Source organism: Pseudopodoces humilis, chromosome 6, assembly GCF_049639895.1.
Source record: "Pseudopodoces humilis isolate 2021_Gansu_Grassland_sample_001 chromosome 6, ASM4963989v1, whole genome shotgun sequence".
In the NCBI taxonomy this organism is placed as follows: Eukaryota; Metazoa; Chordata; class Aves; order Passeriformes; family Paridae; genus Pseudopodoces; species Pseudopodoces humilis.
The window spans coordinates 10,817,784-11,971,216 of NC_142205.1; the positions used below are offsets into that span (position 1 = coordinate 10,817,784).

The 1,153,433-nt window shown below is 38.5% G+C and overlaps 9 protein-coding genes and 1 pseudogene across 23 annotated transcripts; 3 read left to right on the forward strand and 7 right to left on the reverse strand.

Moving 5' to 3' along the window:
- Positions 1 to 272: 272 nt before the first annotated feature.
- AFAP1 (actin filament associated protein 1) lies at positions 273 to 115,343 on the forward strand. 3 transcript variants are annotated; one of them, XM_088056493.1, is made up of 18 exons: positions 273 to 384; positions 50,700 to 50,828; positions 55,893 to 55,990; positions 68,908 to 69,016; positions 74,250 to 74,461; positions 77,455 to 77,634; positions 87,018 to 87,110; positions 88,616 to 88,700; positions 91,818 to 91,967; positions 95,217 to 95,428; positions 96,860 to 97,005; positions 100,523 to 100,640; positions 102,092 to 102,349; positions 104,145 to 104,259; positions 105,496 to 105,660; positions 106,224 to 106,414; positions 107,128 to 107,289; positions 111,753 to 115,343. In XM_088056493.1, the coding sequence occupies exons 2-18, from the start codon at positions 50,702 to 50,704 to the stop codon at positions 111,777 to 111,779; spliced, it is 2,448 nt and encodes an 815-aa protein (XP_087912619.1). In that variant the 5' UTR covers positions 273 to 384; positions 50,700 to 50,701; the 3' UTR covers positions 111,780 to 115,343. The 3 variants fall into 3 exon arrangements, with proteins under 3 accessions (XP_087912619.1, XP_014118704.1, XP_087912620.1); XM_088056494.1 differs by lacking the exon at positions 273 to 384 and adding an exon at positions 23,007 to 23,131; XM_014263229.2 differs by lacking the exon at positions 102,092 to 102,349.
- A 4,397-nt stretch (positions 115,344 to 119,740) lies between these two features.
- Positions 119,741 to 645,552, reverse strand: SORCS2 (sortilin related VPS10 domain containing receptor 2). 3 transcript variants are annotated; one of them, XM_088056207.1, is made up of 29 exons: positions 645,187 to 645,537; positions 471,557 to 471,624; positions 351,819 to 351,918; positions 231,991 to 232,155; positions 227,166 to 227,239; positions 218,222 to 218,286; positions 215,735 to 215,853; positions 212,519 to 212,608; positions 202,414 to 202,593; positions 197,033 to 197,179; positions 195,578 to 195,680; positions 186,449 to 186,525; positions 180,206 to 180,297; positions 178,633 to 178,740; positions 165,404 to 165,524; positions 163,988 to 164,121; positions 163,261 to 163,389; positions 161,347 to 161,518; positions 157,512 to 157,698; positions 153,443 to 153,576; positions 152,226 to 152,349; positions 150,251 to 150,363; positions 148,542 to 148,667; positions 143,848 to 143,947; positions 142,194 to 142,296; positions 132,753 to 132,910; positions 130,556 to 130,635; positions 130,162 to 130,217; positions 119,741 to 122,048 (listed from the first exon to the last, which is right to left on the reverse strand). In XM_088056207.1, the coding sequence occupies exons 1-28, from the start codon at positions 645,535 to 645,537 to the stop codon at positions 130,194 to 130,196; spliced, it is 3,444 nt and encodes a 1,147-aa protein (XP_087912333.1). In that variant the 3' UTR covers positions 119,741 to 122,048; positions 130,162 to 130,193. The 3 variants fall into 3 exon arrangements, with proteins under 3 accessions (XP_087912333.1, XP_087912335.1, XP_087912334.1); XM_088056209.1 differs by having other exon boundaries at positions 119,741 to 130,217; positions 645,187 to 645,552; XM_088056208.1 differs by lacking the exon at positions 645,187 to 645,537 and adding an exon at positions 510,377 to 510,512 and having other exon boundaries at positions 119,741 to 130,217.
- Positions 645,553 to 692,280: 46,728 nt separating this feature from the next.
- GRPEL1 (GrpE like 1, mitochondrial) lies at positions 692,281 to 698,495 on the forward strand. Its single transcript, XM_005517859.3, has 4 exons — positions 692,281 to 692,418; positions 693,264 to 693,432; positions 694,719 to 694,800; positions 697,264 to 698,495. The coding sequence occupies exons 1-4, from the start codon at positions 692,348 to 692,350 to the stop codon at positions 697,608 to 697,610; spliced, it is 669 nt and encodes a 222-aa protein (XP_005517916.1). The 5' UTR covers positions 692,281 to 692,347; the 3' UTR covers positions 697,611 to 698,495.
- A 1,466-nt stretch (positions 698,496 to 699,961) lies between these two features.
- TADA2B (transcriptional adaptor 2B) lies at positions 699,962 to 706,179 on the reverse strand. The gene is made up of 2 exons (XM_005517858.3): positions 705,907 to 706,179; positions 699,962 to 704,624 (listed from the first exon to the last, which is right to left on the reverse strand). The coding sequence occupies exons 1-2, from the start codon at positions 706,174 to 706,176 to the stop codon at positions 703,632 to 703,634; spliced, it is 1,263 nt and encodes a 420-aa protein (XP_005517915.1). The 5' UTR covers positions 706,177 to 706,179; the 3' UTR covers positions 699,962 to 703,631.
- An 828-nt stretch (positions 706,180 to 707,007) lies between these two features.
- On the reverse strand, positions 707,008 to 772,528 carry TBC1D14 (TBC1 domain family member 14). Its single transcript, XM_005517856.3, has 14 exons — positions 772,222 to 772,528; positions 766,225 to 766,960; positions 751,007 to 751,127; positions 735,925 to 736,043; positions 733,253 to 733,335; positions 731,138 to 731,255; positions 729,502 to 729,608; positions 728,556 to 728,636; positions 727,090 to 727,184; positions 726,006 to 726,077; positions 724,585 to 724,713; positions 721,523 to 721,632; positions 711,588 to 711,846; positions 707,008 to 710,347 (listed from the first exon to the last, which is right to left on the reverse strand). Exons 1-14 carry the CDS (start codon positions 772,262 to 772,264, stop codon positions 710,282 to 710,284), a joined length of 2,139 nt encoding a protein of 712 aa, XP_005517913.2. The 5' UTR covers positions 772,265 to 772,528; the 3' UTR covers positions 707,008 to 710,281.
- A 6,700-nt stretch (positions 772,529 to 779,228) lies between these two features.
- On the reverse strand, positions 779,229 to 842,967 carry KIAA0232 (KIAA0232 ortholog). Of its 6 annotated transcripts, none has more exons than XM_014260775.2 (10): positions 842,818 to 842,967; positions 832,183 to 832,280; positions 824,957 to 825,460; positions 811,468 to 811,605; positions 798,493 to 798,559; positions 797,053 to 797,134; positions 792,462 to 795,768; positions 784,740 to 784,821; positions 782,835 to 782,932; positions 779,229 to 781,862 (listed from the first exon to the last, which is right to left on the reverse strand). In XM_014260775.2, the coding sequence occupies exons 3-10, from the start codon at positions 825,185 to 825,187 to the stop codon at positions 781,683 to 781,685; spliced, it is 4,185 nt and encodes a 1,394-aa protein (XP_014116250.2). In that variant the 5' UTR covers positions 825,188 to 825,460; positions 832,183 to 832,280; positions 842,818 to 842,967; the 3' UTR covers positions 779,229 to 781,682. The 6 variants fall into 6 exon arrangements, with proteins under 6 accessions (XP_014116250.2, XP_087912190.1, XP_014116242.2 ...); XM_088056064.1 differs by having other exon boundaries at positions 825,419 to 825,460; positions 842,818 to 842,966; XM_014260767.2 differs by lacking the exon at positions 832,183 to 832,280 and having other exon boundaries at positions 842,818 to 842,965.
- Positions 842,968 to 884,527: 41,560 nt separating this feature from the next.
- S100P (S100 calcium binding protein P) lies at positions 884,528 to 889,360 on the reverse strand. Its single transcript, XM_005517854.2, has 2 exons — positions 889,141 to 889,360; positions 884,528 to 884,825 (listed from the first exon to the last, which is right to left on the reverse strand). Exons 1-2 carry the CDS (start codon positions 889,276 to 889,278, stop codon positions 884,676 to 884,678), a joined length of 288 nt encoding a protein of 95 aa, XP_005517911.1. The 5' UTR covers positions 889,279 to 889,360; the 3' UTR covers positions 884,528 to 884,675.
- A 9,001-nt stretch (positions 889,361 to 898,361) lies between these two features.
- On the reverse strand, positions 898,362 to 906,141 carry LOC148184108 (uncharacterized; annotated as a pseudogene).
- A 4,974-nt stretch (positions 906,142 to 911,115) lies between these two features.
- MAN2B2 (mannosidase alpha class 2B member 2) lies at positions 911,116 to 940,075 on the reverse strand. Its single transcript, XM_005517853.3, has 19 exons — positions 939,888 to 940,075; positions 937,309 to 937,455; positions 933,048 to 933,153; positions 930,144 to 930,316; positions 928,750 to 928,865; positions 927,595 to 927,772; positions 926,180 to 926,378; positions 923,502 to 923,692; positions 922,454 to 922,640; positions 921,482 to 921,615; positions 919,169 to 919,425; positions 917,021 to 917,212; positions 915,045 to 915,297; positions 914,831 to 914,941; positions 914,526 to 914,718; positions 913,714 to 913,866; positions 913,236 to 913,348; positions 912,273 to 912,390; positions 911,116 to 911,349 (listed from the first exon to the last, which is right to left on the reverse strand). Exons 1-19 carry the CDS (start codon positions 940,014 to 940,016, stop codon positions 911,255 to 911,257), a joined length of 3,045 nt encoding a protein of 1,014 aa, XP_005517910.2. The 5' UTR covers positions 940,017 to 940,075; the 3' UTR covers positions 911,116 to 911,254.
- Positions 940,076 to 943,113: 3,038 nt separating this feature from the next.
- On the forward strand, positions 943,114 to 1,143,693 carry PPP2R2C (protein phosphatase 2 regulatory subunit Bgamma). Of its 6 annotated transcripts, none has more exons than XM_088056263.1 (10): positions 943,114 to 943,298; positions 943,481 to 943,561; positions 1,087,617 to 1,087,714; positions 1,088,309 to 1,088,474; positions 1,092,724 to 1,092,836; positions 1,096,418 to 1,096,595; positions 1,114,283 to 1,114,447; positions 1,126,660 to 1,126,829; positions 1,131,208 to 1,131,299; positions 1,141,559 to 1,143,693. In XM_088056263.1, exons 1-10 carry the CDS (start codon positions 943,283 to 943,285, stop codon positions 1,141,848 to 1,141,850), a joined length of 1,371 nt encoding a protein of 456 aa, XP_087912389.1. In that variant the 5' UTR covers positions 943,114 to 943,282; the 3' UTR covers positions 1,141,851 to 1,143,693. The 6 variants fall into 6 exon arrangements, with proteins under 6 accessions (XP_087912389.1, XP_087912390.1, XP_087912393.1 ...); XM_088056264.1 differs by lacking the exons at positions 943,114 to 943,298; positions 943,481 to 943,561 and adding exons at positions 1,008,656 to 1,008,681; positions 1,009,188 to 1,009,343; XM_088056267.1 differs by lacking the exons at positions 943,114 to 943,298; positions 943,481 to 943,561 and adding exons at positions 1,008,920 to 1,009,343; positions 1,056,025 to 1,056,180.
- Positions 1,143,694 to 1,153,433: the final 9,740 nt, after the last annotated feature.

Below are 1,153,433 nucleotides of genomic sequence, written 5' to 3' on the forward strand. Positions count from 1 at the left end.
CACACCTGCCCCATCCTGCTCCATCCTGCCCAGGGAATGGTGCGCACACCTGCCCCATCCTGCTCCATCCTGCCCAGGGAATGGTGCGCACACCTGCCCCATCCTGCTCCATCCTGCCCCTGCCCAGGGGCTGCTGCCACCCCCCCCCCCGCCTTTGTTCCGCTGGCTCCGCCTCAGCGCTGTCCCCTCCCCGCGGGGCGGGCCCGGGCCCGGGGGCGGTGGGAGCGGGCTGCTGTCCCCTCCCTGCCGTCCCCTCCCCGCTGTCCCCTCCCGGCGCGGCGCTGGCTGCGCTCCGCGGCAGAGCGGGGCTGCGGGAGGAGCCGCGGGAGGAGCCGCCGAGCTCGGCCGCTTTGTGCCGGCAGCCGCCGCAGGACGGCCGCGAAGGTAGGAGGGCTCCGGCCCCGCTCGCTCCCCGCCCGCCCCGGGCAGCATCCCTGCCGAGCTCCGCGGGCGGAGAGGGGGCACGGGAGGGAAGAGGGAGGGGAAGGGCTGGATTCAGAAATGGGCTTTTTCAGCCGCTGCTCCGCTGCTGCTCCAGGCAGCTCCGTGCTAGGAGAGCTGTGGGCTTACTGGGAAAAAAAAAAAAAGAAAGCTTAAAAAAAAAACCAGTCTCGCTGGTTTTCTTGGCCGGGAGCAGCACATGGAAAGAGCTGGGAGGGAACCCGGTTATCGGGCGGTGCGGCCCCTGCCAGGGCTTTGGAAGGGCAGGAACCCGGCCGAGATCCTCCGGAACGCAGCCCTCTGTCCGCCATCCCGAAACTCGCATCCCTTCCCGGGAAAGGCACCGGCCAGGCGGCCGCGCTGCTGCTTTGTAGCGCTGCGAGCTTCCTTATTTTCTGCCTTTTGGGATGGGCATGAGGTGGTCTCCCTGCAGGCTTGGCCATTTGATCTCGTTTCATCACAGCCGAGAGATTGCATCATGTTACAGTGCTGGAGTCACAGGGCAAAGGCGAACAGAACCATCTTTCCAGATCCATCCCGTTGGCTTCCCGGGCCGACCCCCTCCTTAATTTCCTGTTGAACGGAGGTTCGAGCTGAGGAGCAGCCTGCCATTGGAGGCTGCGGGGAACAGGTCACAGCGACGTGGTTTGATTTCTTCCACTGAGAGGTTTTTTGGAAACTCAAGTTTGTCGGTGCTACGCGCGGTATGTGTCCTATGCGGAGGGGTTAGAGGAAACTTGCCAAAGATTTAGGCGGTAGGAAAATAATGGGCGGCAAAAGAGGCAGATAAACGGCCCAAAGCAGGAGTCGCTCCAAAACCTGGAAGCTCTGGAGTGGCAGGAGGTGAATGGATTCAGGCAGGCGTCCCTCGGCAACGCAGGCATTCACCTGCCCTGAAGGACAGTGCAGCTGAGTAAATGCACACTCTGAAAGGCAAGACGAGGTATTTAGCTCATCTTTCCTCTGGATCCTTTAAGATCAGTTTGATGCAAACGCTTGCTGTGCCTGTTCTGTTTATTGTATTACTGAAGTTTGCGGCTGAGATCCAACTACAAAATGATAAATCTCAAAGCCAGAGAGATCCAATTAAATAATGTACTTCAGTCCAGGGCTTCTTAAGGCGACAGATTCTGCTGTTCTTTGTGCAGCTCTTTGTTTTGTTCCATGGGGAGAAAAATGTCACGGCATGGCTTGGTTCAATTCTCAGCGGTATCCATAACAATTAATGATTATTCCATAACTAGTGTCTCAGCCTTGCAGGTGATCTGCTACTGTTTGCTCCAAGTGTTACGGGGCCACTCTTCTTTCATGAAAATAATAGTATTATGAACCCTTTTTGTGTGCCTTTCTGAGAATGGTCAGTGCAGGGGCACAGGGGAACAGCTTGGCAGCCAGATGGATCTCTCCATCAGTGCTCTTCTATATGGGCACTTGGTGCCCTTCCATCATCCCTTATGCCTCCTGGTGGCTTCCATGGGAAGAGCTGCACAATTACTTTCTTGTTTTGAACAAACCATTTTTCCTTTTAGTACTGATGTAAAAGAAGACCAAATTCTACACTAGAGCCACAGGGAGAGCATTCTGTGTTTCTGGGGCTATAGAACACCACATGGGTTTAAGAAGAATTTGAAACGGATTTGAAAAAGAAGGATCTACAGTTTTCTTTGTGTGTCAGCCAGTGATTGCAGTGACAAGCCAGCAACCAGAACAATGAGCAGATACTCACTGCCTTGGGTGATATGTGGCACTGTTTGGTGTTTCCTAGGAAATTTGTCATCAAAAGTCAAAGTGTTATCTTCTGTTCCCGTGTCTTGGGTAGATTTTTAGATTAAGGGATTTAGAAGGTCTGTGGTGTTGAAATTGCAGTATTGAAGCAGTGCCAACAAGGAGGGGGTTAAATGCAAGTCTTCAATAGATCAACCACTCACACTATTTTAAAATTTTACAATTTTAGTGAAGGTTGATTTTCCTTTTCCTCTCAGAGCTGGAGAGATACTGTCTGAGACATAAAACCCAAAATCAAATATTGAAGTCTTAATGGGACAGGCTGTCTTTGGTACATGTATGACTGATTGTGCTGTTCCTTTCAGTGGTGCAAAGACAACTTGCTGTAAGCCCAGGAATTGTCTTGCCCTGCTGCTTGCTGCCCTCTCCCTTGTGACATTGCCTCAGGACAAAGAGCCAGCAGTTCAGGTTGATGATATCTGGAGTCGACCGATTTAATTTCCATCCATTTTCAAAAGTTTTGTGTCTGATAGGTCAGTCAGTGGGAGTGTGGTATCCGGGAGTCTGCCTGGTTAACCGCTTTGTTCAAATCTGTGCTCTTTGTTTCCTGAGGAGGGGTCGAGGAGGAGGAGGAGGAGGAAGGGATGTACTTTGTGTTCATTTGCAGATCTCCTGCTGAGGTGGGAGGGTGGGATGCAAGGACTTGCACTTCCAAACTCCTGTAGTTTCCACTCTATATTGTTATGGGTTAGTCGCAGTAAAGAGTACTGTGGCAATTTTTCAAAAAAATTATGCATCCCTTCCAGCTATGTAGTTCAACTGGTTTTAGATGTGAATGACACCTAGATGCTGGTATGGTTCTGACTTCCCTGACTCATCACTTCATTGACAAATAGTGTTTCATCTGGTATAGAAACTGTCTGGGCTGGGTGGGTGACTGCGTTACACACTCAGTAGGTATTACTCCAGATTAATACACTTCTAATGTAAAGTGTTCTTAGGCTCCCAGTTGAACTCTTAACAGTCAAACCCAACAAGAGTAATAGAAATGTGGAAGTCAGCAAGAGGACTGCAGGTACTGTGAACTCTGAGCTTATAGTAAAGGACTGAAAAAGCCAGATCTTGAATGTACTAATCCATCTATAAGGGTTGTCTAGGAGGATTTAGTTTTAGGAATTAGTTTTCGTACTGTGAAGCACCCTAAGCTGACCTCAGAGCAATTTCAGTTTTCAAGACTGAAAAATGCCCCAGATGTCTTTCTGGGGAGTGTCTGCATGGAGTGATACCGAGAACAGTCTGTCAACACAGTATGGGCAGGTAGGAAGACACGTAGCTGCAATGGCACGGGGGTGACCCTGAGCTCAGAGTGCAGGGGTTACACCAGCACGAATGAAGGTCTGCCATTTGTAGTGCCTCAGTGCTCTGAAACATTATTAAATTACTCTACAACAACTAAAACAACTCTAAAACAGTTGGCTCTTACTCTACTAGATGATTGCTAAGGTCCCTCTGAACCCAAACCCTTCCGTGATACTCTGTGATCAGAGGTTAACTTGACTCTCCATGTCATGTAAGACATGTGGCTGTGATTAATGGTGATGAAAAATATTGCAGGAACATAACTTGGGATATCTCATAGCAGGTAACAGTCTTTTCAGACATAATCCCTATTTGCCAGAGATATGGCAAGAAATTAAAACCTGAATGGCAGAACTGCCATCAGTTTCCCCTTTGCCATCCTAGCAAAATGTCAGTCATAACTTAGTGTGACTAGTAAGGTTTGACTGCCAAAGGTGCTGAGCACCCTTAAGACAGCAATGTCCAAATGAAGTGCTGGTGGTTACCTCTCTTAGAGTGTCTTGGAGAATACAGGAGGCTGTGAAAAGGATAAGTCAATACTTATTGTATATTTTGCCAGTGTTCATCAAGAAATCTAGGAAAGAAACTCTTAAGAGGACTTTTTTATCAGCTGGATCTTGATAGATACTGCTTTTTACATGTATTAGTATTTTAAAAATTGATGGTGTATGTTTGGCAGTAAAAGGAGCAAACTGATAGACCTGTCTTTTCTAAATCTCTTTCCTAACCTGAAAAAGGAAAAAACAAAAATCAATGTATTATTCCTTTTATGGTGACATAGTGGTGGGATTTTTTGACTGTCTGGGGGATTTTAGCTGCCAACATCTCTCTGCCATTATGTAGTTTTGAGCTGAGTGATAAAGACTATCTTTCTCTAAGACAGATGTTGGTAATGGCCTTATTGTGCCAAAATCTTTGTGAGTACAAAATGCTGAATAAAAATATTTCCATCCATTAATAGTGAGTGCCAGAAAAGAGTACACAAATGGTTTCAAATTTAATCTGTAATGTAGCTGATGTCTCAAAGATAACAACATCTTACCCCCAGGAAATACAACACTGTATGTGAGGTAATTGCTATGAGTTATGCTGAATATATATTATTCATTAGGGGACTGTCATTATATCATGCTTGTGAATTCCCCGAAGTCTCTTATCAGTGTCCTCATCACATCTCAACATTTATGGAAAAGAGGATTTTGGTGTCCCACTTGACAGACTGGTGCTCTGGCTTGCTGGTAGCCACTTCTAGTGAGCATGCTGGCCTTGGTCATTTAAAATTAATAGACTTTGGGAAAGGAGCTTAGTCCATATACTCTCATTATCAGAGATAGCACTCCTTCACAGGGAATATGTAGTGGTATGTTATCTCAGTTTTGCAGAAGAGCAAATAGTAAAAGCTCTTTAATATGCAGCTTTCATGCTAAACTACTCTGCACTGTCTTCAAAGTATAAAGGCTAAATATTTGGCCAGTTGCTGTAGATAGATTATAGATTTTTTTTTTTTTTTTTTTTTTTGTCCATTAAAGGATGCTTAAGTATCTCTTTGAAACTTATCTGGTCTCTCATTGGTTACACATGCTTATGGCATTCCTGTTAGAAATTGGAAGAGAGGAGAAGGTAAGGACAGAATTTCCCTGTTATTAGCAGTTAGCAGATCCAGATTTTATTTTCCTGTACCATTTTTTACCAGGAGCAGCTGCAAAGAGAGAATTACACTGTGACCTTCACAGCACTTCCTAGTGCCATCATCAATCAGATCTGGCAGGAGCTTTATCACGTCTATCAGTGTGGCTCATAAGCCACATGCTGTCTAGTCTGGGGGGAAAAACAAACAAACAATGGGAGCTACTGTAGGGTTTGTTTAACATAAAACAACCAGGAGTGAGCTTTTCCCATATGTACCAACTTTGTAGGCAGATTCCTATTTTTGCCATGTTCTGTTGGGCTGATTAATAAAAGATGATGATTTTAAAGCGGTGGAAGAGACTTTCACTACATTTCAATGACAGTGGCAACTCATTCTCAAGCAATTGCAGCTTCAGCCTTTCTCAGGTGACGCTCTTCAGTCCCATTCTAATCCTCAATATTAATTTTACAAAGGAATTTATGCAGTTAGATTAATCCAGGTGTTTTCTACACAGGGAAATGTTATAAAATAAATAAGTGGTTTTAGACTTCTCTGATTCTTATATGAAATAACAGTTTTCTCAGATGAAGTTGTTTGCTTTTTTTTTTTTTTTTTTTTTTGTGGGATCATGTGTGCCTTTGCAGGCTACTCTAGGTCTCTTCCAGAGGCAAGTTCATAATGTAGCAGCCAAGGTCAGCTGAAACCTCTCCCTTTTCAGCATCCACAACATTAACACCCTGTAAGTCGCTGGTTTGTTTTCTGCCTGGTTAGTTGGTTGGTTGTTGGTTTTCCCTATTGACCTTGGTCTGGTTATGGAGTTTTACTAAAATTTAAAACATTTTGTGTTCTTGCATTTTTTCATTGTTACACCAAGGTCACTGCCTTTTGCAAATTTCTTTGCTCTCCTTTTTTTGCCATCTGCAATAGATAAAACTTGCTTACTTTCCTTTCTTGGGCTCAGACAGTTTGACAGGTTGTCACTTTGCGCCTGCCTTGCCTGCTGACAGGTAGATGGGAGAGCAAGAAGCAATGGGGACAGGCAGAATTGTTACTGTATGTGTAATTCTTGCTGCCTTCATGGTGAAGTGTTTGTGTGTATATGTGGTATATACAAATGAATATGCAGATGTAGATAGATAAAGTGTGTATAGGTGTAGGTGATACGTTAGAGCTGCCTTTGTCACACAGGTTTTCTGAGAAAAATGTCTAATTGCTAATAAATAAATAAATGTACTGTTATACTGTTGAGTAAAAGATTAAGGCCTTGAGCTTCAAACTGTTGATGTTGATGGCCAACAGCAGGGTGTGATCTGTAATTTCTGTGTTTTTTAACCAGCCAGTTCTTGGCAGAAGCCATCTTGGTACCAGGTCTGAGCAAGGAAGTTTGAAACGCCATATGAAACGAGCAATAGCAGGTGCAAGGAAAATGTCATAAAATGTGAAATACATTTAGCAAAAGGTTATCTACTCTATCAGGAAATAAAGAAATCACGTGAACTGGCTAGCTGGTTATGGAATATTTACTTTTGTGCTTTTCCTCAGTGTGTACTGTGTCAGTTTGACAGGCTTGGTAGCCCCAGCTGCTGCACTGGCACTGGGCTGGGCGCTCGGCCCCTGCCCCACAGAGCAGCAAACCAGAGGGGCAGGGAGCCTGCCCAAAACTCTACTGCCTGTCCATCTTCTGCTTCCAGCAGCCAGGCACCACGGCTGCACAAACACTTGGTAGAGAGGTTTTAAGGGTCCAAAGCCATAAGCAGTACCATTTCAGCAGCAGCAGGAGGAGGAGGAGAGGGAAAGCTGCCAGCAGGAACTGGTCTGAGATGCAGAGTCCTGTGTCATTGTTTGGGGGCTCCTGCTTCATGAGGATGCAGCAAACCAGCTGGCTGCCTGCTGTGGGTCAGACCAAACAAAAAGACATGGTTTCAGCCCTGAAAATGTAATTTTCATTTTCAGATTTTCAGGCTGTAATGAGGAAGTACTGAAATGTCAGGAGTTGAAAACAGGAGAGAGAATGCAAAAGGCAGAGGGATGAGTTAAGGAGCAGGGCTGCTGAGTGTCACTGGGGCAGTGGTGGTTGGGAGCTGAGCTGCAGAGGGGCCACTCTGATGCTGTTCTGCTGATCAGCAGCAGCAATGTTCTCTAGATCAGAGAGAAATTGCACCTTGGAGAGTGGGATTTATTCGTGTAATGCAGTCCATGCTAGGGAATAGAGTGAAATACTGTATTTGTCACTGGCTGTGAAAGATCAGGCTGAAGAAAGTGAATATGAGAAAATGTTAGGAAGCTCAGTGATTCTCAGCTCTGTTAATACATAGCATTATCAAAAGATTACCCTTTGGAAAATTAAAAGATCTGGTTCTTGGCAAGGGGAAAAAGTGTTCAGACTGAAGAGCTTCTGAGAACATACAGGACTCATCTCCTTGCCTGAGCCCTCTGTCTGCACCATGTGTTTGTCATTAGGACCATGAAAAGCTGCGAGTCTCCTTAGAGGAGAACGATGGGTGCATGGTGGTCCTTCAGGAAGAACCAGGAGAGCTGAGTGGAGACGAGGGGCTAGGTCAGGCCACAGCATTTTGTTTTGAGCTTAACAGGAATGAAATCCACCCTGAAGAGTCTTGGGGAAAATTCTGGGTGAGGGCCAGTATGAATAATGCTGAGTGCAGATGGGTGGGACCCCACCTGGTTACAAAAACAATCCTATTTCCAAGGTTAGCTATTTCTGCTGAAAAAGGGGATATTTAGCAAGTAAGGTTTCATTTAAAAGGAAAAAAAACAAAACAAAACAAATGGTTGGAGACCTTAAAAAAACAAACCCAAAACAAAAAATCTTCAAGTCTCTCACTTCAGAAATTAATGAAAACAAGTCCCCAAACATGCAGACAGCTGAAAGCACACGCCAAAAACCTCAGATAAACAAAACAAGTGTCCTCTGGGGAAAGGAAGAGTTGTTCCCTCTCTGGGAAAATTTGTCTGTTCCTGTGGCTTGTGAACTTTTCATCTTCTCTGGGACTTTCTGCTGTCCTTGGTTTGCTTTTTTCAGCTTCTTGGTCTTCTTTCCCTGGAGCCTAGAAAAGTGTTTATGCGAGCACTAGGCTTTAAGTAAATGAAGGATGAGTGCTGTTCCTCAGGGGTTGGTTTTGGGACCAGTCTTGTTTAACTTTTTGTCAGTGACACGGGCAGAGGGATTGAATGCAGCCCAGCATGCACCAGCCTCTAGTCCTGCAGCTTGTGGCCATCAAGACACCTTTCCCCTTGCGACAGCTGTATCCTGAGCATTATTCCAGAGCTAGTCTGCAGCAAACTGTATTCAACAAGACCCAAAAATACAACAGTTGATTCTAGTCTGACTCAGGTTTCCATTAGTCTCCAGTTGACTATTGTTCCTGTCTGTCTGCAATCACTGAGCCTCACAGCCTCTCAACACTGCAATTTCATTCACTTCCCTTTGGATCTTCCTCTTTATTGTTGTTTGCAAAACATAAGTGAATTTTGCATATGTGGAAAATCTTGCTGAGAGCTGTCCCCCCTTCGACCTAATTTTTTCAGATCTCTCATTTTCCTGTCCTCTTGCTTATAGTCCAACCATGTAACTTTTAAAAGTGGTCTGAGTGTAAAAAAATAAGTAGTAGTGAAGGCTTGTCTGTAAACAGTAGCTCTCTCTACAACCCAAGGGCAAGTAGATATATGTGTAGAAGGCCCAAATGACTGACAGTCCTGAAGAAACAACTAAAATACTGATTAGATTCAAAGGAAAGCAGAAGTTGTCTTGAAGAGGTATGATGTTTGAGGATTTCTAGACTTCCTCAACCCTTTTTGAATCCTTCAAAAGTATTTTTTTCCACCACAATGACATCTTTTAAAGTGTTATGGAGCTAGCTCTGCTGTTCCTGCACTTGGGATTCCTGTCTGGTTTACGGTCAGCAAACCTACAGGCTCCAGGATATAAGTGCAAGTTCAGATTGCCCTGAAGTTTATTGTACTTTATGGGAGCAAAGGGTGAAATCCATCTTCAAGACTTAGGGTCATTTGGGCTAGGTTTCCTGACATACCAGCTCTTACAAAAAAACCCAGCTGCTCTGGTGTTTTCTGCCAGCTTTAAAGAAAAACAACCAAATAAAGAGAAAGTACTCTGCCAAACAAGGATCAAACCTTAGCTTGGTTTGAGTGTGCTTTAAGTAGTCTCAGTCTTTGCATTGACACTAGTTAAATTCTTCTTTTGCTTCAGGGAGGTAACTTGGAGGCGGTATTTGTGAGGGAGTCCAGCCCTTTCCCTGCACATTGCTGTAGGGAAGGGCTGTTTCCTACGGAGCTCCAAGTGTTTCCCTCTGTGAGAAAGGACCTGAACATCCCAGAGCAAGACTACATGTAAATAATGTGAAAGTAAAGATACATGGTGCTGCTCTCCAAGGTGTGATTGCAGAGTAGCACTTGGCCAGGAGCATGGCCCATCCTCTGCCAGGACCAAAGGTGCAGGAATATGCCCTTGCTCAAGCTATGGTTTGAGCTATGTATAGAGAGCAGAAGCTCAGCCCTTCTAGCAAGTTGTCATCAGTGACTTTTAAAGCACTTGGTACCTTAGAGCAGCTCTTTGTATGTTAATAATTAATTTGAATCTAATGACTTCATGAAATTGGACAAGCAGTAGGAACTATAAATGACAGATGTTCAGGGTGCAAAGGGAAGGAAAGAACCAACAGGCTGCCTGAATGCTTGAAAGAAATGCATAATAAAGTTGTAAGGATTTTGGTACACTGGTCACCTCTCCCATCAGCCCTGCTGGTGCCTCAGGACTCCTGAGATTTCAGTACAAACCCACAATCTTCTCTAATGAAGTACAAGGAAGGGAGAGAAGCATGTAGGAATCCTTTAGCATCTTTTCCATTTATTTATGTTACAACCGCTCTCTTTTTAACACTTACAATGCTAGTGAGTTTAGGAATACTCCTAAATTCTGGGATACACAAGCTTTTATCTACTTTACCTGTAAACCTTTCTGACATAATGCCAGGTGTTACATCCCTAGGACCTTTTGCCCCAACACCTTTGAACTTTGGTTTGCAGGGGTTGCCTCAGCTGGCCCTTGTGCCAAGCAGTCTGCAGCAAACATCTCACCTGCTGTTCCACACTCCTCACACGAGTGGTGCCATTTAGTGCTCTGCTGTTTGCTATTGAAATTACAGACTGTGCCCTTCTCTTAGTGAGCTGGCAGAGAAAAGCTGGGCAGGTTTTCTCACTGATGTGGGATGTGCTGGGACCCTCCACACATATGTGCTCTTCTTTTTGATTGCCTTCACCAGGGCCAGCTGTAAGAGCTGACAATCCTGGATCAGCTCAGTTCATGCCAAATTATCCTTTCCCAATTTGTTTCAGCTGCACACAGTGCAATGAAGTAACAAAAAGTATGTGTATAATTCCAGAGGGCTCTTACCAGCTCTAGGAGGGGTGGAATGAGGCATGGCTCTGTGTGTACCATAGCACTTCATGGGGTTGTTTTGTTACAATCTGTAATAAAGAGCATTTTTGTATAGTTCAGTAATATAAAAGTAATATTGAGCAACTGCACCTTGTGATGAGAATTAACCAGGGTATAACTACATAAAAGCAGACTAAGGGCACGACAAGAAGGTTTTTGCTTGGATTGGAGAAATTGTTATTAGAGGCATAATTCTCCAAAATTGTAGTTGTTGGACCATCTGAAGTAAGCCTACCTAGGAAAATATTTAATTCATTTTGCCACTGTTTCTTCATTAAAGTGAGAATTTCTTCCTGGCGAGATTTTTGTAAGGAGGAAACTTCACATACACCAGTGGAAGTTGTCCAAAGCAGAAGGGGAAAATGCCATTTCAAACTGTTAAGTACAGAATTAATAAAAGCCACCTGGAAAAAGAAATGTTCATTGGTTGCCAATTTCACATATAAAGTGCATTTTCATATGGAATTATTTATACTAATAGTGTAGTATTTTATTTATTTATAGTATTTACTAGTAGTAAACCCAGCACACGATTAAAACATTTTATTCAGTTTTTAATTTGGCATTATAACCAGGTGATGCCTCTTCCTTCCTATGCTTAAGAATTAACATTCTTGTCTACAATAACTCTTTGTCTGCCTGTAGGCAAGTGAATTTTTGTCATTGACTAATACGAGAAAAATCAGGGACGTTGGACCCTAATAGTAGGACTGCTGGGAAACACTGAACACCAGCAGAGAGCCCTTTGAGTGGAGAGAATTGAGAATTTTCATTGTCTGCTGTCATTATCTTGTTTTACATTCTGCTTGTCTGCCAGCTTGTTACTAGTAACAAAGATTACTAGAATCTGGGCTTTTGAAAATCCCATTATTTTCCTTTCTGTATCTGATCACACCATGGAATTATGTCACTGAATTCAAATTCTGACAGTGGTAGACTTTGTGTCCTGGGTGATTAAACATTTTGTCAGCATAAAATTGCATGGCTTCTAATTTGAGGATCAAAGGGCTGCATCCCATCTGCTCAGTGTGAGGGCTAAGAAATAGCATTATTAAGCTAGCAAAACAACTGTAAAATGTGTATTAAGACTAGCAAGTGGATTAATTTGGGTAACTTCCTATTGCCCTAGCTTCTTTATCTTCTGAGAGGGTTTTTTCTACCTTCTTCATACATGCATGCCTTTTCAGAATCTCTCAAATCAAGAACTGTGTATTCTGGATAAATAATGTGCCACTGCTCTTTTTCTATATAGCTATTATAGGATTTTTACTTGTTAGGTCAGATTGGTGTCATTTTCCAGATTAAAAACAGTAACTTCTGAAGGGAAGATTTAGAATGATGTATTGATTGTGTCTGATACAGCTGCTTTTCCAAATGTTCATCTATCAGCACCTACTCATAGTTAGGAACATAGAATGACCTTAATCTAGCCACAAGTCCAAAGATGACAATATATCTGCTTGAGCTGAAAAACATTGAAGTGGTTTGTCTGCACACTTCACTTGAAAATATCTTACCCAAAACAACCATATTAGTTATTGTTTATGCTTATTCTTGTTCTTAAGTCTGCCCCACACTGGAGATATTTTAGACCATGTCTGAATGGTACCTATCCTCTTTATATGACTTTCACCATCCTTTTTTAAAGCCTTGCCTTACTCTTTGATTGAGTCCTGTGTCTGTTGTTAATTTTTATGTGTGATGAGTTTCGGATAGGGTCAGAATCCTGACAAATTGCTTTGGAAGACAGATGGTAAGTGTTCCCGTTGTAAGAAATGAGACCAAGATACTCCATCATGGAGATTTTCAGTCCTTCAGTACAGAATCTTGCTGTTGGGAACCTGCTTGGGTCTGCTTTCTTATCAGGCAGCCATGGGTAGAAATTATGTTGAGGATTTAATTTCAGATTACTTTCAATCACTGTCCTTCAAAGACAGAATGCAACTTGACATGTGCAACTAAAGGCAAAGTGAAACAGAAGGCAGCCAACTTGGACATGGATTGAAGATATGAATGATTGAAAATACATAAGCTGCTTATCTAAATCAGGTGTAGAAAAGCAGTAGTAGTGGGATCCAGAGGGGTAGTAAAGAGATATTTAACTGCATTATTCAGTCTAATCTGGGGCTGGAACTAAATTTCTGTGGCTGAACTGGTGTTGGTATTGGTAGGTTAGGAAAAGTGAAGGTACTGAGTGCAATGCAAGCCCTGCTTATCTGTGGCACTTAGGTGTGGTGTTTGTTAAAGCTATTTTCAGTATGTTTGTGGTGGCCTGTCACATTCACTGTTCTTGATAGATGGGTGTCAGCTATGAGCCAAAACTGCTTTCTTTCTGTCCTCTCTTTTGTTAGGACAGTGGGATGAAATCTTTGAGTTATACATCACATCTGTTACGTTTTTCACAGCAGTTTTGAGGCGTGGACAAAAAGACTGTGATGAGTCTATGACAGGAGGAGGCCAAAGTTAAAGTGAAATGAGAATGTATTTTTATGAAGTTATGTTACATTTACCAATTTTGAAGATTAGCATTTGGAAATGTGCTTCTTAACTGAGGATAAACAGTTTGTTTTAATCTCTTCACTTCTAAATTAGGACTCAACAATTGGTACTTGGAAGGCACTAAGAAAAGCACTCAGACCATCTGTTGAGAAAATGGGAATATGAAATTAAGTATCATCATATGTTCACAAGTCCTGCCTGTCCCTGGTGCTCGTAACAGCAGCCTCATGTGAGTGCTGAGTCTGAAACTGAGGAGGCTCTATGGGATCTCCACTGTGGCTCTCTGTGGTGCCAGTTAATAGGTTCTTCAGAAAATGCAAGTCTTGATATTTCTCTCACTTCTGTTCTCAGCAAAACTGGTTGAACACAGTTAAAAATGACATGAACATGATGGTAAATAAAAATAGCAGAAGTAAATATATGTGAGTATAGCATATCACTAATCAACTTTCTAACTATATTTGAATATGTTGCTGTAATGAGAAAGCTCTTTTTCACTTTCATTTTAGTAAACATGGGATCAGATTTCCAAATGAAAGGCATGTGAAAGCTGATAGGCACTTAGAGTGGGATGCATTCTGCCTGACTTGAGCCACACATGGCAGAGCAGGTCTGCAGCTGAGCTCCTTCCCTGCAGACCTTCTGTACAATCAGGGGATACAAATTGGCTTCTCTAGGATGTAATTAATCTGATCTATTCTAGACATCTATTTTAGAAAGCCTGAATTTCTCCATTGACTGCACATTGAGCCTAGGGCAGCTAGCTGAGATACAGATGACTGCTTTGTAAGCAATAGCATTTAGTCAGAGCAATGTCACTGCTAAAGCCTAAATGGCCTGCTTCAGCTTTCAACCCTGTAAAAGGAGTAATTCTTATGAATTAAAGGAATTTATTCAGGAGGCTTAAAACAAGATAATCATTCTTTGCATTTGCATATATTAAGTGTACTCCTACTTTTTGTTTAGTGCTTACAAAAAGGTCTGTCACAACATCTTTGCAAGGCTATTTCAGGGCTTTGGCTTATTCTATTCAGGGAACGCATCTTTGGGAAGAGACTGGAAATGCAGGAAGGATGACAGATTCTCAGTAAATGAGGTTTATGATAAAATTCTTAGTGGTGTTCTTCTGGGCATTGCTGTATAATTTTAGTTTTTTGATTTATGAGGAGTTTACCATATTGGTCACATATAAAATTATTTGCATACCAAATGTGAGTTCATTCAGCTGTGAGATTTTTACTTAGGCTGCTGCTCTCCGTGCCTAACTAATTAGGATGTCCTGCATTTGCACAACTGAGGTTCTTAATCTTCAATAAACAAAAAAAATAGTTTTATTGCCACTCCTTAAAATTTTAGAGCAACAAATAAATGTGCCATCAAAATAAAACATATTCTCAAGACAGGAGAAGAAACTGATGGTGTAGTGGCTTGGAAGCCATCAAATGAGAAACTACAAATAGAATTTGGGAAAATTTTTTTTTGCTTGTGTCTTTGAAAAAGGTGCACACTTGAGATCGTAATTTCTGGGAAGTTGAAGTACCTGGGTTTAACCAATAATTTACTAATCTGTTTAAAGATGAATCTTACATTTAAACAATATCAAGGATTTGAGATTTTGATAGGAAACCCAGGGAGGACCATTGTCTTGGATTTATTTCCCAAACCTGATTCTTTTATAAGTATGTTTCAGGTTTGGCCAGGAAGTATAGATATAGATAATTGAAAAATATTCCTTTCTTCAGCAGAAATCTCTATATGAAATATTATATTGTAAGGTGATCTCCTTAAGGGCTGCTTTTTAATCAAACTCAGTTGTTTTGATTTTTTTTTATATACTATATCATATTACATATTGAAAACATTTTATATATTTATCATTTTGAGGTAGTGTAATAGAGCAGTTATTTCAATAGAATGTAGAAGAGATTTAAATAGAGATGGATGGAAACTGTAAACTTGTAACAGCACTCAGATGACTCAAGTGGGAAATGAACACCTATAAGAATGGGTTTGCCCATGAGATGCAATCAGGCAGAGTTTGTTACACATGTGTGTTAGCATTGAATCCAATGGAAAAGTTCAGAGACATAAATATGTGTGTTACTGTGCTAGGAGTCTCAGTGGAACTGCAGATCTCTGAAGATGCAGAGCCCCTTGTGAGCTCCTTCATTTACCCCTGAGGCAGACAGCGCACACAACCCATGTTCTCTATTCCTTTGTTGATATTTGTTTACTCGTATCAGCCTTTGTCTGACTTCTTGTTGCTGTTTAAATCTTAAAAATAGTTCAAAGCTTAATAAGGTTAAGCTATTTTTGTAAGGAATGTAGTTCTTCATCACTTCTGCAGGCTGAATAATTGCTGTGTGGATACATGTTGTTTGTATGGTGGGTGACCGCCTAGAAAGATTCATTAGTGTTTGGAACGTGATGATTTTTCCTGTATTGTTTTACCTAAATAGCTTTTGTTGAAAGAAAGAGATAAGTTAAATATTATTAAAAGTTGGAGAGGTAGAGTGTATTTTAGAAAGTGCTGTTCATAAACACATCACATTCACTCAGTGCAGACCACCACGCGGTTGCTGTTTAATTTGGGCAAGTGTCCATTTATGTGTTCTTTACAAGGGCTGGTGATACACTGAGCAGCTGGAGTTGATGTTAGCTTTTTGTGTTAACCAGAAAGGCAAGTCAGAACTAGATGAGCACATCAAGCCTTGGTAAATACTGTAATTTCTTCAAAACTGTATCCAAGATCCCCAGCAAAATACCACAAGGTGCTGCAGGTGCTGGTAGGAAGAGATTAGTTGTAAATATATTTACACAGCTCTCCTTACCTTTCTGTCCAGAGAATTGCTGATTTCTTTGACAGTTGAAGACCTTAAATGCATCACAATGTAAAGGACTGGGCAGGGATTAAGGATTTTAAGTGCAAGGAACAACCCTCTGGAGATGTTTGCCTTTCACTATTGACCTTGATTTAGAATAGATTGGTTTTACTAGCAACCATATAGCACATAGGTGCTTATACCTCTTCACAAGAATATTAATAAATACAACATTGGATAGGATTTCTTGACTTTAAACTAATTTGTAACTAGTCTTCTCCCCTGCAAAGTAGTGAGGTCTCACCTAATTTAGCAAAATGTATTGCAAGTGTAGTTCTGGACTACAGTTCAACAAGCTTACACTGACAGAGACTCTCAGTTGCAAAATAGTGGAAGCTTCTATATTTTTTAATTCAAACAACCTCATTTGCTGATCTGGGGAGAATTGACCCCAGCTTCTTTAAAGATGACTAGCTGGTGCTTATCACTCCTTTGTTGCTATCCTGATATTCTACAGAATATGCTTGTATCTATCTATCTATCTATTTGTCTGTCTGTCTGTCTATCTGGATGGATAGACAGATAGACAGAAGTATACACCAATTGTTCTTGGGTCAGTGGAGGATGTCTGAGAGAAGCCATGGTGTGCAAGAACACTCAAATCCATGTCTACCTGTATGTCTCATCCCTGGCACTGAGATTCCTGTGTGACACACACTCCTGCATCTTTGCAGGGGACCTGATGCTTCTCTGCTTAAATTTATGAAAGTCTGCCCACTTCTCCTGAGTCCTGGTGAGGATTTTCAGCTTTTCCTGAGCTGTTGGATTTTCATCTAGAAACAGAAGCCCTAAGTAAACTAGGTAGTGCTTCCAGTTGCTGAATTGGTTTAGCTGAGTGCAAGTGGGGTAGAAAAGACACAAGTACTTAACTGTATTATGTACACAGTTATGGACAGCAGGTCATATGTATATGAATACAGATAAATACAACACGTGTATTTATACATGTATTATATATACAATATATAGAAATACAATACATGGAACCTACAGCAGGGGAATTCTAAAAGCTTCCAGGAGAGATTTCTTCCTATTGCTTCAGATCATTTGCATTTCTCTCATGAACTGAAAACACCAAAACCTTCTACCTTTCCATACTCGATTCTTCTCATTCATACTCATTCAAAGTATGGGTTCTTTCTTGTTGTTTGAATATTGGGGTTTATTGCTTTGGGGGTTTTTTTGTGGTGATGGTGGGGTTATGGTTTTGTTTCGGTTTTTGTTCAGTGCTTTAATTTTCCGTGCTGCTCATGGATTTCAAAACCTTGCCAGAAGGTATTTTTAAAATTGGTCATTCCTCTTGGTTGTCACACGTTAGCACAAATCAAAATACTTGTCAACTGTTTTTTCCAATAAACAGCTTTATTAAATACATCTTACAGTATAAGGGTATGTATGTAGTCTGCTTCTGTAAGGGTTGAATAATATGCTTGAATCTTATTTCTAGGAAAAGAGACTGTAGTAAGAGCTGTAATGTATTCAATTTCACCTGGAGAACAATGTCCTGAGGGTTAAAATACATAAAAAAATTAAATAATTCCCTTTGAAATGTAAGATGTGGATAATTGTGTACATTCCTCTGTTACAGCTTTTGTTTATGCAGTTGGCATTCTCTTCTATTTAATTAAGAGGTAGGAGCACAAATCAAAAATATAAAAAGGAAAGGGTGGCTATGATAGCCCATTGGTTCATTATTTATGTAAGAAAATACAGTCTCTACTGATGTTGTATTTATTTACCTTAAATGAAATATCAGAAGGCAAAATAAATGATGTCCCTAATGTAAAACATGAAAGACTACAGGATTGTTTAATTCTCACAGAATTATTCAGAATGAACTTGCCCACTCTTTGCATGGTTGCCTTGTAGTCCTTAAAAGCACAGTGCTGCACTGTTATCAGAGAAGGTCATGCTTTCCACAGAGGTGCAGGATAACACCCCTGCTAGGAATGCACTGCCCCAGGGAGGAGAAAGCTAAAGGTGAGCCTACTTGCAGCTTTTGCTTTCATTTGAAAATAATTATAGCATTTAGGCTGTTGGTGACATTGCCTCTGGTAATTCCAGCAGGTTAGAGCATCTGAGTCTGTTCCACTTGTAATACACGGAAGTATTTTGCATAAGTTTTTAATAATTACAGTTTTTTCCTTCAGGAAATATTTTATATTTAGGTGATATTTTATTACAAATATCTCTGTCTGAATCAGGCACGCTCCAAGAAGCTGAGCATACTGCATAATAAAAACAGCCTTGTTTTTGCTCCCACATAGCTACCGAGTCCTTCAGATAAACAAGGAAAACCCCACAGGAATAGGGGCTGTTCTCTGAGGAGCTGGGAGTGAGCTGCAGCCTTCCTGCCATACCCTGAGTGCCTGACCCAGGAGACAGAGATGTTTTCTCCCACCACTTGTCCTCTGGTAGCTGTCGTGTTCCCACCCACAGCAGCACGAGGATAGTCACGTATGTACATGTACAGCTGTCTGGAGATACATAGATATAGATATATGTACAGTTTCATACACACACATTTATGTGACATCTACACCAGAGACTGCTGTTTCACAGTGACTTTAAATCTAAATGTGGGCTGCTACTGCAAAATATGATCCAGCTCATTCTTCCTTCCTTGCTCTTGCACTTGCAGAGTCTCTTGCAGAGATACCAGCACCAGCAGAAACTCTCACTGGCACATGGTGAGCAGGCTCCATGCCATCCTCTGGCTGACCCATGGCTCAGAAATGCTAATTTTGACCCAAAGGAAGTCATGGAAATGAGGGGTCAGGGATGACATCAGTCCCTCTCAGCAGTAGCCCAGGTTAACTTTAACTTTTTGTAAAACCACAGCTTTCAGGAAAGGCAGGGATGAAAAAAAAGCCAAAAATAACCATCTGATTTGAAATACCTACACTTCTGTGTGCTTCTTTCACTTGTACAGACTGCGCCGAAAGTCATCTCAGTATCTCAGAAAGTGGCTCTCCAGTTATTCTCAGTGTTGGTGACTCATTTCAAGGAGAACATCCAGCCTGGCCTAAGGGATCACAAGTTCTCTAATCAGGAAATAGTTAAGATGAAAGCACCCTGCAAGTATCTTGGAGAAGGGAAGGGGGGAAGTAGAGAGAGCATCAACAGGAGTTTTTTATTTATATTCAATTGTACATCTTGTTGTCCCACAAAATATATGATTTATCTCATGCCACATTATAAAAAGAAGTAGAGAAATACAATGGGAATTTAAACTCTTAACAATGTCAGAATCACTTTTTGTCCTGAGTTTTCCAGATTTTTTTATTATTTGGATGGCATGTTACAGCTACTCTCTAAATTAAACTGCCACTCTTTGACATGCATTAAAGAGATAAGAACTTGATTTCTTTTCCCACTTAAATAGCTCAACAACTCAACATGATTAGATCAAATTTGTAATGAGGATCACTTATTTCCTGTGAAAATGTATGGTGATAAGCTAAGAAAGAAAAGGAGGATCTTAGGACAAGCTCTGCACAGACTTCTTTACTGCTAAGCCTGTCAAACCCTTGGTTAAGAGCTGATGTACCCTTCTTGTCCAGCTGAAGTTAATTCTACCCATGCATGGCTGAACTGCTTAAGATTCAGCTGCTGAACTGCTTGGCATTTAAATACTAACAAGAAACAGGGATCTTCTGCATTAACATGACTCTCCCAGCCACAATGGCTCAACAGATGAAATAAGACTGATTCAGCTTCCGTGCTTGGGGGGGAGGGAGAGGGATATCCTTGGCAACTGTGCCAAGCCCTAAGAGATCCTTGTTCGTTCTGTTGAGGTGAGCTGACTGTGAAGGGCCTGTGTAGTGTCACTTCTTTCTTTTTTTCTCCTGCCTTAACATATGTAGCAATTCAGGACTGACAGGAGCCAATAACCCATTATTGCTGTTCCATAATTAGGCTTTGTCATGTGCCCACTTCTTTACAACTTCCTTATTTGTCAAATTAGCAGAGCTGTGTTTCCTCATCACAACTTCTTTTGTCATAAAAGGATAAGGTCAGCTGGACCATATATATATATATATATATAGTCACTGCTAATACTTCGGGCAAACCCAGAGCTATTTCTTTGATTAAGGTGATGTGCAGTAATATCAGGAGGTGTTGGATTATGTCATGTTTTTTCCCCGTGTGCTGACACTGTTATTCAAACTGTGCTTGAGCAGAGGCGTAGCAAGGCCAGGCTGAAGGTTGTTCCTGGGCTCCTAAGCACATTATTTGTATGACCCACTTGCAAATCCTTCCCTTGCAAATCCTTCCTGTTCCATTATTCTGCTTTTCATAAAACTGACTTTTAGAACATGGGGGAGGAGCTGGCAGCCCTTCTGCAGGATCTTGCATGTGGGAAGGGGTCTCTCAGTCTGGAGCAAAGCAGTTTCTTCAGACAGCCACCAGCTGGGATGTTTGCAGCTATTTTGTCAACTCGTCTCATGCCTGGATGACAAAAAGGTTTATTATTCTAGGCACTTTAGGTGAATGTTCCCCACTTGTTTTTCATCTCTGGTATGATAAATTTGGTGATGAAACCCTGGAGAGCTTTTTAATGGTGTTTTTTTGCTTATGCAGAAGCTGAAGGCCAGTAACATTATAAAATGTCATCCCTGCCCTCCCTTACCCGTGTTGAAGTAATAGAAATAATTTAAGGTAAACGTGTTACCTTCCATGTAGTTGCATTACCTACAGAAAAAAATCAAATAACTGTGTACACTTTAAGGTGTGAGATGTTGTGGCCACATCCTGGCCAAGGCTGAAGGACTGATGGCAAGCCTTTGCCACGGTAACAGCAAACACTTTACTGGGAGCATTGTCTAGAAGAGATGTAACATAATCCTCAGTGCCCAAAAAACCTTGAGCAGGTCTCTAGAGCAGTGTCTCATGTGGGGCACAGTGCTTGAGGGATAATTTGAGTCATAAAAGAGATTTCAGTACAATAGCAAAAGGAATATTCAAAAGTTCTGAGGATGCAGCCTGTGAGAGTTTGGGGAAGGGGTTTCAGTTGTTTAGCAGAGAGAAGAATGAGGAGAGGCATCATAATAGTTTTCAGGTATGTTAAGGCTGCAATAAAGAGAAAAGCAGCATGTTCCTAATATATTTTGTGGGTAGAACCAGAAAAAATGGGCTTAAGACTCAAGAAAGAAGATTGATAATGCATGTTAGAAGCACTCTTTGTTAGGTGATCGGTTTGGAGGTTGGGTTTGATTGCCAGGTGAAAGGTTGGACTGATTTCCATGAGGAATGAGATAGCTGGTCTAACATAGGACGAGAATGATAAATATCATCACTTCCTCAATGTTACTTTCAGCCATATTCATTGACTGAACACAAACTATTTATGTTGTGTGCATTTTCATATTTTTTAACCCTTTCCCACACAAAAGATTGATCTTTCCTCATGCTAATGCTTAATGATGTCTAAACAAAGTAAACTTAAACAATAGTAAAGGAAATTTATTCATGAGGGTAGCTTGGATTTCCTGGCTGCTCTCTTCGGTGACCTGAAAGCTTCTGTTTCCCCATCTCAAATACAGTATGGTGGTCATACAGTGAGTAATGAAAAATAGTTTTGATCTCTTGGAAGCTTTAAATGCTAAAATAACATTGCTTCACTTATCATATTCATAGTTTTTCTCAAATCACAGTTTCATGTTCACCCAAAGCTGCCCTTCCATAGAACTTTATATTTGGATCCCTCTCCTCTCCTCTCCTCTCCTCTCCTCTCCTCTCCTCTCCTCTCCTCTCCTCTCCTCTCCTCTCCTCTCCTCTCCTCTCCTCTCCTCTCCTCTCCTCTCCTCTCCTCTCCTCTCCTCTCCTCTCCTCTCCTCTCCTCTCCTCTCCTCTCCTCTCCTCTCCTCTCCTCTCCTCTCCTCTCCTCTCCTCTCCTCTCCTCTCCTCTCCTCCTCTCCTCTCCTCTCCTCTCCTCTCCTCTCCTCTCCTCTCCTCTCCTCTCCTCTCCTCTCCTCTCCTCTCCTCTCCTCTCCTCTCCTCTCCTCTCCTCTCCTCTCCTCTCCTCTCCTCTCCTCTCCTCTCCTCTCCTCTCCTCTCCTCTCCTCTCCTCTCCTCTCCTCTCCTCCTCTCCTCTCCTCTCCTCTCCTCTCCTCTCCTCTCCTCTCCTCTCCTCTCCTCTCCTCTCCTCTCCTCTCCTCTCCTCTCCTCTCCTCTCCTCTCCTCTCCTCTCCTCTCCTCTCCTCTCCTCTCCTCTCCTCTCCTCTCCTCTCCTCTCCTCTCCTCTCCTCTCCTCTCCTCTCCTCTCCTCTCCTCTCCTCTCCTCTCCTCTCCTCTCCTCTCCTCTCCTCTCCTCTCCTCTCCTCTCCTCTCCTCTCCTCTCCTCTCCTCTCCTCTCCTCTCCTCTCCTCTCCTCTCCTCTCCTCTCCTCTCCTCTCCTCTCCTCTCCTCTCCTCTCCTCTCCTCTCCTCTCCTCTCCTCTCCTCTCCTCTCCTCCTCTCCTCTCCTCTCCTCTCCTCTCCTCTCCTCTCCTCTCCTCTCCTCTCCTCTCCTCTCCTCTCCTCTCCTCTCCTCTCCTCTCCTCTCCTCTCCTCTCCTCTCCCTCCTTCCCTCCCTCCTTCCCTCTCCTCTCCTCCCTCCCCTCTCCTCTCCTCTCCCCTCCTCTCCTCTCCTCTCCCTCCCTCTCCTCTCCCTCCCTCCTCTCCTCTCCCTCCCCCTCCCTCCCTCTCCCTCCCTCCCTCCCTCCCCCTCCCCTCCCCTCCCCTCCCCTCCCCCTCCCCTCCCCTCCCCTCCCCTCCCCTCCCCTCCCTCCCTCCCCTCCCCTCCCTCCCCTCCCCTCCCCTCCCCTCCCCTCCCCTCCCCTCTCCCCCTTCACCTATTCACCCTTGAAAGCAGCTGCAGGATTGCTTGCTTTGCCACCTCCACTCAACAGCAATACCTTCCCTTTCTCTCCCTCCCCTTTGCCACTCAAGTGGCCAGAATTTGAAAACCATCTGCTGTCAGTCTGGGACGTGCTTACTGTTTTCTTTCACTTTTTAGTTGCTGTCACTTTTTGCTTCCTGGAGGGAGCACATCGTTGTCCTGAGTCAGCTCCACACTCAGCCTCCTGAGCCTTGGCCGATGAGGGACACGACTTGCAGGAGTCAGTCTGCTCAGAGTGAGGTAGAAATCTCTGCTTATTAAAGCCTGAGTCTTCAGGAGGAAAATATCCAACTGAGTGTTCAAAGGAGGGAATGTTGGAGAGGCTCTGACTGAGCAGACATCTCCTTCTGCCATTGCGGTCTGTCCTTCCTCCCCCTACTTCTGTTGTCTCATCCTGCTTCCTCTGATGGCTGCTGCTTCAGAAGTGGCTTTAGTACAAAAAGGGTTTGCTTTGAAGTATTGTGGAAATAGCATTTCTAAGAAAATATGACCAGCAAAATCCCAGCTTTCTTTTTCAGCTATCTGGTTAGAGCACAGCACCAGTATCTGTGTTTCTCCTCTTCTGGTGGAATATGAAAACTTCCAGTGACTTTTATGGTTCAATTGCTTTTGGCAAACTTTGGTTCTCCATCTTAAACCCACGCACTTGTATAAACATAACTGGCTTCAAGCTGTGTCAAATAAAATCACTTAGCTACAAAAACAAAAACACCCAGATATAATTGCTAAGATTCCACTTTTTATAAACATTTGAGACTAAAAATGAGAATTTGGAGTGACAATCACACCCTGCTTGCTTTTCCCTTTTTGGTTCTTCCATTCACTTTTCCCTCTTGTCATCCTCTTTCTATTTACTAAAAGCACATTTTTTCTGCTCTGAGTCCCAGAAATGTATTCAGAAATGTATTCTGCCTAAATTGTGTCTTAAAAACACACAGAGATGCATGACAATAGGAAATATAAAGCAAAAGCTGAAATATGACACCACCATTCCTTAGGGAGAGGGATACTGAGTATTAAGTGAAATCCTGAAGTTTCTTGTGCTGCTGCCTAAAAGCAGCTTGATATGGGTGGTGAGCATTAAAAACCAAACTATGTTGTGGAAGGAACAGAGTCAGCAAAACAATTCAAAGAATGCATTGGCTTTATGTTTCTGTTTGAGAGTAAATATTTGTTCTACATTACAGTCAAATAGGAAAAAAAAACCAACAAAAAATCATTTAAAAAAATCAGTGTGCTGGCAAAAACAAACCCACAAGTGGTAGGGCAGAAGAGATTGCAGGGTTTATTTTGAAGAGGATCTTGAGATATTTTTTAGCAACACCTCCCTCCCATGCAGTGCTCCAAAGCAATGGATCACGTTTGCCTTTGTTTGAAAGTTAAAAATACTAACAAAAAAAAAAAAAAAAAAAAGAAAAAAAGAAGCACTGTGCTGTTTTTGAAAACTGGCACTAAAGGCATGGAAATGCTGTTTTGTAGAAATGAGGTTTAAACAGCCCTTAATCCTCTAGCACTACCCAAACTTGAGCCCTCTGAAAGAATCTTCCTGAAATTCAGAAAACGCAGTTGCACTTCGCATGAACATCACAAGCTGTAATAAGAATTCAACTTGTTTTATACCTGTGTGTAATTCCAGCCTTTAGTTTAAACAAAAACAAGAACAAATAAAAAAAAACAAAAACAAACAAAAGAACCCAACAACTGTGCCAAACAGAAATATTAAGCCTTGTGTTACCTTCCATCAAGCTGCCGCTTCGAGACTTTTGAGACTCCAGGAAGGGCAGATGAACATGAAATATCTGCTGATCCCTTCACTCCTGCACTTGCCCAGGTATTGTTTAGGTCACTTCCCAAACACACTTCCCAAAACCCTCAGAATGGAGCTTGGAGCTGCTTTCAGGGTGGGCAAGGAGCTCAACAGAGGCAGATAAGGGAAGAGCTGAGTGGGGTCATTCATGTGGGCTGCTGTTCTTGCTGCTTCCCAGCGAGGAAGGGGCTGAGCTACAGAGGAGTTGTTTCTCTACCTGTGCATTCCCAGAATTGCCTGCATGTGCCTGAAGGAGTGAACCTATGGAGATACGCTCCCAGAAGCTCTTGCAAAGCCCATGTGGAAAGGCAGGAGTTATCTTATGTGTGCATTATAGAAGTCCCACACCTGAACTGGGTTAGTCCCCCGAGCAGTGCTGCAGATGTTCCGTCAGCAAAAGACTTGTTCACTCCAATATTTGAGTATCATGATGGCTGCTTGGTTGATTATATGCAAGGTTAATTAACTACTGAACAGCCTGTAAATATTTGCTAAGCTGTAAACTGAACAGAAAACTGAAATATTCTGAATAAGATTAAAAAAAAACCCTTGAGAATCTCTGTAGCTCTTCATACAAGCTGGGCATAAATCCAATTTAAAATTACATTACTGTCTTCTCAAATGATAAAAATACTCCAAATTTCATAGTAATATAGCTGAATTGTTGAGAATTCCAAAGGTTTGTTTTCTCTGTGGTCCAATTTGCTCTGTTGACAAAGAGAAAAGTGTGTGGTTAATATTACTAGAGAAAGTGCACACTTTTATTGATAGAACTGCTTTCATTTACTTGGTTTTGGAATACATGGGTTTACTTAGGGAAAATCCAGATGCAGATGATTAGATGAAAGGGAACACCACCAAAAACAATAGGATGAGACTAAATTTGTGGAGCCACCATAATATATCTGGGTATCTGGATCGCTATTTTCTCATAATGAGTAACAGGACCCGGAAACCCTTTAACATATGTTACATTCACAATGAATCAACTCACGGTTTTACTCATATCCTTTTTATACTTTTATAAAACTTGGATCTGCTTCCAGCAATTTAGAAATGTTTTATGGCAACTGAGTCAAAGAATTTGGCAGGTTTTGCAGTTTGGAAGGCCACTGGAATGTTTTGAAAAAGCCGTACTAATGTCTTAGTAATAATGAGGTAAGAGTAATAAATTTTTCTTTGTTGAAAAAGTAGGATTCTAATTTTTATTTGAATAGGTAGAGGATATTCTCTCTCTAGGAGATTCCTATAGTTTTTGCCTTTCAAATGATAGATTCTCTGGAAGAGAATCTATCAAATGATAGAATTTCAAATGATAGATTCTCTGGAAGGAAGGAGTTGTCCATGGGGAACCTTCTGACTTTTTCTGTATTTGCATGGACATGGATGGTTTGATTTGATATGAAGAAATGGACTGCCCTGTTTTGTTAATAGCTTTATTGAGATAAACTTGTTTAGAAATAGTTGCAAAAATTTGTGGTCTCTTTCCTCATAAAATCACAAAAACCGGTTATAAATACATACTGATTTTCTACTATCAAGCTTAGTTTTTCAGGCAAGTAACAGACAATGTAGGATAGAGTTTTTATGTTTAACATAAGGGCCAAAAAGGTACCTAGTGCTCCTTGGAAATGATGAGAGTGTAATAAAATCAGAAAATCTCACCCCTCTTTCTTATATATTTAAATGTCAATGTGAACCACCATGTCAGAATGTTTAATGTGGCCTACATGATTCTGGCATAAACAACATGATGTTTTTTTCTGTTAAGTTTTCTGCCTAGCAAAATATGTGTATGTTTTTTGGAAGTAAGCATTAACAATTCCCAACAAACAGAATCTTGTCAATGATGTGCAGTTTTCCTGAGGGATCGAGATGAGGAATGAAAGAACACATAAGGGTTAAGGAACTGGTTTCTTGCTGCCACAGTACTGTGTTAAGTATTTTAGGAATATAGCTGGATCTTCTTGTAAAACAAAGTAAGGAGTAAATGCATGGAAGTTAACAGAATACTATGTGGTTAAAATCAGTGTCTTCAAAGTGTTAGTGTATTTACTCCATTATGTCAGCTAACATGGCACATGAGGGCCCATTTGTACAGGAATTGTTGGTTCATTTTGTTTCTGCAGAAGTGACATGGTCAGGGGTTTGGCTCTGGTGTCCTTCCCGAGAAGCAGGCTGTGTAAAGTGCTTGATGTGGTGGCTGGGAGAGGCAGGTTGGCAGTCTGACCACTTCCATCAGTAATCAGAGGACTTCAGTGTATTGCAACACTCGTGAAAAAAGGTTGTGCTGGAAGAACCTGAAGAGCTTGAGACTAAAATGTTGCAATCTAAACTTCCAGCCTCCCCTATCTGATTATTGGAGCCACTGGTTCCTGATTTACAGAGGAATGAAGCTTGAAAGCCATCAGGAACTCAGCAGGGTTATCCCATTTCTGGATCAGTTTACAGAGCTGGAGTTACACCGAGTTCTTGTCACTGAGGGTCACTCCTTGGCTACCAGCAGAGAAACAATCCTTCTTTGGCTCTCTTAGACCTGGACACTGAACAAAAACCTTGAGATTTTGATTTTCTTATTAAGTGGTATCTGTCTGATATGCATGCCACTGGGACACATATAGGATGCCTTTGGGGTTCGATACACCTTCCCATGTGCTACTGTGATTAAAATACTCTTGTAACACTGGTCTGCAGAGCAGGTGTCCCATCTGCCAGGGACAGCAGAGGCAGCAGGAGCCTGGGTTTCATGAGCAGCAAATGCGTAGGGGCACAATTATGCAATACAGAGAAGTGGTTTCTCATTGGGGTTTTTCTAAATTAACGGAACTCTTGGGAAAAACAGTGTTTGCTCAGCATATTTGTATTTTGCCATAAATTATTAATGCCCTTAGTCCAGTTATGATGATAAATTATTAATTATTCACCATTTTGTACTCTTCTGTATCTTCACATTGGATAGGTAGCTTGTTTGTCACTGGAGTATTAAGAAGGGAATACATCTGGTAATAGCAAGACTTTCATAAATTTGAAACAAATCAAGTTAGGGAAAACATAAAAGCAAACAATCCTAGACTATCTATTAGTGTTTAAAGAAAGCTGGATTTACTTCAAAATCTGTCATTTAAAATATATATTAGTGATCATAATCTCTTTATTTTTTGTTGTATTTTTAGTTTTGATTTCTCCACTTTTGGTGGCATAAAATTTGCAGTTATTTTAAGTAGCAGTCACATCATTAAACAATCTTTGCACGTTTTCCATTGTTGTAATTCATATTTACCAAATACTTTTTCTCTTAAAAGCCATTTACTCATAAGTTATTTACTCGTTTCAAGACAGAATGTGAAATAGTCTGTGTACTTTTTCAGTAGATGCTGAAGAAAAAGAAAGGAAAGTTGGACCACACAGTCACCACTGGCATCTGTTAGGATTATTATCCTGTATAACAGCTTGCTTTTACCAATTATCTTTTTGATTGGCCACCAAGCCTTCCCTGGGCTTTTAAAATTTGACAGTTGAGTCAAGCATGTAATTTCAAAGATTATAGTAGAAATTTAGAATTGGATTATAATTTTATGTATGTTTAACTTCATGGCAATTCCAATTTTTAGACTGTTTAAACTAATAAATCTACTATTTAGTTCAGACAGATGCCAAATAAATGGCTTCTGCCAACCTGGCTAATTTTTTTTCCCTTTTCCTCTCTGAATACAAAGAGAAGTATTCTGTTGGTGTTTATTTGCAGGGACACAGTAATTGGATACATAGATCTATTCATCTTTAGGTTATTAGTTGAAATTCAGCCAACTTCAAAGTCATTAACATGACTGAGGCTAGTGTGAAATGAGCTAGAAGTCTTATCTAGTTATTGATAGGCATCTATAGTAAAATGCTTTTGCTGCAACTGATGCAGAAAATATGTCTGTAGTGGGCATAGTTAAGTATATAAATAACATACAATGTAACTTCCTAGGATGTAAAAAAGCTTTTTTATCTAGAAAAAAATTTGTCTGTATCATGTTTGAGGTCTTCTGGTGGAGAGAATGTCTTTTGGAGTTTTCCCTTACATTGTCGTGCTATGCCTGCTGGGCTTCTAGAAATAAGATTTTTCATGACAGAGATGTACTTCAGATGCAGTACAATAACCTTCAGTATAATTACAATGTCTGAGTGTGGGTGAAACCTTGAGATGAATTAGCTTTGATCCAGAATGGAAGGGATGTAAGAGCTGAGTCTCTCCTAACATTAAGATAAATACTAGAGGTAGATGAGATTATATATGGAAAAAACAATCTGAGCATCTAGTCCTGCAAGGAGTGATACTGTCTTTGTAGCTATAGTAAAACCTCAGTTTGTGTCACACTGTTTTGCAATCTTCTGGGTATTAGTATAATGAAAATAGTAAAAGTGTTGTCAATATGTTGTAACTGTCATCAAAAGACTTGTTCTGCAGACATGGCGTTCTGCAGAAAGTTCTCTGTTTATAATTCAGTTAAATGAACTTATATGTATTAAACTTAAAAACACCCCAGACATTTGCTGCTGTAGATGCAAAAAACCGTAGAATTAAATGTCTTTAGAAATTTAAGTCACGTCACAGGGTGGGATCTTTTACAGCCATAGAACATCTCCCTGGAGTGTGGAGTATTTTCCTTTTGAGGAAAGGCTGAGGGAGCTGGGCCTGTTCACCTTTGAGGATACTGAAGGGAATATTAAAGGTACATACAAATATCTTAAGGGCAGGTGTCATGTTGATGGGGTCAGGCTCTTTTCAGTGATGCCCAGAGACAGGGTAGGGGCAACAGGAACAGACTGAAACACAGGAAGTTCCATCTAAATATGCGGAAAATCTTTTCGTTGAGCTTGAAAGAGGACTGGAACAGGTTGTGGTCTTGTCTGGAGATATGTACAACCTGCCTGGATGCAAACCTGTGTAACCTACTCTAGGTGAAGCTGCTTGAGCAAGGGAGTTGGACTAGATCTCCAGAGGTCTCTTCCAACCCCATCCATTCTGTGACAGATGTTTGTGAGAGTCTCACATCACTTTTCAGCCACTGAGACTAAAGGAGATGGGGAAAAAGCTTCATGCAGAACATCAAGCTCTGTCTCCTTGAGTGAGGAGGAGCAGACAGGGTGATTGCAGAAAAGAAGGGGAATGAATCTGTCAGTATGTGTCCAGCTGCATTTGGATGAAAAAATGCCTTCCTGCCAGAATATGTACCAGCCTTCTGAGGACCCAAAAGAATGTCTGAATCTCTGAGTAGCTGAGTCCAGAAGGAGCATGTTCTGAAAAGAGTGACTAGTCACATGAATTCAGATTATTATGGCTCAGACTGATGTATTTTGCTTTATAGAGCAAACCTTAACAACTGGTAAGGATGAAGGTTCTCCAGGTGTTATCTACCCAGCAGCAAGTCTCTCCCAAAATCTCTCAGATCTAGTTCTATTACTACTTTGAAATTATTCTTAAATTATGCTTTTCACTCTGAGAAATCTTTTTTTTTTTCTTTGTTTTCCTTAGCAGCTTCATCACTGACAAAAAAAAAACAAACAAAAGCAAGCACTGGCCCTGCAGCACAGAGTGGTTCCAAGGCATGGCTGTGTCTTTGTGCACGAAGTGCTCAGAGGACCTGTAGGAGAGAAGCTCAGCTTCCAGCAGAGTTGTTTTGTTCCTCAGGAATTGCAGCCTGTACCAACGTCAGGTCTGTAGTTCCAGGAGACAGTAGCCTAATAGAAAAAAACACTAGCAGGAAGTATTTAATTAAAATCTAGAGGTCAGTTCCATGGAGACAGCTCTGAATTTTCTATATCTTAATGTTAGCAAAGCATTCTCTTGAAATAAGAGTGACTTGTTGAATGTATAAATGGATTTGTATGTGATTAAACCCGACTATTGAAAGGTTGCATTTTCAACAGAGTAAGACATTAGCAAGAACACAAAAAAAGCAGTTGGAAATTGAGTTGCTTCAGAGTCATTTTAAAATTAAAGTCAGCAGCCCTGAAGATTACAGCACCTGACTGGATTGTTTTACCAGGGACTTGGTTGGCTTCATGATGGATGCACCAGATCTAACAGTTGTGCAGCTACAGGGTAAGATGGCTCTTACTCAAGGAAAAGGAATCCTTCCTTTTGCAGTCAGTCCAGGTGCACTGCACTGCTGAGTTTAGTCCTTGAGGGAGGGAAAAGCACACCTTGATGGTGGGAAAAGAAACCCACAGCAGAAAGTGGGGACAGAGCACCTCCATCCTTTCCCAACAACCCACAGTCGCACTGGGGTAGGAGCAAGGAATTGCATTTTCTAGCCAGCTGTGCCAGACAAAAAAGGACCCAAGGTAGCTTTTGTGTTTGCTATTGGTTCTGCAGGTCTGTTCAGAGTGACATTTCCCACATGTCAGAAAGCAAGAAGGTGTTTTAGGACTGTTTCTTCTATTACAATTGTCTCTGATGTAACAGGGATATTTTTTTTGTATGAAACCATGTAAAAGTAGTACATTATGGCATTGACACTGTGTCCAAATTTGTGTTTTTGTATTATTTAGAAAATGTTCCAAGCCAAAGGCAAAATGCCCCAAATTAGCTTAGAAAAAATATAACTCTAAGAAACAATCGTCCCCTGGATAAAATCCAGCTCTGGAAACAGAGAGAATTAGATTGTCATCCGAACTGGCATGAGCTCCTGCGCAGCATTTGGCAGATTACTTAGGTCAGATTTTAGCTGTGGTGTTTATGATTAAGTGAAGAGGCTCTGGTTTCCAAGCAGGTTAATATACAGTGATATTTTAACTGATATTAGGGGGCAATTCTCAAAAGTGCTGAAAACTTTGAACTTGTGGGGATTTTAAAAATGAATCAACAAAATTCATGTTCAGAAAAGTATGTAAAATAATGGCTGTAAAGACACAGACTTAAGTGTCTTTCTATTTACAAAATTACTTTAAGGAATTTGAATGCCAAAAATTAATAAGCATTTTGAAAGGGATGAAATACTTGGCTGTTAAAAAGGCACAGAATAGACTAAAATAATAGTGTTCATTTTTTACCCTCCAAAAATAAATACCTTGTGTTCATCATAAATACTACAATTGAGAAGATAGTGCAAGTTACAAAAGCTTTTATTTACTTTATTTTGAATACAATTGAATTTATTTCTGCTTCAGAATAAGAGTTGATAGGAGAAAAAAAGAAATTTCCTATGACAGATGATTTTAATTTACTTCTAATAAATCTGACTTGTATTATACTCATTCTTCTGAGTTCTAATTGGAAACTCCCTGAGCAGAAAGTTCATTTTTCCTGAAAAGTCACACTTCCTCCTGGATGTGAATAATAACATGTATGTTTATTTAGTAATTTATTTTTTTTTAAACTAAATAAAATACCTCCTTAAATACACAAGGCTGCCAAGAATTGGCTATTTGCCAGTAATTTTCATGGTAAGTTTCCAGAGCATCTTTTTCTGACATATAACACAGTGTTAATCTGAGGTGTAATAAAATGTTCTTGTACTTTTAAAGCATTAAAAAATGGTTCTGAATCACTGGCTATAAATGAGAGGACCTTCTGACTCTTATCTCAGTACCTCAGGCTGGTGGGACACTTAGATTTTTTTCTTGATAGAAGTTTCTGAACAGGTCTTTGGTTCTCTGAGGGGATCTCTCACTACCCCACATGGTATTTGTGCTTGGCATTTTGCGCATCTCACCTCTTGGTGTGGCAGTTTCTCATGGTCTTGAGGAGAAGAGAGAAAAATGGTTGAGGAGGTGCATAGGAGCACTGGATCTTCATCATAGCATTTGATTCTTGCTGAGGAAATGGCCATTTAACCCTTCACAGCCATCAGAGCTGACCCTTGGCAGTGACCTGTGTGTTCCTACAAACTGCCTTTCTCTGGAGGCTCTCACAACTGCTCAGTTAACAGGAAAGTGATTTAAAACACGGAAACTTCATAGTTCTGGGATGGGAGCTTCTTTGCTTCCACCTCACTTGCTGCTATGGTGAAGCTGGTGGCTCTGGCACACAGTTCAGCATCTTTTCATGAAAAGCACAGCTGGACAGCTGTACTCCCACCAGACTATTCCATTAATGTTCATCAAAATTATACTTTACCTGCTTTAATGTACCTAAATCCTACTATAAAGGAGACCTCTGTTTCAGGAATACAGCATATTCTTGAACAATGCCAAAATAAATAGGGGGTAGGAGATGGGGGTGAAACAGAGCTAATGAGGATTTTCTGCTGAGTGAATGTTTGGACTGTAAACTTTACAGGGTTTTGGACTGTGTATACACACTTGTGTTCTAAGGATGCTGATCTCAACACCAGTGCCCAGCAATAAATGAGATTTTGCAAAGAGAATAAATAAAATTTTGAGAAGACAGATGAGGTGGCAGCCTGTCCAAAGGCAAAAGGAAGCAGAGAGGCTCATTATGAGGTGCTGAACCTATAAGGAAACATGAAGATTCAATGCTCTTAGAAAACATTTAAATTGGAAAAGAATTTCATAGAATTAAGTGAAATGCAAAATAATAAGCAAATAAATTATGACCCAGGCTATTCCTTGAACCCCACTTCACCCTTGACTTTTCTGATGATTCACTGGCACCAAGACATGCTCCACTGTAGGGGCAGAAACAGGGACAATTCATGATGATGGAATCAAATATTGTTAAGATCCTGCCAAAGCAGCTGCAAGCCTTTTCTCCTGTCTGTCCATGTCTGAGTGCTCTGTTGCCAGAGATCCGGCTTTCTCACAAATGCACAAAAAAGCATGCCTCATCCCATTGTTTTGGTCACCTTGGCACAACCAGACTTCTGGGAAATTCCTTAATAACCCCTGAGAAACAGGTAACCCTGTCTGGTCTGTGTCCTACCCTGTGGACAGAACTATTAGCAAAGATATATTCTTTGCATCCTTGCTGATATTTTATATTTATACTTTTCATTTGCATTTTTCAAGTTTCTACCATTCATATTGTATCAGTTGTTTTCTTTGGATGTTGTTTATTCTCTTTAAAGTTCTTATGTTATTTAGCTTCGTATTTTTTAAGTGGGAAAGAGTAGAAGATACATATTTATATGTTCATTTGGAAAAACTTCACCATTACTTAGACCACCTAGAAGATTAAACCCTGCCAAGGTACCAATGACCTGTCCTGTGTCCTTTACTCGAAGGAATATACTATAATATATTTATAGGGTAAATAACAATTCTGTATTGTCTTATGGAGGGAAAGTGAGAAGTAACTGAACAAATTAGGCAGAAAGGTTGGATTGCTTGCTGGCAGACCTTTGGGATCATACTCTGCTTAGCTACATTACTTCTTGTCAAGGTTTCAGATTTCTGTAGATGAAAAACCACTTAACAGTTGGATGCCATACACAAGAATTCTTACGTTGCTTTCATATATGTTTTAAAAGACATAATATTATTTTTATTTCTAATGACAAGGTGATAAAAAGCCCCAGAGGAGGTATCATTCACTTCAGTGCATCTCATGGGTCCATGAAGAACCAGAAGCAGGTCTGCTTAGTCCTCTGGGATCTTTCTTCTAGTTCTCTAATTTTGGAGGAGCGGAGGTGTTGGGGGCACAGTGTATTACCTCTCTGCTTCCTAGGCTTTCCATACAGGCTTTGTAGGCAGGGTTGTTGATTCTCCAAATAGGTTTCTGAGATGGTATTGATGCTCCTTGAGGCACAACTATTGCCCTGGTGTGTGGCTAGCTTACACTTGCATAGGTGCCCATCTCTAACTCTGCTCCAGTGTTCGCTGCAGTGCTCCTCAGCTGCAAATTCTGCAGCTCACAGCATATGGGTCTTGCAAGACACTCCCTGACAAAATGTTGTTTTCCAAAGTTGATATATATTCTGAAAAATGCCATCTGACTGTGATGATTGCCAAAGAGCAGCGTTTTTAAGGCACCGTTGTTGAACCTAAAATTCATGTCAAGAGCTCGATGAACCCTTTTCTTTTGGCTTTTAATTTGAAGCTCTGCTGACAGCAGTGCTCCATTGATCTGCTGCATGGATCACTGAGCTGTGGCCTCACAGAGCAAGCTTGAGGAAACTGTTACCAGAACTCGAAAGAGTGATATTATTAGCTCACGATTTGCTACACTTAAATAGTGCTCCCAAAGGAGCTGGGTACTGGACTGTTTTCAGAATTCTGAATTCACCTCTGTTTTTGCCATTTACTTTTGTAGTGATCTTGGGCAATTGCTTTTCTCCAGCGTCGCTTAGTTGTTACTCTTTTTACCTTAAAGATAGATAATTGGTGTAAGGCTTGATGAGACTATGGAGCAAGAGCAATCCTCAAGTTCCACTTAGATGTTTGAAGCTGGGCTTGCATGCCTTGTTTTTTTTGTCTATAGAGGGAAGATACCAACACTCAAACCTGAAGCCTCCTAATCTGGGAGGTTTAATGAATATTCATGCAGTGCTCTGAAGACTAAGTGCCTAAGAATTTTCCAAATAATAATTACACCTGCTGACTTTTATTCCAAGCCCCCTTCCACCCTTGCTCTTTCATTATTTCATATAGTCTCTCAGGGCTGTGGAACTGAGACCATTGGAATTTTATAATGAACATTTCAGAGCTGTGCATGTGGTTTGCTTGAATATGATGATAATTTTCACCTATCATTTTTTTTCTCTGTGTTCTTCTTGTTTCAGGCTTTTAGGATGAACTGTTAGAGTGTTATAGTTTCACTGTAGCCCGTGATATAATTTTTTGCTAGTGTCATCGTGTCAAAGGGTGACACCAGCCTCATATGGCCAGGCTGTGCCCTGGAGTCTGCAGCCACCAGTGGGGGTGATGTTTTGGCATGCTTGAATATTTTTATTCTTTCTCAGTATGAGAGGTTAAAAAATGAAATCCAAGTCGTTTTAATTAATCCATGCTGCAAATAATCTCTGGTTTGGCTTGCAATCCAGTCCTCTTCCTCCCTACTCCTGGAGCTAGGTAATCCATTTGCCTGCAGGCTAATGCAAGCCAGGAATGTAGGTCTGGGGCCCAAGGTGACCTGTGATTGTCCTTCCAGGCCAGACTCCTTGGGTTGGGGAGATTGGGTGTCCCTCTGAGCCCACACCTCCTGCTTGGCAGTGGCTCAGCATCCTTCTGCTCCATGTCAGGATAATTAGGTGAGGGGCCCCGGGGGCCGAGAGCGCTGCCAGGATGGCTGTCAGCCCCTGACTTCTCGCCAGCCATCTCAGCGAGTTTGGCACTGTAGATCGAGGAGAGGCTGGAAAGTAGAAAGTCATGAATGCTTACATGGTTCTGCCATCATCTTCATCATCATCACCGTTATTATTATTTATTAACATCTGCACATCTGGCCAGGCCATGCTGTGGCTTGTGCAGAGGCAGCTCCTGCCAGTGGGATCTGCCTCCATTCACAGGGCTGGGACAGTCCTGCAGAGTCAGGGAAACCTGCAAAGTTGTGTGGAAACTTCTTAATAATTTAATTTAATGTTATGAAAGTTATTAATAGCATAATAGTAAATTCTATATGGTTTTAATAGAAATATTTAATAATTTTCTAATGCAAATATCTACTGATTTACTATATGGGAGTTTGGGCTTTTTTAAGATTAACAAAACGTTTCTCTTCTTCAACAGGTCAGTAGGAACTTTCCACTGTATCCGGGTCACACAATTTAGATCCACATTTTCATTACAAAGCCAAAGACAAAAATAGACAACACTGTCAAAAAAGGATAAAATTAGTCACATTATCTTGAGAGGGCCACAGCTTGATTTGGATTTTCATATGTGCTAAGAGTTAGATTATCTCAGCAGCCATTGACATTGGGAGAACTTTACCATTAATGGGAATCATTAGACAAAGGCTTTTTGGATCCGAGATTCCGTCTCACACATTCAGTGTTACACATTCAACATGTATATATTTGGTCTGCAGGGCTAATTTGGTGCTATAGCACAGCAGTTAGATTGACACCAAATTTGTGGATTTAGAGAACTGCAGAGCATGACACTTTTTCCCATTTCTCACTGGTGTCCCCATGAGGGTGTGCACAGGGTGTGCACAGAATTGCCCCAGCATGCAGTGTGATTTGGGACATCAGCCCTGTCCGGTCACTGCCTGTGGTATGTCAGGAAACAGGACACAGAGGATGACATGATTCTCTCATTACCCCAGTATTGCCTAGGATAAAAGGAATTTCAAAACAGCCCGAGTTTGTGACTACAGCCCTATGAGCTTTATGGAGCATTAATCTAGGTACAAGTAGGTCTATGGTCGTGTTCCACCATCAAGTTATTCCAGCATGACTGGGTATTGCTCTTAAAAACTGCATCAGACCTCTGCTGTAGTCCATCCTGTGGCTGTGCAAGCACACATGCCAGCCCAGAGAAGAGGCAGAAATGACAGCCTGGGTTTGGGGAAAGCTGTGGTTTGGGAAGGGCGCCCATGGCTGCTTCTTTTGGTGGCAGTGCCAAGTTGTGCTCTGTGACAGTCTTTGTGGTACTAAGCCTGTCTCAGTTTCCCATCTGTAAAACCACACAGAGTGCTGCTTTGTAACCCAAAAGGATGGCAGGAAAATGGAGTAGTCTCTAGTGCCTCGAGAATGAACATTGCTTTCTAAAAGTTAGGAGATATTTGCTCTCCTGTTTCTCTGACTTGAAAAATTGCAAAGGCTTTTTTTAGAATCTGTGTCTTCATCATAATAATTTCTTGATTTAGCTCTTTGTCAGTTTTCGTCACTTTGCCATCTGGAATGAAAAGAAAGTGTAAGCTGATTCTGCCTTTCTTCATATTTATCTTAAGGAAGATTGTGGTAAAAAAAAAAGTGTAATCATGAGAAAAGAGTTTAAAGAAGCAAGGAAGACAAAAAGCCTTATCCCAAGCACACATTTACATCTTTCCTATAGACAAGCTATTTAAATGAGATAATTCTTTCTGTTTTTCTTCAAGGAATGCTGTAAAGGTTCATGGATTGTGAATGACCCGTCTTTCTCTTGTTTTTCTTCTCACGTTTCTTCTGTTTCATCAGGACCACCTGGCCTTTTTGAAGCACCTTTCTGCCATTCTTAAATGCTTCAAAACAAGGGTTTATTTGAATAGTTTCTATTTTTCTCCTGGTCTTTTCTGCCTTTTGCCAGTTGTCTGTCAATTTCTTGCTCCTAGGAGGTGAGCAAGGTCACCTGGCATTACTTTATTGCTGATGTATATATCTGTCCTGAGTCCCTACAAATAAGGGAACAAATATGGGTTTCAAGAAAGGACTAGGACATGATGGAACATTTTATCCTTTCTAATATTGTTTGGGTTTGGGTTTTCGGTTTTTTTTTTTTTTTTTTTGTTTTTAGTTTTAGAAGTTTATTAGCTATAGCCATGGTTCTCAAACTGTAGCTTAGGAAAAAATGGTTGAAAACATTCATCTTAGCAGTTTCTTCACTTTATTTTCAAAGTGCTTTGAACAGGAGGGAAATGGTTTGGGCATTGTTTTTTGGTAGATACATATATTTTGCTAAAACTCACCTAAAACCTGCTCAAGTGAATTTGACTGCTCACGTTCTTATTGTAAATAATTTCTAAACTGTATGATAAAAAATACCTTTAGGGTAAAATACATTTTACTAGGATTTTTTATTTTAAAATGCTTAATTTGATGATGTTTCTGTAAGAAGTTTCTAGTGTGTCTTCCATGGAAAAGAACAGATTTCTGTCTCAGATTATTGCCCCTGAAGCCTGTGAAATTAATACTTCTCTAAAATCAGTATGTTGCAATTTATGTATAGGGAACATCTCTCTGAGCCTTTCTCTGGATTAAAAGGCACAGAACTAAGATTTGTATGAGAATTGTAACCTTCATATATATGCTTGATTCTTCTCACATTTTGCTTTTCTTCATGCAGTGCAAATTAGATGCAAATGGGGAACTATTAGGAATAAATGATCAAGATGATAGAATGCAATTTCACTTGTTTCCTTAACAGCCATGAACAGCCCCTAGAGATTGGACTGGGGGATGTAATTTATACAAGCAAGACCAGTCCTGAGTTTTCTGTACTTTTGCTTGGGAAAGACCTTCTTATGTTCTTTGCAAGAGATGTATGCTTTATTAATTTACTTTTTAACTCTGATGAAAGTGTATGGGGGAAGAAGAAGGGGAAAGTAAAGGAGCACAGACTAGGGGGAAGATTCAGTCCATTTGTTTCAGGGTCTACAATTTGGTCTCTTGATGGAGGGCAGATGCTGTCAGATTAGAGGCCGCTGTCACCCCATTTGGGTTGCAAAGAAGGGTGGATGTAAAGTCTAATAATGATCTAAGGAGGACAGATGTAGCATTAGCTTCTGGTCCAAGCAGCCACTGTATTAATTTTCAAGTGAGCAGCAGCAGCAGCAGATGGTGAGATGAGGCAAGGATGCAAACGCTTGCCATGGATAGGTTTTATCTTTGTGCAGCGGCTGTGGCGGGTGCTGGGCCACCCCAGCTGGTCAGTCCCAGCCTTGGGAGGAATCCTCACAGGACTCAGCTGCCAGACACGGGCCTGACACCGGTTGTTTGTGCTATGATGCAATGGGATAACTTTATAGAGAGTCAGCACATTTTTGGTAATAACTGAGACCAACAGATGCATCGGTCTGTGGTTTCCCTGTTAGGTTATGAGTCTGAAAAACAAAGCACATAAACTCAGGAAAATGTGCAAACTTGCTATAAACTCTAATAGTTTTGTTTTTTTCTCTTGAGGGAGGGTTCTGGGTTTTTGCCTTTGAGATCTCAGTGGGAGGACATTTGGCAGTGCATCTTCTTTGTTACTCAGGAATACAGGAAAAAATGGGGAACACCTTTTGGCAAATGTGGTTAAACAAACCATCCGGGATCTCATCCAGACAAACAAGGCTTTGGATTGATGGCACAGCCAACCCTTGATGAAGCACATGTTGATCAGGGCATTCCCCCAGCTGTGACAGAATTTTGGTGAGGACAAATGGACATGCAGTGAACCTCTTAGTCATAAACCGTGGCTTCCCTGCCCAAGTGATAGTGCTGAAGTGTGCTCAGAGGTAATTTGTGCTTGCTGTGTAGTTTGAATACAAGGTTTTGTTCTGAACCCAGTGGTCCATTTTTATCTTTATGGTATCCATCAGCTGACACAAGTGGGCAGTCATGGAGAGAATATGCTGAGGATGTAGGTAAAGTGTTTTTCTTCTCTCCTGTGGCCTGATACGAAGTTTTTAGATGCTGGAACAATGAGGAGCTGGTGTTGCTTGTGCTGTTTGGTCCCATGGCAGCACTTTTTACAAACAATAAATGATCTCCTTGACCAGAATAAATGCAGCCAGACTTAGAGTGAGTGAGATCTGCCGGTAATGGTAACATTTTGGACATAAGTCCTCAGAACTTAGAAGTATTCTTGCAATATGGAATAATAATTTTATTTTTTGTAAATACCTCCTCTCTGTTGGGAAGGGCCAGGTGTGAGGGGGAGGATGGAGCTGGCACAGCTGGTCAGGCAGTGCCCATGCTGGTGCCAGGGTATGTTCTGGCAGCTGCTCAGGTCTCCCATCCTCAGAGCTGCATTCTCCCACTGCTGGCAGGAGGAACAGACGTCTGTTTGTCTGCTTTGCTTCTTTTGCATAGGAATGAAGTTAATGCCTTTTAGATGTTAATAACTAAAACACATTTTTTTTTCTCTCTCTGAACTCATCCTGCTGCTTTAGTTAGTGAAACTGATCAGAAGGATTGGGAGTTTTTTTTTACCATGGGAAAAAGTTTTCAGGGTCTGACCCAAAGGTAGATAAAAAAAGCAGCTGCATGACAAGACATGGTGCAATTGCTGCTCAAGGGGGAATGTGAGGATTATTGCTGAAGGGAATGCTGAAAGAAAGAGGGATTTCATGGGAGAGAGGGAGGCTGCTTGGCAGGGAAAGGGGAGGCTGTTCCAAACATATGGGGCAGCGTGACCAGATGTAAAAGAACTAGATAATGTCCAGAAAACGATGCAGGGGGAATGCAAGCCATGGAGGTAAATTTTCCCTGGGATCTTACAGGTAAGTCTGTCTAGCACAGTCTGTATTCCAAAGAGGTGCAAGGCTGACTGGATAGAGGAGTAAAGGTGTCTGGAGCAGCCTGAGAGAAAGGTGTTGACAGCAGTTTATTACTGTTACTTAAACATACGTTTTCTGGGTTTATGGTAAATTCAGAGAACAGCCATAATTAAAATGAAATCTCTGTAAAATACAAGTATTTGTTGCATGTCCAAGGCTGCAGTGAATTAGTTGGGCTGTGGTGAAACTGCACAAAGGACACCAGATAAAGACCCAAAGTTTTGAATAAGGGTTGTTTGGGTTTTTTTTCCCTTTTTCTTCTTTTTTTTTTTCTTTTCTCTTTTTGTTGTGAGGAGAAACATTTATTTATTTATTTATTTGTTTGTTTATTTGTCTTCTGAATTTGTCTTATTTTCTGGCTGATCAGTACTGCAGATGAAAATCACCATCTGCCAATACTATGGATATTGAAAATAATTCAGCTTTCCAGTTAGTGTATTTGAAATGGTGCGTTGGTGACATGGTGACAACTGCTTACATGAGATCTCTGGGGTCTAAATCCATTCATGAAAATTGTGCCAGAGCGTCTGTGCTCCTCTCTTCAGCGTGCTCAGTTCCAGGTCCCATCACAGTAGTATTACCCATGTCCTGCCAGGACAATCAGCCTCTCATGGGTACTGCTGCCATTATTTAAAACTCTCACCAGCACTTCCAGCATTCCGTGATAGAATATGTAAATGATGAAGTTTCTGTATATTTTTAAAGGTGGGAAAATGAGATTTTGTGACAAAAGAGCATTTTGAGTTCCAGTACAGTCCGTAGCTCAAGTGGCAAAATTTCAGTTGACTTATTGGACCAACTATTATTAGTATATTCTTTAGTACCTCTTCTTTTCTAACAAATATATAAAAGTGCACTTGATTGAATTCTGATTCTCCTATTGTAAGAAAATATAACTTAGTTTCGGGACCTAGGTTTTCACAGTTTTCCGAAATGTACTTTCTGACTTTATCTTCTTTTAGAGAGACAGTGTAACCTTTCATCACTTATTAACAAATGGAGACAAAGAAGGCGCCTTGAAGGTGGCTGTGTGGAGCTCCATTAGCAGGTGTGGATCCCACTGGTGGCTGATCCCTTCCCTGTGGCCAGGCTGTTTGCTGTTGCCCTCCTTTGTAGCAGCCCCTGTCCAAGCCCAGAGGCACCAGGATCAAATCCAGACTTCCAGCACTCTCTGTGCTTGGCACGGGAGGGAACCTTGATCTGTCTTGTCTGGCATAGTGCAGAGGTGTGCTGAGTGAAGGAACTGGAAGGAATAATTTGCCTCAGGCTGGCTGAGCTCAATTCTTGTTTTTTTTTTTCTTTTAGTTTATTTTTAATTTATTTGCAGAAACTGTAAAATTAAAAGTTTATTTAATTTTCCTGTCTTCATAGTAATCATGAGGGAGAACCAGAAGGAGGAAAAATCAGAGAGACCTTGAGGTATTTCAGAGAATTAACCTGAGGGGTAGAGGGAATTGAAATTCCCCATTTTAGAATTACAGCTTTCCTACTTCATCACAGCTAGCTGAAACCACTGTTGAAAGGCATGTATTGCTGTTTTCAACAGAGAATATATTTCTTGCATTTATGGATCATGTGTGTCATCTATGCCAATGGACATCTATTAATAGAAATTTTCAAAAGCCTGACAAAAAAGCAGAACATGCTTCTCTCCTTGGGGAAAGCATCAGACAATAATCAATGTATAGCAGAAGTTACTCATTGCATAATGAGCCCAGCAGTGAGAACTGTCATATAAAAAAGTCTAGTAGGACAGAAAAAGAAGGGGTTCTTTTCCATCTTCACATACGAATGTGAGGACTTATGAATCTATTCTTATAAAATGCAATATTGTCTCATTTCTGGCTCTAATTTAGCTGCACACTGGAAGTTTGGGGCTCCAGATTCACAAAGTGAAAACTGTGCTTCAGTTGTACTGCTCATATGGATGACATGATCAGACTACAGACTTGAACAATTTTTAAGTTTGCTCTTTGACATAGATAATAAAATTGTATTGCTCAATACAAAAATACCAAATTATAATGTGGAGTTCCTACCGTTGCCATATTTGTATTTCTTTGTCATTGTTTTGCTATTCTGTTCCTCCATTCCATTAACTTCCTTAATTTACTGTCTCACATTTCTTCTGGACATGCAATTATTCATAACTTTGAAAGAAATTCTACCCTAAAAAGGGACCTGTGTTCAGCTGAGGACCCGAGTGAAGAGCGCCCAAGGGGTGCTGCAGTTCTTGGCTTTGTTTTTCTGCCACAGGTCACTTGTGTCTGTGTGTCTCAGCCTTATCCGAGCCCCATTTCCCCTGGGGTTTGGAGACAGGCGCAGACTTTCACCTCCTGCCGCAGATTTTCTGTCTTCATCATCGGGGGAACCACTTTTATTTTGTGGAATCGGAGCCTGCTCATTAATTCTGTGGTGTCTGCTTATCTTTGGTGGTTTGGAGAGAAGGAGGAGGTGAGATAATGCAGGAGCCAGCAGACAGGACCTGGAATGTCTTGTCCTGATGGGACAATGTCAGCTGATACTTTTGGATATGGTTAAATGCAAGAAATTTCAATTTCCTGCTGCAGAAGGGCAATGGGAGTCCAAAAGGAAATCTCAGCCTGGGTACCCACAGAGAGCACAGAGGCAGGAGGGTGAGACTTTCTCAGCTTGCTGAGGGTGAAATTCATGTTCATGTGCTTTAAAAAGTATGTTACATTTATTTTGGGAACAAAAGAAATCCCGTATGGAAAACATACTTTTAGATAAAGTCTTGAACAACTTTCTAAAGTCCACTGCCAGTTTGTTTAGTTAGCTGTCATCATTTTTTTTCTTTTTGGCTAGCATATTATGAGTTCCATGAACATAATTGGTACTTAAATATAAATGCCTTTAACACTAACTATTTTTTCTCCTTTTTTTTTGGTTCTTCTTTTGTTATTTCTTTTTCCTCTTTATTTTTTCTCTCATTTTTTCATTTTTTCTTCTGTTTTTACTTTTTTTTTTTCTTTGAGTCTGTGAACTTGCTTAAAAGCAGATGTTCCTCTCCAAAGTCTGTGGTATTGCTTAAACACTGGTCTGCACTTTAAAAAATAAATGCTTTCTGCATCTACCCTATGCTAATGGATTACACCCCAGCGTTGCTGTCACTCAGTGCATGGCAGTGGGATTTTTGGCATGGCTGTAGGATTCACTGATGGAGCAGGATTTTTAGCAGCTTGTTTCTTGTCCAAACATTCCTTAATGCCTTCCTGCCTGTTGTCTTATCACCCAGGTATTGTAACAGTGACATTTGGAGCTCTGATCTTGCAAAGGTTTTTTTTGCTTTTTTGCAAAGCTGGTCTTGTAAAAGCCAATTCCATGAGAAATGAAGCAGAGAGAAGAAAGAGGAATAAATGTGGGGTGTGGCTGAAGCTATCCCTTCACATTCATTGAGGCTGATCATAAATATGCATGAGACAGGAGGAGTTTTCAGTAGATGCATTTTATCTCTATTGCCCCAAGCTATCTGAAAGGATAGCCAAATTTTAAGCATGTTTTATTATTACATTTTAAATACGTTTTTTGCCAGTTTTTAGAGAGGTGTAATTATTTTTTTGCTGAAGCGCTCTAATGGAAATCCGTATATATGTTTTACTTGCTTCATACTATTTCTTCATCTCTAGGTCTTCATTTGCTATTTAGGTTTCACCTATTTTAGGGTGAACTCTTTAATACCATGTATCCCCAAGCTGATCATCTGCCCTTTCTGCATATTTACCAGGTAGAATCCATGGCACTTTGCACATTATGGTTCTCAGGGCAGCAGAGAAGGATGAGTGTGACCAAGAGAAAACTCATCAAGTCTTGTCACAGGGTGTTCCTCAAGCAGCAAGACTTTTCATTTCTCGGGGGAGGGGATTTCAATACAATTTTCAAATATGTCAACTAGTTTCTGGTAGCATATTGAAAGAATTAGAAACTTTTCCTACAGCTAAATATGCTCTCACTGCTTGCTTTCAGATTTTGTGTGCTTCTGTGTGAAAATCTTCTCTTGGATAATGATAAAATAATCATTAAAGGAGCTTTTTTATTAATTGCTGGATACAGGATATTTGTAACTGTGTTATAGGATTGAGTGGAAGTGAATCAAAGTGATTTTGTATTTTTCTTCATAAAGATTTTTGTCTCCTTGTGGCTCTGCATTCATTGTTGTGTCCCTGATACTCATAACTTTATAAAAAACAGCATGGTTTCCTCAGCAGTAGATTGCTATGACCTTTTTAATAAAAAATTCAAATTACAGCATCCAAAGCTAAGGATAGTGACACTATTTCAGGAGAAATGGATATAAACATGAAGTTCACATTCTGCTTTTTGTTTTAAATGAGAACATATGTCTGGTTTCTACAGTGTTGCATGTGTACCCACATATCAATGAGATTTTTTTGAAAGATTGGGACAGTCTCTATGTTTCAAGAAGCTTTTATATATAGGTTGAAAATTGGCCTCAATATTGCCCCTTAATCCAATCAAATTTGTTTGGGGAAGTCAAGTGGGATCACCCCCTGTGAAGCTGGGGCTCAAAATGCTGACATAGATTTTTTGCTTTCCTGGAAGATGTAGTTCACATAAATACACATCTCTCCACAAACAGAGGGGTAGCAAGGTGAAAGTCTCTGGCCTGTATTGTATACAAGATCAAATTAGGTGATTTCTCATAGTGAGTTTCTGTTATAGCCTTCAACTTCTGAAAATGACAAACTAAAGAGAGAACAGTAAATGTAGGCACGGAGAAATTTTATTCAGCAACGTTCAAGGAACTGATCAATAGGATCTTCTGACAAATTGAATCTAAATTACAATTCATATTTCTATGATAGATTTGTATACTTATGTATTTTCATAAATGCATTTATAACAGACATGCAAGCATGGAAGTAAAGTTGCTCTGTGTGGGAGGTTTGTGCTGTATGGACAACACAATAATTAATAAACATACTTCCTGTCCTCCTCTCTGGACTTGCATTTCTTTTTCTTTAAAAGTTCACTAATGTATATTAGTCAACTGAAAAAAACCTTTCAGGTCATTTGTGCTATGGCAAGGTTAAGAAATACTGTAATTGCTAGGACTGAGCAAAAACAATCTGACCATTTTTCTAATGAGCTCATTCTGGTTATTTCTTCTGGTTTAAGCAAACTTGAAATCATACATGTGATACAGAACCACCCCTATGATTTTTTTCTAATCAACTGGAAGTGAAAACTATATTATTTTAAAAAATGGTTATAGGCTAGTACCCGTAAACATAGATTTGGAATAATTGCATCATCATGCATTTTTAGTCCCATTTGGTTTTAGTTCTGGTTTGGAACAAAATCTGCAGTGTGATGTAATTGCCTTTCTCTGATTATTTTTACCTTTGGTGTATTCTGTTGCTGGCTTGTGTATATAGTTTTTATGTGCTGCCATTTGAAAAACTTCAAAATTCCTGAGAGCTGGTCTTGGAAACCCTTCTGGATTTATCATTGTTTTTTTATTTGTGCATGGCAATTACAGCGACCCATTAGGGGCCTATAACTCCTTTTGAGCATAGAATGGACTTCTCATCATTTAATATGGAATGTGATTTTGCTCCTCAGTCAAGCTAGAATCAGCTTACTGTTGTGATTGCTATCCCTGGGCTCCACCCTGCCTTTCACCACCTGCCACTTACCAGTAATTCCTTTGGCAATGAGAATACAGCCAAAACTGTCAAATAAATTGGCCCCTTTTTGAGAGCCTTCTTCTGATTATTATTCTTTCTTTGTGGTGATGTCAGATTTCCAAGGGTAGTCTCTCACTGGAGGAGTATGTTTTTCTTTGGGACTTGCATCACCCGCTCCTTTTGAGTCTCCATTTAAGAAGTGATTGCTTACTGAAAATATGTAGATTTTCTGTTATTCAGTTCCATTATTTTTTTATTTATTTTTGTGAGCACATCATCACGTTTCTAGGAAGGAGAAAATAAGATTTTTTAATCCAGAAAATCAGCCAAGGATTGACAACAGGGAAAATTGTTTCTTCCCCTGAACATACAAGTTTATTTGTTGCCATCTTGGAAAAAAGAGTTTTCAATACTTTATTTCAATACACTCCATGGCAGTGTTTTTGCTCTTTCCTTAAGCAGCAAAAGTACTAACAGAGGAAAGTATGCTTTTGGGATAAGTGGAAAGAGTGTTTCTTGCTAGCTGGGAGCACTGTTTCCCTTCTTTCCTTTTGGATGTTCAGTATCAATGCGTATATGAAGAGAAATTCAGAACTTTTTTCCTTCACACTTTATCATATTTATGATGCTATTAACTCCCACAAAAGAAAATACATCCCTAATTTAATCCTGGTAGAAACAATGTCTAAGTGTTGATGTCTAGCATTTTTTAACAGCTGCTAACAATTTCATTCTGTTGTCACACTAAAACAGAGAATTAGCATTTATGGCTTGAAGTCAGTGTCATAGACCTGTGAGCTTCCCAAGGCAGGAGGAACAAGTCTTGCCATGCTGTGTATTCCTTGGGGATGCACTGCTGGACCTGTGGGCTGCAGGGCTGGACACCAGGGCAGGGAATGTGCAGTGCATGTGGACGTGTTGCTAAGGCTGTGTTTTGGCATGTTTTCAAGTATTGCCTCACCGGTATCAGGTTCATCTTCCCATCCTCTTACCCGTCCTAACCAAAGCTTTGGTTTTTAAATCCTCGCTGGGGCAATTAAATTGCTTCCAGTACCTTTGGTGGGCTGGTCATTAGGTCAATGGGAAGGGGTCTCCAGGGACTGCAATGCAGATTTCCTCCTAAGACATAGAGAAAAGCCACACATTTATGGTACAATCAGGAGAGATTTGGGCTGGTGCCGGCTCCCACAAGTCTCTCCAGTAGAGGTTTCCTATCTGTTGTCCTCTTGCTTCCCTGTCTCCTTCTCTGGCCACTCCCTCTTGCTCTGTTTTCATTTCTCATTGTGCAATCCATCTGTTTATATTAGAATATAAGATCCTGAGAACAAGGATCTGATAATTTCTGAGAACTTGACACAGTTGTGTACACTTTGCATATCAAAGGTATCTGATGCTTTCATCCTTTTTTCCCTTACTAGAAGTGAAGGTTCTCAGCAAAAAATGAGGTGACTGTGGCATATGGTATTCTTTGGCAAAGAGGTGAAGGGAGAGCTCCCTTTCAGCCTATTTAGAGTCCCTCGCCTTAAAGAAACCAGGAAACCTGGCATTGCAAAGAAATATTAGTGCAGTAATATATGCAATTACTAACAGTAATTGCAATTACTAACAATAAATATAGCTGTAGAACTGCTTGAAAAATATATATTTCTGGTACTGCATACTGATTAGGGTTCACAATGATTGCCTAGATTGTATGGTAATGATAGCTTTTGAAAGCATATATCATACCAAGTAACTATTAAAATATTCATATATTCTGTAACTAAAATGAACAATATTAATGCATTTTATATTCAAAGCATACTTTAAAGTTGGAGACCACTATACACAGAATGGAATATATATCTTATCTCTAGACGGTATAATTTGAGAAAAAAATAAGAGCTCATTATTTGGGTATTATTTTTTTTTTGCTCTTATGGTCTTTTTATTTCTCCTAGAGTCTCATGATCACTTACCACTTTGCAAATCTGAACCCATGCCTTTGTGCTTCAGAAAGCTGTATGCTGTATATATGTTGTTGTTTCATAATTTGAACAACTCTGGAAGTAATAGGGTTATTGTGAAATACTTTGGATTTCTGACAGACTTCTAGGGAGCCTAGACAGTTACAAATGTGATAGCAAAAAAAAATTATCATTGTAGCCATGGAATGTTTTTAATGAGCTACATTGTGAAGTGACACAGACAGTTTTCCTGTCGTTTTAAATACCTTCTTCCTGCCAATATCTTGTCAAAGCCTTTGGGAAATATAGTTTCTGAAAATGTGGACAGTTTATGTAACAGCAGTGCTACTGCTCAGTTGAATAAAAGAATATCATCACCAAGAAAAACTTGGGCAGGATGGATTTGTATGTACAAATGAATAGTGTCTTTGAGAAAATTAAGGGTTAAGGTTCTGGAGCACAAGTCTTAAGGAGCAGTATCTAAGGGAGCTGAGATTGTTTAGACTGGAGAAAATGGGATTCATTGTGGACATCGCCTACAACTACCTGAAAGAAGGTTGTAGGCAGGTGGGTGTCGGTGTTTTCCCCCAAGCAGCAAGCGACAGGATGAGAGGAAATGCCCTCAGTTTGCACCAGGGGATGTTTAGATTGGATATTATAAAAAATTCCTTCCATGAAGCAATGGTCAAACATTGGAATAGTTGCCCAGGAAAGTGGTAAACTTGTCAATGATAAACACATCAATGTGGTGCTTAGGGACGTGGTTTAGTGGTTGGACTTGATGATCTTAAAAGTCTTTTACAGCCTAAATGATTCTATGAAAATACTTGCCCAAGCGTACTGCTTCAGGGATTTCTTTGTTAAGATGTGTTCATGCCCTGGTATTACTGACTGGCACATCTTCTGTTCTTGCTAGCAGTTTGTTGGCTTTGCCAAAGCAGTCAGAGTGTAGGTACAGTCTCCAAATGAATGTGAAAACCTACATTTCTTGGAGACAAGAACAGGCCAAGAGTCCCTTGCTGGAGTGTAGCTGACATCTGCAGGCTTCCCTGCACTGAGCTGTTCTCAAATGCAGGGTAAAGCAAATGCATCTCAAGCAAAGGCTGTTTAAGCATCCAGACACATTCTCAGAAATGGAAGAAAGGATTCCAGGTTCACTTGGGTAAACAATTGTATCAGAAAGGTTGTAGGTGTAGGGAAGGGCTGGTAAGGGAGTAAGCAGCAAAGAAAGTACCTTTTAGAGGTCTGAAGGGGCTTAGCAGCAGTTGCCCAGTCAGACCTTGAAAAGGCTATAAAAACAAATGTGATTAAGTAGCGAAAAATTTAAGTGGAGGCATTTTGGAATGATGTCACAAAACTATAAGTAGTACATCCCCTTAAGTGAAGGGATCAGAGAATCTCAGAATTATGAGAGAACTGAAGCATGAAAATGTGGTTCTATACCCTGGGTTTCTTCATAAACCTGATGAAGAGATATCATATGATCAGGCTGTAACAAAGGTGTTTATATGTACGGCCTGAGCTACTGCAGTTCTTAGGAAGATGGAAAACTTAAGGGATAGCTTGAAAGGCAAAAAGTAGAACTGTGCTTATGAAGTTCATTGATTAAAAAATTGACAAGCACTGGGAAAGAGAGAAGGAATGTAATTTTTTCTAGAGTGAGTTGGAAAGCTTTGAGATCTGGAATAATAGAATAAGATGAAATGTGAAATGCATTGAGTGGAATCTGGGGAGTGATAAAAAAATATGTGACATATTGGGAGCTTGTCTTTGGAGAACATAAAAAAGAAAAATCACTGCAAAAAAAAAAGAATACTTCTTCTTTCTTCCCACAGCAAACGGAAGAAAAGAGATGAAGGAAAGATCCATTAAAATACCTATGAATACTAGATATAAACAAATTCTAGAAGCTTTACCAAGCTTTAAATTTATTTTGCAGTTTGTTAATGGGTGGGAGAAAGCAGAGTGGCAGAGGAAAGCCAGGGGCCACCATTCCTTGTGGAACTAGGAATAGTTCTATTATTGTCTAACTTGTCTGGCGCTGGCTTCATCATGTGTCATGTGAAAAGACGTGTCTTTCAGTTTGGAAACAAATGTTATAAATGCCAGCAGTGCTCACTAATGGATTATTCTGTTGGTTCTATTAATGTTTAATAATGTTTAAGTCTCTTTTCATCAGGGAGGACCATACATTTTAAAGAAATGCTAGAAAATAACTATGAGTGTAGAGAAATGAGAATTAACTCTTATCCTTTTTTTCCAGTGGAACTTTTCAGAAAAATATTTTCAGAAAAAAAATTCTTTTGTCTTTCAGCCATGGAAGAGTTAATAGTTGAGCTGCGCCTGTTTCTTGAACTTCTGGACCATGAATATCTAACTTCCACTGTCAGGGAGAAGAAGGCAGTAATAACTAACATTCTCCTGAGGATACAGTCATCAAAAGGTCAGTGCCGGGGTGTGTTTTCTCACTTGCAGAATGCACAGAATAGGTCTGTGCTCAGTGAAATGACTTTAAGAGCTGAAGACAAGCCCTAAATTGAAGCAAGACAGAAAGACTGGGTGAAGCCAAAGTGTAACTTTCCTGAATGCTTTCCTTTGTGTCCCGCAGTAAAATACAGTAAAAGGCACACTGAGAAGTATGTTGGGTGCACATGGGTGAACCCAGCCACAGAATTATTTCCTAGGTAGAATGTTTTCACTTCTGCTGGTAGAGTGGCTACTTCATGTAATTTGTGCCAGTAATGCTGTTTGTGAGTTTTGATGTCAGGGAGTGCTGCCCACAGCACTGTTTCATCTGTGTCAAATGACCCAAATCCATCAAAAAACTTGATACTGAGGTGGAGTCTGGTGCATAACTCATACAGGAGTGCCAAGCCAGGGATAGGAAATGGTTGTCAGAATGTTTGGATTGCATTTTGCAATTAGACTCACTTTCTTGTTTTCTTCCTATCTAAAACCATTTCTATTGCACAATTCCTTGTCTCCATCAAGATTATGGAACTGAGTGCAACATAAGTGATTCACTGTGTACAGGAACCTTTCCACAGAACTTTAGTGAAGAACATTCCTCATGATTTTTTCTATTTTTCCCCTAGTATGTTTGACCACACTTTGCTGTGTGCAGTGACATCTGGGCTCTTAGACCTCTGTCTCCACTACATTTGACAGTACTGCCAGTGTAAACCCCCAGTTTAGAGTTTTGAAAAATACCAGACTTTGTTGAAGAAAAATGTCACATTGTGAGCAGCTGTATTTCTCATGATTTGTTTCTTCTCTGCTGCTAAAAAAATATGGTCTTGTTTGATGCAGTTTTGCCCCCATTTATTAAAGAAATAGTTTTTGCCGTGGGATTCAAGTCTAAGGAGATCTTTAAAATAATGATTGTCCTCTTTTCCATTCTGACATTCTTAAAGACCCACCACTATTTCTACTTCATATGGAGAGAACAAGGCAGATACCAATTTCTCGTATTGTTGAAGGGGTCTTCGTGCTACAAAAGCTCATCAAAATACACTAAACTCCCCAAAAATCTGTAGCTGTGGACCTGCAGTTATATGTTTTTGAAACAGCTGTATTTTACTGGGGTTCAGAAGAACCTCAGCAATGCTGAGCTGACACTGCATGTTGATCTTGCAATCTTTGTAACTAGGTTTATTAAGAAAAACATTTGACTTTTCTAGAAGTCAGCTGTCACTCTGTTGCCAACTTTGAAAACATGGGGAAAGGTTGTCAGATTCTTTCTTTTGGGATTGTGGATGGTGTTCCAGGGCAAAAAGCCCTTCATTTCACAGTGCTGAATGTGTTTCTGGCTTCTAGAGATCAATTATTTATGCTATTAAATTGTGGAGTGATCCTTGCATTGGTTTTGCCTGAGCTGACTTGTCACCTCCATCAGTTCCTAGGCATGATGTGGGAGTTAGCTTGGGCAAAGAGCTGCTCCTTATAGACAGTTCAAAATCATTTTGAGGGTGAGTGGTCTTAACTGTGAGAATATCAATTTCTGTGTGCCAGGGCACCTTCCTAGGTGTGTTCAGTCTGTGTCTCTACATGTGGTGACAGATAAGAGGACCCCAAACCGTAGCTTTCCCCTATTCAGCACCTACCATTTAGGTTTTAAAGCCTATTGCAGGCTCTGTAACAAGATCCATTTCATCCAATTACAGGATCCATCCATCACCAAGATCCCTGTGAGATCCATGTGTTAATTGGTAGGGCTTGGCTCAGTGCAGTTGTTACTGGAATGTTTTACTCACCTCTAGTGCCTTCATTCAAGGAGATCAAATGTAGACATTTCAAAGAAAAGCTGTAAAAGTGATTAAAGGATCCAGAAATATGCCTTCAAATTATCCAAAATGAGGTGTCATAATTAATCTTTATATAGAAAAGGAATGACTGAGAACAAGCTCCTAGACTTACACAACAGTAAGTGCAATGGTTAAATGTTTGTTTCAAAATGGAAATAAAGCACATGTTTTGAGCATTGAAGCTATGAACTAATGGAAGAACTTAGCAAGTTCTGCATACCATTGCTGGCATCTTATCAAGATGGAATATTTTGCTAAAAGATATGCTCTAGTTCAAACTAGAATTAAGGAAACCCCAGAGTTCAGTTAAATAAGAGATCATAGGACTATGATTTATATGTCTATAAACTCTAGTTTATGTAATTGAATAGAATTAAAGCCAGCATGGCCTCTAAAAAAGCATCCAGTTTCTCTTCCCAGGCTACTCATGTATTGCCTCTTCCTTTCTGCTAGCACAAACAATTACTTGCTTTTTTGCTGGTTTAGTCCTAACCAGTGTCGCTTCCCTGGTCTGGTTCAACCTAAGGGCACACACATGCTTATGCTGGCTCAAAGGAGAGGTTGGTGCAGGGACAGGAACAAGGCAGGGAAGGAGAGGAGCTGCCTCCTTGGGAGCTCTGCCATCAGCCTGGCCTTGAGCGTGTTGAAACTACCCAGGGAGTCATGTACTTTACTGGAGCCGACCCTGCTGCTTTTTTTATCAGTTGTAACATCCAGTACTCCCATCCCTTTGAAACTATTCATCTCTTCATTAAAATTAAAAGCAATAAAAGATACATAAACCCACAGTACTCTAACTAAGATGAACTATCATTTGGAGTCTGTTTTTTGAATTGTTGTTTTACTCCACCCACACAGCTCCACAAGAGCTCTTGGGTTGCTGGCACAGTTTAAGAGGCTTGAGGACTATGCTGAGTTCAAGCTCTTTAGCTGCATTTGCAAAAATCAACAGGGTGAATCCAACAAGATTTTTTGATTACAGGAGAAAACCATGTAAGATCAATGGGAAATGGTAATGATGGATCTGGAGAGCTGGCTTTGTTAGAATGCCTGGAAATGAACAATTAAGTTTTCTTTGTAAAGGTGTAGAAATTATGGTAGTGGGCTGGTTGGGTTTCAGTAAAACGCTTCAAACTGAGTGAGTTCTTACTTGGGGAATTCTTCAGAAATCTTTTTGCCTTGTTTTGTTCCATCTCCCCCAAATGCCCACTGTTTTCTCCATCTAATGTCTATCAAGCAGAGAGAACTGGGCTGGGCAGATGTGTTCTTCAGGTTGTAGCTGCTTGGACTCAACCTGCTCTGCGTCCAAACCAGTGGTTACTTGGAATAGCTGGCAGGACTCTAAACCTTATTTTTCTTCCTGAGCCTTGGCATGCCCAGTGTATTGTAGGTCTGAAGAAAACACTTGGCATTTCATTCTAAAACTCAGACTTTCTTCTAAAAAACAAAGACACAAAGAGTTTATTTTGGATTAAGGACTGTGGCTGGATTTAGTAATTTCATATGACTGTCAACATTGCCTGTTTTCCTAAACGGGACCTGATGCCCATAACCTGTAGTACTCCTTTTGCAGTGCAAATTGGTAGAAAAAATTAAATGTTAAAGCAGGTTCTTGTTTAAACACACATAGATGAAAACTGGGGAAAAACAGTTTTACAGAGGAAATAATATTCACTTGGAATAGTTTGGATTTTTTTCAGTAAAAATCCCGTCATATATGACTTCTGGATGTTATGGAAAGCACGGGAGACTTGGATATGGGTGGCACTCATAATACAGATTCATCATTCATCCTACGTAAAGAGCAACAAGTGAAAGTTATACTGGAAAAAAAAAATAAAGGAATGTTTCCCAAGACTAATTACTCTCTTGATTTGTAGGAAGAAAGAAGAATCTGTAGTCTTTAGAGACAGTTTAATATATCAGTGTTGTTTTTCAACCCATGACTTCACATCCAGTGGGACTGGGATATTATGACAAGAAATGTTTCATCATTGATTACATTTTTGAGAATTATATGATCTTGACCAAAAGGCATCCATTTGACTGTGTAAATATATATTTTAAAAATGCAGCTAAACACTAGGAACTTAATTCAGTCTAGGGTTAAACAGGGTACAATCCGTGGACTGAATTTTTGCCAGAACGTTGAGGAGATGCACCCTAATTTTCTTTTGATATTTAGAAGAATAAACAATATCATGTTTCTATGAAGGGAGTTCAACTGTGATTTAAATTATTGTGCCAAAAACACAGAGTGAGTTGTCCTCTTGTCCCTGTGAGGGAGATGAAACAGTGATGCAAAAGGACCCTCAAAGCAGCTTTTACATTCATTCTTTTCCCTTTTCAAATTCACCTGGAAAACGACAATGTTATTAAAATAAAATATTAGTAAGAAGGAAATGGTGGGAAAATATGCTCAGTGTGCATTTCTGTTAATGGTGAATTGGTCAGGGCAGTGTCCCTCAGCAGTGCTCCAGGCTGGGGTGTCACAGCATCCCGCATGCCCTGGGACTTGGGCTCACACCTTAGCTCCACCATCAGAGGTGCTGGTGGTGGCAGGGAGCCCAGGGAACATGGGCACTGGGGACTTGGCCAAAGAGCTGTCACCATCACTTCCAGGAAAAGCAGGCAGGCAGGGGCTCTTCTGCTCTCTTCTCCATTCTTGTGGCATGAAAGATATTTTGGGGCTCTTTCTGCATGATGGCTTTTCCCATCCAAAATGGGAACAACTGTTGTTCCTCTCCACTGAAAAAAGGCAGCCAGTCACATACTGCCCTGTTGTATTCACTGTATGGTGCCACTGGGATGTTTTCAAACGTGGTATGTTCCCCCAATAAATGTTTTTATCTGGCAGGCACCTGGCAGCATGTTTGAATTTTAAGTCTTTGAGTTTGAGATGGATGGGCAGTTCAGAATGATTTCCTGTAATTTTTTTCAATGTCTGGTATTTGTTGATCCAAACAGCATATATGTCATTATCATATAGACCAAGTATGTGTTTGTTCTGCTTGATTAAATTCCTGAATTCCCAGCATTCTTCCAGTCCTGCCTCAGTAACTGCACTTGGGAGGTGGGCTGTGATCAGAACTGCATTCCAGATTTCAGTGTGTGACAGGCAGACATGCGATCCGCATGTGGAGAAAACATCCCCTTTGCATCCACCAAGGTATTATTAAGTGATGTTTGTTGCTCTTCCACAGGTTTAGAAATAAAAGAACATGTCCAGAAGCAAGAAGTTGCCAACAGTTTGCCGGCGCCTCCTCAAATGCCTCTGCCAGAAATACCTCAGCAGTGGCTGGTGAGTGTTATATTTAATTATATAAATATATACAAGAGAGAGTGTATTTATGGTAAATCCTAACAGGAATGGTTACAAGGGAAAGGAGCCTGCAAGTCCAAAGAAATAATTATTCTTCTCACCTCTGCTTTGGTTGAGGGAATTCGGTTCAGCCTGCAGAAGAGATGTCAAAAAATTCCCTGTGGTGAAATAAACCTGGGGATAGGTCACTTGCAAGGGCTCTGGAATGGGAATCCTTGTAGATTTTCAAAATTCAGACAAAAGTCTGAGCAACATAGCCTTAATTTGAAAGGTTGACCTGTCCTATGTTGGAGGTTGGCCTGGCCAAGCCCCCTGGTCCCAGACAGTTTCTTGCCCTTTTATTGGTAACATTTCCTGGAGCAAGCCTCAGGAGATGACTCTTTTAAGTAGCTGAAAAATGAAGGTACGATGTTTTAAAATGAAGAAAGAGTACTTCCTTATTTTGGAATAAAGTCTTTAGTGCCTTTCCTGCCTGGTCTCTGGATAGGAAATTCCCTTCAGATCAAGCAGATGCACTTACTCTTAGAGCTGTTTATAGCAAAGATACTGATTGAGATCTGTAATTCAATCTTCCAGTTGGGTGCAGCTGTCTTGTTATAGAAGAAAAACTGTAAACAAGTTTCAATGCTTCCCTCAAACTGACTTTACAGTAGATATGATGAAGAAAGAAACATTTTCAACATTTTTTTAGAGGAGCGTAAGCATATTGTGGTTTAGCCTGTTGAAGGTTGAACTGATACTGATGAAGTATTCATCTCTTTACTCTTGTGTGGAAAGTGTTGTGCAAAAGGATAAGGACCATCCGTGGAGACACACATGCATTGACTCAGGAAGCACAGATGCAGCTTACAGGGCCAGAGTAACTGGATGGCTGATGTTCTGCCTCATTTTAGTGTGTTATTTTGTTATCACATTTATCCCTGGTCCTGAGGGATCTATAAGCCAGTAGCATTTAATGAACATAAGAACTAATTTATCAAACTGAACTCCTGGCCAGCCTTTTGTAAAATGCTATGGACTGCAGAAAAAAGTAGAAAACACAGCAAACATGTCTTGTATGGAATACCTTAATCTTACTTTCTCTCTAAGCAATGCCAGCTTTAGGTTTGTGACTGTAAATTAATTATGCATATATTTAATGGATGCAAAAGAAGTCTTATTAATATGCAGTGAAACTTAGAGAATCCATTTCACGGTTAACAGTGCCAGAAACTGATTATTTTTATTTAATTCAAAATACACACAGCATAAATTACAAAGGAAAGGGTTCAGAAGAGGCAGGAAAATTATGCAAAATGCACATACCTTTGAAATGTAGACTTCAGGTACCACCTTCATAAACTGAAACCATCTGAGATCCTCATTATTTTACATTTGTGTGGGTTCAGTTTGGCTCTGAAGATTTAAGCTGTTTTTCTTAAGACAACCCATCTCCTTTTCCTTTCTCATACACTAATGTGTAAATTCCCCTAAAGTTGGTACACCTACAGCAAGTGAAACAGTGTTAAGTATGAATTAGGTCCAGGAGGTCAGCACTGGCTTTTGCAGTAGTTCATTTTAGATTTTTTCATAACAAAAATATTCCTCTGAGATACTGTCTGAGATACTGGCAATCACCATGGAAGCCAACAGTGTTGGAGCTGGCTGGTCTGCAGTGTGGTCTTCCCATGTTGAGCCTGGCAAAGCGTAGTCTGAGCATTGCTCAAGTGATCCCTCCCTTGTGCCCTGCCTGTAGCACTGTGGATGTTTGCACCTCAGTGAATTCATCAAGTTTTTCCATGGTATTAGAAGCCAGGGTTTCTGCAATTCTGCTGCTGGTCAGCAGCAATGGTTGATTTCACCTCCCTTTCTGGTGTCAGTGTCACTATGAGACGAGCCAGGAGATGTCCCAAGCCTCTCATTGACTTGCAGTATCCAAATACAGGTTACAGATGGTGCTATTTTAATACGGTAGCACATTGTAATTTGTGAAAAAGATGACAGACTGCTGCTAACCTGCTAAAGACCAGAGGAATCAGAAGGGAAAGACAAAACCATCAGCTTTTTATCCTTTGAACACTATGGTAAGCTCAGACCCCAGTCTGACTTTGAATTCTTCTCCTGAAGTCACATTGATATAATGAATTTGATCACTAGTTGTTTCCTGGAAACCCTTCACTATTAGATGTCTCTCTGTTAAATCCTTATTTTTATTGATATGTTCAGAGATCATCTTTCTTTTCAAACACAGGACGTTAGTGACAGTGGCCAAGATCTAATACTCCCATCCATTACTGCTCTTGTATGGTGATTTTCCATCCACCCTGAATCAATGGAGTCCTAAAAATTTGTAGCTGATGCCAATCTCTTAATTATACATAATTGCAGTGATAAAAATACTGAGCTACCTTTCCTAGCCACTTTTCATAGACCATGTTTTCAAAGCTGAGTGGAAAAAATTCCCTGGGCCCACCAGAGGCTGGAATATCCTGCTGCTGGTTGCCCTTCTTCACATTCAGAATTCATTCAGAAGTCATTCTGTATGGCACCTCTTTCTGACAGCTATTCAGGACAGAAAGTTTTTTCCACTTGCTAAGTAATATCTAGTGATGGTCTCAGCCTCCAATGAAAGCACATTGTGCTGATGAAGCAGGAATTTGCTGGAAGTGGGAATCAATAACTTCAAATAAACTGTACACTGTTTTAAAATCTCTGGTTTAGCCCATCAGTTATTGGATGTGATGAAAATTAAAGGTTCATTTACACCACTGTTTCTCTTTATTTCACTCAAGGATTTCTGCATTCAAAAATGTTTAGTCTGAATTGGTGTTTAAGTTTCTACTTGTGTAAAGATGTGTGGGTGGGAAGGAATTCAATACTCCTTAAAGTAGTGCCAGGAGCCAGAATTATGTGTGGGCAGGTGCTGTGCAAGGTTTCCTTTGTAAATCTGTAAATTTACTTGCATATTTACTCAGGCCAAATCTTCTATCAGTTTTATTATTCATCAGCCCATGAACAAAGAGGATAAAATTCATTTTATTAAGAGACATACTGTTAACAGTTTAAACAAAGTCTCCAGTTATTAAAACTCATTAGAGCCTGGAGAGTTTTTCTGGACTCAGTGGTATTTGAAGGGACAAAGTTGAGGGACAAAGTTGGGCCTTAGGTATACTTGAATTAAGAAAATCACTGAGCACACAGTCTCTTAGTAATTCTCTTTTGTATACATTTCCTTGGCTACATTTGGTCTAGCAGACTTTCTGTCAGGTGTAGAAAGCCCAAACCCCCTCTTGCTTTAGTCTGTGTGTGCAGCTCTTTTAGGTGGCTGGCAAAGTGAAGTGCAGATGAAGGATGTGAAGCTCAAGGGCAGGGCTGAGTCCCTCCACAGAGCTGACAGCCCACGTGGCTGGGTGCATGACTTTGGGCTTGCCAGCAGGGATGTGGTGCTCTGAAGCTTTGTGTGGGTCAGCTGCAGAGCAGGAGGTCACTGTGTTTGAGATGGATCTGTTCTCCTTTCCTGAACCTGCTCACTGCCAGGGCTTGTCTTCAGCCTGCCCCATCCACCTCTACATCAGCAGCTGCCTTTAGGGCTTTCCCCTGCTCTGGAAAGGCACGAAGCAGTGCTCGGTGATGGCTTTGGGGGAATAACACAGCCAAGGCTCTGTGCGTGCTTCAGAGTGCTGCTGGTGGTTTAACACCTGGGATCCCATCATTGCACTATCACCAAGCTGCTTGAAGCACATTTTCCACTCAGGCAGTAGGATAATATCTGGCGTGTCCTGCTGCTCAGATGTGCCTGAGGATTACTGGCATAAATGATGCACAGCATGACAGTGACAGAATACTTCCAGCCTCCAAGCATTTGGTTGTCATTTTACATCTGATTGTAAAATCACAGTTGGTGATTTCATTGCACTGTGCTGTCCAACAAAATCAAACACAAACAGCACACTTAGCTATTTTGCCTGATTTTCACGGTGAAATCAAGTGTATGTTTTGTTTTTCTTGGAATACTGACAATTTAATAATTATTTAACTGCAACAAATGTTTAGCAAAATTCCAGAACCCTGCAGATTTGAATCAAAAGAATGGGTCATCTTCCTCCAACCCATTCCTGCACAATGCACAGTCACTCTGTAGGAGTGCTTCATATAAATGGGTTTCCTATTGTGGAGAAATGATTTGACAGCCTCCCTTTATCTGGCTGCCTGTCAGGTAAACTCTTAGATATTTATTAGAAAATGCTGAAAGGAGACAGTGTCCTTGGAGAAGAAGAAAAATCACCTGGAAATTTAAAGGATTATTGAGGCGATATATCACCAATTATATTAATCATTCTTTGCACAGAAACCAAAAAAGTGCCAGTTTTTGAGCTTTTTCTAAAGTGTACTGTGAGAAAAGTGCCATGGCAGAAGCAAGGGGTCCGTGTGTCAGGAGGGTACTTGGGAATCCCAGTTTCATCTGCCTTTTTCTTCTTACACTGAGAAACAGTTGTTATTCACAGTTCCTTTTTAAAAATGATCTTAAGATAGTGTTAATTTTCAGGTTCTTTCCTTAAAGAAGAGTCAAAAGCCAAAAAAATAAATTTAACAAATATTAATTTGTTTCATTCAGAGCTGTCTATACCTTCAACTTGAACGGATCTGAGCTAATTCTTCCATAATTAAGGAACAAGTAAAGAAGCATTTTTAAATTATCAGTGCAGTTACTCTTACTGCAGGCAATGATAAAATATTAACCTTTTCAGAAACCTATCAAAATCTGTTTACCAGCATTTAGGTTTCTTTAACCCACTATTTCAAAGTTGTTCCACCATCCCGGTGTTCATTGCCAGTCTTCGTGTTTAAGTAGGAACTTTTCCTTCGCCATGATATGTGTGCCTCAGATATCCTTTGTAATCCCATTCATATTCCTCTCAGATTTCATTTCATTCCACTGTATAAGAAAGAATCTATCAGTTTTGTTCTGAGTTATGGTTTAATGCTGGTGACCAATATCAGTATTTCTCCCGAGTGCCTGCTATCAGGATCGTGTACTTTGATCATATGCGACCAGAACAGCAGTCTTCTGGACATAGAATCATTTAGGTTGGAAAAGACCCTTAAGATCATTGAGTCCAACTGTTTTCCTAAAGCTACCACTAAACATGTCCCCACGTGCCACATCTGCATGACTTTAAATTGCTCCAGTGGTGGTGACTTCACCGCCTTCCCTGGGCAGCCTGTTTCAGTGCCTGACCACCCTCTGCTGAATACATTTCTCCTAATATCTGAGCCTCCCCTGGCATGACTTGGGACTGTTATATTTGTCCTGTTGCTTGTTACCTGGGAGATGAGACTGACCCCACCTGGCTACATCCTCCTTTCAGGTGAGGGATCGAGTCTCTCCTGAGCCTCCTTTTCTCCAGGTTAAACACCCCCAGCTCCCACAGCCTCTAAAACTTGTGTTCCAGACCCTTTTCCAGCTCTGTTGCCCTGGGCTCACTCCAGCACCTCAGTGTCTTTCTTGTGAGGGGCCCAAAGGGATTTGAGGTGTGGCCTCACCAGTGCCAAGTGTAGAGGGACAATCACTGCCCTGGTCCTGCTGGCCACACCATTGCTGATCCAGGCCAGGTGCCATTGACCTTCTTGACCACCTGGGCACACTGGGATAGTGGAATATAATATGTGATTGCATAAGGAATAAGGATGAAGAAATGTACACCACCTCTCTTTTGTGTTAGCAATGTCTTGCAGGACTCCAGTTGCCATTCCCATTTTCCATGGTTGAGGTTGGTGAATTATTGTTGATGATTTATTTCACATTTGCAAATGGTATCACAGAAAGGTTTTAGTTAAAGCAATTACCTCCTCAGTTAATTTATAGTCTACCTGTGTAGAAATACACATCGCCATATTTCAAAACTTTCCTCGTCTAAGCTGCCAGAATGAGCTGTTCTCAGCTGCCTTTAATTGGAATTTACATCTAAAGTGGATGAGTTAGAGCAGAATTGAACTTCTTTCCCAAATTCTTTTTATGATCATTGTGGAGCTATTTGCCCTTTTGTCTTTTTTTAACTAGATACTGATGATCTTTGACCTTATAAGAAAATTATTAAATTACTAATGCCACAGATTTCATAGGATATTGTCCCACCATTTATTGCAGCATGCTTAGACTTCTGACCTCAGGTTTTTCATTTATTTTTTCATGCTATACCTGTCCATAAATCCTCCCCCCCACCCTGTGTCGTTCATTAGGGATCAGATTTTTTGTTTTCCTGGTCATGCTCATTAATGTTCTGTTCACAAATACAGGGGGAAGGAATTAGGCTAGTAAGTATCAAGTCTCCTCTTGTTTTAATTTGATGCAGTGCTCAGGCCCTTAGACAATTGTGTTCCAGTGGAAATGGCATTGCCTACACTTTTATCACTGTACTGCCTTGTCCTCACTGCCATGTCACATACTTGGATGAGCTTATTAACTCCTGGAAGAGAAAAGGTGATTTTGTTTTTCTGGGGAATACAGACACTTCTTTGAGCACAGTCACAATAAACAACTGAGACTGAGAGCCCAATAAACAACTGAGACTGAAAGCCCCATGATGCTTAAAATTCAGATTAATCTTTCTCATGTAATATGTATGGAAGTGTTCCCTAGCATTAATTAAAGCCCATTTCATTTCTTGGTAGACACAGACTCTTTGCTTGACATGAGTCAGGTCCATTGTTTTGTCTGAGTGATGCTTCCAGCTGGCTGTGTAATAATCATTTATTATAAATTATGAATGATACAGAAATACCTTGTTTTTGTTTCTGGCTCATTTGCTTTCACTTTTAATTATTTTGTTAGATCTTCTGTCCCTCTCATTGAGTCTGGAGTTTATTTTCACTCCAGTCTTCCACAGAGTTTGGGTGTAACTCTTTCCAGCCACCTGTCCTTTCAGTGGTGCATTCCATGCTCCAGTCTTTTTGGTTTTATTTACTATCACAAATGTAATTTCATACAGCAGCAAGAACTGAGACAATTTGTGTCTGGACAAATGAGTGCAGTGCCAGTCAGACAGTGCCATCAGAGACGCAAGAAGCAGCTGGGTTTTCTACTCAGTCAATGTACTGTGTTATTCTGTTACTGTTTCCACTTGTTCCTCTTCCCTGCCATCTTTGCCTTCCCGTTTCTTAGGTGAGAGGGTAATTCAGGTGTCCGAGCAGATGTGCTGTATCTTGTGAAATAGTAACTCAGCTTCTCCTGAGGTGCGTGTGTAAATGCTCTCCAGACAATCTTCAGATCAAACTGTGGAGCCATAGGACACCCTGATTCATTCTTTATTGCGAGCAAGTCTGTTCAGATCTGTTTCCCATCATCAGGCTGTGCTTTCTGAGGCTGTGATCTTTTTGTAGTCACTGTACATACTAATCACTTGTCCAGTGATTCCTTTAATTAGGCTTTCACCCCCGAGTCAGCAGACACGCTCTCAGGCTGTGTCAGATGTTCCTCCACTCCCTGAAGGAGTGTGCCAAGTGTGTGCCTTCTGTTCTTGACCTTAAACCTGCTCAAGTCCCTGTTCAGGATCACCCCCTAAGGAGAAGTTCCACTTGAGCTTATACTCATCCTCTGCCTTCCACTGTTTTCCCCCTTGCCATCGTCTGTTCAGCACTGCAGGAGCTGGTGGGTGACCAGTTCTGCTCTTCGTGGGATTCATTTTACTGAGCCTCCCATCATGTCAAACTCTGGTTGTTGATTTTTCAGGGAATTCCTTCTGGTTTTTTTTGGTTTTTTTCTGGTAGCACTGGCATTGTTGAGATGTGTGCTACAATTACATATGTGTAGTCAGAGATGGTCAGGTGGGGCTACACCAACAGCTCATCATGTGGCCCTGTTTCCCCCTCTGGTGGGACTGACAGTTACTCCTTTCCAAAATGTTGAGTTTTGTAGCTCAAAAATGGCTGGTTTTGTGGTCTTTTATGCTCAGAAGTTGGGGAGATAAGTTGCTAGACTTCCTTCACGTTATTTGGCTTCCAGTTTTGTGGGCTCCAGCTGACAAGCTCAGAAATAATAACCATAGAATACAAAGCAGAGGTCAAATGAAGAATATTTATCAGCTTTTCCTTGTGTACACTTAGGCTAATGTTGCACAGCTCAATATGATCTTTATGTCCCACAAAGTCAGCACTTTTGTCCTGAATAAATCCAAGGTCCATCCAGGTCCTCAGCTGCTAGCAACGGATAGTGATGTCTCTTTAGCCTAATTTTGAATTTATTTAAGGGCTGTCATACCAAGTGCATGGCAAGTACTAATGCCCAGTTTCCAACCCCTACAGTGTTACAAAAAAAGCCCGATTGAAACATATGCTCAGTAATTTTGTGAATTGCATTTTACTCAGCTTGTTGGTTCATCTTGCTCTCTGGACATTTTTTCACATGTGGAATTAGGGATCATAGATGCTTGCATACTCTTCCCACACCTCCAAGCTGAAGATTCAGTGGGGTTGTGCAGAGGTCCAGTCTAAGCTCCAGAGCAAATGACATGTGCCCATGTCAGGGTTTCTTCTTAACAGCCCAAATTGTCCTGCTGGCTCCTGAAGAGCTTTCTTAGACATCCCCAGCATGTGATCTCTTTTCTGTTCTCATATTGCTGCCTTCAGCATTGAGGGGTGATGTGTCAGCTGGCTCCACTGGATCCGAGCTGGTGGTTGATGGAATAACACACATCTAAAGTGTGGCACTTGAGCTGCTGGCAGTGTTTGCCTGCAGCACAGGTTACTGACACTGCTTTGCCCTGGAAATCTCCACATCTTAAATCATTGCATAAAGAAAGGTATTTCTTTCTATTTTCTACCCAGTGTAAGTCATCACTGGGGTATAAAGTGGTTTTATATCCTCAGGCTTCTATACTCTATACATTGTCATTTATTTTCCTTTGTCTTTCAGACTGCTTTCCATATTGTCACAATATTATCAGATAGATCATCCATAAAATAAAAGTTATTGTTGATCTGGCTCAGTACCCTTGGACAGAAAGGGGGAAGTAAAGTAGCGTACTCTTAGGATAAAGGAAGAGTTTATTTGTGGTCTGTGGAACACAGGTGGGTACGTGGAGGGGAAGATCATAATATGCTATTAAATTAAATTAAAATGTCCATATAAGTCTGTTTCAGAGTCCAGTAGAATAACAAATTTTACCATTTTGTTACTCTCAACAATCAATCCTGTAAGCTGGGATTGGCCACAGAATGTCTTTAATTTCATCACCAGTCTTTAGTTTCATCAGAGATCTCAACTCTGTAGTGTAATGATCACCTCATCTGCTTGGTTTCAATTAAAGCATCTCTCAGTTGATCTCAAACCCAGGACCTGACAAATGTCTTTATCAGTACTGTTTAATTATTGCTGTTATTATTCTGGACAACAGCATATTACATCTTTGTCCCTTTTCCTCCAGAGAGATAAAAGTAATGTCAATTTCTTTTCTCAATTCTTATTCCTGTGGCTGAGAGAGGTGGTTTATCTTGAGAGGCAGTATTCTCTAGGTTTCTTCTCTGATGCCTGTCATTAAACAAAACAAAGACAAAAAACAAAGACAAAACAAACAGAAACAACCAAAAAATAAAACAGTCGGAGAAATTCATGCTAATACCTTCCTTGTAGGTTGCCAGGTCTTTTTTTCCTGATACCACTCAAGCTACACATATTCTAGTGTTTTTTTAGATTTAATCTTTTTACAGAATTTATAAATAATTTTGTGGGGTTTATAGCCTTTTTATTTTTTAGGTAAACTATTGAAAAGTTATTGAATAAAAAATTCATAATTCATAACTTCATCAAAATTCTTCCACTGAAAGTTGCTGAGTGGAAAGAATGAAACAATACAACTAGCAATAGTAAAAACATTAAAGAACTATAAATGTTAGTAACCAATACCAGAATGCACACATATACGTTTTTACATATCTTGGTGGTCAGACTCATATACTCCATAGCTGCCAAAAGATGTAATGGTTTATGGTACAGATTTGAGTGAGATATTTTTATTTTGTATTTAATCAATTTCAGGGTTTTTTTTTTTTTTAATATTAAAACAGCCCTTCTTTTATCAGAAAGTATTTGATGTTGGATGTTTCCGTTTCTTCCTTTAAAAAAAAAAATAAAAATTTATAATTGTTTTCAACTTTGTTATGGCAAGCACTGCAAAATGCATTTCAGAGAGGAGGGCCCAGTTAATTCAGCAATGGATTCCATCTGTGTTGACATTGGCTGCACAGCCCAGCCCGCCCCAGCTGTATGAAGTAACTGGTGCTCCAGCAGGGTCAAAATCAGACAAGCACCATTTGTGTTTCATTTCCTTTTTTCTTTCTTTCTGAATAACATTTTGTCTAAAAACAAGGATTTTTTTTTTTCCTCCTGATCTTTATTGGAACCTCTCATTTGTCCCCGGATAAAATACAGCTTTGAAACCTCGGTGCTGTGTCAAGTCAGAATTGGAATGACTCAGGACATGTATTTCCTGGGTGAATGAGGTTCAATAATGATAGGAATTTCATATATTGTGTACACCTGAAGGAAAAAATGGTTTAAGGCTAGCCCAAGAAATTAATTTGTCTAATGAAAAAGGTGGTATGAATCTATACTGCCCCAGGAACAACTGGGACCCCAACTAATGAGAACAAGGTTCTAGCCATTTGTGTGAAGGGGAAAAATCAACTCTTTGCAGGCAGTTCTGCCTCTTGTGTCTATCACTTCAGGCTACACAGAGGTGATACATGTAGAGAAATTCATAATTGCTGTCAATTTTCCAACAGTAATGAACATGTAATAATTTTTAATGTTCCTAATACCTGTTGTGCAGCAGCAGCTAACCTTGAAAGACTCATTTATTTTGTCATGATGTGCAGGTTGTCAATTTGATTTTTCAGCAAAATTACAGGGTCACTACACTAAAAATCCTATTTTTTCTTTATTTTGCTTCTTCAGCACATGATTTCTCTAGCAGAGCTGGTCTGTGAAGAAATTGCATTTGGTTCACATTGTAGGTAACAGTAATTGCCAACTATAATTTGTAATTGATTGTGATGTAAGAAGTTGGCTGTATCGTTTGATAATGGAAGCAATATTAGTGTAAATTTCAATCTGACCAGGAGTTTCTGTGTTCAGTCATGAATCAGTTCAATGTTCATGAAAAAGTTTCTGATTTTACTTGGTGTGCAAAGGTAAGTCCATGCTGGATGAGCTGAAGGGCAGGGTTAGTCACGAGCTCCTTGCCTTCCTGCACACTGGGAATGCACAAGCACTTACCTGCAAGGTGGAATAACCCACTTGATATGAGTTTTAACTACAGAGCACCCTAAGGCTCATCTTAGTGATGGTGTTAAGAATTAGGTGACTGGTGTAGGTGTGCCATCAGCAATGAGATTGGGAGATGTCTAGCTTTGAAATATTCAAAGATGAATCCAGCCCTGAAAGTAATTACCCACACAAGTAATTTCATTACAGTTAATGGTGGTTGTTATTAAAGCTCAGGCTCCTCCCAGGTGACTTCAGGTCAGAAGAGGAGCACAGTCCCTGTGGCGTCATCTGTGTGATGTGGAGGAGGGCTCTGCTAGACTGGTCAGCCCACCTGAGGTACAGACCAAAAGCGTCAGTATCTGACCAGTTTCTCACTTCAGTATCTCCATTCATGTCCTTAGTTTACACTGGCTCAGTCCAGTGCAGACAAACACCGTTGCATCTCTGGCATTGCATGGAAGGGAAAAAAAAGAAACAAAACCCGATGTATTGAAAAAGTGTCACTGCAGAAATGAGACTCTGCTTGCAAGTTAAATTTTGGTAATCATGCAGTAAACCATTGGTGCTTAGAAAAGGCTTCAGTATTTTCTCTAACACATAAATATGAAACTAAAAACCTGCAACAAATAGGAATGGGTTCCATAAAATACAGTTGTACTCATTAAGGAAATAGAACAGTAAAATAATATGGAAGAAGTCACAAAGTACTAAATTTACTTGGTTATTATATCAACATATCAACAGTTGGTCAGTTTTAAATTTAAGACAGGTTTATATTTAAGAAAAGCATTTTATAATTTGACCTAGTATTTGATATATTTATTTTATGATGTAATAGTTTCTTGATGCTTCAAACATTTCCTTGTTTGTAGCTCTCTGTAGAAATAGCATTATAAACATTAATACGTATATTAAGAATTGATTTGCCATTGGAAAACACCTATTGTGAAAATATGGTTAAATTTTCTGTCCTTAGTCTCTGGCAGCCCAGAGACTGTTTGCTGCTGTAATGTTAATAATCTTAGGTGTAAAACACTAATAAATAAGCCTTAACACTATAAAGTGGTCTATGCATAGAAATCTCTTGCCTACATAGACCCATTATATTTCCAGTTCTTAAGTGGAGAACTATATCTTTTCAGAATTTTTACCACTTAATGCTGTTGTAGAGAAACGTTCTTTTAATGTAGCTGTTATATTGATTTTGCCATCCTTAACAATGACAAGTAGGATTCTACAGTGTTTATCATCTCCAAAGGACTCGGAGGAAATGCAAGAAGGTTTTGTTTCCTTATCATGAGCAGTTGTAAAGGTCTGGACAATAATGACACAGTTAAAAATGTATCAACATGTTATGAAGCATAATTAAGTTGCTTAACTGCTTCAAGTCTCAACCTTTACTTATTATTGTTTAATTATAACAATTTATGGGGAACCTGAGATTTGGGCTTGCTTCTCATCTAAAAGATGCTACTTGCAGAACATCTAATTGAGCCCTCCAGAGCCTTGCCTTTGGAGATAGTTAATATAAGAAACAGTCACAAGGTTTTATGAAGCTGCTTGCATTGGCACTGATCATGAGCAGATGGTCTGTCCACGTTTAATTTAACACCTTGTTGGTCTGTAATCACTTTTTCTTTCTTTGTTCATTTAGCCACCAGATAATGGGCCTCCACCACTGCCAACATCTTCCCTTCCTGAAGGCTATTATGAAGAGGCAGTGCCACTTAGTCCTGGGAAGGCTCCTGAGTACATCACTTCCAGTGAGTAAGATATTTCCAGGCAGTTTCTGAGCAATTGGCAATTCCAGTGTCCTTCAGCTTTTTTAGTATTTGAGAACCCCTTTTCTGTTGGTGCTGTGGTGATGTGTTGTAAGCTTTACTTTGACAATTTGGGCCAGTTCTGTTTGTCTGCTTGAACCACAAGCAGACAACTTCTAGACTGCTTTGAACCTCAGATGATGGGGGCATTGGACCAGGAGTCCAGAGTTAAATATTGCCCAGAGTAAACCCCTCTAAACTGATGACGCTGTGGATGTAGAGATCTCAGAAACTGGTACTGACCTGCACATCTCCCTGCTGTTTCTCTATTGCACTGAATTGCTTACTAAAATAGACAAATAGAAAGAAAAAAAAGGAATTATTGGAAAGATGTGATTTGCAGCATTTCTGATGATGCATTGTGGAAAGGGATGAATTGGTGACAGCAGCTCCCACAAGCCATGTGTGAAGCCCGTGACAGTGCTTTTGTGACCACTTGTTCAGGGCAGTAGAGAGAGGGCTGCCTCTGGCTGTCTGCCAGAACGTCCTTCTGCAACACCCAAATGTTCTTTTTCATACACAAATACTTCCCCAAAGACCTGTGCACTTCAGTGGAGCTGTGCTGAGGGCACCCTGATGAAACACTGAAATGACTGCTGTGACCTTTACACAGGGTCAGTCAACAGCAAATTATGGACCATCTTTTTGCTGCTTTTTTATTGGCTGGGGTAATTTATTACTTGTGTGGGGCTGATTTATCACTAATCATTATTTTCTATGCTCCAAAGATTAAAGGCATATCTTCCCCTATTTTATAGCCATTTTAATGATTTTAAATTATCTCTCTGTTCTTAAAATATGCATAGGAGTCACTTTAAAACTCAAATACTATTCATCTGTACACTGCACAAACTGATGTTATCGAGCAGCTTTTAATTAACCTAAGAAATTCAATGTAAGAAAGAGTTTCATGTACTGGAAAGCAAATGAAAGAACATACAGACTTAGAAGAGCAGCAGAATCACTCTTCTCTTCATTTCCTCCCTTGAAATGCTGCAGGGTGCTCCTGCTACACCCTGTAACCCAGTGAGATCCTGACTTGGGTTTTTTTGTTAAACAAGAGCCATGCTCAGGCAGAAAAATAGTAATAGTGCAAACATTAATACTACGGCTAAAAATCACCAAGGGAAAAACAAGACTAAGTATGAAGCTGATTCCTTATGGTACCTAACCATTTAAATGCAGAAAAATGCTTAGGCTATCAGCCTTAAAAGTTCATTAATAATTCCATAATTTATGTATCTCCAGACATTTAAAGCTCTGTTAGTGTGACTTAGCATCTTGCTTGCTGAGATTTTGTTTTATTTTCTTACGTTCTGAACTTTATCATACCTTAAAAATGGTGTTAAAAGAATTCCTCTCTTCACTGGTAATCAAGTTGCTTTTAAATTCAATGTGCAATTAGTAATACATCTTCACTCATTCAAAACATCCATTAAATCCAGTTGTGTGGTAATTAAAAACAGCTACCAAAGAGTATTAAAATATATGTTTGGAGTATTTGAGATAGAGAAGACAGTAGAAAAAAGTGCTTGAAGTAGAAGCAGTGCAAGAATACATCTATTGGGATAGATATAATTATTTTAAGTAAGTCTTCCTATGGAATATTTTTGTAATGACATTAATAGCAAGGAGACTTATGTACCACATGTCTTACCTGTAAAAGTAAACAAGCACTGAAGAAAATTGCAGAACATGGCCATGAAAATGAAATATCCATAACTTTCCCCAGTTCCTCTAATTGGTTTGTAAATAAGTGCTTCCATGTAGATGAAAGCTAGAGTGTGTATGACTTGTCCAATAATTCTCTCTGTATTAAAAGCTACTGATCTGTGCAATATGCCTAAATTAATACAGATTAGTCTTAGGAATACACTATTCAAATTACATGAAAGTCCACTGTGATTTTCACCTCATAACAGTGGGAAATTTTTCTGAACATGAAGGTGAAAACCCAATGTCAGAAGTCAGATTAATCAGAAAGTGCCAAATATGCAAAAACTGGTAGATTAACAGCACTGGAACATGTTGTATCAGTGCCTCCATACTCTCTGAGACTTAACAGACTTCATAAATGCTTTTTGTTCTGGGGAGAGACACAGATTTTTCTCCACATGCTAGTTTGTGTCTTGGAGCCTGGAAACCTTGTTTTGGATGTGATAGAGCAGTTTGGAGAACAAGCAGTAGAAGCAGGATGTGGTAAAGAGGAGCCAGTATCATCAGGGATGATATGAGCACTTCAGGGTGGGCATCCTTCTGGTGTGAGTCACACAAGTTCTTCATCAGCCAGGAGTCCCACAAACCAAGAAGGGAGACATGAGGACTATTTAATGGGCAGGATATGACAACAGGTCCCCAGAGATCCCATTAGCCTGGGTCAGGATGGGAGTCTCAGAAGCTCCTGTTGGCTTTCATCTCCTAGAAACAGGGATTTGGATAAAGCTGTGACTGCAGTTCCAGCAGAGTCCTTGTGCTGAGCATACAGCTTATGGCTAACAGGAAATCTGCACTTGGAATGCTTGTGAGCCACACAGGAAATACCTGTAGGGTATTAAACATGCAGAATTTCAGTTTCTACTGTGAAGTCACAATCAGCACTTTTTACAATTATTTTTTTCTGGAAAGTGGTATAACTTGCTGTAAAAAAATAAATAATAGGTTTCAATGTTGTGAGAAAGAAGCAATTATTTAACCAAGTAAATTTGCTAGTAATAAGGCAAGATTGTTGCATGGGGTTTATAGTCAGAAGAAAATCAACTTTTCTCTGTAGGGCACAGGGATGACCTGTAATTTTTACCCAAGGTGAAACATTCTTTACTGCAATATGAAAAAGTTAAATCATGGTCTAAACAGAGAAGAAAAACAGTGTGTTGAAGCAGATTCAAATTTTTAATTCTTTTGATTGATGCACTTAAAAATGTAGTCCTCTGATAGAAAAGTCTCTGTCATGCAAACTTCCTATCTTCAGAGTGCAGAGAAATGACCCAGCTCCACTCTCTTGGGAAGAATATACTTGGACATTGTCCCCCCTGTAGAGTTAAGCTTCAAGTTCATCTGATAAAATTTATCCCCTTGACACTCTTGCATTCAAAAGGTAGTTTCTTACTGGAAAAATCTCATTAGTAATGACACAGAAAAATTCTACCAGAATAGTGCATCCATATCTCAACATATGAACAGTGAGTTCTTACTTCTGCTTCTTATCTAAAAAAAAAAACAAAACGTGTTTTAGAATAATGTTTTTGCCAAAACCCAGGCAAAATCACAAATGAGGGAAAAGAATGTTGTAGAAAGGGACCAAACATTGACGTGAACATTGTGACATTGGCATAGCTGCAACAAAGATCACAATTGAATATAAGAAAGGATGAGGAGGTTATGGGCACTAATTACTGTCTTGAAAAGGGAAAGCCATGAGCTGAAGAAGAAGTTCCCAGAGAGATGGCAGCTTTAGTTTATGGCAGCTTGTCACACAGCCTGTGCCTCTGGCAGATCTTGAAGAAGCTGATTTAGTGATCAGGCCTTCCAGTTTGTATTTGGTGGCTCCCTGTGAATTGTTTGGTCTCAGTGCCCAGCAGGCTGGGACTCTGCTGCGTGTTTGTGACTGGTCAGTGATGGCTCAGGCATTTCCTGATGTTTCTGGGTTAAAGTTTGTGGAAAGCTGCTCTGAAAGAAATTGGAGCAGGGACAATGTTTTGGTTTGGTTCTGGGTTTGGTGGGGGGGTTGTTTAGGCTTTTTTCCTTCTTCAGGGGTAGGAAGGATGAAGCAGATCTACTAGATCTTATATATTCTTTTAAATACATATTCAAAAATAAATACTTTGGAATAAATGTTTCCAAATCTGTCAGTTTAAATATTTGCCCTAAGTTTTTCCATCCTCCTCTTGATTTTTGTAACGCAAGTGAAAAATTGGAATGTTTTCCCACTGATAATCATCTGAGGCTTTTACCACTTGCCCATATGGAGCTGCCCCAAACCAAACACCCTGTAGCATAATTGACCAGAAAATGGCAATTCAGTTTTACAAATAAGCTTCCAGGACTTTTAAGTTTTACTTTCATTTCATTTTGGGCTGAAAGTATACTGTTTCATCCACTTTTATGAAAACACAAATTGGATCAGAGTATCTAATTTTGATTCAGAGATGTGAGGTATGTTCCATTCTGACTGTGCTCATAGGGAGGAACTGATGCAGAATCAGCTTTCCAGCAATCCGCTCTCTTGTCCTCTTCCCAGTCATTCCAGTTCTCCTTCCTACATCTCAGTTGTTTCCTAATTACCTAGCTTCTGGCCTAAAAATACATCAAAGTCTACATGAAATGTTTAGATGAAATTTTAAAAACATTCCAGTCAGTTTTCCTGCATGTGAATATGTGCCAGTGGATAACAGGCTTTCTGGTGTTACTATCTGAAGGGCTTTACATACATACACCCACAGAAACAAGTGTGGATGGTGGAAGAGAGGGTTCTGTGATAATGGGATAACAGTTTGCTACTTCAGGGTACTGCTAGATCTTTCTGCATTGTTGAAAATGAAAGGCCTGAAGAAAAATCGTTTAATTAAAACAGAGGCTTGCCATTCCATCACCAAACTTGGAGCAGAATTAAGCAGCACAGAACAAAAGATTTTTCACAATGCTTTTACCTTCATCAAATCTATAGTTCAAGGGACAGCATTGTCTATTAAACACTAATTGTAGCAGTATAGGGGCTGTATTTGGGAGTTATATGAAATGTTATGGTGAGTAGATATTGCTCCATAATGTGTTCTTATGACCTTTGTCATATGGGGTGTCTGTTTCTCCATGTGATGTACTAAAGCAAGATGAAGGTATTTCTCTGTGAAAGAATTACAAAAAAATGAAGCTAACTGTCCAATAATATTTTGAAGATAATGAAAGACTATCTGAAATTCTAGCTATGTATTCCCCAGCTTACAGTTTCATTAAAATTCACAAGATGTCTGTTTGGGTCTTCTATAAAGTTTCTTATTGGCAAAGTATCTCTTTTTAATTAACTTAATGCATTGATATTACTTAGCACTGAAACAGTAACTTGTTCATAGCTGACTTTCAAAAGCTTTCACTTAAAATGAACCATCTTGAGGTTTTCAGTTATTTCAATGTGCTTCATGGCTAAGTGTTTTAACCTAACTCTTTTACACTTTTATTAAAGATTATGACTCAGATGCTATGAGCAGCTCTTACGAATCCTACGATGAAGAAGAGGAGGATGGAAAGGGGAAGAAAATGAGACATCAGTGGCCTTCTGAGGAAGCCTCTATGGATCTGGTGAAGGATGCCAAAATCTGTGCCTTCCTTCTTAGAAAAAAACGATTTGGGCAATGGACCAAACTACTGTGTGTTATCAAAGAAAACAAACTACTGGTAATTCTTATTTTTAGCTAGCTATATTTTCTTTGTGCCTTTTAGATGATGTATTTATTTTTACAGGAATCTGATTTTTGGAATATGTTCTGCAAACGGTGGCCAAGTCTGCAGTAACCTTACCAAAGAGTTCAGTCATGATTTACCCAAGAAGCACGGAATTATAAGTGTATCATTTAGCCACTTAGACCTTTGATTTTTATTTCACTTAAGCTTGAACCCAGCAGCTCTCTGATATTGGAAAGAACGTCTGGCCCATTATCTTCTAAAATATTTAATTTGGAAAAAAAAGTCGCTGGAACTGTAAATCCAATCTTTCATTCCCTGCAGACAAAAAATCTCATAGGGAGCTCTGTGTGTGAACTGTTGGATCAGACTGCTGAAAAGAAAAGTCCCTTGTTGGACTGAGAATTCACTTGGCAGCATATGCTGTGGTAATGTATACACTTAAACGAAACCTTTGCCATCTGTTCTGCAGTAATTACGATGCAGCATTCACATAATGCACAGCTGCATTATAAAAGGGATGGAAACAAGTGGATGTATTTATTCCTTAAGCAAATCTGTTATGCTTCTTTCTGATTGGAGGCAGCAGTGAAAGATTCCATGAATTACCCGCTCGTAGATGTGTTTTTGTTTTCTGAAAAGAGACCATAATTGAGGGAAACACTTACTGTGTGTCATTATGAGCTAAAAAATGCCTATATTAATCAATAAATTGGGGTCGTTGCTACTCTTGCTTCCTGATATGGTGCTTCCAGCCATTGTACCTAATTACATAACTAACAATTACTGCAGTATCCCAAATGTTAAAAGCTGAATAACAGGTCATGGAGCATTTTCTGTAGAACCTCTCTGTTCTACAGTGGTACAATGCAGTTTGGGTGTGTTCACTTTACAAGTACATACGTGCAGTATGCAGTATAGATATATATTTTATATGCAGTATAGAAAATAGCAGGATATGAAATGCAGGTAGGAGGTTTCTGAAAATACAGTTGGAATGAATTTGCTAGTTTGCAGTAGCTTTAATTTTTGTATCCATCTGTATTTAAATGTTGAAAAAAAAGTACATTCTGATTCAGCTTTTATTATATTCTCATAATGCCATTATCCTTAATGCACATTTTTATCACCATATATCAGGATCATATCAGATTTCAGGACCATCTGATAACAGCTTGAAGAAAGGAAAGACAGTGACAGAGAAACAGATTTTTCCCTGCAGTCATACAGCATTTGTTATACAATTACAATTATTGTTCCATATAAAAATATGTTATTTTTTATATTTTCATTTCCTTTACCCACATGTGTGGTCCGAAAAGCTTTTTTTTCCTTATAGGGATCGTCTTTCAGTAATTCTATAATGGGGATTAAGAAAATAAAAATCACAATAGGAGTCTAACGACCAAGTTACACAAGATTGGTTTATTGTTGGAAGGAGGACTTGGACAGTTAACTTATGATATATGCAAGTAAAACAAATATGTGTTCTTAGGGGTTAGTAATTGCTTGTGTCAGAAATGCAGCTGTTATCATAAAACAAAAATATTTTAATTAGAATTAGACATTAGAAATAGCTTTTAATAGGGAATTGCTTTTCTCTTAAAGTCCTTTAGGGACTCATTTTTCACTTAATATTTACATACTTCAGTTTTAGCAATGTATAATTATAAATAAAATATTTAGATTAATATAAAAGGAATTACAAGCTGTTTATTGGTTCTTAAAGTGAATAATGTTGTACATCTTCAATATTTCATAGCTTGAAAACTTAGTATTTTTTAAATGTTGCAAATGTAAAATCTGTGAAATTGGAGAAACTTTGTTATAATGGACTTTGGAGAGAGAAGGCTTATCAATCATCTGCAGAGGCTGGTTTAGAGTTGGCTGAATTTGCTTGTAGTGTTTATAACATACTTTTATCAGCCACTGTCTTGCTGACAATTGCATCCTGGCATGAATACTGCTGCACACATACAGAAATTCATGTGCTTTTCTCTATTCACATAAATGCTCAGCTATTTTTTGTATGTAGATACTAGTCAGTCCTGTTGATTGTCAGAGACCCCTTTATTATCAAATGACTTTTGAGCCTTATTTGTGTGAGTGAAAGTCCAATTTACACAAGTGTATAAAATAGCTGGATATTTGTATAGAGAGCTAAACATTGTTCTGCAGTCTGGCACTGCAACAGCTTTGGGAGCCTCAGCTGTACTGATGTGCTGGAAGGTGGGAATGGAGACTGGGTCAGGACAAGTGATGTAAAGAGGAACCTTCTGTCTTCAGATCACTAATTCCAGCAGAGAACAGGTCATCAGTGACCCAGCATGAAACAGCTGCTCATTGACAGCACTTACTAGTGAGGGAAAAAGTGTAAGTACATCACTGTAGCCAGGAGCTTACAAAATAACGTAGCATGGAAATTTGTGCAGAGACTGTTAGACTTTATTAACTGAAAAAGTGTGACTTTACCCACTTTCCATGATTTTTTTTAAACTATCTCAAGAAAATGAACAGATGAGTAAGGCATGTGCCAGCATCTTTGCAATTGCAGTGTGTAGGCACTGATGTAGATTTGCCTTCATATGCTGGCCTGTCACTGGAGGGCAAGGTAAACATCTGGCTTTAAAGTTGTTAAGTTACAAGTTTATTCTGCTGCTACACATGAACAGATATCCTAAATCACCCTCTCCCTACCTGACCAAGGTCAAGGTTGAGTCTTAAGGATAACACAGAGACACTTAATGCTCTCCATATGTTGTACCTGCCCTGCAATAAAACATCTATTATTGTCAGTCTGAAAGTAATTTTGCTTTACAGAGTGGATGAGTTCATTTTGGCTAAACTCTGCAGTATGTGGAAAAGGGATGTGCAAAATACATTCAAAAATTTATGAATTAAAAATATAGCATTTGTACATAACAAGAGCTTTCCCCCAAGGTTCAGAAAGGTAATATCTAACTCTGGAACTTTCCTTGTTTATTTAGTGTTACAAAAGCTCCAAGGACCAGCAGCCCCAGATGGAGCTGCTCCTGAATGACTGCAGTATCACCTACATTCCCAAAGACAGCAAAAAGAAGAAGCATGAGCTGAAAATCTCTCACCAAGGAGCAGATGCCCTGGTTCTGGCAGTGCAGAGCAAAGAGCAAGCAGAACAGTGGCTAAAGGTAAGGGGGGGTTTCTGTCCAGGAGTTTTTCTACCCACAAAGGGATCACGTTGCTCAGTTGCTGTTACAAACAGACACAGACAGCACCTTCCACACAAATCCAGACCACTTAAATCCCATCTAATTTGGGACTGCAGAAACACAGACTTTAAGTTCAGGCCTCGAAGCAATTCCCCAGGGTTTACCCAGTAGTGCTGCTGTGATGGTTTTCACTACTAATAGCACAATAGTCTGGCACAGAGAGGAGAGGTGGAAAATTCCCTTCCATCTTCTTCTCCAGAAAGATATGATGGTTAGGGCACACTGCTGGTGAGACAAAGGTTCAAATTCCCTCAGGTAGAGGCAGCTGGCACCCATATTATTCTGGGCATGGTGTCACCATTTTAAAAAGAAGACTCTCTGAGGAGATACCTGTTTTAATTGCTCTGGATGAAGAAAAATCCTTTAGCTTCCCAAAGGCCATTCAAGTTTCCTAGTTCTGGTTTTGCAACATATCATCTGTTATGGTTTGTCCTGGGAATGCAGACTTCTGAGAAAACGGGATTTTGTCATCTTCTATTCCTCTCTGTTCAGTGTCTGCAAATATGGAAAATCCCAAGGCAAGGGCTGCAATTACAGATCCTAACCAGATTACTAGTATTTATGTAGAGCTTTGCCAGTCTCAAAGGTGGAGGTCAGTGAAGTAGTGTGGGAAACTATCACTGCAGTTGGAGTAGCAACTGTTTATAGACCTTGAAATCCAGCCTTTTAAATACATGTATAACTCTGAATGCATCAGTCTCATTCTCCATGCTGTGCTCTGATCTAACCTTATATGGCTCTCCTTTTTCTAAGAATAAATTGTATTTTTCCAAATACAATTGTATTAAACACATAGGAATTTCCTGATGGCAGATAGTTTTTCTGCAGAAGAGGGAGACATAAAATTCAGCTTAAGCGGTATAAATTCTGCTGTGGGCTAATGTACTAAATGGAAAATTAATCTGTAATTTCCTATTTTGCAATATTTGAATATACCTTTTGGGGGTTTGTGTGTGTTTGGTTTTGCCTGTGACTTTGTATCCCAGCTCAGAAAATGCTCTCTCTATTGTCATTTTAATAGCAACTAATCCCAGCCATGTATTTGTTAGGTTTCTACTAACATCAGTATCTTGTTCTAAGTTTTAAAGTCATGGAAGTGTCCCACTAGTTCAGCTAGCATTTCAAAACCACTGATTGGAATGAAAAGAAGTTCATAAGTCATATTCCCTTCCAAGGGAATTCCGCTGTAATTAGATCATAGTAACTGCACCCTTATTTCCTGTGTTGTTCTAAATTCGGGTTTAGTAATGCTGAATTCATTGGCATCTATCAGATGTTCTTTCATAAAAATTGCTTTATTTTTTTTAAATTGTATATAAAGCATCCCCACACAGGCAGACAGAGCAGTACTAGATTTTTCCATTTCCCAGATACATTCCAGCTCCTTCAAAATGAGAAAAAAAAAGGGATTTAGTTCAGTTGCATGTTCACACAGTTGTGTATTCTGTGTGTCTGCAAAGCATTTGGAGACAGTCTGACAGCACTTTATTCAGCTCCTTCATGCTGCAAAGCTCCCTATTAATGAAATCTTTCAAGTACATGGCAGTGTTACTATACTCAACTTCCAAGTCCTCAGGGCTGCTTCCGCCCTTTGCTTCTCCAGTACAAATTGCCTGTCCCACAGCTAACCAGAAATGATCTGTGCAGCTCTTGCAACAGCTCCAGTGTTTTCCAAAAGAAGTATGGCCTTTGGAGAAATAAAATAAGCGTTGCTTTCTGTATTTTTTAAAATACACCAAAATGTAAGGATTTTTTTTTTTATTATTATGTAAGCAATTACACTTGATCATTCAAGCTTTACTCAAAATTAGCTTCTGAAAATCATGTGTGGCTTTGTGTAGGACATTCTTACAGTGTGAAAGAGGTCACTGCTTCATCTTGGGACATTTTAGCTTTCCCAGCCTGTCAGCCAGAGGGCCAAGGTGCTTCCCAGTGCTCTGCCCCTTACATGTGATTTCTATAGTTAATAAAATGGGCAGATCCAGAGACTGCCAATGAGAAGGAACTCTGCAGCCACAATTTTAGAGCATAAGATGCCTGCTTGGTCAAAGATACTGTGCCACTTGAGGCAGATTATCACCCAGAGGCAATGGGTTCTCATGAATTCCAATGCTGAGGGTCACATTAAAGCTTTACATTTAATCCTAAAGAGATCAAAATGTTTTTGGAGGCCAAATTGTCCTTTGAAAGCTAAACCAAATTATTTTTCTTTCCACTTCACGCATGTCATCAGTACACAATATGTTTATTAAGTAAATAAGTTTAAAATATCTATTGGAAGACAAATTCTAAATCTATGTAGAATACTTTAGACCCTTTTTTTTTAGACCCCCAGCTGATAAACATAGTGCAAATTGAAGTCTAGACTGGAAACCACAAAGGGAGTTTCAGGTTTACCAGCTAACAAATGCTTGATGAAAACAGATAGCTGATGTCACCAAAGACCCTGTCAAGATTTCAGAGGCAGGAGCAAAGCTAGTATAAATTCAGGCTAGAGCTGAGGTCATCTTGGTAATATGGTGGGCAACAAAAAGTGGTGGAATTTTCCAGACTTGAGTCCTAAAATGTTCCCACAAAAATGTACATGAAAAAAATGTATGCAGTTACACACTCTGACCCAAAAATGATCTTTTTCCATGCGCGCTTGACTGTGTGTGCATCTGTGTGCCCTTTGGTGGTCAAGTAAGGTCTGAAATTTTCCTGTTTGTCTCAGCACATCCAACTGACTGGTAAAACTACACTTATTGTCAGCATCCCTGGGAAATGCTGCATTAAAAATAAAAGGACTAGTAAGACCATGACTGTACAAGAATATGCTTGTTCTGTGGCTTCGTTTATACAGATGAATGTGCTCTGTGTGCAGAACCCTCAGACTAGGCCACAGAAAACTGTACTCAATATTAAAAATACATGGATGCCAAATAAATTAACTTGTAGAAGACTGGTAGAAGAAGGAAATGGTGACTGGTCCCACAGGCTTTTCTTTCTCCTAACATTCCTCTTGAAAAAATATTTCTGATTTATCATGCATGAAATGTAATATATCATTCTGGAGTACTGGCCTTGATTTTCATTTTTCCCTAACATTAGGCACCCTTAACTTCTCTTTATTTTACAGTGCTGTGCCACTGTGCAGCAATCTCTTCTGCTGAGGGTCTGTAATTGAGCTGTGAATCTTCTACAGCGATAAGGAGACATTTCTTCATCTATCATTTTGACAATGCTCAGTCAGTTCTGAACTTGTCACAATAAGGGGGGTGTTTTGCCCTGAAGAGAGAATAAAATCATGGTTGGGACTGTATCCAGTCATCCAGAGGCCCTGCAACATTCCTTGTAGGGCTGTTTAGCTGGTTCACCTACCCAGTTTCTCTCTCTGATTAACTGCATGTTGTCTCTCATGAAAGTCTTTGAAAACATCTCTTTTTTTTCACTGCCCTGAGTTTAGTGAAGGGAGTCAAGTAACTTCTGGCCTCCAGTCTTTATGTGGACAGTTTTACTGAAGAGTAAACTACTGACAGAGCTGTTCTTTAGCCAGTTTATATCAGCATAAAATTGAGCTTATAACTGTAAACAATGTGTGGCTCTTCTGCTTTCTGTGGGAATTTCTAGCTAGAGATCTTCAAACTTCAAGCATTGCTTTCTTGGCTTATGTAATGCTCCCCAAAGAAGTTATTATCTCCATTTTGTAGCTGAGTAGAGTCAAGTGCTGAATGGTAAAGCCTTTAAACTGGCTGAAAAACAAGTGGTTTTGGGGATGCATACTTAGTACTAGTGATTTCCATGCAGTGTTAATTTGTAACAAACTTAAGGAGTGTACTATAACCCAAGACAGGCCAGGTTCTTTCTCCATTGCCTATCACCACCAGCAGCGAAGGCTGTGCAAACTAAATTAAACAATAAATAATAAATAATAAACAATAAATAAAAATATAAATAATAATAAATAATAAATAATAAAATCCTGGGAATTACACCCCTGTTGTCTCAAACAGACGGTTTAAAATACCTCAGTTCAAGTCACAGCAAGGTCAGTGAATTTGCATAAGAGCTGTTTAGGGCCTCACCTGCAGAAGTGATGGACCAAGCTGCACGTGGGAGTTCTGACCAGTCTGGGCAGAGCCAGAGGATCCCAGCTTGGCCGTGAGCCAGAGTTTGTGTCTGTGTGACCAGCACCATGGGAAACAATACATTATTTAAAAGAACCAGATGTGTATGTAAATTAAGAAAACCCAACCAAACCACCCATGAATACAGAACCACAAACATCCCACTTACTTGTTTTCTCAGTGATAATCTTCCTTTGGGTTTCCTGGCTAAAATCACAAATGCAAGCTGTCGCCATCAGAGCAGAACCCAGGAGGGCTGGGACTTTCACCTTCACTATTCCTCCTCTCTCCTGCTCACAGCTTTGGATGGAAAATTGTTTAAATCACACCTAGCTCAGACTCACAGCCTGAAGTGAGATGTGCATCTCTGCACCATCCAGGCTGGGGATGCAGCTCCCCTGGCACAGGACACCTCTGCCCTTGGAGCAGCAGCACCTCCTGCTACCCTCCCCAGCCTCTGACGAGTGCCACCTCCCTAGGCTCTGCCTGATCCAGCAGCCATGTAAGTCAATGGACTTCATGGCAATAATGCAGGAGAAATGATACAGGCCTTGTCTTGGTTGAGTAAGTCAGAAAAGTATTTCTAAGAGGATGCACAGGCACTAAGGACGGGCTGACTGACTGCTGGTCTGCCAGAATCTCATCCTCACTTTGCTCAGGCAAATGGCAGTAAGGCAGAAAGATTAATCTTTCTAAGCTAAGGGATACCTGAGAATAATGTTTTCCAGTACAGAAGGTAAAGGGGGTTTCTTTCTGAGACTTAAAGTGTAGTCTATGATGGGAATAATTTCTGCCTTTCCTGCCTAGGATTTTCCTTTAGGTAAACTCCTTGGGGCATTTCTTCTCTGCACAACACTAAGAAGAGTTTTGCTGCTCTCTGAAGAAGGAGGGTATTGACACTAACATATATCATATGAAACAGTCCACAAGAGAGAGAAAATGAGGATATAGTCATGCCAAAATGACAGAGTCCCAGAAAGTCAGTACTCTTCCAGCAGTGAAAAAGGAGTGTTTCAGGAATGGGAAATACTGACTTACATCTGGAGCCAAACCCTTTTCCCTCTGCTGTGTTGTACTTAAGCAGACTCAAGCTTTGCCATATTCCTATTTCCAGAGTTAAGTGGCAGAGCCAAGGGATACAGCCCATCCCATTTCTATCAATTCCAGTATTTGCGAAACATGTGGGCAGAGGGGGACAAGTGGGTGGGTGGCTGGGTGGATTTCTGGCCTGATTATATAAAGTAAAATAAATGTGCAGTCAGGCTGTGAGCTCTGTCTTCAACTCAGTCATATTAAAAGTGTGAGCTTCTCATATGAGTTCCATGAGAACAAGATGATACAAAATGCTGTAATCACATCCCTGTGGTAGGGAGGCTGTAGCTTGAGCTCATCCATGGTATCCACTGGCAGAGAGGACTGCAAGCTCCTGGAGCACAGACCAACTTTTAGTCTTATTCCTTATCAGGTCCCAAAGAGATCAGCCATAAAGAACTATCTACAAATGTACTTTTACTGAGAATTTGTTTGGTTTCTGTGTGGCAGGGACTGGCTGGCAAGCAGCTGGCTTTCTGGTTTTGCTACAGAGCCAGTGTTTTTATCTGGAGCTTGGAACTTTAAAGCATCCAGAGGAATCTAATCTACTTTTTCTGACTTTGCATGTAGAAAGAATAAATGTTGGGCAAGTATTTTGCCTCCAGTACTGGCGTGTCTTTTACAATAAGATACAAGAATTATAGAAATTTGTATGTAGGTATGAAGTTTTTTACAGTAAATGTTAGTGCTTCTGTAGTAAGATAGTTTAAAAGAGAGAACTATTCCAGACACACCATGTGGCAGAAATTTCACTGACTTCACCCGTGGCTCAGGGCAGGGAATCTTTCCAGCTTCCTACCTACAAATATTTCCCCTCTGTGCTTTATGTCACTGCACTCAGTGCTGTACTCTGATGTCTGTCCTGATCCACCTGGGGATTCCAGGTCTAAAGCCCAAGTCTGATTCGGAGCACCTGAGGGAGCTGGGGCTGGTTAACCTGGAGAAAAGGAGGTTTAGGGGGAACCTTTGTGTTCTCTACAGCTCACTGAAAGGAGGCTGTGGCTGGGTGAGTATCAGTCTCTTCTCCCAGGTAACATGTGACAGGAAAAGAGAAGAAGATCTCAAGTTTCACCAGGGGAGGTTTAGATTGGATTTTAGGAAAAAACTCTTCACTGAAAGGAATGGGCTGCCAAGGAAAGTGGTGGAGTCAGTCCCTGGAGATACTTAAAATACTGTGTAGATGTGGCACTTAGGGACATGGTTTAGTGGTGGATTTGGCAGTGCTGGGTTAACAGTTGGACTCAGTCTTAGGGGTGTTTTCTAACTAAACGATTCTATAATTCTATAAATAAGGAATAATAATACAGTTCAGGTTGCAGAAGCTTTTTCCAGGTCTGCATTTGAAAGTGGCGCTTCTGAAGTCTGCTGATCATAACATTGTAATGCTAATTGTGGTACTTAAGGTTCTTGCAGTGGAATAACAAAAGATTATTTTAAACTGATTTAGTTTTGAAGCTGTCCAAAGAAATAATGGGTCTTCAGTTTTCTGATTACATTTGCTCAATAATTTTAAATATTTGAAGATAGTCTGTTTATGATCTCAGTTTGATTTTCCTGCCAGATCACACCATGTGTGTGTACATGTGTACAAAGGCATTTGTGGTGAGAAAAAGAGAATTATTTCCTCTTTTTAATGTGTGAGAAAACTTAAGCTGTTAATGGAATATTTGCCATTACAAGGTATTCTCAGTGCAGCCTTCCACATGATGCCATTTTATTAAAAATAACACTTTTGAGGATTCAATTTTTTTTTCCTTTCTGGTTTTGAATCTATATAAACATATAAAAATATGTTTATTTATATTTTTATACATTTCACTGCAATGGATAAAAGTTTGTTGAACTCCATTCCTCACCCTCACAATTACTTTTTAATGAAAATAGTGATCTTTTGTTTTCATATACCTCCAGAAGATGGAACATAGAAAAAACTGACAAGAACTTTTGAGTCTTGTGATTGAAATTATGCAAGTTGGCAATACTGGTGGAATGTTTTATCCTTAAAATTTTGAGCTAAAGTTATATGCATGTGAAAACCAGATTTTTAATGGCAGCTGTCTGCAAATCTAATTATAGAGAGTGCATCCAGGCAACCCTTATATATTAAAGACATTTCATCCTGGTGAGGTGGAGAAGAATGAGTTTTGTGCTGTGCATTGAACACAATTATATTGCACACAGAAGGTGATGAACAAGTCTTTGCCAATGAACCTTTTGAACCCAAATGAAGTGTTGGACCCTTGAATATCCATTTACTTTAGATCCTGCCACCAACTCCCTTTTGACAATGTATCATTTTAAAAATCAAAATTTAATTACAACCCAATTAAACACTTCAGTTTCTCCTTAAATATGTGGGGTATGATAAGAACCGGATTTACTTGAGTGCATGACTTAGCACATACTACTCAGTTAGTGCTGCCAAATCATTTCCCTCTGTTCTGTCTGTAACTCCCATTACAATCTGCCTTTGCCAGAATTAACTAACTGTGTGGTGTGAGCAGATGCTGAAAACATAAGCCATTGAATCAGGGTCATGCAGGAGACAGAAATGAATGTTCCCAGAAACTGTACAGTCAAATTTCTCTAGGAAGAAGACAGCAGTGTATTTGCACCATAGTGAGGACCAGCAATTGAAAAAAACCAAAACAAAACCAAAAACCAGACACATTAAAAAAATCTTATGATTTTTGGGAATTCGGGGATTTGTTTAACTCTGCCACAGATACATCTACATATTGTGTTACAAAGGACAGCAAGAGCCATGAAAGGCTGATCTTATTTCTGGAACAAAATATAGGACAGGTCAGACAGGAAAGGATGCTGAAGTGTTTTGAGACTCTAGGTCACAGATTAAAGTGCAGGTTCATCTCCCAGCTTTGCTTAGGTTTTTTTATGTGTCATTGAGTGAGTGATTTCATCATTCTTTAGATCCTGCATTCTCCCTCTGTAAAATGGGGCTGGTGCTCCTCCTTTCTTTATGGCGTATAATGCCTGTAATTCATGATGTGCTCCTGAGTAGCATAAGGGTCTTTATAAGCTCATAAACACTATATTTGTTTTAGCTTCAGCCTTAAAGGGAGCATAAATGCTGGGAAAGGACTGTTTGGTGCCATCCTGGGCTTTTCAGTTTCCATTTGAAACTCAGCATGAGTTTGGATCGAGAGCCTGTTCCCATCAGCACAAAGCAGTTTCAGGCTGATAATGGGCTGGTGGTAACCTCTCAAGAGATAAAAACCATGGGGAATCATCAAACATCCTTACTCATTGTGTATTTTTACATTTATGTAATTTCAGGTTTTTAAGTTCTTCAAATTCCATCAAAATACCAGCAAATTCCTGGTTCAAGATTTTTCTTTAACTTTTAGGAGTAGAAAGTGCCATTTCCATTTGCTACAAACATATTTACAATTACTTTGACCTTTAACTCTTAAGTTAATGTGCAATTATAATAAAAACATGCCATGAAATACCACTGTGCAGTGTTAATTCTAAGCTGATCAGCACTTCATTAGTTCTCTGATAGCAAAAAAAGAGCATCTGTGTAATGTATTATACAAAACTCTTGTCCATTGGCTTGAGGTACCTTGGATCCCATTTTCTCATCATTGTAGTGAACTTGGTTTGGTGGTGTCAGCTGAGTTCATACTGCAAAAATAGCTCATGGAAGTCAGCAGTCCTATTGGTTTCTTCACTTAGGAGAGCCTTGGAGCTTAGTCTGTTTAGAAACTGAAACCTTCCACCTCTAGACTTTGTGTCTCCTTCAGGTCATATATGAAATGACTTAGGGAGGGAGCATGGAGAAGTTCTTGTAGTGTCAGCCTGCCTGACAACTGCCAGCCTAGTAATGTCTGTGTCATTCTCCTTTCCATTCTCCTTTCCATTCTCCTTTCCATTCTCTTTCACATATTATATAAACATACACATACATATATATACATACACATATATATACATGTATATAATCTATAAAATAATTATTATTTAATAATAATTGTTTATAATAAATAATAATTTTAATTAATATATATATATATATAAATTTTCTAATATCTCTGATTTGTATTTTATGAATCATTAATAAGTTTTGCCTTGTCTCCTAAGGTTATAAAAGATGTGTGCAGCAACTGTACAGGAGCTGTAGACTCTGATGGGCCGTTGTCTAGTTCTCCAGTACACAAAGTGGAGCTGGAAAAGGTAAAGTTATCAAAATGGTGAATGCAAAATTCCTTTTGATTACTCAAAGAGACACTGGTAGGCACTGGGTGTAAATCCCTTGCTGCCTTGTGTTGCTGTTTCAGGCACACAGTCCCTGTGTTGTGTTGGTTTGGTTGGATATGTGCACACATCCTGCAGAACTGAGGTTTCTGCCGTCTCACTTTGTTTGGCTGTGAACAAGCAGCAGGCTGGCTTGGGTCCAGCTTCTCTTCAGCCACAGAAGGGTGCAGATTAATGGGTCTGATACATGTGCTGAGATGCAGAGATGGTCTCCAACAAATGCAAAGAACAAGCAGGGGTGTCACTCTTGAAGAAGAGTAAATGAGGGTTATACCAGGGTTTTAAGGGAAAGTCTCTTATTTTGGGGGATTTAGTCCATGAAGAGCTCCCTGGGCATGCTGAGATCACTGTTTTGGCAGACCCTTCCAAGCATTTGTGTCTCAATAAAGAAACTTGGCTACTCACACGTGGTACTTGGCTACTCCACTGCCTTGACTCAGCAGGATGTGAGAGCACGAATTAGAGAAGTGAGCAGCTTTGCAGTGAATGATTGCTGCATGACCAGCACTACTTTAAACCCCTGCTTCGTTAAGGCATCTGTGTGAGCAAATCTCTCTCCAGCCCTTGCTTAAAAATCCCTCTGACAGAGGTTTCATCACCCAGTTCCTATTGGGAAGTGCCACCCCCCTGGTGGAAGTGCACCACTGCCTGTGGCGTTATGTTGCTTTGATCCTGGGAACTGTTCCAAGACAGCCCAGACTTCCTGGTTTCACAAGCAAAAGCTGTTGTGTTTGCATGTTTGCACACACCTGCACAGTATTGACAAAGTAACTTAAAGTGTTGAAAAGTAGGGGGTTTTCTCTAAAATGCTTGCCATGAAAATGTGTGATTTATTTTGTCATTCATTCCTTTTTGCGATCGCCTTATCTTGATAATCTTCTTCATGGCTTCACCACTTCTGAGTAATGTGGTCATCAAAACTATGCTGTCATAAGCTCTGTCTGCTCCAACCCAGATCTCATGCATAACCATTACAGAATAATCAGTGCTAAAAATTTATTTCAAAAGCCTTTCTTGCAAATATTGAAAGTACTGAAGCACCTTATAGGAATACACTATTTTCTGATAAGTTGTAATTGCAAGTGCATGTATGAAGCATTCTTTAAAGATACAGCGTTTATTCTACTCATATCTGATCCATGTAATTCTTTATTGCAACATTTAGAGTCTAGAAATACATTAAAATATATGGTGAATAATGAATATTTCACTGTTTTTAGTACACTTTCAAATACATACTATTTTATTGTTTCTGTGATTTTTTTAAACTGAAGTTTTTATTATCTCCTAATTCTCTTCTAAGTAGATGACAGCTTGAAAGTGTATTTTATTTCACAGTAAGTATTTTTTTAAAGGGTACTCATGACACTTGATTTTATGGAGGTGCAAACATTGTGTGTCAGCTAATCTCTTTGCCCCTGCAGAAGTTGTCATTTGAGAGGCCCAGCTCAGATGGGGAAGGTGCTGTGGAAAATGGCATCACTACTGTGTGCAATGGTAAAGAACAAGGTATGTCTGGTGTAAGTGATGTGTGCTTAGAGAAAGGGAAATATTTCACTTTCATCTGTCCAAAAAAGTAAAGTTATTGGATGGTTTTATTTGGATTCAATTTAACTTGAAAGCTCAACTGTGTCAAGAAGGATTCCTTAAATTTTGGCAGTAACATAAGGCATTTGATGTTATTGTGCAGGTAAAATCAATATAATTGATATAAGAAAACAGAATATAGAAATTTTGATTTGGCCTTTTCTCTGTTCAAAGGTACAGTTTTTCAGAGCTTGGATGACTATAGGCAAGTAACAGTTTTAGTGACTGTATAGTGGCAATATAAATAGTGGTGTAAAACTTCAAAGCAAAAAAGCTATAATTAAATACTAGAAGGAAAGACATATTTATATACATGTATATATCTATATCTGTGTGTGTGTACATAGATACCTTCATATATAAACTATGATAATACATATGATTTTTATATTAAAAAAACATGTACTCATGCAGTATCAAGGTATTTTTGAGTACATATGTATATAGTTTTGCATATGCTACTTTGGAGTCATGCATGTTCTGTAGTCCTTATAATCTAACAAAGGTAAATCCTAAATCCAGAGAGAGTTCTGGCCAAGTTATATTTAATACACTCAACCTTTATGCTCTCTTCTCCATCCTCTTCCCTGCTCCACAAAGCAGAAGAAATTCTGTGGGTTCCTTGATGTGCCACATAGCATGGTGTAGCTCAGATAAGGGATTTTTCTGCTGTTAAGTGCAGGGTAATGTGAGCTGCAGTGAGCACAATGTCAATACTGCCCTTGGTGCCAGCACTGTCTCGCCTTTTGACTCATTTCCCTTATCTCCTCCCTGGGTCATTTTCCAGCATTTCCTGGCTGTACAGATCTCTGAACAGTATGGGACAATGTCATGGTTTGTGGTTTTTTGAAAGTTGTGGTATTGTGGTACATTTATACTTTTTTTTTTTTTTTTTCACATTTTAAAATCTTCTATTAAGCTTTCATAAAACTCCAAAACCTGTGGAGAATCATTTGTGACCCAAAGCCTGTGCTGTCCATGATGTCCAGAGGTACCTGGTGGTTCAGGTACCCTGCAGAAGGTGTGATGATGCAGCTGGAAAAACAGCCCAGCTGAGGTGCCTCAAGGAGGGTCATTTAAAATACCATTGGCTTTTGAAAATTGACTTTCAATACATAGTAGGAAAAACAATGGGCATTAATGACTGCAAGAAGGCTGAAGCGTCCTTGATGAAGTTAGCTGTGCATTTTTGAAATGGATAGGAAGTGTGTAAGGGAGTAGGTGGGAAGGAAGGCTTCAGAGAATGATCATCTCCAGCTGGCACCAGCCACCAGCCTCTGCTCTGCTCATAACCAGCTGCTTACTTTGCTGGGGGGAAGGAAATGAGAATAAAAGGCTTCTGTGAAAAAACATCACTGGCAGTTGGGCAATTAGTATATTCTTTAGACTCAAAAAGATTAAGTCATGAAGGCCTTATTTCTGCTGCCTCTCTGCTCTGCAGGAAAAAAAACCCAGCAACATAAAGGGAAGACAGGACAGAAACACAAACACTAGAATGGCCTAATTCCACTGTTGGCCTTTGGCTGCTGCTGTGTGGGATGGAAACCTGCCTGAGGACAGGTGCTGTGCCCCCAGGCAGGGGTTCATGAGCTGGGTGGATGGGTGGCCTTCCTCCCTCCAACAAGGGAGCCTGTTTATGTTTAGAGAGCACAGTGTTAGTTGTGAACACCCTTCCCTTGAAAAGATAATTAGGCCTGAATGTGTTGGAACTGGCCGGGGGACATCTATTGGCACTTGCAGAGCTGTCTTACACCCTCAGCACTGGCAGATTTGTACAGTCATGGCTACAGATATAATTTCTAAATAATGTTCTATGATTGCTAACAATTAAACTAAATATGATAAATTATCCCATGGTGAGTCCCGAACTGCTTCTCTATTTTCCATGCATTCTTCTTCCCAGCTCATTAGTTCATACAGTCATTTCTCATGTGAATATTTTCTCTATTTTTCCCCTCAGTTTGTGTAAGTCCATAACCACTAAGTGTTCCCTGTTGCAAAAGGAGTTTATATGTTGGGGATAAAGATAGAGCAAATCAATTAGTAACTATTTTAAGTTAACTGTTCATCAAAATCACATATCAGGGCAAGTTGATGGAATTTTTGCTGCCTTTTCAGTTAGCAGAGACTTTTGCTGTTACCAGAATCCCATTTAGTCCTTTGAATGCAGTTTCTGAAGTTTATTTTGTTTGTTCTGTTTTGCAAATAAAAGGCCTCTTTTTTTCTGAATCTGTTTAGTCTTAGAAACTCTTCTTTAAAAAAAAAGTATTAGGATTTTAATCTGGTAGATACTTTTAAAAACCTTATCCATAGTCCTTGCCATATTGCATTCAGTGGCTGAACATGCTTCAGGTCTCAGAGTGGTAATATTTCTAGTATCAAATGAAGTTAGTGGAAGCATAGACTGGATGTTAGCAAAATACCTCTTTTCAGCAGAGTTTTTTCTTTAGAGTGGTCACAAAAATGGCCAGCTTATAGCTATTGAATATTCATACTGATCCCACTAATTTCTTAGTAGTTAATTCATAGTCTTGTCTTGTCTTTTCTTTCTCAAATGTCCGTTGTGATAAGATTTCTTAACCTAATTCTACATAGAAGTAATTTTGCTAAACAAGCATCTTGCTATCTTTTTTGTGTACCTAATTATTGAAGTATTTTGAGAAAAGTGTTTAGGAGCATTGAAGAAAACAATGAAGAAATGTCTGAATGGATTTTTATTGCTGTGTATATAAGGTAAATTTATATACATGTACTTCAGTTGTACTCCTAAATTAGATGATGACTTCTGTGGAAAAAGACTTGAAGCTTGATTAGATTAAATGAAGTTGCAAAATCGATTTTTGTTTTATTATCCTTCAGAATGCCACTGTTTTTATAACACAGAGGTAATGAGAGGTAATTTGTCTCATTGAAATCTGCAACTCTTGTACAAAGGTGTGTCTTGCATAGGATATTTTTGTCTGAACTTCTGTTTTTATTCAGCTTCTCTCTCTTGGTTGGTGTACACACACTACTAAATAGACACTTCTTTCTTAACAGTAAAGAGGAAAAAAAGTTCGAAAACAGAAGCCAAGGGCACGGTGACTAAAGTAACAGGGAAAAAAATAACGAAGATCATTGGTTTAGGAAAGAAAAAGCCATCAACAGATGAACAGACCTCATCAGCTGAAGAAGATGTTCCAACATGTGGTAAATGATTTTTCCCCTTGAGTCTTAAATGCTCACTGCTATTAAAACTTTATAGCATTCTAGCCTATGAATTTCTCTAAAACTGCTTTTACTGCAACAATTCTTCCCCCAGCATTGGAAAAATGCACCCAGACTGCAAGAGGAGTAATCAAGAGTTTGTCATTTGCAAAGAGATTAAAATAATTTGACTTTTTAAATAAAATGGTAACACAGTCTCAGGTATCACTGCTCTTTGCAAAATTGAGGAGGAAGAGAAATGTGAACAAGAAGCATAAAGAGACAAGCACTGTTCTCAAACAAATGGTTATAAAATGAATATAGGCTGAACTATGAAATAAATTGAGGCTACAAAGTAGAAGACGGCTCTTGGAAAGTGATCAGGTCTTTTATAGTAGATTGTGGTTAAGGTTTTATGGAATAGCAGACAGCAGTCAATTGGCCTCAAGCAAAGTGATTTGAGTTTAATTATGGGTTCCTAAAGTGGTACATATTCGACAAAATTAAGTAACAAATTTCTAGTAAGCTATTTTAACTCTTTATTTTGACCATTTCATATGACAGCTGTAGTGCTCAAGGAAGCATATAAAAAGGCATGCAGAAATGCTTGTGTTTTGTATCATAGCTGTTAAGATTTGCTCACAATTTAAGACTTTGTGCAATGGACTTAGCTGATGTCCTCACAGCTCTGCTATTTTAAAACAATGCAATGGACTTACATTCTCCAGTTTATCTTTGGGTGCTTCAGTATTAGGTAGCACTTGCATACCTCAATGAGATTAAACTTACTCTTCACCCAATCCCTTCAGAACAAGAATTTCCTTAGAAAGCTTTGAAGCAGTTGCACCAGATTCTGAGTTTGGATTTCACCCATTAATTGACCAGAAAAACTTAGGGAAACTCAGAAGTCTGTGATTAGGGAGCAGTTGGCAGAACTCATTGGAGCATGAAGTGTGATAGATGCCTGCCCAAGGTGATGGATGGTGGTGGTCCATGGACCACCAGAGAGAACTTTGTAGATTACAGGTGGCTTTCAAGCCACACTTTGGGAATCATTCACATAAGCAAACTTTGATTAAGTGTATGTATATGTGTCTATACATCAGCTAAGAACAGATGTGATTTATTGACCAAAAGAACAGCTGGGAAAAGCTGTGTCCAGCCAGATGCATTGTCCAAAGCATCTGGCCTCCATAAGGGCCCAGACTTCAGTGCTCTCATACTCCGTTGATTATTCTGCATTATGTGAGAAGCTAACCACAGGTGTACAATCTAATCCCTCATATTTCCACCATTAGTTTGGATATGGACATAAATACAGATTCAGCCATTACTATTTGCCTGCATTTGGCTCTACTCAGCACCACTTGCAGTTTTTAAAGGAAAATATATGAATGTCTAGGCTTTGGTCATTGCAGGAAGTCTTTACTAGAAGGAGTTTCTCACCACCAGCAGTTTGGCTCAGTTCAGTGGCCTCTGGGAGGCTGCTCCATAAGTTGAAGGTTTTTACACTTTACTTCCCATGAACAAAGGGAAAAATCCCAGCAGGGCTGCAGATGTCACCCAGCTACTGTGGAAACTAAAACCCACCTGCACTTGTTGTCATGGCAAAGCTCTTGCCTACATCACTGCTCCTAGACTGCCTGCACTAAGCTGAAGCACTAATGCCCCAAAGGGGAGCACTTGAGGCATTTTGGTCATGTCAGCTTGTGAAGGTTTAAGCAGAGATAAGTTGGGGGGAAAGTAGGATCCTGCATAGTTCAACTCTGAAGCAGGAAGTTTTGTGAGAGCTTTTCTGAGAGGCGCACTGGCAGCAAAAGGGAAAAAAATGTCAGAAAGAAAGGACTCTCACTCCAAAACAAGCTGTATCTGGCTTGCACAGGCAGGTTTTTTTCATTTCTAGGGATTGTAATGCAATGCACAGTGATACAGGGTTTTGTTACAGGAGGAGGGAGGAGAGCTGAAGAGTGTGATTATCACAAGGAGCCAAAACCAGAGGATTAAGCACATCCTCATTTTTTATAGTGCCTTCCAAGATGTGCACAATTCTGATCTGCTATATCCTGTTGGATCACACTTTGACATTGGAACCATAATATTGGAAAGAAAACCCAGAGAAATTAATAATAAGTCATAGTTTTAATGAAAACCAAAGATAGAATTCTATAACAGGATTAAATGAAAATCGTGTCTGAGATAGATGACAACTTTTTAACTTCACTTCTGGCTTTTGCAAGATATCATTTATTTCCCTCCCCATAGCCTGTTTGGAAGCAGCAACATGCTGAATTCATGTACTATTTGTAATGTGGAAGCAAAATTCAAAGGTTTTGGTTTGTTGTTTTTTTCTACTTCCAAACTATACTAAGGCAGGAAAAATGGGCATTGCTTTGATTGTAACGTTTGAGTTCCTTCACAGAGAAGGAAAACCACAAAACTCTACCCATTTAATATTATATGCCTAGACACTATATTAATATAGAGCATGGTAAGAAAAGTGGGTGGTTTCAAAAGAAAAATTTTAATGACATTTTAATATGTAAGGGTACTGTACCTTAATCACTTCCTGAATTTTAAGCCAATATGAATTTTATTTCTATTTGCATAGGTAACAGTCTTTTAAGTTCTGGTTTGCAAGTGCTGCAAACCAGATGTGCATTCTTCTTTCGAAATGTAATTAGAACATAGAGCATCAACACTTAGTAGGCTTTTTTAAACACTGCTTTTGGAGTTACACAAGGTAGCTCAATACGTAATTATATAATATGAGCTTTATATTTAATATGAATTTAATATATTTAATATGAGCTATTATAATTATATAATATGATTTTCCCAGAAAAATTAGGTCAGCCACAGTTATCAATCGTTACCCACAGAGGCAGAGTCAGCACATTGGCTGTGTATGGAACTTTTTTTCTCAATGTCTCTCTCCCATTCTTACTCAAATCCTGGGGACCTGTCTGCTCCTACGCATCCATCTGCTGCAGGGACTGACACAGAGCAGCCATTTGCACATGAGATGGATCACATATTTATATGCTTTTTCTAGGTTATTGGCACAGTGAAAGTTTTCATTAAAAGCAGTGGGGCAGGGTCATTTACTTGTCTTCCTAAAATCCATCTGGACTTTCTATTAGAAGAGGAACAAGTTATTTAAAGGCTAGCATTACAATGAGAAGTAAGTTTCTTTTTTCCTTCCTTTTCAGAAAAAGTGAGGAGTGAAATATCTCACATTTCATTTTATTGCAGGATATCTCAACGTGCTCTCTAATAACCGTTGGCGTGAGCGCTGGTGCAGAGTGAAAGACAATAAACTCATTTTCCACAAGGACAGGACTGATCTGAAGACACACATTGTTTCTATCCCTCTCCGTGGCTGTGAAGTCATCCTGGGGCTGGATTCGAAGCATCCCCTGACCTTCCGCCTGCTCCGCAACGGGCAGGAGGTCGCTGTGCTTGAGGTACAATAGCTGTGGCTTCTAGGAACTCCCACAAGGTGAATTAGAGAAGAATTCATACAACCTGTGTCTGTCCATTCAGAAAAAAATCTTTGGAATAATATTATTGCAGAGCTGAACAATAAATATTGAAAGGAGAGAAGAAATAGTAAGCGTTGTACTCAAAGAGAGAACTGAGATTAAATGTAGTTCAGAAATCTTCTCAGTAAAATACTTTTGTCTTCACTGACCTCCCCTTCACCTGGTACTAAAATATCCCTTCTCCTTCTCTAGGCACAGTTTTGTATCAGGGATATAATTACTTTGGATAAATAAATTAGCAATAACTAAATAAATGGATCACTGTTGATGGGAGTTTTAACTTTCATTTTTCTGCTATTTATGGGAACTCCTTTTGCTCATTCTGTGTCTGTATTATGCATTTAAGAAAATGCAGTGTGCCAGCAGCCTGGTGTGTCTCGACTCTCCTCATGTGCAAACACCTTTATCTGTGTTAGGTGGGTCAGGCTTTTCATAGGGGCTTTATTCATCATCTTTTAAAACCTGAAATGAGCAGACACTTAAAGCCAAGTATAATGAGCAGGAGGCAGCCTTTGCTTTCAGTGGCAGGACATGCACTTTGGCTGCTTTGGGTTTCTGACTACAAGTCATGTCTCCTATCCTTGCAGCCAGGCCTGTTATCTGAGAGCAGTTCAGAGAACTCGAAAATCTAGAAAACAGCTCAAGGAACTGTGAAAAGAAATTAAATACATAAAAATAAGAAATTTAGAAACCACTAAATTTGTTAATGACAAGTTGTCTTTCCCCCACTACTTCTATCCAATATTTGTTTTGCTGCTGTTTAACTTTTGAATTGGTGACTTGAAGCAAAATATGAAAAAACACTAATTATTTTAATAGTATTACTGCTTTTACTTGTGTTATCAGGAAGATGAATGCTATCATCTAGAGAAATGTAGCAGATTTTTTCAAAAAGCAGTGTTAAAATCTCTTCACTATTTTGTTCCCTATTTCCTCTTGTTTCTGTTTAACAGCAGCACTTTCTTCTCAGGAGTCATGCTATCTAAAAATATGCCAGCCTAACAAAGGAAAATAATTATGTTAAAGCTTTCAATATTCTGAAGTCTAAAATAAGCATTATTTGAATCAAAATCCAGTGGCCTTAAACGATTATTTTTTCTTCTTTTTAGTGGATTGCCCTCTCTGTATTACATCATAACTGATGAACACATAGTTTACTTAAAGTACCATCCTTCTAGCAAAGCAGATTTAATATGAAATCCTGGGCTTTTTAGGAGTTCAGCAGAATGAAACCAGAGCCTCTCATACAATGTGGTAGCAATTTTTCAACCGAGAAGAATGCGCATTTTGCAATAATGCTCAGCCCAGTGGCAAAGCAAAGACCTGACCTACATTTTTGGCCTCTCCTCACAGGCCTCCTCCTCCGAAGACATGGGCAGATGGATAGGAATTTTGCTGGCAGAAACAGGATCTTCAACAGACCCTGGAGCTCTGCACTACGACTATATCGACGTGGAAATGACGGCAAGCGTCATCCAGGCTGCAAAACAGACCTTCTGGTGAGAGCTGTTCGCTACCTGCCTGCTTCCAGGGCTCTGAGGGTTCATGTCCATGTATTAACTCCACTGCCAACACAGCTTATCAAAATCCAGCTCCCCCTTTGCCAGATACAGAACTCCTGAAGTATTTCAGCATTGCAGTATGTTAGTAGATGTGTTTATGATTATAGTGTTGGAATCCTGCTAAGTTCTGTAAAAGATGCAAGGCACTATGCAACTTTACCCAAATCTTTACTAATTTTTCTCAGTAAGTCCCCTTATCAAATGCTATAGTTTAATCTTCTATTTTGCCTACAGTCTTAGAGCTATCCCTGAAGAGCACAAATATTCTGAAATATGCAGCTACGTAATTCACATTTATTGGCTGTACATATAGGGCATAATACAGCATATTGTTGATCAATATATGCTGCACACTCACAGTGTAAAGCAAATTTAAGTCTTGGGGAGTCACATAATCAGTGTTTCCTTCTCAAATTCTTTCTGAGTAATTAAAAACTTTGTCAAACTCACCCCAGTTCAATTAATTTCTGGGGCTTAAAATATGAGGTGGAAATTGGGAAAGTGTCTAGAGGGTGCAGCATGGAAACTGTTTAAATTGCTAATCAGTGCAACGAATTCCCCATTACTGATCTTTTGCTACAAGCATATGCATACTTAGCATATACAGTGATTTGCATATTCAAATCATTTGAGGCATTAAAGCAGTCTTTGGTGGGAAAAGACCATCCTTTTTCCTTGGCTAGATGAGGTTTTTAGAAATGGGAGTGAGGAAACAGTGAGGACAGGGGAATGCCCTGCTGCAGTTGTTCCCCATGGTCAGAAAGTGGGTGGCCTGAGAAGACAGCTGGCAAAGGCATCAACCCTTATCCCACTGCAAGATGACACTCCCTAGACTAATTTGGAATTTGTGTGACTTAATTCATTAGAGAATCACAGTCCATCTGCCCATCATGGCTTTAAACAGATAGAAAATGAAGGGGGTAAAAAAAAAAGGAAAAAAGTTTTGGAGTTTTCCAAAAGAAGATCCTATTGCCATTAGCAAGGTGCCAAGAGAAGTTAACAAGGGAAAACGCCCAGCTTCAGAGTCCAGTTTGAATGACTTCTGATAGAAATCAAAGTGACTCAGTGTTAACACAAGCCCTGTTTTGTGAAAACCAAATAGTTTTGATAGAATTGAAATGCACTTAGAATGCAGACTTATGTTGATATTTGTTTAGAAGTTAATAGGGCTCAAAAAGTTTGTCCTGTGTTGACGTGTATTTTTGCTTCAGTCAGCATCTAGCAGTAACCACATTTAAGAGAAATAGAATGGTAACCTTTTCCCCCTGAATTCTGTATGGCTTTCCTTTTCTGCACATATGTGGTACTAATTGGAGCCAAGTGAAAAAACATATGCAACTAGACCACATGTTACAAAGGAATGTCAAACAACTTGCAAAATAGAAGAATTTCCCTGTTAAGAATTAATTAAAATTCATTGGGTGTCCTTAAGAGCCTGTCAGGGCTTGCTGATAATCAATAGAGTAGCTGTCTGCTGATTTTCAGCTACTAGTGGAAAATGAGGAGAAATTACAGTGATACTTAAATGTTAATGAACTACTACATATGCCCTTCATAGAATGAATATCAGTATTCCAAATCAAGTGCAGTTATCATTAAAACTTAGTTTATCGCTCAGTCACTTTACATTATTGGTTATTCACTTACTAAGACTGATGCTTTGCAAAGCTGTCGGCTCCTCATTAATAGTCCCATCAATTTCCTTCGTGTAAATCATTAGGTATGGGGGAAAAGCTGAAGAAAAAGTGCTTCCAGGCAAGTTTCTCCATTTTCCTTCTAGCAGTTTCCAAATGCAATTAACTTGCATGGATGCACCTGAAAACATGATTAATGAGGATTATTGAAATAATTATTATGAATTGTTTGCAACTACTGAGATAAATCCTGCCTTCCTTTGGTGGTGGAAAGTTACTACAGGTGCATCATATGCCACTAATGAATATCTCAGTTTTCAGACATGGTTATTATATATTGCTGTAATTGGAACCCCTTAACTAGAAAGAAATTGAGCAATAACTCCAAGCTCAGTTCTTCAGACCAACCAGAAACACTTGTGTAACGCTCTACTTTAAGAACAGTAAACAAACACAGCCCTCTAATAATGCCTAACAAGGTATGAGTTAGGATAAAGTTAAAAAACATTTTTATAATGGAATTTTCCTTGGGCTTTTTGCTGTTAGTTTGTTAGAAATAAGGAAAGCTTCTGTCTGATGGTTTTTCCATCCCCACACTGCCCTGAAAGGTTCACACCAAGCTGGGCAGGTTTGTCTCTCCTGTGAGCCCAGGTTTCCCGTGGCTCAGGTGAGCCCCAGTTCTCCCTCTGAATGAGAAATTCAATGGACTCATGTTATTCCAAAGCCAAAAGAAAGCAACTGTTGAAACCACAGCATTCCTGAGTTCCTGCCAATGCTACAGAAGACCCTCTCTGCTTTAGCAGTGCTTTATCATATTTTATGAATGTCAGCATAGACTCTGAATAGTTCCATTGTTTGGGATGGAAAACATTGTTTTCCCATTCACGTACACCTGAAACTGTAGGAATGGAATTATTTTGGATCTCACTCTGTACCTTATTCAATTCCAGCAGTTGCTACAAAGGAAGACTCACCTTTGGGGTCATTATTGCTGTCAGGCATGACTCTGCCATTGTCTGCATTGTTAGATCTTCTCAAACCTGATGTAGTTTCTGATACCTCAAGTGTGTTCTGCAGAATTCCAGTAAAACAAGCGACAGTGTTGACTGGGACAGGATAAGGGGGAAGAAATTAAAATATATTTTATATATATATATATATCCCCTTTAAAGTTTCCAGAGGACTCAGGTCCACCACGTGTAACAGAATGAGAATGAGCATATAGACTATTTGTGTCTACAATTACCCAGAGAGGGTTGGGAAGCATAGTGCCATAGCTAGCCAGAAGTTCTGATACAGAAGAGAAGAATTCACAGGTTTTGAGGAAGTAATTATTCAGGAAATTTTGATTGATATGTGAACTTGGATCTCATTGAAATTATGTGGGTTCTTTTCAAATTTTTGCTGGATTTTATTTTTGGTTCTCTCATTTCCTAAGTTTGCATCCCTCTGAGCATGCATGCACACAGAAGCACCTGCTTCACCCCAGTGCAGACAACAAGGGAAAGCTTCTGGGACCCTGTCAGGCTGGTGTATAACAGAGATCAGCAGGTTCCTTTGTAAACAGACCACTGAGCAATCACAGCTGTTGCCCTCCTGTCCTTCACACAGTCTTATCCCCACAATGGAGAGCAGGAACATATGCTGTGTTATTGGCTGTAGCAGCTATGTGTGGGTAGCAAAGAAAAACTGCCCTGCAGAAAGTGAGCAGCGCTGTGCTTCCAGGCTACATGATCAGGCACGGGGAATGTACCACTGAATCATCATTTAGGCTTAGGTTTAAGTGCTGGTTTTTATTATTTTTACTTTGCATTATTCAGTTTCATGAACAGGCGGGTTATATCTACCAATCCGTACCGGGGAAGCGCTGCCAATGGCTACGCCTGTCCGAGTGGAATGGCACTTCATTACGATGATGTTCCCTGCATAAATGGATCGGTAAGAGTTGAATTTGCACAGAACAAATGGTTTGCATGTGTTGAATGCGAGGACATCTGAAAATTATATTATCTAAAGATCCTCAATGGGCAGTTTCCAGATGAAATCATATTTTTTTGATTGGGGGTTGCAAACTCCTCTCACGCCTATAGAATATAAGGGCATGGGACATATTGTTTACATTAACCTGCATGTGAGCCAGTGTGCATTTAGAAAGCAGTTGCCTGTTGATAATTTGTTGCCAAGTCCTTGGATGTAATATTCACTTGAGGAGGTTTTTTTTTAGATCACACGGAAAAGGGCAAAATTAAGGACTTAATTACACCTGGAACTTTTTGGTGTCTGTTGAAAAACACCAAACCCCAAACACTTCTCAGTCCCTGAGGCTGCATTCCTGAGGACTGCAGGTGCTGCTCATCCCAAAGGAGAACCACAGTGGTCACTTCCATCTTCACAAATCACAGAGCTCATCGAAGGCAGATGTGTAATAGGATTTAACATCTAGTGCTGCTAAACAATAGCAATATGGGGTCCTCAGGAAGATTTACAGGGGAGCTACAGCTCATGTCAGCTCTTAATTTGGGCTGTTGTCTAAAGGCCCCACTGAGGGGAAACTCAAGAGAAATTAAGAGTTTCAAAGTGTGAAATAGTCCAATATGTCAGTAATGTCTGAAAGATGTTAGAAATCCCCTCTTGGAAGCAGTGCATGATCATTTGTGTTGAGAGCAGTCTCTGCATAGTTCTTGGGTGTGTTCATACCTTTATTTGAGTAGTGTATTGCCATGGCCAGGATGGGTTAAGGAAGGATATTTAGCAATCAGATTGGTTTTTTTTAAGGTTAATCATATGAATCACTGGAGTACTGTTGTTGAGCTTTCCATTTTTCTAAAAATTAAAAAAAAAAAAAAAAAAGAGCTATTTTAGTCCTTGCAGCTCAGAATAATAAATCTCCATCAAATAAAATGTGCTAGCATACCAGCAGCTGATATTCATGGGAAAAACGTGCAGCCTGAAGAAATTTTAAAAAAAAACAAACTAGAAAAATCTTGGCTTCTGATAACTGCTAGGCTGTATTACTTCTAACAACGCATGTACCAGATGTAATCCCGTGGATTCATCTGTGTAAACTGTGAGTATCCCCCCGTTAACACAGTCTGCCTGTGCTGCCTTGGTGCTCAAGCCACCAGCTGAAGGTGCAGTCCCTGAAACAGCGAGGGTGATAGGCTTGCTTATACCAAGGAACACGCTCAGGGCTGAGGCTGTGAGCCATGGAACGCAATGCTTGCTTTCCACACAGTGTTCTCCCCCCACTTTCTAAATAGTTTAAGTGTAAGTAGTAAGTGTATGCTCGCTAAGCACTGAGGGCTTGCTGGAGCCCAAAGCATCACTAATGTTTTAATTTCACTTGCATGGTGCTCTGTTCACTAACTGCCAAGGTGTGTGTGTTGCAGTGGGAACCAGAAGATGGCTTTCCTTCTTCTCGTAGCAGGAACATTGGAGAAGAAATGCTTTATGATAACGCAGGCCTGTACGATAACTTGCCGTCTCCAAAAATCTTTGCGCGCTATCCGCCAGCTGACAGGAAACCCAATAGGTTATCTACTGACAAACTCTCCTCTAACCATTACAAATATCCTGTCTCATCCAATCTGTCTTCTGCTCAGTCTGTCACTAATACCTCTGCTGTGGGGAGGGGATCTGGCTCGCAGGTACTGTACTATTTAATGCTTAACAAACCTTTTTATTTGTTGGCTGTTCTGTTTATCTGGTTGTTATCTGAAAGGACTCGTAGAGTCCCTTAGTGTTAGCACTGAAGTGCCTGGAGTTTAGCTGTGAGCCCACTGCAAATGAATCAGGATTGCAAAGTTAAGAATTCCAATGTGGAAATAGTGGTACTTGGGAAAGGCTTTGTCCACCTGTTCTTGATGATTTACAGATTGTGAATAATAAGAACAAAAATAAACGTGACCTTCCACACTTAACCTGAATGCATGTCTAGCTACCTTCTGGTTCCTCAGGCAGAGCTATCTTCAAAAAAACCCAAAAAAATATAGGTGACATATGACCTGACTGTGACAGCAAATTTGGCTCTTTAGAATTGTACTAATCTATATATCAAGCATAGTGTGGTTATACATTTTGTGAATATGCATAAATATAAAAACTTGATGTTATATATTTAGTAAATTATGTTGTATATATTCATATATACCATCTTCATATTACTGCCTGTTATTTTCTCCCCCATAAAAAAAATAAAAGTCTATGTCTCTGCTGCTTTCTGAGGGTGGCTACAGGCTTTTGTACCTCAAACATGAACCTACAGAGCAGATGAAATCCTGTGAGCACAGCATTGCAGCAGATGGGCACAACCCAGCAGGGGAGCAGAGCAAGCCTTGCTCACAGCCATGCCAGGAACCTTCTCAGAGCCCTTAGCTGGGCTCTGAAAGGTGGTCATTGGCTTAAACCAATGTATCACAGTGTGAATATATCACAGTGATGGGTGGTTTTCAATCTAATCTGACATGGAACAGTTAAGATAAATGTTTCCCTTGTATGAAGTTCCTGTCGTACTGTGTGTTAATTCACTTAACCCTTACAAAAACCTTATATTGGAATATTAGAATTCAGTGCAGTTGCAGAATTGGAGGTGGACATGAGCAATACATTACTGCAGCAGCAGGCTTCTCAGTGCACTCCCAATTCAGTCCTTGCAAACTTTTGGAAGCAGGAGAACAGAGCATGGCACTCATATTCCCTCTGCTTGGCTGGAACATCCTCCATGGAAACACTATGAGTAGTCAGGACAGGGTTATCTTCCCAGGGTTCAGTTCATTGCCGTGAGTCCTGAATGGAAACCCCTTGAACATGAGATATTCTGTTCCTGGTAATCTTCTAAGCCTGTCTGGCCATTATGACAGGGTTTTTTAAGTAAGAAAAGCTTTTAAGTAGTAGCTAGAAGGTGTATAAAGGGAAAACGATATGTTAACTCCTAGCACTTAAAAACATGTAATAATGTAATATTGTTTAAAAAAAATATCTACCACAAGGATGGAAAGGTCATAAGTAAATAAGAAACAATGTTGAATTTTTGTGTGGCAAACCCTGGTGGGTTTTACTGTGTGAAATTAACTGAAAAACTTGTTTTTCCAGAGTCTTTACAGTAAAAAATTTTCAAAGGTACATTTTTTTTCTGCCTTGCAATGGCTTTCCTAATACTGTAAACGGCAGACTTCTGAATGCATTGGAAAACATGATGCCACCAGAAACAGGGAGTTCATCCCCTTGTTATCCTGTGATTGCTGGCACAGCTCCCGCTGAGCCGGCAGCTCCCAGAGGCATCTCTGGAGGAAGCGCCGTCTCCAGCTCAATCAATGTGCTCTGTTAAGGATGTCTGATGTAGCAAGCAGCTTTCTGTCAAGCTCTGCCCTTGATGAAAGGGTGAAAGTAATGCCAGTGGCACGGGAATAGCTGGAGTCCATTTGTACTTTTGTTTTCAAACAGTTTAAAGGTAAGAAGCCTCCTGTGACTACTAATGGGATCACCGGAAAAGCAAGAACCTTAAATAGCCAGCCGAAGAAATCTGAAACAGTTTCCAGTGTGAAGCGCACTGCATCCAGTAAGTATCTGTCCTTACTGCTGCCTCACTTGGGAGTGGAGTCAGGAGGGTGCCCAGAAGAGCTCTTGTCTTTGCAGACAATGTAAAGAACCAGTGTGGTTTTTGTGTGGCTGAGAGGCCAAGGAGGAGATGCCAAGACTTTGAATAGAAGATACATTTGTGACTTAACTCCAGCCACACCACACAAGAAAAGGGTGTCATATGGGAGAATATGAAATGTGGACCTGTGGCTTCTGCAAAGTCATGAGGGCAGCAGGGGAAAAAAGAAGGCTAATGCTTCCTCATTTGGAACAGAGAGGAATTCTGTCTTCCTGTTGGAAAAGGGGGATGAGAAGCTGATGTAGATATAAGAGCACTGTGTTGCTCAAAAGTGGACTTACTAATGAAGTCTTAAGAAGCTGTGGGTTTAATGGCAACAAGAGAAATCTGTGTTAGACTTTAGGACAAAATTAAGTAGCTTGTAACTGACTAAAACTGGGTTAACAACTCTTTGTCAGGAATGATTTCATATCACAGAGTGTGCCTTGAGATATGTGACAGATGAAGTGATCTCTTAGCTGACCTACCTTCTTTGAGTCTGCAACTGGAGCAGAGGCATAGAGGGGGCTGTGATATCAATCAGGCCACAAATATATGTGGGCCATGAAATGAAAGCATTTGTATGGGAGATTAAAAAATAAAAAGAAAGCTGTCAAGAATCAAAGGAGTGTGAACATCTTTGTATTCTCTTATGTAAGGTGAGAAAAGGTGTGCACTTGAAGTAGGAATGAAAGCCAGGCAAAAGGCCAAGCAGGTGGTTTTTCCTCTGACCCTTCCAATTAGAAACAAATGGTTCTTAGCTAGAGAGGAGCCTCCTTTCGATCTTCTCAACTACAGAGAAAGGCAAGGCCATTTTTCAAAACCTGTGTGCTGTAAGATAACTGGCTTTTCTCATTTTCCTCATGTAAATATAAAGAACAAACTCCCTCCTGAATCACTGTTGTAGCTGCGCTGCAGAACTTGGCAGAAGTCATGGACCTTGAGAAAGAGCCAGTGGAAGAGGAATGCCAAACCTTTCTTTCAAACCATAGAATTATGGAATGGTTTGGGTTGGAAAGGAGCCTTGAAGATCATCTAGTTGCAACAGCCCTGCCGTGGGGAGCCATGACATGCTTCATGTCGTGTTTAGTCTCAGGGAGTAGTTCAGAGTTGTACTGTTAGTTTAAATCTTAATTAACTACAATCTGATACACGCAGATGCAGAGCAGTACAAATACGGCAAGAATCGTGTGGAGGCAGATGCAAAGAGATTACAAAGCAAAGAGGAGGAGCTGCTAAAGAAAAAAGAAGCCCTCCGGAATAGGCTGGCCCAGCTGCGGAAAGAAAGAAAAGATCTGCGTGCTGCCATTGAAGTCAATGCTGGTAGGAGGTGCTTTTTTGTGCTGAATTCTCACCTGAGAATTGGACTTGATTATCCAATCAGCTTTGTACTCTGTGCTGAAGACAGTAGCCTAAACAAGTTTTGGTTTCAATGCTGAGCAATACTCTGTAATATCTGTATTTCCTTTCCATACAGATACAAAATGTATAAGATAAAAAAACATACGTGTAAGTGTATATACTTATTTTATATATGCATGTGTATGTATACTCATGCCTAAGGAATTACACTGGTGAAAACTTGAGATAAGCAGAACATGGGGATAATATTTTTGTCACTAGCTAATTATATTTTCATGAAACAGAAAAACAGAAAAAATACTGATTTGAAACCAGACTAGATATCAAGGAATGTCACTTGATAGAAAGCATTTGATTTATGCTACCAAACTTTTTACTTTTTTATGAAAAAAGTGTTTTATGGAGAGTACCTATTTTTTTTTATGTCACTGGTTTGTAGTGACATAAAAATTTTTAGAAATAAAAAAAATTCTCTAAGTGTCAATTGAATATCATTAAAATTATAAAATTGCTGTGAATGACAGGCAGGAAGACCCAAGTGATTCTTGAAGACAAGTTAAAGAAGCTGGAAGAGGAGTGCAAGCAGAAGGAGGCTGAGCGTGTAAACCTGGAGCTAGAACTGACTGAGGTGAAGGAGAGCCTTAAGAAAGCCTTGGCTGGTGGCATCACACTGGGCTTGGCTATTGAGCCCAAATCAGGAACATCAAGTCCACAGGTATGCAAAGCCATTGAACATGCCAATCCCAGTACCATGGGCTGGCAGTGCTCAGCCTTCCCAGCTCCAGCAAAAACGAGTAGGAATTGACAGTTTATAATGGTTTATTAAGCCTGAGAAGTAAAGCAGAATTAAATGCCTTTCTGTGTTACTTACATTTCCTACAGCAGCACGGAGCAGGTAGACATGGAATCACGTGCAAGTGTTAGGATATTGTGCAAAAGTCAACACCTTGTCCTCAGTGGTTGTAGAGGTACAGGAACTGAGACATTGCTCCAGCCCAGGGAGCACCAAGTCATCTTGCAGTGGTGGAGACCTGCTTGTGCTGGTCCCCTGTCAGCTGTGTCACACTTTGAAAGGACTGTATCCCACACCTTCAGGGGGGAGCTTGGCAGTCCCAGCTTGTGCTATAGATCTTTGTCTGAAGCAGCCATCACAGAAAGCCCAGAGAGGGATACATCAATTCCTCTGGATTATCCATAATTGTTTAATCAGATCTGTAGTTGTTTAACAGAAAAGAAACTTCAGTTTTCATCACAGAACACACATGCACGTTTTATTTCTTTTGTTCTAATCTCTTTTTCATTTATTCGTCATTATTATGAATAGAGTGTTTTCAAAAAGGATTTCTGCAGTTCTGAATTTAAAGTAGAAAATATTGCATATGTGACTACTTGGAAGAAACTCAATATAGGCTTTTCACTCTTTACTAGTCTCCAATTTTCAAGCACCGAACTTTGGAGAACTCTCCAATCTCCAGCTGTGACACCAGTGATACTGAATGCTCCATCCCTGTGAACAGCGCAGCAGCTCTGAAGCGACCTCCCTCATCAAACAGTTCTCCATGTCGAGGCCATGTCCTTCGAAAAGCAAAGGTGAGAGAACCGATGTCTTCATTTTCTTTTTCTGTGCTTTTTCATGCTTTCTTACAAAGTCTTATTTAGCCTTAAAAAGAGAATATCTAAATTATTCATATTACTACATAAATACTGCTGGTTTGGGGAACCTTTTGCAGAATAATTGGTAAGTAGTTCAGGAGACAGATTTGACTTTTCTCTGATTCCATGTTTTTCTCTGTTGCTTTATGGATTTATTTTGCAAAGTAAGTGGTCTGTGGTGTAGGCAGTCCATGTGTCCACTACTCTGTGTATCAGAGAAGTGGTTAAAAGAGCACTGTTACAGTAAGTGATTAAAAATGGCTCAAGATTGGGTCTGATCTTTTCCAGCCACTGCAATAACAGAACAGATGTACATTATAATTATTGACAATGTGTTGTGCAAGTATCTACTTAATGTACATTTAAAGTAAAACTTGAATTACTTGAATTTTGTCTTGCAAATATCAGGCTGAAATTTGCTTTCCTCTTGTTACAGTTTGCTAATTTTTGTGGTTTAGTTTAAATGGGATTTGTATGACCATTCTTCTGGGCTAAATTTGCTGGCAACATGAGTATGTGGGCAGCACATAACCAAGTGTGACAGTAATAGTGTTGGGCCCAAGCTTTTGTTTATTTAGTAGTTCACTTCAAGTTGTAATTGTAAACAGCAATAATCATAAACACTTGTCATTCATGAAGGGTATTTCCTTTTTTCATTAGTGTCTTCTGTACCGGGATTTCTTGAAAACTTTAAAAGTTTTCAAGTAACTTTTGTTACATGTATTCATTGATTATATGTATTTCCAGTGCCTGGAACGTAAATGTAGTAGATACTGAAAATTCAGCGTCTCAAAAACCTATTTTATTATTAAATTATCGCAGTATAATTATTTCTCCTGCTATACCATTTTTGAGAACTTTCTCACCCTTCTACCCCCTTTCCATGGACATCAACTGCTTTCTCCTGCCAGTTTGCCTGATACATTTAAATACATCTAATTACACTCAACATAATTACACTCAGGTTTCAGTTCTAATGAGCTTTGAAGTTTGCAACTTGTGTTTCAAACCTGAAAACGGATTTATGTGCTCTAAAGCTTATCTGCGTATTCCAATTATACCCTAATTTGTCCCATAATATCATCTCTAACTGTGTACTTTGTCTTAGATGTGGATTTTAGCTCAGCAATACTCAGGAAATGTGCTCCAGCAGAACACAGTCCTTGCAGATGGGAGCATGGATTTGTGCTGGACAGGAACATTAAATCCAGCCATCTAATTGTTACAGCTGGAGAAACCAGGGCATTATAAAACCCTAAACATTTTTGGTGTAAAGAATACCTTCTTGTAGTACATTTTTATGGTCAGCATATACCATACAGGGAAAACCCTGCTGCGTTGTTTGGTGCCAGTGTGCTTTGGGATGGCACAATAAGTTAGTCAAGCTTTTTGACAGAGAAATCTTGGATATAGGATTAGGCGAATCAAAAAGGATATGAAGCAACTAAGCATATTTTTCCCATGCTGAGAAAAACATCTCAAAGTATCAAATTCAGCTTTAACAGCTCTTTCCCTAAAACCTCACACACTAAATATTAAGAGTGAAATTTTGCTGAATTAGATAGTGCAACCCAATCTATTCCCAGCCCATTGGCAGCCACAGCTGCCATCAGGTGCACATCTGCAGCACGCCCCACGCTTGGGGGTGGCTGTGCATGTGCGGGGGTGGAATTTGGCTCTCAATTCTTTTGGCCTTTTGCAGTTGAGAGTGAGCCCAGGCCTTGTAGATGTGGCTCAGGAGAGGGTGTCACAAGTGAGTATCCCAGAGCAGAACTTGGATGTCAGTGGTGTTTGTGGGAGTGAAACAGATCTCCCATCTGTGCTTGCACTTGCAACTTGCAGCTGACACATCTCCCGGTGCTGAGAGGGAGTTGTATAAACATTCAAAATGTCAGAATGTGTTTTGTGTATTTGAGTGCATTGAGTGCCTCCCTTTCTGCCCTTTTCCTTGCACGGAGGGTGCTGAGCCCATCACCTGCCAGCCTTGTGTCACAGCCAGCCTCGTGTCACAGCCCTGCTCACCAGGCAGCAGCGCTGTGCATGTGCTGCTGCTGCTGCTGCTGTGCTGCTGCTGCTGTGCTGCTGCTGCTGCAGTGCTGCTGCTGCTGTACCCTGCACAGCTGGGCCCATGAGGGCACCTCAGGCACCTGGGACAGCAGCTTTGGAAACTCTGCCACCAAAAACTTTCTCCTCTCAGATGCACTGACATTAGAAGGAAATACAGAATGAGCAGTAAGGCAGATCTAGTGTTAAGTATAAGAAGGAATAATAATTTGGGGATTGGCTGTTCAGGACATACACTATACATACACACAAACATGCATACATAAATTTGAATTTTTTGACTTTTCTCTTTGCAAGTATCTTTAAATTTTTTTTAGAAAGTTATTATGCATATTTTTAAGAAGCCAGAAGGCATTTTAATTGCAATTTTGTCTAATCTGTACTTGGCTAGAAATGGAGACTCTAATTAAAATATGGAAAACAATATTCTGTGTCAGTAGTCCTAGAGAAGTAAAACAATTCAAATATCCTTGCTGTAGAGCAATTATTTAAACATTTGACGTGTTCATTCAAATATAAAATTAGTTTCTAAACCAAATTTTTATGTGCAGCAAGAAAACTGAAGTTGGTATTTCTGATTTGTTTCTGAATCTAGTGGGCTGGTGAATATCAGCATCTTACATCTTGCTTGTGTTCTAGGACTGGAGAAGAAAAGGAGCTGTCCCAGTTTCCCAGCTCCCAGTCAGGCTGTCGTTGATTTAGACATTCTTTCCTTGGTGTGAACCTGCAGGAGCAGTGGAAAGAAAGACAAACTTCTTTTTGCACCTGCAAAAGAAGCTTCTACTTTCAAGGCTTATTTAACACTTGAAAAAATCCTCCTCGCAGTTGCTTAGCCAAGGACTTCCTTTATACCTTTGGTAGCATATCCACAGAGAATATACATTTAATAGAGTTTTTAAAGTAATCTAATTTTTGCCAGTACTGTGCTTTACCTTTTGAATTACCATAATTTTAATTAAAACTGAATATTTAAAATACACTGAATTTTAGTCAAAGCACCATTTAAACAAAGAACACAAGTTTAGAAACAAAGTAAATTATTGTCTATCTTTAAACCCAAGGGGTTGTTTTTCTTACATTGATAAAGCAGCCATCAGCTGTAACCTTTACTGTTATTTTACAACAGCTGAGAGGTGTCATGGTCATACAGCTGTTCAGCCAAACTAATGCTATTACTCCTTTCAGCAGCAGAAACAGCTATTTACATGGATAAGTAATGGATTTCAGTCAGAGCTCTTAAATGTTGTGGAATGAGTGTTAAATTCAGGAATTCAGGTTTGGAAGCCAAGTCAGCAGGCTGCCTGCAGAGTGTCTCTGCAGAGTAGATGGGTAAGAGAGGAATCTGCAGCCCCCAGTGCCTGGTGAGGAGCAGCTGAGCAGTTTCTCCAAGGGCATTGCTGGAGCCACAGGCCACCCTCTGTGGATCTTCTGTAGCTCCTGATGGCTGTAAGGGTGTGATTCCGGGAGTGGTTCAGTGTTCATGTCCTGAGCCCATGTCCTGCCTTAGCCCTTCTGTTCCTGTGTACTGTCAGGAAATGCTGTAGGTGTCTTTCGATAGCTGCAGGTTTTACTGAACCAGGTGTTCAGCTGTAGCAGTCTCATGATTTTCACTTACGTGGCAGGAGAAATGGAAGTACCTTGCTCTGAGACATAGGAACGAAAGCATTATAGATTACATGTTTTGCTGTACATGTTTTCCTTGTCCTCAGCTAACAGGTAGGGAAACTGAGGCACAGTCAAAGCAATTTCTTTTAACTTGCCAGGCAATAGCTCAATTTGGATTATTTATAAGGGAAACAAATACAATGCAAACTGGCTTGTTTTTCTTAACTCTGCCTCTTAGTCTCTCTACTAAGTTGCTCTTTTTAGCCGTAGAATTATTGTGTTTGCCATGAGTCTTATAATAAAAAAATTGAAGAGCAGCAAAGCAATCACTTGGTGTCAGCTCTGAGAGATATTGAGGGCTTCCTGCTGTCTCTCACAAGTCATTTAGAGAGCCCTGTGTGCTTAAATCAGCCTCTCCCTTATTCAGGGACAGCTGAGTGCTTCACACCAGCTGTGGGGTGTGAATTGCTCCAGAATACAAATAGGGTTTATTTGCACAGCACTAGAAAATCGGTTGCTGTATATATGTATAGATGTGGAAGGGGGAATGCTGTGCACAGACTATTGGAACATACTTGTTAGCATTCCCTAACTAATTTGTGGCTGAATCCAGCAAAGATAATGGAAAAACTGTTATTGACTCCAGCTGTGGCTTAACAGATATGATGGCATCAGTGAAATATCCTGATTTCTTTTAATATTTTCTGTATCTTTTTTCCTCCCCTTTCCAGGAATGGGAGATGAAAAATGGAACATAAACATAGTAAAGCCACTCACTTTCCATAAAGGCCTTACCTACTACAGACCAAGACATAGGCTGCAAAGGACTCACCTGAAAGGTCACATCAAGTGATAAAACATAAGAAGTTTTATAACTCTGTTAAGTTAATGGTAGCTTGGCGCTAACTTGCCTGTATTCCCTCTACTGTATTGCTGTGTAACTATGTGTGCCCCTTTTTATTAGCTGTAACTCCTTGTTTCCAACTTCACTGGTAAAGAAAATGAAAACCAAAAAAACGCAACCACAGGAATTAAAAAGGAGCATAAAGTCACAGTTGAAAGTTTGCTTTGCTGAGCCAGCAGAGAACCAGCAGTGTTAATTACAGTGCATCAGACGGCCAGAACACTGCTGAAGACTGGTGTGAAATCTTGACTCTCACAGGTTAAAACTGCCTTCTGAACTCTGCCACAGAGCAGGTGTAACTCCTCAGCAGAGGCTTTGCTGGTGGCTGCTCACATGGCAAAACAAAACAGAAGAGATGTGCTCGCAGTGCCTGCTCGGCCCAGGAACTCTGCACGCCACCGCCCTCCGGGCCATGACAACAACCACTGGTGAAGCGTTTTTGGGATACTTTTTAGACAGATGCTTTTGTCATGGAGAGATGAAAAGCTGCCAAACTTCGAGACAGATGCGTTTTTCTGCGTTCTCTTTATTGCTGTTCTAAAGCACCGGTCATTTTCAAAGGTCATGTTCTTGAACTATGACTTGTTCCTGATTTTTTTAAAAGGCACACAGGTATTTTTAGATACTGCTTCTTTTCTATACATTTTGAAGAAGTAAAATGATACAATTAAAATTAGTCCTCAACAGATAATGGCAACTCAGAATAACTTATGCAGTCAATCTTGTTTTGTTTTTTATAATATAGTATTGTTAAACTTGAGGTATAGAACACTGCTGTACTTAGTTTCCTTTGTCTTTTCAGACCTCAGCTATTATTTTTGAGGAAGATGGACTGAAAAGGTGATAATTTTCAGACTCTTTGATAAACAGTTTAACAAATAATTGGGGATTTTCTCAAACAGGACTCCATTTCTGTTTACTAGGAAACAGCATCTTGCATTTTAGCCCGTAAAATTATAAAAATCTGTTTTCTTTGTCTCTCTCCATCCATGTAATTCCCGAGAAATTACATGCAGTAATTTGCCACTGAAGCCCTTAAAAATCTCAAGATTGGTTTTAAAAAATGAGAAGGGGGTTAGAGGAAGAATGTATAATAAGATGGCTTCTTTTAAGTTCTTTCTCTTCTGCTTTTTTTTAGGCCTTTGGAGAGCTTTCAATCATACTCTCAAGATTTTTTTTTCTCCTCAACTGTGAGGAGTAGAAAATTAATTTAAAAAATTACCTCAAAATATGAGTAGTATTTTAATCACAGATGTTAGGGCTGGAGTCTTAATAATTAGTTAAGACTGCAGTTAAAATCACAGAAGTTGGAAAGATAGCAGTCATTAAGGATCCCTTTAGGGCAGATTATCTCTTACCTTTAGGAATGGGTGTGTGCAACTCCTGGGGGATCCACTGGGATTCTCAGCTGAGCTGGATGCCAGAGGACTTCCTGCAGGAGCTTGTGGGATTTGAAGGCACAGAGCTATCAAAAGCTCCTGGCAGGAGACGGGGCTGTGTCCTGTTCCCAAATGCATTTAGGGCCAGGGATCCCCCTGACCTTTGCAGTGTAGAAATGGGGCCCAGCATGAGAAAAGGCTCTTTGCTTCTTGTGACTGTACTTAGTGCAAAGTGCCATAGGAATGCAGATACAGTAGAAAAGCAAGTGTCAGTGTGGTTTTCATTGAAAACACAATTTTTTAATTTTAGTTTAGGTCACTTATTATTAACTCTCTAACTAGAGGGCACGTTCTGTACTGTATGACTATGGACTAAACAGCATCAAATGCCCATAAATAATAGCGGAAACAAATTTGAAGCAAAAGTAAGTTCATTTAGGCTTTTTATTTCAAATTAAGTTATTTATTTGTATATTTCAATAAATATTTAATTTATATCTGTACATATTTATAATGCAAATTAGGCTTCTAGTCAACATTAGCAATGATGTAACAGTTGCCATTAAGAAGTGGTCCCACATCAAATGATGCAGAGTAGTCAAAAGCCAGATCAGTTCTCTTGTTTACCCAATATTGGCATTGTCTCTTTCCACCCCCTTGTCCCATGGTAAAAAAAAAAATAAAAAAAAAAGTAAAAAAGAAGAAAAATTCCTTGGCAAGGACAGATTTTAATCTCTGCCTGAGGTAGAAGAGTGTAAATCTCTGCCCAGGCAAACAGAGTGTGTGGTGCAGCCTTCCTTCAGCTCTGCTGTAGGTGCAGGTCTCCCTCTGTACCTCCAGCACCCAGGACCCCCATAGTGTACCCTGGGCCCCCATAGTGTACACTGGGCCCCCCATAGTGCACACAGGACCCCCATAGTGCACACTGGCCCCCATAGTGCACACAGGACCCCCCATAGTGCACACAGGACCCCCATAGTGCACACTGGCCCCCATAGTGCACACAGGACCCCCCATAGTGCACACAGGACCCCCCATAGTGCACACAGGACCCCCATAGTGCACACTGGCCCCCATAGTGCACACAGGCCCCCCCATAGTGCACACTGGCCCCCATAGTGCACACAGGGCCCCCCATAGTGCACACTGGCCCCCATAGTGCACACAGGACCCCCACAGTGCACACTGGCCCCCATAGTGCACACAGGACCCCCATAGTGCACACAGGACCCCCAGAGTGCCTGCTGCACAGGGGCTGCCACCTGTACTGAACATCTCCCACTCCTCCAGCAAAAGCTGCATGAAGCCACCACTGCTTTAGTCTATTCCATATAACAGCCAAGGTTTTGAAAGGAGGAAACCAAAAAGCTTGGGAAATAACCTCTCTATAGACCACTCTCAGTGCTGTGAAATGTACTCTGTAGCCTTGAATAGCACTATTGCTGCACAATTTTTTATAAAGAGCGACAGAGCTTGTATTTTCACTGTTTTTAGATTTCAGGTTCACCAGGCAAACTCAGCCCATAGAGCAGCATGACTTCTGTTTCAAAGGAAAACTTTTGTATTTTTAACCATTTCTATGTCTTCTATGAAAATGTTACACTTATGCTTCCTCACCAAATGCCTGTTACTGTACCAGGTGCTTTTTAAAATTTTGTTTGGTTGTTTTTTAATGGGTGATGCTTTTGTTTTTAAAAAACCCCAGCTCACAACTTTGGGGGATGAAGGTGTTTTTTTAATGAGATGATTGTGGCAATTTGATTTTTTAAATGGAGAATATTAATTTAGTATCAAATTTTGTTAGACACTTTCAAATTAATTGGCCCAGGGTGTATGGTGTATGATACTGTTCTCATATTAAGAATGTAATTATTTCCTTATTGTATTTTTTAAAAAACAAAATCATATTTAAAAAAAAAAAATCTCTGTGAAAAGAAGCATGATAGAAACATGAAAAAAAAGGTTTTGTTTTATTTTTGTTATTGGATATGTTGGCAGTGCCCATTGTAATTGATTGTAAATATAGCCTTTCTACTGTATTTCTCAGTGTATTTAAGTTTTTTTGACACACATTCATGGACATTTCTGTTTAAAAAAAAAAAACAAAACAAAAGTCCAAAACAGACCCACCTTCAAATGTGTGTCTTAGTAGCTTCAATTAACTTTATGCCTTTCTAGTTTATTCTTCAGAAAGTCTTGCAAAGTGTGAAAAAAGACTGGCACCTGGTAGGTGCGACAGATCCGAGACCATTATTAATAAATTTACCTGTCAAAAAATGGATTTGCTTTGTTTTTTCTTGATGTTTGTCAGTTCAAGAAGCACCTTAAGGTGCTGAGATGGCACCTTAGCAGGTCTCCCACAATAGTTGGCCTCAACTGAGAACCGTTCTCCTGTGCCAGTCAGTTGAAAAGCATTTGGACATTATCATGAGTATTTTTTGGTATTAGTTGCATCCCCATTTAACTGAGTGTTGATCTCCTGCAACTTGAATGCAGCCTAAGGACTCTCTTGGCAAAGGAAATGTGGAATTTGATGTATTGAGAGCTCATAGCAGCACTTCCCATTTGCCTGTTGCAACTGCACCAATTTGCTTAGATGTCAATTCCACTAATAAATTATGCAATATGTAAAACATTAAAAATTACCCCTAAGAAATGAAAGTGGATTTAAATTAAACAGAGCTGATTATCAGGCTACTTAAAGATGAATGTAGCAATTTCTTACAGATGACTGACAGATGAGATTGAGAAGTGTTAAGCTGTAATTACTCCTTGCTGCTTTTCGTAGATTTTGCTCTTGCTCCTGTTACACCACAATTATTACCAAATTTATAAAGTAGAAAGCTTAAGTAGAATATACATTTCATTTTCCCAAACTGAGGGAAGCAACATTCTGAAGCAGTTAATTAGTTTTTTTTCTATAGTTATGGCCTCCAAGATCATAATGGAGTTATAATACGTAGGTACATGTACTGCACAATAACAACAATTAAAGACAGAAAATTAAATGAAAAACAAAAATTAACCTAAAAATGCAACCAAAAAAAATTAAAAAAAAATAAACCTGCCTTAATCCTGTGGTGTAAAATGCAATAGGTATCTCTAGGTTCTGTCTGATTCATGAAACTTGCAGAAGCAAATGGCAAGAAAAAGCAACCCACCTGCATTGCTGGTGTCTCATCTGCCTTTGGACCTATACAACATTATCCAAAGTCTGAGCACTGACTGCCATAAATAGATAAACTCTGTGAGTGATGATAGAAAGGGCACAGCAATCCCTCCAGATGAGGAAAAATCCTATTCATATTGCAATGAAGTTCAAGGGAAAAACAAAGGTCATTCCAGTGTGAAAAAAAAAATCTTGAGGCGGGGACTGTGTTAACAGGTTATAAAAATAGGGAAACAAAATACTGTCTGCCACTAACAGAACAAACACTGAGGTTATCAAAATTAATGATCAGGTTCAAAACAACTGTCTAATTCAGCTACAGAACTTGTCACAGAATTTTATTGATGCTAAAAGCTTGTATGGGTTCATAAACAATTAACAAAATTCGTGGCAGAAAGTAATTACTTAAAGCTATCAAACACAAAGCTCCTTGCTTCAAAGCAGTAAAGTCCAGCTCCAGGGAGGCTGGAAGTGTGCTCTGTTTAAGTGTCCTTCCCCCTGCTCCCCCAGCATATTGCTACTGAGAAATAAAGCTGTTTTCTTTCACAGAAAAATAAATTTTTTTTCACACATAAATTTTTTTTGTGGTTACAAAAACATTCCCTTCTATAAAGCACTGTATCATATTTTTTTCAATTTGACTTCTAAAGCAAGCATCTCTCTTTTAAGATCAAGGCAATGAAAAATTACTCCTTCACAATTTATTAGATAACAAAAAAATTAAATTTTATCAAGGGTATTCCTCATCAGTAGTCTGATTACAAGGGCATAATTTTCCTATTAGATTTTGTAGAACCAGTAGAATTATAGCTACATGGTCCTAAGCTGAACATAAGCTTAATTCCTGGTCTAATTACTAAGTTTTAAATAGACTGTTAAATTACTCACTGAATTATTCCTTAGATTTATTACTTTTTTAGCCTGTTTTTTGGCATGTACTGCTGATTTTGAATTTATTTTTTGAGATCAGCTTTTGGTATGATGCTGTAATGGCAAGAATGGATCCTTTTATCACTTTCAAAATACCCTGTGCAGCATTTGTACTATTTTGCTTCAGCTTTGAAAACCATGAGGGTCAGAGTACAGTAGCATTTTCTCCACAGCAGCTGGATCCATGAGAAAGCAAAACATCTTTCAAGGCATAAATCACAAAAAGAAAAAAAACTGAAAATAAATCAGTGTCTTAATGGAAAACAGGAAAAAATACTGGCTGTTGTTTATGCCTCAGAAGTTTTATTATAGAGACATGACTTATGATGATGTTGAAACCATTAAGCTTCAAAATAGTATAGTAATTAATATGACTTTGATAATGACAGCAAAGGAAACAGAAGTGATTATTCTTTCCACGGAAATCAGTTTCTGAAGTAAAGTAGCCCTTCAGGTTAAATATTAGCAAATTTTATTTGTTACCTCATTTATGGGAACAGCTTGGCTGTGTCTGTTCTCGCTCCTGACCTTCCAGATCAGGAGCTTTCCTTGGAAAGAACTATTGGAACATCATTAAAAATAAGAGACTTTAGAATTTCTTTGCGTTTTTCTTTTATTTATATCACAGTACTAAATTTGGAAAATGAGATGTCATTTGAGATTCATCAGTCTGCTGTTGTTTATTTCTAATAAACTTCAGTTTAAAGTTTCAGCTAACCACAATATAGGATTAGAGAACTTAAAATGACAAATTGCAATGTTTTCTAGCTGAGCTACACAAGTAGGGGAAGCCTTAAGCTTCATTCCTGCACCCAGCCTCACACTGAGCATGGTGTGCCACAGGGTAGGGTCAGACTGGCCACACCACAACGTTCCTCCAGCTGCCAGCTCCTTCAGCAGGCACCATGAGAAAGTGCTGAACTAGGGCAGACTGAGAAAATGCAGTTTAATCTTGTCTGAATTATTTTTCCTCTTAGTTACCCATCTTTAGATCTTCAAAATACAGCCACTCTGTGAACAAATAATCCATTTGTGGTCCTATTAAAACTTCATTGCAGTCTATAAAATTTGTATAGCTAATTTAAAAATGGGAAGATAATAATTCATGTTGCTGCTTTATTCCAGTATGAGGTTTAATAAGACTTCACATTGCTCATCCAGAACTTCAATAACCAGCAACACCTCTGTTCTTCCCTGTTGTGGGCACCAGGCAGTGAAAAGAGCCATCAAGCTTTTATTCTACCAGTGTCAGACTTTCCATGGCAAGGCACCAAGCTACACAGCAGCAACCACCTCTCAGCAAACCATAAACTCTTCCAGCCTGAAATATGAACTACACCAAAAGCAGCTCATCTCTAAACTTTAAGCAGGAGGGAATGCCCAGTCTAGGGATTCAAGACATATTCTGACTTTAGCAATTCAGTGACTTTTGCAAAGACAGAGAGCACTTGCTAGGTAGGAACAGTAGGAGAAAATCTTTGGGACATTAAGTCCAAGACTTAATAGAAACACACTATATAATTTTGCATTCAATTTCCAAAGACTGTAGGCAGAGTGAAAGAAATATCATATGCAGTAGCCAGGCATGTCCAATGGGCATAATTCTGAGGATTTTGGTTTTCCCACCTTTGTATATGATTGAATACAGTTTATAGCTCAGTTTTATTTTTAGTCAGGGCCTGGTCCTTGCACACAGCTACATCCAGCTTAAGGGCTAATTTTGACTTGCAGTCCCCTCAGTTTTGCAAGGAGAATTCAGCTTCTACAGCACAGGCAACTCCTCAGGAAAACAGTGGTATAAAGGAAGGGCAATTAATAAAATAAAAAAGAGATTGGAAAAAAGGCAGAGGAAGGGCAGAGCACACATACTTTTGCTCTATTCATGGTGCTCAATCATAGGGAGATCAAAGCTGAGACCCACGGAATTCTTTAGCTAGACAGACATACTCAGCCTCTGATTCAGTGACTTCTAGAACAGCAGCTGCACAGCTTCTGTCTCACCACAGGATGTCAGCCTCCACCAGCTACACTGCAGCAACAGCTCCCAGGGAAAAGGAAAAAGGATTTTTCCCTTTTTCCCTAGGAATGGAGTCGAGCTGCAGTGGAGGATGAAGTGGAGTGGCTAAAGAGGAGGAGAATGAAGGTTTGCTGCAGCCTTTGAGCTCAGTGTTGCTGAGTTGAGTAGTTTGCTGCCGAATACAGACACACAAACTCTTGGGACTGGTTAAACCGTTTCCCCTTCACAAACCCCATGAAAAGCTTCAAAAGGAAAAAAAAAGCAATTAATATTTAGAACCAAATTTTATTAAAGAAAAACCTGGAGTGCAGGTTCTCAGGACAAATGCATACCTTTGGATGCAGTGGAGTACACAGGTACGTATACAGTAGTTTGCCTGCTACATGTTTGGAAGCTGAAAGAGACCGTGATAATCTGTACTGCACAGTTCATCACCACTGTTAAAAGTTGCCAAAAACTTGCTTGTGGATTGCTAACAGATACTTGGTTATGTGTGTGCACTACATATTGCACAAGACTTCTTGATTAAGCTATTACTTGTGCAATTGAATCACAGTTAAGTGTTACGTCAAGCATATTCAAACATATATTTGTTTCTTTATCTCAAAAACAGCACGTCACTACAAAACTGCCATTAAATGTTACATATTTACAAAAATATACAAATAACACTTTTCCCCATTTATGACAATGCACCAATTATGGATTTATTTCATTCTTCACTTGAGCCCTGTTACTGTATACAAAGAAACCTGCTTAAAGTCAAGGTCACCTGAAACAAAAATAGGAGAAGGCATGTTCAGTTTTCACAAATACTAGAATGTGCAAAGGCAGAAGGAGAGGACTGTGTAGTTGTGTATGTTAAATGTTGGGGTTATAGCATTCTGGTGACTGCTAAGAACCTTCACATTTAGTGGAATAACCCCTTGGTCAAAAACCTGGTTGGAGACAGTTTAAGCATTTGCTGACCAAGCAGTCATAAGCAGTTAAAAAATTCAGTTCTACCTTGGTTTTAATTAATTTCATCTACCCAAAGAACTCTCATGCTAGCAATGGAAATAAAAATTATGGTGAAAATCAGTTAGTAACCTGTGTAAGTACAGGTGCATTGAGAAGAAAACTGATTTTAACTTGCAGTTGCTTTTCAAATTCACCAGGGATAAAATTCTTCTGTATCACAAAGCTGAACTGATAATGTCTGTGGAACTGCATGGCCATACATTAGGGTAGAATTTGGCCCTGTAATGGAAAATAAACAGTGTTCCACATTAACATCAGGGTAGCGAGACACGCTTTGTCTTCACAAGATATATGTCTAGTTTTTATTTTATAGGTTGTCATATACTTACCAAGAGCTGCAGCTCTAATTAGCCAAAAAATACTATTTAGGCTTGATTTAATTACCATTTTTTTTCTCCTTTTGTTTTCACGGGTAATGCCAGCAAAATCTGTATTTATCTGTCTGTATATAGATTAAGAGATTTTGCACCCACCTGTGCTGGAACAGCCACAGATGCACTGTAAATAAGCCAGCTTCCATCCTTTACTCTTAAAAAGGAAAATTCTCCCAGTACAACTGTCATCTTTCCAAATATTCCTCCAATCTAGGATGAAGCAATATTCCTAGTGCTGCTTCATAAATACAGAGCAATTATACCAATTTCATTTCAGTGATGAAGGGCAATACCTGATGCCTCCTAAACCCACTTTTGCAATGCACTAGGGTGGTATTGTTTAAAACCACCTTCTGCAAAGAAATCTATCAAAGTTTAACGGAGAGGTAAATCACAGGTGCTGTACATATTTGTAGAAATAAGTGGTAAGCGAAACATAAAAAGTGGAAGCTTCCCAAAGCACTCTGCCAGATGATTAACTTCCCCACCCTCTTCCTCTGCAAACTTCTCGTATTTATTTTTCCTCAGCCACGCGGAAGAGGATGAAAATTAGATAATCACCTTTTAACATCAATGCAGTTTATTGGCAGAATGACAATGACAGAAAAGCAACTCAGAAGACTGTGATCAAGACAGGAGAATTCAAATATACTTCTCCATTTGATTGTGTTTTCCCTCCAGAGCCTTCTGCACTGCAGCAAGCACAACCCATGACTTTACACCCATGAGGAAATAAATCACAGCCTGTCAGTGACAAATGAAAAAAAGGATCTGTACTCAAAGGCCTGGTGTGTATATGAAATGGAGGAACTCTCTGTTCCTAAAATTAAAATTTCTAGTCACATGTTCAGTAAACTCCAGTCACTGGTGTGTACCCTGAGGAATACTATACCAGCTCCATTCATCTTCTTTAAACATTATAAAATTACAGCTCATAGAGGCATTCTAGCAAATTACATTTAAACAGTATAAATGCAAGACACAGACTCTATAAAATAATTTTTTCCCTTGTCTCCTAGCTCAGTGCTGTGCTAGGGAGGAACACCATTAGCAAATGACCCACAGTCATCTGGAGCACACATACAGGCATCTTGGCTCCTAAAGCAACATCTTTTCCATGCACCTCAGGTGGGATGCTGCTGCAAGTCAGATCTGTCTTAAATTAAAGGCAGAGATGGTGATAATTTTGCATGTTCCTCATGCTGCATCAATTTAGATTCATGGTTTAAAGTCTCTGCATGCAACAAACAAAATAAAATAGTTGCCATTACAAATTAAAATAAGCTTCAAGACTTAAGCAAAGCAAAATCAACAACATGTGGTAAAATCATACACACTGGTAACGCTGACTTTCCCCCTGCTTTTCCTTGTCCTGTTTAGTCCAGTGCTCCCCTCCCTCCCACATCTCTCTCACACTCCCTAAGACAGGCTGTACCCTTCCAAGATACCGCTGAGCTTCTCAATGATTTTACTCCCATTAAGTTCTCCAAGCTCTTCCAGCATGATGTTTCTGCCAAATCTATCCGGTGACTTTGCTTAAATTTATATTTTATGGAACTTGAATCCAAGCCATTTTCCCCGGCCTCTAGGAAAGGTTCCTTACAGACCCATTCCATAAACCTGTCAAGTGAAATTGCTCCCGACCCTGTATTAACAAAGAATTCTCTTTACTTCACCTAGTCTTCAGCTTTGGGCTGTAACAATATCTCTAAAAGGCTGTGTCTGAGCCTGGGTTTCAGCATTTCCCATACTGAAATACAAATGCAGCCCAGTGGTCTGGCAAGGTGTCTCTGCTCAACCTCGCTGCAATTCTGTTCCTGACAGAATGCAAGGCTGGCAAAGCAAGCCAGCCCTTGCTGTACTCCAGGAAAGACATGGGAACACCACGTCTCGGCCTGTAACCCAAAAGGAGACAGAGGAAGATATTTGGGTGCTAACAGATGACCATCTCTGCCAATTAAATATATAATTTCACTACAGACCAATGGCAAAATCAATATATACACTGGTGAGAGAGGAAATGCTGGTTTTTATTCTTTCAGGGAGTATAATACTCATCCACATCTCAAACTAGAAGCATGTGGTCTCTGGGATGAACATCTGAGAAAAGTTCTTGAAAAGCAACAGATAAAGAGTTCCGGAAAGATTTAGAGAAAATGAGAGCCAAAATTAAAGCTGAAAGGATTAAAAGATACTAAAGTGGGAGAGAAACAGGAAGGATGGACTGCAGTGACACAAAGCACAGGGAACCTCAGGCAATACAGCAGAGCTTAGAGGAGAGGCAGGAATGGGGAAGAGATTGTGATTCTTCTCGCTAGAGATTGTGATTCTTCTCACTATCAATTGGGTCACAGTAGGGTGCATATCCAAATAAAAACACAGACAGTAACATAAAGCAGAACAAAAAGCAGGGAAGAAAAAGTGGACTGTAGAGAACTGTAGTCATCTGGAGAAGCCAGGCAAATGAAAGAGAACAAAAGGACTACAAAAGAAGGGGTGGGAGGAAAAGGAGAAACAGAAAAGAGTGGAAAATTTGGATTTTTTTTTTTTTCTATGGTTTCACAAGTTACTTGGCAAATATTTGGAAACATGAAACAATGCAGGTGACTTCATGAACAGTTACTTTGCTACTTCAGCATCTCCAAAGATTAACCCCAAAGAGAGGAGTGTATTCATGAGTAAATGGAGCCAGTGAATTTGGCAATTCCCTCAGCATCTTGTTTATGAAGATATTTTGTAATTTTAGCCATTTAAAGGCCCTAATGTGAACCTGAAACATACAGGTGGTGTATTACAATACTCTCCTTTGGACTAGTTTTACCATTTGTAAAATGCCTACGCGTATGTCACTGATGTTTGGGGTTATGCTTCTGCACAGTCCTTTCTATTCAAAATCCGTAACAAGAATATCTCAAAAGCCACATGGATTCAAAAGCCTGTTGTTTTCTTGTATTAGTTGTTCTCATTAAAAAGTATCTTTTTCACCATCTCAGAAAGATTTCCTTTTAAAACTCTTTTAATCAATAAGCAGTGTGAATTAATACTTTTTCTAAAAAGCGGATAAGCCAATTCATTTGCTTTGATCTGCCAGAGATCACTGTCAGTAAGAACTAAATATAAGTATCAAAAGCTGGCTAAAATTAGCAACAAATAACATAGAAATATAAGACATGCTAAGAAAGTTATTCAGAATGCCTGGCCTTCCTGGTGATTAATATACTCTTTATACCATTAAAAATACGTGCAAAAAAGGCATTATTTAAGCAGTGCCAGGTACTGCTGTTTGTATTATTGCTGCTCAACAGGGCTTTATGTCCACTGTATTGCAAGTAAGCAGAGTAGAGATGCAAATTTTACAGAAAGTCAGAAATCAAGGCTGATTAAGACAGATGAAGCTTGTGTGAAATGCAAGTGTTGCAAGGAAAAAAAAAATATTAAGCAAAATTACTTGTGTAAGAATGCACTTCCTTTAAGGGCTAGTAAATGTTGCTTCTGAAAGCAAATCAATCTGGAAGGAGAGAGAGGCAAAGAGTTTGCAATTAAGAGTATGTATTTTTAGAGATACTATTAAAAAGTATTTAATGTAAACCATAACAGCTCTTTGATAAGGATTTTTTTCACACAGCTCTGTCGTTGTATTTCAGAGTACATATTTCTAAGCCTTCCAGAATTTCTTATGTCAGATACTGTCTTACAGAAGATCATCTCAGCTACCAGCATATAAACTAGCTGGAAACAGTATTGCTGACAAGCTTCACATAAGGACAAAAAGGGATGAAAAGAATGGAAGTCAAACATGGCTCCACAATTCATAGTTTAAGTAATTTGATACTTCATTTTACAGGAGGAAAAAATCTGGGGGTGAAGACTTGCAGAAATGAGATCTCATATTAAAAATCATGAAACCAACTTCCTGTATGTATCAATTTCAATGGAAAAACATTCCAAGACGATGCATTCTTTAGCCTCCAGAGCAGCCTGAAGAACTGTCACAAGTTCTTCTTTCCCCAGTAATATGCATCCTCTCTGCTTATGCAACACACTCGAAAAGAAGGAACAAATAAGAACTTTGTCTGCACGACATTCCCATCCAGATTTGGGAAATGAGCTGTTCTAGGCTGTTCTAGGTGTCTTCTGCACCCCCTCCAGTCTGAATGTGCACAGACAAGTGGAGGCAATGATGCTGAGGTGATCAGTTGGGTAGAAGGGCTGGCTTGGGACAGAAGGTTAAAAATTTCAGAGGACACAGCTTCACATTTCCCAAAGACTGCAGGGCTAGGCTATTAATTGCAAAAACTAACCGGGGGTCTGAGTTATTTGTCACTTTGATGATTATAGTCTAAAAACAAGTAAAAAAACATTACAGGAATAAAAATGCATTTAAATGGCACAGAGAGGGAAAATGCTAAGATACTGAAATACAGAACATGAAAATACAAACTTAACATTAAGAAAATTATCTGAGCAGACCTTACTTATAGTCAATTAAATGCCATTCTAATGAAAGTTTTAGGTTTTCTCAGACTAGTACTGGCTGTGTGCCAGTCTCCTGAAGAAAGCTGTAGAAGCAATGCGCAACTGGGACCAAAACAGAGAAAATGAGCCAGGAAGCAGCTTTTTGGATGGACTTAAAGGACAAAATAAAATTTTGCATCCCAAAAATCAAGATTTATAAAGGTAAATGCTTATAAATTTTGTCCTGGTAGAAATCCAATATTTTGAGAGAAATGGGCGCTTACTTTTATCTAAAATGCTGAAATAAAAATGAATATGGAAACAGTACAGTGGTATCAATCAATATACAATAACACAACTATAATAACTCCAACTAGCAGGGACTGTGCAATGAAATAAAGTGTTTACTCTCTCTTTTCCCCCAAAGTCTCATTAATGAAAAATTACAAAACTTTTTTAATAGGAAACAGGAAAAATCTATGACTGAAATTGTCATTGATTCTATCTACTTAGAAACATCGACTTGAAATAACACTAGAAATTCAAAACTTATCAGAACCTCTGGTTCATCATCAAAAAGTTACTGCAACCAAATGCATGTATTTAATTTCTTATAAAGATTTTCTTTTCCCCACGCATTTCTTTGAGCATGTACTTGTGTAAGGATGGAAATTACTGCAGTTCCATTGACCTCCACTAAAGATACAGGATACAGTAAGAGTCTCCCCACTAGAAGAAGGTCTCATTGCACTGAAAACACAGCTAACCATGATAAGCATGTCACATGAAACCTGCTTGGCACAGAAACTATAATGGTAAAGCACTGATTTGTCTTTGTCTACAGGACAGTTAGTTAAGAAATCATCTACTTTATATGAATAAACAACTTACTCCTCATTACTCATCATTGAAAGAAGAAAACTCATCAAGAAGGATGGAATTCAATGAGAATATCATAAAAGAGTTCCAAGAAATTGGATGCGAATTGTGGGTAACAACAACATCTCGCCTCAGGCTGGTACTTTCTATTTCTTCACAGCCATTTCCACCACCCTCTTCAACAGAGTATAAAAATATACACTGGTTTATATTGCTTATATTATTGAAAAATTAATTAAAATTGTGTGCATTTTCCTTAAATGTCCTCTGAGCATTTCTGAGTACTTTATATGGACAGGCTGTTCCAAAGCCATATAAAACATTCAATGTCAAAAGAGAAAGCAAAGATAACAGCTGTAAATCTTGATGGCTCTGTTAGAATGCTTCAGATCATACTGCTTGGAGCACTCTGAAAGTGCAGAGTACAGAGTGTTTTTGAAACTGCAAATACATCCGATTTTAAGAAGACCAAAAGAGGCCAATGAGGCCAGTACACTGCCAGGTTTTTTTGGATTCAGTATAGTTCAATATCAGTACTGATAAATATCACTGTACCCATTTTTATAAGGTTTTCGATCAAACAACAATGCAGAGGAGTTGACAATACTAGTGTGTAACAGCAAAATCACAGCCAATGTTGCAGTGCTACTACATAACAGTATGTTCCAATAGCAATGTTTAAATAAAATTACCTTTTTTTTTTTTTTAGTTTTTTGCCAGTTATGCACCTTTTTTGGATTATACATTTTTACATTTATACATAACTGCAGCTGGTTTTAGTAGAGAACTTTTAAGAACAGTGATAATTACAAGTAAAACAAAGGAAGTTAAACCATTAATAACTTATGCCCACAAAATTCTTTTGCTCTCATGATCCTGAACAAACAGTAATTAATTTAGCCTCACAATACCCCTGTGAGGTAGGTAATTATTATCAGCCCCATTTTATAGGTGGGGAAACTGTAGCACATACAAGGGAAGTAACTTGCTCAAAGTCTAGAATCCAGGTATCTGTCATCTTCTGTTTCTTAGCCACCACATACCACTTCCCCACTAAAAAAACCTTAACCAAAATATGTACAAATACTGCATGTGTGCATGCACACATGTGTGACTAGCACTTGTGCATAGAAGCAACTCTGTGTTTCTGAATACTCAGAATATGTATCAGGATTTTAGATACATATAAAGGATAAAAAGCTAAGATATCATGGATGTAGTTCAAGAGATTTGAGAACTAGTACTACTGAGTCTTTTCATTTACAGATAAACCAAGACACCATGAATGAGAAAATGGTAATAGTATTTTCTCAGTTTTAAAATAATTAATTTTAAAGTTATTATGAGGAAATCAAAGGCTTCCTTTATTATCTGCTGGGTATTATTAATACAGTTACGGAAATACCAACATGTCTTTAGAAAATAGTGTTTTTAAGACATGACAAACCAACCTCACAGGAGTTCTGCATGAATCAAATTAATAAGCATCAGAAAAAATTATTACAGGCACTACATTGTGCTAAGTGTTAATTAGAGTACCAAGCAGTTAAATATTCTACCGTGTTCCAAAAGACTCCTGTGATCAGAGACACAAATCACCCTGAATTAAATGTATAAAAGTAGCTGTTAAAGCATAAATTAGGTGTGTGACCTAGTTCCAACACAGCCCTTTACCAATCAGACTAACCATGTGAGAACAACCCCAAGCTGGAGCTTCCATCCCATTCCTTATCCATGAAGCTGGTTTGCCACTCTCCTGCCTTATACAAAAAACCTATTTTAGATTTATTTCACAGGAACAAGTAAGATGTTTGCAATATTATTTTATTCTCTGCTCCAGCTCCTTTCCACTAGAAAAAGCAAGAGCTGGTGAGGAGGGAAAGCCCCTGGTGCAATGATCCCAAGAGTTTCCAATTCACAGCATGTTTTGTATATGCACTTCTCTTCAAGAAATCCAGACTCAGATACATTTAAGACCTTGGATTTCCACAGTCTGGCACACAACAGTCAGCCAGGGCATTGCTTCTCTGTTAACATGTTTACATGGCACTATACAACTAAATAGGCAGAAATTTTAGAAGAGTTTTTGTAATTATTTTCCTGAGCGGTTTGCAAGTGCTTTTCAGAATCTTCATTCTAACTTTCCACCTATTTCCTTACAGTAAATTTATAATCTAGATTTTCTTGTGCTTTACACATACATCCTATGGGGTTTGTGAGAGCCTACAGTACTACACTGAATTACTACATCCCAGTCCGCTGCATTTGATGATAATATGCTCTATATTAACAGCTACATGGAAGAATGATTCCAATGCATACACTGATTTTAAGACAGTTCTTTTCTATTTGACTAGCATTCATTATTTTCTGTTTGCATATTCTGGACGATGCACTACCTGTATCCTTCTTAAACAGGGTGGTGTGTGAGCTTGTCACTAGCATCAGTATGACATTCAGTGAGTACAGAGTTATTTATCCTCTATCAAAGGCAAAAAGTGAAGAGATTATATAGGTTTCTGAGAGAAGCATCCTAATCCCAGGCAGCTGTGACACACAGGATGCCAGACATTTAAACTCACCACACTGCACTTGTTTTCCTGCATGGCTAAAATAAACCACAGAGAAAAGACAAGAGGAGTGTGGATTCACTGCATTGCCGTTCCCTAGGGAGGCAGAGGTTGAGATGAGGAAACTCTGACCCGACTGACAAAACTGGGATTAGGACACAAGGACCCGACTCACAAGCCCTTCTGCAGGCAGCTCCTCCAGAAGCCCTTCCCCTGCCCTCCCTGCAGACAAAGGGGCCAGTGGTGGTAGGGACTGAGAGACACCCTGTGGTGATGGGAAGGAAACAGGAAGCCAAAATCCCTTCCCATCATCCCCATGACCCTTTGGATTGTCAAACCAACCCAAGCAGAAGAGGTCAGGTTGGGGTTTGCCCACTCTGGCCAGCAAGGGCAAATGCCAGAGGAAATCCCAAACAGGGATGTCGTGAGAAGGAGATGGCAGTGCTACCCAGCCCTTCCCAGAGCAGAATTCTGACCCACCCGGCACAGCTGCCCTTATAGGAAGTTTTAAAAAAAAATAACCATACAAAGAAAGCTGCATAAAAGAGGTATTTACACTGTCTGGAAATTTAAAAAGAGACAGGCCACCAGCCTAGGGTTTAACAGTATAACTCATCTGGCAGCTGCCATCATCCTAGAGGGGCTCGCTCAGGAGAAAAGAAAAGAGCAACTAAAATGAATGTCCGCAAGTGAAGGCACCTGGTCTGGAAATAGCATCAAGCTGGTGTTTTTCTTTCACACGTGGTGGGACTGGGGGAGATACTGGTGCTGATAGTTTGTCAGGACTTGCTACACTTACAAGAGAATTACTGTATATTACGAGATACCCTAATTAACATTTTACTTCCTTCAATCCTCAGAAGGGCCTAAGCCTAAATTTGTTAGATTGTCTCACACATGTTTAAGTTAAGAGCTTGTCTCAACTAGGAGTGCATTTGTCTCTTTCTCAGTCCTTTCCCAGTACAGAAACACGGCCTCCTAAAAAAATTGTCACTGTGATCAACCAACCATCTGTTCTGGTCTAGTCACTTGTGTAAAAATCACCTTTTTGGGCTGAAGCCTCCCAGCCTTCCACCGAATACTTCAATTAAAAATACAATTAAAAAGTTACAGTCAGTCATTCTAAAAATAAACATAAAGAAATAGAGCATATACAGAAAAGAAATAAGGTGGCATTGAAGGTGCCTAGGGCTACAAATTTGCTACCATAGTTTGAGTTTCAATCGCAATGAGTTCCCAGGCCATAGAGTGAGCACAAGACATGTTATCCTTCGCCCTTGGTAACTGATGATGGATGCTTTTTTCCCACAGGACTGATAAGAAACCTCCTCTCCATCAGCATTTACAGCCATATTTTCAATTTTGGGACATCACCAGGGAAAAATAAAACGGTACAGAGAAGAGTCTTTTGGTTTTTGCGTTCAGCTGCAAATATCAGCTAACCAGGTAACTGTGCATCTCTCTGGAGTTGATGCTCAAAACCACGCCTGAGTGATTGCCTGGAAAAATACAGAAACAAAAGGCCAACATTAGTGTATTTCAGGTACTCCACAATAAATCCCCCTTTTATTGCAGAGACAAGTAAATTGCATAAGAGAGTGTCTTTATCAAACAACAGGTCAGGTGAAGGTTGGTGCAACAGCTCCATATACCTACAGCACACTTTTGCACAAAGCTTTTGCTCATGGTGGTGGATTTGTGGTGAATTCCTAGGGTTTCTATCCCAGTGACAGCATAAGTTGGTTCTCTTTGTGGCTTATAAAGGTGTAGTTGTCTCGAGGGGTGCAGGTGAGGGAGGAGAATGGAACCTGAGGCGTCCATTCGACATGCCACTGACCTGGGACTGGACACTGACCGGCATCAGCAATAAGGGAACTCTGTAGCTGTTCAAGTTGCCACTTCTCCCAGAAGGAGTCACTGCAAGGTAATGGTGTTGAGGAGTCCCAAGGTGGGGGTTGCGATAAAGTAGGCAACATAAAATATATAGAAAACAAAAAAAGTGGATGGGTGAGTCTGGAAATACTGTACTGAGGAAATTCAAAAGTTATGAGAAGAGAGAGAACAAACAGAAACCCAGGCCTGTAACTCCCTGCTGCACATGGAGCGGAGGCGGCTACTGACATCTCCCAAGAGGGAGGGAGAAAGCTCACCAGAACTAGAAGGGATCTCCATAGCATAGGAACCTTCTGCAAATAATGTCGTAAACCAGAATTTAATATAAAGCAGGGATTATAACATGTTTCATACTCTAAGCCAGATAAAATAGAGTATCATTAACAGGAATATTTCCTTGGCAGTACTGAGCAATACCGGAGCTAGTGGAAAGTACTGCAAATAACAAAACAGTAGAGCAAGCAGGAGTGTAGTTTTATGTATTAAATAACATCTTGTGTCTAAAGGCTGTACAGTACCTGACAAATATGGACGATTATGATCCACAAAAATGAGCTTTTTACACTCTCCTGGAGAGTCTGCTGCTGCAGACACCTGGTTGAAGCACAAATCACCTCGAGATCACATTTACATTCTTATGCCATCAAAACATCATGATCTTGTAGTCTTTAACCCAAAAATAATGCTCTGCTCAGATGGAAGATTTTTGTTTTCTGTGATTAACAAGTGCAGGGCAAACAGAGATTAATTCTAAACGTGTTACAAATCAGGGTAGCATTTCTTTATTAGAGCATCCCAAGCTGCATTCTTTTAAATATACCATGTGAGATTTTCTACCATTGAAAGAAGTTACGCTTTTGTACTAGAGGTGTTTGAATGCTCCACTTTAATAGGCATATCTGAAAGGACTGCTAGCATTCAGCTTCTCCTCTAAAGACTCTGGAGACAAAATGTCCAAACAGATTTAACATAGACCTTGTTTTTCAGGTTTGTTTTTGGAACTAACTCTGGTAAATTCAGGAGAGCAACCAAGATCGTCTTGCAAAATCAGAATGAAAGCAGTGATATTCATACACAAGGTTGTCAAAGAAGAGATAGAAATACACAAAGCAAAGCAAGAGGCTGGATTCTTCCCTTGTGTTCAAAGCTAACACCTCCAAGAACCTAGAGCAGCACACAGTTCAGCAAATGAAAATAAAGACATCGACAACAAACAAAAAAGGTGAAACCCAAGATAAAGAAATGTCTCCTCAGACCAGGTTCTGTCTTTCCCAGGCTACCTCAGGTGCAGCTAAAACACATCTTCTTCCTCAGGGTTCATGAAGACATTACAATTGCCTTTCACACCATCAAGCTACTGGTACAAATTCCAAAAGCTTTGGATCATCTGATTTATTTTCAAAAATTTTCAGAAATGGAGTTGAGTGTTTTTTACATTGTCCAACAATTTTCAGACTGTGATCTGGAAGCAGTCTGAAGACAATGTATTATAGATCAGAACTCCATGATGCATTAAAACTAACCACAGGGTGCCATGATATGCACTTTCACCTGAAATCATCTGCACTGAGAGATACAGAAAGTTTCCCTTATGGGTTCTTTATAACCACCTCATGAATACTAGAAAATCAACAGCTAAATTAAGGAAGACTTTTGATACTTCCTATACATGAATAAATGTAATGTTTCTAATCACAAAAAATTTAAATGCCATTGGAATATGAAGGCAAATAAAGCAATGGATCTCCATACAATCCATCTGAAATCACAGAAGCATTGACTCTAAAAATCCTTCCAGTCTGAACTCAATTTTCCACTAATTCAGGGGATTATTGAGTGAATTCAACTGTTGCAGATTATATCCCATCCTTCTGAATATAATTTATCTCTAAAATTGTCCAAGTCAGTCTCCTGACATTAAACTACTGTCTCTGTACCATGCTCTATATAGCACATCATCCATACATTAGCCTGTATCTCAAGCAAGCCAAAAGAAGGCATTTGAGATAATCCCTTGTTAGTGGTGTCACCATTTGCATCTTTTTGAGACTGAACAGAACATGAAAAAGAACTAAAATTAAAACAAACATCAATTTAAAATCAACTACTTATGAAAATTTATAAGCTAAAAACGAAGTTACCTCTTGCGTTACCTAGTGTTTGAGAGTCCAGATCATCATCAATAAACTCCTCACCCTGGATGATGTTCTGGGTGTCCTCACTGTGATTAACAGGGCTTGTCATCTCCTGCTCTTTTTCATTGTGCATCTGGGCGTAGACATTTCTGCCTGGCAGTTTCCTAAATGGGACAAGAAGAAAAAATTTTGGAATTTTTTGTGTCACAAACATACTGGCATCAGAGCAGAGCTCCAGCAGGGCAAAGTTCTTCTGGAACAAAAAATCATCACCAATCCCATCCTTCCTTAATTTTGTGATCACAACCTAATTTACCAACTCTTTGTTCTCTGTCACAGTTTTATGTAACCACCTTATCAGGAGCTTCATACTAACATAGTAATTAATAATCCATTTCTAAGATTGACAGACAATGAGCAATGTTGAAAAATAATTACTAAACCACAGAAAACCTATTTTAGGAATACAAGCAATAAAAGGGCCCGGTGGGTGTTCATTCTTGTTCTCAGCTGTCTTCACATACATTAAGCTGGGCTGCAATCATCACATCTCCCTGAGCATGTGGGCTGACATGGAAGTGTGATAGCATCAGATGGCACACATTGTCAATCAGGGTCAGAGAGAAAAAGTCGGGAGAAGTCCAGGAGACAGGGAATGGAAAGGAGCAGAGAGTGAAGAGCCAGGGGGCCAGGACTAAGGGCTAAGGAGTAAGAAGGTAAACAGGCATCGATAAGAGCACAAGACAGAGGAGGTTGTTTAAGCAGGAAGCACTGAAGGAGACAGAGTATAAAGTTCGGACTGGGAACTGATGAATTAGACAAACTCTACAAGAGACAATAATTCACTCACTCTGACTAGAATCTAGGGAAACAAAAAGCATCTTATTAAATGCCTCTAATGGACAATTAGCACCATGGCTGAGACTGGGAGGATTATGACTTAATATTGATAAAGGCTTCTTAACTAGATTAATTAAAATTAGCCTTTGTAAACTCAAAGGGAAAAATCAGGGACTGCTAGCTTTGCAACAGATTTTATGGTTTAAACTTTCCTCAAGAGCCATACCCTTTGTTTTGTAGCTGTGTTCACCTGCAGTCTGCCTAGGCACATGAGGAGATCCTTTCCCAAGCACCAAGCAGACACTTCAGATTGGGGAGCTGCAGGCGCTAAGCTCCATTTCCTACAGCGCCAGAAGCTGCTTGACAGCTTGAGCAGCATGACAGCAGATCATGGCTGTCAAAGTCTGTGCTTAAAGCCAGATTATTACAATGGGCAGACAACGAGAAGAAAAGAAAAAACAGGGTTGAACAGCTGTGGTTTCTGTTGAGCTCCTTTAGACAGTGAGTATAGAAAAAGTGACACTAATTTTTAGGCATCTCTCTAAAAGCAACCATCCCCTGCTCCAGATTATGGCAGCAGTTTAAAAGCTGGATAAATACACAGATTCCTCTAGGCTTTTGAAGGAGATCTGTTCTAAATGCCATTTCACAAGGTGTTTTTAGCCAGGGGCACCATTTTAGTTTGAGATAAAAAAAGTTACTGCAACAAGTTATTCTGAAAAACAACTTCCATTGCATCGAAGTAATGAAAATAAACGAAAATTACTAAGAAAGTAAAGATGACTGAAGATAATCTCCTCCCTTTAATCTGAACAATCCAAAAGATAAATTGAGTCCTATATATCTACACAAACACACATATCTGTATAGGTATGTGTATACACATACACACACACACACAATTATATCTCTAAGTAAAAATTAGGTATTTTATCCCATTATTTATAAGCAGTACAAAACCAAAAGGAAAAGGACGAGGATGGAAAGAAGGTCTAATGACACAATGCTGTGCTATTACGATCACTTCAACAGGTCTGAGGGCTCCTCCAACAAAAACATACACATAAAGCCAAGCCCTGCATCATTCTCCTTTCATTATATGGATAGAAAAAAGCCATTTTGCAAGAGGGAAGGACAGTCCTCATTACCAAAACAAATACATTAGGTAATTAATTTTGATTTTTTTTCTCTAGGGCCCGTAACTCCAGACTGTTTTTAATGTGTCTGGTAATGAAACTGGTCATGTGGAAAACTATTCTCTCAATCAGACCTGCATCAAACCTGTCAAACTGCTCCCTTTCAGTCCACCATCAAATGCCTAAGGGAGACAAAACTCAGAAAAATGTCTCTGTAACACATCTGCAGAATTAGCACATATGTTTCTACAATAATTATAATAACCTTCTCAGAACTATTTCTGGCAGATTGGAGAAGCATCAATGGCATTATCGAAACAATTCTGACATAATAAAAATGTTAAACATCTCAAACCCATATGGCACATCAGACCTTTGCAGTTAAGTAACAGGAGAAGAGCTTCCAGTGTGACTACTGCCTGGGACCTGTATGAAACCAGGTCAACAAAATGTGTCCTTTGGTGTAAATCCTGAGGCTTCAACTCACAGCTCCTGCATGACCTACTAGTCAGAGATAACCACGAGCAGAACACATACTAGTAATCATATTCAGGAAGAATGAAGAAACCTCCCAAATTCACAAATAACTCTTAAATGTATTGTTGCTAAGAGCATTTCCTTATGGTTTAAGACTAAAAGGAAGAAAAATAATGTGTGAGCTATTATTTCTCACTCGCCTTATCCTGCCCAATTCTGCTAAGTACAGATCCTTTGGGAAGGTATAAAGCTGAGGTACTCAGTACTTCCACACTCTCCTTTGCTCCTCACACTTACATGGGAAAGACTGAAACATTGAATGGATTGGAGGAAGGAGAATATCACAGGCCTTGAGAAGAAGTACTGTAGGCATTAAACCTTTCATACACTAAAGATCTCTCTGTGTTTCGTATCAGTTCAGTTTTACCAGGAACACACTCAACCATCCTGAAGGAAATGATAGTCCAAGCCTTTTCAAGAGGCATTTTTAACACATGTGCCAGATGTTCTGTTTACAAGAGACAACCACACTGTGGGATGAAAGAGGATGTGGATTCTGGAGCTTTGCTAAAGAAGGGTCTGATTCTGACAGTTTTGCTTCTTACTGCTCTAACATGCAGGAAGGAGGCTGCTACCCCTACTTACACAGAGTAAAACTGCAGTGTACCCTGATGTGCTTTGCTCTTCAAGAAGCAATGTTGAGTCCAATGTAATGGACTCAACTGTTTGAAGCAGGCAGAGCTGAAATTTTTGGGTCTACATAAAAGACTACTGTGAAAACATGACAAGACATGAAATTGGACCCAAGAGATTTGTATCAGCAGTATGAAAATTGAAAGCACATTTAGAAGAACAGACAAGAAGATTATGCAATAGCTTCTTTGGGGACTTTACTCTTCATCTGCAAAATGCATGTGCTTCACATCCATCACTGGAGACAATTACCTCTGCTGAGCAGCACTCCATGGTTTACATTTTTAGTTCTTTTTGTTTTTCCTGTAGGATTTTATTTCAATAATGAAAAAGAAGAAATATTATGTCTGCTTTGAGGACCATAAAAATATGAGCTAGAGATGTAATTCTGCACAGCACTGCTAAAGAAGATTGCAGCACATGATTTTCACCAAGCTCTCCAGGTCCCCCACCTTTTAGAAGATATTGCAGGAGGTCCTTTGTTTTCCTTCCTTTATCCACAAATTCTAATCAATTCATACCCCAAACTGTTAGCACTTAAAAATGTTCAGCAGGAAGGAACAGCAGGAGGGGGATGCGATATTGATTCCTACTCATTTAAGCTCTAGTTTATTTGGCTTTCAATTCCTTCTTTGTAGAAAAAAACATTAATTTGCCTTTATGAAACTTCATTCATTTTCCAGAGGCTTGATTAAAATTCCGTTTAGTATAAAAAATACGAACATATTCACATGGCAAAGAATATGGAATAATGTAGCATTCTCTTGGAACTTAAATAAAAATAACAACAATAATAATAAGCCATTAAATATAATACTTTATTGTGGTGTTGACTTTATTATGTTTGAATTAATGTTCAGACAACTGACTTCTTTGTGCTTTAAAGCACTCCTGATATACTCTCCTCCTTCATTTCCAAAATATTTTCTGTATGCTATTGCTTTGATTTCTGAGGATATTTTTACAAAATATTATGGAACATTAAATTAGTGCCTGTTTTTTTATCACTAAAAGGCATGGATTGGGACCACGCTTGCTCTCATGGAACATAAAAGTAGTATAAGCAAGGTGGGGAAAAAAGATAGCTTTTCTTCAGAGACTGAAAATGAGATAGTAAGTCAATGAGGCAGAAAGATAACACAGTTCTGCTCCAGATTGTGGAAATGACCCAGGAGGGGGTTCGCTTACCAAAACTGGTACTTGATAGTAGCAGGCAAAAAAGGAATACACACAAAGTGGTATAAATCTGGGTGAAAAGGATTCATGGTGATTTGTGAAAACAATGTATGCAGCTTTAAGTACATCAGCAATAGTTTGCATACAAATTAAAAGATGAAAATTTTCATACTCTTTCAGAGAATTGAATTTGCTGCAATTAACCAGGTAAAATATGCACAAAAAATAAGCATAAAAGCCTCTATTTTCTCTGGTTTGGCTACTCTAATATTCTGCTATTATACAGAAATTAAAAATAAGAAAATTATGATTTCAGACCTTCCGCTAGTAGCATGATGATTACATGGCAGCTTTGATGTGGCTAAAATGTAATTCTCCTTTTCTCCACCTCGCCTGGTACAGACAGTGCTATTTTCCTTCTCTATACTGTTGCCCAGGATCCCACACCATAAAGCTTCCTCTGAAAGGATGAAGAAATCTCTTCTGGATGGCAGCTTGAAAACCACAAAAAAATACATTGTTTCAAAGGGAACGGAAGAAGTGTGTTTTTACTGAACCAAATCAAGTAAAGATGGTATGGTATAGAAAAAATATACACAGATCCCAGATCCGCATTAAGAAATAGCCCTGAGTTTTTCAAAAATATTTTCCAGCTGCTTCATATTGTTGTGGGCAAAAGAAGCAGCTGCAGTCCATTTTACCTGAATGCTTAAACAACTAGAGCATACTACTGAGCATTGCAACATGTTGTTTGCTCCAGGCACCCGCTCGGTGATTTCCAGGGAGCAGAGCAGAGCAGAGGCCCTTTACTCATGGCTTTACTCGTGGCTTTACTCGTGGCTTGCCCACCACCCACATCTGCCGACAGCGCTGCTCCTCCTGCACAGCCACAGTTGGTTCACCTGACAGCAATGACCCCTTGCTCCTTGCTGCCATGCTCAAAATTCCTCCCCTAAACTGCCTGAACAAATAGCTCAGATAAACCAAGCAGCTCATTTGCTGAACACCATTGCAATTAGCTTTTAAAAACCCATCACATTTATAATTTAAAATTTACTTGCCATACACAGAGTGAAAATAGCCCTAATCTGAAGTCATTATCTATTTTGATCACAAAGGATCAAACCCTTGTGTTTCTCAAAACATTCTGGCTTCTCTTTTTTTTTTTTTTTCCCCTTTATTTAAAGCAACAAACCATGCTTGGGATTGCCAGGAGTCATCTCATGAGCTCTGGGGACTCCAGCCCAAATTTTTTTTTTTTTTTTTTCCCAGGGACCAATCTTTCAAGAAGTGTCTGGATGCACAAAAAAGCCATCAGATAAAGTTGGGAGTGCATGAGGTTGAGGAATGGGGACATGAAATGATAAATGCTTGCAAATTTACAGCATGTAAAAACAGAGGGCAGCAGTCTTCCTAGTCAATGCTTAAGTATTTGGGATTAGGGCATATAAGAACAGACGTGACCTACAGTCACCTAACCATTAGCTAGACAGCCATGACAGATCTGGTTATCCAGCAGATCATAAAATTTTAGTCTTGATTAGAGCACTGAGTAATTATACCATTTACATTTTTTCTATGTAATGGGCATCCCTTGAGGAGAGATGAGATGGCATTGGTTTGTACTATGCTTGTAACTAATCAGCCAAAATCCCATTACCTCTATATGAATCCGCCACTGTTTTTCCCCTACCCCCCTGTCTAATTAGATGAAATACTCTTTTCTTTTTCTGCATATGAGGCATTGGACAAAGACTCTTATGAACAATTGTTATTTTTAGATTACTGCCCTCTCCTAAACTAATTTTATTAGATTTACTTCTTGTCAGGGACACCAAATTTTAGTATTGAATATTGCAATTTTCAAAAAAGAAGAGAAATTAAATAGCAAGTTTCATTACTTATGAAAGATTCATTAAAAAAAGAAGTATTGGATTAGTCTCTGATGTCTTGTCAACACCATCTTTCATTTCCCAACTCAGTCTGACAAAAATTAGTGTAAATTTCTACCCAAGTTCTTATGTACTTCAGGAATAATTTGGGCAGGTGACCATGCTTGGGGGACAAGAAGCCTCAGCACTCAGAAACCCTGGGGCAGTTTGGTCATGTTTCACTATTTTCAGTCAAAGCTGTAGGTCTACACAGAAGCCTGCTGTTTTCTCTCCTTTTTTCATCACAACTCCTGAACTCTGTCATTGCAAATAGATGACATGCTCTCATGTATGAAGCTGTAACCTCCTGCCAATCCAGTTACCATCTTATTTTGCAAGCCACTTTTTCCATCTTGCATCTTTTCAGATATCAAACAACTTTGAGCCAGCAAAGAGAGAGGAAGAGAGAGAGCAGCCCATGACCCGTTACAGAATCACAGAAACAGAATCACTGGGTTGGAAGAGATCTCCAAGATCATCGAGTCCAACCCCTGCCCTAACACCTCAGCTAAACCATGGCACTGAGTGTCACATCCAGTCTGTTTTAAACACACCCAGGGATGGTGACTCCACCACCTCCCTAGGCAGACCACTCCAGTATTTTATCACTCTTTCTGTAAAAATCTTTTTCCTAATACCCAACCTTTATTTCCCTTGGTGCAGCTTAAGACTGTGTCCTCTCATTCTGTCAGCTGCTGCCTGGAGAAAGCAACTGTTCATATGTCCATACAACCTCTTGCAAACCACCTGCTTTGCACGTGCTCCAGCACCAGCTGCCGGTCCTGTCCACCCAATCAGTGTAGTGATAAAACCAGGATTTAAAAAAAATTCACTGATGTAGGGAAAAAGGAGTTTTAACCCTTCTATTAATCCACATAAATGAAGGGAAAGCACCACCAAATGTCTTCCAGCTCCTCCTTAGGTTTGTAAATCATACTTCATAATTATGGACAGTATTATCATTTCAACACTTTACACATCTGTAATTTCTCTGTGAAATTAAATCATATTTTCATTTCCCCAAGTTATCTGAGTTACCATAGGCCACAGTAATTCTGAAATTATCACCTACAATTGAGCATTTTTTATTGCCTATGGCATTCTTTCAGCAAATTAATTTTTAATACCCAGGCATATAATATTGAAAAGTTGCCTTTATGCATTATAACTTGCAACTTTTATATCTATAAAGGACACTCATTTCATAGCCTCAATCCCTGTGGACCAGCTTGTAAACTTATGTACTCACTGTACTGACTTTAAAGGGACTGTACTCCCAAGTACTCCACGGGGAACCAGCAATGCAACAACCATTTCCATAAACACAGGAAAGACTTTTTAAAAGGGATTAAAGATTTTGGTGGGACAGGAGTTCACAATGAGCCCATGAGGAAAAAGCAATTTTTGAAACATAGCACTGATTAGGTGCTCAATATTCTTTGAAGAAGAAATTGTAGATGAAGGATGCAACTAAAATATTGTCAATTTTGAAAAGCTTAGCAGGAATATTTAAAAAGGATTCTTTCAAATATCTCAGAAACAGATAAGATACAGACTGAAACTGAACACTACTGCATGGTCATTCATCAATGCCAACAGCAGTTTTTAAGCTACTTACAAACTTTTGAATAAATCTCACAATGGTCCTCACTTGCATCCAAATTACCCCCCAGACCCAAATACAAACGCAAAGGATTTTCACAAATTATATACAGAAGTGTGAGAGACATTAAAGCTCACAATTTGGAAATTGTATTATATTTTCCTCCTTAATAAAAGCCCTACTTATAAAGCGATGGCTCATTGGGCATTTTAGAAAGAACTCAAGGAAGAATACGTTTTTATCCATTTCTTGAATATTTTATACTTCTTCTATCATGCAGTAATTGTGTCTGCTATTTAATTGCTCTCATTTAAGAGCTAATAAAAGATATAAATCAGATATCTTTTACAAGATAGTATAAGGAAGTTTTATGACCGAAACCACAAACAGAAAATCCTCCATTGTATTGCTATTGAAATAATATAATTACATTACATCAACCATTTTTATGTTTTTCCTCGCTTCAGGCACCTAAAAGAGTAAAATGGATTTTTATTTCATTGTAGACAGTCTGATACAGTATTCTGTGCTTTGTCCATTAAAGAAATCAGTCACTATGAACTCTAAAAAACTTAGGTTCTTGAAGGAAAAGGGGTTTTCCTCAATTGACATATAAATACTTTAGCTAAACAAACTCTTACTTGACGCTAGCTACATTTACTGCTGTCACAAACTCAATGCTGCTCCTAGTTCTATAAACTTATATTTATTTTAAATAAAAATCACCCTTTAAAAAATGAGGTAAATCAGTATGACTCCTCACTGAGGAAGGATACAGGAGTTGATGATGATGATGATGATGATGATGATGATGATGATGATGATGATGATGGCGGCTTGTTTCCATTATGCTCAAACTCAACAGCTTCTGAATGCCTCAGAGATACAGAAATGCCAGTTGGACAGACAATGATAACACTGTCCCATGAACAAGAACAAATTATTTAAATTGCACAGAAGCTTGGATTAAAATAATTTCCAGACTAAAGATATATTGGGCTGTCCAAGGCCGGCATTGCTCAGTTTTGAGAATATGCTCCACATAACGGCTGCTTGCAGAAATATTTCTTCCCTCCACACACACTAGTGCCAAATTAATGCTAATCTCTTTCTGTCAGTCATTCTCCATGGCATTGCCTCAGCAATTAAAATGTAATGTGTGCAGAGAGAAGCCCCAGAGCATTACATGCTTTGATAAAACTACTTTTTTAAGCAAATCAGCATTGCAGATGCACTCCCTGTCCCAGTAGTTTTAGCCTATTCATAACTGTTAGGAGTAATGAGAAGGAAATTAAACAGGAATAATATTTTAGTTCAGATCTGATTCTTGATGATATTATTTAGATAAACTGAACAAACTCTCCATAGTTCCCATATTGCTGATATTTATCTTGGATTGAAACAAGCATCAGTGCAGTACCTTGATGTCTGAAAACAAGAGACATACACTTTTCAGAAAAATATGACTTTCAAAGTGGCGTACTTCTTGCAATTCTTCAAGAAATCTTCTTTACAAATAACAAAGTCTGTCTTGCTAATCTATGGATAAATCTAATTATTAAAATGCATATATTGATTAAGGTTTACTTGCCTTTTGAACTTGTAGAGGATGAAAGCCCCAACTGCAACTAGACAAATAACAAAGAGAACCACAATAGCCCAGTAGCCACTGCCTCCTCCAATCCTCTGAGAGTCTGAAACACAAAATAAAATAACAGTTTTGCATGTCCTCTTCCACATCATTCACATTCTTGAGTGTTCTTTTCTATTTAATTGTCAAATAAAGACATTGGTTGTTATTTTTGCAACCTCTTCTTTTCACTCTGTCTGTGGCTTCTTCAGAAAGGCAAAACCACAGAATTAATTGGTGACTTGTTACTGAAGGACAGAGGACTCATTTAAAAAAAAAGAAAGCAACAAAAAGCAAAACCCAGGATCCTGAAGATTTCATTATTTGCATACTCGGTGGTTGTTTGGGTTTTTTTCAGGGAATCTAAAGTTATCATAGTAAATAATCACACACCCTAAGTAGGGCTGTATTAATTTCACAGATTGAGAAATTAAGGCTCTGAACAACAAATGAACTCATCAAGGTCATGCATTAGTAAAGGCTGGAATGAACACAGGCTTCTTTCAATCCCTTTAGTGCTGGCAAACGAATGTCAGCCCTTTACACCAGACAAGGTACCACAGTGAGACTGTAGCACAATTCTACATTAGCAACTAGATAAAAGAGTTTTGTCTTCTACAGAACGCTGACAGATAAAATATTAGACCAGCATTTACATAAATTGATAGTGGGTGGCTAAAGCTGTTCTCCCACAGCACGCTGAAGTTAATAAAGAAGGATATATTAAGGGAGATAAAACACAAAAAAAAATTACAGGACATTTTCATAAAAGATTTAAGTCAAAGCTGGACTTTCTGGTTAAAACATAATTTTAACATCTCTCTGTTCAAAATACACGTGTGTATGCACACATATTCTCTTCAACCAGTTTTCATTACCAGTGAATCCAGAGAGGCAGAAAATGCACACAACTACCCCTGCCCCCACCCCATTTCCACTTGTTTTAAATAGAGAAAAAACATAATTTATCTCAGGACAGGATTAGCAATGTGGATTCCCTACAGGAACCTTCCCATGATTTGATCAGATCAGAGATACATGGCATAGATACAGCAAGCCTTGTGTTAGACCCAGGTAGTTACAGCAGCAGAGTTAATGGCTGATATAAGGGCAAAGAAGTTCTGTTTTCTTAGTAGCCAGTGCAGTCTAAAATGCCTTTGGATTACCAGATGAGTTTTTTGAAGCCTGATTGGCTCTTCCTTCAGGGCACTATTTTGTACGATGAAGGTATTTATTTTATGTTGTAGTTAGACAGAAAAAGCAAGCAGCTTGTGATACAAATCGTGAGGTATGACAAAATGGAAACATAGAAAAAAAATATTTATTTGGTTGTGATTGTTAATAATGACCAAATGAAAATGTATACATATATATGTGTGTGTATGTATGTATGTGTGTGTGCATATATATATGTTAACATATATATATAATCATATATACATGTGTTTATTTATATGTAACAAGTACCAAGTAAGTATATACAGATGTGTTATTAATTGATAAAAAGATTATGTATATGTGATACCCATTGATAAAAGGATTTTCTCCTTAAATTATTAGAACTTGAACAGGCATCTGAAAGTTGGTCTGTTGATAGCTTTTTTTATATATTTACCTGAACCGGAGTCGGCTAAAGTCACTAAGACCCAGTATCCTCCCCTCAGAAAGAAACTGATGTTGTGTGCATTCAGGGCCTGCTTTATAGCTGCTATTCTCTGAAAATACAACAGAGAGAATGTCAGATGTCTTGTGCTCTGTTCCACTTTGAGATGCTCTGTTTTAAAAGGGAAAACCTCTGGTTCTTTAATGGTGAAAGCACTTGTCAATGATGAGCTGAAATCTAAAAGAAATTCAATATTTAAAAATCAAGCAAAACTCCAAAAGACATAAAAGCTGAAAATGTCACAATTTTATAGCCAAATCTTTCTTTTTGATTACCCAAGTCTTTACGTTTACCCAGTATGACAGACAGCAAGTAATTTGCACGCGCTATTGGATTTACCTGGGTCATAACTCACACAACGCATAATCCATATTAAAAACCCCCATTCTTCTAACCTATCAGAATAAAACCTATGATGTCACTTTGGATTTCTTGCTATGAAAAGTAACTACTATTTAATAATGAACTGCATGTCATAATTTACCTTACCTCCTTACCTATAATGGAATGAATTCCATTTATAGCTAATTGTTAACAATACTCCATAGAAATATATACATTCATCCATGTGGAAAAAGATCAGTATTCTTCCCATTTTCCTCCAGTGGCCAGAGCATTGTGAAATATGGACTTTCATATTTTTATGGAGCAGAACCATTAAATATACCCTCACATCCTAACCCCAGATGAAAAATTGTCTGAATTATATTTTCTACTTGCTTGTGTCTTCAACATGGTCAATTTTCTAAAAGATCAAAGCTAGTTTTATACTCTCTGTCTTATAATTTGGGACACGACTTCCCAGAGGATGCCAAATTAGAAATTTGCTTTATATCCATGAAACCTTCACAAGTTACTCCTTTTATGATATTATCAATTATGGTGCCCATCTTTGACAAGCTTTTGAAGTATAATGGATAAAAATCCCTGTAGTCCCTCTCATATTATGGACAGAGACTATACAGAAGTTCACATATCATCATTCTTTTTGAGGAATATCTAACTTCTGAAGCCATTCCACTGACTTTATTAAATTTTTTCATGTGGGAATGACTCAACATAAGGGTGGAGTGAGCATGGCTTCAGTTATTTCACAAGACAATTATAGGAGATAGCTCTTAAGTATTTATCTTGTTGCCCAAAGCCTGAAAAGAAAATTGATATGACAACTCCACTGATTAGGAGGCTTTAAAGTGATTCTGCTATCAATGAAATAAATTTTCTTTGTATCAATCCAGGCTCATTCATGTGTTCATGGTGTACAGTGCAAAAGAGACAAAGATACTTTAGGTTAATCTGACTTACAGACAGTAAATGAAATTTCTGAGCTCCATAACTTTTGATTCCTCATATTTTCCTGGCAGGTTCCTAACATTTGGTGGGGTTTTTGCTTAAGTGATTAAGACTTGTTTGTTATTTAACTCCCCACTGCTGGATTCGTACCCAAATCTATATGAACAACAGGCCTCAGGTCAAAAATTTGAATCTCACGTGAATCCAGCCAAAGGTTCTGGCTTATTTATTTCACTGATAGACTGATGGTTTTTTCAGTGCTCATGGGCTGTCTTTTTTCTGCCCCAAGGTATTTATTGAGCATGGTGCTGCCACCTCTCCAGCTTTTTAAAAACCAAATGCAGTCTTTGGAGCTCCTCTCTAGACTTCTTAAGTTAGGGTTCATATACCAGAATTTGAATTTTCCATCTTTTTCTACCTCCTTCACAATGACAATATTTGAACATGTGAACACAATGGCTTCTGCATTATAAGAACATAAAAGAATGAAAAATAACGACACTATTCAAACCCTTACCCACTTATATGTCTTGGGTTCTGACCTTCCCTTTTTGCCAAAGCAATTTTCATGAAGTAGTTTGTCTGGATAGAAATCTTCCTCAGAGCCCCTGCCTTCCAGATTATAGTTTAATTGCACTTTAATTGACTCTTTCAACTGGACTCATCCCACCTGACATTAGACATGCAATAGATGTGCATAAATTAAGCAACTAAGTCTTCTCTGGAGTCAATAATTAGAATGGAGTACTTTTGAAATTTCTCTGTTCTTGAAAGCAGGTTAAATCACAGTCAGCTTTTATTTCTCTGCATATATTTGAAACAAAAAGGGCTCTTGTCAGAGTGGAATAAAATTTCAGAATTTTCCAAAGGGCTCCTCTTACTGCACTGACAGCTTGCTTACCATCTTTGTTATTGATGGCTACTTTTATCAGTAATGATTCATATTCTACATAAGTAACCTTATAAACAGTATGACATCCCAACACTCCATGTAAAGTACCAATAAAAACTCCAGCAAGAAGGTGTCCTCTGCCTGAGCAAGAAATTACTGCTTTTAATCTTCCTGAAATAATGTAATATTTCCAAATATAAAAGGTTTTCAGCAGAGAACAAAGAGGTTCTCTTTATGGAAAGACATTTATTAACTATGTCTAAGTTAAGGGTATCAGGGACACCTCCTCCAAATATGCAGAAAACATTCTAGATTGCTGAGTCCTCACAAAAGTGTCACCACACTGACTTTGAGAACTGGCACAAGCATCGTGACAAAGCTTCCTTCCACTGATTCATGATAAAAACCTTCAAGATTCTCTTCTAGTAACAGAAGTGAATGTAAGGAATCTTTAAATATATGACAACATGAGTATTTTCTTGTTGACTTGCCAGAAGCTACTGCTTCTAAGTTTATTTATATAGGGTATATTTTCAGGATATTTCTCAAGTTACAGCTGATTCTGATATAACACATTGTATCAACATTTTTGCCATTCAAGTCTATAGCAACAAATTTATATGCACATATCAATAACCAAAACAATGTCCATTAGCAATAATATAAAAACAGAAATGTAGGCAGCTGTCAGAAGAAGACTGGCTGTACATCTCTACAGCATTGTGCTCTATAAATCAATCAGTGTTGAGATGTGAGACTGGTGTACCTGACTTACTATCACTGCACAGCATAGGCTGCTCTAATTGCTCCGGTCTCCCTTGTTCCTGCTCCAGCCCCAGACACCAGGGGTCTGACTTGGTTCATCCTAACAGTGTTAGAAAGGTACCTATTCTCCAGATTATACAATTACTTTCCCCTTCCTGTGTTCCTCTAGTTCCAGAAAACCTTTGCAAGGTCTTACTGTAGAACTAATTTCCAAACCATGTCCTGCTACAGTACTGTGACATCCCTATAGCCCCACTGAATGGAAGCTTTTCCAAATCATTTGCAGCATGTGATTGCTCCTCATTGTGCTTTAAAGTAACACACGTGATGTTTTATACACAAACATGAGAAAAACCTTGACACAGCACTGATTTGAACTGATACTCTTAAAGCTACCTTGAAGCACAGCACTAATATAGAAATTGAGATTTAAAGGGAACTAATATGCATAACACCTCACACTGAAGTAAAATGTTTGTACAACCAAAAGAATCTATCACCATTAGTTTCCTTAAATTATTGAACACATCCATTCCCCACAGGCTCAGAATAAGGAATTTCCTGTTGAAGCTTCACCTTGCTTCTTCAAGAAATGGAAATTTTCAAATAATTTTGAAGCGGTAATATTCCCCTGGCTGAAAACCTTAGTTCATGAATGTGTCTCTATAAAAGAAACAACCTGCTAAAATTAACTATTTCCTGCAACATAATCAGGAATTCAGACTCCCAGGAATTCTCACTGTGACTACATGGGAGAACAGTAAAGGTTTCTGCCAAAAAAGTAGAAAACTTTGTGCACTCAGACTATAGTCTGTGCATTTTGATAATAGACACCTGTTCAAGTATTTGGACAACTTCAACATACTCCTTTGGACTTTCCAAAATACATCTCATGAACACAATCTATTTGGTTTATGTTAATATGAAAAGCTTTGTCTTACCTACTTCTCCTGCTCTTCGGAGACAGTGACCAAATGTCAAAAAGCTGAAAAATCCCCTTCAAAACTAAAGATACCTTACACTGATTCTTTGTAACTGGCAGGACATGAACTGCAAGGTAGAATAACAGAACTGGGATCTGCTTCTTCTCTATCCCAGCAAAAGGACAAATATAATAAATTGTAAGTGCCACACAGTCTTTTGGTTTTCAACTGGAATGAAGTCTTTTACTTCATTTACTTCAGGAAACATGGTTTGAAAACAACTAGGGAGAAATTAAAGTCCAATTTTCAATCCCGTGTTCACTAACTTTGTTTCTTACCAATTGAAAAGGACATTTTCTTACAAGGTCAGAAAATACTTGCTTGATGCTCTTTACATTATGGGTAAACAACTAAGGTTCTGGGTTTGCTTGGACCTGAAATCCAATTTCCTTCTGAAGACAGTGCAGAGACTGTTTGCTCTACTGGATCTTCACAGAATGACATGCATCCCTGCTATTTCTGTTTAATAGACAGACCAATATTAAATATTCTTGAGAAATACACTAATACCAGAAAGAAGTAGATTATGCTGGTCTGTACATGGTCAAACACAGCAGACATAGCTGCTGTAGTATTCACATGTATCTTGTCAGATGGGAGTGAGATCTTTACATAAGCAGGGATGACCTCTTAAATTCACATAAAGACAATGAGAGTACAGCCACTTGTTGCAAAACAGACTGTCCTAGGCAGATGTGCATTGCTCTGGTTACCTTATCACTAGTTATGCTTCTCTTCTTTTTTGGTTGATTTGCTGGTAGTAGCACATGCAAGTCAGCAGCTGTAGGCAGACCAGGTTTCACAACTGTCCTGAGTGTTTCTTCAGGTATACTGGTCTCCTGTGAAGACAACAAAGGCACGCTTTGTGTTTTATATAAAACACATAAGTAACTCCACACATGGTTTTTAGACTTTGGTGTTCAGATCCTTAATATTTAAAGGGAATTCCACTAGAAGCTGAAACATGAACAAAGCCAAACATAAATGTAATGAAATGTGAGTTGCTCTTTGAGTATTGGAAGGCCTAAGTGTTGTTAACACATTAAAGTCATTCAGTGGCATTGCAAAAATAATTAAAATGAAGCGGCTTTCAGGTTTTATCAAAACTCTGCAATGGCTGAGCACTTCTAAGGTAACATTAAAAATAAATCCCAAGTGATTTAGGATCCTTTGTGGGCCATTCAGACACAGTGTAGACTTAGGAGTGCGTATTCATTGCAGCTAACTTTAGCTTTTGAAGGTTATTTAGGAGGGTGCTTAATGGACAGAGAGAAGTCCTCCAATGTGAGACTAAGAACACTCAGGTTCAGCTCCTGAAAATTGTAATGAATACCTTAATTACCCTGCTAAAAGTCAAATTCATCTCTTCGTAAAATAGATTGTGCAAATTTGGCTTTTAGACCCAAATTTCTCCATGTTTTGTACAATGCAGCCACACAATTCTAATGACCATAACCTGGGCACATAGCCTTCCTCAAAAAGATTCTGAAACTTTGTCACATATTTTGGCAAATGTTTTAGTAATTATAAAATGCAAGAGCTATTTTATAGGGGAGTAAAATATTTTTTGACTGACATCAGTGGAACTCCTTATGGAATGAGTTTAAGTTAATAAAAGCAAGAAATTAATTTGACATTTGATAAGAATCTCAAAAAAAACCCAACAGGAAACTCTATAAAGTCAAAAAGTTCAGAACCTGATTTGCACAATTGCAAATCTGGAAAAAGTAAAGTGATTTAAATATTTTATAAAATATCAAGCTGTACCTCAGTGCTGCTGCCCTCCTGAAAGCCAGTGAGTGCACCCTCAGTTAGTGGAAGGGTGTGTGCCTCAAGAGCTCTCGAGCTCCAAGTTTCCATGAGGTGATCTAATGCCACAGCACTACTGCACAGTTTGTATTTGATTTACCCTACAGGATTCAGATGTTCCCAATCCACATTTCTTTTGTGAACATGCTTCAAAAACACAGCTGTACAAATTGTGTGCCTACATATTATACATAGTTTTCAAAGTTACAGAACAAGCACAGTAAATTCTTTCTTTCTGCTTTGTTTTTACACAAAGATGATATCTTTTATATTACACATTGCTTAGCTTCTAAATCTACTTAACTCTTCCTGCTTTGGAGTCAGCAGTGTTTGCTAATATGTCTATCCTTAATCCCAGAGAGCAATTATTTAGCATTAATTGCCAATTAGGCTGTGTTAGACCTAAACTGTCTGTGTTAAAATATCATTGTTGACAGCTTGCATTTAAAAGTGACACTAGGCTCAAACTTGCTTGAAATGTAGCTCATGAGGTTCACTTTATTATTTTGCTCTGCCTCCATTTCAAAATACCTTCTAAATGAGAAGGTATTAACTTAACCTTCAAGCTTTACGAGTGGTGAGGGAACATTTTACAACCAATCTGAAAGAGCACCTTTGCAAGAAGTCGCGTCACGACCCGCCCAATGTCTTCCCTCCACTCTGGGATGTCGGGGTTGTACATGTCCAGGTGCTTAGTAAACTTCAGAGGAAGAACATGAAAATTATCTAGAAAAAAAAAACAACAAACCAGCAAGAAATAAACTAGATTGCAAAAGGAGTTGGATAGAACTAAAAGGTAAAAGTCCCTATTTAGCACGTTTTGCTGTGCAGTACTGCAGTATCTGGGACCCCTGCTGCTCTCTGTTGTCAGGTGTTGAATTTCTTTCTGTATTTTCATGAACATCATCAAAATTGTGCCCAAAGACTAAAAAAGGAGGAAGAAAAGGGAATGAAGCAGATTTACATACAGGCTCTGGGGTCATAATGTTCCAAACAATTTTCCCCTAGGTCAATAAAGGAGTATTAAAAAGAACTCATTGGTTTCTTTTATTTGAAATGATAATGCACCAATGGATTTTATTCTCACTGAATCATAAACATATGGGGGTTTTTCTACTACACATTCCTGTTTTTCCATATAAAATGAATATGTTACTCCATAAATTAGATACAAAAATAAGAACAGATATGATGTGACAAAGGCTAACTACTTCTCTCTTTGAAGAAAAAATAAAGCTACACCCACAATATTTCTCTGGATATTGTCAAAAATACCTGAAATACCAGAAATGGGTTGATCCTCAGAAAGCAGTCTCTAATATCTTCCCTTTCTCCCTACAGGATCCTTGAATGAAAACCTAGGGAACTTAATGCAAAGCAGGGATAGAAAACCTCTGGAATGCACAAGTCAAACCTGCTTCCCCCCAGTATTTCCAACAGAATTTTATTTTAACATGGCCTTTTTCAAAAGTTTCTTTATCTTCCTGATGGCCAGTACTTTAATGCTGTTGATATCAGGATTGGCAAAAATTGGATTGATAAAGCCATTGATGTAGTCACACTAAGGGGTTTATACTTCTAAAGATTTCTAAAATGCTGATGCATTAATAAGTGGTAGCACAAATGTTATATCCATTTATCTTAGAAAAGGCGAAGGTTCATGAAAGCTCCATTTAGCATAAGTGGGGATTTTGCCATTATTTCAAATTAGTAAGTACACTAAAAGCAAAAATAACAGAATCTTCATCAGACAATAGAGATGTATCACGTCTTGAATTGCATGATATCTGAAGGCTTTTAGCTCTGCATTAAAATAAAAGCTTTTATACTTATCACAATTCCCACATGTGACAGCACAAATACAAATGTAAATAATTTCCCAGCACTACATTTTCCACACTATATTATGCCTTGTCACCACATTATAAAACACAAAAAAGCCGCACCAGGGCACAGTGTGGAACAAGAGCTGAAGGGTTATTTAATAATTACAGCAGAGCTATATTTGATCCAAATTCTCAGATAAACATCAAGGTAACAGTGACACATTGTGATAAAAGGCAATTAATTCACATGGTTTTCAATGCTGAGAGCATATACACAACTAAATTTTCTTTTTTTTTTTCAGAGGTATTTAGACTACTTTATTTAAATAATTCTGGCAAACTTTCTAGCCACAGGCCAAAATACTGCTGAAACACATATAGGATCTGAGAACCACAGCAACATCTAAAATAAGCAGAGGAAACAAAATGTTTGAGATTAAACCTCCCATACAATCCCACTGTTCAGCTTAGTGGAGTTATTTAGTGACCGTTCATGCCTCTAATTTCAACAATTAAATCTGGCATTAGATTAGATATAATCTAGACATTAGATACAGATATATATCATATATATATAATTATATCTAACACATATATCTAACATATATATATTATATATATATGTGTGTATATATATATATATATACACGGTAGGCTCACTTGCGGTAGGGCTGGTTTTAGAGATCCAATAAAAATACATATGAAACAAAGAAACAAACAAAAAATTTAAAAAAATTAAAAATAAAAGGTCTAACATCTCACCAAAAACGTGAACAACTTTTGAGTCCTGAAGCATAGAGCTCCCACAGGAAACTTGCACTGTAACTCTGACATCACCTGTCTCAGCAAACTTTGTCACCAGAAAACTCTCCAATGTAAGCAGTGGCTTTAAAAAACCAAAGAACAGTTGAAAACAGAATTTCAGCAACAACCATGAGAACAGTGATGAAAGAAACTGTTGTTAAAAATAGCACAAAAAAAATTCACATCCTATTTAATTTTTTCAATGTTTTATCAAATTGATCAATTACAATTTTCAATGTAGATTATTTTCTTTCCCTAAAAGGATCCTATATAATCAGAATTCCAGCCAGATGAGGAAAATATTTCTTTTAGAGTAATCAGTTGAATATTAGGTTTTCAGTTAGATCCCACTAAAATTAATGGAGTCTGAGGGAGACTCAGCAATCTCTACAAGATTATATGAAGCAAGTCATTTGCCTCAAAAATGTAGGGTATGTCTGGGTCAAAAGGATTAATGCTGTCAACTTAGAGCCCACGGTAACCTCTAAGGTGGAGCTGAGATATTCTGTTGCTTTACCACATCCTTTAGAATGACAAGACCCTTCACAAGACCCACAGTGCCTGTTCTTGCAATGGCAAAGTCAATAATGATGAACAGATACAGGCTGGGGTTACAGTCAACAGCACATTCACAAGAAGAAAGTTCACTGCACTTATTTGAACCATTCCTCTGTCACACTTTGCCTCATAAAGAAAATATTTTACTTATCTGTTTTTGAAAAAATTGCCTTAAAAGAAATTAACCCAGCTATACAACAAATACTGCCAATAGAAATACTTGGATATTTAATGCTCTAGGACATGTTTATATAGACTTTGATCCCCAAATGATTTACACTAGATTGTTTTGATATCCTTTAGGATAACACATTTATTTTTGATATGACAGTTATTTAAGACTCCCAGGTAATATTTGTCTATACAATGAAAAAAAAAAACCCCAAATTAATCTATATGTATATGTATATTTGTTCAGCACTTTAATTTACATCACTCACATTATTAGCTTGGAATTGCATAATTCACCAGTTATGATCCCAAATCCATCCCCATCTAGAAGCTGCTTTTTTCCACAGGTAATGATTTCTCCCCCACAAAGAAAACAGTTTAGAAATGAAGAAACAACCTTTATTGGAAAGAGATTGAAATAATCTCAGTCAAAACCATTTGTGTACCTGAAGACTGTTTCCTATCCACCAGTAGAAAACTGTCAAATTAGGGTTCCTAGGCAGTATGATGGCTGTCAGGTTCACCTCCTGGTTTCTCCCAATGACTGGAATCACTTCTAAATTTAAAGCCTGGAGAGGAGCTGAACAAAGTTCCAAAAATATCACTGAACAAGAATCCATCAATTTATTAACACTTCCTTCCCCAAAAGCCTCTCATTTGTTGACCATAATGTCCTGAATTTATTTTTCCCTCCCTCCTTTCCTCCCTCTTTTACATCCATGTTGAAAGATATGGACAGAATTGGAAAGACCTCATTTCAACCAAAAAACATCCCCCAGATCACTCCAAGACCCCTCAAACAAAATCTTAGAGCAATAAGACAGATCAACAAAACACACTTCTCTCAAGCCCATTCTTTTAATTCATGTCCAATTCTAGAACACATAAGCAAATACTCCAGTTAAAAAGTGGAAAAGGCAATCTCAGCTTTTTTTTTTTTTTTTTTTTTTACTTAGTAACAAAAGATTAAAATGAATAGAAATCTAACAAATCTCAAATTGCTAAGGGAAAAGCAGAAAACTGAAAAAGAATGCTGCTGACTACTCATTTTCATTATAAAATATCAGCTGTTAGGCTCACACCACACAAAAAATCTCATTAATGCATGCTTTAAAATAGATGTGTAGATCAGGGGAGCATTTATTTTCCAATCAAAATAGATAACCTCTGGACTACAAAATGTGCCTTAGAGTAAGTTTATTCCTTTCTGAACTACCAAAACCATAAACATTATTATTTGTTTAAAAGAAATGCATCATTACAACAGTTTTATCTGCTTGTAAGTGTTGTGTTTATTGGTGTTGTGCTGTTTCACAGTGTAATAATTGTGTTGAAAGAAAATCTTTCCCTCAGAGGTTTCCCTGTATATTTTCATCAGAGTGTCTGAAGGTAAAAGCTTTTTAACACTACAGGATGATAACTAGAATTTCTTAACTTCTTCACCTGCACCAACTCCCTGAGATATGAAACCACTGTATAGCTCAACATTCATTCATTACACAGAATAAATACTAACCCATCCATTTCTGTTCCATTCTAAATATCTTTTAACTCATTCAAAGGTTTTTCATCTTAGTGCAGACTTAAAGGTAATTAACACTGGTCTAAACTGTTTATCTTATTTTGTATCTTGAAGTATCTTGAACTGAGTCAAGTTCTTGCTTGTTCACTTCTAATTCACTTTGACTAAACTGACTGAAATTCTGAGAGCAACTTGTCCAAACTCCTTTTCTACCTCACTTCACCGGGTCTGTGTGATGCTTCATCCAAATGTAAGGCTCTACCTTCACTCTGCATTTTCTCCAGTAACTCTTTAACCACCTACATGAATTAAAGTAATGTCAGGTGCTTTAACAAATAATTTCTCCAGCAGCTTCTAGAGGAGTAAAAATGCTTCTTTGGTGATGGTGTCCTGAAGAAAATTCAGAAATATTAGGAATTTCATTAAAATTGTTCCTCCTAGAAATATATTTACTTTCTGTAAGGATATGAGAAACTTTTTTGCTTTCACCATAAGTTTGTGTTTGCACAGAGGAAACAGATCACTTTGAGATATGGTTTTGTTCCTGAAGAAGATTACTTTCTTTTCCAAAATTTTTAGATGACAAGTTTTTTGGTACTTGAATGATGATTAATTTCAACTTTTCTGTTTCTATATATGTTTCTATATATTAAATAAATATATTTATATATTAAATAACTATTTAATATATATTAAATAAATAAAGCTGAAAATAATTACTTCAAATCCTTCTGCTTGTCTGCCACACAATTCTATAATGCATTTGAACAAGCTTCATAGCACCCTTAAGTGTGCTATGAATAATTAAGACTGAAGTTATATGGTTTTTATTTAAGTTAAAATTTCAGTAGTGTCCAAAGTTCCACAGTATAAAGGTCATAGTTCCTAGTTCATATAAAAAATAGTTCATAGTTCCCATAGTTCATATAAAAAATAAAATGTATGCAGCATATGTATTAATGTATGTATTCAGTTCTTCTTCAGTTCATTTTAATCTGAGTTCTTCGGCCTTTACAGTTGCCGACTCACATTTATTCTAATTCTAATTTCTAATTTCTCTTGTGGTTCATTAGAAAGTTGTAGATTGTTTAATCTGGATCAGAAAGCATGATTTGGATGACAGGCCAAAATTCTTATAATTGTCCTGCATTACAGAGTATCCCGTAACAACTTGGCAGAAGTGAAAAAATATTTCCTCCACCATTTGCCTCTGAAAAAATTCCCTGAGAATATATCAGTTGGAGACTGCTGACTCCTGAAAGAGATTCCTGCTTTCATGGTATTCCACAGTGAAAAATATCCCTTAATGGCTTTTAGTGTTTCACTAGAATGTAGAAATTGCAGTTTAATTAGTGCCAACTAATTTCCTCAAATCTTGTAATTTACCTAAAAAAATTAAACAGAGCAAATCACATGGAAAGCATTTTCTCAAGCAGGCTGTGTAACACACTCCCATGAGTCTGCTAGTCTGTGCAAGGCAGGCTCAGGAAGGGATCACATCTGCCTCAGTGCCCTGCTGCCTCTGCACTCCAGCACCAAAGTCCCCCTAGTGCACCATCTACTTGTCTAAAATAATTCTGTTTTTTCCAATTTTAAAACCTGCTGCATAAAAGAAAATCAACATCTTTTAGTTTCACTGTTTATCCCAACAAAGGCCATATTAAAAGCACACTTTGAGAAAGTCTTCTGCTTTCCATCAGGGCTTGCTACTGCCTGTCAGTCTCTGAAGGGTTAGAAGTTCTTCTTGGAGAGAAGGATGTCACACAGAGTTTTTTCCTGTTCATTGCTTGTACAGATCGACTATTTCTTTGCCTACTCCACTTCTCACCACCTAGAGGTTTCTTAAAAGTAACAGTGAAGCCCAAAGTAATTTATCTGAGCTCTCTGGAGTTGTCAAATGATTTAAAAAACAAACACAACAGATAATGAAACTGAGGTGTAAAATTTGATTCTGATTCTCTCTGATTGATATTAACAGGAGACTGGTCTTTGGCATGAATGTGTTTGGATTCATCTGTTAATCAAAGAACTGGAAACTCTGACTAGCAAAATACATAAATATCAGCAGTCACTAGACAAGCTGACATAAAGCAGATAGCTCTGTGCACAAGCTGGCATATGGCTCCAGAGATTTCCTTTGCTTTGGGATTAGGATGGAAGACACACCACTCACAAGAGAGGGAAACAGACACCTGAAGAATGCAAGATGAATATCTTTTCCTTTGATGTTACTAGTTTCTGAATTTTTGAAGCTTCTGAGAACAGGCAATAGTTGTCTTGTGTCTCAAAGGAAGAGGAAAAATCAGTTCCACTTTTGAGTTTTCTTCTTCATTTCAGTTATGAGATGACTGAGGTACATTAAGTTTGCAATGGTGCATGATATTCCCTGGGCCATGCTATTCTTTATTTTATATCTGTTTGATTGGGTTTCCTCAGTCTTAATTAAGGAGAGGAAGAGAAGCATAAGTCAAGTAATACTGCCTACAAACATGAAGTTATAGCCAAGCACCATTTCAAACTCTGTGAGAATTAACTACCTAAAATCTAGATTTAGAACCACTGAGATTTTGACGATTTTTTAAAACCATACAAGAGCTCATATGTTTCCCAACATGTCTGTTAATTTGCTTTACACTGCGCCTGGAAGCTTTACAAAGACATAGTTTGAAGTATTAAATTTTAGCTGCTAAGGCTGACAAGGGATGTTGAATCAGGAAGATGGATCAAACCTGAAATTTATACTGAAGCATGCTTGTTATTTAAAAGATTAATAAACCATCCTTCTGCCAAATCCAAACAAAACTGATTCTGACCTCCTACTGGATTAGGTTCACAAGCCTCTGCATTACCAACACAACACTGAAAGGCTGCATGAGGACATTGAAAAAATATGTTTTCTCCTAATTGTGACCAGTAATTTTCTTTCCTACTTCGTAGCTGACATGAGGTTTTTATGCAGTGATGAAAGTAAGAAAACCAGAGAGCTGATTTACAGTTGACTTGCACGAACACCACAGCCTCGTCGTGCCCAGCCACATTCTCAGCCTTGACGGACACACGGTAAATCCCAGGATTCTCGTAGCGGTGACGGATGGGCTCTCCAGTCATTGTCAGGTTCACATATATCGCCTTAAAGCCATCTCCAAGATCTACCTGGTATTTGGTACTCAATACATCACCCTAAAAGGAAAATACATCAAAAATATCTTAAATGGCCACAACCAAAATAGACAGGACACGTGTTCATAACCTTTTATGGAATCACAGTAGCATTTTCAGCCCCAGCCAGACATCTTGACCCAATTGCAACAGCTGCAGTAAAACCACTACTGCCATGGCCATTACCTTAGTGCAACAGATGTTCTGTGCACTAATAGAGATAATACCATGTTTACAGAGCAAGGTGCTACCTTAAAATTATGTACCCCAAACCACTAACCAAGCTGTATGGCACAGAAACCATCACTCTTCTCTTAATGCAGCTGGACATTATGTAACATAATGGTGCAGGGCAGCCTCAGGTTCAAAAGTGATGCTCATGTGATTGTAAGCAACAGAAGATTGCTATTTTAGCAATTTACTACTCCTCCCATGATCTTCTAGCCTTTGCAATTATAAAGTAAAATTAAATGTCTGACACGTTCTTCACAACACCTTCCAGCCACACCTTCTTAGTGTCAGCCATGTGGCCTTTAAGACCCAAGCTGGGATCTTCACATAGAGTTGTATTGTAGAGTGTTACACTGATCTACCAGCATGCCAAGAACTAACATGCTCTAGTGCAAAATTATAGATGCATGCTTAATGAAGCAGATCACTCAGCTGAGTTTGGGAAATGGTTTAAAAGCCCAGTCAAATAATTCTGTCATGTCAAACGTCTTATGGAATTTATAATTCATCATATTTCTGCTAAGTGCTCCTTTAAGTGACACTGTTCCTGAATTCAGGCCTAAAGTACCACAAGACTGATACCACTGTCAGAGGACAAACATGCTCATCACTCATGTTGTCATGGCATGGCTGCTCAAGAGAGAAATCAGGCCTGTGCCACATGGACTGGTGATCTGGATGCAGCCAAAGGATAATTCGTTTTAGCTGCGAGCAGCAACATTTTCTCAACACTACTGGCAGCACTGTCTGAGCGAGAGGCCCTGCTTCCTTGATCTCCAGCAGAGTGGATGTTCCTGCTTGCTTGCCAGAGATCATGGCCATCACAGCCGTGCAAATCAGACAGGCTGCAGTCCTGCTGCAGCCAGGCTTTGTAGAAAAGCCTCTTTGTTGTGAAAACACAAGTATTGATTTCAAAAACTTCCTTGCCTCTAGGAAAGGAGTGTATACACACGTATGCTGGTCAATTAACATGGAAGGCCATCAAAGCAGAAAAGGGTTGACATTAAAGGATTCAAAAATCACTTCATTTCTCCAAAAGGCACTGTCTGAAATTGCTTTATTTCAAAATTTAATCCTAAAAGGCAGCACTAATGTAATTCTTTTTATTTTGACAACAATCAATGATTGCAATAATCTCCCCAGGAAAGTGGTTAATTACCCAAAGTTGGATGCTTCCAAGATTTAGCAGGACAGGTGCCAGGCATCTTATCCAGCCCTGTTTTTTCCAAAAGAGGTTGGATCAGATGAACCTTGAGGTCCCTTCCAGCCTGTCAGTCTATATTTCTATGATTCTTTGAAAATCAAAGGAGGTACCATGCCTACAACCTACGTACCCTGCCATTACAAAAGGAAGGAAAACATACTATTATTTCCTCCTTCTATTATTTTTCAGTGTGGATGATTTTCTTCCATGTTTTATCTCATGAAACGATATTGCTCATAATGTAAAAAATACCCATAATAAGGAACCTGTAGGATTATCAAATATATAAGCACCAATTTCAAGACACATAAAGAATTGTGAAAGCCTCTTCACTGTGAATAGTTTTTTTTCCCAAATAACATCTTTCTTTTGACAACAAAAGAGTAGAATTTTGCAGAGGAGATAATATGTTATTAAAGTTTAAAGCAAAAGAGATATCTCCTTGCCAGCAATGTGTTAGTAAGTGGAATCTCTAGATGACATCAGCTTGCCTGCAGTTTTTGTTCACTCTTTCTTATGCTAACAAGTATACACATGTATTTTTTCCAGGTGAGACTGAAACCAGCACTGAAAGACAGTAGAGGAAGATTCTCTTAACATTTTATTCTAATGGCTTCCCTAGTGTAAAGACGAGAGTGCTGCCTTCAAAACACTATTTTCTATGTCCTGACCAGTGAAAACAGAGAGAATGGAGAGATAGCAAAACAATGACAAAGGGAAAAGGTATCTAAATCTATAGGAAATTGGAGCTTCCACTTGCATAAAAATTAGGAGAGAGATTGTCATAACTTTATTTATTCATATATTCAGCCAACAAAATTTAAGAAAAATTATGATAATGATGATGTATTTATTTCTTATTATTATTTCTAAAGACAGTTGCAAACTGCCCAAATGTACCAGAAGCCTGCTTCCTTTAACCTCTGATTTCTGGTATTCCTGCACCTAACAACATGCATTCACAGAAACTAGCAAATTAATTTTGTTCACCAGAGAAAGTAGTATGTTTTAGTTTGTTGTAGTAGAGATGTTTCTTGAACTCAGTAATCGTTACGAATTCTCATTAGACTTTGTCATACAGATTAAATCCTAAGCAATGCTAAGGACATTTGAGTTTAAATATTATTTTTAGCCATAGAGGGCACCAAACTGCTACATTTCTTCTAAATCTGTCTTCCTCTTTGATGTATGGAGCAAAGACTTCACCAAAAAACACAGCAAGGAATTCTCTTCAAGATTCCTTACTTCTGAAGATTTGTGAACAATTTTACATGTTTTTCACATTGCCACAGAGATTTATGAAAACTTCAGTAGGAAAAAAGTCAAACTGCCAATCAAAATCATAAGAGTCCAAATTGTAACCAAATGCTCTAGGCTTACAATAAACATTTCCAAACAAACTCTAAAAAGAGAAGGCAGCAGAACTTGCCACACAAACTGTTGGGGCACTGCACGCACTGGGACACAAAGCCTGCGAAGTATTAAGCAGCCCAGCGTTCTGCACGTAACCTTCTTGATTCTATTACAGAAATAAATCCCAAGTGCTCAATTTATATAGCACAGGTTTGCCAAAATGTGTGAACTTTCTTCAAGTTCTTGCAAACCAGTGGGGTTAGCCAGGATTACAATACTCTGGTAACCTGAGCAGAGCAGTTATAGCCTAATGCTAAAACACAAGCATGAGAAAACAAACCCATGGCAAACAATTCATCCAAAAGTTATTCGCTGCTGTTGGTCACGGCCTTAGGGCATTGTTTCTCACTAAACAGAAAAAAACCCCACATCTTCGGCAACAAAACCAATATATAATAAATACTTTTATTCTGAGCTACTTGCTGATTTCTGTAAAGCTTTGCCTCATTCCTTTCTGAAAAGCCGATTCTCAAAAACACCTAAACCTGAGTATTAAATGTTCTCTGCATTTCTGTTCTTCTCTGATACAGCAGTTGAAATTTTCAGTCCAAGAACACTTTGGTAATGCAGTTACTCTGACTTTCCAAGAAACCAGTGCCTTTTCTGCTGAGGAGATAAATCCTGTTCTGTGGGTAGAATTTAGAGGTTCACTGAGTTTACTGGCTTGTCTTATTCACTTGAAATCAAGTTTCAGTACTTAGAAAGCTGTTAATGTTTGTCTGAAGCACAAATTAATCTTCATTCAGCAGCAAAACAGGTAGGAATGAAACTAACCCTAAAATCATGGATTCAACTTCCATACAGCCAATGTTCATTACTACCTGCTCTTGTTGGACAATGAAGGTGATGTCTTCCCCAGGTCTAACAGCCAGACTTTCTTCTCTGATTTTGATCTGAAGTCCCTTGGGAGCGATCAATGGGCACATATGGTGTGCTAAGTTCTGCTGCAGGTCTACTCCACCTTCACACACATTAGAAACAACTTTCCTGTACCTGCAAAAACAGTAAACAGTGGACACAGTGAATTGGAGATAAGCAAAAGAATGCCAGCAAAGGCACCAAATGCATGTGTTATTGTAGCTACTGCACTTTCCTTGGCATCACAAACAGACAGGACTGCAAATGATCCAAGCCAACTCACAATGCAAGTACTTTCACTGGGGACACTGACTTTACTATGGGAAACCTGCTGAAGAAAGGGGGTGTGAAGCATGATGAGAATTTCACTTGCATGCATTTGAAGTCTGTGTTTTCCAACTTAGAAACATGCCTGACTAGCCCTTGGGGACCTAGACAGTCTGCTGTCCTCTCTGCCGTCTCCTTTTCTAGCGTCCAAGTCTTCAATGCTCCCAGAGGTCTTGGTTCAAATCCCAGAGATCAGGGAGAAATTACACCAAACAGCTTCTGCATTAACCCAGAACTAATTGCTTAACTGCTGCTTTCAAATCCATTCATTTCTTAAAACACTTAAAGCATTTGTTTAATATAACCATATAAAAGAGTGAAAAGACTCACACTTTTAAAGTGCTAATAATGAAATAGTCGGATGTGTACAGCAATTATTTACAGATCACTTTCACACAGGTATGTTATTTTTAAACATCCTTTAAAACCAGAGTCATATTTCATTCTTTTGAATTCCCATTCTGTATATCACAGCTGTCAGCCACAACCCAAAAGGCAGCATTTTCCTCAGTAAGGTAAATATACAGAGGGACTGTGACTCCATTGTCAGATTGGACATTTTAGCATTTGGTTCTCATCTCCACAACCGACTGTGATGGTGTTATGATAAGCCAGAATAGATGCCAGCTGCAAGTTATTCTCAGCACAGACGTCAGACTGCATTGTAGTACATATTCTATGCAGTATTGTTTATAGTTACTAAAGCTTTCCTTTGATTCTGAGTGTCCCATATGGTCAGGAAAAGAATCTATTCTCCACAGAACTCCTTACCCTTATGGAAGTGAGAAACTTGGAAATTCTGTGAGATGTTGCCAGTTCCTCAGAGTAATTCATTGGATCCAAAATGAAAATTACTCTGAACCCAATAAATGAGCTAAAAGAAAAGGTTCTGAATGAACATTCCTATCAGAAGTGCAATAATTGATACAAAAAATTAAAAAAAAAAAAAAAATTCTGAAATGATAGCTCCCCATCTTCTCAAATGGATTAATTTTTTAACTACTGTGAACATGCAAAGCAATATTTTTCCTTCATTAGTCTGTAGGAAGCTTCTGCTTATGCCCTAAGTCAGAATCAGAATTTTTCCATTTCCCAGTTTTTACAGTTTGCCTTATTTACATTTCATAGAATCACAGACTGCTTTGAGTTGGAAGAGACCTTAAAGATCAACTCATTCCAACTCCCCTTGCCTAGGGACACTTTCCACTAGATCAGGTTTCTCAAAGCCCCATCCAACCTGGACTTCAACACTTCCAGAGATGAGGAATACACAGCTTCTCTGGGCAACCTGTGCCAGTGTCTCATCACCCTCATAGCAAAGAATTTTTTCCTAATATCTAATCTAAACCTTTCCTCCTTCAGTGTAAGGCCATCTCCCCCTTGTCGTATCACTACATGTCCTTGTGTAAAGTCCCTCTCCAGCCCTCTTGTAGACTCCATTTAAGTATTTAAATGTGAATTTCTTTCAAACCACATTTAAGGCTCTGGTTGAAATATTCTCCCCCTCTCTGGAAGCCTCATCAAGCCTGTGAAATGCAAAATCAGCTCACCCAGTGCTGCTGGTGTATGCCTGCCCCAACACACAGTCTTCAGGAGGCGCTTCTGGGTTAAACCAAAAGTCAGCAAAGCATTTGCTCGACTCTGACTTCAGAGGTGCAGAGCGTTCAAACCCATAATCACTGAAAAACATCAACACCAAAATTGTTACTATCCCCAGTTCACTCTGCAATCCAGTTTGGGGTGAATGACATTACATTTTTCAAAGTCAATATATTTTTTCAGTGTTATTCTACTAGATGAACATGTAAGTTGATGAAGCCAATTCTGTTCTAATTTCAATGGGAACTGTGTACACTTGGGGAAAAACTGATTGCAATTACTTTGTCAGTTCTGCAAAATTACGTCCCTTGGTAAAAAAAGATTTTTTAAATGTTTCCTTTGACACTCAGACTAAGCATTTTATTTATTTATTTATTTATTTATTTAAAGTAGAAAGGCCTTGCTTGCCTTTAAAATTAACTCAATGGTCATTTTTCAAGTTTTAATCAATAGAGAAGAATGTCAGAATTTGTTCAGTCAGGTGAAACAAATACTGAAACATGGCAATGTTTTTAAACAAATGCAAATGTAAAAGAAACCTGTTATTCAATTACAGCTTACCTATTTGCTTATACATGGCTATGTAGGAACTGGGGAAAAAGGAGGAAAATAAACCTATCTCAAACTCTAAGTAAATATTTATTAGCAATAAGTCAAAAGGCCCACAGTCAGACTCACCATAAGAAATCAGTGTTCACACATTCACAAACTTTGGATGTGAGAGCTGATGTGAAACTTTTCCCTTTAATGCACCATGATGAAATCTTCCTCTTCCGAAAGCTTCTCTGCTGGCCCATGATGCAACGATCACCCTGAATATCAAAGCACTGGACTTATTGCAACAGAACCTCCACCACACAGACCTTGAATTGTCCTGAGAAAGGCTGGCCTTGCTGCCAAGACTGTAAACTTTATCAACCCTCTGATCCTCAGATGTACAGATATAGAAAGACCTCACATCCACTGCTGTCCACTGCAACAGGTCATTGCAGAGTCGCAACACAGGCTATATTTCCAGGACTTAAATCTGAAGATGCACATGAAAATGCAAGTGCAATTTATGTTTCATGAGTGCCCAGCCTGTGGTACAAAGCTCTGAATGGTAATTTTAAAATCTCTTCTAGCTGCAGATAGCTGAATTTCTCTAAATCATCATATCTTGTGTTGGCTGTCCACCTGAAGCACCAACCACGTGGACACGGAATGAACTCCCTCCATACACACTCCACTGGTAACTGGACAGCTGCAAGCACTCTGTCAAAGTCATTTTAGTAGTTTCTAGTTTCTGAAAGACATTTCAGAAATTAGCCAATATCCCAAGATACTGTTACTCCTTAGGCTCAGAGCTGCATAACATTCTTTGTTCACACACAGCAGTCCCAAACAAGAGGTGTAAAATTAGGCATGAGAACTAGAAAATGAAAGCTGGAGTAACACTGAGTAGTATGCAAAAAATAAACCAACCCTGGTGGAAGAAGCAGACATAACAATCAGAATTATTATGAATAAATGTGATGTATTCCATTTAACAAAAAACCCTGACTCATATTGGTCCCTTTAATCAATACGTTGCACAGAGAATTTAGCTTCTGAAAAGTGGATTTGGCCAGAGCATCAGGATAAGCACAGCCCTAGTACATTACTGCAAAAAGGGTATTGCCCAAAACAACTGGACTCCATTATGTGATTGGTCCACTGAGATCCTAAATTACTTCTGGAATGGACTTTACTTATGGCAATTTATATCTGAATACAGTATGTGGTCAGGAAGTTGGCAGAACATGACTGCATGTTGAAATAGTTTCAATCAATATTACACACTTCAGTTTATGGAACATGCTTCCCAATCCAGCAGGACCACCTATTATTATGGCAGCCCCCCAGATATACTTCCTCCTTTTTTGGGACACAGATCACACAACCAAAGGGAACACAAAATCCTCTCCCACTTTAAACTCCTGTGAAATCAGCATAAGAAGACTAAGCTGGGCATGTAGCATCCAAATTCAGTTTGGAAACATTTTCTCAGCACATAACTCTATGAATCTGAACGCTATGGAAACATTTTATCATTTAACACAAAACCATGAATACCTGTAGATTTGTGAGATCCCAAGACTCATAGTCTTCATCAGTGCACTCCCTGGGGAAGGATGGTCTGAAGTCCACCTTCACCAGTTCCCAGTCTGAACGGTAGCTGATATGTCCAAAGACTCTGAACAAAAGACCAAAGGTAAACTCTTACTGCAAAGAAATACCATACAAGCGAGATTCAAAATTTCAGTCCTAGCTTATCCTGTTCACAGTCGTAGTTCTCTGCTAAAAGGTCCCAGCATCGTTCTTCTTCCACTTTTATGTACAACGAGTCTAGTTAGGAAACACTTGTCAATTTTATGAAATTTTACAATGAAGAGATATAACTCATATATTAAAGGGTTTTTTTTCCCTAGCAAACTATTCAGAAATTTAATAATATTTTCTAATTTGGAATCAGATTTTTTTTTTCCTATTATCTTGCTATGTGAAACAGACAGAAGTCTCAGATTTTGACAGGAAGCTCAGATCAGGGAGCAGAATCCCAGATCACAAGTCAGTTTCCAGCTCTGTCACTCATTCCTTATGATTTGCAATCTCTTCAGTTGTTTTTGTTGTGGGATTTTGTGTTAATTTCTACAGTCTTCAGATAGAAATGTGCTATTATTAAAATCACAGCAGTATCATGATACTATTAATTTCTAAGGAATACATTACATCTTCACATTGTGCTGGAGAACTCAGAGTCTCTTCATTTCAGATAGTTCAATGTATATCAAAAACCAGCCACAAACTGCACAGTTTTTTGTGGGGGGGAAAATGAAAAAAAAAAGGAAATCTCATTGCTTTAAAAACCAAGCTGCACGTTCAAAGCTGCCAACATTTTCTAAGTCAGAATCTTTATTTCCAAAACAAAATGGGTAAGTATGACATCCAGCAACAAATTAGAAAGGATAAAGATTCTGTTTGGGCAAAAGTAAAATGTATTTGTGGTTTGTATCAGGCTTATGTGACTTACTGGCCAAAGAATTTAAGGTTAATTCTGAAGCCAACAATTTTTGTGCAGTTCATACCACACAGAGTTCATATTCCAAGCTGTAGCATCATTCTCCAAAGTAATTAATTCCTTTTGTTTTGCTCTCAGTTTTGTCCAAATCCAGACACAGCAGGAATGGTACAGTTTTACTAAAAGCATTCTGCAGTGCCCAGTCATTTCTCTTGTCCTGAATACCAGGTTCAGATTGGAACTGGGGTAGACCAGACGTGGTTTATTCTCCACATCACACAGGCAATACATGAAGCATGTTCCCTGGTAAATGGCTTACAGCTCTGAAATCTACCAAAAAGGCTGAAAAACAGTTGGAGACTAAAGATGTACAGTGATTTCCCCTTTTCCTTCCTGGTGTCTTCTCCTCCACAGCAGAGAGATGTAGATATCAATAGGTTATTGCCCACACTGCTCACATTATGATGACTGGACAACCCATGTTCACAGGAAACCACACCACCAGCAGTGCAGCTAATTAAACACAAACATATGCATTTAGTTTGTACGTCTTTTTTTTTTTTTTTTAAAGGACTTGGATTATCTAATTATTTTCCTTCTAAATGTACCCATGGCTCAGAAGTAGAAGCAAACACAGAAACTAAAAAACGTGTGTCAGTCCACTGGCTGTATGTGCACACAGGTGTGTGGTCCCATTTCTCTCATTGTGCCTAAGGGTTTGGCTCCTTTTTCTGCTTCAGCTGGATCCTGAGAACTGCTGTCACCATATAATCTTCACTGGTAGTTACATACTCAATAAAGTATCTACTTAGGTGGTCTCCTGCCTTTTCCACAACGCCTGTTTCAATATGACTGGCTTTGCTGACAGACATGAAGTGTCTTTTGCATGCAAAATACCTGTACCTCTTTTCTAAAATCCTTGCTTCTCCATACAACGTGCTAACATAAGGCAGACTTCACCATGTGTTTATGCAACTACCTACCTCAGTGATTGCTGCTCCAGACATCACAAAACTTCACAAATTTACTACATTACTTTTATTAACTCATCATAAAAAAATAAATTCAAGTGTAAGTAGCCAAGTCCTGTTAAAGCTTCACTCCTGACTCAAGAAAAGTATTTTCTACAGAACAAATGAAATTTTCTCCATTCGTGTTAGCTATCTCAGGAATGATTAGTCAGAAGGAGGAAGAAAGGAGATGGTGTTTTGAGTTCAAGGCAGAAGAGAATAATGACATTCTCCTGAAAACATAATCTCTGAGCTATTATTAATGATCTTTGAAACCTCATGAGGGTGATTACAAATAACTATGGCAAGGGAAACATGTTGCTTATATATATAAATATGCACACACAACCACACATACACATTTATGTGTGTATATATATATATAACCAGTGATATAAAACAGCAAAACAGAGCTCAGAGAGTTAGAGAATTAATTTTGATATCCACAGAGATACCATACAAATTATTGAGCTATCCACTTCTAAGCACCTTGGAGATAATTAAAATGATAACAAACAGCTACGACAGATTTATCAAAACCAAATCATGTCAAACTAATGTAATTTTCTCCTTTTACAGGGTAACTGATTTAGTGGATAAAGGAAAGTAAAAATGTAGCATATTTTGACCTTTTTTAAAACTGTTACACATTTCTAGCTGACATTGTCTCAATGTAAAAAAGAAAACATTAGTGCAGATAAAATCACTGTGAAGAGGAATGGAAATACATATTGAATTAGAAGAATCCATTTTCAAAAGGTAGTTGTCAAATAAAGAATATTTTGACACATGTATCACAAAGGTATGATGGGTTCACAATCAATATTTTCATTAACACTTGTGGTCAAATAAGAAAGACAAGAAATTTCACTGGGAACATAGGGAAGGGAGTGGACACTGAATGATGGAAGCAATGTTCAGAAATCAATATGATGAAATACTCCAAAACCAAGCGCAGAAAGTACTCCTTGGGAAAAAAGAAACCCAAACCCACATCAAAGGTGGAAACCAAAATGGAAAATAACTTTCAAATATCAAATAAAAGACTTGGGGAATTCTGTGGAATTAAAACAGAAATGCAGTGTTGCTGCAAAATAATAAAGACTAATCCTAGGTTGTACCCAGGACTTCAAAACAGAAGACATGGAGGTAATTATTTTGATATAGTTGGCACTGGTGAAGCCTCTGGAAGAATATTGTGTCTAATTTTGGATGTTATATGCATATTTACAGACCCACTAAAAATGAATTTGAAGAGGGGCAAAATGACTCATAAGCTGCTTAGAAAATGTAACCAATGAAAAATGATTGAAAGAATTGGGTTTTTCACTGGAATAGATAAAGCTGAGAAGTACAAAATAATGTTTGCAGAGTCTTGTTATAGAGTAAAAAGCTGTCTTCAAAGAGACCTGGAGGAAGGGCAAGAAAGACGAAGGACAAGGATAAACTTAAAAGATACAGCCACATTAGTCTCTAATTCCTTCTCCTCACTACTGGTGAGTTTATATGGGAAGTACTGGGTCCAGTCCTGGGCTCCCCAGTACAAGAGAGAGATGGAACAAGTGGAGGGAGTCCAACAAAAGGCTGTGAAGGTGACGAAGGGGCTGCAGCAGTTCTTGTAAGAGGAGAAGCTGAGAGATGTGGGACTGTTCGGCACAAAGAAGAGAAGGCTCAGGGGAAACTGTCAAAGCCTATAAATTCCTGGAGGGAAGGTACAAAGAAGATTCTTTGCTAGGATTGGAGCCAGGTCTTCAGTGGTGCCCAGTGACAGGACCAGAGGCAACAGGCTCCAAATGAAACACAGGAAGTTTTCTCTGAACATCAGGAATCAACATTTCTGCTGTGAGGATGCACTGTTACAGGTGCCCAGAGACGTTGTGAGACTCCACCCTTGGAGATATTCAAAAGCCATCTGGGAATAGCTGTTTGTGGTTGGCTCTGGGTAGGTCTGTGTGAGCAAAGAGGTTTGACCAGATCATCTCCAGAGGTCACTTCTGACCTCAGTGATTTTATGATTCTAGAATTCTGTAGGAGTAATGATTCAAGATGCTGAATTTGTTTATTCTGCCCCACTAGAGTGAGAAATCAGAAAATATCAGCATTATAGATAGAGACTAGATAAATATGTCCCAGTTCCACACCCTATAATGATAGAAAAACTTTAGAAATTACTCTGGAAATTATGCAAAATCTAGTAGGATAATATGTCAGCTATGGAAAAACCATATGTGCAAACGGCAAAGTCACTGCTTCAGGGCTGAACTGTAACATTTCCTTCTGTGGATTTTTAGCAGAAGACTGAAATAACTTTTCTGCATATTGGTCCAGCCACTTGGGCATAAACAAACAGACAAACAAACAAAAAACCCCAACAAAAACCCCAAAAAACTCATTTCCATTATGGCTGTTCTGATTCTACAGACTGAAAACCACGTTCTCACAGAGCACAGTAACAACACAAGTGTTCCCAACATCCTCTGGCTTAAATAAAATCCCCAAGATTTAAGAAAGTGTCCCAGTACAGTCACACACTCTATTAAAAATGCAGATGTACATCTTTGTAATTCCTAGAATAAATTTTCCAAGGACTGCAATATTCTACATGCATCCACTTTAGCAAACTGTTTGCAAGAAGAGTTTTAATGATTATTAATGCTTTTTCTGCAATAGCACATTTTGCAGACACCGCGCATGAGCACATTTAAATGTGATGCTAAAGAATAAAACAGAAGTATTTTTTCAAAGTAATAACGGCATGTATTAAGTAGGATTCAATGGATTAGACAAAAATATGAGCTACAATAAAGCAATACATAACAGCAATCACAATATAATTGCTCAGGTGCAAAATATATAATATATATGATTAATAAAATCATATGAATGAAAAAAACTGGAATGGTGCACCAAGTGTAACTGATGACTAGAAGTTATATATCAAGATGATAGCAATTCATAAGCTACTAAAACCTTCCTCTTGATTAACTATATTTCATTAGAAAGGCATCAAATCAATTCTGTTCAAACTATAAAAGATGATGCTGTGATAAATAATTTTTCGAAGAAATTCCAATTACCTTGGAAATTAATTTACTTTTATTTGCAAGAATTTAGGATCCATAATTTTAACTTCAGTGTTTCAGTTGCCATAACAACTTTGTACATTTGTTCCTAGTTCATTTATGAGCACATAATTTTTTAATTTGATTGCATCATTTGATAGATAAGACAGTTTAATGCAGTTCTTAAGCTAACTCATTTAAACTATTTGCTGGAGGATTGCTGGTTATTTCTGTTCCTGATAAAGCTCATAATCAGGCAGAGTTAATTTAACAGAAATTATATGCTATGATAATCTTTTCCAGTAAATTCTGTTCAATAGACAAGACCTATTCAGTAGAGACTCCTTGTTCAGCTGAGAAGTAGTAGCTGTGTCATCTTCTGTCTGTGTTTTGCTTTACTCATGAATGCCTGAGAGTACTCAAAGACCTCAGAGTGGTGAGAGTGATCTCTGTTTTCCCACCAAGGTCAAAAAGGTCACATGGGGAATTTATTCAGATGTTTAATGTAGCAACTAAAACTGGGCAAGTTTTGCAGTTGTACTGAGGAGTAGTGATGACATTTGTGTGATGCACAGTTACTTTTGTTTGAAATCAGAAGCCTCTTTCATTCTGGACTCACTGCCTTAACCTTCCAAGTGCTGCACTGGCTTTTGCTCTCCTCTATATGAGTTTGCCATCAACTGTGATGTTCAAAACAGAACGCTGTAGCAGAGTGTCTGCACAGTGATGGCACTGTTGGCACACTCTGATAACTTCATATGACACTTAGGGGCGGAGCAGGGCCTCTAGGTTTTTTGAGAGACTTCAAAAGTATGGAGTTACTGACAGTAAAACCTAGGATTAGAATCAGGGTCAGTTGAGGGTCCCACATACAGGTGATACGGGCAATCTCAAGGGCTCTCTCTCGGGTAGTATGTCTAAATTCCTCTGGACAACACCTAAGCAAAGCTGTCCAAGCATGTACCTGAAATTCTTCATAGATCTAAATCTCAGTAGCAAACAGTGAGTATATGATCAAGCTGGGAAAGGAAACCACACTACCAGAGATGACAGTTAATTACTTTAACAATTCTTTCTGTCTCCTTACAAATGGAAGCAGTCGCAGAGCTTTGTAAAAAAATTATACTTTTACCTTGTTCCAAATATGAGGTCTGCTTTCCAGTAGTAAATCATATTAGAAGGAAATAGAATGATCAGTGAACTTATTGTATTGTCAAAATATTTTTTAACTCTCAGACCTCTCTGCTAATTTTTATAACACAATTGCGATTTCAGATTAAATATCCAATCTACCTTACTGTTCACTAGATATCAGAGGTTATTTACATTAAAAACCAGCATGTTACTCAGCTGTCTTCCACATAAAAGGATTATATTAGAAGTCTCTTGTCAATTTATGATGAGTTCAAAGAGCTGAGTCCTTTGCTTCACATATACTTTTACTACAAATGATGACAATATCCCTGAAAAAGCAAATAAATGTGACAATATTATTTTTGTTCTGCCTGTTGTAGTTCATATTATTAGTGTCTTTGAACACAGAGCAAGACATGCCAAAATCTGTGCAGAAATTACCTAGCTGAGGAATGAAGAGATGAGATGGTGGCATGGAAGGATATATTTTAGTGTAGCCACTGCCAACAGGTAGTGCACTCCTTAACTCACAGGAATAACATTATTAATGATAGATTTTCCAAGGGGATACAGGTTGGCAGAGACAGTTAGCCATGACTGTGTACTACAGTGACATTTAAAGCCTACTATTTTCAAAAGAGAAAATAGTGAATCTTTATTAGATGAGCTTTCCTTCCAACAGTTGTCTTTACCATAGTAAAATCAACAAAAACCTTGTTAAGTCAGAGGGCTCCTTCTGGTAAAATTGATGAAAGTAATGTGAGATTTAAGCTCCAGTCTGTTACACATCAAGATTATAATTCAGCATATTTTTCTAATTCTCCATAAGAACATAACAGAGGTCACATTTCAGTGGTCTTCCTAAATTGCAGCTACAGAAATGATGAATGCTTCCATGTGCAAAAGTAGACACCTGCCTACATAAAGCAACTGCACATAAAAAGTGCTTGTGTATACAGGAGATCATGTGCAAATATGCTGAGACATTTATGATTTAAATGCCTTAAACTACAAACACATGCATATACTTAATGCATTAAAGAGAAGACTAGGGTTTCTTGATCGGGCTGTTTTTTTGGGTTTTGGTTGTTTTGGTTTTTGTTGGCTGCCAAAATGAAAAATGAAGGGAGGAAACAATTCAGTTGAAATTGAACCAAAATAGGTTTTTTCATTGTTTCCTGCTCCCATAAGCTAATAATTGGTGTTCATTCTTTAATGCCCAAACATCTTGGTTTTAGCTCCTTTGGGGAAAAAGAATGGAAATGAATGCTTAGGTTCTGAGAAGTGCTATGGGGGAGTAGAATGAGGGTGTTTCCACTTCATCCAGGAGTTGAGTGGCTCCATGATAGTTCTGAATTTCATCCAATATTTTTTCCCATCTATTTGATAAATTCTCGTCCAAGAATAACCTTTTAACACATATGCCTCTTGGAAAACATTGCAGATTTAGTGCCTAGCCTAATGTCTTATACAGAAGTAAATACAAGGTGGACAGTGAACAAAATTGTTTAAAGAGAAATACATGACACTGTAGAAGATAGCTTTTATGTCATTCAACTCTGTTTTCGTCTTACTTAAAGATCAAATTAATCTGGGATACTTGGAAAATTTTATAATTTATTAGCTAATACTCTCTTTTCTACTCATATATTTAAAAAACAAGTCACATCACAATTAGAAAATTTTCATTCATTAATAGTCTACATTCATCCAAATTGTGGTTCCTTTATTTTGAGAACAAAATATAATTCAAGGCTGCAACCAAAAGTAAATATAGTGTTTAAAAGATTCAGTTGTTGACTAAGCTTGTAATGGTTATTTATTTGAAATAGAAACTAAAATGGAAGCATAGTTAGAGGACCAAAGCTTCAGCCACTCACTGTGTGACAAGGGCTCAAAATTGCACAGTCTCTTCTTAATGAAAAAGTCACATCACCCTTTTTCTGTCCTCTCCTCCTGTAAATAGGGACAGGGCGATAACAGATTCTTACAGAACCTTTCAGTTCCTCTTATTCAAACATATTAACAGATCTGTCCTAAAAATGTATTAATTGTGGGCTTTAAACTGGCACTGTGATCATCTTTTTCCTGTGCTTCTGACTACAGTACAAAACTATAAGGAAAATATAAAGTTTGTTTTTTTAAAACAAACTTTACCCACTAAACTTCTTTTGAGCAGAGGGAGAAACTGGGGCAGTACCATGTCTTGACTCCAAAGTCACAAGTTGGCAGTGACACTGCAATGCTTTGACTTGCTCTGCTAACATCTGTGTCCACAGAGATGACAGCAAAAGCATTAGACTTGCTACTAAACAGATATCTGTACATCTGCATTAGCTGATACCTAAATTAGATTGGAATAGAAGGAACAGTTTGCTTTTCCAATGCTTTTTTTCACCAAGTTTCCTCTACCTACTCAAATACATTCCTAGTCATTCAGAGAGCAGAATAACCATTTCACAACTGAGCAATGATTCTCATACAAGACATTAACTAGCTGAAAAGAAAACCTAGAATTTGCCTTCAGGAATCAGCTATTCTCCTATATAATGAGGCTTTATCTACCTTTTATAAGTGTTGCAATACGAAAAAGTCAGTAGAGAAGAATTCAAAACAGAGAGAAATACTTCCACCTAAAAAGATATTCAAAGAGAACAGGAGAGGGAGTGTGCTGCCATGTGTGACAATAAGCTCTAAAAGTACATGTAATGTTGACTGTTACTGATGTTGTTAAAGGTGAGGATGACATTCCTAGCAGAATCAACAGTTACAAAAATCCAGACGGCTCTACCTAATATCTAACACCTGTTAATATTCACCTGGTTTTAAGTTTAAATTAGAACATCTTCTTATTTCCATGATTGCCCAGGAACCAAAAAGGAATACAACAATGGGCATTCAAGACAGCAAAACATATATACAGGAGTTCTGCAGTTCAGAGATGTCATAAAGTTCCCAGCAGCTTCCAAAGTTGTTATTCTATGAGACATTACAAAAAAATAACCCTCTGGAAAAAATACAATTACCCACAAGGAAGATTTTGGTTCTACCTGACATAAAGAAAATCAGTTTTCCTAGGTAACCTCTTATTGGCCTTTTAGAAGGGGCTGTGGTCTGTGGTACCATGATTATTGTGCCTACTGGGATTACACTGCAATATAAATAATCTGGTTTAGGAAACACTCCCAGAAGCTGAGATGTGATTTAGAAGCAATTTCAACAGGTTTGAAGCTTTCATTATATTAACTATTTCCTCTGAAGAGGAACATCAATATTTCAGACACACAAAAATTCTCCCTTTTGCACTGAGTTAGGCCATTACTCAATCCAGTATTAGCAAGCAATTTTTCCCAACTATAAAATATTGTTCAGTATAACACTGGGTTGCAGTAACTTTAGTTGTTACAATTTTAGAACAGAATAAAACCTACTAGTCCACTCACTATTTTGATGAAAATATATTGTTTGAGAAAAGTTCTCAGCAAACCTTACTTATTCATTTAGCAATAAATACTGGATTTGAGCTCCTCATTTAGAAGTTGATTTTTACACAGATCAGATTTCCTAAAATTTATGAATACTTTATTGCTTATCTTTCCTAAACTCCTAACTAGGTCTCTTTAGAAATGGAAATACAGACAGACTGAAAACAGAATGAGTTTCCTAAAGTTTTTGAATACTTTACCACTAAAACTCCTAAACATCTTAACTAGTTTTTTTTTTGCAGAGGACAATGGAATAAAATATATTTTCCTTGGCATTTGTATGTACACATCTTGAATACTGCAGGGGATTTCAATGAGTGATTTAGATTAATGTTGACTGACAGATGACAACTGAGTTTTATGAAAACTTTTGACAAGTGAACATTTGGCTTTCCTCTCTGCTTTGGAGAAAACACAAAACTTTCTGAAGTGACAACTTGAGGCAACCAGGTTCACCTTTTCATGCTTCTTCAGTAAAGCTTACTAAACCACTTCATTTTGGAATGCAAAACAGACATGAGTGACATTCCTTAGGGGACAGTATTGGGACTAGTGCTGTTTAACACCTTTACCAAAACATGGAAAGTGGGATCAAGTGCTCCCTCAGAAAATCTTCCAATGACACCAAACTGTGGTGCAGTCTACTGAAGGAAAGGGATGCCATCCAGAGGAACCCTGAAAGCTTGAGAGGTGGACCCGTGTGAACCTCATGAAGTTCAACAAGGCCAAGGTCCTGCACCTGGCTTAGGTCAAGCACAAATCCCAGCACAAATACAGGCTGTGTGGAAGAATGAGTTAAAAACAGCCCTGATGAGAAGGAGTAGGGGGTGTTGGTTGACAAGAAGTTCAACATGAGCCAGCAACATGTGCTCACAGCCCAGAAAGCCAAATTTGTCCTGGGCTGCATCCAAAGCACCGTGGGCAGCAGGGCAAAGGAGGGGATTGTGCCACTCTGTCCACTCTCATGAGACCCCACCCACAGTGCTGCCTCCAGCTCTGGGGTCCCCAGCATAAGAAGGATGTGGAGGCATTGGACCATGTCCAGAGAAGCTGTGGATACTCCATCCTTGGAAGTGTTCAAGGCCAGGCTGGATGGGGTTTTGAGCAACTTGTTCTAGTAGGTGTCCTTGGCCGTGAGGGGAGGGGTGGAACTAAAAAGTCTTGACCGTCCCTTCCAACACAAACCATTCTGTGATTTTATGATTCTTTGACTGCGGATAAATTAGGACAGAACTAGAATTCAAATGCAAGCCACTTACAAGTCCGGTCAATATCCCAGACACCATGCTGGAGAATGAGAAGTCTCTTACACACAGACTGACTTCAGTGGAGTCAGGATAACAGACACTTTCAGTACATGTAAAATATTCTTTGACTCTTGTGTGAGTTTATTCTAGAAGCTTTAAATGAAATACTGTCTGTTCCTTAATTTTGCTGCACATTTTTTCAGTTATTGCCTTCCCACTTCAGAATTATGCTATCTCTCCTAATTTATGCTCTCTTTATTCAAAGTCTTTATTCAAGCACATTCCATACCAAAGGAAGAAAATCAAATTCCTGTACTAGTAAAAAATGTCAGACTAGGTCCTTGGCAATAGATCTGGGGATTCCTCAAGGTGAAAGACACTAGTAATTTATTTCCATTACCATTTGCAAGTTCATCCTACCATGTTCTACTTTGAAAAAAATTCTATCTAACAAAATGAAAAGATGGCATAGTTGATTTTGATCTTTTTTTTCCAGGGAATATGTATTTCTCAAAAGCAACAAATCACTGTAGATTAAGTCAAGCACAATAACTTAGTACAAGAATAAGTTTTCAGGAGAAATGAACTAAGCCAGACAGAACGACAAAGGGTCTTGACATAAAGTCAGACAGAGCACCACTAGGCTGACAACATCACCCTGAAGGTAAAACACAGTCAAAAGCAGCTGGAGAGACAAGGAAGTTGATGCAATGGCAACAATGAAACACACACTGCAGGCTTATTGTTCTCATTGTCTTTAGAATCTGATAGGAAGTTTGCATGTGTCTTCAGGGGCAGTCTGTGCTATTAAATGATTGATGCCATTCATGCTCAGTAAAACCAACTAAAAAGTAAGAATCTACAAGCCTGTCATTACACTCTAGAGTCATACTCTGGCTGTGCCTTTAGAAATCTACAAGCCACATGATGTTTTTCTTGTCAATTTTGGCTCATGTACCAAACATAGCTGCAACTCTATGCATTTTAGATAGATGATTTTAGAAAGGCATAATTTTTTAGAAGAGCTCTTTAGACCATTCAGCCAGATATTTATGCACATCTTCACTGTTTTTAATGATATTTAATAAGAAAATAAAACCAAGCCTGGAGCACAGAGTCACCACACTCTATCTGCCAGTACATACAGTTTGGAATAAGCTTTTGATCCATCAACTTTTACTGAAATCAATGGAAATCCCTCATTCAGAGGTATAAGTGTCTCCATGTGGCATATACTACATCATAAATAAACCTGTGTTTGAGAGAAGGGGAAGATGATGGGATAATACTGTTCTTCTCAGGTCATATCCAATGGAGGGTAAATGGGGCAGTGGAGAAAGAGAGAAATAACCAACAGACCAAATCCCCTCTAAGCAGTGCAGTGCTATGAACTCAGCACAACACTTTGAAGTACTTTAGGTGGGATTTCCGTTTTGCTGAAGGTCCTTTTTATACACTGGCCTATTAATCTATTTTTCCCTAGGGAAAATGCTACCGGTACATGTCAAAGCAGCTCTCTTTGTAACTCCTGGGAGAAAAAGCTTGTCACTGGCACACTGAGCTCCAGTATAAAGAATCACACAAACTGTTGCAATAGGAGACAACCTGTGTGCATTGCCCTGAATACATTCCCCTTTTTGGCTGCAGGCAGCATGTGCTGCCTGACTCTGTTTCTCCATAACTGGAGAGGTGTTTTTTCCTCTCAGACACTTATAAAACACTGGCATTTATCCTAGAGATAGAGCAAAATGTGCAGCTCAGATCCAGATGTCCCTGATCCTTTAGAAAAAGACAGATAAACAGGATCAACAATTCTGAGTTGCAGAATTTGGTTATTTTAAACTCTATTCACAGTAGCTGCCTCTGTCACTGCACAGAATAAAAACAAATATTTGACAGCCCAGTGCTTGGTCACACCAAGTACTGCAGTGCTATTTACTAAGACAACACTATAGTTATTTACACTGTGAAGACAATTGATGTTTAACATTTTTGATGTCTGACTAAAAATCTGTAGAAAACAAAAAAAACAACAAGAGGAAATAGTTATTTTTCTCCCTGCATCTTTCAGATTTGTAAACAAGTCCTATTATTCCACTCTCCCCAGTGGTAACTTTGCAAGATTTCATTTGAGCACTTATACTTCTTTAAAATCTGAAGTACTGCAGTCACATGATTCCAAAGACCAGTTACATACCGGGGAGGTTCACACATCAGTGTGTCTGTGTGACTGCAAGAAGAAAAACCCACTGACTCAGGGACCATCTCAAACATGCACAGTTGAAAATCTATGCAAATGCATAACAGAGGGAGCCCTGAAAACAGAGGTGAAACCAAAACCTTACGTCATGACCAGTGTCTCATCTCCAGGTTCACTAAGTAATCCATCCACGAAGACAGAAGTGCTGGTAAAATTATGGGTGCTCCAGGTCTGGCCTTCATCTATGCTGAACCTGTAAAAAAGCAGAAAAGGCTTTCATTTACAACTACTGGGATACAAAGCAGAATGCACTTTAAAAAAGTCTCCTCTCTACTAAAGCTTAGGATTTTCAATCACAAAATACATTATGCCTAGACAGCACATGATATTAATGTGATCTTCATCTCAGCAACTTATCCAGGGATTCACATCTTTATAAGGAGGTGTAATAAATATTCCACAGCAATCAAACTCCGAGATTAAAAACTAAGCTCTGTCAACAAACAATCTTGCTACCTTGAAGATTCAAAAGCAAGTTAATTCACATTTCATTCTTTCTACTAGTCTCTGAGCTACGGACCTGTTAAGCAGAGGCCAGTGGAACATGAGAAGCCAGCTGCTAAAATGTGGGAGGTCTAACTCCAGGCACCAGTATGAGGACGGCCCTTCATGGCTGCTACCATCTACTTAATTTTATCTTATTTGCAAAAGATATTGATGAATCAGCAGAATATATTTCAAAACATATTTCAAATGTGCATCCAAAACTTTTAAGTCCAAGTCTCTTTTTTTCAGTACATTTCCTCCAGGTCTTTTAGACAGTAGGTTAAGGATGGCTTTCAGTCCAGATAACCAGGTACAGAGCCTAGTTCCTATTCAGGTACATAACACAATTCTGCAAAAATGAGCCAATTCACAAGTGATAAAGATGTCTTACAGTATTTTTTATGCTGAAGATTATAGCTCTGTGTGCCATTACACAAGGCTGCCATGTTTTGCTGCACTATCATGCAGTCTACAACTTGGTATTTTATAACAAAATGCTTTGCAACAAACCTTTCCTGCCAAACCGTCTGAAAAGGCCATTTGCTGCATTGTCACCATATGAGAGGATCTGTGCACATTGCAGTTAATTGTGCATATTTGTAAATATCTCAGATGAGCTGTGATTCTGGTACACCAAATTACATCGCACGTAAGCGCAAATAAGTCCTTTGCCTGTTGGCTCCTAAACTCTACATTAAATTGCTCTTGTCAGAGAAACTCAGGGCTGTTCTCCTGTTCCCTATGGCCCTTGGAGATGTCAGAGACTTTACAGTATGAATGAACTCTCCTAACTGCACACCTAAGCCTCATATGCAGCACAGGCTAAGCATCATTGACACGCACTGCTGGTGCCAGCCAGCAGCAGGATAAATAATACTGCTGAACATGGCTTCTACTGTAGAGTTCCAGAACAGTCTTTTAAGGAAAAAATACCTACACTGATGCAAGAAAATTTTATTATGATTAATGCATGATGCCATGGTACCTTCAGCACCATGAAGTAATCTTAAAGTAAATATCCAACTACATTTTGTAGACTCGATGAATGCTAAATTAAGCTGACTCCACCTGCATTTCATACATGATCACATTGAAATGCTTATCTTAAACTCTGAACTTTGCCTGAGGTCTTGAATACACAACAGCTCTACTCTAATTGACTGCAGAATTACTTGAGTATTTTCAGAGGAATAGAGGTGTCTTTGATAGCCACAATAACTCCACCATGGTCCAAGTACAAGATGTGGTGCTCTTCTTCAAAGACCTATAAGTCAGACAAAGAAAAGCCAGCTAAGCAAATGTACAAAACAGCTGAAATCAAATGAACAAGCAAACAAGAATTAAGAGACTTATGTTTTATAATGTTCACACTTCAAACTGAAAAGGACATAAAAGTCAGGTTAACTCTTATATTTCTCTCAGCTGTAAAAGAAAAGAAAGTTAAGCAGGTGAATCAGAAAATGTTCAGGTTCAAATCACAGATTAAACTGCCTAAAGTGATTTTAGCCCAAGCTTATATTTCTCATAGTTGCAGTCTGCATTCCTTCCTGTTATATATCACCAAGTGACCCATCACCTTACTTCGGTGTTTGACATATTCTGTGTATCCTGTAGAATAAAATGCTTTGTTGTCTAATCCTAAGAAAAAAAGGAAAAGTACTGTTGTCTGTGACTTTCTCACATACTCCCCAGAACATACAGAACGTGAAATAATTGATGTAAGCATGTTTTTTGCATTTCTAGTGTCAGTGAGTTTAAGTTCAAATATTACATGATGCCCCATGGAGGCTACTGTGAGTTTGGAACCAAGTACATGTAATATTGATTTAATGATACAAAGGATTAAAAACTTCATAAATTATTTAAATTCCTTTTTTCTAGAGTTTATCAGCAGTGCTAAAATAAAAACACAGGCAGGATATTCTTCCTTTTTTACATCTAAAATCTGTTTTAAGACAAGATTTACTTATATTATTAACCTGTGAAAGCTCATTTAAGACAAGACAAAGTGATATGTGAGAATTATACAACTTAGCATTTATAAACAAACATGCAGTCTCCTTTATGTTTTGACAAAGCAAATGTGAAAACTATAAAGGTTAGCTTTACTTTGCCTTGTAAATGAAAAATTACTGACAATTCCAAATTAATTTTTTTTTTTTTTTTTTTCAAAATTAAATGCTACATTTAGAGGATTTCTCAGCAAGACTGAACTAGAGCTGGGGTGAAAGTATCTTACAGCACACTCACAATTACTTCAAAAATAGGAAACATTTAATTTGGGTTGAGAATTCAGTCTCCTTCTCATCTAGTAAGAACATATTTTATAGGAATCCTAGGGCTTCAAGTGTCTGATCAGTTTTTCAGTGCTGCCAGTTTACAGGCAAAACCCTGATATGAGGCATTTATAGTCCGATCTACTCATTCACCCAGCTGTGTATTTTAGAAGAGAATTCAGTAAAGGACAGACAATAATTTTAGATGCACTTCAAAAGGATTAGATCAGCTGGAGTCAGATAAGCAAGCAGAGTTTTGATCCTCCACTAAACTTTGTTTGAACTTTCCCTCAAACCAAAATGCAACAGTATGTGCTGGGACACCAAGTCTCCCATAGCTCCACCACCACAGATAAAGGAAGCTGATATCTGCAGCACTTCATGCAAATCAGCATTTCCCAGAAAAGCACCATGGTAGGTCTTCACAAACCCTTTTAATAACCCTGCTTTAGCACGTTATAAAGCACAGAGGGCACACTTCAAGCATATTAATGCTGTTGCTATATCATGCTGTTCTTGCACACACTTTAAACTTTTTGAAAACAAATGTATAAATGCCTATGAAAACAATTCTTAATCTTCAATACACTGAAAAAAAAATAACAGTTTCATGCCTGTTTACCACAAAAGTAAATATTTATGTCTACTTTCTGGAAATAAAACCAAGACAAACAGTTTGCAAAGGATCGAGGCAAAGGTGGTCCCAGTGTGAGAGATGAAGTTCAGACCTTAGAAGATGAGATATGTGAGTTCACAGCAGGCCACAAATTCTGATATACATCTCTCCACTAACTAAAGGAGACAATAAATCTATTCTGATCTTTACTAGTAGCCAGCCACTACAGAAGAAGATTTTTATAACCTATTTCTGTATTTTTTTTGTGCACGTTTTGTGCTTTATAATCACAGTGTCAGCTTCTATTCTATCCTCTTCCTCCTGCTCTAAATGCTTTTCTTCCTATGTCTGTCCAAACAACTTCAGCAGCTATTTCAGGTCAGAATATCTGTTGGAAGAAATTGGGACAGCTCCATGAAATCAGTGAGAGATATTTAAGTGGTCCTAGAAAAATATTTGCCATAAAATTTTACTTTGCAATACAAAAGTTGCAAAAATAAACAAAAAAATCCTGAGATTACTTTTTTCTTTCATCAAGTGATATCCATTACTAAATTCAAATCTGGGAAACAGAAGCTTTTCTACACAGAATGAGCCAGTTGGACCTTCTCAGGGTTGAAAGGCTGGAATGACATCCTTTTTTTGTTGTTCTTAGAAGTGTTACTATCTATTTCTTAAGATGCCTGCAGGAAAACATGTATTCTCACTTAACCGAAGGTTTTCCAAGTTACTTTGATACACAAGGATTTGACGCAGATAAATAATATTCCAACAAAAAAAACCACCAGACTAAAGCTCCAGAGATCTAGATTTAGATCCTAGACATCCAAAAGGCTTTCTGTGTAACCTCATTAGCTTAACTGAACATTTTGTTGCTGCAAGAGCTACTCTGGTAGCAGATCAAATGTGAAAGCTTTATTGTTGCTGACTTTTTTCTTTTATTTATGCCATTTTGTTTGAAAGCTAGACCTTTCTCTTACTCTTTGCTGTATAAATACTTTGCTGTATTTCAAGTACAGTGTTGTAAGAGGTGCTGTTGAAATAACAATGGCAACCAGAATTGTGAACAGAAATCAGTATTAAAACAAAATAAAAACACTCATATGTATACCTAAGGTAATCCTTAGCACTTAAAAGAGTATCCTAATATTTCATGTTCATTAACACATTTTATTATATTACCTTCCTGTTATAATAGACAGAGAAATCTTTCAAATAAACATGAGTTCACCTTAGGCTACATCTTCATGGTCCACTTGGCATTTAAATTAGTGGTTGGACTTAGTGATCTCAAGAGTCTTTTCTAACTTTAATGATTCTATGCCCACATATATCATTATAATGTCAAGCTGAGTTTCCTTTCTTCTACAGTCCAGTTCACAGCATGGATATTTAAGCTACTTGCCAATCAGCTCCTAAAGCACTGCTATTTACAGTGCAATGTTGTACAGCACATAGCCATTTTCAGTTTTCCTCAAAGAGTGATGGTTCAAGATACAAAAACAAGCAGCTCAGCCATGCAACAGAAAGGTAGAAAGGATCTTTGACCTTCCCCACAGTCCTATGAACCAATACCGCTGTTATTTCAAGAAAGGTTTAATTTATTCCTTGCACTACATTTTTCCCTTATGTTTGCTTCTCTTCATTCTCTGTCTTGATACACAAGCATAGACTGCTCCTCTTCTCTGTAAACAGCTCAGCATCATGTGAGCCTGTAAGAAAGGTGCCAGGCCCTCATTAACGACAACCACAAAGTCTCCAAGGCAGAGACTTAGACAAAATGTTGTGCCAAAGCACAGGATTTCACCAGCTCACAAGACCTGAAATTTACTGAATTATCTAAATTCCTGTATCACCTGACTGAAGCCTTCTCTTTTGTTGTAAGAACTCCAGCAGAGAAAGGAAATGTGCTGCTGTCCTCTGGAAGAATTATTTAATTGTGAACCACCAGTGAGGCCATAAAATACATAAAATAATGCACAGTTTCATTCTGATCACAAATATTAGAATTGAGTATGCTCTTTCAAGGGCTTCATAGGAGTTTTAATTAAAATAAAGCTAGCAATGTTGTTTGCCACTTTGACTGTAACAATGAGGGATCAGTTTGTGGTTGATTTTACAGCACAATTAGGCTGAGTCAAGTTGCAACACATGTCATTTACCTGTGTGTCTCTACAAATAAAGAGCAGTGAAAAAATGAATTTGATATCATTCCTTTTTCCTCTTATTTTCCACACACAGAAAAACAAGAAAACTTTGGAAAATGCTGACAATCAATAATGAGAGTCCTCTAAAAAGCATTAAACAAGACAACATCCACTGTAGATCCTGGAAGGCTTTTGCATTTAAATACCTATTTGTTGTATGCTAGATTTCAAGGAGTTTGTTATAAAATTTTATCTTTTAAACATCAAAGGACATTATAATTACAAACATAACCCATTTCTTTTTAAAGTACTCTGTGGAGTACTACTGGCACCCTACCATAGCAATATAAGAAACTGTCTGTATTTTTCTCTTTTAACCTCAAATTCCCCAAGCTCAGTAATACTACTGAGAACATTTCCACACTTAGTGGTTCTAAGAAAATAAAAAAATTTGATATCAGCTGAACACTACAACACTATTTTAGCTGAAATTAAATTTTTTTTTTGAAAGCACTTTGGTCCTTTGAGGGTGCTTTTCTTTATCCTGGATATATGTAGAATATATATGGTATATATAATATAAAATATATATAATATAGTAGAAGTAGAATCTATGTGATACTGTGTATTGTCGCTATATACATATATAAAGAAAATATCCCTGTGCTGAGTGTGTTGGGTTTGCACAGCAAGGTTTAGGTAGCAGGTTAGTCTGCTGGGGTGGCTTCTTTGAGACACTTCTAGAGAAGCTTTCTCACATCCTACAGCCAACACCAGCCGGCTTCAAGATGGACACGCCACTGGTCAAGGCCAAGTCAATCAGCGACAGCTGATTGGGCATTATGAATTTAAAAAGTGCACAACAGCAACTACAGCAGGAGTGAGGAGCTGGGAATAGGAGAGGAACAGCCCTGCAGACACCAAGGTCAGCGCAGAAGGAGGTGCAGGAGGGGCTCCAAGTGCCGGAGCAGAGATTTCCCTGCAGCTCCCAGTGCAGCCCATGGTGAGGCAGCTGTGCCCCTGCAGCCCATGGAGGTCCAGGATGGAGCAGAGATCCACCTGCAGCCCATGGAGAACCCCAAACTGGAGGAGGTGGATGTCTGAAGGAGGCTGTGACTCCATAGGAAGCCAGTGTAGGAGCAGGTTTGCTGGTAGGACTTATGATCCCACAGGGGACCCACACTGGAGCAGCCTGTTCCTGACGGGCTGCAGCCCATGGGGAGCACCCACTCTGGAGAGCTCATGGGGAACTACAGCCCATGGAAAGGACTCATGTTGGAGAAGTTCATTGAAAACTGTCTCCTGTAGGAGGGACCCCACACTGGAGCAGGGAAAGAGTGTGAGGAGGACAAAGAAGCAGAGTTATGTCTGTTGAACTCACCACAGCCCCCATTCCACATCCCCCTGTGTGGCTCAGGGTGAGGAGGTAGAAAATCAGTGAGTAAAATTGAGCCCATGATGAAATGAGTGGTAGAGGGAAGGTGTTGTAAGATTTGGGTTTATTTCTCACTATCCTACTCTGGTTATTAATTGGCAATCAAATAAATAACCCCCAAGTCGGGTCGGTTTGGCCCATGATGGTAGTCAGTGACCAATTTCTCCCTGTCCTTATCTCAACCCATGAGCTTTTTGTTATACTCTCCCTCTGCCATCCAGCTGAGGAGAGCAGTGACAAAGAGCGATTGATGGGAATCTGGCATCAACCCAGGGCAAACCCACCAGAGAGACAGAGCAGTTTAGGAAACAATACATGAGAAAGGTAAAAAGCTTTAACTGAGACTATTCAATGGAAGAAAAAGCCATCCAGAATTCAAATAGCATTACAATATCACTGTTCTCTTTTTAACACTTTGGTATTTGTAGTCCTGAATTTATTAAATCATGCCAAACACTTAAATTTTTTATTTTTTTTTATTAAATCTCTTTTCACTGTCTGTTTCAATGAAGAAGTTTATGCTTCAGTGACAGCTTTCAGACTATGAAGCAGAAGAATTTTTGCCTTTGTACCTAAGCCATGTCTTTTAGCTTGGAACATTTGTACAGCAAGATCTAGTCCAAGTCCACTTCATCATTAGCATAGGAAGATTACTTAAATTATTAAAAACCTAAACAGACACTATGTTTCTTTGCATAAGATACTTATAAGATCTTTAAAGAGAACAAAATATTTGAACTTCAGCAGAACCTGACAGCCCGATCAATTTGAGTCTTAGAAAATCACCTCCTTAATCTCTTAGTTCCCAAGTGAACTGGAGATAATAATACCACCTCCTTCAAAAAAGGGAGTATCTAAAGATTGGTTAAGCATTACATAATTCATCGCATTTGGTACATTACAATTATTTCCAGGTTCCTTTGATGATTTATGCTTCCTACCTGACGCCACGTGTTCCCACAGTCAGATGTTATGTACATCTCCTCTTTATACTCAACCAGCTGGGACCCCAGGTTACCTGTCACAAAAGAGGAGAAAACAAGGGTTGCATCCACATGAGCAAGAGCGATTGGATCTAGTCCTGGTGCCAGTCTGAGTAAGTTTCCAGGTCAGAGCAAGAACTAAACACAGTTGAACAACCTTACTTAATTTCTGGTAGAACCAGCAAAATCATTTAAAAACACATATGTACAATTTCAAAGTCTTCCTTTCCATTGCTAGGTTGTCCATAGGTGGAAGCAGCGAGGCTTGATTCTAATCCAAAACACAGAAATCAGACCAACATTTTTATTTTGTTGCTGTATGCTGAAAAATTATTATGAAACAACGTATATTGAAGATGTAAGTATGAAACATCCATAAACTCAGAAGCTTTAACCTTAACCTTAATCATATTCTGTAAAGTTACTCACATTGAACTCAAACTGTTAAAATTAAATATTTTATCTTTTTAAGACTTGATGAAATGGTAGCTAGACTAGAATTTGATGGATTATGCAACATGAAAAGAGGGGATAGGGCTTTTGAAAAAGAGCAAATATAAAAGAATTGAAAGCAGAATTATTTCATTTACCTAAATATTTACCAGAAAGTTACTGAATATTTTGAAAAATAGCACTGAGGAGAATTCAGGTTCCTGCAAAGTTAACAGAAGTGTTAAACTTGGGGAAGATGATAGCAGATGCAGTCCCAAATACAGAGATCTCTATATTTTAACATGCAGTATTTCAAATAGCAAATTATTAAACCACCAGGCAGTCTAGTGTTGTAGAGGTGACTCAGTAATGGCACAATATTCCTTCTAAATTATATCCTCCTGGGGATTTTGACTTAAATATATGGTTTGCATGTTTTCACAGTAGAAATAAGATGAAAATTATCAGATACTCTTAAGCAGAAGAGATGATGAAAGAAAACACTTGAAATTCAAATAGCATTAAGAAATTTCACTTGTGCATTATATAAATACCTGTTTTTAACCACTAAAGCAGATCTGTTTAAGCAGAGTGTCCTTACTGGTTCTGAAAGGTTCCCAAGAGGAACAACAATTTTGGCCCACTGCCCAAAATACATGCTCTTATTTAAAACATCAAGTTTGCATGTGCTCCACCCTTTAATATGATAACTCTGCATCATTTAACCCTAAATATATCCAGGACAGGATTGGAATATTTATATTGAATCAGGGAATTTATAGGAGTCATTTAATTCCTCCAAATTGCATCTAACAGTTCAGAAGATTCCACTTCCCATTCTTGGGCTTTTCTTAGGTTTTCATCTTTCCAACACACTGCATTCTCTCATTTCTCAAATAATTCAGCACAGATTTAGTTGGTCATAGAATCATAGAATACGTTGAGTTGGAAGGGACCCTTCAAGATCATTGAATCCAGTTCCTGGCCCTGCACAAGACTCTCCAAAAGTCACACCATGTGCCTGAGAGCATGTCCAAACGCTTCTTGAACTCAGACCCTTTCCCTGGGGAGCCTGTTCCGAAGCTCAATCACCCTCTGGGTGAAAAACATTTTCCCTGATATCTAACTTATACCTCCCATGAATATAATCAAATGAAACAGTTCTAAAAGGAAAGCTTCACATATTAATTCAGTTATATTTTCTTCCCAAATACAGCTTTAAGATTAATCTGATCACTTGAAGGAGATATGAATGAGAAATCACTTTCTCAAGGCTAAAGGAAGGGAAGGAAGATTTGACTAACTGCATATACAAAATACACTTCTTTTTCTATTCTTACTTTCCTCTGTTATTCTTTTCACTGCTATATCACCTGCAAATGGGTATATTCTTGTGCTTCTGCAGTTAATCACAGAATGTTTTCTATAGGACTGAAATATAGCTGAAAACAAAAATATTTATTCTCTTGCTAGAATCTAACATACTGATGTCAATCTACGCTCTTCTTTACACAGGTAACTTTAATGAATGCAATGATAGTTTTTCTCCTGAAGAAATGCTGTTTACCTCTTTTCACCATTTCCTGAATCCTACTTGCATGAGAAGGTCTTTATTTTGAGCACTGCTAGGGAACTTCACCTTAAAGAATTTAGTGGTAAATTGCCTTGCTAATGGAAAATTAGTCTGTAAACTAAATGGCATCTACTTGTGCTTCATTAAAAAGTCTTTCCTATCCAGCTGATTTAGTAATGATATTAGCAACAGCGCTGTAATTGCAGCCCTGTTAAAAGACAGACATTACTTCTCCTAGCTCTGATTTTACCTTTACTGTCTTGGTAGAAGAGCAAAAAGAATGGGTGGGCTCAGTTATAATTCCAGAGACTTTTTATTCTTCCTAAACAACAACTGATGCCAACAGGAACAGAATCTGGAACACTGCTTTGGGAAAAAGGACTTCAGTGATATTTGACCTTTGAATGGGCCAAGGGGGGAAGCCCAGAAGCGGTGCATGCAGGACCTGCTGGTTGCTGACACAATGTTCAATAGCGTCATTAATGAAGGCTGTAATTTTCATTACTTCCAGATTTTTCGGGACACACAATTATATGACATAATTTTGTAAACTTTGTAAAATGAAGTCTTGAAGCTGATGAAAAAAAACCCCAAAAAACAACAAAAACACCTTTCTTTGAGGAAAGACAAAACTTCTCAGTGCGCCTGGAGTTTGCTCTGTGGGTACTGCAGACCATGGCTTGCTGAAAAAGAGAGTCAGTGGATTCAGAAAGAAAAAGCAGGCAAAAGAAGGAAAGCTGCAGCACCAGGGGAGACAGGCAGGCTCCTGCAAAGTGCAGTGGGAAGCACCCATGCATCCAGATCTGAGATGTGACAGAAGGAAATTTCTACAGGAACACATAGTGACGCGTAAGTTTTATAAGCCACAGAAAAGCCACTCTGAAAGCTGTTAGCCTGAAAAAGTAGAACTGGAATAAAACCAAGTCCTTCAAAGATCTAAGTGAACTTTCCCCCACTTTTATTAGCAAACCTTTCTATTTAACATATGTGACAAAAGAGCTATGAGCATTCTCTAGTTAAAAAGTTACACTGTTTTAACTTTATTTTTCAATATGCTAATAAAAAATAACTTCAAAGATTTGGAGCATTTTGTTCTTTTTGAGATTTAAAATAAAGTGCATAATTTTATGCTCCAGCTACCTTGCAAAGTGTTGTGTTACTGGATAAGCCAGCTAACTTAATACAGTGCATGTAATGGCACCCCATAAACCCCTTCACAACAGCTCCAATTGGCATCAAATGAAATGTAAAAAATCATGACATTAATAACACTGCAAACAAACAACTGCAAAGCCACAGCAGCACTCAAAGTAGAACTGAGAAATTCTGAACCTTTCCATGACATATCTGAATTATAAAACATATTTGTGGTAAGTGTGGCAGCCAAAAACACATGAGCACCACTGACACAGTGATCAAGTGACACAAGAAGGTGAGAAAGAAACAATTATGCTCAACCTAAGACTGGAAGCCAACAGTGTTTAAGTACCATTCCCACCATGTCCTGAAGTGTTTGGAGTCTACCACATCCCCCAAATATCAGTGTGTTACTTTGCCTGGTGGGCCACAACAAAAACTGTGCTCCTTATTACAGCTGTAAATATCGGCAGTAACTCCTCAGGTGTGCCACTACAGCACAGAAACTTTTCTGTCATTTTAGTGGGTCTGTGTTAGATCTCAGAATCTGTCTGGGGGGAGAAGTAAATGTAATCTAATACACTGAAGGGAACTCAGGTTCATACTGAAAAAGTTACTGCCACTGGAATGGGTAAGCAGCTGCAGGCATGCGCTGTTTTGGGCTGTGGCAGAGTTAATTTTCTTCACAGCACCTGGTACCGGGCTGTGTTTCGGACGTGTACTGAAAAGGGTGTTGATGACAATGCAAAGATGTTTTCAGTATTGTTGGGCAATGCTTACACAGAGTCAAGGCCTTTTCTGCTCCTCACCCCACTTCACCAGGGAGGAGATGGAGGGATTAGAAATTCCAACACACACACAAGGAATTGGAAATGGGCACAGCTGGGGATATTAAAGGCCATATGTCATCATGTTCAGCAATAAACTGAGGAAGAGGTTGGTTCAGGGACATTGCTCAGGGACAGACTGGCCACCAGGCAGTTGGAGGTGAGCAACTATTTTCATTTACATCACTTCTCTGTCTTGGGTTTCATTTCTCTCTGTCCTCTTTCTTTTTGTTACAGTTTATTATTATTATTTTATTAAGCTGCTCTTAATCTGTGAGTTTCCTCACTTTTATCCTCCCAATTCACTTCCCTCATCCTCCTGGAGGGGAAGTGAGCAAGGAGCTGTGTGATGCTTAGTTGCTGGCTGGACTTAAACCATGCCAAGGCTATATTAGCCACAGCTACAAATTGTACTATTCTAACATGACTTCTGATCTGAGTGCCCTGAAAACTCCTCTGACACATGACACAGAGTGTTTGCCATCCAGTTTCATGAAGTTTTGTTTGTAATACAGAAATTTCTCAAGTTTGTCTTACAATATTTTGTATTCTCTTTGTAACTAAATGATTCTCATGTGTGTGTTTCCTCCAATGCCTGGGGCATGATATAAACCTGAATTGTCCTAAACACTTTCCCAAAGGCTCTTGCCACCATCACAGCCAGGATACTGAGCTAGATGGACTCAGCCTGAGTCAGTTTTGCTCTGCTGTTTTGTTCTGACACCGATTCTATTCAGGAAGCAAAACAAAACACTTTGGCCTGTATTTTTCAGTTTTTGACTAAGAACAGCCATTTTTCATTTCCGTTATTTGAATTCTTAGAAACCTTTTCAATCTGTGCTTGGGACACATTAAATCTTCTTTTGCTTTTTCACTTGTCCCGAGTAAAGGCTGATTTTAAATAACTGCATAAATTCATGTGTTCCATCCTTGCAAGGCTGCCAGTACCAAAATCTAGAATACAGAGGCACTAAGTACTGTACAACATAGTTCTCCAAGCTTTCTGTAACTCTGCACATGACAGTTTAGCAGCTGGGAGCACAGGGATGTGAAAGAAAACAATGTTTTATGTCTGGTGGCCAGCAAAGTTCTCTGGAAAGGTGGTATAGCTGTGAGAAACACAATAGAGATCTCAAGAGAGTCAGGCATTTTGTCAGGTTCTTACTGGGTCACAAAAAATATGGAAGATTACTTCATTTAAAATTTACCATCAATTTACATGTTTTAAGTGTTCATTATCACCGTGTTTACCCATATTTTTATATGTGACTTTGGACACGTTTACAGTAAGAAGAAATAATCCCCATATGCAACGCTTAGATAATCCTTCTAATATGGAAATTCTTTTCCAGTCACTTAAATTTAGCATACAGGCAGACACCTACTCCAAAAAGAAAGATGTGCCTTGCCTGGATTACTGGTAATTAATACAGTTGTAAGATGCCTTCAGGCCATGCACAATAAGTTAAAATTTCATGGTTTGCAATCTTGAAGTCACAGTATAGAACAAACATACAACCAATTTGTATTTAAATCTCCCAGACACATAGTTTTGCCTGGCAAGCTGAAGATGTGCTCAGATGAGGGGGTAGGAATTGAGGAATGTAACAAAAATTTAAAGGAATTTCAGGACGTTCACTCCAAAATGTACTGGGAAATGGTCAATCATCTCCCTGTTCCCTTATCCTTTTTTTATAGAGGCATCCTAGTATGCTATGTCTGTGAAAAACGACAGAAATTCATCACAATGTATGCAATTATATTTGGCCCTGATATGACAAAAAGTAAACAGAGCTTTTCCAGCACTTCCTCAATTTGTGTGAATGTGCAGAATTTACTGCTTGCTTGATTTGCCATCTGGATTGGAAGCTAAGCAGGCAATTATTGTAAACTAGCACCTGAAAAAGCTACACTTCTCTAAACATTTTTCATAGAAAAGTCCTTAGCAAGTTTATAGTAAAAATTTACACATCAATTGACACACATTTCATAGCTGATGCTGTGAGAAATAGAAGTTGTTGCCAAGATTAAAATGCACAAAAATCAAATGTAAATGCAAAATCCTATTGCATTTCTTAAAGAGAGCAAAGCAGTTATTTAAAATACCACTTTCATATGCAGCTACAAAATTTAATATCCTGCCTGAACAATTTATATATATAGACATAAGCTAAAAATATGCATTCCTGAGAACTATTTATGCAAGTTTAACAGAGTGGGAATTTTATTTGTAAACATGAGTTTTAAAAAAATGCAATTTTAACATCTTATTAAAGATGCTAAATTTTCCCAATTTTCTAGGTGTTAATTCAGTTCACCATTTAATTATTCCCTTTTTAAAATTAAAAGAATATTCAGTTGTCTCTGATATCTGATTTTTCCAACACTTTCCATATCAAAACTGTACTTAAGTCACAGAATAGCTTTTCCATTACCACAACCAGCTGTGTTGCATAAGCTTCCTAGAAAGAATCCAAAATCCACTTTTTATTAGGGCTATTTATTTTTTTTTAATTTTTGATCAATAGGGCTCTTATGCTTAGAAACCATATTTCCAGTTCTTATCCACTTGTTCACATCACTTGTTTCTGCACTATGGTTACACTTCCAGGGGAAAAAAGTAAATCATATGCTTTATTGTTCTTTAGTTTTTCAGTTAATGGGGGTTTTCTTGTAAATATTTTCTATTTCCATCAACTGCCAAAGAGGCCTTCTTAGCACCTGCTCACTGGTCCTGAAAATTGATTATCAGAATTGTACACAGTTGTATTAGTAATGTCACTTTACAGTATTTTGCCAGTGTATTAATCTTTCCTTCCCTCTGTTGGCAATTATTTACCTAATTCATCCTGAGAATAATTTTGCTTTTTCACAGCACAAGGCACTGATGATTCCTAGACATGCTGATCAACTGACATTCACGGATCTTTATCATCTTCAGTCATTTCCAGAAGATGTACTCTCCCTAAATCTAAGTAAAATTCCAATAGTGTGTGATGCAGCCCAAATAATCTCATTCCTGAATGTACTAAGAACATAATATTTATGTTGATTTCTGTAGGATTATCAGTTTCAAGGATCAGGCCAAAGGAAATTCAAGCTCACTCTATGTAAAGTATTTCTGATAAAGTGTAAGTTTACAAGGCTATCAGGTTTGCCAGATAGGACTGAACACATGCACAGAATCCAGATGACCTGGGCATCCAAATAATGTAAATGCCAGCCAAAATCAGAGTTGATTCAGGTCATCTTTTGGTAAGGGGATGCAGTTGCTCTGTAGTATTTTTAAGGCTCCAAAATAGATCCCTTTGCTCTGTTTCCAGCTACAAAAGTTTTTCTTCTACCAGAAAAAGGACACACTGCATTCTCTTGAGCAAATTTTTCCCACTTTCACACCACCCCTCCCAGCTTTTTAGGTAGCTAAAAGTGGGATGTCTTGCAACTGAGCAAGGGTGCCTTCTACCATTACTATTACATTACTGCTTGCCCCACAAGCAAATCAAATTTAATACATTAGTTCAGTTCTTTCAGTTCTTTCAGTTCTTTCAGTTCTATCAGGATGTAATCAAAACCACTCCCTCCTGATAACATTGAGGAAAGCTGTTGACAAGTTCTTTACCTAGCAGAGTAAGACAATGTCACAGTGATAAAATGTCACCCCTTTCTAGAAAGGAATTAAGGGAAATATACTCTTCTACAACCGGCCCTCCCTAATGTAGTCTCAGAGAACAGTGCACATAAAATACATCTATAAGCCCCAAACAAACAAAAACAACCTAATATCTCAATAAATATCTGTTCAACACATCAGATTATACTGCAAAGAGAAAGAAAAATGAAATAGGTATAATTGACTAATTAAATCTCACTGCTTAATTTGCTACTGGAAGGCATTTAAACATGATATGATGAGGCTAAAATTAAGAACCTACATTTTGAGTACTTTCATGAAAAAAGAAAACATTTGAAATGGAAGATATTTTTTGAAACATATGAGTTCACAAAGTTTGACCTGAACACATATTAGGAGTCTATCTACAAGGGCACTGTGTAAAATCTTAGTCTCATTTGTACCAATAAAAACATAGCAGCATTTCAGCAGGTAGGTCTGTCTCCAGTAAAATACTTTAAACTCCCTTTACATAACAGAAAAACTTGAAGTCTTCAGTTATATTGAAGATTACCAGTACCGGCAATTGACACTCTTTAAACCCCAGATATTCTCACCTTGACATTCTCAGGGAACTTTCAACTTAGTAAGCTGTTTGTCAGAGACTAGTGTAATATAAAGTAGAAGCCATTATTAATTAAAAACAGATACACTTTTATGAAAAAAGAAGCCTACATGTGTGCATTTCACCTAAACATTATCCATAACACAAGAATAAAATAATACAATTTTAGAAAGCTCTTAGAATCATTAACATTTAGACAATTTTGAAACAAAGAAACAGGAGATAAATAAAATTAATAGATGGATTACAAAGATAAAAAGCAAAACTGACTTATGTTAATATTTTTCTTGATGACTGCTCAACACTGCAATGGAATTTCCTTTATTAAATTCCACTTCATTCTGACATGACTCCATATGTAAGCTATAATGGAGAAACCACAACCAACATTATTCCAAACACAGCAACACATTTGTCTCTTTCAATTAATCTCTCTTTAGGCAGAAATGAATTAATAAAAATTACAACACAAATTATCTATATGAAGACTTAAAGAACAAAGGCTTGAGCACTATTTCCATCTGTTCTTCTGGGTTATTCATGATGCTGGAGGGCTTACACATCACTTCCAGAGAAAAAGAGTGCAGGACGTGTTCTTCAGCCACCACCCCACCTCCAGAGCACACTAATGGGGAAGGAGGTACTGCACAGCACAGCAGAGCATGATGTGCCCAGGTGACTGATACAGGTATGTCTGAGACACAACTCCAGGCCTTCCATTAACTTGTATTGAATTGTTTTATAAAAAGATTCCATAAAGTATCATTCTGCAGAAAAGCCTTATTTTGGCAATAGTTGTGGCGTGGTATTCTTACAAATCCAAAGACTAGACCCGCAAAGAACCCCTGCCACATTTCATTGAAAAGTCAAGTCATGCACTTACCTGCCCCCATTATGAGCCCTGGTGCAGTGTCCTTGGTGTGCACTGTGCCTGACACATAGGGATTGTCTGCCCACCGGAGATGGAGGTGAAGGTAACAATCAGGCTTGTGGGGGAAGAAGCAGAGAACAGGTTTTAAAAATCACTATCAGTTATGCTCCTACAATAAATGAAAGCCCAGACAGGGAGCAGCTTCAGCAATGTATGTCTTCATAAAGAAAAAGAATGGCTGCTTCCCATGGAGCCAAATTCCAGCCTGAAGTATCAGTCTTCACTTTATGACAAGAATCTCTGGTGATGTCTGCATAGTGTGCCACTGTCTCAACAGAAAGATTTCCAAACCCAAAGAAGTCAGCATTAACACCCTTCTGACAGAATAATTGCTTTAAAATTTTAACTAACAGCAACAAGTACTGCATGTTTCCTGGACCCAGGCAAATGGTAAAATTATGACTAAAAACAATTGTTTGGGCTGAAATGCCACATAAAAAGTGGTATGAAGAATAGCATAATGACTTTAGGATACATCATGTCTCCTTTCTAAGAAGCTCACTGTTTCTTGCCCTTTGTGCAGTGCACTCAAAGGTCATGTTGTTCACAGCAATGTGACCAGGAGCTTTAGCAGGAGCCAGCTGCCAGCACTGCCTGGGAGCTGCTGCCACTGCAATTGTCCCACTCATCTCAGATTGCACCCAACCCTGCAGGCTGGAACCTCGCAGCACAGCCTTGAGCTCTTCAAAAGGGAACCAGCAGCTCCAGCCCTCCACTTCTGCCATGTGGAGAGGGAGTAAAGCTCTGGCAGTGGCAGGACTACAAGCATTTATTTTGCCAACCAATGCAGAGCTTTGAGTCCCCAGAAGCAGAGTCAGTGAGGAAAAGACAAGGTTTTCAGCACAGCCTTGCAAATAACAAAATACTGTGGGCACTTGGGACATCTAAACAAACAGAAATAATATCATCTTACAAAAAGAAAGGAATATTTTATGCAAGTTACCATGGTATTTATTTTCAAGCAACTGTCAGGAGTTCCTTTTAACAGGGAACCAAGTGTTACCTTGGTTTATTATGAAAAAAAGTATGAAAAGACAGAAAGAAAAAAAATATTGGCAATCTCTGTTTGACTCATGATGTGCTCAATATATCCAGACACAAATGACTGACATGATTATTCTGAACTGGGTTGTGTGGTTGACACACAAGAAATGTGTCCTCTTTGTGTCAAAGTAATCTCAAACGTGAAATGCAGTGCAACAGAAAGCCTTGACTACTCACTGTACACGATGACTGGACTAAGAACAGCTGTGGAACACAGCTCATGCAATGCAAGTGCATTTGCCTGCTAGTTTGGCTGGTAAACTCAGCACAAAACTCTCAGGCTGTTGGAACTACTGCACATCCTACCATGCAGACAATTCTTACACACTTTAGAGGGAGGATACACCAAAAAGAGCCACTTACAGGTTTGCAGTTCGTCGGTTTGCCATTCATATCGATGTCTGGAGGGTTTAGAAAATCCCAGTCACGGCCTTTGTTGTAGGTTATCAGAGTTGTAACCTTCCCATCAATTTTCTGGTTGGCCAAAAAGACTCCTTTTACACCTCTGACCTGAAGCATAGAGAAGAAAAGTTAATATCCAGCACATACACATTTTTTTCAACAAGGATTATCCCTGATTAGCTGCTCTTTTGTGGCTCTGAACTGTGTATCTCAGGTAGTTTCTCCTGGAAACTGAAAGGGAAGTGGATGATACAAAAAAAATATGAGGAAAGCAAAAAGACAAGAGGAAAGGGAGAAAAGGGGAAGGCAAGGGCAATTACAAACCAATTTTTATTTCTAAACGTATTTAAAAAGGATACGCAGTTCTCTCCATGTCAGAAGGCTAACCAAATTACATGTTTAATATAGCAAAACACAATAGTTTATATAGTTTATCATAATAAAAATTATGATAACATGGCCTCACCATTAAAATTTCACTTCTGCATTTTCTTTAAATATGGGCATTTTTAAAATGCTATTCTACAAAAGATGTAAGCAATTTTTAACAACCATCTAACTTTTACACTGAATTTCTGTGCACATATTATAGAAATATCACACAAATAGGTTACAATAACACAATACAGTGTCATGTCCTTTAAAATAACACTGAATTGGGAAGCACTCTTGTCCTCTGCAGGAAATAAATACAGGCAGATGATATGAGGAAGAAACATCGAGGGCTGAATCACCCTCTCAAGCATCTGAAATGCTCCCCCACTTGTTTAGCCACCCTTCACCTGTTTAACCTCTGGATAAAAAGATAACAAAAAAATTACCCTCTTCTCTTGGCCTGTTATTTCAAAACAACCTGTATTAGAAAATTATTACAACTCAAAGTGTAAAAGTTAATGGGTATAATTTTAGAAGAAACCTGACAGTAATTATACCTCAATATGTTTAGTTCTAGACCTAGCTTTATTATTAACATAGTAATGTATATTCCACCCAAGGGCATGAGATAAGATCTTCTATTAAAAGTGAAGGCTTTCTTAAAAGTGCTCTTGTTTCCCTTGCCATTATTTAGGAGACTTCCTGAATTTTTGGATGGACAACACATATAAACTGATATACATTGCCAGCACAGTAGAACTTTCTCATTTCCTTGGGTGCTGATTCTTGACAAAACTGAACCTTTCACTACAAATAAATGCACGAGACAGCCAGCTTTTTGAATGATCAGAAATACTTGCCTCCTGATAACATGATTAACTTCTGAACTTTTATTTTTCATTTGAAATATTTACTGTTCCCTTCTTTTTCCAACTGGCAGTTATTAGCTCAATTTAACATTCATTTAGCAGAAGCCTGCATTGAAGGTGAAAAGAAGGCATCCCTACCAGCAGGCTACAGATTTGATACTCACTGTTTATAAATATGGGAAGGAACTGATCCAAATCTACAGAGAATAAGAATGTTCTGCTGGTTATGGTAACAGCCTAGAACTTGGAAATATATACATATATAAGTTTATATTTTAAAAATCTATATAAACATTTAATACTCTACTCTCTCATGAGCTCCTTCTTTCTTAAATCCCATGTGTATGAGGTTGGGTTACTTATCCAGGATGCTGAAAGCTCAGAACCACCTCCAAGTCAAACATACCATAAAAGTCAACTATGTTGCAGTGCAGGTGAGAAAAGGAAAGGAAAGGAAGAAATTATGAACCTGCTTTCTTTACTTTCAAAGTTTTTTAATCTTGGGGATTTTTTACATTGTCTATCTTAGAAAGACAGCTCAGCCATGAGAAGACTGGCAGTTCAAATATTTACGCGGGAAGGCAGACTTAGGGTAAAATTTCGGCGCATGTCTTTCTTCCAGTGAACACAATATTAAATATTTAAACAATAATTAGATCAGGGACTGCAACTGAGGTTTCCCTCTTCATTTGTGGATGGTAAAACAAGCGCTGGATCATGATTATTTTTGTTTCTCCTCTCTTTCCCCTCCCCACCCCCTCATTTAATGAATATTTAATAATTCCATATAATCATCAAATGTGAGTCAGGCTAAAATTTTTCTCCATTCCCACTCCCATCTCTAATCTAACTAAGCTCTAGGGTAACTTTTCCTCTCTAGAATATGGGACACAAGTGTTTGAATCTATCAAACATTGAAAGCTTATGAAAACACTTTTTCCAGTGTCTCAGTTAACTTCTCTCACTGCTGCTTTAAAAGATAAAAGCTGACCAGCACTTCACAGCAGTTGTATTTTGAATGAAAGGCATAAACCCTGCTTGAAATAATAAATAGGTTTCAGGCATCTATCTTCAGAGCAAGTTCAGAATTATCATGTTCAGAGTGCTGCATTTGCCTAAAACCCAGTAACTAACACAAAATTACGGTGTGTAAAAACTGCCATTTTTAAAACATCCCACCCCTGCTGTAGCATTTTCCATTTAATTTGTCTTGTGCAAATACAAATACACACCTGACTCTGTAGATACTGGAAATGAAGTGTGTCAAGTCTACCTCCTGGACTGGACCATGATGCCAAGACAAGGCACAAAAATTCTTCTGTACATACTACTCCTTGACTTAGTTCCCTAATCTCAAATTGCAAGTTAAGTACCTTTATATCAAGAAAGGAAAATATTCACATTGATAATAAGTTGCTATGGAAAAGAAGACATTTTAACACTGTGCAGTGCTCAGATACGCTGATGAACAGTCCAGGAACCATTCAAGAATGCTGAACATGAGGAAATTCTAGTTTCTAGAACTAGGAAATTAGTTCTCAGAGTACCTATTTTCTTAAACAGTTCAGGGGATAAATGTTCCCCAGTACTCTTAGGGAAGCACTTTGTACCTTATAAAATTATTTTCTGAGATTTTCTGCTATGACTTATTAATAGGTCCTTGTCACATTTCTGATATTCCATCCCAACAATATTCTGTTTAGTTGGTAGCAAGAAACACAGTTCAGATGGTCCCACAGTGTTTATTAGCAGCAATTACCAAAATGTAGAAATTACTGGTACATAACATATGTTTGTGACTAAAATTTAAATGTATACAATTTGTTGTTTGGGGGGGAAAAAGGCATGAAGGAATTGTACTGCAATTTGTGTAGCTCTAATCTACATAAGTCAGAGCAGGAACCAATGTAGAGGTATTACATTAATGTGCCCATTTGCAAAAATGCCTGTGTCAAATTTGTGACTCCTTCACACTGGCAGGACTTGATACAAATTCAAGGACTTGCTCCTTGTATACAGCCACATAATTCAAGGGCATGCTCCTTTTGGGCAGTCATTTAATACTTAATCTTTTTTCTTTTTTTTCATCTTTAAACAAATATTTGAAAATTATTCCCTTTTACCCATGCAACATAAGAAGAAATATAGTGCAAAAAAGAATTAACTTTATAAAAGAAAATGAATACAGACAGGCAGACACCTACTAAAAAATTTATAGCAGACATACAAGTAAAAGATGAAGTGGAGTCAGCAGAAGATAACGAAGATGAACAGTACAAATTTTAAGGAGAATTACACACTGGCAGAAAGAGAAATTTTCTACCACTGAAGACTGTCTCTGCACTAAAGGTTTCTCTTCCCAGGATGGGATACTTGCATTAAAATGCCCAAAAAAGAAAACCCAGATTAGACCAAAAAAACATCCCATCCTCAAAGGCTGCCATATGTGTTTTATTTATTAGCAATTTTATACTGAGTAAACAACCCACACATTATAAGCACTCGATCCCATTCTAGTAAACAAGATGAGTACTAATGAGTACTATTTATCACGCAAGCTATCTAGAAGCCATCAGTACTCTCCTATAAAGCAACTCAATTTCAAAAATAGCTTAAAAAAATTGAATTGCATGGCTCCATGTATATTATCCTTATCATGTGTACATTTCCTTTCTAATGAAACCCTACAAGTTGATCTAGCATACAATAAACTATGATTGCATTATCTAATATGCCCTTGGTAACACTGAGAAATTATGAAACAATCAGTGTAACTGAATTAAGTTAATAATTCTTGTAGACAAAAGGATAGCCAGGGGTAGAATCTCTGAACTTATCTGAAATTATATGTTACAGGTGATTCAAGGAGTAGAGATTGCACCTGACTGCATTTTAGCTTTGCTTGGTCACAAGGGTGACCAAGAGCAAAATGCTGTAAACTAATGCAGTCAATAAATCACCCTGTGGGAACGTGGCTACACAAAATGTGTAGCTTCACTCATTAGGAAGCCTCATTTCTAAAAAGATAGAGTCTAGAAAATAATCACTTGTAATTAGAGACCTTTTTGTTTTACTAGAGCCATTTAGATAGAAAAGCTAAAGAAAGATAGAGGAGATAAGGAAGAAGAAAACACGATCACTTTCCCCCACCAAGAAGAGTCTAATTACAGCCATTTACAGCTCGGTCAGTGTGTGTGCCTTGTATCCAGAATTACCACAAACCTTTGCCAAAGAAGTCTGGTGCACCTTTAAAGTTTTGGGTTTTTTTTCAAATTAACACCAGGCAAATTACAGTGTAATGGGACAAACTGAGTCAGACCAAAGCTCTGCCAGTTTAATGTTCTGATAATGGCCAGAAAGAACAGAACCAGAGTAAATGTACACCTTATTACATTGAAATTCATTACATTGAAATTCCATTCCCTAAACAGAAATGGAATTGATAACAGTCTGTGATACTTTTCCAAAACACTATAGTCTTTTATTTTGCCAAGTGCACTGATGTTAAAATACAAGATAGATTTGTTTACAGCCGAGTTTGTCTCACTGAAAATGCTGTTGGCACAAGACACGTACTGAAAGCAAGTGGATTTGCTGCCCAATATCTAATTTTGTTGGCTCTTAGCCTTCCAGAGCTGACACAACCTAGCACAAGACTTGCAGGATTACTACTTAAAACCCTACTGGCTAAAAGATGTCCTGCTCTTAAGTCAGGAAATGCACCACTGAGTCACCTAGAAGAAACAAGATGTGCATAGACAGCTGCATAACTTCTTACTTCAATAATAAATTGTGCTGCCAGATTCACTCTTCAATATTTTAGAATTAAATTAGCAAGTTTTGGATTTGCACATCCATAGAACCCCACCCCAAGAATCTAGTTAGAGTACACAACACATTAGTAGGGCAACAGGGAAACATGTAAGTAGTAACAATGTGCTACAAATAAGCTAGAAAAATCCTAGACGTTTTAATTTATTTGAATATAACTGTGAAATTACATTAATTTAAAATTATACTAATAAAAAAAAAAACCAAAAAAACCCCAAAAAAAACCCTTCACATCAACTACACATAATGGAAAATACAAAGATCTACCTCCAGAATATCTATCAGGACATTCTCTTCTGGCTGCTTCGTGCTCCGGACATTCTCCAGCAAGATGGAGTAGTAAACACCTTGTGGGTCAGACTGGTACAGGTTGTATGTGTCTGTCTGGTACCACTCCTGTACAGCCACAAACACCTGGTTTTCATCTGTACTGATTATCTGTAAATCCTGTAGGAAAATAAGATACATAATGACTAATTTTTTACATAATTTCTATTTTACAAGCAGTAAGTTGATCAGGAGAGTTTAATACTGGGGAGGAGGGAAAACATTGTTTAAAAACAATGATCTCCCAACATAATACTAATCAGCATGCTGTATCCCACTGCTCCAAGGTGGTTCCTCACTGCCTTCTGACTGCAGTGCAAACCACCTTAGTGAAGAAAAAAATCATGAACGTGCAATAGCAGGAATGTGCTTTGATTTTAGCAGGAAATGACTTCTTGAAAGGAAAAATAGGGAAAGAAAAAAAACCTGACTTTCCAAGATCTGGATAAGAGTCAATGGAAGACTGAAACAACATTAACAAAGCTAATCTAAAAAATAATCTTCGAGTAATAGAGAAATTAAAATTAGGTAAAAAAATAGCGTAGCAGAAAGAGGATCAGATACAATACACAGTAGTTCATATAAGAATTAGTACTTATCATGCACACAGCTCATGTGAATTATAGTAGATTAGATTAATTTGTCTATCTGTGTCTACAGAACCAATTAAATATTCAACAGTTATAACAGAAGAGCTGACATTCTGCATTCACTACCCAGGAATTTCAGGCACGGATATTGCTACAGCTTGCTTTCAGTTTTCCCAGCGTCTTCATTCCAAATGTCTCAGACAAAAAAAAATGCACAGCTGGGGAAAATAATTTAACACTAATATTAAACACAAGAAATAAATCAGGAAGTAGCAACGCTGAACTAAGCTTAGGAAAGAGAATAAAGGGACATGAGTTTGCAACATGATATGGCGGCACAAAGGCAGATGTTGGGGCAATGTAAGAAATTACATCAAGTCACAGAGACCAAAACCTTGTAAACTCTTCATGACCTTGGTACTTAACTGGGATACTGTATCCAGTTCTGATCACCTTATTACTGGAAAAGTACTAAGGCAATGGAGTGAATATTAGATAAAGCTAACAGAATGTCAAGAGAATAGAAATTTACGGTGAACTGGCTTAAAAAAAAAAAAAAGAAAGAAAGAAATCAAGAAAACAGCTTTATAGAACTCAGGGAGACAAATAAACCAAATTCGTAAGAATCCAGTGAAGACTGAAGTCTAACAGAGCAACACTGAGTACTCAGCAAAGCATGGCAGTCACACTGTAGGCAATATGCACAGTGACTGAGGCTCTTAGATGAAAAAAATACATGTATAGAAGTAAAATAATGCAATCAAAAGATTTTTAATAAGAACAGAGGAGGTTTATGATTATTAAATACTAATAGTTTAGTTAAATTCAAAGTACTTTTGAATATGTGACACATCTCAACACAAAAGAATCTTAAGTGAAGTTTCCTATCAATGACAGCTCAATGCTGTTTCCAACGATTTCCATTTGAACTTTGCAGTAAAGAAGATTTTTGTTTAGCATTCCAGGAATAGTTTTTTATTATTTTTTATTATTTTTTTTTTTTTTACTGAAAAATTACTCCAAAGCAGAGTCTGGCAGAAATGCCAGCAAAACACAGCAACTGGTCACAACAGGTTCTTTTAAAAGTCTCTTTAACGTACAGAATGTTTCATCTCCTGCCTTAAACCAGGGCAACATGAGGCTTGGTAGCCCACATTATACCACATGGAAAGTTCCCATGCCTATCTGATAATAAGGATGGAAGTGAAGCAAAGTCAAAAGGAATAAAAAAAAAATAATAATGTGAAAACTTCTAGAAAACCTTTACTCTTCCACGAAGCCAACAGCTTTCTGCTAAACTGTAATCTCCATTTTTACAATAAAACAATTATACAGTGTCACAGACAGATGTAAAGCTCCAGGGATTGTAGGCAAGGCACTTTCCATGCCCCAATGCTTTCCCACTCCAAGCTTTCTGTGGTGAGGTGGCAGTGGTGGCACGGGTGGCCCTTGGTGGCAGAGGGAAGAGCTGGGGGACAGGCTCAGCTCCGGGACTTCCATCCCAGGGTGGGGTAGGAGCAGCTGAGCCATCAGAAGCAACATGAAGAGCCAAAACGTGCAGTGCAGAAGGACAGGGAGATTAATTTTGGGCAGACTGTAGGGGTCAGGTGAGGGAAAGAGGGGTTGGATGCAAAAGTTTACTCAGCAAATGAGAGTTCACTTTTTTCTTGGCAGTGGCTGTTATTAATAAAGATGTTTGTCCACTCAGTCTGCTGGTTGGCATCTTTGCTGAGGCAAGATCTTAACAATCCTGGTCTTAGTAAGTGAAATTACCCTTACACTGCCTTGAACTTTGTTCCTTCCTTTCAGAATTTACGCTTTCAGCTTTCCTGTTCAGCCTTCCAGCTATTTTCCTTTCACAGTGATTTCTTTTCCCTTAAGAAACAAAGCAGTCCTTCAGTTATACTACCTTGCAACAGTCCAGTGCAGCATTTCCTGCCCAGTGCTTTCTGATACAATCCTTTGAGAAAAGTAATTGACAACGTGTGGAAAACTGCAAATTTCATGCCCAATTCTTCAGCTTATCTTTCAAAATCCTGGATGACATAAACTGCTGAAAATCTACTTAAAACAAAGGTAAATTGTCATGTCACTCTTGTACTATTCCTATACTGAAAGGTGAATTTAAAAAGAAGAAATTGATTGACAAATACAGAGGATGGGTTGTCAGTGTGCCAAGTCCATTCCTTCATCCCAGCTACCCACTGCTCAAGAGGTGAAAAGCACATGGAGGGGGACATCAGCAAATATTGCTAGACAGAACCTACTGTCACCTAAGAGTTAACTAGAAAGGATGTCTGAGGAAAAAAAAAAACAGCCTGATGGAGGGAATGCATGTTTTACTGCTTTATCTAATTCACGGACACAGATACAACCTTAGGCTGTAACCTCAGCAGATCCTATAAGGAAAGCATTTATTCTTTTATGATTTCACGCTTGGACTACAGCAATTGCCTTCTTGCTGGACCTCCTGCTTTCTCTCTCTCTACATTCTGCAAGCTACTCAAAGTGCCACTGATCATCTTATTTTTCTGAAATTATGCTATTCACATACATTTTATTCAAATTAATTTATAAATACCTTCTTTGCTGCTGCTAGAGATCTTCAGCACTTGGAACATTCTTTATTGTCTGTATTCAGATTTTTGGTATCTCCAGGCTGCATTTTCATATACATTCAGTATTTAAATCTTGTGGTTTTCTTTCACTTCCATGCTGAAATGAGAGTCCATGCCCTTCTAGATGTCCCAAGGCAGAACCTTTCCCCAGTTTGCCAAACCACGCTGTTTCCTCTGTGGTATGCTCATATGATAGGCATCTTATTTCTCCAGTATTTTACTGTTGCCCTTTCAAGTCTGCCTTGCCTGCTCTGCTCTCTCTTGCTGACACAAGAATCCATGCTCCTGCCATTTTCATTTCCCTCTTTCTTTATTTTTGCAAAGCTCAGCAATATCAGTTGGTATCAGCCTAGACTGTAATTCCCAAATACCAGTATTCTCCCTTTATCTCCTTTTCTTAGGTTGTAAGCTTTTGGACAGCTCTGAGGTTCTGAAAGCTGCATTGTCCAAAACTTTGTTGGGTTTTTTTTAACCCTCTAAGCTCCCATGAGATTCCAATGTTTTGCTTACTAAGGTGCTTCTTGTGCACCTTTGTATTTTGCAAATTCTTGTCACAATATTTCCTTCATCCTTCCCTCTTCACTGGAACATGTTACACCACACTAAGCACAGAAATCTGTATATTTATCACTAAAAATCTGTGCAACTACTCATAGGTCCAAGGCAGTGAACCAGCCCATGGAATTAGTATTAAGGACAGCTGAACATCTGTTGAATCAAAATTGCTTTCCTACAAAAAAAATGCTAAATGAATCCTGATCAAAGACTTCATATTAAAATTTGGCATGATTAAGTTAGGCATCCAGTGACAGGTCATGTTGCTCCTGCTCTCTCAGGGACTTGTAATCTGCTATGTTTGGACTACATCAATAGCAGAAAACATAATTAACAAACAAATAACACAAAGACAGTTTCAAAGTGATACCCAGAATAATTAGGCATTTACAGAAGGCCAAGAAATGAGCACAACTTCAAAGAAACTCCGTATCACATGGACAGACATGGACTGTTAAATAAATGAGTCTGAGGGTATACACAAGGCATTGAAAGAACTGTGCATGTTCAGCCACAACCTGGAGCACAGGACCCCATGAACTCTTCCAGCAAGTACACAGACACAATCAAATGTTTCTTCTTGTAAACATTGCTTAAGAATTATTTCTTTAACACAGAGATACCAACATGAACAGTCTTTCCATAATTGCTTGCTTTTAATGTAGTCAAGTCTGTTATCACATAAAGCTGAATGAACACCTAATCAAAAGTTGGTTCAAAAAGCTCAAAGCTATTAAACACAGTTGGGATATGGGGGAGTTGTGGAGAGCAGAAAAGAAGGAAAGTTTAAAGGAGGAAGGGAAGACAAATGAGTTGTTTTGATTGTATACACTCATATACCATCTACATTCAGTAACCGACCAGCCTGTAAGTCTGCAAATACTTTACAGAATTTTATATTCAAATACTCAGTATGCTTTACCATATTTCTAACTGTGATGAGAAACTCTATGACATAAACAAGTACAATTACAGCCTGAAGACAGAAGGCTAGAAAAGATGACAAAGATTGTAAAGCCTACCAGTGCTCCTTTGTCTACAATGTGCTGCTGATGTAGAAATATCAGACAGTGAAAAAACTGTAGGTCAGTGTAATGATACACAGGTAGGGCTGTGGTGCTTCAGTCAATAAGGCAAATAAAGGAGAACCTCAAAATTCTTGGGTTTTAAATCTTGCAATTTTTGGTTATATGTCAGAATTCTGCACCTTTGCAATCTTTTAATGCTGTGGTTGAGCAAAATGTTAACATGAAATAAGCAACGTATTAAACAGAGAATGGTGAGGAGTAAATGTACCAATAGTGGAACAGATGTAAGCACTCAAGGCTCTGTAGCCTCAGTCTTGACCTCCAGATGTACCACATTTATACCCCTGTAATCTCTCAAGCACAATCAAGGTGACTGCATGGCACATATCCCAAAGATAATCCTCATAATCTTCCTTGCCTGGCCAAGTAAAAAAAGTTCACGGAGAGAAATCAATAAGTTGCACAGTGAAGAAAAGAACAGTTACTTGAATCCTCCTCAGATGGATTTGTACAACCAGCAAGTCAGACAGCTGCTATTGCTCAGGTTCACTGGCTGCTTGGTGACACTGCCTGGGAAAGGAATATTTCCCCTGCATCAAATGCCACTGCCACCTGCTTTTCTACTTTGTTCCCTTTTTCTTTCTTTGCTCAATAGCCATTCCAGTGGACTCTCAGAAGAATGGAGCTGCAGATGAAAACTGCTCTTTTGCCTGGTACAGGAGAACAACCTCAGCCAAAGCCTCCCAGGGTGGCAAGTGGCAGAGGTGGTGAAGGGGCTTCCCAAGTGGAACAAAAATTATTGGGAGACTAAGAGCCTTGCTAAAAATGAGCTGTCATAGACTTAGTAGTTTGCCAACCATCAGGCAGCCAAATCCTTAGAGAATATCACACAAACGGGCTGCAGGAATCTTCTACCATTTCTGCTGTTAATGGATAGGGCCATTTAAGGATCATCTTATATCTATTATTGAATGATACAGATAATTTCAGAAGTCTATGGTTAAAACAGTGGTGTGTTTGCAGAGTCAGGCAAGGAAGAGGTGGGCATGCTTTGAGGTGACTAAGTAATAAAAAAAAAAAAAGAATACATGGATCTGATAAAAGGCTTCTATAGGATAATCATATTACCATTAATAAAGTACAGACTTTATTAGTACAACCTACTGGCAACCTATTTCTAAGGCAATAGGGTTTTTTTCTTTTGTTTTTGTTCACTCTTCCCCTATACTTCCATTTATCTCGGTTACCTGAAAAAATTTACATTATTGCCTATTTCACAAGATTGAAAAATACATAGAGATTGAAAAAGATGAAAGACGCTTTTTCCACACCATGTCATTTCAGAACTAAACTTCCTGAATTGCAGCAGGATGCAATAGACAATAGAGCTCTTGCATCATTAAGATTTTGTAGGAGGCATGAATGAATGCAGAATTAATCAATGCCTTGTATAAGTTTTTAAAAGGAGATCATTATCAATGGAATTTATCTAAGAGATGGGAAGAGGACTCCAAATAAATAAATAAATAAATAATTCCAAATTGCAATAGTAAAATTGCCATAATTTTTAGCATCTTCCTTGGCTTGATCAAAAATTTTGTTAACAATTTTTTGCTTAAATTCTCAGAATGAGCTAGCTCCCAGTTTTATTGTTACCCACATCAGAGTATGACTCAAATACCTGAACAAGGACCAGACCCAATGTACTCCTCCGTCTCTTCCTCTCCAAACTGCACTTCTCAAGGCAAAGGCAGAACATTTGTGCAATACAAGAGTGCTGACAGTCTGGATGGGGCTTCAGCTTGTGCCCCTGGGCAGACCTGCCATCCCAGCAGTGGCAGCTGAACCTCTGCTCCAGGCTGGAAACAGCCCAAGGGGGATTGCTGGATCCCCGGACACTCCTGGATGCTTAACCAGCCAAGCTGACACACAAATGCACCCCTGCTGCTCTTGGCTTGATTTTGGTATTCACTTCCTATGAGTTCCTAACTTCTGATCTAGTTTTAGCAGCACAGAACAATCTTGGTAAAATGGAATATTGTATCTAAACCAGTTGGATTTTAAAAAATCAGTTTGAAAACAGCAGATTGAAAATTCTTCTTTTTTGGGGAGTATACAAGCAACCTTTGATATGGTCTCAACAGCCTTTGCTATCACCCTTGCTGGCAGCAGGCAGCACTTGTCAAATGCAGGAAACAGCTGTGGGATTCCATGCAATGTCAGTATCAAACACAGTGTTACAAAAAGGAAAGGAAAACATCTCTCAACAGCACAAAAAAAAAGTTAAAAAAATTATCTGAATCCTGATGGCCCCCAGTGGCTCTGCTGTCTGTACACACACAGAGCTATGATGTGTTACAAAAAGGTGATCTCAGTGCCACTGTGGAGCTGGAGCCCAGAAACTTAACAGAGGTAAAGCTTGGCTGGAAGCTGCTTTTTAGCAGCCTTTCATTCATGAGTAAGGAAGACTGTAGATATGTCCACACACACATTATTCTTTTCTAGGTTTCTCTTTGGGGATGCATTTGGACAAATACAAATGCAAACAATAAAAAAAAAATAAATAAAAAAAAGATAATAATTTCTTTGAAGATTTCCAAGCTTTTCATATTGAAAGGAAAATGAGACATCAAAAACATTTTGCAACTGTTCAGTCTGAAACTGCTCATTCTATCTCTAGATGCAAAATCACCATGAAAGGAATCTATGCAGCAAAAGAACATCTGAAGAACCCAGCCCTGTTCCCTAAGGGTAGAGGTTGCATTTTGGCACAGCTCTCCTGTCATTAGACACATCCTTGACCAGTCTACAGCATCTTCTGACTTGGCTACAGTTTTCCTTCCCTGTATGTAATCACTGCTCAAATATTCTGTCCAGAGACCACTTGGAAAGAGATTTTTCTGACACCTCATTTCACACTTTTGAGAAAAATGAAATATAGCCTGTTATAGTCATGTTTCATCACCTGGCTAGGCAAAATCAAATATTTAATACTCTCTGAAATTCAGATCTTTCAAAACCTATTGGTTTTAATCAATATTTTAAAAAAATCCTTCGTAAATTCATCCTTTCTGTTTATCTCCTACTACCATAAAAGAATCAACTCCACAGTCACATGTTCTAGATATACTTGTAATGTGCCAGTGTCTTTGCTGATATCCTGTCTTTGCAAAGTTCCATTAACCAATTCTACTGCACTTGGATGATTCTCACTGAAATAAAACACTGCAAAAAATTTCAGAGCTGTGTTCTTATTTACTTCAGTATGTAAAATTTCTGTTGTAATGTGAAGGTACCAAAGGTATAATTTTTTTTTAAAAATTATCTTTCTCAAAAAAGGTTAAAATCTTTCATATTCTCCACTATTCTAATGTTCTAAAGCCATGTCTGGCTTCCAGGCCCTCTAACTGAAATTTTCAACTCTATTTTGTGCAGATACCAAAGAAAAGTCTCCTGGAAGCATTGTCAAAATGCTGGAGAGATAATATTTACTTCATTCCTCTTGTTGGGTATTGCCTGAACTAGAAAGAGCACAAAAACATCCCTTTCAAATTACATAATCAGCTGTTCCTAGGTAGCTATAGACTCTATCCAAAATGAAACCATTAACTTTTAATTTATTTATTTAGTCAGGCCTGGGGTAATCCACTTAGCAAGAAAAAAAAGAAAAATAAACAAAAGCTGCATTTTCCAAGGCAAAGAACTGAGCATGCAGCACTATTTCAAACAATCCAGACTCCATATGCCAGAAATGCCAGGGAATTGTGACTGGCACTTTATGAATGCGTCAGAAACTCCTTGTTCACACTTTGCTTCCCTGCCTTGCTCCTTAATAGCTTATTTGTGTCCCAGCGCAGGGTTCAGTGGGCTGCAGTCCCTTGAGGTGTCCATGTTTGGCATATTTTAACATTCAAAAGCTGGATATTCTCCTGCTGTTATCCTGACTATGATTTCCCCCAAGAGAGCATAAAGGCTGCCATGAAGGCCTGAAAAACATAGAAATAATTTTGTGGAAGGGCTGGTCTATATACCTATCGTTGACTATAGATTTCTTGACAAGATAGAGAGATAGAGAGATAGAGAGATAGAGAGAGAGAGATAAATAAATAGAGAGTGAGAGAGAGAGAGAGAGAGATGATAGATATTTCTGTAGTTCTACATGGAGCATATCCAACTTTCAGATTCTTGTTCAACTAATATCTGAGGATTTGATCTGAGATTCTGGTAATATGTTGTACATTTAAAATGAGAAGCCTTCAGACCACCATTTATACTAACATAAAAAAAAAAAAAAAACAAAACCAAACAAACACACAAAAAAAAAATAAGATAAAAAACCCTGATATTAGCATATTTGCTTCATAACAATAACAGCAAAAGGAAATAGATTGTACTCTAATGTCCTCCATTAGATGAGCAATGAATTAAACCAGAGCAATTCAAGGCACACAAAAACCCCAAGTTTCCTGCTAGGTGATAGAATCACAGAGAATCACATAAAAAAGCAGGAACTTCATGAGACCTCCAGATCAGCCTCCTGCTGGGAGCAGTGTGAACTGTAAAGCCAGAGCTGGTTACTCAGGGTTTTATCCAGCTGGGTCTTTCAAACTTCCATTTTTCATCAGGACTGTAGAAGCCTTCTAACTAAGCTACACTGTGTGCAGCACAAAAGATTCAATTGCATCAGTGAGACCATACTTAAATTTCTGTGCTTAATTGCTGATTTACTATGCAATCATAATATAGGAACCCTATCACTAAGGAGATATGGAACACTGACAGAACCTCTCTCCAAGTCTTGCAATTTCACTGAGCAATCCAAGTCTATACTGGGATTCTTTAATGAAATGAGCACCATCAAGTAGAAAAATTCTCTTATATTACTACTCATGCTTATACCAGAAAACACCATGTGGAATTGTGTAATTGATTCTTGAAAGAACACTTGCTCTATATCATTCCATTGCCATTGGGTGTATAGCACTGCCTCATGGAAGTAAAGCTCAAAAACTGTTTCAGTAACTGACGACAAATAAGCTGTTGTACATTATTCCCCTCTACAGTTTATGAGAACTACATTAATGGAATAAAAATAAAAGCAGTATTCAAGAGAAAAATAAGGATTCAAAAATCCTTACAAGAAGAAATTGTGAACTCAGAATAATGAGGTTTGAAAAAGAGCAGAACAAAACTAGTTTAGGTAGAAAGAGAAGATGACAAATGCAAAAAGAGAAAGAAAAGCATGCACACTTACTTTGGGCAAGGCGTATTTTGGCAACTTCATCTGTACAAAGCCATTTCGACGGTAAGACACGTAGTACTTGGTCCGATTTGCTGATGTTGTCTATACAAAGGAGAAACAAAACTCTGTGACAGCTTATGTTAAATCTAAAGGACCTGAGATTGAAGAATGCTTTGCTTTTAACCTGTAAGTGAAATATGTAGTCATTACTTTTAGTGCAATGTTCCAAAGTACCAAAAGGAATATTCCAAATAAACACCAGTGAAAATAGTCAACTCGCAACCTCTCCTGGATTTTCTAATCAGAAATGTAACACCAATGTGTTGGTATATAAATTGGCATAATTCCAATTAAACCTTTGAGCACCACCAGATGATATCATTAAATAAAAGTTAGCCTTTGGTAATATTTCACTTTTTTTTCACATTGATACTCATCTTCTTTCTTTGACTTGGGAAACACATTTAAAATCCTACCCCAATCCCACTATTTTTCTCCTAAATTTTTGTGTTTAAAAAGGGAACCTGATTTGAAAGACAACCTATCCTGAAACACGAAAACTTGGTTTGGCTTGATAAAAAAAAAAAAAGTTGATGTATGACAGCAGGTCCACCTGCCTGAATATTTTAAAGGTAACAAAGTATTTAATATTATACACATTTTTTGTGGTATAAAGAATGTGATGCCTTTAGGAATATAATTTGTTAAATGATGACGGATCAAACCAAAAACCTCATCATTTAACTAGTGATAAATGGCAGTCTTACCCGTCTATTCACAGGCTTTTTTTTAAATGCATGTTTTAACATCATTCATTTTAAATGACTGCAGATGATGCAAGGCAGAGGAAAATTGGAGTTGAAGCACCTAGTCATGTCAAGCCTTACTGGTATTACAGGCTGGTCAGTGCTTAAGAACAGCACTGAAACTTTAATCCTCCTACTAAAATCACCTCCGAAAAGTGTCTGACTGTCAGTGCAAACTGGGAAAAAAATTAGTATTAGACAGTTTCTGATCTTTGTGGATATAGATAGAAAGAAATGTGGCTGAGATCTTCCTCTAAGATGGTAAAATCTCTGAAATATATTCGGGCCAGGATTAGCAGTGCAGGCTTGCAACACTCTGATTCATATCTGAGCTCAGGGAATATGAACAATGCCAAGGCCAGGGAGACAGTCTCAAACTCTCCTCTTTTTGCACAGAGGGTTCTGTCCCATCCTCTTTCTGACCAGCATTGCTGTGATATCACGAGGAGTCCCTGATCTGATTATAACTCCTATAACTAAGCCTTAGTGTAGTGATAAAATAATTTCCACATAGTTTCAGAAGTGTGCTGTTTCTGAGATATGCAGCGGCTGTGTGGTTTCACTGGAAAGGTTTCACTGGAACTGGTAAATGCTGTCCTGCCTCACACCTCTGGGGTGGCTGTGCTTCAGATGTGACTATAGGATCCCAGAGTCACCTTCTATCTTCCAGTAATACAGATATGGCTAACTGCAAACCAATTTGGCAATAAGATATACATTGCATACTGTGGTTTATTGCAGGAATGTCTAAAAGAAAAAGACTAGAAATGTTTCTCCATTATGTGGAACACATGAACATTTCATCTACTGGCACTGACATGTCTCAGATCTACAGAGACCAAATTACCAAAGGCATCACTGAGTAGCAACTGTCTAGTATTTATGTGTACATTTCCACCTTGCACTTCCATTTTATGTCTGTCATGAAAGGGAATAACAGCTCAAGATGCAGTTGTACATGACATCCAGCAAAGCAAAATGCTTGATGATGAAGCAGCCAGTGTTTTGCTGAGCACAGCAGTTTGGAAGTTTACATGGTGAGAAGCAGCTCTCAGCATCTACACACTATGAAATGGATTTTAGACTGTGCCTGGGGGGAGCCCCAGATTATAACTGAGCTTTGAGCAAGGTGAGTGCGATGAGTGCTAGATCTGATCTGAAAAATGTCTACTTTAGTCATAAAGTTCTTTCCCAATGCCATTGTTTGGGTTTTAGTTTTGCATTTATTTGAGGTTTTTAAATTTGTTTTGGTTTTTTTTATGTGGGTTTTTGGGGTTTTTTTTCTCCTGGTTGGGTTTTTTGCTTGGTTTTTTTTTTAGGGTTGATTCTTCTAAGCCATATGGGTTCTTGAAATCACTATGCCAAACAAGAGGTGTAGATCCTTTGTGACCCTACTGATTTACAGGTCCTCAAGGGGAGAAAGTTGGAAAGGAGACAATCTGATGTACATTGAGGCACTGGTGGGGAGGAATATCCATTGCTCTGAAATAGCTTTCCTGCAAAATTCAATAAATAGATAAGCCTTGCAGCAAACAAATCTCATCAAACTAAGGGAAAAATGATAGCTGGGCACTAAGGAAAGCACAATCAACTTTCCTAGTAAAATCTAATAAAACAAAGACGACATAACTGCTCCTTGAGAAGTTTGCAGCTCTTGTAGATTCAAACCACAACCAGTGCCAAACACATAAAACAATACAAGTGTGCCTGAGATGTACTGGTGCCATATGGCTGACAAAGTTCCAGCCCATATTTCTGCAGGCAGGTCTTGTAGTTTGGGAATGAAATAACCCCAATGTAATTTGGACCACCATGAGTTGTAGATGTGGCGCTTGGGGACATGGTTTAGTGATGGACTCGGCAGTGTTAGGTTTATGGCTGGACTCAATTTTAAGTGTCTTTTCCAAACTAAATCATTCTATGATTCTACGCTAATTTGCTCCAAGCTCCCCAGCTATGGCCATTTGACCCTTTTGCTTCCTAAGCACACCATTTTAGTAGTTCTTTCCTGGCAAAGCCTCTTCAGAGGAGAATCCATATGAAGAAGCTGTGCAGCTTGGATGCTAGCTTTTCTCAGGGAATGTTTTTGTATTTTGTCCTGGAAAGGACCCAGAAGAGTTTGCAATCACAGGAACACAAGGTTTGCATTTCACCTAACACACAAGACTATCCCTAAAAAGTAACACAATCCACTTGAAAATTCTCATATAGTTAAAGGGCAACTATAACTATAGACACAAATCAAAGATGCCTTTTTTTTTAATTTCCTTTTTGTTTGGAATGATAAAGGAATGCTTTTTTCCATGTAAAAAATCATAAATCATCAGTCATGAATTCCTCCCTTTTCCTTACAGTGTTGCTGCACTGTTTAGAACTTTATTTTTGAATTTGAAAATGAGCTGTCTCCCAAAAATGGCAGTACCTGAAGAAATATGTAGTCATCCTGCACAGTCAGGGAATCCCGATCAGTGTTGCCAGCAAATGGGACTGTCATTGTCTTATCAGAACAGTTTTGAATCTGGCAAGTGATGTAGCGATAATCTGAGGGAAGAGAGACAGAAACATATGACAGGGCTATCAAGGGAAAAAGAAGCAAGCAGTATTAAATGCTGTTCATGTAGGCAAAAGGCTGCCTTTGCCAGGTGAGTTAGTTGTAGAATTATTATATTAAACTCTCATATAAGACTTTTTCAATCTCCAGCATACTGAGAATATATTAACTGCTTACAGTTCAGCTCATTCCCTGGAGGCAGCCTGTTATTATCCAAATTTTACTGGTCCAGAGAGATTACGGGTTAGATGAATGAGCCATTCATGGGTGGGGATAATAGAAGGAGCCTCTTTTCTCACTTAACCTATGCACAGAGCCGAATTATTCACTTGGAGAAATAGCAGCCTGACACAACATAACTGAAATCAATAGATCAACCCCAGTATAAAATCGTGATGGATGAGAAAAGAATCAGGCTCCATTTAATAGACAGCGTGCAGAATTTTAAAGCCTATTTTCAAAGCTCTGTAAGAATGTTCAGACACACTATTAGCACACTATTGGAACTGGTCTGTTGGGGCAGGATTTCTATATTCAGAGTTAATACCTTGCTGAAAAAGCTTAGACTGATTTATAATCAGAGGAGGCTATGGCCTTTCTTTTTCTCTCCAGTTAGCAAGGACTATCTTCTCTCCCTGGGTTCTTAGAACAGCACTACTGCATCTTTGATACAATCTGCCCTTATCAGAGAGAGCAGAGCCAACAATCACTATCTTACACCAGCTGTGACTTAAAGATCTTCTCTGGGACTCTTAAAGACCTTCCCTAAGCTCTTGCACAGTTCACCCTTTGTCACAAGCTTCTGAGCACAAAATAGTCAAGTGACTTGCCCAAGCACAGTGAGGAAAATGTTATTTACACAATCATGTGCCCAGATCACTAATTCTACCCACACTCCAGGTGGTGTGAGAGAGCAAATAATGTACTCCCATGTCCTTCACTACTTTTTCAGTGGGAGGGAAAATGCATCCCACATTTAATGACTTTTTATTAGAGAAGGGCAAACCAGTATATTGGATGCAATTATTTGTTTTAAAATCTGGATCTGTTTCAGAGGCAGTTACAGTCAATCCAAGTTCTCCTGCTTATGTCCAAATCCTCATCTCAAGGACACTGGGTGCAGCAATGGGCCACCTAAAATCTTGCAGGTGTTCACACTTCACAACATAAAAATTACAGTTCTTTGTCATATGGGTAGTGTAAAGATTCTGTTTCCACTAATATCAATGGCTATTCTTGTATTGACCATAACTGCATAAAGTCAGTTTGCTGAGAATCTAGCCTGAAAATATTTTATGAGAGTTTATCTTTCTCTGCTGTTTCTGTTAAATAACGAAAATAATTTTAAAAAACCCCCACACCACACAAAAACAAAACAAAACAAAAAAACCCCACCAAAACTGAAACAAACAAACAAGCAAACAAAAAAACCAAACCAAAAAAAAACAAGAACCAACCAACCAACCACACTGCCCTCCAAAAAAGCCACCCTAAACCAAAGCCAACCAAATGAAAAAAAACAACAACCACCCAAAATCTACCACCACCAAAACCCCCCTTTGCATTCAGGTCCTGAATAATCATCTTACATTGTCTCTAAAGAAAGCAGCTGATGGAGCTGTCACCATGTTTCATAAATCTCACTGCTCAAAGTTTTATACTTTTTATCATCCAGCTTTTAACATGGTAACTTTGATTTTTTAACAGGGTCGAAATGAAGAAAAGCTATGGGAACAGGGCAAGCCAAACTGTGCATTCTTTATGACTCACTTTTAACATTGCACAGGAACTTAGATGATCTGATCCAAGGAATTAAATTACCTTTCAAGAGTATGCCTGGTAACAAGAAACTATACAAGCTTTTGGAATCATGGTGACTCTTTAAGCACATTCTGACCACTAATCTTCTTTTCCATTTCTTTTCCTTTTGAAGTTTCAAAACTGGATATTATAACATGAGGAAATTCTGAGAGTCTAGTGCTGGTTGGTGCACCAGACCTGACACGTGCCAGGATTCACATTAACAGACACCCAGCACTAACACTGCATTGCCAGTTTTATTTGCAAATCAGGAGAAACTGTTCAATGTTTAAATGCCAGGATAAATTGCACAACTAATGGATATTATCAACAGAGCATAGCATCTTGACATCAATTCCTCTTAAAGTGAAAAACAAGTAGATTGTAAATTATACTATATTTTTATATAACTGAACGGTTTTGCTGACTTCAAATAAAGAAAGAATCTGACTTGCACACTTTCTGACTAGTTCTAAAAACAATCCAAAAAGCACCTCTAAACTAAAGAGAAATAACTAGATACTAATGTATCAATTGATAACATTTTAATTTGCATACCTCCACTGGGGTCCTGGATTTCCATATGAACTAAATCAAGGTCCCCGTCAACTCCAGCAACAGCCCTGAGAACATAATATAATCAAGTTATGTAGAGCCAGCTACAGAATAGTAATTATGTGGATGGAAGAAAAGAGGGGATTTCATACTAACCAGCTTTAGAATTCTAGCTGGGAATAAAATAAACCCCATTTATAATATCCTATTACTAATATCTATAAGGAAATTATTTTTTCTCTACTTTACATTATGTTTTTCTTAAATTTCTTTAGACTCTCTTCTACTAAAAAATGCATACAAATAGAATAAATTGATAAAAAGGGACAGAAATATGCATGAAATTAGAAAAAACCTTGACAATCATAAGTTGATATATACACACACAGAGATATGCAGACACATGCACTGGCAAACGCTATAGCATCTTTTTACAATTAACATTTGAGACAACAAGGCAGATTTAACGCTAAAAAAGAGTTAGATTCCTTTCTTATTAGAAATATCTTAAACCTGACACATGGTTTCCATAGCAAATTGATGTATCTTTGATTAGCATATTCAAGGGAAGAGCACAGTCTGCTTTGACAAAGAAAGTGAAGAAAAATTTTGAGAAAAATATCCTGAGAAGGAAATTCAGTCAGAGTTGATCAAGGTACAGTTTAACTTTGTAAAGGTGTAATGGGAACACAGGATGATTTTCTCCCAATATCTCTCACGTCAAATATGCTCAGCCAAAAGATGAGTTTTCTACCCTCAGGGCTTCCATCCCAGCCTGGGAATGGCAGCCCCAGCTGTGCTTTTTTCTGGCCCTTCTATTGTCATTATTCAGGCAGGTTCTGCAGAGAAAGCTTTGAGCTAGCAGTTGTGCAGTCACAACGTGAAGCAGAATCTGGCCTCAGCCCCAGACACATCACATTTCTCCAGGCCCTTCCCCAGCAGGGCAGGAGTCCATCCAGTCAGAAACTGCTGAAGACACGCAAAGGAGATACTCTGAGTGATAAAGTGCAGCTGGATGCAGATATTAAAAAGGTCCATTTAGATACTTAAGAGAAAATGATCATTTTGATACAATTATTAACAATCAAGTGCAATAAAGTTTTATTTTGACTGACATTACATCATTTTTTAATGTTTTTAGTAGCAGTGATTTATGAGGAGTGGTTAAAAGTCAGACTCAGTGGCTCAGTGGCTTAGGAACATAGGCCAGAGGGAAGAAACTGGATGATTTCCACTGCTGCATAACAACCAGAAACAATCACATATGCTGTTTTTCCCCAATAAGATAAATGATTAGTCCAAAGGAGGAAAGGGATGGGGAGGGATGAGTCCCCTCCAAGCCATAAGATGTTGGAAAAATATATATGAGATTTCTTTTTAGCAAATGCATGGAAAAATCTTCTATCTATTATGAATCTGATCTCTCAAACACAAACCATTTCAGCATTTTGGAGGCAATATATTAGGTTAGAGAAGATTTTATTTCCACGGAGGTATGATGAGAATATATATATGAGCAGAAGGAAGGAATCTGTGAACTTTTGGTGCTGAGTATGCTGTTATCTATGTTTCTAGATAGCCCTAATACAAAATCAAACCTGTTGTAACTCTGTAGTCAGCAATTTGAGGGAAGAAAATATTTGCTGAATATTTTACTCTTAGTGTTGGACCTCAGACAGCTGAGCCAAAGAAACTTTTGGGTTGAATTTTCAGAACCTGAGTCTGACATGCTAATAAGCATCTATAATTCAAAGAAAGTTTTTGGGTACTTCTGAAATTACTTCTTGTATCTATAATTTATCGCACATGATTTCATAAGCATAATTTGAAGTATTTGTCAATATCTCTACCTTCTCATCTTTATTTCAACAGCTCAGAATTACAATGATCTCACTTCTATCATGCTCCTCCTAATAGTAGCATATGTGGACTCTAATCTTGTTTCTAGTTTAATTTTTCAGTGAAAAAAGATGTAACTGATCTGTTTTAATAAACACTCCAGAATGAAATTTTCCCACCCAGACTACTCTTCTCCTTTAGATTTTTCTTAATTATAATTATTTAATTAATTCTAAATTAAGAAGAATATTCTAAAAATACTGTGTTTTTTCATTATTGTGAATGTACTGATGAACTCTAGCAGCAGACACTGTTTACTCAATGAAGATGTTACACCCTCAAAGTCTACTTTTGAATGTCAGCTACAAAGCAGAGTTTCTGAACTGCAAAGTCCCTTTACCCAGCTTTACAAACACTTAGGAATAGTCCTTCTTTTATTGAAAAAAAGACCAAATCTCTTACAGCTGCTAAGAAAATCTCCAGAAGAGAGTATAAATAATATAGAGAATTTGAAGCTATATCCCTGAAGAATAAACTAATCTCATTTCAGCGGACTCTTCTGCCAACAGTACTTAAAAGATAATACTGTTATTTCACTTGTGCTTAAATCATGAGCCAGAGGAAAAGTCGTGTGATACTCTGCAGGCAAAACACAGCCCAGGGCTCCCTGCCCAGCTTCTGAGAAAAACAGGCAAACAAGGTGCATAGAGGAACACAAACCCTGTGTGGTCCACTGAAAAGGAAAGCTCAGTTGCATATTTTTCATATTGAAGGAGAAATGTAAGACAAAGTTGGGTTTTTTTTGCGTTTTCATTTACAAACTTACTACCACCACAACATAAGTGCATTGTACCAGGGTGAGCATTGTGTCCACACATCCATTCACAAGGACAGTTTGCTGTTCCCCAGCTGGCTTTAGGATAGGACCTCATCTGTTTTATAGAGCACAGATGCAATGGACCCTGAGAATCTGACAGCTCCTTCCTTTTTGATTGACATTTCAGAATAAGTATTAATATTTTTTTCCCTCCAAATAGAATTAAGCATCTTCTTAGGAACTATCTATACTTTTCAATTTCAGTAGAGGTTGTTTTTTGGTTTGATTAAAATTCACAATAAAATGAGTGGTTTTACTTAGGTAAATTCAGGGCTTTCTGGTTGGCTTTTTAATGTTTTACATTCAACTACTGAGTTTTCCAATGAAATTCAGACTAACTTTCAGATCAGACATGTCTTCCTCTAGGAGAAGAAATATTTCTTGACCAAATGTACCATGAGGGATAAAGCAAGTGCAAAACACCAACACTTCAGATCACATAACAGGGTGGTTACAACACTTCAGAATTAAAATAGCCCAACTTGACTGCAGGGTGGTGTAAATAGAAGCAGCCTCAATATGCTTCTTCCCTTTCCTGTGAACACAAGCTCCCATTATCTCCCTTGTGCTTGTCTGACACCATGTTGAGCCTCTTGGGAAAAATAGCTCTGCAGAATGCAATTTTAGATTTTTTTTCAGGGATTAGTTTTCTTATGCATATGAGTTTTTACACTTTACAGAAGTTCTCCCAAAAGATTTTCTGTACTATGACCTAATTCTTCATAATTTTTGCATTAGTGCTTCACCAGGTAATTTCACTGACCTTAACTCCATTATATCAGCATGAAAATGGTGCAATGGAGGCAATTGAAAAGCCCTTTGGGTTTGTCTTAGTAGGTGTATAAATGTGTATTTCATGATACAACCATTAGATATTTTGTAGTTCTAAATAACCATACTGAAATGCTAAGAATTTAGAATTTCCTGTTTAAAGTTTTATGGGAGACCTTTGGTATTATTTTAATAAAAGTTTTTCTTTTCTACAGCTACCTCTGTTTTTCCCTAAATGTCCCAATATTTTCTTCCTCTAGTTCAGTGCAGCATTAGGAAAGAACTAATACTTGAAATTTCACAGTTATGCAATATCCATTCTTATTATCATTAATACCATGATTCAATTAATTATCACTGACATGTAACAGTACATATCTCAAAATGTGAACCATAAGAATCAGTCTCTTCTATGATAATTATGATTCAATTTTACTTCAAGCAGGAAACTCTTTGTTTCCAGTAGTCCAGGCTCATTTTGTAGGGTAGCAATTGTCTGCCAACACTGATCAAGTGCTCTGGACATATGTCTTCCCTACCTCCAGTGGACCCTTCACTGTTAAACATTTGATGCATTTCATTTGGGTGAATATTAATGAAAAGACAACTTCAAGCAGGACATCTGAAAACAAAAACAAATCAAGACAAACATGCTTGCTGGTGTGCAGGAGCCTCCATTCAAAGACCATTTGAAAACTTGCCGTGTTCCTCTGTCTGCCTCTCTCATTATCTGCACCAGCAGCATCACTCACAGGCTCAGTTTGGCCAGGAGAGGGTTGTCCTCGGAGCTGGCTGGAACTGGCTCTGTCTGACACGAGAGCAGCTCCTGGTCTCATCCCCGAGAAGCCCTGAATGCTCCTGCTACTGAACCTTGCCACATAAAGCAGTCACACACACCACCACACAGAAACTAAACCTGCTTCAAGTGATTAAGTCAAACATAAGAATAACTGCCCATAGATTCTTGGCTTTACACACAAGCAAAAAAAATCCAATGACAAAGTCTCAAGGAAATCCTCTTTGCATTTCTCTGCTTCAGGACATGGCTGAAATCCTCTCTTTCTCCTGACACTTGAATAGCCAGGCACCCACTACATCTGATATAAATGGGTACAGCTGTGACTGAACATCTCTATGGAATTTCATGATGAGAACAGAACTTTGTCCCCTGAGAACAACTGCTTCATCAAATTAAACACATCATTTTTTATTTTTATGTTCTTACCTCTCAAGAAAATGGAAAACCTGTAGCTAAAAGTAAGAGTAACAGATATTATAAAAATAAGAGTAACAGTAATAGCATAGGATCCAAATACCGGAGTGATTCAAGGATAAAGAATTCCTGAGGCTCTAGACAGTCACAAAAGAAATGTGTTGGGCCTAATTCTCTGGTAATTACCAATTCATCTCTTACTGTCCCTGGGTATATTTGTGATGGTGTAGACAGCTGATTCACAATCTATTCTTTGCTAATGTATTACTAAGACCTATTTTGAGAAATCAAAAAGATTTCTCAATGCTGCATAAGCCTTGGGGACTGAGAAGAATAACAGCAGACACAGAGGAATCCCAAACTCCACTACTCTTTCTTCTTCTCAAGGATTACCACATAATACAGCACTTTTTAAAATGGGCTTCATACACAAAAGCAGTTATATACCATGCAATGGGTGGGTGTTTGATGTTTGGCTGGGATAGCTCATATCTTTGCATTCCATGCTGCAAATGCACCAAGAACTGGAAAAAGCACTTATAAAGAATGGGTGCTGTAACATCTCTTAAACAGAAATCATCACACTGGGCAAATGCAGTTTGTAGGCAGAAGTAAAACAGCAAGTGAAGTTTCTTAATTTTACAGAATAAGAAGTTGCTCAAAATTAAAAAAAGGCCAATTATTATTTATACAGAAATATAATATTTATTTTCTATATGATGATACTTTTTTATTTTTAATTACAGTGTGACTTAGTATTTTATTTTATTGTTAGTTTCAAATTTGCCTTTCATGATTTTCTTTATAGCTCTTTTGGTTTCAGAATAGAATAGAATAAACTACTTCATTTAGAAGGCACCAACAACTCTCCAGTCCCACTGCTTGACCAAATTTAAAGCAAGTGCTTGATGACATTGCCCAAATACCTTTTAAGAACTGGCCGGCCTGGGGCATCAACTAGCACTCTGGGAAGCCTCCTTTGCCTCCTAAAATTCTAGGAGAAGACAAACCCTTATGAAGGCTTAGTCAGCTTTCTCTTTCAAAAGAATAAATGAAACAAATAGGAAAATTAGCTAGGATGGTGTAAGAAAAGATCACACTGTATCACAGAAGAAATAAAATACTCTATGCTCCTAAATTACAGATGATTGTACACATTTTCCACTGATGCCAATAATATTTTCATTAGTTCCATTATCATGAAAGATCAAATTCCACACATTAAATCTAAAAAGATATTTAAGGAAGGATCAAGAACACTTGGAAAGCAAATAAACCCTAGAAGATGATATTAATACCATTATATTTATATTGCTTATAAATCTATAATATCTATCTGAATATAAATATTTAAAATACTCAGTCTCTACTGACCTTCCCTTAATATAAATACATAACTCATTCCATTAAATTAATTGCATTTAGATTTTCATTGAGCAAAACAAAAAAAAAATGCTTCTTCAGGAAATGCATGAAGATCTGGCTGCTTCTGAAAGCACAGAAAAAATGCTTTTTTACAAAGCACTGGAAAATATCATGACTGGTAATATTTATACTTATCAGACTAAAATAAAAATCTTAGGCTATATTATTAACCTCAGTGGCAAAGCTCAAATTGAAATCAAAGAGGAAACATCTGCTAAAGATATGCCCAGTGAAATGTTCTTGGCACAACCAGCCACAATCAGCAAGAGCCATGCCCTCATTTATCATGAGAGGTACAATTAGTTTGACACAATATTTTTAACACATCAGATGTCTGCTGACAGGAAAACAACACCAGACCTGGTGACCTTACAGTCAAACTATTACAAAGCCCAATTCTTACATCTGTTGAAAACACTTGTTTCTATCTAGCACTCAGATAATTTGGGTGACAAAGGCCATAAAATACTGGAAAGTCTCACATGACAAACTCCCACTGGAAAGCCATCATGTCCATCTCTCCACTCACATCTCACTCTTTATATATTGCAAATTTCCATATGGGATAGAAGTAATATATATATCTTTATTCTATGTCGTTTTATGAAAAGGATAATTTGGTAGTGATGTACTAAACATCTGCTTCCAAATCCTTGCTGTTGCTGGCTGATACAGTTTTTGAGAGAAATCACTCTGGTCTATATATAGAAAAGAGGAAAACAACCCCATAGAAAATATTTCTACTGGTTATAGATGTACAGACTCTTCAAATTTATAATTTTTATTTGCAAGGAATGTGATATTTATGAACAACCATGACTTTGAAGTACTACATTGGAGTTATTCCTATCAAATAATATAAGGAAACATAAGGCTTCTGAAACACAGCAAAATACAGACTTAATATTAAACATGCTCTTGTTGGCTCTAATCCTTACATACAGAAAACAGTGACAGATTATTTGGGTTGGAGCAAAACCGACACCCATTTCAGTTGTTTTCTGTATTTTTCATAATTTAAGTGTGTTAAGTGTCAGATGTGAAAAAACTCCAGTAACAAAGTCTGTCAGAGAGAGGCTTCCACTCTTATTTCTTACCTGTTAGTGACTTGGATGGTTTTCGACCTTCATGCATTTTAAAATATTTTTATTAAAGACAGATAACCACATGCCCTCATGATTTACATCCTATATAATAATCTTGCTAGGGAAGAATTGGTTATGAGGCAGACATGACATTTCTGACACACAGTGCTACTTGAAAACAATTATACCTTTCCACAGGGTACTAAAAGACCTGCAAAGTGTATGGCCTATGAAACTTTTCTGCTATGCAGAAATAAGCTGTTCAATAGCTGTTCAAAACTATACTTTGCAGGAGCAAGGAAGCAGAAAGCGTCTACTCAACTGTTTTGGCAGATAAGGTTGAGGCAAACTGGAATAAATCAGATTAATGTTCTACAACCCAACCATAGGCTACTTTTCTAAAATCATGGGCAGTATGTAGGTTGCAGATTGGAAATGAGGCACTTGGAAGTGTGACAAGGCTTGTGTGTTGTGCCCAGGGCTAATGAGACCAAAAAGGCAGCAGGGTAGGTTAGGTCTTGTGCCCCCAGCTCTTTCAGACAGGATTTGAACTGTCTGTGTGTCTCTGTCCTGATCACAGCCTTGCCCCTGCCTGGCTGCAGCAGCAGCAGCACACGTGCCAGCACAACCTTGGGCTCACCAAATTATGCTTTGGGCAGTGGGGCAATGCAGCCATAGATACCATAACACCTCTGTGTGCTTTGTAACCACAAGTTTAGGCAGGTTTTGTTTTGTTTTGTTGTTTTGTTTTACCCTGAGTATGGCCAGGATGATTATTTATTTTGACACAAGAGTAAAACAACTACATGAAAAACTGGGAGGGTCACAGATGAAACCAAGATCAGGCATCTATTGCAATACTGGCACCAACCCCAGCAAGCCACAAAATACCACTGAACGCCAGGTATGTTTCCATAGAGATATGGAAAATTATACTTTGCACAACTAACAAGGATCAGAGTCCATTTAGAAGTTAAAAGCCATTTAGGGAACACAAGCATCTAGTGTAGTATGACTTAAACCTGTAATAAAAAAATGCATACTTACACCTTGTGAAAGGTGGAAATGAGTGTGAAACTGACCCATTTAAAAAATAAGATTAATCAAAACACTGTCAAAAGTTTTATTTTGGTTTTAAAGAAGGAATACCATTTTCAAATTAATTATTTTTTTAAAAATAAGGACAGTAACTTTTCAAACATTTTGTCAATCTGTTTAAGTCACTCCTTAAATACTTTGTGAGATACATGCAAAATGTGAGATTTCTGCATAATACTTGAGCTGAAAATGAAATAATTAGATATATATGTCGTCAATAAAGTCATATTTTTCACCAATTTCATTAGCAGTGCAAGTGTAAATATTACCCTTGTTAGTAGGTATGATCCAGCCTCTCTTAAAAAAACTTAGTAGATTTTTCTCTACAAAAAGACCCTTCTCTTTTCTAAAGATCAATTTCACCAGTAAAATGGAGAGCAATTTCATTCAACATTGTAGCTTGCTTTAAATCTTGGGCTCCATAGATCCAGACCTATAACCCTTCCATGTGCTGATACTCAGTATGATCCCTGGCATGACCATGACTTTGCAATAGTGGGTACAGAAACATTGCCACCATCTGCAAAGGATGCCAAGGCTCACATAGTCCCCATCTGTACCTCTGGAAACATCTTCTTGGATTAGAATGAAATACTTTCACTGCTCATTTTATTATTTAAAAAATAAAAGACTTCTTACCAAAAAAAATGATCTTTAGAAACTCGTTCCTGCAGAAGGTTCCATTTTTTTCCCAAGTCAATAGATACATAAATCTAGAAAAGGAGAAAAAAAAGTGAAAAATCAGATTATAGGAAATTGATAACACTGTAAGGCTTCAAAGACAGACCCTATATCACCATTAGAAAGACAGATTGTACACAAATTAAAATAGAAAAAACAAACAAGCAAACCCAGAAACACATTACCAGGAGCTCAGTACCTTGTTTTTCAGAGTAACAGCCTTGCATAGAGAAATTATTTTAGAATATCGTCTATAATAAAGAAAATTCTGTAACAATGACTTTTTCTTGTGCAAACACAATTCATTTGGGGTCAGATTCTTTTTTACCTCAGCATGGTTACACAAGAGGGATGGTAAAAAGGCACTTCTCCTTCTCATTCATTGGGATGCAATGTTTACTTTATGCTTCAATCCTTAATGCCATCAAAAATACTTAAGCCAGGAAGTCAATGGATTTAAAACTCTGCTAAAATAGGACCAAAATATATTACAGACATGCTTAAGAGATTTGATGAGAGATGCACTTATGGGCTTGCTCCATAGATACTAATTTGTAACCCACAAGAAGTGGTCCTTCAGCACAGAGGCAGAAGATGGCCTGGAGGAGAAGGATTCCAGCTCCATCTTCTCTATGAACAGTTCCCCCCTGGTAAAAAAACAAATGCTAATGATATGGATGGATATCAAGAGTGCAGATGAAAGATGTTTTCCCTCAGAATAATGTGGGATCTAAAATAGATCTTAACAAATCCCCTTCCTTTAGCATTTGCCTTCAAAATGTGTTTCCTCTAGTTAAAATAGGAAGTCTCTATCAGACTTCTAAAAAGACCGATTTAAAGCCCCCCGCTGTCTGCATGCATTTCTTATTTGATCCAATTTACATAAGATGGGTTTTCTCTTGATGTCTCTAATAAGGGGGATAAAAAAGCAAGTAAAACTGTTCTTCTCTGATGTAGAAGACACAAATTCAGTAACTGAGTGTTCAGGGGGAAAGTGTCTTAGAAGGAGTAGTAAGGAATATTTATGTTTTAAAATGACAGGTTCAATGACAAACCATAAAAGCCCCCCACAGATATCTATTATGTGCTACTATAGAAAAAACAGCAATATTAATATGTAAATATAAAGGTCGAGGTAACATAGCATAAACTCTGTGGGTAAATTTGCTGAAGTTTGAATTAGAGATAGAAGAGAATTTCCCAGTTACTCTGTACTTCACAATGACTGGGTTTTCTTCCACTGCACACTTGATTTAAGTAGATAGACCACAGGAAAGGAAACTACAATGAGGACTCAGACTGCTTACTGTAGTATTGACCCAGTTGATGCACACACAGAAATGATCTGGGATTGAAAATTCTTCATCCTCATGAATGGGCTAAATGATTGGGCTGCAGAGCCAGGATCCTGATTTGCCTGCTAAATATCTGGTATTAATTTTATGTGGCTTAGGATTTGCTGCAACCAGGGTATTTTATAACATCCTGCTCTGAGCAACCTCCTCAGGAGGACGGATGTGGCTGTGAATGGACTGGACTGTGCAGGGTGAAGAACCTAAGCTGCTTACTTCCTCAAACCCTTGTCACCACAGGCATTGCAGAAAAGATAACCACTGCATTTACCATTTTTCTAAAAAGTCCCTGCTCACTGGGTAACCTCCCTCAGTAGACTGTTTAAATCTGGGACAGATGATCATTTAGTGCACTATCTTAACCCTGTTATCTAAGCTGCAAAGAAAGCCAAGAATTCAGAAGTTCCTGGCAAGAGGGAAGAGAAATATTTAGGATAAGGGATAACACTGGCACATGAACAAAGGGATATATCTTTGTCATCAATGAATTTCAGAAGAAAAGGGAAGATTCTCACCCTTTGAACAATGACACCAGTACAAGAGAAGCCAAAGGCCAAACCAAACCCAGCCCCTCTCCCCCAAACCCAAACTGCCTGCTCACACACATGTTTAAGACTGAAGTCTGGGAGCTTAGGAGTGAACAGTTTGGCTTTCTGCAGGGGGAAGAAGCTCCTGCAATCTTACTGCATGAAGAGTGAAGTAGGACTAATAAGGCATATTCAAACTGAAATGAAATTTTAACTGACGCAGTATTTGAAATAGATAAAAAATAGCATGTAACTGACTTGCATACACATTGAACTTTCTGTAATAAAAAAACCCAAGTGACCTATATGTATTCTGTTTTTCCACAGGTACATATGATAAAACTATTAAATGAGATTAGATAGGATGTTAAAACAGTTATTTTAGCAGACAGCTAAAATCTGTGGCTGAAGCAAACAGATCTAATAAGTCTTATAATTCTGCTTATTCTCAATTATAAATGTGCAATAAGTGAGTGGAAAAGCTTTTAAAAAATATTGAAAATATTTTTCTGTTTTGCCATTATTTCACTCTTTCTGCTTCCAAATGGATGATTAAATCTATTGCATCCCTGACAATTTTTTAAAAAAAATCTAAAAGCATTTATGTAGGCTCAGCAAATAGATGATTGTTATTCATTATAACTGAGGGGTAGCCAGAAAAAGAGTGTATAGATTTGAGGCAGTAAATGGATTAATCCAACCACATTGACTGGATTTGCATTCATTTATAGTGTCAGCTAGAGGCTAGGGATTTATTTAAACAGAATCTAGGGTTCTGAATGAAAGAACAATGCATATTTTGCAATATGAAATAAGCCCTAAATCGAATCAAAAGTTGTGAAAAGGCCATGATGCTACAGTAGAGAAAGAAGCCTTGCTGACTGCTATTTATGAAGGACCTGATTCCTTGCATTCCTTGCAGTCTCCAAAGTGCCTTTGTAACAAATCATTTGAGTAACAGGAGCTAATGTTTTCTCCTGAGTTTTAGATTGTGTTACATTCTGATACTACTTTCTTTTAGAGAAGGTAAAGTTACTTAATTCAAAAACCTAGAGTATACTGACTCCTCAGGGCAATTTTAGATCAACCTTCTCTCTCAAGATCATTGATTTTAGTACAGTGACCTTTTCTTGTGTCAAGTTGCAATTTTGATTTTCAACTCCTTCTCTGCCAATATCACTTTATCTTCCTCTTCCTTCTAGACCAAATATATCAGATTTCATACAAAACATAAGCAGGTTACTGACCCAGTTATAGTCAAAGGCATTCTTCATTCCTACACATCTAAGGTAAAGATGTAGGACTTGTCAAGGAAGTTGACTCTTTGGTTGACTCTTTTTAGTGTCATTGAAAGCCTGAGAAAAGTACATCAGATTACCTAACCCTTCCAGCTGCTCCTGCAGAACTACTTATTGAATTTTTTTTATAGATTTTTGTTTTTTGGGGTTTTTTTGTTTGTTTTTTTGTTTTTTGGGTTTTTTTTGTCCAGTCACATTTTAAGCATGCTAAACAGCAGCATTACTCCTTTTGTGAGATTCCTAACATAATTAATTAATCAAAACACAAACCAACTGCTTCATTTCGTGCTTCTACCTCCTGCTCTCTTCTGACAAATACTTCTACCCACTTGCTGTGGGCTGGACTACTTGTTCAATGCACTTTGGACTCTTACACTTCACAATTCTGCCACTCTGTAACTATAAAAAATTCAGTAATTATATCTATTCTCAGGAACAAAAGTCAAACCAAAAAAGATATTTTCATAACAAAGGCTTTTCATTACTTCCATGAAGTATTTTATTTACATAACATGCATTCAAATTATTTTTAATTGTGTTAGGATTTCAAATCAAAGCTAAGTAAAATATTTAGCATAATTTGTGACTTTGGTTTGCTATGTTTTTTATTCTAGTTCTATCCTTATTTGTAAACACATGTAGATACCTGAATTGGTTTGGGATCAGCTTATATATTAATATAATAATATAATATTATATATTGTTTACTTATATATTCAAAAACACGTCTAAAAGGGTGACTTGATATAGTATCACTGGAATCAGTGCAATATTTGGCTGCAGAATGTGCAACTTCTCTGATTTATCTCACCACCTAAATATACAATTTCTATGAGGTATGATGAGGGTAAAATGGACTGGAGTTTACCAATTTAAGTTCAAAACAGGAGTAAGGAGTAAAGGTGAGTCAAGGCTGATATCAGGACCAGAACAACAGCGAGTTTGCAACTGCAGTTTTGGCACTGTGAAAAAGAGATGAGCTACACACTTACAGCTGGTGGCACACCCGTCAGTGCTTAGCCCAACCCACCGAGAACACTGACTTCACAGTCTAACTAGAAGGAATCTGAAAGAGGGTAAAAATTTACAAACATGACCAGCTCCTGAATCTGAAAGTGGTATAAAGCCATCATAATATAATTATGAGATAATTATTCTACATTCCTACAGAGTCACTGATTCCACAAATCCTATCCTGCTATATGAGTTTGCAGTTTGCTTTGTATGAGTCTATTTTATATCCTGTGAACATCTTTTGGAGGCAATATTTCAACTTCATTAACTTTCTACTCTAGTATAAATTGTTTATGGTCACTTTCTAGGGAGAAGCATGTTTCATTATTATTTAACTGTATAATGCAGAAGGAGAAATACTCCCAATATCCATATCAACTGAAAATGACAGGTTTGAAACTACCATAACCACAAAGATTTGGACATGAATAAAATAAATATTTAAATAAATCTCAAAACCACTTTATGAATCCCTTCTGGGCAATTGATATTTCATAAAACCCAACACTAGTCAGCATGTCAGTATTGCTTTATATAATCTTAACAGAGTAATTCCTAAATTTCAAAGAAATGTGGTATCTTCAAGCCTTACCTTGCCTTCCTTGGTATAAGCAAGTACTTTATCTTCCTCTTTTGGGTGAAAAAGGAGAGTTTCCACAAAGAAAGTGATAGGTTGTTTCTGGAAAGTGGCTCCTTCATCTGTGCTTATGAAAAGGCTTTGGTCACGGTCATTATGGGAAGAACTTACGAGAATTATCTGTAAGACAAAAACAACAACATTCCTTTAGAAGCCTGATTTCTCTATAACAGACAACACAGCCATATTTTTTTTGTATAAATGTCAGATTTTGTACACACCTTACCTTATGTATCAAAATTCTGCAGACAAAAAACTCAAATCACCTAAGAGATAAGGACTGCAAAATTTTATTAATGTTCCCTGACCAAATATGTTACATTCTATAACTTCTCTTGCAACCCATACCAAACTGGTTATGCTCATCATCTCTGCTCAGAATGACTGCCTTGGTTGACCAAGGAGAAAGAACTTCTTTCTAATATCTCTCCATTGTTTCACCATTCTCCTCTTCCTGAAATATTCTGAATAAAAAAGCAATTCACTTTGATGCAGAAGACTATGCCAATAAATTATTTGCATTTCCTTCTCAGGTCCAAACAATGCCTTGACTCAAGATAATATCTTGAGCTGTGTCCTTGTGTGACCTTTATGTCAAGCTTTAAACAACAAAGAAATTCCCCCCATATAATTTAGTCAGAATTTCACTCATTTCAACTTCTTCACCTTTTGCTGTAACATCATGGTTCTAAAACTGTCAATGTGAGGATCCATTTTTGATTGTTTTTCCAGATCAGAAGGGTCTAGTTGGCATTCAAAAATATGCCTTTATCAACTGATAGCTTGCAAACAAACTGGATTTTCAAAGTCCAGCTGGGCTCTCTCTTGCTCACACTTCAAAAACAATTAAAAAAAAATCCTTAATTCAAAATGTATTTAGAATTTTCAGCAAATGGTGCAGAAAACACTACAGAATACTGATCACTGTGATAAAGTGACTGTAAATTGCTTACAGAGATAAATGGCAACGAGTTATGCAAACAGAATTACAATAATGTGAACACAGAGAAGGAAAGAGATTAACAAAAACAGTATAATTTTTATGTAGTCTCTTTTTTAGAGCAGAGCTGAAGTTAAAATTTTGAAACTTCTAATGAATTATACAGATATGGCAGCTGGGCTGAGCTTTTACTGCAATTGGTCTTGGGGGGGAAAACTATAAATTCAACATTTATAGATGCTCCAATTTGACAAGTAACTTAAGCATGTGCACTTGTCCTTGAAGCACATACACAGTGGCACTGATTTCAAGGGCTTTCATGTACCTCAAATGGGGCACTTATTGAAATACACTGTTGAACAAGAGAGACAACTGCAGATAGTTCAGGGTTCATGGCCCAGAGCTGAAATCCCACGCTAAAGCATATATTAAGGCAAATCTACTCCATTAGCTGCATGACTAGGTCAGTAAGAAGAACAAAATAATAACCCATTACGTTGTTATAATCTTGTATTTTTTAATAATATAATTTACCCAAGAGTAGAAAACTGACATTTTTATTGCAAAGCCCCTGTAAATGACACCTCCACAAATGCCTTTTCTTATTTCTACTCTATCCAATGGCTTTCTGTCTCTTGGGAAGTGCTTCAAACAGTGTCAGTTTAATTCATTACTATCTACACTCCACCAGTAACTGCTGGTGGCCTAGATAGAGCACCCAAAGATTCTTGTAACACATTCATTTATTCGGGTTTCTGCAGTGGGCATGGCATGAACCTAAAACTGAATGTGCCTGCCATTGCTGCCCTGTCCCTGTGCCTGCATCTCAAGGGGGAGTGAAGAAGTGTTTATACCCAGCACAGAGATTTGTACTTTCTTGCCAGACTCCCATCTGTGACTTAGGCTTAAAATATCTATTTTCTCTTGGAAATAAATAAATTCAAACTATTTTCCTGCTGAGAGAGGTATATAGTGCTCATTCCTGTTTCTTCATGACCAGAACAGAGAGAAGGACCTGGTCACCAGAAAAGGCACAAATTGTACTTGTACAGAACAGTAATCTCTGAACCACAGCAATATTGTCTTGCTTTTTTTTTGTTTTTTTTTCCTGACCCTATAAATCTTACACTTCCAAAAAATATCAAAATTATGGCTTCAAAAATAAATAAAGAAATGTTATATATAAAATAGGGGGTGGTTTTCACTGTTAATGAGGCTTAAATGTAGGCATATCTAGTGGATTCAACAGCACTGAAATGTAAGAAAAATACTTGTTATAATGTAATGCAAACACACTCTGATATTTGCTAATGCTGTCCTTCAAAAATACTATGTATCTTTTGGAGTTAAATCTATCTTTTTAAATAGCCTAAAGATTGTAGACTTATAAGCATATATGGCAGGGTCTCTAACTATTCTTTTATTCACACACACATCATAATTCATTTAAATAAATATTTCTGAATTTCACTCAGTGTTGTGATTTATATTTCAACAGTTTAAACTGATCATTATGTGCCAGTCATACAGATTTCCTTCCCACAGCCAACACACCGGGTGCTCAGACTTGCCTGCTGGCTAACACTGGTTATTTAGGAAAATGCTCCAGAGTAAATATTGTATCCACATTAGATGCTTTCCATAACAAGTTTTATTTACTTTGTAAGAGGAACAAGTAGCAAAGCAACTGCAAGCAACTGATGAAGGGATGCAACTGGGACATACTGTCTGGAGAGCCAACTAGCAGTGGTGGCTGAGGGTTTTAACTCAAAATAAACCACTTCCTTGAATAATTGTGTTTAAAAAACAGAACAGATTTTAAGCACAGATAAACATGAGCTCCTTTTAAAAATGTTACATATAATTTCTCACTCCTGTGAAATTCTTCTACCTTTTTTTAGTAAATTGTAACTTTATATTATGCTGTTTATCTCAGACCTCAGTACTTAATCTCCATCAAGCTAAATAAACCATAATAACACATGTATACATTCAGGTCAGATGTAAGTCTACAACTTCCAGTAGCTAGACAGAAGTAAAAACAAAATATTTCAAGGAGACAAACAGTGCTATGGATTGTAAAGAGAAAGAGTAAAAATAATATCTACTATAGATGAACAATGAGAAAAGGGAAAAAAATCTAATAAAAATGAAAAAAACTACATAATGCCAATATAGCAATTAAACCATTCCAAAACTAAAAAGCCATTCCTCAGAAAATCTTTTCCTCATTTCAGGAAAGTCAGTGAGGCAGGGGTTAATAGAAAAACCAAATAAATCTGAAAATAACATAATTAAATCCATTTGTTTAATCTCTCTTTCAAGATTGATTGGCCAATATGCATGTCTAACCATTCCTGCTATGAGTGGAATCAGAATCTGAGCCCCAAAGGATGAAAAGATTCTGATGGCTTAGGCTACAGTTCTTTGCGTAACAGACTTTTTCTTTCACTGTTACCATGAAGATTTGGAATAATCATAGTGATTACTTGGGAGTCTTAACTGTAGATTTGGCAGCAATTCAAAGCTATGCTGCAATTTCAAGTGGCAATAAACAGAGGATATTAACATGCATCATTTGCACTGTGTCTGAAATATAACCCCCCCTCCCCTCAGTTTAGGTCCAATCAAAATTTAAACTCAAGACAAATTTGATCTTAATCAGCACTTTCTCTAAAACAAGGCAATTTTCTAACATATTACAATTGTGCTGTCTCTTTCAGCTTCAGCAACTGATCCTAATTTTAATTGTAGCTTTTATTGTCCTTTCTATTTCCCTAGTATTACAAAAGAAAAAATAAAAAGTAAAAATGTCCATGATGAATAAATTTTTACACTCACAGCATCTGACTTGCTGTAGGAGATTTCTGCAGCCAGTGGTGAGAGAGACAAGACACGCTATTTTTAAATTCTATAATCCTCCATAAGGCCAGAAATCAAGGCACTCCTCAGCATTCTATACTGACCCTGAAGGAAGAAACTTCATTTGGGCAGAGTAAGAAATGAAAAAAATACAGTGGCTCTTCATTTAAGCACACAGCAGACACACACTGAGAAGCCAAGCATGGTCAGGAAGAACTTCCTCAGCCACCCCCAGTAGGCTGAACTCCCACTGGGCATAGAGGGTTCATCTCTGGGGATACAATCCCAAAGAATGCTGGACCAACTCCAGGAAAAAACCCTTAATGATGTGAACTTATGAGCCATCCCCACTGAGGTCAAATAATTTCACAGAATACTTCCAGGAAGTGGGGTCACCAACAACTACTCTGAACAGCAAATCCTTCCAGCATCTCATCACCCTCACAGTAAAGAACTTCTTCCTAATATCCAATCCAAATCTATCACCCCTCATCTTAAGGCCATTAAGAACACGCAGTACTAATGCCTAGACGAAGGTGCTTAGCTAAGCTGGAGACAAGGCTGCTGAGCTCAGGGCATCGCCTGATGACACCAGCACAGAAACCTCTGTGCCTACACAGTTCTGAAGGGAAATGGTCTTTGTGCCAGTACTGCCAATCTCAGGGCAGGATTCACACAGCTCCACAGCACTGCAGTCACACCCTCAACATTCTTAAGAATAAGTAGCTCATCGATTTTTCTTGGGTTTACAATTTATCTTATTCACGTGTTACTAGATACGCTTGGCTGAGAGAGATATTACTAAAGCTCCTGGTCCCACTTGTAAATGAGATGTTGCTTCTCAGGCAGCATTCATGAAACACATGAAGTGGACTGAAAAGGGTTATGATTTTTATTTTGGATGGTGTGAGAGACCTGATAACTCAAGAGTGGATAAGTGAGAGTGAAATATAGTCCCTTTACTCTCAGAGTGGTGAAAAACAATACCTAAAAAATCAACCCAAGGTAATTCCAACCAGAGAGTAAAATAAAATGTCTCCCAGATAGCAGCTTAATCTTGTAAATTTTTCCTGGAAGTTGCATTATAGAATCACTCCTCACAAATGTGAAGTTATAAGTGGATCTAATAAGTCTGCTTCTGTGTCCAACTGAATTGGGGGGAATACAGATAGAAAGGAACTTACACACACCCCAGAACAGTATTTTACTTCTTATGTTAAGCATTCACAGCTTCCTCTAGAATTCTTACTTTCTCTTGAAGAGTCCCTTTTAAGCTATCACACAGAAGCATTTCAAAACAGCAACTAGTCTCTAGGAGGACCACCATAAGGGAAGGGAAAATGGGAATATTAAGGATGATTCCTGAGAATTATTTGCTACACTGATCACACAGTCTCAGGACACAATCAAAGACTATCTGAAGCAATCCTGGTGGAGCTAATGGAAAGCATGTATCACAGTTTCTTCTCCCCTGGGTTGTGGTCAGCTCATTAATCATTTGGAATATCACAACGGAAGGTGCAATATCTTTTATCTAGTATCAGCAATATATTAGACACTTTAGGATGTGGAATGAATATTTAGAGGTCAGGATCTCAAAATAAGCTGGGCAGTTGGTAATATATAAGATGTACTGAAGAGGGAGTGAACATCAGAGTTAGCCAGAGTTAGCACCTTAACAGAAAAATGTGTTCAGAGTAACTGGAAAGAGTACAGTTGTTTTATACTGCACCAAGGCAAGCCTGAAATAATGTAATCAGACCATAGAAGAAAATAATTTTGAAATGGTTGTCTTTCCTTTAGGGCATTCACCATAGTGAAATCTAGTTTAAGGGCACTTACATATCATAATAATGAATGCCCACAGAGAAACAGCTACAGGTGTTCTGACTGGTGTTGATGAACCAACTGAAAATTCTGCCCTGTTGGCAACCTATATCTACCTAAATCAGCCAGATCTTTTGAACAGAACACCTCAAAGGGGCTGAGGATGACAAGTCTCTAGGGGATACCAATTACAGCTCAATTCATCAGTCTCCTCACTTAGAGAAGGGTAGGATACACAACCTGATAATTTACCAATTCCTCCACAGGAACAAAACCCGTGCATCTATAACCTGCTAGAACCAGAAAATCATTGCCACTTGACCACCATGACAGTGCAAATTTTCATGAGAAATGCTCTCTTCAAAAACATTTCAGAGCAGCAGTATCTCATGCTGCCATCCTGAGAATTCAATAAAACTGGCACACCTTAAGCAAATTAGGAATTCCTGCAATATACAGAGAAAGGCATGAATATGCCAAAGGTCACAGTAAAAACAGAAGAGTTCTCTGATCTTCCTGCAAAGTCCAATGTGTAGACAGGCTATTGTTACTTCTTGTACAATCCTACATCCAAAGTGAGCAAAACTTAATGTGGAGATGGTTTGAGGGGTGGTCCTCATATGTTTGTTCACATATTCAAAAGTTTGGTTTTAAATCAGTGCACTCCAGTATACCAAGCACTAAATGAGATGGTCTTCTCCAGTATGCTCTGAATCAGCGGTTTGAGTGGGGAATAGCACTGGGGAAGGCATATTGCCAGTTCTTGTCACAGCAGGGGAATGTTCCCTAACCTGGTTTTATATTGCCCATGAAAAAAGAACATTTTCTGTGTCTCAGAGGAAAAGAAAAAGGGAGTTGCACTAAAAGCAGAAATGGGCAAGTTTCACTCTTTCCTGCTGGTATTTCCACAAACATTAGTATTTACCAGACAAAACAGGCACACACTGATCTTTTTAGCTTAGGCATTCATAGATTAATCTAATTCAAAAAGTTATTTTGTAGACCTCCAATTAAACTGCAAATATTTTCTGCCTGAACACATCTCAGAGCAAAGTATAAAACAATGCTTTCCAAACAGGATAATGGATGCACAACAAATGACTGCATATGTGATTTGATCTAAATTAATGAAGAAAGAGCTCAAACAGGTCCTAGCCACCAGCCATTAATTTGTCAACAGCAAAATCTGCACTAAGCTCAAAGAGAAATTACATGGATGCTAATTAGTGATAGGGAGAAAACATGATGGAAAGGAAGTTGTGGTGGCTAAAATTATCACTCATATAGGATTGATCAGGATCTCATCATCTTCTGTAATAGGTAAGCACTTCTGTCTCTTAAAAATACTAAAGGTATGCCTTTTGATCTTTTAATACGAATCTCCTCTCTGTTAGAAGGCTGTATAAGAATTTTCTGGGAAGCCTAAAAAATGAGCTCTCAAAACATTACTCTGGGGAATCTCACTTTGCACAGTTTTCCCCTCCAATACCAAATACTCATCAGGTGTTTTCATAGGCAAAGATCTTCCCAACAGGCACCCAAGACATCCCTATTACCACTTGAAGCATCAACTTCAAGCACATTTATTCCTCTCTCTCCCAGTTTTATAGAGTACTTCTTGTGGAGATCAAGGTGTTTAATGACTGTCACAAGTTAAAAAGGATAAGTAGCATTTTCCAAACTTGTAGGTGAGAAATGTGTGTGTATATGTGAATATACACCTTTGCAAATACAAACAAGGTCAAATAACCAGATGGGCCACCTCCAAAGCTGCTGAAGCTGCCGACTCTAATCACTGATCTTTGAAAGGCTCAGTGACTGGGAGAAGTTCCTGAGGACTGGAAAACAATAAACATCATGCCTGTCTTAGCATAATCTACAAAGTGCTTCAGATGTGTCTCACACATCTCACATATATTTTGTTTTTGCCCATTTCCATATCTAAAGGCGTAGCTGGCACTAGGAAATGAGCTGTTAAAGTCCTTATCCTTCAGGAATCACCTGATTCCTTTTGAAAAGTGTAGGCACTCGCCTGAAAGGAGGTCTGGGTATAGTTAAAGATTGAACAGGTCTTCTCCCCTAGACCACGAGGGAAAATACAAATCTGGGGGAAAGAGCTGCTCTGAGCAATTCTTTCATACTTAAGTCACAACAGATTATGTGGGTTTGAAGGAGAAAATGGGAGAGAGAGAAAAAAGGGAGAGCAGCAGAGGCAAGTGCTGGAAAAACAGTAATTATTTTTCACTTGAATTTGGCCATATCTCCATTATGTAGGCTACAAAGCTTAATTATAAAAGCTCTTGCTATTGAAATATTTTCCCTTATCTTTGATATCCAGTCCAAATGGACTAGAAAAAAAAAAAAACCTTGAAAAGCAGAAAGAAAATGTCTTTTAAAGTAATTTTTGGTCCCATTAGGGTGAATCTCATTAATAGAGAAAGGACTTCACTGAAGAATAGAGCTTTTATATTCAGAAGCATACAGTACTGCTGTGCCTGATTTTAGCAGCACTGCAGATAATAAACCTTTCTCCACTGGGGCTTACATTTTTGCAGCTGTAAAATACGCATTTGATATTGAGGTAGGGTTTTAGTAAATACACATACCTGGTAGCCCTTGTCCTAGTTTTCTCTGGGTGTACTTGGGAGTGGTGTTGATTGGTGCTTTTGGAAGAGGATGTTTAAAATATTTTTTCTATTGAAAAGCTTTTTTTTTTTTTTTCCCCATAACTGCTGAAAACTTACATCAGATTTATGAACATGATTCCTAGGGCCCACGAGGGATTTAGGGGGAAAGAATAGCTCCCTCTGGGGATGCTTCACCTTATGCACATAGTTAGAAAATATTTTTTGGGGCAGAGATACTGTCTTTGTTCATTAGTTGTTAGAGCACTCATACGTGTCATTGCAGGAACAAGTCCTGGCCTCATCCCAGTTGAATGCTGTTATTACTAAACCTTAGGCAATTCTGTACATATTCTCACACATATGAGAGAGAAAAGGCTGCACATCACCCAAATCATCTCAGAAATAGAAATAACATGCTCTTGCTCATTTGTTACATTGGAAAAATTTAGAGGCAAATGTTATTGTTTCTATCTTTGTTCCTGAGAATGTTATTTTCACTCTTTTCCAGAAACTTTTAATGAGTAGTCTAAAAGTGAATACAAACATTAATAAATTAATGCACAAACATTTCTCCTAATACCCTTTTCTCCCTTTTACTAACATTTAAATCTTGTAATTAAACCAGACTTTTGTTTGTTTGTTATTTTGTTTGGATTTAACATAATATTTTACTGGAAATGGGAAGTTGAGGAGCTTGGCTCCTAGCAGTGTGTTTAGAGACATAAAGCAGCTAGGAAGATTTCAGGAGCTTTCTCTCTTGCCAAGAACATTGCTAGAGATTCAGCTACAAAGTATAGTCGATATGGAAAAATAAAACCCAGGCAATATTGTTATTTTCTTTTCTAAGACAAGCAGCTACACAGAGCTCTAAAAACATGAGACCAAGATTAGTCTTGGAGTTCCAATTCTGATCCCAGTCAGATGGAACTCTGAAAACTGACCATTTTGCAGACCCTGGGACTGATGCCATCTAAAGCAGAATCCAAACAAAATATCAGGCTTATCACTGCTTTGGCACTTAAAAGATCTTGCAGTGATTCTTGAGGCTGTAACATAAATCTCTTATGAGACTTTACATTTATCACAATTTCTCTAAATTTCCCATCAATACCAACAAGATGGGAATAAAAATACATGTCCTTTGGGTGGTGTTAAAAGATGTGTGTGTGGAAGACAACTTCCCAACACAGCTGATGAGGGAGACAACTAGGGAACATGCCCTGCTGGAACTCCTGTTTAGGAACAGAGAGACTGCTGTGATCACAAAATGATACGTCTGCTGTTCTTGGAGAAGCATTTATGACATTTGGAAGAAGAGGCATGCAACTCAGGAGGCCAACAAGGACATCATGAGGTTATGCAGGGAGAAAAATACAAGGGCCAAAACCTAGCTAGAACTTAATCTGCCTAATGCCATAAAAGACAAAAAAAAAAATTTAAAAAATTGATTTTTGGTGGCTTTTCTTGTCTGTTTTGGGTTGGGGGTTTTTGATATTTTGTTTAGGGCTTTTTTTTTTTTTTTTGTGGTTGGGTTTCTTTCCTGTTGGCATTAGCCCTGTAAATGACACTGTTCATTCTTATGTCTATAAAATCCTTTCCAGTATAACTGTCCAGCACATCTTGTTCTTCACCTCTTATACTTTAAGCCACTACAGCCCAGGACCACAGCTAGACACTGATAAAAATGTAAGAATACTTACAAACTTTTTATTGATTGTATTTGAGATAATGGTCAAAAAACTTGTAAGCACCATCAAATCACCATAATACAAAACAGCTAACTGGGTGGAGGCCAATGTGAGCAAGCCATAAAGGATGAGACATAAAAAATGAAACACTGGGATATATAAAGAGCCTCTTTCACATAATTAAAAGTTAATTAAAAACTCCCAGTATAATCTATATCCAGAAAAAATGGCCTTTTGTCATTTCTTCAAGTGAGTTTCCTGAAAGAAGCACTCATCTGAGACTGTAGCCCATTCCAGAAAAGTAAATAGAAATCACAAAATAATCAACAGCCTGTCCCAGGTGGCATACTAATTTGCTAACAGTTCTTGATAATTTATTGCAAGTTAAAGAGTTCAGTGACAAGCAGAGACAAAAAAGGGGGAAAAAAACCTAATTTATTCTCTTGCCTGACAGTGTCTCACACTCAAATCTACCTCGCTCCATCAGCTTGTTCCTAGGCATTTCTTGAGAGAATTAATAAGTGGACATGAAAAAGTTTGTAGAGAAATAGACTATAACTTATTTATTATTACTGAAAACTAAAGAGCTTATAGAACTCAAAAGGTATCAAAGATGACATATTTACAAAAAAGCTCACACACAAGGAACCCCCAGCTCCCCCTCCAAAAAATGAAACAAAAAATCCCACCCAACCAATCTTCCCCAAAAAACAAGAGACAAGATAAGCCTCATTCAAGAAGAAAGATTGCCCAGGTGGATGGCTAATTGTCCCAAATTGCCTCCAAACAGACCTTTGTGGTCTGTGAAATAACTTGCCTTCGATTACTGAACAATATATTGTATGTTTATACAAGGGATCCTAATAAAAATGTTTCAGGAATAATAACCAAAATTTCTCTGAGTTTTAACTGTATAAATCCAGGTGTTGATTTGGGATGCAGAAATAATACCAATATTAGAATTCATAAACAAAGCAGCAAGAAGACCCCACCATCTAAAATGTGTTCAGCATGCCTGTAGTCCTAGCTAGGTTTTCAGAGGGCTTCAGCACATCCATTTCTCTGTCACTCTGATTACAAGTTGCCCAGGGCAAGGCTCTCTCCCTGCTTCCCATCTGGACAGTGCCGAGCTCAATCATACCTTTGCCTATAGGTGCAATAATGATAAAGGTAAATAAATACAGCTGCAAAAACCAGGCTGGTCACACCCAGTGCTAAGAGCAGCTGAGTGTTTTTTGCCTTTTTTTTTTTTTTTAACCCCAAATGAGAGCTTGGTGATCTTTAAAGAAACAATTATTTATGGCAAATTAATTCAAATGAGCTACACACTGTCCTCATTTCTGCTGTCATATTCAGAAAGCAGCTCCACTAATTTCATTCACTGTACTACTGCTGATAGTGGTGTGATTTGCAAACTGCTCAGCATCAGAATTTGCCAACTGCAGCATCTTTTATGCTTCCCACAATTTTTAGAGAATTTAAATCTCTGCCTACAGAGAAGCCTGGGTCTGCTTAGCCTCCAATTCTGAGCATCTTTTCCAAGGTTTACCAGTAGGAAGAGTTTTCAGTATCCCAGAGCTACGAATGTGACTTTACAAACAACCATGGCCGTGGGTATTAATGAAAGGCTCACTGTGATTTGGGCTGTTAGATGAGCTGAAGACAAGGAGAAAGACAGCAAAAGAGAACAACACAGGTTCTTGCCCCAAGAACCTGAAGTGGCACCATGCTAACAGACAATAATCACTGCAAGCAATTGAGAAGCTGAACTGTTCCCCTGGAAAACATGCTGTGACTGAGAAATGTCAGATTACCAACAGCTAGTTGAAACAGAATGAAAAAAGAAGTTGAAGTTATGTTTTTGGCGTGGCTTATATAATTCCTGAGGAACGTTAAATTCTTGCAAACTCTCAACAACAACATACCCAACCTGTCAAACCACAGATAAGATGTGTTCATCTGGTTCCCATCTCTCTCTCAGTGACATTGAGGGACTGTGAAGTCTCTCTGCTGAACAGGATTCTACAGAAATCCAACCAAATGGGCAGGTACGGCATGATGCCAATATTTTTCTAGTACAAAACAATTGTTTGCTTCTTTCTTATCAACATCCAAATTTACAAAACTCTAAATTACAATGAGTGAATATACTTAGTATTTCAGTTCTGAGAATTCAATTTGTGAATTCAGATTTAGGCAATAGATTCTTACAGAGCATGGAACCTTCACCTACTGCAGACAGGTACTTTGCAGGAAACTGAGTGGGATCATTCAATGTAGTTCAGATCTGGTTTCCAACTAAAACTTGTTCTAGAATAAAGCAATTTCCCACTGAAAAAACGTCTGTCTTGTATTGAGACACTTTTCAGAAGCAAGCAAAAGCTAAATTCTGCAGCCTACCCTCATGTCCACACTATAACTTATTAACCAGAGGTTGGTTATCTCTGGTTTCTGCCAGTAAAAAGAACATGAATAGTCTTTATATGTCTGCAGAGCTTTGGAAACATTCATGAGATACAGAACATGTTACAATATGCATTTCAGGTTTTTATTGTCACTAGTTTCCAAGATTTACCATGCTCAGGCTGGGAATTTATATCTTTTGTTCCTCCAGCCCTCAGGTGCATCTTTTGATTTCTCTCCATTATTCGTGTCCAAGCATAACTGCAAGTTGACAAACTATTACTGAAGGAAAAGGAGAAGGAGAAGAAGCAGTATAGGTTATAGGTAATGTAAATACTCATCTCCATCAAAAGTTGCAATTTAAAGTGATTTCTTGCTGCCCTCTATCTTTAGCATACCTGGGCCTCCCAGGGAAGCATTTGATTGTCTGCAGTTCCCACTATGTAGTATGATAGCAAATACCTGTGATACCATGAAAAACCATGAAAAGTGGTTTGGCTTTCTGTCAATATCCTGTCTACACTTGTCTTCAGAATTTAGGAATTACTTAAGATTTTTTTAATCTATTCCCAAATCCTCTGCTATTTTTAATCAAAACAGTCAACTGTGACCGTTGTTAATCCATACTCACTATGCTAAATGTAAGGGGGAAACAAACACCTTCAAAAGTTTCAGGGTACTTTTTGCAATGTAGTTATGGTAAAAAAAACAGTTTTGTTGTGGATGGTGTAACATAACGGAAGCTGAAAAGGTACAATAATTGTTTCCCAAAGCACACTGCACTCTGCAAGCACAGATCACAGCAGCAAAAACCATGCAGGTTTTCCTTAGCAGAAGATTTGTAATAAAATTACATGCTCACAAAGCCTTCCCTCTCAACACAAGACCCTAAAGCTGTGCCAACTCTGCTGTATGTTGAGATGAGTCTCTGCAACCTCTCTGATGAAGGCTACACTACAGAAAAGGTGCAGTGAAAAGGCCTGCCCTGGTCACAGAGGAGAATATTATGTTAAACTGCTTTATTGGTAGTTTAAACAAGATTCACAAGGATATGACTCTTGGAGCCCAACACAGATGTGCTGTGATGGACAGGCAGCAAAACAAGGCATTAGAGATCCCAGGCTGTATTTGATATTCTCTCAGCAATTCAGTGTAAGACTTAGGGGAGTGTTTACCTCACCTCTCTGTGCTTTATAATACCCATCAACATAATGTAGGTAAATGCTTATGTGGATTGCAGGATTAATGTGATGGAATAAAAATATGCCTTAATATTAAACTGTCCTTTGCTGTAAATACTCCAGAATATCCCTACTTACACTTCTCAACAAAATAACTACACAGGTTTCATCCTTGTGGGCTGCTTCTCATTTTCTTTGCTGGCATTTTTACCATTTAGTGTAAAACTTTCATTGGAATGGGCATAGTCTGGGTCAAAATAGTAACCACAGAACAAGAAAACAAAAACTATTATGAAGAAAAATAAACATCTGAACTGTTCGAAGGAGCCTCAAAAGCAGATTTTCCATAAAGTAAGTGAATCTTCTACTCATTCAACTTCATAGCTCCCTGTAGAAATGACAGAGCCAAATATGAAAACTGTTAAATTTGCTGAAGCTCAATCTAACAGATGCAAATCTTTACTCTGAGAAATAAAATCTCTTGCTATGATATCTTTTTTAATCACATTTGCCATTGTAAAAGTTGTGGCTAAAACAATGAAGTCCAGACGCATTTTGACCTTCAAAAAAACAGAGGTGGACTTCTGTACAGTCCTTCTTCACTTTAATATAGGAGGTGTTTTGGGGAAATAACAAACCACTCTTTATGTAAGGCGAGGCAGAATCAGGTCTGCTGTAACCATCTGTTGAACTAACACAATTTGTGATGAGTGGTTTTTTTTTTAGGAGGTGTAAGAATTCAAGCTTTAGAGCTGGTTCTTCCTCCATAGCACACCAGCACTCTGTGACTTTCATGTTATGAAGAAGTACTCAATTCAGTGTGAGAAGTTAACACTTGTACTATCACTCCATTTCCCCCACCCTACCTGTTCTGACCTGAAAGTTGGCCAATATACCTATTTTTAGTTCTAGTAATTACCATTCTTCAGATTCTCACCACTCTGAAGAAAGACCTGAATCACAACACTCACCATTATATTAAAAAACATGAATGGACTTAAAGTAATCAATAACAAGGAATCCAATGTTATGTCAAAGCATGCTGACTATAAGGTGGTATAAACCTTTCTTTGACTCAGGGAAAAGGTCACTCCATCAGCACTGAGAGCTACTGGTGCTTCTGGATGCTGAGTTCTGTGTCAGTTTATTGGAATTAATGGAATACAGACTGGATACAGTCTGATCACAGAAAGATTCTTAAAAGCAGTTTTCAAGGAAATCTTTGTACACAGTCTTGATCTGATGTTTTATTAAAATACACGCACTTGAGTCATCTGCAGAATACATGACTGTGAGTGCCCCTTGCAGATGGAAAACCTGGAGGTTGCTGTCGGTTGTTAGCAATCCCTTAGACCAAACCCCAAGAAGGATTTGTATTCTGCAAGGACAGCTTTCCTCATTGAATTAGGGAGTAAAAGGAAAGCAGAACTACAATAGTCATGGAGCCCCACTGGAAATAAAATAAATAAATAAATACAGAATTTACAACTATTGCTGAATTACCAGAAATCTTTTTCCCCCAATATCCTTTACAGTAAGTATGGAAACAGTAAGTATTGGAAAACAGTAAATATGTCGCATAGATTTCCACCTGACATTTTAACATTGTAAAAAAACAAAGGGATAAAATGAATGAAAATCATGTATGAGCCTCATATCAGAGCAGTTCTAGTGTGCTCCAATACAAGAGTGAATATATTGCTGAGAAATACTTCAAATAATCCTAAAATTTAAATTATTTTCTTTCTATTTACAGAGCAAATGCATTTACTAGAGTAATTTTAAGAGCCTTTGAACAACAGTATTTGGCTTCTTGAAAAGTATTTTAAAAAACATCAAAATGTGGCATTTGTACAGTTAATGTAGACAAAAACTGCAGGAAATAAAAAGTAATACTGCCTTCTGAACAATCACTGGGTATACCAGCATTACTCACACCACATCATTAGCTCTATTCCTCAGTCACAAACAGCTGTAATTAAGGAATGATTGGAAAATGTGAAAATGTTCCTTTGTATTGGACTACTAAAATTAGTTTTATCACTTCAAGAGATGCATAAAAAAGACCATGACAGTAACAGACAAAATTTTTAATTCCCAATTCATACCCTATACATAAACAACTCCATTTTCACCAAACTGGACCTCCATTTGCCTTGCTTTCAGTAATAATTATAGATACAGTCAGTCTTACATGAGAACAATACAGGTATATTCTTCCTGGTTCATCATCTCTTTACTCTCAGTCTTGCTTATTTAATTACATCTACAGCAGAACTTGCTATATTTCACAAGGACAAACCCTTTTACATTTCCATAGTGGCTCTTAGTAATTCAACCCAGCTCCCTGCTATCCAGACACATATATTTCTTTATTCTCATTACAGTGCTGAATTAACACATACCCCAAGATTCAACAAGGAGCAGCACTTTAGGTGCCTTGGTACAACACGACTGAATTATTGACGTGACATTCCTTCCTGAGTCAAAAAGTCTTCCTTGTCAAAAGCAATCTCCCGCTCCTACAACTCTCTGCTGCTGCTCTTCCTTTCTCTCCCTGCTCTTCTACCAGTCTTGATTTCCCCTGGAGGGATACTTGTCTTTTTTCAATCCACTTGGCTTGGTCCTTCCCTGTTAGGTACAAACCTAACACTCCTGCTCCTTCAGACTTTAATTGTCAAATGTATTGGCTGTCTGCTCAGAAATACCCACAATTAAAAGCAGTGGGATCTTATATATAAGTATTTGAAGGGAAGGTGTCCAGAGGATGGAGCAAGGCTCTGCTCAGTGGTGCCAGCCACTGGGTCAAGAGGCAGTGGGGAGAAACTGATGCACAAGAAATATTGCACCTGAGTAACAGGAAGTTTCTGTACTGTGTGGGTGACCAAACACTGGAACAGGTTGTCCAGAGAGCATGTGGAGTCTCCCTCACTGGAGGTATTTAAGAACTGCCTGGACACAAACCTGAGCTGTGTGCTCTGACATGACCCTGCTTGAGCAGGGAGGTTGGACCAGACGCCCATTGTGGTCCCTTCCAACCTCACCTGTACTGTGATTCTGTGATTCTGTGATCCTGTCCCAGAAGGCTAAAATACAACAGATGTATCTGAAGGACTTCTGAATACTTCCATAACTCTTTACAAACCACAGCAGCTCAGAAATGTGAACAGTGAAATGAGAAGGAAAGAGATTCTATAATTTCTAATGTAAAAAAGCAAATACACTGAAGGACAAAGGAAAAATATTACCATTGCTCTCCATTTTGTGAACTGATGGAAAAAAACAAAGATCAGTTTTAAAAAAAAACCTCTTACCTTCCACTACAGCATGTAAGCAGACATGGCTTTGAAAAACACTGAGAATAAAGAAATTCCTTTTGTGACACCACAAGTTTTCCAATTATGCCAAAGCTTGTTACTCTAAGCCCTTGAAAATCTGGTCTTAATCTTAGGCACTAAGCAGTTTTGATCCTTTCTGTCCTTGCCTACCAACCCCCAAATCTGTTCCCAAAAGGATTCTATAACTGTGAAGTCTGTTGCAGGCATGGGTATTAATGCAGTGCATTTTCTTTTTCACTCAAGAGCTCAATACCACACATTTCTTAGTTTCGTGTATGTATATATTTGATGGCAGCTAAATACCTGTTCTCAACATGTGTCATTAATACCAAGCCCCCACAGTATAGAGACATTACTTCAGAACATCACACTATTCTTGTGAGCAACAACTCATCCTTTCTATCTGATAAAAAGGAAGTAACAGTTTCTGATCTCAGATCACAGCTGTGATGTCTCAGATGGAAAAATATTCTGTTTAATAGAACGACCTGTGTTACCTTTTGTTAGGGAAGTGTCAACTGTGAAAGGCTTCATTAAAAAGAGAGAACAAATGAGCAAGACAGAAAAGCCCTTTAAGAAAGTTGGGCTGTCAGGTTTTCTTCAAGGAAAGTAACAGTTCTTTTCATACTGCTGTGTGAACTGAATTATATTTGACATTTACTCCAGCTCAAACCTACCTAAAAGTTACACATTCAATCAACATTCATTAGAGTCAAGCAGATTTATTAAAGTGTTTTTCTCTTCCCTTCTTCACACCCCCACCTATACAGATCCTCCATCAGAAACTTTCCAACACAGCATCATGCAAGACAGTCAACTTTTTACTGAGCTCTGTGCATGACATAGTCTAGCTTAGTGAGCTTTATGAAGGTGGTGTGTACCTGTGGAAATCCAGAGATAAGTTTAATTGAGAGGCAGGTATCACTACTGATACACAGCTGAGACAGATGTGCACTGCTGCCCTTTATGGGACCCGTCCAAGTCTTTGCCATAGCAACTCTCTGCTATCAGATATTTGCCACCAGGGGTTTCAAGAGAGTTCAAAAGCTGTAACATTTGAGATTCCTATCCTATTCCCCAGCTTCTACCTCTTAATCAAGTTTTGATAAACCAACTTTTGTACACCAGGTTGTGAACCTACAGATTAGACAAGAGAACACACTCAGCTGTGCTTAAAGCATGACACTGTTGGTCTCAGTGCAGTGAACTGAGGTTGCAATGTGATACCTTTAAGCTGTGCTCCTGTTCAAATGCAGGGCATGCTTCACAAGGCCAGGTAACTGGAAAACCTTTTATCTCTCTGTGACATGAATAAACCAAATAAAACCATATTAAAATTATGAAAAGTTTTGCTGCATGTCTTAATATTAACTCTGAGCACATAATAGTGCCCAAATACATCTATTATGAGGCTTTCATTTGTTGGAGGAATTGATCTAAAAGGCAGCCTGCAGCACATACGTAACAGCTGAGTCAGTTATGCATTGAGCTATTGACACCAAGCAATTTTAAGCATTCATTTTCCATAAAAAGGCAGAGCAATTGCTGTATTTTTCCTATCTAAAAGCCTCATAGTTTCATACCTTTTAAGTCCAGAAAAGGCCGCTACAAGTCTCTCATGGGAGCAACACTGCTGAAACTGCATGTGATAGTAACTGTAAATTTCTAGCATCATTTTCACACTGGCATAATTTTCTAGGTTGCTGGATTTTCCCCATTTCTCTGCTAATTACTTCTTTAATATTATGCTGCCTATACTTGTTTTATAAAAAACACTATGATCTAAACCTTCGAAATAGGGCAACTTTATTTCCTAGACAGGGTTCATTGCACATGTCCCCTTTTGCTGTAAAATGTAGTTCATTGCAAAAAGCAGAACAATCCAAAGATCAAGAGGGGCTGGTGAGAGTCATGCTAACAACATCTTACTCAATATCATAGCAAACAAATCCACCATGGGGGGGTGTAAAAATACTTCAGGTTTTATCAGAAGATACTGGGACACCATTAGTATCCAAGTAGCCTCCATTTATCTCTACATTAATGGAATCATATTTCAGCTGAAGAAAGGTCATCAGCTATCAAGAAGGAGAATTAACAGCATTAGGAATTGCAGAGGCAGCAGTGGCAAGTAAATTTGGCTCATGAAGTACGCTGTATTTTTTGCCCGAAGCCTATTTTCAAGCAAATTTTCAGTGCCATCCATTACATCAACAAAGTGAAATATTTTGTTTATATCAGACTTGAAATACCCACTCTTAAAAATAAACAAACAAAAACTCCACTTTACATAGCTCTTTCTTTAGTCTGTGTCTCAGAAAATGAACTCTGCGCAACCACAACATTCTCTCTGCCTTTAGGACAACAGCTGGGGGAAAAAAATACAGTAAGATCACAAATATGTATGGCTGTCAGTTTTCCATCTGAGCTGCTCACTAGAGAACTTATGTTGGTTGAAATCCAAAAACATTCCATTAATTTTAATGGAATGACTTTGGAATTAAACTAGCATGGAGCACAATTTGCTCCTTAATGACAGTTATTTGCAGAAGGGAAGCTGTTTCATGTAATCAGTCTGAACACCTGCTTTTGTAATCAGCCTGTGGAATCAGACAGATTACATGATTACTACCAAACATTGTGTAGACACATTCTGCGAGAATTCATTGCTATTTCACAATTTTAATCAAGGTGGCAGGAAAAAAACCCTCTGAAGAAATAAAATTAAAGTTCTATCTCAGCAGGTACACAGAGGATGGAAGAGAAGCATGGATTTTGCCTGAAGCCTGTTTCTAAAATAGATTTAAAACTTTTAAACTGATTTTTTTCCACCAAAATTCCTGAGAAAAATTCTTAATTTGATAAGCTCCACATAGGGCTTGAGATCAACCTGCAATCCACTGAGACCATCCTTAACTTTAACACCATTTTATAGTAGAAAGGGAAAAAGGAATTGGCAGTGGGTAAGATTTCCCCTCAGACTCATGGTACATTATAAAGGATTTGTGTGGATGATTAAATTTAAGGCACCATCCTCTTCCCAGTGAGATCTGCTAGGAGGTTCCACATTGAATAGAAAACCTTACTAGAAAAAGTCATGAGAAGTTTAACTTTGGCACACCCTCCACCAAGTCACTGGGCAGTTGTACACTTTTTGTTTCTCTTTTTAATTTCTAATTATGTTGTAAAATAGTTTTTTGTAAAGACCACACTCAATAAAGTATCTGGCACCAAACAAGCTGAGAAACAGCACAAATTCGAAAATCTTGCAGATACTGAACTTCACATTGGATTTGTATAATAATTAGAAAGCAATTGGACTGCGTAGTATGCAAAATGCTTCAGTGTATTCATAAACAGACTAAAAATCACTGAAAAAATAAAACTGCAGTCCATTATCCTGATACACAGTGGCAATACAGAGAAGCAACTAAGATACCTGATTGTAAGGACTCAATCATAACAATATTATTAATATTTCAATATTTTCAATATGAGGAACTTCAACATTGAATTCAGTACCCTATATATTTTAAAAAAATAAGAAAATGTGCATCTTGAATATATAATATGATTCAAACCCCCAAAATTACAAGTTTTTCTTAGCAGTGTGGAAATATCTCTGTGATGTTTGAGCCAAATTACTTTGCTTAAAAAATTAAGCAAATACAAGTCTTGGAGACTGATGATTTATAGCATAGGAAAGTTCTTCAGTAAAAAAAGACTCTTCAAAAATGTTGGTTATCTTAAGCCTTTTAATAAAATTCCTCTAGCTATAAAGAAAACCCAAGAGTATTCTAGCCTTTTTTTCAGTTTGATTATGGACTATGGCATGAAAATGTTATTTTTCTGCACTTTTATTCATGTAAAAAACCCTCCAAACCTCCAAACTAAGCAAATAAGAGTTCTCCAAAGGACAAATAGGCTTCCAGCAGTTTAATTCACCCCAGAAAGACTCAGGTGCTCATGTTTCCAGTGTTGCCTGCACTATCTATGATTTATCTTCTCTCCCAGCTACCTGGGGATTGAAGAGTTTTTGCAATTATAAACTTGCTAACTCTGTTACACCAATGGGCATAGTGTCAAGCAATCTCTTCAAATGCTAAGAGGAATGACCATTTTGTCATATGACAGTGTAACCATAATGAAGGACCTAATTTTTAAAAAGTTGCATGCATAATTACACATGCAAGTAGATGCAGATATGGGACTGCATCTCATGGACATGTTTACTGAAGTAACAAGTGAATTTTGATCATCGCTATGGACATAGGTTAGACTTTTGTGCTTACACAGATCTGTACACTTTTATACATACATATTCCAAACATATGAATAAAGGCACTCAAAATGGTTACTGAAAACCAAGTATAGTCTTCTGGTTTTGTGTGTGGAAGAAAAGCTAAGAAATCAAGTTCCATAGAATAGAAAAGACTAAGATAAAGATAAAATTTCAATGCACATTTGATTGGCTACTGATTTGATTTTTATAAAACATAATAAACTTCATCTGACAGAAAAACAGATGCATAAATATCATGAAGAAATACACATACAATATATTTTCCTTCATATTTACAACAGAACCTCTTGATTTCCTCTATCAAAAGCACTTCTGTGGTGACTACCAGCCCATGTAATGTGGTATGATGAAACCACACATCATGTCCCGCTGGAAAGAAACACATCATGTGTCATCATTTAATCAGGTTGACCAAGCACAATTATATTTGTTAGGTCAGCCATGCACATACCTGGTTTGTGTGTGTACACTGTATTTGCAGTGTGCTCTTAATATCACAATACATCTTTTTCACATTACCAAAAGAAACCAAATCTTGATGTGCTACCTCAGTATTTACTCCCTCCACATTTCTGTGGTTTTCTACTATCTTTAGCAGAACTTGATGGAACTCAAAATCAGAAAGAAATCATGAAAACATTAATTTTTGTTGTTGCCAGATCTTCTGTTTGGTGCAGTGCTAGAGAATCCCTTCTCTACCTTCACTCACAGCAAGAGACCTCTTGCTGTATGAGCAGATCCAATGAATCCCGTAGATTTATTCCTGCAGCTAGATGCTAATGTACATGGCAAGTAAAGTCACTGAAACTGGGCTCCAACATGTTATTTGTTTACAAAAAAATCCCACTTGTTTTCACAGCTCCTAATATTCCAATGCTCCTGTCCCAGAGATACGGACCAGAAATGCTGGAGCTGTAATTGCCAAAACTTACACTGAAGCTGCTTGCACAGTCTTGGCTCAGCATCACAGGCGTTCACCACAAATTAGTCCTTGAACATGTGTTCCCTTCCTTCTTGCATATAGTCCCACATACCTTCTTCATTCCCTGGCAAAAGATTGATACTAAGCTTTCAAAGACTGTTTACTACCTATTATTAAAACAATCAAGTAGTAGATATGGAAAATAAAAATTCAGTCTCAATTTTACGTAAAGCCAGCCAGAGCTATAAGCAACCGAAAAGTCCCACATTAGGAAATAGAAGGGAACTTAAATGAAAATCACAAAAACTTGGTTCATCCCTTTGACAACGCATGCAGCACAATCCCATAGTTTTGCTATCTGTGCATTTTATTTTCTATTGCCATGGTATCTACTGGGAATAATGTTTTGCTACTAATGTTTTACGAAAGATGTCTGGTATGATTTGCTTCAAAACTCTAGTATCTTGTCTGTGCCTCATATTAGCAGGAGATTTCGGATCTGTTGCTCAGTGTTTTGTACTACACAATTCTTAGCTCCATCAGCGTTCAAGAAGCCTAGGGAGAGGATTCTTACACTGTACCAGCAAAATCCTTTACCAACTTCCTCACTTCCACTTAACAGAAAAGTCAATTTTTGGCTGCTCTTCCCAGTTGTAAAGACTATGATATATTTCTATTTTCATATCGACTGGCTTTATTTTCAGCTTTATTCATGTCTTCTCTATTGGCCCTTTTTACAAACATGTAAGGGTCAGATTACATTTTCAATAAAAAGAACTTAAGTTTAATTTATTATCATGTTAAAAAAGTTCTTTATCTATCATTGCTATCAATATGATGTCATCTCTGGGGCTTTTTTGGTTGCCTACTATATGACCTGTTGGACACTCAGTACATAACAAATTTCACATTTGGTGAAGCTGAAGTTCAAGAAGACCTATTTCTTCTTTTGCCCCAAGATGTGTCCAAAGGGAGGAGGAGTTTTCTGCCCTTTGGTTATATTTGTTCTTTATCATTCTTGATGCAGAGCTGGAGGCTTAGGCAGGGAACACTGTGCTGCTTCGTGGGCATTTTTTATTTTAATGGATTTCAGCTACTCTTGTGTTCTAAGTCACCAGAAGCCTTTAAGTTACAAGCCTCCAGTAATCCAGTTAAATATTGGAAAAGTGCTACATAAGCATTAAATGCAACCATTAATATCTTCTGGGGGCTCCAAACAGCTCAGATCATTTTTAACTAGCCCCCTTGGCTGCCACACAGGGCTGTATTATTCATCTCTGGAGGGGGATGTGTCCAGCTGACTTTATCCACTGCCAAATATGTTTATTTATTACAGCACTTCAGTACATTCCCTGAGCTCTTGTGTTCAATAGCTGGTGGAAGAGGCAGGATTAAAAGAATGCATCTCAGCATCTTTGGCTGTCTTTAAATTTTTCTTCAAAGACATGTATAGGACAGAAGCTACCCCATGGCTTTTAGAAGCAGAGACGATGAGTGATCCTCTTTGGCTGTAAAGCATACCTTGCAGCTGTCCCCGATTTTCACTTCTAAAGTTCACTACCCTCCTTGATCCCAATTGTAACTGCACTGAAAAACCGAGGCAAGGAAATGTCAGGTAATAAAGAAAAGGCAACAACTATTTGGAAACAACATTCTCTTTTTTGTGAAAATCTACAATAAAAAGGAAGGATTTCATGGCTTAGTGCAAAATTTAGCAGTTTGTCTGCTTCCAGGCAAAAGCATATTAATAATTTGTTTAAGCAACTAAGTTTTCTGATGCTACATATTCTTAAGGTACCCTCTGCGTGGAAGGGTCAGAGAAAGCAAGAAGCCAAACATCTTTAAAGGTACTAAGTGAAAACTAATGCAATGCTTTTTTCCTCTTTTAAAATACCCATAGGGACTGTTCTATCAGCCAAGAACACTAACAGGTTTCACTATTCTAAACACAAAATCACCATGTGAAAGCACAAGTTTCCTCTGAATATTCCCTAAGCCCAGCCCTCTGCCATCTTCAGCATCCTTCCTTCTTGGCTTCCTCCCCTAAAGGAAATCCTTCAGATTCAAAGGTGGCATATTACGACTCAGATCCCAAATACAACAGGGTGGCATTTAATTGGTTTAGGAAATAAACTGTCTTTTCAAAGAACTTAACCAAAAGTATCTCATTCCCTATGTGACCTTACTCATACAGCTGGTCTTTTGACAAAAAATCAAATTTTTGCAAGTCTAGAATAGCTTAGGTAAGACAAAATCCACAAGCTAGCATCATTAGCCCAGATGCAGGTAAAATAACCCCAAAATGGAAGCATTCACCTTGCATCCCTAATATTTAGCACAATCCAACAATAGCTTACCTACATATTTTTTCAAAGATAGTTACTTCTTTTCCAAAGATGCAGTTCATTCTTATTAAGGAAGACTATACTCATGTGGTACAAGGAGTGTGAAACAATTGTCTACATAAAGGCTACCACTCATTAAATTTTTTGGAAGGCTTATTTCAGACAAGATAGATTTATTGGATAGGGAAGATTAAAGAGGCAATTGCTTCTCAATTACCACTAGACACAGCAGTACATACTTGTGCTTCATATGACACAGTCATCATTGTGTAGATATGTAACTTGCCTCAACCCTTCACCCTCCCTCCTGTCCATCTATACTTGGACTACAGCTGCGTCTAAATTCAGCATATTCACCGGGTAGAGATTGCCTCACATTTTCTATGCACTGCACAAACATTAACTTGTCAAACTTCGTAACAGTCATGGGAGATTCATCTGAAACCTATTCAAATCCCAGTGGAGGATATGGGAAGATTCAGCTTGAATCAGGCTCGTATATAAGTAAAGCAAACCATGAGATTCTGTTTAACTTAAGACTACATAACAGCCCAAATTTCAAGGTCAGTTTTGTCTTCTCGATTATTTATGGATGTTCCAAACTCCTCTGGCTGTTTAAAACATTCCTGTTACTTCTGATTCTGCTTACAACAGTCAGAGTGTTACAGCAAATCTCACAGATAGGAAAAAATGTTCAAGGCTCCTTATTTTTAATTTAAAAAAAAAAATTAATATTTTTAAAGCAATGCTTATGCTCTGAGAAATGAAGATTTTACATAAATCATTACTGAATGGACCAGGGTGCTTGGTTTGATTGTAGCATGTTTTAGCCTATGCATTAATAAAGTTTATTATTGCCACAGAGTACAGTAAGCACAGGATATAATATTTTTCTAAGGTATCTAAGCATACCTTTTCCATTCATACATATTCTTGTAAGTCATTTAGTCATCTTAAAAATTATCCTAGTTATGGTTAACTAAGATGAGCAATAGAAAAATCAATGAGTGTGACTCAGTGCTATTTCTAGTGTGATTACTTAATGAAGTTTTTAAAACTGAAAATGAACCTAATATTTAAATTAATTAAGTCCTAATATAAAGGCTTTTTTTCTTTAAAGCTATGAAAATTAATTATAAAATTAATAACATAACTGGAAGTGTTCAAGGCAAATTTGAATGGGTCTTTGAGCCATCTGGTCTACTAGAAGGTATCCCTGGCTATGGTAGAGAGGTTGAAATTAGGTGATCTGAAAGGTCCCTTCTAACCCCAACCTTTCTATAATTCTATGATCAAACCTTCAGAAAAGTTCTTATATTGCTGAGATATTTGGTGTTGAGATTTTGGATTTGCATTTGGGGTTTTTTGCAAATAAACAATGGCAGAAATCCTTAACATAAAAATAAAACCCATAAATTAAAAACACAGTTAAACCACAGCCTTTTCTTAAAGGGCACAAATACATAACATTGATTCTGCTTTCTAAGGCATACCACTTCATGCCAAACATAGTTAAATTCTTCAGGTTCAGTTTGAAAATTTAGCATTTATTTCCCAAATGAACAAACACAAATCATGAAGGACCCAACCCATCCTGAAATGGATCACTGTGACTCTTTCCTTTAAATATTAGTAGACAGAAAAAGGAAAATTTCAATTAGTATGTGCATTAAAGTAGTATTGTCCTTGTGTACTTCCCCAAAGCTTTTTTCAGAATTCATGAACCATAACAATAGCACTGAGAGAACCTAAGTCCAGGTTCAAAAAATAGAAAAGGTTCTCTTGAAAACTCTTCCAGCCACCTGGTAGCTGAAATGCTTTAAAATGTTCTAGCAGAACTTGCTATCAAACAGAGCCCTCCAGTAAACATAAGCCATGTTATCTAGGGCTTCCCTGCCAAAAAAAAATCAATTATGTGAAACAAACTTTCAACTGGAGGCCAGGTTTGAAAAAGAAACATATTAAGAGGAACATAAAACACCTATGCAAGAGTAGCAAAAGAAAAGGTTGTCTGTTTCTGCACATTCTTCCTACTACTCTTTTTTATTTCAACTATTTTTCGTTCCCTTCTTGTTTAGTTATGACTATTTTGGGAAATTTTGAAATTTCTTCAGTAGACAGTTGTACAACAGGTAAGGGGCTTAGGCAGGAGGCACTGCTGTAAAAATCCTTCCATTGGAAGACCTGTATTTCTGACTCATTGGAAGGAATGTGCCTAATAGAAGGAGCACAAAAAGTTGACTATAAAGTATGATAAGACTTACTGAAAAACTTACATACATCATCTGCAAGCCAAATGCTCTGTCATAAATAAAGGCAACTTCCAACCCTGAGCAGCTGGTAAAAACAAATATGATCAGTACTTGAATAAACAGATTGGTGTCTGCCTGCAAATCCTGGTTTAAGATTTTATTCTTGCAAACTGTCATGAAGAAAATTATTAATCAGACTATGTCAGAACTTTGGCAGATTAGATGCCCTTGACTCACGGTGTGCGATGCTGTCCTGGCACAAGCACAGGATTCCAATTTTAGGCAACAGATTCAACTTTAAGCTACAGAATTATAGAACCTCCGAGAGTAGGAGGTTCCACTTGATTTCATTTACTTTATTTTGACTTTTCTCATGCATGTAAGCTTGTCAAGGAGTGAATTAGGTGGTTGCTTTATTAATCTGACAACTACAGCCACATGGTATATGGGCATTGAAAAGAATTTCAGCTGGATAATTTTTTTGATGATAAAATTTCACTATACAAAGTCCTTAGGACTTTTCATCTACTAGAATCCAAAACACCATGCACAGCTTTATATTCTCCTTCAGATCTTCTCCATTAATATGGTATACACTTGAGAGGCTTATCTTTTACAGAAAAACACATTATGCAGCTTCAAGAAATTTGCTAATACTTTAATATCACATTGGTCAAACTATGATGAGACACAAAAGTGTCAGACTAATGACACAGAATCTCAAAGTAAAAGACTAAATGGAAAGCATTTATGCTAAGCTATCATTTGCATAATATATTTTTTCTTTATAACCAGTGTAGTTGATACAAAATATATTAATGGCAAAACCTCCAAACCTTTAGGATTGGTAATTTTATCTTGGACTGGGCTTGATTTGTGCTTAAGCTAAAAAGACATCAGTTCTGGATTCCATTTTTACTTCCCTGTTCAATGACACACACAACACTGAGGTTTTTTTCCTCATCTGGTTTTAGCTGGAAAAAAAAATCACAGAGAAATACAAATTACACCAGATGAGCCCAAGGCACGCTACATGTGCTTCACATTTCAAATGTTAAATCATTTAGATCATACAACTAATGAGAAAAAACTTTTGCAAACTGGTTAGGTGGGCTTAAGTGGGCTTAAGTCTGAAAACAGTCAAGACAACAGACAAGAGAGCAAATGAGCTACTAAGGCTACAGTCCTCAGAAGAGTTAAGGAGAAGATGGAATAGTGCTGCTTTCAAAGATGAGCAATTCTTTTATATTTGTGAGACTATAAAAGTTACTCATTAAAAAGCAAAATGCACTATATCCAAAATGAAGGTTACAGGAAGAGATACAAACAAATGTTTAATTTTTAAACCAACTTCTAGTGCCTGACTTTGATATATCACTAGTGTTCATCTCTGTATTTCTTCAAATATCAGTGACAATACTTTAGTGAATATTGGAAGACATGCTGAAGTGGGATTTCACTGTGGTCACAAATATGCTTAATGTGCAAACAGATTCCTTACTAAAAAAGTGGGTCTCACTATAGCTGAAACAAAACAACTTCCAAAAAATTTGTCTGGAAATTGGTCACCTATTATTAGCTGGATTCAAAGCAGTAAAGTAGCCTAGTGTAATGAGGAATTACAGAAACATGATGGAGAAGGAAGAAGGCTTGCAACTAAAAATGGCCATTCTGTTCACAGTGATTTAGCCTCAAATAGATTGCATAGTCCCCTTAACTGCATACAAATAAATAGAAATCTGGCTGATGTTTATGCTTTCACTTCCTTTGCATGAAAATACAACAGCTATATGCACTTTGCAATAAATACTGTCCCATTTCCTAAAGCAGCTGCCTCTGGCCACCGAGCAACGCTTATTAAACCCTTTCTTCCCTCTCTTCCCAGCAAGGCAGCAGGTTTCAGCAGCACAAACTGTACCCCAGTGACCACCCACCCTGCTCCAGGAGCTGTCATTATCTGGGGGTGACTCTCTGCCAGCCACAATGAAGAAGCCTCTTTACTTTCCTGACTATTACACTTCTCTGTAAAGATGATGGTGATAATCCCTTTCTAATCACAAAAATAAAGGGGAGTGATAATGATTTATACAACACGCTGACATACTCGGGAGCAACATTTAAGTGTAAAGTGTACTTCACTTATGTCAGCTACAAAAAATAGATCACAAAAGCATATTGGAGCTTGCAGTAACATTTTTTACTAATTATTGGTGGAGAGAGAATGAGGAAACTGGCCTTCCAATACCCATCACTAATGAGACTCAATTTAGGCCTTTTACATAATCTACTTATGAGAGCAAAGAAAATCCCCACCCTATCTGATAGATATATACTGGGATAAATTTCCCAGAGGGATTTGCCTCAATCATGAAAGCAAGCAGAATGTTAAGACTTTGATGTGAAGGTGGAGGTTTAAGATGAAAATCACTCTACAAACTAAAATCTATGCCTTCTAAAATAACAGCTGGAAAAAATTCTAAAATCAATACAGAATAAATAATTGATAAGGGTGTCTCAGACCAGAACCTAGCCAATGCTTTTCCTGAGCACAACTGTTAAGCTTTTGAAAGTGCTTATATGCTCTGAATAAACTTAATTTTCAGTTAATGTGCTACTTTGCCATTTTTTTTCCCCAAAAAATTTACATACGTAAGAATGTACCTGTGGACAACAGTGGTTGACTGAACCAGTCCTTCATGTGCAAATGTGAGAAGAAATTTAAGAGTGTGCTTATAATATTTTCTTGCAGCATCAATATCTTTGCTAGTCAGATACTGCTTCACCACTTTTTACAGAACCAAACCCACCAGTTCCATCAAGCTCATAATGAAGCTTCTGCTCTTGGCTATTTCAAAAAATAGGTTTACTTACTTAAAAAAATAGGTTTCTTTTTAGCCTCAGAACAAAAATACCACAATACATAAATCCACAAATTAGCTACCATGTAATGTGAAAACCCACAGAAAAGGCAGGTGAAGACCATGTCCTATATACTTGCAGGATGCTTATTCAAAGACTTGTGCATGCTGGACAAAAACTAGTCACAGTTTACCAAAATACATCCCACAAAGACAGTTGATGACACATTTGTTGAAAGATTGCACAAAAGATAGACAAGGAATTGCCAGTGACAGATTTTCTCCAAAGGGTTTTTTTCAATCAGAAATCAAAAAAAAGTATATACAATAATAATAGCTACTACAAAAAACATTTTTTACACTGGAACCACTGCTCAGACTGATCTTTTTGCCAAGGTATGTTCCCTTCAAACCCAAATGGTGATGTTCTGTGATATGGGAGTCACAGCTGCCAGGGAGGAAAGCAGCAGGATTTCTACTATTATTTGTGTCTATAACATTTACATGCATCCACTACTGATTTAAAAACATCCAAATGGTTGTTGGGGTCTAACATGGCAACCAAATTTGAAATCATATGCAATTTACCTAGTTTGCCAACACAAAATTTATCTACGTTTTTCAGCAAATCAAATGAACCTGAAACACATTATTTAATTAAATCTACACATTGTAAGGTCCAAACAGAGGATGATACATGATGATACAGAAACGTACTATGATTTAGAAAACCTTTGCTCATGAAGCAACCTGAATGAAGTCACCCTCAGTGATTTTTCTTTAAAATCCCTTGAAATATGCATTTTGTGCAAACTCGGGTAAATTGAGCAGTTTTGAGTTTCACTATACAGATCTATAGGGTTTCTTTTCCTACTGGAAGACTACATGGAAGTTAATTGTTACACTTCAGAACCAAAAACTAGGAGTAATTCATGAAAGCAAAGCAGAAGAACTAAAATCAGTGAGCTAGCTCAGCTCAGCTATAGTTGCTAAGCAATTGTTACATTATCCTAATTGTAAAGTGTTATCTGTATAGATACACATCTTTTCTCCATGCCATCCCTGCACGTCCCTGCACATCACACTGTACCCTTTGTTACTGACCAACACCTCCACAGGAAAGCAAAGAGACCACAGTAAATGTTAATTCATTTCTGTTGAAGTTTTAGCTGATTAAGGTAAAGGATGACATGACATGATTTGACCTCCCATTAAAAAATGCGAGCAAGTGTTGCTTTTCCAGACAAATTATCAATAACATTTTAATTAAGGTTTGATTGAGCCAAAGCAATTATCACATGGCAGCAGGTAGTGAGCAGTGAAGAGCTCAGGGTATCATTCTTTCCCTGCAAGGGCTGGAAGAAGACAGGGTAATTACTATTGACGAGGCTAATCTTCCAGTCTTCTAACCTCAGGCATGCTCAGAGAGACAAATCCCACTCGGCATTCCTTGTCGACAAATTGGTCATTTACATAAACATGTTTTCTCGCCAACATACGCTATTGTAGTAGATTTCCCAAAGATGGCAGCAGGCCAGACACTTACTTAGCAGCCAATGTTCATGTCTTTTGCATAAACATATGTGCTTTTCTAGCCTTTACATATAAATCTGGAGACTAAACCTTATTAAGGGCAAGTGAAGCTTTGGGTCAAAATCTACTGATGAGGGTCCCTGCCTTTGAAGTCACTCCCTATTATTATAACAGCATACAGCTCTAGTGCTTTTTTCCCCACCGGACATTTCCTGTCCCCCCAAGGAAACTTTCAAGGCTTTTGGAAATAAAATTACTGTTAGACAGACCATGCACAATTTTTTTATATACTGGTTTAGCTGTCCAAAAGCATTTCTTCAACACTGCATCTACATTATCCACGCTAAGCAGTAACCCATGGCGTGCCCTGCCCAGGTTGTTTCAGCACAGGGTTTACATTTGTTCTCCAGAACAAATGTATACAGGGTGTACATTTGTTACATTTGCTCTTCAGATCCCAAACTGAAGCTGGGGAATGGTATTATTTCATGCACACCTTTTATTCACATGCAAATGTATACGTATTTATTACTGTTCACCTCCTTGTCCCGTCCGAGATCACACTGACTCCCTTCACAAGGGAGCACTCTGCCAAGATGTTTATCTGCAATGAGACTAATGTAGATTATTGCAGTAACAATCACTGATAACAGTGACTGCCCACCCACCTCCTGAATATTTCTGTGGTCTTCTACTTGGATCTTTTCTGTCTGAACTTGTTGTGTGCTGTGCAAGGGAACATGGTATTGGGAAAATAAAATAAGGAAAAAAATCCCTCTATCTACCTCTTATTAATTATACAAGGTGGGTTTATTCCCTTTTTTTTTTTAAGTTTTTAGACTAAGCAAACTCAAATGCTGCAGTATAAACTAAGTGGATACACAAAAATATTGACAGAATGTAGACAGATTTTTTAGAAAGTGACCTCTGTCATGTCCTTCAACATTTTGCAGGCTATCCCTGCTGATGAACAGCTATCACATCTCACAAGGCTCCATCACACAAGAAATAGGGTATCTAATTATTCTGCATCCATCACTGGAATGATCTAAGCTTGGGCTAAGAAATAACCACCATGACATCTCATTTAATAGTAGATATATTTAAAAGATGATCTTTATAAAACAAATTTTCTTGTTAAAAAAAAATAACCAAAATGAATGCATAAACCCAAAAAGAAAATCAAACATTTATGTGCATCCAATTTAACAATCTGCATCTTCTCAATTATGTCACAAGGAAATTTGCAAATGTATTTGCAAATTGTGATTGCAGTCTTCCAAAGGCTAAAATTCCAATAATCATATGAGGCCTTTTCTGCTTCACTAAGTACATTTCTCTAAATGTTCTGGACTCTCACTGCAGGTCAGGGGAAATATTGTTAGTATTTATCACTTGCACAGTGTCAGAAATACACAGTAATGCACTTCCTACAGACAGATGTATGCTATTCTGAAAGGCATAAAATCAAAGTAGGTAAAGAAATAAAAGAGAATGGATAAAAGCATTCCTAAGCTCGGTACACATTTTGTTGTCTCAACTATATTTGCTTTTCCTTCCACATTTCTTTGTATATAAAGTCACAGCCCGATAAAAGTTGGGCAGCAATGCGTACAAACCCTGCAATATACACTCCTCTCTGGGATCACACGTGCTGAGAGTAAGTGGTGGAACAGTATCCCAGTGCCTTATCTGAATATATTCCCAGGCTGCCTCCTGCCTCAAAAACCCTTCTGTTATTTCTTACATGGCTAAGGATTTTACCTACACTTTACACTATAAAACCAAAAAATCACTGAATTAGTTTGGGCTTCCAAAAACAGAATTGTAGAAACTCACTATGGTGAGCAGTGTAACAAAGACTTAGGATACAGGTAGTCCTGCAAGGAGTTGGACTTGACAAATCCTTATGGGTCCACTTTAACTTGAGACATTCTCTGAGACTCAACAAGTGAAAATGGAATAAGTAACTGACTGAAAGATGCATTTATTAAACATCACCTGACAGTTCAATCCCTTTTGTCCTTGCAAAGTTTAGTTACAGCTTGAAGATGACAGTTGTAGATTTGCCTTCAGGGGGTTTCAGAGTTTTCTCTCAATATATTCATCATGCATTGATACCTTTGCAGGGCTGATAGGAAGATCACACTTTCTCACATCTGTTGTCAGATACCAATAACATGGATTCTAATAAGTCTGTAAGAATTTGATCTGAAACTTTCCACTCTGTGTCCCAGTTTTGTACAATCTCCTCGTGATGGGATCATCCAGGGAAGAAGGGAGAATGCATTGGCTCTCAGGCTCTTACCTCCCTGTTTATCTATTTTCAAGAACAGTTATGAATTTTGACATTACATTAATGCACTAATCAAAACAGAAGAAACCTTCACAATAAATATTGAGTGAGAAATGAAAAACATTTGCTGTCAGGTTCCCAAGCTGGCCAAGGAAAATATCCCATGAGGTGCTTCAAGGGCACCACTGCCCCCAGACCTGTAGGACCACAGGCCAATGGGGCAGCATCCTGTACCGTGGCCTTAATCTGAATCTGATTGAAATAACACTGAGAAAATTTCCTCTGCCCTGAGTGTTGCAAAATGTATTGCTTCATGGGCTGCATAACTCAAAACCATAGGGAATTATATTCTGTCCCAAACCAAGCATCTCCCCATTGACTGGCACAGGTAGATGGCATTAGTTACCACACAGCTCCCGGAGCTCTTCACTTAACAACAGAACTGTAATTAACCTTTTCAGAAACACATTGCTGTTGCCATGGGAATCCACCCTGGACATAAAGACAGTTCCATTCTGTGCTGCACATGCAGAGGAAAAGTTACTTTTCTGACAACTGCGCTGTCACAAAGGGGTGTCAGAGCAGTTGTGAGCATCAGCATCTTGTCAAGAGATGGGACGACAGCTCAAGAGGAAAGTCCTGACTGATTGAATGAAATTAAGGCCACAAGAGGTGCCAGAGAACCCAGAAAGCCACATCACACCAGTGCAAATCACCTTTCTTCCACTTCTCCAGAGTAAGCAATCACAGCAGAAAATAAAAATTTCAGAGCAGGAGGAAAGAGTGCGGGAGAGCACTCTTCTTCATCTCTACATATAAATTATATCATATTAAACAAAAAATTAAAAACAAACAAACAAAAGAATTAGGACTTTAACCTAATCTACAATAGGCACAGAAACTCAATAACACTATTTATTTTTAAAGTGAATGCAGTAGACTTATCTGAGAAAACAAGAATCATAAAATCTAAACAGACTAGCACCTTACTAGATATTATTTAGTTTGCACACCATAATTTGCATTATAATCATCACCTACTTTGTTCTCAGAAAGGATTTCTAAAGACCAACATAATGAGATTTACAATTTATTGTATTTCTAATTGTACATTACCGTACAAATCTCCAGCATTATTTAAATTTATCAAATAATATTTATTAGTTGTCTAGAAAGCCTTTAATTCAATATTAATCTACATTTGTTAAATAAAGAACTAAAATACATTTTGGTTTGCATTATCTTTCCTTTCTTAAAAGATTGAATTTGTATATTCACTGATTTTCAAAATTCAGTGACCATTACATCTATAGATCATAACTCCTTTGGATCCTAACACACTATTAATGAAATCAAAAGTAGAAAACCCAATCCATTTGTTGATATGAGAAGGAATTTCTAACATGAAACATTATATTGCAATGTAAAAGTATTAATGATGAGTTCCTCAAGTTTCCACAGACATATTTCTTCTGCCTATATTTATGGAGGTAAGAAAGCACTCAGGCATCCAAAATTCAAATCAAGCAAAATTTAAGTGAAGTCCAAACACAAGAGCTACAAAATAATCTTTACTGTAACAACTCCCATATCTAATGTTCCCTGAGAACTTCTGTTTTCTCCTGAAAAAATAAAAAAAAATCCTGGGATATTTTGTGTTTGCTGTTGTGCACTTGCCGACTTTCTCAGCAGTGTCTGTAAATGCATACCAGCTCCAGCTAAGACTCACAAAGTTAGGCATCTCTAGGTCTAAAATTTGTGTCTACTCATCTGCAAGATGTACTTAGGCCATGTCCACAAGCATGGACAGCAAGAAGCTCAAAAAGGTGGAAAACTAAGAGCAGAAGACAGCAGCATTGCTCACATTTTCCTAACAGCATGCGGTGGCTGAGCACTCTGCCCGGGAAGTGCAAGACCAAACATCTTCGCATAAAAACTACTTATTTATTATTGTAGAAAAATAGGAATATAAAGAGCATAAAGCAGAGTCAGACAGAAGCAGCAGTGTGATTTCTGAGCTGTGCTCTTTCCTGACAAATGCCCATACCAGGAACACTCCAGTCAGGCCACAGGCACATTTTTGCATGCCGTCTTTGTTCACATTTTCCTGACAAATGGCTCACAGGCAATTCCAGGCTTCAATAGCATTAAGCACAATTCAGTTTTGTAGTGGCAAGGCCCATGGTTGGGAACTGCAGGAGGGGCAGGAGCAGGTTATCAGCAGGGCAACAGCAGCTGGAGTGACTTGTGTGTGAAAGGCTCACAGCAGGACTGAGGTACTGGGATCTGCCTGATTTGGAGGTGCTGGCTCTGAGGGACCAGGGATCACAGCTATTTAAGCTGCAGATGGTTGAAGATCTCTTTCTCTCTCTTCCCCCAAACCATGTTCCTTCAGGGATCTCACTGTCTCCCCTCCCTTTCTTATGACACTGCTGACAGTCTGCAGCTGCTGCTACACCTTTGCATTACGTCCTGCAGCCCCAGGCAACTGGCTCCAGCTTTGAGCTGGCCAGACAGTCCAGCACAGTTCACATCTTGCACACCTGACAGTCCTCATCTGTTTCATAAAGAGCACGTGCTGGAAGGTGGGATTGTGGGCTCCACTCCTGGAGCTGGATTTTCAAAGAACAACTGTGGTGATGTTCAGCAGTGTTGCAAATCCTATCCCAGGTCACCTTCAGACCTGCTGGGTGATACAAAAGGCTTTGAGAGAATGAAGGTAATGCCTCACTTCCCTTTTAGGGCATTCAAAACTTGTTTAAGTTAAAATGAAAATTGCTTTTCTGTTCTTTTTTGTTTTTCTTCTGCTAGGGACCTAGCACTGGGCTGGTACAAAATTTACAATTTACAAAATTTACAGCACTCAATAGGAAGAACTGTAATGACAACAGTTTCTTTGAGCAAGCCATTTGATATTGACCTCAACAGTGATGGATCAGGCCTCTCTCAAACAAACACACGTACATTTTTGCCCCTCTCAGTACAGAAAAAAACAGCTACATCAAAGAGATGGGTCTCTGTGCCAAAAATGAAACTGGAAGGAAATACGTGCTATTTCCATTTTCAAAAATACATTAAACACCCAAAACCATGATGGGTCCCATCACCTTTATTATCAAAAGATGTCCTTTACTTTTAATTATTTTCATGCTTCTCAAGGCTTGACTACAAAGACTGTCATAGCTGAGTTTTTCACAGTTGGAAGCATTTGTATATGTCCACTGTGTTTAAGTATTAAGCATTGTTAATGTACTCTACCACTAAATAACTTCTTCAGTTTAAAATCAAAACATCATAATCAATTTTTGCTTTCTTCAAGGCACTGCTGAGATGCTAATCCAAGAGGGGAGGCAGAGTCTGTATTTCAGAGATCCTCCACTATGTAACTGCTTGAAAGGCACTTAGCTGTGTCTTACAACTGCTTATATCACCGAGTACTGAGCTATTTTTTCTCAATTACCAGTTACATCCTCCTGAAATAAAAGTGTTGGAAAGCCCCTGAACCTCTGTTGAATGTTAAAAGTTACCTTTTGGTCACTGTAACTTTCCAAATTGCAGCAGTTTTTTCTTATGAGATTTCTATATGTTCTTGCCACCATGCAATCAAATACTTAAAGGAGGCACTAAAAAGCCTAGGAAAGATTAGAGACTGAACTGTGAACTTTTCTGGATGATTTTAGACAACTTTTCCTTGTGATTCATCCAATTAATTTGGGGAAGGAAAAAAAACCCTAAAACCCAACAAAACTGACAAACCTTATTCTCCCTTCCCCAAAAAAACCCCAGACTCAAACAAAAACCAAAAATAACAACAAAGACCAACAAAAATAAACAAATAAAGTCCACAGCTGTGTAAAACTCTCTCAGATCTTGAAGAAAATTGGAGGTGACATGTTCTCTGAGCTCACCTTGCAACACCATTCTACTACAGGGCTGAGCACATTCCTGAAATTTGGATTTTATAAATTATGTATACTATACACAGCTAGAAGATACAAGTGCAATCCTGAGAAGTCAGACGTGCCAACTGGCTAAATCACTATATTTCTTTAAATTTACATTCTACTTACATTCTGAACTTAGAAATCACTGTGAAAATTTCAATTAGTGCAAACTATGGTGTACTAATCAGCTGAGTACAGGAAAATGTCTTAGTTTGAAGCTTTGATTGTACTGATTTCATAAGCTTGCCAGTGAAACATCACTCATGTGGTAGCAAGGGATGTTTGCTTATCCAAAAAAAATCAATCTAATTAAGAATTTACCCACCTAATACTGCAGTGCCTTTTTTGAAGCCATGTGTGCAACGTCTTTAAAAGGTGTAGCAAGAATTTAGGACATCATAATATGACCCACTATTTCTCAGTCCAGGACTTGAAAAAGTGTCCTACTTCTGGAAATATTTTTGCTGCTATTTTTTTTTCCTGTGTGTTCCCCACTTCTTCATCACTCGGGTTTTAAAAATTTATTGCTTATTTTCTATTCCTCCAAATGCCATTTTCTATCACTCCCTGCTGTCTTCCTCTGCACTTGTCTGGAGCTTAGAATTGAAATGGATTATCTCAACTCAGCACTGTCTCCAGAGGAGTCACCATGATGACAAAATTCAAGGAAATAAAACCATCTCAGTCACTGATTAGTCAGAAGAAAGGGCCAGACAGGACAGGTGGGGAGGAAAGGGAGATGAGCCCATGATTATTTAAACCTCCCAAGTGAGTCACGATGAATAAAACCCTGAGCCCAGCTGAAAATAGGAACTTAGGAATCAGGAATGATATACTTCAGCAAACATTTTGACAGTGTTTCCCAGAGAGATATTTCTCCTTGCAGCACAACAGAGTTGCAAAGGGACTGTTTCTGAGTTGTATTTTAGAATATCTCACTGACAAATACACAGCAACACACCTTCACAATTCACCTGTCTTAATTTACAAAGATAATCCACAAAATGAAGATATTTTGGGTTCTATTGTGTAAAAAATGATGGAGACTACTTCTAAAACCAACTACAATTAGGTTGAAATAGACTTCCCAGCCTTGTCAAGAGTGACAAGCAGTTGGAAAGAAAGCTTTTGGATAAAGTTACAGGCCACATCCCTTTTCTCTAAAGGAGTGTCAATGCTGTACAGTGCAGTGATGAAGGGGAAAAAGAAAAAATAAATTGTCAGGCACTGAGAGGGAGCAGCACTGATTCAGTAAGAATTCAAAAAGCAAACAAACAAAACACAAAATTTCTTGGTACAGATGTATAGCTTAGTATTTGATTTTGTCACAAAATAGACAATTTCCAGACATAACAGCCTGGCAGTACCAGGAAATCACTTTAATAAGTACTTTCTTGTTTGGTTATCACTGACTTATTTTTCCCCATTAAAATTATAGATATGCTGAGTTACAGAAATCTCTATAATAAAATTATATTTAAACATTAAAATAAATTATTTTACAACCTAAACAGAATGCCTGCAACGAGCAGGAAATGTCTCTTACTGAAGAATGGCTTCTATTATTATTGTTTCATGCTATAGCAGATGTCTTATAATCCTTATATGTACTATCCAAAATACTTCTACATTTTATATATTATATGCTTTATAAATCAGAAAATTTTACTAAATATTTTCTGATTTAATAATCTAGTATTTTAACAATACTCAAAGCACCTTGCAAGCAGTCTGCTTTGCCTACAGACTCCAGACAAGTTCTCTTCAGCCCATCACACCATTAACAGTCTGTGATCTGTATTCTACAAAGTTCAATGGGCCTTCAAGCCTAATATTTATTAATTGATGCACTTCCCTTAAAAAGCATCACAACAGCAGTTACAGCTTATTCCACACTGTTTCAAGTTTGTGGGATCTGGACTGATGGGTCAATTTTAGGAGGTTCAACAAGGCCAAGTGTTGGCTCCTGCCCCCGGGTCACAACAAGCCCTGCAGCACTACAGGCTGGGGCAGTGGCTGGAAAGGGCCCGGTGGAAAAGGACCTGGGGGTGCTGATTGAGAGTGGCTGAACATGAGCCAGGTGTGCCCAGGTGTGCCCAGGTGTGCCCAGGTGGCCAAGAAGGCCAATGGCTCCTGGCCTGGGTCTGCAATAGTGTGGCCAGCAGGAGCAGGGCAGGGATCATCAGTCTCTTCCCCCAGGTAAAAGGGGACAGGACAAGAGGACATGGCCTCAAAATGCACCAGGGAAGGTTTAGACTGGATATTAGGAAAAGTTTCTCCACTGAAAGTGTTATCAAGCATTGGAACAGGTTGCCCAGGGAAGTGGGGGAATCACTTTCCCTTCCAGTGCTCGAATGTGTAGATGTGGTGCTTAGGACACGGTTTAGCGGTGAACCTGGTAGGTTTATGGCTGGATAAAGGTTTATCAATGGTTTATGGATGATTTTAGAGGTCTTTTCTAACCCTAATAATTCTATAATTCTATGATTTTAGGTCTCATATTCTTCACTAACAATAAGTAACTCCCTCTCCCCCAAAATGGTTTGAATTTGACTAAACTTAATGAATTCTAGTGGCCAAAAGCTGTCTTCCTCCAAAAAAAAGACAGGTCTGTCACACTTCATAAGGGTATTCACTTTTTTTTAATACGTATCATGAAAATGGTAGGGAACCCTCCTCCCTTTCTCTTGATGTCTTTATTGAGTGGATGTTACTTAATTTCATTCCTTTTTCTCTTAGACACAAGTATTTTCTTATGAAATTTCCTTTATGTCTGTTATCTCCTGGGATATTCTGCTTTTACCATTCACTTAATATCACTTTTCTTACCTTTACAAATGAAAAAAATCCTCCCAATGGTGTGAAAAGCATTATATTGGGATGACAGTAAAGGCTGGTATTCAATAACATGCACAAATTAGCAGGCAAATAATAAATCACTTCAGCATTACAGTAGTATACAGGAGAAATATCCCTGCTTTGGATTAAGTAACACAACTAAATAGCAGAAAATGACTAAAATTTGATGGATTGACAGGCTTATTCTAGAATAAGAAAGAAAAAGGAAACTTAAGCCCAGAGGAAGAGACCAGGTCCAACATCTAGGGGTGAGAGTGACAGACATGCTATTACATGATCAAGTCTTAACACTATTGCTCACTCAGAAAAGATCCAAAGAAGACTCTTTTGAAAAGTGGTAATTCAGACAAATGTTCAGCCATCTATTTAAGCCAGAGTTGGTAAAATCAGAGAGAAAACAAATGAAGAGTAAGAGAGAATCCACAATTAGAACTAGAAAACCAAAACTGAAAACACAATGTTCAGTCAGTTCTAAAGAACTAGACACAAATTTTGGGAAAATGTCCAGCAATAGTGACACAGACGGCTTCAAATGACTGTAACAAAGATCATGTTCCAACTGCTTATTCAGTTTTAGATGCAAAACATAGGACAAGCCAGATGTAACTGCCAAGATATCAAGAAAAGTTTATGATTTTCAAGTTCTCTATTCTTCCACCTCTACAGAAGAAGGTTTTCATTCTGCTAACAAAGTTTACTGTCATTTTTTGGTCTAACTTTGCCAATTTAATTTTAATAAGAATTTGAGACATTAATATTAACTTAGTTTTCCCAGAACTTTTTTTATTACTTGGGGAACCACTGATTCACAGATTTCTAATAGAAAGGATCATCACAACTCCTGGAATCAGCACAGTAAGGACTATGTGATACCACTTATTATTCACAAGTCCAACTAGTATTTGTCTACAGTATCTTTTTACATTATAAGATAAATCAATAGTTTCAAACATGGTACCTCAAGAGATGCAAGTCATAGCCCATTAAAATTTGCATGCAATATGAAGTTTAAATTGTCTGGCTGAGAATTTCTGGAAAAATACCTCCTCTTACCATATTCATAAATTGTAGTCGCACCACAGTCACATGATATCTTAGTATTTCTTTTGAAAGACAAATGAGACTGTTTTAAATTCTTTAATATATATGTATATGAAACTCCCCCAAATATGCAGCTTTCAATAAAAGAGTCACCTAATTTGTCACAATTTGTATTTCTTTACTATGCTGCAAAAAGATCCAGCCCTGCATGAACTCATGAGGTGCAAGGTGAACCACAGGTAACTGAAAACTGTCATCTAAATGACAAATCCATTAAATACCACTGGAGATTGCTAGTGAGTTTTACTCATTTGAGAGGACTACCTCTACAGTTAAAGAAAAAATGCTGGCCTTCAGTCTAGGTACCCCCCTTACCTGTCTTAGTCAAATGAAACAAAGATATGAGAATCTCTCCTGGATGTGGGAAAAAAGATAAATATTTTGATTTGATTTGAGGAGAAGGGCATATTGGGCACAACCTTTAACTGCTGGCATTAAATGTTGATAAGGTTTTAGAGCACTGCTATTTGCTGAGAAGCTGTCACCAGGATGGATAACCGCATCTGTGAATGAGGGTGTATGCTCAGAAATCCCAATAACTCACAGAATCCACTTGAAAATACACTGGAGAGTGTTAGCCTGACGGGACCGAAGCACTTCATCCTCCATCTCTTTCTTACCTGGTGTTGGACGTTCCAAGCGCACACATGGCACATCTCTAGCACCTTTCTTCCTCTCTGCAGCTCCCAGAGCCTCAGAGCTGCAGCTGTCACACACCCATCACCCAGTGGCCTAATCAGCTCTTACTGCCCTGATAAATGATTTGGCTATGCTCAGGTTCTGATTCTTCCTGCTGTTCCGATCTGTCTTCTCTCACCCCTCTTCCCTTATCAAATGCCCGACAGAAGATCTATCAACAGCCAAGTGTAAAATATCCCTCCAGAACAGTGATACAATTTTCCATTCCTCTAATCCATCTGGAAAAATGGTCAATGTTCAGTATGGTATATCTTGAACCCAGCTGAAGAAATAAGGGTTAATATTAGGGTATTAACCTGATATATTAACCTATCATCAGGGATCCAGACTCCAAGAAATCAAATCACATAGCATCCAAATTCCTGCATATCTTCTGCAGATGTGATGTCATACAAGCTGTGTTATTCTCATGCCCATAAAGAATTGTAACTCCTTTGACTTCTCTCCAAAACACTCCTTCTAATTGAAGCTGAACCTTCTGCCAGTAGGAAAGAGTTGTTAAGAGAGGAAAGGAAATAAAATACCTGTCAATATGTCTAAAAGAAAAAAAAAAACAACATTAATATAAGCCATAAGCACAAAACCGCACTCTGGCATTTTGAAGTACATGCCACAAAAGGACCATTTAACATAGACTGGTCTCAGAGAACTGCCTTTTTAAATTTACTTTTTCATTTTTTTGAAGCAACAAAATGCAGAAGTCACAGTAAAATATTCTTCAGTTGGAGATTGATTCTCACCAGTAACATTGCTCAAGTAAGGCAAAGTCATGACAAGCATTATCAGATTTTGTCCACTCTGCAGAAGAAGATTCTTAATGATCTTATGAGAAATCTACCCAAGCTGCATTTAGTTAATTTTTATGTTTAACCTCCACATATCAAGTACTCAAAACTAAATTCTGCATGCTTATCAAAAAGTATTAAAGCAGAGAGGAAAATCTATGTTGAGGAAAATTTTAAATAATTCTGAGAAGACTATGGATGCATATTTCTAAATACTATGGGAAATTAAAAAAATATATATACTTTTTCTCAAGTAAAAAGCCACCAAAATAATGTTTTCTCTAGAATTTAATTTATACAATAGAACTTTTAGAAGACCTTCTCTTATTTATCCTGAGAACACTGACAACAAGAATGGATAGAGATATCATATCCTCTAAAATACCCACATGTAAACACACATAGAGCCAGATGAGAAAGCAGCACATACTATCAGAAATCCATCATGCATGTAGAAAATACAATGGGGATTTGAGTGTCACATCTCACAGTGGTGGACTTCATTAAAGAAGGAATTACAGCTTTGTGTCTTCTTTGAATAGTGGACCAGGATTTTCTTCTAAGCTTTCTGTGAAATTGGCTTCTAACAAGTCACCTTTAATCTTTAAAGTCACAAGAAAAAGAGATGTTCTAGAGATGTTATAGCTACAAGAGTGAATTCTTTAACCAATTGACCATTTTTATTAACGCAATTCAACTTTACCACAACTTTCCCTAAGCAATAATGAGATCTAAGAATTCCAAGTTTCTCATTACAAGGAGGATGTCTCAAGGCTTTGCCTATAAACAATGAACTGAATGAGATCTGCTACTGCAGCTACATTTGTTCTCCAGTAGAAAGCAAAATCTGATGTCACTGTAATGAGACTGATAATACCTTGTTACCACAGAAGAAAGCCTGTGATAAGATAAAGGGATTTCCCTGCAGCATGGGATAAATTGGTCTGAACAAAGAAAGATCATCCCTGCTTATCCTGAAGTACACAAATTTAGTAAAATCTGCATTATAAGTATGACTGCAAAATATTATAGTAGATGCCACTTTCCTTCAGAGATTTTTCCCAGCTATTTACTGGTCCTTCAGTCCATACTCCAGATGGGAAATCAAAGTCAAGCTGAACTTGACAAAGACAAGCTGAGCTCAGAAGTTTGTCACAACCAGATATACAGCATCATGTATTAAATAATTTTATATTTATTCAAATACATAGTACTCAACCCTGACTTTACTAAGATGCCAAAACACCTGCTTTCAATGGATTTTTAGAAGTGCAACTTCTTTCAGGTCAATAAATAATCTGACATATAAACCTTATTGAGTTTTCATGAATAGAGTACAGTTTAGTGTGATACAGTGTTAGAGTGATGCTATAAACGGGATGGTTTAGCCTGGAGAAGGCTCAGGGAGACCTTATCAGTGGAAGGTGCAAAGAAAATGGAGCCAGGATATTTACAGTGGTGCTCAGTGACACAACCAAAGGCAGTGAGCACACACTGAAACACGAGAGGTTTCCTCTGAACATCAGGAAATACCTTCTTGCTGAGTGTGACCAAGTGCTCTCACCTTGCCTGAGCAACGAAAGTTTGTACTTGCCAAAGCCTCGGTGTATTTATCCAAGGCTAATTCCAGCACCTTGAAATGTCACCTTTGGAGGACACTGCAGGAGAGGCTCAACTACATCCTACAGATCCATTCAAAATCAGGAAGTCAGTGAAGCAGCACCCATTCAGCTCTTTCTTGCTTTTGAGTCACTTCTGAACAACCCAGATTGTACCAGCAATTCCTTCACAGCTTATGATGCACACAGCACTAGCTAAGCTAGTGACAAATTGAATTTTGAAGTAAGTATGTATTTAGAAGATAAGAAATGTGAGAAGTTCTGGGTTTTAAAATTAAGTCTGTTTTGGATTAGAAGAAAAAAAAAAACTGAGTTTGGTTCTACACTAATATTTAAGTAGGCTAATAGCAAATATTCTGGCTAATACTGAAATTAGTGAGGCTTTCCTACTGCGATGCCTTTTCCTTTTTTTATTCATTACTTTAAGCCGTTTTAAAAATATGCTGAAACTACAGCTTTGAATGGCTTTAACAACATAGGAGCTATTGATTTTTGCACCCAGTTCCAAGAGCTGATGAATGTCCTTTTTCCACTTCAGGAGAAGAGAGATGACAGCTCTTCCATCTGTTGGGACTGAGAACCTTTGTTATTGAAAAACAGCTAGGCCTTTTTTCCTCCTGAGGGAGGAAAACCAGAAAAATTTGGCTGTGTAGATGTTCTTTAATAGACAGTGCTTAAATTGAGAGTTCACAGCAACATGGACTGCTTTCTATAGAGGGTTTGTTTGTGTCCCAGGCACCAGGGCCAAGGGAGACGGCAGCGCTATTTGCTGAATGTTGCTGTTACTGCAAGATAAATACAGCAATTCTTCTTTTTATCTGTTGAGTGTCTTTCAGATAAACAATCTGACCTGAAGTAAAGTCCTTTGCTGCTTAAAATCAAAACCAGAAAAGATCTGTTTTCCCAACAAAAGCAGAAGAAAGCAGAGATGGCTTTGGACCTGATATTTAAGACCAGCATCTGATATCATCCCAACCAGGGTTACATTAACAAGAGGGGGGGAAAGAAAAATAAAAAAATAAAAAAGGAAGTTCAAGAAAAATGCCACTGTAGAAATTATGAGACATAGAAACAAGACAATAAGAAAGCTGAAATTTGCAGGACCTTTGCTGTCAGGTTCTGCAAAATCAAAGTCAGAAACAAGCCCTGGCTGAGAAGCAGGAGCCCAGTGGGGCCATTAGGACTGAGTTAGGTCTGAACTACAACTCTCCAGTGCAAGTGTTGTGCTCTGAGCTGCTGAGTGCTGAAACAGCATTTTAGGAGCATAATAATCTGGAAGAAAGTTTGTTCTCTGTTTCACCTTTGAAAGACTAGAACATAGAAATGCTTTTGCACATAAGAATGAGAGACCCAGGGACAAAGTTTGCTCCTCTTCCAAGTTCAATGTATATTTGACTTCATTACATCCCAATACTTTCATGTACCAGTAAAATACAACTATTCAAATACAAACATGTTGTTTGCAAAAATCCAACATAAAGATAATAGATGTTGCTAATACCAAGTACAGATACTTGTTCTTGAAACCTCAGTGAAAGCCTCACATTATCTCTACCTGTTTCAAGGCATCACCCTCTTTATTGTTAGAAGTTTTCTTCTGATGTATAACCTGAATCTTCCTTGCTGCAATTCAAGCCTGTTTCTCACTGATCTCCCTGTAAAAGCCCACAAATGCATTCTCTACCTCTTTGCAACAGCCTTTTATATATTTGAAAGCTGTATCATGACACCTTAGTCCTACCTTCTCTGTATAAAATATATATACATATAATCCAATTATTTCAACTTTTTCTTACTAGGGTTTTGTTTTTCTTAACAGACTTCTGAGGGCTCTTGATTTTTGCTGAGCTCTCCTAAATTGGTCCATATCCTTTTTGACCTTAGGAGAATCAAGGAGGACTAAAGAATTGCTTCTGATGTTTAAACATCATCCTGTCACACACTCCAGATGGTGTTTGACACCACTGACAAGAGATTGTTTACCTAAGTTCAAGTTAAAATTGACTATTAGTGCACACTTTTTCTTGTATGGCTGATGCTAAGGAATCATTACCCACCCTCAGTTTCTACAGTTAATTATTCTGATCTAAATATAAAAGCTTAATTTTTTTTTCCCCATAGTGTTTCAGTAACAGAATAGCTACAATTATTTTAAATTCACAGGATTCAGACTTTGTCTTCTAAAGATCCTTGTATATTTTATAATGCTTTTGTCATGACCTGAAGACTGAATAAGCAATCTGTCCTTCATTCAAAGTATTTAATGAAAATATAGAATACCAACTGGGCTCCTGAAAAGTCCCATTTGATATATCTGTCCATTCTGACAGATTTTCTAATGCTTAAGTATATAGACATCTACAGCTTCTCTCCTATCTATCAGAACTGTTAAAGTGTCAGAATAGAGAAGAGAATTTATGACACTCTTTTCTTGGTTAACCTTGGTTTCTTGATTACAGTTATTATGCATAATTACAATCTTCCAGTTGCTTACAATAAAATTATTTATTTCTTCCAATGGTTTTCTTAAAAATTAGTTAAACTGACAACCTTGTAGTGCCAAGATTCTTCCTCCTTCCCCTCTTTTCCAGATGGCATTATGTTTACCCTTTTCAATCAGGTTTTGCTTACAAAACTATCATGCCACTGAAGGCCAGCCAGTTTAAAAAAAACCTGGAGTATTTCTTGCCTATAAGCTTACAGAGCCCCAGTCTGGTAGGAGTTCTCAAAGTATGAGTAACATTTACCACCAGTATAAAGACCTGCACAAAATGCAGCAGTAGACGTTTGAAGTCCAACATTTTCCTCTGCCTGGAAGGATTCAAATCCACGTCTCAAATCAAAGCAGCTCTAGATATGAAATTACCTCTCAGGAAGGCACAGCAGGGAGGAGCAGGGATGATGAAGTCTTGCAGCCCTTCTTACAACACCACTCCTGTATTTTATAGCAAAGAGTCTTTGCTTAGTACAGAAGCTGAGTCACAAGGATCCAATATCACCCCTCTGGAGTCTTCCTCTCACACTTCTTGTGCCTTTCAGGGCACAAGGGGACAGTTTCAGCAGGACAGGAGAGTCAGAGCCCATCATGCTGATGACAGCACTGAACTCTTTCACCTCCAAAGCAAATATTCCACTAACACAGGACATTAATATATTCAGAAGTTGCCTCCAAACTACAGTTGAAAGATTACTGCCATCTTCCTAGATTGTGAGTATCTTATAAGGTTTCACACATTATGTGTTTGTCCAAATTACTATAACTACAATATGTAAAAATATCAATCATTATACATTGATATTATAAAAGTCAATTCTAATGTTTAACAAATACCTTTAGAACAGTATTTTGTTTCACCCAAGTGTATTGAACTCATTTACATCAGCAAAACTGAAATCACCTTGTTAGAAAAACACTGATTGAAGCCATGCACTTAGAAGTACTGACGTAGTCTGTGTGCCTGAAAATATCACTGCAAGAATGCTTACTCACTCCTCACATGAACTATAATAAAAATACTCTATTCATTTCCTAATACATAAAAATACCTATCTCAATGCACCCATACATACAAAGAGGTGATCACATTCAGAAACCATAGCCTGAGAAGGAGCTAAATGTCAAAAAAAGCACATAATCCCTTCCTCCAACAAAGATATCTTTTAATGGTATTTTTGATCATGTTTTTAATTTGCTTCCTAACAGTAACAATAAACCCACTACATTTAGCATATCACAAATTTCTGATCACAATAATCATGTTTAAATGTTAAAAGGAAAAATACAAACAAAAAACTAACCAAACAAACAAAAAACCCCAAACAAACAACACTACAACCAAAACCAGAAGATTACACATATCAAAACAAAAGTATATAGAAGCTATTAATTATTCCTTACTTTAGGATGGATTGAGATTATACAGATAGATAAACAAAAATAGGCAACATAAACATAGAAATGTACTGTGGCTAAGTTAGAAAATAATAGAAACTAATTCATTATAAGGTACAAAGCATCAGCAAGTGCTTAGAAAAGATGCTTGCAAAAGACAAAATCATTGTTATTACAGAACTATATAACATGGGAATGCCTCTGGGTGTTCCTCTTATACATGTGGGATTTAGCAGCAAAGAAAATGAATACAAATAAAGCAATAAGAATCCTCTCCAGACTTTGGTTCAGCCCTGCATGGCCTCCTTTGTCATTCCAGCTGATCAATTGGTTTTTAGTGTTAGCAAGAGCTTATCTTGCTAACATTTGCATGTTCACAGGCTTATTTAAAATGTAAACCCTTGAAGCAAAAAAACTGACAAGTTTTCTGGAAGTAACCACAACATATAAATAGCTACACAGTTTATAAATCCAGGACAATTATATGGTCTTCAAGCTGTTTTATCCATTCCTTGTGGAAGTGTATTCTAAAAACTTATAGCTCCAATTCAACAAAAATAAAGCTTCCTCTTAAATTAATGGATTAGGCTGAGAACACCTCTAAAACATAACCAAAATAATACATAAAAAGACATAAGAACATGTCTTGTTCTGAAACTCAGGCACAGAGCAACGCCTCTGATCACAGAAAAAGGCATAAAATTAAGAAAAACATTGTCTCCATAATTTAGTGGACGAAGAAATGACCACATCTGTTTTGCAGAAAACAGAAATGCCTACACTGCAGTTCCCCTAAAATGCTGAAGTTTGTTTAAAATGTTGAAGTTATGTCAGGTTCGTGACTCTTTCATTAGTAACACACAGTTACTTGTGGGGAAAATAGGAGATCTTGGGAATAGATGAAAAAAAAAAAGATCCAAGAGATACCTTCCACTCAAGGACTTTATGTTTTCCTCTCAGAAAGGAGGAGAAACAACAGACTACGTACAAGAGGTTGCAGAGCTACAACTCCAACTTCCACTGAAAAGAGAAAGTCACTGACTTCAGTTTAGGGGCAGTAACCCACTGGAGAACAACTAAACTCCTCTGGTACAAGTGTTGAGTACCTGCGAGCAGATAAAAGTCACTGACAGATTTCCTGAACTTATCAAAGAAGTACCTTTCTTTCAAAAGGATAGTTTACATTCCTACAGTCTTGACCTCCTACTCCTTGGAGAGAACATCTGAGCCTTTTCCATTCCATCTACAAGTACCAGACTGTCTTCTCCCAAATGATATAGCTGGAATTAATATAACTAAATATTGACAAACCATTTTCTTTCAAGTTTACCAGTTTGTTTGGAAGAGAACAGTCCAAAACCTTGCCCAGCTTTCACAGCTTTATGGTCAGTACAAAAAAACATTGATCAACTGCCAATATATTTGCCTCCTTTGTAAGTCTTGGAAAGCTCAGAGAAGCCTAAGGCTGCAGTTTACCAAGGCAGGTTTTCAAGTTCTAATTATCATTTCTGTTTCCATACTCCAACCATGTCAGTTCTGCAACTCAGATCTTTGAAGCATCAATGCAAAAACTATCACCAGAACTCATCAACCAGTTAAAGAGCTAATTGAGTAGGACACAAACATTTTGACAAGTAGATAAGTAGATGAAATGTCCAATTTCACTAATTTCTGCTAGGAAATATAGTGAATATATAACACATGATATAACATCCCAGTTTCTCTAGAAACAGAATTTTCACACTGTCTCATAATTGCATCAAATGGGAAAAAAAAGTATCATCTACAGTCTGACTAACCAGAATTTTTCCTTTCTTATGAATAATGTTGAAAACACTACAATAAATTCAAATGTCAGAATCTATTAAAAACTCCTTTTTAGAAGAGGTTTTATTTTCAAGGGAAAGAAATCCATACAGATCTGACTTATTAATAGTTTATTAAAAATTAATTCATGCCAAGAGCACATTAAATGTTCATCTTATTAAAGAAAAGATAATTATTTCAGTGAAGATAAAATAAGAAATAGATGTTAAAATATATTAATGGGATTAATCTTAAAAACATATTGTCTAGAAACACCACAAATGAAAATCTAACATGCTAACTAACCTATTAAAAAACATTCTCCATGGTTATTTTCAAGTTAAACAAATTTTGAAAGCTTTTATTTTTCTGACACTTGATCACTTAGGAGCAATAATTTTGATATGATATAAATAAATAGTTTGGAAAGCCTTTGCTTAACCATATAGTGTTCCTACACTAAATACAATTTCTTTAATGAAGTTAACACTATGGTATTAAGGGAACAGGGATTTGAGTTACAGTCCTCTATTTCTTTTGTGAATGTAAGCAAATTATTTTCTTAAACTAATAGTAGCTACCTAAAAGAGGGTTTAAGGAAAAACTTTTAAAAAATTTAAGGCTCTCAATTAAAATTAACATGCATATAGGGATGTGTGTCAAGGTAGTGTATTAGGACATATATACGGGTGTTAAAATACTTCTATCAGAAGCAATATAGGGTATGAAAACAAAACAACCAAAAGGGACAATATCCTTTTAACAACAATATTCAATTATGATGCTAAACTAATATTACCAAGAATATTTGTTATTTGTTATTTTAAAATGATCAAATAAATTCTAGTACTCCCTTAAATGATAAAACATCACTTAGTACAAGAAAAAGCTTATTGTTGGGTAGAGAAGTTGAAATGCTGAAATATAAATTTAAGGCAGCTGTGATATGAAATAGCTTTAAAGTTCCATATTAAAACCTGCCATCTTCTGAAACAAATATTATGTCCCTTTTAATTTGCATGAAGTCTTTCACCTAATACATTAGAAATATCACACCTCAGGGGAAAAAATGGATGCAGAAAATAATTTTTTTTTCAATTGCAATCATCAATAAAAATATCAAATGCCATGCTTTGTACTCAGCCACAGTTTATTTTAAACTTCAGCAAAACTGAGGCATTCACCACTCATTGCAACATCATTACATTTTCCAGGTACCTCTCCCTGTTTAATCACATTATAAGCTGTTTTCCTGATCTTCTGCTTCACTATTTTCCAAGTGCTTACAGTAGTCCTCAGGTTGGTGTAATCTACAGATTTAATAAGCACATTCTTGACACCAAGGCTTTTTTGACAGTGAAATATTAATAACATTCCCCTATTATAGCTTTTCCAACGGTTTTCTATCCAACTACAATCATTTCTTCTGTTGAAGTCAAAATATGACACCTTCTGCCTGTCCTTTATCCACAAGGCCTGTTATTCTAGACAAAATGAACATTAAATTGGTTTGACACATTTTCTTCTTGGCAAATGTATGTTTACCATCCTTTATCTCCTTTATTTTTCTAGGTGCTTACAGGTACCTTGAGTGACTTCCAGTATTTTTCCAGTAATTGAAGTAAAATATGTAAAAAACTTGAATAGCTGAAGCCCTGAGTAAAAGGGATGTATCAGCTATTAATTTAAAATAAATAAGACTTTTAAAAGCTTAGTTAATTCAAATTTCATGCAACCTAAAATACTTAGGCTTCTTAACAGCAGAATATTTTCTTCTTAGAGACACAGTTGTGACATTTCAAGAGTTGGGACCTTATTCAAACATTTCACTTATTCAAGCGTAATAAAAAAACTTGAAATCTTACCCAATGTTCAGTAAGACAGGTTTCAGCATGCTGTAGCCAATCATTTTTGAATTCATTAATAGACTGATTTTAATGATTTTTATATTATTATAGCTTTCACAGGAATCAGGACAGTCTTTGAAGCACTAGTATAAAGACAAGGGAGATCACATGTATTTTCCACCCTACAGCAGACCCAACAGCTGTTATCACACAATGGCTTTGAACAGAGGTAAGAAGCAGCTCAGGTGATGTTTTGCATCATCTGTGACCACTTTGGAGAGAGACAATGCTAATCTTGCTTTATTTAAAAGATCTCCAAATGGGCTGTACAAAACAGATGTCAGCAGAATTTTGTTACTATAAAATGTGGTGAGGTAGGTAATTTCTTCCACATTCCTTAAAAACAAAGCAAAACACCCAAAACACCTATTCTTTACATGTTTAAGAAACAAATCTAGGGTCATCACGAGAAGAAACAGACAGTTTTCATTTTCCTACCTTAGGATGTCCTTGCTCAGCAAGCCTTTACTGCCTGCATGACAATGTTTAACACACTCTACTGCAATTTACTGCTAGGCACCTCATACTACATTGACCAAAATGCTGCTGCAACTTCTCTTCCTATTACAATCCTATCACATCTTCAGCTGAAAAAAATAAAGAAAAATTCTGGAGAACCTGCTAAATTAGGCTGACCCTGAAAATTTTAACAGTATTAAATGGCATAACTGCTTATCCACAACTGGCATTTCCCTTAGTCTTCAGTGTCTACACTGAGAAAAAAAGATCATGCAAGCATGACCTTTCTGTTCACTTGAGTAACATTTTTATATATCCAAAGATCTGGCTTATCTTCTGTTGACCATGACTTATGTATTGAATTGATATGTAACATGCTTAAGTCACACAGTTTACTACCGACTTACAACTGCAAATAAAAGCTGATAGGTGACTGTCTTCAGTGTAAAACCAGGCAAAGGAGATTATATTTTTAGCAGAAATATCCCTATTCACAACTAAATTGTGTTTTCCAGGCTAAGCGCTTTAAGATGCATTTCCTTTTCACAGCACCAGGATTTGATGCTGTGATGGGTATATTAATACCAAGCTGCCAGAAGTGCTTAGTAATCTCCTGTGGGTGCAATCAGCCCTGCTCACACTTCCTTCATCCAAAACAGGAAGGAGGAGTGAAAAGAGTATTACCCATTATCCTGCAGAGAGAGAACAGCTTTAATGGAGCCAAAGACCTGAAGGAGTCTGGGATGTGTCAGAAACCTGCCTAATCCAGCAAGGGCTGTGACAGAAGGCAGTTCAGAGAGAGAGGCAGTAACATATACTTATTTTTCTGATAACCAAGATCTCTCTGCCTCCATATAAAAATAAATAATTAAAAATACCAGCATCAAAAAATGAACCAAAGAGCTACCTAGGAAGCTCCAAAGTTAACAAAGAGAAACCTACAGCTGGAGAAGAGAGTTGTCTATAAATTCCTGCCATTTTCTGAAGCTAAGGCACCTGAGTAAGGGCTTTGTGACTCCTTACACTTGAGATCCAGGTGCCAGAGGCAGGACTTGTACCTAAAAGCCACGTCCAATTGTGGGTGGCAAGGACCACTTACACTGTGCCCTGTAGGTTATAGCCAGAAATGGAAGAGGTGGGGTCAGAATCTTTCACTGGGTAGAAGAAAACTCAATGTGTAGGGCATCCCAGACAGGCAAATCTTCTTCCATCTAATTCCAAGTGCTTTCCTAAACTTGGAGAGAATTTGCTGCCTATCTCTCCAGGTTGAGAGAGAATAAATGTGTGTTTACACCCCATGGGCAAATTATCTGTAAATATGTTTGATGAACAACTGCTTCTCTCTTCCCATTCATTATTGAGTTGAGATCCTGAACACCTCAGGGCATCTCAATTAAGCATCTAGAATTTTCTGGGAGGAGTACAAGTCAGAATGCCTGTCCACAGCCTACAGGAGAGCCTGGTGAAGATGCATTTCATGGCTGCACATTAGAGGGCAGAGTATTTGCGGGCAGAGTGAGCTGTTTCTATGGCCTCAGAGTGCTCAGTGGGAAGTGGGAGAAACTGGGTTATGCACCCTGCTTAGTTTATGCATTGTACACTACACAGCCACCCAAGGAAAAGAGAAAATGCCCACAGCAGGGCTCTGAAGTCAGGTCTGAGTGCCCTGACATTTGGCTGTGGAGCAGTTTGCAAAGGAGACACATGTCACACCACATTCCTATTACACATTAGTGACTGAGGTGCATGAAGGAGAACAGAGTGGAAGAATTACACTGCAACCCTTACCTTTTATTAAAGGATAACCAAAAAAACCCTCTCCACACACAAAACCTGGATCACACTTGGTACTGCAATCTGACAAACATTTCATTTGTGGAACACCACGTGCCCAAGGGAAAAAGCAGAAATCTATTAAATAAATGTACTCATCTCATAGCTGCAAATGTTAAATGCATTTTTTTTCTGGAAATTGTTACACAAAATGCCACAGATCATCCTCATCTGTTTCCAGCTGTGATCTAATGCTTTAGAGGCATGTATAAAACCTCATGCACCTGGAGATTAGGAGATTTCTAGAAATCGAGTTGATCAGCTTGCAAAATGAAAGCTCAACATTTCACATAATTTGTACTTTATATTTAAAATGTACATGATCATTTCACATTCAATAAATTTTACTGTACTCATTTTCACATTAAAAATATTCTTCATCATATTTTAAGATTACTTGTTATGAATTAAGCCTTTCTAAGGGGGGGAAACGATGAGTCTTGCAAAACAAGCTTGGTTTTGCTGCTATCCTGAAGGATGCCCCTCATCCCTTGTGTCTGTTTAATAGGTTAAGTCTCTTTACTGAGACTAGAGACTACCATAAAAATATTAATGACTTTTAAGACAAAGAATCAAATGGTTTGCAAATAAAATAAAATTTTAAGAAATGCAGAGGAGGGGGGAAAGCTATTTTTACAGATGTACTTATACTCTTTATCCTTATTTTTAATGCATGATTGGTGAAATACTACCTTATGGAAGCTGATGGCAAAACTCCCCTGCTCCTTTGATGAGAAATATATTGGAAGGGAGGCAGTAGAAGGGAGAAAAAAAAGCTGCATTTCTCTAAGCCTGGTGCTGGCTACTGGAAGGTGGTGTTGTGGTGGAATGAGGTTATGCAGAAAGAAACAGGGATGTGTTAGAGTTAAATACAATGCTCAGAAAACACAAAAGAAACTGGAATGTTAATGAACCAGAGAGCACAGTTAGAATGCAGAATTAATTTGTAGTCAAGTCAAGTGAAGCCTGAAATTTGCTATTGGATTTGGCTACTTGTTGTCTGTAGTTTGTGTTAGGTTTTGAGGATTGCTTGTTTTTTTCCTCATTCTACTGGGATTTAGCATTTAAGAATAAACAAAACTTGAGTATATGAGTCACACTAATGACCCAGGAGTAGACGGCTTTAAAAGTGCTGTTTCTTGGCCAACTGAGGTCAATTATACTCTTAATCCTTTTGTAATAAATAAATTTAAAAAAAAACAAAACCAAAAAAACAGAAAGAGAAGGCAGTCATTTAAGTTGAGAAAACAGAGGCTGGACGTGATGGATGACAAGAAGTTCCACATAGTTCCAGGCAAGAAACACACTTGTACAGTTCCTCACAAAACTGCAATTTTGGCCCCATTTTGCAGGAATAGCATAGCAGAGCATTCAACAGTATCTGTTTCATTTTTTGCAGTGGCACTGCTGGCCTGCTTGCTCATGCTAATTTATTTACCTTTTCTTAGCAGTACCAGCATCTTATCTATTATCGGTACTAACTCCCCTTTTCACCACTTTGGGCTCACTCATAGATGCTTCCACAAAGGTACCAAAAGATGATTCTGAATTAAAAGACACACACTGGCTTCTGCAGCAACATATGGCCCCTTGTTTTGCAACTTAATAGATATTCTCTGTCACTTCTCCAATAACTTCTGTGCTCTTCTAGTACCCTGAATGCATGGGGGGAAGGTGCCCTCCTCATGGAACTTGTTTGCAATTTCTGAGCACTGTGAAGGGCTGTTCTCAAGCCCCATTACCACACACCTCCTGAGGGTTATTCTCCTCTCCTCCTCTCTTTCTCCTCTCCACTCCCCTCTCCTCTCCTCCCCGCAGCTCCTTGACAGGACTGACAGCAGATGTGCAAACCAAACACTGCTTTGCTGACTGGTGTTCAGCTGCTTTTGCTGCAGCCCTATAATCTGTGCCAGGTTCCACCAGGTATACAGATCCATTTCGTTTATTTTGTGACTGCCTTCAAGCAGACAGTTCCCTTCTGTCTCACCCACTGTGTGTGTGCCCGGTGTGCTGGCCATTCTCTGATATCCTTGCTGAACTTGTGCAGTAAGACTCTGAAATTTCATAATCTAGTAACCTTACCTTTTCATCTCCATTCCCAGTAATTTCAACTCAAGGTGTAAATGTTTGCTGTCAAATATGATTCACATTTAAATTAATGGAATGCCCAAAAGGAAAACATGGCCATTACTTTTCATGAGCTGCCCATGTCGAGTGGTACTTGATAATCCAGCTCATTTGCACCACTCACTCCTGACCGGCAACAACAGGAAGGCAAATCAACTAAAAAACTGGGGAACTAACCTCAGTGTGGAGAACTGAGCTGGCATTCAGACTAAAGAAAATGATCTGTCAATGAAACAAAACCCTTCACAGATTATTCAGGACTACAGGTACTCTTAATATCACTAATAGGTCCTGTTTTATATTAGCAGAGAACCATGTAACAATTACTATGTGAAGAAGAAAAGCTAAGAATGCATAACGATTTCTTCCATATTTTAATTCTTTTTTTCAAAAATAATTGTAAATAAAAATATTGGCAACAACCTCTGTTAACTAAATATTTTATGCATATTGCTTTTGGAACAAAAGAGAAATAATGGGAAACTTAAGTCCTGCACTGGGCCTCCTTTATCTGTAAACTTTTATTGAATCTCCATGTTTGCAAACAATAAATAATCATAATAAAACTGAGCATTTTTATAGCTGCTTTCATCCATAAACTCCAAGGTACTCTTTAGTACGCTTGTCTAACTATAGCCAATAATTTTCCCCTGTTGACTGGTGTGGAATGCTCAATGCAAGTGTAGTCCATTAAAAGGGAAATGAGGAGAAAGATTGTCTTGTGGTTAGTGCCTGTGACTGGGAGTAATAATTCTTCAGTTTTATTTCCAGCTCAGACACTGACTCACAGAATGACCCTGGGCAAGTCACTAAGATGAAGACAGAAAAAGAGAACAAAGTTTGTACCTTTGATTTAACCACCAATATGAAGCTTGATTTTTCCTAACTGCAAAATATCTAGAAATTCTCTCTGTGTAAAAACATTGTCCTAATCCCTTGTTCCAGTAGTTGATCCATCTGAAATTCAGTCTTCATGAGAAACTGAACTGGTTTAACTTGAATCAATTTCAAATTGATCTCATTAATTTGTTATAAATCTCTACTGTATAAATGCTTAACCCAACTAAACTGTCACTTAAGAATGGGCTTATTTAGTAAAATATCCATTTATTAAATAGAATTCTAAATCAGCAATTTTACAACTTCTAGATTAGGAGATGGCACTGGTTTATCCTGGTTCACACTCAGCTTTCCTCTAAGGCACATTTCTATCCTGCACCTGCATTTTGTAAGGACGGTGTGTCATGACTCTCCTCTTATATTAAATTCTGTTCAATATATTGCATTGTCAAACCATTATTGTGGATTCCTTTTTCATACCTTTAGCTGAACTTTCACAATTCTATGACTGCTGAGAAATCTGCTCCCAATTCCAACTAGCCAATCTTGTTTTGCAAATGTCTTTGGGGAAAAAACCCAACAAACCATCACACTCAGAAAATATTCTAACCACTAACACTGGTCTGACAAGATTAGTCTTGATTAATTTACTCTCATAAGAATAGTGAGAACTTTTCAACAATTAATGGGTTTTAGATCAAACTGTGAACTACTGGTTTTCTCAATTCAAGGAAAACCAAAGCAAACCCATGAGCTAATATGGGATGTTGCTGAGAACCTTTTCTATGGATCACTAAGAAAAGCCATCAGAATATCAATGGCACCTGATTGAAATTGTCTCTTGCACTCTCAGATATTGTAGATGGCCTCATGTGTTTAACACATTTAAAAAGGAATTCTCATTAGTGAGTGCGCACATTTTAGAATCAAATAGATTCTGAACATCAATATCACATAGAATCTAGATAGCCACAAATAGAACCTTCCTGATCTTCATATATTAACAAAAATTAAGTCACATTTATAAATATTCAACAGTGTCTGCATCAATGTACTGCAGTATGAGAAAAATTTCATGCTAGTGGATAGTGCCATACACCCTGATTTGAAAAAGAAATTACTAACTTGTGTTCTTCTTTCGGATCTTTTCACCATCCTCAGATTATCCATATAACAAAGCAATTTGTTTGTTAATTGGCATGGCACTATCCCCAATAAAATCAATGGTTTTACTTCATTAATTTTGAGGTCAGCAGAGCCTTCTAAGACTTTTAATTTCTCCAATGGAAATTCTTGAGAGTTACTTTGTCAAACTGCAGAAAGAAAATAAATAATGCAGAAATAAATGAAGTACTTCATGCTGCACATTCCTGCCAACAGGATAAAGAAACTTTTCTTAAAACTACCAGCAGCAAAGAAATACCAGTTCAAAGGAGAGAATACAACTGAATGTCAAGCTACTCAGCAGAATGGGCAAGAGGGAATGAATATTTTCAATTATGTTAAAGGGAAAACAAGAATTTTACTTCTACTTCTCACCATTTTTGTGGGTAAAAATTTGCCATTTTTCTGTAAATTCATGAAGCAAAATAAATTGTGAAAACTATGATTAGGCTGTTGAAGGTTAGAAGAAATTGTGTAAACAGGAAAGAGGAGAAATAGCAGAGGACAGAAAATGGTGGTCAGAAAGGTACAAGCACCACACAGGAGAAGAAGCAGTAGTAGGGACAGATGAGAGGAGAGAGGCTTGAGATAAAAGAATAGAAAAACTGAACCAAATTGTGTTCTACAAACTCAAAAGCCTTCATAATCTGTTCATTGAGCAGCTTTATGATGGGAAGCAAAGTAGCATATAAATAATTGAACATCTTTGTGAATAAAAAAATTTAATATAAACCCATCTGTTAGGTTTCCACAGAGAAAACACGAGCTTATAACATCACAAAAGCATGTTGACAAGAACTTCACCAGGAAGAAAAGCATTGCTTTATAATACTTAATATTCATAAAATCACACAATAGTTCAGCCTGTCTGATATATTTTCTATCTTTGTTGAAAACAAGTGAATACTTTCCAGCAAATTTGAACCCTCTCCATCGTGTTGGTTGGATCCTGAACACAGCACTTTATGTGCTTTATAAGAGAGAGGAAGGAAAGATCAAAGGAAATATCTGAAACATTTGGAGTAACACTGAGCAATAAAAATAAAAATTAAGCTCAGAGCTTGTAGCTAGGTTTAACAACAGAGGCACAGAGGCTACAAACATATTTTAAATGGCACACAAATGCCAAGAGGGTGTCTCAGGTCTGTATTATGTTACTACTATGCTATTATTAGTAATGTCATCACACAAAACCTATAGTAGTTACATTTCTTTTGCTTTTTTTTGATATGTTGCACATTACTCAGGTGGGGACTGGATCTTTTCCTGTAGTTTCTGTGGCAAAAAGTTGAACTACTTCATATAGTACTATAGGAATTTAAAATTCTAACACAAGTGAATGTGTGAGTCTTGGCTCCTGACCTAACACTCTTTCTTTCCTAAGCATTTCCAGTGGTATGCATACACCTATGGACTGTAAATAAAAATAATTTAATATAAAAATCCCAGAAATTATACATTTATTACAGGTTTTAGCTCTTGTAGTAAGGTTTATGAAGATACTGAAAGCACTCAAATACAAATATGTGCTTAAAATGAGCTCCAGTAGTTCCCATAATGGTTTAGCTAAACTTTGGTTTTAATCACCAAGTTGTTTAAACATTTATGCAAATTCTACAAGAAGTCTGCCTGCTTCCTCTGGTCCCTTCATTTCTTTATAAACCTTAATCAGAGTCTGCAGTTTTATTCACATGACCTTAAAGATTCATGAAATCTTAAACACATACGAGATCTATGTAGAAGGGAAACACTTCTTATTCCAGAATTTCTATTGAACTATTTATTTGATTCCCCATGAATGCCATTATAAGGAAAAAAGAAAAAAAAAGAAAAAAAAAATTGCTGCAGTTTGTCCCTACAACATTATCTCAGCTTTGTCTGAGATTGACAAGAAACCTCATTATACAAGCCAGCATGTGTACAAACTGCATAGGGACAGAGATTACATTTATAAACTCTGTGTGAAATTTTCCATGCAAAGCCCAAGGGACAACCCTATGTTGTTTGCCATGGTTTGGAACAAATTTAGTTCATTTTTAAGCCAGTATTGGGTCATGTTGTATGGCAGATTACCTTTTCCTTTCTAATCTAAGTAGCATCTGGTTAATAAACAATTCAAATACACTGGGGATATGGTAAATCACTGAGAAAGAAGCATGGATATAGAAGTGTTCTAATTTATTTAGAGAAAGTTCTCTTAAGGTGAGAAAATGGTAATTACCCTGCAGCACAGAATCATCAGCATCTACGCTTGAGGAGCTGTAAAAAAATCAGTCTAAAAACTGGTTCAACTTAAACAGCCAAGACAGTCCCTACTGCATGGCTCACTGGGGTCCAGACCTACATGGAACAAGAGAAAGAAACCAAACTAAGAATGCCTAAGAATGTACCATTCCAGTTATAACTGTTTGTCTAATTTAACTACTTCCAAATAGCTTTTCCTCTGCCCCTTCCCTGTGCAGCTCTAATTCCAAAGCCAGAGAGATTTAAAAGGTTTATGCTTGACTTACACCTGCTATGAGATATCCATTGCCACTTCACACTACATTTTATTTCTTTTCCTTTTTGAATAAACTGCAATTTGGTAGTTACACTGGATTTCAATTTACAATCTGATTTCATCCTAGAAATCTAGAAAGACAAAACCCCTTTTTTCTCTCTAAAGTTGTGGCACAAAGGCAGACACCTTGAAAGGGCAACTTTTACCAGTCATCTTAGACATTTACTTTAGGACAGAATGCATAATATTTATACTGCCAACAACAACCCAGAAATGTTACAACATTTAACATCTGATATTGAGAATTCTGATGTTTATGGACTATTAGTTCTAGAAACAGATGTTAAAGCCCTAATTGATATTAAGATCAAGTTTACCTTTTTTTTTTAACCTGAAGATATAAAGCTCTTCCACTGTTTTGTAGACATCCAGATGGCTGAAAATATTCTCAAAGGCCACACAATTAATTGCAGTATATGGTTTGTAACAGAGAGCAGATAGTCACTTTATGCATGCACAGCTAATTCTGAATGCTTTGAAACACCATCATATTCTCATTTAATGAAGCTCTCTCCTAGTGTTGCCAGTTTGTGATGTCTCCCTTTGGAAAGCAATGAAGAAAAATTATCTCCCTTGTAGATAAATCAAAGAGAGTAAACAATAATTTTGAAATTTTCATTAATGCCACCATGAACATATCTTTAATTATTTCTGCCAGTTCTTGAGACTTAACTATTAAAGAAAGCAAAGGTTTTTTATGATACTTTCACTCCAAAGATTATTATTTTTAAAAAATATATTATTGTTGTTATTTTTTAAAGGAAATTAATACAAGTTTAGAGCTACAATCACTGGTACTCCACTGGTGACAAAAGAAATATGTTTCATTTTACCTTAAGTTCACTTTAAAAGAGACTTGCATTCAGTTTGCACCTCTTGGCACACTGGGCACTACGACAATACAATAATATTCTGCTTTCTCATTGAATTTTCATTAATATAATTTACATTTTAAAATAGTAAAAAAAAAAAACCAAAAATAGAGCATTTTGTGTGCTCTGTAAGACCAGAGACTGGTGAACTAGACCAAAGGAACACTAAAACATATCCATGAAGCAGGCACATAGAAAGTATCCAAAAACTTCAATATTAAGTTGAAAGAACCCTCCGAAAAATTCTGTGCCAGGGTTGAGTTCCACAGCAATTAGTAACAAGCATTTGAAAAAAGAGAGGCAGCTGCTCTGCTGGCTGTACAGCCCGAGCAGCCGTGCCCCAGGGCCTGCCAGTCACTAGGACACAAAGAGGAGCACTAACAATGTCAGATAACCAGGCTACTCATCATCTCCTGATTCTTAACATTTGCCACAGCACATTTTCCTCTCAGCACACCTATGGCAAAGCAAAGGTTATTACATGGGGTCACTCTTATTTCACTTCAGCTCAACTTTCATTTATAAATATATGTGTCCTAAGTCTTCATTCTGGAACATTTCTTCTGCTACAGATGTAACTTTTAAATATTTTATAGATTTATATATGTCCAAACACACACAGTGATTACAGATGACTTCTGATTACCTATTAGACATGGATCCACTATTAATATGTGCCGATACTTTAGTATAGGAAAAACCTAGCCAAGCATCCTCATTAGTTAGAGTTTGGTTTGTAACCCTACCCTATAACCCTTTCTCTCCTCCTCCATCTAAGCACACTTTCTCCTCAGAAACAGTAACAAGAAGAGCTGCAGTGAACCTGGCTCTTTGTGCCCAATGCTTGCACAAACCAAGTTCAGTTTAAATATGTATCCACTCTTCTTTCATTTGTCAGCTACAAAATAAATATCACATCTTACATAGCAATTATATTCAAATATCCATCACTCAGGATGTGAATGCAGAAATACTTACATGTTTTTGCATTTTGTTAACTTAAATTATCATTCTTCACTTAGTAATGACATAGGTTTAATACTTAACAATGGAGCATAATAGACAAAAGTACATTAAATACATATTGCTATGAGAATGGATAAGAGATTATTATTATTATCTTTGAAAATATCATCTAGTGGCAGGAAGGTTAAAAAAAACTTCAAGCAGAAATTCCCAGTAAGTTTAAAACATACACATTATGGCCTGTAAAGACAAGGACTGATTTTCAGGGGAGAAACAGCATTACATCCCATGGATATCCCAAGAAACAGGACCTCTTCAGGGTCCTTACAAATCCAAGCTTTATTTGCTGTGCATCCACCCCATAAAAGAATTTAAGGAATTTAATGCAAGGCCCCAAATGACAGGTTTGTAATGCACTGAGATAAAGAGCTGTTGTGCTGGATTTTCAATGGAAGGCACCATTATACCTTTTATCAACAGTATGAAAACATGCAAGAGAGAAATATGGCCAGAATTGTTGGAGAGACCACAGAAAAGCAGCTGGGAGGTGCTGTGACAAGGAAGAAACCAGAATCACACAGGCAAAAAAATCTGTACTAATGCAACTTTTGTTCTACTTCTCCTGTTTTAAATTTAAGATTACGAGAGTGTGCCAAGAAACACATATGGGCTCTGGTCCACAGTGTCCCAGAGAAGGTCACTAAATTTTGCCCAGTCACAAGAAAATCCTCTCTGGGTTGGTTTAGGAGATCATAATTATATTGCTTATTCCAATGCCACAGTAAAAGAAAGAATGCTAAAAGAAATTAACACACTTCATCAGTGAGTATCTGATAATTTGCAAAGCCTCTGTTTTAAATCTGTTTTATGAAAAAAATAAGTGAATAGAAAGATCATTACTGAAATTAGGGGGAGGGGGACAAAATTAATTTTAACAAATGGTTCCTAAGATGCTTGGGGGCACAGTTACTCATGGTATACATACACAGTATCCAACACAGGCTTTACAGGTGCTCTCCAGATTTTACTGAAAGTCTTTGAAAAATAATGGTCCTCTCAAGGACATCCATTTTCTCAGGGTTTAACAAAATAAATCTAAAAGATGAATGGCCTTTTTGCAAACCAGTCTCAAAATTACAGGGATTCACCAGTATGGCAGTCTCTTTGAAAGTAAGAGAAAGCAGCCATAAACAGTTTAATCTTGTGATTTGATGATGTTTTTATACCCTTCACGTCAAACCAGAGCAGCTGGTATGCACTAATGAATACAGCCCATGGCTCCCAGCTTTTTTTTCTTGCTCATTCTACGTTCCATTCTAACCCAATTTGATGCTCACAGCAGCAGCAGTTTCTTGGAAATTTTTGGTCGGTAACCATGTTAAGGTTTGGACCACAGTAAACTGTAGTGAGAAAGGGGGAAGACATGCACACTGCCAGAATGCCATTCCTGATTAGGACACAAAAAACCCCCCACGGGTTAGTTCCAGGCAATTCCTTTCTTGCTGCTTCCCACCACCTCTAATCAGAGCTCTACCTCATACATATTTGTCATACCCATCTGGAAATGGTCTCCACATTCTTTTTCCCCGTTAACCACAGATGATTGCAGAAAGCTGCTCTGTTGCCTCCTCACACCAGTCCTCTACAGCCCAAACCCCATCCCAACTAAACTGAATCACACAGCAGGATGCAATGCCACTATGAGGAGGGGGCAGTGAGGCAAAGACAGGAATTCCAGATCTCCTTGGTAAAAAAAAACCAAACACAGAGACACCTGAAAGGGTTCAAGGAGCCCCACAATTGCATGTCCTTGATAAAATGATCCTCGGGCTTTCAGAAAACTTAGTTTTTAACTCAGAGAAACAGGACTTCATACAATCATACAAGAACAGAACTGTTGAGGTTGGAAAAGACCTTTCAGATCATCAAGTCCAGGCATCAATGTAGCACCAACATCACCACTTAATTAAACAGATTATCAAGTGGCATATCCACATTCTTCATTAGCACTTTCAGGAATGGTGACTCCAACACTTCCCCTGGGCAGTCTGTTCCAGTGCTTTATAACTCTTTCCATATTTTTTTCCCCCTAATATCTATTCTAAACTCTGAGTAACACACCAAAGCTGACACAAGAGCAGACTGCTTTGTTTGTCAATGCATTGTTACATTTCATCCCACAGCTGGAGCAATAACAGGAGCTCACATATTTGGTAGCTGCTTAAGTAAAAAAACCTCACTGATATCTGTAACAGATATATAATGACCTATAAACAGGACTAAATCTAAAACATTACATTGGCCACTAGACACAAGACTGAAGTGAGTGAAATAGGTTTGACAGATGCAGAATTTAGGAAGAAAAAGTACATCTCCCTTTAATTCACTTCCTCTTCCTTTGGTTATTCGTATAAGAATAATGAATTCTCATTCTCTTCCTTAGAGGCTCTATCAATAACACTGCAGACAAACCCAATTAGCATTTAAAGGCTGCAACCTGCTTGAATTGCTTTGAGATTCCTTTGAGCTCATCTCCCAGTCAGACAATATACTGAAACTGATTTAGACCACTCTTTTTGAAATATCACTGCTGTTTTGCTCTTAATATATCACAAACAAAAATACGGCTTCATTCTGACAGAGGGCCACAATGGATTTTGCATAAAGTTGAATAAATGAGAAGAGATGATAACCAAGCAAGATCCAATCTCATGGTTTCAAACAGTTCATCTATTTTGCATAAACAAATTAACTTTTGAAAAAGAATTCCTCATAACCATTTACTTTATACTTGGTTCAAGAGTGGTGAAATCTGAAATCATCCCAAAGACATGCTGGTCCAGGAGTTCTGAAATTACTTTGAAAACACTCAAAGCTACTCTCATTTTTGAAAGGGGATGTTGCACATTATCATAGCTGTAGGTGCTTCACTTGCTTCCATATATATATATATATTTCCAGTCCTTTTTTCCAAGGCTGGTAAAACACTAGGCTCAATAGCATCCTAGGAAAATGACTGCATGGGTTAACTATACAATATTTAAAATAAAGTTTTCTTCCATCAATTTTGTTATTTCCCCTTCCAGTTTCAATCAGTGTTTCCTTGTTCTTCTATTCAAGCTTTAAAAATAAATTACAAATTTACATCCTGCTTTTCATTACTGTAATCACTACTTTGGCTAATTTTACTGTTTCCTTCTTATTCATTTCTCCTTAAATAGTCCAAGGCGTTTCAGGCTCTTCATACGGTTTCTCCATAAACACCTCATCCTCATCTTCCCTCTAAATCCCTCTCTGTCTCTCTCCAGTGTCTTTCTGATGCAGAAATTGGAAACAAACCCAGAATTTGAGATGAGGACAAAGAACTGATTTTTCTTGTGTTTTTAATAAAATCATAGTCATAATGTTCTCAGAATTTTCCCCTCCCTCATTCTCACAACTTTTGAAGATTTTTTTATTCCTTGGCAGCTGTTGCACATAGAAGCCTGAATATAGCTGTTTTCACTGATGCCAAGATCTATTTTTGACTGGATGCTGTCAAGTTATAGCATAAAATTGACTTCTAAATTTAAACACCTGCATGAATATCTAGACCTGAAATAGTTACCCAAGCTTCTCTATGTAATGAAAGATATAGGCACTTTTAAGGCACAAATTCAGACATGCATTCTATGAATTGAACTGCATCCTAAAAATTCAGTTTCTTCCACCAATTACAACTAACAGTAGTATTGACATCTACACCTTAGGCCTAAGGAATCCTACCCAATTAACCATCTTGAATTTTTACAATTCCATCCATTCATATTTTTTAAAATGTGAAAAAAAAAGAAATAAAAAAAAAATTTAAAAGCCTATTAAAAAAAAAAAAAAATTAGGAGATTTTCCTCCCAGGCCTGAAGTCAGTTTTGTAAAGTGATTACCAAACCAAAGAAATAAGGGCCACCAGAATGGGTCAACAGTGTTTATCTTAATGACAATATTTCAAAATCAATGTTGTTCCATTCATAATTCTCATAGCTTCGTCAGATTTTTCTGAAGAATTGTCAAACAATTTTTTCTTTCTGTTCTTAGGAAAAAAGGTTCCATTTCATCTGACAACTTCCATCTTGAATTGCAGAGTTGAATTCTCTGCTACTTTGTTGAGTTCCATGGTCAGATTTCAGGAGGGCACACAAGCAGGGCACTCAATGTGCAAACCAAATCAATCAAGAGTTTCTCTGAGACAAGGTCAGTTAAAAATTCACTTCTCCACTTTCTTGAAATTTCATTCCCTCTTATGTCATTGTAGAGAAGTGAAGCTGGGGATGGGAGTGGGGGAAGAAAAGAGGGAAGAAAGCAAGAACAAGGAGTTGACTTTAAAAAAAAAAAAAAGGTTACCTCTTTCCCTTAGAAGTTACTCTATTGGTACAGCACATACAAGAATATGGGATTTATAGTTCACAAAAATAGCAGACAATGATTTCTGTAAAAAAAAAAAAAACAAAAACCACCAAAGCAACATCTTAGATCCTGAGAAGTCAAATTTAAAGTAAAACTCCAACAGCATCATTGTCCTTTTGTGCCAATCACTGTCCTTTGGTACCAATGTTGAAAGCTAGACAAAGATTTTGTTTCCTAATGGCAATGACAGCAGCTGTGCTCAAGAGCTGTCCTGGGTTTTCATTTTGCTGCCTGTTTTCCAATAAAGTACTATTGATTCCCAGTCAGGTGGTACAAAAGGGCTGTATAAAATAGTCTCTGAGAAAATGACCACAATGTCTTTACTCACCTTCCGCCCTCTCCTTCAACTCAATTTAAACAAAGGAGACTTAATGACTCCCCTACTTAATGCTTTGGAGAATAGGAACGTGCATCTAAAACAGCAACTGCTGTTTGCTTACCAAATCTTTTATCTTAAATGCAGGAACTTTAAGAATATGTTGAGCTGATTTTAAAAAAGACGAAAAAATTTAGAAGCTTTTTCCATATAATGAGACATCAAAGTTTGATGTGGAATATGGTTTTGCAATAAAATTTCATCCTTTCTCATTTGCATTTCAAATAAACCATTAATATCTTACAAAAGGACTGAGAACTGAGATAAAACATACTTTACACTTTGATATGTTAGCTGTTGTTCACCCCTGTGGCTTCAACTTTTTCTGCTACTAGAGTTACTACAACTTCACACTTTTTTTGATTTAGCCTTCTGCCATCACCAGTATCTGAAGCTGGAAAAGCTGCTTCGACATGGGTTTTTAAACACCACAAAACCTACAGTACAGGGGGATTATGGCTTCAAAAGATTTCAAGATGGACTTGCAGCTTATTTTTCTCTTCATCTCATTTAATGTCCTCAGCCCCCTTCGAAGCTGGCATCATCTGCTGCTGAGCTCCCAATCTGCCCCTTGCTGCAACCTTCTGTAACCTGAAAACAAACTTAAGAGAAAGATTAAAAAAAATCCCACAAGTGTCCTAAATGATTAGCCTGAGTTTCTTCAGCCAATACTTCCAAGTTTGCAGTTGTATATAATCTAGGACTGCCACCAGGAAGGAGAGGAAAAAAGATGTCAGTGGTGCTTGTTCCCATCATCACCACACACTGTAAGAAATCCAAGCAAGTTTGTATCCACAGGTTCCTGAAGCAGCAGCTGAAAGTTCATGGCACTAAAGCTCCACCTGAACAACACATCAGGATCCAGAAAACATCTGTTTATTGCCTACCTGACTTGTTTCAAAAAAGCATTTTTAGGGTATAAAGATTGTGATTATTCTGGAGATAGCCTGCCTTTGATTCAGTGAGAGGTCATTTCTGGTTTGTGCGCAGCACAGATAGATTCCTGTGAGAGAGATGCACACCTCAGAAATGCTGATAAACAGACAAAAAAAAAGGACAAATGTAGTCACACTTCATCCACATTTCCCAGGTGAATGACCTCTGCTCTCCACTAAAAAAGCACAACCTGACTCTCCCCATTGCAAATACAGATTGCTAGCACTGCTACCAGAATTTCTGCCAGCATATTTCTATCTCAAGCCTGTTTCATCAGAAATGCATCAGCCAGAAGGAGAATGTGGACTGCAGAGAGCCTCAGCATGCCAGGTATTAGGGGAAACCAAGGTTTTTAAAGTGAAAACCACTAGAGTTGTTCACAGAGCATCATCTGGGGATGGATGTTAAGATCAAGTTGCAATAGCATCTCTTTTACTTCTAACTGTGTCTTTTACATTATATATACCTTCTCAAAGCATACAGCTGGTAAGATCTTTATCCTGCCTGGTCTTCCTTCCAAAAAAAAAAAAAATTTGGAAAGCTGAAGACAAGTTTATTTAGCCTGTTTTGAGTATTCAAGCATAAGAAAGAAAGCAGTGGCATTGTTCATTAAAAAAAAAGTTCTGCACTTTTCTGCACTCTCATCAATCTAACCCTCATATTTTATCGGTGGTTTACTTGTTTTGAGTCCTGACAATATTCTCTGCACTTCATAAGTAGTCCCTGCCCCAGAAAATGAAGGTGATCTGCAGTTTAAAATCACAGTTATTCCCCACTGAATTATAAAAGATTATTAATGTGTGTGAAGTTCCATTTATACAAAAAGGTAACATATTTAGAGCTTAAAGGAAGGCTGAAAACCATCCACCCCTACCCCAAGCCAACCTAACCAACCATCAAAGGCCAGTGGAAAGGGCAGAGAATGGAGTGAAGAGGGGAAAATCAAAGAGTGCTTCTCAACCCTAAAGAATCCCCTGACAATGAATCTGTACCACTGTTCAATTCTTCTGTAGGACACTTAACCCCAAACACTGATGTTAACAGTACTGTTCATATGGATATGGTATCCCCAGATGTGCTCAGGTATTTTCAGCAATACATAAAAAAACATCTATGGTTGGGAAGCAGGTTTTAATTAAAAGTAGAATAAAAGTGTAATAAAATCAGAATAAAAAATTAGAATAAAAATTGTTCTTTAAGTTACACTTTCATATTGTTGGTACTGTACATAATCTAAGTCTTGATGCTTGCAATACAGGACAGCTATATGGATTTCTGCACACAAAAAAAAAATCAGATTATTACTTATTGTGCATAGAGATTAAAGAAATTAATCTGAGATCACAAAGGCCACCTTTGGATCAATATTACTGTCATATCAGTTAAGCATTTTGGCTAAAAGGTTTGCATTTGCTTTTGGAAACTGCCTCTTTACCAACTCAAATACATACTGTATCCACATGAAAATTCAGACTATCTGCAATCATATTTCCCAATGAAATATGTGTCTGCTCTCCAGTTCCAATGGGCTTTGTATCTATGTGTTTCTATTTCTAATCATGAATTACTGAATCTCTAAATTAGAGAGATTTAGAAGCTGATAAACAAAAAGGTCCTAAGAGAAGTTTCCTTTATTTTCAAATATTTAAAGAAAAAAAAGGATTATAAATTGTCCTTAATAAAATCACTTCCCCAATGTATTTTCCCACTTTCTCATTAAAAATAAAATTAAATTTAAAGAGCCAATACCTTGCAATATCATAACCTCTTTTTTCAATCTCTTGTGTATTAATATTTATTCAACATAAATTTGAAAGTAGTTTCAAAATTTCCAAACTTTTCACTGGATAAAAGCATTGTAGGCAATTTAATGCCTCTCAACTCTACTAACTGTCATAAAAGACTTTGCAGAGAGACTAACACGATTTAAGTATCATCCAGGGAGATTCTTTGAACTATGGTTCCAACTGAACTCAAACAAAGGGTTTTTATAGCCAGCACTGTCAGTCTGAAGAAATGTTGCTAAATTCAAGTTAGGGAAAAATAATGAAAATCAATATTACTGTAAATTATATGTTTTCTAGAAGTTTGCAGTAATTGAGAGACATATCTTGAGAGACAGATACTCATTTGTTTGTAGACCAAACCTTTGAGCCACAAGGGTGATACTGATAAAACACATACGTGTGTCAATACTTGAATGAGTAGTCACTAAAAAGGTTACATGTGCAGCAATTCTAATCCAATTATACAGGCAAAAAAGTCCATAAAATCTATAGCAAAAGCTAAAGTCTAAAACTTATTTCCATTCCACAGTGACAGATGAAAGTGATTTCATCCTTAGAGGTACCTACTGAGTGATACATTTTTTGCTATCATTTAATAGTCTAGTTATTTAAAATCAATACTCCCACGCATGCTGTCATTCTTCTCCTCCTGTCCCATTCAGGACTGTGGAAGCAAAGAATTCCCATATGTAATTATAAATCCATTTAAAACAAAATATTGAACCATGTTTTCAAATCTTCCCACTACATGGCATTTTCAGTGTAATTACTTCTAAAACTTCCACAGCTGAATTTAGTTTCCTTATAGAAAAGGCTTGGGAATGCAGAAGGAAAAAGGCTAGAAATGCAGAAGGGGATGAAAACCTGTATTGAATTTCAGCATAATTATCAACATGCTCCTCTGGTCACATCCACAAGGGAAGTCAAGACACCTACCTGCCAAAGGAGAGTAAACAGCCCTGCTTTTTAGATGCATAAAAGTTTGTCTAATCAACTGCCCTGACAGGGCTCCCTGAGCCATCTATGCCTGTAGACAGAAGCACAATGAAAAGACACTCTTATCTTGATAGAGATAAGCTGGCATGATTGCCAGCACAGACATTGATTACAGGGGTAAAAAAGGTTAACTTGCATATATTTGGTTTCCCTTGTGTCTGTGATAAATTTTTGGTACTTTTTAAATTATTGTTATTATTTTTTTTTTTTAATCCACTCCCTATTCTAAATGTAGAATAAAGACTGAGGTGTGTAGAGTGGAACTCAGCTCCTCTTGGTACACTGAAAAGGGCTAAGGATCAAGAGTGCACCTAATGTAAATGACATAAACTGGTGAAAAATACCACCTCCTCCTAGAGATTGCACACTGAGCAAAGGTCTCCAGCTTGATACTGAAAGAACACTGGAATTGTCAGCTTCCCTCCAAATTAAGTGTTTCACTTTGTATAGACATAAGTGACATAGGTAGTTTTAGGGTCTTTTAAATTGAAGGAAGGAGTGTAGGAATTGTTACTTACTGCACTGCATGATCAGCTACACACTAGGTTAAAGAGCATAACTCCCAGCTTAAAGCCAAACTGGACAAAGACATACACTAATATGGGTCATTGGGTCAGCAAGAAGAGATTTAGAGAAGCAAGAAGGGGAAGTGGCAGGTCTGTCTCTAGGTCCCCTCTTCCATGCATCATCTGGGAAGGCAAAGCCCTGAATTCAGTCCTGCCATTCAGAAGTACCTTTATATCTGCTGATCACAGTAGAAAGTAGAAACCCTCCTATGGGAATGGAGATTTCTGTGAAAATCACAAGCTCTGGCTTGGATTCCCTATAGTTAAAGCAGTTCCATGATCCTGGTTTTGCATTGCCTGGACAGATGCTCTTATCACTTACCCGCAGGTACCCAGGAATAACCCCCATTTGTAACAGCTATAGCAGCAGAGCTTTGCAGCACTGTCAGTACACATTAGGCAGGTGCTGAACACACCTGCTACAGCGCTGGCTTGGGAGGCTGAGCAGTGAGTGCAGCTGTGTGATCCCACAGCCTCTGGCACCAGGCACGAGCCAGGACATCCAGCTCAGCTCAGCCTGAGCCTCCTCTGGGGCCTCGTGGCAGTAAAACACCTGAACTCCACCAGTGAACAGTGCTGGACTTCCAGGTTTTGCAGCTCACTCAGTGACATTCTCAGGATTATTATCCTGCACTTCGATTCCATCAAAATTTTACTTAGATGCTAATTTTTGAGCGAGGCTTAGGCAAAAACAATGAGTGTGCTGTAAGAGGCAACAAAGGAATGAGTAACTGGGGAGAAATGGGTGTCACATTCACAGTGTATTCACACCTATCTGCTGAAAGAAATGAGAAGATTTAGAAAGTGATGAGAACGTTTAGCACCCAATATCATGCTCATCCATTGAATCCATCATTTAACAAAGACAATATACAGCAAACATCACATGAAAAAGCTATAAGGGAATTCCATTTGTAGGTTGAGCGAGGGTATGTTGAATCATTCCAGGAGCATCCAGATGTATTCTTGTATCCTTCTGAACAGGATCATTTACTGTGTCATACTACTATGTATGTACTACTATGTATCATACTACTGAAGCAGTTTTTAATTAAGAATATTCAGTTATAGAAGAGCAAATATTCAATAGTAATCTATACAGAGAACAATATTAAACTTTAAAATATACTGGGTGAATTTATCATTTAATATTTTTTAAAAAATAATATAGTCACAAGAAGCACTGGCAAGAGGAAGATGCAGATGCTTAACAGGGCTTTTGCAATTTTATGCTCTTCAGAGGTTCATATGATTAACCACACTAGTGATGATAGAGGGTTCACATCAATGTATTTTCTCCATGAGAGGAGGGAAATAGATTCTGAGACAAACTACCATAGAAAAGTAAATTTCTGCTCCACACTTTTTGTCCTACAGTTTTTCTACACTGCTATCTTCCACCAATTCACAGTTCAGAAGTTTTCAGAACAAGAGTGGCAGCTTTACGTTTAAGAGGATAAGTGTACTTTTCTTCCATGAATTTCTTAATCCATTTTTAAACCAATGCAAAGTTTTGGCATCCACAGACTCCTGTGCCAAAAGTGAAACACACAATGCAACTGTAGAAGGAAAGTAAGACCTTTCCTACCCAGATAGACTATCAAACAAATCCTTCTCTATCAAATATTAGTTGGTCTCTCAAAAACACCTCTGACATATTTCCGACATTCAGAATCCCCTTAATATATTTCTTTTTTACTATTTTTATTGTTTAAAATTGTTTCTAATGATTAGTTATGAATCTTCGGCTTATTGGGTAGTTCCTCAGATCACACATCTTCCCTCTTCTTCCCCTCCAATACTGAGGAACATTGCACACATTCTAGTGCTCAGGTGGCACATCAGTCTTCAGCTGCTGGTACAAGGCAGAGCTATTTCATCCCTAAATTCCTTCCCCTCCTGAGTAATTACCATCAGCCTCTGGCAATACATTTTAGTATCTCCTCTACTGTCACTTCAGATGTTCCTCTTGAATGAGAGTAATGGTAGGAGGACCCCTTGGCTCAATGCAGACAGTAGAAGTTTATTCCACTGTATTGTTCCAAATTTACACCTGACATAATCAAACCAATTGATTATCTTCACTGTGCAGCTCTGAAGTGGGGAACAACAAAGTGCTTACCTTCCTTTGATGGTTATAAAGTCAGGGTAATTGTTATTTAAGTGTTCTCACTCTAAGTGGTGACTTTACTGTAAAAAGAACATTATGCAGTACTGTACAGCAGAAGACAAGTAATTATCCTGAACAGCAATTAAGTTTTTCACAAGCTCAAGTTGAAAATCTATTTCATCCATGCTAGGTTACAAACATTAAGAAAATTGGTCCAAACTTTCATATCAACAAAGGAGTATTATTTTAGAAGGTTAAACAATTGGATTAGACTTTTGTAAAGATGTTCTCATAAAGAATGAAGTCTAATTTAGAGGATGAAATTAAAAAAAAAAAAAAGAAAAGAAGAAAAAAAAAAGAAAAGCAAAGCAGAAGTTATTTATTTTGTTTGGGGTTTTTAATCTCACAATTTACCCTTACTTCTATTAAAACATTTATGATCTTTCAAGATTTTGCCCCAGAAATCCAATGGCCTATGGAATCCTTTACTTCCTTCTGCAGATTTAACTATATAAATTTCTCTAACAATATTACTGTAAAGCCATGTTATTTTATGGAGAGGCATTAATTTTCTCTATGCTTTTGTAAAGCCAAACACTTTCACTGGCAAGACAGCAGCCTCCCATATAAAATGTTTATACCCTTTAAAAAACACTTTATCACATTAGTAAACTTAAATTGGAGCTGTCAGATTTCTTCAAAGTATCCTGAGGAATCTGTCAGCAGCATGGCCATGTGCATAAATTCCGGCATTACTTTTCACAGTATATCAAAAACTAGACGGATGAACGATCTGAAACTGTTATGTGTGTGCTGCTGTCTGAAAGAGTTGAGCTGTTTGGTTTAATGCCAGACAAATGTTCTTCCAGCTGCACTTATATGACATAATCATGATGTACAGTCAATGGTCACGTTTACGGTCTGCGATATAACACCTTTGGATATGTGAAAGCAGCAGGCAGCACGCTGCCCGATTCCAAAAAGCCAACCTTCAGTCAAACACTTCTCACAACAGCTCTTTTCTAACTCACAGGTCTGCATCAGCCATCAGCAAGGAGATGCTCAGAAGACTTGGCTGGGAGGTTGGTCTTGTCATTAGCCCTTGCTGCCAAATAGTGATTTCAGGGACCCATGCCTGCCTTTACCTCTAGAGTAAATAGGGTCAGCAAAATGCACTCAAGTACAACAAACATCTACTGCAATCTCACATGTCTCATTGACCAAGTTCAGCAGAAAAGCCTTCAAGTGCATCATCTCAAGTACAAGTCAACGCAACAAAAATGGAAATGTAAAAAAACAGAAAGGGGAAACAAAAGTAGCCAAATATTATCAAGATTTAAAGGTATTTGTTCTTTTTACTGAGAATTTTGATGAAGGAATCAATACTTCATATACACAGGAGATATGTGAGTAGAATAACAGCAAACAGCAACCTGTTGTGGGGTTACCTAGTACCATCTGTTTAAACCAGGTTTAGGCTTTTCATACTCAGACTGCACTGTTGATCTGGTCTCTCTTTATCTGGCCTTTACTAAAATAAACTAATTCAGCCACTTTAAAATTGTCTAGCTGTGGAGGAAAGTGCTCTAAGCTGAACTAATTGCTTTTGCTTCTTTTCTTTTTCTTAAACAAACAAACAAAAAACTTTGTTTTCTCCATGTATGAAAATTACAAAAATTATTACCAAGGTTTCAATTCTTTTAGCTGTTAACAGTGGAGAAGTCTTAGGAGGAAAAAAACAAAAAAAAATATATAATTGAGAATTACATCCTTAGATATATCTTGATTATCATATTGAAGTATGTCAAATACATTCTTTTTTATTAAAAACTTAAAGCTGAATTCTCCTGCTACCAGGGTTACTTAATTTAATAGGCACTTCCATTCAGCTGTAGAATCTTTAAAAACACTAAGTAAATGAGCAGCTGAGAGAACTGTTATGAAACCTCAGACAGTCAAGGGAAACCTGAAATGACTTCTCCAACACTAAGGATAGTACCCTTGAAAAGCTCTTTTGTTGTCTTTGGGATTTTAATTTTTAATTGGGTTATAGCAATTATTGTTCACATTTAAGTGGCAAAATGGAACACTGATCCTTGGCAGCCAGACATCACCTATGTCATCTCAAATCCTGGGCCCCAACATGTGAACCAATATGGATGCAGACTGCCATGGTTTCTTTCCCAAACAATGGACAAATGCATAACGACTATGGATTAAATTACTTGTACAATTGTGTGTAGTGAATTAAATACATATATCATACACCTATTCGCAATATCAATAAGAAAAGAAGTGCATGGTTTAGTAAATGAATATTTGTTAAATTTAAATTCATTAAAATTAATTCATTACATGCAAAATTGGCACTTATTCAGCCTTTATATACAAAATGAAGGACACATATCTTGTACTTTCACATCAAACTTATTTTTAATATGTTTTTATTTTCCCTGACAGAAGAAAAAGCCCCCTAGTAATCCTCCAATAATTATTTTCTTGCAGCAAGATAATATTAATAAATATAACCATGATGAAAAGTCTACAAAAAGCATATTAAAAGTTGAATTGTATTTACGGAACGCAAGTTTGAACATGGTCTAATTTGCACCCATTTAACCTGAATTTCCTGACCTAATAAAAAATTCAAGCAACCTCTATTGTTATTCTACAGTAGCAAAAGCAACCCATTGCTCATTAAGTTGGGAGTTTATACTCAAAGACACAGTAAAAACCAATTCCATTGCTCACTTTACTCTGTAAAGACTCCTCAGACAAGGTGTGTGCAGCCTCTGCTGCGTGCAGTTATGGTATGGCAGCAGGAACATCAGCTCTTAACATCACCCTCACTGCATCTTCTGACTCCTTGAAAAACAACAATTAAGCAATACATAGGCAGAGGTACTAATAACTTTTGACTGGCCCCTGGGCTAGGCATGAGTTACCTCTTTCTGACCTGTCTTTTTGTAATAGCTACCACATTTGGACTAAGATTTCATTACAGAGAAATTGAAAATCAGAAGGCCTTTTTTTTTATTATTTTTAATGAATGCTGATACATGAAAAAAAAAACAAAACTGATACCATCAAACCTGCTTTTTCAATTTTTATATAAAATATGCTCCATCAAATATTCAGACAGCTCAGACCTATCTCCCAAATTGAAAAACAAGTTTTGAGATGTACTTACATCTAATAATTTTCCAGGATGTAATAATTGTTAGACTACAATTCTGCATGGAATCAGCAAGTTTATATTTAACCTTATACCCCTCAACTTACAATACAAATACCTTATTTGTATTGTAAAACAAGTCATCTATCACCATACAAGAAATTTATGAAGCTGTAAAACCTATTTTAAAATTACTCTAATGTCTTGGTCCTTTCAGAATATCATTGTGCCTGTGCAACAGCAACCTAAACAAATATTTTGGTTCGAAGAACATCCTGATGTGCATTTTTATGCTCCTGAATATTCTTTGTCATCTGCAATAATAAATTGAGAGCCAGTGCTCAAGAAAATAAAAAAAGCTCATCTGAAAGGCTGCTATTGGCATAAGATACTTCTAATTGAAATGTCAAAGCTTTGAGACATGAAAAAGTCTGAGGATTTTACAGAGGAAACACTTTTGTGTTCAGGTTATATATATACACACCCCCCTTCATGTACAGTCAAGGTCACCCAGCTCTCACTGCTAATTACACTACAGCTGAGACTGCGATGGGAGTCCTGGTGAGGCTGGGTGAGTGGGAGGTGTAGCTCTGCAGTGGCCTCAGTGCCAGCTCAGGTGCTGCAGCTGTGACTGCCAGAGTGGCTCCTGGATGTCTGGACAGGGAAGTTTCCTAAACACCTCCATCTCCCTGGGCACCTCATTCCAGTGCCTGAACCATATCTACCTTACAGGTCTTCAGTATGCAAAATACAGCCCCAGGCAAACGATACTAGGGGCATTCAGGCCATCTCAGAATACGCTGGGGTCATAAGAAACATAAAATGTTTTAATAATTAATACATTTACATATAAAAAATGTCTAGACAACATAGATGAGTATAACTTCACCAGTATTAATTAAGAAAAACATTAAGACAGATAAAAAGTGGTGCTATAATTGGAAGAAGCAACAGAGACAGCAAAAAGTAGTTCGTATTTATTCATATTTATAAATATGTAGATTATCTTTGTTCCTCCAGTGACTGTACTGCCTGGTATATGCTTCCCTTTGTTACCCATTTCTAAGGCACTGCCGTGGAATTGGGAAGCACTTTCATTCAAAACCTCAAATACACAACTTTTAGATTTTATAAGAAATATGTTATACTGTCCCTATCCTCCAAAACATAACAAGAGAGATTTTCTCATACTAACTCCAGCTATCTTCAGTGTAAATGTAGTAGTGTCAGGTCAATGGACAGAGAGGGCATTATTTTCTGACTCCATCCTTCTCTATGCTGCTTTATTAAATATAACATTACTATGATAACAAAGAGTTTGTATTTGGAATATACTTTTAAGATTAGCCATATTTTTAGGAATTCTTTGTAAACAGAGCTTCTTCCTTTGAAGTTGGATTTGAAAACATTGATAGTGTTTATCCCAGAAGGGAAATAAACAAGAAGAGTCATAATTAATGTATCAAAAATAATGAGTTATATTGAGAGGGAACATTAGCTCTCTGTCTCACGACAGAAGAGTCATTCCAAAAAAGTGACTAGTGGTATACTTTAAAAAAAGGAAACATTAACTCTTCCCTCTTCATTCCTTGTTATTGTTATCCTAAACAAATTTCTCTTTGAGACAGGATATTAAACTAAGCAGCTCATATCTATCTACCTTAGATTCCCATCTATTAATGTTGCTTTCTTAGCACACAAATACTCTAATAAAGTTGGTATACTTCAAAAAAAGGAAACTAACTCCTCTTCACTACTTGTTATGAGATATAGTTATCCTAAACAAATTTCTCTTTGACATAGGATATTAAATTAAGCAGATCACATCTACCTACCTTACATTCCCATCTATTAATTTTGGTTTCTTAGCACACAAATACTCTAATAAAGTTCAATAACAACAATAGTCCATGCATGCTTTCAGCCAGGGATTAGATTACAAATTACAGTTAGATTAGATTCCAGTTATTATAGTTTATTCAGCTAACAAATATTACCTGGCCCATGGCAACCATCAGTGTATGCAGTCTTAGACCACAATAAACACAAATGAATGCACTTCAGCTTAATACACGAGGGGTTGTTAAAGATAACTTACATGACTTTGTCAGACACAATACTTGATTGTGACTTTGAGGCGTTGATTAACACCAAATTCATCCCTCCCAACCATAGCCATCCAAGGGTAATACTTCACCTGTATGTATGATATGGTTTGTGCTCCTTCTACAGTGCAAAGACTCACACTGGGCTAATCACATCCCAGACGGAAGGAAATGCACCCTCCAAAGGCCAGGCCCCCCTCCACAAGGCGATATAAAATGGAGGTTAGGAAAGTAAATCAGAGATAGCTAAGATAGCTGTGCAGGTTTTGGAATTAAGATGGAGCCCAATGTACTAATCTCTCCACTTCCACACTTTTTTCTCCATGATTAAAATAAACAAAAAAACCCCTGAAAGCTGGCAGCTCCAGTGGGCCCATGTTTCTACAAGGCATAAGCCTTTTCCTCCTATAAGCTGTTGGCTAATTCTTTGGCTGAAGTCCACACTTCCTGCTGTTGACTGAGCAATTGATTGTATAAGAATCCCTCTTCTTCAGCACAGACCTGGGTGGCTTGACTTGGATAGCTAGTGAGCCTTGACTGAACAAAGATAGTTATTTTGCACAAGAGATGCTGAAAAGCACTTGGATGAATTGTTCTGCTGCCTCAGCTGTCTTCCAGCAAAACCTACAGCGCAAGGGTCGAACAATTCAGGTACGATACCATCTCATCCCACTACAGGTATTTCTTAAAGGTCATCTGGGCACAGCTAAAATTGCACTGAATTCACAGAACAAAGTATTGCTCCTTCAAGGAGGATAGGACTCAACCTCGGATTACAGACACACTGTGAACTAGTGGCATTGCTGTTAAAAACTGTTAATAATTCATAGTCAGCCCCCGGAGAAGAACAAATTAAAAATGCTGCTTGAAATACCATCTTTATTGGCAATACTGGAGAAAAATAAAGGCAACTTCTTTTCCCTATTCACTGCATGCAAACACACAAAGAAAATGGCCTTCCTTAAACGAAAACAGTTGCTGACATTTTGCATTTCTGATTTTACTTTATTTACAGAGGATTCTGATTCTGTCTACTGGGAAATGACATTTTCCTTCAGCTAACAAAATGAAAATATATAGAAAAATGGTGGAGCTGGCATTTACAGGAAATACAGTCAGAAAATTACAGAGGACAAATAACCACTTGTGTGGTTACAATTACACAGAAATATGAATTAGATTTTGCATTATTGTGGTTTATTTATGATTCTATTTATGACCTCAAGAAAACAATAATAGAATAATTTTTTTTAAATCTACCTTTCAAAGCAAGAGTTAACACTGACTACCAGAAAGGACATTTCTTGAAATTATAGTCTTACGAGTACAATTGTAAGGGTGACTAAAATATTATGACAATGAATACGTGTAAGTATAGATTGATCAAAATAAATTAATTCTTATATCTTATCTTGGAATTACCATAGATATTTATTCTAAGATAATGTCAAAATGGTCTTATGAATTTATTTACAGCCTTGAAAATACAGACAGAAAGATTAAATACTAAACTCACAATAGAATTATTCAATCAAATACATTACATTTCACCCAAAAATAGGATATCAGGCTAGCAGCATATTCTGGTTAGGCAGCACAACTTGACTAAGAATGCATATTTTTATTCACTACTTCTACAAACTGTCAGCAGTTGTAGAAACACAGACTTTATGTTTCAAATGATAGCTGACAGCACAAGTCAAGTAACCAGCTTTCCCTTCCCTACATGCTTTAAGAATTGTAGTATCATTTATCCACTGCAAAGGTTCACAAAGGCCTGGCAGAGTGAGATTAATATGTTTCTCTATGAAGCAAGCAGTAATGTTTATATCCTTCCTTCTTCTTGAGTAGTGTCTGACTGCAAACCCTTTGTATAATCAGGCTTGATGGGTGTCACTGGAGGCTCAGAGTAAAATAAATGCAAAAATCACACTTCAGAACAAATGAGGGAATACTAAGTCATTGTGGAAGAACTTAGAAAGGATCAGCAATGTTTCTGGTTTTCAATTTACTTTTCCAGCAGAGCACTACAGACATCCCCATCCATTTGCACTGCAGGACCAACAACACCCACTCTGAAAAGCCAAAAGACTGTATTCCCAAATCATTTACATCAAATATAGAAAAAGTATTTTTCTGAAGTGAGACATGCCTTTTACTGGAATTTCTGATGCCAGTAAATCCTAGTGTTTTTTTCTTAGAGAATAATAGAATATCCTGGGTTGGAAGAGACCACAAGGATCATTGAGTTCAGCTCATAGCCCTGCACAGCACCATCCCCAAGAGTCACCCAATGTGCCCAAGAGTATTGTCCAAACACTTCTTGCACTCTGTCAGCCTTGGCTGTGACCACTGCTCTGAGGAGCTGGTTCCTGTGCCCAGCCACCCTCTGGGTGAAGCCCAATTACACTAGGCCTTTTCCCTGTTTCCTAATTTTTCATTTCCGCACATTGGCTCATATCCAAAATGACAAGAATTTCTACAACCATCCAGATAAACACTCTTAATTCTCTTTAAGACCTACTTCTCCTCTATGTTAAATATGACTTTGTGTAGCAGAACTGAGGTCAGGTTAATCCAGCCCAGTTTTTTTTTTTCTTTTGTAAGATACTTGAAGACATCTGAGAAAAGAAGCTTAAGACATTACAATATCCGTATACACCGATCTTCTCTTCCCGTAAGATGAGTTTGTGTCCATGCATACAGCAACAACCCTGTCCCAGTCTGACTCTCTGGTTTTTATCAAATATTTAGATTTAGATCTCTTCTGATTTATTTTGTAACCAGTAAGTAGAAATTTGTCTCTTCTTCTTAAGGCATTTACTCCTTCCCCACTCCAGGAGCTCAGGTGGCTCAAAATTTGTGTCACAAGTTGGATACAGGACAGATCCATGAGATACTGCTCCCAGATCCAGAGGGCCATCACTGACAGGCTCAGCCACCTCAAAGAAAACTGCAACAAAGGGATTTCATTTGAGGTTCTCAGGAGGAATAACAGAACTATGCTTTTATAATCAGCATGTCCAGTGGCCAGGCTCTACCATGGAAACTTCTGATCCATGTTCCAAACTTAACCAACTTGAATTTCAGTCATGTGCACATTTCTTGAAGAGAGAAAAATTAATCTCTTTTACGTTAAAAAGTTCATTCTTTCATATCACTGCTGCAGAAATTCATATCTTTGCCTGACTTATTACCAAGTAACTGCTTGGATATCCAAGGATATCACTCACTCACCTCCCAGTACAAGCCTTTTGAATCCCTATTGATGCAACACTAACTCCATTGAATTCCTAAGTCAACAGCAGCAGTGGAAACTGTAGCTTGCAGGCCTTACTGCAGAAACCCATCTGTCAAAAGCCTGGTAACGCACACAAATGTTTTCTCAAAGAATTATTAATTTGCCTCCCTGCCCTCTGTGACACTTTGAAGGGTCAAAAGCCAATGTTGCTTGTCTTGATATCCAAATTTCTATTGCCGCTGCTCCTCAAACAAACATGGTGAACTAAGGTTCACCATGTAGATCTGCATACTCTGCAGATCTGGATAATGTGTCTTTTGCTATTTACATTTTTATTAGTAATACTTTAACACAGCAGTTCTGCTCACCTACCCCAGAAGACTTCTAAGTCACATAGGGCCAATGAAGCTTCTACAACAGAGTGACAGCTGACAGCTAAAGAACATGCCTAACAATTACAGATTTCAGGTCACAGTCTCAATGAATGCAAAACTAATCCATTACTAAAAGAGCCATGGAATCTAAATATCCTCATCAAGCAGGTAGCACACTATATATTTCCCCTTCAGCAGAAAATACTTGTGTTAAATTGAACAAATGACAATTAACTTGCTTCAGAAGGGAGATGACATTCACACCTGCTGCCAAATCTGACTGGTACCACGCTGAAATAGTTCACTAATTATGTATTTCAGAAAGCATGTATTGGCATGCAGCTGAGGAAGATGCTCAAGTTCTTCAAATACATAAGTAATTTTCAGTACATGCTATGCATTAATAATATTACCATACAATTTTATAAAGAATTCCTTGCTTTATTAATCACACTGAGACTTTCATTCAGAGCTAGCTCTAAAGGAATTAGTTATTTCAATCATACCTTAATGATCGTAGTTTCTTGTCAGAATTACTACCTTTTATTATACCCTACTAAAACTATGCCCACCACAGATTGCTATCTAGCTCAAAATGACCTGCAAGTGGTTTTGATCTACAGATACAGAGTTACCTTTATGAGGAGATTCCCACCTGTTCATTTTTAGCATCTCTATTTGAGTAACATTAAACACAAAACCATTATTGTCCCCTATTTCCCATGTCTGCAGGAAAACCTGCCTAATATTGATACACTTGTTGTCTTGAAAAAGACACCTATTGTATTTCAGTAGAGCCCATCTGAGGCAACACACAGCAAACACTTTTATGCCAAAGTAACCAATAGGAAATTGCCATGGACATTGAAGACTATTTAAAATGGTGTCACATAGATAATTGCGTATTTTCTATTACATGTTCCAAAATAACCCCATAGGAGGGGTGAAAAGACACTTCAGCAAAGATGGAGCTCAAATCTGTCATGAGTGTATATTATTCTGAATTTAATTTCTCCCTGAAGGTTAACAGTGTACACACAATTGAGAAAGAACTTAACTTTTCCAAAGACAAAAGACCTGGATTGTAAGGAAGTCAGCTATTAAGAAACTTCAAGTTAGAAAAGTTATCCCCAGCTGACCATGTTCATCTCCAGGCATCCTGTGATCTTGCAGACAAGAGCCCTCTAGACCACCTATTTTTTATGTATGGCTGCACTCTCATTACACCAATTCACAGTCTGCATCACAGTTACACAGGTTCAGAAGTCACATTCGATTGCTTTGGGAGGTGCTCAACAATCCCCTTGGTGCAAAGAGAGGTATCAACAGCAACAGACCCCAGTCACCCATCGAACATATTCTTAAGAGTAATCATAACAGCAATTCTTACCAGAAGATGTGGTGAACGACTGAGCAACCAATAAAATCTATCTACAGTTTAAAGTTATTTTATAATACATGGTAGAAATGCAAAAGGATATTAGGACTTCCTCATTAATAGCTTTCATTTGTTGTGTCAGAGATGAAAAAAAACTCTGCAAACAAAAGTTTCCTTTTCTGTATTGATTTAGAAAACAGAGGATTAAATGCTTAAGATTTTAACAGCAAACACACACAAGGAGCAAGTCAATAATGACAATGAAAAGCCAAATTCTAAATCTTCTTCACTGGCTATTTCTAAAAATCTGCCTCTCAGTGTAGATTTCCTCAGTCTCTAAAAAAATCTGGTCATAGCCATGTCAATGATGTATTTCATCTCTCACTCCAATCTATGACATCTCATAGTGATCATGATTCATCTCATCTCATGATGAGATGTCATTGGCTTTTTATTAATTTGACAACCAAAATTTATTAAATGCCTATGTTTTTAGATTGCTATAGTGAAAGGAAATGAGACCCTACTCCCTACTAGATTACTAGCAATTATTACCAACATTTGTATCATTTCTGGATCTGGCCAACACTGTACAAGACTACAGAACTACAGCAAAAGTACTTTTATGTTTTCTTTTTTACAAGTCACAGGACTGCAGAATTATGAGGGGGAAAATGCCATTCCTTTAAAAAGAAATTATATACAGTTGAAGAATTTCTCCTTTTCCTAAATCATGAGTAACTAGAGGTACAGTTTACAAACAACTTTTCCTTTTTCCACAGACATCTTTTCTTTAACGTTTTGCAAGCTACTTCCTTGGGCAATACACTTGCTCAGTTAGGACCACTCAGTTCTTACAGCGATTCTGGATAAATGACAAAGGAGTATGAAAAACTGTTTAAAAGCTGCAATGTTAAATGAGCCATAAACACTGGATTGTTATACACCAGCCCTTGAGTTCAACTTGAGGATAACACAGCACACAGATTTTAATACAATAAATGGTCTAGCAGTAACCAAGGTGAGCAATACTCATTGCTGTGACTATAAAATCAAATCCAGGAGAAAGCTGGAAACACTGGCCACACAGCACTCATATAGAATTCCCAAGGGAATCAACCAAACAGTGCCTGGAGACCTAAATTATAATTTCTTTTTCCACATCCTAGCCTCTGTCTGATTTCAGGGAAATCACTTCAGCCAGTCTCAGTTTCAAAAGCACACACCGTAACATTAAGAGAGGCAGGCAAAAAAAAAAGTCTCTAAAACAGTTTGATTACCACTTATTAGAAAGGTTTGGGGTTTTGTTTGAAATGAAGGGATAGCTGAATCTGTGATTTAATGTCTGAAGTTGATGAGTGCATGGGTGGGGGACAGAGAGCCACCAAGGTCAGGTCTGCTTTATCCCTACTGCCATGGAGGTGAAAGCTGTCAGATTTTCACTGCTTGTTCTTATGTACTTAAGTGACTTTACTGTGACCATGGCTGAAATATCAGTCCTGGCTCCTGCCCATTTAAGTAGCTGTTTGCTAACTCAAAGCTTAAAAAAATCCAATGACCTTTAGTAGTTGCAGCAACGTGTGTGTTATCCTGTCAATATCTACCCTCTCGTGAGCTCCACGCTCATTAGGTGACATTAAGCATGATTGCCATAAAGGTGATATAGCTGAGCTTTAAATGGTACCTGCATTGTCCTATGGATATTTATTCCATGGCTACTATGTAATTAAAGGCTTTATCAAACCCTTTGAGAAATTCACTTACAAAATAGAGTTGAAGAAATGTGAATTGCTCTAAATTACTATATTTTCACCCATTCAGCAATTCAGGAGACTGCCAGAAAATGCAGCCAAAATCCTTAAACGATTTTTAGACTGGGAACAGAGATTATCAACAACCAGTTCACACGACTACTGTGTTATTTTCAGAGAGCATTAAAAGATACTGACCTAAGGTCCAATTATTCTTTTTTCTCACAGACATACAAATGTTTTAAACCCCACAATATGGAAAACACAGCTTGCGATGGCTAAACAATATGTTATATTCAAAAATTTCTCCAGAATTCAATTCCTTGGAGCAAAACAGAATGAAGTCTATATTTTCCACTTAACCAAAATGCTGCCACTTTGACAGCTAAGAGACAAAGCTAAGCTCAGTCAATAACTCTTTTTGATATGTTATCTGGGAAAGAGTTAAGCCTGCTTCCTACCCTTTCATAGTTAATTCTCACCATTCTAAGTGTGGTTAAAATAAATCCACAGGAAATCAACGCAATATAAACATGAGATATCACATAAAGACAGATGACCTCAAGTCTTCATAGCTGTCCTCTATAAATCAGCTTATTGTTCCAGGCCTTTATTTTAAAAGCAGTGAGAGACAGGTTAAACACAGTGCTGAAGGATGCAGACACACAATACATTATAGCTCCATTTCAACCTTCCTCAAAGGTAGTCTGAGGAAATGCAGTAAACTCAGTAATTTCAGTGAACTGTGCTGCACAGATTTAAGGGATTTATTTCTTTCTACATCCATCGACATTCATTTTTCATGTAATTAAACTGCTGTCATGGATCAATGAGCACAGATAACAACTAAAAGTAGCACAAGAGCATCCACCAGCAATCTTTTTCATTAAGTACATAACCAAATATTATTTGTTAAGCAGCAACACAAAATGCATCTAAAGGATCTCATTTTGCCTGAAAACTGAGGGACAGCCAGAACTTGTGACCTTCTAGAGATAAGGACATAAAATCAAAGCATTCAGAAGCAAACAAGCAGTCCTTATTACTGATATGAGGTTTAAATCCAGTATGAAGTTTAAATCTAATTTTTAGAGGAGAGGCTCCAATGAAAATATAAACTGAGTTACAATGGTAGCTGTTAGAATTAGGCCCTCAGCAATATAATCACAAAGCAAGATAAATCCAAAATCTTTAACAACAATAAAAAAAATTAATAGTCCAGATGTGTATAAGCAAATCAAATTTTCACATTTTACCAAGTCAACAGATTTTTAAACTCATTGTATAAGTAGGAAGTATCATTTAGGAAGATGAAGAGTAATGAGAGAATACAGAGAAAGTGATGTTTGGGGCTTTTAATCCAGCTCTTTGACATTTTATTTGTGTTGCTTAAAATATCAGCACTGGTTGAACACAAAAATCTGCTTCTGTACTAACAATGAAAAAAAAACCAAAAACATAAAAACAACAAATACTGCTTCCAAATACTTAGAACACTTTTTTTTGTTTTTGTTTTTTGGGTTTTTTTGGTTGGTTGCTTGCTTTTTATGTCAGGGAAAGAAAGAGATCTTTAAGCTAGTTCCCCTACCATGTTTTGCAGTCTTTAGGAACCTGAATTTGGACTTCGGCATTCTCTCTTGACTTTGGCCCAGTATTAAACCAATTCTTGCACAGAGATATCTTACAAGGGTCTGTGTATTAAAAAATATACTTCATTTTGTGTACAGATCCCACATGAACAGCCTTTGTACCTGGAATAGTGACAGCGAAATTAACAGAGAAAGCACAAAGCATCACAGCTACACAGTACAGAAACCAGTGAGTGATGACATCCATTTAGTGAAACTTGTGATTGCTCTATTTATTCAAAAAAGCAAAAGCCATTTCAGTAAAATCTAGAACAGCAATATGTCAGTTTTCAGACAATCCTGGCTAAAAAAGATCCATACTTTACATTAACTTGAATATGTTTTTACATTTGAATACTAGCAGAATTTAAAAGCATTAGTGCCATTGGTATTAATAGCCTTTTCATGCATAAATCCCACAAAGCAGGACTATTTCCCTTAGCTTCCACTTCTCAACACTTTAACTGCTAAAAATGTTCCTGTTTCATTGTCCCTGCAAGTATATCAGTACCAGGCAAGAGACCAAGTGAGTTTTAGAAATCTCAAGAAGAGGCATCCTATCCAATTGCATCATCCAAAGATATTCACACTTCATCTATAAATGACCCAGAAGCCAAGACGAGGTTAGGACAATGATCTACCATTGCCTGAATAATGGCCCCACTTCACATATGCAAGCGTGCTCTCAACACACAGTGGTAGAAATGGTTATTCAATTTTGCAGGATGATTGGAAGCTTCATATTCCAGGTGTAAAAAGAGAGTCTCAGTCTCAATATATATTACATTTCTAGTTAGCATAAAAATATTATTCTGCTTTTCTGAAAAGGAAACTGTAGCTGACAGGGTAATCCCAAAGAGAAATGCAATTACTTGTGTTGGTCCTCTCTTCCTTAACAGTTGCTCATTAAGGGCTTTGATGCAAGTGAAAATGGTGTCAACGTTCTCCCTTAATGCAAAGCAGTAGCTTTCCAGCCTCTGACTATTTTGACATTTCTAGCCAAAACAAAAAGCATATCAAAGTCTGCATTGTCTGTAAGGGATACAGGGCGTGGACAATCTGTTTATTCTTGCACATTTGCTTTCAAGCTTTACTACTCAGTCCACGTACAAAGAGGAGGGCAAAAAGCAAAGCATGCCAAGAAATCACAAAGGGAATACAAGAGAGGATTGTATCTGCTTACGTATGCTGTAAGCAAACTGTGCACTTGGAGGGAAGGGGGATACATGAAATATGAAGTACTGAACCCATCATCTTCCTCACATACAAAACAGGGTTCAGTCTGGATAGAAAATTGCCACTCCTAGGTGGGAAAATCTGTCTCTGCTCCCTTTGTACATTATATATAGATTACAGATAATATCTCCAGCAGTGTAACATGCACTGGTGGGCTCCACAACCCCCATGGAGGTAATTTACAAGAATTTTTGTGACTCTGCACTGACCAGTTTTCTGCAATCAAAAGAACACATGCACCTGAAAGTCAAACGTGCTGTGGTTCCCACAAAACCACAGCTGCCACACTGAGCTATGCAGGGGAAGACAGAAGAAAAGTCTCCCACGGGCTGTGTTCTGCAACCACCTCGCGTCCCTGGACTTTGCATCCCAGATGTGCCTGAGAACCTGTCTGGATGGCAGTTTCTCTGCATAATGTTTGAAAATTGTACCAAAATTCTCTGCTGGGAAGTAACAAAGACAAGCTGACAGTGGCAATCAGCAATAAGTACACCTGCAGTGGTTTTCCTGCCGCAGGACTTCACGTACTGGCTTGCCCCTTAAAGGTGAGCATTTATGGAGCAGGCAACAAAAGACTATCCCAAGCTTAGTGTCTTTATTCTAATGTATTTTCATGTTTCACCACCTTTTTCAGCATGTTTCCTACTCTTACCTGTCCTGTTCCTTTGTGCTGCCCTTGATGCTTTCACAGAATTAGATAAGGAAATTTTACTCAAATATATAAAGCCATCTTCTGCCAGTACTACTAACTCCAAACAATACCATATACTATATAATTTTTCCTCTAGAGCCTAATTCAATATGAAAAAAGGAAAAAAAACTCAATCCATATAATTTAGTATTTTTTAGAATAGTTTTCAAGCTTATCTATACAATTTTATAGAATGAACAGAATTTATCTAATACATTACAGCTATTCCACAGGGAGAGAGAAAAGGGTAAGGCAAACCAAGAAAGTAAACTAAATAACTCTGGCAGGATACACTTAGATCTCACCCTACAACTCCCACACCGAAGGAAACATACAGCCACCAAAATTAACACATATCATACAATATTTTTTACAACCTTATTGATACAATTATAAAACCATTAATTTTAAGAAAGCATAAGTTTTTCTGAACTTTATTAAAATAGAAAAAAATCTATGATTTCTGAGGGGTTACAGTATTGCAGGGACTATTATGTTTATTATTAGATATAACAATTTTATTTCCTAACAAGGATATCTTACTCAGATTAAACAGTGGTGAATATCAGCTAATCCACAGCTCTAAGCCCATAGAAGTGTCACTTGAGACAAATATCTCAAAGGCTGCGAGTCAACAAGTCCCACTGAGTCCCTCAATGCTACCAAACAGGGGTCTGACCCACCAGCACGGGCACATTTGACACAAAAGTGTGCCACAACAGCATCCTCACCAGCACCCCCTGCTCTTCTCAGATGCAGCTCTCAATTGCACTCTTCTCTTGACCTCCAAGTCACCAAATGATGTGGCAGATGGCCCCACTTTACTTTGCTGCACAGTACTGCAGACACAGGTGCTTTCTGTATATCATCTGCTGACAGCTCAAGAAAGATGTACCACTCAATCTTCTTCTTAATTAACTTGGGCTAAATTGTAGTGCAGAAAAAAAGATTCAGTGTGGGAATGACTACTAACATGTAACAAGGATCTGAATACCTGTACTCATATTTATAAAATCAGCCTCACTTTTAACAAACAATTTATTTTAAAGAAAAAAAGAAGCTCTAACTATGACAATGTAGCTATTACACCTACTCTCTAGTTAATGTGCTGTGAAGTCCTACACACATATTTTGTCTGCTTTAGCAAAACAACTAGCTGCTCCATCTATTTCTTCAATCTCCAGTTTAGCTTCATTGCCTCTCTCACACTTCTAGCACTGACTTAGCTTGTCCCTTTAGTCTTCACAAGTGCATTACCGAAGCTTCCCATCAAAGTATCACCCAAAGTACTATTATTAGCTTAGGTCTAATACAGCACAGAAATTGAGAATGGCTGCAGCTCGAAAAAGCCTATGTAGATGTTACTTGTCTGACAGCTTCAGGCTTATTTTCAACATGTTAAATAACTCAAAAATTACTCAGGCACCTGTTCACTGACATCAACCCCTGCACAGCTGAGTAAGTAATGTTAAGGCCCTGTAAATGGAAGGAAATCCTATTATGAATGCCAGAAGGGGCATCAGTCTTTTCTTCCAAGCCACTGCTCCCTGTGAATGAGGGGAACAGCACTAGGAACCAAACACAAAGCCTGATTTCCAGCAGTTACAGTAAAGCAAGACATTCTTCCAACCTGTGGACACACAGGGAAAAGCTCCAAAAGATTCTGGGACCACTGAAATATTGACACTTTCAGATACAAATCTTAAACATGAAAATCTCTACAGTACTAAAAACTTCATGGAGGCTATACTGAGTAAACAACACCTGGCTGTTCTGCTTCTTGCAATTTATGGCTTTTGCTGCTTTCTTCATTCAGGTCCTAACAACCCCAAAACCACCAGTCAGCCTGCAGGCAGGCGGGCAAGAAGCTGGGCTCTACAGCCTTGGTCTCAGGGAGGGAAGGGGGGACAGGGAGGAGGGAAAGGGGGCAAACAGATACACAAAGAGAAACTATTAGTCACTACAAAATGTCCTGCCAGGGAATGTTAGGGAAATACTGTTATTGAGGTGCACATAAGCGTAAGTAGATCCTTTCTGTCACTTCAGAGGAAAAAGGGGTGAGGATGAAGGAGGTCTTACAGAAGGGAATATCTGTGCAGAAATGGCAGCTAGTCTGGGCTAACCAGAAAACAGTAGCTCAAGCTCAGTGCCAAAGACTCTCCCCATTCAGAGCAAGGAAATCAAATTCCGTTCTCGTTTTATCTTGGCACAGATCTTTTGCTTCAACCTCTGAATTACACCAGTTTCTGTGATTAGGACTCAGGACCATTATTTATGGCCTTTAAAAAAAAAGACTGCACTAAGCTGAGAGTAACTGTGTCTGGTATAAATACAAGTTGAGCAATGGGTAAGTTTTAATTCAGACACATTAATCAAAGAAAATAAAGCAACGTAAAAGCATCTGGCAAGACACAAATTAGTAAGACTAAATGTCTCACTTCTCACAGTAATTGTTTCTTGGGTTGATAAAGGAAGCTCTTCTCCCCTCAACTGCCCTGAGAGGTTTGCATTTTCCTCCCTTCTTTGAATCCCTCTAAGGTATTGCTGTAATGAACATTTGTCCTGGAGGCTTCTGGATAGATTCAGCATGTTTTGGCTATGATTTCCATGTGACAGCTACTAAATTTCATTGCACGAGCACCACTGCAACACTTCCTGGACTGGTGCACAGTTCAGTGATGTATTAAAAATGAGAATGTTGCATCTTGTCTCCTCTGTGGCTTCTGCTGTCCCAGGTAGGCAGAGATCAGCCCTGTAATACAGCACTTACCTGCAGGCCACCAAACTGGCCTTTATATTATTTTCCTCATTAACTGCCCATATATTGCAGGGAGAGCTGCATCTCTTTATGGATTCACTTGGAAAAGAAATAATTAAGTACCTTCAGATGATTGTTTTACAATGACATCTATTTGTCACAACCAGCCTGACAGAAGCTTTTCCTCCTTACAGAAATTATAAAATACTGACTGCTTGTTCCCTTAAAATGACTCTACCCTTGGCCCTTAATACACAAATCTTACTCTTCCAGTGCTCACACACAGCTTGAGCTTTCTTTCATTTAGTTAAAATGAAGAGTACTTAATTTCAAGATTATCTGAATCACACTAAATAATTCATGTAACTGAAACTAAACCGCAGTCATGGTCTCAGGTACATATCAAATCTTGGTGTCACTTACATGACATAACATCAGAAAACATCTTTGAGCAAGGGATACTCACATTCTCCAATTACTTCCCATGTACCACTAGAGGCCAGCAGTTCACCTGCTGCTGCTGCACCAAGGTGTACCTGGCCACCTGAAAGAAATTCTGCTCCCTCTTCCACTTGCTAAACCATATTAAAATAGACTAGAAATTCATACCCACGTATCTTACACACAAGGAATAGCTTCCTTTGGTCATAAGAAATACTTTGTATGGGGAGAGAAAACTTACATAAGCCATTATAAATTTAAAGGAGGTACAAGAAAAAAAAAATAAAATAGAAGCATTACAATGGGGGAGAACTACAGGGGATTTTTGAGGGGTGGTTATTTTCTCCCATTGAAAGCTATCAGCCCAAGGAAGGGTGCTAATTGTTTTCACTATTTTAATGCTGTTTCTGAAATGAGTATCTATGGCCTGAGACATATAATTTAACATTTGGCTGCCCTTCCCTCTAGCTGTAACAGGCTACCTAGGGAGCAAAGACACAGTGGATTTGATATCTCATTCCAGCACATTCACTTGAAGACAATCCCTTGCTTTGGAAAATGGCAAGCAGTATTCATCAGAAAAAAAGTCTCTATTTAAACATCCCAAAAAGTAAAAATGTTCAAAATGTCTTCACCATATATTTATTTACCTTTACTTGTTTTGGAGACCTAGCACTAAGCAAGAGCTACTAAACAGCACCTATATCATAGAGCTATTACATCATGGTGTCAAAATTACAATGAAAAAACCTCACCTTTATCACAGAGATTGCATTACTGTAGACAATTACCAGAATATGCAGCTCTGGAAAAAAGCAGCTTAGCATTCTTTTGGGTTCCTGTGGATTTAAATAGCACCCATCTCCTAGGAATTTTGTAATTTAAGAGCACTACAAGAGAACTACTGAAAGAGATTAAGAGATTAAGCTATCAATTAAAAATTTTATCTGATATTGAAAACCAAGCAACCAACTTCCAGAGGAGATGAATCTGTAAAAGGACAAAGCTTTAGTTATAGTTGTTCTTCATTACAGTTTCCTGAAGGAGCAGACAACCAGGAAAAGATGAGCCCACCAATTTCATCTCCTTACTTCCACCTCTTTTCAAACCAGTGGCTAAAACTACAGATACTCCTCACATGAGAATACCTTCAACAATACAGTTTTTCCTTGAAAATTTGACCTCCTTTAAGCACTTTTGCACTATGCTGTGAAATAAAGTCCCACACATATTTTTGCCTACATTAGGGAGGTTCCATAACGGTGATGGCTGATCCCAGCTAGGAAAACCTTGGCATGCTGCACTCTTCGAGAGCTGGGAAGCATTACAGGTGGTAAAAGGTCTCTTCAAAGTCTGAGCAAGGAATCTCTAAGATTAAACAGAGATATTTTCCCCACCTCACAGTAAGAAAAACAGCACAGCATGTAAGGAAAACAGGAGTCACATGCCACCCATCAGCCTCAGAAAAGCCCCAGACACCAGACCTCCAGGTTGATGTGACAAGCAGGATCCCCTGAACACAATGTAATTGCATCAGTTTATACCAGCTGTGAGTCTAGCACAGAGCTTTTCTAACTATTAACAGTTGGAATAATTCTGTTAAAACTCTCAGCACAGTTCAGCTGCAGGTCAGTCTGGCTTCAAAGAAAACAATGATAATTTTGGTGAAACAGTTTCCTGAAATACAATAAAATGCTCATTAGGAAACTCAGGCTGCTCCTACCCTTAAGAGCATTTATTAATCTTTGTATTAGGTTCCTCAAATCCTTTCTACTTGCTGTGTAAAGCCAGCCCTATTTTCCCTGCTGCCTCCATTTTACACTGCCACAGTAGTGTGCTTGTAGCTTTTTCTCACCGTTGTAGAAGTCAGTAAATGGGTTTCAGGACAACAGGCACTCAAGCCCCGGAGTATCAAAATTTTTTAGGAAAAAAAAAGACATAAGAGAAGTCAATTCCTTCTATTCAGCCTCACTGACTCCTTCCCTTCTTTTTGCATGGATTTTCCATTGATATCAGGCTTGCACCCCCAGCAAGAAGAATGGTCAAGCTGTTATATTTACCAAAACTAATTATTCAAGCTGATGAGAAGAGATTCTTGCAGCAATATCAATTAAAGTACGGGAGAGGGCATAGGCTCAAAATCAAGTGTAGTTATCAATGAAACTTTGTTCACATCAGTAGAGAATCTGTGTACCAGAAGAAAAAAACCCAAAAAACCAGGGAGAGAATGGCTGTAATTCCTTAGCAGGAAGCCAAATTGAAGAATAACATATCTCTAACAGAGCTACTTAGAAAGTCCTTCAGTAAGTACACCTGGGTCCAGTAATTGCAGCATTCTTACAGCCGTAAATAGATTACTAAAAAGCAAGAGCAATCCTGGGGAAAATGTGATTATAGGAATGGTAGGTCTCATCTAACTATTTTGTGTTATTTAGCACATATTTTCCAAGTAGTAGAAGACCTGCATTTTCAAGGAGAAAAATAACTGCTTTAGCAAACCCAGGGAGAAAAAGGCATTTTGAGAGACTTGCCCATTAACATAGCGCACAGAGGTTTGCAGATATTTAGACAGGCTTGATTAACTACTGCTTTTTCTTGACTGGCATATAGTTTGCTCAAGAGGCCCAACACTCACATTGAGCCTAGAGTTTTAACGTGCACTGGAGACTTAAAACTCCCAAAACTTGAGACTGACATGTCTGTCAATGTACAAGAAAAGAGCAGGTACACGGTTATAGAGGTAATAACACATAATGGAACTCACAGTTCTAAGCATAGTCTTGGAAACAACAAAAATTATGTTTCTATTCAGAAATAAAACTAAAATCAGTAAAAATATGTCAGTTAGACAAACTATAATAATTTTGTTTGTTATTGATTTGTAGGTTTAGTATGCTATGTTGACACAGTCCTTCTCTTTTTTAAAGTGGAACACAGCTTTAAGACTGTGCTCTCTGAAAATCTCGAAACATTTGTCTCACATTATGGTCACTGCTCTGAAGTCTGCAGTGACAGGCTCAGATCCTAAAAAGTGTGTTTCTCTTTTTCTGCTGGAGAAAGTCCACCAGCTCACAACAGTGGGGGAGACAAAAGAAATCTGAATCCTTTCCTGTGACATGCAAACTGACAGGTGTGGTTGGATATAGCTGCTAGAAAATAAAGTACGCTGAGCAATTACAAACTTGCTGTTTGTCTCGGGAAAAGAGAATTGTGTAATCAGTAAATCTAACTGAGTTGTATTGATCGAGCCATCAATGTTGCCTCTTCAGAAACCTGATGAAAATGCCAACACAAAGGCCACCCGTATGTGCTCTACGGGTTATGGGGAGAGCTGACAGGGGTCTGTACAGAACATACTTTGTCTATAGGCATGGTGAAGATTCTCACAGCTTATCTGCTTCAAAATGATGGCACAAAAAAAAAGTCCTATAAAATTCTACCATCAATACCCCGTGTGCACAGCCAGCAGCTCATGCACTCACTGACAGTGAGGATATATGCCTAGAAAACTACACTTTGGGAACACTGTCAGTTAATTGGCTTGCAAGCAGCACTCTGCAAGCAATCCCTGATGCTGTCACACACAAAGTGTGACCCACCTCAATGGTGTCTACTTTTCTCTGTATCTTTTTCCATGAAAAATTGCATTCCAGCACCTCACACACAATTTTGCCATGAGTTACACAAATTTGTCTAGCTTCATCTGAAGTGAAAGGCATAAACCAATTTACCTACATAGACATATTGTAAACAAAATTGGATTGAAAAGGTGGGGGAAAAAAGCCCATCAATAAACAGCAAAGAATGGGATGTATAGAAAAAGAAAAAAATCTCCAGAAGAGGGGAGGGCTCTGGAGAAGGGTGAATACTCCGTGTGCACACTACGTTTTCCTCTTTTACCTTTTGCTACAAAAGGAGCTGGCAAACCTTTTGCCTAAGGGGAAACCATAACTAATGGCATCTGCCACAGAAACTGATGAGCATTTACTGAATTGCACACCACAGCTTCAGAGACCCTTAACTCCCACACTATAGATCACCAGTGCCTCTTGGGTTCAGCTGGTCTCCAGCACGCTGCTAGACTTCAAAACAGAAGGGCTGTTAAGTAAAAAGTCAGCCAAGTGACAAAAGAACCAATATCAATATACATAATGCAACCAAACCAAGTGAACTTGGGTGATCTTGCTTACAGCAGCATGGCTTTCCATCCCTGGAGAAATCAGGATGCTCTCAGGCTAACAAGGCACAGATTCTTGTCTCACTCGGGCTCCGGGGGCATGACAGGAGCAATCTTTTCATTCCATCAGAGAAGGAGGGGGGAGGAAATGCAACAAGCTTGAAAGGTCTAGTCCAGATACTTATAAAAGGGAAAGGATAGCAAGGAAATTAAAAATAAATGTTTAAAATGGGTATTCTGGCCAACTGGAGGATTGAACCAAGACATTTTTGTACAGTGAATTGTGGGAAACTGATGACTTCAAGACTCAGAGGATCTATTTTAAGGATTTATACTGCAGGTTGCACTGCATTTTCCTTTCTTTTGGTGTGTTTGACTCTGCAATATAAAACCAGATTATATATATAAATGGGCTGACTCACACCGCACATCTTATATGAAAAAACTCTTACGCAGTTTCAAATTTAAGTTGAACAACTTAAAAATAAAATGACAGTAAGTAGATCATACTCTCTGACTGGAAGACCCATGAAACTGAATTCTGAATGTGTGAGGCACTCAGTCATCTCAGAAACCCAACAAACCTCAGACCCCTGCTCAAGCCAACCAGCCTAGGGGCTGAATTCTGAGGTTAGTCCAACAGCTAACTTGGGTTGAAAATACTTGTGAAAAATGTTGGGGTGGGAAGGAACAAGAGGCTCACAGATACCCTGTGGGGAAGCCACAGTCAAGGCTGAGCCCCCCTCCCTGCAGCATCATCACCATCATGTGCCTGGCAATCTCTGCCTCACTGGCCACAGGATTCCCCTTGGCTCCAAGCTCCCCATCCCCCAGGGAGCAGCTGCCCCACCTTGCACCCTCTGACATCAAATACTGAAGCTGGAATAAATTGAACAGAGTTCTTTAAGCCAAGGCTGTCACTCTGTGTGGTGAAAATAAAAACTAAATAGCACTTTAGAATTTTAGAATTAATAGGAAGTTTAAAAAGATGACAGTGTAACTTTGATAAGTAATCAAATAGCTCCAAACCTGTATGCAAATGCTACAAGAAGGTCTATTGTATCAGGTGTAAGACAAGGTTCAAAGTGAAAGAAATGCTTTAAAAATATTTTTTAAAGGTATTGTAAAAAATGGTACTAGATCATATAAAGTATTTTAAATAATGGAAATAACTTCAAGCTACTTGAGTTTACTTCATCAACATCAGACAATGCATGCTGTGGTATAGAACCAGATCACTACCTAGAGATCCAAATTTAGTAATTTATACTAATTATAGGTAGTGAAAGAAACCTTTATTTTGCAGTTTGGTTACATCACAGGATCAGTAAAAAGCAGGTTGATATGTTCAAGATATTCTGGGGCAAGTTATCTAGTCTACTTATAAATGGCATTCATGAATCACATAACAAAAAAAAAGAAAAAAACTTGAAAAGTATAGTTCTTTTTTAGAAACATATTTCAATTATCAAAAAAATATCGTGTTCACAGAAAAACAGTGTCCCTTCTATAACAGGCAGTTTTAATGAGTCTATTTCCATAATAATGCTTGATTTTCAGCTCCAAACCACTCCAGTGCCCTTCTTCAACTCCCTTGCTAGGCATCTGATTAAAAACAAGTATCATGAAAAATATTCACAATTTTATTCATTTGAGTCTATTCCAGGACTATTCTCTGATATCACTCTTAGCTTTTTCCCATGAAATGCTCTCGGGTATCCATTGCTGATAAACACACACATGCACATATCTTACATCCCACACTCCATTTCAAAGAACATGGATTGATTTATGGATTGTGATATGGTCTAATATCACTTACAAAATCTCCTACTTTCTACTGCAATGAGAGTAAACCAAGTCACCTTCACAACAGAGATCATTATTTGCCACTTCCACAAGAGATGGAGGTTTCATTTTTCTATACCCTGACTTTCAAATTAGCCACTCACAGCTCCACAAAAGTAAACACACCCAACCCAAACTCTCACCAAAAACTGCTGCATCCCTACAGAGCAGGAGCTCCTATAGTGTGAGCAGAGCAGCAATTCTCCTCCACAGAGTCCTTCCTGGGTGACAAGCCACTCCTGCAGGAAGGCTGCCGCATCAGACTCCATTTGAAATACAAACAGAAAAACATCAGGACTTGTTTAATTTAAATCCCTTGGTTGTCTTTCCCCTTCAGTCATTTGGGGTTTATATCTTTGTAAGAAGAGCTACTTCAAGGCCAACCTACTGCACTCTTTAGAGGGGAGGGAGAGGGAGAAGATCCTTGTCTGGAGCTCCATGCTGGCCTAAAATCGTATTTAAACTCTCTCATTGGGAAAGGAGGCTCTGGGACAGATCCCCAGCACATACGTGGAGCACATCCCTCCAACACAGACCAGCTTCTGTGCCACCTCTGCGTGAGCTAAACCTGGACATCTTCCCTGTTTTGGTGGTGCTTTCCATAACAGTAGCTTAAATCCAACTCTTACTTTTGGCAGAATTTCAAACCCCTTCACACTACATTTGCCTGAGTATAAACAGCACTGAACCATGCAGTGAAGACATAGCCCAAATTTCAGGCTCTTCCAGAAGAGTCTCCAATGAACAGCCAACCCAAAATGTAGAAACATTATGATACTCCTTTAATTCCTCAAGAAAAAAAAAAGACAGTGCTTTTTCTCAATCATTACTATGGTCATTACATATACTACTGCATTTCAAGTCTTAACGTTGCTCTGATTCACAAGCAATAAAGGAGGGAACAGAAAGGCAGTGGCTCTGCCAGGCCTGCTCCAAGTCTGGTTTGGTTTCATTTTGGAAATTGCTGTCAGGGCAATGAACTGCCCATTTCTGATGAAGATATTTCTTTAGGAAAAACCACACTGGTTTTAGTCCTTTTATCTCAGCAGAGGTCACCCTGAAAGCTGCACTGAAGAAACAAAACAAAAGCACATCTAATGTAATGTGCCTGACTACTGAGAAGGAAAAGCCCTACAAGCTTGAAACAAAGCCTCCAGCAAAAGAGTTCTCTGTGCCCTGTGACACACACAGTCATCAGCAAACTATAACTTTAAAAAAACACCTAAGACAAGGCTTCATATAAATTGCATTTTTTTTTTGTAAAACAGAGACTTGATTTGCTTGGGAAAAAAAGCTACTCTCCTAATTTATAAATTAAGATATGGAGAGGCTCCTGTCTTACTCCTCTGCTAAAGACTAATTTTTGTACATTCCATCTTATTCCCCAGTTCCCAAATGTAATTGTGCAAATGCTTAACCTTAAGCACTGCACTGAAGTCAACAGCATCACCCACTTGCTTAGTGCCAAACATGACCAGTTAAAACTCCAGCTGCAGCAGAACGCAGAAACCAATCTAAAACCCAGGGTTTAATTCTTCAGATTTGATGAAGCTGTGACCAATGCTCTGTAGGGCAAGGGGACTGTTGAGGCTGTTCTAATGCTCATCTGGGAGACACAAAATGATGCTGCAGCAGAGCAGGGAAAGGACCCCAGGATTTGTAGCTTCTTTTTGTTTCAGATTGAGTCTTTAATTTCTCAGACCCATATACTAATGGGGTACTTTGTTAAGCTGTTTCAGTCCTGATCAAGACATTTGAATATGAATCTTACTTCAGATCTTTCCTGAAGCTGCTTGAATTAAGCTTGACAAGTAGCAGGAAAAACAGAGTAACAAATATGTATTACAGGTCCCTTAAGCTGAGTCCTTACTGATTTTACAAGGTATTTGAAGAACTGAAACCCTAATTAAAAAGACATGCATGGATTATAAACAGTATATGTTTGACAAATAAACTCTCTTAAAAAATTTGATTAGATATGTTTGCATGACAACACATACTGCACTTTCTGTACAAACAGTACAAAGCTACCTGACACCAAAATAGGACTTTCTGAGACAATGAATAGCAATCATTTCCAGTGAAGATGAAGGGAAGAAACGTTGCCACTGGATCATTTTCTTTCAGCTCCTAGTGCCTCACACTTCTTTCTCCATGGCTTTATAAATTAAGCCTAGAATAAGGATTTGTCTTTTCTAAATAATTAAGTTTGGTCTTAGGAGGCAAAGGGCAAGGGGTGTTAAGTAGGACCCTTTCACTAGCAGTGGTTGTAAGACAGAACATTATTACTCAATGCAATATCACAGCAACAGTGCACAAGAAGCCTTGAACTATCCAAATATAAAGGACCTTATGCTATAGGTGAAGTTAACATTCCTAAGCAAGCAAAGATTTTGAAAATTTAATTTATACCCATTTCAAAAATACTGTTTTCCAGTGTGCAGACCAAAATTTCCAACTTAGCTTTGCATTTTAGCACAAATAGTTGTTAAAAATAACTGAATACCAGCAACTCTTATTTCTTTTTTTAACTGAAAAATCAATTGCTTCCTGTGGAAAAAACATGGGCAAGGAACGCATTTAAATTCCTAAGAAAAAAATGCAGAGAATTTTATTTTCATAGAAAAACAAGTAGTAGACAAATGGGCTATTCCTTGCAAAGATTTATAGATCAGCTAGAGACTGTTGTCACACCAGACCTAAAAACAATTTTACCACACTTAAGAGGCTCAAGAATGCTTTTGTTTGAGCACAGAACTTTTCTAAACATAATGCAGCTCTGCTAACAGCCACCAGCCCTCAAGTGGAAGCCCTTGGAGAGGTATTACCCTGAAAGCCATTTATCTTTTACTTCAATTTGCAAGCAAACACCAACAGAGAGAGCCATTAGAGAACAAGTGCTCTCTGGATGCTGAAAATCAATGGAGGAAAATTAAAAATCAACAAAGCTCTCACATACAGCCTCTTAAATGAAACAGCCTGTGATCCAGTCAATCCTAGTTAAGAGGAGAGTAAAATAAAATCTTAATCAAGGATGGGCTGTAATGACACCTCTTATCATATTTATATTGTCTACCATGTACCTCCAACTATAATCTGTGTCATAAGAATATAATCTGGTAATAAAGAAACTCATAGTCCATAGAAGAATTAGGAAACTATTTTCAACACTCCAGTTCTAATGCCAGACTACAGGTTGATGCTTCAAGAAGGTTGCTGACAAATGAAGTGGCACAAGCAAACACAGCAGAAGTTTTGTACAATATTTTGATAAATACCCCTTCTTTACCTACTTAAATCCTCAAGAGTAAACTCAGCTAATTTACATTTTATCAAACTTAGATTAGATCCTGTAGCAGCACTGGGAGCAACACAATGCCTGTGATGCTCTTCCATGTTGCTCACAGCCACAGAGAAATAAAAAACAAAAAGAAGCACAAATATTCAAAAGATTTGTTTATGCTGCTTTACTTACTAATCACTGTCACCCATAAACCAGTCAAACCACTGCTCTTGAGAACATGATCAGGCATTAATATAAAGATGGCAAAAGAATTCAGTGTCATGTGAATGAAGCTCTCTGTTACCTTGCAATAAACATGCAATAGCACAAGGTTTGCCAACAAAATAGAAGATCTTTCAGCAAGGCAATTATTAGCCATCCTAATGTGTCAATTTCCCTAGGATATAATAGGTATAGCACAACCAAGTAGTTTTGTCCTAGGCATACTGAAATAATCTTTACTGGTTGAATTCATTTTCTCTATTATTTCTGATTAAGGAGAAGGTCAGTGTTTCTACTTTTGGTGATAATTCCTCAACATGGCAAGCAGAGAGAGGATGAAAGGATTTCCTTATATCCTTTCTAATTTCCATTATAAATATGACTTCTGTGAGAAAAGAGGAATTCTGAGGTAAAAACTAAACAGAAATGAGAGATCTTACACCCAAGGCATGTCTCCCCATTTGCCTACAACCTGTTCAGCAAATAGAACCAGTAATTCTAAATTAATGCAAAGGATGGGGTAGGAAAATAAGCCCTAGAGTTTTGACTGAGAACAAGCAAAATGTAAAGATCAGGTCTCCAAGTCATCCACCTTTTTGCTGCAATTGCTCCTAGATGGATGTGCAAGAGTACTACAGGGCACCATGGTAAGGATTGGTTGGTGTGCAACTGTATGAGGTGGACAAGGTGAAGAGATGAAGCTGTTAATTAATCCAGAAGATCAATAGTCTGAGCCTTTGACATGGCCATGGACTTCTCTGTTAATTTACGTATCATGGTCCCAGCTGAGGCTCTTTGAGTGAATAATCCATAGTTAGATGTTGTAGAACCACCCTGTGGTTCCAACTTCAGCCAGACAAATCCAGACAGAACATGCTTTCTCTTTCCCTGTTCCTTAAGAGAAGAATCAGTGCTTCAGGCTTCTCTGTGCCACTCCTTTTAATCAGCATAATGGAATTACAGATCCAACCAGAGCACATCACTCCCTGTCCTGGTTTAGGGCAAATTTGGGAGAAAACCTCCAGTGGGGCTCCCCCCGGGAAGCAAACACACGTGGCCCTTTTCTCCCACCCCCCAACTGGTTCAGGAAGAGATTTCTCTGAGAGAAGTGGAAAAAACCTGTTTATTTCACAGGCACAGCACTACCCAGCACAAAAATGAACAATATCAAATTACAAAACCTCTCGCCGTTCAGAAGAGATGACAAACTTCAGAGGGTCTCTTTCCTGTGGGTGTTCGCTCTGTTATCAGTCCCTCTGGCGCTGGAAAATGCCGCTGCCCAGGCTGGGCTCCCGGTAGTCCATGGGTGCAAGCTCCCGGTGCTCCCCCGAGTCCTCAGTCCAGAGCAGGTTCGATTTGTTTCAGAAAAAGGGAAAGAAAACAGTCCAGGAAGACCTCTCTGCTCCGGCTAGTTGGAAAGCCAAGGCGATCTGTGTCTTGTTGTCTGTCTGTGCTGTAGTCAAAACTCCTGATGCGGGGGGAGCAAGTACAGTCTCTGATAACAGACTCGGTGCTTCTTTTCCACTCACTTTTACTCTTAGATGGAATTTTAAGAATACAAAACCTGTGTCTGGGTTAGGTGGATGAATGGTGATACAATTTAACATCATAATCAACCCAGGACACTCCCCCACAGACTTGACTCTTCCCCTTTGGTTGGGGCTGTTCTCATCAGCAGCAAATTAAGTCCCTTCTCTTTGTCTAGGACTGGCGATGAAATTGCCTGACCTTCTAGAATCATACAGACTTTGAAAACCTTTTGACACACCTTTCATCTTTATCTCATACAGGGAATATTTTTCAAAGGCTTTGCAAAGTGTTGGGAGCAAAAAAGCCTTTAATGATTAACATCTTTTCCTTGTTTACTAGTGTGAGGATGCTAAAAATGTGGGCATCATTGATGTCTTCTACCAGAAAATACAAACTTTAAAGTGCCCAAATGGCTGCCTATATTATAATTATGAAGACAGATGGAATGGCATAGCTGAACACAAACATAACAAATGCAGGACTACATAAATCTGCAGAATTGACATTTCAAGATAATTGTTTGGCAAACTGTTTTCAAAAATGAAAATTTGCGATTTATTCTTCCAGAATAAAGAAAATTTCCACAGGTGACTAACACAGGAAGTCTTAGATGACAGATTCAGTAATTTTAATAGGTAAGGGAATAGAAGATAAAATACAAAATGTACTTTAACTTTTTGTTTTCACTTCTGAGGTTAAAATTTCAAGATAGTTGTGTGACAGAGAGAATAGCTCAGGACATCTTTCATTATTGTAAAGCTGAAGAAAATTTGTAAGAAATCACAGTGGATTTTCTCTGATTATAAAAGGCAAAGGTAAAATGGAAGTTGCCAAAACCTTGACTGTATTGCTTGTTCTTCCCTAGCAAGGCTCATTTGATTGTAACTTGACTCATCAGATGTTGTTTTAACACCTCTTGAGATGCACAAAGTTGATGTCTATGCTCCCCTGAAGATACGAATGTATTTCTCAAGGCTCTAGGCTGCCAGCCACACTGCAGTGAAACATATGCTGTCCTGTTACTTCAGATAACAACAGCTTCTCTTTTGTTCAGCAGCTCAGACACAGAAATAAATTATTTTGTCTCCTGAGACTTTTGAAATGAGTGAAGTCTCTGCAAACAGGCATTAACTGCATTGTGTTTACTGGGTAATACACTTCTAACATGGGGCTAGATTATTCCAACCAAGGTATGCTAATTCAACTGGCTTTTGTAAACAGTAGCTGAGGTAATCAGTTGTGACTCTGCTATTTCCAACAGCAATCCTTATGGAAAGACTATAAATACTGCATCCCCACCATTACATGAGAGGAACAAACACTGACAATCTACTGTATTCTGAAATGGTCGGTAAGTAACCTCATTCCCATGAGAGAATTCCATTTAGGAAGAGATTTTTAGATTGAGGAAGTATATTCAAGATTACAAAGAGGTCTGCTGACATTGTTTTAGAAACTTGGAGTACTGACATCAGTCACCAGCTCAACCCCTTGTGGCACTACTGCTCATACTCTCATTCCCTAGGCAGGAAGAGCATTTCATCCAGATTATGGGTTCTTCACACAGAACTAGTGTCACAGCAACCATCATCACACTTATTTAATTTGGAAGCCACCCATCACCATGAATCCCCTCATCCAGATCATTAACATCTTTATCAGCAATCTGGATAATAGAATACCGGGTTGGAAGGGACCTCTAGAATACAATTAGTCTTGGCAGCGCACATGTGGTGATTTCAAAGATAACACCAAATTGGGCAGGAATGTTGATCTGCTGGAGGGCAGGAAGGCTCTGCAGATGGATCTGGACAGTCTGGATTGATGGGCCAAGGCCAACTCCATGAGGTTCAACAAGGTGGAAGTGCCAGGTCCTGCCCTCATGACCCTTCATGGGAGTCACATCCCTGGCACTTAGGGGCATGGGTTAGTGGTGGCACTGGCAGCATTAGGGTTACGGTTGGCCTTGATAATCTTAAAGGTCTTTCCCAATATAAATAATTCTGTGAGTTTATGGTACCCCAGTGTGAACTGGGGATTCGTACCCTGGAGCTTTAGAAAGGGAAGGAGTTGACATAGAGGTTTGAACAAAATAATGCCAGGACATTTCTCTGTCCAAATGAAAGAGGTAAGACACTCTGAAAACAGGGAACCAGTTTGAGGTGATTCTTGACCAAAACTGCAATTTTTCATCCGAGGTACAATTCCCTCAACTTTCAGAGCTGCAGTCGTTAGCAGTGTCCATGCAAGGCTGCCCAGACATACAGGCTCAGCTGAATGCTGCTGCTGCTCCTGGGGTGAGGGTGCCAGGAAAAGCCTCCTCCAGGTCAATCTGCAGCTGGAAGAGTGGGAGGACAAAAAGAGAATTGGAATGGAAATAAGATGGAATGGAAACAGAGGAAGAGACACTGGTGAAACACTTTTTTAGGAGCTTTCACAAAAGCAAAGTGGGGAGAGACATGCCACTTCCATCAGCACACTGCTCCCAGAAGCTGACTAGAGTTACAAGGAATAAAAGAAAACCAGGTCACAGTGATGCCAGACCTCCCCAGGTTACAATTCCAGTTGTTGCTATCTGAAAAATCAATACTCAAAACACATGAAAGGCCAGATTGCAGCACTGTGCTCTACCTAACAACAATCCTAGATGAAAGGTCATCATCAAACTGGATACCTCTGATTACCATATAATATACTACAACAGAGCTGGGCAAGCCTAAATTGAAGGTTTCCTCCTGATGTTTATAATTCCTTAAGAAATTAAAATAAGCTGGAAACTTCAGGGAGGAAATACAATAGCATCTTAGTTTGCAACAATCAACATATATTTACTGGATTAAAAAGTAAACTGAAAATTTACTGTGCATTCTTACATTTTTCTTAATTTTCCTAATATCTACTAAAAATGCCTAGAGCCTTGAGACCTTTTTTGGAGACTTCTGGTAAAAGCCACAGTAGATGTCAGTGTCAGTTTGCAATTGTAATATTCTCTGGGGTAATTTTGTTAGCTGAAGCTGCAGGAAGGCAGAAAGAAGGAGTCTGGCATTCTGTCACTACATAATTTGTTGATTTTTAAATAAACTTATTTGTTATCATGAACACTTAGAGACTTAGACTTTGTCTCTTTTTTTCCCTGAGTGATATTTAGCTTACATTTCTGAACATGGCTTAAAGGTTGTGGCAGGTGAAAGTGTAGTGTTAAGTAACAGCAAAGTGTCTAACCTCTAACACTGACAAGCTGCAGTAGCTTCTTTAGTCAGAGAGCAGACAAGAGAGATGGTAAAAAACCACCACAAACACAACACAGTGTGCTATCAAAATGTTCAAAAGAGATAAATAACTCTTTTATCTATTATCAAAATTATCTAAATATCTAAATTATGGACTACTGAACACAAGATAGAAAACCGGAGTAGTGCCACCCGTAGACTGCGAGCATCAGCCGAATGAATTTGCCTCTTAAGATTTTAAGATTTTAAGATTTAAAAGAAGGGTGGGAAGAGAATAATGCCTTTACTAATGATTAAAAAAAAGTGAAAAACACATAAGTAAAGCAGCATCCTTTATAGCCTGGAGGTTATATTTATATATAAAGTTATATATATATAAATATGTGAGTTATATATGAGTTATTTATAACTCAGAGTTATAAATATTATGTAAGTCAAAAATTTACCAGATATCAGAGTAAAAAAATGTGTAAGGCTCTGGCACTTACCAAGCTATTAAAATGTCAGGGCACTTTCAGAAAAAAATAAATTTTTGCCAGAAAATGCTGAAGTGGCAAAGGCAATGTTTACAATGCACACTTTAATTCTGACTGGTCTCCCAAGCCAAACATTAATTTTAATTAGGAGAATTTATTACTTTTATAAGTAAAGCTTGACATAATTTAAAAGCACTACATTTAAAAGTACAACTTGAAAAAAAGTGACAACTTGAACAAAATATTCTGTTTTATCTCGTTGGTTTTTCTTAGCTCCATCAACACTTTTCCAAGCATTTTATTTAATTTGGAAGTCAAGATATATATTTTTTTCAGAACTTTTCAGAGTACTGGTAAAAATTGGTAAAATACAGCCATGTATTAGGTACTGATGGTACTTTACATGGTAAATGGTTTATAGAAGATAAGAGTTAATAAAAATTAAATTCTATGAACTGTGCAGAAACACAGGGGAAATGTTTTCCAACTGAGTATCTAGAATTAAGGTCCTAGGTGTGAATTAAACTTGATTCTTCGTTTCTGAGTATAACTTTTTTTAAGATGTAGTTCAAATTGCCTCAAACACTTTAGAAAAGCTTTAAAACTTCCATTATCTTCACAGAATAGCTTTCTACAAAATTAGGAAATTTATCTTAAAAGTCACATCTTTAGTCTTAGAGATATTTTATCTTAGATAACAGATAAATTAATATTTTATCAAATCATGTATTCACCTATTTAATTTTTAAGAAAAACCAACATAAATTGTAAAAATTTACTTGATCCCTCTTAAAGCTAATTATGATCTTACCACTGAAAATAATTCCTAAATTTCAGTCTTTGACTGTGGAAATAATAACCTTTTTCCCCTTTTTTTTTTGTCATCAAAATATACTTTCATATATTTGACTACTGATATTTATGGTATTGATAGACCTTCTGCAAGTCCAAACTCCCCTGTAAGCTGGTAATAATGCATATTATTGAATTAATCTAATATTTTGTTGTGATAGAAAAGACTACTTTTCAAGACTAGTCTTCAAGCTAAGAGACTGGCTTTGATGTGTTGCATATTATTAAATTTCTCTAATTTCTTTCCCATGCAAATAATTTACATCTTTCTGTTTCCACATTTGTAAAAGGGAAATCTTATAACCTCTCCAGAATTCCCAAAGTTATTAACAGGAGATGCCAAGTCATCCACATGCACATAAAATTCTGAGATCTCATGGCAGAGTACAGCACACAAGTGGTTTTAATATGGTTTTGCAATATACCAAGCAATACATTAGTACCTCCTGAATGGAATTTTAGTTCAGAATGGACACTTTTATAGACTTTGTCAGCCTAAGTCAAGTGAAAACTTACAGTTGGGCCTCACGATAATACACAGCACATGAGAGTTTCTGAGGAGCCTTTGCTTTGCAAAGCCCAACACAAACCCTGCATCCCTCAGACTTACATAGCAAATATGTAAAAAGAAAAATAGAGACCCAGACCTCCTGCTCTGTGCTACAGCACTTTGCAGAGCAGAGAAGCATTTCTGAAATCCTCAGCAGCAGCAGGTAAGAGAACTATTACCTTTGCTGGAGCCCAAAGAAAGAACAAAGTGCAAGACATTATTATTATCATGGACATACTGGAATCTTTAGCCAAACCCCACTAATTTATGCCTGCCAGCATCCCAAACAAACTGTAAAAGCATTTAAACATAGAGTGATACAATCTGTAAAAAAATTAGTTCGTAGTTATGGTTGAATGAAAAAACCAGGACATACATTAGCACAAAAAAACTACTCTAGTGCATTTAATATCTTAAATTGATATGAGATCCTTGATTATTCCCATGAATCCCTGGTCGATTTCTGTAGCCATAGTTACACTGAAAGCACAGCTTTTATGCAGCTTGCAGTCATCCATTTTTGGCACTGAGTTTTACATGGTAAACACCTGCAATCCCTCAGTGCTACCTGACACACTTCCATCCCAGACCCTCCCTGCACAGGCTTGTGCCTTCTAGAAAAGAATGACAGCATCTTAGTCAAATCTGAAAGCCATTTCAATACCCAGACTGATAATTTTGTTTAGAGGACTGAGAAAAAAATAATATATCTGTGAATTGTAGATCCAGAGATTGCAGAAAAAAAATTAATCCTGTTCTATTTGGGGCAAAAAGCTGACTTTCCTCATTTCAGTGAGATTGAAAGTATTACCATCATCTTCACATTACTTCCTATGTACTGAACCAGCCATGACTGATAAATGCTAAATGATCTTAAGAAATATAGGAACATATTTATAACAATTATTTTCAGCATGTTGAAAATCTTAAAATGTTGTTGAATACTGAAGGGATGTGACAAAAAAATACCTGATAAATGTGCATTTGTCTTGAAATGTAATAAAAATTAGCATTTATTAAATGTAATAAACTTAGCATTTATTTAGGGATCACAGCTCATCTACAGACTTCAGTATTATGGTCTTAAGTTTATAAATAAAGAAATTAAGCCAGAGTAATTCTTATTTTTTGCAAAACCTTACCTTGCAATCTGATCTCAAGGTAGGCTGTCAAATCATGTCACGTCACAGTGGTTTTGCACCAGACAAATGCCATTACAAGGTATGAGGCAATAGGAAGTCAGACTTCAGGGAGGCTCAGGCTTGCTCAAGGTCATAGAAAGTGATGTCAGGTCTCCTGGCTAACAGCTCCCTGACTCATCCTACCACCATTGTTGAAGAGATTAGTTTTATGAATGATAGTTAAGGATGTGTCAGCAGAATTTTTTTATTATTATCCCAAGAATATTGTGACTTTTAAATAGAAACATAGACCATTAGCTACATTCTCCTAAATAATATTTTTCTTTAGTAATTGTAACCATGAAAGAAAAAGCTTTAATTTAGTCCACAATCTATGTGTGAAGTGTAGGAAGAAGTAATGCTCAGAAATGGGAGAAAGAAAAGTAGAAATCATTTTAGAAAGAAATTAGGAAATGGAAAAGCAGAAAGAAGTTATGAAAGGTTGCCAAAAAAAACCCACCAAAAAAATGGTGAAGAAAGAAATACCTGGTAGTCACAAACTTAAACAAGCTTGCAGAAGATCTCTCCTCAAAACCAAACAAGCAATATTAAGGAGAATCCACCATTCATTTCCATAGCAATCTTGTTCTATGAAGGAATGGCAGCAACCAAGTGCATTATTCCCACAGATGGAAAAAAATCTGTCTCTAGCACAAGCCCCAGAGAGACCACATCCAGAAGGCTTGAGAGGTGGATTAGCTGAATGTGAGATTCCAGTTTCCAGGAGGAAGAATATTTCTCTGACAGAAACACATAGTGTGAAAAAGACCCCAAAAAACCCAAATCAAAATCCTGTCTTATCTTTGTATGAATTTCAGCTAGCTGTGCTCAAACACATGGGTGCAGGCTGTATTAGGACATATTTACCACACAGGTTCTGCTTTTTCAGTAGGCCTTTGCTGCTGCTGCAGGGTGCTGGGGCTACTGGGAGTCAGGGCTCATTTCAGAATTAGAAACAGGTAAGCAAACTGTTACATTCATCCCTTCTAGTATATGCCACAAAGAGAGTGGAATAAACAAAGCCACTGGAATACTTAATTTCCGTAAGAGTTTAGAGGCTTGTGCCATGACAGGCAGATTGCAGAAGCTGACTGGTTTAACATCAGTTTTACTCCTGGCAGATCAGAGGGGCAGCAGCCCCAGGGATTCTCAGGGGATGAGCACACTGCCAGCCCTGCAAAATGGCCATGGGCATCATTTAAACCCTGCTCATCTCCACTGTGCTTCCATGCCAGCTCTGGGGAAAAAAGTCCTGCTGCATCTCTGCTACTGAGAGCCAGAGAAGCCTGTGTGGTCAGCACAAGGGAAGTTGAACAAAGGTGGTGAAGAGAAGCAGGATTCGACACATCAGTAGATTGGACCATGCTAGCACAGTGTTAACAGTGGAGGCTGGGATTCATCTGCCATTCCAGCACTGGGGAAATGAGAAGGAAACACTCAGGTCTCCAGGAGATTGAAACAATCCATCAGCAAGCATGATGAATATGTTTCAAACACACTACACCATTATTTTCTCAGGGCTGTCTGGGGAATACACCTACTGTATACTGTCCTTGCAGACCTCCTGAATGGTACTCACCTCTTGTCAAATACAGTTTAGTAGTTTTCATATCATCTCCTTAACATGGACTTACTGGTTCCTGCCTTAGACTCTGGTTAAGATGAGAGTTCCCAATGTCCTCCCTTCTGCAACTTGGGGAACATGATACAGTCTCTCGGCATGTTGTGATGTTCAGTAAATAATTAACGTACAGGATAATTGCAACTGATACAAATAATCAAAATCAGTCATCACCTCATCTTGCCTACGCCAGTTCAACAGAAACCTGACTCTGTTCTGTAGACTTACCTGTACCCATTTCATCCAAGCAGATTTGGTGACCAACTAAATACTTATTGAGTACAGTTAGAGGCTTGTTACCAATCCTTTACCATTTCCTCTTTCCAGTTATCTTTTCTCTCTTTCTCCTGTTTCCTCTTGCTAATATTCAGCACCACTAATGCAGCACATCTTCCTTTCTTGTTTTACCTGTGACAGAATTCATGCAGATCAAGTAACTCTCTATTCACTCTCCGTATGGACACCTTCTCCTTTGGACACTACCCCATATATTATGATTTGCCTCCTTGTTATATTTAATTCTGCAAGTCCCATATTGCATCAGAAAATCTTCCAGGATGATATTTGCCTAGAAATGTACAGCCTTAAAAGAAAGGTGTGCATGATCCTTGTAACTATTGATTAGAAGACTGCTGTAGCTTTGCCAAAACACAAGAAATTCTGTAACATGCCGGAGGAAAGCCTCATTCAGGCCTCACTCAGGTCTAGACATCTCCTGCAGACAGTTGTGGTTGATTATTTGAGTTTGTTTTTTCCCTTCGTTATCTGAAGCAAAGGATTTCAGAAGTACTTTCAGGTCAATGAGCAAATGGACAGGCTGGCACAGGGAAACACACAACTTACCCGGTGTCCTGCACAGCAAATCCACTATTTTTGGTGTATTTTTCTCTGGCATATGGCTCAAATTTAGAATTGGGCCTAAAAATCTACATTTTAAAATAATGAACTTTGAAATAACAACCTGATCTAAATTTTGCACAATTACCCTTATTTTTAGACCTAGCAAATCAAAATCCCAAAAATTTTAAACCCCCCTGGCATGGAATATTGTGCATTCCCATTCCCTCTGACCAGCCACCCCCTCAGCAGCACACCCTCCCCCAGGTGCTGAGGACAGCTTCAGACCTGCTTTCTGCTGCATGCTCTTGATTGACTGTTCCTATTTCTCCGAGCAATGACCCCTGCTCATCATAATAGCAAATAAAACCTTGCTGAAAATACGATGCTTGGAACCCTTCTCTTTCCAGAATTACTGGGAGGGAAATAGATGTCTCTCAAGTGCAGAATCATATGCACAATGGTCTCTTAACAGTCGCTCGGAGGTCTTTTCCATTTTCACATAAATCTTTTTTATGTTGTACTCCCACCAACTAGTCATTTTATTTTTGGCTTCACTACAGTAAACTTAATTTAACATTACGTCTTTTTGGTAGTTGTTGGTCTGCTTTTATGACTAATGAGTTTTAGACAGGACATTCATAAAAACGGAACAAAAGCATCTATAATGAGCATACCACAAAGACAGGCCTATTTTTCCTCAGAATAATTGTATGCCTGAGCACAAAAGAACGCAAAAGTTGCACATTGGGCTACAAAATCACAGTGGAAGGTCAGTATCAAAAACATCAATTGATAACTCTCAGCATCAAATGAATTCTAGGATAGAACAGTAACACAGAATGTCTATTCAAGCATGCAGCCATTTAGCTCACACACCTTGCCTTGATGAGCAATTATTCTATGTACTGTTGGAAACCTACATGCTGGTCATGGCATTCTACTGTTCACTGGTATTTTTTATCAGGCTTGCTGGCTTGGCTGGTTTTTGTGGGTTGTTTTTTTTCTTTTTTTTTAATATCAAGTGAAGCCTTTAATGACAGTGTACTTCAGGTGCTGGACTGTAGATTATTTATTGGTTCCAAGAGAGTAGAACTGACACAAAAATTTCAGAGGCAGCTTCAGCTTGCATGGTTCAAGGTTTTAGCAGACATGCATTCAGAAAGGTATTCAAAGACAAAGCTGCCATGGTCAACAAGAGCTGGGGATTCCTTCTAGCTCTGAACATACAAGAACAGGATGGAGAAATGCACAGAAAGAGTTTTGATGGAAACAAAGCTAAATGAAAGCCCTCTCTGTCACGCTGTGTGGGAAAATGCATTCATAATCTACTGGTTAAGAGAGAGGGTATTCTCAAATAGATCAATAACACTGCTCCTACCTTCCACTTATTGAAAGGGTTACAAGGGGTTAGAATATGACAATGACAGGAGTTATACATTTTTTGTGCACGCCTGTTTAGATACAAAGTGTGAAAAAGCCCTGGTTTCTCAACCACAGCAGAAATCAGTCCAGCTGGAAAGCTATAGCTCCTACCCTCCATTTATCCAGTAAATAACTCAAATACTTCTTTAATAGCCAGATCCCAAGCCATTGTTTTATCCACAGCTTTAATTTTCAACAATTCCACTACATTTATCAAAGCTTTATCTATTTTTCCACATATACATAGTCACACCACATCAAACAGCATCCATCAAATCCTCCCCATGTATGTAATGGGTTTGGTGGTGCTGGATGAATTCTGCTGTGGACTGTGACTCCAGCTAACAACTCAATGAAAGCTCTGACTGGTTTAACCTATTGAGTTCCACTCGCATTTAGCAGCCTCTTGGCTGTCAACGAAGCAACTGCTCATCAGTTGTGTGTGAATAAATAAGTCTGTCCAGGACTGCCTCTCCCAGCAATTTACCAACTAGCAAAGTATGGGTGGGGAAAAAAGAGGTCAGTTATTGGGTATATTGCTGGTAGTATCTGGAATATCTGAAGACAAACTGAACCGTCATGGACTTAAGCCTTAAGCAAAATGATGTAGTCAGGTCACATTATTGCTCTGATGGTGCATCACTGGAATAAAACTGAATGGTGACACTGCTTATAAGGCAAGAACACATCATGGTAGAGATCTCAACATACAGACTCATATTCTGTAATTTCACAGGGAAATGTTCCTGAAGTAACTATTTACTGTATTGAAAGGAATATTCCTTAGCTGACTACCAGTAAAAGTGTAAGATAATTCTGCTCTCTATATTTGCAGATGTTCTGGCATGGTCTCTAAGGAAACTGATACTTGAGCAGAATAATTCCTTACAAGTAAATGTAGTCATACTGCATTTTGACAAATTCCACAACCAATTGTTCTGCTCTGAAAGACAAATGTCAAAATTATGTAGGACTGCATTTACCTGTAAGTGCTTACAAACATTGCTCAAGACAATTGCATCTTGGGAAATGCTTTTATAGCTCTGGCAAATACTCTTTTGCAAAGTGTAATTCATACTATTTAAATTATCAGGAGTTAAAATAGTGTATGAGAAAGCCTATACCCTTATTACTCTAAGTGTTCTGCTTATTCTTACTTGTTTGGCAAGCAAGAATACATGTTTGTCACCTTGCCTTTCAGTCTGGAAAAACATGCACCTATTGGTTATTGTGACAGGTGGGAGACGTAAGTGTTCGACCCCTTTAACTAATAAGTTAGTGTATGCACAATCAACATTTATTTTCTCTTAATATCAAAAGCCTGAACATAAACCGCTTAGCTGCCTGTCTTCCAAAAGCATATGAACGGAAGGATGGATGTACCAATTGCATTAGCATGAATTAAAATTAAAATATGCACTGAATGTGAGGGAAAAAAATCACTGTGTTCATTCAACACCTCCCCAGCAACACCACATAAAATCAAATATGTAATTTCTACATCCAACAGCATATATGTCCCAAAAAATGTTAAATATTTTATTGATAATTTAGTGAAATTCTAAATTCTGCTAATTTTTTCTTCTGTAGAAAGAATTTACTTTGTTCACCTGATTCCAGATTGACACTGTGGAAGCCTTAAGCCCATACTCTATAAGCCACATACATCACATTTCCAAGTCACAATTAAAATGTTAGTTTGGAAAACAGAGAACACAAAGCAAATAATTTCCTGCACATGGTACTTGATGGGTTTCCTGCACCCAGATTGATTTGATGTTATCAGCATGTGTTAATTAGTGAAAAGGAGATAATTACATAAATTCTGGTTTTTTTGAAGTACAGGGACATACCTTATCACTGCACAATACTTCCAGGCTGCATAGGGAAAGGCAATTTTATGACACAGATCGATGAAAAAGTGCTTCCAATGAAGTTAGCATCTGAGAGTTTACCTAGCAGGACTCCCCTTCACTACTCTACAGCTTTCCAAAATCATATCAGTGTTTTTAGATGCTGGTTTATACTACACTAAAACCAGACAGAATGCAAAGCAAATATTTATGCATTCTTAGGAAGTATGAACTCTTAATTAGAGTGTGACCTTGCCTATTACTCTGCTGTTTCATAGAATTTAGGGTGATGATCTATGATCCTTCTTGGTCATTTGCAGGTAGGTAAAAATGTGCAGCTGGCTGACCACAATTCAACTCTGACTCAAACAATACAGACACTGTTCACACCTCCATCCTATGATTTCATCAGAAAGGTCCATTCAGAGCAACAAAGCCCTCTAATGCTCTACACCCTCAGAGATTTGCCATCATTTCTTGTCAAAATTGGGTTTCATAGCTTGAGTCCTCTGCAGCAACACAATTTCTGCATTAGAGTTCTGCTGCCTTCAGCCAGAAAAAGACACAGAGTGAATGAATTTACCTCAACTGTTAAAAGATTGTGTAGACATGACCTTGATACAACTCCTTCCCCATTCTTAGGCCTATGAAAACTACTCATCACAACTTGTTCATAGAAGGCTTAGAGAAATGGAATGTGCCACATTTTTTGAATGAGTGTAGTGGGGTTTATAGATGATTTCCAAGCTTCCTCCAGCTCATTCAGTCCCTAACGTTCCTATATTTCACCTTATAACCTTGTGGGGTTTTTTATGCAATTCCTTTTCCATATAGTACTATGTGAAAAGGATGCTGTTGTACTTTTTGCTATTGCACTTCTTCATCAATTGCATTATTCTCAATAATTCTTAGGAAAATGAAAATTAGAGTAATTGATAGAAAATTTCCAGTACAATTTCACATTTACTGTATAAAGCTCACTCAGAAGTCCATTAGTCTGTCTGGTATAACTGCAGCTCACAGAGTGGAGGCAAGTCTGAGCCACTCCAGGAGCTGGTATACCAGTAGCTATAAACTGTAAAAATTATGTCAGGCCAAGAACTAGACTGGAACCTTCTAGCAGATATTTAATTGCATTTCAAAACAAACAAACAAATAATCTCCCACTTTGTGTTTGTTTCTTGACCCACAAGAGCTCTAGTCATACTACCCAAGCCGAACTTGCCACGGTAAGAAGAGAATAGGTTCAAGACCATCTAAGGAACCTGAAGATGCACAAGTCCATGGGACTTGATGAGAGGAATCCACAGCCCTGAGGGAACTGGTGGATGAAATGAGCCAATGGCAGTGTGTGGTACTTAACTGCCACCTGGGGTTCAACCATGACCCATCTCTTTGTACGTCTTTGTAGGACATACAGTTTGATTCTGTTCAGACCCACAATAGTCACAAAGTCAGTTACAGAGACCTCCACTACGTAATTCAAACTTGTTCTCATAGAATTCTCACAAAGAACTATGATTCTAACAGTATAAACTGCCTGGAGATACCCATATTTCTCCCTTGATTTGTTTGTTTTTTATTGCAGAGGGAGTGAGCTTGACCAGATATCTAATTCTACAGAACTTAAATCAGGTGTGGTTAATGCTCTGATGATGGGAACAATGAGCTTGAAATGTACAGTATCTGTTCTTCCACAGATAAGGACAACAATGGCTAAATGAAATGAAATCATAGAACACTTTTTAATATGCGAAGTATTAAAAATCCCTATAAGTGTCTTTTATCTTTGCTTTCATGTATTTTCCCAGTCACTAAATGCTAAGTGGTAGCATGGGACTACTTATACTTTAAATTTAAAGTGCATGCTCAGTTCCACTATACACAGTGCTCCAGTTTCCATTTTCAGCACATTTTAAAAGACGTGAAGTCATTGAAGAAAATCAGATCACTATAATGATCTGAAGTAATATCAGGAACAAGTGAAACCCTGAGACTTCTGCTCAGCTCAGAAAAGGGAGTCAGAATTCTAAATATTCTATTCCACCCCAGTGCAACTGTGCCAAAATAGACAGACAGGGAGACGTGTTCCTCCATCACCCCAAATAACTTGTGTGAGATCAACTTAGTCTTAGTGCCCTAATCAAAGGTCCAGCACCTACAATTTCCCATTACAACAGACAAAGCTCTTACAACATGAAGACTTTCTTCTTACCTTCTACATCTGGCTGCAAAACCTCCAAGAACAGTCTGAAGCTGTTGGCTAAAGCATGCAACCCCAGTACTCTCATCATTTTTGTACCACATATGCATGTATGTATATTTGTGTGTATTAATAGATCCCCCTCTGGCATCATTTAAAGGCACTAGAAATTATTTCTGCTCTGATGTTTTTGTTTGCATACTAATAAACAACACCTTCATAGAAGCAAATATCCACATAAAAATAGCATATTTATATTGACTCAAAGGGACTTCCTGTATCAGGTGGATGTCAGTATCATATTAGTTTATTAAGAAGGGTTTGTATCTCTAAGAACTGTGAAATTCAGTAGAATATAGATTTTTCTAAGACAGGATTAACATGAGGGTTCTTGTGAACTGCTGTCTCATTCAGGCTTGAAATTTAGCATTGATCTTACTGCTGTTTATTTTTTCAGACAAGTGGCACAACCATATTGTCACTGAACACTTGTGCTTGGGCAGGCTTTGATATTGTAGCTGACGGAGCTGGGAATGATCCTCCATGGAGCTCTCATCCATCTCATCCTTCTAGCTTTTATTCCAGAAACTGAGATGGGTAAAGAGTTTTGGTTTTATTCTTTTGGACTTGCAGCCACCATATAGATCATATATCTGAGCTACACAATCTGAAGAAATTGTGCTTGTTGGCAGTTCCAGTTCAAGAAACAAAAAAATAATTTCTGCCTTTGCAGCAGATTAAAAATATATTACCCAACTCAGACACAGCACAGCTTGGGCACAATTCCAGTGACAATTTCAAGAGAAATACAGTATGTAGTTAATCATCAAGGCAGCCTTGCTGAGTTCCACTGACTTTTGATTAAGCAAAACACAACAAACATTGTTCTTCCAATCAGTGGCCTCTACCTGAAATCAGTGTTTCTGTATTACACTGGATTTAAAAGGCCCTTATCAAGAGAAAATTCTTATTTCATGAAAGACCTACTATGCTTGTGTTTCACACTGTACTTCGGAATTCTTGCCCTTTAAATTACGAGCACTTTGGAGACATAGAAGGACTGTTACCGTGTTTTTTCTTATATTCATTCTTCCTGTTGTTTCTAGTAAAACATCCATTGTAAATACACTCAGTGGGTCAATTTTGTTCTCACTTATGAAGTCCACTTAACTTAAGTCCAGGAAAAGCATTTTGTTTTCACTAATGATGCAGGAACATTTCTTAAGAAAGCTTCAAGGAGAGAGGTTTTAAAAATGTATTTAATTAAGGTCTACACAGGATAAACATTATCAATGACAGCCTGCCCAATCCCTATACTTTATATTAAGGAACATGCAAAGAACCTTGTGCATAAAGGATGAAGAGTTTGAATGTTAGCCTCAGTATCCACTGGGATGTGTGAAAACCTACAGAATTTCCTTTTTCAATTGCATGGAAAACACTATGAAACCTTGATTTCCAGGAGTCGTATGAGTCAATGACCTCATGAAGTTCCTATGTCCATCAAAGTATTTTTTTTTTCTGTCTGTTCTATTCAGGAACAATAAATATCCCCCTTCTATATGTTACAAATGCACCCAAAGTGATCTTCACCATCATGAAAATCAGTTTCCTATATTTTGAAAACCTGTAAAACACACTTCACGTAGTCACAGAATCTCACCTGCACTACAAAAATGTTTTTTTGACACATACCTTCTTTTTGTTGGTGGAACAAATGTAGAAATTGTCAATAACAGTGGCAATCCCAGGCTGTAGATTCAACTTTGTGTATAATGTCCCAAAATCTGAAGACCTGAAAGAAATCAAACATCTGTAAGAGCTCTCTTCTAAAGACTTCAGCATTGAAACTCTGAAAAGAAAACCCCCCTCTGTGTAACAACTGACCATTTTCAATGCTTCTCTGCCATCCTTTTGTTCTTTCCAGTGCTCATTAGCTACTGAAAGAAACCAGCTACTATTAAGAAACTTAGGTTCTAGGTTTGAAAAAAACCTGGCTAGTTCTGTCTGTACTTTGAAGTTCTCTGCTGTGCTGGTTTATTTTTTCTGTGCAGCGACAGAAGCCTGACGTACACCTTTCCATCACCACCCACAAGGTGGAAAAAAAGAGCTATGAAGAGCACAGGCTCATTGGCAAGTACTAACAGCACTTCCTCAGCTGTGCAGAAAAGAAGAGTTGACTTCAGAGCTGTTTGTTGCATAAGAGAATAATTTGGCCTGAGATCTGGAAGACTCACATTAGACCTCCAGCAGACTCAGTACTGGATAAAGGTATCCCATTGACTCCTCCATCTCCTTCTCAGAGGATCACTAAATTTTGAATTAAAAAAATTGAAGTCAGTATTTGGCCATCAGTATGTCACATCTCTTGAGTATTTCAAATGTGGGCACTCTGCAGCATTTGTTCCATATTTCTGAAAAGCCGGCAGTCTTTTCAAAAATGGCATCCAAGCTCTGCAGTTGTATTGCCAATGTCAATTATAAAAAGAACAGACAAGTAAAATGCTAGTATAAAGAAAAGTTAGTGAAATTCAAAGCAAGTCACATCCAAATTTAAATCACTTTGGATGAAACCTTGCTTGTTCTGTTTAGGATCAAGTTGTACCATATGCCCTCTCCATATTTACAGTTACTCATTTTGCATTTGGAAAGGGACTCAGACACATCTAAGGCATTTGTCCCTTCTTCATCATTCAAGCAATTGGAAGCATTCAAAAGCTCTCACATCCAAGAGAGACAAGACAAGAATGTCCCTCCCAGTGTGCCACTGCACTGCCTGGGCAGTGATTTCTGCCCTACAGTTCCTTTCTACCGTGTTCATTGTTCCCCAGCAGGCTCTGCTCCTCATGCTCCTCACCCAGGGCAGTCACTGCTAAAGTCTGCAGGAACATTACTGAGTGCAATGAGAGAGAACAGTGAAAAACCAAATCCCTGCCTGAGTGTGTACACATTGAGAAGTAGCGCACTGCCTGAGGTCTCCTCCAAGCCATGTGAGGCGGGTTATTCCCTGAAGGGCTGGTGCCCACAGCAGGCTGCCATGAGCATCCCACCTACATCCCAGTGCCACCCAGAATGTCACTGAAGTTGGAGGGCACACTGTATGAAGCCAGAGGCACCTCCTGTGCTTTCACCAATCCAGTTTCCATTTGATCTGGGGTTTTTTCCCCCCACAATGTTGCTTTCTCTGCAGATATACAGTAATTCATTAGAGAATTAACTGAATCATAGCAATCCAATTTTGACAAATATGTAGATATCAAATAAATACAACTGCAATGTACAACTGGGTGCTCAGCACAGAACTAATTCAAATTCGAAGGGGAATAGGATGGACAGTGCTAAACCTAATTTGTCAGTGGTGTTTGACAGAAAGAAATTAAAGCAAAGACTTAAAATACCAACTTCAGACACATGTAATGAAACCATGCAGAACAATATATGATGGAAATATAACCTAGTCTATTCTCTTTGAGGGAAGAATATCAGGTTGGTGGCTAGCCCAGTAATACCATCATGAAATAATTCTCTGAACCTTAAAGATGATTCAATTTAGTTTGAAGAGGCAGTTCCAGGATTAATACAATGGGACCACTGAAGAGTGACACCATGCGAGGGACACCATGGAAACTGTGTCAATGTGTGAAAAGAGTCCAGGCAGGAAGCCCAAAAAAGAGAAGTTCCAAGATAAAAAGTTCCAGTCCAAAACTTTTGCTTCTAATTCTCATGACTTATAGAAAGTACTGCACAAAAAGAACGAGGTTTTAACAAGAAGAGAGCACTAAGATAACTACTATTTTCAGATAAATGTAGTAAAATTATACAGTCAAAAACCTTTTTTTTTTTTTCCCCCAGGTAAAAATTAGCAATCTCAAGGGAAAAAAAAAATCCAGTTCCAGCCTGAGAAAATAGGCAACTGTATCTCCCAAAAAGTACACCATGTCTAAGCAGCAAGACCATGATTGGAAGATCTGTGGATCTATGGAGAAATGTATTCTGACTTCCAAATCTTTTTCACTCTAGCCCAGATTTGAGAGTGCCCAGGAATGTCAGCTATTCTTTGAGACATTCACGCAGAAGAGTACATAGTTCAAGGACATCATTCAAGAGAGGCACTGTACAAAATAATTGGTTTTCAAAATCAACTACAATCTATAGAAAACAGGTCACCTCGACTTTTTCACCTAAGATATAGCTTCCAAGTTCCTGACTCTTTGTATATAAAGAACAAGCATTTTGTAGCATGCAGCTAGAACAGAATATCCTTTAATGGTACTACTGAGCTACAGACAGGGTTGGAGAGGATGAATTCCATGATCCCAGCACACACCTATTTCAATAAATATTTCAAACATACTTTGTACAAAATTAAGGAGAGGAGGAGTCCTTCACGATTTTCCAATCTTAGTGAGATTTTTTTTTTTTCTGTTAGGAACCAAACTCATGCTGTTTCAAGAGTGTTAAGGAGATGGAAAAACTCCACATGAGTAATCTGTTTTTATCAGGATATAAATACCCTCTTTCCTCACTAAAAATCATGAAAAGATATTTCAAGTTATAATGGAAAAAGGATACATATGTACCTGATGAGAAGAATACAACTTCCTCCTATACCATGGTTTATCTGAAGTGGCAGCACAACAGCAGAACTCCATAAATCAGAGCAAGAAGTGTACAGGCTGCCTATAAAAAGAAGGGTCTGGCCTGCAGTTCTGACTGATCTGGACACAGTTAATCAGGATTTTGGCTTTATGTCAGACATTGCAGGGGAAACAGAAAGCTATACACAGGCTGCATCCTGCTGCTGTGTATCCACCTGTGCACTACAGGCAAAGGATCTTTCTTCACTGAGAAAAACTCAGTGAAGCATTCACAGGAAACACATCTTCCTGTACTCAGGTGATAGAACCACTGGATGGTGGAACAGTATTATTCACATACTGATGCAGACATCACACAACCTGTGTGGTTGGGTAAGAGCTTCTCCAGAAGTAATGTACATCTTTCTGCTGAAATCTGTGCTATTCTTATTTTTTTTTTTTTATTTATGAAATAAATCAGTTGCCACTGTAAGAACAGCATGTTGAGATAAGAGTCCTCAAAATCATGCAATGATATTACAGCACAGACACAATTAGGTCTTTTTAGCTTAGTAGTGTTACCTAAAAAAAATAGTTGGGAAAACTTCCAAGTGGTAGAGAAATGTACCCTGATGAAATAAAACTCCAAAGCCCCTAAGCTCTGTGTAAAATTTGGGTCTCATCCTCAAAAATGTAACTTTTTTAGATTTGAGCTAAAATAAATCTATATCTAACATAATTTGGAACTGTACCTAAACATTGGATCTGGATATCGTCCAACAGAAATATTGAGAAAGAAGAAGAAATTTAGCAGATACCAAAAGAGACATGATCCAAATGTTTGCCTTTTTGAACTTCACTATCATTATAAAGCTCTCCCCTGGTGACTCACACCTATGATTCAACTTTGCTCATTGTTAGTTGTTTTTCCAGGATACATTTTCAAATAGATACTTTAAAATATATAAGAAAAATTAAAATTGATATAATAAGATGTTAATGAAGATTCTTAGAGATGAAAATTGCATTCCGAAATTACATGTAATACCCAAAGGACACATCAACTGAAAAAAAAAGCTTCCTTTTTTTTTTTTTTAAATGAAGAGACAGACTACAAAGAGAATGGTTGGAACACTTAACACACATGTTCATCAGATTTCCTCTACTTTTTCTTCTTGAAGACTAACTCAAGATCCATTCTAGTCAAATGAGTCATATTGTACAAGCTCCATTAACTTAAAATACTGGAAGACAACAATGAAGAGATTTCAAATGACTCATATATTACTTAACTAGTGAAACAAAAAAAAAGAAAAAAAAAAAAAAGAAAAAAGTCTTTGAAGGAAAAGAATACAAAAGATGGTTTAGATAATTGGTAAATTGTTGAAAAAAAGATTCAATTGAGATGCACATTAGAGAATGAAGGAAGAGTGGATCTGTACGTAAAAGTCACTTGACTGCTTCCCACTTAATTTTCTCCAGACTCTATTGCAAATGTTGTCTTCCCACCTTCCCCTCCTTTCAGTCAGCAGAACAGTCCAAGATTTACAGCATGAACTTTAAAATGCAGGAGAAATTATTTTAGGTTCTTGCTCTGTGACAGACTTACATCTAACAGTAGGATTCCCTTTGTGCTCTGGTCCCTCACCTGAATAATAGAGACAACACAGTTGACTATACCTCAAATGTCTGTAAGGAAAATAGATACTGCAGAGGAATGAACTGGCTGATGGAGTATCTAAAACAGATACATCAGGGGTTCCAACAAGTACCAAGACAAACCTACTGAAAGGAAAGAAACCAGAGGAATATCATTAAAGAAGTGAAAAACTAACTCATCTTCTGCACTTAAACAGCACAGAAACCTTCAAGGGCTTTTACACATCCAATGTGGAAATTGCAGAGGCTTTGGTTAGCCTCATAAAATTCTTTCAAACAGAACCAAAAACCTCCAAAACCCCAAAGCCTTTCTTCTGAGTACAAACACATTGTAACATTGGATTCCAACACCCAACTCATACACTGAGGAATTCGTGCAGATGACAGTTTCTTCAAAGGCTGTAGAGAAGAGTAGGACTCTTAGCAATCCAATTAACACCCAGGAATCCAATTAACAGATTACTAATCAGCTATCAGCTTTGCTGGAGTACTTTTTGGAAATACCTTTCTCTCTGCTTTCCAGAAATTTGAGCCTTTTGGAAATGACACATTTTTCCTCCCAAAACCAAAAATATAGAAATGCTTCTTCCTTAATCCAGTTTTACACTAAAGAATCAATGGTGTAGGCAAGAGGTAACATAAATATGTTAGCAACTTCATATTTAGGCAATTGAGAATTTACCTTCTTTTGCCCAAAACACTAGAGATGAACACATCCCATTTTCACTTATCAGTTATTGATATCATATATTGATTACATATCTGATAACATAGATATTTTTAAGAGCTGTTGTTAATCCCAACTGTCTTTTTAGTTGAAGTGACCTGCTCTGTAATGCTCCACTGTGTACAGGTCATGGTGCAACTTTGCATTTATGCAGTTACACAGACTCCTTCCAATAATTACAGGTATTAATGTCCATATAGATTTGATTGTAAATTGCTGACCTGAAAAATTCCATTTGTAAAAATTAAAAAAAAAAAGAAAAAGATTGCATTTGCATCATGTGAAGACTCAAAGAGGGTCTTAAACATCACATATTCTAGAACTGGGCTTTTAAAACTTATCCAATTCCACTGGCCACAGTGGAGGGAAAACCAGTCTTCTGTAGCCAACAATAAAAGCCAGGATTACCATGGCAGGTGACTTTAAGAAGTCACATCTTTCCTCAGGAAGTCTGGCTGCTAATGTCACAGCAACGAATAAGACATGACCTTATTTTACAACGCACACAGCCAGGTCCTCTGACACCACACGGTACCAAGCCTGACCAGGCCCCAGACTGGTATGCCAGGCTACAATCTTCACTTTTTCTCATGAGAGAACATGGGTGGTGATAGACAGAGTTCTTTGTACAGATGGAGGTGAATTATACAAGTATTTACCTGCTGTATAATTTTTTCTTGTACTAGTATATTCTGTCATGCATTTATCAAGTATACTGGTTTTGGTTAATTGCTTCATCTGCACAATGCACATACACACACATGCTCAAATTTCAATAGTTAGCAACATTGTGTCTTTAATATCTACTGTACATCTTTCTATGCTGTACTTAAACATTCCTACTCTGCATATAAATATGCATATCTGTATACCATCACAGTTATCTTTTGCAGACCTTCATTAGTCCTTCAGTATACCACAAACATTCTGCTCATTAGCCTATAATCACGCTGCTTATCAGTTACATTTTCAAGATCCTCATTACTTTGCTGCACAGCTCCAACAATTAGCTTTTATATTCTACAGGCTGACAAAACATCACATTAGCTTCTATTAGCTGCAGCCATCTCCTTTCCACTCAGAAAGTGTTAGTTTATGTTAGACACCTATTCTGCAACTACTGCCTTGGTGCATTAATTCCGTCACCAGCACACAGCACTTGCTGACAGTACGCCTTGGAAGGTACAGCCCGTAGCCATGCTTGCAGTACACAGATACTTGTGATGAATCCACTCAGCCATGAAACAAGCAGTGTCACAGTGACAAAGCAGACAAGACACCGCCAGCAAGACAGGGTTATGTCTTACTTCTGCAGAAAGGAAAAGCTCTAGGTTATTTCTCCTTCAGCTTTGCAGCCATGGAAGAGCTGGGGCATGTCGCTGCCCTCAAGGGGCACAGGGGTACTTTAAGGTGCTTGGGGGAAAATTAAAAATTCCCCCACAATCGTTCAACCCAAGTTATTTGTTCCTTTAAAAACAAACTTATTGAAATAATTCACAGTCGAATTAAAGGTTTTGAAGTCCTGCTTTTGGACCATTTCAGTAATGCTGCTTACAATCCCTTCCCAGTACTAAACAGTTCCAGTGACCTACATGAGGGAATAGAAAACAAGAATGAAATTGTGGGAAATAGGGAAAGATCAATTTCTTACTGCATTTTCTTCACTGAATTCAACATATTGTGTAACTAACAGTTAGTATGCAAGCATTTATCCCAAGAAACAGCCCCGTGTAGATTCAGTTTCAGCAGCTGCAAGTCCAGCACTGCATTAGTAGTTCTTAGCAAGGAATGGAGTGTATCATAGAGCATTTGGGAGGTTTGCTATTGAGAGACTTAACTATTTAATTAACTATTCAATTAACTATTCAATTACTACCTACAAAACAAGTTAATACTTCCTGTGCAATACTAACTTCCTTTCATCTATTTAGACAACCATCTTTGGGAAAAAAAGGTTTGGTTTAGTTTTGGTGGGGTATTTTTTGTTTGGGTTTTTATTAGTTTAGGAAAAAGAAGTCTTTGTTGCTAACATGCAATTTTCCAAAATTATGCTTATTAACTATATAGCCAGAAGTGGAAACATACATATATCACTTCCAGTATAATTTCTCTTTTATGAGTGTTGTGAGGGGAAATGAGTAATTACAAAGGAATTACTTCTTATCTCACATACTTGTGTTCTTTGTGGAAAGGAGATGGTTCAAGAATATTTTCTTGAGGTTTGCAAGGAACATTAAAATTTTTCATCATGGAAAAATGCTAGGCATTTCCCATAGCCCAGGCTTTTTATTTAAACCACTAAACACAGCTGAAATATTTTTGAAACAACTTTATTTTCAGTCAGGCAGTTTCTTGGAAGGCAAGAAACATGATGGGATATATGAGAAAATTTTGCCTTGTGCTTTCTGACCAGAACAGCAAATTTTCTTATAATCACTGGATAGAATTGGTTTGAGTAGGAACATTTATAAAATTAAAAAAGAACAGATAATAATTTAATAAACTGTATATGCACATTCACATGCAATTATCTATTCCTCTAGCAATGGGCTCTGCCAGCTATAACAGTCTTCTACTCACTCCTCAGTGAGCAGAACTCTTCCTTAACTCCAATTGTACTACTCAATTGTAGCAGTTTTAGCTTTTGCTGCTGAAGTGCTGACCTCCATTTTATGATTGCTGTGGGGGAGGTGAGAGGTAAAATGAACTATATGGCCAGGTGTAGCACTTTATAAAAAGGTAAATGAAGTCAATGTTTTGTCAGTAATTTGACTGTGGTATTCTGCACCTGAAGCAAAATGCTTGGCAAACTAAAGGAGTAACTGGACAATTTTGAAAATAATAAAAATCCTAAACAATAAGTAAATACAGAAATATAGACTCTGGAAATGTAGCAGGGACTCACTGTTGCCTGTTGTGTGTTTTCTGGCATGCTTCTCTGAAACTGCAAGTACACACCTGGGATGGAAGCTGGGCAGTGCTCAGATGCAGCTCAATTTCATCCAAGATATCAGTTCCCATGTCCCCAGTGTCAGAGAAGTGATTATTTAAAGTTATTACAACTGCATTGGAACAAAATCTTTATGAGGATTTTTTAAGCATTGTTTTGAATTCGTCTCCTTCAAAAACAGTTCATGTCAGAACAACCATCTGCTTCATCCATGTCTGACCACAAATGAGATTGCCATGATGTGTTTGAATCATGAAAATATTCAGATGGTTAAACAAAATCAGATTTTCCTAACAGTGTTTAAAATCACTGTGTCTGTGCTGCCTGAGCTGGCAGCATGCAGAACGTAGGAATGGGAGGAGGCACATCTCAGGGTGCTGCAGCAACCAGGGACACCAGAGAATTCACTCACAACACTTCAGCAGGATTTCTTTCTGTTACTTGCTAATGACCCCAACCATAATCTTCTAGCAGCCTTCCACAGTTGCTGAAGGGGTTTCACTTATTTATTTATTTGTTTTGTTTAAAGCTTTCAGCAGCCCAATTTCCCTTACTGTCATCCTCCTGTAACTGCAGTGACACCTGTGGAGGGCTGAGCCCATCAGCTGTAGATTGGCCTGCTGTTGAACTTGGCAAGCCAGCAGCACATAAAGCCCCAGCAGATGTTTCTGTTTTAATAGCAGCTCTTTTAAACCCTTGGCCAGACATAAATCCAAAATAGATCCAGAAAAGAGATAAAAAGTGCCACCATCATGGCTCAAAATTAGGAAGCAGAAGTAGCCTTTTCTGCAGGACTTTGAGGGACAATTAGCAGCAGAAGGTGTTGGGAAGTGTTCCCATAAATTAGGCTGACAGGTTAAGAGGGCTAGCCACAGCAAATGCAGCACATTTTGCATTGTGTCACGGTTTTCTAGGAAACAGAATCCTAAGACAAATACACACATTTACACAGGAGTTTCCAAACTAAGATCACAGTTCATAGCAACAAGTACAGGAAGCAGCCAATTTTATGGCCATTAACACCTCCACATGGATCTATGGTGCTTCCATGCCACATTCATGAACATTCCAAAAATAAAACAGTAGCACAATGATCCTTGATAGAAAGGATCCTCTGAAATCATGCCTTGCTGGATCTATTTTCTTAAAAGAAAGCTGCACTAAGAGTGTGTTCACACAAACTCTGCCACTGTGCTTTATGGGAGAGGAGGTTGATATATACCAGGGTGACATGCTAATACATCCATTCACTAGGTGATGACTAACTGCCCCTAATAGAAGCCTGGTCCACTACAAATTATTGACATGTAATTTCAAATGCAAGTTAAAACAACCCCACAGAATAAGAATATTCTCAGCATTGAAAATAACTCAAAGCATTGAAAGAGCTGAAAACTTCAGTCACATTCTCTTCTGACATTTAAGGAGATGAGGAAGAGAAGAAAGCAACCCTAAAAAGGAGTCCTTTGGTAGGAATGAACCTGTTCTCCTGCTTTCCCCATCATCTGCTACTCGAGCTCAGATGGAGCTGCCAGTAGTGGATGTAGCTCTGAGACTGTTTGGGTGTCCGGGCTCTCTCACTGAGGCTGGGACAGCAGGAGATGGGCTCCTTCCTTGCACAAGCCTTGTGGTGGTTGAAGGTCACCAAGAGAACAGCTGCAGATGGAGCCCAGCAAATTTCATAGTGTCCAGGAAGATGGGAAAGAAATCCACGAGATGATGGCAGCAAGTTTATAGATGATACAAAACTGTGAGGAGTGGCTGATTTATCAGTAATATATCTTGTGGAGATACAGGCAAACAAGAATCTCATAAAGCTTGACAAAGTGAGGTAGAAAGGACTACACCCAGGAAGCACCAGTACATACTGGAGGCCAACAGGCTTGGTAGAAAAAGTCCTGGAGGTCCTGGTGGGCATCAAATGAAACCTAAGCCAACAAAGGGCCATTGCAGCAAAGGCAGCCAACAGCGTCTCAAGCTGAATCAGGAAGAACATTTTCAGCAGCTGAGGGAGGTCAATTGTCCCCACTCAGCACTGCTGAGATACAGCTGAGTAATGTGGCCCCTCAGAATGAGTATATTCCATACTGGAATATACCCAGCAAAGAGCCACAAAGATGATTAGAGACTGGAGCACCTATCATAACGTGCAAGGCTGAGAGAACTGGGGCTGGGCAGCCCGGAAAAGGCTCAGAGGAGACCTTACCAATGTATATCAATAATTGATGTGTGTAAAGATGGAGACAGACTCTTCTTGGCAGTGCTCAGTGACAAGACAAGAGGCAATGGACACAAACTGAAATACATCAAACTCCATTTAAACATAAGAAATTTGTTTTTTTTTTACCATGAGGGTGGCTGAACAGTGGACTTGATGCCCAGGGAACTTGTGGTATCTCCATCCTTGGAAATACTCAAAATTCAACTGGACAAGATCTAGATCACTGTGCTTTGATCAAGGGGGTTAGATTCAATGATGTCAAAGAGCTCCCTTCCAACATCACTCAACTTGTGATTCTGTAGTTACTGAAAGTTAAATTATATAATCTGACTTTGTTGAAAATACTGTGCATCAAAAGTAATTTTCTGTAGACAACACAGTTAAAGCATCACCAAGTTATAGAAGAAACTTCATTACATATTTTCTAGGGAATCCACATTTACTGATAAGAAAAGTACTTACAACACAGAACCTGCACTATCTTTGGATGTGAAGTCTGAAATTATAGTTGTATCCCCAACTCAACATTTGATATCTGAAAAGTGGCACAAAAGCATTTTATCTAAATGTCATTTTGCAATCACATAGCTCAGACTTATTCAACTGCCCAAAGCAGTCAAGCTTAAATGAAAAGAAAAAAAAAAAAATTTGCCCAAGGAAAGCTTTTTTTTCCCTTTTCTGCTGCTGTTGGTTCTACCCTAAACCCCCACTTTGGGGAATTCAACCCATGAAAGCTTTGGCAAACCTTTTGGTCTATGTGGTCAAGCTGCCAGTTCACAGGGAAAGTTCAGCATGATACAACTACTGTACAAATAAATGCAGAGATCACAAATTCTAGCCACTAGTCCCACCAGACACGTTTTATTAAATACCTTTTACACATGACTTGGAAACCAGCTTGATATTACACCAGTAAATTAAAACCCAACATGCCGGTGTTTGGGAAGAGACATTTGCTGTTCTTATTTCCAGATCATATCCACTCCAGGGAAGCTTCTTCAAAGAAATGCAGATTCCAGCTATCACTGGAGAAAACAACAGTAAGGTTGTCAGTTGAGTCATTAACTCAACTCTAACGTCTAACCCTGTAGAAAAAGTGCAACAGAAAATTTAGGGAAATGAAAGATAGTGGCACCACAGTGCATGCTAAAAATGCCAAAATCTTTCAGCATATTGAAAGACAAAAATGGCCTAACTTCTGAGCATGTATTCACCAAATGCATTGTCAGTGAATGCAATAATTGAATTTTTTTTTTAATGTCTGTAAATTACCATCCTTGAATTATCAACACTAAAAGATGATAATTCTTAAATTAAATTTAACCATCATGCTTATTTTAGTTACTTAAATGTGTTCAGTACACATTTAAGTTTAGTTACTTAAAAAGTTCAGCCCACTTTAACATAATAGATTTTTTCTATTGCTAATTTTCAGAAGTAATAAATTGCAGAAGAGGTTCTCCTACAGGAGACAACCATATTTCCAGGTCGTATGTAATGGTTTTCATCATTAACTACTATTCCAAGGATACCAAAATGGACATCATATGCATATATTTTCCAAGATACACTTTTCTCATGTTCTGATCTCTTTTCTTCATTAAGAATTTGCTAGTAAAACTGATTGATAGGTAGTCTTACTGTACAAGGAGGATGTGTCATTCAACTCTTTGACCTTGCCTTCACACTAACAGTCAAGTGTCTTCGAAATCTGTTTACTTCAGAATATACAAGAGCATTAGAGACAGGATGTCAGCACATCTCAGGTTTGAAAAGATCTAATAATAGTAAATGAGCTTGGACAGTAGGGTCATCTGTATTGTACTTTAAGAAAGAGAGACAAATTTAATTCTTCCATTTTATAGTTAAAGACAAGTAAAATAATTCTTAAACTACGCTGTGGTTTTTTATTGATTTAGTTGTTTAGGTTTTCTTTTGTCTGAGGAACATTATTTTTTGAGACAAGATAGGCCACATTACATGAGATGAAGACAGATGCAAAACACTTCCCAGAGACAGTTACAGAATCTAAAAAGCTTTTTCTTACCTCTTACTGAGCAAGCTCTGGGCAAGTTTCAGAAGCAGCCTCAAAACTGGTTTACTCTTTCATCAAAGATGTACAATGTATAGAATTGAATTTTTCCCTCTTTCACTAACATGGAGTCAGCATTCCTGCACTTCGGAGTCACAAAAATGAGACAGCAGACTTAAGGAGTGTGATGGAGAACGGAAATATTTTCCAGTGGTAATACTTTCCTTCCTTCATTAGCATTATTACATTAAAAAATTACATATGGCAGTAATTTTCTTTTGTGTTTCCTAAATATTTGCATTGCTGCATAACTGAGTTAGAAGCAAAAGAAGTTCCAATTTAGAGCAGACTGCTAATGATGCCAAGGTTGTGGCTTTGACCCCTGTATGGGCCATCCACTCCAGAGCTGAACTCAATGATCCTTTTGGCCCCCTTCCAAGTCAGAATATTCTGGGTGTGAATATAGTTACACTGTCCTTATTTACCTGCTCATAAATCCACCTCTTCTACTGCATGAGATTAGTAAGGATAATACGAAATATGATAATCAGATGACCCATCAAATCCCATAGAAACTGCCCTCCATATCAGTACTGTGTCTTCAGGAACGGACTAAACTAGTATAACAAGGAACAGTCACATCACATCCCAATTTGCATTGGCCACATATGGGCTATTCAGCAGCTGTGTGGATAGCATTTTGATTAGCATTTAGGTTTTTTGTTACAGTTTTTTGATCTGTCTCAGATTCTCCTAATATTTTGCATACTTTACATAGATAAATAAATATGCATTCAACACAACTGAGCTTCAGATACTTCATATTTCCCCAAGTTTTACAAGAGGTCAGAGAAACTTCTGGATTTGTCTCAATAAAGCATTAAAATCAAATGAATTTGATACTTGTAGCCTCTAAGACACTAAAGGATGTAAATGTGATGGATATAACCATACAATCAAAGGAAATTGTAAATAATTATAAAAAGAAGTAAAATAAAAAATAGCTTGGAGTCACATATCCTGTTAAGAATGCAAATTATAAGGGGTATTAGCTGATGATTGATAAGAAACTTCATGTGATCCCAAACCTTTAAGTTATTCACACTGATATTCAAAATGTAATTACATTCAAACCACACAGTAGAGTTGGATTAATGGAACAAATACTTTACAAGTAATCCATGAGTCATGCCTACTTATTATTATGAGGTTTGGATTACTTATCATTTCAGCTCTGTGGCTTTACTAAATAACAACAATAAGTAACACCACATTCAGGCTTTCACATCTTTACACACATACTGTCAAGTATAAAAGGAAAGAAAAGAACATTTATATTTTCAATGAAATGTCCTAAAGAAAATACAGCTTGGGTTATGCATATAGAAGGTATTTTTCCAGGCTTTAGTTTTATGCTTTGCAGTTGCCTCTTCAAATCTTTAGGTACAGATCTGGGGGAAAAAAATACCTTGGTTTTTTTTTTTAGTAAATGTGTCAAAAGTCAGAGAAGAATGTGGGAGGGAATTTGTTCTGCTGTTCTTCAATTCCCTTGAGAAGTACATACACAGAGTATAATGAAATAGGAAGAGAGAGGCATCTTCCATGCCTTGCAGTGAATAAGCAATACTGCAAGGCATACAATTACTAGAGATGTGTGTGACTTCATCATTAGAAGACCTAAGGTCCTGAGGAGAGAAACAAATATGATGTGTTATCTGCTGCCCACCCTACCCCTACTTGTTACTTCCCTCAAACTTCTCCCCCACCATTTCAAAGTCTATGAGCAGGAAAGTAAAATTTGCCTTTGGAGATGGCTGACCTTTAGTAACTGTATTTCCAATTGTTATTGCAGCACTAATTGTACATACAATCTTTCTTTTCTACCTATCTTTTCTTTGCCTTCCCCATGACAATAGCATTGTTTTTTGCTACTTTTTCTTCTCATTTCATTCTTATCTTCTAGCAGTGATTACACAAGACTCAGTGTGTAGCACAGCAAGGAGAGAAAAATGCATTAGTCCTTACTTTGGACATGCCAGGCACAGATTTAATCTAAATTGCCCATACAGCATCACTAACAGGACTGATAGCAATGTCAGGCATCCTTGGACACAGTAGAAAAGGCCTATTTGCATTTGCTTTGGAATTTTCTATTATCTTCTCTTTTAGCATAAGAACGCTTGATATCAATTTACTGCCTTGTCTCAGAAAAGAGAAGACAAATTCCTTAAATATCAGGTATGCTGTCTGCAGGCAACTGTTTCCAAAAATGTTAAATAAGGGCATCTCTGTCAGAATATTTCAAATATCACTACACACTGGCCATTGAACACAACACACCTACAATGCTGTTCCACAGCTCAGCTCTGGAGCACTGGCCCCTGGGCTTGCAGACCTCACTTGCCACTCTCACCACCCTAGTTTCCATTATAATTGTGAAAAGGTGAAACTGAGAATGGTGAGACAATTTGCATTTCCTGAAAAGGTTAAATATTCCGCAAAGATGTATACAGGAAGAAAAGAGATGCTAAGAATCGGAAAGTAGCTCATCTTTTAAAACCCCCATAAAAAGGCACCCACCTAAGTAAATCACTTGAAATCAAGCTCTGTGATTTCTATGTATATGAACACTAAATTCATCTCAATACCCCAGTATATCACAGAACACTGGTATACAAGTGTGTGATAAGTGAATTATGTTATTCAGAAAAGAATTATTCTACTGCTTGCAAGGTATCAACAATAGTTGCTTCAGAATATTTGTAAAGTAATTATTTGCCTGTATCTTGTTTGGGGCAAAATGAAATGCTTCTTTAGGCCCTGTCAGAGCCCAGGTAAGTTTACTCTTGCCTGATCAACTTGTGACTTGGAGAATCAGAGTTCTTCCCTTAGCACTTGTGATTATAAATTCTGACTGCCATCCTCAAGAGTTCTGTAATGCATAGTTAAAATCTATTGATTTGTAAAATCCTTTTGCCATTTGCTGAAGTCTATTTGTAGATGAACAAAATACATGTCTAGACAGGACTGAAATAAATTAATTCTCAGATATGAGCTAATATTCATAGAAAACAATATTCTGTTGCTTGACTCAAGCAGAACAAGAGATTTTATTAGTCATGTAGCTTCTTTGATGTCCTATGTCCCAACATAAGACTTGGCTCCCCAGCCTTCTGCCATACATCTCCTGTTTGAAACCAAACTCAACTGCAATCTCAAACACACTCAAATACAGAGAGGACTTTTGAGGGAAAATTAAATGCCACAATCATCCTCTGGGATGCACCTTCACTGACTCCATAATGATTTTGGCTTGTCAATTAACCTTCACTGTGGGAATAATGTTACCATGATGTCCATCAAATTGCATCCATAGAACAAAACAACACGAGCTCCTCACCTCAGAATATACACTTGCAGACAGAAGCAGAGGACCTACACTGGGTCCAGTCTGATCCTAGAGAACAGTCAGTTTAGAAAAAGAGTGATATGAAAAATGGAACGGGGTCTACATGCCATGAAGTACATGGAAATAATTCCTATCAGGGCTGATTCTATTTATAGGCCACACTGAGACTCCCAAATACATCCAGGAGCTTGGCAGAACTTGCAGAAGACAAGGTCTAATGAGAGCTGCCCTTCTTAGTCATGGAGGTTTTTCACAGGAGCCAGAGCTCCTGGTCACCTTGTGCTCAAGAGGAAAAAATACTTGCTCATCCAGAGACAAGTAAATATTGCAGCATTTTCCTTCCATTTTTCTGACACTATCCTTGCTGATGCAAAACAACAACACTTTCAAACTTAACAATTCATTCTCTAAAGAGTCCTTCATAATGTAAATATTAATTTTCTATTAAAATGCTATTCACTACAGACAAGCATTTATAAATACACTATTTCATCCTGAAATCTGCTTATCCAAGTGGTTAAAAATAATTTCAATTGAGAACATATTCCCATCCAAAGCAAAAGTTATTTCCATAATCCAAAATCACTGTTTCTCCTCCCCATCTTGAGTCCCTCTCAACAGAATGTGCAGGGGGAGAAGTTCAAGAAGTTTTTTAGTTCACGAACCACTTGTAACAGAACTTCGTACCTTTGAACAAGTTTCTCAATTATTCTTTGTGTACTGCATATGCCTTCAATAATGTTCTCTTACCTGAGCACCCCCCGGATACGCTACTCCTCTCTTTGGAACTAACAGTGACTAAGACATGAGAGAAGGAAATATTTCTGCAGTACATCTTGTGGTAATCTTCTCACATGACACAACAATGCTCAGATCAACACCTTTTGGCAAATAAAGTATCATATATACATATCTACATATCTACACATACATGAATATGTATCAGGTGGTATAATTTTTTATTATTAATTTGGAATTTGGGTAAGCCTATACATACATACTTATATTACTGAGATTGTATTATTTCCTCTACTAACATTTCATAATCTTTCTCACCTTATAATGATGCTCTTCACAGCTGGGCAGGAAACCATTTTCTTGTCATATAAAATTTTTGAAAAATTTAAAAAAAAATTTGAGACTCCATATTGCTATGGTTTGACTCAGGATGAAAATAAGGGCAAAAGAACAACAAAACAAAAGCTTTTTATCAATATATCCACTAGTCATGTGGGAACCCTTTTTTCAACTTCTTGACCCTGCACTGCTTACAGGACCACATTTTTTTTTTCTGAGATAGGTGTTTGTTTTCCTATGTGTGGCTCCCTCTCCCTTCACAGAGAATTTCCAGCCATAAACTAGAAATCGTGGTAGAAGGATTCTTGGTGAAACCAGTACAGGTCTGTAAAAAGCTTTATTTCCATAAATGTAAATGTACATTAGAAAGAAAAAAAAACAAGACAAAAAAAAAAAAAAAAAAGGCAAAAAAACACCAGCCACTTTCAGACCGACCCTCATTATATGCTCTTACTGAAAGCTGGTGAAAGCATAGAACCAGGAAGACAGTACACACACTTTATCCCAGAGTGACTGTTGGCAGAGTAGAAGTCAAATGGGAATGAGTGTGTAACTCAAAATTCTATTTCAATCCTATTCACAGCAACTCACTGATAATAAATAAATAAATAATTTTTAGTTAGATTACTAAAATATTTGAGTTTTAATACAGTTCTTTTTATCTTGTGTATTTATTGTTAGCTTCCAAACCTGTAAAATCTTTATTTATGAGCTTTTTTATTTTAATCACCCTAGCCATCTGTAGCACATCTGTTACTTGCTACTATACAGTAATTAACTTAAATGTGGACTGGGTACTATCCTGAATCAACAGATATCAAAGCACCAGCTTTGATAAGAGTCACACACCTCTTTTTTAGCTATAATAGTTGCTCAGGTAAGAGCTAGATTTACTATCCATCCCCTAAATGCATGTGATCTCAATGTAGTAAATTAAAAGAAAACCTTGATTTTTTAATGGTCTCCATTTTAGTTGCAAAATGGTCTCTCTTATGAAGAAATCTCATATAAAAAGACAGATACTCTGATATTAGTATTTTTTTCATTTTAAACACAAGAACAAATGCTTCACATTCACTCAATTAGAAATCCTGTTTCACTGAAGTTTCTCTGCTGACTGTGGGGAAAGGGATCCATCTTTGTAGTCTCTGCTGGAGAGAGCACATTTAATGAATCTATTACAAAAGTTCCCAGAATCTTAATTCATTAGGTTTTTAAACACTCATCATGATCATGCTGAATCCACATAACTACCATTCCAAAATTTGTAGGCGGCCTTGAATTGGTCACACGACTACAGCCATTAGACTTCCCAGCCAACTGGATCTGTCTTTAATTGCATCCTCAATACAAGTCACTTTTGACAATTCTGTTACATTTTAAACAAGACATAACAGAATCCATCATGAATCCCTGGATAATTACATTTTTTTACCTTAGAGGTCTTTGGCTCCTATAATTAATTGCATTCCTTTTAAAGTCAGCCTAGAAGAGAATGGCTTTCTGCCAAGAAAGTTTTTTAAATGTTCAAAGACTCATTCTGAGGAACAGCAGGTGCTCTTTGTTTTTATTTCTCAGTGTGCTCATGCCAGAGAAGCAGGGCATTCAATTGCCATGTGTCCACAACCTAATGCTCTCTCCATCTCCATAAAAGAGAGAGATTATTGTAGCATTCAGAGCAATACTCCAATAAACACAGTAAGGATTGGACTATTAGGAAGGCTGTTTTGGGAAGCTGTTCTCTTGGGGAAACACGGTTCATAGGTGCCTGTGAAAAAAAGTCTGCTACAGTATTTGTGCATCAAACCTTTCATCACATGTTACATGCTCAGTCAGGGTGCTCAGCCTGTTAGTTCTCAGAACACAAAGCATTTCAATCCGCCTTCCCTGGGCAGCAGGGAGCTCATTAGTACCACCAGCTCACCATCTGTCTCTGAAGGAGGAAGAGACGGAATTAATATATGATGGAGCAGAGAGGGAAAAAAAGACAAACAAAAAAAATGGTTGGGAAGCAGCAGGATGTTATCCAGAATGGCACACAATGTTTCCTTTGAAATAATTTCTCCTTGTCTGCACAAAACACGGAGAACAGTTTGGGCATGGCTATGAAACGCTCACAAAAGCATTTGTAAAGACTGAATTTTGGTAATTTTAAATACAGTGTTGTTCAAAAATCCTCAGGAGATCTTTATTAAATACAGATGTCCACAGATGAATCCTTCAAAACGTTCCTTGTGCCGTACTGTCTGAAGCCCAGGGGCAGACAGCAGCTGAAATGATGCTTTTGTGCTGTGAGGTATAATGAGAGAAAAGGTAATGAAAGCGAGCAGCTCCTGGTACAGACTGAGGCACATCCTGAAGCACAGCCCATGTGTGGGGTCAGGAACAGCCATTTCTAGCTGGAAAGGGTCACACCAGGCCTGCACTCCCAAAATAAAAGCTAAAATCACCCAACTGAGGAACAGTGTCTTTCCCATGCCAAGTCAGTAGAAGTCACTGGGAAAGCAAGAGGCCAGAGAGGGAGAAATTTGGGGTAAGACAAAGCCATCCATACATGCTCACCGCTAAACCAGAACTGAAATCCCAAATTATAAAGCCCAAGCTCAACCTGCAAGTCAATCATGAAATTAATCCTGTACCATCTGGTCATTCAGGAATTTTGATAGAAATATTCAGAAAGAATATATCTTACTGAAAAATCAGGAGGGGCTGCACAGAGCATTTAGGGCTCTAAAACAGTGACAGAAGTATCAGCTATCAACTGATCCCACAGACCTTCGGATCAAAGCAGCAACTTCCCAGACGTACAATGATGAACAACTCAGATATTAAATGTTCACAATCTGAGCCTCTCTCAATTCCATTTTCTTTGGCTGTTAACTTCTTTGTCAAGGAAAAAACACCACAAGCCACTTAAAAATTGTGGAAGAAAATCCAGCCAAATAATACAGAACACGTAAGTCAGGCAGTGGCATTTACATTGATGTACCTAAGCAAATGCTCTGATTTTCAGAATTACTGAAAATTTGCCAAAACATATTGTCAGGAAGCACCATTTTTTGGAAAAGCAACTTATTGACCTACAAGCTACTACAATTAGCTTTTGGATTTTTAAATTTATTTATTTATTTCAAAGTTGTATTCTGCTAAAAGGGGAAAAATGTCTAGCTATGAATGCCAAAAAATGTTGATGGTGTGACCTCAGTTTTCTGCTGATCATGAACTATGTGGCACTTATCCAATAAACATATTAGACTGGGAAAATGAGTAACTGAGTTCTTGAAAAAACAAAGTGAGTATGTCATCAGCACACAGAGTAAATGCACTTCTGTGCTACTTTCTGGGTCACAGATACTCTCACAGCCCACAATATCCTTCCCCTGACTATCTCATACTCTTCTGTGGGTCTGATCTACCTTGACAGCACATCTTTGTCATATTTGCAGCTTCAAAAGACGAATGTAGTACTAAAAGCAATGCACTATAGCAGTACATTGGTGAAATGAAATCTTACATCTGAAGAAAAATATGTTAATGACTCAAATTCAGCTTTTTACAATGTGTGTAGCTGGACCAGATCACTGAATTTCATTGGAACTGTGCCATAAATGCAACCAAAGAACCCTTTTTATCATCAGTGTAACAAAGAGGTGAGTCCAGTTCACAGCACAAAAGCTCTTAGACTTCCTTGAAAAAGTGTCATCCAGGTTAGTTATGAAAAACATTTTCATTTCTAAAGTTCTAGTGCCAGCGATGAGCAGATTATTTGTTTGCATTATATTATTTTCTGCTTCTCATAGACAAATGTACAACAATGGATAGAGGCATGTAAACTATTGGAAGCAAATCCCTGCCATAGAAGAAAATTCAGAAATACTGATCCCAAGTCAGTGAGACAACACTCAACTGCTCATATTGGTTTTGTATGAAGGAATGGAGTAGCTACAGCCCTGTTCACAGGATGAGGTATAGAAAACTTGAAATCATGAAAATCGTGTTAGTAAACAGGGACACATGTGCTAGGTCAACACAGAAAATATGACTTTGCTTGTTATAAACAGCTATTTGCTTTTTTTTGAAGACATTAACACGAGGTTTATTCATGTCACTACTGTACACTCAACTTTCAAGGTTTCAGTGTTGATGGCCATTCATAAAAAAATGAATTAATGAATACTGGCCTTCACAATATATTTAACAAGCCTCTCAAAATCTGAAATCAATAATCTTAGTGCTACCCAACTAAATTGCCACACTGCCTGCCTCTAACACAGAACAGTTTTGACTTTCTAGATACAGTACTTGATCATGACAGCTGATAATCACCTGAATCTCTTGTATCTGTTGACACACAAAGAGAAGCTCTTGTAGTAGTTTATGACAACTATGCCCCCAGAATGAGTATTTGGGTTCCCCTCAAGAAGAAATCTACTAAGCAACAAATGCCACATGGAAAATGATTGAAAATTAACCTTCCCAAATTTTGTTGGATGGTTATTTTGAAGATGGTGGTTGCATTTCTTGAGTAGAGAGTTTGACTAGATTGATGACCTCCAGAGACCCCTTAAAAGACCTGGCAAGCAACCATTCTCTTGAAAAAGAAGAGAAGTGCGCAGTAATCACTGTTGTTGCAGAATTTTATCTCCTGCATAGAAGATAAGAACAAGGTGCCCCAAAGCTGGAAATACAATCAGACTCACAAGAAGGAGAGAACAACTGCCAGTAGAATCTCTTTCTCTGCTTAGCTCTTGCCCTGAAGAATTTTTCAAAGGATTTTATTTATTTATAATCTAGGTAGGCCTCCTAAAGGGTTGGAATCTTGTTTGTTCTAACAAATTGCAATCATAATTAATAAATGTGCTAAACCTGCTGTCAACCTAACTGATGAAGAAAATTTGACTGGATCCTAGCAGGGAAGGATTTTCCCCTGCTGTGTCTTTTTTAAAAGGAAAAAAAAAATTAAATCTACTTTCGGTTCAGGCTGGAGGTATTGAAATGAGAGAAATGATGTTGAAACACTTTAATACTCCAAAGAAGTTTTAAAAGCATAAAATTTTAATTTTAAATTTAAAGCAAAATTTATGTAATGACTGGAATTGAATTAAGCCCTTGGAGAGAATTAAAATAGTAATTTGAAAACAGGAGATGATTGTTCTATTTTATCTATTGCTCCTCTAAGGAACAAACTTCTGCTTGATGTGGTGTGCTGATAGCCCACCATATTCTAGTTAGCATGTCTTTCTCATGGACATCTACAGGCTTTTCCCAGAACTACCTAATACTTGTTTCATGGAGAAGAGAGAGAATTATCTCAAATTTGGTTACTCAGTGTCCCAAACTTTGTTCATGGGGCAAATGCACAGTAACCCCAGGCATTTTGGTGATGGTAAGAAGAAATATAATAAAACTGTCATACATACTCATTTCTGGGGTGAAGAACAAGGAGAACACAAGGGAAAAGGAAATGCAGCATGAAAACCCAACATACCTTAAAAGGTGTAAAAAATCCTAGGCACTAAAAGCCTACCACCAACATTGTTAGGATTTTCACCAAACACAGTGCAATAACCAGTCATTAATAGATAATCACACTGAACTTCTAGGATTCTGAATTATGAGGACAGCACACGTGTTAAATATTTAATTGGAAATAACCAGTTACATTAATTAGGTGGACTTTGGGCTGTACTTGCAGTGGTAATTGTATTTGTCAGGAGAGAGAGAGAAAGAGAGAGAGAGAGAGAGAGAGATATTTAGAGAGATACTCCACAATGTCAGTATAATGTTGTTCAGAAGAATAAGTATTGATTAAACATAACTGTTGTTATCTAATTGTGGCTAGAGGAATTATGGTGCCATTTTCAGTGCAGACAACAAGTAAATGAAGAATATGTCTGTGATAAAAAAATAAAAACAATAAAGCTATTAGGTTCCATGTGATGCTTTAGGAGCTTGCCTGAAGAATTCCCTCAAGTAAAGCTGGGGATACTATTAAAGCCAGCGAATCATAACAACTGCCATAAGGGAATTATCCAGCACACTTTCCTGCTCTGGTAACCTTGCACCCCATGGACAATGAGGTACATGAAACCACCCCCTGGAAAAAATTCTTTACTTCTCTAATGTGTTGTTATGTAAATGACTCAGATGGCAATTTACTATATTCTCTTCCAAGTTTTTTTTCACCCTTCTTAGCCACTAAACCTGTCTGATTTCATTTGCCATTAATGATGCTTAGCTCAGGGCCATAGAAATTAAACTCTTGAAGGACTAATTTCACCTGGAATTTCCATGATTAAAGGGATGCCTTTGCCAGGAAAACCAGAGCAAGTTTCTGACTTCCCAATAGTTTCTGACTTCACATTCCAAAATACAAACTATTTATGTATGCTCAAGCTCCATAGCAATACCTTGCTCAAACAAAACCATTTGGTCTGACAGCAGTGTTTAGCTATCAATATAAATATTTTCCAAGTTCATATGAAAATTATAGGGTCCACAGCTCTGAAGTATCTGACTTTCTAACAGAAAGGTGGCTGAGCAATGTGGTACTTTCATATATCCCAGAATACGTGTATTAAACAGTGTTAAGCAGAAAGGTTCTGCTGAATTTCTGCCTGTGTTATTCAGTATAGTCTATCCCTGCTAAGAATAACTCTCTGCTCCAGTAACCCAGAAAGTGGAGCAACATACTCTGCTTTAGCCCTACAGCCAGTCTTCCCATACAGCATTTACTCAGGCTTGTGTTGAATCCCTTTGCTTGGATATTGCATTCACAAATGAAATGGGGTAGTGGGAACATGACAGATGTGACAGGAGATAGCAAAAAAAAAGAAAAAAAAATTAGCATTCATCCCATAAGAACAAGAAACATATATAGCAACTATATGTAAGAAAGGAATAAAATTTTAAGAAAAAAATCACTCCACTCTGCATAAGTTTTAAAGGTTTTTGAGAGCTAGGGAGAATCCACTTTGAATTTCTTTATTTTATTAACTTTCTTAACAGCTTTAAGCATTTTTTCAGTATAATTTTATGGCTAATAAATTATCATTATTTTGAATTTTCTGAAAATCATGAATCGATTTAGTCACAAAGCATATCTCTTTGATTAAATGTTCTTGTTCCTTACTGCCTCAGTCTTGCAATTTTCCCCATTTGCTTCCTTTCTTTCTTTGCCTCCCCTCACACCACCCTGTTATACTGCCTTTAATATAAAAGATGGCCTTCATTCTCATGTACTATTTAAATTCATCATGTCTGACCTCTTCAAATGCAATGAATGCATAATTAATTTTCATTATAAATTTAGAATACTTCCTCTCTTCTTGCCAGTTCAAGCTTCCTGTGGTTTTCAACAGCTATCTTGTTTTATTTTATATTCCTTATGAAATTCTTTCATGCTGTCTTCCTTTCAAATTTCACTTCACAAACAATTTGACTCTGGTGCACACAGCAGGAGTCTGCTCAGAGCCTGATGCAAGAATCACCAGTAAAAGAATGGGTGTTTGGTCCATCACTAAAACACAGACTGTACTAATATGGCTGGAAAAACAGCTGTGTGCATCATCCACCCCAAAAAGAGAGGTTTTAGGATTAGTATGCAGAGTCCTTACTGTTAATAACAAGTATTTAAGAAATAGATAAAGCATGAAGCTAAAAGTATACACTTATTTCACTTGTTAAATTTTGTGTTTACTTCAGCATTTTTCTCTTTTTCATACTCATTAGGAGTGTTCTTACTTTCATATTCGCAGGGATTTCCAAAATCCTGGTACACAGGCTTTGTTTGGATACTGCTTCTCTTCTTGAAAGAGGTTAACAATTCTATTTCACTAAAATACTGCCAGTTGCAGTGACAATGGGGAAGTAACACAAATTCGTGGAGACAGGGTGATCAGCCAGAGACTACAGGAAAGGGAAGCAGCTTGTTCAGGCTGGATTTCAGCACCTTCCGTGTCAAGGGGACTACCACTTAAGGGAAATTCCTTGCAACTTTACGGCACTAAAAATTAAGGACTTTGCTGAGCAACCATCAGGCTTATCTAATTGACCAGAACAGTTTTGAAATGTACTTCAAGCTGAACAAATAGACTTGTGAAACTGCAGCACTCAGAATGTTTTCCCATGAAGGACACAGAGGTGGAAGACTTGGTTAGTACATGCTAATTTTCACTCAGCATTCCCAGTTTGTAGGAAAAGCAGAACAGGACACTTTCCGTAGTTTTATGATTTGACTAAACCAATTTTGGGATTTTTTATGACAACTGCATTAACTTCAGTTCCTGGATTTCTTCTTTTTTCTGTAAAATAGTCTTCAAAGAAAAGAAAAAGAAATAAAACCTTAAGAACAAGTCATCACTAAAACATCAGATCTCCAGAACTCCTACTCAATTTAGTTGCCTTCTCCTCTTTAAAACATACCATTTAAAGACTGAAGCTTAGCTGGTGCATCAGATCTACCATAACTGCACAGGAAAGTTTTCTAGATGCAAGTTAAAGTACTTTTTAATTAATTTGCAGTTTAGCTGTTCTGCTTCTTCAGAACAGTCCTAAACTGAGAATTGTCCAGGGTTGTTTAGTTAAACCACTTTTTGTGGGAAATAAGTAATTTTGCTGTCATTTCCACCCTACTGTCCAAACAGATAGAATAATTTCAACCTATAGGCAAATTCTTGCCAAACAAGGTCCCAGTGACATGACATCAAGACAGAAAGGTGACACATTAAGAAAGAAATAGTGGCAATTTGGTTGTTTTGATGAATTGTATGAAGTATGAGGCATGTATGAGGCATGAAGTGTTGAATTTTCCTCTTTATCAATTAACAACAACAAAAAAGAATAAAAAAAAAAAAGCAAAACAAGTAAACTGCCCAAAATCTGTGAACTTTACCTTCTGAATATAATTCAGTTAAATTAATGGAAAGCTATCTGCTGTACTGTCCTGGTTTTGCCTGGGGTGGTGTTAATTTTCTCCTTAGAAGCTGGCACAGCACTTTGTTTTGGATTTAGGATGAGAATAATTTTGACAACACTCTGCTGTATTTACTGCTGCTGCTCAGTAATGCTCGCCCTACGTCAAGGACTCTTCAGTGGCTCATGTCTGTCAGTGAGGAGATGAACCAGAAGCCAGCAGGGAGCACAGCCGGACACCCAACCAAGAGATATTCCACACAGAGCTCCATGCTCAGGAAATAAACAGGGAGTTGGCTGAGGTGCCAGACCCTGCTGAGGGACTCACTGGGCAGTCAGCAGCAGATGGTGAGCAACTGCAGTGTGCAGTACTTGTTCTTCATGGGATTTATTTCTCTCTATCTTTTTGTTGTCCCCCTTTTCATTATAATTATCATTATTATATTTTATTTAATATATATATAAATACATATAAATATATAGTTTTTATATATATATATGTATGTGTGTGTGTATATATATATGTATATGTATGTATACATATATATAATATATAAAATTTATCTTGAACCACAGGTTTTCCTTGTTTGGTTTTTTCCCTGATTCTCCTCTCCATCCTTTCATGGGAGGGAGGGTGGGAGCTGTGAAAAATCAGCAGTGTGGTACTTGGCTGATGCCTGGGTTAAACCATGACACACGAGCACCGTGTATTGCTGCTCCTATCTGCCATACTTGGATTTAAATAAGCTGTAATAGGGAACTAAACAATATTAAAAATAAGCAAATGACACAAATTCCAGAGATTTAACTAATGCACTGGAGATTATGAAAAAAAAGGGAAAGATGGTTATATCATACAGAGTATCCCATGGAAGGAATGGATATGATGCCGATCAAAAACCACTCTAAACAAAAGAGGCCTAGAAAAAGTTCTACTGATTTCTTAACCATGGTCTTGGAAAAGAGCTAATACACCATGTAGGCTACAAGCCTGGAGACTATGCCAGGAGCACACTTACATTGTTTTCCTGGTTCTGTGGAAAGATGGTGAAAAGGGCATTTACTCTATGGTTAGATATTGATACAATCCTCCTAGAAATTATCCAGGAGAGAAAGAGGGGAAAGGGAAATGCTTGAGTGGAAAGAAGATTTATTGGATAATTTAGTAGAATTTTCTCATCACTAAATTCTATTTTTTTTCTGTCCCTAATCACCTTTCTTCTACCTCATTAAATCCAATTTCACTTCATCTTATCTTTCTTTACTCTCTAATTTCATAGACCATCATGCAATTCCTCTCTTGCCAAACAGCATACTTTTTTTGCATCAGTCTTTCCACATCTACTTTTCTCCACCTTATCATTTAGCTGCCTCATTTCTTCCTGCTCATTATCTCTCTTGCCATAAACTTGTCACTGCTATAGTGATATCCATCCCGTCTTTCTGCATCCTTATGGATCTCTACTTTGCTTGATTTTTTTTCTTTTGGCCAATTTGTTGACTGAACCATTTTAATTTTTTTCATTTTTTCTTACTTCTAGAAACATATATATATAGCTATATACATATATATATATATAGAATTGAATAATAGCAGCTATACAATCATTGAATTGTATTATAGGGAATTGCATCCATGCTCCTGCACACGTTGTTAACTATACTGAGGGTTAACTGTATAGGAATAAAAATAAATTTAGTACTTCTACAAAGTTTGGACTGATCTGCATTTTACTTATGCCCTGGAATTACACTCTTTGTTTCAGCAACGGACATTTCAGTAATTCTGCACAGTTTCTAATTTTACACATAATGAGTAAGACTAGTTGAACATTATGTCATCTCAGGAAGATTCAACAATGTACTTGGAGCAGTCTTGTCTGCATTGGAAAGACTGAATCCTATCAAACAACATTTCAACACCATCTTTCATAATTCGTCCCTCATATGTTTCTGATGAAACAAATATATATATACACACACACAAAACTCCTCCTCAGCCAGATTCCACATCTCTGAAGGTTTTAATGTAAAATACAGAAAAGAAAGTTTCAATGCCAGCATCAGTAATTGCTTTTATCACCTCTGAAAGAGTCCCCAGTCTATCATGATAGTAGATCTTTTCAGTGAGTCAATTATCATCTAAGGCAAAGAAAGGGATTGGGACACTCCCCAAAAGGGCAAGGCCCCAAATAATCAGACACTGTGGGAGGTTTGACTCATTCCTGTAATAAATGCACCTGTCTGTAGGAAGCCAGCTTGGCTCAGGTGTTTGCATTACATTACCATAGGCACAGTATTGTGACAGTGAGCAAATGAAAATCCTCCTAGAAATGGGAGCACAGGAATGCATGCAGAAACATTCATGAAGGACCTGGATAAGTATCAGCTTCATGACATTTGGCTCTTGCATCACAAAGGGGGGGCTTATAAAGGCAAGAAGCAGCTCTGTCAAAGGCCACGGGTCAGGGATATGGAGCACACATACGGGATTCTTCCTGTCAGTAGGATCAGGATTGAGGTGGAGTTTCCAATCTATCTTTGACCAGTTTGAAGTCAGGTATCATGTCCATCCATCGTGCCCTGTAGTGATCCCCCCTCCAAAAACAAGAAGTATAGGTGCATTTGTGCAATGTGTACTTGAAGTCCCAAACTTTCATTGCCCTGAGCTGTCCCTGAAGAAAGCCAGCTCCCAAGAGAACATCCATCACCCACCAGTCTGCCAGCTTCAGGAAACTGTATATTCAAGCAATCATCCCCAGTAAGATGGGAAACGTAGGAAAGTTTGTACCAACTCTTCCCTAACTAATTTTTATGAATGAGAGAAAAGATCAGGGGACAACATTGCCAGCAATTATTAAGGAACAGATATGAGGTGTCTCGCGATTTAAAACAAGAAAGAACCTAGGAATATCTACTCATCAGATGAACAAGAGAATATTTTTAGGAGTACAAGCAGTATTGTCTGGAGCTGGACCTATTCTCAGTTTACCTTTGGCAAAAGGCTAAAATGTAAAATATTAATAGCCACATATCATCAATGTGTTCATATATTGACATAGAACAGTTCAAACTTTAGCCCTCTATATTTACAAACATAAATTGGCATGAAATATTTGAATGTACCAGTCTTAGAATAAACCTTGCACAACTTTTGCAAGGAGACCCCAGGAAGACCTAATTCTTCTTTGATCTTTCTGATGAAACTACTAGATAGACAGAGGACTGACTGGAGACAGTTACGGAAGGATGCAAGTTGAAATCATCTGCATTGATGTAAAACTGGTCCAAGAAATCCAGTAATAGGTGAAGGTAAAATAAATGTTAGTCAAATTCATAAGTTCAAAAACACAGTGTGTGAATAAATGGGGTTCTAGGACAGGCAAGTCATTCTCACTGGTCTTCCTTTCCTTCTCTATCTGCTTAGTCTATTATTTCTTGTCTGTCAGACAAAGATTTTGTACTACATCCTTGTTAACAGACCATGTCTTTAAAATCAACACTTGAATTCCCAGGTTCTTGGGGACCATATGTAAAATGAAGGTGCATAAAAATAACCACAAATCAAATAAATTCCATTTTTTTTCTGTATGGCATTTTCCAGTCAAGGGTCTTAATGTTATGTTTTATGTTTAACAATGTACGACTCCATTGAAATCAACTTAACTAATGAGATGTCAAAAATATATTTTGTTGCATTTATCTAAGTTAGTAAGAAATTCAAAATTCCTTTAATGACAAACTAATATATTTTCATTTGCTGTCAAAGAGTCTTTGAAGTTATTCTATAAGTGAACGCATCTGTTGCATTAAAATTCTTGTGTAAAGCTACATTCATCATTTGCTTTAGAAAATTACCTCTCAACCATAAAACTGGTTCATCTGGACATTAAAATGCAGAACATCAAGAACAGAAATAGGAAGAAGAAATAATTTAGATACAAAACCTGATTCACTGCTACGTTAAAACATATTTGTGCTCAACTTTTATTTTCTGCTTTTTTATCACTAGCTGTTAGTACAGTGAGCTCAAAAATAAAGATTCATTATACTAAAATAATACCAAGAAAAGCAATATATTTCCACATATCTCTGCTCCTGATTTTATCTATATAATGAAGAAAACTTTTGTATTTCAGGGCATCAGTACGTAGAGCATGTGGAAATGAGCATACACACGGCATCAGTCAGTTCACTGACAGCTTCACTGAAGAATGGATTTTGTCTGGGGACAGAGGCTCAGTGGTTTCAGAGAAATTCTTTACAGGACCAAGAAGATGGGAATCCACCTCATGGGACACTGAACTGTGATTGTATGGACAGAAGAAAAAATACATCAATTAAATGAATGCAACATCTTTGTTTCAACTTTGGGAAATATTTTGGATTTAGGGCCTGATATGAATAGTCCATATTCAAAACATCACATGAAAGCTTTCTAAGTTTACCAGGCCTTGAAACTGACAGACAAAGAATGAAAATACAGAAGCAAATGGGTTCTCATTTGTCACAAGCAGAAGATGATGACAGAATTTTAAAAACACCATTTTAATATTTTACCATGCAATTTAGATTTCTTCAAGAATGCAGAAACTTTAAAGTCCTCTATAGAGAAAATGTTAATTAGTGTAAAGTGATAACTTGTCACTGCTTATTTCTAAAAACTTGTGAGCGAAATACCAATGGGGAGAAGGGAAGGGATTAAATTTTCATTCTGCAAGATGTATGTTAAATTTACTCTTTTCAGGTCAAGTTTTTTCTCCTTTTAAAGCTCCATTCACAGTTGTTCCTAGCCTCCTTTTCTCTCAAAGCCCTTTTTTAGCCACAGCTTTGTATGCCTCTGGTGCATCAACATTTTAATAACAGCACAGGGCTTACATTTGCTGTTTTCATTCATTCTGTGCAGTATCTTATTATTCCAAAATAGTCATCAATGCCATTGGGCCTGCTCACAGTCTTAACTGAGAATGGGACTGTAAGTATTTAAGTGTCTGAAACTGTCAATTTATTTGAAGAAAACAGATGATAAAACACGTAATCTATGTCGTTCTAGGCTCCTTATTTTCCATTAAGAATTTACATGATTATCGAAACAACAAGCCAATCTTCCCTAAACCAAAGGTAATTAAAAACACAAAATCTGTAAGGAATACCAATCTTAAAGAGAAGCTTAGATTAATCAAGTCCTTGAAAAGATTGGAGGCAAGATGGCAGAACTGAGGACAATGGTGTTTCCTAAAAGTTGAAGTATTTTGTGACATAAATCTTAATAACCCTGTAGTGTATCTCATGGACAACATTAGTCTACTACAAGTGGAGAGCTGGAGGAACAACAGCAATAACACTCCTATGGAGGAAAGTTCTGGGTTCAGCAGGTTCTAGCTCTGTCAGAGTGAGCATAGTTCTGTTGTCCCAAATTGCTTAATTTCTCCATTCTCCAGCTTTTCAGCTGCAAATGGGGGCAATTTTTTTTTTCCCAAACAAAACTCTTGAACCAATGAGAATACAAAATCAGAGTTGCACACAGACACACACACAAAATACTTGCACACACATACACGCTCTGGCAGAGAGGACTCCATCTCCACAGAGAAACACTTCATGTCAGTGTATACCAAGAAATATTAACTAACAAGCAGTGACTTGGCATATGGGAATCAACATTGTTTTCACAGCTAACAAAACTATTTTTCTCAGATTATAGTTCTACTACACAACCAAAATAATATTAAATTAATTAATTACGTATGCCCACTACTCTCTCCCTCCATAACTACATTCTCTTACTTTACCCGTGCAGAAAATGGTGGGCATGACTATATTTTGTTAACAAACTTGTCAAAAATAATCAAAATGTTACATATTGAAATATTACACAAAAAGAAGATTAAATGTTAAAAAGGCCAACACACTTTTTTGCATGTTTTTGTTGCAGATGTAATTTTTTGAGAATTTTTCTACTTCGTTGATTTCAAAGAGTAGCATTTCTGCTTATTCATGTGACAGTTTATGCTCTTTTACTTTCTTCAAAACTGATTAGTTTATGTTACAAAGTTTTTTATCCCTGCAGAGATTAAGATTTCAGCATAAAGTCCTGTGGAATGAAGAACGGCACAAATATTCAGATGACAAGTATTATTTAAAGTTCAAATATTAAAAATCTTGCTAACATTTTCAAGTGACCAGACTTCGTAACTCCTCCGCAACAACTGGAATACATTTTCAGCTTCCTAGGAAACTCTTGTCTTTATCAACATTTAACTTTCTTTAATGCCACAAGTTGTATTACCCCATTAATCAAATTGATAGTGAAGACTTGAATTTCCCATTAAAGTCAAAAGTAGTAACTACACAACTGTGAAGAAATCTTAGATTACACGTCAGTCAATCTCTGAAGCAAACACAGCACATCAGTCCCTGCATTTCACTTATAAATCATTCAAAATGTCTGTTCTAAAATCTTCTAAATCAAGATTTAGGAGTTGTGCCAACAGTACATTTTACTAAGATGCTTCTGCTGAGAAAATACCCTGTTTGTTTCCATTGGGCTGAGAACAATAGTAGCTGTAAGGTAAGTTTTAAATGGTTAAAAAATGAAACATAAAATTGTGTTTCACAAAGGCTCAAATTAAGAAAACTGAAAAGTAAAACACCCCATCTATTAGTCAATAATGACTTGACTCATTTAGCGACAGGAACATTCTCAGAGCTGCAGGCAAAAGAAAGACAGGAATCCTGTCCCAAGGCAGCTATAATCACACACAAGACAGACACATAAGACATTGCAGAGCTGAAGACAACTTTATCTTAAACTGTAAATCATTTTAAGAAGACCTAAAATCATTTGTATGACCTATCAGTATCAATCACACATAGGAGATGAATTCTCAGAAAAGAGTATGTATGAAGAGAGATTATTTCCCCACTGAATGAGGAAGATCTTCCACGTGTAAATAAGAGATCAAAGTTCACACAGGAAAAATAAAATAAAACAAAAATAAAAGATTTACTATGAAGAGCATGCTAAGGAAATAGAAGGTGAGAAAATCAGAAATGTAAACAGCATCAGAGAGAAGCATATAAATGGATGATATTAATTTTGCCAGCGAAGAGATCCAAGGAAAAAGAAACCGAGCAGTGGGGAGGGCAACAGGAGGGATAAAAACCACAGAGGCCAAGGGCACATCCACAGAAATGAAAATAAGGAAAAGAAGTTCTAGTTTGGGGGACAGAAAGGCAATTTTATAGAAGAAAAGAAATTTTAAAAAATTTTTAAAAAAATTCCAGAGGCTGAAGGAAGATACTTAAAAAGAAATTCTTTTTGTATACAGGTCCTTTCCCTCAGTATTTATTGCCCCAACATAAGGCACATCTGTAAATATTGATCCATAGGAATGTTGGGTAATTGAAAGTTTAATTTACAATTATCACTCCTTTTATTAGAAAAGTCACTTAATCCATGTCAGCTTCTGCTTTCTCTGACATTATTTACACTTGTTTTCAACAGCTGGAGAATATTTTCTGTATGTAGCACACAGAGTAGATTAAGATTTATTGTACACAGGCCTAATAAATTAAAAAACATGGAGAGAGACTGTGCTACATTTGCATTTTTATCAGAATTTTCTATTTCATACAGAAATGCATATAAGTCAAGGAAGAAAATTATTAAGTACCTATTACGCTTGCACATAAAACAGCTATTGACTGTGTAAGGCTGCTAAAACATGAAAATGTCTATTTCATATATGAGAGTACTATTTGCTAAGGGAGAACTGTATTGGTTGGATCAGTGGCCAGAATAAATTCAACAAATTAAAGTATTCTAAAGATTCTTTTCAATGTCACGTCTTTTTCTATTTCTCTGTAAGGTGCTGATCTTTCCTGAAGGAAGGAAACTGCAGGACCCTTGCCCTGATCACAGCAGCAGTTGTTTTGTTCTTTCTTGGGCAAAATCAGGACATCCTGAGCAAAGAAAAAAGAAGACACATTTTGAAGAGAAAGACTGCTTTGAGTTTGTTAACCTCCAGATTTATTAGGAGACAGAGGATGTAGCCAATGCCCTTGCTACTGATCTTGCAATTTACTGAAATAGATCAGATCATATGCAAATCCTTAAAAAGAAGAGTTATTCGAAAGAAAAGCAAACTTGAGGCCAAGAAAACAGATACCAAGCCCTAGCCCAGTTTACTGCTAATGAATACACACAAATTCTGCAGCTATAAAAGGGAGCCTGAGAAACAAACAGTATAGGGCACTGAATCAGCTGAGTTAGAAACTGCAAAAATGCACAAATTAAAAAACCCATTCATATTTTCAATATGGTTTTCTAAAACATGTTTTCTGCTATTTCAGTGTTACATTAAACTGATACCATTAACAGACCCTATGCAGGTCTGTGCTCTCCTTTCTGGGTTAAGTCTAGAGAAACTCCTGAAGTGACTTACTCTTGAAGAGTTGAGCAGGGGTGCTTTAAACATTTTTTCCCTTCCCAAAGAAAAGAGATTACAAAAGTTATGGATTGTTTTTGACAGTCACCTAGGGCTGCATGTAAATCCCAGCCCCAAACCCTGTTTTTCTAATTACAGCAATGAGATATCCTGTGTCTTTTGGAACGAATGATATTCTAAAGCCAAAAATGAAAATAGAGGCTTCTGATTAAAATCCTAAGGGTAGAAAAAGATACTGAGCAGACAACAACTTAGGTAAGGAAAAGTCAGCCTTCCAAAAACAAAAATCTGGCAGAAGTTCTTTAATAAAAGTGGAAAGAATTTCATGTGTCTAGCAGAATAATGGTTTCACTTGAATTTTAAAAGAAGGGATGAAAATTCACTGTTGATTGAATTCAGGTGCTTCAGGTTAGGACTATCAGTTTTAAGAAAACATCAGATGGAGCCAAGATACAGAACACATCAACTGACATTACATGGCACACTGGCTGTAGTAAAGCAAGAAAGACCTATCAGTTATTTCTTCTGTAAAGGTCCTCCAGAAATGTGTCTGTATCTGAGTTTCACCTACAACATTGTTCTTAACTTTGGAAATTCCAGCTGCAGTTGAATTTCATGCAGGTCAATCCTATTTCTATTACGAATGTGTATCTTAGGACAATAGTCCTCTGCCAAAAAGCAGGTCTTGGCCAATATTGCAATATTTAAATGATAGCTTATTTAAATTAGCTATCTGGAATAAAAAAAAAATAAAATAAAACATGGCCTTGAATAATTGAAGCATTGCATGTTTAGAAACTTCCTGTCCCTGCAATGTCTTTCTACACCACCACAACCCATGAGATATTTCACCATTCTGAAAGTCAGGTGGGAGCTGTGCCTGGGTGCTGACAGTGAGCCACAGGAACATGGTACACATTTGCAAACGCTCCAGAGTCCATCCACAGGCACTTTTTCTCTCAGAAGCTGCTGCAATGAAGATTCACGTTGAAGGACTGGATAATTTTACAATTGCAATTCTCAGCCACTTGTGAGCTGCCTGACTCAGTTACACTGAGAGCATTTGGCTTATTAAAGCAGCTATACAAAGTGCAGTGTAAGAAGCTTAACTCTCATTTCATTTCCATCACACGGCATTGCACGAGCTCTACGGACCTTGCAGTGAATCATGCTGAGATCCTCAAAGGGGTGCAGTTAAAAATTAAGAACCTTAGATGTTTTAGTAAAAAGACAGATTACCTAGAATGCTGTTAATGAATATAAAATAGGAAAAAAATAAATACATTTCACAACTAAAATTAAAAGGTAAAGGAGAAATATTTCACTATTTGTGAGGACATGTGAGTGAAAATACTATATATTTGGCTGCCAAATAACCAAGGTACTGAATTCTTGCTTGATCTCTCCAATGGATAGGAGTAAAATGATGTCTTAAAAGATCTCACAAGGAGGACATTGATAATGGAATAAAGGGAGCCTTGAAAATGTGTGCTACACTGAGATGTGTAATTAGAACTTCTAATTCTAGCAAGACTTACATCAACAGATGGCTTAAAACCTTAATCCTTTTATCATTTTATGGCATCTATAGCAGACATCTGGAAGAACCAACAGAGGTGGAAAAACAGACAGAGTCCATTGATGAATTAAAGCCTTTCTTCATCATAGTGAGACACAACAGAAGGAATGTATTAAATTATTACTAGTGTACATACACATATTTAACTGAATTATAACTGAAGATACGTCCATAAGAGAGTAATTCTTCTCTAAGTGGCAATGCCATGACTGTGAAATTATTTTCTTAAACCTTTTCCCATCTGGGATTATAAACATTTATTCCTTAAAATCATGACCCCTGTATAAATCTGAACTCCTGTCTGTTGCAGACTTCTGACCACCCACATTTCATGGACTTTTCCCTTCTCTCCAAGACAGAGTGAATGTGATTCATATTTTCATTGTTTAAAAGACAGATCTGATTTTAGTTCAATTTATGTATTCATTTGAAACTTGAGTGTTGTGACTCTAAACCCATGTGCAAATTAGATTAAGGCAAGCAGACTCCTGTAGAGAACAATCATTTTCCCATTCAGAAACGATAAAGTCAGAAATCAGTAACCTGTTCATATACTTTTAAGAGCAGCCAAAATTCTAAATGTCCACCCCAGTCCTCCTCTAACACTCTACAGCTGTTTTCTCAATTCTTTGCTTTCTAGCTCATAATTTTATGCATCCCATAGTTATCCCTCCTTTCTTGAAAAGAAATACAAATTCAATAGAATGAACAATATTAACTGAAACCATTGAATGTGACAAAGTTGAAATGTCATCATAGGTGACAAATGAGTCTCTTTAGAAATTTTTCTTACTACGAGCTGAAAAGCAGAATTTGTCTTCCAACCACACAATGATTATAGAGCTTCTCTTTCCAACAATGTGTGGTTTTTAATGGAAGAGAGAGAGAGATAAGAAAAAAAAATGTACAGTTTATGATATGTGCTACTTAAAAAAAAGTAGAAATTAGCCTTAAAGCAAACTAATTTTTATGTCAACCTGATTCCTATTGAAACTAATGAGAAATGTCATTTAGGGTTCTAAAAAGGACAGATAGATACATTATAGACTTCAAGGCATTTTAAAAACTGTCTCCCACAGTTTTGGCAATTAAACAAATGGGAATGTCCATAAGTGAGAATAAGTGTAATTGAAAACAAATTAATGAATTATCAAAGCCTTAGCAATATCCTAACTGATAGAAACTCTTTTTAAATTGTATTCAAAATAATGGGAAATATCAATGTTTCTTACTAAATTATTATAGCTGTGGTCTTTAAACTTCCCTTCATAATGAACATTTGGGGGATTATGAAAGAGGACCATACACTTCTACGCATGCTCATGGATTACACATGCTAAAACTGGTTTTCAGGGAAGAAATCCTCTAAGGTTTTATTTCCTTCACAAATTTCCACTTGTCCCACCTTTTCTTAAAGTTGAAACTGAAAATTCTATTTAACAGCCATTTAAAACAGAAGAAAAGGAAACAAAATATTTTGAGACTACTTTCTCTGCTGGCTCAAATATGCTTCCACAAACATGACATTCTGGCATGCTTCAAATCAATGGGACTTTTGCAATTACGATCCCCTTCTACAGCAAACTCCAACAGAATAGGAAAATAAATAAATAGATAAATAAATAAATAGATAAATACATAAACACATAAATAAATAAATAGATAAATAAATGAATATCAGACAGTTATATTTTTAATATATCTAGCAAACTAAAAAAAAAAAAGTAAAATTAATTTAAGTTGAAGGGTATATTTTGTGACATGAAATAAGCTATGTCTAAGAAACACAAATGAAAGAAACTGTGTTTGGAATACAGAGGATACAGCCATCAGCATTGTCAGTTCTTTAATTTGATGCCTAATAGTATATTTCAGAAAATAAAAGAAACCTCCACAGACAGTAGAAGGTACAGACATAATTGCAATGTGACTTCTTAACAGCAGAGATGTAGAGATGAAGATATTTTATCAGTACTTTAGATTACACTTGAGATTTACATTACCAGTATCAGCATTACTGAAAATGACTGCATTTTTAACAGGAAATAAGCTACACAACAGCAAAAATGTGAAACTGGAAATGTGAAAATATGAATCAGTGTGAAGAAAAAATTTTAAAAAAATTTATCTACAGAAATTAGTAGGACTTGAAGCTTTCTTGCCTAACAGTACAATGGAGATACATCAAGTTTATATTTAAATTCTCTGCAGTTTGAAATTTTTGAAAAAATTTCTTAATGCCTCACATTTTTGAAGCTTGTAAGAACAACTGTAGGTTCAAAATATAGCTTATAGGCTATGTTTCTTATCCTTTGATAGCATTTCCTCTTACTATCCTACTGCAGTGGTACTTCCTTTGAGCATTTCTATCATATTCTTCAAGTAAAGTTATTTGTAAAATCATACTTTCTAAGTCTGCACTGGGAGAATTTAATCTTCATAATAAGAGATCTGAGCATTTATGTCTCTAAATTTACATTCATTGTAACTTCCGTTTTACATCTGATTCAAGATGAATATTTTAATGATCATTGGACTATAGTGAAAAACCCCCCCACCCAAAAAAAACCCCAAAACTAAACACACAAAAACCAAAATAAACCCACAAGCAAAACAAAACAAAACCAAATCCAGAAACAGTTGAAAAGCAGGAGGGGTATTTTGGACTTTTACATATGATACAGTGAGGAAACAGTGGTGCAGTTACTTCAGGCCTTTATAAGGAGCCTCTGTTAAAAAGTTTCATCAGGATATTACACACAAGTTTCTTCCAAGAGCATCTCCTGTTATTGTTCTACATGCTTCTACTAAAATCCCTAAAACTGGCCAGTGATAAGGAGACATGAGATCCTGCTGTACAACTGCCAATATTAAACTGGGAACCTCCTGGAGCTGTGAAAAAAGCTTTATGCTTCACTTTATCCCACAAGACCAGGGTCTGAAATTAAAGGTCAGATCCATTATTTCACATCAGTGCTAAAGGCAGGAGAATTTATTCACTACAGAATTAAAGATTAACCAGATGCTTCACCAGGCATATGACTGTCATAACTTAGCAGACATTATGAGAATGTAGAAATCTGAGAGCACCCTGTAAAAGTTGATGCTATCTCCAGTCTTTTGCTGGACTCCAGAAAGAGGCTGGGGGAGCTGAAACACCAAAGAAGCTCTTGCCTTTGTATTTTAAAAGCCAATCTTTTTTGCATCACCCACCTGTGGCTGCAGTTGCTGTAGTAAATCAATCATCAGGACAAGGAGAACAAGCAGGGCTCAACCACAGATTTTGACAAGTGGCAAAGCATCACAAAAACCTAAAATTACTTTTTATATATGTAGGATCAATAAATAAAATTAACTCCCCATATTTTCTCTCCTTCTCTCACCTAGATGTGCAAATAGAGCAGTAAAATATTTCATGTTGTCTAAAAATGCTATAGTTCAGGTGTTGCTTCTCTCTCTTTGTTTTATTTTTCTTTGGCTACCAGATCTATATGGCCTAATACTTGGCAACTTAGCTGTTTCCCAGACTTTTCATTATATTTCCATCTCTAGTCTCCTGTGGGCTAGACACTGAATCAGTGACATCAATGAGTGACATCTATCGAAACCCAGTAAGATTATTCTGTACACAGTCATCTCAGCCTGTTTTCAGATGGGTTGCCTATAAAATTCATTCCTGTGCTAATCTTTGCTTGTTTTAAAGGCCAGAATTTTAGAAAATGCAATCTAATGCAATTTTATCAACTTAGAAGGACAACCTCCTTCCTGCTAACATTCTTGTTCTCAGCCTCTAACAAGAGCATCATCTCACACCACTGCTCTCTCCTGCATTCAAATGTGTAAAATTCACTGAGGCCAGACTCTGCTTCAGTTGCCTTACTTATTAAAAACTCCAAGTTACTCTACCAAGCTAAACAGGATAAGGCTAAATTTGCATCAGGTTAACCGAAAACATAATCCAGACCTCTAAGATTTTACAAAAAAAATCCATTCAATTTCATATTTTGGGAAATGGACTCAACACTGAGTTCTTAGCACAGGAGAGGGAGCCTTACACAGTGTGTAACTTTTAACTGCCTTCAGTTCTTGTTGCACCTGTCTTCACTTGCTCTGAAAAAGTGATGTATTTGTTTTCTGCTCCAATGGATGAGTAGAGCTGCTTCATCCATAACCGTGTCGTTACATTTCCAGCTCTTAGACGCTTCTTGGATACTCCCTCAGGCATTACATTTTGTTGCAGAGCATGACCCATTTCCATAATCTGCTCTTTCCACTGTTGTCTCTCCAAATGGGTTATGTTCTTCTTTTCTCTGAAGAATCTGCAGCAGGTCTCCCATGCATATCCAAAATGTTCCTTCTCGCTTACAAGCTCCACCACTGACTCGCTCATAATGACATACAAGCACTGTTATTCTACCAAATACAAAGGACTTTTGTGACAGTAAAAGGTGTCCCTAGTGATCTAAGGCTGACTCAGCCTTAGATGCAAATGTGTAGACTGTAAAATTATGATAAATTGATTCTGTACCAATGAATGCACATCAGGCACCTTAATAATCTGTTTCCAAAGGCAATCACTTAGGTATTCTGTTCATTTTTAGAGACAAACTATTAAATCAAGTAAGAAAGCATTTTTCCCTCCTCAAAAGCATGTCAAAAAACATTATGGTTTCTCCTCTGCTCAGGAGAAGTAAGGTCAATGCACACAAATGTGATTTAACAGGGCACCCTTTGGCAACTCTTCTTGTTTTAGGGTCCAGTTTGGTCTTTCTCCCAAGTAATGTTATCAGAGCCATTGCCCAGACAATCCAGCAGCTCTTGAAGGCCCTGTGAGCAGGAAACAGGACACACGTGCAGGGCAACAGACCCCAGCTTGCCTCACCAACAGAGGGGATTACAGAAACATTTTGGTCTGGAAACTAAAGCATGAGGCTTTGACATGACAGTTTTACTCACAGCTTCTTCTCTTACATAGAACCGGACATCAGTCTTTGTGACACCAAAAGCAGGGTCTATCTGCTGTTTAATTTCTCCTCTCAATTTATCTTCCAGCTCATTAATCCGTTTCCCAGCAACCTATCCCCACTTTCTATTCTTACAGGCAATTCTTCTCTGAGCTCCTGCTGGGAGGCATCCATCTTTCAAAGCAGCCAAGCTTTAATTCCTCCTTGTCTTGCTTGAGCTGCATCAATCCTTCTTTTCTTCTGTCCTGAAAATTCAAGACTTGTTCTCAGATTAAGAAAATTATGCTGGAAATGGGACAGCTAAACTGAGTAATGGATACCCCTCCTTAGAGAAAAAGCCTTCAAGTACCTAGAAAAGGAACACCCCATATTCTAGTACAGAAATTGTAACATCTCAGTAAACAGAGCCTCATTTAGCATGGCAGTTCTTCAGAGAACAGAGCAAGTATCTTCAGAGGCAAAACATCTTCTAGAATACAAGACCTAAAACCAATTTAAAATTACCCCCATCTAAAACACACACACACACACACATATATATATATATATATATATATATTACCAAGTTCCTACATTTGATGCTTTTCATTTATCCAAAAAACAACTAAACAATTGAGGCATAATTATTTTCAATTCCCACCACATTGATGACAGTGTATATAAATAAGTGGAAACGTCTTTTTTTGAGAATTTGCATATATTACCAATGCACATCTACAGCCTGACTTCTGTGTTATTGTTTGCTTTGCTGCTGCTAACAGTGAAAAATATTTCTAACACAAAGAGCTCCAGGTCACTCTTTGTACCTGATGCAGAGATAATAAGAGGAGTTTTTTATCAGAAAAACTCCTTTACTTTCAGTCCCAGATCAATTAAGAGATGTGTTTTCTTAGCAAGTTTCTTCCCTCTGTCCTTGTATCCTTGCACACTTAAGGATTGCTGCCAGATTAGCCAAGTCAGCCTACTGCTATCGGAATGATTGTAGGGAATGCAGGTGATGTGACCCCTGGTTGCTCCAGTGCAAGATACAGCTGCTGCTGCCACATTTTTCTTTCTCACTCTCATGCTAGTACCTATATTTGTATTGTTTAGACAGGCACATGCCATATATCTGTAGACACTTTTATCAGTAACAAGCAGTTTTTCTGTGTTGTTCTGTTTGCATTTTATAATTTAGGGGATTTTTCTGCTTTCCTTTTTTTTTTTCTTGCTGGCATTTACTCCCATATAGGTCAATGCCTACAAAGAAAAGATGGCTTGGAGAAGAGTTGGCAGATATGAAGAGTAAGGGAAAAGATTGATTTCCCTCTCCACTACTCCTTTTTTATTACTACTTTAGGGTTTGAGGCATGAAGTAATTCCCTTATCTGGACCAACATATTTGACCAGAAGTAGTTCAAATAATAGAGGCAGGAAGGAAAGCTCCACTGAAGAATACGGAGAAAAACTATTGGAGACAATACACTTGGGGAGACTCTACAAAGACAGAGAGATGGTGGATGTGGAAATCCACAGGAGATGTCATATTGAAAATTAAAAAAAGAAAAAAGAAAAAAAGAAAAAGAAAAAAAGAAGAATAAGAAGCAATAGAAGCAATAGCCTAGCTTGAACCTTTTTGTATTTCCTCTATACTCCAAGGCCTGGACCAATTCCTTCTTTATTATTGTTGTTCCTATTTCATCAAAGCCTCTGGTCCCACTAGAGATGCTCTGGCTATTCCTGTTCTCAGGCTTGCATCATCCTTCCACATTTTCTATATGGACATCCTGAACCCCTGCTACTGTTGAAATTAATCTACATTTTTGGCAAATAAACTTGGTGGTCATTTAAGAAGTACCACAGGAATGCCTGATGCACGTCTGCCAGAGCCACAGGGTGTGCATGAATAAACACACACTCGAGTGTGCGCTGGAGCAGGAGCTCCCAGAAACACTGCTCAGGGGCACGCCTGAAGGCGCTGGAGACACTGAAGAGTACTGGTGATGAAGCTGGACCTAAGACTGGCCTTGAGGCTGCTCCTGCACAGCAAGAAGGATGTGAATTCCCTGTACAAATGTTTCCTGCTGTAGATATGGTATCACATAATTCTAAAGCAAAATTTTCTGCACGCCCAGGCACTTTAAAGGGATGCAGTGTCTGTCAATATTGCACAGCCCTAGACAGCCTCCCAATTTTGGGTGACACTATTAACCATGACTAATACAAAGACAGAAATATGAGAGAAGACTTTTTCCCCCTTATATTTAGGTTAAATGATAATCCACAGCAGATAATGGGCATTCAATGCCATATTTACAAAGATAAACTAGTAAAATGCTAACGTCATCCACATTAGAGAATACTTTTTTCCACACTCAAGTAGCATTAGATGGTTCTCTGACCTTGTGTTATGAACAGTTCATTGCCAGTTTCATTTGTAAGACTGTTACTACGAAAAAGCAGTACCTGGGCACAAAATCCCTCAAATACTCCTTAAAAGTCGCAAGGTCATAATTTTAATTAAGATGGATATCCCTGTTTTTATTCATTTATCACAATGGTCCTCTGGAGAAGATTTCTTTGCTGTGAATAGCAGCAAAAAAAAAAAATTAACGAACAAACCAAAGACCTCAGGTGTTTGACAGAGTACAGGATTCAGCAGCCTGAAGCAGCATAGACTGAGCAGGCATGCTGGAGGAGAACAAGTCTGGTTTAGTGTTTGATGGAGTGACTATCACAAGCTCCCTATCTTAATTTTTTTCTTTTCTTGCTTGTCTTCCTTTTACTGTTTGCTATAAACCATTTTGTGCTTGATATTCAGTCACTCTATTTTTTCCGCCAAAGGATTTTTTGGGGGTTTTTTTGTACAATGTGGAATCAACTTACTCTCATACAATCTGCAAAGAAATTCAAAAAAGCCTGCAATTCAAGCTGTGAGTCTTTGAAAAAACACAGAATCAAATATCAACAACACAACTGTGTGCCCACATCTATTTCATCCTGTGGCAGCATCATGAGTTTATTACAGAGCGACTATAACTCCATAGTAGCAGTGGAGACTGGCTTTCAGCTGTAAGCTCCATAAAATATTTTTATAGAAATAAGAGTTAAACAACTCATCTTCCTCTCTACTACAACATAACAAATAGTTTCCTTCATACATACATTATGTTCCCTCAAAATGACAAAATATACGTGACAACTTTGGCATACCTAATTACTAGAATCACAAATAAATACATTTCCAACTGAAGGATAAAACATAGTGGAGGAATGAAACATTTCTGTCAATAACTGATGTAAAGCCATGAAGGACACTATGTAGCAACTAAACTACATATTAATCATATTTATTTGCTTACATGCCACCAATGTATTTCTTAGCACCACCAGCTGAACTACTGCCATTACTTTAATCAAAATCTATTTCTGGCCCATATGAAAATCTGTGGCTCATAAAGTACATCTTGGGACTATGTCCCTTTCAAAATTTTTAATGTTTATTTAGGATCAAGTCCAGACTTTATTAAGTCTTGGAAAGAGTCTTATTTAGTTTTAAAGTGCTTGTTTAACCCACTGGGCAGTATGCACTGCCTCAGCCCATGGCTGCTATGGCTGAAAGCCCTGGCCCAAGCTCAAGACAAAAGTGTGAAGATTTCCATTACCATCTCCTGCATGACTCAACAGGGAGCCATCACACTCCGACAAGACTCATGAGAAACTCTCTGTGCTATGTTTCTAAGTGTAACTGTATATTTAAAAGAGAATGAAAGATAAGCCTTGACAGATGTATTTCACTGGCATTAAGTGTAATGTAAGAGCATGTGATAATGAAAAGCTGGCTGTATCCCTTAAAGCCCAGACATCTCTAGAATAAGTTTATTCCATCTGATTTTTACAATTAAAAGAAATTACAGAAAGGAGAACCAAAGCATTACCCAGTTCAAGATACAAATATACTGAATTAGCAAAGTCGAGAGTTAATTGTCACTGGCTCATAGAGCCTCTGCCCACACTGGGCAGCAAGCAAGTGATGGAAAAGCTCTCTCTATATTAATAAACAAACTCTGAACTCATTTAAGCCTACAAATGCATTTTTCTTTGGTGCAGATATCTGAGATATTGTTTCTTAACTTTCTTAGATCATAAAGCAAATCATAGAACAACAATACTCAGATGTTTACTATAAGCAATCCCACCTTGAGTTTCTGAACAAAACATGGAAAGTTATTTACATACCTTCATAGGCTTTCAGACTGTGGTCTCAAGCCTGTTTATGGTTCAGTCACAGACACATGACAAGCTTCCATAGCTGCTTTAGTAAACCACATTAAATGCTTATTTCTAATTTAAAAAAAAATAAATCATAAGGCAGCCCAAGTCAGATGCAAAAGAAAACAGCCCTAGTCAGATGTAAAGGAAAACACCTTGGAAATACAATTTAAACTACTACATACAGCAATATTTAAACGACATTATACTGACTCATATTACTTTCTTAAAAAGCCCCAGTGAAAGCAAGAGGATGACTTTTAATATAAGGTTCAAGTAATATGGTTTTCAGGTTAATAAAAGAAACATATTCTTCTAGGTATTCTCTTATAATGATGAAGTTCAAAAGAGATTAAATGACTGTGAAGGGCTTTTTTCCCCTTTTCCAAAATTCATATTCCTCTTTTCAATTTCGCTTTGGGTTACACATTTCATACATTCAGTTCATGAATGCGAATGTAATATTATACTATGGATCATGGCCCCTCTGGAGCAGGGACAAAGGAGCTAAAGGAGATTGAGAATTGTTAGGCAGCAGTAATCTGCAAGAACTCAGTTCTTCCTAGGTAGAGAACTGAGAGCAGGCTGTGATTAGTGACTACACATGGTTTCACGTGCTGGGAAAGTGCTCATCTAATACAATTGTTTACAACAGCTCGGATCCTCCAAAATGTTTGTGTGAGCCAGTAATTACAGATGCATCTCAGTCTTCACATGGTAGAGGAAATAAATCATTGTCAACTCAGGGGGTCACTTAAAAATAAGTAAGCCCAGAAGAGGTCAGGAATTTCAGTTTAAAAATGCCAAGTACTCGGATCAAATACTCTGGAAGTCTACAATAGGAATTATTCTTGAGCTGTACACAATGATTCAGATTTCTATAAGCACAAGTGACAGGGGCTGAAGCTGTGGAAGCTAGGCTATAATTACACACTCACTAGCAGTACTGACTACAGCAGCTTAACTAATCTTCCTCAGTCCCAGACACTTATTCCTGCCCTTGCATGGCAGGCAGTACTGTGCTTGAGAAGGTGTTTGTGTGCCCATCTCATGACTAAAAAAAGGAAAATTGGTCAAAGTGTAAAACAATTCCATTAGAAAAGTAACAGTGATTGTTATTACTAGGGCTGTGTCAGCACACATCGAGAATAAATGAAACAGCTGAGAGAAGACACTGATTAAGTTATGCTGCTGCCATAAGGTTGTTCAGCGGCTACATCAATCCAGGAAGAGTTGCCACCTCTCCCTGAAAAGCTCTGCCACATCCTATGCCAGTATCCTGGGTGCCAAATTTCCCATTTTTAACAGGATTATAAGAATAAAGAGTAAAAACAAGATTCCATTTGCCTTCTTGGCCACAAGGGCTCTTCTGGTTCATGAACAGCATGTTGTCCACCATGGACCTCAGGTCCTTCTTGGCAGAGCTGCCTTCCAGCAGGTCAGCCCCCAGCCTGTCCTGGCACACGGGGCTATTCCTCCCCAGGTGCAGGACCCTGCATTTGCCCTTGTTGAGTTTCAGAAGGTTCCTCTCTGCCCATCTTTCCAGCCTGTCAAGGTCCCTCTGAAGGGCTGCACAGCTCCCTGGGGTAGTGGCCACTCCTTCCAGCCTTGTATCATCAGCAAAGTTGCGGAGGAAACATCTGCTCCTTCAGCCAAGTCAGTGACAAACAAGTTAAAAATACTGGGCCCTGTATAAACCCTGGGGACACATCTAGACCCTGTTCCACTGATCACAACCCTTGGGGATTTCCACTCAGCCAGTTTTCAATCCATCCCGCTCTCTAGTCACCCAACCCACACTTCTTCAGTTGGGTATTATAAGGACTATATGGACTTCATGAGAGATAGTGTCAAAAGCCCTGCTGAAGTCAAGGTACACATTATCCACTGCTCTCCCTTCATCCATCCAGGTAGTTTTTAGAGGCAAAATACCCTGTAAAGAGAAAAATTCAACTCTTCCTGGCAGTATATATACATAACAGATACAATTTTGTACTTACTGCAGTTTCAATACTGGAAAATAAGTCCGTGACTATGATCTTCTGCAAGAACTCAACCCAGTATATTCTCTCTCCCTGAATGGGTTGATCTCTCCTTGGTCTCACATTTGTGTTCCAAAAATCACCAGGACACACATCACTTTTACCAGGAGGAAGTTATTTACCAGTATAAGGAAAAGTGGCTTTTCACATAGGACATTCCTTTTAAATTGTTTCTCAGAAGCAGGCAATGGAGCATAAGGCTTGTGTATTTTGTCTCCTTTCCTCCCTCACCAGGGTTTGTAGTGGAATGAACCTAAAACAACTACTGAAGCACTGGGCTGTGGTGTTTGAATTCATGCAGAGGTAATTTTTCCTGTTGTAAAATAGATGGAATTATCCTTAATTTGTCAAAGTGCAACAAGGGGTGACTGGTCTCCAAAGGCTAAGGTCACCAGGGCAAGAACCTCACTGACCAGTGTTCCATTGCAGCTCATCAAGCAAAGTGAGCTGGGCAGGCTGGAGATGGTGGCCTGGTCCAACAGTGAGTCCAGAGGTGAGGCAATGTCCAGGTGATGAGCCAGGTCTGAGCTCCAGCCACATCAGGCTCGTGTCAGAGTCCAGACCATGGAGCACATGGCCCGACCTGGTGTGGGAGCAGAGCTGGAGACAGCTGCACCCATGGTGTGGCTCAGGCCATGATGATCCCCAAGGAGCTTGGTCATGGCCACCAAAGTCCATCAGTGCCTTCGGGGCATACAATTCCAGGAGGATTTAATGGGTTTTGTTGTTGGTTTGATTTTGAATTTAAAACCACTGAAAACTAAGGAGATCATGCCTAAACTCTCCTGAATGCTTTCCTGAGGTCAGTTCTTAACATCCATCTAATCTGGAGGATTCAATTTTCTTAGCTTTTGGAATATATTATTTTTCAGGGGGAAAAAAAAGGGTAAATATATTTTCCAACAGAATATGCTACTATTTGTTATTTTCAATTCATTATTCACATAGTCGGTGCAAAATTTCAAAGACTTTGTTCTGAAAATAACCCTTATGTCCACAGGCCTTTAAAAGATAATCATGGGGTATTAGGTAAATACTCTCTCTAATCAGAGGAAAAATCTTGTAATAAAGCAATTTGAAAGTCCATGTTCAACTGCCCTTGAGAAATTCTCCAAATGACACTGAATCAGTTACACTCCACAGAGACTACAGAATTGGGCCCAATGGCAAAAAAAATAGAAAATAACTTTTTCACAAATACATTAGCTAGTTTGCTGTCACCTACTTATACCAGTTTGCAAAATAATCCTCCTCACAAATCTATGCATTAAGAGTAAGTATTTTTATCATCACCAAACACAAATAATTAAAAAAAAAAAAAAAAAGCTGAATTCTAGTGTGCTGGGAGCTGCATGCCACCACATATATGCTCAAACAAACCTTTGAAGTGCTCTTTGGGTTTTTCGATGTTGCTTTCTGTTTTACTTCTGCCATCCCTAAATCCTTTAAAGCTTCACCTTTTTTCTTGTGCAACTTTCTGTGCTTTTCTCTAGTTGCCAAATCATGATAAAGCCAAGATACACTTTTGTGCTAAAATTCAGTGTTGATGTGCTTGCTCTTCATTACACCAACCTGAAGTTTCCCAGGAACTATTTGTAGAACAGCTCTCAGTTATTCCTTGTTCCAAATGTGAATAGCTCTTTATGCTCCATCCCACTTCTTGTTGATATGGTTTTTCATCTTTTCGGCTGAGAGCAGACTTTTGTGTACTTGTCAACACTTTTTAAAAGTTTTAAGCTATCCACAACTCTTTCAGGCACAGTAATTGAGACACAAGGTACTTCTTGGGATATTTAACCTTTGCTGACAATCGATTCCACAAAAATTATTTGTACTCACTTTATTGCTGTCACAAAATAAATTAAATATGATGGACATATGGTTATTTTGAAGCAATGTGTTTTAAATGAACTCTTAAGAAGTAATGTTGTACACTAGCCAATCAAATACTTTGATATAACTCCAGATACTCTATTAATTCTGAATTATAGCCCTCCTTCCTAAATCTTCTTTCAGATCTCATGTCCTTAATATATAACAAAGAGCACTTACGGGAATTGGAAATAGAGAGTTCATAGTTATGGCTGCAATCCATTTTTTTATTAGAAGTCAAAATCAGCCCATCAGTCAAAGAAATACCATTTCCTGTAACAGTTCATGAGGGATGGGATAGAATTTTTCAACTACTTTTGAAATCCATGATAAGATAGGCTCCTTAGTTGAGAAATCCTAAAATCAGAGGTAGCAACCAAGACTGGAGTGATGCTTCAATTTGCAGATAGAGGAATTACAAGTGGTTTGCCTAGTTGAAATCTAACATTCAGGACCAAAGCCTGCTGCCATTTCCCCTCAGAATATAGTATTAGAGACACTTTATCTCTAAAGTCAGCCTTTATATAACATGCTGTGAGACTGTTTTAAATGTATCGTTTCATATTTAAATTTATAAAGAGAGCCTGAATTAAAAAATACAAATGAACATAGAACTAAACTAATACGGAATGTCAGTATGACTGTGTGTCTGTGTCACTGCATTATCTGTACCCCCAACCTGAGGCAGACAGCAGAGCAGAGAAGAGGATGATGGTCTTGACACAACGCCTTACAGTGTAGGCAATTATGCTACTGAATATAAAGTCAAAATAACAAATTGCTCGTCAAATAATTTTAAGTGATACTTTCCCAGAATATTCTTGTAACAAGATTCAATGTCCCTGTCAAAATTCCATGTCTCCAGTCCTACAGACTGTGGCAAGCAGATTAATAACTGAAAGCATAATGCACTGTTATCCTTCATTGTTATCCTTCACTGACAAATGATGAGTTTCCAGATACATATTTTTTAAAAAAATTCTTGGATTTAAAAAGTGATATAATCATGAATGAAACCACTCCAAATTTTACTCCTGACAATCTGCAAAAGACTCTGCTTATGTTGTTACATGTTGCTTCTGGTTTAGTTCTTTGAAAACAATTACTCTTATGAGTATTGGAAGAGATGAAGGATTCTGGTATTAACCTGTATTTGCCTGTTTTAGCAGGCCTAACTTGGTTTCTTTGAACTGAATGACACCCTATAAGTATGCTTTCTTACACTGACAAATTTCTCCCTTGGAATCCAGGCACATGGACAGGACCAGATTGCAGAATTGTGCTGCACTTCTGCAAGGTGTCTGTATCTGCTCTCATTTCAGCTTAAGCCATGTATTTATTTCAATTTAGCTGAAGCTGTAGGAATACACTGAAGGCAAACTAAGTTTAGACACACAAGCAAGAATACAAATATATGTGCTGAAGACTTGTGAGCTGTAACAGCTGTACTCCAGGCCTTGGAATAAACCTATCTGAAAGGGAGACATCTCGTATTTGTGATGGACTAAGGGCATAGATTCCATTGATGAAAATGAGCTGATGAATTGAACCTGTAACATTATCAACATCCAGAGCAGGTTTAAGTCCTCTTAAGACATAAGCCCTTTGCCCCATTTAATTAAGGAAGACTATGCTAAGACCTTATGTTAATAGTCTTATACCACCAAAATCAAACAGCTGCACCATTCAAGATCACATCACCTGACATTTGTTTGCACAAACAATTTGGCACATGCTTATGAACAATGGATGCTTCTGTGGAGGCAAGATCATTCATTAACAGAGTACAGGCTAAATTATTCATAGAAAATAAATTATTTAGTACCAGTGCTTTTAAAGTACTGCATGCCAGTTTGGGCACTTATTACAAAAAGAGCATTAATAAATTAGAGAAAATCTGAAGTAGGCAAGCAAAGCAATGCACAGGTTGTAAAGACAAAGCCCAGAGGTGAGGGAGTGAAAATGCTTTGTTTATACCTGGCAGGAAAGGTGACAGTACACTTTTCAAGAATAATTCCTTCCGGCAAGAGATTATTTACAATGGGAAAGAGACATCTAAAAGGAGCAATAGCTTGAATCTAAAAATGGTCAGTATTAAAGCCTCAGAAGAAAGCTAAAAAGCTTTTTTAAAAATTACTGAAAATATAAATCTAAAGAGAAACAGAAATAGTAACAAAATTGTTAATGACTTAGAAATACAAAGACATGGTGAGACAGGTATTTCAGATATTCTACCACACTTCACAGTGAAATTCAAACTACAAAGCCTAGGTTACAATTAAAAAAAAAATAAAGAGGGAAGGAAGAATAACCTTAGAAATCATCTGCCATAGGACACTGGGGAGAAGAATCTAAGTGACAAAAGTCTGAAATGAACAGATCAGACAGTCTAAATCAGTGCCATCCTCAATAAAAGGAGACATGTTGTGAAAGGAGGGGAAAAGCTGGCCACAAAAGGCATTAGAGGGATTCATTCTACACAAAGACTTGTCTGTGCAGCATATAGAACACACTGTCAGGTAGCAGCAGGATTTCATGGGTGGGGGAGGTGTAAAACATAGGACTGGAAAATGTACTGAGGCATAAAAATACCAATATGGCTCAATCAGGGAGGGGCAGGTAGCTGGGCAACCACCAGACCACATTAACTTCTTCTGTAATAAATCTTTTGTTCTGCATACTTTCATGTCTGGTACAGTGAGAAATGACAAAACCTGCCTCTCTCTCACAAATGGTACCCCCCCTGTACTTAACTATAATACTTATTTTCACCAAAAGCTTTGGGAGAAAATAAAATTTTATTTATAAAACAGATATTAATTCTTGAGATTACTTTAAGTTCAATACCTCTATTAAGGCTCTAGAATTAACCATAAAATATCACTTTCAGCAATTACCTTAGTAATTGTAATACCTTTCAACAGTTACCTTAGTCTGTCATTATCAGCTGATAATGAATTTTTGTTTGGGTTTTCTGGAGCACTTTCCCTTTCCTCCTTCAATTAAAAAATGTGCTACACTGAGTTAATATCATTCTAATATTAAAACAGTCCAATCAAAAAGCAACAATAAGATTTTATTGTTTCTTCAAGGTGGGACTTGAATCTTGCTCTTCCCCCAGGCTTTATTTACATCAGGAGAAAGTGCCCCACCAGCACAGAGCAGTTTCCAGGTTGTAGAGTGCAGTATAAAGAGTGAATGAGTCATTTAACCATGTAACACACACAAAACTTGCTACAGCAGAACAAGAAATGTCATATTATACTGTAAGCCTGTTAGTTGGGTGTCTTGTTACAAAGTAAGTGGGGTTGAAAAATCATTAGAAACACTTAGATAATCCTCAGATTGGCTCAAATTTTCCAGTTGGAGAAAGGTCTTTCCCTATTAAAATGGCTGCAGATATGTATTAGGACACTGGAGCTGTGAAATTAAATACCCCGAGGCTTCCAGAGCTTCACAGAAGCACTGTACTTACAAATGTTCCAAATATATCAGCATGGTGACAGTCTTCAAGCCCTTTGCTTGGCAGGATGAATTGCTATTGCCAGAGACCATTACAAAAGAAATTTTCAAAATATTCCAAGTCATTCTGTATCAGCTGGTTAAGGGAACTTTCTAAAGACATAAAGAAAGGCTGGGAGCTAGAAATCACTTTTTCTAGAGGCTGGTAAAAATGTTAACATTGTATCATTTGTATCATGCTCTAAGTTTCTAATAGTGAAATTTACTAAAATTTATCTTCACAAAATTTTATGGTGCTGTTGTTGCATTCTGTGGCTGAACTGTTCAATATCCTCAAGTCTTTGAGACAAATGTCTGATGTGGTATATACATCAGTCACCCCTTTCTATGAAACATGAGTTACAGTTTGAAGAGTAAAGGACTCTGACATAGGCAGGGAAAAAAACCAAAACTTTCTAGTTGTTTGAGGTCTGGAGTAGTCATCCCAGAGACTGCAGCCAAGCCATGGACTGTAATTTAGACATTTTGCAAAGACTTAAGCATGATATGATCAATTCATAAAGCCACAAACATATCCACTCTAAGTTAGGTCAGTTTTTTAAATATATGAGCTACTGAAATATTTTCTTTGGTGCAAGGCAAGACCCTCATCTGTTAATTCTGCAGACTGTACTTCTGCCCTAGGAAAGATATGTAGAGCCATATCACAGGGAAGTGCAAAGTGACTGTGACCATCAGAAGCTCTGCACCAACATTTTATACTCTATGCTCTGACACTAACAGTGCTTTTCCACCTTCTTTGCTTCTTCATCCAAAGCTGAAAATGGGCTAAGACCATATGGATATGCAGAGACATTGCCTCAGTGGCCTGAAGTTTTAGCTATCGAGACTCATTTATTATTCTAACACATTTTTCTGTTGTAAAAATATTCCAGAAAATTTACTCTCCCTATTCCTACTCTCTCCATTCAGCTTCCTACTGTATAGAAATTTCACAAATGTTTCTTTTCACTGCAAGTGAAAAGCTGAATGCAAAGAGATAACATTAACATCTGCAGCTTTTCAGATTTTTTAAAGGCTTATTATCTCAAATATTGTAACCTGGTAAAAGAAAAAATATATTTGGCCTTGTTCATTAATAAAAGAAAAGAGACTCCACAGATCTTTAATCAACATTCTACAAATCCACAAGTCTTATTGTTATTAAAAGTCTCACATTAAACCTGCTCTACTGACAAATACTGCTTGACAAGGAATAGGTTCACCTCATTTACAGACTAGTGTTGCTTAGAGCTCGCCATCAACCCTGACTCAAGCACCACGGTAATCCTTCCATTTGTTACAGACTGATCATAGCCTAATTTACCTAAAGTACAAAATCAGAAAATTGCACTTCAATTTCATACATTTTCAAAGTAAGTAACTGGTAAAACCAGAATGCTACATCTTCCTACTTGTAATGCTTTCAGTCAATGAGACCGTGGATCCAAGCAGTGCTGATTGCGTAACACCTTTCTACACACACAATCCCCTGCAGCAGCACCGCTTGCTCCCAGTGTAGCAATAGTGTAACCAATTTCATGCCAGTGGTGGAAAAATCAGTATGCACAAAGTGCTGGTTCCCTACTGAAAAATTAATTAGTGCTATTTGTATGCATCACTCAACTTTTTGTAGCAGTGAACAAGAACTGCATAGCTATTTCCTAAATTTTGCTCTAACTTTTTTGTGCTGTTTTAAAATTCAATAAGCACAAATCACTGGTGTTTTATACAGCTAAACAACAAAGTGCTTTGCTATGACTCCTACATTTATTTGCTTAATGGAGACACTTACAATGCAAAGTCCTTTGAATGCCAATGCTTGTTTCCATAGGTACTCTCTCCTAATTTTAAGGGTTGCAAAAGAAGTATAACAAAAGAGAAAAAAACAAAAATTACACTGTACTCTAAATTCCTCCACAGTTTCCATATATCATGCCTGTAATTTCAGAATTTGCACTTCTGAATGGATGGATATGGCTCAACATCTCACACAAAACACCAGACCCCATGTAAAGTTGTTGAGACAATTTATCTCCATGGGTCTAAGTGGGATTTCAATCTGGGATCATCTGGCATAAAGAGAAGACTGCTACTAACACTGACTGAGGAAACTGCACAAAGCAGCAGTGTTTTTATTTCACAGGTATTAAAAAATAATTCCTGCCTCACTTAGCACTATTAACATCCACAGCATTATAAGTAGTGAAATAAAATCCTGAATAGCCAAAATAAATAGCCTGAAATATCCTGAATATAGCCTTACCAAGTTGCTCAGCAAGAACACAAAACTCCCAGCAGCGAGGCATTTCAATAACTAAATTTAAGTACAATACCTAGAAGCACTATGTATGACTGATTGATATGTTAACACAACTATAAGACATGAGTTATTTATTTAAGCCTTCAGTAACCTTGTATCATATCACTGATGGTCGTATCCTATTCAAGATCAATCTTAAATGCTTAAGCCTTTCAGATGGGCTAATGTTGCCTCTCAGTCTTCATTGCGGTGGGAATGAAGGGCAAAGTAAATGATTAATGGAGCATTTCGTTAGTTTTTTTCATTACAAACTGTGAATAGGAGTTTCCATTTGACTGCCCAATTTCAGCCCATTTGGAAGGAGATGATATTGGCTCGATCAGCTGGGACACATGGTGAGAGGCAATTCACATGCAATGTGTGTGTGGAGACAAAGCCATCGACCAGAAAAGTAACAGCCACTATTCTTCTACCACCCACTACCTAAAGGCCAAAGTGTCAGTAAAATTAATGTATGGATACTCAAGAACTTCCAGTATCTATCTTTTTCAAATATGCCATTAGAAGGAAATGCTGCAAACATGGTCACACACAAAGCAGATTTAGATGTCCAGACAGAGGTTACTAATCTTCTAAAGCAATCTCTAGTCTGACACATAGCCACACAAAACCTAAATCAAAACCCCTCAAATTTGTGAAATTCTGAATATAGCAGCTTAAAAGCTTGTCCATGAAGACAGTTGTCGAAGCAAGTATGACTGAAGTTAAATATTTACTAAACAATACATTTGAAATATACTAACAGCTGAACTGATAACTATATTCTGTAACAATAACTAATTCACTACCTGATAGTTGCATGTCTCTTTTCTGAACCTTAAGCTCAGCTAAGGTTTTGGAAGCTAAAAAGTTAAGCCAAACCTCTGAAAAAGTTAATAATTCTATTCTTGCTAGGGCAAAATAGGAATAATCAGCCAATGTTCCAGATGCAGTCAGTATTTAAGCAATCAAATCAAAATCTAAAATTAAATAGATGTTAGGATTAATCTGTGGTCCCATATGATTGTGGTGGTATTTGCAATTACCAGGAATTAATACTGAGTAAGATATTGGGCTAATTCTACAGGGTTTAAGGTTTGGGTTTCATCCTCAGCCTCTCAGTGCTACAAACTTTGACACTAACTTCAGGAAGAGGAGGAAAGTATGTGCTACATTCTACATGTAAAGCTCCAAGTGCTATTTATGAGCAAAAAAAATTGATGAACAGCTCGTCTGGGAAAAGGTCTCAAATCTCAACTCATATTTAAATGGCACTTTCACTCTATTTTCACTGGCTTCTGGTCCAAACTGGCCAACTGCAAAACTGGAGATCAGCTATTTTGAGGACTTACTCCCCAAACTCCTCCCAACTGCTACCAGTCATTCCAAATAGCAGCAGTAAAACCCAGGGGAACATCTGGAACAGTCTTATGGGCAGAAATACTTAATGAGTATCTCTAGCACTATAGCAACCTTGGCTGGATTCATTTCAAAGTGACTTTTATCAGCAAAGACGACACAGCTAATTAAGAAATATTAATTCAGGCTTATTATTTTTTCACAAAAGAGGGCTAAGCAAATTCAACTGTATTCAGCTGAGCTGTTGAAGCCCGTTTAAAATCTATACAGAAGACAAAATCCAAGTAATAATTTCATAAAGACTAAAGCAAAGTGATACCTACTCCTTCTGGAATAGGAACTAGCAGAGCATCATTATAATTTTGAAAAAAGCTCAGATGAAACACTATTACCTGACCAAGAAGGTATCTGCTGAGGGGTACAGAAATACTTCTAAAGAGATCAAAAGAAAGCACATGGAATTCAAACAAAGAGTTATAAAACAGAGACCCAAATCAGAGGGGATCCTGAGCCACTTTACAGCCAAATACACCAGAGATGATGTAGGAATGAGATTATCAAATTTGCTAAAGCATTATTTCACCGTTTTTTTTTCTGTCAACCAATACATTAAAATACCACTGTAGTAAAAGGCACATCCATTTTAATGAGTACCTAACTTGTTTAGCATTAATGCTGTCCCAAACATGCTGTTGTTCTCCACCCATCCAGGTGCCTTGACAAACTGCACTGCTGTTCTACTTGTGTACAACACAGCTTGCTGATGCCTTCAGTAGATGCACAGGCTGTCCCTAGCCCTGTCACAGGACATGGCTCCCACATCCCTACCAATACCCCAGGCAAGAGGAGTGAGTCAGAGCAAGGAAGTGCTGCAATAACACCTGGCTGGCACCTCCTCCTGTCCCAAAGGCTTCCAGCCAGCCCACACCCTGCTCACTCTCCCTGCAGCCACACCAACATTGGCCCCTGACACAGGGATGGGTGGCCTGTGCCACCCTGGGGAGGAGAGGGAAAAGAGCTGCCCCTTTCTGTACCAGAGGAGTTTCTGATCATTAAATTGCCTGTGCAACTCCGGCCTTAAATACGTGTTGGACATAAGGAGAACTAAGAAGCCCAACCCAGCACACAACCACAATACCCCAAGCCTTGCACTTGCTGTCCACTTACAAATGATTTCATAGTGGTGTTTTTTATCTTTTTCAAAAAACGTACATCAGTGTGAAGGCAGCGCTGCTGTGTGGCACATGTCTATGCAGATGCTCTGTCCTCTAGAGCAGAAGCTGTGTAAGATATTATGCTCAGAGACAACTGATTGCACATTCATCTAACCCACATGACCACTCTTTCATATGCAACCCCATAAAATACATACGCATGGAACAAAGCAAAATGCCCACATTCATTGCACAAGCAACATTATATTCAAAGTCAGACTTCTTTTTCAGAAAGATTAATTTTAATGAACTTACAAATAAAACCAATGAAAGCCAGACAAATTGAAGAGATTAAAGTGTAAGATCAAGACAGGCTAGAGAAATTGTGCTGTGAATAATTAATCACAAATCAAAAGTCTTCTGAAGCCAATTATTTTCCTAGGATTCTTTCAATTGTGAATATCCACTATGGAATGACCTATGGCTTTCCCATTTATGCCTCTCTAAAGCACATTACAGGTACTACCAGTCATATCAAAGATTCCCTTAATTCAGGATTAAATTCCTTTGTGGCAGCAGGGATTGGGGGTGGTGGGGTTCTTGCTAATTGATAAATCTTACAATTAACTCCTTTGGAGAGATTTTTCAGCCATGAAAAATCTATGATTTTTTAAATGCCTACAAAACTATCTGTATCTTGGGATATCCCATCAGTTCTCAATTACAGGATGGACAGAAGCTGAATGAAATAACTTTATCCAAGTAGAAGGATCATAGATTTGTGGAATGGTATTGGTTAGAAGGGTCCTTAAAGAACAGTTCCAAGCCCCCTCCCCTGAGCAGGGACATCTTCCACTCCACCAGACTGCCCAAAGCCACATCCAACCTAGCCTTGAAATCTTTCCAGGGATGGATGATGCTGGAAGGCTCCCAATTCCAGCAGTACAGAGGGGTATGTCACGCTCCCATTCAAGTGCATGGATTTCTACCGCAAACACGCACAATTCTGCCCAGGTTCTCAACAGCAAATTGGGAGCACCAGCCTTTTTCGCACTGCACACTTTCTTTTTTTTACAGCACACATTTACTTAAGCAATTACTGTCTGCTATCTTCTGTGTACTAAGAATTTGGACTTGTTTTTCACCTCTTCAGTACATCTTCAGAAACAAGGTCTCAGTAGAATCCTCTCTTTTAATTGCCTAGTTTGATGCTTTAGTCTTTTCAAAGTGCTCCTTGCGTTCTTTAAATATTTAAGGAGGATACAACCCCTCCATCTTTTGAAAAGGCCAGATTGTCATCCAAAATGCTCAGTTCCAGTTTGAAGCTTCATTGAACTTGAAGCACAAAGTCTACAAACCTGTCCTGATCTCTCATGAAGTTGCTCCCCTGCCTTTTTCCTCCATTGACAGTGTGACTTCCTACCCCTCCTTCCAATACCCCTTTTATACATGAGAAGCTCTGTTAAGCAAATGATTCATCTACAGATTTCTCATTGCTCACATGCCTCCTGAAGACCCCCTACTGCCATTTATAACATTATATTAACAACAAAAAAAAACAAAAACCAAACAAACCCATAAAAAACAAAAAACTTTTTTTTTTTCTCGTAGTTTTTGGTTTTTTTGTCCAACATGCTGTGCTTGCATGTGATAGCAACCCCTTTAATCAACTGCTTTCTCCAGTGGTTGTTTTCAGCGCCTTTATGCTCTCCAAGGAATTTTCTCTACTGTATTAACAAAGCACACAGCCCCAGCAAAACACATGGGCTAAATACTGAAATGTACAAAGATGTGTTAAGCTGGGCTCTTTTCTCTGTTGCTCTGTTCAATTCCTGACATTAGGGGATCTCAGTGGAGGACTGCCCCTGAAATGCTTTATAGAGTCATGGTAAGGATGCAGGTGAAGCTATATGATGCTGAAAAGGAATTCAACTTAGAAAGGACGGGAAAAAGACAGAAAAAGATATAAGGACATACAGAAAAAGTGTATTTGGGAAGGAAATACAAAGGCAGAGCAGGCAGAGAGATGAGAACAGCAAATACAAATACTAATCTTATCAAATCACTAAACATTAGAAGAAAACATTCATAAGCTAAAAGCCTATCCAAATACTTAGAAAGGTCAGTACAACTTGGCTCATCGTGTTTTAGCTGTGGGACAAAGCTCACATCCTATCTGTACAGGTTATGTGGCCACTTTTCCTGAGCTGGAAACACAGGTGAAATCAAATGTTGTTGTACCCAATGTTGTTGTAGGGGTGAACAACTGCATCTGCAACTATACACAAAAAAAAATCTGCTACAAAATGCATGATTGGGAAAGGATGTGTATGGAACACATTTACTTAATGTTTAAAGTATTGATATAGGATCTACCATTGTTTTCTTTATTTTATTCAGTAACTCGGATCCAGTCTTGGTTTGTGAAGAAGCTTACAGCAGCAGCAAGTAGGCTTTAGATAAACACAAAGTGGAGTTTGTTTTGCCTTACATATATAGGGCAAGCATGGGGGAATCTGATGATTTCACAGCATGGGAACACTTCTCTCTCAGCAATTCTTCTATCATCAAATCACAAAAACTGCAGACTTCACAAGTTTCTTTGATTGTTTTCCTGTAATTAAAGCACACATTGCACAATATGTCCTCTACACTGTGAAAAAAATTCACTTTTACCTCTAGTATCACTTCTGAGGGTTTATTTCATTGCCAAAGCTGTTTTTTTCAAGTGTTTACTGAGGAAAAAGAAAACAATTCTCACCTTTCAGCCTCTTACAAGGTTCCTCTCTGAAAACACTTCACAGAGAGCAAGCCCAGCTTGCACCCACTCCCCTTAACAGCAGACCTCAGGAGGCATCTTTGGAGAAAAGGCAGAGAACAGACATGGAAAACAAGGTAAGAACGAAAAAGGAAAACTGGAAGGAAAAGAGGAAAGACCTGGCTCGGTGCACAGCCTTTCAAGGCCGTGAGCCCAGTGTGAAATAGGTTCAACAGGGCACCACGCTGTTTCTGGGAGCACTCCTGGGCACTGGCTGAGCCAGAGAAGGCCAGAAACAAAAGGTGTTTCCCACTGTTCCCCCAGTACATCACCTGCCGGGCATTCCTACCAACTGCAGCCTCAACAAGCAGCTCTTCAGTAAATTCAAATAGAACAAATTACAGAGGCAAAATTAGGGATAAAGGGAGACAAAAAATGTCCTGGATTTACTAAACTGTATTTTTTTTAAGCATATATTGCGTGTTCCACCTGTCAGTCCCTGTCCAAAGGAATTACATACACACATAGAAAACATTACAGAGAGAGAAAACTCATCATGAGCTGTACAGTCTTTCACAGGTGCTGGGAAGTAATTTTTTTCTACAATGACCTAAACCTGCGTTACCTCTCCTCCCCCCTTTTTCACCCCTCTCCCTTAGCAATTCTCTTAAGTCAGGTTAGTATCCCTCATCTCTGTGTACCTATGACATAAACTGTGCAGAAACTGAGGCACACTGTACATCTGCTAGCTGATTGCTGGCTTTGAAGAAGAAAACATTGCCAAAAGTTTCTCCTGCAATTGCATCATTTAGCACTGGCAGTGGCTGAGAAGCTGCTAACACTTTCAGAAGCTTTCAGACCCTATTCAGAAGCCTCACGGTGACAGGTCTGGGAGTCGGAGGCTGCAGTCTCAGGACCAACTACTACATCCTGGTTTTCAGCAACCACTTCCTCTGGAAGTGTTACTCAAGACAAAACCAATTAGAATTAATAACAGAGACAGGTAGGGAAATCCTGAGGGGGACATCCCTTAAAGTGAAGGCTTTTCTTGAGCTAAATCCAGATGAAACAAATCAGTGAGGGATGTACTTGTAGTTAGTTATAGTCGTGATTAATATTGAAATTAAATATGATGTCATTATCATTGTCTCCTAAGTATACTTAGAAACCACAGAACGGAATAGAAAGGCACAAAGTATCCTGCCTACCTCAGATACACAGAATTTTAAAATGCATAATGATAGATACATTGAGATGGCAGTACTGGCAAAACAAATGCAATATTTACCAAAAAAATCCCTTTTATATAAGTGTTCTGATTAAAACAGACCTCCTGTCATGGGAAAGAAGCTACCAAGACATGAGTCCATTTTTAAAAAATGTATTAAAATGAGAAATATGAAAACTCATCAAACATAATAAGGGCGTTAATCCAGTCAGAAATGCCATCTTTCAGAAGCATTGATGAAACAGGAGTGCCCTACCTGAGGATACACGAGAAGCCAGAAGCAGAGAGTAATGACTCAGAAGGCTGACCAAACCCTACAAGGGGTCTTGGCAGCAACAACTTGAAGACATCCAAACTCATTTGTCAACCTTTCGCATTTTATCACTCATTAATGGGTGACTCAAATGGAGGAAAAAAAAATATGAAGAGTGCAGATGGGCAATGCTAAATATTTGAATAATGGATCATTTCCATTAAGTTGTAAAAAGAATGTAAAATTGCATGGTGATCTATTAATCTGATTTAGTGATGGATAACTAAAATGATGAATATGGATTATATATTTTTAATGAGTGTTACATTTAATGAGCATGAACATTGGTGAGTATGAACATTAGTGAATGAATAGCAAGGCTTAAAAAGTTTTGGATCTGACAAATATAACTAGAACTCTTTCTAGCATGCATATCATTAGTATCTTGAGATTAAACAAGATCTATTGGAGCATGTAATTGTTGACAGATAAAGAGATCTTAAGTCATATAAGCAGTTTCCTCTTGCTTGGTGAATATATTTTAGAGTCTGTGTTGTACTGCATGGAAATGTCCTTCCTGCAGCTAAACTGAACTGACATTCCTTTCATTTACCAGGCTGGCAATGGAAAGAACAATGACAAATAAAAGGGCTGCTCACACGTTACTATAAGCCAATTAATAGTTATGAAAGGAAAGCTCAGGAGAAGCAATGAAGTTGAGACTCAAAGCCCCACTGGAAGACAATCAGATGCCAGGCTGTCCACGCCCCAAGTAAACAATACTGGAACAACGACACGCACCTGCACAGCCACACCAACCCAGCCACCGAGCTTGCCCACAGCTCTTGGTTGCCACATCTCACCTCCTTCACAGGTGGAGCTGCTCATATCCAAATTCCAGCATGTTCTTTTTCATCTATTCATGCACAAACACAAAACTCACTTCACATCAGAATCAGTCTGCCTACCAGAGCTCAGGTTTGAGCCTATCCTCTTCCCTTTTTTTTCCACCTTTTGCAATTTTATATAGCTGTTGCACTAGTGTCAGCAAGGGAAACACATCATTCTCCGTCTCAAAGTATCTTTTGAAGCTGTATTAAATAGATAACATCTATAGATAATATCTAGACAGCTTGATAGCTATAAATTGCAGAGATCTTTTTACACTTATAGTTACTAGTTTACTTCAGATCCTTACCCTTCATCACACCTTCACTCTGTTATTTTCACTAGTTTTTCAGCATCATGATGGTTGCACTTACAAGATGGAGATATGAAAGCAATGACATGAAGTTATACAATGGAAAATGCTTCTTTAAAAAAGAAAGATATTTAGCCAAAAGGTGAAAAACTTTTCTGTGTTGCAGATGGAGCACACCAGAAACAGCGTCTTGAGTGGAGGCTCTCGTGGAGCCAGAGATTGGAATCCAGATTTGTTGGCTTTCAGTAAGAGGATCTCATCACTTGACCTCCTCATGCAGTGCCTTTCCATAGCAGCAGACATGCTCAGGGTCCTTCTTTGGTTTGCTACAACTGAGCTTTCCAGTCCATTCTTCCTATAAACATTTCCCATGCATTTTGATCTAAAGTCCCTTTTCCAGTCAGCTACCTCAGTCTGCTTAAAAGATGTTAGTTACAAAAAAATAGGTCTTGGCTAAATACCATGACAGCTCCAGCTTTCCTTAGTTTTCCAATTTTGTTAATTCAGCCACAGAGCTCAATATCCAATGATAACTTCAGTGCAGTTCTTTTTTTCACATATCAGTGAGTACTCTTCTCAAGAAGATAATTTCCATTTTCTTTAGCAGAACTGAAGTTTGTTTCTTTTTCATTTTCCCACCCTAGGAAGAACAGTCTGCCCTAAGCCTCACTGGTAAGCAATTAAAATCTGGAATCTTGCCAGCCTCTGTGGAACTGTGAATTCATTTCCCAAGTACACATGTAATTCTTGGAGCTGAAGTCAAGACAATAAAATGTGTAAAACTTGACTATATTATGACTCCTCACTCAATGACAAAGCCCCTTTCATACAAAGAAATTAGAGCAAATCAGTCAATAATGAGAAAGTGCAGGCACTAATTATTTTATTACAAATCTGAAAATTGGGTATAATTTAATTTTTGGAAATTAAATGTTCTACTGATAGAATAATCATTTTTTTATCAGGTATGATGTCATTAGCACTCCAGTTGTCTTTAATATTTCTCAATAATATACTTATTCGCAACATTAAAGCTGAGCAATATTCGAAAAGCTCATATTCTGTTTACAACTATCAGTCTGATCCTCTCCAGATACAGCAGAAAAGTTGGAAAAAAACAGCAACTGAGGGGAAAGGACATTGTGAAAGCAATGTTTTAAAGGTAGCATAGCCCAGTAAATGCAATTAGTGAATCTTTGCCCCGAATATTGAATGAAATGCAGAAAAATGGCAATAGACTTGCTGGAGGGTTCACAGGAAGGTCACGGCCACAGATGTCAGTGCCCCAGACCAGCCACATTTCACTGGAGGGCTAACTCACTTCCAGCAACTTATCCCTGTGGATTGAATGTGGATTTGGGGAAGCTTCAGGTTTCGGGCTGGAAACTGAAGAAAAAGGGCAGGGGGTGGGTAAGAGAAGGAGATTCATCAGCCAAACCATATTACATTTCCCACTGCACTCCCAACAGCTCAGGCCTTGATGGAAGTTAATCCTAACAAATCCATGTTATAAAATTTTTTCACCTAATTCATACAATCATTTTATTGTTTGTGTATGTGTACATATCCCTCACAAAGATTTAAACTGTGGTGTGCCTTACATATATTGGAAGATTAACAAAGCTGCTACAGCATGTGGCTTCTTGGAATCAAAGGGAGCAGATTTGTTCCAATGTCCTATAAGTGTTTTAAAATAAATTCAGTGATTTCACCTGAAATCCTATATGGTGTTCTATGCTATGCAGTCATGATTATGACATTAAAGTTAAAGGTCAGTCAAGGTTTATTTTCTAGCCTTTGATAAGTGGAGGATTTATTCTGGTGAACCCTTTATATGCCAAAGTAAGTACTGTATTATTTGTGTTCTACAGTAAATGCAAGTGTGCTTCTGAAATGTGGTGTAGATCTATTATGGAGCAAAGAAAAACTTAGGATCTGAAAACAACTTCACACACATATAGCAGTGCACAGGAGTAAAAATATTAAAAACAGTCCTTCATTAAATGCTCAGTAATTTTATTAACCTAATCCAAAAATAGCTAATAAGGAATTAATATTCATCCACCAGTGTCTGCATCCTAATTAAGAAAGACTTCTGAATTAACCAATGTATTCTTTTAGGCCAAGGTTCAGCAAAACATAAAAGTACAAGTTTAAATCCTTTTCTAGCTGAGTAAGTCTGCTTTATGCTTAATCCAAAGGGCTAAATCCATTTATTAAAGAGCTAAAAGGGGTTGGGGATGGAAATATATGGAGTGATACCAGTATTCCCTCAAAAAGAGTGACTTAAAAGGCTGAAAGATTATTTTACAAAGATAAAATTTGAGGAAACATGATAAGCATGCTGTATCACGAATGCACATGCTACAGAGGGCTGATGTAACATTTTTTTTTTATTTAATGCAGTACCATGACAAAGGTATTCCGAATGAAACAAAGAATGTGTCAAAGCAAACCAGATCAAGCAAAACAATCTTTCTTGAACAACTGATGCATAGATTTCCCTGTCACATCATAACGAAATCAAGTAGAGAAGAATTATATTTAGCTCATAGAATGATACTTAGAGAAATAGGAATTTTCTAGAGTTACTGGAAAGTTTTCCATCACATTTTGAAAACCTTATTGAAGCCAATTCTTCAATGTCTCAACCAGTTCAGATTCCAAAGAAACCTCTCAAACCAATCTGCACTTTCCTTTAAGCATTTGGTACTCAGATGTTATACACTGGACTAACTGCATAAGCAGTCCTAGTAGCTATGTGCTGCTTGAAGATCAACATACAGATTCTCTTATATCAGCAAGACAAAGTAATTTGGTTACCTGACAGTATAACTGCACTATTGAAAAATTTGCCCTTTTACAGTCTCCGGCTTATTCAGTCTTTATCTGCTGCACTTAAATAGTTGACTTTTCTTCCAGATATACCTCCAAAGGTGATATTTTTTTTTTTTGTAAATGTTTTGTTCTTTTACCCATTAAAGGACAGCTGCCATTCAGACATGGGCCACAAATGTACAACAGTCTCCAAGTGATGTACAAAGATCAGTCAGGAGAACAGGTGTGTTCAACTGAATGCTTGGATTTTGTATGACAACAGCATGCCTTGCAACTAGCATTAATTACTTCTCCTGAAGTAGATCTGGGAGCTTTACTCAGAATACGTTCAATCTATAAAATTTCATGCAGCACTGCAGACTGAATATTGATTTTAAAAATCCTAATACCAACAACTCATTTCTCAACAGCTCAAGTCAGCTCAGGACCACTTATGGTATGTTTAATAGATTCATTTCAGTAAGGCACCCAACCCCACATAAAAAGACCAAAGTCATCACTAAGTATTTTTTTTTATTATGACATTTATTTTTAAAATTCAGTATTTTTTCTTTTGCAAAGCATCACAGTAGTGCAAAGTAATAGAATTTTTCCAAAATTACTAACAGCAGAAAAAAGATTAGTGCTACCACAGGTCTGAGGACCTGAAGAGCAGAGTAGGCTATTTTCTCCACAGGGGCTATAAGACAGTCATTGTTTCCTGCTATATCACTATAAAATCTAATGCCATGAACTTGTGAAAGATTTATGTTAGAAACCAATACAGCATCAGACTCCCTTCCTTCAATAAAAAAGGCAGAAGATCCTACAATCAATGGGGTTATCTTCCAAAATGCAAAAAGCTATCAATATTATTTTAATATAGCACAGACCATGGGAAGGATTGTAATCATCTTTTTATTTGAGTAAAAATTGAGTCAAAATAAGATGGCCTGTAATAAATGAAAAGGGAAACTTCAGACATATAATCTCTTCATTATAGCTATTTCCTTTTTAATCTAGAATTTCTTTTCTTCTGCTATGAAACTTAATTTATAAGCTGTTATTTAAGAAACTGATATGAAGACATCAAACTAAGCTATACACTTGATTTACAACAGAATGTTAATTACTAAAGTCATAGCAGTAATTTAAACTTTCATATTTTTATAGCTCTAAATATAGAAAATATCTCAGAAAAAATGCTGTAGTAGCATAATTTTGGTTATATAAATAAAGAATTTTTATATTCAAGGAATAAGCTTGACGCAATTAAAAGTGTCTATTCTCATATGGCTGATATCTGTTCAAACATGCTTTATTCTACACAGTCTAATGATTTGAATCTCCTCACAGATGCAAAAATTTCATTGTTCTATATTTCCATATCACTTGTGTGAGCCCTGTTTGCTAATGCTTGATATCATTGCAACTGAACAGTTAAAAACTAATCTACAATTCAAATGCTCACAAAAGCACTGCATGTACTTCCATTTCTTACAATACCATAGTGAAAATACCATACTGAAGACAAGCATTCTTATTTAGCATTGTTGCAAATATGACTTCCACTCTTCCAAAAAGAAATGCAAGAAAAAGTTATGAGAAAGAGTCAAAGAAAATTAGTACATAACTCTATAAGCACTCACTCATAAAAACTACCCATCTATCCTATTCCCCTTTCTCATATAAAGGAATTCCCAGGCAGTGCTAAACATTTGCCTATGTTTGATTGATTTCAGTTCTCGGAGATCGGGACCCACAGGTTACACTTTCACTCTGCCACTGGCTTGTCTGTAACCTAGGGCAAATGACTCAATGTCTTTATCTCCTTTTAGATGAAAAATGGGGCTATGAATACTTCCTTTAGGAGGGCAGTTACAGGGATTATTAATTCTTTGTGATATGCTCTGAGTTGTCCCAATTAAAAACATTTAATAAATACTACCCAGAGCATCGTGTTACAGTGTAACAATTGCATGCTAGTACTATAAATGGAAATTATTATTATTTTTGAGAACAAGGATAATATCACGAAGATTTCAATTACATCTTTAAAAAAGTTCTGTGAATAGCTTGAAGAAATTAGGCAACTATCATTTATGATCTCTTGGCTAAGTTACTTAAAGTCTAAATTCTCTCCAACATTTAATCAATAATTGGCTGTTCTCAAACTGAGTTCAACCTACAGAATCAAAGCAAACAACATCCCAGATCTCCACCAAAATCAAAGCTATGTGTTAAGAAAACACATACTGGGCTAATGCAAAGCATGTTTTGGTTTTGATCTTCTTTTGGATATTTTGCAGTCTCAATTTTGTCCATTAGGCAAATTACTGAGGCGATCAGAAGGTAGTTGCCCTCAGTGAACTAACTGTAAAAACCCACTATGTTTTGGACATTTTGAAAATCTCCAGAAGCCTGTCATACTAGAGTCAATTTTCAGACAATGTCTTCCAGTCCTTTAAAGGGGTCATTCAAATCTCCCTGGACAGTCTCTCCTTTAGACTCTGCAGGAGTAGAGATGCTTCAGAGCCCACCTTCCACCCTCTTCAAGGACCATCCATATACTGATGAAACCCTGCTGCCACAGGACCACAAAGTAGAACATTTCTAAGTGCACCTGAGCACAGGCTTGAACAGAAAACATGGAAAACTAGACACACAGTAGGTGATTGTCCTGTACTCAGGCAAACAGCCAAGCAAAAGTTTTCAATTCAATTTTTCTTCCACCTGGTCTAAGAAAAACACCCTCTATATGCATAAAAAAAATATGACCTGGAGTAAGTACATCACAAAACATCCACAACATTTCACAGAGAATGATATTCAAGCATGTGTACCTGCCAGATTTCATGAGGAGCCTTGGCAGGTGAGGTTAAAACCAGCTGTATGAGTCAACATAAAAATGAATATTTTCCCACTGCTGAACATGATTAATATACCATTATTCTTCCAAGGGAAGGATTTTTCAACTCCAAATTCTAGATTTTGCCCTTTTTTTATTTAGCCTTTTCAATTTTTTTCTAATTCTGAATGATGACAGCAGGGACAATTGAATTGTTACATTTTCTCATGTTTCTGTATAATGACTAAAGCATTTTGGCTTGCATTAAAAAAGAAAAGTAGACAAGAATCCCCCTCACACCAACAAAACCCTTACTCTACTGGACAGAGACCAAGCACAGACAATTACATCCCTGGTCAAATAAGTCTTCAAAAGAAGGAATCAGAATGTAAATACTTTCATTAGCAGAACTTTCTTCTCTGCTGTCTGCAAAACTACTTTACATCTTCAATCAAGAAATTTAACAGGTAGTTCAGCTGTCCTAAAATATTATCTTCTTTTGCAGTAATGCCTGGAAAATGAAGATCATCTCCACTACACTGCATAACTCAGTAGCCAATAAAATAACTTCAAAAAAAAATTGATCCAGAAGCCATACCAGGCCATCTTTGTATCTGGAGTGATATATTGAAACCAAGAGGTGACACGGGCACATGATAAATCAATTCATAATCATGCTACACACAGCACTAGAAACAAAATCAATATTGTGCTGGTGAGATTTCACTAGAGCCCAGCAGGTGACAGAACATATTTCACCTCTGCATAGCTTTATTACCCATCTCCATGGGCACACAATGGCCATCTACAGGTTCCAGAGCCTGACCTCAACCACGTGCACCACAGGTAACAAATGGTCATACTCTAACAAAACATGCTGGTTTCATTCTCTCCACTGCAGAGCTTCAGAGAAATCTACTGCATAATGCTGGAATAATCAGCCAGAAATTTGATAATTCAAATTCATTCTTTACTGTCTGAATCAAATTCTTCATTAGCCTATCATGACACTGATGTTCAGTTCTCAAAATCACACATCAAACTCTGCCTAAAAGCTATACATTCAAAAAGTCCTATTTTTTTGAATAATCACCTTTTAAATTTCTTTACAGGTCTGCTCTAACCTATCATATCCATAGACACTTTTTGCCTTAATTTTTCTTGTAGAGGTCAGGGAATGAAGAGAATAATTGGTGGATTTTTAAATATTATTGATAAGATACTCCAATGCCTTGGCTTCAAATCCAGACAAAGAAGAATTTGTCCACACCAGGAAAAAACTACCCTTAAAACATGGTTTGATCAGCAGTTTTAAAGAGGCAAAAACTAATAGAAATTATAAAAAAATTAATTACAGCAGTTTTCTACTGTGGCTTAGTCACCTACAGCAGCTGCAGTCACTCCTTGTCGCAATGTGTTTGTGTTCAACGTTTTAGTTCACATGCATTTGTACATCCTGTTAGTGGGTTTAGACCCCTCATACTTAAATGAATTAGGCATTCTCCTCTTCAAACATTTTACCTAGAAAGTAAAACCTGCCAGATCCATTTAATACCATGTACATTATGGGAAAGATTAAATGCATCAAACATAAGTATTCACTGATCAATAGCTTCTTTCCCCTCTCCCCCTCATCTTCAGCACTTCCCCATCCAAGTTTGAGCTACTATCTCTATAAGCTGCATGTTGAATAATAGCTTATCCATCTACATCACCAGAGATTATAGGAACCAGCATAAAACCCATTATCTAATTCAACAATCACCATTAAATTCTGCAGCAAGCCATGCCTTTTTTAGATAATGAGATTGAATGCTACTTTGATGTTCCTTACAGCCTAATTTACTGAAGATTTGTAGAGCATTTATGAAGTTTTCCCTGCAGAGCTCTGAACTTGCCAAGACCAAAATAAGGAGCAAAGATGCAAAGAAATGAGAGGCAGTTTAACATATGTACAAGTCAGTCCACAGCAGCTCTTCATTTCTTAGACAAACAGTATTTGCTCTACTTTGAAGATACAAAACAACTTCTAAAATGGTGTATCCAGGAGGAATTTTGTTTTGCTATTGAACTTGACCCAGAGAAGAACTGCAAATATATGGGTATGAAAACTTGATTTGTCTTGGTGCACACAAAATTCTTTGATAGTCTAATGAGGAATTAAAACTTGGCATTAGACACTAAACAGGAGGACAGATGATCAACGATGCAGCAATAGTATAGAAGATGAGACAGTGCTGCAGAAGAGAATGAAAAGGGGAAGGGGTGCTGTCAAACAATCATGATTATTACAGTAATTTGCTGTTAAAGAACTTTAGTTTGTTATTATCCACACTTCTGGTCCTGTGAATCAATAAACACAGTATGGTAGGAGACATTATAAGTTAATGGACAAGATTATTCACTCTGAGGGTCAACAATTAAAAGATTTCTCACTTTTGTTCAAAGAGAACTTGATAACAGAGGCTGCTCAGTTCAGAGTAGTTCAGCCCTGAGCTGCCACAGAGAAACTGGCCCAGCAATGGCTTTGCACTATTCCTGACCACATTGTTTGCTGCATTTAAACTCATTGTTATCCTTTAAGGAATGCAGTCTCATTAATTAAAAAAAAAATTAAATAAAAAAGAACAGGCTAGAATAGGACAGAATAGGATTGGCTAGAATACATCATTTAGAATAATGCATAGAAAATAACATATTTCTTGCCTAATTTAGCACAGCAGTCCATTTACTTATAGCACAACTGTTTTTCAGTTAATTTACACAACAGAGAATAAATACTTTCAAACAAGGAAGTGACCTTCCTTTCTGATTTTAGATTTTCAAAATCTTCAAAAATATTCTTTCATCAAAAAAAGGGAAACACTCTGTGAGGTAGAAGCAGTAGTTATAGAGCAATAGTATTCTTTCCACATGTCAGATCAGGGAGAATGGATTTCTACAGAAACCTTATGGCATGACAGTGGTTTTCCTTGTTACATTTCAGCAGTTAATTTTAGAACCATTTGTTCAGCATCACCCACATGCAAGTAGCCAGTCACACCACTTAATGGGAGTAATTTTCTCTCTGCGTCACAAGCACACACACATTTTAGCGTGTGCTTTAGACCAGAAGAAAACATGATGAAAACAAGCCTGTTGCACTGTACTTCAACTTGGAAATAAATGCAATAAATCACTATTTCCCTTATACTTTCTGAGGCAAAAATACAGCTTGGCTCTTTCAACAATTTCTAGAAGAGCTGAAATCAGCAAACTGGCTTTGGCATGCCGTGTTGGGTAAGCAGCCAAATGTGGACAGTGAAGGCTGGTGGAACCAAAAGGCTTTCTACATTTTAAGAATTGTAAGAAAACCCTGAAAAAAGGGGGTTGACAGCTGATAGGAAAATTCAGAGACTATTTAATCACCATTCTATATGGGTCAAATTCATGTACCTACTACTAGGATGTAAAGAATTTGGCCTTACTTCTAAAAAAAAAAATTAAAAAAATCTACGATGAAGTGTTGTTTAAGGAAGAAGATCAATGTATTTCAGATATCTATTTCTGAAATTCCAGAGATATTCAGTTGTGCACCAGATTTTCACCACTAGGTAAAGTTAAGCTGTCTCCCAGGTAATACCTCATGATCTCACTATACTATAAGCCGCATTTACATGTCCAGTTCATGAATAAAGTATTATGATATAGTGTGGACCTACTAGTACAGTATCTTTAAATATTAAAAAACTTCAAACTCCTCTCTAGAGAAAAATATTACCTCTACTTCCACAAAATGGATAAAGAGTCTTGTCTTAAATCAAAGCAAATAATAGGCAGAGTTGGGAATGAAGTACTTGGGATACAACTGTATGAGCCATGCCTTTATCTTTAAAGAAAAGACAAATCCTCTTGAAAAACGTGATTTGGAAGATGAACTTTCACTGAGATAGTACAGCAAAATCCGCATGCAGAGAAGAGGATGATAACAAAGTAGGTTATAAAAAAAGGCGGACAGTTTTCCAAAATATATATGCTCATGGCAGGGGCAGCAGACTCCTATGCCAGTGAGTAATCCTGGATGTGCATAGAACAGATCCCAGCCTTACTGGTTCTTTGCAGATCATCTTCCTCAGTATTCATCAGCAAAGAACTCACAGGTAGCTGCAGTAATCCTGATGCAACCTGTGGTTCCATTAATCTGAAACTTTGAATGCTGACAGAGGCAGGACATGTCTCTGAATCTCTAATCTGTGTGTTTTCACACTGTCCTATGTCAGTCCTTGCTAGTGAGAAGACACCAGGCTTCAAAACTCCATGAGCCGAACATTTTCCAATTTTGACAAGGATTTAGGCTTCTTCAATCACTTCCAATTGTTGTGCTTTAATTTGGTAAAAATAAACTTCCTATGAAAATGGGCTTAATTCAGACAAAACTGCAATTCTCTGGTACACTGCTGGCACTAAACTATACCCACCTCAATTTCTGCTATATAATACCATTTAGGTATTATGACCAGTTGGGGACAGTATCATCAGGACAAAAATTCTGTTATAAGGAGCGAGACTATGATCCAGAAAAAAATGCTGAGAATAATTTAGGACACCTTTCCAGATCAAAATTGACAGGGCTGTGATCACATCTACAGTTATTCAATATTACCTCCTGCAAGAGTAGCACTAGCTGTATGGCAAATGACTCTGGAATTTCTTTTTGTGGGAAAAGGTTACCTTGAGACATAGGAGCAATTTCTGCAGCACAGAAAGTATTTGTTCCATGGTTGTCATTACCTGCACCAGGACTGTGGCATATAAGAAGTCTTAACTGTTGGGAAGTGAAGACACTACGATGCTAACTGCTATCTGTTTGTACAAACCCAGTAAATAACAAGCCAAAACATCCATCTAAAAACAAATGTTCAAGGTCATCATCTGACTTTGTTCAACTTAACATCTGGCTGAGTTTTCTAACTGAACTCTGCCTCCCTGCAGAGCTGACAGCATGCATGGGAACTCCTGAAACAAAACCATTTATGCAAAGCTATAGAATGCAAAAGCATCTATTCCCAACCCAGATGATCCTGTGCTCTCACATCCCCAGCTCCACTCGTAGGCAATATCCTCCTGGAATTCATTGCCACCACCTTCCCATCTCCCTCATGCTCTGCTCGCTTCAACAGCTGCTACCAAAGGCAGCTATTTCTGAGCTATGCAAAACACACATTTTTTGTTTCTATTTGTTGGGTTTTTTTGTTTTTTGGTTTTTTTTGTGGAAGGTTGCAAGTGCAATGCCTACCTCAACATGCATACTGCACTACAGCATTTAATCTTACTGTCCCTGGGACACATCCAGCCAACACCCAAACACCTCAACATTTGTACTCTGGCTTCACAGCAAGCAATTTCACAGACCATGAGATCTCTCAGTATTGTCTTCTAGACTGATCCAGTAAGGAATTGCACAGTTTGTCTGTGTTGCTCAGGTAGTCACTGCATTCATAACTGTAAGTGGGGGAAAAGGAAAACAACTTCACAAGCTCCAACACATTTGCTTTGCAAGGCCACCATGCTCTCTATTCATGGGCCTCCTTCAGGACTCCCTGCTCTAATAGAAACAGGGTTTCTATTAACATCCTAACAGTTAAATGAGAATTCTTGGGGAATAGGTGGTGTTAAATTCTGCTAAATACAGAACATCATTTCTGCCTTGTCTGTAAATTAAAATGCAGTTTGGCTTACTTACAGAAGATTCTTTAGACTTAATCCAGTAAAAGGGAATTATTCACCAGCACACACATGCAGGTTGTGGACTATACCGGATGGTATTTTTAGTCCTCGCATGGTTGCCATGTTGCCTTGTATTATTTAGTCCTTGGTCTGTTTGCCATGATGAGGACACATACTGAAGGAATAATGCTGATCCCTTCATCAACTACATTAAACACCAACTATCTTTGTCACCTGAAATGCTGTAAAACCATGTAGCCAAACCTCAGAGAAATCAAAATAAATAGCAACCACCATTTGGAGGTCATTTTTGCACACAACTGTTTGAGCATCATAATTCTGCCTAGAATTCACATATACAAATTTCTGCTTAATCTGTGTCCAATTCATATTTCATCACAGATAAAATGTGTGCATTCACTAGATCATACGTATGTTTCCAACCCATAATCCTACGATAAAAAATAATGTGGCCCTCAGTAGCTCAGTAATTTACAACTAAGTTGCTGGCATGGCACCAGTGGAGAAATAGAGCAACTTTGACCAAGTTTGCTCACAGTGAACTCATTTTTACATAGCTACATATTTTTCAAAACTAGCTTTGTATAGCATGTTGACTTTTTTTCCACTACAAGCGGGCTTTATGTGAAGGGAAGGAGGCAGAGAAAAGAGCAGAGAAAAACAGAAGCAGATCACAGGTCATTGTTAGAAGAGGTTTTATTCTCAGATTTGAACAAAAGTGAGTATCAGCATCAATTTTAAAAGATTAGTTGTATCAGAGGGAGGCCTCAGAAGGCAGTCATTTTCCAGAGAAATTTTTCCCATTTGTAAGACATCAAAGGACAAAGACCAACTTTTGTCTTTCTATATTCACCTTTACTTTTATTTCCTTTTTAAGAAAAAGCTCTCTGTGACAATGCTGGAACATCAGAAAGATTGAGTCATAATAAAAATCTATATCTATATATGGGCATACATAATGATAATGTGCAAGAATATGACACTGACTTCATCCTTTAGGGTCTGAATCCCAAGAATATGAAATTCTTTTTAGAAATGGAATAGGGAGGAAGAAGGGAAAGCAGCATCAGAAAGCTAATAAGAAAGAAAAGGTGTCAGCTTTATTCAGTAAATTTAATTACATGAACACATGTAAATAATGCTACACAAAATGTCCAAATAAGGCAGAAAATGCTGAGCTGTAGAAGACATACTTTTGATGAGGATTTCCTTGAGGCAAAAGTTTTCATGCAGAAGAGCATTTCCTTCTTTCACCATTACTGCTGCCTTACAAGGGGCTTTTCAAAAAAAGTAAGTTTTCATTGGGTGCTTAATTTGGACAATGGTTTCTGCACCAGGAGTTAAAGGTCTTCTCTGAGCTGCAAACACCCTGAACTCAGGGCAGGAGCTCCTATCTCACATCCTCCATAGGACTGGCTTTCACCTGACTCTCCACACATCACACCAACTCTCCAAGTTTAACCTGAGCATCACTTGAAATTTTCTTCTTAAAAATAATCAGTTATTCATAATGTATTCCAAACATCAAATATAATTTCTTATATAAAATATTCATATCAGATAGGTTTTCAGTTGTAAGAAATTAATGCTATTTTAAAGGCCCTAAGTCTGCAGTATGCAACTTTAAAGAATATAAACATTTTACAAACTGACTAGTATTTATATTGCTCTCAAAGCCTGTGACAAATGTGTGACGTATCTGAAAATCTTAACTTTTTACAGCTATTGATTTAGAATTAATTTAGAATTACTACAGATTTAATTATATGCTAAGCAGTTGATGCTACAGAGAAATACATTATCTTACTGCAGAGAAAACTTGGGTCAAATTAGAGTTGGATATTCAATTAGTTTGAGCTTCTTGATGTTTGTGTATGTTTTTTTTTCCACCCCTACTGAACTGAACTCACGAGTGTGTGACTTGCTTATTTACCAGTATTGTGAGTGCAGAAAGTAAGAAAAACCTAGAGAAATAATTAAAACAAAAAAAACATAAAATCACTCACTCATTATGGAATAAGCAGAAAAGGAGAAAACACTCTCAAACTGTTCTTTTTGCAGGACAAACTACCCGGGCCTCTACACAGGCAGGGGATATAAATATCTTGATTTATAAATGAGGAGGAGCTTGAGGAGCTTATTTAGACTTGAGGAGCTTATTAGACCCTTGAACCAGAAATATTCAGTTTGCAGCAATTTGAGCTAAGGCACCCTGAACTGAAGTTGTAACTTCCACGACACGATAGACTCACTTGACAATATATAACTCACGGTACACAGAAGCATAATGAGGCAAACTTAGAAGAGATCACAGTCTCTCTGTATTAAACCAAATCCTGTTTCATACTTGTACTATAGCTATAAAATATAGTAATGCTTCTTGTAGAAAATTAAAAACCATTTGGTAAAAATACATATTTTTTTTAACTTCATTAGAATTTAAATAAAGATTAGTCAAAGCAGTACATCTCTCTTGTTTTTTCTAATAGCCAGGCATTTCCAAAGCAGGCCAGGGAGCCATCAAAGCATTTTCAGAGGTGTATTGAATAACCTTCTTTGCCACTAAATGCAGCACTGGCAGTAACAGCACTAGCCCTCTACTATTCATAAAGGAGAGGAGAAATCTGAGATTTTTAGGAAGAAAATGTCCTACACTCCCCTAAGTTATATAATTTATATCTGATCCATAAAGTACATCTCCTAAAGATGCCAAAGGGAGGTAACAATAATCTTGTTTAGGGCAGAAGTGAATGGCAGCTCAAGTTTGCGAGTGTCCACTGCTGCCCACCCCAGCCCTGCACAGGGAGAAGAACCTGCCTGCATGCAAGCACCACCTGCTGCAGGAAAAAGGCCTCAATTCAAAGGTAAGAGTCAGGGATTTACTGCAATTTATGGGAAGTCTTGTAGCAAAATGAAAAATAAAATTTTACAGTGAACTAAAATGATTTGGTCTGCATTTAGTTCCATATTTTATTTTATAATATATTTGATTAACCTGGATGTCTTTGAAGATTTAAATAGCAACGTGGATAAAGTTTTGCACTGAAAATGGAGAAGGACATCATAAATCCTGTCAGAAAAGGCTATAGGGAGAGCAGGGAGAGCAGAAAATGTGACAGATGGAGAGGAAATACTGCAAGGTTTAGGTACATGAGGAAGCTGAGTTTGAAAATCAAGCATATTATTTAGTTAATTATTCCACATCCTAATCTAGGCAATGAAACAATTAACTAAACTTCAAAGAGCTGGTATCCACACCCGATTCATTATCATTTGATTATTTTAATTTTTTTTTTTTTTTTTAATTTTGGCATCTCAGTGAAATAAATATTTACACCTCTTAATGACTATTCTTGCAGTCAGGCTTCAAAAATCAAACATACAAAGAGTTGCTGCTTTGCACTTCTAACATCTAAAAGAAACTACTGAAAAAAGAGGAGCTTGATTTGTTTTGGATTTCTTTGTTGCTGTTGTTAGATTAGGGGTTTTTATGTTCCTTGGTGATAGTGGTGATGCTTTGTTTGGGGCTTTTCTTTAGAAAAGCTTAGCCACAGGACTAAAGCTAACCCAAGGAATAAAATGCAACATATTAAGAATTTCAGGAAGAGTTGGAGAAAGTGATTCAATTATCCATCCATGCACATGCACTCTAACACCAAAGCACTTACAGGCCAAAACAACCCTTTTCTCATTTTCACGGAGAGCACAGGAGGCAGGGCCAAAAGTTTCTCCTGAACTCTAACAGCAGCTGATGTCCTGCAGCTCCTTTCCATTTTACTCCCATGTCTCAGACACTGAATTTTACCACTGACTTTGAGTCTCAGGCTTACTTCAAATATATGCATTGAGGTAAGAAATGAAACAGCACAGGAGATATTCTGTGCTAGGGGCTGCAAGAACAACGACAACTGATGAGTACATTTTACATTCAAGCTTCCAGAAATCTAGTTTTAACTTTTTTCTTCTACCTTACTTGTATAGCAAAAATGACCCTCTCTGGCAAATCAGAAACTCACTCTTTATAAAATGAGAAACACTATACAGAGCTGTTTTGCCTGTGTCTGTAGTTTTCCACACCACTGAGGCAGGCATTGTTTCCTAAAATTGCTTTTTACCAAGTTAATTAGAATAAATAGGTTTTCCAATTTTTCCTCACCTCTTTGGTGCCAACAAGCACTTTAGGGAATTCCTAGCTGGGTTTTATCAATTAGTTGATCAATCACTTTTCTATTAGAGACACAAACATTGAAGATATGATTGAAGTACAGGGTTATTTAGTCTTCACACATTCAGTGGCAGCTACAAAACAAAGCAGCCAGCAAAGTGATTAAAGTGATTAAAAAGGGTCAAATAAACCATAAAGAACATTCTTAATTGTATTCATAATAAAGTTATATTTACCACAGCAGTCAGAGGATGCTCTGAGATAGGCAGAGCACTAATGAGCAAGGGATTAAAGCACAGGATCAGAGTCAAAATCTGAAGAGGTGCATGAGATGTATAGAAAATACTGTGGGGTAAACACGTCTGATTCTGAAGGACGTAACTATGCTCAGGACATCAAGTCTGCAGTGTCTTAAGTCTCTGCATTTCAAATTTTATCCCCAGTCCCTCTCTTGGGGCTAACAGCAACATATAGATATGTGACACACTTCTAATTGAAATAGATATTAAAGATATGCACTCAGATACTGGAAACAACCCTGTTGGAAAGTTACAGGAGTATCTGCAAGACAAGCTTTCATGTGCACATGAGCTAACCTGTGTCCTCTACTTTCAACTATCAGCCCCTGTTCTTACACGCCTCTCTGCTTCCTAAAAAAAATCTCAACAGATGTCCTTTATCTGAGGAGATTTCCTCATCAGCTTCACAAAACCTCCTGCCCACAGCCCTTTGTCACCCCAGCAGCACCCTGAGCCCACCTGAGCTCACTGAACTCAAGAAGAGCCATCAGAGCCCCACCATGAACAGAGCCTGTCCCAGGACAGCCACGCTTGGGTTCACACCAGGCATTGATCACTTCTGGGCAGTTGCTTTCCCTCTGCAGAATTTCCTAAATGTAAATCTAAGTCTGTGAGGCTACAAAGCTCTTTGCTGCCAAAACACCAAACTGTTGAGGGCAGGAGTGGGTGCCAGAACAGCACATGGAAGATGCCACAGGTAGCCCACACAGTTTAATAAAACCCAAAACCACACCTCCTCAAACACTGGGGGAGTAGGGAGTCATAGTAATACTGCTGCAGTTGTAACACAGAAGGGACAGCAAGCAGGAGATGTAGCACATGGCGTAACAGCTCACACACCACAGGGCCTGAATGGAATGTTTTCACTGTACTACTGTGCAAATACCACTGAGAATTGTTAAAAGTATGTCATATTTGCAGATACTGGCTGCTGGAATTTGCCGATGGCACTGATCTCTGCACAATGGCACAGCTTTCCATGGGCTCTGCACCAGCTGATTCGTTCAGCTCCGCTGAGAAAAGAAGTCCTAGCAAAGACAAATATTTTACTTCATACAATCACAAAATCAACACACAAGAACCTCAAAACCTCCACCCACAATCTGTTTCACATATCTGAATGAGAAACACTTCAAAAAAACATGTTCAACATCCGACTGCAATATTCATGCAACACTCACTGTGCTTACCTTGAGCAAATCATCTTCATAAAATAAAATTCTATTTAAAAAGTCAAGCATGTATTTTACAGGAAATTTAAGAACTCTGAAGAATTATTTCTCCAAACTTTAAAACAATAGTTTGCATTAAAACCAAAAACAAACCAGAATATTAAGTTTAGTAAGTTTAACAAAATACAAGGGTGTCTTTACAAGTAAGAGCTTCTAAATCCCCAAGAAGTCATCATTACTCAGATGGACAAAAAACAGGCTATGAAAGTACTATTCTTAAAATGAGACATGGAATTACCAATGAAAACACAAAAGAAACTAGAACATATAAAATAGATAAGAGAATAAAAATGAACATGTGGATGTATAAGGCTGAAGAAAGGTAAGTGAAAGAGCATACAAATAATAGCGGCAGGAAAGATACAGCAGATCTGCAAGAGGTGAGTGGCAAAACTGCAAAAGATGATGTAAAGTACATAAAGTACACAGAAGTACCCTATTTTTTTTCCTTGTTCTGTATTCAGAATTAAGCAGAAGGATGCATTCACCTCACGCAAAGTTGTGGATGGAATAGGAAGTCTGCCATATGCAATAAAGAAGAATGTTAAGCAATATCTGCTGAAATTAAACAATGTTCAAATCAGAAGCCTGGATAACACATACCCCTGAGTGCTAAAAGGGCATGTTGAGGAGCTTCCCTGAATTGCTAATATTACTTTTAAACAAACCTTTGAAAAATGAGGAAATTCCAAAAAGAACTGCCAAAGGAGACCTAATATTTAAACAAGGATAAAAGAGATGGGCCACAGACCTCTACAATAGGTATTTAGCATTCAGTAAAAGGAGTGATTAATTTCAAATTTCATCAACAAAGAATTAGAGGCTAAAAATCTAATTAATGTCAATCAGTTAGTTTAATGGAAGGCTGGTCTTGTAAAACAAACCTATTGTCTTTTTGTGAAGAGATAACAGGTCTGCTTGACAAAGACAATTGTATGCTATAGTGCACTTGATTTCTCCATGGCATTTGACTTAGTACAACATGACAACTCAATTAAAAAATGATGATGTGGAATTAACAGAGTGTACTTCAGTTGGATTCAATTGTAGTATACTCAGAGGTCTCAAAATGTTCTTGATACCAACAACTACTTCTCTAGTAAAACTACAAGGAACTCATTCTTCATCTGATGGTATTTTTATAAAAAATATAAACTGTCCTGTGTTCACAGCGCTAGGTGAGACAGCTTCTCAAGGTTAGGGAAGAAAATGGGGTGCCTGAGAAATAAACTGAGTTCCTGCCTACATGGAGAACCTAACAAAAGTCATTTTCATAGAATAATAATAGAACCAACTGCAAGACAATGCAAGGGGAATAGAACGGAGTTTTTATGCGCTGAATGGGAAGTCCAGAATTGTACCTGACTTGCCTACTTAAGGAATTTAGTTTAGATGTTTGTCAAAGTTTTTAAAATAAGAGCCTATGCTTCCTTATAGAATTACAGAAAAGAAATAAACACTTCCAGAGTTGTATGGCTGAAGGCTATCAGTTGGTCACTGCCACAACAACCACCCAAGCAAAGTTTGCAAACTTGGAAAACAAATTCAGTGGAAGTGAGATAAAAAAAAAAAACAAAAAACAAAGGAAAAAGAAGAATGAGAACTTCAGGAAAATCTCTTGAAATACTTTCTTAGTGAAAAGCATCTATTACATCCTTGAGGGGAAAAAATAACTATATAAGGCTTAGACAAACAGAAATCATCCCCATATTATATTATTTGTGAGCTCTCTGACAGAATACCAGCATAACATCCACAATTTAAGAAACATGTGGAAATACTGGAAAACATTAAAAGGAGGGCCAAAAAAATTACTCCAGTCTAGAAAACATGATTTATGATCTGAGACTTAAGAAGTGCAACATACTTGGATCATCAAAGAGAAGGTTATAAGCTGACTTCATCACCACACCGGTATTTTTACTCATAAAAGCTATCTGATAACAGGATGGAAATAGTTAATCATGCAGACAATGGCACAGCTAACTTCCAGTCACTGGATCTCATTAGCAAGTTAAACCTTGAAAGAAGCTTTTGATTACTTTCACAGCCAGGAAAATCAAATTGGGATTGGATACAGGGGATTCTGTATTGCTTGAAGTCTTTAAAGGAAAATTATGCCATTCTTCTAGAATATATTTCTCTTTTCTCTTTTTTTTTTTTTTTTCTTCCCTGCAAAATTCTCTGCAGTAAGCATGCTTTGGACTGAACAGGAAAGATCATGCTTTGACTTCAGGGGCAGAAAGACTATAAAAGTAAGACTCCAAACCCTTTGCCTGCTCCTTTTTCTTCATTCACAGGTTCTTGCCTTCATTCACAGTTTCCTTTCTCTGCAAAGAGTCAGATTGAATTCTCTTCTCCATTAAGAAAATGATTTTACTGAAATATCATATTCTAGGGCTTCCTGAATCACCCACTGAGGTCAGAAACACCATCTTCGCCCTTTCATTCAGCTAACTAGACTTACTCCAAAGGCAGAAGAGAAATTACTCTATTTAGCTTATTCTACTTTATTAGAGTTTAAACACAATCAAAACTTAAAACTAGGAAAATGGTGCTATGAAAACTTTATTTTCTGAGGAACTCATGTAATCATACCTAATCAATTCCCTGTCATTCCAGAAGTATCACATACTGAGAGGTTTTGTCATCTCTCCTGCTCTCTGGAAAAGTCTCCAAAAGACAAAAGTGCTTTAATCTGAATAAAGGGTGTTTGAGTTTAAAAAAAAAATTTAAAAATTACTTTCTCTAAAGAAAATAAGAACTAAATTATCTAGTGGTTTCTTTGAGCCTGAAATCCTACAAAGTAAAGATTAATGTGAAAACAGGTAACGAGTAGCCCTGGTGGAGATCGTAATTGCACTGAGATTATGACAATTGCAAACAGAGAATAAACATCCAGAAAGATAGGACTCAAAGTGCAGTGAGCACTTTGCATGGGATTTGAGAAACACAGTATATGTGTCTGTCAGTGAAACAAGCTGAGTACCCAGCCCAGGGTGTCACATTCCCAGAGCCACAATTGACCCTGAAGCCTCATGTTTCCTAAATGCACAAAACCTGTCACCAAGATTCTCTGTAGATGCATAGAAAAAGCTCCTAGAAAAATCTCTGAGAGCACCATGTATGAACTTTCTAGCAGAGCTAAAAGCAGGATTTATGCCTCAAATAGATTGTCCATCTATTCTGTGTTCCAGAAAACATGGCACAAAGTCTGCATTTTGTTCCTACCTGATTAGTCTTCGCTGTTCAGGGCTTGGGACACAATCCTGTGATACACCAAAAAAAACTCTCAGTGAAAACTCCAGGCAAAGAAAATCTTAGTCATCAACTGCAAAGAAATCTTTCAAAAGAAACAACAAAGAAAATTTGTGTCTTGTTTCCAAGACTAATAAACCATCATCATGCACAAGAGTCACATATACAACAGATAGTTAATGTCGTTATTTGGTGGCTTCCAGAACCATCTGCTTATTCAACAGGCTGCTAATGCTCTGAATTACAGGGAGATATTCTTCATTGCATTTGCACTAAAAAATTATACAGCATCTGTTATTCATGGTCTCCATTATGACTAGATGTCCACAAGTCTTAGTCATAGTCCCTCATCTGTCCACAGTATCGTATCACCCATCTGGCATCTTATTAATGTTTTCACCATGCCACCAAGGTGAACTATGAAATAATCCCAGCATTTCAAACACCGAAAAGCTTCAAAGAAAGGAGGTAGCCTATTGCTAAGTACTTACTACTGAAAAGCAGATCACCTAAGTTTGAGTGCCTTTTAAAAAAAGGCATCACAAGGCACAAGGATCCCCAAGAGCCTGCTACAGCCTCACTGGGCTGCGAGACCCTGCTCCACACGTCTCTGGGGAACATTGTGGAGCAAGGAAAACACTCCCAGCTCCTCAACTTCCTGAAATCATTGCACTAGAATTTAAGTGTAGCATGCATATGGCTTCCTTCATTTACACTGGAATATGTCCTTCTTTTCCTCAAGTAAATAATCTTCTTAGCTTCAAAAAAGCTTCAAAAAAGCAGAATGTTTTTATCTTTGGCACAATTAGAAAATACAGCCCAGCTACCACAGCCATTCTTCTCTCTCCAAGTGTTTGAATATGCCTCACACACAGTTTATTTCAGTCAATAAATGTTTGTATGGCAGAAAAAGACACTTGACTTTCTTATCTGTTTTGTCACCAAAAAACATAAGGGTTCTTGCAAAACTAACTGGGCCTTGATCTAGTCCTGTTTCAGGGAAAAAAACAGGTGGGGAAAGGCAGAGAAGGAGCATGAACTCATTCAGCAAAACCTTCCAAAAGCAAATAAAGTCATCTGTGTTGTTACTGTAAAGTGTCTACAGAGCTGCCAACCAATTGTTGGTGCAAGAAAGCTTATTTTTTATATCAGAACTGTTTCTAAGAATGTAAATTCCTAAGATCAAATCTAATGCAACACCATCTGGATCTGGGTCTAGACAACATCCCTGACATTTTACAGTACTTATCAACACCACAGTTGAGTGTTGCTGACAGGGGCTGTGGAAAGCGACCCGGGCAGGCAAGTTAGGCTGGAAACTTTGGGCTCCTGGGGTCTGTTTCAGGCAGGTTCTGTGTCCATGTCCAGATCATCAGGCCATTGTCTGCAATGGCTTTACTATCTCTCCTGCCATAGGCTGACAGCCTTCACTGACTGAGGTAGAAGAGAAAGCAAAGCAAGCAGCCAATTCACATGAACACTTTGCTAAATAAATAAATAAACAGAACTTGTTGCACAGACCATATATCCTTATACTTAGCAGCAACACATGGTGAGAATTTGCAGCTCCCATACATTGCAGATTCTTTAGGTCCTATTTAACATGAATGGAAAAAAGAAAACAAACCAACAAAAAATCCTCAGAATATCCAGATGTTTCTGAAAAGGCCAACATTGTTTCTCATGTCACTGCATATGTTATTCCATCATCCAGAAGTTTTACAACACATTTTGTATTACCTTTTCAGGTCAGCAGTTTTTCAAGCTTAGTAAAGGCTCAGAACCTTTAGCACCTCTGTAATTTTTCCAATTTGGCTTTCTCCAAAGATGGGCCACCATCCAAAAACCCAACTTCTACCTCAGGGCTGCTCTCCCATTCTGCATTTCCAGCCCTCATTTCTGATTCTGTCCCAAGGCAGGCCACGTGAGAGGAAGAAAAAAAAGTCAAGGTTTAAGTTAAATATTCAAAAGGCATTCTGTGGTTTCTTTAATTTAATTTTGCAATTTTCCTAAAGGCAGCTCATTTCAGACTTTTCTTGCAGGACAGGTAATTCACTCCAACACCTGTGAGAGGGCTGTCTCAGGAATGAATTCAGAGAGCACCAGAGTCATTACACTAAAAGTGAACTCTTTTTCAACACAATTTTGCCACCAGTTCCACCACAATGCTCTGGATTATTAATTCCCATGGGGCATGAATGCAGGTGTCCAACTCCAGGACTGGTGTTAGGATCAGCTGTCACACCTGAAGAGCAGGTCACAGGAGAAGGAAGACCCCAATAAAATCATCCTGCTTTTTCAAACAGCACTGACCTTTCCATCTTCAGCTCCTACAGAAGGAGACATGAGAGATGCCCAGTCTTCTCCACTACCAGCTGTGTATTTTTTGCCAGTGACATTACATAAGATACACACTAGGATCCTTCTGGTTTTACCATGTGCCCGACTCCAACCCATGCCTTCAATGACCATTCTGTCAGAGCAGGGAGAAACAAGCGCATGGGCAATTCAAATGATTAGTGCAATCTACTTGTCCATTTCCTACTATTATGAGATCAAACAGAAACCTCAGGCTGGATGCATTACAGCCTCATTAAGCCTTAAAGCCAGAATGGAACAAACCATTGCTCACAAATTCATTTACTCTTGAAATTCAAGCCAGTCAGTCAGGACAGGAAGGACAAGAAAATAACAGCCTTTTGTAGTGAGTAAATTACAGACAAATGGGTTTACAGGGCAGATGATCTCAGTTTTTAAATCTAGATTCAACTAAAACAACTCCACTAAAAAAAGAGGTTTCATATTTTCCTTTAATATGTGGAGCATACATTTGCTGATGTACACAAGTAAACTGTGTTATTATAAGGTTAGAATAAATAAGGCCACAGCCTCCCCAGGCCCTCTCCTGCCTACAAACCAAGTAAACAGAAAGATGGCATTTAGGAAAGAATGCAAACTGAGCAAGTAATTGCATTTAATAATTACATAGCTCAGTAGGAAACTGCACAAGAGAACAGGATTTAGAAGGGTATCTTGAATAGTCTCCCATTTGGATCTTGTTAAGCAGACTGTATAAAATCTAATATTAAATTTATTAGTATAAGAATGTTTACACAGTTTTTCAAGTTTGGACCAGTCTTGGAAGGAGATCTGCTCATCACCCACGCCAAACATAAAAATATAGCTACCATTTCCACCACAAGCATTGGGTTTTTTAAATCAAAAGAGCAGTAACAAACAATGAGAAGTTAAAATCTCTTCTGAGGCATCATTTTTAATTACATTACAAACACACACACATTAAATAACATACATTGTATTACTACGTGATGTTCTAATACACAATTAAGTACAAACATGGTACTTTGTCTTTAAATAAATAATTTTAAACTTAATATTTGTTTTGTGAATAGAAAAAGAACTTACAAATAATATATGCATATAAAGTGTGTTTTGAAGTGATATTAGCTGGCAAAGAATATGTATTAAAACTGGCATATGCTTTTTTAACTTGACTTTTTTTAAACATTTGGAAAAATTCACCTTTATAAACATGGACTTACACTGTAAATGGGAATACAGCTAAAAATATTGGGGTTTATCATTTTTCTGGGTTCTGCATTTGGGACTACTGGTGGTATTTACATGCAACTCACCAGCTGTCACAGGGACATGTTCTGTTTTCAACCTGGAACATCGGACTTGCAAGGTGAATGAAGGAAAACAAGATACTGCCCCAGATCTGCTTGAGAAAAACGCTATGTATGTGATCCCTACACTTTTTAGGGAATCCAATAGCGTGAATTCAACTGCTTCTTCCAAATCTAGGGATTTTTTGCATGTTTTAAAACATATATATTTGTGAATTCATACTTGTATTCTAAAAATGCAGCTTCACCTCGGCACTCAATGATTTCAAATTTATACAGAGCTTCAGTTACATTCTTTGGGTTAGTATAGATGCTGCTTTTCCATATTTAAAGTGATTTGAGAAAAGACAATTTAAACTCCCTGTAGGATTTGCTTTGCTCCTAAATGCTCTATATTGATTGCCCTAAAATCCCTCAGGTTCTTTTTGAGGTTCTTGTTGTCTGGTTTATTTCCTTCTGACGCTACATGGGGATCTTTCATCATTTTTCTATTGGCTTCCTATAGCATAAACCAAAAATAACTGTAGGGGAACTCCCCATGCCCACACTGAGTATGAAAAGCTCTGACATTCTGTGTGGTGGAAGAGCCCTCACATGGACACAGCATTCCCAGAATTGCTCAGTGCCACGATCCATGGGAGCCCTCGTGGTTTAAAACTTGTAAGTGCTGTCTCTGTCTGTGTGACAGCCCCGTGGCAGCACACGGCGCAAGGCCTGTTTGGGGTCAGGAGGGAGGATGGCGGTGGGTAAAGCAACCTGGAGCACGAGCTGGAGCTGGATCGCAGTGTCCTACAGCCTGCTGCAAAAGAGCCCATTGGAATTGGAAACAGGACTAGGAAACAGGACTAGGAAACAGGACTAGGAAACAGGACTAGGAAACAGGACTAGGAAACAGGACTAGGAAACAGGACTAGGAAACAGGACTAGGAAACAGGACTAGGAAACAGGACTAGGAAACAGGACTAGGAAACAGGACTAGGAAACACTCACAGCAGAACTCAGCATGCCTTGTCAGCCCCAGCTCTGGGGCAATACAGAGAGAAGGGAACCCTGTTCTAGGAATAGGCAAGACACAGGTCTAGCCATGGGAATTATTCTTTTTCTTCATATGGTGAAATCTTATGACAAATTTGAGTAAGTATCATTCTGAGACTTTAGATACCTTTTTTTTCCTTTAAGTGGCCTTTTTTTCAGACAGATAATCATCAAAACAAATCCCAGCTTTCTTTAATTCCTTTCTTTAAAGCAATGCAAAAGAAAATGTCTGTTCATTGTTAAAGTAGAAAAAAAACTAAAATAAACTAAAAATACCAGCCCAAAAGACAAAAAATGCCAGAAGACAAGCAAAATGAATTCAAAGTTAATAAACTCAATCCTGTTTCTGAATTCTGAATGTACAGGATTGACATTGCCTAAAGTTCTCTATGACACCAAGTATTTAGGTCATGTTCTATTCTTGTATGCAAATATAATTAATTAAAAAAATATATACTTCACTAAGTAAGTCAGAAGATTTCACTTATTTCTAATGCCACTTGAATTATTATTCCCTACTCTTGAAATGTGATTCTCAATCTAATTCTCATGTTGACTCTAACAACTGGTCTTTCTAAATAGTCCAGACTTCCATTAACAAAAGTTATGAGAATCCTGTATTGCATATGATAAAGTAATTTTACATATTCATGATGTTAAAGTTACATGAATAAAAGTGGAATCTGAGATTTCATTGATAACTAATACAATATGCAGTGCTCTACTTCCAAGAAAATTTGCATTATGACCTGACATTGCTTGGTGTGTACGTGCAATTCTAGTAAGTCATAAGGGAATGGGAAGCACTCACCAAAATTTGCTATTTAATGATCATGGAACACTGGTTCCTCTTGATTAATATCCAAATTTTCATCACAATTGAGTGCCTGATTAAATTCACTGATTTGTTCTGATCCTCTAGAGAGAGGACATCCAAAAGCAAAATCTGAATCTAGATTTTCTCTACTTCCTTCCTCAAATCCCATCTCTGGGAAATATTATCAAGGAAAGTACAAAGAGACTGCAAGCAACCAGAAAAGTCTCTGCAAAGGAAGAACTGCCTGTATTAATTCACATACTCCCACTGTAAATTTATCAATCAGCACGTATATTTGGCTAACCAGTATATCCATGTAATTTTATAATAAAACATAATAAATAGTCAAGTGAAAAATAAACAAAACATATAGTGGAATTCTGGATTCTGTATGTCTAAACAGGCTTTAGAAGTTCTTCAACAGAATGAAAAGAAAGTGGAGAATATTGCAAATACAGACTTGAAATGAAAAGTCTTGAAAGAATCACACATGGACACACACAAAGAAATTGTGCAAGCCCGGCACATGACTTCTTTAGTTTTAAAGGCAGTTTAGTTAATAGCAAGAGATTTTATATTTTCCAGGGAGGCTTTAAAAGTAATTATTGTCTGTCTGTTCTTTGTCCATAACTCTTCAGTGGCAGCCAGCAGAATTTCATTTTCTTTCCCTATTTCAGTAATAAATTCTTTTAACTCTCTTTCACCCTGACACAAAAGCAGTATTCAAGTCTAAGAAACAGAAGACTTAACTAAGGCAATACCCCAGAATTTCTAAAGGTTGTCAAATCTGACAGCAGTGGAGTACTTCTCTGGGTTCAAGCCCATGTTCTGAACATGCCTCAGTCCTTAAACACCACATTTTTAAGGCCATGGTATGATGTTGCTGACTTTTAGGAATAAGAAAGGATGCTCACAAATTGCATTTGGATCCCAGGTTAATTTTTCCTCTTGGACAGATCACTACTCAGAAAGAGCAAGCACCACAGGAACTTCTGTTTAAAACCTGTTCAAACAAAAAACTTCATTTGCTTTATAGTTCCTTAATTAATTTTTAAATTGTACATACATAAACACCAGTGGGTATTTATATTTCTGTTATATCTTTTCTCAATGATGAACTAAACAGGCTATTCACATCTTACTGTAACAACTTCTTATAGAATAAGAATTTTACACTTCATTCTATAACCGATGTAAAGCCAGAATAAATCAACTTCTGAATACACAGCAAACTAATCTATGGAGCATAAAATTTCAACTTCCCAAAGCAAAGCATTTTTCTTTCCACCTAGTACTGTATTGCCAAGGGTAGGAAATATTTCATTCTGCTTACAACTTACATCCTGAGTTCCTGGGTCACTTCTGACTGGCAGTGCCAGATACCTAGGTTACTGCATGGCTTGGGACAAGAGATACCCTTGGAAAAAATACTGTGGAAAGAAAGAGGCAGAAATAATCTCCTCTGTTGTAGAAGGAGAGAGGAAACGGATGATTCCCTGGGGTTTCTTTCAGTGTGAGAACATTCTGCAGCTTTAAAACATTTACTTGGGAAATCAGTATTAGTCTGCAGATTAGACTCACATGAAAGTTAGTAAATGGCAACATGCCAGAGCACTCAGCAGAGTGCCCCTGTCAAAGAGGGGATCCCTCCAATACTTAACAAAAATCTTGAACTATAAGAATCCAAAGACTAACAGCTTGTACCCTCAACTCTGGGATCTCAGTTTTACGTCCCTTAATTTCTCAGCCCTAAGTGCAGTAAGTACAAGAACACAAACACACGCGCACCCCTCCCCTTACACCACACCCAGATGAACCCTTGGAAAACAGAAATTAAAGTAAAACTCATCAGAGCTGATGGAGGCAGACACATTTTCAAAGACATGGACTCAATTGGCTTTATAAGATTGGCTTATTTTAGTTGGTGGGAAATGCTGAAAGAGCAGATGGGTTTATTAATACCTGTGTATCACCACTGTGTGCAAAAGCCCACAACTAAAAATGAGAAAACCAAATTGTATTATTCTTAGATGCTGTCGGTGTTTATCTTCACTCAGGTGTTCCTAAATCACACCCATCACTGTTCAACAAGGTAGAGATATTAAACCATCTAATTTGGTACCAGTGCAACATAAGTCTTCTTACAGACTGTGGGTAGCATTTAATACTCCAGCAAGATCCAGGAAAGCAACATGAATGGATTGAAAAGGTTAGTTAGACTCACAAAAGCTATGGGCACAATTAGCCCTAATTATCAATCACACACTAGGTGGTAGTGGTTCAACAGGCAACAGCCACAGAGGCTGTACCTTCCCTGTGCTAAAGATGGACCTTCCCACAGCAAGGAGCTGAGAAACAGCTCCTGCCATCACCTTCTTCAAACCCACTCTCCAGATAAAAGGTGGCCCTTACTTCCCAACACCATGATTCATATTTCAAAAGCACAAAGTGTTTCTTAAATATTTATGCTTTAGATACCATAAGATATTTCTAAAACATGGTAAGATGGAGTTCCCAACTATAATATATCTTCAAAATAATAGTAAGGTATGTATGTGTATGAAATTAATAAATTCTGGAGTGCCCCATGAAAATTCAAGTCTGAATTACACTTCCATATTATTTCCCTCATCACTTCATATATGCATTTCTATTGCACTTCTATTGCCAAAATAAAACCAGCCTGTCTTCACCTAACGTGTTGATGAAACTTTGCCTTTGTCCAAAAAAAAAAAAACCCTCTCCCAAAATCTAGTTTCATTCAAAGTCAAATGTTTGGAGCCAAGTTCTGAAATTCCTGTTTAGGGCACTGTTTTAAGCACCTAAGGTGGAAGGATATCCAATGGTTCTTAATTAATTAATTATATGAGTACACCTCAGTCGTCTGATCCCTCTCATACGCACTTCATAGGGGTTACCTTTATTACAAGGAGAAGAAAGAGTACCAAAAGAAGTAATTGTTAAAACATATGCATGTGTACAAGACAAATACCCAGCCCCACAGATGCATCAGCAATAATCTCTCGCCTCAGTTTGCACAGCTGCTCATGGTGAAATTGCCCAATGCAAAGATCACAGGAGGCTGCACCACTATCTCCAATAGTCACTTCCAGCCAACACACCTGTGATTCTATGATCCTGCTTCTACAGCTCACTTATCCTTTCCTGTGAGCTTTAAACTGTGGGTAATTAAGCCTCAGAGACTAGACCACAAACAAATCTGTTTATATTGCCTGCAAAGGGAATTCAGATTCATCTGATGTAAAACTCCTGTGCCATGCCATCTCCCCTTAAACCACCTGCATTGGGCCAGGGAGATGCTCAGCTTCATCTTGGCCTCTGCTGCCTCCACTGTGCTCCTTGACACGTAGACAGAGAAGTCTCTCTCTCATCTGGTAGGAGGCCCAAGTCCCCAAGATTTGTAGGCTAAAAATGTAACACTGACAGTTTCAGACACACTTCTTCAAGGACACAATTCTTTCCAAGGAAATGCAGCAGTAAGAAGAGAAATGTGAGACTTGTACATGCAGTTCTGGTATTGAACAGAGAAAGAAATTCAGAAATTTCACTCCTCTATATGCATCAGTTCTGCAATTTAGCCAGGTAACACAATCATCTTCTGGTGACTTCTCATTCTCAGAGCTGTGGCTTCATTCTAATCACCATTTCCAAAGATGGGAATCCTGTCTCTGGCATGCTCAGCCAAGGTGACATCAAATTTCATGCAAGTGGGCAATTCCAGCTGCAATCCTGATTTGAGGTAGATCTTCCCCTTCAGAAGGGCTTACAAAAAGCACCTGGTATATTGTATAAAATACAGTAAACCTCTTTTTGACCACCAAAGCTCTATCTTAACTTGAAACAAATCCAAGACAAAGGAAAAAAATCTCCATTGTTATCACCCCTGTAAGGAAGAACCTAGAAAGATATAGGTCATTTGTTCAAATAATCTCATCTTGAAGAATGGCTTAAGAGTTCAAAAGCCTGAGGGGTATTGCAAGAATGAATTTTACTTTTCAGGGAAGACATCAAACCCAGACATTTCTGTGGCAGACATACTAGCATATCCTTTCAGATCCCTTTGAGTATATTTTCCACTCTTTGGATTTGAAATCTTGCAGCAATACAAGCTCTCATTTTTTAATTAAGTTTCCTGTAGGCAAGGCTGAAGAAGGAATATCAGTCAATGTCTCTGAAGTGGGAGCTAGCACAAAAACCCTCTAATAGGCCCATTAACCTAACATTCACAGACTTTACCATTCCTAAAATATTTTCCACCAGTCCAGGCAGCAACAAATAACAGATTTTGATGTTCTTAGTCATGGTACATTATTAGGAAATATACTATCAACTTGTCTTTGAAAAGGTTGACTGCTGTTACTCTTCAAAGTTCATTTATGTATTGTACTCTGCTGTCTGCAGTGCCAAAGTATAAACTGCATATTCTAATAGGACAAAATGGAAATGTTGCACAGCCGCTAATGGTGATTCAAACTCTGTTTGGGCTGATTTTTTTTTTTTAAGATAGATATGTTCTCTTAATTGAGTGTGTTTGCTGAGAGAAAATAATCGTCATGAAGGCAAAACTGTCTCCTCTCAAAGGAAAGAAAGTGGAGTAACAGAATGCATACCAGACAAACATATGTAGAGGACGTAATGAAAAGTGCAATTCCTTCTGATAGTAGATTCATATTCTTGCCAGCCACACTGTACAAACTACCAAAGACTGGAGAAAGGAACTCTAATGATAAACAGCTTTTAAGAAATGAACAGCGGATCAGGTTTACACCACTTCCTTCCCAAATCCTGCTGCTTTTGGGAGATCTTCTCATAGGCAATACAATGAAAACTAAGCATCAGTGACTTCAAATCCAAACACTTTGCAAAAGTTTCATATAATAAAGAAATGTTTTCTAGTAATACCAAACTATTAATGTTGCATGCTGCAATTACATAATGCTAGGTATATTGTCTGCCACTCTAGAAGAGGAGCTACATTAAGCAAAGCACAAGGTTTCGTTTGAATTTATACCTACAAGAATAATCTTTTAATTTGGTCATTACTTAGTTAGCAAGCTTGGCCTCTACCTCAAGTGTTTTCCAAAATGCTAAAACATACTGTTTTGTTTTGACTTATTTTATAATTTAGCTCTCGTTAAAAAAAAAAAAAAAATTTACATTCTGTCCTCAGCTGTGTGGTTAATATAAGTTGTTTGCATTTGAAACCCACAGGACTCTCAGTGCTTTCAAATCAATGAATTCAAAAAGGATTAAGTCACACTGTTTTTCCCATCAAAAAGTCACTATGATATCCAGATGCAAAACTATGACTCTAAACATAGGCATGAGAAGATGTTGACAGTAATTGCTCTTGTATCGCTTTGGTTTCCTTTTCACTGAAATGTACAGCTCAGAAATTCATGCCTCCCTCAGCCTCTCTATGTAATCACATGCACACACACACACACGTATCCGAAAACCACATTTAAATAAATGGATTAATCAATATCAAGGTATATAAAGGTAATCATATTCCCAGGAAATAAGGAAAGATAGAAGGAATTTTCAGTTGGTTGGAGTTGTATTTTTTTGGTTTGATTTTTTTTTTTTTTTTTTGGGCTTTCCGTATAGATGAAAACAACAGCAGGGAAACAACAAGAATATAACATTATACTGAAGGTCCAAATGTTAAACTTCAGGAACATACTTGCAATTTACACACACAAATTAAAAATATGGAAATATGCACCTTTTAATGATCAAACTTCAAAGTTACAGATCAAGACTTCATTAAGACACTATTTTAGTTGCCCTGCCAAGAAAACTTAACAACTGATAGAGCTCACCTCTACCCTTCCTAACATTTCTAGTTTGCTTCAGGAAAGTCTTGAATGTGTACATCCACTATTGGGACACAGAAGAAATCACTTTGCCCTGAAGGATCTCAGGATGCCACACAGAGTATTTTCTGTAGTAAAGTCTCAAAAGGAAAACACATTTTCTAAGTTCCTCCTCCAAGCACAATCCAAATGATGAAGTGTAGCAACAGTAAGAGACTTAAATATTTAAGTCATTTAATTACTTAAGACATTTAAGTACTTAAATGACTAACAGTTTAAAAATGAAAACTTCCCTGTGCTCTGTACAGAATAGAGCATATTTAGTAGAACTACTTAGGTAATAGATTTCTTAAGGAGGAATTAACATTTTAATTAGCAATTAAGTCATTTTACACCCTAAGGATAACAAGGAAATTATCAAACACATTGTCAGAAACTAAACACCAACTTTGTAAAATATACAGTTTATGTAATTAATTGATTTACACAAGGTTGCATTTTAGAACAAATCATGATGTTCCAAGTAAAGATGTCTATTTAATCATATTTTCAGTAGTATAAATATATTGATATGCCTGTATCAGTCAAGTTATATTCCACAGTAGTATATTATGAAATTAAACAATGTAATTATATCCCTGCCATGAAAATACAATACAAAAGATTATTTAAATCATCCAAAGGACGGCTGTAATTTTGCATCTCTTGCTGATTAAATCCCATTTTTCAGTAAGGGTTAAAGTGTATGTTATGCTACCTTCCTACTTACATTTTCCAATGTGTTAATTCCTTTTTCTGAAATCAGTTCAGATACCCGTGATGCCAATCTGTTCAACCAGCAAATGAAGGTGCCATGCTAAGCTGTTTCTTTACATAATAAAAGGGACTCTCCCTGCCCATCTCCAAACCAAGCCAGCCAGGACTTAGTTGAGGAGGACTGTAGCATCCATTTCTTTTGTATACTTCTTCTCAGAAGGAAAAGTCTAGCAAGTCACTGAACAAGGTGGGAAGCGATGGCAGCAACATCCCTATTCCATCAAAAAACCTAGAACTGTGGCTATCATTACCTACCTAGGAAGACCTCTGAGCATACAAGCAGCAATCTTGCCCTACTCCAGAATTGTCCTGAATGGACTGAGTGATGGGAGTGAACCAGACACAGCATCATCTGAAGGGCATTTGGAAAAGATCAATTTCATCTGTTCCTGTTTTCCTCGCTCTGCGACTCCGTCATTCTCCTACTGTATTCCTCCCACCTTCATTACTGGCACTTGCTGAACAAGGCAGCAAGCTGAACTTCACCAATCCCACCCACCCAGAACTGGTTTTGTTGTATTTTTGTTCCCTGTTTTCCCCTAAATGTATTTTGGATCCAAAACAAGAACTGGAGAGAGCTGGTACCTACTGACTCCTCTTCCTTTCCCAATGGGACTCTTATGATCCAGATTCATCCCTCTTAACATTCACCTTACAGAAATCAGTGGACAGACAAAGGCAACTGCTGTGGCCAGGTCACCACCCCTATCTTCCCAATCATCCTCCGGAGACCTGTACTCATCTCCATTAGCAACACATGCATCCTCAGGCAACTACCTACTTAATTGAAGCATTTAAGTTAATAGGAATATCTGGGGCTTACAGTCACTTGATGAATTTAGAAGAGGTCTTCCTTTAAAAAAATAAAAAAAAGGAAAAGAGGGAAATGGAGTTAGTTACAATTCTGCTCATTAAAACTTAAGTATCTGTATTTTCTTTGTTTTACTCTTTGTTTCTAGTAGCACTGCTAAATATTTTAGATAGTTTCTGCTTGGCAGAACAAATGGATTCAAGCCCTTACTAATAAGTTCCTCAACTCCAAATTACTCGTGTCTGTAAGAAAAGAAGCAAAAAGGGCAATTTAAAATTTATAACCTCCTTAATATTGTGTGCAGTCTTGACAAAAATACACAGACAAACCTAAAAAGCATTTAAGTAACTGTGGTCCACTTGCCAAACACAGTAAAGGAACTTCCAGGGAATGATTATTTCTTTTTAGCTTCAGCTGTCTGTAGTTTGTGGAGCTTTTCTGACACAGGCAAAGAGGAATTCAGCCAGAAATCTGAAACCTGTTACATTTAGGAACACATTTATGTGTAGTAACTAGGTGACTGATGACTTCATAGGAATAGCTAAACCTATTTAAAATTTGGGAAAACAGGGTATTTTTACTTCCTGTTTAATTTGCACACCATTGGGAAAAAAAGAAACAGAAACAGTTGCTCTCCAAGAGATCCTATACATTTTTTAATCTCCTGGAATATATAAACATATATAAACATATATAAAATCTTGCATACTATTGCAGAGATATATTATTGCATACTATTTTAAGAGTTATATAATGTATTTTTATAGCTTTAAGGACATGCACTCAAAAGCAAATATTTGAAACTAAGAAGATGGATGACAACAGCAGTTTTGGGTGGCTGAGATCCTGCAACTGCTTCAAGTTGATCATATCCACAGAACACCAAGGCAGGATTTCTCCTCCCTCTCCAGGGAATGCCAGTATTCCCTGTCTGCCAGGGCACAATAGTGAGTGGTAAAAGAAGGAACTGAAAAACAGTTTAAAATGCCTGTTCAAACCCTACTTCCCTTCATACTCCACAAATATAAAGAGTCAGAGTTTGATAGAAAGTCCAATTTTTCACTCCACACTTCTAATTGACATATAAATCACAGATTAAAAATAGAAGAATACAGTCCCTACAGCACAACAGAAAAAGCACTGAGAAAATTATTCCTATATCAACATGTTAAAAGGTTCAAATGTGCCAAAACAGGAAGGAAAAGAAATTTTATTTTAAATTGCTGCAACTTACTCTTAATTGGAAAATGAAAGCATCTCAGTATCTCCCAATCAAACTAATGACAAAAGTCTTCACTATGAAGTCCAGTTGGATCCTAGCTTGTAAAGCTTTTTACATCCAATTTTTTTATCAATACATGTAAAGTACATGCCTATGAGGAGAGAAAAACATCATAATACAGAGCTAGAAATTAGAAATTTAAACTAGGAATTTAACATGTGCCTTCCTTAAACACTTTCCCCTCTACATTTTACTGAGTTCGCTGTTTTCCAGTTTTAAATACACATGGCTCACAACAAGACTAAGTATTTAGATTCACTTGATTTTAATTTGGAACAAGCATTAGAGCTTCTAACCTGACTGCTGCACAGAAGTGGCCAGAACATTTTGCTCAAGTACAGATACCTTCATGACGACAGCAACTCATCTGACCAACACTTGTCTTTATAAAAGCCACCCAGTCTTAGAACAATCTGTCACTTCCTCTGTTTCAGTATACAATTATGCTTCTAATTAAAAAATATGTGCCTGAATTCTAATTTTAATTTGTCTTGCTTCAATTCCCAGCCATTGCTGTTATTCATGTCTTTTTCTTGTTGGAGTTTAGAGCTCTCCAGTACTTACTGTTTCCTCTGCTAGAGAGGACAGTGGATTTCTCCTCAAAGGGATACATGTGTGCATACAGAAACATCCCCATTACTCAAGAGAAACACCTCTACAAAGTTCAAAAATGTGCATGTAGCAGTTAAAATGTGTCCAGGATAATAGGGTTAAGTCCTCTCTTTTTATAAAGGCTGCTTTGCTAATAACAAAAGATAATGATTTTATTTAGCACCTTATCAAAGAAACAGCACTGATATAAATTTTCATCATCTGAGCACCATGAGTCACTCGATGCCCACTTCCTTCTCCCTACTACACTTAGCACATAGCTCCAGGTTTGGGCTTGCCAGGATTAAGGCCCCACTGCAATGATGTACCCCTAAATACACACAGTCAAGTTGACATACCCAGGCTGACAAAGTAATGATGACAGAAGTATTAATAGTTTTAGATGGCATGCAGGATTTATTTGCACATTAGTTTTTTCTGCAAAGAAAGAGAGTAAGTATGAAATACTCCTAGGAGTTTCTCCCACATTTTTTTCTTTTTTACAAGTTTTCCTCTCCTACTCTTCTCTCCCCTTCCTCAGACACAGAGTAGGCCAGATGAAAGAAATGCAGGGACAAGAGGACAAGGATTCCTCCTTTCCTTTTCTTGACAGCTCTGATATAAAGACTTGCTCTTGTAACAGGCTCCTTAGCAAGGAAAGGACCCTGTGTTGTACAGGAAGGTCATAGGCAGAATCTTACTACTGCAAAAACAAAAAGCTCTTATCTTAAAAATATATGAAATCATATTTGGCAGGGCTTCAAAACCTAATGAAATTCCTAGGAAATGTGATCCACAATTACTTTCTTAAGAAATATAATTCTTGATAGTTTTTCTTAGAAATGCTGATCTCCTCTTATTAACATTTCTGACTATATTTTAAAACACCCTGAAAAAATGGGTGGCAGAGGGTGAAGAGAGATCTCAGGTGACAGATGACAAATGTCTCCCTGTAAAGGGGAAGGCATAAGCAAGAGGCGCAGAGAGCGAAGAAGGGACTCCCCAACATCACTGCCAGGCAGGATCTACTCCAAGCACAAGCAGTAGTGACAGAAACTACAATCAAGATGACTAAAATGTTTCTAGCCACTAAAAGAGCAAATAATGGTGTTCTGGAGGTAATGTCCATGAAGCATTAAACAGCAGTTTTATTTTAAATGGTGCAAAGGATGGCCAATGCAGAGAGCTTTAATTGTAAAGCCAGCAGAAAATGTTGGCTGCCTGGTGGATGTAGTGTGGGAAGCTGCAGCAGACATGCAAAGTCTGTTTTCTCATGTGTACTATCTCTGTTTTGATTCACCAGAAGAGTCAAAGCCTCTGCATGCTGGTTAGTTTCAACTTAGTTTTATAATATGTATAACTGGAGAAAAAAAAAAAAAAAAGACCAGATGACAAATGTACAAAAAACACATGGCCAAGGATTTTACAAAGGCTTCCTCACTCTTTAGTGAGAATTTTCCCAGGGAAGCCACTGGAGTGAGGGAGAAAGACAGAAATTCTTTTGAGTTAATGACCCTCTTCCCTAAAAAGAAACAGTTCTGTCTCATTTTTACCATCTCCAGTGTGTAAACTCTCAGTCATAGGAAAAGAAGAAAATAAAAGAGCTTCCAAAAACATATACTGATAGGAGAGCCATTGTATATATGTGATAGCATTTAGCACCGCTTGCTCTTTTTCTTTTAAATGGTAATAATAATGCTAAAAAGTAATTCTACTTATTTTATTACTTACATTTGAAGTCAATAACATTGACAGCCTCATGATGAGAAAGCAAATTAAGGAAAGACATATAGAAAACGAATGTTCAAAGGCACAGAACTCACATTTTGGGACATGCAACTTTTGAAGAAGAAAGACAAATATTGTACTGTTAGGCAAAGAATAAGAGAGAGATTGGTAAAACTGAAACTGCAGATCATTGTAAGCAGTCAGTTAAAAAAACTCCCATTTAAACAAACATGAAAAAGTAGAAAAGCATACCTAAGGATAAATAAAGTCAGTGTCCTTCTATATATAAATGTTAGATACTAAAGAAACAAAGGGAGGATACAGAAAAAAAACCAGAATAACTAGCAAGGGTGCTCTCCATCAGAAAAATCTGAAAGTTAGATCTAATACATGAGTTAAGTGTAGGAAGTAACCTGGCATCCCCATGGACTGGAAGGTCATCCCACAGAGGGCTGGGAGCACAGCATGCAGCATTCAGCACATCACCACTGGGCTGGCCTGGGTGGGAGCCGCCAGCTTTGCTCCACAAGCTCAACAAACCCCAGATCAGGAAACACAGAAGTAATGGGAGATCTCAACAACCCCGTGTAGATTGCTTGAATGTTATACTGGGGCACAGTGCCAAGAGCAAATTATCAGAGCCTGCTTCATGAGCAGCTATCCAGGAAACTGAGGAGAAGCAGCTCTTCACCAGGTCTCAGCAGGGCTGTCAGTGAGTCACTGCAACCATGAGCAGCACGGATGTAAATTCAACATCTGTGCATAAGTAAGGAAGCAAAAATATCCACGAGGAGAGGGTTCTTACACAAAAAGAAGAAAATTTGGCTTAAAAAAAGAATAGAAAAAAAACCCCAAAAAACTAAAAGAATAAATGCAAAAGGTAAAATTTTGGAAATATCTTTTTAAAGGCATGAAACTGAATTTCAGTGCAAGTACATACTAACTAAAGTGGACCAAAGAAAACAAAAGGTAGGATTGAAAAGAAACATGACTCAAAGACACACAACTTTAATGGGCTGAATTTGACCTACTGAAGATAATGAGGAAAAACATCCTCGGAAGGATAACCCTATGATGCAGTAAGCCAAAATAAAAACCTTTGAAACACAACTTGAAAAAGTTTACACTATAACAATAAATCTGTCAACCTCCCAAAGATGCAAAGTCTGCCACAGCAATCTGTGGAACCAATACATGAGCAAGGTGAGAAAAGAGCATCCAGAGACAAAGCCACAGCAGAGAAAGGAAACTATTGCTTTGCATCTCTGTTCATCCCAAAGCTGCTTTGAAAGGTTCCCATGTCAGAGCTCTCCTTTGTTGTCATTGTATTAAGAAATGTCTCATATTAAAGTGTCAGTGAAAGAAATTTTACACAAATCAACACTATGCATCTGCCCAGACCAGATGGTATTCATCCAAATGTTCTAAAGGAACTCAAGGATGAAATCACTAAGCCATTAATTGCAAAGTGTCTTATCATTTAAAATAATGTTTGTATTAGAGAAATGAACATTGCAAATATGGTTTCCAATTTTTTAAAGGTCTCCAAGAGCAGAGAGGCACTTCAGGGCACTAAAGCCTGAAAAATAGTAAAAATTATTCCATCTCTGTAATTTGAAACACAGAGAAATAAAAGGTACCGAGTGAGTCCACATGACTTTGGGAAGGGAATGCATGACTCATTAATTTTTTTGACAGAATCAATGAATATAAAAAAGTAAAATTCAACCAAATTGTCTTTAAGTCTTTCAGAAAAATCCCCCACAAAATGTGCTCAAAAAGCCATATTGCTGGAGGATAGGAGGACAGGTCTTCATTTGGAGGAATAATTATTCTAAAATCAGGAAACAATAGGTTTGATTAATTTTTGCTATTGAGAAAAGTCCTCAAATGAGTCCCATAAGGTTCTTTATCAGTCCTATTCAACATATCATAATTATAGAAATGAGGCAGATGGTGACAAAGGTATGCTGATAGCACTATATCATTCAAAGGAGTAAAACAAGGACAAGTAAATATCAAACAAGACAGTAAATATGAAAGTTTGTAGTTGAACCTCATGATGCTGAGTGATTGGTCATTAAAATGGCAAAATACATTCACAGTACATAAATCAAAAGGAAGTTCGGGCATTGCATACAAAATTAAGGCTTTTGAACAAACCCTAAATGTACTTGAGTTGTATGATTCAGGCTACCATGAAAACACCAACCTGCCATTCAGCAGTGATTCAAAAAACACAACCTCAGAAATATTTAGAAAAGTAACAGGTTTTATCTAAAGGTTTAGAAACCACCACTATAGCACTGTATCAGCCCCTTCACTGTGCCCTTACCTTTAACATGTTCAACACTGCTGTAGTTAAACAAAGACACAAGGGAAGCATAAGAAATACACCTAGGACAAACAAGGGCAAGCAAAGAAGTGAAATGACTCCTCTTCAAGGATCAGAAACTGTAGTGTCCGCAAAATCCAAAGCTTACAAGATAAAGTAGAGTAGTTGTGGGGGAAAAAATGTGCCCAAACATTTTTCAAAATGTCCAGGAGAGTGTTCATGCAAGAATCAATGTCCCCTCTATCTTCAAGGAAGGCTAAAAGTGGGAACCAGGGAGCTACAAGCACCTCTACCTCCCTTGCATCCCCGACTGAGAGACAGAGAGCTGGGAGTGTTCATCCTGATGAAGAAAGTACTCAGGGGCCCCTCATTCATATCATAAATACATGATGGGGAGGTTTAAGGAAGCTGAGACAGATTTTTTTTTTTGTGGCATCTGTGGCATACCTAAAAAAAGACCTTTGAATGTGAAGAGGGTAAAACACTGGAACAGGTTGCTGGCCCAGACAGTTTCCATCCTTAAAACTGTTCAAAAACCAGCTGAGTGTGGTCCTGGGTTGACAGTGCTTTGAGAAGGGCCTTGGACTAGACAATCTTGAGAGGATTCTTTCCACCCTCAATTATTATGTGATTCTGTGAAACTTCACTACAGACTTCTGTCCTTTTCTGGCATTTCAATTTGCTATGAGCAACTGGAAAAGAAAAAGAACTTCCCAGCTCAGTACTCTGTCATGACCTGTGGTCATTGCCATTTTCTGAATAATTTGCAGGAAACTATTTTTATTTAAAATATGTAAAATGTATCATTTTAAAATTAAATCAATTTATGTTCATGAAGACTACTCAATGTGACTAATATTTTTCAAAGGTTAAAAAAATGAAAGGAAAGAAAAAAGAACAGCATACACAACTCTGCTTTCTTCTTGCATGGAAGAATCAACACTAGAGCAAATCACAAATTAAAGCATAAGTGTAATATTTGCTTTCTTTCACCTCATCTGATTAGAGCCATTAAATTTGTATCATCCTTAGCTGTGCAATTATTATCATGGAAAGCTTAGCCTGTTAAATTCAATTCTCACATTGCAAAAGCTTTCCAGGGAGAGATTATCCTTTTCATATAACTTCCCCAGGATATAAATGGAGGTTATGTTATTAGAAGAATCTATTTTTACTCCTAATCTTCCTTCTAAAGGTGCTTGGAACTGACTCGTAAGAATCTTCTTATCCCAAACCAAAGAATACGGGGCAGAAAATGATGAATGTGTAGCTGAGAACAACTTTAATATTGTTTTGCACTACATCATCCTGACTCTTGCCATACTCAATGTGTTTAATGTCATTTTCCCTCACTCCCCATCTGATGGAAAAAACCAGAAGGATAAAATTCAGGACTAGGCAGGGAATATGTAAAGGAAGATATTCCTAAAACAATAACCTCCTAAATAGCTTCCTCTACATGTACAAGGTATTTATAGGAGGGTTTTGCAAAACCATATTCTCCAACTGAGATTTTATCCTGATTTATTTTTCCCCTTCCTACCCATTTATTTTAAATTATAATAATATTCAATCCATCTAAATTTAATAGAGCAATTCAGAACAAAACCTGAATAATTTCTCACATTATATAAGACTGCTTAGCCAGTAAGGATGCCATGCAAACTGACCATTAAAATCTACCAAAACCATACAATCTTCAATGAGAAAAATGCCCCACATCCAAGCTGTCTAACACCATTGCATAACATCTCCATTTAAAGCAAAACAAAGCCCTCATTTACATGATTCAGTAACACTATAAATTAGCAAGTCATCCATTCTCCCTCTGAGAAGCGACCCCTTTTCCTAATGAGTACATGGGTAATTTGAGTATTTCAAATTGTTAAATGCTACCAATCTAAGGCATTGGATATTTTGTCTCTTTTTCAGAATTGTTCCTCTAAGCAGAACTGACACAGAAGACACTCGAAAGATTCACCCATTTAACGCTTTCATTCATGCAGCTTTCGCTGATAACCTTTCAATCTGAACTACCTTGTTCCCTTTTAATTAATGCTCACTGGGGAAAACATTCCCATTCAAAGTGACAGAATACATGGATAAGAAGCAAAGAAAACAGGAATAATATCCTTGTCTCTGCTCTCAGAAGGAAATGCCAAAGCCTGAGAGCGCACAGGTACCCAAAGGCACACAGCCCTGGTCTGTGCACATCACAGTAAGATACTTGAGTTAATCAGGCTCTCAGTGAAAACCCAGGCATGGATGGCTTCCTCCCTCCCTATTGCACAAAGGTGAGGATGACTTCTGACTTCACACAGTCTTTAAAAGAATTGACTAGCATTTCACAGTTTCAAAACTTAGTATTTAAGACACTAAACATTTAAGAAGATAAAACTGATCATTGTGCTGATGGCCAAAACCTCAGTCTGAATCACCCACATCCCAAGAGAAGAGCATATTTCACAGCTGCATTTTGATCATTTTCCTGATCCTTCTGCAGCAGCTCCCTACTGGAACATAAATCATCAGTGACTCTATTTGGGCTTCTGACCACTTTAAGAACTTGGCTGTGATCAGATGGAGATTATCAACTCTCCCAGTGCACAGCTGGTGCTATGTACTATTAATTTATAAATAGGATGAAATTTATAACCTAAGGTAATGCTTTTTAAAAAGCATTATTGACAAGTCAGAATGGTATAAAGCTTTTTGTAAAGACTGTGATAATGTTTGCCATGTACTTATTTTCTTACTTGCCTTACACTCTTTGACCAACCTTTCCTTCCCCCGACTTGTAGAAAAACAACTGAAGAATGAACACACCCATCCAACAGAGAAATTACTACCTCCCTTTCTTTTTTAAAGAAACTCACAAAAAATAATTTACAGAGAAATCTGGCTAGGGAGCAAGAAGTCAGAAAGGTATTTTTGGTCAAACCAGGTAAGATGGGGAATATCAGAAAGAGAAAACAAATAAATAGATGCATCCATCACTTCCCTGAAACCTACTGGCTACAGCAAGAGTCACCCAGGGTTGAGCAGAACAAACATCAAGCCCTGTCCTGTAAACTGTACCTCAGATTTAAACAGCCCTTTACTTCCCTTTGATAAGCTGAACATCTGAAGGCTGTGCATCCCTCACAGCAGACCATTTTCTCCAGCTTCCAAATGCTCCCATGACTCTATCCCCCTTTTTCTACATGCCCTGATGTACTTGTCATTTATTGAAATTTTTAACTAATTTATTTAGCACTTGAAAAAAGACAGTAACCAACTTAACACACATGCTAACAGCTTTGGTGAGTCTTAAAATACTCTTGGTGAGTCACATGCTGATTTGAAAATAAAATGAGACCATCAGAAGCCACACCTCATGTGCACCTTACCACTGAACAAATTCTGAGCAGTGGTCCCACACAACTGGAGGCAATCAGCTTTCTTACATTTGGATATTCACATCTTTTAGCAGAGGTGGGACTGGGACTGATCCATTTGCTTGGTTTCAATATGGAGCTAAGACAAGGTGTTGTGAGCAAACTGTGAAAGAAACTATTGCCTGTCTGCAGCCGGCTGTCTTGCTGCCATTCAGCTGTCCAGGTAGCACTGAGTTAAGCCTGGTTAACATAAAGGGGAAGAGGGACTCAGTTCAACACTGGGACTCTTGCCATTTGCTCTCAAATGGAGAGCCAAGGGTCTACTCAAGCCACTTGGCCTCCAGTGTGCCTCCTTCTGCCCATTACAATAAGTGACAAAACGAGTAATAAGGTACGAGGCTCAACAATGATCCTTGCTTGTGACAGAGCAGAATAGATCAGGGAGAAGACAATAAGTGGATCAGCAGACTCAGTTCTGACACACAATTTCTCTTCATTTTGATGTCCAAACTGATGCAAACATTGTCAAATGCATAGAGGAAGCCCAAGGCCTTTCAAGTCTACACTTTTTACTCAGATTAATCTAACCTGTAGATATTCAGTATTGCCTTTCTCTCACCCTGAAGAAAATCATCAAATATCTGCCTAGTTGAAAATTCTTTATGATGCAAAAAATCAAAATTGCTCAGCAAACTGTCAAGATGAGAAAATTCCTGCTATTGAGCTCAAGTTTAACCCTTTTTCTGCTGCAGGACTTCATCTGTAGAACACATACTCCAGCAATCCAAAATATGCCTCCTCAGAGGCCACCAAGCAGATGGGAAAAGGAATGGGAACAGATGATTACTACTTCCAGAAGAAATAATGTAAGAAATGTGGGGGAATTGAAAACACTATTTGCTATGCCAGCAAAGCCATTTATTACACCAGTTTACCAGTATTTATAGGTCACTACATTCATAAAAAATTTTCCATTCAAGCCCCTTTGCCCCGGTCCCCGTAGAAACACAATCTTCTCAATTATCCTTTGTATGCTAGTAATGTCCTTTTGCCAGCAAAGTCCTTGTTACATCTTCCCTCATCAGAATGGTCAGCATCAGAGGGTCAGAGTGACCAGACGTGATGTCTTCTCTTCTTGCCTTGAATTTATCTCTCCCATGGTTTTCACTCTACCAGAGCCAAAAGCTCTACAGAGCTACCCAGTTCAGCTTCTGTAGCTGTCTGGTCTTCCATAGAAATGCACTGCACAGATGTTCAGTCTAAAGAATCCACAATTGGTACAATTTTAGGACCTGACTTGTAACCTATACAAATCAATAGAGGTCTAGTGCTTCCAAAGGTACTGGAGTGCTTTTATGCCAACTCAGCCACTTCATTCTCATGTCCCCCATGCATTTGTACCCTAAAACACAGTTTGTTTTCCAGGAGAGAAGATGGAGGGCCACCAAGGTTAGCTTGGCCCCAAGGGTAAGACCACACAGCTCACTTCTTCCGGAGTGGCTGTTTTCTGGTAATCAACCTGTGACTTGCTGAAGGGGAAATCCTGCTCACTGTGAGCACAGCAGCACCAACAGCTGCTGCTTCTCATGGGAATTTTATAGACAGTGTGCAAAGGAAAATTAAACAGTGAATTTATAGCAAAACGTGGAGTTCTGAAAAGAAAACTGGAACAGATCCTGTGTGGTCTAGGCTCTGCCTCAGTGTCATCCCAACATTTTCTTTGTAATGTGTAACACAGTCATTCGCTTTGCTTCACTGCCCGCAAGAGAACAGACCAGAGCCTTTTCATAAACACCATTCCCCATTAGCCAGCCAAATGGAACATATAGATTCAAAAAAAGACAGATTCATAACACATAAAAGTTTAGACCTTTTGTTCTTTCATTTCTCTCCTAACAAAACACTGGCAAAATAACAATTTCAAGGGAACAACTTTCAACAGAACAAGTGCAACCTGACTCCCTTTTGTTTCCCATCCCCTGTTCTGAATGTTCTCATGACAAAGACTGTTTCACTATTTTACTACATAAACTGAAGCAAATCCATCAGCTTCTTAAAGGGTCTGAGGTAGCTACTGTATTTTGTACTTTCAAAGCTAATGTTGAATTTCATTACATTTCCTTTGATATATTTCCAGTTAATTTGTATTTATCACATAGTCCACAAAAGAATCCAGCTTTGATGGGAAGATGCTAAGAGACAAGAAATCCACCAAACTGCACCTTTTACAAATACTTCTCAGCTTATAATCACCTTTTAAAGCAATCAGCAGATTTTACTCCAGAGATTTCAGGTGTCTACATTAATCCTTGAAGCACTGACAATTAACAATATACATATACAAAAGATAAAGATAATTCAAAATTCTCCAAAACCCAAATCCAATAGCAATAAAAACTTCTGTATGAAATCCACTCTTTAAATAAGACTTTAGATTTACCTACATTCGAAAAGCCCTCAAAAAATTCTGCTTTATGCTTTCCAATATTCTTACATAAAAGAACACTCTTCTAAGTGAAGGATCATTAGAACAAATCTCCTTCCTTTCCTGGAAAAAACCTAATATTTGTGGTCACATTAATGTTTACCTGTGGTAGACAAATCTTCAAAAGAATCTGCCATTCAGTCTGACTAATGCTTTTTTTAGACAAGCCTATGTTAAAACCAATTACAGCACATCCTGCCTAATTACCTGGGAGTTGCTCTACAACAAAATACAATTCTATTACTAGAAATAATAGGTTTGGCTTTGGTTTGTGGGTTACAGCAGCTGCAGCCAAGAGATGTCATAAATAATGTACCAGCAACTAAATCAAAACCTATCAAGAATTCATAGTGCATAACAAAAGTGAGGACAAAAAGTTAATGCTGGCATCCCCACTGTTCTTACACGGAGTGGTTCAGTGCAAACAAGACCAATGTTATCTTTCTGTACAGGTAATGAAGTGACTTAGGTGTCCAAGCAATTTCTAAAGAATTTAATTTCCCCAGCTAATGATTTCAGCATTTCTCACTTTTTTTTGCATTCAGATAAATAAGGTAACTCTTCTAAACAATTCACTATAGAACAGTCTACTTTATATTGGGAGAGCAGCAGAAAGGAACTTCCAGAAAATAGATAATCACAGTTATACAAATGGAATTTATAAAAATAAAATTTAATAAAAATATTTTAAAGTCTGTGTCACTTAATGGAGGAAAGAGATCAGCAATGTGAAGCCAATCCACTGAAGGGTCATTAAGATGCTGGGAACAGGAGCATACGATGTACAAGGAATGGTTGAGGGAGCTGGGTTAGGTCATCCTAGGAAATGAGGCTAATGGAGAATCTCATTTCACGCTTTCAACATCTAAAGAGAAGTTTTAAATAAGACAGGGTCAGGGTAGCCAGTGAAAAGGCAACAGATGGCAAGCATAATCTGCAAGATGGGAAATGGCAGCTGATGTAACCCCTCGCAATGACAGCAGCAAAGCACTACCCAGCAAAGCTGTGAGATTTCTGACCTGGACATTCCTCAGAACTGGGCAGGATGAGGCCATGAATGGCCTGATTAACTTCTGCAGCAACTCTTGCTTTAAGCAGGGGTTGTACTTTATGTCCATTGTGCTCCCATGCAACCAAAATCATTCTCTGCATGGATGCAATAGAGTAGAAACTTGCCAGTAAAGCAGTGATATAACTGACCAAGTGGGTATCAAAAAACTTATGTCCTATTCTCAGCCCAAACAAACACATTAAAGAAAAAATAAATAATAATTTTTATTATAATAACATACAGCATTGTGTATCTATTCCAAACATGAAATTAAAAAAATTGTAAGAACTCAAACATTTGGATGTACCAAGACTTCCAGTTAGCATGGAAATCAAATCTAATTTGACATTTAAATATTCACTCATATTTATTTATTGATGTATCTTAAAAATGTTTACAAGGCTTTTGAGAAGCTAAATCCTATTATCACTTTGAAGATCTCAGAACTCAAAGCCTACTTTTCACATACCCAGGGCACATTAAGAGATCTCCTCTAACTGCACCTGTTAAGGTAATGCTGTGATAGGTCATGGTGTTTTATGAAGCATATTTGCAACATACTTTTCTGGTCTTTACATAATTAACTTTACTTCCTTATTCAATTTTATTTAAAGATGATTCTTAGATGCTTTCCACTCTGGAATACTAACAGATTCATATATTCACCTGAGGCCACATGGAAAGCTGAGGCATAGGAGTTTTCACTCTTGGTTTCCACACTGTGCCAGAGTGTGCTGCAATTTCACAATGCAGAGGTTTAATCTTTTACTGGTGCATCCTCCCCACTAGCACTGAGCAGTCTGAATTGTACTGAAAACTGCACCAAAATAGCATCAAGAGCTTAAGTATTATGTACCTCAAATCATCATATATACGAAAGTCCATCACATATACATTTTGCTTCCAAATATTTTTAAATGGGGATAAAAAGTAAAATACTATTATTTTTCTACTTTTACATGTCAGGCTGAAGAAAATTTAAAAATAATGAAAACTGAGAGACCAGTATTTAGCATAGAAAGTGCATAGGGGTAGGGTAAAGGGAGAGAAATCGCAAAGTGTAGTCAGTGTACTTCAGAACAGCACAAGTTGATTTTTACATTCTATCTCAAAGAGTCATTGCAAAGTTAGGGGCTGGACAGCATATGGTAAGAATTAAGATAAAACAATGATAATTTTCCAAGTTTTTGAAGGAGAGTAGAATTTAAAATAATTTTACATTGAAGTCTTCAGAACAGCCAACAATCCTGAGAATATCAGAATTACAGAAAACTATTCTAAATCACACAGAAAGCAGAACCATATATCCCCTTCCTGCCAGAAAGGAAAGTTAGGAAGCCAGGCTATCAAAAGTTTGAATGACATAGATGCTTTTGAACCCAATTGTTAAGTTTTTTTTTATATTAAGAAACCACATTTTCCCACGTGTCTCATTACTTGTTTCCCTAGCTTTTGCCCAGGGGTGATTGCATTTCACTGAAACTGTGATGTCTTTTTCTCAAGGGGAATAATTTGAACTGCAAGCACACTCTTCAATAAAAATTAAATCCATCTGGTAAAGAAAGTACACATTAGATTTGAAAAAAAGAAATAACTCACACAGATGCTTTTCAAAAAATAGGTGATAACAAGTATTGTTACAATTAAAGATCCTATGATAGAAAGTTGGGATAAAATGTATTCACAGGTCACTGAAATATCTACAGTCTGGCAAAGCAACTATGAGAAAAACCCCTGACATCAAAAGGATATCAACTCTGGAACAGCTTCAAAAAACCAGGTTTGGAGCTGATATGTTAAGCCAAAATACCAAAACTTATTTAACACCTCATCTTAAAAGCAGCTTCTCCAGTCTGGACTGAAGCAATCCAGCCCAGAAGAGACAAATCAGTTCTATGAAAGAGGGAGGGTAACAGCTAGCAAAAAAAGGCCACTAGGAGAGAAAATCAGTGAGAAAGGGAAATATCCTTTATGAAGGTTAGCTCAAGAATAGGCATTTGCTGAAACAAAGTAACTTGCTATCCCTGTTCTGTATGCAATAGTACGAAAATACACCCGGTGAGAAATAGGGGGAGCAGAAGTAGGAGGGGACAAATTCAACTTACATATAAGCCCCCCACAAAATAGATTTTAAAAAATTAGTTGGAACAGAGATTCAATTAACTAATTGACAAATTGTCAGTCATCTTTTCAATGAGAGGCTGCAGGGAGAGGGAGGAAAAGCCCTCAACTAACATTCTGTATTTCAGAAAGCCAAAAAAAAAAATCGAGACATTTAAATCTTACTGTAAAATGCATTTCATTTTTGTCAACTACCCACACCCTCAAATTCTTCAGCATGTAAGATTATATTTGCATTTTAGAAACTGGCCTGTATTGAGTTTTTAATTGTCCCAATTCTTACCAAATTAAAGCAGAGAAAGCTGCCTAACAATACGATGATTTTAATAAATAAGTTATGTGGGAAATATTGCCTTTGTTATTTTCACACTGAAAAATATATTCCATACTGCAGAGATAATGAGGGTATAAAACATTAACATTACATTTTTCTATACCATTCTGCATAATTAACCATGCAGCTGTTTATTCATTCAGTCCCAATAACCAAACTAATTTGCAATCAGTTCACAGTGGATGCTCTGGAGCAGACTGCATGTACTGCAGAAGCAAGTGAAGCTGCTCACATTCCACACACCGCATCAGTGCACAAGGTGCTCAACCTCTAAGAGATGCAACAGGGGGTTGCAAAACATATTATCAAAGATCAGCTATGAAAAGGCACTGCACCATCAGCTGCCTCCCAGGGAAAATATGGGAATTTTCACATGAGTCTCATGGTGTGTCCGTGGTGTCTGATGGACTCCTGTCCTTCTCCTTTGGCTTCTTGGATCAAGCCAAAAATTACAAGGATACAAACATTAAACATCCATAAACATTACATTACTCCTTCTCATTACTTGTATTAATGCAGTATTACAGCCCAGTACTGATGGGAATCCCACAATCAGTTCTCCAAATTACCTATATCCCCAAGAAACAAAAGACCAAGTGAAGAAAGCAGAGTAATTGCAAGTTCTCACAAAAGGTCACATAATAGGCTGAAGATGGAACCAGCAGTATCACAAGTTGCTGAGTGGAATATCACATGTACCTTATCACAAGCTCATGATATCATCCGATATAATGACTTCACCCTTTTCAGATTTTTAAAAATATCCCATCCCAGTTTTTACATCTCATTCATCATCATGAAAATGTGATGAGCAATGGAACTAGCTGCTTTGATTGTGGTTTCTTATTTATTTCCTTTCACAAAGTGGCAAAGGAAACATTGATACACATATACAGACAGATACAGATATATAGATATAGATATGTAGAGAGACAGAGAGGGAGGAAGAGATGGTATCATTCCATCTGCCCCAGGTCATGGGCCCTGCACCTCCCTGCTGTGCTAGCCTACTGACAGTGGGAGTTAATGGATGACAATGCAGCAAAGTGTCTCCCATTACCAAAAATCCTGTCAGCTCAACTGTTTTCATATGAACTTAGTACAGAGGAATCATGCCACAATAAAAGTTCCAAGATTGCTGTTCTCAGTTTGTTCACACAGAAGAGCAGATCATGGGCAAAATTATCTTCCCTCTTTTATGCAGGGAGGGAGGGCAAAAGCAAATCACAAGCCCCATGGATGATTAATGCAAAGAAAGACAGCATTTCCTGTTTCTCACCTTAAACCTCTCTGCTGAGGCTGGCAAGAAAGAGCATAATTTCTTATAGGGAGGTTTATTCAATAAGATACCATGACAAAGCTGAGGAAACACCAGCAAAGCAACTTTCCTACACATCCTACTGCTACCAATCCACATGGGTCTTGGGAAGGAAAGATCAATTTTGTTACTATCAGTCCTGGCCAAACAGAGACTACTTAAAACAAGAACCTATGGTATAATTCCCACAAAGTCTGCAGCACTAATTAAAGCAATCAGAAATTCTATTACTTAGGTTAAAGTTACTCAAACAAGAGAAAAGAATTCTTAAGTCATTTAAAATAAATGGTTATTCTTTCTCAATAAATTGAGTCACTCATTATGAGTTATATCTTACAATGACTTAATTAATTTTCCAGAAGGAGGATTAAGGGAAAAAGAGAAAAATAAACCTGTAAAGCAGCAAAATTCTCATGCTTCAAGACGTATTTAACATGTTCAGCAGCCATGCTGCAATCAGCTTCAATAAGCTCAAGTGTACTAAAGAGCACTTTACTGAGTACATAAATCACAGCTTTCTGACTGTATCTTAATTCATATGTCATCTATTCTCTACATGATCACAAGCTAGTACAGAAACATGTTAACATTCAAAATCATCATCACTATTCCAAGTCATTGAAGACATGGAAAAGTAGTTATGACACAGCACTTTCATCTGTAACCAACAGATTCAGTAAAGAAATTTGGATAGATTTATTTGGTAGTTATTACTTGCTTGTAGGATATATATATTTTTCAGTTCAGACCTTCATATGTACTTAGACATCAAAATAATCTTTAAATGCTATTATGGCAACACAGACATAAAAGTACCTGCTTAAGCTAAATCCCATCCTAAATTTTTCCCACTGGAAAGCCTTTTAAAACACATCTCCTTCAGAGGAGTCTACAGGTCACAACTCAGAGAACAGTAACAAATATCCACAGCCAAATTTCATTCCTCACTGAATGGCCAAAAGCTACAGCCAAAACATGTGGCAGGAGGAGTGCAACACCAAGGTAAGAGCAGGGTTACTGCCAGCCCATAATGCTGGGCCTTGGTCTCAGAAAGTGGATGGTCACACGTCCATTAGAGCACACACTGCAACATTGGCACCCTCTGTGCGCCTGAATCAATTCCACTACCCATTAAAAACATCAATAATCACCTCCTCAATAACTTGCACATTCCAAGGTTTCTCAATATATATTTATTTAATTTCCTTTACCTTCTACATATTTTTTCTCCTGACACCCATAAAGAACCTTGCAGATATGCTGAAACCCACTACATCCACTTTTTAAGTTCAGTTTTACAGCACATTTTAAATGTCCAAAATAAATTTAAAATAAGGACTTTCATGCACAATTCAATTCACAATGGCATACTATTGAGTATTAGCAGGACAATGCAAGTTGCAGCAGACAATGAAATTCTTTGTAATACTATTAGATTAATATGGAAATATGATCAAAGAGAGCATTAAAAAATCTGTTGTTCAGTAAGATAAATAAAATTCTAATTGTAAGGCTGCCTTTTCAATGCTACTGCCCAAAACCTTTGCTCAGTGGAACAGGTGTAAATAAGGATATAACAGGAGCACAAAAGAGCTGCACAGGTATAATTGAGGACACTCTATTTTGATTGCAGAACTTGAATTACTCATGATGATGCATTAGCTAGAGAAAGCACAGCTAGACATTAGATCCCAAGCTGAGTTCACTGGGCTAATAATTAGAAAGTAATTTCTTTTTCTTTTTTAACTTGGAAGAAGAAAATTTGATATGAAAATCACAGACTTAACTCCATCCCTTGGGGCCATTTCTACAAAGTCACTTTTCAAAGCAGAGCCACAATATAAGGCCATCTGGAAGTGCAAGTTGTTGCAGAATACCGTCGCTCATTTATTATGCAGTACTTAATACCAAAAATTTCACCGGGACACTGAAATGTATATTGGGGGGTTTTGTTTTCCTTTTTAAATTAATTTCAGGAAACAGCTGAAATGAGTTTCACCTACAAGTCCAAAGATTTTGGAAACAAATGTCTGTATTCATTTTCACACATTCTGTGAGCCACCTGGAAATTTTACTTTCCTGAGCCATATGTTGTTCACTGTATCCACCTTAAAAGAATCTCCAGCTCTGCAAGTCTGGATTTTAGCTTTAGTGTAGGCCTGCACTCTGTGTAAATGCCCAGAGCCCCCATTCAGTCACTGTGCCCTGATTGCTCCTGATGGCCAGCAGGCTTGCACAAGTGAGTCTTGTGGGTGCAGATAGAAAGAGCTGTGCCACCACAGATGGGATGTTTAAGGAGGTGGGGAAGTCTGTTTCTTCATTTAGTATTTCTTTACCGACAACATGCGGCAAAACAACCCAACATCTCTGAAACCAGGGCTACCTAGCATTCAGCAGGCAATGCTGAGAGGATCCAGCGGTGCTGTTAACATCAAGTAAAGCCATTTGTTTGCTGTGGTGAAACAGTAACAACATGGTGATGCCATTGGGAACAATGGCAATTACACAGCAAGCCACTTCAGCATTACTGTATCATTACAGCTTGATAATATGCAATCAAAACTTTATTAGAAATCATAAGCAGCATCTATTATTCATCAGTTAGATCCAGCTAAGAAAGGGAAGGCTGCATGCCTACCAGTAACAGGACTCTGAGCCAGTCTAAGCACAGGGTTGGAGGGTAATTCCATGGTCATATAGAGTTGAGTCACCACTGTATAACCTTCAGCAATATTACCATCACAGTCCTTCCATGTACAAAATGGAATAATAAAAATAATATACATTTCCAGTATTATTACAAATAATTAACTCAGATAAGTATTATCATTAATTTTATAGTGGTTACTGATTCAAAGTTAAATTATTTGATTGTAAAATTTAATACTTCTAAAGTTGCAGGCATTCAACAGATGCAAGCAGGCACCTGAGATTGTAAAATATGTGCACCTATATATTTGTGCACAAATGGGTCCATAAAGCATGTGAAAACACACACTCAGACTAAATGGTCTGCTGGTTTCAGCTCCTTCATACTGTAAAATTGCTGGATAAATGTGTGTGAACTCTGATACAAACAGCTCTAGTATGTAAAGTATCTTCTATGTATACACAATACAATGTATGTGACAATAATTTTAATATTTGAATTCTCGGTTTTTTCGTTATGCTAATGAGCTCTAACATGACAGCCAACCTGTATTCCCAATATGTACCACAGTTTAGAAATTCTAACAGTAGTCCTGAAAACAATCCTCTGTTCCTTCTCAAAAAAGTTATTTTAGCTTATATTCAAGTGGCAACCTGTAGTAGTTCAGAAAAACTACCACACAACCAATGTTATCTCTATTTATTTCCTTACCTTATTTTAAATAAAATAAATATACAGTTTGCACCTTGACAAATACTTAATAAGCAAATTGGGAAAGCATCAGAAATAGCTGACTAAAGAAGCACAGTCTGGTATTTTTTGACTGCATACTTCCATCAAGATTTTGCCTTTATCTCTCCAGTCTAACCAGTGGCTCTTAAAAATAAAAACCTTATTAAGAATTTCATTACACAGCACTATTTTCCCTATTTGTTCAACAATGAAAAATTCTAAGGTAATTCAAATTTAGGTCTCCCAAGCCTGCAACTTGACTTACATGGGCAGGCATAAGTTACCTACAAAAATTGACAATGCTCTGCAGAGGTACAAAAATGTGTCACCAAGAACCACCCACAAATCTTCACCTAGGCATGTACCTCTGACTGGTGTTTTTCACCACCATCTGCATCACTGTTAGAGGTCTGACTGCAGCTCCAAGGTCACTAAGAACAAACAAGTACCACTAGACCATCCTTTCTCATTCTTTGTTCCAATAAACAAGGAGAAAAAATTATTTTGAGCGATGGGAGAAAAGGAAAGAGATGAAATATGTTTTAAAAGATGAAAGATGCAGTTTCAAGGAACAAAATAACTGATAAACACCAAGGTAGGTTAATATTTACTGACCAGAAAGAGAAATTGGGATATTAACATTAAAAAATTATCCTAGTCAGAATTTATCAGTTTATAAAACTAGTTTATTTTCACTTAGTGACTAAGTCACTTTGTGACTTAGACAATGTGATTTCTGGTATTATCTACCCAGGCAAGAGAGGAACAAAAAGATTGGGCTAATGCAGGAAATAACTAGAGAGGGTCTATTCCCACTAGGGCACAGAAACAGATTAATGGCATTTCTCTGCTAACAAAAAAAACCAAAACAAACAAACAAAAAAAACTGTATCGTTTTCCACACCTTTTATGGCATATTTATTTGACACAAATGAGAATGCAAAAGAGAATTAAATAAAAAAGTTTAAAAATATATACACTATGCATTCTGGGCAGGCTGCCAATGTGAATACAGCACCCCAGTTCCATCAGCAAATGTGGGTGACAGCTGGTGAAACTCCAACCATTTTACACAGGGAGAAACACAGAAGCCCCTTGACTGTAAAGGGACTTCAGCTTCAATCAATTATTTAGTATAAATAGTGAGATATATCTCAACAGAAAGGGACACTATTTGATACTTTTGCAATAGTTTGATTTGCACTCTTCCAGATCCAAGCACTTTGTAACTCTTCCAGTTTGACAACTGTGTGTGTCTCTTCTACATCACAGTGGGCAGAGGTGGAGGATGGAGGTGAGCCCAGAACATATCCAGGCATGGATCATCTAAGTAGTAACCCCTGGCCCAAGCACTTGCTTCCCTTCAGCTTGTCCATCCTGGCTTCAGAACCCACAGAACCATAGAATGGTTTGGTTGGAAGGGACATTAAAGACCCCACTGCCATGGGCAGGGAACCTTCCACTAGACCAGGTGACTCAGAACCCATCCAGCTTGCCTGGTCAACAAGCCCCAGCCTTCATCACCATCCCTGGCTCAGCAGGTTCTGGGCATCCTCACATCAAGGAGTGAGCTCCCAGGGGCTCTCTTGACAAAGCGGACTGCCCAAGGCACCCTGATGTCCAGACCCTGGCTGGGCTGTGCCCTGTGAAACTGCAAGACATGCCCAAGGAGAGTCCCCCAAGGCCCCATCCCTGCCGCACTGAAGTGGAGCCATGGACACCTGGCACATCCCCAAAGACTGACACCACTGAGAGCCCTGAGGACATCTGTTCCAGCCCTTGGGGTAGAACCATGACCAGTGCCAGTACCAAAGCATCTGGTACATCTGTTACTTGTACGTAAAAAGGCACGATTTCCAGATGATACATGCTAGTATCAATTTTATTTTAATGCAGTTCATACCAGTTCTTTACACCAGCTGTCAGCAAGGTCTGGATGACCTTGTTTTAAGTGTTTATGTTCTCCAAAGAAAGAAACATTATCTGAAGCCTGCTTTATGTTTATTTTAAAAGACCAAAGAGTTTATTTTGAAAAATCCAACTGAAAATACTTAAAAGTCTATGATAGATATCCTGAAGTATGGATTGGGAAACTTGAAATATATTGCACATGTTGTATGGGCCACTGACAAGTAATAGGAAAGCAGCGTGTGCTTACGCAATTGGGATTATCCAAACTATCATTTGGTTGTCTTATTTGCACAAGATGTTGGACAAAAATTAAAACAGAAACAAATGTGCAATATATTTTGCATCTTCTAAGTTTAAAGGATAGTTACAAATGAACTGTCATAGCCCTAAAAAGGCCAGTCTTGAGCCAATGTTAAGCAGTCTCCATTTGATCTTTCTTTCTTTCTTTCCTGAAAACCTTCTTATGACTAGAAATTTCTAGAAATACCCTTTTTCTGCATGGACCACTGGCACTGGCCAGACTGAAGCACTAGTCAGACACTGGTGTAAAATCAAGTTATTGCAGAAGTACTGCCACTGAGAAACCCCACATAGTCAAAACTACGCCACCTCTTTCAAAATAAGTAGCAAGGCTGTTTTTCAGCATGTCCTGACCTTTCCCACTCCCTATTCCCTTACCCAGTCCTTTTCTTGGATTGTCTCTGTAAAGAGACATCTTTACAGAGACATCTGGAGGTCAGGTCCCTATACAAGCTCTTGGGACAGCATGAGGGTTACAAGTACCAAAGCCACAAGGTTTTGGATAAACTATTTGTTAATAATTTTTTCAACACTTGAATTTCACATATGACTGCTTAAGTCTCCTGTCATTTATTTTTACTCTTAGAGATATCCAGAAAAACTGGCAGAGCAAATACTGTGCAGTATCACACTTAGTGATAACAGTGAAATACTTTTGCTTTTCAAATGTACATGATGGGTCTAGAAAAATTTGTGGTGGAAAATTTGTAAAGACCCACATATACACAAAAACAAAATATTAGAGCACAAAAAGCCTCCTTAGCAAAAGACAACTAAGACCTGAGACAATAACCAGTGTGACAAGTATAACACAGACTTACCCCAGCACTGCTTTTGTGCTGATGTACACCTGAACTTGCAATCTGTGCACACACAGGCAATAAGCATATTGGTATCTTAATTCACAAGTATTATGGGAATGAAAATCAGTTTAGAAATTTATTTGGATTACTATTTATTCCCAATTGTCATAAAACAATATAACCTACACTGCTGGTATACTTCATCCAGACAATCCTAACTACTTCCAAAGCAGGATTATTTACTAACCTCAGTACACTACTCATGCAGCAAGAATTCCCAAAATACACATCCAAACACAATAAGCATTTCAAAGTTTTTAAATAAATTTGATACAGAATTTCTAGGAAAAGAAAAAACATGGCAACTTGAAAAATGGCCTCAAGAAGGTACCATATAGTGTTCATCATTCTTTTGTTTCTACTGTTCCAACTCATTACAAACTCTAGTTCAACTACAAGGAAATGCATTCAAGTAAGAGTAAGACTTGATGACAATCTGGATAATCTCTCTACAATAGCATCAGTCAGGTACCAACTCAACTCAGTAGCAGTCTAGGAAAAAGAAGTGATGGATTTATTCCAACAGTAGAAGGGAAGGTTATAGAAAAGCAGAGAACTTACCTCCACAAAGAGCTCTCCAGAACTTTCCCCATGTCAGTATGATAATACTTGGTAAGGATCAGGATCACCTGAAAGAAAATGAGAATAAATAGATTTAAATATGTAAACTGATGTAAGAAACAGAAACAGACATGGGCAGCATGTTTTTGGGAAATACAAAGGCGAGGCTTCTGAAAATCTGAACAGCATTTTACCTCATTTTTAACTCTTAAGAGTTTTGCTTTTTAGCCTGGATTTTTCATTTTTCTTTCTGGGAAGAGTGATTTCAGCACATGAAGTTTTCTGCAAACTTGGTGACTGTGAAAGATTACCCGTTTCACATAAGCAGTGGATTTGGAATTACCACATAAATACCACCACCACTAACATTCCCCAAGAAATCTTTATGACTTTCTGATTAGGAAAAACCAATCTGGTTGCTAGTTTAAATTTAGGAGGCAACTCTACAGACAAAATTACTTTTTTAATCCAAAATATAAAACAATGGTGATTAATTTTGACTATCCAGATAAAAAAAAAAAAATCAGGAAAAAAAAATTAGCTCTGGCCTTCCTTACAAAATCAGCAATGCAACTTTCATAGCTATCACTTTTCATTTCATGAAGAATCACTTTTCCCCCTTCACAAACCAGCTTTCTGCTCAGTAAATTACTCATCTACATCAGCAACAGCTAACAAAATACACAAGCAAATTTCTTCCACAAAACATCTTCATCCTATGAAAAGAGTCAGCAAGAAATACTTTCCATCTGTTCAACATGTGACAAATTCACTGGTCAAATAACGTAAAGTGCTAGTCCACAACCAGTGCATCAAGCTCAATACTATGGTTCATGTTTGGATGTTTTACAGGTTTCTTTCACTTGCTGCCAGTCCACGTTAGTGGCTCTTAGAGCCACATGCCCATAGCAACCCCACAGCGGTAGAACAGGATGGTTCACTGCACAGCTGGAGGCTTCCTTTAGTGTGGGGTCAACACCAGTCTCCAACAGTTTGAAGCAAGCTGTTATTTAACTGGCACTGCTCTGCTCCTGCCCACCAGATGAAATCCCCAGCAAGCAGCAACTGTAGGCATTCACTTTGATTATTCAGATAATTAATATGCCGATGATACATTTATGCTGCACTCCTTGTATGCTGGAGCTTGTGAAAGAACAGAATTCCAGACTGAGGATGTTATTACATGGAAATAATGCAGTGTTTTACAGAACTGAGACATAATATCAGTCTCCCTCAGGGTTAGCCAAACCTAATAAATTCACAACACATATTCCTGGATGTATATTGATATAAGCAAAAGTGGAAACAACCCATAATTCACAAGTAGTATTATTCACTCCTATTCTCAAAAGAGTCACAATCTACCAGATCACTTTTCTGGAATTTGCTTATTTATAAAAATAAAGGCTTAGCTTAAAACAGAGGAAAAAAAAAAAAAAAAGAAAAAAATTTAATCAGTTACTACAAGACTTACAAAGAAAAGAGAAAGAACTGTTTCCCAAAGGAGACTGTATCTATGGATGAGATTCCTGGCTACAGCCCAAGCACGTTCCACCAGGTCAGCTATTTATTGTACTGTCAGTGTCTTAACTACAGCTTTTTCTGCTTCTTGCAATTAAGAAGAAAAAGAAAGAAAGTTCACTACTGGGAGCATCTATTGACTCCAATTATTAAGGAAAAAGTTTCAGACTGTGCTTCTCCAAACAAGTATAATTCCTATTATGTGAGAAAAACTGATCTGGAATTTATTTATGGATACAAGAATGCCTACTTGGTACATGAAAAATAAATAAGAAAATACCGAAAAATACAAGAGCTTATATACATTGTTTCCTTCCATTTATACAGAAATGGAGGCTGAATCCTGAACTTGGTGAGCCAATTTTCTTCATCCCTGTACATCCTAGAATTAGGAATTTTAAAATTCAGATAATTTTCAGCAACATGTGTTTGATCCATCCTGTTACACACTAAGACTGATGTTCCATTTTTTAATTAAACAGATTAAAATCACACACAGAAAATCCTATTGGGTCACCCTCAGTCAGTCCACTTGCTTTTTCCACAACCTGTAAGGATGTACCAACAAAGAACCTTCCATATAAGCCATTTCTGTAACTCAGCACCCGTCAGAAATAGAGACTGTCAGGCTCGTGGTCCTGCTGGCTAGCTGCAGCTCATCTGGGCATGCACACACCGAGCCAGAAAGCCACTGCTGTTCCACACACTTCATCTGAATGGCTTTCAGGTAACTGCAAACTGCAGTGGGGAGTAGTCACAAGCAGTAAAACATTTCTTGATGCTGCAGGACTGGTGCTTTAAACTGAATCAGAGCTCTGAAAAACAGATGTCATTACTTTCCAATCTGACTGGTAGATTCATGTAAAAATTAAAATACCTTATTTTTCATTTTGGAAGTAAAGACAATGACTTAGTAGGAAATACAAAGCCATAAGAAGCCATCGAACTCTCAAACACCATTAGCAGGTTCCTGTCACGACTCAAGTATGAAGCTGCTGAGAGGCAGACCATCATTTCAACTATGCCAGTGGATTTCATCCCAGTGTCTGAATAATGGAGTCCAGCTATTTAACAAATTTTACACCACAGTCCTTTAGACTGTGAGCAACTTTTCAGGCGATCCTGCTAACTGTATGGTATTCTTTTCTAAATTAATAGATAGATCCAAAGAACAGAATGAATTATTTCACAATGAAAGCATAAAGGTCTTCAGGATCTCTGGATTCTACCCATCATTTTTAAGAGCAGAAGCCTGTTTCACTGATTTAATTTTAATGAGACTCCATAATTACAAGCATTTTACAGGCTGGATTGAAGCCAGTAGTTCATACACATGGTTCTCCTAGTGAAAGTGCTTGGGTGGCCTGTGGCTGGGGAGAGGCACAGCAGCAACTGAGCAATAATCAAGGATGTGATTCTTAACCAGCTCATACTACCATTAGTCATGGACAGCTAAAATAAATTTAACTTTTTTCTGTTATTATTTTACTGCTAAAATAAATTTAGGCAATGAAGGAGAACAAGATTTATCAGATTTTTTACTTTAAGGTGGATTTATAGGATTATCTAGAAATCTTCACTCCATCAAGACTTCCAGAGACCTGTGAAACCATTTTAAACCATTTAATCTTAAATTCACTCAAAATTCTTTGAGTTCCCTCACAGAGTATGACAATGGAGGTGGCAACAGTGATTAGTGTTGTGTGCTAGGGACCTCAGAACACCTGATGGTGCTTCTGGACAAAAATACTGAAAGGGAAAAAAGAAAGTGAAAACTTTCAGATTTTATCACAAAATTGGTACTCTGTTGCTTGCTTCTTCATCAAAGCCTTTGGTAAAGGCCTCTCCGTTCCTGCCTGTGTGAATTCTCACTGCTATAGTAGTCACAGCTCAAAACTGTTCTCCAAACAAAGGAGTTGAAGCAGTTTTGATCCAAAATCCTTTCTGGATATAGACCTGTCTTCAGGGGTGCACTGGGTTTTCAGTGAATGACAGACTAAGAAAACAAATAGAAAAATCCACAAATATTATTACCTGTGAATAATGAAAGTTAGTATGATCTATGTCTATCCCCTCTCCTTTTCTTTTGCTCTCCTCTGAAAATGCTTTGCAGTGAGGCTGGGCTGAAAAGGGCACAACTTCACTTTATGAGACACAATGTGCTTTCAATCATTTCCTAATAAAATTTTGGCTTTAGGAAGCCATTTTAATCCTCTCTTTTCATCACTGTGTCAGCTAAGAGGGTTGAGAAAGGAAAAAGGAATGAGTTCTAGATCAATCACTTTTCCTGGTGTCTATATTTTATCTTTTTGTGGAGGATTTGCTAAGATCCTTCTCTTTCTGATAAACATCAACTTTTGGAAAACTATTTTACTTTTTCCCCATGCTCCCTCCATGATGCTTTTTTTCATGGATCTTTCTTAACAAAGACCTCTTTTTTCTATCTACATGTAGATTCTTACAGATAAAGTCTTTCTTGACCCCTGAAATTTGTGATTTTATGTAATTTTTTTTTGGCGTGTATTCAGAAATTTCATAGCGAAAGTCTCATACTTCCAAAAGTACAATTACAAGTATGATTATGCAAGTTTTTGTCTCTTCTCAAGTTCTGAGAAAGTGAGAGCATGCTCTAAGTACTCCTGGGCACCCAGAGCTACCAGGAAAATAAACTCCTCAAACAGATTCAAGTTTCTGCAAACTTTTTTTAAGCATTTGCTTAATTTAATTCATGTGAATGAACCCACTGAAATCCAAAGAAGTGTTTATGAGAGTGGCTTGAACCAGTACTTAATACTCTGTATGACTGGAACATAAGCTGCTGTTTTGCTCAAGAACACAGCCTCACTCACCTTTTCAGCTATTTAACTATTCCACTGTACACCACAACTATTTTGGGGAGATCAAGAGGTTCTAGACACATCCTATTAATTTTTCACTACCACCCCCTATAACTCCAAAATTTTTTTGACAATAATCAAAAAGCTCCCTAACAAATTATAGGCAACCACCCACTGTTCCAATCCCTCAAGCCATTTCTACTTTTGCAGCAGCAGGCTCTTCAATCATCATGCTAAGAGCAATGTTAATTTTCACATTTCTTATTTAAAACAAAGATTCTTATGAGAAAAATAAGATGCACGAAATTATTAATATGAAGGTACATTACTAAAAGGCCATTATACAAACTACCATACCACTTTTAATAACTACATCATAATTTGATTATGCTGGGAAAACTAAACAGAAAATGAGCATTTAGGTTTACTCTGTTGCAGCACTATTATGAAAGGTAAAAAAAGCAAACATTTAAACCATTACTAAAGCTATTAAAAATTCACTGTATAAGCTTCTACTCCTCTCTAGTAATAAAGTTCATAAAAGCAGTGGATGATTTAATGTGAAATACTTACAGAATCTGATTTCTTATTTCTTCCAACTAAATTGTATTGGGAGATGAGAGGACTTACTGTGTATGAAGTCACTGACCACACCAGTGCTCTTGCCTTAAACATTAGTAAGAATTACTTACAGTGAATTAATTCATAATTCAAAGTAAGACACAATAATGGCTCAATTCCTGTTCTCTAAGAGGTATTTCCATCCACAGGAGCTGAATAAGTGCATAGTCTTGAAAGCAGTGGTTGTGATTGCTTCCAGATTCAAAACCATTTTAAACATAGTACTTCCTTCACACATTGACCCTGAAAACATTCATACAGAAAAGTAACTTTAAGATATCAAATATATTTAATCCACTATCTAGCACAGAACAGGATTACACTTTGTTATCTCTGTACAAACACAGAGCAAAAAGAAAACCTACTGCCTTCACGGGCCTATAGTTCAAGTACAGAACACAAGAAGCCTTCAACACCATCGCCCATTATCAATTTATGACAGATTTTCAATGCCAGCTCCTAAGAAAATTATGTCTACGTGATGCCACTGCCTATATATACACACTGTGTGTATATATATATATATATATATGGGTTTGGCTCCTCATCCCTATATTTTAATTCAAAATCCACTGACTGATTTCAATCATATTTAACAGAGAAGTAGATAGCCATATGCTGAAGTAGCCATATCAGTTTATACCACAAGTCCATAGCACAGATGCATCTAGAACAGCAATAAACAAAAAGGTAAAAAAAAAAAATATAAGAATGGGGAAGGCATTCAAATAAAAATGCTTCCCAAATATATTTTCCTATCTTCAGTAATTTGCAACTCAGGCAGCTGGCTGCCTGGATAAGCACAGGTTTCTATGTGCTACTGCGTGACCCACCCACAAAAGAACAGAGACTATTGTTATGCAACTCTTAATGGTCAGTCCCCAAAAATCAAAGCACACATAGAATGGGTCAGCCAATCTGGACTGCTGCTACTTCACAACATATACACATTGCTGCTCCTTTCTAGAACCATTAGATGCAGGTCCAACATTTCTGATGCTGCAGATGCAGAGTTTGCTCAAGCAAACAGGAGGGAGCTCAGTGTGAAGGCCACAGAATTATTGGACTCAAATCTGCAGCTTTGGAAACTGCCTAACATTTTAACTACTTGTTCAATTAAACTTCCTGCTCTTTCTCAGACAGCCCCAAACAATGTCACCTCTAACACAAAAATCTCCCGTTTTTTGTCATTGCCTTTACTATACAACCAGAGCAATTTTTTGGTTTAAATATTTAACATAGCATTTGATAAGTTCTTCAAACCACATCTGCAAACATGCCAAGAGAATAAATTTCTAAAGCATGAAACAAGAATATTTTTTCTCGTCTCTCTAGTCTCCTAATTGTGATTCTTTTTTAAATACAGACCAGCTTTACTTATCTTCCCTGCTAATGTATTCTAAATTGAATTAACAATCCTTCCTGCAGAACCAAATTTATTATGTGAATATTCTTTTTTATTCCCATGAAAATTTAAGAGGAGGCAGAGCTAACATTGAAAGATGGCATATGTAAAACATCTTTACTCTATTCCAAATATTTTAGCAATCCAATATTATGGCTATGCTATTTACTTCCATCATCACTATTATATAACTATTCACTACCAGAAAAGAAAAATCAGATTTTAAGTGCAGTTTGTGAAATATTCCTAGTCTCTCATGTAGTGTTACTACCCAATAGTAAAATATTGAAAGTGAGCTTCTAATCTGCATCACTAAATCCTTTCTCAAGGCCAGAGCTTTTCATTAAAAAAAAACCAAAAACATTTACATATAAAAATAATAACACTTTTTATTTTAAAAATGAAATTATTATGCAAGACATATGGAAATAGCTATAAAGGAGGATACCACAAACTAGGAAGAGCATTCCTTTGACACAGGGCTGTTGGCAGACGTTCACTTTGGTTACTCTCCCTCACAGCTGCTTCTGTCTTCACCAGAACCACAGGATTAAGTATCATTGTACCAAATAACATCATATTTACCAGAGGTTTCATCAACCTACAATGACCTCAAAATAACATTTAATTATCTCTGGAATGGCTAACAGTGTCCAAATGAGCCCTAATTGTCTATCATAAAAAGGCTTTATAAAGACTGTTCATGGAAGCAAGGGCTTCTTCATGGATGCTTCATGAAGATCAATCAAAGAATCACACTGTTTAATATCCTTCTTTATCATGAATAAGGGCTGAAATTTAAATTAACTGAATATTGTAGGTGCCTGAGTTTGTTCTGTATAAATGAGAAAGATAAACAAGGGAACATGGTCTACAGGGTGGAACATGGACATACTCCTACGTGAAAGGAATTCTGCCAGGACAAACATGCTAAAGACCAAGGCAGTTATATTACAGAGACAGAATGATGCTGATTAATATTTCAGTCAGAAGACCAGAGACAAACAAGAGGCAGATGAAAAACTTGTTTCACACCTTTTGTAGTATGGAGCGTGTATGTTGCACTAATCAGCATATACATGGACAGAGATGCTTTAACTCTGCTTATTCCAAAGTCAAAAACAGGCCTGGAAAATGGCACAAAAAAGAGTGAAGTGCCTAGCAAAACAGGAATAACCCAAAACAGATCTGGGGCTGATACTCCAGGTGCTGTCTAAAAGTCCTCTAGTCCCCCAGCTCAATCACCTTCCTAGTGAGGAGTGCCTGGGTGCCTCTCCAAACAAGGACCATGCTCTCTGCACTTTCACACAGGGACAGACAAGGCCCAACACCACCCACTTTTCCTGGGTGGAAGTTTGTCTCTCTAGGCCTGCCTTTCATTTTAACTGTTTTGTCTCTATTTTTCTTGCTAAAATAATTAATTTCAGAAGTACCAACACACTGCCCCTAGTGTAATGTGAGAGGGAACCATTTTCACACAAATGCCAAGCCTGCCTGCTCCCCGTGGTCCCATTCACAATAAATTTGGAACACCTCAAATGACATTAACAGAATTCAACTACTGTAAAATACTGGGAATGAACCCCTTTGAGAAGTAGGATGAAAGCACATTTATCTTCAGCATTATTCCTGAAGCAGCAGAACTTCATATCCGTGCCAATGGAAAGGGCTTAAAGGAGCTGAGAGAACATCCAAGTGGGTTAGGAGACTATTAGAAAGGGCTTGGGAGCAGTTGGGAAAATTGGTCAGGGGCCAAATACGTCAAAGAAAACATTGGAAGCAACTGAGGGAGTGCTGGAAAGTTCTCCACATTCAGTCTGAAGCCAAACCAGGAGATTTCCAATCTGTGAGCGCTGAGTTTTTGCCAGCTTTTTGTGTTTCCTCACCCAGCCTCTGCCCTAGGTGTCCATTACTTTAAGAGCCATGGGGACATAAAAAAGCTAAGTGGAATTATATAGCATTATGTGTGAAAAGGAACAGCTCCTTCACCAGGCAATGCCACATCATTTTGGATCCCTCTTGTCACACAGACGTTGTGCTTTAGTTTAACTAGTGTGAAGTAAAATAACATAATCTGTCATCTTAGAGCCAGGTTTCAAATTAGCCTTGCATTCCAATCTTAAACCTCTAATACATTTTAAATGACCCTCAGATCAAGTAGATACAAGCAGGAAAAGATTGTAGGCCCTGATAAATGAGATCTATATTTCTTTACTCCGGTAAAGGCTTAGATATTCAACAGATTCTTTGGAGACAGGTTTTGCATGTCAGCATTTAATCAGCTGTAGCTAGAGCTGCAAAGCAGTTTCAGTAACAAACTCTGAATGTGAAATTCTCCCCTTTAAAGACTGATATTTTTCATGGTTGGTCTCTCCCTGTGATCACAGATTGTTTTAGAAATATGCTAAGTACTTCTTTCTTCATGTTATGAGCACAAGTCTTTTCTGTTTTCATGGATTTAAGGACAGGTACAACAGTTAAGCAATGCAAGAAGTAGGAGGAAAATATTTTTAATTCACACCTGGAACTCTTCTGAACAGTTATCTCTACACTTGTACCTTGTCATGGCTCTTTTCTGTAGAAACGTGGTAATTTCAGTCTTCTTGTGTCCCCTTAATACAATGTCTAGTTTACAGCTGAGAAACAGAGACAGATGTATCACCTTGGCTTATTCCAACTTCACAACAGGAAAAGAAAGATACCTCTAAAGATCAGTTTTGCCCATCTAGATGTGAACAGTTCTTTGGAAGGTCTTTGTTTCCTAGTGATTTTTCATACTGAGGACCTACACTTCCATCTTGACCCTCTCAGAAAGACTGGATAAATCCCTGTCTAAAGAAGCTGCCAGAGAAGTCCAGGCAGGGCAGAAAATATCATATAAAGCAAGAACAAACTGAGAAGCAAGATCAATAGAAATGTCTAAATTCCATATCCCTAACCCCAAGGACCTTCTTTTCTGATCCATGATGTTCCCAGACCCAATTCCCACATCTCTCAAAAGCTTTCAGGGTCCCAAGAACCCTTCCCTATCACTGTTACCCACAACTCTGCAACACACCCACACTGTGGAGCCAGGAGGTCTGCATGTGCTTCTGTACCACCAGTGTCCTGACATTTAACAGAAACTGTGCCAAAGAGGCACTGTCTTCAATATGGGAAAAATTCATTTTTCCCCTTACCTCCCTTTCCAGCAAGGAACAAAAGAAAAACTAAGGAAAGAGTTGAAGAAATTTGTAAAATCATATATATCATCTCAGAAGATGCAGCAGACTAAATTTTTTACCTACTAAAAAATCCCATATTTAATGTCTTAAAAATGGTAGGTATGACTATGATATACTTCATTCCAAGGTTCTTTACAACAGGAACTTTATACTATCAGACAGTTAAAACCTCTCTACAGTGTAGATGACATTTACTGTTGTCCTCCATTATACTGAGCATCTCTCTGGAACTCCTATTTATTTTCCAATCATTTTTTCTAATGAGTTTTTTCTATATTTGAATTGTAAATGCCTCTCTCTATTTATATTTTATTTCTGAAACTTAGAGAATAGTCTTCTCTGTTTACCAGTCAACAGTTTTTTTCTTATGGAAATTAACTTATCCCAAGACAAAGAAAAAATCTGAACCTTTAAATTCTTGCAAATTGCTTTTCTCAAGTTAGGGGTTTAACTGATACCATGACAAAGACGGTAATAACCAGAGCCAAGAAGCTGCAGCCCATAACCAATGGCAGCTTTTCAGCAAAATGTTGTCTAGTAAATGGATGTTTTTGTAGCTCCCTCCTCCCCCTTCCATACCCATGCATTTACTCAGAGTCTGATCCAAAGTCTAAACTAATTAGAATCTGGATTAAGCCCACTCCAAGCACAGGAAAAATAAATCAGATCTTGAAATTTCTTACATGAAGAGAAGGATCCAGATTGATGAAACCAGTATTTGCAAGCCTCACACAATCTGTGCACAGGAAAAATAAATCAGATCTTGAAATTTCTTACATGAAGAGAAGGATCCAGATTTGATGAAACCAGTATTTGCAAGCCTCACACACTCTGTGCACAGGAAAAACAACCACACTGTATTTTCTGTGAAATGCATGTAATTGTACAAATTTATGACTTCAAATGTCAAGTTATAATGGACATGAGACTACTGAAAGAGAATAGCTAGAGCTAAACTTAACAATGTAAGCTTTTTCACCATACAGCAACTTATGCTGCCAAAGGTATCTCTAAATAGACATTTCTTGAAGTAAAGTTCACTCACAATGTATAAGAGAAAGTAAGGAAAAGTAACTACTGGAAATTACCTCAGACCTATTATGTCAATCTCTGATCAACTATATACATTTGCTGCTATTTTTTTTTTTAAATACTGTATTTTGCAAGAATTTTACAAGATTAGAGGCCCCAGGAAAAATGCATCACCCATATGTTTAAAACAACATTCAATTCCTTCAATTTCCCTGCTTTGGAACGAGAAATATCTTTTCATCAGCAGAAATGATTTTCCAACCTCTTCCAAGCCCATCATCATCTTAGACAAAGCAGTAGGCCAGTATTTTTCAAAAGCAAATAGAAGAAAAAAGAAGCTTTCAATGCAGCCCAAGAAATAGCTGTAGAAGATTATTTTGTAGGCACAGTAAAATGAATAAAGCATCGTTCAAGACTGAGACATCACTCAGACACCTCCTGAAGACAGGAGCTTGTCAAAACTGACCAAGTTTTTTTGGGGGGGAAAAAAAAATCCAAAGGAAGCTTCTGTCTTCCCTGTCAATTCTTCAATGAATTGTCTTTTTCCAAATAGAAGACAAGTAACATTTCTTCAGGAAACAGTGTTAAAAATAAGAAAACTAAAGTTTATTTAAGCTAAAATTTGACTTTTAATAGTCAGTTGTATGAACGGTAACCCAATGAAAATCTTTGTGCATAATATAGGAAGAATACAAATTAAGTAGCTCAGGCTTTCTTTCTGAGACTTAAAATGAGCAAGGATAACACATCACATCAGTTAATTAATGCAGCATCCCTACAACTGCTATGTGAAGAGAGAAATTACAAATTTTAAAGTTTAGTGCTGGGAGATTTTAGCCCAGTCCAGGCATTTTCTACTTATGTTCACTAACTGCCCAGCTCAGAGCACTAGCCACCGACACCCAAACAATTTCAGGGACATTGATTCGATATCGGCAGGGAAAGAAATCAAGTCCCCACCATATTCCTTGGTCCAGAGAAGGTGAAAGCATTCTTTAATATCGGTGACAACAAATTGACAGCAATTTACCTGAAACAGTATTTTTTGCAGCTTATCTATCCCTTCCCCAAATCACAACACAAGTAGCCTGAAGTGCATTTCTCAGGAAGGAGATATAATATGTACAGCTCTTAATCAGTGGTGCTTATTAACTAAGGTACCAATAGATGATGATCCAAAAATTTTTTAGCAAAAGAAAGAAGAAATCCATTGTATGGACATAAAGGTCAGGGGACCTTTATGGCATTTAGACTTCTCTACATGAAGAAGTAGAAATTGTCCAATATCTGGAAATAATGCAAGTTCTCCGTGAATAAATAAAATAGTAAATGTGCTATCAGAGAAATGAATCAGCCAGGAAGGGGGAAACAGATACTCAAACACATCAGTTCAGTTTCTTGGTTTCTATCTTAACTACAGCAGTGCATATTTTCTCAGTGAGTTAGCCTACTTGCAGTAGTAGCTCTTGGGCACTCCCTAAGAAATTTTTATTCCTCAGTACCTTAAGAAAAATAGCTTAGAGAAACATGCAGGGACTCTGATCACAGCTGAGGTGAGTTTTGTTTTGGTTTTAATATCCTAGTACTGAGGGTTTTCCCTCCTTTTTTTTTTTTTTTTTAATTTTCTCAGAGCAAAGGATACTAACAGTCTGTGGCTGTGCATGACTGGCTAATACAAAGACAGAGAGAGATCTGCAAACCCAACTCCCCAGGCCCAGAAACAGCATTGTGGAAAATAAGAAGTGTAATCTGAATTTTGCAAAATGGATTTGTGTCCAAAACAAAGACAAATTAGTTGCTAATTCTTTCTTCTACTTAAAAAGAAAAAAGCAGCTTACATACTCCTCCCCGCAAAATCAATGCATTATAGATACATTTCTCTGGATCTGTCTTTAATTATTAATTACCTTTCAGCTCTGCAGTGCCTCTCATGGTTACTTCACACTGATAGACCAGAGAAAAGGGTCCATCCCACTGAAGCTACAAAAGAAGTAGGAGGATGGACAAAAGCAAAAAGGAGGGGGAAGGTGGGAATTGGCAAACTTCCACAACAGTTTTTTTATTTTAGTTTCAAAGATTATGAAAATTTTATTTTCAACACCAAAGGAAAAAGACAGAAATAAAATATTAAATAACTGCCTGGAGCTAAATGTTTCCTACTCAGAATGCTTAGAATTGAGCTGAAAATCTGTGGAAATAGATATTTCTGCAACTATGACCTTAATTCCAATAGTGTTCGATACAGTGAAATGTAACAGTCCTCACAGCAGGTAATGGCAGATAATGATCACTAAACCAAATGTTTTCTGGCTTAATTCATAACGAATCCAAGAGGATAAAGGGTACAAAGTATTTACTAGGGTGGCAGAGAAGGTAATTCTTTCCTGAACTAATAAAATATTTTTGCTTCCTGGCAGGGTTCCTTTTTACCATAAAGTGAAGGGTTTCTATACTTAGGTACCTCAGAGAACTTGTAAGGCATTTTGTAGTCTAGCTTTTAGAGTCTCTAAACTGTAGGTTCTAGCTCCTAAGATGTACAATCTTACTTAGCCTGTTTATATTTTGTGTAAGATCCAGTGATTGTTCCTCAAGGTTTATGCGTCAGGAATGTTCTGATTCATTCTAACTGATTAATTTGATATTTTGCTCTTACATTGGGATGGGAAGACAGGGACAAAATTCCCATGGTCAAGATTGCCATGACACAGGCAAAAGGAGGAGATGAACAATTCTGAACAGTGGAAATGGCCCTCAAAAAGCACAAAAGACAATTACATTTCCTAAAAAGACTCCCTTTTATAAAGAGGTGGTTAGCCAGAGATCTAGATCTTTGTGTGCATTACCTCAGGCACTGCCTCATCCCAGGCTGTGGCTGTCCTCAGCTCCCTGCAGGAACATAGGTTTGTTGAGGAGTGCACGTGGGCAGGTGCGACTGCAACTGGAGCCAAGAACATGTTCAGGAGAACAAGGGATCTTTTGTGACCTCCTGGTGCTCTGTGGTGGCAGGTAATTATCGTGTTGCTTTAGACTTGAAGCCGGTATAAACACAAATATCCCTCCAGTGAAAGAATTAAACTGAAGGCATCTCAGATGCTAAATCAAAGCTAGAAAGTATCACCTGGTCTTCTACATCCATTTTCCTCTCCTCCACCACTTCCAGACCCAAATCCATATAACTCAGAAACATACTCAAAGCACATAGCACAAAATGCAGCTATCTACACTTCAAAAAATATACTGCTCCTACCCCTTCCCTAGCAATGAGTTCCACATTTATTTATGCAGCCAAGAAAGTAATGATGACTTATTTTTTAAATAAATTTATTTACCTTCAATGTTTATCTACGGGATCTTGTCATGTGCTTTTCTAGAAGATTAAAAGACCTCTGCTGACAAATATATTCTCCATAAATAAGTCCTTACACACAGTAATCACACTGCTTTTTGACCTTTCCTCTGTGATAAGATTAATGACTGGCCTCCCTACAGTTCACCTCATAAAGCTGACTTTTTCAGCATCTGGATAATTTCTTTGGGTCCTCTCCCTAATCCTCGCCCCTTACCTTCAGAATATATTCTCCAGAATTGAGGACATTTCTGAGGTGAGGATACCAAATCTGAGAAGCAGCAGCTACCAAAGGCAAAGCCAAGTTAATTTTCTTACTTGTTCTTGATATACCTTTTATGGCCAGCCCACAAACAGCTTACAGGAACCTTACCACAGGTTTCCAGGAACCAGCAATTCTGGGATAAGCCAGCATAATGCTGCTATTGGAAAACTAAGTTAAAACATTTTGTTCTTCTTTCCCTAAAAGCGAAAGACCACTTGGCAAACATGCTTAATAAAATCAGGCCATGCAGAGGAGGCACTAAATGAATGCATATACATACAAAAATAATCAGCATTTTTTCAACCACCCCACCAAGTATTTCCTGAGAATTCAAGAACTTTCTAAGCCCAGACGTTATTCATCTCTCAGACTCCAAAGAGCTGCTTTTAATCTGTCTCCTCTTGTTTAGCCTTAGGTTTTGTAGACTTACACCTACACCTCCAGCAATAATTATTCTAACTAGTCTCTGCTTCCCTGGGCTAATTGCCAGCAGAATTCAACTGATTTTCAGCAGAAGAGCAAGCAAGTTTGTCAAGAAAAAGTCTGCAGCTGGAGACAAGGAGGAAAAAAAAATGAAAGGAAGAACATCTCCCAGGTTCAGTTCACAAATACATATATAGGAGAATATCAGCATCAAGAACAAACCTCTTGAGCTCTTTCCCATCAATTCTGTTGATGTACTCATTGAGGAAGCTACCCTCAAAAACCTTACACTGATTTCAGGGTTGCTAATTCCCAAAGCAGCCTTCCATCCTGAAAACCATATATCTTTGCATGTACAGCTTTCCATCTGTCTGCATAAAAGTGAATTTTTGAATTTTCATCTAATCAACCATTTCAGATTATGCTTGCAACAACCTCCATTATTTTAGCAATTTTTCTGCTATCTACAAACTTATCAGCAAATTCATGTCACTATCCATACTGGTGATTGAAAATATGGAAATAGTGACTGGGACTGGATTCAGAACTAATGCTTAGAAACCAAGTTAATGAGTTTTCACAAAATCGTGAATTACATCCCCACTGCTTCCCCAAGGGACATTTTCCCTTTTTCCTGGCACTTGACCCAAATGGACTATTCCAGCTTGTGGAAAACATACTCTGACTTCTGTAGCTGACAGACCTGCCTTGGATCGTAAACACCCAATATCCTTTTTTCAGCACTAAGCCATCTTTTGAATTCACAGCTTTTAAGGAAACACCATGTGTTTCAACTGTCATATTTACCCAACACTAAAAAGCCTACCAGGAAAAATAAATTTTATTCTCATAACGCAATGCGTTACATTCCTAATTGCAGAACTGGAAACAGTTAAAAACGGAAACTGTTCACTGCATTACATCATGCTTAGCACTAAAGTGGCTCCAGTGTTTCAATGAGCAATGTGCCAAAAGACGCTCTCACTCATCTCTCCAAAACTTGCTTCTTTGTCACCTCTCCTGAAAAATGAAGCTTTAGAATTTGTACTTAATATCACCAATATAACTGAGCACTCTCTTCTTTCAAACTGGGTTTCTTCCCTACCTGTTTTGGTTGGTTTTCCCCCTCAGAAATGGAATACAATGTGGAAAGACAAAGATCTGTGTAACTCATCCTTCCTGGATGCATTCAGCTTCTCATGACAAGTCTGGCATATAAACTATGTGCCCTCACATCCAGGTAGGTGAGGGGATCCTCCCATTGATATTTATGACTCAGTAATTCCATACATCAACATACACAATCTAGACTATTGTATCCGTTTTGGGGATCCTGCTGCAACAAAGACTGAGAGCCTGGAGCGACTCCAGTAGAGGACCATGATTAGAGACCTGAAACATGTGTCAGAAAAGGAAAAGTAAGGTGGTTCCATTTGTCCATTGAAGAAAAAACTAAGGCAGCACCTTCCACTGCCTAAAGAGAAGAGAGAGATGGACTCTTCCCAGGATCTGAGAACAAGAGAAATAAAACCACAAGCTGGAGGGTAAATTCCAGGGGGATATAAAAAGAAAAATAATTTCACCCGGAGGGTAGTTAGGTACTAGGTCACCCAGTGAGGCTGAGGAATCTCTAACCTTGGTGTTCTCAAATTATGCCTGAACCAGACAGACCCTTAACAGCTTTATCTCACTTTTGATATGAGTCCTACTTTGAGCAGGGAGGTGGGCCAGATGACCTCCAGATGTACGTCCCAACCTCAATTTCTCTGCAATTCCATGTCACATGAATGGCTTAAATTAATCTCATGTGCCTCAATATCTTCTGTGAATATCGTATTTTAAAGGGTCTGTCGATCAAATTTCTAAGTCCAGAACTTTATAGCAAGCCAAGTATATTTTAATTCATAACCATTTTCACCACTTTGTAAGGAAAACAATTTTTTCTATCCTATTAATAACGGCTTCATAAAAAATATTTGAATTTATAACTTACCAACTTTCTCAATGCTGTTGCAGTTAGCTGTTATCACTATGATAAGAACACAGGAAAAAATATTGGTTTTCTTAGATAAAGAAAGTTCAGACATAGGATTGCTACTCCGACTTGACAATCTTTAATTCAGTTCAAGACATAATTTTTTGTCAGAGTACATCACTGGGTTTCACTGTACACATCACTGTACTGTACACAGTACATCAGGGGCTTTTTGCCTTTGCTGTTTTCCTATCCTTTTACATTATCACGTTATAGCAATAGTAACACTACAGCTACAATAAACTAAACCCATTGAATAATACTCAGTACAAATACACTCACTTACTAACAAGTATGATTAATAACAGTCTCTCCCCAAAATACCAAACATTATTTTCTCTAGTACGCCAATTGTCATACTGAGTTGAGGCTGGATCACATGATCCAACTGAGTCCCTTAAAACCTTACCCCTCCCGAGATTCTCTGATGTGGTGCCAGTCATTGGACAGGTTGGTGGCAGAGCTGGGACCAGAGCCAAGGACACCACCTCCACCACTCGACCATGCAGCCTTTGCACATCTCAACCTTTTTTTCCAGTGAGATAATATAACTAACTTGTATATATGGCTAAATAAATCAATAAATAACAACAACAAGCTGTAATATTTTGTGACATTAAACATTATGAATTCAGGGGTACTTGTTACACACGAGCAAGTATGTTTTAAATTGTGATGCTTAGAGTTGAGCTAATAGTTTTCCCCAGAGAAGGAACAAAAACTCTCACTGCTTTTCCAAAACACTGTTATGTACACTCTTTGCAAAGCAGGGGACTATATACCACTGATATACAAAAGATCTTCCAATACACAGTCTATAAATCTTTCCAAATATTCTTGGTGAAACATTGCACTGAATTATAACACCACATCATACACTGTCATTTTGGAGGTAAAACTATATGCTGTTGCAGTATGCCTTTCACTCATATTCATAGAGCTGAAAGGCAAGTGCAGAAAAGAGTGGCAGGATGGCTCATTCTGACAAAGCACCCTGTAGCAACCACATCAATTAGGTTTGCATGGATCTCCAAGTGTGAGGTAGTTAATGAAACACCGATCATTTTCCCCAACTCTAACTTAGACATGTTAATTAAAAATTAGAAGAAATCATCATCATATAAAATGAGTTCACAGAGAGAGAGTATAAAAATACCTACCAGGCAGTGCTCTGTACACGAGACTTCTTTTCAACACTAATTAAAATGGATATTTCTGCACATGCAAGTCTACCCAATGAAACGCAAATAATAGTGTGAGTTTAACATTTAATGATTTCTCTGTAAAGGAGAAGACTTTCATTTGGGAATGCTGTAATTTACTCCGAGTAAGATCCACTTAATCATCATGTTTACTGCCTTCTTTGTCTGCTCACATTTCCTTTTTCTAGCCAGTCATGCAATTGGCAATTTAAGATTTAAATTGTGACCACTTAAGACTTTATCTATTGCATTTCCCAACCCCCATTTTTATTTTCCTCCTTGTACCACAAACTAGCTAGCTGAAAATGTTCCATAGCTGATAAAACGAGCCATTTACACTACCAAGTGAAACACTGATGCCTACAGCTTCACCCCGCAGCAGAGGAATCTTCCCTGGCAGTGGGGCCAGCTCAGTTCAGCTGCACAGCTGAAAAGAAGTGGGGTTACAGAGAGCTTTGCAGAGGGAGGGGGGAAACCAAGCCAAACAGGAATAAGGACAAGAGAGAACCTAGTTGGGAGGCACACATCTTGAACACAGAGAATTCAGATCAAGCTCTTCTGATGGTGAATTTTCAGCCCCAAGAAAGTCTCCTTCACTTAACTCCCCATGACCAGAGAATAGATACAATAATTCTTTGTTTTCTTCACACGGTCCTTGATTTGCTGAAACTTTGCAGTCTCCAAGACAAACACTTTTTCTCATGTAAGTAAAGCATTCAGGGGGATCAAACTCTGACATTGACTGAAATCTCAGGGAAATGCGCAGCCGTTAGCAAAATTAAAGGATGAAACATCAAGCACTCCATAAATAGCCAAAGCTAGGATTAAAACTACTACTTTTTGTCAACTCTTTCTCCTGCCTGTCTCTTCCCAGCTAGCCCTGGTCCATGGAAACCACTTATTACCCAAATCAGCATCTCAAGGCTGTGCATTCACAAGCAAAGCTGCTAAATTAGAGGAGCCTATTTTTAGCTAGGGTGCCTGGTTTCCCAGAGCGACCAGGGCTGGAGCTGCAAAGCATGTCTTTCACATCTCCTCTGCAGTGAGGTGCAGCAGCCAGAACGGGCAGCAGGGCTGCTGTGAGTGAGCAGGATCTGCCCTGAGCGCTCACTCGCCTCTCAGATAACATTAACTCCTTTGAACGCATGACTTTAAGTGAAAAACTGAGCAGACTGAGAAGACTGAATGTCTATCTGACTTTGAAACAAAATGATCACACAAACTTCTTTTTAATGACATGTACATGGGCAGATGAGTCTTTTTTTTTTTTTTTTTTTTTGAGCCCAGAGATTTCTGTTAAGCCCATCCGGTTACTGCAGCAAAAGTGGAAGGATTCTGGGCTAGTAGCCCACTATGAAGAAGAAAGAAAATAATGGTGTATTGTGAAAACCACCATGGAGGCTAATGGCCAAATTGTCATGAATTGCTGTCTTAATCAATGCTGCTAATAAAAAAAAGAAAAAAAAAAAATTAAAAAGCCACCGCAAAAGTACTTTTTATTGTTAAACTGCACACAAACACACAGAAAAGAGCTCAGAACCTTTCACAGCAAACAGACCCATAGCTTAAGGAAAAAAAATAAGAACAGTGCAGCTGCAGCAAGTGGCCACAGCTCACTGCAACAAGTGTGGACTTGTTCAGTTGTGTGAGCAACATTTCCCAAGCCTGAATGGTGACTTTCTCAAATACTCATCATAAACTTAAAATGACCCTTCCCCACCGCCCCGTGCAGGGTGCTCAAAAGGGACAGAAATCATGACCTTCGGAAGCATAGAAACACAGACTTCTATTTAAAAAGAGGAGTTTAATGTATTAGTTGTCCCACAGAAGGGACAAATTCACAGAGTTCCCTGCTGCAGAGGACGTTCCCTCAACTCAAAAAGCTCTAAGTGTGCAGGATTCCCAGGATCCAAATCCCTGCCAGCCAACACACTGAGACAGCCCAAAGGGGGCTCAATTAGGAGGAGCCAAGCCTGTACTTCCAGCACAGAAACCATGATTCAGCAATGCACCCAGGCACATACCAAGTATTCATCAAATTAGGCCTAAACTTTCTCACTCATTTTCTGAAAGATAACTGTGTTGCTGACCTAGAAAGCAGCAATTTGTTCAAACCCAACTTTTATTCCATTCATACAATGGATTAGAGAATGTCATTCATCAGCTGCAATTTAGAATTAAAGAAAAAATTCAAAAAGTGGAGGTTTTATTACTCTATTTTTGAAGTCTGATATTTCTCCTATAATAGTCAATTCTTTGAATGTGACTGAACTTTACTGTAATAAAGAATAGTGCCATTCTATTGATGCTAGAGTAAGATTTGCTTTGTACAACACAAGCATTTTTATGATGATCTCCTACGTACCTGTAGCACCTTGGAAGCCCCCAGTAATTCAAGTCTATTTATAGTACTAACATAATTGAATAAGCTGTGATATTGTTTCTGTAAGTATCAGTGGTGTCATGGGCTTGTATTTTAAAAAAATTAAATAAAAAAACAATGACAAAACCAAACACTCCATTTCAGCATCTAATTCTCGTGCCACGAAGATTGTCTGTTCATGACCAATGAAATTCTGCTTCCAAGAATGTGCCAGTGTGAAAGATAAGACTTGCAGTTAGAATAAAATTCTTCCCACAAAATCAAAATTGGCTGATTCTTATTTTTTTCATTCTCTACAGATTCAGTCAGTGTTACATGAATATCTCTTGTTGCATGAATGTGATCACTTACATAGTCCATTGTAATTCATCAGAATAAGTCCCCTTAGATCCTACATGAATATATAAAAAATACTATACCTTGTTAAAGATGCATTTCTTTTTCTGAACCAAATCATTTCACTTGAAACAGAAAATGTTGGTGGCTTGAAAATAAAACCTTTAAAAAGTCATTCAGGATATTATTTAAGATTATTTTAAAATATAATCTATAGGTATGATTTATTTTACTGTTGTAACATCTGCTAACTACAAGGCACTGTAGGTCACACTAGAAAAAAGCAACCAATAGCCTGTTTCCAACAGGATAACGCCAGATAACATTAAAGCAAGAATTCTCCCCTTAGGATAACTTTGCATTAGTACACAGAACCATGAGAAGGAAGCCTTCCTTTACTCATCTTTTAAGACCAATTTATTTCCTTAACACAATGCTCTGATACTTGGTGTAGTTTCAATCTAGAAAATGAACTAATTTTGCAAAGAATGAGTCTTCAAATTTACACAAATTATCTGCACCAGTAAGATCCTGCAAGAACATCAATCTCACAAAGACTTTTCAGCAACTTCTTCAGACTGCAAAATTATCATCTGTTGAAATGATGCTTCATGGCAGCTGATCAGGATTTCAAAGTGAGAGTATTAACTAACTGTAAACCCTTAAATGACTGTTAAAATTGCACAAATAAGTTGTATGAATTTACAATCAGATTTTCCTCATAAATAAGTATATTATGCACTTCTGATTTTTTTTTATTTTGGTGAAAAGACTTATTTCAAAGCATTCCTTTCTTTTACAGAAACATATAGAAACCTATATAACATATCTAACACACTGCTAGACTACAAACATCACCATTAAAACAGCAAATCATGTTGCTAATAATGTGAAGGAGAAACTCATTTTACTGTAACCCCCTTCTCCTTCTGTGGAGAAAAAAGAAAAGAAATAGGAAGAATCCATAGTAAAATGTCCTTAAAAACTTAGAGCCAAGAAATAAAAAGTATTCAGCACTGTGCCTAACGTGCTTCATCTGCAGTTGGTTTCATTTAGTGCCATTGCACACAGGCAGCACATGGGTAGCCAGGCTCAGACTGCTTATTTTACATCTAGAACTAAGATGAGCAGAATCTGATTGCTGGCTAGGAAGAGCTGTGGCGCTCACTGCATTCAAACCTCTCTCACAGGAAGGTTTCCAAAGCAGGTGAGGAAATGCAACCACTCATTTTCTTTCAACATTTCACCAGCGGCTTTACATAAATAGCTGTTGAATCGGAGTTAGGCTGTTGTTTGACACTACTGCAGAGCTACCCCTCGGGCTCCTAAAAAAACACCAAAGCACTGCTTCAGTATTAACTCAGCCTGACAGTTCCAATCTGACAAGCAAATGCTGAGAAGTTAATTTGCTATTGTCAAGCTTTATGTTGGCTCAGGTATTATCCGCCTGCACCACTCCAATCACCCCTATGGATCAGGTAACATCTGTCTTCCAGCATCAGGCACAGAGCCAGCATGGATTTCACGCTGCACTGCCTGGCTAATTTGACAGCAGTGCTCCAGATCACACTTGGTCTGCTGCATGATAAAGGAGCACCTGGTCTGGGATTAACAATCATGGAGCTGGACTCTTATTTCTGATTCACACCAGCCTGGAAGAAGCAACAGGGAGGACAGGAGAACAGCATGAGAACCAGCACCTTCCTGCCTGTGGACATAGTCCAGGACCAAAGGGAAGAGAGCACTCACGGCCATGTCCAGAGCCCACAGAAAAACCTTTCCCCACAACCTGGCACCAAGACTACCTCAGTCATGAGGATCTGAAGGCTGTCAAAGCTCATTTACTGCTTTGCAACTCCAGCAGTCACATTTCTCTTACCTGAAGCGGACACGGTACAAAGAAACAGCCTCATGGCAACAGATCATACTGCACAGCCCTAGATGTGGGTGAACTGCTCCCCAGCCATCCTCACCTGAGCAGGGGTGAACAGGTGCCATTCTGACCAGACCAGTCAGGGTCACACAGTTCTGAAAAATGAAGGCATATTTCAGAAGCCATCCAGGTTATCTGCCATTCAGTGGAAAACACTGAGACACTGTCAGTCTGGGACCTCATTCCTGAATCCAATTTAATGGTATTATATGCTGATAACAAAGATCCCCAACATTTAAATTTATTTTTTCTAAAAGTCACCTAGGCAGGAAAAGCAACACTGAATCAATAACAGACTTACATGAACCATGAACGTGTGTAATGAGAGAGAGCAGAACCACCATGGGGGATACAGGAAGCAAAAGTTTGGTGTAACTGTGATTGTTGTCACTCTTGCTCTCCCTGAGGACCAATTTCATTGCAAAATCTATTAACATTAGGAACAAGCAGAAAGTTTATAACAACTGAAACTTAAGTTATTCCTTTTTACAGAGTATTTTGTGTAAAATCAATTCCACAACAATTCCCCTGGCTGCTAAGGTGACTGCCCATGACTTGTCCTCCAACAGGAAGTTTCTGCACCCACCTGCACTCCATGGTACCGCAAGACGGAGGGTGACTGAGTTATTTCACTTAATGCAGTGATAAGCTAAGTAGCTTGTTAATATAAAGACTTACTCCTGCTATAAAGTTTTTCACATTAGGACTAAACAGGTTTTTGCTGGTAAGAAAATAAACTTCACCAAACTCTTCCCTACTTACTTTAAGTGAAATAGATGTATCATCACTAGAAAAAAATCCTCAAGATTGTTCTTGTGACTGCCAGACTCAAATCCTCCCTGTTCAGAGACATACATGAACTACAGGAGCATCTCCATTCTTCATACTATATACACTGTTGAAGAGACCTCTAATATACAGTCTGATGCTTATTTTTTTCCTTTTTTTTTTTCCGTGAGGGGGGAGAAACGTTTTTTTTCAGGATTGCGTTGTTATTATTCTTCTGATGGCCCACATTTGTTTTTTCCCCCAACTTAAACAAGAAGCACAACTCTAAATGCTATTATGTAGATGAGATGATTAAGCAGATGAGCTACTAACACCAAGAAGTAATAACTGTAAATATCAAGAGACCCAAAAACATGTACCAAATATATACGAAATACATAAAAAATTGTAATACAAGGTCTAGAATAATGTAGACACAAACCAGAAAATAACAAACTATTAAGAAAATTTTAATGCCTTTCTACTGTTAGATAAAGAAGTGTTCTCACTGTCAAAGCACTACTCAACTTGCTGCAAAACAAGCAAATTTGAGTTTTCTTCATGTACCACTAAGGAATCATGGTGCTTCTAAAGCAACATAAAATTAAAACCACATGTATTAAGTGTTCAGGGGATATTAACATGACATTTGTGCATTGGTGACAGCCCCATAACTGACCCTATGTGTAAGCAGTGCTCCCTCTGAACCCAGCCTGCCCTAACAACACTGCCCTCTGCTTTAAAAGCTAAGGGAAGCAGAAAAGAACTCCCCCATGAAGTACCACAATTCCCTAAAGAGACATCACCATACTCCCACAGTCAGGTTTTCATTCAGTCTGGTGCCTGAGAAATGTAACTTCACTCTCCCTGCACAATGGTTTTTGACAGACACCAGGACTTTACACACTGAAGCAGAACCCAACCCTACACATAAGGGCTGCTGCAGAGGGGTCAGAAAAATTCATACACTGACAACCGCTGTTGGTCACTGTAAAGTCGGGTCAACGTGACAAAGGTGCGAAACGCTGGCAACTCTGTCACTTGTGCCCAGCCATGATCAGATTATTTAAGCTGCCAATTAACTGTCCTGGGTAATGGATGCAGCTCCAGACAGAGCACACAAAACTAAGGTTTATTAGCTCAGGTACAGCAACAACTCATTTTTGCGGCTTCTCGCCTAGGTTTTGTCTAGAAGCAGAGCAGAGGTATTTCATGTTCACAACTTGAGCTAATTAGCCTTTCCAAAGTCCTGGGGGCTTAGAGCAGTGATTCAAGGGTCTTTAAACTGCACTCCAAGCATATTCTGGATGACACATATTATCCAAAGTCTATACCAACCTCCCAATAACCTGGATAATAGAGAAATGACTACAACACTGATCTCTTGACTTACAATGCAAGGATCTAATCACTATACCAAGTGACAAAAAAGGCCACCTGAGGCCTTTACAGTGCTACAGCTTCTCAGAAAATTAGATCAAACATAGGCACAAATACAACACATGCAGAAATCCTGAGCTCTACATGAAGAATTCATTTCCATTATCCATTTAGACACAGGCAACAATACTGATCAGACATACCAATTCCAGAAAAAAAAAGCATATGTATTCCCAATGCCAAGGCTTTGCTTCCATTCCAAGGTGGTGCATACAGCTACAGTCTGTTTAACCCTCTGTCATCCCTATCTTGCTGTTATTAATTTATATAATCTGGTGGTGTCACCTGGGCTTGTTAAATTATTTACGGGCTGCTTAAGCACTTTTTCTTTGATTTCCATGCTGTTTATTCAACAGGCCATACTCCTGAAAACATCATCTAAGCACATTACAGAAGTATACTAAGCAGCAATTAAAAACTACCATGTAACCTTCTGCAAGATTCCTCTTGGCCAGGATTCTGCATGCCACCAAGAATTTAAGGGCTTTAATAAAACAACACAAATCCAACCTTCTCGGTGTTTGCTTTTTAAAAGGCAAGCAGATGAAGCATGCCTGGTATAGGCAAAATAAGTTGATAAGCTTTGCAGTGCTCTATATTGCCCAGAAATATTACACAAAAAGACACAAATTGTATATTTTTGTATACAATTGTACAATAAGAACAAACACAGCCTACCTACCATGTGCTATCCCATACTGGAAGGTAGGGGTAGCCATCTCATACTGCATAAGTCCAACATTCTCCTTCAGCCAAGGATTTTCCCCAGCATAATGGGGAGAGATGCTTCAGTGTTGACCCTCTGGGTTGTTGCCTTCATCTTAAGTCAGAGAACACTGATGTTAATATCCCTTATTGCTTTAACATCACATCCTCTGCAATGGGTTCATTTGCTTTCTTGCACCTGAGATACATCACCCAGTCCAGGAAACCCACCTAGATAAATAATGCTTACTCTGCTGTTACCTTTCTGCTTTATAACTATTCTGTCTTGCTTGGAAGCCTGGTAACCCTAGCAATGAAAGCCACCATTCTGATAAGGTTTTTTTAAAAAAAACAAACCAAAACTAAGTTTCAGGGCATGATTCAGCAACTGAGCATACAATTTAATTCATAAAACTATTTTTCTCCTTTTCTCTTGTTTTACTTTTTCCTTCCCTCCCTACCCTATCCCTCTCCAGTACTACAAAAAGAACCTGGCCTCAGGATTTCTGCCAGGGGGGTTATACCCTTAAAGTCCTTTCAGAATACAGTAAAATCTCAGTCCATTCTCTGATGCTGGGAAACAGCATCACTCATCTATGACAGCATGATAACTCTGGATGTTTCCATCAAGTTGACAAGGATGCATAACTTAAATAAAAATTCATGTTCAAATTATCAACAAATGAAAGTTAATGATGGATCAAATTTGGCAGAACTATTCTAACATATAACACAATTTGGTCCCAAGCTATAAGATGTGAAATTTAAGTGATAAATGGTTGCTGGAGACCTTTTCAAGATAATTGACATGCTATGGTGCATTAATATTTCTTTCATTAGTATCCATCTGGAGCACTCATCTGTTGGCAGAAGGCCAAGTGAATTGTGTAGAAAATAGCCCTACCACAAGAGTATTCTACTTAAAAGACAAATGCCTTGGGAAACCGAATATTAGTCATATAATATTAAGAGTCTGATTTTTGACCTTGGTTCTCCACTGTCACCTCTTTTAACATTCATATCATTTACAGAAACGATACTACCACGGTCTGAATTATTTTTAAGTACTCGATTTTTGTGTGAAACCAGGTATTTTGATATGAGCATGACCTGAGTATACCCTGAAGATCCTTTCACAGATCAAAAGCACAAAAAGATTTTTGAAAGATAGGCTTTTGTGGCAAGAGTCATCTAAAGTCCACTGATTATTTTCAGAGTAAATCAGTTACAATTATCATATTTTTCATCTGTTCTAAGAAATATAATTGTCCTCTTCCCTCTTCCTCTACTGTACAAGAAGTCTTGTTACAAAAGAGCATGGACTGGAATCACAGGTTTGTGGGAGCTTCATCCAGCCTGATGTTGCAATGATATTTCTTCTCTACATTTTCCCCTATAATTGTTCCATTTGAAAGCCAGCACTCCACATGAGATTCTCGTGCTCGTTCTCAACACAGTCAGCATCATCCACCTTTCAGCTCTACTGGGCACTTTTAATTTGTCCCAGTGACTTTGGCCATAAGTTTGTCCCAGTAAATGCTTTCAGCAAGTTCTATTTGTCAGAGTCCTGAGAGCACCAACAGGCTTTATGTGGTCAGTCTCATCTTGGACCCCCAACCATGCACTTCTTTGTGCAGAGCCTGCCATCTTTATTCCAGCTCCGCCACGGAGTCCTGGCCTGAGCTATGTCATGGGTGTGCCTGTTCCCCATGCCAGTTCCTTGTGTTCCTGAGCCCTACTTAGATCTCATGGGTTGACTTTGGACCTGGCTTGAGACCTTCCCTGCAACTAGGGAAGTACTCATTCTACATAATTTTCAATCCTGAGCAAACTTAAAAAGCAAGAAAAAATTAAAAGTGTACGAATTTTCAGAGCCTGGTTGACTTGCTCTTTCCATTTTGTTTTACAATATTCTTCCAGTTTCAGGTGGTGGTTACAGCTCACACTGCCAGCTGAGGTGGAGAAATAGCACCATCATTCAATTAATGTTAAAAAGCTAATAGAAATACTTTTAAACCAATCATTGGAAAAAAGTCAAATAAAGTACAAAAGAGAGAGAAAAGATAAATCCCATGGATTCCCCTGAGCCAAACAAGCCTTGAATTCCCAGCATCAATAAAAAGAGCAGAAAAAGAAGAAAGAAATGCAGTTGTCCCTTGTGTCATCATATAGAAGTTAAAAAGCACAAGACCCTTTTCACCCTGCACAATCACAGTTCACCTCTCTTTGAAAAGATCTAAAGATCTGTTGAGAGATGAAAATACATCTATTTTCTGCTATTACAACCACAGGACAGTGATCCTTGTATGGGTTTTATGCCCACATACAGGCAGCTGAAAACAGATAGTGATGCAAGCAGCTGCTAACCGAGAACTGCAGCACAAATAAAAAGAAGACAACACCACAGGCTAAGCTTCTGGAACCACAGCAAATAGCTGCTAATGGTGTGGTGCAGGTACTGCTTTAGGACCCACCTGCTGCCAACCAGCTCAGCCACAGAAACTTCCATCATAAGGAAAAAGAGCAGAAGAAGCCAGGATTTTTTCTATCACCAATCTAAAACATTATGTATGGATTTCAAGGGAATGTTAATAGAATAAATCTGGAGTATCCTGGAGAAGATGGTTTTAGCATAGGAGACTTAATTACTTCTACCACATAAAGAAAATTTTTTCCCCACAAGAAAACAGAACTGAACTAATGGCCTGGGAGAAAAAGCTAAACAAGTAGGCAAGTGGAAATGCAAATGAAGATTATGTTAAATGCACATGAGACAGAATGCAGAAGAGTAGGAATGTTGCTGAACAAACAGCATAAATCCACCATACTAGAGAGCCACTCAAGGGACAAAAATCAGAAGAGAGCCTAAATTAGAAAGAAAATGGGGTAGAATAGCATATACATAAATGAGAAAGACATTCATAAAGAGCAAACTATACATTCCTTCTCAGTTATACAATCACCATTTCCAACCTGCTTAATTCTGTGGGATCATAATTCATCCTAGGATCCACACACATCCATCTTCTTCATTTCCTATTACTCCTTCAGTTTTAACATGTATTACCCCCTAAAAAGAAATACATCGCTTGCTTCCCAGCCACATGGATCTCTTCCTGACATTCCTGAATGTTTTCTATGCACATCTTCCTCACACAGTTTTTGCCCATTTGGATAGTCAGTAATCTCATCTGGAATCTATTCAGTAAAGATTTCTTTTTTTCCTGCTGCTTAGAAACTCTAGAAGTCTACCCAATCCCACAGATTTTTCAGGATGTGATCCATATCAGAAACAGCATCATTCATCTGTACGAGTGATTCCTGAACAGAAAGGCATTTAGCAGTACAGACCTTTGAACTGAGGCTACTTGGGGCCACACATCTCACAAAACACACCAAATTCTGCATAAACTGATGATCAAGGTTACAGTGGCCATGGCACACTGTGGGAAGAACAAAATTCAGAGGGGCTGAGATGACAATCAACTAGAACATTGCATCAAAAGACTAGTAGGCCAAATGCACACCCATCTCAGAGCAGCCCTCACAGGGATGTACACTGAGAAGGGTAAGCAATACAGAGCATCACAGTGACAACCCCCCCAGAAAGACTCTAAACCTTACATAAAATTCAACCATCACACAACCTTTGTCATACATATCTCCAGGATACCTTTGTCATAGGTAGATAAAGGAAATATTGATCAGCTAATACTGTTTTAGGGTTTCTTTCTATTACATGTATCAGAGGAATAGCAAACTGCCTCAGTCAGGGTTCAGTCCCCATTAAGTCTCCTTATGGAGGCTTGGCTTAACTGGACTTTTACTGGTTTTCAGTAGCATCATGGCCAACAAGCTGTTTTTCTTAGTGTTTAGATTTCACTTGGTTGGGTGCAGCTGTTCTTAATTTGGTTAAGGTGAACAGCCTGTGCTTCTCTAGCTTAGTGATCCATAATGAAAATAAGTATAAATGTTTTAAGGCTTTGCTATAGAGCGATGTTCAATGAGGGTACCAATAAGGCAGCAGGAATCTTCATTAGCCCTGTGGGGAAAAGGCATATATTTATTCTGGTTTCCATCACACAGTGGAAAAAATAGACCAACAGCATAGGAATTCCAGTCCTTGAGTAAGAGCATCTGTAAAATCAAAAAGTGAAATGGGGGAAATAGGTAAAGAAGATTAAAAGGCCTCACGTACCTCTGAAGTACAATAATTTGAGACAGGAAATTGGTATCACTATAGCAACCAACACAGTATCATGAATGGCTGAAAGGAATTTTTTAAGCCTACAGGGGTCGGAAACTGGATGTTTCGGACATTGGAGGAACATTTTATTTACAGTTAAACACTTAAAGAAACAAATCAGTCATATGGTACATTGTATTTCTAATAAATTTTTCCTCAAACTTGGCCTTATGCAGTTTTGTTGCATCTAATTAGTAAGAAGTCTGATTACAGATCACAGATGGTGAATTCTTTAACAGGAATACAAAAAGACTACATCTAATCAGTCAGCGTCTTACTTTGGTAAGTCTGCAGGCACAATATCCAGATGTAAATAAAATTTAAGTGCCAAAATATTTCCCATGAGGGAATGACTTGCAGGAGTTATCAAGAAACAAAAGCTTGCAGTAATAAGACTAAATTTATATGGAGCTCCAGTGGGAGAGTGTGAAAAGATGGCTTGGGGTAAAATTAGAGGAAACTGAGAAGTTATATTCACATTCTAACAAAAGTTAAAACACTACAGAAATTATAGGATAAAATGCAGCTGCTGCTCCCTGGATGGAATGCATTTGGCAGCTTAAAACCTCTGCTATGATGCTTCCCCACACATAGAACCTGCAACCATAGCACCTGCTAATTGGGGGTGAATGGGGGGTGGAGCAGAGCAGAAGCACCACTGCCAGGCTCTTTTGAAATCTCTGCAGGGAGGGGAACTCAATGGTAGTTTCCAGCTGGTAATCACAGAGTGCATGTCAGCCAGGGGAGATGGGGGAAGATGTCCTGTTGCTGAGCCAGCAACTCAGGGCTGAAATCTCTCTCCTCAGATGAACTTGGTTCATTAAAACCTAATTGTAATACTAACACACATGGCCATCCTAAAGTTACCCACCTTCAAGGTACAAACCACCTCTCACTGAGTATGGCCTCTGAATTTAGGAGCAAAGTGAGAGAACTTTACACCAACCAATAACAAAGGTATGTATGACTAGAGTCACTTGAGCTCCACCTAAACAAAGAAATAGTACAAAAGTAAGTCGAGAATGGGGAAAAGTCAGGGCAGACTCCATCATAACTGCTGGGATCAGTCAAACTGAATCTCTTCTCCCTCGCAGCAACATCCATTGGGTAAGAACCCTACTCTGCTGAATACTCTTAATTGGGATTAGAGTTTGTCTGTTTATTACTTTCAATACGTTTTTGCATTCAGATACTATCACCAGCAATCCTTGAAACTTAACCTGTCACAATTTATAAAGTGTTACTCTGTAAACTGCTGGTGTGATTCCTTCATGGGCACCATGGTTGCCAGCAGTGGGTAGACCCACTGCTGGGTCTCTTATGCTGTTGGAGTGTTCCCAAGTCAGTCAAACCCCCTTCTGATCCAGCAGCACTGCTCAGTGAAAGGGCTCTATAATGGGACACCAGCAGAATGGCTGGGCACAAGGGACTCAGCTTTCCTGGGGCACTTACAAACCAAACACCAAGGACTGAAGAACTCTCCTCACACTGAGGATCGGAAAATGCCCCTTTTCATGTGACAGATGTCTATACAGGTATGTCCCGTGTACAGCGTGCTGGAAATTTCCAAACCACCAGCAAGAGAGGCAAGAAAATGATATCATTTCTCCTGTCAGTCAAATTCCCAGTTAGCAATGAAAGTCCTATCAAGGGTAAGGAAAACAGCCCTGAATCCAAGAAAATAATGAAAAGGCTCTAATAACATGCTGGGAGTTCAAAAGTGTTGAAACCAAAAAAAAAAAAAAAGGGGGGGGGTGTGGAAATAACTGATTTTCAATTTGTGAGAAAGGAAGAAAGCACTCTGAAAGCACGTGAAAATAAATGGAATAGCAGGCAAGACAGTCAGCATGGTTAGTCTGGCGAGCAGTATGGAGACCTGTGTCTCCTCTGTAGTTGTTCTGTATATTCTGCTCTTGATTTAAGTGAAATTATTTAAAGGAAAAGATTTCCTGAGAAGATAGTGAACCTACTAAAATTTGGTACAAGCTTGGTTTAAGCTGTCCCCTAAGCTTTACCAGACCATTAGCTTTCATGATGATACTGCACAATAGGTCTCTTATTAAACCCACAGTGCTAGATTCTGCACAAACATCAAGCCCAAAAGATCCCCACTCCAAAGAACTTACAAGTCTAGACAAGCCCATATATAATATATATACAGCAGATTTAACAATACTAGAGGACCCTAGAGCCAGAGTGCCTAACCCATGAACTGAGGTGGCACAGAAAATAAATTCATTTCACATATGCAGAAATAACTCTGAATCACTCAGTCATTGCTAGTCAAAAAATGCCCTTTTTCAAGCACAGCAACTTGTGCTGAAATGCCAAGGCAACCTTTCCATATTGGCTATGAAAAAGGCCCCACAGGCACAGCAGCTCTTGCTCACTGCATTCACAGGCCCAGGGAAGACACCACCTGTATATCCACGTGGAGAATAAGAAACATCTACGGATCCAATTGGCAAGGTGAGACAGGAGTGCCAAAAGACTGATGACAGGCTTCTTTCTCATTCCATAAGCAATTATTCCACCATGCTAATGGTCTGAACAAAACAAAGCACCTTTCTAGAAGATTAATCTCAAAATCAAATATTGAGCCCAGGTGTGACATGAAAAAGCAGCATTGACCAGACCTTCTTAGAATTTTGACCAGCTACAGAAAGTGCAAAACTGAACAAAAAAAATTCTCTAAGACTAAATACCATAATGGGGAGCTAGAGGGAGAATCTCTCCAAAATCAATAATGGAGATTCTTCATAGTAAAGAGCAAAAGGAAGTGGTTCAAAAATCCCAGTTTACCTAGAATTTTGCCCGCTGTACTTCTCCATGCTTACCAAATGTAGAAAGCTGAGAGAATCAGGCAACAGCAGCATTTCCTGCTACAATAAATGTTTTTAATAAGAGAAAAGACATGTTTACAGACAAAAGCTGATTAATTTCTTTGTATGCAACCATTACAAAATTAACAGAAGTAAGCCTTTAATTATTATAGTAGGGCTTTAAAAATAAACAGACAAACACAACCCCCAAAACCAGGGCAGACATTTCAGCTACTGCCAAGAAGATTTTGCATGATGCATTCAGATGAGACTTTTGTGAGCTAGGTTTTGTAGCAATTACAAAAGTCTGAAATGAAGAGGAAAAAGGGAGAGGCTCTCTAAGATCCTAAGATGGGAAAGAATCTGTGAGAAAAAGTGTTTTTGCAAAAACTACAGCCATGAGACATATCACATTGTTAAGATTGCAAATCCAAGACAGCACTGAAATAATTTTCTACTCTCTTGCTTATGGTATTTTCTTAGAGCACCAAGTAACTTTTATTATCATTATGACTAACATGACTGCAACTTCATAATAATCAGTATCAGAACCCAGGATTCCTGGCAGGAGAGCACAGAAAACTGCAGGAAGTACTCAAAATCCATTTTAAAATATGCATTTCTTGGCTAAGATGTGGTGAGAAGGATTTGTCCTTTCACTGCCTGAGTTAGCAGAAAATTCATAAGCACAATAAGAAATTAGGTGCTTCAACTTATAGTGCTGTTTTGATTATAAAAATAGGATAAGTAACAGAAAACCCAGTATTTTGATCACTAGATTTTTATCACACCTCATGCTATGAATACATCTGATAGCATGATCATGTGTTTTATGGTTCCCATAAATATTCCTAATCCCTAAGAACTTTAGGTTATGCAAATGGTGTTTAACTTGCAAGACACATAACCCCAGAGATAAATTATAATCAAAGTTGTTCCAGCAGGAGTCTACTATAAGACTAAACCTTCTAGCTATTCCTTCTCCTGATCACAGAATCACAGACTGGTTTGGACTGGAAGGGACCTTAAAAATATCTCATTCCAACTCCCTTTCCACTACACCAGGCTGCCCAGAGCCCCATCCAGACTGACCTCAAACATTTCCAGGGATGACTTTCATTTGCTTTAACAGAAGTCTGAATTTTCATGTCAGGTAAGTGGAAACCTTAGTGACAAATCAAGCAATAAGAAATTTTTTAAGAAATATACTCAAAGAATATTTTTCAAATTTAATCAGTGTGCATCCATTTTCACTTCAAATGTCTGAGTCACATTCCATTACTGAAATGAGAATTTTAATAAGGTTACTATTTTGCTTCTGTCTCATTAGTTTTATTACTAATTTCAGTGATTTATATCTATTGTAAATATTACTATAAGGCACATACTTCAGGGTTACATTCAGGCCAAACTGTGATTCAAATCTACATTTTATTACATTTAATTGTGTTTCTCTGACACATGGTTCAGCTATCAGATCTACAGGGGATGTGCTAGGTCTTGAATTACTTGACTAGAGCTGCTAAGAAATTTAAGTAAATTCAAGAGTCTCCTTTCCCCTGGAAACACAGATATGTCCTATTACACTAAAATCAGTCCCAGCTGCTTACTCTGTATTGCAAGGTGTAGTGGGAGATGCAGAATCTGGACAAGTCATTAGAAATATGAGATAAGACTTTCGTTCCTTTTTTCAGGGGAGGAAGAAAAATGTGGGGAAATTAGCTCAGGTTTTTGTGTCTCTGCAGTACCCCTCTATCAGAATTTCATAGCTGAAAGTTCACCACTTTTGCAATAAGCATGGCAGAAAGATTGCCAGCTCTAAATTTAAGAACCCACTACAACTGCATTTAGAAGGGAAACTGGGGGAAACAAGGCCAGCCTTAGCAGGATACTTATTGACAGCATGGACTCGGAGAAGTTCATATCAACCCTTCCTACCTGCAGATCAAGACTAACCCAAACCAAAATAGTGTTCTCCTCTGCAGTAAGATGACAAAGTTTGTCCTTGTAATGACTATCTTTCATTTCCAGCAATTGAACTTCTTTGCCCATGAAAATCCTCAAGAGGTGCAGGTCTTCTGTATAAGGAAAAAATTGCACAGCAATTTATCCAGACACACTCAGAATATGAAAGCTCTATGGCTTTAAGTAAAAATGTGAAGAACCCAGCAAGAGGGAATAAATAGCCCTTATACTGTATCAGGTATATTTTTTTTTTCTCCCCAGAAAAGGTACATTAAAAACCAAAAACAACAATGACAAAACCACACACACACGCAAAAATTTAAAAACAAACAAACAAAAAACCCAAACAAAAAACCCCACAAAACCAACAACACAGAATGTCAGCAACATTTTCATAAAAGATGTTTAACACACTTGAACTGGAGCTCTATTCAGCCTTTATGCCCATTTCAAATATTTCTTTTACTACCAGTGGACTACAAAGCTGCCGTATAAATTGCTCTCTTACTTCATGGAACATGAAGCCTAATAAAATCTTCCTGTTAAAGTTTTACCTCCCAATTAAAAAGAGGGATTAGTGCTCTCAAGTGAAAACCAAGAAACATTTTCTTTGAGTTCCAGATCATGAGATTTGTTTTCTATCTCAAAGGCAGTAGGTGCCAATAACCTTAATTCCTGTTGATAAGAACTTGAGAGCAACTTGCACTAAAGTTATTTCCATTAGAGCATCTTACTTCACAGCTGAAATGAGAAGCACGGAAGGCCAGCATGAAAAGCTGTCTCTCCTGGGAAAAGGATTTGGTCACGGCCAATTGGGATGATAGGAGCAATCAATGTGCACAAGCTGGTTGTATGATTTTAATATTCATTCAAAGGAGTCAAGATCACCATCCCCTGTGTAGAGGCTGAGTGCACTCAGTGTCTAAAATAAAACCAACAGGAGAAGGAGGTCTCATTGCTTGTGCAGGAAACACTGTTCAGCCAACCAGTGAAAAAAAATAGCAATTCTCCTTAGACTTCCAAACAACCTGTCAAAGCTTCCCATTTCACCTAAGTTCTTGCACATATAACAGTTCCATGTCAATAAAATGGAATCAGAATGTTTTTCTCTCTGTGTGTATACACATATATACATATGTGTATGCATATATATAAATATATATTTATAAATATGTATTTTGTATTTTTATATATTATACATATATAAAGCCTTAAAAGTAAAAAGAAAAAACAAAAACCTTTTCAATTCTACACATGCTTTAAAACAGCCTCAACTACCTAAATACTATGTAACCTCCATCTAAGAACTCCAGGCCATACAATACTAAGAAATGTGTTTAAGTCTACTGTTCTAAGGAATAAAAATATATTTAGGACCTACAGCATATGATGAGTTAAAAACAAACAAACAAACAAAAGAAAAACAACAGAAGAAAAAATCCTGAACAGCTGCTGCTTTGTGTCTGTAAACAATCAGGCTCTTTGGACCCCTGTACGTGCTCCCAATAGCTTGTGACAGCCTCAAGCTGCTTGCATGAAAGAGCTGTTTAAGGAGAACATTTCAAGAGACTGGGTATGGACAACAATGTGTTTTTCTCAACACATGAACCAGGTCCCCTTGGGAAGATGTTGGCAAACTACATCAAGAGAGAGTTTCTATGCAATTGGTGTGGTTTGGGCCTCTGCTAATTCCTACTGCCCACATTTCCCCCAGTGCTAGCCCCACAGAGTGGGACCAGCTTCTGAGCTCAGGAGAAGAGGGATTGCATCAAGATGTGCACTGCTAAAACCATGCTCACATTTGGATTTTTATTTTCTCTGGATGTGTGAGGTTTGCATGATGTTTTCCTCACAAACAGGAAGTTAAGCTAAGTGCAAGGCCACATGCACTGGCAATGCATCCTGTACCAATGAGACCTTCTGCTCTCCAAAGCTGAACTATTGTGGGCAGGATGAAGCTTTTCAAGGATAAATTGCTTTGTGGAAAGCCTCTGTCTGCCAGCCTCTGCCCACTGCTGCAGTGAGACACTGGCAGTCTGTGCAGACGTGCTGGGTCCTTAAGCGGCAGGAGCCAGAGTTATTTGTGGGGACATGGGGCCAGGAAGCTCATTCAGGCTTGGCACCAAGCCACACTACAATGGCATCTGACAGAATATTGCAGTGATTTTGCTACCTCCATCAGCCTTCTCTACAAACACCCACTGTGCTTTTGCTGAGGTGCAGAAACGCTTCTGATTTTCTCGTTTTCTATACTGGGGTTCAGTACAACACACAAGCATATGGTGCAATTTTACCCTATAACACTCCATCCATGGCTAGTTTGTTTTTAGGAGTGCAGAAGGTGATGTGCCTCTTGTTACAAAACTGTTTAATGCATCTCATCTGCCTGACATGAGATGAGGCCTGGGCAATTGGGATTACTGCTAATGATACAGTTACCACCAACACACATATTTCTGTCTTTGCCTTTCCTGGCTTACTCATTTTGCTCATTCCTGAACCTAAAGTGCAGCATTTCTAATTCTATATGGTTATAGGTAGTATAATAAGGATGCAACTGGGCTGTGACCTCTGTATATAATGAGGAAATACTGGTATTTTACCACAGAATTGTACTACCATGAGTACTGGGATGATTTGGCCCTTTGCCTTTTCACCTCTGCAATACAGACAGATCACATTTTTAAGTGAACAGCAATATTTTATAAAAATTACTCTTCTACTCTATTATTTCTTTTACATTCTGAAATTCTTTACCTTTTCCCGGCCATATTGGCTGTGAGAACCAGTATCATCTGCTGTGTCACTTCTGGGTGAACTAGAACAGCAAGCCAGCTGCATTTGCCAAGTAAAACCATACCTATCCAGCCAAAAAACCTTCTAGATCTGCATCTTAGCATTAAAGCTAGATAACAAGACAGTAGTTATCTATTGCAGTAGGTGACAAATAGTTGCATCCTAACTATGTCTGAAATTGTAGATCATTGCATTCAAAAAATTCTGGTCTTTCAAAACAATCATAAGTGCTGCCAACAGATTCAGATGGTAAAAGCATTTTCACAAGAGTAAACTTACTGATCATATTGATCAAAGCAAGCATCTCTGTACTCGAATTTTGGAGCTGTTGCTTCTGCATTTGAAAATGATAAAGAAAAAACTGCATTGCGTGTATTAGAATTTTCAATAGCAGCACCAAAACCTGTTTCTTGTGATTTCTCAGCAAGTCTTAGAGATAGCTGTGCAAGCTTACAGCTCTTCCAGGGAGGGGAGAAGGCATTTAAGACTGGCTTTCTGAAACACTGAAAGGGATGGCAAGCCAGAAGGCAGACAGGAGGAGTAATTCAGAATGCCTATTTGTATGCACTGCAAACACATTTATGTAGTTTTCCTCGTGCCAGTTGTCTTAAGAGACAATTCGAGTGAAGTGAAGCCATCTGTGCCAGGTCTGGCCAGGGCATCCCAGCCAGAGTTCTGTGCCCAGATGTAAAACAAAAGACATCGTCTATGGAAAGTCAGTTTGCAAACAATTCCTAAGGGAGCTTCCTAATGCACTGGTGAGCAATGCAAACAAACTACACAAAACTACAGACCCCACTGTGTGCAGACCTATAAAGTAGATGCCAAATCTGGATTTTTCCTAAAGATATCTGCTCTAATTCTTAGCCACAGGGCAACTACTTCACACCAGTTGCAACAATTCAAGGAACAACTGCCAGGGAAGTGGATAAAAAAAAATTAAAGGTCCATATACAAGTTAGTTACTAGTATCACAAGAATCAGATGAGAAAGATCCTTTACAAGAGAAGTCCCCAACCAGCTAACATATAACAATAATATGAAGTCAATGAACACCAGATATTAAACTGCAGAGTCAAGTTGTGCCAGGGAACTGAGAAGTGGCTGATGCAGAAAGAGTAACCAGCGGCAATTAGTACAGCAGCCTACATAAGATGCTGCCCTGATATCTATTGGTATCTGGTATTTAGACACATGGAGATGCTGCAGAACCACAGTGTGGTCTGATACAAGGCCCTGAAGCAATTCTATGCATGAGATAAAACTCCTGAACTATGAATGGGAATTTTTTTCCTTTACTTATCCAAAAATTAAAGAACAGTCTAATTCATCACCAGCCTTTACAGCAAGAAAAAAATTACTTGTGATGGAATGAGAAGCCTCTGCTCACTGTATGTAAACACATACATTGAAAACAGTATTTCTAATACTGCTGTACTAAAAATAAAGCTCACCCATTGATAAAGCTCACCTCACATCGTGAGACTTTATAGAGCATTGACAGAGTAAACTTACTTTTGGGTGAAGGTGGTCCCACCCGATGTCCCTCCAAAGCAGTCACCTTTCATTCTCAGACCTTTTTAGCTTACTAAGTGATCAGCTGCTTTCTTCCATGGTTCACATAAGCTCCATGTAGCCTAATCAAGCCACGTCCCTCAGGACATTGTTGCAGTAAACCCAGAAGCACATTTTTAACCTAAAAAGCTCCAGCTGAGACTGCCTTTCCACCAATTTTTGATGCCCAGGTAGACAAAGATAAAGGCTGAGCAAGGGAAACTAGTGCAAGTGATCAGTAAGGACAGCTGGGGAGACTGAAACACAAGGAGATCAGCTGAAACTAGCTGAATACGTCTTTCCACTTACATTAGTGTAACAGTAACTTGGAAAGAAAAGTGCAGTGTAATATTCTCTTAGCCTCTAGAAGAGAGTAAGAAAGTATTAGATGGTTTTCTGACAAGATGAAATATAAACAGCCTGAGGAATTTGTGTTGTCTTATCAATATATCTGCCAAAGGAAAGCAATGCTGCTGAGCCTGGAATAGTTCAATAGCAGTTCAGTCTATTGATCTAGTTAACAATTTTGCTTCTGTTTGCAGGTTTTGCAGGACTGTGTTCTCAGTGAGGTCACCCCAGTCCAGGGGAGTTTCCATAACACAGTAGAGAGTTTTTTAGGGGTGAGCAACATGCAGATACAGTGCAGTTCTCATATCTCCAGTTATTCAGGTAAGGGCTACCAGGTATGTGTTGTTTTCTGTGGAAGGTAATTTGATTATTCTTAGTGCTTAAAACATGGAGGAGTTCATACAACAAAAGCTATCTCAGGTTTCTCTGAACGAAGGAGATGAGCCACAACACAGGGACGCAGGAAGGAAAGTATGGTAACTCCCCAGCATACTTCATTCACAGCAGTGGGGTATCAGGTATCAAGAACTGGCAGAATAAATCTAGAGCTTCAACTTACGGAAGTCTTCAAGAAGCTTTTTGCAATCTACCCATGAGCTCTTTGTTCTTCCTCATACAAGTGGGCAGATATTCATACCTTCTGCACATGTGATGGGCTAAAGTATTTGGATTCCTGTAAGTAATAAAAATAATAGAACTTCTACTTTTGCTTTCAAATGCTTATTTAAAAAAGCAGATGTATGACCTGGTGAAAAGAGTCTCTGCACCATTAGACACTACTGCTTCTTTATCTTCAAGGTCCTTTGATGTTGCATTGTTATGGATGAGGAGTTAAAGAATGTTAATTACTGCTGATACATAGCAGCAACTGCTGCTTCTTGAATTCAAATAAACCCTTTTATATCAGTGTATGACTATTACAGGAGACACTGTCCCACTGATGTGACTAAAAAGACTGGCAAAAGAGGAAACCATGTGTAGATCAGCAGGCAAGTAGGACAAATGTGCTGCAGAGAAAGCTACCATAACTCTTGTCAGCTCTGTCCCTTTTGATCTAGGTCATTTAGGAAAGGCAGAGTCACAACATCACATCCTCAGCAAAAGGGAAGAGTGGGAATTCTTTGGGGACAAAACAACTGAGGAAGGCATCTGGCACACAGGAATAACTCCATTATGGCAGGCTGCTCAGAAGCAAACAAAACTTCAGATGGAAGCAAAAATTTTGGGAGCTGTTTATAAAACAGGTTTCAACAGTGGCTGGGAAAGAAGTTCTTATCTGTATTGACCTGGGAAGAAGGCAGGACAGAAGAATTTGACCGAGACACACTATCTCTCTATTCTCAGAGGAAAGGGAACTAAGGAGAATGTCCCATATGTTAAACATTAAGAGGCTGAATTCCCTATTACAAGGATCAAGCAACCAGTTTCCACTTGATAACTGTTTTAACCACTACATCCACAATTTTTGCCTTTCCTGCCAGCTCTACTGAGGTATATTTTCATTTTAACCATGTGTCCAAGTGCCTATAGGTACTGAATCAGGATCCCTGTTCTTCTGGCCCACGTACTTGGGGAAATCTGGTGTGCTGCCCACTCACCAGAAGAAAAGTCCTCACCACACCTCAGACCCCTTCTGACCCATAGCTCAAGTCCTGCTGAACACCCCAAGCACACAGCCAGAGCTTCAAGCTACAGCCACCTCTGGAGAAAGGACAGAGACCTCCTCTACAGCTGCCTCAGCAGAGACCACAGGGGTGTGGCAGCACAACCATCAGCTCAAGGGCCTGCTGCTGACTTAGCAGTCCCATGTTCTTCCAAATCCAGCTTTACCTTACACTCCTCAAGCACCCAGTACTTTTTCTTTTAATCACTTACTTGCTTTACTGTCAGCCCAAATCCCCATTATTTTTGTGTTCTTCCAAGAGGAGCCCCTGAGTTTCCACCAACTCAGCTGCCAAATACCCACAATACCTGTATGATCTCAATATACACAACCAGTCTCAAACCCATTTTTAAAGCCACCCACCTCCCAGTGACTAAGTACTCCATCCACATATAGCTTGCCTGTCAGATGCCTTGCAACTCACCCACTTCTTTGCAGGAGAAGTCAGTCAGGGGCTGTTTTTCTTGTACACTTCAAAGGGTCTGATGTCTCCCATCCCTGCCCTATATGTACAATAGTTTAATCAAGATTCACGGATGAAAATCCAAATTTTTATTATAAATTCACTTACATATAGAGAGATTTTACTTCATAAACCCAAACAGAACAATCTGAATAGTATTTGACAGTAATTTCTGGTCTTACCTAGCTTAAAAAAAAAAATCATCTTTTTTTACTGTGGGTGAATGTGGATATGTGTTGAAGTGGTATTTTCCCAAAGTAATCTTAACAAGTATAGCATTACAGCTATTTATAAAATTAAATCCTATGGCTGACAGTTTTTCTGTAAGCTCAATGCTTCCTATGATTAAGATCACTTTGCTGGAAGTCAGAAGTTCTATACTAACACAGTCACAGATAGAAACTGAAGTACAGCACTAAAAAGTATTGATATTCACCACTACTAGCTTGGATTAAAACAGCTAACAAGCTTTCCCAGAGGTGAACAGGTTTGTTCTCACAAAGGTGGACAGGCAAGAGTGAATAAAAAACAAAACTGCATGTAATTCAAGATACAGTAGCAGGAATCCCCAGTCCCAGAGACAAAAATAATAATATGCCCAGGCTGAAATTTTCTACATAAACCCATGACAACATTTAATACAAGCTATGCTTCTTCTAACAAAATGTGTTGAAAATATGATTATGGAAATTCAGGTATAATTTTAATTGTTACTATCATGTTACCATCATAAAATGAGGCCATATTCATGGGAAACTCCAAACCTTAACATTCCCTTCTTGGTCAGCGGGACATGGTAATGCTCTTCCCTACTGAAAATTCATGAAATTATTTAAGCTTGGCTAAAGATCTATATCTACTCAGAGGCTTTTAGTTTACTTGTTAACTAGCATTATTTATCGATTTATTTACAGCTGGATATGGGATGCAGGGGAACACTTTTCCCTATTATTTGTCAGCATCTAGTTTTGGCCAGATATAAGTCTTCTATTGCAAAGCTCCATATCAGAACTGCACCCCTGTCCTACATGCTACCCACAATCCTGTATTTTTCTGAGTCTGGGTTTCTAGTGGCTGTCATTCATTAATTAAGAAGGGCAGAGGAAAAGCAGATGATGATAATGACACCAAAGAAATTTGAAAGATTCTGTGACTTCCAACAAAAGGAAAAAAAAAATTACATATAAGTGAAGATCCGTAAAAACAGATACGTCCTTAGATAAAACGATCTTAAAAAAACCCATTCACCTAAAAATACCTTTAGTATCTCCAATGCTTAGAGCATTTGCTATTGTACATATCTACATGCACAAAGGAATTATTGAGATTCTTAGACAGCTTTACTGTTTTACTTCATATAAAATTGGTAAGATAGAGAACAACAAATCTTTGTGTTTAGTCATCTGTGATCAGAAGTTGTTCCTAGTACTCTATAGGTGACTGTTTTCATTAGCACATAATTAATATCCCTTCTGAATATGCAAATCAGTGACTTTATAGACACCTCTCTAGCAAAATCATAATCAGCATATTCTAAAGTGGGAGACTAGAAACATCTATTCTGTCATTTAACCAGCAATTAGCCTGATTTTAAAATACAGGAAATAATCTCCCACAGAATTGAATAGAAAGTGCAAGTTATCAGCATTCAGGAGATCCAAGTTGTTTCTGTTTAGCAACAGAAATTAATTTGAAAATGTTTAACCTGCTGAGCCCAAACCTTAAGTAAATGACTTGTGACTTGAACAACATCTTCCATAACATAATTATGAACATTCACTGGTAACAGAGCACTTAACAAGGCACCAGGGGGCTTATATGTAGCCGACAATAGGGAAATTTCAATTAAGTTGTAAGTTCACAGAACTTACAGCAATAAGCTTCTGGACACGAAGTCCAGCCAAAAAAAAATGCAAGAGCAAGGAAAAGATTTGCTGCAAGGGAAGGTATGTGAAGAAATATTTTATTCATAAATGGATCATTATTTTAAAGTCAGGACATCTCTACTCCATCCTCTGAGCTCTTCTCTTTTAGACTTCACTATAACCAAGCCTTCATACTACATTATTTTCTTTACAAAAAGGCAGCAGCCACAGTAATACCAGCACTAACAAAGCAAATTTACAGCAGAACGTGAACTGCTGGACTTTGTGGTTTGCAGAGCAAAAATATCAAAGGAAGAAATGTACCTGACAATGAATACTGCTGCTACTGATTAACAGATAGACAAGTGCAGCCTCCTCTCCAGAGATCAGCAGACTTCCACAAAGGCTTTCAGAAAGTTGTAAAACACAACTCAAGGCATACAGCAAAAATCAAACTTGTGTCTATCCCCTCAAACACTTCAGTCTCTGCTGAAGTCCACACTCACCAATGCAATCCATCACTGATTCTCAATACTCCCATAAATACTGTATATTGAAATTCTGCTGTATCTGGAGGAGGTAATGAACCTGGCCCTACATTTCCCACAGAAAGCTGAAAAACCTTAACTCAAACGTTTGAAGTTTCAGGATATAAGGTATTTCTAAGGGTATATGGAAAAATCTGTAACAGGCGAGATTGTTATTGTTTATTCTCATATGCAATGTGAACAGAAATCAACAATTACATAGTACACAAAAATGCCAGTCATGGAAAATTTAACTTGGCAACCACAAAACGCAACTGTACATTCAGGACAAATCCTATCAGACCCAGCACCCAGCAGTGTCATGTTGAATGCCCTTGTTCTCACTGACACAGTTCTTCAGGGGTCCTTAGTGAAACACAGAAACAATCCTTTGATTGCTTTCTCTCTTTCCAACCTAACAAGAAGTTAGAAGAAACATTTCTGTGTTGCCTACACAGAAATACAATACAATACAGTATAAGTATGCATTGCTCAACATCTTTACTTCAGTTTTAATCATGCATCTCCTCTTTTTATTTGTTAAATAGTGCTCCCAAAGTTCATTAACTAATACTTGTAAAAAGTTTTGAAGATGAACGTTAGCAGATAGGGATGACTATTGCTATTATCAAAGAACAAAGCGGAGGTCATCAAGTGTCGTGCAGATTTGTTCTACATGAAAAAAAGCTTTCCAAATTCTTTCCCATCTCTCTAAAAATTCTCCCATATCACAGAAAGATACTGCAAGAAGGACGAGCTCTTCAAATGCTATTTACTGATACCAAAACATAATAACAAATATGGTTGCGGGGAAGAAAATGTTTTAAAAAGTTATTCTTCTATTTAAGTCTAGTACAAAACTATTGAAAATGTACATTTTGAAAATACTGATGGGTAGAAACACATCAATCTTATATTGATTTGATATTGACTGGGGTTTGTATTTGGTTCTACCAGTCTGTTGATTCTGATCACAGGTGATCATACATACATATCTCTGCCTCTGTAATAAAACTGAAACAGATTTGCAGTAGTTGTCACTTTACTACAACATTAAAAAAAAAAAAAAAAAAAAAAAATAAAGCAGCACATCTGTTGAGAAAATATACAGGAAAATGTTCATGCTGCTGCAAAGACCCAAACCATCCAAGTACAGGATGATTTCTCACTGCAGCAAGACCACATGGATGGGCATGCAAAGAACATCCTAATTTAAGCTGATCTGCAGGCAGGCAGCTCCTCTCCAACAGCAAGGACTGAAGATTTATCACAATTCCCTGTCTGTTCTTTAAACAGAGAGTGAAATGGTACAGAAACCTCCAAATGCATCTCCTAGCAATGGCAGCTAATTACCATTCAGGTTCAGGCTCCTATCCCAGCTGCTCAAGGATAATTACTCCTAATGAAAGTGGTGGTGCAGGCTTCTTGGCTCTGCTAAGTTGTCTTAGAATAACAGACGGCCAAAGACATTTGGCATTCAGTACACCTTGCCACAGAGGAACACTATTGATCCACATGCCATGGCATCACATTCAGACTGAGAAATTCAGTTGTGAAAAACATATGATACACTCAAAAGCAGAGGAAAACATCACTCCCCAAGACCAGACAGCTCCTCTGTGCCAAGAATGTCTGAAATGCAGCCTGCCCACAGGACAGCACAGCTCCTTAACACAAAGCCATCTGAGGTGACAGACAAGTAATGCTCTTGTTTACAGAGCAGTAAGGACAGATGAGGGTGCTAACAGACACAGAAAGCTCAGGTGTTGTTGGGTCAGACCCTGGTTTCTTTGGCCACTCTGGCCATTTACTGTTACACTGTACAAAACACGTCTCAGCACGGAAAAAAACATGAAACATCAAACAGATTTATTTTCATCACTTTTCATCAGCGGATTTATTCCCTTCAGCTCTAAATTTGCTCTTTCGGCAAAACATCCAGTGAGCATCCTATCACTAGTCGTGCTCCCCAGGGACCAGTGTTGGGCCCAGTCCTGGCCTGATGAACTGGATAAGGGGATTGAGCGTAACTCTCAGCAAATCTGTGGATTACACCAAGTCAGGCTGGAGGGCAGGAAGGCTCTGCAGAGGGATCTGCACAGCCTGGATCAATGGGCTGAGGCCAAGTGTTGGGTCCTGTGTTTAGGTCACAACAATCCCAGGCAGTGCCACAGTTTGACAGCGGCACATGAGCCAGTATGTGCCCAGTTGGCCAAGAAGGCAAATGACTTTCTGGCTTGGATCCAGAAGAGTGTGTCCAGCAGGACCAGGGAAGTCATTCTACCCTTGTACACAGCAGTGGTGAGGCCATACCTCACAGTTGTGCGTCCAGTTCTGGGCCCCTCAACGCAAGAAAGACACTGAGGTGCTGGAGTGAGTCCAGAGAAGGGCAGTGGAGCTGGTGAAGGGTCTGGAGCACAAGTTCTACAAGGAGTGCCTGAGGGAGCAGGGGATGATTAGTCTGGATAAAAAAAGGCTCAAGGGAGACCTTATTGCTCTTTACAACTACCTGAAAGGAGGCTGTAGCCAGGTGAGAATTGGTCTCTTCTCCCAGACAACTACTGACAGGACAAGAGGTTATAGCTTCAAGCTGTGCCAGGAGAGGTTCAGAATGGACATCAGGAGGAATTTCTTCATGGAAAGAGTTGCTAAATATTGGAATGGACTGTCCAGGGAGGTGGTGGAGTCACTGTTCCTGGGAGTGTCCAAGAAACAACAGGATGTGGTGCACAGTGCCATGGTCTAGTTGGCAAGGTGGTGATCAGTCAAAGGTTGGAGTCTCTGATTTCAGAGGTCTTTTCCAAGCTAAATGATTCTGTGATTTCTGTCTTACAGCTCTAGAAAAATGGTATCAATATTTCATGGTCAAGGTATTTTCATTTGATAGCTTTTCCTTGTATGTGCTACACAGCAAATGGCTGCATATTTGCCTGTGGTTTTGAGAAGGAATGATTCTCATTTGGTCTAGCAGAAACAGTAGGAAAATAATGCTTCTTGCCCTCCTTTTCTACACAGCCATGAACAACACAGATAAACCAATGTCAAGATACAGCTTTGCATGATAGAGCTGGGAACTGATAGGGAACATTTACAGAACATTTTTGCAGGGAGAAGCCTCAGGAATTGACAGAGCAGAAATTATAAAATTTCATCTCACTTTGAGTTTTTCAAACCAAATTTACCTCTTTCTTTCTTTCTTTCTTTCTTTCTTTCTTTCTTTCTTTCTTTCTTTCTTTCTTTCTTTCTTTCTTTCTTTCTTTCTTTCTTTCTTTCTTTCTTTCTTTCTTTCTTTCTTTCTTTCTTTCTTTCCTTTCTTTCCTTTCTTTCTTTTTCTTTATTTATTTATTTTAACCTTGAAAATACATAGTTAATGACTGCAATACCAAGACAGAGCAGAATGACACAGAAATGAAGGTAGGGAGAAAGATACACTCTTAGACAAAATGTGAAGCACAGAGGACTGTCAATTACGTGAATTGATAAGCTAGAGAGAAGTGAAAAAATTGTTCCAAAGGATAGAAGAAATAAGGAGTTTCTCTGACAGCAAGAAGACTTTTTGATTTGCCAGGGAAATGGTCATCAAGATGAAAGCACAGGAAGCTAGTAAAAGTGATAGAGAAAAATATGAATTGAGAATGGTGAAAATTTGGGGAACCTCTCCAGCTTTTTTGTTTTCTGAACATGAAAATCATCAAGTCCTATTGTTATTGAGATGAAATGATACTTTTGCCTTTAAGTATGAAAAAGAAAAGGAATGAGGGAAGGAGTAAGTACTATGATGAACAGCTATGAACATAAAGTCAATAAAAACAATGGTTGAGAGAATATCCAGTCAATACACTAATGTTATAAATAATGTTTTGGACATACTACTTACTGTTTTCAGTTTGCATACAATAAGCCTCAGTAATGCTGAAATTTATATTTATTTGGCAGTTACATATTACTGGCCACTTTCTATCCCCGCCTTTGGAAAAATCAAGTACTTCCTAACAGTAGAGACTGTAGGAGTCACACAGTTCTTTTGATGCAACACTGCAAGTTTTGCATTGTCCCTATGTTTGGTTAACATTTGCATCCAGAGTTTGCCTAAAGAGATGCCTAAGTTGATGGTCCTTAATTCCACAGAATTTGAATACCACATTGCTAACTTATACTTCACAAACACTGAGAAATATAATGTGAAATCCCAGAGACTGTAGGTTCCTAGGACAGCTGAATTTTAACATCCCAAGTTGTGAGTACATGTTGTCATTTACAGGTCACAAAATATATGAGTAATTTGAAATTAAAGTTAAATAAAAGCCTCCTGTGCTAAGGCCCAGGACAAAAATGGAAAAAAATTCAGAATCATTCTTGGTGCTACTTCCAGTATCTGAATAATAAGTGGTCTCAAAGCACTGGATGACCTCATTAAGAACTGGCAAGGTTAAGTTGCAAAGCGTTTCACTATAAATAGAGCATCTGCAGACAATGCTGTACAACAGAAACAAATTTAAGACTTAATTCCATTGATCCCTAATATACTAGGTTTGTATTTTCTGAAATTTAGGAAATTATGTGAATGCTATTCCAAATCCCACAACTGTGTTTCAGATTAACACCTTGTACTTAGAAGCATTTCAGGATATACACAGACACACATAGCCCTATTGAGAAACAACTTCCTCTGAACTGAGAGTACTCACACTTAAGTCTTTTTCTTTCTCTTAACAAAGCTGTCAACTGGCTGATAAAACTTTCTTTGCTGTCCCTTAGAGATTACCAGTTTATCTAAGACTCTTCTCAATTACAGCATAAAAGAACTCTCCAAGTCCTCACACATTCATTCCATCCATCTAGCATGATGCCTCCTGCCCCGGTTAGGAAGGAAAGAAGATCTTTTCTCTTGCAGGTTCTGCACACAGGGTGATATGTGACATTGCCCCCCAGTTCTCAATAAAGATCAGCCACTCCACTGCACTCAATTTGCTTTCCATCAGCTGTAACAAATGTTACTTATTTCTCTACTCTAGAGGAGAGAAAAACAGCCTTAACTAAATTGGGGCTGCTGGTAGGAAGCCTGAAGTCCAAATAACAAGGAGATGAAATTATTTTTCTTTTAACCTTGTTCCCTCCTACAGCCCTTCCACACAGCCTGCTGATCTGAGAAGTGAGATGTAACCTGCAGATCTCTGCACTGTGCAGCTGGCAGTGAATCCTCCCTCGAAGCCCTTACGTAGGTACTTACTGCTTCAGTCACAGCCTCGTCTGATCTGAATGGCAAGGGATGAAAATTAAAGGATCAACAGCATTCAAAATTACAGTCTTCTGTGTCAGCTAAGTGTCAGGCAAGGCAATAGCTCCAGTCCACTTCAATTAGTTTAATTCCCATTTGGAGTGCATCCACCCTCCATCTCAGTGAACAGCTCTGTTGCCTTGTCTCTCTGCCAGACTACTTGGCCTTCTTACGTGATGATATACATGGAGAAGGATGATTTCTAGGATACAAACCACAAGGTACACAGTTTATTTTACTACAATAAAGTCACAGCTTTGTCAAGGATTCTGAGCTCCCCCACACAAGTAGGTTTGTCCTGTTTCGTGACAATACATACGCCTAATTTAACACATCATTTTAATTATTGCTAAAAATCAAATAAGCAGCACATTATTTCTGTCTCCTGGGAGAGACTGCAATTTACATCTCCAAAAATAATATAATTCACAGCAAAATTGAAGTCCCAATGTGTATAATAATTTTCTAAAACATACCCACCACTGTCAATTAACCAAAGCCTATCTAAACCATTCTCTAATGCACCAGATAATTTAAACACTAAAATAGCCTTTAAAATCCCATAGAATAAATACAATACCTCATCCAAGACAAAGTGATTATCATTTTCATTTCACTCCTTAGACAGTTCCTAATAGGGCCTATTCCCCTAATATATGTCCGCAACATCCATTAAGGATAATGAGAATAATGCACATGAATCAAGTGAGAGACTACAATTCACATTTTCTGGTAGGGACAAGACCATGACCTCCCTTGCTACACAAGCCTAGAACAGTTCATCTGTGCAGTTCCTCCACACCTTGGCAAATGAAAGCAGACCAGAATCTTGCCCCAGATTCCTAGTATTTACATAACACTAATGAAATCAAATATTTAAGGAAATAGCTTGAAAGAAACCTCAGAAATCTTCATGCAATACAGAGAAATAAAGGATAATATTGTGACTAGCTGAAGAAAAGAGAATATAAATCTACTGCAACTTTATGTACTAATAGATAGATGTTTTTCTAGATAACTTAAAAAGCAGGAATGAGTAACTCCACAGCTGCTGGTGGTGTCACTCTCCTTAGTGTTCTGAGTTGCAGTATCAATTTAAGCCAGCCTAATCTTCTGTAATAGATGCTGTTTCCTAAGTTAAACCACACAGCCCTCTGCAACACAGGCACTGGACAAATGCAACCTGTAAGCAGCAGACTCTCCAGTACAATTAGTGCTCAGCACTGTGTCATTATTATAACCCATCCATAGCCCAGAGATACCAAGCATCAACACACCAGCCTAACTGACCAGGTGCTCTTCGACTGTAGGGATGGCTTATACAGAATCCTGTTACACTCAGGACAGGGAAATTATACAAGGAGCAAGAAATCTTCATGTGGTATTGGGGAAATTACTCTTTTTCACAGGCTGAGCTATTCATGTCACCTTTCATTTATTTAACACAGAAATTGGTACCAGAACTAGCAGACTGTGATGCAATGTTTCACTTGTAGAGCCATGGTGTTAGCAATGGTTCATTGAGATTACTTCTCATAAACTACCATTAAAGTACTCTTTGTAATTATGTGGAGCAATTAAGCATAAATTAAGTTACCAAAAATGACACTGGGCAAAAACATTTGCATATATTAACTCTGCTGACCCCTGTGACTTTACATGGGGAAAAATCTGGAGCTAGCCAAAAATATGCCTTGATGGGCAACTTGGAGCTAGGCAGAAAAAAATTAATATTTTAATCCTATTTCATTTACAATACATTTATTAAAGACATTCATCCTAATCCAGAATCTTTTAAATTATTTACTGAATATAAAAATATCCTGAATTAGAAAAAACATTTTTAAAGCCTTCTCAAATTGAAACAAAGGCCTTACCACACATCTTCTACTAGGCAAAGTTCTACTAGAAATGCTGCTGCCCTGTTGCTAACAGCCCCTTCTGTTGTACAGCACGGAAGAGAATTTAGTCCTTTTTTAAAAATTCTGTGCCTATTATAAGAAAGTTTACTTTGTTTCCAAATGTTGAGGGTTTACATCGATGTGCCTCCACTGTACATTAATATAGCCTCTAAACCATCTGTAGAAAACTGAACACTAGAAGAATCATATCTTTCAGTGTAAAAACTTAATGAACTTAATGAATACATGGAATCATTTCTCTCTCTTCCTTGTCTGTGTTTCCCTGTGTCTATGTTGTCTATATTAAAAAGGGATGAGCGCCATAATTTTAGAATGCAGACATAATATTTAAAAAATAAAGAACAAATGTTTTCTAAAAATTTGTGTCAGTTAAGTATTTCTGATACTTCTTTTTTGATTTTTTTTAAGATTCCATTAAAAATACCGTATTTAAAATAAGCTTCCTCTTTCACTTTGAGAGCAGATAAAACTAAAGGTTTATTTCGTTTCATCAAAAAACAGTAGAGGATAAACAATATACATCTACAAATCAAAAAGCAAATGTATGTCCAATAAGTTAAACATCACAAGCACTAGAGAAAAAGCCAAAGTGGTTTCCCCCTTAAAGAGAGAAACATTTTCTTGTTCTATACCACCATAGTCAATGGAAATCTGGCAGACAGTATTAAGTCTTTCCAGTCTCCAAGATAATTAAAATACTTATCTTCAGTCATCAGAATTTTAAGTCCACAAATTATTAAGTACTTCAGTACAGTCAAAAACATTTGTCAAAAAATAATTATAATCACCAATTATCCTCTCAAGAAATTGTACTATATCTGCTAGGAAGCCTTTTCCCTTCTCCTGTAAGAGCAGCTTCACATGCCCTGTCAAGTTACAGGAATCACATGTATGTGCTCACAGGTAAGTGGATTTCACTGTTCCAGGGAGCAGTTTACAAAATCCTCACTTTCATGAGTAGGTTTCATGAATTTTTTTCATTTCTTTAGGCTCTCTGTTACTCTCATTTTGATTACAACTGCTGCTATGTTTGTGTATTAAATGTACAGGACTTAGAACATCATCAGAAGAAAATCAGAATATGAATTTTGCTTTGTTCAAGAAGTGTTTGTTGTGAGCCACAGAGTTTTGCACCCAGAGATTTGTCTTGTTGAGAAGATTCTGAGTGTTTCACAAAAAAAAATGGGTAATAGCTTAATAACAGCATGCAATGCCAGTTTGATGACTGATGAGAAAAGACAGTGTGTTCAGAATCAAATACTACCCCTAGAAATTTCCCATAGCATGCATAGAGTAATTCAGTACAGATATCATGATTTCTTCAGCTATTTTCCATCCCTCCTAAAATGAACAGGATTGACAGTTGTGAACATTTAACAAACTTCAGCTTTTCCTTATGACCTCTGATACAGCCACCCCTATTCTTTATTATTATATTGTGTGAAGAAACTGTGTTGACTGAAAATCATTTGTGGTGGCTTAATTCATGGATGGATTCTATTCTGTCCTGCTCTGATCTGTTTTATATCCACAAATAGCTGAAGACATTCAACACCTTTTACCTCTCACTGATTTAGCTCCAAGGAGAAGCTACTCAGGAACTGCCAATATAAGGCTCTAGCTTCTCTCTGATTTATTCACTTGCTAGAAAGGCCTATCAAGTTTCTAAACACTCAAGCACAGGAGTTCCAACAACAGAGAGAAAATAAATTCCATCTTTGACCTTTTTTAAACTGCTCTTATAGCATCATTCTGTAAGACTGAATTCATTATTCTACTCAATATATTCCATTCAGTGGCTGTAAGACATTAGCTAGGATTAAAATTGGTCAGCAGCATTAAGAATATATAGCACTTTACCCTGAAGAATACAAAGGCATCAAAACACCCCAAAATGGTCATAACTGATTTGTTTGCTCTAGGGTTCAGTATTCTCTCTGGCAAGCTGATGGTCCTCTTTCAGTTTTTTATAAAGAGTAACAATGAACAACATTTAAAAGATCGATATTTGTGAAAGAACATGATGAGGTCAGGACAGGCTTTAAATGTGGAAATGACATTACTGTTATTCATGACATTATAATACCCAGGGCCTCTGGGTATGATATGACATGATAATAACCTGGGCACTATGTGGTAGTTACTTTACAAAGAATGGGAGGTAAATGGAGCCATGACATGAAAAAATACATTAAATATATAGGTGGATATTGACAGAGAATGGGCCAGAGCCCCAGAGTCACAGCATCTCAGATGAGAATCTGAGTCCATACAATTGATAAACTCATTTACTCATCTTCTCACAACCTCTTAATACCTCTTAAATTAGTTCCTTTTTAAATTAGCTCCTCCCTTGCAGGTAGTATATCCTTATTTTAGTTGTACATTACATCATCCAGGCAAGTAGGGACGTCACAGAGAATAGCTGCACCTAAAACCTTAATCAATAAGGACAGATATAGAGTATTTCCAGTTAAGTTCATCTTCAGTCAAGGTGGTTGAACTATACAAGATCTGTAACACTTTCTCCCCTTCCCCAGCTACTCTCTAAATATGGATATTACATGTGGATGCCCGAATTACAGATGTCACATTACAGATGCACGCATATCCCAACTCATTATCTGCACGTATTACTTGCTATTTCAGCAGAAAATCCTCTATCACAAGCACTATCGCTCTGCTTGCCCATGGTGTTAGATGAAGACCTCCTGACCTGAAGCACGAGCTCTACAGTGCGTGCTGAAGAACTAAACCTGCCTGCTGGCAGCCGGAGCAGCCCTGAGCGCCTGCGGGGTGAAGCACCGCGGCAGCAAAAGCAGCGCTTTGGTGGCGTCCAGTTCCACCATCGCCGTGGGTTTCTTTGGGGTCGGTGCTGGTTTCTTTGGGGTCGGTGTGGGTTTCTTTGGGGTCGGCCCGGGTTTCTTTAGGGTCGACCCGGGTTTCTTTGGGGTCGGTGTGGGTTTCTTTGGGGTCGGCCCGGGTTTCTTTAGGGTCGACCCGGGTTTCTTTGGGGTCGGTGTGGGTTTCTTTGGGGTCAGCGCGGGCTCCTCGGGGCTCCGGGAGAGCGCGGAGCCGGAGCCGCATCTGCCGGCGCCCTCTGCTGGCGGCCAGCACGCGAGCTGCGAGCTCGGAGCTTGGGTCACGTCCCTCCCCAGCTCCATCGGACCGCGCCGCCCTGGCAGGCGGAGAGACAGGCCTGTCCTCTTCGTATTGAAGGGTTTCCATCATGTTCGTGGTGCGTGTCTGAGGTTATCCAGTGACAGTCATACTAGCTTGTGACAGACGGCAGATATTCATGTGTATTTTGGGGTGAGCTATCATGTACTGTCCTTCCAAATGTAACAATCACGCTGATCCTGTTTCAGCAAGTACTTGGCTCCTTCTCTGTGGCATTGTCCTTGGACTGTAGTATAATAGCAGTGATGAAAACCAACACTAGGGAGATAATCTCTTCTAGTGTCCAGGTAAACTCACCCTGGAGCCTAGGTTCTGTTGGTTGTGTCCCTGCCCCAGCAGGTGACTGCTGCCATGCATCATTTACATTGCAGTAGTGCCTGGAGCCCTCCAGAGCAGGGCAGGGTGAGGGCACTTCTCTGGTGTGACCCATTAACAAAAATCAGGCCTTCCTAGGTAACAACATGCAAAAGAAAAATGAAATAAATGTATTGTAAAAGGGTGCCAGAAGTACTGTGTCATTAATTTGGGTTCCAGTTTCTCCATCTGAAAAGCACTCTGGGATATTCACATGAAAGGTGAGCGTGGATTTTTAAACGCTGGTATTACATTATGTGGGAGGTTTTTTGACACATTTTCCTACAGTAGCTTTTTTCCCTGGAACAGGTAACACTGAATCTTTCTGTAGATTGTGTTTCCATGATGACAAGATACAGAACTGCGCAATACCTCAATTAAATGTTTGCTTTAAAACTAGCAGCAAAAAAACTACATCTGAAACCTTCATCCTTGGTAGTTCTCTCACCCATAGTTGCAAATGATCACTTTTAAGTGAAATTCAGAGCCAGGACTTCCACATAAGCAGTTTGCTACTCAAAGAGACATTCATTCAGCTGACATGACCATGAAAACCTCTGAAGTTTAAAAAATAAAAATAAAAAAAATCACTGCAAGTTTTTCTTCTTTGGATTTCACCCCCTGCAGCAGCCGCTTGTTAGCTGTGTATGTCCACAGCTCCCATCCCTTGCCTGCACACACACAAAACTAGCTGCAACGCAAAAATTCAATCCTCAGTATCAGGCTGTCATCACACTAAAATAAAACTGCTCATTTTTAACCAAAGGAAACTTCTTTATGACTTGCTTCTCCAATAAAGCCATCATCCCATGCTAACGAGGTGCTGTGAGATAGCTCACATGGTCCTGCGAGGCACTGCTCCTCGCCTCAGCAGGAGGAGCGGGAGGAGGCTCAGTGCAGCTCGACCTGCCTGCTCCCTCATAGGCAGGGAGATGTCACCTCCTCCTGACCCCATCCTTTGAGCAAAATTAACAGCCTTTCCACTGGAATGCAGTGCTACAGGCAAACATGCCCTAAGGAAATAAGAAGAGCTATCAAATCAGTAAAGCCTTGCAGGATGAGGCCCTGTCTCTCTTTCCTTGATACTCTTTTCCAGTTCTCAAAAGCTGTGTCACTGCCAAACCTCAAAACTGCAGCTTCCACATTACTGATGTTCACATGAAGGGGCTTCTGTTTTGTTTAGTGAACTAAAGTGAATACAATTTAAGCTAAATTTTAATTAACTGCTTATTTACACTTATGGTAACTTTCCTAAACACAGGTTGAAGAAAGCTCTGCTGCAGTTTCCTTTTATCTATTTATTCTAAATTCTCTCAACCAGAGTCTTAAAAGGTAGCTAAACCTAAAAAGGATAAAATTCTACATTTAGCATAACCACGAAGAATAGAGTTAAGGGAAGTTACAGAGGTTAAGTGGCAGCCCTGATTTTCTTGTTTTTGAGCTGGTAGAGCTCTCTGCAGAAGACGCATCTTCTGCAAAGCCTGTGTATGCCTACACACATAATGCAATGGAGTTTTAATAGAACAGTTTCTTATTAAACAAGGTCAATTTTCATTACTGTTACAAAGATAATATTATGAAAAAATAGAATATTTGGATGTAATATGGTGAAAAACTTAAAACATTGCAATGATCTTTAATAGACCCTATAACAGTTTCCCATGTGCTACTTTGGCATAGCCTGCACGTCGCTGTGAGACTGGGAATAGCTACCAATATCCCCAGTGGGGGCTAACATCATATGTGCCAGCCATGCTTAGAACAGCTTGGAAATAAGACTCCAAAGATTTTACTAAGGGTTGTAAAGAGCTGGTAGGCACAGAGCCCACATCAATGAGCGAGTCAGTCCATCTAGCTGATGGACCCTGTCTAGTAATCATCCACAAGGAATGCTGATGCCCTGTCTGCTGTTCAGTCACAGAACTACTATCATTGCTGAGCTTGAATTTTGTCATTCCAACAATCGCATTGGAAATAGGAGACGTATGAAATACCCTGAGTCTGCACTGAAGGACTGATGCTGTAAAGCCACAGCTTCTCAAAGCACCACTACCCATCCCCTGAACTCTTGCAGTACTAAGTCCATAATTTAGTACAAGTCTAAATTATCGCTTTGATCAACCAACATGCCCTGGAGATGTCTTCTCTCAAACAAGCATGTTGAACTGCTTAAACCTGACCTGCACGTGACTGCAAAAATGCACCTGAGAACTACTGATTTATGGAGCTGACTGAAGAACTACTTCCCTTATAATACAACAGGCAACCACAGCTCTGGAGATACATAATCTGAGGAAACCATTCCCAAATAGGTATCTCACACATACCTCCTCCAGTCCAGTAGTTTGTGGTTCCCACTGGCCCTTACTTTATTTGTGACCCACACGTGCAAAACACTTGTGTAAACACGTAAATACACTTAATGATAGGTTAATTCTCTACCCCTAGGTTATCCCAAACTATTTAATGGGACAGACCAAATTCGGCTGGATGACTTGCAAGTATCCTATCATGAATGTGTTTTAAGATGGCAAGACTCAGAGATGGACATCCATAATGCAGCCTAGGACAACAAATCACATTCTGTCACATAACGAAGGTCCATCAACTTGGGTTCTGTGGGACTGAGGGTGGCAGCAAGTTTTTAGACATAGATATTTGCATGATGTCTAATACAGAGCCTATGCTTTGTGCTTGTTAATAAATGTGTCCTTGTAAAATCCCTGTGAAGTAGAGAAGTAGTGTTATCCTGATTTTTCACAGACGGAAAATGGAGACACAGAGAAATTAAAGGGGAGAGGCTGTCTCTAGGGTACGCATGACGCAAAACAGCCAAATCTTTATAGGTCAAAACTGCCACTTTGAATTGCACCTAGCAACAGATGGGAAGCCAGATTCATTCCATTATGTGTCCTTTTCAGTAAGGAGAGAGAAAATAACTAGTGTAAAAAAAAACCAGCTTATTTTTGCTATTATTGTTTGTTAAGGACTGCTAGAACAGAATGTGCTGTGGAGGACATGGAGGGGAAATGGTGATTATTGCAAGCGTAACATTTACCTACAAATCTTGTAATCAAGGAGTTGCTTTTTGCACCAGTCTATTTCCAACAGCTCTAAAATCTCCCAGATGAGTAGAGACATTTGGTCTCTAGCCCAGTGTCCCCTCAAAGGAAGTAAAGTAAATAGAAAGCCAGCAAAAAGGGAAAAGCCAGGCTTATCAGGCTGTTGCTGCTCTATCTCTTGCTGCCTTCCACAGTTTGCAGGGCACATGAAAAGTAGAATAAATACCCAGTTACATTTTGGTTGTCATCTGACACATTTCACAAAAAAAAAGAAAGGCATCTGCTGAGGGTTTTCTCTTTTTAATTCTGTCTACTGCTGACAGAAGGGGTGCTTAGACAGAAAAGATAAAATGGTTTTAAATATGTATATATTTAAGAGGTTATCTCAAAGGAAAAAATATTTTTCTGCTGTGGTTGGCTGCTATCTTAGCCCTGCTTTAAACATTTATCTGATGAAATCACTGCATTCCTCAAAAGAGACGGTTTGTGAGTCCTCAGATTCTTACAGCTAACAAATAATTAAACAGCCCAAACCCTGCACTTTTAACAGTAAAGTGTCTGACGCATGATGCCTGGTTAAAAGCCAGCAGGTTCAGCACAGCCCCCTGCCTGGTGGGGTACTGCACTCTCACACAGGGGACAGCAGGATGGGTTTTGGCCAGGCACCTCAGCTCAGGAATCCCACAGCATTGCAAGCAGCCCCTGCAAATAGGATACAGAGGGATTCACCACAGAGCCACACTGACAGCCCGGACAAGAGGCATTAACATTGCAGAAATTAAAGCAAGATGAATTAAGGACATCAGCTTTTCTTTAGGATTAGCTGATTTTATAGACCTTGGAAAAAGCATCAGCTTTTTTAAACTGCTTCTAATTTGAGACTGCATAGCTTGAAAGCCTGTTTTTAAAGCTATGGTGGTGACCCCAGTTCAGACAGCAATGCAAATGGAAGACTATCTGCTAATATTTATAGTTCTTTGGCATCCAGGTGTCTCAGAACATTTTAGAGACACTTTTTAGAGACACTTGTGAGAGGAATTTCTAGAAACTGTAAATCACATGGGTGATGGTAAACAAGAGACAAACAGGTACAGAGGGTTAAATGACTTCTGTGAGGTTGGCTGAACATCTGAAAACTTAAGTCAAGTTCTTTACACTCCATTTCCATGTGGTTTTATTTCATACCAATTGAAAAATCCTGTCCTGCTGTTACTGTTTCACTGATATTTTTATTTTAGCATTTGGTACAGTATAACCTGTCAAAGTACAAACTTCTAAGAGGAACCACAAGTGATTAGATAATTTCTACATGTACCCAAAATTAGAAGAGAAATTACTTTAAAAAAAATTAGATCAATTCTCTCTGGAGCAAGTCTTATAAGGGAGGAAAAATATAACTTGCTATGCCTTTACAAACATTCTGAGCAGTAAGTTATGGACAGCTGTCAGACTGGTGGAAAACCCAAAGGATCAATACAAGATGACCACAATAAAGTTTTGTATCCAAAGAAACCTCTAATTTCAACCTCAGTGTTTGCAAATAAAAATTGTCACATTAACACATGTGAAGGTCTGCATGTGTTAGAAACACCAACTGCTGATTTGAAGTGCTAGTAACCTTCCACAGTACCTCTTTTCCCTGACAGTGTGAAAAGAGGTGGCTGGTACAACAGCTGCAACTTCAGTTACCTGTGAGGACATAATTATAGATCTACACTTGTCACTGTTGGACACGAAATTATTCACACAGACACCACTCAATGTGGGATAGAGAAAGAAGAAAGAACTTTATTCTGTCCTTTCAGTATTTATGGATTTTCGACAACGACCAGGGATTGGATAGTTAGGTTACCACCTTCCCAACCACACTGGTCGTAAGAAACATCCATATACATATTGGAATGTATAAACATCTATGCTTATAGTTACTTTCCTGGGAAAGTGTCTAGAAACTATGAAAAACAATATCAGAAGGCTTAATTCTCAGGGCGACACACAGTCTTCAGAGTGAAAAACATAACCCATTTTTTGTGCTCCAACCAACCTGGATTTAACATGACAAGAAAACTAAAAACATCTTCAAGCCGATGTGAGTGAGATACAAGGTCATGTATCCTTCAGAAAATACAGAAAGGGAAGGGAAAGAGGAAGGGAGGAGGGGAAGATCTTGAACTAGATTAATTAAGGATGCACTTGATGGTGGTGAGCAGTGATAAGCCCCTATAAGAACTGAAAGGTCTTGAAGTCAGGGATCATAATTTATCTCAAACAGCAGAAAACTTGTCTGCCTGCCCTAGAAGGGGCTTGGCCAAATCCAGTCTCATTTCCTAAAAGATGCTACAGAGAACCATAAAAATTAATTAAAATGTAATGAAAGAAATGATGCCTTAGATTGTATTGAGATCCCTTGTATCTGATATTAGTTCAGTGTAGCAGCCAGGAAGGGATGTGCAGGAAAACACAGAGAAGAAATTGGGAAAAACTTCTCACAGCATCTGGACTTTTCAAGTGACTGGCCCAACTCTGCTACATCTCACCATGTGGAAATGATCTAGAACCTTCCCACGTGCCTTAGCCTTGCTTCCCTATGCATGGCAGCAACAATCTGAGGGATGGGGGTGAGGGAGAGGAACTGATGTTGACAGGAAGTCCAAAAAGGGCGACTCATGCCTTGAACACTACTAGTTCAGTGGATAAATGGGGTAAAATGTAGCACCCAGGATGTAAAAGGGGATTCTATGCTCTGCACTTCAGACAGGCCAACAGCTCATTGCCAGCCTGAAGACTGATGATTATTAAGAAGAAAAGCTACAACTGTTGACATTATTCATATCCAAGCTGCACTTATTCCAAGATTTTTTTAAAAATTCTCTTGCTGCAAAATATTCATTATCAGAGATATATGATGTGGCAATAGCACAGGAGTAGAGTTTATAATCCTGCTTCTGTAGCTCAGCCCAGCCAGGTCTCCACACAGCTCAAATCCTTCTTGGGAGAAGCTGTAGATGAGCCATACAGTGGAAGACTGTACAAAACAGATCTGTGTCAGCTTTCCCAAAAGCATCCTCTCTGGGACAAAACAGTAAAAGCACCCTCACAACACAGAGCCAGATACAGGTAGTTCTGGATATTCACAAGGCTGAAAATCATCCATAGTTTGAGTAGATCTCCATAACAGGAATTCTAAATACATCGTGGCCATCACAGTATACATCTTCTGACTCACTTTAATTTTTAATGCAACTCACTTATCAAGAAATAACTTAAAAACAATGACTTCAGGTTGATTTTAATGGTTCTGATCCATCTGCAGTGCTGGAAAGTTGTTCAAAATTATGTACTACATATCTTGGAGCACTTAATGCAGAAGTTTTATAGTTCACATCTATAAATTGTAAATCCCAAACAAATTTTTCATCATTCTTCCCCTGTATAACCTTTCCTTACTTGTTGCTGATTAAAAAGCAGGGTCCCAAATTGCCTGCCCTTGTAATATCATCCTAGGGGGAAAAAATTTTTAAAAATTATAAAATTGCTCCAACACTTTTAGAAATTACCTTTTCAAATGCTGCCCCTGGGTGCAAATGGGCAGAACAGAAATAGTCAAGTTAAAACAGACAAGCCACGTTACCAAGAAATAAGTTCTTCTTACATTACTATGTAAACATATAATGGAGGGAATCTAACACCTGGAGATTATGGTGAAAAGCCTAAGAGAGGTGGAATATAGTCAATGATTCCTAGAATTCTGGCCAAAGAAAGAATGCAACATTTGTTTCCCTGGAGAACAGGTTCTGGAGTTGTCCCTACTTCAGTCCATTAAAAAATTGCAATAAAAATACATTTTATACCTTAAACCTTGAAAGAATCTATGCAAGAATGGACTTTTTCCATGTTTGCTCTTATTTAATCAAGTGAAAAAATTCATTTCATTGAAGTTTACTCTGGATGATTTCATCAATGCACAGCAGTAGCAAGTAACTTAAGCATTTGTGTTCTCAGATCTTAATCTTTACGATGTAGTTTTTAAATCTGCCACTTTCCTATTTGGAGGGTAACTAACAACAGAGTGCATTCATTCCATCCTTTCCCAACCAAGCAAAACACTCACTGGGATTTCCTTTTCAAGCCTGCTAATTGAAAACATTCTGCAGTTTATTAGTCACTATACAGATTATCTGCTGACATGCAAACTCTCAGTCATTCCAGACTTGTTAATTAACATGTAATTACTGATCCCACAGAGACTGGACTGCAGGTGTGATGCTCTGGGTCCTGCTCTAATAACTGTTCCTCTCAGATGCCGACACAGATGGAATACACAGAAATTGCATTTTCCCAGAACACCATCTCACCCTCCCCCAAAGGTGCTCAGATTCTGTTTCAGTTTTAGTACTTTCTTTTTGTTTTTTTGTTTTTTTTTTTTGGTCTGGGTTTATTATGTGCAACACCCACCCACAACTTAGCACAGAAAAGCAACAAAAATCTGTGCTCTCCCATCAGCCTGGCTCAGCAGGAGACAGCCCAGGGCAGCTGTTCTGCATGCTGAACTTGAATAGGAAGACTAGAGGAAAAGAATGGCAGAGGATGCAGGAGAGAATAACAAGGAAACAGACAGATATCCCTTGTGACCACCTAAACGATGATCTCAGCTACTGGTGTATTCAATGCAAGGCAATTTTCAGTTAAGTCTTTTATAGAGCACTATTCTCAACATTAAAATACCACCTTCCAATCAATTACTGTTACATGAAGCCTCATGGTACCATAACTATTCCCTTCAGGTATTCTTTGGATAATGGGATGTTCAAGAAGAAACCTTTTTCAGATCCCTTGCCACTCAAGGATGACAAAATGGTTATCAAATAGCAACAGTGAGAGTAGAAAGGCACTACTATGGAAAGTTGGGTCAGATGAAACCACCTACAAGTTTATAATTCCTTATCAGCAAGGTTATACTGGTCATGGGATATGGTCAAGAACCAAGTCCAGAAGGAATTTTATGAAGTGAAGTACAATTTTCAGGGGTAAGTACATCCAAATTTAAAACAACTAGGGAAATTGACTGTTAACAGCATGTAGAGTCGGCACAGATTCTATCACTGAAGTCAGAAGTAAAACTGTCCTTGACTGCAACCAATGGAAGCAGACTACTTTGACAGTTTTGAAAATCTAATCCTACATGTACAGGGACGAAGAACAATTTCTGAATCCCTGGGACAGTATCTCCAGTAAAAACACGACCAGAAGTCGTGAAAATTCCCACCTCAGACAGAACCCCAAAATTTGCTGCACTGTGGTTCATTATGAATTGAGTATGGTCATGACAATCAAGCTTTCGATACTCTTTCATTATCCTATTAGAGAAAACAAAAGATTAAACTGTTCTAAGTAGGAGCCACATTCAGTTTGAAAGCTCCAGTTTCATTTACTGGATTTCAACAAACAAAATCATTGCAACAAGAACACTGTGCCACTTTTAGGACCTTCTGGACCTGCATGGACTCAGCTTTCTATGCATTTACTGTCAGTTCATGGTTAACTACACTGTTAGTTTATGAACCTTTCCAGAAGGAAATGGATAAGAAAGATGGTGCTAGTACAAATTGATTATGAGAGTCACTAAGGAAAGGGACTTTTGGAATTAATAAATTTTTCATGAGATATATTGTCTGGAAAGTGGCTGTGCATTTGCATCAGAGGAGAGATCAGCTCTGTCTGAAACAAAAGCACATAATCTGTCAAGAGGAGGAACAGGGAAACTCCTGTGTGATAGTTGCTTCCGTGATTGTCAGATCTGGGTCAAGATACTAAATCAGACCAGAAGTAGTTACTTTTATTAAACATGACACATTAACAACATTAAAGACCAACAATGTCTCAACAGCCATGACACTGGTAGAGAATGCTGTAGCAACATCAGCCTTTCTGTACTTAGAGCAGCAATACGTTTCAACCTGGTCTTGCATATGGGCATTATAGGACACATCTCTTCAAGGCACTGGCTTCAAAGGGACTTGGAAAAACTAAGCAGTAAGATAGGTCACTGCTTAGCTATCATATGGCAGTAATCTTCTGAAACCTTGACAGTTCCTAGCAAAATTCAGGTTCAGCCAAGCATTTGCTCCACCATAGTCACTGCATGATCATGACCTTGCCAACTTCTGTCTACTAAGGATTCAAGAAGGGCCTGTTGACAAACCTCCCATCAGTGACAGATTTAGAACAGACTCCATACCGTGTATTTCACACAACCAAATTTGCCAATATAAATGAACACATTATGCAATCTAGGAAACTTTATGCACTGGAATTTTATGATAATTCCTACCATGGCTACAAGAAGGACATTTTATGCAACTAAGTGACCAAAGCAGACTGAAGAGAAAACTAAAGCTCTGAAGAAAGAAAATGCAAGACAGTTGTTCACAAAGTGATGATAGGTGGGAAAAAACAGATTTATATAAGCAATGATTAAGATGATCTGTTCAGCTGGACAGTAGATGTTTTATCTGCAAACTGTTCCACAAAAGAACTAAGAAGATATTGCCTACGGAACGTAAGTTGGAGCAAAATCCAGCTCTTTAAGAGTTCAAGTAATTCTAGTAGAATAAAGCAAATTCTGCTTCTGACCCTATCCGTGATACATCAGTCTTCATTATTGTGAAGTGGCCTGACCTCTTCCTCCAAGCAGAATGATGAAAGAGAGCTACTAAAGCTACCCACTTTCAGATCTTGGCTTCTAGAAAAGAGGCAGTTGCCCCTCTTTCTGAGTAAGAAAACAGGGAAAAGAATTACCAGAAAAGGTCACACTCAGCCACATCTATGAAGTGTTCAAAGGCTTTTTCATACCTGGATAACATTGGGAAAGGCTTGTCAGAAGAGCCACAGCACTGTACAGTGCCACTGAATAGCTTCCAGCCTCTAGTTTGCTGCTGAAAAACAAGGAGGATAAATGGTGAAAGGAAACACATCAGGAGCAGTCCTGTTTCTGTTTCCATTGCTAACAGTGTTATTCATAGGTGGGGTCCTGAAAGAGTTCCTTTACACTTCCAATACAAACACTTACATGGGTTTTTCTCCTACCTCAATTTAATTTCAAATAATAGCCAAATTAGCCCATCAGCCTTTTGGAAGGATGACAGAGACTGACTATCAACACAGTTTCGCAGCACATACTCTTAAAACTGTGCTTTCAGGTAGTGTCTTGGACCCTTTCTTCCACAGATCGTAATACTAATATAAAACATGTCCCTTGAAAGAGGACAAAAGCTGCTTACAATAGAAAGAAAATGCAAGCACAGCTTTATCTTCCCAAGTAAGGCCAGAGAAGACATGAGCTACAAGTGAAATACATATGGAGGCTCCTCAAGTAAAAATTATTTGTATAACTGAAAAGAGAACAAAAACTGAGTAAGGAATTGGTAAGAAACTACTAGTTCCTTAATATTCTGTCATCCCTTCCTTATTTGTTAACCTCAATGGGTTATATTGTTTATGTGGATTTCTTGGTCTGAGATTATATTCAGTTCTGGAAAAGGTGAAGAAAACAATGAAGCTTTCTCAGTCTAATATTTCTGCTCAATAATTAAAGGAAGAAAGTGAAATCTGGAAAGAAATAAAGAAATAAATAAAAACCTATTCTTTATCCAGTCTGGGGTTGTTATGTAAATTGTTGTTCATAAGACAGCATGGTTTGCATTAATGAGCTATTGTTTCAAGCTCAGTGTTTGCAGATCATTACAGTACCACAGAAATCTTTCAATATTAAATACACAATTCTGACTCACTGCAAGATTCTTCCCAACTTTGCATGCTCATCAATGCATTCCATGGCAGAGTTCCTTTTGAACTAGCTCAGTACACAGATGTTATTACAATGCACATGAATGTGATGACAGTAACAATGAATTGAAATTTGCATCAAATGCAATCTCATTAATTGATCATATCCAATTTGAAAATTTAAGTGCATTAATAAAAAATATTGTACTAGATGACAGTAAGATTCTATCTTGGTTAATTTTCTAAAAAATATCATCCCAGCTTACTACTTCATCTTGATTTTATACATCTTAATTTTGAAAACACATAGCACTTAAACTCGGAAAGAAGTTTAATCAAAGAAACAGAAAACCTGAGTGTTGTCTTAAATTAATGAAGCCTCAAAAGAGTGTTTTAGATTTCTACTTACTGCTTCCCCAATCAGACAGTCAGGACACAGAGATCCAGATGGACAGAGATGACAGAGACAGCCTGCCATCCTTGGGCTATCAAAAAAGTCCGTCCAGCATGCCCAACCACAACCCTCTGAACTCACTTGAAGGGTGTTCAACAGAAGAGGGTTGGGTTTGGCTCCTGCAGCTGGTGCAGCATCATTGCTGCTTCTTTGTAAGGCAAGATAAATGCTTGTCCAAGAGGAATTATACTCAGGTCTTAATGCTTACTTCCTACCACCCATCCAACAGGGAAAATATCAGTACTCTACAGCAGCTTGGGTTGTATTTACTGAAATTACTGGATTCAAGTCAGTGGGTCAATGCCCACAGTCCTGACATTCTGATTTATTTTCCTTTTTTAAATCAAGCACTAGTGAAGGAACATACTTCAGACTCCTTTTTGGCATAGCTGGGAAGCAGGTGAGCTTGGAGCATTGTTTCACCTCACAGAGAGGAACCCAAGACAAAATACAGGCTTTCAACATCTTTTGTCTTTTAGAACAACTCAGAGGAAACATTACACCTGTGAATAACAAAACCACTACCAATTACAGAGAGTCTGAATTTTCACCTGCTGACCTGTGTTGTATGGACTTCAGTCCCTGAACAATTCTTTCGAAGCCAAGTCACTGGTTTGTTTTGTTCAGCTACACAGATGTGATCACTGTATGTGAATACCTCTCCAGAAGTCCATCCATTGCAGAATGACTCTTTAAAATAAATTATTTTTAAATATAAACAGACTCAGTTAATATCTTTAAGATAAATTGAAGGCCTCTTATTAATGTAATAGACTATGGATCATATCCTGAGGGTGCTCAAACCAGGCCCACCTATTTCATGAAGAGCCTAAACACATGGCTTGTTTTGTTAGTGTTGAACCCTAAGCAACTTGCAATGATTTCAAAGCTCAAGATTTTTGAAAAACAGTAAGGTATATAATTTAAACAGCTAAACACAATCTTACTGGAATTTGCGAAGACAATTCTAATAAATACATATGTAATTAATTTAGGCCTTGGGCAGTACCACTGGAAGAATCTTACTACAGATGTTTCATTTACATACTGGTGGCTGTAATCAACTGAGGTATTTTAATGCATCAGGAAAAACACAAACACTTGTCCCAACACACTTCATTATCATCTCAAATTCACATTGCCACAACTCTGATATCCTTATGCACTCTCTCAGCCCACAGCCTGGTAATCCCATGGAGCTCAAACCTCTTACACTGAGATTTAAGGTAGATTATGTTGCTGGGCTTTCACTGCTGTACCTCAGCTGATGCAAGGTCATTTATTAAGCTTTAATAAACTGATTACAAGTCTGAGCCCTAAGTTTCTCCTAAAGATACCGGCAGTTGCTGAGAGTCATGGAGTTACAATCACTTAAGTTACCACTTACCAACCATTCTGTGTGGATACTTATATGAAGCATCCCTAGAGGTGGTTTAAATCAATTTAACTTCCAGTTAGTCATTCCACACTCAGTTGTGTCTGTACCATTTACAATGTAATTTCAAACTGCATCATTGAGCACCATGCAGTTGCCCTTAAAAAATATAACTGACTCAGATAGGTTTAATTTCCATAAGTAAACATTCAAATGCAAATTAAACTGATGTAACTGTTTTTTAAGAAATAAAGATTTGTGCATGGAAGACTATGAATCCATTTAAACACATCTGTGTCTTTTTACTCATACTTAAATAAAGTAAATTTTAGACTATACTTAAGAGTATGTTGGCCAGTAGAGCTCTAAAATACCTGTCTCACATAGTTTTTTGGATCTTTAAGGATTATCAATGATAATAATAATTGAAGAGTCAAACAGCAACTATACACATTGTTCTTTATATGATATTATTTTATATACAACTTTATAGGTAAACCTTCATTATACTGATATAGGAGATGAAAGCTAATCTAGCAAGGAAATGTTGAATTAAATTTAAATATCCTTCAGGAACTGCCTATTAGTGAATTGCTGTAAATTTTGTATATAACATGCCATTCCATGATTTCATAGAATCACAGAATCATTTAGGTTGGATTTTAATATTAATATTATCAATTTTAACAATTAATTCAGGTATCAAAAACACCACTAATCTATGTCCCAAAGCACCAGTTCTGCACATTTTCTAAATCCCTCCAGGGACAGTGATTTCACCACTTCTGTGGACTCCCTGTCCAGATGTTTGACAACCCTTTCGTAAAAAAGCTTTTTCTGGTATCTAACCTAAACCTCCCTTGTGCAATTTGAGGCCATTTCCTCATGTCCTCTCACTGCCTGGGAGAAGGGACCAATACCCACCTGGCCACAACTTCCTTCAGGTATCTTCTTGTTAGTGAATTTACATCTATTATTGTTCCAGAAGGAAAAGACTAAACTGAAGAGTTTAAAGAGAAAATGTAGGCAAATCCATGACCTTCAAAAGAAATAAGAACATCTGCTCGTTTCTTTAAATAGCTGCAAAACCAGAAACACAAAGTGAATTTGGTATGAAGAACTGTCTAATGCTTGTATGTAAACTATTAAAATACAGAGTCGGTGGTTCCTGGCAGCACTCCTCAACAGGGTGCTGCAGTGAGCACTGGTAAGAAAAGGTCCATAAGGAGGTAGATGAAAACTGTTTCTATTCAGCACCTGTTTAAACAGCAACTGATGCTTTATCAACACAAATGGCCAGAGTCAAAACTGAAGCTCTCTAGTGGCATCCAAATGCTGCCAAAGTGTAAATGTCAGCTTGTCTTTGGTATATTACAAATTATTACAAAACAAAAATAATTGTCATTTAAAAACCTCACTCAGTTGGAAAGGAAAAATGGCATTAGTCTGCACACAATATAAATAATATATGCCCAATTCTTTGCAGAATCAAGGCATAAAGTTACAGATTTAGAAAGTCTTCAGATTTTATAATATTTAAACAAGGTTTTGAGCTTTTACTCTGTTGTACCTAATCCTCTATCTTTAGGGGCCATAATGATGAGCTGCAACTGAGTTTAGCATTTGAAAATTATTTTAAGTGTTATGCAATCACTAAAGATTATAATACAGCAGCACATATTTCATCCTGCTACTCTAGATCCCGGCTGACAGGATACCAAAAAAAGACTGCCTGCTTTATCAGAAAAAGCAGGAGAACACCTCCTGGATTTGGCAGAAGATCAGTCCAGAGTTCTTGGAGTACAAAAGTGTTTGCAAAGCATCTGCAAGAATCCTACAGACTACAGCAGATTAAAAAGCCTGACTTTCTCAACTCTCCCAAATCAAATAAAAATTTTACATGCTAATAAAAGAGGAACCAAATTGTGTGTATTACCTAAATCATTTCTATCTCTCCTCCAGCTCTGTGGACACTTACATCACTTGTTTGGGTCAATACTTCATTTTTCTATGAAATTAGAACCCAAAAGGTTATCTCAAAATTAGAGGAATTCTAGAATCCTTGTGGCATCATCTGTGATTCCAGAACATATAATATTGGTGAGGATATGATGCAGAGCACATAGAAAAGGAACAGCTTTCTTTGTGCCTGCACAGCCTGCACCTGTCACTCCAATGTGTGGAGACCCATGGAAAATGTTATTTTTACAAATTATTTAGGAGCCTTGTTTCAGCACTGTCAGAGTTTGCAAAGTAGATGTTCCAAATTTCTGAAAACTTAAATGCAGTTATATGGCACTAAAAAATGCCAGAATCTGTGTGTGAGAGGAGTGCACAGGCTGCAGTGGCATCAGCAGCAGGGAGCTGTCATTCCACCCGCCTGCTGCAGAACGCGTCAGGGAGTCAGGGCACGGGAAAATGAGTACTGATGAATCTATGTAACACTTCCTTGAAGTGATGGCAAGTTAACACGCAGGTCCAATCAAAGCCTGCAGCATGCGAAAACAAAATCAAAGCAGGGCCCTTGAGGGACTAAATATAGCTCCAAATCTAAACTTTCTGAGATGCTAAGAAAAAATGAAATGTACAAGAAAATTGACTTATTCTAATACAGAGTCTACAGCGACATCTGATCTTTGGACACCTGCCTATCAAGCCACATCTTAACCAACTGCCTCCAGTGGTTTGGTCCATATTTTTCATTTCTCCTTAATATGGCTATTACAGTAACTACTTTCAATTTAAATCTGGCACTACAAGCCATAGTCTGGTGCTATTAAAAAAACTGTATTAAACAGGATCACGTACTAGATGATGCTACACACCCAGAAAGCATTTGCTGGGAAACTGACATCATAGCTTTGCAAACACTGTAGCATGTGCTATGTATAGATGTATACATTCTTGAGCTCCTATGCAAGCACACACTCTGCCATGGCTCATGTATGTAAAAATGGATGAGTATTCACACTGTAAGAGAAAAGGACAATGTGTTCGATCTGTAAGCAAAATAGCAACAGATCAAGTCAAGGAAAAGTGAACAAAGAAAACAAATACATCAGATCTGCAGTGCAGACACATCACTTTACACTTGGATAGCACTACATTAGGCTGCAACTTCATTTCCAAAAACAATGAGGAACAGGTAGAAGAGCATTGTAGCAGAATGCTCACTGTTGTCCTAGCTCTGGCTGCAGCAGAGCAGGGGAGTTGTTCCTCAGCACTGAGAGCTTTCCCTCCCTTTCCTTCACAACCTGCGCCCCTGGGACCCCACCCCTGCAGGCTTGGTGCTGGATTTGGTCTGGCATTTCTTCTGCCAGGCCTGCTCTGTTCTGATAGGCATCAGACTGTTGGGGCAGCTGTAGCTGAGGTCTCAGGACATCGTGCACATATGACCAGATTGATGATAACAACTCTAAGAGGAAGGAGGAAAACGAAGAGAATAGAAATCAATGACTTACTGTACCAAGAAAGAACCAATTACTCAGCAAAGCTGCTCTTGCTAATTCTGTCACACAACCTCATTCATTAAAGTTCCATCGTTTGAATTAACTGTTGCTGTCACCGCAGTAATATTCACAATCAGACACTCACATTCTGCAACTACATAGCTTCTATTAGACCCAATTTAGTGATGTCGCTTGCAACTAATGAACTGGTTTGTAGTATAATTATAGTGCTTACCAGATAATTTATTAGACAGCAGTAAAGTTTAGATTTACTTCTCCTGCAATGCTGCTGCATTGTTAGATGTATACATGAAGCTGCATTTTTTACTCAATTACGCATGTGTAAATCTTGAGAAACTCTGCTGAAGTTATTTAAATTGACATGCAGCTACTTTGCATTTGAAAATCTGTAACAAAGCGCAGTTTTGTTTCATGTATGTGCATTACTTACAGCACTCCAGGTGGTTACTTTGATAATGATACAGAACATTTTTGTACTGTTGAAATAAACGCCAACCCTGTTACAGAAAGTGCTTTTCTAATACAAAATTAAATGAACTTAACATTTAGTGCAAAAAGTAGCATTCAGACAATTCCTGCTATAAAGTTAAAGATGATTAACTAAAAAGGAGAATTGCTCTCAAAGAGGTACATTTAATTTGCCTCCAAACCAACTCAGTGAAATATTAGGAAGCAGAAGCTACTGTATAGAAATCTGAGATCAATTAACAGAGTTCACAGTAAAAAAGAGATTAATTTTTGTAAGCAGATAAGAATATTATAAAAATCACAAGGTAAAATAATGTATCTACCATTTTACATTATTAAATTGTTTAGCTCTACATAGGCCTAAAAAGCTAGATAGGACCCAAACTTCAAATTTATTAAAGCCTGAACCTGGACAAACAGATACAACTTCTTTTTTTAAATTTTTTTTGAATACAGCATCATAGAGGAATTTTATAGTTGCTCTGATCACATATAAGTATGTAGTAGCACTCTCTCACATACCTGCCTTTTAACTAATCAGTGGCATTTAGTAATGAAGACTGTGATTCTGCTCATATCTCAGTGGTGAAAGCTGAGCAGGAGAACTACTGTAAAAGCAAGGAAAATCCTACATTAGCTTTATAACCCCTTTTTGGGATACCTGGCTTGGGAATGCTATAGCAAACCTACTTCACTTCTCTATCAGTTCTCTTTCAGTGAAATGAGGCTTAAAAAACAACAGTTAAATTACATTGTGGGGAGACTTCCACTAGGGAGGCCACCTTCTATGTGATTCTTAAATGATTCTTAAATCCAATGGCACACCCAGTCATACAAACCAGATCCATATCTTCAGAGGTTTTGCAAAATGTAGGCTCTGTTTCTAGGGATCCAGGTCTTGAGAAGATGCAAATTATGTAAACCCAAATTACTGAATTTCCCCATGCATACACTTCATTTACACATGAAGATACTAATGTTTTCTTTGCCTACTGCTAATACTTGCACGTTTAGACTGTGAATGGTTTCAATCACAATGGTTTCTTGGTTCATCTCTGTAACAGACAAGGTACTAACTGATGGTGGAACAGGTAGACGCCACCAGCATAAAAAAATCTAATTACAGAAACAGTAAAATGGGTTGTTCTGAATGCTGCATGGCATTTTTTAACATTGAGAAAACAGAATAAAATACAGTAGTTTTAAAAGTGTAGTCTTTTAAAAACATTAGATATTCTTTCCTCTGGTTTGCTTTTAGCTCTTAACTTCAATTTTTAATGAACAAGAGAGTTTTGGCTAGAGCACCCCATGAGGTCTCAAAGCCCACAGCAGTTTCCATCATATCAGTAACTTCAGCCCAAGCTGTGAAACTTTTGTCAGCAGAATAACTTTGAAGTTGCTGGATTTCTGCAAGAAGCATGGTTTTGACCTAAAAGTAGAAAATTTTAGAAAGGATAAGATGAAGAAAAATCCAAATGGCATCCAACCTGTGCCCCAGTCCTTGAAAGTTGAGTTTTATTCCTCAAATATTATCTTTCCTCTGAAACTGGCTTTCTCTTCAAACTACAGTGCTTTCAAATGGTCTGTGTGCCTGACCACACCTGGCAAAGGGCTGACTGACAGTTTAAGGTGTTACACAGATTTTTATTCCACAGCATCCTGTATGTATTGAAGTGGCAGTAAGGCCTTGGACAAAACAGAAGGAAAGGAAAATTACAGGAAAGAGAATTCTAAAATACTTGGGGGGAGGATGGGAGGTGGAAGGAAGTATGTAGGTATGAACACATTCACACAAATACACAAAATCAATATGAACTAATTTACATTTCAAAGCTGTAGCTGATAGGAAACCAAGGAGATTTCTGTCCTGAGGTTTTAAGTCAGCTGCTCAAGAGCTAGGGGCTCTTTACCAAGTCAGATCTGATTTATATTTCTGATATATACAAAAGCTTAAGAGCCAGTCTCACCAACAGAAGAAACATCTGCCACACACACACCTTCTGTCTGCATAGTTCCCATGTCAAACTCCCTACCTTTTTAACCAAATTCCCAAAACCTCCAATGTGAATGGCATTCCTTGATGTCATATAACAGTGAAAGGAGAATTAATAAAAGAAAAATAGATGAGAAAGTAAGAGAGAAAGATGTGTGTAGGGAAGAGAATGAAAGTTTGTTTTCACCCCTCAGTATCACTCACCCATACATGCACACTGAAAAAATGGCAAGGAGGGGACTCCTTACCACTACATATTGCACTTGTCAAGAAATAGCCAAGCAGTCAAGAAAACCATGCCTATCTGTCATATCTGTCTTGCATTTATATATTGATCACTTGTGTGAAGTGACCACATCCCTTTAGTAGGCTCCAGTCACCAATGACCTGTGTCAAATCAGTTACAAAAATGCAGTGATCAAGATATCATTGCTTTTTCTTTCCACACTCAAGTCAAATTCCTATATTTTCTTTACCTAACTCCTCCCACCTCCTGCTACCTCTTCCTTTAAGCTGCTAACTTGTGGCATTTGTCACAGACCGAAAGCACACATTTGGAAATAAGATGCCTGGAAAAAGCTTAATACAGCTAAAAGTGTTGCTCCACCATATCAAAATAGTGATACCAACAAATGACAAATGACAAATTAAAACTGCATAGAAAGAAAGCAGCATCTTCCCATCACTGCCCCATTGGCATGTCCTTTACCAAGTGTCTGAGCTCCTTCAAACCTCTTCTAAGAGTGCAAGAAAGATTTGGACAATGACACCTGTCACCTTTGATGCTGCACTGAGCTCAGTTCCAATTTCCTGTGGCATTCCACCAGACCTCAGAAATATTACTGCCTACTGCCTCAGGCTAAACCAAATCAAAGAATCTCTTGGTTTCAATTTCCTATTCCGCCAAAAGTCCCCAGAAGTACAGCTGTCACTGGACTCCCCAGAAATAACTATATGCAGGGTTAATATTAAGGGACATTTAGTATCCTTTCATTAATTTTTGACCTATCTGCAGTTTAAGATTCACACAAAGTGTCAAAACCAGAAAATACAGTCAAGTTCCACAAATTGAGTTAGAACTTGTTATCTAAACTATTTTGGTAATACAGAGATATCAAAGACAAAAATATGTCAGCTTTCAAGATAAACAGGGAAAACAATTCAAGTAAGAAACTAAGATAAGCTTGTGCAGCTTTGGGTTTTTTGGCACCTGTCTGTTAACACACATGCAAGCTGTATTTGAGTTACTTAAATATAAGCTATTGGTCACTTCTAATACACGATGCCCATAGATTTTGTATTTCTATTTTATATTGTTTTGGGTTTATTTTGCCTGAACTGTTGGATTTTTTGTCATCTAAAATATAAAGCTATTTAGTCACTTAGCAGTGACTAAAGTAAACATGCAGCAGCAGCAGCAAAGACCCTCTGTGACTACTGTATAAAATCTCTGTCTTGATTTGAGCCATACTGAATTTAATTATTTTAATGATAAATGCTCTCACCACGAGATCACACAATAACATTTCTCAGCCTGTAGGGAGAACACCACCAATACAGTTTTCTGCTCCTCTGCTCTATGCTTTAAGGAAGCATCTTCTTTCACACAGCTCTGTCTGTTAAATATTGTGCAAAGATGCCACTCATTTGACTGAAAAAACATGCAGCATAAGGCAGGCCTGGGCTAGAAAACCACTGATTTTAGTTGAGGATACTGAATACCTCTTCAGGTCATTTTAATTCAGCCCCTAGTTTTTATTCCCTTATAAAAAAGACCAAGTCAAGCACAAAGCAACTATGTACCCCATTTTATTCTGCACGTTAATACAGTGAGTTCAGTAAAAGGACTCTGGCAAGCAAACTTATTAATACTTCAAATCTGGGAGACCAAAGGCACCAGCTCTTTTCCTTTTCCAGTTTTGTACACAAGTGCAGTATAATGGATCTAGTAGATGTGCATGTGCTTACGAGTCACACAAGGCAATAGCTGGACCAGTTTGAGCAAGAAGAGGACTGGGTTTGTGATCCTAGACTATACATCTTTTTAATCTCATTCTTCAACAAGTATCCTTTCCTAACTCTCCTCTGAAACTTGAAACAAACAAGTGTGCTTTTGCAACTCTTGCCTGTACTATAACCAAAATATACACCCGAAAACACAAACCAGAACATTACTTGCTGCCAAGCTCTGAACAAACACAGATACAATGCTAGTAGATACATAATGATTGTTATTTTCTACTCATACCCTTCATACTAGACATCTGCCAAAAGTTACTTTGTTTGCAAAGCTTAAAATTCTTGAAAAGCCAAAAAAAGCACTTTGGAGTTTTCCTACTTCTCTGAGTATTGGATTACAGGATGTGCAGGCAACTGACTGACAAGTGTAAAAACAAAAAAAAAAATATTTATGCTTGCATAAGATCAAAAGCATATACAGTAAATATTTCTGAATATGAGGACTATTCCTGAATAACCATCACACAGAATTGGAGTGGAAAGGAAGGGCTCATCTTCAGCTCTTGTACAGAGGCTTGGAAGTATCCCTAATCCCTCTCAGAGCTGATGAAAGCATGAGCACTGGAAAGACCTGTGTCAAATGCTGGATCTAATGATTTCAGAGGAGTCAACATTTTACCCAACATTGAATGTGGAAGATTTAATTTGTAAGCAAACATCAAGCAGCCTCCTTAGCCTGCAGGACCCTCCAGAGTGGTGAAACAGAGACACTGGCTGCAGAGTAATAGCACAAATGCTACAGGCTGGCTCCTGCTTCAACACAACAAATGTTTGGGTTTTAGTCTTTATTACTGCTACTCTCATTTAAAATCCTTCTGGTAAAAAGTAGATTTCCCTTTAGGTGTCTTCCTTCTATATTGTGAATGGAAGCATATAAAGAGTTTTACTTACACTTTTACTTTCTGATTTGAATTTCTAATGGTCCTTCATTGCCTCTTGGATGTCAGGCATAGTACAAGATACTGTGCAGTCTGCATCAATGTGCCCGGGTTCCGCCCATCTCAGCACACCACAGATCTCTCCCAGCTGTATCTAATGCAGGGAGCAATTTATTTCAAAACATTTTTAATTACCATACTTGTTTCTTTGTCTCCATATCCTGTACCTCTTTTCTACTCATTCCTGATGAACTAGCTCGGTTAGAGCATGGGGCTAATAATGCTCAAGGAGCACACGGAACACACAAAGTAGGATCGCTAAACTATGACTTCAAAAGCTGATTCAATGTCCTTAAAGTAAACACTGCATACCTAGATTTCAAAAGACTAATGAGATGGAACAAAAAAGGTCAATCATAGCAAAAGTTGGAAATTACTCCAAGCGAGGATATCTTGAGTAAGAGTTCAGACATCATGCTGCCACAAGTCCTGGGTCAACACTTTACCTCTCTATGTGTCAATGAAGCAAATAGCTTAAATGAATTGCATCTAAGAGGGCACACAGCTGTGTAAATCTGCACCCTCTGGGCACAGAGTGCTTACAGCAGTAAATACCCGCAGTAAAGCAGAGGTGCCCAAGTACACAGGGGTAATGAGCTACACCTTCACTTGACCTGAGAGACTTCTCAGTGCAACTGAAGATCAGAGAGTTCAGCTTTTACCAAACAAGAGAAATGTTTGACTTGGAGAGCATTATTCAGGATGTCATGGTACTCATTAAGTGTAAATCTACACTAATTCTATAATAGAAGCTGGAATAACAACAGTTTAAAAAAGGTGACATTTAGAAAAGAATTGGCAATCTTCTTGGTTTGTTTTGCATGGACTAATTAACAATAATTGCAATTTGAACTAATGAGGTGAGTGTTACCTAAGTGTAAGCAGAAAAAAAAAAATCTCCTAAGCAATTCCCTGTCTAAACATTAGGTCTTCCTCAAACTTAGATACATCCCACACCAGTTTATTTTAATTACCCATAAGCAACAAGGGGGAAAGCCACTCACATCTTAGTCATATAAGTCCAGATTTCGCTAGTACACAGATGAGTTACAAAGACCTCTGTAACACGGCTCAGGATGGAAATTCTGAGAAGTTGTTGAATCTAATGATGCAATAGAGAGATTAAATTTACCTCACAAACCATTCAAATCTGGACAAAGACAGATGGAGGAAGTATATCAAATGTTGCTATTTCAGGAGAAAAATTTTAAATAGTGAAAACATTATTACAATATCAATTTAGAAAATATAAAATCTACTAAAGTCTGACTTCCTTAGTCCACAGAGGTCTCAAATGCAACTGCTGAAGGATCGATGCTACAATTTAATTGTGCAGATATTCTGAATTCATATATTACAAATGTTCCTACCCAGCTGCTCTGTACCCCATGAAAAAAGAGCTGAGTTTCATTGTCCATCCACAGGACCTGGCTTCAAATCCTGGCTTCAAGTGCTGGCTCCAATTCCACTCCTTCCTGAGACTCTAGGAAAACAATTTAACTGTTAATGGCCCAGTACTAATGCTGACTAACCCTGCACAAACCCTCTGATCTATCACAATTCAACTCATGAATTCTTTTGAAGCATGCAAGTTAACATGACACTGCTTTCTGCTCATCCACTGGGATTGCAAAAAATTCACTAAACAGTCTCCTGTCTCCTCCCAGGAGCAACTCTCGAGCAGGCACAGAGTCACAGCCTCAGCTTTACCCAACAGCCCTTCCCCTGTCCTTGGAAAGACTCGGAACCCAGCAGACAGCACGTTGCCCTGCCTGCTCCATCACCCAGGCACAAGTTTGGGCAAACCAGGAGCTGAAGCCAGCTGCAGCTGACCATAGCATAAAACAAGTCCCTATCTTGGTCAAATATTGTTGTCTCAATCTCCCTGCTTTACATGGCAAACTTAAAATGACTTTGCTTCATCCTCTGGACAGCCATGTTATTTAATGAATGGGAACTAGCCTACAAATCTGTAACACCACCCTGGTTCTTGTCACTGCATTCAAAGTGATACAGAGCCAAGAAAAAGTAAGCAAAGTTCTTTTCCCATCCCCCCACTTCTTCACATACTCCGAATATTAGCTCTGCAGAAGTTCATACAGATAACATGTCCACACACACACAAGTTAAAAACCTGTGCTTTTACCTTCTGCTTGAACTTGTCATGCTTTGGTTTCCAGCCAAATGTTCTTGCCATGTCTTTGACAACAGGATTGAAGATCCCTCTATTCTCAAAAATTATTCCCTGTGTGGGTAAATTATAGTTGTCACACCATTCAAAAATATTCTAAATGCTCACTTATACCATAATAATTTAGCAAATAAAACTAGTCAGGTTTTTCTTTTTCAAAGTAGGTGTTTGTAGACAAAAATTGACTTCTCCATATTAAAAACAGGCAGGAAAAATCCTAATATTTTTGAAGAGAGATTGGGAGATTTTGTTACTTACTTTGACAAAACTTATGGTCTCAATTTTTTTTTTCTGTAGTTGATTTCTTTCCTTCTTTTTCCCAGATTCTTTCAATTCTTGTAGTCAAATCAAAAAGTAGGAGGCAGACAGATGAAAATGGCATTTAAAGTTCAAACACTTAATTATAAACCCACAAAATTTAAAACTTTCTCTTGAAATTTTCAAACTTTTATTAGTACAAAAACTCGAAGCATGAAAGAGTTGCTATTCTCTTTGCTAAAGCAGCTCTGTATCTGGGCAAGTTACAGTCTCTCGTTAAAATTATACTCTTCAAATTAAAATATATAAACATGTAGTTTGGAAGGCATATTCTCCTTTACTACCCAGGCTCTGAAATGCACTTTGCCTCCTTTCTTTTCTTAATTTTCTTTCTATCTGCATTGCTTCTGATGTTTGCCTGTAAGTTCTTTTGCTGTTTTAAGACACAAAGGAAAACATTCAAATGCCACTGAAGGATAAATATATACAGAAAAACAATCATGAGCAGTGTAAATTTATTACTTCTATCTGTATAACAAGATGACCTTATTTGCAATATATCATATTAATTGGCTGTTACATAGTGTCCTTTGAAATCTGTTAATTCTGCAGTAATGTCTTAATAATATCAAACTGTGTATATTACAAAGCACATATATCATCTCATGTATTGAAATAACTTCTCATTATAGCATTTCCTAACTCCTACATCCCCATTTGACAAACATTTAAACAATTTTTACCTCATATTTTAAAATATGGCTGACAAATGCAGAAGATGAATACTTCCAGGAAAACAGGGGAATAGTAATGAGTATACTTCTTATCTATGACATTGCATTTTTCTGTTTTCATTGTTCACAGCGCTAACACAGCACTGCTTCAAAATGCAGTTACTGATAGATGAAAATCACTAATAATGGTACATTCTTCCTTTCATCTCCTCCCTTAAATCTGAGTGGTTTGAAAACTAAATTATACTTTAAATATGAGCACTATCAGAAAGCTAGTCAGGAGAAGAAATCTAGGCTTTATTTTAACTGTTTCCTCACCCAGAAAAATTTCCAAAAGCATAAATAAATGATTGATTTAATTAATTAATTAATAAAATAATTTTCCTGCTATCAGTAACAGGAAAAAGTGAGTTTGGTTCTCCAATCAAAATGAAATTTAAGAACAGAAAGTAGAGGGAGGGAATAAATATGAAAGCCCACAAGTAATCACTGAGGTCACCTTCTGAACCACACACCGATTTTTCTGACAACAAACCTACTCTAATCTAGAATAGAGGTTGACAATGAAGTTCCTGTGGTCACAATACTCCATTGTATCAGCCAAATTAGTGTTTCTTTTATTCATAATGTCCTTGTGTTTGGCTGTCCAAAGTCACTTAGGTGAATTTACTGAATATATTTTCACAACAGTAGATCAATTGGAAAAGCTTAGGAGCATATAATTATTCCATATCATTACATTTTACTGCTGCGATAGGACAAACCTATCCAATGGGGGAAAAATAGATCCATTTCAGAGCACAGAAGGTTTATTTCTTTCTATTTCTGTCTTTTTTTTTTTCTCTAAATGTCCCTGGCTTTTATACTTTCATAAGTAAAATGATTCACTGCAGGAAATGAAGCGTTAGCGCAGCTTCACGACATTTCGAAGCTACAGCTGTTTCAATAAGAAGAGTTTTATCCCTGAATGTACTAGTAGCACTTGGAGCTGAAAGCATCTATTGAGTGAGGAAGGGCTTGACCCTTTGCTCAGTGACTTCAAAGTTGTGAGTCATATGGCCCGAAAAGAATCCCAGAAGTCTCTAGAAATAAGTGTAACATAACCATTGTGCTACAAATGGCTTCTGTAAAAAAGCACATCATTATGCACCAAACTACATAAATGAGTCTGAAAAATTTACCCACACTTTTCAAGGGCTAATTGCAAAGAAATAGAAAGCTGCAGACCTGGAGAGCTCAGTCTCCCTGATCTGAGAGGAGCTGGTTCAGTCCCACTGCCATCTGTAGCACAGGCAGGCTCTGGGCTGTGCTCTCCTCAGTAGAACATCATTTGCTAACATCTAAATAAATTGCTTTGTCAAAGGAGAACGGTTAGGAATCACAATTACTAACAACCGTACTGTCTTCCACCTTCTTCAGCAAAGATTGCTTCGTTTACCAATAGCAGAATACTCTTTCTTTGCCTTTTCACAAACCTTTTCTCATAGCTTCAGTGGGAGCTTCCATCTCCCAGGAGCCTCAGCCAGAGTCAGTGGGCAATGAATGAGTCTCTAAAAAGGAAGGAAATACCTGCAGGTGTTTCTGATCAACTGCACAAGAGGTAGCAGCTACTATAGCACAATCTCATGTCCAATATAATGAAGGTAGAAGAGGGAAATATATTTTAACTACCTGCAAAAATATAAATAACGTGGAGGAAAGAACTTCTCCATAAACAAAACCAGAGAGAACATATTAAAAAAATAGAAAGAGAGAACTAGGAAAAAAGTTGAGGAAATCAATTATCTAGAAAAAAATTACTAATATTGGTTCCAATGAAGGAAGGGGTAAATAACTGGAAAGGAGACAAAACAAAGGAGAAAAATACTGCACACAGAAATATCAAAGGCAGGAAAACTGCTATGAAATATAACAAAGGAGACCCTAGGGAAGAAAGGATGGGAATGAATGCTTACTCAACCCAAGAGCTGTGATCATTAGGTATCAATGTAAACAGACAGTACCAATGTTTAGAAAAGTATTTATATAAGAAATTAATCTACAAGCAGGGTTCCATCTTGTTAGTAATCTATGGTCTATGTAACATCCTTATTAGAAATCTGAACAGTTAAAATGGATGTCTTTGGGTGGCACAGCATCACTGAGGCTGGACACTGAAACAACCTGGAAAAAAGTCCTAAATCCAAGCAATACAGCAAATTCCAGCAAATCAACAAAGGAAAGCTGCTGCAATGAAATGCAATTTGGAAAGATTCAATGAATTCACAATCAGCCTTGACTCCTCAGGAAAAGACATCATCTCTTTATGGTCATATGGGCAGCTTGATTAAAATCTTTTGCTCACTATTATGGAAAAGATGCACTTTGATGTGTGAACCAAAATTCTTTCCAGTTAAGAGGCATTGGTTAACTGTATCTTGAAGTACTTCAGTTCTAAGAGAACTCGAGTAATTCATGATTCTTAAAAGACACAGAAGAATGAATACTAACGAATGCAACAAAAACTTTGTCTTCCTTTAGATGGGTTTTTTAATTCAACAAATCCACACCAAAAAATAAAAAGCGATAAAGCTGAAACTGATGTGAAAAGATGTATTTTTCAAATAGGCCATGAATAATAAAATGTTCCCCAAAAGGATTGGCTTGCCAGACATGCAAGGGCCAGAAGAAACTGTCTGATGACAGCTCATCCTTAATTTTCCTGCCTGCAGCAGACTCTAAAGGGTTAAGTACATGACGGTTTTTTCCTATTCAAAACTGTGCAACCTATTTCCTTACCCGGAACATCTCATGCATTGTGTTAGAGCACAATGGAAGTATTCAGAAATTCTTGTGATTCATTCATTTTCTGTCCTTGGCTTTAGGAATGCTTAGGCTGCTGGCTAGGAATGTGTTACTGCGGAATAACACAAGTGCTCTGATTAAAATTACTTTGGATTTTTAATTCACCTCTTCTGGACTTAGGGTGACACAAGCTGAAGCAAAATCTGGCCTCTTCCACTTCTCACATCCTTAAAATGAATTAGTGAAATATGGCTTCATCACCCTTTTCCTCAGATATAGGAGCAATACTGGGTTAGATCACTAATGTCAGAGAGTTGATAAAGCCCAAAGAAATACAGTGATTTTGTCCAGCAGAGAGATCAGGTCTATTATTCTGTAAGGATCTTAAAGGTGATAAAACTTTCCATTCTGGAAGGATACTGCTATCAAATGTGCATCAGCTTCTCCTCATTTAAACATCCATTTGCATCTGAAAATATCCTAAATTATATGTGTGCTCCACATGCAATGCTTCACAGTAATCAAATAACAGGGCTAAGAATGACATGGATGCTTCAGTGCTACACATGAGTGCTTATGGTTACTGATACCACAGAGTTACTTATCTGCAATTAAAGATGATCTAGAAAACCACTGCAAGCCCTTAGGCCCTCAGAAAAGCTGGGAATAAGATAATACAACTGCATGGGCAGGGAAGTGTCTCATGGACAGGCAGCTTGTGGCTCCAACTCAGCTCACCAGGCCTCCAAATATGATCTCCTCAATCTTATTCCTGGGTCAGGTATCCACATAAAGGATAAGCCAAACTGTAGGTTCTGGCCTGGTTTATTTAGAATATGCCAGGAAAAGGAAGAAACTTTCTATAAAAACAAAACTACAGAAGATAGAATTCTTTCCAGGTTAGGATTCAGGCTGATCCAAGAAGCCTGTCTTTTTCCCACATCTGTTGGGAAGATGGAAAATTTGCTTACACTTGCCCTCAGGAAAGGCAAATTGTGTTTCAGAATGTTGGGTTGAGCAAAATAAGGAGCTTGTGCCCAAATTTTTTCTCAGACTGCAGAAACCAAAGCTCTAAAAGATTATGGTATCTCCTTGCTGAAAGACAAAAACTATGTTCTTTAATAAAAGATGTTGTTACAAAGAAGATTTTCTGCTACATACACACATCATTCCAATTTTGATGAAAGTCTCATAAATAAAATTAACAAAACTGTCTCTCTCCCTGGCAGGTCATTTTTTATTATACCCAAATTTCTTAACAAGTAGCAATTACCAAGCCACATTGCCTGTAAGTGCACCCAACAGTCACAGACTACAGGATGACATATTATACCCATGAATACCTCACAATTGAAATACATTTTCCCTATGGGACTACATCACTGCTTGATTTAATTTTTCCTGACATTTGGCCTGGAGCTTCTTTAAAGAAATGAACTTAGGATGGCTTTGCTGACAGCAAAGGACAAACCATGGCTATATACTCAAATCCTACTTAAATCATGCACACTACCCTTTTAAAACACTGATCCTGCATAAATTGTAGGACAGTCACTGGGATCTATTAGTCAGAGTTCATCTTCTACTGTTTGAGGATGAGCTATAGGTCCACATAAGCAGTACAAAAGGTCCAGCATAAATCATACAACTGCAAAGGAATAAACAGTTTCACCAGTGGCAAATTTATCGATGTGGAAGGAGATACGCCAACTCGTCAGAATCCCTACCAGGGTTTTACAGCCTCAGTAGTTCTTACTATGAATCATCCCTATTCTGGTTTGGATTGGTTTCTTTTTCCTTCTCCTCTACAATGTTTGCTAAAATAATGGTACTTAAAAAGATACAGTTTCCAGAGAGAGAGACAAATGGAGAACCTTATTGTAAACCAAGGGAAAAGAGACAGGTTAGGAATTAGACACTACAGTGTTTCTAATAAATCTCTTGTCTGAAGAGCAGCCAAAAAAGTCTACATTCATTCCCCAATTAGGTTATATATTTCTCTAACATTATTGAGCTGTTATTAATGTTATGAAGTTTTCTGTTTCTTCAACTACTAATGTCTATTTTAAGTGACACATTGACAAGCTCAGAGAAGAAAGTGCTCTGGCTTTGATAGAGGCACAATACCATCTATGGAGTATCTGCAATGGTTTCATGAGAACGTCTCAATCCTGTGCATGAGAACCAAACTGTAGCTGTGTGATCTCCACTTCTCTTGGAATCCTTGGTTTCAGTATTGAATGGAACTGAATATATCATAAGGAGGAAAACTACCTAGTTTTAATGGTGTAAAGCTCCAGGAAATTACTTGTATTTTAATTTACTTATTGTCTCAAAAATACATAGAAATGGTTCCCAAAATAAAAAAGGAAAACTATGGGAAAAAATGAAAATTAAGGCTGAATTAGGCCTGGCTCTAGTCTCATTCCTCTGAGGTCAGTTTTCTCTGAGCTCCACATCTTCACCACTGAGTGGTGAGGTCTAACAATAAATGCTCCTCAGCACAAACCCATCCAAGGTTGGCATTCCAGTAAGACATCAAGTAACTGCCTGTATCAACAGGAGCAGAAAGTATTTCATCCATAAGCAGACTGGTCACCCAGGAAGCAGCAAAACACTGTGACAAGTCAAAGCAAGGCAAAAAGCACTGTTTGTATATACCATTACACTAGATGCACTCTAGGTTTTGTGACTCTCCTTGGACATTTTGAAGCACTTAATCTAAAGACAAGTTGTTCAGGCATTTTATAATTTGTTCCACACAATTATCTCTAAACTCAATTTTTTCTCATGCTCTTTTATTTTCCTCCCAATCCTCTTTTCTCTTTGCCCTCTAGAGCAGCTTGTCCACCTGCAGCACATAAGAACACACACATGGAATAACCCATTTCTGGGTTAAAAATGGTTAGTTCAGGATTAAAAGTGGCAACGGTTCACCAATCATTGAATTCACGAATCTTTGAATAAGTGACAAAATGCTTAAAAGCAGCTTAGTTCTGTCCCATGAATAGCAAAACAGAAAAATCGGACACTTTCAAATGGCCACTATTCACATTTCACATTCTTTCAAATGCACAGCCTGTTTGTTTGTAGAAACCATTGGACAATATGCTCCAGGATTAGGCCTCAAGAATAATCTCTTTCTTTTTTCATGCATCTACAGGATTACCAGTGTTCTTGTTATCAGGGTATCTTTTTGTGCCAAGAAATCTTTTAGAGCATGGAGAAACAATCCCATACAATTGAGTTCCTGCTTATCACACAAACCTTGGATGAAATGTTCTCACTGAAAACAGGAAATTAAATTAATGTAAACTACCACTAAGTAAAGAAATTAAAAGGTTTCAAAGATAGAAAAATTGCCTGCATGAACCATTTTTCACACAGTGTTGGTGAATTTTGTATGTTTTTTTTTAAAAATTCTCCCCACCTTCAAAAATAAGTGAAAAAGTTTCAATTCAATCTTTAAAAATATTTCATTTCTCAAAGGCAAAAATGGCTTTTACGCAGTTAGATGTGCACAAAGAACCTAGTCTGAATCATACCTCTCAAGAACAAATGACAGCTCCTTCCAGTTCAAATGAACTGAGCTCTTTTTCAAAAAATCAAATTTTTTTACGGGTTCTTACTCTCTATACTGCCCCTCTGGCACGCCTGATCTGTGCCTCCCTTTGCCCATGTTACTCTCAGTAATGACGATTTTCAGTCTCCAATACTTTAACTCAAGCTCCTCATCTTTCCCTAGGTTTCTTTGGCTTGTTGCTGTCAGAACTAAGAGATTATTTTAAGACCCACATTTTTTCCTAGGTATGTAGCAGATTCTTGGTGTAACCAAAGCAAGTCTTTCAGCTCTCTGCTTCCATCTCATGTTTAGGAGAGGACAGCGGGCAAGGACAGTCCCTCCATCACAACTCTTCATGTGCTGTAGAACCATGACCTCATTAAAGGACCCAAATGATAATATTTCTGTCAGATTTTAAATTCAAATCTGTCAGATTTTCAAATTCAAACATGATTTGGTTTGCAAAATGGTAAGCAAATTTGTTCCTTAACAACACTGTAAACCTTTTAAATCACATGTAAGCAGCAGAACAAGCATCTACATTGCTAGGGCAGAATAAGATATTTTAGTGCCAACTCTGGTCCATTAGATTTTAATTGGCTCCAGCTGGCAGTCCCATAAACCATAACATTTTTTACCTGCAGATGAGCAGCTGTCCACACAAAGAGAATAAAAAAATTTCCTATCCAGGGAAAAGAAGAAAATATGTTGCCTGTAACTTCTTCCATACAGTCTACAAATACAGAACTAAGTACAGCCAGTGTACTTAAACAGCTCCTTCAGAGTTCCTTGTTATCCAAAATCTAAATAACCTCAGAACCTTTAATTCTGCAATGTATTTACACAAAGAGAATCGGTCATTCAAACACAATTCTTCAAGCAATCTGTATAACACTGTATGGGTGAGAGAGTTAAATTTAACTCAGAAACTTAACATGAACTCAGAAACAGAAATGATCAGGGTTTTTCCAACGCTCAGCCTCTGCTTTACCTGCCTGGCTAGATGCACTATAGGGTAGAGCACCTCACTGCTTCTTGGGGACAAACTCAACAGGCATTACAGCTGACACTGGATAATTCATTGAAGTTTTCCCCTCAGGTAAAAAGGATTTAGTCACAGAAACTATGAATTTAATTAGTTCTGCCACTACAACAATGAAGTACAATTTTAGTGAAGAACAAATAACTGTCCACATATTGCCTATGTATGTGTAGATAGATAGCAATTACAAACACTTCACAAAAATTACAGCAGCTTCATCAAATTCTTATCTCATTGCAGCAAATCCAGAGTAACTAGCAAACCAAAGAGAGATTCCAGATTTTCAAGATGACAATTCGGTCTGCTAGATTCCAACTGCAGTATTTATTACCTTTTCCTTTCCTTTATTTCCCTTTGAGAATGAATGAGGAGGGAAAAAACCCAACAGGATTTCAGTCTGAGGTACAAATCAAGTCTTTTCAGCTAAAGAGTATCATCTGTATTACTGCTAACAGTGTTAGTAACAGACATGGCTCTGTCTCCTGCAAACCACCCCTGAGAGGAGAGGGTGGGTGCTGGGCAAACCTTTCAGAAACACCACAGCATTCCCCAGGGCCACTGCTGAGCCCCCTCCCCACCACAGCAGTACAAGAACACTCCGGCGAGGTCTGCAGGCACTGCCAGATGACCAGCACACAAAAAGCCGTAAAAATCCCCCTTTGGCAGCTGATATGTGCAACACCTGCAGGAGGAACTCACCAACTGCCCTTTAAAATCTTGAAACTCAAATGGGGTTGTGTTGTCTCCCTGCTGAGCACACATGCCCCATTCTCCTGCCTCCCCTGCCCCTGCTCTTCTCCCACTGCCACAAAGGTCTGTTGAACCAGGAAAACCACACTGAAACATGAACACCTGCAGGGTTGTGCAGGCAGAGCTTGAAGCCTCAAAGATTTTCCTTGCTCAGGGAGCACCCAGGAGGATGTGAGGCTCGGCTTCCCACCCCACTTAGAAATGAGCATCCTCACACTCTGGCATCCCTCCTCCCTACACACGTGCCGGCAATAAAGCAAACAGTCAGAGCTATTTTAAAAATGACTCTAATGATGTAAATTAGACAAACATTAATAAACTCAGCAGGTTATTTCCCTACTGGAAAAACCACCACAGATCAGAACAGCTCTCACATCAGTGATTCATACTATTATACAAGGCCTGTGTCTGAAAATAAAAGTTCCACATGAGACTTGCATTGAAAGCACCTTATCTGTCAGGATCGCCTTTATTATTTCTGAAGTACAAAGAGGCCAATAAAAGAGCTGTACTAAAACAGGGCCCCTGTTACCAGAGTGCTGTGATTAAATGTTTGACTTACAGTTTGCTTTATTAAGCAAAGCAAACACTGTCAGCTTTCCAGCTTTCTGAACTTTGAGTCATTTTTTAACACTAGGGCTGACCCAAACCTTCTCATGTCCTACAAGCCTGGAAACTGTACATAATGCAATCCTGCAGGTTATATTTTATCCTACTGTAAATTGTTAACTGCCTGATTATAGAAGGGTTAATTTACAATTAGGGGGATATCTTAAAGCTAGACAACACAGAGACTGAAGAATCACAGGTTTTGATGTGATGGTTTTTGTCTTGATGAAAAAGGTTTATGCCAGACAGTTACTTCTCATTTTAAAAGAAACACATAATCTTATATTAAAATTTAATCAAAGAATTCTCAAATTCCTTTTATTTTTGGTTAATGATGTCATTTCTATATGTGAAATAATACATGATTCTTAAAAAAAGAACACTAAGGAACTATAGACTAACAGCCAAAGGACACCAAAGTTAAAGTACTTTCTTCCTGCCTCCATATTGGAGAAAAAATTAAGCATGAAAAGAAGCTCCTCAAACATCTGTAACAGAATCCAGATCAATGGGACTATCAGCATGTCAGTGGTGGGTGAGGCTCCCAAGCACCTACCAGAAGTGGTCTACCCATCCAAGGCTTTCTCCAAATATACTGGCACTGCTAATCCTGACTTTGGAGTTTTGATGACCATTTTAGTACTTGAGATCTCTCTTTCCAACACTATATTCTGCAATATCCTATTGTGAATGATTAATTCTATGCTAGAAACAGAAAAAATATGGAAGCAGACCAAACTACCACTCCAAACACCGCTTTTAAATCTGATGTCATCAACCAGCACACAATGCTGAACAGCCTTAGTCTGTGTTACTTCACAAGCTGGATAACCTTAGACTGCTACAATGCAGCCTTTACTGACTTAGTAAAAGATTTTTTGCCTCCTGCTTCCTTCACATGTATACAACTCTATTCAGACACTTAAATTCAAAAATAGAATCTTACCCTAAGGTCTAGAAGGGATGATGCAGGCTCAGGTTTTACTGATTGCATTGTCATCCAAATTTTTCCACCCTAAAGAGAGGAGTGCCTTCATGAGGTGTGGGGAATTTTGCGCCAGAGACAGATTTTACAATAGATCAGTTTGTTAAGACAAATGAAAAAAGTGCGTGCTGTTCCTTCTCCCTGCAACTTGTAAATGAAGAATAAGTTTTAGGCAGGTAACTTAGCCATTGTTCCTCACTTACAGTTTAGCTGTTCTGTTCCACTGTAGATTGTGAGGCCACAAAGGATTTAAGCATGTCATGTAATCACTCTCCAAAAGACAAGCTGAACAATGTCACATCTTTATCATTGCATATGGCATCACTTACCCTGATAGCTGTAAAAGCAAGAATCACTGTTAGGCATTTAATCCTGTCAGACAGGGATATTAACCTGCTATTTTAGAAGCCATTGCCATCTGATCTGTAGTACTGACAATGAAGGCTTCCCAAGGAACAATTCCTTCTGCCAAACCATTGAACAGTACAAATAGCTTTGATGGAAACGGAACTCTAGAGCTGGTTGAGAAAACTTCTAATGCAAATAGAAGTTATTTCAGTAAAGATAGGAAAGGAAAAACAGGCTCTTTAAAACATTCATTAACTTCCTGTAGTACATAAGTTCATCTCTTTCCCTCATTTATAAGCATACATACATGTATTATTCACTTATCTGTGCCTACAAAGATAAAATCAAAGAATGACCTCATGCCACAGTTAATGTCCTAGCAAGGATCTCAACACCAACATACACTTCAAGGGGGAGAAGGTGAATAAATGAAGATTTTGAGTAACGGATTAGACATTTGCTTGGATAGTACTAAGCTGAGACTAAGCACAACTGCAGGAAGCAACTGGGCTCTGGATTCTGGGCAGAATACAATGAAACCAGCTGGACTCAGTTGACAATGACTCTTTTCAGCCATGAGATGTTTCATTCATATTTCACACAATGGCTACATGAGTAATGAACAGATGGGTTTGCTATTTGCACCACTTAGTGGAGCATGAAATGATACACTGACAGGTAGGAGAGAGAAGAATTTGAAGCAGGTGTTGTAGTAACACTATGACAGCATACAGTATGTCAAAATGCAGGGTGCAAAATACTTAAATCGAATGTATTCAGAGGCTCCAAAATTAGAAGTATTACTTAGTAGCTAAAGTTTAAAATTATTTTTCAAGCTCAAAGGGCAAAAATTATAATAAGCTAGGACATTTTGGAGTGAACTTTGTAATTAATCCATTCAGGCCTGTATGTTCTTCTCTACTAATGGAAGAGAGACAAGGATTATTCATACATCCGTGCCCTCCAAGACTGACTGCTGCAGCACACAGTGCATGGGACTGAAAGCTGGAGGGGTCTAACAGACTCCAGCTGGTATAACAGGCAGCTGCCAATTAGTTATGGGTTTGCTGTCTCACAGACATGTTGGTGCTCTGGACTTGCTGATGAGAATAAAGAAAAAAAAAAAACCAAAAAACAACAACAAAAACCACTAACCACCCACCAGAGTTTTTATCTTCAAATCTATCCTACTATTTGACTTTCAGCTGGAAACTCCAGGATTGAGTTTCTGCCACTGTATGATGGTGTCTGGGACTGGAAGCTAACTTGCCTTATAAAGCTAACATGTAGAAAACCAAATGCACTGTTTAAAATCATACCAGTTTCTCTTGGATTTAAGTAAAATCATGCCAAATCTCTCTCAGAAGCCAAAAAAAATTCAACTTCAAATAACATTTTGTATTCTTTTTAAGTCTCATGAGTGACTTTTTAAAAATAATTAATTAATTTAGGACTGAAAGTTTTTAATATTTTAACAAGGAATGCATACCAGATTTCATTTCTTCCTAAAATATTTTAATAAAATATTCACATTTAATTATTACTAACAAAATGTAAAGTAAATTATTTTTTGTGTTACACTAAAAACAGTGCAGTTTTTGCCACAACTATCATAATGTGAGTGAAATAAAAAATAGCTTCTCTTCCATGAGGAAATCTGTCTCTATGTGAGAAGCTTTGCTTTGGGAGCAATACACATCCTCATATGTCATTTGTCTTTAGGGTTTTACCCATATTACTTACCTCCTTGGGCTTTTTCTCATATTTTTGGATAAACACATTGCTAAAGACAATATGTTGGGATTGACACACTTTCCATTTCCACTGTGTGGATGAACAGCAGCTCCAAGGCTCCACAGCCATATAAAGCTACTGTTAGTGAGACAGAGCTTGGATCTCACGTCCCTGTTGCTTCCAAACTTTATGGTACAATAAAAAAAGAGCAGCTGTTAACTTGGAAAGATGAGATGTAATTAATGAGAGCTATAGGCCGCTGGGGTGGGGCACACGTATTTCCATGGAATGTGTGCACAATCCTGGCTGAGCCCAGTGCACTGGGGTGTGGGCTTGGTCTTCTCCCAAAGAGAGCATCCGCAGGAGCGCCCTGCAGCTCCGGCTCACGGCCTCTGCACTGACTGAGGAAAGAGACTGCCATCTACTGAGGCAACCCATCTATTGGCAAACAGGGAGTTAATGCAGTGAAGAGGGGATTCATGGTTAAGGCAAGGATTTAGAGAATTCCCACAGACATCAGCTGTTCACACTAACAAAGACTTAACAGGGAACAATAATTTCAAGTAAATCTTTTCCCTTCTTCCCCAGCTACATTTCCTTAGTCAACAAACTGGTTTTCTAATGGGAATTGTTCATTCCATGTATACTTGTACAATATCTAACCCCTGTAATCCTTTTGCTCTGAAGGACAGAGATTTCTGTGCCTGCTGTTTTGCTGCACTGAAGAAGCAAAGCAAAAAGGTGGAGTATCAGAAAAAGAAAACAGAGAAGGAGAGTGGAGTGTTGCAAGAAAGAAGGCTTTTGAGCGCTTACAGAGTTCACTAAAATGTTTATATGAAGCAGTCAGTGAAAAAGATCAGAGAAAAAGCAGTAAGACATATAGTGAATAAAAGAACACTGCCACAAACAGCTCATCCCCACTGACAGAGAAATGTGTTCCTACCATTAGGACAGAGCTTAATAAGCCTGAATGCTTGAAAAGCATCTCAAAGCAAAGATCTCAGAGCAATTGAAAATATTAAGGCTCCTTCTTGACCAGGCACTCTTCATGATCAGCTATTAATATCCATCAGAGCCAACGATGTTCAGGATCTTGCAGGACCCAACTGTAATTGATGAAAAGCCTCAAAACAATGCAATGACATATGAATTATTGTGTCCAATTTTAATCAGAGGAAAAAACTAAGAAATAAAAGTATTATTTCAGAAGATTCTGCATACTTCTATGTTCCACTAAGTTCCACTAATTTTCCTGGAAACCCACAGAGTTCCTACAGCAAGCATAAAGCTGAAACACTCAGTCACGAATGTCTGTATGAAAATACAGTTAATTACAGAAATAGCAAGTGCTGGGAATGTTGGGTGTCCAGAATGAAAAGCGGAGTTGTGGGTTTACATTAAGAAACTAGGTGGCTTATATAAGCACCTGGTTGTAGAAGAAATAAACTCAAAATTTTGTCCATGGGATTTTTCAAATGTCATCCAGCAAGTTGATCTCAAAGCTGAGATGAGAATATATTAATTTTTTCCCTAACCAAAAATCCCATCCCATTCTTTTCACAATGAAAAGTGAGACAAAGCAAGAGGTTAATTATTTTATCCTGGGGTAACTCAATTCCATTTAGCTAACTCTGCCCTGATGGAAATAAAACTTTTCCGCTTTACATCTTCCCAGGGCTGTTACAACAAGCATTACCACGTAATTTCAGCTGACTGCACCTGTTCTTGACAATGTCACTTCCCAACTGTGCAGAGATTTGGAAATGGTTATTAAACACTCATCAAAGAATAAAAACAAAATTGAATCTAAATGGACTGTGCTACACTCCATGGAAGGGAAACAGCTGGCAGAGCTGCACTACACTGAGGCCTCCTGTCAGGCTCCACAAGGAATGTCACCCAGCTTCACTGGTGGCATATCAGCTGTACTGGCAGATTCCCACACTCCAGGTTATCTGCTCAAATCGATTCTCCATAGCACAAGACATAATCCTTGGTTTCTTTATAACAGGCTGCTGAACATGGCTGTACTGTATTGAGAAGCACCTGAGAAAAATTTAACCCAGCTGGTTTGTCAAAAAAGTATCAGTATCACTGTTCATTTTTTATCTTATGTTCTTTCAAGTAGGACCACTCATTTTCACACATCATTCAAGACAGAAATGCCTGAAATAATTTCCTATACTACAAACCCCCCAGGAATAAACATTTAGGCTCATGGGAAAGTCCATATTTGCTTATTTTTATTTGTTTCAATTGTCTCTTGCATAGACACAGATATGCCACATTCTCCCACCTCCCAGGGAGGTCTGCCATTGGTGTTTTAAAGAGCAGTCTGGGAAGTAGGTACAAATATGATGGATCACATTCTCACCAGCAAATTGCCTTACAGGCGAGTTCGAGAAGGCTCCAATACCTGACTTGACTTGATTACAAAGCCATTACCATTTTTGTCTTGCTGCAGTCATGCATATTTCCAGCCATTTCAAACAGTGTCTTGTATGACTTGGAGCTAAAGACTCTTGGAGAGATGTGAGGACATTTTTCTTCTTAACTATTATACATTGTTGGTAGATAACTGATTTCTTCACTACCCAAACTGTTGAGCTACAAGTGGAAAGGGTAAGGGAGGAAACCTCGGGGGAACAGGCCTGAACTCATTTCTTATCAACAGTTCACTGCTGCCAAATGCAGCCATCAGAGAAAATCCAGCAAACCTTAAACACTTAAAAATGGAAAGACTGAATATCCCCACGAGGAAAGCTAATGGGATACAGCACTTTTCACCTCCAGGTCACAAGCTCAAATCTGGCTCCTCTCAGAAGCAACAAGACTACCAGGCTGCTCCTTGGCTGGGTGCAAGGATGCTCTTCAACCTGCCAAGCCCTTGCTGCTAGTCAGTGAGTTTTGAGAAATACTCCATTATGCACAAGTCCTGCTCTGAGAGGACTCTACTTCTGCCTGCAGAATGTCTTACCATCACAGCCACAGCACATTAGTGTTGAGGGTGAGGTAGAAATACACTGGTAGAAATGCCCAGGATGCTTATTTAAATTTCAACACTTTCATCTTCTGTCATGGTAGACAGTTCCCAATCCAGTGTTATGTACTAAGCTCTTTTATTCAAGATGTTTTTCTTACTGTTTCTGCTTCATATAAATAGCCTGACAAACTCGTATCAAGCCTCAGAGGGAAGGCAATGGGGAAAGAATGCAAATAAAACAGTAGCTAAACTTTTAGGCTACAAAATTACAAAAATACTGTATGAAAGTTTCTTTCATACAGTAATACTGTGGAACTGCCTCCCACACACTATTATAGATGTCACATATATAAATGGATTAGAGAAATTAGAGAAATGAGTAAGAGTCATAAGGTCTGATTTAATGGGCACTAGAACAGGACTACCGAGACTTGGAACATGTACTAATTCCAACTGAAGTCAAAATTAACATCTCCACCTGCTGTAATGGCACATGGACAGACCTTTCAGTTAGAATTTAGTGAAGCTAGTGAAGCTAGTGGAAAAACAAGCAATAAATTCACTTCCAAATATCCAGACACGTATTTAGAATCATAAAATATAAGGGAAAGGATTTCTGGAGGTCATAAGACCCAATGCCCCGATGAAAGCAGGGTCAACTTCCAACTCAGAGCAGGCTGTTGTGGGTTGTGCCAAGCGAAACAGTGAGGATCCCACATGTCTGGACTGTTGTAATGCTTAACCACCAATGGCTTTCATAGTAAAAAAGTTTTTACTAATATCTAATGATATTTTTATGCTCTTTATAGCAGTAAAGGATCAAGAATTTCCCTGAACTGTTGCTAGTCCCACCTCAATAGGAAAGAGAGTTTCTGATCACATCTGATGACCTATTGTATCCTCTACATTTTTTATTTCCTCTTTAGCAGGAAAAAATGCAGAAGAAAAAAGATGGAAAAAAGTCTGGCTTTTTTGACATCTCGGAATCCATGACACTGACTGCTACGATTGTCTCCAACAATCGCACAGAAAGAAAATCTGTGTAAGCAGTCAACAGTCCCAGCATCAGACTTACAGATGGTGAGGCTGTCTGTGGGTATCCTATTCTCTGAGGCATTATATATATGTGTGTGTGTAAAATCCCACTAATATCTAGTCTCTGACTTTTTTTTGGAAATTTTCATTCTGGAGTTGCATTGCTGTTATTAAAAAAAAACCAAAAAACCACAGAAATTATGCCTGAGGAGGTTATTTCCATAATGGCAGAATGTTTTTGGTGACAGCAGTTTGCAGCAGGTGATGTTATCAAACATAAATTCTCTGCTATATTAACTTCATCACAGTAGTCCCTTGGGATACTTTACTGGAGTGTATTCTTATGATAAAACTCAATTTTAAAAATAAAAATGACCAGAGCTATATTTAGCCCTGTGTTCCAAGCAGCATAAGATGCTGTTAGAACTACGCCTCCAATATCTTCAGGAATTTGCTACTTAGGAGTAACTGCCAGCAGAGCATGAAAAAGACAAAATACAATTCTCACAAAGCATTTGCTGGAATAAAAAGTGGCATTATTTTCCTCAATCTAGAGTCTGTTAGAGTATTAATGATTTAGATATTTAAAAGCTTTCAGCTAACATTCAGACAACATAGTGGAACATAATGTCAATATTTATAAATATACAAATACATTAAGACAATAACAACCAGAATTCTCTTCTACTAATTGACTTCTTTTCCATAAAGACAGCATGAACCACAGCTCTCCTTGACTCTTCTCTGACACTAAGATACAGTATGTATTCTCAGGCAAATTCAGTGCTAATAGGGGGAGAGGAGGGAATTTGTGGGGGGAAAAGGAGCAAACAAAACATGCTCAGAAATTGTTGAATTTCTGATTAAAGCTTATTTTTTCCAAAATAACTGGTGATTTCACATGCTTAATTTCACAAGGAATACTGAAAGGACTCTCAGTAAGTGTTAAGGATGTGTTCTGTCAGAACAAGATGTTTTTATGAGGCAACAAGACAGTCATATAAAGTCATTAGTGATTTTTCAAAGGGTAAATTTGCTCCGAGAACACATGCCCAGAAGAATGCAAAATAAATCACAAAATCATAGAACAGTTTGGGCTGGAAGGAACCTTCAAGAATATCTAGTTCCAACTCCCCTGTCATGGGCAGAGGAACCTTCCAGTGCACAGCAGGTTGCTCAAAGCCCCATCAAGCCTGGCCCTGAACACTGTCAGGGATGGGCCATCAACAATTTCTCTGAGCAACCTGATCCAGTGTCTCATCACTCTCACTGTAAAGAATTTCTTCCTAATATCTAACCTAAACCTGCTTTCTTTCGGTTAAAAGCCACTTCCCCTTGGCTTGTCACTACATGCCCATGTCAAAAGTCCTTCTATACCTCTCTTGTAGCCCCCTTTAGGTACTGGAAGGTCATCCTGGAGCTGTCTCTTCTCTAGGCTGACCAACACCAGCACTCTCAGCCTGTCTTCACAGCAGAGATGCTCCAGCCTTCGTGTGGTCATGTCTGGACCTGCTGCAGCAGGTCCATGTCCTTCCTGCTCTGGGGCCCCAGGGCTGATGCAGCACTGCAGGTGGACTCTCAGGAGAGCAGAGCAGAGGGGCACAATCCCCTCCCTGCCCTGCTGCTCCCACTGCTTTGGATACAGCCCAGCACACGTTTGGCTTTCTGGGCTGTGAGTGCACATGCCTAGCTCATGCTGAGGGTCTCATAAACCAACACACAATAGTATTACACACTCATGTAGGACAGGACCTGAATGCAATACCTTACCCAGTGGCAGCTGATGACAGGAGCCAGCGAGACAGCACATAATTACCCAAGCTGGAATTTTGCCCAGATACCTGAGTTAACAACCTAGAACATACATACCATGGATCTTTAATTACCACCAGTGTTCATGACCTAAGTTTTATGCATCATCTGAAGTGTGCCCTGGGAAATAAGCAAAGTCTCCAGCATACATAACTTAGCAAAAAACAGTAAAGATTTTGGTGATTTGTAGGGAGAAAGGCAAAGCATGGGTTAGAACTGCAAAGGTCTCCCCAGGAAGGTAATAGGGATACAAAATCCCTATTTTTTGAAATAATGAATGAATTTGAAAATTGAAATGAAATGAAAATGAAATTGAAATGAATGTCATTTTTGTCACAAATGACATTCAGCTAGCAAGATCTTTTGGAGGAAAAAAAAAAACCAAAAAACAAAAAACACCACCCCTCTTCTTTCATCAGTCAAAGCAAGTTTGATGATGCTGCTCTTGATTTAATGTTGCTCTACCCAAGTATAAAGGAATTTCAAAGCTACTCTACTATTTAAAGGAACTCTTACTGCCTTAAATCTTTTAGAGAATATATTGATTGCATTACCAAGAGACCAGAAGCACTGTTTTTTAAAGAATTTCTGTTGTTACCATCTTCACTGGACTGTGATTTTCTACTTTTCATTTGCCTCTGTATTGTGATACTTAGGAACAGTGAATTGGAAGATGCACTCCCATTGTTGAAAAATGTTTTATTTCTTCATGTCTCTTAAAAAACTTCTTGAGGCACTCTTTAACATGAGTTAAATTGGTTTATGTAAATTATTGTTTAGAAAATAGAGATTATGAAAGAGACAATTACCAGTGAGATTACCAAAGAGATTATGAAAAAAATGAGTTTTCCTTTAGCATCCACTGTAATTCATCAGTGAGCTGGCAACTTTTTTAATTGGACAGGACTTTCTTTGTCACTGCCTGTCTATTAAAACTATCCATTGCAACACTGCATATATAGCACTGAATTTACTCTCACCTGAGCGCTGGGAAACAACTAGCAGGAAGAACAAGTCAATGCCTTTAAACTGGTTTAAAACGTTTTATTTAGTTCCCAATTCTTTAAATTCATTCTAACTAGGAAATTGGAAGAATCATTATTATTCATTCAGATTTACTTCTAAGTCCGAGAGAGGTTGCTAGCCACAAGACCATCCATGTTATGCATGCTAGAGTTAAGGAGGTAGCAAATCAGGCACCAGTAGAACCACAGATGCCTGTGTCAGAGCCTGAGCCCCTTCTCTGACACTGTGCTGAATTACACAGACTGCAAGGTAAAACTATGTGCTCATTTCCTTACATTTTCCTTGTTAATGTGTCATTCTCCAGTTATTTTTCTCAGTATATTTTGGCAACAGCACAGATGACCCATTGTAATTTGCCTGGGAAGTGTCACTCAGAAGGCCTCAGATGTTTGGTTTTACTCAGAAATGTGACTGCATAAAGATTTCACATTTTTATTGCTATTTTTCTTTTACTCTACTGCCCCTGTAGAGTCTCAGTGAAATCTTTTCAGTAGAACAACACGAGCAGGGGTATGCTGCTTTCTGCCCCTGCTCGTCCTGCAAATCTAACTCAGCAAACAGAGGAGGAACTGGATTTTATTCTGGCTCACACTTCATCAGCAGGACCCTTAATGAAGGTCCAGCATTTTCACCTGCACCACCACATTAACAGAAACTTGTTTAATACTGCAGTAGTAAAGAACAAAAGTACAGTAGGAACCCACAGTGCTGTTCTGGCACTCACTTTATTCTCCAGTTCTCTTTGAAGGAAGGATTAAATCCACAGCTGAAATAAACATGTCTCTTGGAAAAAAAAAAGCTCACAATCAAAAAAACTCCTCAACATAAAGAATCCTCTTTACTGTTTGTGTTAAATCCAGCTTTTCAATAGGATTACTCTGCTGTAAAATCAAACAGGATCTCCAAATCACAGTAATTCCTCAAAAACGGTGATTTTTTAGTTGTTTATAATTAGTGTTACTATTCAGAAATACACTCTGTTAAATAAGAAGTGGACAGTTATGACAGTTTCTGGTTTTGCAAACAATAAATCACATGGTGGAAAATACTCTGACCATCTTCAGGCAAAAGACATTTTAGTAGGGTCTTGGGGTTTTGAGGGTTTATCAGGTTTTTTGGTTAGGGTTCTTGATGGGGTTTTTGACCCTATTGCAAACCATGTTATCAGTAACAGAGCTAATTTTTTTTATTATTTTAGACAAAAAAAAAGGTCAAACTTCTTTTTAATTAAGATGCCAGAATACTACTAATGTTCAAGAAGATTTGGGGTTTTAAAAATTAATGCAGACCTATTAGCAAACAGATTGACAAAATTCTCTTATGTATGGGAAAAAGGAAAAAAAAACCTGAGAACTGTAAAGTCAAGTCACCTATGAGCAAATGAGTTTAAGTGCTTGTACAGGCAATTAGAGATCAAGTAAGCAACCAATAGCAACTGAATTAGTTCCATAATTTTGATACCCTCTTTGGCTTTTAGGCTCTTATTAGAAGCTTTGAATTTTTGCATGCATTTTTCCTACAATAAGCCTTAACATCTACAAGCAGTGTGCAAAATCCTATTCATTACCAATGCCAAGAATATGAAAGGACATTATCCAGCACACACAGGCAGGAGCCAATTCATCTAAACTCAGCATGAAAATGTGCTGTTACTATTCAAACCAGAGGGCACAACACACAATGAGGCACTGGCTGGTCTTTGCTGCAGAGTTGATCAAATTATCAAGTAATACACATCCTGATTTAAAAGAGGGGGGGCGGGGAAAGGTAAACTGAATTTTAAGATGAATAAAAAAACAAGTTTCCTTAAGGACTAGCAACTGAACTAAAACTTCAATCATTTTTCTGATTTAGGATTACTAATACACCATTGAAAAACAAGGAGGGCAGATAGCAAGCTAGTACAGCCAGTCAAATCACTGATATCTCACTGGAGATATCTGTGAACAGTCAGGGCACAGTTAAGAGATGAGCCTCATGAACAGGGATTCACAGGACGTCACCATGGCTCAGTTGATTTACTGGTTAAACACCACCACCTGTGGTGAGTTTGAGTCCTCTGAAGAAGTATGGTGCAAAGGAAAATGAGACTCAATTCCCAGAATCCCAAATCCAGAAAGTCATTGGTTGGATACCAGCAAAAGAATATGAAATAGCTAAGGCAGTACATATCCTTCCCTTGACTTCTGGACAGACATTCACAAAGAAAATTATAGCCTGGGGAAAAAAAGTCAATTTTAAATAAATCCATGGATGGCAAAGTCTCCAGAAGATAAAAGCCTATAGAAGGCAATTCAGCATCACAATGTTGTTTCTTTTTTGAAAGAAGTGAACAAATGTGAAACCTGGCTTCTCAACATCAAGTTAGCTCATGAATACATCCTGAATACTGACTGCTGTCTAACCACAGGGCCACAGACTCACAGAGATCTCACAGCAAGAGAAAGTCCTCAGACAGATGCCAGAACAACTGAAAGATAAAAGAATGAAAAAATCCTCAACAGCTGAAGATTATTTTCAACCTTAATTGACGAGAACATTGTGTGCCATCTGCAACTTCATCCTGATGGACATTTCATGTAGGGAAGCTCCAAATCCATCTCTGCTCTTGGATCCACTGGACACCACAATTCCCTGCTCTGAAGTTACTCAAAGTTAATCTCAGCTTTGCAACTGGCCCAGTAGCTACAGCACGTCATCCAAGGCCCCTGCAATTCAGATAATTCACCTGTGCAGTACTTAATCAAAGTGTATCTTGTATATAAACTTTAATCTAAAGCTCTGTTACTTCCTTAGATGTAGGATGATAATCATATAATTTACATTTACATCACACTTACATACATCATACATGCTCCTCTCATTGTGCTTTCATTCGGTAATCCTGGTATAAACCTACAGTATGGCTGGGCAGTGTTTTCAACCTCTCCTTTTAATATTTCATTCATCATGTAATAGCCTTTTACCCTGCAGTTTGCTGGAGATTTTTTTTTCTTTTTTTTTCCCCATTTTTTGTCTGCTCCTCATTACTTGGCAGCCCAAGGGAAGCAGGGTTTGGATTAACTTTCAGGGACTCCATGGAAGAAGTACAAAATAATAAAACTCATCCAGCCCAATACCTATTTCATTTAATGTTCACTGGAATATTTATTGGTCAAGGCACTTTGTTAAATGTGATACTACATGCAAGAGCACTTTATCTAAAAAATAAATCTGATCAGGATAAGGACATGAGTTTGGATATACACTACACTTACAGGGAATGCTTTTCATAACATGAACATATTTGTCTCCTATAAGCAATTACTTCAGTGGCCAAAGGATACAGAAAAGTAAAGAGACCACTTAAAACAGCGAATCACATTTTGGTTTTCAATTCATTATCAAAAATTCACTCAAAAAATAAAAAAACAAATAAAGGAAAGAGGTCAGGGGTAGGGTAATCTAGGTGCACTGGAGGAAAATGCCCATGTTAAGTGCAGTCAATGAAGTTAATTAACCAATGAAGTGTAACAAATTTTAAAGATAAATTTTAACAGATACTTCTTCATAAAGCAATCAAAACATGTTTTTGCAGCACCTTCTTCCCTTGACTTTACTCTCTCTTTGTTCCTTTCAGAGAGGGCTACGGAAAATGATTTGGTATAAACAGGGGATTACTTTCCTCTCTCATTGCTCATTCCCCATTTGCTCTGTTTTGACAGCACAGCCCATTATTAAAGCAATAACACAAATACAATTCTGCTTGCTCCACAGTACACAGCATTCACAGGTACTTTTACTTACTGAAATGGAAGTAGAAAGGGACAATCAGCAAGCCAGGTCATTTCCAAATGCTATTTGATTCTCAAAAGCCAGAAGAGAGGATGAAGACAACATATCTTTTTATGTACTGCTCTGTACCCCTGTACAGTGTGTTGGGTTTGCCCAGCATTGCTCACTGTGCCAAGCCCCAGGGGCAGGAGAGAAAGGAAAGGATTGTGGCACTGCTCTCCTTTCTGTGGATCCATGCACAGGGAATGCAACAACCACATGCCCATTCTTGGAAGCAGCCTGGCTGTTAATGCTGCCCCTGAAATTTTCTAACTTCACGTTAAACTGCAGCTGAGCTGTAATGCTACTGCTAAGTCCTAGGAATTCAGAAAATTACTACATTTTCATAAATCATGTCAAGTTCTCAAACTCTCCCTCTTGCACACAGTCAAGTCTTGAAAACAACAATCACTTTCATTTCCTAGGTTGGGTATAGTTTGTGACAGGTACATAAATCTGTAAGATGTCCACATTGCACCAGATTTGCACCACAAGAAATAAGAGCAGAATCCAGCCCTACAGTTTCACTCTTTAAAGTGTTTTCTGGTGTGTTTCAATTTGCTGAACTGCTTTGATTTTGGAGTGCCAGTGCAACAAAGACACAGACAAAACAAAAAAAGTATTTAGCAAAATTTAAATCATAGCAACATTTCTAAATATATGTGAGGTTTTGTATCGCTTTCTTTTCCTTTCATCCTTATTTGATAAACAATGTCTACATTTAGGACACAGACTGTATGGTCTAAAAATGCAAGTGAGTAATTCTACTGATAACAAAATCTATTTTCATACATGCAAGGTGAACAGGATTTGGCTGGGAATCCTTAGTAGAGGAAGAGGCTGAAGGCAAAGAAAACCAAAAGGAGAAACAGAACTCCCCAAGGCTCAGTGTTGCTATGTCAGCATCAATGTGGGCAGTGCTCTGTTTTATTTTACAGAGAGATGTGAACTTAAGCTACATTAGAAGCCAGCTCTATCTACAGCTGTTCTTTGACATCTGAGGCCAGATGGTTCCCAAAAAAGGCTTATTCAAGACATTGCAATGCTTACCAAAATGGAAGCTGGTAATGCTAATAGTTGGATAATGTGAGAGAAGGTGCAGTGGGAAATGGTAAAGAAAAATAACAGTGCTAAGAATCAGTTCTCCACTCCAACTCTTTGATATACAGCTGCTGCTTAGCCATCACCAGTTGTTCTAACACATTGCTGTAGTGTAATTCCTATTTTTTTTTAATCACTTGGGTTGTAAAGGCCCAACTTAATTGTTTGTCTACAACACAGAAATCATTTTGTCTGATTATCACTGATGTTCTAACAAGGAAGAAAAAGGCATTAACTCCTGACAGCACTGCACTTACAGAGTTGGCCTCAATATTTGTTTTCCGTTCCTCTCTTGTACTATCCATTTCAATTTTGGTCACTTGCATATTCAGCAATATGCTTTACAAAGTGTCGTGTCCCCCACTGCTTCCTATCCAAGCTTTGACAGTGTTCATTGCTAATCCAAGAGTTTGCACAAGTCCATAGCACAAGGTCAAGTATAATTATCTTCTCCACTTTTTCCCCTCTCCCTCAAGGCAATAATAGCTTCAGGGAATTACACACAGGATCAAAAATGAGAACTCTGGTCCTGTTAATTGACCTGCATTTTCAGAAGCATTAGAGGGGGAATGTCAGGGTCTCAGGTGCAGTAGAATAAAGATATTAGCACCTGCTGTTGTATGTGAGGCTTCCTTACTCCATTCATACTGTTTGGACCTCACACAAATTGCCCAGACAGCTTTTCTCTAGTTTTACAACAGAGGCTGCAGGAAGTTTAGGCTACATACCAGATGCAAAGTTATGCCTGGGTGAGCTTTCATTTAACATGAATTTTTCAGTCCAACATTGTTCCAAATACTCTATTTCATCTTTCTCGCCATATGTGCAATTCCTTGTCTTCCTTGCACATCCTTCTCCTTACACAGAAAATTACAAGTCATCTAAAGTTCACTGAATACCTTGAAGAAGGCAGAAAGACAAAGCCAATATTCACACTTTCTCATGGTTTAAATAGAGAGAAAATTACAGGAGAAACACAGAGTTAGGAAGAAATTAAGCAAAGGTCAGATTTTTAAGATTATGAGTTTCCTTGTTTGCTCTGGAAGCAAGTCATGATCCACCAGAAGCATGCTATAATCTATTTCACAGTGCTAAGACTGAAATTTAAAGAGTAGCAGCATGTGCTAAAGACAGCAAGTCATTCTTTTTATTAAAAAATAAGGGACACAAAAACACCTAAAAAGACCCTGCAAGCTAAAATTCAGAAAAATGTCTTCTATGTTGTCTACAACCATGGAATGTAGTCTCTCTAGGATATCTCCTCATAGGTATCAGCAAATTAGAAAAATCTATCAAATTTTCTCCAGATCTGCTGCTGACATGTTCTGCCACAGATTGCCTTCTCCTTCTCATCACAGAGGAGGAACATGTACCCAGCATGCAAACTCAGTCTCCACAGGGACCATTATAATGCTCTGACACATCATTCTTATCACTGAACTCCCTCCACTTCCTGTCATTCAAGGCCACCTTCCCTGGCCTCTGCAGTAAGCCTCTGCACAGCCTACATTTCCACTGCTTGTCTCCCTCCAGTAACACCAACCTCAAACAGCCTATTGTCCTGTCACCTACAACTCTGACACATCCAGCCCTAGAAATGCTGTCCCAGGTCCAGCTCAAAAGGTTCCTCTGTCAAATCTATTTCTCTTAGAGCTTAGCAGTTTACTGTGGCCAGACATTATCTCCTTCTGCTTGCCCTCAGGGACTGATTTTTGCCTAGGCAACAATGGGCCACATCATGGTTGTCATCACAACTTTCCATCCCTTCACAAGTTTTGAAACATCTTATTTTGATCAAGATCACAAGTTGAAATGTAATTTCTCATTTACCACTATGTGTTTGCACAGTTCTTGGATCACTGTCCTGGGGTGACTTTATGATACTGGTATCCCCAGTCGTCTGGTTTATCTTATATATTAAGTTCTGCACCTTTAAGACTGGCTTTGAGAACAAGAGAGGGGGAAGAAAAAGCGCGCAGTGTGTTAAGGAAAAGCATCACTCCCTAAACTAGGACAATCACCATGGACCAGATCTGACTAAGATTGCCCAGTACAACTAGAGTATAAATACAACCAGTTTTCAGTTCCTGTTCATACTAAGAGTACCAAAAAAATATAAATACCATATGAATCTTCTTTATAATCAGCAATGGAGCATGTATTTTCTTTTCTCCTCAATTCTCATGTAACCATGCTTTGGGAGGTTTGTCTCATGCAGGCTTAGGATGACCAGCATTCCTCATTCTGTTCCCTAAGTAAAAAAAGGCACATACTGCCCTCTCTGATCTCTTGGTAGAGCCTCCACCCAAGTGTCCCCAGGAGTCGGGAGGAAAAACACAACAGTAAAATCTCTGTTGGGAAGAGCAGATACAAAGAGCTGCTGCAGAGAGAATGGCATTGCAGAGGGCTGGGATAAGGAGGGGGAGGGAGGTTAGTGCTCTTCTCCCACCAACATTAATAAAACCTTAGCAAAACAGAAGAGATTTTTACTCTGCAGAATCATCAGACTCAACAAATATTCATTTGCAAAACAGAGAAATTGCTGGACCAAGCCTGCCACAACCTGCACAGCCGGGAGCCCAGAGAAGCATCTGCAGAGGGAAGCCTAGGCTTCAGTGTTGCCATCAGCAGCTGTTTTGCACAGCTTTTACTCACAACATGCTTTGCCTGGGATGGGCTATTAGTCCCTTCCCTCTGCAGTCCCCTGGGATACCCAGGGCACTGGTGTGGAAAGAGTTAAGATAAGGAAAGCCATCAAAGCTACAGGGGACTCTTTCAAATTGCTTCTTGTGGGGCAAAACACAAATGTTAAAATACACATTAATTTTCTTCCCCATAGCAGGAGCTTTGCAGATATTGACAACTCTCTCAGGATGAAGCTTACAGCAGCTGCATTAATTTATACTATTGAGCTATAATGCTTTTAATTTATTTTCTAATTTGCTTCACATCCCCAAATTCCCTAAACTGTTTCTGTCTGTTTAATATGAAGGTTAGCCAAGGCTCTACCAGATAAATCCACCTTAAGGCTATCAGAAACCTTTTGTGAAGCAAAAGCATTCTCCTTCCAAAGAGGCCTTTCTTCTGTTCATGAAAAGACTATTAATAACACAATTATTCCTGTTGAAAGAAAAGGCCATAATTAATAGACTCAAGAGCAAAACATCCATCCTATAGGAAAACAGACTTTCTGTTCCTGGAGGCAATATTTTAAATCCAGAGTATTCCTTAGGATTTAGAAGCCGCTAAATCTAGAGAATAATAGAAAATAATAGAGACTGAAAAAAATTTTTAGAAGTTGCAGGTTCCATGAATAGCTCAGCACTGAAAGCAGAAAATGAGAGGCTACCTTTCCAATTTCCCAGCAGTCAACTAGACTTACCTTTCACACCATGGCTTGAACTAAATGATCTGCAAATATATTTTATATGTTTTACACCAAAGCTCAGCTTTTAAGTATATAGACATATATTTTTAAGGATACAACTACTTCAGAAGTATTTCCCTTATTTGCAAACTCATTCTGTTAACTGGTAGCTGAACAAGCTTTCTGTACAGTGTTAGAAGAAAAGGAGCATGGAAAAGAAGATTGAGATAAATGAAGAGCAAAAAGCAGAGTGATACCAGAATTTTTTGAAAGCTAGTGATCTCCAAACCTTCACAGCTATTAGCTGATCAGCATCACTCTTGTACCAGTGATAACCTACCCAATCTCAGCTGTGCTTGAGGAGGACAGTTTGAGTCTACTCCACACCTCACCACCTTATAAAACACATGTTTGCTGGAACTGACCCCCATTTTGTTTTGAAGTGAACCTAATTAAATAGGATGCATGGAGATAGAGATACTAATTGACCGGGTAAAGAGCAGGAGCCTGGAGCTGTAGTGATAAAAGTGAAGTACTAGGGGTGTCACCCCAACCAGCTGTAAGTTCATTTCCATTCTGTAATATTTCATTGGCATGACAGCTGCTCGTCTGTCGTGCTTCTAATCAGCTGCAAATGTCTGGGGGGCTGTCGTGTGTCCATTTGTCACCACTGTCTCCTCCGCATTCACACACAGGCATGCCAGCATCTCTGCTTTTTTTGCCATGTTAATCATAGCGTGGGTTTTGTGGTTTGGGTTTGGTTTTTTGGGATGAGAGGGTGTCCCTTCTCACCCCTTTCCCCCTGCCATGTTCCCATATACCTTTGGCACTGGAGGAAAGATCTCTGTTCCATTTTCTCCTCTGTCACGATTTACCTTTACTCTGTTACCCCGTGCAATGTTCTGGTCATCCCATTTCCTACCATTACTACATGCTCGTACCAAGTATCACAGTTGAGAAGCTACTGTCCTTTTAACTGCGTTGCTGGAGATTTCTTCAGAGTAGACAATGATTCATATCAAAATCACGTCAGAGTGAATGGTGCCTCTCTGCCTGAGCCCCCATTGAATGCAGTGTGTCACCCAACACTCACTGAATTTGAACAGTGCAAAGTCACATTACAAACACCACAACTCGCTCTGAGTAAAATGCATAAACCAGGACAAAACACTTCACTTATGTTGCAAAAATAAAGTTGCTGGTCCTGACAAGTGTGACCTTTAAGTGTTTGGTGTACAGAGCCAAAAAACGGCTATTTTGTTGCCACCTTTACAATAAAAGATTTCTATTATGTCCTACAGTGTCCAAACCCACAGCTTTTGGTGGTAAAACTGCTGTGTCAGTATGGTTAATTGTACAGAGACACATGCCCACATATAGACTTACACACACATATACTGAAGGATGCTGTAACACATGATATTTTAAAGTAATTTATGTAGTTACCTATTTCATTACTATACTACAGTACTATTCCATCAAAACCAAATCACAAGCACTCGTTAATAACTCTGGAATTACAGAAATTAAGAAGCAATCTGAGAGTTGAGGAGGCCTTCTGACAAATTTGGCTTTGAGTGTATTCTTTGTGAGAACTAGCTGTTTAATAATTATAAAGTGTTTTGCATATAAAAACCAATAGCTGTAGATATTTTTAGTATTATTCTACAGCAAAGAATGAAAAAACAGTAAGTACTGCTGGGTCTGGCCTTGGTTTGGTTTCACCAAAAATTCATGCTTCACTTGCAAAATCTCATATGACAACAGCTATCATTAAAATCTGCTTATTTTTGTGTTGTTTCAGGCTTAATGCACATCCTCTAAAGTGACAGGCTACACAGGCAGCCTTCAGGGAAAAATCTGCAGAGTATTATTACATTTGGATAGCCAGGCCTAAGGTGAAAATACTCATCAGTATAAGCTTGTTAGTTTATAAATCTGCTACCATTTATGACAAGGCTAAAACAGCTCCTTAGAGGAGTTCAAAACATATACTATCAACTCAGGGGATAGCATCTGTCATAGGAAAAGGTAGGTGAAACACATTTTGCATTAATTCAGCACACAGTCCCCACAGGATTCCTTGGCAGAAGCTATCCTGCCACCGCCCCAGGGGGCAAAATGGCAAAACAAGCCTCTCAGGCTTGTCTCGTGCCCTCCATTTCACACACACAGACACATATCTGCCATTAACCTCTCCATGCACCTCAACAGCCAGTTGTTGCAACACAAATCTGTGCAGCAGAGCAGCAAACTGCAGTTAAGGAGACGCGTGGCCGCTGCCTATGCCTTACATCTGGCCATTCCATCCTTTGCACTTCCAAACGCAAACCTTTAAGCCCTTTTCCCAAAACTCCTGGCTATCCCTGTTCTGAAGGATATCCACATTTTCCACTTGCTAGTACGTGCAAACCAAACTTCTACAACTCATGATCTCTTTTCAGAATTCTGTCTTTTTTCACAGACATCTGTGATATTTGCCACAAGGAGGAAAAGGAGGGAAAATACCCACCTATCTGTCCCTGCTAGATTAATTCCTGTAGATTTCCTCTTTCATGGACCTTAGTGAGTTCATATAAATATAAATAAAGAGTCCACCGTTGTTAGCCCTCTATAAAAGAATGAGTCTTTTATCTTTCACTCATGGATTGGCAAGACATTTTGATGTCACTAGTTTTCCCACTTCCAACATGAGTGCAACTGACTGCATTGAGGTCAGAGCTTAGCTCACCTCAGCTACATTTAAGACAACAGAGCTCCTTCAGCTGGCAAAAAAAGATAGAAAGCAGCACCCAGGAGAATAAAAAAATCTTTCATTTTGTATTCTAATTTTTGGTCATTGGAAGCTGCTTCTCTATGGTGATGCTAATTTGTTTTTTAAAAATGAGACTCCCCCCTGGGATGAAAATCTCCTCAGAGGTCTCTGGCCTTTTGTTTCAAATTCCTTGTGAATTTACGGTTGAAAATGCGGCTGCTTCTTAATACATTCAATTTTCCATGTGTTAGGGTCAGTAATCCAGTCCCGTGCAGAGCAGGATCTTCCAGTTGGCTCTGAGCTTCCATGACTACAGTGAGCAGGGAGACAAACATTATGGAGACACACAGAGTCCCCAAAAGCAGTACTCACAAAAACACTATCCAGCCTCCCTTTCCTTCACTTCTTTTTTCTTTAAATAAATCATCAGTGAATATGTGCCTTGTGATTATGCTCCTATGAGAAGCCATCTGACAAACCATAATTAAAAACCATCTGAAAAATCATTCACTGCATTTTTTAACATCTGCTTCTAAATCCCTTTTAGATTTTCCTACCTATTTTGGGTGCACAAGGTATGTAAAACCCGGCACACAAAGGGAGAAGCGTTCATCTCACGCCACTTTATCTTTGAAGTGCTGATAAGAGGACCTAAAAATGCTAATACATTTGGAAATTCCCCACAGAGCCATAATGAACAGATTTCTATAAACCTCAGTTCTCTGCCAGTGTCTCGTGTGAGAATATCCTTCAGTAAAAGCAGTTTTCTTTCCATGCTGCATACCTCAGACTAACAGGAAGTAGAAGAGCAACACTTTTCAAAATCTACATTTCCTCTCCCTTTCTGCATGCACATATTAAGAGTTTATATGTTTAAATTCATGCAGGCCACCATGAATTTTCCAGCTGCCATACTACTGGGCAGGGGAGTTAAAAACCAAGAGCTAAATTAACTTCAGCTCAGTACAGAGCAGTGGCCCAAACCAATACAAATGTGAGAGAAAGTGGCTCAATCTAACCTGAGGGCAGCATGTGACTCCCTAGCAACCACAAGCAGCAGATGGGCTTTTTCTTCTCCATCTCTCTCTTACAAAGGGTAGCAAAGTTGTCTAGTGATTAAAGCTGCTGAGAGAATCTGGACGACTGAGCAAGATGTACATTATCCAAGAAGAATCTTGTTCCTTACAGATTCCTCATGGTTATATCTATAAAACAGAACATGCTATCCTCCAATCTTTCTGAAATACCAGGAGGATCCTGGACATAAGATAGATATACACAAACTTTTTGGATGAAAAAAGCACAGGCTGGAGAGGGCTTAATGTTCTCAAGGAAACACAGTACTAACAACTACACTTGGATAATAACAAAAACAACTAAAAAGTTGGAAATTAAATGGCATTTGTCATCAAGAGATGACAAAATATTGTGCAATGGATTTCTGCCTCCTCATCTTTAAATGAGGACAAGGCAGAAAAGATTTGCAAAGGCCATCCACTAAGTGAAAGATAAGACTGGAGAACCTGACTGTTCTTAGGTACCAACCATCCTAAGAGAAAGGACTTTGTTCATGTGACCATACCTGACTTGGACTTAAAAACATTTAATTGCCTTCCTAAAATTCTGATGTGCATAAGGCAGTATTTCAGATTGGAATGGAAGCCAAATTAAAACAGTTTAAACACACACACCTTTTGTTCCAAAAGATTTGCTAGTGTTTAAGATACCTTACTTGCAACATCAAGAAACTGAGGTGGCAGAGGAACATAGAACCAATGTGACTCCTGTGAAAAAGTTTGGAAGAAGTGGAATGGAAGAAAATTGTCCAAGAAGTCTAGGACAAACTTGTGTCATTACAGGATTGTGTGATTTTAGTAACGCACATACTGGCACCACATATAGAGGCACAGTGCATAAGCTGCCAGATAAAGAAGTTGTGTTGATTCTATGCGGGGTCTTTTAATTACAAAGCCTTTAATTTCAACAGAACCTAATCCATGAGGTTTTTCTTGTATTTAATGGTATATTTCTGTGCTTATCTTGTACTACTTGTTTGCTTTACTGTGTTTTGAGCCTAAATATTTCTGCCCAAGCAAAATTTGCTTATATTTATAGGTTTATTTAATTCTTTTTACAAATAAAAAAAATTAGAGACATCAGTATTAAGCATAAAATTCAACACATTCACATGAGCCAATTTTGCACAATCACTGAAGCACTTACAGACTGAAAAAATGATTCTTAATTCCAGCCTCTGAGCTGGGCATCACCTTTCTAGCTTGCATGGAGTTCAACAGCCTTTCCTACAGAATTATCAGGATCAGTATTGTCTAAGCTCTGCTTTGTCTGAGGATGCAGAATAGGGTGTAAGAAGAAGAAAATAATATTTAAACACTAAAATTTAAGTGCTGACTGTGATAACATTGCCCAAGTCCTGCTAGTGCATGTTCCAAAGCACAATGCACTAACCATTTCTACTATAACAGATACAGCATTTTAGGAGCAATAAGATCAGGGAAGTCCTGGCACTTGAAAATCTCTAGCCCTGAGTTCCCGCACCACTGGTACTGATTATTGACAGGGGTAGATACCACAAAGATCTACCTAGAAGTCATTTGGGTGCATAAGAGAAAAGACTAGTTCATAAAAAGAATAAACAAATCCGTTTGTTTCAACTTCTCTTAATCTATTTTAGGTGTATTTTGAGATGATATAAATGCCTGAGCAAGGAAATAGGCACACAGGATGTCTGCTGATTCAGGCTTCTGCGCAGCCAGGCTGCATTACTTCTACTGCATTAAGGCCTTACACAACTGCATAAATGGCCTTGGGATTAGGTCCTATGGGAAGTGGAAACAAAAGTAACATATTTGAGTGCAAACTAAATCAATAATCGTGAAGCTTTTTATTCCTCTCAGTCAAGAGTCAAATGAAAGACAATCAATACAATTATTGTAACTTCTTCCTGAAAAAGCAACAGATAATCTATTCGGCAGAGTCGGAGGAACCCAAAGCACAGTGCAAAATATCAGCCCTCTTCATTGTGAGAGTAGCAAAGGATGCTCAGTGCTTTTCTAGCCAGTTCTGCCAAACTCACTGGAAATAGAAACAAATTCCAGCTTAGTGCCATTATTATCAGTGGATACTTTCTAAAAGAGACTGCATTCTCCACATCATTTAAATCTGCACACCAAATGGAAACACTCATGCACACAAAGCTCAAAACAGATTTTTTGCAGAGTAAAATTTTCATCAATAATTGTTTTTTGCTGCAGGACAAGAAATGTTCAACAATCCAGTTTTTCCATTCACATTCACAACACCTTCAATTTCTTCAACATCTCCCCATTTTTTTCAATTTGCACCTACAGCCACCCATGCAGAATTCCCTTAGCACCACTGGCAGCTACACTAACAAGAACTGAGCATCTCATATTATTAGACCTTTTTCTGCTACAGGTCCTTTATAGAGTCTAAATAGCCTACAAGCCAGACACAGCAATTAAACATAAACAACCTTGGTAGAGAGAGGGAAGAAACAAAGCACTGAAAAAGGAACTGAAGAGGAAATCCAGGAGTTTTGAGCAGTCTTTAAAACTGGTGAAGTGGCTTTGTAGCGGGGGTGCTTCTTTCTTGAAGGCATTTTTCTTAGTAGCAGTTTCCCAAGTATAACACATATTTCTGCTACAAAGATCTGTCTTGCCAGTCCCAGCCTAGCCAGCTGCCCTGACAGCTCTGCAGTATTCAGACCTGAAAGCATCAATTTAGAAATATCAGCTATGATGTCCCTGCCACAGAGATTTGCACCTTTTTGTCTTCCTTACAGGTGACTCAATTTTAGTCTTTCACCTTTCTGTCTAGTACATACAATCATAATGGCAGCAAGAGAATGATTATTCTGACAGGTTGCCCCAGTATCTTGCTCTTTAGTCTTCCTGCATTACTTTCCAAAAATGTCTTTCTGTTTGCTTCCAATATTATCGTTGTTGTTATGGCCCCTCTAGGGTTTCTTTTTGGCTCTATCAAAAGGTAGATTTCCCAAAACTATTTTCTCAAGGACTCTGAGGAGAGCACTTCATCCCAATGGCACAGACTTTTGTTCAAACCAATTCCTCTTCCTCTTTCCACTAGAAGTTGCACAGAACAAGTTTTACTTGGGAAATTTAAATAACTGAAATCATCAAGGAAAGTGCAAAGCTTCCTGGCAAAAGAGTTAATTCTGAATTCAGTTATGCATGTACTTGCATTCATTATTCCCAGGTTTTTACTGTCATTCATAACTCTCAGTTACTCACAATTCTATTTATTAATATAAAGGAGGAAACATCCAACAGATTCTGGTCCTACAGTGAAACACGCATCTCTTTAACAGGTCCTCCACTGACCAGACAATTAAAAAGATTGGAACAGAGATACTTTCTAATATTTCTACTGCCAATATAATGGACTATTTAGGTATTTATAACTCAAAGGAAAAAAAAAATAATAAAGGTTAGAGGAAAAATAAGCAGCACAAGAAGTAAATACTAGGACCCAATTCTTTTATGAGGCTAAAAGACTTGCCCATAATAGCACAGAAAATCTGTGGAAGATAAATAAATACATCTCAGTCTCTCAAATTTCATAGGAACAATGTAGTCTTCCCTCTCTATGAACAGCACAGCTTCTATATTTTCAGTAACAAACAACTATTGTGATTCATAATCTGTGTTAATATCTTAAACCATCACCTCTAAAAACAGCCTGGAGAACTATATTGGTTTGAAGAGCAGTGTAATTACAAACTAATGTGTTATGTTGGACAAGAGTTAAACCACAGTGGTATAAATCCAAATCCACCAAAACAAAAAAAGTACATAAGAGTATTAAGGAAGAGTTCACTGCCTTCTTGGTACATACACATTTTTCATTTACTCACTATTTTCATGTCAAGATCAAAAGTTTATAGAATCTCTAATGCTCCGGGATATCATTATTAGAGATATTCCAGGCTTTGTCTTCATCCTTGTACTATTTTTAAAAGAATATTAATGAGGAACAGTGTGTAATTTTGTGCTTGGAAACAGATGAAATCAGAAGTGTGTGTCCCTGTGCTTTAATATGCAATTGGAACAAACGTGTGAATTAGTCACACAATGCAGCATCAGCTGTTATATTTGTTACAAGGATCTTTCTCCCAAGAATTCAACTGGCTGTTTGATTATGGATATGTAACTAAAAGGGTTTATCATGGCCCAAAATTTTGATTTTGTGAACCACACCTCAAAGTCTCTTCTCCAATGCCAGGTTGATTTCTGACATACAGTGAGGTTTTTTGTTTGTTTTTTCATTTGGTTTTGGGTTTTGTTTTTGTCCTTTTTTTTAAATAAGCTAAAGCAAGATTATTTCATCATCTATATTTTAATAATAATGAATAAAAAAAATGAAAAATAGGCTGGAATTTCATCAAATATAGGAGTAGAATTGTGTGTGGTATTTTATCTTGAACTCAGAGTCAAATTCCACAGATTTTCCTTGCTGAACACTTTTCATGGACTATACCGGTACATCTGAACTTCCCTGAAATACAAGAAAAAAACCACACACAATCTACACATCTTTGAGTAAAATCAAATGTTTTCCTTTATTTTAAACTGGAGGGGAGTTATGCCTTATGCTATCTTGCTTAATTAATGAAAACACATTTTGAGACAATGAAAAGATGCACAATGTCAGCTTGTATTCTAAAATTGATATAATTAAGTATTTAATTAATGCAATGATAATTCTCATCAGAAAACATTTCATTGCTGTTTTCCCTAAAACTTCACTGTCTGTGAAGGTCTCAGTGTGGTCTCTATCATAAAGTCATCTTATGCTTTTTATAAACAGATATAAGAATCCATCTAAAATGGCAAAAGCAAATAGCACTCCCTAAATACACAGACAAAATAGGAAGAGAATGTAGAAAAGTTTTTGTAATACAGAACTAGAAAATATTTGCCAATATTTAACTGATCAAATTTATCTGTATCAACATATTAACACAGCTGAAAACATTTAAACCAGTTCTTAACAGGCTTAACACAGTTCTGGTAGCCCAGCCAGTGCTTCTATGCATTGCATTATTTGAAAGATGTTTTAAACTGGAGAGCTCTCACAGAGGGTAACAAAATATCCTCAGTGCTGGAGGAGCTCACATACAATGAAATTATAAAGGAAGCAAAACCTGTGAGCTGCAAAAAAGAGAAGGAAACATCAGTGTAGTTCATGCCTAAGTGAAAAGCAAAGAGGAATGAAGGAAGGAAGGGAAGGATTTAGGTACACCCAAAATTTAGTGCAGAAGGAGAAACCATTTGAATAGCTGGAAAGTGTATAATGATCTCCCTATAAAAATGACAGAAACTTGAAAGTATTGTTCTGTTCTGAAGAGCTTCAAAACAGAATGACATCCTCTTTATCACAGCATCTGCTCCTTGCAAGATACCTGAACAAAACAAAATATTACTGCTTTCCTTCCTCATAACCTTGTTCTCACTGCACAGTTCCATCGCCTTCAGTGAGTGAGGTCGCTGAAGGTATAATCTAAAAAAAAGTAGATTTTTCTTTTCTGATGACAGTCAATGAACCTTCTGCCACAAGCAGCTTATCTCTTACTGGAAATAGATTTAAGCACAAACAGAAAAAGAAGGGACATAACTTAATTCTCACATTTCAAAATTGAGTTTATGGGTCTGGCAGAAAAAAAAAAAAAACACAGTTTCTCACTTGTAAACTTAATACTTAAAATATTGACAAGTTGCAACTATAGAACCCCAGGATGTACCAACGGAGGCATTATTTGAGACAGCAATTTAGATCTAAACAGAACTCCAAAGTAATATACAACATTAGAGCAAAGAATGTCAAGAAATCACAGTGCTAAGACAATATCCTTAATGGTATGAAAGCAGTTACAGCAAGGAGAAACCAAAAACATCTGCATTCATGACAACAGCGCCTTTCAGTGAAGTAACTGCAATTTTCAGATATGTTATACCCATACATAAGTAAGATGACAGTACTATTATATATGTTTTAGAAAACCAAAATTCTGCCTTAGATATTTCCTTGTGCCTGAAGGCAAGAATACCAATCTGTAAATAATTTCTAGAATAATATATTAAGCCAGGTGTGATTTTTTAAACAGATTTATGACGCATGGTAGGTAATTATAAAAGAACAATTTCTTCTCATATTTTTCCAGAGTTTCCAGCAGAATTTGTGATTATGTGAATTTAAAAGGTTAAGAATATGAGAAAATTCTCAATTTCTTTTAATTTGGATGCCTGTTGAAGGAAGTTTATTAATATAAATTCAATAATCTGGTTTTCTACTGAGTAGATATCAGAGCATATTCCACAATTAATACTCTGTTCAAACAGGCCAGTTAAGAGTCATACATTCTGAACTGGAACTAGAGATTCTATTTTGAGTCCCAAAAATGTTTTCATAGATGAAAAAATTAAGGAAAAAAACCACAGGAAAACAAAACAAAACAAACAAACAAACAATCACCCCAAAATGTTAGGATCCTACCCCCTCAAAGTACAGATTCTCTTGCCACATTATAAAAGAAGAGGGAGAAGGTGTTGATGGTGATGTTGACACACCTGAAAATTTAGTCTCAATGCCACTAAAAGCATAATCATTAATATAAACCCAAATGTGTGTTTTTATTAATCTAAAGTGGAGTCAGTGCTTTCCCAAAGATTATGATGATATTATAGAGGAATATGGGAATTACTAAATTGAGCTACAGCTATTTAGTTTTGCAGCCAAACCTTATGGGCAACCGTTTCTATGGGGATTTTTTATGGCGTTTTTTGGGATTGGTGTTGGTTGGTTGTTTTTGGAGTGTTTTGTAGGGGTTTTTTTTGGGTTGCTTGCTTGCTAGGTTGCTTGGGGCTTTTTGTTTCTTTTTGAGGGTTGTTTGTTTTAATTGATGTTTTTTGGGGGGGGGGGGTGTTTGTTTTGGTTTGGTTTTTCATTCTTACTGCTTTTTATTATTGGTACTGATTATCTGATCCCAAAAGAGGAAGCATGTAGAGAAGAGAATGAAGAGAAATTAACAGGTGGACAATTATACCCCATCACATGTACTTTAAATCAATCACTTGCAATGTACTCAGGCTGTTTTCCTGAGTTTTGTGTCTATGAAGTGTTCAAGGGGAAACCTCAGTAATGATCCAGCTTTCTACACATTGATTTTTAATAGTGTTGTCATTTCAGCCAGTAGAACTCAAGTAAAGACTAAAATGTTTTCTTTTATTTGGGAACTAACAAGTGCATGTATAAATTTCAGCAGAAATAAGGTAAAGAAAATAAATGGATGAAGAGGGATTCCATGAAGATTCCATGAAGAGGGAAGATGACCAGAAAGAGGAAAAGGCAGTGTTTTGGGTTTTACTAATGAGGTTTTTAAATGTTGCAAATTTTGCTTCTGGTTTTAGTATATATGAAGTATTCTCCAGGTAGATAGTAATTATTAATGTAATCAGTCAGAATATTTCCATGGCTGTTCACCTGCTGCATAAAGTTCATCCACTGGGTTCCAGTAAGGGAAAATAGTGTGTTTGTTTATGGCTCATCTGTACAATAAAAATAGGGAAGTTTTACTAAATTAAAAATGAGGAGAAAATAGTTTAGTATTTGTTTTTTCATTAAAGACTCTGTAAATATCTCTAATGTTTATTTTATACTCACTAGGTGTTTGCACAACAGAATGTGCCACAGGCAAGTAATATGTGTAATAACTGACCCACCTCTTTTTATAAAAAAAAAGAAAAATCTAAAATAAAGCATGAACAGGAGTAGGCAAAATTAATTTAAAACATTTTCCAGTTTAAGGTACTGTAAGTAACTCTACATGTAAGTTAAAGACTTAAAAAGAAAATGTTGCTTTTAAACTACTAGTGGTTTAACACCAAAAGCAATCATTTTTGGGACAAGATTCTGCTTCAGCAACTGAGTTAGTTTTACCATTTGAATAACCAATAAACTCAAATTACCTGAACAATCCAACAACTAAAATTGCTCAGGAAGTTCCCCACTCTAGTGAGAGCTTTGCCAGTGCAATGGGTGATACTCTCGCAATTTTCAGAGTCTAAAGTTCCAGAATTACAAAACAGATTTGATATCCAGAAGGCTTTTGGGATCAGATCTTTGCTTTCAAGTGCAAACATTCAGAAACTCTGCACATTTTACTTGTAAAGATTATTGAACTCATTAGCAATATGATTACTAGAGAACACTTGTTACATTGGTATAGCATGAGACCAACTTTATATTTGAAAGGTCAAATGTCAGGATGATCAATGTCAACCATGTAATCCAAATCTAAACAACACATTTACTTAATTTGAGTTCACAAATAAAATTAATTTTTATTTTACACAGGATGACTAGTACCTAGGCACTTCAAATTCTAATGTAGTGACTCCTTCCATCTCAGCTTCCCCATCTGTAAAACAGGAATCAAACTTACCTTCCTAACGCAGCAGATATGTGTGTTAGCTAGGGAGGCTGAAAGCCCTTTGAAGATGAGAAGTGCTCATCATTATTATCCAGTGGCAGCATTCCAATTACAGCCTCTCGTCCTTCTTCCTTTAGAAGGTGTCAAACACAATATAACACTCCATGCATCACAAAGATTAAATATGTCTAATATGACAGGTCTAAGATGGACAGGATATTATCTTAACAAAGTTACATGCAAATATAATTACTTGTTTGCTAATTCATTTCATTTAACCTACAAATGCTGTCAGTCTGCTTCCTGAAAAGAAGGACCCCAGAGCTCTGCCATTAAGGGGTTGTTGTTTCTTAAGCGTGTATATGAAAAACCCTCTTTTTCCTACTACCTCCACCATGTCACACCTGTCATTTCAGTTTGGTCTTATAAAGACATTGTGAGAATTTCACATTTCTTGGATATCTTGGATTCTTTGAAATTAGTTTTTGTCCTCAGTGCACTGCCCAGCTGCCACACACTTTCTATTAATGAATTAATCCTGGATATATTTTCATTTTACTGAAGCAATATCTAGAGTAGAGAAGCCACAGGGCAGATTTTAAGAGCGTTTAAGCACTTGTAGTAACTGCAGGCTAAGAACAGGTTTGTTTTAAAAATTTCAAAAATTTCACAAGGCAACTGTCTGAATATTTAAGTAACTAAAAACCTTCTTTTCTTGAAGTCAGAGAAAAAAACATCTAAAAAAGAATTCATGTGTTTTGATATCAGCATGACGCATCTTCTGAAGAGGTCACAATCAGATGGTTCTCTAAATTGACTTCCAAAGCAACAAGCATCACTTCATAACAGAAAAAAAAAACCAAACCTGTCACCAGCAAAGTACATGCAGTCCCAAAAAGTCCTGGAGGACAAAGGTGCTCATTTCAGAAGCACAGCTTTTCTGCCCCACAAGCACGCTCTGGGTGTCCTGCTTCTGCACAAGCCAGGCAAAGCCGCTGCATCCCGGCTCAGCTCCATGGAGTGAACACAGCTTCTGGCCATGCTGGCAGCTCCCCAGCTGGATGTCCCCAGTGCCAGCAATGCCCCAGCAGGCACAGCCTCAGCAGCACGGAGCTCACCCCACACCCTCGTTAGCAGCAGAATGCGGCCACACAGCCAGGTGCCCTGTGCTGCTCAGTGACAGACAGGTAAGCTCGATTTTGCCACATAATGAAGGAAGTGAAGTAAATGAGAAGAGCTCCAAAACCATGTGAATAGGATAAAGAGAACACTGATTTTTTTTTCCTTTGCTTTTTCTCAAAATTTTCATGTCAGGCTAAGCCAAGATGAAAGCACCAGCTGACAATCCTCAGCTAACCTGCTGGAAGTCGAGTTTTACAGGTTAAATTCAATGAGGGCTTTAGAAACCCACTGTATTCCTTATAGCAATCCAACTTTAATAAAGAGTTTTCAGACATGCCATACCTTTGAAAAAAACAGGTGACGGCACCTCTAGCTTCTGACCTAGATATTTATCTTAACAGGACTAGGATTTACAAAAAGCCCTGCAAAAGGTACTGGTCTTTCTAATCAGTTTAAGCAGTGAAGAATGGGATTTTTAAGGCTCACTTTCCCATGAAACTACAGCCCATACCCTTTCATGTGACTGTGTAGGTCAATCCTACAGCACATGCACAGACAGCCAAGACCCCCATTTGCTGCAGCAAGGCACACAAACTCGTAGGAGCCTGCTGCCCTTTAAAAAATTGTGAGAAATACTGTATTTTGACTTATTTTAAGCACCCTTGCTACACTGTCAAGGGAATTCCATAGAAAATTCCTTCCTATTGACAGGGACAGCTTGCCAGAGAAATCTGGGCAACAAAGAGATTTCAGTTCTTAGGGAGGTGCTTGCATTTTCTGCAGGTAAGATCACTTAAGAGTCATCCTTTTCTGTTAATAATCACTAATTTTTAAAAACTGATTTTTAAAACCAGGTTAAATTCTTCTTCATGATTCTAAAGATTCAAAACGTTACGGGTGAAGGGTAAAGGACAGTGTTCACTAGAATTATAATTGCCAAGCCATTTGAAACATATTTTTGCAGAGGAGCACATAGATGCACTTAGAAGTTTGATGTTCAGACACACAATTAATTTTCCATCATCTCATGACAGCAAAGAAAGAGGCTGAAAAATGATTGATAGATTACGCTCCAGAGAAACAGAGGGATATCTGTTTGAGCAACTTAACTTCGTCTTGTCAGTTACTTTGCAAGAGATTGACCTTTTTAATTCCCATATGAACCTGAAGTTAGAGCAGAAAAGGCCTGCTATACACACTGTACTGACAGCTAGAAACACTTTTTTTTTCCTTAATACTAGAACACACATTCCTTTATCTTAAATTCCTCAAGGGTGGGGCAGTTAGGCTTTAGCCAAAAGAGACACTGCTGGAACGGCAGCAGCAGCAGCCCTGGGGCTACAGCTGGAGCTGTATGGCCAAGCCAGAACATAATTCTTCTGCCTGCATCCTTCACACTCCGGTGTGGCCCAGTGAGGCTGGAGATCCAATTTTGCAACCATCCATCTTGATCTGATCAATGAAAGTACAGTCCTCTACAACTGCAAGTCTCAGCAGGCAATACTGAATTCTGATTTAAGTAACTTCCAACTCTGACCACCTGAGTCACTGGCCACATCTCTATACTAAAGACAGCAAAACACTACAACTCCAAAGGCTATAAATGGCAGAAGACCAAATACAATCTTTTCATATCCATATGGGCTTATTTCTATCGTTATGTTTTCTTTTCCTTAATGGCTTTCAATATCTTCTGTATCTCAAATAAATGTGCTGGTTAGATTCCTTGTTTGCATAAACTACAAGTTTCTTTATAGCTATGTACACATTCAAAGTAATCTTCGCAAATGTCTACAATAAAAAAAAAAACAACAAAGGTAGCACAAAGTAATCTGAAATCTTCCTGTTAGCCTGAAATACAGGGTGGGTAATTTTCTTTAACCATCTGTCCCAGCCACCTTAAACAAATCATAATGCCCCCACTCATCTGAAGACGAACTTTTGTGGCATCCAAAGCTCTGCTGCACCAAGCAATAGGCGCTACACACAGAAAACAGATTTTCAATACCATGCTAGCTGCCACCATTAGTACCCCTTTACTTCGACTCCTTAGATACAGCAGCTGTCTTGATTTAAGATGTTTCCTTCAGCTCAGCCCCAATCAGAGTAGTATCAAAAACCTGGCAGTATATTTAGTTATTCGCTGTAATGAAGCCATACCACACATGCAAGGAGTCTATTGTCAAAGCATAATTGCCACTGCTGCTACACCTTGGGACCTCCAGACTGGATTACTGTATTGATTTTTACATGGAACAGTTGTGGATCACTTAAAAGTTGCAATCAATGGAGAAGGCAGCTATCAACAAGGAACACAATAATTTTTCAGACTGTACAACTGCCCTGTTAACCCTAATACAGCTCAGGATCTTGATGCTGAGCTATGAAGGGTTAGGTCCAAGCTATTTTTAAGATCACCTTCCTTCCTCAGAGTGTTGTAAGTGTTAAAGGAAGCCTCCTAGTTTTAATTAATAATATCAACAGCAGGACATTTTTATTGAAGCAAATTTAACAGTGGCCTATTGCTTCAGTATGGATCTGATACAGTTCTATCTGTCTATATTTAGGACAAGGTAGATGACTATAAGGACACACACAGAAAACAGGAGCCTACACAAGCATATCTCTGCAGTAAATGAATGCTTCTTTTTAATTTCAAAAACATTTTAAAGCCTTGTCTTAAATTTGCAAATCCTTTAACCAAGCTGTCTCTACAATCCCCTCATTTTCCATGATCTTGCAGGATAGCTCTACTCTCGAGAAACAATGCAGCTTTGAGTGACGCAGCAAGGACCAAGTATTTTCAATGGCTGGATGCCAAATATTAAAGTCCTTGTCAAAAGAAATTTGCCAAAGACTGATATTTAACTCCAAACATAAACTACATTTGGGGGAAACCTTGCTCTAGGTGAACCATTGATAAAAATCATCCCCATAAGGAGAAAAAAACATGTTTCATTCATAGCTTTGTGAATGTAAAGAATTAACAGAATGAAATGCATACTCATAGTCTTATTTTTTAAAAAATAAAGCTCAATAAACATATTGAAATTCATACCCCAGTGGAAACTAAATTGGATTTCAAAATCTTCATCTATAGATCTTTGAAAGTACAGTGTACGATGTCAGGTGGTTCCATTTTCAGTGTTTGAAAATCAAACCATGTCCTTCAAAGCTCAGAGAGGATTTAAGCAGTAATTTTGAAAAAACCCCACCCACCCCAAAACCAAACAAACTTGAAAACCTACCTTTCAAATCATATATGACCAAAGAAAGGAAGGGTTGCATATCTGTATGTCTTAATCCTGGCATGGGTATATTTATTTTCTACTGCCTTTGATCAATAAGCAGTAGAAATACATGCACCTGGGAAGTTAAAACAGAAATTACAGCCTGACTCAGCAGCTTCTCCCACACACAAAGCTGTACTTCTAGAGAGGGTCCTGCTGAGCCAGGATGGCGTTTAAGGAAGGACTGTTAAACATGGAAGAAGGCTACACAATCAGGATGAATATATCACTCACAAGAGAACAAGGCAAACAGTAGTATTTCCATACTACGTTATAGGGGAGGCACATGGTTTATGCGTGTTTCCATGGGTGGCTTGCATTAATTACCTATAGCACAGTAAAAAATATGAACCATGAAACTTGAAATGGACTAGTATCATTTCTGGCCACTTTATAATAATATATAATCTAGTGGATTTATGCTCTCAGCGTTTTTTCCCACACACTGGAAAACAAACAAGTACAGGTGCAAGCTCCTTGTAAATGGGAACAAGGAAAGCTTTCCAAACAGCTGCTTTATCTGCTTGCTATCTCAAAGATAATACTGCAAACCAAAGCCCTAACTAATCCAACTGCTGTAATAAAAAGGCTGATGTCATCATTTTTCTAATCACTTCAACAAGGTACATATACACGAAGTGATTATTGCATACACTATTGCTCTCTTTGCTTGCAGAAAACTGATCAGCTTATTGATTACAGCTTTATATTTACAGTCCAACAATGCAAGTGTCTTAAGCTTAGAAAGCAAGAGCCTGGCTTTCTGGTTGGGTAGTACCCTATCAGAAACCAGTATCTACATTAATATCTCTGACTCACTAAGAAATTCCGCTTTAAAGAGCAGCTATGCACTATCTCTGCTAAGAAGTACAAATCCTTTCTCCTTTGCCAAAGACAGAAGCAGCTGCAATTCCAGCCACAGCCCTTACAGATACACCAGCCCTGTCAGCAAGCCCAGCCAGGGGCATTATGGTAATTGCAGAATCCTGTCCATTGAAGAACAGGGTTATTGTGAATGAACAGGCACCACTGAGAAGCGTCAATGTTTCCAAACAAAAAAGAAAAAAAAGAAGTCATGCTTATGCTCTGAAATTAATATTACAAATATTGTTTCATCTTTAGCCATATGCCTTTGCATTTGGATGGTACCACATCCCAAATGCCACAACCCATGATTCTGAAATGCTGGGGGGAAGAGCTACAGCCTTGCATTAAGTTCAGCCAGCACCCCAATATGGAACCAGACAATAGATGTCCCAAAGAGCTGTTAAAGTAGAAATTGATCATTTATTCTTCAAAAATGTTGTTTATTTGAGGGTGTTGAGAGAATACATGAGATAGGTATTAGAGAACAAGAATGCCGCAAAACTACTGGTGTAACCAAAAGATAAAAACAGCAAGTTTATATTATGTTCCTCCAAAATAATAACTATTATGTGAAGTTGACATTGCAGGTATGCAGCACAGGCCTCTGTGTTGTCAAGGCATTATGGAATTACATGAACTGAATATTTTAATTGAAATAATCAAAAATTACTCTGAATTGACTAGAACTGAAGCCAAATAGGAGTAACTTGGCTTTTTTCCAGTACGTGCTAGCAGTATCCCAAGTTTGTTAAACATATTACAAGCTTTTGTATAGGCAAGAGATCACAAGATAAATCAGTTCTCCCCCTTCTGCAGTATACAAATCATATACTCATTCAACACATACCAAATCCTTCTCAGATATCTTGAAATTTTCTTTTTAAGAATACACCAGGCTATCTAATAAATACAAATGTCTTTCATGAGTGGATTCAATTCCCAGTGAGGTTTATAGAGTTCAGGTACATCACAAAGCAGATCCTTTCAATGAGTTAAGCAAAGCTATAGAAAACATTGACACTTATTGAAATATATTCAACTGTTTGTTTTGCAAAGTTTGCACAGAATTTGTTTAATGTATTTGAAATATTCATTTTTGGGAATGAGTTAGTCCTCTAACTTTTTCAAACAATTAATACTTTATATAAATTCATTTTTTCAACTTACTCTGTCACCTTGAATGTATAAAAAGACAAGAAGACAATAAATAACAGTACATACAAAAACCACATAAAATCTCCTGCTTCAATGAATCACTGCACCATTACTTGTACAATATAAATTCCTCATTAACAAATTAACATATAAAAAGCCTGTGCTCTCTGCTTCAAACGACTGAATGAGTGAGGTTGTCTATGGAAAGGTGTCCTTCAAGCAGAAATCTCCAGAGTATCCAAAGTGCTGTTGTTATGCAAGCAATCAACGTGGTCATGAGCAGAAGCATCCAGCAAAGACACTGCTGCATTGTGAAGCTGCAGAATTACTGCAATTCCTCAGCCGCTGAACACAGGCAGAGCCACAACAGCCTGGAGCTGCCAGAACTCTGGCAAGCACTGATAGACACTAACTGCACCTACACATGGCTGCTCAGGTCATCCCTGCTCTCCGAGGCAGCTGTGGATGAGAGAATGGATAATATCGTGGTGGGAAGGAATGATGGTTATGTGTTCACTCTGCAATATTCACCACAGCTGACCCAGAGCAGTGCAAGAACAGCAGCTGTAACTGCTCAGAGGATCACAGATGAGAGGGGCAAGAGAAGGAAGAAGATAAGAGCAGCCAAAGAGATGATGCATCTAAAAGACTATTCCAAAAAACAGCACTGAAACCTATGAGCAAATCATTAAAATAAAGGCTAAAAGACTGAAAACTTCATCCTAAAGCTGGAAAAAAATTATCAAAGCAACTTATGTCCAAATGATGAACACCATGAAACTTTAATTAAAGTTATTAGAAAGTATGAGTGCTTAGCAGTGATACAGATCAGGTCACTTGGTTATTTAAGAGGGAATGGTGAAATCTCATCTGTGAGATAGGCTACACATCCCAGATTTGGGGTTGGGAAGCTTTTCATGGGCCAGGCTGATGCAGGATTGACATCTCTGAGTGACTTTCCATGTACAGGGTGAGCTAATCCCCATCTCCTCTGATTCCTCTCCAGGAAAGACAGAGCACTACAAGAAAGCCAAAGACCAACAGTTTATGCTGATTTAGGGATATACCTTTATATGTGCCTGGGATTTGAAAATTTTGTTTGCTGTGACTTCACGCATGAGCAAAAGATCTCCTCTTTCTAAACCCTAGTAAATCAATAGCAGCCATTAAATATGAAACTATTTCTGAATCTTCATGGTAAATAAAGAATCCATGTCTTGTCTAGCTTTCAATATCAAAGGATATCAAATTCTCGAGGTCATATTTTACACTCCCTGCTAGCACACAGTAGAATTTATTAGCCTGTGGACCACAAATAATAACTTTTGATATTTTGATTAGTGTAGGCAGAGAATAACCCACCTCTGCCAGTTAGACCCAGAAGGCACTCAGAAGTTTATTTTTCCCCCATGTCTTCCATTCTGAAGACTTGGGAAAATGTGAATCCAGCTGATTCCACTGATTCATCTTCTCCACATAAATAGCAATTTAAAAGGCAGAAATGTTAAAAGGCTGCTGTCTGTTGAGCTCAATATATTACATCTGGAAAGAAGGCCATTATGACCTGAAAAATTAAAACTGATAAATCTTAGGTTGTATCTATATAATGAGAAAAAAATTAATCATGTGGACTGAAAAGAAAACCATCATGTTATATTTGCCTCTTCTCCAGGAATGTACCTAGAAATGTAAACATTTCAGGAAATAATGTAAACTAACCAGCAACTCTTATATGTGATTGGAAAGGACTACTCTGTCTCCAAAAATAACTACAATCTGTACATCAAAAGAGAAATGAAAGCTCTGAAAGTTTATGTAGTATTTAAATATTGCTACACTACAAATCTAATGGTTAATTCAAGACAAAAAAAGTTTTATTTATTCAAGATCGAGAAGTCATAAGGGTCTTAACTAGTTCAAATGATCAAAAACTACATTGGAAGTGTGTCTCTTGAGCTGTACACTCAACACATCACCTGTTTTGCAGTGCAACAAGCTACAGGGTGTATATAACCTAGGGAAAATGTCTTCTTACATGTTTTCTAAATCTCCTGTTCATTAACAGATTCATACAGTCTTTTCTCCCCTTTTTATCTCATCCATTAACCTAGAACAAAGTGTTCTCAGGAATGAAAGTGTTCTGTTTAAGCGATAAAAATTGACTATGATAGAAAATTTTACAAATATTTCATTATAGTGAGCAACCACACAGTGTAATACATCCAGTATAGCGCTTAAAAATTCAAAATATCAACTATAAATATATTCAGTAAGCAAACCCTAAGAAGTCCCAGAACTAAAGCTCACAGCTGATATGTGCTTAACACACAATTGCTGCCAGGCCAAAGTCAGTGAACTCCACAGACAGTATCATATTAAAAACAATGCACATTTGAAAGAGATGGGCAGAGCATTTGGAAAGTCTTTCCAGCCCTAGCTGGCACTCTTCTGGCACAAAAACTTGGTTTAACAGATACTGATGTAAATGTAAATCATTAAACTGAACTATATTCATCTGGGAAGGAAGCTTCTTATTCTTGATGGGAATACCCACAAAATAGCTCTTAGCTCCTGAAAGATGGAGAAAAGGTTTCAGCTTCTGGATAGCTTCCCCTATTCACCTGAAATTGTCTCAAATAATTTAATTCAGAGACAGAGCACAGAAGCAGGCATGAAATTATTCTACCACATTAACTTCTGATTAGAGATGGATATAAATTTTGGGAAATGAGCATAGTCAGACCCACAACACAACCTCCAGGACAAGGACTTAAAAAACAAGACAAGACATTAAAAAAATACATATATGAGCTGGCCAGACATTTGTTTTCTCTCTTCCATATTCAACAACAAATTCTTCTGGTGATTTTTGTTTTGTTTTGAATTTAGGAGTGTCTCTACTACCTTCAAATAAATTTCTTGAGGTGAAGAACAGTATAAGGCATACAGATGCAAGAGCCAGCAACTGGAGAATAGTTACTGTGGTACTTTAAGGGGACCTGCAAAAGAGCTGCAAAGGGACTTTTGACAAGGGCATGGAGGGACAGGACAAGAAGGAATTACTTTAAATTGAAAAATAAATTATTTACTGTGAGGCTGCTGACGATCTGGCAGAGATTTGCCAGAGAACATGTGGATGCCCGATCCCTGGAAGTGTTCAAGGCCAGGCTGGATGGTGCTTTGGGCAATCTGGTCTAGTGGAAGGTGTATCTGTCCATAGGAGGAGGGTTGTAACAAGAGATGGTCTTTAAAATCCCTTCCAACCTAAACCATTCTACAGTTTTATAATTCTGTCTTTTCAGTGTAGTTTTTAATATTCTCTGCCTCCTGCTGTTATTCAGGAAGAGAAAAAAAAAATCAAACTCAAACTATCACAGCAGATGAAATATTAGCCAACACTTCAAATGGGTACCCAGCATTGCAACACCTGCAATGCCCTTCTTCTCACAAGCAGACATGAATCTCTTCTCTGCCACAATCAAGAGATTTATTATCAAAATAAATACTATGGGGGCAAAAAAGGAGTCCCATGTTGATCACCTCATTGTAGCCACTCTTTTGACTCTTGCTCTAAGTTCAGCTTCAAGTACCTTCATCCATATCAAGAAAAGCATACTGAAGCCAAAAAGCCTTATAAAACATTTGACTCATCATGGTTTTTAAATAATTTTAAAGCATCAACTTGAAAAACAGATGCAAAAGTTGAAAAAGTATATTTTTGCTTTGAGTCCTCACAGAAACATTTGTACACCTGCTTGTGAGAGCAGGACAACATCAGATTCATTCTACAAAGCTCCTCATCCTGCTGGACACTAGAAGAGATACCAGCCTCAGTTTCTGGCACAATCATTAAAATCCCAAAACAGGTAAAACATGATTCATTCTGAATATTTGCATTCTCTCAAAATAATCAATTTATGTTTCTATTTAAAAAAAACCCAACAAAACAACACTTCAGATGTCTGCTTCAGTGAGCAAACTCCAAATGGAAGAAGGATGGATCCTCCCCGTGGCATGTTTACATCGTTGTAATTAATCCAGACACTATATCTCACCAGTTGACAATCTGTATATCAAATAATTCAATTTCATGGATTAGGGCCCTACATGGTGCAGTTAGATGTACTTTCCACTGATACACAATTGTTTGTGAGTTTAACAAAGTCTTCCTTTCTAGATTTCAGGCAGAAGAAATACAGGGAGCAGCAGGGTCTCATCTCCTCTCTTTGCACGTCCATCAGGGATGACCCCAGCTTTACACAAGTGCTTGAGAATGCTGGGGCAGTGTTCAGAAGGCAGGACTTGAAGTTACTGAGATGTCCTGTGCACAGCAAAGCAGGGCTGGTGGTTGAAGTTCAACACATGAAAGCCTCCTCCTCAGCTTGTTCCAATAAATATCTCCTTACCATTCTCCCAAGGTCATGTAGCAAGAGACTGTGTTTCACAAGAGAGAAAGGTTTTGAGAAATTTGTTGCTGTGGTGATGTTGATGATTCACGCTTAGTCTGTGGCCTTATACCTAACTAGCATGGCACTAACGTCACACACACCACACCATCAGACTCCTGCAGTTACACTGGAATAGATTCCAAGCCAGCAAAGAACACACACCCACATTCACCTCTCATGGTAATGCAGTGGGACTTAGTCATGTGCTAAAGTGACTTGTTGACTAAAGCTGGATTGAAGCCATGTCTGTAGTCAAACGCATGCTGAAATATTTGGCTGAAGAGGGACATAAATCTGCCTTAAGTTTAACTTGCTTTGCTTCCTTCATCTGCGTAGATTTGTGGTGGTGGTAATAGTTTTTACAGATTCATAGAAAGAGGAATAGAGATTCTTCTACTTCTGTAACATCTCCCAGGACTATCTGGGAGATCTCGGGCTAGAAGAGAATATACCAGTAACACAAACCATAGATAAAAAGCAGCGTTTTGAAAAATGCATTAAAATTAGCTTGTATGATTTTATTTTCAAAATAAAACTTATCAAATATAGGAAAGACTTCCATACCACAAAGCAATATTTACTTTGGTTTCTTCAAAATTCATCAAGCAGATGAATACCTTTAGATTGATTTTAGTATAGGAAGAAATAACAATAAGGCTCCAAACACCAATTATTTGACTCTGATGTCAGTCATTCAGGTGTAAACGGGAAGGAACTCTACTAAAGCCACTAGAAAAAGAGCACTGTCATGACCTTAATCTCAGTACTCCACACAAACCACAGCCAACATTTTCCAGAGACCAAAGGTCTGACACTTACCTAGAAGAACACAAAACCTGGCCCGGAGAATCCAAATTGCAGATTACTAAACAAATCTGCCAACAAAACTGCAATAATTATACTACTGCCCAGGACAATCATTATTTTGTAGACATTTACAATGGCAAGCAATGGCCTGATGCTTGCATGCTGAAAATCCAAATGGAGCAACAGGAAGCGAAAGGTGGCAAGCTCATTCATTCTCATGCAGTACATTGTAAGACATGATCATCAACTGCAACAGGAATATTTTTGACATACATCCCCCCCACCCCCAGAAAAGGTTGCAAAGTATTCAGCAATCACTCTGCATATAAATTCCCAGTGAAAAGACTTGTTTTGCTTTGTGTGGTTTCTATACAGGAAATGTTTGGCAGCAATGTCTATGAACTATCTGGAAGAGCCTGCTCTCAAGCAAAGATGTAAGAATCTTAAAAAAGAAGGGAACAGGCAGACACATACAAACCTGACAGTTTTGATTCTGGACTGTTGCACATGCTCAGCACAGCTTTAATGTTTAGATACACATTTTTTTTCTCTGCACGTAGATTTTATAATGTGTTTCTTACTAGTGGGATCCATATCTCTCACTCAGACATAAGTAACACAAACAAAATCTATATAACCTTCCTCCAGGAGTGAAATGCAAATTGCATTTCACACACAACAAAATCCATGATTACATACAGATTTACTGCACAGACATTTATGTTTCAGTCATATCATCTGCAAACATTTAGAGAGAGGGGTTTGCATGTGTGTGCTCTCCTTTGTTCCCAAGAAGCTAGTTCACTACTAAGAAATGCTGATGAAATAGACTTTTATTGATGCTTCATCTAACATACTAGGATGTTCGGTGCCAAATTACAAAGTAATTTAATAATCAATTTCTAGCTTCTTTAATATATTAATGTATTAAATGCAAGATATGTACAACTGATATTTCAAGAAGCTAATTTTCAAACTAAGGCAGTGGTGGGATTCCTTAAGAAGATGACCTCTGTGTTTCAAAAGTCTGGAGTTATATAATAAAAAAGGCAGCTGACAAAGTAATAAAATATTTTAAATGTAGTTGTTTGAATTTAGATAACATAATTTTATTGTTAGCCTTGGAAAAACTAGGAAAGAAACTGGGTTGTGTTCATCTTTAAGAAAATGGAAAAGAAAATGCCAACATCCAAGTTCTTTTAAACTGGGATAGAGAAGAAACGTTAGTACAATTGTCTTTTTTTCTTTTTTAAACTCTTGCCAAGAGATTCCACCTACAGATCTCTGTGATGGATCTCAAAAGCACTGTCATGTCTTGCACTTTCTGGAATGATGCCAGCAGGTACATGTCCTCCAAAAAACCCATCCTCTTATCAGAGGAGAGCCCTGCACAGAAACGGGCTGACTAGGGGAGAGGGAAGTATTAGAGCTCTCCCTTTTCTTCCTCCCCTCTCTGAAATTGCCTCCCCAGCTGCAGAGCAGGTAGTCCCAAGGCAGAGGATGCAGTAAGGGACCACTGGTCATGCAGGCATCGATCGGCCTGGCTGCAGCTGCAACAGGGGCTGCCAAAGTTACCTCAGCCAGGCTGCTTCCAGCACACACTGCACCAGCTTCTGCCTTTGAAAGGCTGAGATACAAAGCTGGTGTCTGAAAGAAAAGGTTCTTGTAGCTCTAGTTTCCACAGGCATTAAAATGTCATTGCAAATTCAGCTATTAGAGAAGAGATAAATATCTTCAGGACAAGTATTGGTTATACTCTCTGCAATAACTTGCTGGTAATCTTCTCTTTGAAAGGTCTCTGCTCCTTCTTATCCATGCTAGGCCATGACCACCAAGACAATATTTGAACTCCAGTATCACACAATTTTAAGGAAGAAACTTGTCATCTCAGCTATGCTAGAAGAGAACCACACATTTTGATACCAACGGTGCTTAAACCATACCAAAACATCAGGGAGAGCCATTGCATCAGCAGGGAGAGTACCAGCCCCACCAGAGTGACACTGGGAAGATGCTGCCTCACTTCCAGCAGGGGAACTGGGAAGTAGCTTTCCCTTGTCTCCTGCATTAGCCCCAACCCTCAACAAAATGATGGTAACAGCACTCTGAGCTTCTTCCCTACAACTTTACAGTTATCAGGGGGATGAGACTAAAACTTGGGCAATGCCGTGTGCAAAAAAAAACCTCTGCTGTTTGCAAGGTCTCATAAGAAGAGATAGTTATGAAAACCTGCTCCTGCTGTCAGCTCTTGTGCTCGTGGAGACTCCTGGGTAAATCTTCACCACAGCACAAGCAGGTAGCAGTGAGGAAGACAAACCAGAAATGTGCTGCCATACAAACAGTGCTTAAGCTGCAACCCGCCAACAGAAGCAGTGTGTTTTCACACTGTATCAGACTAACAAGCATGACAGGAAACCTAAAGCACCTCGATACTGCAAACTGCTGCAAACCTCCAAACAACCTTAGCCCAAAACAGAGTATCAGCAATTTAATGGACATTTTCAATGATCAAGTGATTGACTCAGCACTCTCAGTCGAGCATGATAGCTGACAATGTACACGCCCTTTGCAATAAAAAATAAAACAAAAACATATAAAGTGCTTTCACAGCAAGTTTTTAATATATGACCACTTGATTGCTTGCAAGCAGCTCTTCATGTGGGGATGCTTCCTCTGGAATCAGAGGGGAATATTTCAATTTAGTCACAAATTGGGTTTGTCAGTCTAGCAAAAAAAAAGGAATAAAAAAAAGATCACTGTAGAATATAGATATCCCCATAGAGACATATACCAGTAAATCTGGAATTGTTTAAAATCACACTTAAATTTTTCCAGTAAAGCTTTTTACAAGCTGGCCATGTAAAAACAACACTGACTGGACAGCCTATGAGAAATAAATTATAAAACCTTGAAACATGGTCATAACACAGCCAGTGCTCAATCCACCATGATTCACCCTTTCTTATACAATGAGAGTAATTTCAGAAAAAACTACAGGTAATCACCAACATTCACAAGAGCTATAAGCTTTACCAGACAGGAAAAACAAAGGTTTGGAGAAAATTCTTTTAACATTCCTGGCATATTTGTACAATAAAATTTGATTTCATGAAGATACTCCTTATTTACATGTCCATTAAATTTTCATCTTAATATCATGGAATCAGAGTAATTTTGATGAAAATAAAAAAACTTAAAAAGGAAGTAAAATGATTTTTAGAATGGGAAAAATACTAATTACCCATGCATATAAATTAGAACAAACAGTTGTGTGGCACCCGAATAAATCTGCTGAGCAAAAGTTTGCATGAGGTTTTCTACAGGGAAACAAATTGTTTCTAATCCCACCCTTTCTCCCTCTTGTCCATTTATATTGAGAACTATTCCATGACATTTTATTTGGTAGAAGACAAAAATGTCAAATTATTTTTAAAAATGCTGAAGCAGGACTTTGCAAGTATATTTAGGAATAAATCTCAGAAGACTTGCACTGTCTCAGTATTTTTATGTCAGTTTTACTGTATTTGTACTGATTTCATTAAGCATTCTATCTGCCAGAATTTAAATGTAAGCAATTCATAACAGAATATTTTGAAATAAAGTAATGCAACACATTAACTAGAACTTTCAGTTACACCGTACAATTTGTCAAATTGCCAACAGAACAACTCATTTGAAAAGACAGATTGTTGCTTATTCTTCAGCTGTCACTTGTGTTACTTCACTTCAGCTCCTTTTGCCTGACACTTGGCGCAGAGTTAGTCAATCATACTGACGGCTACCTGATGAGCTCTGATAAAACCCACAAACAAAACAGAGATTCTGGTGACTCATCCATCAGTCTGGAGAGCAACTTGATACCCCAGATAGCGGCTCCAGGAAAGCAACCCCTGCTAGCCACACATGCCGGCAGATATTAGTGGCGCCATCTAGTCATGGCATCCTTCCCAAGATTAGGATATTATGGGGATAAATTACTTGGATTTGCTGGATTAAAAAATATCATGATATTCTGAATCTGTGGACTTTCTAAGTATTTTCACAAATTCTCTCTGCTAAGGTCTTCTTTTAAGTGAAGGCATTCAAAACAGCTACCTAATATTTAAAAACAAAAACAAAAACAAAACAACAAAAAAAAACCCAACCAAAAATCAAAACCAAACCAAACAACTTTGCAGAGTGTGTAGAGATTCTCTGTACCTGGTCCAAACACCTCTGGAGATCCAAACACATCTTCCACCAGGGACCCCACTGAGATGATAACAAATTTTTGTATCAGATACACAACAGTAAAAATGCGATATGATCATCTTGTCACTCTCCTTTCTCAGAGGCTCGATTTTCCTTTCCTGTGTTTAACTTAGCCATATATTTTTATATCCTGTATAGCATTCCACAGGTGGAACACAAATAAGACCTTATAAAATGATGCAGTCACAGAAATAAAGTGTGTCCACTGTCTGCTTCTTTCCCTCTCCCTTTCATATGCATTACATACACAGCAATAACCTTCATGCATCTTAAAGCTGCAACTGCTCACTCATGTGTGAAAATGAACCTCAGACTTCTACCGGTGATGAGGACAGAAGCCTAATGGTTTCGTCCAAATTAGCTCTTGAATTGGATCATATATATTTTAATGAAGTAGAAGCTAATGTGGGGGCTGGATGCTAGATGAGTGCCTGTGATAGCTTTTGTCCTTGGTTTGATTAGTTTGGCAATCACAATCATTTACATAAATGGTGAACACCTTACAGAGCGGGAATCACATCCCAAGGGGGCAGGAGAAAGGAATGTACATTCCATTCATAAAAAGATTTTACTGTGCAAATAGATACCAGGGAACTTCATACTCTGTCCCTGTAGTTATCATTGACAAAGCAACTCAGGTGGCTCAGGGAGCACTGTAGCATGTAGGACTGCATCCCTGGCCTGGTCACTGTGAGAAACACAATGAACATGAGGGGAAAAGAGACAGATAATTTTCCTTCTCATCCTGGTAAATGGGTATGCATACTTTGGGAAGAATTATAATCTCCAGCAAACACATCCCCAAACAAACATTTAAAATTTGACCAAGTTTGTCAGCACAGCCTTCTATCAGTGGTTCTACCCTTCCCAAGCAGCACTAAAATTCACTGGCTTGGTCACAAAGCACAGATCTGCACAGAGAAGGATGGCATTCAGAGTTATCCAGTTTATAATCTAATATGAATCTAAATGGAATTAGACAAGAATCAGGATGTTAAAAAATTTCATTTGCCTGCAGAACGGATGCGGGCTGCAAGTTTTCCCACTGACTGGTGTGTTTTTAGATACAAACTCAACACATTCATCTCAGAGCAGAAGAGAGCAGTAATGAACATCCTGATATTCCTTTCCAATCATTTTGGCTTAGCACACCGAGAACTTAGTTACCTTTCACTGGCTTATGGAAAGCATCCTTTCACATCTTTCTTTCCCATACTGGACTGAGATGGTGAAAACATTTCACCGTCAGCTGGAGTAAGCAGGTATTACCAACCCCCAAGATTCTTTCAATTTTTCAGGGAAGTCTTTTCTCAAATATTTTTATCTGTTATACAGGTGAATCAACATTATTTATAAGACATATTAATAAAAATGATAGGTCTGTCTTGCTTATGAACTTCATGATCACGCTTCCAAGTAGAAAACCTGTGGGACTCCTTGGCAAAAGATGTCATGAAAACCATGATTTTACATGGTGTTCGATGTGAACTGGGCAGGTATGTAAGAGATACATTGACAGTTACTGTGTAAATGAACCATATCAGGTTCCAGAAATCCCCTGAGCTAAATATTGTCTGAGGTTGAGAGAACATTCATGGAAACATCAGACAGGCTTGTCCCCTTCTTACCCCCTGGGTCTCCTTACTGTGGCCACTGTTGGAGACAGGATATTGGGTGAGATGAAGTCTTTGTCTGAACCAGCACAGCTGTTATTATGCAGAAGCAGTAACATCCATAAGAGTTTACTATGACAGAACAGATGTGAGGAAATGTCCAAGAAAACAGAGGAGCTGAAAAGTAATTTGGCAAGTAATGTTTTGGCAGCAGTACTGGCTTAAATAGCCTCCTTTCTCCCTGACCTCACCCACTTATTCCCACCACTCCCTTCTTTGTGCTTGTACAGCTGTTTGTGTAGCCACATCATGAACCAGGCTAGAAAACCATTTGGATGAGACACCTCTCTTCTTTCTTCCCCATTTTCTGTAAGTTATTTTTCAGCCAGATCAGTATGCAGATTTAGCTGTGCTGCAGATTTAGCTGCTGCACAGCTGAACAAATAGTTTGCCACGACTACACAAGAAGCAGCACAAATCAGGAACACGTGTCCAGGGCCAGGACATGTTTATGCTCAGCATAAGCAAAGCTTAAGCAGGACCATCAAATCACTGCCACCAGCCCACAGCCTGAGACTCCTCAGGGCAATGAAAGAAGTGTCTCTGCACAGAGCAAGAGCCCAGCTTGCTATCCAGCCACAGCACTGACTGTGAGGACACTCTGTTTACCTGGTCTAGAAAAGATAAAGTTTCAATACCGATCAGACACTGAGAGAAGTTGCTTGTACAGACACTCCTTGCATCATAACTCAGACAAACATTAAAAGCTCTCCTAGGAGAAATCAGGCCACGTTCAAGTTAAAAATGGGACATAGCCAGGTACCTGTAAATCACCTGAGGATGTTCCTGCTAAGCAGAATTACTGTGTCTCTTAAACAGTAGTTATTGAGTGCATTTGGCTTTATTAGTTCTCTGGGCAATTTCCCGATTAGAAACACCCTGATTAAGTGGAAAACGATACACTGCCTCTGCATTCTCTATAAACAACATATGGTAGTTTACTACCTAGGCACACACAGAGGCTGAGCAGAACACAAAGCAGAGGAGGGACCTGGGTACTACTAATGGCTGCTTTCAGAACACAAGCAGTAAATGACAACTTGGCTTCCATCTCCTTGCACAATTCAGTCTGACACCTTTGCCTCACAGTAAACAGGAATAATGCATTAGGAAACAGCAAGGTGCCATGAAAACACCTTTTCTTTCTCACAGACACAGCATTTAAAGGCAAGCACCACTGTGCACATTGCTTTCCTGACAGGTTGCTGCAATAGGAACCAGATCCTGGCAGAAGTTGCATTACTTTGGTACAGGTGGACCAAAAGAGCAAAATGCAGACTTCAACACAACTGCCTTAAACTAACAGCAGCAGCTGTTATAAACAGTGGTGTAAGTGCTGGCAGCCAGATTATGCGGCCACATGACTGGAGGGCTCTGACTGCGTATACTGAACTCCTCCCAGACTCTACACTAATACACCTGCCTGGATGCTATTTCCCAGGTCAGCTGGAGGAAACCAGCAGAGGCTGTAAATGGACAAATTAACCAATGGGACACTACAGGGAGCTTAAACCCTGCACTTCATTATGTTCAAAACACAAACACAAGTCAAACACATACCAAACAAGCATCAGTCAAAGTATTGATGTTGTCTCTAAATTGTCTCCTTCTGATAAACTCTTTGAAGGTGAAGGAATTAGGTGTATTCCACCAGAAAGGTCATATAATATCACTGTACAAAACCAAAAGAGAAGAAAGAATTCAGACACAAAAGCTGATTTCTTAGAAGCCCCAAAACTAAATTGACTTCACCTCTCTCAACCCTTTCAGATGCAACTGTCTCTGGTAGATTGTCCCAATACATACATACAACACCAGCTAAAATTAGGCTCATAATTGTGACTCATCCAAGTGGCTGACAATCACTTAGTTAAAAAAAGAAACCATTCCAGCAGTTGTGTACTGCACACAGCCCTGTGCTGCACAAGACACTCAAATCCAAACTGCAGCAAAGCAGCTTCATCTCTTCAGAATGAAAAAAACAACATAGGCGGTGTATTTCTTAACAGTCAAGGTCCTTTCTGATACATTATTTAAAACTATAAAAAACACAATTGTGCTGATTCTGCTCAACAGCTGGATTTTGAAAGATTGATCAAGTATGTGATAAAACCATTTACTTGAAGAATGTTTTTCTCACAATCAAAATTACACTGTAATTTTGTAATGTCTCTGTATTTGTTCTCCACCCATTAAAATAAAAACTGTACCACCATAATCAAAATAGACAAAACTTTCAGGGTTAACACAACTACAGGAAAAGCACTGTCACACCTCTGCATCGAAGCAAACCAAACCAAGCCTGATTTAATACAGTCTTCTCAGAAGTCCAGAGAAAATTTGTTTCTGAGCAATTATGTGTTTGTTTAAACTGGAATCTTCTGCAGTAAAGAACCACATCTTCCAAGAGCAGTGAGCAGTCAGCTCATGTTTAAGTCACTGGAAGCAAGAGGAAGTCAGTACTTTTGGACATAAACTCCCTAAAGAATAAATTATAACAGAAGAAATCCAGCAAGGCTGTCACTACATTTAAAGACAAAATTCCCATTGAATTCAGCAAGACAAAAGTAGGCTTTGATACACGTTCCACACAAACTGGCATCAGACTTTGGTCTGTCCCCAAAAGGACCAGAGTTGTGACAGCCCTCACAAAACAGAAGGAAGAGGGATACTAGAATTGAAGACACTTCTGCCTGCAAACAATACTGTATTCACTGGGAATGACTATTTTAACATGCACATTCTGGAGTATGACTGTCACAAGCCGAAAGCTACAACTTTACATGCTACCATCAAATCTAGTCCTTTAAAGTGTGCTACAGAACTCACTCCCTTTATATTAATATATAGCAAAATAGAAAAATTAACCTGGCCTTGCCATTATAAGCCCTGACCAAAGGAATTTAAAAGGAAAGCTCTACACTTTGGTCCCCATGTGAGGAAAAGGAAGTTAGATCTCAGTATAGCTGTAAGCTCTTCTGTTCTCTATGCCAGAGTTATGTCATGAAAATGAGATGGGAATGTGGCCCCAAAACTTTACCAAAACAGTGGAAATTGTTTTTTTCAATCAAATGCTCCAACATTCTGCTCCAGCCCATCAAGCCAGCATGTTTATGAATACAGAGTACCACAAAGGAGCCTTTATCTCATCAGTATGATATTGCACATGTCTCTAAGAAGCTGTCTAACTACTCATTAAGAAACTGCGGTTTATCTGCTTTGGTAGAGGGTGGATCAAACCAGGCTGTGTTTAACAGCACAGTCTTGATATTCAGAAATGTATTAGATTGCTACATTTGCACATGACAACTGCATTATGTTTGGGCAATGGATCTGAAGAAATCTCCCTCCTTATATTGTAATAATTACTGTCTTTATTTATAAACTAGAAAATATCAATTACTCATTCATCAAAACACACTGTCCATTAGTCCTTCTGCATTCCTCTTCAACAAGAGGTCTTTAGCAAGAGCTAACCCCTTGTTGGGTTAGCTGAACAGAGGAGCAAAAAATTACAGTGTGTACGTCAAGGCTGACATTCTCAAACTTGGCTGACTTAGGTTATACTCCGAAATTCTCATTTAGTTTTTCAGTAATGCTGCAAACCCCCACACAATATAACACATAAAGACACAGTGGGAGTCAGCATCTATAAAAATCAGAGCAGTCCTACTTATATGCTTAACTACAAATTTGGATGTCTAACTTCAGATATCAACATTCAAAAAATGTTGGCCTTATTTATTTAAGGCTGCAAAGACAGTCAGGCTTATGGACTGGACATGGAACCAGAGGACCTCACTTAGCCTTCTCAGCATGCAAATGCAGTTTGCAGTGAGGTAGAACAAAACTGAAAGAAAAGATAGAGCCGTAGAGAGGTGTTCACAATCTGTGTGAAAAGAATCATGCACAGAACTTCTCTTTCCTTCTCTATGGAAGCTTAATAAGCAGGGTCCTTAAATGAATACATCTGCTTCCCAATCACATCCAGTTTCTCCAGCAATGAACTTTCAGTGGATACTTTACTCACCACACACTCCTAGAGTGTGCAACTAACATTACAAGATGCATCCAATGCCAGTACCCAAAAGAAAAGAAATCGCAGTTACCATTTAGTATATTTTTCACTTTGTATTTCATCACCATCCAGAAGGACAATTAACAACAACTAATAAACCTGCAATCTGGGTGCTCTGCACAGGAGGTGGCTGTGAACAGCTGCTGGTTCATAAGCTTGTAAAGTGCTGCTGCCTGACAGCCCTGTCCTGCTCTCCAGGAGGCCAGAGCCACCTGGAGCATCAGGGAAGTGCAGGTGCTTTCCCTTTAGAATGCACAATGTGCGAATCAGCACCCACACCAAACTATGCTCCATCTATTGCCAAACCATGGAAAATTCAAACACCATAGCTCTGCTCCCCCCCACTGCAGTGTGCTTAGCTGAGGTAGTGCGTGCTGTGAGTCATGTTGGATCACCATGCTCTCAAGGACATTGCCAAGAGCAGGCCTGAGAAAGTGAGTTAAAAGCTGTGCATTTCTGATATCCTACAGAAAGAACATCCTCACTTCTCGGACTTCAAATTGGATCCACATTGTTTCCCTAGCACGGTCTAATATTTCCCAGGCTCCAGAAGACAGGGTGGGGCCCAGCCCCATGGCAAACTACGCAAATCCATCACCCTCTGAAGGACTTGGAGTTTAATGCTATCATTCAACAGAGATTCAGGGACAGGAGGGAAGATCTGTGGATAAAAAAACAGCACAATGCTTAGTTTGGCTGAACAGTCTTTAACACTGGATCTTTCTCATGTTAATTAAAAATATTTCATAATCTGGTGATGTTTGGCTTGAATGGCTTCTGGCAAGCTTTGTGATATGCTTGAGTTTTTAGGGCATAGCAATATAAAATACTCCAGGTATCGGGTTCAGTACTGAAAGAGTACAACATTAAGAAGTTCAAACAACACAGCTTTAAAAAGAGAAGATGGGAAGAATTTAGCAAGAAGAATCAAGTACTTTTCATATTATTTTAAGGTGGTAACATGAGGTTTATTTCTTCAAGAGATGGGATTGTTTCTCAAGGAACCGAGCCAAATTCAACAAAAAGCTAACAAGACACAGACAATAAAGTACTGCCAGTGAGTTTAACAGATGTTTTTCAGCTCACTTAGTTTAACCTGTCCTTGCCTTTGGCAGAAGACTTTTGATTTTAGCAAGACAACTAGGATTTCATAGCAATGCTGAACAAACATTTTAGAAAGAACACAGAAGAAAAATGTTTATGCATACTCTGTGCAAGATGGACACTGGGTACTTCCCTCACCTTCCTCTGTTTGAAGTGAAAGATAAAATTCACAGAGCAGAGCTAAGCCACTACAAAGTGACTTCTGAAAACCTTGCCCTTGGTATGTTCCACTGTTTCTCTTTACACTCCCATGAGGTGGTAATTTATTTTATTAAACCAATAGTTTACACTGGAAGTAAAACAACTTATTGCAGATATTTCTTAATCAGCTTCATCAAGCTCAAGTGAAAAAATATTTAGCTTATTTGAAGAGTTCCAGTATTTTCATTTAGTGGATTATTAAGTAGGAACTAAACCATGTTCCTGACATATCCAGGATTTGATTAATAAGAAATTAAAATGCCTACAGTACATCTTAACAAAATTCAGAGTTGCTGCATTAACAAAATAGTATCATGTAATTAAAGTATGAAGAATATTTTTCTGATTTTAAAATTCTGTATCATATCCTTGTGCTGGATATACATTAAAACACAAGATATATATTGCTTCTCTCCTGAAAGAAATGGGCAGCTGGAATATCATAAGAGCTACTTGGTCTGAGCAGGAGAAATGCACAATATTCTCCTGGAAGTTAGAAGTTCCTCCATTGCTAAATGTTTCTTCTGGTGCCTATAAAGGGAGGATTTGTTACAAGGTGAATATCTGCCACTTCAGCTGTAAATAAACTTGTTGCTGAGTATGATCCATGTAAAAGTAATTCTTGATCCTCTTCAGCTGGTGATTATTTCCCCACAGAAAAATGAAGGACTTTTAGTAGGCAGTAATGAAGGCATGGGATTGAATACAAGCAGCAAAGAGCCACTTGGATGAGAACAGGCATGTTGAAGGTTTTCACTCTTTGGAAGCATTTTAAAGAAAGATACAAGAACTTGCCTCCTTGTAAGATTAATCTCAAAAGTCAATAGCATCTCACCAGGGGTTGAAATTGCAGTTTTCCTATGGTTTTTCCCTTATAACTTGTATTCATCACATTACTTATTACTGCAAAATCATTCCTTCATGTACAACATTTTACATTTAATTTCTATGTACCTCTGCCTAATGAAAGGCTGGTGGCTTGGTATCTTTTCCAGGCACAGGTGTGCAGCCAGCTGTGAGCTAACTGTGCATAGATGGAGCCAGAAGAATTCCAGGCATTTAAAATGGAATTAAAATAAGTGTTTAGTGCCATTTCAGATGCCTTCGTGTAACACACTTGGCTGCCTAAAAAGACATGTATTTTTCCCAGGTCCAGTGTTAGGCCAATTCCATGTATATTAACAGGATATTCTGGTTGTAGACAGCCAGAGTGGCACCAGGTCAGTACATTAAACACCTGAGTTGCTAAAAAGTAAAGATTCTGGTAACCAGGGCCATGCAAGATACCCGTGATACACAACTATGAGATGTTATCCTTCTCAGCATATGAGAAGGAGCTGAATTCTAATCATAAACTGATTTTTCTGGCACAACAGCTCAGATAGGCATTTGGGAAAAGGAGGTGAATAAAACTTATATTTTGAATTGTTTTGATAGCTATTGCTTGTACTAATTGCTTTTAAAAAGATTTTATTTGATTGTTTCGATAGCATTTTAGGAGAGTAAAATTAAGTCTTTGAACATTTCCAGAGGGATTTATGGACAAAATCTTTGGTGATCAAGAACAATCCAAGTCCTGAATCAAAACGTTAGCCTACTTAGGGCTTTTCATCTCCTTGAGAAACCATGGTCTCTTGAAAGACTTTGGCAGACCTGGCTGCATAGTTTGGTACTTAATATGCAACAGCAAGGGCGAACAAGCTTGTGAACAGCCATTAAATCACAATCAAGGGTAGAGTCTAATCAAGTCTAAAAAGAGCAACATTAGGTTTGAGCATGCAGTTTGTTATCAGCTGAACATATTAAACCATTAAAAGCATTCACGCAGGAATCTGATGAATGATTTCATAGATAGATGATACCAAAATTTGAATATGAATACAAGCCACAAACTCTGGGTTGAAATGCCTGCATCTCCCAGCTACACAGCAGCACCAGATACAATGCAGGACACAAATGTAATGTTAATAGGAATATTTTACAAAGTAGGCATCAAAACAAGAGATGGAAATAGCTTAAAATTTCAGCTTAAGGGGCTAGCAGTGAGGCAAAGGGAACTCTTAAGCTTCAAGACCAGCAAAGGGGGAATTCATGAAAATTCCCTATCTCCATCAACTGGTTTCCATTCTCCACAGAAAAAACATATTAATACCAAATAATACCACCGTGTTTATTTCATTCATGTACCATTCATGTTCATGTGTTCTCCACATAGGGAGATACAGATAGGCAAAGTATGTGTCCACCAGGGGCCACAATATATAAATAACACTCAAGAGGTGAAATTTGTGAAGCATTCAGAGTCTTTCAGAAGTATTAACTTTGACAACAATATGAATTGCATCTCTTTAGTCCCCTGCACAGAGGGATTAAATGAAGCTAGAGAAAAAAAGGCATCATTGTTGCCAAACAGGAACCTTAAATATGGCTCCTCAACATCAGATAGAAGTAGATTTTCAAAAATGACTGGTGAACTGACTCGCACTCATCTCCACTTTAAGCAACCTTAACTAGATCTCATTTTTATAAAGTATTGTGCTTTCAGTCCTTTCAGATGATCCTTTTAAAAAAAGAAATTCAAAACGAGTATCCAAAAATCTTAAATATTTGTAATAATTAAATAGCTGTAAATATATCATTATAATGTATCACTTCTAAAACACTTGCTCTTGCTATTTTATTTTTTGTTACTGGAAGAGCTAGGCCCTTGGTCTTTCTAAGAGTGAAAAAGCAGAATATGAGTGAAAAAGCAGAATATCCCTTCTGGAAACAAACCAACAGCCAGGTTCATCTAAATACTTGGAATATAAATTTTAGAGATTTAATTTTATTCATACAAATTTATAAAGTGTTCTCCAAAGCCCATTTTGTGCTATGTGTACTGAACACGCAAAACAAAGACGTTCAGCTCCCTGGCTGGGATGCTTAGACACTCTGGTAAGGAACAGCAATAAGAAATCAGCAGGACAACAGCACTAGCATCCAAAAATGTGTACTCCCAGTTTGTCACCAATCTGCCAAACCCAGGAGTGTCAGCTCCTTTCCCACAATAGGCAGTTTTGTGTTATGCCACACTAAATGTGAAAGTTAAGTTAGGTATGGTGTGCTGTCAATACTCTGGTGTATGTCAGCAGGGAGAGCAGCAGCATCGCACCCGGCACAGCACACCAGGGGTGTGTGGAGCTTCACTGAACCCTCAGCACTCATCACCTTCCCTGATTGCAAACAAAATCCACTCTGACTAAAGAAAAAGTAACGAAGCAGCCCCGGAGCACTTCAAGGTCCTGAATTTTAAAAATGAAAACCAAAAAGATGCACAAAGAGTGACTGCTCAAAGGAAATACATTAGTGATGGGACAAAGGGTGACTTTCATGCACTCTGACATGTGAGCTGCTAGACACTGAATCAATACACCATTAAAAATTAATTTGGCTGCAAAAAGTCTTCTTAGCTCACCAGATCTTCACAGATTGAAGGTTTCTACTCTTACATAGAAGGTTCCCATTAGGGAATGCGACGCTGACAGGTAGTGGAAATCTTTGTTAACAATCCATGGAACTGAGAATATTCAGAGCCCAAAACCTTACAAAAAGAACAGTTAAGAGAGAAAGAAAAATAGTAGAATGAAAACATAAATACTGTGGATGCAACATGTTTCTGCTTGGTTACGCAGTCCTAACGGGCACACTGAACAGTCCAAGGCAAGGGCAGTGAGAACTGGCAGGAGTGTCCAGCACACTGCAGGACTCGGCTCTCCAACACAAACCAGAACTATTGCTATTCCATGACTTTGTAACATAATCAAGGCACATGCACATATCCAATCCCTATTGGAAGACAATGCAAAACATTATTTTGCTTTTATTTTAACTTGGACAATGTTGGAAAGAAAAGAATCTCAGGTTCCAAAGAAGAGTCAGGTGAACTCAGTAGTCTTCAACAAAAACAAGAACTTCCAGTTCCACTTTTGATCTCATCTCACTTGTACTACAATGTACCAAAATTCAGAAAACCTCAAATATATTACTGTGTATTCCATGGATATAGTGTAATTATACTCAGTACCGACACTACCATCACCAGCAGCTGGAGGTTAATAAATTAATTTTCAGGGTAACTATATGAAACCATCACTGTTCTCACTTTACAGAGTCAAAGCAAAAGCTCAAGAGTCCAGGGACCGGTCACTTTGATCTGGCTTCTGTTGATCTGAGACTATGACATCCATCATCAAATGCAAAAGAATCTCTATTACTGTGACTTAAAGGATTCCATTTAAGTCAAGCTTCTAACCAAAATTCTCAAAAAATTACATATAAATACTCACAGGAAAAATGGATACACTTTATGGCACAGTCTAAACTCACATTATCCTGCAGTATTTCCACAGGATGGTAAAAGCTCATCCCTAATATCTGGTTGAATTCTCCTTGAAGAGGATTCAGTCCTAATACACCCACACTGTGGATCAATTAATTTAGTCCTGTGATACCAGGACTAAAGAAGCTTCACTTTACGTTCACATTTACTTCTTAATTTATCTTTTGGGATTTTTGACAGCAAATGTTTATAAATTTCACAAGGTGAGAGGCCACTACAGTGAAAGCTAAATGGCAAAAAAAGGTAACCAATATTCAGGCTAGCAACAAAGAGAAGATAGAACTATCCAAAATCACCTCTTCTGGAAAGTCCTGCAATCCTCAGCCCGGGAGATAGTGGATCACTTCCTTTGACACAAGTATACACAAAACAACTGTAGGCAATAAATCCACTGCTTTAATCACCTATTACGCACTCTAACCAAGGATCCTTCAAGAACAGAAAGTATAAATATAGCCTACAACAAGCAGCTGAAGCAGCCTCCATGCTCCTAAAGCATCCTGTCTCATCTTGCTTACTCTGCATCGGGCCCCCTTAAACCTCTTTACCCAGCAGCGAAACTCAACCAGAATATGCTGAGCTGCTCCTTCCAGCCTCATCTATTACTTAGTGAGGAAGTAGCTGGCACTGAACAGAGCTGGATACTTGTCAAAGAGCAAGTATGCTGAATGCACACAACATAACAGTAAATTACAGGCACATTTGCTTTAATTTCATTTTTAAGCATCTCCTTAAATCAGGAGGTGGGAAGCACAACCTTTCTGTATTCAAAGTATTCATATTGGTTCCTAATCATCATTCCAATAAAATGAAAACAATGAGCTTGTGGAAGGCTTTTCTTGCAGTTTATATGTGCTTAGCCACTCTTTTGGTTCCTATTCCACCTTTTCTCATTTAAGCACAGGCCACATAAAATCCGAAAAATGTATTATATTTTCACAGGTACCACAGACAACTATTTCATGATACTTCTACAAATAAATTCTTTTTTCATTCATGCTATGCAATATTAAAGAAAAGACAATCAGCTGGCTACTGAACCTAAAATAGTTATTGAACTTTGTGAAATGATGCAAAGACAGAAAAACTGAGTTAGATAGCAAAAGCAAAAGCCAGACCATCTTCTTTAATTAACATCTCACTAGATTTTTGGTTACCTGGCAACTTTGTAATTTCAGCCTTGTCAGATGGAAAGTATTTGCTTGATAAAATTTTCAGAAATTCTAATTTGTCAGTAAAACAGATTTTTTCAGGGAGCAGGAAGAGAAATTAAATTAGATTCTGTTTTTTTCTTTAATCAAATGTGTTAAAAAAAAATAAAAGGTCTGATAAAATATTATGCCAATTGTATCATTTAGAAAAAAACAACTCCTTATTTCACATGAAAGACACAGCAGTTCAATCTGGGTGTATAAAAGCCCCTTGGAGATATTGTAATATGACCTTAATCTGCATGACTGAATCTGACTCTTAGGTTTTGCCAAAAATCTGTACACTCATTTGTGGACATAACATCAAGCATTTAATGTCTCATGCATCAGTACAATAATGAGAAATGCCCTTTCCACTTGGCTGTTAGAAAGCTTGTAAACTTCTGAGCAGCAACACTAATATAAACAACCTCAAAATATGGCCAAAGGCTTCCATGTCCTATAGAAGAAATAAATTCAGTCCAGCTCAGATTCCTGTACTGCACTTCTCAGCACAGCACCTGAGCATGCCTGCATCATAAAACGACAATAACTGTACTGTAGTCACAGAGAGTTGGATCCCTGGAGAAAACCCTTCACAGTCTCCCCGTTCCACTTCTGTGCCATATGGTCCAACTCACATCAAAATTTAATAAAGGCAAGACTATGTGATCCCTTTGCATCAGACTCTGCATCCAAAAGTTTCAATTCTTGCAATAGGATACAATAGGATGAAAACAAATCTGCTTGAAAAAAACTTTTGGAAAGAGCATGACAGCTCCCAATTTCTTTTTCACCCTTTAGCTTTTCCAGGCTTATTCCAGTGAAAGAACAGCATGCCTGGGCCAAATCCAATGAGAAGGGGCTCCTGGAATCAGTGAAAACCCACTTTGTGGTAACTCAGGCACAAAGCATGCTGTTGAAGATGACTTTGCTAAATACATGTTCTACCACTAAGAGACCTGGAACATTAGCTTGGTAGTGTTATATGGAGCCTTGATTGTAATCAAAGTCTTTTACTTTTCAGAATTGCATTATTAAATGGCCATAATATCCTACAGGAGCTTTTGAAGGTTTAAATCCATTAGCCCAGCATATACTATCAATGGTAAAAACATTACCTATCCTTCCAACAGACACAGAATGATGGGTTATTCTCATTTCAGTTATCCCAAAGGCCAAATCTTTACCTTGTTTTGTTCTGTTTCCCAGCTACAAAGAGCAAAACATGTCCTTTCAGTCTGGCTGACTTTCATCAGTGATTAAGGGGAGAATGAGAAAAGCTATCAAATCTAAGGGACACACAGCACAAGCCAAAATGTTCCCTCCTTATTGCTATGCTCAGGCTGGATGAGCACTCAGTGTCATGGCAGACCAGCAGCGTTCACACCACTCTGTCCCAGGGAACTGCCACAAGCTGAACAGTGCCAGGAACTCAGGGAGGACAGGGAGAGATAAAGAATCCCTTTCTTCTGGCAAGGTAGCAATTCCTGCTCTCACAGGCAGTTTGGTGCAGAAAACCACTATCTTCCCAAAGGAGAGGTGAGATTGAGCAAGAGTGCAGAAGGCAGCTCACTCTTAAAGAGGCCAGAGGAGGAGGGAGTTGCTGCCCCAGCAGAACATAAGCAAAGAGGGATTTCTGTCTTTCTGCAATGTCTATCTTTTTGTGATTTCTGTCTTTCAGATTACAGATGCCAATGCTTTCCAATTTTATTTTTGCAGCTTTGAGTGTCACCCAACTATGAGCAATCTTTCTGGGGAAAAATAAAAGTATGGAAACTGTTTTCTAACATGCAGAATATACAAAGTGGAATCTCACAGAAATAACTTTCCAGCTGGCCTTGTTTTCCCATTCATATGATAGTTTTCATATTCTTCTGGAATTCTGTGTATTCAAGCTGCCAGAATACAGATGCTGGCCACTGTAACAGAGCAAGCTATCTCAGCACTAATGACTGACCTGCAGAAAAGACATCCTGTGCCAAACACAAAGTCACTTCAAAAAATCCATCAAATATTAGAGAGATTCAAAACATTGTTTCTCCTGTAATATTTAAGTTTTCACTAGTTTCCTTATTCTCATTTCCTTATTTATTGCAGAAAACTGGATCCTGCATAGTTAGGAAAAATGACATATTTTCCTTTTAATTTATCCCACACAGCACAGACATTCAAGCTGGTGATTCAGCAGAAAGAAGGTCAATGTACTAATGGAATCAATAAACTTAAGTGTGATGAAGTGACTGCCACTTCAATTACTGTATAAACCGTAAATCATTTTCAAATGCAAGAATGTCCTTCTATCAATAAACTATCTGTTTAAGCAATTGTTTAAAAATCAAAGTGTGATCTTGTAAACATTTTGGGACTCAGTTACACTGCACATCTCACTCATAACTTCTGTCTATTCCTCATCACTTATTCCTTATTGACTTTAGATTAGTACAGATAAAGATTAACTGAAGGAGTTCTTACAATCAGAAATTGTGGCAATGGTCTCCTGCTCCCCACTTCTTTTCTCTACGCCTTAGTCATAACTGGATGCTGTGACATTTCTCCCAAGAAAACTGGGAGCATAGAGTCGAACCTGGACCCACTCCAAGCCACTGGTGCTGTTCAGACGCAGAAAGAACCATCTTCACACAAAGTCTCTGCAAGCTGCCATCAGTACCAGAGACTCTGAAGGCTGATCTCGTGTGTGCTGATACAGACCAATGGCTAAATATTCCTGTTAAGTTCTACATTGTGCACAGCCCTGTATGACATGTCTCTCATTCAGGAAGCAAAGTCACAGGCATTTTTTCTCACCATGGAAGTTTAAAATATGATCTCTGGTGAAAGAAAATCTTGTCTGCCCAAGTTAACAAAATAGCATAGCATGATATACCATAACCTGCTCTGAACAGGCCTCATTCCCCAATGAAACGTATCACCCCCTCACTTTCTCAAACCCTGAAAGATGCTCACTGGCACAGAAAAGCAAGAAAATCCAGACTATTACTGATTAAATGCTGTATATACAGTGGCATGAGAATGCACAGCAACCCTTAGATGCAACAAAAGCTTATCGTACTGCAGCCCAGGACAGATATGAGTTATAATACAGAAAGAGATAACCACTGGCAACACTAATTATCTAGCCTGAAGCAGAACACATGCGGGATCACAACCTACTGAAGCATAGATTATTAGACAAGTAGAGCCAATCTCTCTCTGTAAACTTTTTCTAAAGATCTGCTACAGCTCTACAGGCAAAATAATGAGCATCGACTCTGCTTTTGGTGAACTCTGCTTTCCACATTATAGAACTTCAAACTCTGTTCAAATTTGGAATTCCTCTGCACTTTGCCACATAAATCCATTATAAGAAACTGCTTTTTCCCTGAAGTTTTATCTGGAGAGATTAAAAGCATCAAAATCAAAATAAAATGTAGATTATACTAGTCAAGAAAGAGACTGATTTCAGGGTTCAAAAATCCATCCTTGCCATAGTAAAGCCAAAGTGGGAAACCGAGCCTGATGACAACAGTATCACTATTCCTCATCACAAAACTCCCACATCTCTAAATATACCTACATATTCAACATGAGCCCACACTACCTCTGAGCTAAACTTCCTGACTCCCAAGAGAGGTGGCAGACTTTAAATCACAGTAGCAACTCCCACTGGCTCAATCTTCTTTGCTCTTTGTTTCTGTGTCCCTAATCATTTTCAGAGCCTCTGTTATGTATTTATAAATTTCACCTTTGTTTGTTCCTACAACAAGAACACCATGAGCTCCAAAAACTTCCTGAGTGCATTAAAAAACAGTCCAAGTAGTAAAAATGTCAAATCCAGAGCAATCTTTAATATTCAGTGAAACTACCTAAATGCCAAATCTTTTACAATATCTTTTGAAGATCCAAGACCTCTCGCTTCTGGGATATTAAGCCTTCCTTCAGGACTCTAGCTTTGTACTGTCTTCAGCTAATTAAGTCTTGGACCCTACCAAAGGAAATTCTCATATTACAATTCAGAGCACTTCTTTACAACACAGGCAGCATACACAACTGCTAATAAAGCATCACTGACCTCTGAAAAAATATTTGGGAAACACACAGTTCCATGCCTTCAGGATTTCAGTTTCCTCACAATTCATGGCAAGCCCTGTAGTTTTCAGTCTTTTCATACCTAAACCAATGCCAGTAGCAGTCTCTGAAACCTACTCAGCTTCCAATGTAGAACATGCAAGGTAGTGAGGCATTCTGCTAGACATGAGCTGCACCAGAAACTTCACCCAATCTTGTGTGAAGTTACCACAGCACTCCTGTGTGCAGAGCAAACACACTCTGCTCAGTGGTGTCCCCTATTCCACTGGTTATTCTTCAATAGACTTTCCTCAACAACTTCTTCACCCTGTCAGTAGCAATGGCTTGGTAGAAGCACCACCAATGCTTCTTTTTTGTTCTGTTCAGCAAGCTATGCAGTTCTACTTATCTGAAAAATCAGTTTAATTCTTATAGATGTGAAGCTTGTTAATATTTTGTTTTGTTTTTTTTTTTTCTGTTCTCTGAATGTCTCTGCAAGAAATTCTATAGTTCTGAGGGTTTAACCAACGTTTGGTTTTACTTTAATTCTGTGTCTGGTCTTGGTAACACTTAATTTCATATTGCTCTCAGAAGATGTTTTGAATTCATCAGCAGAAAGGGAATTGTGCAACAATCAGTGTTATCAAATCACATTTGTCACTTTTTCTTGTAAACACCCTGAAGGAATTTACTTCACTCAATAAATTCCAGATATCTGCCTAGGAATATGCAGGGACACTTAAAAGCTGTGCAGTAATAATAATAAAAGCGGGAGTCCTCCCTCTGAACTCCTATGTTTAATGCATTAACATCTGCTGAATATTATTACCTGCTTTACCATAGCATCTCTATTCCCTACCCCAAAACCAAAATCTAAGGGACATACAAGGTGCTGTTTCAGAAGCACAGATTTCACATTGGCCACATGGGAAAAGCAACAGAGAAAAGGGAAAATTCAACCAAGGTAACAGAGGTTGTAAACATTTCAATGATTTTCTGTGAAGAAAAAAAAAATAGAGGTTAACCTACAAAGTATTTCAAGTGAGACATAAATAAGTATATACACATGCACACAGAACTTCTAATTTTAACATAACTTGTTTTTATCTGTGCACTTTGCTTATACAAAATTTACATCTAATGTCTATAATCCAGAAATGCATTATGAAGCTCATGTAGGTTGAAAAATTAAGGATGCAGAGGGAGATAGAAAGAAAATTCCAGCAGTGCCAGGAGACTAAATAGAAGAAATAAATTTTTAAAAAAAGATTAACAGGAGACCAGGAGACTGCCCAACAGTGAAAGTGAAGTGAGGTAGAGGTGAGAAATGTGGGAGGACATATGCTGTGTGCCCATATGCCAGAAAGGAAGAACATCCAGGCAATGGTGTGTAAAACCCAATGACACTATGCAAGACTTGAAGTAGATGTGCTAATTCAAAGCAGAGTTTGCCATGAGAAGTAAAAGCCACAGAAATACAGAAATTCCTATTTTTCTAAAATATTCATTTCTTTATACATTATTTAGTCAGCAAGAAAAATAATTAAATTCACGGAGTTTACCAATAAAATGCTACCTACAAAAACAAAGCTACCTAGAAGACCACAGTTGGAAGAGTGTGTTCCTGCCAAAGCATCACAGGACTAATGCTGATTAATTGGAAAGAGACTGGAAGAGCACCATAAAAATGATGAGCAATCTAGAAAAGCAGCACCAAGTGAGAAACAAGGAAAGGATGACAAAGTTGAGGTTATTAAATCTAAAGAACACGATACATAGGAGAAGTCTAATAAAGGCTTTCAGAGATATTAAAGCTTGATGAAAACAGACAGGAAATAAACTTTTCTCCATATGGAGTGGATAGGGAAAGAAGTAAACTGAAGCAAAGCAGATTTAAATCAAACATTAAAGAAAATAGTCTAACTCAGCAGTCCAGGTTCTTGTTATCACAATAAATTCTCTCCACAAATAACTACAGTGAAACCAGCTGGGAGTGTTTGTACGGAAATCCTCTGTAGCTGCTTGAGGCAGCACTGCTACCCAGACAAACAGGTAGCAAACTGTACATTAAGGACTCTCTTTCACAACACACTGACTCAGCAGTGAAGCTACTTCCCCAGCATTCATGTTTCCATACTGCTTTGGCCACGTTTTCTCAGCCCCTTGCCTGTGTCAGATCTATCTCAGTTGCGTCAGCACAGCGGCTGCAGAGCTGCACCAAGCGCCAGTACACTTAAAAACAGCCTTGCATTTGGAGGGTGTGTTTTATGAGGGCTAGAGCATGGGAGAATGCAAACTCAACTTACTACAAAACATCTAAACCCAGTGGTAGACAGGTGAACCTCAGCCACTCACATAAATGGCCTTGCATGCCATGCTTGACACTCAGGAACTGCTTACACCCAAGATCAAGACTACAAGCCCTCATCGTGCAAAACTGCACTGGCATTTTACACCCACCACAGACTTAGACCTTCTCTGATGGCTTTGCACCACCATGCTTACAGGGCTGTTTCACGCCCTGTACAACTCTCCTGAGAACAAATAGCTGGCTCTTCAGTAATGAAAGTGGAATGCTACAATGACATATTCTAAAATTAAAGTGTCAATACGACTCTGTCCTAGACACTCCACACTTACACTATTTTGCAGTAAATTTCAAAGCAAGGATCTTTTGAAACTAAATGTATTATGACCATTAGCAATGCTAACACAATTCTCATTAAATAAATACATCTACTACAGAACATAAATGAAAATCCCTTTCAAAAATAGAAAGCTATCAAGACAAATATTGAAGCTTATTAGGGCTATAGTTAGAAGCAGAAGGTTGGCTAGCATTATCTAAATATTTAACCTTTTGGAGCTCATTGCTAGAATACAATGGTCAATGTTGTACAACACATGTACAAGACCTTCAAGAATAGTTGTAATGATTACAAAGCAGGTAAGTTAAATTTGTTGTCTAAGTAGCTTAGCAATTGACCCTGAAAATAACTAAATATGAAGGCCCAGTTAATATTAAAGATGCAAGATTACATTGCTAATACAGCTTTAAGAAGTGGAACAGGAACAAAAAGCATTACCTCAAATTGCAATGTCATGTGAAAGATTCAGGATTCAAAAGGAGGTCCTACTATAATGAGTTATAAGCTCACTCTCCTAGACCACAGATATCCCTCATTAGAACTTGAATACCTCATGTGGCAATTATTTTAGCCCAAATAAAATTTCTGCAGCACTTCACTGATTTGTAATTCTTTGGGAGAAGAAGTCATATTCTTTTGCAAACAGTTTAAATACTAATTATTTCTTTGCTGAACCCTGCAGTGAAACTCATCTCTAGACGGTGCCATGTAAAAGCACTTCCAATATTTCTGCTGCCCAAAGAGCAATACTCTTCATTCGCTTCAGTGATTTTCTACCCAACAGGTACAACAGTGAAGTAATGAGCATTATAAAACTTAATACAGTGCCATATATATTTTATGACTCTGTAGATCCAGATCAGAGAACATCCAGATTGTTTTTACAGAACTAATGCCAGACACATTTCAAGTTATTATGTATGCAATGATTCTAAGAAATTTATAACTCTTACCAAACTAAAATTTTAAAAAAACATACAGCTGAGAAAAATAATTTAAAAATAAAAAACATTCCTTAAAGAAGTTAAAATTTCACAAAGATTTTTAAAATAGATGTTATTATGAGAGAAAGTAACATATCAAAATTAAAACGGCTTAATAAGAAGGATTTTCTACTAATGGAAATATAAGACATTAAAAATATATAAAAATGAAAAACCATTCACAATGCTCTACTGTTTGTACAGTACAGCATTTAAAAAGCAATACCATGGAGGATGTAAAGCCACATAAAAGCTTATCTAGATAAGGGACTGTAAAATGACATTCCCTTATATCAGATTAACATCAGAAAAACAACCTCCCTTAGACTGCCGCTCTTTCCCTTCTGTTTACCTATGGTAACATGATAGCATAAATTTCAAAAGTCTCCAACAACTTAATGATCTTTGATGTTGCCCTTATAACCAAAGAGGTGGAACAAGACAACCATATTTGATATTTAGATACAGAAAGAATCAAGTTACCTGCTCAAGGTTGAACAGAAAGCCTCTGGCAGCCCCACAAACCAAAAGTGTTTTTGAAGCCCAAGAGATTTCAAAAACAATTGGACCCACCTTGTTTGCCATTTCTGCAGTAACACATCAAGGTGCAACCAGACAGTTGTCTGTAGACAAATCACAACTCACCTCAAGTCTGTTTTTGCGACAGAAACTATGGAAACAGAGGCTTACTCTGTTGGCAATCTGAGCAAAAATTTCCTACTTTAGGAACTTACTGAGGAGAAAGATCGGTTGTGCATCAGCTCTGGACCAAGTAGTTTGAAAAAGAGGCCAATGTCCAAGTAATTAGAAAGGTGTTTAAAGTTTGTTCAATCCTGTTCATATCTATCAAACACTATGTTTTTTCTTTATTCAATTTCTCTTCCTCAACAGGAAGGGTGTAATCACAGAGAATTAGCTCAGTATTGGCCAAGTACAGCAAGGAAAGTTCCTAGGAGCACAGTTCTCTTGACAGTAGCATCACAGTTAAAGCCAACATGAGTGGACAGGTTTCCCCAGCTCCTGGGGAGGAGCTATCCAAGAAATGCCCATCTTAGCCTCACTTAGAGAATACACTGTGTTTTACTTATCAGTCTGTGTTTTAAAACAACAGCAGCTCAAACTTCAAATCTACAATCTACATAGGCAGGGTAAGTGTTTAACACAAAACGTGTTAAAAGTGTGAAAAGAAAGTTGAGAACATAAAGACTTGGAAAGCACAAATTTCAACAGATCTTTCTTATCTAGTGTGTGCTGGTTTTAGCTGAGGTAGAGTTAACTTTCTTCACCATTGGCATGTGTGGGGCTGTGTTTTGGACTTGCACTGAACACAGGGTTGATAACATAGAGATGATTTTGTTATTGCTGAGCAGAGCTTACACAGAGCCAAGGCCTTTTCTGCTTTTCCACACTCCAGTCTGGCAGAGAAGTTGGAGGTGAATGGGAGATTGGGAGGAGACACAGCCAGGACAGGTGACCCAAACTGACCAAAGGGATATTCCAAACCATGTGACATCATGCTCAGTATATAAAATGAGGTGAAGGAGGAAGGGGCAGGATATTTGGAGTAGTAGCATTTGTATTCACAAGTCACTGTTACCATAATAGGTCCTGCTGTCCTGGAGGTGGCTGAACACCTGCCTGCACATGGGAAGCAGGGTATTAATTTTTTGTTTTTCTTTGTGTATTTTTCTTTCCTTATCAAACTGTCTTTATCTCAACCCACGAGTTTTCTAGCTTTTACCCTTGCAATTCTCTCCCCAGTCCCACACCAGCAGGGGTGAAACCATGGCATGGTCCTTTTTGTTGCCAGATTAGGCTGTTGTGATTTAGGAATGTGTTCTCCAATTTTGTACTCCCTCTAAAACCACATGCCAATCCCCTACCCCCTCCAATTGGAGGCATGCATTAAGGTAAGAACAATTTGCTGGAAACAGCAATAAGAAAAAAAATTAGAAAATGAACAATAACAGCAACAATATTTATAACAAAAGGTATAAGAAAAGATATTATTCACATAGAAAAACTCTCAATAATAGACAATATCAGATGGATCCCTCCACCATGTGTTCTTGACCAGAAGGAATCCCTTCTCCAGAGAAGGGATTCCCTTTCCCCCCACCCCAGCAATGGCAAGAGGTGGTACAGAATAACCTCTGTGTCCTAGCCATGCCTCCCTCTTGGATGCTGCAAAACAAACTAAACCTGTCCTGGCTGGAACCAGGACACACAGGAAGGAAGTTTCATACAAGATCACTCATCTGAAGTCCAGTTCAGAATGTGCATGCTCTTCAGGAAGAGGGGCCAGGATACAGCCTGCTGGTGCTTTTACATGCTGCTTTTCCAACCCACGTTTGACAGAATCAGCCTTGCATGCTGCCACCATCCTGAAGAATGACTAGACCTGTCTAACATTTCATAACTAAATCCAAAAACACTTCACCTAAAGAGCAAATGTACGATTCAATTATTTTGTGGTTGGACAAACAAATTTTCCACCTAGTCTATTTTTACAGAACAAGAAATCTACCATTTCATCAGAAAAACCAGCTTTCCGTTCTCACCAGAATATCTCCTTCACATTTAAGAAACCAAATCAGCATTCTCAAAGGCCCTGATTTCAGTGCAAGTTGCATGTCTTAATTTTATTAAAAATGTCTTCTGGAAGCTACTGAACATCGTCTCCTGCAGTTTCTCACAGTATGTGTCAAGCATACACAGGAATGTCCCAGGAATACATTGCAATATCAAATATAAGTGTGGTTGAGTTTAGTTGTGTTAACACAGCACAGCCATCCCAGCTGAATTTGTTCTGTAGATAAAGTATAAGCAGCACTGCTTAGTATGCTTCATAGTTGCATCTAACAAGGTTTGAATGAAGGACAGAACAAATACAAACAAAATTATCTTACTTCCTATTGCACTTAAGTTTTGACACACTGGAAACTGCCCAAATTCCCCTACTATTTTCTGGTTAAAATAGGAAAATCCAGTCTGTTACAAATGGAGAACAGTCCAATTAAACACATTTATTACTGAAAAATTGTCATTCTCTGGAGCTGCCTTGAAACATGACGCATCAACCAATTTGCCTGCTAAGGAAGAATCACATATATAATGACTAAAGTTTGTGACATTAGCAAAGACCCTTCAAGAATGAAAAGTCATACAAATTGCTGCAAGCTTTGCTTTCTAAACTCCTGATTGTTCCTGAATATGACACAAATAAAATCAATCTAAACTCACTCATTTTTCCAACATCTGTTAGGATCTCTTAAAAGTCTGTCCTTGGGGACAGTTTGTCACATCACAAAATGATGACATTTGCACCACAACATGCTGACATTATACTATCCTAATGTCACTATTTGTGACAAACATGGCCCTATGACAACCTTTTGTTAACCTCTCTAATACCGTGGATAGATATTTGACCATGTACTGCAAATAGAATCAATGACACCTTTGGGACCAAAGCAGAGCAAGTGTGTTCCCCTCTGAAAGCGAATGTCAGCCTATCTGCTCCTAATTCTATGGTACCACATGCTCTGATCCTGCAACACAAACCCTCTACCTCACCTCAGTCTGACATGCAAGGATGTTCATTGCAATGGTCAAGCTAAATGAAGCAGTAACAGAACCCTACAGTCAACATCTTTAAGTGGTAATAGGGAAGGATGAATCCAAATTAGCCTTCTAATTATTTTCTCTTTAACTCGACTACTTAAGCAATTACCTAAGTTACACAGTATAAAGCCCTGAAATTTTTTAGCACTGAACAGACTTGGTTTGCTGCACCATTGTTCCTTCACCAAAAAAATAAGTGAAGGAAGAAAACCATATTTTTTTTCCCATGTAGATATAATAATGATGCCTACTTGAGTATCATTCCTCAGAATTATTAGCATGTGATTCAAAAACTACAAAAAATTACAAATAGAATTGGTTCTGCATTTGTTGTCAGGATGAGCCTCATGCTGTTGGCAAAGAGAGATGAGAGCCACCTAATGCTTTGGGGGCTTAAATACCTGTTACCTAACACTGTGATAGTATGGTTGCAGCATCAGCCCAAGGATCTGACTCAAAACACACTGAAGCTGCTGTGGCTTTTCACAGGCTTTGGGCTCAGTGACACCATATGGAGAACCCCTGCTCTCACAGCTCTGTGAGTGCAGCAGAGAGCTCAGGATGATGAAACTCCACTGTAGGGAGCCTTCTGCTTCAGGGAAGTGATGAGGACTCAGGTCTCGTTTCTCTCTGCTGAATTGATTGCCTGTGCAAGGAGATTGATGCAGAAATCAATTCACTCATGCCAGCTGGTTTCCCTCCATCTGCACGGCTAGTAAGTTGATTGGGATATTAGTTTCCTTCAGCTGATGGGTCTTCCATATGTAACATGCTGACCCTAGTGATGCTGAACACACAGCAGCTAGAAAGATTAAATTAACCAATCCACAGAAAGGAAGGTAGAAGACTAAGAGACAGTAAGAAGACAAAGAAAGGCAAAAAAACAACAGCCCTCAGCTCATGCTAAGAGGAGTGTTTCTTCTAGATAAATGAAATAAGATAGAATTTTAGGGAAAATAAAATGAAGAGGAAGAACAGTTAGAAAGAACAGTGTGGAATTCAACAATAAAATATAATACTTGGGTTATTACTTGTTTCTGTTCACTTTTCTCCATTTTGTAGGCTCTTGCACCTCTTTCTTTCCATTACTGTTAACATTCCATTCATTACCTGTGAGACAAATTAAAGCCAAGGATCCTTCCATAATGGAAGAAATTTAAGTCAATGAAATGGTGCTGCTTCATTCTAGCTGAGAAATACAATCACAGCCTGGGTTCCCAGGGAGTCTATAGATAGAACACTATAATTGAATGTTTTTACTGATGCCCTTCAAAACAGTATTTAAAATGGAAAAAGAGCACTAAAAATCTCTATTTTAAAATCAGTAACTATTTGTAAATAAAAATGAGCAAGATTTTCAAAATTCACCTTCAGCACTTCTTAAAATCTAAGAAACTTGATCATGCCTGCTTAATAAACATTTTAAGCAACTTAAGAGAAAAGGATTGATTTCCATTTCAAAAGAATCACAAATTTTTACTGAACAAAAACCTAGCTTAACTATGCCATGCAAACTTGGAACAAACAAGCAGAATTTCTTGTATGTATCAAAACAACTTTATTATACAGCATGCCAGAAGATCAGCTGTTTTAAAGTCAAATGCTGAGACATCAAAGGCATATTTTCATACATGGAAAGGGTGAGACACTTGAATACTCTCAGGTAAACTTCAACAAACTGAAAATGAGACTCACTTATTGATAAGAACATACACAGTATTAATTACATACCAAAAGAATAATGGCTTGAATTTAAAATTAATCCTGACTTAGATGAGGATGCCCATTTAATGAACATTAATTCAACTTCAGATAACCAAGGAAAACATTTGGGATACTTTGTACTTTTTTGCATATGACAGCACAATCCCCCACACATCTAAAAGAATCCTTTAATAAATTCTATAGAAACAAAAAGACATCTAAAACTGCTTTTGACATGCATCTTTCTTTCCAGAAACAACATTCACTCAAGAGAAATAACACTCTTTAAAGTACCCAAATTGCTGAGAAACTTACAATAGAAAAAAACCCCATCATTTGTAAATTGTGTTGATAGATATACTTGTTACTTCATATAATTTCTCTGAATTTAAATACTATTTAAATCCATATAGAATTAATAAATGGGTTTAAAATTCTGAAATGTAGAGACAAATCTACAATCACTTAGAGAACATACCCCAAAATTTGAACTCATTTATTTATCCATTTATGGAAAGGATAATAGAAATCCAGTACTAGTGAGTACATAAGCTCACCTTCCCTCTCATTTCATGTTTACAAACAAGTTGCTTCTTGCACCTGAGAAGCTTTTACAGTTACCCCTGAGCCACAAATTGCTGTTGGCCAGAAAAGCTGTGTGGTTAAGGAACACAAATTTTCATCTGAGTCTGATGCTCTTCCCCAAACATCCACAGGTCTAGCCTAGTACAGACATTCTCATGTTCTTCTTAGAAGTCGTTCCCATAAGACAGTATCAATTTCATGTTAGATAAAAGCACTCTAAATCTGTTCATCTTCTTTCAGTCCATGAACCTCAGTGACTACACAGCAAGCGCACTTGCATCAGAGAAATAAGCTATGCCAGAAACCACGACTTTACATGTTTCTGCTTTTGACTCCCATATTTTCAGGGCTCTGATAAAGTGACAGCTTGGATATATGAGATTCAAAGTTGCCCCCTGTGACAGCTTCAAACTCATTTGCTGTCTCTGCTTTCCTCAGGTTGTGTTTGTTTTCAAAAGAAGCTTCGTTCATTTCAATTCCCGCAATAAGTAACAGCTTGTAAATATTTCATTTCATTTAAAGGAAAAAGAATACATTGCCTATCAACTGCAAAAAGTAATAATGAGGCATACTTGGCAAAGTCCCACCTCAGAATGACATCACCCAAGTATGAGAATGACATGCACTAATATCTGAACTTAATCCAGACAATAAAATCCAGGGTAATAGACATTTCAGAAGCTGTGTTTTGTTCACAGTACCTCTTTTATATATTAAATCTAAAACTGAATAGATTATGATTATTTTTCAATTATACCCGCATGAGCAACCAAGTAATTTCAAATTCTTATTAGATGGCATGTGCATGTCTCAGAACTGGAAATGGAATTTTGAGTATTTCATTTCTATTTATGATTATTTAAACTCACCTGGAAGCTTAACACAGAAGCAGTGTATTTCATAGTATGTCCCCAGTCCAAACCCTGGGTAAGTTTAAGGGATCTCTTCACAGCTTTTGATTTGAGGCATTAGGTGAATACTGCTCCTGGGCCAGTTTCAACTATGATGATGTATTTTGGGGACACTTGTTTTTTTAAACATCTGCTATTGCTATGCTCTAGAGCTACAGGTCCTGCCATGAACACAAGATTTCCTTAAGCAATGCCATGCAGTCTGTCCAATTCTACACACAACATGTGACCAAGTGTGAACATCTATTTTCACTGGAAACTGGCAACTCCCAAACTGATGACTTGTCAGCGTCATAACTAACCATGTCTTTCAAGATCTTCTTTTTCAGATGGAATGGGGAAGGTGATGCTATTCAAGCCCTCAGGGGTGAGAAAGGTGATTTAATACTGAGAAGGAAATGAAGGGAGAATAACAAAGGAGACACACAGAGACAAAGGAAGGAGGAATGAGACATACCAAGAAAAGCAGACAGGCGAGTAACAGAAACAAAGGACAGCTGCAGATCTTGCCTAAAGGGGAGCAAAGTTTCTGACTGACTTCAGTTAGTGACTGTCACAACCAGGTTCATTTCATAAATACAAGCCTATTTAGTGGCTACAGAAAATAAAAAGCTTGCCTATTTTGTGCAAACCATCCACATACAACAGACAGTGGATCAAAGACTATGAACTCTTTATATTATTCCCTAGCATGGAGTCTACACCTAAATATGAATTTCAATGCTCTCATCTCAATGGGCTCAACTTCTGAGGTACCGACCCCTGTGAAACATCACACTGGGCTGAGTTCTGCTCCCTCAGGGAAGCCTTGATGTACTCCACAAAGTACAGCAATGCAATAACCAGACTTGCTGGCAGTTTCTGCAAACAAGATAAGAATTACATCCTTCTGTAGCTTTACATTCCCATCTTCAGGAACAGTCTCTTCACAGTCATGAAAATTAGAGCCAAGATGTAATCCCTCACAATAGATGGACATTGATTCAAACAGGAAGTGGAGGCACTCCTTTTCATGCATCTCCAGTGTTCATAAAGCATCTCTTGCCTCAGAAACACACAAAAACATCATGAATATTCCTGTGTGCCTGCAGACTGATCAAACTAAACCAATTACACCCACTGATGAAGAAACTTGTCTTTCATTCAATTCTTATGTTGTAGCAGTTCATATCAGTTTAAGAAGTGCCTCCCTGCAGTTAATGAAACCACCAAAAAAATATTTTATATTGATAATTTACCAGCTAACAACCCAGTTCTCACATGGATTATACGTGGTGGTCTGATATTAGTCATCTCCCTCCCAAGGGTTTTTAAATCAAGAAATGGAACACAGGGCACAAGGTGCTTATATAATAAATTTTTTAAATTCTCTCTTAGGGTTTTCCAGGGGCAATGAGATTATTAAAAGGTTCAAAGCCTTCTAAATGAAGCCCACTTTATAAAAAAACATCTAGTTTAAAGCAGTTGGAAGAGGAGGAAGAAAGGAAGGAAGGAAAGAAAAGAAGATCTTATTAGTAGCCCTCAGTGCTCTACCCAGTAGCCCTTGAGAGATGCTGCAGGAAGATGAACATATGTATTTCATTTTCAATTGAAAGTATGTTCACTGAAGCTATATCCTACCATATTTTAAGCAAAGGTGCCTGATTCAGCCTCTGTGCAGGGAATGTGTTCCTTCTGCATCTTACTTCACAGCTAACAGGAACCAACAACTTAATCAGTGAATCAGAAGGCAGGGTTCACAGAGCTACAAAAAATGCTGTTCAGCTGACATGCAACACATTTTTTTACTTCTCTTCTTTACAGTGGTTTTAGATAGTGTTAAATAATAGTATATGTGACCCCAGAGAAATTTAGTACATTGGTAGTGGGCTGCTTGCTCCAAAAATATGGACACTTTTTCTCTATCCACACATCCTCTTCCCTCCTGCATGTGCTCAGCAGCGCCTTGGTGGATGTCACATACAAGAGAGGAAAGAAGAAACTCTGGATTCTTTCAGGTTTGCTTTTCCTATCAGGCTGGTAAACCACAAAAAGAAGAGGATCAGATCTCAGCTGACTCTGCCAGTATTGGCATCCAGGGAGAAAGAAAAGCTCACAACCACTAATTGTAACAACTTCCCAATTTTCTACCCCAAGCACCAGTACAGTCAAGGCCAACCAGAGTGTTCACTGTCAGTCCTCTGTAATCTGTCACTGGTGTTCAGGACACAGCTCTCACTCTGAAGCCACCCTACTCCCAGCATAAATGTTTTGCATAGTTTCAGTTCAGCTTGTACTTCTCACTCAGGGCAAAGAACATGTTTCAAGACTGCTCTCAAGGCAGCTGAGACCTTTCCACATATTTGACATTTTGTGGTTGGGTAACAGGCTGGGAAACACAGGAAACCACTGATTAAAAGCCAAACAAATTAGCAAAATAAGAAATGGCCTTTTACATCAAAAGCTGCAACTTTGATGAAGTCCTACTGCCTATGATGAGGCATCTCTGCTTAGGAAAAGAAAGCTTTTTCTATGCTCTAACCTCATTAAATAATACAGTACTGAAGATTCCAAAGCCCTATATACAGCAATTAAATTAGTGCAGGATACAAGACTAAAATGAGAGAGGCCAGAAGGAATAAAGTTCACTTAGCACGTGTGCAGAGCAGTGTATAGCAGCCACATCTGATGTGAACCCTTACTACTCTTAACAGGGCCCCACAAAGTGCTCAGAAAGAACACTGAGGGATTCCTCCTAAAACCAGCTGGGAACTTAGAGACAGAAGTTTACTGCTACCAACCTCCCATGGAGTAGGATATTGGGACTTCTTTAGTTAAGAATCATCAAGATTAGAGACTGCAAGTACAAAAACACAAATGTATAGCAGATCCTAATAATCTGATTTTGGCTTCCTTTTCCACTGGGAAAATCGCTGCAGGTTGAGGTAATACGGGCACAAGAGCATTAGTCTTTCTATAACATCCAACTACTCCAGCAGCCCAATGTGCTCCAGCATCACCAGCCAGGTCTGTGGGAATCTCCAGGCATTTGATGCCACAAACCTTCCCAGAATTCACCTCACGAGCTCTGCACCTAGCTGATTGTTGGAGCACTTCAAGACATCTATTTGGATCCCCACTGACTGGTGGTGGTAATTGAAGTAAAGATCTCTGCACCGAGAAAGTAATCCACTAATCCACTTGTTCCTGGCGCATATCACTTTTGTTTGGTTTATTTCTGGTTCTATATCTCATCCATGGAGTCCTTCAAAATCCATGCATAAAATAGAGCTGCCCATACTGAAGGGGCTCACGAGTTCCCTCGGGGTTATACTCTTATCTCTACCTATGTTAACACTGGTGCCTCCTTAGGCTGAACACCCAAAACAATTGCTGGGAGCATAAAACAAGAGCTGAGAGAAGCGTATTCTGCTCTCCATAAATGGCAAGATTTAACAAGTGCTGCTGCAGATTTAGATGTGTTAGACTTCACAAACAGTTCCAATTCTCTGAAAAGACCAAGTTACAAGGTATCTTTCTGCTAGCAAACACAGGAAAAATATCTTATTGTATCCCTTGAGAATTTTATGGCAACCTACTACCCCAGATGTAACTGTGTTTTCAATGAAGAAACAACTATTTCTTCAGAATCAGTCACATTTACCACTGTGAAACAGTGCTGAAAGCTCAAAGAGTGATTCCAACATACTCCTCTCACTCTCCAGCTCCATCCCCTTGGGCATCTGTCTTGCAGTGACAGTTGCTGGTGGAGGAAAGCATGGGAATGCATTAATCATAAACAGGCTCTTCACCACCTAAGAAAAGCGACATTTCACCACCATAGCTCAGTCAGGGAGGCCAAGCTGCACATGGGTAAAATTTACAGGTGGAACAGCTTGGTCCTCAATCATCATCATCATTATTTATTGGTATTACACAGTACCTAAATGCTACCAGTTCTGAGCAGAACCCCAGTACACATTCTGCTCATACACATGCAGGGGAAAGACTTCTCTTTCCCTGGGCACTTTCAGTCCAGGGGCCAGACCAGAGACAGTTACCGTGATAAAAAAAAGTGTTTGCACAGAGTGTAACTTGGCATCTGCTAAAACTTAACACTGGCCAGTAAACATGGGCCTACGGCTCCCCAGGAGGAAGGACACATCACAGGGGTTGGTGCTCCCAAATACGCTGCTGCAACACTCATGCAGCTTTACTGTGCCTCCAGTGACAAAGAAACAAAGTTCATAAAATGAATGGGGAAAATAAACATTAAATACATCTACTTCATCTACTAGAACAAAATTTTGACAATGTTACTGCACAGAAACCACTAAAAACAGCTTTTTTTTTTGCTAATGACCAAATTATTGAAGTGTTTTTATGACTTCCCTGAAAAAAATATATATATTTACTGTTCTGTGATTTTCTTTTTAGGAAAACAGATAATCATGACAGCAATTAGAAGGATGCCAGAAATTAACAATATTTTCTGTGTGCAAGTACATTTCTAAAAAAGTGCCAGTCAGTTACACAATAGAGAGGTACTATTATATCTAGGTACTGTCCTATCTAGATGGTGCAATTAAAGAGCTAGCAAAAGTAAGGTATAAAAGAAAACTTATAAGGTCAAAATAAATGTTATTCAGAGAAATAATTATTAGTCCATGAGAGAAAAAAAAGTACAAACAATGAGAAAGAAACATAGTTGTTCCCTTAATCTGCTAAACAATAGCAGAAAAAATCATATTAAACACAGGTTAATAAGTTTAAGTGATACTGTTTTTAGTCACATAATCTTAAGACTGTTCAATGATCTTGAAGTGCCAGAGTCTAGGCATTTAAATTAAGCTGGACTATACATTAAAAGGAGTCCTGATAAAAACAAACATCAGAACAAGCAGACAAGTTTGCACAACCTGTGAGAGGCTTTTCTTCTCTAATTCCTGGGCTCTACTGCCAAAGAAGTCACAGATGCAATTTTCTATAGTCCTGCCTATTTTAGGTGTTATGGTGATAACCATTACTTTGATATCAATGTGCAAAGCTAGCTTTTAGGCAAAAGTCATCCTAAGAGATAGAGAAGTACTATTATTCTCACCTTGCAGGTAGGAAACTGCAAAATCACCTATGTAAGGCAAGTGGTATTTCCAAAGATACTGGTGAGGTAACTGGCAAAAGTTCTTTGGCCCTACTATTCGGCTTCATTTTAATCCAACAGCTGTTCATTTGGAACCTCATGCTCTGTCTCTGGCCAAGCCTTAAATTTCCCCCAGGCATCAACTGCACCTCAACTCTTGCTTAGAGCTCACAGATGTGATGACGGGGCTGTGCAGAGCATCACCAGCTCTGCCAGGGGCTCTCAGTCCTGCAGGACGGCAGCACCTCAGCATCTTTCCTCTTTCCACAACAGCCTCATCCAGACATCCAGTAGGATTCATAAGCCCAGCACTTCTCTATTCGTTGCACTAGAAACAGCAAATCCAGCAGATGCTCTCAGCTTTCTCAAGCATGTCTGTTAAGATTGTCAGGGATCAATCCAGAGACAATCCTCATCTCCTTCCTACTGCAGAAGTCAAAGCTGAGACTGAATCATAGAAGCACAAAATGGTTTGGTTTGGAAGAAACCATAAAGTTCATCTAGTTCCAACCCCCCTGCCATAGGCAGGAAACCTTCCACTAGAGCAGGTATCTCAAAGTCCCATCCAGCCAGGCCTAGGACAGCTCGAGGGATGGGTTCCCACCGCTTCTCCAGGCAACTTTTTCCAGTGCCTCACCACCCTTGCAGTGGAGAATTTTCTCCTTCCTAAAGAAGTAAAGCATAGCAAAGGATCCCATCCATTATTTCTTTAAAAGTGGTTTTGTCCTTGGTGATTTGTTAGAGTTTTAAATTAGTATTACTTGGACAGGGGGTTAGGGATGGGAATATTTGGCAAGGAATGTGAGACTTTGAGAATAAAAATGCTGATGATGTTGCAGATTATCAAGTTCCATTCTGAGCTACAGCAAGAAGTCATATGCTGAAGAATACTTTCAACCTATACTTTGTGATTTTGTATAAATGAAGTTGAGTTTTCAGAACATAGGAGGATCCCACTTGATTGTACTACAGAATCTCTCTCTTTTAGGTGAACAACCTTTGGTCATAACTGACACAACCATAAAATATTATATTTGGACAGGCAAAGGACTTGGTATAAAAGCTTCTGTAATCTGGGCAGTTTCACATTTTAAATTCATAAGGTGGTCTATACCTTACAGAGCTTCCCATTTTAGCAGAACAATTACTGTTTTTATGAAAAGCTCATCAATTTCCCCTTCCATTCTCTCAAAAAGGATCTACTACTCTATTGAATTTTAATAAAGTCAAAAGGGATGTCCTCAACTCTTTCTCCAAATATCTATATGAGTAGATTTCTAAGCCCATCAAACTTGGGAAGAATGCATTATGTTCCCACTGTGATACGTGAACTGCTACCCCCAGCCTGAACACATCCCTTAGGATCGCTTCATTTATCACGCACGTGTAATACATCAGCAGTATCAGAGGGAGGAAGGATTCCAACCTGGTGCCTCTCAAGAGTGTACATTGCTAAATTTCCCTCCTAGATTTAAACTGAGCTTGTCCCAGCATCGGCACATTAGTGTTGCTATAATAGCTCGTTCCTAAGCAAGCCAGGTAATGCCAGTCAAACCCGCAAACCAGCTAAAACCAGGTATGGCTGCAGGTGTGGAGGGTTCATGGAGGAGGACTTTGAAACATGTTTGAAATACACATTTACTAATTAAATGTATGTATCAATTTTAAGTGTCTACTTAGGGGATGAGATGAGGTGATATCTCTCTTTCCTTTACCAGCTGGAAATAGCTGAAATTTGGATAGAGCTCAGCAGGCAGCAATATGACTTACAGCCAGATGTAAGCCTGGTAGAGAGGGAAAACAGCAGCTGGTAGAAGCAAATAGATGAAATAAGCCAGAAAGTTTATACCGTTAAAAAAGAAAAAGGAAAAAGAAATTTTAAACTCCTGCATTACTTCAATCAGATTAAAATCATTCTGCTTTCCATGTGGGATTCTGCTGTTCCATTCAAATATGATTATTGGTTTCTGTTTGTTTTTATAATCACACTATCATCTCAAGGAATTTTAAGAAAACTCTCCCTATGGGAAATCTACTTTTCACTTTCAAATATATCTGCCATTTATCAAAGGTCTGAGCTGTCAGGATTTTTGACCTCATGCTCCCTTTAGTTTCATAGAACCTAGTCTGACTACTCTGCAGAAACACCATTCAAACCTTACCACAAATGGACTTTAGCCCATGTTTGCATAGCTAACTACATTTACCATTACAGGTACTGCTACAGTAATGTCGAAGTCAATGCTTTTTATAGTTTTTCTCACAATTGATTGCAAACTGAACAAAACAGAAAAACAATTAAATAAAATTTCTGCTAGAAGAACACATGTAGCGATCACTAGCTTCAACAAATCATATACGGTGAAACTGTATCAAAAAGAGAAAGTTTCTAAATGAAACAAAGTATCTGTATATCAAATAGAAACAAGTCTGGATCAGCTGAAGTTTTTGCATAGCAGTATCTGCAGACATGCAATAAATCTTCCTTTCTGGTAAGTCACTGCTTTTTAGGACAAAAAAAAAAGTTACATATATATTTATATTTATTTTACATAACAAGTTTGTTTCTGGGGGATCATGACATCGAATTACTGGACAAATAAGTGCCTGCATGGACTTAATATTTTGCCAACAAACAAAAAAAAAGAAATACTGGCACCATGAAAGTGCAGACTTGGAAGTAGCTCACCAAAGTCCTGCTCACACTACTTTAGCAGTCTGCACACAGCATGAAGAGCAGCCCCTGAATCAAAATCAACTGTGAATACGAATCTCAATCTCCCCCTATTTCTGCTTTGGCTTTGATTTTTTTTTTTTTAATTTTTTTTTTTAAATTGGCTAGTATGAATGCAGAATGGGAATTCTTCAAAGGGTCAAAAAGAATATAGTTTTACAAACAAAGTTGTTTATCTAGCACCAAAAAAAACGTTCCTGGGATGACTCAGGTTTCTCCAAAGGAAAAGTAGGATTTTTAAAAGCTGACATTAATTTTTTCCCCAAATCAGAAAGGCTGGCATATTTTTAATATATCTGGAGACATGCATATGTAGCTTAACACACTAAGGACTATTCTTTTGGCATGCTACCTGTCTATATTCCAATTCTCAGTGTTATTTATCAGTTACATGGATGGCAATTACTTGCCCTTCCCACAGTAAATGGTGCGTTGCACCACCCACCTGCCATGTCTTCAGTTTATGATATTTTAAGACTGGAAGGAAAATTAGTTCCACTTGCATGAGCCTTTGTTTGAAAGTAAGACCACACAACAGCTTTCTGTGGGCAGAGGGGACAGAGAGCAGAAATACTAATTGCAGAAATTCACCAACCAGATACGTTCTTGCTGTGACAAGCACTGACCTGCATCACCAGTGATGGTTTTGACTATACATCCCGCTGCAAAGAAAGGTTGGGGTCATGCTTCTTGTTCATAGGATTTGTAAATAATTATCAGACAATGAAATAAAGTAACAAGGACACAAAGCAGGAAGCAAATTGCCTATCTCCTGGTACAGCTCTCTCTTGACAAAACAAGGAATTGTACCCTGATCTTCCCAGTGATTCAAGCCCACTTTAGAATCCATACAACCACATCCTCTGCTTTGCCATCAAAGCCACCATTTCTCTAACTCACCAAACTAACAGCATTACAAGAGGATAATAAGTAAACATCAGACTTCTACAGCACAGAAAAGAGAGGAGAGGATAAATTTAATTTATAGCCTCCCTAGTTTCTTTCAAGATATTTCATGCAACCAAAAATCTCATGCTCCTACTATTGCAGCACAAGACAATTTACATGAAGAAGCAAATTATTTTTTTAAAACTCCATGTGCACATCAACCTAGCCTCTGCCCCTCTCACACTTACTTGCCCTTGATCTACACATGTGAGTATTCCATGACAGCACTTTCAATGAACTATTCATGCAAGTGAACATCCCTGAGAGATGCAACTGCCCCTCTGCTTTTATAGTTGTCTCTTCATCATGGAGCTCAAAGGAATAATCCTTTTGCATATTTCTTCTTCATTTATTTTACTAGGTGAGGTGTTTAAGAGAATATGTGATCATCTGTAGCTCATCACTGTCAAATTTTCAGCCCAGCAGCTGTAAATGGTAAAGAAACTAGTTTAGCTCCTTGGTTTACAAAGTGCTGAGTACCTCCAATGAGGTGCCAAATGTGTGTGGTGACACTTTCAGATTACTGAGTGCCTCCTGAGGCTTGCAGGGCCTGATCCAAAACCCCACTGTAGGAATGACAGCCCTCCCCTTGGCTGCAATGCGCCCGGGACAGAACAGAGCTCCAAGACTCAAGCCTGTGCTGCCAAGACAAGGAAAAACTTGCCATAGATTTAAGTACACAGAATAAGGTGGCAGGTTCAAGAAGCACTGGATCATAGTGTTCCTACCTCCAAACAACCCAGAGTAATATAAATAAATACATACACATATACTTAAACAAATAGACATTCAAGACTACTTTAAATATGTTTGGGATCAGGTGCTTATTTTCAATTGTTTGAATATAACATACAAACATGCAGAAAAATTCTCTGCAATCCCCTTGAGCCCATTCTGTTTCCTTTGAGCTTAGTGTATTTCTTCCACTTCTTAAAAAAAAACAAAGTTAAAAAGAAGAAGATTCTATGAACTTTCTTTACAAATATTTTTTTCTCTGGAAGCCTTTGTTAAAATCAGCTCTTCTTCTGGAAGTATACAATAAAACAAAGCTGACTAACAAGAAGAGAAGCTGAAAAAGATGCTGACAATCATACTGTAAAACATCCAGTACAAAGACTGGCTGCTTTCATTTGGGTTGAGGCAGCAAAGTCTTTCATTAAGAGGTCACTCGTTCAAATAGAGTCTTGCTTGACAGTAATCACCTGATGGCAGGCAGAGTAAGCATCATACTTTGTAAGGAACTCTGCAAAAGTATTTTTTATTGAATGTACAAATAATGTACAGAACGTCTGCAGGCATTAATGATGAGCACGTCATTCTGCAATATTGAATTAGTAGATAGCAACTAAGCAAATAAAAAAAGAGCTAAGTTGCAGCAAAGACTGTAACCACTTTCATTTCTTCTGACAGTTGCCATTTATCTTTGCTTTTGAAGAGACTACGGGGTAGTATTCTAGTAAGTGAGCTGTAGCATACTGTGAAAAAATAATAACATTTTAGCAATACAAGCCCTCACTGCAGCATCTGTTATTAAATCTTTGCAGAGAGGCGAGGCGAGACCACTAGTCATAACTGTGGATTAGCAAGGTTCTACTATATTCATTTTAGTGTGCAGAATGCTTTGCATGAAAGCTGTTACTTGCCTTCTATGTCAGAAAATGAACTTATACCAACTTTTTAATACTAAATTCTTCAAGGAAGCTGTCCTAACAGCCTGCAAGCACTGTCCACACAAAACAGCAGCAGTCTAATAGCAGAGAAATGGAGAGAGAACAGAATCAGAATAGCTGATGCTGCTGATTTGCAACACTTTCTTTTCACAGAAAATGACCATTCTTACACTTCCTTCCTGAACAAATCAAAAACTGCCTTTGAAAGTGTCAAGCTTTATGATGCTGACTTCAACTCTGACACCTGATTATACAAGAGTATTAACATAAGCACTCAGCATGCTTCAGGGAATCACTGCATCCTCATCAGTGAAGCCTTAGCAGCTCCACATCCTGGCTGACTCCCTAGCAAAAGAGGCAAAAACCCAGGACTTCAGGTCCTAGAGAAAGGATGATAATTCGCATACTTATGAGAAGTATAACACACACTCTGAACTAAGCCAAGTTTAAGTAAACTTTATACTAAATTCACAAAGTTCAAGCAGAGACAGTAGTAGTTAAAACACTCAGGAGTTTTCCAGAAACACTAAAATCCTCCAGGAGAAAGTTCATCTTAAGCTTTCATAACGATATTTTCCTGACTATGAAGTTACACAGACAGTGCAAGGTGCTATGTAATATTTACCCATGCCGGCCACTGTTATGATATAATGTTTCAGTGAAGAATAAATTAGAGCAGCAAATCCCTGAAACCACTCGTTCAAATACTCACTCATCCATTCAATACATAAAGAACTGAAGACTAGCTGAAATTGAAAATTAGTTTTAAAAATACTAGTGGCACCCACTGTGAGAGTTGCTGTCTAAAACAGATAAACAATAAAGGCAAGACACATTGCTTTAACCATGAAAAGTTGTGAACACTGATGCTCTAACGCAGTATCACTCGCCCCAGCGCAAGATTTTTATCCACCGATGTGGCTGCAAAAGCCCTCTAGGAGAGCTGCTGCTATTCCGGATCTTTGCAGGACGTCCCTACGCTCCTGCGGCGCCGTCTCGCTCTCTCACCCCTGCTGCTCACATCACCTCAAGCCCAGAGCTACGTTTTATTTCATTTTCGGGTTTTTTCGGGCTTTTCTTTCCCCGGCGCTTGAGGAGGTAAAGAGCGGCGCGGGGGAGATTACACGGGGATGACTGAATCGCGGTGAATCGATTAAGCCTCGACAATTTAATCTGGGACTTCATGCGGACTGGAGGAGATAATCCCCGCACCGCAGCTCGTCCGCGCCTCTCCTTTACCCGGATACCCTGGCACAGACCCGGGGCACGCTGACCGCACAGAAACACCGCCTCGCCGGTCCGGACCTAAACCACCCTCCTCCTCCTCCTCCTCCTCGCAGCGCGGCGCACACCGCGCACCCGGCGCCTCTGCAAGATGCGCGCTCGCAAACTTTCCAAACTTCTGGGGAAGTGGCGAGGGGTACGCGGGATCGGCCCGACCACGGCGGCGCTTCGCCTCCCGGCGGCACCTCACGGTCCGCAGCACCCCGAGCGCTGCCCGCGGGGACTCCCGCGCCCCGGGCCGGCTAGCGGGAGGCGGGAGCAGCGCGCTCCGGCCGCACGGAGGCCGGCGGAGCGCAGGTTGCTCCCGGCAAGTTGGAAGAGCAAAGCGACGGCAAGGGCAAGGGACCCCATATTCCACCCGCACTGCCCCTCGCACTCACGCTGCTGTTCTCGCCCGTCCAGTGCACCATCGCCTGGTTGTGAGACGCGTCCCCTTTCAGCACGAAGGAGGTGCTGATGAGGGAGACCTGCTCCCGGCCGGCCGCCAAGGATGCTCTCCTGGAGCGGCTGCTCCCCGCCGCCGCCCCGCCGCCGCGCCGCGGCTCGGGCGGGCTGCGCGCCCCGCGGGGCAGGGCTACAGGGCGCGGGCGGCCGCCGGGCTCCGCGCAGCGCGGCGCGGCGGCGGCGCCCAGCAGCGCCGGCAGCAGAAGCAGCAGCAGCAGCGGCGGCGCCGGCCGGGCAGCCCCGCGCGGAGCGGCAGCGGCGGACACGCGTGGCCCGCCGTGCGCCATGGTGGCTCTCCGGCGTGGTAGTGACAGGCGGGGAGGTGGCGGGGAGGGAGGGAGACACCGCGGCGGAGGGCGGGGGCGGGGGAGGGCTGTAACCGGAGCGGGGCTCAGCGGCAGCGCCGTGCGCGGGGCTGCGCGCCCAGCCGGGGCGGCGCCGCCATCTGCTGGTCCGCGCCGGAACGCCGGGCGGGCTCCGGCGCTCACGGACACGGATACTCGCGCCCCGCGGGAGCCGCGGCGGGGACGGCTCTCTCGGCGGCGGCGGAGCCCCACCGCTTGTGAACTTTCACGCAGAGCTCCAGGGAGAGGCTTTCCGAGAGCGCCCGAGCAAGATTCAAGCAGCATCTCGGGGCGGATGCGCCGCAGCCCGAGGGGCGCTGGTGCCGAGCACCCACCGCTGCCTCTTTGGACGCGAGGCATGGCCTTGGTTTGGCCGTCCGTCCCAGGAGGAAGCGGTCAGAAGTGGTCCGTGGTCAGAAGATGAGAGCGGAGGAGCAAGTGAAGCCGGTGCAAAAATACGATTCCTGTCGTTAAGACAAACGCTTCCATGGGGAAGAGGACCTTGTCCGTTCTTCTGCCCCTCATCTCTAGGAGGTACCAGACTTGTCACCTGCATTGTCCAGAGACAACTGCTAATCCGTTGTTGCCCGCTGTGGGGATGTGTGCCTTGTAATTTGGGATTGATCCATGGCAGCCCCAATAAATGCTCTCCAGGCGTGATCGCAGCCAGGAGGGACGATGACTGGACATGTGCAGGGTGGTATCACTCAACTGACAGGTGAAGCGGTGGAATAAGATTCAGCCAGCACAGTTTGGGTGCTCTTCCTGCTTCACTACAGCGTTTTGTGTAACTGTGAATAAACTGAGACTTTTGAAGCAGTTTGCCTCACATGCTGTGAAGAGGGCACAAGTTAGATACACAGAATCACTGAGGTAGGTACAGACCTCTGGAGAAGTCCTGGTTCAGCCTGCTGCTCAGTCCAGGGCCAACTCTGAAGCTGCATCTAACTTCACGGTAAGATAAGGATACTCAGGCCTAAATGTAAGAAAACAAGTTTGAAAGACCACTGAGGAAAGTATCGACTTCAGGTATAGGCACCCAACAGAAGAGATCTGGACTGTGTAAACCCAAGGTGAGTAAAGTTAATAAACCAGCTTTAGATGTAATCTGCCTTTACCCTAATGGCCTAGAAAATTAGGATTACAGAGGCTTTTCTGGGAAGATTAATAGAAAAAATAGTATCCACTGGTTTAACTGTACCATTTACAGGCCTGTGATGACTACCACAGTGACCTAAAGTGACCTGGTTATACCAAATTTGTGTAAAAACTATTTTCAGCCCGCCATATGACTACGTATTAGCTGTACACCTTCAGTGCTAGAAGACCTATGGTAACCTACCCTGTTATTACTGTAATAGCTCAAACTAGAAGGCAGTTTCAAATTCAGGATGACTCTCCATTTCAAAAGAAATGCAGAATAAAAATTAAAATAGTATTTTTTAAAAAATCACATGTGCTTTGTCTGCAGCTCCCAACAAAATCCTCTTTCAGAGTTCCAAGCACAGCCCCACAATCTCAGAACAACCTCTGTGCAGCCTTCCCCCTTGTTCTTCCAGCACAGTGTCTGAACTCAAAGAACATATTGCCCTTTATCTAAGAGTCTCCAGATGCCAGTTACGGAGATTCTGTTCCAAGCACCCTGACAACAAGAGCCCAGGCAGGCAGGCAGGCAGCACCACATAACCCAGGTCACCAGTAGCTACCTCTGGGCCATGCATTAAATTCATTTGTGAAGCACATCTTGTGTAAAGAGCAAGTTAAGTTTTGGATTCAGATCTTGATTGTGGAGACAATACCAAAAGCTTAGGAGTCCCAAGAGAAGCTATAGGGAGCTGTCTAAGGAAGGTGAAACAGGAGCATGAAACAAGACTGACTTTGCATCCACTCAGTTTTCTCACAGTGTCTTATCCCTCTGAAACAATACCCTTGTAAAGCAAAATCCACCTGGGTTTAACTGAGCAGAAAGTTGATTTTGCAGACAAAGCCCTCTTGACTCTGTAAACTGGTCTCATCAACAGCTGTGGTCCAACGCTTGTTTGAATCACTGCTGTTAGGGCATGTTCTTTAGGGACACAGAAGTTGGGCAGTGATTCAACAGTTCACAGAAGACACACAAGCAGAAGGTGATTCCTGTTGGAATAACAGTTTCATACTGAGTCACCTTCCATCTTTTGCACCTCTGCATAAAGAGGAACAAGAGAAAAAATGCAATGCCTAATTGTTAAGAAAATATTGACCAACCACAACTGTATCAACTGACATGAAGGGGTCATTTGCCCATTATTAGGAATACAATAATTTTCTTACATCATGGCCTATCTCCTGTGTAACTGTGGCAATTACCCACAGTTTGTAGAATAACCTAAAACTATTCAGAAGAGATGGGAGGGCCCAAGTCCCTACATGTTAACACTGGCATGTAAAATCTAATACTTCATCTGAATAAAGGCAACTGGACTTTGTCATCCTCATCCATTTTGCATTTACCACTGTGTTTGACAGGTTGGGCTCCCATGAGCAGCAGCAAAGTAATGGTAACATCCACATTCCTAGGAGTTAAGCTCTCTGTATCTGTCAGTTACTGACACTTCCCACAATGACATAATGAGACTTAAAAAGGAAAAGAAAACCAAGCAGTTGTTGCAGAACTAATGAAGCCTGGTTTCCTCCAGCCTTGCACCTTATGGTCAGCTGCAAGGTCTGCTCGAGTCTTCCCCCCCTGTCAGAATATCTTTTCCATGATTTTCACAGGAACCTAGCAAACCCACTAATAAAGCTTTCCTTGTCTGCCCAATCACAAAACTTGCCATTTATTTTTATGATCACCCCCAGTTTGTCCACTTAGCTGAAATTGTCTTAAGGGTTCAGAAGACTCTGACCAAGGTGGATGGACAGATCCACAGACCAATGAATCAGTCACTGACAAGGACTAATCAAGCTTTTTATTCTTAGGCAAGTTAATTAAATATTTCACCTGAAGAATGCTAGAGCTGAGAGAAATTAATGTAATTCTTATGTATGAATTGTAAGTCTTGAGAACATGGGGATGAATCGGTCAACCTACAACTGTACTTGTCACTAGTTGAATCCCTTAGTATCAAGCTTTTAAGAGGTCAAGGATTTAACAGGACCCAAAGTAACTTCTCAATTTTCCCTTCTTTAGAGATTATCATAACCAAGAGAGATGTGTGGGCAGCACTACGAAAATCTTTGCACCACCTCTTGTCTCTGCCACTTAGTGAAAGGCTTTTGCCTGGCTTCTTCAATGGCTTTTGAAGCTGGTTTTCCATCAACCAGATTAATACATACCGAATACTGCAATCTAATAAATAATACATATTTAATGTATCAGTAATTCACAAAAATAAAATGTATCTCTAGATGAGGGATGTCAATGTAGTCTATACAGTCTATATAGTACCTCTATGGCATTATTTCACTGTGGTGCACACTTAATGACAATAGAGTTTCAAAATACAAATATCAGACTGAATGAGAATTCTAAGGTTTGAAAAACTGGAAAAGAAGCTTCATTATATAAATCCCATTAATGCATTCAAAGTCCTGTAGCTAAGTCACATAAGAGATAAAATGATGTCTTTATTTTGTCCAAAGTCAAGTAACTGACCCACAGGTCAGAGCCCAATTGTCTTAAAAAAAGAGAAACAAAGGTTGATCCAGCTTCCATCCACTTTTGGTTATGCAAAGGACAATCAAAACAACATACTTCTAGTCCAAAGCATGACCAGAATTTTTAATTACTTCTTATTCTGTTGTGACTATTCTAGGTGAAATGCAAACACAAGAGAACAGAAGTGCTACTGATTTTTATGAGTTTGTTAGCATCAAGGTTGCTACTAAAGGATGGAAGGTAATTGAAAGACTAGAAAATATAATTTTGTCTAGAAAGCCCAAGCAAGCTAAGCAATATAAGAGACCAACTCTGATAAGTGAGGAGTTCTCCCAGTTTCAAATCTTGTTTAACTGGAACTTCTTAAGAGCTGCCAAAAGGATGGTTTAGACTTAGTTTAAGGATTCCTAAAACAAAGAGGCTTCCCCAAATGTCTGTAATCTTTTATGTCTCTTATAAACTCTGGCTCAGCAAATACTCAGGGGCAGACAAAAAGATAAATAACTGAGTATCACAAACCTCTAAGCTCCTCTAGTCCTAGAACAGAAATAGAAAAGGCTTAAAAATCCAAGGCAAGTTTCGTCCTGTTAATGGCAAAATTATTAGTGCTATACTAATAACATTTACTCACATTTTTACTGACAGTCAGATTAGATTAAAAGGCTTCAGTTAACCCACTTCATTTTTACCACATTCATTTCTGATTAAATACTGGAAATATTACAGAAAGCTTCAAATTCTGCTCAGGTAGAAACCAAGATGAAATGCTAATACTCCTTTTGCTTGCAAATACAAATATTGATAACAATTTCTTTACATGGTTCACCCTCATAGCTGCCTTAGGTTGATAAATAAGATGACTGCAGATGCACAATATGGTGGAAAATCACAGAATTACCCATTTAAGCATGCTCCTCATATATTGTTCGCCTCTTTTAGAGGTTGGTTTAAATTAATGTAGCAAGGTGCATTTAGTATACCTTATTCTATTCATTAGAGACAAAACAATTTCCAGTTACATTGTGTTTATGTTTACCACATCACTAAGAGCACAGGGACCTGCAGGTTTTATGACAAAATGCTCATGCATGAAAGCAACTTAATCTCACACAGTTATCAAAATGCCCAGCTCCAAAACACCTTATGATTCACTCTGACCATATTGTTAGATAATAAATTAATAAGCAGCAAAGCTTTACTTCCTCATTATTCAATTAACAAAACTCAAATGCTTTCTTCTCTGTTAAATTAAAATTATTATACATAATGCCATACTCTTATGCCAAACAGCAGAACTTTTATTTAGCTATGCCTCTGAGGTCCCAAAATAATTTTATTTGTATACTACAACTACCAAAAAAACCCCTCAAAAAACACAATAAAACAAACAAACAAAAAAAGAAAACAAAAAACCCACAAACTTTCTACAGTCAACAAATCTAGGTGTCTTAACACTTTTCTCAGTAGTTGCTCCATTTGTCAGAATAAAAAATGAAGCAGGTGTCAGGTTGTTTTATTCTCATTAATTCATTGATACATTGCTGTCAGCAACCAGCCCAGATGCCCACAGAAGAAAGCCTAATTAATAGGTAGCATTTCTTGTCACAAAGAAAAAAAAAAACTCTACTTCTGTGGGAAGTTCTGAAGTCAAAAAAAGTGAGCAACTGCCTTTGTTCTATGAAGAACTGACTAAGCTACAAAGTACATGTTCAATTATCCTGTTCAAATTTGAACAATATAAAAGAGTGGATTTCAGTATAGTGTGTTATCTCTGATTATTACAGAGAGCTCTCTCCAGGTATGGGTATACTAGCTGACATGCACTTACAAGAAAAAATTTGTAAGAGCTGTATGTGACTGAAGCTTCCAATTTTACCAGTATTAAGTTAGTAAACAGCATGTACACAGAAAAAACTGACACAACCATGCCTTGGCCAGTAGCCTGTAAACAGGCATTCACTCATTCAATGAAAGTAATTGAGCAGCTCAGCACTTTTACTAGTGAGTAGGTAAATGCACGTTACAATCTTGTTTAGTTCTAGCTCATAAAATAAAAGAGAAAATAAGTTGTAAAATCACAGTCACTGAGAAAACAGGCTGACAATTAATACAAGCTGTCTTGATCTCCTTAGATTTTATCTTCCAACAATGAAAAGAAATAAAAAACAACTAACCTGTATGTACACATTTGTTATGCCACAAAGCCTGAAACAGTGGTTTAGTCTAAAACAGAAAATACAAAGTGAACTGTAATGCTGTAGTGGTTATTGTAAAATCATCTGTCTTCAACCTTCATAATTTCTCATCAACAATTAATGGGCAGAGTACTGAAAACATGAGAATTGGATTCATTGTCTACACCTTAAGAGCTCACAAGAGAACAAAGCATTTTTTGTTTATGTGGCCAGCTAAACTGTGAGAACTTGTTTTTCCCATAATAGCTTTGCTGTCATGTGTCTTCTGCCCTAAAATTTCATGGTGTTTATTTGGCAAAATATGAAAGCTGAGAAATATTTGGGTATTTAGCTAAACACGATGTGATGTGAAGGATATAATCCTCAGGTTTAGATTCAGTTTCATATTTGTCTATTAAGTTCCTTTTCTTTTAAATATAATGTTAATGTCCTACCAACCACTTAAATTCTGATCTAATCTTAACAGTACTTTTATCAGTGTCATTTTATTGAACACTTTGCTAATACAGTTGCATTTCTGAGAAAAAATAAAAATAAATATAAATAAATATCAAAGTGTATATATATATATATATATACATATATATATATATATATATCAAGCTTAGCTAAAAGCAAACCTAAATCAGTCTTAGACTTTTGCAAAGTACCCAGAGCTCCAGCTGTAAGATCTGGAGACTACATAAAGGCACCATTTTTCTAGGAGATGTTCCCATCTGGTAGATGTTTAATGGGAAGTCAATATGACATGTTTACAGCTACCTCAATCCCCTTGAACTCTTCATGGAAAGAGCTTAGCAAGGAATGCAGATGTGAGTAGGCTCCAATTTATGGTTAATGGGTTTTGACCATAGAGCAAATCCACTCTATTGCAAGCCTGCAAGCTTAAGTGGGTGTAGGACTGTGGGACTCCCTGAGTTTTCCAGGGAGTGTGCTAAATTTTGTCTCATGGCTGAGGTCTGCAGATACAGAACTAGCTGGTTCAAAGCCAAACCAAGAAAAATGAGAGGGTTTTCTGTAGAAGACATATTCAGCTAAAACATCATAGAAAACCACACTTTTTTTAAGCTGTGAAATAGATTTGCTTAAAGCGACAACCTTCAGGACTGTCTTCTTTAAATAATTAACAGAACTGTACATGTATTTTTTTCAGGTAGAACCTTTTTTCTTCTGAGCTTATTCCTTTTTATGTCCCCTTGTTTGCTTGCTACAAAAATTTGCGTGGTCTCAGTGAATAGATAGAGATAAGTCTTTCCCCAAAAAAGGAAGTTACTGAAATTACGTAGCACTGTGAAAAATGTGTATTATCAGATGCCAGGGAACCTGACTGCCACACATTTTGGAGAAGATCGTTTTCAAAAAAAAAAAAGCCATATGAGTAATAGTGAAAATTAAAGAAATAGAAACATAATAGACAACTGGTGCCAATTCCTCTCCTACAAACTATTGTTTTTGAAAAGCAAAACAGCTGAAGGCAGATGTTTGATGTAAGTAAAAGCCTGGAGGGCTTTGGAATCACGAGCTGGAGAAATACAAAGCACTTCACACTTTCCAAGGCACCCCTTATTGACTCCATTTCTCCACTTAAGCATTAGCTTCCTTTAAGTCACTCTTGCTCTGCATTTGAGCCAGTAAAACAACAAAAAACCTTGCCATGTTTTTAACATCTTAAAAATCTTATTTTATGCACCAAGCCAGGTTACTTATATCAAGACGCTATAGTACTTTTCTCAAAGAAAAGGTACTGTTTGTCATTGTCCTATGAACACGGGATGACCCAACTACCTTGGAAAAACTAAACCAGTGCATAAATACCACATTATTTTGAACAGCCCTGTATAAATCCCATCATTGGTACCCCACAGAAACACAAAAGATGAAAAGGTAAAGTATTTTTCTATTTTTTTGTTTTCTATGTGATATTTTCCCTCCAGTCCCAAACATTTGTGGCCTACTGTGAAGTTTCCATTTACCCAGAATCTTGAGTTTGAATGTCTAAAAATGCAGGTAGACATTTTTGATACTCTTAGTTCCTAATTTCTAGGAAGATCAATGGGAGCTTTGAGCCCATATGCATTAAAAAATTAATTTGCATTTAGAAATTTGGCATTAGTGGCTGTTTCAGTTTTCTTTGGAATTATCAAAAACAGCGAAGTCTGGCAAACATCTATGTTTTTTCCATATGCTTGGTACATTGTTCACTTTGAATCTGGCAGTAAGTACCATGTAAGAGGTAAGTAACAGCAAATGTGTATCCACAGGAAACAATTCACTTGCCCAGAGAGGTTTCTCTATCCCTGGGAGTATTCAAGACCAGGCTAAATGGGGTCTGAGTAACCTGGTGGAAGGTTCCCTGCCCATGACAGGGGGTGGAACTGGATGATCTTCAAGGTCCCTTCCAACCCAAACCATTCTGTGATTCTAATATGTAAAGCTTATAATGTGTGTATAAGAGTATAGAGTTACAATATTTTTCATATAGCTCCACCTGCAAGATCAGGAGACTACATAAAAGTCTCATTGCTGCATTTACCAAGTATGACAGTCCTCATGTCTTCAAAGAAAGACTGAAAACACAGAATAACTTAATCCTCTACACTCAGGATATTGGAAAGCAAAGAATGAGGGATCAAGAACTTCATTTTAATTTCACATTATTTAAGACATGCTCATGATTTTTCAACATTTTAGTTTTCCTTTCAAAGTGCTGTAGCAGAAGGGTCTAGCATGATGTTCTCAACATCTCCTGCCTGATTAAACTTGCAAAAGCATTTGGTGGTTATCACATTACTGGACTTGAGATGATTGCTTCTGCTTTTGAAATTATACTTAGAATCACAGAATTATAGAATGGTTTGGGTTGGAAGGGATCTTAAAGATCATCTAGTTCCAACTAGATGCCATGGGCAGGGAACCTTCCACTAGACCAGATTGCTCAAGGCACCATCCAGCCTGGCCTTGGGAAGTAATTTTTAAGAAATAGGAACTTTAACTACAATTTTTTTCCGTCTTTGCTTAATAATTCTGTATTCCTGAACTACAGAAGACAAAATATGAAATCTGGGGAAAATAACATTTGAAACACCTAACAAAACAAATCTGCCTAGGACTCAGGAAAGAGTGTTTGAAATCTGAATTTGCATCACCCGAACTGTAAAAATTGACAAAGAAACAGAGAATGACTTTTACACACATTTTAGTGATAACACTACTGCTAAATTCCCACACCTCACTCTAATTTCATATATGATTCAGAGTGTAACCAGAGAAGTAGCACATTTATCCACCAAAATACTTAAAATAAATACAGTGGTTAAAAATATCCCAATCAAACAGAACGATCATATCTTTTCTTCCAAGACAACTTGCTCAAGAAAAATACAGTAAGCCCACAGATTTGTTTCTGCTATTGTAAAGATTCAGCAGTTTTAGTCTGCTGTAATCATATAAATTCATACATCAATAAACATAACTACTGTAAGTCTTATTCAAGAAAAGACATTAAAAATACCTGAATGGTGGAGCAAAAATAGAAGTCTGAAAAGCAAATAAACCATTCATAGCTATTTTTGTAAGACTGAAACCACCTACACCATATGTCAAAAATTACTTTTCCCCATGAATTTTAAAACTGTTTTATGTGGCAAAAATAATCACTCTTTGTGCCTATACCTCAGTGTTTATATGTTTTCCTTCTTTTTGATACAGGAATAAATCATTGTTCCTGCAATTTTCCAGCAGTAGTTCCAGGTCTTGTAGTTTCAGCCTGCATAGAACTGCATGAAAGGATATAAATCTTCTGATTTGGGAAGAAAAATTAAAAAAACCACAACAAACTTCTCATGGGGTCTCTGTTGTCAGCATAAAATATTAGTGAAGAGATTCAGTTGTAGATATCTTGATACAAAATTTTTCTCATCCCCAGTTTATTTCTATCACTTTATTTTCAAAGCACGTTAATTTTCTAGGTTTTCCACCTCAGCTGTATTAGTAGTTAACCCTAGGGATATGAGTATTACTGTGAATCAGGTTAATACTTGATTTTTTTTATTGCCTGAGTATCCTTCCATCTCCAAAACCAGTCTAATTCTTTGTCCAGCTGTGGAGTATTGCATATGGCTCTGGACTTGATTAGTTATTAGTTTAATCAGTCACCACAGCAGCATTTGATACAGTGCTTGTCAGTGTTAGGTTATAAATTATGGAAAATATGTGCAATACATTACTGATTTTGCAATTTAAAAAAAAAAGAAAAAAAAAAAGGAAGATCTTTACCAAGACTCACAAATCAGCAGAGACCTTAAGCACATATTTAACTCATTTAAATTAAGTCAAGCAAATGGATCCACTGATTTCACTAGGAATCTTCCTTTCCATCTCTTGAAATAAAACATTTTTATGAATTTTTAAAAAGGGTTAAAATGGGGTAAATACTGACTTCATGTCCATTGCATCCACTAAGCATTAGCATTTCAGAGAATGATTTATTTCGTGGTTGTATTTCCCATACTAATGATGCCTCAGTGTAAGCTGTCATATTGGTCATCTGGACCTTTTATTTCCAACTTACTGTACAGCCTTAATCATGCTGTGACCCCTAAACCAGGTTGGAGACCCATTTGCAGCACAGTTAAAGGGAGAGGCCACTTAGTAAGGTTTTCAGGTCCTAGAGGGATGACACCTTAGAGATACCTGGATCCCAGATATGCCATCAGGTCAACAGACCAGCCAAATTAAAGGATATTTCAGCGTATGGGTTATACAGAAGCTGTTAATATAGGACAGGTCATGCAATGCAACAGAAATACTGCTGCTACTTCTGGCCACCAAACACCTGCCAGAGAATAAAAGCAGCCTCTGGCCATTTGGAAATTTACCACCTCTGACATATACATCAAATTTAATAATGTCTTAACAACTACAGCCATTCACTTACTGCTTCTCCTACTGCAAATGTTGGGGTTGAACCTTAGATAGTCTTACTGACATGCAAACCAAGCCTTCCAGGGATCATTTTCAGGTGTTTGTAAGCCTTAAATAAGCTCAAGTGTAAGAAAATATTCCAAGAAAGATTCCATTAGAGCCATAAAGCAAATAAGACATGTTTCCTAACCTTTTTTTTCACTAGGTTCCATTATTTCCTATTAATTAGATATCCTTTTGGTATCTCCAAAAAGTTTAACTCTTTCTCTTCACGGTCTTTATTAACTTAAAGAGTTCTGCCAGTACTCCCTATCATTGTCATGTAATTGTGGTTTCCCCAAGTTTTACACATTAAACTAGATTCACACATAGGGTTGAAAGAGACAACCCAAATAGCTCTGCTAAAGCTCAGTTGTGCTGGCTCCAGCTGTGTTACCGAGGCTGCTGGGCTTATGCTGACTTACCCAGCTGGAACTCCAGCAGAGACTGCACCAACTCCTACCTGAGACACGTCTCACTAGACACCAGGAAGAGATTCACATCCATGTTTGCTTTATCCTTAGGGAGCTTCCTGAAGTGGCAAGTCAGGATCTGACTTTTCTTCATAAAAGGTTTCCTGATTATGAATCAACTGTACCATTCTTTATCTTCTTATCTCCTCCAGAAGATACATATTAGGCATCTGCACATCCTGTACTACGAGAGGACCTTGCTTTCCAGCAGCACAACTTTCATCAGGGTCTGTGCAACTTTCAGAGAATATTATCCCATGGGATTTATTGTTTCTACAAATTCACTTGACCAAATATCTAAAACATTCTGAATCAACATCTTCAAAATAGTAGAGCAAGTGTTCAGAGTAGGTTTTCTTAAAAAAACAGATTTTGCCATGCAGGTTGTGAATGAGGCATTTATCACTGAATCAATAAACACACCACTTACTTCTGTAGTTAGTTTGACCCTGTAATTTTGAGTGTTGAAATAAATGAACCTACAGTAAGATAAAAAAAAATAATAAAATTAAATAAAAAGACAGAAGACAGGTGGAAAGTTTCAGTATCTCCCTTAAAACAAATAAACAAGAAAGAAGATATTTGCAAAGATTTGAGTTGAAAGCTCATGAATGTGAATAAAATCTCATGAAATATTGCCAAGAGTTCACCCACTAATGGCAATAAGATGAACGCTGTCATTGGTTTAACAGGGAGCAAGAGGAGGTTTTTTAGATAACCATACAGCAGTCTACAGAGTTAGGGCCAGACTGCAGGCAATCAAATACCTCCTGCTGTTCTGATGAAGTAGATCACATCACCTTCTGTGTAATATCATGCTTTACACTTCTCACAACAGCATCTGCTTCTCTGATATATGTGTGTCACAAGGGTTTGGGTAGGGAATCCTTGGACAATAATAACTTAGAAGAGCTTTCACTGGCTCTATTTATTTTCCAAACATGTGCAGGTGTAAGAGGCAGAAAGGTTTGGCTCTTAATGCCACAACATTCCTCATCTTCACATCTGCACTCCTGGCTGCTCTTCTCATCAAAATGCTGCAAGTTGGTAACTGGCATTGCTGTATGATTCATTTTAGTGTTTAACATGTACTAGCTCTGTGCATTGACAAAGCTAATCAAAACTAAATAATGTGCGGCGCTATCCAACTGGCAAAAACTAGAGCAAATTACATCAAATTCTTACCCCTTTCGAAGTCAACAGAGTTAACTGTCCAAACAGCATATGTGTTGAGCTTAGGCTTGGTTATAGACTGAATGCAGCTGACCAATACAGAAAGAGCATTCATCCGGCATGTTGTCAGAACATCCTTCTTTCCAAATCCTCAAGGAACTGCATTGGAAAAGATACTTAGAAACAGTCCTCTCCTCACACAAAATTTCAACATAACATCTGTTATTTTACCATATTTAACAGCAGCAAGGCCATCAACACACACCAAATCTCTCAAACTCCCACAGGATAGGCATGTGATACACTGATTCACTCAGGATACTTTGTCATGTGGCTGGACTGGGGTGCTGAGCCTTCTTTTCAGAGCACTTTATTGTTAAAGAAACCTGTGAATACTTGTCTAGCTCTAGAAAAGCACTGGGAACACCTTTCTTAGCAACTGTTTCATATGAGAACTGAATTTGTCTCTCTGCTATTTTTATTATGCATTTCTCAAAAAATATCAGTAATCACTCTATTGTCACAACACTTTTGATGAAAAATATTCAAATTAGAGTTCAGCAGCTATGAATGTTTCTCCCCCAGGTTGTATTCCACTGGATTTCTCTAAGAAGCATTCTCCTTTTAAAGCCAGGCATTTCTTTCAGGCTTAATATGGTGCATTCATACATTTGTAACTGGGTGCTAGATATCCAGCTAAAAAAGTAGCTACAAGTAGCTATCAGGCCAATATGCAAATATTTCTGTGTAAACTACACTAGACAGAAATACAGCATCTTTTCTATTTTGTTGATGACACATGTTCCCTGTCTCCAGAGGTGATCAGATCACTCCATACCAGAGCCCAAGGATATCATACAGATATTAAGGATGATCTGGGGAGCAGAGAACTGAAGCTTGACATTCAAGCTAATATGGTACCAAGATCTCATTCTCATCAGCTGAGGAGGTGGCTGGAAGTAACAGATCTGAAAACAGGAAGAACTGTAAGGTGAGGTATCAGGAAACATTCCATAAGGTGAATTGCCAGCACTTGGAAGAGAATGCCTCTGGCGACTGCAGAGCCCTGAGCACTTTTTAAAGCATCAGTAGAACAAGACTTTTTGGAGAATGGCTGAGGTACAGCTGACCCTTGTTTGGAGTCAAGAGGTTCACCAGATGGCCATTACCAGCTATATTTTACATGTCCATAGGCTTTATTTTAAACCAGAACACCACAAATGTGAATTTAGCCCGCAAAAGAGCACAAGTACTCAGAAATACCTTTGGCTCAGCTTTTCCTCTACCCCTTTTCAAGCAGATAGTCCTTTTACTCCTTTCAAGCTACAGTCTTTCTTGTATTTCTTGGTCTCCTGGCCCATTTGCATACAGATTTTCAAAGCTCTTCTATGCTTTAGGCTTATATTATCATTTAGTTTTCCAGTCACTCTGCTTTCCAGCTTCTTTACCCTCCATTACCTTGTCTGATAGAATTTAGATTGCTTTTCCAGTATCTACTTCACCGAACTATTTAAAAGTCATTCTTAACCACTCTTGTATTATTTCTACAGCAACTTTCATTTATTATTCTCAAAACTCCTTACATGTTGTACATACAGGTCTAAGCTTATGAGGAGAAAAATATATCTTAGGTAGAAGTTTGTTAGTAGTGGAATATTTTGTAGCTTTTTTAAGCAAATGTTTCAGCTATCAATAATAACTTATCATGTCACAAGTACAAAAGACTTCCTGTGCATAAAACCATGAATACAATACTATGATAGGAAGTGCTTGTTATTAACCTACTGTGCATTTAACAATTTATTTAGTTTGTTTATTACTGTAGCTGCAGAGCTGGGGATTTTTGACATCTTCACTTGAAGATTCAGCTAAGGTACAAGAAAATATCACCTGGATTGTAATTGTTACCACTTGATAAACAAAGTAATGGAGAAGGAGCATATACATATACTGTATTATAATGTACATATACTGTATATATACTGCATAGACCAGAATATGGCATATGCATGGCAGGTCCTGGCATGTATAATTTTGGGAGGACTTTTGCTTACATAACCTAGGGAGCAGCAGTTACACCAAAATAGCAACCAAAGGCAGCTCTTGAGCTCAGAAGTGAAAGGACTAAAGGAAGTACAGGTCAAAGAAGTATCTGCTACAGAACCTATCATATCTAGTGAAGAGAATTTTGCCCTTTGGGTGCTCTGAAAATCCTTAGAAGTAGGAAAGGGTGCATTAGATGAGATTAAAGGGGTAAGGTGTCATCTTCCTGGATGAACTGCACAGCTGATTGTAATGTAAATGCCCTGTAAAGACCTTGTAAATGTCATGACAAGGTATTCAAACATTATTTTCCCCTAGTATTTTCACATTTTTTAAAAAAATGAAATTGTGAATAGATGTAAACACATCTATCACTGTTGTATTTATACTTTACCCAGAGAAGTTGTGGATTCCCCATCCTTGGAAGTGTTCAAGCCGGGTTGGATGGGGCTCTGATCAACCTGTTCTAGTGAAAAGTGTCCAGGCTTGTGGCAAGGGGGAGTGGATAAGGTCCTTTTCAACCTAAACCATTCTATGATTCTATGAAATTCTGTGTGAAGTGCTGATCTTGCCATATCACAAAGGATGTAACAGAACCTGAAGAAGGGAACATGCAAAGGATGATTGAAAGTATGAGCAACACCTGTAGAAGAAGAGGCTAGTCAGACCCTTGAGCTTAGCTGAAGGATGACTACAGAGGAGAACAATATATTTCTATGAAATAATTGGTAGGGAGAGAGAAGCTTATGAATTTGGCATGCAGAAGGGTTAACATACTTTAAAAGAAACATTTATTATTATAATTAAACTCCATGTGAGATGTTGTAGAAGCCAGAAGTATAAAGAGACAGTAGAGACAGGTAACGGCCCATTAAGGCATTTGAGCATCATGATACAGATGGAACATCCAGCCAGGTCTGAAAGTCCAAAAGTGCCATTTACAGAAAGGCTGGATGGCACCAGGGGAAGATTATTCAGGATTTTCCCTGTTACCTTTATTTTTCTCCAAACATCTGTTACTGGATATTGAGAGAAAGTGCTGTATTTATATCTCTCTGCTTTGTTTGTATCATCATTATAACTGTTTAAATGCAAAGTAGCTAAACTATAAAAGAAGAGCACAGCAGCAAGCACAACTTTCTATTCCTATGAACTACACTCAGATACGAAGCAATAATAACTAAATAACAACAAAGGCATGAGAAATTCAATGACTGACATGATGGTATTATCAAACTAGGTGGACAACTACCAGAATTTTGTCCAACTGCTATTAATTTCATGATCTTTAATTGACTTTTGAAAGACATTAAGCAAGTCAGCCATGTGAACATCTGAGGCTCAAGAAACTTGGTGCAAAAACATCAAGCTTGAAGTCTCCCGCTTAAGGAATGTGCCATTTCAGTGAAGGAAGTGGTGGAAGATTGCTGAATAGTAAGAAATCATCATCTAGCCACAGAGGGATTTAGGAAAATGAAATGATTTAATGTCTCAGAAATTGTGAGGGTAGATTGGAGTATTTGTTCTGGACAAATAGGATTAAAGCCATAATTGCAAAAACAGACCTGTAGAAACAAATCTGTATCTGCTGGATAGATTATTATTAGTTACTAGATATTTTCAGCAACAATTTTGGTTAAAATTTATTGAACTCTTCCTAATGCACAGTGATGGTAAAAGTCTAGTAATGCTTACCAGGAAAAAGGAGCTGCAACTATTAGGTTTCTAAACATTCAGTTTTAGCCTCATGTAGGATGACAACTTCAGTTTTAGAGTTTTTGCTCACACCAATCTCCTCTATATTGCCTGTTCTCTTAAAACATTACATGGCACCAACCTGCTCCTTTGCATTATAATAAGGTGCAAAGTCTATTGCACCTTATTATAATGTCACCAACAGATAATACCAGAAATTATGACCTTTATCATATAATTAATACCAATCTGAATAGAAGTAAGGCGTAGTTGCTACTTATTAAAATTCTAGCTCTAAACCATGGAAAACATGTATAATTAATTTCATAAAAAGAGAGCAGATTCAACTAAAATCAAGTGCCCTCTCATCACAGTCATAGTGAATGTTCTGTTACTTATGGTCTGCATATTACTTCACTTAATTAATTCTCTTTAGTAAAACTTTTATTATACTAACTTACAATCTCAACATAGAAAACATGTTGGAAGCTTTGATTTTACTCTATTTAATGACTACTCATTCTGAAAAATATCTGCTTTGCTGTTTGAATTATACCTTCTGAGTATGAAGTTCAAAATTTTTCATTCACACTTAGACTCTCAGCTTACAGTTTAGTTATGGAGTGCAGTCTATTTCAATAATGAACCAAAACACACTGTTCCAATAAAGCTGAGAAACTGAATTACACAATTAAAATCTTAACAGTTTGAGGTTTTGTCAGGTTGTTCAGCACAAATTGAAAGAGCACACCAAACCCCGGAAAGGATAGCTTTCAAATTTCAGTCAGAAAAATGACAAAGTTGTAAAGATTCGGAACACAGGATCGATATGCTTCCATCTCCTGAAAAAAGTCTGTATTAAATATTTACATTCTGAAAGCATCATGATGTACCTGATTTCTGTGAGTTTGAAAAATGATCTAACATAAGGATCTGAGTGTTATATCTAAAAGTATGCTCTTAAAATATGTGGGAGGTGATAAGCACAGGAGTCTTAGGGAGGCTGAAATATCTGCCTTCAGCTTCTTGCAATAGAAACTCACAATTACAAATAAATAAATTAGAATATTTTTTTCAATAGTTTTTAAGGGAATTGAGAACATTTACAATTTCAACACTTATTCCTTGCATATTCAAAAGGTTGTCCAGTTTAAGCAATTGCACAGTGTCAGAAAGCCCAGTTTTTCCTAGACAAAGCCTTCCAGTTATAAACTACAATCAACATAAACCATGTTTTAGTGAGCTCCCCTGATTTAAAATATGTACTTCAACAGCTACTAGCATTAAGAAAACTCAAGATGGATTGACACTGATGCCTGAACACATTTGAATCAAAGCTATTCCAACACAAATGGGTTACACCTGCCTCACTAGCCAATCTGTTTTCAGAAAACATGCAGGAATATTATACTTCCTTTCAAATATTACTACTACCTTTCAAATTCTAGTGATTTAAGCATAACTATTGGTGAAACCAGACCTGGCTGTGTCTTTCCCTAGCAAAGAGGCTGTTATTTATTGTCACTAAATTACTCAAAAAACTTATCGATGCTGCTTAAAGGACAAAGGAAGCTAAAACCAGAAGTGGAACATCCATCTGCAAGAACACACCACTGTCTAGAAAATAAGAGTAGATATAGCTGCAATAAAAAAAAAAAAAAAAGGAGCTGGGGTGGAAGGATTATTTCTCATATGTCAGAATCTGACCCTAAAGGAAGGAGCTTCTTGCTGTTGTGACAGTAGTTGTGGAGGAAAGTCGTGGTGCTTCACTCCATTCTCTGTCCCTACACTTCACAAAGTACTGTGGGTACAAGGAAAGCAGTGGACCAGGAGGAGCACATAATACTGGTCAAATGTACCCAGCAGCATCCCTTCTTTCACATTATGGCTGCATCTGGTACTGGCATTCTTCTTAGGTCAATTTGTAGCATTCTCTTGACTTTCAAATCTCTGAATAAAAGCTAATTATTTTCAGCAGTTTTAAAATTGGAGGGACAATTCTTGTTGCAATGGCACCCACTGAAATCAAAAACAGCTTTATTGGAGGTACACTGTGGAAATACAGTCTATAAGACCTTGAGATCTTCACACTCCATGACAAGGAGAAGACAAAAGTCATAAATAACTCACATTCCACAAAAAAAAACAAACAAACCAAACAAAAAAAACAAACAAAAAACCCAAAGAGCACCAAAACCCAAAAGCCAACCAACCAAAAAAAAAAAACACCTGAAAATGCATTTAAAATAAATTTCCTATAATCTGCAGATGAACATTTCTTAAAATCCCCATTCCTTGATATAATGAATAGTAGATTCTGTAATTTATAATCACAAAAGAGGATGTAATAAACAAAACAGAAATAAAAATTAATTTCTCACAATATTTTTATTTCCTTCTTTTAAAAATGCTGGCGAATTCTGAGTACCATGCAGAGTGTATATCAGCCAATGAGTAGTCTAAAAGCATGAAAGCTGCTCAAGTGCTGCAACGTCCTTACACAGAAGACCACTGAGTGATGTGAATGCTATGATCAATCTGACAGTTTGCAGACATATTGAGCAGCCGCAAAACTGAATTAGAATTTTAAAATATCTCACTAGAAACTGTAACTACAGCATTTGCTGTATTATGTATTATGAGCCAGTCTGAAGACAAACTGGCAAAAAACAAGACAAACAAAACCGTACTAGCTGACTGATAATGCACCAGCTACAGAAACAATGTAAGGAGGAGAAATGCAGAAAAACAGCTGTATATTGTTTCATTTCAGTATCAATTCAGTATAGTAAATCAATCTTCCAGTGTCATGAAAAATCACCAGTTTGGGCACCTGTGCTTTGCATAATTAATATGCAAATAATTAATTATAAACAGAGTACAGAAGGTGAACAGGTACCTGAAGTTAGGAGCACTGAAAGAACAAATCCCAGTTTGTGTTGTATGAGGTCTGTCAGTGTAGCCAGGTCTCTCTGTGCACTCAAACCCAGAGAAGACTGGGACAAGGGAATGACACTTCTAACCTCAGCAGGTCTCTTTCAGTATCAGTAGTTCAGCACTTCAAAATTTATTTACTTGATACAGAGATTTTTATCATTATCCACCTCTGCCATGATGCGTAGATGAAATGAGCTAACATATAATTAAGTTAAATGGTTGGTTTCTTTACTTACTCTAGCAAAAACATGTGCCCGGATCACACATTTGTGGACTTTATACAGGGAATGGTCAACTTCTTTTGGATGTTTTTATGTTTCTCCACTTCAACCTTAGACTGTAGAAGCCAGACACTTTGCTATCAGACTCATGCAGCATTAAACAGAGAAAAGCCCTGGTCCTCTCCAGCTCCTCTGAGTAAGGCAGACATTATTGATAGTGGTGATCAGGGCCAGAGTCCTGAACAGCTCCGTACCAAGACAGAATCATGTGCGTGTATCTCAGATGGGTCTTGCATGGATTGACTGCCATAAGGAGGGGACACCGGGGATGAAGGCTGAATTTGTAAGTAACAACTGATGATCAATAGTAAGACCCATCATGACAGGCTGACTCATGCATTAGGTGAAGATTCTTTTATAATCACAGAAAGTATATAATAAATCCTTAGATTTTTTTAATTGTTGTGCACTTGAAAGTTTGGGAAACAATAATTTATTTTTTTTTCCATCACATCATCCAGCTGTTCAGATAAAATGTGTGCAATTAATAAATAACATGACAGATGTATACTACTATTCAAAAATATTTTTATTTTATTTTTTTATTTTATTCCTGTGTCTAATATATATGTGCATATACTAGATATACCTATCTACCATATATCTCTGTATCAATCTAAAATGATATGTAACTATTCATATATTGTTAATTTGTGTACCCAATGTATTGTGTCCTTTCACTCTTTGAACACACTGTGTACATTCCTGCCATGAAATGAGATTTTCATATCTATATACACATCAGGACTCAACCAGGTAATACACTATTGCTCCTGCACAGACACTTTTGTTGTGCACTTTAAGTGTTTTGAGGGAAAAGGATGCAATTTTCTTCAGATTTTTCTCATCCTGCACTCTTGGACATATCTCAGCATGTTGCTTATTCATGCTAATTGCAGCTAATGAAGCTACAGCTCTCAGGCACTGTTGCTTTCTAATCGGGATATATTATCCCTTCTGGATCCTTTGGCCATGGCTGTGGTCACCAGCCCATCTTTAGCTGAGTTTGCTCAGGCTGTTAAGAGAATGACAACATATTTGTCTGACTCAATGACCCAAGGGGCATCGACCTATTGGAACCTATCCAGAGAAGGGCAATGAAGATGCTCAGAGGGCTGGAGCACCTCTGCTATCAAGACAGGCTAAGAAAGTTGGGGTTGTTCAGCCTGGAGAAGACAAGGTTCACAGGAGACCTTACAGCACCTCCCAGTACTTAAGGGGGCCTTTAACAGAGCTGGAGAGGCACTTTTGACAAGGGCATGAAGTGATAGCACAAGGGGAAGTAGCCTTAAGCAGAAAGAGACAAAGTTTAGATTAGGTATTAGGAAAAAACCTTTATTGTGAGGGTGGTGAGACACTGGCACAGGTTGCCCAGAGAATTCCCCACCCCTTAAAGTGTTCAAGGCAACCAGGGTAGATGGGGCTCTGAGCAACCCGGTCTAGTGGAAGGAGTCCCTGCCCATGGCAGGGAGGTTGGAATGAGATGATCTTTACCATTCCTTCCAATACAAACCATCCTAGGATTCTATGACTTCTATGAAAACACAGTCAGGACATCTCTTTGGGAAGGACAGAAATATGTTTAAGTCCCAGGCTGACAAAAAAAAAAAAAACAATATTCCTCTGCCCTTCCCCATTATTGATTTTTAGAACCAACAATGCAGAGCGAGCATCCATGTCAGTTTTCTCACTCCTGGCCCACCATTCAAAGACACCTGCACAGGCTCTGGTTCATGCCAGCCTTGGCCTCTTGGTGAAGATTTCCTAAAAACATATTAATTAGGAAAAAATTGCCAGGATGATACCACTACAAATTCTGCTCCCATTGGTGAAAATTTTTGTTCATTACCATATCAAAATGCCTTAGAACTGAATGGCATTGCGTGCTTTCACCAGTCCACTCAGCAATCCAACACGTGAGGGTTTTAATCCAAACACAGTTCACTATACATTAATCCTATCTGAATTAATTAGACATGATAAATTCTAAATTAATTAGAAGCTTTCAGGAAAGAGACAGGAGCACTGCTGTAAACAGATTGAATACAAAAGCTTCTGATCAACATGCAACTGCAAATAAAAAGGCAAACAGTGTGTAGGATTATGGGAGGAGGGGAAAACAATTTCTTGAGATCTGAGACATTTTTTGTAATGGATTGATATAAAAAATATTTTAGCATGCCGTCTTATTCTAGTCATTAGTATGCTTTCAGCTGAAATAGTGCATTTAGTTCTAAGAATCTTACTTGCCTCTATTATCATTGAAAATAAGTGCTTCAGAAATATGTCAACAAGAAGAGACATATGATGGACATACATAATCAATGGTATAACCCCAGTCAGCCAAGGTTTGGTATACCTTCACTCAGGAAAGTAGTGAAGGTAAAAGGCAGAAGTATTTTAAATACAAAAATTGTCAGTTAACCTCTGAAAGTATCTCTCTCTGTAATAAAAAGCAAATCTTAAATATTTATATAAACAGGATGAACACACAATTTTTATAGCAAGAGTAAAAAAAAAATATTTCACTTCATATTTGGGTGGATTTCTCACTGATTACATTACAAAAATGCCTCTCTGAGAGGAAGGTCACTGTGTGATTTTAGAAAAGGGTTTCTCAAATCTCACTGTGGAACAGGCCATTGTCAGACCTGGGATACCAGACTATTGATACAATATTTTGACATACATGGCAATTCTTGTGTTCATATACTTCATTGTTCATTAAAGTGATAATTCATTTAGACTAGGGCATTAGCTATCTTCAGCAACCTGGCAGAAGATAAAACAAGTATCAGTAATTTTCTCATTTTTTACCCATTGTCAATCAGTAAGAGGCCCAGAGCTGCATCAACCTGTTATGGGGATTATATGTTCAAACTGCCTGCAAGACCAGAACAGGATTCACTCATGAGGCAGGACCCTTCTAGTCTTAAATTACTAAATACATATTGTACCTGAAAAGCAAAGTGTTCCAGGTTTTTACATTAGGACCACAATCTCCATTCAAGAAAGGCAACATCAGTTATGCTTGAATATCCATCAGTTTGATTCTGCATGCAAGGCACATACATAGAAAGAGCTCTACAACCTCATGTCTGAGCCCACAAAAATTGATGCAGTGATGCTTGAAAGCGCCTGAGCCACTGGCAAGACATCTGTGCTTATTAAAAGCAAGAAAATAATAAATTCATATTATTTTTTTGTTTGATCAGAATTTGAATTTCATATTAGTTATGTTTGTTCAGATTTAGAAGCATCTGTCATCCAAAACCACCAATCAATATTTTATTCATCACAAACCATTTAAATCCACTGTGAAACAATCTGAAGTAACAGCACAGAATTTAAAAGTGTTACAATTAAAAACACAGCTCAGCATTTTCAGTCCAAATTAATGGTCTTCTAAGGGCTTTTGTTGTTGTTTCTTCGTTGTTGTTCATATCCAAAGGTGAGCTGCTTTTGTTGGCTCAATTTCCTTATGGTGGTCAGTTTATTTTTATGTACTTACAGTTAAAAATACAGAGAAGGTGTTACCAGGAGTAAGAAGAAATACCAAAAAAAGTAAGAGACCATGCATAGTCACAGACTGGTTAACCACCGTGTAACTGAACATAATGCTTCAGTGGATGGGATTTTCTACAGAGTAACTTAGCATTTCAATATAGGGAAGAACATTCCCATTCAGCTTTAACTGCTGAGTAAGCCTTGTGCTACTAAGGAATTACTAAAAACATAATTGTCAGGCTCCTGCCACGGAATCTTTCTTCTATTTCCCATCTTGTTACAGAAATTTCTATCTTTGAATAGTGAGACTGTCTGAAAAGTAAAGAAAACTATGTTGTTGCCTTTGAACTATTGACAATTTGCAGCTATTCCGACTGCCACAGAATTTAATGATAATTTGAATTACTATGTAGAAAACCTTAAATAATTGTTACTTTCATTTTGCAATTGTATTCTTTACTTAGTAAATTTTCATTGTTGGCATGCACTGTTATTTTCTCTTTACTGACAAAAATAAATTAAGAGCTTAATTGAGTAATACACAATTGTTTGGACTCTTCAGGTCTTAAGAGTCAGACTCCTGTGAATAGCATCTGTCCCGTTTGTTAAACGTCTGCTTCTTTATAACTTCTGTCAAAATTAATTAGGATTATAAATTGTGATTCATCCCAAATGCATAACACAGCATTTGAAGCTATTTTATGAAAAGTAAAAATCTTCAATCTGCTGTATACTGAAAGAAAAATGTCAACTCACATTTTCTCTACAAAACTTCCTAATTGATAAAGAAGGCATTCCTAATCTAAAATTAGAAAACTAATCTGATTTTCTCTATTCCTGCTGTCATCAAGTGTTTAATTAGTAGATCTGATTGCTGTATCAACAGTTTGAGAGAAAACCAACTTTTTCTGCTCTTTCAGGACAGGTCAATTTCTTAGCTTGGCATTAAATAATTATTGAACTGAACTATCTGAACAAAAATAAGTCCAAAATAAGGCAGCATTTTTTGTATCTGAAGAAAAAAAAAAATAAACCTGTATTCTAGTCTCAGTAACCAATGGTTTAAAACAGTTACTTCAGTGGTTTGACTATTGAAAATATTGACAATGTAATAAACCTCTATGTAATAAAAATAACTAAAAAGTAACTGAAAGTATTTTTTACTAATATCATGACTTACTATATACTCATTTTTTAAATGTAGGGGGGGTTTTAAGATGTATTTTCAGAAGAAAATAATTATAACTTAAATTTTTAAAATTATTTTAAATTACTTGTTTTTCATTCTGCTTAATCATTACAAGCCAGGTTGATAAATAAAAAACTTACTAGAATTGATTTTTCATTATCACACAGGCCAAGAAAGAGGAAGAAACACATTTTCATGCAGTATAAGGTAACAAACATGACCATATTCCAGCATATACCTTGTTGGACCTTCTGGGAGTCTGAAGCAGCAAGACATGACATCCTAATTTCAACCACTGTGAGATGGAAGCCATTCACATTGAGACTGCATGTTCCTGTTTTGGAACAGGTAACATTTATTTTGACATTTCCCAAACTGATCTCTTGGAAGCCATTCATAATATTTGTGTGTTTAATTTAAAAGGTTTTAATTTAAACACATTTGCACAGGACCAAAGGGATACTAATCTGGAAAAAAAAAATCCTCATTTCTTACATATAAGTAGATGAGGGAATACACAGAAACAATAAGACAATATTGATCTGCACAACAAGCAGCATGCTGCAGGGTGGAAACCTACGACACAAAATATGGGCTGCACTTACAATAAGGTTCCACTTACAAATATTTTTTTAATGGTTAAATGAGTACAATGTTATTAAGATGGTATAGATTTCTATATATAAGGTTTACATACTAAGGCTGACAATATCATTAGAAGATTTAATCTCTACTTAAAGGCAATGATCATAAATAACCTATTGGATTGTAATTGCTTATCTTCTTTTTACCCAACTATCTATGAAGTCTTTAATTTACACTATGCATGATCCTTACTATAACTTCTGATCACAACATGGATTTCTGTGGGGTTTTTTTGCATCCTATCCACTTGACAATTTCCCTAGGCTAAAAAAAAAACATTTTAGACAGTGCTTATAAGCAGGTGTTATCAATACATTATGTTATGCTGTTGGAAGAAATCCAAAGTTTATTGCAGTTCTCCTCTATATTAAGCATTTTGCCACCTGGGAGGACAAGAAAAAATGTTTCAAAGCAGTTTAAAATTAGTTCCTTCTTTCTGCTATTATAATTTACTGGCACTTTTTCCTTTCTCTTTTCCTTTCTCTATGTTCCCTTTGGGACAGATGGAGTGAGTAACAGTGAATAAAATGATACAATTAAATTAAATGCAGCAAGCTTCAGCAAGCACAGTTCCTGATCCTGCAAGATGCCAAGAACTCTCAAGTCAAGATAAGGTACTTAGAGCTCTACTCTGAATGAAACAAGCAGAAAAGACTAAGTATGAAACTCATTAATATGGAACAGGCACCAAAGAAGGGCATCTCTTCCCTTACCTACAGGACTACTCCTGAATCACTTAAATGGTCAATTACCCAGGTCGCCACTGCAATATCAATTTCCATTTCTGACTCCCACAGTCCTATGAAAATCAATGACTATACCATTGGTGCATATTGGTTTTCATGCACTTTGGTGCTCCCTTTATCCTAACTGCTGAAGCCAAAAATTGATATTACAGTATGTTCTTTATAGGATGCCTAATAATAAAATATGTTTTTAATGAGCACAGTCATACCTCATTGTTTTATTTATTTTTTCATAAAGGCAAGTAATGATAAGGGAGTGACTGAGGATAACTCCATGGGCCACACTCCAAGCAATGCCTGCTTTTTATGGCACTTACAAAGAATGGCTTTTCACTTTTACACCACTGCTCATATGTGGATTTCAAAGCCCTTGACAGACACCAATAAAACCTCCCAGTTAATCAAACAATTAAAGGAAGACAGAGGAGTCTCAAACAATGGAGTGGAACATAGCAGCTGGTTAGCAGCACAGAGCTACACTTTTCGATGTCAAAGCTTAGAATGGTACTCATGTCTAACTGTCTAATTTGAAATCAATTTAAAAGTCCCCAAACCCATCAAAATTCTTGATTCTTGTGACAAGTTCCACTGAAATTAATTAGACCATTTGCAAAAAACAGGAGTAAGGTGTTATCCTTATAGAGTGTGAATATGTCAAGGACACTATGGCTAGTATCTGTTCTCAAGTCAAATTTTTATCAATTCAAATTTCAATCAGCTGGAAGGACAGGCTTCTAGGTACCAGAATCATAAGCCTAAAGAAAAAATTTTACTCAGCCTTCTCCATGCTATAAGCAATCCATTAGCCCTACATAATTTTAAAAACACTACAAAATCCTTAAAAATACAGAAACTTTAAAGACTTACTTAAAAATCATCAGACAGAAGAAAATGTATTCGGTAATCTTCATACTGTAGTTAAATGGACCCATGACTCCAGCACACAGTTTGAGATCAGTATAGTTCAACTGTTTTTTCTGGCTCTTTTATCACCTTATCTCCCTCTGTTTATCACATAAAAATATACTAGTAATAAAAGTCAAATTGAATTTTACAGAATTATGTGCATAGATACTTCCTTTTCAGCAAAAAAATCAATAAAGTCTATTATCACAAATGTGTTTCAACAAAAAATTTAAGATGATAGATGGTGCTTTAGAATGGTCTCTCTTTACTTAGCTATTTGTCAGGTGACACCAAGCACAACAGTAATCATAATCTACAACAAAATGAACCATCCAAAAAAAGCCTTTATCTAATAGGACCGTTATCTTTGATATAGACACCAGGTTACCGCTGGCCATCAAAATCTATTTTGTGTGCAGGATTACACCATTAATCAGTTTTCCCAGGATTATCACACATCAAGAATTTTCTGTCAGAAAATTTGCTATTGGAAGAGACCTTTCCTCACCTAGATATTTAGACAAGATACTCAAATTCTAGCCTATTAATTTCAGAAGGATTTGTGTTCCTCTTCTGAGGCTCCACTCTGATACTGCCCATCATACAGTGTTACTACAGACAGCAATGTGGCTTCACATAAAGGCAGAAGCTGCACTGTGCAGTGTCTCCTTAGAGACTTCAGACACTGTTGCTGGCTCTCCTCCCTTGCACACACTTTAATCCAGTTTCCAAACAACAGAGCTGAGAACAGCAATGTTTGCACCAGACATGTGCTACCTGGGTGAGCTCTAAATTTTGGGTTGAGACTTACAAAATCATATAATTAACTTTCACACAACAGTCCATTAAACATTCTCCAAAAATACTGAGTCTCTGTTGTACTTGACAGGGCCAAATGACGCACATAGGTACTGTGAGACACTAAAATCCAATGACTTGCTGGAGGCCACAAAGATAACAAAGCTGAAAAAGCCCAAATCTCCTGTCATCAAGTCCTGTGATTTTCTGCAAGACCAACATTACCTTTCTAGTTGCATATAATAACAAATCACTTACAGATCACATCCTGGAACTTCACAAGGAGTAATGAGACAAGGGGGGGCAGTGACAAAATAAAATTTAAAGCTTTCTGAGTTTCAACATACCTGTTGTATGTTCATAGGAGTTCTATCAGAGCAAAACTGAGCACAGGATAAGTTAATATAAACCCAAAAATAGTAATTTTTTTAGAAATATAATCTCCACAGTAATTTAAATCATAGCTTTATACTCTCAGTAGGTAAGAATCCTTGCTGTCGTTGTTCTAATGAAAAGGGTGAATTCTGAAAAATAATTGCTGGGAACTAATATTTTTAAAAGTTTCAGCCCATCCTGAGCTGTCTCAGACAGAGGCTTTCAGTTTGGGAAAGGTAAAGAAATCAGCAAACACAGTTCACACTTCCCTTACCCAATGGTCAGAAATTGCTGTGGCAGATATTGTGTGTGGGACCAAAGAGAGGCTCTTCAGGCATTTAACACTGCTGAAATACCACATTATGTCCTGATGGCACCCACAGCTGCACAGACCAGGAGAAAGTAGTAACAGTTCTCTTCCATGAAGGAGCAATGCCCCTGCCCATGGAGTGGGTATTATGGTTGTTCTGCTATGGCCTTATGAGTGGCAACACAACTGGAGCTATTCACTGCTTTCTGAACTCTTCGTTTCAACAGTTGTGCCAGCTGCCTTTGTAAGAACCTGCAGGGAAACGGCAAGATCAGCCATTTCCTTGTTTTGGAAAAGGAAACAAAGGAAGCTGCAGTACCTTGCCAGAAACAATTCTAGTGGCAGCAAAGTTGGCTACAAAAGAATCTAAACAGATTATGGCAGCAGTCCACATCAGTTATTTTTGTTAATTATGGCTCATAAATCCTGTGAGCACTTTACATCAACATTAATTGGAAGTCAAGGGTTCACAGTACCCTCCAGGAATTAACACTACAGAAGCCACAGAAAGTCTTCCACCAAGTAACATAAGGATTTCAGTTTCAAATAAAGCCCTGTGGTTTTATTTTTATTTTGGGAGGAGGAAAGGGAAGGGAGCCAAGATACAAGCAGAGTCTTATTAGCAAATACAGATTCTTCTCCCTTGTCTTGCCCCATTAACTATAACAAGGCTCTCCAGCCTCTTTACTCCACATTACTCTAATTCAATCCCAGTTTCCAGTCACCATTGCTAGCACTTCCATTTATAATACAAGCTAATTTAAGTCTCTCTCTGGGAGCAGCACAACACTGAGGACTTTCAGTTTCTCTCAGTGTTAAACAACCAATGTAGTCAGACAGAAATTCCAGCTACAACATTCTGCATTTTTACAGTATTGTTCACTTTTGGATGCTGTTTTACTTAGAGGCTTACCCAAAATGAGGCCCCGGCATGCTGTATGCTAAACAGCTAGTTAAAATTCACTTCCAGAGCCAAAAGGTTTGCAGTCTAAATAGGGAGAGAATGGCAGAGGAAAACAAAACAGTGACTTTTATACATTATCAAGGCGACAATATGGTCAAGTCCAAAAGCCAGCTCAGGCTACCACGTGGGACCATGCTGTTTTTCAGGCACTACCTGAGCTCTGTGACACTTCTAAGGATAGATAAACCCGTGGAAATCAGGAGGACAGATGACTCTAAGGACTAACCTAGGATCTAAAACATCTTCTGTGAAAGTGCACAGAGTAACCTCACACTTCTTTCCCATCTCCATTTTATACCTCTCCTATATTTCAGAAGGATATCATGTCCAGAGGTAAAGACTTGTTATAGAGCAGGATAATTATGGAATAGTCAGTTTGAGAAAGACCTCTTAAGATCAACCTCTTCCTCAAAACATGGTAAATTCCAAAGTGAAACTGGGTTGCCCAAAGACTTAACAGATTACAGTATCTGCAAGGATGGAGACTCTCCAGATGGATGGACAACCTCTCCAGATATAGTGTATTCCAGTACTTCAATACCCTCCCCTCCCTGTAACATAAACTATATCATATCTAAGAAATTTGACTAGTGCCTTTGAATTCCTATGCAGAAACTTGTATCCGTTACACCTGGCCCTTCCTCTGTGCATTTCTAATTCCATTCTCCCTCTATCTCTCCTAGAGGTAGTGGAAGACTGCAGTTAGATTCTCCCTTAGCCTTACTTTGTCCAGCATAAATGACCACAGTGCTCCCAACTTTTCTTTGCACTGCCTCAATTTTCCTATTCTGCCATCCTCTAACCATCTTAACTCTCTGCTGGACTGCTCCAGTTTATTCCTCTTTCTCTTGCAGAGCAGGTCTAAATTGAACAGTTCTCTACATGGGGTCTTGTATATAATGAGCTGAGAGGAATCACCACTTGACCTGCTGGCTGCAGACTTGACAATGGTGCCCAGTATGCAACTGGCTTTCATTGCTCCAAATATGTTCCTGTGGACTCATGATCACCTACTAGGACCCCCCCAGGTCTCTCTGCAGCATCACTTTCTAGACAGTTGGCCCCCAGCCTGCACTAATCTGCCTTGGCAGAACACTATTTTTGTATTGTGAACATTATGAGGGCTCTACCAGCCCATTCCTCCCATTTGTTGAGGTCCCTCTGTATGGAAGCTCTGCCCCAGTCTAGCCTATCAACTGCTCTCTTTCCACATGCACAGTTTTGCATGAACTTGCTGAGGATGCATGTTGCCCCTTTAGGGATGTACTGGAACAGGCTGCCCTGGGGAAGGGGTTAAGTCACTGTCCCTAGGGGTATTTAAAGACATGTAGAAGCAGTGCTTAGGAATGTGTTTTAGTGGTGGACTTGGGTGTGCTGCTTTAACTGTGGGATACAATGATCTTACAAGTCTTTCTCAAACTAAATGATTCTATAATTCTCTAAAGCTATGAAGATGTTGAACAGTATCAGCCCCGATACTGATTGCTGAAGAAGATCACTTGTATAAATAACTGCCAGTTTTATTCCAAACCATACAGGAGTCTCTTTGAGCAAACAGTCCAATTTTTCAAAACTACCCAATTCATGTCTTACCAACTTAGCTACAAAGATGGTGTGGGAGATCACATCAGAAGCCTTGTCAAGGTAAACATCATTCACAGCTATTCCTTTACAAAAGAGCATTCATTTCATTCTAGAAAGCAATTAATTGGTCAGGCATCGTTTATCCTGGTAAATCAGGGCTGTTCTCAGTTATCTTCTTGCTCTTCAAATAGCTGGGAAGTAGCTTTCAACATGACTTCCTTCATGATCTCTTTGAGGTCTGAGAGATGCTACCAAGCCTGCAGTTCACATAGTTCCCCTGCTTACATTTCTGTAGAACCTCATTAATTTAATAAACCTGTGGAACAATTGATTGGATGTGTAACAGAAGCAATTAGAATTAAAAACAGCCCAGTGGAACATGAAACTACAAAATCCTTACAATGTTTCCTGTGTCTGATGTGGCAGGAGAGGAAGTAAGAATTCTGAATATCCTGAGCTGACACCTGCTGTGCAGATTTTCCACATGGAATGCTATTTGAAGCCAAAGTACACAATTATCGAAACAGCTATAAACTGCCAAATCTTTTCCATGGTGTCATATAGGAGAACACTATAATAAAGCATTTATCTGTCTAGAACAAAAACAAGACAAGACATTTCTGCTTATTCAACTTCTCTTTAGACTTACAGATACTTCTCTAAAATCTCTCTCACGGTCACAAAGAAAGTCAGGAAATATATTTAAAATTGCAGACAGGAAACTGGATTCTCATCTCAGAGGATGATTTTTTTTTTCTTTCAGAAGTCCAGCTCCTATTAAACAACAGAATACCTCTTACTGCTTTCAGTATGTGTTAGACTAAGCCATTGATTGCACTGAGTACATGACTAATATGAAGGAAGAGTAGAGACCGGCATATATGCAATCTGAACTTCTTCTGAGAGAGCCAGATAAAGCAACTTTCCTCTGGAAAAGAACCTGGAATTCAAAGTTAACAACTATTTGACAATCAAATCCATCTGTATTATGTGGAGGACACTTAAGGACAGTTAAGAGACAGAAATAGCTGGAAAACACTGTGGTTTTCACCTCAATAAATTAAACATGTTTATTTTCACATAAACACAACTTCAGCAAAATATTTTCTGGAAAATTTCAAGTACATGCCAAACCCTCTTTCAGACCCAAACTATACTTAAGACCTGTGAGTGTGTCTGCCTCTCTACCTAACACTTCTGTCTCAGAATTCACACAGCATTTGACACCTTTGGTTTCATTGCTAAAGATCTTTACTAGGCATTTCAGTCAACCTTTAGTTTATGAACTACTTTTTCTCTTAGACCCTTTGCAGGGGTATCAATAGTAAAGAATAAAAAAATCAGAAATGGATGGCCAAGGAGTGACTGTTCCTTTCACAGGCTGATTCACATTAGTCTAATCTAGATAATTAAAAAAAAAAAAGTCAGTAACATGTACAAAATTAGTCACAATTTAGCACCGAGTATGACATTTAAAATAACATGGGTCACCCAGGAGCCAAATGTTATTGACTTTCCATGACATTTATTCTTTCCAATGCCCAAGTTGATTTAAACAGTGGGGCTTAATCTTTGTTATGTACCACCCTTTCATCCCCATAAATCTCTTTGTGACTTGAATGGGATTAATAAAGGCTATTTTGAAGTATTATGCATGACTATTATAGCATTCTTGTGCTACATCTAATCTGATTAACACCTGTGTAGTTTACATCTGCTTCTTTGAGTTTCTGAGAGTTTATATGTATATTTTTATGGTACAAAACTAACAAATGAAAACTAGATTTTTAGCAGCTGTCTGGAGCAGTTACTGCCCTAACATTGCCTTAGGCAGTGTCACTACCCTAGAGCTGCATGTTGCCATTGCCTGGATGGAACTACTCCTTTTGCATTAGAGCCAAGAAGTGAGAATATGTGAGTCCTCATTTCCTCAGGACAAGGTCAAAGCTTACCTTAAACCATGCCTGTTGTAGCTGGGGCTACAGTGGCTGATTTTGCACCACACTGCACACTTAGCAATCTGATGCTCTGCATGAGCCATGCCAACCTCCAGTTGAAGAATGTGTCTGTCCCTTTACCCGCCTTCTGGGTAGCAGGTCTGCCCACACTTCATCAGCATCTGCACAGGCTCAGCACAGATTCAAACAGGGGTCCAAATGTGCACCTTTAGCTCAAACCAAAATTGCAGGTTTTGGTAGAAAACTACACTAAAATTAAAAAAAAAAAAAAAAAAAAGTGGGTAGAGCAATTCTTATGCAGAAGCTAATATTTCAATTGTATTACTTGCAAATACTGCCTTTAAAACAAAATTATGTCTGCTGTAGAAAAGCAGGCTGTGTATATACCATATACCATTACAAATTGTACATGTTAGTTATCATACAGCTAGCACAAGTCCCTTTCCCTTCTGTGGAAAGATCCCAAAACCCTACAGATCATAGCTCTGCAAAATTTTCAGCTATTTAAAATAAGGCAGAAGTGTTCAGTGTTATTAACTTACAGTAAAAGTGCTTTTCATTCCCATTACACTGGTGTAGGCAACCTGTATCACAAGTCACACTGCAAAGTTGCAGAACTAAATGAGCGTATCTGTAATGCTGGAAGTTGTTCTTCTGCTTCAAAATAAAAACTGAAGTATCACTGAACAAGTGAAATGGAACTTCAGGTAGTGGTTCACATTCATGGCTGCAGGAAGAATGTCTCAGTTATCAATTATTTACAGTCTTGTTCCTATGCCTTGCCACAGGCTGCTGCCCCCAAACCTTTGCAAGTAGAAGAAATAAGCAAATATTCTTCCTTTCCTTCAATGCAAAGCTGGATGTCTCAGCTGACTTTTGCAGGAGATGCTTTGAGACTTTGCCACTCTCTGGGGGAAGAACATTTTCCTGATATCCAACCTAAACCTCCCCCAACTCAACTTCATGCCATTTCCTCAAGTCCTGTCACCGGTCACCAAAGTGAAGAGATTGGTACCTGCACCTCTGCTTCCCCTCCTGAGGGAAGCAGTTACAGCAGCGAGGTCTCCCCTCGGTCTCCTCCAGGCTGAACAGACCAAGTGTCCACAGCCACTCCTCACACAGCTTCCCCCCAAGGCCCTTCACCATCCTCATGGCCCTCTTTTGCTCACTACCTAATAGCTCAATGCCCTTTTATATTGAGGTGCCCAAAACTGCAGCTTGACCCAAATTACCACACCCAGCTAGCCACAGCACTACATTCTTTTCTATGCTATATCTGACCTGAGAATAAACACAATATTTTGCCTATAAGGTTGCCAACTTATATAAATACAAATTTCATTAAGGAAAGATTCCTGAATTAAAAATGACAACTAAAATTTCTGTGCAGAAAGAAAGCCCACAAAACATTTTTTTTAAAAAACAAAGCTTTTTAAGCAATTTCACATTAGAACTCAAGTGAAAGAAAAATGAGCTGACTAAGCCATACACTACTCTGTAATGGCTGAATTACTTTCAAGTGAACTCTTCATGACAGCATTTGACATAACTAGGAAGTTCTGCATTTTAATTTAACACTCAGGACTTGAATAAATATCAAAAGGTGTCTATTTATTTTATATAACTGCTAAAATTTATGTGAAAGAGGTAGAATATTAATTTAGGTTACAGCTTGCTTTCTGTAACAGTGCTGAGAGACTCTGCTGCCATTTAACAATCAGGAAGTAATTCTACACAGAGATACTGACAGTTAGCACAATTATGTTTCTGGATTGTTGTTGTTACATAATACAGAAAGAGACCTCCATTTTTATTAAAGAAGTTAGAAACTTTGCTTACTGAAATTTTTCCAGTGCATTTCCAAAACTGAACAAGTACTGTCTAATTTATATATAAAAATAAGCATTGTCACTAGACTTCATAAACATTATGCTGCTTTATAATTTCTTTATTTAAGAAATAGGACAGGGAGGGGAATTTGACAGTGAGTAACCTCAGCCTTTGCCTATATCTATAACTAATGATTTTAGAGCTTAGTTTTTTAGGTGTCTTCTATGGACTACAAAGAATACAACACTACTGGGTTGCATATAACATTCTTCTGTTGTAAGATATCGCTGGAATCATTAATGAAATCAACAAAAGGCCAGAAGAAAAACTGAGTGTGGGTCTGTTAGAAGTCAAATAAATCACTCAGAACATAATTTTGTGGACAAAATAAGAATGTTGAATGGTTTTGCTTCTTATCCAATACATTCCACAGAAATAAAAGAAACTTAGTGGTTTTGTGAAAAGTTTTAAGATAACCAGCATCACATAGGCAAGACAAACTTTAGACACACATTCAGTCAGAAGACCAAGAGAACACCAAGAGAAAGACTGGACATTTGGGAGCCACCTGAAAGGCACAGGACACTAATATAAATGTTACATTTCAGTAGGTTACAATATGGAAAAATCTTTCCTGAGACCAGCAGAAGGGAAGCCTTCTTGCCCTTGAAATCACTACTGCAGTGCATCAAGGAGAGAAGCACACAGGACAGTGAACAAAGAATGGAGGAGAGAGATGCACCAAAATCAGCTTTCCAAAGCCCTGTCCTTGTGAATGGCCTCTAAGACTTCAGTCTGCAAGGAATCTGAAAGGAACCATGCTTCAAACATCTCAGGTAAAAGAAACACTGAACTACCTAAACTGTTTATCAGTACTTAAAAAATCCCCAACATAATTCAAATCAATTAATTAACAATCTCAAAGTCAAATCTAATGCTGAAATCAATAAGGTATTCTGTATGGCAACATTTGTCACACATTTGGAGTCCTCATAGTAGAGTCCAAGGTGAAATGGAGTTGAAAGTGCTTTTACTTTCACAAAACAATGTAGTGAATAAGTTGTATTCCTTCCAATATAATGAACTTCAGTCATTTAAACAGAGATCAGAAAGTTTTCCTTGGAAGTATGAAGCTTTACTGGTCTCTTGACATTCTGCTAGCAGCACTGTTCTACAAAGGGTAAATAGAGCTGTAAAATCCGTATATATATATATACATGTGACCTTCAGTAGGGACTGTTTTTTCCAGCAACCATGAAGTGTCTACAATAGTGACAAGTTATTTTCTGAGTAATCTTGTGTGTACATATATATCACAGGATGATATAAGATTTCATGTAGTAATCTTACTCTGCTCAGTAGAGTTAGGGTGACATATGCTGCTTTGTGATACAGAACGGAGTAAAATTGAGTTTTCTAATATAAGTCCTGACAAAAATAGTAAGTGAAATACCAGTAGTGCCAAAGATGATGGGGCAAACAGAGCCACTATTATGGGCTTTGTAATATCTCAGACACAGTCCTTGATTTTTAGAATTAATTTCACTGGGAAATGGAATGTCTGACAAGACACAGAGGTGATTTTTAAGAGGGCCATTGACAGAAGCGACCTCAATTTAACATATCAGCTGAAAGATAGTACCTCTTATCATGCTGCTTCTTCTAAAATCACTCTTCAGTGACAGCATCAAATACGAGTCAAATTCCCAAGGCAATACAACAACCACCTTGTAACTTTCGGCTCCAAAAGCAAATGTACAGTGAAAAATTAACACTCTGTCACCAAGGACTTAATGGATGAATAGAAACTCATCAGGAACCACAGGTTATGCAGAAAAAGCCATTGGACAAAACCACCTCCTATCCAAAAATAATTCTATATCCTTATCTTCCAAGAAAGAAAGAAGCACTGGACTCACTTTACAATGGATGAAGGGCATGAGTCTAAGACATAGGATATGTCTAGAAAAGAGAATTTTCAACAACGTCCTAGCAGATAGCTCCCACTGAGCTCAGTGAAACTTGGGTAACTATGAGTGTTCAAAAATGTGCCTAAAACTACTTGATTAGAGCAGCAAGTTAGATGTAACATCATAAACGAAACTGCAGGGGGCTAGCCTGTGCCCATCCCTTCTTTGAAGCTGATCACATCACTTTACACTCTCTTCTTCTTTTATTGGATTCACCTCAGCCACTTGGTCACACTGATGCTAAGAACTGACAGCAAAAGGTCCAGAAATGTAAGAAAGGAATTTAAAACTTGAACCTTGGTTCCATGTCATCTCTAGTAATAACATTCAGCAGCTTATGTCTGATCTTCTATTGTCTTTGCTTCACAGTCCAAATATCCTACATTTCTGTGCCCTTAGGCTGCTGTACTATCACTAAAGAACCTCCTTCCCAAGACACGTTGCTTTTCGTGTTTTTAACTCCATATATAATTTCTGTCACCTCAGGAGCAGGAAAATCTCCAAAGCAGTGTTAACATCTCAGTTACAAGCTACTCATGTTTTAAATTAATATTTACAATGTTAATAAAAAATTCATTGTTTACCATGGCAACCTGTATCATACATATGCTACTGATGAGAGTGAGAGAACCCATTAAAAATAAATAAAAATAAGCACAGAAATTAACCATATACATTTCTGGAAACATGATACTTCCAAAGAAGGTGAAAAAAATTAATCAGCTGTATTAAAAATTCAGATTTTCAAATCAATGCAAGGGAGACTGGAACATGTGATGTTGGGAGTCAATTGTGAATCTTCAGTTTGTGGGAAGCTTTCCCAATTTGGGTCTATACAGTTCAAACGGAGAAAATAAATAATATCAAAATAGAATTTGGATGTAAAAATCTCAGTTTGATCCTACTTCTGTCTAAACTTTATATTCCTCTATTCCTTTCTGACATACTATTTTATTAAAAGAGAAGATTTGGATGAACTCCTATTTTATTTTGTCCTGCCTGTTGGTTTGGTTTTGTTGTTTCATTTTTTTTTTTAATAAACACAAAATATCGTGCTACAACATGAGAAGCTTCTTTTCAAAACCAAAACTTTCCCCACCTTGATTTCAGGAAACTCTCTAGAAAGTATCAAGCCTGGACATATCATAAGTACTAATTCCAATTTTTTTCTGAAGAAGGTTTCTGCCTAATCATGTCTGTGGTAAAGCTTTTCAGATAAAGCATGTGATACATAGCAGCATCCTACCCCTGAAACAACAGGAGCTCATCTCCTGCACCTGAAAAGCAAAGACTCAAGTCTCCATGCTCTCTCTGTGCTGCCTACAATCATACAAGCAGTTTACAATTTACCTGTACATGTGTATTCAACCAAAGAGAAGAAACTCTGCTGGAGTGCAGCCCCTCCTACAACAGCAACACAATCAGAGCAGGTCACTCTCCTGCCTAGCAGAAATAATTCTGCTGATCTCAGAAAAATTACAGTAAGGATAAATTTAGCTCTGCAAAATAAAAATGAGAACTTTACTGCAGCTGAAAAATTGTCTGTACCCTATCTTTTCTGAGAAGACATAAAACATCAGGGGACAAATACTCAGTATGGTTTATTATTTTTCTTGTTCTTGATGCCAGTTACTGTCAAAAAATAGAAATATTTTCAGAGCAACAGAAAAAAAATACTCCTATACTTCCTGCTCTTCTTTAACTATGGGAAAAAGATATTAAAACATCATGAATTACTATTTTTAATATAAGATTTTTATGTGCAATGACTTTCTTCCAAACATTAATAAATCAGGAGGAAAGGCTCGGTCTCTTTGCAAAACACAGAATACATTAGGTACAATTTGATTTTATTGATTTTCAGGGGCATTTACAGAACACAAAGTGCAGTATAAAAAGAATATATTGCTTAAATATATTCACAGGCATGTTCTTTTCATTTCAGAACTTCAGAAAAATAATAGAAGGTCCTTCCAATCTGCTATCTGCTGGCTGCCACTTCTCTGTGGCACTTGGGGCAGCATTTATCATGAAATGCAATGGGGTTTATTTTCAATGTCGTCCAAGCACCAAACATTTGATCTGCCTTTCTATTCACTTAGAAGGAATGAGTTATCCAAAGCTACAGGAGGACCTTGAGGAACATCCAAAGCCTTCTTAGGCCAATGGTTTGGTTTAAAAGTCTGTGTCCTGATGTTGTCTCAGGGTTCAAAGCAAGAAGAACATGCTGGTAAGTATGTAGGAATTCAACATGAGATATAAGGATGTACTCAGATAACTCAAATCCAGGTTATGGTGATCCTCACATTTCTGGCCAACTCACAAGACAGAGCACAAAATGGAAGAGTCAAGACTCAAAACACCTCCTGAAACAGCTGGGTAAACCACTGACGAGTCAGAGTCACAAGAAATGCTGTGAAGCAGATGAGAGCAGAGCCAGAAAAACCAGACTGAAGACCAGAAGACAGCCAAAGGCCTCAGGATGATTTTGAAAGGCAGACTGGAAAGGGCATAAATAATTTTTCCAAAAGCCAAACAGACACACAAACACAGGGGATGCACAGGCAGACAAACCCAAACGAAGCAAAGCTGTGTGCTGAGTGCAAGACAGAGAGCAACTTGCTGAGTCTTAAACATCTTCAAGAGGCCCTTCTTGTGACATGCACAGAGGAGCCTGTACAGCAGCTCCAATGATATGGTTGCTATTGTACCTGTAGGACTGTAGCTTACAGGATTTGTGTAGACTTAGCCACTAGAACTGATGTTTGAAAAGTGATTTGGCTGCCTAAAAGCAGATATTTAAAGATACCAGTATGGGACTGGTGGAAATAGAATAGGACTTACTAAGACTTGTGCACATCTAGAAGAGCAGCTGGAGGCCAGGTGGGGTATGAGCTGCCTACAACAGGACTGAACAGGCTTAGCACCTGTATCGCTTATTCTGTAACTGACACGGTCGAAAAGACACAAAACTCAGTCAACACAAATGACAGATACAGAAGTTCCACAGTGGTCTCACTGGACAAACAAAATGAAGTCTGATGCTCCCCTTATCCTTTTAGCATTTGTATGACAAAACACTGCTTGGTTTTGAAAATATTACTGTGTCCAGCCTAATACCACCTCTATCTCACATTATATGTCACCTCGGCTTCTGTGCTTCAAGTAGTCTTGAAATGTAACAAATGTCACATAAAAACATGAGTTCAAGTAAAGAAGGAGTGCTTACAGGTCTAATGGAGGATTGCTATAAATTACATTCCAGAAAGTCCCTAAACAAGGTGATATTTCACCACAGGGCAGCACAGGCTTTTCTAGAAGAAAACCAAGACAGTTCTACAGGAACAAGTTTCTCTAAACCATAGGTTTATATTTATCTAAGTTACAGATTTACTTAACTATAATTTCACCTAAATATACAATGAAAATATGTAATGAAAAGCAAACAAAAACTAATGAATGCACAACCACAACTGTACACAACTGTAAAATGAAGCCTAATACAAATTTTCTGGAGCTGTAAGTAAAGAACATATCTGAAGACCAAAATATTTATGTGCATAGAGATCAGATGAACAATTTCAGCTACTACATTTGAAAATTTTGCTTATAGCTTTCATAAAATGTATTAGAAGTTTATATACTGGTATTTATAACAAGGAACATGTCATTAACATGGACTAAAGAAAATAAAAAAAAGACTCAAAATCAGAACACATTTAGAGTTGGCAGGGTGTTAATCTCACTGCAAGGTCAGGTTTACCTATTATTTTATGGACTAGCTTTGGCTGGGATGGAGATGCAGTGTCTTGGATTCACAGTTAAAAAAGTGTTAACAACACACTGATTTTAGCTAAGGCTGAGCAGTGCTTAGTGTGCCAAGGCCACTTCTGGTTTTTCATCTATCCAGCAGCCAACTGGCTGGGGTCAGACAGGAGGCTGGAAGGAGACATGGCTGGGCTGCTGACCAAGTTACCCAAAAGGTTATGCCATATGCCTTGCTCAGCAATAAAACTGGGGAGGGAATCTTTCCAAGGCAGTCACAGCTCAGACACTGCCTGGGCATGAGCCTGTAGGTGAGCACTGGTAATTGCCTTTTTAATTTTTTTCTTCATTTACTAAACTGTCTTCTTCTTGAGCCACAAGTTCTTCTTGCTTTTGCCCTTCAAATTCTCTCCCCCCTCCTTGCTATGAGAGGATGTAACAGAGGGGCTGGTGGGTGCTTTGTTGTTGGCCAGGGTCAACCCATCACACTGCATCACCAGAGAAAGACAGATATATCCCTTCTCTCCCATTCACTGGCTCTGCTGGAGAAGCTGAGACTGACTTCAAGTCATCACTTGACTTTTATCAGCATTTTGCACACACTTTGTGATCTGCAGAGCCCTTACAAAGGCAGGTAATATCTGAAAAGTAAAAAGCTGGGTAAATTTGTTTTCTGCCTTGGAACTGCCCCCAGCTGGGAAGTTATTCCTTACGAACCATAAGCTGTAACAACGAAATTGCCATTAATGCATAAATGTTTCCTGTGCTATGCTCTTGCTTGACCTTGCTTATAGCTGTGCTGGCCAACTGCTAACATGATCTACATAGTTTAGCAGGAGTTTATGGAGAACTTGGCTCTGAAATACAGTTATTTGCAATGCAGAGAGAGAACAGATCCTCTGAGTTTGTCATGCTGTCTTCTGGCAAAGTACAACATCTACTTTACAGCTCTCAGAGTTATCTCTGAATCCTCAACTTCTTGTTTATCCACATTTTATTCACTTGGGTTTGTACCAAAGTATTAATAATAGTTATTGAAAAGCAACCAACAGTCCCAAACAGCTCTTTCTGTTCTAAATAACAGAAAAACTGTCAGATCAATGTGTAGACAGTTACTAATTTATCTGCAGAGCAGTGTAGAGCTGCATGAGATAGAAGTTGCCTCGGGTACTCCAGCTTTCCAAAAGCACAACCAGCTCAGCGTTAATTAGCATGACAATGTACCGGGACACTTAAAAGCAAGTTTTCTAGCTCGAACAGAATTTCTTTGATACTTCCTGACTACTGTCAGCTTTCAAATTATATCAAGTTAGTCTGAGGTGGATCTGTCCTACAGAGCAAACAATACTAAAATTAGCACAAACACACCATTCAGTATATGTGCTTAATGCAGAATGAGAAAGACAAATGCTGAACAAGTAATTTCATCCAGTTTCTGATGATTAATAACACATTAACCCAAAGTGATTCATGAATCTGAGGTACCCTGTAAAATAGTAGTGGAAATAATTTGGGTGGCAACTGTTAAAAAACTTAAAGCAGCCATGTTCTTGCTTTCTGAACAAGGTGCAAACACTGTGCATGTAGTTAAGTGCTTTCCTTCGGTTCTGTCTGTACCTGCCTGGCACAAGATTTACATTCCAATTTTATATCCAAAACCTGGAGATATACCAGAGTAACAGAACCCAAATGATTTTGAGGGAAATCTGACAAAAACACACTCTTGCCTTAAATGTCATCTTAATGATATGAGCTCCTATAACACGGCTGAAGTTGCAGCTTCAGAGATGCTTGTGGAAAGCAAACAAAGCATGAAGCATTCATTTTAGACACAGCTTCAAGTCCAGCTTCAGAGACTGTAATCTTCACACAAAGCACCAAAGATGTGTTAGGTAGATTTTATTTATACGGCAATTTTTGGAAAGCCTTTTATTCCCTCCCACTATAGGTATTTTTAGTTTAACTCCTTCTGGACAGACTCATCTAGCCAGATTAGGATTAAATGGAGCACAGCAGTAGTCTCACAAGAGTGTTTACCCCCTCATTAATTAGGCATAGAAATGCAATTAAAACCTCTTTCTGCTTTCTAGAGTTGAATAAAAGCAGAGGATAATATTTTTTAAATTTTGCTTACACTTTTTCCATTCATATCTTTTCAAAACCATTGCACAACGTCAGCAGAATGAGCATTCCCCCTCTGTCAGCCAGCGGGGAGCTCAGAGTGGGAGTGCACTGCAATTCTGAGCCCTAAAACACTGTGATGAAACAGAGCTCAGTGTACCAGCCCAACCAACCCTGCCGTTCAACATCCTGTCAGTCATCACAAAAAATATGTCATAAGCAAAGGAGAAAAACACACCTGAGCAATAACTAGCCACCTCAAGCTTTTATGGTGCTACTGGTAGCCTATTTGCCAGCATCTTGTCTGGCAGTCCTTCACTGTACAGCACTCACTTTGACTAATACAAATCACTTGTACACAAGGGCAGCAGAAACAAGCCCACAGCAACTAATTCATCAAACCTTAAAGAAAAATTAAGAGAAGAAAATGTAGATCTGAATGTCAAAGTACCGTTCCATTGTTAGCCTACGTGCAGAAATAGAGACCAACAACTGCTGTCTTATGGCAAACCTGAATGTGACCAGAGAGCTGATCTCCCCTTCTGTCCAATTGTTCTGGTAAACTGAGAGGCCAGAATGGATTTTTATGAAAAAAATCTTCAGAAAATCCATGACACCACACTCAGAGAATCACAATGGATTTGACAACACTTCTCTCAATGCTCAATAATTTTGTCTCAAGGTAGATAGCCAGATCAGCACGACAGTAAATTGTTTCTGTGCATTTGAACAGCTTGGTTCTGACTGGTAACTAAATAAAGGAAGATAGACAATGCCTGATTGACAGAGTTTTTCCATTTTTATATCTCCAGGAATGCTACAAGGCATACACAAGTGTCCCCAATAACATGAGGGCTAAGAGAACGGTAATAGATAGCCAGATTTGTAAATCCTTGGGATACCAGATGACTTATGCATTATATTACAATAAATTGCCTCTGAAATTGTGGCATGCTGCTTTGGGGAAGGAACACTTCAGTGTCCTCCCAGGAAGAGAACTTTTGTTATTCTAAATTGCTCTAATTAGCGCTCTTCAGAGCCCTGTGGCTATAGCTATTAGCTTTCCAACACAGCGACAACATTCTCCAGGCAACAAGATAGTTACAAAATACACCCTTCAAAATAGTTAGCAAAAGGCAATGGGAACCCGAAAGTACTCTTTATAATCAGAGCAAGATGTATGATTCTGTATTTTCAGCCTAAAGAGAAACCAGGGAGAACCTAAGATTCACTCATGGGAGTTTTCTTAAAATGTTTACATTAAAAATGATAAATTCTGAATGTTTAATAGATTAACTATTTTAGTACTGCTCTCATTGAAGGCAAATAAGGTTGTCTTCCTACACACCCACATCCCAACCTGCATTTCAGGATTAAAAGTCTCTGAATTCAAGTACTGATTTAATCTTTATTGTCCTCCATCTGAAATGGACCCATGCAGTATCTGATTCTCAGTCTTGATAACCCTTACAGAAGAAAAATTGCTATTATTTTATACACAAGGATCAGTCTCTTAATTTGCCACTAGGCATCTTCCCAGAGCAGACTAGGCAATACTGTAGCTATGTGGTCTGAGTTATGATTTTTTCTAAAGGGCAGAGGTACTAATGTTTGTCTTCATTGCCATATAGTTCAGTAACAATCCCACAGCTACACTAATATTTTTTAATTTGATTTAGGTATTTCCTGGTTACTGGCCAGAAAGGTCACTGCTAGAATATTTACAGAGATATTTCTGGTGGTTCCCCCCCACCCCAAGCTTGCTCCCACCGTAGCTCAGTATGGTTCTGGCTGGGATATAACATTTGATTGGAGATGATATGACAGTCTTTTCCTTTACCCTCAAAACCTTAATAATAAAGTTCGTATCTGAAACACAAATGTAATGACATTCTGTTTGCTGATGGAATATCAATAAACTACATCTTAGCATTAGGAGACAGAACAATATTTGGGGTTTTTTAAAAGAGAAATAGAAATGGCTTAATTTTTTATTTAAGTTTTCAAGCACAAATCTTACATTTGTGACATTGCTCATCTTGAAGGAGTACAGTTTTTTCTACTGCAAGTGCAATATTAATAATAAAAGAAAGATTTATTCAGTTGATATTTTGAATTTTCAAAATATCACAGAAATTCCCTCATGCTCCCTGCACAACTTTCTTGTAAGGTACTGAAAGATTACCTTAATTGTAGTTGTAGAAATGTAGAAATGAGATTAAGTAACTGCCCAAGACCACAAAGTTAATCACTAGAGGAAGTGGGAATGCTATCCTGACTATTTGATTCTATCACTAGCTCACAGTAATTAGGGGTTAGAGTCACTTTTAAACCACAAGTTGAAAAGCAGCAGCTGGTTCATAGAATCACAGAATGTTCTGATTTGTAAGGGGCCCACAAAAATCATTGAGTCCAACTCTTAAGTGAATGGCCTATACAGGGATGATGGTTGACTGTTTAAAATTCAGAATAAGCATTATTTATCCTCAATTCATATTCAAACCCAGTATTTATGTGAAGAACTAAAGATCATTTGATACGGAGAAGACTGGATGAGAAAAACTGTTCTTGTTCCTGAACACTATGACAGTTATACAGGTCCAGCAACAGATGCTGAATACTCAGTATCTGAGTTTAAAAACACCCAAAAACAAGCTGACACTGCAATAAAACCAGAACATTAATCTGCAATAGTCTGAGTCAAAACAAGACATGAAAAAGTCTTGAGTGGGACAGTACTTACAGCAAACACCAGCCATGATGCAAACAAGCTCCTGTAAACTTGCATGTTCTTCTGAAGCTGCAGATGTTGTTTAGTCTTGACCCATCAGCATCTAAGCCAGCTGCAGGTTTTTCATGACAGCTGTTCAACTTGCATGACTCACAACAAAATGCATTTTCACTATGCGTTATCTTGAAAGGTTACTTGCAGAAGGCCAGTGAAATGTCATTTGTGGTAAATGGATCTAATACATGAAGGATATTGTTCCAGACATATTAAGTCTAATATATATCAGTTATTAAGACATGTCGGCAGTGGATTCTTCTCAACCTTTTGTTATCAATTCAGTGATTTTGTGATCAATCATTAATCAAGCAGAGCTTCCAAAGATGGTGGGCAGCAAAGAAATGGAGACAAGCTGAAATAGGAATCTGCATGCAAAGATGTGGGGAAAAACAACAGACAAAAAAGATGAGACAAGACAGACTGCTTGTCTAGGTTTTGTGAGGAATAATCTTTTCGGAAAACATTTTAAAAATATCAGACTTAAAGATCCAATTACCTTTTCAGTCTCATTTTGTCATGTCTTTCTGTGGGTATCATCCTTTATAGCTGTTCTTGGTTTTCTCCTTGCTCTCTCTGATTCTTTCTCAGCATTATCTTAACAAATTTCCTCAATTATTTATTTCAATATTTCTGAGCATGAAGCTTGAAATTTGTGTCTCATCAGCTTTCTGGAAAGCAGATACTGACCACCACTGCATGTGGACAAGATGAGGCACACAACCTTCCTCTTCACTGTGTTCTGCACAGGCAAGCCATGGGACTGTACCAGTTACACATCACAGAAGAGCCATCGGCAAATAAGACTCAAAGGGATCTAAACTTGCCATAGTATGAGGTCAGTGGCCTCATGTACCATTTATCCTGCTTTCTGCACAGGCTGACACAGCCCATCCCAGACAAACCAATCTGCTGAATAAAGGCCATGTTGGAGCCTTGGTGAGCTCTGGCGAAGTTCCACTGTACTGAGCAAGGTCCCAGAGGATTCTCATGCAGCAAGCCAAAAACATCTTCTAAGCCTTCTTTTTCAGTATACAGTTTAATTATTCACTTGATTATAACATCAACTAAATTTGCATTATGGAATTTGCATCTTCATCCTTCAGATTTCATTTGGAAAGTGCACAAACACGTGCAGGAATTAGGCTAACAGCTGGTGTTCCAGCATCTGTGCATAATCTAGCACTCAAGTTCACGGCTGTACAGTAAATACTTGACCCTGATTTTTTCCCCCCTCCCCTTTTAGGAGATATTGACAAGGCAAGTGACGAACTGCCCCAGTTCAGCTATCCCACAGAGCACGGTTCCATAGCCTCCCGTGACACAGCACACTTGCACAAACAGCTTGCACAAGCAGGTGACCAAATCTGGAACTAGTGGATTAGCAACATTATCGCATTTAATGAAATCTCAAGAGTTCATTAAATGAAATGATTGTCCAGCAAGATCGTACACAGCAGTTACAGCGAGCGTGTGTGGACTGAAACCTCCGTCTAGTGGTTTGCAAATTGCTGACGGGCGCTACAAGGTGTTATTAATAACCGGGCTATCCAGCACTTAAAATGAGCTAAAATTTTCAAACTTTTCCAGTCACAGCTAAGACAGGAACGACGCGGATCACGCGAGCACCAGTAACGCGACACCGAGCCGCCCCCGCCCCGCCACCAGACAAGATGGCCGCCCGGCACGCGCCCCGCCCGCGGCCCCGCCCGCCGCGCGTCACGGTGGGGCGAGGCGCGCGCGCCCCTCTGGGCGCTCCGCCGCGCCCCGGAATAGCCGCCTGTTCGGCCGGGGCGGCGCGTCCGCCCTGCTGATTGGCTCCCGGCCGCGTCACTCCCGGCCCGCCCGCTCGCTGATTGGCGGGGCCCGGGGGGCGGGCCGAGGCGGCCGGCGGGCAGGAAAGCGCCATGGCGGCCGTGGCCCAGTGCGTGCGGGGTGCGCTGCGCCCGCGCCTCCCGCTACTGAACGTCGCGCTGAGGTGAGGGGGTCGCGCCTTGCCGCTCGCCCGACACCGGACATTCGGGCCGGGGCCGTGCTCACCGCCGGAATGGGAGGAGAGCGAGGCTCGGTCCCGCCGCGCTGGGGTCCCAAGCGCTGGGGAGCCCCGTCCCACAGCCGCGACGGGCCGGGGCCGCCCTCCATCCCCCGCCGCTCTTCGCTGCTCTCCCTTGCCTTTCTCCGGGAGAGCGGCCCGGCCCGGCACGGCACTGAGGGGAGCCTGGAGAGCTCCGGGCCCGGAGCGTCCGTGCGGCGGGCGGGGATACGAGCCCTCGTGTGAGCGCGGCGCTGATCCCGCAGCCTCGTCCTTGGGTGGCTCAGCTCGCTCGGCCTCGGAAGTGTCAAGAAGGGATGAAGAATCACTATCTATGCAGACGGGCCCGTGCTTGCCGCGGTGCTCGCTATACAGCGGGTACAGGCGGCACGGGGGGTGCCGCTCCAGCGGCCGAGCCCTCTTCTGCCGCGTGTGTTTTCAGGGAGGCTGTTGTCGGCGATTGCATCACGGAATTTGTTTCCAGATAGACCACGGTGCTCTGAAAACGCATACTGCCCATAAAAGTTCTGTGGCTATAAGTTGAACGTAGTGGATGCTTACAAGCTGATACGTTGCAGCAGTTGTTTTCTACTACAGTTTAATTGGGTGGAGATTGCTGCTTGTGACGGAGGGTTCTGCACGCAGTATTCACAAGCCTAGAATTGTATGAATTCGTGCTTTGATATGAGAATTTTGTGGACATTATGTGTCAAAGTGTCTCGTATGTCTAGAAGATGCTGGTATCTTACAAAATAAGCATCAGAATAATAATGTCTATCTTTTTGCCTTAGAACATCTCCACGACTGCTTTGTGCAGCAACACAGCAGAAAAATACTGGCCAGAACTTGGAAGAGGACCAGAATCAGAGCCAAAATGAGCAGAAGGTGGAACCCAGCTCTGCTGAAAAACTGTTAGCTGAAGAAAAGGCCAAACTGGAAGAACAACTAAAAGAAGTTAATGTAAGTGTTTCTGGGTTATTAGGTTGCACATGTTACAAATTGTATGCCCAAGAGCCTGCACTGTGGGTTCCCAGTGCACAGTCTGGATACAGTTCTGTGACTCCTGTTAAGTTGTATAAAATCTGCAATTTCATAATTTCTTTAAACTTAAGAGTACATGTACTACAAGATCTGTCATGCATCCCTGGTCCAAAATTAAGATCGTGGATAATTTATTTTCAGTTTCTGGATGGAATTGGACATTTTCCAGCCTGAAAATTTGTTGCTGATTTTCACATAGGTTTTGCTCAGTGGAGAAGTAATTTCTGGGAGCCATGGAAGGGTGTGAATGTGTCTCTGGTGTGTGCATTTGTGTGTGTTAAGAGTAGACTTTATGGAAACAGCTGCTGACTTTCCAAAGGTCAAACTTAATGATGCTTAACTTTCATACAATAGTGTACTTAGGCCGTAGTTAGGAAGTTTCAAACCTTGTCTGTTGGAGAGCCCTTCAGACTCAAAGGGTGAAACGTCACATCCCTTCTGTGTGGCCCCGTCTTGCATTCTCTCCTGTGCATAATCCAACAGCTGAAGGATGCCCTGAGAGGTGGGAGGTGGGCATTAAGCAAAGACATTAATAAGTGCTTTATATAAAATGTCTTTCTGGAGCATTTGAGACTTCAAGAGGTAGCCCTGAAGCTTTTATAGAACCAGCATCTGTGGGTCATACGTGGATTGAGTTTGCTTTCTGTTGCCCTTCCCAAAGCTCTACAGGAAGAATTTGAGGTATCATTTAATTTCTTTGTTTGCTGTTGATTGCCTAATGCAGCTCTTCAGCTTGTTGACCATTTTTATTCTGTTCTGAGATTCTTCAATGGCATAGAAAGCTCAAGCATATTCAGGGTGGAAGCCATTTGGGATTGGCTGGTGAAGTACTCAGTGTGAATTTTTATTTTAATAATATCATTCTATTTCACATCGTTGTACGTCTGCTGGTAAATTGCTGTAGTTCTAGGAATAGACCAAAACTTGATCTCAATGTCAGAGGAGTTAGGCTTCATAGTTTGTAAAGGCTGAGAAAACCATCTGATTTCCTTTCCCTCATTTCTGTGCTTGTGAAGTGAAGCAAACTTTTGTCTTAGTAGGAGGGATGGTGTGATAATTGGCATGTTGTTTCATATTACCCTAAATGGTGGATTCAGGCTGTGAAACTGTTTAAAATGCTGGTTTGTACTGAATATGCTGGTGTGAATTACTGTCAGCTGCCTGACTAGGAGGAATAACTTCTGTTACTGGTTTCTCTTCTTTAGGACAAGTACAAGCGTGCCTTGGCAGATGCAGAAAATGTGAGGCAAAGGAGCCAGAAACTGGTAGAAGAGGCAAAGTTATACGGTCAGTGTCAGTTCCTCTGGTGTTTCCTCAGTAAGACCTGGGAAATGCAAAGCCTGGAAAAATGAAGCTGACTGGCCTTGCAGTATTGACAAGTTGTACTTCCCAGTGATCCTGACCACTTGCTTAAAAAATGCATTTGAGGCAGAGTTCCTCAACTTGTATCAGAATTGTGATCATTTCTCCAGCAAAGGGCAAGACTTGAACTGCAGAAGTCGACAGCTGACATTTTCTTTAAATTTGGTATCTTGTTTCCTACAACGTGTACTGCATTAGTATATTGTTTTAGTAAGTTTTGCAGCCTGAACTTTGTGTTTTTCATGTACTTTGGTCTCAGATCTGACCAAGGGCATGGAATATTGGTTTGCCTTCTGGTTTGGGTTTTTGGTTGTTTTTTTGGGTTTGGTTTTTGTTGTTTATTTTTGGGGGGGGGGTGTATACATGGGGGATTTTGGGGGGTTGGCTGGTTGTTTTTTTTGGTTGGTTGGTTTTTTTTGTTTGTTGAGGTTTTTTGTTTTGCTTTTTTGGTTGGTTGGGGTTTTTTATTGTTAGTGGTTTTTTTTGAATTTGCTTCTTTTTTGATTTCAGGATATTTTAATGTTTTTTTTTTTTTTTAGCCTTTTACAGTTGAATAACTGTTCTGTTGAAGGTGATAGCTTCTAAATAGAAGTAATACCTCTAAATGAATGGATTCTTTTCAGTGCTAGGAATGCAGAATCACTGGCTGACAAGAGTGCTAGAAGCACATCTTCCTTCAAGAGCCAGGCTAGTAACATCTGATTTAGTTTTTTGACATTTCCAACACAAATCTGTAAAACAGAAATTGTGTGCAAATGCTGCTGCAGCAGAGTGTTGTTTTATCCTGGTGTTCGATTGCCACGCTGCCTCGAAAAATGAGTTATTCTTTTTCACCATGCACCATACACAGCTTCTCAGTATTCAAGTTCTAATTTCTGAATACAGGGTCTTCAGTTAATGTGTACTGTAAGAAAAAGTACATAGTACTCTTGCATTCTTTCTCATGGATGTTTGAGTGCTTCATCCTGAGGTTGATTTGCAGTAAGCGTTGTTTCACTTATCTTCTACTTACCGTAAAGGACCTGCAGTCATGTCTGAACTCAGAGGTGCTACAACAGAAATGAATTTACCTTGAAAACTAGATTACATATAATCTGTAAGTTTTACTGCTTGTGCATGACCACTTGTTCTGTTGAAAAAAGAGAAACTCATTTCTGAGACTAGCATAAATTCTGAGTTGCAGTCACAGATATTTGCAAATATAATGTACACATTAAAAAACCAAACAAAACCACCTTCTGAAAGGTTTGGTTATTTGGTTTGATCCAGATAACTAGACAGCTAATTTATCTATATTTGGTACAGTTCAGCCCCTACCACAGCTCTAGTTTTTAGTTTGAAACTATGATGGGTTTTTTTCAGATTTTTGGAACTACTTGGACATTGTTTGTTAGTTACTGTAAAGAGCTTGAGTCTTTACAGAGTTGTGCAGTTGTTATAGAGACCCTCTCTTGAGAACTAGGTGATCTCCACAGATCTTGTAAGGTGCTTCCATAGTTGTGGGGTTTTTTTGTTTAAAACAAAGACTTGGCCTCTGGTAATGGTCATAACCACTTCTTGGTAAGGAAAAGAAAACATCCAAAATGTGAACTAGAATTAAAAAGATTGACTGGCTTAAAAAAAAAGACAAACCAAAAACCAAGCCAAAACCCAGTGCTGTTTGTCCTTTGCTTACCTCTATGTAGAAATGTATTATTTTATTGAACTGTTTTGATTTTTTTCTTGATTGCTAATGCCTTAAGTGAGCTTAGTCCTGATTCTCTGTAATGTGAGCCAGAGAGCAGCTTCAGGACAAGGATTATGGTTAACTTAGAAATTGCTCAGTATTTGCAAGGCACAGCTGCTGACTCTGTAAAAGAGATTTGTAGTGTGAGGGAGAGGTGCAAGTTCTTTTCATTCAAGGAAGAATCCTTGTTCATCTCTTGAAATCCTCATCAGTCCGATTACATGCTTTGTCTTCTGGAAATCTTTTTATGACATCAGATTAATAGGTAGGAATAGGGCAATATAATGCTTTGAACATTAGGTGATGAGTGACATGAGGAAATTACATGAAGTCACCTGAAGGTTTAGGTAACTTTGGTAAGAATTTTAACTGTTGTTGTTAGGTCATTAGCATAACTTAATTCTTTTGAGTTGAAATCACATTTTTGCTCCATAAAGTAGAGGAGACTGGTGTGGATTTCAAGGTATTTGTAATAGTTCTTTATTATCATCCAAAACCAGAAAGGATTTTTACTCCAAATGATTGCAGTATCACGTATCTTCTTAAAAGCCCTAAGAGTGTAGATTATTGCTGTAGCTTTTGGGGTTGCGAGGTTGGGGGATTTTAACACTAGTTTCCCTCAGTGGACTAATCCCATTCTCTCCTCCTTTATACTTTTTCAGGGATCCAGAGCTTCTGTAAGGACTTACTAGAAGTTGCAGACATTTTGGAGAAAGCAACAGAAAGCGTTCCAAAAGAAGAAATTAAGGATGAAAACCCTCACTTGAAGAACTTATATGAAGGTCTTGTGATGACAGAAATACAGATTCAGAAAGTGTTTAAAAAGCATGGCCTGCTCAGACTGGACCCTGTCGGAGCCAAGTTCGATCCCTATGAACACGAAGCGCTGTTCCATGCTCCCGTGGAGGGGCAGGAGCCTGGCACTATCGCGCTGGTATCCAAGGTTGGCTATAAGCTGCACGGGCGCACGCTGCGACCCGCCCTGGTGGGTGTTGTGAAAGACGCTTAGCTGCTCAAGCTGAGAGTTTCAAATGCCATACAACTATTAAACAGCTGGATGGTTTTTCTCTCACACCATGCTTCCCTCGTTCCTCTGCTCCCTGAGAGGTTTAAATGAGTTGGTTGAGGTCTCCCAGTGAAAATGAAGTAACCGATGAAATTCTCATACTTAGTGGCCTTCAACATCACTGTTCCATAAGCTCTTCTTCAGTGTGAACTACAAGAGCCATTAATTAAGCCCTCCGATGCTTTAGATTAGATAACGTTATTTTACAACTATTGCTCCTGAGAAGGTGAATTAAATTGGAAATAATGAAATGCTCACAAGAGTGTTGCAATTTCAGGTTTATCACTGTGTGTAGATTGAAAATGCAGATAGTGGTTCAAACACTTCTTTGGTTTTGTACAGTCTCACATTGCAGAAGTGGGTGATATAATACAACCAAACTGCTTTCTGCAAGCACCCATCAGCTTTTACACACTGATGTGAGAAATGCCCTGTTTTGTCTATTCAAAAATAATCTCTCAACACCTGAAACCTGTGTGAATTCTGACCTGTAAATAAATGGCAATGGAGATTAGATATCTTTTGTAATTATTCAGCCTTTTTGTCCTGTACTAACATTGAATCAAGAAAACCATCCAATACTTGTATGGCATTGAAGAATCACTAGAATTTATCCTATCTCTGGATTTTTAATTTAATGTTGTATAAATTGGTTTAAACTATTTTTATAGTCTTGTAATTTCCAGCTTTGAAATCAGTTTGTTACGCAAACTGTACTTGCAATCCTGCTGAGAGCCAGAACACCCAAAGAAGTGAGTTGCTGACAGTTTGGTATATGATTTCTTTTAGACTTACATAAATAATTGCATGTAAGTGGCTCAAACGAAAGTGTGAACTTAGTTTCATTTTCATTATTTCTTACTCAGCATGGATCTTGGGTTGAACCAGAACTTTTCCCCATTCAGCTCTTGCCATGTCTAACTCTACTGCTGCTCCCAATCCTGCAGAATCAGCCTAAAATATAATACATGATTCAACAACTGAATGACATTTGTCTGGTCACCTGGATATAGGAGTGGGTGGAACCTGGCAAATTACGCAACTGACAAAGGATCCCTCCTCTTGTATCCTGAAAGCCCACACTGTTAACACACAGGACAGAATATTCAAACTTAGGGAAGTTATTAGGCCCTGTAAAAAGTACTTCTGAATTTTTTACCATGTTTCTGGTTGTTGTGGATTAAGGAGCTTCTTACCTTAAAGTCAGGTATTGATATTTTTTGTGGTTCAGATGCAGAGTTGCCAAGAGCTTACTGAATACTGGACCTACTCATTGTGAGAAGTGATTACTCATTCCTTAAGACATTTTTCCCAGTGCTGGTTTCCTTCATGGGAATTAAACAGTTAACCAGGAACAGCCTAAGTGCATAAAACTGGAGGTTAGCCATGTTAGACATCTTCTTTCTTTCTCAACTCTTAGAAAGAATGCTTCAACTGGGCAGGGGAAGGAGAGTAATTTTTTGATGTGTGAAGACAACTACAATGTTAATTTTTTTTAAACTAATCAAGTACAGGGAAAAAATGCAAAGATGGAGTTTAAAAATACAGGGGAAAATAGGGGATTCCATATACTGAAGTTGAATTTGGAAGTATCTTTCCTCCATCTGGGTTTAAGAGCACACTGTAGTTGTGTGAATTAGGATTGAAGAAATGGTTTTGTTGCACTTTGCTTGGGACCTGTTCTCACAAGTGATGTCAAAAAGGGACCATTTTATGTACCTTTTAATAACTGTCGTGTGTTGTTTTGTCCCTTCCCAAACCCTCTGGATCTAAACTAAATGTAATAAGGTCCTTAATATAGAAGTTTTTCCAAAAGGGAGTTAAAACGGAGGCACACTTTATTCCCTAGCAGATGAAGATTTTGTTACCGAGCTTCCCAGTGCTTCACACACACTGTCATTTTTGGACTACATCAATTCATTCAGGTGTTCTTAAACACAAGGTCCTGTTAAATGTTCAGCACAAGGTTCACCTTTAAAGCTGGTAACTTGAGTCATTTAAGTGGCTCCTCCTCCCTGGCCTGTCCTCCAAGGGGCTTTGGCACGGAGTGGGTCAGTCTATGGAGAGCTCCAACCTGTGCACTCTGAGGTACCCCAGGAAGGAGCACTGATGAAAGCTAAGAACAGCAAGGTAGTTCTGAAATTTAAGTATCCAATAAGGTTACCAGCTCTTTCATAAACACTACATTTCCACCCATCACATTCAGCTACAATCCATCTCCACTTTTTACACTAAAGACTTAAGTCATTTTCCTCGTTGCCCAAGCTACATTATTGTTAAATCAATCATAGAAAGAAACTTTAATATAAGTTTATTTACCAATACACAATGCAAAAATCTAGTAAAATGCTGTATGCACAACATCAGTTAGGCTTTGTGTGATTTCAGCACGAGTGTTTGTGTGTCTGGCACAGCTACAAATGTAAACATCAAATGAATGCAACATTCCCTTTAAGGAAGAAAGAAGCTGAAAAGCTGAACATACTCTTGGGGCATCTTGCTTCATAGTATTTAATGTATCATCACTTAGGAGTGACTGGGCCACAAGCAGAAACATTTTGTGAGAAACAAAAAATCAGAAGGCTTCATGAGCCTGTGTTTCAGTTGTAAAGGAATCAAATGCAGCAGCTGCAGAACAGAATAATGGCAGAGTGCTTAGTTTGGGTGATTTCCAAGGCAGTTCCTGGTCACAGACTAGTACAAACCCCTAAACGCTGTTCTCACTGTGTGCTGGGCCTGCCATGAACAGGGGGCAGGAGGGGCTGCAGCCAGAATACTCTGCAGCATGTGAGCCCAGTGCCGGGCAGTGCACACGGAGTGAGATGGAGCTCCCTCCAACACAGCGCTGGGACGGGACACACAGCCCAGCCCCTACCCAGAGCACAAGGTCAGGATTTTAAACAGCTTAGAGAGTGTTGCTTTTTCATAGGCTTACATCAATGCTGTTAAGACAGATACTATCATTAGTAATAACTTTAATTAGAAAAGTCAAGCGTTAAGCATATAAAACACCTTGTCATTAGCAACATGAAGGCTGGGTTATTTGTACAGTACAGGAAGCACTTCCAGATCAACACAAAATACAAGTTGAAAGAGCTCTTTGTCATCTCAGCCCCTTCACCACAGAAGAGAAGCAGCATAGTTGTAGTAAATTGCTGGATTAACGTTAACTGCATCTCAATTTATAAGCAAACAGAAAACCAGCAGCTCATAACAAAGGAATGCTTAGACTAAATCAGTTCCATGTGAAATACGGAACAGCAGCATCCTCTAGTGCAAGTCACCTTTAAAATTAAAAGCATAGCTGACAAGGAGACATTGCTTCTAGGGAAGCCCTTTCCAAGGGACTAGTATTTGCTAAAGCAAACATTTACCACCTTGAGTTAGCTTGCAAGTACAAAATAAATATTGGTATCCATATTGCATACATTAAAAATACTTTATTTTACATTCATTTTGATGTTTAATAAGTTACATCTAGCACCAAAGAAACATTTTGGGGGGGTTGAGGAATTAAGAAGCTACAAAGTGTAAATGCAGAATTCACTTCAACATTTAAAGGACTCATTGGTGCCTAGATTTTTTCCTAAGTTATTGTTCGGATGGGCTTTACGCTATTGCTTCAGTTTAACTTAGATGTGCCAAAACAGTGTAGAAACATGAAAATCACAGATTTGAGGGGGAAAAAAAACCCAAAAGAACCAAAACTGAAACAGTTCTCTTAAACTCCCAGCTACATGCAGAACTGAGGCTTCATAACAGCATGGTATGGTAGTTAGGTAACAAGTTACAGGAAGAACCAAATTGCATAACTAGAATGCTGAAAAGAAAAACTGAGCTACCTTCCCAAAGGAGTAGGACAGAGAAAATAACCAAGGGTTTATACCTTATGAACTTGGTGTGCTGCATGTACATGCATATAGGGTGGAAGTGGTTATTAAAGCTACTCAGCACATTGCAGTTAGCTCCACTGCTGCCAAGAAGAGACAGTTTTGTCTCAAGTCTGCCACAACAAACCACTTACATATAAGCCAAACAAAGTATTACATCCCAGAGGACATAGCCCTTACCTTTTCTGAAGGGACATAACATCATAAGGTCAAAAGAAAAAGGCACTAGAGTTTTGGTTTTTTTCCTTAGAAATGCTGGCTTTGTAATTGTACCCCTTTTACTCTAAACTCACTGGTAACACTAGTTTGGTAATGCTGGATGTATTAAAGGAAACCCAGTTCTGATCAGAACAGCTCTGCCAAACTGCAGAATTAATACTGTTTTAAGATTTTGTCGTATCCTTACTGACTACAGCCCAAAGCATCAAAGCAAGATGACACTTCCAGATCTTGCACTCATATTGAAGCCATGTTGAAGTCAGGTTCCAAGTTTTGGTGTTTTGGTACACCTGCACTCCAGACGACCTGCCCAGCCTGCCTCCAGTCACAGCTTCCTGCTCCAGACACAACCAGCAGAGAGGCTTAGGCACAAGTAACTCGTGCCATCTTCCACATGGCAACCACTATTTTTTATTCATTTGGTTAAATACCAGCATGGGAACTGAAGGATGAAATGGGCATAAAATTTTTTTTCTAATCCTTCTTCAACATCTTTCTCTTAATCAATTGATACTGCTAGAATGGTACTGTGGGTCTGGTATTTGTGTTTCCTGTTGTGTTACATCCCAGCTGGTGCCCAGCTCCAGCAGCACTCCAGGCTGCAGCTGTCAGAACTGGAGGAGATCCCTCCCAAAGTGCACTCTTCTTCTACCTGTCAGTAAATTCAGATTCAACATACCTGGGATGCTACATTTCAAGGTATGTGAAATTAGAACCCTACAGTGGCTGGATTAAGCACTCCAAATTCAGGAACACTTTGTGCATTTTGACCAAATCCGCATCAATTGTTATTTCTGTTTTTAAAGACCAATCTCAGTGATCACACCCCATTTGAGAATCTTACTCCCTTTCCCTGACTTCCCAATGAAATTCAGGCAGCAGCTACACATCCTCAGCCCATGTGACCTCAGCAGTCAAGATCCCAGAGGAGAAGCGGGCTCCCCCAACAAGGAAAAACTGATTTTGCTGCCTGAGGCTGTCAACTTCTGCCAAACACCTCACTGCCTATTCTCCCAAACCCCACTTCTGGCCCAAATCAGGTACCTCTCTGTAGCTGACCCCTCCTCTGGAGCAGAGCACCACAGCTGCTTGGGATTCCTGACACTCCAGTACCAAGCAGGAAACGTCAAATCTACAGAGGGGTCTGTTTCAGGAAACTCACATCAAAGCAATTCCGGGATCAGCTGGTAGCTCTTTAAGAATCCCCCTCCATAGCACACATCCCTGGAGGCATCTCACCTACCACATTTCCTTCCTTCCTTCCTGCCACGGCTCACCCCTGCTTTATTCTCAACAGGAACTCTCATCCTGGTGTCCCCAAACCTTGTCTGTAGTTACTAAGGAGAATGTTCCAAAAGCTTAGCAATGGTCACAGAAGTCCCCGCTCACCTGCACCTGAGCACAGGACTTTTGTAAACTTCATTTTGCTGCCAGCATTATGCCAAAAAAAAAACAAAACAAAAGGTGAAGAAAGTTTCCAGCAAATGAAACTATCTCCTACCTTCAAAGAAAAGCAAGGATTACACTGATATTCATTTATCCAATAGTACGGACTAAAACAACTACTCTGGGACTACCGGACTTGAGTAAGTTCACGTGAAAAAATCTGTTCTAATAATGTACCCAAAAGCAGTGAAATCCAATGTAGAAGTTTCACAATTAAGTATTTTCCATGATCCAAAGCAAAAGTCTATTTGAACCACCATGGATCATGATGACTGTGGGGGTTTATGTATTTGCTCTTTTGTGTTTTTAAGCGACATGGTTTCTATATCTTTGGGGAGGGAAGGAAAAAATAACGGAGTCCTTGAGGCTGTAATGGGCCTCTGCTGTGTTTTTGTAGATCAACTGAATTTCATGAAGCATCCCTGGATATCCAACCACTTTCTGTCAGAAAGTTTAAAATCCTTTTCTTCAGTACCTTATCTAAGTAACTGGGAAGGCGACTCTTTGAAGGAATTCCTTGTCTTTTTTGGAGGTGGTCTTTAATGATGATAGTTTTTACAGTCACGTAACGTGCAGGACTCAAGTTCAGAGAGCTGCAGAGCACCTTTTCCCTGTCCGATAAGAGTTCAAAGCCAGGCAGGTTTTCAATGGCAGCAAATTCACCTTCTTTACCCTCTTCCTTCCCTCTCTTGGAACTAGCTATGTTCTTGTTCTCCTTCCTTTTTTCCCGTTTGTGCCTGGCCGCCTCATACTCTGCCGACTCCTCCATTTTGGTGATCCCATTTCGCCGATACCGCTGCAGCTCCCGAATCTTCGCTCGAAGTATCCTCTCCTTGTGCATGTTCTCAAAGAAGTCTTCAAACTCCTTACAAGACATGAACTGGTACAAAGGCCTCAGTTTCAGCCTCAGCTCCTTTTCTTCTTTTGTGATCTTTCGTTTTGGAGCTTTCTCCTTGTCTTTTTTATCCTTCCCCAGGAAGGCCGGTACCAAATTATAATCTCGCGCAATGTTCTTCCGCCGTTGCCTCTCCTTGAGTTTCCTCACGTACATGTCCACATGAGCTCTTTTTAACTCAATTTCCACGTCGTCATCGTCATAGTTCACCGAGAGGCCGCTGATGAGCGTCTCGGCGTCCTGGTCGTACTCGATCTCGTAGTCGTCACGGAGCGGCATGTACCCCAGCTGCTGCTGCTCAGCCACCGAGATGTCCAGCGGCGGCAGCGGCGTCGTCAGGCTTGGAGACAGCGGGCCGCCACTGGGACACGTGTGGTCCGTCACCCTGTTTGGAATAGTGTCAGGGATGCAGGCTTTTCCCAGGTTGCCATGGATATACATGCTCACATAATGTTCCATCACCTCCTGAGGTGTTCGGGACGCTCCCACATGAGCAGCCATGTCCTCCTAAGCAGAAAAAAAGGAGGAGTGATAAAACGATTCTCATTACATCTCCAGCATAACGAGCATGCAGGAATGAACACGACTTTTTCCTTGCTCCCCAAAAGCCAACTCCCAGTACCTAAACTCCTCTAGCAATACTGGCCATATTTCTATCAGATCTGCGGTTTCAGCTCTGGATGAGTGTTTACAGTGCATAGAGGCAGGTAAGCCACGAAAACAGCACCACACAGTGATCCCTGAGCACCCATGGCACTCCCACGAAGCCAGCTCACCACGACCAGGAAGCTTTCCAAGTCCCAAGCCAACACCAAGAGCACTGTACAGCTTGGGTTTTGCTTCTTTATATCACATTGCTGAGGAGCAACACGAAAATAAACAACAGTATTTACTCTAAGATTAACAATATTTATTCTTTCCTAGTTATTTAACAACTAAGCAAGCTTCAATGATTGTACACCTCAAGATTTTCAAAAAGTCTTTAATGAAGCAAAACATAAGTAACAACAAATCAAAAAATTATTCAAATGGTCTAGTGGAGGGCAATGAGGATGACTATGGGATTGGAGTGCCTCTCTTACAAGGACAGACTGAGGGAGATGGGCTTGTTCAGCCTCAAGAAGGGAAAACTGAGAGGGGACATCAGCAATGTCCATCAGTATCTGAAAGGAGGTATCAGAGGATGAAGCCAGACTCTGCTCTGTGGTGTCAAGCAATAGGACAAGAGGCAACAAGCACAAACTGATGCACAGGAAGTCCCACATGTACATGAGGAAGAACTTCACCTGTGCAGGTGACTGAGCACTGGGACAGACTGCCCAGGGAGGCTGTGGAGTCTCTCTCACTGGAAACACTCAAGAACTGTCTAGATGCAATCCTGTGCAATGTGCTCTGGGATGACCCACTGTAGTCCTTTCCAGCCTGACCCATTCTGTGATTGTGAAATAATACTCTCTTACTGCTGCTTTTTAAAACCAAGTCTGGCTGTGCGGTGACCCTGAAGGCGAGCAGCCAGCCCGCAGCTGGGACATACTGAAGGCAAAGGCCGAGCACGAGTAAGAAGCAGCTGCAAGATCTGTGACACGGCCGGGCTGACGGGGGGCAAACGCACAACTTCAAGGAGCGACAGGTCCGAGCAGCCGGGTGCTCTCCTCGGACCAGCGGAGAGCCCGTCCGGAGAGACAGGGGCAGCCCGGGGTCCCGACGCGCCCCCGGGGCTGCTGTCAGGGCCGCTGGTCGGCGGAGGAGGATCGCCCCCGCCCCTTGTCCCTCGCCCCTCGCCCCTTACCCAGTTGCCGAAGCCGAACTGCTCGATGGCGTCCAGCAGCAGCTGCTCCTCGCGGCTGCTCCAGCCGCCCTCGGCCTCGGCGCCCCAGAGGGTGAAGCGGCCGCCGTCCACCAGCTGGTAGCCGTGCCATCGGCGGTGCGGGCCGATCTCGGCGCCCGCCGAGAAGCACTCGGGGCAGAGCTCGATGTCGGCGCACTCGGTGCAGCGGAAGCGGAGCGGGCTCACCTCGGCCAGGCAGTACACGCAGTACTTCTTCCCCAGTTCCGCCATCTTACCCCGCCCGCGCGCGCGCGCGGCCGCGCCCCCGGCGCCCGCGCCGCCAATGGCAGCGAGCTCGGGGGGCGGGGCCGCGGCGAGCACCGGCCAATGGGGCCGCGGCAGGCGGGCACGGGGGGGAGTCAGCGCGAGGGGACGGCTCCGATTGGCCGAGCCGGACCCGTCGGCCCTTTCCGCGGCCAATGGGAGGGGCCGCCCCCAGCGGAGCCACCGCGCAGGGGCCGCCCGCCAGGGGGCGGGGCTGCGCACGGGAAGGGGCGGGGCCGAGCGGGTGCCCGGCAACGGGAGAAGCGGGGCGGGGCCGCGGGAGGAGCCGGCATTGTCCGGCCGCTGCTGCCCCGGCGGGGAGCGGAGATACAGAGCTCTTCTCCCAGCTCTGCTCCTCCCGGCCCACGCAGAAAACATCAGGCTGAGGCGTGGAAAAAAAAGCTTTGTGACTACGCAACTTGCAGTAAACTAAGATTTCGCCTTTTCAAACAAAGGCAGGACAAGATATTTAAGCATTCCTGAGTTCTGTGCATGCCACAAAGGTATATTTACAAATATTTTTCACAATATATTTATCAGACCTCAGGCCTAGTCCAGAGAAAGACGTATAAAAAGGGATAAAACCATAGGCACAGTAAGTATGGGATCCTCTAAATGTCTCAGGGAATTTAGCAAGTATTTTAACATGAGAACTTGGAAAGCATCAACAAAAAGTCCTCTACCTTCTACACACAACTGGCCCAAAGTTCTCTTTCTGAACAGACAAAAACTTCTAAAGCCACCTGTGAAGAACAGTACTGGAATTTTTAATATCTGAACTACACTGACAACAGTGGATTAAGGTAACTTTACATGACTTTATTTAACAAAACCATTTATTTACAGTTGAAAAAAGTTCCAGTTTGATACACATATCTAAACAAAACAAACGTGGTAACTACATAACCCAATTTAAACATGATGTACAGGAGATGTACCAACACTTCTCTATATATCATTCTTGTTTTAAAACATTCAAAAATAAGCTGTTACAAGGTACCTTTTTTTTCCAAATGAAATTGTTTACTAAATGAAATAACATTAATGATTGACTGCAGATTGAAGTTGCAAAACTGCTTTATTATAAAGTGCAGATTGTAAAGAATCCCAAAGCTGGTTGGAGTTTTCTGGTTTCTCTGATCTGCTGCATGTACAGTGGTACTTTTCATGAATTGCAGCAGTTTTATTTTTCTTTAAACTCATGAAGAAACGAAAGTTTGCGTGATGGGGACATTTGCTCCATGAAAGAAAATCTCATGCATATTGTTACAGATACTTTCAAGTACCTGGACAATAAAATTGTCAATTTTTTTATGCAATTCCCTGAATTTCTTAAAGAAGATTTCTGTATTAGCTAATTAAGAGATTTCGTATACTGCAATAAACTTGAAAAGCTCAATGGCAAGAAATTCTATGCCATTACTACTCAGCTCTGTTTTTATCAAAATTCAAGCATTACCTTCAAATCAAGTTATTGAGAAGTTGAAATAATTGCATGTTTAGGCAGGTGATTTTTTTCACATGTATTTTGTTTGAAAACAAACTGTGCAAAGCTCCTTATTGCATTGCTGTTTCTTCATTAAAGAACATACCTTATATACACAAAGAAATCATTTAGAAAATATATACAACTTCTAAGAACAGATCAAATCACAAAACAAAGTAATTACATTTGCAAGTAACAAACAGTGCACAAGTGTTGCAGCAGGCCTTTTCCCCACAACTATGCCCACTGTCATTGTTACATTCAACATCTTATTGAGAAGAGAAAAAGAACAGGCTGTCAATGGCTGCCAAGATACCTAGTAGCTAAAAAATGCATTTTTAAGCAGACAAATGAACCACACTTGTAGACTTGCTTTAAAAGAAGATACAAATGTAGTTGCAATGAAGACTTAAATCACAAAGCCAGTTACAGTACCACCTAAATACGTATATTGAGGAAAAAGTGATCTCTGTGTTCAATAAACCATTTAAAAGCATAGTGCAAATGTTTTGGATGGTAGGCCTCTCGTATTCTTTGTGGAAAGGCATATTTGTTGTAGTAATAGAAAAAGTAATATTAAAAAACACTTACTGACCTTCCTGCTTTCTATTGCACTTCAAAGCAATGGAGCATACAAGTACCAGTCACTGAGGACAAATTCTGTACAAATTCTGAGTGAATTAACATGTTTCTTATCACATCTTAATGTCTATTTTCAGTAAGTGATGACCTAGAAGATGTCTTGTGGAGGAATTAAGATGACCAACAAAAAACCACATCCATTACACCAGCTACATGAAGTGGACAGGAGAAGAGGTCAGTGAGGTATCGGACTTGCAGGCTGCATTTGCATTACACATCTTTCAAAGTGATTGTGAGTCCTCACTTACCAGGGAGTCTTGTTCTCACTCTTCTTAAAGTTACAATCAAATTATCCCTCATAGAAATAATGTTTGTACACCAAAGGACAGTGTGTTTTGATTATGTCCCACAGTCCTTCACACTGTATGCTGAGTTGAGCAGTGTGCAACTATTCTTCTTGGTTTTATTCAGACAATGCCAAAATAATCAGCATAAATCAGCTGATGAGCACTGGGAAACTGCTGACCATACAGCTGGAGGATTTAGTAATGCCTGTTCACAGTTAACACAAATATTGCTTCATTACATTTCCCTTTTCAATCATTATCATTAGTATAAAATAGGCTTTACACTATATATTATGCAATAAACATTCTTGTAAATCAGAGGCACTCATGATTTGCCCTTCAATATTCACCTGAATGCAGAGAGGATCTAAGATGTATGAGGGATTTATGTAACAGCAGTTTGCTGCTGCTGCTGTAACTCACTCTCATGTATTAGGGGTCGGATAAAACGCTCAGAAATGACAGCTTGTACTTCTTCTGATGGTGTCTGGCACGTTTCCCAATGAATTTCTTTCACTTGTCACTCTATGGATCAGCTCCACATAACTTTCCCACTATGGCAGCAGCAGCAGCTTCAGGAGATTACACAAAACCTTTTCTGCAGCAACACTGGCAAACATCAACTGTTCTCCTACTGCTCTTCCTCCTTAGTTCTGCCAGTGAGCAAAGCTGGATTTAAAGCTACCAAAGTTGCTTTAACCATTTCTCAGTTTATCTGCTAAGTCCAGTTTTATCTCCATGACTGGACACATGGCACATGAATAAGTAGCTGGTAGGCAAGAACATCCCAAAAGAGCAGGGTGCCAGGAGAGGGACAGACACGTGGAAACATGCATTTAGTAGTATGTGACCTCGGCTTTAAGCAGAGGAAAGAGAGCACAATTGGGAAACGATGCCACCTTAATACTAGAACCCTCTTGGTGAGTTTGGAATCTAGTCTGATGGATGGAATTTCCTCCATATGCATCCAGATTGGAAAAATAAATTTCCAAGGCATCTTGAAGAATAATTAATTTTGCACTGCTAGTTTGACTTCTCCTCCAAGCTTACCTTCTACTTAACTTTTTCTTATTAAAGAAAGGAATGTAGTTCTATGTCTACATGATTTCTTTGGTAAATGGGACCCACAGCCTATAAAATCAGAAGCATTTCTTAAGAAATGGTCCTTAAAATTCCAGCACCAGTTATCTAAAATCCAGATCCAGCTACTGTTACAGGTATTGGAAATATATCCTGCCTAAGAATGAAACGGGAATAGCTGTCAAAGCAACCAACACTGCTGAATGTCCAATCTTAAAACATCTAAAAAAAAAAATTTAGAAATTTTTTTTCTTAGACCCTTGATATTATTTTGTTTCACTGCCCTCATCAGAAGTACAGAATGTGTAATGCTCTCCACAGCATATGCTCATACTACTAAAAATTTAAGGCTAAGCCTAGGTTTAATTTATAAGGGGTTTATCCCCTAATGTCCTTGTTTCTTTCATTTTTTTTTCACTCCTCCTCCTCGTTTTTCTTCTCTCCCCCTTAAGGCTATTCTACTACTAAATATAACTCTGAACTAACACTTTGATTTGCAGGCTCACATGTCAGACAGTAATCAGTACTTTTGCCACTTTAGCTCTTTTCCCGGGAGTCACTGGAGGCAAACCCAACATTAACGTTTGAGTGAAGGACTTCCTTTTTCCATTTCCCGGTTATCTTTTTGCAGAGCAGCCAGTATCTAGACATTTCAAGAAATGAGAGAGAAGAAAAGCATTAGATTAAAAAAATTACTCATAAATTCATTCTGAAGAGTTCCCAATTATGTTTGAGCAGTACTATTGTAACTATCACATGTAATTAAATTTAGAGAACTTCGCCACTGACAAGAGACCTCTCCCATAAGTCCTTGTGACATGGTGGATAGAAACACATTTATGATAGGTTTAAACTCCATCTCCCCCTCCAATACACACTTTCAAAGCCTGTGATTTGGGGTATTTGGCACAACAGGATCCTTATCTCTCCTTTCCCATGAGGGAAGTAGCAGCAAGCTGGGAAGTTATTTGGAATGCAATCCTCATGCACACATGGTATGTTCAAGGAAGGTGAGAAAACTGAAAAACCTGTGGAGCCACTCCTGCTGTGAAGGTTAGAAATCCTCATCTCAAAGATAAAGCTGGCAATCCCCAGCATCTACAGGAACTGCTACCCCAGGAACCAGAAACACCCAGTTGCAGCTGGATTTCCCCAGCCACTACGTTTAACACCACCTTTTGTTTTCTCTGCAAAAAAGCAATTGGATAAAATGGGAAGAGGTCTATTATGGAATGCCTCACAAATTGGACTGTATTGCTGCTTTGAACAAAGAGGAAAAGAAAAAGAGGGAGCTTCCTCTCTCCAACATGAATGGCTGCTACAGCCACTTAATGATTTCCACGTTCAGATGACACATCTTTTTTCTTTAAACTGGAATTTAGTTGAAATTACAGCGATGAAACAATTTCTGAAATCACATGCTAAATCCCAATAAGGAAGTCAGAGATGCAATCACTTCTTTAGAGCCCAAAATTAGGCAGAGTAGAGATCTTCAAGAAGATAAAAATGACTATATGATGTGTGCCCTGACAAATTGTCATATTCTCCCAAAGAGTGGAATTCTGATTTTAAGTATCAAGTTGCAATATTGCCAGCAGCTTTGTAATTAATAAATTTTCAAAGTTGTGTGACTTTTTACTTCATAAATGTCATTCAATATTTCAATTTTGAATGTTGACAGGGCTCTCCCTTTCCAGAGGAGATTAAGCTGAGGGAATCCACTCATCTCAATGTATGCTAAAAGCATGGAGTGAGCTACACAGTCCTACCTACCCATAAAATCAAACACTAACTCTGCTAAAACCTTCTTCCAGATGTTGCCAAAACCCATTTTTATGAGTAAAGTAAAATCATCAGTTACCAAAGATTGACATCCTCTTTACCTGAGCCCATTTTTTGTTTCTGCTTTGCATCTGAATGGCAGCAATAGATGTGAAGAATTCTTCTGCAGGCAAGTCCTCTGGTAGCTTTGTTAAAAACTGAGCTATATGAATGAAGTCCATTTTGGTCAAAATATCTTCAAAAAGTTTTAGTATTCCCAGCGCTGTACGGAATAAGAACTCTTCTCCATCGCGGCAGAACACATCCCAGACACGACAAGCCAAGTCTAGTGGCAAAGATTTGCTATACAATGTGAATATCCTGAAAGGCAGAAAAAAATTTTCAGAATTACTGGACAAGAAGTCTCAGTTACTCACAGAAGTACACATGGCAATCATCAGTAAGTTTGAGGCTTCTCAAATATTTGTGATTTAATATTTCTTTCTATATTTCAGAAATACTTCTGTTAGATGCAGCACACTAATCCATGAAAAAATATAAAATTGTACAACCATTAAGGCCTGGTCTCATGGTTTGATTTTCTTGGATCATGCCAGAAGAAACAATACACAGGGTTCTATAATGGGCATATAATGACCACAGATGTAATAAAAGGCCTATTTAATCATCACTTCAAAGCTGAAAATTGATGCAGTTTTAGTTGCAAAAACTCAAAAAGCTGAACCTCAAGACAAACAGCAATGGGAATTTTGTGTTTCAGATAAAGGAAATGAGTAAAATTAACTCTTGAGTTCCAGGCTTGATTTACTGGCAAAGTAATAATATCATGAGTTTTTGAGGAAGGATCAGCTTGAACTCCCTTGAGTTGAGAGAAACAGGCAAAGCAGGACGTCCAGGTGTATGCAGGTGTAGACAGTGGTGATAAGATGGTGGCTCAGTGTACCTGTACGGATGTGATCCCTGAAGAGAAAGGGTGACACCAGAAGCAACAGCCTCCTCCCAGCTGCTAAAACTCCATTCTCATTAACTACCATGAGCACATTTCTGACAACCTTGCAGCCAGAAATGTACAGTTGCTCCCTCCTCTCTCCTTTATCCAACATCTCTCTGCACAGCAGAGCTGGAGCACTGCCACCAACAATGACCTAACAGCAAGCGATGAGAATTAAGCTTCCTGGAGTTGTTTTACAGTATATAAGAGGAAAGACTTACAGTGGCCTTTTCCTTCAGAATTCAGAAATTACTTTTACAAAGATGCACTGCACAAAAATCTCTGTAAAACTGCAAAGAATTCTCTCCCCAGCAGAGGTCAGCAAAGGCTCAAATTTCAATCAAACCTTCCCACAGCTTTTAACAAAAAACTCCTTTTCAAGTATGCTGAGTTGAACAGTAGTTTTCATGTATTTAAAACTGCCCTCTATCCCCTCTAATTTATTTGGGAAATTTGGATTCACATTAAAAAGATAAAATGGAACAGATATACGCACACATACATATAGGTATAGAATATGAAGTAATGTATTTTCACAGCCAAGTCTAATAATCAAAGGTTTTCTGCATTATTTGCTTTTTACTATAAAAAAATTTATTTGAATGATGTGTCGTTAAGTATACACACAGGTTCTGTGTGAATCACCACACTTAGAAAAAAGGAAAATATATTCATTTTATTAACATCCTGACGAAACTAGCATTTGCACAAATGCAGGTGACAAGTGAATTGCAGGTTTATGATCCTTAGGATTTTGTTGGTTTTCCTATTTTTACATCTCATTGCAATCTTATAACAAGTGGAAACATTTTAAATCCTGTTTTCCAAAAAGCTAAGTTAGAATTATAAAATTAAATGAACAAGAAGTATAGGTCTGGGATGAAAAACCCACAGACTTGTTCATCACATACATGAAGGTGTAGGAAGAGCATGATACAAGCTCTTTCTTTGGGTTACAGGCCCATTCTGCACTGCAGACTTCACTTACTTCGTACATTCTTTCAGTCTTTTTGCACAGTCAGCATACTGCCACAGAATACCTACATGGTAGAATTAAGACTTTTGTCTGTACACACACACACATACACACAGAGGAAATAGCAAAAATGTTTTCAACTTAAAAGGAACAGTATAATAGGAAGTAATTCAACTGAGTCCTTTCCTGGTCACCAAGTAGCAGGCAAACACCCAGCCAGAAACAAGTCCTGGTTACAGATAAGTAACAATGCCAACTTTATAGACCTGTTTTTATTCACAAAAGCCATTATTCTGTCATGATTCAGACCTAACCTGAATAACCCATTTGTATTAAATCTCCAACTATGCAGAAAATTAACTGTCAGAATAAAGAACTATTTATTAGGACATTTCTTTTGTATGAAAGGATTTACTCACATCAAAAAAGCTGTCACATCAAGTCAGGTATTTGCAATTGAGCTCTTCATAATTTGCAAGGAAGCACCATTTGCAGGAACTTAACAAGGCAATTAACTTTCATTAATATGTGCATGGAATTGATGCATCAAACCCTAACAGCAGAGACTGGGCCCCCTAGAATAAGCAGTGAAAGGTCAGTAGGAATCACTGCTTAGAACAAATACAGCACTTCATCCCTCCAAACATTTCCTACTGAAAGACTTTTTTTTTATTAGACCTCTGAGCTACTGGTCTGAAACTCAGCTGGAATTTATTGGAGCTGCCAGACTGAGGAAGTTCCAGCAGCATCTTTCAGCAGCACTGGCACACTCCTTGCACATGACCTGCTGTCACTGTACCGCAGGGTGACTTCTGTCTGCAGCTCTCTTCCAACCCACCCTAAGTTGCAGGTGCAGACAACACAGCTCACTCATATAGAGATGTCCAGTGTCAGAGCAATGCAGGTGCAGGCTCCTGGCCTCTTCCTGTTTGGAAGAGGAAGAAAACAAGCACCAGATGCTCCTGCTCTTCCCCAGACCTGTTTCTGATGCATGAAGTCCCGATTTGCTGCTCACAGCAAAAGCGTATGACTATGAAGTCATCAAGAAAGCAAACCACTGCTACCTTGATAATCATAAGCTCCATGCTTCTTTCCTTTGCTTTTTCTTTCCACCCCTCTCTTTTTTTCTCTTTTCTTTCTAATAAAAAGTCTTCGTAAGATATTAGCAAGAGCAATGCAGACAGGTAGGCCAGATTTTGGACTGGCAACTCACACACAACACTGATGCAAATCAGATTTTATGTATTCTTGCACTGCACCTTCCTTTCCCATGTCTGTAAATTTTTAAATTATTACAATCTAAAAAAAGGAGAAGCACTTACTTTATTATTTGGAAAAAAAAAAGAGTAAATACTACTTAATATAAAATACTGACTGCAAGAGAGCATTTTTTTGGAGGGCATGGACTATGCTTTTCTCAAAGTAACAGGAAGCAAACTTCTACATACCTTAGCAGAAGTGCCCACTAAAAACAGCCACACAAAGTGGCTTGAACTTTTATCCTAACAAGCACATGGTGTCAACAGAAAGTTCATGTTCAGAGCACAATCACAGTCCATGTAATACTAAAGAACCACTGATCAATCCATCATTACAAACACAGCCCTTGGCTATAATTACTGCCAAAATTATTTTCCTGAGTAGGGATAAAGAGGTGTTTGTATAGCAGCAGCAGGCCATAAATAGATAGCATGTGTCCTTGGCAAATCCACATTCTACTCTGCTCACAAGAGCCTGTGGAACATCAGCTGACAGAGGGAGAGGCCAAAACTGGGCTATTCAGACACACTATTTCCCCTCTGTTCTTTGTGAACCTGACTGCACATTACTCTTTATGTTTTTTCACTCCTGATTCCCTATACACTCACCAAAAAAAGTAAAACCTTGTATAGTTTTTGAATTCTTCCAACAAGATTTATCAGTTGGAGTTTAGGCTTAAAGCACGTGGGTCCTTTTTAAATGGGATGCCTTAATTATGGCAGGTGTCCCCCGATAATCATGTCACAGTGCCTTTAATTAAACTATTCAGTCCTTGGAGTTTTCCCATCATAGAAGGCAGCAGTGGAACTAAACTGGCAGACAGGGGTCTCCTCCCTAAGTCCTCTACCAGCTCCAAGAAAACCTGCGCAGTTGGGCCCACCTACGGCCTTCTTTTTCTTGGAACATATCCCTTCAAAAATGATTAAAGCACATCAATTTACTGCTGTTCCCTGCAGCATGGGTTACAGGAAGAAGCACAAAGCAGACTAGCTGTCTCCACTCTAATTGTGGCAGGAGCAGGAGGTTTCCCAGCAACTGGTCTGTGCGGCACTGGCTACTGGAGCCTCCCAGAGCTGGCACCAGCTGAGATTTACTGCACACATGCCTGCACAGTAACCACACCAGCCACTGGAATAGCAGCAGGCATCCCTATGAGCTCAAAACAAACATTCATTTAAATAAAAGTAATGTTAGGGCAAGGCTGTTACACAGAGATTTTTACCTACAAGCAAAAGGTCTGCCTACTCAAAGAGATGCTGTACCATATTCTTCCCTGACTTAAAATACACTGCAGTCACACTCTTAGTGGCAATTTAAGGAAAAAAAAATCTAAATCTGCTTCCTACAGGATCAAAGTATTTTGAAGTAGAAACTACGTACTTGTATACATGCACACACATAAGAATACATTTACACATATACTTAAGTAAAATATATAAGTTTAATAATATATAAAATATATAAGTTTAACATAAATAAAACCTGCACCATCTAACAAAATTAAGGACAGAGCAGTATGAGCTGTGTAGTTCAATACAAGTGTGAAAACACTTAATACAGTATTGGGCAGATCTATCTTGAATAGCCTACATTCCTGTGTGAGATCACTGTTGTAATTCTCTAGGGATGGGAAGGAACATGGTAAATTGTCCTTGAAATTAAAATAAACAGCTTGAATATGGATGCAGGTAGTCAGCAAGAAATGTTAATTGCCAGTTCACTGATAAAAAGACCTTGAGAAGCACACTCCACAGTCACTCCTCACTGAAGTCTCTTTCAAAAGCTCTTAACAACACCCACAGAGGTAACAAAAGAGGGACCTGATATGCCTCAAGACTTCAATGACATTTCAACACAGACTTCATCACTTCAATTCTTCACTCACAAGTCAGTCCATTTTTCTTTTTGGTTTTTGTTTTGTGTTTGGTTTCTTCCCTATATATGTACTAAGAGAGAACAATCAATCATGTAAATGTTTACTTAAGAAAATAAAATAAGTATTCTATTAAAGCAAAATTGCTGAAGGGAATGCAAACCTTCAATCTTCTGTCAAAACAGTATTTTTTTCTATATCTCTAATTTCTGGTATAGTTTATCAGGATTTCTTCTTGACAATGTAAAGTTAGACAATAGCATGATATAACATGTCTATACTACAAGGATGTTCAATTTTAGTCTCTCCTACATAGCAATCACCTTATTTATGACAGTATCATATCCAGCTAGTAATCCATAGTATCACAGAGTACCCTGAGTTGGAAAGGACCCACAAAGATTATTGAGTCCAATTCCTGGTCCTGCACAGGAGCCACCCCAATAATCACATCATGTGCCTGAGAGCACTGTCTGAAACTTGAAGAGTTCTTCTTGAACTCTGCCAGGCTTGGTGCTCTGACCACTTCCCTGGGGAGCCTGTTCCAGTGCCCAGCCACCCTCTGGGAAGAAAAATCTTTTCTTAATATCTAACTTGAATCTCCCTTGACATAGCTGCATGCACTGTTACCACAGAGAAGAGATCAGTGTCTGCCCTTCCTCTTCCCCACACAGGGAAGCTGTAACTGCAATGAGGTCTCTTCTCAGTCTCTTTTTCTCCAGGCTGAACAGACCAAGTGACCTCAGCAACTCCTCACACAGCTTCCCTTCAAGGCCCTTCACCATCTTTATTGCTCTCCTTTGAACACTCTCTAATGGTGAACTTTGTTTCTTATATTGTGGTGCCCAAAACTGCCCCCAGCACTCGAGGTGAGGCAGCCCCAGCTCACAGCAGAGCAGGACAATCCCCTCCCTGGCCTGGCTGTGCCTGATGCCCCCCAGGACAGGGCTGGCCCTCCTGGCTGCCAGGGCACTTCTGGCTCATGTTCAACTTGCCTCTGACCAGGACCCCCAGGTCCCTTTCCATGGTGCTGCTCCAGCACCTCATTCCCCATTCTGTCCATACATCCAGGATTGCCCCATCCCAGATACAGAATCTGGACAGGTTACTGTGAGAGATGGTATCAAAACCTTTACTTAAGTCTAAAAATATCACATATACTCAACTAGGTGGGTAACCTTGTCATAAAAGGAAATTAAGTTTGTGAAGCAAGACTTTCATCTTGTGAACCTGCACTGGCTGTGCTATCCTCCAGGTGTCCTTCAATATGTCCCAGAATAACCTTCTCCATAATTTCACCAGTCACTGTAGTGACTCTGACAGGCCTTTAGTTTCCAGAGACACCCTTCTTGAAAATCAGGACAATGTTTGCCAGCTTCCAGACAAATGGAACCTCTCCAGATTCCCAAGACTGTTCAAAAATCATTGAGAGAGGTCTCATGATGATATCAGCCAGCTCTTGGATAAATCCCATCAGGCCCTATAGACCCATCAGGCTGGAGCAGCAAATCCCACACAAGTTCAGGGTCGAATGGAAGTTTATCATCCTCACAGCCCTGGTCTCCCAGCTCACAGCTCTGGGACCACCAAAGCACATCATCATTGTTAAAAACCAAAGCGAAGACAGCATTAAATATCTCTGCCTTGTCTGTGTCCCTGCTGGTAAGGTGACCATCCTCATCATGTAACAGGCTGATGTAATTTCTGGACTGCTATTGACATTGTTGTCCATTAAAAATACAATAACCTGGTGATTTCAGTGTTGTCTATCCAGTTACTCTCCAACATGTTTACAGTCATTTTACTCTGATGTCCCTTTTATTCAATTGCTTTCTCCACACACAGGCTTTCACAACACTGAGGCAATACAATTTCAACATCTTTCCTCTTATCACTGAACACACCAGCCTCTGCTCTCTTTCTTCCCTTCTATCTCAATACTAGTACTTTTTCTATTCTCTGTGCACAGATCTACTTCATTTTAATATTCTCAGCCTTCAGTCAAAAAATCCTGCTCATGGTATTTCTCCCATTAAATGTTGGGAGAAATGAGCCTATTCTTAACAACCTCCAACAATTCCCCTACACATAATTCATTAAAATTTAATCCCAGTGTAACAGCCAAATCACTAAAATCCCACATTACACCACACTCTGTGCAACACAAATCAAGCAAAGGCAGCACGAGAAGTCCATCTGGAGCTGAATCGACCAATGGATGTTATGGACAATAAGAAAGGCTTTCCTGCATCAGAAAGGCAAAAAATACTAAGGAAAACATCAGCCCACTGCTGAACAGGGCAAGGAACCCAGTGACAAATAACATGCAGACAGCTGTGGTACTCACTGCCACCTTCATCTCAGTCTCTACTTAGACTTGCCTTTAGGAATCTCAGGTTCTCCAGACCAGTGGAGAAGCCTAGAATGAAGAAACCCTGCCCTAGCTGGAGAGGGATTGTATTAGGGAGCATTTAAATAAATTCAGCATATACAGGTGCGTGGGAAATCTGTCTAATGTTGTTCTGAGACCACTCTCAATTATCTTTGAAACATCCCAGTGATCAGGGGAAGTTCCTGAGGACCTGAAGGATCTCTTCAAGAGACAGGATCCAGGGAACTACAGGCTGGTCAGCTTCATCTCCATCCCCAAGAAAGTAATGTAAGAAAAAGTCCTGGAGATTATTTCACAATATATTATGGGCAAAAAGATGATTGCAAGAAGTCAGGATGGATTTATGAAAGCAAAATCGTGCCCAACCAGACTTGACAGCTTATCCAGTGGGGTAAGTGGCTTGGTGGAAGAGGGGAGAGGAATAGACATTGTGTATCTTGATATTATTGAAGTTTTCAACATTGTATCCCAGAAAATCCTTGTTGATGAACCCATGAAGTATGGCTTAGATAAACAAACAGTGAGGCGGATAGAGAACTAGCTGGAATTATCAAGCTCAGAGGTTGTCATTTAGTGACATGAAGTATAGCTTCGAACCAGTCCACTGGTAGTGTACTCCAGGGTTTGATACACATCCAACACTTTTAAATGTCTTCATTAAGGACCTAGATGATGGGTTAGACTGTACCCACAGCACGTTTGCAGGTGATATAAAACTGGGAGAGGTGGCTGATACCACTCCACACCAACACTGAGACACTGGAGAATAAGCCAACTGGAGAATAAGGAGTCCCATGAAGTTCAGCAAAGGAAAATGCCAAGTCCTGCATATGGGTAGAAGGTAAGCCCAATTACAAGTGTATATGGGAAGCCAGCTGGCTGCAAAGCAGCTTTGCAGAAAAGGGCAGGGAGGTTCTGGTGGACACCAAGCTGAATGTAAGCCAACAACGAGCCTTTGCAGCAAAGATTGTTCACAAACTCCTGGGCTGCAGAAGAAACACCACTGCCAGCATGCCAAGGCATGTCATCCATCTACTCAGCATTGACAAGCCAGCTCTGAGCTTCCCAGTACAAGAGAGACAAGGATATACTGGAGCTCACCATGAATGTCATGAAAGGCTTGGACATGTGACACAGAGGGAGAGCCTGAGCAGGATGGTACTGTTTAGCTGGGAGAAGAGATGGCTTGGGCCTAAATATCTGAAAACACTTGATAGGAGGATAAGAACAAGACAGAAATGACTTTTCCTGGTTGTATCTAGTGAAAGGACAAGAGCCAACAAGCACAAAATGAAATACAGGAAATTCCATTTTAAACATAAGAAAATAATAAACTTGCTAACCACAAGGGTGGTTGAACACTGAAACAGAGTTGCATGAAGAGACTGTGGAGTATTGTTCCTTGAAGATACTCAAAACCCAACTGGACAAGGTCCTGAGCAAGCTGCTTTAATTGACTGTGCTTTGAGCAGTGGGTTTAGATTAGGTGATCTCAGAGGACTGTTCCAATACCTCAGAAATTCTATGATCATATGTATTCAAACTTTGAGCTTGTATTGATTGATATACTTGAAACGTGTTTTTGTCTAAGAGATCAGCAACATGTTGAGTGCTACCAACTAAACCAACTAGGTCTTAAAAATCAGGGCACTGCCAGAGACGTTCATTCAGGTAAAATCACACTGATACTACAAATATTTTCCAAATGAACATCTTATTAATCTCAGGAAAAAAAAATCCTGCTGTTATCACTAGGAATTTATGCTTTTACTTAAGGTATTTGTCAGATACCTGAGAATAGAAGACATTGTCAACAATATAAGGGCAAACCAATTTTTCACATAAAATCTTTCATGTCATCCCAAAATTGACAATGAAGTCAGAAAAGAGACTTTAACTGCCCCAAACCAAGGTCTGATAGGCACAAATGGAAACACTCAATTTGGAGTGCATAATACCTCACTGAAATTTGGCAGAAGTGCAAATAAGATGTCTTTTTTTCCTCTCTAAGGAAAATGTTCTAATTATACTAGAACTTAAAGAGAAGACAGTTTAATCTAATAAAAATACTCTAATTTCCCTTCTGCTAAGGGGAATAGCTTTTCTGTAGCTTTATGTTGTAGGGACAAATGTTTTAATTACCCTTTTCCTGATACGTGCAGGACAAAATATACATTTCAAATGCAAGACTGGCAATATTTTCTGAATAGACAACCCTGGTACACACCTGCACATACAACAGACAAATTTTCTCAGAAGATCAATCCAAACTGGCACTAAATATGGATGAACAGTGCTATCTGGCAGTATTTCAAAAGAACCTTCCAACTTAACACAAGTACAGTAAAAAAGGTTAGGCAAATGTCAAACATCACAGAAGCATGTGGGAATGATTTGGATTGACAACTCAAGTACTGAACAAAAAATAAAGCCTTTATCTTAGAAGACTATTAAACCAGGTAAGAACATTCCAGTTTCTGTCATGAACACTGACACAGAGCTGTATGTCACACAAACTTACTAATTACACTTTCTATGTCTTACCAATCAATTAGATAAATGTCTGGAGTTAAGTTATTTTTTTTGAAGTGGGCAAATAACTTTGGCAGGTTTTCTTCAAAGAATACCTCAAATGCAGCAAAGTAAGTCAACATCTGGGAAAATATAACAGGGAGAAAACAAGCAGTTAGCTGTGTTATTAACAAGCTTAAACGTATTATCTGTTGCAGGATTAACACTCTTCAAAAACAGGATCAATGAATTACATGATACTATAAAGAGCTAAGCATTTACATAAAAGACAGCATCTGCAAGCACTAAGAGTTTAAGATCCACTCTATATACAATTCTCATACTAAACAATGTAATATTTGCTTTGGGTCTTGGCCAGCTTCCTTCAGACAGAAAAATACCAGCAGAAGAGAAGTTTTTTGCTAATTTCTCGAAATAATTATAACAGAATGGTGTTTTATGCTTGTGGCAGTAATTTAATATTATACTGAATAAAATCCAAGACCCAATGGAACATAATGAAATACAAAACTAAAATAATGTTAATACTCCACAGCAACAGTGGGCAGTCCAGTATATTCCAGTCATAAATCACATTCTAATACCAAAGCTATTCTAAGAGTCTAATACCAATGTAATACCATACATTCTACATTTAGATAATAGGCATTTCTTTTGCAAAAAGGAAGATACGAGTTTCAAGCAAAAAAATCAAAGACTGGGACAAAACATCTATGCAAGAGAAAAAGTTTGTAACTCTCTGACATCATAACCCCTGAACTTCATTGCTTTTAACAGAAAGACTTTTATGCTATTTTAGAATTCGAGTATTTAGTCAAATTTCATAACAGAGAGCATGTTAAAAATAAATCTTCTAATTCAAGTAAGAGTTAAAAACGGTTATTAAATCACTCTCCCTAATACTATAGGGAGAACAGTTACTTGAATAATTCAGTAATACAAATCCCAATAAAAGCAATAAAGAAAGGCTGTGATTTCTTTTAAGAGTGAGTTGCAACAGCATACTTCTCTCCAAAACATCACGACAGTAAAAGGGAAAAGGGATCCTTTTGGAGACCTCTGTGTGAAATCCTTTTAAAGGATGAAAAGTTTATTTCCCAGGTTTTTTTAATGCCCTTACAGAAGTATTTCCCATTTCCTCTGAATGAAGTTACAGATGGTGGACTACTTTCATTAACAGTGACAAATTAACACCTAAGTCTGGTAGTCAGTATGAGTCTTTAAGTCAATCAGAGATGGGTGAATGCTACAGAAACAACTGAAGGTACTGAACTCTCTGAATTGCCAGTTACTGAGAACTTCACATCAAACATGACACCAGAAATCCAGGAACCCACTTTAGAGGACTGTACCCCTGAAACAGCTTCCCTGTGTGAGTTTTTAAATGCATTAAATCCAAGCACCTATGAGACGTGCGAGTATAAAAAAGAAAGCAGGTAATGCATCAGACAGTCCTACTTTTAAAATAATCTGCTGGCACCACTGTAAAACAGTTCAACAGAAGTTCCTACTTTCAAAAGCACTGCAGAAGCAGGATCTTACACATAACTGCTGCAGTCATTTCTATTGATACCAATGTGGGCAGCAGTACAAGTAGTTATTTTGATCAAATCCACATTCAATCAACATTCAACAAGACATTTTCTTAGTGGTAACGAAAAAAACAGTATCATTTAATAAAATTAACCAACAAAAGAAGTCAAGATAAACCTATATAAATTACTATTATTCACAAAACTAACTTATGCTGGTATTATTTTTTATTAATTTACTGTACAACAAATCAGCATTTGCTTATTAAGCTGACACAAAAAGATGAGGGTAGGCTGCAGATTAGTATGTCCACCACAGAAAGCAAAAACTGTCTCACTCAAGGGAAACTAGCCCCTTTGAAATATTAGATGACATTTTCCTTATGTTGTTAAATCATGGGCATGCTTTCATGACATTAATATTTCATGTATCACCATCTCTGTCCTCTGTAAGCACACATTTATCCCATAGTCCCTATTTGGCCCGGCTAACAAAACTGAACAGCACTATCTGAAAGAACTGCAAACCCCGCTAGCTCAGCTAAAAAAATATTTATCTTATTCTATCCAATTCAATTCCAAAACCACCTTCACAAAAACTGTATTTACACATTGAATGCATGAGCATGTCATCTTTTTCCAAGTACTGTAATGGAGATAGCTGATACTGCTCCTAGCAATGCTGTCTGTTCTGTGGCACATTTTCCCATGGTATTTACAACTGTTAAATTCAGGGGCTGAACAGGGAATGCTTTTCCAGTAGGAATACTGATAGGATTTCTAGTGTCTACTTTTTCTGAGCAACAACAGTGACTGTTGTAATCACCCATTCTGTTGCTTTATTTCTTGCATTTGAACTCTTAAGAGGCAGACCCTATTTTCATAGTGCTAAGAGGTGAGAAAGAAATAAAGCATGCCATATATTTTACACAAAAATACCTTTAAAGTAAATTAAAACCACATTTGAGGAGATGTCTCTTATTTTGCTAGTGTACCTGCTGACACACAATTTTAGAGACTAGAGAAAATCAGGCAAACAGCTCCCAGTGAAAACTTGAGGGGTCAGAGGTTCCCTTCTCTGAAAAGAAGCCTATGGGACTCCAATACAGCTAGTACAGGAAGATATGGAAAACCTGGTTCTCCCTGCAACAGTCTGTTTTTAGAAACCCATTAGCTATGACAAAAAGTACTTTCAAGACACTTACATTAAGGTGTTTTCAGCTTTCAACTACAGCGCTGTTGAAAACCACCTACAGTAATAGTCTCATAACTATTCTCTGAGCATCATAAAATAGCTACTCAACAATTTCATTCACGTCTTGTTCAAAAAGGTTGATGGGGTGATCTTTAGTTGGCTTTGACTTTTTTGAGGGATTCTGCCTATGTGTATTGGCTTGTTTTTGTTTTATAAAGTGTGTTGGTTTAAAATAAAATCTGATTTATCTTCCAAGCTGCCGAAATCATAATTTTTTTTATTTTTTTAAACTTTTCCTACACATTATCCACAGCATGTTGATTACAGTTTTTTTTTTTCATACTTACAAGGCCATGGTCCACACGGAAAAACGCCATCTGACAGGGCTTATTTAAAAGGTTAGAAAAAGCAATGAAGGCATCTGCAGTATCCAAGTTCAAGATCAATACAGCTGCTATGAATGACATGCCCTGCACCTGAAGAAAGGAGAAGTGTTATCCTTTAGCAATAACTGTATTATATTGCCTCATTTTGTCCTTGTGTTCACTGGAGTTTGATGCACTCACTGAGCTGCTGCACCTTGAGAAATGTTCAGAAAAGCAGGATTTTTTAACCCACATGCCCCTTGATATCACATGTTCAGTGCATGGAAGCTAACAATTCCTATGTTGCTTATTCAGAGACTCCAAGTTGAACTCCTAAAATAGGCTAGCTTGACAACACTTTCAAATAGAGTCGAAATTTCAAATATAGAATAAAGTTTTTTTTAAGAAAAATGTGTTTTGAAGTAATCCCTTTTCTCCCAGGGATGGGTCATCTAGATCCTTATTTGTGGAAAGCTGGACTTGAACCCTGCAGACAAAGCCTGTACTTTTGCTTTTCAATAAATTACCAGCAGTTAAAGACAACTGCACTGACTCCTTTTATAAACAAAACCATTTTAAGATTATACTCGTTTCATTTACCATAAGCTCATGATATTGTTCCCTTTCTCAACAGTCTGTTATGGAATCCAGGCAAACCTCTCTCACCCTGAGGGTGCAGTGCTGCCATTTCAAGTCACATGGAGCAAGGTGTGACTGTCATTCCTGCAAACCTGAGGAACAAGCTCCTTCCCAACACAACAGGTTGTTGCTGTGCCACATAAAGCACAGCAGCTGATCTGCCCTTTGTCTCATTCCCAGTCATGTTCAGCACCTCTTGCCAAGCATTATGTGCTACCTACAAAGTAGGAACGTCCCCTTTCTACACTTGCCTTGTCTAAAACTGCTCCTAAATAAACCTCTCTGTATAACCCTGCTCTGCATACAGAGACTAATGAAATGTACTCAGTCCTCTCATAATCACCACTTAAAACACTGTGACAGAGCTCATGTAGCTTCAATGAGCACTGCTTTAGAGACTGGTCCAGAAACTCAGCGCTAAGATGCGGAAATGCCAGTCATTTAGATTGAACAGCAATCTCAGTAAGACTGATACTAACAATACGGATATAACTACACCTTGTCTTTAACTCAAATTTTCAAATTATGTACTTCTCAGTACAAATATGAGTTTTACAATTACTTAACCTGTAAAAACCTTAAATCTAGCAAAATAAATGTTATACACACTCCTCAAGCATGTACTGGAATAGAAAAAAAAACACCCCATCCCACCCCCCACAACCATTTAATACTGGTCTAAAAATGACTGACTAATAAAATCCTTCCTCCCCCTAAAAGTACCTCCCTCCCCCCACCCCTGAAAAAATAAATTCTTCACTTACATAGCCTACATCAGGTCTGTAACAAGTATAGGCTCCTAAAATACTGTGCAATGTGTCATGGTAAGGACCACCCTATAATTAAACAAAAACAGCACAATACATCTGATTATACAACAAGCATGTTAAAAAACTTTCAGTGCTACAGATGGTCTCTATTAGCGCTGACAAGAGACACACTCTTTCCCAATGTAGCTTAGAACAGCAGAACTTCCAAACAATTTTAGCTTTAACAGAATGAAACTCTCCAAACCCCATTTATTATAACATACAGTTCATCCAGTACATTGATTACATATTAAATACTTATACAACAAGAGGAATGCAAACCTAAGAGATTGATTACAGCTCAGCAGCACTTTGGCAATAGTGCTAAGGAATTAGAACAATAATGCAAACCACATAATTGTCTCTGAGACAGGAGGCCAAAGTCAACCATAGAGAAAACAGTCAAAACAACAATATGCCATAACACAGAAAGAGCATATTACAAAGGACATATACAGCTAAAAAGAATTTCACATTGCTGACTATTAACAGCTGCCGTATCTTGCACTGAGTACTGTAATTCTCTGACTGAGAACTTCCAAAGGGAAAAGTTTTTTTCCTAAAAAACGTTGATTTATCACAATCTAAACTTTTTATAGGGCTGCTGAAATCTATGCAGATTATCTGATTAAACTGAGTCACTAAAACACACCAAAACCATACAAGTTAAATCAGTTTTGCATAAAACCAAAAAAGGCCAACCAATCCCCTTTGAGATGTTCTCTCTCATGGTGTATTTATAACCAGCAGTGTTGATTTACTGACTTCGGAACACTCACCTGCATCACTTCATCGGACAGAAAACAGCATGAACTAGGTTCGATAAATCAGAATAATTACCAAACAGTTAGGGATTTTGCATGTATCTTGATGTTACTCTCCTCTGGATTATTTCTAGTTTTCCAAAATCACTAGGAACTTTCTCCTCTCAAGAACTGCGCTCCTTCAGAACTCAAGAGCCTGTTCCAACCAAAGGACAGGCCAGAGTATGTAAACTTAATTTCCCCGAGATGTCAAGACAAAAGTTAATATTGCTTACTTGTTGGAATATACAGAGACTAGGAAACGTTCTTGAGATATCCAGTTTTATTAACTCCAAGCTTGCTTCTCTATCAGCTGCAGAAAACCCAGCATCTGCAAAAGCCAAAGTTACAACATTTATTACAAAGGTTAGCGTACACTTGCTCTTGTTTTTATTTTCCAGTAAGGTTTACCTTTTGCACAGTTCATTTATTTTGATGTGAATGCTAGGGAATAAGGCTACAGACAGAATAATTCCCCAAATTCAGCAGACAGGCTAAGCAGAAAGTAAGTCCTGACCTAGAACAACCCTACAGTGCCCAGTGACCCTCAATACGTTTTGAAGCAAAGCGACGCTTTTGCTATATCTGCTGACAAATCATTAGACAGATACAAGCCTATTAACTTGTAACCTCCTCATCTCCAACAAGGCTTCCCAGTGGATCCTGAAATAGCTGTCTCTGTGGAAAAGCTGTGATGGGAGAGGGAAGTCCTAAAGGGGCAGGCTGTGATGGACGCCACCTATCTCAACTACTGTGAAAACTCTCCTTTCAGATTCATGTTTAGTCTTTGTAGATCTTGTTACTGACACTATCCATAACTGAACAGATCTCATACCAAGTATATTCCTATAGCATTAGCCTTCTTTCTGGTATCAAGATGTCTTACTGGTATTCTGTCCTGGATAGATGGGAATTTCCTACAGCTGTTTACTAAGCAAGTTGTCACTAGACAATGCTTGTATAAATCACACGAGCATCTACACTCCAGAAAATAAAGTGCAAGAGGAAGCTGGAAACATACTAGATGTTATCTTATTTAAGATATAAACAATCTTAAGGGAACAAAGTGGGAATTTCCAAACAAAATATTTCTGCTTATAAATGCCATTATGTATGTTCTCCTTTTTAACTCTGCTCAGCGTAATTACTTACTGAAGGCAATTTCAATCATTTGCATGTGTTTCAAAATCTCTCAAAAACAATCAACTCTTCCAGATTAATTAGAAAATCTCAAACTACGTTGTCTGCAAAAAAACCCCAAAATACTGCCCTCTGAAACACACCAATGACTTGAGCTCAAAGCTGAAAAAAAGGACTAAAATGCAATTTTCTGCTCTAACCTGAGCTGCAGTCCCAAAGCTATAGATGCAGAAAAGTATTTTAGTGTTGCAATTCAAATTAAAATCCCCAAACTACTATATGTAGTTTTCCTACAAATTTGCATCATAATAAGAACTGTACCCAGAGATTGTTTATTAAAAAAACCCTAACAAGTGAGTTTTGTACAATACCAGAATTTCTTTGAGAAAAATACAGTTATTCCTTGCTTTCTCCAGAAGACATTTTCTTTTTACCATTTTTACCATTCTTTATAGCCGATTTTTTTTTGTTCTTGTTTAAAATATGTGATTTCATTTTAAGGAACTACTTTACAAAATATCTTATTCTGTAACACAGCATAAATCATTTACAAAAAGCATACCTTCACATTCTACTTCAGCCCCTCCTGTACTAAGTGATCGCCACTTCTCTTTGGCACGAGCCAGGCAAATATCATACAGTTCTGGAAAAAGAAAAGCACAAAACCACATCCACTATTTGTACATGCTCATGTCCACTAACCACCCACCACATGAGCAACGCTGCCCCAGGCATTAACAGTAGTAGAACTTCTAACAGGTTTACAGTATTGAAAGACATGTTCCACTCACCAGTAACTTCATATTATGTGAAAAGGAAATGCAATCAATCCAAGTTGCATTTTATGTTCAAATATTTGCTTTTTCTTGCAGAGCACTGATGTTCAAAATTACAGTCCGAATGGATAATTAGGAAAGTCTAGCAAATTACATGTAAGAACTACACCCAAGGTAACTGAACAATGCACAGAAAAGCAGCACAATACAGCAGGAGCACAGGCAGTCATTTCCATGTTTGAATTAATTACATTTGTTAGTCTTGCGGAGCTGAATTTTTCTGTACTCGGAAGTAATGGATTATTTCTATTTTCACAAATTGAAGTACAAATCTTGCCAGGGGTCTTTTAATCTCTCACAATCTCTTGTGATCACTTTTTAATCTCTATTGTCTTCAAATCAAAGGAAATACGTTAAACACATACTCACAGGCATTTCAAAATTAACAACAATTTTATGTTTAATAAAAACCCAGTGGTCATTAATTCTGACCATCTCCATCCAACGTCAAAGTAAGACACTGTGACACAAATACTTAGAAACAATTCACAGCAGCAGTCCTATAAACAGCTACAAGATTAAAAGATGCTGTATTTTTGAACAAAACACATCAAAGCAGCATATAAAAAGCATAACTAGATAACATTTCCTCACACCCACACTACAACAGATACGAGAACGTCCCCTTGCTATTTCACTTTGTAAAAAACGTCGACTAAACAGCAGCCTCACCATGGGTGATGTTTAACTCGTTTCCAATTGCCAAGCTCCAGACTTTGCCTCTCACACTCGGTGGAATGCCCTGCCACCACAGTTCTCGGACTTTACGGGAACAACACCTGTTTAAAGTAAAACAGGTTATTCCAAGAAATATTTTGTTGCCAGCTGAACTGCAACTATATCCTCCTACCACTGCTGATGGGATTCAAACCAAAATGAACATCAATGGCCCAAGAAGTCAAATACAATTTGCAAATAGAGACTCTTTAGTACTATTTTGCTTTGAACTGCAAACAAAATCTTTCCTCCTTCCAATGTAATGGCTTTATATTGACAGAAGCACGGCAGTACAATACACATAATCTGCAGCCACACTTGATTAGCAAAAATCATAGGGAAAAAGAAAACAAATGGAAAGGAAGTCCACACCTGTGCCACTGCTTGTGCTAAAGACTAGACAGCTCCATACAAGACTAAGTACCGAAACAAGTTATGGAGGTCTACCCTCTGCCCTGTCATCACCCTGCTGTGCAAACAGACATGCAGCTTCCCACCTATCTTTGCAGTTCTGTGCCTCTGAAAAAATGTATGAAGATGTGACAAGGACTAACTTTTAGGTGAAAGCTTGAAAGACATTTTAACAGAAAACAGTCTCTGAAATGGATGTAGCTGATGTTCAGCAACCTGAGAGCCCAGAAGGAGGAACAAAATAGCACCAAAGCACCAATGAAACCACAACAAATTAATTTATCTTTCAGCAGATTCTGAAAACTAAAATATAAAACAGTGAAAACATTTGGGAACTTCTGAATTTATAAACCAATAAAGGAAAAGGTGACCTAATCTTTACAGCAACCATAACAGATTCATCTTCAAATACTAACAACAAACATGTAAATCTACAATTTGATTAGACTTAGTTTATTATACTTCAGGTCTCCAGAAACATATTTTCCAACAAATTCTGTCCGTGTATTTAATATATATTCTCAGAATAGCTGAATTCCATTGTTAAGCAAATTGCAAATCTGAGAGCTGTTAGTTTATAGTTTATGTTGTTGTGGTGGTTATATTTGAAGCACTGGGGACTGTTTTGTTTTTAAGATGACTAGGAAAGTCATCACCAAGGTACTTTATCAACTGCCTGTGCCATGTCTTTGGAGGAAATCCTCTAGCACTTAATATAAATAATTGTTTCCCTATTTTGCTTTTCTATCATTTGATTATCCCAGCATGTATACCATTCTGGAACAAAAGAGGCTTCATAAACCACCCACAAACTTCAATCTACATTGATATTACATGAACGGCTCAAACAGTCAAGGAAAGCTCATTTCTGATAAAGGAATGATGTTCAAGTACTATGCCTTATGCTTTTACATTCTCTACCACAGATGACTCCTCAGTGCTGCAGTTTCTGAGTATCTTGAGCCTTCATTAAAGACTAGTAATAAGACTTAGCACTGCATCACTTCCAATCACCTTGTAGAAATAAAGATGTTGCTTATTTCTTTTGTAGCTGTCCAAGACTGATTTCCTAACAAAAGCTTCCAAGAGCATTTTAAAATTATGCTTCCCAACTTGCAACTTCTCTTCAGGATATAGACTGCAATTTTTAATTAAAACTCAATATAACATACTGTCTTACATAGTTTCCCAGTTGGGTAAGATTTCATTGTTCCAAGTTAAAACAGCATTGCCAATGCTGTCTTCCAGTTTACAGCGTTCTTCCAGTTGTTTCTTTCTCTTCTGGGCTTCTTTAAGCTCTGCAAAAAAGGAATTTCCTTTTTAAGTTAATAAAACCAGGAACTAAATATTCAGTTAGTCATGGCTATGCAACCATGCAAAGCACACCATGTTCACCCTAAAGTACAGTGGACTGTTCAAGTTCTGAAAATTTCCCAAGCACACAGCAAGCTGAGCAGTGGTTGCAAATGTGAATAAAGAATAAACTAGAACTATTTCATTTTCAACAGATGGAACAAAGGGAATTAGATAATGAATGATTTCTTTGATTCTTCAAATCTAACCACACTATTAACTTTGAATGAGCACCTCAGACAGCCTCACCCAGTAGAACAGGTCAGAGTATTTCCTAATAAAGCCCCACCCCTTTTATGGCAGACTCAGAACTACAGGTCAAATGAACATAAATTTTCATTTTGTTTTCATTCTTCTATTGCAATTTAAGTACACTGTCAAGAAATCACAAGAGCCACATTTTCCATGCTACTTTGCCTATGAATAATCTAAATGTTATACATCACAAATGGTAACCTTCAGTTCGTTAACAAGAAAACATATTTCATGTCTAGTTTAGATGTATTTTGTGGTTCTGAATTATCACTCAGTATTTCTTCGTGCATTATCAGCTACTGGTTTTTCCACTGGCAAGTCTGCTAGACAAACACAGGCAGTCTCTAGAGCAGGACATGGGTGTGCATTCACATGCTGTCTATAGTATGAGGAGGTGCTCACCTGGGAAGCACAACTCACTGAAGAACAGCAGTACCATGAACAAGGTCTTTGGAATGGGTCTGATTCTACCTGATGGGTCGACTTTAAAGCTCCACAGAAGCTAAGCCTGAGCAGAACCATAGCAACTGCCTCATTTTTTCAGGTTTGATACAAGCACTTTGCAAGCCTGCTGAAATGCAGGCTTTCCATTTTTCTCTTACCAACAAGAGGGTCTTTACAGTCTTTGATATCCTGACCTCTAGATAATGTATCGCTCTGCAAAGCTGTTCATCTGGAGTGGCTTTAGGAAAAATGGGTTTGTCATGGTATTTATCTGGACAGAATGACATACTCCAGTTCAATGAAGATAGCACAAGGACCTGGTCCATCACTTAACAATCAATCCATTTTCCCCAACCCACCCACTCTACATGCAAAGAAAGAACAGGGAAACTCCTTCTGACTACACATACAGTAGTAGATATATTGAACAAGAATCACATGAAGTTAGAACTTCACTGGTAGTGATGTCCAAAATCACAAGAGGATACTTCTATTAGTGTGTCAACTGCAGAATGCAAGTAAGTCCTGTGTTCATATACCCTTTTCACTGTCTAATACAGTTCAAGGGTTTGGCCAGGTGGAAAAAAAATAGTTCCAGTAGCCCCCAGTGGATGCAAAACCTGAGTCCAAATCTCCTATTATTGCAATGCTTGTTTTTAATTAGAAAACCCAGATGGTCAAAAATACGAGGCAAAAGAAACCAATACCATCACCTCTACCTCATGTTCATGGTACAGTGTTACTAAGATTCTTCTGTGAAAACTATCAACCAAGAAATTAGGAGCAAATCCTTGAGAAAGCTGTAAGTTTTAAGCAAGGGATTATCAAATTGACATAACTGCATATATTTTCCTATGTGGAAAATTAAGTGTTTATGGACTACAGCCTCAACAGGTTGTTTCCAGCATGAAATTGACAAATATCCTGCAATTTTAAGTCCAGTCTTCACTAATTTGACCAACAATCTACTTCAATATTTTTTAAACCCACAAATAGATGCCAATCATTTAAGAGTTATGGATTAAAAAATTATTTCCTGCTGGATTCTAGGACCATTTTCTTTTCAGTCTGGGGCTGGGGCTTTTCAAGAAAACTACCTTTGCTCCTTTCTCTGGAGAATGATCTTTCTTTGAGGAGGCAGCAGAGATGCCTCAGATTACAGAGCAACAGACTGATAAAAGTGCACTGCAGGTTTAGAAATACCCCTATACTTTTCTCTTTTGAAGACAAGAAATTCCGTCACCTCTTTTTTTTGCTTGAACCACCATTTCTTCGTACTGCTGCCTGTGTTTCTGAGCTTCTTCTGCTGGTTTTGCAGGAAGGTTCCTAAAAAAAAAAGTATTTACAGTTGGCATGACTGTATAAATAAAATTCTAGACACTTCTAAATGAAAAGCACACTCTGCTTCCTGTCAAAATTTCCAGTCAAAGAGCAGAACAACAGATCCTTGGAAAGAATCTTTTTTTTGCCAGAGTCAGCAGAAGGGAAGAACACTGACCAGCTATGACTACGTTTATACACAAAATACGCTGAGCAATTTCCTTACGTTTGGTAATTTCAGCATTTTTATTATTAAACCAACTGAACCCACAGGCTGATCTTCCTAAAGAGAATTTACTGGTATATACAAAGCTGGCTGGTATTGAATTGAGCTAGTAAGATATAAGACTGTACTCTTTCTTACTGTTCACCTTTTCTAAGAGCTACATCTGCAACTTTCTTTACCCACACAAAATGACTCCCTAACCCAGCCTTTTCCCCTCTGCTCTCTGAAACCCCATTTCTATTTTAAAGACTTAACGCCTTCCCCTCTCTTCCAGAGCAACAAGTGGCACTGGAGCTATGCTCAATATTCTCTGCTTATTAACACTAACTTAACATTTTGATGTGTGATTAAGGCTCTGCCACACAAATGCATGTGTTCCTATGTCAGAACCTATGACCTTTCAGCTAATCATATTTGTAATTAACATGACCATACATATCTCTTACAACTACAGGATCAGCAAAACATCAAAACAGGAAATGCCTATTTTGTTCTTCTCCATTGTAGAATACTGTATTTTATTCCTAGGACAGTTTATATCTCTGGTTAATAGAAAAGCTATGCAAAAATTCACTTTCATGTTCCTGTAAGGTGTCACACATCAGGCAGCTGACAGTTCCCAACACCATTAACAGTTAGCATTACTATTTATGTAATCACAGTGCCTGTAATGTACACATAACCATGTGATACTGGCCTATGAGTATTTTTCCAAATCAAGATTGTTGCTAGAAAAACAAAAGTAAATTTTCACATTGGTGAAATGTTGGTTTGTTAAACAGATGCCTCTTTTTCCAGTTTCCCTTTGGTAAATTGATCTCCATCTTTTTTTTTTATCCAAGTCTTTAGAAATTATTTAAATTAGGGGAAGTTCAGAAAGGAAAACCAGATGAAATAAGTCAAGTTTTGCTAACTTAAATTCTACCAGTCAAATTATTTACCATATGTCTTAACATCACCACATACATGTGAGATGATATTAAGTATCTATTAAATTCAACTAATAGTTTTTCCAGTTGAAGCTAGAGGCACAATAGAATATTTATTCATTTTTTACTATGAAGTTTTACCAAAGCCCTACAAATGAGTGTGAAATCAAAAGCAGGTATTTTGAAAAAAAAAAAAAATCATCTCACTCCACTTTTCTGTCTGAAGTCTTAAAAAAGAAACTACTCAAAGCCTAATAGGTAAACATAAAAAAATAGTATGCAAACCGTAGGTAAACAATTAAAAAAAGATTCCTTAGTGAGAGTCAGAGGACAGCACTGTCCAGAGGAGTTTTCCCATTAGATGAAAAAAGTGATGTGTCAATTGTCTTCAATTTTAAAAATACCTTTCTGCTAGAAGTTCCTCTCACTCTGTCAACAGTAAGAAAGAAAGCAAAATCTGAACATCCTGTAATGTAACACTAATTCCACCTGTCTGAGCACTCTACTACTCAGATTATATCATAAAAAAGAGATTTTTAACAGACAGGTTTTAAATACAACAGATAAGCTAGTATGTTTTGTTTCCAGTTGTGCATAATAAAGCCTGCTATAACAATCCCATTTTTCTACATCTCCCAGTGTCTTGCCACATAGTCCCATCAGCCAAACCAGTAAGTTACTTAAGCAACCCTACAATTAGACTACTTTGATATGAGGATTTTTCATACAGGTTTGTTGATGAAAACACAGATTTATGCTATGCCAGTACTTCACACCAATGCACAGGTGTACTAAAAATGCAGATGTCATGTCCATAAAGCCAGATCACATCCATAATCATAAATTGACTAAGCATGGCTGAATTTGTGTAATTCAAGAGAAAAACATGGTAAAGCAGCTGCCGGTAAATCGCTTCGGAGTCAGTCTGCATATGCAAAAATCTTGCAATAAAAAGGTATGAAACAACTCATCAAGTGCTTGACAGTGCTCAAAACGTGATGCTGAACTCACTGCACAGCAATCACTATACTGTTTCATTATTTATGGAGGTGTGGTCTTTCTCTGTGTAAACAGGACACTGTATTCTTGCTTCTCAATTTCTTTAGCATATACCACTTTGTTTTTATGCTCAGGTTCTCTCATGGAAAATAAAAATCCCTTAATCATGTTTAAGAGATAGAATTACTCAAAACTAAAGCTCTGCTACCCTAATTAACTCCCTTCACAAAAAGCCATTGCTTTTAATATAAAATAAAGTTCCTTCTGTTTGAGTAATTTTTCTCATAATCAACACAATTTCATATTCACTAGTCTGAAAAGAAAATCTACTTTAGATTTCAAATAATCTATTGAAGTTAGAGTAAGCAAATACACTGAGTAAGAAAATCTTTGCTAAGTTAATTTTAAAAAGACCCTCATTGTGGCTCTTCCAAAACTTACGCTGGTCGGTCCTCTAAAATAAGTGCTGTAGTGGAGAGTGGTTCAAAATCAAGATTCTTCCTCACATTCTGTTTAGGAGAGAGTGGTCTCTGAGCTCGTCCAGTTTTTTCTTCATATTCCTAGAGAAGAAAAGGACAGGGAAACTTAAAAAAAGTGGAGAGCACCACATGGTGTGCTTGAGAATCTTAAAAGGGATCTACAAAAGTCTGCAAGGTAATGCTTTCACATCTCAGCCCTACTGCAGTTCCTTTGAAGCTTTTCAGCTACAGCAATCCCAACACTGAAAACAATGACAAAATTTATGTTCAGGAGTGAGTCCTGATGGCTTTTTCCATTCTTTCTCTTTGTAAAAACATCTTAAGTTCCTCTGGCTGACAGCCTGCTTTTACAGAGTATTACTAAGAAAGAGTTTACGAACAGCAGATACTATCTGAGGTACAAAAATAGGACCTATTTAGAATATTTTTTTCTATTTACACAGTTTTGAAATAAAAGTATAGAATTACCATAAGTTCCATGTCTTAAAATCTCCTTCTAAGATTTCTCCTATGCAAGCTGTTTTCACATGCAACAGCTCAACAAGAAGGAGAGAAAAAAAGGTTAAAATCAGTGTTAAGACAAAGTCCACACTCAGTACAACGCCTTACACAATCCTAAATCACAGCAGAGCAGAACATGCCAACCTGTGCCCGTAATCAGACACTGGCACACTGGAGCAAAACTAGGAAACAGGCATTGGGAGTCAAGGTGTGGAGCTAGTGCCATATGAAGAGAGGCCAAGAGAACCAGGCTTGCTCAGCCTCCAGAGGAAAAGGCTTTGCAGGGAGGGGAGACAAGCACTGGGACAAGTTGCCTGAGATGTGACGGAACTCCCTACCTTGAAAGCATTCAAAGCTCAGGTGGATGAGTCCTGAGAACCTGGTTTAAATAGACTGCCCTGAGAGGAGAGTTCCTTCTACCCTTTATTACTGCATCACCCTCATCTATAGGAGAGGACTTGGTATTCAGGTACCATTTTATTTTTACTTTGCCTACAAACACGGGTTTAAAAAAACTATACTAAAACTGTGACCTAATGGGATAAAATAACCTTTACACAACTTCCATGTACTTCAGTGCTTGAAGTATTACAGCAAACATTAAGCATACAAAGTATCAGTGATATACAAACAACAAACATGGTCAAACAACCCTATGGAAAAATCACATCCACATTATAGCTACTTCTGCATTCAACTTTATAATAATTCTTGCAGCTTCCAAAATGCAAAGGCTTGCATTTTAAACACCATTTCTATTAAAAAAAAATTAGAAAAACACAAATGTACATTATCAATGAGCACTATGAAGAGTGTTCCAGTCATGGACCTTTTCCTAATAGCACAAAGAGTACCTCAAATGGTACTGCTTTCTTTCTCTCAACCTAACCTCTCCATTTCATCAAAACTTCCTTGGGCAATGCTTAGGACATTTCCAACACAATAAGGTTCATTCAGCAACTAAAACAAGATCCACCCCTCCCAAAAAGGCTGTCTCAAATCACCTTCATAAAGGGGATAGATGAAAACAAGACATGATGTCTTGAATGTGGACCAACACAGCCTTGGTCTTCCACTCTGTGTTGTACAGTTCAATCCTAGCTCAAACAACTTCCGTGGACTCATGAGTACAGGTCTGTGCAGCCCTCAGGACACAGAAAATCCCTATTTTTCCTTGTCTATTAACTGGGCACTGCTCCAACAATCAATCCTATGATGACTACATTGCTGTAATGGGAAACATGGTCACGAATTTGGAATGTCTGGCTCATTAATACCAGCTAATACTGCTATGCATGACATCAGTTTGAAAACAAGGAAAAGAACCAAGGAAAATGCATTTAAACTATGGACTAGTACTCAGCTTTGTCAAGTGAAGGGACAGTGCTCATGCTGACAAAGCCATTCACTAAAAAAATCTCAAGAAATTAAGCAAAAAAATACTGTAAAAAAGGTATTAATAAAGAGCATATTCAGAAAGCACAGGCAGTAGTCTTACACTGGTCACTTGCACCAGGAAACAACTGCAAGTGACCAGTGTATAAGTGCACCTTCATAATGAGCTTCAGCTGCACCAGCTGCAGAGTAAATCCACTGATAGGAATGAAGCAAATAGCTTTTCTTTCTCCCAGTTTCTATTAGGAGACTGATTTTTAATGACTTCTTTTTCACAAATTAGCATAGTCAAACATTAACCTCTCTTACTCCCTAAAGCATCTCAGAATTTGACATTAAAACATATGCACTCAATGTTTATTATAGAAGTTCCAGAAAAGCTGCTTAATTTTGACTTATAAAAATTATATTCAGGGTTTTCTTTCACTGAAAGACAACTGGAGACTTTTTTTTTGGAAGTGAGAAAAATTGCTTTTGGAAAGTGAGAAAATAATGTCCAGACTGGGCTGCAATGGGAATTTTATTCTGTACACCCAAACTGATTTGGGAATCACTTTCAGCTAAGCACAAAGTTCTCCAGAACAGCACTACACATCTCCAAGAATTTCTTGGTTAAGAAAATGTTTTATTTCTAAATATGGATGGTTAGGTACAGCACAAACCTCTCAAAAGAGCCAAAGCCCACCCTGCATTTTCAGCAAGTATTTGCTGGTGTTCTACTCAGCACTACCCTACAGTAAAAAAGCCAGACCAGCACAAAAATGGGAGTGGCACATTTGATCAGATTACAAGTATGATTTCCTTTGTAGCAATTTCATTCTTTTCAGTGGTAGCCAAAAAAGAATTAAAATGTTCTCTGGTGATATTATCTACAAGACTTTTAATTAGGGAAGATTTAAAAAACCCAAACAAACAAAACCTCCTACCCCAGCTCCCCCTGCAAAAAAAATCCACAAAATCCAAACACCCCAAAATTCACAGAAAACGAAAGCTCATGAAAATTATCTTTCACTCCAGTGAGAAGAGAATGTCATTTCAGAGCACAATGTATGGTACAGCACTGAAACATACTGAAGGCTCCACAAACTCGTATTAAGAGTATCTGCTGACTGAGCAAGTACAAGTATTTGCACATACAGGCATACTGCAATAGGCTGAGCTACACAATAGCTCATTTCAAGCTTTTTTCTTTTAAACCAGACTCAAATCTCTCACAGGTACAAATAATTCAGGATCTGTTTAAACACTATGCAATTTAAATACTGCAATTAGAGGCTACTAACCTGACATGGTTGCAAGTTAATTTTAGGATCAACTTAGGATGAGCTGACGGTTTACGATTTAAAATACAGCCTTATCAGTGGGATCATTTAGGCTGTCTTCCAGGTTTCACCTTTAGCTGTTCATAAGGGCTGAACTAAGGTTAGTAGATGTTCTATAAGAGCGTGCTGTAGATTAAAGCATTGATTTAAATAATCCAAAGCAAACAAAGAAATCCCACAGAAACACGCCTCATGAAACCAAGTTTAATTCTGGGTGGAACCTGCCAGCTTTGCAGTTGAGATGCAAGAGGCTCTGACTGTAGTGATCCTCTGCGATTCTTCAAAAAAAACAAGCCAATCTACAAAGGATCCTCAACAATATCTACCGAGAGACACGAATAACCCTCTAGAACACAGGGCAAGCGCTAAAAGACCAACTGCTCTACCCAGGAGAGCGCTTCGAGTCTTCCCACACGCCCCGAGCCTCCCCAAGCACCAGCAGCACGACAGAACTGAACGTACAATAACACAAACTGCTCTATCAAGGTCATCTTGTTTTGGCCCTGCGTGTTTAGCGATAGCCACTTCCCGAAGGAGCCGAATATGAAATATTCATGTTGGGTGTCGGAGCGGCAGACGCCAGGCTGCGGGGCTCTGGCTCCACGGCAGGAAGCACTGCAGGGCAGGAGGGATGGCCGGCACAGCCGGGGTTCCAGCCTGCAGCCCCCACGCTCCGACAGCCCGAACACCCGGCAAGGCTGTACCGCCGCCTTCCACCCCGGCGGAGTCTCGCCTCGCACAAAGAGAATTCCCTTCCTGGTTAGCCGGTTCTCCGCCGGACTCGGTGAGGCGACTGAGAAGCGGACGAGGCCGGGTTTACCGACACGCGTTCAAGTCCCCGCCTGCCCCGACCCCCGGGCCCCGCAGCTGCCCCGCGCCGCCCCGCTCCCCATGAACGCTGCGGTCCCTCACGGGCGGCGGCGCCGGAGCCCCATTGCCCGCCCCGCACCGCGGGCCTGGCTCCCGCCGCCCGGGCCCGCACGGCCTCGCGGGCCGCCCGCCCGCCCCGCCCGGGCCGCCTCCCGCGGGTGGGTCCGGCCGGGCCGCTCCGCCCCGCCCCGCCAGCCGCGCTAATCACCCGCGGAGCCGCCGCACACCATCGCTTCTCTCCGCCTCGCCCAGCGCTGCCTGGGCACGCACGGCTCCGCCTGGCACACGCTGCCCGCCTCCCGGACCGCCCCGGCAGCCGTGCCCTGCGCGGCGCAGATCCGCGTCCATGACGAACAACCCAAACCTCGCACGAGCTCGTCTGCATTAGCCGCAGTCTTTGTCAGCTCAGCATTACGGGTGCTGGTTTAGGATGCAGCTGCATTCCTCAAACACTGGCATCTCTCCACTGGTTTCCCACACTGCCGCCCGCCCCTCCCCGCGTCCCTGGCTCCAAGCCGGGCGTTTGCTTGTACCGAGTCCCGCTGCTGTGCCTTGCTGAGACAGCCTCGAAGTGCAACCTGTCCGAAGTGCAAGAGCAGCTAAAACTCACCAAGCCCTACATCAGTGCCGAAGGAACAGCAGCAGTGTGTGGTTCCTAGAGCATAAGCATCTTTTCAGTACCACTCATGCCTTGTCTGCCTCTGACAGCTCTAAGAGATAGATATATAAATCCCTTCTACAGTTCGGACAACTCCTATATTACCTCTTGCTAAATATTTTGCCTCTATCCAGATGGAATATCAACCTTAATTTTAATTTGTCCAAAAGCTCTGTTATTTAACTCAGTGGAGACACCCAAGTTGCTGTGGCTCCATCTTTGTTGGATTGGATTTTAGTGTTATCTATTGACCTGCAACTGTTGCCATTTTCTAAGCTCTGCACTAAGGATTTCATATTCATAAATATCACTGATTGTGGTTTGCAGCCGCCAGGATGAATTGCTCATGATCTTTATCAAAGTCTGATCCTCAGTCCCAAAATGAGCAGCAAGGACTGACCTGAAAACCAGTCACTTAAGTATTCTGCTTTCAAAGGGTGGTTTTGCAGAAGTCAACTTATTTTCTCAGAATTGCCAGGTGTTGTATCAACTATTGTTTTCAACCTGTGACTGCACATCTATTTCACAGATGCAGCGATACTATGCCAAATACAGAACAGCTCACTGTTTAAAAGTATCTTGGCTTCATTCCCAACACCACCAATTACAGACACCTGCCATCCAAAGATCTCATGTCAGAGCACAAGTCAACACAGTTCATGCAAAACACTACAGGCTCCAGTGCTAATGTTTTATCTCATGAACTATCTAAAACTAAGTTATCACACACAGCAAAAAAACATTCATGTAAAGTTATAGCTATTAACACAAGCAAAAAGCAGCCCATGAGGAAGAGCACCCTTGGATGGACAGTGGTAGTCCTGCAGTAGATGTCTGTGCTTTTACGCTGAAAATAGAATGATATTGCAGCTCTTCTGCAAAGCACTGCCTGAGACAGAGGGATGCCTAGTGATACAGTGGGGTGAAAAGCGAAGTACTCCCTGTAACTCAAACCACAGCTGGCCACATGTTATAGTTGGTATCAGTCATTATTTTTAGGTTGCTGCATTTACAATAGTACCTGAGACTACTTAAACAGGTTATGTGCAAGATTTAATTACACTTTATTTTTTCCACTGGCCTCAATCAGCATATGGAATAAGAGCTGGACCAGAACTGCACAAGTAAAAAGAAAACTATTTTTTTCCTGGTTCTTAAGTCTTATCACTACCTCAACAGTGCCTCAGTGTTCCCTTTCATTGCTGCTCTACTAATAATTAATGATTCAAGAACCATCAGCCTTACTTGCTTTACACAGCTCTCTCTATATGTGTATACATATATCTTTAATCCTCTTACAGTAAAGGAAGAATATCTGAGCAGAAGATAGCAACGACATGACAGAATTTGACTGTAATAACATTATATGTGTGAAGTTTTATCTTCCAACAGGACATCTTTCTTATCTTTAGTACCACAGTATTCTCCTGTTCCATACTTTACAAATTAGGAATGCCTAAGCAATGTAAAAGATAAGATACTATGGCCAAGCTGTGAGGAAAACCTCACAGTATTTGTAGACATCATTTCAAGTGCTCTGAAATTTGCCTCTTTTCCCCTGGAAAGCATCTATTTTTCCTTTCAGATTACAGGGGATACAGAACCTGGGATAGCAAGTGATGTGATCCCACACAATCACACTAAAGTTAAATGAATAAATCCATACCTCTTACAGAAAGTTACGAGTAAAGCAAAAGTGTGAGAAGCCACATACTTTGTTTTGCAGCCCTGTGCTCCAGCCCCTGGACTATTGTAACAATTTTTCCATATACATATTTTTATACCATCATATTTTAAGCAACAGAGGCATTAGATTACGGAACATTTAAAACCTATGTATAGACAAGGCCAGGTTAGTTCTTCCAAGAAAGAATAACAGTTTGCTGTTTCAAAGTCTGTTGCCGCTAATCATTCAACATGCTATGTATCACATGGTTCTCACCTTCCAGGTTCACATTTCGTTTGCACTATATGTAAATAATTTAAGAGGATTTTGGTTATATAGAGTGACATGCTTCATTAAAAAAAAAAAGGAAGGAAAATATTTGAAGTACTCAGAGACAAAGTATACCATGAACCATGTTGCTTAAGAACTTTCTTCTGTCAAAAGTGGGAAATTCAATCAGATTGTGCAGTTACTGTTACAAGTGACTCCAACATGAGTCACAGTACCAACAAAAACCAACACCCTCCCGCTTAGAACACTGCAAAGCACACAATTTAATCCACACATACAAACGTGCACAGTTTCCCTGGGTACTGTCACTATCTGGTACTAATGTTAATCAAATGGAAACATCTGCAAGAAAGGCCTCCAGCAGGACAAGCATCTGGAAAATGTCTGAGCAAGACAATACAAGCTAAATGGTTGTTTTATTTTACTGCTATTTTCATATGAGCATCTGCCAGAATAAAATTCTATAAACACCTGCTTTCAGCATATGCCATAAACAGCACTTCTAGGAACGGGAATTCGATTGGATATAGACCTCATGTGAGAGCATTACTTAATTTGTATGCCTGCTCACTGATCTCTCCACCTTAATTATCTCTATAGTCTCAGCATCATACCCTTTCAATTAATGTCTCAACAATTTCTTTTTCTGACATTTCACATTAGTGTTGACATTGAAGAAGAAAACTTACCTTTCCTATCTAGTTTCAAATAACACTTTCTTACTGTGGCTGAAGATCATGTCAGAACTGTCCCTCTCATTCTGAGAGAGACACTAAAATAAAAGTCTCCGTGCCACATCAACCTGATGCTGACACCACTCTGAAATGGCCAAAACTCCAGGTTAACTCCAGGGTATAGAGGAAAGGAGTCACAGGAATATCACATTTCATCTTGCAAGTTCTCAAATCAGTTGCAAATACCAATACTTTGGTTGTAATCTTCAACACAGTGCAAAAGTCACCCAGGAAATGCCACCTACTTTGCAATGCATAACAACTTGTATTTATGCTGTTCAGAGACCCTCCACAGCACACAGTCACTGTTTTTGTTTGCAAACAGTTGCCTCTGTAGGTAAGTATGTGCACACTTGTATCTAGTTCCATGACTCCAGCAAGTACACCAAACTAGTGGAAGGAAAGGTACTTCACTCGATACTTTTAACCATATTCTACTTCTCCCATTTTTAAATCTCTCTGCTAATTTCCTTTCTGCTTCCTCATCAAGACTTGGGTATCTTTAAGGGTCTCTGACCTCTTCAAGTTTGATGCTTGTCTGGCCGTGGAAATTACAGAAAAATAAGTAAACAAGTCTACTGCATTAAAACCTCTGAGTGTTTTTTCCACCCATGTTTGCTTCTCTGATCTCTGAAATTACCTTCGAAGCCATGACTGGTTCTTTCACGCCTAATAAAAGCTTCTTTTGTACTCATAGTGTGCACCATATTCTCTCTCATCATTTGTCCTGATCCTTGTGCATTCTTTGTTTACTTTTACAAAACAAACTATATCTGAATGTTAATATTCCTGAACACAATCATCTTCATAACTTAAGGTTCAGTCTTGATAAGAAAAAATTGTAGTTTTTTAAAGCTACACGCAAATATAAATATATGAAGGAGGGCAACACACCTTCATGGTGTGGCTTAAAGTGATGACTATTTTCAGGCTTTAATATTCATGAAGCTGTTTCCACTGAACTTTGCCATGCTCAAGTGACAACTTCTCAATACAGCACAAGAAAATTATCTGGAAATACCAACAGGCATGAAAAGGCTGCAATAAAATCAAGGCAAAAAATAGGACCAAGAGTCCTCAGAGAGAAAAGGAGAATGAGATCATAAAATTGGCTAGTCTTCCTTCAGAAGGACACTTCAGGAAAAAGTACAAGTCTGGGTTTTCAAAATCCTTACATCCATATCTTCAGGGTTTCCAGTAACACACAGTACCTCCATTCATTTTGCAGAGCTAAAGAACATAAGCTTTGTTTGCTGTTGCTAGCGAACATGGTAAGAGTTATCCTTTCAAAACCTACCCCTATACTTTAATCTTAGATGAAGTTTGAGATGTATAAATTAGGAGACTGAGAAAACCTTTAGGCTGAGTTTCTTGGGAGCTTGCTTCTGCTTAACACACAATTAGCACAATGGAGTCTAGCAAAGCTTTCTCAATTTTATATGTCAGTAATGTTTCAGTCTCCAGTTAGAATAGGCAGTTCCACCACAGTATTTAGGGACTACACACCTGCTTTCAAAAATTTATTGCCAGCTTTGCTTCACAGGTATGCTTTGCTAAGTGTTTGTGCAATGCAACAGCCAAAGGCACTTGGTGTTATTTCCAGGCTTGCTCTCTACAGACATCTATTTTCATTCAAAAGCCCATGAAGTTGCGGGGTGGGGGGGGGGGGAGGGAGGGATTTGAAAGCCTCCTGTGTGTTGCCAGTGCATGGAAAAAAGCTTCCTGACTACACAAAGAAGTGTTTAAGTATCTTTCTATTAGCACTGGCAGACACACAAATACCAGTTGCATGATGGATTCCTGTTTAACACAAATGAGAGCAAAAACAAACTTCCACTGGTGTATCAGCTGTCCTGAAAAGTCATAATCTCTGGCCTTGAAATTTTGGGGTTAGAAAGAGTTGTGTACTTGATACTCAAAAGTCAATCATTTTTTCCATCAATCTGCAGCTTCCTGCATTTAAAAATAATCTTGTGATATCAATATTCATATTCCAGTTAATGCTAAGTATCAACTTGGGCTACAAAGTAACTATATTGAGACAAAGAGAACAACTTCAAAGTTACTGCACTTCCCCCAAAACACACCACCAGCATTCAAACAGATCCTGCAGCAGAGACCAGCAGCTGACATTGAAACTGCACTACCAACTAACCAACCTTATACCTCTATTTAGTATCTTTACTCCTGAAAGCAGATACTTATCCTCCAACACTGTCTGCTACACCTCTTTAGGATCCCTCCAGCTTCCAAGGCTTCTGATCCCCACAATTTACTAGGCATTCTAGAGAGTGAGAAAGCTAAAATAAAAGCTTTAAATCTGGAAAAGGAGGAAAAAACCTCTCACTTCCTTTCCAAAAACACTTTGTAGCTTGTCATAGTATTTCAACCAATACTCAAAGCTCACTGTTTTCTATTAGTCTGATGCTTGTAGCATATTCTGTACTTTCACATGTTGTTAACATATGTGAGTAAGTTCCAACAGCATCAAAAGCAGCACTTTGTCAGCTACACTTCGCTAAATGATGATACCTGGCTGGGTCATATTAAATGCTTTTATTATTAAAATACTCAGGAACAATTGTCCTGACATGGTATTAAATCACCCTTTCATTTACTGTGAATGGAAGCTACTACTCTTGCTTTATCTGTTTAAATATAATAGTATTTTTGTTTGAGGCAGGTGATCTTCAAGACAGAAAGGCAACATTCTTTGTAGATTAATACAACCTACTGGAATTGCTGAATTATTTATTTAGTACTGTTCTTATTGGGGAAAAAGAAAATACTTTTTAGGACATCATCAGTTATATAATAGGTTTCTTTTCTTTATTAATTTTTATTTACCTTCACAAAAGTTAGATGCCCTTTACATATGATTACAATAAAATAAAGGTATTTGTAACTGGTTCAGATGGAAACACACAAAAGAGCAGCACATTAAGGCAAAATCTGGGTTATAATTATTAAGTGAGGAAGTTAGTTTTACCTTTATTTTCAGAGAAAGTAACAATAATAGGCACAGGTTAGACTAACAAGAGTAACTATACCTTCTTACACTGCACTTGCTTCTTGTTAAAAAAAGGAACTCTGCCACACAGATCTAAAGCCTTTCTGAAGGCTGACAAGTAGAAATGAACCCAACAGTGGAGAACACGGGAAGTGACTCATTTACACCCTTGGACTTCTCATGCAGAAGACAAAAAACGCACTACACAGTTTTGAGCTTCAAAGCAGCAGTGAAGTCTATGCAAACACTCACCCTATTGTTGTTGTTGGACACAATGTGTAAGTGTGGATTTTATATAGTATACTAGAACAAGTTGTTAGGAAAGGTTTTTATTTCTATAACTTTTTAGTTTTTTATAGGGTATTAAGTTACAGGTTTAACATGATTGGTAAAGGGAACACCACCTCTTGTCTCATTGGTGGGACAAGAGAAAAACACACTATCTACATGTTATAAATTTGTATTGTGATATTGGCTTTCGCAGATGAATATTATATGTTAAATACTTTTCAGCTATGTATGTACTTTTTTCTTGCTAACAAGTCTTAAGCTTAAAAGAATTTCCTAGGTACCAGGCAAGGAAACCCCAGAGGGCAAGGACAGTGGGGCTCAAACTCTTATCAAGAGAACAATAGAAGCCAAACTGTTATCAAAAAGCCAGTACCAGGACGTGGGCAGGGGGGAAAGATAAGCTCAGCTGCCCTCAGAAGAAGGATGAGGGGCCCAGACTCTTATCAACAACTGACCATCTGCAGAGAAAAGGAAACCAGACTCCAAAAGAATGCTGACCAGCAAGAATAATGATGACCAGCAAAAAAATTATGATGACAAGCAGAAACTGAGACTGTGCAGAAGCATGATCTAAGAAGGCGGAACCAGGGAGGGGACATGCTTGAATATGCATTAACCCCTTACAGCAAGGAGGGGATAAAAAGGAGATCCCCGGGATACCAGGTGTGCTCTTGGCAGCGCGCCAAGGCACCCGGCCGTTTTAACTCTTTGCTTTATTTCTTATGTCTCCTAATTGTCTTTTATTTATATTAAATTATTTTTATAATTTATTAAGTGAATCTCGTTTTTAAGATACAGCTGTACAGAACTGTTTTGAAAAAGTTAAATTGTTTACAGAGATAGACCTTGAGCGAGAGATGCTCTCAAGAGACTTTCCCTTGGGAACAGATCAGCCACTGACAGGCTGTACTTCTCTCAGGATCAGAGAAATCAGGTCCACACTCTATTGGCAGCTATAGCCATCAATCACAAAGACTTACCCAGGCTACCCAAAGACAAACTCCGTATAAACAGAAGACAGTGCTCTATCCAAAGCTGTCTAGATCCTGCCAGAACCAGCAGCCGGCTTGAACCAACCACTTCCCTTCCAAAGGCCCCAAATGGGCCATGTGAATGCAGTAAAGCCCAGCTCAGGCAAACACTCAGAAAAGCTCTGTATTTTTAGCCACTGCCAGCCATCAGCAGAGGCTGCAGATGTGTGCATGAGGAACATGAGGCGGCAGCTCCCCACGCTGCACAGCTTCCACCCGCACTGCTCAGGCACATGGAGCTGCACGAGAACCTCCACACATCAGCAGTCTGGGGACTTTGCTCAGCTCTGGGCTTTTTTTAACCTGGAGAAAACACATGGCTTGTAATGGGAGATTTTATCACTGTCTGCCTAAAGCATGGATGTAGTAAATACTTTCCATATTTCTTGCTGGGCACTGTCGCTTTCAAACTCTTTTCCATCTAACAGATCTAAGACAAAAACCAGACTTCGATAAAATCACTTTACTTCATCAACTAGGATTATAGCTTAAATAAAGTGAAAATTGAATTGACTTATAATTAACCCAACTCAACTTACGAAATTTTTCCTACACTAATGTTATAAGCCTTACTTTTCCATAACAAAGCGTCACTTGTGAGAACAAGGAATTTATTTACCTATTTCAAGAGTTCATTTTCACTTTATCATGTGCTGCAGAGTGAGCCTCTTCAGTACAACTGATTTGAATTGACTGGAATGTTGACCCCCCCACACACATATAGCCATATCATTACAAAATTACAAATCATTACAAAATTATTACAAAAAAACATTTGGGAAAATTACAACCCCCAAATTAAAAATCATAGTTATTTTTAATTAAGGACCTTAAAAGACCATTAAAAATTTTAAATATTCCAACATGGAATGTCAGAAAATGAGATCATAAAATATTTAGACCTGATTTTTTGAGTCAAGATTGTAACTGAAAGACCTCAAGTGTTATAGGTGCTGAATTTTACCATTATTGAAACTTAAAAAAAATGGAGATATTCCATTGAGCTCTTATTTGAATTCATATAGTAAAAGCTAAATTATACAACTCTCATAGGGTCAAAGCACACTTGGAAGGGAAAAAAAAACTTAAACTTTCTGATTAAAAATGGATTTTGCTATTATAGAAAATTAAAATAAATACAGCATAAAAGAAAAGTAATTTAATTCCACTGGGTAGCATGTCTCTAGGACCTAGCCAAAATCTGTTTTTTCTCTATATACCTTATTCTTTTAATACACAAAATCTTGACTGGCCACATGCAAACGAGTTCTGTGAAGACAGATCACATAAGACAGACAATCAAATGATATGCTGGTTACCTCTTCTTGAATTTTAATGGAATTTCTTTTGAAGAGCATTCACTAACAAAACTGAGGATAGAGAAGTTGTTGCAAATAAATGGTATTTACATATACTTCTGTGCATGCCAGGCTTGAAAAGAGCTTCTAAAAGAAACAGTGGCTGCAAAGCCTAGCTCAGTTCTACAGTCTACTGGGAGAGAAGAAAATTTAACTTCAGTGGTTATTCTTGGTGAGGTTCTGTAATCTGACTTAGTGCGTTTTCAAATATCAATTGCAAAAGCAACTGGCATAACCAGTTCTGTTCAAGCAGAATTCCTGAAGAGAACTGATATAAAAAATTAATCATGCAAATCTCCATTGCAAATGCATTTCCAGCTTCTCCAAGATTACTCATTCTGACAGCTTCTATGTTTTAAAACATTTAACTGGATAAAAACTGTACAAAAGCTTTCTGTGACCCAGTAAAGCAACCAGCCTGAGCATATACCAGTACTGCTTCCTCATCAGAAGACTAACACATATATTTTCAGCATTAAAAACAGGACAAGCAACATCTTAGCTGGAGTGATTTTAATTTCTACATTGTTAAAATGCAGTATGATGCTATGTTGTATATACACTTGTTGGAACAATTGAGTGTTGTCACAAGAGTTTTTATAGGGGTTGAGAAAAGGCTCATGTGCTCAAAAAACCTGTCTGACCATTGTTTTGGTGAGGGATCAACTAAATCAGGCTGTGCTTTTAGATGCTGGTGAGGCTCAATTAGTGATTTACAGCACTACTCATGACTCAAAGTCTACATGTCAAAAATAACTTCAAAAAACCATCAAATCATTTAGGAAGGATTAATTATTGTTACCCAAGAGGCACTGGAGACAATTGTTTTAGACTGCAATTTTGCCAAAAACTCACTAATGGTTGGATGCCATACCACATAATAATTTAAGTGACTGTTTTGTAACAAGTTTAATACAACCATTCAAAGCTGTAATGTAAGATAGTTTGGATGCAAAGGAAAAATATTCACAGTACCAGCAATAACCACAAAATGTCAATAAATTATTTACCCAATTATTAAAGAGCAGGCACTACAATAAAATACACTGCTAAATGTCAGTACTGCACTAATTAAGCCTATTCAATTTTGTCAATAAAAATCTTTGGTGAACACTTCAGAACCATTAATTGTATCAAGGCAAGCTGTAGATAAAATTTGAATGGTTGAATACAGTGACAAGTTCAAAAAGCTGCCTCAATTTCACCTTAACAGCCCAACTACAGCTAAGAATAGTCACATAACATGTGGATTTTCAGAATACTTTACCCTGAATTAAGCAGCACAATCCTTCAAATCATCATTTGCATTTTACACACAGCAGCTGGTTTTAAAGTTTTACTATATGGTCTCTTTCCATGCAAACATTACTATTCCCACAGTCACTTGAACAAGGAAGTGACAACTGAAATACAGAAAAAGCTCCAAACACATAAAAAGGCTACATGCAATCTAAAAATCCCAGATCAAGTCAGACTGACTGAAAGAGGCTGTTTTCTTGCCATTGAAAGAGCAGCTCATGAACTACTGACCACACAGCTGGATTTCACAAGATTTTCCCCATTGGAAAGGCAAATCATTTGATTCACTAGCCAAGAGCTTGAGGTCATCTATAGTAGAACCAGTTCTTCATGTTGCTTTCAACAATGTTGGAAAAAAGTGAGTTTCACTTATGTTTTTTGTTCTCTTATGACACATTAAGGAAGGCTCTTCATGCCTCACGTACTCAGTGTAATGACCAAGTAGAACACTTATGAACAGCACTGTTGTAACAGAAGTAAAATTTCAACTAAGGGCCTTTTCTGGTACTAAAATTGTGTGCAACTCAAACAAACAGGCTACACAGCCCTATATACAGAACATAAACTTAACTGGCTTCTTCAATCACCACTAATTCTAACACAGAATTAAACAAATACCTTTTGTATTTTCTTTGGGTCTTTTTGTAAGTTTTCTCCAAGAGGTACTTTTCCAAACAACTTCCATCGCACATCATTTTGTTTTTCAAATCTTGCATTCTGCTTTCTAGTAAACAAATTCCTAAAAAAAAAAACAACAAAAAAAACCCAAGAAGTTTTATTAAGAAAAAAGGTTGATTAATAATAATAAAAAGAAGAATGAACATTTGCTAACCTTATGTACCCTAATCATATATTCCAGCTCCTCTTGTGGTTGTGCTGACAGACCCCTTTTGAAGTTTCCCATCATGCAGTATTACCACCATACCAGGCAATGGACTTCGTTAAATTACAATTTTTAGTAGATTAAAAAAAAAAAAGTTATTTTTTCAACCTTCTAAAAGAGGACATTTTTTTAGCATTCCTGGAGATCATTCAGCCTCACTCTTTTAAAAAAAGACTTAAGACACTAAACCTCTTGGCGCACAAACATTCTTTACCCACCCGTTACAACACATTACTACCAAAAATCACAAAAAGCTTGGAGACATAGTATCCTTTTACTGTATTTAATCTGCTTTCACAAAAGATTATTTTTCTAAATAAGCTTAAAAGTAGCTATCAAAACACATTAATTCTGAAGTCTCTCTGAAATGTCTAATATTTACTAGCTTAAACACTGTGTGAACAGTTATAAAGTTAGATGTAAAGCCACTGAAAATTAGATTAGTTTTATTGACATTGTTAGTTTTTAATCATAAAGCGATTTGCCAGACTTGCATCTTCACACCACAACTTTTTTCCAAAACTGGACACGGAGTACAGACCAGTCCTGATGCTTTTGATAGCACTCAGCTCCTCCAAGGGCACAGATATTCTACCCCCATGACATGCCTGCATTATTAAAGTAACAAATTTTCTTTTGTACTACTGTCCAGTTTATCAAGTAATCAAATATATCCAGGTTAGTTCCATTATTTTCTCACCTCAAGGCAGGTTTTTCTGGAAACTGACTGTAATTTTTGCTCCCTCATTTAAAAAAAAAAAAAAAAATCCACTGAGACAAAAGCATTTTTGCTACTGCAATCAGCAGGTAGCTCCAGCACCTTCAAAGCACAGATGCCTCCATTCTGAGATTACTGCTTTTCCTTACAGTTACCACCTTAATATCCTGTGTGTTGGCCCATCAAGTACAGATTGTTTCTTACATAAAAAGTGTGATAGTTTGGGAACTAAAACTATATTGAGCTTCTCATTGCAGAAGAGCTGAAACATGTCTGCAACAGGAATAACCTAGGCCCTAAAAAGTGGGTTTTCCAGGTCACTTTGTATCAGATGCCATGAACAATACCATAGCTATACCAACAGAGATAACATTGCTGGAATACAAGAGATATGTTTCATATGTGAAAAACAATTGAGGTTATAACATTGAAGTGTGCTGAAATGTATTATAAGGTTAATGATATGCACTGCCATCCTTAAATATGCATATATTTATACAAATTATCACATGCTTCTGTATCACAAGGGTACAGTTACCTTGAAATTCAAACCAAGAACAGATTATCATATTAAAAGATAAGAACAAAGTGTTTGTGTACAGAAGCCATGCAAGTCAATTACAGCTGATGCCAAAGCTAAGCAGTAACTGTTCTTCTCCAAACCCTTTTCAGCTACGCAGAGACTGTAAGGTAACTAAAGCCTGAGAGGACGGATCTGTATCATCATTTGAGACAGTTACCTGGGAAATAAAATATAAAAACAGACAAACAAGAGATTAATTTATATATATATATATATATATATTTAGTCCATTTTAAATGGAGAAATATCAAGCAAGTTCTAAAATATATCTAAGAATAAAAAGGAAAACATGACAGAAATAACATAATAAAATCTACTGCATGTTAATAGGGTACCCAAAGCAAAACAGATTGGCTGTTCTTGCAAAAGGGTTTTTTTCAAGTTGTTACTATTTCACAAGCAAGCAAATTCCTGACTCCAAACTATCTTCAGAGAAAACAAGAACTTCGAGGATCAGGGCCACTGGAAGATCCCTGTGAGGAGGCACATCTCTGTGACAGCTCTGCACACATTCACATCCTTTTGCAAGTAAAAGGCTTTACCAGACTTCATTAGCACTGCAATAACAAAAAAATTAAAGGCAATTTTCACTGTTTCTATCTACATCAGCACAAGTGTATATACAAGCAACAAGCAACTCCTTCAGTTCCTCTGAGGGATTTTAAGATTTTAAGTAGGTCTTTACCCTCAGAGCAAAATAAAGATGATTTGGAATGAAAAATTTTAACGGCTCTCTGCTGCCTGTGTAAGATGAACTAAATCTGAAAAGCCCATCTCACACACTTCTCTCAATTCAATTCCACAACCCTAACTATCTACTTTCCCTTTAGAGGCAGCGTCATAATAAATAATCTGTTCTACAGCTTATCTAACAGATGGCACAGCACTTGTTCAGCTCACTCTTCTCTATCCCTTCATTCCAGGGCACCAGGCATCCCTTCCTCTCTTTGTAGTATGTCAGGGATTTCCAGTTCACCTTAAATTTAAGATATATATATATATATATATATATATATATATATATATATATATATGTTGAACTGAAAGCAGCAGGCATAGTCAATATATAAATTTCATTCTGTACTGTCCTTTTCCTTCACACTCTGTCTGGACCTAAGTCCCAGTGTTTGGTTGGTGCCCGCACTCTTTACAAACTCCAAAAATATCAAAATCCTCCAAAGGCTTAACATTATATGCACAATCAGATGTAGAACAGTAAACTACAACCTGTTCTTGCCTTGACTGAGGACACACAGCATTAAACCCTGATCTGCCCCAGACTTAAACACACCAAAGGTAATATATGACAGCATGGCATGGAAGGAGCAGAAGAGATGCCACCTAACTTGCACCTACTCTGAGAAAAAGAGGGGAAAAAAGAAAGAAGAAAAAAAAAAAGAACTACGGAATGTTCTCTGGTTCAATTTCTACAGAGTTTTGCACTAAATCAGGACAACACCACAGGGTACTGATAATACCACTGCTTGAGATTCCTGAACTGAAAGCAAACCCTTAAAATATGCCATTGCCTTAGGAGGAAGTTTCTGCCATATATATGTCAGAGCAAATAACTCATAGCAAAACCTTTCATTTTTTCTGCTACTACAGCACAAAAAGGAATTACTTTCTTCCTGTTCTTACACAGCTCCCTTGGATTTTCAAGAAAAGCACTAAACCACTCCACTTCTGCACAAATTCACTAAGAAAAATTCCATACTAAAGGTAACTTAAGGAGATCTTACTAACAGAAAATACATGTTAAGAAGCAAAACTTCTCTGTTTGAAAAAAACAAAACCAAACCCTAAAAAAAAAAAACTTCACTCCAAAGATGCACCCAGAAATTCTAGGGTGAAAGATGTTAAAGCTTCATTACATCTTGAATGTAAAAAAAGGGTTGATATGTCTTGAAAGAAAAGATTACATGCTCATCCTTAGTTCAGTCTCACTGTCCTCTTCACAACTATCAGAACACATCATGATGATTTACAATAGGTATATTAATAAAAACATCTGATATGATGCATGATGACTGCAGACTTATCACTGTGGAGTCATTAAAGTGTCATAGGTTACATCTGCATTTTTATTGTACGTGCTCACTATCTTACACTAAGTAGCTGCAGCTGCTTATTTTAGAAAAGCCAAGCACAGAACTGAAACTGAGATCAAATTTCAATTAGAAAACAGCTTTTGCAGAGTCCCCTAAAAACAGTATTTGGCACCAAAAAAACCTTGTTATTTTAATTGGGCTGTGGAGAGGGATTACCTACCTGAAGTGAATTTAATTCTGACTCCAGAGTTAGTTTTTACATACAAAGAACATCCTGTGGTACAGAACAGAGATGGAACAATTTTTTGCTTCAACATACAGATATTGCATCATCACTCTATACTGATCTGCCCACTGTCTTTTCTGTGGGGAAAAGAGGAAGTTAATGCCAAGAGGCAAGTTTAGCAGTGTCAGGAAAACCTTATTTTTTAATAAAACTTAAGAAACAATTCCATTTTGGTTCTTTAAGCACTGCTAAAATAAGCTTACAAAATAGCTGTTAATATATGTACTGCACATGTGTATATTGCCACAATTCATGTAGCTTTGTGTGTTGTCATGATCAGGCTGAAGCCGCTATCAGATTTTAAAAATGTGGTTCTAAAAAAATTAGAACCACATCAATAACAAGTAATCAAGTCAAACACCCATATTGCATCTGTTAGAGCATTTTCAAGCTTTTGCTTTTAAAAAAATCCAGCATCACCATTGAAGCAGAAAGTTTATCTAGTTCTGTCCAATTCTTTCCAAAAAGACAAGAGGTCTGCAACACAGCTGCCATCAACTCCTGCCCTGTGAGGAGTTGAGAGCAGCAGCTCTGCAAATATTCAGGTATTCATTTTTTCACATTTCAGCTGTGCTTTGTCCCAAGCAAGGTTAGTCACCTATGTGAAGTCACCTCTTAAGAGGTCATTTCTTTCCACCATGTCCCCCACCCCGTTCAGTATGCAAACCTATCCACTAAAGCAGCAGAGACGGTGCTGCCATGGTTTCTGTTGCAAATTTACTCCAAGTCTTGAAGTGAGCTGCAAAGTTCCTTCCTGAAAAGTCTCAAAGTCTTCTCAAGCCAGGCAGACTCAACACTGAGCCCATTCAGGTATCTCTGAAGTTTGGTGTCACCAGAGTCAAGGAACTGTTTCTCTGGCACATATCACTGAAACAACAGGAAAAAAGGATGGGCTCCCACAGGAGTTGTCAGAGGGTGGAGCTGAGCAAGGCAAGCACAGACACACCCACTGACACCTGCTGGTGCACACACACATCCCTCTGGACTTCCAGGCAATATACAGTATTTTTTTATCAGAATACCCAAGATATACCAGATTACTGAAACAAAAGGGTAGAGGAGTTTGAGATTTAGGAGTTTTTATAACTAGAGCATTTGGGTTATTCAGAAAATCTGAATTTCAGCTTTACTGATGTTACTATTTTGCCAGGGCTCCTTAGATGAAGTTCTGCAGTACTTGAACTACTGGCATTCAGCACAGAATCATAACTGCAAGCAAGAGAAAACTGAGATGGCATATGCTGCTCTGTGGTAGATTAACACTGACCTAGCATAGAGATTATATTTGCAAGTTAATGCATTCCCTACTCTTAAAAAGACAGTTGGTGTACAAAAAATATGTATGAAAATTGTCTAAAAACTGACCCAGCTCGTGCAAACTGATGCAATTTCTTATCTGCATTACCAACACTAATTTGCAAATGCAAGTAAATTTTTGTTACAAGTTTTAAAAATACATTGTCTCCCGCTCTCAAGATGCATGCTCCAAATTTTAATTAGTCTTTCAATTAAGGTTATGCTCAGAGGACAAAACAAATGGAATAGTCATGCATATTAACTACTGGAAGGACTTACCAATCTCATGAGCAGAACAGATGCAAAATAAGGACAGTGGAGAAAGTTCAAAAGGTTCAGTTTTGTAGAACAATTTTATCTTGAAAGACAATTTTTCAAATGAGTATCAGACTCGCATGTGTTCTTAAGAAGCAAGAAAGAAACAGAGGCAAGTCAAAGTTCATTTCAGCTGCTTCTGAAGGAAGACCCTGAAACTACTCTGATAACTCTAAAGTACACAAGGAGAGAGCACCAAGCCTATCCAAGACTAAGTTCATGTATAGACTTTAGATAAGTAAGCAGATATTAATCTTAAGAACCAGGTAAACCCACACTGAGCACACAGGCACTGTAAGAGATGTCTCCACAGACATTACCCCACAAGGCATCCAGAAAATTACATTGAAACAAAACATTTTAAATAATGTACAGCACCTATTAAGCAAAAAATATATTAAGATAAATTTAATTAAATATTTGCTGCATTGTCAGCAAAGATGTCCAACCACCTTATCAGAAGTGGTACTAACTCAATTAACACTATCTATGAAATTTTCCTAACAACAACATTGTTTCTTTCTCATTCTCCAATGACCTTTTCTATTCTGCACTAATCATAAGTTTTGCAATAAACAGAAGAAAGATGCTCACCTCTAGATGTTCCTTATTTGCTCAATTTCCAGAGACTGAGAAAATAAATCCCGAAAAACTGGCAACGTATTCCATTAAAGGAATTTTTGTTACCTGATTAGTGGAGGAACAAGACTGACACATAAATCACGACTGGAGAACTGATGGACTTGAGAAGGCACAGTGGTCAGGTGACCCACCAAAATCTCCTGAAATGCCCTAAATCTACATTCTCATAAGGGAAAAGCCAATGACTGTACCCATGACCCGGTAACACTGGTTTCTAGAAATAATTCACTAGACGCAGTTTTCACATTCCCTCCTCTCAAACCCAGATCACCTCTCAGTCAACCTATACATCAAAATAACCAACAGATGGAACATCATCAGACAAGTTCAAGTACTTCGGCTACGGTGAAGAATCTCCACAAACAAGTCAAAAGTTATGCTTTGAATAAGATTACAAAACTACATACAAAAACAGGGTTTGCAGAATTTTGTCTCTGGGAGATTGCCAAAGGTCAGACTAAACAATGGTTTATGGCTAAACAAATCAGAAGAAATAGAGCCAGACAGCCTACAAGTTGACATACCTATGAAAAAGATGACTAATCACAGAACTATGCTTTATAAATTCCTACCACATTTGATAAACAAAGTTTTCCAACCACTAACATTCCGGTATGTTCGGTAAGAATCAAAAACAGTAACACTTTAGAGTGTAACAGACACCTGCAGTTCTGGAAAAAAAAAAAACTTCCATAGTTGAGAGAAACAGTAATACAATATAAGTTAGCAATACAGGATACCTGATAGCTTTCAATAGGGTAAACTTGGAAATTTCTCAAGATTTCTGGGGAAAAGAGCAGGGTTTAATAAACTATTTATCAAAAAGTACTGTATTCCACATTTATCTTTCTTTTTACAGGTTTCCCTCATTTTACAGGGGAACAAAGCAGAGTTGACTGCACTGAAGTATCCAAGACATGCAAAGATAAATCGGGCAGTAACCCTGCAAGTTTCGCTTTAGGACAGGTTGCAGCAAGCCAAGAATTATTTTGTACATGGATAACACACCATGCTGGTCTACCATGCAAATACTGAAGAATTCTCAGAAACTGGAGTTTCAACAAGTAAGGACTGTCATACAAAACCAAGACTCGGGTCCAACTTCAAACTAATATATTAGCATCAACCAGCTATAATTAATGGTCATTTTTCTAGCTGGCCAAATTCCCAGTTATCCTCATATTATCAGAGTAATCGAAAATTCCATTCCTAAAATCTGAAACTAGACTTCTTCATTGATTTGACGCACTATTACCACACAAATAAAAAAACAGAGTACATGAAATGTCATCCTAAGCAAAAAGCTGAACCAAGGTAAACTCTAAGACCTTGCAGCAATTGCAATTGCATATGGACCAGTCTGCATACAGATCAAAAGGAAAAAGTGAATAAAAGCTCTGCCTGGTACCTACAAGACCATATCTAGTGTGGGGCTCCTGGACTACAGCAGAGATCAAAAGCTGGAGGAAGGCCAATGGATGACCACTACAATGACTGGGTGCTGAGGCCTACAACATACAAGCAGAGATGCTGAGAAAGGTGTTTTCTTTTAGCCTGGATAACTATTCTCAGAGATGCAATGAGGAAAAAATCCCAAGAGGCAAAGCAGCAAACTGCTGCAAGGAATGGATAAAAGGGGAAGGGAAAAAGAATCACAGTGGCAGAATATAAATCCTGAATTGTGCAGTCTATGGAGGTTAACTCCAAGCTTAGATGTACTCACAACAACTGAACGGGGTCCTGAGTAACACGCTCTAGTGCTGAAGCCAGCTCTGCAGTGAGCAGGCGCTTACACACAGCGCTTCAGAAATCCCTCCTGACCTGAACTGCTCTCACCTTCCACACTCACAGAAGGCTCCCACTCACAAAGGGGAGTCCAAGCACCAAGTACATGCCTTGTCCTAACCTCCAACTGCTGCCAAGTTCTTGTGTTTATTCTGTCAGCTCCAAAGGGTAAATGACCCTAATATTTACTGTAGGGTTTTTTCTTTATTATTCTTATGATTTGGCTGGACAACTTTGGAGGAACTTAATGACTAAAAAGAGAGGCTTAACACAAATAAGGAATCAATTCAGAAAATTTATGGTTTATATATACCATTTCTGTTAATCAAATTCTACATAAAGATGAAAACTTCAACAGACCATTTCTTGTCTGAGCTGTTTTAAATATGTTTAAAACCAAAGTTAATATTGACTCCAACTCTTCCACAGATTATGTAACACGGGAAGGGATATTGTATAAATCAAAACATCAAGGAACAAAACTTATATTTATTCCATCTAATTTCACCTTGCTCACTGCATTTTTCAGGAAAGAAAAAGTCAGCTAAACATTAAACAGTACTTTGATCAGATGGAGAGACAGAGCATCACACAGCAGTAATTGTGCTGATACTCTCGATTCCGTGTATCATCCACTTCTCACAGCTCCTTTTAACAAAGGAAAACATTGGAAAAGCTCTTGCAAATTAATGAAGACACAAAGACCATCTAACACACACATTCACTAAACCTTCATAGAGACAGTGAACCAGAATGAAAACAGAGCTTAATTTCATTAATCTGAATTAGCTCCTAAAGTCTCATGCATATCTGTGATAAACTTTTACAGTTCTCACTCTTTCTACTCAAAAGCAAGCATGTACAGTGCTGTATTGGGTTTGCATGGCAAGGTTTTGGTACTGGGGGGCTACAGGAGTAGCTGCTGTCAAAAGCAGTCAGAGGCTTCCCCATGTCCAACAGAGCCAATGCCAGTGGGCTCCAGGACAAAACTGCCATTGGCCAAGGCTGAGTCCAATGGAGACACTGGTAGCTTCCCTCGCATAAGGGTTAAGAGGGGGAAAAAATCTCCTGCACAACAGCAGCAGCAGTCAAAAGAAAGGAGTGAGCCTGTGTGAGGAACAGCCCTGCAGACACCAAGGTCGGCGCAGAAGGAGGTGCAGGAGGGGCTCCAAGTGCCAGAGCAGAGATTTCCCTGCAGCTCCCAGTGCAGCCCATGGTGAGGCAGCTGTGCCCCTGCAGCCCATGGAGGTCCAGGATGGAGCAGAGATCCACCTGCAGCCCATGGGGGACCACAGAGGAGCAGGTGGATTTGCCTAAAGGAGGATGACCCTGTAAGAACTTGAGCAGGCTCCTGGCAGCACTGTGGTCCCTTGGAATGAGGAGCCCACACTGGAGCAGGTTTGCTTGCAGGATTTGTGACCCCACAAGGGAAAGGAGGGTGAGGGGAGCATTACAGCTCAGTGCTGCAAGCAACATTCAACACCCATCTATGCTATAAATTTCATTCATGAGCCAGTATCTGTAATGCTTTCCACCAGCCACTGGAAAAGAACCAGATATTTCACCTGCTTTTAAGTCCTCACTTACTGCATAGTTTTGTAGAGTTACTAAATAAACTCCAAAACTCAAAGTATCACTGAGCAGATTTTCATTTAGCTTCCACAATGAACAAATAAGTCCAACAAGCCTCTTGGTTTAAAGTCTTGTTTGTGTAAAACTATTTCCAGTTACTCAACAGCAAAAACTAAGCTTTTAATCTATTAAAGCAACTTCTCTTTATTCTAAAGACCCATATCTCAAAATTTAGTTAACAGTTTAAGGCAGAACGAAAAGAACTGTAATTGTAAAGAGTTACATTGTCCCATACAAAAGGGAAAAGGATTGAAATTAATTTAGACAGTTTCAGTTCAACACCTAGTGGAGAATAGGCCACATGACAAAGTTCAGAACTTCATTCTCTGAGTAAGACAGGAATTCTGAAAATTGTATCATACAATTTTCAGCCTTTATCAAAAGCAAAGGCTCTTACCTTTGTAGAATTCCAACTTTCCACCTGTGGAAGATTTGCTTTGAGAGAGAGTGTTTATTTCAGAAAATTCTGCTGATTTCTTCTGTTTCCCACAGAACTGTGGTAGTAAATACAGGTAGGGAGAGGCCTTTTAGTCTGTCAGTTCCAGTAGACAGAGTGGCTTTCAAATAAGAACTATCCAAAACCACACTGTGAAGACTGAAGCACCTTTCAGATGAGCACACCTGAATGCCTCACGGGCTGCTGAAATACTGCTGCCAGCATCCTGTGTTAAACAGATCCTCAGTGCCTATGCTGCTTGCCACACCACCAAAGCATGAGCTTGTTTGCCCTCCTGTCTTCCCAGCCCTTTTAGCCACCTGCTACTGACAACAATTTGTTAGAAATGCACCCAGATAAAGTAGCAGGGAAGGACAAAAAGGCCACTAAATTATTCTCTTCCCTCCACCAGGGCAGTGAATCCTGTGGGGCCAGGCAACTACAGCACTTGGGAGCCCAGCCCACAGCAGGGCAGGGAAGCAGCCTGTGCTAGGTGGCCGTGCAGGTTCCCTCCAGCAGAGGCTGGGTTTCTGGAATCCTTCCCATCAGCTTCTGGACAACTCCACCTGCAGCTCAGTTTGGTTTTGTTCATTTGCAGTTAGAAGCAGTGAATTTATATTTGCCCCCACGATGCATCCGGCTTTCTGCTCCTCCTCCTACACACTTCAGCCCTGTTCTGAGCCTGTCTCCTCCTGAACAGCCAACACTCTAAGAGGCTTCATTGAACAGAAACTTGCATGGAAGATGAGACAATGTCATATCTAATATCTCAGATCAATTGCAATTATCTTCATAATTTTTCTTCCGTCCTGTGGTCAGTGAATTTGCATTTTTGGAGAATTCCCATGAAAGCGGGAAATCAACACTACAATGCTTCTTGTCATTCTACCTTCCTTTTAACATCAAAATTAGAGAAGTACAATAAGCTGTTCTCTCATTAAAAGCAACAAACAGCCTTATGAAAGGGTCCTATCCATTAACATAGATGACTGACTTTTGGACCCAAGTTCAGAACTCCAAATTACGTGTGACCAATAATCTCAAAACACAGGTGCACATATGTGATTTAAACATGCTAAATTCACATGACTTCAGACTTAACACTGAAAGCAGTAGCTACTAATTTGAAAATCAAGACCTTTTTCTTAGCAGATTACAAGTAAGGTCATAGGTATGTGCTTCTATGCATGGGATGCCAATCCTGCTCCAGAAGCTCTCTTCCAGAAATGCAGAGATTCTTTGCAAATAGTAAAATGCAAAGTTCTTAAAGCCATTCATCCCATGTATAGTCCCTATGGTCCTTAGAGGCTTCCTGAGATCCAAATACTCGGAACACTCGGATCAAAAACTTCTAAGAGTAGCCTGAAAAGAAAGAAGATCCAGATTCTTGGGAAAACAGACAATATCCATGGCAGTGGACTAAGTAAAGACTTGCACTGCTTGTAATCCATTAAAATTAAACAAACTGCATGGCTTATTATTTAACTGTATATAGTCCTAATCCCTTTATGGTCACTCTTCATGTAAGCACAAAAATGCTCATTCTCACTCTCCAATATGATAATTAAAAATGATAAATGAAAAGGGCAACTTCTGCAGTAAGATCACTACAGTCCTGATTCAGCAAAGCTGATTAAGATCTACACAATTAAAATGCTTCAGCAGTACATTACAGAAGTAAAGTCCAAAGGTACAACTCATGAACCCACACTTCTCTGGGTCGATAAGGCAAAGGAGCAGACAAGCCACCGACTCTTTATTCTCCCAGTAATTTACTTTCTCAGTTATTTGCTCACACTAGTTTTCAAACCAAGTTCCTGCATGTATTCAAATGAAGGAAATTAATTCCAGCTCATGTTTACGTGAAAGACCTCTGAGCTTTTAAATCTGATACAAGTGACACTTGAAAACAACCAATATGTCAGGGATTTTTGTCAACAGCCAGCATTACAGCTGCTTTCAGAAGCAGTAATTCATCTTCATATGCCAACCTGGAGCCCAATGAGAGCACTGTACCTGTGATGCCTTAAACTCTTTAAAGAGGAAAGCTGTGCATAAGCAAGAAAGTGGCCTCATTCTCACTTTGGATCTTCCTGCCCACACCCAAAGATGCATCCAGCAGCCCGAGGAAACAACAAGACCTCCTGGATACTCAAACTGCAGCAGACACAAACTCAGCAAGAGAAGCAGTCCAGGAAACTTTCTTCACCATAGCTCAAGGAGGCAGGGCAGGAACACTCCACTCCCAAGTGATCTTGAAGGAAATGAGCCAACAGGATTCCCTTTTCCTTTGATCTCTTCTACAGCTCATTTTGTAAATGCAGACTCAAACCAAAACTTCATAACATCACAGAACAGACACAGAACACGCAACCTTGTGCACAGTGCATATGCACACACGCATATAGTCTCAAAAGGAAAAATAAATGTACAGAGTGCCAAAAAATAACTTTATGTTCTAAAACAACTACTTCTCTTAGCATTTTACTGATACTGCAAAAGACTTACCCCTAATTGATATGTAAGTAGCTTAAGCACATGTGACCAAGCACTGGAGGCATCTAATTATTGTCAGTATTATCTCTACAGGCAGCCTCGAATCTTAACTGACATGTCAAGGCCAAGTTTACTCTGATAAGATCAGAGAAATTAACACATCCTCAGAGGCCAGATGGGGTTCAACACAAGCACAGGTGCCATTTCAAGAAGCAAGATTTCTCCCTTTTACCAAATATCAACAACTTGTGCAAAAAACTAAGCTGACTCATCTTTGCTGTCAGTGGTTCAGACCTATATCCTATTACCAAGAGAAGCCCTCAAAGAGCTAAACCTGCAGATTAAGGCTGTCTCTGCACTGCAGCCTTACCCCATGACCAGGAGGCTGCCAGAAGGCTGTGTACAAAGCACCCAGGTCTCATTATTCCATGTTGTATACATGTGTGTCAATCACTCATCAAAGCCAATGCAATTTGACTTTCTCCTGCCATGGCTCACCCTCGGTTCTCTGAAATGAAATTTATGCACTCAACCTGCAAGACTGAAACTTTCAGCACAGAGCACAGCGCTAAGAACACACTCCTTTTTGGGACTTTGTTTATACCCACCACTGCAGGACTTGTAACAAACTGCTCTAGGAAACTCCATCTCAGCAAGCTGGTCTTCAACAATGCTATTCAAAATGCCTCCTCTTCATCTCACTGCACACAGACCCCAGTACAGAGCACAGGGTCAGCTGGCTGGGAAGGTCTCTAGAAAGCAGCTACTTTCAAACAAAACACTGCAAGGCCCAGGTTAATTTACTTCAGTGCTGGTTTAAGTCCTGGGAATCCAAGGAGCTCGCAGAAACTCCAGGGAACAGGGAGTTTTCAAACCCATGGATGGCAGATTACAAGTACTAACAAAAACTAGCAATGGCATGTTTTGAACCTTAACAGTGCTGACAGCATAAATATAAATAGTACTCCCTGTGGCACAGAACAACCTCTGAGGTTCCCTGCTTGTTCGATACCTGCAAAACTCACCACCATCTCATAAAAAATGGGGGTGTGGTGTGCAAGTACAGACAAAAAGTGGGCAACTCTTGTTTCCAAAACAGAGCAGGAATTGGATGCCAAAGAGAAGGATATTCAAGGTCAGGTTACAGACTGAGCACCTGGAACTTCAAAGCCGATCACCCAGTTTGAACTTAATCCTCATATTCTTACAATGACATCACCCAGTGACCAAGATTATCTGTTCTCCATTTAAGGGCGTAATGACAGTCTTTGTTTTCTGGCATTCAATGTACCTGCAAAGATTAGGTTAAAAAGCTCATCTAGTGAGTACTACAGTTACTGCAAAACCCACCACAGACAGCACTAGAACAGAATTTGGACAGATGGCTTTGCTTTGTTGGATAAGAAAAGTTTAGAAGCAGTTAAACATCCTATTCTGAGTGAGGTCTAAATGTGCTTGTTCAACTGTGCTCCCTCCAAGCTGAAGGACAGCATTTGTTTGACTTAGCAGTTGTGCTACCAGAATGGGTAACAAAAGTTTATGCTTTGAAGTGCTGAGAAGCCTCCTGCTTCAGAATTAAGTCTGGTTCCATGGCAACAAACAGACAAGGGTCCACAAAAGCATCAGCACCTCAAACATGACTGAAGACTGGAGTTCTGCTGCACAGTACTTTAACCTAAGAATAAAAACCAACAAAGGCTTCAGCCAGCTTAGTAGGTCTAAGCAAATTGATTTTCTCATGCTTTGCAAATGAGACGGCCTTTCAAAGAACGATTTTTCCCAGTTCTTGATGTATTTTATTAGCCTACTTGTCTCATGCAAAGGAAAAAAAAAAAAAAGCATGAGGAAAAAGATATTAGCTGAAGCCATGTGCAAAACAGGTTACTTACAGCTAGCTCCACTTGATGTCTAAAATGTCTTTCTAGAACAATTTATGTAAAATACATCAAACTTCAGATGATGTAAGTTAAGAGACATCATGAAGGCCTTACATAACTTAAAAAAAAAGAACCCACCAGCAAACAGCCCTCAAAAGTAGATCAGTTCTCCTCCTCATTGCCCACTTCCCTGGGGTCTCTGCATTTAGAACCTTATTGTTCATACAAGGGCCACATTTAGTAATTGCTTTGGATAGCCAATGCTGTAATTTCAACAAGCGGGTGATGTAAGATGTTTTCATTCCATACAAAAATTAAGGAAAAGGATATTAAAAAAACAGTAACTGAGATTTGAAAAGATCACAATAGTCACACCAAGTGTTTGTAAAGTATTTGCATTTTAAGCTTCATACCCTAGAATGATCAATAAAATATTCCATCCCTACTAAACCACTTATGAATCCTCAGATGTAAAAGTTCTTTAATACAGGTATGGATCCTACCTATATTCATCCACTTAGGTGACAAAAGATTAAAGACCAAAATTACAAAAGATATCATGGAGAAGCCACTGTTCAGAAGAAAAAAGATCTTGTTCAGAAATCCTTTTACTGTAATATAGAAGGAATTTTCCAAGATTTAAGATACTTGCATACACCATAAACTTAACATAAAGTAGGATGCAGAGCCTTAGTCTCAAGCAACATTTGCCTATTTACTCATAACAGAAAAAATAAAACACCAAGCTCTTTTATCTTTCAAAGTGCGATATCAAACAAGACCTTTCTCCTAAGATCTTACATAATCCATTAAAATATATTTTATGGAAACATTACCTGGCAAAGAAGTTTGTAAAAGGTCCCAGTATTTTCCGTTTACTGTCCACGTCTGTCTCGTGACGATACTGCTGCTGGTTCTGGTCATTGCTCTCTCTAGAGGAATTCAGGGTAATGTCTGAAAAGTGTGCCTCATCAGTCTCGAGATTCACAATTGCACTTGAACTGCTTGTGACCACAAAGTCCAAAATGTCTTCATTGCTAACTGATAAATTTGTTGACAGTTCTGTGCTAAGACTAGACACACTACAAACAGAGATATCATCACTTCGATTTAGAGTTTTTGAGGTTGGACTATAAAGTTTGACAGTGTCATACCCAGTTCTTGGGAAAGTCGAGGATTTTTGCACGGCATGGTCATGCTCAGCAGTCAGCGAATATGGAGGCACATATGGTGGCAGTGTGCATGCGCTCTGAAAAGCCCTGTCAGGCACAAGTTCAGATTCTGATTGCTTTCTCTTCACATTCAACACACTGCAATGAACAGGCTCTGGATTTCCTATTTCTAGAGTTGGAATACCAGAATCCACTGATTTAAGGCTATGACAATCTTCTAAAGCACTGGACAGGAGGCCAGGTCCATACTCAGGCAATGAGATATCTCTCGGCATCCCAGAGTTCAAGTTTTGAAGGCCCTGGATACTGCTGCCCACTCTTGTATCCAGAATTCCCACGAAGGTCAAACCATTTAAAGTGTTGGATAAATTTGCATCAGTTGTCTTGTCCCAGCTGGTAACTGGTTAAAAGGAAAGAAAAGATTATGAGTTTGCAGGAAGGTTGTGATTTTTTCTTGACTGTTTCATAGGGTTGTTTTTTTTTTCCATGATTATTTCTTGGTTTGTTTTTTTAATGCACTCAAGTCTTGTCCTAATTTAGGCTTCTAATTAAAAATTATTTGTCTTCTCTTGCAAACAATTACTATCCCTTCCCCCAGCATGAATAACCAGGACAATGGCAACTTAAATTACACTTCTAGAAAATGTCAAGCATGAAAAGCTTTTCATAAGCAGTTTGTGTGCCCATTGCTTCTTACACATCTCCTGGGAGTGAAATTACATACTATAAAACCTGCAATATTTTAATGTTCCCTGCCAATATTGAAGCAAATATATGAAATTTATTTTTATACACTCAAATTCATATTTTCTGATGTCAGAGGGCTATAAAACTTGTTTCCATACACTTAGACCAGATTCAGAGGTGTTCATTTAAACAGAGTTTCTCAGTATTCTTCTGGAAACCATAAAACTGATAATAAATTTGTCACAGAAGAGAATGTATAATATATCATTGTTGCATTAAGCAAGAGATGTACATCAGATGTAAAATCTGAACAGCTATAAAGCTATCCAGATATTCAATGCTTCCACAATATACAACGCACTTCATCAGTGCACATCTAGTAACAGTAACATTTGCAAATACATCGTATTTACTGCACTCAGGGACTGTGATCCTTCATCTTTGCAATATCGCTCCATGCTGTCTCCCCAGGAGCAGCCAGCAGGTCAGCTAATCCATTCAGTGCCTCACTTGCAGTCTGAATCTGAATGATCGGCAAAGCAAAGCCTGTCAAATAGGAGCTACAGGGTGGATGCACCAAACTCGATGGCAACTTTCATACATCTGGAACACCATCAGGAATACTGCCCTGGCTTCCAGAACTGCTACTGATCCTTTCAACACTATATGATCATTAATCTGACATTACACAGATCTTCTCTTTCCATATGAGTAGTTAAATTGTCTACAGCTCTTCTGAAGTTTGCAATGCAATTACCCTGCAGCAGTTGGCAGAACAAATATGCGCAAATATGCATATTGCTTCAATTTCTTCTCTCTGAAACACTCTGGGATAAGTGTGAATGAGTGAAGAACAGTACTCATTCCATCTTGCAAACAGACTGCTTTAGACAGATTTTTCTTCTGTTTCTGAAGCCTGGTCTCCTGCTTCTGGTCTCCTATCCTCTCTCAAGTAAAGGACTTTAATTAAAGGTGACAGTTGTTCTCTAGAAGGTCTTCCCCACATTCTATTTTTAAAAAACAAATACATATCCCAAAAGAAAACCTAAACTTCCCAATTTCAAACATCAGTGAAAACTGCCATCCCATAGCAGATCTAAACTCCTGGTTAATGTCACCTCAGCCCTGCCAAACACCAGGCTTTGACACACAGTCCACTCTTAGATCTGAGAATATCAATAGTTTGGCATTTTGATACCAACAGGCAGAGAGTGAGAGAAAACTCATTTCAAACATATCTCACTCACATTCAAACAAATTTTTTTTCCACAAGTTTTCAATCATGTGGAAACTTCAGGAATCCAACTGTACTTTGTATGCCACACTAATCTTTAATTTACTACCCAAATGATATTCACTAGCAGATATGAAATTCCAGTTCAATCCACTCCTAAGCAGAGACAAAAGTCAAGGAGAAATAACCCTGGATATTTCATCTTTTAGACTTCTTCAGAACTTTTTAACAGCCAATTATATGCTACCCATCCAATCAATCAATGCAACAATTGCCAAATCCTCTTCCTCAGCAAGGTTTCAAGTGTATTGTTTTGACTAAAAAGATTGTGAAGATGTGTGAACTCTTTTCTTAAAGAGTTGCTATAGCAACTCGGTTTTTTTTCATATTACCATGGTTTGAAAAGTTTACATCCCCTGCAATTAAAATGATGTCTTGAAATAGCTGGCACACCAACTGTGTACATTATGAATTCTCTATTCACTAAATTAAAATTGCAAGGGCCAGCAAAAAAACAAACAACCCTAAACAGCAATCTTTGAATGCAGGCAACAAACTATACTCAAGAAGTCAATGGTGATAGCTCAAGTGTACAAATAAGACATAACATAGAGCATTAGATATAATCACTGTTGTATATACTGGAATCTCTTGTTCTCAGACCGTCTTACTTGAATTCACTTGTTCTTCTAACACAAGTCTGTTTTCTTCTCCCTGTGTTCACCTTTATTTCTTTGTATAAATTACATTGTTCTTCAAATCCACAGCACATCCAGCCCCAATGTTACTTTAAAGCATATATACACAAACACTTCAGAACAGTGTAACCAAGGGGTTTGACGTATAAGAATTCAAACTTATAAATGCATCTAGAAAGTGCAGTCCAGAAAACAAAACACAGAAATGTAATCTGTCAGGAACAGCTTTGATGATGTTTGGGTAAACAGTACAAGCATGTTCCCATAATGAATTCCTCCCATGACTACCTTTACTTCTGCTCAATGATTTTCCCAAGCAGCAGCCAGTCCTTAGCTTAATTGCTTTGCTCTTCTCAACCAAGTTTACAAATGGTAAGCATTCAAGTGACCTTGGCAGAAACAGTAACTACAGCAGCTCAAGAGGCCAAATACTGTAAACAAAAGAATTTTTTAAAAACTGAAAATAAAATTCCACACCAATTCTGAAGCTATTTTATCTTGACTTGGTATTTTTTCAAGCAATAAATTTAACAGGAAGAGATCCTTCAAACAGGCAACCAGGAAATGCAGAAGTATACAACACTACAGCTTGCTGGAACAAATTATGCAACAGCAAGCTACAAAGGTTTTACACAGTTCAGCGAAACCGTGGGAGGCTTTGAAGTGTACCCATCAAGGGCTTTAAATGAAAACTTGAGATGCAATCAGCTGTCAAGAACACACATGAGAACTCGATTCATTTTGAGTTAAGTTGTTGTAGGATTGTTTTTAAGGATGGAGTGATATTTATACTCTGTTTTAGCTGCCTCACTAGTAAGTGCAAAATCTGACAATTGATGTCAAATACTCTGTCATGTACTCCAATGCTAACTTCTTTCCATAAAGCATTTATTAACATAACTATGTTGAAACATTATCATCATATTGAGAAATAGTATGCAATTTTGTCTGCTTACTTATTGTGTATTTGAATATATGATGATCTAAATAAAAACAGTATTTGTAATGTCTTATAGAGAACATGAGCTCATAAGAGGGAACATCCCACAAGAAATAAGAAGGAAAAGGTAGTTGGGAAAATACAGCCGAGGTCACATGGCTATAAGAGAGCAGGTAGATGTTATTTAGTCATTAACACTTCCAACTTCAGTGCTAAGGAGCATGTGATAAAGACAGCTTTGTAGCCAGGTTTAAAATTAACATCAGGACACAACTTTTCATATAAAGGGCAGCTAACCTGCACTACTCTGCCACAGAACACTGTGGATGCCAGAAATTTACATGTCAGTTTGGGAATAAAAAATCACTGATGATTCCTAAACAAAAAGAAACTCAGAAAGGCTCTGAAGTACAAGTATCAGAACCCCATGAAAACAGCAACATACGTTAGTTCTGCTTTCAGGACCTCTCCTGGGTAAATTTTTTTTCTGACAGGTGGAGTTTACATCTATCTCAGTAGGGCTGTCCATACAGCCTCACATTCCCCAAATTCTAATCACAGCATGCAAGAAGGCATGTTCTGACAATAACCAGAGGCTTTAAAACAGATTTTGGCTTTGCATATCACTCAACCATACAGAGGGAACAAGACATATTTGATTATAATTCCTAAGATCTACAATAAAATGGCTTTTTAACCCAGTTTGATATAAAAGTTAAAGATAACAGCAATGCCAAACTATTAGAGTAAAACAAAACCAGAAAGATACCAACTCAAGGCCCATTATTCCAAGTTTGCTGGGAGTTATGTTGCAATTTAGGCACGCAACAAGAGTAAGACAACAATTTACAAAATAGGCTTTATATTTTCTTGCCTCACAGGAATGACACGAGGAATGATTGCATATACATCTCAGTTCTCAAAGAGTTAACATCACACATTATCTCTTCAACACTTACTTCTGCCAGCATTTTTTCCACAAGCTTTTAAGAATAAGGAATTTTTTCAATTACAAAATTGCAATTATTTTTTTCTTCTTAAAAGGATTTTTTTTTTTTTAATTAACGGTTTATATTCTTCACGTTTAACAATATTTTTGTTGCATGTACTAAGAACTGCTGTTATCAAGGGCAGGTTTGGGTGACCTCGGTGAACAAGAGCATCAAACTCAGTTTCGTTTATTAAAGATTTCTTGGTTCCATTTGTTTAAGTGCATGTTCTAACAGCCATAGCATTGACAACAGTGAAGAACTCCTGACGCTACAAAAAGTCTGCCTTTAAACTAAACAGCAATTAAGGCTACTATGTAAGTACTGCCGAAATTTTACCGGCAAAAATAAACTAGTGAGGATTTTTTTTTTCTTTTTTAATTAAGATGACTATTATCTAACTCTCAGCTGGTGACCTTTTTAGAAGCGTGAGGTTTACAAATCTGGCTTCTGAGCGGAGTGTTCGGAGAGTAATCATAAGGAAGCCATTCACTGCTTTTCGACTGCTTTTGCTCCGTCAGGCAGGCAATACAAACAAGTTACAGTGCTCTGCTAAAGCCTCTGCTCCAGAAACGCTTTACAGGGCTTTTACCGTCCCCACACCAGTATTATTGAAAATTATTACATTAAATTAGCAGCAACGTCAGGAGAACTTCAGCTACTGTAAGATGTAGTTTTGTTTGGGCTTTGCTAATTGCCTGGAAGACTTCGACTAGAAGAGAGGCAGCGAGATGAAAGTTTCCTCCTTCTCACGGGCTGAACACGACTCGCTCTGCGAAGGTTCCGAGCTAGCGGCCTTCGCTTACAAAACAACCCAAAGAAACTGAAAGGGAAAAAAAAAAAAAAAAAAAAAAAGAAAAAGCAGCGCTCACTCTTCTCTGTGGTCTTTAACCCACCAATGAACACTCCGAAGGTTCAGCCCACCTGTTCTTAACTTTTAAACGTGGTCCCGGCCAGTAGCCGCAGCCAGTGCAGCCCCTCAGTGCTGAGGCTGCTTCCGCCTGCCCCGGGCTCTGCCCCTCGCACCAACAGGTACCAACCAACATCCCCAGCCCCGGCAGGGCTGCGCCGCCGCCCGAGCAGGAAGGGCTCCGAGGAACCCGGACACCTCACCGGGGTAGCGCTGCCCTCCGTCGCTCTCGTCACGCTGGGCCATGCCCGACCCGCCCCACAGCCGCTGTTGCGGGACTAGGAGACGGCCGGCGGCTGCGGCGGGCGGTCCATGTCGCTGCTCTCCGGTCCCCGCGGAGCAGCGCCGGCTTCAGCGCGGCTGAGACGGAGCAGTCGCCCCTCGCCGGGCGCCCCCTCGGCGCGGCGCGGGACCTCCCATGGCGCCAGCGGCGCACACCTGGCTGCGGGACAGGTGCTGGGCTCCTCCGACGATGCTCCAGCCCCCGCAGCTCAGACTCCTCCCGCCCCGCCGCCGCTCCCCCTACCCGACGCGCTAGGGGAAGCACCGCCCGCTGGGGAAGGAAACGCCTGCGCGGAGGGGGGCGAGGGGCGGCCGCCGCTGGGCACCATTTTGAATCGCCTCAGCGTCCGCAGAGGGGCGGGTGGTGGTGTCCGCTTGGCCCAGCAGGCCCCCCGGGAGCGGGGCTGGGGCTGAGGCTGAGGGCGCTGGTTCCGAGGAGTCTCCGGAACGGAGGGAAGCGGGGCTGGGGCTGAGGGCGCTGGTTCCGAGGAGCCCCGCTCTCGGCGGGAGCCGTTCTTTGGCTGCCGAGCCCTGCAGCCCATCCCACGTTAGTGCCGGGGCCGGCCCTGGCCGTCCCGGGGGGAGCAGGTGGGTGGGCGGGCCGCACTCGTGTTGCTGCCTGCGTTTAGGAGCAAAACAAAGTTCAGTGGGTTTACAAGTGTGGGCTACGGAACGTATGGAGGCATGCGCAGGTGTGTCCTTAGCTCTGTGGATCTTTGGTGTTACGTTTTGTAATGCCAAAAGTGGGGAGGCTCTATGGTGGTAATGGCTATTTTTGTATGTTTATCTTTCCATTCTCTTCACCTTCCGTCTCAAAGTGCGCCCTTTCGCCGTTCACATGGTGAAGCTGTGCACACCCTGCTCTACCCCCACACTGAAATTCTGAGCAGTCAGCACTTGACAGGAGCAGAGCTGTCGTGTTTCCTTATCATCTGTGAAACTCGGCACTGTTTTGTTTTTTCTGCAAAGGTCCTGTGTTTCGCACCTAGAGTCAGTGATCATGTCTATTTCGGTGGTAAGATAAAGCTGTTCCCCATTTGAACCGAGGAAATAAGCACTCTTGTCACCTCACACCTCTCATGTCTACACTGAAGGTGGAAATGTGAGGGCAGCGAACACAGAAATATTGAACTTGTGTTGGTGTCACTGGTTGGCTATCAAGCAGTACAAACCCATGATTATTCAAGCTTTGCTATGGGCAAGTTTCTCTTGAATGAACTGTGAGAGACTGAGGTAAACCTGTACAGGAGTACTTGCCACCATGACTGTTGACACCAGTTCCATAGTAGAAAGATAAGAACTAGATCATTATGAAACTGCTGTGAAAATCTACCATCAATCAAAAATTGTACCTCTGCAAATTGTTTCTGTGACTGGATCAGTCCTTTGTCTGCTGTATTCCTAAGATGGGTATCAACATAAAATGATTTAAGATTGGCACCAATTTCTCCGTATCTTCTTTTATATATTTTGGAGAGTGGGAATCGATTCTTCTGCTGGAGCAATCAAATGAGAGTATTGTCATCATGATGTGTCATTGTACCTAGGTCAGTTGTTTGGTTCCCAGGGTAAATAACAGAATGGAAACAGTCAGGAATTCTCTAATTTTGTGGAGTGTCCGCACAGAAAATAATCCTACTCCCAGCTTAATATAATTTAGGCTGAAGAAGGGAAACTGTTAGAAAAACCTGCTGCAGAAAATCCTTCAGTGGTAGCCTAGCATATGGAAAGTCTCAGAAAATTGCAGCCTTGTCAATATTAAAAAAACACCCCTCTATTGCACATGAATGGTTGTATAACTCATGGAAAGGGGAAGAGCTGTTACCAAAAGGTGTTTTGCACTAGCACTTTGTATCAGTCATTCATGCCCTCACCATCCCAGATAAGGTAAATTTCTGTCTGCAAACGTTGTGTATTACTATTTCTCTGTATGGAGAAAAGCTGAAGGGCTCACATTGTGACTAAATAGTGTCACACCACTAACCGTGCTGAAGTGTGGCATGTGCTAATTACTAAAAGGAAACAGAACAGGTACTGCCAGGTACAGGAAGTATAAAAGCATAAGACAGTGCAGAGGGGACCTTTAGCACCTTCCTTTTGCAGCAGCTCTGCAGAATTTAAAGTCCAAACACGTGGGTTGTAAGTAAATCCTCAGAAGCATGGTAAGAAGTTAATTGTGGCACTTAATCAACATAGTTATTATCAGTGCTCTGCCACTGATTCAGGGTCAAGTAAACATGTAGAACACTTAATTTTATAAAAATTATTGGGATAAAACCATGTTTTGTTTAAGAGTGTCTTGCCTATAGCTGTTGTGTGAAATGAAATGTTACATAGAGCAGCCTCAAACTGGCAATTGATGTTCACCTAGTGGGCAAAAAAACTTCTACATGTCTAATAATAGACTGGTGCTAGAGATTTTAATTTTTTTTAAACACTCTGTTTAAAAACTCTGTTATACAGACTTATATTCATGCCAGCAGAGTTCAATATCCCAATTTTATGGTTATTCTGCAAGAAAGCATGAAGAGTTTGTACGCTGTTCTGTCTCAGTGATTTTTCCAAAATATACTACGCATGATAAAAGTACACCAAATACCAGTCTTTCCTCTGTTTCATTAGAGCCAAGGAACAAATACAAGTTTCTGTCATACTTCTTATGCCTGTAAATATGAGAAAGCATTCTTTGCTTAGGCTTTCAGTTCTGTTTTGAAGCTTCAGCAATTTTGTAATTGATACAACTTCAAATTTATTTTTTTAAGAGCTAGATGAGAACATCTAGATAGAATTTTCATTCATCACAAGCCAAGTGTGATGCAAGCAGCTTTCAGAGCCAGCCAAACTGAGCTTCATTTGAATCTGCTGTGCGGCTCTTGAAAGTCAGTAGTTCTCTGTCATAAGCTAGAGGACAATTTTTTTTTTTTTTTCTGTAGTTAACCAAAGATTAGCATGTTGTGAAGGTAGAACAGCTGTGCCTCGCTGAATGTGAGCTGACCAACAGCTCCTGCCTCCACTTGCTATCACTGATTTAAGGCAGTTCTAGCTCACCCAAGCCAGAGTGCAAGGTACCAAGTGTGGCAGTGCTGGATACTCTTGAGTTATCCATCATAATGTGAGACAGAGTAGCTCTCTCTTGAAAGCAAATGTTAGCACAGACAGGAGACATTGCTCCTTTTCCTTCTTGCTTTACAGAATTACCTGTAGGCACAGTGAAATAACTTGTGCATGTTATTTGGCACAAGAAAAGGGAACAATTAATAAATTCAGGTTTCTACTGACTCGTTGCAATGACAAGGGTAATAATTCTGTAAAAAATTCAATACCTTGGAAGCAAATGGTGATGCTGTTAAGAAATTAATATTATGCTCTTCTACTTCAGATTCATCAGAAATTAATTTTGTTCACACAAAACTATTTTTGCCTGTCTGTATTTGATAGCAGTCCATTTTCAGAATGGCCACCATGTACATGGGCATTTCCATAGAGGTGGACTGTGTGTACACCAGACCATTTTAACAGGGTTGGGATGAACCAATAACAGCTGGAGAACATGCCATTATCCCAAAAGGCTGCCTCTTCCTATAGGAACTTAGACCTAATACAGGGTGAGGAAGCTTGGTCTGTAGCTACCATCACTGTTAACCCTTCTGTTATCACTGGGTAAGAACAGACTAAGATCATTCCCCTCCACAAGACAGCAAGAAAATGAAGAGCAGGAAAGGTAGGGGAAGAGCATGTGGGACTTTCCAGCATGTTTGAACTGATATTACTGAAACACAATGTGTGACAGGATTGTTTCTATCACTGTCTACAAGCTGTTTAGGACAGGCAACATGAATAATAAAGTGTGAAGGAGTAAAACTATATAACCTAAAAATATTACTCCTTGTATAATATCTCAGAATGGCAGAATCCTGAGTGCCCATAAATAATTGCTATCAAAGCCTCCATGGTACCTCTGTTGCAGATCTTCACTCTTTACTAAATTACGCCAGAGAAGGAAACGGTTGTTATTATGCACAGCTGCATAATGAAAAGCTGGAGTTCTGTAACAGATTTATTCTCTTAAGTAAGCACAATTTAAATTACATTTCCAAAAGAAAACAGATCTATGCTGTAGCAGTTGCCAACATGGCAACATCTATTGGAACTCCCTACGAAAAAAAAGAAGTACTGGACTAAAAATCAATTGTTTTCCAGACCTTGTAAGGACAAACGAAAGTAAGTAACATTCAGTTTGGGCAGGTAACAAATCCTATTATTATGTGGCCATGGATCTGCAGTGCTTCAAATAATTTAAAATTTTTGTACTGAATACAATTACAGGAAAAATGGTGGAAAAATATTTAAAACCTTTGAATGACAACTTAGCCTTCCTGAAGAAGACTCTGTTGTCAAATAGATGAGGGTTCCAGAGTCAAATGATGGCTAGAACTCCATTGCAAAGTGAGAACAATGCAAAGCCAAATATCAATAAAAAAATTAGAAGTTATGAGATATAAGAAAAAAGGCAAATTCCTACTAAAAGGGTATTGGAAACATAAGGGATGTTACTAATATTCATTATTGCACAAATAAAATAACTGCAAAAATGAAAAATTCAACACTAGTTTCTGTTCCATATCTGTAAGGGATCAGGCTGGCCCATCAAAGCAGGTAGAGATTAATGAGGCAAATTATTTTTTGGACAATAGGCCTAAACAACACACAAGCTGTACTTTTTTTCAAACATAAGTTGGGGATCGGTAAAGGAAAAAACTACACAATTTTGTGTAGGTCATTTACATAGTTTCTGACACATTTGTCTAATACATTCCTAGAAATCTCCAGCAGTGGAAATGGCATCTCCTTTTCTAGGTGGTGCTTACGTATTTGCCTTAAGTACTGCTACTGTACCCCTACTGTTCTTTGCCTGAACATTTCCATGGCTATGAACAGGAAAGCAGAGATGAATCTGAAAATTCAGTACTCATCTATACTTTTTAACAGTATTTTTACCAGGTGTGATTGCTCAGAATGATTTTAGAAGAAATTAAAGATTTGAGAGCTCTGTTTTGAGACAAGGAGAGTTGCTGCTTCTCCTGTGTCTCTATTTGCTTGTAATATAAGTAAAATAAGTAAAATAAGTAATAAGTAAAATAAGGCCTGTGCAGAAATGCTTGGCAGTTAACTCTTCATTAGCAAATCCCAAAATCTTTATGTGACAAGCAGTTAAATGGCTGTTAGCTGTTAACAGAAGGGAGCCTGCATCACTACTGAGGGACACAGAGACTTAGTGTTGCTTTTGCAACCCCTCGTTCTTGGAGAAGCTGCAAATACAGTAATGACAAGACACGGTCCTTCCAGACTCATTTGCCTTGCAGGAAGGCTGTCAGGCAGAAGGCAGTGTCAGTGGCAGCCTCTGTCCTCACTGTTTATAGGTGAAGTTGTTACACCCAGGTGAAGTAGGGCAGGGACACCAGTGTTTTGTCACTCAGTGGCTTTTTCTCAGCAGCATGTTGGCCCACTGCCAGATCTGTCAGCTGTTTTTTTCCTGTTCATCCCATTATCATCCCATTGGAGTAGAGTTGGACCATAAAATTTATAAGCATTTGCATGTAATACTACATTTTGAGAGGAACTTGAACAATGGAACACAAGTCTTAGAGTAGGAAGCTAAAATGTATCAGTAAAGATTCCTTTGTCCCAAACCTCTGGAGTCTTTTTGCTATTAGTTTCACAGATAATGACAGAAAATTATGTGAGATGTTATACGTGAAAGGTAATGACTAATTCATTGGGGATAATACTTAACTATGCTGGTCCTGGCAGGGAAAGAATGAGTTATTGTGAAGGAATCCTGGCTTTCCAGAAGGTTCACTGCCTTGCCTTCCCATGTATTTTCACATCAGACACTCTAATGAAGGCAGTGGGACATGCATTTACAGCCAGCACTTACTGCCTAGGACTGTATAGTGGTAGTTTTTGCATGAAAGCAGCATTGTTTAACTGGAAACAAATTCTTTACAGTATGTGTATTTAATATTAATTCAGATACAGAAATTGAAAAGCCTGACTGATGAAATGTAGTTCTTCTATTAAGTTATCTTCTATAAATGCAATGAAAATATACTACTTCTGCTGTATTTAAGAAATAATTGAAAATAATGTATGCCTTTAAAAGTTTCAACTACCAAGTTTGAACAAAAGCTCTTCCATTATTTCCAAGTGTGTGTTTCTGTGTTGTTTTCATTGAACTTCTAATTCAGCAGAGGTTGGAATCATTCTGTAGAGAATCCCAGGTCACTTTGGTTGCAAACTTAGAGCAACAAAATGCAGAAGGCTCCACCAAGTAGAATGTGAGCTGTTGGGGCTTTTTTTCCTTTCTCTGAAAGGAGGTGTGTCCATGGAATTAGGAAAGTGGACTTTGTTGTTATAGATATAGTTTTCTGTAAGTAGAAGTGAGATACTGGTTACTTGATGGCTGAACACAAATTGAAAGCAGAAATAGGAATCTGCTGGGTTAGTCCCATATTACTTGAGTACAAGTATATATTATATATATAGTATATATATATAGTATATATATATATAATATATACAAGTTCTGTAACTTATGTGAGAGAGGGTCTGGGTGTGCTTGGGTTTGAATTTTTTTTTTTTTTCTTTTAAAAAGGTCTCATGTCTTCTAAACATGAATTTGTCATTATAAATTAATTTCTGCAGATATAAAGTGTGGAAAAAACTCATTTTGTCTTATTTTTTTGAAGAACATATGCAATGTATTTCATTTTCCTCCATCCTAAAAATAGTTTAAAAAATTACAGCAATGAAAAGAACTCCCAAATTAGGTATGTCATGCTATTTCTCCATAGTATTTAATGTTTAACTGCATGGTGTATCTAAGTTACACATGTTAGCCCAAGAAAATGAAGACACACACACACCATCCAATTGTCCTTTTATATTTTTATTCGGTGTTAAGTAACTCCACAAGAAAACAAAATCAGTTACTCTGGTGTACGTGAAATCAGAACAATACAACCACTTGAAGCAAAAAGTAGAAACAAATTTCAGCCCAGGAATGGAAAACTGATACTTCAATGCTATGGATATGCAATGCGCTTCATCCCACAGTGCGGTTCAGCGTATGCCAACCTTTGATGCTCTTCTTGTTGTTGTTGATGTGTGTTTCTATCCATATAGAAAAACTAAAAGCCACACTTCAACTCTCACTGAAAGCCTTAGAGCTTTAGCCATTAAGCTATGAAAACAAGTAAAGACAATTTGTTATTGCCCAAGCTCAATATAGGATTTTATTTTCTGCAAAGGTGCTGGAATCATTACATGCCACAGTGTAACTATGAGCAACACCTTTGTTACTTTTGAGCCCTTTCTTACCAATGAAGAAGCTCTAGCCAGAATTAACTGAGCTGAAGTTTGTGTTTGAAATATGTCCACTTGGTCATTTCCTGTTCTCAAATGAAGTTCTATTCCATTCTTCACTGTAGTGATTTGAAGAACTTGTGTGTAAAGTTCTTTTTCCTTTCCTGTTACAGTTAGCTAGTTTCAGTGCAGGTGCTAAACAACCTCTCAAGGAAGCTCCAGAAGAAAGTAAAATATTTAAAAATCTATTCAAAGTCTGCAAATAAATTAAGAAAAGAAACTGTAAAGTGTCAAAAGATTTGCTGTATGAATACAAACCCTAAAACATAGTCTAAGAGGAGGGCCAAAAGAAAGTCCTTGGATAAGGGCAACCAAGCCAGTTTTAATAAGGATCTCACCAAAAGCGTTGCACAAAGACCGGCATAGTTTCCCAACCATGTATTTAAATTCTTACACTGTCAATTGAATAAAGGCAACAAAACCCAGTTACTCAGAAAGCATTTCTAGCACAGAACATATTTCAAAGGCAGTTCAGCTCACATTTCAAACAGCTATGTTTCTTGTGAGGTTTATTGCCTGTAAAAAATAATGGTGAAGCTTTTCGAGTCAGTAATGGACCTTCTGCATTTCCTGTTGTTATAGACATGCTGTGATCATGTAGACTAGTTAGTTGTCTTTTTTTAAACTAGGAGTTGGTAAAAACTTAGAATGTTTAGTTTTGTAAATATTGCTCCTCCTGGCTTGTACATTTTGCATAATGTGTTAAAAGCAGAAGGAGTTGATAGTCTTGTACAGATGCAACTTGACAATGTATTGACTTTCTAAGTTAACAAAAGAAAATTTAAAAGCAAGTCACATAAAGCAACAATCACTACTGCAATCACACATGTATGTTGTAAGTCATCACCTTCCCTACCCCCACCCACCACACACATAACTTGCCCCACACATTCTCTCAGAAACACAAAATGAACTACGAGATTTACTAAATTACAGCCACAACAGCAGCTAACTGCAGCAGCCACAGGATTTCTTTCAAGTGAAGCACTGACCCTTTGCATTTTAAACATTGAACACTCTGAGCATTTTAGAGAGTTTCAGTCATTCAGGCTCAAGTTCAGTTACAGGATGCTTTTGCAGGTTACATGAATGCCTTCATCTGCAACAAGACAACATTCTCATTACTCATTAACAAAATTCACAACAATCCACACATCACCCCAGTGGTTTATTATTTTTGGTGTTTCTTTTTGAACTTCTGCCCCACATCGGCAAACTGCTAAAAAGGACAAAAAAAAAGAAAAAAAATGAAAAAAACCCCACATTGCCTCCATACCTACAAAAAATCCTTGGCTTCTCCAGTTAGCAAAAATACAAACCATTGTATCCTCAGTGTTGGTTTGTGGGAGGGGGGAATCATAGGATAGAAAACACAGTTTCTGTAAGTCTCTAAAGCACAACCCTGTTGTTCCTACTTCAAAGTTATGAGATTTACTGAATGAAGACTGGACAAGTCATTCATGCTTTTCTCCTGCATTCAGAAAGGCACTGATAGATTACAGTGTTAAGTATTTATCTCCCAGTTCTTAAAGAACAAAGCCTAATGTGCAGAAAGCTGAAGTCTCTGAATAGCAGAAGTAGTTGTAGACACTGCGATGCTAAGAAGATCGTAATAGTGGTAGGGCTACAGTTACGAAAGAAAATAACTGCAATTAAGATGCAAAAAAGCAGTGGTACTACTAAGACAAGCACATGCACATCCATTCTTGATTTGACAACACAATCTAATCTAGTTCAAATAGCCAAGAATTTAACAGTATTTTTTGGGAAAAAAAAATCTTCAACAGGACAGCTGTGTCCTCATCTATAAAATAAGCAAGAAGAGAAAGATAAATACACATCTGAATCCATTAACTGAAGAGGAAACTCAAGTTGTTGTTTTAGAGCTACAGACCCTCAAGAAAGATAGTTTTCCATCTCATGTTACTTTTCACTCATCTTTTCTACTCTGCAGTTTTTACAGTTGAGTTCGAGAAAAAAGCTCCTCCTCACACGGATCAGCCCATCCGCTTCCACCTTCTGAAGCTGTGTCTTCAGAGCTGGAGCTATCACTGGAGTAGATCTTCTTCCTGAAGCCATTTGGTTTTGCCTCAGCATTTATATCATCTGCACATCTTGCTTCATAAACAGAAGAAACCTAAGGATTTAAACTGACAGTGTTGATGGGGAACAATAAAGAACACGCTTGCTTTTCTCTGGGCTGGGAGGTAATATGGTTTTGTAGTTGTCCAAGAGAGATGCCACGATTACAGGGCAAGTCCTCCCCTTTCCTGACTTAGTCTAATACGTAGAAAGGACTGCAGAACAACAGGGAAAAAAAGGTGGGGCTTTTATAATTTTTTCCTATTCCTTAATTTTAGGATTTGCACAAAACAGCAAGAGAATCAAAAGTAAACTCAGGATGTATCTTTATCACAGTTCATGTTAGAAAAATTACTGTAAAAGTTATCTCCAAAACTTCATAGTAAGTATTAAATAGAAAACACAGCACAGATCTGACTAAACTTCAAGCAAATCTATTTTAAATATATTTTCATCTGAATGAGTAAAGCTATAGCAAGTGTGTCACAATGTAAACTAAGCACTATCATCACTATGAAGTTTAAAAGTATATCAGTAAATACATGTGCACATGAAATTTTTTCCCTAGAGAAAAAAAATCAGGGTTTTTTGCTTGTAATAAGGACAGTACTCAGCATATATTATCTTTATGCCTTTAATTACTGGTTCTTTCTGCCCTCAAAGTGCACTTCAGCTCACTCTACACTTACTGAAATTAGAAGTTGAAGGAAAAGAAGACTCATGTTTAACACTCATGACAAGCAAATGGCAAGCGTTCCCAAAGGAAACTGGCTTTGCTTATCTACTAGAAGTATAGCTGTTTGTACAAAGGGTTGTACTCCCCAAAGTACAACACCCTGAGAAACTTTCAGAAGGATGTTCAAGATGAAGAGGAGGTTAAAAAATCAAAGTAAGAGAAGAGAAGCTTTTGAAGGTTTTTGCAGAAATTTGAGGGTAAACTAAGAACTGTGATGAAAGGAAAGATGGAGTAGCCCACCCTTATAAAATAAGTAAAAAACTTCCTCCCCAAAACCATTGACAAACTTACCATATTAAAATCTAAAAGATGTTCATCATCATTGGATACTTCCTTTACATCTGCAAGTTCTCCTACACCATTCTCTCCCTTGGCATTTGTATAGCACTCTTATATTGTTTTTGTGGGGGTGTTTCAGATGCAAAGGAAGAAAAAACAGAATTGAGGAACACTGTTATTTACATTTACCATAAATTAAAGCATCCAGAGAAGTATTCTTGGAATTCACACTCTATGCCATGTAAACTCTGTGCTTGTGGGGGTTTTTATGGTCTGACACCCATAATGAAATCAGCATAATACCTCACAGAAGCTTCATCAAATCCTACCTGGATAAGTAATAGTAAAAGAAGAAGCTACTTAGTTAATGAAAACACCTAAAATACCAAAGAACAAGAATTTCTTTTGTAATGATGAATGGGTCGGTACATTTTTCAATTCTGATATTGCATTGTGTTCCACATCACTCCTATTTCTATACCCGCACAGTATATGCTGAAACAGTAGCCTGATCCTCACTGAAACTCAAAAACCCCATTTGACATGAATGGCTGTGATTTCTACTTACCAGAGTAAAATTATATATGTAATATCAACATCTATCACGTCGATAGATACATATGGATCACATGCATCAACACCCACATATAAAAAGTACCCATACTGAAAACTGGATACAGATAAAGGTTTGTGGAAGAGTACCATCAGCTGTGAGGATTAAGTCCCGGTCTGTTTAGAAGCGGAGCCGCACAGAGCGAAGGCTGGCTCTGCTGTCCCTGACAGACGCCCCGGCTGGGCCGCGCTCCCCCCGCCAGGGAAGCGCTGCCGCAGTGACGCGCGCTCGCCGCCAGGGGTCAGCCCCGGCCCCGCGGGACCCAAACGCCCGCTCCGACACTGACGGCTTTCGCCAACGGGGCGGGCTCCGAGCGCACAGCTGCTCCTGCACGGGTGGGACTGCAGAAACTGTTAACGTGTTCTTGAAGGTCACCCAAACTGTCCTAAACACCAAAGTAAGGCCGTTTTGGAACCAAGACCACGGTTCAGTTGGTTGCACTTAAAGTTGCGCTTCAAATATAGTAACTGGCTAATCTACTTTCCGATTATTAAGGAACCGGGTCTCTGATCAAAACTTTCTCACCCTGAGCTTGTACCAACAGAAAGCACCGGAGATCCTGTCAATTCAGGATGCAGAGTGATCTTGTTTAGCTTCTTGCCTTCTCCCCAGAAAAGGTGTATTAGTATGTAGGCAAAAAAAGCTGCCTGGATTCTTGCCGGTCCACTGAAAACCTGGGCCTCAGCTGTCAGATGCTACAGATTCCTGGGAGTGCTGGAAGCACACCTGCTTCTTCTGGTCACGAGCAGCCTGCCTACTAAGGCTGGACTTGCTCTCTGTGCAGAAAAATTCACAGACTGTCAGTGTGAAAGGAGTGGCCATGTGGCAAATCCCTCTCCTTCCCAGTCTCAGAGAGATTCCACACATAACTGGCATATTATTTACGCACACCCATAAAAGGTAACCATCATGTTTTCACGTTCTTACAGACTTACCTACCTAATAAGTATTTTTCAGGACAAAACATTAAAGAATGTAATAAAGTATTTTCATAATCAGAGATTTTCTGTTTGTTTAATTGCAGGCTTTGGAATTAAGTAGATTTGTGTAAATGTTAAGATCATTTTAAAGCCACTTCCTTTTCAAACAAATTTAGAATAATGCTAGAAGTCTACTACAGTAGATGCAACTGAAGCATCCCAGTTCTCTCTCAGAGAGATTTTTGTGGAAGCTTACTGGTGTGGGATTTTTGAATATAGACAGTAAATCCAATTCATATGCAGCAATTCCAATCTGTAACACGGAGCATTTCATTCTAACATGGGTGCAACAGCAAGTTAGTTCTAACAGGCAGAGGTGCTTACCTTCACACTGTGACGCAGGAAAAAGGGGAGAATAGAGCGCCTTTTCCCACCAGCATTGCTTTTCCTGGCTGCCACTCATTCTCTGCAGATTAGTATTCAATATAGGAAAGTGTTTAGACAATAATCACACTTCATTATGCCATAAATAATATACTTACATGTAAAGGAGGAAATTCTGGTATTACAATGAATTTTCCTAAGTCTTACAGGTCACATTGCTCAATTTGTAACACTAATGGGAAATGACTGTCAAACTACAGTGGAACATCCATTCTCTGAATTCTTACAGCCAATATGAACTCCATGCTGGGGCTCAGACTTTGCCCATAGAGAGTTATACAGATCCAGAAAAAAAAAAATAATTCCAGCCCTACACTTTATAATCTAGAGAGAGCTACTGAAGAGATGGAAGTACAGTGAAATGTTAGCCAACATGACAAACAGTTCAGTGTAAAACAAAACAGAGAAGACAGCAAAGAAAAAGCAGGAAAATTTCATGCTTGAAGTTTGGGAGGATGAATTAGCAGTACCATTACCCAACAGAAAAACACAAAATTAGAGAATTATGTGTTAACATGAAGAAAAAGAGGTTATGAGGATGATCAGTAATTTGTCTTTATGCTAGAAGTAATCCATTCACAAAGACTGCCAAAATACTCTCCCCTATTTTCATGCTAGCTTAACTCTATCAGAGGCCTTTCCTTATGACATTGATGGACACGGCTAAAATAGCAAGAGCTTGTCACAATAGACATGTCTCCAATTTCATGGCTGCACCTGAGGTAACTCCGTTAGCCTTCAAAAGATTATGCCACTTTTTAACATCCTCTATAGATGTTAGAATGATTCAAAAAAGAAACGACAGTGCAACTGCCTACAACAAACATTAACAAATGAGCTTCAACACTGACTTTCTAGCCAGCTTTTTCCTCAGTGAACTTGAAAATGTTTAAACATGGAAGATTAATGAGCATCCTTTTGTTCCTCCTTAACCTGCTGAAAAACTACACATCCATAGAACTTAAACTTACAAACACTTTTCCTTAATAAAGAGAAGCCCCTTAAACCAAAGGAGTGACTTAAGAGAGCTGTATTTAGAAACATATCCTAGATTCAACTTATTTGAACTTATCCATGCTGGTTTCCTGTCATAAGAGCCAGGAACAGTCTTTCTGGAACCACCCTCCAAAAATTCAAACCCTTAGTTCCAGAAAAGGGAGTTCTTAAGGAACTGACTGGTTGGTCCTTTTTTAACATTAAAAAAACGAAAAAAAAAAAAAAAAGACAAAAAAGACAAAAAAGGGTATAAGCAGGACATAATAAGAAATATGTGCACTTACAAATACATTCAATCATGGAAGCTTCACTCTGTGCTGATTATACATAGAGCATCTAAACTCCACAGGCACAATGTGTTACTAATTTCAAAGTCTCTCCCACTGCTGCTGTCACACCTGTACACAGGATCAGCTGGATGAACCCCAGCAGGTACAGGCAAAGCCAGCTTGAGTCTGGCAGGGCACAAGAAGCCGGGGCTGCTTCCCGGGCTGAGGCACTGGCAGAGCTCAGCACCTGCTCTGAGATGGCTCCGTGACTGAACTGGCAGTGGCTGCTTCAGTCCCCTGTGCTTCCATCACAACCCCAGCACCTGCAGAGCTGGAGCAGGTCAGACTGCTCACAGCTCAGTGTTGATTTGTTTGGGAGGGGATAGAGGACACTTAAAAAATGTCTATTTTATACATTTACAGAAGAAAAATTTTTTCCAACGGTGTTGCTTTAGTGTTTCCTAGAAATGCAGTCTCACACTGTGAATATTTTTGTGAATTAAAGAGACACTCCCAATCAGTAAATACAAAATAACAACTCCAGAATAGCATCATGAGTCTACCTTCCTTTGTTGGCAATATTTCTCTTTTAAAACAGGAATTTATGTCTCCTCCTCCTCTCTCACACATACTCATATATGCTTCCAGTGTTTTATGAAAAGTTTTATTAAATTTTCCAGCTAACCATTTAAATAGCTATTATATAGAATGGTTCTGATATTAAATATTGTAACTGGAAGTCTCTCCTCTCTGAAACTATTAGTATTTATTTCACTTTGTTCTTAAACTGAACTCACAGACAGCAGGGCAAATCCAACTGCAATGCTGTTTCACTCCCAGTTTTGCTGCAGGAGAAAAGACTGATGGGTTTCCTCTCTGGTTTCACAGCTAGGCATAGGGTAACTAAGGCTTCTCCCAGCTATTAGATACTAATTTGGAAACACCATCACTGACTAGTTGTACTGCTTCAGAATGCTTGCTGACAAGGACCATGGCTGACAAGGGTGACATTAGGCATGCAGAATGTGAACAGAATAAGCAAGAAAACTTCAGTATTGTCTGAATAAATATTACCAGAAGTGTTACAACTGAGAAAAAATCATATTACTCTGTAAGCACATACTTCTTTGAACCTGCTCTGCAACCCCTTACTATCAGGAAGAATACAACACACAAGTTATTCAGAAGTCAAAGGAGCAATGAACCCATTGAGTCCCATTCCAAAAGATCAGGCCCTAATTTTAGTTCATCAGCCACCCAATGAAGATACACTTGGCTCAAGAAGCCAGTCGCAAATGAACAAAGGGAGCCGAGTCTAGACTTTACATTCTTAAAACCTATTGGCAGTTACTTCATTGTATTTCACTAAAAATATATGCGCAAGGGACTCTATGAGATAATCTAGCCTCTACACTTACACAAAGCTGGAATCAATGCACTATTCCAACGTTCTGTCTCAGCAAGGCAGAATTTCAACTGCTTCCCTAAAAAATAATTGAGCCTTACAGTATGCCCCTTGACCGGTTAGAATTCTTATTCTTCAATTTCCCTTAGTGTGATTTAAGGTCATCACATCCAGTTCCTTTGTGTTTACTGAAGCCTACAGAGAACACAGCTTTTCCCTTATCTCCTCTAACTATAAACCTGGCTTCTGCAAAACTGTTGCCTCTGCTCAAAGTCTCTCTTATTTGAGAAAACATACACCCAGTTCCTTCACTCTCTTTTCGTAACTAGTGACCTTTGTGTTTTCTCCTCAAGACATCTTTCCTGATACAAGGAACCCGGTACTCCACTCTTACAGGTGAGTATTCCTGTTCATGGATCTCAAAGTTGCTGTCTTTTGCAGTATATCATTCCTGATTTACACTCAACTATGATCTATTTGAAGATGCTTCTCTGTTTCCCTTCCTCACCTGTGACTCCTCCCATAGTGTTTGTAAAGAGAGTTATTATTTTATGTAGAAATTTTAGTTGCCCCTGCAGGATTGCATTTTATGTGTCAGACACTGCACAGATTTAACAACTTTTTGATTCTAATCCTGTCCTCCAGTGTAGCTGCAGACCTTGCCAGTTTGTTATTATCAGGGATTTTCATAAACATGCCACACACTAGAAAAATATAAACTTCATTGTCCTCCAGTAAGCTGCTGATTTCTTTTGAGAGTGCAATCTTTCTCATAAACTAATACTTGGAAACCTCCTGTTACTTACATATTTGGGCCATTCACAGTTTAAAGTACAGTTTAGGCAATTTATGAGTGTCATTGGTTACATTTTCTGTGTTCCATCGTCCTCTCTGAAAGCAAGATTTGCTTTTTATATATTTTCCATCTTCCATGTGTTCTCAAACAAATATTCTAGTAGGCTGCTCTTAAATTAGTTGCTGCTCTTCATGATACTCAGGTGAATACTGCCGTTACTAACTGAAACAGTGTAATATCTGTATTTTCATTAACAATGACAATAGATGCTCTAATCAATACCTTGGATATTACATTTTCATAGCTTTCCAAGCTTGTTAGTTAATGTTTATCAAATATCTCTCCATCATCTTTCTGTTTCTCATTTACTCAGAGAACTTTCAGGCGCACCCTGTCTTTTTTATTTGCTTTGTTTAAACCTTGGGGTTCTCCCCTCATGATTTTTAACTGTTATTGTGAACTCTATCTTTCATACAAAGTCCTTTCATACAAACCCTTCAATATCTCTGCAAAATAATGTTTTCTTAATTAGAAGGTTAGAGGTTAAGAGTCTTTGTATGTGTTTTCATCACCTGCCATGATCAGCACTTACCAAGGACTATCTGGACCAGTCCTGTATTAGGTAGCCCCCAAACTACTATTTACAGTCAGTCCTTTGCTTTGTATGTGGATGACTCTACATGCTCTTTTTCCACTTGATTTCCCTGATTTTAAGGCACACAGCAGAACCTACGAATTCTGTCTCCCTCTTACTACTGCCTGGATTTATGACAGCTTACCTTCTACACTGCTGACCTCAGTCAGAACCAATGTTTATAAAGCACCCCTCTTCCCTTCCTCTCTTGGAAGCCCTTTCTGAAGGGGTTATGCACTTCCACTGCATTACTCCAGCCCAGCACAGAACCTCACCAAACCCCATGGCCAATTCGGTCATGAGATATACAAACAGTTTTTGTCAGTAAAATTTCCTCATCCCCAAAACCAGTGTCTTTGGCATGTTCAGACCTTAAAACCCCATAGGTCCTTTTATCTATCTCAAGGACCCAACAGTATGAGCATTCTTTGAGCACACCTGCTGGATTGGAGCCCTTATAAAATATATTGAGAGGAGATGCAGTGTTGGTATATTCACAGGCCATTAGCTGGTCCAGACCGTGTACTTACCCATGACTCCATAGCTAAACGGTAGGAGCATTTACTCAGAAGAAAAAGGACTGAACTTTGAAGGGGGGCAAGGGAGCTGTGTTTGTGGAGCTTTATTAGTTGTTTGGGTGACATGTGCTGGTGGTTTTTTGTAGAGGTTGTTTGGTTTGGAGTTTTTATTTTAATTGTTTTGTTAATTGTTGGTTTTGGTTTAATTTTAGGTTTTTTTAATCTTCTGGCTAGATATATAAATACCATTCATGTTTGGAAAAATTTTACAGGAGCTATTTTCAAATTCCTGCTGCATAATACACTGTAATTCTAAAAGAAGTGATCTAATATCGAAGGTAAGAGGGAGGAAACTGAACCAGATTCTCTTACAGTCTTGTTTATAAATAGGAGGTATTCTGACATGTGTGTTTCCACACCACATATATAACTCAAATTTAAGTGATGCAAAACAGAATGTGTTACTGTTATACTGTGGTTTCTATTAGTATTTTCTCAGCCATTATTATTTTCAAAAATATTTGACGTACCTCAGAACACAACTCAAACTTTACATTAGATGACTGAGTTAAATAATTACTTTCTGTCCAAAGTCAAGCACAGAAACATAGAAAGTTCCATTTTTTTAAAAAAAAAGTTTTTACAAATATTGATCTATAATAATCAGTCCAGACCACAGTGCCTGCTTTTCCCCCATGCATGTACGTGTGGGGTGTCCATGAAAAAAGTTTCTCCTAGACTGTCCGAATTCTAAGTATTTTATATTGATTGTGCTTAATGCTCATGAAAATAAATAGTATCACTCTTAAAAAGAAAAAAGCTCTCGCACATCTCTTACAGACATTTAAGCACAATAAGAAATTTAAATAAATGCTCTTGAGCCAAAAAGCCAATTACCTCCAGACTCCAACTACTGGTGCTTAGAAAAGCCTGGGGTGTGCACACACCTTCTTGAGACATGGTAGATAGAGGGGGACAACTTAACCCAGGCTGTCTGAGCTTAGGGGGTAATCAGGCTCCCCAAGCCCCCCAGGAAGAGCTTAATTGCAAACTAAACTGGAATCTAGACTGCTAAGAGGATTGTTGGCCCTTTGTACTTCTCAGTGGTTTATCACTTTGAAGCTATGAAAATGCCTACAAAATCATGTGACCTGAGCAAGGAAAGCAGTAAGTTTTCCTCTTGCACTTGGGAACTTAAATAAAATTAAACAACAGAGCTTTCTGAGCACTATTCACTACCAAAAGACCTTTCACAAGCCTCAGAGCTACCATAAACTATGGTACCACTGTACATACCAGCCACTTACAAGTTCTTGAATGGATAAGTGGTTGAAGTGAAGATGAGAATAAGCAGCCTCACAGAGCACTACACATCCAGAAAGAAGATCCAAAAACGGCTGGAAGGAACTTCAGACTCTTGCTGTCACAAATAACTGTATAATCACTTGTTCATTCATTATGCCCTACTGCATGATGAAGTTAGATTTCACTTACTCCTGGTAAAAGGCAATTCCAGAATCTGTTCTGACTTACAGCCTAAGTTTATTTATTTTTTTGATGACTCTTTATGCAAGGCCTGGCACCAACACAGAAACTTCCCAGACTCCAGTAAAGATTTTTGAAGCCATTTCTTCTCTGTTAACTTAACAGAGCAGCAGGAACCAAGATGTCTAGAAAGGGTCTGGAAAAGTCACAAATTTGTTTCTCTTGTGCAAGCAGCAGATAACAACTTACTGATGCTGGGAAAAGAAGCAATTAATTTAAAGGAGGATGACAGAAGAAACAAAAGAGGAAGAAGGAAAATAAGAAAGTCTGATTTTGTTCAACAGAAAGGTGAGCTTTAGTTTTAGCAAGAGAAAGGTTAGCTTGCCTATGTATGCGTTAGTGTTTCAAACTTATAATTGAGAAATACGTAATTGCACAACACAAGCTGGGTGCAACTCTTCAGCTGAAAATGGAAAAACTTCCTCCAAATGTAAATACTGCAACTGCTGAGTATGTGCAAGAGGAGGCTGAAGAGGAAAAGAAAATGTAAGATGTAAAGAAAAGAAAATGTAAGATGCAATTTATACCTATCCAGACAATATCTCTGCGCTGGCCACACATCTAATTTATTTTGATAGTTAAATGTTTCTACTCAAGAACAGAGGGAGTTCACAGCAAGAAAAACTCAGGGTATTTTTGGCTAGAAAGGGTTTTTTATCTTCATTATTACTTAATTTATGGCTACAATTACCAGAAAGAAAACTCTGAGCTTAACCCATAGTTATGCTGAGGCTTTCTTATGGTATTGTGGTATGGACAGATGTTTTGCATCCACTTTTTTTTTTTTGGCTCTATGCTGACAAGAGGATGCTTTAATTTCCAGACAATCAAGCCTTTTTACTGGTCTTTCTTTGCTGAAGTTTACATCCAGTAGTTCAATTCCAAATTCTTCTACTTGGAAGAAACTATATATTGCAAAGACTGGCTTCAGATCTTTTTCTTCAGAATTTTAAAATATGTTTCAATCAAAATCAGTAGTATTTCATTACTCAAAATTTATGCACATTTTAACATTTTGTATGTAAATCAAATAACCTAAAAAACCTACGGTAAACAGATTTTTAAAGTCACATGAGTGTACACATGCATATATTTCTAAAGGTATGCAAGATGACACCAAAATACCTGAAGATGGTTAATTTTTCACAGAATCACAGAACGACTGAGGTTCAAAAGTAACTCTGGAGGTCATCACATCCAACTCCCCCTGCTCAAGCTGGGCCCAGTAGAGCAGGCTGCCCAGGACCTTGTCCAGATGTCTTTTGGAATCTCCAAGGATGGAGACTCTACAGCCTTCCTGGGCAACCAGAGCCAGCACTCGGTCACCCTTACAATAAGCAAGTTTACTCTTATGTTCAGATGGAACCTCCAGTTTCTCTACAACACTGTATTTTCTAGAGATCTATACAATCACAAACATTTAAACTGAAGTGTCACATGACAAACTGCTGGTTATCAGCTGCCAGCTGCAAATTCTGTAATTTTATATATCCACATACCTCTTCATGCTCTCCTGAAGAAACAGGATTATCCTCGTACGTAGGGAAATGACACCCTGCTTTACAACTGCAAAACCTGCCAGTCTCCTCACGTGGCTCCACTATTCTGCAGTTTACTTTAGAGCTCTCCACCACTCTCCCTTCTAGAGATTCTTTCATACTGCATTCTAAACAGGGATCTTGGTTTCCTACTGGCAACATCCCGGCCGACTCTTCTTGGGAATCCAATGATGTCTGTGCACTCTTCTCCATTCCAGACTTCTTTAATCTGGGAAGGAATTTTCCAGATTCAAGCTCCGATTTTCCATAATAATGCCCTTCTTTTTCTGCATCTTCTTCCAGAGGTTTGAGATCTGCCTGTGGATCCTCAAATACATCTACTTGAGGAGGGACAGCCATACCACCCTCATCTTTTTCTGACTCAAATTCTGACTCGCTTCCACCACCTGGAGAAAGTTCAGATGCAGAAATTGGGCGAAAGTGAGTCCTCGGAGAAATCCGTATAGCCCTGTACTGCGTTCGATCCACACCACATATCCTGGGGTGTAAAACCTCACTGTCTGAATCAGAGCACAGAATAGACTTAGGTTTAAAACTAGGGCTGAAAGATGCAATTCCTTCTGGCTCAAATGAACACTCTACGTGAAGAACTTGTGAAAATGGATTGTTCAGGTCAAAGGAAGAGAATGAGTATTCAAGCCCTGGTTCTTCAACTTGAAAGTTACCACAAGCTCCCAGTAAGTCTTCATGGAAGATAAAAGAAAAACCCTTATTTAATCCATTATCTCCGCTCTTTGATTGCTCATTCTGTTCAAATGATACAAATGGCCTCCACAATTGCCTGTGGCCAGGGGCAAAGCTATTACCTGGAGTCATAAAAACATCTGTACCAGCTATCGTCACCACATCAGAAGCTGCACATTGCAGCAAGCTCCCCTTTGAGTGGCCAGGTGGCACCACTGCCCATTCTCCATCACTGTTAAATGTTTTGAGCTCCCCATATACACCACCAAGTATAAATGAGTTTTCTTTATCCTGGTTAACATCCCAGGGTTTTGACGGTGTAGTATAGTCACCACCATCTATTTTTGATAAATCATTTGAGACAAAGGCTCTCTTCTCTACATTCTCCTTTTGACCTTCCCAAAGGTGATACTCTGATCTTTGCACTGCTTTATTGGGTTCCTGAAGGGTTTCAACTTTTGCTTCTGTATCCAAACAGCAGCAATAGTTATTTACATCAGTTGAAAACAATTCATCTTCTATTCCTTCTATTTCTACCATCGCTGTAGAATTTCTGTCTGTCATATTTGTCCAAATATCTTTAATAACCCCTGAGCTGTAGCCATCTCCATGTGGACTGCTTTCCCTACACCCTTGTGTAGTTTCATAGTCTTTACTTTCTGCTTTTTGTTCTAGCTGAATACCACAGACAGATTCTAGCTTAGATTTCTTTTTGAAAATCAAAGTGGGCATTTCTCCTAAACTTCTAGCTTGTTGCTGGCAGGTTTCTTCTGGCAGAAAATCTAGAATTTCTTCATCTACATAATTCGAAGACACTCTAGGAACTCTAGGAACTACATAATTAATATCTTCTGCATTAAATTGCGTGGATTCTTCATACGGAATATTTATAGTCTCATTGTCTGAACGTGTTTCTTCCGAGTGTGACCATGGACTACAGGTTCTTGTTGAAAGGTTAGAACAGTGTTCATTTTCATCAAAGGCACTATTTTTGGTCCATATTAGCAATCTAGACTGTGTTTTCCCAAGAATATTAGCAGTGCTACTAGAATCTGCATTTTCATTTCCCAAGTTGAGTGTTTCAAAAGAAAATGGTAAAACAGAGTTACTGCATTGCACTTCAAACACTGAAAAACAAGAGTTTATACCAGACCCTTCATTAATATCTGAAAAGAGCTCTTGATTGCCAGCAAGCATGTGTGAATTAAGCATTGTGCTGTCTAGAATGGGGGAGAATCTGATTGGAGAATCTCCTCCAAAACTTTCCCCATCTGCATCACCAGAACTAGAAGATGAACAGCACTCCCAAAATTGAGCTAAATTACTAAGATCTTGCAAGAACCACCCTTCAGCACCAACAGAGCTGGTCGAATCAGTCCATATTGCACTTTCCCCTTGCAACTCCATTCCATCTAACACTATGCAACATTCTGCCTCAAAATCAGTTTTTTCTTTACTCTTCTGTCGAATCATATTTAAAATCCGACTCTCCCCTTGCATCGTATCTGAGGCACCAGGATCCAACATGGATTGATCAATATCCACTTCATAGAAGTGCGTTAGTTCTGACAGATGAACATCATCTAAATACTTGTCGTCCTCTGGTTGAGAACATATTGAGGTCCCAGCGAGGTCAATATCCTCATTTAGAACTGCAGGCATTTCTACAAAGTGACCATCGATGAAAGTACCTGCTGCGAGGTATGTTTTATGAGTATTATTGTTGCTAATACAAAGACCATGCACTGACTCAGACAACTCTTCTACAGCCTCTGATGTTACTCCACATATATCTTCTCTGTTGCGGTACGTAGTCTCCAGCTTGCTTTTTCTGCTAAGAGGAACGAAGTACTCCGTAATCGGCTCAGTATACCACAAGGGCTCTTCTTTATATTCCTTTTCATTTCTACTGTCTAAATACAAATCTTTTCCATCACTACCACCAGCTTCTTTTCTTCCAATTTCTTTTAATGGCCTTTTACCTCTTTTGCACAGTTGTTTGACGGACCCACTGCTGCTGCTGCTGCTGCTTCCGCTGTGGACTTTTCTGTCAATCTTTTCACCAGATTTCACTGACAGCCTGCTCTGCCCATTACGCCCTTTTTTACTCCGAACCTCTCTTGTTTTGTGTCTTACTTTAATACATTTCATTGATGCCTTGTATTCACCTTGATTACCACTAGAACTCGAGCCAGCCTCACTGGATCCGGATGACCAGGAGCGGGGACGCATCTTTCCTTCAGACTTATGTCGGACTTGCTTTTTGTACAAAACAGGCTTCTCTTCAACAGTGTTGTTACTAAACTTGTTTTCTTTCTCGTTTTTACTCTTCTTCTGCTGGGTTCTTTCCTGTACAGTGGCAGATACTTTATTACTTCTGTCTTTAGTTACTTCACTTTCACTATTGCAGTCCTTTGGAGAAGATGTATCCGTGCTAGTTGGTGGAACAGTGGATGAAGATGAGGAGCTAGAGTAAGAGCATACTTTAGATTTATTCCATACAGTCATAATTTCCTGCAGGCAAACTGGCTTTTCAGAAAGAGGAGGAAATGCTTCATAGTACCTGAAAGCAAAACAAAAGGGACATTTGGATAGTAGAGCTTCAAATAAGCATTAAGATTAGAAAGAATTACTAAAAACACAGCATAACACTACCAGTCTAATTGCTAAAAATCTAGTTTCCACTACATATGCACATGCCACCTGTTGCACTATTTGAATGATACCAAAGGGAAAATTAAAAAGGAGCTTTAAAAATGCTTATATTAATATATGTTTAGAAATATACTGCACACAAATAAAACAATTTCCTTTTCAAAGACTACCAAACATCACTGTAGAGAGAAATTGTGGATGCTTACAACAGTGGCTCCAGGTTTTTTAGATAATGTGGCAGTTCACTACAGTCTTAAATGTTTGATTTAGATTATAAATGAGGAAGTCCTGAATTTCAGTTAGTTCAGTCCTTTATTTCAGTTTTTAAAATTCTCATTTATGAAGTAAGACATTATCTGCTAAGTTCTACATAGTTTGATCATCTTGTTTAAGAAAAAGCTTTTAAAAAAGATTAGGTTTTGAGTAGATGCTTTTTAAGATGCTTAATAGCTTTATGCAAGAGGTACGAGATTAAAATATGGTTTTCTGTAACATTTATAGTAGTATGTGTTTGGTGGTAGAGAGATTTATACTGAATCACATATATTTCAATGAGAACTTATTAAAAATATTTAGAAGTCAGTTAAATGAAATGCACATTAGCACAATCAGTTCCCTGAAGACGGATGGACCATCCATTTAGTAACATTTTTACTAGGCTGTTGCTACTATTAAGAGACACAGAAGCAGCTGTAACTCCAAGAGGGGTCAATGACAAAACTGCTGGGTAGTTCAGTAACATTGGACTCAGGTACTTGTTAACTAGGAGATCACTTTGGTTATCAAGAGTTTAAAGGTTATAAGAAACTTTGTTTGCCATTTCAGCAATAGAAGAACACGAGAACTGAATCCAGGAAACAGATTATTCCCTCCTTGCAAATCTACATGTCAATTAATGTTGTTTTAAAGGTTTTTGTCCGGTTGACTTAGTCTCTGAAATAAAATATGGTTTGAGTTCTGTATATTGTCAAATGAAAGCAGTCTGGGCTTTGACAGAAATCAAATTAGTCCATGGTACCAAGTGTTTATATTTAAATACATAAGATTAACAAAAGGAGGTGTCATGAAAAGAAATTCATTTCTTAATATCCAGAAAACTTCAGATGCCCCACTAAGTTAACTTCACTGTGTTAAAATATGTGAATAAAAAGAGAAAAGCATCTCAGATAATAACAAGAAAAAAAATGCATACATTTCTACTTGATCCTTTGCTGTGGGAGATAAATCAGTCTCAGGAGTCAAAGAGCCTTCTAACTTTTTGTGAATCTTCTCTTCTGTTTTGGAAGAAAATTCCAAATGCTTAACAGAAAAATTCAAAAAAGCCAGTGTACTTTATAACAGTATTTAACAAAAAGCACCAGGATGCGTAACTGTAATAGTAGTAAAATTTCTATACAACACTGTAAATAACATTAAGAAATTATGAATTACCACTCAAGAGTCAAGCTTTCACAGTTGACCAGTCCTGGAAATCTGGCCAAACATGACTGGCCAGCAGCTCCATGCAACCTCATAATTAGCAATGCCCCACTGGGAGAATTCCTGCTGAATGTTTAATTGTTTCATATCCAAACCCTTATCTCATTCTTGCATTGTTACAGACACAGAAAATATTTCTTGAAAAAAATCAGCTACTTAACTAAATGTTTTTATCATTGGCCACATCTAACTTCTCATGTGTTTTACTAAAAGGAAATATCCTTGCAGTAATTGCTGAGTTTTGAGTGGATGTAAAGGCATACTTCCTGTGTGAGAGGTGACTCTGAAGATTTTCCAATTCTTCATATTAAAATCTTTAAAATAAAAATGAGACATACTATTTTTTAAATTTCTTTCTTTTTCCAAAATAAATGCTCAGCATCACCTTTGGCTCAGGAAGAAATTCACACCACTGCAAAATACTAAGAGCTGACTAATGATTACTGCTTGAAAACACAAAAAAGGGAATGAAAACAGCTAAAACCACGTTTTAAGCAGGTAAATGTTTATCTCTTATTTACAGCTACTTATACTACATAATAAGCATATTAATTTTACTCTAAGTGTCCAAGGTTGCTGCTGTGTACCTGAACAAACATTTATGTAGGATGAACTTTTAATGGAAACAACACAACTTTACATTATGCTCCCTGCCCTAAGCTTGATATCATAAAGCGCCCATTCTTATTCTCCTATACCCCAGAAATTTTAAGTAGTGATGGTTATTTGGATGCTTTTCACACAAATAGTTTCCACATAATTATTCTGAGGCAAACCTGCTCTTTGGAAAAATCAATACACAAAAGGAATAGAATCAAGCCTATTTATTTTCATTCCTTTTGGTAGGGAGGGGGATGCTGAATTTGGAATATTTACTAAAAATGCAGACACAGCAGGATATGAACAGTTATAGCTTTTCATAAAGAAATCACCATTTGTGACTGGCTATTCCTTAGGTAAATAAAGCAAGCCAATACAAAATTGCTTAAATTATTTGAATGAAATTATTCAAATGTATTTTAAAATCACATGGCCTGTACTAAAAGCTACTGAAATAACAACCTACTCCCTCACACCCACCCCCACCTCAGAATGTTGCAGAGCTTATAAATATAATACATGGCCTCAGAAGTTTAGACATTTTTTTCCTCACCTTGCTTACTTTGAAGGTCTTTCAGTTTGGAGCAAAGCTCCTCCACTAATGTTTCAATCCCAGAGCTCTGCACAACAAAACCACAGGGGAAAAAAAGAAAAAGGAAAAAAAAGAAAACATAACTTACTAAAAAGAATTTTAATGTCATAAAAATATACCAATAAAATAAACATCTCAGCAGACATACTGTTCTTTTTGCACAGTAACTACATATGAAAAATCAACAAAAAATTATTACTAGTATAAATCCAATTCTATAAATACATTAGTTAGAGGTCAAAATGATTCCAAGGAACACGAAGATACATTCACACAGAGGTTTCAAGCTACAGGTCACATTGTTGCATCATTGGATATCCCAAGCTTTGCAAACACAGCATGCCACATTTACTGCATGGTATTGCTGCAGATTTAGCCAGGAGTCTCAGGATGGAAGTTCAATGACCCACTGATCACTAAGATGCATTTCAAAAAGCTAGGCCTGATCCTTTTGGCTGCACAATTTATATCTGTGGGAAAAGGACTATTAAAAGGATACAGAAAATCAGGCATGAAGGTGGAAAGTAGAACAGTAGGAAGGAATGCCTACATATGTGGCAGAGAGGGAGAGGAAATGCTTCCACAGTATCTATATGCAAAACCCATCCCAAAGTCTTTCCAATTTAAAATGACCAGGTATTTTTTTCTTTTTAAACATTGTGTTATTAACAACACAGGACAGCAGAGGATAAAAACAAACACCTTCTTCATATTCCTTATAAGCCCCTATTTTCCTCCTTCCTTCCTTTACATAAATACTGAAAATAAACACACACACAAAACAGTCCAATATATTACCCACAGAGGAAAACCCCATGTCATTCCAATGGAATAAAATCTGAGTTACAGTCAGTGAAATACTAAACACCAACTTAGAGCCTGAAATGACCATTCCTGTTGGAAGGAAAACTAGGTGAGGTGAGTACTGTGTGGATATTTGTACTGTCATTATTTGATGCTCAGGAATTATGCTTGGGGATTGCACTTCACACTTTCCATAGCAGCAAACAGAGCTGGAATCACAGCTAAACACAGCAATCTGGAATCACTAGGGAGGATACAAGAGGTCCCCTGCACGTCACCCTACAGCTGGGAGTGGTAATGAGGGAGGACCATGCATCTCATTGTATGCATCCTGTGCAGTTTCCTCAATATCAACTCCATCACTGTTGGAAGTCTAGTTCAAATTATACTTGGAGAAACTTACACAAAACCCCAAGAAACTTATCTTCTGAATTTAACATGATCATATTGTGCACATGTTATGGGATGTGTTTTCTCTCCAAAGGTAACGCCGACCAAGTATCAAGTTACAGAAATACACAGAAAAGAGTTAGACTTGCTGTGTCACCCTGGTGGTATAAAGATTTATTTTTTCCAAGATCTAAGGGTTTCTCATCTCTCCTGATTGCTGTCCAGAAATTGCTGAGAAATATGAATATATGTTGGTAAAGGACAAGAAAGTATTATGAAAAAGAGAATACTAATTTATACAGTCAGACTAGTTTGTTTAATTCACTGCCAGAAAAACACCCTTGAAAAATCATACAGTGAAACAATGATTTATATGCTAACTCCAAACTTTAATTATTTGCAGCCAAGTGAAAAAGAAAGCAATGTTCTATTCCTAACAGTATTGCTGCACTGAAGTGCTAAATATAAACCTTTATGCCACATACTTAACTGATGATGACTTAGCAATATCAAGCTTCAGAAGGTATCTTCCGTATCAGTAAATTTACCAGTATAAATTAAATCATTTAGCAAGAACCAAGCAGGACAGTAATAAGGACAAAGCTAGTTGTAATAATTTGTCACTTTATGCCTATATCACTTTTGACTCCCCCTTCTTCCCTCAAAAAGGTCAACAGAGGAGGAGCTGGCCTTGGTTTTCCTTAGCTCCCCCAACTGTCTAATCAAACAGACACCTGTAGCAAACACTCCAAGGAATACAGATTCACTGCCTTAATATAACACCATGCTAAAAAAACACCCTAACCAGCAACAAAATGCTTACCATTACACCGAAGAAGTGAAAACTTTTGGAATCAAACGTTCATTTCCTCCTGTACCATGAAATTAATACTTGAGTCAGCTGACGCGCCGCCCGCTGTCCTGCACAGCGCTGAAGGAGACAGCGCTGGCTTTAAAAAAGGGGGGTGGGACCCACTGTGCAGAATGCCAGGACTCTGGAGACCCCCTGCTCAACTTCTTCCTGCAGCACATGAAAACGTGCTGCCAACTTAATGTAATGAATGCCATGGCAGTTATTTCATATGTGACACTGGTGGTCCTTGGAATATGAGATTTAGTTGTTTTTTTTTATTGTTTACCTTAAGGTGTTGTAGCTGTAACAACCCAGAGCCTGAAAGTAAGAAGTTCCAGGTACTGGCTTGGTTCAATAGGACACCGTTAGCTAACAAAACTAGGTGATCTGGTTGAAGTACTTTGCTTATGTTCAAATTTAAAGACTGTCCCCATACAATAGAAATACTGGAGCACCTTATAAACATTTTGAAATATGGAAGTTTTAGTGCCCAATTATGACTGCTTATGTAATTCCATCGTGAAAGGCTTAAATCTCAAAATTGTCTGGCCCAGATTTCTACCAACCTATTTTTCTCATTCAAATTACAAAGGACAGTGCATCATTTTTAATTAATTTTTTTTTATTTTGCATAACAATATTTCCTGCACACCACACGCATTTTATTCTGTTTTACTGTTTTTTATACATTTCTCTTTCTTTCCCCTACTTTAACATATACCCAGTTTCACCAAAAGTTCTTTTTGGCTTTTTATCAGCTGGCTGCAGCAAGGGAAGGATTACATAAAGGATAGGTGTTGTGTTACTGGCATAGGAGTGACGGTGCTAACAGATAAATTAAGCTTCTGAACTCACCCAGCGTGAACAAGAACAGTCAATCTGACTGCTGGAGTTACTGGACTCCAATAACCACTGTCTTCCTTACTGACCCCACCATGATCCTATTTGGAGCCTAATTAATGCAGTTCTGCATAATGAAGAATAAGACCAATTTAAAAAAAATAACAACAAAAGAATCCCAAAACAAAACAAAAGCTCACACACATTTTTATATGTATTTGTAAATATGTTTGGTAGTTTTCACTTCTTTTTGAGATTGGATATTTTTTTCCTAAACACACATGCACATACATACATATATAATGTCAAATATTAAATCAAAGACCTTTTGAACACACTCTACTTTGAAGTAGAGCAGCTAGAGATGACAAGTGGTAGCTCATTAGCTTAAAGCAGTCCAATTGCTTTCGTATGCACATTCACGCCTCTGTATAGCTGCATAAAATGTTCCAAGGAGATATTACATTTGTAAGTGTAGTTTCTTCTGAAATGTTTTTTTATAAATTTAAAGTATTCAGTTACATTGTGAACCATGGAAAAATACCTGTATTATATACACCAAACTGAAATTCACTAAAAACTGTTGCCTATGTAAACAGTGGGCACTGGCTTCTATGTTTTCTAAGTTTTGAATAAGAATCTGTGAAACATTAGCTCCCCTCATATGCTTGACAAATCACTTTAATTCTTAACTGATATTCACCTCTGCTAGCAGGTTACTTCTGAATATTGTAGACAAGCACAGTACAGTCAACAACCAGAAAATTTAAGAAGTTTTTCCTAAATTTCATCAAAAACAGCACCACTATTATTTCACACAGCTATACTATGGAACTGAGAAGGAGATTGTTCAACAAAATTTTTAATTTTCACTGAGTTTTCACCTCTTCCCATCACCCAGTAATACCTGGTTATGAGTCTCATATTTCCAACAAAAAAATACCATGCAAACATATACTTTGTCCTGCAGGTCTCTACATATGCAATAGCTAAGCCTTCTGGACAAAACAAAGGAAAACAGAATTCTCATAGCCAGTACTTAGAAGGAGATTTTCCACATCTGACAGAAACCAAAAAATTCCATCACAGATTGTACAACTCAAAGGGAAGTTGCTTTAAGGAGATGTTGATTGCCTTTAGGTTTTTGGCAGGTTCAGGTTTTTTTTGCTTCTAATCTAACATAAATTGAAAGCTTCCTCCAGAAGTTTTGAACTGTGCAGTGTAAATATTTACTAAATATGGTTTGTTACTTCAGGCTTGTAAGGTATAGCAAAAGGTCCTTGCCCCTCTTCAATCTCTTTGAAAAGCAAAAGCATTACACTTCCTTTTACTTGAACCATTAAAATAATCACTCATTTGCTACTAGGGTTTTGAGAGCTTTCTAGCTTACACTTTCAAAACAAATCTTCATTTCCCTTTCTGAAACATACAGAATTTGTTTAGGTTGGAAAGTACCTCTGGAGATCATCTAGTCCAAACCCCTGCTGAAACAGGATAAACTAGAGAACATTGAATTGACAGTCCTTTCACAGAATACAAGTTCAAACAATCTAGAAATTAAAGTAAATCAATATATTCGTAGTTTCAAATCATTGATTTCACAGGCTGTATTCTGACTGTACCAGGACTGTTTTCTCAGCATGTCTCCTGTCACCAAGTGCAGGATTAGATAGCTTTTCTATATGAATCAGCTGTTAAGCCACGTGAACTGAGTAAGGCACAAAATGTGATTCACTGCAACCACACATCTATTTCTATATTTTGTAGGATGATGAGAGAAAGTTAGAAGTCTAGGTTTTCATTTTTTAACATTCTGACACAGTATAATTCATCTGATTACAAGTACTCTCAAAAGAGGTGCTCAAGACAGACTGAAAAAAAGGACTAAAAAAAAAATCTTGGCCCAAGATCAGCACTATGAGAATGAATGAATAAATAAATCAATCCATTAAAACAGCAGCTTCCCTATGGTGTTCAACCCAGGTGGAGTTTAAAGGAATAAAATAAGATTCCAGCTTGCATTATGGAATTTTCCTCCATGATAATAAGGTGAATGACACTAAGAAATACTTAAGAGTATCTTATACTGGTACAACCTTCTTGACCCTTTAGAAGTAAGAACACAATTTAATCTTTATCTTTTCATTTGAATACATAATAATTTACAACAAAGATATTGGACCAGTCAGAAAAACTGTTTCTATTTAAAAACTTCTCTTTTTGGGGCTCATGAATACTTGATCCAGAGTAATCTTCAATCAATGTGTGACCTCAGAATATCAATTTCCAAGCAAACTGACTTAATATCACAAAAATCCAAACCATTTTAAGAAATATGAGAGCAATAGCTCTCCAACAAGGATATAAAAATACTTCCTTGCAACTCTCTTAATTCTGTCTTTGCTATTAAAACATTAGGAAAGGTAAATTACATATCTAGCACATAACTAGGATCAGGCTCAAATTTCAGAGCTATGATTCACCACGCAACACCTAAGAGAGAGAGACATAATAAATAGCACATGTTATTTACTAATTCTAGATAAAAGAGATCATCTGCCAGCTCAAATTAACTTCAAATGAACACGCTATCCCTAAATGTAGGTTACTAGAGCAGCTAATCTGACTTCTGTTATTTAAAACTTAATTCTTTTTGATCCCTCCCATAGCAGGCTACACTGAAATAGAAGTTATCCCCCCCAAGAAAGGATAATTCCTCACCAGAAACTATTCTTCCTGATTACTATTCATCACTTATAAACAAACATGCTGACTTCAAAGCCACAACAGACTTGCTATCCTTGTAAGCAGTGCTGCTGTGAGATTTCACTTAATCACAGTACTTCGGCTTGCCCATGCCAAAATGTTCTTATCTGTATTATCAATGAAATGGGAGAAACTTTTAAAGTGTGTTCCCACCAATTATGCAAAAGCTCTTTTCTGCATCAAGTGAAATGCAGAAAGGACACTTGAAATTTCTCAGCAGGTGATCTGCCAGATTCATTTAAGTTTGCTTGTCTGTATGATAAGAATTCATAATGGACCCCCAACTCAAACTTGTGGTAAAAATGATTGTTCTGCATGAAGAAAAATTATAATCTAATAAAACTTCTCTGTGATGGAACACAAGGCATTATTCAGGAGAGCTCTGTAACCAATTCCTCTAGCATTTTCCTGGCCACTCCTTTGTGCTTGAAAGATGGCGCTGCCCCTCCCTCCAAGAAATGCATAAGCCACCTTCGCTTCTGTTGCAGGCTTATCAGAGAAGCTGCTGTGAGGACAGAGCTGCCTTGCCCCAGTTTGCTCCCATTTTCATTGGAAGCGCATACAAGGTGAAAACTTTCAATCACACTGAACACCTACTCTCAGCCTCCAATACATCTATGCTATCATCTATACTATCTGAAATACTTAATGCTATGAAGCAACTTCTGTGTAGACTAAGCTCCCAAAAGGAATTTCTCCAGTTCAACAGATATCTCTTCTATGTTGAGAAAATGCATATTAAAACTGGAATAATTAGAACTTTTGTCAGCTTCAATTAATGTTGCTATTACAGACAGGAAAGCAGCTTCAGTAACATGACAAATCAGATATGCAGTACCTGATATACTGTTTAATGACATAGTCATAAAGAAAAATAAATCAATTTATTATAATTAATTTATTCTGTGATGGTTACCTGGGCAAGACAAATGACTTTCATTTCCTATATGGCGTCTAAAGTTATTTTTAAAATTCTTTCCTAAACTGTGTGTTCTGGAAACCACTAGCATTATCCCTTTCAATAGGGGCAACTGGATACAACCCAAAAGAAAGATAATATTCATTGATTTTGTGAAATGTTTTGGCATTTTCCAGTAAAATACTTTGAACAATCATCCTCAGACACACAGAAATACTTACTACTGAGCTAGTCAGGATAAATGCTTCAAAAACCATTAAGACTCTTTTGGAATCTTAACTTCAATTTTTGTTCTAATAAATTCAAATTTTCCACATGCACTTCACCTTTCTGATTTGTTAACATGGCTTTTACACAACTTGATTCATTCTTGCGCTGTCCCATTATCTTTACTTTAACACTCTCACTCATGTCACTTCTAGTTAAACAAAAATGTGTGATTTAAATCACTCAAGAAACCACATGATGTTTTCAACCTGATTGATTCCCTGGTATCCCAGTGTAGTGGTCTGTATGTATTACCAAATTAGTATTGGCTTACATGAGAGAAGCAGGGAACAGTGATTAAAATTAATTTTAAATAATTTATTTAAGGTGCCATTATACTTAAGAGGAAAAGACCCCACCATTCCCTTGCTACAAACTCCAGAAGTCATTTTTCCTCAGCTCTCACCTATCACTCTTGCAAAGTACAAGGCAGATTATGCAACACTGCCTTGGTCTAAATGGCACACAGATACCATAATCTCTGGAGGCAGCAATAGCTGCTCTGAGTAACCCATCAATAAAAACATGCTCAGATGTACAATCATAACCAATTGATTAATTTGGCCTGGTTAGCAGATTATTTCTTCAAAGAAGATTTATGTGCAGAACTGTAGTAACTGCATGGATGCCCCACCCTGCAAATGTTGAAGGCCAGGTTGGATGGGGCTCCAAGCAAACTGATCTAGCGGAAGGTGCCCCTGCCCATGGTAGGAGGTTGGAATGAGATGATCTTTAAGGATCCTTCCAACCCAAACCATTCTAGGATTCTATGATTCTGTGAAAGTTTGACAGTTCTGCACTTCGAGTAAGAAAGATGACAAACATTAAGAAAATTTTTAAAAAATCTTATTTTAGACACATCTCAAGTTCGTGCTGAAAGGAAGGCACATTTGAGAATAAAATTATCATTTTAAATTTTTAACCAAACTGCTCACTAGAGCCACACTTGTTCCTCTATGTGGTCCTATATGATAACACAAGTATCAAAAGAGTTAGATTCCCCCCTCATGATTCAAAGTAAGCAAAGCCAATGCTCTATGCTGTTAGCATGCCCACACCTGACTACATTTAAAAGAAATTACTGTTATGAAGTTTCACCAATTATGTTTCCATGTTACCACCAAGCAGTAATTACTTAGAAGAGTGGGATGGAAAGCACTGTGTGTTCTTGTCAAATATATTAGAGCAGCTCTCTTTCAAAATTCATCACGGAATCTATCAACCAAGACTAGCTCCTGTTTTAACATGTTGCACACAGAACTCATGGCAGTTAGCAGATTTTGAGAGCTTGGTTAGTTCAGAATGGACCACATTGCCTGAACCCCATTACGACAGGCCTTGGGAGATCAGCATTGGACACTAGGAATATCTCAGGATATGCTGTGGAACAGCTTAGGTAAAGTGGCCCCCTACACTGGGAGAAAGAAAGAGTCTTGGAGCATTGGTTTCATCAGTGCAGAAAGTAAGATCCACAGGAAACTGTCTCCTTTTCTCATTCTTAAGAAGTGCTCACACATTTCAGCAGAAGGACACAGCAACTTCTTTAACTGAAACTCTGGCACCATCTTGGGGTGCAGCTTCATGTGTCACACTGCAAGCCTTCAGTGAATGAACTGCCCTTCACAGGAACCGCAACGGCACAGCTGGAGACCTGCTTGCTCTATTGAACAATGCAAATTTTACCAGAAAAGTAGTCAGGTACAAGCTAATTAAGCTTGGATTTGTGACCAATGCATAGGCACATAAGTAATTTCAATATTATTACTAGGAAATGTATCTGTCAAAAAGTCTTACATGTATCAGTCTCTGTAAGTAACCTAATTCCAACCTTGCTTACAGTATCCACCTTGTAAAAAGTAACACGTGAATTTCTAAACTCTAATTTATATAACAAATTTCTGTGTCTCAAAGATACTGGTTTTCTTTTTACAGTAACGAGACAAGTAATGACAAGTTTCATTTTTCAAATACAAAATAATGTACTTTCAGAATTAGGAGGTTAAAAAAAAAGAAAAAAAGAATCACCACTTGCATGTGAACAAACTGTGTTTCAGATAGTAACTACAAATAACAACAAAACATCAAGTTATTTAATGCTGACAGATCAGCTGTTTTTACTCAAAATTTGAGGCAGTAATTTAAGGATAATATTTCTTATTGTCATCAAAAGACTTTTATATAAATATTCTCCAGTCCTAAACATTAGGGTTTTTTACCTTATGTCACAACAGAACGAATATCCCTACTTGACCAGTTAATTGCAATCCAACATTTTAAAATTTCTTCCATACTTCAGCAGAATAAAAATTAAGACAAAATCTCTGCTCAATGTCAATATTAACAAGCTTTTTAAAATTTGAGCAATTCTTCAGCACGTCTTTAAACTCCTATTTGAGTGCTTCAGAAAAAAATAAACTTCAGAACTACAGTAAGAATAGTAATTGATTGCTACATTAAAGTACTTGTCTTAAAAGTCTTTCTCACCATCATTCTGTCTCCATTTTCTGGCAAGCTGCAATGTACTTACATTTCCTCTGCTCTTGACTGCTTCAAGAGCATCTGCAACTAAAGACTCATTCATACGAATATAGACAATTTGAGACACCAAAATGCTTGTCACACAAAAAATAATGTCCTCAGAATGTACATACATTAACAATTTGCATTCTTACATGTACTAGATGGTGTCTGTCAAATCAGGCCTCCCGTCACAAACACATCTAGTCCACAACAGACTGCCATGGCAAAGACACTGTGAGACACAACAGCTTCCCTGACTTGTCATTCTTCACAATGTAGGAAACATTTTAGAAATCAACACCGAACTTAGGCTTGCTCCTTCAAGTCAGACGTTTGTTTTCAGTACTGTGAAATTAAAACTAGAACTTTAGATTTCTGTCTCAGATTAGCATTTTACAGTATTACTCTTTTTAACATGAGAGGAAGGACTGAATTCAACTAAGCTACTAAATTAAGTACACTCTAAGAATGAATGCTGTGGAAATGAAAATCCACAAGAGGTGATTTCAAAATACTTGTTCCAACCACTAAATGAAAGTGACAAAAAAGTACTTACTGCTATTAAGCCAGTTTTCATATAATTTATTTTATTACTTCCTCTCTCCATCAAGCACTTTTTTGAAGTGATCACCAAATTTTAAGGCTTTTGGTTACTGGTAGGAGGTGGAGGCAGTCTGTCTGCCATTTCTTAACATGCTATTGGCTTAAAAAATTAAATGCAAAAATCAAAATTACATTAACTGTATCTCTGTAATTTCCTATGACAGATAGAAAAGTTACTACTGACACTCATTACTTTTTTATCCTCTGCACACTTTTCTCTCTAAAACGATCAGGCTGCAAAATCCTACAGTCTTCACTGAATTGCCATCCTATTCTGGCTCTTCTCTGTGTGTTTGTGTGTGCCTATATACGTGTGTCTATATACTCTCTCTATAGACACACACAGGGTAAACACTGTAATCACTTCTCTTAAATACAATTTTATTTAAATATATTCAAGCTGAAATCCACTAAGACTTTCTTCCAGTTACTCCCAATAAAGGGGTTCAAACTTGCTTGTTTTGCTCTAATACTAAGGTTGAAAGAAGAGGTTAGGCTGGAAGAGCAAGTGTTCCATACCCATGTGAGCAGATTGGCATTTCTGCATCCACCTACTTTGAAAAAGAGATCACAGAAGGTAAGCAAAACTATAAATAAGCTCCATAACTGCCCATATGGACTATTTATCAGGCCACTTGCAAAAAGAGAACATCCTAATGAATACATCTACCTCATCTGACAACAGAAAAAAAATCACAGGTAAACATTTTTCAGATGATTCAAAAAACTATTTTAAAAAATTCAAGTGGGACTGGAAAAAAAGTATTTATTTGTATCTCAACAATTTTTATAAATACTCCTTACACACAACTGATCTACAATTTCAACTACAGAATATTTTTATCTTTTCGTAGAGACAAAACCACAAACACTGTATGGAGCAACTTGAATGCCTCAGCAGAAATAGCATTTTATCATCTTTCACAGTCCAAAATCTATTCATTATTCCAATCAGATCAGCACACAAACTTGCATACAAAAACCCAACAACATGAGAAATGTGTTTGAAAACTCAGAAATAAGAGATATCTTACAAGTTACTTTAAAGCATTACTAGCATTTAAGCAGGATCACCCTTCTCTTTAATTCTGGAGGAAAAAATAAAGTGTATTTCTTTCATGCAATGCATGTGTTAAACTACCTACAGAGGAGCTTTAAGTCAAAGCTTTTTAAAAAAGGCTTAAAGGTTCAATTCTGTGTTTGAATATACATTATAAAAATTATGACTGCAATTTCATTAATGACAATGTGCAAGCTTAATTGTCTAAGCGGGCAACAGAAGTCAAAACAGCTCTGAAATAACTCAAGTATACAGGTTGCAGATTATAGGTTAATGTTGAACACTAAAAATTTGATAAGGTGACAGGGGTCAAAAGTGAAGTTATTTTTCAACCTTTCAGGTCCCAAGTATTTTTATTCTTTCAAAACTGTAGTTGAATAGTTTCTTCCCTTCTCTGTTATAGGTTATTATCAAATTCACCTCCTCCCTTTTGCTCTGCAACTAAATTTCTCTATATAACATAAATTTAGTTCTAAGTGATGATTCTTGATTTTTAGCTATGTGGAGACACATCAAGAGTATAATTTCTGAAGTGAAGAATCGATCATCAGTATTCCTGTAGTCTGTGTATGAGTCCTACATTTTATTGTTCATAAAATGAGTAAACAAAGACAAACATATTCTCAAGAAAGACATTATTTCTTGAAATTATTTCTCCATATTTGTTTCATATTCAAATTAACTTCTATGGTAGTTAGAATGCTGACCTCAATATTCTATAACTATGAGAGCAGAGCAAATTACCAACAAAATTGTACTTTGCATCACTTTGTTAGGATAATAAGTAATGGGAAAATGGGAGTTCAGAAATCTCCCACTTAGTCAATTAGCAATTTAGTAACTGAACAAGTACTCAAGTAGCTTCAGAGTGAGCCAGAATGTAATGTTAATGCTGCTGAAGGTGGTGGGAATAAGCACCAAATCTTCCCCACTTCCTTGATTACTCTTCCACAGCCTTACTGGCAAGAGTGTCTGTGCCACAAGTCTGACCAGGAAACCTCTCTGGGTGAACATTTCCTCTGCCCCAACCAGGTTAATCTCAGGAAACTGATTCACTTTCCCAAACCAGTTCCCCACATAACCACCCAAATGCTTGTGCAAGCATCAGCTATGACTAGGAAGGTATGTAGAGCAATAATGCAACCAGGCTGCATAGGTGGGGTAGTTTCTTCTTACAGCAGTGACAGATCAGAGTATTTATCATTCTGTAAACTAAAAAACAGTTTCTCATTTTTGCCGTCTGAAAAATCTCTCTGGAGAGCTTCCTTTGACTTGTGCTACAGATCATTCTTTCTTTCTAAATATTGCCTTCAACTGCTTCTCCCTTTGTCCATTTTTCTGCTCAAATACACAATATCTGCTGCCTTGCTGTCTTCCTTCAACCTGCAGCCTTCACCTTTCCTCAGCTGCTCTAGTCAGTGCATTTCACTTCCACTCAATCATGTAATCTGGAAAGTGAACATTTGCTACTATACATGGCTTTTTATCTAGGAATTCTGGATTACACATGTTGCATTCGCAGAGCAAGATGGCTTTTTGCCCACATATTCCAGTCCTTTCTATTCACACACAACACAAAGTCCAAGTCAACTTAGAATTTTTAGAATTACCTTTATGCAAAGCTTTGTGGTTATTTCAACTCAAATGGGTGCACTGCAACTGACCTGACAATAAGACTAGAGGGTTTACAGAAAGGAAAGCATGACACTACATAGTACAGAATCTCTTGTGAAATCATCCCAACATACATGGATTTCATAATTTCCTAAATAAAAATAAAGAATTTTTGGAGAACTCTTGGCAAACTAGCACTTTAAGAAGCCACAAATTAAAAGATAAGCATCACAAGCCAAATATATCTAGCACAAAGAAGGACATAAAGCCTTAAGAATCTATTAAATAGTCCAAACTTACTTCATCAGAAGCAGAGCGAAGACACTGGACAGCAGCCTGTTTTTTCATTTCCTCTAGTGTTAGATCAGAGCACTTTTTCTTACTCTTTCCCCATTTCTTGTAAGCTCCCTTTTCCCAGCCCAGGAAGATGTCATTCTCCTAAAATCAAATAAATAAATTACATTATTTAAATACAGCAATATCTCAGTACCATAGCAAAATAGGACTACAACAGGACTACAAGTAACATACTGTGGGAAATGAAACCAACCCCTTTCTATCTGCTGTAAACTACTTTTTGCCAAATTAAAGATTAGTTTGATTACAAAAAAACTTACTATTCAGAAAAGCACATGCATCTTTCACAGCACATGGAGGCAACTCACACTTCACTGTAATATTTTCCAGTTGCAAAGTACATCCACAAATGCAATTTTACGGTTGAATGTTTTACTGCAATTTACACAAAATGTTAGTTTCACTGACCTCTCAAATAATGAGAATGAAAAGCAAGTAGTTCTGAGTTAAGATTGAACTTAAAAGAAAGTTAAACAAGCCAGAAGAAGAAAATGCAGTGTTAAATCCTGAAGCCTTCAACTCAGTGTTAAAATGAACATGATTACAGCTGGAGAAAACAGTACCCATCATAAAATAAACCTGAACTATCTCAGAAAAAAATTCTGATAACTGAGAAGTGATGATGAGTAGGAGGGATCAGCTTTTAATACATGGAAGAACAATGAAGAACAATAAAATCAAAGTAGAATACTACTGTATTATATCCAATCATCTGAAGATACGGAGTGTCCCTTTTATATGGCTTTTCACAATTTACAGAATTTATTACCAGTCTTGCACGTTCTTCACTGTCTGTTCACATACATGTACATGATTTCCCATATTCATCTCATGAAAGAAATATTCTGGCTATCAGTAAAATAGTCTTTAACATCTTAAAATGTATGCTTGTCTAAAATTGTCCTCTTCAAAGAGATCCACAAATATCTGATGCTTTTCAGCCTACCTGTTTCAACCCTTTCAATATATCTGTTATTGCTTCCAAAGAAAACCAGGCTAAGGCTACCCTCATTTAAAAGAACTCTTAATTCCCCACGGTTTCAAAAAAAAGTAAAAGCAAGTTGTCAGTACAAATAACTGTCCCTGTGCAATCAAAGAACAAGATGGGTAAAAAATGGGGGCCAAGAGAAACCAATCATCTTCAGAAGCAGCCACCACGGGGCTGCCATGTGTGACTTCACATGAAGGAGCAGAGCAATTTGCTGGATTTGCTGCTTCAAGTCTTATTTGAGCACCAAAACTGGAGAATTACATCTAGTGCTGAAAGAACAAAAAGCTACCAGTCACTGGTTTTCCTATCACTTGTGCAAGGTGCCAGTGATTCACTTAAAACAGTTTAACTGTTTTTAAGTAAACTTAAAGTTTGAATAGGCTACTGAAGGACTCGCAAAAGAAATAATAGAAAAAATAAGGAAGAAAAAAAAAAAGAGGTCTAAAAGCCTGTGCATATCTACAATTCATTTTTAAAAAATAAATGTTTAAGTCTTTTCCAAAACTGCAGTTTATGTATTTCTTTATACAACGAGGCTGTAGAGCACTTGAACTCTTCCCAATATTCATGTGAAAGAAAACAAACTGATGAGAACCACCTAAGCCCCACCAGCTCTCAAAAACCACCCCAACCCATTCACATGGGAACAGCTGCAAATAAGTAAATACAGATCCATTTGTGTGGTTGAAAATCCAGGTACACCAGCAAATTTGCACTGGGTTAACTTCATTTATTCTGATTTTACATGGAAAGTTCACAAAGACAACATCTGCAGTAGGAAAACATGCCCAAAATGCTATGTATTACTATTTTGCTCTATGCTAACAAAGGTTCACTTTGTACTGATACATCACAGCTTTACCAACTATCTGTCAGCAGAGCAGAAAGAACCTTCATGTTCACAGAAATTTACAAAGCATTTCATTCAGTTCTTCACACATGTAATTTGAAAAATATCTGACACTTGTCTACAAACGATGACAGTTTTCAACTTTTAAAAAATGAAAAATCTCTTTGAAGAGATATGCAATTTTTTAAATGGAGGAAGGGAAGCTAAGTGGAATTCTCTCTCAGGTCCCCACCCTAGAGCTGTGGTACCATGGTCTCATCCCTCCTTCCAGAGTGAGCTGTCTGTGCATTCTGGGAACAACATGGCTTGTCTTTCAAAATGCAATGATTGAGGACATAGCTCCAATAGAATCCTCATTTACTTTCTACCTCTTTATACAATATACACAAAAAAATTTTTGGACTCGTGGTTTTCAGTCACACCTGGCTGCCAAGTTTAAAACTTGAGTTTGGATTTTTTATCCTGGACAAACTTTTAAGTTTTATAGCCTCAGATTTTACAAGACTAGCAAACACCATTGATTACATCTATTCCATGCAAAATTTTGCAGTTTAAAATCCTCATCTCAACTACAGTATTTATCAGCATTATGTATGTCTTTGATATAGCCACGTTACTGAGGATCTTGCACCTTCTGTATACAAATCAAACACCACACCACACCCATAAAACCCTACAAGAACAGTGAAGAAAAAAAAAATCCTTAGGCATAATTTTTGTGTATCAGAACTATTCTGGATCAAAGACGTAGTTTTCACAAAGCCCAATGTTACAGTAAAATGCCTGAGAAACAAGAAAATGTAATACACCCCAGAGAGTGAGTCTGTAGAATGGTGAGACACAGAGTGATCCTCTTCTTTCATGATGACTAAATTGACAAAGAGACAACCCAGTAGTTCCCAAGGGTCTGAAAAGTACCAAGCCCATGCACAAAGACAGGTAAACTATTTCCTCCACGTGGAAAGAGTAAGCAAGGACTTCTGACCTCTTCACCTACTAGATGTTTTCATCTACTAACCATAAGAAAATAAACGTGACACCTTGTGATATGACTGAAATAAAAACATTATGAAGATCAGGGTCCACATAAATGTCAACATTAGGAAGGGAAACAAACTGTTTTTAAAAAGGAAAAGAATTTGGGAACTACAGGCCAGGCAGTGTCACTTCTGTGCCTGGCAAGATCATGGCACAGAACCTCCTGGAAACTGTACTAAAGCACATGGAAAATAAGGAGGTGACTGGTGACAGTTAACGTGGCTTCAATGAGGGAAGACCATGCCTGACAAATTTGGTGGCTTTCTATGACAGGACAACAGCTTTGGTGGATAAGGGAAGAGTATATTATGTCTACTACCTGGACCTGTGCAAAGCTTGTGACACTGTCCTTGCCTCTGGAGACATGGATTTGACAGACGGACCAACAGTGGATAAGGACTTGATTGGATGGTGACACTCAAAGAGCTGTGGTCAATGGCTTGATATCCAAGTGAAGGCCAGTGACAAGTGTTTCTCTGTATCTGTATTTTAACCAGGGTTGTTGTTTAACTGGGTCTGTTGTTTAACACCTTTGCCAGCAACGTGGACAGTGGGATCAAGTGCTCCCAAGTTTGTCAATGACACCAAACTGTGGTGCAGTTGGCACACTGGAGGGAAGGGATGCCATCCAGAGGGACCTCGACAGGTTTGAGAGGTGGGCCTGTGTGAACTTCAAGAAGTTCAACAAGGCCAAGTGCAAGAGACTCCACCCAAGCTGAAGTAAATCCAAACACAAATCCAGGCTGTGCAGAGAAAGGATCAAGAGGAGCCCAAAGAAAAGGACTTAGGGCTGATGGTTGATGAGAAATTGAACATGAGCAGCCAATGTGCAGTCACAGCCCAGAACAACTGTGTCCTGGGCTCCATCCAAAGCAATGTGGCCAGTAGGCAAAGGAAGGTGATTCTGGCCCTCTCACTCTCATGAGACCCCACCCACAGTACTGCACCCCAGGTCTGTTCCCAACATGAGAGGGACATGGACCTGTAGAAGTGAGTCCACAGAAGGGCCACAAGAGGGCTGGAACACCTCTGCTAAGAACACAGGCTGATGGAGTTTCCTAGGTTGTCTGGCCTAGAGAAGTCTCCAGGGAGACCTTACAGCACCCTCCAGGACATGAAAGCCCTGCAGGAGAGAGCTCAGGAGGGACTTCTGACAAGAGCATGGGGTAACAGCAGGGAATGTGACAGCAGGGAATGTCTTTAAACTGAAGGAGGGCAGGTTTAGATTAAATATTAGAACAAAATTCTTTACTCTGAGGGTTATAAGATGCTTGAAAGATTGCCCAGAGAAGTTGTGGCTGCCTCTTCCTGAAGGTATTCAAGGCCAGGGTAGATGGGGCTCTGAGCAACCCAGTCTTGTGGAAGGAATCCCTGACCATGGCAGGGGGCTAGGAACTAGATGGTCATTAAGATCTTTCCCAAACCAAACCATTCAACAGTTCCATGAAAAATTATATTCAAAATGGAATATAATATAATAATAGTAGTATTAATATAATAGTATATTAAAACCTTCAGTGATCTTGCCTGAAAAAATGCTTCTACTAAACTGAGATTCAGGAAAAAATCTCATAGATTGCTTAAAGCCACAGCAATGGATACCTTTACATAATGAAATTTATAATAAATACTGAGAAAGGTTTAATGGGCCAGGATCAGCTTAGACATTCCTTACAGGTTTCCTCAGACTGAGACAAAGACAAAGAGATAACACATAGATGAGATGGTTCAGAAGAAAACAGAAGAACATTGGCTCAAACTCAGCTAATATGCCCCAAAAGAAATGCAGATGAAGAGTATATTTCGGAGAGCAATGTAAATTTTCTCCATGGCAAAAAAACATTGCTAAACACAGAACAGAGAGGACTGGGGAACATTCTTTAATGTAACTCCAAATCCAGGTATTGTCAGGGAAAAATTCATCACAGACTTCTGGTGAAAAACCAGGGAACCACCTAGCCACTACAGTCACCTCTTTTGCAGTTGTTACAACCAGAACATTGTAACCCTGTGGAGCCCGACTGTAACAGACCAGCTGATAATGCAGCAGATCACAACATGCACTGCTATGACCTCAGGGTACCTGGGACTGATGGCAGGCAGGGAAGAATTCTACTTATCAAAACCAACCAATCCAAGTATAAAATCCTGTAATCTGAGTTTCTGTCAGTTATAAACTTTTGCTTATAATCCTAACAGTTTGAAAGGGCAGTCTGTGATGTTCACTAATTAGAAATTACTTCTAGGCTAAAACTAAGGAGAATAAATTTGTCACACCCACTCCAAAGAATGAGAGAACATGCAAATGCTGCATCTGTTAAAATCTTATGTTTGTTGAGCAGACTGCCTTTAGACTTTTCCCATTAAAGTAAAAGTAGAAAAGAAGAAAATTTAGCAAGGCTAGAGCTAGAGCTATAAAGACATCATTTTACTTACACGTCTGACTTACACTGCAGAAAAGAAAGCCAGGAACTCAACAGAAACTGTCACTACAGAGTCAAGGTGTCTGAAAGGGACTGGAGGAGTTATTTTGTAGCATTTATGGTTGCTTTCTTGGATTTAGAGATAGAGTTGTGTGGCAAGCATCACAGACCACTGTGATCATCTGATTTCAGAGAATATAGGCAGCACACATCTATGCTTGGAGAAATGTAGGAAGTGTACTGTCATGCAATGGTCTATACCCGAAGAACACAAAGGAAGTATCTCAATTATCCTCAGAAATCCAAATAATACAATTGTATCAGCACAGAGGTGGCTGCAAAGAAATCATGACTCTTAGGAGTACTCACCAACCTGGCACTTGAGATTCCATATCTGCTTTGTATTATGTAAGCCTTTGTCCGAATACATTAGTAGTCACAACTTAATAAAAAAGGAACAAGCAGCTCAACATGATCACTCACACCAATACAAACACAGCAGAGAGTGTGGAAATACCGTTTCTCAGCACAGTCCTTGGGAATGAAAGCTTTTCAGCCGAAGGTGACTGTCCTGGAACCCACAGAGTTTGCAGAAATACAAAACCCCTACAAGTCTACTGCTGAGTTCCAATCCCTGCCACTACAATTCCCACCCCTAAAGAAAAACAGAGAATACAAACTCATAGTCCATGATACTCCAAACTTGTCCTGTATCTAACAGTCACTGTACAGAGAAATATAGAACAGATCACTTGCTGCAGAAGATAAATGCGAACTAAAAATCAATAAATAAGTTTCCTGAGCCACATGCTTTTATTATAAAAGACATTTCAGCCATCTTCCATTGCTTAAGCGAAGAGGAATCCATATCCATCTAATTTCTCTCGAAAAACTAAAATTGTGCCAAAAAAGTTACTTCCCAAAATTTTAATTATATAGTCCTCAGCTATAGTCCCCCATTCCTAGAAAAGGATGAAAAGCATGACCACAGCAAAGTTTTCTTCTATGGACTTTTAAATTTGGTTAACTGAGCTTTTAGAAAGTGGTTTAACTTTTGTATGAATAAGCTTTATGGGCATATTAATTTCAAGATACACTACCATTTTCTAAATATGTTTAATCAGTCCTTTCTTCAGTTTACATGCTTATATATGGGAAGAAGAAGGGGATTAATCCCATTGCTGCAAACATACACATTTGAGTAATCTAAGGATTTCAAATTAGTCATATAAAAAAGTACAGCTAACAGTCTTGGTCTCACAGTAACCCCCCCACCTATTCTTTTCTTCATACACTGACTCCCACAGCTTGAAATTTACATACTTAATTGGGGTCCTGACTTAAAAACCTGCGGTCAGGAAATTTAAAAAATTGTTCCTACAGGACTGTTAAACAGCTTAATAAGCAAATTATTAGCACAAACACAAACTAAACGGAAAATGCTTTGCATGCAAGAAATTTATTTCTACATGTTGATGGTGAACTTCGAAACTTTACTGACACTTGTTTACAGCAGTCACGCAACATTTCCCTACTGTAGCTGAACCCACTCTGCATATTGTAATGCATTATGAAAAAATGTGTTTGAGTGACCCAAAAGTATTTCTTAGGGATGATAAAAGAATAGGTGTAATTATACTAGAAGCACACTGTTATTTTTGTCAAATAGGCATACCAGCCAAATTTACATTTTAGACATGTTAGTGGAATGCAGAGGACCACATCCTCATTTCTCCTCCTCACTTTAGGTTATGGATGAGGCACACACAAAACCCCACATCCTCTTTCCCCCAAAATATACATGGGAAAAACTAGTATCTATTACTAGAATATAAAACCAGACATCAGGTCCCTCTACTGGGTTAATATGGGATGGCAGGAGAACAAACAGCCCACATTCCACTTGATCTGGGAACCTAGCAAGTGCGTCCCAAGTTCAGTCACCAAAGTGTCCTGTGTCATTAGCACATGCAAGCCAAACATAGACTAACGGTGGCAATGATATCCCCACCCCAGGGCAGAGGGAGAGGCCAAAATAATTTATAGACTTAAAATCACAAGGTAAAGCTCTAAAATATATCACATGTGGACTGAGGTGTCTCTTCTGCTGCTCTCCTCTTAATATAAAAACAAAACTACATTTTGGACTTTAAATATATAAGTGAAAACGATAAAAAAGCAAGAATAAAAACTATGATCAGAGTCACCAAAAGTGTAACTATTATTCTGAATACTTTTTCTGCCTCCATATAAAAGATTACCTGAATGGAACTACTTCAAATCAGTCTACAAATAATTAAGTCTTCCTGCAAAAAAAGCCTCCCTGTTAAAAACTGAAAAATCAAAAGCAAAAATCTCAACCTGGTCACAGAAGTACACAGTTTGCAGTGCAATAGCAAATTAATTCTGAGAGTTAGGAAAACATCATCTTAAAAAAAAAAAAAAAAGTATTTTTACTTTTGAGCTTCAGAAAAAAACTGTTAACTTCCAAAAATGAGTTGAAAGAAGTAGATCAAAAGCAGCAGAAGACACTTGATATGGAAAGTATGCATAACAAATGCATTTCGATCTTCCGGCTGCATGACCAAAGGCTTGCAAACAAAGCCTTTATCTCACAGAATGTCTAGCTGATAGGTTTTGGACTTTTTTAAATAAAGGCTCTATCCCTCCAAAAAGGAGAACAGTCTACAGGAACAAGTCTATGGCTCTAAACCATAAATTTGGTATATTCAAAATCAGCTAGGCTTACAAATAGTATGTGAAAGATACAACACAGAACACTGATTTTAATACTGTACAAAGAAAGATCAATGAAATAATGTTTCACACAAAGTATATTTTAAGGCAATGCCTTCTGCTTTGCACAGATTATACTATCTCAATGCAATATTTACTGTATCACAAACTGGTTTGAGAACACATGCATCTACAAATATATTCTTAATTAGCATTTAAACAACAAACAAATCTTAAAAGCACCTATTTGGTTTGGCACTAGGAAACTAAGAGCAAGGCATTCTGATTAAAAGTAAGTTTAGTGTGAAGTCAAAAGGCTGTCTCACAGTGTTTAGATCTCCAACAACAGCAATTCTGTGGGTCTCCAAAAGTCAAAAAAAACCTTGACAGCAATTTCGTGATTTTCCGCTTAATTTATCATTTATTCCAAAGTAAGTAAATTCAGTAATGAAATGCAAATGATGAAATCATGTATACATGGCAGAAACATTCTGCACTTTATTTACATTAAACAATCTGTAAATCCACACAAATTTTATGAGGTTTTCCTTAATGGACCAAAAGTGACTAAAAAGTCATTTATTTCAGCACAAAATATCAGTGATTTCCAAACATTTTGAAGAGACCATTGATAGGCTTCAAATCTTAAAAAAACAAAAACAAAACAAACTGAACCAAATAAACCCCCTAACAAACCTAAATAATGAGTATCTTATATAGCATGGTTCAAGAGATTTTTTTTTTAGTAACCTTTAGGCCACGTAGACATCTAATATATGTGTAAATCAATTTAAGAATTGTTCTTTAGAAAGACTGTATGCAAGCAACATCTTTGGTTGTAGGAAAAAAAGGGCAAGTCCACTGAACTCCTTACTTGTCTTCTTATATGATGAACCTGAACTGGCCACAAAACCTCCAAAACTATTTCTATGAACTGTATCACAGGAATCAAGGAAAACATGCAAACCCAGCTCATACTATCATTGTATTTCCTACTCCATCAGTCAGTACTGGGGGAAAAAAATCCCAAAGAGCTTCCTACTTCCACCCACTTAAACCCTCCCACCAGCAATATCATTGCTGCCAAAGAAACCTGAGGGGAGAGGGAAATTAAAAAAAGTAAGAGTACACAGTAAGAATGAAGGAGTTCTTAAGAACTTTCACATCTTGGGCTCCTAGACTCACTTCCAAAAGTAGCAAGTATGGCTTGGATAAGAATTGTGCTCTGGGTGCCAACAATAACTAAGTTACCTTCAGTACTTGCTTATTTAAAAACAAACAAACATGCATTTAGAGTGTGTATATTGAGAGAATTTTACGGTAATTCTTTATAAGTATGTATAACACATGTATAACCATAGCAGTCCTGAAGACACAGTAAAATTTACCATAAACAAGACTCCTTTCTTGGAAATTCTCTATTTCTTTCAAATACAGCTGGGCAAAACATACTGGCTTATAAATTTTCCCAATATTTTAATAGCTATTTCAGTTTAAGCCAATGAGCCAGAATAGAAATTGCAAACATTCCATTAAAATTTGGTTGCAGTGTATTAGGGTTTTACTTCCACCTATGTTTTCTGTACTTGTAAAAATCTGCTATGAACTCTCTGGAAACACATGACTTACGAGTCTAACATTTTGTGATACTGAGTCCGAATCCATATAACGATACCCAACATAGACCATTCTAATTGGGCAAGGCATTGAAGTAAAATCAGTAACAAACCCAAACAAAATACAAACAAAAAAACCACCACCCTCATATACATCCAAAAATGGGGAAGGAGAACCAACACAACTCCCCACACACACATTCTTAGTCTTATCTTCTACCCTGACATCAAACTAGCACACTGTACAAAAACAGATAATATTGGAGAAAACCACACAAATCTGCATCAGAGTAACACTGGAGAAACCCACAGAAGACTGCATCTGAATCAAGACCAAAACCCACATATTAAATATTAATAACAGAGCAGAAGGGAACATCCTGCTTATTCTCGAAAATAACCCTAAAGATCTAATCAATCAAGAATCCCATAGTCAATCAAGATTCCCATATACTTTTGCAATTCTTATTTTAGCTGTAAACAGAAATGACTGAAAATGTGATAACAGTGATATCTTAAATAGCTGTGTATGCCTAGTAAGGTTGGGAATGGTTTTTTTTACTTATTTTTGATACTAAATCTTTTTGTATTTACCTGACAGAACCTCAGTCCAGACTTCAAAGTTCCATTTCCCTGCTACACTTGATGACACCAGAACACTATAAAGCACTGAAGGAGGATCCCTGAAGCAACTCTAACAGTGCTAATGATACCATCAACATTCTGAGGTGGAAAGATCTTAACGACTCTCTTAGCTTCAGTCTGTAACATTTCTAATGAAGATGACAGTATCCATAAGATTAAGATTTCCTAAATTAGTCCTCTTCACTACCAGCCCACAAAAAAGCAAACTGCAATGGATTATTCCTATGTATAACCCCATTGTGAGGCCACACATTCCTTGTAACCTGCTCTAAAAAGAAGTCACTGCTGTATCTTGAGGAAAAAGGGATGGCTACTCACTATCCCCAAAAACAGAGCTCTAAAAGCAAAGAATCACAGAATCACATAACAGCTCAGGCTGAAATGGACCTCAAAAAATCATGTGGTCAAACCTTCCAAGGGAAAAGAAGAGTAGACAAGATTATCTAGCACCCTACTGCATCTCAAAAACCTCCAGCAACAGGGATTCTATCACATTTCCCAAGGAGGTTGTTCCAGTGAATGACTGTTCTCACAAGAAAAAAAAAAATATTTTCATATCAAGATGAAACTGCTCCCAGTGCAATATGTACCCAATTGCCCCTTGTCTTCTCCGTGTGAATAGAGTGCTTCAGCCCTCTTTGTAGCTGTCCTCTATGTTGAAGAGAAATCAATCCAATAAGTCCACCATTGAGAATAGTTATTTTCATGGAAATTTTCTTATCTTTTTAAGAATTAAAGGAATCACATGGGAGAAATAATTCTTGAGATGCCAAGGACCAAGTCTTCAATGGGAATTAATCTGGGTTAAAGGAGCTCAGCAACTCTTTTACTCCTAAATTACTTCTCATTTAGGTATTTAATTCCTGTTCTCCTTCTTGACTTCTATTTGTAAACAAGACTAGTATATGTTCTTCCCCCTTGTCTTAACATTGTACCCATCACCAAAACTGGATTGAAATTGCTTATACATAAGTACGTGTTTTAGAGTAAAGATTTTCTTGTTTCTGAGTAACTTCATTAAACCTTCACAAAACTAATTTAAAATGTCAGGCGATACAAAGAACCAGTAAGCAATAAGTAAAATAAAAATAAATTTAAAATCAATAATAAATAAATAACAAAACCAGCACATGTGTTAAAGATTTCCTCAATTTTCCATGTAAGAAATTTATACTTGCAGTCTTTACAGACTAAGCTATTTGAAAAAGAAATTAGGGAGCAGTATGTTTCATAACAGGTGCATCTGATCATTACTACTGAATGTAATCCCAAAACGAAATTGATATTAGGTCTCAAAACTTAGAAAATGCTTATTTGAAGTAGGGCAAACAAACACCCTAAGTAAAAGTATGTTATAAACAGGATCAAATTCAAGGAGGTGGAAAAAATCTTCCAACTTCAAAGTCCAGTATTGTTCAGAAGACATCCTGTACATTGGTACCACAGTGCCCACTCAGCAACACAGGTTTTGGCTACCCTGTCAGCATGTGGTATTCTTCTCCCTTTGGCTCATTAGGTTCAGATAATCGACTTGGAAAAAGAACAGACACATTCCTTAAAGCTCTGTTATCAAACCCACAAAGAATCCAGTTAAGGAATCAAAACGAGAAATAAACTGAATGAGATTTTCATAATATAGTTATCCTGCTTCTTGCAAAGCCTGATAAAAAGAAAACTAATTTTGGCACTTCAGTAATTTGATATATCACAGTAGCAACTTCAAAGTTATGACTGTAGTCTGAAATGGACTGAAAAGAAACAGGTCTTCATTTCCCCAAGGCCACTGGCCTATCTCTAAAGCTCCTCAAGTTCTCATGTGGTTTCAATTGGTTTCGTTTTCAATGTCCTCATCCCACATGCTCCTTTCAAACAGGTTTTGGAACCTTTTTCTGCCCCCTTCTACATACAGCTATTCATGCCTGACCAAGACACACATGTTAAGATACATTCCAGAAAGCGCTTACACTGGGTTTTTTTAATTATATGTAATCATGGGGTTGTTGCTGATGTCACCTGCTGGTGCCAGATACACTTTTGAATAAAAAGAAACAAAAAAACTTCTACAGATACAAGTTTTCTGCTTTGCATAAGGGAAGCATGAAGGCTTTTATGCACAGTAATGGCTGCTAAGAGTTCAAAAACTGGCAGCATCTGAGATGAGTTTTTTGTGCTTCAGTTACACTTATATCTATCTCACAATGACCTGCTCTGCTCTTGCTGGATTTTTAAAATTATAAACTAGGTGAGGTGACAATGGACGTTCTGAAGCAGTTAGGTAATGTCTGAAGTATAACCAAAACAGCAGTAATAAAGAAGGACTAATAATTAAGCTATCATATAATTGGTATTTGCTTTCCTTTCTTCCCACTGTCACCACAGCCACCTTCTAAGACAAAGTCTATGTTTAACAGCATCATCAGCCTTTTCTGAAAACACTGTAATTTCTCTGAGTCCTGAATTCACAAAACTCCACTACTAAAAGTATTTCTACAAAGGTGTATGATGCAGAGAAATAAAAAAAAAAAAAAAAAAAAAATATGAAAAAAAAGGAAAAAGGTATCAAGGCTGAACAGTATGTTCTAGAGTCAAAACTCTCCTGCATGCTTTTTATCAGCATTCAGCACTATTTTAGAAGAGATGAGTGATGTATGTATAATAATATATTTCAAATACCTGAACACTAAAAAATATTTGGTGGGTGTTTATTCTTTACTGAAAATAGCACAACATGAAATCTATGGGAAGTGATGGGAGGGATCTACAAACTACTGTGGAGCTGGGCAATTTGACACAGTTTACAAGAATTAAATTTGTTTACTAATATTCCGATATTAAATTATGCTTATAATCCCAAGTAGTGATGGTCTCCATTTAGGACACAGATATTCCAGTGTTAAAAATTCTGATATCAATTTTAGCCATGTGAAAACGTTTAATGTCATTGCCCATACAGTAACCTAACTAATCTCAGTTCACCCATCAAATCTGACTCCTGTGTGGTTTATACCCTCCTGCCACCCACACACTTAAAGACAACCACCCCCCCAACTGAGGCATACCCAGGTATAATACACAAAACATAACTGGTACAAAAACTCACTTTCACTGGACAACATCTAAAATATGTAAATACCTGTTCCTGCAGGTCGTAGTCATAGCTATCATGCAGCAGAAGACTGAGGACATACCGAGTATAAATCATGGCATCAATGCCACACTTCTCTAGCTCTTGTCCCAGCCAGGTCTGCACTGGACCCAAAGCATGTAGCAGAGACATTTCAGAAACAGATACAGGGCCTGGATAAGAGCTTGAGGAGCTTTCAGATGGCAAACCATCCACAACAACTGTACAGATAGGGCGCATGAATCTAGGTGGTTGGCATCCTTATAACGTGAAGCATTTTCTGTAGTTGATTTTCCGTCGATATCTGGAGGTGATTTTCACTCCAGTAAATAGGAGAGAGGCTTGACTTCTAGGACAATCATTTATATTTCCTGGCTGTTAGCCGACTAGAGACGAACATCACTCTTCAGGCATGACCAGTGAATAAACTAAATCCTAATAGCAAACACATATGTAGATGTGTTTTTCTACCTTAATTTCACATTGAGGCCAGATGCAAGTCCCCAGCAGGACCTATAAAGAGGAAAAAATGATAAGCTGTGACAATATGTATCCATACATGAATAATATTAAACAGTGAAAAAAACCACCCAAAGTAGAAAGCAGTCATTTACATACTGGTTACTCCAAACATATTGTACATCTACTCAGCATCATATTGAAGAGTGACAGAAATTATTACAAGTTGAAAGGTCACTTTTAGAAAAGGTACTTTTTACTGTAGGAAGAGAGACTGCTTCATCAAAGACTTCACAATTAATCTGTTGATTAAAATATATGTCTGACCTAGCTTTATGGGAAAGTTGATATTTTATTACTTTCACTATCAGCTAAAAAAGACCCACTTTCATAAAAAAAACCAAAAAAAAACCAAAAAAAAAACAAACTATGTTGGTTTGAATAAGGACTGCATATTTTGCATCACTAAAAGACAATAGAATCCTACTGTTTTGCAGTGATACCCATTTCTGGAATAGAAGTGTTTTTTTTATAAAACACCGAACTAATAAAATTCATCTGATCAGAAGTTTTATAGATCCTACTACTAAATAGTTACTTCAAGTAACTTCAAGTTCATTTTTTTTGGTGGTGGTGGTTTTTGGGTTGTTTTTTCTTAGTTTCAATTATTTGCCTTGTTCCAGCACAGTAAAACATTTTATCATCCAAAATCTGTCCTTCCCTGGAATAACTTCAAAAATTTGAGCAGAACATAATTTATGTGCCAAAAATTAACATTTAACTCTTTTTACACAAAGCATACACCTGTCCTACCTGAGAGCTTAAACTCTAAACCATGTCCTAAAATAGACAAACGATCCTAAGACTTATACCACCCACAATCACAAATCAATCTTGATAAGCAAGGGGCAGAAGGTGCAAGCACCACACATTTCAGCACTCTGCTCTCAAAAGCAGAAAACATCAGCCCAAAAAAGGCATTTTTGGATTGGTCTACATATCAATCACATGCCAATCTGGCATTTGTGTAGGACTTCTTTCTCCTCTCCAGCTTCTTATCATGAGAAAACAAAGCTGAAATCCAGGAGATTTCCTGCTCAATGCAGGAAATATCCCTTCACTGAAAGGAAACAAAATAGACTCAAGTGACTAAGCAAAACCTACCCCAGTGTAAGATAACAACACACAATAGACATCATCTGATATAACTATCTGAACTAGATACTGGGGGCAGCATTTCATGTGGGCAGCATGTGTTTTGTGGCCAAACAAAACTGAAAGTCAATACACGTCAACACAACAAAAGATGATCATTTTTAGGAGCTTTCTTTACACCACCACACAGGTACAACTGTATACTCCAGATTTTTCTGTGTCAATTGCAACATCACCAAAAAGAAACCCATTATGATCAGTTGATACCAAGTTCCCAAAACCCTTTCCCTCTCCTAAAGTGACCTTACTGCTCTGGTTGCAGTGCTCATTTTGGGAAAGGGGATAGATAACACATTATTCAATCTTGCTCAGCAACATGTTTCAATTAGAATCTTTTAAGTAAGCACAAATGACAAGGTAGAAACATGCTGCAAGGCACTGGAGGTTACTGCTTCATCACATAATTAGAGAACAGAAAGTCTAAGAGAAGTCTAGTATTGGACCCAAGGTAGTCCAAATCCAAGAGCCACAGATACAAACTCTTAAGAAGTCCATACTATCTTAATTGCTGAAGAACAGCATTCCAGAAAATCCGTTTAGTCCTGTTGGCTCTCCATAGCACAGCATGTGATGAATGTTCTCCCCAAGTCAATGCTACAGCATTGTCAGCCCCACAAATCCCGTATTTCATAGATAGAGGAAAACTGACACTCTTCATTTATCTTTTCTGAGACATGGTGCACAACTACCTAAAGGTTCAAGGGAACAGGAGCCTCAATCCATCCCATTGCTAGGATGAGTTTGATGCCAGAGCCAGCAAAAGATGCTCAGAGCCTGGAAAGGGACCACAGGTCAGCAGGAGAGCACCTGAAGAGCAGCACAAAGGAACTTCTGCCACTCCAGCCAGTAAGTCAGGTCCATTTGGAACCCAGCTAAAATGCCTCTATGGAAACATGCATAGCAAAGACAATAAAAAAAAAGAAGTTAGAGACACATGTGTGCCTGCATGGCTATCATCTTATTGGCATCACTAGGACATGGTGAGATGACTCCTATGACTGGAGTGTTGGAATGGAACGATACAGGGTGTTTAGGAAGAACAGGCACAGGAGACGAGGGGGTGTTACCCTCTATGTCAGTGATTGCCTGAAGTGCACAGAGCTCTGCCTCAGAACAGAAGAGGAGCTGACTGAAAGGTTATGGGTCAGGATGGAAGGGAGGGAAGGGACTGGCAGAGACTGGAGGTCTGCTACAGACTCCTTACCCAGGAAGACAGAGCTATGAAGTCCTCTACAGACACATAGGAGCAGCCTCATGCTCACAAGCCCCATTCCTCATGGGGGACTTCAACCACCCCCAGACCTGTTAGAGGTGCAACACAGCAGACCATAAGCAATCCAGGACCAGGAGATGCCTGGAATGTGATGATGGTGATACCTTCCCTCCCTGAGCTAAAGAAGCCAACAAGGAGAGACACTATTCTGGGTTTCCTTTGCACCAAAATGTTGGGGCTGCTTGGGAACGTGAAGCTCAAGAGCAGCCTGGGCTGCAGTGACCATGAAACAGTGGAGTTCAAGAGCCTTAGGGCAGCAAGGGAGCACAGCAAGCTCACTGTCCTGGACTTCAGGAGAGCAGTTTGGCCTTCTCAAGGATATGCTCGGTAGAGGGGCCCAAGAAAACTGGTTAACACTGAAGGATCACATCGTCCAGGCTCAGGACTGATGAATGCCTACCAAAGGAAGTGGGGCAAAACACCAGCCACCTGCGTGGTTAAACAAGAAACTCCCGGACAAACACAATCAGAAAAATGAAGCCTACAGAGGGTGGAAGCAAGGACAGATAGCTTGGGACGAATACAGAGAAATTGTCCAAGCAGCCAGGAATCAGGTTAGGAAAGCTAAAGCTGTGACAGAATTAAATCTAATTAACTTCACCTGGTCAGCTGAAGTGCGTCTTGCTTTTATTAGATGGGGAGAGAAGGAAAAGACAGCAAGAGAGAGACAGATTATAAAAAGGAATTACGAAATCAGACAACAAAATTTTTGTAATTTGTTTTGCATTCCAGCTTTTTTGAATATCGTCTTCAGTTACTTCTTTTAACATGCACTAGAAATCTAAACAAATCTATTAAATATTATTTAAGAGTTCTCATTTTTCGTCTCTCAAGTACTTTGTCTCACAAATGGTCTTAAACATTTACATTATGTTTTAGAATTAACAAAATTTCATACAGAGTATTTTTCCATCCCAGTACTAGAGAGACTTTCCATATCAAATTAATACAAGTTACTAAAAGAGCAAACATTTCTGCTGATAGATGTGAAGCTTAATTTTAGAGATAACACCTTCTGACAAATAAGTTATTATCCCTCTTAAATCTATTTCACACTGTCTCACTAAAAATAATTTTTCCATCCTCACAAGGCCAGGGCTAATCTGAACAGAGGGAGCACATCACATCCTAAATACTTAGAGGAAGGCTAGTTATTTTAATTAAGTCAAAAAGAATTCTCCGTTTCCAGGTATAAAGTATGACACATGGACATGCCTTATAACAAAAAATTTTAAACATCTGTATCAATACCTTCTGAAAACTACTTTTTATTTACAATGTAAAAAACACGTGTTAAAATTATTTCAAAATAATTTCTCCTTACTCTACTTCTTAGTATATTTTTCCTTTTAAGTAACCTTCAGTTTTTGCAATACTAATCAATGATATTAACACGGTCACACTAGATAAACTGTCAGCAGCTCAACCACTAGAGACAAAAGAACCGATTTATGAAACATCTTCTAAAGGAGTGAGAACACAATATTGTATAAACACTCAGATTTTTCAACTTAAGACTGTCTTAGAATACATATATTTCTTAAAATTCTATTCAGTGTGATAGACACTAAATACTCTTTTGATCTACAATAGACAGCAGAAGAAAATAACTAAGCCTTAGTCTCCTGAGATCCAGCTGTGGCAAAGCAACAACTTTAAATAACCTATAGCAAGCAACAGAAAGGAGGATCAATGATACAGAAAGTGACACTGGAGCTCTCCAGGTTTGTTCCCTACAACACAGTTGTTCTTTCATGGTAATAATCTCTTTTGAAGACTAAGTAATCTAGTCTTCCCCATGAAATAACTGGAATTTGGGTTCTGTCCTAACAAATACAGAGAACTTTTTTTAAAGTTTTTTACAATAGTGGAAGTAATACAGAAAACTTCTTGTGGCAGTTGTGTCTATGGGACACAATCGGAGATTAGCAAAGAGTGCTGTAAAAGAAAAGTATAATTATATCACTCTTCAATGAAGCTTGATACAAGCACACCAAGGAAGTGTTAATGTATGGATTATCAACAGAAAGATTAAAAGTTCATGCCAAGCAAGATAATTCCATGTCTTTAACAGCTTTTTTTCCTCCACACTCTCTTTCATACTGTTAGAAAACAGTAATCAAAGCCAAACCACAAATTAATCTAAGGTAACCTAATGTCTATTTTATCAGCACCAAGAAGCCTCTGAAAATTGTGTATCTATGCAGCAAGGTCCCAAACCAACATTTTTTGTAAATTAAAAAAACCCAAAACAATACACTGATTTAACAATCTTTCAAGTTTTCTTAAATAGCAACTTCCAAAGCAGTAGAAGATATTGGAATAAGACAGTAAAAACTATACCTTTTAAAACTGTCCTATAAGGTAAACTAAGGTCCACAGACAATGTATTTGAGATCATAAAAGGTAACTTGAAAAGGAAGCAAATTGTCAGCAGGCTTAAATTCACTACACTTCTATATCACCAACTAGGGAAAAAAAGTTACTGGATTACATATTGAAATAAGTTGAAAACTAATATGCTGTTTATTTGCATAATCTGCAACTGAGTCCCTAAAAACTCAAATTTACTCTTTACATATTACTGCAGGGAAGCCAATCTCTTGGATAATCTATAGATGCTACTTTTCCTTCCTTCAGTTCCCAAAAGGGAAAAACATCTGTGTTTCCAGCATTTCTTGCTGCCTACTGCTACATTTTAACAATTAGACCAAACACATTTTCACACAATAGTTAAGTAAAAACTACTGTTTTATACGAAGTTTCCTATTATTCTTTGAAATACACCAGTGCATTACACAATTCAAATTAACAGCTCTCATTTCAAAATTTTTTCTCCACTTTGACATTGCATGATATTTATTCAATGAACAGAGGAAAAAAAGAGATTATATATATAAATATATTAAAATATTAAAATATTAAAATATTAAAATATTAAAATATTAAAATATTAAAATATTAAAAATAAAAATATAAAAATATAAAAATATAAAAATATAAAAATATAAAAATATAAAAATATAAAAATATAAAAATATAAAAATATAAAAATATAAAAATATGGATAGAAGTATCCACCTTTTTTAAACAGGGCAATGTTTTTCAAACTAATCTTTTTTCCCAGAACAGTTTTATTAAAAGCAAACAATATGTCCTCTCTCTGGCAACTACAGGTAGGGAAAAAATATGGAAATCCTAATTAGTATTAAAAAAAATAAAAATTTTATCAAGTTTGGTCAACAACATACTAAAATCCATACACAGTGCAGCAAATTCCAGTCCCCTTTAGAAAACTGATAGTCAAAAGTATGATCATATTATATATTTATATCATACTGTATATATTCTATGATGGCAACAGAATTTCAAATTGTTCTTATATATAATGGAAGAATCCGCAATTTTACCCTAATTTCTTTTGTGTCTTTCCACAAAAACACTGAACAGATCCTTAACAGACAAACCAAGCAACTACACACTGGGAAAGGCACTGTCAAAGCCCAAAACCAAAGCCTATTTAAAGTCTAGCAAACAATGGAATCTGTGTGCTTAATAAATTTCATATGGTATTTAAAAGACATGTGAATTCAGAAGTAAGAGAAGTTATTTTTTAACCACATTCCTTGATAATCTAAGAAATTTGGCTGTGTAATCTTCAGAGCAAGGACAGCTTTTTTATGCACTGATGATGTTTGATGTTACTGCACAACAAACAGCAGGAGCAGCAGCTTGATTCATAACCAAGGCACCAAACACCACAGAAATATTGTCCTGCCATGAGAAACAGAGATTAAATACCTGGCTGGAATCAAAGCACTAAAAGTGGTCAGAAGCATAAAAGCAGCTCTGTGAATCAACTTTAAATATACATAGAATCATCTTTTTTAAGAAGCATTACCAAGAGGTGCAAGAGTAACACAAGTGTTACTTATAATGGGTTTATGTTTTATAGGGGACTGATGTCTAATGAGGCTGGGCTCATGGTTCTAGGGTAACTCAAGCCAAAGAACCAAAAGGGGAAACAGAAACCAGTGTGTGGGTGTTACTGCAGGATTTTTTTTCCTTACAAATCTGCAATCTTATTTTCATAACACTTATCCAAATGAAAATCTGAAGCTGCTAATCCTGTATAAAAGCTTAATGGAATTACTCAAAGGATTCAAGAGCTACCATGTAAGCCTCAGTTACTTAGGTTAGCAAAGAAAAAGAGCAGATATAATCAAGATGACACCAGGAAAAGTCACCAGCACAGTTTTGAAGGATTCTGCTCTGGGACCTGCATTACCTGATAAATTCCTAAGTGGCCTGGAAGATGAGATGGGTGACACAGTTTAGAAGCTACCAGAGGACAGCAAGTGATCAGGGATAGCGACTACAGAGCAACTGAAAAAATATAAAAGACCATTATGAAACTTGACTGGGCAATAAAAAGGTAAACAAAATTCAGCATAGACAATTTTGAAATGGGGCATAGGGGCAATGACCACCTGATGCTATTAATGCATAAAACAATGAGTTGTGAGCTATTAATCCATGTCTCTCCATGGATCGAGATTGACTGTTCAATGTTTATTTTTTATTACTAGAAAGCACTAATGAGCTAGGTAAGATCTACATACAAAACTCTGCACAACAGCTAGTAGAATACCTTGCAAAATATACCAAAGACTCAAAAGATAAAAAAAAAAATAAAATTAGATGGCCTTCAATGGAAATTGAGTAAGAGAGATCCCTTGACAGTTTTCAACTAGACAAACCATATCAGGGTCAGGAAATCCCCTAGGCTGAAAATAGTGTATGGCTGAGGGAGTATTTAGGAGAGGTATCACTCACCCTGTTCTTTTTTTGTCCCTAACTGCTCCTTTAGAGATGATGTTGCAGACGAGTACAGGGTTTGTCAAAGCCTTTGTCTGAACCAGTACAGCTGTTCTTATAAAACATTTATGTTTACCATCATACAAGAACAACACTTCAAAAAACAGTTGCTGGAGGAGTGCAACAAGCTGATCCACTCACAGGGCTGCACATTATTAACACATGTGAACTTCGTTAAAAGATGTCAAAACATCAATCCTGTCAGGGATCAAAAACTGAGCTATGGGAAACAACTGTTAACAGACAGCAGAATTAGCAGGTGAGACACTTTCACAAAGGGGTCGGTTGCATATCAAAGATCCCAAATTCTTGTCATCTGTGTATTCTTCACTTCTACAAAACAAATATGTATGCAAGCTGGAAAATGTAAAACTTTTAAGCTAAGAAAAAAAGGCAAGACAGAAATGGGAAAAGCATGACCTTACAGCAAAACCTGAAAACACTGTGTACACCCCAAAACTTGGATTTCATAGAATTACAAGTCTGAATGAGCCTTCACAAGAAAGACTCTTTTGGAAAGGATACAGTAGGCTTGTAAAGAATCATCTCTACAGAGTGGAGACTTATGAAGTGGTCCTTCAGTATATCTAATATAACTCAAAAAAAAATCATTAATAAGCCTAATAGATGGCAAGTTTTGCAGATCATGGTTCAGTGGGAATCTTGATAATTTGGGAAGCAAATTTTATCTTCAAGATGGAAGTATAGCATCACTCAAGAAACTGTTTCAGGTGGTCAACTCAGTATTAAAGCTGCATTAAAAAAACCACAAAAGGAAGCACTTCATTATGCAATACATAGATACCACTTCTATTTCAATAAACAGAATGGAGCTCAGAGCACTTCTGACAAAACAAAACTTGACAAATAAAACAATCTCTGGTACAACAGATTATGCAATTGCACCAGAAAAGTTTAAGTATAGCACATCTGTATCCACCTCAACCTAAAGAATAATATCTCCAAAAACTTTGCTATTTAAGAAGGACTTAAAACTGTTAAAGATACCTCCATTGATTGTATTTAAGAAATGGGAAGATATCTGTAAACTGTCTGAATCTAGAGAAGTGAAATGCTGCCTCACTATTAACAAATGCTGAAGTGCCATTAACAATGGTAACAATTACATTATTTAAGAATTTGTCCAAAGGACTATCCAGCTACCAACAGAGTACTAATAATTCCATTCAATTCTTTAAAAACAACAAACATAAACACATGCGAGAATTTTTTTTCCAATTTAGTTTTTTGCTGCCTACACTGGTGTTTGAACCAAATTTTACATTGTTTAAACATGACCACTTTTTAAAAAAATCTTAGCTGAAAAATGGAAAAATGTACACATATAACATAACTTAGATGTATGTAACTTTTCAGAAGTTTAAAAACACAAATCAGCATCTAATGACAAAGAATTTAGATAAATATTTTTAACATTAAAAAATAATTAAAACAATGTCACACAAAAACTTAAAGGGATTACTACTGCTGCCAGCACAAGTACCAGTTTGCAAAAACCAGAATTTTTTATAGTAGTAGTAACTAACTTTCAAAAGAACAACAACAGCAGCATTTTGACAGAGAAACCTGTGTGGATGACTTGACAGTGAGTTAGTGTAACAGGAACTGCACCACCACTGCACATTGCCACCAAGAGAGTTCACGGCATTCCACTGCTTCTCTCATCCTCCCCTCCATGCTCCCACCCTTTTGTCCCTGTACTTGACACATGCACCCTGTGGCTGCGGAGATGAACCGTATCAAGTTTTTGGTCCAAATAGAAAGATTTCACTTGTGGTAACCCAATCTTCAAAAAATACAAATCAGTGATCAACTTGCTCTCTCGCCATGAAATTTCTACAAGTAGCGTAAGAGAGGAAGTGGGGTTGCCCCTTTCAGCAGCAACCCACTATAGACCCACTTAAGAATAACAAGAAAACATTAGGAAGGCAGAATGCAGAAGCTACATTTTAGCTAATTCAAATCCAAGTCCTTCAGATGATTTTCTTAGGAACATGAAGTATGAAAGACAATCCAGGTACTTCAATAGGTATGATATTTACTTCCAGAATTTTTACAGAAATTCACCAGGCAACCATATCCTGTACTTGCAATATTCAGCAGATCCAGTCTCAAACAGTAGCCTGGTGATGAAAAAGAAATTACTGGTTCCTTCAGATCTGCTGAGAGAGAGGCAGGTGTTGCACTGTAACTAGCCCAGAATAGGATGGATCACCAAAGTGTGGAGAACCCAAGAGAATATATGATAGTGCAGAAGGCAGCATGTGTAGACCTCAGAAACACTGAGGCACTGCCTCACCTCATACTTTACCCTCTTACCATTAGTGTAATTTCAGTTCCACTAATATCAGCTTTCAGACCTTTCTGCTACATTTCTTTTGCCACTGAAGACAGTAGTGTAATTTTTGAGTTTTTCAGTTCAAACTTGTAGATGTTATCAGTGTAAAAGAGCAATGCCAGAGACACGCATCTTGCTCTCCCTTGTTTACCTCAAGTCTATTTACACAGGGATGGCCTGGATGGGCTGCTACTGGGCCTGAGAGATCCTGGGGAGAAGTACTTTTCTAGATGCAGCTTCAAGGAGGAGATAGCTACAGTCTTTTCTGTTCAGTCCCATGAGAATCTTCACTTGGACACTATCAAAAGCAGTATCTTTTATTATGTACACAAGCAACAGACCACACATCATTGATTGCCATCACAATAACGCTTCCTCAGATTTAGGAAAACATAAATGGAGTTAACAGACAACAAAACCAAATAGAACTGTGATCACACAGGCACACATATTTTGAGTTCACAAAGACATTTATCTTCAAGATTCTTGGCAGGTAAACTCTGTAAGCTTTCTACTACTTGTGTCTCACTATATTTACTAGCCTTACTATCACCTACAATATATGCAGAACTTAGACACAATACAGGATGCAGTCAAGTAATGGAAACGTTAGATATCTCTCTTGACTATTTAATCATTTTCTTTCCTGCTCTTGTGATGTCCTCTATTTACTCAACTTTGAGATCAGTTCAAACTACCTTCTACCAACAGGTACTTGCCTGTGTTTGAACTCCGTTCCCAAGAGGGATGCCAATGCTCGGAGGCCCGTGCACCAAGTTACACGAGTGAGCACTAAAACAGACATGCCCCCAGTCCTGAACACCTCAGTGAGTAGACAGAGGCACCCATCCATGTACCCCAACATGTGTAGCAGACTCCTCCATGGCACAGGCAGCCACCAGGTGCAATCATCCCCCAGGCCACCAGCAGGACCACCCTGATGAAATATTCAGTGCTCTTCATATCAGCCGGAATCCAGTGGCCACTCTTGTAGTGCAAAACACAAGATTTAATTCAATTAATATACAATTTATTCTTAGGCACACTGCATCTTTCAGTCAAGCACGGAAAAGGAGAATGAATTATGAATGCAAAGATTCAACCACCAGTGTTCATTTAAAGGCTACGATATTTGTCCTGCTATTTATACTTCCAAGGTTAATAATCCTGTAATAAAAGCTGTATATAAACAGCTAACTAGTTAAATATCAAACCATATATTTTACTCTAGTTTATTAATTTCTTCAATTTGTATGAAGGTCTTGTCTGAATACTTACTATTGATGTTTTCTATACTTAGTCTGCAGCTCAGGGAGTTAATTACTATCTTGCTGAAAAGCTCTAAATAGCCTCATAAAGAGTTTAAAAACAAATCTAACTTCACCTAACTACACAGCCTTTTCAACAGTTATTTTAAAAAGTTACTATAAATTAAGTTGAAAGTCATATATAAACAAGGTTTTCATTAATAAGTGTGTAAAAACTTACAAGATGTGTCAGCCACAGGAGGGTCAGAAAACACAGAGGTCTAACAAGTTGAATTTGCAAGCTCTACAACTTAACCAGCAGAGAAGATACTGACTATACAGCACATAAAATATAGTAGGCCTACAAAGGAAATTGTTTCAAATACTTTTCCTCTGCCCCTCTACCACCTCTAATTTTTATTCCAAAATATTAGTAAATGAACTTCTATCTATTTATGAAATTAAGATCTGAAATAGGATACTCTGCAATTTTGAAGAAAATAGCAAGTCAACATGAAATAATTTCTATTTTAGCATTTGAATGAATTTGCATAGGCATTTATTGTTCAGTTTATGTTGTATGGCTGCCAGGCTGTCTTTTTCCATAAAAACAGTGGTGATATTTGTTAAAATATCTCCACTTTTATGATTAAGTATGTTGTTTAAAAACACTACTTATTAAATAAGAAAATTTTACCAACTGAATAGGTAGCACAGTTTAATATTGCTCTTAAAATAATACATTTGCTGCTTGATACTTCAAATGACAGCTGAAAAGGTCATTTTACTAAAATGTGACCAGAAAACCTCCTACAAAAACAGCAGGTAAGCATTACATTAATCCTCTTCAAGGAAGTTGCTGTACTGTTAACCAAAGCATTTCTTTCACAATTCAAGAACAAATTTACTAAAAACTGGAACTCTGAGGTTTCTCTGAAGCTAGTAAGATATTTTCTTCGGGGAGGCTGGTGAAAAAATCATCTACATATGATAAACTAACATCTGAACTTACAGAGACATTTTAAAACTTTTGTGTCACCTCAAACAGTTCAACATGACTTCCATCAAAACTGCTATAAAAACAACAATAAAACAAAAATTACTAAATGTAAATTCAGTTTCACTGTCAAATGCAGGAGTAGACTATGCACCAGAATGAACTTCTACCCCAGAAAACAGAACCAGAAGAGGAATTCACTGAACAGCTGTCTTTAGCTAATTAGTAACAGTAATTAGCTCAAAATCTTCAGAGAGCAGAAACAAGTATCATGAAACAGTAAAAGTTTTTACTGTACTATTAAAAGTAAAGATACGAACTCGACAAATGACTGGAAGCTGGCTCCATTTCTTTCAGGATACTCCAGTGTCCTAAATACAATGCAGTGTTTTGAAGTTGCACATCCACTCAGCCACAGTCTTCAAATTTGTTTCAAGTTCATAATAACACATTACAGTGCCACAAGGATCTAGTGAGAATTAATTACTCATCCAGTGGCAGCAATACGCATTACTGATTTCTTCATTAGTGATTCTTCAAGCAGACCTTTTCCTTTAGGCTAATAAAACGCTTTGTTTTCTTTAAAAATACATATGACACACGCTAAATTAACAAAATAACTTCTTGGATCAATCTGTGTATGTTTTATCACATTTTCCCATTTTACTGTTGATGATTATTTTCTCAATCTAAGTCCTAACTACACTAACACTACCTGGAATGACCCTGAAGAGGATACAGATCTTGCAACTCTGCTCTGCTGCTCTAATGTTAAAACTGTACCATCTCATGACAGGTTGCTTTATTTTTTCTGGCCTTCAGCTACCCCCAGACTCTTACTTCCTTATCTCTCTCTCTCTGTCCTTTCTTCCACAGACTATATATCTCATCAGCAATGCAACCATGTCTCCCTTCAGAATTCTTCTACAACCAAAAGCCAGTCCATCTAACCAAACCATAAAAACAAACTCACACAATTAAAAAACCTACAAAAGGGATAACAGCTACTCCTTCCCATATAGCAACTTAAACACAAGCACATGAAAATGAAATTTCACTTGAATTCACTCAGCGGTACAGCTGATAGAAAACAGCATGCAGGTCTCTCTTCTCAATCCTCGCCCAGCACTTTATCCAGCAGACCTTGTAAAGTTTCCTTGGTAAAATTTAATAGTAACTAGAGAAAGATTTTTAAAAGCTGTGAAAATCCCACAAAATTATTCAGATTTCATCCCTGTTACAATTTACTTTTATTTATTAACAAACTTTTTTGCAGAGTATAAATTCTCATATGCAATCCTTTCTAGAATAAAGCCTAAGAAGTTACTGACACAAGTAACATTGGCATGGACCGCATATTTGAAATTTCTTCCTCAATACAGCAAAACCCAGAAATTTAAACATTCCCCAAATTATATTAAAAAAGAAAATCACTACAGCAAGCATGAGCATGGACTAAGCAGGATATAATTAAACTATTACATGTAATATCAGAACAAAAAAATTAATTTAAATACATCATAATTTAAGTTTCCACACTAATATAATTAAATTATTACATGTAATATCACAAGAGTGCAAAATGAATTTAAATACTTCATTATTTAAATTTCCATACTACTGCCTCAGAAATAAATCTCTTGGACAGGTTCCATATGTCCTCTTTGGTGTCAGTTATGAACAGAATTTAGATGCAGAAACAAAATAAACAATGTATAGTATTATGCAGGTAGATCCAAACATCCTGCACATGAAATTATAAATGCAGATGATTAAAAATTTAAAATATTCAGTAGCTTCCAATAAATCTACAGAAATAGCTGATAGTAAGATGTCTGTGAAAGAATAATCTTTGTACTGAATGTTTAAGCTACTCAACCCTTCCCCCCACCCCCAACCACCTTGTAGGCCAGTAAGAGACACATTCAATCTCTTAATATCTATTAAAAATGTACCAAACCAACTTTTAGGAAAGTAGAGTAAGATGCTTTTTAGTAAAAATATTATAACTAGCTCATCTAGATCTTTTTCTACAAAAATATTCTGACAGTCCCACAGTTACACAGTACTTCTGACTAGAAAAATCTGGTAAATTATTTCCAAATTAATTAAAAAACATAATTTTCCTTCCAATCAGATAATTTTCCCTTTGTCGGTGTATTAAAATGTAACTAAGCACACCAATACTAACATTTTAATTTTGTATTATATGATTAACTTTAGTTGGGAAAAAATTCTTGGGGCAGGACTATGGGGATGAACAACACAACTCATTTCTGCAATGACATTTACAAATCATCCAACCAGCCTGTCACTTTTCTTGGACAAAATTAAGGATTCCAACCTCTGTTCCACAAGACAGAAGAATATCCTAAAAACAGACTATTCCAATAAACAGAACGTATTAAATAGCTTCTATGAGATCATTTGAATTCCAAGCGCCTTTAGCAATGCAGATAATGGGAATATTTCCTGCTACCTCTCCAACTCTACAGGAATTCTAAGTCTTGCCACCTTCACCACACTGCTTTACCAGACATTGTTGCCTATCCTATTAAAGTACTAAGCAGTTACTTTTAGTTATTGGTTACTGCTTAAAGAAGCAGCAACTGAGACATGATTTTGCTAGGATTCTAGCTAAGTATATAAAGTGTCTATTCTGACTCTACAACATTATGTCTAAAACCCAGTAAAATCCCCCAAGAAAATTCACCTACGCAACCTCTTGGTTGCTTGGTTCCTCCTATTCACCTAGAAACAAGATGCTTAAGATGGACAAATAATGAAGTTTTGAGAAGTATCTAGATCTTCCTCTGTCCCTACTCCTGCAAGAATGCACAGCAAATGAGCAAAGGAAAATGCTGACATCATTTTACCCCTATGGAATTTCTCTTATTTGGATGAATAACAAATAGCAACAACAACAAAAGTAGAGAATGCTAAAATATGCCTATGAAACAGGCATAATAAGGTAACAAGTTCAAGGCCTCCATTTTTATTTCTTGGGTCACATATAGATCTATTTGACCCTTACTTTCCTTCCAATTCCAGCACCCATGAGCAGAAAAGCTGGAGGGTCACATACCCAATTCAAATTTCCAGAATCTGTGGACTCAAAGGATCTTAATCCCAATGGTGCCCCGAACAGATGGATAAAATGCTGTCACTGTACATGTGTTAATATCTGGCAAGCAGAACATGGTGGGGATATACGCTGCCGAGGCTTTAAATGGCCTGTCTCAGGATTTCCCCTATAATCGTCAAGTCTTTGAAAATAAATAACATTATGAACATATAACATACTACTCATTTTATTCAAGTCACCTACATCCCTCTTCTGTCTCAATGATGAAAAGAGAAGATTTCGATACCTATATGATATGCTTTATTGACTGGAAGAGAATGATTGTACACTACCATTTTAGCATATCCATACTAACAAGAAACAGCAGATGGAGGATTAGTACAGAATAAAATCTGTACAGATACATGTCAAGGAACAATCAAGTTCCATGTTATTTACTTTTATAGGGCATATTTTTGTCTTAAACAATAATGAAAAATGTCAATTACAGACTCCCGTGGATTGCGAGGAGCTTGCAATACCTAGGGTTTAAGCACTGCAGTGAAGTACTTCGTTTTACACTATCATCTACTGAATCATTACGAGTTCACTTTTGACAGCTAAGAAACCAAAGTCGACCAGCAATTCCCGCTTCATTCCAGGAACACGGAAGAAATAGATGATGTACATAAACATTTAAAAGGGTTTGAATGAGGACAAGCAACTACGCATAGCATGGAGGCCTCTGATCCCAAGCTGATAAATTACAGCCCAAATCACTTACACACAGAAAACATCAGAATACAGGAATGTGTTTTATTTGAAAGGAAGGACAAGCAAATCATACTATTTTCACCCTTCAGATCAGTATCAGGTACTGCAATGAGTAATTAAAACAAAGACAAGACAGAAAAAAAGCACCGCACTTTCGGTTTTCTCAAAGTTTCATAACACGACTCAATACGTGTATACTTTTAATAGAGACGACACGAGGAGAAGATGGAAACGAGTTTGCTGGAGCGAAGTGTCAGTTTGTGTCACTTCTGCATTCAGCTATAACCTTCGCCAAACCTTGTCCCCCACCCCGCCCATCGCCCGCGAGAGGCCGCGGCCGGCGGTCCCGCCCCAGCGGCGCCCGGCTCCCAGCGCCCATAGGATGCGGCTCCCGTCAGTCTCCCATCAGCCCAGCTCCGCCTCCTCAAACAGCAGCAGCCCTAGCCCTCCTATCCGCCTTTTGCCTTCAATAGGCCCTAAAGGACAATGCTGCTAGGGGGGGGGGGGGGGGGAGGAAGGAAAAAAAAAAAAAAAAGAAAAAAAAAAGAGAGAGGAAAAAAAAAGAGGGGAGTCCCGCCAGACAGGCCCCCGGGGCTGCGATGTAACGGCGCGGCTCAGCCGGGGCGGTTTCCATCGGCCCCAGCCCGTCTCCAGCTCCCCCTCCCCGGTGCGCGGCCGCTGCTGCGTTCTGAACGCTCGCACGGGATGAAAGGTCACGGCGTGAGCACCGGCCGGGGCCGGCAGCGGCACAACCCCGTCACCTCAGCCTCGGGGTCAGGCGGGGCAGACCAGGCGCTGCCCGGATCGGGATCTCCCTACTCCGATCCGAACCGCCGCATCCTCCGCTTTCCCGTCTGCCGGGTGACACCGGCGCGGGCTGGCACCCGAGGCGGGTGGGTGCCGGGTGCCGCCTTCCCTTCCCTCCTTCTCCTCCTCTGCTCCCGGGCGTGACCCGGCCCGAGGGCACCGAGCCGCGGCTCCCGCTCCAGGCTGGCGCCTCCCTCCCAGCCGCGGCGCAAGCCGCTCACCTGGCGCCGGGTCCCGCCGGGATGGAAGAGCGCGGAGTCGGCGGCAGCCAGAGAGGGCTCAGCTCCCCTCCCGGGCAGCGCTCTGACCGGGGCACCCCGGCCGGGCCCCCGGCCCCGCCCCCGGGCCCTGCCCGGCACCGGCCGGCTGCCGTCCCCCGCCCGGCCCCCGGCGCCCCTGTCACCCCCTCCCCGGCCCCTTCCTCCCGCGCCCCCCGGCACGCTCCCGCCGCGATGCGCCAGGCGCAGCCCAGGAGCGGGACGCGCCGTCCCGGGAAACCGTCCTCCCGGAGGGACCAGGCCCGGCCCCGCAACTCCTCCTCTTCCCGGGCTGTTAGTGGAGAGGGCAGAGATGCGCGGGCCTTCCCGGCCGTGGGCCGAGCCGCTGGCCCGGCGCTCCCGGGGGTCCAGCCCAGCTGTCCCAACGCAGCGGCGGGAAGGAAGCGGGGGGGGGAAGGGCGCCCGCCGCCTCCTCCCGGCTCCGTCCTCCCGTTCCACGAGCAGGGCGGCTGCCAGTCTCCTTCCCTCCCTTCAGCCCTGCCCCTCCCTCTGCTCCCCGGGCCCGTGGCGGGCATTTACCTGCCGTGGCGGCGCAGAGCGGGGCCCTGGGGCCTCTGGCAGCCGGAGGAGGCGGCGGACTCCGTCCCGCTGCTGCCGTCCCCGAGTGAGGCGGGCGGGACGGAGCCGGGACCTACCCCGGGAGGCGTTACGTAAACCGGCGGCGGCGGCGGTTCCAGCGCCACGGGGAGGGAGGGAAGGAGGGAGGGAGGGGGCCGGGCCGGCCGCTCCGTCACCCGGCAACGGGACTCAGCGCCCCGGCGGACCGCGCCGCCGGCTCCGCCCCGTATCCCTCCGCCCAGAGGGCGGCTCGAATCCCTGATCCCAGATCCGTGGGGCTGCGCTGGGCGGGTGGGAACGGGTTCGCCAGCATCGACCCGGTGGGCGGGATACGGGGGACGACGGGACCGCTCCGCTCTGTCTCGCACCCATCCCTCTCCCTAACTCTGTCGTCGGCCGTAGGGCCTGGGCGCCTGCGAGCCGCCTTCATGTCGGGCCCGCGGCGCAGGAAGGGCGGGGGGAGGAGGGGAAGTGTCCTTTGCCCTGGTTGTACAGCCTCCCGCCCGCCGGGAGAGCGCCGCGCTGTCCGCCCGAGGAGGCAAGCGGCGGGCGAGGCGCTCGGAAGTCACCGGGAGGGCGGCGGGAGCGGCGCCGGCCCTCGGCGGCGTGGCCGGGTCCACTCGCGCCCCTCAGGAGGGCTGTGCCGCCGGGGAGGGGAACACCCAGGCAGGGCCGGCGCAGGAATGCGAGGGAGGGAGCGGGGGATAATGATGGAGCGTAGCGGTGTTTGTCATGTGAGGTCCTTTTGAAATCCTGAACGACTCCGAGGGCAAGGTTAGCAAATAAAAGTTTATTTTACTGCGCAATGAAAGCCCGTCTGGAAGGGAAGTCGTCTCCTAGAAGATTGTTGCCACTGAAAGTCGGGTTTAGTAGGTGAGCTCCTCGGGAGCCACGGAGATTTTGTTCCAATTGATTAAATGCCAGTTTAATCACAACTGTTTACACAACCGTGGAGTAATGAAAGAACATTTTTAGCATAATAGATGGGTGAAAATGGGCCATTGTAAGGCTGAAAACATGACAAGACACACCAAAGTACTCATCAAGCTTCTTAATTGGGAAAATAATGATGCCCTTTTCAGGTGTACACTACCACCCTACATTTCTCAAATACGTGAACGCATATGGGCCTAAGGAAAGTCAATATTATGTAAGATGTCAAAGTAAGTCTTCTGCCTGTGTAATCCTGAGGTTTTCTTCCTTTTGTTCACTGTTCAACGTGTGGCTCCTAGAGTTCCAAAATGCAGTATGTCATCCATGTTGGCTCACACTGCTTCTTTTGTGCATGACATCTTCAGTCACTAGAACCAAGATTGCCTTTGAAAACATGATCCCCCAGTACCAGATGTGGTCCCATTTAGGCCTTTCAACAAGTTAAGTCTGTATATAAAAAATACATCTCATAAGAAACATGAATGCAAACACTGCCTCCCAGCCTGTATACTCATTTCCTGATACAGAGCAACATTATTCTTATTTTTATTTTAGCTAGGGTTTGCCAATTTTGAACATCCTTAGCACCTAATTTAGTCATAAATCTGATTTAGGCTAGCCAAAAGTTAAGTATGCAGTCTTGTGTAGCTACATGAACTACCAGCATTCTCTTAAATGCCGCTGAGGCAGTAATTGATGTCGTATGAATGTGCAGTTAATCAGTTACTTTCTCCAAACCTTGCAGGAGTATTTTGGGAGAAATCTAAAGAGAAAGTAATGCTTTAAACTGTGTGATAAAAGGACAGAATTGTTCTCTGAACCATTTAATTGCTGTTCGAGTTATTTTCATGTTTTGAAAAGCTGAAACTGAAATGCTTTGGGGGAAAAAATCCTGCTGACTGTTTTCTGCTGAGTCATTCCCCGGGTTTATCAGAAGCATTTCACAACCACTGTAACACAATTCGCGCCAATCACAATCAAATATCTTTTTGTTCAGGAGCTCAGAATTTGAATTCCCCTTTACAAGGTAGAGTAAAATATACTAAAATACAGGGCACCTGGGATTTGTTGGTAGTATTAATTTGCACCAATTTAAATCAATCTCCATGCATATCCTCAATGTATTAGTAATGTATATCATCAATACAAATCCACTTACTCTATTTCACCCTATAAACATTTTTTCTCTGAAAGCTCTGTAGGAGGAATAGATGCTCAGGACATTGGTGTTCTCCTAATGGAGCAAGTCAGAGCATGGAGGCCAATGACAGATTATTCTGAATATTCACATAGTTGCTGTGTGACATTTCAAATTGTTCCAGTTCTGGTTTTGTGGTCACATCTTCAGAATACTGACTGTGGAACTTTTTTGTTTGTTTGTTGGTTTTTGTTGGGTTTTATTTTCCTAACAACCAATCCAGTTCTGATCTCCATTTGGCAAGCATTTCAGAAACAGCTGGTACATGACCATATGCTGTGCTGGCACTGCTGTGAGCTTATTTCCCACTTGTCCTCCTGGTCAATCAGAGTTGCTCCATGTGCTGAAGGACAGCTGGTCCCTTGGCATGCAAAGCAGCTAATGAACTTTTCCTCCAAAAAGCCATAGGGATAGAGCACATGAGCTGCAATCAGTGTTTTTTCCTTTCTGAAGTGCTATCAAAGATGGAAGTTTTCTATGGGAACCCTGTTTGTTGCCTCTGTGTGACAACCTGCACCCTGTGAGAAAAACTATGTGGGTGTGCATTGTAGGTGACAGCACTTGTTTGGAAGACGAAGGCTGAATGACCTGTGTTGAAAAGAATGCTAAACCATAACTGAGTGACTGATGGACTTGTGCCTTTAGCTGTCAGCCTCAACAAGTAGCACCATTTCCCTTTTTCATTGTGATCCCTGCTGAAAGGGTCTCCAATAAATTTCTAAAAATGTATCCATTGCATCATACAGTATCTTTTCCTTTAAGTAGCCTACTGAAGGAAGAATTGCACAGCAGTTCAGTATTACATAGGCACAGTAAGCATTTTATTGTCAGCCATTCCTCTTACTTCCTTAAAATCAGTCAGTTTATAATATTTCCTAAAATTTCCTTGTTGGCGCAATAAAAATCCCCTGATTTTCCCTGAGCAGAGATTATATATCAGTTAACTTTGAAAGTCACGATAACCAATCATTAGATAATCCTCTTGTTCACAGTTCATAAACTGTTCATAGGAAATGCTTGATAAAAACGATCTGCCCATTCAGCATTTTAGAAAAGGAGATGCAGTACCATTCGTGGGGGAATATATGTAGTTTAAGAACTTAAAAGATCATCTAAGTGTGTGGGATCTAAATATACACATAAATTCATAATGTGTTTTTAAAATCTAGAAAATGGATGTATATTAAAGTAAACTGAAAGAGGGAATATCCAACAGACTTGTGATGAGTTTTATTTGAAATCTTGATGCACAGATTGAAACTTTTTTACTTCTTTTCAGGGTCCTTTTCAGGTTTTGAGCAAAGACGTTCACACCTCCCAGAAGCAGTAACTCGGTTCAAATGACACGTTCAAAAGGCATTCCTCAACACTAGATCAGGTTTCAGATTCCTTTTTACTGATCCCTCTTTCCTAATAATATCCCTGTGCAGTGAAAAACCAAGCTGTACATAACCACGGGATCAGAGGACCACTCTGTTGTCGGCATCAAGGAGCTCATCTACTGCAATGAGTGGAATGTGACATTAAATTTTAGTGGGTGTAATATATGTTGGTATAATTCGCATTTTATTGTACATGTATAAAATCAGGTATAAAGCATTTTTCATGTATCAAATACAAAGGATTTGGGATTGCAAAAGCTGCTGCTGAGAACTCAGGAAGAGGGTAATTTGCAAGAGAACAGGGATGGCACTGGGAGAGGATGAGTCCACCCAGGCACGATGGGCCTGCAACGACCCAGTGATTAACGCCTGATACGGATCTATCTAATTCCTCAGGACCATACATCTTCATGTCCAATTCCTTAAAATCTACTCAAACTCTCTTGCCTCTGGGAAATCTCATCAACAGACCAGCAGCTGAAATATGAATATGTAACAACACGAGAAGGACGAAAAAACTGAAGCGGCATAGCCTCAGCCAGAAAAAACTGTATAAAACTCGCTCTCCGAAGAACAGTTTGTGAACTTTGGGGGAACCAGTGCGATAGAGGCTGGTTCAGAGTTCACCCAGCGCCGACCCCCTGGCTCGACGCTGACTTTGATTGTGGCTGTTCTGAAATCCGATTTTGCACATTTTTCAATAAAGTCCTTATTGATAAAATTTGACAGATTTCATTTATAACAGTGCGGCTTTCATTAGGCCACAGTTCAACCCTTTTCCTTTCAGACTTCTCCCAAAGAGGTTTCAATATCTTTAATAAAACACACTAGCATGGTGAGCTTGGAAGAGTCATTTGAAAAATCAATTACATAATTCAAAGTAAATTTATTTTCTGTTTAATGCTACTTGATCACTATAACCTCAAAATGTATTTTTGTTTTCTTTGAACACAAAATGCATGTAGGAAACTGTCCCCGAAACTGCAGGTCAGGCAGCGCTGTTCTGTAACAGTGTCTGGGCTCAGTGTTGGTATTTCTTTAGGACTCTTTTTTTTTTTTTTTTTAATTAATTTGCTTCAGTGTTACTGTTAGCCTTTTTCATCCTGTAGCACTAACAATTGAGAAACCCTAATAATACCTTGAGAAACTTTTGGGCAGCCCAAAGTAATACATGAACAGGACTCTGGGGCTGTGTACATAAAACAGACCACCTGAGGTCTATTTTAAAGAGTAGTCAGAGAAAATTATAAAGAACCATGGCAATTGTCTGCAGCAGTTTGGACAGCCAACCAGTGAAGAAAGATTACAAAAAATGAAAACATTGCACTACATAATGAATGTAAAGGTCCAAGTACCTATATGCAGCATTTGAAACCATACACCAAGGAATGGCTTTCGCTTGTGGTGTAATGAAAGGACTACAGGAAGTACAGTGTTACAAAAATGAAATCATTTTCACAAGTGACGAAATTCAAAGCAAGTATTACATGCAATTGCATTTTAAGGACAGTTAGTCACCTTTAAATGTACCAGTGTCTCAAAATCTGATCTTTTTTTGTAATGCATATGTTGAAGAATTTGATGTCATAATGAGGTATGAATTTAATTGCATATTTGTTGCTACATCAGCTATTGTCAAGCTATTAAGTTAATTACATGTTAAGTTTTAAACTAGATGAAACACATTATGACATCTGTTTTTTCCTATATACTACAGCCATTCCAGAGTTACCATGTTGGAAATGTCTGAGGTTTTGGCAGCTCACTGTCTTACAAATAGTTCATGAATACAATTAAACATCCTTCAGTAGCCTGAAGCACTAGCATTCAATCCTTGCCTTGCTCGTCAGAGATACAATATTGTCCTACACTAATTCCACCTTTTTTTTTTTTTTTCCCCAAATATTTGTTGTATTCTCAGTCAGTGATAATGCTGAAAACAGAGTTGAATGCAGTCTCATAGCTGACAATCTGGCCACAGATTTTGGAATGAATGTACTACTATCTTTATTAATGTTCTAAAGAAACACTTAAAATTTTATTGAGTTCTTAAAGCAATTGCTCTGAAGGTATTATTGTTTTCCCTAGCATTTTCTTAACAAGATATTCTGTTGCAGACCCTGGTAATAGAAAAGTGTTCCTTTGTGTATTAATGGCTTATTGTCCTGGCACTTTGACATTATGTTTTGACTGATCAAAAAGTTTTCTTATCTGATCCCGCAGTAAAAAACTACAAAGCAAAAAGGTTGCATGTTTTCAGATGCTTTAAAAAACAAAAATAAAACCCCTCAAACTTGGTTGGAAAGCTGAGACTTGAAAGTAAAGGAATCTGTATACATGACTTGCAGACTGTAATAAGATTATTATTGTTTTTCTTAATAATAAAAATGTTGATATTTTTATGTGTGTGAACAGTTTTATCTGTGTGGGAGCAAAAGGCAAAATGGCCATTGCTGGTTTCTGATAGAATTGATAGGCTGGGAAGTGCTGCCATTAGAAATAACTAATTCCATTCAAAGGGCCGTTAAGAATGGCAGATTAATAACAGTAGCCATTACAAAGAGTTCATGTACAACAGGGGAAAAAGTCAAGTTTGACAAAAGCAGCATTTAAAAATGGGTATTGAATCCCAACCAAATACACTACTATTTTGATATTAGGGGGAAAAAAAAATTTGGCAGTACATGCAGAGCTCTAGTATCTGCATTTCCAAAGCTGTAGCTGCTCTAGGAAGAGATTTCTAGCTGGTGTGATCGACTACAGGGCTGTCAGCCTGAAATAGAAACTTTGAGCAGCACGAGAGGAGAGGGCATTTTTCTGTCAAGAATTAGCTAATATTTCAATATTTTGCAACTAGACTGATATGCTCTCAAAAGTGTATTTCATGATATTTTGGCTTGTAATTCTAACGGAATTAGATTAGATGCTCATTTAAAAAGTTACTCATTGGAACTTGTTAATGGGAAGAAAATGACCTCACTTTCCAAGGCCAGTTTATGTGTTTATGCTAAAAAGGTGTTTTCTCTCAAGAGAGGAACACTGCTGAGATAAAAACTACTTGTTTTCTGGTTTCATTAGGATTTTTTTCTTGTTGTTGTTTAAATGGTGCTGTCTTTTGAGTTTGATACTGTTTCAATATCAACTGCGGAGAAACAAAAAGCAGGCATAGCTTTAACTGTCTGAACAAAAATTGCTATCTTGGTGTTAAATCACCCCCACACATTTTGGCAGTTGAAGACGTCATGAAATAAAGGAATATTTAAATGCCTAAACCCAGACAGCTTTTCCAGGTGTAGAGCATTCATTTGCAGGGGTCATTTCTCCTAAGAAAGTAATTTTTTTTTTTTCTCTGAGGCTGACTGCAAGCCATTCTGTGTTCACATTACATAGGGAAGAAGCACTAAAGATCGAGCTAATCATGCTATGCAGGGTGGTATATCAGAGAATACTAGGTGGCAGGATTGGGCCACAAGTACAGATCACAGATGGGAGCATAATCCTACAAGATGGATTGCTTGAACATCATTTGTTACAGGGGTAAAATGAATGCAGTAACATTAAATAAGAGAATAGTTTATTTCTCAGAATAAATATTTTCCTCCTAAATGTAAAGGTCAATATTCATGGCATTGAATAAGAATTGATAGCCTAGGGCATCACTCTCTGGCTTATTGCAATGTCTTGATTTTATAGATTTTTATTCCAGGGAGCATACTTTCACAGATTGCATGTGCTTCTGTACAATGAACAGTATTTGACTTTGAACTTTTCTGGGTAGGAAATCATATCCTTAAGAAACAAGATGAAAATTCCATGCTTCACTGTTGTGCATAAAAGTGATTTCTGTATTTGGAATTGAAGTATTGCTGTGGCAAAAAATATTATGACAACGTTTCTTCCATAGTCAATGAAAAACTATAAGGCCCTGTAAAAAGGAATTCAGGGCACCTGTGTGAGGCACCAGCTTCTCTGCTCTGACTGCCTACGTCTGCCAGCTGATCCAGCACTCCCACATGCTGAAATGGAGCTCTGCTTAGAGCTCATCAGTATAAAACATTTTTGAAAACCATCTGAAGAGTCAGCAGGTTTGGCTTTGCCAGAACGAACTCTTGACACCAAGACATTTTTACAAGTAAGTAGGAGCCATGAGAGGATCCCACTTCACATTCACATGACAGTTCTTTCTTCCTACTCCTTGAAGCCAGTGTGGCTCCATCCAGGTTTCCTATCAGGGATAGTTCTTGGCTTGTGCTACCTCCTGATGATGCTAGGCAGCTGGGCCAGCTGTGCTAACAGTTAAGTATTATGTACTTACTATGTCCTGTGCAAGAGTAACAGTTGATTTGGGTATTTGTCCTGGAAGACAGAAATATTTACTCTAGGTCTAGGTCTAAGACCTTTTCAGTCTTGAGTGAGCAGAACCCACAAATTCTGATTTTCCCAAGGAATGAGCAAATGATAGAATGCCTAAGGATACAGGCTACTCTCTATCTCTCTTGTTACAGCTAGGTTATTGTTCAGAAAGGAGAGACAGAACCAAGAATATAAAACCAGACCCAAATCCCTTTATCTTGTTGCTGAATATCTTCCTTTGAAACGACAAGTCTAAAATTCTTGGGATTCAAACTCTGTTTCCATTTATATGTATGCAGTTTACCCAGAATACTGTCTCTATCTCAGGAGCAAGTTCCTGAGAGTTGGAAGGAGGAAGATGTGAACCTCATCCTAAGGTATGCTCTACACTGCTGGTTAGAGCAGTCTTGAAGAGGTCACCCCACATGCAAGATAAGAGTGCTAATGTCAGCTGGGAGTACTAAATGGAATTTGAGCTGAATTCAGAGCTACTCATGGATGTTAGGTGTGGGCATGGCCTCTCTGGGGATGAACTTAGGCGTTTCTTTCCCAGCTTTAAGAGCTCAGTTTGGGATACTTTTATATATCGGGAGGGGGGTAGGGGGGTGATGTCTACATAGAAAATTTTGAAGTCCTGTATGGAGACTCTAGCAAATTTTAAGCTCTTCCATGGATATTAGGTGACCTGAATAGCTCTCCTGGATTTTAGACGCTGTGCAGACTGGAGCTATTACAAAACTGACAGGAAGACCAATGAGCAGAAGTAGGCTCTTATAACTGAAACATGTTTTTTCCCCTCTCATCTTCAAGACATGCACTTTTGGAAAAGTAGAGGGCAGTTTCCTTTCTTACAGTTACCCAATATTAAATGAGGGAGTAAATTCCTCAAGGTTGAATTCAACTCCTTAAGACATTTGATATTTTTTCTGTGTGTTTGTTCAGTTTTTCCCTCTGTGAATGAAATTATCCATATATATCTACTATAGTCCATGTTCATAGATTCACCACCAACTTCCTGTAATGTATCATGCAGTGAAAGTGAAGTATTCAGCTGCAGTTTCTTTTCAGCAAACTCATTAACTGACTTTTCTAGACAGTCACTGCTTGTCATTATTTGTGACAAGGGAGTTTTGAAAACTGTTACATGAGCTAGTGGTAGAAAGTACTTCCGATGTACATTAAAAGTACTGCCTCATTTGTTTTACAAAGAAAATCCTAGCAATAGCTCAGCTGAAATTGAATAACTGCCTGGTTTCACTGCTGCTGCTGTCTCATCCAAAGTCAATGATAAGTGCTTACATTTTTTCTGTGATTGGTCTTGGAGTGTATGATTGTTTGCATTAACTATTCTGCTTTGTACAGAATTATGTACAGTTATGATACAGATGTGCAGATGATAACAAGCTCCTATTATTTGGTAATTATTTTTTTTTTAAACTGTACATGCAGAGAATATTTTAATTGCTTAGCACCCCATTTCAGGGGTTCACCTGAGTCATGTCTCATTTGGGGCAGGCAGGTTTTGAGTTTATGCAGTTGTATGTTAAATCAACAGTCTTCTTTGCTTGTGATGTGGATTTAGGAGGTATTTTCTTTTAATTCCATAATGATTAGATTCTCCAGTGCACTGCTCTTATTTCTTATGGTGGTAGATTTTGTAATGTCATCTGAGATTATATTCCTTTGGCACACCTATCACTTGTATACACATAAGGCACTGAAGGTGCCCATTATTTTCAGCTAACAAGTAATCTTGTTCCCACTGAACTTGAAATACATTGTTCTCTGTATCCTAATTTTGGCTTTTACAGTTATTTGCTTAATTGCATTTGGATTACTCTGCACCGTGTTTTGATAAATCATATTTTAAGCTGCAAGATAAAATATCACCATAAATAGATGCATAGATATAGTCACAATGGAAACATTATGGCAGTATAGAGATTGACATGATTTACCATCTGTCTAGAGTATGTCATCATTAGCACAGTGGACATTATGGTGCTGCTCTGCTGGCAAAAGCTCTTTCTTTCCTCTTGTCTTATCAGGCTCTCAAGCTATCCAGGGCTGAATAGAGAGGTTGTACCATAACATTTCTGCACTCACTGGAACAGTGGCAGAACTCTCTATAGACAGGGTCTTGTGATAATATTGCTGCAGCAGCAGCCCATTCCTACAAGCTGAAAAGATTTATGGAGATTCATGGTCCTGCATTCTCCACTTTTGTAACCCTTGAGCTGCTGGACAAATATGCCAAATTTGCCAAGCGATTGCAAATCACTCCTTCATGTGGGAGCAGCAACTTCTGCTGAGATTCATGCACCTCCTGAGTTAGTGATTTCCTTTCATCTCCAGTCCAAAATTGTATAAGATGGTAATGGTGGTGTGACAGGAATTGTCCTGTGGGCTGTATTTGGTTGGAACAACACCCATGATAGTGTATGATAGCTGCTGTTTGCAGTGGCTGGATGTCTTAGTAAGATGTAATGCCAATGGAAAAATAAGTTTTGTAATTTATCTCTTTGGGAAGGTTTTATCACATACAACTGTGAATGCTTCTTTCATCTTGCATTAGGGTTGTTTCTTTCACTCTCAGTCCCTTTTCCACATCATAAAATAATCAAAAGAGCCATTTGTACACCTACAATACTAGGGACTTCACAAGAAGCCACCACAGAATATTTCCATTTATATGACATTGGAAAACTTGCTTCTGAAGATCAAGCACTAATTAAACCATTTAGGTTGCATTAAACAATGTGGTGTGCATTTGGTTCTGTCAGATCAGAATGAACCCTGTAAATCCCTATACCTGGAAGGTCCCTGTGGAAGGACCATATGAGCTATGCAACAGGATGTAGCATATATAGAATGTTCTAATAGTCTCCCACCTTCAGCATGCTGACAACTTAGTTGAAGACTTCTAGAGAGCACAGAATAACATTGATGCATCCAATTTGCAGTTCAGAAAGATGTCAGATAAAATGCTACACAGAGATGAATCTATGTTTACTTGGTTAATATACACAAAGTCCTTATTTCTCTAGAAAGAAGAAAATCCTGGTGTTGCAAAGTTTGTTGCAGAGGTGCATAAAAGTGAAAGCAGAAATCCATAAATATACATGTATATGCTACTATATATAGATATTAATGTCTATAAATTATATGGGTTTTTCAGCATGGAGTGATGAATGGTACATCCCTGCATTTCTCAGTATAAGTGTACATAATTTCCATGCATGTTTCAAGAGATCAGCTGAGTTCTTGAAGGTGAATGATAAGGGAGTGGGGGGTGTGGAGGACTGAGATAATGGCAGGAGTCACCTGCAGGCTATGGAAAGGGTGGAGCTACCAAACTTACTACGTCAGACCTCACAAATTTGAATATTTAAGTTGTTTCAGTGTTATTTAATATATTTTCAAATGTCTCATGATCTCATAGATTTCCTTTGGTGGATTGCCTGTGTTTCCCAATCACAGGGAAATAATGGTTTACTATGATAAATATTCTTTCAGGAATGCATGTTATTAATATGCCCCTTTAAGCAGTGAAGTGTAGGCTGAGCCTTAACTGTGTGCTGAAGTCTTGATTTCACTGGGATTTAATCACAGGTTAAAATGGATTCCTGAGATAGAACCACAAAGATAGACAGTGTACAACTAAAGGATGGGAAGGACACAACCTATTTAGCTCCTAGACTGCTCTTGTCACCCATATATGCATGTTTACAAATCCATTTTCATAAAAATCTGGGCAGAATTAGAGCTTGGTATGAGAAGGGAGCACATCAGAGCCTGCCTCTGAACTTAATTGAACTGAGAAGTTATTGAATTTGGAGAATTGCTTCAAACCCATGTCTTGCAAACATGATTTGCAATGACCAGAAGATGCTGGGATGATATCCAAAAGACTTTTAGTGAAACAAAAGCTATTAACATATTTCACAATGTGCATCCTGGCAAACAGCTCAACAAAAATTCATATTGATAAAGCCAGTGGGGTCTGGGTCACCAGTGTTCAGGATCCTACTTTTGAATATCGGAAAGATTTACCAGGAATTGTGTAATGAACCATTTTCATACCAACAAATTTTCTATATTACAGAAAATAATGTATCATTGTAATGTATAGATTTGATGACATGTAAAGAGAATTTCTTGCACTTACCAAGGACACAGAAAATGAAAAAAATAAGGGAGTGGTCCATTATGAAATAGATTCAATAATTTGACAAAGAATGTATTAAAATGTATGCTTTAGATTATTTTCTGTGCTACATGAACAAAAAAACCCCAAATATTTCAGATAAAAAATGTGTGATCTGTGTGAATAAATTTAGCTAGTATATGTATTTCTCTATACAAAATAGAGACAACTGTAAAAACAGAATAGAGACAATTTGAATTAAGCAAGAAAAACGTGGACAAACTAAAGAAGTGAGCACATGGCAATCTTATGAGGTTCAACATGAGGTAAAGTGCAAGGTCCTGAACCTGCTTTGGGGAAACCCCTGGTATCATTACAGGCTGGGGGATGAATGGATTGAGAGAAGCCCTGTGAAGAAGAACTTGGGGGTGCTGGTGGATGAAAATTTGGACATGAGCTGGCAGTGTGCATTTGGAGCTTAGAAAGTATCCTGTGCTGCATCCGGAGTAGTGTGGGCAGCAAGTCAAGGGAGCTGATTCTGCCCCTGTACTCTCCACTCTGGTGAGACTCCACCTTGAGTACTGCATCCTGCTTGGGATCTTCAGTAGAAGAAAGCCATGGACCTGTTGTTTGAAATGAAAGCGGGGGGGATTCAGAATAGTTGTAAGGGAGAATTTTTTTATTGTTAGGGTGGTGAAACACTAGAACAGGTAGCTCAGTGAGGCAGTGGATACCCCACCCCTGGAAACATTCAAAGTCGGGGTGAACAGGGCTATGTGCAACCTGGTCTAATGTAAGGTCTCCTGCTCATTGCAGGAGGGTTGGACTAGGTGAGCTTTAAGGGTCCCTTCCAACCCAAACTAGTCTATGATTCCATGACTATATAGTTTCTCATCCTGAAAATATTTTGACATGTGAATTGTTTTATTTCCCTATTCTGGAGTTTATGTAAAAGATGTGCCACATTACAGGTAATTATGCAAATCAAAACTTTTTTGTTGTTGTCAATGTAATTATAGTATGTTTACTAGTAAGCCACAGCAAGGAACAATGGGCTCCAAATCCTTGCTTAGTTTGTTAGATCCCATATTAGTGTGCTATTTTCTCTTTCCTAACTTTCAGTATATCTTACTTAGCAGCCACCCAGTACATGATGCATTCAGTTCACTGCTTTCATGTGATATACCTGGTTATAGTGTCAGAAGCAAGGTTACTCAGTGATTCAATATAAAGGAATCACTGGTAGTGTTTGGATCAATTTCTCTATAAATACATTGTGAGTGGAATCTTCAAAAAGTGTTAGCATTGCTGAGCAGATTTATTGTCTCCATTTTGATACTCATAAGTAGGAACAAAATGTGTTTTATTGAAATATTCTGTATGAAAATTTGCATTTTATTTAAAATGAAACTAAAAAAACCACATTCAATAATTTGAAACTTTGAGCTTCACTTGAAATCTGAATTCAGATTTAGATCCGAAATTAGAAAACTGACATTTCTGTCTGTAACAGTGGCTCTTGCATAAGAAAAGAAGATATAGAAGCTAGTAAGAATTCCACCCAACTAATATAGGGCAGTTGTTTGTCATTGTTATTTCTCAAATTGCTTTGCAAATTGACTTTCTCTCATTTTGTAAAGGAGAAAACTGAGGCACAGAGAGAGAAGGTGGTTTGTACAAAGGTTGTACAGCAGGTCAGAGGCAGGGGCCAAGCAGAAGTCCATTTTCTGCTGCCTGGTTCTGCCATCTATCCACCAGCACCATGGTGCTCATCAGTGACCACTGGGAAACAGAAATCTTCTTCAGAGAGTATTACCCAGCTTTTGCCATAGCACAGGCCTTTTCTTATTCATTTATAGGCATTACTTTATCTGACAGGAAGAATGAAAATGGAAGAAAAAATGGAAGGAAAATTCCTTCTATTTTCAATGAGAAACTGGAACATTATAGTAAAATTTATGCTGCCAGAAACATTTATCCCTCTTTAAAAAGGGATATCTTTGAAAGATCCCAGTGATCTTTTACTGTTTCTTTAAATGAGCAGCTTCTCTCCATCCAGCCATAGTGATTCCCTCTTCATCCCTATGCAAAGAATCAGTTTAGACTGATTCAAGTACTTTTACAGGCAGCCGCCAAATGAATACTCTGCATTTCACTGAGTTTGCAAATGCTGGTTAGGTCACAAGTTGCTCAGACAAAAATGTTCTATCGTAAACACTGGTTGTTTTCACTTCCCCTCCTCACATGCAAGAGGAGTGAGATTCATCCATTGGCATTTATTTGTGAAATAGAGTCTTGTCTCTTCATACATCATATACCAAATTAACTACGTTATCTCAGCTGCATGAATTTTTACATCCAATTTAATTATCCTGTTTAAAATGATGTATGCTTTTACTGGTATGAAGGTGTTTTCACACTGCCACTGGGTTTCTTTCTGCTAAGGAAAAATAAGCTATTCTTATACAGCTCCTAAACTGGAGGTGTACAGTTTTAACTGTACTAATGTAGTTAGGTCAGCACAACTCTCTATTGTAAACAAGGTCTATATTGCACAGCTAAGGCTAGATTACTTGGGTTTGCACAAGGTCAGCCTACAGAATATGCACAACCAGTGTAACTAGTTGTGTTTTAATAAATACTAATAACACGTGTCTGATTACGACAGTTCATCTCGACATTTCCTGCCTGCCTCTCACAGAATGACTAAGCGCTTCCCTCTCACCACCGAGCCAATTGCTGGCTGCACACTATTATTAGGGGCAGTCCTGTATAATTTTCACAATTATAGTATATGTCATTTCATACTTGTGGACTGCCAACAAGAGAGCACTGTCCATCCAGAAGAAAAATACTGCCTGTAATCATTTTCAAGGGCTGAGAGAGGCAAATGTTTACTCACAGGCACAGCTTTTCTGACTGTGAATAGTCCCCGTGCTTTCAAAAGGATTAAGCCTGCTAGTAAGTATTTGCAGAATCAATGCCTTGATCAGCACACTCAAATGGTTAATTTTGCTCTCTGCAAACAAGTTTGAAAGATGCTAAAGTAATCTTATGGTGGTACACATGCAGGTTAGGTCCTGGTTTGGAACTGCATTTCAATTTTTAAAAAGCTTTGGCAAGCAAGCCCCCACTGCTACATTTACTCCAAAGTGTGTTTTGTGATGAATGTAGTGGTCAGAATGTCACACAGACAAATATTTCAGTAGAAATGTGCAAATAATGATAGAAATGTGCAAGTAATCAAATTACAATGTTACAAAATCTCATTAAATAATTGGATCTAGAAACTGTGGGTTAGATTTATTACTGGAATGAACAGACACCATTCATGGAAATTGTAGGCTAATTGAAAAAAAATTGTAGGATATGTGGATTTTATGTAAAGAAAATTTACATTAATGCATTTTCTGTCTTCTTTTCCATCTCCTCTTAACATGCAGCCAGCTCCTACTCTCTGTGGTCTTGCTGTCATCTTCTCCTGTCTACACCCTTTCCATAACTCAGTGCAGCACTAGATCCAAGAAATCAGTTTTGCCTGCTACTATGAAATCTGTAGTGTTTTTGAGTGCTCCTCTCAGCCAAAAAATCAGTTTCTCAACTTTGTCTCAGCTTGTTTCACCCTATGTAATGATATGCTCCTTAGTGATCCTTCGTAGATCACTAAGGAGTTTAGCCATGGAGGAGCTCACTTTCTCTCTTGTAAGAGGAAATGCCCTTGAAAGTGCCTTGAGCCCTTTCCAAGGAGCTTTGGGAAGATAAATAGCATGTCTGTGCTGTCCACATTGATCAGCTGCAAACTTTGCACCTACTTCTTATCTTCACTTGTCCACAAAGCCTGCCTGTTGCTGTGCACATGCAAATGCCACCTCAATAGCTGGCTCTGTAATTGAGAAATTCAGATGTACATGATAGCTGCACCCATGCCTCAGCTTCACCTCTTTGCAAGCATGGTTGATGACCCTCGGCTCCAAAAAGTTGTTGAGACCCCCACACTGAAGATGTACTTAGTGTTCAGCACCTGAATTATGAGCACAGTTCTATATTTTGGCAGTGTGAATAAAACCAGTCACGTCATAGGGAACTGGATTTGTAGAAGATTTGCAAAGAAGGTAAAGTTATCCTACAGCAGTTGTGCATTGCATGAACTTAATGATGTCTTTATTCTATGAACTGTAATAATTAAAATCTAATCCACAGTAGAATCAATACATGTTGCCATTATTTTCACTAATGTATGCACATAAATAAGAGTATAGGGAGAAGCTGTAAATATATGTGATGAGATTAATGAAGCCTTTGATAATACCTCACCTGGTATTTTCATAGTTGAGGTACATTTAGGTACTGATAAACATCATTTAATGTTACTACATTAAAATTAATAATCCAAAAATGAAAACTGCTTACCAGCAGCAGTTCAGTAAAAAATATTTTAAGAAAGCAAAAAAGAGCACATATAGGTAAGCAATGTCATACTGCTGCACAAAAATGAACATCCTATGAGGATGCCATAGGAGAAATGTTGTATGTAAATAAAACCAAATAATCCTTCCACACTACTTAGCTTTCTGAATGTTTAAACTTCAAAATTGATCATGTTCTTGTTTTTTTGCAGATCAATGAAAGCAGGAGTCCAAGGACAAGCAACAAGATTGACTGATGCCCTTCCTTGACATTTCAGGACCAGAACCACTAACAGATGCTGTAGAGAAGCTCACTGTGCACATTTTTAATCCACATCATATACATAAGCATAGTATGTTCATAAACTGATGGAGTAGGATATTGTTGACCTGAATGACACTGAAAGCATTTGCACTCACAAAAAAATGTAATGATCTCCCTTTTAATAAAGCAACACATGAATAAAGCAACAGCATAAACTAGGGCTGAAAATTTAGGATCATAAAATGCTAGAATATGCTGAATTAAAAGGGTCCCACACAAGGCTCATCCAGTCTAACTTGTGGCCCTTCACAGCACTATCCCCAAGAGTTACACCATGTGCCTGAGAGTGTTGTCCAGAAGCTTGCTGAACTATGTCATGTTTGGTGATGTCACCACTGCCCTGGAGAGCCTGTTTGATTGCCCAACCACCCTCTGAATGATGAACATTTTTCTAATATCCAACCTAAATCTCTCCTGAAACAACTTCAGGCCCTGTCACTGTTACCACAGAGAAGAGATCAATGTCTGCCTGTCCTCTTCCCCTCATGAGGCAGCTGTAACTGCAATGAGGTCTCCCCTCAGTCTTCTCTTCTCCAGGCTGAACAAACCAAGTGAGCTCAGTGACTCCTTGTGGATTCCCCTCAAGGCCCTTCACCATCTTTGTTGCCCTCCTTTGGACATTTTCTAATAGTTTAATGTCTTCCTTTTATTGTGGCACCCAAAACTACCCCCAGGACTTGAGCTGAGACCGTCCCAGTACACCCTTGCTTGGCTGGTCATGCTGTGCCTGATGCTCCCCAGGACAGGGCTGGCCCTCCTGGCTGCCAGGGCACTGCTGACTCTTGTTCAGCTTTCTGTTGATCAGGATCCCAAGGGCCCTTTCCATGGTGCTGCTCTCCAGCATCTCATCCCCCACGCTGGCTGTATATCCAGAATTGTCCCACTCCAGGTGCAGAATCCAGAACTTTTCCTTATTCCATTCATATGGTTGGTGATTGCTCAGTCCTTTGTTGAGGTCTCTCTGCAGGGCCTCTGCCCTTGAGGGAGTCAACAGCTCTTCCCAATTTAGTGTCATCTGCAAACTTACATAGTATCCTAGGGGTATATAAGAGTCTTTATAGCAAAAATGACTTAATTTTATTTAAGATTATTTGGGGCCATATTGAAACAGTAAGGCATCTCCCTTCTGACCAAGACTGTCAAAAGCAACAGCATACAATAGAAGGCTAGACTAGGAGCCAGCAGGCTGAGTTCAAATCCTTCTCTTCTTGATCTGCTCAGCAGAGTGAAGAGGTCAGTTTATCTCTCTGTTTCCTTTCCCACTGAAGTTCTTGGTTTCTCCTTTCTGTGTTTTGACCTTTTTGCTACCTTTGACTTTTATCTTTTTGGAGCCAGACCATCTTTCCCAGTGTTTCCATAAAGTTTAACAGAATGTGTCTCTGGGTCTTTGTGTGAGACTTCAGACACTGATGCAATTATAATTTGGCAGGAAGGAAATTAATTTCTTTTTTTAGGCAGGGAAATGATCCCAAATATATGTTAACATCTGAGACCTGGGTTTCAACAAATGACTGTTTGCTTCTGTGGCATCTACTTCAGCATGCCATTGACTTCACAGGACGTCTCCTGGGGACTGGAGCTGTGCATATGCTGCAGACAACTTTCCTTTGGCTGAAGACTACAGGGAGCTAGACTGGCGTTAACAGCTGCCTGAAGCACAGGTTACAGTAAAGTATATCGTGTTCATATCATCGTTACATACCTTGGATTCCACTGTAAGCCTGAAGCCTGGGAGTGAGGAGAACTCTTTGGACCATAAATACATTAGCTCGGCACAATGAACTATGTGAATTTGTCCTTCAGTTAAGGGAAAAGGAGAAAGCAGTTTCATTCCATAGTGGTATTCTTGAGATTGGTATAGTGCAAATCAAGACAGGATTTTTTCTCTTGTCCCAGAAAACTTGGAGACATTTCTGTCTATAACAGATACTACTGATATTCTCAATACATATATATATCTGAGGCAAGGCTAAGTGTAAATCTTCATTCAAACTGAAATAATAATTAATGAGTATGCTTACAGCTATGCCTGCAATAATAGTTCTTTATTATTCAATATGCATTTTGTAGAGTATTGGCAATTTTCTTAAGGGAGAATAGAAGAAAAATTGTAGAAACAAGTAAGAGATAATTATTAGAAACCCAGGGAAAAGAGAACTTTGGCTTTTATGATGCTTGGATACTGTAGAGAGGAAATGGACCAAAGGCCCAGAGAATCAAGGGTGAGGAGAAAAAAAGGTATGATGCTTTTATGAGGGAAGGACTTGGCAGCAAAATAAATGTTTCACCTTCCCTAATACTGAATTTTTCATATGGCCAAAATGAGCATAAGAGGAAAAAATAAGGCCAGAGGTAGAAATCCATCTGGCTGAGAATGGATCCAAGAGATTCTTCATTATTGTTGTTGTTGTTGAAGACCAATACATAGTTGGAAGATACAGATTTTTAAAAATAATGCATATTTTAAAGTAATTGTATCCACAACTACCAGAAGCAAGTTCAGCATAAACAGCAATGCTTCACTGCTTTCCCTAACAAGGAAAAAAAGGGCATAATATGTCTCTGATTGAAAACATGTCCTCTTTTCTCTCTCATTTGTTGTCAAAGTCTGACAAACTTATTTGCATTCACTCCTTCCAAAATTTCTGATAATTTTGTCACTGGCAGCCAAACCTCTGTGCCTTGAAACACAGCATTGTCAGATCATTCGAGCACAGTCTTAGCTGCACCATTTACTGTACAAAAATTGCGATTAAATAAACAGATTCTGAAAATAGGGCATTAGGGTGTTTTTTTGCACTTGGAAATCATGGTTGTTTTTTATCTTACCAGAAAAATTGCCCCGCAAAGCGATTTCCGACCCTTGATTCAGCATGCTGCTTCGGCAGCGTTCCCAATCCCTGTTAATCCTGGGCATAAAAACCACCCGAGGCTACTGCGTGCTGCTGCAGAGCACTACACTGTGGGTCAAAGGGACAGCCCTTCTTACCTTTCTTTACTGCCCTCTAGCAAACAAATAATTTTGAGATGTTGAAAACATTTGGAGTTAATAGGAGAGACCCTACCCCCACATGCAGAGTGTTTCCAGTGAGCGGCAAAGGGCTGTGCAGGTTTCACCTGTGCATTAGCTCATCCGTGGGCAGTTCCAGCAAGGCTCAGAACATGAGGCCCCTCTAGCAGGGCTTGCAAAAGCTAATCCACAAAATGTTTCTGCTAATTGAGTCATGTGCTTGAACATGTGGAAATCAGAAACGAGCTGAACCTTTTTATCTAATTGCTAAATTGAGCTTTGTGTACTTCAACTGAAAGCGGAGGGGACCTTCCCACTGCACAACGTAGTTGTTGGACTGTGTGTGGGCTGAATGGGAAATTTAAAATAGGTATTTATTTAGTGCATTTCTCTGATAGAGTATACTGAGTGTATTTCTTTTCTTTAATTCCCATACTGTATTTCTCTTGTACATCTATATGTATATATTTGTGCATGTTTCAATGATGTTTGGGCATGAGTATCTTAAGGATATTTTTAAACAAATGCAGAAGCACACGTATTGACAGAGTGAAATGTTGGGAAAAAAGGAAGTAGTAATGGATTTTTTCTTCTGTAAATACAAGTAATTTACAGAAAGATGTTCTGTAAATGTAATCGGTTTGTGCTAGTAGTAACTAGATAGTAACTATTTCTATCAAATTAAGTAGGAACATTGCAGTAGCTCCTGATGGCACTAGTCATAAATCTGTAAGACTGCCTTAGTCTGTAAGACTCTCTGCAAGAGTATCAGTGGCTCTGGAAAAATGTGTTCTGCTGGGGAACAGGGGAGGACGCCAGAGATAGCTGCTTGCTCTTTCTGCTTGATTAGGCACCCATATCCTGACGAGTACAGCTGGCCTTGTCAAATGCAACATGCCAAGGCCAAACACAGCTGAGCATGGAGAGCTGTTCTTAACTCATGAAGCATGGCTCTAGTCCTGCAAGGACTGCAAGCACAGTCTTTCTGAGCTGTACAAGAGTCTATGAGTAATCCTCAAGTCATGTAGCAGTAGACACAGAGCTGGATTAAACTTTTAGGTGCCCACATGCAACTTTTTTTTTGTTGACAAATCTCTAAAATTTGAGCAGGAATTAAGGATTAAATGTGGAAACCCTTTTATAACAAAAAAAAAAAAAAAAAAAAAAAAAAAAAAAGAAGGCATTGACATAGTTGACATAGTCTGAAACAGAGCTACCCAGAGTCCTGCAAAGGCACCTGGTAGGGCTCAAGGTGGAAGGTCAGCCCAAGCACAGAAGAAACTACACAGTGAAGCCCCACACACTTTCCCAGTGAGTTATCACTGTGCTGCAGCATTATAAGACAAAAATACCACCCTGCAGCAAGCATGCGATGAGTGAAGCAACACAGTTATTGATGCAATCTTGGAAGTACCAGCGGTGCCTGAGGTTTTCCTTTTGGTTTCTCTGTGCAGAATCCAGGTCTGAGAGATCCTGACATTTAATTCTGAAACTCCCCCTGTGATATTCACGCACTTCCCTAAACTGGATATTGCACAAATTGGAACGACTGTCTGTGCTTCACTGATCATTCTGTGGGAAAATGCATCTGATAAAGAAGTTTACTTCCTTTTTCCCCTCAATTCCTTCTGTTTGTACCAGATTTTGCATAAACAAAATCCCAAACACCATATTCCCTTGAAAATATTTTCCCCCCAGTCAGACCTTAAATTTCTACTTATGGCCTCTGATTCCTGTTCGAATGTTCCATGAAGAATTAAATATCTAAAGTCTGATAAGGTCAGACTACGAAACACTGACAGTTTTCACAGCTGTTTTTGCAGCACTATCCTGCGTCCTTTCCGTGTTTATGAAAACACGCTTTATCCTGTTTTATTATGGCTAAACTCCTGCAGCCTGTGCGCTTCAGGGAAATACTGCCCCGTGACCTGGCAGGAGTCCCCACTGGCGATAACCCCGTCCCTGCTGGGGGCCCCGCTAATCGCGCCTCCCCACGCCCAACGCCCTGCGCAACCACGACATCTGTATTCGCTATTTAACAGAGTTATTCTGAACAGCAGCTTGTTCCCAATATCTCCTTACAGTGCTGCTGGAGTACGAAGCCTGCCTCAGCTTCCCGTGGTTACTCCGCATTAGCGCAGAGCTGTTTCTGTAAATATGCAGCCTGAAAATACTCGGTTACAAACTCCCATCCGTGCAGAGCTACAACCGGATTTGCAAAAATGTGTGGAAAAAAGAGATGAACATTCTCAAGAGTCCTTTACTGCTGCTGAAAATGAATCATCTATACATAAAAATTTTGAAAACTCAAAAAAAAGGCACATTAACATACATCTAAAGAAGAACTGGATAACAATTATATAAATACCAAGTCTCTACCGAGATCTAAAATATAATTTCAGGCTCAATTTTCTGACAGATGAAAGAGACGATTTTACAGAAATTTGGTTCTGTCTATGCCTCAAAGATACTGAATAAAACTTTTTTTTTTTTGTCCTGCCACAGTGCTTCTACTAATCAGGAATTTTTCTTTTTTTTTTTTTTTTTTTTTTTTTTTTTCCCATGATGTCTTTAGTAATACAGTTGCTACTTGGAGAATTATGGCAATAACATGATATTTCAACCTTGATCACTAGGTAAAATCCAAATATGGGTTTGGTACAATAGTTTAGGTTATTGCAAGTATAATGAGGTTTTTTAAAATTTAAACTCCTTTTTCATTTAAGTTATGTCTTTATGGTAAAGGCCTACTAAATTTTTTGCTACCACTGCCTTGAACCTTGTGACTTTGAGTCCAGTGTGAGGGAATTTATTTTGAAAGTAGAACTGAAGACAGTCACCATATTTAAAATGTTTTCTTGAAGGCTTTATATACAACATTTAAGTGTTAGTTTCCTCCTTCATGAGCAAGTGAGTGAGACAGAACAGGATTTCAATGTTCAAATAAATGTAATCAGTTCTCAGGACTTGTCACTAAACTTAGATTTTCCCTTGGATTTTCAGCTTTCTAGGTGCCCATTCTAGCTGCCCCCTCCTCACATGAACTAGTAGTGTGGTGATCACTAGAATTTTAATTTGATTATTGTATTTTAATGCTGCGTTTTGGTTCCTTTTGTGATAGATACAGCAAAAAAAGGTCCCGGTCCAGGTTTTGCATGAAGCAGCAATTAGCCATTCCCTTGGCATTAAATGGCTGTGTGGGCTGGATTCCTGAAACACCTGAGAAGTGTGCTGGTGCCTGATGTTTAAAATGTATTTATGTATAGCTCTGCCGAGCATGACAAAGCTCATGTGAACTAGAGGACTAAGTGGCATTTCTGAAGTAGCATGGATGCTGCCAGGTCTGAGGATGCCGTGTGACATCATGCAAAGGTACCTAAATTAGAGGCAAACAAGGTCACAACTAGAAAACAAGCCAGTGCCGCAGCCGAATTAACCCACCATCCTCCCCAGACTAATTGGCCCTGCTGAGAGCGAGTGCTCATTAGCCCTGGAGCAGCAGCAGCTCCTTCCCACTGCAGAGCGAAGGTTCTGGTTTGGGAGGGCAGATCTCCGGTGTGCACAGACGGGGTGATTTGCGCAGAGGCTCCTGTGGCGCGGCGCGGCCGAGGGGACACTGCCGGCTCTGGGTGACGCTGGGGCTCCGCGGTCCTGCCCTGCAGAGCTCGGCACGCCTCGGTGGCGAGGAACGGCAGCCCCAGAGCGATCCAAGACGTGCTGCTGGCAGATCCTGAGCTGGTAAACTCCAGCGAGGCTGCCTGGCCTGGCTGCGGCCCTGCCTGCGGGAGAGCCGGCCGGAGCAGGAGAGCTGAGGGACGAGGCAGATGTCAGCGAGAGGCTCAGGGCAAAGAGGCGGCAGGAAGGTGCAGAGGAGGGTGTGGAGACAGAGAGGTGACAGTGACGGAGCCCGAGTTTAAAAAGTAAAATCTAAGAGGCTTTTCAGAGAAATGAAACTCTTTGGTGAATCTCCACATGGATGATCAGGATTCATCTTCTCTGTTGAACCAAGACTGTGTTCTTTTGAAAATCTGTCTGTGCCGCACTGGGGTGGGGTTTTCTGCTCAGCAAAAATGTATTTTGATAATTCATCTGATCAGATGGAGAAAGGCAGAAGGTAGTGAAAGCTGAGAGATAAAAGGGAAAGGCAAATCTGCTCAGGAATGGGGATGATCTGACAGTCCACCTGCACAGTGGACTTTAACCTGGGAGAAAAGTCTGGAATCTTAAAATTATCTGGGTACAGTACCCAAATAAAGTGTCACATAGCTGGGCCTGGTCATCACCTTGACTAGCAGCTGCATTTCTCATTAAATGCTTTTAAAAATAAACAATTCCTTCTAAACCCCATCCTAATATACTAGGAAACAGTGTTGGAAACTTTTCAATATCATTTTGTCCTGTTGTGGAAGCACATAATAACTATCCAACTACGACTAACACATTAGTTTGGGCCTCCTCTGACTAAGGCATCTTTGTACTTCTTAATAGAGAACTTTTGAACACCTTAATTTCATTTTTTTTCATGGTATCAGGCTAGAATTTGCATTTTTTAAAAATTAACTAAGCTCTTCACCCTTTTGAAGTACATATCTGTTTTAATTCCACTCTGATGGGTCTTAGGTCTCTCACAGATTGTCCTTTAAATCTAAATTACATCTGTGGCCAGAATGATCCTTTGAAGGCTCAATTCCACAGTTGCCTCTTTGTGCCACACAACCTTTACCATTTTATGGGTTTGCTGATACTCCTTAAAAGCTCTGTGATTTCCTTAAAGTCGTGCTAAACTATTCAAACCCAGTGAATATGCCACTGTTAGAGGTGCAACCTTGAGACACTGAGCAGAATCTTAGTGTAAATGAGATGATTGTGCCCAAAAATGTCTAGGACAACATGCTGTCCTGAATTTCATGTTTGCATCAGATGTGATACACTTTAAGGGAAATATATTTTGAGCCTTATACTTTTAGACTGGTCTTGGTGCAGAAGAGAATGTGGGAAGGATTTAAGAAATATAAAAATCTGTTCAATGATATTTCATTCGTTTTTCATACTCACCTTTTATGACCTGTAAAAATCCTAAATTTTTTTTTGTAAGTCACAGTCTCCGTTAAAGAGATAAAAAACATCTGTAGCACATTGCAAGACCATTCTGTCTGTGCAATTGACTGTTGCCAAAGGAGAAAAGTTACTACAGCAAGTCTTTGGCTGCCTTTACCGCTACACACTTTAGAGCTCTAAGCCTTGGTAAGTTCAGTGGGGTAAGAATAGGACTTTCATGCAGAAGTCAAGCTTTGGCTGAGCATGCATCCCACATAGAAACAGGAATACGGCTGGAAGGTGTGTTTTGGAAAAGATTTGTGCATGCAGTAAGACATGCACATAGGGCAGCATGTCAGCATGACTTTCTACCTGGTAAAGAAGCTTTTCCTGCCCTTTTGTGAATTTACATATGAGTGGTATATGTTTTCTAAGCTGAGGCCTAACAGGTCAAAGCAGTCCCTATGTGATTCTTTTTCTGTTTTGTAGGGAACCTTTGGTCTACTTGTTCATCACTCTCTCAGTTCTCATTGACTTCTGGAGCTATGTATCAGATTTGGTTGAAATTAGCCAGAATTTAATGTAAATAATAATTAATAATAATGTAAATAATGTAAATTAGATTATTCCAGTCTCACCATATCCATACAATACCTGGAATTCATGCCATTTAATCTGGCTTGAGACTTCCCCAGTTTCTTTCTTTGTCTTGCACAGATGTAAACATTGAATGCAGGACCAGTAGCAGTAGTGACTGTTCTGCAGAAAAGATGTTGGTATGTGCTGGGGAGACAAATGGGGAGATCTTTGTTAGAAAAAAAGAGTTGGTATTTGCCCACAGCTAAACCTGCTTAGAGCTGAAGTGCTCTTCTGCAGTATAAAGGCAGCACTTTGATTCTGGCCTTTGTAATTCAGGAGTTGTCTGGACAGCAGACACATAACAAGAGTCAAATCAGAGTGGAAACCTTGATGCTGGTTAGCCATTTATTCTTGTTAGCTTCCTAGAGCACGGGTGGCTTTTTTCAGCTTAAAATGATGAGATTAATATGGATTCTTTGTCTTCATTTTTCAACCAGCAAAAGAGCAATATATTTACCTTGAAGGAAGAAAATATATGTGAAAAGTACTCACTGGCGAATCCTGGAAAAAGGAAATGCTGTTACTCCTTGTTCATTTATTAAAGGTGTTCATTTATTAAAGGAAGCACAGGCTTCCTTGTTGCCCTGTAACCAAAAACAAAAGGTTTAGCTCTAATTTCAAGAGCTATACTTATGTAGAATGTTCTCAACTAATCCATCCAGTTACCAGCAAAGGAATTCCATGAGGTTTGAATGCCATTGGAGTTGAACAGGAAATTTATTTGCATCTGCATGGTATATCAGCACTTCTGTTTAACTCTGACATATTAAATAAACTTTCTTGGAAAATATGATTAATTGAAAGAGACATCAAGAATCTGGCTTTTATAAAGGTCTCCTGCAACTGTTTTCCTGTTGCAGTCAGCAACCTCAGGATCTCGTCCAGGGAAGTAGCAGGATTCTGGGGACCAGCATGAAACACCAACGAGACGGGCTCCTGTTCATGAAACCATTTATTCAGCATAGGAACAAAGTCAGGTCCAGAACAGAGAACCCTGAACAGAGGCACAGCAGGGGTTTTTGAGGGACAGAACTCTCAAGGGTCCCCACCTTTGAGGGTGGAGTTCAGGGTCAGGGACCAGTAGAAGCACACCAAGGGAGAACCCCCCAGGGACTCAAACCCAATCAGAGCACCTGGGCCGCCCTTCACAAGGGGTTTGGGGTGGGACAATGTAACTCTTTGTCTCCCCTGAGGCCGCTGCCACATTTTCCCAAAATAGAACCCCAAAATTTTCAACCTAAAGGGATCAAGTCTTAGATGTCTCAAAGACAGTCTGCTTTCATAGCCTTCCAAAACTTCGTCAGGGAGGCAGATGAAAATAAGCACTCCTCACAGTAAGGCAGATTAAACTCTGAAAGCAAATGTGTTAGTGAGTACCAGGGAACTCACATGAGGGAGGAGAGAGCTGCAGGAAATGTTTCAATCATTGCCTGCACCTTATTACGCACTTAATAACCCAGCCAAGCACGCAAAGCCCTCTGAGATCAACCTTCAGATGTCTGTCATTTAAAATTCTTCATTTGTCAGACGTACCTCGATCCCTGCTAATATGCCAGTGAAGCTGAAGCATCCTCTGGAGCACAGATGTGTTGTTCTGTTGTATTCTGTGGGCACACATCGAGTACCTGCTCTGTGAGCAGCAGGGAGTGATGACAGGCTGCCTGGGGACCAGCAGCCTGCTGTGCAAACACAGCACATCTCCTGCATTTTCAGCCCTGTCTCTCCTTTCCTCACCATGTTTTTCCATGGGGTTCCAGTACTATCCAGTCCAAATATTTTCTAGCTACCTAAGAATTATTTTAGATCTCCAGGTGACACTGGAAGCAATTTGTTGAGTTTCCTTCCACAGCAGCTGGCCAGCAGTTTGCTGTTGAGAAAGAAAATTCCAGGCAATGACTCCTCTTTTTAATCTGCTGTGCAGCCTCGAGAATTGGCGCTTTCAGTCGTCCACTGAAGATGTTCCCCCCAGGTCCCAGTCTCCCTCTTCTCTCCAGCAAAGCCATCACTGTTCTCACTGGGAGCCTCCCCACTGCCCTCTGCCCCATGGGACTTTGTCTCTGGCCCCAGAAATTGGCATGCAGAAGATGTGACACACTTCCAACACTTCTCAGACAATGTTAAATAATGGTGGCTGGGATCATTGTGAATTAACTTCAACCTGTGAGCAGGTTGAAGTTTATAATAATAATAATAATAATTTGGGTGCAGTTACCTGGGCAAAGGCCACAAGCACCTTGAGTTCCATATTGTAGTATTGTGCAAGTTCATCTGTTCACCTTCACTTCTCTACTGCTGTGTCTGTGTGTTTGTATTTCAGAGGCATGGCAATGTGAAAAACCCCACAACCTGTAGAAGGGGGAAGGGGTGGTCAAATGCATTACTGGGATGGAGGGGGATGCCGGAAGAGCACTAGCTGATTCACACACAAATCAACAGAGTCAACGATCACCCAGCCAGATTACTGAATTATCCATCCTGAACCAGGACGGTTTCCAAATGCAACACTGCAGATTCAGCTCATGTAATTAAATGTGTTTCAGAGGCTTGCCTCACTGCATGCCTTTATTTTGCAAAAAGTGTAGGAAAAAGAGGCAGCTACCATGCACACCACAAATCCTGATTCTGCTGTACTTGGGAAGGCTGCATAACGCTGGCTGATAATTAGTTAATAGATATCTCTATTATATAAAAAAGCCAAGAATATATTCAAGGCAAGGTATTTGTCATCTCTGAGACTTGGCTGCAGATGCCATATATGATTGCAGTTATTTCTAGCTACCCCTTTCAGGGAACAGCTCCATGTCCCCCAAAGCCAGGCAGGGCTCCCCTAAGGCAGGATGTTCCTGGAAATTGCTTTAGCTCTTTTCTCATACACCCACCCCTCAACAGAAGCGTTTATCTGAATATCTTGAGTCAAAAGCTTTTAAGAGCAGGTCACAACTGCTGTATATATTCTATAGGGGTCTTAGAGCTCGAGTAAGTGCTCTCACCTGCCTTGGGCTATGCTCAGAAACATGTTAGAGTGGGAGACTTTGACAGTCCTTTTCCCAAGGTCAGGAGGGCTTGGGCAGACCTCTGTCTTGCATTAGCCAGCTGAATCTGCAAGCTGTATAATGGCTTGCTCCTTGCAGAACCCTCAGCAAAGCCCATGAATGTCCCTTGAACATATCCTGTGCCTTCACCAGCAGCAACCTACACAAAACCCCTCATTTGCATTTCTCCATCACCCCTTTACACAAAAATTGGGCTGCTACAGCATATTCTGAGGATAAATATTCCATAGTTGTGTCCTTCCAGGAGAAAAAGCACATTTCTTAAATATAAAAGCAGATTTATTACATGAGAAAAAATGCATGGTGCATTTTGTCACTAGGTTTTTATTGCTTTCTGATCAAGAGGGAAAATGTTTTATTACAGCAGCAGTTGCCAAGTCAACTGCTGTGTCCCAGCCATCCCCATGGAGGGGGCAGCATGTCACCTGGTTCTGGATACATAGTCTGAGGAGAACAAGAGCTTATTTTAGTCACATATCACCAGTTTTAGTGCAGCCCAGGTTTTCAGTGGTTATTTACAGGCTGGTTTATGACCTGTTGTGACATTGCTCTGGATTTACTCCAGTTTTTAGTAGGCTGGACCTCACATGTTTCACTATTTTTTTATTGTCAGCCACAAGGTCTGAAAAGGTACTGAAGGTACTCCCAAATTACCACAGCATGGCCTGTGCCTGTAAGTGATGGGAAAAGACTGGTTGTCCCTTCCTCATTGTCTTGGAAAGAAAGCCTGGTCATTTGGTTATTGTATCTTCTCAGATTTCAGGGTGTATTCACCAGGATTTCTGGCACAACCTCAAACAGGCAATGTGCCTAAGGACTTTTTAAAGCCTGTGCCATAGCAGAAAAGCTTGTCTGGTCTACCTATACCAATTAATCTTTGAGCTGCAATTTGTAGCAGTAGGTACAGGCATTTACTGGAGCTTTACTGTTTGCCTTCCTATTTATGACTTGTCCTCATGCTCAGCACTGGAAATTCTCTCTCTGACTCTTTCATACATCAGCCTGAAACAAGTCCTTTAAAAATGTCTGCTCTGCTATCTGTAAGCACAACCTGGCTCTGCAAGAATAAACCTCTTCCCAGCTGACTACAGAGTGTAGGTCCAGGGCTCTTCTGGGAGGTCCCCAAGCATCCATGATTTGTTAGGATTTGTTGCCTTAGTATCCTTGCTTTGTTATTTCTTAGCACAAGCATTGTAGGTGCACCCCCACTTCAGCACTGCTTCTGCACTCACATCTGTTGGCAGCAGCACACCTGCAGCAGGTGAGCTTGGCCGAGGGAATGAGACACTTCAATGCCTTTCCTCTGAGCTGGGGCCATGGAGTGACAAGGACAGGTATGTCCTGCTCAGCATTCTGCAGCCTCCATAGCTGTGCTACTCCTGTTCTTGTGTTTGAAGAGCAGCAGTAGCAGCAGCAGCAGCAGCAGAGGCAGCAGCGAGATATTGTGTTTCTAAAGGGTCCATAGCTTGTCTGGATGGTCTGAGGACAGAAATCCAGGGTGATCAGCGTCACTTATGGCTCTTACTAGGATACTGCTGTGATGCTACCAGTAAGCCATTCCCCTATGATGGTAGGGTAACTGAGGCTTCAGTTTACTAAGCCAAACATTTATAAGCATGAGCTTGTAATTCTTTCCCCACTAATATTGAAAAAAAATCCCAGACGGTTTTCTTAAACTCAATAATGAATGAAAGCACTAAGACTAAGCTGGGTCTCATCAATTTCTCTGGAAATCTCTGCATGAACCAGAAGAATAACTGAGATTTGTTTTTATCCACCTTCTTTTAGTACTAAAGTTTGCTCAGTATATATTGCTCTGTAGTGAATATGCCTTCTTATTACCAGTTATTTCCTTTCCTCCTCCATTGCTTTCTAGAAAAGCAATACTATGAGCAGTAAAAGCACAGCACAGTCTACTCCTATATGCTACTAGAGAGAAAAATTATCCTTGCCCCTGGAGTACAGACTTTATTCTTTGGCTGAGATAAGTGGCCTTGAGAGAGCCCTGTGTGAAGAGAGGAAAGGGACAGGCAACAGCTTTTGGGCCATATCAGTATCAGAACTGCTAGTAACCAAGTTTGTTTAACTCTCTAGTATTTTCTTTTGGTTTTAAAATCACACAGATCACACAGGGGGATTCTAGATGATGGGTTTTACTTGGGAAAATAATCAGCTATTGCTCAAAGTAGACATGATCACAAAGTGTTCCAGCAGGTACCTGTTTAGAAAAGAATAAATAGAAGAAGTGTGTGCAAGTGCATATACCAAAAACACATTAGTGTAGAGTCTGGGAATTAGGGCAGGAAGGGAGGGAGCTCATGGATGGTTGGACTTTCTGAGTGTGACAGCCACTTCAAGTCCTATTTTCTCATTAATTGACTAAAGGGAGGATAGCTTGAGGAAAAAGTGGAAGTATCCCAACGAGGCAATGGGAGCCACAGCATTCAAAGAGGTCCTGTTGTCCATAGTGCTGGGAGCATCTTCTGGTTTGGGTTGGGAAAGAAGCAATGGGATGGCTGAGCAGAGAGCACAGCTACTGACCAGGGAAGAGACTCCTGCCCTTTCTGATTAATTTTAACATTCTGTTCCAAACATTAGAAAATACATTTGCAACAGATGTTTCACGGGAAGAAACCTCTTTAATCCCTTCCTTCAGGCTAAATAGCTTTACAAAATCCTCCCCAGGGCTTTGAAAACCCAGTAAAAGTAACAGCTGAGCTACAGATGATAACTAATCTTGCTGTATGTGTTTGATCACAAAATGGATAGCCAATAATATGTCACATGTAAGAGCTTTTTTGCTGAGATATGAGTTGCACTTCTAAAATCTCCTGATACAAATTAAGAAATTATACGATTGACTATGTCCTTGGGTCATCAAGCATCAACCACTTCCAACACCAGTAAGATGAACATAGGATCTACCAGGATAAATTATATGAGAGATGACAGAAGATTGACTTAATGTGATTTAAGCATCAAAATATTACTCCATAAGAATAGAAATAAATTTATTTCCACATCCCAAATTATATATTCATATTGGGAACTCTTTTGAATGAATGTTTCAATCACTGGAAGCAACAACGTTGGAGTTAGACCAACACTGAAGAGTTTGGAAAATCCCAGCTGTGAAAACTGTTAGAAGACTCGTAAGCAGCTAGAGACATAATGAGAGATATTATTAACACTTTTTACTTGCTGTATTGCCTGGGGACCTAGATCAGGAATTTGAACCTCCTTTGAGCTGGGCATCATGCATAAATTAGAACATATCTCTTTAAATTAATAGAAAATACTATGTTTAGAAACTGTTACATATTAAGAAATATGGTTTCTTTGTGCCTCCATCTATGTCTGTGCTACTCAGAACTAGTAACTCCTTAAACAGGGATTTTTTAGCTGGAAAATCAGCAGCAGAACAGGATCTGCCAAGAGACAGGTACAGATTAAACCACTGGCTTTAGGCTTTGCATCTTCTGGAGTCACAAAGCTACATCAGCATCTAAATTGTTCCTAAACTTAGATTATTTCTGAAAGGGAAGTTTGGCTTTTCCTTGTATTTCATTGAGCTTTGCTTCTCTATGTATATCAGTGGCTAACCTGTTGGAGCAAATACTCCTTGCTCTTGCAGAAGCCAGTCTGCAAGAAAACAAAGGCTCGAGCCATGGTTGGAGGAATCATATTAAGTGGAGCCAAAAACTCTGGGCACAACCATTAATTATAATTTTAATTCCTAGGTTTTTAGAAGGTCAAAGCCTTCTTGTGATGTGTCTGCTAACATTGCTTGTCTTTTGCAGAATCTTCACTTATCTCCAGGCCTCAAATTTCTCCATATGTCCCAAAATGTTTGCTTTCAAGATTTTCCAGACTGGACTGGGATGACAGAGTCTGCTCCTGACCAGTGCATCAGACTAGAAATGATTGCAGGACAGCACAGCCACCACTGTCAGTCCTTCAGCTGCTGGTTGTTCATAGCACTTCTTTACCCATGGCCTATGGAAATTAATGCATCTGGTTTTATTTCAAAAACAGTAAAGGGTTTGAATCTTTCCTGCATTGAAAGAGTAACTTCAGGCTTGGTTTAATGCCCTGAGAGGTGATTTTTCCACACCCCTCCCTGCCCCCTGCCATCTCCATCCCTTCCCCATGCTCTCTAGAAGCGTACTTTTTGGTTTTCCCACATCATCTTCTGCTGTCTGCATGGGGGCTGCTGTGTTTCCCAGCCCAGCTGAGACTGTCCCAGGCCAGCAGAGGCAGATGAGAATTAGATGGCACATGGGAGAGCATAGAGGGGAGAATAGGGGTCCAGCTGTCATAGTGGAGGGTAGATAATGACACAGATGAGGAAGAATATCTTTGTGGAAGAGGAGGTCAAAGGGCATGAGCAATTTGTCTGTTTGAGGGACAAAAACAAAGCTAAAAGGATTTTGCTAAGTACTGCAATGCTTCTCAGAAGGTCAGATGAATGAGTCCAAGGTAGGCAGATTCTAGAAAATCCAAAACTTGCAGCACCCATTTCAGTGGGGCACTGCAGACTTAAGCACCATCATGAGCAAAGCAGAACACTAGAAGTTTAAAAGAAAGGTAGACATGGTCTCTGCTTCTTCCCTCAAGGAGATGCAGCAAAAATGTATTTCCTTATCATTCACACTTTCAGCTCCAAAGACGGTCATAGGAATCTATTTCCTTCATTTTATGCTGCTTCTCCCACTGTCTTTATCTTTTCTTTTCCTCTGTAAGCCCAATCTATTGTTTTCACTTGAGGTCCAAATCTGATGACTTGTTTGCTTTCATTGTCAAGTATTGCTTTCTGTTTCACTACTGGTATCCTTCACTTGTACTTTGAAACAAAGGCGCTATGCAAACAGAGAACAAACCATGTCCTACAGCAAAGCATTTAAGGCTCTTTTGTGTGTTATCATGAATTGTCTTCTATCACCCCATATTGTTGACTAACTGTGAAACTTCGTACTCTCTGCTATCCACTGGATTTGGGGATCCAGAACATTTTTTAAAAAATCACATTAAGGGCTTTTACAACCAAAAATCTTAATCCCCACATCTTTATGCCAAGGTCCAAAGTTTGATGACCACATATCAGCATTCCTGTAGCCAGGCAGGAGGAGGGTCACTACTTCTGGTCCAAGTACAGATGACTTTTGATGCTGTTTGGAAAGATCATGTGGCTATAAATTGTGACACATTTACCAGGCCTGTACTTCAGGTTTTTTTTCATGTTCTTTTCTAGATGTGATTCAGTACTATGTACATTTTTCAGAGATAAAAAGACTTTCAAAATTTTTTTTATTTTTAACTTATTTTACAACACTATATGAAATCCAGGTCTTAAAAAAAAGATTTTTTTTTTTAATTTAAAAAAATTTTAAATCTAAAAAAATAATTAAAAAACCCAAATACAACAATAAACTCCACAGGATGGTAAAATATACTAATAATTGGTTTATTTTAATTTGAAGATTATTCTTTCCAAAAACAGATAGATTTTGAAGAAAGGGTGAGGTCATACCAGCATCTAGAGAGTGCTTCAGCTACTGACCACCATTAAAACCTTTGGGTTAAAGATGAGCTCTTCGAGTTACAGATGGGACAGTGCTGCTGAGTCTTGGTCCTGGCATGGGGCCAGTTTACAGCAGGCTCTGAACATCATCTCTCAGGACAGCAGACTTCTAGAGTGTCTGTGGTTCTACAGTTCTGTGTCTTCTACTGCTCCATATGAGATGGCTCTGCCTGCGCTGATTCTACAGGAAATATTTCCAAGCCCAGTTAATGGGAAAGCCCAGAGATGCTCTCATCTCTGAGAGGCGAAGTATTAATATGGCCAAAATTACACTTGGCAATAGTAGAAACCTATGTAAACCTACCTCCTCTTACTGTCCTCCTGTCCAAACTCAGACCTCGTATGTGAGGTGGGTGGTGGGGGTGATTCTTGTCTCCCCTTCCTGTCCAGGGCTGGCAGCCTTGCTCAGCTTTTTCTGAAGAACCTGGTTATCACTACCTGCATGTAGCTGTCAGCAACTGTGCTCCTAATCCTCAGAGAACTGGTCCAGGGCTTTCCCGAATCTCTCTAGAGAGCCTTTCCTGGCTTTCCTGATTACCTAAAGCGTTCTTGTGGAGGACAACTTAACCCAAAAGCATAATTGCAGGAGGACACAGAGCCAAATGGACCCTGGACTTGCTTGGCACTACACTTCCCAAAATAAAGATTAAACAGCTATTTTGTACTGTTGAACTGTCTCTTGAAGGGCCATCCTTTCCTAATTAAAGGTATCAGGAAAGTAAAATTATTTGTCCTTCTGCTATCATTAACACTGAGCTCTGCAGAGGACAGGCTGCCCATAGAGAGATCTTTAGCTCATGCTTCTCTAGACAATATCCCCCAGAAAGAAGGTTAACATTGCTTCACTTTTATTGCTCTAAAACTGAGAGGGCTTCAAAATCAGCCTAAAGCACAGCTTTGTTTTATCTGAACCCTGCTGCAAACCAGTCCATTAATAAAGTAATTGGGCATAGCCTGAGCAAATTGGAATCACACATTGCTTATATTCAGCTCCTAATGTGCTCATTCTCTGAGGGCTGAAAGACTGAGCTGCCATGTAGCAGGGTGGGACTCACCAGAAAGGACTACGTTGTGCAGGCTGGACTGTGAGCCAAAATAGCAGCCGCCTCTGTCGAGGACAGCTCATTTGCTTGTCTTTGGGGGACTTTGCAAGACAGAAATGCTTTGGTTTGTAATTTACAAAATAAACCACAGAGTGGTTTTCTGATGAAAGGCTCCTTCATATTAGGGCCAGAATAAAATAGGAAGGAAAAGAAGAAGGAAAGCATGAAAAGCAGGGAGAGCCAAGGATATAGGGGAAGTGTCCTATCCTGCAGTCTGTCTCACCCCACTCTGCTGCCTTGGCTTTGTTGTGCTTCCTGCCTGGGTGATGTGCCTGCAGTCTGTAAGCAGGAGCAGGCTGTCAGCAAGGATCTGCTTCTGCCTCAGCATGGGGGAGAGCCGACAGAATCTCCTGATTGAAAGATCCAGTACTTAGGTTTGCAGGAATTGCACTTATCCCTGCCAAAACCAGACTAAAAAGAACCTACCCCTGAGATGATGGCTGGTGATGTTACCAGCCTAAGGAGTGTGTATCTTTCAGCATCCCTGTGAATCTGGAAGGTAAGGTGGCACATGGTTGGGCACCCAGCTACATGTTCGGAACAAATATTCAAGCAGCAGCCCCAAGTTACCTCTGGAAGGTGCTTTCCAGCACCCTAAAACTGCAGCCTGGATTTCCCTTTTTCCTAGTCCTAGTCCCAGGCTGAGTCCCAGGCTGAGTCTTAGGCAAGGCACGTTTGCCTCCAACTAGAGCCCTCCAAGACAAGCCTAGCATGATCCCTTCCTTACTTGAGATCTTTATTTACTTTAGATCCTTTCCAGCTCCCCTACTGCTGCAACTTTGGATTTTCTCTCTCTCTCATCCATTTTGTTTGGGAAGTCAGTGATAGGAAGGAAGAAGCTGGTTTTCTCATGGAAAATTAAATATTCATTTCAGACAGCCCTCTTAGTACCTGCAGAAGGAGCATCGGAGGGCACTGGGTCTTTGACCTTTTGCCTGTTCTGCAGATTTTACTGCTCAGTGTTTTAAACATATTAACTTGGCAGTGATGGATAGGAAATCTCACAGAGAGTATGGGGAGACTGAGGTCAGCACAGGTGAGGAAGTTAATTCAGAAACACAAAATTGACTTTTGTGATGTATTGGTGGCTTCCAGAACATCTCCATCTGAAACTGCTTGGTCAAAGTATCACAGGCTTAAATTACAGAGTAGGGTTTGGCAATGACAAGAAAGAAAAGAGTTATAATCACTACAACAAGGATTTTACAGACTAAGGGAAATAAATACTTAAACATTAAAATATTTCCACAACAAACCTACAGTCCTGGGTTTTCAAACTTCCATCAGATGTAAACCCTTTTAGGTAGAATGGCTAACACTGTAGCAGGGATCTGCAGTTGCTTCAGTCTCTGTGTTCATGTACTTGCCTCCTGGAAAGGAAGTTTCTGGCTCTCTCAGCAGATCTCTGCTCAGCTTTCTTATCCATTTCTTTCCAGGAACCTTTTGTTCTTTCTGAAGGCAACAGTCAATAGTTACCTAATACTACAGAGACCTACTTCTTGTCATGAAACAAAAGAAAATACTATTGGCAATTGCATCTAAATAGAAAGTTATAAAATCAGGAGGAAAAGGAAATCAGTAAATTTATTTGGATACAATGGAAAGTCCTGCAATGTAATACAGTGTATGCATCTATTGATCACCTGATGAAGAGTAGCAGAGCTGTATCCTTAAAAAAATTGAATTTTCTCTCCTTTCAGATAATGAACAGCTTTCAGAATGGAGTTGTGACCAAGAGGTTTAGAGGCTGGTACAGGATTAAGAAAAAATTATTGACTAGGAAGGAAAAAGAAAGGAATTTGTCTTGGGGAAGAAAATGGCCCGTAAAAGCTGTACAAAAGCATAGTCAATTAGCTGCTGGAATGACTAATTTCTAGGTGGGTGGATCTGAGCAGACTGCAGAAACCTGTGTTAAGCCCCAAGGCTCTGCTCCCAGCACGTGGGAGAGGTACCTCAGCATGGGACCAAAAGCATGAGCACATCTGCTGGGGAGCTTTGTGACAGTCAATAGGACATGGCCCAGAGGAGGCCAGGCAAGCTCTGAACCTCCCCTGGGCTGCAGTCATGAACCTTTTTTAGCAAAATAGAGACCTCAATCCTTCCCTCCTGGTACCTGAGCAGGAGTCAGCTTTTTAAAATTTTTATTCAAAAGCTTCTCTGAGCACTGCTGACTGGTTAAGACAGAGATGTGCCAGCAGGACTTGCACTCTGCTGGTGGTGGGCTGAGCATCACCTACTGTTCCACAGGGCAGGAGGAGGCGATGCTCCCTCAGGGAAGAAGATGAGGGTAAGAAGGAGGAGGAGGAGAAGGAAAATGAAGAGGAGAAAATGATGGAGGAGATGCTTCTTCTCATCCTCTGCTGGTACCTTTTCAGGCTGTTACAGAGAACATTGTTCAAGAGAGAGGACCAAAGCACTGACCATACTTCTACTGTTCAGTGGTTTGGGAGCTCACCTGGCAAGAAACATCTTTTAAATTATGCCAGCTGTGTGCTTTGTATTAAATAGTCTGAATTAAATGACTAAAATACAGAAGGTGCCCTGTCTCTGGGACACAGACACCTGCAGGACTGGCCATGTACTCCATCTACCAGGCTAGAGAGATGTACTGCTTCTCATGCACCCTTTTTTAGGCCTCCCCAGCCCCATGAGCCTCTGCCACGATGGAGGGAGTCAGTGTCAGGTGCCCTGGGCCTCCTGCTGTTTGGTGCACACGGCTGGCGTGGGTGGGTTTCACTCAAGGAAAGGTTTGAATACAATTTCCCAGCTCTTACAGGAGCATTTCACAGTGAGACTGTTACATAAAAGACAGGTAACATCTCCTCCTCCTCCCCTGCCCGCCTTCTGTAAGGAAATCAGCAACTAAAGTGCATTTTGTGAAAAACTTGTTCTTGACACTCCAGGTCAAGTGTTGAAAGTGCATGCTGATAGTGTAAGATGCTCAGAGGGTTCGGGAAAAGAAATCTCCCCGTTTTCAGCCCCAAGCTGGGGAGATAAATTGGGGGTGAATTATTTTTTTCATGAGCCTCAGTGGATTTAAAGGTAAAATAACAAGGAATATTCCCAGCCAAAACTGCAGCATAAGTGGCTAAGAGTGACTTAAGGGTTAGGTTTTATGCCTGATTTCTCCTGCATACACTCAGAAATCAGATTTCATATGTAATTTTAAAAATTGAAGAGTGTTGACAGTAGCCCACTGGATTCCAAAATGGCAGTACGTAAACTGCAGTATTTTAATCTATAGAATTGATCTGATATCAATATAAATTTATATTTTTTCTGTATTATGAAAATACCCATTGGCTGATTTGCTGCTTAGCAGGCTTTCTCACCTCTGCCTTTAAGACTTGCTTAATTTGGAGCTCATCACAAATGATGATTTCCCATATTGTCATTTGCTGGTAATATATTTACCCATATACTTTTTTCCTTTCAGATAGATAAGTCAAATGTGCACAAGCCACAACTGTTAGCTTATACATTCCAAGCTGCTTTTTATGTTCTTCTCCCTTCCCCTACAGCTGCCTATACCTTTTCTTAACTTATCTCATCATACATAAGGTGTTGAGGCCTAAAAAGTTGAAATTAAATGGCAAAACCAAACCAAAAGACAAAACCAGGTCTACCATCTCTGTAGCTTGAACTTTGAGTTACAGAAGTTTACTGAGGGAAGGAAATACACAGTACATTCTGGGTAAACTGTAGGTTCATAGTGAAAATTAATAATACTGGGAAAGAAAATTAATGGATTGAAAGATACCGAAGTGACTCTGTTCAGATGCTTTTAGGTTAAATAATGTATTCTGAAAAGTCACTTTTGTTCTATGGTAAGGTGGGAGCTATATGTTAATTTCTTTTATTCCTGGATCATTTTCTCTCTGAGGTGTCATCAAGTTGAGTTTTCAGTACTACATTGAAATGAATATTCATCACAGAGTTACAGCTTTTGAAAAATCTGTAGGGAAAAAGAAAAAAAGCCCCAAACCCCTTTTCTTCCCCCACTTCATGCAGCTCTGAACACACACAGCTCCCTTGGGTTAGCAAAGCAGCACACAGCGTCCGTGTGTTTCTGGGCACAGGCTTTGAGCTCTCCAGATGTCCCCTCATGTGGGACCAAGGGGTCAATTAAGAGTTTGGAGGGTTGAGTGCTGCAGGAACAATGAGGGTACTCCCTCAAGGAGACAAAGGTACTTGAGCTCATCACTGTCAGTCAGAACTCCTTGTGGGAGCTGGAGCACTTACAAAGCAGCTTTGGGCTGCCATGACCAGGACTGCTATGAGCAGTCCTCTAGTACTGAAAAAACCAACAGATTTCCAGGAAAATGGACAAAATGGCATTAATGGGTGAGTGAAATGGTGTGGATATTGAACTGGGGGCAGGAAGTTTATGAAATAAGAGTGAAATGTGGGGTATGTCACAGCTCTCACTGCTCAGTAAGCAACAAGGTGGAGCCCTTGGCTCACAAGACAGGTAGAGCTTTTCACCAGCATTCTCTTTAAGAGCTATGTTTTAAAAGCAATTTCAATGCTGTGGAGAACAACTCTGCAATAAATTACAAAGGGGGTTTGCAATTTACAAGTTAAAGGGAAGCCCTTTCACAAAGGTGAGATTGGGCTGGTGCAGCTAAAGCTCGAGATGGAGCCTCTGCCTGGCCCTCAGCTCCTGCTGCTTCCACTGCAATCAGTAAAATACTCTCAATGGGACATATGGTATTTGTCCAGACATAAATTGCCATTTTATTGACAAAATGATGCTATGAACAATTCTGATTTTTTTTTTCCTAATTTTAACACGTATTTTTTCCATTCTATCTCAATAATGATACATGGACTTTTGGGCTCAATAAGCAATAAAAATGCTGCATTTAGTGCCACATAGTGGTAAAAAGCCAAAAAATTCAGTGAGGCTGGATATTCTAAAGCAATGCAGAGTATTAGGTGCTAACGCTAAACTTGTAAAAGTAAAAATGCATTTCAAAAAATTAGGATATACTGATCAATTTTTGATATGTATCACCAAGATTTAATTGTCTGAGGATGGTTTATACCAATAGCTAGATAAATGTGCAATATAGGAAAATTTTGACTCTGTATTTAGAATTAGCTTGTTTTGCAACAAGCAGAACATTTTGCTCGTTTATAGCCTTGACAAAATAGTGAGGAATTGGCCCTTGTAAGTGGCACAGCAGCCACAGGGCAGAGCTATGCTGGATTAGGGCTGTAAAGATATCTCAAAAAATGGCAATAATATGGAGCAGTCTCTCCAAGAAAAGGCTAATTTGGGATCCCTGGGTTGGGAAGACTTTTGCACATTTTGATGACTAGTAGTTTTCTTGCCCAGGTAATACAGAAAAATATTACTGTTGTCAATAAGACAGGTAATGGTACTTCTGCAAATGTCACGGATGCATTGTAATTCATCTGCAGCCATCCAGCATCAGAGCAAGCTAGATGAAACAAAGCCTGTAATGGTTAAACCAGGCTGAAATAAACTAATAAGACCAAATTTTCCCATCGAGCTCCCCAGAAGATGAAAACACCTCAAAAATGTATGTTTCTATAGGGTTATGAATGAGTCAAACCTGTGGCCTAACTTCAGATTCAGGAAACACAGTGAAACTGAGCTCCTGTTCCTGCTTTTGCTGTGCTGCATGATCTTTCAGGGCTCCAGAGACACTTGTGGCACCTCTACCTACACAGCACATTTACAATAGGACAGGGAAATATTTGGCTGCTGGCATAGCACCAAACAGTACTGTTCTGTAGAGGGAACCAAAGGAACTAAATTTAATGCTTTTTGCAGTTTGCATTGGGATGCTCACCAGAAAAGTGCTCCAAAATATTGATTTAATTTTGTATACAGCCTTGCTTCAGTTGCAGAGTTCAGGTGATGCGTGTTGCCTTCTCTCCTGAAAGCAAATTCTTCCACTTCCCCACATTTTTCAGGTAAGGAAGCAACAATTGCTGCCATTTTTGCTTCAGGCAAAAATACTATGGCACACTATTTGGGAGGGTATTTAAATTTATTTTAAAGTAATATCAAGTCTTACAGTGTCATAGAAAATAAATCTGTGTGATCTGGGTGAGATGGCTCACCAGCACACAAAACTGCACAGGATCCTCCATGCTGAAAAAAACCAGAAAATATGTTTGGAGTTGTTTTGTTGTTTTAACCAATAAAGGACCTACAAGGCAGCCCTGCAACAGCAACACAGCTGAGGATACCAAACAGACTTAGAGGTTGTGCCAGTGAGGCCTGTCCTGTACAGCTATGGTGGCACATGTGTGGGTTTGGGATGCATCCCAGAGATGCTGATGTATCAAAACAGCCTCCAGCTGATTCATGGCTCTACCAGCCCTTATTCATGTGCAGCTTCTGGACTGGGATGAATATTGAACCTTTTGGTTAAGAATTTTAAAACCAGAGAAAGGGAGAAACTACTCCATGTGAGTTAGTGGGAGTCATTAAACCCAGGCTGTTTCACAAATGAGAAGAAATTAGCATTCAGGATAGAGAATGAGCTCAGTAGGGTTTATTTTTACAGTCCAGCGTGCTTGCAAACTTCACAGCAGTACATGGAAGGAGTGAAGGGATCCATATCACTAGCATATGGAGCACACGCAAAGACAGCTTATGTGAGTAGTTTGACAACTATTTGGCTGCATTCTGCTCAAAATATTTGTGACAGCAGCAAGTCAGAGCTGCCACAAAGATAACAAATTCTTTGAAGTCCACTTCGGAATCTCCATTTTCATCCAGGTTCTTGAAGACTTTATCAATAGCATTCTTGTCCTTCCCAGACTGCAAAAGAAAAGGATTAGGTTGAGGTGAGAGGATGCACAACCCCAATGCAGCAGCTTCTCCAAACAAGGTCTTTGGTTGGGCTCTGAGCACTTGGAAAGGTCCCATATATTCCCACTGTCTGCACAGCAGCAACAAGTACCAAAAACATGTGCTCCTGCCTTAATTACACCTGAGAGCTGCAGTCATGCAGTGTCACAGCGAGGCGTGCTTGCTACATTTAAAACAGCGTTTATCACCATTAAACCTGTGTAGCACAAAGCCCTGAGGACACCACCCAGATGAATTAAATGCCATGATTTTCCTATCCATTCCACTGGAAAGGCTCAGCTGAAGCTCAGGCAGTTTGCAGTTTAGCAAAAAACATGATTTCCTGGGGCAAATGTCAAATTGAAGCTTCACTGAACACTTCCACCCCAGAAAATATACAAACAGCCTCAAAAGTGCTTTGAGTGCTGTCACTGGTCTTATGGCCCAGCAAAAACTGCTCACAGGAGCTGGTGGCTGGGAAAGTGCTTCCTGAAGCCTGTAGGATGCTGAGATTGGGTTAACACAGCAAATCTTTTTCTAAGTTGTCATTATTCTTCTAAGTTGCCATTATTCTGATAGAATGACTGAGCGCCATCGTCAGTCACAGCCAGCATGGCTTCATGAGAGGAAAGTTCTGCTTAGCAAACTTGATTTCCTTTTATGATAAAGTAATCCACTTAGTTGATCAAGGGAAGCCAGATGATGTCATCTTTTTGGATTTCAGTAAAGCTTTCAGTACTGTCTCTCACAAGATCTTTTTGGACAAAATGTCCAGCACACAGCTGGATAAACACATCATGGGATGGCTGAGCACCTGGCTCATGGGCAGAGCACAAAGGTTATAGTGAACAGGGGACATCAGACTGGGGACCTGTCACTAGTGGGGTTCCACAGGGCTCCATGCTCGGCCTTGTGCTCTTCAACATCTCCATAAATGACTTGGACATGGGACTGGAAGGGACAGAGACCAAGTCTGCAGATGATACAAAACTGGGAAGAGCTGTTGACTCTGTTGAAGGTAGAGAAGCCCTGTGGAGACACCTCAACAAATGAGAGAGCTGGGCAATCTCCAGCTTTATGAAGGGAACAAGGGAAAACTCTGAATTCTGTATCTGGGATGGGGCAATCCTGGATGTATGGACAGAATGGGGAATGAGGTGCTGGAGCAGCACCATGGAAAGGGACCTGGGGGTCCTGGTCAGAGGCAAGTTGAACATGAGCCAGAAGTGCCCTGGCAGCCAGGAGGGCCAGCCCTGTCCTGGGGGGCATCAGGCACAGCCAGGCCAGGGAGGGGATTGTCCTGCTCTGCTGTGAGCTGGGGCTGCCTCACCTCGAGTGCTGGGGGCAATATAAGAAACAATATAAGAAACAAAGTTCACCATTAGAGAGTGTTCAAAGGAGAGCAATAAAGATGGTGAAGGGCCTTGAGGGGAAGCTGTGTGAGGAGTTGCTGAGGTCACTTGGTCTGTTCAGCCTGGAGAAAAAGAGACTGAGGGGAGACCTCACTGAAGTTACAATTTCCTCATGAGGGGAAGAGGAAGAGGAAGAGGAAGAGCAGACACTGATCTCTCCGCTGTGGTAACAGTGACAGGAACCCAGGGAATGGCCTGAAGTTGTGTCAGGGGAGGTTTAGGTTGGATATCAAGAAAAGGTTCATCATTCAGACCATCATTGGGCAGTGGAAGAGGATCACAGGGAAAGCGTTACAGCACCAGCCTGACAGAGCTCAAGAAGAGTTTGGACAGTGCTCTTGGGCACACAGTGTGACTCTTGGCGATGTCCCATGTAGGGCCAGAGGTTTCACTCAATGATCTGTGTGAGTCCCTTCCAAGTCAGCATATTCTGTGCTTCTGTGAATCTGTGAACCACTACATCTCAAGGCTGATGTTAAGCAATGCATCATCAAGTTATAAAGTGTTTGGTGGAGGGGTTTTTTTGTGGTGTTTTTTTTTTTTGTTTTGTTTTGTTTTGGTTTTTTTGTTCCTTTTTGACAAAATAAATTAAAATAAAAAGAAGTTTACAGGAGGGCTTTTTGGAGCCGATAATCTATAGGGATTTTCGAAGGTGCAATTTTAACATTAAACAGGAGATGGCAGTACAGACCTGTTAAATCTAGGAAACAATCGTGTGGCTTTTGTAGACGATAAAAAAATCTGATATAATATTAGAAAGAAATTACATAAACTTTGGAAAATGTCCACCAATTTAAAACGATTACTACCTAAATTTAAATCTGAAGGCAATTTTTGATCATGATCTAATTAACAAAATTTCTCATTCTGTAATTTAATGTTTCACTTCAAATATAGAGCTTTTAAAAATCAGTAAAAATTGAAACATTTACTTTGATTTGACCGATTAATGTGTCTGGAAGGTTTAGTTAATTTTCACTTTGGAAATTACATTGTTTTAATTTTATAAGTGAATATTTCAAATTATTTAGTGAGCTACATGAACTAATAGTATCTGAATTACTTCTGAGATGCAAAAATAGGAATTGTTTTTTGGAAACTCTTTATAACTGAGTCCAGTCCTTCAGTCCTGTGGTATTTATGCCTGACTGATTCAAGACCTTTCCAGGCAGTTGTGATCTGTGCCAGTTATAACAAATTCTAAGGCCAAAAGTATACATGAATAACTAGAAAACACTTCCCTAGAATTTCTTGCAAATGAAAAATTACGCATATAAATGGCAGGAAAATGGAGGTAGAACTTTTTTTCTGAGGTCAGTCTTATGTTCTCAGTTTTTTTCTTGCAGTTATCAGTCTGGCAAGACAGGAAGAAGGAAAATTGTTGGTTTAAATGTATTTAAAATACCGGCATAAAAATATGGGGGGTTTTGTTTGTTTGTTTGCTTTTTGATTTTTTTTTCCTAGAAGAGGTAAAGAAGGAAAGGGAGATGGAGACTGGAATATAAGAGGACAATTAGCTAATTCTCTTCCTGGAAAATTCCAGTTTTTCAACCAGTTGCAGGAAATAGGTAGAGCCGCTAAGAGCAGCTGTGGGGAACTGGAAAGTGCCAGGCCACCAAACACAGTCAGGACAGACTTCTGAGCATCATCCCATTTGATAGCTGCCTGCTGCAGGGGCTCCCCAGCCTTATTTAGACCAAATGTCGAGTGTCTGGGGGATTTCCATGCCGTGGCAGAATTGTGGTTTTGTTGTTGGTTTAGTTTCTCTTTCCATGGAAGCGCTGTGGGTACCACGCAGCTCCATGCTCAGGAGCAGGACCCTTCTGCGGTGCTGTTGGGTCACAAGCACTAATCTGTCTTACACAGATTTCTCAGAAACATTGGAATATATCCCCCCTGAGCCATCCAGGTCCTTATTCTGAATATTACACGTCTTTAATTTGTGAGACACAACTCCAGCAGGCATGAATTTCATATGGTGAATTCATACAGCTTGCATGGAAAGATACTGAATTGTATCAAGTGCCCTGGCTGCAGTGCCCTGAAATAGCTGTTTTTACAAAACTGAACTATGCTGGATACAAAAACTGAGAGCCACACAAGGAGCATTTGGTTCTAGACTCTTGCCATTAAGAACAGTAACAAACCAGTACAAATAGGGAAACATTACTCCAGTGTGTTAAAAACAGTATATTTTAAAGTGTTTTCTGGATTTTCAGTGAAGGGAAACAATTTTTTAAAAAAGCAAAAATTGAAATTGTCTCCCTGGCAGCTAAAGCTTTTACTAGAACATATTAAGCACTTTTGAATACCTACCGAAATGCACTTTATGATTACATACAAATCTATATTGTACAACATATATCCAGGTCTTTCTTTTGCTATTAAAGACAAATGCCAAACAGTTTTCTCTTAATTCATCTGTTGTTCTGGTTTATGCATAATTTTGATGAGCATTATGATTATGTAGTATAAATACCTGGAGAAGGCAAATGTATAAATTTTTAGAGATTCCTATCTTCAATCAACATCCTCAATTGCTTACAGCACAACTACCTTCACAGAAGCTGTGACATGAAGTAGGATGATAAATCCAGGGATAAACAGAAGTAAGTGAATTCTGAAGTTGAAGCCAAATCTATTTCAAAGCCATTGTCCTGATAACTCAAGTGATGAATTTAGCAAACAGGGAATGGCCCTGCATATCAAAACCAGTTTTACAGAGTTTGTGCAAAACCTTTTTAAAATTTCATCTTTTCCTACAAAGCTTTGCATATTTTTGGATGTAATTTCTCTTAAAATGTACAAAAAACTGTTTCTGCAGGCTGCTCCTGCACCTGCTACACAGAAATGGTGCCATGCTGTTCTCTTACCGCAAGGAAATTTGGGAGCTCCTTTTCCAGCAGAGTCTTTAGTTCTGCTTTGCTGAGGGTTTGCCTGTTGCCATCAGTCCTTGCATACTGGTCAAAGACAGCAATGGTCATTCCCATCGCAGTTTCCAGCTGAGACATGTTGCTTCTGGAGCCTGGCTTCCTCCTGAACAGGCACAGCCTCAGGGTTCTCGTGGAGGATGGAGTCTGGTCTGCTTCTGGGGTTCTTTATGCATCTGTCCCCTCCAATCAGTGGCCACACACCCAGGGGACAGTTATCCATTAGCAAACACCTCTATCGAGTACACACCTTCATGCCAACACCTTTTCAAAACTAAAGATTTATTGCCTGGTGTGACTAGTACCACCAGTTGCTCACCAGTAGAAACCAGCCTCTCCTTCAAGGTACACAGTGTGACTAACAAATGAAAATCAGATTTTGTTATTGGCTATTTGCTCAAGATCTGTCCTTTCAGATATCCCTATGGGAGAAGAGAGTTGGCAGCCCAGTTTTGGTGCAGTATCTGCCTACTTGGGAGGGAGAGGAGCATCTCACCTCTCCCTCACCACCATAGTTAGGGACTGTGAGGGGCTGCAGACTTGGGACTGCCCTCTGCCACACCGAGGACCTTGTTACAAACCACATAAATCACTAGCACATGCTTGGGGTGGGATTGTCTCGATCAAAAATAGAGATCTGCCATGCAGACAGCTGACACAGTCCTCCTGGGTTTGTGCTCATTCCATAGCAGATGTCTCAAACAGGTCTAATGAACCAGCATCTCTCTACAGCCAGCAAAGGGAGCCCTGCCTCTGTCCAGGGCCAGCAAAGGGAGCCTTGCAGAGCTGTTCCACAAAAAACTTGCTCAGGTACAGATATCTGAAGCAATAAATCTGATACTTGAGCAAACATCCAGTATCAAAATTCATCTTCATCTGCAGTAAAATAACTTGCTATTTACTTTATGCAGTACAAATTTTGCAATAAAATGACTTGCATTGAAAACAAAAGGTCACTTTCAAGTCCTGTGTCCCTCCATGGCCTTTGATGAGCTTTGTGGTTTGCTTGTAAATCCAAGTACTCCATCGTTAGACACCAAACTGTCTGATTCCTCAGGCAAAATCTATCCTCTTACATCAACAATATCTCACAGCAAGATTATACATCCCATGTATGTAGAAGTCTAGAACTGTTCTAAAAAAAACCCCTAAAATTTTCCATCTTACATTTTCCAACAAGTGATTCCAACAAGTTGCATTTCCCAAAAAATCACAGCAGCATCTCAGGCTGTATACTTTATTCAAACTGTTCATTAAAATTACTTGTTCCTGACTTCACCCTTATGACATAGTTGCAACTGATTTGCATTACAGGGATAAGGGTTTTAAGTAAAGTTTGAAATTTTTATATTAAAGTGCATGTTGAAACCTGTGTGTTGAGTTTCCTCAGAAGAAGAAACAAGAATAGAGCCCTTGTCAGCTATGATTTGGTCTTTGCACACGCGCACACACACACACACTCACACACACACACACACAGTGGCAGTCTCTGGTGTGCCAAGTGCCAGCAACTTTCCTTTGTCCTTTCCTGATGTGTATCTGTAACATGAATATTCAACATGGCCAGTAAAGAAAAATTTATTCCTCCTTCTAAAGGAAAAAAAATTAAAAATGAAAATGTTTATTTAATTCATTTTTATGACTTTGAACCATGAACATCAGTGTTAGCTATACAGAAGGAAAAAAGTGTTCCCAGAAGGGCAGAGAGGGAGATCAGCTTCAGTCAACAGGATGTGTCAGTATGTCCACAGTTCTGCCATGTAATGTGGCAGAAAAGGTGTTCTCACAATTTTCCTCTGCAAACAAAGGTGACTCACAGTTTTTGATGATATGGCTGCAAAAGTGCTAAAACACAGAATAAACCACAGAGCTTGAATTTGTACTCACAGAAAGGTCACCATGGTAGTGCTGCCTGGTTGGGTTTCTTTATTTTTGATGTGCATTTTATCTGTATTTATAATGTGCACACACATCAGCACTGCTCAGAGTTTTCAATTCACGCTTTCTGTATTGTTTAAATATTTTCTTATGATGTGTTTGTCATTAAAAATAGAAGCTTTGTGAACACAGCACAGACTATTACAGTTGTTTGCAAAACCAAAACAGCGAACAAATAGAAGGCCCACATAGGAAAGCTGGCAGTGATTAGATACCAACCCATCTGTCCAGCTCCCCAGTGAGAGAAGTAATTTCTGTGGGTTTGTTCAAATTTTGTATAATAATTGTAATGTAAATAATACTCATTATTTGATTCATTCAGGTTTTTCCTTGAAGAATGGTATAGGCAACAAATTGGATGAGCATTTACTGAGTGTTTATAGAGAATTAGGTCTTGCTGTTCCTAATTTGGACCAAAAGTTTAAATTATATATGTGATACATATCTGGACTGTCACATGCATAATTTTAAAAACCCACTCAGGTGTACCCCAGTTTTATGGCATTTGGTCAGATATTCAGGCTTTCATGAGATTGGTGTGACTGTGCTGATATTCTCTTGGAGAATAAATTTTATTCCATGCTCTACAACAGTGTCTGTTTTGGAAAAGTCTGAAGAAATAGATTTATCAGTTCTACTGTAAAGGCCCATTTGTGCCACAGACAGATGAATAGTTGAAATGGGATAGTTGAAATGGTAGACTTCTACTAGAGCTTTTCATCTCTTACAGCTTATCTTATTCCTAAAGGTGCAGGAAATCACATGAGAAGGACTTTTTGACAATTTCCACGAATCTGTTACGTATCTGGGTGGAAGAAGCACAGGAGGAAGAAAGCACAACCTATAATTATGAACTTGCTATTTTTCTTGTTACTTGGCAGCAGTATGAAAAGCAATTTATTTTTCTCTTTGCAAGAGAGTAACATCTGAATAATAAACAAACATTTAATTTTCCAAATTGTGATAAAATTATCAAACTCACCAAATTTTCTAGTGTCCTGGATAGTCTGTTTCAACTTCAAGTATCAACACACTTCATTCACTTTGCACAAATTCTCAAAATTTTCTGTAAGTCTGGTTAACAGTTTTTAGAGGTAATTTAATTTCTGCAATACATGGTGAATTTCTTTACATCTAGTGAGCAAATGATGTAGCAATTACTACATTACTTTGCAAAAAAAGTAAAAAAATATCACATTAAACAGGCACTGGTGGGGCACAGGCAGAAGAGGAGTTCATACAAGCAGTGTGCTCTTCAGTGACACACTGGATAGGTCCTGTTAATTATAGACAGACCAGCTTTCATTGTTTTATTTTCATTTACTTCTCAGAATATCCTTAAAATGTATTTCAAAAATGCAATTAATAAGCTCACATACCATTTCAGAGAAGTTTAAAGGCAGGTAAAATTAATATGTTCAGCTACCTGGCTGTGTGATTTCCTGAGTTGAGAGTTGGAGCAGTAACACTCATCTGGCAAAGCAGCACCATGGGAAACACACTTTCAGCACTGCATATTGACTCTAATCAAACACATTTATTAGTGCAGGAGACATACCCACATTAGACTGCAAAATCACTGAATCCATTTGCAGCCAATAAATTAATATTTGCAGGGTAAATACTTCTGTCTAGTTTTCAGTCCTTGTTTGAATAATTTCCTGGATGCCATTCTTTGCAGGGTTCTTTTATACTTCAGTTTTAAGTTCTTGATATTTAGTCTTCCAAGAATACTTTTTATTTCTAGTTGTAATGACAGAAAAAGAGGTCACACCCTAAGGTAACCAAATGTTGTCCACACAAGTGCTGTAGTTTCTCATTCCAGGACTCCTCAGCCAGTCTCAGACCAGCAGCCCAAGTGTCATTTGCTCTACTTTAACACTTATATAAAATCCCACTCAGCTACCAGCCAATCCTGCTGAGCTGTGGTGAGCATAATAAAAAGTTGGTCTATGGCATGGTCAGAAAAAATGGGGGAAAAAAAGAAAAGAGAAGGAAAAGAAAAACGAAGAGAAAAGGAAAAATGAAGAAAAAGAAAAGAAAAAGAAAAAGAAAAAGAAAAAAAGAGAAAAAGAAAAAGAAAAAGAAAAAGAAAAAAGAAAAAAAAGAAAAGAAAAAAGAAAAAGGAAAGGAAAAAGAAAAAATGAAACATCAGAAAGGGTCAGAAGGGAGGGAGGATGGTTGTTTTGTAACACTTAAAGCAATGGAGTAAAACTTTTAGAGGAAGTTCCTATTTGTTATAGAGAGGTACAACATGGAAAATTGAATAAGCTAATTTCAGGAAAGCTATCAAGAGACCCCTGTATGCAGGGAGGTGTATTTTGGTTCTGTTAAGCTGTCATGCTTAAGCATGAATTAAGAAATACACTTTTTCCTTCATTGTACAAAAATATTTTCTGAGAGGAAGGAATCCCTAAGAGAAAGTTGTTTAGTGTTGAGTGTCCATGCAGTAAACACATCAAAGAAACCCCTATTCATCACCCTTTTTAAAAAACTTTTTTTTAAATTTTGAAATATTGATTTATGTGCACACTGAGGTTATGGGTAGGACTGATCTACTATCCCAGAACTGTGTGTAAGGTGAGGAGATATCCATAGATGCCGCCAGGAAGATTTACAAGATTTACAAATTGATGGAGTGGAAGTTCCCCAGGCACACACATTTTACAGAGCTGGCTGCTTTCAGTTTCCTGAAAGCAATCACAGAGTGTAGTGCATCTGATAAGTTCTTTTTTCAGCAGTTCTGTCACTGCTAACCACAGGAAACGCTGGGCTCAGGAATACTGGAGGCAGCGGTGGGAAATGGAACTAGAGCCTGCTTTTATAACAGATCATTTAACTTCAGATTTCACTTATCAGAAAATGAGAAGGGTTTCACCAAATGGGAAAATAAAAAATGATCTGCACAGAAGTGGGACAATCCTTGCTTTGGAGAGGGGAATCCAACCATGAATAGAGTCTCACCTAGAAGACAAGATGCTTGACTGTGTTGAGGAAATGTGGTCACAAATATAGGAGCTGCATTATTTTGGCCAAAATTTGTCCTTTGAATGTGCTTATACCTATCTAGATGTCCTACTTAGCATGTGTCTTAACTAGGCTAGTCATTGCTGTGCCAGGACACTGCTTGTGGTGTCTTGGGAGCAAGCTGTACCTGTCTGATATCCCCGCACTCAGCACCCCAACACACCACTCACATAATTCTGCTACCACACTGCACCTCTGCAGGCGAGGTGAGAAACATTTTACCCAGAGGCAGTTTGAATTAAATGCTAATTACCCTTTCCATTTCTTTTCTTGCTTGATAGCGGCCCCTCTTTGAGATTAGACCTGCAGTTTAGATTAAATTTAGCCCGTATTTAAAAAGGAACTTGAAATGACAATTTTTAATATTATACAGTTTCTAAATTGAAAAAGCAGAGTTTTTCTACCTGAGAAAAAAAAAGAAATGGTATTTTTGGAGTGTCTTTCACCCCAATACTTGACCATTTTTTGCTGTCTTTGTCAGAGACGCTTATGGCTTTTTTTCCTTTATAAGAAAGGAGGGAGTGTGGGAAATGCAGGCACAGAGGGATCTCAGGGCCTTGAACATAGAGGCTCAGAGATAGAGATTGATACAGTGTTTGACCTGAGACCTTGGAGAAGGCTTGGAGCTTTAGAACAATGAAGCTATACAAATATGAAGTAGGAATAGAAGTCTGTAGTTTAAGTAGAAATATATTTTAAGCAACTAGAAGTATGCTTTATGTAAGTGAATAAATATGTTAAGCAAGATAATAGAGATTTTGAAGTTTAACATAAAACCTGAGTTACAGAGTTAGTAAGAAATCATAGATGTAGCAATGTAGGTTTCTGTAGTGTTATATGACTGGATGAAAAAAGATGCATTGTTGCAGCATCATGTGAGACAAAGCAATTGATTGGTTTATGAAGATGTTGGTGAGCTTTTGTGTAAACTCTTGATTGGTTAAAAAGTTTTAAAAAGACATTGTAACTAGCATTTAGACAGCTTCTGAGGTGATGGCATTGAATGTAACATCTTAAACATCTCACCCTTCCATGAGACTGATGGACTATGCAATAAAATACCTCTTCTAACATCACTCAGTTGGCCCCATCTGCTCTGATCCCAATAGAGACAGCAACACCAATTACTTGCTTTCATGATTTATTTCCACAGCAGTATCAGAAGCCCTAGGCATAGACTGCAATTGTGTTAGGCCTGGCAACTTACAGATTGTACACATGACACCTTCCTGGCTTGTGGAGCTGAGCATTCAAATTCAGGACAAGACAAGGACATCAGCAGAGCAAATTTCAGAGCAAATGTATGTGACAGGCCCAGTTCCTAGTTATGATTTCAAACACTTGTTTAGTTATGCCTCTGATCTCTGGCTGTCTTAAGTCCATTAATATTACCTAACACAGATGCTGCACTTGTTGCCTCTCTGCCTTACCCTTCTTATACTCCTCCACCTCTGTGGAGTTGAATACTTCCTGAAACAAGGTTAGGAAGGACAGCTTTGGCTGTGTAAGATATTGCCAAGCTGTGCCAACAGACTCTGCTCTGGAAAAAAGACAAGGAACTAATTTTTGTCACATTCTCTCAGCCAACAAAATTCACCAGACCACAGCAACTTAGTCAAAACCATTTGATCTGTATGTTCATAAAAATCCTTCCTCCCATCTCAGCATTCCACATTATGCAGAAAACAAAAAACATTGACACATGATCACCTGCCCTTTCTCTTGGTTAGAGTAATAGCTTCATGTTCTTCTGATCAAGCACTTCCTGATCCAGACTGGATCCCACCTGGAAGTGCTTCTGACATTTGTTTGTCAGTCTGCATTTGCAGTTTCCTGTTTACAAAGTACTGACAGAAGAGCACTTAGTAAAAACAATGATAATAAAAAGCTCTTTCCAGCTGCCCTCGCTGTGCCCAGCCAGGGGAGGCAGGAGTGAGTGAGCGGCTGTGCCGAGCTCGGTTGCTAGACAGGGTTAATCCACACCATCACTGCTGTTCTGCCAGCCCCGTTATCAGGCACAGGACATCAGTCACAGCACCAAACACAAACAGGGCTGTTCTGCAAACACGTTCACTGGGACACCTCATCATCCTGCCTGCCACTGATGGTCCTTGCTGTAATGGGGCTGGGAATGCCTGCTCCGTAATCTTCTTCCACGGATACTACGAGAGCAAAGAATGCCAGTCCAGGGCTTGGAAGAAAATAAAAAAAAATTGCAGGTCAAGCCAGGTCATACTCAGTCACTAAGAGTAGCTGATTAAGTGCTAGGTAGAGTAAATAAGATGTGACTACTTGCATGGTTTTGCAATGGATTGGGAAGAGGGAGAGTTCAGGCTCAAGTTGACTTTACTAGCTCTCCTAACCAGGGTCAGGAACATGACATAAACAGAGAGGGAACCTCATTTGTAGGACTATGACTAGGCCAGGTACATTGGTGGGACATTAAAAGCACAGAATACACACAAGGCTTTCAAAATCATTGTGCCAGACTTGCTCCTAAATCAGCATGTTTCAGCTTAACACAGACTTTGGACATCAAATTAAATGGAATGGAACCATCATTTTTCAGCAGATTGTTCAAAGGGGAATAACCAATAAAATGGCTAAGAGCAGTGGCCAAGGACTCTCTTCAAGTTCTATTATTAGACAGATGCCTTCATTATATACTCATCAGTTAAGCAGACATCATACTGCATGCTAGAACATGAGCTGAGGTTAATTACAGAGCTCTCTTTTGTTTTAACGCTAACAAAAGAGCCAAGAAGAATTAAAACACATAAGGATTTATTGCTTCCCAAATGGCACAGAAGTTAATATATTTGAGGCAGAGGTGTCAAAAGCTGGAGCTCTAAAAATACTCTGCTGGCTCATAGCCACCACTGTCAGCCACAGATAAAAATAGGTCATGATAAATTCTACTGCCAGATGCTGGAAATGGCCAGATGTTAGAGATGGCCATGTTAACAGACAAAAGCAGCTGTTAAGGAGGCAGCATTCTTTGCTGTTAGGAGCCACATTTAAGCAAAATGTAACAAAAATAGGATTTGGAGACTATTAAGCTGTGGTTTTCTTTAACATTTTCCTGAACACTGTACACCTCATTGTAATTAAACAGAGAAGTAAGCAGCAGTTTATAGAAAGACCAAAATTTACTGCATGCATTTACAGCTCTGGTGCATAACTGAGAGCTTCCTTGAACAGGGACTTGGGCTGAAGGTCACCATTTTACAGATTATGACTTTCTTGTGTAGCAAACAAAGTTACAGGGTTTGGAGGAATCCAGAGCAGCCCTGTCTCTGATTACTTGAAGGAATATGGCGCATGACAGAGTTTCACCACGCAGTAAAAGAAATGGATCTGTAATAGTGAGTTTCAGGACAAAGCCCGCCAGGATTTTAAAAAACATTCACAGAAGGTGACATAGCCCTGGTACATAAACACATTCACATTTCAGACATCCACTCTTCACATTCAGCAGCCCTTGGACATCTGCCATTGGCTTTGCTGTCAAAACTCTTCACCTTTGTTCTGACCTTGGAAGCTCCTTAATTTTCTCAACTTTGGTTTTTCTTCAGTGTTTTTTTAAAAACCTTTAAAGCTGGAGAAAGTGGAACAAGCATTACCACCCCTATATCCTTCAACAAGCCCTCCTCAACTAGTTACACAATAATTATACATTTATATATACATAGCTTCATTTAAACCTAGTATATGTGTGTAGGAGACTTCTTTCTCTGGAAGACTTTTCCTGGTTTGTGAATGAATTAACACTGACAGTCCCTTCCCACAGGAATGCCTCTGTGTCTGTAATGTGGTCAGTACTGATGACAGTTTCAGAGCTCAGGCTCCATGCATTTTTTTCTCTACCATCTCCTACTCACACATGGGTTTCCTGAAGGAATGCTTTTATTGGAGAATGTTGTTCAGTCCAGAATTTTTTTTTCAAAGCATGGTAACATAGTATTTTTGGACACCAGAGGAAGAACTGAAGACAGCCTTCTAAATTACATATCCTCCAAATTCAGAGACTCCTTAGAATAATATTTTGTTAGTGACAAAACATTCAAAAAGTGCTTAGAACTAACTGTTTTTCTTGTGTATTGTTCCACTGACAAGCTTTTGACAGGAAACACGTAATCCATCTTTCAGCAGCAAATTATCATATTTTTCAGTTTCATAGTTATTTAGCCATATTTTGTTTAGTTGTGAATGTCAAAGTAGATGGCAGATCCTTGTCTCATTCTAGACTTTTCAGCTGCCCTAGTTTGTGAGATTTGCTCATCTGCTCCATTGGATACAATAGTTGCAGTGGATTTGTCATCTTTTCCTCTTGATTCATTGCAAAAACATTCAAGTGATTCATAAAGCATAGACACAGCCTTAAAAAGCAAAGAAAATACCAGTGAAGATTTTTACCCATAAAGTAGATGTAAAATGAACTTTTACCCATGACACAGCACAGCCCCAGGAAACACAAAGCAACACAGGCCATGAAGTTACAATTACAGAGGAAAATAAAGTCTCAGTACTAATGTTGAAAGGCAAAGCCTTACTATGTTCAGATTCAATTCTCTAAGTTAATTAGGCAGCAGGCACAAAATACTTATCATACTAAAGATGTCAAGTTCCAGTGTAGATCAGATTCTATGAAATCTGAAATGGAAAACATTTTTATCCCCTTAATCTTTTAACTGTGATATTTCCAAAAAACTTCATCATACTTTTCCCTCTGGATTGATGCTCTTTTGATGCAGTAAAATGAAGCAAACTGCTGTGGTATTCAGATGCTTTTCTGGACAGTGCAAAAGTCATCCTATTCCTAAGCATACATAGGTAAGTCCTTTAGCAAAACATGAGAATTAAGGATCTGCCTGAAATGTATACAACACCTATTCCCACAGATATATAAAACCAAATTCTCAAGCTGAGATAGCATAAACAAATAAATGTGTGGATTTGCTGTCTGTGTTCTGATGAACCATGTTCAGCACAGAGGTACCTGCCAGACAAATGTCAAACAGGAGGCAAGGTAGGGATGGCCAACTAATCTGGATCACAGTTCTGTGCATTTTGAACAACCAGAACACCCCAGTAAGCAGTGAGCATTATGCATGCTGCCATGAGCTGGAATTTTGTACTAATGCTACAAAAGTGCTTAGATTTTGGCTGAAACCTGCAGAACTTGATGAAAAAAATCAACTGCACTGGGAATTCCCTCAAAGGCCAAATTCCCCTGCAGCTGGCAGAACTGTCTGGGAAACACTCCCTGAGCATCTCAGCTGAGGAAACATGGGATGATTCTCCAGAGACAGAGACAAGTGCTACTAAAAGCACAGCTATGGGAAGCAGTTCTGCCATGAGGATGTTCACTCCCAGCTTAAGTTACCTTGGGTACTTGCAGCTATGTGTTGTCCCCTGACCTAATTGCTCAGTGTTGCTGTGACATACAATACAGGTGAGAATAAAATCCATGGCTTGACTCAATTTTGTGTTACAGGATTTCCTTTTCAACACCAAGAATTGTAAAAAAGGCATGAGACTGTAAATAGCCTTGCAGAGGCGGACAGAACCTTCATGTTCACTGTTCTAGAAATGATGCCCAAACCTACCCAGAATATCCACCAAATTTCCAAACTTGAAAAGTCTAAGTTATATTATAAACCAGTGTGAGACTAGCTTTTCCCAAGTAAGCAAAGACTTTTTTCCCAATCAGAAAAAAAATTAAATTAAGGCGATTATATTCTGCAATACAGAATTGGAAGGCAGTAAGTGCAATTCCAGAGACACCATAGTATTTGCTCATCACTACTGGCTTAATTTGTTTGAAATGTGGTGTCTATACACATTGTATGTACTGGCTTTACTAACCTACTGGTTAGCAGTAGATGATTTATAACATCCAATTCTGCTTGAACATTTAAAAAGATGCCACTACAAAACCACTGTTTCTGCTTCCACTAAAACAGCAAAAAGGTCTGTTTACATGAAGGAAAATACTGAATCTATGTCATGACACATCACCATGGCTGGTAGCTGCTAAATTATAAAGCAGCTGCAAAATATTTTAATTGCATTCACACATCCTCTGGAGCAGTCTTATCCACACAAATTCTGAGCAGTAACTGGCTATTAATGAACTTTTCACTCAGCATCCCCTAGGATGCTTGTTTTCTCATTCTCAACCTTGTTTTCTTACATCTTCATGAAATATTAACAAGCAGAAGATTAGTCCCTTCTTAGCTAGTAATTAGAATATTTTATTACTATGACCAGACCACATTATGCCTTGTAGTCTTCTTATCTTCTTCAATGATATCTCCAGTCTCTTAGCTAAGTCTCTTAGCTTCAGTAGCACTCTACTTACAGGGAATGAATTTTCACAGGTATTTTATTTTTCTTAGAGCAATGACAATTGCTCTATAAAAGACAGATATTACTGTTTCACTATCTGCACATTGATATTTTCTTTCTCCATGACCACAGTACCAATGTGACCAAACCAAGGCTGTTCTCTTACAGGACAACCTGGGAATCTGTAAGCTCAGTAACTGCAATTGTGACGTTGGGCTTGAGCATTTTTCATCGCCTCTGTGTGACTTGCCCAAGCCTGTCCAGCTGATTGCAATGGAAACCCATGCAAAGGTTAAATTGGGGATTCTTTCCCTTGCCTACTTTATGTTTTAATGTAATTAAAAGATGAATGATTGCATGGGAAAGGAGCTTGCCAGAAATCTGCTACCTGCTCTCAGCAAGTGTTGCCTGCTCGAAGGGCCCTATGAGCTGAAGCTGATCCAAGCCCCTTGAGCTTGGCACACAGTTACACATGAAGGGACTTTATTGCCATTTTTAACTTCTCCTACACTTCTTTCTTTCACTCAGTCTTCTTTATATTGATATTCTCTGCTTTGTCCTGCCCTCTTCTCCAGACAATTTTAGTGTTATTAAATATAACAACAGATTTCAATACTTTGCCACTACATAAATACACCTCTTCTTATTTTGGAGTGTATTTTCTCTACTTTAAACCTTTTTCATGTGTAGGAAGATGCTGTCCTAGGAACAGCACATTGTTGTGTGCTTTCTGTTCCACTCCCCAGTGTCTCATTTTGAAAATCCTTTCATAGTGAGAGTCTTTTTACAAACCTCTTACCCATTCAGCAGAATTACATGATGAGTTTTCCACAGCTGCTTCCCTGGTGGATTCATTTCTCCCATGAAGCTCTTCCACCTCCATCATCTGCTCCTGCTCTCCTGTCAGCACAGGAAGCTGTGCAGGACTTCAGCAATACCCAAGTTCCAGTCAGTGCTTACTTACTGCCCATTTCCAGAGCCACACCCATACTCCCCTGAGCTCGATAAACACCGAGATGAAGAGTGCAGAGCTCTGGTACAACTAGTCTTGATGACAGGCACTAGAGTGGTATTCAGGCTGTAAGTGAAATAAGCTGAAAACAGCTCAGTTACTGAAGAGGCTGCCTTAGATTACCTCACTGATCTGAGCCCTCTGCCCACCGCTGTCCTACATTTATATTTGTCCTGCACCTTTGTCATTCACCATTGTTTTCCTATGACTTCTTCTACTTTTAAAGTTCTACATTTAAAAAAAACCCCTCCAAACACAACAAAAAACCCAAACCCAAATGAACAAACAACACTGCCCTCTAAAGCCCCCTACCAACCCAAATTAATAATTAATTAAAACGAAATTACAGCTTGGAAAAAACTATGAACCATGTGTTCAAGGCTGAGTCTTTCAGATGTTACTTCCAGTTGTCACTACCAGGAATAAGAGACTATGATGCAGAGCTAAGTCCTGGCTCCTCACTTTTTCAGTCAGAAACCAGCAAGAAATTATCAGAACTGATATCCTTGAATACCTTAGCCAGGTCAAGATCTCCTGTTTAAGTGATGACTCTCCTCAAAAGACAAATAATGAAAGCAAGTGGCTGCAAGAACACTCACCTGGACTACAAGCTGTGCCTCTGATCCCTCCTGCCAGCTCGAGATGCCTCAGCAGACCAGGGCCAGGTGAGCCAAGTTATATACTGAAATACCTCTTAAGTTCACCTCTCCAGCGGTCTCAAACCAAGCATGTAACTTAGATGTGCTAATGGAAATACTGTAACTCACCAGATAGGGTGGAGTGCTGTTTCTTTTTGTAGCACAGATACAAGCTTCCTGCCTCCACTGAAAAAGGAAGGATGGCCATTTTTCCAAACATCTCCTTTCCAGTGAGCAATCTTCTGCAATCATGTATTTTATATAAAGTGCTGGTCAAAGATAAAAGAACATCACAGGAAAAGAAAAGGCAGGTAAAATTAAAAACTGTTTCAAGAGTGAATCAGTTGCAAGGTCACTTTCCCATTCCTGAGGGATGCATGCCTGATGATCAGTAATGTCAGAACCTCCTACAGCTCCTGCAGATTGACACTCCCCCTCCTCCCAGTATGTAACACAAGTCTTTTCTGCTTGTACTTGACCAAGTAAGAGATCAGATTCCCTAACACATTGTAGACATTAAATGACTGTTAAAGTGTTAAAATAATCTACATTCATTTTCCACTATTTTGAACACTACTTCATGGATTCTCTGGCACTGATGTTTTCTACATCTTTGATAATTTTGTGCTTCTCTTTGGATCAGCTGACCCATAGTATAAAATACTGTCCAAAACTGGAGTGTACTGCATGATGGGAAAGGCTTCCTGTGACTTGACCAGTCTGTGAGTGATGTTTGATAGTGCTAAAGGTCAAATCATAGCTAGTTCTCCTAGTCTTTCACTGCATTTGAAAGCTATAAAGAGAGCTGAAGATCAGCATCTTACAGAGCTGGTGCATAATGTCTTGAGTTAGTTGTATAACAGAAGTGAGGTAAATTGTCTTCTGCTTGTCTCAGATTATATCAATAAGTTAAGGTAAAAGAGACCTCACTCCTATTGCTGAAAATTTTAATGTGTGTGAATACTAAATGTAAACATGCTTTTAAATGCTTGAATTTTTAACTCAGAGTTAGGACCTTAAATTGCTCCCCTGTAAAAGTTAGCATATGACTTTGGTAAAACAGGGAGACATGGTACATATTGAACAATCAGCCACAACAATCTTCTGGACACAAATCCACATAGGGTCCATACTGCTCTATCATCCATATTGATTTATTTCTCACTTTTTATTAAGAACTTGTAATAAAAAAATAAAATGGTTAGTAAAGGTTACAGATTACTGAGCAGAGTAACCATGTGATCACTGCAGGCCCCTGTAACCACACAGCAGATTCACTCAGGGTCTCACATCTATCCTCCTCCTCTGAGGAGGAACTGTGGTTGGGTCTTGTGTGAAACACACAGCTCAGGCACAGCACTTTTGTAAACCTTAGGTAATAATTCCTATTAGCAAATCCTTATGGAGGAAAACAAACTCTACACAGGAGATATTAAGGCAGAGAGTTTAATTCAATTGTCATTAATAATTGTTCAGGCCCTCTTTGTGTTTGTCTCTTCCGTCCTGAGATCCAGAGTGTTGAGGGAGGAAGGTGGGAGAAGCAGGAAATGCATAATATATTTCAAACTGAAGAATCTTTATGATGACAAGGGAAATGGCACACACATGTTCTTGCTAGCCTACCTTTCTCTTCAACAATCACTGTTATCCCATTTCAATGTATTTTGTTAAAGAAAGGTATTTCAATAATTATCTCACAGCAGTAAAATCCAGTGCCATTTACACTGGCAGATTTGATGACTTTTTTGTTTGCACATCCTTGTTTTCATGCATGATGTTGGATGAATAGAGACGTTTTGACTATATACTTTTAGGATAGATGTTCACTTTATTAACAAAATGCCAGCTTGTTCTACACCTCTCAATAGATTTTTGCCAAATACAAATGATTTTAGTGTAGTCTCCGACTGATATATTTATATTTTTTGGTATTTGGATGACTCTTAAATTACTGTGACCTGTAGCTAATGGAGAAATATACATAAATTTCAAAGGTAAAGCAACAAAAAGTTGTCATTAAAGCTGTATTTCAAATAAATAATTTAAACATTAAAGAAGTGTTTGAATATTAAAAAAAATATTAAAAATTAATACTGTAAAATCATTATTAAATTAAATTTTCAAGCCTACTTACTAGTTACTTCTTCCTTGAACAATGGCAATTGATTTCTGGCTAAAGTACTTTTAATCTGATGTGTTAAAGTCCTCCATCATTGTTTGTGTGCAATAAATGAAGATTTTCTGCATACTTGCTGATAAACATATTTTTTATTTTCAAGAAAAAGCTTTATAAAAAGAGATTGAGTCTGAAGAATATTAAACACTCTCTGCCAGGTAAAGAACGATCAAAAGGAGTAATTCAGAATGATTCATTAGTCTATAGTGAAAAATTCATCAAGGTTATAGAAAAAGACACTGCAATTTTTGTTCCCATGTAGGAGTTCTTGTCCAGCACTACTTCTAATGAATGACTTCTAAAGGATTAAAACTACCAGTCTACAGCATTTTAGAGGTGGGTTTTTAAATTTGATTTCAACTTCTTCCATTAGGTACTTGCTGACAAGTAGTTTGTAACATCAAATTCACCTCCATTTAATAAGAGAGGCCACGCAGACCCCTGTTCTCTCATCAGGTCTCTTGTCTGGCTTTTAAGAAGATGCTGACTTGGACAGCATCAGAAGAAATCAAACTTTTCACTCCTTCCTGCTTTCAATACATTTTTCTCTCACTGTCAGCATGCAAAGTGATTGATACATGAGACATTGTGCAATATATGCTCAAAATATTTTATTCTAAAGTGAAACCACTGTGTGGGTATCAAGTAACTCTTTTTACATTCTAATGGCATTGATGATCATTACAAATGTGCCAATCCTATAAAATCTAATCCCATGACTGCTGAGACAATTACTTTCATATGCTGTATCAAGAATTATAATTTGCTTTTTTCTGTCATTTATAACATTAAAGTGAAGAACTAATAATAAAAGCAAACTGCATGATTTTCTTCTAAATTTTATTCTGTTTATCACTCAGGCACATTTCACAGCAAGACATAACTAACTCAATTAACTAAGTCAATTTTTTTAATATCTCACCCTAAAATGGCATCTGATCAGTTTTATCAAAAAAAAGCAAATACTTTTTTCTATTTTGTCCATAGGAAAAAAACACACATTCATTATATGTAAAGGAGTCAGGCAGCTCCATCTTTACAATGCAACAACTAAAATCTTGTAGAGAACAATATGGACAGTATAGGGATAATAAAAGCAGCAGAATTGATGTAGTGTGTAAATGAAAACCTAGAAGCTGTTCAAGTTAAAGAAATAATCATTAATTTCAGTTTTTCTGTTCATTCAGTTTGTTGTTTAAAACACAGTTGTGCTATTGACTGTGCTACATTTCCATCTTGAGACTTTACCATTTTTCTGAAAAATATCACTGATAAAAATTCTTTTGCTGATTTTTTAACTCGTATGGAATGCCTTTAGCATTATCCACTGCAATTTGTATTGAATAAGAATAATGAATCCTTATCTGCTTTGTATTTCAGTACCTATCTGATCTAGAATAAATCCTCCTTAACATTTTAAAATTCTACAGTCATCATTTGTCATAAAAAATATTCAAGTCAGAAGTCCTAAAAAGATGGTGCATACATTAACCTAAAATCATTTTGGGTGTTGAAGTGTTCAATTTGTTCCTCTATGCTTTGCCTGCAATAATTTCTTTGTGAAAATGCTTTTTGATTTCTCATGCTTTTAAATCTTGCTTTCAGCATTATTAAAAAATAATTAATATTATCCTTGTCTCACATGTGTATTTGAGGTGGATATGCCGTAAGTTTTTTTTTAAGTCCGACTCAAGAATTACAGGTAACTATTTAAAAGCAAAACACAACAACAAAAAAAAGCAACACTTACCTAAACAGCCAAAACACATTGTTAAATGAAGTTCCATTGAAATTATGATCATCATGCAGAATTATTAGTGTTAACATCAGGCTGCCTTGTTGAAGGTCAGCAAAACATCAATTGAAAGCATATCAAATTTGCAGCTTAACTTCCTTTTCCCTCATGTGCTTGAGATGATACAACCTAAATGTGTCCCAATTTTTCCCTACGCTCTGTGAAACTGCTGTTGCAGAACCCAGCCATCCTATTGGAAATTAAATAAATTCTTCTTTAAAATTTAAACTGTGTTGTAAGTGGCTGCTGTTCAACTCAGATTAGCCTCTCTTCTGGTATGACAAAGAACTGGTTTGCCAAATGTGGTTTCATGGGAGCATTTGCCATTGTCCTTCTAAAATTCTTCATTTAAAAGCCCTTCAGAAAGGTGAGGTTTCTTCAGCTGCTGTGCAGGTGCTTGTCAGCAGCCTCTTCCAGCCAACCAGATGAATCTTATCCAAAGCCAGACAGTGATTGCACACGGGTTACACTGAGGCCAAGTATTGCTCCTATCTTTCTTTATCGTACATTTCATTGCCTCCTGGCTGGAACGTTGCCTAAGTTCTTCCCTCCTGTGAGAAGAACTTTTGTACTTTTGCCTTAACAGCAGCACAGCTCCACTGGCAGGAGCAGTAGAGGAATGCTGAGTTCCATGATCACACTCCAAGTGGCCACAGCACCCTGGAACACCAGTGGGGACCTTATGCTGTGCCTGCAATGCATCAACCATCACCTCTCTGGGTGCAGCTGCATTAATGCAGTACCAGCACCATGTACATTAACTAAAGCTTATTTCAGGAAGATTATAAGCATAGGTTAAAAGAAAATTATCTACACATCTCAACAAGTTAAGGGTAAAACTTATTTGTCATCAATTATTAAAAAAAAATTCTGCAAATGTAGGTAACTGTATGCTGCTTAATATTCTCCAGCATTGATTTTTGGCTCCAACCCAGAAACACTCATATGGCTGGCCAGAGACATTCCCTGGAAGACAAAACATTGCATTTGTTTCTTAACTTATCCATCTTATCACATGTTTCAAATGCAAAGTTACCAGGCCAGAAAAAAATTGTCCCACAAACATGTTCAGTTGGATAATGTCAAAACTACAAGGACAGAGTTGAAAAAAAAATTTTTTTTAAAAATAAATCAATAGAACATGCTGAGAATATCAATCAGTTATATTAGGAACTTGATTAAGAATCTGTCAGCCGCTTATTTCCTAGAACTAACGTCAGGTTTTAACAGCACTGGGCAGGTGCCCAGAAACAGCTAAACAACATTTTGTAATGATGACAGTGTCACATTTAGAGCCTAAGGCATTGTTCCTTTCCAGTTAACAGCAACAAAAGCACAGTGCACCAGCTCATCTTCTTCTCTGTATCTACCTTACAGACATAGTTTCAGTGTTATTTAGATTGCCATGTAAAATTAAAAGGGAGAGCAAGGATAAATGTCACAAAGTGCTGCAGGCTAGCCCCATTTCTGATGCTATCCAGTTGACTTGTTTATCATCTTTTAGAACTAGTGAGGAGATAAATACCTTAAAATTCAAATGAATAAAAGGATTTATTAAGGCAAATAATGTATATTTAAGGATATAATTTCATTATGTAAATAATTCTGCTCACATTCATGCTTTGGTAATACTGATCAAAGATGTAGATTGCACTAAAAATTTACATATGCAAAGATGCATGTGTAAATCCAAAGGAAAAAGTATTTTATTTTGCATTTAAATAACTGCATTTGTGAATTTAGTGTCGAGTTGTGCAGCTGGCAGCTCCAACATGCAGAATAATTTGTCTAGAAACTAGGTGAAGCTTTTTCCATAGTGCTGATAGCAGCTTGTATTTACTCTAAGAGATACTTTGGTTCTAGTCCAAAGCATCTACCGTCAGAGATGAAATGAACTAGCACACAGAAAAATTGGTTGGCTGAAAGGTTTATTTTTAGCCCTGGTAACTTCTCTGTACCGTTTTACAACACAACCCCACAAACTCTCACCACAAAACTACTGAGTGGGTGGAAAAATATGGTGTCAAAATTGCTTAAGTGACCTTTGCTGCCAGAAGTGTAGCATACAAAATAACTATGTGGGTCAGGAAAACATCTATAACAGAGAGAAAATAAATATTAATGGGATCTTTCTGCAACTCAATCATATCTAAACTTGGAAACTACATTGATGAATCTGGATTCTCTAAATGTGTAAACTTACTCACCTGTGTGCTGGAGATGATTGCAGAGCAGCTGCTCAGAGGAGCCAGTCAGTCTCTTCCAAACACTTTCCACAAATCTCTCTTCCCCAAACTTTTCTCTGTCACTTTTAAAGAGCACCAGTTGAGGCATACTGAAAATTACCTGAAACTTTGGAACAAAGAAGATCTAAACTCTTTTCCTTCTCCTCACCTGTATGTCAAACTTGTTTGAGAGCTTGTAATACAAACGTTAATGAGACAGCAGCTTTTTTGAGGTGCAACTGTCAGCTGGGAAAATTTATTAATAGATAGAAACACTGAGGAGAATGTGTGTGGAACTGAAACTAACACCAAGGCTTACCACAGCAAAACATGCTGCACACGTGTGACTTTGTCTTCCGGTTATGACATTACATCAAATCTCTTTTGCAGGTCCTTCTGATGTATGGTTTGAAGTAGTATTTGAGTGGCTTGATTTCTATAAATTTTTTATGTAGCACTGCAGTATTCCTCCTCAACAGATTCATATATGTGAGGGAAGATAAAGGATCATTAGTAAACAGGTCCCTCTACTGAGATTTGAATGCCTGCAGGCTTCCATTTGCTTAGGCTGAGACTTCTCAGGAAAAAGAACATTCAAAATAGGGAATGACATCTTCTTCTAGCAGGAATGCCATGCATTTTACAGACCACAGTCTGGGATGCCTCCAATGCAATACAAGATTTGACTCTGGCAAATTATTCCCTGATGGCCAATTGCCTTGAAATAACTCCAGACAAAATATTCCTTTTTATGTTATTTTTTTCCTTTAAATCAGAAAGCTTCCACTAATCAAAACAGAAATTCCCTCAAACAGATAAATCAGCTGGTAATGAGGTATTCCTGCTTATATTATGCTGTATTAGAAGGTTTTTGTAGGCCTAGTTCAATCTGCCACCTGGGAAAGCAGTGCCCAGAGGTAGCAGCTGTAGGATCCTTTGCTGCTTGGCCAGGATTGACATGCAATTGCTCACTGAAGGGACGGTTCAATGTTTATAATCTATCAACATGAGTTGCTGTTACCATCACTTGTATTAATGACCACTTCAGTCACAAAAATATGAATTGTAATCATATCCCTATGTAAGCTCTGCATTATATTCCACAGCAGAACCAGGCAGAGAATGAAGGAAGATGTAGAAGCAAGGAAAATGACCTAGTTGAACATGTTTCATTTCCCAAATACATACACAAAACAAAATGAAAACCAGCTGCCATCATGCTTTACTGCATCACAGTAACTGTTTTTATGTGCTTCCCCTTCTGGCTTAATGTTGCAGGAAAATGGCTTTCACTGCAGTAGGACAGGTTTGATCGGCACACCACTAAATATTTATAGCCAAGGACAAAAAATAACCATCAGAAAATACCAAACAACCTTTCTTCATCCAATAACTGAATGTGACAGTTTCTGCAGTGATTTCAATGAGATGCAAAACAGGCTGTCTGCACAGAAAAGTTGACCGCCAGCACAGGTCTTCAGCCTAACTATTTCCCAATAGGTATTCTAGAAGGGCCTTTTTCACTCTTTTTCCTTTGTTCTTGAACAGTGTTTCCATGTGGAGAAAATTATTGCTAAACAGCCAAAGTAAATTAGAACAATTACCACAGTAAAATGTAATTTTTACATGAGTCTAGATCTGTGACTATTAACTGGCTGAAAATGCACCTATTCTCTTTTAAATCTATTTCCTCTTTCAGTTTTATGTTTCACTCATCAGAAATACAGCTTTGTTAAGTGTTGCACCAAGCAGCATTCATCATTACTACTGTAGTGAAGTAACCTGCTTGATTCTCATCTCAGCTGTGGGCATTTTCCTGGTGAATAGGCAAAATAAGTAGAGATGTCCAATGGCATGAGAACAGAGTAAGATTCTACACATCCATGCTGTCTAGAGCTAAGAACAAAAACAGAAAAAATGCAGCTTTTATTTTTGACAAAAATCCTTACCAGCTCTTGGGAAAGTTAGTTGCTCTCCAAGTTTCCTTCAGCTGCTCAATGAGATCTGCTTAGAATTTGCCCTCACTGCCAGTTTAGCCTCTCCACACAGTATTCCATAGTTAACTTTGACTTGCTGCTGTTGGAACATTTCCTGCTACCACTGTGCACATTCTCTGAGCCTGAGAATGAATAAAGTTCACAGCATCACAAGAACAGTGCTCCTCCTTCAGCTTACATGATGAGTCAGTTACTGGCCATGGGACAAGACACCTTCTACTGTCAAACTGGCTTCAGTTTACCTTGACCACAAGACACATATCTAGGACCCAGATTCCATCAGGAAAATTTCATCAGTTCTGAACCTTAAAGAGACACAATCTAAATGAACTCGGGGCAAAGGAATACAAACATTCCATTTCAGTTTACAGCAAAGTAGAAACCTTGCAGTTGTTTCCCAGAAGACAAAGCAGCTGAAACACAGCAGGCATTTCTCCTTGCATGTAGGAATAGAACAACATTTGACCAATCACTATTCTGTGATTTGGAACTCCTCTAACAATAAAAACCTTAAGAGAAGACTCTTGGCAGCACTGTAAATTAGAAAGACAATTCAAGACTGTAGGACTAATAAGATTTTCTTAGTGCTCCACAGTGAAGCATCATAGAAGCAATCACTTTAAAACCATCAATAGCAAGCAAAAAAATATTCAACATGCTCACTCTGCAACACAGGTCTATTTTGCACTGAACAAGTTTCAGAAAAGGGAAGTTTTATATAATGAACTGAAAGAAACATCCACACCTCAGGCCAACAACTCAATTAAATTCAAAGTTTATTCCAAAATGATTTTTTCTTTCATTAACAGCAGTAGGAATTTTTTTCAAGATCATCACTTGTATCTTGAAGCAAAACTTCAAAGATATTACATATTCACCTGGAATACATCATCAAACATTATTGAACCTGAAAGTACACGAAGAAAGTCCTTATTTCCTTTGGGTGAACAGTTACTATAAAGTCTTCTGAGGTCTCTGTGCTGTTGAAGAATCCTGTAAAACACAAAAGCATTGATAATTTATTAAAGCAGCTTTATTCAAATGGATATGTTATTCTATCACATCAGTTTTAACTCATCTCTTCCCTAAAAGCTAGTGTTTGAGCAGATTCTTCTCCCTAAAACTCCAAGTAGTATAGAGCCTAAGATGTACCCTGTACCCATTCATAATATTAAAATATTATATATATATATATATATATATATATATATTATTACAACTTCTTTTCACACATTGACTTACACAGAAAATGTGCAGTGACTCCCCAGTCATGCACCTTTTCTTCATCATGAATACAGAGCAAGCAAGCTCTGAGCTGCAGGTCAAATAGAGCTCTAAACTCTCACCTAGCCCATTCCAAAACCTCTGCAAGCTTTTAACAAGGCACAATATATATGTGACAGTAGGACATTGTCCAAAAAACTAACTGGAATGAGAAGTAAAATGAGGTCACCCACAGCACTGGATCTGAGTGTCAGCCCCAACTTGAATCATATCCACAGAGTCCTTTAAGCTGATTACAGCAGAGATTTTTAACTGAAGTTGTGTGTTTTTTGCACCACAGGCTTAAACTTAGATAAACGCAACTCATCAGCATCTGATAAAACCAATCTGTGTCACAAATATGAATTCATAAAGTAGCCACTTCTATCTGGACAAAGAAAACTCCAGAAACATTCCAAGCTTTTGAACACTTCTAGGCAAAACAAGCTATTGGATAAATATGACAGTCAGGTACTTGCACGGAATCTTTGCTAAATGTTCCTACCTGCTGGCTGTGACAGGTACCAGGTCTGTCATACAAAACAGTAATACATTTCTAATCTTGCAATTTAAAAAAGTATTTTTAACTAGACTAATCATCAAGCTTCAACAGTTAACAACAATATGGACACCAAACACGTTATTCCACCTACTTTTGCCTGGATATTGTGCAGTCTTCCATTTCCACCGCTCCAAAGTGTTCACATCCCAGGTGCCCGTGAGGGATCGCTCTTCCACTGCCATCACGGATCCCAATCCCTTTAGCAAAGCCTGGGAGTAAAGAAAACACCAGGAATCAAATGAGAGTTCACAGACAATAGTATCAACTCACCAGCCTAGTACACAGTAAGACCAGATAGAATTTTCAACTCTAGCCTGTTAATTACAGCAGAGAGACTTTAAAAATCTTCAAGGTCAGGCAACACAAGGGCAAATACAAATTCACTGGGCTTCAAACTAAGCTGAGGTGCTGAAAACTTCCTCTGCGTTGTAGTACAGAGTCTATTAAAAGGGCTGAAACTCACACTCCCCCTTTTACTGAAATAGAGAATCCTACACATCCTACATGCTTCTGTCATGACAATCAAAATAATAAACCCCTGCCATGGAGTATAAAGTAATTTACTTCCATAGGAAAGATCAAATAAACATGAAACTGAAAAAAAAGCGAGCACATGATGGAAATGACAAAGTTCGAACAACGCACAGAAATCAACTGTAAAGAAAAAAAATGTTTGCCTTTAACCCTGTCCATGTTTCATTAATTATAGGTACAATTTTCAATAACTAAAGAAACAACAAAACAGAATCCTACTCTCTGGACTGGTTAAGGTACTGCAGGTTAGGTAACTACCAAGAGCTCAGCAGATCCAGTCCTACCCATATTTAGCATTTATCTTCATGCTGTGCCTACTGCAACTTCATCTGAAGTAATGCCTTCTCTGATGCAAAGCCAAGGAAAAAAAGCTCACTTCCCTCTGAGGTTAAATTTCTATAATACTTTTTCATCCATCTTTTGTGTACTTCATAGTACACATGATGTGTCATTCCAGAACCATTCCTCTCTGGAATAAAAGCACCTCATTTGCTATTCTGTCTTGAAGGGTTAGATTTACCTTTAAATCTACTATCACAGGCTGAGACAGCACAGGATCCTCTCCAACTTCATACAAGTGTCTGATTCTTAGCAGGACACGACTGAAATCTGCATCACCTTGCTTCTGTTTACCTTCAAAAGAAATCAAAATGTATATATTTTCTTACTTTAAAATTAAACCCAAGCATTAAACATTTTTTTTAAACTTTAAACTCTCATAATTTGAACTTAGTTCCTATTTTTTAAAGTTAGCAAGAGGACTGATATCAGGAAATAACCAGCTCCCACTTTGACAGGAATGTCACTAACAGGCATGAAAAACTCATGCAGGAGAAATATTTTACTACTTGAGCAGAGAAATAATACAGCACAATTAACTTTCTTGACTGAGGAATTTAACGCTTTGCATAAATAAAAATACTAGCCACAGAAGAGAGAAAAAAAGAAAACCAGCTTATTTAAGTGTAACATCCAGCCACCTCTTTGAAGGCACCTACCCATGTGGATGCTGCGGACCTGCTCTGCATGATTAGAGCTGTACCTCCACCCTGGAATGCTCAGAGTCTGGAGATGAAGATTAGGTGGCACAGTTACAGGCAAATCATGGACTGAATTCTGTTGAAGTTGTCTGGGTAGCTTTGGTTTATCTCCTTCATGCAAAATAAAACAAAACAAACATTAAAATCCATCACACACACAAGCCTGGCTAGGACACTGTGGAAGGGTAAAGGGCTTTTTGCTTATTCTGCAAAGGCAGAGGCAAAATAGATAACATGCTTTCTCCTCCAAGGCCTTTCAAGATACAAAGCAGGAAGCAGCATGATTTTAACTGCTAGAAAAGTCTGTCAGAGCTTTCAATAAAACAAATTTCACTGCAGTTTGGAATTTCTATTTCACTACCAGGCTTCAGTTTTAGTTGATAAGGTGAACAAGTATTTTTAAAAGAATGACTCAAAAATGGTCATTAAGGACTCAGTATCCAGGAAGCCAATATATGGTGCACTACCTACTTTGGACTAATTCCCTCTGTGAACGTTTTGTTCTCATTAGATGCTTTAAAATTTATTTTCCTCTGAAAGTAGAGATAATTATATAACAAGAGAAATGTTTCATATACTTGGACAACATCCACGTTTGAAATTAATGCAAAGTAATTAGCAAGCTCTAAAGCTCCCTCCTAACTCACTATATACTAACTCTGCCTCACAGGAGGCTTGAAGTCTGCATTTAAAAACTCAACAGCATAAATCAAAGCAACATAAACAAGCCATTCAGATGCTAAAGATAGCACAGGAAGCTGAGTGATTACCTGGTAATGCTCCAAACATTACTACTGGCCTATGCTCTAATGCCAGTCCACTTGTCCGATACAAAGTATTGGTGGCAGCCTTGGTTCCTAAAATAAGCCAAATTACTGGGCGAACCACTGAGGAGTCATTCAAAGTGAGATTGTTACTCAGGTCCCACTGAAGGTTGTTCCACAGTCTCCTGTGTAGCATCACCTGTATTGGGAAGGTAAACATCACAGCAGGAATCAGCCATCAGGTTTTACTTATATTATCTGCTACCATGAAATTATGCTCACCCAGAAAAAGAAACAAAAATTTGTGTTACCTCAACTTGTCCATTCCCTTGACTTGATACACCATGAGATCTTTCTGCAAGCAGCATCAGTCTTGTGGTATCATCTTCAATGTAGGCAGTCTGGACCATTGGGTAATAGTTCTGTAAACACACAGCAAACCATGTAGAGATAATATTATGAGGAATTAACCAGGAAACGCAGAACAAAGACACAACTGACTTTGGATTACACCTTTGTGCCTACCCGAGCCACTGTGTTATTCACATATGCCTTGAATGGTCTTTTCTGCATCTGATATCCGTTGTTGTCAGTATAGAGAAGTTGTCTGGTGTTCAAATTTGTGCTTGTTCTTAGAATTGCTTCACGATTTAATTCCAGAGGCCCAACACTGTATTCTTGCTCTATCCTATGGCAAAGCATCTTCCCATCATAGCCTTCTGGTACTGAATACAGCCTGGTGTACACTGCATATATATAGTCCTGAGAAGTAACATTGCTATGAAAATGAGAGGAAGGATGCAGAGTTTAGAAAGTGGAGCACTTGACTGATTATGACAAAACTTGCAAGGCACTCCTCATGTCATCCTATGCAGACTTTCTTGCCAATTTTTTATTTCATGTACAAATATTTTTAATTTCAATTTAACTTTCAAATATACAAATATTCAACCAGAATAAGTGATATCCTGTAAGTTTCTTTCACACTACAAGTGCCAGGAGGCTTCTTCATTTGATTACAAAGACTCTGCTTTTCTCAAAATTAACAAAAAATTAAAAAGTTATTATGACTCCCTAAGCAACATATTCACATTGTACAGAATACATGCATTTTTTCAATCTGGGTGATATCAGCTTTGATGCAAGAATTCCACACTACTTTCCAAAGGTCCTCCTCAACTACAATCCTTGAGCAACATCATGTAAAGCAAAAGACTTCAACCAAACAACCAGATGTAAAAGAGGGTAAAAGGTTTGTAGACTGATAAAATTTTAACACAGAAAAGTAGCTAATTCATCAGGGGTCAGAGTGACCTTATAAAGAATTTATTTCTCCTTTCTCTAATTTGCTTTCAAGATAGGTATTCACAGCTACTAAAATGTATCATTATATCCAATTTCCATCCATGTAAGATATTAGTTGCAATATTCACTGAGTTGTACAGAACCAGTTTCTGAACAGAAGTTGCCTTAAAAAATGTACCACAGAGGATCACCCTAAACAATCTCCACATCCCTCCCTCCCTCCTGCAGCAATGTGTTTTAGAAGCGGGCCCATGTGAACCTCACGAAGTTCAACAAGACCAAGTGCAAGGTCCTGCACCTGTGTCAGGGCAATCCCAAGCACAAACGCAGGCTGGGCAGAGAAAGGCTGGAGAGCAGCCCTGAGGAGAAGGAATTGGGGGTGCTGGTTAATAAGAAGCTCAACATGAGCTGGTAAAGCATGTGTCACAGCCCAGAAACCCAAACATGTCCTGGGCTGCCTCTGAAGCAGCACAGCTAGCAGGTCAAGGGGGGCATTCTGCCCCTCTGCTTCCCCTCCATGTGACCCCCACCCACAGTACTGCAGCCAGCTCTGGGGCCCACAACATGGGAAGCACCAGGAGCTGCTGGAAGGAGTCCAGAGGAGGCCACAAAGATGCTCAGAGGGCTGGAGCAGCTCTCCTATGAAGACAGTTTAGGATTTTTCAGCCAGGAGAAGAGAAGGCTCTGAGAGACCTTAGGGCAGCCTTCCAGTACCTGAAGGGGACCTGCCAGAGAGCTGGAGAGGTACTTTTGACAAGGTCATGCAGTGATAGGACAAGGGGAAATGGCTTTAAACCAAAGAGGAGTAGGTTTAGATAAGATGTTAGAAAGAAATTCCTTACTCTGAGAGTAACAACACACCGATGCAGAGAAACTGTAGATGATCCATCCTGGAGGTGCAAAAGGCTCCAGCTCTGGCTAAAGGTTGGATGGGGCTTTCAGCAACCTGGTCTAGTGAAAGGTGTCCCTGCAGAGGGTTTGGAACTGCATCTTTACAGTCCTTCTAACACCAACAATTCTATGATTCTATGATTTACAGGAGGTGCTTCTATAGCAGTACATTCAGCATATGTATAATAGTTCTTTTGTCTAAATCCTAAACAGTACAAATACACAGAGCTTAGGAATAACTGTACAGATGTAACCTCATACATATCTGAGCATTCCAGTGAAGTGAAGCTGTAATGGTGCTGTACCTGTAGAAATACTGGCGTATCTCTGTCATCAAGCTTCCAGACATCACTTCCAACCCCACTGCTTTTGATACTGGAACAGCTGAAGCATTTGGAGCAAATAAATAGTTATCTGAAATGGGTCCTTTCTTTGTGTCTCCATTTACGTGGTACTCAAGGAACTCCTGGGTGAACTGGACAGTCTGGTTAGTCTCCCTGAGAATCCACAGAACAGTAAAAATTATGTAAGTTACAAACACATTTTGTACATGATAAATGCAAAGCTGAACAGCAACAGTAAAGGAGGGTGGAAATGCAAGGTGGAAACAGGAGGCTGGAAATGTAAGGACAAAAGACTGTTTCTTCACAGTGGATTGATTTTGTGAGACTGAGTAAATAAGGACAGCAAAGAATTAAAGTGCTTGCCATTAAGATACATGTCAGTTTGTAAGCAAATAGAGTTTCTATGTAATTTTCTATTTTTGTAGAAGAGAAACATCTTAAGGTTAAACATCTTAAGATGTTTATATTAAACATCTTAATTACCTCATTGTTTTGATGCCAGAGTTGCTAAAGGATTAAAACTACCCATTTCACAAGAATGAGGTACACTGCACTGCACTAACGAATAAAATAATTAGGTTCATTTAACTTTGTAGCTAGGTAAAATCAGCATGATGCAAGTTTCCATGTTTAACACTGGTAGCAATAAAATCAACAGGGTAGCAACATTTACAATCACTCACTACCTACTGTATCTCCTCCTCTCTCCACTGAAGCTTACAGTTTAGCTATTCATGACTTATTATCACAATTTTTAGAAAGTCATATAAAGGCTCTCAGCTATCTGCTCTGCCTTTGGCAACTTGCTGTGAAAATGGGAAAAATCACTTCATCTAGCATATAAATTTATACTGCCAAATATTTTATCTCATATTGATACAGCTACCCACAATTTGTAATAACTGAGGAGAATATCCAAATGTTTTCTACTACTTCTCTTATGAGGCACTTTTAGTGCAGAAGCAGGATCTACAAGTTCTAGCTGTTGCAGCTGAATGTAAAAGGCTTCCCAATTGAAGATCCCAAGTTTTTTCAACCTTTCCTCCCATTCTGACCTGAGGCCTCATTCTTTCCCATTATCCCACTGCATACTTTCTGAAACTCAAGCATTTTGAGCTTGTCTGAAGGCTTGTGAAGAAAGTGAGTATCTCATTTCCCTACATGCTGAATTCCAGCTCTTGCTGCCTGCCAGCACAGGAAAACTGTGAACTGAATTTAGATATTTGTTCTGCACTATATTTCTCATAGAATTTGGAGACAGTTATGATCTGGAGGCACTCTGAGAAAATACTTATTCCAGGGCTCTTAGATAAGGTCCAGCTATACTTTTAAAGCTGGTTTTAATGATACTGAACAACAAGTTCTTGCTCTAGGAGGCAGAATTATGAATGAAACTGCAAAGGTGAAAGAGATCTAGCCAACACCATGCAGTGAAAAAAGGGGTCAAATATTCCATCAGTTACAAAAGGTGACAATCTGAATCCTGAGCAGGCAAAATTCAGCAAAACTGCACTGAAGCTGAAGAAAATGCGCCAATTCACATCAGCTGAGAAAGACCATCTGAAAACCTCAAATCTCACCTAAATCTTGATAATTCTTCCATTTTATCTACCTGATTAAATGGAAACTCCTTAGTTAAAAGTTTCCATTCAAACAGTTTTGTAGCTTTCTACCACAGAGTGATATGGACTTGCAAAACAGTACTTAGTATAAGTAAGCCCTTAGTTCATCACTTAAGGATCATTGTGTAGCCACAGTATATGTGCTTATTTACTAATTTTTAATAAAAATGCACATTCGTAACCCTCTTTTGTTCTGAAGTACACTAAAACTCTGCTGATATACTAGTTATTACTGTGGTATGTCATCTCAGACCAACTGCAAAGTTAAACAGGGCAACAACACAGAACTAGTATGGAATAATGCCTGTGCTGATGTGGAAGTGTCCTGTCAAAAGGAGGACATGTGGGGATAAAAAATAATTTTAAAGACTGCAAAGAATATTTTGTTGAGTCTTGGAATTAAGACACATCACACAGTCCTTGGATTTATTTTTATGAAGTATTTCATAAAATCTGAAACATTATTGAAACAAGCAGGCAATCTTACCTGTCTGTGATGCTGTGCATCAGGTTTGTGTTTTGGTCAAACACGATCTGGTAGCAGTTGTTAACCACAGGAAACAACCGTGGACTTCGCTGATCTGCACGAGTTAAGTCTCTCCGCTTGTACTTGACTGAGCTCCCAATAAATGCAGACTGTTTACCATCCAAGGGTTTAATACTGTATTTTCTGTAGCTCAGACCACTTACTTCAACTAGGATATACAGATCATAGGTGGACTGGGATTCCACGGAGCTTTGAACCTGTACATTAGTATACACAAAAATGCTTCATTACAGAAAATTAATTGGCAAGGCAATTACCTTCATGTGCTGTAAGCCCTAAATTATAAAAATTAGCTTCTACTTTAATAATAACTTTCTAAACATGCAATTCTTATAATTCTAAATTATAATGTAGATCCATGCTGTTTTTAATTGGGAGCCTGGTAAACTTGGATTAAGCTGAGCCTTACTAGTGAAGGAAAGTCACTATGCAAATTAAAAGGGTTATTTTAATGTGAATATGGAATCACAATTTAAGATTACACTGTAAAAATGCCTATAAGAGCAGATATAATAATAATAATAAATTAAATTGATCAGTCAAATGACAGAAAAGAGAGCGAAACACTAGAGACATGACCAGTGCGAAAAAAGAAAACTCATGACAAGAGAAGGAAGCACCAACATGGACCCTCACTTAAGGGAAGGCACATGAAAAGGAGATAGAAGCATTTAACATCCTTTTGCACAGTAAACAGAACACCAGTGTTATGTAATACTGAAATACGTTAAACATCAGTTTTAAATCATCTTTCAATTACACATATCCTGCCCATTAATGTTACATACTTTAGTACTACTTTTGATTTGGAGAAAGAAAATGGGGCTAGATAAATACTGAACAGATTCTATGGACAAAGAAGCTAGTTACAACTAACAAGCAATTCAAGCAAGCTGTTTGTATCTTCACACTGTGGACTGACATATGTCCAGTTACACCACAGACAACCTAACAATAGTGATATCAGCAGAGTGTACTCCCATTCTCTCCCTTCATGATACTCGTGCATGTGGTGCAGAAGGCAGCAGAGCACTTGCCAAAGTTTCAGTTCCTCTCAGCTGTGTATTTACACAATTGTCCTGAGCTAAAGTTTTATTTCTCACAAAAGGAAAAGAGTGTGTAATATGCATGCACTTTTGAACTGCACATATTGGAATTAAAAGACCCCAAACCATCTTGCCATAACTGCTAAAGAGATTTTACTTAGCCTCAAGTGACTATCCATATGCATATAAGAATAACTTCTAGCAACCAAGAATACAGATCAACTTGGTACAGTGAGTTCTGCCTCTTTAAAATAAGGGCAACGTACCTTTAGGACTTCCTAAATCCTGAATAAATGCCTTGAATAAATGTCAATCTTGTCTTTGTATCTTACAAGACAGAAGTAATTCAGACAGAATGACTTGTGGGAGGTAAGTGACTGACAGGCAAGCATGACCATGTGCCAACCCAAAGAGACTGATGGTTTCCAGAGGAAGGCAGTAAGGTCCTGTGCCATCACATGTACAGGTACAGGACAAGGGATAGCTGCTGTGCATCACCACCTGACTACAATGTGCCTTCATGCACCGTCACAGTCATAAGCCACAGGTCACAGAAACTGTGCAGCTGGCAGAATTGGCTGAGCTATCTGGCATCACAGGGTCAGAGGGGAGCATCTGGAATTGCATCAGGCCTCTTCAGGCCTTATGTGCAGAAAGCATTCCTGGAGGTTTATCAAGCCACTGATGATGATGCATTCTGTACAGCAGAGAAAGGCTAGTGCTAGCTTTCACTTGAGGCCGCTTTCTTCCCTTCCAGGGAACAGCTGGCTGTGTTTTGGAGCTTGGCTATGACAGAATGAGCCATCAAATGGTAGCTGACTGACACCAGTTTCTAAGACCTACATTTCTTAATTCTCTGCTTCTCCCTCCCCAAGGCAATCTGCCAATTTTACTAAAAGGGCTGTCAATTGTAAGGCAGTGCTTCTACATAAAAAGATTTATTTGAAACAGTGTTTTTTAGAGAAAGAAAAATAAGGTAAGAAGCACCAGGTCACACACAGCAGACATGCAAAGGACAAACCAAACACACTACAAGAGCACTAAGTCCTTTTGGACAGTAAAAAAAGTCTCTTTGTTGAGACAACAGGCAAGTAAAAAAACCCTTGAAGGACAAGTAGGAAAATCCCACTTGGACAGGAGGTAGAATCCAGCCAATGAAAATTGACAAGTGAGAGAAAAGCAACAGAAAGAAATAAAGTTGAAGTACCTGTGCTGGCACAGAATATCCCAGTTCATCATATACACTCATTGCCTCATTGCTGACAGAAACCGTGACAAAGGTAGTGATGTTCCATGCCAGTGGGTTATAGACAACAACATACTGGTCAACATCTGTAGCACCTTTGTGCAAACAAACAAAACTGGCAGTCACTACATTATGTATTTTTAAAACGTGGTATTAAAAAGCATTTAAGAAATCTGTCTAGGTACAACTATCTTACAAAATTTTAACAAAAAACCCTACAGTAAAACTTCATGACTGAAAAAAGGAAAATATTTAATAGTCCTTCATAAAAACCTCTTTGCTTCATTCTTCTATGCTCAGCCTAATCAAAAAAGATCATGTATACAGAAAATGACACCTGAGTTGAATGTAAATGCATTTAGTGAAGATAAGCTGCTTGCAACTCATCATCATGCAGTATTAACTTTATCAGAGTTATACAGAAGATCAAATGAGAAGCCTAATTTAAAAACAGCCCTGTAAAAAACCAAATCGGTCTGTTGCACAGCCCACAGCACTGCTTACGTCTGACAGTTTAAAAAGTTTCCAAAGTAAAGATAAAGGGGAGTGTATGGTCTTTAGAATAAACTTCTTAAAAATCCTTTTGCATTTTTTACACAAGCTGGCAGTACATTATAGTAAGAACATTACTTGACTCTGTTCTCCTTATCATGTAATGCTCTGTTGCAGACTAAAGTTAGTGACTATTCTGATCAGCACCTCTTCTTCCCCTTGTTTTACATTTGAGATCTGAATCTGAGAGCCAGGTCTAATATATGCAGGTAGAGTTCTGTGTATCATCAGCTGAGAAATCCTGTGTCTCATAAAGCAAACAGGATTTTCTAGCCATGGTTCACAGAATATAGATGTACATAATATGTTAAATGTTTTGGAAGAAAACATGATAGCTTTCATAAGGTAGCTTGCAAATTGTTAAAGCTGTGCAAGAAGTACCTGGTTTTCCTGAGCCTTTAGTGTAAACAGAAGAATAGACCTCCCCATTCTTCTTCGCGTTGTTGATATCAAAGATTATGGAAGCCATTAGCTTCTTTACGTTGAACATTCCATACATCAAGTTATTCATGTACATGTCCTTCACCTTGGGAGACTCTGTGCCTGTTACGCCATCGTGGTGCTGGACCTTACATTTAGAAGTAATTTGAAAGGAACAACAGGATGAAAACTTCAGGTTTGCATTTGTATTAACATAATCGTCAATTACACTCCTGACACACAACTTAAAACAATAAGGCATGACAGCTATATTCAGATTCACATTTAGCCTACTCTGAATTCCTAAATACTGAATGAAGTGGTCAAAGACAAGATGAATACAGGTTTCCCTCTATACATATTTCTCTTTTAATATACTGAAGTTACATCCTTAGAGGAAAAAACCAAACAAGTTATCAAAACCAAGAATGCAGCAAATATACTGTAAGAAGACAGGTTTTTCATTTCCTACTTGGATCTGGTCGGCACAAAATAATTATTTTGTAAATAATAGTGCAAAAGCACTGAGGACTGCAAATCGTTAATGATACAAGACTAATCACTTAGCTGCTGAACTTTGAAGAAACAAATCTGCCCTCTTCTAACTTGAAGAAGTAGAGATTATCAGTAGTTTTCAATTAGCTCAATTTTTGTTTGGTTTTTATTTACTTTCAAGAACAATTCTGTAAATAACAAAACTAACACAAAGAAAAGGAATTTCATAGCAAAGTTTGAAACCACATACCCTTTCACTGGTTGAAGAAAACATTTGCCAGTAACCATGTCTTGAAAGCATGGTTAAGGGGCTGAACTCATGTTTCAGGACTTCAAGCAATTCAGAAGCAATTTAAGAAATTGCTTTATTTTTACTTATGACTTGCAAAAGCGGGAAAGTTATTTCCAAAAATATAAAAGCAAATTTGAGACACTCCAGCTGAAATGCTCATGCAAACTTTTCATTTGGAAAATAAACATTTTCATTCAAAGCAGAAAATAAATCGATCTTTACCTCTGAAACTGCCCATCTAAGACTCTGAAGTTGCTCTAAGGCTTTACATTTGCAAATAGAACCTTCTGGGTGTTTCTGGACATACTGTGTAAAAAAGGATTCTCCAGCGTAAAGCAGTGAACTTGCTCTCCTTGCAATTCCTTTTAATGTGCTCCGAGAAGTATAAAACCCAGTCCATGCTTGGAATGGCTCTGTTTAGAGTGGAACAGATCCAAAACACATCAAAATACCACTTCATTTATTCTACTACTACGACTACTACTACTACTACTACTGTTCAGATTCTTACATGAATCCTACTGGGGATTTACACAGCAGTCATCAAATAGAAAGGTCATAAAGCCTACAAGGAAACTCAGCCAGGAACATGCATTTTGAAAAACTATCATCTCTCCTACAGGCCTAGTAACATGCAAATTTGATACAAAGCCAGTACCAACCAAGTTAGCCTGTGTTCATTATGAAATTTCCTTCTTGTGGATCTGCACAAAAGAATTTTCCAAGTTTCACTGAAGTATATATTATTATTAGTTGTTAATAAAATAGATTATAATCTTTGGTAATGGCTTGATATACGCACTCTACATTTCAACCTTTTGGGGTTGAAGGGATTTAGCTTAAATTTAATTTCTTCAAAATGGAGTAGAAACACTGAAATGATGACTCCAAACTACTGCAGCACTTCAAACTACATCAAAAGATGCCCTCAAGTGGTTACTGGAAAGTATTTCAATATTCTGTTTGTGTTAATGTTTCAGTATCCCATAGAGTGAGCTAGGAAAACAATTATTTGCTTTTAAAACCTTCAAATCTCTCCTTAGGGGTGGGAGTGTGTGTTTGTTTGGGGGCAGTTTCTCTTAAAATACACTAGTGAGAAAGAGGTTTTCCAGAAAAAAGTTGCAGAAAGTGTTTTCCAAAGAGCATACATGCAACTGTAATAATCTGCTATCAGCCCAAGAGCAAAGGCAACAATTAGAAAATAGGATCTTATGCTTAAAAAACTTCAGGACAAATTATTTTTGGCCTGAAAGGTGCTAGAAGTTTCAAAAGAATTAATTCCATTTTAGTTTTCAATGTTACAGACAGAAGAAGCACACATATGTAACAGCACAGTACAATGAATGCAGAGTAGAAGGAAATACTTATCTGGGACTTAAAACTTTTGAGTTTCCAGATGTCATAAGTGACACTCAGCCCAACAAGTGACTCACAAAAAAAGGGCATAGCAAGAATAAGAGAGGATTAATCATCAAGAAGCAAAACAGCATGTGGGAGAAACTGCACTCAAATCTATACTGCGATTGCAAGGCACAGAAAGTCATTTGGGGAAAAAAACTACATCTCTGTGTGGGCACCCACCTGGAACACTGAAGGTGCTGCTATTATGCAAACTAATAGCAATTGAATCCTGCAGGTAAATTATGCCAAAAGATAAAGGAAAGAGCCCAGATGTAAAAGGATATTAGCAGTTAGAACTGGCAATGCTTTTATCTGCAAGTTGTTAGAAATGACACAATCCCTAGAGGGAGGTGAGGGAGTCAGGGATCAGTCCATGCCATGATTCACAGGAAGCAATGGTTATTTTTATTCATTGAAAAGTTAACAGAGACATTACAGAACAGTCTGAAATATACGTACACAGCCAAAAAATGTGATGAAGCACTGGTAGCTACAATTATACAGAAAGGTGCTTTAATGAAATCAATGCTATTTTTAAAATAAACCAAGCAATAAAATAAATTAATGAATTTAGAAATTGAGAAGCTGTCTGTGTCTTCTCTCTGCATACCTTGATATGAGGTCTAAAAGGGTAAATTTATTGGGGAAAAGAATTAAAGGGATGTTGGGTATGACATGATGTATTTTGTCTTTTTCTAGTACTTTTCAGCTCTGCTTAAACAGCTAAATTAGTGCAGCAGGTAAGATGCAAGCAAGCAATAAGGAGCTGCAAAGAATTTTTATAACACTGTATTACAAAGTTTCAGAAATATTGACAGTATTTTTTACTTGTTTAGACTTCAGTTGTAAGAAAATTATTCCCCACCCCAGAATTTCAATCTTTTTTCTTTAATGAAAAAGGCAAGGTTTTCTCTTACAGGAGACTATGGGTTCATCCACATTAGTATTTTGTTTGGATCAGGTCATTCTTATCTAGTGTGCCTTGCTTTATAGAAAAGATTGGATCTGGAGCTCACAAACTGGATTCCTGATGGATGCAACAAGCATTAATGGACATTCAAATCTATATGACCAGATTATATATTTCCTGCAATTACCTGGAGCATGGACACCAAATCCTCAACACTGACAGGTTCACTTTGGGAACACCCATCCCACTGTAGTAACACAGAACTACCCCAAGAGCTTTCAGATTGCCTTGGTCACCTGTAGCTTCTCCAGACATTCATATATTACTCCACATCATATCTTCCACCTCTGGTTTAAGCTATGCATAATCCAGTTATTTTATACAGTAAAAATGAGACATTGCTCTATTTGGTCACACATCCATCTTTTTTACACAACTAAGCTCAAATCAACTTGTCTGTTGATGACACCTCACAGAGAGAACAAATCTTATAAAAAGACATTTTTCTTCTTTATTTCTCATTTTCCCTTATTACAATTTTACCTATGTACATTTGAGGCAGACATTAGGCAGCTGTGAACTTGATTACCTGTTGAATAAGGAAGAAAGTCTTGAGAGTCCCGAGTTTCCCATGTAAGATTCCTGCCATAAACCGCTTGGAAGTAATCACTGACAGTGGCGTACTGGACAGTCACTCCAAACTCAGCAGAATGCTTGTTAATATATTCCACCAACAGGTCCATGTTAGAGTACTGAACAGATGCATTAAAGAACTGTTTGTCACAGCCCTGAAATCCCAAACATAGAACAGCCAAATGACTTTAGGTCACATAATTAAGGAGGATAATTTTTAACACTAGTCTATGTCCAGGGGTATTTCTTTTGATTTTGACTGCCCATATAACTGATATTAGTTACAAAACTATCAAGACTGACTGAGCAGGCCTACTCACACAGATTGTCTGTAATCATGAAAAAATCATGAAAAAGCATAGAGTTCTAGAACTATATATTCCCTCTACTTCTTCCCATAGCATTATCTATCAAAAGCACAGAAAACCAGAAGTTTTCTTACATTACTGCAAAACTGTGTGTTTGGATCTAGATGTTAGGGATTTATTTGTACTATTTGAAATTTCTCCCCATTCCAGCACAATTTTCACTATAGCACAACTACAGTGTTATATTCTACTTCTCTCTACAAAAATAATAAATTCAGTATAACCAACAGTGTCATAAACACAGGAGAAAAACACATCAGTGACTCAAAGCTGCATCAGTCAGAAAATACTGTGGTGAAATAGCCCATAAAGAACACACATAATCCTTTAATATTGTAATCATGAGACCTACAGCATCCACCAAAATTAGAAACCAGACTGTACACTCAGTTTAGGCAAAGTTATTCTTTCCTAAGGACTTGAAAACAGCAAGAGCACATCAGTGCTATACGTATGTGTAGGACGTAATTAACACAGCATACTGCTGAAGAAAGTGTCTGGATGACCAAGCTGGGATATGGTTTCTTATGGTTCTAGCTAAAATACAAAGACTGTATGAGAAAATGATTGCACATCTGAAATCTACCTAATCATGTCAACCTAAGTGTCATACACTTTCCTATAAGGCTATAATTTTTGTTAACACACAGTTATGTTGGGCTAAACAGTTAAAAAAGTAGATCATTTAAATAGACAAAGCAAGGGGTGAAAAAAGGAAGCAATACTGCAATATATAGTTATGCAAGAAGTTATCTTTACAGTTTCGTCACTTTTTTTTTCTATATTGAGTAGGGTGGAAGACTTGATAGACAACTGCCAGGCTATACAAGGAAATTTTAAGTATCATTACTAGTCAGTCATTTGGACTGCAATTATTAGAAAAACACTTCACGTCACATGGTTTGTACCAGCATTTCTGCAGTACCTACTGCAGCAAGTACCATCCACTTATAATCTGGAGTGTGCTTGTCTCTTCTAAAACAAACGCTGACCAAGCACTTACCCATGGCCACAACACTTCCTCTGTCTGGAACCAGGCTGCTCTCTCCTTAATGTTTGCCACCATGGTTTGTGCATACAGGTGGAGGTTAGCATCTGTAACAGGGAGACTCATGTCTGGATAAACACCATCCTTCGGTGGATCTGGGAAAGTTGCAAATCCATTCCAAAAAAATCCTGACCTAAGCAGAAAGAAGTAAGCAGAAAGAAGTAAGCTGTAAACAGGATTTACTCAACTGGGAAAAACATATCAAAAGGTGCTGGTGTAAAATGCATATACCCAGGGAATAAGAGGCAAAAAAAATTCCATTTATATTCATTGCTAGTATTTAGATTTAAGTATTTATTTAGGGTTGGAGGTAGGAAGAAGAGTCTCCAGTTTTCTTTGAACACTGTCCAACTTTTCAAGTCAAAGAATCCATAGGACAAATGAGCAAGCTTTGTAACAATGAGGATGTTCCCCCAATTAGAATTGATTTTCAGAGTATTTTACTGGATAAGCCAGTAAGCAAAATAAAGTTTTCAAAAGTTCTGAAATTTCTTCACAAAATAAATGGCAATTTTTTTGTTGCTTTAGTTTATACATGGACAATATACACAATCCCAGCTCAAGATAATGCTGAAAATCTCCCATAGAAAATCAATTAGCAATAACCAAGTCTCTACTGAGTTTCCTGGAGCTTTTAAATCTTTACTTCCAGGCAGAGAAAAAAGACCTCAGTCCTGCTTGTACATTTTATGCTTACAGTAATTAAACTGTTTCACAGTTTTATTCTATTTCTTTTTAATAAGGACTGACAGTGTAAATCAGTCACTGTATTATAAGAAGATGAAAGCCATACCTATGTTTTCAAGTCACCAGGTGTAAGAAAACAAGTGTCAGTATTTAGAGGTATTTTAAATGCCTGTCAGTACAAAGTGTCACTTTTGAGGATTCAATTGTTAGGTACTGAATAAACTTAATTTATTATGGTGGAAAGCTGGGGATGCTTAATCCTTACTCGGATCTACAGAGTCCAGACATCTCCTTGACCTACCAGGCCAGGAGAAAGCAGTAGGATACTTTTGAAAGAAAACAGTCAAAGAAAATGCTTAAACCCCAATAATATAAACTCTCAGAAGTGAACAGTATTTCTGCATATTTGGGAAATCTTTGGACCTGTTTGAAAAAGGTAAGTGTGATGGAGTACAGTAGCTGTACTGATCCATAACATGGGTGAAGATCTGCTGTCTTTCAGATAAGGAAGGAGAGCCCCGCCATACAAACTGAAGCTTCTGAAAAACAAAAGAAGGTAAGAGACCATTACACTTGATGACATTCACAGAAATACGTCATTAACAACTTAAACTTCAGAGTTCCCATCTTCCCTTCCACCACTTTTAATACTTTTAAGTGCTTTTTCTGAGGATTCAATGCCAATGGAACCCCAGGCAAGGTCACACACTATATACAGGAGGTTACATCAGTGCCTCTTTCCATTAGAATTGATGCAGAAGGAGAGAAGGCAGCACACTGCCAGCGTACTAAAATCCAGAGATACGCCTGGCTTATCACAGCTATTACACCTCAGTTGTTTCAATGGAAGCTGAACACCTGTAAGCTAGAAAAGATCCAGATGTAGTCTGACTGCACTGTAGTCAGTGGGAATCAATAATTGATGTTAATGTTTAAATTCTACTGGAGTAGAATTTTACTATTTTGGAAACCTTCAGACTGTTAAGGGCCAGGAAAAAAAAATCATCTAGCTGGGAAAAAATTGTCAAAAACTCATAAAAGTTGTTTTTTTCATAAAAAACAACAGAAAAGAAGTACTGCAAATCATTGCAAACACAAGGTGGTAGGTCCAAGCTTCACTAAATTCAACACAAATTCTGTTGTCTTCTTCAGAGACACTTGACTTTTACCCAAGATTCACAAAAGCTGACTAGTGCCCAGAACATAGTGGTGAAAGCCCCTTATTTTCAAATAATAAGTGAGTAAAACTGGTAACAGATCAGGGCTCACCACAGTGATATGAAAAGCATTTACTGTGTATGGGACACTGTGCAAGAGAAAGCAGAACATGAAAGAAAACCTGAATTCAGCGAAACCATGACTAGCTGCCACTTTAACTGGCCTAGCATCATTAATTTCACAGGCACAAATAAATGTTCCAAGCCTGACAACACTGTGCCCAAAGGTTACACTTTAAACTTGCTCACATAATACCCAACAGATACAAGATTTTCTTAGGGAAAGCTGGAACTCCTAGATGTCTCTGCTTCAAACACTCCTTATTCAGTCCATTCAGACTTGCACATCTGCCTTCATTTTGTGTCTTCTTCAGGCTAGACTACATTGTATCACTGACCGGAAGTCATGAAGACACTAATTGACCATACAACCCAGATTCAATATGTTTCACCATTACCACATGCAATCAGCATGTCACATTTAAACAAAAACTACCTACATTTTCTTGCACAGATGACAGAGATTTGTATCTTAATGTCAAGGTTTAGATTACTGTAGGTAGATGCCAGCAATGGTTTCATTCCTAAGGGTATTTTTACCTTGTTTTTCTGCATGTCAGCCTTCAGATCATAGTCAATACGAGAAATAAGATGAGCATTGAAACCAGCCAGAGCAAAAAGAGTTGGTGTTGTAGCTGAAGCTCCAAAAGGATCAACATGCCAAGAAAACTGAGGCCTGAAGCCAAAAGTTTCATACAAAAATCCATGACCTTCTGCAAAGCAAAATTTGTTTAGGTGAGGAACATTTCCAAAAGTTACTTTTTTAAGTTTAATAGGCATATTGTGTTATAGGTATGCACTTGAAGGATAGCTTCTTGTTGCTGTTTCCCAAAACATTTAAAGTTTTGGGAAATTAATCATTCACAGCAAAAAGCTTAATACTGACAATGTTTATATTGTTATGCCAAGTATAACTTATTAACATTATAAAATACTAATAACAAAAAGGAATTATGATTAGAGACAGGTCTTGAGAAAGGTACATAGATACAGATCAGATTAAGGCTGTTGTAAAACAACAACCTCGGGTTTAGTTTAAGTTTGCTCAAATCATAAACCCCATTCTCAGAAAATTTCAGTCTCATTTTAATGACAAAGGGACAGGGGAAGCAAGCCATCCTCTAAACAAAACTAGCATGAATATGATTATCAGTCATCTGAAAAGAAAAAAGCCATAGGTTAATAGTGAACTTGATACAGGATGTTATTTACTACTAATGTTACTAATGTATTTACTAATGCTACTAATATAAAAATATGTTTTGAAAAAAGAAACCCCTAAACTAGGAAAGCCCAGACAACAGCATGAACACAGAAAATTCATTTGAATCAAAGTAAAACAACCAGGAAAGCAGTACATTTTATTTGGAACTTAGGTATATTGCACTTGGATACGTATAATAATAATAAAAAAAAGACAGAAAAAGAAAATTGCAGATCATTATGTCATAGTTACAGAATTATGCTCAGAACTATTTGAAAATACACTCCCTGGCTTGGAATAACTTAATTTCAAATTTTAATATAATATCATAACATATTCAATTCTAATAATATTGATCATAATCAATAATAACAACAACAATAATAATCAATATCAATCATATCAATTTTAATATCATATATTTGAGTAAGTGAGGCTGCAAGGGCTCTTTTCACTTTGTCTTTCCCATGGTTAATGTCTTCCCTAGCTAGAATATTCACAATGTGTTTAAGTATTCTGATGGAGGCATATTTGAAGCAGAGTTTTCCAAACTTCTCCAAAACCCTGGAATTCTGGACAGACAAGAGAATACATGAAATCTAGACCCCAAATATCTGCACTGGCTTTCTCTTCTCAACTTGAACTCCACATAATCCATTTTCTTTGTATGTTCTCAAACTGAGCAGAATGCTTTCAGGAAAAACAAATGAGAAATTTAAAATACATTAATGTTTTTGTTCCCAATGACTAAATTATCAAACTTGAATTTTCTTTTTTTTTGAATAAAGATTATGTTTACACAGAATGAAATGTTAAATTAGAAATAATGTTTTTTTCAGCTAACTCCAATGAATAGAAAAGCTGGGTTTGTGTTTAACAAAAGGACTCTTCATTTTAGTTTCTATTTGGAGAAGTCCTAGGTTCAATGTTCTAAGCCCATAAAGCAACCTTGCAACACAGGAGTTGGATAAGAGGAAAATAAAGTTCATGTCCTCTCCTCCTCTTGGCTAGATTGTAGCGAGGTACTGAAGCAGCTGCTAATCCTGTGCTCCTGATAAACACTGACAAGCACAGAACAAAGCCAGTGGTGCTGTGCAGTCAGATGCAGAAAATAACAGAAGTGTTTTCTGTCCCTTAACTGTCCCATGTAGGAAGCTGCCCAGAGCGTAGCCCTGGAACAGGCAGAGTTTCCATCAGCCATGGCAGCTGGTGCTAACACATCCCCTCCCTGCTGCGCCCTCCTGGCAATAAACAGACATCTCTAGCATAGTGGTGCCATCAGTTATCCTGTTTCTGCTTGCTCTAACCAATGGAAACAAACCTATGTACCAAAAGACTCTTTAAAAAAACCATCAGATGGACAGGTGTAACATGCAAATGTTAGATGCAGAAGTTAAAAGATTAAAATGCTAAATAGCACATCTCTTGGAAATATGCACCTCTTTCCAACAGAAGATGATAATGATAACAAATGGGAGTTTCTTCATCAAGGAAGTCTTTCAACTAATTTTAGTTGACCTCAGTGACATTCCCTTGCCCCCATTCTGCAGAAGACCTTGCCTAAACAATACAACTTCCCCACACTCTGAATTGCTACAATGTGTTGCCGCTGAAGATGAATAGATCACGCGGACACTGCTCGAGGTGTGGTGAAAGGAAGAAGAGTTTATTTTTCCTCCCAGGATTTTTAGGTTTCTGACCACGGCCAGGAATTGAATGGTCAGGATAACACTTTCCCACTGCACTGGCCATGAGAGATATCCATCACAAAACATGTAACAGAAAGAATGTACACATATCTATGTTTACAGTTACTGTCCTGGGAAAGTCTTTGAAAACTATGTCAGCAAGCTCAGAAGCTGAGTTTTCAGGGCGACAACCAGGTGTTTTCTTGAAGAGTGTTTCATACCCTCAATTGCACCATAGCTATCTTCCCAGGAACTTAAGCTCTCAAACACACACACACAAAATGCCTCTGCTCCAAACAAGTTTATACCTGACAAACCAGCTTTTGGTAACCTTTGTGCCTGCTGCAGAACTGTCATGTCAAAACAAATGTGTTTTTTTTAAGAAACTATTTTTATACGAATAACACACCAGCAGTGAAAAATAAGAAATGCTTTAATTAGTTCTTAAGAAGTCAGAAAATAATAGCAATTTCGGAGCAGAAAAATGAAAACCAAACAAAACCTCCAAGGTCATAACAATGAAAAATAAAAGTTAAATGCCAATATGCATACCCGTCAACTGTAAAATTTGATCATCAATTAGTGTCACAGCTTCATCATGCATCACTTGCCCTCCAATGACAAATTCCAGTCGTCCCTCCTGAAGCAACTGATGGACCTATGATATTGAAATTAAGACACAGAACATAAGCATTATTTCAGTCTTATTCAAAAAGGCTGCAAATTCATTTGATACTGCAGCACATTACCCAGACACAACATTTGTCAAGAAGGCATTTAGGACAAAAAGTGAGATAAAAATAAGATACTAGGCTGTCTGAACTGAGGCTATCTAAAGAATAACAGGGGTAAAAGTATTCCAGTGTGCTGCACAGTGCATTGATTTATCCAGCTTACACTGAAACCAGGTAACAGGTGTTGGGAAGGTAGAATTAGAAAGGAATTATAAATATGACTCTTTAGCCAGAAAGGCTAAGGAAGAAATACAAATGAAAGCATGGTTTGAATAATTCAAAGAAACTTGTCTGGTATACCAGAACACATTCTTTCCTCCAATAAAACTTAGCTGAGACCCCTCTCCCCAGCCTTATAAGGAAAAGTCCAAAGTACCCCTGAGATAACTAAAAATATGCAAAAGCAGCGATTTCTATAGGTCGCACACAAATGTTACTGTATAAATATACTTATAAAGATTGGTTAGTGAAGGAATAGAATATTCAAATGTATAGATTATATAAGCAATTGTAAAAGAGAGCTCGCTCTCTTGTTTCTCTTGTTTACTACGCTCTTGTTTCTCTTGCTGCTCTTTCTGCTCTTCTTTATCCTCTTTTTCCGGCTCTCTCACTTCTGTTCTGTTACTCTTTCTTAGCCATCTTAAGTCTTAAACTCATGAATTCATATTTTATCCCCTTTTGTATTGTTCCCTCTGAGCCTGCTTTGAGCTTCATCTGCTGACTCCTAGCAGGGCTCCCTCTCCCACGCCTTGAAATAAACTACTAACATCTAACTCGATTATAGAGGTGTCTGCCGTGTCCCGGACTGTCCGCACCCCAAAGCATCTCTTACAAACAGGAACAAAGGATGCACTGCCAGGTAGACATTGACCTTTTGGTGTTTCTCAGTAGTGCTGCTACTGTGCCTCTTTATACTGTCTGAACACCAGACACTGCACTGGCAGCAGCCTGTAATCCTGCCTCAAGGCAGCTAGAGCTGGAGGATTAAAACAGAAGATACTGATGCTTCTCCCAAAATCTTCCTGCTGCTGCATCCAGCTTGGCTTAGGGAAGGCACTTGGTGTCTGGACGAGGGAGCAATATGCAATGCCTTGCAAGCATGAGCGGAGCCCCAGGCAAGCAGTAATATTCAGGCTCCCAGGGTTTTACTGGAAACTAGATCTCTGAGACCCAGGAGAGAGACAGACTGTACCATCACACTGTGGCCACAAACATCTCTCCTCTACTCCATATGCATCTATCTTGCCTTTGGGGCACAGACAAGTTGCTCAACTTGTGACTAACAGAATCCTTTATTAAGAAATAGTTATTCCACAGGTTTGCCTGCCTGAATAACCCACTGCTAACCTTAATTTGTGGTCTTTTTCTTAGTTTAAAAAATGACAGTGTATTACAACCTGCTCAACTTTTGGATGATAGCTGTTTTTTGAGGTGAAGCGTTTTTTTTTTTCTTCTTTCTTGGTGGGGTGGAGTTTAGTTTCAGCTCCTAGAAACAACAGGTATGCTGACAAGTACGGCCTGCAGCGAATGCTGGATGTAGTGGGGGGTGGTGTTTGGAGGGAGGAAAGAATAGTCTATGTCTCTTTCTAAAAGTGATAGAAGTCTTTGGTTTTATTTTAGTTACTTTAGAAATTCAGAGATATCTCAAACTTCCAATAAGTAAAGTTTATGCAAATATGTATTTTAATCCTCAACTTTTTTTTCCTTTTTTTAATCTGTCATGTAGGATGCCATTTTTAGAGCTATTATGTTTATTTTCCCAGGAACCTTCAGTGTCTACTCAGATAGGATGCCAGATTGTCAATTTTGATTATAATCATTTCTCTCCTCCACAATGTTGTGAAAATGCTTCAGGGCTCAGCATTCCTAAATTAGTTCCAGCCGACTGTGGTGACTGATTAGCATGCTGGGAGACCAGATAACTGATATCTGGTGTCAGCACAGAACTGGCCCTGACCTACATGAAAAGATTCTGTGATTATTATTCCCCATTTGGATGGATATCCAAAATATATGTCTGATCCACACTTGGGGCCACAGAAATGTTTTTTTAATGTAAGTTTTGTGGTACCACTGAGAGGCTGGAAACACAAGAAAAATCATTCAATTAGTTAAAATAATATCCAATCTTCCTCCTCCCAAAAAAGAAAACAGTATCTGTAAAGACAAGTACTTTTTCTGATCAGAAGGGGGCAAAAAGAAGGAGGAATGGAGGAGACAGATGCAGTAGTACTACCAGCAGTAGGATGCTATGGCGTTAGAACATATCCGTAATCCTTGGACCATACCACCATAAACTCACACCTACAAACCACACAGAAATCGTTTTTTTTCCCTTAGTTAAAGCATCCAGACATCAACCCACGGTAAGGAGGTAGGAATGGTTCACACAAGAAAATTCTGTGTTAATAAAATGTACTACAAGGTTCCCATCTGGCTGAATACTGCAGCAGTACATTTCACTCTCACATATTCTCTTGTCTGAATTGTAAAACCAGCTTCTGTACCCAGGCTGTACCTTTTAGTAGTTTTTAATGCTATAGTTTCAACACAAAGCAGACACTCCAAAACAAATTAGAATTAAATCCTGTATTCCAAGTAAACCACTAAATGACAAAAAAATAAAGGGAAAATTAAAACCAGAATGCCTATACCACAGAAAATCATTAATGCTAGAGTTCAAGTGGAAAAAGCAGGGCAGTAACCAGAGCGACCTAATTTCAGGGACCAGTATTTGCAACTTGCTGATGTTAAAAACATATAATTTATCTGCAAGTTAGAGTTTCAAAGTTAGACACGCAGGTTTAAGAGGAATTTAGTTTTAACCATTTTAATTTTAAGAGAAGAAACTATAAAGTAACCAGAGAACTGACTATACAATGTGTAAAAGCAACAATTATAAATAATTAGGCTAGGAAACTAAAGCTTGAATCATAGCTACTAAATTTTGCACTACCAAGGTCAAATGTGATACACATTATTCTTCTGGATTTCACATAATAGCAGGAATAGATATTAGAAACACAAGCCTTGACTTTACCTTTGGGTTATAGCAGCAGAACATTCCTGAAATAAGATCAACTGATCTTTGAAAGTTGGAGGACGTTCCTGTCCCTCTACAAAGCAATTCCTATGCTATTTTCTTCCCCATCTCCAGAACAGTTTTCTAATTTAACAAATCTACAAGAAAATTGTCCTACAACAGGTGAGTATGGGCAGAGTCCCCACAAAAACCGCGAACTGCCTAAACCCAGCAAAATCCCTCATGCAAAGGTCAGCCTTGCACAGGCTGTTATTTGAATATGGAACATAACAGAAGATTCAGAATTCACTGAAGGACTATGTTAAAAAAACCAAAAAACAGACAAAAGGATGCTTCGCACATCTGGATTTTAAACTAAAATGTAAAGAACTGTTGTTCTGACCCTGGTAACAAAACAGACTATGGAGTTCTGAGTAAGTACCCATGGGAAGCTACACCCTTTGGTTTTAGGATCCAAAATAAACAACCAGCTGCTAGCCTATCAGACCAGTCTTTGATTCAGCATGTTTGTTTCATGTCAGAGGAAAGAAGAAGTGACAAATAAAACTTCACAATGACGTTACTAGAAAAAAACCACTGCCATTGAATGTACAGTCACTGCTTTGCTGTACTATCTTTGTTTACAAATAAACGGCAGGTTTTTGAGCAGTACTTAACTGGAAAGAACAAAAAGTTCCTTCTTGTGAGCAGTGTTAGGTGTCAGATGTTTTAACAGATACTGGTGTGGCCTGTTTCAGGTTCACCCACATCCTAAAGTAGCATGGCCCCAGATAAGTAAGCTGCCAATGAAACAAGAACTGCAAAGTGTAAAAAACCTTCAGTGCAAAGGTTACTGCCTCCTACTGCTCTAATCTATAGCTGGGGCTTAACCTCTTGCAACTGCCTTTAGAGTTAAGGTCCTTTAAGTACTAGGTTCAGAGGCAGCTTACACCAGACTTGGGTAAAAAGCAAATGGTGAAGTACTTTGCACCTATTTGTCTCCCGAAAAGAGCATGAATTCTTTGTTAGCAGGAAGCATGGCTCTAGCGCAATTTACCTGCTGCTTCTGTGTATCTGTGGCTACCATATCCCACCAGAGTCGAAAGAATTCCTGCTCCACTGCAATAAATTTGCGCTGTTTTCCTTTCATTAACTCTTCTATAACAGTAGTGTAGACATTTGCTGCGTAAGCGTGCATACTTTCCTGAAAGAAAAAAAAAAAAGGAAATAAGCTCTGTTTTAACTAAATTAAAAGGGCTGATTTAAACACTGGGTTTGAAAAGAGAGATATGAAAAAACTCATATTTGTTGCACACTTCCTTTGTACCCTCAGAAAGATCAAGTTCTGACTACATACAGCCTTTGGCCCTTCTGCTTCAGAAAACATCCTCCTGACTGGGGATCTGACTAGATCAAGGTGCAGCTTCTTCCAAGACCAGCACCAATACAGGCTTGCTTTTGGACACACTGGGAACAGCTTGTCTGGTTCCTCATTGCTCACCTTAAATCACTGACACCATGAATTATAACATTTTGCACCAACATAGTTAAAGACCCCGCATGCACACTTCATTCTCCCATTCCAGCTCTTCTTTTGATGGTCTGAATTCTCAGAATTGCTTCTTCAGAGTGAGTATGACTCTGTGCTGTTCATTACCAGTACAATGCAGTGATATATCTACTGTAAATTATACTATTATAAAAAAACCCCTCTATTTTGTTTGATGTTGTAGGATAGAGTAAAACCAAGCTGGTAAAAGAACCTTAGAACGAGTTCAACTGTTAACACAGAAATATCAGTGGAAGTGTGACATTTTGTGCATCTGCCCTATCTTGCTCCTAAAAACACCTCTATTCCAGAATGAGCCCTATGGACTTTTATTGCAATGCAAATATGATGGCTGTACCCATCAAATAGTCTACCACAGTGTTATATCCTATGATACAGTATCAAATTAACAACACTGTGTTAATTTTGAAGTTGTGCACACAGAGAGATACTTTTTGTACACTTACCTTGACCAGAACAACTTTTGTTGACCAGATCCAGTCTTCCACCCTTTACTTAATTTAAAAGCGATAGAGAATGTCTAAAGACAACAGCCAACATCCTAGGATTTCCTGAGATGTCTGTCTTTCCATGTAACAAAGTTATCTGCATGTTATTGGACAGTTATTTTACACTAACCATAACACTTACCTACTTAAACTACTGGTACTTAAGAACACATGCCACAAAATGTACATCTCAAAGTGGTTGATGCCTAGATCTCTCCCCACTGAAAAACTAATGGACATGATATGTAAAACATGAATGCAGTTTCAATTTAGGTACGTTTCCTACATGAAAACTACCATTTGAAATAAGGAGATGAGGTAATCCAAATCAGAAATTAACTTCCTAACTCCTTGGCTTCCACATCAGAAATTGAGCCATCTTTGTAAAAACGCTCATGCCACCAGAAAAAGGAAAACATTTGAGTGTAGGCGGTATGACTTAAAATACTGTTGGGTTTATCTAAATAATTTCTTCCTCATTTATTTTCCCATTGGTTCATAAGGGTTTTTTGTAATCAAGATTATTAGATATTTAAAACAATGTGAAATTTTAACTGAGGTTTGAAGTTTTAGTTTTGTGTTCTCTTATGCAATTTCTGAGTTTGAAGTATTGAAGGAGAAATTAATTAATATTTCTGAAAAAGGGGAGACAAAACACATGCACAGCAGAGATAGCGGGTGAGCCACTAGCTCTTTTTTATTAGTTAGGCCTAATGCCATTTCACTCCAGTGCGTGAAGTATCCACAGCATCTTCCACACATAAATGAAAATAATTCATGCTAATGAAGAAGAATTCAGGATTTAGGATTTTGACTAATAAATGTAAAAGGTATCAGGCCCCACCCGACTTATTTTGCTCTGCAACTTATGTATTTAGCAAAAATTACTTTGCTAATGTACTTCAGAGGCACTAGGCTTCAACCCCACCACAGCCACTAAGGACCTGGTATCCTGCTCTCCTAAGAAATGTCAAAAGGTTCTCCTGGAGTCTTGGCTTTGTAACAAGAGTAAAGACCATGAAAATCTGCCACATGATCAAAGCCCCATCAAACAGAATCAAGACTTTCCATAAAAATAAATAAATAAGCAAACAAATAAATAAATAATAAAATAAATAATTAAATTCATTAGGAGTATCCTGCTGAACACAAGCACACAGAAACCCACAGTTCAAGGGCACGGCTCCCAGGCTAACCATGCCTCCTCCAAAGGAGGATCCCCAAACACAGGGGATGGAGGGCACACCAGGAGCTGCACAGGCCAAGGATTTGCGCGTTTCTCTGCAGGATGTTCGCCCGGGAGCTGGCAGCAACCCCGGGAGCCGGCAGCGCCCCGGGAGCCGGCAGCGCCCCGGGAGCCGGCAGCGCCCCGGGAGCCGGCGGCGCCCCGGGAGCCGGCAGCGCCCCAGAGCGCCCCGGGAGCCGGCAGCGCCCCAGAGCGCCCCGGCAGCCGGCAGCGCCCCAGAGCGCCCCGGGAGCCGGCAGCGCCCCGGCCCCGTTACGCGGCTCCGGGCTGCCCTGCCTGCGGCTCAGCCCCTGCCGCAGTGAGCCCACCCCACCCGTGCAGCCCCCGCCGACCTGCACCGTGTACACCCAGCCGACGTCCATGTGGCTGTGGGCGACCACGAAGGCCCGCAGGTCGCCGCCGGCCCGCGGGAGGAGGGCGAGCAGCGGCAGGAGCAGGAGCAGGGAGCGCAGGGGAGCCATGGCGGCTGAGGCGCTCCCGCCGCACTTCCGCGTCCCGCGGCACCGCCTCCCCGACGGAACGAAATAAATAAATACAATGAGCGACAGCAGGCTCCTCTCGAGCGGGAGGGCTCTGAGGCCCCGGGGCTGACTCCGCCTTAGCCCCGAGCGGCACTGCGGGTGCGGGAGATCGCCACAGCGGGGCTGAGGGACAGAGAGCGCCGGCCCGGAGTGGCTCTCTCTGGAATTCCGGAGCTGGATTTTGATAACGCTGGGCTGCTCAGGGAGAGGCTGAGTTCTGCGTCTTGGACACCAATAAATCTTTTTTTTTTGTTTTTAGGAAATTCCTTTGAATTGAGCGCGAGTATTTTATTTCATGGTATACTAGTTCATTGCGGATTATTGTCTGCATCTCTGAAGTTGTGAAATTGAAGAGGGATGAAATTTTATGTGGTTGACCTTCTGATCCCATTTAAACTGGTTTTGTCATTTGTTTTATCACTGCTAGGAGCAGGTGGACTCTGTGCTGAGAAGTGAAAAGGTAAACACTTCTGTCTGCATAAAGTCCTAGTGAAAAAGGAAAAAAAATCAACCCCAAACTGAAAAATATTATCGTATAATGTAGTCCAGTCTCCTCAGAAGTTTTTGTAAGCAGTTGCACCAGTTTCTGTGTATTAAAGCATTGTGATATTCGAAGCCAAAACAGATTAAACTATTTTTTTAAGCTTTGATTCTTTAAAATACATACACTGTAGTACAAATTAATTACCTTACTTAATTTTAGTTTGACTAAATCACATGCTTTTAACAACATTACAATTCTGAAATGACACAAGATACCATATCAAAGTTCTTGCTCATTCCAACAATGCAAAAGAAAGGAACATCACATCACATAAAGTGCTCCCACCTTCAATTTTAGTGCGGATTTAGCATCACTAGATCCCAAACCTAGTTAAGCCAGTCATCCCTCTGTGATTGAAGGAAATACTCATAAATAGCTTAGTAGTGTCCATCTGCAGATTTTCATAAAAGTAAAATAATAATTCATCCTGTACTAGCTGGCTCTTGAGTGCAGATTAACCCATCTCAATATTCAAGACGTGTAAAAAAGGATCACACAACACAAACACAATTTGAATTGATCTTCTCATTTTAGAAAGAAAAAAAATGGGCTGCTTTACATATCAAACTCAGTGACTTTTTTAACATAGAAAGTTTGTAAATGAAGTCCAGAATGAAAAATACTATATGTAAATCAATAATAATGAGCTGAACACAATAAGATGGTCACTTTCCATAAAGCTTAAATCTCATATGAATAGGTTCTCCCAGAACAGGGCCTTTGTTTGCTGATTCATATGGTTTAGAGTTTCCTGCAAAAAGAAGAGGCTAACACTGGAATGCTAAGGTAAGTTTTATTTTTGATAATACATTGACTTGAAGAGCAGTCAAGGTCTATAGGTAACTTTTAGGGGAAGTTAGTACCACTATAAGTAGCTGGATGAAGCTTTATTCCACCCCCCCCCCCCCCCAAATTATCAGCATAAACCTTTTCAGTTCCAAGAATGCTAGTGCACATCCAGCAAATATATAGCTTGAGGATATATATACACACACTGTCTAAATAAACTGGTGTTTTTACCTCAGCAGACATTATTTGTAATTTAGGTGGAGTTCTCAGGAAAGCTTGAGTACTGGTGTTTTGCTTTGTTTCTAAAAGTAACTGGGAACATTTGCTGAATGTTACTCCCATGTTAAACCTATTTCCTTCAGAAACTTGTTCTCTTTATTCTTTTAAAAAGGCCACACTGTCTTGGATGCAGTGGAGAAGAATGTAAATATCTAAACAGAATACTTTTATTAGGAAAAAGTGAATCAAGCTGCCTGCACTTCACACACCTAAAGCAACCTATCCCTATCCTATCAGGAGGGTCTCTTTTTGCTGCAAGAAGGGATGAATGTTGGTATGTCAGGTGGAATTTATGCTGAAAGCAATTCCTTCCTGCCATTTACATACTGTTTCACAAATAGCAAAAAGATAGATGGAGGAGCCAGTGTAATTGTGCCATGACAGCTGCCTACGTCGATACTTTATCCTCTCGTTGGTTCCTAATCTCATAGTATGACTTGATTATAGTCTTCCTCTGTTCTTTCTTAAGCTTTCTCATTTGCCTATACAAAGTGTGGCTGCTCTTTTTGACATGAACTGTGCCATACGTGGGCCTCTGACACTGTTACCTTGATAAGACAGAAGACGTGGGCAGGATGCTCCCAACTACAAGCTAAGCAGTCACAATTGTCTTAAATTAGGTATCAAGAAAGTCACCTGGTGAACAGAACAATTAATGTACCTTTATATTTCCCTCCTGTTTTCAGGAAAGTCTCTAGGAATAAAGGCATTTATTAACATATATTTGCTCTAGCTGACTGTTTCAGTGTTTTATAATTTGCCATTTCCCTAACCATTTTCCACTGAAGGCAAAGGTCACTGCACAGAGCCCTTCAGGCTTACTTGGTAACAGGTTTGCTTTCTTACTGACCTCTCAGGGATGCTGTAAAGACAGTTTGTGTATCCACAGGGGCTCGTGGATCAAATGAAAACAACTCTCCAGCCTTGCAGTGCATATATACCCTGACAGTTTACGTGGCATTTGTACCCTTAATCAGTAAGACAGCCCAAGTGGCTGAGGGACGGTAAGGGAACGGAGGCGAATGTTATGGGGTGAACGCAGCCACGGTGAGGCAGGAGCAGCACTAGGGCCACTGGCATGGGTGCCACCGGCACGGGTGCCTGGTGTGCGGTGTCCCCCCAGGGAAGGGTCCAGGCTCTAGGGGAGGCCGGGATGCGCGCCCATGCTCGCCAGGCTGCCCGCACCGCAGGCACGGGCGGCACCTGACGGGGAGCTCACAGGGAAATGGGACGGGCAGCAGGGGCGGCTCTCCGGGCCGGGGCAAGGCCAGGCTGGGGCAGCGGATCCCGCCAAAGCCGCCGTGGCCGGGCTCACCGGGGACTGTGAGGAGCCGGGGCTCCCTCGCACCTGGCGGGGCCGGCGCTGCCGGGCGCGGCGGGTCCTGGCGAGGCTGCGCCGCCTCCGCCGGGAGCTCCGGGCGGAGCCTTCCCTCCTTCCCGTCCTCCCTCCCCCGACTCCCCGAGCACCCCGAGGCAGCGGCGGCTGCCTGCACTCGCTCCGCTGGGAGAAGGAGGAGGCGCCCCGAGCCACGGGCACTGGAAGCAAAGCAAAGAACAGTTCAGAGCAGTGGGCGCGTTCCGGAGGGCAACACCCATGTCCCACAAACAGGGTATCTGGAAACGCGTTCCTTCCCCCGGCACTCGCTGTCCCCTCTCATCCCTCCGTTCCTTTCTCAGTCCCCTCCATCTCTCCTCCCCATTCTCTGCTTCTCCCCCCCGCCGCCACTTGCCTTGTCCCTTCCCTGTGCCCCTGGCCCCGTGCCCGATTGACTGTGCCTTTCCTCCTGCCCAGCCGGCGGCCCCCCAGGCGAGAGCGCGGCTGACTGGTGCCTCTACCAGCTGAATGGAGCAACCGAGTTCGAGGTGTCTGAAGGTGAGTGCAGGGATGCTGAGGGGCGCGGCCCCTCTCCCGCTGTCCCGGCCGGGAGCGTGTGGAGGAACGGGGCTCGCTGGTGGGAGAGGGGCCGTGGAAGCTGCCCCAGCGTGTGCCCAAGGCAGCTGTGAAGGTGGACTGGCAAAGGGATATGTGCTGGTGGCTGTATGTTCCAGCCACTTGTGCAAGTGGCTTGTCTGGTTTTGTTTTGGCCTTTTGGCCTTTTCTGGGGGGAAAAGTTTGTTTTGCATGTAGCAGCTTAGGTGGCACGAGTCCTTTTGGCCTTGGCATCAGTGGGTGCTGGTGCAAGGTGGTCTGGAAAGTTTCCTGGCCTTTTTTCATTCCTTAACTTTGAAGGAAGAAGTCACCTGCAAAATTTTATTTATTTATGTTCTGTGATCAGAAGAAGAGCAATCTTTGGCTGTCAGGGCAGGCAAGTCTCTACACTGTATTCAAACTGTGTATGGTTTTGAACATGCAGGATGTTTAAACTTAGGTGTGAGCCTGTGTTTTCCAGGATGCCAGATGTGTAGTGTGCAGTGCTCATGAGCATATTCTGGTATCTCTTGTCAATGAGTTAATTGGAACTAAGACCTTATTTCAGTGGTTTTGGTCTGCTGGGGTTATGTATTTCTAAGTAGAATGTATTTACTCTTTGTAAAGGTTTAAAATGCATCAGAAGTTGAGTTAGACTGAAAAACTTTTCAGTACTGAGGAAGGTGGCATACTATAATAGAATACGTTCATATTCAGCATTAAGGACAGCTTTTCAACAGGGGAGCACTGGAATATAGGAATTAGGTAGATAATGAAATCCCACTCATTTGAGATACTTAAGGTTTGTTTCACAAACATTTCATTGAAGAGATAAAGCTACAGATCTTGCCTTGGAGCAGGCAGAAAGATTACCTGCTTGGTGTTTCATCAGCTATTATCCGTGATCCTTTGGGATTCAAAGTTTTGTGTTGTGTCTTGTTTTTTGCTGTTTGGAGAAATGATTTAAATCCCTGTGTACTAATAATAAGCTATAGCTTGATCAAGGCTTTGGACTAAGTTTTTCTTTCCAATTATTCCATGGTGGTTTATATTTCAAGGTGCACTTAATAGTGTGTGTAATTACACACAATTGCATATTAAAGCATTTATCAAAAGATGTGATTTTTTTGCCTACGTGATTTTTTTTTTGTGAAACTGCTTACCAAACCAGATGTGATGACGATAGATGGGGGTGGAAATTATATCCGTGTGAGGGAGTGTAATGAGTGAGTGACAGCATTTCTTAGGCATCACAGAATGCTGAAAATGAGCTTTAGGTTGGCATTTACTTTCATTTAAGGACTTGAATGAGTAGAATATGCTTCTTAACCTCATTTGTCTTGGTAAATACCAGTGTTTCAGCACTGCTTTGAGATGATAATGTTTTTTTCTCAACAGGTTTTTTATTCCTTTGATTTATTGGGTCATCTATTTTCACAGGGCATGTTTTTTTAAATTATTTTGCTAACCCTGACTTCAGTTCTCTTTAATGCTGCCAATCTTTGGATTCCCAATTTTATTCCACAACTTAAATAGGAATCTTACATGTTTTCTCTTTACTCAGCATGGAAATGTGTGAAATTCAGAGACCAGGAAACAAGCTGAAGCAATGTAATTTGATCACACAAACTGTAGAATCAAAGTCATCTGCAGGTGGTAAACCCTGTTTATGTTAATAGTATTTTCTATAAATATGACACGTATTTTACAGAGTACATGCTGGCTGTTAATGCCACTTATATCTAGGAACACATACAGCAATATAATCAGCACACTTTGCAGAAGTGAAAAATAGTTCTAAGAAAAGTCCATGGTGGCAGGTGACTTGACCTCTTGTGCTTGACAGTGTTTTTGGATAAAGTCCAAACCTTTTCCTTTCCTGAAGTATGCCTGTAAAATAAATTACACAGAGCTAAACAGAATCTTTAGTTTAAAATGGATTGTTCCTATGACTCCCATCACTGACTTTCTTTCCTCTCTTTATGCCAGTTCTTTTTACTTTTCAGAAAGGCCATGACTTTCTAACTTGCATTGGTTAGGATCACTTAACTGATGGAAAAAAGGGCTAGTTTGTCTATATTAAATATTATAGTGTGATTTATATAGCTGGATAGATATCTGTGTACATAAACATTTGCATATTAATAAGTTCAGTTAGTCTTCTGGGCATCTCTTGCTGCTTTTACTACTCAATGCTTGCATTGACTTTGTGGTACTCTGTCAGACTTCAGAATTGTGTTCTGCAACATTTATGTCTTCGCTTAAGAAAAAGAATTATTCTTTTTCCAAAAATAGATGTGTTAGATGAAAAACATTCATTTACATAACAGAAAAGCAAAATTGCATATTTCAAATGCAAGGAAAATAGAGCATAGTAAGTGAAATATCACAATCAAAGCCAAGATAATCATGTTTGATTTAGTCTTACTGCCTTGAAACAAAATCCTGTTTCAAATATTGCTACTTCTATAATTAACGCCTAAGTGCAAAATATATTTTATTCATACTAAAGATCTCAAAGCACTTTGCTCACAGTGAGTGCAGCCTCACAAAAGCTGTATGAAGAACAGTGTTAGTGTATCCATTTACAGGCTTCAAGAATGAAATATAGAAGTTAAGGATGTGATTTTTTTAGAAGCTGAATGTCAACTATTAAGCAGATAGCAACATGGGACTTCTGAAAAGTCATATAGTCTGCTCTGTGTCCAATGATCTACTGGACTTAATAGGATTGCTTAATCTGAAGCCTTTGCTTTAAGTTCCAAATCACATTAACTTCTTGCAAACTTGTGTAAATTAAAGGATGTTTAAATATTTTAGACTGTGAATTCTAAGCTGGCATTATTTTATTCTAGATGTGAATTATTGTATGTTTAATGATAAGTTTCTGTCAAACACTGTATTTTTAGTTTTCACTCTTCAAGTTACTTTATCAAAGACTTGAGATCGGTTTACAGTGTAAATTTTCTTTTCATCTATTTTGTAATTTTATGCTCTTCAGTGGTTGAAAGCTCTGTTAGCATCTGTTAGCCTTGTGAATTGCAATGTGAACCTTCCTATTACTTACCTTATGCTGCTCTAATATTCTGTTTCATTTGTGAGTAATTTGAAGTGAGATTTACTGAGAAGATGGGTAATCTACTGTTTTGTTGTGAAAGTACAATTGAACAATGTACCATTTTAAGGAACTAGAAGACTTGTGAACTGATTAATATGAATTTAATCACTTTCAGGTTTACCTCCAATAGCTTTTTGTTTACTGCAGTTTTCAATCAAAGACATTGAGTCTGGATTTGGTTCAATACTGTCTTTTCCATTATTTCACCAATTCCACAAAAAGCAATGTGATTCACAAGCTTACAACTAAGGTAATGTTCTTGTGAGCCATGTGATCATTAGCAAGGTCTAATTAAATAGGAAGTCTCATCTGTAGATGCTTTCACATCCCAGTCCTTTTGTGACAGAACCAAATAAGTGATTTTTCTTTTACAAAAGTCTTTTACAAAAAGGCACAGTAGCAGTCCTTTTCCTAGGACTTCACAGTTTGCCAAGATTTCTTTCAGAGGATCATAACTGTGAATGGATGTTGTATTTCCATCTTATCTGGATGGTGTGCTTTACAGAACTGGGCTTCCAGTTGTCCAGTTAGGAGATCACAGAATCACAGAACATGTTAAGTTAGAAGGAAGGGACCCACAAGGTTCACTAAGTCCAACTCCGGGGCCCTGCACAGCAACATTTCCAGTGGTCACACTGTGTGCTCAAGGGTGTTGTCCAAACTCTTCTTGAGCTCTGTCAGACTTGGAGCACTGCCCTGGAGAGCCTGTTTGTGTGCCAAACCACCGTCTGGATGAAGAACCTTTTTCTAGTATCCAGCCTAAACCTTCCCTGGCAAAACTTCAGGCCATTCCCTGGGTTCCTGTCACTGTTACCACAGCGGAGAGATCAGTGTCTGCTCTTCCTCTTCCTCTTCCTCTTCCCCTCATGAGGAAATTGTAACTTCAGTGAGGTCTCCCCTCAGTCTCTTTTTCTCCAGGCTGAACAGACCAAGTGACCTCAGTGGCTCCTCACACAGCTTCCCCTCCCCTTCACCATCTTCACTCCTTTGGGTGCTTTCTAATAGCTTTACTATATTGCAGTGCCCCAGATTGCCCTCAGCACTCCAGGTGAGGCCTCCCCAGTGCAGAGTAGAGCCAGACAATCCCCTCCCTTGCCTGGCTGGCCATGTTGTGCCTGATGCCCCCCAGGACAGGGCTGGCCCTCCTGGCTGCTGATTCCTATCCAGCTTTCTGTTGACCAGGACCCCCAGGTCCTTTTCCGTGGTGCTGCTCTCCAGTGTCTCAGTCTGTCCATAATTCAGGGTTGCCCCATCCCAGGTGCAGGATCTGGCACTTTCACATGTTCCCTTCTTATGGTTGGTGATAGTGTAGCCCTCTCATTTGTTGAGTCCTTTGACAGGGTCAACAGCTCTTCCCAGTTTTGTATCATCTGCAGACTTGGTCTCTGTCCCTTCCAGTCCCATGTCCAAGTCATTTATGGAGATGTTGAAGAGCACAAGGCCGAGCATGGAGCCCTGTGGAACCCCACTAGTGACAGGTCCCCAGTCTGATGTCCCCTGTTCACTATAACCTTTGTGCTCCGCCCATGAGCCAGGTGCTCAGCCATCCCATGATGTGTTTATCCAGCTGTGTGCTGGACATTTTGTCCAAAAAGATCCTGTGAGAGACAGTACTGAAAGCTTTACTGAAATCCAAAAAGATGACATCATCTGGCTTCCCTTGATCAACTAAGTGGATTACTTTATCATAAAAGGAAATCAAGTTTGCTAAGCAGGACTTTCCTCTCGTGAAACCCTGCTGGCTGTGACTGATGATGGTGGGATGTAGTGAGCTGAACTGTGATTTTTCTGCAGACCACAATTCTGTTTTTATTCAAAGAAAATCAAAATGCTTGGAAGGGGTTGATACTCCCTTTGCCTCAGCTCAGTGCACATTTACAGAGTCATGGTATCAATTAGGTTGGAAAAGATCTCTGGAATTGAGTCCACCCTATGACTAAACACCCCCATGTCACACAGAACATGACACTAAATTCTACATCCAGTCTTAAACAGCTTAGGATGCTGCCAGCTTGCATTCTGAGCTCTAAGGTATGTCACAGGGCTTGTGTGTACCCTGATGCCCTCTCTGATGCCATGTATGTGCATAATACAGTTATTCCAGTCCTACCTGACACATCCCTGTTTATACATTTAGCACGTCCCTGGATTTCATCTATCCTTTATTTTTCACTGACTTATATTGGTATTTGATTGATTACCTATCACTGATGTCAGAGAGCTGCTGCAGCACAGGAAAAGGGCTTCTGTTTGAAGTGGTATCATCATAATTTACTCCCATTATGACATTGAATGTGGTTGTGTAAGACCAGACCCAGTAAATGACTCATTAAAAGAAAATGTGGGTATTTTATTATACTATTAGTTGTTGCTGCACAATCTGACATTAAGTTTCTATATAAAATTTCAACATGATAGGCAAAGAGGAAGGGTTAGGATATATTGAAATTGTATTTATGATATCTTTAATTCTACTGATGCTTTTCTACAGTAGTTCATTTGTGATATTTTTACATGTGGTTTATACATGGCATGGGTTTCATAAAAATCATTAATTCTGGTATTTCTGTAGATTATTATAAAAAAGACTGACAATAAAATACTGGAAAGTATATGTACTTATTATGAAAAGGAAAAGGTGAGTAACTTATTTACATTTTTTATTTGTTTATTTCCTGTTTGGTGTTTTGATTAAGAGCTGGTTTGAATTTATGGAATAAATTAATTTTTAAAGTACATTAAGTTGATTTAATTACAATGATTAATAAAATCCTTGCCAACATAGTGTTTCCACTGGAACTTAATATGAGTTCTAGAGTGTGTTTTCTCATAATAGTCATTAAATGTCATTTGACCATAAAACAAATATTTGTTAATTATTTTATTTTGCAAATGTCTGACCAAAGACTTTAGCTCCTTTTCAGTAACCTGAAAAGTGGTATTGCTGTTTGGATTAAGCTTGAGAAACAGACTAGACTTTTTTTGCCAGGTTTTCAGATTTTCCTTTTTCAAGGACTAAACACATGCCTCTAACATTCTCTACTTCTTTAATTCTCTGGATCTTAAATGCCATAAGTTGCAGCCTTCATCATGTCAGTTTCCAGAATGTGGTCTTCAGCCAGTTTCCTTTCTGCTTTCTAGTCACAGAGTCGCAGATTCATTTAGGTTAAAAACTACCTCCATGATCATTGAATCCAATGTTTGACCAAACATAACTGTGTTAGCTAACCATAGCACTAAATTCCATATCCAGTCCTTTCTTGAATACTGGCAGTGATGGTGATGCCACCACTCCTCTGAGCAACCCATACCAATGGTTAACCACTCTTTCAGTGAAGAAATTCTTCTTGATGTCTAGTCTGGACCTCCCCTGGTGTGTCTTGTGGGCATTTCCTCTTGTCCTCTCACTTGTCACCTAGAGGAAGAGACTGACCCCACCTGGCTACAACCTCCTTTCAGGCAGATTTAGAGAGCAGTGAGGTCTCTCCTGAGTTTCCTTTTCTCCAGACTAAATACACTCAGCTTCCTCAGCCACTCCTCCTGAGATTCACTCTCCAGATTCTTCCCCAGCTCTGCTGCCCTTGTCTTGACTCAATTCAGCACCTCAGTGTCTTTCTTTCAGTGAGGGACCCAGAATGGGAGACAGAACTCCAGGTCTGACCTCACCAGTATAGGGGTACAATCTGAGTGCAGGGGGGTCAGTCACTACTCTGGTCCTGCTGGCTAGAGGTTTTGTTGATCATCTTCCTTATTTCACCAAGAATCAAAAACTTTTTATCATTTCATGGTCACTGTACCCAAGATGGCCTCTGACCACCAAACCTCTGACCAACTCTTCTCTGCTTGTAAACAGCAGGTCTAGTGGGGCACTGCTTTCCAGTCTGCCCCTTTACACACTCGGTTGGATTTTCTAGTTTCTCTTCGTTTTATTTTTCCTTTGTTCGCTGTAACTCTTCCCTCCACAAAGGGAATTGTGGGTGGTCTCAGTCCACTGACTGCTGTACAGTTTGACAAAGATGTCTCTCCTCTGTGTCACTGAAAGTCTGCTGTTTGCAGCAGGTGCCTGCATAGCAAATCTTAGCTCTTTTCCCTCTCTCTCACTCTTTCTAGGTCCATAAGGCTTTCCATTTTATATGATCCCTTCAGTTCCATCCAAATATGTCCTGGCAATTTTAGTTTTATCCATGCTTGAATGATCAAAATTTCCTTGGTATTTCAGTATTTCATGGTATTAGAGTTTGCCATGAGTGTATATATATATATATGAGTATGTATATATATATATATATATATATATATATATAATAAAAGATGAAGTCACACTGTTGTGGGACTGATTACCAAGTCAAAAATCATGTTTTCAAGTTACCTGGTCCAGAATTTATCAGTGGCATCTTTTTTGCACCCTCTTCTTCATTAAAAATTTAATAATTTAATTCAGGTAATAATTTTGTTAAAAAATAGTTACACTGATGAAGCAGACAGTGATTTCCTTTGGGCTGTAAATTTGCCATTTAGAGTAATTTTTATATTTAAGTCAAACATTGTCATTCAGCTTGAATAGTGATGGACAATTTAGAGAGTATAGAATTGCCTGTGGTTCCAGCTGAGATACAGAAAAATGACCAAATCTTCAGAAAGCCTCCTCTTCAATTATAGGTCAAGTCAGAAAGCCAGGGTTCCTTTATGGAGATGAATTTTATATAGGGACATAGAGTAGCAATTTTCTGATTTTTCCAATTCCAGTTTAGAAATGTGTGCAGAAATTGCCCAAGCTGTCTTGCAGAGTGCCTGAGGAGTTGATGCAGAGAGAAGTTTTTTCTACTGTGCAAGGATTTTTTTATGTATGAACCTGTCAAAGCTGAAAGAAATTTCAAGATCAGATTCTTCTATTTCAACCCAGAAGCTTAACTTCTGTGAATATGGATTCAGAAGTCATACTGCAGACCACACAGGTTGAATTGTAATATTTTCATTGATCAGTTCTTTCCTTTTTTCAGCATTTTTTTAGTAAAATGCTGACAGATTAAAAGCAGAAGTCAATATAGTTTTTTTCTTCTTTATGCTTCTATTGTCTGATGAGAAAATTCCTAAAGTATTTCAAACTATTCAGGTATTTTCAACTACCTTTCCCTCATAGTATGCTACTTGAATATAAGCTCATTCCAAATAATGGGTTTATTTTAGCTCTTTAGGGTTTATTAATAGCTTATGAGTCTTTGTGTGATTGCCTAATGGTACATGACAAAACCCACCAACAGTGAAAAGGTGTTATTTACTAGTCAGATTCTACATCTCAGCTCAATTGTCTGGGTTTGGTGATCCAGAAGAGGGAGCTGCCACATAAATTTCTAGCAGTTTTGAACTTAGTAAAGTACCTTTTAACCCCCCAACATGGAATTTTTACTTTTTTTTTTAATTTTAAGACTGACTCCAGGGGTTTCATGTGATGCTTTTTTGGTCACTCAGTTCATAGTTTGCTGATTTCTAATGACAGCATTAGAGACTTAGTACTTTAATTTCCATCAGTTTTCAGTATCAGTTCAGTACATGTTTTTAAATATTCTGCTTAAATACCATGCTAAAGCCTTTGGTTGATGTGGTGAATGCAGTCCCTTTTACTTAATCTGCAGACTTTTTTTAAATGTAGATGTTTCTGACTATCCCACCATGGATTTTTAATAGAAGTTTTCTGTAGCATGCAGGAAGAACTTTGTGGTGGCTGGCCTTCTTCAGTGCAACTTCATTGGAGATAGAGGTGGCTTCTGGGTCATTGTAGTATTTTTTTCTGTGTGAGGTGTGGCTCTCCTGTCACAGTAAGAGCATACACCTGGTATTTTGAAAATAGCAATATATATGTAAAATAGCAAAAACAATGTGCACACTACACTGTGCTTCTAATGTGCTTTCTCTTTCTTTTTTTTCCCCTTTAGCACTGCAGAGCAACTTATAGTGAGTCTATAGTTTGTGGGCCATAAAACTAAGGAACAATGAGGTACAGGGAGAAGACGTTAAAACACATACTTGTTAAAACTTGTAGTCGTGGTCAGGTAGGAGACCAAACATTCCGAGCATCCTGGGCATATTTTTAAGTGCATAATTTAACCTAGGTTCTGATATTGGTTGGGGGAACCCTAGATTGCTACTTGCTATAATGATAGATCTTGCCTTCAGATTCATTGTTAGTTACTTTGTGTTATAAACTGATCCAGTGATGTGACTTTGTCTCATGAGGTAACTGGAGTACTGAGAAACAGGTGAGACTTTTTTTTTCAACTGCCTAATATATTCCTTGGGTCTTTTTGTCATTAAAAGCTTAAGAGGATACTCAGGAAGCTTGTATTTGTTTCTCATGAAGAAGAGTGAGTACAGCACTGTGTTGATTGTATGTTTGTGGGTGATATATCAGCGTATATATTTTGATACTTTCCTTATATATCACCTTATATATTTTGTGCAAGTTTTGAGGTTCTGGAACATGTTCAGAGAAGGGCAGTAAAGCTGATCAAGGGCCTGGAGCACAACTGTTGTGAAGGGTGGCTGAGGGAACAGGGGTTGTTTAGCCTGGAGAAAAGGAGGCTCAGGGTGGGCCTTGTTGCTCTCTACAACCATGTGAGAGGAGATTGTAGAGAGGTGGGGATTGTCTCTTCTGCCAAGTAACAAGTAATAGGACAAGCAAAATGGCCTCAAGTTGCACCAGAGAAGGTTTAGATTGGATATTGGGAAAAATTTCTTCACTGAAAGTGTGTTCAGGCATAGGGACAGGCTGCAAGGGAAGTGGTGGAGTCACCATCCCTGAAGAGGTTTGAAAGAAACTTAGATGTACCACTTCAGGATGTGGTTCAGTGGAGGACTTGGCAGTGTGGTGTTAGTGGTGGGAATGGATGATCTCAAGGGTGTCTTCCAAACGAACTGATTCTTTTTCTGGAGACAGGTATAGGATAGTAAAAGACCTTGTGGTTCCAGTGAAGGATGAGAATGGAGCATTTCATTTGTTATTGACATTGAATACTCCCACATGTGGTAGGATCCTGCTGTTGACTTACTTCATATTTCCAATTAGCAAATCTATAAATGTGACTGCTTTCATGGAAGGTACCACTGGATTCCATTCATACCTCTTTTTGGTATCATCATGTGACCTTCAGATTATGTATGCAAGCTGCTCTGTTATACAGTTTAGACGTTACATTGTGAGGTTGTGCACAACATTCTAAAATCTGAATGTGCCAACATGAAGAACTCTGTGGCTAATTTTTAGTTATTTTGTTAAATAGTTTTGAAATTTCTGTATTTTTACATGCTCATAAATGTACACATGTACACTTTTTTCTTTTGTCTATGCAAGGTTTGTATAAAAATCAAAATTATATGAGATCAATGTAGATATGTTTGACTTTTCCTCTAGGAGGCTTTGGAATAAGTACATAAATAAATACTGTTTTTTAATATATTTAATATTTTTCACATGGCTATTACAATTGAAATATATAATATTTAAAAATATTTTTATGTTCAGAAAACCGGTGGCCTATTTGTAAGTTTTCAAGTCTTCCATCAAATATAGTTTCTTTTCAGAATGCATGCATTCCCCAGATGTTCTGGTTATGTTTATTTGCAAGCACATTTTATAGAGGCTCAGGTCACTGTGAATAGAGTTGACAGTTGGGCTGATTGCAGGAATATGCAAAATGTTAACCTCATAAATCTTTCTCCACCTATTGTATTGTGTAATTTCTACAAAATATGCAGAAGTACGGTGCAAGAGACAGTTCCATTATTTTACTTGGGACCATTTTGGTACTGCAGTTAACGCTGATTTATTCAGTTCAGAGACAATTATGTCTAGACACTAACAGGGGCTGTTGATTTGACATTCTATTCATAGAGAGGGCATGTGTCATTCAAAAGTGAGTTGTAAAACTATTCAGCGTGGTTGCATTGTTAGTGATGTGCATTTCCACTTCACACAACTACTCTAACTAATTACCCTGTTTAGTGAGCTTGAGATCCTGAAATGAAAATAACCCACAATTTCTTTGGGAGATGAAAATTATAGTAATATTCCTTCTCCTTATACCCAGAATAAAATTCTGTGCTATGACTAGACTCAAAGATGCAAAGTAGAAGTGTTATCCTTGGAAGACTGGATGGTTTCTTGTTAAATCTTTACTGAGTAATCTTCATGATCTTTAAAGTTTTTAATACAGACAAGTTTTCCTCAATATATGGTTTTGTTTGTCAGATAACACTTGAAGTTTCTCTGATAAGTTCTTGTGTTAACACTATAAACTCTGCTTTGAAATTAATTGGTTATCATGGAAATACCCCATGATTCAGATTTCTTTTATTTGCAAGAAGCCCTAACTTGGTATCCTCTGTAATGGTATTCAAAGTAGATGTAATAAATGTAAAGTAAGAAGAATTCTTATTTTTCTATGCACTACATCTTAAAATGGTGGTGGTTTTTCCCTTGAGATTTTTCATGTTGGTTTTTTTTTTTCACCCTAATCTTGGCAGGCTGTTACTTTCAGTGTGTGCTGATTCCTCTATTCTAAACCAGGGCATCACAGCCATATTTCACTTTGATTGCTTTTTCTGGGTTGAGTTTTTTCTCCCCAAGAATACTTGCCCTAGTGGAACATTCACCTTTTCTAAGTGAAAGCTGGAGAGACCTTGAGTGTCTGCTGAGTGCACTGAAAGTGTAGATGTGCATTCGTGTTTCTTTAGAAAGGTGCCACTGTGCCTCAGGATCTGTGACTTTATGTTGCTTTTTGATTTCTCCCTCTCTTCATGCTCCTCTACATTAATCAAAAATCTTCCTTAAAGCAGGATATGTGTGTTGACTTCTGGAAGTAGCAGCTGTGCATTGAAATTTATTTCAATTTAAGAATATTTCAATATTAACTTGGTATTTCTGATTCCTAGTCTGATGATTTTAGAGGCATAATTTTTCAACAATAATTCCAAAAATGCACAGAGCTTTGTTGAAGGACTTGACTCCCCTTTTCTTGATGATGTCAAATCATAAAATGTATCCATGGGGAAAAAGTAAATAGAGTATTTTAAGTCAAGAAAATGGACCTCAGAGTTTAAGCTTCTTGATTCTACTATGAGAAAGAATAAAATATGACCAGTCACCTCTGCTAGAGAACATCTCTAGAAGCAGTAAGAGGATCTGTCTCTCCCTCTCTCCCTCCCTGTGCTGAGATGAGTCTCTAGAGCAGTTTGTGACCCATATTGCACATCAAATGTCAGACCTGTGTAGTCATTGCTTGTTTTTCTGCAAGTTCAGGAAGTACCCAGAGCAGTGCCTGTGCTGACTGGGGCTGGGCAGTGCTGACCTGGGCAATACTGACCCCCTCAAATTTGCTAAGATCACTCACTCACAAAGAAGCTCCAAAGCATCTGACAGCAGTGTGAGTATCTCACTCCCTCTCCATGTATCTTCTCATCAAATATTTGAAAGAAAGCATGCATGCAAACCCTGTGGTTAAAAAGCTGAACAAATAAAGGAGGACTGCAAACCCCAAACTTTCAGTGACATCTTTACATATTATTGTTTCTATAGGTACCCTGCCACATTTGACTCCCACGTTTTACATGTCTCTATTTTACTTCTGTGTATGCAGTGTGACAGTGATTGGAGCTCTGTACTTCTCCAGGCTCGGAGCTGTGTTGTTTCTTTGGTAAGAATGCTCAAGTATGTAACCATTCACACAGATTCCTTTTCATGGAGAAAACCAGCAAGTGCTTACCTATGTAAATGTAACATTTGAGTTCAGATGAGAGCCCAAGTCAAGAAATTCAAAGATATAGTTCCCACAGCAACCATAATTCAACCTTGTTGCTGTGAAAGCACAAAAGCTCACACGAAATACCATGCAGAATACTGCATGTGTGCAAGTTTGAGACACAGTTGCTAGGACAGCCATAAATTCCAAGTTCTAGAGGTATTTATATTCACATTTCATATCTCTTAGTATTAGAATCAGTTCAGAAATGAAAAAATGGAAAAAGGGCCTTTTAGATTAGTGTACCTTTTTACTTTCTTGTAATGTACAATTGATTATATTACCATCTCTGTTTTTCTGTTGACTTTTATTTTTAAGGGAGTAATATTGAATGTGAAATATAATCTGGTCTACTTCCTTATCTAACTCTATTTTTTCTCTTTGTTTACCCCTATTACTAAACCTGCAGCTAATGGGGTCTACATGTTTGCCTGCCAAGGATAAATAAATCAGATATTTATCTGCATGTAGCTACACATCTTGTTATTCAGCTTCATCCGTCACTTAAGGTTCCATTATAAAATATCCTAAAGCATATGGAGTAGATTTCTTTTCAATATCTTATAGGGAACTTTTGGTTTCTTTGTTTGTCAGCTAAGTCTGCTGATTTGATCATCTTAGACATGTTTAGTTGTTATAACAGTTAGTGAGGAGGTGGAAGTGTCCTTGTTTTGAATTTATATTTTTTATTTAGAAAAAAAAAAGTTAAGTATTTCAGTTATAGCACTTAATGAGCCCAGCAAATGTTTATAAATAATATCTACAAGACTTCCAGAAGTTGGTTGGCTGAAATACCTATATTAACTTCCTTAGCCTTTCAGATATGGCCAGTGGAGAGAGAGATCATGATGTTTGAAGATTTGTATATTAAGTCCCTTTCCCATGGGTAATTATTATATATGTAGGCTGGATTGAGTATTCATGATTATTAAAAAAAAAAAATTCCCTTTGACTGTGGCATATGCTAATACCTCATAATTTATTTTGAAAAAAAAAGTCACAGCATAACTGTATCTCACCAGTCATTTAAAATAAAACTAGGGAAATGACACAAGATAAGGAAGGTTCATGATAAGAATTTCTCTTTAGTAAACTACAAAAAAATTAATTTAGACTTCTTCAAGTTTCTACCAGACTGATTTTTCTCATCCCTCCATCACATCTTAGCCTGCTATATGAGCCTTTTTATGGACAGTCTGGGCAGAGCTGAAAGACTGATTGGATGTGAAAATGTTCTCCTTGGGAAATCTTTGGATCCTGCCCTTCCCAGATTGTTAGGCAATCTGCTCTAGGAAACCTGTTTTGACAGTGCCTGTTATCTCTGCTCGGCAGAGTTCTATTGGGACCGTCACTGCCTGCCTCAAAGTCAGGGTTAGGGGAATTCACTCTGCAGCCCACTGCCTTCCCAAAGCTTTATTGTTCCATTTCTTTGTGTTCAAAAGCTAGTTAGGAACTGCACACATATTACTGTACATGTGTCTAAAATAAAGTTGTTAGTGTATATGAAGTGCATGTTTTCTTGTGTAAGAATTTATAACCTGAAATTTGAACTCCATCTGAAAGTTAAAACATTCACAGTGGCTCAATAATTTCTTACTGGGTAAACACATGAAGATTAATTGAATTCTGGCTGCCATCTGATCAAGGGTTAGTCTAGTCCTTCCACAGTGACTTCACTGTGTCTGAATTCTATGAAATGAGGAAGGGGACTGGGAATTGTAAGTCATGGCAATTCTTCAAGGAGCAGGTAGTGTCCTGGTGTTTGAGTGGAGTCCTGGATAAAACTTGATTAATAAGGCTCTATGTCCTGCTGAAACAAGAAGGTGTGAACACTTTGGGTTTAGGTTTTGGGTAAGAGCTGTGTTGTGGTCATAAGCTTCCATCAACATCCTTATGACATTTGTTTTTCCAGTGTATATAGCTAATACTTAGGGGCTTTCCCGAAGAATGCATAGTTACTAGGATGGTTTTGTTTTTTTCTTTCTGTCTTTTTACATGAAGTAGTTCTGGTTTTAGTATTTGAAATGAAATAAAAAATGGCAAACTTCAGTGGAAACTAAGAACTGCATAGATTGAGGTAACTGGAAAACAGCAAAATGTTTCACTTGAAATTGATCTATTTGTAGTAAGTAGAAATACATAAATAGACACAGGGTCTAGAAAACACTAAGTTTACATTTGTGTTCATTATGAGTTGATCAATAACTGTTCTTAAAAACGAGATTCACTTAATAATTTATAAAAAGAATTTAATATAAATTAAAAGACAATTAGGAGACATAAGAAATAAAGCAAAGGGTTAAAACGGCCGGGTGCCTTGGCGCGCTGCCAAGAGCACACCTGGTATCCTATGGATACCCCTTTTATCCCCTCCTTGCTGTGAGGGGTTAATGCATATTCAAGCATGTCCCCTCCCTGGTTCCGCCTTCTTAGATCATGCTTCTGCACAGTCTCAGTTTCTGCTTGTCATCATTATTCTTGCTGGTCAGCATTCTTTTGGGGTCTGGTTTCCTTGTCTCTGCAGATGGTCAGTTGTTGATAAGAGTCTGGGCCCCTCATCCTTCTTCTGAGGGCAGCTGAGCTTATCTTTCCCCCCTGCCCACGTCCTGGTACCGGTTTTTTTTTTTTTTTGATAACAGTTTGCTCTCCCTTTCCTGCTGCTGATAACAGCCTGTTTTCCACAGCTTGATCCTCCCATTGTCTTGCCTTGTCCAGATGAAACATATCTTTATTATTCAGAATTCCTACCTAAGCCTATTATAACTTACTAAGAGAGAAAAGAATATAGTGAAAGCATATAATATATATTTATCAGAATAATTGTGAAAAGCCAATATTTACAACATGAATTCACAACAACCCCTCCTTTTATTTTTTTATAAATCATTTGGCTTGAGCAATAATTCTTGTTTCCTAGCTTCTAGCACTCGTTCATTTTTCTCACAAATCAATTTAGCTTCTTCTAGCGGATCTTTCACATTATTTTGTTTTCTTAATACCATGATTTTTTTGTGCCGTTCCAGATGTAGCCAATTTTGGGTCTGTAGGCATTGCTACTATTTGCATGCCCTGCACCACTTTGGTGATTAGTTGGATGAAAAAGGGGGATAAGACAAGGAAGGAAAAATAAACCAGCTGAAGCACATAGGAGGAAGAAACCTAGCTTCTTCCACCATTCTGTCCCCAAAGAGGTTATTCCACCAATTGGTGGTCATCATTGACTCCCATTTTTGGACTGGCACATGGGCTATTTTTCTGATGTTCTTGGCGATATCTAGAACGGCATTTCCATGTCATCAATTTGCAAACAACAATCTGATGTATTAAAATTTCCCGCAAACACCCCCCTCTTCAGCCAATAGATAGTCCAAAGCCAGTCTATTCTGATATATTGCAGCTCTGGCTTGGCGTTGCTGACTGACTATTATATTCCATAGCCCTAGCTGTTTCATTGGTTATGATTTCTACTACAGCTTGGAGTCTTATAATGCGATTTAGCATGTAAATTGGGGTTCGATATCCCCAACTTCCATCTTGTGCCCAAGTAGCTGGCCCATATGTTTCTAGTATGCGTTCAGGGGGCCATTCCTCATCTCCCCATTTTTGAGGTCCTCCAAACAATTCCCTTTTATTTCTTTTTAGGTCCTCATAAACCGGCACTCCCAATTGATCTCCATCTGGTCCTGGCAAAAGGAAGAATCCTGGTTGAATGATTCCCAGAGTACAACTCCCTTTCCATTGTGAAGGGAGCTTTGGGTATGCCCTTCTCCCACATATCCAAAATAAGCCATCTGGTGCCTTCCAATAGTCATTTTTCTGTTGATTTATATTTTCCCAAAATTTAGATATTTCTGGGATTCCAGAGTAAGGATTTTTCTCTTTACCATTACATCTGAAGAGTCTGGTTCGATTATCATACACACAATTCTTTTCTTTTACTTTTCCTTGGGTCCAATATAAAGTTGGTTCCTCTGGGATCCACCATGTAGAAGTTCCATTGCTAACCTTATACCTTTTTACAGGGAGTTTTCCCTATTTCTTTAATAAGTTCCTTACCAGTTCGCCATAAACATTCTTTCCCTATCACTGTTGAACTTAGAATCCATCCTTCTGGTCGAGTCCCCCCCCCCTCTTATATTGGTCCGGTTCCACTTAAGGAGTATCCACCGGGCCTATGCTACTACCTTTCCATGGCCATTCCTCCCCGTCATCAAGGCTCCTCCACAGACCCAGCAGTTCGTTATGTTAAGTTCTTTACTTATCCTCTCCCCTAAATCCACAAACAGGTTTTTCCCTAGTCTTGAGATATCTATTTCCCCTTTTAATTGCTGTTTGAGCCCTGCATACAGGTCCTGACGTGAGGTTAAGTTAGGTTTAGGTTTCTGTGTTGGTTTTCTCTTTTTTCTTATCACTTGCTCTTTTATCAATTCTTGGGTCTTTTCCCTTGACCGCCCCCGTGAAGCAAATCCTTTTTTTCCCCTTTTGGGCAAATGCTTCCCAATCTAGTACCACTGACTCTTAAGTTTTCTGTGATCCAATATTTTTCCCATTTATGTATACAGGCACTTAACTTGGATGGGTTATAGCAGTGACTATTGATAGTGGTGTGGGTAATAAGAAAGAAATCCCGGTGTCATTCCATGTAGAGCTTTTGATAGCATTTGTAACATGGCTTTGCTGGTGTCCCAAAAGGGAAAAGGATAAGTGACAGAAGAAGGAATAATAGGGGTCCAGTATGACTTACACCCCCACCAATCCTGCCTATGAGGTTGCAGCTCACAGCAGGTGTTTTTATATTCTTCTCGGTGGCGAGTTTGTAGTGGTCAGTCTGGTCTTGCCCCCTATTTCCTTGTCACTTCCTCTTTTGTAAATTTTCCAAGCAAATTTCTTTTGACACCTTTTAGCAGCAGTTTCCCACCATTCCTCAGGTACTTCCCACTCAACACGCACTAGTAATTTCCCATCTGTAAAAAAAAAGTTATCATTTAAGTTATTCTTAATAGATTTTGGCACCCAACACTTCCTGCAACGAGAGGCTTAACTTTGTGAACCATAATACCTATTATTCTCTAATTAAACACTTATATTTAATCCAGATAGCATGTCCCATATTGGATGATTTAGACAAGGTATATGATGTGGCACTGATGGAAGTTGTGGTTCTCCCCCTCCTCCTTTATACAAATCACAGGCAAAAGCAAAAATATACGAGGATTTCCCGACCACAACAGCCCCAGTCCTCCTGTTTGGAGTGGGATTTTTCCTCCCCAAGGTGGATATTGAAAGTGTCCCAGAACTTGTCCAGGCCAGGACTTGAAACTAACTGATACAGGCTTGGTCTTACTTCTCAGTTAGGCGTGATTCTTAGCTCATTCCTTGGGTCATTTGGATTGTTTCAGTTCATTACCGCCGGCCTCTATCCAAGAGTCCAGTTTGTATCACTCTGTTTGGGTGTTACAGTCCAGTCTTCAGATCTTTTGATCTTATTGGTGTGAATCCAACTTCACTCTTTGGTCCAGATTGCAGCTTCTCTGCCTTAATTATCAGTAGTACCTGAAAACAATTTCTTAATAACACAGGGAGAATGAAAACATCACATCAAAATTTTCCATCAGTATTCTTTAAAATTCTTGGGTTTAAGCGAAATTTAACAGTTAACATAGGAGCCAATCTCTTTCTGCGCGTTCAAATTAGTTAAACAAGAAAGGCTAGGTTAGTTTTGACTTCAAATAAATTACATTCATTACCTTTACCCTTTGGTTAATATTTACTTGTTTAGCTTCACAAACTTCTTTTATCGGTTTCATAGAACAAACCCCTTCTTTTAAACAACAAGAGAAAAAAAAAAAAAGAAAAAAAAAAGAAGAAAAAATTAGATCTTATTTCAAGAAATTAAACACTTTGATGAGGTTTTCAGAACCTAACGAGCTAGACTACTTTTGCTTTGGTCTCATCATACACCGGTCTGTTTCTTCAGCCTTTGTTCCGTTCCTTCTTTCCCATTCACAGCAGTTTTTTCAGGCTATTTCTCTCTCCCCCGCTCCTGCTGCCGCAGCTCTGGGCCGAGCAGGCTGTTTCAGCAGCTCGCCTCTGCAGGGAGGGGCTGTCACTTGTGTGCAGACCCTGGGGCAAAGCTCGTGTCCCCCTCTTTCCCTGCTGTGCCGTCCCTTCACACACAGGACTGGCATGTTCAAACACACTCAGCTCCCACCACAGCCGAGGGGCAGAGCCCGGAGTCCACAGTGCTCTGGTCTGGGGCTCCTCTGCTGGGCCAGCTCGCTCCTCAGCAGCAAACCTCACCCAGCACCGCTGCCAGGCCGGCGAGCACTGCCGGCACCCCGCACCCCTCGAGACCCCGGCACAGACACGGCGGGTCCCGCTCCAGCAGCGCCCCTCACGAACCGCGCTCTGCACCCTTCACATCGGGTGGGAGAGGACCGGGAGCCGCCACACCGGGCCCCCGCTGTTCGCCACTCACAGGGACCGGGTCCTGCTGCAGCCGCTTTACATAAAAGCAATAAAAACAACACCTAAAACCTAGCAACTCCTAACCCAGCGCTCCAGATACTCCTAACATCTCCTATTTCGGGCACAATTCTCACCTCTCTTTCTAAAAATCTTTACAACTCTAATGAAAGGCATCGCAAACCTCTCTCTCTCTCTCTGTCACTATCATCTCGCACTCTTTACACCACATCCCTCCAGAATCTCCACTACACAAATTACTTTGCTTTAGAATCAACTACAAAATCCTAAAACCTCCGTTTTTGGGGTTCCCCCCCAAAACCCCAAAGGCGCTAGACACAGAGACCAGTCAGCTAGCCAGCTAACTTTTACCAACTAAAACAAACCTGCAATTACTATTTCTACTGCCTTGAACAGATCTTCAGTCAAGCTAGAAATGAAGACACAGACATCATTCTTCTCTAAATTTTCTTCTAACAAGTACAAAGGGGTCTATCCTCACACAGCTGCTTAATGTGAATAATCTCTAGTGTAACCTTTTTATGACAAGATATGATCAGGTCTTTTATTTTTACAGGAATTTAGATACATTGACAAGTTTCTGACAATACCTTTATGTTTCAACAGTACTTGCACCTTATATATTAATGAACAATCTATAGCAAGAACCAGTCTTACAATTGTTTTCAAACTCTTCTTTCACAAAATAAGACTCATCTCTAAAAACACAATGTACTTATTAAAATAGACCAAGTTTAAGAGTCTCCACAATTCTCTTCTCAATTCGAAACACTAACAATCTTAATTCTAATCTTTTAACTGGGTCCACTTTTGCTTCTGTAATAAGCACAGCTGCAAAACAACACAAGCATCTCCTAGAGACATGTGCACTTTCTTGGCAAATTCAAAAAGAACAAGAAATCATGGCAGTTCTGAGCCTGATCTTCACTTAAACACACCATCACAATAACTCTTTTTAGAAAATCATCAGAGAGATGATCAGCATTTCATATTGTGAAAAGAGAGATAAAATAATTTTTCAGCAGCAGTTAAAAAGATTTACAACAATCCATAGGATTTTGCTTTTAGGCTGGTACCAGGTTCTGCTGTTAAGAACAATGGCTGCGCCATGAGCACGGGACACAAACAACATTAGGGCTAAACAGCTCTCACACTTATTGACAACCTGATAAGTTTTCACCTTAAGAAGTGACTACTAAGCAAAGTAATGTAACTTGCCTTTAAAATTAAAATCAACTACAAAATTTTACGATATTCACTAAAGTAAAGAAATTAGAAAGGCATACTAAGAAATGGGTTTGTTTCTCTACAAAATAAATATTGCAGTCACTCAAGAAAAAAAAAAAAAAAAAAAACAAAAAAAACCAACAGAGCTTTCTTCTTTTTCCACTTTCTCCCAGGATGCATTTCTTGGAATTTTTCTAAGCTTCTCTCCAAAGCTTCTCTGCTCTTCCTGAAATCTCAAATTTTAATTACCGACACAGCTTACTGCTGCAGAAGCCTACAGCACCATCATACACGGAATTCTCTCAGAACCCGTAAAACAAAGGCTTGCAACTTGCAGCTCCCTTGGTTTGGAGCTGATACCATACGCCAGGACTGCTCCATATCTCACTCACACATCTGGCTAAGAAAAAGCTCTCTGAGACAGTTTGACACCAGTCCTTACTCTCGGAATCACCGAACTTAATGTGCCTGAGGTCCTCATAAGACCCCGGCATAGAAAACCTGGGTCCCAGAGGGACTCGCCTGGCTCTCTCACCATTGGGCATGTTCCCGGCCTGTTTCACAGCTTCAGGAGGTTCCAGAGTCACTGAGAGCTCCTCCGATCCCCCTGTGCCTGGGGCAGGGAACCCCAACCAGCATCTGTGGTTCAGGCCAGCCTGCCGGCCGCCCCCTAAACACAGCCCTGGCGCTTGGGGGCTCTAAAATAAGTTTAAAAACAATCCAGCGGCACCAAGACTTAGACGGCCCCCTGCCCTCACTTTACTCAAAAGGGATGAGCTGAATTCATCCCCTCAGGGCATCCTCTGTGCCTGATCTTATCAGGGTTCGGCCCGACTCACGGCCGGCCGGAGCTCCAGGAGTTCCCTTGCACTCCTGAGGCTGACCCGCCCCTCCGTCCCAATAGCTCAGCAGGGAGTAGCCCTGGGAGCACGATCTCCCAGGAAAACCTTTCACCGCCGCCACAGTGGGGCAAAAAAAAAAAAAAACTTTTAAAAAAAAACCAAAAAAACAAACAACTTCAAACGCTGAACCCCATACCACCCCCCAAAGCCGATCCCCCCCCCCAAAACGGGCTTTTTTGCCGGGGGGGGGGGGGGGGGGAGGAAAGGCGCGGAGGGAAGATCTCCACTAAAGATAACCTTGGCTTTATTCTGAGACCAGACCCGCTGAGAACAGCACCCCTGCGGCTCCTGGGCTACAAGCCCCAGTTCTGGTTTGCCAACCCCCGGGGCTCCATGACAGGAGCTCGCAGGGAGGAAGCAAATCACTCCATGTGTCCCCATCGTGATCTAGTCCCTGTGGAAACATCGAACCCCGTGTTTACTCTTACTGCAGCACAGCACAGGATACCTTTCCTCTTTAGCAACACAATTCCAAAAAAAAAAAAAAAAAACCAAACAAACTTTAACGCAACAATCACACCTATTTACGCATTCTCATCACATCTGTTCATTCAACTCCACCCAGTCACAACAAGACAATAAGGTGGCTCTTTACTTCCCAGTTACTTGTTAATATACGCCCATGGGCACTGTAATATGTCAAATATCTCAAGTTTCTTGGATTATTCCTCAATTTGGCAGTTTTAAGTCCAAATTTCTTGGATTTAATCCTCAACTTGACAAAGTTTTAGAGAATCCACATTTTACTCTGTTTTCCCAGTGGATTGTGCCAGGAAAACCTTGGGCTCCCTTTCCCGGGGGGCAACCCCCTCCCCTTAGCCCCAGTCCCAGTAACCCCGGGGGTACCTTGCAACCCCCGCCTTCCCGCTCCCCCCAAAGATTACTTACAATCCGTCTTCTTCTTTGGGTCTTCGTGCACAAGAATTATGGAGCAAAAATACCGCGGTTTTTAGGGAGCCTTTTCCCCTTTCCTTTGCTTTATTCCTCTCCTTCTTGTCCTCGGGGTTTTGACCTGCAGCCGCTTGGCCCACGCTAGGAGAAACGGAGCGGGGTCTGCTGAACTCAGCAGGGGCGCGCCTGTTTCCCCGTTTCTGGATCTCCGGTGGTCCTAGAGGTGAGGTGCTTATCCCAGAAAGAGCCCCCAAAATTCTTAAAAACGAGATTCACTTAATAATTTATAAAAAGAAATTTAATATAAATTAAAAGACAATTAGGAGACATAAGAAATAAAGCAAAGGGTTAAAAACGGCCGGGTGCCTTGGCGCGCTGCCAAGAGCACACCTGGTATCCTATGGATACCCCTTTTATCCCCTCCTTGCTGTGAGGGTTAATGCATATTCAAGCATGTCCCCTCCCTGGTTCCGCCTTCTTAGATCATGCTTCTGCACAGTCTCAGTTTCTGCTTGTCATCATTATTCTTGCTGGTCAGCATTCTTTTGGGGTCTGGTTTCCTTGTCTCTGCAGATGGTCAGTTGTTGATAGGGGTCTGGGCCCCTCATTCTTCTTCTGAGGGGCAGCTGAGCTTATCTTTTCCCCCCTGCCCACGTCCTGGTACGGGTTTTTTTTTTTTTTTTTGATAACAGTTTGCTCTCCCTTTCCTGCTGCTGATAACAGCCTGTTTTCCACAGCTTGATCCTCCCATTGTCTTGCCTTGTCCAGATGAAACATATCTTTATTATTCAGAATTCCTACCTAAGCCTATAACTTACTAAGAGAGAAAAGAATATAGTGAAAGCATATAATATATATTTATCAGAATAATTGTGAAAAGCCAATATTTACAACATGAATTCACAACACTGTTGCTGGATGACTTGATGTAGTTATTTTATACAATCAATCACCGTGTGGATAGGCCCTGGGAAGAGAAATGTACAGTCGATACTGCCAGGGATTGCTGGTAATCATGACAAGCTTGTTTTGTTTTGAGGTGATGGGGGTCCTGTGGGATGAAAATACCTATATGGGAAACTGCTTTCTGTGTAGTGGCAAAAGTGCCTGGTGTTGGGAACAAGGTCACTGTTTCAACACTCACTGCCAGCAGAGGAGAAAGTTGGTGTAATTCTACTTACACATGTATTTTTCCTCCAGCAAGTAACTTCCTCTGTGTGTGTGTGTCCCCAGAGACATGGATTTCCTAATGGAACATAGGACTCTGATGAAAGTGGATGGCCTTGTCACCTCACAGTTCTCAGTGGAGAAGAAAATTTCCTTGGTGGGATTAAAAGCATCTGCTTGCATTATAGGCTGTTAGGTATGAGATAGGATTTGACATTAAATATGTTAGTCACTCTTAGTAGATGGAGGGTTGGTATGTAGGATATACTGTCCCATATGTTAAAGATTTTTATTCTTTCTCTTCATTTGAAAATAGGTATTTTTGTCAATTACAATGAGCTGGAAAGAGGTAATTTAAAAAAAAAAATCACTTTAATTTATAAAGAATTTTCAATATTTTACATTTATCTGCACATATTTCTTTTGACATCCTGTCAAAATTACCACAAAGATGTTTGAATTATATTTGTTAACTCTGATAGAAGTTGGCTGTTCTCTGTTATTGAAGGTACTACAGCTCCTTTACCAGGATTTTACTTCCAGTTTTCAGCTTTGACCAACTCCTAACCGCCGAGGCTAAAAATTTTTTTCCCCTGGATTGGCTTCAGGCTGATTTTTCACAGAAAAATCTAGTTAAGACTGCCAACTTAGCTTTGACCCTAAGCCTCACAAGAAAACTCCTGTTATCCTTTTGCCCATTATAAAAAGAAAGAATTCCATCAAGCTCTCCTTGAAAAAGCTCTAGTACTTGCATGCTTTGAAGGAGGAACTTCAAATTGACAAAGTGAATATAATCAATTTGACTATGTTCAGGAGTGTCTTTGACTGTCCCTGTGAATATACACTCTTCTTTGACCAATTTATAAACCTCGGAAAAATGATTGTTTAAATAATCTCATGTAAGTGTTAGTAGAAGTGGGTAGATAGAATTTTTCCCCCCCTTTTCTGTCAGCTCAGCATACAGGGAATGTTCCCCGATGCAGAGCTGAATTGATCTTTCTGTAATTGCAATTCTGGTCTGATTGGAATCAGAGATATTTTTTTTCTTATTGAAGTCTTACAACTTTCCGTTTTCTTCTTTGAATTGCATTCTCTCTGTGTGCTGGAAACAGGCTGAGTAGAGGAAGAATCACTGGTTGATTTGATGTAGAGCAGGTACTGGCCAACAAGAGTACCTTGGAAAAGGATGCAGGGGTTGAAGGAATGGCCTGGCACTGTGGAGCTCAGGTGTAAAGGAAATCAGAACTCGGAGTGTGTGGAGGACACTGGTAGTACTTGGTCATCACAACTACATGCTGAAGCTGCATGACCAGAGACCGGGAATGAGGTGAAAACATGGGAAGAGGCATTACAAGGAGGGGAGGAGAGAGAGACATGGAGATGTCCTGCAGGGCCTAGAGAGTAGCACAGCTTACTGGAGAGCTGCTTCACTTCTGGTGCTAGAAGGCTGCATGGCATCACTGATGCCATCATTCTTGAGGAGTGAAGCTGTACTCCACCAAGTGAGCTCTTGGTGTGTACTTTTGGACCAGTTCTTTATTAAAAGCACAGATTGATAAGTTTCTATGTGAACAGTGATGTACTCAGTTCAAGAAACGGGGAATTTTCCAGTAGACATTATGATGGCAAAGTTAGAGAAGATCTGTGAAGGTATTAGGTTTCCTGTCATCTAATGGAATATGTTTCCTTTTTTATAAGAACTTGGAAATTTTTTTACCTTTGAAAACCTTCTCAGAAACACTTCAGAACTGCCATATCAAGTGTACGGTTGCCCGTGCAGCCTAATTTAGATGCCTGACATGTATGCATTGTAGTATAGTAATTATATTATGATGCTGATTTAATTTTCACCTGGTTGAGCAGATGAATCAGAGTAGTGAAATGCAGAATACTGTTCTATAAACTGTGTCTGATCTACTGCAAAAATTGGAAGACATGTTGTTAGCATTCTGGATAGCTGGAATCTCCTTCCCTGTGGCGAGGTTTCTGTGCAAGGTGAGAAGCAGTGCACTATAGAATGTGTTGTCCCTTGTCATGCAGTTTATAGTTTTAGGTATCTAGGTTGGGATGCTGAATTGCTGAGTAGGCACTCTTACACTCAGTGGATGTCCTGTACAGAATGGTATAAATTATAGAAAATATAAGGGATTGGGCCACATAATGAGTAGTATGGAGAAAACAAGACAACTACAGGTATGACATAAAGTGGGTTATATCCTTTTTGTGTGTTGAATAAAGTAAAGTTAAAATTTTCATGATCCCATCATGTAGCAGTCATCGAGTTACATACTGCAGTTTTTAATTTCTGGTTATTTGCATTTGCACTTCTGGCAAATAACTTTTTAATAATTATGTGTGTGAGGGAGAAGGAGAGACTTCACATAACTACAGAAATACAAACTAATTTTGGATGAAAATGGCTCACTTTACAGAAATATTTAGCATGAAAAAGAGTACATTAAGGAAATAAGTTGAAGTAATTACCGTATCTTCTCACATAATGTCTTGCCAATTTAAAAAAATACTGTTTTAGCATCTTAACTTTTTTTCCAAGTGCCTTTAGCTGCTTCAAGGGTATGTACAAATGCAGAAAAACAGCTATGTTGTTTCTATGTGTGAACATAGAAAATGAAAATGAAAGGGACTGGAGGTTTTGGATAAATGCTTAGACCTTGCTGTAAACAACAACACAACAAAAGTAAGTGTAAGGGAAAAAAATTTCCACAGGTTTCAAATGGAATTATGTCATAATTTTATAGGGTATTAGCCATATAGCAGTAGTTGTGAAAAATAAAGTCAAATTCAGAAACCATATTTTTCTAGTGAACTATATTTTATAATAATAATATATATAAAATAACAATTATATGTAATATTTTAAGTTTAAAACCCCAAATTTGTGGAAGTTTAGCTGCTGTGACAGTCTAGTGGCTTTGGAGTTCTAACTGACTACAGAATGAAAATGATGTGAGCAAGGAATCTGTGGATTTAGATGAGAAATAAAAACTTATTACTGTGTTCAGGAGGTTGTCATACTTCCTTTGTATTCCTAGCATTAAGTATCATTTTGCAGTAATGATGCTTAATACATCCAGAAATGCAAGTGAAAGGTCTGAACACTAAGATGCAATATATCAGATTGACTAATACATTATGAAGTGGTATAAACAATTTTATCTAAACTCAGTAAATTTGTGTTGCTTTCCTGTTGTGTTTTTTCAGTTGGTTTATTTGCAAAATTCAGAAAATCTCATCAAGTATCACTATCATTGTTACAAAGTCACAAGGTTCTACTGTAATTGTCTGCAGGTGATAATAATTAATATTTAAAAATGCAGTTACTTTGCTCTTTTAAAAAAAAGAAGAGAATCATTAAATAATGAATTCTATCCTAATGGGACTCAATTTAGAACCTACTGAATGCTACAGTAAAACTCATTGACTTCAGGAGGAGCAGAAATCTGACTTTTCATATCAATTTTTTGCTGACGAGGTGATGGCTGTTTTTCCACAGGGAACAATTGTAAAGTACTCCTTGAAACCATGAAGTCGTAGCTGCTGGCTTTGTTCCCCTCTTTTGGGTGGGATTTGGGGATATAGAACATAGACACCTCTCTTTTCTGAAAATCCTGAAATGTCTGTTAAATCACAGCTTTTCAAATCCTCCCAGAGGAGATTTGCTCAGGATTTTTTTTTTTTTTAATACATGTAGTAGATGACAAGTAATAAAATCAGAGGAGTTATTTGTTGTATTTTTATGGCTGAGTCTGTCATAGCATATTTGCAGACCTGTCAGTGGACAGGCAGCACCGCCTGAAGTCTCAGAGGTCAGCGTGTGAACGCTGTGGAAGGGCTGTTTGTGCTGCTGATTGTAGAGAGGGGGCTTAGGCTGCATTATGATGATTTACGTTATTCAAACGGGAATTCTGATTGCTGCAGCTCAGATGATTTCTAACGTGACAGGCATATCATGTATTTAATTATGAGATGTGCTGATGGGAGGAGAGCTGGGCTGGCTGGAGTGTGGCATGAGCAGTTCTGCAGTGCTTGGACAAACTGTGTTGCTGTGCTGGGCCCCTTTGCCACCCCGTTCCAGTGCTCAGCTTGTGTGAGATTGCTTTTCTCAGATCATGTCCAGTTAACTTGGCTTTTATCAAAGTACCAATATGTCATGTGTAGAAGGAAAAGCTAACTGGTTGATGGCCAGTATGGGGTAAGGTTAAAGTCTGTGTCCTTGAAGTACTGAGAAAATACAGCAACAGATGTGCAGGATTTAAACTGGTTATTATTCCAGTCCTGTAGATATAAACAGGTAATTAAAATGTAATTTTTACAATGTCTCCATCAGCAAAAAGTTCGGTTTTCTACAAATACCTTTTGATACAGCATTTGTTTTTTGTTCACATATGCTGTTAAATTTTTGTATTCCTTAAGGCATTTATCTTCTGAATTATGTAATTATTTTTCTACAATCTTACCTTTTTTTTCTTTTATTTCACCATCTCCTTCATTCCTTATTTAAGATGGTTAGAACTGTGCCTGTAGCTACTTCTTTTTTCCATGTTGTCATGTAGAGTATGTTACATTTTCTTGAATGCCTGATTCTGCTCAACAATCAACGTGGTTTCTCTTCTTTATTCCAAGAGCTGTGGAACTACATTTTCTGTGATACAGGTCTTACAGGGGATGGAAACTGCTGACCTAAGGCTGCAATTATTATACATTTAACTTACTATCAAAATATTTAAGCTTTTCTTGAAGACGGAACTTCTTGGCAGGAAGATAGGGTAATTAAGAACATACGTAGTAAATGCAGGTATCACCCACAAAAATTTATCTAGCTCTGTGAAGTCCTGTCAGTCTTTGGATCTAGTCAGAGACAGTTTAGTTCTTGTCATTCGGTGACAGCTGTGGCCAGGTGAGCTTTGTGCGCATGGACCTGCAGAGATGTGAAGCAGTTGTGCTAACCCACCACCCAGCCACCTCCAGCTGCTCAGTGTGATTCAAATTCCTGATGGAATCATGTGCAGTGAAGTCTAGACTAGTTGTAACTTTAATGAGCACTATTCTGACATTATTTAAAATTTTCCTTTCAGCATGATACTGTGTAAATATACTAGTGTATATAGACATATAAAATATAGTATGCAAATATATTAGTTTTTATGCAAAAACTCAGGGGTTAAGTCTCCCAACATTTCTGAATACACTGGATTTCAAGGGCAATTGTCTGTGTTCACTGTCATGGTGTTCCAAATATCAGGGACAACCTTTAGTAGATTCGAAACAGTGAATGATTTTAAAAAGAAGTAACAAAGCCCTTATTTTACAGCTATTTTTTGTATACTATACACCTCTGCAACTGTACAGTGTTTAGTTTGTTTAAAGAAGTGGCATTTGCCTTCAGCTTTTCTTGGTTTTAGACAGAATAAAAGAAAGTGTTTCCCTTTTATTCTGATAAGAAGAAGGTGAACCCTTTATTCTTGGGGGATAACTCTAGCTATGTCTAGCTTGAGGAGTCTTTTAGGTCTGCTTATTTGTTGCACTCACCGTGCCTCGCCTTGGTACTGAAATGTCTGACAGAATCATCAGAGATCAGGCAGATGAAGATGTTGACAATACCATCAGCCCTTTGTGGATGTGTACATTTTTTCCCATGTAAAAAAACAAAGCACTTCCTGTCTCAGGGCTAACAGTCTATTTAGCAATATTGTAACTTTGTCTGTAGGCATTACCCAAGTCTTAGACTAATTTGTGAAATGCTTTTGTGTTGCTTTTTATTCCTTTTATACAGCATAGTAATCTTCTGAGTATATATTTAATTGTACAGTTTTTTACTTTTTTCTCTTAGTTCTGTCTCTTGTAGCTTGACTAGACATGAGTATTTTACTGCATTGATTGCAGTTTCTCCATAGGGATATTCATGGGGAAAATTTAGAAAATATGCCATAACTGTAGATTAAATGTAGAGTATGAGGAGAATAGAAACATGTTTTATAATTTTTGTTTTGTCTAATTTAGATTTCATACATATAATTTAGGAAAACTACCTAGGGGAGATGCATATAAAATTAAAGCGTTTGAAACATTGTACTGAGTGTAATTGAAAATTGTCACTACTTGAAAGTTAATGTTTTTTGTTAGACAAGTTATGAAAAACAGAATGAAATGCTAGTAACTCACTGTTGCAGGGAGATATACAGTAACCTTCAGGAAAATTAAAAAAAACCCACATGCTGTTGTTGCCATTTTTTGCTAGAGAAAACAAATATTTAGGAAGTATCAGTTACTCTGATTCTTCTGTATAAAGTCTTGCTGACATTTTTAGGGTATGTGCAGTGAGTGACCTTTGATAAATCGGAGGCTACAGCTGGACTGTTTTGCTGAAAGCTGGTGTGCAATTGATCTAGTTGATCTCTAATATCAATACAGTAAGATCATTTACAAATAGTTAATATTTGAAATATTTATTCTTTCTGTTTCATTATTTCATTTATGAAGGCTTCTATTGGCGAATGTTGTCACTTTGATGTCACAACATCAAGCACTCAGAGAGACACTGATTATCAAGGAAAGGAGGTGGTTTTAACAATTTAGTCTGGCCTGCTTCATAACATGAACTGTGATTTACTCACAGTGATTGCAGCATTAAATGAAGAATTTTTGACAGAACTGGAAAATAATTATCATTTTGTGAAGACAGCTTTTAGGCCCCAAATTCTTTAATTCTTTCTACTTTCAGTAAGAAATAGAGATCTTAATTTTGTGAGGGGGCTTCTGTGGGGAGCAGTGCTCCTGTAAGTTTTAAATTTTATAGCTAAGTACCTTGATGAGCAAACTGTTGTTCACTTTATTGGTAATTTGCTTAAGTAAAAATTTAAAGGATTTGGCTCATATACTTTAAATTCCTAGATGTAAGGACATAATTTTTTGTGTATTAAGATGCTTTTATCCTTTCTTTTTATTCCATGCACATCTGTTCAGTACAATTGCACATCCTGGATGGCTGAGCCTGATTTGACACCTGTTGTTAACATTCAGTGATCTTCTAATTGAATTAACAATTTTTGTCCATTAATGGAGAAATCCAGTTTTGTGCTTCATAAATTAAGAATACCACAGAATTTAAAATCCATTCTTAAAAATATCTTCTGTTGTACTGCCCACTGCTACAGTGTGTAAATAGGGATGGACAGTCCCCATATGCCACACTGTTTCTATGTATTGCAGACCATTGTCCTTATGGACACAGCCTGGCTGCATTATGGTTGCCTACTCTTCTTCATCCCATTGCTCTTTTCTTATGTGCTTGAAAAGTTAAAAATGTAATCCAAACAACTATGTTGTGATCATGAAGTTTATTTGAAATGTTATTCTAGTAAAACCTAATTTAAAAGGGGTTTTAGTTCCATGGGGAGTGAACTGAAATTTGGAACACGTATACAAATAGGTTCACCTTGAAGACTGTGGGAAAATTTCATATGATTTTTGAATATGTTTGAGGCCAGTTTGTAAAATAATCTAGGCTGTAGATCATACATGTTTGCTTGGAAAATCTGTCTGATCTCAGTCAAGAGAGCATGGAACTATGAATTACCATCTTCCAAAAAAGCCCAAACAACCCTGGTACCTCTGCCAGGTATCTCTGATTATCTGCTGAAACCATCATGTCTTTGCTAGGAAGGTCATAAAAGCCCTTTTCTTAGAGGCTTTTGCCCACAGACTGAGTGCTTTCACAATGAGTACTGATTCACTTATTTTTTTTTTCCTTATGAGATGATCATTAAATCAACGAGATATTTAATTACTGTGCACTGAAGCCCTTTGCCCTTGCCTTAAAGCAACTTACTGAGGTATGAGTTGATTCTTATTTCATGGAAAATGCCTGTGCCAGGCTCATTTCTATTGTAGAAGCCTTTCACTGCAGGTTCTAATACCATGCATTATAGTATAAAAATTTTAGAAATACCACATGAATGAAACATCTGTCAGGATTTATCAAAGTTTTCCTGGTCTAGCTGACATTAAAGGCTCAGTGGGCCAGTAGGGTATTAAGAGAGAACTGCTGTTTTCTTCATAGTAACTACTTCAGTGCATTAGGTATTTATCATCAGACTCCTAAATGTTTGGGGTTTTTTTAAATTAACTGTTTAAAGGATGTGTGCTTAGAGAAGACCAAGCTTCCTGTTGTGTTTCTGTAATTGCTTGTTAGTTTGTATTTAGAGCTTACAGTTCTGTATTTGAATTTTAGAATCTGAGAATCAGGATTTCTTAAAGTAGCGTTGGATGTATTTTCCTGGCCTAATGTATCACTGCAGTGATAAATGAATCATGTGCTTAAATTAGCTGTTCTAAAACAAGGGAAAAAAAGCCATGTACAATCTGACAGGGCTCATATTGCTATTCCTCTAGTGTGATAAAAGGAAAAATTATACTAACCTGTTTTTTATAGTTCAGTCTAGCTACTTTACGTTTCTACTCAGAAACCAATGAATAAATCATAAGTATTACATATGTGTTAATCTAACCAGATTCTCAAGAAAGAGTGAGTAGAGCAGGTGTTATTTTTACAGCTGTATCTGATAATTTGAGTTCTTTCCATTTAGCTAAGTATCCAAATGCTGTCTTTTTAAATATAGTGCAGGATTTAGATTTGTGATAGGTGTATTGATACAATACATGAAACCTATGCTTTTTCTAAAGCCCTAATTTAGCTTTTAAATTAGTTTAAAATTAACTTGTACCATGATCCCTTTGGAGAAAGCATATCTTAAAGATGCATATCTTTAGAAGCATATCTTTAAGATGCATAACATCTTAAAATGTTCTGCAATGCCTAGTGAAGTTGTCAAGTTGAAGCTGTGAGTTATTCTCTCAGAAGAAGTATTAAATAAAAATGTTAAGATCTCCCGTCTAAGGGTGTGGCTTCACTGAATTCTCAAGACCTTTGTTCAGTGAGTTGAATCTTTCATTGTTAAAGAATTGACCTCATAGATATTAAGGTAAGTCTCAGCTGTTCTCCACTAAGTCATAGACAAGTTTAGATATATAGAGCACTTTTTCTGCATCAGGAAATGTTTGTGTTGGTCATTTCTTTCACATAAAAAGTAAAGATTCTGGTGTTTTGGCTAGGCTTTTTTTTTGTTTTAGGGTTTAGATGGTGGGCTATTTATGAAGGAAAATGAAATCTCTGTGTGCTACATATGGTAAGTAAATTTACTGTTTTATTCAGATGATTTATGTATAAAATATTGTTAGTAATGTTTTGGTTGATATTTCATTTATCACAAGTGAAAGTTGTAAATTACATATGAAAAATCACTTTCTAGCTGTGTCTGTCCTCTCATAGATACTGCTGTTTTTTGGAAGTCAAGGTTTTAGAGGAGCTATCAGTAATTCTTCATGGTAGAGATGAAACGCTCCCATGTATTTGAACAAAAAAGAATAGGTTTTGAAACAAATATGTCAAACTAAAACTTCTTTATCAAGTCAAAAGAAGGAAACAATCCATTATCACACTGATGAAGTTGCCTGACATAGAGAGACACTAGAGAGATTTCTGTTTCAGTTTGGCTGCTGGTGGCATTATGTTTATAATTCTATTAATAGCCAAAGAAATTCTGGTAGGTATAAATAAAATCTAATTTGGTAGGATATTTTTTACTGAAGTACAAATGTTCTTTATAATGTGTTTATTTGGTGTTTGTTGTTCCATTGGATATGTCATTTAAATATATTCAGTAATTCTTCATTCTGCAGAAACTCTTTGTGTAATCAAAATGAAATATTGTCATGATTGTTTTTGAAATATGAGGATTTAGAACTAGGAAGGAGGGAAAAGGCCCTAACGTTTCCTGTGGATTCTAATATTCAAACAGATAGCACAAGAATTTGTTGATGAGTGATGCCCTACGTAAGGAGCCCTTGTGCCCAGTTAGGCAGCGACTGTGTATCACCTTATCAGCAAAGGGAGATGGAGATGATTTCAGAGGGTTGGTGCTGCACTCTGAATATCTTTAGAAGATATTTCTGTACTGGGCCCATGGGTTGGTAGCCCCAGGAAGAACTTCAGTGCTGATCAGGTTCTGTTTGTGACTCTTGCAGTGTAACACCATAAAATCAGCTTTGTTGGCTGCAAATGCTGTGCTCCTTCCGTTTCAGTGGGCTGGGTAAGCTGGCATTATCCGCTGTGCTGTCAGTGAGGGGAATGATCTCACTGTGATCTTCCCTTTGCCTTTTTGTCTCAGACTGTGCACACAACAAAATCCCCACATATCCTGGTCTTCTCTAAGTATTTATTAAGGACAGATGTTCATGTTGCTGTTGAAGTCCTAGATTTTTTTCTAATTAGTTGTGGAAAAAAATCTTGTTAATCTTGCGTAGCTTTGTGTAGTTCTGCTTCCATTCTTCCGAGTGGTGACTGTTTCTGTGCCCTTCAGTGACCATGGAGCTCTTGGCTGCTTCTTGGCTGTTCACTTGGATTGAGCTGCTGTCCTGAGAGCCTAATGGCTTTTAAGCATCAAAACATGTGAAGGGTAATTCAGTAGATGAGAAAAACAAAGCTTGTTGAAAATATGCTGTTGTTTCCCCCTGTGTCTGAGTTGGTCCCTGATTAGTTCTCTGGGGTTATGAAGCCTTCTTCCACATAGAGGCTCTGAGCTGAGGTACCACCTGAGAAGGTTTTTGCATCAGCTCTGGCCTCTGTCATGTGAACCAGTCCTTGCAGCTTTTACTCAGGTGCTCTAAAGCTGTGTAGCTGTACTGGGGAGCAGGATTAGGAAAAGACTCCTCTATTCTCATTTTGCCTCTGATTTATATCTATGCTTCGGTCATAACTGTATTTTACTGCAGCCATTCTTAAAAGCTATATCTTAGGTGGTTTTTACACTTTTATAATTTCATGGGGAATTAGGGTGTAAAGAGATTTAGTTTTTTAAAGCCTTTGAAAGACCTATATCTGTTTTTTTGACACCAAAGATCAAAAAAGCAAAAAAAAATAAATTCCTGCATTAACAATGGTATCTCTTTGAGTACTAAATCATCAGATGTTACTGTTCTCTTGGTGATTGTAGGATGTGATTTTCATTATTCCACAATATGCCTTGGCAGTTTAGTGTTTGCTGTATCACTGAGTTCTCATTGTTACATGGTAAAGTCCAGAGCAAGCTGGGACCTTAATGGTCTGTCTGCCTGATTAATGCTGAGATTCACAGAGGTTCACTAGCCTGAAGTTTTGCAACCAAGACTTGGTCTGTGGGTCATGGAGAGTTGATTTCTTCTTTTTACTGTGAGGGGAAAAAGGTAAATTTTTAGCCATTTTGTAGGTGTCTGTAGGACTGTTTCTCAGAGTTGCCTCAGAGTTTGTATAATGTTCATAGAAGCAGGAATCTCATCTTTATTTGGATACTGAGTCATTTTGGTGATTTGGAAACAGACGTTTTCACTATTGTCTGTGTTTGATTTATTCACAGATACAATTATGTATGTTTGCTTGCTTTTATTTATTTAGTCCCGTGTGAGATTCTAAATATGTATACTTCTTTAAGAAACTGCAAATATAGCAATGACTATTACAGTGTTAAAAACTTATCCAGCTTAGTAACTCAAAGAAAATACAAAGCAGTGGGAAATATCAAATAAAAGTCTAAATCCAAGTGGAAAAAGAAGTTCCATCTCCAAAGTACTTTCTTCTGTACAGTATTTAATTCAGAGCTATAGCAGATATGTATATTTTACCTTGAAGATAAGTAAAAATTATATTCAATTATAGAATCATTTAGGTTAGAAAAGAGCCTTAAGATCATAGAGTCCAAATAATAACACTGCCAAGTCCACCAGTAAACCATGTCCCAAGCACCACATCTACTCATCTTTTAAATATCTCCAGGCATGGTGACTCAACCAGCCTGCTCCAGTCCTTCACAACCCTTTGGGTGAAGAAATTTTCCCCTATATAATCCTGTATTACTTATTTTCTTGCTCCTGTGTTCCCAAGTTTATAAAAGAAGGGCAGGAGTTTTTGCATGATTTTGCTTAATTGAGAGTTTATATTTTCTTTATATAGATTTAAATGATTATCAGGAGAATAAGAGATCAATACCATGCTCAATAGACAAGGCTTATGATTTCATTAATATTTATAGGTTAATGCTGTGCTCAATAAGAAATGCCTTCATAATTGGACTGTAGGAAGATTAAGTAACTAAGTATGAAAGGTTAATTTTAGAAAGTAACTGTCAAGCTAAAGGAACAGTGTTGTCAGCTGTGGTACTCACCATTCTGTTCAAGATTGTGTGAAACTGTTGCAGGACTATTTTGGGGGAAGGGATGAGGTCTTTTCCAGGGTTCAGTTTAGGTGAGAACAGAGACAAGTAAGTATATTGTACATATGTTCTTATAAATGTGATATCTTGGCAACCATGAGGAGTTAAAAAGATAATTCTAGGCAATCTTCTCATGTTTTCTGTAGCATGAGAATGTTTTATGATTTCTCACTTAAAAAAAAGAAAAGTGGAAAAATGATTATTCTTATTATTCCCTCTAAACACAATAAAAGTACCTTTTATTCTTAAAATGTTTTTGCTTGTTTTTCTTTACATAAAGAATACTTACAACCACAGACAACCGCCTAAGTGTTAAAAACAATTTTCTCCTGGAACATTGCTTACCCAGGAGAGAGAGTAAGAGAGCAAACATCACCTGACATGACAAAGGATCTAGAAACACACTACAGGGAGGTGTTTCAGATGCTTTGGTGGGGAGGGTAGAAGATGACCTCTACAGATTAAAGGAATACTGCTTTCCACATTGTTTCCCCCTCTGGCTTGCTTGCTTGTCTTTCACAGCATTGATGTAGGGCAGTAGGAGTACAACAGGATAAAATTATCAGCACTTATGAGTGGTTAAAATCTACTGGAAACATGTCTTTTCAGTTTTGTCTTGATTGATGAGACAGCCTGTGTTTCTCTGGTTGTAATTTGCAGAGAATAACAAACCCAAAAACTGTTTCAGAATGGCCTGTTCACACTCAATATGCAGCTGTAATTGGAACAAGTAGATTACATTTCAAATCCCCCAAGAATATTTTTTTGAAGGATATATGTAGCTTCAAGTATGGATGGTCATTATAAGACAAACAGGGAGTGCACTGTGATTACAAGATAAATCCCTCATCATACCTAAGTTCTGCAGTATTTTTAGTTATTTGATTTTGTGTCAAATATGTGCACCAGTCCCAGGAATGGTAGTTTGAAGGCATGTTCACATTACATGGTCCAGCCTCGTGTAGTGTGCTACAATGTGCAGAAGCTTTTTGTGTAAAGATGGGGACGAAAAAAAGACATTGATTCTTTTTCTTGTCTGTCACTGTGTTCTCTCCCCCTTCTGTCACCCACATGTTTTCTGAAGTTCCTTTTACAGCTGTCACACTCATGGCTTCCCTACATTCCCAAAATGTCCCTTCCTAGACCTGTCTTCAGGTGAGTTCTGGTCTCCCTTGTTTTGTACCCAAGTTTCTGAACAGTGCTTTTGTGCTCATTCTTTTTCACCTGTCCTGGTTTTCATCTTTCTTTTTCTTTTAAATTTTAGCACATCAAAAAGCTTCTTCCTAAGCCAAGTGGGCATACTGCTGGAACTCCTAGCCTTTCCACAGGGCCTTCCTCCTGCTTGAATTCTCAAATATCAGGCTCTTCCTGTACCTGTTCTCCTGGGATTTTACCCAGCTGTTCTTTGAATAAACCTCAATCTGCAATTCTGAAATCCTTCCTCACCCTGCTGCTTAACTTTCCACCCTTCTTCCAAGTCCTCAGGCCAGTGATCTTGGGGTCCCAGGCCACTGGACAAGTATCACCAACCAGTTTATCCATATTTGTGACTGGCAGCTCACACAGCATTACTTTGAGTCCCTTCAGTGTTTGTGTTAGGAAATTGTCACCAATGCAGTATCACAACTGGCATTGCCAGCGCAGTGCTGTGTTGTCCTCTCAGCTGATGTCTGCGTCGTTAAAAGCCCTCCACTTACGTTAGGATGTCTGTAGGACATCCTTATCCAAAGCAGTGAAAGGTCTTCTCTCTTGCTCATGGCCTTGATCTCTATTTCCTAGAAAAAAACCAACAAACCCAAAGCAGTGGTGTCCCTTCTTTGGTAGGATTTGGTAAGGATTTGTTAAATGTAAAACAGCATGGGGACATCAAAGATTTGGCTGCATGGTGCGGGACTGTGACCTGCAGGGAGAGCTGAGTCCTGTACAAGAACAGAGCCATTTTAGTCTGCTTTGGCTTTATTTTCCTTTTCCATCATTGTGCTGTTTTGAGCAGACTGCTCTGTACTGCTTGCAGTATCTAAACTAGTTTGTTTGCAGAGCATTGTGTTGTGAGTAGAATATTCCTTCAATCTGATCTTCCACATAGCAGAGATCAGTTTAGCTGTATACATCTCATCTTCAATCTGATTTCCTTCTCAGAGTTTGGCCTGTGGGACCAATCTCAAGCTGTTATGGTCTGTTTTACAGTTATGATTATCATCTGGCTGTGTTTTCCAGGAATTTACTAGTTTTCTCTTAGGTCTGCTGACACGTTGGAGCTGCCAGGCTGGAGCACAGAAGCTGCATGTTTCCCTGTCAGAATTGGAAAAACCAACTTCCATTTAAAAGCTTTACTCAGCAATAACGACTGGACTGGACTGGACTGGACTAGGCTATCATTCTAATGAGTTTAGAGGATAAATTTATGGAGAATTTACAGAGCTGCTTTTGTATGGTGCCTAGCACACAGGGCTCTGGTCTGTCACATGAATCTCTAGACACTAATAAAGTACCTGTGCTAAAAGTCACCATTATATGGGATAGATTTCAGGTCTTTCAGCTTTTCTTTACTCATGGGAGTTCTCAACATTGTTCTAGAGGCCTCTTGAAGCCATTCAGAACCTCCCCTTGCGCAAGACTGTGTAGGTTTTAGAATTCAAGGATGGCTTTTGGGTTGAGATCTAAAGATGTTTCCCTGATTATGAATTGAAAGTTCAGCCTGCTTCTTTAAATATTTTGTAACAACACACAGTCCTGTAAACTTATTTGATTTTTTCAATATATAGATTCAGCCTGTGCTGTTACAAAGATTAAAAAACCTGTACAAATAAGATGATGTTCACATTGTCCTTATCTGCCTGAAACCTTTTCCCTGACAGATGGGAAAAGACCATAAATTCTTCCATTGGAGTTGCTTGAATAATTTTGATTGTATGTATGAAAATCTTTTTGGAACTACTTGCAAGGCAATAAATTAAGTTGTAATACTTACAGGACTAGCAGCTAATAGCATCATGATCTTGAGGATGAAGATAGCAAAATGGTATTTTAAAATAAATGAATTTTTATTTATTTATTTATATAAAAATAAAGATGTTTGCACAATTTCTGGATGAAAGAAGTTGACACGGAACTTTAAAAATGTGAGATCATATTTTAGCAGACATATTTGGTTTCAAAAATAGCCTGACTGAATAAGAAAAGGTTCTTAAAATGACCAAAAAAAACCCCAGTAAAATCTTTAAATTGGTTTGGAGGAGGAAGAGTTTCAGTTTTGGAAAATGGAACCAAATATGGTGATAGGGCATAAAATATGAAAAATGAGAAAAAATAAAAGCTACTCTACGAAGAAGCTTCAGTAGAACTGGGTGCCTAAGCTGACACAGAGATGAGTCTAATCTATGACAGTTTTAATGGTCAAAAAACAACAACAAAAGTATTTTATAATTGGAGAGTGAATGATGGATTGTTTGTTTCTTCAAGTAACTGGGGGTGGAAAAGCAACTTGTTAGAAAGATTAAATGGAAGAGCAGTGTAAAGATGCTGGAAACTGAAACTGGTGGAAGCATTAACCTGCCACCCTGCCCAATTTAGTTTGCTTGGCCAGGAATTGTGTGGTGTGTTCAGGAGGTCAGGCCCAGTCACCTGGGGGCTTGGGTATGAATCTTGGAATCTCTTGAAACTCATCTGTCTGTATCTTTCTTCAATTGATATTTACAGAATCAGAAGAAGTACAGTTAGCCATGTTAGCCACATTTTCCAGTGTCTTGTGCCCTTTTAGGAAGTGCCTTCCATGTGTGTACCCATTACAGATATTAGACACATCTAGTCCAGCTAGTTTTCAGAGAATCATTCTTGTTTTTTAAAGATTTTTAAAGCTGTAATTAGATTTCTTTTTTCTTTTTTCTGAGGGATTAGTTTTTAATATCTGGAAAAAAACAAAAGTGAGTGTTGCTGTGAATGAGTTGGAATGCCTGGCTGAAAACACTGAATTCAGAGCTCAGGCAAATGCTGACTAGCTTCTATATTGCTTATTGGAAAGCTTGATGTTTTCAGAAGCTTAAAAACACAAAACTAAGATGAGCAAGGCAGTATTACATAGAAAGCTCCAATTAGAAGGAAATATTAGTTGTTCATAGATCCCTTCTTTTTTTTTTTTGCTTCATAAAGGGTCATGCAAGGTGTGTTTTCTGGGGGCATAATAGACCACTCTGTCTTTCAGCAGTAAAGTTTTTGCCAATTACCCTATCTGTAACCTTCCTTTTATTATGGAAAATTAATTAGAAGGTTCTGGAGGAAATGGGGACTAACTGGGGTCTTTATTTTTATGGCCTATTTAGCTTTGAATGCACAAATTAAAGTATTTTTCTAATATTTATAATGAAATCTGTCCTCTCATTCTCCTGATTTGGTGATTACAAAACAAAAGCCCAGACTGCAGGGCTTCAGCCTGTATAATGAAACAAACAGCAGCTATTTTTCTTCTATGCCAGCTGAAAAGAAGCATGAGGAATTTAACCAGGCAACATGAGACGTACTGAGTCACAAAAAATCTTTTTAAAACAAAAATGTTGGTGTGCAACATATTTGAAAGCTGGGAGCAATATAAAACGGTGAGAGCTGATATTATAGGGTTTGGCTTCACCTATAGTGTTGAGTGGATATACAATCAGAGCAACAAAATAACATTCCAATGTAATTCAGGTCAATCTTACAAGGAATACAATTTTAAAATATTCTGAAATTATTTTGAGTAACTGAAATTGCATTAATTTTCATCCTTCTAGTTCAGATGTAGTTGTCTCTGTTCAAAGAAGTTCACAAAACCATTAACAGCACAGTTTCAGCCTTGCTGCTCTGCACAGGTAGGAAGTCAGTCTGCCTCTTTCCATCAGACATGGCACCTCCCTCACAGTCCTTGCTGTGTGGTGGCGTATCACAGATTGATAACCACAGACCAGATGGAGCACAGGATGCCTGGGCAGTTATTTTATGAGACAATCAGAAATTATGACTTTATAATCTTCCCTCTTGCTGTTTTGGAGAGAATCCATGTTCACTGCTTTTACTGTAAGCATTAGCATAGTAATTGGTGCCATCAGCAGTAAGGAGTGGTGCTGGTGGGAGAGGGGGTAAGTAGTGAGATCGCTACAGAGAAGCCTGAACCTGAAGAGCTGAGCTTACTGATTGGAAATAAATGTTGATTATTCAGCCTGTGCTTTAACATATCAGTCTCTGTAATGGTGAGTCGAGGCTGATGAGAATGGAACCATTCCCTACTCTGTATTTATGTCACCAACACTGCCAGACAAACTTAAACAGGAGGCCCACGTGTTTCACATGCTCTTGTTCTTTGTGGAGGTCATGGACAGGGAGAATTAAAGCAAATGAGGGTTTTTCTGCAGAAACATTTTGTTGCTGTTACTCATTTTTAAATGAACTTTTATTCAGTGTGTGAGTTTCAGCCTTCAGGAGTCAAATTAAGAAGTGATTAATTTTATTCCAATTGTGACATTTTTACACTTGTAGAACCAAGCTGCAGTGTTTGCACTGGATCAAATTTATACTATTTTTTTCTTTATCTGTGTGAGCTTTTATTTTAAAAGTTGTTTTAGTAAATTGAATCTCTGGAATTGTAATTCATGTCCTTTACATCTCCATCATCTTTTTTATTCCCTGTGAGTCTTTCTTCAGCCATTTCTCTCCTTCCTCTTGCAGTTCCCCAGAGTTCTTCCTGCTGAAAAGAACAGTACCAAAATGGCTAAAAAAGTTAAAGTCAATAGTAAATGTCTGCACAATACCTGGTAGAGAGGAGAGATTTTGGTTCAGTTTTGACAACTGGTTAAAATAAGAACATCCCTTTAAGTTGTATACAAACAACCATAGTGAAACAGTGTAAGTTTTTCAGATACCATGAAAAAAGTAAGGCAAAGGTAGTAGTCTGCTTTCTTGCATAATAAATTTTGTGATTTTGTTTCACCTTGGTAATAGCAGAGGAGATTTTAATCTTCAGTAACAGAGTTGAGTATCTTCCTGCTTTGTTCACTGCTATTTTTACCAATATTTTCTCTGCTGGGTAGGAGTTCACCTCAGATAATGGACTTAAATTAAAGCTTTTTGCAGGAGTTTGGAACTATCCATGGCCACTCTACCTGCCTCAACCCATGGGTTATAGTGGGTGAAATAACTCTGGAAAATGTCTTGACCTGAGAACAGGTTACATTTAACAGGTTGCCCAGAATAGCTGTGAATTAAAACAGTACAGATTCCCTTAGCTGATATGACTAGATGTATGGCTGTGTCTCTGCATGTTTGTACAGTTTACATGCCTAGTCACTTTGCTTACCCCTTCATTCTCTGGCTTTTCTGCTCTGGGTGGGTTAGGAGATACCCACTCTTCAGATGGTTTGTGTGTGATGTACAACATAGTTCAGTCAACAGCTGGTCTGAGTTTGTGAATTTTCCAGATTACATAACAATTGTGAGCTCTCAAATACTGTTGGTATTAAACAGTCAGGTCTAGATCTGGATGTGAATGTCTTTGTATTTCTTTATGAATACTTTTGCTACTTTTCCCTGATTTATAACTCTTTTAATTTTTCACTTGTACTCCTGCCTCTTCATTATGTTTTAACTTTTACAATTAATTCAAAATAATGTGTGCTGCATGACAGTTAGTTTTCAAAGTAGAGGTAATTCTTTATCATGTTTTTCTGCTCTAAAATTTTACAGGCCTATATTTGCAGACTTTAATTTGATGGTTGTTTTCTGAAACTGGGATTTGGTTTCAAATAGCACAGCAGGTAATTTATCTGTTGGAAGAAGAGGTCTCATGTTGGCCTTTTGTATATGCTACAACACAAGACTTGAAAATATATTTATATTTCTCCACTGTATTAGGAGAAGATTTCTTAATAATGTAGTATACGTTCAAAGATCAATCACCCAATAAGTTTTCTGTATTGTTTCAATACATTGCATTGATCAAAATCCAGGATTAGTATCCAGTGTGACCTTTTTCCAGGATACTGAGCCTGTTCACTTGAATTCTTTGGTCTGTCTATTTTTATCATTGCTTTTCTATGTCTTTTATTATGACTTTTGAATATGACTGGTTTTGGTAAATGCTAATATTAATGTTATTTATGCTTCATAAAATGTAAGTTCAGACATCAATCTGAGCAAGCCTTTGGGCAATGCCATGGCAAAATGAGAAAAGTAATAACAATCAAGTCAGCAAAAACCAGAGGTTAGGGATAAATTTAAAATCAGTGAGTTTTTGTTTTTGTTTTTGTTTTTTTTAATTAGAAGCAAATTCCATATGGATTTTCCTGGAAAATAAAGTTCCTTGAATATCTAGAGATTACTTATTCACTGATTTACTGAAAACTGATTCAGTCTTGTTTAAAACAGGATATTTTTGATTAACTGCAAGTAGTGTTGAATCCATTCTTTACTACAATTTTGTTGCCACTGGGGAACCAGACCTTCTTTCTATTAGGTACAGCATTTTCCTTAATTTGCCTCTACTGACAAGATCCTTGCAACTACTGAAAACTTAGTTTTCTGGCCATCTATGTGTATGGAAAAGTATTAACTTCCTGTTTTTCACTTGTTGACTATTTTATGTACAATAAAATGTGTTCTGAGTTTGACAGGTGTCTTAGGGCAGGAGTTAAAAGCCAGAGAAAGCAGAATTTTACAGTGCACTCTACTCAAGCATGATGGGAGGTTTTCCTCATGTTATTAATTCATCAACCTAGTATAGACAATGAAGGTGTTGTGTTTCTTTATTTATATCTAATCTATTACTAATGTGTGTGTATGCTTTGACCTTACTTCTGTGAAAGGAAGGAAGGTGTTGGAAGGGGTTGATCTTGCCTTGAGCTCCTAGGTCATGCTGATGCAGATGGAGCTGTGGTAAAGAGACAGTACTAATAAATAAAAGGGACCAGGATTTCTGCTTTGGTTCTAAAACCAAGAAACATAAAAATTTTCATCTTAATGGCTAAACTTTTTTCCTCTCCAGAGCAAAGTTGCATGATACATCTGAACTACCCACTGGTGTAGTCCTTGGCCTGTGCTGTCCTCAATCCATTCCCAGACACTGTAGGAGAGCAGTAGCTGACACAGACAAAAGGCCTTCAGGGAGCTGTTGTAACAGCTTAATGGGACATAAATTGCATGCCAGCACCTAGCCCCATGCTCTGTCTCTAGCTTAGCAATGTAGACAAAGCCACAGTGTCTCCATGGTGCCAGCTTTGCTCATTTGATGTGATAATTTAGCTCCTGCACTTCCTTTTGAAGTAGTTCCCTTCAAGAGAAAGGGCACAAGAGGCCCAGGCACAAGAGGTGTAGTGTATTCAGGATCTGCTCTGGGCAGTATAGATGTGAACTGTGCCAACCTTGGCTGTGCTTGAGCTCTGCCCCAGCAGTACTTGCGTCTTTGTATGCCCTAACCTGACCTACTTCTATGCTTGTGCCTTTGGCATCATGCTCTGACTCTGGGCTTGTGCAACACAGCTCTCGCATAATTTTAAGCACTTTGAACTGAAAAAAACCGAACCAAACCCAGCAGAACAACAGTCACTGCATCTTGAGACACCATATATAGCCCAGAAGAGTTACAAGCCAGGTGCTGTGCAATGTGGATATGAAATGAGCCGATATGAAAGGTGCTCATTCACAGCAGTGTGGATGGGAACCAGTCAGCTTTAATTGGAGTAGGGCACTAGACTGTCTCCATTTCTGGTCCACAGACACGATAGAAAGATGCTGTTGGTCATATCATGTTTCTGTATGAGGCAAGCTGTTGTTGTTAGTAGCCAGCAGCTGTTCCAAATGCTGCGGTTTCATGCCAAAAGTTTCAACATGCTAGTATTTAGACTTAAAAGCCTTAACTAATCTTGCATTTAAAAAGCACTATATTAAACTCTGATATGCTCTAATTAGAAAGCATTTCAGTTCAAAAAAATGCAACCCCAGATTTTCTATTTTATGATTAAAATATATGTAAGTTGGGCTGCAATTGCTCATGCAGAAGTATCTCTATACACTATTAAAAATGCCCTGACACACAACACTGTGGAACATTCCTGCCATAGGGACATTCATAGTTTTCATATGCTCAAGAACAATTAGATACATTAATGGAAGAAAGATCTGGGAGAGACTGACAGATGTCGAAAACCTGCATTCTGAGGTAGTCCCTGACCTAGAAAGTGCTGGAGCCCAGGAAAGGCTTTACTATGCTGTCCCTGTTCTTTATATTCCTCCTGAGACTGCTGTCCTTTCAGGATACTGAGATATAGGGATCTTTGAGCATGTACTGCTGATTTGATGCTCTTATTTGCACTTCCCAATAATATTTGCTTTTGCAAGTGTTGAATATTCACTCTTCTTCATGCTCAAATATATTCAGTCTCATTTTTGTAAATGGAACAACAGCTGTTTAAAAAAGAAACTGCTGTAAATGGAAAGTAGTTTCTGAATCTGCATCTTGTTGACATTGTCCTTTACAGAGCTGGAAACTTTGTCATATCAAGCAGTGTTATGTAAGAGAATGGTGGTGCACAAATGTTGCTGCTAAGCATACAAATATTATTACCCTTGTCCCCTAGGGCTGATCTTCTGAAAGACACAAACAAAAGATGAATGTGGAATGAGAATGTAATCTATACGGTGCATATTAAATAATTGGCACATATTGGTTATATTCAAGTGGTGGTATAGGTATTTTCTTCTTTTTGTGTGTTTTTTACATAAAACAACAAAGTAAGGAGGTTTCATAATGTTAATTTATATGTTTGATATATTGGCTGTTTAAAACAGAGGGTTTTTGTCTGGAGCTGAGTAAGTGAGAAAGGAGGTAGGAGGGGGAATGGGCCAGCACAAAAAGCCAGAGGAATTTCTATGAGGAAGAGAAAAGACATCCCATGGCTTTCACCATCCCTGTGCTACCTTTCTACGTGATACCAGCTGTAGCACCAGTAATTCTGGCTTCTAACTGCAAATGTTGATTTTTGATTTTTTTTTTTCAGACCATCAGTTGTTACTGCAAGAAAACAGAACTGTGGCAAAACTTTGCTCTTTGACTTGCACTGCATCATAAATATGATGAAAAACACTTTGTGCCTTACACTGAGCACATTGTAACTTTAGAAGGAAATGGCATTTGAGTTATACTTACAGATTTAAGTATAAACTACTTCGTCAGCCCCTTACCTTTCTGTTACTGAAATTTTATGAACATAAGTTACCGATTTTCTGTTGAAGTGATTTTCTGCTTAAATTTCCAAGGCTTGCTGGCATACCACCTTATGCTTTGGTAATACTATGGTGACATGAATTACTGGTTTTGTATTTTTGAACCTTTGCTGAACACCTTTAGTTTCTTTGTACAGTGATTATTTGCTCAATGCATAATTGCTTTTGCAAATTCATCCTTTCATAGTGCCTATTGATTTTGAAGTGATGCTTCTGCTCTTTTTCCCCCAGTTTTTGTGACCTAATTGTATCTCTTGAGTATTGATATGGTAATAACTTCTATTTTCTTTATCTGCTGTGTGTATTAATTTTAGTCTGTACTGATTTTAGCTCTAACAAAAAGAACTAGAACAGAGGTACTGGCCTATTTGTATTGTGTTAGATAATACACATTTTTCAGTAGAAAGCAAGGTGCATCTTCAAAATGGGTCATGTCCTGTAATCCTGACAAAAGTTTATGTGAAGTTCAGTGTATTTTTAAAAATGAGAAACAAAGGCCTCACCAACATGATATGAAAGTGAGAAATACACCTATAACTGCACTGTCAATTAAAAAATTGCATAAAAGTATTTTTAGTCATGACAGTTAAATGAGGGTCTGTTCTTTCTGATTTCTCCCTACAATAGCATTTCCAAGTAAAACTACTACAGCTGTTATTTAGTTGATTTGACATGAAAGCCAGCTCCCATATCTGTGCATGTACTAAATACTCAGATTTTTCTACAATATGTCCGGTTATGTAATGTACAATTTTATATACCTAGTTTAAATACTACTTCAAGGTAACATTCCATATAGTGTTTAATATTGATGGTGCTGTTCTACCAAATTCTCCATAAACTGCCAAAAGTGTAGCTGATTTGAAACAAGTGTTTTACAGATAAAATAATGTATTCTAAATATACTAAGTTAATTAAAGATGTTATATAAATAATATTAGTAAGATCAGTGATAATATTAGTAAGATCTGTCCTTGCAATATTAATTTATGTTTTATCTTTATTTAATATTAAATTCTGCATCTTTTGCCCTTTAAAATGTCTTCATGCAAAGTGTGTTACTGAGATTAATAACTGCATAGGCTGCTCCGCTCCCAAGGCTGTGAGTCCTTAGACTTACTGTGAAACCTAGAGGCAATTACTTTCTTAAACTATGGTGCTTGCTTTAAGAAGGCAAAATAACTTTAGTTCTTCTGTTTAGCCGAAAACATTTTATAGCGGTGCAACCATGTCATGGTTTGCTCTGGCTTCTTTTTCATTCCTGAAGTTCCCAGGGGGAACTCTAAATCCCTGTTCAAATGTGTTATTGAGTTAGTTATAAAATCTAAATTTATCTTCATCCTTGCAATGAACACTAGAATACCTAAGTACTCTTACTAAAAAAGAGGTTTCCATTGTTCATTCTAAATTGTCTTTGGAAGCTACAAGATACATTCAGCTGTTCCTTCTGCAACTTTCAACAATCTTTAAAATATATTTTATTTTTAAATTTTGTCATTATGCTATACATATATTTATATATGTATAATATATATATGCATAATATATAATAATATATTCTATTATTATCTATTTCTTCAATACAGATATTTCTCTAATCACTAGTATCTGGAAATGTATTTGAAAGCTGGGAAGACTCGATTTGAGAGCATCTGTTCATATGGTAAAGCTCAGCTGCTTCTTTAGACAGCTTATATCTCCATGGCAAATATATAAAGATACACATGAGACCTTTTATTATATGTTTGTGTTTAATTTTAGTATTATGTTTAAGACTTGTGCATGTAAGTCTCTGTAGAAATACAGTGCAACTCTACTAGAATTTGCTTTCTGTCTTTCATCTTAAGTTGCGATTTGGTGCCTAAAAGAAACAAAGAATCACAGAAATAAGGTTTGAAAAGACCTTTGAGATCAAGTCCAACCTATGACCTAACTCTACCTTGTCAATTAGACTATGGCATGAAGTGCCGCATCCAGTCTTTCCTTAAAAAATATCTTGGAAAAAGTTCTTTCATTTATGTACCAGATATTCTCCTTTAGCATGTGTAGCATAGTCAAATTGTGCCTAGTTTGTGTTCCAGGGTTTACTGCAGTTTTTGTTTGTTGCTTTTACAGGGTGTAAAATTGCAAATTTGACACTTTATGATGTGTAAGAATTTTCAAAATGATACTGTCAAAATAAGAAGCTATGCAACTTTTGTCATTTTACTCCAACTTTTGTTCTCTTCTAGGGCTGGGCATGGGCTCAGAAAAACACCTGAATTTTAGAAATGTGGGGTTAATGTCAAGTGTGCCAAAGTGTTTGCTCATTTGTACAAGAACAAAGCAAGAAGGGCCCCAATCTTGCACAAGCCAAGGAAAAGTTCCTATAAAATCAACCTGCTTCAAGAAATCTGTGAATTTTTTTTGAAAAAAAAATTTGAAATCTGTGAAGGTCCTTGGTAAATTAGTAAAGGGATGAGTCCATGGTGTTGAACCATGATTTGTGATCATCCTGCTTTGTTGTGATCAAGCAAGGATAAAAGCTTGGATAAAAAATCTGGTGTAAAAAGTAGGACAAAGCACTCATCAGCTTTGTATAATTACAGTTGCTTTGTTAAAGTACACATTGAAAATACATTTATATTTAGAATATTTAATTCTTACCAAAAATTAAAATAAAATATTTAAAAACTGTTTTTTGACAAACCAAATAATTAGGGCTGTTTTCTATACATGGGAGTGTTTAGAACAATCTCGGTTCTCATACTAATTAGCTGTGTGTTTGATTACAGTCTGAATGTTTACAACATTTGGATGTAGAAGTTCTTCTGAAAGTCTTATTTGAATGTATCTTCATTACTTGTAACTTTTAAACTGTTTGATCTGGAGACCTTTATGAAGAGTCTGCAGAACTTGACAGAAGCCTGCAAAGCAGCACAGAGATAGCACTTTGGGTGAAGAAATGACCAAATCAGTCAACTTATCCTTGGTTTTTGAAGAAGCTGTCTTAGAACTGTTGCTCCAATGTGTGACGGGTTTCATGTTGATTTTCCTTATCAGCTGGGAAATGGTGAAATAGTGTGCACTGAATGGAAACCTAATTTGCACATTATTTTTGGTTGGGGAGTATTTCCCCTTTCTGTTCTGTATATGGGCTCTTGAAAGCTGTTTCCTTTGAGAAGGCTCCCACCTCAACAAAAGAAAACCCTAATAACAAAATTGATCGGCCTGTCTGTGGTGCTGTCTTTGGCAGGTGTCAGTGAGAAGATGCTGGATATGGAGAGAAGTAGAGAAAATACAAGATCTTATGAGAAATAAGATAATATGAGAAAAAGATAAATAGCTTATAAAAATGTAGCAATTTCAGAATGTTTTAATATGTAGCAACATAAAGCTTTGAACACCTACATGACTGGCAACATAAAGGTGTGCCAGAGGCACTGGACATTCTGTGCAACAGTCGTTATCTTCAAAATCCACTGCATGAAGATTACGGGCTGCATGTGCAGTTTTGGATCCTCCTGCATAGCTTTCAGTGATGTAAAAAAACCTTGTAAATAATTGTAAATGCACTTTGCTGTTATAAGGCAGAATAATTGCATTCATTCTCGATATGATAACAGTGTGGCAGTTGGCTGCTAATTATGAATAAAGACATAGCATTTTTTAACCTTTCAGTCTTCAGGTTTGAGTGTTTATTTTAGGGATTAAGCTGGAAGAGGTTTGGAAGCAAGCCAAGTGTCAGTGGTGTTACTGTTTTAGACTTTATCACAGTATCCAGTCCAAAGAATGGATCTCTGTCTTCTTGCACTTCTAAAACAAATCCAAGTAGTTTCTCAGGTTTTGTCAGTCTGCCTTGTCCATTGTTGTATTCCTTTTTTTTCATCATACAGCCAATTTCTCATGGAAAACTCTTGACTCCTGGATGGTCATATTATCAGAAGGAAGCAATGTCAGAAACTGGTTAGTTTTTGTTTTAGTTCTGGGATTTTTTGTGATTTTTTTCACATTAGCAGCATATATGGTTTATGTCTTGTAGGCTGTATTTGTGAGAAAACGCTATTCCCTTATCCTGCCAAGCAAATAATAATCTGAAGTGTGAGGCCTGTGAAAGGTACAATTTAGTATGACAGAATAAAAATTTGAAGATTCTGTAATGGAATGCACTAATCCATAATATATAAGTATTGCTGGAGAATGAAAATACAGAATCAAAGCCAGAGCAAAATTCAGTACTCATGTTTCTACATTCCAAGAAATGGTAATATTTTAAAACAGTAATATATATATATATATAGGAGGTGCTAGATGACCTTTAAAGATCGTTTTCAACCCAGTCTTAAATAATACTCATTGAGTTTGGGGATTTTTTTAAAATATAATTTTAATTAGCAGTTACACATGCAATTTGATACTATAAATTTGGTCTCTCTTATTTTGGTACAGAATAAGTAATTAATGATTCATCTGTTCTTACAGCTAGCCAATTTATATTTTATGTTGCCAGCTGGTTTATGATGTATCAGAGAGACAGAGAAAGGTATCATGGGTGTACTATATGAAAAATACAGGTTTTATCTACTGATACATATACACAATCTAATCAGAAAGTGGAATTATGACCTTGCATTACTGAAGATATTATGAAAACTGCATGTTCTGAAAATTATGAAAAACAGACAGCTAGTAAGCAGAAAAGACAAAAGCATTTCCACAAATGAGTGGATAGTTCTGTAACTGGAAATGGAGTATTGAGTTACTTACCAGTGATATTTTTACTGGCTCCCTTAACTGGATCGTCAATGTCATATGTTGGAGGTACTTATATTACTAGGTGTTCTCTTTAATTTTATCATTTTTACTGTGTCAGCTTTTATTATCATTAACAACTAGGCTCACTGGCTCAATTGTGTCCCAGCAGGATTTCAGATTATTCCTCAAATTACAGCAATTTGTCATAATGTCAATGTTTTTTAACCTCTAACCCTAGGTTACCTACAGAGGCTGCAGAGCCTGGATTTCACATGCCACAGATTCAATTTATATTGTGTGTAAACAATTACAGGGCCTCACAAACAAACAAAAGGCAGCCAAAGTCAAAACTAAAGGTCAAAGTCTAGCTTGTCATGAATCCATTCTAATTGGATTTTTCTTTCCCACATGGAATATAGGCAATGCAACACATCAGCTTTTTGCCATAAAATGTCGTAGAGGTGAGTTAGGCTCTTGTTAATGGCAGAACCTTTACTGGTGGTGGCAGGAACAGAATTTTGAAGAATTGCTGTGGCAACAAGTATTCCTCATTGTATCTGACTGTGAAAGTTTTCAAGTCTTTTGATGGTATTGTAAGAGAGAAACAAGCAAAATGATCTAGAAGTTGAGAGAATGTTCTGGTTCAGGAACACACAAAGCTGGGGAAGGAAAGAGAGTGACTGTTCATCCTCTGGTAGCTGATGTGAGTCCCCAGTGCTGGGGAATGTGGGAATGGGTGGTCCAAAAACTCTGAGCCAGCCTTGCTGCCTGTGCTGGCCAGAGCTGTCTTACAGGACCCAGCAGTGCTGATGTTTGCCCACACCGAGAAGCTGTGGGACAACTCAGCTGCACAGTGGAGCTTGGGGCAAATTTACCATGTTCACAAAATGTGTCTGAGGTGTTGGAGTGCAAGAGGGATAATTGGATGGTTAAATGCAATGTAGAATTGCAATTTTTTTGTTTCTCTTTTTATTCCATTATTATTATAATAATAATTATTATAATTTTTCAGGCATGTTATATTTATTATGTAAATAAAATGTTGCTTTTATATGAATATAAAATTATTATAATTTTTCACAATGTTTATATTTTAACTATTGTTGAAATATGTTGACCTGCTTGTTTATTCTTGAGCTTTGCCTGTAACAGTGTGATATTATAGAATTAATAGTTTACTGTACTTCCTCTGAAATGATACTGTATAAAAATTACTGGTCTATTCATGTGTTTTCTGGTGAACTTGAAAAGCTCCCATCATTGGCACAAATAAAAGATAAATCTTCCTGGTTTATTATAGATTGATCGAATAATAAAGAAGCCACTCTTAATTCCTGTCCCAAGGAGTTATAGAAATTACACTTCTAAGAGTGTTACTGAGGAAATCTTTAGATTAAATTTCTTTAAACAGAACTATGCAAATTGCATACTGCCAGATGCTTCTGCCACATCTTATTTGAAATACTTTTTTGATAATATAGCTGCATGTTAAAATTTGTAAAAGTACTTAACTGATATGAGGATGAGATTTATGGTTAGATACTAAACAGTACTTAGCTGTATGCTTAAATATACTTGAATATATGTAGTCAAGCTCATAGGGTGCCACTTTGTGCAAATGGCTAAATTTATCATGTTGTTCCCGTTTCTCCACTGAGTTTCTGAAACTAAGAAATTACCCTGAAAACTCAAGCCAGGATTAGAGTATTTCTTGCATGCATACATTTAGCCTTACAGAAAATGCAAAGGTATTTCCTTTTTGTTGTGGTTTTGACACTGTGTTAATGTGGGTTAGCTTTGATGGAGGGTGTGTGCAGCAGTATTATCTGGCAAGGAAGAAGACTCATTTTACAGCGAGATAGGGTTTTTTGAAAGCTTATACAGGTTGACAGTGTTTATGGGCAAAGCAAAGCAATGACAACTAAAAATCAGTGGCACTTAGCTGTGGGATAATCAGAACGAGTCAGGATCACGAGCAGTGTCAGCAATCAGACCATGAGGCAGGTTATGATGGGGTAAGAATGGCAGTGGGGGTGTTGACAGAGGAATTCTGTAACTAAAGATATTACATAAATGACAGTGGGTATGAGGAACAGCCTGTAGTCATTAGCATATGTAATTTCATCTCCTCTGGAGATAACTCAAAAGCTGTCTGGATGCAATCCCAAGTAACGTGCTCCTGGGTCTACCCTGCTTGAGTAGGGAGGTTGGACCAGGTGACCTCTCAATCTTTACCATTCTGTGATTCTGTAATTTTGTGATTATGGTAAAGACACCTTTACTTTAAGGTGTTTATGCCTTCACAACCCATAAAATGCACCAACCCCCTCTCTTACAGCCTGTGCTCATGGCATGAGGGATCAAAGGGCATCCCTCCTGCTCTATCAAGGTTTTTCAGGGAAAAACCTTGATGTGTCTTCTAAAGGTCAGTTTTCTGCTGCTGGTGTCTGCAGTGTTTATCCTCTTCTGCTCTGCCCACCATGTTGACTTTTGAATTTGCCTTTATTCCCACCAAGCTGCTATAACCACGGCTCACTTCCCAGCTTTCCCAGACTACTCACTTGTTTTACTGCTTCTGTTCCATCCTCAGATCACTGGTCTCTGTGCCCTTGGGTATGGTGTCTCATAGATAGTTTTCTTCATGCCTCCCCAGGTAGTTGCTTGGTGAAGCTTAGAGACATCACTCTCTTTTCTTTGATTTATAATTGTCTTAAGCATACCATTATTGCATTATGTTTCCCATGCTTTGGTCTTTGAATTGCGCTGGCTCAGCAGTTCATTAGTTGAAATTAGTTCATTCTCTTACAGACTACAGATGTGCTGAGGCCTAGCACTTATGCTTGCTCAGCAACTGTGTTAATCCCTGTCTAGCTGTCAGTAAGGTTAAATATAATTTTGCAGAGTTTAGCAAAAATTGTACTATTAAGTGGCCACCCCTCCCCTTCTTTTTTTGTTAAAGTGGTTAGTGAGGCACTGGGCATTGGTTTTGCTTAGCAGGTCTTTCTTCTCCAACACAGGTTGTGCTGGGGCATTTTGGCCTCTGTTTGTTGAGGGCTCCTGTTTTCCCCTTTGCCAAGCTGAATTTTCTCCTGCACACTATTTGCATGCAGTTGTGGTTCTAGATCCTGTTCAGGTGATTGCTTTTCTGTTACACAAAGTAATTGTCAGTGCAAAACCTTGAAACTGACCTCAGGCTTGGCTCAAAAATTTCAGATTTCCTGGCCATGATGAGCATCTCCATCACAAATACACAGATGTGTTCATTTTACTTGGGATAATTTCTGGTTTTGCAAATAATGTATTTTTTACTAATGCCTGGGGCAGCTTAAGTAGGAAATATGGTAAATATCCATACCCAGTTTTTTGGGGTTTCTTTTCTCTTGAACTAAAGGAAATGATTCTGTATTTCCCTTATGACTTAGCAGCACACAATTATATAATAAGGTAGGATTGTCTCTCATTTTTTTCAGGGAATAATACTCAGTGTCACCACCTATTAGGACTATATTCATACTCAGGGTCTAGATCTCGTATCAGCGTGTGTCCTTATTTGAGATCTCTAAGCTCTGGAAAGAATGTTTGAACTTTTGTGTTTTGTGATCCTGGGTGCTGGTTCCAGGGAGCTCCCCTGAGTGGGAGGTTTCCACATTGGGTAGGCAAAGCACTTTACCCCACGTTTCCAAATTCTCCTTGGGGCCAGGCACTGCTGTTGTTTTCATTGCAGCACTTGATTTGTAGGTGCTTAGTCCTTCATTAGATTTCAAAATCAATTAATAGCTTTCCACTTGTACTTTCCCTTGTAAGTTTTCCTGTAATTTAATTTATAATTTAATTTGCACTTGCTATGTCTTGAGCCAAAATAAAAATGATTTCATTTGATGTTTGTTCTTCCATTCCATTCAGCTGATTCCTACAGGAGCTTTCTCAATCATTGTTTACTTTGGAATTCTCAAATTGCAATGTCAGATCACCTCTGTGATTTGTTCTGGTTTTCTGAATTTTGATTGCTGCTGTTGGTATGAGGGTGGCCAGAAGTGGAACAGAACCTTTAGCTGCATTTGCTGTTTACTGCAATGTAGAATGGGATTTCATACTCCTCAAAATTCTAGGTTTAACGTGTCTTGCAAACTTTTAATGTCATTCAGTACTAGCATTCTTTCAACATTTCTGCATTTTTTTTCTCACACCATTGAGAATGAGTTTGATTCTTGTGCATCGGTGATTTTTTTTCCCATTTTAAATAGCTTAAATTTATTTTTAGCTTTTGTTTTGCCAACTAAGTATTATTTCAGAAATCTCAGCTCTTACAGCAGGTGCAGCATTTGTTGCTGTACATCTGATGCTACAGTAGTTTAAATATTTGGATGATTTGGGGGAAAGGCTAACAGCAAAATCATTGTTTTTATTGACACAACTAGCTTCTCTTCCTTTCTCTTGAGGCTGTTTTAATAATATTGCAGTAAATATTATATACAAGAAAAAAATCTAGTACTGTATCATTTTCTAGAACAGCTTTTTGCTTTGCTTTTTTGTTTTTCTCTGTGGCCCAGGAGGGCTGGGATCTGCAGGTGCTTCGGATGGCTGGATTTGCATGTCACCTTAGTTATTGGAAGGTGTCTTATCTGAAGACAGAAATATGCAACTACTCTTTGTGGTGTAAGGTAATGCTGGAGAAAAAGCTGCTTGCATTACACCTATCTGAATTAACTAATTACACTTGTGAAAGGAAGGAGTCAAGGTAAATGTCCTGTCAGATGCCATGCCATTATTCTGTGGTCCTGTGAATAACAGTCTTTTGGACTAAGTTCCCTTCAAACTGGCTTCTTGGTATGACTGTGTATAGAATTCAAAATCAGTAATAAATGATCTTGTATGTTGATTTTATTTAATAGACTTGCCATGGGCAGGAATTGTTCCTAAATTATTATTACCTGAAATGTTTTGAGGTCTGAATTAGTAAAATGTTAGGAAGAGTGCCTGTGGTTTGCATTTTAATGTGAGTGAATATAATATGCAAGTTTGATTTGATTTTTAATTATTTTATTTAAGTCTGAAAAATCACAGATTTGTGGAATGTTAAGGGGTTGGAATGGGCCTTACAGATCATAGTCCCAACCCCTCGTGCCATGGGCAGGGACACCTCCCACTAGACCAGGTTGCTCAAGGCCTTATCCAGCCTGGCCTTGAACACTGCCAGGGATGGGCCAGTGAGAGTCTCCCTGGGAAACCTGTTCCAATGCTTAAACACCCCCACAGTAAAAAATTTCTATGTAATATCTGACCTAAATTTCTCCTCTTTCGGTTTGCACCCTTTTCAATTTACACCAAATCACACCTGCTATTACTCCTTGTCCTTTCACTGTAGTTACTAGCAAATATTGTAGAGGTATTACAAATTCTCAGTCAGCTTCTTATATTTTATGGTAGGCCATATTATTTAAAATAATTTCCTGTTTCTTCACTTGATTTTCTCTGGAAATTTTGTTTCTTAGTATTTGCTTTGATCTCTTCCCTCTGGATTTTTTTATCTGTTGAAGTTGTTCAAGCTCCATCTCTTGCGATTTCTGTGTCTTACAGGCTTAGTCTTTTCAGAATGCTGAGGTTTGAAAGATGTCTTAAAAAGTGGTTTTCTTTCTCTGTAGTTTGACTGTGTAGTAGCCTGACCGCCCAGAAACCACACCAGTGTGCTGATGAAATGTGTGTTTTGGTCCATTGATATTCAGGAAGGATGAACATGGCCCTTAGCATGGGTTTGAAACTGTTCTCACTTGCTTTTCTCCCTCTCTTCCCAGTTCCTTTCTTGGATAAATATGCACACAAATATGTCTACACAGTGTAAAGAAGTTCTGACAGTGCCTCTATCCCTTCTCTAAATTCCTTCTTCAGGCCCCTTTCTGATCTGTGTTTTAAGCAACATTTCTTTGGACGGCCCAGTGCCTTCAAGTGACAACTTTATAATTATTTTGCACCATGTATATATATGTAGGTTATTTAGTCTCTTTCCAGGCTTTTAAGTCTCAGCAGGCTTTATGTCCTGCTCCAGAGCCTGACATCTGCAGAAGTTATTTGAGATTTGGGTCATCTTGTCTTAGGATATGAAGTTTTGTAATTGCAGCCTTGCCTGGCTGTGCAGTGATAGATCTTGTCTGGAGAGCATTTCTGACAGCGTGCTGGGTGACTTGCTGGGGAGGCAGGCAGCACACAGCTCTGTCCTGGGGCTCCACTCTTGTGACAGTCCCCATCAGCAGCCTCTGCCACTGTGTACTCTGATGCCTGTGATCTGTTCATCATGAACAGGCACTGAAACATTTCCTTCATGATTTCCAGCCCTTTCCAGCAGAACTTCAACCATCCTTCTTAGGATATACTTCTGCTTTACAAATTCATAATTTTTTAGTAGTATTGGTAGATTTTCTGCTTTTTGTAAGAAAGGGCATAACATAAAATTTTTAGTTTGAATAAACTATATGCAGTATGATTTTAAAGCCTTGCAAGTAGAGACATACATTTAAAGAGTTTTTCTCCCCTGCACAGCAGGAGAACATGGTAGTGAGCCTTACTGAAGTTGTAGGGAAATTTGGAGAGAGGATGCTGTCATAGGGTGTGCCTTTAGAGAGACAGTGACCCATACACACCAAACAGCAGTAACAAAGTATATGCTGTCTCAGATATTAGGTATGAGGCAATGTGCAAGTGATGCTGTATTTGAGTTAATACTTGTATAAAGTATTTCTAAAACTGAACTGAATTAGCAGAATTAGTAGTAGGCTTTCTCCAGTCCAAACCTAACATACTATCTCTTGTTTGGAATGTATTTATATTTGTATGAGCATTTCAATTTGAGAAACATGGAAACAGAGTAGAAAGTTAAAGGCTAATTTGGAAGCATTTGTTTCAACACTTGTCCCCAAGCCTACTTTCTTCCTGAGACTCTGTTTGCCTTTGTCCACCTGGGTCCCTGACTTACTTGGCACAGTGACTGGCTCTGTCACAGAGGTTTTCTATTGAAACTCATCTTGAACCCTTCTCCTGTGTTTTGTGGTTTTTTTCTTTTACTGTGGTGTTTTTTGCAGTGCAGTAAATAATCTACCTTGTGTTTTAGAGGACACAGGAGCTTGTTTTAGAAACAAATGAGCTTCTTCAGCTAGGAACAGTGTCTCAAAAGTATCAGCATTGCCCAAGGCTCCTACATCAGTTTCCATGTGATGACTACAGTAGAGAAGACAGTGTTTATGCTCTTGTAATTTTTGGTTTAAATAGGCAAGGCAGCGGAAGACTGGAAAAGATTAAGAAAGATAAATGACATGGCTAAAGCCTCATGTGGCTAAAGCATTAGTGCTTGGTCTTTTACTCTTCATCCTGTGCTCTTTCCCTTAGACCACTCTTCCCATTCCTTCTGCAGTCACTGAATAGGCTTAACCTCCAAATTAGTAAGTTCTGGGAAAACTTCCAGCATCTCCTTTTGGCATCTTGTCTGTTCTTTCTGCTTTTCCTTCCCCTGTGATTTTGCAGCCTTGCTTTCCATTCTTGCTAAACCTAGATCCCACTGAAATCTGTTGCAGTATTCTGAAATTTGCCAAATTAAAGCTTGCCCCTAGAGTGTGCAGAACTCATTCCTGGAATTGTTCATGCTCTTGTTACCTGCTTCCTTGAGCTCACTAGCTGATTGGTTGCAGGACTTGTTTTAGATGTGATTTTAGATGTGATTTAAACCACAAAGGACCAGGCAAAGATGCAGTTGCTGTTTCTAGCACAGCTCCAGCTCTCTGGCTGCAGGCTTGCTCTGGCTTGATTCAGGCTAGTCGACAGGGAACTGTTTATGTTTCCAAATTCTGCCTTTCTTCATAGCAAACACCTGAAAGCAGTGCCCAGTGTAGGTTTCCAGGCTGGATTACCATATCATTATGGAGCATAGAGAAGGTTGTGGTGTGCAGCTGCTGTGCTGTGCTGGGGAAACCTCCGCTGCAGCCAGAATGATGCAGTGGCCCCAGAGAGGAACAGAGGGGCATCCTGGAGGCACAGGAGTATCATAGCTCAGAGCATCTGTTTTGCTTCAGGGAGCCTTCTTGCAAGAACCCTTAGGTCCAAATATCCTGGCTGCATTCTCTCAGTTAGTAAAAATCATTAAATCAGGCCCAGAGCTCTTTGTATTGATTAGCTTCACCACTCTCATCAGCACATCACAGAAAAATAAGAGCAAAACTGCTGGCTCCTCTGTGACAAACTGTGAGTGTGGTGTGTGTTCAGTTCATCCCATGCTCTGGCTTTCTGCAAACCTCAGAGTGGCACTGACTCAGCCCAGGATCCTTATGCAACATTCACCTGAACAGAGAGGGTGAAAGACATTGACAGAAATTGGCTTCTGTAATTTAAATTACTTGATGATAACTTTTAATGGCTTGCTTTCCAGAATCACCAGCTCCTGGGAGGAATTAGTTTTACTCTATGTCTGGAATATGTAGGCTAAAAATAAATTGCTTCTTCTGGGCAGGTGTTATTTTTAGATTTAACACAGCAAAAGGTAGTGTGTCGAAGAAATTTCCCCTTTTTGAATGATGACATATTTTTCCAATTGTGATAGCAGCCATTAGTTTTTTTTGCAAAATAGTTGGGCTGCATCATTATTTTAAATATTAAATGTAACTGAAGGCTGTAGCAAAATATAAATTAAATGCTGTAAATGTAAAGATTCTAAATGATTACTTATAAAGTGTTAAAATCAGACAAGATCAATTTTTACTTGAGAGCTGTGATTGATATAATTTTTCTTCTATTGCTACTTATGTTAGCTTTTGGCAGTATTGATTTGCTTTTGTTTAGCCACAAATAGGAATAATAGGAATAATTAAAAAAGGAAGTGCATGTTAGTATACATAATGTGTATTGTACTGGCTATTAAACAAATACAAAAACGACTTCAGAAGGACTTGAGAAGGAAAACTACACAAACTCAAGGGAGTGAATTTGCTGTCTTATACCTGGCTGAGAGCTCTGAGTCCTCTTCTGTCAAGCTGAGTAGAGCTGGAAGAAGACTAGGACAATAGCTTTTTGTCACATTGCTTTGTCTTTTTAAATGAAAGAATTTTGAACAGAAGTATGACCACTATATAATCTTATTTTTGTGGACAATAATATTAATATTTTATAATAATAAATGAACAGCAAAACTAATTTGCCAATGGCCTAACTGGAGAAGTCAGTAGCAGGGCATTTTACATCTCTGTACCTGTGCAAAAGTGAGACAATATTTGGCCTACAAACTTTTTTTTTTTTGGTAAGCAAATTCAGATGCAATGAGCTATAACTATCAAGGGTTGGCTAAATATTTTGTTGCATTTTTTCTGCAACTGACTAAGTGCATGTGTTACCTTATTTCATTTGAAGAAACTTTGCACAGTTTTCTGATACTAGGATATGGTTAGAAGCAAATGCTGTCAAAGCTCTTAAAACCCTCCACTGATGTCACAGACATTAAGATAATATATTAAGACAGTCTATTTTTGGTGAAATTTGTGCAGCTTCTAAGGTTTTCTTTTACTATTACAGTCTTTAAATCTCTTGTTCTTTACAAATAATTAAAGTTCTGTGCCAACTGAAAATTCAGTTTAATTTCATTTAAAGCCACTGTATTTTAATAAATGAAGTACAGAATAATCTGTGTATGAAAAGTTTAGTTAGAACGAAGAAAATATTTAAGTATTTCACTACCATTTCCTTCAACTGCAGTACAAGCTTAATCATTCTAATTCAGATGGAATGATGAATTTGGTGGTGAAGTGGCATAACTCAGGGGTCAAATGGAGACGTAGAGTACCTGATGATGTTCTATTCCAGATATTGAGAGTTTTAATTATTAAAGGTTGTGCTCTTAGTGTCTGACAAAGCTAAATAGAGGCTCTTCAGGAAAATACGTTTAAGAGAACATAAAGGTTCTGCAAGAGTAGAACAGGATGGCCATGTATTCCACAGGTGTTTATAAACAGCATTACACAGTAACCTTCAAGACAAAAGACAAACTGCCTCCTAATGCCTAATTCCTTCCTCTCTTCTGCTGCAGAGCTTCCTGCTGGAAATGCAGTGAGCAAACATGATCAACAGTCATTCAGCCAAAGATTTGTTCTATCTTCTTCAATTCCTTACCATTAGATTACACTGTTACCAATCCTTACATTCTCAGTTCCATTTTTATCATAAATAGTTTTTGCTTCCTTCCTTGGGGTACTGGCTGCCCGTGGCTTCCATTTCTGGTTTTTTTTTTTTTTTTTTGGTTGATTGGTTGACTAGTTTTTTGTTTTGTTTTCCCTTCTACCTTCCCCTTTCTCCAATTCTTCTGCCCAAAACTCTGACAAGGGGAAATGTTCCTCTCTTTAAATATTTTCTTTCCCTGTCCTCTGAGATTTTTCTCCGACTGGCACAGATCCATTTTTTGTTTGTCTTGTTCCTTTTAACTCTTCTTTTACTGACACCTACAGTCTGTATCAGCATCTGTGTCATGCATGCTCTAGCCTTTTACTTTCCTCCTTGACCTGCTGGCCAGTTTGCCTCCTTTTATGTCTAAGCTTGTTTTATTCTTGTTATGCAGTTATTTTTCAACCTCTTGAATCCAGTTTATTGCTTGTCTCCATAGTCTCTAATGACCTTCTTTTAGAAAGCTCTAAACCAGGACTTCATCCTCATTACTGACTCTCTACCTAAATGTCACTGCTGACCAGTATGTAGCTCTTCTATTTTATAGTTTACTTATAAATTCTTTAAGATAGGACTCTCTTTTATTTTTCTGATTGTAGTGTATTCAACTCAATTAGAGGGCTGTTTTATGAGTAGGATTGTGAACTACTATGAAAGTCCAAGTAACCAATGCACTTCTGATTAAAGCTTCCTTCTTCACCACCTTCTCCCTGGGTATTTGACCATATCAAATTATGTAGGTTATAGGTGGGATTGATAATAAGTAGCATTTTAAAATGGCACAGCTAGTTATTTGCAAATGTTGGCTCACAAATTTGCATTGTGCTACAAATTTAGAGCAGAGTTTTGCTAATCTTTCTCATGTGAACTGACCTACTTAAGTCAGTGGTGTGCTAATATTTGCCACACAGTAAGGATTTGGCTCATAATCTTAGAGAAAGCATTTGCATGCACACTGGGAATATTGTCTAGGGTTTTTCTTAAAGGCTTCCTCCTCATTCCATTCCTCCTTACGAGATTCTTTTTAACTTAAAAATAAGAAGAACAGGGTAAGTGTGATTTGACCCAGATGTGATGCCTAAGGAAGTTGTCCGTGAACCTCTCTAATGGTGAGTGGAGGAAATAATATCTGGATGGGAGCTGCAATTTTGACTTCACAAAAAAATGTCCACTTTGCTTCTAGGAAAAATGAAAACACCTCTAGCTGCTTAAATTACACCTAACAAATAACCAGTGTAGGCTCTAAATGACAGACCATAGAATCTGTAAATTTTGAAAAAATAAAGGACAGCTATTGATGAGTTTACATGGAAGAGCAGGAACAACAAGGCCAGAATTCTCTCAGCCATCTTGGTCACATAAATGTAGAGGTATTTACAAAGACAATGGTACCAGTGTTTTTTTTTACAGACTGTCAGTGTGACTTTTTTGAGATTGTACTCATCATTTGAATAATTTCTGTGTTAATTTTCTGTGTATTTGCAGGTAGAAGTTGTTCCTCTGTAGTTGTTCCTACTCAAATGTGTTGCTGGATTTTTGGCATCAAATGCCCTGCAAGGTGACATTTCTTGCAGTTTTAGGAGTCATCACAGTAATAGCTTCTCAGTGTTACCTTCACAGAGCAATCCACACTCTGTAATACATCAGGAACAAAAGGAAGGCTAAGGAGAACCTCCATTCTCTATTGGATGCAGGGGGAAACAATAGCAACAAAGAATGAGGAAAAAGATGAAGTATTTTATGCCTGCTTTGCCTCAGTCTTTAACAGCAAGGCCAGTTCTTGGGTACCCAGTCCCTTGAGCTGGAAGACAAGGACGGGGAGCAGAATGAAGCCCCCGTAGTCCAAAGGGAAATGATCAGTGACGTGCTACACCACTTAGACAAACACAAGTCTATGGGGCTGGCTGGGATCCAGCTGAGGGGACTGAGGAAGCTGGTGCAAGTGCTCACTGAGGCACCTTCCATCATCTACCAGCAGCCCTGGCTATCAGGGAGGAGTGGATCCCAGTTGACTGGAGGTCAGCAAATGTGAAGCCCATCTGTCAAGTGGGTCAGAAGGAGGATCCAGGGAACTAGAGGGCTGTCAGCCTGCCCTCAGTGCCAAGGAAGGTTATAGAGCAGATCACTCTGAGCGACATCACACACACATGCAGGACAATCGGGATCACACCCAGCCTGCACAAGTTCGTGAAAGGCAGGTCCTGCTTGACCCAGTTCATCTCATGCTGTGGTGAAGTGACCCTCTTAGTGGATGAGGGAAAGTCTGTGGATGTTGCCTAGATAAACTTTGGTAAAGCCTTTGACACATTTTGCCACAACATTCTCCTGGAGAAACTGGCAGCTCTTTGCTTGGAGATGGGTGTGTTCTTTTCTGGGTAAAACCTGGCTAGATGGCTGAGCCCAGGGAGTGGTGGTAAATGGAGTTACAGCTAGCTGGCAGCTGATCACCAGTGCAGTTTTTGATTTGCTGGGAGGCAGGAAGGCTTTACAAGGGGATCTGGACAGACTTTTGTAAGGGCAGGCAGTTTGCACAGATGCTGAAGGGAGGTGCCTTCTTGACCCAGAATGGTGTAACTTGTGTTAAATAGTTGAGAGTAAAATGGCTGTTGTAGTCTTTGCCAAGGACTTTGGCAGAGTTGGGATTTCGTGTGCAGTGTGTTATGCTCAAAATCCAAGGTGAGAACATAGTATGTCAAGGAAGGTCAAAATAAACCAGCTGCATCACATGGATTAGAACCATTTTGTCCAAACTAAATATCAGTATTTGCAAGGCCTCCTTCCTCTTTTCTGAAGAGGATAGGGAGGATACTGCAGAGCTGCCAGTACTGCCACAGTAGTGACTGTCAGCTGTCAATGCAGAAATAACATTTCTAGTATTGTCACTGCCTAAACCCACATGTAAAATATGTTTTGTACAGGTTCAAGTACTGAATAACTTCTCTTACTTTCTCACCTGCTCAAATATGAAGATTTTAAAATATTTACTTGCCAGGCTGGAGATGGTTCTGTTTTATTTTTCTCTATTAATGAGAAGAAAAACTGATTCTATTGCTATTCTTCTTTCCCCCCTAGCCTGGCTTCATCCTGAAATAAGTTGTGTATCCCTAAGCAGATTTTTTTCTACTTTTTTCAAAGTCACATGCCAGTTTATAGGAATAACAGGGTACTTGAATCAAGAGCTGTATGTTCTAGTTCATTAGAAAGAAAGAAAAACAAACACAAAAACCCAATAAAAATTCATGCAGTGTTACACAAAATGCAGTAATGCTGACAACCAAATTGTACTTTCCATGTTCAATTCCAGGGCCTAAAGCACAAGATTCTCTCTCCTCTATTGGTTTTGTGGTTGTGGACTCCCTTAGCATGCTGTAGTGGTGGTTTGGTATACAGCCATTTGTTTTCTATTCAAATATTTAAACTTCAGTGGTGCTTACCTTTTCTGAATGCATACTTTCTGCAGCAAACAGTTTGTGATTTATTGAATAGAAACCAAAAGCTAAAGGAAATTGCTTGTCTGTTCAGTTGAAAGAAATTTGCTGTTATATAAAACATTAAGCATTTGGACTAAAGAGCAAGCTTTATTTTACAATGCAAGTGAGCAATTTTCCGCCTCTACTTATTTTCATATTTCTGAGTATATGTATTTCAACGCTGCTTTCCAATATGATGGGATAAAGCACTAAAAGAGTATCAGGTCTGAGAAAATCAATGACCTGCAAACATTCCCTTTGTCCAGCTTTTCTTTCCTGTATAGGGAAGCCAGAGAGGTTGTTTTTAAATACTTTGTAATTTTACGTATATCTAAAAAAACTGGGTGTAAAAAAGATAAATAACAGTTATTTTATCTTACGTCCTCCGAACCGTTGCCTGGCCTCTGACGAATCCTTTGGCACAGGCAGACATTTGGCAATTTCGGTAATATTTATAGAGGCTGACATTGAATGACTGTTGCTTTTGCTGCAGATGACAGCACGACTAGCACAAAATCGCGGCCGCGTGTTCGTGTGCGGTACGTGTCGATTCAAACGCGTTCAATCAGCTTGAAGTTTCTTCTCCCTCATCCCCTCCCTCAGTTTCTCTCCTTGCCCATCTCCCCGGCAGAAGAGCCGGAATAATTAGCTGCAGTGTCATTTTTCACTTTTCTCCATGCAGATGCGGCGCGGCTGGGCCGCGGCGGGGCGGGCGGGGAGGGGCCAGGCTGATGCAGCAGGGCCGTGTGACAGCAGCGGCGCGACCCGCTGCGCTCCGGGCGGCTCCCGCTGCAGCCGCGCCGCAACTCTGCCACAAGTGCCTCTGCTCCCTCAGCTCCCTGCTGCCTTTCTGCAGCCCTCATTCCTCGGAGCCGTTTCTCCCCCTCCGGCTTTCTCCCGCTATTCTTCTTCCCATTTTTCTCCCTTCTTATTTTTTTTTTTTTTCTTCCCCCCCCCAGCCCCTTCCCCCCAATCTGTGCTGCCTCAATAGCTCTCATTATGCTGTGCTCAGTGGCCCGGTGTGTTCCCCGCCTCTGCTAGGCAGTGGCAGCATGGATGGTGCTCTTGTGACGACCTCTGCTGATGCTATCAGTCCACTGCGGATAGGCATGCTGAGTAATCCTGCTGTAAATGGGCGAGGACACGGACACACGGAAAATTAACCACAGCTTTCTGCGAGACCACAACTATGTGACTGAAGGTAACATAAATACTGTCGTTTTTCTCTTCTTGCATTGCATGTTCTATGCCAGGAATGCACTGTCATGTTTGGAGATGTAGGCTGTTCGTTTTTTTCTTTTTTTAAACAGGGGGAATTTCATGGCAGTTTTTCTGTGGGATGTAGCAACAGAATCTGTCTGAATTTGCTAAATCCCAAAGACATTCTGTCATGCTACAGCTGTATATGAAACTACACGGGCTGGAGAAGGTCTTGCATTGTGCTGAGTTTCTGCTAGTGAGGTGTGCAGCACCTGGCATTGAATGCACAGTAGCTGCAGTGTAGAAGATTGGAAGCACTTGATTACTTAAAAAAAAGAAAAAAGAAAAAAGAAAGGTTTGAGAGCACCAAAGTAAGAGAAATAGTCTGTAAAGTTAACTGTTTGCTGGTGTAATGAAGGGTATGCATCTCATTTTGGTAATTATATCCTGAGCATTACAGACATTGCTCAGTTGATTGTTCCCTAGAGAACTGTATACATTTAGAAGGCATTTAGGAGGGATATGTAAGCATCATCTTTTGAAATGCTGCTGCCTTCTTTCCATCCCCTGTGTCTGTGCAAGGTACATGAGAAAAGGCACCTTCATTTTCAATCATTCAGTGACTTGCAGGTTATTACATAAAAAGGAATTTTCCTGCAGGTGACATACATTAAATGCTAATGGAATTTACCTTGAGAACGTGAAATGCTTGGGTCAGGTACTGGTCCGTATTTCCTTGCCAGAAAGTTGGTTTAAGAGTAGGCCATTTTAAGATGGATTGAAGAGCAGAAATATGTTAGTAGGTGCTTGACTTTGCAAATATATTTGTATGTGCAGTTTTAACAGCACTTTTCAGCAGCAGAAACAGTAACTCAGTGCAGGCTTATATAATATGATCATACTTAACATCAGGGTCAACCAATACTCCTTGAGACACAGTCTCCAGATTCTGTCGTCATTTGATCAATGCTCAGTCACTTAATACTCCCATGCTGCATCCTAAAACGTGATCAGCTGATGCTCTCTTGATTATTGATGATTTGAATTGTTTTAGATTAGAGAAAACAGTAGGATGATTTTGTCATACTGGGATCACAAGGCAGATTTTTCAAAAGAAAAATTAAAAATGCTGTGTACTGTAACTGTTACCAGTGACTGCTGTAATTGCTTGCTAATCTTGCCTCTAGGACATTCTTTGCACTCTGGTTCATGTTTCGGTGCATTTTCAAATTTTTTTTCGAAGTTATGGTTAATGGTTTTTTTCAGAATGATGATTTATGTTTTGAGATGTGGTCACCTGTTTGAAGAAACTTTGCTGAAATTTGTAAATTCATGCCTTGGATTCTGTAAAATGCACAGTATAATTTCTCAGTATACTTGATACATGGTGTATTTCAGACGTGCAGCTATGTTAAAAATTGAATTTTCAAGTCTCTCTGTTTGTAATCTGAGGAAAATAATTCTTTGTGGATTTTGCAAATCCATAGTCTCCTCTTTTATATATCATGAGTGTTCTAAAAATTAGATGGAGATTTTTAGTATTTTTTGTGACACTGCTGGGGCAAGTGTTAGATTTTTCTCATGTTTTGTCTTCACTTGATACTTGGATCATAAGTTCTGGATGTTCTTCTGTCATTGTACATGGAGGGGCTTGTCTGGAATGGGTCAAAATACAATTTGAATATCAGTGCTGACCTGTGTTGTATTTTTCCTGTAATCAGAAGTCATCATGAAATATGTTGGCATCTGTTCTTGAAATTTTCAGTAGCAAAGTGTTAGTTTTTCATCTCGGACTAGAGTAATTCTCATTGGGAATGCAGAGTGTAATAGAATTCTTCACATCTGTTATATCTGACATTGCCACACCTTTTAAAAGATCTTGGAAATCATGAGGGAATGGATTTATCCGTGAAATTTTTCCAAGGAGACCTTCAGCTCAAAGAGGAGCATCGCGAATTTTAATTTCTCATTGATACACTTTGTTTAAAGTGCATAATGAATACATTAGTTAAACTCGTGCTTAAAATGTGCTTTGTTTGTTCTTCTGTGGGATTTTGTATTTTTTTATTTAAAGATTTGGCTCCAAGAAAGAACTTTAAGACTTCTTATCTGTAAAGGCCTGTAGTCCTTTCACAGGCCTTGTCTTTGGTCCTGTGACATGTTAAGCCCAGTATGTAGCAACAATAGAAAGGGAATAATGTGTTACCTTGTTATACTTCTTTGGGGTCCAATCCAGGTTTTTCTCTGGCTTTCGTAATCCACCGTTTAAAATGAAAAAATGCTTTATGTTGTGTCTAGTGTATTAGAGAAGTTACAAATTCATTGTTGTTCATGAATAACCAAAATTTTATCTCATTTTCAGAGTATTAAAATCTAGGTAAGTGGTGCCCTCTGTCCTTGCTATTCCATGCAGCAGACTAAATTAATTTACAAAAGGAGGTATTTCTAACCCTTATATGTACTTTCTTCCTGTAACTATTCACTGAGGAAAGTAAAGCCAGCAGTAATCATGAAGATGTAGGTTAACTATAGCATTGCTTTACTTCTCTTCCTGCCGTGCTTTTTCACTGATCTAAAAACAGTTCAGTCAGATGACATATGAATTCAGGGTGTAGGAAAGATGTGAGCCAAATCTGATCTGCTCTGCTCTCTGTAATGGACTGAATGTGTTCCTAACAAAACTGCTTGCTTGAGCAAAGTCAAATTTAATCTCTTTGATAGGTCATTATTTTCTAACATTGGGATTATCTGTAACAAGTGTGGATTTACCTTGATTATGGAAAATTGAATTGGTTTTTAAATCTCAATTTTTTTTTATTTTGTTATTATGTATGACAACAGTGGCCCTGGTTCTCCTGCTGCATATGCACAACTACAATGTGGCATTAAAACAAGCAGAATGTGAATAGTTTTTAATTCAAAGTCTTTAAAATTATGTTACAGTTGCACAATGGAAAAAGGTGATTTAATTCCAGCTGCAATATACAGCAAATTTTTCAATGCTCACTTTTAAAAGTAGTTTTTGAAGCAAAGTGCTTTGATTTCAGTTGTTTGTGTGAGGAAAATAGAAAAGGTCTGGTAAGACTTGTAAAGAAAGAGAGAAAAAGATCTGAGGGTTAGAAAATGTGAGCTGTGAGGAAAGATTGAACTTCTTTGCAAAGGTGGTGAAACACTGGGATATATTGCCTAGGGATCCTGTCTAAGTTTTATCACTGAAGTTTTTAAAAGAAGGTGACATAAATGTCTGTAAGAAGTGGCAAGGGGATAGCTGAACCTCCCGTGGGGCAGAGGAATGGACTAGATGACCTCTGAGATCTGTTCAGGCTTGTGATTCATTGCGGAGCTGTGTTTTATCTTAATTGCCTTTTGCACCACAGCTGTGGGAACCAGCTGCCCAGGAGGTGTTGGGTCAGTAAAATGTGTTATTTCCACAGCAAATGTAGGAGGACTGAAGAGAGAGGAGAGGCATGGGAAGAGAAGATTGGTTGAAGGGGAGAAATGTGATCCTTCATTACTGTACAGAGTCTGTTGGGGCAAGAAAATTGTGGGTTTGGGGGAAGGGGGGATAAAAGAGGCTCCTGTGCTTTAGCAGGCAGAGGATGTCCTTCAGTCCTAGAGGTCCCTTGATGTTACCTGTGCTTAAGATTAACGGTGAGACTGACAGGACTGCTGATACACTTGGCTGTCTCAGGGCCTTGGGATCAGACACACAGGATCTGGTTGAGAACAGTGAATTGCCTGGTATGGTTGCTGTATTCCAGGCAGGGACAAAAAGTTGCAGGAATCAATGGTGCCACTCTCTTACTGAACTGCCAGGTTATTTCAGTTACTCTGTATTTTACTGATTTAACAATTAACAGAAGTAATGAACAAAATTCACTACTCTTGCCAAACAGTATTAAAGGATGTGTTTCATCTCCATGATTTGTTTGGAGAAATGCTTCTCTGGTGGGTGAAGCATATTGCAGGTTTCATGCAGACAAGTCTAGCATATGAATTGATCCCTGCCTTTTTATGGAATATCTCTGTTTTGGGAAGGAATAAAAAGTTGCTTATGCTTCCAGTTTCTGGAGAGACACAGGTTCCTCCCTTGGTCTAGGCCTGCAAATGCAAGTGGAGCCAGCAGAGATGCAGTAGGGCAGAAGGTGGCCTGCACTATCTAGTCATTTATACGGCTGAATTGTGCCATTTGGTTCCATATGGCTTAACTTCTGTGAAAAAGTTAGTCATATTAATAGTGTATTAATGTCCTCAAATATGATGTTTGAAGAATAATGAGAATTAGCATTGCAGTATATAGCATATTGAATCATAACCATGTGAAATGTTTATTATAGAGGATAAAGGAACCCTTTCTTTTCTTAATGGTTTTAAAGAAAAGTCCTCTGCAGATAATGAAAACAGATGTTGGGACCCTTTTTTTGCCTCAATGAGAGAAGTTAGTATCTCTCTTCTTCAGTAATCAAAATTACAAGAAATTACCAATTTTCATCTGCCAAAAAGAAATTTATTTATGAGCATTTCTTTCATAAACATCTCAAATATTATTTGAATTAGACCTTAATAACTGAGGTATTAATTGGATGAATATAGCAAACAAGTACCACTCTGCTGGCTCAGGCTTACCATTGGTCAGTCTAGTTCACTGATTTCTCCTTATAAGAAAAGTCCAAGTGGTAACTTTTCCTCTCAACCTCCAGCAATTCAGGATTTTTGTTGTGAATACTGATGATTTTAATCTTTTTACATAACTCATTTAGAAAGAGAATTACCCTGGAAATTATTGCTCATTCTTAGTCTAGTTGCTTGTGTTATTTCTTTTTTTCCTTGAGTCAAGTGTGAATAGGAGTAAACCTTGTTAAAGCATAACTTTGCCCCTTGTTACACAGCATATAGTTATGTCTTTCTGTGCATGGATTTGGTTCTTTTATTCACACTGATATTCAGATGAATGTTGTGGGTAGCCTTGAAGATTTGGATTAATAAGGTTTATTCCATCCAAGTGATGTTGCTGACTTTGTAATCTCTATTCATGCAGCTTAGTAGGGTGAAGCCATGGAGGCAGAGCTGGAGCGTTGCTGTCACACTGGCTTGCGCTGCACTCCCATCCATTTGCTCACTCACTCAAACCTGCAGCTGGATGTGGGGTTCAGCATCCAGGAAAGTCAAGCATTGATACTGCTTGAAGCTTGGATCTGCACAGCACAGATATTTAAGGTGATGTCTGTATGGGTGACATGGGCCAGCAATTCACTCCAACAATCCCAGAAAAGGCAATGTAGATTTAGCCAGAGAGAATTGCACTGTCAGCAGCACTTGTACCAGCTACGTGTTCCAAGTCCTTCATTCATACTACATTTATTAGGCTCATAATATTGTTGTCTCTATTTTGCTTGCCAAATGTACTTTATGAAGAAATCATAAATCAGGATTGGGGTTAGGATGACCCTAGGTTGATCCTAGGCTGGGACTTCGGAGTTTCTTAGTTTGCTGTTCCCAGCATTTCCAAAGAGCAGGAGCATGTTAGTATTAACTTGCTACTGCCTCCTCAAAAGATCTGCCTCTCCAAGGATGAGGTTATTTTTAAGGACTGGTTGTTAGATCATCCTAAGAGGGCGTTTCAAGCCACTCTGAGCTGCAGGACATGTTTCAAAGGCATGCAGTTAACTTGGTTTGGATCTTCATTTAATGTCATGTTCTCCACATGGCAGTTATTCACCAGTGTCACATGTGCCTTTAAAGCTTTACCAAGTGTGATTAGGCTGGGCTGCAATCTTCCTGTTTGCAAAGAAATAAATCTCCCATGTTGGATCGCTGGTTTTGGTGAGTTGCCCTTAGGGACTGATAGCAACCTTGTCTCTCTTTGCATGCATGTGTAATCAGCAGATGATCCTGCACTCACTATCTAAATAATAAATGTATTTCATTGCTGTATAGTGCTAGAGATCCTGGAGAAGTGAATAAGATGTATTAACAAAAGGAAAGAACCATCTAGAATATTAGCTAAAGCCAAGCTCCTTCCATAAGAGTGACAACAAGGAGCTGAGAAAGGACATACTTGCACCAATCTGGAGCTTTTTCAGGTGCCAGCAGACTAGAAACATTATAAATAGAAATGCTTACAGTATATTTAACTATATAACTGTTATATGTAATAGATTGAGCTACATATAAGCCTTAAAAACAGAAGTTCAGGACATGAACTGTGCAATGTGTGTGTAAGATAAAACACAGGCATAGAAATATGATCCATGCAGGCTCGCTGTCTCTGCCAGATTTTTTTCTAATTGAACCAGACAGTTTAAAAGTATTGAATGATGTAAAACTAAACAACATTGTGCAAGTAGAGTCAGTGTCATTGTTCACCATGGGAGCAGTTTATTTAGTGTATGTATCATTATGAAAACTGTATTTAGCAGTATATTTTCTACATGTTTTCCATGTAAACCTCAGGCATCTCAGCAATGCATCATATATTTAAATGGTGGATTTAGAGAATGTAGATGTTGCTCTTGCATCAGTTTAAAATGTGAAACACTATACAATAACACTGAATATTTTATAATGAAGAAGAGCTGACTGACTGTTGTTACAGCCATAAAAAGGTAATCCATCCTGTTTATGTTGTGTTACTACATCATTACTAATTGTATCCTTGAAACTTTCCATCCATGGTTTATTTAGTCACCATAGTAAGGCTTTGTCTCAAGGACTGTATGCTGGGAGAACACAAAGTATTTGCAGGCTAACCTCAGTGTAATTTCAGCCTAATTTTCCTGTGGCCAGGGAAGGGTAATCTCAGAAAATTAGATAAAGTTATAATGGGGACATTTGGGATTTTTTAAACAAGAAAGGGTTTAAAAATGAACTTCTAACCATGTTGAGGCACTTTCCTGATCAACTATTTCCGTAGTTCTCCGGTTAATGCTAAGTTTGCCCTTAGTCAAGAATGTGGTCTGTTTTGCTGGCACCTGGTGAAAGTTCCCCAATTATTTACCAAGAACAAAAGCCCCACTGAGCAAAGCAGCCTTATATGTGGTAAGAGAGTTTCTTTTCTCAGCAGTGTTACCTTTCTGAAAAGCTCTTGTTCCTGTTTTTATTATTGCTTTAATTCAAATAAAAGCAGACTTTTATTTCATTTCCTAGTGAAAGACAAATAATAAAAATGTACATTAAGAGATCTGATTCCTAATAAAATCTCAGCATGACATGCCATGCAGTTCAGTGACTTTTGTGGATTATTAATATTGACAGGGTTTGGGATCTGTACTGTTAAATATAGCAGTGTTTGTTTCTTTCCTATTCACTGATCCATCTGCTGCAAAAAAGAGAAGAAAAGGATGCAGACATCTGTGTTATGATATGTGTCTTACTTAGAGTACAGAAGAAAGTAAAAGACTAAGAGTTGGCTTATTATTCTTTAGTTCAACTTAAGTCTGATTAGCATTTAGTTACTGTTACCATACATCTTCCTGTTTGCAGTACTTTTGTCATTTGTGTGACTCAGATTTGCAGTCAATGGCTCTACAAAATAACATCATTTGCGTAAATTCTGAGGTTAATGCTGCGTGTGGTAGTACTGTTTGCATTAAAGACAGCCATAACATGCTCTACCAGTTTCTGGGTCAGTTTCTAGTAGAAATAAAGATCATCAGAGTTGAATTAAAAGTAAATGATTGTTTATTTCCTTCTCTCAATTTTTAATGACTCCATATTATTTCTCCTTATTCTAAGATGCTAAATAAATAAACATTTCAAATAGAAACAAAAAATAGTTTTCAAGCAATGAGCTGGTCACCAATTATCAATAATTCATTTCTAAAGTTTCATCCACTCAACAAAACATCATGTTGTACTGTTTGAGAGGTTCCAAGTAATGATAAAAACTGCATGAGGTCTTTAATTAGTGTACAGCTTTAAATCAGGACCTGTCTGATATAATTTCTGATAGAATGCCTTTATTTCTACATTGTGCTATGATAAAAATAAAACTTCAACTAATAAATTCAATACTAATAATAATTAATTAGAAAATCAACAAATAGGCACAGTGGGCTGGTGAGTGTAGGCCTGAATTGACTGCTAAGGTAGCATGTGAAACTTTGTCCTGCTGCATATTAATTTGACACCCTGCTTGATTTGGTATCTTTTATTGCTGCATGCAGATCTGTGATATGGGAATAACCAGTACAAGACGAAGTCAGATGTGTATTCTGTAGTCTTCTTTTAAATGGAAGATTTAGGTCAAGTATATTCTCTTTAATCAGCAGTGAAGCTCAAAGCAGAATTCACATATGCAGTCTCTTTGAAATAGGTAGATGTGAATTACTACATCTTACAGAATTTCCTGGAATACCTTACTAAGAGTCAAGTCATATGGATGATGGTTATTCTCATTGCTCAGGTACAATATGGATATAATTCTGTGCATGTTGTGTGCACTTGTAGCACAAGTGTATGCTACACTCAGAGTTTTGTGGATGACTGCTACTGCATGTTTCTGGTGTGTCTGTATTCCTCCCAGCTGCTATGCTTGAAATGTGAATCTACAAGTCCTGGGATGGCTATGGCCAAGTTTCAGCATTGGGAGACAGTAAGAGCTGGTATGTAGGGCACTGTCCTTCAGGTCCTATGAAATTCACACTGTTTATGTGTGACAGTGCTGATCAGGGGAGTGCACATTGTCTCTGACTGGAGCAAAACTTCCTTTACACCATGGTGTGAGAAGCAGTGTCCTTGAATTTCTGATTTTCATCTGTGGTGGTGATGAGCTGCAGCTTTCTGAAAAACTGTTTCCTTGAATGTGGATTTTATTTTCCATGCTTAAGTGTGTCATTACTTGATAGATAGCCATTTCTGTGCTTCCACATGCATTTCTGAAAAATGAAGAAAATAGAGCACAGGCCTTTTGTGTTGATAAGTAAACGTTACAAAAGGTGCTAGTTTAAAACAAATAAGTTACATCTTTCAGAAGTTATGATATTGCAAATCAGCCAATTATATTAAAACTTCAAGATTTACTAGCTGCAAGAATTCATGCTACATCCAAGCAGAGGGGTTTAGTCGCCTTGACTTTGAGCTGTGGTGCAGAAATTACTGCTGAATGTGATTTTTACATAATAGAAACAGCCATCTCTTTGTTGTGTTGATTTTTCCCATTTTTTTGTTGAAAATTGTTATACTGAAAATATATTTTATTTTTTCATATCTGCGGTTGGAGCCACTCCCATCGCATGGGAGGTAGAGCAGAGGGGAAGAGGCTCTGATTAGCCCACCAACCTAGGCTTCTTCAGAAAATATCAGCAAACTTGGCCTGGTTTACATTTCTCCCTTGTTGGCAGGGAGGGAACCAGCACAGCTGCTCGCTCCTGAGAGCAGGGGGAACCATGGGCAGTGCTGTCTTCTGCTGGTGCAAAGTTGCCATCTGTCACCAGAGTCGTGTTGCTGCTCCCTGTGACCTGCTCAGTGTGCACCAGTTTGGGCAGTGTGGTGAAGACTTCCAGAGCAGTGAAGATTTCTGCTGTGCTCCTTCAAAACCACCTTGTGATAAGGCTTTTGCAATGGTTATGCACCAGGAGGTGCATTTCTTCCCAGAAGGAAGGGAGGAAATACAAAGTATATTGAAAAATGTCTGTCAGCTATCCTGGATGTACCTGGGAAACGATAGTAATAGCAGCAATGTTAAATGTGAAAGCAGAAAGCTTTGATGCTTCTGCACTATAAATAATTACTAACAAAGGCGATTGCCAGTGTGGAGAGTTGCTTGCAGAGGGATTAATTTCTGATTGTTAAGTGTAAGTATATTTAGACAGAAAATTATTTTTGTTCCTGAAAGCCAGGGAGTTGTTGTAAATGGGAAGAATTAGCAATTTGGACTCCACAGAACAAACACCAGCCTTGTTATTACAGATGAGACTTGATGGATGTAGTTATATTGAGGTTAGCACAGGAAGCTATTCCTATGTTTTACATTTTAATGGCTGAGCTCTGTCATTTTATTATTAGCAGTTGAATTTACACAGTTTTCTTGAAAAACTACTTAGTTTGGCAGTCTTCTTTTCTGAAATGTTGCAAATATTTCAAAGTCCTTAATGTCCCTCTTGTTAAGTCACTTTTGATCCAAAAATCTTCATTGTGAAATTTGTGCACATGGGCACAGACATACTCTAACACAATAACAGAATCCAAATAATTGAAATTGAGGAAAGGAATAAAGGAGCTTATAGGAGTCTCCTATACTTTGCCTTTGGTAGTTTTGCACTGCAGTCCATAATCTGTGACTCCAAAATCTGAGATTTTGTTGTGTAAGTGAAACCCCACAGGATTTTGGAAGGCAACATATATTAGGGAAATAGTGCTAATCCTGCAAGTTTAAAATAAATACAAGTAGCTAGATGAGATTTGACTACATGTGATGGCAAGAGATACCCAAACATTTTAACTAGGACACGCCATTATAGGTAGAACCTGACATTGAGAGTGCTGCACAGTTCAAGCAAACTTGAGCAAGTTTTTTTCACATAAAAATAGTAACTTAACCAGTTTACACATCCTAGACAAAGAACTTGTTAAAGTCTTAAGCTTGTAAGTATTTTAAGATCTTTTACCTCACAGATAGCTGTCAGACTGGCTATCAGATAGTTTTTTTTGCCCCAGTCTGATTCTCAGATCCAGTAACATACCACACTTGAAGAACTGGAAGAAGGCTACGTTGATCAGTTCTTATAGTTCAAAATTTGGGCTGAAGCTAAAATACATCTGTTCCCCTAGATGTCTGACATGGGCTGAAGAGTGGAAATTGTGTAAGAGAACATGAATATTTTTGGACTAAATATCTGACAGGAATAATTAACATTTTCCCCTGATTCACACAGCCTTCTACCCAGGCAACAGATGGGTAACCCTAACTCTTAAACCTAATGGTCTGTCTTGAAGTTCCTTTTCATGTGCTTCTGGTATATGTCTTTATACTGCTAAAGTTCTTTGATTTCCTTTTGGCCACTTTCCAGAGCATCTTTTAATTTCTTTTGTGAAATTTCCATGCCAGCTTTAATTTCTGCCAGAAGGCAACTGTTCCATCTCAGTTCAAGCAGGACCCTAAAGCTTTAAATGCTCAGAATTTCTCTTTCTGGAAGTAATATGCCTTGCTCAGACTTCAGAGACATCAAGAATATGTAGATACAAGCACTGCTGGGGAGAGGAATAAGGACACAGAATTCCTTCCTTGACTACAGTTATTCCCTTTCCATTTGCTGCTCGACTTGATTGTAGTGATAATTCAGCTTTTATCTGCAGCACTTGCTGCTGTTTGAGTTCCAGGAATCTTTATTTAAAAAAAAAAGAGGGAGTCCAGCCAAAACCACAACTCATTAGGTACTCTTTGCCAAGTTCTTTCTGCTCTGTGTATTGAATCTTGTGAGGGGCAAGACCTGGAAGTGTCACTTAGTACCATGCTTTCACTGTCATTAAATGACATGGATGTGACTCAAAATCATTTTGGACCTGATAAATTGATTTGCGGATGATCTTAAGGTGTAGGGGGAAAGTCTTTTCTAGTTTGAAGAGGCCCTTCTTCTGCACCATTGTACTGAGAAGGTGTTTTTGGGGGTAGGTCTGGCAGCCTTCTTGGGTAAGGTCCCAGTTAAATACGTTAATATCAACAGACCTGGTTGAAGAACAGGGTCAGGATTTTATCATGTTATCATAAGGGAAAAGCAAATGGCGTTTCCTCTTTGTTACTTGTTATGACTCACCCCTGAGGATGAGGGTGGCTGAGGTTCTTGTTAATAGATCTCTTGAAACAGATTAGAATGAAATGACACTGAATGACTGTTTTTTATATTTATATATAATATATATATTTATTTTATGTAGGGATGAATTTAGAATAATGTGCTTGCCATGGAAAGGAGGTATGTAGGCATTTTGGTTATTATCTATCTGTAGTAATATAACAGTACTAAAGTATAAAAATAGCACTTCAGAAAATATATAAGGGAAAGAAAGAATGAGAAGAAAAGGATAAGAGTAGATAGTGGAGAGGAAAGATACCACCACCCATCTAGCAAGGAGACTTGATTGTTGTTATTTGTTGTCTGTTGGTTGAAGTGGTGATCTTCATCTTTATCAGATGGGAGTGGGGAAGCCCCCAAAACACAAAGTTCAGTGGTTTAATAAATGTTCAGACATGCATATGTCATACACCTCCTCCCTTTCTGAAGTAACACTGCAGATCACGTGCAGTCCTCTGGTGGAAGGCCCCCAAAATTAGTCAGGGGGTATTCTGAGGGTCTTTGATAGTTTATGACACCTTCTAAAACATGACAGCTGCCTCTCATGCCAGTGTGGTTGAGCCACTTGTGCCCATCAGAAGAGATGAAAACTTCAGGCCTCTGTGTGAATGGCCTGGTCCTTCCCCAGGGAGAAGTTGTACAACTGAGCCTGTTATCTAAGAGTGATAAAAAACATTACCCCACCTCTGCAGGGTCTGCTTCTTGCCTGCCTTTTCCCTTGCATGGCTCAAAATCCAGCTTGTAGCCTCTGCTGGTGGGTGCTCACCCCCTCTGCACCTGGGCTGTGACCTTGCAGAGCCAACCTTGGCAGGGCACCCACTGCTGCTGCAAATGGCTGATTGTTTGAGTCATCATTAACATTTCAGTCTCTCATGACATCCTACTATAGAAATGGTAGTGACTAAATAATAGAAAATTTTATTTTAGTTACATTTTTTTACTCTGGTAAATTTTAAAAAACTGAAATGCGCTACCTAGGTTTTTAGGACACTGAGATTACTGTACATGTTTCTGTTAAACAGCAGTGTCATATTTGAAATCCTGACAAGTTGTTAACAGCCTTTGTGTAATTGTGATTTAGTATCTAATGAAGTCTGTTGAGAACCTGCCACTGTCTGGAACAGAATTGGATCCAGCTGCATGACTTTGCATGGCTGTACTCTATGTACATACTGTAAATCCAGAAAAAAAATAAATATACAAACCACATATTTTGTTTGTGCTTTGAGTAATTTTAATCTTACAGAATTATAGAATGGCTTGGGTTGGAAGAGACCTTATAAACACTTTCCACTAGACCAGGTTGCTCAAAGCCCCATCCAAGCTGGCCTTGAACACTTTCAAGGAAAATACACAGAAGATACAGCTTCTCTGGGCAACCTGTTCCAGTGTCTCACCTCTACATCTATTCTGCATTTATATGTCTACTCATCTGTCTTAATCTCTGCATCTATTTCTTCTACTTTGTACAGTAGCCTTAGTCTTTTGTCTTCAGTACTACATTGTATAGTGTGGGGATGTAGGTTATAAACCCTGGTACTGGAAGAGCTTTTTTTGAAGAGTTTATCTCAGTGTTCACCAAAAGCCTTTCTGGTAATTTAAGTGTGCTGAATCTTCAGAGATTCAATACTATTGCTGGCTTTGTTCTTTAGGACAGCAGTAGGTAAAGATGAAAATGTGGCTGAATTCCATCTACCATATTCAGAATTCTTAGAATCTACAAAGCTTAGCTTTTCCTACTGTCAAGAAATGTAAGTACATTTTACAGTTTAGCACAAAAATTTCTGGGAACTAAAATTATGAGAATTTATAAGTTTTCTTAGGGTTTGCTGCGATTCTCTTCATCAGTAAACCATATGCTGTCCTTTAGCCAAAAGAACAGATTTTCTGTAGCTACTATAACTATTTAGAGTTATCATTTTGTTAATTTGCATAATGAGTTAGGAAATCTACTTGGAAATTCTCATGCATAATATGATTTATTAAATTTAAGGTTAAAATTATCCAGTTGAATACTATGACCTTAATACTGTCTTTGCAAGTTTTCTTAGGAGTTTAATGCATTCAGATTTATACTAACTTAAGTACAACCCATTTATTTTTCTTTGACCTTTTTGTGTGCTATATGATTTACTCATGCTGCTTATTGTTTTCTTTTAAATACTGTTAAGTCTTTTCTTGAAGCAAAACTGCTCTCCAGATTTTGTCTTGGAGGTAATTTGCTCCAGGCTACTTTTTAACTTTCCGAAATCAAAGTAATTGCAGTTCAGGTTTTAATTGTATGTCTTTTTCTCCTTTTCAAGATTATGCAGCCTGGACACATCACTTTGTTTTTTAAAGGGCTGATAAATGTGTCTAAGTTGTATTAATTTATGTCGCAATAGAAGTCAAATTAATGCTAACCAGAAGATCTTTGCATGAGTAGTATGAAAGGTATAATTAAATCTCTCTGAAAAAAAGATTACAGGATATTTCATGAATGTCACTAACATAGTTTTAGCCCTTAAATAATTTTTCTTTTTTACAGGTACTTTTTAGGGTTGTGTCTACCAGAACCTTAAAAATGTATATCTTAAGAAAACAGTAATTTTTTTCCCTTCATTTGCCCATTTGGGTTTGTGCTAATTTTTTATGTTCATATTATCCTCCTAATTTGCACTTTTACAGATTCCAGAAAGTTCACAGTGTCATAATGACACAGAGGGGTTTTTGAGCTGTGTGCAAAACATTTAGGTGAACATTTAAGCTGACGAGGAGTCTTCCTGTAGTTAGCGATTCCTGTTAAGAGTATCTCAAAGTTCCTTGGTTGAGGACAGCCCTGGAAGATTAACCCACTATAAAGGAAGAGACTGTGGCTGAAGAATTTGCACAGTTTCATTTTTCTGGGAGAAAAATTGTGTGCCACATGCAGAATTACTTGTTTCAATTAATCAGTCTCAAAATAATGGTTAACTTGGTCATAATCTGGTTCAGTCACTTATGGAAGAGCATTGAATTCTGACTGCTCAACATGTAGCCCCATCAGGGATGAGTGATTTCCCTTAATTCTGGCCACTTTCTTCCTAGAGTTGGGCCAGCATGTGGTTTGCTGATGTCAAGCCATTGTTGGCTCATATTCAGCCTAGCATCCAGAATGACCACAGGTCCTTTCCACAAAGTTGCTTTTCTGAAAGTCTGAAGCTCTTCTGCTCCAAGTGCAGAATTTTGCACGTCTTGCTGAATCTCCTGAAGCTACTTTTTTCTTTTTTTTTTTTTCCATTTCTTGCCTTTTCTTGGTTTGCAACTTGGAGGTGATGCACTGAGTTTGTAATGTTAGTTATCACTGTGGATGTTTTAGATTGTTTTAGATGTCTTGCAGTCCACAGTGCGCAGTGAACATACCCTACTCTTGGCTTGCACCAGAGTGAATTTTCTGTATGTTTTTTGATGAGTCAGTGTTCATTTTTGGCTACCACCAGCTGCCAAGATTGTTTGAAATATACCAAATAGCCTTAGGCATTTCTGCTTCAAGAAAGACTTGTTGATTCTTTTCTTAGTGAGAAAGATGGCATTTTTATCTGATATTTCAAATAGCAATGGTGGAAATTATATTTAGTGTGCAGTGGACTTGAAAAAAATCAATATTATTTTTAGCTTGCATTAAAAAATCGTAGGTTTTTAGCAAAACCATACCGTGTACTATATTGAAAATGCCATTTTCCTTTTTCTGTGGAGACTATCCATTAAAGTTCAGGTACCAGCAGTATTATTTCTGGATGCTGGGATTTAAGCAAGGGCTCTGTAACAGATGTCTGACATGATTCAGCTGCAGGTACAAAAGGTTTTGTTTTATTTTATTTCGCCAGCTGTAGGTTGGTTGGAGAGACCCAGGTGGGGCTACAGTCCTCTCACCTTCAGGGAATGGGAAAGCTTTTATGTTCAAGCACCTCCTGAATGTTGTCACTTGGGAATCCACTGCTGCAGCCATGGATTCATTCATGTCAAAGCCCACACAATGCGCTGCTCACCATTTCTTTTTCCAGGTCATGGAGACTGAAAGGTGGCTTTTTTTAATTTTTCAAAGGGAAGATGAACTGTAGAAAAATCAATGATTTCTATAGGACTCAGAGGAAAGTTTCTGGCAGAGGTGATAAGTCAGTCTGGGAGTTGTATAAGAGTTCTTGTATGCACAATAGATTCTACATGGGATTTAAACAAGGAGGGAGAAGAGGTATTCTAGCTTGGATTTGGTGGCAGGATGCATCTTCATCCTAGAAATTGCATGTGCTTTCTGTGATGGAAGAGCTTTCTGTTTGAATTGGACTAATCTCTGGAATGTATATCTTCCTTCAGAAAAAGCTGTTTTCTTTTTTTATTCCATGAATTACTCTCCCAGACAGGGAAACTGATCCTACCTATTAGAAATATCCCATATGGTTCAAGTGCCTCTTGAAGTGCTTGGTGTACATAGGTCAGTGCAGACTGTAGGAGGCTGGAGAACAGTGTGGGGAGAAAACAGGGATGATGTAAGTGAAGGAAAGGCTCTTTGAAGCATTTAATGCATTAGGTGTTTGTTTTTGAGCACTTAAGACTTTTTTTTTTTTGAATAAATGTATGGTACCCTCAAAATGTGAAAACCATAGCAAGGTTATCTTTGTGGATTACTAGAGTAAAGAAACAAAAGTCCACACGGTGACCAATTCAGGTCTTGCTTTCAATTGTAGAGGTTCCCCTCCCCACAGTTTTAGCATTTACCAGTTTGCATTTCAGTGAGAGTAAATGTATTAGGAGTTCTAGTCCTTTCAGTGATTATCAGAAGATATTGCCAAATAATTCAAAGTATTTGAATTATTTTCTCTAGAGATCTGATCATTACTATCAATGCATTGTTACTGTAATATTTAAATTATTCATGTGTCATGACCTTTTGGGGACTCTGAGAGGGCTTTAGGCAACACATAAAACCCAAGGTGTCAGTTTCTTTTCATTTTGCTTCTTTCTGATATTCATTGTTTTTCTCACACGAAGAAAAGGAGCATATTTACTAAAATTCCTGTTAATGCTGAGAGTAATCACTCTCTTAGGTGAACAGGACATTGACCTGTAATGCCCAGAACAGAAATAATCAATCCTATTTATTTGAGCCAACCTGCTGTATCTTATTTTATATTTAAATATACTGGATTTATTAAATATGGTATTATGTATGTGACCAATTGTTATTATTTCTCTTGGAGATCTCTTTCAAATATTTTGGCAAAATCTGTTTAGAGTCATAGCCCATAGACAGCTGTAATTATACTCCAATTAGCAGATACTGAGAGACACAAACTATTTCACTGCTTTGAAGGGGTTAGTATGTTGGAAACTGGGAACTTTAGAGAAAAGAAGTATGCAGTTGCAAATTAAAAAAAAGAAAAGGAAGAGGAAGACAGGCTGCCGGTATTTTGTTAAGGAAGTGATTGATGATGAGTCTGTTTTGCCCAAATAAGAAGTGAACAATTCTGTTTACCCCTATATTTACTCTTCAGTTGAAGTAATAGATGCAGTACAAGTGTATGAGGGTTTTTTGGGTTAGGTTTTATTTCCTTAGTAGAGCTGTTCTGCCATATTATAATGATGTTTTTCTTGTCTTCTTTTCCATGCTTTTCAGCAGTTCTGAATTATGTATAAAGCTCACTTGTATAGGCTTTGTCTTGTCTTTCAGGTCCCCTGCAAGATTAACATTGCTGTTGACCAAAGTTAAGCAAATGCAATGAAGGCTGGTATTTTTCCAGTTAATTATTGGAAATTGTTCCTGCCTGTGAACATCGGTATTCAGTGCACACTCATACCAGAATAAAGTGGTTGGTCATTAGCTCCCAGTCCTCGTTGTCTAAACTTGATACTTCTTGAAGGAAAACCACCACAGTACTCCTGAAAGATACAGAGATCACTTTTGGAACAAACACGCTTGTTTTAGTAGGGCTTTAGAGAGTTTCTTTGGAAATTGAAAACATTGCATTCATCACCAGGCTCAAAAGGATGATTTATTCATGTGTTTCAGATAGAGTTATTTTTGTGTCTGTCCCTCTAATGGACTGCACTTTGGGATATACAAATCATTTGAATGTCTCATACTAAGAAAACTAAATGGTGGCTGAAAACTGTTGTCCCAGCTGGAAATCATGAGAACTGTGGAAAGTTTCCTTTTCTCTTTTAAAAAGGAAAGAGGTCTTTGTTAGGATTGATTCATGTGATAATCCTATGTAGATTAATGTGGAAATTAAAAAAAAAAATCCTGTATGGAATGGGTTGGACAGGAGAAGCAAAATAACTGTTCCTCTGTTAGGTAATTCATATAGTAGTGGTTTCTGTAAAGGAAATGTTTAAAGAGCAGAAAACTGCCATTTTGAAAAGCAGATAGAAGGGTGAGCTACTCAATGGTTATTTGTTCGTGTCAGAGTTGAGATATTTTTTTAAATATGATTTCCTTAATTATTTTATTTTGGTTGTCTTGTTATGTTGGTTTTCAATGACAGTATCTCAGCTTGCTGCATAGGTAACTGGCAAGAGCATCATCAATCAGCTCATGAACCAAAGAATCCAGCTTGCTGCAAATGGAGCTCCATGGAAGATGTGAAAGTATTCCAAATACTTCTGTAGAAAATGGGGGTTCTTCACCACATCTCAAAATGTACTTTCTCAAATCAGGCATTTTCAAATTAATTAATTTTTCCGTCACTTGTAACATGGAAGGTGCTGTCTGACAGCCCTGGAAATTAAGTCCTCTATTTCTCCACAGGACAGGTATAGCAAGGGCAGCAGCAATGCAAGCTTCCCCACACTGTCCTGCCAATGTTCCTCAGCCCAGTTCTGAAGAAGTCACTTCTGGAGGTGAGTGGGTGGAAGAGTCTCTGTGCAGAGGCTGCTGCAGGGCAGTGGTTCCTGCAGGACAGGCTGTTGGATGGAGGCTGGCCCCTTGTCTTGAGTGAACCACCAGTCTTGAACAGGCAATCAGTTTATGTATCATAAAGTGGCGTGGGCTGGATTCGTTGAGGTTGCACTATTCTGCTTGACTGTTGTCACATTTTGGTATTTCTTTGTGGTTGGATGGCACCTGTACATTTCTTTTTTCTTTTGACACTGTTTTGTTGTTAAAGACTTTGTCAGTGCTTCACGTACATGTCTCTGAAGTGGCATGTGAATAACTGAATGCAGCTTGGTTGTAAATGTGGGACAGAAAAGCAGTTACTGGTGGCAGCCCAGTGTACAAGAGGGGCTGTAGGGCACTAGACCAGGAGGCATGCTTTGAAATGCACCAGAAACTGATAAGAAAGTGTATGTTGGTTTCCAGTATCTAAAAGAACAATTAGGTTGCAAAGCCGTATCTTAACCATTTCTCTTTCCATAATTACTATGTAATTTAGATATTAACATCAATTAAGATGGTAAACTAATGTTCTTTTTTAGATTATTTTACAATTAATGAAATCTGCCTAGCTACAGCTAGACATGCAATATTCTACACTATATGAAAATAAAGAGTATGTATGTATTGCAATTACAATAGATAGTAGTCATCCAAACCAGAAATATGTGATAAATTATGTGAGAGGAATTAATGACTGATGCAAGTTTTCAGAATAACAATAATGAGTGCTTACCAGTTTGGAAAATTGATTCTCCTATGCATTCCTGGAGTTACTTAAGCACTACATAGTTCAAATACAATGAGAAGTATTCTGTTCAGAAGTATTCAGACAAATTTACATCTCTTAAACACAGAAATAAATCTGAGAAAATGGGAAACAAGGGCTTAGCAAGGCTGTTAGGTCATGGTGAATTACTTTTCTAGTTTCAAATACTGTGTGAAGGATTTGCAATGCCTTGTCATTTGTAGTTGAGGCCCTTAAGTCTGTTTAACTCTGTTTCTATGGCTGTTTGTAAACAGATGTGATAACAAGAGACTGTAGTACAGTTCAATAATTGTATGAATTTAATGTTGTTCCTGTCTGTTTCCATGAGATCAGAGAGTAAGAGTTAATTTTCCTAGTCAAAGTAGACTTCCTGAAGGGATTTCTTAATTTTTTAACTTTAAAGGATATGTGTAAGAATAGTATTCATTTTGCATACAGCTAAAACAGTTCCTGACTTCTAATTTTCTTTTAACATTTTGTCAGGTAGCAGGAGCTATGGACTTGCATTCATAATTAAAATTAATGACAAAGTCCTGTTGACAAGTCATTTGAGACTGATCCACAAAGTGGAGAACAATTTGAGGATCCGTGTCATGAGAATGCATGGCATTAGGACATTTGCTAATAAGTCACATTACTTAATGTTTTTATGGTGCCAATAAATCATGTGGATTTTATTTTTTTTTTTTCAGTTCTTTTGAATGCAGTGCAGAGTGCTAATCTCTTACTGATGTTGACAAAGCTGTAGAGGGGTCCAGAGTTGGTCTCCCACACACCTGACGCCCAGAACTTCAGCTCAAACCTCCCTCTCTGCCCTGGAAACCTTTAAAGATAGTTATATATATCTTGTCACAATTCAACCTTTTTTTATAGTAGACTTTATTTTAAATTCAAGGACAAAAATACATTTTCAGTACAAGCACAAAAGAATGGTCTTAGAGAGTGTTTTTGTTACACAGTATTTATTCACACCACGTTCATCTTTCTGTCTCTGCATCTGCTTTCTGTGAATACTCATTAATACAGAGTCTGATTTTTTCTGTGTATTTACAGTGAATAGTGGTGATCTCAAGGTGCCCAATTGTAAACCAGCATATGGCCCAGAGCTCCTTCATCCAGGGGTCCTAACTTACACAAATCTGTTGTTTCTGATGTGACTGCTTACATGAGAAGAGGCTTTGCATTACATCTTAGTTACAGATCCCTGTCTTCAGAGCTTCCACTTTATCAACTTGTCTTTACCTCCAGTTAAATCCTAGTGATTCTACAGCCTCCAAGCTTCTGCCCAGGGACTGGGAGTAGAGGAAGGTTAAACTCTTTCAAGAGTGTATATAAATATTTTTCTGAAGATACAGTAAATTGGTTTGAGGCTTCAGGCTCAATTTACAAACTCATTTTTTTCACCAACCACTAGATAGCAGAGTTAAAGGGACATAGTCAGAATTTTGGATCAAGTGTCAGAAAAGAGGCTGTAAACAAGGAATAAGAAACACTTCAGGTTCTCATTGAATAATGTGTGGTCTTGGCACAGTTGGGAAATGCTCATGCTAAAATGTTGTTCCTTTTTTGACTTTCTATCTGTGAAGATAACACAGATCTGTGTTTATAATAGATCCAGAAGGGACTTTGCTTATTCCCAGTCTTCTGAAGATACATCTTGAAAAGCCTTTCTCTAGCAGGTTTGGAGTTAAGGTGAAGTACATTGGTCTGTCTGTGATGATCTGGAAGGAACTGGGTAATCTCAGATTGTTCAAAAGGAAGTGTTTATTTGAGTATTTATTTCATGTGTCAGCAATGGACTTCTAAAAGTAAATTACTGAGATATAGCAGGAGAAAATGTCTTCTAATCAATGCCACTGGCATGTGTAAGTAAAAGGGAGACTGAAGTACAAAAGCTATCAGAAATGAAATCTCATTGCTCAACTAACAGGCTGTGCAACTGGTTTCACAGACTTGTCACATAATTATCTCAGGCTTCTATCATGTTACTGCTTAGAATTATTGGGACTCTAGGAAAGAATTTGTCACTTGTCTCTCTAGGTTTCATGAAGGACTAAGTTTTTACTGTCCATTAATCTTTAGGTTCACAGTTTTAGTCCAGCTGTTTGTGACAAGATACCATTAGCAATGACCAGCAGTATAACAGAGTATATGAAAAATGCTTGGTTTTAAATTAGTTTAGTATTCTACAGCAACACTATGGCATCTGTAAAGGTTTAAGTGTTGCCACACATGGAACTCATTGCAGAACCATTGCCATGAGCCCTTACAGGGCAGGGAATACATTTTTCTATGCACACAAAACCAACCCTCCCTATGTCTTTGGGTATTCTGGTGATGCAATGCAGGTAGTATGTATTTATGGCAGACTCTGTACAAGGGAAAACCAAGCAAATAGTCCCCCAAGTCCCACAACAACAATTTCACCCATTTAATTATTTTCTTTTGAGTGCCTAGAAAATTTAGGCCTACTGAAATTGCTTTTGAGAGTGTCACCTTTAATCTTGTTGCAGAGTATTTGAACTCACATGTTGAAAACAGTTCAACCGAAAAAATGCCACTTAGAGAGGACGAGATAGGCAGACAAAAAATGAAAGGTGATACAGAATGTAAGTCCTTTTTCAGGAGCCTTATGAGAATGCCATCTGATTATCATACTGACAACACAGGTAACCATCATTCTCTGCATTTCATAAAATCCTGACTCATAAATGAGCTGAGTTTTCACAAAGTCAAGCTATAACATCAACTACAAAACCCCATGGTTTTTGTATTTGTCACTCTTCAATTTCTAGGAAGCCTGATGAGATCTAACAGCTCAAGAGCATTGAGGCTGATAAAATCTAAATTTACCGTAAGTTTTTTCTACTTTAGTATGCAGCAAATGCAAAATAAGCAGAGTAAACACTGAGACTCTAGAATTGTGAGATTTTCTGGGGCAAAAGGAAGGTTTGTTTGCACTTAAATACTGTTTGCAGTTTCTTTCTTAGGCTCATCTACTGTGCATTTGGAGTTGATAGTGAATTTCTCCTGCACTTTAAAGGCTGTTGTGTTGGGAGGCTGTGGATTTTTGTATATTTTCTTTTGCTTGATCAAATACTCCAGCCTGTTTCAGGGAGATGAAGCAAACTAGGAAATGTGCTCTTTTATAAAAATATTTAAGAACATGCTTAAAGAAAAAGAGAACTCAATTTATTTTAAAGGACAGATGATCTTAAAAAGCACTTACATTTTAATCAGTCCCTTAATTTTTATTAATCTGTAATGAAAAAAAAAACCCAGTGATTAAAATCCTAGGAAATTGATTTGAATTTACTAGCTGAGTTTTTTTAGCTGGAATTTAGAGGTTTTGCTGTAACAATCTATCAGATCCTATCTGTGTGTTAAGTGCTGAATGACCTTTTGCCATTTATATTGCTCTGTGGTTTGTCAAAAGAAAAAGAGCTTAATTTGATAATTAAGTGGGAGAGAATGAAAAAATGTATTCTGGCAGTTTGTGACGAGGTTGGGAGTGCAACGTCCTGTTTGTTCTTTATGATGGAAGCAGTGGAGATAATGTAAGAATTACATTTATTCTGAATAGTAATTGCTTTTTTAAATTTATTTTTAATTCGCAGGTTTTTGGTTTTTTTACTAGCGTTTACACCAGCATTGTTGGAGAAAGGAGTCTCTGTACTAGTTTACTTAATTTTGTAAGAGTGCTGGAGGGAAAGCTGCCTATTTATGACAAGTAGAGCACAATGGGACAGTATTCTTTAACCTCCAGAACTATGAAAAAACATTCAGAAGAATTGATGTGTAATTGGAAAGAAACTTTAATTGTTAATAGGTTTTTTGGGGCTGTGTTTCTCTTAGGATGTTGGGTAGGTATTATTTTTGTTTATTTTAATTGAGGTTTTGGCTGCCGAGTTCTGAATGGTTGGGAATAGTTTGAAGGTCTGTTTGGAAGTAATTGATTCAGTATTGTCTCCTGCCCCACTTCTGTCTGCTGGCTGATGGACTGTGCTGTCCCCAGTGGTGCAGAGGATCCTGGGGGACCTCTGGGGGTTCTGTAGGCTGTAATCCATCAGATTAATGCTGATGCTGCTGCTTCCTTCCCTCCCCCTGCTTCCTTCTGCATCTCCCTCCCTATAAAATATCCTCCTGGCTAAAAGCTTGCGCAGAAGAAAACTGATGTTATGGCATGTATATTTTGACTTTCCTGGTTTTACAGTTGACAAGTGTACTGTGAACTTGCTGCTTCTACCTTTGAGCCTGTAAGTGTATAGGGATTTCTTGTGTGGAGTAATCTCCTTTGTTGGGGATGTGCTTTCTTGTAACTTGGACTGGAATCTGACACGAGTTCTGAGCAGATCTCATGCTGATTTTGAGCTGAGCACTTCACAAAATAAAGGAAGCTGGGAAGCAAATTGAATTGAGCCTTGCCTGCAAGTAATAACATTTTTTAATCTGTGGTGCTGCTGGTTTCACACTGATAGAGATAATTATTTTCTAGTACCTTCCTAATGATGGTATTTTTCTTCCTAATATTTATACTCTTTTGCTGATGCTATTAACTTGGTTACATAGAATCTGTGTGCTGAAACTGCTTAGAGATGAGACTGTGTCATAGAGATCTATTCCATACATTGATCCCGCCCTGACTTCCCTTAACAGAACATGAATGAAGAAAATTCTACTGTGTTAATTAATGTTAGATACAGAAAACATCTTCTCTATTCACAGGATCAGTTTTGTAGTACTGGTGTGCAAAAGAAACAGCGGAACTGATGTTTCAGGCAGTTGGCTGTAGAACTGCATGGAAATGGGAGAGGAGAAGTGTCTGATACCAGCAAATCAGGAAAAGCCATTGTAAAACAAACCTAAAGCCTCTTCCATCCTGGAGAGATTTATAAATGGTGTCAGCAAGGAGATCTACTTCTTACCTGACTGGGGCTTACAGGTTAGCTTAGAATTTTCCTTGCAGAAGAAGAACTTGTTTTACATTGTCTACAGACGGTGTGTCACCAGTTACACTTGCTTCATCTGGGCAGCCAAGTATGCATGAGCCAAGAAAACATAAAAAAACTAAACTGAAGATTTGATGATAGGGAAAAACCTCTGTTATTGCTAACTCTGTTGCTAAAAGATCTGGTACTGTGCTAGAGGGCAGAGAGCACTGTGGTATGAAACCAAGCATTTCACTGAAGTCAGTATTGCTAATTTCAAGTGAAGGTTTCCATGGGCTGTGTCTAAGACCAAGTATAATCTAAATATTAGATGTCACTTAAAAGTATGTGGTAAATAGTGGGATAGAGACAGAGATGCATGGTGGGAAGAAAAAGAAGGATTTAACAGTAAAACTGTAGGGTGTGCTCATTCACGATCACCATACTCTTTTGTCCAATACCATAGTGGGAGAAAATCCTAATCATGCCAAGAGCTAAACAGCTGTTGCCCTTCTATACAAGCTGATGCCCTCAAGGGTGCATTTACAGAAAAATAAAACTGGGAGCATGGAATGGGTATAGATAACAGGACAGGCTAAGCCGATTAATCTCTAACTTTGCAATTTGTATATATGTACATTTATGTAAAGGGTATATATCTATGTATTTGTAGTATATGATTTTTTTTCCTCTAATCAGAATAAGATTTTGTATTTAATTTTAAATGTTTTCTCTTTGATCTACTTCCTTAAATCTGATTGAGGGAAACAGAATGTTCTCTTATTGGAACATAAGCGGCTCTACTATGCACATCTATTTTAAATGCTTTGGGATTGTTATGTGTTTTTATAGTAGTAAGTTAAATAAATAGACCTGTATCAGCAATTCTGAGGATATGAGCTTAGTGTGCAAACATCTGTTGTGTATATTTGATGTGTCCCCCTGCCTTTCCAGTAAGCCTTTTGAGATGTATCTTTTCAGTACATTCATCGTGCAGTGCTGGATAATGCTGACCATGGTTCTATGAGGACTAGCATAATATTTTGAAGATATTTATAAAAGAGAAATCTTTCATCTGTTCAGTTTTTGTCTTCTCTTTCTATGTAGCCTCTCTTTGTCTCTTCTGGTGAAGTGCTTCTATTTTGAGGACTTCATAGAAGAAAAAACTGGCATACTGACATCTTAAATATTGCTTGTGGTAGCTTCTACTGTTTGAAGTTTTTGAGGCTAAGGAAGGACTTGGCACATGAATGTGCACATGAATGATTTCCACCCTGCCTCCTGCCCCCCACCCCTGTTCTTGCTGGCAGATGGTCCTTGAAGGATTTTTGCCAGCAAGTGCAAGTCAGAATAGCCCCTAGGAGTGACTGATACCAGGCAGCCTTTCCCTCTTGCTGAGCTCAGCAGAACAAGCCTCCCAGTGAACCTGATCTATCATTTCCAGAGTTGTTTCATATTTTTTTGTCTTAGAAATCACAGCAGCAACAGAGTGTTTAGCTCCCCATGAGAGTTGCCAAACATAACCAAATATGAAATTAAATTATTTGTTACAAAATAAATAAATGCCTGGGAGAGTGAGTTTCCAGTCTTAATGCTGCAATAACAGAAGTACCTTTTAAAATATAAGCTTTACATAATTTTTTTGTTCAAAATGTTTCCTTCTGAAAAAAAGCTCGATTAAGGCAGTTTTGTAGGTTGAGACAATCTTCAGGATGCCGGTAAAATGTTGCTCTGTAGCACCACTCTCATTGCCATAATAGCTCTGTATAGAACTGCTGTGGTTTCACCCCTGTGGCAGCCAAGCCCCAGGCAGCTGCTTGCTCACTCCCCCACCAGCAGGATCAGGGAAATGATTCAGAGTAAAAGCTGGAAAACTCATGGATTGAGATCTAGAGAGTTTAATAGGGAAAGCAAAAGCCATACACACAAGCAAAGCAAAACGAAGAATTAATTCACTGCTTCCTATGGGCAGGCAGGTGCTCAGCCATCTCCAGTACAGCAGGGCCCATCACGTGTATCAGTGACTTGGGAAGACAAACTCCATCACCCCAAATGTCCCCTCCTCTCTTCCTTTTCCCCCTCACTTTATGTACTGAGCATGATGTCACATGGTCTGGGTTATCCCTGTGGTCAGTTTGGGTCGCCTGTCCTGGCTATGTCTCCTCCCAGCTTCCCATGCACCCCCAGCGTGGCCATATACCAAAAGCAGAAAAGGCCCTGGCTCTATGTAGGTGCTGCTCAGCAATAACAAAAAATATCTCTATGTTATCAACCCTGTGTTCAGCACAAATCCAAAATACAACCCCATAATAGCCACTGTAAAGAAAATTACTCCAGCCACAATCACATTAACCCAGATGTAACCAGCAAATGCATATTTAATAATTAATGGCTTTTTTTGGTGTAAAATAATGGAACTTCATTTTGCAGATGAGAATTCCTCTTTTGTATTAATTCTTTTTGAACTCATATTTCTCATTCCTTTTTAGTTGTTCCAAATCCTTCCCTGAACACTTGTTCTCTGCCTGACCTCTAACACTGTGGATTAAAAAAAAAAATAGAACTCCAGATGGTTCACTTCATAGAATGAGGGCACCTTTATTTGTAAGGCATTTACATGAGTTAAAAATCCAACAAGGAAAATAAACTACCTTAATCAGTGGTCCTTAAAAATTATGTATGCAGTTTCAGACAACCATGATTGTAGTGTGACATTGTATAAGCGCCTCCCAGGCTGTCAGAGCTAACTGGGCTACCCTGATGAAACTGTTTTACATTGGTATGTGTCCCATACCTTCTGGTCTCTATTGTAATTACTGCAGTAGCAGGTGGTTTTTCTGCAGCGTTGCAGAAGTGTGGTTTGGTGTCTGGTCATCAGTGGGTGGTTACAGAATAGAGCAGAGGTCAGTCCCCTCTGTGCCTCTCGTGGACCAAAGCAGGTTTTAGTAACCTTGTGGTGGGTATCCTTCAAACTGCAGAATTCCAGTCTGAATTCTGGGACTTCCTCTCTCCATGACCAGGCTTGGAAGAAATGCTGGAGACAAATAAGAGATTATATGACAGAATTGCCAGTGAAAATACTACTCTTAATTGCATTTGATGTGGTTGTGTTAGTAATTGCAGTCACCATCATTAGAACTGATTTTTCCTTTGAAAAAGGTTCTTCTTCCTTCTTTGTACCAACCATGAAAAACTCTAACCTCAAGAATAAAAATTCCCATGGACTTTGATAATGCAGAGATTTAATCAAATGTATTGTTCAACTCTGCCCTAAATCAGTATCAGATGCATATCTTTCTTGTTATTTAAACTGGGATAGCACTGAGTCACTAGACACAGCTGGTTCTGTAAACACAGAGTGAGGTGGTTTCTGCCCAGAGGAATGTAGTGTTAAGTGTGAGACAAGAAAGAGACAGAGTGAGGATATATTAAAGCAGCTGAACATGAGGTCATGATGACTGGTCAGCACAAGAAGCAGCTGTAATAGGAACCTGGCAGCCAAGTGTCTTTATTTTATGGTAATCCATTTGTTGTAGTGCCCTGAGGAATATGGTTTGTTTTAGCTGAGCTCCAGAGTGGAGTGTAGATCAAGCCGATCATCCAGTCTCTGAAAACATTCTTCACATTGAAAGCATTCTCATGTTGCCCTTCGTCATTATTTTCTGCAAATAATGATGTAATAATAATGATGACTTCTGTAATAACTGAGCAACTGTACTCGTACTCAGTTGTGTGACAGTGTCCTTGAATACCCTGGCACTCCAGTGATTACTCCAAAAAAACTTTACCTAGAGAACTTTGCTGGTTAACAGTGAGCTATGAAAACATTTCAGCAAAATATATAGAAATACACCTGAGGGTTCCTCAAAAATCTACAACACAAATATGCAGTCATCTTCTTTGGAGAAACTTAAGGGCTTCACATGGGTGACAGTCTTAAGCATTTTAATCGTAGTGTGAGTGGATTTGACATGAATGTTTTAATGTATTTTAAGAGATATGTACATTAAAATTTATCACTGTGTTGTGTAGTTTGAAGGTAATGCAGTAATCTATTAGCCTTGTCATGGGGACCTGACACGCCATAAGTGCTCTCTGTCCACAAATGGCCCTTTAGTGAGGTAGAGAGCTGGTGATGCAGGGGTCAGGACAGAGTAAAGTGCTCTCCAAAGTGGCTTTTCTGCAAAGATGTTATTTTCTTGTCTACTACCACATTCCAGGAAGACTCAGTCTCTCTCTCTCTCTCTCTCTCTCTCTCTCTCTCTCTCTCTCTCTCTCTCTGATGGAATTCTAAGCCATAATAGATTCATAATCTATCCTCAGAGATTTTTTTATGACTCAGATATTCCTAGCTAAACTGGATTTGAATTGAGTTCAGCTGGTCTCATCAACAGATGTCAGGTATCACTAAATAATGAGGGGTCAGGTAGGAGAAAGCCAAAAATATTCACTCTTTCTGTAATCTTGACCCAATGAATCTTTTACTCACTGCCTGTTTTTCAAAATAGTTTTATATTTTTACTGTTACTGAAATGCTGGGGTATACATAACATATGAATATTGCTGTGAAATTGAGTAAAATTATATTGGGAATGTGTATTTTTCCAGTTTACTTTTAATTAATGTTCACCCGTTATTAAATTTAAAAATAAGAGCATTACAAGTAGTGCCATAAATCAATGTGTGTCGTGAACTGCAGAGCAAGTAATTTTTATAAGAGGGCAAGCCCCTGTGTTTATAATAAATCAAGTTCATTATCTTTTGAGCTTCCTGATTAAAGTAATTAGTCATTTATGCTTATACAAAGCCACCAGTGAATTCTTTGCTTTGTTTCACAAATATTAAATCTTAACTTGTTTTGTAAGGATCATTGGTTATAAACAGCTCCACATTGTAATGTAAATTTGTTGCTTTGTTAGCGGGGAAGTAGTTTCTGCCAATACACCGAGCAACTCTCCTGCAGTTAGAACAACCTGCCTTTAGGACTGTACCCTGCAAACTAATTTAAAATGCCCGGTAGGACATAGCAGGTGGAGCAGGTGGAGCTGGGTGCTGGGGGTCTCAGGTTAGCGAGGGGCTGCAGGCTGTGCAGCTGGGGCTGCCCAGGGGGCTGTGTGGCTTTCCCCACTCCTGCAGCAGCCCTGCAGACAGTTGTCCATTCCCACAAACCACTGTGGAGAGCTCTGCTTAGTGTCATTGCCAAAATATTTGGGAAGTTGAGAACTGAATGTGCTTTTATATCTGCAGGGTACTGCTGTTACCTGAGGGGCTTCAGTTTGGAATGTGAGTCACTCCAGCTAGGCATTAAAAAAGTCATTGCCAAGCAAAAATTAGTGCTTTTGAGAAAAGCATACATGAGATTGTACTTCCTCCTGCTCTTCTTTAGCTGTTGGTAAGAGTAGTCTCTTCTGGGGTAGGGTCGAACACAGCTTGATTTTCAGTATGAGAACAATTGTGTTCCCCTGGAAAGTTTCTCTGTTTCCAGGCATCAGTTCTGACCAATACGTATTTGGCATCATATTTATAAAACTTGCCCTTAGACTGGAATAAATCCATACATTGAGGACAGAAGTTCAGAAGTCTCCTGAGCTGTTTTGTGGATCTTAATTAGGTGTGCCTATGCCCACAGGTAGAATGAAGTAGGATGAACCTAATAATTTCAGTGTAAATCTCACTTTTCTTCTGAATATCAAGTGTTACAGAATCTATAAAAATGTAATGTTAGGAAGCACTTAATGATCTACCTTAACTGCAACTCTTACTTCAAAAAACAAGTCTTCTTTCTGCTTTGGTTTCTTTGTGCAATTCCAATTTAAGGGTAATTGTGAGCCTCCAAATTCTTTCTTTTCGTATTAGATTACATCCTTTAGGGTTAAAATAAGGGAAACCTTTTCAGCAGTTACTTTGGTCACCTGCTGTGCAAACTAATAATGCCTTACTAATCTCAAAAAGACTGTCAGTCACAGTCACATTTGAATTTCAGTTGTTTCAGGAAGGAGACAATCAAGAGAGGGAAATTAGCTGAACTAGCGCTATGTAGTAGTACTTGATTTTAAAATCTACAGTCAATCAAATACATCAAGAATGGAAGGTGTGTTTTTAAGGAGGTACAGATTTGTTTACAAGATTTTTTGTGAGTTTTAATGGTGCAATATTAATAAGAAGGCATTACTGTAGGTTCTTTTTGAGCATATACTCCAGTGAGAAATAAGTAATAACAAATGGGGTGAGGATTTAAGATTTCAGATTATAAAAGAGGGTAATTATAACTAAGTGCAGGTTAACACATGAGCTCTGGCATTTGTTTCCCTGTTAGTGATGAAACACTGCACAATGTTCACAAGGAAGCTTAAATATGCTTTAGAGGAAGACTTTTCATATGCTAGGACAAAGAAAATAGATATTGTCAGAGATTTCTAAGCATTCTAGCGTTTTCCACACTAAAAAAAAGATGGGCTACAAGAAGTTGTCTAAAAGGATGAACATTGTAATTTGAAAAGAAAATAGGTTCTAGTGACTGTTCACCACCTGGATATTAATGCAGGCAATTACCAGGTCTTGCCTTTTGAATGTTATTATGTTAGAGCAAGAAAAAAGCCTATATTGTATTTTATATGACCTTTCTAATACTATATATACACATATAGATTTGTGTTATTTGTCTCTGATTCACTAAATGTTTCTTATGTGTGGCTCAAGGCATTTATTTATTGCAAGACTTCAAGCTGTGGTAAGCAAAGTCATAGATTAAGAATTGATTTCCACAGTTGCTCTAGCATACAAACTAAATTTCTCTTGGTTGGTTATAAAAACTACAGCTGGGTATAAATTCAGCTTTTCAACACTGTCTTGAAAATGAATGTTAAAACAAATGAGAAAATACTCTGTATGTATTGCATGCTTCATTTAGACCTTCAGCTAAAACTTAACAAAGGCAAACTGGTTTTGTGCTGCAGACTGCTAAGTAAAACTATGCCAATAATAAAGACAGTGGGTTTTTTATTTCACTTGTTCTTTCTTGTTATAACTTTATTTTTTAAATTCAGATTTCCTGTATAGTTTTTGTCAAACCATGTTTTGATCAGTATCTTGATTAGTCTTTTTTCTTACTGTATGCTTCTAGAGCCATTGCTAATTGCAATAGGAATGTCAGTTTCAAAATGAAATATAGCTTCTCTTTGGAAACAGTCCTACAAGAAATAGAAAAATCCTGCTGTTTTATTAGCATTGTCTCTAATGTGAAACACATGATTTTTTTAAATTCAAGACTATATTTAGACTGAACTGAATATTCACCTTATCAAAGAGATGTGTTCTGGGAGTGTTTTTATGGTTTTCTTTGTGGGTTGTCATGTTGGGTATTGCTTATAAGGTGACAATTTCCTAGACAGTGCTTTGTGTTGGTAACAGTAGTAGAGCTTAACTGTATGCAGAAATCAATTTGTGTAAATGTCAAATTCACTCTTTCATGAATCTTTGCAGCAATACACAGATTCCTACTGACTACATAGTAAATCTCAAGTTGGAGAAATTGGCTTTTTAGATGCATCTATAAAGAAAATATTTCTGATATAATATCCTGCCCTCTGTTATTGAATTAGTATGCCTAGAACAGAAACCATAATATGTAGTTTGTTTCCAGATCTATCAACATCATCAGGTGGCTTTAAAAAATACTAGCTTGGCCTCTACTGTTTATGCTCATGTCATAGCTCTGTTTCTGCTATTAGCTGAGGAACCAAGTTGCAAAATTACTTTTCTAAGATAAAAGAGAATATTGTGTTAGCTTGATGGGAATTGTTTTGCAGTGCACAGCCACACGCTTATGGCACTGGCCCATAAGGGAGAAGTGTGGCAAAGGTTTTGAGGGACTCTGTTCTGCTAAAACAATGGCTGAATTGCCAACCCTTTTGCACATTAGTGCATGAAGTAACTTTGTCACAGTGGTCACAATATATGTAAATAAAAGCAGTTGGAAAACAAAATACTGTGTGATGGGAGCAGTAAAACAGGTAAGGATTTGAAATATAAACTTTGTTAAGAAAAATGTGTGTGGAAATGAAGTACCTCAGAAATCACTCCTCTTGCCAATTTAGATGGATAGTTTTGAAGAATGAAGTTGTGAAGTTCATCTGTTGGTAGTGATCTTTATCCCCTCCCTGAACTGTATTTTGCAGGATTAGAATTCTCAGATCTCCTTTCATGGCTGTTCCCAGCAAACTGCTTAGCACTTGACCATATATTGCAGAAATTTGAGTGGCAGCTTATTTTAATGTATTAGAAAGTGAGGATTTTGTCAGTTTTTAAAATGCCCATGCCCATGTCAAACTTCCTTTGGACTTCATTGAGATTTCCATATGGAGATACCTCAAAAAATGCAGCTTTGTGGTAAAAGACAGTGAATCAATTCAACTCAGACTTTCTCAGAATAATAAAGTCTCACTGAAAGCCTTGTTAGGAAGGAATTACGATTATCAAGTTGGGTAGTCAGGAAGGCTTGTTGTTAGTGTATTACTGCAGGACAACTCAAGCATGGTCATGCCTGACTGAATTTATACTCATTTCTGAAATGTAGATCTCTTTCTTTAAAAAACACTGAAATATGTATGAAGAATTTTGGACTGATTCATTAACTTTGAATAAATTCCTACAACAAATGAGTGAAATGAAGAGAAAGCAAAAATAACTATATTAACAAAACTCCTTATGTGAGGTTGGCTGCCTGCGGAGACACAGGACTCCTAAAGCGAGGTCGCTGGTAACTCATTGTAAGTCCATTTAATGGTAAACTTTGAGAAACATGACTTTTTCAGAAGTAGATATAGCATCACCCTCCAAGATTTATGGGCAGGAGTTGACTGTGTACACCTGAAGAACGTCTGTCTAGCAGCAGCCTAGAAGTTTGGGCTTATGCAAGGATCCATAGTGAAAAATTCTGTTTGAAAAGGTGCACCCACAACGTGTATTTGAGACTACTGGGGTCTTTGAGTTAGCAGAGAAGTGTGCTGCTGTGGTGGCTTAGGCACCCGAAGATGATCTGAGGGCTGAAGCACCTCTTCTGTGAGAAGAGGCTGAGAAAATTGAGTTTGTGCAGCCTGGAAAAAAGTAGGCTCTGGAGTGACCTCATTGTGGCCTTCCAGTATGTGAAGGGGGCTGCAAGGGAGCTGGAAAGGGCTTCCTAGCAAGACTATATATTGACAGGACAAAGGGAAATGGCCTTAAAATGAAAGAGAGAAGGTTTAGGTTGAATATTTGGAAGAAATTCTTTGTGGGGGTGGTGAAACACCAAAACAGATTGCCCCAAGAAGTTGTGGTTGCCTCATCCCTGGAAAGCATTCAAAGACAGGGATAGGACTCTGAGCAACCTGGTCTAGTAGGTAGGTAGTAAGTATCCCTGGCCATGGCAAGTAGTTGGAATCAGATGGTCTTCAAGGCCCTTTCTAATCCATACCAAAGATTTTGCGATTCTGTGACTTGAGTCTTCCCTTTGCATTTTAATTCTGACATATTTGTTATCTCAGCACTTGATTTGAAATGTAGAAAACTCTGGTCTTTCTGACTTTAATTGGAGAATTAAACTTGTCAAGTTCCCTGAAGGTTTAATGTGCGCAGATATAAATAGTCTTATCATACTCTGATTTTTTTAACACAGTTTGTGCTTCTTCATATATTGTTATCAAAATGTGCATATACTCCAGTGGTAGTATTACGTTACATTAGTGGGGATTAATGCTGCAAAATCCAATATCTGCAGCCGGAGGGTGAACCACATAATTTCAGAAAGATCAAGGGACTGGAGTCATTTACATTTGATTGGGCTTTCTAGGATGCATATGCAATTTCTCTGCACCCCACTGTACAGCACTTGGAGCCAGGCTCTGGTCTGAAGAAGGTGACTAATGACAGTAATTATCTATTGCTCTTTCTTCTGCACACCTGCTTGGCAATAAAACTACTTGGCTTGGGTTAAAACAGAACTGAGGCTTTTTTGACCACTCTGAGAGAAAAAAATTTAAGTCATGCAAGTAGTTATGCATTCCTGACTTCATCTTTCCACCACCCACTGCCTTGCTCTGACATGGACGGTTCTGTGAAGAACACTGAGGAAGAATTGAACAACTGGTCTTGCTGAGACTCTTCCTGAGCTTTCTTCTGTGTCGAGTTCCCTCAACAGCAGAAATACCTTCTCTAAGACTTATGTAAACATGTTCATTGGATTTTTTTCCCTCTCATGATAGCATTTTCATTGAGGACCATATGACAGCACCAAATGATGGTTGGGTCACGTGTCTTTATTCTGTTTTGATGGTGGAATACTGTATTATCTTAGTAGGGAGAAGGATTCGAATGAGCAATATGATCAAGGAACTTCCAAACACTGAAACTAAGTGACCAAAGGAGCCCTGTAATGTAGGTTTCAAATGCTTTGTAATTTAAAAGTATCAAACTAGTTGCTGCATTCTGTTTTAAAACAATTTTACTCATACCTCATTTTTCTGTGCATCTCTGCTTCTCTATTGTGAAATTTTTCCTTTGTGGAAGGGCTGACTTGAAACATTTCAGGTTTTTCTCTGTTGTATAAGGGGTAAACACACAGCCGAGCATGAAGCAGTTCTTTACTAAGAATTCCACCTCTGTGGTTACTCCATTGCTGTGATTACATTTGAGCAGCTCTAGATTTCAGTACTGTTCTGTTTCAGTGCTGTTGCATCCTTTTCAGTTTTTAATTAAAAGTTTTCATAGCCAGAGAACAGAGCAATAGGGGGTTTCCTATCTACTAACAATGCCTCCCCCTCACTCCCCAAAGGTTCAGCTATGAGTGAAATGCTATTAAAAGCAATATTGGTGCAGATGCCAAGTGGAAAGAGACAGCAAGCATGTAATAAAGAACAATTAATTTGTTTCACAATGATATATATAAAATAATAAATTATTTAAAAATAGGTTTTCTTCTGTTTATCTTTTTAATCTCAGTTTTCTATAAGAATAATAATAGTAATTTTCTACTAGGCAGTGGAGACTTTGGTTCCAGTTACTGTTTTAGTAATCTTGCACTGAAATGCTTGTATTTTTCAGTGCTGATACTTAATTTTAGTAATCCACCCTTATGCATTGACTGTCTTGAAATTTAGTCCTTTCTATGCCTACAGGTTTTAATAAAGGCATGTAGACTTCATTTGGTTAATCAGTATAAGACAATGCATGAGGCACTTGATGGATTTTTCATAAGGACACCGATTTTTGTTTACAGACAAGTGAACACATTAGGTTGTGCAACAGCTGTGTCTAAGTAGATGTTGAAGTAGGCATTTATGATGGGCACAGGTTATTTTTCTCCACATATGCAGGCCAAGGTAAAATTGTAATGTTTTGTTTCTAGACAGTGCACAGTGTCCTTTGGTCAGTTACTTTATACAAACATGTTTCTGTATTACTGTGCATGAGAACTGTAGCATTCATCATAAAAACTCAGATCTGAGTAGAATAAGATGACCTTTCCAAAAGCAAACTTGCAAGAAAAGTTCTTACATTTGAAGGGCTGCATTTGATTTTTTAAAATTATGGTTAATTGTTCATCTATTTATCTGGAAAAAGTAGTACTACTAGATCCTGTGACATTGACAGTAGAACTTTGATCATGGTAATCCAATATTCATTGCTTGAGGGCATTTGCTTTTATAAACAGAAACTATGATTGTTTATGTTCTTCTGAGTATCCTGAATCAGCATTTGGATCATACATATTTCATGTGTAAACACACATCCAGAGCTTGATACTATTGCTGTTGTATTCCATTTATTTATTTGGTAAGTATTTTAATATTTTTAAAATAAGGACTATGGAATTTTTTTACCAAATCTTTGCAAAACTTCACCACGAAAGATCAGCATTATGGTGGATCCATTCTGAGTCTCTGCTCTCTGGCAAACTGCTGTAGCCCACCTTCTGGAAGACATGCAGGCGGGTTTAGAAGAACACCTTGAGCTGCCAATTCAAGTGTAAGAGGCATCAGCAGCGTAAGATGGCTGTACTACAATTTTCACTCCACTGGAATTCTGCTCAGTGTTTTACAGTGCCATGCATGTTCTGTTACATGGCATACACCTGGCTCAACCAGAGGAAAATCAACAAGAACGTGCAGATGTTGGCTGAGAGAGATGCTTGAAGAAGATGAAGAACTAGAGTTCATCTGGTGTGAGACTTCTAGGTATGCTCTTCTTTTTTATCAACAAAATGACATAGTACTTGAACTATTGATTTTCTTTTACTTGGTGTCTGAATACAGATTTGTTTATAGTATTTGTTTTCTTGTGATAGGAAGCTAAAGAAGGTAATTCATGTTAAATGCAGGGCAATTGATGTTAATACAATTTTTTTTTGCCTTTTCCACACCTTCAATGAGACACAGTCACTTGGGACAGTTAGAAAGCTTTCCTAGTGACATGCAGAAGCAAAAGAGAAGGCCACAGACTTGCAAATAGAAATTAGTTGTTATTTGCTCGTTTGAAACTGGCAAGGGAACAGCTAATACATTGCTCCATGACTAGCTCAAAGTTACTAATGATATCTGCACAGTTTTATGTGTCACATCACTCATATACTTATTATTGTTCTCTCATTGTGTTTTCTGTTCTTGGCCTGTGTGAGTTCATTTGTTCAACAGCAGAGAGCTGTTTTCATATGAATTTTGGTTTCTGTTTTCCTTTGTTTTAAAAATAATCATACTGCAAATCTTACACTTAGATGAGTGTTGGAGCTCATTTTTGTGTTACTGTCTAGATCATGAGCATCTGACACATGAGAGTTCTCCACCTGCTGCAAAATTAATCTAGTAACTCCATTCTGTTTTGATTGCTTTTTGTCTGTTTTTGCCTCTCAAAGGTACTAATGTATGGTTGTTTCCTGACTCCTTAGTATGTATTTTAATTAATTGACAGTTATTTCTCATTTATTCAGAAAGAGAAGGTGCTGGTAAAAAACAGCTGCACAGGACAGTAATAGCAAAACAATTAGCTGTTTTAGGCTCAATTTAAGGGAAAAGAATTTTACTCCCTTATTGTCCTTCTTTTAATTAAAACACGAGGTGGGTTTATTCTTTTGTCTGCATCCATCTTTACACTCTCCTTCTTTATACTCATCTGCAAATCAAATCCATTGCTAAACTGAGATGCGCTCTCTCTACCTATACTTAAAATAACCCTAGGAGTTGTAAGAAGGTGAACCCACATGAACTGTGTGTTTTCAGTCTGTGTAGTTGTTTGCAAACTGAATGTAATTTGGTTTCACAGTACTCACAGTATGCCAGAGAAGAGCTAATCATGTGGATATATAGTATATTGCTCCTGGTCCTGTCAGGCCATGTGAATGAGCATGAATCTGTGCTGAGGCTTTCCACCTTAACAGAGTCCTGAAATTTGGACTGATGTAGCCTCTTTATATTGAGTGAAGAGTTTGAACTGTGAATCACCATTGAATTTACGTGGGAAAAGGAGCTCAGATACCCATTGAAGAGACTGTATTGATACAAGGAGCTGCAATGTCAGAGCATCTAGTAAAAGCAACTGACACACAGTCTTGAAAAGTTGAGTGTTTAAGGAAGAAATGAAATGAAATGAAATGAATCTGTTGTATACCAGAGGTGGCTCAATAGCTTTGTTTTTATGTTTTTATTTGAAAGATAACACCTGCTGGCTGCAGAGTGGGTGGATTCAGCTTCCTTCTGGAGTCTGAGCAGATCACTCGAGGAAGATCTTGCTTTCTGCTGTATCCTAAAGACAGTATGGAAGGGGAGAGCATCTGTGAGGTTGATTCTGGAGATGGACTAGGAGGTAGGGATGCCTGTCACTTATTTTTGTTTTCATCCCAGATGGCTGGTTACAGGAATCCCTTATGACAATGGACTGTGGAATTTACAAAAAGTAAATGTGATAAAGGTGTCATTGATTGTACTTTGTCATTTTACAAGCAGTGAATAAAAATTTTTCACAACAGCTGTGTCTTAGAAGAAGTGGTGCATATAGAAAGTCCATGTTGTGAGTGTTGCTATTTAGTCTGAGATATCCCAGAGATAATACAATCCCTGAATACCTACAATAAAAGTAAAGCCTTTTTCCTCTTTCTTTGTTTCTCGTTTTTCTGTGCCGCTGACACTAACTGTATTGTGCACACTGTTTCCTTTGTATTTTTTAACTACAGAAAATTGAATGAAGTAATACAGACTCTGTCTTCTATACTAGATATATATGTGTAGATGTAGACTTTTCACTGATCTAAAATAAAGAGTCTTTGTTCTTATTTAGCTACAAATTCTTCAGGTATCCTTTGGCAAATTAGCTCATTTCATTGCTATGGTTTATCATTTTCGTAGTAGGATGAAAAACTTCTCAGAGAGAGTAATATTACACATTTCTACAGGGCTGATGATTTTGTGTATAATGCAGGGGATCTTTGACAAGGTATTTGGGTAGTCTTGTCTGTTTTAAATTCCTTCTTCTGAAGCTAACCAGGCAAACATCTTAAGTTTGCTGAACACCTTGAACTACCTAGGTCAACTCACTGTTGAACTCAGAAATCTAAGTATTATGGGAAAGAATGAGGCTCTACATTAAGATATTCTAATTACATTAGACTCAGCATGCTGCACATCTATTTCATGGTTTAGGTGTTTTTCTGTAACTGAATTATAATCATGGAGATTATTTTTTGTATGAGTGTACTGTGCTTGTGCTAAGATGTTTTCTTTTGTGTTTAATTGTTGTGTAATTTTTTTCTGGGCTCTTGATGTATCAGCAGTACTGTGTAGCAGGAGGAGCAGTTTCCACAGTGTTACCATTGAGTTTCCTTCACATGAATGAGTTGCTTCCAGACACCCATCAGTTGGGCTGACATGCAGATATGTATTCCTAAATAGTTTACTTTTTTTTTAATAAAGAAACTGGTGGTTCAAGTTAGTTTAAACATTTCTGATAATACTATTAAATAATTATTTTGTCATAATAATAATAATTTTGTCATAATAAATTGTAATAAGAACAGTGGAAGTATTTAGGCTCAAATGATGCCTTTCTACTAGGTAAATGAAGGGTAACAGAATCTTGGCATTGTCTTCTACATTCTGAGGCATTTGTGTTGCCCTCTCCCAAAGTTTTGGAAACAGCTGGAGCCATTGTTCTGATGGTTACTCTTGAGCACTAGTTTAGGCCTTTTCATTGTGTACTTCAGTCACTGGATCTCTGCTGCATCTTTGTCATGGATTTCATGCCAATTTGAGCACAGATACTTTCTGAGAGAATGTTTAACAAAGCCTGTATTCATCCTATATATATATATTATAAATGCAGACATATCTTGAGATATGTACAGATCAAGCACAGATGTATGGTTAAAATTCAGCTGCATGGTTAAAATTAGGCTGATTTCATGTCTGAATTGTGGTACATCAGAAATCTGAGACAAAGCAGAAACATGCCCATTTTCAACATCTACAGAACATGTAGAACAATTTACCAGTATGATGGAAGCACCTCCCAAAACCAATGTAAATTTTGTTAATTCGAACTCTGTGGTCACTGATGTAAGAGTTTCTTGGGAACATAAAGTTCCTGTAAGACTACATGAGTCTGGGGGTCAAAAGGCCTTAAACATCTTTTGGCCTTTGGCAGATACAGAAAACATATTAACAAGTATAATACCCCATAGTTCGTTATTTCCTTGATAGAAAACGAAATAGATAGCCCAATGTAAGGCTTTTCTCTCATTTTAATGGCAAAAGTACATGGATTTTCATAGGTGTGGGTGTAACACTCCATAATACCAGTAAAAGCTCAGAAATTATGCTTGTAGAGTAAATAAATCAATTTGATACTGTGGAGTTATGGACTTAACTCTGACTTGGGTTAAAAATTAGCACTAATATTAAAAGCAGTGCTGTGGGTATTTCATTTTTTCTTCACTTGTTAATACTTCATAGGAATTTTGAATACCTCTTAAATGATGCAGAAAGAGGATCAGAGCTGACATTTCTACTGGCTTGTAAAGCCAAACTCAGTGAGCATCCTTGGAAGGCAAATAGACTCCTCTGAGTAAATCCACCCTAAACATGGTTGAAGATGAGACAGGGCTGTGATTCTTCACTGTGCAATGCAGCAAATACCTATTACAGCTGACCTAGAAAAGATGGGTACCTCTACTTCAAAGCAAAGACTTCATAGCTTAAGTTGCTGAGGAGAAATGCATTTTCCCCAAATGCAAGAACTCGGTAGTGGAGTGACCTTGGTGGCTGCCAGGTGCCCAGCAAGCTGCGCTCTCACTCCCCCTCTGCAGCAGCACAAGGAGAGAAAGTAAGATGAAAGGATAAGGAGAGGACATCTCTCACTAATTACTGTCACAAGGCAAAACATACTTGACTAGAGAAAGATTAATTTATTGCTAATTAAAAATATAGAAAGTTAGTGATAAAAAATGAAACCTAAAACCACCTTCCCATCACCCCTCACTTTTCTCAGACTCTACTTCCCTCTTTCCTTCCTGACTTTCCTGCCACCTTCTGCTGCTCCTGAGCAGTGCAGGGAGAATGGGGAAAACTCTCAGTTTATAACATTTCATTTTTGTTGTTCCTTCTCCTTATGCTCCTTATGTATTCTTTGAGTAGGACCTCTTGGTGGAGTATGTTCCCATGCTCACCATGAGGTCCTACTCAAAGAATACAGTCCCTGAGGAACTTTTCCAACACAGCTCCTTCTCCACTGCATCAGTATGAATCCTTCTATGGGGTATGTTCCATGAGGAATGTGCTGTTCTTACAGGTTACTGTTCTTGCCTGAAAATCTGCTTCTGTGTGGGCTTCCTGCCTGGGCCGTGGCTGCTGTCAGGAGCCTGCTCCAGCTTGGGCTCTGCATGGGCTGCAGTTTCCTTTAGGGCATCTCCTCGTGCTCTGGTTTGGTGTTCTCCATATGATGCAGGGTGGATGTTTGCTCCACTCCATCGGCTGCAGGAGGACAACCTGCACTGTCACAGTCTTCTCTATTGGCTGCGATGGGATTTCTGCTCTGGTGCCTGCAGAACCTTTGCCCCTTCCTTCTTCAGTGACCTTGGCATCTGCAGGGCTTGTTCTCTCATGTTTTCTCATTTCTCTCTCACAGCTGCCAAATAGGTTTTTTACCCTTTCCTAAATATGTTATGATAGAGGTGCCACCAGTGTCACTTGTGGGCTCAGCTGGGGACAGCAGTGGGTCTGTCCAGCATAGGGCAGCTTCTGATCTCTTCCCACAGAGCCTACCCCCTGCCAAAACCTTGCCCTCAACACGTACTTTTGCAGTAATTCCAGAGCAATGTGCTGCTTCAAATGTATTCCTTATAGATTTGATGCAATTCTTAGATGGTATTGGCATTAAGAGCCTTAAATGCTACTTCTTTGATATGTTCCTAAAAGTGATCACTTAGTCACTAAAATTATCTGTATTTAGAGATGTTTCTTTAGAAACTTTTAATCCTTTTAGTTATGGAATGATATGACTATTAATTAAAACTGAAGATCAAGCTCTGTTATTGTTCTGCTTCCATTACAGGATTTTTCAACATTTAATCCTATTTGTTTTGGAAAAGATCCTGCCACGTAATGTAGAATTGATGTAGAATCAATACCATGGCACATGTTTTAATTTGCTGTTTGAATTGTATTTTAATAAGAACCTGAAGAATTGCTGCTGCATAAAAGATATTACAGGGAGGAAATTGGGGAGGGGTCAAGTAATTTCTGTGTTTCTGTTGCGTTGTTGATATTATGCCAGATCTGATTTTGGCATGGTGTTTTCACTTGTAGCTCTTGTTCAAGTAAAAAATCCTTCCTGTCTGTTAGCAAGGCTGCAAGCCAGTTGCTATGGTATTCAGCATTCTTTTTTTATTTTTAACCAATCGGCTGGCTTTTGTAATGATTCAGCTTAGAATAAGAAATTGGTCACATAGACTAGAGCTGTATCAAAAGAGCAGGTATTTTTGGCTTGAAGAATCTGGAGAGGTTGGCAGAATTTGAGTTTCAAGAAAATATCACAATCTATGTTTATGGTATATATTGCGATGTGTAACTAAATGCTAGTGATGATGATAAAAGGCACTCATTCTTTTCCAGGATGATGGTAAAAATTGGATGACTGAACTAATTTCTCTATATTGTTTTACTACCCAAAGATATCAGTAATTCATAGCTAAAAAATTACTAGTTTTTAAAATTCTGTATCCATGTTTGATGGTTTTTCATTGTATGATTAAACAGTAGTATGTTTCTAAAATGGTGTTATTTGCTCATATTACCAGAGAATTACCAGACTGCTGCTTATCTGCTCAATTTTAGTGTTGCTGTTTGGCTAATCAGAAAATTCTGGACTACTGCTAGATAATCTGTAAGGATCTTAAAATTCTAATGATGCTGATGTGTAGCTGGCAGTGTTACAGGGATAAAGGAAAGACAAGCTAGAGAGAGATATTGTGATAGTTGAATGTTCAAAAACTTTTGCTGGTCTTCTGAAGGTTTTAAGCTTCTTGGCTTGAAGGTAAGGTGGTTCTTTTACCCACCCAGGCTGCTATTTTATCAGCAGGACGAATAAAAGATGGAGCTTGTTTTATACAAAGCAACTTGCTGCTGAACTCATGCCTTTATCAAAAATGAAACTTTCAGATTTCAGTTTGGAAATGACATTTGTAAAAGATGGTGCTACATACTAAAAGTCCATCAAGATGTTGACAGTACACCCAATGAGTTATGCATTTGAACATGGAAATAACTAGACAGAGAAGGGCTTTCTTCTAGGAATGTTTTTTTTCCCATGTGCTCTGTAAAATAGAGGGGCACAGTCCTTTCCTGTGGATAGCAGGATATTCTGAAGAAGCCTTGGCCTTTTCCTCCCAGAAGTGTCATGAGAGCTTTTGTTTGCTCTCCCAGAGCCTTACATGCTACCCCTTCATTTCTGTATGCAGGTAATAATGTCCCACTGTGGAGTAAAATGCTGGCAGTGAATAGTGATATCTCTGCTCTCGCTGTGAACAAAACCACCTCCTAGTTATCAGGGGTTTGACTAAGAGTAATAACTAAGTGATGAAATTGAATCTTGAAGAGGCTTTAAATGATGCTGGTAGGGACCATGAGCTGGTAGGCATCAGTAATAGCTCAGTTTCAATGTTTCAATTCTTCACTGTCACTGGACCCCCAGGTAAACCTCATTGTGCAGCCACCAGAACAGTAAAGCCATAGTGATGTTCAGGAGACACAGGTTTCTAAGCATGTGGTACACGACTGTGCAAGAGATCAAGATGAAGATTTGTGTCAGCTCAACAAACAATGAAAAATCCAACTCCCAAGATAGTACCAAAAATACCCAAAGCAAAACCAAAACAAACTGAAAATCAGCAGAGCTTAAACCAGTCGTGTCACAGCAAGCTAAAAGGAAGAGTAAAATTCTTCTTTGCTTATAATACAGAGCAAGTATTAATTTATTGCACTGGGATTTCTCTATCTTAATAAGTAGAACATGGCTTATTCCCCACTGACTGTGTCGCTAAACAGGCTGAAGTATTTTTAGGTCCCTTATTAATTTTTCTTTATGTCAAGTCTGTGCTTTAAAAAAATATTCATGGGACAATCTCCTAATCTTTTTGGGTAAAGTGAAAACCCTAGGAAAGTCCGGGTGGATAAGCAAATGTATTTTGAATTTATGGATTTGAATGGTCAAATTTAACACCTGTGGTGTTTCACATTTGTTTGTTGCATTGGATGCACGAGTACATGAAAACCACACATCCAGGAGATGGTTTTTAAGCCTACCATGTTTTTACACACAATTGATTTTAGTGACAGAGTTCACTGATATTTTATCTTCTAATATTTTCAGTTGAGATTTTTATTGTTATATGAGCTTTTAATTGTTTTTTACTGGTTTTAAACTTTAAAGAACTATATGCTAAGTTGCAAGATATATACAAATGACCAGTCATTATGGCATTATAGCATTAGAGTATGGCGGATACTTTTGCATTCTAATAAACATGGGACGTTTTATATTGACTTTTTGGCTAAATAAATTTGTAGATGCAGGAGGAAGAACAAATAATGAAAGGCATGCATTTAAAATGTATGGAGGGCACTTATGGAAAGTAAGGCTAGTTTGTAACCATTCTGGGTATTAAAACACTGTGGAAGGCATTCTGAAGGTGATTACAAAATCAAAATGTTCATAAGCACACTGCCAGTGTTTAAGTGCCAACTAATGTCTCTCATCCGGATTTTCACATGGTATTAGGGATATAGTGACTTTATTAAAGGATGATGGTTTGAAATGTAAATGTAGAAAACCTCAACAAACATCTTTCAGAGAAATAATAGAAATATGACTTGTCATAGTTTTTGTATAATTGTTTTCCATAAATAAATACTTAGATTAGTTCTTCCAGTGGTAGCATAGATGATCTAGAAATAACTTAATTTGGTTTCAAGAAAAATCAAATATATAATTTCAAAAGTGTTGGGCATCTAAAATTGCTAAGCCAGAAAGCAGACAAGAATATTCAAGCTCTTGAAAATAATTTTTGCAGTGCCCCTTGCATTTTATTACTTTTTCAAGAACATTTATGTAAGATATTAATTTTGGTTGTTTTTTGGGTCATCCCTGAAGTACATGTATATTCCTATATAACTTCACTTAGAAATTGCCCTTGGCTAACAATTCCTCATGCCTAACAATTCCTCATGCCTACTTGTCACTCAGCTTGGGAGGCAAGTCATAAAGAGTGAGATTTCATTTAGTAGGGTTGTGCCTTTTTAAGAGAAACGCAATGTGAGAGATGGAAAGTATCCTTAAATTTGGTTATATAAAGAATGCTCTGTGCTCTGATTGGTTGTTCAAAGCCATGGCTTGCTCCATGTTGCTTTCCTAACAATTCACGTGTTGAAGACACAAGCTGATAGTTCTGCACTGCTTAAACTGAACCTGCAAGTGGTGATGGACACCAGTCCCTTGCTGGTCTAAGTATTGCACCTCCACTGGTTTTGGAAATTATGTATTAGAGATGGGATGTCTACATAGCCAGAGAACTTGCCTCATTTCCACCTAAGAAATACTGTGGGCTTGATTCAGATTCACTATTTATTAAAAGTACTGCTTTGCTAAGTGAAAATGTAAGTAGAAAGAAAACTCTCTCATGAGAGCGTGGTGCATGCAAATAAACACCTGAGTAACTAACTTGAATGGATTGCTGCTGTCTGGACTAGATTCACATAATGACAAATGCCTTAATAAAAAAGAACTGCTTTGATACAGCACTTCATCTTTCTGAATTTCAAAGATCTGCAAATTTGAATATAAGCATGTATAAATAACCATGGAAATCAACCTGGGATGTATAATAAATATTCTTTTTTTCCTACTCAGTGCTTGTGACACACTCATGTGTTCCTTTCTGATGTAACTTCTAGAAAAGAAAGGCTTTTGAAAAATGAAAGATACAAATTAAAATGGAGAAGATATTCCTTCATGGGTCCATAAGGTTTTTCTCTTTGATGTTATACAGACCTGGAATGAGGTTGCTACTTCAGACTGCTTCAGTTTGAATACCAATATTAATAAAAAATTTGGTTCCTTATTTTCCTCCCCTTATATTCAGATGATGGAAATACAGTTTATTTGTATGAAATAGAACATTTTATTTATATGCTTGTGTGATTTTTTTTTTCCTTACCACTTTTTTCTTTCTCATTAGGAAGATCCTGCCTTTAAAAGGGAAAGAGCACCTGTTCTCTAGATCCTGTAGACTAATTTTGTGGGCTCCATTTTAAATTTTATTGACTGAAGCAGCTAATGCTTCTTGAAACTGCTTCAACAGGCATTCTGTTGAACTGTTGATAGAGAGTAAATTGATTAATCTGAGTTAAATTCTTTCAACAGCTATACAGTGGGTTTCACATAAAGGAATTTTCAAGGTACTTAGTTATTTCAGTGACTTAGATCAGGGCTGATAATTCTAAAGTTGGTTTCTACTTCTCTGGGATTATGAGAGAGGAAACTCTCTTGAGTCTCAGCTAATTGCACTGATGGAGGTAAATATAGGAGCTAGAAAGATCTGGGCCACAGTTTGTAGCTCAGTTTTGTAAGTCTGGGAATGTTCACTGAGGAAGTATTTTTCTGTTACTGAAAGTGATTGGGAGAACAAGGTGCTTGCTTGCTTACAGGGTCAGCAGTTTTATTCCTGCTTGAAAAATTATCTTTAGATGAGGAAAGTTTTCACCATTTTTGTCTTGAATTTCTTTGTTTTTTAGGGAAAGCTATAAGGAAGCTTGTGTGCAAGGCGACTCTGGTGGCATCTAGAATCCTCAGATTTCCTTGACTGAATCCATCTGGGTTTAGCCCTAAATATAGTAGACAAGCTGCACTGCTTGCACTGATAAATTATATCTTCCAAATGATAGACCAAGGTACAGTCATGTATACCGTTTTTGATGTCATTTGACTCTTGATTCTGTTGCTTTTTGGGTAGTTGTGACACTACGATTTGTCCCCACTCTTGTGGACTATCTTTTCACCAGTACTCTTAAAAAAAATAATTAAAAGAGACTTCTGGCTTGGCTCTGGCATTTGATGTTGACAGCTCCTTACAAGTCTGCAGCTTGGTGGGAAAATTAGTCTCTCTTGAGATTCACAAACTTGCCTTCAGTGGGAAAACAATGGGATTGTTGGCAACACAACTTTATTTGGTTTTACTGCCCATGGAAAAGTGCAAATGTAAATCAAAACTTCCCTTTTGACACATAATATCATTTTAGTTTGTCTGCTCAAGAATCATAAAATGAAAGCAGACTGTATTCTAACAAAGCATAGATTTTGAGTGTAAAATAACATCTGTATATTATCCAATGGAAAATATAGATCAGTAAGCACTATTCTAAATGATAGTTAATAATTAGGTTTCTATATCTGCTCTGGTATCTCAGCTAGCTGTTGGAATGAGCAAGAAATCTCAATGCCAACTGACTGCTTTCTGAGGTCGGAACTTCTCTTTGCTTTTTGTTTTAGAAGGGAAAATATTCTATCTCCTACCTGTGTCTTTCCTGTAGTACAGGGACATAACCTTCATAATATAAAATGTTAACAATTTAAAGATGTTTTTGGAGTGGTACTGTTAGTTCACATTTTAAGACTTTGATATCCAGTAGAGTATATCCCTCTATTTGGATTGTCTATAACATCTAAAATTTAAGACTGATTAAGAAGGGGTTTTAAATATCTTATCTGAGCATGACATTGGTTGAATATTAATCCAGTTGCACAGGCTATTACAATTTTGATTTTTATATAGTTTGCTGAGTTGGGAGAATTCAAAGCTGTCTTTTCTTTTGCCCAAAGATGGGGGGGATGCTTTCTGTGTGTGTCTCCCTGCTTCTTTTGTGATCCTTATTGGGCTGCAGCCGTTTGCTGCCTCCACCTTCAAATGCTGAGCTTTATCCTTATTTTGGTATTGTGCCCAGAGAACAAATCCTTCCAGTGGCTTCTTTCTAATGCACTAAGTACTTGAGAGAGAATCTGGGTTCTCCAGTGATCACTTGATCAGATTGGCTGGTGCATTTGGCCCCCTGTGAATGTCCATGTCTTGCTGAGGGAGGTCCCGTACCAACCACAGCCTGAACCATCAGCTGACCGCAGGAAAAGGTCACGCTCAACTGGCGAGTTATATACGGCTTGGAACTCGCTGTGTCACGTCTGTGTTCTGTTGTCTGGCAAAAGAATATTGGATTTAAAGAATGGGTGCCTCTGGTGCTCAGCCTTGAAAAATTGGTGTATAAATAATTTCTCTTTTGACTGTATTTGTTTTGAAAGACATATACTTGCTGGGAGGTTAATGAAAGGTTTCAATAGTTTTCCTGTTTAATTTGTACAATACAGGAAATAATTGACGAATATGCCTATCTTCAGCTGACAGCAACAGGTCACACTTTGGCACACAGATAATTGATAAATTTTCTCTGTGTGTCATTAGTGGACAGGAAGATGACTAGATCTTTTCTTTGCTGAGTTGTGATGCAGTCTATGATGACATGCGGATGGCTGTAGTGGTCTGTGTCAAATGATTCCTTATCTTGTCCATTGCCAGGTTTTTGTGATAATTCTTTATATCTATTTTATATCTATCCAGCATCTGGACAGATGTTTCAAAAAACATTTGAATCATAGAACCACAAAATGGTTTGGGTTTAGGGGCCCTGAAGATCATCTAGTTCCAACCCTCTTGTAGCGAGCAGGGACACCTTCCATTAAAATGTGAGTAAGGTAAATTAATTTTCTTAGTTTTAGGAAATTCTGATGGTATTTTGCAGTGGCTGTAAGTTATAAAATATCATGCTTCTATCTTTATTTGAAATCCTTAAGAAATTTCTGACTGTCAGTAAAATAATTTCACAACAGAAAAGGCCTTGACAAAGGTTCCTTCTTAAGAGAAAAAGAAGGCACTACATTGGAAGTATCTGGGAGCTGGCAAGAAAATGGAAGCTAACCATATGCTTTGATGTGAGGCTCTGGAGTTGAATGCCTGGTCTGGATGTGCTGGATGTGGACAGGCTATCCTCCAGCCCCTGATAATTGAGAGAAGAGAGGATGGCTTAGACTCTCCTTAACCCCACATTGCACTGAGACGAGAGCATGAAGAATTTCTGTTAGCATAGATAGTACTACAACAGCAGTGAAATGCTGAAGATGGTTTTAAAATCCAGCTAATAGGTGAGAGTTTTAATAGGCACTGATTGCAGAATTTAGAAATACTTGAGACCCAGGTACACTGCTGCTGTTAAATGAAAAATTTGTTTAATGAAGTTAAGCAGTGAAAAGTTGGAAATTTGCTCATGTTTTTTGTCATCTGCTTTTGCATTTGGCAGAATCATCACAGATTGATTATACATTAGCTTAGTAGTCACTAAATGAATTAATTACAGAAAGGTATAGAAAGGTATGGTAGAAAGTGGCAAGTTTCTTCTGTGATTGTTTTTCAGAGCTTTATCCATAAGGTTTCACTTTATTTTATTTGAAATATATAACTAAGTTTTTAAAATGAAACTCAAGATGCTCCAGGTGGACAGTAGCTGGAGTTAAAATGTGGTGATAGACACATCATGTTATTAGCTCCAGTTCTTCAGTGTTGCTATATATCATGGGAAGAAAGTAGGAGAGGGTGCAGGTTTCAGGTGTTTGTTGGAAGAAATTTCTAGGTTTGTTTGGGAGAGGATTGGCTATACTGATGTAATAAGCAAAAACCGAGACAGACCTTAGAATGTAAAGGAGATAATTTTTTGTTGCTGTTTTTCTGCCTTGATCTATACAAGCAGTGAATGTAACACAGTGCTTTGTAGTGTTTGCTTTTGTAGTGGGTTGTCTTCTCTCCCTGCACGCTCCTCTGGAAGCAGAACAACCACGGATAGAGCTCAGGGGCTGGTTCTTTAGCAGGAGCTGACTGGTGGGAGCTTTATGTCGCTGAGCACAGTTACATCACTGAGCTCAGTGTGCTGCTGTTCAGCGCTGCTCAAGCTGCTCCTGACAAGGTGATGGACTGGCACATCAGCTCCTGTATTGGTACATCATCAGGAGACAGCGTGTTCGGTGACCACATGCCCTTGCAGGGCTGTGGTTATGAATACACTTCAGAGGAGATCACTGCTTAGCCCTCTCTTCTTGCCCTTTCAAAAAAAAAGACAAAAGACATTTTGACTTTCCTGTGTTACAGAGAAGGTGCTGACTCAGTGTGATACCATGCATTTAAAGATCCCAAAAACCCAATGTGCTGTCACATGTCTTTCATCTGCAGTGCTATGGTTTTTGCCATTGAAATGTACAGATTTGATAACTAATGAATTTACATTTCTGGCAATTTACATGCTTTGCACTGCTTCTTTGTTTTAAAAGTTATAAGTGAAATACTTGGAATTTCCTGGGAAAGTAGATAGTTCTGACCTTTGAAGAGAACACAGAGAAGCTTATATCAAATATAATATTATTTGTATCAAATTGTATTATTAAATTTGATTTTAGTGTTTTCTGTTAGGGTTGTATTTCTTAACCTATTGATGTAATGAAGCCACTAGAAAGTTTGCTCTGGGGCAGCAATTAATAAAAATTATTTTAAATATTAGCATATAAAAAAGTTATCTGTGACTTGATGGGAGAAATCACAATTAAAGAATTAATAGGATGACTAGATAGCGCCTGTACTCTTCAAAGTTTTAAATACCCTATGAGCAAAATTTTAAAAGTGACGATTGGTTTCAGTAGCTGATGTACCCTTAATATATTTTTAAATCTAAGCAACTAAGCTGATTTCTGCCTCCAGAAGTTGTAGAATCTTTGCATGTTTTGTGTTGCAGGTAGTCTGGATGTGCTGTAGCTCAGACTAAAATATGAGAAACTGAGCATCTAATGCTATTTTGCATAGCAGTTATTTGTAAGCCCTCTTATAACTATGCTTTGTAACCTTTTTTTGTCATTCGTTTGCCAGTATAATTTACCTTGCCTGCTTTAATAATCATAGTTAATATATTTTTGCTCAATTGCAATGAGGGCATATTTCTTTTCTGAATATTAAAGAGATTCAGACCAAAGCATATGATCAATAAACATGTAAGAAGGTAAATATAGTGAAATGAACAATAACAGAGGTGAAAACACAAGGGAAAAAAAACCCAAACCAGAAGTCCTCTCTCAATCTAAAATTGAAAAAAACCTCAGGTCAGCTTCTCTCCATTTCCTAAATAAAATCAATGCACACCCATGAATTATGGGATTGTTTCTATAAAAGGCCTGATTCTGGAAATGGGTGAGCTGTACTGTCTAATGCTATCAAAATATTCTGCTAAAAGGAAAAAAAAACCAAACCCTAAAAGGATTGTTGAAAGAGATCTGCATTCTTTCTGTTCAGTTTGAGATTCAGAATATGTTTACTCAAGTTTCACCCATTGAGCTTCATGACTGATAAATTTGCAAACAAGCATTACGTGTGCAAGGTAACTACTTCTGTTTCTGTTAAGACTGCCGAACAGAAAGGCAGTTATGTTTAAATCATTAGGATGTCTATGCATATATTCTTCAGTGTTTGCCAGCATTCACTGATCCTGCAACATCAGTAAAAGGCTGTGTAAGCTCACAGTATCTAGTTGCAGTTTATTACTGTGTTACAAACAATTTTCATGCTGCTTCTGCTGTGGTAAAATTGGGATATTGTCATCCTACTCAGTAAAAACTGAGTGCCCTAGGGGCAAATTACAAATTGGTGGAGTTCATTCACTTTGTTCGATATATCAATTAATTTTAATTTAAGCATAAAACCTGTTAGCAAGAACTTGTCTTTTAATTAAGAAGTAACAGAAGGCCCAGGTTAAATAGGTTGGGTCATTGCTAAGTCTGAGCCATAGAATAGTCTGTGGTATTATTGGGGGCTTTTTTTTTACTTTTAAAATTCCTTTTTGTTTCCAAGGGCCCTTACTCTTCTATTAGAGTTATCAGAGTCCCATGGCAATAGTAGCTCTTGTGGAGCACCAGCTGGGGCTCCTCACAGCCTCCCCTGCCGCCTTGTTTCTGATACCTTCTTGGCACCAAAACTGGCTGAAACCACACTGTTCTTGGGACACTCTCCTTGAGTCAAGCTGTTCTAACACCTGGTGTCAGTATGTGGAAGAAAAGCAAAGGAAAACAAAAATTGTGGGTGTGGAGAAACAAGAAGGCCGTCATTACACTGAGCAATGTCAGCTTGCTGCTTTGTTTCTGCTGCACTTGTAGCAGAACAGAAGCTCAATGTGCTTATTGATGTCTCTCAAGTACTACAAATCCTTATCTTCCCTGTCTGTTGTTTAATTCTTAATCATTTGTAATAAAATATTCAGCAATCTGGTCCATGGAATAATACTTAGTTGATCTGTTTTCTCTACAGCAAAAAACTAGCCCAATCCAAAACCCCATCATATGCAGATATTACAGTTACATAGCTCACTGAATTCTTCAGTAGATTTTTCCATTTGTTTCCTACTGATATGACCAGTACTATATTGGATTTTAATTCAGCTTGTGGAAAACTGTTTGATAAACAAAAGTGTTATCTAGGAAAATTAGCATCATTTTATCAAAAATTTTATCAGCACTTTTATCAAATATCAATAGGTGTGGACCTCCTAATAAAATAGCTATAAGGCAGGGAAAGAAAAGACTGCTGTGGAGATGTAGTTTGATTAAAATGTTTTGGTAAAGAATCTTTAATTATTTTAAAGAAAGCCACAGTGGGGTCTTTTCTCCTGTGCTGATAAGAAACTGGGAAGTTTTCATATTGCATTCAAATGTGTGATGTGAAATGAATTACTTATTAGGTATATCTCCTTGGGGCATGTGCACTATATATAGCTTTTCCAAGTCTGTAGCTTTATTCTGCTCAGCTCTGTATTCTGAAATTGAAGACCAGAAAGACCAGAGCAAATGCCTCCATTCAGCTGCAGTCTGAAGAAGTGCACATATTACATATTTGGATTTTGCAGATTCAGGTTTATTTATTTTTGTGGTACATAAGAAATAGAGGACTTATTTAATTTTTCAGAGTCCCAGGAATAACAAAACACCTGTTGTTTCTATCAAATCTGATTGTTGTCAACAACAGCAAGGGCGAAGCCAGGCTTAATTATTGGGTAAGACCTATAGTAGTATTGGTTAGTGGGCAAAATGGCTTTTTACTTAGGTCTGTGAAAAGCTCTTTCTGGGAAGCCAGATATCAGCTGTATTGGCTTTAAGTTTTGCCATAGAAGCAAGTACAAGTGAACTGGGGACATAAATTAGTTCACAGCTTTGGTCTTTGGAAAGCAGTCTGATTATAAACCCAGAAGCCTGTGCTGTTTTTTGCACTACATGAATTCTGGCTTGTTGTTCATCTAGAGTTTTGTTTTGCAAGAAGTAAGACCACTGTCTTTGCTTAAAACTTACCCTGCTTTTACGTTAACAAACCCAATGATCTGCCCAGGACAGCTCCTTGCAGTTACCAGAATCTGAGGGTGTTAAAATTGCCATGAACTTAGTTCTCTGCCTTTTCCTTCAAAATTCATAGAAATTCAGGATTATACTCTATATCTTATTCTTTCACCATTCCAGATGAGAAAGGGATCACTGTAAGGAAACTCCATGTTGATGTTTACAAAAGCTATAGGTACTTTTTTAATGCCAGGAACAACAGTTTGAACAGAAATGCTTTTCACCATGTTTTGATAATTTCCTTGGTTTTTTTTTTTTTAGGTCTTCCAGGACTATATAGTGGTGTTAGTGTAGACTACAGCAGTGAAGGATTCTGTGGCAACTTCTGCCACAGCAGCCAGGCTGCTCATACTGCCCTTAGAGTTGTGAGCATCTGGTGAAGAGTCTTGGTGTGTTCAGTAGCAGCAGCAGCCTTGCCTTCTCATTTGGGTAGCAGTGACTTTCACAGGAGGCACTGTGAGAGGAGTTTGTGGGTCAGTTGTGCAAGGAGGATAAGAGAGTGCAAGGAGGCATCCCCAAAAGATTGACTTGCTGACCTGTGGCTTCCAGTATTGCTACGTCCTCAATAATGTATCATTTTTTAGTCCTGTGGTGTATACACACTTAATGGGTGAGTGCTAGCTGTCTAAACCTCAAAAAAATGGGAATGCCTGTACCACATAGCATATAGACATTTCTAAAAACATATGATGCAGCTTATTTGAAACACAGGGTCACAGAGTGCTTCAGTATGCAAGTCATAAGTACCTTGGCTTAAAGTCACCCAGTTCTGACTTAATTCTGGTTGATGCGGACTCAAACTCTGAGTGAATCTGAGCTATAGATGTGTTCAGATTCTTAGCGAGTTCCTGCACCTATGCTGAGCACTCTGGACTTGTGAGTGTCCACCTTGTTTGGTAATGCTGTAGAAGAGGGGAAGAAAATGGCAGGAGTCAAGCAGATACTCTGCCTGTGATGAGGCACCTTGAAAACCAAGAGCCTTTAGTTTCAGGCTTAAACAAGGGGAATTTGAAGGTATTGGTTCTAATTTAGCTTTCTACCAGGTGAGAGGCAAAGCTCACTTGGGACATTCAGCATCCCTGCTGTCAGCTGAGACCCCAGCCTGGTAGTGATGGACAACCTGCCAGCAGGATCTGTGCTACCCCACAGCAGCTCTCAGCCTATCCTGTATGAAATGCTTCCCCAACCATCTCACACCAATTGCAGGCATTTGCTGTGCTCCATGTCCCTGGCCTCACTGGAGTGTGGCACTTTGTGGCATTACAATGTTTTTCCATCTTGGTACCTGGCAGTTCAATTACTACCATGAAGCCAGGGCCCAAGAACTGAGTCAGGGAGAGAATAAAAAGATGAAAGATGACTTTTGATTAAGTAGCTGCAGTGCAGGGAGGTAAGCAAGTGTGCTTAGCTACTCCTCTTTTTACATTATTGAGCAACATATTGTTTATGTATTCATTAAATGATGTAAGGCAAAACATAATATTGGTTCAGAGTAGCTGAAAATTTTCTCCTGAAGTGAAAAGTAGTAAATACAGGTTTAAAATATATCAAATATTTTCATGTATTATGTATTTTAGCTTTCTTAAGTGATCTCACATGCTGCCTTGGAGGGATATATCATAAATAGAATTATTATCCTTTATGCAGAAATGAAATTGACATTGTTTGATATTCTCATGAATAGCATAGCTCCAGTGAAGGAAAAGGACCGACCTGGTACCTTCTCTTTAAGTTGTCAAGGCTGGCTGAATTCTCAGTTAATTTAAAACCCTGCTTTATGGCCTCTATTACACAGGTTTCTGCTTCTTCCTTGAAATCTCTCTTCTGGAGTGACGAATGTAACCATAAATGTTGCATTTTGTTGAGGCTTTTTCCTGCTTTATTCTATGTGGTTTTGTTCTTTTTAAAGCAGCAATCATGTTGCTTCATAGGCTTTTAGGGAGGTCTTTGTACTTCTTTTTGCATGTAATGTAGGTCTTTAGAGCTGGATATAAAAACAGAAGATTCAATTTTAAAATACAAGGAGAGTCCTCATTTTCTGTGCCTGGCAAACTTTCTCTTTTATCCTTCAGCCAACTTCTATCCAGTCCACTGGTTCTCCTCCTCTGTGTCATGCTTGCTAACTTTTGCAGATTAATTTTTTATGAGAGGTACTATTAAAATGACTTTGGAGAGTCACATGAATTATCTCTGCAGCTTTCACTTGCTCTTTGTTGTTGTGTAGAATTTAGTAATATTTCTCCAATGCAGCCTGTATTTTCTAAATTAATTCTGAGTATTTTTCTAATTTGTGCATTAAGTAATTTCAACTTGATTTTTTAATGAAGTAAAATATTAAGTATCTTATGCAAACTTTAATCCTGGGGGAAGGGAAGCAGGGAAAGTTTTGCTTTGTCATTTACACAGCTGCCAAGTCTTCGTGAAGGAAACTCAGCTGAGCCCTGCCTGCCAGGAGCAGCCCTGGTAGCTCTGGTGTCATTGAGGCGCCTCTCTGAGTTCTCTCTGCAGTTCTTTCTCTCTGTCCCTTCAAAATACAGGACAGCAGAAACTGCTGCCCTTTGGTAGAAGACAAAGTGAGGGCTTGCTGTTCTCCTTCCTTGGGTTTGTTCCTGCCAGGAGAATGGACAGCGCTTCCCTTTGTTTGTAGAGATCTGTCCTTGAGTGCAGGAATTTATACAGGAGGAAAATTTTCATCTGGCAAACATGAAGATAAAGGCTAATAAGAGGCCTCGAGGGTGGCTGTAAGCAACCCGCACTGTCCTAAACTTTTAAAAGATTAACTGCTATGATCTGTGAGATGATTTTTTAATTTGGGACAAAAATGATGAGTGTTCTTTCCATTTTTAAGGGTTGGTGAAAATTATGTAGTTTTATATATTTATATATTTGTATTGGGCAAAGCCATGCCTACAAACCCAAGATGTGAGTTAGCCATCTGACTGGTTCTGCAAAACAGGATACATTTTAATATCCAGAAGACTTCTATAAACTTGGCTCTCCTAGATTATTTTCATGTTTATTTTTCTTCTAGTAAAATATTAGTTGCTTTTTATGGTAGTGAATTAATCAGTTCTGCTTCATTGCAATTTCATTTAAAGGATTAGATGTTATGTTTTGGAGTGGTGATTTAGGGCCAAATTCACCATAGGAGTTTTTACTTTCTAAGAACCTTAAAATTTCCTTGCTGTTCACTTTTGAGCTGCCAAACTGAACACAAACCAAACCTCTGTAACTTTTCTAATGTAGTTCAAAAGCACCACAGTTGATTTAAGGGGTTTCCAACAATTATGATTGGTAGGTAGTGCATGTATAGGTATGAAGGTTAATTAAATCAAGAGGTGAAGTTTGTAGAACAGGGAATGCTTCATTAGGCCCTGTGTGAAGTAACATGTACAATCTGTTCACAATACCCCAAGTGCCATTCACTGAGACAGTGTAATTACAGCTTACACACAGTTTCATTAGTTTGTGTTTCTTCTACTGTGGTTGACATGTATGTTGTCTTCACTGAAGCCCTGGAATAGAGGAGGGACTGCTCACTGGTGGGCATCTGAGCATGCTGACATTCAGAAAATAATTTTTCCTTTGGGTTCTGAAATGTCTTATCCCAGATGTAATTAAGCTTGTAATTCATCAACTGGCACTTTTTTTATTTCTCAGATTCCAGATCTAGATAAAGACTTGTGAGATGGCTCTTCTTGTATGCTTTTTCTTTGTTGTTGTTGTTGGGTTTTTTTGCTTTAAATGGGGGAAACAATTCTTTCCCCACTGCTAATAGTTTGTTTTTTGTTTTTTAAATTAGAGTTCATGCATTTTGATTTCTGAGCAGGATATTATGACAACCTAAAGATGCAGTCTTTAATACACATCTCTCTTTAATGTGCATGGTATTAAAGCAAGGGTAAAATCTAGGTGGCTGTGAAGATATGGGGGCTTCAGTGAAAGTTTAACCATATTGATTCCCAAGAGTTTCTTTTAATAACAATTTATCCTACTGAGCACTGTGAATGCACTTAAATAGACTGAAGTGTTATCACAAGCCCAGGCAAATTATACATTTTGTTGATTCCCAGAGAAGGAGAGTTAAAGCTCCAGTTATGTTCTCTGAAAGTCAGAGACTGGATGCATACATAAAAAATCTTGGAAATACATGAACATAACTTAATATTATCTTTGAGATAAATCCCACAGTCCTATTTAGGTGAGAGAAACTGGGGAAGTGCTTGGAGGCGCAGGTCTATAGACAGAAAAGCAGTATTAATGAGGGTAATAAAGGGACTACCAAGGAGGGATGAATGATAAGCTTTACTGCAAATCTTATCTGTACGTAATTTCTTTATATTAAAAAAACCTGCAGAAATGTTCTTCTGCAAATCTGTTAGACTAATGTGAGAAGAGAATACAGCAGGGATGTTGCTGAGGTAATAGTAAACCCAACCTTCTGTTGCCCTCTTGTTGTCTACTAATATGTTTAAATACCTTTGAAACATTCATGTTTAGAACTACTATATTAAGACAATACATGTTACATCCATGCCATGTGGTGTCCCAGCTCTGCCAAGCCATGGCAGCTGCCAGGGTGGTTGTGGTCTGTCATCAGTTCTCTGACTGCAGTCTGAAAACACTGAAAAGCTTAGGGCCTGTTCCAGAACTGTTTTACCCTTTGTTAACTATTATAATTTTTTGGTATCTAGTAAAGTAAATATTAAAATACTTCATAGAAACTGCCTGCTTAAATTTTCTCATGCCAGAATTGGTGTTCTGTTTTGTGATGACATCCTGAGTTAGTGTATGTGTTCTTTAGGTTTTGAATAGATTGTGTGTGTGTCCTGATTTAATGAGGTCTAATATTGTATCATACATTTCATGTAAGGCCATTCCACAAGAAAAGTTAGCAATAAAACATGTATGAAATTGTACATGAACTTAATTAGATCTTAGCAGCATATAAACTACTGCACAGACCAAGGCTGATATACTTAGAAACCAGTGTCTGCCAAAACCACCCTAAATCATCTGACAGTATTTCAGGAGAAGCATGTTTTGGGGCAGAGCTTCCAACCTTTGTGCAGAAAATTAAGAATTACAGGAAAGCAGATGAGGGAAAAAAGGAACTAAAATGTCATTCATGCACCATGTAAGTCCAGAAGTGGGTATCAGTGCTGCTGCAAAGCATGAACTGTGGCAGGCACACTGTGAGGGAAACAAAGCAGTGTGCCAGCTCTGGCTTTAGGCATGGTCTTTTGTGAATTTATGAATTTGAAGACTGTCAACAACTTCAGCTTTAGGATGATGCATAGAAGCTTTTAAAATATATGTACTTTTTAGTATTTTGCCTTCCAAAGGAAGGACTGCATTGATTTGAGGCTTTTATTTAGATGAGTAGAACATACATCATGACTAAGAGCACTTAGTTGTGTGTTTTCAAAATAAAAGGCCTCATATTATTTACTCAGTTCAGCACCACAGAAGTGTATGATGCCTTATAGGTGATTAAAATGAACATGCCATCAGAATTTTGTAACTTACACAGTGCACAGCAAGGGGTAACAAAAAAAGGGCAGATAAATACAGGAAGCATCAGGGTTACAGTGGCAAGAGCTCGTGAAAATGCTTTCATATACCAATAAAAGCTTTCACTTATGCCTCACATACGTTTCCTCACTGCATGTTGTCTCTGTGTCTTGCTGGTTATTTGATTTTTGTTTTTGTTAACATATTCTACTCATAGATTTTGGTCCTGATACCGTTTCCCTTGAAGTCCTTGGAAGGAACTCCTAGTGATTTAAACAGTGTTGGATCAATCTCAGTAAGCAAAGACTGTAGGCATTTGGTAATGAAGAAGCTGGTACTTCAGATTTCTTTTAAAAGGAAGTGCTTTGTGAGAATGAATAATGAAGTACCTGTAATTTTTATTGTGCATGTAGTAGGTGCAATATTATGTACAAAAATAATGTGTTCTTCCTTATAACTACACAAATACAAAGTAGAGAGGTTGGCTGTTCTTCCCCTATTACTGTCCTGTTCTAAGTGGGTATCATTTGTCCAGAAAAATGTTTAGTTTCCACAGTGTTGACATGATTGTTGGGAAGATATGGAATTGTCTGGGGTTTGTGGTTTTGTTTTTTTGTTTTTTTTTAATTTTTCTTGATATAACTTTCTCTTTCACATGCCTGTCAGTTAGTAAAATTTTGTCTAAGTTATTTTCAGTTATTGTCATTATTGTCATAATTTTTTGTGGGTAAGTGCATGAATGTATATATATCACTTGAATCCCACTGATCTCCTTGTTTTCGTGACACTTTAAGAGATTCTAAATGCTTAATGAAGAACACTATTATTAGCCTTATGTATGTTTTTTTAATCTAGTGAGGTTTTTCTTCACCTTGCATCATAAGAAAGTTTCCAGTCATTGTGTTTCAGATTGTTATTTCAACATATCTGTAACGTCTCTGGTTTTATGCCTCTTGCTTGTGTCCCATCTACTTCTATCCTTCTTCTGTCACTGCCATATTTTTCAGTAATATAATTTCTTCTGAGTTTATGTTAATGTTTCTTCACTCTGAAGAGATCCCATCATCTTGATATGAACTTTACTTAAAAGCTGTGTGCTAGCCTTGCCAGAACACATTCTTGAATGCATAGGGCAAACAGGATCCATGTACATTACAAGCTGTAAAATATGGAGAGAGGAGCTGTCTTTGACATCAGGGTGTGAGTAGCAAATGGCAGAATCTGCCTTCTAACGTGGACTTGCGTTTTAATCTGTACATGAAGCAGAGACACAGAAGTGAAGTGGACTTATTTGCCTTTCTATGGAAGTGCCATTATTTCCTGTTAAGTATATTTGAGGGAGATCTTTCTTAACCATTCGGACAGATAAATACACAGACATACAAGTCAGGGCAGCTGCAGAAATATCTGACTGTCTTTAAAATATTTTTAAACCCTATTTGTTTCTGTCTCTTTGGCCCCATGAAAAGATCCTTCAGAAATATATCACTGCTGATTTAGTTGATGGTATATACCTAGGAAGCACCAAATGATACAAAAACATTCAGTGTATCAAATAGAAACAGATGTGTTATAGAATGTAATGAAATTTATTTACCTGTTTATGTGAGTGCTGCACATGTTTGATGGGTATTAATTATTTATTAAACAGCTTGCCCATGTATTGCCGAATAATGGATTAAATTCCAGTAAGTCTGTTTAAATATCTCCATGCTCATGAATATGACATTTTATCTATTTACACCTTTCCAACTGAGTTAAAATGTCAAAAAGACGTATTTTTGTAATATAAGTACCTCAATTCTTCTTGACATTATTTTCTGTAGCTCGTTTCATATGCATATCTTTCTTTTATATTATCATCATGATGGTATTAATTTGGATGTGCAAATTAGCTCTTCATGATGTTGTCATGTCAGCATCTGGATTCAAGATGTGCTGTTTCATAAGCATTGCATCCTATTGCGTTTCATCAGAGTCCCCCTTTTCTAATCTAATTATTCATAAGGAACCTTAGGGATTGTGCTAATGGGCATCTGAAGCTATAAAGAGTAATGAAAGTGGTTGTGTTACTGCTATGCAATTAAGTGTATACAGAATACCATTCATATAATTAAATTCATTTTTTTTTACCACTCTTTTTCTCCTTTATAGTACATCAATTATTTCTCTGAAGTTAAAATAAGGCCAGTGGAGTTTAAGAGCTTTTTATGAGAATTGTAGCGTTTATAGTGACAGAAGTTGATTTTTGGCTTTTATATTAAAAGCTTCAGCAAATAAGGAGACAGTTTTATGATTTTTAAAATAGTTTTTTCATGTTTAATGTGAAAAGGTGGAGGATTTTTGTGATTGAGGCAGCATTTGAACTTCTGGGAAAGCAAGGTGGGTGTGTGGGGGTGTTTGCATGCTGTGTATTTCCCATTTAATATTCTGTCCATTGGTTTGATTGGATACAATCCACGTTATGCTGCTGCTGCTGGTAATGTGCATCAGCAGTCATTGCAATTTATAAGTTCAGCCTGACCTTTGGTCCGGGTTCAGTTTTCTGTCTCTGTTCATTTGGATTAAGTATTCTGATGAATGAAGATAAAGTATTTAGATCAACTAGTCAATATGTTTTCTGCTGATAATTCCATATTAATAAGTGCTGATGGTTAGTATCTTTAAGGTCTGCTGGCAATCTGATTGAAATCAATGGCAGTTTTGCCTCATTTAGTTCAATGGGAGCAAGAATGAGTCTTTAACCAGCAGAAAATTATAAACACCAGTCTCTGTTCATGTGTCATTCACTATGAACAAGAGTTTTTATGGTGCTGTCAGGCTGAAAAAAATTCTTTTCTTTTTTGATAACAAAGCTGCATTTAGATGAAGTAATCCCTAGGTAGCCTGTTAGAGGTGTTCCAGCTTTGTTATTCCCAAACAATAGGGAATTTGGCCTCTTGCTGATTCTACTTAAGTAAGTAGTTGCTGCTGCTCAAAATAGCTTGAGAGTGCTGTGCAGCTGAAAATCTGCTGCAGACATCCTGCATTAACCTAGTTATCTTGAATTTTCTCGTGAAATTCAGACTTCATTTTAATTCCGCAGAGCACATGATATTAAATGGGTTGTGCAGTACCTTTTACAGAACACCAGTGACAGCCATGGTGTTCCATGTCAATGGAGAGACCCAGGCATCGTGACAGCATCCTCCATTCTCTAATCTTTGATTATACACACCTGATTGGCATCTTATCCTGTTCTGAACTGCCTTAACCATAAAAATCCCACTAGCATTTTAAAATTGCTTATCTGGTAGGTAACCTACTACAAAACAGAGAGGTAGCTTCATAAAACAACTCTTCCAGGGTATCCTTTTACTTTCTCCCCAGGTACCCACCGGGAGGAATGAGCTGTGAAGTTTGAATGAGAGTTTAATTGGTCCAGGTCCTGCCTGACCAAATGACACACTGGATGAGGGGGACTGACAGCTTCTCTCTAATCATTGCTGTAAAAGAAAAAGGAAAGAGGGGTAAAGAGCACAGAGAGCCTGATCTCTTGGCTAGATTTTCAGGTTGCTCAGGGCTTTAAAGGTCAAATGCAACGCCTTAGGTTAGTACCTTCTTAATTATGAGACAGCCTTTAGAGCACAGGCATAACATGCTTTTGGCATTACTCAGCAAGTGTCTGCACTCTCCATTACTTCATGCTTTCATATATTCATGAAGTATGGCTGTATATTTGTAGGTCATTAATCTGCCCCTACAAAGACAAATAAGTTTTGCCTCCAAGAGAATAGTTGTATTCATCTTACTTCCTGTACACAATACTCGGGTGCTTGGTCATCAGTGATCTGCAAAGTCAGGTTAACGCTCCCAGATTTTCTACTGTAATTAAAAACTCCAATAAAATGGCTGGTAAATTATCTGGCAATTTTCTGCAGTTAGTCATTGCTTTTGAATGAAATTCAGCATTACTTTCATATATCTTCTAAACAGATTCTCTGAGATAAATGGCATGTCTGAAAATCAGAAAATGAGAAAAGAAACCTTCAGTGCATTAAAACAACCTTTTTATTTGTTTTTGAGTTTTTTCCTTTTTATTTTACTGTGGTAAATTTTAAATTTTTATATTTTGTCTGGTAGTTCATGGTTTTTCACGTTATTTTGGTTTCCTTTGATTATAGGCTAAAATCCTTAGTTCTCAACACTAATCTATTAAATAGGGACCTGTTGAAATAGCATTTTCACTGGGTATTGGTTGCTTTCTACTCTGCTTATTGCTTTTGCTTATTTGTGTCTTACTGTGTAGTGTGTACATATCTTTAATCATCCAAGTAATCTTGGTTAATGAACTGTATTTCTGAATGTTTACCAAAAAACTTTCATAATGAAAGTCTCTCTTCGAATCTGGCATGGGGTTAGTCATTGCTTTGTTGGGCTTGACTTCAAATAATATTTTATTCTAGCCCTTTATATAAATTTATTATTTTGATCCTTAAATTTAATTTTGAGCGAATCAGATGGGGGGGGCATTACTGCTGCCTGTTTTTCTTTGTCAAACCAGATTCTGTCTCTCCTTTTAAAGCAAATTTCCACATACAAGTTCAAATCCCTTAGATAAAGAATATGCTCATTTACAAAGATTGTAATTGATTTTTTGGTCCTGTTTTTAATACTTTGCACTGTAAATGACATCCCAGTGGAGAATAATCATCATACAGATGTTTGAAAGCTCCTTCCTGCAGAGTATGCTAATTGAAGTCTATAAAGTGTTGTTGGGCTGCACATTGTTTCTAATTAGTACAAGGCAGTTTCTCTTAGCTTTGTATAGTTTTTCTGGCCTCTTTCCTACATTATTTTACCGGCTGGCTAGTAAACCTTGTCAGTAACTGAAAAAAAAAAATAATTCCAGCTTTGGAAATTCTTCTGTGTGCTTCATAGTGTTCTGCTTTCCTTTACCAGAACAATACAGATTTTTGTATGGTTTGATTCTGACTTTCTGAAGCTATCAGTATGCTTTTAGCTCCAACAGGCCGGGTACTACTCTGACATCTTTTGAAAGACTCTTTATCTCACATCATCAGGAGAAACATTAGTACAACAATAAATTTCTTTTCTCATAATAGGGCCTTTATGATAATGATTGTCATTTGTCTAGTTTCTGAAAAAGGAATATTTTAGTGACTGCTTGATGGTTGGATGTTTATGGCAGACAGTTTCCCAGGGTATACAATCAGCAGTGCAATGGAAGTGGGCAGATAAAAGGGTCTCTTTTATTGAAAGGAGCTCAAAATTATGTGCAAAATTACTGGAAAAATAAGCTTTACTGCCTGTTTCAGCTTCCCTGTGTGAGTGTACTTGGGTACAGGTCAGGTTCTGCAGTTCTTTTAGGGGGTGTTGGATTGCGCTTTTAAAATTCTAGTAAGTTCCTCCCTCTGGTATGTTAATTTAGCCTAAAGTAGTGTCCCTGTATTTCCTCATGTCTTTCTGCAGGGATTTTTTTGCCTTAACTAATCTGTGAATTTATAGGATTTAAGAAGAGAGACCTTTCAGACCTTGGCTGCTTTCTTCAGGCCTCCATTCTAAGCATGGAAGAAAGAAATAATAGCTAGTTCTCTTCATAAGACTGAGGCAAGACCCTCATTATTTTTTATTTTTTTTTAAAGGTAAAATTTATATTTTTCCCTTGCATGCAGTGAACACTTTTTCTGAATATTCAGGAAGCACATTCAAAATTTGTGTGATGCATTATTTAAACAATTTCCTGTTTATTTCAATTGAAGTTCACTCATAATGCAAGTCCACATTTTGATTGAAGACTGAGGAGGTTCAAGAACACTCTCATGAACAGCTATCAGACAATAATTTGTTGTATATTCTGAGACATCAGACTAAGATTTAGGATATTGACTTGATCCTCTCTGAATGACAACATCCTGAGGAAATAATTTTCTTTATTCCATCTTTGTTTTATATCTGCAAATGATAATGTGATCCATCTCTTTCTTCATGTCTAGGTTTTTTTTAGTGTTTGGTGAAAAAAGTACATGACAGCTGTGATCTGGAGAAGGCCACAGTGAAATAATTAAAATAGAGTACACTACTTGAGTTGGATGGGATCTGCATTGACCAGGTAGTTCAACTGCCTGACTGATTCAGGGCTGACTAAAAGTTAGACCGTGTTGTTAATGCCTCTTAAGCGCTGACAGGCTCGAGGCATCTACCACCTCTCTGGAAAGCCTGTTCTGATACTTGCCCACCCTCTCAGTCAAAACATTTTCCCTGTTGTCCAGTGAGAGCCTGCCCAAATGCAGCTTTGATCCATTTCCACATGGCCTGTCACAGGATACCAGGGAGAAGAGATCAGCACTTCTGTCTCCACTTCTCACCTCAGGAAGCTGCAGGTAGCAGTGAGGTCACCCCTCAGTGTCCTTTCCTCCAAACTAGACCAGCCCATAGTCCGCAGCCACTCCTCACAGGACATTCCTTCCAGCCTTTCACCGCCTTTGTTCTCCTCCTCTGATGAATTCAGAGACCTGAGCATCCTTCTTAAATGGTGGCCCCAGTCCAGCAGGCAGCACTCCAGGCGAGGCCCCCCCATTGCTGAGCACAGCAGGACAGTGGCCTGTTTTGACCGGCTGCTTGTGCTGTGTTTGATGCACCCCAGGGTGGGGTTTGCCCTCAGGGCTGCCAGAGCCGAGGTTCACACTGAGCTGCTGTTGGCCAGCACCCCCAGACCCTTCCTTCAGGGCTCATCTCCAGCTGCTCCTCTCCACATTTCATTCCATTTGTACTTGTGCTTGGCGTTACTCTTGTCCTTCAAGCAGAACCTGGGATTTTGACTTTAGAATTTCCATCCCATTCATCATAGCACAATGTTCCAATCAATCTAGATCCTTCTACAAGGCTGATTACAGAAATCCTCCTCATTGTTTGTGATGGAAAATGTACTCAATCCCTACAATCTACTCAATATGGTACTGCTTTACTGTGCACTCTCCAGTTAGCGCAGAGGATGTGTAGATGCAAGCCTCTTTCTCCAAATAATTAGTTGCTAATTATGCAAGTGCATAGCAGGGTATTAAACTAAAAACACCAGGTATTTGATCTGAGGTGGTATCAGAAAAGTACAGTGATGTAATGAAGTAAAAAGAAGAGTTTTTGTTACTTAGAAATATTGCATCAGTAGGGGATAGCAACAAAAAATGGAAACGTTGTAGAAAGTGAGCTTCTTCCAGGGTTAGGAAATGGTGCCAGGGTCTGCATCTGTCCCCTTCACTGCAGCGTGAGGCCTGATGGCAGCTGTGTGCTGGCGCGGGCATGGCTAAGACAATGTCTCTCCACTCAACCAGTCTTTGGCAAATTTTCCAGCATCTGCTCTGTGGCTCTGACTTGGGTAATAGTACTTTTCCCTTATCACGGTCCTTTGAACAACTAACCGGAATGTTTCTCCTGTTTTGCCTTGGAGAAGCCTGTCAACACCTTTTCTCTTCATTTTGTATTTAATGGATGTGTCAACATTGCTTAATGGAGGATGGTGTAAAGGTATGTTTTGTTAGCTCTGAACACAGCAGTGAAGCCTGACAGCAGTGATGTCTTGGGCACAGCATCGTGCTGTTGTTACATTGGCTCTGATGCCAGCTCAGTCAGCTCAAGCTCAGATATTCCTCTGCAGTGTTCCTCTGCAATGCATAAATACACCCTCATGTAAACAAAAATTCAGAAGCATCTCAACTACATATCCATAATTTATAATTATAGTGGGATTAAAATAGACTTGAGGCTTCAGTTGGCCTCATGTCTCAGAGCTGCTGTATTGCAGCAAAGGCTGCTCTGCCTTGAGAGCACAGCAGTAATTACTGTGGACTGTGTTTTAACAACCTACGGTGATTGTGAGGCACAGCTTCAAGGATATTATGGGAGCTTGGAAGCCTTGTGCTTCTATCAAGGGCTCAGATGTCTAAATGTTATCTATGTGGGCTGCAAATTAGCAATTCTCAAGCAACATGGCTTCAGGAGGCTTGGCCTTGGGGAAGGCGCCTGCAGATTTGTGAGCTACCACCACTTGCTTTGAAGCCCCCCTGACTTGGGGAGCCTTGTGAGGGAATTCCTCTAGGTCTGTTCTTGTACTGGAGACAGAAATCTGAGTACTGATGTTTGTTTTTCCAGATGCTTTTGTTTTTGACTTTTCAGTTTTAGTGATAGGATGAAAAAAATTGCATTTTACGTTTAACCTTTTGATGAAAAAAGACTGATTTTGGTTAGTGTTAAAATACAGGTTTGAAGCTTTGAGGTCTCTGTTCCATAGCTGTAAACACTGGGAATGGTCTGATTTCCCACTTAAAATATTGCATTATTAGACTGGAAAGAGCTTTTAGGGCTGTTTTACATAATGACTGGGTTTCCTGCATGCTGCTGCATTCGGAATTAAAAAAAACAACAAACCAGAAACTGCCTGACCAGCAAGTGGTTCCTGTTTTAGACATTGTCCATAGTATTTGAAATTGCTGCTCTAGTCCTGTTATCTAATTGATATCCATTTGGAGTATCCCAAAACAGGCGTGTTTATTTCCTGAGGCTGTTAACGGTGTTTGAAGTCTCTTTATCAGACACAGACTGGGGAAAAGTGCATTGATTTTTAGTGTCTTCTGCTCTTTAAGTAATTTTTTTTAATGACTAAGTATAGAAATACAATGCATTTAAACTTCAGGGCAAATTTAACATTGGGTTTTCACACTGCAGCTGTCTGGAATTCAATGTTTCAGGGCCAAGAGTGCATCTATGTCCTGAAATAATAGGGTGATTTAGCATGATTTTAATTTTAATCATGTGAGCAATCTCATCTTTCCTCACATTTATTCAGTTGGATAAATACATGTGTGTATTTATATAGAGAGAGAGATAAGTAAAAAGTAAAGACTTTGGCCTTTTATGAACTGAATCTTATGAAATGAGCTTTTAGACTAATGTAAAGTTGTGTAAGCCTTTTTTACTATCATTTTCACACACATTTCAAACCTTAAAGCAGTAGAGTGATAGTAAAGCTGATAAAGTTATCCTGTGCATTTTAGGCAAGCTTGGGAGCAGACTTTGGTGTTCCATCAGTAACAGCAACCTATATTAACACTGAAAAATCTGATTTTTATGTTCTTCAGGTCATCATGTAAAATTTCTGAAGAGATCTTGATGCAAACAAGAGCTCTTGCATGATCTTTGAATTTGGCTTCACACACTTAAACCAGCCACACAACTGGAATATTTCTGAGAGGTCACAAACACTGATTTCAAGGGATGCTTAGAATGGAGCTAATATATTATGATATGCATGATCTTCATCAAAGAAGTATTAGGCATTCACAGAAGTCCCAGAGTTATATGATCTTGTGACAGACCCAGAGGCAAATTCAGAGTTGTCAGCTGAATTGCCTTTGGAGCCTGCCAAGCAAACAGATGCTAATGTTAGATGAGTATCTACATGGCTTGGCATGGAGCTCCCATGACAAGCAGCAAGCCCTGTGTGTGACCTTAGCTTACTGGTTCACTGCTGGGAATCACAGAGGAGATGTCTAGTGATGTGTGAGTTAGAGCTGTCTGTTGCTCATGGTATTTGAATATAGTTTATTTGGATGCTGTAGTCAGAGTCTCTGATGAGAAGATTTAAACACTTCCATCCACCCTCTTGGGTTACGACTGAGAAAAGCAAACACAGTTTGTTTTCCTTGTGCTAGTTCTACAGGCTCCAGAGCCCCCTGTATGCTGGGAAAACCCAGCCTCTGCCAGTTGCAGCAGGAAAACCTAATATAATCTGGCATAGCAGAGTGTGAAAGTTACTCTCTTTGTGTGCCATGCTGATTTTTGTGAGCTGCTCTCACTAAATACACCTGCCTGGGCAAAGTGGATGTTTGAGAGCCCTGGGACCAGCTAGCATAGAGGCCCATGCCCCTGAGGGTGACATTCTTCAGCTTCCAAACCATGGTGGCCATGTGTGTGTTGCCTGTTGAGAAATGGCCCTGCCTTGTAGCCTCTGAGCCATGCCAGAGTGGTGTTCAGGGGAGAGCAATTTATGACAGCCAAAAGCCTCTGAAGGTCCTCTCTTTATCATTTTAACAGTGTGAATCATAGCACTGCAAAACCAAGGAACATCCTGGAACTCTTCATTTGCTAGCACAGATAGGGCTGTTGTGTCTCTGCCTGCCTTGTCATCACTCTGTGTTTAAAGATTCTGGCTCTAGTCCAGCTTCTAGCTTCAGTCCTTCATGATTTTTAAGATTCTATGCCACTCACTTCACCAAAAGCCTGCTCACTGGGCTTTTTCTCCCTGGGTGCATGCTGTTGTGAGGCTTTGTTTGTTGGGACTCCAGTATATTCATTTAGCAACATGCATACTCATTTGAGCTGAATATAGGAACATTTAAGTCTCTAGACAAGTGATTAAGGGCTTTATTAAATAGAAATGTTTTGCTAAGCCACAGCATGGATTATCTGTCCCTTAGTATGTGTATAATCAAAACTAGTTCTCTGATCTTGGATAAAAACTCTGGAGGATCTGTTTAATTTTTTCTTTTGTGTAAAATGGGAATGCTGACATTTCTTTTCTGACTTCCTTGGGTTGCTGTGGAGTTTAATGCCCAGAAAGTGCTTTGAACATGAGAACTGCTGTGACAGAATTACTGAGCACTTTGCTTCTGGAATTTAATTGCTCAGTTAAGGCGTGGGGGGGAAGAAAAGTTCAGAACCAGCTGGCAGTGAAATTCTATTGAAGTTTGTATGTAATATATGGAAATAACATTCATATTGAATCTGGTTATTGAGAATTATATTTTAAATTTTGGATGATTTTTCATTAGTCTTTGATATATTTTAAGTTAATTATTCTCCTTTCAAATTCTAAATATGGGTGGGATTTTTTTTGTCCTTGTTTTAGAATAGGCTTTTAACAAAACTTGACGTTTTCTTATCGTAGATCATTGCAATTATTATGCACAAGCATAATCATTTATGACAATAAAAGTAAAATTAGTGTATACTAATAATTTGTGTGCTTTCCATATTTGGCTTATACATGCTCTGAAATGAAGGGCGAGGTTCAAGGTCTTTCTGTGCTCTCCATAAAACCCGGTTGCTTAGCATTTTTAACACTTGGCAGCACCATTTCTAATCTGTCTGTTGCTGGCAGCCAGGCTGTGCAGTTCCTCGGTGGGAAGTAACATGGAGCTGAGCAGCAGCTCCCAGTTCAGGCAGGCTTCCTTCTGTGGGTACCAGTTTAAACCCTTCTCTGGAAATTGTAAATGCATGATGTGATGCCCATGGCAATTTTTTCTCTTTTGTCCTCCAGTGTGGGTTGGTAAGAGGAGTGGACTGGCACATTTTCTAAATATGCGCATGTTTATCAAGCAGAGTGTTTCAAGCTTGTTACTGAGTCCTTTGCTTAGATGAGGGTCTCATCTGTCAGCAAAGGAAGAAAGAAAGATCTGGCTGCAATTTTGTTTTTCTTTTTTATCCTCCTACCCCCCCGAAATCTCAGAAGAGTAAATGACTAGCATGTGTTACACAGTGTAAGCTGTGAAAGAGGATTTGAGGGAATGTGAAATTTAGAAGCTTTCTGTGCATGTATTTATGCTAAAATAGATATTGATCTGCAGTGTTTTCTTAGTTTTAAGCGTTGCTTGTAAGAATAGATATAAGCAGAGTTACCAAAAGGCTTAGATATACTGAAAGGCTTTCTGGCCTTTTTTTCCCAGCTTGTTCAGGGTGAACAGGATGGAGGGATCAGTGTTCCCCTCTTTGGCCATCCCCAGTGCTGAGGGAGCTGCTGGAAGCAGGGCTGGAGCAGCCCCTGCATTGCCTGGTTGTGCTCAGGGGGAGCTGCAGGCTCACAGCTCAGGGACTGCAGGGGTGCTGTGCCTGCCACTAATGGGGGACCCTAAATAGATATTGAAAGGAATCGTGGGAAGCTTTTTATCAGTCCACTGCATGTTTCAGATTAAGAAGGCACAAAGCAGTGCACCTGGTGACTTCAGCAAGGATAATATTAATAATGTTAATTACCCATTCTGCCTTTGTAACCTTGCTAGTCTAAGCAGGTCACCTTGAATATGAAGACACTGAAGTGCATAAAAACTGTAGCCAAATTTTTGAGAAATGTGTCCTAATTTTCAGCTACACTACATCTGACAAATGTTCCTTGACCTTATTTACTACTTAAGTGGTGGGAAACTTTGCATTTACCTCAGCAGGCAGAAGGTCAAGTCTCTTGGGCCTCTTTTCCTGGAGGCCTTGTACTCTGCAGGTGGGAGATGGGTGCCAGAACCTCTGAAATATGGGCTTTGAGCTTTTGAATGAGGAACACATATGTGGGAGAGTCAGTGAATGAAACACTGAATCTCAGTGACTAGTATTCAGTATAAAGTGTTGTTTTAGCACAGAGCACTGAACCCAGATAATCTATTTTACATATTTGTCCTGTAAGCAGTTCTTTTCTACATTGACTGTGCTCTAACAGTTGATTTTTCTAATTTGAGAAATACAGCTAGAAATTAGCATGTGATTAAAAAGCTGTTGAAAACAATTTCTAGGCTCTTAAAATAAACACATACAAAAATAGTGAAGAGAAAACCCAACTCTGTTAAATCTCCAGGCTCGAAAGAGTAAATCACAGTGGTCAAAAGTACTCACAGAGGGGATAAAGACTTAGGCTTTGGTTTATTTAGATTCCGTTTCAGGTGAATTTTCTCTTCAAGTGAGCATTGAACATACGTTCAGATGTTCTGCATGGGGAGGTGTTTCCTTTGGTCCCTGAGGATAGGGATGCATGTATTTGTGAAACTCAGCAGTCTCATAGTGGTCTCATGGTCACCTAAACCTGATGCAGGCCACCAAGGTGTGTAGCATTTCTAATATGCAAAAGTTGGAGATTAAAGATGAAGAAAAGGAAAGGATTAACACAGTGCTTGACAGGATTTGAATTAAGAAAAACTTGTTGCTTCCATTCTTTGGGGTTTTTAACTTTTCTTTAATATCATCCCTAGCTGAAGTGGTCATGTTTCAAGGAGCCTTTCAAGACCATTCAGCATTCAGCTGTGTGTTTCTGGATTTCATGTCAGGAAGAGGTTGTACTCTGGAAGAAAGGTGATATTTAGCCTGATAAACCTTGTTCTTGCATGACAAGATTAAATGGGGCTGTTTGGTTTTTGCCTTTGATGTATTTGCCTATGTCAGCAAAGAAGCTAGGCAAGGTGGCAGTTAACAAAATAACTACCTGAAGTGTAGTGGACACCCATCTCTGGATTTCATTTGAATTTCCACCTTGTTTCAGTGATCCCTGAAGGTTTTCCCCTGTTAGCAGCATCTGAGTTCAAAGTTTGCCTTGGCCAAAATCCACTTCCTGTTGTGGAGCAAACATGGAGCAAACAATTGCCATTTTTCAGCACAAACTCATCAGACTTCAAAGCCACAATAAACGAGGAAAAAAGCAAAATTAAAGATTTGCCAGAATTACAAATAATCCTTGGGGCAAAGGGACAGATATATTCTTCTTTTCAAATGACTTATTTTCTGTTGTAGCATTTCCTTGTACTCTTTCATGCTTTCTTAAGCTGTCTGTGTGTATATAGTTGCTCAGGTGTGCTGTTTTGCACCTTTCCTCATGCTCTTTTTAACATTTGCATACTCTGTCCTTCCCTTGCCATCTCATGCATCCTTGTGCTCTTCTTTTTCTTACTTTCCTCATCTGGCCACCCAGCTTGTGCACCTAACCTGTGTTGTTTTGGTGCCTTGGAGAGGTGATCAGGTAGTTTGTGTGTAGGTCAAGGAACCCATGATCTGGGTGGTTTAGGGGTTACAGTGGTGGTGCTGGGTTGATGGTTAGACTTGATGATCATAAAGGTCTCTCCCAGCCCTGATAATTGTGATACTATGATGATGTGTCTTGTCTGCCCAAGAGTGAAGTTGGCTTTCTGGTGTGTTGGTTATGGGTGTTAAGTATTTGAGCCAGCCAAGGTGGATGGTGTGATATGGGAGAGTTCACACTGTGCTTGCTTGAACTTTGAGGATGCTTCTGATATCCATCAATCCCTGGACTGATGGTGAATAATGCTCTGTGGCCCAAAGTGAATGCACTTTACACAGACTGCTACTTCAAGCAGGAAATTTTCCAGTTGTCAAGGATCTCTCTGCCAGCTATTTAAGAAAAGAAGGCCTTCATACATTTGAGGTTTTGCATACTTTATTTTCTAGCTGTTTGAAGAAACCTTTGAAACTTCAGCTTTTAAAAGGTAGCAGGTTTTTTCTTTCCATTTATTTTTTTCTGTCCCTACTTTTTCTTTCTTAGTCTAGACTAAATCCTGACAGCACAGCTCTTTGTATTGGCCTTTCCTTCTTTCGAGATACTGTAATACTGCTCCTCTTTTATTTGCCATTTGTCCTTTTGTTTTATGGCTCTCTTTGCTGCAAGCTTCTTTGTTGTTTCTTCCAGATTATGCTCCTCAGGGACTTCTGTATCAGTACGACTGAACATTGCTTGCAGCCATGCCAGATTGTGCTGTGATCTTATTGGATTTCACAAACCGAGGTTAGGCCAGGTCAGAGCTTGGTTGAAATAACGTAGATTATTTCAACGTACAAGATTGCCTGCTAGCCACTGGGAACACACACAACAAAAACCTGACCCAGATGTTGATTCAGTCAGCTCAGGCTGGCAGTGCTGCCGTGCTGGCTGCTGTGGGTGCGATACTAATGAAAAGTTCTGACCTGTTCTGGCTGGTAGGATTTCACAGCTTTTTTTAGAGAAGAGTACTGTTGTTAATTCCAGTGTTCTGGCCCATTACAAATCCTTTAATTCTCTATCAGGATTACACTGGAATTCAGTTGAAGATTATATTCTCTGATCTTCTCTTCCCGGTGCTGCTGTGTAATGATTGCCCTTGAAACTTGCTGTGCTGTTCAAAATGCTGCATCTGTGTGCTGGATGCAATAATTAAAAAATTTTCTTTGCTTTCCTGATCTTCTAAAGCAAAAAATAATAAAAATTAATAATAATAATTATATATATATATATATATATATATATATATATATGTACACCAGTACACCAGTCTTCAGACTAATGGTTCTGGAAAGGTAGCATTTTATTAGTAAAAATAACACATGAAAATTACAGTTCAGCTTTTCTTAGAGTTGCTTGAAGTTTCTGACCAAAAGATCTTATGAAGATGTGTAAGTATGTTCACACTTAGCTTCACTGAGTGCATATTAGGTGGAAAATTGCATGCTATTATGCCTGAGTGCCCCAAAATGATAGGAAGACTGAATATATAGATAAGGCTTTTCTAATTTATTGCAGAGGTATTCGGACCTATTGGTGTTCTTTATGGTTTTTAATAGCTTATTCCTTAAAATAAAGCTGTGAGAGGCTAGAAGGTGAACATAGAAAAATATGTAATGGTGTGAAATAAAGGCCAAAATTAACTTGGGCTACATGTGCCAACCTTTGTTTCATCCCTGCTCTCAACCTGAGGGAAGGCTGCTGGAGAGTTCATTTGCCTGTGTCCATGCTGGAACAATACTCATGAAGTAGTGGAAAGAACAGTACAATTAGCTTGATTTACCTTGATGTGCCCAGAAGTACAGTGATGGACTTAGATCTATCACAAAACCTGAATATATCTAGCTAGGCAGCAGCCATTAACAGCATAGCCATTAAGAACATTTAAAGACTGTAAATTGTGAATCTGCAGAGGAATTAGTGAGGTATGAAAGGGCAGGGGTGACTAGGAGTCAGTAAATTAAATACTTCACAGGCTGGATCAGGAAAAACTTCATGTCAGTTTAAGCTGTAGTGTGATATCTTTCTGTGTAGAGTCATGTGGTATCTTTCTGTAAATATGTAAAATAAGTCTCGGGATTCAAGTCTGTAATGTGTTTTACATACTGGGACAATTTTCTGCGGCTGGATGGGGACCAGATAATCAGGTATTTATACCCCTGGGGTATTTTCATCTTTTGAAAGTTTTGGGTCCACTTTTCTCTGTCAGCATCTGTATATTGAGGGAAAGTATTGAATATCTTGACTTCTAAATCCAAGTTTATATGCATTTCTGCATAGACAAAATGGAAAATTTAAAACTGGAGTAGGAAGATTAATGTTCTATAAAAGATGGGATTTACAGTTTGATTGTAAGCGTTTGGCATTGAGGTTACCCATAATTATTCTTAATAGGTAAATTATCTCTGTCTCTGATAATCCTAATCATCAGTGCAAAGCTTGGCACTGCCAGCAGAGATATGGAAGGTGTAGTGTAGGAGAAGGCTGGAAGGAGTCTTTCATCTCTGCCATCCTTTGCCAAGGGCTTACTGTACATGCAAATTCATCAGCTTTTCTATTGTGGTGCATTTATATATCCTGGAGAGGCTGAAATCTGGGAATTAATTGCTCTGTGTGCTCAGGGGGCCACTCTGCAGTGGGAGAATCTGTAGGATTGGGACAGTAGAGGCTGATGTTGCTGCAGCATTAATAAATACATGGGGTAATGTCCTGCAGAAGAGTATGAAGAGCTTTGTTGATTGATTTTGTCCTTACCTCCTTTGTTTTAGGAAGTGCCAGCCTGGCTAACCCTTTATAAGAAAACAGCATGACTGATGTTCACCTGCTGAACAGATATGCTGGATATGTTTGGGGGAGGTGGGCTGATGGTGTCTGTGCAGGGGACAGATAGCTGTTGTTTTCAGCTGTTATTTACAGGATCAATAAAACTGATTTTCCAATTCAAGGATAATTTTTACCAACAAGCTACATAGCCTATATAAGGTCATAATATTGGATCTTCTCTTTTTCAGAACAAGTTAATTTAAAAATGATAGGTAGTTTCCAGCTCAGAATGAGTTTTGTAATAGAAAGGAAAGATGTATCTGGAAGAAACACCTTGGGAGGGGGGTGAGAATTTTGCCTCAGAACAACATTGCTGCACACTGCCCACAGTCCTTTTCTTTGAACAATAATCATTTAACTGTGTATGATATTTTAATGACAAATGCAATGTAATAAGAAAATGCAGAGCTGTTTTATTACAATCCTGGTTCAGTTATTGTTGGAGGCTGTGAAAATGCTGCTGTAGACTTTACTGGGCAATGCCAGGTGCTCTCTGTAAAGTGCAGTATATTTTATGACCACTGTCACTGTAGAGAAAAATATTTTTTGATGTTGTGGAATTATTTCAGGCCAATAGTGAGTGTATTCACACATATATGTCCAAATACCATTCATTCCTTTTGCAGTTACTTTATCTCAGTCTTTTGTGACCTGTTGAGAATGTCTCACATCCGAGTCATACATGTACATATGCACATATTTTAATACTGCATTCCTCCCTCTGCATTTTCCCTTCTTGCCCACTGCATGCTTAAGAAAAGGCACAGTTTAAAAGGAGTATCAGTATGAATTTTCTACAGTTGTGCCTATGTGATTGGGGTGAGATACAGCTTTGAATGAGTAAAATCATGCAGTTATCATTTTATAAGCAGATGACCTTACCTACTATCAGTATGAATTCTGCATGGTGAGGAGAAAATAGCCAAGAAGTGTTCTTCCATTGCAATAAGTCTGAATGAACTTTACATGCCAGAAAAGTTTTATATTTTTAGATTTTAGAAAAAAAACCTTTTTATTTTTGACATCAAACTCAACCCATTGCAAACCCCAGAGCATCATGAAACATATCCAGAGTCTCTGTCCTTTTCCTATACTTTGGTAAGTCTCGGGCTTTTGTAGTCATTACCTATGAAATATGTAGTCTGTGGAAGTCTACATAAAAATCAAATGCGGTTACCTTTGAGAAGCTTTGGGTTCAGACCTAAAATACTCTTAAGTCTTCATGTGCCATTTTTCTCAAAGTCTACACAGCCGTTTATGATTCCCCTTTGCTCCTTTATATATGGAGTAGTGGAGGAAAAAAAATGGACGAATGTTGGTTTGATTTAGAGGAATTTGATGGTGAAGATTTATTTAAAATTGAAAAGATATTTTTCTTTACTGTGATTGGAGCAAAGTTTTCCTTTTTTGGATGGTAAATAGTTTATAATGTTTGAGTAAGAATCTGGCTTTTGGATGGCTGTGTTGCTGATGAGAGCTGCTGGCAACAGAATCTTTCTAACACCAAACTGCTAGTTTATTAAAAGAATAATAGGAACAGATGTTTTCAGTTCATAAAATGTATCAAGTAAATGGTACATCCACATGTTATTTCAATTCCTTTGAATTTCTGTGAACTCATTTGGGGCTAGGTTTGCAAAAGAGCTTAGCCCACTGTCACTTCATTGTTCTCACTCTAAACTGATGGATGATGAACGTGTTTGGGAACTGCAGCTTTTTATGCCTAAAGGGGAACTCCTAACTACTGACACTTCTAAAATTTGGCCCATGTTTCTGATGAGTGAATACTGATCATTATAGAGGATTCACACATGCAGTCTCTGAGTAATACCCTGCATTTGCCTGTGATTGTATATATGATGGTTCCTTAATTTACTATTGCACTAAGCATTTTAATTCAAATTATGCTAATAGTGTAGGATTAACTGCAGATTATGATTCTAGCATGTACTGTCATTCAAACAGAAGAACCAGTTCTTTAGCTCCTACAGCCTCTTTCTCCCTCTCATCTTGATGTGTACTAATTTGTGCTCAAGACTGGCCTCAGGTTTTGATGGGGTTTCTTGTTTAAACTGATGAAATTGCTTAGGGAAAGGCAGTTGTTGAAAACCAGGGAAAGAGAGACTGAGATTCTTTTTGTCTTCTGATGACACATTTTTACGGTGCTGAAGTGATTTTCTGAAAACAGTGATTAGAATGGGCTCTTGCCAGCACTGCACAGTGAACAGTTCTGGTTTTGCCTTCATTCCTCAGTGGTAGGACAGGCTGCACATACTTTTTTTTGCACTCTTGACTCAAATACATATTTGAGAAAAGTGCTAGGCGGTTATGTAAAAATCACCATAAAAGTCATAGAATAAATAATATGTGCAAGAGAACTGGTGTTATATTGGTCCTTGCTAGAGCATATAGCAGGAGGCCAGTTCTGTTTGCCAATTCTGAAAAAAAAGCTTTATAGCCACCCAAGATGGCTCTTCTTGAAGCATAACCTCTCCAGAGAGCTTCTCCTCTCCCGAACTGCAGATGTGTGGAAACACAAATTTGCTTCTTTAATGTTTGCACTTGTTTCATTAGATTGTAATGGCATGCAGCCTGTTTGCATTGGTGAATCCATCTGTATTACTTCAAATCCTTAATTTGTTACATTTTTTGTTGAGTGCCTGATATTTCTAGTGACTTTGTGTTGTAGCAGCAGTCTAAAATCTGCCTTTTTTCTCATTCTTCCTCCAGCTGATATTATTTCTACAGTTGAGTTCAACCACACTGGAGAACTGCTGGCTACTGGTGACAAGGGGGGTCGAGTTGTTATATTCCAAAGGGAACCTGAGGTATGTGGGTTACCAGTGTAGTCTTCAATAGCCTGATAAAACCTGGCTGAATTTTTAATACTTTATTTGAATTAAATTAACAAACTTGTTTATAATCTCAAGATGCGGTAAAACAGTGTCACCTGTTTAGAGAGGAAGTGAAAAAGGGTAAGGATTTTTAACTTGTAAGCTTGCTGTCCCAAGCAAAAATGCTTCAAAGCTCCAAAAGTCCGATATAAGCAAAAAGAAGGTAATTTTTGTTTTACTTCTGCCTTGTTTTAATAGCTTTTTCCTGATGATGGAACCCCATTCCATTTAAAACAGTACCTTCACTTACCTTTATGTTCCACTTGTAAATTCCATCCATCTGCAGTATCTTGTGTAGAAGTCTTTCCTGAATAGCTGACATGTCTTCAAAAATTCTAATATTAAGTGTTTCAGTACTCACAGGAAATTCTATTCTTGCTGAAACAAATCTATCAATATAATGTTTTAAATGAGAAATTAAATTAAATTTTCAATATTTTTATATTTATAAGACTGCTTATGCACCTTTCCTAAGAGATGAAGATTTATCGCTGTCATAAACAACATTTCTGTTCTTATTCTCCATAGAGTAAAAATGAGCCTTACAATCAGGGGGAGTACAATGTTTACAGCACTTTCCAGAGCCATGAACCGGAATTTGATTATTTGAAGAGCTTGGAGATAGAAGAGAAAATAAACAAGATCAAGTGGTTACCACAGCAAAATGCAGCTCACTCACTTTTATCAACAAATGGTGAGACTGATGAGAGTATGCAGAACATATCAGTATTTGCAGTATTTGCTCTATGTGTTTTAGTGCTGACAGTATATATTTGCTCATTTTAAACTGCTGTTTTAGTAATTTCCTCTTTCAGAGTTTACCAAGACTGTCATACTGCCTCTGATATCTGTTGTTTGTATATTTTATTCATAGAATCATGAGGTTTTTCCGACTGATTATTCATAGACATTTAAAGAGCTATCCATTTTTTTATTATATGCAGTGCTGTCCTGAAATATATCTTTGTGACAAAGGCATCACCTTATTCAGCAGCTTGTGTTTTGTGTGAAATTTAGAATTTTTTTCTGCTGTATTTGTCATGACTTTTATTATTTGTAGATGTGTAAATGAAGGTAGGTAACAGAGATTAATTTTTTCTTTTCATTCATTATCATCAGAATAGTTTATTTAAGTTTTAAAGAGGTACACAAATCTTGGGAAGACAGGATATTGATACTGACTCATATTTATAACATGTCTAAGGCCTATTGATGAAAGAAAACAGCATTATTACAAAAAGGGGATGTTCAGATACTAAATAAGGGGAAAAAACTGAATGTAAGCTAACGTGCACAAGTTTCATTTAGGAAGCATTTAGATACCCACAAACTTTATTATTGCAGATGATGCATGAGACAAAATACCTGATTTTAAATTTGAGATCTAATGGTAATCAGAATTTTTCTTTTTTTGTTCTAGAAGTTTGAGTATAATTGGGAGTTGATGATGAAAAATAGGGTAATATCATCTTTGGGAACTGCTACAATCACAAAGTGATTGGTTTGCATTAAAATATATAGCATTAAATAATGCTTACGTTCATTCAAAGTAGTAGTAATTTTTTAGTATTTTTTAGTTTGTTTTATTTAAAGTTGTCTTCGACTTTTTGGGGGCACTGTTACTTATTTGAAATGAAACACACCTGTTACAGACAGGTGATTTATGCTAATTTAATGCTTAGTCACCTTATGAAGTTTGGGAGTTTATTTCTACTCTTCTCCCTTGGTCAAAATATCCCTCACCTTCTTCAGATAACTAAGAATGTCTTCTTCTGAGCATGTGATACAGAAGCAGATCATTGAAATTAAACCTCTCCCTTTTCATTTTAAAATTTGTTTTTAGAAGCACTGAGGAATACAGCCAAGTCCTCAGATTTTCAGCTTTTACAGCTATAGATAATAGACCATTACATGAGTTTTCTGTTTCATCCTTTCAAGAGAGGGGAGAAAAGAAGAAATAATCAGTCATAGTGCTGCTGTGGTTAATCCACTTTCAACCAACAGTAAGCAAGCCTAGGACCTGGAAAAATACTTTGGCCTCTGTTTCTCCTCCTTAGTTTTGGAGCATCTCATCAGGCCTCTTCATGGTGAGAGGAACAGAAATGGTTCCATTGGCATAAGCTTTGGATTTTGGCTTTGAATTGCAAAACATTTGCATGTGCCAAGGAGGATTCCTAGCTTCCTGGCACAGCAGGATTGAAGTCTCAAAATTCACCTTCTGGCATATTCTTAAAGATGGTTTTAACTTCAGGGTACAGACGGCTCACATTGAATTACTCACTGTCTCACAGATTACCTGGGAGAAGCCTTTTACAATGTAAATCAATTCCATGCCTATAGAAAAGGATAATAATATGTTTCCTAATGTGAAGGCACTACCTGTCACACATGCTCATATTGGACAGATTGTAGAAATGTCTTGAGTACCGTTTTTGTTTACTAAATTACGAGTCTGCTATTTTAATGCAGTTTTTGACATTTTGCCCTCTGGTAATTCAGGATGTAATGCAATATTTTTTTGCAGAAAAATAAGAACTGTGAAACAGCATCCTTTCCACATGCTCAGGTGGACACTGTCCACTGAATGTGCTGGAAGGAGCATCCTGCTGCTCAGGAACATGAGGGGAGAGTCGGTCTAAATCTAACCCTCAAAATAAGACTGCAGGTCTGCACCTGCCCAAATCTGTTTCTGTCATTCTAAGGAGGACTTTTGTCTGAAGTTGTTTCTGCACACATCTTTCAGAGGTGATCTTGATTCCTTTCCAGTTCACGTTACCAGCAAGTTATCAGCTAAGCTTTCATTGTGGCATCTTAATTAATGAAGACAGAAGGAAATCACCAAGGCTTTCAAATCCCCCTGTGGATTTACAGTGCTCGCAGTTAGGAAATTTGTAGTTTGCACTGTAAAATCATTGCACTGTAAAATGCAATGATTTTGTAGTATAATGATAGCAACTTATTATGATTCATTGGTATCTTCTGTACCAGAATATATTTGGGCCTCTGTCAGTGTGGGCTACATAAACTAGATCAGAATTTGGCCCATACAGATTCTTTCATCTGAGGATTTCAGACTGCTTACCAGACATTAATTAATTTTACCTGCACAACACTCTGGAGACTGTATGCTTAACCTCACAGAGATGTTTCTATTTTTTTCTATATTTTGCAAAATATAAGCCTCCTTAAAACTTCTAAGGAGTATTTAAAGTCCAGAGGTGGATAAAGGAGAGCACCAATACATGATAACCTTACCTGCTTATAAAACAGTTTTCACTCAGGAACAAGGTAGATTTATTAATAGCAGTCAGATCTAACTATGGAAAATTGTTTGTGTTTTATCTTATAATTCATTTTACAATTGCTGTATTTATAATTTTTTGACTAGATCAGCAGGAATGCACTATTTACATGTAATAAAATATCCAAGGACATGACATGACTTCTGTGTATTTTTAGTAATTAATGAACATGATATACAATACAAATGAAATTTATTGAATATTTAAAAGGAACTTTTTAGTTGCAGATTGAACTGACCTCTTGTTCTGTAGATTGACTGTATTGTGATTTTTTTTGCTTGTATATTAGCATATCAATATCATTAAGAGGTACATAATAGTAAAACCTGAGTAATGGAGGGATTGATTTTGAAACAAAGAAAGTTGAAAGTTAAAAGTTGCTATAGAAATGTAAATCAATTCATGTTTTTTGTATATCCTGTCTTTAAAGTGATTTGTACTAGCATTTGAAAGTAGTATTTGAAAGTAGTGTTTGGATCAGCCACACTGGGGAAATGATTATGTATTATTATGTGTGCTCTGGTATGTACTTGGGGAAAGAAAGGAATAAAGTGGGATGAAATCAGAAATTATACAGGAACTGAGGTTAATAAATCTGTGCTGGCAGCTGAAGGGCAGAAGCTTTGGAAAGACTTTTGCTGCTGCACAAGCAGATGAGCAAAACAACCATTAGAATCTTAGGGACAGATTTTTTTGCAGAAGAGTTGGTCTTGATTTTTCAGTCTAAAAAGCGTTTGGGTTGGCAGGTTAGGAGCAGAACCACAACAGTGGGAGTGGACAATCAGCATTAGGAAATATGGAGCTTCAGCTTGTACAAAATACCCCCAAAGACAAATGCAGTGTGAAATGTTTCAGACATTTTGTTGGTTTCAGAGACTCTTTGCTAACTGAGAGACGTCATTACTTTCTCATCATGTGCTTCACTCATCATGGGAAAGGAAGAGTCTGGATTTTATTGCATTCCTTGCAAGATTAATACCTTTTTTTCCTTACTTTTCTCTCTTGCCATCACAATACATTTCTCTTAGTTTGGTTGGTTTTTTTTCTCTTTCCTCAGTTATTTCTCAGCTGCTTTCCATTAGGAGGGAGAATTGCCTTGTTTTTTACACAGCCTTTCAATTGTAGAAGCTCCTGATGTTACACCAATGCTCCACTGCCCATTCCCACAGTGGGCCAGGAAGGGACCATTGGTCTGGCTGTGTACTCCAGGCTGTTCTTGTGCTGCTTATAAGTAACCTAGAAAACTGGCCTTAATGCCAAACTGCTGTTAATATTGTTAATATTTCCTTGCCAAGTCAAATGGTTAAACTGAGCTTCAGCAGTGAGCATTGAGTAGCTTGTGTTTGTTCCACCAGCAAACTGCCAGGTTGAATACATGAGCAGCATGTGCTCTACATGCTCCACACAGTCTGCCAGCTGCCAGGAACCCCTGACTAAGTGTGAAGATCTGGGATGTGCTTTATGGCTATTTCATCTGTTGACAGCATTTTCTGGGTGTGCAGAATGAAGTGACCCAGACTATTTCAGCACAGAAATTGTCTAAAGCAAGGTGTAAAAACTTATTTACGAAATATATTGTGGAAGGTGAGTAACTCCATTCAGAATTCCTATGCTGACAGTTGTACATCTTTTCTTTTAAAGATAAAACAATCAAATTGTGGAAAATTACTGAAAGAGATAAGAGACCAGAGGGGTACAACTTAAAAGATGAAGAAGGAAAGCTTAAAGATCTTTCTACAGTAACGTCACTGCAGGTAAGCTTCTGTCCATGTCCAAAATTCAGTTGTTTCTGTATGAAAAAGGTAGTGCTAAGTCAGTAAAAGATTTAAATATGTACCTAAGGCTAAGCATTTGGATGATTATTCTAACTGAAGCTTGAGCTGACTGAAAGCTTGTCATGGGGTGACTTTACCTTTAAGATAGCTTTGGGAGCTGGGAGGAAGTTGAAGCTGTGAGACGCTGATGGGAGTCTTTTCTTGTGACCAACTATCAGTCATTTCTAAGGATTGACAGCAGTTTTGACCATTGAGAAGTGAGATCAACTTGTGAACACCACCTTAAGATGTAAAGCCAGGGCTTTCTTGTTCTTTTTGGTTTCCGGCTTCTGACGAGGTAACAGGGCTCTGTCTCGGCCTCCTCCCCGCCTCCCTCCAGGCCGGACAAGGCCACAGAGGGCGGCGGGGAGAGAAACGGAGCTGGCCGGCCTGGCTTGGTTTGTAGTTTCTGCTGCGGGACTGAAACCTGACACCATGAACATCTGCAGCTTTCCAAGACTATCTCTTTTACTACCTGGATGAGACTTACAGATTACTCTTTTTTCTGAGAGAGAGAGAAGGATGAGAGAGAGATAACATGAAGAAGACATCATAAAACCATCAAAAACAGTGAGAAAAGAGTTAAGTTTTAGATGAGGAAGAGAGAATAAGGAGATGTTTTAATTAAGCTGAAATATTTTTCTGTTAAAGCTATGGAGATGGACAATAGTGTTATGAAAAAGAGCTCCTTTAATTCATGACAGAGTGTATTGGGAGGAATGGAGTGTTCAAAGTGTGGATTTTGAGCAAATAGTGAAGTGATTGTGATGCTGTGAGATACTGAAAGAGAGGGGGAGAAGTAATAGTTGAAGATTTGTGGCCTTTTGAGAGGCAAAGAGAAAACTTCTGTTTCCAGGGAGGCTCACAAAAACAGATGAAGAGAACTTTTGCCTTTGAATAACTCATCATTAAAAATGACATCCCTAGACTCATTTGACCCATAACACACCTCAAAGTGATGTGAAATGGGAGGAGTGGACTGATGACAGATTTTTTTTCCGGGCAGCTGGCATCAGAGAAATAGAAAGCTATAACAGAAATAGTTTTCTTGTGAAAAACTCCATAGATTAGCAGAAGAAGACTTCTGTTTCTTTACAAAGACTGATGAAAAGACTCTAACAGGACTTGGGACTGATTTAAACACCAAAGTTCCAAGTTTTTTGTCTCTATGTTGTCATGTGAACAAGGGAATGGTTGAATAGTGGGGGAGAAAGAGGTTTTCTGGAAGTTATTCTGGTTTTCTTATTCTTGAAGTTCTGTTAATAAACTTTCTTTATTCCTTTTAAGTATTAAGTCTGTTTTTCTCTTGTTCTAATCCATATCTCAACAGCAAGAAATAAGTAAGTTTTCTAGTAATTTTTTAGTTACTGCTTTAAAACCATGACATTTATCTGGTGCATTGGCCAGGAAAACGAAATTAGCAAATCTAAACCACTACAAAGCTGTATTGAATCTGCCACATATTTGCAGGTCACAAATGCTTTAAGATGTACTGACCAAAGTAAGCGTTTTTGAGAGTTCACGTTGGTTTTATTTTTCCTGATAAAATTCTCTTATTGTGACTCAATGTGCTTTCATAAAACATTCTTTAACCTCTTGTGCTGGAAGCATTTTACTTGTGATTAATTTTGAACAGGGCTCTTGCCACATTCAGAGCAACGGTGTTAAAGACAGTACACCAAATTTCATCTTTTTTTTAGTTTTATAAAAGAATTATTGTAAGAGTGGGATTTGCAGTAATCTGTTCCCTGGTAAACCTGAGATTCTGCATTGCTGAAAATATGCAGTCATGGAACTCATACAAGCATATGTGATCATTTTTTTGTTTGGAAAAGACCATTAAGATCATCAAGTCCAACCATGAACCCAGCACTGCTATATTCAATAAACCGTGTCCCCTGGTGCTTCTTCAACACATATTTTAAATACCTCCATCTATGCTGACTCAACCACTTCCTTGGGCAGCCCCTTCCAGTGATTGACAAAAATTTCGGTGAACAAATCTTTCCTAATATCCAATTATAATATATTAACCTTCCCAGTGCAACTTAAAGCCATTTCCTTTTCTCCTGTCACTTGTTTCTTGGAGAGGAGACCCATCATCCACATGTTAATGTAGATTTTTGCTCTCAGACTTTTTTTGGCTGCATTCACTTTAGATGTTTTGGCAAAGAAAGTGACTAAAGGTTAGAAGTGGAAGACTATGTTGTATAAGCACTACTGTGTTCTATAAACACATCTTTATTAATGAAAACAAAACAAGCCAATATTGTCTGTTGGGAAAGAAAGCTCCCAAAGTGTAAATATGACTCCATTAATGGAATATTTATCTATTCTGTATGATTAGGCAAACAAAACTATTCCAGATTGCATATAGTCTGAGAATTCAGCATCTTCTTGAGGGGAAGAGGAGGGGCAGGCCCTGATCTCTTCTCTGGGGTGACAGTGACAGGACCCCAGGGAATGGCCAGAATTTGTGTCAGGGAGGTTGAGGTGGGTTATTAGAAAAAGGTCCTTCACCTAGGGGGTGGTTGGGCACTGGAACAGGCTCCCCAGCAAAGTGATCACAGCACCATCGTGGCAGAGTTCAGGAAGCATTCGGAAGCTCTCAGGCACATGGTGTGATTCTTGAGGATGGTGCTGTTCAGGGTGGGAGTTGAATTCTTTGATCCTTGTGGGTCTCTACCAACTTGACATATTCTGTGGTCCTGTAATTCTGAGTTGAGTTTTGTTCTTTTAGTAGAAAGTGAAACTAAAATGTTTAATTACTCTATGTTCCTCTTAAACTACCTTGTGGATTGAGGTGTGATTGTTTCTGAAGCATGTTCAACAACATTGAATAGTCCCAGTCATGGACCACAGCTTTACAGTGTTTAATGCTTTATTGATAGGGAGTAAATTGAGTGTCTACTTTTTGAAGCATGACTTTGAAGTGACACACAGGGAAATAATGAGGGCACACTGACAAGTGATAATCTGCGATATTGGCTTTTCAGGGGTATATGTGTATGTACAGTATGTCATGTTGGCTTTGTTTTGCAAGCATTTCTTTGTTGTATTTCTCTGAGATTTCCACCACTTGAGTTTTTTGAAAGAGAAACATCAAGTAGCAAAACAAATACAGGTAAGTGACTTACAACTAATGGCAAACCCTTTAGCAAAAGCAAAATATGAGTGCTTCACTGCTGGCCCAGAGCCTCCTGCTCATGTGGACAGTAGCTCGTGCAGTGGGACTGACCTGTTCTGTGGCAGCTGACAGTCCCTCCCTTCCCACAGTCCAGGCTTCTCATCACTCTGCCTGCCTCTCTTGAATCTCCCTTCCTCCTTGGCAAGGAAGGCCTTACCCAGCAGTTAATCCATGGGGAAGTTCAACTTGTGTACACCGTCAAGAAGTTTTATAATATCACAGTCTTTCAGTGCTTTCTCTCTGCTGGAATTATCATCATCCTAGCAAAACAGTATTTCATGTCTTACTCTCTTTCTGGTTTTCGTTTTATTTTTTTTTTTTTTTTTTTTGCCAGGTGCCTGTATTGAAACCCATGGATTTGATGGTAGAAGTCACTCCCAGGAGAATCTTTGCTAATGGTCACACCTATCATGTCAACTCAATATCTGTCAACAGTGACTGTGAGACGTACATGTCAGCGGATGATCTCAGGATTAACCTCTGGCATTTAGCTATCACAGATAGGAGCTTCAGTATCCTTTATTGTGATTCCTTGCTCAGTGTTCACATAATTAGTAGGGATTAAGAATGCTATTTTAAAATATTTTTCTGTGTGTTTTAAAATATGCCTTTACTTACCAGAATCTCTGCAGTATTTGTAGCAGAAAATGCTGAGATATTGTAAGAGACAGCTAAGAGATTGCAAAAATCCGGGAACTTTATATGAAAAGTAATGGTGGTGCTTAAAGACATTTAAATAGGAAACAGATGCCAGCTGGTAACTACCCACCTGACTAGAATACTCTGTACTGTTGTATCTTGAAGACATTTCTTGCTGAGAGTCTTGCACCTTGTTTTGCTGAAAGGTCAGTCCTGCCCTGCCCCTGTCCCCCATTCTCCATCATCCTGTTTCCCAGTACCCTAATGCCTGAGATGTGCACAGTTTGGGGTTGAGGCTCAGCTGCTTTGTGTGAGTTGTGTCTGTGATTAATGCAGGCATTGATGGTATTATCCTGAAAACTCCATTGTGGAGTCATTCCGGCCATCTGTGAGGCTGCCCCGTACACTACAACAGGGTGTCTTGGAGAGGGAATGAAAGAGAAAATGTAGTCAAGAAAAGTGATTCTCTGTGTTTTGCAGAACATAAATAGACTGGTAAGAAGAGATATAGGTTATGGGGCCAGGTCAGAATGTTGTATTCCTTTGGCAATTTCTTTTTGAGTGTATCAAAAGGAGTTAGAAGACTATGTCTCTGTGGGTTTATGTAAGGGACTATTAGATGTCAAAGTGAAGTTCTCCTGTTGGGGTAGATTTCCTCAGAGAAGGCACCAGTGTGATGGGGTGTTCTCCCTGTCTCTGGTGATTGTGTTTCTTCCTTTGTGGGCCAGATTAGCTTTGAAACTTAACCCATACCTTGCTAATGTCACAGGTAACAATGATCTTTGAATCAAACAACACTGAATGTCCTTAAAGAATTACCTTTGCAGGGTCAAGTGACAGGTGCCCTTACCCTGGGGATTGTAGTGAATATCTCCTCAGTTTGTTTCCACACTCATACTGTTTTTCTGTCCTTCATCTGTGTAGGTTAAGCAAGTTTAGTAGGTGCTCTCTTTAATATGACTGTTTATTTAGGAACAATTTATATATGGTACTTCAAAGTCCAGCTATGTCTGCCTTGATATCCAAGCAACTGTACTTCCATTCTTTAGTAAGACAGATCACAATTATTTGCCAGCAGACCTATTTGGAGTAGCAGTGTGGATCTGACAGTGTCCTTCTCACAGCAGCTTTACCCTCCAGACTTCTCTCTGTCCTGGACACTTTTACTTGTGACTCTATTGTGTGTCCTCTACTGTGTTTCCTCCTCTTCTAAGGCAGAGCAGTGGGTCAGACCAAGCACGGCAATCTCTGTATGCCTGTGTATGATCATCAGATCACATTCCAGAATGCTTATGCAAGATAAGGCTTTGCCTTTGGCAATTCCTTTTATTGTATTAAAGTGATTTCATAATCTATGGATTGCCAAGACAAATGTTCCTGAAAAGTTTCAAAAACCAAGACAATAGTTGTTATAGTTCATGAGGACAACATGAAATTTTAGTGTCATTTGACACACTAAGAGCTTACTGACAGAAATATCAGCTGTAAATGAATAGCTGTGTGGACTCTGTTTGAAGCTTAGCCCACTGCTGTGGTTGAGTATTTACTGATAAAATGTGTTTGAAGGTTTCTGATTGATTCATTGATTTAGCTCTTAAAGTATGATAAAGTTTATAATGACACACTCATTTTCTGAGTATGTTCTAAGAATGATGATGAGAGGGAAATTAAGTTGTGTTTTTGAGTTTTAGGATAGGAAATATTTCCTGTGTCTGAGATAATGGCTTTGAGATATTTGCATTTCTGTCTTGGATTGGAGTACAGATATTGCTGCATCTTTCACACTTAAATCAAAATCTGTGAGGACTCTGATTAGAGAGTTCAGGCAGTGATAGGAGACAGCACTAGGTAACAGGATAATCAATTCTAGAGGCAAAATGTTCCTGCTAAGGTGCCCATGGTGGCAGCAGGTTGGCTTTTGTGGCTGGATACCTGTATGTATTCAGGAGAGTAGGCTGAGTTAAAGAGGCTGTACCCACTACTGTTTCAGACAATATAAGCTGTACCTGTCTGTACTCTGTTGTCAAAATCAGGCCATCAGACAGATTAATTTTACCTTATTCTTTGATAAACAGAAATTTTGACATAGGTATTCCAAGAGAAGGTGACATACAGAATATTGTTCATAGTAGGGAATTAACTGGGAGGCCGTGATAACTGAAAGAAGGGGATGATTAAGTTCAACTTGCATCAGCCTCCTGACAGATATCTTTCTGTCCATATAGAGCCCTGTACATCTTGTAAAATTGCAGAGATGTGTTTTTCCTCTGGATAACATCTGTCCCTGAAACTGCATTTCTGTCCTACAGAAAAACAACTTGCATAAAAATCTCCTGGAAGTAGATGAGTTTCTGGTAAAATCAGCGGGTGTGCCAGTTGCAATTAAGACTAGACATATTAAGGTGAAAAAATTCTGCCAAGCAAACAGTTTAAATTATAAATGAATGTTGCTGGGCTTGGTGCCTTCTGTGACACATTTATGGGGATAGGCAGGAGGAGGCTGAGGCTGTTCTAAAAACGTGTGTTACACATCTTTTTACTGAATGCAAAAGAGAAATGAAGCATCTTGCTGTTTACATTCAAGGCTTGATTCCTTGAAATGCATGTTTAAAAGAATAAATAGAAAACTTTTTGGTTTGAAGTGAGTTTGGTTAAAAAGGAATCTGGCAGGGATGCGTATTTGTCTATTTTCCCTCAGAGGCAGCACTGCTACATATAATGACCTACAATCTGTTTACCCAAGAGGCTGGTTGTGACAATGACACAAACAACAAATACAGTGGTAGAGTTTCTGGACATTCACTAAATGTCTGAGCATCTTTAGCATGGGAAGTGCTGGAGAAAGACTGAATCAGCAGCAATGTGTTTAAGTATTTTACAAGCAAAGTACTTTTCCCTATAGAATTTAATTTGAGAACAGTTTGGTTATAACCATCATTTTACTGGTTTTACAAATCACTGATAATTTTTCATTTCTTTGAAAATACAGAGCAGTGGAGATCTTAAATTAATTCTCTTTCTGTAGTCTGTGGGAAAATATTTTAAATCAGCTTTGCAGAATTTGACCAGAATATTTACCTTAGGTAAAGCCTTAGGCAGATAAAATACAACTAGTGCTTTTCTGGTTTGTTTTTGTATTTGTGTGAGCACTAACTGGGGTGAAGAGCAGACAAGTGAGTTTATGCTATGCCCATGTAAATTTTAATAAGGAGTATGCAAGACTTCAGTACATTACTTCCCACTTGCAAGCAGATCTGCTCAGTAATGTTTAGGCAGGAGGAGGCAAGGGAGAGGAGGAGGTGAGAGAAAAGGAAGGGGGAAGGTTAGCCTGGTAAATAATGGCACGTACTAGGGTTTTCTTCAGTAAAAGGCTTAATGTGTTTGGTTGTGTTATGGAGAGCAAGAGTCAGTGACCTTAATTATGGCTGATATTCTGCACTGGAAAAGAAGTAAGGTAAGGGTTGCTGTATTTGTTAATGTTTGGTCTGAACTGGTTTAGCAGTGTTGCCCATGGTTTAAGCCTTTAGATAGTCATCTTGGGTGAAGTGAATGAGAAAAAAGGACTGCCAGGAACATACTGATAAGGCTTACTTGCCATTAGCAGCAATCTTTGGACTATCTAGCTGCACTAAATATTCTTTATGAGAATGTATTTGGATTGCTCACAGAACTATGTAGCTCGTAGCACTTGAACTCCCTTCATTTCCTGGTAGCACACTATTTCACTCTAGAGGCTGTCATGGCATTGCTATGGAAACAACATCGCTGTTTCCAGCATGTGCTCATCTTGAGACTCATCTTGACTAAAATACTCATTTCTCAGTCAGATCAATATAGTCCAGGGTTATCCTGTTTTAATAAAAAATTCCTTCTTCTGTGTCCCAAAAGGGTTAAGCTAATTAGCAAATCACCATAGGGCCTTTTTCTAGTCTAATGTATTCTGGTATTTGAGGCATATCTTGGATAGTCAGTTTCTTAGGCATCATATCTTGGGAAAATGAATTTACTTAAGAAGTAAACAACAGGGAAAAAATGGAAAAACCCAAAATAACATGGTGCATTGATGGGACCAAGTTTGTGGCAGCCCACTGTGCAGCTGAATGTAGTATATAGGGCAAATACAGAGCTCAGGAAGCAGCCTAGGCTGGGGGAGATAGCCAGCCTTACAAAATCCCTGTACCTGCCTCAGTGCTAAGTATGTGAAAGCTAAACTGAAAGCAGATCTGCAGTATTGTCTTGTTATTTGTGGAGGAAGTTTATACCCGTGAGTGAGATAAGGCTGTTTGTATAAAAATGCCTGAGCCAGGATGACTGCACAAGCTGTGTGCACAAGGGTTCCTTTTCTGTGCTCTCAAAAGCATGTCTGTACTGTGTGAGAAACTGGTGCCACCCTCGCCCACAGCACTGTTTCCCTACAGAACACACCTTCTGTTTGGGAGATGATAGACCTCATTTCTCTTTTGAGAGCTCTGTGTAATCTATGTTAGCAGTTCCTTTTCTGTCAAGAGGAGTGTGTCAGTCTCTATCAGGTATTTAAAAGGTGAATGTTACACCATGGAGTCATATTCCAGCTGAGTTGCTACTAGCAACGTTTGAGTAGCTTTTCCTCAAATTTGTGTTCTTTTGTTCTTTATTTCCTAGAGTCTCTCCCCCTCCCACATGTCTTGTGTGTGTGTGTGTCTCTGTCTCTCTCTGGTAAAGGAGAATGAAGATGCATGCAAAGCTAAAATCAGGTCTGTAAGTCAGAGGATTGCAGGGGTGCTGTGAACACTGATCCCATGGTTTGGAGAGCTCTCTTATTCTAACTCTTGAGAAAGGATTGCTTTGCCTTTCTCATTAAGACACTCCTATGTGAGCAACTGAGGGGGAAAAAGCTGTTTTAATGAGCTGATTAGATTCTGGGTTGATGCGATTCCCTTGCTAGACTCCACATTTTCAGAACAGAACACTGTCTAGCAAAAGAGTCTTCTACTAAGAGTTGACAGTGGCAAACCCAAAGATTTTCATGTCTTACTTAAGCCTTGTAGACACTTGTCTTTCCCAAGAATTTTCCATTTGTGTTACTTTTATCTGAAGCAATGGAAAAGCTTTTCTTGAGAAAAATTACTATAGTAGAGGGAAATTCATTGTTACCCATTTAGCAACAATTCACAATCTATTTCAGGTTGTTTTAAATAAGTGATCTGATTCTCAAAGCTGTGCTAAATGGCAGGTTCCATTGACTTTGCCTTTTAACTTTTGGGTTTGAGATCTCTTCAGTTTATTAAAAATAAATTATTTTGATATTGCCTATGAAACTACAGATACCAAATCACCTGGTAACTTGAAGATCATTTACACTGGTGTAATTCAGTAATAACTTTTGCTAAGATGTAATTAATAGATTAGCAGCAGGTGCTGTAGTTATTATATAGGTTTTATTCCTAAAGCTTATTGTTTCTGTGTCAGCAAAGGTATGTATGGGAGCCAACAGGCCACAGATCATATACTGAGGCTTAGGATAGGAACAAACTCCATAAAGTGCTGCTGATGGGATGACAACAAAGTGCTGTATAGATATGATGGTGCTAAAGGTACTTAAGGGAATTCTTGAAATCATAAAAAATAGTCCCTTATTTCTGGAAAGATTCTTTTAATTAGGTAAGCAGAAAGTATAAACAATTCAGATAATCTCCAGAACTGGACACAGCACTCCAGGCAGTCTAACTCGAGTGGAGTAGAGGGACAGAATGCCCTCCCTTGACCTGCTGCCCACACTACTTTGGGTTCAGTCCAGGACACAATTGCTTTCTGGGCTGTGAGTGCATCCAGCCTCTCATCCACCAGCATCTCCAAGTCCTTCTGGGCAGGGCTGCTCTCGATCCCATAATCTCTCAGCCTGTGTTGATTCCAGGTCTTGCCATGACTCAGGTGCAGCACCTTGTACTTGGTACTGTTAATCCTCATGAGATTCTCTTGGGCCCACTTCTTGAGCTTGTCCAGGGCCTTCTAGATAAGTCCTTGGTGTGTTTTTTTGGCTGCTTGTTAGGAAGAGTGCAGTAGGGATTCTTTTATTAAAATCACACAAGAAATGCTTTTAGTGTAAGTCAAGGGATGAAATTAGTAAGCAGGTAATGGTAATAGGTAAATAGGATGGGTAACTGTAAGTTGTCATCTTCTTTGAACTGCACAGAATCCCAATAGTAAATGGAGCCTTTCATGGACTCTCAGTAGACTAATTTGTAAGAAAAATTCTGTGTGTCCCCAGTGCAAAGTGCCAAGAGAGAACTGCATTTCTAGGATCACTTAAATGGCTTTGTCTAGTAGGCACTAACGTAAATACAGCTTCTAAAGATGGTACTGAATTGTCTTCTGCTTCTGTTGAGGTAAAACTACATCCAGTTCAGATACAATGTTATTTCTGATGTGGTCATCATATTTAGAATATCTTAATTGAGTACAGCTTTTAAGCTTTTCAGAGTAGGAACAGTTATGTGTTTATATGTGAGCTTGTGCAAATTTCAGTCTTTATAACTAGCTGTGTAATTCAAATTCTAGATAATAATTACAGCAGTAAGGCTGTGTGAGTAGGCACTGTAAAGACCTTGCAGATTATTTGTTTTCAAGACATATAGAGAAGTCTCAGAATCTTTTAGATCTCTTAAGCATCTATAAGTTCAGATTTAGGGAGCTCTGAAAACCATCAAAATCTGCAGAAGTGGTATTTCAATACTTTGTTTGGTTTTGCTTCTTGCCAGAGGACCCTTTGTGATCTCTGTCAGAAACAATTGCTTTTAACTATTCTGATTACCTTAAATTGACTCCTGTCTTAGGAATTTGACTGTCAGCCAGTCAGAGAGAATTGGATAACAGAGCATGACTGATAGCCAAAGGAGCAATATCAGAGCTAGTTAAGCAGTATCTTAGCATTGAATTCCTGAGTGAGATCCTCCTGGCTATACAGCTGAGATGTGTATTGCAGCAAAAGCAAACAGTGCATGGCTGCAGTCTGTGATACCAGTGCCATCAGGGCATGGGATAGCATTATGGAAATATCCACTATCTAGCCATTCTCCAAAATAAATAAATGGGAAGAGTTGACTCTGGCTGTGAAAAACTAGTTACAGCTGAGGCCTTGGCCTTCTTGGCAATGACCAGACTCTTCCTTTTTCCACAGTTGCTTTTAAAGAAGTTGATTTAGGATGATTTGAGCATAGCTGTAACCTTGGGATAATTACTGCACTGTAGATTTATTGTTTAATAGAAATATCAATTTGTTAATCAGAATACGTAATTTTCTTACTTATCACTCCTGTCCATACACAACTTGAAGTATGCCATTCTTTTAATGGATTTCTCTATCTAGCCCTCTGTCTTCTCTAATGCAGTCATCCCCAAATATACACCCATACCTATGATTTAGTTTCTGCAGAGGTAAGGAAAAACATGGCCTGAGGCATTAGAATACTCTTGCTTTTTGAAAATGTATAGTGAATTGTAAAAAGGAAAAAAAATTGACTGGAGTTGTAGCAAATCATAAATAATAGTGCAAAATTTTGAGCCCATAAAAACAGTTTCAAATTCCTTAATAATGCATTAAAGAACACAACTGGGACTTCACTGAATTAATGTGTTTGTAGAGTGATCTGGGTGACTCTAGGAGATACTTTGTTTTACAATAGGTGCAAAGTTGTCTTTTCACAGATCTCTGTAGAGCCAATTGCTTTCCAATTTACTAGGGACAGTAGCAAACAAGTTACTATTTTGTATCAGGAATGCCCTTAAAAATATCATTATCTCAACCTTTCTCAAGTTTCTTGGTATGGAAGAGAGAAGAGCACTTAATAGAGCTGAAACGAATGTTAGCATCAACCACCAGATTTCCTTTTTCACCAAAGTGATTTCAGGTGTTATCCAGAATCTGACATCCTTAGCAGAGAGGGGCTTTGGGACTATGTCAAAGAATATTCAATTACAGATAAAGGGTCACATCATGGAACTGATCCTCATCTAAATAGCACTCATATTTTAGTGTAATGTGACTGCAGTCAATGAAGTTATTTCTGTGGAAATGGGTAACAGGATTCAGCCCAAGATTTACTGTCTTACTAATTTTATTTCTTCAGCTGATGAGTTTTAATCAGTGTGTTGTCATTGTGGAAGTTTTTAAATTGCATGCTTCTGTTTCCCTCTGGATTAATTTCTCATTGAAGCATTTTGAAAATGAGCCATTCTCTGTTGTCACAGGTGCAGTCGGTGCATCCAGCTTGAAAAACGTGTATTATGAATTTATTGAAAGTTAGATAGAAAACCCCATTTACACAGTTCTAGGTACAATTATATGAAAAGATAATGTATAAATAATTTAATCAGCTCTGCCAGAGGGGAGAATTCTCTTAAATGAGTCTAATTATTCTAATTCCCATGCGAGTTTGGACTTGAAATTAACCTTGCAAAGCACAATCTTTCTCAGAGTATTAACATAAAAAAGAAGAAAATATAACTTGCTTTGCTCATTAGCTAAAAAATCTTTAGCTTGAAAAGTACTTATACAAAGACGTATGTCACAAAAATGCTCCTGTGGTCATCTCAGGTATTGTGTCAAGCTTGAAGTCTGTACCTGTGTGTTCTGTGTGAGCTGTCAGAACCTGAGACCCTGGAAGCTTTTCCCACTATTAAAAGAGCTGGGACGCTCTCGTTATTGCACACATTATTTTGTGTTGTCATAATGCGCATTGTTATGTGAAATTGCAGTAGTTTGTGCCTTTGGAATAGAAATTATCTGTAAATAAAGTCGATACTAACTTTCACAAACTTATAGCACCAGTTTTAAGAACAAGTCTGTTTTCACTGTTGTCATACTGCATGCTGATGGGCATTTTTGAAAATACTTTCAAGCGAATTAAGCAACCAGTCCTGCCACAAGATTTTATTCAGGTATCCTATGTAATGTAGTACAGGTTATTTGAATGTAAGTTTTATTAGTGTTATTAAAGTAGCTGTTTTTCAGAAGCATCTGGATATTTTTGAAGATAGTTTTATTTCACTACTTCCATAGCAAGCATGCTGGAGAGAGCTTTGTGTTCTGAAAGACACTTCTAGCTAGCTAAAGTTTGCGAAAATGTATCATTTGTGAATTGAAAAATCAGTGAAAATATGGAATTACTTCAGTCTAGTGAAGTACAAATACTATTGCATTAGGATTTTCTGAAATCTGTATGAAACAATAAGTTGCATATTGCAAAAGAAAAATCACCACCTAAATGCTCTAAAGAGTCTAACCTTCCAGCTGGAATTTGCATCTGCTTTTATTTAGATCTTCCTCAGCTGCATGGAATTTTAGTAATTACCAAGAAGAAATTTCTTGATAAGGAACTATGTGTCAGTATATAGGTTATTCGTTAAAAAAAGACAAAGCAAAAAACAAAAACCAACACATTTTATCTCTTATTTCAAGTTATGTGGGAAAAAATCCCTGTCTATCCCTGGAGTTTGGGGAATTTTTGAAATATGTCATATTTCTCTGTACTACCAGGGACTCTATTCAGTAAACTAAGTAGATACCTCTCAGTTTTCTGTCAAACATCTAATGTATTTCAGGAAAGGTTTGTGAACGATGAGATTATATTGCTTTTATTTATAAATTATCCTTGCCTCATTAATGTAGAATCAGTCTTTCCTTGGAACCTTTGCTAGTATGTAGTACATGGTGCCACTTAACCATACTATGTAGAACAGCCCTGCCTAAGAGAAGCTCAGCTGGGGGACTTAATAGGGCTCTTCTATTAATAATTTATATGTACCTGAGGCTCTTCTGGTATTTGTGTTCCAAGTGTAACATTAAGTGTGCCACAGTCATTTCAGACAAATCAAAATCAATTCATATGCAAATATATGAACTGAAAACGACTTTGGAATCTTCCAGTGACTGAGTGACTGCAGGTGTGCATTTACAAAGTCAGGTCTTCCTCTGTTGATTCATCCACTTAACTTTTCTTTCAGCTGTGTATATGCAGATAATGATGTCTTTACTCTTGAAAATTTGAATCTGCATATGGTTGTTGCTAAAGCAGGCAAGTGACTTTGTCTACAGCTGAAAATACAGGCGTTCCATTCGAAAAAAAATAAGCCAAAAATTCTGTTCCTATGTAAATTAAAGTTTTCCAGTATCTACTTCTAAGTTCATTATTCTCTAAGTAAATCACTGGTTATAATGTGTATGAACAGGCCTATCAATGATAAAGTTTGGATGTGACCATTTAAAATTGTCTCTTTCTTACCTGTGCTATTCTACAATTCTCTGCTTCAAACGCTTAGTCAAATGTAGCAGCTACTCCATAGGCAGTTTCTCTTATATGCCTGATTTGTTTTTCTGCAACTTGCATACAGCAAAGTCTGATGTTTACTGAATTTATGGCAGTAAAAGCAATTCCCTGAAATTTTGCTAAGTACATTTAAAAGATGTGCATTCTTTTTTCAAGTAGCATTTATGTAATGGAGATTTGGGGCTTTCTTGCTGTCTCTTTTTATCCTACAAAGACAATAGTAATGCTAAGTAATTTGATTTCTAAAAATACTAATGTTGCAAAAATCAGAATGAGATTTCTTAGATTCAGAATGAGTCTTTAGACCAGTATTCATTCTGGGAGAAAGTTGCAAAAGACGAATGTAATAATAAGAATAATAATAAAAATAACAACCTCTCCAAACCAATTAATCAAGCAGAGAACTGAGTGAATACTCCCATGACTGGACAGATGCAGGTAGGGAGGAGAGAGACCACTAGATCAGAATCCAGTCTTGCTGGCTCTTAAATTAATCTTTGTCAATTAATCTGTGCCACTTCCTGCCTCAGTTTCATTTTCTGTAAAACATTGGCACCGATATTGACTCTACTTTGCTTTACACCTAACAAATGGAAAGTGTTTCTAATACTGCTTTGAATTTCTAGCCACGTATCTCCAGTTCCAAATGAAACCTGAGCCAGAAATTCCAGAAGTTTCAGCTTTGGCTCAGAAGTTTGATATTTAGGTTACACTCTTGAAAAACTCTTGTCCCATCACCCTGAGGCACTCTGGTTTGTATCAGCTGCCAGATAAATCAGTAACATCTTGGTTCCTAAACACATAGAAAGGGTCTGAGTATTCACCTTTGTGCTCCTTATGTGTTGTAAGTGTTATGGTGTTAGAAGACAGAAATAGTGAGCAAAATTAGTCATGGCTCTGGCTGGACCATTATGTACTAGACTGCGGGGAGACATGGGCCATCTTGTACTGACAGTGCTATGCTGAGGATAAATGTGAGGCCATTGCACAAGGAACATCATTCCAGTGTCCAGACCCCTTATTTCCCACACTGTATAAAAGTGCACTGCCCATAATGCAGGAGAATGTACTGAATATATCATCATCCAGTCTCTGGATGAGCTAGATCTCAACCTCTTGTTAGCTAACACAGCCAAATTCTCTTTTGTGGCCAGTTCTAGCTGAATAGATGGAAAGCTTATTGCTACTGCAGCCTTTTAGCTGTGAGCATAACTTTCCTTCTTCCACTAACAGCTCTTTCTCATCTAGCTTAGCCTGTAATCCTTGATTTAAGAAACCTCAGAAGTCCACAGAACTGTGTTAACATTGCTTAATCTCTTTTTTGTATGCTCTTTGTACATGTTCTTTATATCGTGAGCAATCCCTTTGTGTTTGCACAGCACCTAACGTAATTGGCTATGGTTTGGCCTTCCACATAGAGCTAACAGGCCCCATAGTGGTTTTTACTCTTTCTGTATCTCATAATCCTGATATGAGGAAAACTACAGAAGCCTTTGTACTATTGTAATGGCACTGTCAGAAAGCCTTTGATAAAGACATTTTATTTCCAATCAAAATCAAGTCATTTAAATTGGTATTTTCAGCAAATCACCACCGGTGTGCGGCTGTTTGGCCAGAGTTCCCAACTCCAATATGATGTCTGAAGAATCACTGTTATAGATACCATGGAGTTAAAAATAGAACTGGGCAAACATTGTATAACTTAGTATGGATTAATACCTTGCCTTAATAGGTATTAGGTTCAGAGCATCTGGGAGGAGCACATACTTCTGCAGTTCCTGCTTTTGTGGTCCAGAAGAGTCAAATGATACAGAAAATTTAATTGGAACTCTCTGGGTTTCTAATAAAACCCATATAGTACATGCTTTTAGTGGAGCACTGGGCAAATGCCGTGCAATGGAAAACCTTGACACTGTGGCTATTAGGAGTACTTGGAATATAAATACTCTCGTTGCCTAAGGTAAAACACTGAAATTTGAAGAAAAGGTCACTTCTATTAACCTATTGACAGTTCATTTCAGAATCCCTTGACTCTTGGACAACAAGCCTGAATTACAGGCTTGAGAAGCTGGACCCTATCTAGTGCTGTCCATGCTGTCAAGTTATGCCTATTGTAGAATTGTCATCCAACACTAAAAATCTACAATGTAACATATCTATAAGAAATGGGAAGAAAAGAGTGAGTTGATGGTTATTTAAAAGTTAGGGCTTGCTTCTTTCGTTGATAATAAGATTGATGTAATCACATCATGATGTTGTCAAGCACACTGAGGCCTTATGTACCCAACGTGGAAGAAAACTGGAGCCATTTGGAATTCATTTTCTTAACTGTCACGTGGTGTAGGAATGATATAACCATCATGTAGGAAGTGTAAAACTGGTAGAGCTTGATTTGTAGGCATCGCAGTTCCCTCCTTGTAATGAAAATAGTGTGCACTAAATGACTAACAGGGGAAACCACTCAGAGAAATGCGTATATTAAAAGTGTAGAGCCTCAGCAGGACCACAGTAATCAATTACTCTAAACTGAAGCCCTGGCAGCTTCCATGAATTGCTATTGATTTCAACTCCTAGTCAGTGAATCGTTCTAGGGCTAGGCTGAAATGTAGGTGTGAGATGCAGACAAAATTAGTAACCAGAACAAACCTCTGTGGAAAACACAGGGAACAGCCAGGTTTGGAAAGATATGTTAGGCTGAAGGTTATTTTTTGAAAGTGCTTAAATTTGCAAAAACTTAAGTCCCACGCAGAGATAAAAATGAAGTGTTATATCAGCATATATTGAGATACGAAAGATGAGAGTTTTGTTTTTCTTGTGAAGTTCCTGTGGAAAATTTTGTCTGGCATTCTAAAGAAAGCTTCTTCTTCTCCACTGCAGTTGAATAAAGTGGGGAGAGGGGCAAGTAATTTTTTTTTTATCGAGCCTTCTTCTGACCATAAAAACTATTTATTTCCTTCTTTCAGTGGACCCACAAGTCATTTAAAAATTGTTCCAAAATAATGATAGAAGATTCTATCATTTGTATGCCATAGCTTGTGAGCTACAAATTTGTTCTCTACAAAATTCACTTTCTTGTAGAATTCCTTGATGGTTTCAGGAAAATGAAGCAGCTATTTCTTTATGCATACTGTTCACTTCAAAGGGAATTTAATCTGTTTTGAGGAGGCTGCTATATTTCCATTATCATATAAGGAAACTTATTTTGGGACGTTTTTTGCTCAGCAGGAACCCTATGTATTTTCCACTTTCTCATTATACATGTTTTGGCATGAGCATAAAACAGTCATGCTCATTTATATTCTAGCTGATCAAGAGGAGAAGTATGATTAATATGAATTTTGGATCAAGGTGAGGGTCAACTTTGTAACCTGCAATAAAGGGAACTTTCTGGAGTGACTTCTCCCAGAGGGGTATATTTCTGTTAGATCAGTGGCCCAGAGGCAGTGGAACAAATTTCCTTCCTCCTGTTATCCTCATTTTGCTATCAGCTGCACAACAGCAGCACATAATACTGGATTAGAACTAAACATACCATATAACTGAATCGTGTACTCAGATCACATTCCTCACACTGCATATCATTGCAGGTTGTTAATCATGCCTTTCCTTATGTTCTTTCCTCTTTCCTCTCTTAGAATTTTCCTTCTCTCCCCCTCCCCCCCTCAGATCTTTCCCTAAAGCCTCCTCACAGCCAGGCCCTGCCCTGCTCACTCTCCTTTGTTATACTTCTGTTCTTGAATAGTTTGGGGAAGGCAATGTAGATGCTCAGCCAAAGTTAAGGTTCCATTGCCTTGGAGTAGCTTTGTTGCCTTTCCCAAAATTGCCCTTCCTGGTCTTGTAACTCTACTAACCCAACTAAGAGAACATCATCTCTCACCATTGTAGTTTCCAAGTTTACTCAACCTTTTTATTTCCATTTTGCTGTGGAGAGAATCTGTAAAGTCTGCTGGCCTCTTCATAGCTTTATCCTGTTCCATGGAGCCAAGTAGTGGAGGCCAGGTCTAGTATGTAAGACATCAAATAGTTAACAGGGAAGGGCCTGTTCTGTCTTTTGCAAGCAAGAAGATATTTTCTATTTCTTGTTTTAATGTTAATGAATTAAAGGACTGCCAATGTATTCCAGCCCATCCCTGGCAAGGTGGAAGTTCAGCCTTCCCTTAGTGCAGCTGTCTGCCAGGGATCAAAATGCCTTGTTCTTATCAAGCATGTGTGGGTGTCAAATGTTTCATTTTCTTAGGGGAAATTTCTACCCTGTTAAGGCATAGAAACACTGACTTTTTTTAGGACAGTAGAATTATATCCTAGTACACTGACAGTGGTGAACTGAACTCTCTGTTCCTTCTGTCTGTAGAGTAGGAGACAACTACAGATTTGTGCTATTACCATAGTCTTCTCTGTAGCAGTGGAATTTTCATTTAATCAGTTTCTGCCAGATTCCCTACATTTTGTGCTTTTCAAGTTCACCAAAGGCCCTGTTTCTAAAGCACACTGTCTGGTCCAGGTTTTTTAATTTTATTATTTTTTCCTGACATGCGATGCTGTGCTTAAGAGGAAGAAAAGACACAAAGGGAAGACAGAAAAATAGAAATGAGAAATGTCTCATGGGAGATGCTTGCCCTTACCATGTCATGCTAGTTTAAATACAGTTCCCACACATCACATGTCAAGCTGTACTTGATTGTTTTCAAATAGATGGCAAAAATCATGAGAGGAGGAAAATGTTCTTTTGTGTGACATATTCTTCTTTTGATATATTGGGTTCTGTAGCTGTCAAAACAAAGGCTGTTTTTCCATCTATTATTACAAATGCATTTGGGGTAAATCTCATCTGCAACTCTCTAGTCCCTTGGTTGTTTACTTCAATAGAGTGTTACTGTTTTAATTTTTCTAAATCTAGTGAAATGATGAATTTTCATTTTTGCTATGATCCTCAGTAGGCAAATGAGGTTCTTTCTCAGAGGAGATTTAGATTGTGTCTGGAAATGCAGTATGTTTAAAGTATTTAAATAATATTAAATAAGTATTTAAATACTGCTTTTCTGGCAGGAGGATGGAATGTTTAATTTCATTATTCGACATATATTTATTTATTTTACACAATGAAAAGAAATTCATCAATAGTGTCTTCAGCATCCAGAAAAATTATACTTACCATGACTGTTTCATATACTCCATTTATATTTTATATCTTTCTAATCACTCAGAAATTATTCATCTCTCTGCTGAGAGGTGAAATTCTTCTGTTGAGTAACCATAATTTCTCTGAACTCCACAAAGCAATTCAATTCCTGAAAGCAATTACTTTTACTTAAAGGTGTTTCTTGAGACAAATTCACCAAATACACATACCTGAATAAAGGTTATTTTTTTCTGTTGATTTTCAGGATTATTTAGTGATGCTTTATAGAAGAGGTAAATCAATGTTTCTGCATCTTAACATTTACTGCACTTTTATTAGTCATGATGAATTTTTAGAGATGGATGCAAATGTGATAGTGCAAGTAAGTAGGAATGCAGTTAAAATGCAACATTAATTCATTCCCAGTTGTTATTAAATGTCACAAGATATTAATAGTTTTACTGATATTTTCCTTTGTAAACCACATGGGGAAAAAACAAAAAAAAGCCAAAACCACAACAGGGTGATGTATGCACAGTCATCAAGATAATTATCTCTGAATCTCTTGTACTATTTCACTGCAGACCTATATTTTTGGGAAAGATCAAAGTATGGAGTGTAAAGATGGTGATAGAATGTAATGTATTCCCACAGAAATCAATCAAAGGTTTTTGATTGGTCTTCCATTTGGGAAGTGCTCACAGTGGGAACAGAAACAGGATTAGTGCCATGATATATGATTTCTCTCACCATCAATAAAACAGATTTTCTCATTTATCTTATCCTTTGAGATGTTTAAATTTTGAACGTCAGCTGATTCAAATTTTATGTTCAGGGAATCTGGGCACTGAGATGATTTGTGTTTAGGGAACTGCATTGGAACTCAGATCTGGGTTTGTTCTGTCATGCATTTCTCATGTGATCTTATGCAAATCCTTTATTGCTTCTTGCACAAACTCATTAGTAAAATAGGGTGATGTTACTCTTCTTGTTCGAAGGATTTGTTAACATTTGGATGGCTTATCTGTGGCAGATTGCTGAGGGCCATGTGAAAATGCCCAATCTTATTTAAAAGTACTGCTTTACATATGTATCCTTCTTTCATTTTATGCTTGTGTATCTACTTTCTTCCAGCCTCCTCATGAGACTCTTGCTTTCATTCTTTTCTCTATAAGCAATCTTTCACAGACTGACCTTCTCCAAACATGGGCTCAGTGTGGGTCCTGGGTTTTAAGGCCAGTAATATGTACGAGTGGAGATTTAAGTGTTGGGGAAGCACCATGGTCATGTGGGTAGTCTTCGGTGATCCAGCTGACAGGTTTGTGCTTGGGGAAACTAGATATTTGATGTATTTTCGTTCCAGGTGATTGATGTTCACTTAAATGATTCAGGTGTGTGATTCGCAGTCATAGAAATTCATAATGATTTTGATAGCAGGTGTCATTTATATAAGAACCCAAGAATGCCATTTCAGATACTTCTTTGTGAATATTCAAATAGCAAACATAATACTGTGTGTAATTTTTTTAAAGGAAATTGTAAATTATTTGTAATTTACAATTGTAAATTATTACCCAAAATTATTTGCATAAATACTTCTGTGTTTGCCACATGCGCCTTTGCATTTTTTTTTTTTTAAAAAAAAGTCTTTTGCAGTAAGCTACATGTATTTTTTAGCTTACGTTGCATAATCATAAAAGCCAGTGATCCTTAGAGGAGTGAGCAGATCTGAGCTGTGCATTGTTCTCTCTCAGTCATCATTATCTGGGATGGAGCAGTGGTTTCAGTAGCAAGTGCAGGAGATATAGCTACCTGCTCTCTATTAGTTTCATTGAAGAATTGAAGTGAGAATTCTTTGTCCCTGCAACAATGTTTCTTCGATGTCTTTGCGCAGCACCGATAAATGGTGACCTGCTAATGGCATCTGCAGTAAAACTGTGCAGACTTCGAGTTTTACATTGCTCTTTGAGTTTGGTATAAGTGGGCCAGGTATGGAAATTTAAAACTGTACTACTACCAAACAAATGAGTGTATCTTTAAAAGCATTACATGTATGTACATTTGCATGCTTCCTTCAAGTAAGAGTCGTGGTTTACCTGCAGACAACTGCGTTTTCCTTGATGAAGCTTCCATTCAGACATTGTAGATATAAAGCCAGCCAATATGGAGGATCTGACGGAAGTGATTACAGCCTCTGAGTTCCATCCCCACCACTGCAATCTCTTTGTCTACAGCAGCAGCAAAGGATCCCTGAGACTCTGCGACATGAGGGCATCGGCTCTCTGTGACAAACATTCCAAGCGTAAGTCCTTGCTCCACTGAGCCCCAGACATCATTAAACTCTTACTATTCACATACAGCATGTAGAAGGGTGCATACCCCAGTGCATTAGTTTCTCACTTGCAGGCAGATTTGAAAAGAAAACAGCAAAGAAGAATTTTTTTCACTTGTGCAAGTATTAGCTGTGAACCTGGTAACAGACATGTCTGTAACTGATTCCCTTACAGCTCTTATTGCAGAGATTAGTGAAGAACCAGAGCTCTAGCGAAAGAGAGAGGATTCCTAACAAATCCTAAATCCCAAAAAACGAGGATGAGGGAGTGTTTAAGTAGATGAGCATGCTGATTTGAATACACAAGTACTGTTCTGAATGCTGCAGCAAGTAAATCTTGATTGTCAGACTGTCTTCAAATTTTGAATCCATTTTCTGGATTAGGAAATCTCAGTATCCATTCTAAAAATGTAGTCCAGCATTCTCTATATGTATTTTTCCAATATTATGTATGAACAGACTCAGAGGAAATGCAATAAGTATTTGAGGGAGGAGGAGGGAAAGAAACAAAAATTGTGTTGTTATAGAAGTTGTCATCAGTCCTACATGATTTTATGTAGCCTGTGAAATTTTGAGATGAACCACCAAATCATGATAGTTCATATCTGAAATGTACATAAGAAGAAGGATGTACACTTTTAAAATACGTGACTTTGTTCTCAAAGTAAAAGTTGAAGAAAAATGCATGTTTATATTGTCTTACTATGAGCTCTTTATGGTCTAGAGAAGACAGACTGTGGTTCTTCCCACCAGTAATCTGGCAAGCCTGGGCACTTTGCCTTGTGCAAACCACCTGCTTGTTCCTAATCTCCTGAGTCTGACAGCGCCCAGACAAAGGCATCATGTGGATGGATGGTTGCTGAGGAGCTGAGAACCTCATGAATGAATTGTGGTGGCTTTGCTTTAGTCACCTTCAAGACAAGGGCTCTTCCAGGACACATCCATCTCACAGAATTTGGTCATCAGTTTCTTTTGTGATGCTGGAACATTGGAAGGAAATTCAAGAGAAATTCTTTTAGTACCAGAGCGCATAAGAGATTTTATGCCATTCAGTGGCTACTTAAACCTGTTTGAGACGGGCAGATCTTATTAGTAGGGGCAAGAGGAGAGGAAGAAACATGTGAAGATTTAAATGAAACATAAGTGGTGCACAGATTTCATACATATGCTATTTTTAAAATGAAAGTGAATTTAATAAAAAGCATATGACTACACCTTTTGACTACATGGAAAAATGCACATGCTCAGAACTCCTTGGGATGTGTTGTCCAATTATAAAAAATAAACTTTGAGGATAATTTCCCAAGCAGAGAAGTGTTTTACCTTGTTAGCTGTATCTCCTTGTATTTGTAGGGGGAATTCCATACCATGTAGTGAAATGTAAGCATGACACAGCCTGACACAATGCTGTGAGTTATCCTGTCCCACTTAATTGTTTTGTTCTGTAATACTTCCATTTCTTCCTGCTAATAAGGCCTCCATGCCCCTGTAACTCAATGGCAAATGCCAGTCAGAACTTATTAAAGCCACAATACAGCAACACTGGATGAAAGAAGAAGGCATTTTATGCCAGTAGGGAGTGCAAGGTCTAATGGTCATTGATTAAACCCCATTTTCCAGATCTATGACTTAGAAAATAGCCATTTAATGTAGCATTGCTGTACTGAAGTCAAGTCAAGCTCATTGAGAATCTGAGTGTGTACAGTACAAAATTGATACAGCAATGTAGAACTTCCAAAGTGTTAAAAGGAGTAGGCCCATGTACTGCTGATTGGAGTGGTTTCAGTATAGCTCTGAGACAAGCAAAGTGAATTATATACAGCCTATGGCAGCCTAAAAGGATATTTCAAAAACCAGTCTGCAAAATCAAGTCATTTGCATGATTGTCTCTCTGGTACCTTGATTGTGCAACTGATTCCCCTTTAGAGTTGCTAAATTTACAACTGGTGCATATTCATGATCAGTACCCTGCTCTCCTAGCCTGCCTTGGCTTTCAGTCTTTCCCCATAGCTGACTTCACCTTTCAAGCAAAACACCACAGCTGCAGTGGCTGTGAGCCCTCCAGCTTGGAGTTGTACCATGCACCCCTGCTTTCTCAGCACAGTCTGGTATCACTGCATGCTATATTTCAGATGCTGTTCCAAGACTGTAATGGATGTACATATTTTTAGGATGAAAGATACAATGTAAAAATTAACAAAAATTCCAGGATCATGAGCATACGTTGTGAACTTTTGCATTTACTCCTTTTCCCCATATTTATTCAAATCTCTGTAGCTGTCATAAAGTCCATTGGAGGAAAGAGCCCTTCCATTTGTACAGATTTAGGGAGTGCCATGAATAATTACTGTGCCATACTGTAAAAATAAATTACAGTGTAAGCCAGCCAACATAGGATGTTAATAAATTATAATGTCTTGAAGATTTCTGATTTTCTAAGCTTAGTGACAGAATGTTTCTTTTTGGCATTAGTGACAGCAGCACTACAAGGTTTCCCTTTTAAATCCTCATGGCTTTGACATGGACAAGATGAGACTGCTTCCATATGTACTCATCCTGGATGCCTATGCTGAGATTTAATAGCAAGCTGCCAATTTGTGTGATGGGGATATCTGTCCCTTAGAAAAATTGTTTCAGACCACCAAATCTATTTATAAGGCATTGAAAGAATATCAGGGCAGTAGCTGAATTTTAAATGGTCATTGAGATACTGATAAGGTGTGATAAAATGTGTTGTGTCTCTGATGGACTACCTGAAGCTGCTTCTTATCACAGCTCTGTAACAGATTGTGCAGTGCTGAGTGAGGATCGCAAGAAAATCTTATGTAGCCATTGCAAATGTGTATCAGGGAAAGACCACTCTGTAACTGTAGAACAGGAACATACATAATGCTGTTCCATGTTACAAATTATCAGATTTTGCGAATAGTGGGAGAGGAGGCCATCAAAAATGTTCTGGAGAGGAGGTGCCAAAGAGATGAACATCCCTCTTTGTTTAGAATATTAGAAGAGCAGGTGTTCTAGGTAAAGATTAAAAACATTTATGAAAGTCAGACTCGAGCAGCAACAAATAGGGAGTTAATTTAAATAACATGGAGCCTTTTACCTAAATAGTGTACTTGCCAAAGCACCCAAAGATTGCCTTTGAGATGTCATCAGGCAACATGTATGGCAGTGCAGTGTAGAAAAAAGGCAGTATGTGGAAATCTGTGACAGCAGCAAAAGTACCATTGTTAGAGCAGTCAGCTGGGAGCGTTGAAGAAATAAAAGAATTAAACCCCACCTCAAATTCCATAAATTTTTATGCAAGGGGTTTAGGTGACAAGGAAGACAATCATAGAGATACTGTTGCAGTAAGATCATTCTGACTAAAAATATACTTACAGTAGCATTTGTTCAATTAACAAATAGTTGCTAATTAGTTTTTTTTATTTTTATTGCTAATACTATGTTCAGAGATCCTCATGATGGAGTTAATGGAGTTAATATCATTCTTCCAAACAGCTTGTAGACTAGATGGGTACATATGGCTGTTTCAACAAATCATACAAAAAAATCAGTGAACTGAAGAAAACAGAGCTTAAAAATGTGAAGTCAGAAAAGAAAATAAAACTCTTTTTCAATAGTTCATCAGAATTATTAAAACCATTATTAAATTGTAAATATAAACTGTATAGTTATGCAATATGGAAATTTAAGTCACTCAAGAGTATAACTCCTATTGATATTTCATGTAATAGCCTTAACATCTTAAAGTCACTGCATACTTCAGAAGCTGTAGTAATTTATTTAAATTCTGTATGTTGCTTTAAGGGTTTTTTAGTATTCATTTCTTAATACATATTTGTAGATTAAAACCTTATTTTCTAATTCCCTATTTCTAATTATCCATTACCCATGTGCAAACTTTACAGCAAAATACTTCAAGGAAAGAGGAGCTGCGGTTTCAAGTTTATTGCTCCGTGTGCCATAGTGATCTTAAAAACAAAAATTTTGGGCTTATATAGCATTAGCCTCTGTCATCATGAGTTGGTGCTTTCTGTCCTCAGACAGACTTCTCAAGCTCCTGACCTCTGGAGCAGGAGCTGTTGAGAGCCCTCCTCCCCTGACCAAGGAAACATTTGTGGGTGTTGGGCAATCCCAGCCGCCTTCCCTGGACTGTCCCTGAACGGAGCAAAGCCTCTCAGCTGGTGCATCCCAACCCCATGGGTTGGACAGTCAGGCTCTTAAAAATATAAAATAGTTTTTGGAGCGGTGCAGCGTGAATTCCAGGTTTGGTTTGTGACTCATAGATGCCACCCAAATATGAGGGGGTTGTTTTTAACATGGAGAGTATTTTCCCACATTTTTCTTTGAAAACCAGGCCTGAAAGAAATGCCAGCCTTTCCCCAGGGATAAATGCCACTGTCCTGTCAGTCAGGCATGTAACTCAATTGGGTTATCTCCTGGCCTTTTTTGAGATTACCTTTGAATTTAAAAAATTCAGAATCGTGGAAGCAGCCAAGACACAAATCAAGGATAATCTACTTAACATGTTGAATTTTTAAAATTAAATTAATTCTATTTACCAATTGTTTAAAGCAGGTTGGAATTTCAGAGACAAGACACCTTTCAGACCTCTGACTGAGTATGGATTATCTTTCATTTGCAACAGAGAACAACCAGATTCACAAAAAAGCCTATGACAGACTATCCCTGCTGGATTTCTTAATTAATATTGACCTTTCCAAATGAATGATGCTTATTGTCTGACTGAAGAAGAGACAACTTATTTTTCTTCTCTGTGAGCTTTACATCTAAAATACACTTTTTATTTCTGCATCTGGTCTCATGTCAGGTTATCATCTGAGAGAGAGACAGTCATCACTCTCCCTTTGGGCACAGAGAGGGCCCTGTCAAAGTGATGTCCACTTCAGGCAAAATCTGCAAGGTTTCATGTGACAAGACTGCAATTTATCTGAGCTTCTGAAATGATTTGACCCCAGGCTTGGTGAAGGCTTGTTCTCCTTATCCTAATTCTGGATTTATTTTTAAGCTTGCACTACAAAGGGATATATGCATTGCTGATATTATATCCCCAATGAAGAAATGTGCCTGTAACCTCACAGTTTTGTATTTATGACTGTCACTAAAGGTCTGTTACTACAATTTCATGCATGCTAAACTAGATCCTGGAATGGATTCTTCCTTGTGCAGGAATCCCACTGAAATTTGGTAACAGATTGCCTTTAGCATGGGCTCCAAAGCTTCCATTCTGCTCAGTTTGGACAAATGTGTAATAAAGACATTTAAAACATGGCTAATAAAAATACAAAAATGTTTCTACAGAAATGCAATTATGTCTATATAGTATTTCCTCCAGTTGTGCAAGATATGTTAAAATTAAATCTGAGGAAGAAAAAGCCTGATTTATATACTTCTAGCTATCAAATACTAGGAGGAAAAGGAAAAGCCTGAAGCAATGGTAAATGATTTATGATTGAAGAGGTGTTTCATTAACCCCTCTCCCCCAACCACACAGAGATAAAGCAAATAATTGCTGTAAGATTGATTTAATTATTCAGTCTATTAAAATTCCTGTCTTGTTTGCTTAATTTTTTTAATAGCAACAAATACTGCTTTTTAATGTCTCATGAAACCAGCTTTCAAGATCTCATTTCACTGGGGAAGAAAAAAATCACTTATCACTAATCTTATATATCAAGATCAGAAAGACTTACACATCAGTTTGGCTGTAGAGCAGTAGTAGTTTTATGTCCCATTAACTCCTTGGGATTGCTCACAACACGTGGCATTAAACATGCACATAAGTCTTTGTGAGACCAAGCTTTAAAGAGGCTTGATCTTCTGGACTGGCTTTGTGTGCTTCCAATTCCTTTTCTCTCTTTAGCACCATCTCTCTTTATTAACAAACTCCCTGGCAAAGTTATATTAATCTAAGCAACTCTGTAGTGAAGCTCCCACCCACTGATCTTTAGCTATTGATCTGGCTTTGCCTTTCAGCACTAATGCACCCTCCCTTGTGGTTTGTGACAAGCTGCAGTAACTCAGTGCAGATGGTAAAACAGATTCTTAAATATTGATTTGAGGCTCCACTTTAAAAGCCGTGCTCTCTAGAGGTATTGATGAGAAGCCTGGTTTTAATACTGGGTCATTGGATAAAGGAATGCTGTGTGGTAGGTGAAATTTCAGCCTCTTGGTGTGGAGGTAGGTTCAGAAATTTGCTTTGAGTAAAAGAAGGAAAATGAGACGTGTAAGTGGCCAGGGCACAACGAGGTGCCCTCTGAATTTTATAAAAGCAAGGAGAAAATTGAACTATAAAAAGATACTTTGTAGTTTAAAGTGGATAAACAGCTACAGGCTATGGTAATGTAAAATGTTAAACAAATGTGTCTCACAAAATAATTGTATTTTGGATTGCTTATGAAGGCAGATTCAAAAACTCCCTCTCATGTATAACCATATTAATCAGTGTAGACCAAGAAGGCAAGAATGTCACATTAGCAGAATATTCTATTATTGAAAGAGAATTTCCAAGGAGATTAATGTATGAGTGGATTGGCTTAATGCAAAACAATAAAACATTCAGAGATAGTGAAAGATAAAGTAAATAATAATGGTAAATCAAATTATTATCATGAATAATGAAGCTAAAAGGTATAAAGAGACCATGAATTTCAATGGGAGCTTGCAGTTGGGCTTGATTCACTTAGAATAAACTCAGGCACTCTTTTGTATTAAATCCTAAAATAGATTTTAAACAGTGCATAAAAATGACTGTACCTGGGCAGACCAGAGGTCCTTCTAGCCCAGTGTTCTCGCTCGGATGTTGCCAGTAGCAACATCAACAGAAAATGTAAGAACAGACTAAGTGTGTAATCTTTACCCTCTGCAATTTGCAGCTGAAAACCTGAGGTTCAGGGTCCTTAGTGGAAGTGAACTTCACTCAACAATACTGAAATGCATGTGTGGGTTTTTTTCTTTCCTTGAAGTTGTGCACTTACTTTTGAACCTGTGTGTATTTTTTACCATTCACAATATCTTTCAGTAAAGTCTTTAGCAGCTTAATTAAGTACAGTATGAAGGGCCATCTTCTCTCTGCTTACCTTGTCCTAGTTTCATGTGGTGGCCCCTACTTGTGGATTGGAAGAGACAGTGTACAAAGTGAACTGTCATTCCCTATTCATGCTTTCCATGCCACTCTTAATTGCCACCCTCTCAGTCTTTCCTAGGTTGAGAGACCCCAGTCTATTTAGCCCTTACTTGCATGGAAGCAATTTGGTACTTCTGGTCGTTTTCATTGCCCATTTTTATGTCTTCTTGAGATCTCTACCACATTAGAGATAAGCCCAGAATTATGCTTAGCTCAAGACGTAGCATTTATTGAATTAAACAGCATCAAAAAAGTGCTTTCTGTGTTGAGCATTAGTAACAAGTGTCAGGTACTTAAAAAGAAAAAACAATATTAGTATTTACATAGAAGTTCAAATTAAATTTTTTTATTAGGTTTTTTTATGCTAAATGGTGAAATATATGTGATAGAGCAAATAACAGCTGATCCAGGAATAGTACTAATTTCCCACCTAAAAATATTAGAGTATAATTAATTAAATAATTTGTAATTTTGGTTAATTTTTTTTTTAAATCATCTATTAGGAAAACATATTGCTTGCTCCTTTTGTTCCTGTGGCTGGTCTGTCAAGACCAGTGAAATCCCATACATTTCAAACTACTGTTTCCAAGTATGTTCTAATCAGGTATTTCAGCCATTTTCATTTGGGATCTGGAATTAAATAGGGACTTAGTTTAAATGATAAATTATTTGGCCTGACACTGAACCCATTTTCTGTGTTCATGAAATTAAAACCCACTGAGGGATTACCTGATCCACCACTGGTATTTCCAGATCCAGCTGAAATTCACCTGTTGTTTGTGTACCAGTGTAAAGTAGCGGTTTATCTGTAAAAAGTTCTTAATTCAGTCTAGCTGAAGAATGTTTACTTGCTTATATAATAAAAATGAAAGATTATTTTCCCTGCCACATTCCATGAACTTGGCCCCGTGTTCCATGGCCCCGGTCTCCATGGTCCTCTCCCTCTCAGTAATCAATCACACTGCCTCTCTTTCCACTGCTGCTAAAGCTGTTTTCATCCCTTTGTAGCTGTGACCCTTGAACAGGAACTGGATGATTTTCTATATCCATTAGCTGTCTTTGGAGGGAGGTAGAGATTTATTTAATGGTGCAGGATTTCCAGTGATTTAAATCTAAGTAACAGCAAATGCTCTAAAATCAGAAGTTTTCAGGACAGGATAAAAACTATTAACAGTAGCCTCTTAAAAAAAAAAAAAAAAGCTTTAATAAGTTATTATTTGTTCATAAGTAGAAAGAAAACAGGGTTTTTTTCTGCTAGAGGAAATGAGTCTTTAAAGCTTTTTATAATTTTATCATATGACTGATGGAATTTCTTACAAAATCTGTGGAGCATGTTTCTGTTCATCTTCAGGTTTTCCTTCTTGTGATGATTTCAGGAGGAATACAGGATTTTTTATACGATATCGGATTGTGACACTGCACCCACCATATAAGACAATTTTAGCATTATTTTTAATATTTTTTAAAGTTCACATATGCCAGAATTTACACTCTGCAATGATTAAAGCTCTGCTCAGATACTTGTTTAGAGTTGAACTTGAAAATTACTTTGGGTTGGATTTTGTTTTTCTTTATTGGATGTATCTTTTCCAATAAACAGCAGTTTCATGTGCGTGGAATCAGGTCCATATTAATGGGAAGTTGAGGTGGCAGCACCTGTGACCCTCAGAGTGCAGATGAGAGTCACAAGGTGTTAGTGCAACACACTTCTTTTAGCACAAGGCATCTGCTTTCTTTTGGCCAGTGTCTGGGAGGGAAGCTGTGAAATGGACCTTTCCACCTACTCTTGGTGTTCCTGGCCATTTAAATTTTTTAGCTTTAGATACATGCATACATTTCTGCATGATAAATGCACACATTAGAGATGCCTTTCCTATCCACTGGAAAAGGAAAGTCTTCATTCTACATTAGATCAGGCAAATTCACAAGGAAACAAGAATATTTTTTATGAGGGATAAGAGTTTGGTTTTCAGCAGATGGTACTTCCTTTTAAGAAAGAAGCAGCATATTTTTATGCTACAGATTTTCTTCAGGATTCAGGAAAGCAGCGCTCTGGCAAGTATCCTTTAATGAACCCATCCTTCTCTGCAAAGTCTGGACTTCTGTGAGGAGCTGCTGTGGATTTTAACTTGTGAGCTGTGCAGAAAGGAATTGAGCATTTTTATTTCCCTAAGCAGACTTCCCAGTTTACCCAAGTATGTGATGGTGGCATAAGGGGCAGGAACAGTGTCTTCCTGGCAGGCTTCTCTTTCAACACTGGCTGTACTCAGAGATATGCTCTGCTTTTCTCTGTAATCCCGTGATATTTCTCTATGCCAGAGTCCTGTCATCAAGGTCTCATCTAAGTCTGATCAAGTGTCATGTGAGAACTCAGCACATCATTTGTGATTCCTATGCTCATTAGGTAGCTGGACAGGTAACTTTGTGTCTTTCGTGTAATTAGCACTGTGACCATTATCAAGAACAATAATAACAAAAGTTAAATACCCTTTTTTATGGAAGATGTTTGTTATTAATAAATTAATGATGAAATTAATTAAAGACTATAATAAAATCTGTAAGAAAATGTCAGTAAAGTTCAGATCTAACAAGATTTAAATACAGAGAAGTAAGCTAGATTTGAAATCTCATGTTTCAGGTCCTGATTGTTCCTGGGTGTAAGAGCACCCTCCAAAATAAGTCTTAACAGTAATAAACGGAAAAGGTGTTTTGGAAACTGTGGGCTAGACCCATGGTTTTTTCCTACCAGCTTGGAGAGGTCAGGGCTGAATTTGAATTGCTTGCCTGAAGTCCAAGTTACAAGGCTGTCACTTCACTGCTGTTCTGTCTCCAGTTACTCCACTAGTATTAGGCAAAGGTGGGGGGAAGGAGGATGGTGCTTTTTTGCAGTATGTGCATAACCTTATGTTGATGCTAAACCAGAAATAGCCAAGTCCCAAGAACACTCTCTCACCTTCATTTCCTGAGGCTAATGCCCTGTGCTGGTTGCTCAGGTAGATGCTGGTAGTTGCTAAGGTTTCTCTTCTTTTCACTGAGAGCTGCTCTTAATTTCCTGAAACAATTTTCCTGTGTTGGTTTTGCTGACTAGAGGAACTATCTCCAAAGAATTGCTGCTATAAAATTTCTACTGCTATCTTTCTTTCTGTAGTGATACGAGACTTTCATGCCTCTGTTAGTTCCACAGTTAATTAATCTAAGTCTTTCTAATATTAGTACAGTAAGCATAGAAAAGCAATAAATAGGGCAGATAAAGAGTGAAATGGTTTAATCTCATTAACAGAATGCAGAATATTCAGGTACAAATATCACTCCTTTTCTAATCACTGGGAGTTGGATGAGCCGCATAGAGCCAAGAAAATATATCTAAGCTATAAATGAAGGTGTAGTTCAGTTAGAATGGGTTTTGTTTTTTTTCTTTCCTGGTTTTAATAACAGCTTCACATCATAATTAGGAGGATGAAATTCCTGCCAGACAAGTCTATAGTTTGGACAGATTAAAGGGAAGAGGTATGAGAAATGATAATTGCTTTGTGCTCATCAGACTTCTCTTGAAAATCTGACAGGATAATTACAAAATACCTGCTTTGCAGAATGTCTAGGCAAAATTTTGAAGAGCTATTTAAAGTTGTTCATTTACAGTCTATCTGAAAAGTTTTTTGCTCTTTTTGAAGTAGTTCATTACCATTCAGATGTGTGGTGCATGTTTAAATATAGACCTTATTCTCATGTGCATGCCTGGCTGCATTCCACTGCCCACCCCCAAAGAAAATTGCCCATAATTTTTTGCAATACCCCACATACTTCTCCCACATACTCACCCTTAACTTTCAGCAGAGCATTATTTCACCTAATGCAAACTAACCTTGTTGCTTCCAACAGTCTGAATCATAGTCATGGATAAAATAATTGTGAGAGAAATGTTCCAGTGGCCTATACAAAAAACTTCATTTTGACTGACAGTAAAAGGTTTTTCTACTTCCAGCATGCTTTCATGTTTCATCACATGGCTTTTCTTCACCTGCTTTTGAAACCTGAAAGTGAAATTCACTAAATTGCCAATTTTCAAAGAATATTTTAGGCATAGGTCCCAAAACCCTATGATTTTGCAAGCCCAACTTTCTATTGAAGTTCCCCATAGAGGTCAGTTGGATCACAGAGCTACAGATACCTGCAGAAAGACAATATAATTGCTCTAGTCACCCCTGAGGTAGGGGTAGAGTCATCCAGTATCATGCTTATGTACAGTTGAACAGGGATGACCAATCTCTTAACTACAAGAGCTGGATTTTCACATATGAACATCGTATAAGCAATATTTCATAATCTGCTGCCTTGTCAGATCACAGAGAACTGCTGGCCATCACATTCAGGGAGTTCAGTGGTCTCCAGAAGTGTCAGCAGTTGCACACCAACTATGTAGTTCATGCATCCACATGGTAAATCCCTGTCTGTTTTATGCTCACCTCTCAGGAAGAGGTAATTGCAATTTGCAGTCGCTTTCTAAAATTCTCATCCTTAAATCTTGGATGCCTTCAGACATGACCAATGAGTAGCCTGCAGCCAGGCCAGCTGGTTCTGGCAAGCAGGGCAGGCTTTGAGTAAATGCCTCTCCCAGGGTTGCCAGGACTGTTGTGACACCACATGAACACACCTCTCATGTTACAGGGACACCTGGATTTTGGTTACATCGGGAAATGGGTTATGCAGACCCCAGAAAGGATGAAAGCATGAAATGCCTTGCTATAGGTATCTGTAATCAACTGACCAATGTATTTGCATAATTTCCTAAAGTCATGCTTTGAGTCCGTAGCTATAACGTTAATTATTGTAATGTTTAACGCCTACAGTTTGTATTTTTATATGAAGTTAAAAGAATAAATTAAGTGCTGGAGATACAATTAATTCTTTATCATGTTCGTTGGTAGATTGAATTACATGTTTGATGGGAAGTGCACACTTCAGATTGTAAAACAGAGCGTTATTTTATACAATTCTGACTTCTGTCTCTTGCTTCTTTTTCTTTGAACAGTTTATGAAGAACCAGAAGACCCCAGTAACAGATCATTTTTTTCAGAAATTATCTCTTCAGTGTCAGATGTCAAATTCAGTCACAGTGGTAGATACATGCTTACAAGAGATTACCTCACTGTCAAGGTTTGGGATCTGAACATGGAAACAAAGCCTGTAGAAACATACCAGGTAGGAATCTCCTAAGTCTTAAAATGCAACCTTATAGAAGGATCTCAGTGTTCAAAAACCGGATGTTTCTGTAAACTTCTCATAACCTTATCTGACAAGCAGTAAGCTAAGAGAATTAATCAAGGTGGTTAAAATCCTCACAGTGGCATCCTTATAGCAGGAAAAGGGCAATAGCAGCATTAGTAAGGAAGTGTAAAGCCTGGGGAGCTGAGGTAGCACTCCCTGTGGATTGAACTCAAAAGAAATTATTATTCTAACGAGATATCATCACTTTGGCATCTGCTTTCAAATTATGTATTTCACTACTAACATTTAAAAGGAGCTGAGGAAAAGGTTTTGTGTGTTTCTTAGCGCTCTGCTCCTGGTGGAACTGCTGAGAGTTTACATCTTTGTCATTTCAGAACTATTTTTTACAACTTCCTCTGTGTGTTTCTCCCTTTTGCCTAGTTCTAGAAGTGTTCCATGTTAAACCCTGGCATCACCACTGATACAGCAGCTCACAAATGCCAGACACATCTGGTTGCCTGAATTCATTGAGATATTATCCAGACAAAATGCCAGTGGCTCCAGCCAGCACTAAGTTTGTACTCTGACATCTGTTATGTTTGGCAATAGGGGGCTGAGCTTACATTTTTTGACTCTGGCTTGAAGAAGGAAAATATGTCTGTGACACAGAAACTGCTTGTTAGGAAAATGCAGTAAGAAAAAAACTGTTGAGTTACATAAAAAAAGTGTATGCAAAGTAGGAAGAATGCCATTCATCTGGCTTGTGCTGCTCACTGAGAGACAATCCTCTGACAGTGTTGGATCAGTCCCTTGTTTTCTGTGTCTAAGTAATGGCAGGTGGGATACAGCAGTTCACAGTAACTATAATTAAGACAGGTTTTAAAAAACCACCATGAGAATATGGTAGCATTTCTTGTCAAAACAAACAAAATTCTCCAGCATTTTTTAGCTAGCATTTAGTAGACAGAGTGGGCCCCAGTGTTCTTAAATGCATCCATTACATTTCACTGGATAGTGTTCACTGCTCTGTGTGTTAATATTGGAAAGTCTGAGCCTGTTTACCTTTAAGACTACAGAATTGGGTTTGCTCTTAAAATGGCAGTGCTTTAAGTGCTGAATGTGTTAGAAATGTTGATATGCTGTGAAAATGGAGTGGGAGGGTAATGGTGAGACTATGTTTTATATAACAAAATAGAATCTCCGGTTTTGGTAACTTAGGTAATATATTACTTTATACCTATGCTAATTTAGCAGGGCAGCCTTGTGCTGGGGAGAAATAGTTGGTCAAGCAAACCTGTTTGTCTTGATTTTGACACCTGCTTTTATTTCTTAATGTAAGCAGCTGTGAAACAAGCTGGCCACTTTTAAATCAGTCTGGCACCCAACAGTAGGGCCAGTTAAAAAGTTATATTTCTTCATGCTGAGATGGGGAAAAATGAGTACTGATAATTGCAGTCAGAAGTTTATAGAAAAAAACCCCAAGTCCCACAAGAACAAAACCCCTTATATAATACAAATAAATATAGCAAAATACAACAGTGTTCTTAAATCTTTGGATTGCCTTCCATTTTCTAATATTTACCCATTGCCTTGTAAAGAATACACAGATGTGTTGCTGGGCATTGTAGCAGACTAAAGGAGAATCTGGAACTAGGGGCTTTGGAAGCCAGTAGCTCAGGATTCCATAGGATTGGTGTGATTTAAGATTTAATTTCTCATTTCATCCACTGCACGATAAGCACTTAGGTATTGCCTAGCTGCAACAGTGAGGGTCACAACAGGAGATTTCACACAGAGTTGTAATAAAGAGCAGAGTCCACAACTGTACTGCTTCATTATCAGCTTACAATTTTAATATTAAAAACCCAACAAACAAACAAAAAAATAATTCTTCATACAGGTTCTTTTTTTGTATCCATGCTGTGGCTTAAAGAATGCTATTGCATGGAGCAGCTGTTGCAGCCCTGCTGAACACGTTATCTGCTGACAATGTTTCAACATGATTTTCTCCTGTTTGTTTCACACAAAAGAAAAAAGGGCAGAGTATGGTCACTGAACAGCACTAAAAGAGCAGGGCAATGGAATGTCCAGTACATGAATATTGCAAGGCAGCCCTGCCTAACAGGTTACTGTTCTGATGCTGCCAGGTGAATTACCCCAGCAGAAGCCTTAGGAGCAGCAAGGTGAGCACATTCACAGCTGGTAATAGCTTGATCCACTTTAGGCAGGGTCTGTAGAGTAGGGATTTGGACCAATGTCCAAAACTGGACAAGTGAAATTCCTGGTTGTGTCTGTTCAGTCCCAATAAAACAGGTCCCTGTGTAGCTGTGTTGCTCTCTTAGTCTGGAGCACAGAATTGCTAGATAATTCCATGAGGGTCAGACCTAAAAGATTGCAGTGAAGAAAAGGTCCTTGCTAGTTAGTGAGGAATGAATTTAGTTTGCTTTCAAGTACTATTGATACATGGTAAGAACAAGATGTAACAGACAAGGCAAATCTGATTTTACCCTCAGTTGGTAGAGGCATGTGAATATGCAAACAGCGAAAATCAAGTGTTTATTCCAGTTAGTTTTTCACAGTCCCACTGAGGGTCTGAATGTGCTCAAATGTGGTTATCAGAAGGCCCACATAAAAACAAGGTGGTTGTCCAAGGCAGTAGGGTGAGTCTGACAGCCGTGACAAGGTAAGACATCTGAGAGAGAAACTGCAAAATCCTTTTTGACAAAGCTGATAGAAAGGCACAGCTCCAAGCTGTGGACTTGGACACATTTTACAAAGGGTGTGTACATGACAGTGGTCATGACAGATGGCTGCTGGAAATGGTAACAAGAAAAAGACCTAGAAATGACATTTAGGGAGGCAAATGTGATCTACTTCCTTCTGCCTTTCCCAAGCTTTCTATTTCTTCCAAGTATTGGGGGCTCACAAACATGACAAAGGAAAGCATTCCAGTTCTGTAACAAATTACACCGCTAACATAAAAAGGTTTTAAGTAAAGAGAAAAGGAAAGTATTTCATTACAGAGAGTATAGGAAACTGTATCAATAGTAAAAGTGTTCTGACCTATTGCTTACTGTGATGGTAAATGCATTTAATTGTGGAATGTCCTATCTGCTATTTACCAAGTAATTGCTGTATAAGGCACTATCTGTTAATGAACAGTTCATTAAAATTGTTCATTTATTAATGAAAATTGACCCATAACTAAAATTTATTATCCTTAATAATCTTACATTACAAATATTCTTTGGATGCTGTACAATTTGACTATCAAAAATGGGTCAGTTTAAAGAAAATCTAAGTGAAAGGTTATTGTCCTTCATCTGGTATTGATAGAAGTTATTTTACTAGAAAAAAAATGTTTGTGCCCTCAGGCCAGAGTAGGATGCTGAGGATCCATGAGCAGGAACAATTTCACTTGACTTGCAAGAACCTGTAATCTCAGGATGGGAGAACTAAATTATATCCCTGAGCCATTGGATTGGTGTGTTTCTCCAGGAGGTCACCTACACATCTTTGTTTGTACAATTGCTACAGTAGCTAGAAGAAAATATTAGAGTTTAAGTGCATTAGTAAATTTATCTGGGCAGGGATTTTCTACCTTATTATTTCCTTATGGAAGAAACCAAATCATCCAGAAAAAAAACTAATCATATTAAGCAAGACTGAAACAGTTTGCATCATATCTTTATGATAGTCCTTGTTCAGCGGAGATGTGTGTCCTAGAGGAGAGAGATCTGCTGGGTATTCCCACTTTTCTAGTTAGTGAGAATTTGCAACGTTGTTTTTAAATCTCAGCCAAATAGGAGAAATTCTTGGGCTAAATTAGTGTTCTTATTTGCAGCCTGTGCAACTGCAACCTTGTGCTGTATTTGGCTTCTAAAATACCTTACAAAAATAAATGTGATACCATAAAGGTTCTTTTAATAGAGCCAAGTTCTTTCTGCCATAAGTGAGAGTCCACTCATCTTGGAATATGGCATTTCTGTTACTATTTAAATTCGATTTCTTGTACACTAATTAGCCCATCTAAGGTATCAAGTGGTGAAATGTCTCTGGGAATTGGGCTAGCACTGAGAAAATCACCCAAGCAGGAAACAAATATGTTGAAAAGGGGTGGTCAGCAGCCTGCTGAGGAAAGCATGTTTTGTGCCTTCCTGTAATAGTAATTCTGTAGCACCTGGTTAATTGGGCTGTGGAAAAGTACAGTTAGCTTCTTTGAAGTTTAAACACAGTATCTTCTGCAGACCTACCAATCTATGCAGCATATTTTGAAAGTGAACATGGGAGATAACACAGAAAGTGAAGGGCTGGTTGTGGAATCTTATGTTTTCTTTGATTTCAAGAATAACAGTTATTTTCTTTGAAACAGGTCCATGATTACCTTAGAAGCAAGTTATGTTCCCTCTATGAAAACGACTGCATCTTTGACAAGTTTGAATGTGCATGGAATGGATCTGACAGGTAATCAATCCGTCCTTCTGTCCATCACTGTCCTCATTTAGCAGAAGACCTCCCATATGATGGGGAGCAAACTGAAAGTAGTTACACATGGTTATTTTCCACATTTGTGTATGGAATCACACACCAGTGTTTGGGTTGGTACAAGGTATTTGGGTATTTGTGCAGAGTGTTTCTGACTGCCATAGACATGATGTATGCCTTAATAACCTTGGCTCGTGCCTTAGGGGAAAAAATCCTTCAAATTATGTCCATTTTCACCCAACCCATAAGTGGGCTGCAAAAGCTAAAAAGAATGATGCCAACTCACACAATCCCACCGGCACACTAAGGAAACTTACATGATCCTGTATTTGCACATGAGCTGCCTCAGAAATTCAGTTCACTAACTGGAAATGGATGTGAGGAAGAACCATCACAGGCACCCACTGATTCTCTACAAACTCCTGCCAAATGACACTTCTGATACCTCCCTCTGTCAAAGCAGTCTCTTTCCCGGTGCACTGATGGAGAGGTTCTTATTTTTATCATGGACATAATATCTTGTTGGACATTTTAATGAGAAATACTCAGAGAGTGCAAGCAAGGATGGAGTGGGCTAATGCCCTAATGCTGGCAAATGGTGGCAGTACTTTGTGGTGTAGGAATATGGTACAGGAATAGCTGAGCAGCCAAGAGGACTGGGTTAATAAAAATGGATAAAATCCAAGAGTATAATGCAAGGTGAGGATTTTAGTTAAAAAAAAGAGCACAAGCCTTCATGTTATCAGTTGGAAACAACTCCCAGGCACATTCATATGCTAGGTGACTTTGGAAGGGATTAGCAGTCTACAAAATGCGCGTGAGAGAGAGCACAAGAGCCAGTATTGAGTGACACGCAGTGACTCCTGGTTCAGCAGAGTTAGGAGCCAAGAGGCAGAAGTTTGGCAGTGAGCCTAGAAGTGCTCCTTCAGCTCAGCCTCTCATTTGGGAAAACAGTCTGTCTCATTGTATTGAAGCAGGCTTACCCACCCTGGAGTGGGCAAGGACTGTGAAACAGGCAGTCTGAGGCATCTGTGAAAGACAAATATGATCCTTGAATGGGCAAGACAGGGCTATCCAGCAGAGAAAGGAGTAGTGGTGACATTATGTTGGGCTCTTATTCAAAGACCTTTGAACTGCACTTAGACATTTCCTGTCCCTCATCTCCAAGGTGGATGAACTCATCGAGCAGATGGACAGCTGCTCTAAAGAAGAGAGGCCAGGACTTTGGTTTTCATCATCTTAGCAAAAGAGAAACCAAGATTTTACTTGCTTGTAGTAAGTACACCAAGGAGATACACATAGGGAGGAAGAGAATCTAGCTCAGATAAATGTGAAGTGATAGTGACACAACAGTAAGCAGGTGCTGAGAGTCAAAAGATAGTTATTACCTGGAAATTAGAGGTAGTTCATACCTGTCCAAACAGTGACAAACTGTCTTCCCATCCTGAGTGGTGGAGATACAAGAAACCCAGCTGTTCTGATGGTGCTGCTCAGGAAAATTGTGAAAGCAGTTACATGCAACACTGGTTGAAATTACGAGTCTGAACCTGGAAGTGCAGAGCAAAGTGTCTTCTAGTCCTATGTTCCACAAATGCAGATCAAGTGTTATGCTGTGTACACTGGGTAAGGGGCACCTTCTCTTTGGACTACTTTCCTTTGCTCAGTTCTTCTACCTACACACTGGAAAGATTGTACCTTTGCTAAAAAATGAAACTTTAGCCTTGTATCATCCATTATACAAATGAAAATACATACATACTCCATTGTCTCTGTTGCCTGCATGCCAGACTGATGTGTTTTTTTCACAAGAATTAGCTCAGGATTAAGTATCCCCTGTGATACCAACTGTTGGCCATTTAAAATTACATAGGTGGACCACACTGAGCAAAATACTTCCCAGATTGCTGTCATTGCAACTTGGGCACCAGCTGTTGTGGCTTTGGTATGGTTAAAGATTGGGAATGACTCACAGAAAGTTTAGCAGAAGATCCAGGTTTTGGGGCTTTTCTCTGAAACTCCCAATCCAATGCATGAATGGTTGTTTTAACAGAGGGTTTTCTCAGTGTGGTTATGGCTTAAGTTTGGCCCTACTAGAAATACAAAAGTTAAAGCCTTTATTGAAAAACAGACAATGCTGGTTCCTGCCTAAGTCTGGCACAGAACAACAGTGCATTAAAATCATGTAGATATTGGGAAACTTTGAAAAACCAGGACTTTTCAGATATTTTCAAACCATTTTGCTTATCCTTGATGGGAATTCCTAGAGTGTTTTACAGGATGGGCAGCCACTTACTTCCAGGCCTAGAGTCTCTCTCCTCTGGCCAGATGAAATGCTGCTGTCCTCATTAGTGTGGTAAGACCACTCTCTGGATAGTTGCCTGGTAGTAATGGAATTCTTGTTCAATATCAGGGTTTAAAGTGAGTGTAATATTTTCATTCCTACTTGACAGATCAGAAAGATCAATGCAGGGAGTAATTATTAAGTGGGAACATTAGATTGTGAGGGCTTCATTTATTGTACTGCCCAGACACTGAGGCGTTATTAGTCATGCACAATTACCAAACCTGTCACTAAACAGTGTGCTGCTCTTGATTGTAAGAAACTTGAGTAGAGGAGCTGGAAACATTTGACAAAAGAAAAGGGCTCTCTTTAATTTAATTATTTCTTTTTAGGAGTCAGATATATCAGAACTGATGCTCATCTTTTGATTCACTCCTCTAAGCTCCTTGCTTTATGAATATGACAAGTATTGCTGTGCATTACCAGAATATTTTTTTATTGGAGAATCATAATTTAAATAATATTTAGGTTCTGGTACCTCTTAAGAAACAGTTCACTGGAACAGTAAGGTCACTTAATTTGAGTCTTTTGGTAGTTTTTAAAAAAGGACTATTAATAAAGGTAAAAATTGCATATTGACAATTGTACTCCAAAGAGATGCTGCAGTACTTAGATTATTAATCCATCTGCATAACAGTAATAACTACTGCTCTAAACGTATTGTTTTTATCTTTTGCAGACTTCAAAGCTATAACAACAATATGTAGTGACAAGATTGTTCTGTTAAAAATGAAAGTGTGTTTATTATTTAGGTGAAAATACTTTTTATTAAGATTTGTCATTACTAAGAAGTTAATCTAGGCTATGATAGAGCCTGATGGTGAGGCTGTTTGCAGAAATAATCAGCATACGTGAACTCTGATTAGAACGTGATTGATGCTCAGTTACTCCAATGAACAGGAACTAATACAATCAGACAGAGCTGATCTCATTTGCTGGAGAGCACATTAATCACTAGGTACTTTGGCAGTGGTGGTCAGGGGAGGGAGCCAAGCAGGGGTCTTACACTTATTCATCCAGATGAGCACATATTATCTGTAGTTGAGTGTATTACACAAAAATCATGCTGTCTTTAGTGTATATACATCATTACTTGACCATGTAGAATAGGTGAGCTCTACTTATATGGCAATTTAATTTAGCTCTTCCATTCACATCCAAAGTCAAGTCTTTTAATAAATGACCTGGAGGACACTGTTTTCTTTCCACTGTCAACAGCTTTCAGTTTTACCTTAAAAATAAGCACTTTTGTGGCTTTTTGTGAGGTAAAGAAGCCAGAAAAAAAAAACCCAAACAAAACCTAATTCTACATGATAGAAAGTGAATACCTTAGTTAACTATTTATTTTTCTTTAAGATTTCAAATGAATGGGTAGATGGGACCCCTGCCAGGAAGACTTCTAAATACCATCATGATAAGTGATATACTGCAAGCAGATGAGTGAAGTCACATACAACTGTTCAGTCAGTCCTTTCCTACTGAACTGTCATTCATCCCCCCTGAATATCCATCAGCCTTCACTCCAATCAGGAGGAACTGGCAGATCCCATTGGATGAGAAGTTAAGAGTCTCTTCCTGTCTGGCAGCACACTCCATGCTGGAGAGCTAGAAGACATCATTTTGTTCTCAAAGCTTGGCATGTCAAATATTAGCTTGGAAGTACTTGGGGATCCCTTGTTCTTATTCCCAGTCTTACGCCAGCCAGATGTACCAGGGTACCACAACCCTGGATCCTGTGTCTCATTTTTCTAGCAGGCTCTTCCCCAGGTTTAAATAAATTCCTTCTTTGTGATGGGGAGTCAGTGACTTTGCACAGCACAGGAAGATTTCCCAGTATTTCATGAGCTCCTCATTGCTTGCAGCAATGCTTCTTCCTTTCCCTTTGCTATAATAAATATCCCTTTTTATTCCTATGAAAAAATGTTGTTTAACAGTTTTTCTGGAATCACCCCTTTCTTTCATTGGGTTAGCTTGTCATGAAACCAGATCTGGTGGACATTACAGGTTAATCCCAGGAGGCTGCAGATGTTCTCTGGTACCCATGGCAGTGAAATACTGAAAAAAAGGGCTCAAAATATAACTGGGAGACTGGGAAACCAACTGAGTTTCAGATCAAAGAAAAGGTCCCTTTTCATGCTGGGTGCCTGAGGGATATCTTTGCTGAGATCTTCGAAGTCCAAGCCCTGCCTCTTGCCCCAGGGAATGAAGTTCTGCTGCTGCATCTGCACTGAGGGGCAGGACAGCTGGGCTGCTTTAGTTTTTCTATCACACTTCAGCAGGGTGTGTGCAAGGTCCTTGAAGCCCTGCCCAGCCCCTCTCTTAGTCCTGTCACACCGCCCCATGGCTTCCATGGTCTCCTGAGCAACCGTGAAAGAGAGGAACACTGAAACGAGATGAATTTCTCCAGACAGTAGAAATCTGCAGGTGAATGAAAACTTCTCTGCATCTGGGAAGACTAATTTGGGCCAGAGTTAGTGCAAAAATTATCAAAGAGTTAAGAAATCCCACAAAACCAAAAAGCCCTAAACAAAAATAAAAAGCAATGTGGAACATTGTTTTGGTTTTTAAGCAGGCCTTAATTCTAGCTGTTACCCCAGATTTTCAGGGCAATTCCTGACTTCCAGGAATGCAGCTGAATGGAGCAATTTTGATGAAGGCTTGTCCTGGGGTGACTTTATGATACTGGTATCTCTAATCGTCTAGTTTATGTTATATATTAAGTTCTGCACCTTTAAGACTGGCTTTGAGAGCAAGAGAGGGAGAAGAAGAAGCGCGCAGTTTGTGTTAAGGAAAAACCAAACAAAAGTCCAGAGAACTCCTCTGCCTCAGCTAGCTAAAACTAACTAAAAGCCAGAGAGAAGCTCTATCCCGCTGTCTGTCCGTGCTGCAGAGTTATTGAACAGCAAGACGTTTTATTATTTAATATTACTCAATTTCTGTTAAATAAACAGCTTTTTCCACTTCTCTCTAAGGAATTTTTTTTTCTTTTCCCGGACCAGTTAGTGGGGAGGGGCATTTCCCTGGGGAAATCCCCATTTGGAGTTTTCCTTCCTAATTTGCCCTAAACTAAGACAAGGCTGTTGTGTACAAGGATGGCTTCAACATGGATAACATTTAAGAGGTTGGCTTGAAGTAGGGGAGTAACAAAACTGAGAAATACAGAGATATGCCAGTTCTTAGTGACTGAGATATTTGATGAAATCTCATTGCCTAAAAAATATTGTGGAATATCTTATTGGAGGTTAGTAAAATGGTGAAAATCATATTCAGATGCCTTTGAAGATGGTGAGTAGAGAATTTGTTGGCCACCCAAGAGAAGCAGAACTTTTTAGTGGGGAAAATTCCATATTGAAGCATTTCATTTAACAAAGTCACTACCAAAACCAAAATATCAAGACTAAGATGCTTAAAAGTATTTCAATAATTAAAGTTGCAGAAGCCATCAGTAGTTGAGAGATTGCTTCTCTAGACCCTAAAACTCTGGCCCTAAATTAAACATCAGTGGTACAATGCTGATGTCATAACAAAATCATTATCCATAGGTAAACATCTGCTCCTTTTGAGTATTACTGTTGCAATGCAAACAGGAATAACTTTTTTTTCTCTCAAATCCTTTATTTCAGATGATTTTACAGATTTTCTTTTCAAAATTAATTTTAAACAACCTATCTGACAGATCAATGTGGTGCAGGGTAAAGAAGCCTGAACTGGATGGGAGATGTATAGTTAATGGTCTGATAGTTTGGGAACTACCTCTCCTGCCCAAATGAGCTTTGGTTCTTGGGGATTTGCTGTTTCCACAGCCTTCAGCCCAAAGAAGGCAGGGATGCAAGCCAAAACACCTGGAGATCCAAGAAAGTAGTCTTCAAGACTGGAGGGTAGGGGCAGGTAACCAAGAAAGGGTGAGAATGAGACTTACAGAAATAAAATAAAGACTTTAGAGGGATGGGAGAAAAGGAAGAGAGAAGCAGATAAAGTGTTTTTTTTTAAAGTTGTAGAGCAGGATAGATGGAAGTGAAAGAAGAGGGGAGAATTAAGAGAGGGGAAAAAGGAAACCTGTCTGGAAAATGTGCTAAAGACAGAATCAGAATCGGAGGGGAAGAGAAAGGGAAAAGAACAGTAACTAGGGAGGGAGTGAAAAGATAAGTCAATAGAAGTAGGGATTGCTCTGCACTGGAGTTTTCCCTTTCCCCTTGTACCTTCTGTAAAAATACATTTGTTATTCTGGTAAAAAAGAAAGGAGGGGTAAGACTGGGCCCCAGTGACCCCACATGAGGACTGAAATTTGGCCGTGAGATGCCTCAGATCGCATCATGAATAAGCAAATATGGCCAGTAGCATTTTGTGTAGTCACTCCAAACACTCACACCTGAAGAATTGCCAGGACCTTGCTTGGAGCAGATGGAGGAGGGGGAGCAGAGAATACTCGGGGTGCTCTGCAGAGCAGCCCTGTGCTGAGGGGAAAGTGTTCCCTGCCTGGGGCAGCGCAGGAGGGTAAACCCGGGGGTTTGTGAATGCATTCAGGGCCCTGCAGGTATGGGGTGCTGTCTCTCCTTCCAGGACACTGGATGAGGTGCAGAAGGTGAAATGTAGGTGCTGGTAGTCATGCTGCAGCCCTTGGGGGTTTTCCCTGCTTTTTTGTTTGATTTGGGGGGATTGTTTGGGGGCAGGTGGGGTGTGATGTTGTTTTATTTGGGTTTTTTTTGTAATGGTGCTTCTTGTAGCTGAGGTGTAGAGCTGGTGCAGTCAGGCTGCAGCTTTGCTCCAGCCTGAGCTATCAGTGCACTGCTCCTCAAGGTGCACTGGAGCCTGTTCTGTGTCCTAAAAACCTCTGCATGGTGGAGATGATGGCACCTCTGGTCTTGTGCACAACTTGTTAACCTGCCTTCTAAGGAAAATTCAAAGTGGTTAGACAGCTTTTCTAGGCTGCTGCCTTACACATCTGTGAAATAGTGTGGGCTGTTTAAAATTAAGGGCTTTGGTTTCTTGAACCAACCTCTCCTGCAAGGGTTTTGTGCAGGTCCTCATCGTAACACTGCTGTGCAGAGCAGTGTCTGGGAATACAGAACAGACTCTTCCTACATTGAGTTTCAATTTATATTCTACTATTTAAAAAAATATCTCCTTATCACATAGACTCCATTAGTGTACATTGTATTTTCTTGAACAAGAAAAAATCGCAGGCTTGCATCTAGTTTTCACTCTCTTTTATTACTTTAAGCAGCAGGTAAGGTTATAATCCATCTGTGTTTGTGACCTTGAACAAGAATGGGCACTTTCTCATTTACATAATGCTGTTTTTTACTGAGCCATTAAACTGCAGACAAATAGGGCCAGCATGAAAAGCAGTCATCTACATATGTTAAAAAAATAACTGCAGTAAATCCAACTGAAGAAAGCAGACTTTTAAAAATATGCAAGACTTCAAGAAATTAAAAAGCAAATGGACTGTAAAGGCAGCTTTACTGTAAGCAAAACCTTCTAAAATAAGACCCTTAACAAACACCTCTCTCTGCATTTGGTGCACTGGTACTCTGCCAGCATGAGAACTGCTTCTCTGGCAGCTCCTGCTGCCATCAGGAGGGATGCTCCTCTCTCCCCTGGGAGCCACCGCTCTACAGCCTGTGGCACAGGGGTGCCCCAGCATTATGAACCTGTTTCAAAACTTGGCCTGGGGGGAAATACACAGATGGACTGTTTGCATCACAAATTGTGTATGTTAGTGCTGAGATATGAAATAACCTCTACTTTTTCATGTTGCAAATAAACATTACAACAGGAGCTATAATGACAAGACATGGTGATTTGGAAGGAATGAAACACTTGATTTACTGCTGTTGATTCAATTTCTGAAATAGGCACTAATCGTGATCAATAGGCTTTCTGCAGCTTCTGGGATACATTTTATCAAGCTGTCACGGTGACTCCTGTTTTTTAGCTTGTGATGTTGTTAACTTGTGCCTTGCTCGGCAGGATTGCGCCAGGCCTTTTGCGGGTACAGAAGGGAAGGGAAACCTCTCCATCAGGGGTGGGTCCTGCTGCCGGAGAGCAGCGAGGAGCTCCCTGCCGGGGCTGGATGGGGACAAGCGGGGACAAGTGGGGACAAGTGTCCCTGTGCATCCCCCAGCAGCGAGCGACCTGCAGAGCCCCGGGAGCAGCCCCTCCCCATGAGGTGAAGGCTGCAGGTGAGCTCTGGCCGAGGGTGCTGGCTCTCTGTGCCACGCTGTGTGCTGTGCAGCGCTGTGATCTCGGGCTCAGTGCGGGACCTGCTGCGGTATGGCCTCAGCAGCCACGGGAGCAGCGTGGAGCTGGGTGATTCCCAGTGTGCAAACCCAGCTCACCCACTCCAGTTACCCTGCAGCGGCTCTGGAGCCTGCTCTGCTCCCTCCCCAGCTTAGTCGCAGCAGTGAGGGGCACAGCTCACATTTGTGCTTTTCCAGTGATCATCCATTTGTATTACAGTCACTCCTAATGGCCCCAGATGAGATCAAGCGGCTCTGGCTGGAGGCTGGGCACGCACTGCAAGGCACTTGTGACTCCAGGAGCATCTAATCTAATCAGCTAGAGAATGTCTGTGGTGCAGAGTAAGGCTTATGCCTGTGAGTTCTCCCAGATTCTCCCATATGCTCCATGTTTCCCTGGCCATCTACTGCTCAGCAAAGATTCCCCCCCCAACAGCAAAGTGTGAAAGCAGCTGTCATTTGCAATGGAGGTTTGTTTATTAATGCCACGCACGGCAAATATCTTCTTTTGGGCTCTGTTAGAAAGGCAAATAGTTAATGATTGCCTGAGTCTTAAAACTGTACAGCTTTTCCTGTTGAGATCTGACCATTTGGGGTGGATACCCTCTTACAAAATGGAAATTCAGAACAAAACCACCCTGTTTGAGGCTGAGATAGGAGAGTAGAGAACAGCCCTGGTTTCACATATGGAAAAAGTTCACAGGGGATGAGCTTTCAAACAAGGCTCTGAAACCCATGATTATGCTAATCCAATAACCTGAGGGCCATGGATGAAATCCTGAATTCATTAAAGTTAGTGACAAAATATCCTCCCCTAGGGACTAGAGGAATGAAGCAACTGGCAATCTATTATTTCAAACTGCAAGCTGATTAATGAGGTAATTTTTATACAGATCGAGGTGTGTTTTCTATCCCTTTCTCCCAGACCCAGAAATATATCCTGACTTGATGTTTCATTCAAACTTCATATAAGAAATGCCAGAATCCTGACACTAGTGTGTTTATTTCTAAGAAGCATTATAGATATATATTTTAATGTTGTCTGGACTTGCAATATCTGTGGCTTCAGCAAGGAAAAGAGTTTCATCTGGAAAGAATTTACATGTGAAAATTCAGTGTGATTTTTCAGAACCTTTCGAAACACCCTTCTTCAAAATACTCTTTAAAATATATAATTGTACTAAATGTTACTGTTGTATCAAAAGATTTGAAATATGTGGGAAATTTTGAGACTATTTCTGGAATCATGGTAAAACTCAGCTGTCATTAAAGTTCCACAGAATGGGAAAAAGCATGAAATGTATGATCCTTAAGCACTCATAAAAAGCTGGAGGGTAATTAAAAATAATTTATTAAAGCATGTTGCTTTTATTATCTTGTGATGTGATTCTCATGATGTCAGGGAGCAGACATTATTTGAGGTAACTGTAATTTTCATTGAATAATAAGGGAGGGGAAGGCATTGGTAGAAGGCAACCGTTCATTCTGGGGAGAACTGGGAAAACCCGGTTTTTTTCCTTACTGTTTCCCATCTGATACCAGAAGACAGCTAACCCTAGGGTCAAACTCAGCTGTCCTGATCCAGTCATGTTGGTAGGCTTTGCACAAGCTGCTGTTTAACTGCCTTTGTTGTCGCTCTCTCTGTCTCTCTGCAGTGTGATAATGACAGGTGCATATAACAACTTTTTTCGAATGTTTGACCGCAACACCAAGCGGGATGTCACCTTGGAGGCTTCCCGCGAGAGCAGTAAGCCACGAGCCATTCTTAAGCCCCGGAGAGTCTGCGTTGGAGGCAAACGGAGGAAAGATGACATCAGTGTTGACAGTTTGGACTTTACTAAGAAGATCTTGCACACAGCATGGCACCCAACCGAGAACATCATTGCTATAGCAGCGACAAACAATCTGTACATATTTCAGGATAAAGTGAACTCAGAAATGCACTAGATTTATCAATATCCCTCTATATTTACAAACCAGCCTCTTGACAGTTGTAGAAGGATGTGATCTTCACAAAAATTGTGGCTTCTGTGGTGGGATTTGTAGATTACATCCTTTCATCCCTCAGCCTGTATCATTATTGGTGGCAAGCCAATTATTTTCCATCACTGCAACTGTATGAGTAAAAGGCACGAGTGCAAATCCAGTACTGTGGTCTGTATCGGTTCCTTTAAACAAACAGGGGTATTTATTCAGTTTAGGAATGTTCCTGAGGAGGACTGAGGCTCCTCAACTCCTGTCCATCCTTTCAAGGGTCTCAGTGGTTTGCAGGACTGTGGTGTTCTGGTGCCCTTCCTGCTTTTGCAGTGCACAGCATTTACCACATTATTAGAGCTTTTTGCTTCAATCTCTTGATTGGTTTTTTTCCAGTGCTGTTTTCCTGTCTTTCAATTAAGCCGAGCCTGTTTGAAAGAATGAATAGCCACATCCCTTTAGAGCCTGTGGCACATTGGAGGGACCTCATTACAGTTAGAGCTGGAAGCAGAATCCCTGCTGGTGAAAAGCTGCCTCATCTCACCCATCCCATTCCCTTCTTTACAATACCCTCTTATTTATTTATTTATTTATTTATTTATTTATTTATCACATTACTTTGTGCTTCACCTTCCCAAGTGAGTAAGTGGATTTACAGTTACTCGTATAGTTACTCAGCCAGCTTTTTAAAGAAGTTTATTCTTCATGGTTCTCTTTGCTCTGTTTAAAAAAGTAAGTAGTATCTTCATTGTGTGATGACTGTTAAAAAACGTGGCATTGCAACTCTGCAGGGACTGGCTGGTCAGACACAGACTGGCAATTCACACACAAACCCATGCTACCATTTGGGGTTGGAGTTCTGGAAACCTTGGCTAGAAATGTTCCTTGAAGGCAGCAACCAACTAGAGTGGGAACAAACTTACATCCCTGCTAGACACTTGATAAAGTCCCTTGTTTGTTGTTTGCGGAATGGTTATGTTAATCCTGGCCTTTGGGGAGTACAGGCAATGCCTGGTATCTGTAACTGTGAAAAGAATGGCACTGTGAGAGGCAGCATCGCTCAGTGAATTTTAACACTTTTAAACCAGGCCACTTCTGGGAGACAAAGTTAGTCCTGGAGAAAAATGAAAATTTGAAAAATCCAAACCTAACAAAACCTTCCTCCACAGAAATGCTGTTAGACCTAATCTCTGTTTTGTAATGATGAGTGGCATAAATGGAAAGTACACACAAAGTAGGGCATGTAGGAATGGTACAGGAATGGTGCAGTGAGCAGGAAGTCCTCTTAATGCAGGGAAAGTTCTACTGCACCCTTAATAGCTCTGGCAGATAATTCAATATCCCAAAGGATTCCTACTCTAACCATGAATAAAAGAGCACAACTCACATGACCTGTTAATCTGCCCATATTAACACTCCTCAGAAAAAAAAGTCTTTAAGCCATTATGCACTGACTTCTTGGTAAGTGGAGAATGTACTGATGAAGGGATCTGCATGCTTTTGTATTTTGGTTTGGGGGGAAGGGTGGGTGAAAATCTGCTTACAAGAAATAAAAAAAAAAAAGTCTAGAGCTTTTATATGACATCTCAACACCACACCTGAAATGTCTGTTTGAAATTTTCTAGATCAATGCTGTATATTTTGTGTGTAGAAGTGCAAACACGTGCACCAGTTTCCAACCACACTAAACACATATGGTATGAAATGTGTAGGGTGATTTTAAAGGGAACAAAGAATGTTTGTTTATAAAATACTGTGTGCTGTAGCAGGCATGGACAGTATATGTACATATTTATTCTAATGAAATTTAACAAAATTGCCTTTTCCTTTTCTTCTTTCTTGTAAAAAAGGTTTAAGAGTGTGGTAAATTGTATAGAGAACTTGTTAATGCCAAACTACTGCTTCAAGGGTGTCGTACAATTTCTTTGACTTTTGGCCCCCTCCATTAATCTCTGCAGCTCAAAATGAAAAAAAAAAAAAAATTGCTATCAGCCCATATTGGCATTTACAGCTAGAGATACTGTAAAACATATATTTAGCTTTTAACATTCTCAAGTAAGATTCTATAGATAACTTATTATAAAACAGATCTTAAATACAACCATTTTTTGTTTTTAATTTGAAGTACCTTACTCTGTCACAGCTTTGGGTACCAAAAAGAACATGTTAAAATTAAATAAACAAATATATCTTTGGAGCTTTATAAAACTAATTAAATACCCAACCAAAATACCATGAAGTAAATATAGAGGAAATAAATAGAAGCCTTTCAAAGACCAGTATTCCGTTCCTGTCTTTGACACCACTGTTACAGATCGGTTTCCTGGTTTCTTGAATGTATGGAAAGTTAACATCATCATTGTAAACATTTCCAACTTTTTTTCTCTTTTTAGTTTGAGCTTTCAGTGGTGTAGAGTAAGTGATGGTAAAGTTGGTAAATCTGATTGTTTTGAAAGCTGTTGTTCATGGCTGCATTTTTTGTGTTGCACAAATTAGCTAACTGTTGTTGAATAAAAATATAAATATGTTAATACCAGCTTTTTCAATAAAACTACAACCAAAAAAAGGCATAAATAGATGACTTCAAGGCATAGCTTATTTTTAAGCTAGGCAAGAAAGAGTTATTTTAGCTCCTTTTGCAGAGGAGGAAGAGTCACAGGGATCAGGACTCAGAGGGCAAGCTACTGTGGGAACCTCAAGTGTGGCAGGTGGAGGAGGGAGCACATGCCATGAGTGGGATAAGGGTGTTGTGTGATGAAGAGTGAGGGCAGCTTTAGCAGAGCTGGAGACATGCTTTAGGGTTCAGTGCTGGGACCAGCTTTTTCTTTTGCTCATAGCCCAACCTGGACTTTACGAGGCTTGAGTCTCCGTCTCCTGTAGATAGAATCAGAGCTGTGCAGTGTGAATTGACACACAAAGTCACAGGTAAAAAAAATTGCATTGGTGTTGTCTCTGAAACTGCAGGAAAAACAACAACTGCCCTCTAACATTTTTAGCATTAGAGAATCAAGGCATTACTTTATTTCTGGCCAGGGTGTTGTTCTGGCCAGGATGTGCAGCAGAAAACATTTCATTCACACTTATCCCAGGTGTGCAGAGAAAATAATTTCATGACACATGAATTTTACCTGATTTTTTGAATACTTTATATAGTTAAGACCCTAGAGATTCATTGGTTCAATGTTCATTGGCTCTACGTTACACAGTTCTTAGTGTTTGGTTTTCTACTGGATCTGGATTTCTTCGCCTCTGGTGTTAATGATGTTAATTAGGTTCTCACTCCCTGGTTTCCTTATCAGTCTTTTCTGGAGCAGGTCTCTAACCATGCCAGGGGGCAGTTCCTGAAGTAGACGTTTGTTGATGTTTGCTGATGGCTGATGATGTTCTGCTGATAGTCGTTATATTTTTGGGTATCTTTTGGGCTACTCCCAGTCTGTTGAGATGTTAACCTCATCAGGTCTTCACCTGGTAGAACAGTGCCCTGGAAACTCTTAATTTCTAATTCCTGGAAATTCTAATTTCCCCCAGGGCAAAAGCAAACATAGGTTGGACTTGATGATATCAAAGGTCTTCTCCAACCTAGTTCCTTCTGGGATTCTGTGAAAACTGGCTAAAGTTATAAAATAAAATAAATTTTAAACTTGGTATATTTTCCAACAGTATTATCACCGGCCAGGTTTGAGACCTTCCAACCATGGGAGCATGTCAGGGATGTGGCCAGGTTGGCCTCCCAGATGACACAGGTGCTGGCCCAGGTGACAAACCAGAGGGCTACCAGCCAAGCAGCATCATTCTTTCTCCCACCACTCAATCTCTACCACAGGGAAAAATAAAATATAATAAAAAACAACAACAACAACAACAACAACAACAACAACAAAAGGCTGGCTTGGCACACACACTTAGGGTAGGAAACCATTCTCTTTCCAGACCTGCTGATGCCTGACTCTCTGTGGTGATCATGATGCTTGCCCCAGGTCTGGGGCAGCTCTCTGGAATCTTAGATCAAGGCAGCTGATCCTGCTTGTGCAGGGGTGAGAAGCCTCCCACCATCTTTACACCTGAGTTAGACACCGAGAGGCTGAGGGCTTTTTCTGGATGCAGACCAGAATAAATTTGCCTCAGCTGTTACATGAGGCAGTGTGGCTTTGCACAGCTTTCCCAGAGCTTACATGCCAATTTTTTTCACCCGTTTTTGGGAAGACACAGTCAATCCCACTCATTTAGATGGACAAATATGGCTAGGCACTGAAGAGAGAAATCTCAGCTGAAAATCAACACATCAAGCAATACACTATTTACCTTTCCAGTTTCCCTTTTCATTCCCAAATACCCAGTAGGAGCAGGAGCCAGATGGCTCACTCACATGCTTTTGAAATTTTCACACGCATATTTAGTAGCTACATACGGCAATGTAACCCTTTGCGGCTTGGGGGAGATACTGGTGTGAGCCACCTGCTTCTGTTTGCAGCCAGGATGTTGTGCTGCTTTAAGTCTTTTGGTGACTTTGGTTGGAGCCTTTGGTTGCCCCTGATTGAGAGGGCAAGTAGAAGGATTGTTTGCCTTTATATCCAATTTTCAGTAACATTATTATCAATTTGCTCCCTCTCCCAATGGGAATTATTTTTCATTTTAGTCAGCAAATTGTATTGAGTCTAAAATTAGAGCATAAAGTCACTTACCTTGCTCATGTGGCAGAACCAGGATTACTGGAATGGGCCTAATTTTATAGGGATTGGGTATGTTTCTTAGGTCTTGTGAAACCATTAAATGGTCTGGAAGTTCTGTACAGGCCAGCTCTGAAATGGTTTGTTCTCAGAGTGTATCATGAAAAAGCATTTCTTAGCAGTGAAATTGTATTTTCCTTCTCTCAGGTTGGATGAGGATCAAACTTTTACTCAGTTGAAAGTGAGCACAACTCTTCAGGCAGTTGGAGATCCTAAATCTGGCCCATGATACAAAGCAATTTATGGAGCACTTGACTGCGTAAACTCTGTTCCCTCAGCTCTGAAAGATGCCATGATCATGGATCAGCCAGGCAAATTTATACATTAGATACAGCTAATTTATTTGTGCTATTTGCCAATTGAAGCAGTCAATGAGTAGGACAAGATCCTTAAACCAACAATTCCATTAAGCAGTTATTTCAAGTATCATGACAATGCTATACATTATTTTTATAACACAGCTGCTCAAACTAATAAACCCTGCAGCAGTGACTTGATCAAAGTATGCAGGGTGGTTTCATGGACAGCCACTCCTTGTTTTAAAACTAGTACTTAATCATACTACTAACATTCATGTCACATGCAATAGGTTGATCCAAGCAGATCAACTTTAAATACAGGACCAAATTCTTCAGCTGGTATGTGAATATGGCACTATGACTGTGCTTCAAGGAGAAGAATACTTAGCTCAGAGAACTCCAGAAGCCACATCACCACCTTCTTTGGCTTCATCATCATTTGACAAACAGGAGAAACAATTCGGGGAGGGGGGGGGGGGAGGGGGGGTGAGGAGAGGGAAAACACTGTAAATTATTAAAAAAACAAAAAGTAACCTTAATTGAAATTTGGGTGTCAGATTGGGAGAAAACAGGTTAATATTCCTCCATTCTATACCTATAATATTCTTTTATATAATATATAATATATAATATTAATAATATAATTCTATAATATTAATAATATATAATAATATATAATATATAATATATTATATAATACCTATTATATTCTATATCATATAAATGCTGCCCAAACAAGACACCAGAGTGATACCCCATTGTTGGTAACTTCTACTAACCCCCCAGCTCTGGCAGGTTCTTGGTTTCATTTCCTTTTGGTGAGGCTTGAACACCTCCAGCAGATCTGCATGGTGCTCTGGACCAGGCTTCTCTTCACTTTAGTGGGAAGGTGCAGAAAGAAGCAGAGGTTTCCCACAGATAGGAGAGATTCTATCATTGTGATCTATTTGCAATACAGGAGGTGATGCTCACAGAAAATTTAGGCAGATCTTGGACTGCCTTGTGGAAGAGGTGGGGAGGAGAACATTGCTGGTTCAATTATCATCCTCTGACATCTCTGCTAACACCTTTCCAGGATGAACAGCTGCACTCTGTTTCTCACAGCTATTGATCTGCAAACTCAGAGAGATGTTGCTGCATCAATTGAGCTCTGTCAACATGTTCAAAATATTCTCTTCAGCCCTCACAGGTAAAGACTTACTTTAGCATGAAATGAGAGATAAGCTGCACTATTTTATACCACCTTCCTCCACTTACTTTGTAAGGCTTCCTTTTAAAATATTTGGCTATTTTGAGCTGCAATTGTAATATTGCTAATGAATTTTGAGGAATCTAGCACTACTTTTAAATCCGTATCTCCTAATCACTTTCTAGAACTGCAAGAAATCTATCCCTGCACAATTTATCCCCAAGGTCTTGTCAAACCTGTCCCAAAACAGGACTCTCCTGAGATCCATTCATCTTTATCAAAGAGCAGAGAAGATGATTCTTTCTTGAGAAGGACAATTGAAGCCTGAGGCTATCTAAAGAAGGGGATAGAAAGATTTCCCTTGTTTTCTCTACAGAGTCAGTCTGCAGTCTTATCCCACACGCTCTGCTAGCCTGTTGTGCTGCCTGCTCATTCACCCTTCAGCCACCTCATACATTCATTCATTCGTTCACATACAGTGGCCAGAAGTCAGTAAAACCCACCAGTTACTCCCTCCTGGACACCACCCAGCCCCCTCAGGCGGCTGCAGGAGCAGTTTCTGGCACTGGGGTAAGTGCCCTGTCAGCTCCCCCTCTCCTCCTGGGCTGTCAGAGGGGAAAGCCCCATTTGCCAGTGTGCTGTATTTCAAGTGGAAGATCTATGCAATTGAAGAGGTTGTATCTTAGCAACCACAAATGCATTAAGAAAGCAGTTTAACTGTCTAAATCTTCAATTATAAAGCCCACCACAAAGAGGCAGCTGTTGTGCATAAGACACAAAGCCCGTGAGCGACACAACTGCCCTATGCACATCCACCTGCCAAAGGTGCCTGGGTGAACCTTCTCCCTTCCCTGCACTAATGAGAGGGTGCTGTCATGGCCCACACCCACATCCCTTGCTCTCCCTCCAGAAGAGAAGTGGAGAAAAGGCATCTTTTTGCAGAGATACCCTGAGGTTTTGTACATTGATCTTATGCCCATAGGACCAAAGCAAGATCTTCCAAACTTGCCAAGGGGAAATAAAGAAGTCCCACAATGAAAACTCAGAGTGATATAAGCACAGGGCTGTGATCATTTTGGAAGAGTTGCTGTGATGCAGGATGTATACCCTTATACAGCTTAGAATTCCAGTATTTTCCCTTTCCAGGTAATACCTTAATTATCAGTCCTCAGATACATGTTTCCCCCTGTTCTTTTCTTCCAAGGATTTGTGCAACTGGAGTCAAGACTCTCCCTGCTTTATCCAGACACCCCATACAGCAGCTCTTTCAAGGTTTCCTTACAATGCAGCAAACCTGGATTTCATCCTTGACCTGACAAAGTTATAACAAAAACAGGGCATCTGCAAAAGTTAGTTTCAACTATTCACTGTTTTCTGCCTCAAAAACATTCTTGCCAGTATTTAGTGCACATTCTCTGTTGTACTCAATGGCCTGTTCCCAGCTGTGTGATGACACACAGGGATGAACCCCACTGTCCTGCAAAGGGAGCTCCAAGGACTGTTGTTAATCCCCCCAAAGGGAGCTGCCTGAGAGGAACATGCAGTAGGAGCGGTGCAGAGTCCCTCATGCACAGACTGAAAATATTTTGCACAGAAAGGTAGGACTTAACCCATGAGCACAATCCATAACCAGGAGTAGGAGCACATCTGGCTCTGCAAAGGCAGGTCTTTGCACACCCCATAAACTTGGTGGGACAGGAAAGGTGGCAGCCCTTGTCTTTCTTGCTCTTGCTTCATAGATGCACTGTTCTGGAGAAACTTGATATCATAAATAAAGCAAAAAAGAAATTCTGCCAGGGCAACTACTACCCCACAGAGTGCCCATGCTAATGGGGACTGTGATATAAGGCACAGGCATATACTCAGTGTATCCATCTGCACTTAAACACTGTGTACATCTAAGCTTAGACAGAAGACCTGCCCTGGGCTACAGAAACTTCAGGCTATAGGATTGAAGCACTCCATGGAGATTCACTTTTTAAACAACTATTAAAGATCAATTGAACTATTACTAGAAGCGGTATTAGGAGAGATTTATGAATCATCCATTTATAACTCTAGGAAAGCATCTTCTTCAGTAAAGAGAAAACTGAAAAATCCATTTATTGCAAAACCAATTGCTGGGCTCATCATCTGTCTGTCACATTGGTGCAAGGGTATGCATATGGGGAGCGTGTCAACCATGGACTGCCTTCAGTGAGCAAGCTGGTAAATTCCTACCAGTATGTGCTTTGAAGAAAATTTTTAAAAAACCAAAATAAACAAATAAAAAAAACCCTGAATTGTTTTGCATTGCATCTTCTGGATTGAATCTTGAATTGAATCTTCTGGTTTTGATCTTGAAGGAATTTTTTTAAAAGATAGCTTGTTCGTAGAGTATTCAGACAGTGATATCCATCCTGACCTTCAGATGGCAGCTTTGGCTTTGATTATAGACAAATTCTTGCTCAGAACATGGTGTGTAGACTGCTTCCAAAGAATCTAAGCCCTATTAAAATAACATTTCCATTATCTAATTAATTGTTTGAAGCTGTTTTCAGGGATTATTTATTGAAGTTAGTTTGTCACCTGAGGCAACAGCATGGCTTGTTGTCGTGGAAACATCTCTGCTGTCACCAGCGATGAATAGGGAGGGAGGAATGGGAGAGGAACTACAGAGGAGATGCTTTGTTGAAATGCCTTGCCCTTTAAAGTGACAAAATTATTTCAGATAAAGACAGGCCATGCTGAGATTGACACACAGTGATTCCCGGGATATTACGGGCTCTGTGGCCTTGGTTCAAGCCCTTTCTAATTTAGCATGACACAGCTCCTGCTGTCAGGCACTGCTGTCTCCCGTGGTTAACAGCAACATTTACAGGGCCCTTTCTGTTGCCAAACTTGCTATTATTGCACAAAAACGCTGCCATCTACAAAAATAGAACAAAACATCTCTAGCAACCTGCTGTCATCTATCTATTTGATTTGTAAAACATGACAAATCAGTATTGCAGTGTTTCTCTTATTGGCCTTTACCTGATGTGTGATCTTGCCACAAGTTTTCTACATTCCCAAACCTTGTGTTAACTATAGTCCATGGGTATGTCAAGCAAGAGTTGCAATTAGAATTTCCCTTAAATCAGCATGGCTTCTACCTAAGTTATTATTAAACTCTGCCACAGATTTTCTCTATTTCTTCTTGTGCAGATAATAGTTAATAAAAAGGTTTAAGCTCCATAATATTAAAGATAATCCATAATTATTATTTTTTTTTCATCTGAGATGTAAAGATGCAGGAAAAAACAGGGTTTCCACCAGCGGCACCGTCAGGACCGTGTTTTGTCACTACTCACTTTACTACAGAACCAGACAATGCAGATTGACGCTGACAGGCTTATTTTATAAGATCTTAGAGACAGGAACATTCTCAAAACCTGCTGAGCTTCAAATCAGCTAGGCTGCACTTTTTATAAGTTTGCCATGCACTGTTTCATATGCTGTTCATTTATCATCGTGCAGTTTTTTGTCACACAGAAAAAATAGATCTTTTTCCTCTCTTTTAATAGTCTTGGATTGCAGGAACACTCCACCATGATGCCTTTGCTTGGCATTTGTTTAACTTGCTTGTATCTGGCAGGGAGTCGGCTTCACAAATGGTTATCTATTTTTCATAAGAGGTTTTTTTTTTTTTTTTCCTAACTGCATTTCCTCTTCGAAATGGAGTAAAACCAGATCCTGCTTCTTTTGTTCCTTGGCGGTGCCCTCTGGAGACAGCGGCAGAGGGAGGAAAGCAGCGCATGAGCCTGGAGTGCCACCTGATGGCATGGGAGGCAATGCGCCAGGTGAGGTCCCTGCCAGCTGGGCACACCTGCTCCCTGCAGCCAGGGGACACCTGACCCCTGACAAACTAGCAAACGTACCATTTTCTTGCAAAAAAGTCCTGACTAGATAAAGCAAACCAGTACAAGGAGGCTCCAGGCAGAGATGTGCTTTCTCTGGAGGTTAATTAATGCCCCTGCGTGAGGACACGACCTCCTGGATTCTCCAGGACTGGACCTTCTGACTTTTTAAAGAACATACTGAAGAAGTATATATAATTCACCAACAGGTGGGTGATGCACTATGTTGTTTCTGGCATCAAACTGCAGCTAAGAACTGAATCTCTGCCAATAATTAATACTGAAAACGTGAATTGGTAATTACCTTTGTACATCATTCACTGACATCTCTGTAAAGCCAAGGCAGATGTCACTAATACCAACTAATTCAGCCTCATGACAAACAAAATGCCAACCAAATTAAGCTACAAACTTGGCAGTGAAATGAAAGGATTTTAAGTGAAGTTTAGGTTTTAGCCCATACAGACCACTTTTTCATAAAACTTAATTTGTTTTTCTAAAATGTACAAACATGTAATTACAAGATTCATGAACAGGGTTAAGAATAGTATCAGCTGACATGAGAGTGTGAATAAAATCAGATACCCTGGCAACACCACAGGAACTCAACTGGAAATAGAGCAGCTGTGGCATGAGCTGTGGAGTGGTTGCCCAGTGCCTTGGTGGAGCTGCAAAGGAAGCAAGGGAGTGTTTTGTGGCAGAAGACAGAGTGTAACCCCAGGAGTTCAGAGCTGGCACAGCCAGAGCTCACAAGTGTGATCTACATTTCCACTTGGACTGAATTGCCAGAACTCACACAAAACCCTTTCTCCCAGGCCGTAGTGCTGTTTTTGACAAACTGTAATGATGTTCATTCCCATTAGCTGCCCCAGGGCACACCCGAGAGACACCTCAGGCTACAAGCTGGGTGTTAAGTGAGATAAGGAAGAGAAGGCAAACACCAGGGTAGTGTTTTTCAGCACACCAATGACTCAGCTGTGATAACTCCCCTCCTGGGAAGCACCAGCACAGTCCCACCCATCCTGAGGGGTTATCTCTGTCAAGGACATCCAAATACCCCATGACCCATCATTCCCTTGTGAAACTCAGTGCCCAGGGGGAGGTACTGAGCATTCCTCCTGAACCTGAGCAGATAGAACCAGGGACTTTGGAAATTACCAGAGCCACCGCTGGACAGATCTAGAGGACCACAGCTTCCACAGGACCACCCCTTTTGACTGCAACCATCACTTCAATAGGACTGCAACCACCACTTGACAGGACTGTGACCACTGCCCTAACACACGGAGTGCCAGGTTGTACTCTGGTTTTGTGGGCTTAAGCCAGTTTTCTGTGTATCATCACATTTATTGTAATCTTCCTACAAAATTGTAACTCCAACCTGAAATCTCTCTGAATTGAGAGCATGGTTCATTTTTCCCACTGGTTCACCTTCAAACCAGCACATCTTTTGGCTCCTGATG

Bases quoted from the DNA above. Each gene is read 5' to 3' on its own strand.
- AFAP1 (XM_088056493.1), top strand. From the start codon at position 50,702: ATGGAAGAGTTAATAGTTGAGCTGCGCCTGTTTCTTGAACTTCTGGAC. The intron at 88,701-91,817 runs GTATGTCTGGTG...CTTTCTTAACAG, and splicing joins GTGCAATGGTAAAGAACAAG to TAAAGAGGAAAAAAAGTTCG. The intron at 100,641-102,091 runs GTAAGAGTTGAA...TGTGTGTTGCAG, and splicing joins TTCCCTGCATAAATGGATCG to TGGGAACCAGAAGATGGCTT.
- SORCS2 (XM_088056209.1), bottom strand. From the start codon at position 645,537: ATGGCGCACGGCGGGCCACGCGTGTCCGCCGCTGCCGCTCCGCGCGGG. The intron at 202,594-212,518 runs GTAAGTGTGCAT...ATTTTCCTACAG, and splicing joins CAAAATACGCCTTGCCCAAA to GATTTACAGATAATCAGTAC. The intron at 157,699-161,346 runs GTAGTAATGAAC...TTTTCCTTTTAG, and splicing joins TCATTGTCCAACAAGAGCAG to GGTGATGTATTGAGTACCAA.
- GRPEL1 (XM_005517859.3), top strand. From the start codon at position 692,348: ATGGCGGCCGTGGCCCAGTGCGTGCGGGGTGCGCTGCGCCCGCGCCTC. The intron at 692,419-693,263 runs GTGAGGGGGTCG...TTTTTGCCTTAG, and splicing joins CTACTGAACGTCGCGCTGAG to AACATCTCCACGACTGCTTT. The intron at 693,433-694,718 runs GTAAGTGTTTCT...TCTCTTCTTTAG, and splicing joins AACAACTAAAAGAAGTTAAT to GACAAGTACAAGCGTGCCTT.
- TADA2B (XM_005517858.3), bottom strand. From the start codon at position 706,176: ATGGCGGAACTGGGGAAGAAGTACTGCGTGTACTGCCTGGCCGAGGTG. The intron at 704,625-705,906 runs GTAAGGGGCGAG...TTTTCTGCTTAG, and splicing joins AGTTCGGCTTCGGCAACTGG to GAGGACATGGCTGCTCATGT.
- TBC1D14 (XM_005517856.3), bottom strand. From the start codon at position 772,264: ATGGCCCAGCGTGACGAGAGCGACGGAGGGCAGCGCTACCCCG. The intron at 721,633-724,584 runs GTAAGTATGAAA...ATATTTTCCCAG, and splicing joins TCCGTGTGGACCATGGCCTT to ATGTTGACTTACTTTGCTGC. The intron at 711,847-721,522 runs GTAAGACATAGA...TCTGCCTTTCAG, and splicing joins GACATTTATCTAATTGATTG to GATATTCACATTGTATAGCA.
- KIAA0232 (XM_014260775.2), bottom strand. From the start codon at position 825,187: ATGCGCCCTATCTGTACAGTTGTTGTGGATGGTTTGCCATCTGAAAGC. The intron at 798,560-811,467 runs GTAAGTTTGGAC...TTTGTTGTGCAG, and splicing joins TTCGCTCTGCTTCTGATGAA to AGCTCTGGGATTGAAACATT. The intron at 795,769-797,052 runs GTATGCATTTTT...TTTTGCTTTCAG, and splicing joins GCAAAGGATCAAGTAGAAAT to GTACTATGAAGCATTTCCTC.
- S100P (XM_005517854.2), bottom strand. From the start codon at position 889,278: ATGTCTCAGCTGGAAACTGCGATGGGAATGACCATTGCTGTCTTTGAC. The intron at 884,826-889,140 runs GTAAGAGAACAG...TTTCTTTTGCAG, and splicing joins AGCTCCCAAATTTCCTTGCG to TCTGGGAAGGACAAGAATGC.
- MAN2B2 (XM_005517853.3), bottom strand. From the start codon at position 940,016: ATGGCTCCCCTGCGCTCCCTGCTCCTGCTCCTGCCGCTGCTCGCCCTC. The intron at 928,866-930,143 runs GTAAAAATACCC...TTTGTTTTTCAG, and splicing joins CTGACATGCAGAAAAACAAG to AAGCTTCAGTTTGTATGGCG. The intron at 923,693-926,179 runs GTAATCAAGTTC...CACTCTAAACAG, and splicing joins CTTTCTTCCTTATTCAACAG to AGCCATTCCAAGCATGGACT.
- PPP2R2C (XM_088056263.1), top strand. The intron at 1,114,448-1,126,659 runs GTAAGTCCTTGC...TTCTTTGAACAG, and splicing joins CTGTGACAAACATTCCAAGC to TTTATGAAGAACCAGAAGAC. The intron at 1,131,300-1,141,558 runs GTAATCAATCCG...GTCTCTCTGCAG, and splicing joins GCATGGAATGGATCTGACAG to TGTGATAATGACAGGTGCAT.